The following is a 984,660-nucleotide window of genomic DNA, read 5'->3' on the forward strand; positions in this document are numbered from 1 at the left end:
TTCATTTAGTGACCGTTTAAAGTTACAACATCACTGAAAAGTGACCATTGCAGCATTCCCTTGGTCCCCTGATCAAAATTTGGACGCTTGGCAAGTGGCATGCATTTATGATGATTGCTGTGTCAGGGTCATGGGATCACTTTGTGCCAACTTTTGACAAGCAAAGTTAATGGGTTAAACAGATTCGTTTAACAACCCGCGTTACTAACTTAACAGTTGTAATAAGAGGTCGTAAAATGGAACAAAGCTCATTTAACAAATGCCTTGTTTAGCAACATCCATTTTGGTCTCATTGTGGTCGTAAGTCGAGAGCTACCTATACCAGTGGTGGTGAACCTTTTTTTCCTCAGGTCCCGAAAACGCCTGTGCCTGTGCTATTGTGCATGCACGAGTGCCCACATCCATAATTCAATGCTTGGGGACAGCAAAAATGGCCTCTCCCGCTCCCTGTAGGCCCTCTGGAGACCTGAAACAACCCATTTCCCAAATTCTGGTGGGCCCGGTAGTCCCATTTTTTGCCCTCCCCAGTCTCCACAGGCAAAAATGCCCCCCCGCCCAATCCCACCGGAGACTCTCCAGAAGCCAAAAATGCCCTCCTAGAGCCTCTGGGCGAGCTGAAAATCACATGTGGCACCTGTGGCATAGGTTCGCAATCACTGACCTATACAGTGGTTTCAGCACTCAGTTGAGGAGATAAAAGTTGGGCATAGAAGAAAGGTACAAAGTATTTATTTATCCATTCATGTATTTATTTTACTTACTTACTTACTTGGATTTATAAGCCGCCCAACTCCAGATGGACTCTGGGTGGCGTACATAAGTAAAACCATAATAAACAACAGCAATAAAACAATTAAAACCCCAGTTTAAGACATTCATTTCTACTAGGCCGGAGCAAGGTGCTAGAGCTCAATGGCCCCAGGCCTCCCTGCAAAGCGGGCCTTCGGAAAACCATTAGGGTAGGAGCGGTGCGGATCTATGGAGATAGTTGGTTCCAGAGAGCCGGTGCCACCACAGAGAAGGCGCTCCCCCAGAATCCCACCAATCGACACCGCTTCGTCTTATTTATTCACTTTCCACACCACCTGACTTCCAATGATAGAACTTAAATCTGCTTGGGTTTCAAGCCCTTATTAGAAGTTTCAGGCCTCAGGATGAAAAAAGTCAGCCAATGTCTTTGCTTAAAACTTCTTGCAAGTCATTTCTAAAGGAAATGCTGAGGTAACAGAAGCCTGTGGACAGTTTGAAACACATTAACCTGCCACAGGAGTGTCAAACTCGCGTGGTCATGTCGTCAACATGACCTGTGGTGACTCTTTTTTCCCTTTTGCTAAAATGGGAGTCCACAAGGCCAGCACATGATGCATCCAGCCCGCAGGCCGCGAGTTTGATACTCCTGATCTACCGGATTAATTTCTTTTGCTCCTATATCTGACTTTTTAAAAAAAAAAAAAACTACAACATTGTTGTGTTTGAGCAAGGGTAGGCGAAGTTGGCTCTTTTATGACACGTGCACTTCAACTCCCAGAATTCCTGAGCTGGCATGATTGGCTCAGGAATTCTGGAAGTTGAAGTGCACGTGTCATAGAAGAGCCAACTTTGCCTACCCCTGTGTTTGAGTGATAAGCACACTTTACAAACAACATATTTTTCTCAATGAAAGTTGTGTTTTAGTAATTACTATATCATTGGACAAGAGATAGGCGGCAAATGAAAATTCATAAATAATACTGAACCAAATTTAGTAGGAACCAACGTCTTGTTTAGCTTCTCTGGAGAAAAGCCTTTTTTGCCATCTTGTAAGGAGAATCTGTTAAATTAGAACAGAAAAAGACTGAGCTATATTCGCCTATTATCTTATGGAGCTTTAGTCCAAAGTTGAACAGGAAAAACACAAGCTGTCGCCATTTGTCTGAAAGGTATATAGGGCAGGAGGCTGGACTAGAAAATCAACCTCCTGACTAGGTGGCTCAATGGCTTCTTAGCTTGTCTGAGCTTGTCAATTAAAAAGGTCGCCAGTTTGGCGGTTCAAATCCCTAGTATAGATCATCTGTGTGAGCAGGGAGTTGGATTAGATCAGTGGTTTCTAATGCCGCAACCCTTTAATACAGTTCCCCATATTGTGGTGACCCCCAACCATAAATCTAGCACTAATTCACCCAACAGAGCTTTAAGCAGATTGGCAGGAAGGTCAGAGGGACACCCCCACTGTAAACGCCTGATTGGTCGGTTTGTAAAAATATGTTCCAAGGCGCCAGAATAAAAGCTTTAGGGAAATTTGACTTTTCCCATGGTCTTAGGTGACCCCTGTGAAATGGTCGTTTGACCCCCAAAGGGGTCCCAACCCCCAGATTGAAAACCATTGGACTAGAGGATCTCTAAGACAGTGATTTTCAACCTTTTTTGAGCCACGGCACATTTTTTACATTTACAAAATCCTGGGGCACAGCACCAACCAAAATGACACAAAATGACACCCTAAGACACTCTCCTCTCTTTTTTCCATCCCTGTGTCCTCCCCCCCTTGTGTGTGTGTGTGTGTGTACACATTCTGAAACCCTTTCCAAAAACAGGTGAGGGCTGGGGGTTTTTCTCTCTTTGGGTGCTTTTTATCATATGCTTTAAATCAAGAGTCACTTCTCTCTCTCTTTTGTTTCTCTCTCTTTCCTCTCATTCTCTGTCTCAATCATTTTCTCATTTCTTTTTTTCCTCCCATTTTTGCTCATTTCTCTCTCCCTCTCCTTTTCTCTCTTTCTCTCTCTTGCTTTCTTTCTCTCTTGCTTTCTTTCTTTCTCTCTCTTTCTCTCTTTTCTCTCTCTCTCTTGCTTTCTCTCTCTCTCTCTCACTCTCTCTCTCTCTCTCTTTCTTTCTCTCTCAGCAAAAAGTTGCGAGACCGAAACCTGAGCTTCCTTCTTCGCGGCACACCTGACCATGTCTCACGGCACACTGGTTGAAAAACACTGCTCTAAGATCCCTTTCAACTCTGTTACTGTTACCTCCAAGGTCCCAACTCTGTTATTCTGATCCTTAGTGTTTTTTTAATTTGCTGCTGGCTGATTTAAAAAAAAAATGGATATAGCCATGATATGCAAGTTGAAGCTGGAGTTTTCTGCTGTTAGGTTTTGTTTTGGGTTTTGTAGGAAAGGTGGGGGAGGGCATTGACCCGTCTTCTATTATTTTTTCTCTATGTTTTGGCCAAAAACAATAGCTAAACCTAAATTGTCCTGTTGCAGGAGGTTTTGTTTTCAATTGGTAATGGCGCCGGTGAGAAAAAGTTCGAAAAGGCTCAGAAACCACGTTTAGAAGTTACAAGACTGCCCAACCCTCTTCTAAATGAATACTGATGAAGGAAAATGGGGTTCTTGATTTATACTCTTTCCATTAAGCTAAAAAGGCAACGAAGGAAACCACTGCAGTGTTTAAATACCACCAAGGTAATTATGGAACACAATTCTGCAACGAGAGGAAACAGGACTGTGGGCCCAGTTGCTTTCAGGCAAAATGTGGTTTATTACATTTCCTCATAGTTATAACAGAATTCCTATTTGGTCTCACCGTTTTATAAGCTAGCCTGAGCTGCACTGAATTGATTGCATTGCAAATGTTTTGAATACCACTGTTTGGTCTGCATATTTTCGCCCCATCTTTTGACACTTAAATTTTTAGGAGCTGTCAGAGACTTGGAAAAAGTTTCCTTTAGGATTAAGGCTTTATAAGAATGGAGAGGCACAGAACAGCTTTTGCTCTTTTAATGGCTGCCAGAAATTAATCTTTTAAAAAAAATAGTTTCATTTTGTTTCCACTACCCTCGCCCTATTGCTCAACACGCAGAAGTGAAACCTCGGCTTAACTGCCTCCAGATTTTTCAACTGTCTTCAACATCTGGCTACTATCTTCAGAAAAGTCTTGAAGACCAGAGGGTACCATCTGGCATTTCCTTACTTTGCTTAAATGCTGGGAAAATAATTGGAAGGGCTCAAGTCAATTAAAGCAAACAAGGAAACCTATCAAAATCTCTAGGTATCAAGAGGATTGCTTGTAGATGCTTTATGATAAACATTCTCTGGTTTGTTTTTTCCTATGGCTAGGTTTAATTGTATGCGTAGTACATTGGCAGACTCATTCCACATTCTTCTGCAATGATGCAAGAGTAGTCACGACTACTTCGTACTGGGAACTTAAAGCTAGTCAAAGCTCAAGTGGGTTGGTTTGTGTTGTTTTTTGTGTTGTTTTTTTCTGCTGGGCTGCCTGCATTTTCCCCCAAGCATGCTTTGCCCTTCAGCTACACTATTGCCCAGATGAACCACAATCAAATCAAAGCCTTGCTAGCATTTCTTTTTCACAACCTATTTATTTATTTATTGGATTTCTATGCCGCCCCTCTCCGAAGACTCGGGGCGGCTTACAAATAGTGATTTACAATAAAATTAATCAAATTAATATAAAACTACATGACTATATGAAAAATCCCCAATTGATTGAAAAATCAATCACACCCATTCTTACAACAATCACACAATCATTCGTTGGCCAGGGGCCAAGATCTAATCGGCCCAAGCTTGATGACATAAATGAGTCTTAAGACTCTTACGAAAGGCGAGGAGGGTGGGGGCAGTACGAATCTGCGAGGGGAACTAATTCCAGAGGGTTGGGCCCCCCATAGAGAAGGCTCGTTCCCTAGGTCCTGCCAAATGGCATTGTCTAGTTGACGGGACTTGGAGAAGGCCAGCTCTGTGGCACCTACCCGGTCACTGGGATTCATGTGGCAGAAGGCGGTCCCGCAAATAATGAGGTCTGATGCCATGGAGGGTTTTATAGGTCATCACCAACACTTTGAATTGTGTCCGGAAACCAATCCGCAGCCAATGTAGGCTGCGGAGTGTTGAAGAAACATGGGCGTATCTGGGAAGACCTATGACGGCTCGTGTGGCTGCGTTCTGCGCAATTTGCACTTTCCGAACATTCTTCAAAGGTAGCTCCATGTAGAGAGCATTTTTTCTACTTCTAGGAGGGCATTGAACAAAACTGTGCATACGGTTTCCAATTCACGTTGCTCCACCCTCCTAGCCTTATGCAAACCTTGAGCACCGTTGAAGTCTTTGGTGAAAGGCAGGTGGAAGCAAGTAAAGCCCTATCAAAATGGGTTAAGGTGCCCAGAAGTAGGCAATGACTCAGTTCTGTCCATTGCTCTGCTCCATCCCTCCTCCGTGACATCTAGCGTCATCTCATGAACAGGAAATATTTCTCCTGGACGTTCTGGATGATTGGAATGAATAAATACTGAAGCTGATTCACCAAACAATGCTATAAAACCGAGGCCCTTGAAACAGGGAGCATATACAGGGAGAATAGAGCCGGGGTGGCGCAGCAGCTAGAGTGCTGTACTGCAGGCCACTGAAGCTGACTGTAGATCTGAAGGTCAGCGGTTCAAATCTCATCACTGGCTCAAGGTTGACTCAGCCTTCCATCTTTCCGAGGTGGGTAAAATGAGGACCCAGATTGTGGGGGCAATAGCCTAGCTCTGTTAAAAAGTGCTATTGCTAACATGTTGTAAGCCGCCCTGAGTCTAAAGAGAAGGGTGGCATAAAAATTGAATAAATAATAAAATAATAAAATAAATAAAATAAAATAAAATAATAAAATAAAATAAAATAATAAAATAATAAAATAAAATACTGTAAAATAAATAAAATAAAATAAAATAAAATAAATAAATAAAATAATAAAATAAAATAAAATAATAAAATAAGATAAGATAAGATAAGATAAGATAAGATAAGATAAGATAAGATAAGATAAGATAAGATAAGATAAGATAAGATAAGATAAGATAAGATAAGATAAGATAAGATAAAATAAAATATACACATACAGTTTCTGGAGGGGGGAAAGGGAATAAAAGAAATACCAGCTAACAAAACTTTGTTTGCTTTAAGGAGGCCATGTAAGCAGATGGAAGTTAGTCATTTTCAGCCATGTGGAGGAGGGGGAGTAGAAGCTCAGCTTATTTGTTTTAAGCAACAGTGCCCTTATTATGTTAAAGTTTGTCTCTGAAAAACAGTTGAACTCTGCACATAGAGTTAGCATTGCCAACTCTATGTGCAGAGTTCATCTGAAAGGCATTGCATTTACTTTCTATTAATGCAGTGGACTACAGCTATGTTTAGTAGACCAGAGAACCATAAAGTAAGCATGTGAGCAGTGAGGTGGAATTATGCATTCATTGTAGGTTGCCTAGATCAGTGTTTCCCAACCTTGGCCACTGGAAGATATTTGGACTTTAACTCCCAGAATTCCCCAGCCAGCGAATGCTGGCTGGGGAATTCTGGGAGTTGAAGTCCAGATATCTTCCAGTGGCCAAGGTTGGGAAACACTGGCCTAGATAACTAACTCTATCTCAAGCCCTCATCTCTCTGTGATGCGGGATAATATACTACAAATGAGCATTATAGGGTGGATCCAAAGGTTGCTGAAGTAATGTAGGTGTAGCAATATATTCCAACACTTAAGTTTGTTATGGGATTCTTGTGAGTCCCATTGTACGATAACATTTCTCGGACAATTAATAAGAAAGAAGCAGTCATAACACAATGTAAAATAAAATATAAGAAACCTTGTATTTTATCTGAAAAGTGTATTGCCTAAGTGCCAAAAGTTACAAGTCATCAATCAACTTTTCTGGAAAGAGAATTCAACAGCTATGATGTTCTACTACAGCAAAGACTGGCAGCTCCTGCTGAAGAACTTAATGTAAGGATAGGTCAGAGGGAGATCTTATTAAATATTTTTAATATTAAATATTTTATTACTTTATTATTTTTATTTTTTGTATAATTTTATATATTTTTATTATACATACATACATACATACATACATACAGTATATGTATGTATAATATATTTTACTATATATATATATTTATTTATTTATTGTAATGTTACATATTAAATATTTAATTACTTTATACAGTAATCAAGAGCCATGGTGGTGCAGTGGTTAGAATGCAGTGCCCTTATTATGTTAAAGTTTGTCTCTGAAAAACAGTTGAACTCTGCACATAGAGTTGGCATTGGCTAACTCTACTGAACTGCCAGCAGTTCGATCCTGAATGGCTCAAGGTTGACTCAACCTTTCATCCTAAGGTCGGTAAAATGAAGATCCAAATTGTTGGGGACAATAATGCTGATTCTGTAAACCACTCAGAGAATGCTGTAAAGCAGTATGGAGTCGTATATAAGTCTTAAATGCTATTGCTACTGATTGCATTTATTTTGCTGATTGACAATCTATAAAAGTGGATGGTGCCTCCTTGACACCTACCAACTTTCCTGCCTACCCAATATTTTTAAAACATTATTGTCAAAGTGCTGGTCTACTTCCATGTGCCAGTCTCCAGCATCGTTCTTTGTTTTGTAGGCATTCTTGGAAAATACACACAGTTTGCTATAGTTGTTTGGCATTGCCATCCAACTAGCTTCTCTTTTAGAAGATTCCTGTTGTTGTTCTTAGTCATTTTAGGCAAGAACAACCCAAGTCTGGCTTATATTAAATCTGGGAAACATGGAAGCCCCAAGTCAAACTATTCCCTTACCCAATACAGTGATACCTTGTCTTACAAACTTAATTGGTTCCGTGACAAGGTTCTTAAGGTGAAAAGTTTGTAAGACGAAACAATGTTTCCCATAGGAATCAATGGAAAAGAGATTAATGCGTGCAAGCCCAAAATTCACCCCTTTTGTCAGCCAAAGCGCCTGTTTTTGCGCTGCTGGGATTCCCCTGAGGTTCCCCTCCATAGGAAACCCCACCTCTGGACTTCTGTGTTTTTGCGATGCTGCAGGGGAATCCCACCAGGGGAATCCCAGCAGCGCAAAAACGGTTGCTTCGCTGGCAACGGAAGTCCAGAGGCGGGTCATCCCAGCGGCGGCGGTGGGTTTGTAAGGTGAAAATAGTTTGTAAGAAGAGGCAAAAAAATCTTAAACCCCGGGTTTGTATCTCGAAAAGTTTGTATGGCGAGGCGTTTGTAAGATGAGGTATCACTGTACTTTACAACCCCTGAACTTTTTTTTTCAAGGACTTACAGCTAAGGAATTGTCAAACAAAGTACTTTACTGAAGTCCTTGGGAAAGCTCTACTCCTATCACTTTCCAGCAATACAAAGCTATCCAAGGTAGTACTAGATGCACAAATGTAGCCCCTTATATTTGTTCCCTCAGTGTTGTATCATTGCACTAAATATTGACTGACAATTTCTAGCAACTGCATGTTTTACATGTATGAAACAGCTGCCACTGACCAAGAACTTTCATATCACCTCAGACAATGCATGCACAAAACACCATTTTCAGCTGAAGGAATTTCCATGTGTACACCCTGTTTAAATGTTGTCTGCGGAGAGGGGCGGCATACAAGTCAAATAAATAAGTAAGTAAGTAAGTAAGTAAGTAAGTAAGTAAGTAAGTAAGTAAATAAATAATAAAATAAAATAAAATAAAATAAAATAAAAATAAAGAAAATAAAATAAAAAATAAATAAAATAAAATAAAATAAAAAATATATATAAAAAATAATAATAAAATAATAAAATAAAATAAATAAAATAAATAAATAAAATAAAATAATAAAATAAAATAAAATAATAAATAAATAAAATAAAATAAAATATACAGCCCAAAACCCAGTTGTCTGCTGACTTCACTCAAAAGATCACAGTAACACAAGAAGCAGCCTTCTACATTTAGCACGAGGCTGAGGATCTGATAGAGTGCTCAAGTTTGTCATGGCTTATTTAGTACCATGGGGTTTTCTCTCCCCCTCCTAGTACAGGTGTGAATAGAACAACAGGGTTGGAGATTGTAATCTCTCCAGTCTGCTGTTGCTTACCTCATCCTTTCTTTACATATATTTGGGTTCTGCAGAGGTATACCACAGGCTTATTGCTATGCCTTGCACTTTGTAGCCCTTGAAACAACCCTTGCTTATCAAGGGTTCTCTGTACTGTGCCACGCATCTGCCAACTGCCTTCACCGTGCAAGAAAGCATAATTTGTTTAGCAAGCTACTTGGTATATTCTCATTGCAAGCAACTTGTGATAAGCCTGAAAGCAGGCACCAGTTTCATTTCAAATTCATATTGGTTCTGCCTATCCTGAATATGGATCATAAAAAAACAACTTAATACCACTCTACTACGCCCTGGTCCGACCACACCTGGAGTACTGTATTCAGTTCTGGTCACCACACTTCAAAAGAGACATTGAAACTCTGGAGACGGTGCAAAAAAGAGCCACCAAAATGATTAAGGGATTGGAAACCAAGACTTACGAAGAGAGACTGAGGGAACTGGACATGGATAGCCTAGAGAAAAGGAGGGCCAGAGCGGACATGATAGCAGTCCACAAGTATACGAGGGGATGTCACAGAGAGGAGGGGATCACTTTATTCTTCAGGGCACCAGAGGGCCGGACAAGGAACAACGGCTGGAAGCTGACCAAGGAGAGATTCAACATGGAGATAAGGAGGAACTTCCTGACGGTCAGAGCGATCAACCAATGGAACAACCTACCAGCAGAGGTTGTGAACTCCAACACTCTGGACATTTTTAAGAGAAGATTGAACTGCCACTTGACTGGTGTACTATAGGGTTCCTGCTTGGGCAGGGGGTTGAACTCGATGGCCTTCATGGTCCCTTTCAACTCTAACAATAAATAAATAAATTTAAAAAAACCTGCAGGAGCTTTCTTGAGCTATTGTAATCTGAAGGAGATAGATGAGAAAAGGAATAAGAACTGTAAGAGAGGAGGCAAATTTAGCTACTCTGGGGAAGGATGTCCTACATAAGCTGGATCTACATATATATTTCACATATCTCTGCTTCATCATCAAGGTGAGGCATGCCATCCCATGGTGCAAACTTTGGCCTGTTGCAGCATGCTCTGTTCCCACAGATTAACTGCACCTTCCTTTCTATACAGCACAGAATCGCAAGGCCCCCACCCATCCACAAATGCCACACAGAACTGTATGTTCTCCGGAGTGTTTTTAACCACATACTTCCTCTAACAGTTTTATTTTGTTTCTGCACTGGAGCTGAAGCTTGACTGGTGGTAGAGGGCGTGGGGTTTGTGGCATTGACTAAACCTACCACTTCTTCATGCAGATTGCTGTTTCAGCAGTCAGACAGCCAGCTACCGTTGTTGTTGGTTTTCTTCTTTAGCCCAGCTGTCCCAGAACAAATCTTTCCTGTAGCTGATAAGAGGCATACCAGACAAAACCAAAGGCTCTGTAGTCCGTTGTCTTATCCTTCCCCGTGGCTAATGAGAGGAAGACTGCTGACATTCAGAAAAACGTCTTACTTGGGTAATGGAAAGGGGAAAGAAAACAATTATTTAGCTTGAGGAAGAAAATAATACGCTGTGCAAAAGTTTATTACAGTTAATTACACCTTTACAGTTTTCCTACAACCAACTGGGTTGAGTTTCTCAGATGACCTAAAATACAGTATAAGAACCGTGCTGCCTGTGTAATAAGATGTTAAAGCCTCTTCCATAAATAATGAAATGAACTAGGGGTACTAATCAGGGGCGGATTCCCATTACCACTGCTACCCGTGTGCTACGTGCGAAGCTTTTGTTATCTTGTGCGCTTGCATTCACATCCCAGTGTGTTTTTGCTTCTGCGCATGAGCAGGAAGCAAAATTTCACAAGGGGAAGTGCACACCTGCAAGATTTCAGTGATTTCTTTGCTTCTGTGCATGCGCAGAAGCAAAAAACCACCAAAATCATGGACCCACTCGTGTCCCCACTTGAGATTTTGCTTCCTGTGCATGTGTTCAGACCAAAACTGAATGCAGTACTCTAGGACTAGGTGTGGTGTACCCAGTAATGGGCAGCCAAATTTTTTACTGCTACACAGTGGGTGTGGCTTATTTTATGGGTGTGGCATAATGGTCATGTGACTGCATAGGAGTGGCTTGCTGGCCATGTGACCAGGTGGGAGTGGCTTGAACAGTCATCATCGTTCAAGAGAACTGTTAAGTCCCCGACTTACAATCTTGTCAGTGTCGCTCGCTGGGGTGACAATTGGCTTTGCGTTTACAACGCTCTCCTTCCTGGGTCACTCCTGCCTCAGGCTGGGTAGCTAGGCAAACGGGTGCTGCCAGAAGCAAAAATGCTGCCAGCGCCGCTTCCACCCACGCCTTCTGCTTGCAACTCAGGTGGGAGGTGGCTGTGTGAGGCTGGAAGGGAACCAGGCAGGAGAGAGGGAAGCTCGTCCGAGGCCAGGAAGGAGGAAAGAGGTAAAAAACAAGGAGCACAGGTGCAGCAGCAGCAGCAGGGAAAAAAAGGAGAGACGAACTGAGACCAGTAATCCAGGAAGTGACAGCCGCTGATCGGCTGGAGCTGCGCACGCATCTTCATTTCCGCCAGTGGAACTGTGTTACACCCCGTCCTGCCTGCTGCCAACCCCTGGGTCTACACAGGGCTTTATAGAGCAGTATTATTACCTCCCTAGTCTTTGAGTATTTTTACAATGGATGATTGTAATGTTTAATACAACTTTATTTATTTACTTACTTACTTACCTACTTACGTACTTACTTGCTTAATTTGACTTCTGTGTTGCCCAATCTCAAAGGACTCAGGGCGGCTCACAACAATATAAAATTACAAAAACAATAACAATAAAAAGAAGTCAAGGAAATAAATGAGTAGTTACTAAAATCCAAATTATGTATGATATGCTTGTGTTGTATGTTTTTTAAATAATGGGTTTTTAGATATTTTCTTTTAAATATTAGATTTGTTCATTGTACACTGTTTTATTACTGTTGTGAACTACCCTGAGTCTAAGGAGAGGGGCGGCATACAAATCTAATAAATATAAAAAATAAATATATTAATATATGTTTCTGCATGTAGGAACGTCAGAGGAACCCTGATGGATCACAGCAAAACTTCTCTAATTATAAGTGGAAGAAACTGAAGGACATGGCAAATAAGTGAAGATAAAGGAAATCCCTGCTTATTAAGCAAAGTACACGGGGGATACACAATCTTCCCTCTCACAAAGTCTTGGATGTGGCCTATAGGCTTATGCACCTCAGTATTAATGTTAACTCACAGGTCAGAAATAATGATAATAAAAAACCTTTTAAGAGCTGCAAAACAGGCAAAGCACAATATCCCTTAAAAATGGGGGTGAAGCAGTCAGAAATATTACATATTGTCCTCAGGGGTGAGTTCCTCCCAGTTCAGACCGGATCGCCCAAACTGGTAGCAAGCCACTGGTGATGTCACAATGGCGCCATGGATACGATTAGGCCTGTGCCGGTCTGTGGGCACTACCATCTTTTGGGGGTGGGGATTTTTTTGTGAATTTTTCCCTGTTCAGATGGCTTCTCCTCTTCCGCTGCTTGAAAAAGGGCCCTCCCACCTGCCCCCAGGTTAATACTGGCCTTTATTTCTTAACCCGAAGCATAGATGATCAACTCAGTTGTGTTTCAGGCTGATTCCTACTACTGAGCACGTGCGGAAGCCAACTTGCACTAGGCCAGGGGTAGGCAAAGTTGGCTCTTCTGTGGCATGTGGACTTCAACTCCCAGAATTCCTGAGGTGGCATGATTGGCTCAGGAATTCTGAGAGTTGAAGTCCACAAGTCATAGAAGGGCCATCAGCAAATGCTGGCTGGGGAATTCTGGGAGTTGAAGTCCAGATCTCTTCAAGTTGCCAAGGTTGGGAAACACTGGTCTAGAGGACAGAAGGGAAAGGGGGGACATGATCGAAGCATTTAAATATGTTAAAGGGTTAAATAAGGTTCAGGAGAGAAGTGTTTTTAGTAGGAAAGTGAACACAAGAACAAGGGGGCACAATCTGAGGTTAGTTGAGGGAAAGATCAGAAGCAACGTGAGAAAATATTATTTTACTGAAAGAGTAGTAGATGCTTGAAACAAACTTCCAGCAGACCTGGTTGGTAAATCCACAGTAATTGAATTTAAACATGCCTGGGATAAACATATATCCATCCTAAGATAAAAATACAGGAAATAGTATAAGGGCAGACTAGACGGACCATGAGGTCTTTTTCTGCCGTCAGTCTTCTATGTTTCTATGTTTCAATCTTTTTCTAAGAGAGAGAGAGAGGGAGGGAGGGAGGGAGAGCACTGAGCAAGCATGTGCAGGCAAAAGCATGTGCAGGCAAAACATCACAATGCGAACTGCTGGAGAAGATACATGGAACCCACCCCGATTGTCTTCTTCTATAAGCCCTTCTCTCACTATGCAGTGAGCAACATATTCAGTCTTAAAGTCCAAGTCCATGGAGAGGGACGGCATACAAATCTAATAAATTATTATTATAATTATTATTAAAGCAGCAGGTCTCTTTTTTGCTGATTGTAGACTTTTGAAAAATGTAGCATATAAATGCCCAGGCAAACATCAACTCTACCTAAAAGAAAACCTGTCAGATAATTCTTTTAACTGACTAATTCACAAAACTTCTTTTTTGTGACTGAGTGACAAAGCCTAAGTGCTAAATTACAGTAAACCTGGGAAGGTGGGGGGGCAGGAAGAAAAAGTATTCTGAGCCTACCTTGCTTAATTGATTTTACATACTCATAACTAATTACATATATACTAGCTGGGATTACAGGAAGTAATGTGAATAGCTGGAAAAAGAATCATTATTCATTGAGAGTTACAGTGAAAGATGGCATTAAGAATGACCATTGATTTGTGTGTGTGTGTTGTGTAGTAAAAGTATGTTTATGTTAATTATTGTCTTAATTAACCAGAGTTTATCATTCATCCACATCTAGAAATACTGTCCCCAGTTTTGAAACAAGAAAAGTTAAACCACAGTTTGAAGTTGGTTTAGATTATTTTAAAACTGGTAATCAGGACTTCCCGCTAGGATGAAGCAACAACTATGATTGTTAAGAAATTCTTATGTGAGGAATGTGTAGCAAGTTAGTACCCACCCCTCTCTTAGGAAAATGAAATAGTCTAGGAAATATTAAAAAGGCAAAATATTATATCTCCCTGGATGAGAAATGGAGAAACATGTTTTTTTAAGGCAGGAAGGAGACTCACTCTTAATACTAAACTAGATCTCGGCCCACTGGGTGACGAATGTTTGTATGGCTGTTGTTTAAATGGGTATGGTTGATTTTTAACGCAACTGGGGATTTTCGATTGTTTGTTTAGTCTTAAATTAATTGGATTTAGTTATTGTATTTGTTGCTTTTTATATGCTTGTAAGCCACCCCGAGTCTTCGGAGAGGGGCGGCATAAAAATCAATCAATCAAACAAACAAACACACACACACACACAAATAGTCCCCACCCTCTTCAATAACCCACAGCAGATGTCAGTACTTATAGTCTGGCCCTAAATAGTTTAGAGCCAGACTATCTTCAAGACTACCTTCTACTACATAACTCCCACCGACCGATAAGGGCCCACAGGGTTGGTCTGCTCCGGGTCCTGACAGCTAAACAGTGTCGGCTGGGAGGTCTGCGGGGCAGGGCCTTCTCTGTGGCTGCTCCAACTCTCTTGAACCAGCTACCTCCTAAGATCCGGACTACCCCATCCTACTGGCCTTCTGGAAAGCTGTAAAGACCTGGCTTTTCCAGCAGGCCTGGAGCAGTTGATCTGATGGTGTACCATCGGGATCAGCCATAAAGGGCATGTGTGGTTTTTAATTCTTGGTTTTAAATTTTTTTAAACTGTTTTTGTTAGACATTTTAATATTACATTGTATGTTTTATGACCCCATGGGAGACTGATAACCAATCAGAATACATTTCTTACACAGGAACAGGAAGCTCCAAGAGAGGGTATAAATCTCTCTCTGTGTCTCATCCATGTGCTCATTTTGCTCAAAACCCCCCAAAACCCATGTGGTCCTGTCCGACGTTAGACCATCTTTCCAAGTAGTCTCTGTGTTTCCAGTGTCTTTCTCCCCACTTGGAACTGAACCCAAATGGATATTTCTTCCAGCAAATGACGAAGCTATACGTGCAGATCAAATATTTATTTATATCTTGATTTACTGTAGGCTGAACGATGCTTTTTTTTAGAAGTTAATATATTTATTTATTTATTTTATTTATTGGATTTGTATGCCGCCCCTCTCCGTAAATATCCTAATTTACCGTTGTTATTGATTTAAACTAGGCTTGAACTTGGAACTTTCTACCCATGGCTGAGAATATCTTCATCAGCCAGGCCTGCTACATCCCAAACCTAGCAATCCAGACACCCACCCTCAAAAGCCACAACTCCTCAGGTCTGATTCATCACCACATAATGAAACACAGTTTTTCAGAAAAATGACACAAAAGTGAAAGAATTTGTCATCTGGGAAAAGGGGCCAATATTAAACAACTTCACCAAATTACAAGGATCAAATGCGATCAATCCTCCTGCCATGTTACCATCCAGTATATAACTTGTTTTGCAGAGAAGAATTGTGTTGACATATTTCTGGAGCATAATAGAGATGCAAACTTCCTTTCCTATCAGGGAAGGTTCCCCTCCCTTGTTCTTCATCCATCTTCTACTCCTTCACATATTATGTTAGGTGCAGCTGAAAGGAGATTAGGAGTTCTCACTCCCCACTGCAGACAGCTAATAAAATAGGCATTAAGAGAGCAGTAAGAGGCATTAAGAGGCATACAAATCTAAGTAATAAATAATATGTGCTCTTGCAGGCTCTTAAAAACTTAAGCATGTAGAGTCTGACTATGAAGCAAATCACATTCAGTTCTGTATAAAAATATTGAAAAGCGCTCTATTCGTCTATATTTCTGTTAGATATTTGCCCGGGTGACCTACCCAGACAGGGTAAAAGTCAAAAGTTCAGGTTTGTTTATTGTATGTTGATTGGTTGCCTTCTTTTGGCGCTAAAAATGTATCTTTGTAAAACTGCCCTGTTGCTGGGCTAGATTGAGAACTGTCATTGTATAGAGCTCTCAATACTCTATTGATTCTTGACTGAATTGACTTCCTTGTCCTGTTAGCGAAATAAACCTTGCTTGATTCAACCTTTCTTTGAGAGTTATTACATTGGCGACGAGGAGACTGACCCTCCATGTGCTATCATGGCTATTCCGTCAGTAGTCCAGCCACCTGAATTCTTCGACCCAGAAAGAATGACCTGGACAGCCTACGTGGCGAAGTTTGAAATATTTTTGGAAGCGGCCAGCATGAAAGACGCCGACAGCGGTCGCAATCAGTTAGGGTTGCTTTCTATAGTGCAAGAGTTCTTAATGTACCATACTTTTCAGAGTATAAAATGCACTCTCCCAAATGTGGGTGAAAATTGCAGTGTGTCTTACACACCAAGTGTTGCCAAAGCTCCAGCCACCCTTCAGCAGTTCAGCACCCTCCACATGTGACATTTTCGGCCTCCAGGTGTCTCATTTTCCACATCTGCATACCCCAATTTTGGCCGGTTTCAAGCAGTGGGGATCGGTGGGGGTAAATGGGCCAAGCTGAACGAAATCCACAAGTCTTAAAGTTACCAAGCTTGGAGACTTCTGGTCTATAAGATATATTTTATAGGAATATAAAAGTTTCCATCTTTTAAAGTAAAAGAATAAGTTTAATAAATAAATGGGGCAGGGAGTATTGTCAAGTTAAAGGAAGCATCTTATCAGATAAAGTATTTTTCAAGCTGAGCTCAACTTCTTACAAGCAGATCTTTAGAGCCTCTGCCCACAATCTTCTCACTGTATTCTGCCAGATCTCTGGTAAGAGGGGTTTTTTGGGTATCTTTGCACAGGTGTTATTTACAAAGAGCAGAGCAGCAAATCTCTGACTTTTCTCAGTAGCTTTGTCCATTGTTTTTCAACCTCAGCAGCTTTAAGAATTCAGGTCCCAGAATTCCTCATCTGAAGAAAGAAAAATCCATGGTTTTTAAAAATTATGTATAAAAAGGTAGGAAATTAACAGGAGTTAAAGACAAAAGGAGAAAGGGGAAAAAAAGAAAAGTGCCATATTTTTCTGAGTATAAAATGTACCTTTTTCCTCCCTAAAAGAGGCTGATAATTTGGGTGCGTCTTCTACTCTGAATGTAACTTCCCCCCCCCAGCCCTAACTAGCTGCTAACGATCTTCCCATCTTTTACCTTTCAGACTCTGTCATTGTTTCTCTCTGCAAAGAATATTTTCCAAGCCCCCTTTTTTCATTGCTCCAACTTGCTCTGAATAAGTTTCTTTCTAGCCCAACCAGGTACTAACAATGTTCCCAGCTCTTACCAGCTTGCAAGCTCTTTCATTGTTACTCACTGCAAAAAAATTTTTTCCAAGCCCTAAGTCTTTGCAGGTTTTTTTCCCCCATTGGTCTAACTTGCTCCAAATGTTTCTTTCCAGCCCTAACCAGGTGCTAACAATGTTCCCAGCTCTTACTGGCTTGCAAGCTCTTTCATTCTTACTCTCTCCAAATAAAGTTTTTTAAAAAGCTCTAACCAGGGGATAAAATAATGTCCTGAAGCTGACCAGACTAAGAATGTTAGCCAGATGAATACCTGGTAAGCAGATTCTTTTCCTTATTTTCCTCCCCAAAAACTAATGTGCGTTTTAAATCTCCAGTGCATCTTATACTCCGAAAAATACGGTAAGCAACTAATTGGAAGAGATTTCTCTCAGCCCATCAAAAATGTACAGGCACAGATCCAGGGCAGAAGGAAACAGGATGGGATAATGAGATAGAACAAAGAACATTCAAAGAACAAATTCCCAACAGCCCATTTCATTCCAGAAAATATACCTTCTCAAACTAATCCAGCTCCACTTTTGCATTGTTCACTTGGCTTTATAACAGCTGAGAAAGTGTGACTTCATTGCTCCCTGCAAGAAGAAAGATATAATGAAAACAAACTGGAATGTTCCTGTCCATTTTTAAAAGTCCCCCACCCCAGAGAGGGAATTGGAGTCTCTGCTCATTCTTTACAATGATAGGTCCCTTAATTCTTTGTGTCTGAATCTTTTGAGATGGGATTTTTCTCCATCCATCATAATCAGGTTCGTATCATTTTCATGGCAATAATATGAAAATAGCTTGCCATTTCTTCTCAAGCTTCTCACTTGAAACTCTGGGGTTTCTAAGCTCCCTGTTCCTAGAACTGACTAGTCTGACCATTCTTAGTTTTTGAGAATCAGCCAAGGTTATCTATCTAGGGACAACAGGATGAACGAATATAACCTTTTGAGCACGATCAGTTGCTCCATTGTGTTACCAGTGAAAAACCTGATGAGTGAAAATGAGGAAGAGAAATATTAGCAAAAGTTGAAAAGGTCACCTAGACTCTAGAGGGAAATGGGAAAAATGATGCAAGCAGCACAAATAATCAAAAAGAAAAGGGAAAAAAGGAATAATTTTAAAGTTAACCAGTGCCAGTAAGGAAATATCCTGTCCAGTGCAAATAAGGAAATATGCTGGCTTTAAACAACAAGGATTTTTGAAATCTCTCATCAGCATGACACTTGGTGCGTGAAATAAGGATTTATAAAGATGGCTTTGCTGCATCAAAATATTAAAAATGAATTCTAGTTATTCATTTGCATTCACTAGCATTCATAATGCATGAGGAGCCCAGTGATGGGTTGCTCCTGGTTCGGCCCAGTTCTTAGAACCAGTAGTGCCGGAGGTGGGAGGTCCTGCTTGCCCACCTGGAACACTTCTGCGCATGTACAGAAGGGTTACACGCATGCGCAAACCAGTAGTAAAGGGTTGTAGAATCTAGAACTGATGGGAACCTTGTTAGAAACATAGAAACATGGAAGACTGACGGCAGAAAAAGACCTCATGGTCCATCTAGTCTGCCCTTATACTACTTCCTGTATTATGTCTTAGGATGGATATATGTTTATCCCAGGCATGTTTAAATTCAGTTACTGTGGATTTACCAACCACGTCTGCTGGAAGTTTGTTCCAAGGATCTACTGCTCTTTCAGTAAAATAATATTTTCTCATGTTGCTTTTGATCCTTCCCCCAACTAACTTCAGATTGTGTCCCCTTGTTCTTGTGTTCACTTTCCTATTAAAAACACTTCCCTCCTGGACCTTATTTAACCCTTTAACATATTTAAATGTTTTGATCATGTCCCCCCTTTTCCTTCTGTCCTCCAGACTATACAGATTGAGTTCATTAAGTCTTTCCTGATATGTTTTATACTTAAGACCTTCCACCATTCTTGTAGCCCGTCTTTGGACCCGTTCAATTTTGTCAATATCTTTTTGTAGGTGAGGTCCCCAGAACTGAACACAGTATTGCAAATGTGGTCGCAGCAGCGCTCTATATAGCGGGATCACAATCTCCCTCTCCTTGCTTGTTATACCTCTAGCTATGCAGCCAAGCATCCTACCTGCTTTTCCTACCGCCCGACCACATTGCTCACCCATTTTGAGACTGTCAGAAATCACTACCACTAAATCCTTTTCTTCTGAAGTTTTTGCTAACACAGAACTGTTCTTGCTTTCAGGTGACACTTACAAAAGCTGCTGATGTGACACAGAAGGTTATGTTAGCTTATTGATTGCAACATTCATACAATCACATTCTTCAGTAAAACTCAATAGCGATAAATGCAGTGATGGAAAAGTTGGGGGGGTTTATGGAAGGAAGCAAAGAACGGTCTCTAGTAAGGAAATAAGGCCGCTTCCAATAAGCAGGGCTAAGTCTTCTACTATGAAAAGTATCAGAATGATGGGAAACTATGCCACTGATTTTTTGGCAATTGTGGTCAGGGTTTTGAGGACTGCCAAAAAGGGCTACTGAGGTCAAATGTTGCTATTGGGTTTCCCCCGCCCCATTTTCAGTTCAAAGAGAAAATAAGTTCATACCGCAAATGTACTTATGCGGCCGGATCTCTCCACTGTTAGCATTTTTTGCAGTAAGATAATAAATTATTTACGTTTACTGTTACAATATACGGAATGAACTGTTCTCTGCTGGAATGAAGATGAGGAATAAGAACAACAATGGCATAAAGAATGAAAACAAAGCTAAAATAAGTCAAAGGAAGAGCTCAAAAATGCAAACAAATGCCCGATGTTCCAAACAAGTTAAAATAGAAGGCATTTAAAAAAATAGTTATTTGGGGAGCGTTGGGGGTTCAGGTGGGACTGGGAATGCCATCCCCATCCCCATTATTCTTACTTGGAGAAGAGGGAAGGAAAAAAAACCCACGACATGCAGTTGAGTTTAGAGCGGTTTACTTTAAGTTTGTATCTGTTGTGTGCTCGTGTGTTGTTGTGGTTGAAGCTGAAGTAGTCGTTGACAGGAAGGATGACCATGCAGTCTGAAACCACACTGCATTTTGGACATAAACATTCTAGAAAATGGCCAGAGATACTTTACTACAAAAGCCCTCCACTCTTCCACTCACAACAGAATACCCTACGCAATTAGATTTACAATCCTAGGTTTAGAAAGTTTAGAACTACGTCGCCTTAAACACAACCTAAGCATAGCCCATAAAATCATCTGCTGCAACATCCTTCCTGTCAACGACTACTTCAACCACAACAACACTCGAGCACGCAACAGATACAAACTTAAAGTAAACCGCTCTAAACTCGACTGCAGGAAATACGACTTTAGTAACCGAGTAGTTCATGCATTGAACTCACTACCACTCTGTAGTATCATCACCAAACCCCCAAAACTTTACCCTTATACTATCCACTGTTGACCTCTCCCGATTTCTAAGAGGTCAGTAAGGGGCGTGCATAAGTGCACCAGAGTGCCTTCCATCCCCTGTCGTAATGTTTCCCCTTTACTAGTAAGGTAATAGTGGACTTCATGCAGCATAAGGGCTGTGGTTTTCTTGACCCTGTTTTGAGTTGAGCCTGCTGTCCTCAACTTTGCCTGGCAGGGCTGACGTTTGGCAAGCATACCAGTTTATTTCCATACACGGACTCCAGGGGAAGGTTCCCCTTGTTCTTGCCTCAATTAACAAAAAGTTTTGACCCTGCACTAAATCCTTTGTTGCCATTTCATACTCATCTGGATTTTTGCTGCACCGCTGTTGTGGCCTTGGTTATGAGAGCGAGCTAGGAATTTTTTTACTTTCCCTATCTCTGTGTGTAATGCTCATTTTGTCAACTCCACTTTATTTGTCTTTATGTATCATAGACTTCTTCTAACTTCTCCCCAGTTTTATCTGAGATGGAAAATTGGACATTATCAGGTTTGTAATCACAATGCTAATCTTTAAAAGCCAATTGTTATTCCTTTAATTTTTATTTAAAAAACACACACATTCTGTTGTTGTTGTTATTATTATTATTATTGTTGTTGTTATTGTTATTGTTATTATTATTTATTAGATTTGAATGCCGCCCCTCTCTGCAGACTCAGGGCGGCTCGCAACAATAATAAAACAATGTACAGAGAACAAATCTAATATTTAAAAATCTAAAAACCCATTACATATTTAAAAGAACATACAACACAAGCATACCATACATAAAACTATATAGGCCCGGGGGAGATGTCTCAATTCCCCCATGCCTGACGGCAGAGGTGGGTTTTAAGGAGTTTACGAAAGACAAGGAGGGTGGGGGCAATCCTATTCTCTGGAGGGAGCTGGTATGAATGTACAGTGGTCCCTTGACCTTCGCGGGTCCGACTTTCGCGAAAAGGCTATACCACGGGTTTTCAAAAAATATTAATAAAAAAATACTCAGCAGGGTTTTTTTAACATTTGAACGTTTTCCTGCAGCTGCCCAATGTACAATACTGTGCATTTTAACTCTCCTTCTCCCGCCCCAGATGTCCTGCTTCTTTAAATAAAAGCTCTGCTTCCGCCCCAGCCTCCCGATCCCTCCCATTTAATTCTCGGAGCGTTGGTACGCTCCACTTGAAGCTGAGCCTTACTGCCGCCCGCCGCCATCGCCTCTTCTTCCCCCACCCACCTAAGCCGTCTCTCTTAATGGTAGCTTCAGACCTCCCAGCTGACCGGCCTCGAATCCTGGCTTCGAGTCCTGGCCTGGATCCCTCTTGCCTTGAGCTTCCCCTTCCCCTGCGCTGACCCTGAGCCCCGGTGCTGCCGCCGCCACCATGGGAGACGCCGGCAGCGAGCATAGCAAAGCCCCCAGCTTGCCACCCCGTTGCCCCTGTGGGTTCTGGGGGTAAGTAAAACCAGGAATGGAGGAGGGAGGGGGAGGAAGGAAGGAAGGAAGGAAGGAAGGAAGGAAGGAAGGAAGGAAGGAAGGAAGGAAGGAAGGGAGCGTCTCTACTTTGTGGAAATTTGACTTTCGTGGGCGGTCTTGGAACGTATCCCCTGCGAAGGTCAAGGGACCACTGTAGTATGGTTTGATGTTTGAATGGTAATGGATGATTTTAACTCTATTAGTGTTTTTTAAAGTTTTAGTTATATTAATTGGATTTTTTAGTTATGTATACTGTATATTGTTTTTCAACATTTTGTGAGCCGCCCCGAGTCCTCAGAGAAGGGCGGCATTTATTTATTTATTGGATTTGTATGCCGCCCCTCTCTGTAGACTCGGGGTAGCTAACAACAGTAATAAAAAACAGCATGTAAATCCAATACTAAAACAACTAAAAAACCCTTATTGTAAAACCAAACATACATACATACAAACAAACAAACAAACATACCATGCATAAATTGTAAAGGCCTAGGGGGAAAGAATTGCAAACAAATCCAATTAATAAAAAATAACTATATGAGTGTTCTACTAGAGATAACTTCCCTGAAGATGGGCTCCTGCACTAGTTCAAAAACTTGGAAGACAAAATCTCTGGTCTCTTGTTGCCTCCAAGAGAAGCAGTCCTTGTTTCTGTTTGTTGCTTTGACCAAACTATTGCTCACATATATGCTTCCCGTTCATTACTAAATGTGTTTGTATAATTTCTGTATGTAAGATCATCAAAAGAACCCTGATAGATCACATCAAAACTTCTCTAAGCTGGAGGAAACGGCAAATACGGTAAGTGAAGATAAAGAAAATGCAGCTAACCAAGTGAGCACTACAAAAAAATAGAAAATTAACTGCTACATATACAACTGCCATATTTGGGGTCTCAAATCTTGACTAGTATTAGACAACAGCACAGTATTAGTTTTCTGAGTCTCTGTTGCCCCGATTCAGATATTTGCAACCCAGTTCTGAAAGTTCGATTATAGCTGATTAAACGACATAAGGTCCTTTCATACAAACATAATATTTCCCCAATAGTATTCTCTTGCCCTCTGCTTTCATTTCCAAAGCCACATTAAAACATGCCAAACTATCTGTTTGATGTTCTTATGCTTGTTATTTAGCAAATGTTCTTAGATATGCTGTATAGGACGTTATTTTTTTTTTAATGTAAATCTATAGGGAAGAGAAAGTGCAAAGTCTAAACTTATTTTGAAATTGTCTTGTTTTATAGGTTTGTAATTTCAAGGCTGTCAAGTCCACTGTGACTCTAAGTGGCTTACTGATAAAAATGAAAATGAAATATATCAAGAGGAAAAAAAGAAGACAGCTGAAACCTCAAAAGCCAAACAGCCAGCAACTAACTAATCAACCAACCAAAAAGAGAGGAAAAGATAGTTATCTGAGAAAGAGAGAGCATCAGAGAAAGAATGGAGTACTCTCCACCTACATTTGGATGTTTTCTATTTGTTTATGAATTAGATATATACTAACTTTTTTTCTCCAGGAGCTCAAAATAGTAGAGTTTCCTCCAGTTTCCCCCATAATCGCAAATCCGTTTGTGCTGAGACGTAGTGAATGACTCAAAGTGACTCCTTGGCTGAGAGTAGACTTAAACCTTGGCCATTTGTCGTAACCCAACATCTTAACCTTAAATTATATTTTTTATGTATGAGATTAAATGACAATGTAATAATACGTTCTGATATACCAGGGGTATCATAATTCGCATCGTCTCAGCCTCATCACATGATGTATTTCAAGTCTTTCCCCCCTCCACTAAACCGGGCCCCTTGTGTGATGTATCTGGCCCATGGGCCATGAGTTTGACACCCCTGTGATATACTGTTTCATCCTATTTTGATAGGAGCCCCATATTTTGTTTTCCCATGAGTGGCTATAATAATAATAATAATAATAATAATAATAATAATAATAATAATAATAATAATAATAATAACGTCTCTGGCATAAGCCAGTGAAAGTGGTCCCAGTGGTACTTGGCACACTGGGCGCAGTGCCAAAGCATCTCAGCGGACATTTGAAAACCATCGGAATTGACAAAATCTCCATCTGTCAATTGCAAAAGGCCGCTTTACTGGGATCGGCAAACATAATTTGCCGCTACATCACGCACTCCTAGGTGCTTGGGAAGCGCCCGACTGGTGATGAAATACGAAATCCAGCATAGTGATCTCGTTTGCTGTGTTATACTGACATAATAATAATAATAATAATAATAATAATAATAATAATAATAATCTCAGTGGACATTTGAAAACCATCGGAATTGACAAAATCTCCATCTGTCAATTGCAAAAGGCCGCTTTACTGGGATCAGCAAACATAATTCGCCGCTACATCACTCAGTCTTAGGTGCTTGGGAACTGCCCGACTGGTGATGAAATACGAAATCCAGCATAGTGATCTCGTTTGCTGTGTTGTATTGACATAATAATAATAATAATAATAATAATAATAATAATAATAATAATAATTTTTTATTAGATTTGTATGCCGCCCCTCTCCGAGGACTCCCTAAATTAGCCTCTCCAATGATATTCTTTGCATGATTTGAGATAGAGCTTTTTTCTTTTTATCACCTTCTTTAATAGGCACAGTTATGCACATTGGTACATCTCCTAGGCAGAATTATGAGCAGACAGCTATTTTTGCAAGTGCAATTGTTCTATTTTTGTTTTGCAGGTGCCAAGAGGCTCCCAGGGTTACACTGCCCAGCAAATGCTCCAGAAGTTTCTTAGCAACTGCAAGGCCTTTGTCTAAACATCTTTATGGATTCCTTCAACCTTTACATAAGTTGAAATCCAAACTCTATCAGTATTTTCAGCACTTTACAGCACATGCTTTTTCCACAGCTCTCATACATTTAATTCATAGTCAAAATTTAACTCATAAATGAATTCATTTAATCAATTAAAATTTAATTAGCATAGAAACATAGAAACATAGAAGACTGACGGCAGAAAAAGACCTCATGGTCCATCTAGTCTGCCCTTATACTATTTCCTGTATTTTATCTTAGGATGGATATATGTTTATCCCAGGCATGTTTAAATTCAGTTACTGTGGATTTACCAACCACGTCTGCTGGAAGTTTGTTCCAAGGATCTACTACTCTTTCAGTAAAATAATATTTTCTCATGTTGCTTTTGATCTTTCCCCCAACTAACTTCAGATTATATAATTGATTAATGGAGCATATAATTGATTAATGGAGTTTAATTCACAGATATTATGACATCATAATTTTAAGGAGTACCGGTAGATTGAATACCTGGGTTCAAAAATCCATGAAATCTCTAAATGGCAGGAAAAGGTTCAAATGTTCTCCATCATCTTACTAACATCTTGTGGGCATCCAGATTTTGGCGACCCAAGTTTCCTGCATTGGAAACTTGACTAGAAGTCGCTTTTTATGACTTCCATGAGACTCTTAATTGGTTTATCTGACCATTTCAGAAAAGAACAAGAGTTATTCCTGGACTGATGTTAATAGTTTTATTTGTCCCTTAATTAGCAACATATTATATATGAATGCCAGCTCACTTGTGATTCCCATGCTCATATTTCCCCAATAATTAAATTAAAAACATTAAAAATGATCCAAAAGTTATGAATCAATCTCCTGCAGTCTTGTATAAGAGGTTATGCAATGTTGATCTCATGATATTTCAAATGATTTGGGAGGGGCACCTGGTCCATAGTATGAGAATGCATGTTAGCTGCCAGATTCTGAAAGAGATGTTAGCCTTTCATTTCATGACTTCAGTGCTGGATGAAAGCAGCTTCTTTATTTTCAGTCGCACCCATCGTCCATTAATATTTCCAAGAATAAAGCAAATTTGCTTTTAGTTCAAAGACTGTGTTTCAGATTGCAAAGTTCTAACAGTTCTTAGAACAAAGTTCTGAAAGTTCTAACAGGGTGAGCCCCATTTACTTGGCTAGACAAACCAATAATAACATTATTAATATGCTTATAATATATTAGCATATATTAATATGCTAATAACATATATACATATACACACTATTGGGTGCAATTAAAAAGACAGAGTTGTGAGCCATCTCATGTTAGTTACACTTCACTGTAACTTTCCAAATTACCTCCACCAGCACTTTCACATTAGGCATTTGCAGGAAATCAAGTGAAAATTAATGAAATGCCATAAGATTGAACATGGCATCCTCCATCACCTCTTGAAGGCAGCTATGCAGATCTGAATGGAATTACTGCAAAATAGTTTTATCCACCTTTAACTCAGACAACCTTAGCAGAAGAATACCATGGCTGAAGGCAATGAAAGCCTCTAAGAAGTCTAACAGCCAAACAAGTAAAGAAACTTTAGCAACTAAAACAAAGCAAATCAAATATTGCAAAATGTCAGAAGTATCTGGTGTTTTCTTTTCCAAATGGAAACAAAAGTGGCTGAGAATGTTGGAGAAATGTTCTAGAGAGAATGATTCCCCAACATATGCCAGCAAGGTTTGGTTCTCTTTGGAGATTACAAAGGGGTTCGCATCTGACTACCATATGTTTCGGTGTATAAGACGCACTGGTGTATAAGACACACCTAGATTTTAGAGGAGGAAAACAAGGGGAAAAGTATTCTGAACCAAATGGTGAAGTATTATGTTGTTTAATAAAATACCAGTGTAGCAGAATATTTTTTACAACCATGTATACATCCAAACTGGGGGCGTCCACTTGGCGCACCCAGCCAGCAGGGAAGGCCCGCGGGGTGGCCTCAATCATCTGGCGAGAGGGGGCTCGGCTCCATCAGCCCCCACCCCAATCTCCCACATTTGGGGGTGCCTTTGGGAGGGCGTTGTGAAGGGCTCTCCGAGTAAAGCTGCCTCAGCCGGGGAGAGGCGGCACCTGCCCGACCCCTGCCACAGCCGCTCACCCGAGCCGCTTTTCGGCCTGCCAGGAGGGCTCCTCAGCCAATACCCACCGGTCTCCATCTGCAGCTTTCTCATGTTTTGGCAGCCATGGTGGCAACCAGCTGCCAAACCACGTGAAAAGCCACAGCCGCAGGACTATGATAAAGCTGCGGCCGCCACTGCTAACCTCCGCCCAAGGACAATTCCACCTGTCCGTCCATCACCCTGGGGGGGGGAATTATTGACCCCCTCAGAGAGGGTCCACAACTTGGGCGTCCTCCTCGATCTACAGCTCACATTAGGGAAACATCTTTCAGCTGTGGCGAGGGGGGCGTTTGCCCAGGTTCGCCTGGTGCACCAGTTGCGGCCCTATTTGGACCGGGACTCACTGCTCACAGTCACTCATGCCCTCATCACCTCGAGGTTCGACTACTGTAATGCTCTCTACATGGGGCTACCTTTGAAAAGTGTTCGGAAACTTCAGATCGTGCAGAATGCAGCTGCGAGAGCAGTCATGGGCTTCCCTAGGTATGCCCATGTTACTCCAACACTCGGCAGTCTGCATTGGTTGCCGATCAATTTCCGGTCACAATTCAAAATGTTGGTAATGACCTTTAAAGCCCTTCATTGCATTGGACCAGAATATCTCCGAGACCGCCTTCTGCCGCATGAATCCCAGCGACCGATTAGGTCCCACAGAGTGGGCCTTCTCCGGGTCCCGTCAACTAAACAATGTCGGTTGGCGGGCCCCAGGGGAAGAGCCTTCTCTGTGGCGGCCCCAACTCTCTGGAACCAGCTCCCCCCAGAGATTAGAACTGCCCCTACCCTCCTTGCCTTTCGTAAACTCCTTAAAACCCACCTTTGTCGTCAGGCATGGGGGAACTGAAATATCTCCCCTGGGCCTATACAATTTATATATGGTATGCTTGTATGTATGTCTGTTTAATAATGGTTTTTTAAAAAATATCTTAAATAGTAAATTATTAGATTTGTTATGAACTGTTTTTATTGTGTTGTGAGCCGCCCCGAGTCTACGGAAAGGGGCAGCATACAAATCTAATAAATAAATAAATAAATAAAATAAATTTCAGACTGCAGCTCCTATGGGTTTTCTAGATTAGGGGAATTGAAATCCAACAATAATTAAAAGAATGTCGATCTGGCACACAATATCTTTTTATGGTACTTCCCCTGTCTCAATGACAAATATCACTGAATAGTTTTTGACATTTCAGCATTTTCACTTCCAGTCAAAAGCAGAATCTTTTGATGCAATAAGTACGAAAAGTGTGAAGCACAGCAGTATATATCTTGACGTTATAGCAACTTCTGACAATCCATATTTGCTAATAAAGTATGTTTTTCATCATCCCCAAATATAAAGAAAAGCATCAACAATGCAGATGTGTTGCTGAAATGGCTGAATTATATGTAAATTGAACATAAAGGCAAGTTTCCAAAGATTTTTATATATCTTGTTATAGTGTCTCTTGCTGTTCTTTCATCCAACGGAGAAACATTTATTAACATGGCTCATTTTGACGATGTCATTTAGTCTTAAGTCATAAAATATCGCTTGGACCATAGGAAATTCGATTGTTTTTCTATAACTGGATCTTACAACTATTTATTGTGCTATTTGGTACCACTCTGTAAAAAAACAAAAAGCTCAATTAGCCATCAGTAAAACAGATTTTTAAAAAAATTCTGTTTAAGGATCCTGTATCAATCCCCTCATTTGCCTTTGCCTTTTATGTTCTTTAACTTGTAAGTTGCCCCCCCCCCCCAGTATAAGTTACAACAAATTTGGAGAGAAGATTTGGACTCTAAGGAAGATATGCAAATAATTAAATATGTAGTTCCGTTCTTACTGTGTAGCCCATGATAATATTCAGTTTGACTGTGTAACGTACTGTATATTTAGATTGATGAGTTCTGAAGAAAAATTTACACCTCTCCAATTAGCAGATAAAAAATAATTTTATTATGGAACCCATCAAGAACAATCTTTGTGTATTACAGTGATCTCTCGGTTAGCGCGGGGGTTACGTTCCAAGACCTCCCGCGCTAACCGATTTCCGCGTTATATTGGATGCGGAAGTAAAACCACCATCTGCGCATGTGCGCCATTTTTTTCATGGCCGCACATGCGCAGATGGTGGAGTTTGCGTGTGGGCGGCGGGGAAGACCAAGGGGAGGTTCCTTCAGCCGCCCAACAGCTGATCTGCTCCGCAGCGCGGAAGCAGCGAGGAGCCGAAGATGGGGTAAAGGCAAAGGGGAAACCCCATCTTCGGCTCCTCGCTGCTGCCGCGCTGCGGAGCGGATCAGGTGTTGGGCGGCTGAAGGAACTGAATGTCCCTTGGCCTTCCCGCTTGCCGCTTGCCAGTCCACACACGCCCCCCTGGATGAGCCGGCCACAGGGGCGAGGGGTGGGGATGAAGGGGCAGGACTTCCCGGGCGGAAGGCATGCTCGGCTCTGCCACTCCAGCCCCTTTCGGCCGAGCAGCCAGGGAAGTCGAGCCAGGCGTGGCGGCGGCCTGCGCCGATGTTCCCCGCTGCGACGGAAGGCAGTCGCTTGGCTAGGGAGGCTCGGCCGAAAGCGGCTGGAGCGGCAGAGCCGAGCACGCCTTCCGCCCGGGAAGTCCTGCCCCTTCATCCCCACCCCTCGCCCCTGTGGTCGGCGGGAATGAAAGGGCAGGACTCCCTGGGTGGAAGGCGTGCTCGGCTCTGCCGCTCCAGCCGCTTTCGGCCGAGCCTCCCTAGCCAAGCGACTGCCTTCCGTCGCAGCGGGGAACATCGGCGCAGGCCGCCGCCACGCCTGGCTCGACTTCCCTGGCTGCTTGGCCGGGGAGGCTCGGCCGAAAGCGGCTGGAGCCGAGCACGCCTTCCACCCAGCGATTGTTCCGCTGCCGCCAGCATGGCCTGGCTGGCAGCGGAAAATGTAACGGAGCCCACGGGGGATTCGCCTTCCTCCCACCCGCAGCCGAGACTGATTGTGGGCTCCTTCGCAACCTCGGAGAGCTTCCGGGGCAGGGAGGAAAGCGAATGCCACGGGGCTGGGCTCGGCTCCCCCCTCGGCTCCCCCCCTTACCAGCCCCGCCGCGGAAGGCTCCATTCTGTTCCCTGCCGGCCCGATTGAGCGGCCGGCGGTCTCCATTCAGGGAACAGAATAAAAAAAAAAATTAAAAAAAAAACAATTTTTTTTTTAAAAAAATTTTTTTTAAAATAATATTTTAATATTTTATTTTTTAAATAATATTTTTTGAAAAACCGCGTTGCAGCGTTTCGCGCTAATCGAGAACGCGCAAGTCGAGGGACCACTGTAATGTTTATTATTTATTTATTTATTTATTTATTGGACTTTTATGCTGTCCCTCTCCGAGGACTCGGGGTGGTTTACAACATACAATAGAACAATATATAACATCTTAAATCCAATGAATTAATATATACAATAATGGATAATAAATTTGCCTTCATTTGCAGGGAGCACTGAGGAAATGCTGCAGTGCAGATTTTTGTTTATTCGTTTGTTTATTTGTTTGTTTGTTTGACTTTTATGCCGCCTTTCTCCTCAAACTCAGGGCAGCTCATATCAAGAAAAAAATACAGCATCTACAAATCTAATCTAAAAACATCCTAAAACCCCAATCTCCTAAAACCAGTCGCTTGCATTCACCCAATCATACCTATACATTTATTCGTCGGCCAGGGCTAGATGTTAAACTTAGTGGCCCAAGCCTGTCAGCAAAGGTGAATCTTTAAAGCCTTGTGAAAGGCAGGGAGGATGGGGGTGGTATGAATCTCTGAAGGAAGTTGATTCCATAGGGCCGGGGCCACCACAGAGAAAGCTCTTCCCCTAGGTCCCGCCAGATGACATTGTCTGGCTGACAGGACCTGGAGAAGGCCAACTCTGTGGGACCTAAGTGAAGCAGAAGACGGCCCCGTAGGTAATATGCACCTTTATACCTTCCCAAAATTAAAACTTAATCAGTAGGAAAAGAGAAAGAGGCTGTCTTAGCGCTACTGCTTATTTAAAAAGCAAAGGTAAATTATAAGAGAGTTCCAGGAAGAAGAGAAAGGAGAAACAAGCAGCTAAAGAAACTGGTGAGCATATAATGTGGCCAGCAATTCGAATGGATATTCCAGAGTTTCTTATCTAGGAGTCAGTTCAGGCTGCTGGTGCCACTAGATTTCCTTTGCAGTTATGTGGGGGGGGGGGGGGGGGGTTTGACCAGAGAGATTCAATATCATTAAATGAAAATTATCCACACGTGCATGATAATGTGTGTAAACAGTGAAGGGCTACCAAAATTTTTACCACCACACTGTGGTCGTGGCTTATGCATTTTCTTTCAACATTTTTCAGTGCAAATTGGGTGCTCTGGGGTGGAACTCCATTTTTGCTACCCCACTGCGTTCTCCCCCCACCCCATCCGGGCAGTAGCCCACCCCTGTGTGTAAACCAGTTGCGGCCCTATTTGGACAGGGAGTCATTGATCACAGTCGCTCACGCCCTCATCACCTCGAGGTTTGATTACTGCAACGCTCTCTACATGAGGCTACCTTTGAAAAGTGTTCGGAAACTTCAGATTGTGCAGAACGCAGCCGCGAGAGCTGTCGTGGGGCTTCCAAGATTCGCCCACGTTTCTTCAACACTCCATGGCTTGCGTTGGCTGCCAATCAGTTTCCAGTCACAATTCAAAGTGTTGGTCATGACCTTTAAAGCCCTACATGGCATTGGACCAGAGTACCTCTGGAACCACCTGCTACCGCACGAATCCCAGTGACCGATAAGGTCCCTCAGAGTTGGCCTTCTCCGGGTCCCATTGACTAAACAATGTCGTTTGGCGGGCCCCAGGGGAAGAGCCTTCTCTGTGGCGGCCCCGGCCCTCTGGAACCAACTCCCCCCGGAGATTAGAACTGCCCCCACCCTTCCTGTCTTTCGTAAACTACTTAAGACTCACTTATACCGCCAGGCATGGGGGAGTTGAGACACCTTTCCCCCAGGCTTTTTTAAAATACTTTGTTTTATGTTTGGTATGAATGTTGCTGTTTGGTTTTTTAAATAATGATAGGGTTTTATATGTTTTTTAATATTAGATTTGTTCCACTGCTATATTGTTTTTATTGCTGTTGTGAGCCGCCCCGAGTCTTCGGAGAGGGGCGGCATACAAATCTAATAAATAGATAGATAGATAGATAGATAGATAGATAGATAGATAGATAGATAGATAGATAAATAAATAAATAAATGACCGAACGACCGAACGACCGAACGACCGAACGACCGAACGAATAAATAAACAAACAAACAAACAAACAAACAATAAATAAATAAATAAATAAATGAATGAATAAACAAACAAACAAATAATGAATGAATAAATAAATAAATAAATGAATAAATGAATGAATAAATGAATAAATGAATGAATGAATAAATAAATAAATAATTAAATAAATAAACAAAACCTTCTTCACAACTTGTTTGTTCACTCATTTCTTCAAGGCAATGTTGACCTCATCTCCAGCTCCTTCTGGGCCTCTATGCTCTTGCTGAGAATTTAAAAAAAGAAAAAAAAGATGAAACACGAGAGATTTCCTGGCAACGTTCTCTTTGATTAGAAGGAACAGTGCCTGGGCACAAATCCGTTGCAAGTGGAGGAGTCATATTCATAATCATGCCCATAAATCTGCTATGACCTGCTATGAAAAAGAAGACAGGTATCAACAGCTACATAATCGTAGCCAGACTGGAGAGGAATGATAAGGGTTGCAGTTTAATTTCTCTGAAGAATAGGATGAAAAATTGTATCCTCCATCCCTAAACCCTTCATTACTTGGCAGTCAATACTTACTGCAAGAATATAATGAAACAGCCTTCTGCAGTCTGATGCCTACAATAGAATGGAACAATACCTAAAAATCTTCTCAGCCATCAATATTAGAAGCTGCTACTTCTTATATCATCACTATATTCTTGTCAAATTTTCAGGATATATAAATTCCCTAACACGGTGATGGCAAACCTATGACACGCGGGCCACAGGTGGCACATGGAGCCATATCTGCTAATGCAAGAGGCATTGTCCAAGGTCAGATCCAGCGCGCATGTGTACACCCGCTAGCTGATTTTGGCTTGCGTAGAGGCTCTGGGAGGGCATTTACAACTTCTGAAGGGCCTCCATGGGGACCGGGAAGGCATTTTTGCCCTCCCCAGGCTCCAGGGAGGCCTCTGGAGCATGAGGAGGGCAAAAAAATGGGCTTACCGGGCCCAGAAGAAGTTGGGAAATGGGCTATTCCTGCCTTCCGGAGGACTCCAGGGGATGGGGAGGCCCTTGTCGCCTTTCCCAGGCATTGAATTATGGGTATGGACACTCACGCATGCACAAAGAAAGCGCATGGGTGTGCAGAAAGCACACACCCATGCGCTTTCTGCACCTGAGGAAAAAAAAAGGTTCGCTATCATTGCCCTAATAAATCCTAAAATGCAATATTAATCTATTAAAAGTTAAAGTATCAGCCTCTAACACAATGACAATAATGGCAAAAATAGCAAGTTTAAAGTCATCTAAATCAGTGGTTCTCAATCTTTCTAATGCCCCAATCCCTTAATACAGTTCCTCAAGTTGTGGTGACCCCCAACCATAAGTCTAGCGTCAATTCTCCCAACAAAGCTTTAAGCTGATTGGCAGGAAGGTCAGAGAGACACCCACACTGTAAACGCCTGATTGGACGGATTGTAAAAATATGTTCCAAGGCGCCAGAATAGAAGCTTTAGTTCCTAACGCCATGGGAAATTTGTCTTTTCCCATGGTCTTAGGTGATTCCTGTGAAATGGTCATTCAACCCCCAATGGGGTCCCTGTCCCAGTTTGAGAACCACTGATTCTAAATACTGGCTCAAATACAGTTTTAAGAAGTTTTTCCTAAAGGCCAACAGAGGGTCTGAATTTCTCCAAAAAGGAGCATTTCCTCTCTTGCCCAGACAAGATCCTGCCCATAGTTTTCACAAACTGTTGACAAGAGTGCAGGATCTCAAACAGCCATTGAAGACCTCCAATAGAGAAGTGGAGGTGTAAGCAGGATAGTCAAATGAGACATTAATCCTTCATGTATAATTAAAATCCACTTCCACCATGAAAAGAAAAAAAAACACTATAATACTTTTAATACATTCACACACACACATTATCTAAGGTCTAGTTATAGTATATTGTTTGTAGAACAAGGTTTTCCAGGAAGAAAAAGCCCTTTTCTCCCTTTCATAAAAATATTTTATTTCAAAGAAGGATAAGATAACATTGGCATCTTGCCTTACTTAATCAGCTTTTTAAGACTGTATCACTCCCTCCTGTCGCTTTGTAAACTTTTCAGCCTTACCAAACTAGCTGTTTAAAACAAACACACACACACACACACACACACATGTGACACACAAAGGTTTAACCAACCTTTTTTTCCTCCATAATCCCGCATATTATCTTGAAACTCATACTGCTAGTACACATTCGTGTGTCCTAGCAATAGGCAGGAATCAACGGGGAAGGAAGGGTTTACTAATGAAACTGCAGACAGAACAGTGCGTGAAAAAGCAATGACAACAGTGGGAGCTCGGTTTCAAATACCTTTTCTTTTAAGAAATGCAGATTGAAACAGAAATTATGCTAGTATCAGTTTTAAAAGAAAAAAATAAGCATGAAAATAAAACAAATGATTTTCCTGCTCCTCAACTTTAGTAGTAAGATTTCTGAGATCAAATCTTTCAACTAAGTATGAAAGGAACCTAAGTGTTATGTCTCTGCCCAGTGACTTGTAAAGGAACTGCCATTGGGCGTTCCTGTCACTGGGTAGAGATAAATCTTGGCGGGAACTTTGTAGCATTTTCATTGGTTATGTTATTATGGGCTGGAGTATAAATGAGCTGTCATGTAGCTCAGGCTCCTCAGTTCTGTGTATTGCTTGTACTAGTTGTTTCCATGTCCGACTTCAATAAAACCTCAGTTAATTACCTTGCCGTGTCTCCGACTTAATACTGGCGACGAGGATGGGATATCATGAATAGAAGTCGGGGCAAAGAGGGCTCTTGCTGTCTCAAACATTTCAGAGCCACAAAACCCCCAAAAATACGATCTTTTGATATGAGGAAGCATTTGAAACGGGCCACATAAGAGTCCCATGTCTCGCCGAGGGGGTCAAAAGGCGGAAAGGTCAACTGATCTTAATCTCCTTTCCACAGGAAAAGTAGCCTTCTCCGATCATCTAATCCTATTACATTTTTGACCAAATGTATGGATAAAGCAAATTTGGATCACCACATTAACGGTCTACATTTGGGACCAATTTTTGAGGGAGCCAATTTTGTAACCATTTTTTGTTCAATATCAAACAATCTCCAGATCAGACTGACAGGAAGAATGGGATCTTTTTTTCTAAAATGTATGACGTGTCGGAAGAATCTTCGCGAACATTGTGTTGTGTATGCCAACGCTTCAGGTTCTTTGAAATTCTCTTTCGCATTCTCAGAATTGTTCATGTGATCAAGTAAAGTTACCAGAAAGTATGTAGAAAGAGACCTCTGTTCTCCAGAAAACTGACACTTTTCTAATCGTTCTGAACTTTTTCAAAGTTAAAGAAGGATGAAAAGATCCCTTGGCTTCTTTATGCTTCACAATATTAAATGAAAACTGTTAAGTTCTGGTATTGAAGAATAGAAGTCATAATCCAGCAAAGGAACCTGTTGGGAAGCTCTCTCTTTAAATAAAGGGCTGCCGGCTGGTTCAACCCATCAGCATTCTTCGTTTTCTCGCTTCGCAGAGTAGACCTTGGAGTAAACAGGTCCATTCAGTACAAACCATTCAAACCTTGATGATATGCTGCAATGTCCTACCGGTCAATGACTACTTCAGCTTCAACCGCAACAACGCAAGAGCATGCAACAGATTCAAACTTAATATTAACCGCTCCAAACTTGACTGTAAAAAATATGACTTCAGCAACTGAGTTGTCGAAGCGTGGAACTCATTACCAGACTCAATAGTGTCAACCCCTAATCCCCAACATTTCTCCCTTAGACTATCGACGATTGACCTCTCCAGGTTCCTAAGAGGTCAGTAAGGGGCGTACATAAGTGCACTAGTGTGCCTTTCGTCCCCTGTCCAATTGTCTTTCCTTTCTCTCATATATCATATGTATTTTCTTCCTTTCATATATCTCCTCTATTTTTACATATTATCTTTATACAGTATATATATTACTTCATGTCTATTCTCTTCCATATGTATTGTGTATTGGACGAATGAATGAATGAATGAATAAATAAATAAATAAACAACAAAAACTGTCTCATCGTGGATTTCCCCCCAAGGACAGAAGATCATGACAGAAAGACTTGGGGTTACTAGACTCTTGTCCCTTGGCCGATTAATGTGTTGAGAGAAAGTTGATTGAAGGGGAATGACTGTTTTTTTTATGGGTTTTGGTTTTTTTAGATTTTAAATTTAATTATAGGATAACACAAGGAGCACAATTAAAACCTTTTCCCCTCCCCCATTTTTATAAAAGAAGCAGACGTTTATTATGCAGAGATTACATGGACTTGAAAAGTTTTGGTTTTTTAAAAAAACCTCTGGCATGGGGGGAGGGGGTGTCACCGGAGGAATCAAGAAGCTAGAAGTTACTGCAACTTTATTTTGCAATGTTCTCAGGCTTTGTTAAAATATTAGAGGAAAAGAAAAGATGCTGATACAGCCGTCTAGTGATAAAAACTAAAGAGTAAGCACAATGGAAGAGCAACAAAGGGAAGGGGTTGGGGAGCTGGGAGGGAAGTGGAAGGAAGAAAAGAAGGCCAACTCATTTTGGCGGGGGGGACCTGTAATATCTGAACTTGAAAACTTTTCAAGCTTTGGCATACTCCCCTGCACCTTATGGTCCACTCCTAGCAATACTGCCTTAGGGCCTTGGCAATTCTAGGGCATTTATTTCTTGGAGCCCTGCTGCCATATTCTCCTCATACAGCTAACAGGAGTCAGGTTTCGGAATTCCACCTCTGGGGTTATTCATGAGGTTGTTAGCTGCTTTGCAGTTCATTCATAGAAACATATTCTCCATGTAAACAGGGCAAAAGCCTAACCCAGAGAATAGGCTGAAAATACAGAAGAACCTAAATAGATTAAGGCTCTGTGGGCCCAAGCTAACAAAATGATGTTCAAAACATTTGTCAGACCAATCCTAGAATACAGCTCGCCTCTATGGAACCCACATTGCATATCTGACACCAACACAATTGAGAGAGTCCAGAAATATTTCACAAGAAGAGTCCTTCACTCCTCTTCTCACCACAAAATACCTTACTCCGCCAGACTTGAAATTCTTGGTTTAGACAACTTACAATTCCGTTGTCTCCGTTCTGACTTAATTATAGTTCATAAAATCATATACCAAAATGTCCTATCTGTTAACGATTACTTCACCTTCAACTGCAACAACACGAGCACGAAATAGATTTAAACTAAATGTCAACTGCTCCAAACTTGACTGCAAAAAATACTTCAGCAACAGAGTAATCAACGCCTGGAATGCACTACCTGATTCTGTAGTTTCTACTCCTAACCCCAAAACCTTTAACCTTAGACTATCTACAATTGACCTCTCCCGCTTTCTAAGAGGTCTGTAAGGGGCGTGCATAAGCGCACTATTGTGCCTACCGTCCCTGTGCTATTGTCTTCTTTGGTTATTTTTTTATCATTACTAATCTTATGTTTTATTTGTACAAAATACCACCCTATAATTGCTTGACTAACTGACTAACTGACTAACTGACTAACTAACTAACTAACTAACTAACTAACTAACTAACTAACTAACTAACTAACTAACTAAATAGACAGACAGACAGACAGACAGACAAACAAATAAAATAAACATCGAGAAAAGTAAAGTCCTTCACCTAGGTTAAAAAAAAACCCTAGACACACATATAGACTGGGAGGAACCTCATTTAGCAGTAGTGACTGTGAAAGAGATCTCAGAGTCTTGGTGGATAACCAACTAAGTATGAGCCAGCAATGTGCAGTAGCAGCTAAAAAAGCCAACACAGTCTTAAACTGCATCAACAGGAAGATGCATTCCAAGACTAGGGTGGTATTAATACCACTTTATAACACCCTGGTCAGACTAAACCTGGAGTATTGCGTTCAGTTCTGGTCACCACACTTCAAAAGAGACATAGAAACTCTGGAAAGGGTACAGAAAAGAGCAACCAAAATGATAAGGGGACTAGAACCCAAGACATATGAAGAGAGGTTGCTGGAACTGGACATGGAAAGTCTAGTGAAAAGAAGGGCCAGGGGGGACATGATAGCAGTATATATAGGTATTTGAGGGGTTGCCACAGAGAGGAGGGGGTCACTCTATCCTCCAGGGGGCCAGGGGGCCAGACGAGGAACAACGGATGGAAACTGACCAAGGAGAGATTCAACCTGCAAATAAGGAAGAACTTCCTGATGGTCAAAGCGATCAACCAATGGAACGGCCTGCCAGCGGAGGTTGTGAACACCCCAACTCTGGACATTTTCAAGAGGAGATTGGACTGCCATCTGGGCTGGGGAGGTGTAGGATTTTCTGCTTGAGCAGGGGGTTGGACTTGATGATCTGCAGGGTCCCTTTCAACTCTAAATAAATGAATGAATGAATGAATGAATGAATGAATGAACGAACGAACGAACGAACAAACGAACGAACAAATGAATGAATAAATGAATAAATGAAATGAATGATTGATTGATTGATTGATTGAATGAATGATTGAATGAACGAACGAACAAATGAACAAACAAACAAACTAACAAACAAGCAAACAAACAAATAAATAAATAAAGTAGTTTGGCTGATGGCTTGTGAGAAGGCACCTGCATTCCCTTGGAATGCAAGTTACTGGATTACTTCCAAGAAATTCCCCTCTCTCTCTCCCGCCCGTTTCTGCTAATCCCTTCTGTTCTGTTGTAGGAACAAGCAGCCTCCCTTGTCGCAGGAGGCGGCCAGGATTTTCTGCATGGCAGCTCAGTCTGAGAACAGTGCAGGAGCTGAGCATTTGATCTTGTTCAGTTATCACCAGCCACCCCCCTTCCAGGCTGCTGTAAAGCAATCTCGTTCCGGTTGAAAGAGTTTATCTAAAGGAGGATCAGTTGTGAAAAGAGACAAGCTGCAACGAGGAGTTGGAAATGCCAAGGACTCCACCTCCAGGATCTTCTCTTACCCATCATTAACCAACCCATAGTTATTCAATTAACTCATTTATTTTGAGTTTGCATGATTGCAGAATCCTAAACTAACCACATGGGCTGGGTATCTATAATAGATTAGATTGCAATCTATTAGCGGTGGTGATCAGAGTCTGTGATGCACACTACATTTGTTCATGGGTCATTTCTAAACTGATTCATTGTTATCACGAATTTAATGTCACTCAAGATCATCTTTATCTTGATCATTCTCTAACTCAGCTCTTTGTAATGGTGTAACCTGTTTATTTTATTATTTTATTTTATTTTATTTATTTTTTTACTTTTTTTATTTCTTTTATTTATTTACTTACTTTACTTACTTACTTACTTACTTACTTACTTACTTACTTACTTACTTACTTACTTACTTACTTACTTACTTATTTATCTATCTATTCAATTTTTATGCCACCTGTCTCCTTAGACTCAGGGCGGCTTACAACATGTAAGCAATAGCACTTTTTAACAGAGCCAGCATATTGCCCCCACAATCCAGGTCCTTATTTTACCCACCTCGGAAGGATGGAAGGCTGAGTCAACCTTGAGCTGGTGATGAGATTTGAACCGCTGACCTTCAGATCTACAGTCAACTTCAGTGGCCTGCAGTACAGCACTCTACCTGCTGTGCTACCCTGGCTCATACTGTTCCCTCTCAGTAGCCCAACTGACCTCAAATTCCTGGGCCCGGAAAAGCTGATCTAAATACTCATGCTATTTAAATAGACCACTTGCCTTGTACATGATCGCCATAATTGCTGAAGATGGGTTTATAGGAAGGATAAGGTTCTGGCGGCTAAACAGTGTTGGCTGGTGGGCCTGTGTGGGAGGGCTTCTCTGTCGTGGCTTCAGCTCTCTGGAACCAGCTACCTCCTGAATCCAAACTACCACTATCCTATTGGCCTTCCGGAAAGTGGTAAGGGCCTGGCTTTTCCAGCAGGCCTGTGGACGTTGATCTGATAGTATACCATTGGGACCAGGCCATTAATGACATGCATGGCTTTTTAAACTGTTTTAATCGTTTTTAATTTTATTTATTCAATTTTTATTTATTCGATTTTTATGCCGACCTTCTCATTAGACTCAGGGTGGCTTACAACCTGTTAGCAACAGCACTTTTTAACAGAGCCAGCATATTGCCCCCACAATCCGGGACCTCATTTTACCCACCTGGGAAGGATGGAAGGCTGAGTCAACCTTGAGCCGGTGATAAGATTTGAACTGCTGACCTGCAGATCTACAGTCAACCTCAGTGGCCTGCAGTACTGCACTCTACCTGCTGCGCCACCTCGGCTCTAGTTGTTGGTTTTAAATTGTTTTAAGGGGTCTTAATATTGCACTGTGTGCTTTGTTTTTAGGTTGTGAGCCACCCAGAGTCATTTGAGAATTGGGCGGCATATGAACGCAAACAAACGTCAAACAAATCTTTGCTTTTTATTGTCTCAGATTGCAGTGCTGACTGAGGAGCCTTTTTCTACAGTTTAGAGAAAAGGAACTTTAAAAAAGCTTAATCATATGCTGAAAAAAGAAACCATGTCCGTTGTATTTTTTCCCCTGTTCCTTTTCTCTTAAAGCAGCCTTCTCCAAACAAGAGCTTTCTAGATGTTTTGGGCTCACAGTACCCATACTGCCCAGCCAAGAGTGTTGTCATCCCTGCCATTCCCAGCCAGAAATACTTATTTATTTTTATTTTATTTATTTATTTTGCCCAATACACAATGAGGGTTTTAGTGGGTGTATATATCTATATACACTTAGTAAAATACATGATGAAGGTTATAGAGGACATACTCATAGTAAAATATATCTAAGAAAGAAGAGAAGAGAAGATATAGGAATAGAACATATCAATGAAAGAATAGAAGAAGAGATATAGGAATGGAAGCAAGGTATAGGAGATATAGGAGAGCAATAGGACAGGGGACGGAAGGCACTCTAGTGCACTTGTACTCGCCCCTTACTGACCTCTTAGGAATCTGGATAGATCAACCGTAGATAATCTAAGGGTAAATTGTTGGGGGTTTGGGGATGGCACTATGGAGTCCGGTAATGAGTTCCACACTTCGACAACACGGTTACTGAAGTCATGTTTTTTACAGTCAAGTTTGGAGCGGTTAATATTATGTTTAAATCTGTTGTGTGCTCTTGTGTTGTTGTGGTTGAAGCTGAAGTAGTCGCCGACAGGCAGGACTTTACAGCACATGATCTTGTGGGCAATACTTAGATCTTGTTTAAGGCGTTTTAGTTATAAGCTTTCTAGGCCCAGGATTGAAAGTCTAGTCTCGTAGGGTATTCTATTTCGAGTGGAGGAGTGAAGGGCTCTTCTGGTGAAGTATCTTTGGACATTTTCAAGGGTGTTAATGTCTGAGATGCGATATGGGTTCTAAACAGATGAGCTGTATTCGAGGATGGGTCTGGCAAAAGTTTTGTAAGCTCTGGTAAGCAGTGTGAGATTGCCAGAGCAGAAGCTACGTAGGATTAGGCTTACAACTCTAGAAGCCTTCTTGGCTATGTTGTTGCAGTGGGCTTTGGCACTTAAATCTTTACCTGGTTCCAAACAATGTCATCCAAGGCAATGGAGCTCTTTATAGACCTGACAAATGACATCATCTCTCCCTCCGAATATTTGTGGGCATGCTCCAGCCGCTGACATTTCTTCCAAGCTCAGAATGGATCCTGGCTGAGGGTTAAAGGATAGCACCGGTAGCATTAAATCCTTACCTGACCAAAGTGACAGCATACTCACCTGACCTGGCTCCCATCCCTGTGGAGCTCTTAAACTCTAGCTTCTGGCTGATGAGTGCGAAGTATGTTTGTTGTTGAAACTAAATGAATGATTTTTAATGTTCCAGGGTTTTTAGAGTAGTTAATTATATTAATTGGATTTTAGACTTGATATTCTATACAGTGGTACCTCTACCTACGAATGCCTCCACTTATAAACTTTTCTAGATAAGAACCGAGTATTCAAGATTTTTTTTGCCTCTTCTCAAGAACCATTTTTCACTTACAAACCTTACGAAACTGCAACCAGAAAAGGCAGGGAGAAGCCTCCGTGGGGCCTCGCTAGGAATCTCCTGGGAGAAAACAGGGCTGGAAAAGGCAGGGAGAAGCCTCCATGGGGCCTCTCTAGGAATCTCCTGGGAGAAAACAGGTCCTCCACCCTCCCTGTGGTTTCCCCAATCCGACACATTATTTGATTTTACATTGATTCATATTGGAAAAATTGCTTCTTCTTACAAACTTTTCTATTTAAGAATCAGGTCACAGAACGAATTAAGTTCGTAAGTAGAGGTACCACTGTACTGTTTTATTATGTTGCGAGCCACCCCGAGTCCTCAGAGAGGGGCGGCACACGAATCAAATAATTCAATCAATCAATCAATCAATCAATCAATCAATAGATAAAATAAAAACTGTCCACCCTTCTTTAATCTGGTTTGTGTGATGCAGAAAGTCTTTCGTAGGTGTTGTGATTCAGTCTGAGGCTCCTCAGGGAACGGCTGGAACTCTGCCGGCTCCATGCTCAGAGGGGGAGGACGAGTAACAGGAGGAGGAGGAGGACCAGGCAGACGGGGAAGAGGAATGTCAGGACGAGGAGGAGGGGGAACAGCCTGAGACCCCCGGGGGGGAGCTCTCCCCAGCGAGTAGCCTGGAGTCATTAGATGAGAACGCACAAGCCATCATAGATATGAGGCAGAGAAGGGCAGCACAAAGAAGGGGACAATTAGCCAGGTACTTCCATCCCTAATAGGCAACAGCTGGGTTTGGGTGTGGTTCTCCTCAGAAAGGTTGAAAAGGCAGGCCCGCCCTTCCTGTATTGTGGAGAGTTATCTTTTGGGAGTCCTGTGACCTTGCTTCGATCCTTGGCGTCTCTGATTCTGGCTTGTGGCCTCGAAGGCTGAAAACTTGGGGGAGGTGTGGGTTTTATTATCTACAGTGGTGTGTGTGCCAGCAAGAAGCCTGTTGTATTGTCTGGCCATCGTGACTCTTCTGTGAAGCTTCACAGCATTCCAGTTTGTAAGAACAGTTTTTGTTATCTGTGTTTGTTTTCAAAGATATAAAATTACTTTGCTTTTTACCAGCGTGTCTGGCTACTCTTTTTAGTTGGTGTTGGCGTCTGGGGGAACCCAGACAGAACAGTAAGTGGTGACCAACAAGGCATTTGTTATTTGGAATAGTGGGAGTCCCATACCAACAAATCTGGAGAGCACCAGTTGGGATACAAACAGTAATGGGTAGTAATTATCTAAAATTGAACTTTTATAACAATTAAAGAAAATTGAGCTACTTGCCTAATCTGTTATCATACTGAACCTTGTGGATTCAGTACAAAACCTTAAAATGTTACTGTGCTGCTCAACTAATAATGCTGTCTATCATTTGTTCTTTTTGTGGCTATTCAAATAATGTGACTTAATCAACTGAAAAAGAGTCCAAGCACCTATTTGAAAACTTATCTTGGTCGGTAAGCCTTTCCCACCCAGTCACATGACCTTTAAGTCACTCCCAGTCACATTATTGTCAAGTCACTCCCACCTGGTCACATGGCTGGCAAGCCACTCCTATCTGGTCACATGACCATCAAACCACACCCACAAAATAAGCCACGCCCACAGCATGGCAGTAAAATCTTTTGGGGCAGCAACTGATTATGTTTTAGATCAGAGTAATGGCCCTTTTTTGCATTCTGCCTTTTTAGTATGTGACACAGACTTTTGTTACTCAATTCCACTTCTTTGCACAGGCTCTCCGAGATGAAAGGGTTTGCCCACCCCCAAATGCCACAACCAGGCCTCAGATACTAAAACATTGTTTCTTGCTCCAAGAATTATCTCTGGCATTTCCACCTTAAAACCCGCAAGACAGGGATGATCATTTTACTGAAAGAGTAGTAGATCCTTGGAACAAACTTCCAGCAGACGTGGTTGGTAAATCCACTGAATTTAAACATGCCTGGGATAAACATATATCCATCCTCAGATAAAATACAAAAAATAGTATAAGGGCAGACTAGATGGACCATGAGGTCTTTTTTTGCCGCCAGTCTTCTATGGTTCATAATAAATAAATAAATGAATGAATGAATGAATAAATAAATAAATAGATAGATAAATAGATAGATAGATAGATAGATAGATAGATAGATAGATAGATAGATAAATAGATAAATAAATAGATAGATAGATAGATAAATAGATAAATAAATAGATAGATAGATAGATAGATCAGGGGTCGACAAAGTTGTTCAGAATCTAGGAGCCAGCCAAAAAATTTAGGAGCCAGAATTTTTTTTAAGCAAACTTGGTTTTTTGCCGAGTCTCCACCTGACATCGCTTTCACCCCCTCCCCCCCGGCGCAGGCCTGGCTCCGCCGAGCCGGCTCTGCTGTACTCCCGTCGGGATCCGAGGGGAGACCGTTAGTCAGAAACCGAAACAGAGAAGAAGGAAAGGGAGACCGGGCCGGGGACGCGGGTGAGGGGGGGATGGGGGAGGAGGGGTTACTGGTCGGAAGTCACCGCGCACGCGGCCGGAGGAGGAATGAACAAAACCTCACGCCGGGAGGGGAGGGGCTTCCGCTTCTCTCCGAAGGCGGGTGAGCGGCCAAGATCGGAGCGTCTGTGTGCGGTGGGGGGGAGTGAAGGGGTTCGAGTAGGAGGCGGAATGGAGGCAAGGGGGGGAGGGAGAGACGCACGCAAGCGCAGGGGACGCTGGGAAAGCAGCTCGCTCCGAGGTTGATGGGCGGAGCTACGGAAGCCAAGATGTACCATTTCTGGGCGTAAACACAAGGCGGGAAAAATATACTGTATACCAGTGATTTTCAACCTTTTTTGAGCCGCGGCACACTTTTTATATTTACAAAATCCTGGGGCACACCACCAACCAAAATGACACAAATCTAATAAATAAATAAATAAATAATAAATAAATAAATAAATAAATACATACATACATACATACATACATACATACATACATACATAAATAACCCCCTCATATATACAATCCCATGTAACATCCCCTTATAAATACAGTCAATCATCAATCATCCCTCCTGAAATTTATACCACTGTCTCATTTATGGGTACTTCTCCTGTCTTTCCCCCTTTTCTCTCTCATGTTTCTCATTTCTCTCTCTTCCTCCCTTTTTCCCTCATTCCTTCTCCCTCTCACTTCTCCTCTTTTTCCATCCCTGTCTCTCTCCCCCCCTTATGTGTGTGTATGTATACACACTCCAACCATTTCCAAAACCAGTTGAGGGCTGGGTTTTTTTTCTCTTTTATCCTTTTCAAAAACAGGTGTGGGCTGGGGGGGGGTTTCTTATTATTTGGATGCTTTTTACCATATGCTTCAAGAATCACCTCTCTCTCTCTCTCTTTTGTTTCTCTCTCCTCTCATTCTCTGCCTCAATCATTTTATCATTTCTCCTTTTTTCTCCCCTTTTTGTTCTCATTTCTCTCACTCTCCTTTCCTCTCCCTATCTGTCTTGCTTTCTCTCTCTCTTGCTATCTTTTTCTCTCTCTTGTTCTCTTATTTTCTCTCTCTCTCTCTTGTTCTTTCTCTCTCTCATGCTTTCTCTCTCTTGTTCTTTCTCTCTCTGTTGCTCTCTCTCTTATTTTCTCTCTCTCTCTCTCTTTCCTTTCTCTCATTCCCTCTTTCTCTCTATCCTTTCTATCTCTCACTCTTTCCTTCTCTCCCTCCCTTTCTCTCTCTTTCCATTCCCTCTTTCTCTCTATCCTTTCTATCTCTCACTCTTTCCTTCTCCCCCTCTCTTTCTCTCTCTTTCCTTTCTCTCATTCCCTTTCTCTCTATCCTTTCTATCTCTCACTTTTTCTTTCTCTCCCTCCCTTTCTCTCTCTTTCCTTTCTCTCATTCCATCTTTGTCTCCTGGGGCTGACTGCGCCTGCCCTGCACCCCCCACCACGGAGGGAAAGCATTTGGCATCGGCACCGCCAAACCCCCCCCCCTCCACAAGCAGCAAAAGCCTCTGCGACTGAGCCGGAAGGCAAACGGTGCACCCCGCCGCTTAGGCTTTTGCTGCTCCTGGGGGGGGGGAGGATTTTCTCCTCCCCGCCCCCCCGGCAGCCAAACGTCGCTGGTGCAGGAAAGCAGCGTGTTAAAAGGCGCGCTGCTTTCACGGAAAACAAACCCGGCTTTCCTGGCAACGGAGGATGACAAGCAGGAAGAAGCGGGGTGGAGCAACGCCAGGCTCAAGCAGGCAGCTTCCGCGCGTTTCTTTCAGCGGAAGAGGAGGAGAGGGAGCGGATCGGGTGGGCGGGGGCAGCGCCTTCTACTGCCGGCGCCTCCCCGCCCCCCCCCCCAGGCAGGCAGGGGAATGGGAACTGCGCGCCCATGGAAAAGGGCACGCAGGGGGGTATTTTGGGGTGTGCGGGTAGCGGCGGCGGGCAATAGCCGGGGGGCGGCTTCTGCAAGTGGGAGCTCCAGGGCTGAAGCCTCAGCCCTGGAGCTCCCACTTGCAGGAGCCACCTCGCGGCACACCGGTTGAAAAACACTGCTGTATACACATACAGTACAGCAGGCAACATTTTCTAGGCGCCAGACAACATTTTCTAGGCGCCACTGGCGACCAGGCGCCTGGGTTTGTCGAACCTTGAGATAGATAGATAGATAGATAGATAGATAGAGAGAGATAGATAGATAGATAAATAGATAAATAGATAGATAGATAGATAGATAGATAGATAAATAGATAAATAGATAGATAGTGTTGAGTATGTTAATATGCCATGTAAATAGTTGCCTGAGGTGAATGCTGTTACCAGGCAGATTGGAAATGCTTGGTGGCGTCTGATTGGCTCAGACGCAGGACAGCTCTTTTGGCGCGAGCCTTAAGAGTATAAATAGAGCCGAGTTTCTCATTGCCGGCTGGTGAGTTCCCAGCTGATTGTCACTTGCGGAAAGAGCTGAATAAAGGGAACCACTGTTTAGCACTTCGTCTGGCGTCTCAATACCTTTCACTGGCGACGAGAACCGGAGAGAACCTACAAGCAAGATGAATCCTTCGCAGATCGGCCGAGCACCCGACTACTTCGACCCCGAAAAGGCGTCTTGGGAAGCCTACATGACCCGCTTCGAAATCTTCCTGGAAGCCGCCGGTATGGGGACCGCCGAAGACGACAGAAAGCGAGCCATTTTCCTTAACTATTGCGGCCCCGAAATTTTCGATTTGGTTCAAACGCTCACCGATCCGCTTCCAGCCAAGAACGTGCCGTGGCCAGACTTACAATCCAAGCTTGCGGGTCACTTCAAACCCACGAAGCCGGCTGTGGTATACCGCCATCAGTTCTCCAGGATGGCCCAACAAGAAGCTGAGTCTATTAATCAATTCGCCACCAGACTCCGAACGGTACTGTCAAAATGCCGTTTTGACAGCCCAGAAGCTCGACTAACAGACGCGATCATATTCGGCATGAAAAACGCCACAGTACGCAACAAACTCCTCACCGAGGACGAACCTACTTTGCAAACCGTCATCAAGCTCGCCCAGACAGCCGAGGTCGCCGAAGCGGCTGCCAAAGACCTCCAAAGCCACGTCAACAAAGAAACCGTCTCCAAAATCTCCTCCGCAGCTGACCCAGCCGACGACCTCAGCCCTCCAGCCGCCGCCGACGACACATGCCTCCTGCTTCCGAGCGACCCCTCAAGACAACCGAGATACCCTCGCACACCAGCGCCATGCCCAGGTTGCCGGGGAAATCATCCCCGACTTCGCTGCCCTTTTCGGGACGCCATCTGTCGCCGCTGCAATCGGCGCGGTCACATCGCTGAGGCCTGCCGGGCTCCCCTGCCTGAAGAAACCTTTTCCGCTCCTCGCCAACAGCGTTTCTCCTACCAGGCTCCACAAGCCCGTGAAAACCGGCCTCCTAGATCTTTTCCCCGGAAAACCAACTCAGCCGCTAACCGCGACTACAACAGAGGTAACTGTCAAACTTACGTAAATTGCGCAAATACAACGCAAGGCACCAAAATCATTATTTCTCTACTTCTAAATGGCAAGCCTTGTGATTTAGAACTGGACACCGGGTCTAGGCACTCTATTATGCCTTGGGACAAATTCAAAATGTATATGCCACATGTTTGTAAATCTAAGTTAACTCAAACTGCTTTGATTATAAGGGATTTCCAGGGACATGTCATCCCTGTATTGGGTAAAGTTGATATTCCTGTACAATTCAAATCTGTTAAATGTTCCCTACCCTTGGTAATTGTAGATGGGGCAAGGCATTCCCTCCTTGGGTTAACCTGGATGCCCCCATTAGGAATTGAGATCTCTGGCATCTGTTTGGTTCAGTCCCCCTCTGATACCCCAGATTTTGTACATGAGTTTCCTGAAGTATTCAGCCCCACTTTGGGAACTTATAAAGGGGACCCTATCTCTTTCTCCATAGACCCAAAGGTTCCACCCATTCGCCTGAAGCCACGAAGGGTTCCTTTACCTTTACTGCCTAAACTAGACCACCAGCTAGACCAACTTATTGCTCAAGGAATCCTAGTCCCTGTAGAGCAAGGGCCATGGGAGACTCCAATTGTCACACCATTAAAACCAGATGGTTCGCTAAGAGTCTGTGCGGACTATAAATCTACTATTAATAAGGCCCTTCAGCATCATCCCTATCCCATACCAGTAGTTCAGCACCTCCTACACTCCCTAGGAGAAGGAAAAGTCTTTGCAAAGATCGATCTTGCTCAGGCATACCTGCAGCTTCCGGTCGATGAGCCTACCTCTTTGGCTCAGACAATTGTCACGCACAGAGGTGCTTTCAGATGCACCAGATTGCAATTCGGGGTAAGCATAGCCCCTGGGATATTTCAGAGTCTAATGGAGCGAGTGTTAACGGGTCTTGAAGGAACCATACCCTACTTCGATGATATTCTAATTTCAGCTAAATCCATTCCCCAATTAAACCAAAGAATCAGGGCTGTGCTACAACGACTCCAATCCAAGGGGCTCAGAGTAAAGGCAGACAAGTGTGTATGGGGCACCACTAGCATTGAATTTCTAGGGTATAGAATAGACAGTCAGGGCATCCACCCCACAACTGAGAAATTAAAAGCAATTACCGAAGCACCTGAACCAACCAATAAGACTGAACTACAAGCTTTTTTAGGTCTTCTGAATTTTTATTCTATTTTTTTGAGACAGAAGGCAACGGTCGCAGAACCCCTCCACCGACTCCTTCAGAAGGGAATTCCCTGGACCTGGGGCAGACCTGAACGCGAAGCATTTTCTCTAATAAAGACCTTATTGACTTCTAATAGTGTGGTGGTGCAGTACAGTTCAGTCTTGCCCATAAGGCTTACATGCGATGCTTCGGCTTATGGGGTGGGCGGAGTATTGGCCCACGTGATGCCAGACAACACTGAGGCACCTATAGCTTTTTTCTCTAGAACGCTGACCCCTTCTGAACGGAACTATAGCCAGTTGGATAAGGAGGCCCTGGCTTTAATAGCTTGCATTAAGAAATTTCATAATTACTTATTTGGAAGGAGGTTTGAATTAATAACTGACCACAAACCCCTTTTGGGACTGTTGCCTTCAGATAAACCGACCCCTCCGTTCATGTCCCCTAGACTGATTAGATGGGCTCTATTCCTCTCCAGTTATCAGTATACCTTAGTACATAAGGGAGGGAAGTCCATAAGCCACGCTGATGGACTAAGTAGGTGCCCTTTGGCACAAAGAGGGGAAGACCCAGTTCCTTCTGAGGATGTACTCCTATTAGAAATAGAAGAAACCCCTCTAACTTCAGCCAGGGAAGTGGCTGAGCATACCAAGTCAGATCCCATTCTTCAAACAGTAATAAATTGTATACACAGGGGTTGGCATGGGGGACCAGAGGAGGGGGGACTGGCAGACTTTAAGACAAAGCGACTAGAATTGTCCTACTTGAAAGGATGTGTACTATGGGGGGATCGAGTTGTCATTCCAACTACACTTAGGAAAAAGGTACTGACTATGTTACATGTGGGACACCCAGGCATTGTCAGAATGAAGGGTTTGGCAAGGGGATACTTGTGGTGGCCGGGCCTAGATCTCGATATTGAGCATTGGGTAGCCCGGTGTGACCCCTGTCAAGAGTCACGGCCAAATCCCCCTCGAACTGCCCCCGTTGAATGGGGAGAGCCCACTGGACCTTGGTCCAGGATACACATAGACTTTGCTGGCCCCATAGGGTCCCAGTATTTCCTGGTTGTCGTAGATGCTTTTTCTAAGTGGGTAGAGATAGTGGCAATGCAAAATATAACAACATGTGCCACTATTAAGGCTCTGTATCATTTGTTTGCAACCCATGGGTGTCCTGATGTCCTTGTTTCAGATAATGGGCCACAACTGACCGCACGACAGTTTGAGGTGTTCTTGAGTAATCTTGGGGTCAGGCATGCGCTAATCTCCCCTTACTCCCCATGGGCTAATGGGTTGGCTGAACGTTATGTACGTGTGGCGAAAGAGGCGCTGCGCAGAGCAGGCCCTGGGGAAATACAAAATAAATTAGACCAATTCCTGTTAATGCAACATATTACTCCAAATGCTGCCACCCAGAGAAGCCCTGCAGAAGTCTTAATGGGGCGGAAACTAAGGTCTCCTTTAGACAGGTTACACCCTCGCTATTCAAATACCATGGGTCAAGGTGAGATGTCTGTATTACCTGAAAGAAGCATGTATCTAGGCCAAAATGTATTTGCCCGGAATTTTGATGGGGGAGTTCAATGGGTAAAAGGGAAAGTCCTACAACAAAAGGGACCTAAAACATATTTAATACAATTAGAGGATGGCCGTATTTGGAAACGGCACATTGATTACTTAAGAGGGCGGATTAACTCTGAAAATACGCAAACCGCCATTGTAACCTCTTCCCCCAAAGCAGACTCTTATGCACAACCAGAATTATTGGATGTAGATTTGGGCTTACCAAGGCTGGAACGATCCCGAGACACCAACGAGCCACCTTCGTCCTCCTCCGACGTCGATTCAGCTTCCATCCGGACATCGCTGCAGGCCGGAGCCCCCACTCGGGCCCAGCCAGGCTCCGGATCCGACAGAGAGCCAACCTCCACCAACGAAGTCCCAGACTCAACTGATCTGCGCAGGTCTGAGCGAGCCTCGCGCAGACCCACTCGATTGGAGGACTTCATCACATGGCTCAACTGATGGACAGTTGGCACTTGACTAAGGAGGGAGGGGTGTTGAGTATGTTAATATGCCATGTAAATAGTTGCCTGAGGTGAATGCTGTTACCAGGCAGATTGGAAATGCTTGGTGGCGTCTGATTGGCTCAGACGCAGGACAGCTCTTTTGGCGCGAGCCTTAAGAGTATAAATAGAGCCGAGTTTCTCATTGCCGGCTGGTGAGTTCCCAGCTGATTGTCACTTGCGGAAAGAGCTGAATAAAGGGAACCACTGTTTAGCACTTCGTCTGGCGTCTCAATACTTTTCAGATAGAGAGATAGATAGAGAGATAAATAGATAAATAAATAGATAGATAGATAGATAGATAGATAGATAGATAGATAGATAGATAGATAGATAGATAGATAGAGAGAGATAAATAGATAAATAAATAGATAGATAGATAGATAGAGAGAGAGAGATAAATAAATAAATAGATAGATAGAGAGAGAGAGAGAGAGAGATAAATAGATAAATAGATAAATAAATAGAGAGAGAGAGAGATAGATAGAGAGAGAGAGATAAATAGATAGATAGATAGATAGATAAATTGATAAATAGATAAATAGATAAATAGATAGATAGATAGATAGATAGATAGATAAATAGATAGAGAGATAGAGAGATAGAGAGATAGAGATAGACATAGATAGATAGATAGATAAATAGATAGATAGATAGATAAATAGATAAATAAATAGATAGATAGATAGATAGATAAACAAATAGATAAATAGATAGATAAATAGATAGATAGATAAATAGATAGATAGATAAATAGATAAATAAATAAATAAATAGATAGATAGATAAATAGATAGATAAATAAATAGATAGATAGATAGATAGATAAACAATCAACTACAAAATATTACTATTTAGTCAGAAAAGTAAAATGTTCCATTTGCTCAAAAACATGTCCACTCGTTCTGCTTCTCTTATTTTTGTTAGCACATTTCTCAAAGGTTTGAACTGCTCTATTTTGTCTCTTGATTAATCATCAGCTATGGGGGGGGGGAGGGAGAGAACCTGAAGGGTAGAGAGGAGCTGAGCAAACAAAATAAACCCATTGTTCTTCTTTGGATGTGTTGCCTTTGCGCTCCCTTTCTCTGTTGTCATGCTGTAGTGAGGGAGTGTTGGGTTGTATAACGCGCCGGCTCTCCAGCAGCTCCTTTTCAGATTAGTAACCAAGACCTTTTCATCTGAGGATAATAGGCAGACCCTCAATGCAGGAGACACCAGCCTTCAGAAAATATAAGAGTTGGGATACAAATTGAACTGAGGCTGAATAGAGCCAAAGGAGATCAATTAAAACTAACCGAGAATATTGTCACCGCAACAAGTGGCGTTTCCATTCACAGGATACTCGTTTCAAGGATTCCTGAGATGCATCTCTTGAATTGTGGTTGACACTCCTTACCAATATAGCCCACAATCTAGCAGGTTGGGAATAGATTGTGCTGTCTGGCTAACCCCATGGATACCATAGGGATGATTATCCACACCACTCCTCTGCTCGCAATGGAATACTTTATGCAACCAGATTTGAAATTTTGGGCTTAGACAGCTTAGGACTTTGCCATCTCCAACCTAACGTTAGTACAGTGGAACCCCGACATAAGAGCTGCTCTACTTAAGAGCAACTCGAGATAAGAGCTGGGAGGGGAGAGATATTTTTGTTCTACTTACAAGCCCAAATTCGAGATACAAGCGCCAAGGAGCTGTCTCCTGAAGCCAAACGCTAACTTCCGCGTTCGGCTTCAGGAGACAGCTGCGAAGCGGCGCGCGTGTTTTAAAAGGTTGCAGCCGGCCTGGGGGGCTTGGGGGGGTGCTTGCAGCTTTCTTTCTTGCTCTTTTTCTTTCTCTCTTTTACCTTCCCTTCTATTTCTTCTTTTCTTTCTCCTTCCCACCTTCTTCCCTCCCTCCCTCCCTTCACTCATTCCTCTCTTACTCTCCCCTTTCATAAGTTTCCTTGCTTCCTTCCCCTGTTCCTGTCCCTTCCCCCTTTCTTTCTTTCTTTCTTTCTTTCTTGCTTGCTTGCTTGCTTGCTTGCTTGCTTGCTCTTTTTCTTTCTCTCTTTTACCTTCCCTTCCTCTATTTCTTCTTTTCTTTCTCCTTCCCACCTTCTTCCCTCCCTCCCTCCCTTCACTCATTCCTCTCTTACTCTCCCCTTTCATAAGTTTCCTTGCTTCCTTCCTCTGTTCCTGTCCCTTCCCTCTTTCCTTCCTTCCTTCCCACCCTCCGTCCATTCATTCACCCATTCCTCTCTTGATCGCTTAAAGCCGGTCCCTGGTGCAAAAAGGGTTGGGGACCTCTGTCCTACAGGATTGGGTGGCAGAGAAGTTGAACATATGTAAATTTAAAAGTTTAAGAAAGTTTACAAGTTAAGTGAAAGAAACTTCATTATTCATTTATATGTACATGTACATTTCTTCATTAAAAACATGTCTTTCTGCATAATTTAGACTAACTTTGTGAGTTTTTTGAGGGCTGGAACCAATTAAAATTATTTACATTAATTCCTATGGGGAAAAGTCGTTCGAGATAAGAGCTGCTCGACTTAAGAGCCCAGGTCCGGAACGAATTAAACTCGTATCTCGAGGTACCACTGTACATAAAATTATCTGCTACACTGTCCTACCTGTCAATGAATACGTCATCTTCGATCACATCAATACACGAGCACATAATAAATACAAACCTATGGTAAACCACTTCAATCTTGACCGCAGAAAATATGACTTCAGTAACAACAACAACAACAACAATAATAATAATAATAATAATAATAATAATAATTTATTAGATTTGTATGCCGCCCCTCTCTGTAGACTCGGGGCAGCTAGAGTGATCAGTGCCTGGAATTACCCAACTCTGTGGTTTCTTCCTCAAATACCCAAAACATTATTATTATTATTATTATTATTATTATTATTATTATTATTATTAATTAGATTTGTATACCGCCCCTCTCCGAAGACTCAGGGCGGTTCACAACCGCAATCGAAACAATATAACAGTAGAACAAATCTAATATTAAAAACATATAAAACCCTATCATTATTTAAAAAACCAAACAGCAACATTCATACCAAACATAAAACAAAGTATTTAAAAAAAGCCTGGGGGAAAGGTGTCTCAACTCCCCCATGCCTGGCGGTATAAGTGAGTCTTAAGTAGTTTACGAAAGACAGGAAGGGTGGGGGCAGTTCTAATCTCCGGGGGGAGTTGGTTCCAGAGGGCCGGGGCCGCCACAGAGAAGGCTCTTCCCCTGGGGCCTGCCAAACGACATTGTTTAGTCGACGAGACCCGGAGAAGGCCAAGTCTGTGGGACCTTATCGGTCGCTGGGATTCGTGCGGTAACCTTAGACCAGAGGTGGGCAACTATAGCAACTTTACGACCTGTGGACTTTAATTCCCAGAATTCTTGAGCCAACATGGGTAGCTCAGGAATTCTGGGAGTTGAAGTCCACAGGTCATAGCATTGCCCTAGTTGCCCACCCCTGCCTTAGACTGTCTACTCACCTTTAAGGTCTTTAAGGGGCATACATTAGCACACCAGTGTGCCTACCATCCCTGTCCAAATATTGTCTTTTATTCATATCCATTTCATGTATATTCATAATTATGTTTATATTTACATCTGTTATCTAATACATGCTTGATTGTGTGTGTGTGTGTGTGTGTGTGTGTGTGTGTGTGTGTGTGTATATAGATTTTTTTGTGTGTGTGTATAGGAAGCCACTGGGACAGGGCTTAATGTGGGCCAGACGGCTGGAAAGGTAAATAAAAAAGGGCTGTTTCATATAGCAGCTTAAAATATTGCAAGGTCATCCCATTAATTGACTCCCTTTGCACACTGAGCAGACTTGGTCAGGAATTAGGAGAAATTCAAGAGGAACCATTGTTTCACTTAGTTGATTCCAAACATAGAAGCTCATGTTTATATAACTACAAGATGCTTTGTAAAGTTCCAGAAATAGGCTCAACTTTTAACTCCAGGGAATGTATTGAGACTAGAAAAGGGATATAGTCAGAACTGTTTTTCCAGTGCTTGTAGCTATGCAAGGAGGCAGAGGAGGCATTTAGCTATACAGAGAGACGTTTTTGGGGATGCTTATTTTAACAAAAATATTTTAGTCAGTAATTTTATACTTTTTTGAGAGAGAGAGAGACAGAGAGAGGATGATGTTGCCGAAAAATCCTTTCAGAAATGGATACGATGTGTCAAATGCTATTTGAGGGATGGGAAAAGCTGCATAAATTTGGAACAGCAGACCAACATACAAACTAAAAAGATGAAAATGAAAATATTTCAATATTATGTTGGTCTGTGATTCCGGTTTTCTGGATTAAAGCTATGCAAGGGTCTGGATCTGAAAGGAGAATATTTTAATATGTTGGTGAGCAAATTGCATCTGTTGGCAGCCCCTTAAAAAATATAACGCTTGTCCCAAACTCAAATATTGGTGCTCTAAAATTGCACCATAATCTCAGGGAAAAAATGCATTTAAATTAATGACTCATTTGCACTCATACATACCTTTCAAATCTTTTAGCTGTGGCGAGGGGAGTGTTTGCCCAGGTTTGCCTGGTGCACCAGTTGCGGCCCTATTTGGACCGGGAGTCACTGCTCACAGTCACTCATGCCCTCATCACCTCGAGGCTCGACTACTGCAATGCTCTCTACATGGGGCTATCTTTGAAAAGTGTTCGGAAACTTCAGATCGTGCAGAATGCAGCTGCGAGAGCAGTCATGGGCTTCCCCAAATATGCCCATGTCACACCAACACTCGGCAGTCTGCATTGGTTGCCGATCAGTTTCCGGTCACAATTCAAAGTGTTGGTTATGACCTATAAAGCCCTTCATGGCACCGGACCAGATGATCAGAGTGGGCCTTCTCCGGGTCCCGTCAACTAAACAATGTTGTATGGCGGGACCCAGGGGAAGAGCCTTCTCTGTGGCGGCCCCAGCCCTTTGGAACCAACTCCCCCCAGAGATTAGAATTGCCCCCACCCTCCTCGCCTTTCGTAAACTTCTTAAAACCCACCTCTGCCATCAGGCATGGGGGAACTGAGATATTCTTTCCCCCTAGGCCTTTACAATTTACGCATGGTATGTCTGTATGTATGTTTGGTTTTTATAAGTTTTTTTTTTAGTATTTTAGTATTGGATTGGATTGTTACATGCTGTTTTTATCATTGTTGTTAGCCACCCCGAGTCTACGGAGAGGGTCGGCATACAAATCCAATAAATAAAATAAATAAATACCTTCCCCACTTTCAAATCTGGACTGTTATATTAGCATTACCCCTACATGATTCCAAACAGCATCCTCATGATATGATGGAATTATCAGCTATTCCTAGATGAGATGTGCTACAGAGATACTAGAACTGGCTAGTAAGTCTAGGAACAGTACTTATAGCATATCTGGAGTACCTGAAGGCAGAACATGAAACAATGAATGGAAACTAATTAAAGAGAGAAGCAACCTAGGACTAAAGATAAATTTCCTGACAGTTAAAACAAATAATGGGTGGAATGACTTGCCTCCAGAAGTTGTAAATGCTCCAACATTGGAAGTTTTTAAGAAGAGTTTGGATAACCATTTGTCTGAAACAGTGTAGGATTTCTTGCTTGAGTGGGGAGTTAGACTAGAAGGGACCTCCAAGGTCCCTTCCAACTTTACTATTTTGTTATTCTGGATGAAGTTTAGGGAAGGCTGACCTATATAATGATTAGTTTTGACAACTGGTCAATTGTTGAACAATTCTTATAGAATAGAATAGAATTTTATTGGCCAAGTGTGATTGGACACACAAGGAATTTGTCTTGGTGCATATGCTCTCAGCGTACATAAAATAAAATATACATTTGTCAAGAATCATGTGGTACAACACTTAATGATTGTCATAGGGGTCAAATAAGCAATGAAGAAGCAATATTAATAAAAATCTTAGGATATAAGCAACAAGTTACAGTCATACAGTCAACATGGGAGGAAATGGGTGATAGGAATGATGAGAAAAACTAGTAGAATAGAAGTGCAGATTTAGTAGAAAGTCTGACAGTGTTGAGGGAATTATTTGTCTATGTGATATATATATATTTGTTTATGAGATATATATTTCTCCAACTTCCCAAGTTTGAGACATATGGTTTCAGATCAGAATTTATAGGGATAAATTCTCATGACATAATATTTTTTATATTTGTTTATTAATTGATATAAAAGTTGGGAAAGGAATGCTGGCAAGCATAAAAACAGATAATGGATGTCAGAAATGACAGTTGATGAGCCAGTGTGGTACATGTAATGGTCGGAATCAGGAGTCAGCAATCAAGTCTTTATTAGAATTCAACACAACAGAAAACAGATGAGGAACAAGCCATAACAAGTGCCGGTGTTTATATACTAACTCCAGCTGAGGTAACAACCAATCGGGTGAGAGAGCTTTGCCGCCGACGAACGAACTAGCCAATCACAACCTGTAATACTAAGCCTTCCTTTGCTTAGTCTCTGGGCAGGACATATTAGTACAGTTGTTCAAATGTAGATTAGAACCAAATCTTTATTCATCCATTGAAGATCACTGGGTGACATTAGACTAATTACTGTATTCTTTGTCAGCTCAACCCATAAACTTGCTGTGAGTTAAAATTGGAGGAAAGCACAGGATAGACCACCTTGAGCTGTCTCAGGAAAGGTAAGATATAAATCTAATAATTAAACATATAAAATAAATACATCTTCTGAGCAATATTATCCCTTTGAGACTTTTGTCAATAGTGGGTTCTAAAACCCTTTACTACCAGTTTGCGCACTCTCGCATGTTCGCGCAATATTTCTGCACATGCGCAGAAGCGTCCTGGATGGGTGGGTGGAACTTCCCACCACCAGCGTTTCAAGTTCTAAGAACCGGTCTGAACCAGGAGCAACCCACTGCTGCCTTGTGGATGCCTTTCATTTCAATCAAGTGGGTAGACCAAATAGCTAGGGTTCACCAGCCATCAAATCGTGTCAAAAACATCTCTTCAGCTGCTGATACTTTTGAGTAAAGAGATCTTTCCCTTAGTCAAAGAACATAAATGTTATAAATGTGCTCGTGTTCAGGTTGTCAGCCTAAACTATGCCTTCTTTTTTTCTTTTAGGGTATATTTTATTACATCCAATTTTCTAAACTTTCCCTTGTGCTTATGGCAGTCCTGAAATAAAACTAAAATCATGATTGACTTTTGAAATATTATTATTTCTTCTCCATTACATAAACATCCATCTAGTAAATCCCAGAAGATGGAATATGTTGGAGATTTATCACTTTACCTAGGAACTAAATTACGCATGTTGTAACATTACAGAACAAGGCCCAAAGAAGTTGAATAGAAGGTCAGCTGAAGAACAGATTTCTGTGCTTCAGAGACTGCCTTGGAAACAGATGATTTATGCCCTCCAAAATGGTCCTAGCAACTGATGGGTCATGAATCACTCCATTTTTGCAGTCTCAGCAAAGATCCCTTTCCTACTGTTAAAGACATCATTCTCATCTTTCATCACAGAACTGACTAGAAGCTAGATCAGTTCTTCCAGTAGATTTCCTGACGATTTGCAGTAGATCACAAAGGCTTTTTCTCTTTCAACAAATTTAAATTTGTCCACAAAAGTGAAGAAAGGTTGATGGAAATAGGAGAAGGTTTGTATATAATAGGGATTGCGCGTGACTCATTGACATATCATAAACTATTATTTGAAGCTTCCCTCTGTTTCAAAAGAGACCTGATCATGCAGCTACCATTGAGAAAAGACAAGTTCAGTGCTCTGAAAAACATGCAAAACTAGTCGTGCAATACTTTGGGTCCTTGCTGTTAACTAACATCCCAACTTAAAGATTTTAGCATTATTACTGAGTAAGCATAATTTTTTTTTAAAACCCCCAAATTATTCAACTCTGATTTTTAAAAAATCCATAAGCATTAAAGCAGAACATGAGAACATAAGTATAGTGTATCAAACGACTACATGGCTTACTTAAATTTTTAAGAAGCCCAAAACAAAGAAAGCTCTCTGAATGTGGATGCTTCTCTGAAGCCAGGTAGTCCAACAGAACTTGACTGGTTCGGGCCCACAAATTCCTTGAAGCCTAACTTCTACAAGGAGAATATGGCTTCAAGACCATCTGCCTCATGACATTGCTTTCCCAAACCCAGCAAATCACACTTCGCCTTCTGTCCATTCTCAGTTGTAGTTAGCAGTCAATTAGTGATGTTGAAATATCCATTTCCTTCATAGATGATGACTCCTGGCCATTTGAGTATTCCAGAACATCCAGATATCCTCCAGCACAAAGTGCTTGCATAACTGGGCTCTTACTAATCGTATTCTCTCTCTGCCCCAATAATACAGTGAACTAAGGAGGTTTCAACTCAGAGGCAGAGCACACATTTTGCCCGCCCCAGTGTCTCTAGGTTAAAAAGATATCATCCTAAAAAGTTGTTGCTAGTCAGAGTGTAACCATACTACAGATGTACCAGTACAGTGGTACTTACGGACTTTATTTGTCCCGTGACCAGGTTCTTAAGTAGAAAGGTTTATAAGAAGAAGCAATTTTTCCCATAGGAATCAATGGAAAAGCAAATAATGTGTGCGATTGGGGAAACCACAGGGAGGGTGGAGGCCCCGTTTCCTCCCAGGAGATTCTTAGAGAGGCCCCACGGAGGCTTCTCCCTGCCTTTTCCGGTTACAGTTTCGGAGGCTCGGGTTTGTAAGTGGAAAATGGTTCTTGAGAAGAGACAAAAAAATCTTGAACACCTGGTTCTTGTCTAGAAAAGTTCTTAAGTAGAGGCGTCCTTACGTAGTGATACCACTGTACTTCGATTAAGATAAGGAACTTTTATCAATCTTTGAGGGCCCAGTTTGCCATGCCACCAAGAATTGTTGGCTACAAGAGGGGCAGCAAATAAATGTCCTAAATAAATGAATGCAATGGAGTCTACTCTTTTTCTCTACCAACTTTAGATGATTAGTTTTATCGTTGTTATTTTCTGATGGAATTGTCAACATAGGATGAGGATCCATTTGACTCAAGACTTGGAGCATATAGTAGCCTTGCTCAATTTGCATCACTGTATTGGAATTCACTTAACAACAAACTCCCCTTAAAAACTCCTTGGAAATTTACTTATTTATTGGATTTGTATGCTGCCTATATAAACCGCCCAAGTCCTGCCAGACTCTGGGTGGCGTACAACAAAATTAAAACAATATAAAACAATTTAAAAACCCCTATAAATCTTCATCACTTTTAGGTCGGGGCTAGATGCTGTTGCACCCCAGGCCTGCCAGCAAAGCCAGATTTTTAAGGCTTTCTGGAAAGCCAGTAGGGAGGGAGCAGTACAGATCTCTGGGGGAAGCTGGTTACAGAGAGCTGGAGCCATCACAGAGAAGGCCCTCCCACGTGGCCCTGCCAGTTGACATTGTTTGGCCGAAGGGACCTGGGGAAGGCCAACCTTGTGGGCTCTAATCGGCCGCTCGGAAGTATGAGACAGAAGATGGTCCTGTAAATAGTCAAGCTCTAAGCTATATAGGCAGGGGTGGGCAGCAGGCAGGAAATGAAGATGTGTGAGCAGCTCCAGCTGATCGGCAGCTGTCACTTCCTGGATTACTGGTCTCAGCTCAGCTCTCCTTTTTTCCCCTGCTGCTACTGCAGCATCTGCGCTCCTTGCTTTTTTCCTCTTTCCTCCTTCCTGGCCTCAGACAAGCTTCCGTCTCTCCTGCTCAGCTCCCCTCCAGCCTCACACGGCCACCTCCCGCCTGAGGTGCAAGTAGAAGGTGTAGGTGGAAGCGGCGCTGGTAGCATTTATGCTTCTGGCAGCACCCGTTCGCCTAGCTACTCAGCCTGAGGTTTGGGGAGCACCCAGGAAGGAGAGCGCGGGAAACGCGAAGCAAATTGTCACCCCAGCGAGCGACACTGGTAAGGTTGTAAGTAGAGGACTTAACAGTTCACTTGAATGATGATGATCATCAAGCCACTCCCACCTGATCACATGGCTGGCAAGCCACTCCTACCCAGTCACATGACCATTAATCCACACCCACAAAATAAGCCACACCCACAGTGTGGCAGGAAAAATTTTGGCTGCCCATTACTGCATGTAGAGCTTTATAGGTGATAACCAATGCCTTAATTGCATCCAGAGATCAATTGGAAGCCAGTGCAGCTTGCAGAGTACAGGTGTTATATGGGTGTATCTAGATCAGTGTTTTCCAATCTTAGCAACTTGAAGATATTTGGACTTCAACTCCCAGAATTCCCCAGCCAGTGAATGCTGGCTGGGGAATTCTGGGAGTTGAAGTCCAGATATCTTCAAGTTGCCAAGGTTGGGAAACACTGATCTAGACACAACCACTACAACTAGCTGCGTTCTGGACTAATTGTAGTCTCCGAACGCTCTCTAAGGGTAGTCCCATGTAGAGAAATGTTGTGGTCCGCCAATGATCTGTGGAGCTGGCAGCAGAGTCGGACAGTGAGGAGGCTGGGGAGGAACAAGGGCCAGGCCTGGAGAAGGCTCAGTGCCAGAGGCAGAGATCCAACCCAGGCCATCTGGGAGGTCTGCGCTGAGTCCAGAGCCTCCAGAGGCTGACATGAATGAGGCAGAGGAACAGAGAGAGCCTGTTTTCAATTCACACATGTGCAGAGCTGCAAGAAAGCAAGAACAGTTATGGAGAAAAAGGACAACTTGGGAGAAAGGCTTGGAGATGATTGGCTCCTCCCATAGGCTATAAAAATGGAGCAAACGGATGTGCTTGTTGCAGGAAGCAACTTGGTTCACTTGGTGGCTCAGCATTCTTGACGCCTTGTTTCTGTTTGGCCTTGAAAAGCTGATTGTCAGTTAGGTTTTTGGCAGCATGTCAACAGAGAGATAAAGGTTGGTGATATCAGCCTTCTTCCGAAAGACTTCGGTCGGACTCATTAACATTGTTTGGAACTTATTACGGATGGGAATGAACATAATTCACAGCTGTTGAAATAAAAAGAGGCTTTTGGAACTCTGTGCTTTATTATTTATCAGGAAGCCTAGGTCAGAACAGGAAATGGATGCAAAATGCAACCATCTTAATACCATTCAGGAGTAATTTAAAGTATTTAGTATTGCCTGTAAGGTTCTACAGGGCTCATTCCCACATAAACTTTGACCATACCTGTGGAAGGCCCTCTGTCTTTTGAGCGCTGAAACAGGAGGGGGCACTAAAGTGAACCTTTAGCATCTGGGACCCAGTGGCATGTATTCCCTCTGGCATTGCCTGCCCTTGTAGTTATCTATCCCCCAATATATGGTTGGGCCCAAACTTGTGGGCCTTGGGGAACGTAGTTTAATAGTTGGCTATTTCTTTGGGCATTTAGATCAGGATGACCAGAATTCATATTAAAGGGACAGAACAAATTTTAGCTTCTGAACCACAATTATTTAGTCTACGGAGAGGGGCAGCATACAAATCTAATAAATGAATGAATGAATAAATGAATGAATGAATGAATAAATAAATAAATAAATAAATATTTGAAATACAGTGGTCCCCCGATTATCGCGAGGGTTCCGTTCCAGGATCCCTCGCGATGATCGGTTTTTCGCGAAGTAGCGGTGCGGAAGTAAAAACACCATCTGCGCATGCGCAGATGGTGTTTTTACTTCCGCCGCAGCAGCGAGGAGCCGAAGATTGGGGTTTCCCCGCCGCCCACGCAAAACTCCTTGCTGCTGCCGCGCCCGCCGCCTGTCTTGTCCCACGCCGCTTGTCCGCTGCCTGCCTGCCAGCGTGCCTGCCGCTCGCCCGCCCTTCGCCCGCCCACGCCGTTCGCTCGCGCCGCTTCCCAGCTGAGTCCTGAAGCCAGAAGGCAAAGGCGAACTTCCGCGTTTGGCTTCGGGACTCAGCTGGGAAGCGGCGCTGGGGTTTCCCCACCGCCCACGCAAACTCCTCGCTGCCGCTCGCCCGCCCTTCGCCCGCCCACGCCGTTCGCTCGCGCCGCTTCCCAGCTGAGTCCTGAAGCCAGAAGGCAAAGGCGAACTTCCGCAGCTGATCTGCCCAGGGAACGCAAACTCCACCATCTACGCATGCATGGCCATAGAAAAAAGGGGTGCGCATGCGCAGATGGTGTTTTTACTTCCGGGTGGAAAAATCGCGATATAGCCTTTCGCAATGATCGGGATCGCGAAACTCGGGGGATCACTGTACTTGATTTTCTATTTTTGTTGTTGTTTACTTGTTTTTGTATACTTACATTGTTTTGTGATTTTGGACTCCCTCCCTCCCTCCCTTTCTCTCTCTCTCTCTCTCTCTCCCTCCCTCTCTCCCTCCCTCCTTCTCTCTTTCTTGTCTGAGGAAAAGTTTTGAAAGACTTTTTCAAGAGACAATTTCCATTCCATTCCTTCCATTCCCCACCATCCAGCCAGAGCTGAAAAAACTTCAGAAGAAGTGAAATGTCTTCAAAGAAAAACCAGAAAGTCTAATTGCCTCTTTAAAAAAAAAAAAAAAAAAAAAGCAACCATGACCTGGATGACTGAGAATCTCCATAGACATTCTGGAGGGCTTGAAAATTTGTTCATGCCTTGGGGTTTTTTTCCCATTGGTCCTAGAAGAGATATTTTTCCCCTTCCTTCTTCTCTTTGACCAATATTCCTTATGCTATTTCTTGGCAGTGTCATTCCAGGAGATGATATCACCCAAAGCATCAGTTGAAATATCCTTAGGCGTCTAATGCCAATGGGCTACAAATCTATCAGAGCAAGATTTTCAAGTTCACGCATTGCATATGACAGGCGAGTGGCTCTAGTCTAGTTAAAACATTAAATTGGTACATTCTACCATCAACGATCCTCTTTTTCCGTAGCTGAATTCTGTTGGTTTCAACATTAGCTCTCTACATGGGGCTACCTTTGAAAAGTGTTCGGAAACTTCAGATCGTGCAGATCGCAGCCGTGAGAGCCGTCGTGGGGCTTCCAAAATTCGCCCACGTTTCTTCAACACTCCGTGACTTGCATTGGCTGCCGATCAGTTTCCGGTCACAATTCAAAGTGTTAGTCATGACCTTTAAAGCCCTACATGGCATTGGACCAGATTACCTCCGGAACCGCCTGCTACCGCACGAATCCCAGCGACCGATAAGGTCCCACAGAGTTGGCCTTCTCCGGGTCCCGTCGACTAAACAATGTCATTTGGCAGGCCCCAGGGGAAGAGCCTTCTCTGTGGCGGCCCCGTCCCTCTGGAACCAACTCCCCCCCGGAGATTAGAACTGCCCCCACTCTCCCTGTCTTTCGTAAACTACTCAAGACTCACTTATGCCGCCAGGCATGGGGGAGTTAAGATATTCCTTCCCCCTAGGCCATTACAAGTTATGCATGGTATGTTTGTGTATATGTTTGATTTTATAATAAGGGTTTTTAGTTATTTTATTAATTGGATTGTTACATGTTGTTTTTTATCATTGTTATAAGCTGCCCCGAGTCTACGGAGAGGGGCGGCATACAAATCCAATAAATAAATAAATAAATAAATTAGAGGCTTAGCTATCTACCCTCAGATCGAATGCTAGCCTCTGCTGCTAGAGAGGACAAGGCACACAGAGTGATTTCGCTCTGCTGGGCAGTCTGTATTTAGTTAGCACATGGGGACTAGATAATATGCAGTCACCTTACTACTGATTCCCTGAACTTTAATTTAGCAAGGTCAAAGAGTAAAGTTTCCAAGCAGGCTTGAGATTCCACACATCTTTTTATGCAAATAAAACACTGGCTTCTGGGCCTGAACTGGCATTTGGAAACTAAACAACGTGGGCATATAAAACACGCACAAGCTCCAAACCAAATTGTATCAGAATCAGTGATGGGCTCCTATGGGTATGGTCAGGTACGCAGTACCGGTAGCAAAAAATTTTTTTTTCTTTTTTTCCCTTCTGGGCTCTGGATATGTTTTTCCTATCACAGTAAATGAGGTTGAATGTGTATAATTGTAGAAGAGCTATGTGTGCGCTTGTGTGTGTTTACATACACGTACGGTTTATATAGTAGATAATATATATTTTTGTGTGCCTGTGTGTAATATGTATGTACAGATATGGCATATATACATACAATTAAATAGTATATTTTGGATGTTCAGTAATAGTAAATAGATAAGGAAATTGTATCTCTTTGAGGCGAGGAGAGGCCAGGCACCCTAACCCAAACCCTTGACGTGAGTGACTTCAAGTTGGCCACCTTTAAGCCAGTCACATGACCTTTAAGCCACCCCCCAGTCACATGATAGTCAAGCCACTCCCACCTGGTCACATGGCTGGCAAGCCACACCCACAAAATAAGCTACGCCCACAGTGTGGTAGTAAATTTTTTTGTAGCCCTTCACTGATCAGAATGATCTCTAAACTGATCAGGTACATATAAATATGGAAAGCAACTTTAGCCTATCGGTAGGGCTACCTATAATTAGTTCCTAGGCGGTGTAACTGCAGGTGCTTCTATAATGAACATTTGATGATTGAAATGTGGGGTTGTAGGCTACATTTTGAATAGCAGGAGCCATGCTATTAGCCATGCTCTAATCCCAGAAGATTTAGGGGTAGTGATTTCTGACAGTCTCAAAATGGGTGAACAGTACAGTCAGGCAGTAGGGAAAGCAAGTAGCTAGAGGTATAACAAGCAGGGAGAGGGAGATTGTGATCCTGCTGTATAGAGCGCTGGTGAAACCACATTTGGAATACTGTGTTCAGTTCTGGAGACCTCACCTACAAAAAAATATTGATAAAATTGAACGGGTCCAAAGACGGGCTACAAAAATGGTGGAAGGTCTTCAGCATAAAACTTATCAGGAAAGACTTAATGAACTCAATCTGTATAGTCTGGAGGACAGAAGGAAAAGGGGGGACATGATCGAAACATTTAAATATGTTAAAGGGTTAAATAAGCTTCAGGAGAGAAGTGTTTTCAATAGGAAAGTGAACACAAGAACAAGGGGACACAATCTGAGGTTAGTTGGGGGAAAGATTAGAAGTAATGTGAGAAAATATTATTTTACTGAAAGAGTAGTAGATGCTTGGAACAAACTTCCAGCAGACATGGTTGGTAAATCCACAGTAACTGAATGTAAACATGCCTGGGATAAACATATATCCATCCTAAGATAAAATACAAGAAATAATATAAGGGCAGACTAGATGGACCGTGAGGTCTTTTTCTGCCGCCAATCTTCTATTTTTCTATGTTTCTATGCCTTATTTTTCCATAATTAAATATGAATCACAGAAAACTAGAGGACTTTTTTGTCACAGTCTAGCTACAGGACACAATTTGTGGAAATTGTGAAAGGGGATTTCATGAGCAGTTCTGCTACTGGGTCCAGTCCCAATAATTCAATATGTATATCTGCATATACATCTATCTTCTTTGTAAGCATTTCTATGGATTTAGCCTTGTTATTTTTTAAAACTTTGGAATAAAAACTGACAGCAACTTCCTAGAACCAATCGTTTGCCAAAAAAATATTCAAAAAGGCCTCACTGTATACACAGCTTCACAGTTCTGTCCTTTGACATCTATTCTCATGAGGACCTCAAATGTCTCAGTACTTGGTTGTGGGAATGGACAGATGCTGAGGCCAACTGTTGCCTTTTCCCCGAAAGGAAATGAAGTAATTTGTTGGTAGAAAGACCACTTCAGAGGCCTGGATTTGCTGAAAGAAATATTACTACAGATCCTGAAATGCCTGTTTTATAAGTTTTGGAATGTCAGTTAAGATCTTTTGGAAATATCTACCGTGGATCCAAAAAATGCCACAGGTAGAAATGGAACTTATGTAGAAGAGACAACAAATGGTGTTGACATAAGCCTCTGTAAACAGTTGAATGGAGGCAGCATGAGCACAGAACAGAACAAGCCAAGTATCCAATGTCTTTTTCATGGAAGCCCCGAAAGGAGGAGAAAGAGCAGCAACAGTAAATATCTTGGTATTTGCTACAGGTTCCAAATTATTAAATCATTCCACGATGTGGGACAGATGTTGCAGCACAGAAATTAAAAACAAACACCAGGCTGGGAAAGGCAATAGAGACCAATATGACAACTGCTCTATAATTCCCTATGGGTCAGTTCCATAGTTTCCAAATGACTGGGCCAATGAACAATGAGAGATTGAGCAAGTCATATAAACAGAGCAAATCCCAAGGTCTGAAATCAGGTTCGTCGGAGTGTCTACAATGAGCAGAGGTTCCCAATTGGGGAGGTCGGGTGGAGAAAGATCTTTGCTCCAGTGTCTTGCAAACGTTCCTCACAATATTCTAGCCAGATCAGTTTGCAAAACACAATGTACTCTTTAAAAAGATGTTAACTGTGTTCATACCAATTCTTAGGTTCTTAGAGCAACAAAAGAAGAGTAAATTTAATTCAGAGGAAAGCATTCCTTCTTGCAAAGAATTGATCCTGCAGTGAAAGCAAAATTTCAGCCGACAAGAGACCAATAATTAGGGATACAGTGTTCCCTCATTTATCGCGGGTGTTACATTCTAGGACCACCCGTGATGAACGAAAATCTGCGAAGTAGGGACGCTATATTTATTTAAGTATTTATACACTATTTTGAGGCTTTATAAACCCTCCCTGTGCATGCCCTTGATAGTCAAGGTTCGTTCTGGTTATCAGCCCTCTAAACACTGGTTGTGGGCCCTCTAAAGTCCCTACATTGTATGCATCTAGAAAACTTCCAAGGTCCCTTCCGATTGTATTATTCTATGTAGTAATGACTTGGGTGGTGCATTGAGATCTGTTCAAGAGATTTCTTTGGAGTTCATTTTCTATGGGATCCAGGGGAATTCCAGTTGCTGTGGCAGGGAAGTGAATCAATGAAGAAGTATCTGTGCTCTTATTCACAACATATTGAGGTTGTTAGCAGTGAAGAGAATCTACTTTTAATAGAATGGGGAGTGGAAATACACAAAACATCACAAGAAGCCAAGCAGGAGATGTTTGTTTATGCAGCAACTCACCCAAATATAACTGAATGACACAGATTATGAATTTCATAAATTTGGTCAGTTACATTTGTGTATGATGCTGCCAAGAGTCAAAACCAACTAAACAAAAATCCAAGGATCTGTGTGTGTGTGTGTGTGTGTGTGTGTGTGTGTGTGTGTGTGTGTGTGTGTTGGAGATCCGCTTTTAATTTTCAAAGGCTAATACCTTTTTATAAAGAAATCACCATTGTACTTGATTCGAGCTGCATAGTTCTTTTCTCAGAGCTAACCTTTTGACACAATGACAAAAAAAATTCATTTTATTGCATGTTTTAAATTTCAAAAATGTGTGAATCCCCTATTGGAAGTTCCCATAGCATAAAAGCAGGGGCAGACTTTTCAGCTCTTCAAGGTTGAAGCCACACGGCTGATTATTGCTGAAAGTTCTCATCTGTGGACTTTGTTGTTCCGAAATAAGTCAAACTTCCCTCTTCTTGTATGGCACTTGAAAACCTTTGAGTCAAAATTATTGCCATAATATCTGAAGACCATGTCAGGTAGACTGTTCCTAGTGTTGCTCCTCAGAAAGATAAAAGATAAAATAGTGAAAGTTCCATCTGGAAGAGCTTTCAGTGCTATGGAGCATGTCCAAGCAGACTTTTGACATCCCTTCAAACTGCTATTTAATACACCTGCAACCAGAATACTGTAGGAATTGTACAAGGGTTGCCCAGAAAGGAATGCAACCTCTTTTTTTTTCTCAGCCTAGATATACATTATTTGAATTGTCAGGAGTGCATGTGTAAATTTTGAGTTTCTTCAGACAGATAGCGTAGCTGCAGCAATGTTTCCAAATGGCGTCTGTAAGTGAGGTACGTTACAAGTAGTGTGTTGTCATTGAATTTATCACTGTGGAGAAAGAAACTGTTGGGAACATTCACAAACGTTTGTAGGATGCTTGGCTGCATAGCTAGAGGTATAGCAAGCAGGAAGAGGGAGATTGTGATCCCCTTATATAGAGCACTGGTGAGACCACATTTCGAATACTGTGTTCAGTTCTGGAGACCTCACCTACAAAAAGAGATTGACAAAATTGAACGGGTCCAAAGACGGGCTACAAGAATGGTGGAAGGTCTTAAGCATAAAACGTATCAGGAAAGACTTAATGAACTCAATCTGTATAGTCTGGAGGACAGAAGGAAAAGGGGGGACATGATCGAAACATTTAAATATGTTAAAGGGTTAAATAAGCTTCAGGAGAGAAGTGTTTTTAATAGGAAAGTGAACACAAGAACAAGGGGACACAATCTGAAGTTAGTTGGGGGAAAGATCAAAAGCAACGTGAGAAAATATTATTTCACTGAAAGAGTAGTAGATCCTTGGAACAAACTTCCAGCAGACGTGGTTGGTAAATCCACAGTAACTGAATTTAAACATGCCTGGGATAAACATATATCCATTGTAAGATAAAATACAGGAAATAGTATAAGGGCAGACTAGATGGACCATGAGGTCTTTTTCTGGACTACATGGTTTTAAAATACATTGGAGTGTACGTTGTTAATGCAGTTAGTATTTTTAGGCAATGAAATAGCATTTTCTAAACAGGAAATCTTTTTGCATTTTTTTCCTGCTCAATCATTTCACCCTAATTAAAAATGGAAATGTTCAAAAATGCTTCTTAAGATTAAAATTTTGATCAGAATGCTGGTTTTAAAAAAGGATGTGTCTAATCAAGATATCTTGGAAGTAGTCTTCTATGATTTCAGAATTATAAGGCTGGAGTAACTATAATCCTCAATTACTATAATGCTCAATTACTGTAATGCTCAGTTTAAGTGCAATTTTAGGATGTACATTATAATAGCACAGCATGCCGGAGAGAATGTTTTTAATCTAATCTTTTTCTAATTGCAGAAACTTTTTTTTTAACATTGGTGAAGCATTTTGGTATGGGATTTCATACCTTTATTTTGAAATAAGGACACTATCTTGGGCTTGTTCTGAACATGCAGATTAGTGATCAAGATCACAGCAGCAGAGAACTTGAAAAGATAATTTACTCTTAGCTCAAGGTCTTAGGATGAGGCAACATTTGCAATACCTACGTAGCCTTTTCTGAGCTTCATCATCTCATTAAGAACTATCTGCAACTCAAGAAATTCCCTAAATATTCACCTGCATCTCCATTTCCAAGACAAAATAATTTCCCAGTTCTTGAATCACCATCCTTCATCATGACGTATATATTTCAATGTATCTTCTTTACTTTGTCTTTCTTTGAAAATTGAGCTGCCAGGGAAATGCTGTACTCCGTTTCAAGTCTCAAGAATAATTTTAAAAAAAGGTTTTTCCCAACTGCCAGTTATTTTATATTTCTATTCATGGAATGCAAAAATGTATCTGGCGATCTGAAAACAAACTCACATTGCTGACACATTTGTGTTCACATAACTAATCCAGAGATTTCTTAACAAGACATATTCACCCACCCACCCCAACCTGCCCTCCATATTGTATAAACACAATTCAGCTTACAATGGCACTACAATTGCACTGTCAGGATTGAATGAAGCCAGACCACATGCCCTCTGGGGAAAGGCAACATCACAACTCTCTATATGGGATTGGTCAGCCATAGTCCTCTTATTTTAAAATAAATAAAAGGAGTGTCCCTTCCTAGCACTTCAGAAGAAAATGAACTGATTTCATTTTCCCTGCAACCCCATTTCCCTCTCTGAATTCTTTTTGAACGAATAATGGTAGCAACAAAACCAGTTGCTTTCCTGGGTTCCTGTATGTTGTGGTTGGCTCTGGCCCAGCTCCTGCCCCAGGGAATGTGGAGGTGGATACAGGGGAAAATTCAACATGTCACAGGCCTGTGTTATTGCCGACAGAGTCAGTACAGAGTTTAGTTTCCTCGGACGAAGAAGAAGGTGGGAGTGACTCGGCAGAGGAGGGCTTGGCACACAGCCCAGGCAGTCAATCTCCATTATCTTCCATTGATTCGGAGGAAGACATTTTGGATCCACGCAAGCGCAGAATTATGCGTAGAAGAGACCAAGTAAGGACATATTACAGGAGATAAGAGCGGCCACCTGTGGTTGGGTGGGGCTCCAATAATTAGGGCTGTTGCTATAAATAGCAGTATGTAGGTTTGGCCGTTGTGGAAGAGTATCTGATCGCAGTTCATCAGGAATCCTGAGTTACTGGTTTCTGGACTTTGCTTGTTGATTTTTCACGCCTTTCAAAACAAAGCAGAGCAACATGTGTGTGTGTGTCTCACTTTGTTGGAAGAAGAAGGGGTGTGAAGTTTCTTCACAGCTGCTAGCTAAGTACTTAATGACTGCTTAAGGGAAATTGTACAGACTATCTGGTTGTTTTGGGATGAGTGCTCTTTGCAATACAAAAAGAGTGCTTAGTTTATTTTGACTTTTGGGATAAAGAACATTGTTTTGAATTTTCAAACGTATGTGTGTCTGAAATTTGTACCCTTGAATTTTCGGGAGGCTCCTGCCAGAGAGCCCGGCAGAACACTGTATTTGTCTAAATCCTAGTGAGGGGACTGAATATATGGTATTCTTGAAAACTTTGTAGGTCTTTACAAAACTCCCATTTTCTACCACTACCACAACTGCCACCACTACCACCAATCTGATTAGCTTGAAACTGTTCTGGAAACACCTACTGTCCTTTGAGAGGCCATGGATTATCAGATCCACGAATCTGTGCCAACCAGTCAGGCCCCAAGTGTCTCACTACATTTATGAGAGATAAAATCTGTTGTTCATTGTCCACAGCTATAGCATAAGCACAGTGAAGGTGTTCAGCTTGCAGAAACCCCAGTTTTAAGCCAATGGCTCCCAGCCCTTGCCAAACTGTTACCATTCAGAATGAAAAAGCTGGCACGCCAGATCTTTTAGTAGCCAGGCCGGTTATAGGCAGAGGTGGACTGCTGCTTGGACAGGGGGAACACAGTGGGGTAGTGGAGATTGATCTCCACCCCAGAGCGCCCAATTTGCACTAAAAGATGCTGAAATAAAATGCTGGGCATCCTGCATAAGCCACGCCCACAGTGTGGTAGCAAAAAGTTTGGTAGACACTTTCATGAGATGCTCCATCTTATCAAGAAGTAACAGTATTGTGCTTGGTAACCTCCCAAGTCTTCTCAAGATGACCCTGTTTTGCTGTTATCTTTTTCATAGTTTTGTGTTGTGGTTGGCTCTCGCCTAGCTCCTGCCCCAAGGAATGTGGAGGTGGATGCAGGGGAAACATCAACAAGTCATAGGCCTGTTTTATTGCCGACAGAGTCAGGTAGTACAGTTTCCTTGGACGAAGATGAAGGTGGGGGTGATTTGGAAGGGGGGGGGCTTGGCACACAGCCCAGGAAGCCAATCTCCATTATCTTCGGTCGATTGGGATGAGAAAGTGTTAGACCCACGCATGCACAGAATTATGCATCGAAGAGACCAATTGAAGAAATATTACAAGAGATAAGAGAGGCCACCTGTGTTTGAGTGGGGCTCCAGTAATTAGAGCTGCTGATATAAATAGCAGCGTGCTGGCTTGGTCGTTGTGGAAGATTATCTGATCGTTGTTTCTTCAGGACCATGCCTTGCTGTTTCCAGACTTTGTTGATTTTTCATGACTTTGAAACCAAAGCAGAGGAAAGTGTGGGGGTCTCACTTCGTGGAAGAAGGAGGGCTGTGACATTCCTTCACAGCTGCTAGCTAAGTACTTAAGGACTGTACAGACTACAAGGGGATTGTACAGACTACAAGGTTGTTTTGGGACAAGTGCTCTTTGCAATACAAAAAGGGTGCTTTGTTTCTTTTGAATTTTTGTGATAAAGAACATTGTTTTTGAACTTTCAAGTGTGCGTGTGTCTGAAATTTGTACCCTTGAATTTTCGGGAGACTTATACCATAGAGCCTGGCAGAACAATTTTGGATGCTGGCTTTTTCAGTTCTTCACATGTTCCTAATATCAGTGGTAAGTACTCCACATGAGAGAAATTGGACTTTGAGAATTAGTATGAGTGCTTGTTTACAAAGGCTAAATTAAAAACACAATGGTAGGAATTGTACATTTTTTAAAATAAATGTAATTGCCTCATCTTGTTCTGCCAAAAGATTTATTTTCCAGATCATCAAGAACAAGAGTAGTTCAGCACAATTTTCAAGGTCAGTTTTTTCAGGCCGCCCACAAATATCTTTCCTGTATACATATTCAAGAGAAGAGCCCATAGTTTTGCTGAGCCCTCATCTCTTTTTGATCAATCTCTAATGGATGTTTCAGAGATGAAGATGACACACGCATTAGATACAATCTGTAAAATGCAGACATACAAATATGGCTGGTTTCCTATACATTAGTTCTCCCCCCCAGCCCCCCAAAAGAGGAAGAGAATCTATACTTTTTAAAGAACTTATGCTGCCTTATTGTCATACAGTTGTGGAAAGAGGAACTTGGGTGTGACTTGAGTAAGAACAAACAGCTTTGGGATGAAAAATCTGGTTCCTCTTTATTATGGTCTACTTCTGAATTAAATGCCAGTTGCCATAAACATATTGATTGCCTGAAACATACATATGTTGCCTCGAGTGGAAGTTTAAGGGATTCTTCCATTTTGTGGAAATATGCATTGTATATTGATTGCAGATATTGATTGCACAAGGATAGAAAATTAAATGGGCCTCATAAATAATATTCTTCAAAACTGAGTACTGTATTTTCCGGAGTATAAGATGCACTTTTTTCCTCCCTAAAAGAGGCTGATAATTTGGGTGCGTCTCATACTCTGAATGTAGCTCTCCCTCCCCAGCCCTAACTAGATCTTCCCAGCTCTTACCTTGCAGGCTCTTTCATTGTTTCTCCCTGCAAAGAATGTTTTCCAAGCCCTAAGTCTTTGCAGGGTTTTTCCCCCCATTTCTCTTACTTGCTCCGAATAAGTTTCTTTCCAGCCCAAATCAGGTGCTAACAATGTTCCCAAGCTCTTTCATTGTTACTCTCTGTGAAGAATGTTTTCCAAGCCCTAACTCTTTACAGGGTTCTTTCCATTGCTCTACGTGCTCCGAATGTTTCTTTCCAGGTGCTAACGATATTCCCAGCTCTTACTGGCTTGCAAGCTCTTTTAGTGTTCCTCTCTCCGAATAAAGTTTTTTTAAAGCCCTAACCAGGGGATAAAATAATGTGACCAGATTAAGGACACTAGCCAAATGAATACCTGGTAAGCAGTTTCTGGGCATACTTGGAAGTGACATAGATCAGGGGTCTCCAACCTTGGCAACTTTAAGACTTGCAGACTTCAACTCCCAGAATTCCTCAGCCAGCTTTGCTAGCTTTATCTGATGTGGTCAAAAATGGGTGCTCTATATCAGAGTTCTCCAACCTTGGCAACTCAAAGTCTTGTGGACTTCAACGCCCAGAATCCTGGGAGTTGAAGTCTGCAAGTCTTAAAGTTGCCAAGGTTGGAGACCCCTGATCTATGTCACTTCCAAGTATGCCCAGCATTCTGGATTTGTCAAACACTCTTCTCTTGTAATTTGTAATGTCCTGAGCACAAACCCCAGACTTCATTTCTCGGGTATGTTTGCTTTTCAGAGTTTGTTTTTTATTTAATGCTTAACTCGTCCTACTCTGCTTTCTGTATGTTTACTTCTTTACTCCAGTCACCGCCTGCCTTTCTGTTCAAACTGAACCTTCAGGGCAGTTTATTTCTAAAAAAATAAAACCCAAAAGAATAATGTACAAAACTGCAAAAGGTGAAATGAAATAAAATGAAAGTGTAACAGTGGACATGCGATCAGTGATCAGTAGGGCATGCAACATGGGTGGATGAGAGTGCTGGGATGGAAACGTTTAGGGTCACAGATGCAAAAAGACAATTGTGTCATTGAACTGTTACAATTGTTACTAGATAGTTCTTTATCACCCGGAGTTACTTTCCATGAAATGAACAGCCATAACAATGAATAAGAAGACAGTGTCCCTGAGATACTTGTAATACCTGTGTATTTGGGCTACGTCACCAGCACTGGGTTACAGATCAGTTGTAAAATGAGCAGAACCAGCCCTACCATTGCAAGGGAGAAAGCAACTGCTTTCTATAGCAGATGTTCGAAGACAGAGCGGTCTCAATAAATTAGAGGCTAAAGCTGTGGGTGTATCACATGGCTTGCTCTGAAGCCTGTAAAATACCCTACCAGGGCTGAATTAAAGATTCATCTATCTAGATGTGAAATCAGAAAGTGCCATCTTGTCTTTCATCTCAGGCAATAAAATGAACCATTTGCCCTAGAGATTAGCCTGTTAGAACAAATGTATTGTTGCTAACTTCCTTGTGTTAGCCAAAAAAAAAAAAATCCTTTTTGGCTTGCGTTGTTTATTAAGCAGTTCTAATTTGTCCCATGTGATAGTACCGTAAGCTCAGATGAGGCCCAACCCAAGAAAAGAGGCAAAGCAGTTCCTGGTTTCCATTGTTATGATTGAGGCGAGGATCAAAAGCTATGCTAAGGATTGTGAGCAGCAACCTTAAAGTCAGTATCTAGATGTACATGCAAATTAGTGTGACCATTGATTCATTTTGGGACAGAAGCCCCATACAGAAGTCAAGCAATGACTTCAGAGGGTTAACAGAGGATGTATGTGGAATTTGGCACGCACTAGCTATAAACAGGATTGGCTGCATTTCAAGAGCATATATTCTTTATTGAAAGATATTTGACTCCAAACGCTCATGAGGCAATGAGTCATGCCGAGTTCCCTTCCAGGCAAAAATTCCCCTTCTTATCATGGCTATTATGGCTAATTCAGCTGCACTGATCAGTGAAAAGTATATTTCTAGATAATATAAGTCATAACTCTGTTTCCGTTCTCTCTCTCTCTCTCTCTCTCCCTCTGTGGGTGTTATATAATGCCTCCAGTATGCAGAAAAGGCTCACCTTAGCCCACAATTATACTAACATAACAGTGGTTTTAGGCCTGCCACTCACAGTCATCACAACTACAATGGCTCTAAAGCAGAAGAAATTGCTTCACATGCAGTGTTAGACTACATTAGCAAAAGTAATTGTTCCCCTTTGCTCTGGTTTGACCAGATCCCACCTTCAAATACTGTGCTTAATTCTGGACTTCCTGTTTGAAAGATCAGAGCAGTAATGGGCAGCCAAAATGTTTACTGCCACACTGTGGGTGTGGCTTATTTTGTGGGTGTGGCTTGACTGTGACTGGGTAAAAATGGCTTGCCAGCCATGTGACCAGGTGGGCATGGCTTGAACGGTCATCATCATTCAAGTGAACTGTTAAGTCCTCGATTTATAATGTCACAAATGTCGCTCTCTGGGGTGACAATTTGCTTTGTGTTTCCCGCGCTCTCCTTCCTGGGTTGCCCCCCCCCGTCTCAGGCTGGGTAGCTAGGCGAACAGGTGTCGATCAGCTGTTAAGAAAAGAGGGGGGAGGAAATGGGCCCCCTGAAACTCCTGCCGTGCTGGTCTCCCTGCCACTTTCCGAGAAAGAGGAGGATGGGAGGGGGGGATAGTCAGCTGGAGCTGGGCACACAGCTTCATTTCCGCCGGTGGAGCTGCATTCCACCCCGTCCTGCCTGCTGACCACCCCTGGATCAGAGAATGCAAAGATGAGCGGTGAGGACGATCAGGAGCCTGGCATTGAAGAGAGACCAAAAAGCTGGGTGTGTTTAGCCTGTAAAAAGATGAGTCACCGAGGAGATGTGATACTTGCGATAGCACTTTTCAAGAAAAAAGAAATGGCATACAAAAAGGTCAAGACTTGTTTTCATGTTGAAGAGGATAGGACATAGAATAATAAATCACAGTTCCAGGAAGGCAGTTTCTAATGAAGTATTTGTAAACAAAACATTGACAAGTAAGAAGTGTTCTTGGTTGATGGTGGAGTCAATCACTCACAGAGTGGTGGGCTTCCTAAATGTTCATTTGAGTAGAGGCCAGGCAGCCATTGGACATGAATGCCTGAATTTGGATACGACATTGAGCCACAGATTGGACTCAACGGTCAAAGCGGGTTCTTCCTCTACAGCCACGATGCTGAACCTATGGCACGTGTGCCACAAGGGGCACACGGAGCCCTCTTTGCAGGCACATGAGCCGTTGACCAGCTCAGCTCCACTGCACATGTGCCCGTGCCTCCCGCCAACCAGCTGGTTTTTGGGTCAGGCATGCCCATGCTTTCTCCTCAATTTCTGCATCCTGTGCCTCCCCAGATCTCTGGAGATTTCACCCCAATGCTGTTTGGGTACACAAGGCTTTTCCCTCCTCCCAGCTCTGTTGTGGGAAAGAGGCTTCCCCGCCCCCAAACAATGCTGTTTTGGGGTGTGAGGCCAAAACAGGAGGGACAGAGAGTCTATGGAGAGGGACGGCATACAAATCTAATAAATAATAATAATAATAATAATAATAATAATAATAATAATAATAATAATAATAATTGCACGCACATGTGCAGGGGGAGGGACATGGGGGAGGTGCTTTGCATTATGGGTGTGGGCACTCATGCACTTGCTACAGTGCACATAAGCACTATAGCAAAAAGGGTTGCCATCACTGTTCTACAGTATAACTGCAGTAATTGTTTCATGAGACCTGGAAGAGATCAAGCTAAGGAAAGTTATTCCCATGAATGTTTGGCCAACCAAATTTTCACTTTGTCCCACTTAGCTTCAATCTACTTGCTGACCTGGTTCACCCACTAAATGGCGACAGAAGAAAATTGGAAATTGGAAACTCTTAGATTAGGTGGTATGTCAGTCTTATATCAATTATAATTAGTCTTATATTAGGTGGACACATGTGCAGTATCAATGCTCCTGGTCACATTAAGGTCATCAACAACATCAATGGCCAAATTGTATGAAAGTTTAGTAGGCATGTTGAGTTAGTTTATTACGTTTATTAGGGTTTTAATTAATGTTTTATAACTTAGTTTTATATTTGACTTCTTTTTATTGTCTTGTATTTTTTTTATTGGTGTAAGCCGCCTTGAGTCCTTTAGGATTGGGTGGCATAGACGTTGAATTAATAACTAAATAAATTAGATTTATTCCAGTTTTGCATCTGATGCAGTGTGATTATTGGAAAGTCCTGAGATATATGGCTATCTCAGGAGAGATAGTTACCATATTGTAGATGTAGATAGTCAAACTATTTTCTGGCTGAAGTAGCAGGCTTTAGCTTAACATTCACCTTCAACTGCAGCAACACACGAGCACATAACAGATTCAAACTTAACGTAAACCGCTCCAAGCAAGATTGCAGAAAATACGGCTTCAGCAATAGAGGGATCATTGCCTGGAATGTATTACCTGACTCTGGTTTCTTCCCCCAAGCCCCCAAATCTTTAACCTCAGATTGTCTACAGTTGACCTCTCCCCTTTTCTAAGAGGTTTGTAAGGGGCGTGCATAAGCCCACCATAGTGTCTACCATCCCTGTCCTACTGTCCCATTTTTTTCTTTTACCATTACTTATGTTATGTTTTTGCAAACTACAATCCTATACTTGTTTGGCAAATAAATAAATAAATAAATAATAAAATCTATGACCACATTGACCTGAACATTTCTGTTGTTCTGTTGTTAAGTGAATTTTGCCCTGTTTTACAACCTTTCTTGGCTTAGTTGTTGAGTGAATCACTGCAGTTGATAAGTTAGTAACTTGGTTGTTAAGTGAGACTTTGATATGACTTTGGGACACTGCAATGGCCATAAATATGAACCAGTAGCCAAACATCTGAATTTTGATCACATGGTCATAGAGATACTGCAAAGGTGGTAACTGAAAAATGGCCATAAATCACTTTTTTTCAGTGCCATTGTAACTTTGAACGATCAGTAAATAAACTTTTGTACGCGGTGGACTACCTGTACTATATTTGAACAAACAGGGCAATCAGAGTTTCAACTGCAACTCACATTTAGCTTTAAAAGGTATGTCAAGAGAAAAATAAAAATATGCAATGAATAATTGCCTAAACTAAAGCCTCATTCTTCATGTGCACATTATACGGCATTTCTTTTCTTTAATGGTTATTTATAGTCTAACTACTCCTTACCCTCAAGGCAGTCTGTGCATTTCTTGATTTTGATTTTTTGAATTGGCCTTGCTGAAATCTCCCCAGATATATTAGTCTTAAGCCAACAGCATTATTATTATTATTATTATTATTATCATCATCATCATCATCATCATCATCATTATCATTATTATCATCTCTTTCATTCATTAAAAATGAAACTGAGTCAACTGAACATTTTAAAAAGTGTCACAAATACCACTGACTGGTGCTAATGGTTGATACTGGTTGCTGCCAGCGTCCTAGGTATCAACCAAGTATTTTTTATTTTATTTTATTTTTATTTATTCATTTGTCCAGTACACAATACATATGGAAGAGAATAGACATGAAGTAATATATATAAAGATAATATGTAAAAATAGAGAAGATATATGAAAGGAAGAAAATATATATGATAAGTGAGAGAAAGGAAAGACAATTGGACAGGGGACGAAAGGCACACTAGTGCACTTATGTACGCCCCTTACTGACCTCTTAGGAACCTGGAGAGGTCAATCGTGGAGAGTCTAAGGGAGAAATGTTGGGGGTTAGGGGTTGACACTATTGAATCCGGTAATGAGTTCCACACTTCGACAACTCGATTGTTAAAGTCATATTTTTTACAGTCAAGTTTGGAGCGGTTAATATTAAGTTTGAATCTCTTGCATGCTCTTGTTGCGGTTGAAGCTGAAGTAGTCATTGACCAGTAGGACGTCGCAACATATGATCTTGTGTGCAATACTCAAATCGTGTTTTAGGCGCCGTAGTTCTAAGCTTTCTAGACCCAGGATTGTTAGTCTATTTTCGTAGGGTATTCTGTTTCGAGTGGAGGAGTGAAGGGCTCTTCTGGTGAAATATCTTTGGACGTTTTCAAGGGTGTTGATGTCCGAGATGTGGTATGGGTTCCAGACAGATGAGCTGTATTCAAGGATGGGTCTGGCAAAAGTTTTGTAGGCTCTTGTGAGTAGTGTGAGATTGCCGGAGCAGAAGCTATGTAGGATCAGGTTAACAACTCTAGAAGCCTTTTTGGCGATATTGTTGCAGTGGGCTTTAGTACTTAGGTCATTTAATATTAGTATTCCAAGGTCTTTTACTGAGTTTGGGTTGGCTGTGAGAATTTGTTTATTCAGTTTATATATGAGGTTTGGATTCTTTTTGCCGATGTGGAGGGTAGAGCATTTGTTGGTTGATATTTGAAGTTGCCAGGTGTTAGACCAAATATTTTCTTAAAATATTTGATGTTCCGAGTAGCGCAGTTTTTTTGCAGTTCTGCTGGTGTTATTGCAAGAAGCTGTTATTATTATTAGTATTGTTGTTGTTGTTTGTGGCATGGATAACCAGATGTTTAAACTTGATTTGGCATTTTACCCACCTATTGAGTCCTTCCCAGATGTTGTTTCTTCTATGTTGAAGGTATCATTGTAGAATGTAAACTGTTCCAAGTAAACCTGCCTTTTGCATGACTGTTTGTAATTTTGTCAACACCTAAGGTGTTCAAGTACAATGGTACCACTACTTAAGAACTTAACTCATTTCGTGACCAGGTTCTTAAGTAGAAAAGTTTGTAAGTAGAAGCAATTTTTCCCATAGGAATCAATGTAAAAGCAAATAATGTGTGCAAACCCATTAGGAAAGAAATAAAAGCTTGGAATTTGGGTGGAAGGAGGAGGAGAAAAAAGAGGAGGAGAACAGTCGCTGCCAAAGGAAGAAGGTGAGGTGAGGGGAATCAAAAAAATCCAAAACTTTTAGGCTTAAAAAAAAATGGCAGGAAACTGGCCGGGCCTTCATGCTGCTCTCAAATTTCCTGGGAAAGTTTTCTGGACTTGGGTTCTTAAGTAGAAAATGGTTCTTAAGAAGAGGCAAAAAAATCTTGAACAACTGGTTCTTATCTAGAAAAGTTTTTAAGTAGAAGCGTTCTTAGTTAGAGGTACCATTGTAGTGCTCTAGATGTTTTGGGATTGCATTTAAGGCATCTATTACTACTGACACTTCCTTTTGCTTTTTCTTCCCTCCCCTTTCCTTTACAAAAGTGATTAGAAAGGGAAATGTACTCACCAATGTCCTTTTTGTGCATGTAAAATACTAGACAAATTCTGCCCAAAATGACTAAGTACTGGACTGTTGCAGGGAATCTACATGTGGCAAGGGTATGACTAAGGCTAATAACATAATTTATATTTAGTTTATCCTACTAAAAGTAACTTTGTGAAAGTTTTGATTGACCAAACCCACAAAGGGTAATGGAGGTCAAACTCGGTGGGCTCATTTGATGGTGATCATGACATATGGAAAACTGTAGAATATAGGGAGAGATAAGATCCAGCAGAAAAAAATATATATTCAGTTGGGTGATATGAATGGATGGAGAGGTATGAGATGAGAGAACACAGAAAAATGATGCAGACATTCAAAGACCCAAAAATAAATGAAAACACTGATTGCTTGATGAGTATCCGCTTACTAAAAATCTGTATTAAATCTATGCTTTAAGCATATAGCTGTTTATCCCCATACACGACAAAAGGTTTGTTGATTTTAAAATTAATAGGTGGCTGCCCACCTCTATATGATTCTTGGCAGTATACAAGAATTAAGGAATAAAAGCAACATGAGGAAATATTATTTTACTGAAAGAATAGTAGATGCTTGGCATAGTGGTTGGTAAATCCACAGTAACTGAATTTAAACATGCCTGGGATAAACATATATCCATCCTAAGATAAAATACAGAAAATAGTATAAGGGCAGACTAGATGGATCATGAGGTCTTTTTCTGCCATCAGTCTTCTATGTTTCTATGTTTCTATGCCTCTGGAAAGGGAAGAATCAAAAGGAACCAAACCAGGAAAGAAAACAGGGCAATCTTAAGTGACAAGAAGGATTAAGCCAGAGGGGAAAGACCACATTCTTATATCACAATCAGATCTTCAAAAAGCCACTCATTCATCCTGAAGCCTTAAGGCTTGTCTAAAAGAAGCAAAGCATGGAGGCTGGTCAAAGCTCTGGAGGAATAGCATTCTTGGTGGTAGGTGCTGTAACAACAGATCCTAGGGTTTTTTGGGGGTGGGGTAGGGATTGCTATGATAAAGAAAAATGGAAATTGCCAACAAGGCTCATGAAAGTGGAAAAATTTTGGGCAATATCAGTAATGGATTTTGGATAAAAATACAATTGGAAGAAGGAATGAAGACGTAATCCTTTATGAAAATATCAGAAGACTGAGAACAAGTCCAAAGTAGATATAGGTGGTCCTTGATTTACAATAGTTCATTTAGTGAACTGTTCAAAATTACGACGACATTGAAAAAAAGGGATATGTGACCGTTTACCACCTTTGTAGTATTCCCACGATCAGGCGATCAAAATTCAGAGGCTTGGCAACTGACTCATACTTACGACTGTTGCTGTGTCCCAAGGCCATGTGATCAACTTTTGCCACCTTCTGACAAGCAATAGGGGAGACCAGGTTCACTTAACAACTCGGCTACTAATTTATCAACTGCAGTCATTCTCTTAACAACTATTTAAGGCCTATTTATTTATGGGACTGTCTTCTGCCTCATACTTTCTGAGTTGGCCTTCTCCTGGTCCCGTTGACTAAGCAGTATAGGTTGGCAGGCCCACAAGGGAGGGCCTTCTTTGTGGCTGCCCCCAGCCTTTCGGAACCAACTACCCCTCCGATGTCCATACTGCTCCCACCATACTGGCCTTCTGAAAGGCCCTGAAGACCTGGCTCTGCCAGGAGGCCTGTGGGCTGTGAGAATTAACATCCAGTCAATGGCTGAATTGTGATTTGCTAGGTGTGTTTGTACTATACTTTTTGTTTGGGAGTTTTATTGATCAATTAGTGGGTTTTTTACTGTTTTTATTGTTTTATATTTATATTTTTTAATTGTATTATTGTACTATTTATTGTTGTAAGCCGCCCTGAATCACATGGGTTTGGGCAGCATATAAGTCAAATAAATTAAACTGAGGCGAGAAACGTTGTAAAATGGGACAAAACTCACTTAGCAAATGTCTAGTTTAACAACAGAAATCTTGGACTCCGTTGTGCTTATAAAGTCGAGCACTACCTGTATAAAGAAACAGGAATTGGAAAAGGATGGACAAGAATTATGTTGCAAAATGTCCCAGATGTATACAAAGCTTTGCTAATGGGAAACGTTGATAAGGATGTTTGGTGCAATGAGGAAATGTTGGAAGCTGTGACTGTGGGGGGAAAAAAATCCCTTATCCAACTATGATTACTGTCAAAATGAGGATGAGCAAGTGATTTGTATATCCTGTCATCTGTATAGGGAGAAAATGATACTTGGAAAGGATGTAGTCCAGGAGAGCAAGGATTACTCTAAGACAGTGTTTCTCAGTTTTAGCAAAATGAGGATTCGTGGATTTTAGCTCCCAGAATTCCTCAGCCGGCCTGTTTTGCTATCAATAAGCAGCTGTTTTAGAAGTGGGTGAAGGCAGTAATATAAGCAGTGATGGGCTCCTATGGGTATGGTCAGGTACGCAGAACCGATAGAAAAATTTTGAATTTTTTTCTTTTTTTTCCCTTCTGGGCTCTGGGTATATTTTAACTATAGCAGTATTTATTGATTTATTTATTGATTTATTGATTGATTGTTATTTATTTATTTATTTTATTTATTTATTGTTAGAGTTGGAAGGGACCATGCGGGTCATCAAGTCCAACCCCCTGCCTAAGCAGGAACCCTATAGCATCCCAGCCAAATGGCAGTCCAATTTCCTCTTTAAAATGTCCAGAGTATTGGAGTTCACAACGTCCGCTGGTAGGTTGTTCCACTGGTTGATCATTCTGACCGCCAGGAAGTTCTTCCTTATTTACAGGTTGAATCTCTCCTTGGTCAACTTCCAGCCATTGTTCCTCGTCCGGCCCTCCGGTGCCCTGGAGAATAAAGTGATCCCCTCCTCTTTGTGGCAACCCCTCGTATACCTGTAGACTGCTATCATGTCCGCTCTGCCCCTCCTTTTCTCTAGGCTATCCATGCCCAGTTCCCGCAGTCTCTCTTTGTAAGTCTTGGTTTCTAGACCCCTGATCATTTTGGTTGCTCTTTTCTGCACCTTCTCCAGAGTTTCAATGTCTTTTTTGAAGTGTGGTGACCAGAACTTTACACAGTACTCCAGGTGTGGTCTGACCAGTAGAGTGGTCAGACCACCACCAGGTGTGGTCTGGAGTAGTAGAGTGTTAGAGTTGAAAGGGACCATGCAGGTCATCAAGTCCCAGCCCCTGCCTGAGCAGGAAATCCTATAGCACCCCGGCCAAATGGCAGTCCAATCTCCTCTTGAAAGTATACACATTCAACCTCATTTACTCTTCAGTAAATGTGGTTGAATGTGTATAATTTTAGAAGAACTGTGTATGTTGTGTACATACACATACAGTTTATATAGTAGATAATGTATATTTTTGTGTGCCTGTATAATCTGTATGTACGCATATGGCATATATACATAGAATTAAATAGCATATTTTGGATGTTTAGTAATAGTAAATAGATAGGGAATTTATGTCTCTTTGAGGTGACAAGAGGCCAGGCACCATAACCTTAACCCAAACCCTTGACATCAAGTTGGTCATCATTAAGCCAATCACATGACCTTTAAGACACCCCCCGGTCACATGATCGTCAAGCCATTCCCACTTCGTTCCATGGCCGCCAAGCCACACCCACAAAATAAACCACACCCACAGTGTGGTAGTAAAAATATATGCAGCCCTTCATTGAATATAAGTGATAGTAATGAAAAATAAAAGAGATGAAAGGATGTTAGATAACTGAAGGAATGCACACTGCAGGAATATTTTAAAGATTTGAAGGAGATAAAAGAGACATATGTGAGACTGGAACAGAAACCAGTGCTGTCAATGTTAGCATTCGAGAAAAACAATATATGAAAAAGAGGTTATAAAAATTGTGGGAATATTGAAAAATGTAAGGCTGTAGGTATAGAGAGAGCAACTGTAATACAATATAGGCATATTATGCTTACAAAGTAGCTGCACAACTTGTTTAATGTGTTTGTGAATTCTGCATCTTTGTGCCTGGTGGCTGAAATAATGCTTTTATTACCTCTGTTCAAAGGAGATGAAGAATAAATTGGCATTGGTTTGTTATGTGTGCCTAAAAATATTTGACAGAACTCTGATCAAAAGGGTTGGGAGGTGACAACCCACAAAATTTGGGAAGTGCAATGAGGCTTTATGTCAGCAGGGGATGTACAGACCAGATTTTGCTTTGCAGTAGGTGATTGAGAAACATAAGAAAGTTTGTTGACTTTGTTAATGTAGAGAAAACATATGATACAGGTTTGAATTATGGAGCATTTTGCAAGGATATGTAACTGATGTTTTGCTGCTGAATATAGTAAGAGAAGTATATTTTAAAAAAGCATGCAAAACAAACAACCACACATTTAGCAGGGATTGATAGACGGATGTACAATAACTTTTTGAAGTATTTATGGATGAATGTATACAGAAAAATGGTTGTGTTAGAGATATGTTCTCTGGAGATATGAATATATGCATATTTTTCTATGCAGATGGTGGCATATTATCCAAGAACCTGGTAATTTGCAACGAACAGAGGATTAACTGTATGATGCCATGATGACATTGATTTGAAAAAAATGTATCAAATTTTGGTTATGTTTAAGAAGGAAGACGGAGTTTATGATTGCAGGTTATATATAAATGACAAAAAACTAGAGCAAGTAGATGAAAACTAACAAAGCCAATGAGTTGTGGTGGGCCTGGTGGTAATAGTAACTATAAATGTCAAATTCTATAAAGGTAAAGTAAAGGTAAAGGAAATTTCTCCTTAGTTCTGGGTTGCTTCTTTGATTAGTTTCTATCGTTGTTTCTTGTCTTACCATCTGGACAAGTTTTGGAAAATAGGTTGACCCCCTCTACTTTGTGGGAGCCCCTCAAATAATGGAACCTCAACCATGTCACCTCAATTCCTTCTTTTCATTAGACTAATTCATGCAACCGTTCTTCATCTGCTTAATCAAATGAAGATCTCAGAAATCAGTTGCATAATTTGAACATGGCTGTTCCAGCTCTGTGCTAGCTTACCTAAAATGCATCTTTACCAAATGTGATGTTCTCTCATCTATTGCATGCCATTGGTATATGAATGTTTTGTGGGTAAAATAATCCTGGTTTTTTGCTGTTACAAAGCACAGGCTGAAAACGAAGGTGATCAGGGCATAAAGTAGATTCAATCTGGAAACTCAAACTTTTTCAGTCTCCTGCATGTAGTTTCCAATGTTTCGCCCAGATATCTTCCCAAAGATGGAACAACCTACTGTGTTGATAAGAGCTCTGATTCTCCACCTGGAATTACCTTTGATTCTCCAAATTGATCAATTTCAGCTGAAGCACAGAACCAATTCCTTTACTTGCTCTGGATGCCTCTGTCAATCCATCCATCTTACTCTCCCTCCATTGTCTCTTCTGCAGTCTTTCCAATTTATGATAGCAGACTGGCCTCCAAGTGACCCCAGATTAATGTAAATATTTGGCTTTCATTGGGAGGAAATGTGACATGCGTTTGGGGTGGAAGCTATCCAGAGACCGCAAGCTTAAAGCCAAGCTTTTGGGAAAAGCAGATGTTGTGGTGGTCTCTGCAAGGTATTTTTATTACTAAGGGCTTTAGAATACTCATCCCATCACTTTTTCTTTTGCATCTGTAAAGAACAGCCTTTCCAGGACTGCCAAATAACCTTCATATGTTGGCCAGACAGAAGAGGCGGGAGGCTCCTTTGCTAGGTATAATTTTTATCTGAGTGGTTTCCATTGTCTGGAAAGATATGCTTACCTGAACAAAGGAGAATGTCATCTGGTATTACTGGAGGATTCTAAAAGAAATATAATTTCTTGGGATTCATGGTTTCTTGCTAGCACCAGAAATTCTGAAGTCACAACTAGTCTAAAATATTCAATAACAAAATCCAGAAAACTCCAATTACTTTTGTATTCTTAGCTTCCATCACTCACAACCATGAGCAATAGTCAGAGAAGATTGATACTGTAACAGACTCAGGAGGGTCTCAGATTCTTCATTCTTGATAGAGACATTTGATATTATCAATTGACTTTAGTTTGCGCTAGCACTTCTACTGTTTGTATCTGAACTCAATAAGCTATACAATGGTGCACAGTTATGAAATCTTAGTTCTGATAGTTTAATCACAACAAATGTTAAAATATTTGGTGGGATTGTCTTCTACTACTGACCAGAATCAATGCATCTTTTTATATTGCAAGCAAAGATAGTTTAACGGTACATGAGAGCTGCATGATAGCGTTGTTGTTGTTATTGTTGTTTTTAAAAAGAAGGCTCTTGAAAATGGAAGAATCAAGAAAGAACTGTGATTTTTTCCATTATTAAAAATCACATACTTAAACAACAGTTTAAATACTTCAGGAGCTGGATAATTCTGTTCGGCCACCACCTGCAATTGACTGCATAGGTACAGTCAAACGGTCATAAAAATATTTATTTATTATTTGCATTTATAGCTCGCCCTTCTCCAGTGGACTCATTATATGCCTATAATGAAAGCTACGAAGATCAGGCTTTTGTTAATTTTGATAAACAAATGGGCTTTTTCATGCTTAAATTGTAGTCTGGAAAGAGTCCAGCCAGATTTAAAACATTTGAGTCATCACAAATCGAAGTTCAGTGAAACATCGTGAAATGCATCTCAAATTGGTTGTCGGGAATAGGTTTGTAGTGAAAAAAATGACTGATTTGAAAAACGGACCTTGACAAATAATGGATGGCAGATGACTTTCGATGAACCTGAAAAGATGTTGGGTGTGACTGAGCTGTTCACATCTGCCGTCAACTGCCATAGACCTCTTGGGTCCTGCTATGTCTTAAGATCTATGTGCTTGCACAATGTAAACGGGGAGGGAATGTTTGATTGCAACATTTAGTCTGATGATATGTGCAAGCCCTCACACACAGAGAGAACAAGGTCATGTTCTTTTTCAGTAATGGAAGTCATGCTGAGAACAAGCATTGCAAGGGTGAGTGAAAATATCCATCTTGTGTAAGACAGGGGCATAACTTCATCGCTAACTATAAAAGGAGCTGTAGGAAGGTTCAAAATGCATAATAAGATTATTTGTGAGAAGAAGAACATGCTTGTTCTTCAACCACAACAACACAAGAGCACACAAGCTTAATATTCAAGCTTAGTATTCAAGCTTAATATTAACTGCTCCAAACTTGACTGTAAAAAATATGACTTTAGTAATTGGGTTGTCGAAGCGTGGAACTCATTACCGGACTCTGTAGTATCTTCCCCTAACCCCAAACATTTACCCTTGGTTGACCTCTCCAGATTCCTAAGAGGTCAGTAAGGGGCGCACACAAGCGCACTAGAGTGCCTTCCGTCCCCTGTCCTATAGTTTGTTTATTTATTTATTTGTTTGTTTGTTTGTCCAATACACAATACTTATTGAAGAGAATAGACATGTAGTAATATATATATAAAGAAAAGGATAGAAGAAAAGATATAAAAAAAGAGGAGAAGATATATGAAAGGAAGAAAAGATATATGAGATAAAGGAGAGACAATTGGACACTGGTGCACTTATGTTCGCCCCTTAAAAGTCTCTCCTATATCTTCTCTACTATATCCTCTATAACCTTCATTGTGTATTATTGTGTATTGGACAAAATAAATAAAATAAAATAAAATGCTCAACACAATACCCCTGAAAGGATCTTTTTCTAGGCCAGAAACCAAGTCCCACCTCCATCCCCACTTAATGCAGCTGCTAAAGCCCTGAGCTAGGCCTAACGTAGGGGAGAGCCTTCCCAGACTGCAGAAGAGCAGCTTTCCTCTCCTTCTTATATTGTTTATCAACAGGATATAAATGCTTGAAGACTGTATGCCTTCTGAAGCCTCCTTTTCCTTCACGGAGTGATAAGCAAACATGTCTTTGCCTGCTGCCTGCAGGGAAATGGCTTTTGTTATGGGAGGCAAGCCCAGCACTATAACAACAAACAGAAGAAGGCCTGTGTTTGTTTTTCCACAGACTGGAGGTGAGGGTGCAGCCACCCCAGGCCTCCTTCCTTCCACATCCTCTCCAATGGGCAGAGAGGGGTGAGGCAGAGGTGTAAGTAAACAGGCAGCCTAACCTGTAGTAACTGAAGTGAGGAACAACGGAACCCTTCACTTGTGTCTCTTCAGGGGTCCCCAAACATGGCAACTTTAAGACTTGTGGACTTCAACTCCCAGAATTCTCCACCCAGAGTTGAAGTCCACAAGTCTTAAAGTTGCCAAGTTTGAAGGCCTCTGCTCTAGATGGTTTCATCCATGACATCGAGCCAACAGGATCTGAGAGGCAGGGCTGCCTTTGCATGGATTTTATAACTGACAGATTGGTTTCCTTATCAAGTCAATGCCATTATAAGAACAAAGCCCTAGCTGATGGTATACCTAGTTCAAACCCCAGAAACACTACTCATACGCATGGCGTAAAACAATTATGGTGAACCTATGGGATAGGTGGCACAGGTGGCACACAGAGCCATATCTGCTGGCTCAACTCCAACATACATGTGTGTGCCGGTCAGCTGATTTTTGGCTTGTGCAGAGACTCTGGGAGGGCATTTTTGGCTTACTCTCTCCCAGCTCCAGGAAAGCCTTTGGAACTTGGGACTATGAAACACGAGCCTACTGGGCCCACCAGAAGTTGGGAAACAGGCCATTTCTACTGCATGAATCCCAGCGGCCGATAAGGTCCCACAGAGTTGGCCTTCTCCGGGTCCCGTCGACCAAACAGTGTTGTTTGGCGGGCCCCAGGGGAAGAGCCTTCTCTGTGGCGACCCCGGCCCTCTGGAATCAACTCCCCCCGGAGATTAGAACGGCCCCCACCCTCCTTGTCTTTCGCAAGTTACTCAAGACCCACCTATATCACCAGGCATGGGGGAATTAAGACATCTCCCCAGGCTTTCTTATATTTTATGTTTGGTATGTATGTGCTGTATGGTGTTTTTTTTTAACAGTTGGGGTTTTTTATATAATTTTTATTGTTAGATTTGTTCCATTGTTATACTGTTTTTATTACTGTTGTGAGCCGCCCCGAGTCTTCGGAGAGGGGCGGCATACAAATCTAATAAATAATAATAATAATAATAATAATAATAATAATAATAATAATAATAATAATTATTATTATTATTATTATTATTATTATTATTATTATTTCCGGTCTCCAGAAGGCCTCCAGGGGCGGGGGAAGCTCTTTTCACCCTCCCCAAGCATTGAATTATGGGTGTGGATGGTCGCACATGTGCGATAGTGCACACACACGCTCTTTTGGCACCTGAGGGAAAAAAGGTTCACCATCACCGGTGTAGAATGTTCACCGTACATTCGTTACAACACTTGTATGCCAGTCCATTCCTTACAATTTGCTTTGAAGATTATTACATTTCATTAAGCATGAATTTCATTTTCATTATATTTTATGAAATTTGATCAAATGAATCCAATTTCTGTAGCAGAAATATATTAGAAACCTAATACAATCACTTTAATCACAACATAAACATTCAAAGAAGAAGACATAATTCCATGAAAAAGGCATAGAGTTAAATGATTAACTCATGTCTTGCGAAGAATCTGTTATGCCTTGGATTCTATAGGCAAAACTTCATTCAGCAAATTCCAGTGGGTTGTTTAAGCCAAGACCTCTCTGTCTCTTTTACCCTGCATTTTCACTAGTTTTGGGGTTTGCTCAATATACCATGCTAGTAGATTTCAGATCTTGAATGTAAACACATCTGTTGCGCATCTGCTCATCCTACAAGGAATAGTGTGTGTGATGGGATGGTAAAGGACAACATATATATGAAGTCATCATACAAATGTGATTTATTCCCGACACAGTCTCTAATTGTAGGGTGTGCGTGATTACATCATCACAGGCATCATCATTTTGGCATTGTTGCAGTTTGCTGAAGATGCTTCTATATGCAAAATCCTTCTATCTTTGCTTAGAGAAAAAGATACAGTTCGGTGTGTCAGTCATGACTATGAAAGTATGTGATAGAAACCTAGGGCATGAGAGTGTACATCAGGAATGTCCAACCTTGGCAACTTTAAGACTTGTTGACTTCAACTCCCAGAATTCCATAGCCAGTCAGGTCAGGGAAATAATATGTTCTACTACCGTTAAGAATATCAAATCTCAAGATAATTTATCTTTAAATTGTTGGACAAATCATTTGCAACTCTCCCCTTTATATCTTTAAGAAAAAACTTCACTGCAGACCCAGAAAAGCTATAGACAAGAATGGGATGCTACCAGTTATCTACAGATAGGCCCTTTTTCTGACCATAACCTATATAACTCCCACTTTCTGAGAGTAATTATGGGGAAAAAAGCATTAAGGCTAAAGGCTGATGCTTACCGAACATTTTGAAGCTCTGCAAATCTCATTGAAAAAAAGAAAGGTTCATGTTTTCCGCATACAATGTCTCCAGATGTTGCCATCCCAGTCACCAATTACATTGAAAAATGGAACGTTTTCATATTGGAGAGATAGCTCCCCATTTACCTATACATTGAATGGGTGGGTATTAAAGTGACAAGTTTTACATAAGAGTGTTTTACATAAGCAAATAAAAAGCAATGTGTGCTGGTACAAATTCTGTACATACATTATTATTTTTCTAATTCTACACACATATTAGAAAGACCTGAAATGCCAGAGATGGATTTTCAGAGGGATTTTGAAATAGTAGTAACAGTTCAATAAAGAAAGTCAACCTCGTCCATCTATGCTTCTGTCAAAATGTCAATTTTGTGCTAGGAATGATTAAAAAGGAAACTGAAAATAAAAACGACTATAGAGTAAAATGCTTATATAGCTTTATATTGCTTTTGCGGTGTTTGTATAACTGTACAAGGCATGGTATCTTGTAAAAGGCATGGTAACCATGCTTTTTACAAGATACTGTGGATCTAGAGGGGGAAAACACTAATTGGTTCAAGATATAGAATAGATCTCCTTTGATGAAGGAACACTGCAATATTTAGATTAGAATGAATAAAAGTAGGGGTAACCATGTTACAATTTGTTTGTGATGTTGCAGATGTGGATAGAGAGAAATACTTGTTTTTCTTCCATTGAACTTACAGTCATTTACTGGAACAAAATACAGGGAGAATCAGATCTGATAACAGAAGTCGCTCTTTACTTAACATATAGAGGCATTCATTGCCACCAGTTGCAGTGATGGCTGCCATTTTAAAATGGGTTTAATGAGGGATGCGACAAATCAACAGAATATCAGACTACCCAGTGTTCTGCTGGGCTCTCTGATAGGAGCCTCCCGAAAATTTAAGGGTACAAATTTCAGACACACATAAGTTTGAAAATTCAAAACAATGTTCTTTATCCCAAAATTCAAAATAAACTAAGCACACTTTTTGTATTGCAAAGAGCATTCGTCCCAAAACAACCGGGTAGTCTGTACAATTTCCCTTAAGCAGTCATTAAGTACTTAGCTAGCAGCTGTGAAGAAACTTCACACTCCTTTTTCCAACGAAGTGAGATACACACACATGTTGCTCTGCTTTGGTTTCAAAGGCGTGAAAAATCAACAAACAAAGTCCAGAAAACAGTAATACACTATTCCTGAAGAACTGCGATCAGATACTCTTTCACAACGGCCAAACCCACTATTTATAGCAGCAGCCCTAATTACTGGAGCCCTCATTTTCTCTTGTAATAATCCTTCAGTTGTTGTCTCCTATGCATCACTCTACGCATGCGTGGATGTATCATTAATTCTTGTTCAGAATCCAAGGATGATACAGATGATTGATCTCCTCCTGGGCTGTCTGCCAAACTCCCCTCTTCCCTGTCACTCATGCTTCCTTGGTCAGAGGAGGTTTCATCGGCAGATTCCATCAGGAGCAAAACAGGCCTGCGGCATGTGGATGTCTCCCCCACATCCACCTGCACATTCCTTGGGGCAGGAGCTGGGCCAGAGCTAACCACAACACCCAGTAACCTATCTTAAGGGTCAGTGGTTAAATAGTGAATGAAAAAAAGCAAAAGTATTTCTCTATGTTTGTGAATTCTTGATTGGTCAACATATGACTAAGAATACTGGGGAAAAATTGGCTGTGGAGTTGGCTAAGCACTATAAGAATTGCTGTATGTTATGGGCCAGGGGTCCAAACCAGCAGAATTGTGCTTCCATTCTCATTTTATTTATTTTTATGCTACTTTTTATCAAGCCCCATCGCACACAACACAATAAACTTGTGATGAATTTTAGATTGAAAAAAACCTACCAAATAATCCCAGATGAACATTAAGAAATCTGATTCTCTCTTGATATTCTTCATTTCTACTATATCCTGGTGCTCAGATATCTCTAGAAACCTGTTATGTTCGTTTAAAAGAAATAAAGGGGAAATCACTGATTGGTTAAAACGCAGCTAGATTTAGATTGCCGCCAAAAATAAACGGTTGTCAGAAAAAGTCTCCGTGTTAAGAAAAGGTATAAATAGGGCAACGGATTAGCTGTTGCCCTTGTTGGGAGTTGATTGTTGGAGAGAACTAGTCTACGTTATGTCTTCCGAAAGAAATGTGTTAATCCAGAAGCAGTTTCCGATGTAGTGAGTTAACAAAACCAACCTTAAGTATTTTGTGCATTCCAACTTGAAAGAAAGTCGCTGTAATTCTTGTTGAAACTGATATTAGAGACTGGTGTCTCTGTATTTTCGCACAGTTCCTGTTGCACTAGCTATCCTCTGAATAAAATGGTATGTTTTTCAGCTTTCTGCAATGAAAAACAATGAAGTGTTTATTCACTTATCTTGGCATGAGACTACCTCAGTTGGAAACAAGGTTATGGGGGAGGAAGGGTTTGTGCATGAGATTCTTTCACACTTCCGTGTTATGGCTAGTTCAGTTATAACATGAGCCGTGATTTATACTGAGCTGGTAGCAATGAGAGAAGGGCCAACCAGACAGCCCAGAGGGGTTTGTGAGTGATAAAAGCCACCACCACCACCCCAGCCTCTGCAAGAATAATGATTGAAAGAAAGCAGTTACAAAAGGAAGGCATTTTAAAAACAACTTGTTTTGTCTGACAACTGTTATTTAAAATTAGAAATGGAAAGTCACTATGATTTGCAGAGTAGGAACAACTGCTTGATTTACAAATTGGGTGTGTATAACTGGGGAGTGAATATTTTCCTCTTTTTGAAAGGACAAAATAGTGATTCTTTTTATCACACTTCCTTGTTAAACAATCTTGAGGGTTTCTTTGACTCAACTGAAAATATTGAAGCCAACTGCGCAGATTAAAGTCTTCTACTTTTGGAGGTACAGTAGAGTCTCGATTATCCGTCTTTCGGTCATCTGACATTCCAGATTATCTGACATCACTGTAGGCATTTCCGCCCCCGCCAGACACTCCCCCAAACATGGCAGCCGCTATTGTCGGGGAAGCAGAAAAGGATCACTGATTTCTTAAAATTTTGAGAGGACTGAATTATTTATACATTACAGTGTTGTTACTGGAACATTACTGCAATAAAACTTCAATACGTTTGCAATTCATAGTGATTTCAAGACTTTTCTTAGACCCTCTGGATTATCCGACATTTTCGGCTATCCGACTCTCAGCCCGCCCATTTAGGTCGGATAATTGACATATCTATTGTTTTGTTGTTTTTTTTTGTCCAATACACCGTACACATTGAACAGAATAATATATATCAAGGAAGGGATAGAAGAAAAGATTGAAGAATAGAGGAGATATACGAAAGGAAGAAAAGATACATGAGATATAGGAAAGACAATTGGACAGGGGACGGAAGGCACACTAGTGCACTTATGCATGCCCCTTACTGACCTCTTGTATTATATATAATATGCTCCTAGATCACAAGTAAATATATGCAGAGAATTGCACTTCAACTTAATTGTGATGTTGAATTCTGAGTAGGCTCTACACATGGAAATTTCTGCAGCCTAGGGCTGTGTTTTTGGGCGAGGTGGGGGCTAATATTAGCCTAGTATTCAATTATGGTGGGGAATAGTGATTTTGGATTAAAAAAAACATAATACATGTTGTGGTTGGCTCTGGCCCAGCTCCTGCCCCAGGGAATGGGGAGGTGGATGCAGGGGAAAATTCAACGTGTCACAGGCCTGTGTTATTGCCGACAGAATCAGTTCAGAGTTTAGTTTCCTTGGACAAAGAAGAAGGTGGGAGTGACTCGGCAGAGGGGGGCTTGGCACACAGCCCAGGCAGTCAATCTCCCTTATCTTCCATTGATTCAGATGATGACGTTTTGGACCCACGCAAGCACAGAATTATACGTAGAAGAGACCAAGTAAGAACATATTACAGGAAATAAGGGAGGCCACCTGTGTTTGGGTGGGGCTCCATTAATTAGGGCTGCTGCAATAAATAGCAGCATGTGGGTTTGGCCGTTGTGGAAGAATATCTGATCGGAGTTCGTCAGGAATCCTGTGTTTTCTGGACTTTGTTGCTTTTTCACGCCTTTGAAAACAAAGCAGAGCAATGTGTGTGTGTGTGTCTCACTTCGTTGGAAGAAGAAGGGGTGTGAAGTTTCTTCACAGCTGCTAGCTAAGTACTTAATGACTGCTTAAGGGTAATTGTACAGACTACCCGGTTGTTTTGGGATGAGTACTCTTTGCAATACAAAAAGAGTGCTTAGTTTATTTTGAATTTTGTGATAAAGAACATTGTTTTAAATTTTCAAATGTGTGTGTGTCTGAAATTTGTACCCTTGAATTTTCGGGAGGCTCCTATCAGAGAGCACGGCAGAACAATACATATGCTAAACTTTAATTTAGTATACCTATTTAAATTCTGAGCTATACAGCTAAAAATCAATGAATTAACCTCTTGTGTTCTTGCAAAGTTTGGGTAGTCATCAAATCAGGCTAAGAGGACCACATGCGGGAGAGGGGCGGCATACAAATCCAATAAATAATAATAATAATAATATCACTGTTTGCCTATTCTTGGCTTCAGGGATGACTGTTTTCTTCTGCTCAGATTGAATTGATTTTTCTTCTTCTTTGGCTTCACTGACATTATTTTGGGTGTGCATTTTTGAATCAATACTATCCATCGGTCGGTGAGCATTAATGCATAAAGACAAGCAGCCTCTGATCTTGCCAGCTCCGACCCATCTTGCATTAGAACATACAAAGTATGCAAATTACTCTGCACACATTCGGTCAGCCAGAAAAAGACAAAAGGCCTGTCAAGTCATCAATGATACAAGAAGAATATGGTCAAACTGAAGTTCCCACGAAAGACACATCTCCTCCCTGGGGAAACTGTCTGATAGTTTTGGGAACACAGTCAAGATGACATACAGGTAATCCTTGATTTATGTCCACAATTTGAACCCCAAATTACTGTTGCTAAGTGAGACAGTTATTCAGTGATTACTTCCCCCCCCCATTTTATGATTTTGTTTGCCAGAATTGTTAAATTAATCACTGCAGTTGTTAAGTTAGTAATAATAATAATAACAATAATAATAACAACAATTATTATTATTATTATTATTTATTAGATTTGTATGTCGTAACCCGGTTGTTAAGTTAATCTGGCTTGTCCATTGACTTGGCTTGTCAGAAGGTAGCAAAAGGTGATCACATGACCCCAGGACCCTACAACGGTCATAAATCCGAGCTATTTGCTATGCTTCTGAATTTTGACCACCTGACCATAAGAATGCTGCAACAATCGTAAATGTAAAACATGGTCATAATTCATAATAATGCTGTTGTAATTTCGAACAGGCACTAAATAAACTATAGTAAGTCCAGAACTATCTGTATTTATTTGGGAAAGTGTATAGTGACTTGCATGTGACCATTTCTGTATCCTGACTAGTATTGGGTTCCTACCAGAACAGTAGGGAACGGCGCAATGGTTTTAAAACTGGAGCTGCGTGCATAGCTTTGGGTCTCTGGCATGCACACATGTGTGTCCAAGTGAGATTTTGTTTCTGTGCAAGCGCAGGAAGCAAAATCTTGTGAGGCGATGCGCGAGAAAGAGAGATTTTGGTGATTTTTTTGCTTCTGCGCATGCATAGAAGAAAAGAATTGCCGAAATATCTTTTGCGCGCACGTCCCTTCATGAGATTTTGCTTCTTGCACATGTGCAAAAGAAAGGAAAAATCTTGTGTGCGCATGCCAGAAACCTGAAGCTGTGCGCGCAGTGCACCACTAACGGCGGTAATGGCAACCCTCACCAGATCCTGATTTTTGCTTTGAAAACTTTGTTTTGAAACCTTGCTTATCAGTTCTGTCGCACGCTTTGAATTTTGGCAGCCGAAGGACATTCCTTTGTTCTAATTTGTGTTTTTCAACAAACCTGATTGTACAATAGATTATTTCATTTCAACACCCTGCGTCTGAGCCTTCATTGGAAGCTAATTGCTGCTTGTTTGCCGGGTGAGACAGAACAGTAGGTAGATTTTCCCCCTCTATTTCCCTCCCCCAAAACTAAGGTACGACATATATTCTGGTGCGTTTTAGACTCTGAAAAATATGGCACTTAGTCATGTATAATGATCCACAAGGGAGGTAGTTTCATTTTGAATGCATCCCTCCTACTTGCAGAAGAAAACGTGTCCAGAAAATGTACTCTATGGTGGTTCTGGTTTTAGAATGGTTATTTTTCCTAGAGCTTGTATTAGAATGGTTATTTTTCATAGAGCTTGTATTAGAATGGTTATTTTTCATAGAGCTTGTATTAGAATGGTTATTTTTCATAGAGCTTGTATTACAGTGTTCCCTTGCCACTTTGCGGTTCACCTTTTGCGGACTAGGTGCATCACAGGTTTTTAAGAAGACTGTGCTGGTCCTGATGGGAGGAAAAAGGCATGACATGTACGCTTGCGGTGTCTGCCGGAGCCAGTGGTAGGGCTCCATTGTGGGTGAGTGGCTAGGCAGGGATTTTAGAGCTGCCCGGGGGTTGGGAGGCTGTGGCAGATCTGAGGGGAAAGTGCAAGGCTCACCATCCTCTGCCTAGGTGGCTTTTCTGCTCTGGACAGTGTTGTGGTTAGCTCTGGCCCAGCTCCTGCCCCAAGGAATGTGGATGTGGGGGAGACATCCACATGCTGCAGGCCTGTTTTACCCCCCCACCCCGGTGGAATCTGCTGATGAAGGCTCCTCTGACCAAGAAGACAGTAGTGACAGGGAGGAGGAGAGTGTGGCAGACAGCTCAGAAGGAGATCAATTATCTAGCTCCTCCTTGGATTCAGAACAAGAGTTAATGATACAGCCATGCATGGAGAGCGATGTATAGGCAACAACAACGGAGAGATTATTATGAAAGAAAATGAGGCCACCTGTGGTTGGGTGGGGCTGTGGTAATTAGTAAGGCTGCTATAAATAGCAGCCTGTGGGTTTGGCCATTGTGGAGGATTATCTGATCGTTGTGTTTCGTGACTGCTTTACTGACTTTGACTTTTTGTGTGCTGATTTCCCCCCGCTTTGAAACTAAACCAGAGCAAAGTGTGTTTCATTTTGTGAAAGAAGAAGGACTGTGAATTACCTCACAGCTGCAAGCTAAGTATCACAGAACTGATAAGGGACTTGTACAAATTACCAGTTTGTTTGGGGACGAGTGCTCTTTGCTATACCAAAAGAGGGCTTAGGTTAAGTGAATTTTCATTATAAAGAACATTGTTTTGACTTTTCAAACGTGTGTGTGTCTGAAATTTGTACCTGTGAATTTTTGGGAGGAGTCTACCAGAGAGCCCGACAGAACAGATGGGATGAGGGGAAGCAAGGCGGGCGTCTCCTTTCTTCCTCTCCGGATCCCTGAGTGCTTTCAAGGAGGTGGGTGCGGCGGCCAAGGGCATCACCCGGTTAGCAGTGGAGATGCGCCTTCTCTCTTGCCCAGCGTTCTTTAGGGGAAACGCGAAATGTGCTTAGGCGGACTCGTAGGCCCATGGTATACCCCCCATCGCCTCAGATGCGCCAGACTCCAACTCCCATGGGTTTGGAACAGTAGGCACCAAAGCCCCGCCTGCCTGGGACTTTTGGAGGAAGCGGGCAACCCCCTGCCCAGAATGTCACTTTATTGTCCCTACTTCATGAATTTCCATTTATCACAGATGGTCCTGAACACCCACAATAAATGAGGGAACACTATTCACTTTCCCTCATGGATGAATAACCAATCTTCTATCTCCACAAACTGCATTTGACCCCACAAGGTTCATTTTGGAAGACCTCCAAACCCCTTAGAATCATGCCATTGAAATCCAAGGACAAAAAAATATTATGTTTTTTGATGGCATGATTCTTTGTTTATCATGAAATTTAAATTGTTGCAGTAAATCTCCCTCCAATGGGGAAAAATGTGCTGAAATTTTCATCTATTGCAGAGACAGTCATTGCATCATCACCCATTTCTCCTGCATTCCTTGAAAGCCTTTAAAGAAAAGTGTGTCCCAGCTGCAGAGTAATAAAAAACGTTGCTTCTAAAACTATTTTCTGGAAATATTCCTATAACTACACAATTGCTATGTCATCGGTGCTAGTTGAACTAATTTTTTTTATTTCTGCTAGAGGACACAGCCCTATTTGCTAAGATTTCAGAGAAAAGAACATTGCAGAGGGATCCAGAAAACTGATTTAAAGTGACATTTTTGGCAACCCCCTTTTTTGTGAAATTAGTAAGTACTATTTATCTGCATACAATTAATATCTCAATTTGAAGTATAATGTTTGCCAATTCATTTGGGGGGGCGGGGCGGGATAATTTCTGGGGAATTGTTCCTTGCAATAAATGAAAAGTTATCACAAAAGAGAGCTCCAAATTGAAATAAAACAGACAGCTCAGCTTAATAAACATGCTAAAGAATAATATGTAGCCTTCTAAAGCATCAGATCTAGTGCGATCAATCTTATAAAAACTCAAATTAAAAAACCAGGCAGATACTATAAACTCCCAACATATATTGTCCAATGTGGGATTTTTGTCCAGTGTCCAATCTTTTTTTTTTCATTTTGACCATTAAAATTTTGTCCAATTGTCTAAAGTGGAATTTTGGAATTAAATGAAACAGTTGGATCACTGCATTTCCTGCTTACCCCTAATCTGATACAAGGAGATAATTCTCTGTCTGCCTTTCCATGTTCCATGACAAATATTTTATTGCCTAACTCTGCAGAAACAAAACTGTAAAATGCCTTCTAATTCCTTCTATGTCTATGACCCCTGATATTGTTTGCTCATGCAACATAAATCCTGCATTTTCCAAGAATTGCCCACAGAGGGGGAAAGTGACTGGTGCTCAGTTTCCCAACATGGTGAAGAAGCAGGAAAACCAATCCGGCCATCAATATTCCCCAAGCTTGAAATCCACCCAACTAAGGGGACCAATTTTTTTACAATGTAAAGGGGGACGAAAAAATGTAAGAAAAAAGTACAAAAATATTTAAGAAAAAAGTACAACTAAAGTAAATAAATGAAATGTTTATGAATAAACGTCATTGTGAATAAATAAAATTAATAATGAAAACTAAAACTTTAATAACAAAAGCGATAAAACTTTACTAAATCTATATTTTATTTATTTATTTATTTGTTTGTTTGTTTGTTTGTTTGTTTATTGGATTTGTAGGCCGCCCCTCACCGAAGACTCGTGTTGAAAACAGGGTTGTATAAAGTTGAATTAATGAATTAATAAAACGTGAGTTGTACTTACCTGAGTATAATATTCATTGAGAAAAAAATAATTTTGTATTTCTGTTAGAATAAGTTGACCAGATTGTAACTTCAGTAAAGCCGGACACTATTGACCGGGGGGGGGGGTGGCGGCACGGGGGGGGGATGGGCGACTGAAAAATGTCTACAGAATTTTACCTCAGCGTTTGTTTTCCTACTTAATAGTGTTAGGGTGGGGCTTCACCTCAAAGAAAGTGGTTTCCCTACTCTTTTCCTCCCAACGCCAGAGAGGCGTGCGCTCGGTCTCTTTTCCAACCCACTGATCTCTCTCTCTCTTTCTCTTTTGCTGTTGTGCATGCGCAAAGAAACCCGTAGCCGATAGCGCCAAAGTTTCGGGCCACTGCTTCATTTTTTCCTTTCTCCCCTCCCCACTTTGCATTGGCTGATTTCAGGCAACGTGGCAGCTGAGCTGCTTACCAGGAGATCCCTTCAAGCCACGTCATTGCCTGGCATCAAAGGATGAATCTCAAAAAAATTGGGACTTTTAAAAAATGCCTTGGGATGCGGGACAAATGGCTAAAAGTGGGACTGTGCCACCAAAAGCGGGACGTTTGGTCACTTTAGTTCTCCTGTGCATGCCTTTCCTAATCGCGTCTTTCCAAACTGTACTATCACATGATGCGTAACAGTTCGGCACGGCATCTCTGAATACAGAAATTAACAGATTAGTTTTAAAATATCGAAAATGAGGACAGGTAGGAAGACACTTTTCGAGGAAGGACAGAACCTACAAAAGAAGGACTGTCCTCCCTAAAGTGGGACGATTGGTCACCTTAACACAACATACATGCAGGAAGGGAAAAGGCTTTGGCCTAGTTTGTTCACTTCAGACTAAAAAGCCTGCAGCCTTATGGGCCGCATACGCCCTTCGCCTATCCTCCTGTGGACTTCAGCCTAATTTTAAAAGCCCTCAGAAATCAATCAATCAATCCAGGGCTTTGATAAGCAATTCAGGCTGTTCCGGTCATGACATCCTGGTTGGATTTAAAAATGAATGAATTTAAAAAAAAACTGCCATAAAAGTGTCAGGAAGACTGACAAATGGCTGCCCTGACACATTTGATTTGGGCCTATCTGCACTTTCAGGTCAGCTGTCACTGCACCCTGGTTCCAAATGTTTTCGCTGAGAATGTGCAATCATAAAAGAAAAAAAAGGCCCACTTTTTCTTAATCTATCACTATTTCATAAGAGGGCCAACCCCCCTTTTATTTATTTATTTTTTTAAAACTGGCATGTGGTAGTCACAGAGAGATCTGACCATGATGCAGAGATGTCGTTGGAGTGGCCTGGATTTAATTTTTATTTTATTTCAAATGAGGCTGTTTTGAAGGAAGTTACAACAAAGACAGGCATTAATCATTTCAGGGAATTAATGCATTTTACGGGTTTATTTGCCAGGGCGAAACACCAAAAAGTTCCCTTTTGGGACCGAATTGCTCTTGGATTCTGCAATCAGCTACAAAGGATAAGAAATATGATGTCTCACAAGCACACAGGGACGGGTGCTAGGAGCCAAGTATTTTGCCTACTTTTATCTCTAGGCAATGTTGGACAGTATATGCTAGCAACAAACAGCTGACTGTTAATATAACTAGAAGATTACAGTAGATATAATTAGTTTGGTTCATAGCTGGGCTGGGAATCCCCATTGCTAGCTCTGGGAAGATAACATAAACATCACTTAGAAAGCTGAGATTGCTGACGCAAAGCTCTTTTCTTGGCATTTCTCCATTGACCCAAGGTGTTCCTCTGCTTCTAATCAGTGTTTTGACTGTGAGCCTTCCTGATTAAGAGGCAGTCTTTGAAAGGGCTTCCTGTAGCGTTATAGATGGTGGAAAGCTTGGCATTTGGGGGTAAACACAGAGCATGGAAGTTCTGGAACAAGCATTGACTCCAAAGTAAGTGGATTTATCCTTAAGTCTGGATGGAGCAAAAATAATAATAATATCCCAACCAAAACGTTTTGGGAAAAGATCCTTTGAAGTGATGCTTTCAGGACTACTATTGGCTGATTTACTTTCCTAAAACTAGCAATGTGCAAAACTTCTGAGTTCACTGCTGTATAGTTATAAAAAAGAAAAAAAAGAAAATATTTGAGTAATCATATAACGTTTATTTCGCTGTGTGTACATGTGTAATATGTGCATGTTTGGTGTATAAATAAAGGCACTGATTAAACACATTATAGTCTTTGTTCAGCAACTGCCTTATACAGAATGTTTGCAGTTATAAGGGTGATGAAACAGTAATTTTGCAACTAGTCCTCATTTTTATTACCGTCACAGGTTTGTGAAGCAGAGAAAAGCTTTAAAGTAAGACAATAAGTCCAGTAGGTTTTACTCTGTGACTGCTTCACTTAATGACCAAGCTCGGTTGTGCTTGCTAAACAGGGTATTCCATTTTAATTCTACTGAATAACCTTAAGCAAAGCATCCTATCAAGTATTTCAAGCATTGAAATGAAATTAGATTTCCAACTTGCAGCCCATGTAGCATTGATGGCACTTGAATCTCTTAAGTTTACCAATTGACTTGCTTTGCAATGATGACACCAAATGGAACTGTAATATCCCTCCCTTCCCCTCTTCATGTCCGTTCATTATTATTCATTTTTACAATGTCAGGCTTTAATAAGAATATTTAGGCTGGAATCCCCTTTGCCTCTCTGATTAAAATCATTTTGCAGTACAATCTCTTGACAATAATTGCTTAAAAAATATGTATAGTCTATTCTGGTGTCCTGACTTTTTCGTATCAGACTTCAGGTCAGGTCCAACTACAAATTTATCTTGCTCCAGAATTTAAACCTGCGTTTAGGGATTACTTTACAGTGACTTTGTTGCTAGATTAATTGCTTTATAGCAGACAAAAATAAGTTATCTATACATAGAATATTTGTCTGAAAACAGAAACCAAGACTGCAAATCTCAGAGACATTTTCTTCTTGACGTTTCTGGTCAACCGAGTCTTGGCTATTCTTTCAGGATGGAGACTGGAAGTCTTCATATTTAGACAGCAATTCTGGTCTAAGCAGCACTGGTTCCTATCTCACCAGCTATGTTTCTGTGTGCTTGCGTGCGTGTAATTTAAAAAAGATTGTTTACACTAGGGAAATAGAAAAGGGGGGGTATTATCACCTACAGTAACATTTTCATTCGTCCCTGTAGCAGGGAGAATGATATTACTGTACAGCCTACTATTTGGGCTTCAGATCAGGAAAGATTGAAAAACAACTTGAGAAGCAAGTGCCTTTGCTTTTTAAAATCTTTTTAGATTTACATTATCAGGGAATTGTCTTCTTGAGTCATAGCTTCACTTTAAAGTACTTTAGGGAAACCAGAAATTCTTGTGTTGTGAGTCAGTGTCATCTATTTCTTTAAAGGATGTAAAAGAACATAGTTGACAAAACTCCCAGGAGAAAAGTCATGGCAAACTACTTCTCTATCGCTGCCAGGAAAACAAGAATTGAACTTGGCTGGAAAGACATTTTCCCCTTCATCAGGAGTAGGGCTGATCTATGGGGCCGCTTGCTTCCGTGTGGCCAGCAGATAATAGGGAAGGAAGGAGATATGGAGAGAGCGTGCCAAGAGAAAGAATAAAATCATGACAAACTGAGGATCAGAAAGTGCTCTTTTAAAGCACCAGTCGTAGAAACAGAGGGTTGAATGTCACGGGTGAGTGGACATCACTCATGCAATAAGCATTTCCTTGCTTCACTACCCTAATGGGGGCACAGCCTAAAAACCTGCTTCAGAGATTTTAGTATTTATTTATTTATTTGGATTTCTAGGCCGCCCTTCTCCAGGGGACTCAGGGTGACTTACATAATAAAATCAGAGTTTAAAAAATAGTTTTTAAAAAAATACAGAGTTTAATCTCCTCTGACTTTAACATTTGAGAGTGGTGTGGTTGTGTAGAATTAATTGGTGGGTTTTTTTTAGTAATAATGGGTTTTTAATTTAATTTTCTTAATATTGGATTTGTATTGTATGGTATTATTATTGCTGTTGTGAGCCGCTCCGAGTCCTTGGAGAGGGGCAGCATACAAATCTAATAAATTATTATTATTATTATTATTAATAATAATAATAATAATAATAATTATTATTATTATTAAAAAACCCAAGTATAAACCTAAGACTAAAACCCAAACAATTTTAAACCATTTAACCTGATTCATTCCAAACACAATCATACTATCAGCTGGAGCAGAGAATCCACACTCAACAGCCCCAGGCCTACCAGCAAAAGTGTGTTTTTAAAACCTTTTGAAAAGCCAGGACAGTGGGAGCGGTACAAATCTCTGGGAGGAGTTGGTTCCAAAGGACCGGAGCCACCACAGAGAAAGCCCTTCCCCCTAGGCCCCGCAAGACAACATTGTTTGGCTGACGGAACCTGGAGAAGGCTGACTCTGTGGGATCTGACTGGCCGCTGGGATATGTGAGGCAGAAGACGGTCCCAATGTTTGTTTGTTTTCATTTTTACAGATATGCTCCCAGCTCTTTGGCCTTCTCTGTATCACATCCTTACTTGGGAAGAGAGTGTGTTCTATAAACTCCTGAACTCTGGGAGTCTGCGGAGAGGGGCGGCATACAAATCTGATTAATAAATAAATAAATTAATAAAGTTTCTTGCCAATTAACCCAGATGGGGTTAGATTTGTTCCCAACTAAACTGATCTTGTTTCAGCTAAACCAGTATTTTTAAAACTTGGAGTCTTTAAGATACGTGAACTTCAAGTCATGCTGGCACGCAAGCTCTAGGAGCTGAATGCCATACATAGTTGTGGGGGGGGGATGCACTAAACAAAGAATCTCCTGGGCTAGGTCCTCCTATCAGTTTCCCCTGCTAGTCCTCTTCAACAAAACTGCAATGCAGATTTAGCTGGTGGCAAGTCGACTCGATCATCATGGTTCATGTGATGCTGGAGGGAGAATGTGCGTCAAGTGACTGGGGAGGAGAATCCCTGGGATGGCTCTGTTGCACGAAGGGGACTTTGGGGAGCTTAAGAGCCAGTTACTCCACCATTAAATAGGAAAGTGTCGTATAAGGGAGAGAAAGAAGAGGGCTTTGAATACAGCTCATCTGTTTGGAATCCATATCGCATCTCAGACATTAACACCCTTGAAAATGTCCAAAGATTCTTCACCAGAAGAGCCCTTCACTCCTCCACCCGAAATAGAATATCCTATGAGACTAGACTTTCAATCCTGGGCCTAGAAAGTTTAGAACTAAGACGCCTTAAACAAGATCTAAGTATTGCCCACAAGATCATATGCTGCAACGTCCTGCCTGTCGGCGACTACTTCAGCTTCAACCACAACAACACAAGAGCACACAACAGATTTAAACTTAATATTAACCGCTCTAAACTTGACTGTAAAAAATATGACTTCAGTAACCGAGTTGTCGAAGCGTGGAACTCATTACCGGACTCTATAGTGTCATCCCCAAACCCCCAACACTTTACCATTAGATTATCTACGGTTGACCTATCCAGATTCCTAAGAGGTCAGTAAGGGGCGAGTACAAGTGCACTAGAGTGCCTTCCATCCCCTGTCCTATTGCTCTCCTATACCTTTCTTCTATTCCTATATCTCTTCTTCTACTCTTTCATTGATGTGTTCTATTACTATATCTTCTTTTCTATTATTTCTTAGATATATTTTACTATGAGTATCTCCTCTATAAACTTCATCATGTATTTTACTATGTGTATATAGATATATACCCACTAAAACCCTCATTGTGTATTGGACTAACTAACTAACTAACTAACTAACTAAATAAATAAATAAATATTTGTGTTTACAGACTGCAACTGTGGGTGGAATCTCGTGGGAGAAAAATTAAAACCATTGGGGAAAATATCCAGAGCTTTGGCCTTGCAAAATTGCCATGTTCTGTCAGGACAGGAGAATCTGGTTAAACAACTTTTGCACTAAAAAAAAAAAAAGCAGCTATATTTCTCCCCTTCCCTCTGCACACACTTTCTCCCCACCCCCCTAAATAGGTCACAGCTGTTCCCGGGAGACCTTTGGTTCCTTGGTGGAATTTTCCTTACCATTCAACTGTTCCTGAAAGGGCTGAGAATTAGGCTTGGGATTCCCCCTTACCCCGCCTCTGTTTCCACAAAATCTCAAATGTTTATGGAGAAGAACTGCTGCCTCTTCTCTCTCCACTTAAAAGGATAGGCTGCCCCGTCAAAGGAAGCTCTATTTCTGATTTAAGCCTCCCTGATAGGTAATTCAAAAATGGCAAGAAGTCACCCCCCCCCCCCCATACCCATCATGATTTCATTTGCAATGTTAATAACGATTTTGGTAGCTGTAGCAACAGTTGTTACTGAGAAAGAGAACAAGGGCCAGGGAAAGGTGGTTAAAAGTCTCTCTCTGGAGCCGGTTGACCTGGGCCCTTGAAAATGCTGCCTGGTGCCTTCAACAAAAATTGTCTGTCACTGAACAATGATAAGTATTTGTATTTGCATTTATTGGATTTGTATGCCGCCCCTCTCCGTAGACTCGGGGCGGCTAACAACAGTGGTAAAAACAACATGCAGCAATCCAATACTAAAACAGCTAAAAACTCTTATCTTAAAACCAATCATACATACAGACATACCAGACATAAACTGTAGAAGCCTAGGGGGAAAGAATATCTCAGTTCCCCCATGTCTGATGACAGAGGTGGGTTTTAAGAAGCTTACGAAAGGCAAGAAGGGTGGGGGCTATTCTAATCTCTGGGGGGAGTTGGTTCCAGAGGGCCGGGGCCGCCACAGAGTAGGCTCTTCCCCTGGGTCCCGCCAAACGACATTGTTTAGTTGACGGGACCCGGAGAAGGCCAACTCTGTGGGACCTAACTGGTTGTTGGGATTCGTGCAGCAGAAGGCGGTCCCGGAGATAATCTGGCCCGGTGCCATAAGTAGTAGATGCTTGGAACAAACTTCTGGCAGACGTGGTTGGTAAATCCACAGTAACTGAATTTAAACATGCCCGGGATAAACATATATCCATCCTAAGATAAAATATGGGAAATAGTATAAGGGCAGACTAGATGAACCATGAGGTCTTTTTCTGCTGTCAATCTTCTATGTTTTGATGTTTCTTTACTGCATTGGGTTAATGCTGAGTCATTGCCCCAGTGCAACCTGCAATTAAGTGCATGTGGTATCAACATCCACATCGTGTTGTGCCCTGAAGCCATGTTCTATGAGTTTAAATCTAAGAGATCTATGCAATTTTTATATACTTTTTTAGTTGCTCAACATTGAAAGAAAGGGGAATAACCTTCAACTTAAAACTGCAGTGATGCAGTAGATAACGTTAGGCTTTGAACTTGATCCTCTTACAGAAGCCTAGGGCTGATTTGACAGCCATAGGTTTTGATTCCATTTTGAGTGGTCCATGACCAGCTCAGTTAGTCACACCTTCTGAGGAGGATGAACTGGGTCTGTCTTAGTACCCTAGGCCAATGTTATTGACAACTGAGTCAGAGAGTGAGAGTGAGGGAGAATTGGAACCTACGAAACCTGAGGAACCACCAGAGACTGTAGAAACCCCAATGATGGTAATGTCTGATTCAGAAGAGGAGGGAGACATTGGGGATCAGGAGCCCCTATTAGATGCCATGGTCAGAAGGTCAGGAATATCTTTATGGGAAAAGTTCTAGAAGGTGATACTTCTATGAACGAAAGCCTATACAGTGAATATATCTAGGGAACAGTTGACTACACCCAGACAGTATATAAGTGAGGATTTATGGGTAAAGAGGTGTGGAATTTCAACGTTTGTAATGGTGAAGGTCCTAGATCTGGGGTTCCAGAAATGCTTTGCTGGCAAACTGCTGTTATCCCTTCAAATTCATCGTGCAAAGATGCAGCTGTTTGAGGAACACCTGAAGCTTCGTGAGTGTGTTTTGAAAACATTAGAGCACTGAAGAATGTCTAAATTGGATTTGGCTCCCAGAAGTGGCCGTTCGTTATCTATTAGTCAATTTGCCTGGGAACACTGCCAACATGGACAAAGGGACTAAATTTGTTTTTGTACAAATCATTTTAAAATATAGATGTGTTTGTTTTGAAATCTTTGTGAGTGGGTTTTCCTTTGTTCCGATCCAATTAGGCTTGAAGCAGAACAACCACAATTAACATTTGTCAGTCCAAAGCCATCGTTTGATTTGGAGACTTTGGCCTGCCACATATTATAATGTAGAATCAGGGGTGCGCTACTGCCCGGATGCGGGGGAGTGAAAATGGAGCTCCACCCCAGAGGACCCAATTTGCACTGAAAGATGTTGAAAGAAAATGCAGGGCATCCTGCATAAGCCACACCCACAGTGTGGTAGTAAAAATTTTGGTAGCCCTTCACTGCGTAGAATGTATTAGTACTGTGGGAATTTGGGAGGGGCTGTTGCATGAGAGTTGTAGAGTTGTAGCTTTAACAAATTCCTTCTGGATTCTCAAGGTCATCCTTTGTACAGCACCTGCCCAGAAGTTGATGGGAGGACTGGACACGTTGGCAGAACCAGACTGGGCCATGTAATGAACTTGTAGGTGTTTGAATAGGGGAATGCACCTTAAACTGCATGGAGAAACCCAAAAGACTTCAGATTCGGGTTTCTCACAAATTGGAAATTTGGAGCTATGCCTCAGACTTTTTTAGTTTCAAATGCTATTTGGAAGCCTGACAACATCATTATTAATCAGGGAAAGATAATAATATCAATGGTCTGAACAGAATCTATTTTTATTGGCTTTATTCATTATTTTCTTAAAATAAATATCCAAGTAGTCTGGTAAAATATCCAGGTAGTCCTTGATTTATGACCACAATTGGAATTACTGAGTCTGTTGCTAAGGGATAAGGTTGTTAAGTGATTTTAACTTGATTTTACAACTTTTTTGTTATGGTTGTTAAGTCAATCACTGTGGTGATTAAGAGAATTTGGTTTTGTCCATTGACTGCTTGTTGGAAATCCCCTGGAAAGATTGTAAATGGCAATCAGGTAAACCCCAGGTAACCATGTGTGTGTGTATACACACACACACACGCACACACAAAGTGCCCAAATTTGATAATGTGACTGTGGGAATATAGCAACAGTTGTAAATTAAAAACCAATTATAAGTCACATTTTTAGTGACTTAATAAATAGTATTTAGTAAGTAAATACCAATAGTATTTAGTGACTTACTAAACGGTGTCTAAATAGTATTTAGTGACTTACTAAATAGTGACTTATTTTGAATAGCTATTAAATAAATGGTTGTAAATCAAAAACTACTTGAATGTGATGATGCTATACAGTATTAAAACATTGTGATATACAATAAGTCTCTCTGTCTGGCTTGTTTAACAAAAGACAATCCATTCTTTAAGAGAGCCTTCCTTCAAGACAATATTTTCCAAATTTCTTGGGATTGGGACTTTCATAATTAATTGTTGATGTAGTTTGGAAATTCTGAGTTTGGGGAAGATGTTTGACCTACTTTGCAGTATGCTTCATTTAGTTGGACTGCATAGCACCAATCTTTAGATGATTCTTCCAAGCAAATGGTTTCTGGATAAAGGTGTGGCTGTTTTAAAGTGCTACACAAAGGTGTCATGTTCATGGTATCACACTTTTAGAGACTGCGTCAAAGCCTATATAGTCCTGAACCAGAAATAGAAGAAACAGATCAACAAGTAACAGAAGTTTTATTTTCATCAGGACATCTCTGCTATTGAAGTACCTGATCGATGAGCCCTGCTTTTGCTATAAATCCCCATTTGCAAGGGATCCTATTTTAATTATAGACCCAAAATATGAAATACATGAATACTCTAGTGAGCAGTGTTACTGCAAGAGCTATAATACTGCATTTATGAAATGCTTTGAACATTCCAAGCCATTAGGCCTAGGAATTTGTTATCGTCAATAGTTGTATCATCTATGCTGATGTATCCTAGCTATTCTAGTTTGACAGGTAGGACATATCGCAGATGAATGTGGTATCACAGATACAAGAGAATGTGGATCTTTTTGGTGAAGTGTTGTTATAGTACATCGCTTTCTCTCATTAAGCTGGTCAATGTTGACATAGCAAGATTCCATGATAATTTATGAAATATTTCTATGAACAATCCGCAGATGTTAGTTTAATGGTAGCAATGCATATGACTGTCATGTGTTTTGAATATCATGTTAAATACATACTCTTCAAGCTTGACTGGATTGACCAGACAATACCCAAATCTCAAGCTAAAATGAGAGAGGAGGGGAGACGGCGAGGGAGGAGGGGAAAGGGGGGGAGGGAGAGAGAGAGAGAAAGAGAGAGAGAGAGAGAGAGAGAGAGAGAGAGAGAGAGAGAGAGAGAGAGAGAGAGAGAGACTCTTTGAACAAGTAAAGGATATTCAACATCAACCAACAGGATTCAAGAATGTTCCTGATCATTTTGTTTATGCTCATGTTATTTAAAGAAAAGCTGTGAGATCACAAATGCCAGAGTCAAGCTTGAAAAAAAATGTGGTAGTTGTTGCAATCAAAACAGAAAACTGGAAACTATGCAGAAGTTGCTTCAGATCAGGAGAATAATGATATCAGTTCAAAAACATGGGCTTTTTTCTCCTCCTCCGGATTTCAGTATTCTGTTTTTCTGGTTGCTTCTGGTAACTGCTGACGTGACTTACAGGGTAAAACTGGATAAAGGCATTTCAGCTTCGTTGTGAAATGTATCTTTCCTCACTTTTATTGCTTGCAGCGCTGGGTTTATTCCTTCCCAATTACTACAGGGCTGCTCCTTTGGATCCACTTCTGAAATTGTGAGCAAATAAAACCACTTCAATGAACAACATCACGTACTGAGCTGAAATACTTTTAAGAACTAATTAACAAAATCCTTATTCAATTTTTAGTTAGTACACTTCTACAAGAAATACTAGATTTTTTTGGGGGGGGGGGGGGATAATTAAAAAAATTAAACCAATCACAATTTGAGAGTAGCAGAGTCTGTTTTCCAATGCCAGGTAATTTTGGCTGCCCGAAAAGTGGTTCCTTATCTTTCTTCTTCTTATTGATGAATCATTACCAGTCTTTCAACAGTCTGATCAACTATTTCGGAGGCTTCTAGGCAACAAATTACCTGGCAGAGAATTTGCTTGGAAGACTAATTTAAATTGACTAGACTTAAAATGACTCACAATTTTCCTATCTTGTTGGATGTCTTTTCCAAAGCAATGAGAACCTCCTCTTTCAATGATAAAAGGAGATGTTTTATTCCACGGGGCTCTCAACTTCCTTTGAATGTATTAAAAGTCATTCTGGAGTAGGATCATTCCAAGTGTAGTAGGAAAATGTTCTGCCGTTTCAACAATCCACCCAATGCTTTCTAAGGACAGTGGGGCCAGGATAAGGAAATTGCCGATTTCTCTTGCTCGGCAAGAAAATGAGCCATTCCTCTGTCCATGAGCCAACCTTGAGTGGGTGTGGGCTGGTATGTCTCTGTTGAAATTAATGCAACACTGCTGATTTGTATCTGCTAAGGAGGTGAATCTAGGCATATTCTGCACGTATGTCAGCCCTTAGAGAATACAGGAAGACAGGCAAACAGCCCTGTCTGCTAATCTATCCAATCTCTACATTTTCCAAAGGCAAAACTATTTACTGAGTTTGGACAGAGCCAGGAGAGCTTGAAAACAAATTTATTTATTTATTATTCATTTATTTATTTATTGCATTTGTATGCCGCCCCTCTCCGTAGACTCGGGGCGGCTAACAACAGTAATAAAAACAGCATATAACAATCCAATATTAAAACAGTTAAAACCCTTATTATAAAACCAAACATACATACAGACATACCATGCATAAAATTGTAAAGGCCTAGGGGGAAAGAGTATCTCAGTTTCCCCATGCCTGGCGGCAGAGGTGGGTTTTAAGAAGCTTACGAAAGGCAAGGAGGGTGGGGGCAATTCTAATCTCTGGGGGGAGTTGGTTCCAGAGGGCTGGGGCCGCCACAGAGAAGGCTCTTCCCCTGGGTCCGGCCAAGCGACATTGTTTAGTTGACGGGACCCAGAGAAGGCCAACTTTGTGGGACCTAACTGGTCACTGGGATTCGTGCAGCAGAAGGCGGTCCATGAGATAATCTGATCCGGTGCCATGAAGGGCTTTATAGGTCATAACCAACACTTTGAATTGTGACCAGAAACTGATCGGCAACCAATGCAGACTGCGGAGTGTTGGTGTAATATGGGCATATTTGGGAAAGCCCATGATAGCTCTCGCAGCTGCATTCTGCATGACCTGAAGTTTCTGAACACTTTTCAAAGGTAGCCCCATGTAGAGAGCGTTACAGTAGTCGAGCCTCGAGGTGATGAGGGCATGAGTGACTGTGAGCAGCGACTCCCGGTCCAAATAGGGCTGCAATTGGTGCACCAGACGAACCTGGGCAAACGCCCCCCTCGCTATAGCTGATATTGGAACCTTTCATCAAATTCTTCTGGAATAATAGTCAATGTTGTAATAGTGGTCAATCTCTTCCCGATCTTCTATTTGTGTGGAAAATCACGTCATACCACCTTGATCATTGGTGTGTCAGTCATTCACAACTGGCCACAATATTATGTGCATCTGTGCTAAAATTCAGTTTGTGAATCCCCTTTCTCTGTTTAGAAGAGAGCTTAAAGTAAAGAACAAGATTTGCTGTTAATAACGGCTCTGCTAAGGTGACCCAGACCTCAGCAAGCTTACTCATTTTGGATTTCTCCACCTGATCAAGCTGAACAAGCAATGTTTTTCAAAGGACCCTACAGGGCAACATGTACTTAGGTGAACCAACTGCCATTGTTTGGGAACAAAGCCTTGAGGTTTGTCAATAAAGCAAGTAAAGATGCTGTTTAAAGGGAGGGAGAAGGGCGTGAAGGGGGCTAGGAGCCAGCTAGCTGATGCAGGGTAGAAAGCTGAGAGAGGAAAAAGGAGGAAATAGAAGGCAGGGGAACCATATGTGATCCTTTAAAAAAACAAAACAAAGCAATAAAAGCATTTATTTTATTTGCTTGCAGTGAATAAAACAATATTTTCCATACAAGATGAAATAGATGCAGTATTTGCAAAATGTCAAATGTCTAGCCCAGCGATGGCGAACCTGTGGTACGGGTGCCACAGGTGGCATGTGGAGTCATATCTGCTGGCACACAAGCAGTTGCCCTAGCTCAACTCCAACGTACACCTGTGTGCTGGTCAGCTGATTTTTGGTTTGCGCAGAGGCTCTGGGAGGGCATTTTTGACTTCCAGAGAGCCTTGGGGGGGGGGATGGAGGGGTTTTTACCCTCCTCTGGCTCCAGGAAAGCCTTTGGAGCCTGGGGAGGGCAAAACATGAGCCTGCTGGGCCCACCAGAAGTTGGGAAACAGGCTGTTTCCAGCCTCCAGAAGGCTTCCAGGGGGGCAGGGGAAGCTATTTTTGCCTTCCTCAAGCATTGAATTATGGATGTGGGCACTCGCGCACGTGCACTCTCTTTTGGCACCTAAGGGGAAAAAAGGTTCACCAACACTGCTGTATAGCATCGTCACATTCAAGTAGTCTTTGATTTACAACCATTTATTTAATAGCTGTTCTGCCGGGCTCTCTGGTAGGAGCCTCCCGAAAATTCAAGGGTACAAATTTCAGACACACACATTTGAAAATTCAAAACAATGTTCTTTATCCCAAAATTCAAAATAAACTAAGCACTCTTTTTGTATTGAACTCGTCCCAAAACAACTGGGTCGTCTGTACAATTAACCTTAAGCAGTCATTAAGTACTTAGCTAGCAGCTATGAAGAAATTTCTTTTTCCAATGAAGTGAGACACACACACACACACACACACGTTGATCTACTTTGTTTTCAAAGGCCTGAAAAATCAACAAGCAAAGTCCAGAAACCAGCAACCCAGGATTCCTGACGAACTGCGATCAGATACTCTTCCACAACGGCCAAACCCACACGCTGCTATTTATAGCAGCAACCCTAATTACTGGAGCCCCACCCATCCACAGGTGGCCTCATTTTCTCTTGTAATAATCCTTTAGTTGTTGTCTCATATGCATCACTCTATGCATGCATGGATGTGTCATTAATTCTTGTTCAGAATCCAAAGATGATACAGATGATTGATCTCTTCCTGGGCTGTCTGCCAAACTCCCCTCTTTCCTGTCACTCACGCTGCCTTGGTCAGAGGAGCCTTTATCGGCAGATTCCATTGGGAGCAAAATAGGCCTGCGGCATGTGGATGTCTCCCCCACATCCACCTGCACATTCCTTGGGGCAGGAGCTGGGCCAGATCTAACCACAACAATAGCTATTCAAAGTTACAGCACTAAAAATGTGACTTACAATTGGTTTTTAATTTACAGCTGTTGCTATATTCCCACAGTCACGTGCTCAAAGTTTGGGACTTCATATGTTTGTGTGTACACACACATAAATACACACAAGAATCTTTAAAAACTGAACTTACTTTCGCTACAGTTAGAAAAGAACATGGGCTCTGCAAATTTTGTAACCCTCAGTGGTTACAAGAATTTGCCTCCTCCTCAGATGCTACAAACCCAGAACTTCTTGATGCTGCTTCCAACTGTGGTAGCCTTTTGACAAAGGTATTCTAGGGTGTGCTTTTGTGTGCCACTATTTACTTACTTACTTATTTATATTCCTATGCCGCCACACTCCCAAGGACTCAGGGTGGCTCACAGCAGAAATAAACATGGATCAATATACTGCAAAAGCATTTCAATTTAAAATAATTACAGCCATCCATGCATTCATGGGCTGACTTTGCTAATAACCCCTACGAGGTCAATAGCCCCAGGCCTGTCGGAAAAGCTAGGTCTTTCCGGCTTTCCAGAAGACCAATAAGGTGGGGGCATAGCGTATTCCAGGAGGTAGCTGATTCCAGACAGTCGGGGCAACCACAGAGAAAGCTCTCCCCTATTGTTTAGCTGACAGGACCCAAAGAAGATCAACCCTGTGGGATCTAACGAGTCACTGAGAGATTTGTGGTAGAAGGCAATCTCGAAGATACTTTGGCCCTGAGATACTCGAAGATACTCTGGCCCTGATTATTAATCAACAATATAGTATCTTGGTATAGCTATTATTATTATTATTTATTAGATTTGTATGCCGCCCCTCTCCGTAGACTCGGGGCAGCTCACAGCATACAATAAGACAATTCATAACAAATCTAATAAATTTAAAAAACATTTTAAAAAACCCATTATTAAACCAGACATACACACAGGCACACCATACATAAATTATATAGGCCCGGGGGAGGGAGGGGGAATGCCTCAATTCCCCCATGCCTGACGGCAGAGGTGAGTTTTAAGGAGTTTACGGGAGGCAAGGAGGGTGGGAGCAGTTCTAATCTCCAGGGGGAGCTAGTTCCAGAGAGTCGGGGCCGCCACAGAGAAGGCTCTTCCCCTGGTACCCGCCAGACGACATTGTTTAGTCGACGGGACTGCTATGAAGCAGAAGTTCAGGTTTTCAATCAAACAAGGCAACCAAATGGTGAATCTGCTCAATATTCACTCATCCTGCATGCACGCAATTTTAGCCAGCCAAAGAATTAAACAGAGAAAAGTTCAATACTGATATAGCAAGAGATGGTTGACTACTAAAATTACACTGAAATCTGGTTTTATCTTTCTTGACATTTATTATCTGATACACTCAAAGAGTTATTTTCTCTAGAAAGAACACTGAAGCATCAGATAGCAAACAGGATAAAAAGATATGAATTTTAGTGGTAACCTTTTTTCCCCATAATTTTGAATTGCTTTTAACAAAAACAAGAAAATATTATTGTCTGAAAATTTTAGCTTTGTGTTGCATAGTCACATCTACACAGTTCCTATAACTCTGGACAATGGGAGACTGTCTTAATTTCTGTATCTAGAATGTCAATGGATCTTAACCCACAACAAAAAATAATAAATATTGAATGTACTTTGTATAGAAAAGTCTAGGACAGAATTTCATTGGAGATGTAATAAGGGCAATGTAAAATATATGTTTTTATGAAGATCTACCCTAATAACTGTTTTGCTCACTTAACTATATCTTATTCTTGCATGTTGATTTGTTGGACTAAAATAATATTTACATTTCTCCTTATTGCTAAAAAGGGCACTTAATTATGTTTGAATTTTGATTCCAGTAGAACAAGACACTTGAATAAAGGCATCTGCAGGATAGTCAAGAGTGGACAAGTGATAAAAGTAACATTATACCACAAGTTTCAGCCCTTTTGTACATGCTTTCTGTCACCTCACACACCTATGAAAGGAATGAATCTGTAGCAGAGTTCTGCTTTCATCATTTTAATGAAAGTGTTGCTTCCTGGAAATGCCTCTGAGTGGGACTCTGTTAACCATTTGATTTTTCATTGGCTTTTGATGCTCTTGGGCAGGGGAAGGCAAAGTTGGCTCTTCTATGACTTGTGGACTTCAACTCCCAGAATTCCTGAGCCAATCATGCTAGCTCAGGAATTCTGGGAGTTGAAGTCCACATGTCATAGAAGAGCCAACTTTGACTACCTCTGCTCTTGGCTATAGTATCTTCCTAAAGCAGGGGTGTCAAACTCGATTTCATTGAGGGCCGCATCAGGGTTGTGTTTGACCTTGGGGAGGGTATGTGTGGCTAGCTTAACATCACTAGAGTTGGGGGGCAACTGTGGCCTGAGCGTTCTGCCAACAAAAATGGGCTCACAAGCTCCGTTTTTGGCTGGGATGGCCTCCGGAAGCCCTCTGCCAGCAAAAAAGGAGCTTGGGAGAGCTACACACAGCTGGTCATTTGCTGTTTCCAGGGTGGCCCCAGGTGCCCGATCTAAGCACCACGCAGGCCGGATCAGGGTCATAGGGGCTTGAATTTGACACCCCTGTTCTAGAGATTGCTTTTTAAAATTGGGAATAGACAATACTAGACTAGTGAGGGATGCCATTGCCTTTTGCATTGTATTAAGCATCTAGAGCCGAGATGGTGCAGTAGGTAGAGTGTAGTACTGCAGGCCACTAAAGCTGACTGTAGATCTGCAGATCAGCGGTTCAAATCTCATCACCCGCTCAAGGTTGACTCATCCTTCCATCCTTCCATGGTGGGTAAAATGAGGACCCGGATTGTGGGGGCAATACGCTGGCTCTCTTAAAAAGTGCTATTGCTAACATGCTGTAAGCCGCCCTGAGTCTAAGGAGAAGGGCGGCATAAAAATAAAATAAAATAAAATAAAATAATAAAATAAATATAAATAAATGAAGCCACTGAAAGTAGCTTTCAGAGTTTAGGAATTGGATGTCATCAGTAAGTGCGCTGATGATATTCAATTCAGCTCAGGTTTTTACCCTCCCCTGGCTCCATGTTCTGAACCACTGTCTGGATGCCACGATGGAGTAGACAGGGCTGATTAAAAAATCTACATGCTGACAAGATCGGTCGGTGGTGTCCCCAAATTGAAATGTGAGAGTTTGCCTATTTTGAAGAAGTCTGTGCTGTCTCCATGAGGACAGGAAAGCAATTTGGGGATGCTCGCAGAGTCATTATCATTGGCGGTCCAAATAACTCTGGCTAAGACTACCATTAGCTTTCTGGAAGGAAGCATCTTAGCTCCCGTGATTCATGTCTTGGGAACCTCACTTTTAGACAAGTGTCATATGCTCAGTATGAGACTGTCCTTGTGCTTGGTCCAAAAGACACAGCTGGTATTCTTCTCTTGCTCACTTTTAAAAAGCGAACTTGTTATTTTATACCTGAATTTATTTTCCTTTATTTTAAAATGCTGTTTGTATGTTATTTGTTTGATTGCAATCTCTTTTGCAATTTGTAATAACAGGAAATAGCATACGGTTGCAGCAATAAATAATAACGAAATCATTCAAAAACAAAAGTTTAAAATTACGACTCGTCTAAAATAACTGAGTCTAAAGGAAAGAAATGTAGAAGACATCTGGTTCTGAAGGACACAGACCATATGGTATTAAGGTCTTTTCTTCCAACTAAGTGATAGGCTCTTTAGGCCACGTTATTTGTAAAATAACAAGGTACAAATCATTGTACATAAAGTGACTTCTGTGCAGATTAGGACAGAAAGAGACAGAAATAGAATGCAGGACTGCTTGACCTATCAGTTCTCATGATTTAATACTGTAAGCAAAATCTTGTGTCCTTTAAATACCACCCCACCCCCCATAAAACTTTGTGCTTTCTAAATTTATTTATTTTTTCCTCTCACTCCCCATTCCTGGATATAACAGAAACTGGCATGCTCGCAAGCATAAGATAAATAGGCATTTTATCTAAGTTATTATTATTATTTATTAGATTTGTATGCCGCCCCTCTCCATAGACTCGGGGCGGCTCACAACAATAACAAAGACAATGTAAGAACAAATCTAATAATTTAAAATACACTAAAAACCCCATTATTAAAAGCAAGCATACACACAAACATACCATGTATAAACTGTATAGGCCCGGGGGAGATGTCTCAGTTCCCCCATGCCTGATGGCAGAGATGGGTCTTAAGAACTTTACGAAAGGCAAGGAGGGTGGGGGCAGTTTTGATATCCGGGGGGAGTTGGTTCCAGAGGGTGGGGACCGCCACAGAGAAGGCTCTTCCCCTGGGTCCCGCCAGACGACATTGTTTAGTCGATGGGACCCGGAGAAGGCCAACTCTGTGGGACCTAACCAGTCGCTGGGATTCGTGCAGCAGAAGGCGGTCCCGGAGATATTCTTATTTATTTATTTATTATTTATTATTTGGATTTGTATGCCGCCCCTCTCCGAAAACTCGGGGCGGCTCACAACAAGTGAAAAAGACAATCCAATACATAATCCAATTTAATTAAAATATTATAAATTTAAGAAAAACCCCTATACTAACATACACACACACAAGCATACCATATATAAATTCAACGTGCCCAGGGGAAGATGTTTAGTTTCCCCATGCCTGACGGCAAAGGTGGGTTTTGAGGAGTTTACGGAAGGCAGGAAGAGTAGGGGCAGTTCTGATCTCCGGGGGGAGTTGGTTCCAGAGAGTCGGTGCCGCCACAGAGAAGGCTCTCCCCCTGGGGCCCGCCAACCGACATTGTTTAGTTGACGGGACCCGGAGGAGGCCCACTCTGTGGGACCTAATCGGTCGCTGGGATTCGTGCGACAGAAGGCGGTCTCGGAGATATTCTGGTCCAGTGCCATGAAGGGCTTTAAAGGTCATAACCAACACTTTGAATTGTGACCGGAAACTGATCGGCAGCCAATGCAGACTGCGGAGTGATGGTGAAACATGGGCATACCTGGGTAGGCCCATGACTGCTCTCGCAGCTGCATTCTGCACGATCTGAAGTTTCCGAACACTTTTCAAAGGTAGCCCCATGTAGAGAGCATTACAGTAGTCGAACCTCGAGGTGATGAGGGCATGAGTGACTGTGAGCAATGAGTCCCGGTCCAGATAGGGCCGCAACTGGTATTCTGGTCTGATGCTAAGTAAATGTTAATGGAAGTCTTTTTAAAAACCCAGAATTTTAAAGATCGCTTTTTTACGTATATTAATTGGATTGTTTTATTATTGTTTCTTGTATACGTTGTGAGCCGGCCCGAGTCCTCGGAGAGGGGCAACATACAAATCCAATTAAATAAATAAATAAAATAAATAAATCTTGGACAACTACATACGGTAGTTTCTAGTAGCCAAAGAGCCACCACACTGGATGTAAGTGATCTCACTAATGGCTGCCTGTGTTAAGTGATCTCACCTACTCCATATTGCGCAAGGAAAGAACTAGATACTGTAATTAATCTCTCAATTTTCAATATGGAGAGTAGTAGAAGCTTTGATTGAGCATTTTGGCCACGAAAAAATGATCATCACACACTTCAAGGCGGAGTTGTTTTAAATTTAATTTATATGAGTTCTATGCCGCCCAATCCCATAGGATTCAGGCCGGTTTACAACAATAAAAACAACACAGTACTACAATAATACTATCAAACATAATTCGGGCGTGTCAGATGTTAAGATTTACAGCCCCCAGGCCTGTCGACAAAGCCATGTCTTAGCAGCTTTTCGAAAGGCTAGTAGAGCAGGGTGAACATCGCGGGGAGTTGGTTCCATAGAGCCGGGGCAGCAACAGAAAAGGCCCTCCTCCGCGGTCTCGTCAACTTACATCAGTGATGGTGAACCTTTTTCTCCTGGGGTGCCAAAAGAGCGTGGGAGTGCACTATTGTGCATGCGCGAGTGCCCACACCCATAATTCAATGCCTGCGGAGGGCAAAAACAGCTCCCCCTGCCCCCTGGAGGTCAGAAACGGCCCGTTTCCCAACGTCTGGTGGGACCAGTAGGCTCGTGTTTCACCCTCCCCAAAGGCTTCCCTGGAGCCCGGGAAGAGTAAAAATGCTCTCCCCTATCCCCCCGTAGGCTCTCTGGAAGCTAAAACCCCCTGCCAGAGCCTATGTGCAAGCCAAAAATCAGCTGGCCAGCACACACATGCATGTTGGAGCTGAGCTAGGGCAACAGCTCACATGCCACCTGTCGCACCCGTTTCATAGGTTCGCCATCACTGAGCTACATTGTTTAGTCCAGTGTTTCCCAACCTTGACAACTTGGCAATATTTGGACTTCAACTCCCAGAATTCCCCAGCCAGCAAGTTGCCAAGGTTGGGAAACAATGGTTTAGTCGATGGGACCCGGAGGCCGATTCTGTCTTCTACCTTCCTCACACTGATCTGCCACTTGAATAAAGACCATGTAAATATCTATCACTCTTTTAAATATATATTACCTGTGAAAACATACCAGTATTTTATTTGATACAATACCTTCACTGTTCATGTTATTCTTTAAACAGCGTACCATTTTCCTATGTCCTGGTTCGCATGTGAAGCCGAGATATATAATACAAGAAACGAATACCTTGTTAAATGTGAAAACACCCCAAAACAGAAAAAATATGGTGGATTGTGTAAATAACAATATAAATAATAATGCAGTGAATCGCACTACCCTAAAGCAGTGGTCCAAAATCTTTTGAGTGCCACGGACCAGTTCCGTGGAGAGCAGTTTTTCTGCAGACAGGAAGAGTCTGCGGAGAGGGGCGGCATACAAATCTAAATAAACAAACAATAAACAAACAAAGAGGAGTGTGGTTTTGTAGTTCTGCATGTGTATGGATAGGGCTATTGCTTGCTTGCAAGGACTGGTTCTGGTCCATGGACCGGTGCTGGTCCAATTGCTTTGGGATTTGCTTCAAACGTTTTTGTAAAAGTATCCTTTTTGCTGCTTGTTTTGACAACAGTGTTAGATCACAGCAACACCAAGGGGGACAAAAGAAAGGAGCGCCTTCTGATTTATCAAAATTTTTGCACCGTGTTGCAAATTGTTTTGAAATATTTTCTCCGCTCGTGTTGAATTTAGCTTATCTCGAACATACTTGCAGAAAACCCAAGGGTTTGGCAAGGTTTAAGCTCTGTAGAATACAGTTGGAACACGTTTTCTCTAATACCTGTTAGAATGGGGATTATCATTATCTGTGTACTAAACCTGGCTCTGTTCAGAAATGCAGGAACAAAACATCAGAAAGGGAATTGCTCTGTTATCAGAATTGCTTCGTGATAAGATGGAAAAAGCTTTAATGATTCCGCCCGTAGTTCCGCCTTCCTTGCAACACATTCCTCGCAGTGTTTACTTAGAAAGAAATAGGAGCAAGTTCAATGGCACTTCTTCCTTACAAAACGTGTTTTAGATTGCTGTCTTAATAAGAGCTTATTTCAAAACAAGTCAAAACGTATCCCCCCCCCCCGCATTTCTTATAAAAAAACTGCTAGAGTGATTAGCAAGTCCAGTTTAGGAGGCTTGGACCTCCTTATAAGCCTGTGTAGCACATGTAATTCTCTCTTCTAACACAGCTCCATTAGGGCTGCAAAACTGAGAGTTAATGTTTTATGTCTCTCTGCTGCCATCTAGTGGTCATCTGGAGTTCTGTAATCTAAAGATGGTAGTCTTACACCAGTGATGGTGAACCTTTTTTTCCTCGGGTGCCGAATGAGCGTGTGCGCACGTTATCGCACATGCACGAGTGCCCACATCCATAATTCAATGCTTGGGGAGGGCAAAAACTGCTTCCCCTACCTCCCGGAGGCCTTCTAGAGGCTGGAAATGGCCTGTTTCCCAATTTTTGGTGAGCCCACTAGGCTCATGTTCCACTCTCCCCAGGTTTCAAAGGCTTCCCTGAAACTGGGGGAAGGTAAAAACGCCCTCCCCCATCCCCCAGGAGGTTCTCTGGAAGCCAAAAACACCCTCCCAGAGCCTCTGTGTGAGCCAAAAATCAGCTGGCCGGCACACCCATGCACACTGGAGCTGAGCTAGGACATCAGCTTGCATGCCAGCAGATATGGCGCTGCGTGGCACCTATGCCATAGGTTGGCCATCACTGTCTTACACTCATTTTTCTTCATGCCATTCCTAGTTTTGTCTAATTTGCTTAGTAATAGAACTGTTCCCAGTTAAGCACGCTATCTTATCCCATAGTTAAAATATATTTATTCAATTTAGGTAAATAATTTTGCCCCCAACTTGGTCCTCTCAAGATACAGTATGTTATAATTTCTTTATCCATTAGATTGATAGGGGTTGATGGGAATTGAAATCATCACAGTATTTATTTGTTTGTTTTGTCAAATACGTATTGGTGGTATACAAAGATATAATAACATTTATATACATGATACTAGTAAGAGGGACCCTTCTGCCGCACGAATCCCAGCGGCCGATTAGGTCCCACAGAGTTGGCCTTCTCCGGGTCCCGTCAACAAAAAAATGCCGTCTGGCAGGACCCAGGGGAAGAGCCTTCTCTGTGGCAGCCCCGGCCCTCTGGAATCAACTCCCTCCAGAGATCAGGACTGCCCCCACCCTCCTTGCCTTTCGCAAACTCCTAAAAACCCACCTCTGCCGCCAGGCATGGGGAAATTGATTTCCCTCGACTGTCCTGTTTTATGTATGGTTTCTTTGGGGTGTATGATTGTTTTTAAATCAAGGGTTTTAACTGCTTTGTTCTTAATCATTGGATTTGTATTGTGTATTGTTGTTGTGAGCCGCTCCGAGTCTTCGGAGAGGGGCGGCATGCAAATCTAATAAATGAATGATTGAATGAATGAATGAATAAATTAGAAACATTAGGACAGGGGACGGAAGGCATTCTGGTGCCCTTTATAAGGGGTGTGCATAAGGAAGATACCAGTTAGAGGGCGTGTGTAAGTACACTACAATCTGGGAAATTGGATTCCCCACCCTGTGCCCCGGCCAGGCTGGTTCTGTTTCAACGGATTGGTTGTGGTCCTTGTTATCTCCCTCCAGCTTTTCCTGTCAATTTTTCAATTCATTATTCCACTGATTATCTGCAAAATGCGAAACAACCACCGGAAAGAAATAAAGAAATTGCATGACACACATTTATAAAAAGAGCAAAAGCTGGAAACTGTTCAGTTCTTGAAGGGGAAACCGGGGTGGGGGCGGAGAAGCGAGAAAGTATTTCTGTGACCATGACAAACCCCAAAAGTAACCAAATATTTCTGAAGTATAAGCCAAGAGATACCAGGATACCCTCACTTTCCCAACAGATCCTTGGACATTCCCTTGTTTGCTAAGTCCATGGCTTTTAAAAAAATAACTTGGCTTGAAAAGGCTCCTGTAAGGAATGAAGCAAATGAAGGGATAAGCAAATAATTTCCATTTTAGAAGTCCGAGAGGCCAAGTTTTTAGCGCAGGTTTCTAGAGGCTGAAATGGAGAAATGGTTAAAGAAAAGCAGGCGACGGACCGCGATAACAAAGCAGGAAATAGCAGAGGGTCTGAATGCTTCAAGAAGAACATATGGGCTTTCCACCACCTACCCACAGCCCTTGGGCACTTGCAGTGAGGTGCTCTCCACCCACTCCTCCTCCTTATCTCTATCAGGCCCTGAAGAGACACAATTCTGAAGGCCACAAACACTATTGGCCTGAGTAAATCCTCAGCAGTGCTGAGCAGGTCTAGGGAGTCCTGCTTAAATTAAGCAGCTTGCAAGTATGTATATATGTATGTATGTATGTATGTATGTATGTATGTATGTATTTATTTATTTATTTATTAGATTTGTATGCCGCCCCTCTCCCTAGACTCGGGGCGGCTAACAACAATAAAAAGACAATATGAACAAATCTAATATTAAAAGTAATGTAAAAAAACCCAATTTAAGAAACCAATCATACATACAGACATACCATGCATAAATTTTATAAGCCTAGGGGGAAGGGAATATCTCAATTCCCCCATGCCTGACGACAGAGGTGGGTTTTAAGGAGCTTAAGAAAGGCAAGGAGGGTGGGGGCAACTCTGATACCTGGGGGGAGTTGGTTCCAGAGGGTCGGGGCCACCACAGAGAAGGCTCTTCCCCTGGGTCCTGCCAAACGACATTGTTTGGTCAACGGGACCCGGAGAAGGCCAACTCTGTGGGACCTAACTGGTTGCTGGGATTCGTGCAGCAGAAGACAGTCCCAGAGATATTCTGGTCTGATGCCATGAAGGGCTTTATAGGTCATAACCAAGACTTTGAATTGTGACCGGAAACCGATCGGCAACCAATGCAGACTGCGGAGTGTTGGTGAAACATGGGCATATTTAGGAAGGCCCATGATAGCTCTCGCAGCTGCATTCTGCACGATCTGAAGTAAGAAACAATAAGCAGTAAGATTCATCCACTTCAATACGGATCAATAAGTAAGAAACATCTTCGGGTGCCAGAAACAGTTTCTAAGCAACTGTGTAATGCCACTCTTCCCAGCATTAAAAAATAAAATAAAATTCAAACTCAAGAAAATGCCTTTTTTTTTTTTTTACAAAAATCATTTTTTTTAAGGGAGAGACTTGAAAGCCATCTCTGATGTAAAACTGAGGCTGTATTTTATTTTTCTCTTGGAACGTGTTTTTTTTTAATTTAGAGTTCAAGGTAACAAATCAAAGCAGCTGGTAACTCAAATGTCCACTGAAGCATGGAGCTATAGAAAAGGGCCCATTGCTTAAGGCAGTGCTTCCCAACCTTGGCAACTTGAAGATATTTGGACTTCAACTCCCAGAATTCCCCAGCCAGCGAGTGCTGGCTGGGGAATTCTGGAAGTTGAAGTCCAGATATCTTCAAGTTGCCAAGGTTGAGAAACACTGCCTTAAGGCATCTTAACCTAGACACTTTTGAAGGAGCAAGGAATAAAATCCAGCTTTCTCTCCTCCTCGCAGAGGTTTTATTGGAATGGGGACCAGTTATTTTTATATTTTGTTTTAGTTTTTGTGATTGTTATTACTTTTAAGCTGCTCTGGCAGAGTTTCTCCTCTTGAAAGGCAGGATGTAAATAATAGCAATCATCCTTGTACTCATAAAACCAAGAATTATTTGCCCAATTAGCTTGAAATTGGACATGGAAAATCCTCCATGTGACAGTGAAGTTTCTCTAGCCAGAAAAACTCAGGAAAAACTGGTAGAGCTAGAATTATGTCCTGAAAGGCTTTTTTATGATGAATTGCTTGGTTCCTCCCCTTTCGGACCGGTTTGTCTAAACCGGTAGCGACTGCCTGGTGATGTCACAATGATATCATGGAACTGGTTCGGTCGTTACCGTTCCGTGAGTGCTGCTATCTTAAAAAAAAAAACACCATAATTTTTTCCCCCTTGGGATTTTTTCCTTTTGCACATGTGTAGAATCCATGTTTCTGGCACTGTGCGTGCAATTGCCATCTTGTTTTTAGCTTATTTTTTTGATGTGTGTGTATTTTTTGCAACTGTACATGCGCCCACCCACAAGGTGTGGCCATGCAATGCGGGAGGAATCGAACCAGCAGTGACGTAAATTAGAACCCCCCCCCCCCCCCCGATTTGTACCTCCTTGATTCTTTAAAAAGGAGGCAGTAAGAATAAGGCCATAGAAGAAGGATCACAATAGTTGATTCACACAAGAGCAGCTTCTTCAAAATTCTTTAGAATTAATACATACACACCCAAATTCAAAATTAAGTGTTAGTGCTATCTAGACCAGTGTATAGTCTGTATAGTCTGGAGGACAGAAGGAAAAGGGGGGACATGATCGAAACATTTAAATATGTTAAAGGGTTAAATAAGGTCCAGGAGGGAAGTGTTTTTAATAGGAAAGTGAACACAAGAACAAGGGGACACAATCTGGTTAGTTGGGGGAAAGATCAAAAGCAACGTGAGAAAATATTATTTTACTGAAAGAGTAGTAGACCCTTGGAACAAACTTCCAGCAGACGTGGTTGGTAAATCCACAGTAACTGCATTTAAACACGATAAACATATATCCATCCTAAGATAAAATACAGAAAATTATATAAGGGCAGACTAGATGGACCATGAGGTCTTTTTCTGCTGTCAGTCTTCTATGTTTCTATGTGTTTCCCAACCTTGGGAGCTTGAAGATATTTGGACTTCAACTCCCAGAATTCCCCAGCCAGCATTCGCTGGCTGGGGAATTCTGGGAGTTGAAGTCCAGATATCTTCAAGTTGCCATGGTTGGGAAACACTGATGTAGACAATCAAGTTCAAATAGATACATATGCCAAATCATGGTGAAGTCAGACTTCAAGCAAGTACATTTTCTATTAATGGAAGTCTTAAAACTGTATTCCAACAATGCAGCCTAACTGCTCTGCTCTCATTGGAAGTAAAGTACAAGCTGGGTGAATTCAGCCACAAATAGCATGACCAATAATTTGCCCATCGTGCTATTAGATTGGGCTGCAAACCTCTTCCGCTCGTAATCTTGTGATCTCCCAATTCCTGCTATCTTGCCCTTCATTTTTGTCTTCTCGGCCATTGATAGTGTCAGTTGACTCGCATTAATAATTGATTTTAATTGACTGCTCATTTGCCGTCATGACGTTTTACAGGCAAATCAGTTATCATTGCTGATGGTGCCGATTAACTGAACTGTTCAGATTAACTAATGATAGCCTGACTTTGCACTGAGCTGGGTTTCAGCAAGCATGTCCATTTTTATTTTTTTTGCAAATTCTCTTCTTTTCACAATTATTTGCCTTAGCTGCTTTGATGTAAAAGTGCTTCTGAAGTTGGGAAAACAAAACTATTTTTGTTGGTAAATACTGTAAATGGTACAGTGGGGATTGAGATTGGTCCTCTTTCCTTAAACTGGTTCTAAAAATACCATATTTTTTGGACTATAAGGTGCACTGGAGTATAACACGCATCAAGATTTTGAAGAGGTAAACAAGGAGGAAAAAAGTTTTTGCCTCTCGGCTCTTAGGAGCACTCTGCAGGCTTCCCAAAGCCTCCGCACACATTGTTTTTGGGTCTGTTTTTGGCAAAAACGGGATGTGCGGGGTGGGGTTTGGGAGGCCAAAAATGACTATACAGTGGTACCTCATCATACAAACTTAATTGGTTCCAGGAGGAGGTTCGTAAGGTGAAAAGTTCGTAAGATGAAACAATGTTTCCCATAGGAATCAATGTAAAAACAAATAATGCGTGCAAATCCTTCAGGAAAATCCCAAATTTTAGAAGGGAGGCGAATAGAGGGCAGGGAGGAGCAGCTAAAGGGGGCGGGTGGAAGAAGCAAGGCTAGGCTAAAGGGTGAGTGGGAAGGAAGAAAGGCAAAGGGGGCGCCCCTCCCTTTTCTTTTTTCAAAAGACACCGTTTCAGTGCTTTTGCAAGCATGCAAAATCTTTACTCCTCCAAGCTGCCCCTCCCTTTTCTTCAAAAAGGGGGAAAAAAAGAAAGCCCTTCATCCCAGCAGCAGCTGCTTGGGTTTGTAAGGTGAAAATAGTTGGGAAGAAGAGGCAAAAAAATCTTAAACACCGGGTTCGTATCTTGAAAAGTTCGTTAGAAGAGGCGTTCTTAAGATGAGGTACCACTGTATTCGAAATTGCTTGCTTGTAACTGCTCTAGATATAACTTATCGAAGAAGCATTTGAACACAAAAACAACCACCAAAAAAACTCAAAGCCTGCTAGCAAATCTCCCATTGTGTTTGCACACTGCATTCATTCGTTTATATCCATGCTTGTTTTAAGGAAGCTTTCAATAGGATTCTGAATGCAATGGCTAAGGCCAGGGAAGGGTGAGAAAATGAAAACTGCTCTTTAAATCGCTGCCTGTTGGAGAGCAAGGCCAACTATGGAAAGAATGGAAGATATGCATGAGTAACCTAGTCCTTCTGACCTTGTGACCTCTGAGTTCTCTACACTAGGAAATGTGTTCCTCCTTTGCTATGCTTTTCTTTTCTAAATAAAAATGTGTTTGTATTTACCAGGTTCCTTCTGGGATTCTGTTGTCTTCTTTTGGAGTGACTGTTGCTTTTTGGTGTTATGGAAATACCATTATTCGCGGATCAGTATTCAGACAACATGGGTTAGTATTGGAAAGAATCTTTAATTAAATGTTTATGAAGTCTCCTGCAATTCTTCCAAAGCAAAGAAAAGCAACCTTGTGTAATTTCAAACCATTCATCCATTTTCCTGCAGTTTTGTGGCTGAGAGATTATCTTGCACTAATCTGTTGCTGTTCTCAGCCCCTTGTAAGTCAAAAGACTTTGTCAGAATTCCATCTGTTCAAATTGTGCAATACACACACGCATGCCGGCACACACACAGTTATATGTAATTACTAAAATGCATATTGTTATAAATGTAAATTTTGTGCCACGTACAAAAGTTATACACAATATCCAGTAAAGTGACATTTCGAAGCATATGCAATGGTCTTTACTTGTGTTCATTCTATTATTTATTTTTTTTAAATGACTATGAAGGTTTGTATTTTATGTTTAAACAGACATGCAAAAGGAAAAAAAGCTCTCTCCTTTAATCTTCAGCCCCTAGAAAGCATAATTTATGTGCTCTCTAAGGTATAAAGATATAGCAAACACTTAATTTTAGAGAGGATTAAATCTGTCTGTTAAATCCAGGCTTATGTTAATGATGTAATTTATCACATAATCATGCAAGTGATAATATAAATGATGCAAAAACAACAACTGTGAATATGCAAATGATAGAAAGTAATGCAAAAAAGTGTACACTTTTACACTGCTTTGCTTTGGAAACAATGGACTTTGTTGTTCGGGGATGAAGTTTGAAGTAATAGTTTAGTCTATTGTGTCCAAATTCTGTGCAATGGAGATAATGGAAGTCCCAAGAATCAAAGTTTTACTGTAAGAACTTTCTTCACAACTGAAACAAATACTGTACAGCTTCTACAGGGATGGATTACCACTACCACTGCTATCGGTGTGCTGCGCGGGCAGTTTCAGTTCTCTTGCACGCATGCACATGTTTTTGCTCATGTGCTTGCGCATGAAGCCAAAATGCACTGAAATCTCACAAGGGGATGCATGTGCATGCAAGATTTTCATGATTTATTGCTTCCGTGCATGCGCAGAAGCAAAAAAAAAAATCACCCAAATTGAAGGGAAAAAATGGCAGTCCCCATAGAACTGGCACCGTAGCAGCCGTGCGCAAATTGCACAATCTGATAGCCACTACAGTGCGCCGTCCAGTAGCAACCCATTTCTGAGCTTCTTTTTTCATTATTAAGGTACCAGAAAAGTCCTAACCTGCCCTCCCTTAATGTCCTTCAGATATGCTGGGCACTGAATCCTATAATTTATTTATTTATTTATTTATTTTATTTATTTATTAGATTTGTATGCCGCCCCTCTCCGTAGACTCGGGGCGGCTAACAACAATAATAAAAACAGCATATAACAAATCTAATATTTAAAATAAGTTAAAAAAAACCTTATTAAAAACCAAACAAGCACACACACAAACATACCATGTATAAATTGTAAAGGCCTAGGGGGAAAGGATATCTCAGTTCCCCCATGCCTGACGACAGAGGTGGGTTTTAAGGAGCTTACGAAAGGCGAGGAGGGTGGGTGCAATTCTGATCTTTGGGGGGAGCTGGTTCCAGAGGGCCGGGGCCGCCACAGAGAAGGCTTTTCCCCTGGGTCCCGCCAATCTACATTGTTTTGTCGACGGGACCCGGAGAAGGCCAACTCTGTGGGACCTAACTGGTCGCTGGGATTTGTGCGGCAGAAGGCGGTCCCGGAGATGCTTAGCCTTGTAGCTAGTTTTCAACCAATCATATTAAGCTTGACCAGGAATATATGCCCCAATATCCTTGTTTTTTGACAATTATCTTTGCTGTCTTTTTCCCCCCCCTTCAGAAAAGTTATTTTGGGGTGGATGAGATTGTGTAGACTCATTTATTGCTATTTTATAGATAGTGGTAGAGGGAGGGAAGATCACACTCACAAATTTTGGGGATTCCATGCTTAGGTCCTCCCAGTGATCGGCCCCAGCCTCAGAAACCGGCTGCTCCACATCCCTCCCTATTATAGCATTAGCAATAGCAATAACATTTAGACTTATATACCACTTCACAGTGCTTTACAGCAGTGTTTCCCAACCTTGGCAACTTGAAGATATCTGGACTTCAACTCCCAGAATTCCCCAGCCAGCATTTGCTGGCTGGGGAATTCTGGGAGTTGAAGTCCAGATATCTTCAAGTTGCCAAGGTTGGGAAACACCGCTTTACAGTGCTAAACCTCTAAGCAGTTTACAGAGAGTAAGCATATTACCTCCAACAATCTGGGTACTCATTTTACTGACCTTGGAAGGATGGAAGGTTGAGTCAACTTTGAGCCCTACTGAGATTGGATCTGCCAAACTTCTGGCAGCCGGTGATCAGCAGAAGTAGCTTGCAGTACTGCACTCTAACCACTGCGCCACTGTGTCTCTTTAGTTTTAAAGAGCCATGAAAAAAATGGTTCTTTAGAGCAGGGGTCTCCAACCTTGGCAACTCTAAGCCTGGTGCACTTCAACTCCCAGAATTCCTCAACCTCCTATTTCCCCAACCTCATAATTGCATTTGCAATTATGCAAATATAATTGATCATACTTGCATAATTTATGTCATGCAAGTGATAAGGGGAATTCTGGGAGTTGGAGTCCTCCAGGCTTAAAGTTGCCAAGGTTGGAGACCCCTGCTTTAGACAGCTGTTTAAAGACACAAATTCTGCAAGATTCTGTTATTCAAACATAATGACATAACTGGGCTTTGCCCCTGTTTATATTACTACCTTTTTAATATCTGAACTTCATGTTATTATTTGTAAGTTGTTCAACTTTCAGAAATGAAGCAGCCTACTCTTGAAGTAAATAAAGAAATGTCTAATCCAGTGTTTCCCAACCTTGGCAACTTGAAGATATCTGGACTTCAACTCCCAGAATTCCCCAGCCAGCATTTGCTGGCTGGGGAATTCTGGGAGTTGAAGTCCAAATATCTTCAAGTTGCCAAGGCAGGGAAACACTGGTCTAATCAAAAGCATTACTTTTTTCCCCATCCTTTTCCTTGTTGTTTCTACAGAGACTAAATATTACTCAACGCACTTCAACTGTAGCTTTTATTTAATAAGTACAACAATCCATTGTGAAACAAACTTTTCTTTTAAGGAAGTAGTTATATAAACTATCACAGCTGTTTCAGAAGCTAGTACAAAACAAGCTATTGCAGTCTGAATGATTAAGCAGAACGCAGGCAGAGCCAGTAGCAAGATCAGGGGCACCGACATACTTCAGAGAAGCAATTAAGCATAACTTCAAGGAGGATTTAAAACAGCCTAAAAACAGAAGACAAGAGGTTGAACCCTGGGAAGAAAATACAGGTCATTCTTGACTTAGGGCCACAATTGCTAAGTGAGAAATTTGTTAAGTGAGTTTTGCCCCATTTTGCAACTTCTCTTGTCAAAGGAATAATTTTATTTGTTAAGGTGGTAACGTGGTTGTTAAGTGAATCTGGATTTCCCATTGACTTCGCTTGTTAAAAGTTTGCAAAAGCTAATAACAAGCAGGAAGAGGGAGACTGTGATCCCGCTGTACACAGCGCTGGTGAGACCACATTTGGAATACTGTGTTCAGTTCTGGAGACCTCACCTACAAAAAGATATTGATAAAATTGAACAGGTCCAAAGACGGGCTACAAGAATGGTGGAAGGTCTTAAGCATAAAACGTATCAGGAAAGACTTCATGAACTCAATCTGTATAGTCTGGAGGACAGAAGGGAAAGGGGGGACATGATCGAAACATTTAAATATGTTAAAGGCTTAAATAAGGTTCAGGAGGGAAGTGTTTTTAATAGGAAAGTGAACACAAGAACAAGGGGGCACAATCTGAGGTTAGTTGGGGGAAAGATCAGAAGCAATGTGAGAAAATATTATTTTACTGAAAGAGTAGTAGACGCTTGGAACAAACCTCCAGCAGACGTGGTTGGTAAATCCACAGTAAGTGAATTTAAATATGCTTGGGATGTTTAAAATAGTATAAGAGCAGACTAGAAGGACCATGAGGTCTTTTTCTGCCATAAATCCTCTATGTTTATATGTTTCTAAAAGCTGATTACAGGGCCCTGGGGCACCGCAACCATCATAAATATAAACAAGCATGTGACCATGAAGATGCTGCAATGGTCATAGGTCACTTTTCCCATTGCCATTGTAACTTTGAATGGTCACTAAATGAACTATTGTTAAGTTAAAGGCTACCTTTAGATTTTCTTTAGATTACTTTTTAATATTAGATTTGTTACATTGTTTTTTATTGTTGTTAGCCGCCCCGAGTCTTCGGAGAGGGGCGGCATACAAATCTAAATAAACTAAACTAAACTAAACCAAACCTGTAGTCCATTTTTGTCATACCTCTACATGTGGTTTAGCCCAGGGTCCTTTCTGCTAGCTAAAAAAAATCTAAAAATAATTTCTCCCTAGCTCCCCATGATCTCCGGCAGGCTACAAACAAGTTTTAACCTGTAGTATTCAAAATACAGATTTGTGATCCATTTTCCATTTTTCTGAGGCCGGAGCAAGCCTTAAACCTTACAGAGCATGCCCCCAAAGATGTTTGTAAATGTGACTTTGAGAAAATGGAAAAGGCATGTCATATCTTCCTATGCAGTATGTTCTTGTTAAGCCTGGTATCAGCATGATTGATACCATCTTCTCTGAAACAGAGGAAACAGCATGTGGCCAGCTCTTTACTTTGGGGAGCTGAGTGATAGAAGTCATGTGCTTATATATGTAAGCATGCTTCTCTTATGTTCTTACCACATGAAGTGACAGAGCAATTATCTACAGGCTGAGTCCTAAATAGACTCCTGCAAGTCAGTGGAAATTAGTTGCTTATGTCACTGATTTCAATGGGTCTACTCTGAGACTAAGCCTTAATTATTATTATTTATTATTATTTATTAGATTTGTATGCCGAAGACTCGGGGCGGCTCACAACACACATGCCTTCATATTAAATTAAAACAACCCCAGATAAAAGCTAGGGAGAAAGAGAAACATAGTGAGAGGAACCTCAAGCCTGAATTCTTGTTATATTACACTGGAAGGAACAGTTCATGTAAGATTTACGAGTTCCGCCCACCTGTGAACTTTAAGGTAAACCTCAGCCAGAGACTGCTACATCCTTCATAAACCTTTAGTGCAGCTCACTTCTGCTTTTCCAAACTGCTTTCTCATTATTCAATAGCACATTTTTCCACAGCACTCTGTTCTTGTTTATACATGCTTGCTACAGTCCCAAATTGGATTTTTTTTGGTCCTCCAGTAAAAACACCTGTATTTTATTAGGACAGAGAAAATGTGTTCCTCCTCCTTTTCCCCCCCTGAAGTTGAATTAACTCTTTACATACTTTGCTTTTGTGTGTTTCCTCTTGTATCAGAGCCAAAGTCCTGTCATAGATGCATTGATGGCCAGGAAAGCATGGGATTTGAGATGAGAAGAATGTATTGGAATAGGAAGAGAAAATTGTATTTCCTCTTAGCTTGATTTATTTGCTAGAAATCATATTCTAGTGACTTGCAGAAATCTCAAAATTTAGCATGATGAAAAGTTCAGTAATTTATTTGTGGAACCAACTTCAAACCTGTATTTGAAAAAAGAAGGCTGAAATGCTGTCTAATGACAGACTCTAAAACCTTTTCATGCTTTCTTAAAAGAGGCAAATGAGGAGCAAAACAAAATGGCATGATATACTACTAAAACTCTCATTTCCATACCTTTCAACTGGGTAAAAAAAGTAAAGATAAAGTTTTCCCCTGTCCAGTCATGTCTGAATTTAGGGGGTGGTATGAATCTCTGTTTCTTAACTGACGGAGCCAGCATTGTCTAATGCAGTGTTTCCCAACCTTGGCAACTTGAAGATATTTGGACTTCAACTCCCAGAATTCCCCAGCCAGCAAATGCTGGCTGGGGAATTCTGGGAGTTGAAGTCCAGATATCTTCAAGTTGCCAAGTTTGGGAAACACTGGTCTAATGAAATTTCTGTGGTCATGTGACCAGCATGACTATATGCTGAAGTGGTACCTATTTATCTACTCGTATTTGCATGCTTTCAAATTGCTAGGTGGACAGAAGCTGGGGCAAATAATAGAAGCTCACTTGGGTTGTGCTTGGGTCTCAAACGTAAACTGTCTAGAATTAGAAGTACTGTACCCCGAATTTTGAGAACTGCGCACAATATTATATTATTATTATTATTATTATTATTATTATTATTATTATTATTATTATTATTTAGATTTGTATGCTGCCCTTCTCTGAAAACTCGGGGCGGCTATTGGGAAGTCTCTAGTTATGGAAAGGTGAGAATACACCATCTGTATAGCTTTGTTATAGAAAGTTTTCTTATGTTATATTACCATATTATTATTATTCTATGTTTCCTGAATGGTGGTGCTAGATGGAGAGTTCATAGAAAAAGTATTACTTTAAGTTATTAAGTATTGAAAATTCAAAAGATTAAGCCAATGCCAGTGAATTAATAGAAAAATTTTCACAATCAGTTTCTTGAAAAGATAATAGATGCTAATGGTTAAGGAATACAGTGGTACCTCTACTTACGAACTTAATTTGTTCTGTGACCTGGTTCTTAATTAGAAAAGTTTGTACGAAGAAGCAATTTTTCCCATAGGAATCAATGTTTAAGCAATAATGTGTGCGAATGGGGAAACCATAGGGAGGGTTGAGGCCCTGTTTCCTCCCAGGAGATTCCTAGAGAGGCCCTACAGAGGCTTCTCCCTGCCTTTTCTGGCCTTATTTCCTCCCAGGAGATTCCTAGAGAGGCCCCACGGAGTCTTCTCCTGCCTTTTTCAGTTACAGTTTCGGAGGCTCAGGTTTGTAAGTGGAAAATGGTTCTTGAGAATTTTTGAACACCTGGTTCTTATTTAGTGTTCTGTCAGGCTAGGAGCCTCCCGAAAATTCAAGGATACAAATTTCAGACATACACACGTTTGAAAATTCAAAACAATGTTCTTTATTACAAAAGTCAAAATAAACTAAGCACTCTTTTTGTATTGCGAAGAGCACTCTTCCCAAAACAACCAGGTAGTCTGTACAATTTCCCTTAAGCAGTCATTAAGTACTTAGCCCACAGCTGGGGAGAAACTTCACACCCCTTCTTCTTCCAACGAAGGGAGACACACACACACACACGCTGCTCATCTGAAGCTATAGAAAATAAGGAAGATTGACTGCCTTGGCTGTGTGCCAAGCCCTCCTCTGCCGAGTCACTCCCACCTTCTTCTTCGTCCGAGAAAACTAAACTCTGATCTGATTCTATCGGCAATAACACAGGCCTGTGACATGTTGAATTTTCCCCTGCATCCACCTCCCCATTCCCTGGGGCAGGAGCTGGGCCAGAGCCAACCACAACATCTAGAAAAATTCGTAAGTAGAGGCATTCTTAGGTAGAGGTACCACTGTATAATTAAAGATAGCAAAAAAGCAGAAATATGAAGACCACTGTGATTTGAATGTTTTACTCTAAGTTGGAGCAGAATAAGATACTGTTGGCTTATTAAGATTTTTGGCAGTTGTTCCTTTCTCCACCTCCCCACTACAACTGTTGTCTTCAGCTAACAAGTACAATTAGTGTTCATGCCAAGAAGTAAATGGTTACCATTTCTAGACAACATTCTTCCAGTCTCTTTTATTTTCAGACATTCTGCAAAAAATATTTTAACAGGGAACTTATGGATGATTGATATCAACTGGATGATTGATATCAACTGTTAAAACATGCTTTCAAAATCTTCATACATAATTTCAGCATTAGGGGAAAAATCTTATTTCGAGTTTATTATATTGAAATGTACTTTATGAAACAAGCATTTTGTTTGCAGCAAAAAAAAACAACAACAACCAACGCCATGGAAAATCTGAAAAACAAGCAGGATCCTTAAGCAAGAAAATGCAGAATAGAAATTTGAGGTTGAGAGAAATATGGTCAAAAGTACACACTGTACTTACTTGGGATTTGAGATGAGTTTAAATGCCCAGGAGCAAATGAATTACATCCTACAGTATTGCTAATGGCTTGGTGAACTGCTTAAAGGGCAGATGCTGTTCTTCTTTGTAAAAGAGGGAGAAGGAAAGATCCAGAATAGATGGATCAGAAGAACAGCTTAGCATCAACATGTGGAAAAATTCTAAGGAATATATATCTGTAAGGCCCTTGAAAACAAAGGCCCAGGGAATTCTTTGGAACAAGTCTTGACCCATTAAATTTAACACATTTTTTGTCAGCAAAACATCTTTCCTTGTGGAGATTTTCTTTTTAATTTTTTTTTATTATTATTAATTTGCATAGACGAACATAACACACATAACATGTAACACTTAGTGGAGCTACAGTCGCTCCGCTCAGAGTAGAAGTAATCTTTGTATTAAAAAAGAAGAAAAGAAAAAATCTTATCATTGTTTAACACCATCTATAAAATACGTGGAAATATCAATTATAAGGTAATAAGTAAAAACACATCTAAAGTATATAAAGACGTACCGTATATAGAAATTTTTAAATTATGACTTTAATTGAACTACAGTAAAAAGAATAAGAGAAGAAAAAAGGAATTTACATTTATATTGTAAATATTCACCCTCTAATACAGTATGACTACTAGATGCAAGTACTATTTAAAGTAATATAACAATAAAGTTATCTCTTTTTGTTTATATCCCACCAGATGTATACCTTTTGCCAAACATCATAGAATTCTGATTCTTCTTGGTTATTTAACCAAGATTTTCTAGATATACAAAGTACCAAATGATATTCTGATGACCACTACTAAGACATGGATTGGATAACAATGCGGTTAAGTGAATATACAATAGATAGGTGGCTGGCTGTCATACTCATAAGAGGGATGCTAAAAGTTTCAACCCTGATTTCTATGTCTTCAACATGCTTCTTAATTATCTGAATGAGGAAGTGGTGAGAATGCTTATTGAATCTGCGGAACACACAATATTTATTTATTTATTTTGTCAAATACACAATGAGGGTTTTAGTGTGTGTGTGTGTGTCTAGCTGATGAGGCCAGAATAAGGCCGAAATGGTGCCATCCTAGTCTCCCTTAATTTTAAAATTTCAGCAAAAAACATGCTGAACACACACACAGTAAAATACATGATGAAGATTATAGAGGAGATACTCATAGTAAAATATATCTAAGAAAGAATAGAAAAGAAGATATAGGAATAGAACATCCTACATTGGACAAAATAGATATATTTTGGAAAACAGGAATAATTTACTTCTCCACTGCCATGCTATTCAAATGGCCCACTCCAGGCATCTAATGCAGGGGTCTTCAACCTTGGCAACTTTAAGACTTGTGGACTTCAACTCCACAATTCTGAGAGTTGAACTCCACAAATCTTAAAGTCGCCAAGGTTGGACACCTCTGATCTAATGGACCCAACTGGGTTCCAGAGGGAGCTTGGTTTTTCTTTTTCTTTTTCTAGAAAGTCTGTTACTTGATCCAACTGAAGCATTGGTAACTGTTTGGAACAATCGGCTACTGTTTTATATTATATTATATATGCTTTTATTTTTAACTGTTTTAACCGATATCTGCCCAGAGACAGGTGAGGTGAGTGGCTGTATACATTTAGTGAGTGAATGGGTGAATGAATACATAAATAAAAAGCCATTCACTGATAATGTTCTAGAAGGCCTTAAAACCTGGCTCTTCTCTAGGCTTCGAAAGCCCTTGATGAATATAAAATATTTATAATATAAAATATTTATCATATAAAATATTTATTTTTGTTTGTTATTGCTGACCAGATTTATCATTTTGTTTAATATTTAACATATTCTAATTTGATTGTATATGTCCTAGTCCAGTGATGATGAACCTATGGCACAGGTGCCAGAGGTGGCACGCTGAGCCGTATCTACTGGCACGCGAGCCACTGCCCCAGCTCAGCTCCAATGTGCATGTGTGTGCCAGCCAGCTGATTTTTCCCTTGCACAGAGGCTCTGGGAGGGCGTTTTTGGCTTCCAGAGAGCCTCTGGGGGATGTGGAAGGGCATTTTTACTCTCTCCCGACTCCAGGTAAGCCTTTGGAGCCTGGGGAAGGTGAAACACGGCCTATTGGGCCCAACAGAAGTTGGGAAATAGGCCATTTCCAGTCTCCAGAGGGCCCCTCGGGGGGTAGGGGGAAGCTGTTTTCGCCTTTTCCAGGCATTGAATTATGGGTGTGGGTATTCACGTATACGTGATAGCACGCGCCCATGCTATTTTGGCACCCAAGGAAAAAAAGATTTGCCATCACTGTCATAGTCTGTTTTTATTTTTATAAATGGTATTACTACTATATGAGGTGGTAATTATTACCGGTATATGGTTACAAAATTTTATTTATTTATTTTATTTATTTAATTAGTTTTGTATGCCGCCCCTCTCCGCAGACTCGGGGCGGCTAATGACAATAGTAAAACAGCATATAACAAATCTCATGTTTAATAATTAAAAAAAACCTTATTAAAACCAAACATACACACAAACATACCATGCATAAATTGTATAGGCCTAGGGGGAAAAGGATATCTCAATTTCCCCATGCCTGACGACAGAGGTGGGTTTTAAGGAGCTTATGAAAGGCAAAGAGGGTGGGGGGAGTCCTGATCTCTGGGGGGAGCTGGTTCCAGAGGGTTGGGGCTGCCACAGAGAAGGCTCTTCCCCTGGGTCCCGCCAAACGACATTGTTTAGTCGACAGGACCTGGAGAAGGCCCACTCTGTGGGACCTAACCGGTCGCTGGGATTTGTGCGGCAGAAGGCAGACCTGAAGATATTCTGGTCCAATGCCATGAAGGGCTTTATAGGTCATAACCAACACTTTGAATTGTGACCGGAAACTGATCGGCAACCAATGCAGACTGCGGAATGTTGGTGTAACATGGGCATACCTAGGGAAGCCCATGATTGCTCTCGCAGCTGCATTCTGCACGATCTGAAGTTTTCGAACACTTTTCAAAGGTAGCCCTATGTAGAGAGCATTACAGTAGTTCAGCCTCGAAGTGATGAGGGCATGAGTGACTGTGAGCAGTGACTCCCGGTCCAAATAGGGCCGCAACTGGTGCACCAGGCAAACCTGGGCAAACACTCCCCTCGCCACGGCTGAAAGATGTTTCTCTAATGTGAGCTGTAGATCGAAGAGGACGCCCAAGTTGCGGACCCTCTCTGAGTGGGTCAATGGTTCCCCCCCCCAGAGTGATGGATGGACAGATGGAATTGTCCCTGGGAGGCAAAAAAATGGCAAAACCAATCTGAGTTGGTATCAGTTCATGGGAAATGATCATTTCTACTTCAGATCCCATCTCAGATACTTTGGGCATCTTACTTTAAAATAAAATTTCAGACAGACTCTGTCATATCTTTGCAACAGTGGCAAATGCCTGTAGCTCGGGTGTAGGATGAGGATGAAGGTTCATTCTCCGAGCTTGTGAGTTTCCAAATGTTTTGTTACCAAGATAGGTAACATCTTAAGTGGAGTTTAGGGGATGTCAGTGTCAGTGTTCTTCCTCACTTGACACACCCACACCTGAGACCTTTAGAAGAACCTCTAAAACGACTTCAAGTGTGGGTGTGTCAAGTGAGGATCTTGTGATGGCTCAGTGTGAGACTTCACTGAGTCTTGTGATAGTGTTATGATAAGGAGATTACATCAGCTCAGGGTCATTCAGAGGTGAATTGCTGGTGGGGGGTTGCATGGCTTGGCTGGGGATCAGTGCCATCTCTGGTTGGCTATGCAATTGATTTGGATTCTGTTAGGTTCATAGGCTGGTTGTAGGTCAATGTATTTGTTGATGGAATTGCTTGTGGAGTGCCAGGCTTCGATGAACTCATGGGCATGGCTGGTGGTAGTGTGATCAATGATTTTTGTGTTGCTTCAATCGAACTAGTGCTATGTCGGTGTGGGTAGAGATTAAGGATTTGGGACTGTGGCATTTGACTGCTAGCTGGTGTTTATGGATTCTGGTTTTTAACGATTCTGGTTTTTAAAACCTGCAAATGAAACATTTAGAAACCAACCCACAAGCTCAGAGAACGAACCTCTACCCTTAAACAGTGACATATTCTGAGATGGGAATTGAAGATGATCATAGAACTACAACAAATGTATGAAAAGAGATTGAAGGATTTGGATATATTTAACACTCTTCAAATACATGAAAGTTTTATATTGTCACTGGATACCAGTACCAGTTATTTACTATTACAAAACAATATAGATTTAAGTTGCAAGAGTGTTAAAAAAAGGTGCTAAGAATAAGACCCATTTGATATGGAACCAGTTACCAATGGGTTCACCAAATCTCCTTCATCAGATATACCCAAAAAGCTGGGCCGTCATCTATTGAAGATGCTTTAATTTGGATTGCTTAAACTGAGCAGAGATGATTTGGTCATTAAAACAGTCCCTTTCAATTCTGGGAGTCTACTATTTTAATGTCTAAGTGCTGTCGCAAATTGTTAATGTGCTGTTATACAATTAAGGGCAAGCATAAACTAGTTGCTCCAGAAAGATCCAAGATTTATAGGCAGGCAATGTATCTGGGAAATGTCACATAAACATGGAATTGTAAACTGCTAAGCTGCAAACTAAATGCAAACAATTTAGATGGAGCACTCGAGCTGAGATTGCTATTGCAAACAGAGTAGTTGGTTGTTAAGAGAATCAGGGCGCTGGCTGAGGAAACCTTTGGCCTGCCCCAGTAGATCATTTTACATCTTTGATTCTTGTTTGTCTTTAATTGCAAAACCAACTAACCAAACACCACCTGGTAGGCCAACCTTGTTCTTTACACAAATAGTAATTACAAGACAAAGGCAATATATACTTCCAAGTTCTCCAAGAGTAGGATCCCAAAGAAGCCAACAAGCAAAACAATGGAATAAAAACAATGAAACAATTAGTACAAAAAACTGTCAATCAACATGAGATGGGAATCAAAGAACTGTCTGGCACAAGAAGCTGATACAAACATAGAAACATAGAAGTCTGACGGCAGAAAAAGATCGCATGGTCCATCTAGTCTGCCCTTATACTATTTTCTGTATTTTATCTTAGGATGGATGAGTGTCAACAAGCTCAAACTCAACCCAGACAAGACGGAGTGGCTGTGGATCTTACCTCCCAAGGACAACTCCATCTGTCCGTCCATTACCCTGGGGGGAGAATCACTGGCCCCCTCAGAGAAGGTTCGCAACTTGGGCATCCTCCTCGATCCACAGCTCACATTAGAGAAACATCTTTCAGCTGTGGCGAGGGGGACGTTTGCCCAGGTTCGCCTGGTGCACCAGTTGCGACCCTACTTGGACCGGGAGTCACTGCTCACGGTCACTCATGCCCTCATCACCTCGAGGCTTGACTACTGTAACGCTCTCTACATGGGGCTACCTTTGAAAAATGTTCGGAAACTTCAGATCGTGCAGAATGCAGCTGCGAGAGCAATCATGGGCTTTCCCAAATATGCCCATGTTACACCAACACTCCGCAATCTGCATTGGTTGCCGATCAGTTTCCGGTCACAATTCAAAGTGTTGGTTATGACCTATAAAGCCCTTCATGGCACCGGACCAGATTACCTCAGGGACCGCCTTCTGCTGCACGAATCCCAGCGACCAGTTAGGTCCCACAGAGTGGATCTTCTCCGGGTCCCGTCAACTAAGCAATGTCGCCTGGCGGGACCCAGGGGAAGAGCCTTCTCTGTGGCGGCCCCGGCCCTCTGGAAGCAACTCCCCCCAGAGATTAGAACTGCCCCCACCCTCCTTGCCTTTCGTAAACAACTTAAAACCCACCTCTGCCGCCAGGCATGGGGGAATTGAGATCCTCTTTCCCCCTAGGCCTTTACAATTCTATGCATGGTATGTATGTATGTATGTTTGGTTTTTATATTAATTGATTTTTAATCATCAATACCAAATTACTATTGTACACTGTTTTATTGTCGCTGTTAGCCGCCCCGAGTCTCTGGAGAGGGGCGGCATACAAATCCAATAAATAAATAAATAAATAAATATGTTTATCCCAGGCATGTTTATATTCAGTTACTGTGGATTTATCTACCACGTCTGCTGGAAGTTTGTTCCAAGGACCTACTACTCTTTCAGTAAAATAATATTTTCTCATGCTGCTTTTGATCCTTCCCCCAACTAACTTCAGACTGTGTCCCCTTGTTCTTGTGTTCACTTTCCTATTAAAAACACTTCCCTCCTGGACCTTATTTAACCCTTTAACATATTTAAATGTTTCGATCATGTCCCCCTTTCAATCATGTCCCCCCTTTGATCTTTATTTTGTGACATGGAACAAGCAAAGAACAAGCGTATGCTGTCTGGCCCATATGGATCTTTACTAGACTGCCTGCCTCACATCTTCAGAATCCAGAAATAAAATTGTTCTAGCCAGTATCCAAAGCAATGTATAAATGTCTCATGTGGCCAATGATATCTGGGATACTAATTTCTTAAACGCAGCCTACCACTCCATATGTTGGGCCACTTTTTGATATGAAGAAGTTTCCAATATGGCTTTGGAGAATGTTCTGCTATGTAATGGAACAAGAATAAAATTTCCTACTGGGATATCTAAATCCAATTTCTATATGCGTAAAATAAACTTTAAGATCCTAGCCTCCATTTAGTTAATGCACAGTACAAAATGCCGAAGTAAAACATAAGAATAAAAGAAAAACCTGACAAAAGGCTCACAGTATTAAACAATCAAATGAAAAAAGATAGTTTTCATCCAATATGACCCAAACCTGGGATGTATAAGATAGAAAATTATCCTGCAGTTGATAACAGTAGAGTCTGCAAATAACTTGCTTTCCCTGCGTCTTCCAGATATATTGGATTACAACAGCCATAATCCTCACCTCACCTATTTGGAGAAGACTGCTTTACTAGGAACAAAAGTTTTAGTGCCATTTACACATGTGGACATTTGAAAAAAAAAACAAATCACATTGCTCAAACACACATAAGCAACCTTTCATAGTATTTCAGTATAATTGTATATAAAGCTGTTACAAAAACCTCATTGGTTGTAAAAAGCTATAATTTGCATTTGCTTGTAAACTGTGGCTTAGAATCACTTCGTATCAGAGCTGCAAGATGTGTGCAAATTAAGAAAAGCACATGGCGTCACCATTAATTTACATACAAATGTAAACCTCACTACTTATGAAGAATGCAGAACCTTGTTATTACAAAAAGTAAACTGCATTGATTCATCTGTTATTTATGCAGCCACCCAAACAGGACATTTCCTTTCACTAATACCTTGTTGGGCAGAATAGTGGGGGTTATAAAAGCCGGTGACTAACATCTGTTCCAAAATGGGCTTGTAAGCATTCTTCATAGGTGGCCTGGCCACTTGGACTAAGATCCAACAGTAATGTAGACTTTGTCATTTCTGATGTGGGATTTTACGCCATGTGGCAATCTGTTCTATCGTCCCCCAACTTGTGTGTATGTGCATACATACATACATAGAAAACAAACATAGAAAAATAAAGCAGTTTAGGGATTGCTTTTATTTAGTGCTCTCAGTGCAGCTTATTGCAATATTGGAGCTTTTACTATGTATGATTTCTCCATGCTACCAATATAAAAAAGGATGCTGGAGGAAACAACCTATTGTATTCATGTTTTATTCTACTGTATACTACAGCAAATTTGCAAGGAATGGCTAGAGATTTTCAAATACAGGATTGTTGTACTGATGTTAAGAAAAATGTGAGCATACTGCTAGCTATTGAAGGTTTTGCTTCATATTATTTTTGTCCCTTATTTTCCAATTCTAAATTCTAGTAAAGTTATTTTAAGTAGTTATCTATGTCCTTTCTATGCAATTGCACACTACTTTTCTTTCTTTTAAAAAGAACTCTTGTAACAAACTTTTAACAAAGTTTTTGATTCCAACAGACCAATCAACTTTTATCCAATTTGCAAAAAAAAACCCCAAAACCCAGCACCACAAAAAGGAGACCATAATAACTTTGAAACAAGATGTTGAAGTAGCCAAGTAGCTTCCCGTACAAGATATTAACACCAAATATTCAATGTAATTTTTGGCTGAAAGGAAAGAAATAATGGCATCATTTTGTTTTTTAACGTTAACAAATAAAGAATAAAGGAGAATGATCAGGAAGTGCGGCAATATAATCTGTCTACCAAGATCAGATCAATATCTTAAAATGTCGCCTTCTTTAGTAAGATTAAGGTTTTGTGCAAAAACATTATACTTTACAAATATTACATTTGGATTGTGTTCTTCATTCATGTTTCAATAAGAAATTGGATAGATATATCTAAGACAGTATTGGCTAGATATATCTAAGACAGCAATAGCACTTAGATTTTATAGAAATAGTAATAGCACTTAGATTTATATACTGCTTCATAGTGCTTTACAGCCTTCTCTAAGTGGTTTACAAAGTCAGCATGTTGCCCCCAACAATCTGGGTCCACATGTTACTGACCTCGGAAGGATGGAGGGCTGAGTCAACTTTGAAACAGTCAGGATTAAAATCCAGGCTGTGGGCAGAGGTAGCCTGCAGTAGCCTGCATTCTACCCACTGCGCTGCTAGATATGGCATTCAGAAAATGTACACTCAGCAGATATAAGACATTCTAATCAGTTCATCAATTGGCGTGCATTAGATAAGGCTAAAAGCGAACACCATAACTTTAGAGCATGACAAAAATTGACTTTTCCCATTACTTGCTGCATTTTGAAGGCAGAGGGGTTGTCTGGAATGTCTTCCTTTACAAAGAGCCTTGATGAACCAAATTGGAATTAAGTACAACAATTAATTTCACTTAGTGCATAAAAGTACCTATGTGAGCACAATACTAATTGGATTTTTAAAAATCTAGGTGATGGTGTTCAATAGGTTTTATTTGCTAGAAAATATGGAAATATCTGTTACACAACTAGATAATATCATCAATCTTCCTCCTCCTCAACACTATCATTGATGATGTTACATAGTTGGATAATGAAACATCTGCAAACAAACAACCAAGCTCAGAAAGCATTAAACACTCCAGAGTTCAATCCTGAGTTACATACACTCCCTTCAACTGAATATTATTCATCTTTGATTTCTTTCACCAAAACTAGTGGTAGAATCAAACAGAATAAAAATAAAGCAGAAAATTGGCATATTTAGACAGATGGTTGCAATGCGTTCCACATGGGGCTACCCCTGAAGAGTGCTTGGAGACTACAGCTGGTCCAGAAAGGAGCCACGCGAGCTGTTATGAGTGCACCTAGGTACATCCATATTACAGTGTTCCCTCGATTTCCGCGGGGGATGCGTTCCGAGACCGCCCGCGAAAGTCGAATTTCCGCGAAGTAGAGATGCGGAAGTAAATACACCATTTTTGGCTATGGACAGTATCACAAGCCTTCCCTTAACACTTTAAACCCCTAAATTACCATTTCCCATTCCCTTAACAATCATTTACTCATCATTATTACTGGTACTCACTGTTGAATAAGACACTTAGTGATCCTGATATTTATAAACAATTATTTATTAACAATAATTATTATTTTTTGTTATTTATTTGCAAAAATTATTAGTTTGGCGATGACCTATGATGTCATTGGGGAGGAAAAATCGTGGTATAGAAAAAACCCCGAAAAGTATTTTTTAATTAATATTTTTTGAAAAACCGTGGTATAGGCTATTCGCGAAGTTTGAACCCGCGAAAATCGAGGGAACACTGTACACCAATTCTCCGCAGACTGCACTGGTTCCTGATTGGTCTCCGGGCGCAATTCAAGCCCTACATGTCTTAAAGCCAGACTATCTTCGGAGTCTACGGAGAGGGGCGGCATACAAATCTAATAAATAATAATAATAATAATAATAATAATAATAATAATACAACTTCTACCAGATAGTTCCCAGCGACTGGTAAGGGCCCACAGGGTTGGTCTTCTCCAGGTCCTGTCAGCTAAATAGTGTCGTCTGTCGGACCTGCGGGGGAGGTCCTTCTCTGTGGCTGCTCGGACTCTTTGGAACCAGCTACCTTCCAAGATCTGGACTACCCCCACCTTACTGGCCTTCTGGAAAGACCTTGCTTTTCCGGCAGGCCTGGGGCCATTGATCTGATGCTATACCATCGGGATCCAGCCATTAATGACATGCATGGTTTTTTAATAAAATTTAATTTAATTTATTAGATTTAATTTAATTTATTAGATTTGTATGCCGCTCCTCTCCGAGGACTCAGAGCGGCTAAACTGTTAAATTGTTTTAATTGTTGGTTTTAAATTGTTTTAAACTGTTTTAAAGTGTTTTAATATTACATTGTATGTGTTATTTTTTGGTTGTGAATCGCCCAGAATCCCTCATGGTTGGCATACAAATCCGAATAAATAAATAGATAAAATAAGATTACTCCACAACGAACATTTGTGACGGGAAGTGCAGCTGTGTGACTAATAGGATTGACTTTCTCTTGGCTTTTTCCCTCCTTCAAAACTCTTGTTTATTACTCAAGCTTGAAAAAAAAATGGTAAAAGTTAGCAATTTTCCTGGAAAAAAAAATTACTGCCATAAGCAAAGACAGTAAATCTGACACAAAATCAGTGCTATGGAGCCCTATTTTTTTTTCCAGGCTCCTTACTTACATCGTAGCACTCTCTGAATACTTGGAACATATGTCTGGCAGATCACTCTTGTCTTCCTGAAGAGAAGTGAAGCATATGAACTGCGTTTTGGAGGTTTAATTCAAGTATAGCTAGAGGTATAACAAGCAGGAAGAGGGAGATTATGATCCCGCTATATAGAGCACTGGTGAGACCACATTTGGAGTACTGTGTTCAGTTCTGGAGACCTCACCTACAAAAAGATATTGACAAAATTGAACGGGTCCAAAGACGGGCTACAAGAACGGTGGAAGGTCTTAAGCATAAAACGTATCAGGAAAGACTTCATGAACTCAATCTGTATAGTCTGGAGGACAGAAGGGAAAGGGGGGACATGATCGAAACATTTAAATATGTTAAAGGGTTAAATAAGGTTCAGGAGGGAAGTGTTTTTAATAGGAAAGTGAACACAGGAACCAAGGGGACACAATCTGAAGATAGTTGGGGGGAAAGATCAAAGCAACATGAGGAAATATTATTTTACTGAAAGAGTAGTAGATCCTTGGAACAAACTTCCAGCAGACGTGGTTGGTAAATCCACAGTAACTGAATGTAAACATGCCTGGGATAAACATATATCCATCCTAAGATAAAATACAGAAAATAATATAAAGGGAGACTAGATGGACCATGAGGTCTTTTTCTGCCATCAGTCTTCTATGTTTCTAATTCCTGACCAAAAAACCCCCCAAACGCCACAACGGAAACAAAGAGATTCCTTACGTTATGTATTTTATTCAACCCCATTGCTGATTACTAAAAATTATACAAATTGAAAGCAATTTTGTACATGATAGTGAGTCTCTGTTCTTGATAGGATTAAGTACTTCAGAAAACGTGAAATAAAAGTCAAGCTTATTTGCCATTGAAAACGTTCCCAAGATGAAAACTGAAAGTATTTCCACACAGCATAGTTTTCTTTTTATTCCTAGTCCTCAATCCCTCACAAACTAATTTTAAACTGTCTATCAATTGTGTTCATTTCTGCTGGTCTCAAAAGGGAACAGACAGGATAAGGTTTCCTTTCAACTGACAAACAGGAGTGGTTAAAGCCAGTAGTGGGTTCTGAATTACCAGGGTACCAGGGTATCTACGAGACCGCCTTCTGCCGCACGAGTCCCAGTGATCGGTTAGGTCCCACAGAGTGGGCCTTCTCCGGGTCCCGTCAACAAAACAATGTCATTTGGCGGGGCCCAGGGGAAGAGCCTTCTCTATGGCGGCCCCGGCCCTCTGGAACCCGGAGATTAGAATTGCCCCCACCCTCCTCGCCTTTCGTAAGCTCCTTAAAACCCACCTCTGCCATCAGGCATGGGGGAACTGAGATATTCTTTCCCCCTAGGCCTTTACAATTTATGCATGGTATGTTTGTTTGTATGTATGTTTGGTTTTACAATAAGGGTTTTTTAGTTGTTTTAGTATTGGATTTACATGCTGTTTTTTATTACTGTTGTTAGTCGCCCCGAGTCTACGGAGAGGGGCGGCATACAAATCCAATAAATAAATAAAATTAATTAATTAATTAATTAATTTGCTACTGTTTTGCGCTCGTCTTCGCGTGACACTTCTGCGCATGTGCAGAAGCATCCCAGGGAGGTGGGCAGAGCCTCCTGCTGCTGCTGCTACCGGTTCTAAGAACTAATCAAAACTAGGAGCAAACCACTGGTGATTAAAGCAAAAAAGTAAGGGGCGTGCATTAGTGCACCAGCGTGCCTACTGTCCCTTGTCCTAATGTTTCTCTCTTACTAGTACCATGTGTATAAACATTGTTATATCTTTTTATACTACCAATACATAGTTGACAAAACAAACGAACAAATAAAATAAATAAAAAGAAGAAGGAAAAGGCAATTTAAACAATGCCATATTCCTTAAACTATCATGGATCCTGAACTAAACATCCCCTGATTTCCACTCTATTTACAAAGGCAAATGTATGCTAAGGTAAATCATAAGATACAACAAATATTAAAGTGAACCTAAAGAAACCATCAGAGAATCTTCTGGACTAAGGATGTGAATAGGAAACTTCTGTTTTATAGGGTGTGTTCCAGTAAGATTGACCCATGCCCTACCTGGCGGATAATGTGGGGCTGGATTTGTGAAACAAATAATACTTTAAGAGAGAACTGCGCCCCCTCTGAAGAAACTATCTCTTGAATTTGACCACTTTTGGCAAATATCAGTTAATATCCACTCTTCTATTCTTAGGATGAAATGTTCTGAGCCTCTTGCAGTCTGGATTCAGGCCAGGAGCTGACAATGGTTTTCCCAGGGGGGTGTGTGGGTGTGTTTGTGCATGTGTGTGAGAGAGAGAGGGAAGGAGAGAGAGAGAGACTTAACTTTTTAAATTATTTTTGTAAGGAAGGATGGAGGAAACACATCCCTCCTAGGGTTTTTTTGATCTCTCAATAGCCTTCAATACTATTAATCACTCAACCCTTCTGGAATGCTTACAAAGGTTTTAAGCATAGAGGCATTACATTATTATTATTATTATTATTATTATTATTATTATTATTATTATTATTTAGATTTGTATGCCACCCCTCTCCGAGGACTCTGCTTCTGCTTCTTCCTAATTAGGCAGTTTCAACTGATGCCAGCTTTGTGAGGTTGTCCAGAAAAGAGAACATGCCCAGATGCTTTACCGTAAGGTTACACTAACAAAATCTTTGCAAATCTGAAAATACATTTCTTCCCCGTCTCGTATACAGCCGCAGAAACTAGGGAGAGTCCCTTCTGACATGGTTACTCCACCGGCAGGTCTTCTGCAAGCTCAGCTGGTATTTATCAAATTGTTCCCCTGCTAATAGCTCTTCTCCCTCTCTCCCCAAGACATTCCCACATACCATTACAGTTGATGAATGATGGGATCTTTCTGATTTCTAAGAACTGGTCTGAAAAGACAAGATTTTGGCTGAAAGATTAGGAACACTCTGGACAGATAGGGTGTGTAAGAGACTAGTTGCAGGCTATCATAATTATTATTCACTGAGGAATTCTTAGAAGGAAAGGGCTACCAATGAGATTTTAAATTACCACTCCTCCCAGATCATAACCACCAGCTGGTACTATTCTAGTATTGGGTAATTCTCCACAATCATCCTAAATTGCAATCGAGAAGAGACCACTGTGTATGTACGCTTCTGCAATTTTTCTCTTTAGTAAATGTATTCTATACAGTAGGAGAACTTGCTGTTTAGGAACAAAATATAACAAAACCCTTGGTTCATTTTCTCATAACATCTGCTGCAAAAAGTGGATGGAAATGACACAGCTTGAAAAATTATATTTCCCCCCTTAAAGCAGCCAGCTCAATCTATAGATATACAGACTTCAAATTCCAAGATTCCCAAGTTCATGTAGCATTTGTTAAATCTCCTGGACTTTGAAGGCCATAGACCTAGATGACACCTAGCTTAGGGAAGTGTTGTGGTTAGCTCTGGCCCAGCTCTTGCCCCAAGCAATGTGGATGTAGTTGGGGGGAGACATCCACATGCCACAGGCCTGTTTTGCTTCCCGTAGAATCTGTCTCCTCTGACCAAGGAAGCGTGAGTGACAGGGAAAAGGGGAGTTTGGCAGACAGCCCAGGAGGAGATCAATCATCTGTATCATCCCTGGATTCTGAACAAGAATTAATGACACATCCACGCATGCGCAGAGTGATGCATAGGAGACAACAACTGAAGGATTATTACAAGAGAAAATGAGGCCACCTGTGGTTGGGTGGGGCTGCTGTAATTAGTGCTACAGATAAAAGTGCAGCCTGGTGTGTTAGCCTATCTGATTCATTGTTTCGTCAAGATCGTGGTTTTTTGCTGTTCAGGATTGTGTGTGTGGACTCTCTGGACTTTAGAATTGGACTCAATTTCCCCGTTATTGGGTGAGCAATTGAATTGCATTTCACCTGTGCCTTGTGTGTACCAGAAAATCCCTTTGACATTTAAAAAGGGAGCTGTTTATAAAAACTTTTGGGTTTTCCTTTTATTGTGTGGTGTGTGTCTTCCTGGACTAATTACCCTGTAATTATGGGCGGTTGAAACACGCCAGCAGAACAGGGAAGATTGTCCTAAAAAGAACACAAGGATGAAATGAAAACCAATGTATGGATATGATGAAGAAATAACATGTTTATTTCTGTCATAGTTTCCAAGAAGCTTGTTTGATTTCCACTGTGTCTTATTTGCTTGGCATTCATTACTATTAAGAGCACGTTAGCTGTACATAAAACATGGGACACATCCCAGGTCTTTCACCAAGTGTGCATTTTAGACGATTAAACAGAAATAATAGAAACACAGAAACATAGAAGATTGACGACAGAAAAAGACCTCATGGTCCATCTAATATGAAAATATGGCTTTAAAAAAGACTACCAATTTAGGAAGCCAGTTACAGTTTCCATACCTTACAGCTATCAACAGCACTTCTTTCAACTTGAACAGTTATTTTTATATTCTTTCTGTTTCTAAGCAGTTTTAAAATATTACAATGAGCTGGGATAAATTATACTCCAGACTAAAGGCAGTGACATTTCCGCCACAGTGATCCAGCAGTCTCACTTTGGTTGAGGATTTAGGGATTCTGAAAATGAACTATGGTTTATGAAAAGCACAATAGTATGTTCTACTTGAGATGGACTGTCTTTAATCCCTTGGTCTTGCCACAATCAGCAATTCCAGTTGTTTTTCTTCAGGCTGGATCGTGGCTGTGATATTAGGGCCTTTCAAAAATACCTACAGTTACAGTGGACCGGGGCAGATTGCTACTACAGCTGCGCTGTGTGCGTAGCTTCATTTGTGTTGTGTGCACCTGTGCGCTATTGCATGTGCAATCCCAGCATGATTTTACTTCTGTGCATGTGCAGGAAGCAAAAATGCACATAAATCTCTTGTGCGTATGTGTGTCCTCTTGTGAGATTTTGCTTCTGCGCATGTACATGAAACAAGAAATACGAAAAAAGATGGCAGCACAATTTGGTGACCGCTACTGGTGCACAGTCCGCTATCGTACCACTAACAACCCACTACTGCAGTGGGCATGGGCATCATCAGTATGCTCATTCTTGGAGACTGCTAACAGTTCGTATCAAATGCACGAGTCAAAAAGAGGGGGTGAAAATATTTACTGAACCCTCACATGCTGGACACAAACTGTTTCAACTCCTACCCTCAAAACGTCGCAACAGAGAACTGCACACCAAGACTAGGCACAAGAACAGTTTTCCCCCAAAGGCCATCACTCTACAAAACAAATAATTCCCTCAACACTGTCAAACTTTTTACTAAGTCTTCTATTTCTGCTAGTTTTTTCCTCATCATTCCTATCATCCTTTTCCTTCCACTTAGGACTGTATGACTGTAACTTGTTGCTTGTATCCTAAGATTTTTGATTGCTTCTTCATTGCTTATTTGACCCCTATGACAATCATTAAGTGTTATACCACATGATTCTTGACAAATCTATCTTTTTCTTTTATGTACACAGAGAGCATATGCACCAAGACAAATTCCTTGTGTGTCTAATCACACTTGACCAATAAAAATTCTATTCTATTCTATCTCGCTAAGATAATATAAGGACTGACAATGTTTTTAATATGTAGGAGGGTTTGAGTACAGCAGTATCCATGCACTACATACATTCAACATATCCTAGAAACAGTATTTCATGGGATTAAACAGCAATGAACTTTTAGCTCTTCCTTTTTTCTTGAGATTTAGTTCTGATGGTTTTCATGATAAATAATTTGTCACGGTAAGACTTCAAAATTGTATTTGTATTGTCATATAAAGATATGACAATATATAAAATGTATAAAATGTATTACCGGTGGCATCTAGCTCCAGCTCACCTGGCTAAAATGTATCCAAACATTTCCCCAACCTGTTGGAAAATCATTTTTGGTGGACATGGCCCAAAGTCAAGAGTTTTGGGTCCAAAGTTAAAAATTTCTTGGAGCAAATTATCCACAAACAAATACCGTTCAACCCGGAATTATTTCTCCTGGGTATTTTCAAATTAAAAATAACAAAGGAAGATAGATACCTGATCAGGTATTAGGAAAGTGAACACAAGAACAAGGGGACACAATCTGAAGTTAGTTGGGGGAAAGATCAAAAGCAACATGAGAAAATATTATTTTACTGAAAGAGTAGTAGATCCTTGGAACAAACTTCCAGCAGACGTGGTAGATAAATCCACAGTAACTGAATTTAAACATGCCTGGGATAAACATATATCCATCCTAAGATAAAATACAGAAAATAGTATAAGGGCAGACTAGATGGACCATGAGGTCTTTTTCTGCCGTCAGACTTCTATGTTCCTATGTTTTTATCATACATATAGTAACAGCCATAAGGTGAACATACGCACAATTATGGAAAACAGACAAAATTCCAACAACTTTAAACTTCATAAACAAAGTGCATGAAGTTCCTGAAATGAGTAAATTAACATTAGAACTCCAAGACAAAGATGACACTGAATATTATAAAATATGGAACAAGTGGTATGACTGGTTGAAGCAAAAGAATTATTTAAAGGCATAAAGTTTAGTTATCTACCACCCACAATTCATAAGAAAGTGCGAATGGAAACACAGATATATAATCTTACAATTCTATCCATAAGAACTGATTAGAAATGGAAATTGATGCTGTTAAAGTCAAGTTCTGTCTGTACAAAATGGAAAAGATAGCTATTAAATTCAATTATTTTTGTAATTAATGATAAAGAGCACAAGAAAGAATCACGGAACTACTTAGGCTGTGTAATAATAATAATAGTCAACAGAACAGTTGACCTTTTTTATTTTTTATTTTCCTTTTTTTCTCCCCCCCCTTTTTTCTTTTCTTCCTTTTTTTCTTCTCTCTCTTTTCTTTCTGCTAAACTGTTAATAATGAGAGGTTAGAGATATGTATGTATTTCATTTCTTTTATATGAGTGTTTATTTTGTCTGCTTGTTTCATATGTAAATAATCAATAATGATATATTTTTTTTAAAAAAAGACTTCAAAATTGGGAGTTGCTTTTAGAAAAAGATTATTCAGATCTACAGGTAGCCCTGGACTTACAACCAGAATTTCTGTTGTTAAACGAGACATTTGTTGAGTAATTTTTGCTCCATTTTATGACCTGTCTTGCCACAGTTGTTATTTAAAAGTGAGAAACTAACAAAAAAAAAATACATCAGAACAAGGATGGGTTTCTCTCAGTTCAGACCAGATTGCCTGAGTGACTCACTGGTGACGTCACTGGACTAAATTGCCCGGTGCTGGTCCATGGGCGCCGCCATCTCTTTTTGTGATTTTTTTTTAGTGAATTTTTTTACTGTTTTGAAATATTTTCCTGTTCTGCTGCTTGTTAAAAGGGCCCTTCCAGCCGTCCCCGAAGCACAGCTGATCACTCCTCAGCTGTGTTTCGAGCTGATTCTAGCTACGAAGCATACGCGGATATAAAATTGCACGAGAGGACATGCACATGTGCAACAGTCATGATAGTAAGTGGAACCCACCCCAGTATCAGAAGATAATGGCAGTTAAGAAAGGGCCATGGGTCTCAGGAGTAAGGTAACATTCAATATTTAGATATTTTTAATATGCATGTAATTTCAATTCTTTTCCCTTAAACACTTTTTCCCCCTGAAACATCTTAGAGCCTACAGTGCGATGATGGTGTTGAGTGTAGAAGTGCTGCAATCATTCTGGAAATGACTTTTTGAGAGCAGGAATGACTCTACTTTACAAATTTAATATTGCATTCAAAAAGCATAAATTTTCTTTCAAGTAGAAACTACCATAGATTTATTTATTTATTGGATTTATATGCCACCCCTCTCTGAGGACATGGGGCAGCTTACAACATATAAAGGAAGAATATCACACCCTAAATCCAATTAGTTTAATTTAATTAATCTAAAACTATAAAACTATTAAAAGATTCTCATTCCCATTCAATCAAATAATTTACAATACATTCATCGGCCAGGGGGCTAGAGTCTAGTGGCCCTAAGCCTGGCAGCATACATGAGTCTTCAGACTCTTGAGGAAGGTGAGGAGGGTGGGGGCAGCATGAATCTCTGGGAGGAACTGATTCTAGAGGGCTGGGGCCCCCACAGAGAAGGCTCTTCCCCTTAGTCCTGCCAAGCAACATTGTCTAGTTGACGGGACCTGGAGTCACTGGAATACTACAATTGAAGGCCTAGTCAGACATAATTTCATATTAAACTGCAGTTGTCCATCCATTTGCTTCACAGATCCTTTAGTTTTACAGAAATAAGTTAAAAACTCCTTGCAGCTAAATTGCTAATAAAACATTTTGGGACATGGCACAACGAGGGGGAAAAGGTTTTTTAAAAAGTACAAAAAACAGTGCTTTAGACTCCTCTATCTTCAAATATCAAATGGAATCAAACTCCAATGACGTCATCAGAAGTGGACTGAAAAAATAGATGTCATATTAACATTAGAAATTCTCCCTTCGGTGGTGCATGCAAATAATTTTATGAGCCTCTGGGCAATGGGAGAGCATGACATTAATGGAAAAAGTGGACCAAAAAAGAGGATGGAATCCTTGCAAGGCACAGAATCTATAAAAATCCCACAATGAAACAAGCTGGATGAGGGGGAGACAAAGAGACAGTCAAATCATAGCTAAGGAACGAGACAATCTTTGGAAATTAGCAAGAAAGGAAAAATTTAGCGGGCTATAAATTAAGAAAAGGGGGTGAGGGAACTCAGAGGAAAATCTTCACATAGGACCAGGTATAAAAAGGCTTGGTTAGAAATAACTGGAAGCAGAGAAATGTAGGACCTGGTTAAGGTACAAGGTCAGTGTGCTAGAAGGCTAACTTTCACATGCCAGATTCAGATAACCAGCCGAATGTTGGGCTCTAACTAAAATTGAATGTTTATTCTTCAGTTTGCAATTTCTTTGTGGGCTTTAAAAACACAGATACTTTAAAAGGTCCTAGAACAGGTTTGTTTTAAATGCTTAACATATGGCGACTACCCTAAACCTAATAAGGCCAGTGATGCAGTCAGCAGAAAGCTCCCCGAGGACACAGTGCACAACAAACAGCAACCCATTATTTGAGGCATACAAACTTGAGGGGGGTGGGGGTGGGGTATGGTTTTAATTTCAGGCCTTCACTTTCTAGGTGCCCCTAAGGGGCATACATGTTTCCTACATAAAGTTCAGCCTGTTTGTAATTAAGTCCTCCTGCTCTGCTTATTTCGAACCAAATTAAAAATAGTAAAATCAGGATAACCTTGGACTTTTTGACATAAACAAGGCCACTGTTTCCAGAGATATAAACATACTAATCAAGTTTATGGATCTTGGAAAGCTGAAACAGTCTTCTGACCTTTCTTCATGTTAAAGACATGATACTTTTTCAAAGAGCTAATACGGAGCTGGGTCACCTTTTGAAACTTTCCTGCCTGGACTTCAAGTGCATTTAATGTTGTGTAGAACACAATTCCTGGATTTTGCTGCATTCAGGATTTCTCCCCAAATATCTGAAGGGCTCTTAACAAGACTAGGTTTAGAATCACATTTTTGGTGGGCTGGTCAAAGTTCACTCTAAGTGTGGGCTAACTAAAATAATAATAATAATAATAATAATAATAATAATAATAATAATAATAATAACAACAACAACAACAACAACAACAATAATAAGCATGCATTAGCTGACTATATGAAGGGGAGCAAAGAGTCAGCGTTGATGGAGGTCAACAATAGGAAGCTTCTCAAGGTGAAGCAAACTAAGGACCAGTACAGAAAAAATGTAACTCAATGTCCTATGGACAGTTGGCGGAACAAAGCATTTCATGGACAGTTTTTGGAGAAGATTGAAGGCAAAGTGGATAAAGAAAAGACCTGGTCATGGCTTAAAAGTGGAACACTCAAAAAGGAGACAGAAGGACTAATACTGGCGGCACAAGAACAGACCATTAGAACAAATGCTGTCAAAGCCAGAATTGAAAAATCAACAGACAATCCAAAGTGCAGACTCTGTAAAGAAACAGATGAAACAATCGATCACATACTCAGCTGCTGCAAAAAGATCGCACAGACTGACTACAAGCATAGACACGATGCTGTGGCACAGATGATCCACTGGAACTTGTGCCGGAACTACCATTTACCAGTGGCAAAGAACTGGTGGGATCATAAGCCCGAAAAAGTGGTCGAAAATGAGCAAGCAAAATTACTGTGGGACTTCCAACTTCAGACTGACCGAATTCTGAAGCATAACACACCAGACATTGTGATCGTGGAGAAAAAAAAGTATGGATCATCGACATCGCAATCCCAGGAGACAGCAGAATTGAGGAGAAGCAGCTAGAGAAATTAGTGAAATACGAAGATCTAAAAATCGAGCTGCAACGACTCTGGCATAAGCCAGTGAAAGTGGTCCCAGTGGTCCTTGGCACGCTGGGCGCAGTACCAAAGGATCTCAGCGGACATTTGAAAACCATCGGAATTGACAAAATCTCCATCTGTCAATTGCAAAAGGCCGCTTTACTGGGATCGGCAAACATAATTCGCCGCTACATCACGCAGTCCTAGGTGCTTGGGAAGCGCCCGACTGGTGATGAAATACGAAATCCAGCATAGTGATCTCGTTTGCTGTGTTGTACTGACATAATAATAATAATAATAATAATAATAATAATAATAATAATAATAATAATAATAATAATTATTATTATTATTATTATTATTATTATTATTATTATTATTATTTATTAGATTTGTATGCCGCCTCTCTCTGAAGACTCGGGACAGCTCACAACAGCAGTAAACAATATATGACAAATCCAATAATTAAAACTATGACTAAAACCCCTTCTCATTAAAACAACCATACAACCCAATCATAACCATACATAAATCTTACTATCCAGGGGATACAACAGTTACCCCATGCCTGGCGACATAGATGAGTTTTCAAAGTCTTGCGGAAGGCGAGGAGGGTGGGGGCAGTTCTAATCTCCAGGGGGAGTTTGTTCCAGAGGGCTGGGGCCACCACAGAGAAGGCTCTTCCCCTGGGTCCCGCCAGACAACATTGTTTAGTATTCTGGTCCGATGCCATGTAGGGCTTTATAGGTCATTACCAACACTTTGAATTGTGACTGGAAACTGGGAACACTCAAATAACACACCATAGATCTGAATGAATGAAATATTCTCATTGAATACTTTGTTCTGTACAAAGTTGAATGTGCACACCAGCATGTGAAATTGATGGTCAATCAGTGTTGCTTCCTAAGTGGACAGTTTCATTTCACAGAAGTTTGATTTACTTGGAGTTATATTGTGTTGTTTAAGTGTTCCCTTTATTTTTTTTGAGCAGTGTCTATTACTTCAATCCATTTTAGGGGAATAGAGGATATGACAAAAGCTTTTTAGCTATCTTATTATGTCTTTATATATCTAGCAGTAAGGTTAATTGGATCACCAAAATGGTAGCATCTCTGCACAAAAGAGCCGCATCAGCAAATTTAGGACAAACCCAACGGGTAACAGAAGTGCAAAATAAATAAACACCCCTCTTACATGTGGGGAGTGATTCTAAAAATAACTGAGTGGGGAGTAAACTAAAAGGAAGATCTTGTCTCTGGTTTCCCTTGCATTTTAGACCAGTCTCCACACAAGTATTCTTGACCTTATTCTTGACATACAGGAAGGAACTGAAAAAGCTTTCTTGAGAAATAGGCTTTTAATGCCTAAAGAGTGTTGGACAGCTTATGTTTTATTTATTATTTTAGTGGGGATGGGTGGGTGGGGGTTACGTACAGAATATGGGCATATTTTACGTCACTGTTTTTGCCTCCAAGTTATTGTCTCTGCCTTCAGATTCTAAGCATTTGTACTGCTTTCTATACTGGATGAGGAATTCTGAGAGTTGAAGTCTACGCTTCTTAAAAGTTGCCAAGTTCAAAAAATACTGCACTGCAGGCTGCAGCATCTCAGACAGACAATCAACCAGATCTTAACAAATACAGTGATACCTCGTCTTATGAACTTAATTGGTTCCGGGACGGGATTTGTAAGGTGAAAAGTTTGTAAGACGAAACAATGTTTCCCATAGGAATCAATGGAAAAGTGATTAATGTGTGCAAGCCCAAAACTCACCCCTTTTGCCAGCCGAAGTGCCTGTTTTTGCGCTGCTGGGATTCCCTCCATGGGAAACCCCACCTCCGGACTTCCCTGTTTTTGTGATGCTGCAGGGGAATCCCAGCAGGGGAATCTCAGCAGTGCAAAAACGGGTGCTTCGCTTGCAACGGAAGTCCGGAGGTGGGGTTTCCCACTGAGGGGAGCCTCAGCGAAACTGCAGCATTGCAAAAACACGGAAGTCCTCGAAACCCCACCTCCGGACCTTTTTGTGATGCTGCGATTTCGCTGAGACTCCTCTTGCTGGGAAACCCCACCTTCGGACTTCCGTTGCCAGCGAAGCGCCCGTTTTTGCGCTGCTGGGATTCCCCTGCAGCATCGCAAAAACATGTAAGTCTGGAGGTGGTGTTTCCCATGGAGGGAAGCCTCAGGGGAATCCCAGCAGCACAAAAATGGGCGCCTCGCTTGCAACAGAAGTCAGGAGGCGGGGCATCCTAGTGGTGGCGGCTTGGGTAAGGTGAAAATAGTTTGGAAGAAGAGGCAAAAAATCTTAAGCCCCGGGCTTGTATCTCAAAAAGTTTGTATGATGAGGGGTTTGTAAGACGAGGTATCACTGTAATTTGTCACCTAGTGTAGTGTTTCCCAACCTTGGCCACTTGAAGATATTTGGACTTCAACTTCCAGAATTCCCCAACCAGCGAATGCTGGTTGGGGAATTCTGGGAGTTGAAGTCCAGATATCTTCAAGTGGCCAAGGTTGGGAAACACTGACCTAGTGTAGCAGTCTGATCGGATACCTGGAACTTATAGGCCGATTCACTGGCTGGTATGGGACATTTGCTCTTGATGTCTCATAAATTTTAATCCAATTATTCTGGTCGTGTCCTCTGGGACAATAGATTTGAACTGTAATTCAGCTGCAAAGTTTTGTTATCTGTAGTACTGGATCTCTGTGGACATGGAGTGTCTGCCTTTTATTTGCTCCATTCCAACTTCCCTTGAATAGAAATACCAGGATAATCTGGAAGACTTTATAGTCAACACAATTTTAATTCTTCCAGTCAGTTTCGCCATCCCAATTCAAAAACCTAGCACAACTTAATTTCCCCTGTTTATTTAAACTACAGGGTCCAACATTCCTCACTCTTACTCTCACCCGCTGGCCTCAGGAAAACCAGGCCTTCTCCCTCCACTATCCAGATACAACAATTCTACATTGCAACTGTTGGCGATGTTCCTGCAGTGGTTCCTGATGTCTGTAACGGTCAAGCAATTTACCCCTTGCACCAATATCTCAGTTGTTTTTCTGCCAAAAGGCCAAATGGCTGCTGGGTCTCTCTCGCACCGGAGACCCCCGAAGGATTGGCACCCAGGCCCTGCTTGGAGTCTCCCGGGGAAAAACGGACAGTGGAAAATGGCCGATTCAGAGATCCTGGATGAGAACAAGGATCGTCTGGATGTGACAGGGAGGCTGTGACAGGACTGAGCATGGAGGGGTCTTGCATCAGCATGGCCTCATTGGCGGAAAGCAGTATTTCTCTCTGCTAGAGCGCCAATCTGCAGGTGAGGGTCAGCTCAGCATTTAAGGGGCTCTGGCCCTGGGACATTTCAATTCAATTCAATTTATTAGATTTGTATGCCGCCTCTCTCCATAGACTTGGGGTGGCTCTCAACAATAATAACACAATATATAACAAATCTAATAATGAAAAGTTATTAAAACCCCCTTATTAAGACGAAAACATACACACAAACATACCATACATAAACTGTATAGGCCCGGGGGAGATGTCTCAATTCCCCCATGCCTGGCAGCAGAGGTGGGTTTTAAGAAGTTTACAAAAGAGAAGGAGGGTGGGGGAAGTTCTAATTTCCGGGGGGAGCTGGTTCAAGAGGGTCAGGGCCGCCACAAAGGAGGCTTTTCCCCGGGTCCCGCCAGACGACATTGTTTAGTTGGCGGGACCCGGAGAAGGCCAACTCTGTGGGACCTAACTGGTTGCTGGGATTCGTGCGGCAGAAGACGGCCTCGGAGATATTCCCCCCCCCCAATCTCTCCCATTCCAGGCTGAACAAGGGAGTTGAGCAGAGCAGGTGGAGGAATACAAAAGGGCGAAAGCAGGCTGGGTTTGATCTGGCTAAAGTTCTAGGTCAGTGATGGCGAACCTTTTTTTCTTCGGGTGCTGGAAGAGTGTGCACATGCACGAGTGCCCACACCCATAATTCAATGCCTGGGGAGGGCGAAAACAGCGTCCCCCACCCCTGGAGGCCGTAAACGGACTGTTTCCCAACTTCTAGTGGGCCCAGTAGGCTCATGTTTCACCCTCCCTAGGCTTCAAAGGCTTCCCTGGAGCCGGGGTACGGTAAAAATGCCCTCCCCCATCCCCCTGGAAGTTCTCTGCAAGCCAAAAACACCCTCCCAGAGCCTCTGTGTGAGCCAAAAATCAGCTGGCCAGCACACATGTGCACATTGGAGCTGAGCTAGGGCTACGGCTCATGTGCCAGCAGATATGGCTCTGTGGGCCACCTGTGGCATCCGTGCCATAGGTTCGCCATCACTGTTCTAGGCAGAATATCCCGTCAACCTACAGACATTTGTTTTATACACTACCCTTGAAATCATCTAGGGTTGCATTTACAACATATTTTAGTACCTAATTTTACTATTTTTTGCCATCTTTTGTAACTCATAGATTAAATTTTTATATCGATGTGTATGGGGAGGGGTTGGGATGGAGGGACAGGGCTTAGTGGTTGGGGATAGAGCCCTTTCTGCTGAGTGTGCAAACAGAAGCAGATTTGACCCCCGGCTTGATGTGAGTGGGATACCTTGTCTGGGGTTGCTGGGGTGTCATCTAAAAAGTGTCAGCTGGCGGGTCCACAGGGGAGGGCCTTCTCAGTGGCTGCTCCGACTCTCTGGAACCAGTTACCTCCTGAGATCCGGACCACCCCTACCCTCCTGGCCTTCCATAAAGCAGTAAAAACCTAGCTTTTCCAGCAGGCCTGGGACTATTGATCTGATGGTGGTAACCACTGAGATCCAAATATAAATGGGTTTAACTATTGTATTTAAATCATTTTTAAACTGCTTTTAGAGGTTTTGGTATTATTTAGATCTTTTGCATTTTTGATTGTTAGCCATCTAGAGTCCCTAGGGAGTTAGGCGGCATAAAAATTGAATGAATGAATGAATGAATAAATAAATAAATAAATAAATGTGTAGTAATGTATTTAAATGGAGGGAAACCCTAATATTTTAACTTTGTTCTCTTTCAGTTTGAAGCAGGAAGAGGAGAACACTCGTGCTAATTGATCCTCGCCTCTCCTGCCTGATTAAATCTGCTAGGATTGGACTCATCGATAATTAACAAAAGCAACCAATGGTTGCTGGTCCTAAAGGAGGCAGTAAGCAGGACTTTTTAAAGAAACCTTTCCTTAGAATCTGAACAATTACATGTTGGTCCCAAATGTTTTACTTCTCAGAAAGATGCTTGAGAAAAAGCCTTGTATTTGCTCTCTACTCTGTCAGCATTTAGGAAATCTATAAAGGTGCAGAAAATATGGAGAATTCTCCTGCTTTTGGATGCTCGCAAACACCTATGAGTAATCAAGAAAAGCAGAATGCAACATAATGCCAGTTACACGGCATAGACCCTTAAAACAGAAATGAATATTTCATTCTTTCTTTCTGCGTATCCCTTTTTATAAGGCAGGGTTTCTCATTCCACCGGCAATTACCGAGTATTTAATCCTGATAAGTAATCACGAAAGTAGATCTTCACCTAAAGAAAACCAGAAATTAACTTTCCCCTTCATTTTATAGCCCTCCCCCCAGCCCTTACTTCTTTGCCATGTGTTTCTGAAACCTGGGACTCTTCCAAATTTTAAGCATATTGGAAAGTATATCCTTAGGCCAGCTGTGATCTGGTCATGCCGTAACAAATGAGAGAGAGAGAGAGAAAAAAATCAACTCAAAGAGAGGCAAACAATAGATTTCCTTGTTCTAGCCTGGAAGTGATCTTCATCCTCGCCATCAAAGCATCCCACACAAAGCAGAGGTCTGTGAGTCAATTCCCCTTGCTTTAGAGGAGAAATCTCTTGCGTTTGGAAACATATGGGATGGGAACTATTAGAAGAGTTTAAAGAGGTGAGCAGCAATGCCATCATCGCTGCTGCTATTTATAAGCTATTTTAAAGGGGCTGGGAGTTATTTATTAATTTAGTTATTGGGAGAGAGAACGGTGTCAGCAATGCACGGGAGGTTTTTATAAATCTCTAAAGCAAGAACTAGATGTCCCCCTGAGAACGCTGTTTTTGGTTTTTGCTTTATCTTGCTCAGAGCCGTTTTAGAAAAACCACAAATCTTGGAAACCAGACTTCAGTTGGGTCTGGAATTCCACTGAGGCTTTGTATATTAAGAAACACATTTATCACTCCAAACAAATTCATAAAGTCCTGCTGGTATCTAATTGACCTTGATTTTTTTTTTTTAAGAAACCCAACAACTTCATTATAGATAGCAGTTCACAAATGATGCAAATTAAGATGAAGACTTATGTATGTTACTTTGAAGTAATTTCTAACAAGTCCAGGGAGGCCTGCTATTGGGGATGTCTTAAATAATTGTTCCTTGGAAGCTTTTAATGTGGTCCATATGTACACAGACTTCACATTCTCAGTCCAACTTCTCTGCTCTCTGTCTTGGAAAATGTAGCAGTTAACCCAGGCAAGTCAATACTTTAGTAATAACATAGGTTCATATACCGTATGTATCACATAAAGGACAGAAGGAAACTCTCTCTTGAAATGATAACAGGATACTTTTAAGTCTGGTGGGAGAAAAATAAAACCCTTTCAATTTGCCTTAGAATGTGATTCACCCCAGAGTTTGAAAGTACAGGATCAAATCCAGAAGAGGCAGATTGAATAGCTTCCTACCTTGAATCAATATTGAAATAATAGAATAGAATAGAATTTTTATTGGCCAAGTGTGATTGGACACACAAGGAATTTGTCTTGGTGCATATGCTAAAATAAAATATACATTTGTCAAGAATCATGTGGTACAACACTTAACGATTGTCATAGGGGTCAAATAAGCAATGAAGAAGCAATATTAATAAAAATCTTAGGATATAAGCAACAAGTTACAGTCATACAGTCAACATGGGAGGAAATGGGTGAAAGGAATGATGAGAAAAACTAGTAGAATAGAAGTGCAGATTTAGTAGAAAGTCTGACAGTGTTGAGGGAATTATTTGTTTAGTAGAGTGATGGCGTTCGGAAAAAAACTGTTCTTGTGTCTAGTTGTCTTGGTGTGCAGTGCTCGGTAGCGACGTTTTGAGAGTAGGAGTTGAAGCAATTTGTGTCCAGGATGTGAGGGGTCAGTAAATATTTTCCCCGCCCTCTTTTTGACTCGTGCAGTTTCTGCAGTTCTGATTATCCTCTGAAGTCTGTGTCGGTCCTGTTACAGATGCTGGTTTATTTGGTTTTACTTATGGAAAAATCTTTGTTCAGGCCTAGAGGTATGCTGTTAAATGAATAACAACTGACTCCATCAATTCTTTTGCCACTGCTACACCATGCCGCTAGCCAGGGGTGGGTTCCTTTTACCTTTTGCTACCGGTGCGTATCGCGACATTTCGATTTTACGCCTGTACATGCTCAGGGGGTCATTTCAGCCCAAAAGACAGCTGAGGAGCTGCTAATCTGTGCTTTGGGTGAAGAAATAAAGATTGGTATTAACCCGGGGGCAAGCGGGAGAGCTTTTCCCAAAGCACAGGATGAGGAGAAGTCATCAAAACCCAAAATATAACCGAAAATTACAAAAATAATATGGCCACACGCACGGACCGGCACAGAAAGTACCAGAGCCGTCACGCCAAAATAACATCATCATCGGGCCACTAATGGAGTGCCGGCACCGGTAACAACCCACCCTTGCTGCTAGTCACCAAACTGCCAATCATTGTTGTTGTTGTTGTTGTTGTTGTTGTTATTATTATTATTATTATTATTATTATTATTATTATTATTTATTAGATTTGTATGCCACCCCTCTCCGAAGACTCGGGCGGCTCACAACAGTAATACAAAAACAATATAACAGTGAGACAAATCTAATATTAAAATAAAACATATCTAAAGCCCCAACAATTTAAAAACCATACAACACATACATACCAAACATAAAATATAAAAGCCTGGGGGAGGATGTCTGAGTTTCCCCATGCCTGGCGATAAAGGTGGGTCTTGAGTAATTTGCGAAAGACAAGGAGGGTGGGGGCCGTTCTAATCTCCGGGAGGAGTTGATTCCAGAGGGCCGGGGCCGCCACAGAGAAGGCTCTTCCCCTGGGGCCCGCCAAACGATATTGTTTGGTCGATGGGACCCGGAGAAGGCCAACTCTGTGGGACCTTGTAGCTGTTGTGACTTTTTTCTCAACTCACAAAATTCCTGATGATTTAACTATTGACTCCTACAAGCCAATATAACCTGAAACAATCAGAAAGCTACTGTATCTTTCCTGGTCCTTTTAGATCTCTAAGCAATGTTTGATGCCATTGACTATGTTGGCCTTCTGGATAACCTGAAAAGGTTGAAGGCATTATAGCAGTGCCATCTTCCTAAATAAAGAGATCTAATCAGGGTGCATGGCGGAAGAGTCACACCTGTAGCTATTTCAATTATAGAGCCCTATTGGACTTGGCTCTTTCCCTCATCCTGTTAATTACTGAAGTTAAACCTCAGATGTGTGATGACTCCTTCAGACGCTTCCCCAGATACCTCTCTAGATGTCAGTTTGGGGGAAGATGAACCAGTTCATGGCATGTCAAGAACTGAGTTGATTGATGGTTCTGAGCAGTCCTCTCTGAGGCTCTAGATCAGGGGTCCCCAAACTTTTTACACAGGGGGCCAGTTCACTGTCCCTCAGACTGTTGGAGGGCCGGACTATAAAAAAAACTATGAACAAATCCCTATGCACACTGCACATACCTTATTTTAATGTAAAAAACAAAATGGGAACGTACTATTTGGGGGGGGAAAGAAGTCTGAGATTCATATATGTTTATGTTTTGTTTTTAATTTTCTTTTGTTAACATCTGATTGGTTATACAAGGTTTTCTTGGTTTATAGAAAAATATAGAAAAATATTTATAGAAAAATATATAAAGAAAGAAGAAAGCACTTTGGCATAATGGTTAAGTTAGAAATATAATTGGTGTTGTACTTTTAGAAGGAACATTAAGGAGGGAATTTAATTAAAAGAAAAGTATGTACCTGGATCACAACATTAGAAAAAAAAACTTTTGCAACTTTTTTGATGATTGATATTAGTTACTGACAAAATACTGCATTTTATTCAGGGAAAATTAGATGGTACATTGTATTGTTTGAATGTATGTTGAGAGAATTTTTTAAAAAAATTTACACCGCCCCCCCCCAAAAGTCCTTCCTTCCTCCACCCCTCAATTCATTTCATTCTTCCTTCCTTCCTTGTTCCCTCCATTTCTTCTTCTTTCCCTCCCTCCCTCCTTCCCACTTCTCTTCCCTCTCCCTTTTTTTCCTTCTGTCTCATTTGTTTTGTTTCCCTCTCCCTCGTTCTTTCCCTCCATCATTTTCTCATTTTTCTCTTTCTCTCTCTCACATTCCCTCCCCCTCTCACTTGTTTTCTCTCCCTCTCTCTCATGCTTTCCTTCTCTCTCTCTCCTTTTCTTCTCTCTTCCTTCCTCTCTTCTTTTTTTTTCTGCCCTGCAACGCGCCGCGAGCCAGTCGGCTGCAAGCAGAAGCTCCAAGACAGTGGCACCAACGTCGGGTCGCAGTACATTGCTGGCGCTGCGCTGGGCATGGGCACGGACTGGCACTGGCCCACTGGCTGGGCCGGGACAGAGGTGCCAGCCCCATGCCCAGCGCAGCGCCAGCAATGTGCGGCGTCCTGCAACACATCAAGCTGCCGCCGGCGCCAGTGCCTTGCAGCCAACCGCCCCACCGCCACCCCACGCAACTGCTCAGTGCCCTCCCGCTCGACCCACGTTTGGCTGCGCCACCTTCGCGGCTTGCCCTGCTGCCCCGCGCCCGCCAGAGCTGCCCGGTGCAGACTAAGTGCGGGGCAGAGTAGGCGGCGGCGGTGGCTTCAGGCCCGCCCCCAAACTGAGCTTCCTTTGGCTTTCTTCGAGGCAAAACTGCAAAGCTCACCTGCCGCCTCGAAGGAAGCCAAAGGAAGCTCAGCTCAACGAGGACCGGCTGTTGGTCTCTTGAAGCTGCAGCCGCCGCCGCCCACCAAGGAGATCCCTTCGCCCGAACAGAGGCGGCGGCGGCGAGCTCAAGGAACCAAGAGCCGGTCTTTCTCCGCGCTGAATTGTTGCAGCTTCTGAGGCCGCATCCGCCTCCAGGCGAAGGGATCTCCTCGGTGGGCGGCCTCGGTCCGAAAAGGACCGGCTGTTGGCCCCTTGGCGGAGGCAGAGGCGGCCTCAGAGGGGACCAACAGCCGGTCCTTTTCGGACCGAGGCCGCCCACCGAGGAGATCCCTTCGCCTGGAGGCGGAGGCGGCCTCAGAAGCTGCAACAATTCAGCGCGGAGAAAGACCGGCTCTTGGTTCCTTGAGCTCGCCGCCGCCGCCTCCGTTCGTTTTTTTTGCGTTTTTTTTTTGCACCGGTGAGGGAGAGAGAGCGGGAGAGTGCTGCTTTTTTGCTTCTTCGCTGCCCGCGGGAAGAGCCGGTCTTGTTTACTGCCCCCTCCAGACGCTCTTGCAGGGCTTCCAGGCTCCCCGCGGGCAGCGAAGAAGCAAAAAAGCAGCACTCTCCCGCTCTCTCTCTCCCTCTCTTTCTTGCGTTATTTCTCTCTCACACTCCCTTTCTATGTCTCCCTCTTTCTCTCTCTCTCTCCCTCTCCGCAGCAGACCCCCCACACGCCAAAAGTGCCCAAGCGCGCGCAAACCTCACCGGTGCAAAAAAAAAAAAAAAGCAAAAAAGCCGCACTGGAGGGACAAAGACGGTCTGTAGATGAGCGTCTGGAGGAGGAGGAGGCGGAAAGCCAGGGGGCGGGGAGGAAAGCAATTGGCCAATTTCTTTCTCAGAGGAACTGTTGCTGCTCTGCCATAGGGTGCTTTCCTCCCCGCCCTCCTGGCTTTCCTCTTCCTTGCCGCCGCCAGACGCTCGGCAGCAGAGTGGAGATGACATTCGGAACTTAGTATATTATAGATGGTAAAATCTCGTACGCTGCCACGGGCCGGGTAAATGACCTCAGCGGGCCGCATCCGGCCCGCGGGCCGTAGTTTGGGGACCGCTGCTCTAGATGGAGAAAATATGCAGCTGCTCTACGCATTCTTGGATGTGATGAGGTCATTGATGAGGAAGAGGAACTGCCTTCTGTACCTGATCCAAGAACATGTAGGGCAGAAAAAAGGCAGGCGTAGAGAAGGTCAACCAGATTACTTGCAGGGAGAAAGTCTTGCCCTTCTTGATGGGCTCCATTGGAAGTTGGCTAGGAAATATTAATAAACTCACTAAAACACAGTTACGTGTCTGTGTGAATGAGTGGGACAGCACAAGAAGAAGGCCATCTGCTGGTTTGGGTGTAGTACATTAGTACAGTGTTTCGAAACCTTGGCAACTTGAAGATATTTGGACTTCAACTCCCAGAATTCCCCAGCCAGCAAATACTGTATGCATAAGACTTCTAAAAACATCTGGGTACATGGACACTTGAAAGAAGGTGGCATGATATACCACAGGGGCAGTAATGGGCAGCCAAAATGTTTACTGCCACACTGTGGGTGTGGCTTATTTTGTGGGTGTGGCTTAATGGTCATGTGACTGGGTAGGAGTGGCTTGCCGGCCATGTGATTAGGTGGGAGTGGCTTGAATGATCATCATTGTTCAAGTGAACTGTTAAGTCCTCGACTTACAACTTTACCAATGTCACTTGCTGGGGTGACAATTTGTTTTACGTTTCCTGCGCTCTCCTTCCTGGGTCAGGCTGCGTAGCTAGGCGAACGGGTGCTGCCAGAAGCATAAATGCTGCCAGTGACGCTTCCACCCTTCTGCTTGCACCTCAGGTGGAAGGTGGCCAAGTGAGGCTGGAAGGGAGCCGAACAGGAGAGATGGAAGCTTGTCCAAGGCCAGAAAGGAGGAAAGAGGAAGAAAGCAAGGAGCGTAGTCGCAACAGCAGCAGGAAAAAAAAGGAGAGCCGAGCTGAGACCAATTGTTCAGGAAGTGACAGCCACCAATCAAGTGGAGCTGTGCACGCATCTTCATTTCTGCTGGTGGAACTATGTTATACCCTGTCCTGCCTGCTGCCCACCCCTGCACAGGGGGCTTCCTTTCGAGTCTGTGGAGAGGGGCGGCATACAAATCTAAATAAAAATAATAATAATAATAATCCCAAAAAAGTGGTCGAAAATGAGCAAGCAAAACTACTGTGGGACTTCCGACTTCAGACTGACCGAATTCTGAAGCATAACACACCAGACATTGTGATCGTGGAGAAAAAAAAGTATGGATCATCGACATCGCAATCCCAGGAGACAGCAGAATTGAGGAGAAGCAGCTAGAGAAATTAGTGAAATACGAAGATCTAAAAATCGAGCTGCAACGACTCTGGCATAAGCCAGTGAAAGTGGTCCCAGTGGTCCTTGGCACGCTGGGCGCAGTGCCAAAGGATCTCAGCGGACATTTGAAAACCATCGGAATTGACAAAATCTCCATCTGTCAATTGCAAAAGGCTGCTTTACTGGGATCGGCAAACATAATTTGCCGCTACATCACGCAGTCCTAGGTGCTTGGGAAGCGCCCGACTGGTGATGAAATTCGAAATCCAGCATAGTGATCTTGTTTGCTGTGTTATACTGACATAATAATAATAATAATAATAATAATAATAATAATAATAATAGGGGTTTCCTAACCTAGAAAATGACTTGTGTAGGAGAAAGGATGGTAAAACCTGGGGGAGGAGTGAAGAGGGAGATCAGCCTAGAATCCCCATGTAGAATCCCCATGTAACCACAACAGAACTAAGCTCAAGCCCCTTGAGTGTTGACTCTTTGACTCTTTTGACTCTTCTAATTCTAAGCAGATGCCATCTGTTAGTTGAGAAGATTTCTGTGCATAGCTTTTAGCAACAAATCAATTTAATGGAAGCTTAACGTGTGAACCTGGTCTTTCGTGCTGGGCACTAGAACCTACAAATCACTGAACTGTTTCTTCTTGTTGGTTATACTAATCTCACAAGACTTGGATAACAAACGAAAGTACAACAAAGTAATGTTCTATCTTCAAACCTAACCAAACACGACGTTTGGGAGACTCACAGTCTTTGGAGGCTTATTTGCCATTGTAAGAACTTGTGAGCATTCTTGCACAATGGATATTGAGGGACATGGGGCTTGCTCAACGTTTTACGACAGGAATATAGCATTGCAACAAAATTGCAGCAAACCTGTATTAACTGTTTGGTTTATTTTATTTCATTCCGCAGAATTCAAGAGTTGTATGCAGAGGAAACAGGAAAAGAGTCAAAAAAAAGTGAAGCCTGGATTAGACTGGAATGTAGCAAGTTCTTGCCAAGTTCTCAGCATATGGAAAACAGACTAAAAGGCTATATATAGCACACAGTGACTTGCAATAATTTATCTAAAGTTAAAAAAAAAAAGAAAAAAAGGAAAAGAAAAATGAGAAATTCAGAATCACAAGGAAAATGAATATAAGATTATCTTTTTCCATTACATCAGCCTAAGGAGTTGGAAGCGTTTATATGACTTGCTGCCATAAGGCTGCTGGGGAAAAATAATGTCACATGGAATTAGCAGATGCCTTGATAGAGGTGATGTGTAATTATAAAAATGCTTCTGGTCATTTGGTATTAACTTATAACAACGTGGACTTAGTATAGTCACAGTATTACACGTACAACAGCTGTACAAAGAATATGTGTATGACTGTATCCTGGGAAGTTTATTTGTTCAAAAGAACATTTGTGTAAAAATCTCACTAGATCATTGATAGAGAGGTTGGAGGAGGCTATATGCATAATAAAATAGAGATTTCAAAGTTTCGGAGAGGGGCGGCATACAAATCTAATAAATTATTATTATTATTGTTGTTGTTGTTATTATTATTATTATTATTTTATGATGATGATGATGATGTCAATATAACACAGCAAACGAGATCACCATGGTGGATTTCATATTTCATCACCAGTCGGGCGCTTCCCAAGCACCTAGGACTGCGTGATGTAGCGGCGAATTATGTTTGCCAATCCCAATAAAGCGGCCTTTTGCAATTGACAGATGGAGATTTTGTCAATTCCGATGGTTTTCAAATGTCTGCTGAGATCCTTTTGCACTGCGCCCAGTGTGCCAAATACCACTGGGACCAGTTTCACTGGATGATGATGATGATAATAATTATTATTATTATTAATTTGTTAGATTTGTAGGCCGCCCCTCCCCGAAGACTATATAGTTTGTGCTCCCCCAGCTGTTCATGGTACTTTTTTCTGTAAAGCATTTTTGTATATGTATTTTCCTTCAATAATCATAGATATTTTTTCATCCAAAAAGTATGCAAGAATATTGAATTAGTGGCATTGAAAATTCTGGTATCTGCAGGAATGGAAACATTAAGCTATAAAATTAGAAACATAGAAACATAGAAGTCTGACGGCAGAAAAAGACCCCATGGTCCATCTAGTCTGCCCTTATACTATTTTCTGTATTTTATCTTAGGATGGATATATGTTTATCCCAGGCATGTTTAAATTCAGTTACTGTGGATTTATCTACCACGTCTGCTGGAAGTTTGTTCCAAGGATCTACTACTCTTTCAGTAAAATAATATTTTCTCATGTTGCTTTTGATCTTTCCCCCAACTAACCTCAGATTGTGTCCCCTTGTTCTTGTGTTCACTTTCCTATTAAAAACACTTCCCTCCTGGACCTTATTTAACCCTTTAATATATTTAAATGTTTCGATCATGTCCCCCCTTTTCCTTCTGTCCTCCAGACTATACAGATTGAGTTCATTAAGTCTTTCCTGATACGTTTTATACTTAATACCTTCCACCATTCTTGTAGCCCGTCTTTGGACCCGTTCAATTTTGTCAATATCTTTTTGTAGGTGAGGTCTCCAGAACTGAACACAGTATTCCAAATGTGGTCTCACCAGCATTCTATATAGCGGGATCATAATCTCCCTCTTCCTGCTTGTTATACCTCTAGCTATGCAGCCAAGCATCCTACTTGCTTTCCCTACTGCCTGACTGCACTGTTCACCCATTTTGAGACTGTCAGAAATCACGCCTAAATCCTTTTCTTTTGAAGTATTTGCTAACACAGAACTGCCAATACAATAGTCAGATTGAGGATTCCTTTTTCCCAAGTGCATTATTTTACATTTGGAAACATTAAACTGCAGTTTCCATTGCTTTGACCATTTATCTAGTAAAGCTAAATCATTTACCATATTGCCGACGCCTCCAGGAATATCAACCCTATTGCACACTTTAGAGTCATCGGCGAATAGGCAAACCTTCCCTACCAGACCTTCCCCTATGTCACTCACAAACATATTAAAAAGAATAGGACCCAGAACAGACCCTTGTGGCACACCGCTTGTAACCTGACTCTGCTCAGAATACTCGCCATTCACAACAACCCTCTGGTGTCTATGCTTCAGCCAGCTGCAAATCCATTGAACTATCCAGGGATTAAGTCCAATCTTCACTAATTTATCTATCAGCTCTTTATGTGGAACCGTATCAAAGGCTTTGCTGAAGTCCAGGTAGGCAATATCCACGGCACCACCTTCATCCAACACCTTTGTGACATAGTCAAAGAAATCAATGAGATTAGTCTGACATGATTTGCCTTCAGTAAAGCCATGCTGATTTGGGTCCAATAATTTATTGTTTTTTAGGTGCTGATTTATCCTCTTTTTCAGTAGAGTCTCCATCATTTTAACGACAACTGATGTCAAGCTAACTGGCCTGTAGTTACCAGCTTCTTCTCTACTGCCCTTCTTGTGGATAGGCACAACACTTGCCATTCTCCAATCCTCAGGAACATCTCCTGTTAACAAGGATTGGTTAAACAAATCAGTCAGGGGGGTAGCAATGACAGATCTGAGTTCTTTAAGAACTCTGGGGTGGATGCCATCTGGACCCATTGCCTTATTTATCTTTAATCGTTCAAGTTCTTCTAAGACATCGGCTTCTAAGATCACTGGAGCTGAATCCGTACAGTTGGAGGCAATGCTATATCCCTCTATAGTATTATTTTGTAAGGTGTCTTTTGAGAAAACTGAACAGAAGTAGCTATTGAAATGGTCAGCGATCTCCTTATTCCCATTAATGCATGTATTTTTCCCGGTACTAAGCTTCATGATGCCGCAGTTTTTCTTCTTCTTATCACTAATATATCTGAAGAAGGTTTTATCCCCCTTCTTTAGAGATTTGGCAATTTCTTCCTCTTTTGAGGCTTTAGCAGCATATATTATCTGTTTCGCCTCCTTCTGTCTCATTTTATACACCTCCCTATCAGCTATACTTCCAGACTCTTTATACCTCCTATAGGCAGCCTTTTTTTCATTGACTAAAGTCCTTACATCATTGCTAAACCATAGCGGTTTCTTCTTCCTTTTACCTTTAGTTATTTGTCTTACATACAGTCCAGTGGCTTTTAAGATGGCCTTTTTAAATACAGTCCACTGGGTGCTCGCTCCTGCCATTTTATCCCTCCCCTTTAATTCATTATCTAAATATTCCCCCATTGCATTAAAATTTGTTTTTCTGAAATCCAATACTTTGGTTGCATTATAGGATTGCTCACAATGAGTTTTTACATCAAACCACAAACATAGATGGTCACTGCAACCTAAATTTTCTCCCACCTTGACATCTGAAACCCAATTCCCATTCGTAAAAACTAAATCTAGAATATTCTCCCCTCTAGTTGGTGTCTTAACCAGCTGTGCCAGAGCTGCTCCTGTAAAGGCCTCTACTATATTCTTACTTTTGCATGTAAGGGCACTGGGGATATTCCAGTCAACATCAGGCATGTTGAAATCACCCATAACCACAATATCTCCCTTTACTGCCATTTGGGTAATTTCATCCACCATCTTGTTGTCATATTCCTCAGATTGCCCTGGAGGCCTATAGATCACCCCAATTCTAATGACAGAACCGTCTTTATTTTGCATGCAAATCCAGAGGGTCTCTAGATCTTGACATGTATTTTGAATTAGTGTTGTTTTTAGAGTTTCTTTAACATAAATGGCTACTCCACCTCCCCTTCTCTCTATTCTATCCTTCCTATACAGTGTATATCCTGGTATGGATATTTCCCATTCATTAGAATCCTTAAACCATGTCTCAGTTATGGCAACCAGGTCCAAATTATCTCTAGATATTATGGCCATTAATTCACAGAGCTTGTTGCTCAAGCTTCGAGCATTCGTGCACATTACACGAAGAACATTATTTTCATTATTAGTTTGCCCCTTATCATCAACAACTACATCTATTTTATTTGCAGCTCCCTTTTCATAAGCTTCCAAAAACTGCTTTATCCTCATTGGTCGGGGACAGAAATCACCCACATCAGTTACATCTCTGTCCCCATTACCTAGTTTAAATGCCTGCCCAAAAAAGTTCTGAATTCCTCACCGAGTACCTGGGTACCTCTGTATGATGGATGCAAACCATCCCTCTTAAACAACTCCCTATTAGACCACCTACTGACATCATGACTTACATAGCCAAAACCTTCAGCTTTACACCACTGCTTTAACCACACATTAAACTCTATGATACACGTTGTTTTATCCTCTTGGCCACAAACCGGTAACACCTCTGAGAAAGTCACTGAATCTGCTATTTTACCCAGCTCCACACTTAGACATTGAAAATCTCTTTTTACTACATTGACATTTCTCTGGGACAAATCATTTGTGCCAAGATGCACCACCACATCAATGTTATTACCTTTACTCACAGCCTTGACAATGTTTGTAATCCTCCTCCTGTCCCTGCTGGCAGTGGCCCCTGGGAGACACCTCAGCACCTTCACCACGTCCTTACTCTGTCCCAAATCAACACCTCTAACAGTCGAATCACCCACAAGAAAATGTGTCCTCTTTATATTTCTACTAACTGCACTTGATGGTTTGGTGACATTTACAACAACTTCCCCTTTGAATATCCCCTCATTCTCTGCCTGAGGGGCCTTGCTAATATCTCCAACATCCTTACTATTTAAATCCGCAAGAACAGTATAGGAATTCGATAAAGAGAGACCAAAATTACTATGTTTTTGCTCAACTGCACGCAATCTTCCTGAACCGACAGTTGTCCACACAGCCCTCCTCCTCGGGTGGCGCTGTGGAAGTGGAGGCTGGACACATGGCTGCATTACAGCACGTGGCTGGGACAATCTTTCCACTTCTGACTGCAAGCTACAAACTAAGGACTGCAATCTAGAGATCTCGCCATCTAACCTAGATGTCCTAATGCAAAGAGGGCAGTACCCCAATTTCCACAAGGTACTACGGAAGACAACAGCCAAACAAGTGTTACACTGCACCAAGCCAGTCATCTTAACAATGTATTGAAATACAAGTATTTAGCAATAAAATCCACAACCCCTATTGCTATCAAACTTTGCTGATTTTGGTTTATAGTTATATGATTCGCGCGCCGTTAGGCGCGCGGGCCACTACCTTCCTCTCCTTCTCTGTGATCTGAAGTGCAAATTAAAATGGCTTTTTCCTGTTTTTATCCTTCCCTTTGTCTGTTCCAGCCAGTTAAATCTCCCCCTTCTCCTTGAATTCCAAAAATGCAAAATGCAAAAAGTAAAAAAGGACTACCTTCCTCTCCTTCTCTGTGATCTGAAGTGCAAATTAAAATGGCTTTTTCCTGTTTTTATCCTTCCCTTTGTCTGTTCCAGCCAGTTAAATCTCCCCCTTCTCCTTGAATTCCAAAATGCAAAAATGCAAAATGCAAAAAGTAAAAAAGGACTACCTTCCTCTCCTTCTCTGTGATTAGATTAGATTAGATTTATTGGATTTATATGCCGCCCCTCTCTGAAAATAATAATAATAATAATAATAATAACAACAACAATAATAATTATTATTATTATTAATTAGATTTGTATGCCGCCCCTCTCTGTAGACTCGGGGCGGCTCACAGCAATAATAAAAACAATATACAACAAATCTAATATTTAAAAATATCTAAAAAAACCCTTATTTAAAAAGCAAGACATACACACAAACATACCATGCATAAACTATATAGGCCTGGGGGAGATGTCTCAATTCCCCCATGCCTGACGGCAGAGGTAGGTTTTAAAGAGTTTACGAAAGGCAAGGAGAATGGGGGCAATCCTAATCTCCGGGGGGAGCTGGTTCCAGAGGGTGGGGCCACCACAGAGAAGGCTCTTCCCCTGGCTCCTGCCAGACAACATTGTCGATGGGACCCGGAGAAGGCCAACTCTGTGGGACCTAACTGGTCACTGGGATTCATGCGGCAGAAGGCGGTCCCGGAGATATTCTGGTCCGATGCCATGAAGGGCTTTATAGGTCATAACCAACACTTAACATAACATAACCAACATAAAACATCCCTTAACATACTTCTAGGCCAATGTTCTTTTCTTGCTCAGGTCTTCTGATTACACCATTTAAACGAAAAAGGACCAGAGAACAGATGGCTCCAACTATTTAAGGTGGCCAGAGCATTATAAAAACAAGGTTGTTTATTTATTTACACTTGTAGAGGGCTATCTTCTCTTTCTGGTCAATAAAGTCAGAGCTAATCTCCTGCCTAGTTAAGACTATGTTATCTATTCCCTTCACGGCTGTATGTCCAAAAAATAAAAAATAAAAGCAAACAAAACACAAAGAATCCATTCTCTTATTTTTTCTTCTGTTTCCATGAGATTTATATATTTAGATGGTCTTACTCAGCCATGCTATTTTTCTGCCTTGATAAGAAGGTAAGCGGTAGATAAGGAGACATTTCTTTTGACCACCATCCAGACTTCTCCAGAACTTTATGAACCACTCCTACTTCTGGAGTGAGATTTGTTGTTTGAAAACAGGAATCCCCTGTTCGCCAGACACTTGGGAACAGCTGCATGGGAACACCAGGGCATAGTGCAAAGGCAGCTTCCCTCTGTTGGCATTAACTTATCAGTGGGGAGGCTCGGTTTGATTTCATGTTGCAATCCCACAATCATCTGAAAGAACACTCTGGACTCACAAGCAGACTTAAAATTACCATTTGTTAAACCAGAAACCCCTCCATCCCTCTCCTATAAAGTTATGCTTTACTTGTGATTCCCCCCTCCAGGCACAGCTGCCTGGAGCTAGGAAACTGTCACAAATCATATTACTTGAAGAGGACAGAAGCTATGAGAGAGAGGTTGCGCAACTCCCCTTGAATACATGTAATCGTATCACCTGAACATAGTTCATGTGTTTAGCGCATGTTTACCTAGGGCAGTGATTTATTTATTTATTTATTAGATTTGTATGCCGCCCCTCTCCGTAGACTCGGGGTGGCTAACAACAGTAATAAACAGCAAATCTAATGTTTAAAATAATTAAAAAACCCTTATTAAAACCAAACATACACACAAACATATCATGCATAAATTGTATAGGCCTAGGAGGAAAAGGGTAGTTCAGTTCCCCCAAGCCTGACGACAGAGGTGGGTTTTGAGGAGCTTACGAAAAGCAAGGAGGGTGGGGGCAATTCTGATCTCCGGGGGGAGCTGGTTCCAGAGGGTCGGGGCCGCCACAGAGAAGGCTTTTCCCCTGGGTCCCGCCAGACGACATTGTTTAGTTGACGGGACCCGAAGAAGACTGACTCTGTGGGACCTAACTGGTCGCTGGGATTCATGCGGCAGAAGGCGGACCCAGATGTATTCTGGTCTGATGCCATGAAGGGCTTTATAGGTCATAACCAAGACTTTGAATTGTGACCGGAAACTGATTGTGATGACGAACCTATGGCACGGGTGCCACAGGTGGCATGCAGAGCCATTATTATTATTATTTATTAGATTTGTATGCCGTCTCTCTCCGAGGACTCCATATCTGCTGGCACGTGAGCCATTGCCCTAGCTCAGCTCCAACATGCATGTGTGTGCTGGCCAGCTGATTTTTTGCTCACCCAGAGGCTCTGGGAGGGTGTTTTTGGCTTCCAGAGAGCCTCCAGGGGGAATGGGAGAGGGCGTTTTTACCCTCCTCTGGCTCCAGAGAAACCTTTGGAGCCTGGGAAGGGAAAAACATGAGCCTACAGGGCCCACCAGAAGTTGGGAAATGCCCTATTTCTGGCTTCCAGGGAGCCTCCGGGGGGGCGGGGAAGCTGTTTTTGCCCCCCACAGGCATTGAATTATGGGTGTGGGCATTTGCTCATGCGCAATAGTGCACTCCCACGCTCTTTCGACACCCGAGGAAAAAAAAGGGTTCGCCATCACTGACCTAGGGTTTTGCCCGTGGGCTTAGAGGTTCTTAATCTAGGGGTCCTATGCATTTTTCAACATTACTCAATGCAGATTCCTCCCAGCCTCCTTTCACACTTTCTGCTCATGCTGTAAATAAAATAGAGGGATAAGAGAGCATTAGGCATGTTCCAGATTTTAAAGAAAAGGACTTCTTTAAAAGCCCTCTTTGTAACGATGTAAGGGCCAAAACCAAACAACAGTGCAAGATAGCTAGGACTGTCTGTTGCCCTTAAGCAGGATTCTTTGGACACTGTGCTCTGGGATTCAGCTTCAAGCCTGTGCCTGGTACAGCGATTCCTTTCAAAACATTCCTCCCATGCTTTCACAGGAAAAGAAGACTTTAAGGTGTATGTTCTCTACCATGCTACCATCCTGCTTGGGGAATTCTAAAAGTTGAAGTCCATATATCTTCGGAGAGGAGCGGCATACAAATCTAAATAATAATAATAATAATAATAATAATAATAATAATAATAATAATAAACCTTCCTTCTCTCCACATTAAATTTTATTTTGTTGGTTCGTATCAGTGGTGGGCTCCTACGTGTATGGTCAGGTACGCAGTACCGGTAGCAAAATTTTGGTCAGGTACACAGTACCGGTAGTAAAATTTTGATTTGTTTTTTCTTTATTTTCCCTTCTGGGCTCTGGGTATGCTTTTCCTATCACAGGAAATGAGGTTGAATGTGTATAATTTTAGAAGAGCTGTGCGTTTTTGTGTGTGTGTACATACACTTTATAGAATAGAATAGAATAGAATTTTTATTGGCCAAGTGTGATTGGACACACAAGGAATTTGTCTTGATGCATATGCTCTCAGCATACATAAAATAAAATATATATTTGTCAAGAATCATGTGGTACAACACTTAATGATTGTCATAGGGGTCAAATAAGCAATGAAGAAGCAATATTAATAAAAATCTTAGGATATAAGCAACAAGTTACAGTCATACAGTCAACATGGGAGGAAATGGGTGAAAGGAATGATGAGAAAAACTAGTAGAATAGAAGTGCAGATTTAGTAGAAAGTCTGACAGTGTTGAGGGAATTATTTGTTTAGTAGAGTGATGGCATTCGGAAAAAAACTGTTCTTGTGTCTAGTTGTCTTGGTGTGCAGTGCTCTGTAGCAACATTTTGAGGGTAGGAGTTGAAACAATTTGTGTCCAGGATGTGAGGGGTCAGTAAATATTTTCCTCGCCCTCTTTTTGATTTTATATAGTAGATAATCAGGAGTGAGCTACTGCCCGGACAGAGGGGAACGCAGGGGGGTAGCAAAAATGGAGCTCCACCCCAGAACACCCAATTTGCACTGAAAGGTGTTGAAAGAAAATGCGTAAGCCACGCCCACAGTGTGGTAGTGAAAATTTTGATAGCCCATCACTGGTTTGGATCCACCCTTAACCTGGCCTTTCAGACAGGCGGGAGTTCCGACATATGGCTGCTACCGGTGCGATGCACACACAGCTTTGGGTGACTGGCAGGCGCAGTTGTGGGTCTGAATGAGATTTGGCTTCTGCTCATGTGCAGAAAGCGAAACCTCATGAGAGGACGCACAGCTGTGCGAGATTTTGGCTAATAAATCACCGAAAATCGCAGAAATCTCTCTCGCGCACGCGTCCTCTCACAAGATTTCACTTCCTGTGCATGCGCAAAAAACATCTTGCTCAGACACATCCGCGTGCAGCTCCATTTTTGCTACTTGTACGCAGTGTGGCATATAGAAACATAGAAGACTGACGGCAGAAAAAGACCTCATGGTCCATCTAGTCTGCCCTTATACTATTTCCTGTATTTTATCTTAGGATGGATATATGTTTATCCCAGGCATGTTTAAATTCAGTTACTGTGGATTTACCAACCAGGTCTGCTGGAAGTTTGTTCCAAGGATCTACTACTCTTTCAGTAAAATAATATTTTCTCATGTTGCCTTTGATCTTTCCCCCAACTAACTTCAGATTGTGCCCCCTTGTTCTTGTGTTCACTTTCCTATTAAAAACACTTCCCTCCTGAACCTTATTTAACCCTTTAACATATTTAAATGTTTCGATCATGTCCCCCCTTTTCCTTCTGTCCTCCAGACTATACAGATGGAGTTCATTAAGTCTTTCCTGATACGTTTTATGCTTAAGACCTTCCACCATTCTTGTAGCCCGTCTTTGGACCCGTTCAATGTTGTCAATATCTGAGTAGCGTATACTGTCAATATGTACTGAGTAGCGTAGGGGGTACCCATTACTGCCTTCAGGTCTTCCAACGGTGCCACTTAGCTATGAGTGAGTTCATCCACTCTATATCCTGTCTTCTCTCCCCCACCTCTTTCTCGGAATTACAGACTTCTCAGGAGACTTAATTGTCACACAATCTATCCAAAATACAATGATTTCAGTCTAGTCTTTATACCTTCCGTTGAGAACACAGGATTGATTTGTTCTATCAGCCATTTGTTTGCTTGTGGCTGTACATGATGTTCTCAAGTGTCATATCGAAAGTTCAAAAGTGTCAATGCTTTTTTTAAAAAAAACTGATTTGTCAAACTCAACTTTGTATGTGCATGAATGTTACAAGCACGTACAAAAGGAGCTTGGATTGAGACATTTTGCAGATTTTAACCCACCCCAATCGGTGTCCCTAAAGCTGGAGTACCAGATGGATTTGATTCATTTAATTGCTGTGTGAACAATGCAGGCAAGACTGTTAGCATGATTCCATGTATTGCATCAACTTCAATTTGTTCATCTTTGAGCAGAACAGTTATCATTCCTTTGCTAACTTAATTGCTAAAATTCCTCCATTAGCTTTTCCAAAAGCCTGTTGCTCAATAAATCTTGCAAAAGAAACTAACTCAATAAAAATCACGCTCAGAACATTTTCAAAAATACATTTTGCTCCCAGCCAAGAAGAGGCATGCAGAATACCAGAAGGCAAAAACAAAAAATGGGGTACTGTAACATAAAAGAACATGCAGCAGACATAATTTACTATGAACTTGCAGAACAACATGTCAGATTAGTGAATTCACGTTTTGACTTCAATCTTCTGGGAGGAAGCTGCATTTTATGGGCTGCATTTCTCTACAATATGTTCCCATGTGCTCTTTTTTCATGGAGAAGGAGGAAATCTCAGAACCAACATCTTCCTGCTCTGCTGGAAATGAGGGGAATAAGTATTGACTCTCATGACGCTTGAGATCTTTCTGCTAATATGGTGGGTATCAAGATTTGAAGGTTTGGCTTGGCCAGGAATAGAAGAAGGCAGAACTTGTATTCCCTTTTCTGCTAGACCTGGCCCAGCTGGTGGGAGTTAGAAGATTGATTGTATCAAGACTTTCATTCCTCTGAGTAGTTACCTCCATCAATTGGTACTGCTGAGGACTGGAGGAGAGCTAATTTTACCCAGTAAGAGCTAACATAGGCAGAAACTACTTCTTAATTCCAGTTGGGGCCTGATTCCTTCTTTAGTGTTACCACTTGCAATCAGGGTCTTTACTACTGGCTGGAAGACAGGCAGTGAAGTATTGAACTTGGTTCGGGAAGGCCAATGTTGAAATCCCAATGAATTATCTGACAATGGAGTTCAGTGAGTAATTTGGGGGTGGGTGGGGGTAGGATCTGCTGGTGACATCACTGAACTGGATCGACTGGTGCTGCTGATCCATGGGCGCCATCATCTTTTTTGTGATTTTCTTTTGTGAATTTTCTACCGTTTTGAAGTATTTTCCTGTTCTGCTGCTTGTAAAAGGGCCCTCCCACTCATCCCAGGGTCTATACCGACCTTTACTCCTTCACCGAAGCTGATCATTTCCTCAGCTGTATTTCAGGCGGATTCTAACTACGGAGCATGCGCAGATGTGAAATTGCATGAGGGGACGTGTGCACGATGCGAACCGGTGGCGATAGTAAGTGGAAACCCCCCCCCCCGGGGGTAGGTGGGAGAGTCAGTCTCTCCCAACCCAACCCATCTCTCAAAGTTGTTCTAAAATAAGGGGAAGGGGATGTATGCTGCTTAGCATTTTTAAAAAAATATTATTATTATTATTATTATTATTATTATTACTATTATTATTATTATTATTATTTAGATTTGTATGCCGTCCCTCTCCGGAGACTCGGAGCGGCACAAAACAACAGAACACAGTACAAATCCAATAGTTAAAAACAATTTAAAACCCTTAATATAAAACAGTCATACATCCCAAACAAACCATGCATAAAACAAAACCACGCATAAAACAGAGCGGCCCGGAGGAATCAATTTCCCCATGCCTGATGGCAGAGGTGGGTTTTAAGGAGTTTGCGAAAGGCAAGGAAGGTGGGGGCAGTCCTGATCTCCGGGGGGAGCTGGTTCCAGAGGGTCGGGGCCGTCGCAGAGAAGGCTCTTCCCCTGGCTCCCGCCAGATGACATTGTTTCGTCAACGGGACACGGAGAAGGCCAACTCTGTCGGACCTAATCGGTCGCTGGGATTTGTGCGGATATGACAGGATATGTGTGCCCTATATATATATAGTAATAAAACCAAGCTCATTTATTTTAGTTCATTAGGTACTCAGTGTATATCTTATCTAGAAAAAGAAACAAAATCTGGTAGAGTCTATAAGTGGTTCAATGTTTGCTTGCAAACCACACTGCGCAAAATATTTTACTTTGTGGTTCCCCACGTTAGTTTGCCACCCTGCCCCTAAAGAAAATGATTCATTTCCTTTTTTTATTCATTACCATATAATTCCACTAACTTCAGTGGAATTATCCAAACAGAAATATGAGCCTATAAGAATAGATCAAGTCTTTTCATGCCTCTTAAAACAGTTTGCTAAATAGTCTTTCTATATTAAGATGAGTCATTTAGCAAGAATTGTGCAAGATTTTGTTTGCAAGGACATCTGTAGCAGTTGTTTCATTGCTATTTTAAATTTATGAAATGGCAAACAAATGGAACACAGGCTGTAACCGCCCTTGTGTGAAGGTCTGTAGGCCAAAAGGAATTATTAGAAAATTGTGCTGTTTTCCCATTTTTTTAAAAGTAACGTCTGAATTTAAAAAAATGTTAATTAACCAACAAATTGAATCTCTCTCTCTTGCAAGTCAACTCCCAAACTAGTTATAAATAAGTTTATTGTTGCCATTGTTTTTGGGAGATCTTGTTATTATCATAAAAATGTGAAAAAACTTTGTAAATAAAAATGATGATTACAAAATGTAACTTTTTAGTTGTTTTGTTAAGCTCATGTGTTTTATATTGTAAAAATAGATTAACAATACATGGGTGTTGCCTTTTGCTATCATGCAAGCAAAGAAGTGCTTTAGGCAGAATCTTCTGGCCTCAGGTTAAGAAAACAGAATAGATGATATAAAATGTTAAGAAAGGCCGGAAAAAAAATAAATCTATTTATTCACTTTACAACAAGTAAAGAATTGAACTTTTATTTATAGCAAATTTTGGATTTGCTATTGATGATCTTTTTTAACCTGGGTAGTTACTGGCAATCTATCTTCCAGCAGTTTTACAATTGCTACGCCCTGAATTTTCAGACTTACAGTACAAACATATTCAGGAGCACCAGTGGGAAATCGCCGTCCTAGGATCTAAGAATTAAAATACACTGCTCAACAAAATAAAGGGAACACTTAAACAACATAATATAACTCCAAGTAAATCAAACTGTCCACTTAAGAAGCAACACTGATTGACAATCAATTTCACATGCTGTTGTGCAAATGGAATAATTGTGCTAATGAAATATTCAATGAATATTCAATGAATATTTCATTCATTCAGATCTAGGATGTGTTATTTAAGTGTTCCCTTTATTTTTTTGAACAGTATACATAGTTTGGATATAGAGAGGGCCTCTGTACCAACAGAAAGATTTTATTTTGTATTTGTGGAATATATAATAGGAGACATTCATTTTTTCCCTAATTCCTGCTTCTCTCTACAACCTTAATGTCATCCAAAGAGTCTCCAGAATAATTCTTTTCAGGAGCATAATAGACTGGATAGGGAAGAATAAGTAAAAATAACATCCTGCAATCAGGATGCTACTTACAGTATCTTTGGATTCAACCTTACACTATTTACTTCTTACACAAACATACTGTGTTATTTTCTAAGTTAAGCCATCCAGCACGTCTCAGTTGGTTTAGTCTTTTGCTCAAATTCTGTTATATCAAATGTGGGAATGGTAAATGTCACCCTGAAGTTACGCAAAGATATTGATAATAACTTTGCCCAAGACTGTATCTTCCAGGCTTTTAAATATTCTTTTATACGTAGTAGAAAGAAGGCAGGAAATAGAAAGATTGTCTTCACCATAGGCCAAGAATGCACCACTGAGTAGTCACAAAAGGTTTTTGGAGGAGGTCACCTGTAGCATTCTTTTTATAATTTGAACACTACTGTACATTTTGATTAAAGGGAGTAAACTAATAATAAAATCATAGCTTAATAGCTTTTTTAATAAAACGTTGCCAGTGATGCTTCCTCTGTTTGGAGAAGCAGTTTTGTTTATGCAAGGAAATGGCACATAGGCCCTATCAGAGGTCCTCAAACTTAGCAACTTCAAGACTTGTGGACTTCAACTCCCAGAATTCTCCAGCCCGCTAGTTGCTGACAGGTTTTCAAGATGTAAACTGTGTGGGCAAGATGCTAGCCAGGTAAGAAGTATCAGTTGCTATTATTTACACATTGGATCACATCGTGCAGAGGTGGGATTCAGCAGCTTCTGATCAGTTCTGGAGAACCGGTAGTAGACATTTTGAGTAGTTCGGAGAAGTGACATATACCTTCTCTGACTGGCTCAGCCTCCATCTATTCTCTGCCTCCCGAGTCCCAGCTGATTGGGAGGAAATGGGGATTTTGCAGTAACTTTCCCCTGGAGTGGGCAGGGAATGGAGATTTTACAGTATCCTTCCCCTGCCATGCCCACTAAACCACACCAAACCCACCAAGCCACACCACACTCATAGAACCGGTAGTAAAAAAAAATTGAATCCCATTCACATCCCTAAATCCTGAGTACAAAAGTTAACATTGCATTTTTCAGGTAGACTTTTGGTGGGTGCTGGAGTGTTTTCACATAGGATCAACTACTATAATCAATGGGAGCAGAGGTGGGCTGCTAAGGTGGAAGAGTGACATGTGCCCACCCCCCGTGGCTCTTTTTGCAAAAAACCACGCCGAAATACAGGCGAAATTCTGTCTCCATTTCCCCCTCCCCCAAACATGAAATATTCTTTAGAAACTTCTAAATGGATGCAACTGTTTGTCAGTAGATTGGGAAATTTAAAAATCTATTTCATTAGATTCAGTAGATCGGGAAATTTAAAAAAGCTTTTTCATTATATTATCACTAGATGAAAAGGAAACCCCCATTCAGAGGTGGGCTGCTAAGGTGGAACGGTGACGTGTGCCTGCCCACGTGGCACTTTTTGCAAAAAAAACCACGCCGAAACACGGGCATACCTGCGTCTCGATTCTGCTACCTGCCCAGGTGCAGTAGCAGAATTGCGCTGGACTCCGCTAGCACTCAGAGCCACGGGGACGAGAATACGTCACCGTTCCACCTTAGCAGCCCACCTCTGAATGGGAGTTTCCTTTTGAGCTAGTGATAATATAATGAAATAGCTTTTTTAAATTTCCCGATCTACTGACAAACAGTTGCATCCATTTAGAAGAAGTTTCCAAAGAATATTTCATGTTTGGGGGAGAGGGAAATGGAGACAGAATTTTCTGGCTGCCCTCTACGAACTCTTTCTCACTACTTCCCCCCCTCCGCTTACAATAAATGAATATGGTATTCATTCCATGTCGAGGTGCCAGATATCAAGCAATAAATCTGCTTAGAATGAAGAAAATGGTATGATTTCCTGTTCCAGAAGCCTCCAGTTTTAATAATTCTGATACTGTCTTGCTGAGAAAACTCACGAAGAGGAAGGAGCTATGCCAATAAGAGCAAAATGAAACAAAAGCAAAACTGGAGGTCTTTGTCCACTTGGGGGAACACAGGATGAAAAAAGTCATTGTCTTATATAACCCATGTCATGCCATTTCTATTAGAAATTAGCATCACAAGAACTGGGTGGGAGAGTAGAAAAACTCCACTGGGAGCCATAAGACCGGAATGGAAGAATATTATCATACGTTGTAACAGGTGAGTAATTTTTTTGCAGAGTGTTGAGGCACCAATTTTTCCCTTTAATATAATGAAATCGACTTGATTTGTTTTTTCTTAGAATTTTTGGGAAGTCCTGAGCAACTAAAAATGGCACCCTACATGGCTTGGGACCAGATTATTTATGGGACTGTCTTCTGCCTCACATGTCCCAGCGACCGATTAGATCCCACAGAGTTGGCCTCCTCTGGGTCCTGTCAGCCAAGCAATGCTGGCTGGTGGGACCGCGGAGAAGGGCCTTCTCTGTAGCAGCTCCGGTCCTCTGGAACCAACTCTCCCCAGAGATTTGCACTGCCCTCACTCTTCCAAAAGGCCTTAAAACCATGGCTTTACTGGCAGACCTGGGGCCATTGAGCCATAGCACTCTACTCTGGCTATTATCTATGATTGATAGATGGATGGATATTTTTTAAATATTTGTTGTGAGTGAACCTAGATCAACTTTGATAATGTTGGGTGACCAGGACGAGGAAGAACCAGGGCCATCTGGCCCCATGGTCTTGCCAGCCGAGGCAGAAAGTGAAGGGGAGGCAGAGGAGGGTGTAAGAGGTGTTAATGCAGAATATTTCTGAGTCAGAGGAGGGAGATCTTATGCAAAACAAATCTCTGTTAGATCCTAGATTTGGAAGATTCCATAGTAGACAGCAGAAATTGTATGGGAAAGGTGATTCTGTAGTCTGTGTAGTTTAGACTGGCTGTTTCGTCACTAGAGCTATATAAAGAATAGGAGTCTGGGTAAATTATTTGTGGAGTGCAACTATTCATGTAGAGGCTGTTTCTTCCAGGTGCTCTGATAAAGTTTCTCAGGAATCACGGCTTCTAGCTATTAAGAACTTTTAACTGAGAAGAAGATGTAAGGTATCTGAACGTTTGGGGAAGCTGTCAGTGTTCGTGATATATGTGGAATTTTATCTATCTGGGACAGTAGTGATTTAGCCTTTGGTGTGGCTCCTGGAGCCATTAAATTAGAACTGAGATTGGAATGCAGAGTTGCCGAGAGCTCGTGAACTTAGCTGGAAAAGAAATGATTGTTTGATAATGTGGATTGTTTGATAATGCTATGAATAAAATAAAATTAAAGAAGGGTATTGTGAGCATTTGCAATCTGTGTAAGAAAGGGGCAGAACAATATTGGGGCTTTTAAAAATTTTGTATGTTGTTCTACTGTTGTATGCCACCCTGAGTCTGTCAGGAGATGGGTGGCTCATACATACATACATACATACATACATACATACATACATACATACATACACGCATACATACATACATACATAAATAACCATCCAAGTCCATTTAATTAAACTAGATATTAACTCTCTATGTAATTCACAGCAGTTACTCTAGCCAAATCTTCAGATGGCCAGCTTTCCCAGGGATATTCTAGAACAGGGATCTCCACCCTTGGCAACTTTAAGACTTGTGGATTCAACTCCCAGACTTCCTCAGCCACCAGTTCAGTAGCGAGGTGGAGTTCCTCACCACATCACTATTGAAGCAGTCATTGGAGTCCGAAAGATTGTTGTTAGCTGCTCTGAATCCATTTTGGAGTGAACGGCATATAAGTACAATAAATAAATAATAATAAATCAGTTGAAATGCGATCATAGACTCATAGAGTCAGGAGGTAAAGAAAGGACACATTAAGGCCCATTTGTCCTGTAACTCCATTACTTTACCATATGTAACCATCTCTCTTCACCTCCTTCAAGAAGGATCTGCGCAATGTAGGGGACACCATCCTTATCTCTGGAGCTACTTTAGTGGCTACTTGCTGACAACAAAGAAACCACTCCAGGTTTTTTTTAAAGAAAACCCTCCCTATGGAATCAGAATGTATGATATGCCTGACACAGGCCACACTTCAATCCATCCCAGTATGTTGCTGACATAACCCAGGCCAGGTTGATTTAACAAAAACATGGTGCCTTGCCAGACTTTTATTTTTCTCCTTATCGTTTAATTCTGGACAGTTTTGAAACGTATAGAAATATCAACCATCAAATGAACATTTAGAATAAATAAAATTAAAACAACAGAGGAATCAAGCAGTAGAAGATTAAGTCTGGAGAGTTAAGATACGGAGAATAAAGAAACCACTCAGATTTGGCTGTGCGCGCCTAACGTGGAAGAATGGAAGGAAAGGGAGAAAGTCCATCACCAAAAAGAAGACACCACCACCACCAATGACTTTGAGACAGTATTGACTCCTGATGATTGCCTGGCTTAGCCTCTTGGTTTACAAGTTTTCCTGGAAGTTTTCAGAAGTGGTGTGCCCTTGCCATAAGAGAGGGAGGCTTGTCCAAGGTTATCCAGGTGGCTTTGGGCCTAAGGCTAAACTAGAACTCCTCCTTTCCCAGTTTCTAGCCTCATGTCTCAACCACTATAGCAAATGGGACTTCATACTGAAGTGTGGGAACAAAATAAGAAAAATATACAGAATTTGGAAGCAACTTCTGGAAGGTGGAAAGAAATGTGAGATCACTGCTAATAAATAAATAAATGAATGAATGAATGAATGAATGAATGAATGAATGAATGAATAAATAAATAAATAAATAAATATAACAACAATAACAACAATAATACTGTAATTCAATGTCGTATGGACAGCTGGCAGAACAAAGCATTTCATAGCCAGTTCTTGGAGAGATTTGAAGTCAAAGTGGATAAAGAAAAGACCTGGTCATGGCTTACAAGTAGTGTTGGGCGAATCGAACCTGCAAAGTTTGGGTTCGTACCGAACTTTGCGCAGTTCGGTATACCGAACCTGAACCTGAATTTTTGCAAAGTTTCGGCAAAAGTTCGGGTTCGGGAGAGTTTTGCTGCTACGGTGTTCCCTTGACTTTCGCAGGGGATGCATTCCAAGGCCGCCAGCGAAAGTCAAATTTCCGCGAAGTAGAGATGCAGAAGTAATTACACTATTTTTGGCTATGAACAGTATCGCAGGACATCCTCTAACATTTTAAATCCCTAAATTACAATTTCCCATTCCCTTAACAACCTTTAGATTATTGCTCACCATTATTACTGGTACTCACCATTGAAGAAGATACTTAATGATCCTGATATTTATTAACATAATTATTTATTAACAATAATTTGGCGATGACGTATGATGCCACGTGCAGGAAAAACCGTGTAGAAAAACACCCGCGAAGTATTTTTTAATTAATATTTTTTGAAAAACCGTGGTACAGACTTTTCGCGAATGTCGGGCCCGCGAAAGTCAAGGGAACACTGTACTACGGTTTATGTGTTTGTAATACATTCTTCAAAACAAAGCCTCAACACAGAGTATTTTGGAGACATCCTACATCAAGGCAGTAGTACCAGCTCGATTTGATACTGACCAGGTGTTCTAATCTTCCCAGTATTATAATCACATGTAGCTATCAGGGTGCTGACTGCGATACAGACCACTCCTTGGTGTGCAGCAAAATAAAACTGGAAAGAAAGAGATTGCACCACTCGAATAAGGAAGGAAGACCATGAATCGACATCAGCAAGACCTACAACCAGGGCAAAGTGCAGTAATTTGCATATGCATTAGAGGAAACGGTCCCAAGCCCGTCTGAAGCAAACACATCTGAAAGATGGGAATATTTCAAGAATGCGGTCTATAACACCATTCTGTCAGTATCTGGTAAGCAGATCCGAACGATAGCAGATTGATTTGAAGCCCACTCAAAGGAGCTGACACCAGCCATTGAGGAAAAAGGGAAAGCGCTGATTGCATATAAAGCCTGCTCCAGTGTGTGCAATCTACAGGTTCTGCAAGCTGCTCGTAGCAAAGTACAACAGGCTGCCAGGAGATGTGCAAATGACTATGGGTTGCAGCTTTGCTCTCGGATCCAGATAGCAGCTGACACAGGTAACATCAAGAGGATGTATGATGACATCAAGCAGGCTGTAGAATAAACACAGAAGAAATCTGCCCCTCTGAAGTCTGCTACAGGTGAGATTATCCAGGGCTGAACGCAGTAGATGGCACGCTGGGTGCAGCACTACTCTGAGTTATATTCTAGAGAACATTTGTTAACTGATGAGGCTTTGAACAGCATTGAAATGCCTGCCTGTCTTGGAGGAGCTTGACATTGCGCCAGAAGAACTAAACGCAGCTCTGGACTCCCTCGCCTCAGGCAAAGCACCAAAGTTTTGAAGTGCTGCAAAGAGATTATCCCCACAGAGCTGCATGCAATCTTCTGCCTCTGTTGGAGGGAAGGTGGAGTACCACAGGACATGAGGGATGCAAATATCATCAAACTACATAAGAACAAAGGTGATGGGGTGACTGTAACAACTACCACGGCATCTCTCTTCTTAGTGTGATAGGGAAGCTGCTTTCCCATGTCGTACTGAAGAGGCTCCAGGTGCTTGCAGAGAGAGTCTATCCAGAATCACAGTGTGGATTCCGAGCCAACAGGTCCACTACCGATATGGTATTTTCTCTTAGACAGCTTCAGGAGAAATGCAGGGAACAAAGACAGCCACTTTTTGTAGATTTATAGATCTTATGAAAGCTTTTGATCTGGTTAGTTGGGATGGCCTTTATAAAATCCTCCCCAAGATTGGCTGTCCACCCTAGCTCCTCAACATCATCAAGTCCTTTCATGAGGAAGTGAAGGGCATGGTAGTTTTTGATGGCTTAACATCAGAGTCCTTTGACATTTGAAGTGGAGTGAAACAGGGCTGCATACTTGCGCTAACTCTATTCGGGATCTTATTTTCTGTCATTTGGAAGCTTGCTTTTGGAACTGTAAGAGATCAGATCAGATGGAAAACTCTTTAGCCTCTCTAGATTGAGAGCAAAGTTTAAAGTCCAGCTGAAATGCTTACAGGACTTCTTCTTCACTGATGATGATGCCGTTACTGCTCATTCTGCCAAAGACCTTCAACAACTCATTGACTGTTTTAGCAAGGCCTGCCAAGATTTTGGATTAACAATCAGCCTGAAAAAACTGCAAGTCATGGGTCAGGACGTGGAGTGACCTCCCCAAATTACAATGTTTGCACAAGAATTGGACGTCGGCCATGACTTTGTGTATGTTGGCTCAACCATCACCAACACTATCTCTCTAGATACTGAGTTGAATAAAACCTATTGTAAAGCAGTCACCACATTCTCTAGTGTCACAAAGAGTGTGTGGCTTAATACAAAGCTGACAGAACATACAAAACATACAAAACTCCAGGTTGTATCCTATATCCTAAGCCCATCCCTGTATTGCAGCAAGTCTTGGACCCTTTACGCACGGCAAGAAAGAAAGTTGAATATGTGCTGGCTCCAAAGTATCCTTGGCATCACCTGGCATGATAAAGTTCCAAATAGCACAGTTTTGAAACGTGCTGGAATTTCTAGCATGTATACACTATTGAAACAGCGATGTCTTCACTGGTTTGGGCAAGTTGTGAGAATGGATGATGGCGGATTCTGAAAGATATCCTGTATGGTGAATTAGTGCAGGGAAAGTGCCCCATTGGGAGGCCACACTGCAATATAAGGATATCTGTAAGAGGGATTTAATGGCCTGGGGAATGGACATTAACAGCTGGGAAATCTTGATCTCTGATCGTTCATCTTGGAGGCTAAAGACATAGCACGGCCTTCTCCATTTTGAGGAGACACTTGTTCGGCAGGCTGAGGCAAAGAGGCAGTCTGGGAATCAGCAAAATCCATGCAGGGGACAGAATGGATCTCCACTCAGTGTGGAAGGGATTGCCACTCTCAGATTGGCCTTTTTAGCCATACTAGATGCTGTTTTAGGAACCCTTTTCAGAGCACGATGCCATAGTCTTTCAAGACTAAAGGTTGCCATTAAATACTATTATATCAAATAAGGTACAAATCATTAGATTTGTACTGTATCATCATGATTGTTTTTATATTAATGGGTTTTAAAATGGTTTTTTAATCATTAGATTTGTACTGTATTTTGTTGTTGTGAGCCGCTCCGAGTCCTCGGAGAGGGGCGGCATACAAATCTAATTAATAATAATAATAATAATAATAATAATAATAATAATAATAATACACCACGCAGTCCTAGGTGCTTGGGAAGTGCCCGACTGGTGATGAAATACGAAATCCAGCATAGTGATCTCGTTTGCTGTGTTGTATTGACATAATAATAATAATAATAATAATAATAATAATAATAATAATAATAATAATAATAATAGTATAACAATAAAATGCAAATGGAATCACTATACAACTTTGCGTCAAACATGATTAATCAATTACTATTCAGTCAAAAAAGTTGCCAAAAAAAAAAGCCTCAACGAGCCTCAAATAATGTAATTTTTGTAAGGTTGCTTCATCTATCTTGCTACAAACAGCTCAGACAGCCATACATCAAAGCCAGATTCCTCCATTTTTCCTTGAGGATACCATGTAGACTGTTTGCTTAGAGTGGAACTGAACGAGTTTCTGTAGGTTTGTGAATACTACAGGGTAGAAAGGGTTACATGTCTTCCTACATGCACCCACATAGGACATGCCAATGTAGAGCGTAAAACGTTCACACAGAAATGAGAAGGAAATATGTATTCCACTGTGTAATACATGCTCCAAGCAAGCCAGCTGGAGGGAAGGGCTTCCAGTGTCTCTTCCCACCACAAAGGCCGCCTTTGTTATTCTAGCTCTTTTTAAAATATCTGATGACTCTTAGCCCACCAGTGCCAAGTTCTCCTGCGCTGCTGCATATTCTGAACGGCATCACGCTGTGAGCAGGGGGACCAGGAAACGCTCCTGCTACAGGTTATCTCCATTCCTTTCTTATGGGGGCAGTTTTGTTCATTGGCTTAGCCATTATTTACCTTTTACCTGGCTTCTTTATAAGCAGAAGAAGGGAGCGAAGTTCAGACTAAGCTTGCTGGGATGAATGCAGTCACTAAGACGCCTTAAACAAGATCTAAGTATTGCCCACAAGATCATATGCTGCAATGTCCTGCCTGTCGGCGATTACTTCAGCTTCAACCACAACAACACAAGAGCACACAACAGATTTAAACTTAATATTAACCGCTCCAAACTTGACTGTAAAAAATATGACTTCAGTAACCAAGTTGTCGAAGTGTGGAACTCATTACCTGACTCCATAGTGTCATCCCCAAACCCCCAACACTTTACCCTTAGATTATCCACGGTTGACCTATCCAGATTCCTAAGAGGTCAGTAAGGGGCGAGTACAAGTGCACTAGAGTGCCTTCTGTCTCCTGTCCTATTGCTCTCCTATATCTCCTATACCTTTCTTCTCTTCCTATATCTCTTCTTCTATTCTTTCATTGATATGTTCTATTACTATATCTTCTTTTCTATTATTTCTTAGATATATTTTACTATGAGTATCTCCTCTATAACCTTCATCATATATTTTACTATGTGTATATAGATATATACCCACTAAAACCCTCATTGTGTATTGGACAAAATAAATAAATAAAATAAAATAAAAATAAAATTTGCGAAGGAGCCCAAACAGCTCAAGTACTCATAGCAATATTTTTTAAGAAAATCAAGGGGCAGTTCTAAAAAGGTTTGGCATCTTACTATCTTAGAGGCTGCTTATTCCAAGGAAATTCCCTCAGTTTGGGTTAGGTGAATAGTGAGCGTCTGTCTAAGGTCAGTTCCTCTCAGTGCGCATACAGATGAATGTTCTGTGTAGCTGTTTTTCTCCTCAATATGTTCAGTGTATCGGTTGAATAAAGAGGGATGGAGTATGAAGCCTTGCCTCACGCCAAGGGGAGCCAGTCTGCTTTGTCATATTCTCCGTGATATTTGACTTCTGGTCTTGTGTATGGGTTTCTTATGGGACAATCAGAAGTTCTGGAGGTCCCCATTGTTATGAGGAGGTTCCATAGCTTGGTCTCAATAACAATCAATCAATTAATCAATTAATCAATCAATAAATAAATCAATTTACTTATTTTAATTTTATTTTATTTATATGCCGTTCACTCCAAATGGACTCAGAGCAGCTGACAACTGGAATAAATACAACAAAAAAACCAGTTAAAATCTAATAATAAAAGTCAACAATACAATAAAACAGTGATAACATGAAAAAAAAATACTTGCAATTAGCCTAATTCCAGGACTCCTGGAAAAGCCAGGTCTTAACAGCTTTCCAGAAGACCGGTAGGGTGGAGATAGTGTGGATCTCCGGGGAAGTTGGTTCCAAAGGGTCGGAGCCACTACAGAGAAGGCTCTTCCCCAAGGTCCCGCCAGCCGACATCGTGTGGTGGATGGGACCTGGAGAAGGCCAACTCTGTTGGCCCTTATTGGCCGCAGCGAGGTACAAGGGAGGAGGCGGTCCCCCATACCTTATGAAGGTCATAAGATGTCTTTAGATGAGGCAGATGTATAGCTGTACCCAGTAATGGGCAGCTCAAATTTTTACTGCCACATTGTGGGTGTGGCTTATTTTGTGGGTGTGGCTTAATGGTCATTTGACTGGGTAGGAGTGGGTTGCCGGCCATGTGATCAGGTGGGAGTGACTTGAACAATCATCATTGTTCAAGTGAACTGTTAAGTCCTCGACGTACAACCTAATTGTACCTAATTTCAGATTTTATTTTATTTATTTATTTATTAGATTTGTATGCCGCCCCTTTCCGTAGACTCGGGGCAGCTCACAACACAATAAAAACAGTTCATGACAAATCTAACAATTTACAATTTAAAATATTTTAAAACCCCATTATTAAACAGACATACATACAAGCATACCATACATAAATTGTATAGGCCCGGGGGAGATATCTCAGTTTCTCCATGCCTGACGACAAAGGTGGGTTTTAAGGAGTTTACGAAAGGCAAGGAGGGTAGGGGCAGTTCTAATCTCTGGGGGTAGCTGGTTCCAGAGAGTCGGGGCTGCCACAGAGAAGGCTCTTCCCCTGGGGCCCGCCCGCCGACATTGCTTAGTTGACGGGACCCGGAGAAGGCCCACTCTGTGGGACCTAATCGGTTGCTGGGATCCTATGCCTTACACACCTTTCAGTGGAGAATCTGCCTCGAAAATACACTATTACTAATAATTCAGAATCTCCAAAGGACACTAATTTTCTTAATGAAAATTCTTGTCTCTTACCTACAGCTCAGACTGTGTACTGATGATATCAGCAATGAGAAAAGTCAAGATGGGTGTGAGCAATGGAAATATCTATAGCTCCAAGCACCAACTGGGCACCTTTTCCCTCCTCTTTACTTAGTGGAAAACTGTGGTTTGAATGTTTGACGAGTACATATGAAAACTCAGGTGCTATTGCTAGTTAATCATTCAGTCAATCAGAACTCCCACCCTTCTGGCCTTCAGGAAATGCTTTAAAATGTGGCTATGCGGGTTAGCATAGGGGCCTGAAGCAGGCTATGTAGTAAGAGAGAAACCACCACCACCACCACCTCTTCACTCTAAATCCACATATTTTTTTAGTTTGTTGTAATCTCTTGTAATCTGTTTTTATAATTGTTTTTATTCCCATATGTTCTATGAAGTTGTAAGCCTCTCATGAGTAGCATATAAATTTGATAAACAAATAATCACCAAAAGATCAGAACTAAGTCAGAAGTAATACTGGAGCAGCCATTGGGTGTTGGTGAGCCAAAATTTTAATCCTTCTCCATACTCCCTTTCCCCCCCTTTAAACTAAGGGTTCCCAACCTTTTTTTGGCCACGCCACACCTAAGCATCTCTAAAATTTTATTTTATTTTTATTTATTTATTCATTTAATTAATTAATTAAATAAATTAAATTTATTTATTTTGTCCCATGCACAACACTACACAATGAAGGTTATAGAGGTTATACTCGAGTAAAATATATTAGAGAAAGAACAGAAGTGAAAATTTAGAAATAGAATATATCAATTAGAGAATAGAAGGATATTATGAGAGTAGTATAAGAAGATTAGAATAGAAGAATAGTAGATACGATATTTCCCTGACATTTCCCCGTAACTTGCGATCTAGTTAAGGCGCGGCCATAGATGACGTCATAGCAAACGGCTAAGCCGTGGAGAAATATTGGTAGCTGAGGAAGCAAGTTGTTGCCACAGTTATGCTCATTTTTGCTTGACTCTGCCAGGCAGCGCGATCCGATTTTTTTTAACATGATTTTTCCCTGATTTATTCTGTTTTTTTCACAATAATTCCCTGATATTTCCCGAACTGCCGATTTCCCTGATAATTCCCTGATTTCCCTGTTTTCCAGATTTGCTGGACACCCTGCCCGCCCCCCCCATGACATATAATTCTTATTATTCAAAAAGTAATTCCTACTCGTGCGGAGCAAGCTTAAAAGGTCAATAACTTGGTTTAAACAAGGTTTCAATTGCCCTGGTTAAAATCAAATTGCCCACCTGTGGGATATGAGCCCCACATTGGGAAACACTGCTTTAAACCCATCCAAGTAGCAATAGCAATAGCTCTTAAGACTTATATACTGCCCCATTGTGCTTTTACAGCCCTCTCTAAGTGGTTTAAAAGCCAGCATATTGCCCCCAACCATCTGGTTCATTTTACCAACCATAGAAGGCTGAGTCAACCTTGAGCCAGTCAGGATCAAAGGAATCGAACTTCTGGCAGTGTGAGCAGAGTTAGTCTGCAATACTGTCTTCTAACCACTGCGCCACCACAGCTCAATGCATCCTATTATTCCTCCATCCATTTTTACAATCAGTTACACATGTTCACTGAATTCCCATCCCTGCAGAGCTCCTATTTCCCATATGGCAGAAGAATATGTTTCCCCACATAGAGTAAAAATTCTACTTAGATGGTCTTAATGACTACTTCAGCTTCAACCACAACAACACACGAGTACACAACAGATACAAACTTAAAGTAAACCACTCTAAACTCGACTGCAGGAAATATGATTTTAGTAACCAGGTAGTTGATGCATGGAACTCACTACCAGACTCTGTAGTATCATTACCTAACCCCCAAAACTTTACTTTTAGATTATCCACTGTTGACCTCTCCCAATTCCTAAGAGGTCAGTAAGGGGCGTGCATAATTGCACCAGAGTGTCTCCCTTGTCCTAATGTTTCTCTTTTACTAGTATCATAGTATATCATATACAGTGATACCTTGTCTTGCAAACTTAATTGGTTTTGGGACGAGGTTCTTAAGGTGAAAAGTTTGTAAGACGGAACAATGTTTCCCATAGGAATCAATGGAAAAGCGATTAATGCGTGCAAGCCCAAAATTCACCCCTTTTGACAGCCGAAGCGCCAGTTTTTGCACTGCTGGGATTCCCCTGAGGCTCCCCTCCATGGAAAACCCCACCTCCGGACTTCTGTGTTTTTGCGATGCTGCAGGGGAATCCCAGCAGGGGAATCGCAGCATCGCAAAAACGAGCACTTCGCTGGCAACGGAAGTCTGGAGGTGGGGTTTCCCAGCGAAGGGAGCCTCAGTGAAATTGCAGCATCACAAAAACACCGAAGTCCTTGAAACCCCACCTCCAGACTTCCGTGTTTTTGCGATGCTGCGATTTTACTGAGGCTCCCCTCGCTGGTAAACCCCATCTCCAGACTTCCATTGCCAGCAAAGCACCCATTTTTGCGCTGCTGGATTCCCCTGCTGGGATTCCCCTGCAGCATCACAAAAACACGGAAGTCTGGAGCCTCACGGGAATCCCAGCAGCGCAAAAATGGGCGCTTCGCTGGCAACGGAAGTCCGGAGGCGGGGCATCCCAGCGGCGGCGGTGGGTTTGTAAGGTGAAAATAGTTTGTAAGAAGAGGCAAAAAAATCTTAAACCCTGTGTTTGTATCTTGAAAAGTTTGTATGACGAGGCGTTTGTAAGACGAGGTATCACTGTATCTGTATATACCACCAATACGTACATGACAAAACAAATAAAATAAAATAAAATTTAGAAAATAAACCTAACCTCATAAACATGAACCTGCATGTGTCTACCCTGAATCCCACCCCATGGCTGTTATTGTTTTAAGCAAAGGAACCCTTGCCTGTGGCTCTTCCACTGTTTGCCTGCCACAAGTTCTAACAACTCATTCTTCCTTGCAACATGGCCACTGGGTGAAAAGCTTTGAACTGACGAAGGAGCTGAAAGAAAGGGACCGTTTCACTCTTCCTCTAGCAGTTTTCTCTCTCCAATTATTTTAATTACAGCGAAATTTGAGGTAAACTTAGTAGAATGGAAAGTGCAACTGGAAGAAATGTAAGAAATTGTTTGGGTTATTTTTTTCTTCTGCCACGCAACCGTCTTCTGCTACTAGCAACCTGGAAAGGAAAAACTGGGCAATGTGCAGCATAAACTAAGCTGCTGTATTGTACTGTCCACGATAGTCCCCTTCATCCTTGGAGAAAGAACAAAAACAAAATGAATACAGACTGACCTTCAGTAGGGGAATTCCTGTATGTGTTGCAAGGCTGTGGGGTGATCTCTGAATTGCAAATGAAAACCAAAACAGGCTGCGCTTTTAAAGCATATGCACTGTTATTTCTGGCTTTTGCTTTCGTATCTTTTGAAAGTAAGCAAGCAGGTTATTATGTGATCAAAAGTACAATAAAAAGGCCTAGCTAAATCTCAAGTGTTCTTCCCTTACTGGAACTGGGGCTATTCCTACTGTTCAGCCTACCTTGAAATGCCATAGTTTGGTATAGCTGTAATTCCTAATCCGGACTGAAACAAAGGGAGACCAGGTTTGAGACTCCACTTAATTACTATGATGAACACTGAGAGGTTTTGGATCAATTAGTATCTCTTAGTCCAATTTATCTCTCAAGTTTGTTGTGAAAATCTAAAAGTAAACTAAAATGAGGGGAATTACAGACAGTAAGTTTTTTTTCAAAAGAAAGGCAACCTAAAATGTAATAAAGAAATGAATAAACTAGTCAAAGGCAAAACATGCTAGCTTTCTTGCTGCATGATATTCCCATAAAATAGGAAGTTAATTTATAATAGACTCAGATTTTATATATCTACACCACTTACCGCGCTAACTGGACGGTACTCGGTGGCTGCTCAGGGGTGTAGGCTCCCAACATGTGTGCATGCACGCTCCGCATGAAATTTGGCTTCTGCGCATGCACAGCAAGTCAAATTTTTTAAAGGTTTCAGCTATTTTTGCCTATATTTTTGCCTCCGCGCATGCGTAGAAGCAAAAAATGGTGAAGATAGCCAAGATCTCACAAGCGAGATTTTGCTTATTTTCGCTGGTATTTTTACTTCTGTGCATGCTCAGAAGCAAAAAAACAGCAAATTTCGGCCCAGGAATCTGTCCATTTCCGGGCCAAAATCTATCAGCGTGATATTCCCGGGCCATTTCCACTGGCCAGACAGCGTCCCCCCACGTGGGGGAGGAGCCCATGACTGCCTGTATCTATATACAGACCGCATAAATCCCAGTGGCCGGTTAGGTCCCACAGAGTCGGCCTTCTCCAGATCCCGTCAACCAGACAATGTTGTTTGGCAGGGCCAAGGAGAAGAACCTTCTTTGTGGGGGGCCCGGCTCTCTGGAATCAGCTCCCCCCAGAGATTCGCGCTGCTCCCACCCTCCTCGCCTTCCGCAAGACTCACCTATGTCGCCAGGCCTGGGGCAATTAGACCTTGCCCCCGTGACCAATAAATGTGATGCATGGTGTGATTAAATTGTCTGATTGAGTAATATATAGGGTTTTTAGCTGTAGTTTTAAAATTATTATTATTATTATTATTATTATTATTATTATTATTATTATTTTTATTGGATTTGTATGCCGCCCCTCTCAGTAGACTCGGAGTGTGACTTAATGTGTTAGATTTGCTTTGTACGCTTTGTTTCTATATTTATTCTGTGAGTCGTCCCGGGTTTTTGGAGAAGGGCGGCATACAAATCTAAATAATAATAATAGTAATAATAGTAATAATAATAGTAATAATAATAGTACTAATAATAATAATAATAATAATAGTGTATTTATTTTAAAAACACCGTGCTCTGGAATCACTTGATCTCTCTCCCTTCCTCTCTTTCTCCCTCTCACACACACAAGCACACATGTCAAGTTTTTATAATAAGGACAATTAAAATAAAACTGAAATTGAAATACCTAGCAGCACAGAATTAATCATCCATCACAATGATTAAATTAACCACAAATTGTATGAGATATGAAAAGAAGAAAGTCATCATGTGTCAAACCTAAATCTCTATAAGCTTTCTGCCCAGGAAACTAATGAGAGATGGTGAAAAAATAGGTCAGGGAAGTGTGGTGGTTAGTGAGAGCTGACAAGTGAGGACGTGGAGTGGTCAGGTATTAATTTCTCAGAGGATAAATCGATGAGGAAAGAACCAAATGCAAACAAATGCAGAGAGCTTGAAAGACTTGAGAAACAATCTCGATCATTCGGTTATTCATAAGAAGTTCATTCTGGGATAAAAGAAATACCGTAAAGACGGGAGTGGGTTCCACTTACATTTGCCAATGTTTCGCATTGTGATGTTTTGCGTGTGTGCACCTCCCCTTTATTATTATTATTATTATTATTATTAATTAGATTTGTATGCCGCCCCTCTCCGAAGACTCGGGGCGACTCACAACAATAAAAACAATATAACAGTGATACAAATTTAATATTAAAAGAAAAGATATATAAAACCCCAGCAATTAAAACCATACATCACATACATACCAAACATAAAATATAAAAGCCTGGGGGAGATGTCTCAGTTCCCCCATGTCTGGCGATATAAGTGGGACTCATGGGCTTCCCTAGGTTATACCAACACTCCGCAGTCTGCATTGGTTGCCGATCAGTTTCAGGTCACAATTCAAAGGGTTGGTTATGACCTATAAAGCCCTTCATGGCATCGGACCGGAATATCTCCGGGACCGCCTTCTACCGCACGAATCCCAGCGACCGGTTAGGTCCCAGAGAGTGGGCCTTCTCCGGGTCCCGTTGACGAAACAATGTTGTCTGGTGGAACCCAGAGGAAGAGTCTTCTCTGTGGCGGCCCCAACCCTCTGGAATCAACTCCCCCCCGGAAATTAGGACCGCCCCCACCCTCCTCGCCTTTCGCAAACTCCTTAAAACCCACCTCTGCCGTCAGGCATGGGGAAATGGGATGTATGACTGTTTTCATATTAAGGTTTTTAAATTGCTTTTTAACTATTGGATTTGTACTGTGTTTTTTGTTGTGAGCCGCTCCGAGTCTCCGGAGAGGGGTGGCATACAAATCTAATAAATAAATGAATACATAAATGGTTTTGCCAACAGGCCGAGAGCCATCGGGCTGATATGGAATCTATCAGAAGGTTTCCTTGTCTCCAGGGATTGTGAGAATTCACTGGGTTTTATATCTGGGGTTTTATTTTTATAAGCTTCATGATATCTTGAGTAGCCACATAAATTTTCTTTTAAAATAAAAAAATAAAATGTGTATCCTAGGGTCCCTTCTCATAATGCATCTGTAAATAGACCCCATTCTTGTAAAGTTCATTTCTGCTGGTATTTATTTCACTTATTAAATAAAACTCAACACATACAGTAAATAGAAAACATGTGACTAGACTTGTGCAACTATTGTACCCGCAAAAGTATTTGGAAGAGCCTTGGTGGTGCAGTGGTTAGAGGGCAGTACTGCAAATTCCTTCTGCTGATCAGCAATTTGGCAGATTGAATCTCAATAGGTTCAAGGTTGACTCAGCCTTCCATCCTTCCAAGGTCGGTAAAATGAGGACCCAGATTGTTGGGGGCAATATCCTGAGTCTTGGCAAACCACTTAGAGAGGGCTGTAAAGCACTGTAAAGCGGTATATTAAGGTTAAATGCTATTTGTACATGCTATTTGTGATACCCAAAGTTGCCTCCAACTTGTGGAACTCAGTATTTTGTATTAGTATTGCTTTTATTCACAAAGGCAAAAATGGAAAAGAACCAGCAATCCTTCTTATGTTAAGAAGGTCTTGATTGCTGATTGACTAACAAGAGAATTCCTTTTTTTTGTTTTCAATAACAATGTTTTGATGTTTTTTTGTTTTTTATAAAAGATTAGATTTGTATGCCGCCCCTCTCCGAAGACTCGGGGCGGCTCACAACAACGATAAAAACAATATTATACTGGCACAAATCTAATATTAAAAAAAACTAAAAACCCTATCATAATTAAAAACCAAACAGCACATACATACCAAACATAAATTATAATAAGCCTGGGGGGAAAGTGTCTCAAATCCCCCATGCCTGGCGGTATAGGTGGGTCTTAAGTAGTTTACGGAAGACAAGGAAGGTGGGAGCAGTTCTAATCTCCGGGGGGAGTTGATTCCAGAGAGCCGGGGCCGCCACAGAGAAGGTTCTTCCCCTGGGGCCCGCCAGACGACATTGTTTAGTCGACGGGACCCGGAGAAGGCAAACTCTGTGGGACCTTATCGGCCGCTGGGATTCGTACGGTAGCAGGCGGTTCCGGAGGTACTCTGGTCCAATGCCATGTAGGGCTTTAAAGGTCATGACCGACACTTTGAACTGTGACCGGAAACTGATCGGCAGCCAATGCAGGCCACGGAGTGTTGTAGATACGTGGGCGAATCTGGGAAGCCCCACGCTGGCTCTCGCGGCCGCGTTCTGCACGATCTGGAGTTTCCGATCACAAAAGACGGTGACAGAAAAGCCATTGTGCTAATAAATTAAGGATGAAATCATGAATCGTTTTTTAAAAATCAGATTGCAGACTTTATTCAAGTAGACCAAGTAGGAAAAACACGGGATGCTGATTCAGAGGAGAGTTATGACAGATTTCCAGCCAGCTTTGTGCCCCAGGATTCCAAATATTGTGGTCCAACAGCTGATGAATAATTTGGCCTGGACTAGTAAGACATTCTATACCTCTGAGGCATGATTCCTTGTGGAACCTTTTACTCTGGGGCCTCTTTTTGTGCATCACTTAAGATTGCCTAAGTTGAGCCAACAACCACAATGTTCCTGCTGGCGTGTGAATAATTCATGAATAGTCCCGATTTAACCATCTTCATAAAATCATAATAGTAATGTGAGTAAACCACCAAGAGGCCATTTAAGCCATCAAGCTGTGCTGCCTACTCGGGGCCTTGAAATGTTTTTGATCTCTCCTGTTTTTGGAAATCAGGCGTTTCCAAAGTAGCTTGTGAACTAGGGCTGTTTTTCAAAGAATAAAAAAGTCTTATTGTGCAGGCAGAAGCCCTTGGGTACGTACAGCTGAACTATCTGGATTGTAGCCACAATCACATGAAGGCAATCCAAACTAGCAAACGTGCACTGCTTTTGAAAAGCAACACTTTAGAGCACCGAAGAGAAAAGTGTCGGGATAATGTGGGAGACAAGCATTGTTGCTGAAAATAATGGGATTTTTGAGATTTCCACATGAATATTACTGTTTACAAAATATTGTACAGTGATACCTTGTCTTACAAACTTAATTGGTTCCGGGACGAGGTTCTTAAGGTGAAAAGTTTGTAAGACGAAACAATGTTTCCCATAGGAATCAATGGAAAAGCAATTAATGCGTGCAAGCCCAAAATTCACCCCTCTTGCCAGCCAAAGCGCCCGTTTTTGCGCTGCTGGGATTCTCCTGAGGCTCCCCTCCATGGGAAACCCCACCTCCGGACTTCTGTGTTTTTGTGATGCTGCAGGGGAATCCCAGCAGGGGAATCCCAGCATCGCAAAAACGAGCGCTTCGCTGGCAATGGAAGTCCGGAGGTGGGGTTTCCCAGTAAAGGGAGCATCGCAAAAACACCAAAATCCTTGAAACCCCACCTCTGGACCTCTGTGTTTTTGCGATGCTGCAATTTCACTGAGGCTCCCCTTGGTGGGAAACCCCACCTCCGGACTTCCGTTGCCAGCAAAGTGCCCGTTTTTGCGCTGCTGGGATTTCCCTGCTGGGATTCCCCTGCAGCATCACAAAAACATGGAAGTCCGGAGGTGGGGTTTCCCATGGAGGGGAGCCTCAGGGGAATCCCAGCAGCGCAAAAACGGGTGCTTCGCTGGCAACGGAAGTCTGGAGGCGGAGCATCCCAGTGGCGGCGGTGGGTTTGTAAGGTGAAAATAGTTTGTAAGAAGAGGTAAAAAAATCTTAAACCCCGGGTTTGTATCTCGAAAAATTTGTATGACGAGGTGTTTGTAAGATGAGGTATCACTGTATTAACCGTGATAGTGATACTGCAAAAGGAACATTTGATTTTTAAGCAATAGGAATCTATTTCTATGGACCTTAAAGCATCCAAATGGAAAGATCATAAGTCACAAAACCTTACATGTACAAACATGCACATCTTCGTTTTGCTCAAGTGATGGAGAACCCATGGCAAGGGTGCCACAGGTGGCACGCAGAGCCATATCTGCTAGCACTTGAGTCGTTGCCCTTGTTCAGTTCCAACGTGCATGTGTGTGCTGGCCAGCAGATTTTTGGCTTGCACAGGGAGGGCATTTTTGGCTTTCAAAGAGCCTCTGGGAAGATGCGGGGGGGCGTTTTTACCTCCCCCTGCTCCAGGGAAGCCTTTGGAGCCTGGAGAGGGTGAAACAAGAGCCTACTGGGCCCACTGGAAGTTGGGAAGCAGGGTCTCTGGGAGGCAGGGAAAGCTGTTTTTGCCATCCCCAGGCATTGAATTATGGGTAAGGGCACTCACGCATGCGCAATAGTGCGCACACATGCTCTTTTGGCACCCAAGGAAAAAAAGATTCACCATCACTGCTCTAGCTTATATTACTTAATTTCCCCCCATCTGCTCTAGCTTTTAACTTTTATTGGAAACGAGACAACACTGGGAGGGGGTCTGGCTGGATGTCCTCTAGCACAGGGGTGTCAAACTCATGGCACATGGGATGGATGTGTCATGTGCTGGCCATCCCCACCCCCATTTTAGCAAAGGGGGAAAAGTCATGATATGTCATGTGATGACATGATGATGCAAGTTGGAGATCCCTACTCTAGCAGAACCTATCCATGTGAGTGGGCCAAAAGAGCTTCACCCAAACTCAAGGCAAATTCAAATACTGGAACGATCAAGTTGAATGAGTTAATATTATGTTCAGAGATTATTTTCTCAGTAGCCCAGATCTTTCAAAATAGAAACAACGCTCAAGTCATGCCTCAACCATGTGTGTGGGTAAGATCTATAAAGACATGTCCAGTAGAAGATTATTTTTGCATGGATCAATACGTAAAGCTTAGTTAATCTTTTAAAAACCCTGCACTATTTGATTTTCTTTTCTAGTTCTTTTCTTCCTTGCAAAAACCTTGGAGAATATTGCTCCAAGGAACTTAGTGGGATTAATTCTATGTTTCTTACTTCCATTAAATGAGCTCCAATTTATCTTTAATATATTGTAGCAAGATCAAGAGACAGATAAAAATCAAAGGTATTACTGCATTTTTAGGAGCTCAAATTAATTCCATTAATCTACCATTGAATTCATAAACACATAGTCAACTCATAAACATACTGAAGCATTAGTACCAGCTACATATGTACCGTAAACAGAAACTACAATAGCTATTTTAATACGATACTTTCAGAAACACTGAGTTAAAATTTCCAGGGACAATGTGCAGTGGGTAGTACAGCTATTTCTATGTTTCTATTTCATTTTAGACTAATGGACCTCATTGGGCCTAATGTTCCAATGAGGTGCTTGTTGGGATACCAGAATACTATCGTTGTGTTTTCTGTTGTTTCCATCAGTGAAATTCTCAAAATAGATATTTGGAGTTCTGTGGGCTACTGGATTCTGGCCGGTGTCCAGAAATCCAGCCCTACGTGCAGGAGAGCTGATCCTGATTGTGGATTAAGATAAGATCAATGCATCTGGAGTTGGGGAAGACTGATCCACAGTTACTAAAACAATCCTTTGCAGTAATTCTTCTACATAGTTTAAATGACGTAATAGTGTGATGAGGCTATGTTAGAACAAAGAGTGCTCCTATGGGTCTGGCAATAATACAACAAACTTAAGAGGGTGAAATGGAATGGTTAAAAAAAAGATCTTCAAACTTGGCAACTTAGGTGGCTGGAGAATTCTGGGAGTTCAAGCCCACAAGTCTTAAAGTTGCTAGGTTTGGGGACCCCTGGGTTAGAATATCATGGAAACCTTATAATCCACACAACTAACCCACAAGTGGCTTGCTTGATCTGAAATTGGGAATAACACAAATCATGGAAACATTATAATCCACACAACCAACCCACAAGGGGGTAATTGCTGCAAAAGGGGCCCAAACCAAATACTGAGTACACATGCATGGTTATACTTTTCAAAGGTCTGATATTGTTCTATGTACAATCCTTGTTTTATTGATTGCATGTAATATTCTAATTTTCTGAGATGGGGGATTTCGGGTTTTTAAAGGTATTTTTATTTTATTCCCTTTACCCATACAAAATGGATGGAAAGGAGGAACAAGGGATGCGGGGCAAGTAAGTTTCCAAATGATTTATCAAGCTTGTGGATTTCTATGCCACCCATCACACTAATACAGCAACTCTACCTATAGGTCGACTTGGTTTACAAATATAATGGCTGGACTCAATCTTTTTTGCAGTGGTTGTTAAAGAAACCCACAGCTGTTAAGCAAACCCATTGTTGGTTATAGGGTGTTCCTGCTGGAAACCTGAAGCAAATGTCAGTTTTGGGCAAAAACAGTAAATTGTAGTCATGTGACTGTGGGATGCTGCAAACTGCTACCCAGTAGTGGGTTGCTACTGGTGCAGTAGTGGACTGCGCCTTGGTAGTGGCTGCCAGATTGCGCAATTTGTGTGCGACTGCTCCGGTGGCAATCCTATGGGTGCCACCATCTTTTTTTTGTATTTCTTGCTTCGTGCACATGTGCAGAAGCAAAATCTCACGAGAGATGCGCACATGGAAGATTTCAGCGATTTTTTGTTTTGTGCAGTCGCAGAAGCAAAAACATGCTTGGGACGCATGCTCAATTAGCACATGCATGCATGCAACACAACCAAAGCTGCGCATGCAGCGCACCAGTAGCGGCAATAGTAGCAATTTGCCCCTGCAGCTACCAATAGAAACCAGTTGCTGAGTACCCCAAATTTGGGCACATTATGGCAATTTAAATAATAACAACAACAACAAAGTTGGAAGGGACCTTGGAGGTCTTCTAGTCCAACCTCCTGCTTAGGCAGGAAACCCTACATTATTTCAGACAGATGGTTATCCAACACCTGTTTAAAAACTTCCAGTATTGGGGCATGAGTCTTCGGAGAGGGGTGGCATATAATAATAAACAATAATAAACAATATTAAACAATAATAAACAAACAAACAAATAAATAAATTCAACCTTCTGCTGCATGAATCGCAGTGACCAGTTAGGTCCCACAGAGTTGGCCTTCTCCGGGTCCCGTCGACTAAACAATGTCGTCTGGTGAGATCCTGGGGAAGAACCTTCTCTGTGGTGGCCCCGACCCTCTGGAACCAGCTCCTCCCAGAGATTAGGATTGCCCCCACCCTCCTTGCCTTTTGTAAACTCCTTAAAACCCACCTCTGCCATCAGGCATGGGGGAATTGTGTCATCTCCCCCATGCCTGTATAGTTTATGCATGGTATGTTTGTGTCTATGTTTTGCTTTTGCTGTTCTGTTCGGGTCGTATGTGACCCGAAGCCAAGTTTGAGTCCCTGTAAAAAATTTTCCCTGCATATCTGAAACTTGAAATTTCATGACTATTCATCATTTCAGGTGTTCTCTCTATGAGAATTTTTTTTGGGGGGTGGGGGGCTTAGTTTTTGCTGGGCAAAAAAAGTTACAAATCTTCTGTTCCCGGGTCACCCTGACCCGGACCGAAAACTCTTCATTTGCAGTGCTTATGTTTGGTCTTTTTGAAAGCTTTTTTCACTTGGAAAGTAGTCTGAACATTTCTGCACACAATGATATGAAAATTGAAATGAAAAAAGTAAATCTTATTGGTTTATTTTGCGGATATAATGCACGCCCCCCCCCCCGTTTTTGTGAATTTTTTTCAATTTATGGATAGTTTTGCTTGCAAAATGCATTCTATTTTACTAAAGTTGGTGTGGGATTGGTAGCTTGAACATTTCTGAATATAAGAAAAATATAAAGGAACTGAAAAAAATGATTCTTATTGGTTTTTTAATATCAGAAATAAGCCCCCCCCCCTCGGCTGCTTGCAACCATTTTCACTTTTTATTTTTTTATGCTCCAAATCCGAAATATTCTTTAAAATCTTAGGCATTCATTTACTCAATGTAACAATGCTGATCATCAAAAAATATTTTTGGGGTGGTGGCTAATTGTTTTCTGGGCAAAAAAAAAATCATAACTTCGAGTCTGTTTCTGTTCGTATATGACCGGACCAAAAATAATTTTTTTAGGTACTTGAATTTGATCTTTTTGAAAACTTTTTCAACTGGAAAACTAGTTTGAACATTTATGAACATAATGATATGAAAATTGAACTGGAAAAATTGAGACTTATATTTTTATTTTGATCAAAAAGCCCCTCCCCCCATCCTTTTTGAATTTCGTGTCAATTTCTATTTTTTAAGGCTACAAATCCCTAAGGAACTTTCCCCCAAAAGGTTTGATATACTAAATTGAACATTTCTGAATATAAGAAAAATATAAATGAACTGAAAGAAATGGTTCTTATTGGTTTATTTTTGCCACAAAAGGGCCACCACCCCCCGGCCTTGCTATGTGCCATTATTGTCACTGTTTATACATATTTGTCTAGAAATATTTGGAATATCCTTTTGAAAATCAACCACATTGTAGCCAGAGAACTAATTTTATGAAACAAATCCATTTTACTAAAAAAAAGTATGTAAGTTTGAAATTAACAGCATAATTTTTATATAAATTGAAATAATTGAACACGGGGGGAGGCATACATTTATGTGCAAAATAAACCAATATGCATCAATTTTTCCAGTTCAATTTTCATATCATTATGTTCAGAAATGTTCAAGCTACCAATCCCACACCAACTTTAGTAAAATAGAATGTATTTTGCTAGCAAAACTATCCATAAAGTGAAGACTATTTAAAAAAAATGGGGGGGGGGCGTGCATTTCATCAACAAAATAAACCAATATGCATCACTTTTTTCCAGTTCAATTTTCATATCATTATGTTCAGAAATGTTCAAGCTACCAATCCCATACCAACTTTAGTAAAATAGAATGTATTTTGCAGGCATAATTATCAATAAACCTAAAGAAAATTCACAAAAACGGGGGGGGGAGGCATATTTATGTGCAAAATAAACCAATAAGGATTAATTTCTTCAGTTCAATTTTCATATCATTGTGTGCAGAAATGTTCAGACTACTTTCCAAGTGAAAAAAGTATTCAAATTGACCAAACATAAGCACTGCAAATGAAGAGTTTTCGGTCCGGGTCAGGGTGACCCGGGAACAGAAGATTTGTTACTTTTCTTAAACAGAACAGCAGGGTTAAATAAAGGGTTTTTAGTTACTTTTAATATTAGATTTGTTGTACATTGTTTTATTATTGCTGTGAGCCGCCCCGAGTCTATGGAGAGGGGCGGCATGCAAATCTAATTAAATAAATAAATAAATAAATAAATAAATAAATAAATAAATAAACAAACAAACAAACTTTTGGAGGCAAGCTGTTCCACTGTTTAACTGTTCTAACTGTCAGGAAATTTCTCCTTAGTTCTAAGTTACTTCTCTCCTTGTTTAGTTTCCACCCATTGCGTCTTGTTCTACCCTCAGGTGCTTTGGGGAATACAGTAGGTTGACTCCTTCTTCTTTGTGGCAACCTCTGAGATAGTAGAACACTGCTATCATGTCTGCGAATGTTGTAACTTTGAACAGTGACCTGTTGGGAATCAAGGACTACCTGTTTGTTTCAGAATGTCTATTAATAGCATTACAGCAGTTTAAAGGATTTCAGACATAGCTGCCATTTGCAAGTTGTTACAAAATTTGATTTAATTGCTCTAGGGAACAACTGATTGAGTGAGTCAGCTGGGTCACCTAAAGAGGGATGATTTCTTCACTTTTCATCCAAATGTGAACTTATTCCATGTCTCAAAGGTGATTTTTCAAAAGGCAACTGGACTACTTTTATTATTTATTATTTAGATTTGTATGCTGCCCCTCTCCGCAGACTCATTCCATATGTAGAAAAAGCGCAATTTTCAAACTACATTATCTGTTGTACGATGTATACATCATTTTCCCTCAACGTAATTTCCTCAACACTGTCAAACTATTTACTAAGTCTGCACTACTATTACTACTAGTTTTTTCTCATCATTCCTCTCACCCATATGCTCCCACTTGTGACTGTATGACTGTAACTTGTTCCTTGTATACTTAAGATTTTTATTAATATTGATTCTTTCTTCATTGCTTATTTGACCCCTATGACAATCATTAAGTGTTGTACCTCATGATTCTTGACAAATGTATATTTTCTTTTATGTACAATGAGAGTATGTATACCAAAGACAAATTCCTTGTGTTTCCAGTCACAGAATTCTATTCTATTCTATTCGTTATGGCTATAGTGGGGAAATGTATCAACAAAATGTGTGAGGAATTTGTATTTTTTCCACATCTTGGTTTGATTGATACTATAGAGATCTCACATTAATTTAATGGAAGAGATGCTTGAAGAAAAGAACTACTGTATTTGGGTTAAGATTAGCACATGTGAATTAAGAAGACGAACCTTCTCAAACAATGGTAGTTAGAGGGAAGGAAAATCTGGAGGGCAGAAGGTAACTACTAAAAGAAAATTGAACTTTAGGTACAATGCCACAGAAACAGAGAAAAGAGCATGCAATCACTATTACTTAATGTTTTCCATGTTCATTACATCTGTTGCTCCCATAACACTGGCATGCTATTACTTTAAATTTGGCAAACATTGATTCACCCAGGCCTTGTTTCAAATTTATGCGGCAATTAACATACATATCAGTTTTCCTTTAAGCCTCATCAACAACTTATGCAACAGCTCATTTTGCCAGAACCTCTTTGCTTGCTGATGAGCAATCATATGCATAACTATGGAAATATAATTTGTTACTAAACAAGTTCTAGCTGAACCAGCAGAGGGAGCACAAAATACTGTCACTGCATATATTGGGGGGATGGAAATAACAGCTCATTGCATTGCCCCACCCTTCATTTTCTGATGAGTGCTGTAATTTACAAGGAGGTGAATTATACCCAATCACTTCTGTTCTGTGGAATCAAAGAAGGGAAAGGACCCCTTGAACTGAACCTTTCAGAGAAAGGAAGGGTAAGAAAGATTGTTGCTGATAATTCTATTTTCAAAACACCCGAAGAGATAAATTGATGTTTGACGGAGATAAGGTCTATCTACTCAGTAAAGCAGGGCAGAATGGATTTTTTTTTCTGCCTTGCAACTTAAAAGCAAAACAAACAAAAAATTATACCAAGGAGAACAGGGGACAACAGTACTTGGGCTGGAAAAACCTGCGCAGCCACTAGATGGCAGCAAGAGTTACCTTTTACAGCCAACTAGTGGCCATCTGGAGTTTTGCAATCTATCTCAGAAAATATCAGTCAATTAATGGGGATTTATTAATATCTCTAGTTTTGAAATGTACTTTGTAATCCCATCATGTTTAGATGTGAAAACAACAGAAGATAACTTTTGTTGTAATTTTTTAAAATTTTGAATGCAATCCACAATTAATCCCAGGGAGTAGTGAACTATCACTCCCTTGATTCCCAAATAGCATGGGAAGATGTACCATAAGTAATGCTTCATACAAGAAAATCCTGTACTGGCTCCCCACTTTTCCCCTATTGCAGAAGACGCAGAAATCCTAATTTAGAAAAGATAGCAATAGCAACAGCAGTTAGATTTATATACCACTTCACAGTGAATAACTGATTGACAGAGTCAGCCTATTGTCACCAGCAATCTGAGTCCTAATTTTACCAACCTCACAAGGATAGAAGGCTGAGTCAACTTTGAGGTGAGAATCGAACTGCCAAATTGCTGGCATCCGGCAATCAGCAGAATTAGCCTGCAATACTACTGTGCTACCATAGCTCAAGACGAAGTATGTACACACACACACACACACACACACACACTCCATATACTGTATATGGTTGGAGTATTCTGACTTCCAATGTGATTTCCAGATGGCATGAATTAGGCAGCCAATTGGTGTTGGAGAAAAAAACCAAATTGGGTCACAGTTTTGTACCAATATAGAAGAGGGTTGTCCAAGAAGAGTCCAGCTGGATGTCTGAATCAACCTTCCTCTTCCCCAAACTGTGTATGTGTTCATATGTGTGTATGCGAGCATTTTTTGGTAGCTGGTTTAATCCTTTAAGCCGCTATTTGAAAAACACCACGCCGGGCTGCGCGCAAAAGATAAAACCACATTAGAGGAATCTACTATTATTGTAGAGAATTTATATTTTTAGCAACAAGCCAGAGTATAAGGGGAAGATAATATTATTTATGTATTTCATCTTTTAAAATATAACCCTCCTTCCTGAAAATATATGCCTTTAAATATTATTTGAATATTTAAATATGAAATGTAAGGATTTCCTTAAAAGCAGAACGGAATGATTGATTCGGGCAATAAATAAAGTACACATATTTAAAAGAATTGTGTGTCCTCTTTCCCTAGAGGTATTTCAAGAGTTTAAATTTCATGAGTATCTTGAGGAAGCTAAGATTAAACCAAAATGATTGCACTTGGCTCTTGATGTCTGGCATAAATCATGGTTTTAATATTTATTATGATGCATGTCTGAACACTTGGCTATGGAACCTGTGAGCTGACAATATCCTTAGTAGTATACATTAAAGAAGATCAGCGAGGAACAATTGACTGGATTTAAACTTAGAATGTTTTTTGGAACTCCATGGATATTGTTTTCTTTAAGCCCAATATTTTTTTTTCAGCCCTGGAGTTCATTTGGTGAAGAAATGTAACAACCCCTTAGTTATGTATACTATATATTGTTTTTCGACATGTTGTGAGCCGTCCCAAGTTCTCGGAGAGGGGTGGCATACAAATCCAATCAATCAATCAATCAATCAATCAATCAATGAACAGAACCAGAAATTGCTACCAGTTATAGTAACTTGGAACAAATACCATAGCTACAAGTGTCTTGAGAAAAAAATGCTGTATACCAACTAATTACTTGTATTTAAAAATGTATCTGTATATTTGATATATACTTGGACCCATGTGAGATAGATTGTCAATATATTTGCTTGCATATTTCTGAACAAATAATTGAACAGGAGGGGGATGATAGAACAAAGATTTCAAAAAGGTAAATTGACAACATTAGAATCTGAGAGGATGGCTTAATTTACTAGGGAATAATTTCAATCAAAGTTTATATTCAACGATGTACATCAGGGCTGATCTTCCCTACCTTATTTTTGGAAATACAAGCCTATTTGTTACGAAAGATTTCACAAATTATTTAATGAAGTACTGCAGCTTCTTGACATTAAATCAACTGTATAGTACACTCTGGAAACATGAACAAGGCAGGATTTGACCTGCCCGTGTCAACAAATCCATACACATCAATAGACCCATATGACTGCCACAGCTTCAGTGCCTGCTGCCAATTCAGATTAAATTCCAATAACAAAACTGCATGAGAAACATTGACTTCCAGACTAAAGCTCTTTTTTGGCAATTCAACAAAATTGAACAAATTCCACAAAAGGAATGCCACCCCCCACCCCCTTTTCAAAGGCAGTTCATTCCTTGGACTTCACCTTATTAGAGGTGAAGTTTGGAGAGAAGTCAGAGATTTGGTAATACGAAAAAATGTAATATTTACCATGTATTATCTAAAATGTCAGATTCGTGCCACTGTAAAAGATGCAACTTATTCATTCTTAACCACCAGCTACATCTTCCTGATAATATCTTGCTGAACAAAGGAACTCACATCTGAAAAAACTCCTTGACTTTCAAAAGCTGAAGAAAAAGGTTAAACAGAGGTCTCTCTGGGGGAGGTTAAGCAACTTTTGCATTCAGGGACTGAATCTCAAGTGCATTTTAAAAAAACTTAGGCCTAATTGAAAGTAACTGAAAAAAATTGTGCAAAGACCGCTTCAAAGTAATAATTAGTAAATTATGCTCTTGCCCTTCTTTTATGTCAGTGTTGGTCTTCAGTTGGAACTGCTACTGGTCCAAGAAAGTAACCAAGCTATTTTCTGAAAATTTCTCAAGAATCATGTGGTACAACACTTAATGACAATCATTAAGCGTTGTACCTACCACATGATTCTTGACAAATGTATCTTCTTTTATGTACACTGAGAGCATATGCACCAAAGGCAAATTCCTTGTTTGTCCAATCACACTTGGCCAATAAAGAATTCTATTCTCTAGTCTAGTGATGGCGAATCTATGGCGGGTGCCACAGGTGGCACGCGGAGCCATATCTGCCTGCACACAAGCTGTTGCCCTAGCTGAGCTCCACCATGCATATGTGTGCCGGCCAGTTGAATTTTGGCTCACACAGAGGCTCTGGGAGGGTGTTTTTGGCTTCCAGAGAGATGGGTGAGAACGTTTTTACCCTCCCCCAGCTCCAGGGAAGCCTTTGGAGCCTGGGGAGGGAGAAACACGAGCCTATTGGGCCCACCAGAAGTTGGGAAAGAGGCTGTTTCCAGCCTCCAGAGGGCCTCCAAGGGGAGGGTGAAGCTGTTTTCGCCCTCCCAAGGCATTGAATTATGGGTATGGGCACTTGTGCATGCGTGATAGTTTACACATGCTTTTTCGGCACCCGAGGAAAAAAAGGTTCACCATCACTGCTCTATTCTATTCTATTCAATTCAATTCTGTTCTATTCTATGTTCTAGGACAGTGATGGTGAACCTTTTTTGGCTCAGGTGCCAAAAGGGTGCGTGAGTGAGCAGTACCCATAATGCAATGCCCTCCACCCATGAACATGCACACAACCCATGCGCTCCCCTCGCACATGCGCAACCCCCCACTACCCCCCACTGAACATGCACAGAGGCCCCATGAAGCCTCCGGAATTCCAGTTGGGCTGCTTTTTACCATCCTGGAAGTCCGAAAAGAAGGGCGAAAATCAGCATATGCGCGCTGACCAGCCGATTTTCGGCATTGTTTTTGGCCTTCCAGGATGGCAAAAAATAGCCCAATTGAAAGTCTTTAGACTTCATGAGGTTGGAGTTGGTGGCACGCGCACCATCTTTTGGCTGTGGCGGGGAGGGCGTTTTCCCAGGTTCGCCTTGTGCACCAGATGCGATCCTATTTGGACAGGGAGTCTCTGCTCACAGTCACTCATGCCCTCATCACCCTGAGGTTCGACTACTGCAACGCTCTCTACTTAGGGCCAGTGTTCCCTCTAATTTTTTGGGGGGGTGGGCGGAAAAGTATAGTGTCTGAGCGGTAGTCCCTTCGGGACTGGGCGGCACAGGAAAAATAAATAAATAAACAAACAAACAAACAAAAAACCCACCCTGTTTTGCCTCAGAGAATTTCAAAATAAAATACTGTACTGTGTGTCTATAACAGTGAGCTCATAATAGGGCAACTCTATCAATATCAAAATGCCACTTAAATAGTTGAGCTAGTTTCAAACTAGATTTTGATTTTCTTTCTCTCTTCCTTACTCCCATTCTTTTTCTTTCTCTTTTCCTTCCTCTCTTTTTTCTATCTGTTTCTCTCTCTTCCTCTCTTCCTCTCTCTCTCCTTCCCTCTCACTCTTTCCCTCTCGGCTTCTGGGCAGGTTTGGAAAACTCTGAGTTGATGATGATTTTTAAGTGAGCGATTGCTCACTGCTCAGCTTAGAGGGAACTATGCTTAGGGCTACCTCTGAAGAGTATTTGGAAACTTCAGATTGAGCAGAATGCGGTGGCGCGAGCAGTCATGGGCCTTCCTAGATACACCCATGTCTCATAAACATTCCGTGGCCTGCTTAGTTTCCGGACAAAATTCAAAGTGTTGGTAGTGACATATAAAGCCCTACATGGCACTGGACCAGAATACCTACGGGACCGCTTTCTGCCGCACAAATCCCAGCAGCCGATTAGGTCCCGGGTCCTGTTGACTAAACAATGTCGTCTGGCAGGACCTAGGGGAAGAGCCTTCTCTGTGGCGGCCCCGGCCCTCTGGAATCAACTCCCCCTGGAGATTTGAACTGCCCCCACACTCCTCGCCTTCCGCAAGACTCTGAAGACCCATTTATGTCGCCAGGCATGGGGGGATTAATGTGCCCCCTTCTGACTAGACGACTTGAGTATGGTATGATTGTGTAGTATCAATTGTTTTTTAATGATAGTGGGTTTTAACATTAGTTTTAACCATTAGATTTGTACTGTATTGTTATTGTTGTTGTGAGCCGCCCCGAGTCCTCAGAGAGGAGTGGCATACAAATCTAATAAATTATTATTATTATTATTATTAATTATTATTATCACTGTTCTAGGAGATTTTGAGGCAAAAAAAAAATCTACTACAGAGTGATATTATTACAAGAGCTTTCGATTTGCAAAACTCAAACTAAAGTAATACAAAAAGATAACAAGAAAATAACGCATTACTAACTAGCCGAGAAAATACCCTCCCCCTCCCTCCGGTAACCCTCAACTCCTTAAAAGTTGAGCAAAGATAAGGTCTTGAACAGCTTTGCAAACAATTAAAGAGGAGGAACTAACCTAATTTTGGGGGACAAGTTGTTCTATAGAGCAGGGGCAAACACTGAAAATGCATGTTGATAAATTTCTTTCCACTGCTATATTTGTGTGTGGGAGGGAGGGAGGGAGGGAGTAGGTAAACTTTAGCATGGTCTGGCAAGAGCAGGATATGCCGTTTCACATGAAAGAGATGACCCTATAGGAAATCAGCAAGGTTTTCTTACATAATATAACTTCAGACCAGAAGGTAAAGCGGCCAATGAAATTCTTACACCTTTCATCCACCAGCATGTTGGCAAGAACATGTTCTATCAGCTGCAGCTTTCAGGTACTGTTATCTTCATGAGCAGTCACAGTAAAGGGCATTGCAGGAACCAGATGCAAAATTATAAGGCCATGCATCGCTGTTGCTAAGCTTTTTGCTACAGAAGGGGGGTCATGTATGTATGTGCGGAGTGGGGAAAGTGCTGAGGGTCACACACTCATGCGCAGGGGGTCGTGTGTGCATGCACAGCGTGGGAAAAGCATGGGGTAGCCGCACACATACATGTTTTTGTGTGGCATTTTGGGGAGTTACATGTGCACTGTATTATGAGTGCAGGCACACACTTTTGGCCTACGATGATAAAAAGGTTAGCTATTCTTTGACCTATGCCATCTCCTACTCAGCTTATAAAGGAGATATGCAGCTTCATATCATCAGTATACTGATTGAACCCCAGTCTGAACTGTTGGGTATTTTTTTCCATGTAGATGTTAAGGTTGTTGGGTATTTTTTTCCATGTAGATGTTAAGGCTCCAAAGGAATTGAGCTCTGTGTTGGCTGCAGTTGTGGGTCCAAAGATTTGACATCACCTTCCCATCACTACTATATGGAACTTCACAGACATAAAGGAGAGAACCATGGTAAAATAGTGCTCTAATTCCTGTAACTCAGGGACCTTGGATATTAGGGACATTGAATGCCACTAAGAAATCTAGCAGGACCAGAAATAATACCTATCCAGGTATTATCTAAGATCTTTTATCCAAGCAATCAAAGCCATTTATGTTGCATGCTTGGGCTTCAACTCAGTCAGGAAGGAATATACCGTAAGTAGCCAACCTCATCCAGGTTGCTTGGTAATTACTCTCTTATCACGTTCTTTAAACTGGTTAGGCCCACAGAAGGGCGCCTATCAACCATGTCAAGTGCCAACAATACCAGCCCTTCACTCAAAGACGCACTTTCTTGAATCCAAGCCATCATCAACTCCCAAGTAGCTCATATAAGCTAATTTCTTATCTTATTTGCAAAAGTAAACCCGCAGATAAACATGCCTATCAGAATCCACAGGATCCTATGGGATCAAAAGAATCCCTGTAATGGGAAATGCCTCCAGGTGTCTTGAATCACTGTCCTATCCACAGGACTACCAACTTGATGACCTCCAGATGTTCTGGCCTTATAACTCCCATCATCCCTAGCCAGCCTTCACTAGACTATTGGGAAATTATACAGACAGAATTCTATAAAATTGGATGTTGTAATGTCACCACCCGCACACAGGTCTCTTTATAAAGTACTTACATCTTTAAAATATAGGATTTAATTAGTCAGCCTTGCATTACTTGTATGATGAAACAGAGATGATAATTAGGTAAGGGATCATAGCTTCATAGTAACATTAAAGAATACAAGAATCCCAGCTTATGATTGTGTCCAACCATAACAAGATGACTCACATCATTACTGTAAAAGGTTGCCCAACACAATAGTACAAAAAGGTATTTTATTATCTAAAATACAAAGCATGTGTCTGCGTAATTGAATTAAATAGGTTCAGACTAGGGTTCAGCATGGGCACATATATAATTGAGTACATATATCAGTCCTTGGGAGTTAATCTCTTACTCCTTCAATTGGCAGACTCTGTAAATGTTGCACTGGAAACTAGTTGGGAGTTGTGGGAAGGTGAAATAATAGAATTTGCCATTCTGGATAGAAACCATTGCTTGGCTTCAAAGGGCTTTGCTTTCCAATTTTCCAGATATTTCTTACTTCCCTCAAATCCAAATGGGAAACTAACTCAGATGCCAACTACCTATGAACCATTCCTTCTGCGATCTACACAAAACTACTTGGAAGAATTGATTCAAAAAAGAATATTATTTCAGAAAGAATCAAAAATATGGAATTGTACCAATACTGTCCAGAAATGGAGGGAGATCAGAGAAATGTGATTTTATAATAGTATCACAACTTCTATGCTCCATACCAGTGCTTCATAAACCTAATATTGTTTATGGTATAAACCTAATGTGGTTTATCGTGGCAAATCTGTGGCATTGTGAAATTGATTACCCTATTTTCCTTGTGGAAGCACCAGTGAACTGTAAACAAAAACACTAGATTTAGTCATCACAGAAGACTTGTACAGTAATACCTCATGATACGGACTTAATTGGTGCAAGGAGGAGGTTCGTAAGGTGAAAAGTTCATAAGATGAAACAAAGTTTCCCATAGGAATCAATGGAAAAGCGATTAATGCGTGCAAGCCCAAAATTCACCACTTTTGCCTCATTTCCGCCGGCATTCAGATTTTGTTCGGGTGTGGGTGGAGGGGGGGAGACGGGGGAGACAGCGCAGGCTGCCCGGAGGGAGCCTCGTGGGTGGATTAAGGGAAAAGTCAACAGTTACTGTCCGGCTTGCAATGACTGGGAGGGAAGGGAAGGGAAGGAAACGCACGGGCGGTTTGTACGTGCATCTTCTCTGATTTCCTCCCTCCCTCCTGGCCTCCCTCCTCCTCCTCCTCCTGTATTCCACCTCCCTCCCAGCCTCCGGGCCACATTCTCTGCGCCGCCGGCCGGCTGTCATCTTCTAAAGAAGCAAGAAGAGGAGGAGGAGCTGGGCGCTTTTCTCCACCACCACTGGCACCCAGCTCCTCCTCCTCTTCTTGCTTCTTTAGAAGATGACAGCCAACCGGCGGCGCGGAGGCTGGGGATGGTGTGCGTGTGTGGAAAGGGTCAGCGGGAGAACTGGGGGGAGCCGTGGCCACTGCCCCATGGAAGGGACCCGGCTGGGAAGCTCCCGAAGGTGTGGGCTGGGGTCTTTCCGGGAGAGCAAGCAGCAGGCGTGGGCTGGGGTCCCCCCAGTTCTCCCACGGACCTCTTCCACACATGCGATCTTCCGGGACGGCGAGGCTCAGTGACGGAAGGCAGCCGCCTGGCCCGGGAGGCGCGGCTTGATCCGCTGAGCCTGGCCGGCCCAAAAGATCGCAGCGAGCGTTGCCTGCGGCGGCGAGGGAAGCCAAGCCGGGAGCAGCATCACCGCGGCTCCTGGCTCGGTTTCCCTCGCCGCCGCAGGCAACACGGGCTGCGATCTTCCGGGCCGGCGAGGCTCAGTGACGGAAGGCCCGGGAGGCGTGGCTTGATCCGGGAGGCGCGGCTTGATCCGCTGAGCCTGGCCGGCCCGAAAGATCGCAGCGAGCGTTGCCTGCGGCGGCGAGGGAAGCCAAGCCGGGAGCAGCATCACCGCGGCTCCTGGCTCGGTTTCCCTCGCCGCCGTAGGCAACACGGGCTGCGATCTTCCGGGCCGGCGAGGCTCAGTGACGGAAGGCCCGGGAGGCGTGGCTTGATCCGGGAGGCGCGGCTTGATCCGCTGAGCCTGGCCGGCCCGAAAGATCGCAGCGAGCGTTGCCTGCGGTGGTGAGGGAAGCCAAGCCGGGAGCAGCATCACCGCGGCTCCTGGCTTGGTTTCCCTCGCCGCCGCAGGCAACATGGGCTGCGATCTTCCGGGCCGGCGAGGCTCAGTGACGGAAGGCCCGGGAGGCGCGGCTTGATGCGCTGAGCCTGGCCGGCCCGGAAGATCGCAACGCACGTTGCCTGCGGCGGCGAGGGAAACCAAGCCGAGAGTAGCAGCGACGCTGCTCTGGTTGCCTGTCCTCTCCTGCCTCCCAAGCTGATGTTCCCCGCTGCGTCGGGCGCCGCCAGCCCCGAGTCGGACGCACCCTCGCCGCCGCGCCCAGCCGCTGGCCGCCCCATCCTAGCCGGAGCCTGAGCCGGGCCCGCTCGGTCACGCCTCGCCCGCCGCCCGCCCGATCCTGCGCCTCCTGCTTCCCCCCCCAGCCAAAAATACAAAGGCGGTCTGCCGCCGCCCGCGGAGCAATGGGAAGCTCAAGCCGCTGGCGGTTTCAGACTCTGTTTGCTCCATGCTGCTCCGCCCTGCCTGTCATGCGGCGGCAGACCGTCTTTGTGTTTTTCGCTGAGGGGGGAGCAGGAGGACCTTCCTGACTCCCTTCCCCAGCGCCGGACCTCCTGCCCTCCCTCCCAACCAAAAACCCAAAGCGGCCTCCCGAACGTTTTCCGTCTTACCAACCTGCCGCCGCCGAGAAGCCCCGCCGCCCGGCTGTCACCTTTTAAAACAGCCGGGTGGCTTCCCAGCAGCCTCCCGAAGCCAAACGCCAAACCCGAACTTCCGGGTTCAGCTTCGGGAGGCTGCTGGGAAGCCCCCCGGCTGTTTTAAAAGGTGACAGCCGGGCTGCGGGGCTTCCCAGCAGCCTCCGGAATGCCGAACCCGGAAATTCGGGTTTGGCGTTCGTAAGACGAAAAACGTTCGTAAGAAGAGGCAAAAATTTTCTGAACCCTGGGTTCGTATCACGGGTTGTTCGTAAGACGAGGGGTTCGTATCTTGAGGTACCACTGTATTGCTAAGGAAGCCAGTAAGAAATTTACCAGGTCGAAGTATCATACAAAGGTTTCACCATCCCAAACCCAAGCCACGATATTTAAAAAAGGAGAGTGAACATAACAGAAGGCAGAGAAAGAAAAGAGAGGCAAGGAAGGAAGGAGACAGGCCGGGCAAGTTGGCAAATGGAAGAAGAGGAGATTTATGGAAATACAGTGGTACTTCTACCTAAGAACGTCTCTACTTAAGAACTTTTCTAGATAAGAACCGGGTGTTCAATATTTTTTTGCCTCTTTTTAAGAACCATTTCCTACTTGAGAATCTGGAAAAATTTCCCAGGAAATTTGAGAGCGGCATGAAGGCCCGGCCAGTTTCCCCCATTTCCCCTTAATCCCGGCCATCTCAGGCTTTTCTGAGCTGCCAGAGGAGCCTTTTGGTGTATGGGAGGGGTGTGCTACAGAGTCCCTCTTCTTTTTTTTTTAAGCCTTAAAGTTTTGGATTTTTTTTAATTCCCCTCACCTCACCTTCTTCCTTCGGCAGTGACTGTCCTCCTCCTCTTCTTCCTCCTCCTCCTCCGACCCAAATTCTGAGCTTTTATTTCTTTCCTAATGGGCTTGCACACATTGTTTGCTTTTATATTGATTCTTATGGGAAAAATTGCTTCTGCTTACAAACTTTTCCACTTAAGAACTTGGTCAAGGAACAAATTAAGTTCTTAAGCAGAGGTACCACTGTACATGCAGTTGGGGATGAGATGGGGATTGGAATGGGAGAGGAAGAATACCTTATTTTCCCCAATCATTCTTTCTGTAACTTCTGAAGGACTACAATGTGCAGATGGAAAAAATACAATTTAAAAATACAGTTTAGTTATTTTTCATAAGCAGCTGAGAAGCTGGTTATCTGGAACTCGTCTACAAGAAGCAGGGCCTCACATTTTCACTGAAAAGAAGAAAAAATATTGCATGCAGGAAAGAAATATTAGAGATTAGGCTTTCTTCTTGATTTTTTTTAAAAAAAGATGTATTCATCCGACCGAGCCCTTACTTTTTCTCAAAAGTTCATGAGTTCACAATGAAACCCCCCTTCTGCTGTTTGTGGGAAGTAAAGTCTTAACCAAAAGTGTCAACCAATCAAATGTTATTTGATTGGTTGAAATGTCCTATATTTAAGATACAGACGTTAGAAAAAAAATATTGTTTCTGTGGTTTCCCCAAGAACTCAAATATATAGATGATCTCTTGGGAAAATCACACATGTAAATCACACTTACTTTGTGTCATGTACACACACATGCACACATGACACAAAACAAGATGGGCAGATTCATGAAGTCCATTTGCAATAATACTCAGGTTAGATGAATTGCTTCTCACCATTATTCAGATCCCAGAGTTGTCCTTCAATGTTAATTGGTCCTTGGTGTTATCCAAGGCAATTCCTTGGGGTTTTCTTTCCACAGGCAGAATTCAGCACACCCAGGGTTAAAGTTCCTCTTCTCTGGCACTCAGGCTTAGGTCAGAGTATTGATTACATCCCCTAACAATAGCAAGTCATTAGGAGAGATTTTCTTATTCCATCTCACAATTGCTACTGACACTAAAGCCACAGCCGAGGGGCCAAAGGCACAGCAGGAATAATCCAGCAGGGTCAGAAGGAGGGGTCAGAGGTTAGAGGCCAGGACAGGTCAATGCTAGGCACCCAGAGCTCCAAGCCAGTGGAGCAGGTGAAAGGTCCATTTCAGTTTCATACTAGCCCTCCCGCTGGAAACTTAAGAAGCTCTTTGGGAGACTCAATCAGTTGGTTCACAATAACTTGGAATCACAGACAGGAGACAACATATGTCCCTTGGTTTTTCACTCTGAAGGACAGTGGATAGTTGGAAATAGAATGAAAGGGATGGTTTCGTGCCAAATGCAGAGTAAAAGCCTTATTAGTTAGCTCGTTCTTGGAACCACAATCATGCATGAATCTTGACGTTGCCTTCAGGCGAACAGGGTAGTTTTTCACCCCTGGGACAAGTTTGATTTCTAGAAAATGGCAATAGCAATTGGATCTATGCATTCATATGTACACTGTCTATGTTAATCAATAATATAGAAGGACAGTAAAATTTTAAAGTATGATTTCACTGTAATTTAATATAACAGTTGAAGTGACAAGGGTAACATTTAAAAAACTTAACACGTCATTCTTAAAATTTAAGAAGAAATGAACTATCAAATGCTTTATGCCATTTCACAGGAAATCTATCACTTTACAATGATTTGTACGTAAAATAATTTTTATGTCTTTCGTAGTTTAATGAGTGACTAAAATAATTAACTCTAAGGAATTTAATTGTAGGGGAAAAAAGAATATTAGTTTTAAAAGCTATGCCTCTATCTGATATTCTCAGGCTTATTTTGTAGGTAAAAATAATGCTCATGATTTTTTTGCTTCTTCTCAAGAATCATTTTCCACTTACAAACCCAAGCCTCCGAAACTGTAACCAGAAAAGGCAGGGAGAAGCCTCCATGGGGCCTTTCTAGGAATCTCCTGGGAGGAAACAGAGCCTCCACCCTCCCCGTGGTTTCCCCAATCGCTTGCATTATTTGCTTTTACATTGATTCCTGTGGGAAAAATTGCTTCTTCTTACAAACTTTTCTACTTAAGAACCTGGTCATGGAACAAATTAAGTTCGTAAGTAGAGGTACCACTGTATAGGCAAGTAAATATACCCCCAAGAATACCTAGAGAGAAAGCTTTTATATAAGAACACTGGATTTGCTATGACATATTAAAAAACAGCCTATTGATTTCAGGATCTCTTGTTAACAATTCCCTCTGTTCTATCATCCTCAAAGTCCTCCTGAAATAGAAAGTGGAATTGCCATGTTGAAAATTCTGACTATCGAATTATTACAAAGCATCTAGTGCTTTGTATGGTATGGAGTTCAGCTTAATGAAAACTCCTGATTTCACTCAAAGGGACAAGCAAGATGATCCATCCTATAAACTTCGTCAGTAGGCTTCTATTCTGCTTCTCAGTCTGTCATTTTCTAGCTAGATATCCTACAATCAGGGTGTCCGGGGGAAAAAGCATTTTGAAATTCCCTGATATTTTCCCGACATTTCCCTGTAACTTGCGATCTAGTTAAGGCACAGCCATAGATGATGTCATACCAAATGGCTAAGCCATGGAGAAATATTGGTAGCTGAGGAAGCAAGTTGTTGTCACAGTTATGCTCATTTTTGCTTGATTCTGCCAGGCAGCGTGATCCTTTAAAAAAAACAAACATGGTTTTTCCCTGACTTTTAAACCTTTTAATGCAGTTTGTCCCCCCCCCCCCATTTATTCAGTTTTTTTCACAAATTCCCTGATAATTCCCTGATATTTCCCGAACCGCCGATTTCCCTGATAATTCCCTGATTCGCCTGTTTTCCAGGTTTCCTGGACACCCTGTACATAGAAACATAGAAGTCTGATGGCAGAAAAAGACCTCCTGGTCCATCTAGTCTGCCCTTATACTATTTTCTGTATTTTATCTTAGGATGGATATATGTTTATCCCACGCATGTTTAAATTCAGTTACTGTGGATTTATCTACAACGTCTGCTGGAAGTTTGTTCCAAGGATCTACTACTCTTTCAGTAAAATAATATTTTCTCATGTTGCTTTTGATCTTTCCCCCAACTAACTTCAGATTGTGTCCCCTTGTTCTTGTGTTCACTTTCCTTTTAAAAACACTTCCCTCCTGGACCTTGTTTAACCCTTTAATATATTTAAATGTTTCGATCATGTCCCCCCTTTTCCTTCTGTCCTCCAGACTATACAGATTGAGTTCATTAAGTCTTTCCTGATACGTTTTATGCTTAAGACCTTCCACCATTCTTGTAGCCCGTCTTTGGACCCGTTCAATTTTGTCAATATCTTTTTGTAGGTGAGATCTCCAGAACTGAACACAGTATTCCAAATGTGGTCTCACCAGCATTCTATATAGCGGGATCATAATCTCCCTCTTCCTGCTTGTTATACCTCTAGCTATGCAGCCAAGCATCCTACTTGCTTTCCCTACCGCCTGACTGCACTGTTCACCCATTTTGAGACTGTCAGAAGTCACTACCCCTAAATCCTTTTCTTTTGAAGTATTTGCTAACACAGAACAATCCACACAGTACAATCCACCATCCTGCAGACTGCGAATGATAACAAGAAAAAGTGAGTTACTGATTTATGACTAAATTTCAGTCATTTTCGGTCTAATTACTTGATGGTTTTTAATTAACTATCTGCTGGTTTTACCAAATGGAAGTGATCTGATGATGATAATGGCTAGCCTCTTCTGTCAGAAATATCAGCATTGACACTAGACCTAATGTATTAGATTTAGATCTTTAGTTTACCTATGCTCTAATATATGGAGCAGATCATCCTTTTAATTAATTTTCTGATCTATCAATTTCCCCTAAAATTCTGCCACCAAACCTCTGAATGTTACCACGTTCTCCTTGTTTCAAATATCAAATTGTTTCAATATAAATTTGGTTCTTGTATTTTAATTTCTTCACTGTGGATAAGAGGTACATTTATTGATTTCTTAAACTTTTAAAAATCCTGAAATATTTGCATTTAGAGAATAGATCAATTACTTGGGGCAAATCAATAGGGTGACGAAAGGGAAGCAGAAAAATTACCGTAATTTTATTCTTGTTATCTCTGATCTGAAATAATCTTCCCTATTACAAACTATGTAAGTTCCTCATATGAAAGAGACAAGCTTGACTGAGGCTACAAATCTTTGTATAAAGACCACAAAAGCTATCATCTCCTTGTCAGATCCAGGTTTTCTCAAGGCAAATTGCCTTTGCTTTTAACTTTTGGAGATAAAACCAATATGCTGAAGCAGTGCATGCTGGGTACAGCCATGGGGTCCCTATGTAGTGGAGGAGAGGAAAGCTTCATTCAAGCAAACCGATGCCTGCAGATGAGGATCAAAGCCTTTATTTTTAGAAAACAATGTTAACCTCTGTATTTTTTAATGACCATGCTGTGTGATGGATGTGGTTTTTTGTTGTTGTTGTTGAAACTGGGTCATAGGATTTTACTTTCTGCTCTCAGTTTTGGGAGTATTTGTTGTGTCAGTCTGTGGGGCATTAAAAATGTGTGTACTTCCTCTAAGCCCAGGATTGAAGTAATAAACTATTACTGACTTTGGCTCATTCCACTCCAGCAGTGTCATTTTTAAGAACAGAGCAAGCATTCTGTGCTAACAGTTTTTAGCAGCAGTTTTTCGCCTGCACTGATGAAAGTTGCCAAGAAGACTAGCAAAAAACCCAAAACGCACAGGTATAGTACATTGCTCAACAATAGTAACTGTGAGAGGGATCTTGGAGTCCTAGGGGACAACCATTTAAATATGACCCAGGAGTGTGCAGTAGCTGCCAGAAAGGCCAACACAGTTCTAGGCTGCATTAACAGAGGGATCGAATCAAGATCATGTGAAGAGCTAATACCACTTTATAAGGTCTTGGTAAGGCCACACTTGGAACACTGCATTCAGTTTTGGTCACCACGATGCAAAAAGGATATTGAGATTCTAGAAAAAGTGCAGAGAAGAGCAACAAAGATGATTAGGAGACTGGAGGCTAAAACACATGAAGAACGGTTGCAGGAACTGAGCATTATTTTAATGAAAAGAAGGACCAGGGGACCATAGCAGTCTTCCAGTATCTCCGGGGTTGCCACAAAGAAGAGGGAGTCAACCTATTCTCCAAAGCACCTGAGGGTAGAACAAGAAGCAATGGGTGGAAACTAAACAAGGAGACTAGTAACTTAAAACTAAGGAGAAATTCCTGACAGTCAGAATGGTTGATCAGTGGAACAGCTTCCCTCCAGAAGTTGTAAATGCCCCAACACTGGAAGTTTTTAAGCAGATGTTGAATAACCATCTGTCTGAGTTAGTGTAGTGTTTCCTGCCTAAGCAGGGGGTTGGACCAGAAGACCTCCAAGGTCCGTTCTAACTCTGTTGTTGTTGTTATTGTTGTTGTTGTTGTTATTATTATTACTACTACTATTCTGTATGGCTGTGGAACCAGGATTGCATATAACCCCTCTTAAAAGTATGAGGAGAAGAGAGTGGTTCTACTCAGTAGGAATCTATGGCTTCTTACATGTCCAGTCAACGAAGCAGTGGAAGTGATGTGCCGGTGCCTGGAGGCTGTTGGGGCCTGGATGGGTGTCAACAAACTCAAACTCAACCCAGACAAGACGGAGTGGCTGTGGGTCTTGCCTCCCAAGGACAATTCTATCTGTCCGTCCATTACCCTGGGGGGGGGAATTATTGACCCCCTCAGAGAGGGTCCGCAACTTGGGCGTCCTCCTCGATCCACAGCTCACATTAGAAAAACACCTTTCAGCTGTGGCGAGGGGGGCGTTTGCCCAGGTTCGCCTGGTGCGCCAGTTGCGGCCCTATTTGGACCGGGAGTCATTGCTCACAGTCACTCATGCCCTCATCACCTCGAGGCTCGACTACTGTAACGCTCTCTACATGGGGCTACCTTTGAAAAGTGTTCGGAAACTTCAGATCGTGCAGAATGCAGCTGCGAGAGCAATTATGGGCTTCTCCAAGTATGCCCATATCACTCCAACACTCCGCAGTCTGCATTGGTTGCCGATCAGTTTCCGGTCACAATTCAAAGTGTTGGTTATGACCTATAAAGCCCTTCATGGCACCGGACCAGAATATCTTCGGGACCGCCTCCTGCCGCACGAATCCCAGCGACCGGTTAGGTCCCACAGAGTTGGCCTTCTCCGGGTCCCGTCGACTAAACAATGTCGTCTGGCGGGACCCAGGGGAAGAGCCTTCTCTGTGGGGGCCCCGACCCTCTGGAACCAGCTCCCCCCTGAGATTAGGATTGCCCCCACCCTCCCTGCCTTTCGTAAACTCCTTAAGACCCACCTTTGCCGTCAGGCATGGGGGAACTAAAACACCTCCCCCTTGCCCATGTTGTTTTGTTGATTGATTGACTGTGTGCCTGTTTTTTATATATACTGTTTTTTTATGAGATTATTAATTTCAATTGGAACTGGATGGGTGGGCATTGGATTTGGTATTGTGTACTGTACTGTTTTTTATTATTGTTGTGAGCCGCCCCGAGTTTGCGGAGAGGGGCGGCATATAAATCCAATAAACCTAACCTAAACCTAAACCGTAATGCTGATCCATCCTATGATCTTTGGCTCCACAGAATTGCTTTTCCCTCTTAGAAATATGCTTTGGAAACCACTCTGAAGGCAGATTCCAAGCCATACCTTTCTCCATCCTTTCCATGTAACAGATTTCACGGAGTGATGGGGGTCACGTAGGACAACCACAACATTTCGCAGCTCAGTTTGCCAACAAGGTTAAAAAGGTGTTTCAGGATCTAGACTGGATAGAAAGAGAAAGAGGATCTTAGCCCACCTGTGCAAGCTCTCCATCTATTACTTCACAAGCAAACCCAGTTTCAAAATATTTATTTTATAGATTGATCTGTTTATGGCTTGGTGCTCCATTTAAGTGAGGATGGCTGAATAGCACACAGTCAACAATTAAAAACAGGAAGATTGGCTCCTGTTTCCAATGTACTGCTCTTTTCCACTAGGAAGGAAACACACATTTGAACTCATCAGCTGGTTAATGGTCCGGTTGAAGACAAACTGTTCCAGCATCTCTGACCTTGGCTGTAAACGCCAGTTTTCTGTCACCTCTATTAGAGCATTCTGTATCTGCCCTCCTGCTCCCTTAGCCTTGAACAAGCTGCATATGCTTGTCACCACTATGAATGAGGGGCTCAGCTTACAAGCTGGAGAACTAGCAGCGGATCAAAGCCTTTCTCAGCCCACAACTTTGAGTCTCGCCACTCCTCCATCTCTTTATTACTTGATCCATAGTTTCTAATGTGCGGTGATCACAATTTATTTTCGGTAGACCTTTTAGGTTGCAACGTCTATGAACAACAGATCTTATTATAGGCTTCTACAATTTATGCATGGTATGTTTGTATGTATGATTGGTTTTATTACAAGGGTTTTTAATTGTCACATGCTGTTTTTATCACTGTTGTTAGCCGACCCGAGTCTACGGAGAGGGGCGGCATACAAATCCAATAAATAATAATAATAATAATAATAAAAATCTCCTGATAAAAGGTCTGTCAATCGCTTCCTCTTTCAACTTTTGTAAATGAGATGACGGAGAACTCAACAAAAATCTACTGATTGAATATACATTCACTATTTATTCATCATTCACTTGAGTCGTAATATACTGTATTCTCAAAGATCAGACAGCTGAGTTCATATGTTAACAGTAATTTGCCTAAGAATGTGAGTCCATCAGAATAGAGCTGTAAGGGAACTTGGAGGTCTTATAGTCCAACCCTAAACAACAAGTGGTTGTTCAGTCTCTTCTTAAAAATATACATTGATGAAGTATCTATAACGTCTGAAGGCAAGCTGTTCCACTGCTTAATGGTTCTCACTGTTAGGAAGTTTTCCTTAATTCCAGATTGTTTCTCTCCTTGATTAGTTTTCATCCATTGTTTCTTATCTTGTTTTCTGATGCTTTGGAAAATAATTTTTTTGGGGGGAGGGGTATAAAATGTTCTTTATTTTTCTTCCAATGTACAATAAAACAACATGAACAGTAAAAAAACCCAGAATCAATGCCTAAAATAATAATTAATGATATTCCTTTGATACATTAAACATTCAGAGAAAAAGAAAATGCTCTTAATATGTTTATTTATTTATTTATTAGATTTGTATGCCGCCCCTCTCTGTACTTTTTATCCTCTTCTTTTCTAAATTAATTAAGATTAATTGAGATTGAGATATATTTCATCTACAGGTAACAATATTATGAAATCTAATCCCTTATATTCCCTTTTTCTATTTATAATAAAACATAAACATCTTAACATCTTAACTCAATATCTAATTTAATCCTTTCATTTCTGTGTTGACTCCTTAGCCAATGCTACTGCCAATCCTTATTTCGTCATCTGGGTCTTTAATAGATTAAGATTAAATCATCATGTATTTCTTCAAAGTAATTATAAAAAAAATAAATTATAAAAAAATTCTCAATTATTTTTAGTTTCCAACCATTCATAAAACTTTCCCCGAATCTTATAGTAATCACACTCTTCTTTATCTTTAAGTTTTAAAGTAAGCCTATTCATTTCAGCACAATCTAAAATCTTACGTAATATTTCTCTTTTGTCTGGAATTTTATTCAGGTTCCAATTTTGTGCATATGCTATTCTAGCTGCTGTTAAAATATGTCTCATCAAATATATTTCTTCTTTATTAAAATTTTCTGGTAGAATACCTAATAAGAATATTCCTGGTTTAAATTCAATAGTCCTTTTCAAAACCTCCTGTATCCAATGCTGAATCTCTTTCCAAAATTTCTTAGCTTCTGTGCATGTCCACCACATATGATAAAAAGAGCCTGGTACCTGATTACATTTCCAACATTTTATTGATATATTCTTAAACATTTTTGCTAATCTTTCTGGTGTCATATACCATCTATAAAACATCTTATATATATTCCCTTTATACACTGTTGACATTGACATTTTATAATTTCTTTCCCAGATTTGTTGCTATTTATCTATAACTATTGAATATCCTATATTCTTCATCCACTTCATCATTGTATCTTTGCCTTGGAAAATAAATTGACATCTTCTTTTTTGTGACAGCCCCTCAAATACTGGAATACTGCTACCACGTGACCCCCTAGTCCTTCTTTGTTCTAGACCGTGAATCCAAACTCAAATCCCAAATAACTTCTTTAAATCCACAATATTGCCTTAGCATCCATATAATGCAAAACAATAATAGCATAAAATAATAACACTTAGGGGCCTGACCAAGAACCACAATATAAAAAAGATATAGGACCATGTATTTCCCACCTTTTACTTTGGGCATGATGTTGATGTTCAGGAAACTACCGGTAATTAAGATCAATATATCCACACAGCTCTTTCTTGGATGGCAAAATGAGCAGGTTTATTTCATACCATGTCCTATAAACCCCCAGATGCTGTCTGTCACCCACTGCCTGTAAACCCCATTTTAACAAAGCACTGGATTTCTGCCATTCACTATTTTTAGTTCTGTAAGATTGCCTCTAACAACACTCTGATAATATTAGGCCAAGCCTTAAAATTTGTGGAAGAATTTAACTACCTTGCTGGCATCATGGAAACAGATAGGAGAACTGGAGCACATGTGAAATATTGAATAGGTAAAGCAACTGCTGTCTTCCAACAAATGTGGTCAATATGGACCATGTCGGCTATACACATAGCAATCAAGATCAAATTATTTAAAGCCATTCTCATACCGACTACCATCTATTCCAGTGAGACTTGGAAATCTATAAGAAATCTATAAGGCCTTCTGCCTCATATCTTTCAACGGTCAATAAGGGCCCACAGGACTGGCCTTCTCCAGGTCTCATGTGCCAAACAAAGTTGGCTGACGGGGCCACAGGAAAGGGCCTTCTTTGTGGTAGCTCTGACCCTTTGGAATCAGAGATCTGTACTATCCCCACCCTACCAGTCTTACAGAAAGCTGTTAAGACCTGGCTTTTGCATGGTTTTCAAGGTTTTTATGGATTTTGTGTCATTTGCTGTTTTTATCCTTGTCACATTTTATATTGTTTTCTAGTTGTGATTATTGTGGGCCGTCCAGAGTCCTGCTGGAGTTGGGCGGCATATAAATATCAAAAAATAAATAAATAAAGTAAATTATTCATAAGATCAAAGGCTTTTAAAACAATATTGTCTGAAAAGTATTCTTTCTATCTCAAAATAGGACCATGTCACAAATGAGGAAATTCTACAAAGAAGTAATTCCTGAAGACTCTCTGACATAGTGACCAGAATGATCTGGCGCCAAAAATTTCAGGAAGATTTGAAAAACATCAATTTGAAATGGAACAATGTAGAGACTATAGAACGGACTGAAAATTGTGGAGTGATCTTGTAGCCTAATGTGCTAAGCAAAGGATGTGATGATGGGAAAGATTGCCTCTGAGAGTCAGGATAGGACTAATATGTGTTTTTAAAAATAAAACACCAATAGGTGTGCCTTTGTAGCAGGCATGTTTCCTATTAAATATATATTAATAATAATAATAATAATAATAATAATAATAATAATAATAATAATAATAATATAATCCGAGGGAAAACTCAGTAAGGCAAAATAACCAAATATGGATGCTGTAATGGTCCTTAACTATGAGGATCAGTTGCAGGTCACTTCTAGAAGTGTTGTTATAACTTCAAATGGTTGTAAGTCTTATTTATTCATTCATTCATTCATTCATTCATTCATTCATTCATTCAATTTTTATGCCATCCTTCTACTTAAACTCAGGGCGGCTTACAACATGTTAGCAATACCACTTTTTAACAGAGCCAGCATATTGCCCACACAATCTGGGTCCTCATTTTACCCACCTCGGAAGGGTGGAAGGCTGAGTCAACCTTGAGCTGTTGATGAGATTTGAACTGCTGACCTACAGATCTACAGTCAGCTTCAGTGGCCTGCAGTACAGCACTCTACCTGCTGCGCCACCCCGGCTCATATCTCAGTGGTATAATACCTGACTTTTCAGCTGAATATGAGTCAGAAATGTGACCAAGTTGCCAAAAAAGCAGAAGTAATTCTAGGAACAGATTCTATTTCTAATAAATAAAGCTTAAAACTGCACTTTTGGGACATCCTAAATATATAACTGCACATCCTTAAAGCAGTCATGGCTTGCGTGACTATTTGCTGTGGGTGCTATCCCATCCCAGAAAATATACATTTAGTTTAGGGACTTGAACCAAGTGATGTTTGCATCTTCATATACACACCAAAGGATCTTTTTGCCTTTGAACCTGACACTGCAGGTACTGGTTTCATTATGTTCTGAATTGGTAAGATCTCACCCTTACTATTGTGTCCAATTTTGAGCACCAAATTTTAAGAAATATTCGGAGAAAAAAAGGGAGACAGGGAGATGGACAATAGGAAACTGGAAACTAGGTCTTCTCTGAGTCAATTTATTTCCTTTTGATGACTGACCATTCATAGAATATCCCAAACACCTTACCAGAGTTAAAACCAAGATTATAAACAACAATAAATATGGCCACATTATGAGATAAAAGCCACGCCAATTCACAAAAGACTATCTAGAATCATTGGTGGTCTTTCACAGAACATCCCAGTCTAGAACCGGGATGGGGTGGGGAGTCAAGTTTTCATGGCTTTCTTGAAGGATGGCTGGGTTGGACTTGTATGGACCTCAGAGGAGTGGCAATGAGATTAGGGACAGAGAATGGTTCTTGGGTCCCATAAAAGAACACTGTCTAATCATTAAGTGTTATAGTTTATGATTCTTGACAAATATATCTTGTCTTTTGTTGTGGTTAGCTCTGGCCCTGCTCCTGCCCCAAGGACTGTGGATGTGGGGGAGACATCCACATGCTGCAGGCCTGTTTCGCCCTCAGTGGAATCTGCTGATGAAGGCTCCTCTCACCAAGAAGACATGAGTGACAGGGAGGAGGAGAGTGGGGCAGACAGCTCAGAAGGAGATCAATTATCTAGCTCCTCCTTGGATTCAGAACAAGAGTTAATGATACAGCCACATGCATGCGGAGAGCGATGCATAGGCAACAACAACTGAGAGATTATTATCAAAGAAAATGAGGCCACCTGTGGTTGGATGGGGCTGTGGTGATTAGTCTGTGGGTTTGGCCATTTTGGAGGATTATCTGATCGTTGTGTTTCGTGACTGCTTTACTGACTTTGACTTTTTGTGTAGCTGATTTTCCCCCGGTTTGAAACTAAACCAGAGCAAAGTGTGTGTCACTTTGTGAAAGAAGAAGGACTGTGAATTGCCTCACAGCTGCAAGATAAGTATACAGAACTGATAAGGGACTTGTACAAATTACCAGTTTGTTTGGAGACGAGTGCTCTTTGCTATACCAAAAGAGGGCTTGGTTTAAGTGAATTTTCATTATAAAGAACATTGTTTTGAATTTTCAAACGTGTGTGTGTCTGAACTTTGTACCTGTGAATTTTTGGGAGGAGTCTACCAGAGAGCTCGACAGAACAGTCTTTTTATGTAAACTTGAGAGCATATACACCAAAGACAAATTCCTTGTGTGTCCAGTCACACTTGGCCAATAAAGAATTCTATTCTGTTCTATTCTCTGTTAGTTCTATGCAAGTATTTTTTTTAAATCGTTTTAAAGTGCCAAAATAATGGATTTGTTCCAGGAAGGACAATTCCAGTTAAATGTTAGGAAATACAACTTCACAATAAAAGGAGTCCAACAATGGAATTAATTACCAAGGAAGGAAATGAATTATCCTTCAATGCATGAAATCAGAAGCAAAACAACCACTGGTAATAAAGAATACATTTGCACTGGAATTAAACTTAGCATAAAGGACCCCTTCCAACTCAAAGATTCCACATATCTTTACTTGAAGAAGCAACACTATGTCTTGTTAGGAAGAAAAACTGGGCAGAATTGTAAGAAGAAGCAGCAGATAAACAAAGTATGAGGCTTCTCCTTCTCAGCCTTCTGCACAACAGGCAGAAACTTATAAAGGCCTCTATATTTTTATTTATGTACAGTATTTATTTCTTTATTAGATTTCTATGCCACCCTCCTCCTTAGTCTCAGGGCAGCTCACAACAAAAGTTAATACAAAACATGTAAGAAATCTAAATTAAAATACACTCTAAAAACCCTAATACTTAAAATTAATCAATCAAATTCCTCCCATCATGCACCATGCATTCAGTCATTGGCCGGGTCTAGATGCCAAGCTTGTCGGTAGAGATGAGTTTTTAAAACCTTGCCTACAAGGCTTTCAGTTTCCTGCAAAACTCATAGGAAAAACAATAAAAAATGGTAGGATATGTGTTCTGCCGGTGTGTCTCAACCGCCTGTAATTACAGGGTAATTAGTCCAGGACGACACACACCACACGATAAAAGGAAAACCCAAAAGTTTTTATAAACAGAAAAACAGAAACAGCTCCCTTTTTAAATGTCAAAGGGATTTTCTGGTACACACAAGGCACAGGTTAAATACAGTCCAATTGCTCACAGTCCACACACACAATCCTGAACAGCAAAAAACACGATCTTGACGAAACAATGAATCAGATAAACTGCCATGAGGCTAAAACACCAGGCTGCACTTTTATCTGTAGCACTAATTACAGCAGCCCCACCCAACCACAGGTGGCCACATTTTCTCTTGTAATAATCCTTCAGTTGTTATCTTCTATGCATCACTCTATGCATGCGTGGATGTGTCATTAATATGTTCAGAATCCAGGGATGATACAGATGACTGATTTCCTCCTGGGCTGTCTGCCAAACTCCCCTCTTCCCTGTCACTCACGCTTCCTTGGTCAGAGGAGGCTTCGTCGGCAGATTCCATCAGGAGCAAAACAGGCCTGCGGCATGTGGATGTCTCCCCCACATCCACCTCCACATTCCTTGGGGCAGGAGTTGGGCCAGAGCTAACCACAAGAGATATGGGGCAGTGTTTTACTAGCCACTATGCCATAGGGAATCTTGTTTTGATAATTTTGAGACGTGCACATTTTAGCAATAGCATTTAGACTTATATACCACTTTACAGTGCTTTACAGTCTTCTCTAAGCAGCTTACAGAGAGTCAGCATATTGCCCCCAACAATCTGGGTCCTCATTTTACTGACCTTGGAAGGATGGAAGGCTGAGTCAACTTGAGCCTACTGAGATTCGACCTGCCCAACTGCTGGCAGCCAGTGATCAGCAGAAGTAGACTGCAATACTGCACTCTAACCACTGCACCACTGAGGCTCAATTTTTGTGGTCACATTGTGTAAGGGTGGAATAGGATTTCTCATGTTCCATCATTGTGCTTTGAATATTCAGGTAGTATAATTATAATTATGTGCAAAGATTTATTGATTTCGCCCATTAATAGTGAGGCTAGAAATACAAAAGTAACATTCTCATCATCCTGATTCATTTTTATGTTGGAAAGAATTTCAAAAAAGAAACAAATTTTGAATTGTTACCTATGAGGATTTTTTTGATCCAAGTTCCTAATTTCATAGAAACATAGAAACATAGAAGACTGACGGCAGAAAAAGACCTCATGGTCCATCTAGTCTGCCCTTATACTATTTTATCTTAGGATGGATATATGTTTATCTCAGGCATGTTTATATTCAGTTACTAGGTTAGGTTAGGTTAGGTTTATTGGATTTATATGCCGCCCCTCTCCGCAAACTCGGGGCGGCTCACAACAATAATAAAAAACAGTACAGTACATAATACCAAATCCAATGCCCACCCATCTAGTTACAATTTAAAATTAATAATCTCATAAAAACAGTATATATAAAAAACAGGCGGATGGTGGATTTACCAACCATGTCTGCTGGAAGTTTGTTCCAAGGATCTACTACTCTTTCAGTAAAATAATATTTTCTCATGTTGCTTTTGATCTCTCCCCCAACTAACTTCAGATTGTGTCCCCTTGTTCTTGTGTTCACTTTCCTATTAAAAACACTTCCCTCCTGGACCTTATTTAACCCTTTAACATATTTAAATGTTTCGATCATGTCCCCCCTTTCTCTTCTGCCCTCCAGACTATACAGATTGAGTTCATTAAGTCTTTCCTGATACATTTTATGCTTAAGACCTTCCACCATTCTTTCCCTAGTTCTATGATATTTGGGTAAAAGTGAGACAATTAAAAAAAACAACAGGAAATTTTCAATGACTCAAAAAGCAGTCATAGAAGAACCGTTGCACTTACCTGAACGGTCTTCTCGCTGCACTGCAAGGAGAGTCCAACATGGGTTAATCTTCAGCCTTGCTGGAAGGGACTGAGTTAAAAATTAACATATTTTACTGGTCCAACCCCCATGCTGCCCTTCCTGGGTCAGTCTTATAATAAAACGAAGTCATAGTGATAGTAACCAAAGAACTTTATTAAACCAACTAAACTGGAATTAAACTCCAACTATGACAAACCTGTGACCCTGGGCCAACACAGCCGGGTGGGTTTGGACTCTCCTTGCAGTGCAGCGAGAAGACCGTTCAGGTAAGTGCAACGGTTCTTCTCCACTTGCACTGCTTCGGAGAGTCCAACATGGGATATACCCAAGCTGAACTATTAGGGGGGGGAAAGCTGGACCAGGGGCGCAGTATCGGTGCAAACTCTCTGCAGTACTCTGCGTCCAAAGGCCGCTTCAGCAGAAGCGAAAGTGTCCAATCTGTAGTGTCGAATGAATGTATTAGGTGCGGCCCAGGTTGCTGCACGGCAAATATCGTCGATCGGGGCCTGTGTTGTCCAGGCCGCCGATGTGGCCGCACTCCTCGTTGAGTGTGCTGTGATGCCTTGTGGTATTGGTGTAGACCCTGATTTGTAAGCGGTGATGATACAGGAGCGGATCCAGCAACTAATTGTCTTGGGTGACACTTTATTCCCCATAGATGCTGGAAAGTATGAGACGAATAGGGCTTCCGTTTTTCTAAAGGTGTTAGTCCGTCGTATATAAATTTTGATGGCTCTTCTAACATCTAACTTGTGCCATCTTAGTTCCAGTGGGTGAGACCCCTGGGTACAAAAGTCTGGTAACACAATGTCCTGAGATCTATGGAAAACCGTGTTCACTTTTGGTAAGAAGGAAGGATCTGGCCGGAGGACCACCTTGTTGGTGTGGAATGTGCATAAGTCCGGTCTTACTGATAAGGCTGAAAGCTCTGAGACCCTCCTTGCTGATGTGATTGCAGTAAGGAATGCCGTCTTCAGTGATAACAGCCGTAGCGGAATCTCCCTTAAGGGTTCAAAGGGAGGTCCCGTGAGGGCTTGCAAAACCAGGGGCAGATCCCATGTGGGAAAACGGTGTATAGTAGGAGGTCTGATGTTCGCTGCCCCTCTAATAAAGTCCCGAATCCACGGATGCTGGGAAATCGGAGTAGAAAAGTCCATCTTAAGTATGGTGGCAATTGCCGCCGTCTGTCTGCGGAGTGTATTTGGAGCTAATCCCCTGTCCAATCCTGCCTGCAAGAACTCCAGGATCTGGATTACTGATGGTAATTGAGGATCCTGATTGCGACCTCTGCAAAAGGAGCAGTAAGCCCTCCAGGTTGCCTGGTAAATTCGCGTCGTGGAGGGACGGCGCGCTGCTTGTATGGTGGTTATCACCTTGTCCGGGACCCGTTCCTTCCTTAATCTCTCCCCCTCAAGTGCCACACGGCAAGACTCCACCACTGGGGGTCTGGATGGCAAATTGACCCCTGCGTCAGTACCACCTTGTGGTGTGGTATGCGCCACGGGGGGGAAATTGAAAGGTCCATGAGATCCGCGAACCAAGGGCGTCTGGGCCAATGTGGGGCCACCAGAAGCAACTCTGCTTGTTCCTGTAGCAGTTTGTGTACGACCTTTGGTATGAGGCAGACAGGGGGGAATGCATACAGCAGTCCTTCCGGCCACGGGCAGGTTAGTGCATTGATCTGTTCCGCTCCTGGTGATGGGAACCTTGAGAAAAACCTTGGTAGGTGGCTGTTGTGGCATGTAGCAAATAGGTCCACCTCCGGAGTCCCGTATTTGTGCACGATGTCCAGGAATAGATCTGTGCTCAGACTCCACTCTGTCGGGTCTATGGTGGTCCGACTGAGCCAATCCGCCTGTATGTTTGAGATGCCGGATATGTGTTCCGCTCGTATGGATGCGAGATGCTGCTCTGCCCACCTGAACAGAGACTGGGATTCTCTCATCAGTAGACCTGATTTCGTGCCACCTTGATGATTGATGTGTGCCCTTGTCGCCACATTGTCTGTGAGTATCAGTACACTCCTGTCTTTCACCAGTCCTGAGAAGTGTCTGAGCGCCAGGTGAACCGCTCTGAGTTCCAAGTAATTGATATTGTGACATGCTAGTTCCTCCGGACTCCATAGACCCTGGGCCACTCCTACGTTGGAGTGAGCCCCCCAACCTGAAAGGCTCGCGTCCGTTGTTATGGTTACCTCTTGTTGTGCCAGGAACGGCGACCCCTGATGTAGGGCTGATGACTTCCACCATGGGAGTGATCGGTGTACCTCTGGCGATATCCTGACCAATCTGGAAGAGTGGCTGGTTCTGTTCTGTTGAAACGGGATGAGGAACCACTGTAGTGGTCTGGCATGAAGCCTGGCCCAGGGTACAATGTCTATGCAGGATATGAGGACTCCCAACAGTTGGGATAGGAATGCCAGAGTTGTTGTAGCGCTGTGTTGCAATTCTGAGATCAACGCTCTGACCTTGTCCTGACGGTCCGATGACAGGAAGACCCTGCCGGCCATGGTGTCTATATTGGTGCCCAGGTGTGGTAAGTACCTGGTTGGTATGAGGTGACTCTTTTGGTAATTGATAGAGAACCCCATACTTTCCAAGGTGTCCATAGTCTCTGTCAGATCCTGATGTGCACGACTGGGGCTGCTGGACAATATGATGATATCGTCCAAATACGCCATCAGGCGTAGAGGACGTGTCCTGAGCTGTGCGGTGAGTATGTCCAATAATTTTGTAAATGTCCTGGGCGCTGACGATAGGCCAAATGGCATGGCCCTGTACTGAAAATGATGGTTTTCGAAACAAAACCGGAGGAATTTCCTGTAATCCGGATGCACTGGGACATGTAGGTATGCCTCTTTGAGGTCTATTGACGTCAACCAGTCCTGTTGACGTATTGCCGCTAGTATGGTCCTTAGCGAGTGCATTTTGAACCTGCGGTATTTTATGTATAGGTTCAACTGCCTCAGGTTGAGAATGAGGCGGCAACCTCCCGAGGTCTTGGGTACTATGAACACGATGGAATAATACCCTTGCCCCTGCTGGTGCGGTGGAACCGTCTCGATGGCACCGATTTGAAATAGATGATGAATCTCTTGGTAAAGGAGGTTGCGCTTGTGATTGTTGGAGAGTACTGGGCACTCCAAAAATCTGTTTGGAGGTTTTTGGGTAAACTCCAGGGTGAGTCCCTGAGCTATAGTATTTAGAGCCCAAGTGTCTGTGGATATAGACGCCCAGGAGGCGGTGAAATGCTGCAGCCGTCCTCCTATGGGGAGTGTCTTGGTAAAGTCATTTGTTCCTTCTAAAACCTCCCCTGTTGGAACCTCTATAGGCCTTCCTTGTTTGTTGGAACTGCCTGTTCCTGTCCCCGAAGGTACTCCTGTCTCCTCTGTAGGACGGTTGGGAGAAAGACCCCTGGGTATATGATCTTCCAGCCTGGGGTACAGTGGAGGAAGATTCAGCCCGAAAGGGCTGGCGTCTAAAATACGGGGCAGTGCGTCTTTCCTGCCGTCTGTAGGTTCTGGGCATGATTTTTTTCTTGTCCTTGTCCTCCACGAGGACCTTGTCAAGAGATTCTCCGAACAATTTTGATCCATCAAATGGGGCCGAGGCTAAACGTCCCTTGGACTTGGCGTCAGCCTGCCAGGTCCGGAGCCAGAGTAAGCGACGGGATGATTGATTTGCTGCTAGGGCTCGTGAGGAGAAACGAGATGCTGACAAAGTGGCATCCGCCGAAAATTCTGCAGCAGCTAGCAGCTTGTTAAGATCTTGTCTTAGTCGGCCCTCCTCAGGTCCCAGCTTCGAAAGCATTTCCTGGAGCCAAAGGACTGAGGCCCTATTAAAAAATGACGCTGCTGAAGCTGCTTTAAGAGCCCATGCCGTCATCTGATGAGCCTTTTTATTTATTCCTTCCGCCCTCCGGTCCTCCGGCTTTAGGCCATCCGCCACGTCGGAGGGAACTAGTGCATTAGATACTAGGGCTGCAATTGGAGCATCCACCGATGGAAATTCCAGCAAATTTTCCAGTTCTGGCTCAAATGCGTAAAATTTACGCTCAGAAGCTGTTGGGCCTAGAGCGGCTGCTGGATATTGCCAGGGCCTCTTGACATTGTCCAAGAAAAGCTTAGGAACCGGAATAAGGTCAGCATCCCTTTGGAGCTCCGTGAGCACCCTTGAGGCCGGTTGAGGGACTGATGCTGCATCTGTGGGCTTCTCCGGGGTGCCCAAAGCAACAGCCATCTTTGCCTTATTCAGCAGTACACGAAATATAGAGGGCCTAAAGAGACCTGTATATGTTGGTGGTTCTGGGGGTGCTCCCTCATCCTCAGATAGGCCATCATCTGGCTCTGAGCCTTGTCCTCTAAATGCAGGATCTTCTAGAAAAGAATCATGAGCAGGGGACGGTGGAGCTGGGGCTGCCCAGATATTCCTCTGTAGAGAAGGAGGAGGAGGAGGATGTGGAGAGGCAGGGGGTGCACTTGCTTGTTGTACACCAGTTACTATGCCATGCGAATATGCTGAAGCTATCATATCTTGCAAGGCAGGTGGTAAGCGTTGCCAGGTATCTGGTGAGGATCTGAGTCCTGCAGCTGTTGGGGTAAACGTGGCTGTAGGTTGTGGTGCCGTGTGCCATGCGGGAGAAGCGGAAGATGGCCTGGTAACCTCAGGTCTTATTGATTCCGCCACCTGGGATGGGCCCCCAAACCTATCTGGTGACCAGTCTTTGTCTGTGGCCAACCCAATTCCCTCAGGAAGTCTTGGGGGGGGGGGTCCCGGTTATTATGTCCCCAGTCTGACCTGGCATCGATGACAAAGCTGCATTGCTCTGTTTCTGAGCCTCTAATTGCTCTTTCAATGCCTTAATCCGACGCTCGGCCTCTCTTAAGCCAGATGAGGACTGAGAGGTCTTCGATTTTGCCTTAGAGGAGTGTGTTTTCTCCTTGGCCTTTACAGTTGGGGGCTCTGTTGACCCCTGCTGTGGCAGATCAGCCATTGGGAATGAATTTGAGCCTCCGATAATGCAAAGTGCAGAGAAAACTTTTTTTGCTGCGTAACAAGTTTTAACCGAGCAAAAAGATGGCCACCGCCAGTAGAGGGCAGCCTTTTCCTGTGAAGGAAAGGATATCCGCTTCCTGCCTCTCTAGGGATGAGTCAGGCTCTCCTTTAGTCCTCCGACTCTGGTGGGCGGAAGTCGACCTCTGTGGGTCTGCCCCAATATGGCGGCCTCCTGTAAAGCGCGCCATGGCTCCAATGGCCGCGCCCTTAAATTGGCCGTTTCAAACGGCAACGGGGATCGGCTGAATGCTCCGTTTCTGGGCGGCGTTTTTGGCGGGAGTTTTGAAATCTCCGCTTTTGCCCTGGCCAATATTGCGAGGAAATCGCATCCTCAGGGGTATGGCCGCGCAGGCCAGGGACCTCCGTTGCTGGCGAGTTGTGGCGGGAAATTCGAATATCCTCTTCCTTGTCTTGAAAAATCGCTCCAAAAGACGGTATGGCCGCGCAGGCCAGGGACCTCTTTCGCTGGCGACACCCGGTCTCGGGAGCTGTACCCACGCAGGGAAGAGGCTCCGACCTGGGAAGACTTTTTAAGGGCAATGCTCCACAGAGCAGGGGCCCAATCCCGCCGAGGTGAGCTGCTCCATGAATCTGAAAAACAGAAAGAGAAAAAGAAATTATTAGTAATAAGACATATTCTTTAATAAAACCATTAAAAGTACTAAAAACATCAATAAAAAACCACTCCTAGACTCCAAGAGTCCTAGGAGAAAAACTCATGTGTCCCTTCACTATGACTGAGTTTTTTTAGACTGACCCAGGAAGGGCAGCATGGGGGTTGGACCAGTAAAATATGTTAATTTTTAACTCAGTCCCTTCCAGCAAGGCTGAAGATTAACCCATGTTGGACTCTCCGAAGCAGTGCAAGTGGAGAACATATTCTTCTCATCGGTTATTCCCTATCTACAGATTGATTTATGAACAAAAGAAAAGCAATCTAAACAGGATGTTACACATTAATTGCTTTTTATTGTTTCAGTTCAGACATATTTAAAATACGCAGTAATTTTCATCTTGCAAGTAGAAAGCTTAGGAATATGATTACACTGCCCTTTTTATTCTTCTTTATTCTCATGTTTTGGATTTTTTAAAAATGCAGTAATGCACTGAGATAGAAGATTTTTCAGATGTCATGTGTGCTGTATCCAACCTTCATTAATCATAGTGGGGATGAATAATCTTTGTTTGGGCAAATGCTAGATTTATATGTTCTAGGATCAGTACAGATAGCTACATCTGGAACTATAATTATTTACAAAAGCCTGGCACTGCTTTTTAATGCTTTGAATTTCCATTGCCCATTCAGTGCAGAAAAATAACTGATCAAATTCTACATTTTTACCCTGAAGATTCTACTTTTCAGATGAAAATAAACCTGATCAAAGGCTATTCTTCTATAATTTATTTACTGAATTTACATTCCACTTTTCCACCAAAGCATGGCCTCAAAGTGACTGGTAATCATTTACAGAGATATATGCTTTATTGTCTGCCAACATTTTGATTCTTTCTCATCTGCAGATATTGTTTTGAATACCAATAATTAGTAACTCTACATTGGCTGATATTTTTTTACAACTTTTCTCTATGGTTGGCAGTGATGTGGAAGTTCTTTCTTGTCTGAATAACTGCATTCATCCCCAGAAGCCTGTGAAAGTTAGCACTACAGTGGTACCTCTACCTAAGAACGCCTCTACTTATGAAATTTTCTAGATAAGAAACGGATGTTCAAGATTTTTTTGCCTCTTCTCAAGAACCATTTTCCACTTACAAACCTGAGCCTCTGAAACTGTAACCGGAAAAGACAGGGAGAAGCTTCTGTGGGGCCTCTCTAGGAATCTCCTGGGAGGAAATAGGGCCGGAAAAGGCAGGGAGAAGCCTCTGTGGGGCCTCTGTAGGAATCTCCTGGGAGGAAACAGGGCCTTCACCCTCCCTGTGGTTTCCCCAATCGCATACATTATTTGCTTTTACATTGATTCCTATGGGGAAAATTGCTTCTTTTTACAAACTTTTCTACTTAACCTTGGTCACGGAACGAAATAATAATAGTAATAGTAATAGTAATAATAATAATAATAATAATAATAATTTATTAGATTTGTATACCGCCCCTCTCCGAAAAATCAGGGCGGCTTAAGTTATGAATTAAGTTCGTAAGTAGAGGTATCACTGTATTCTAGGTAGGCCAAAAGCTTTTTTGGTGTGTGTCTAGGATTTGGCTCAGTCATTACATGATTTCCAAGTTGTTATAAAATACCTCTTTGGACATCAGAACATTTCTGTAAGAAGAAAAGGAAGAGCAAACCACTTTGGTACCATTGATAACAAAATGCAGAGGTGTTTCTATGAAGTCATTAAAAAGAACGCTCAACTTGACAGAGGGAGTCTATTTCTAAAATAAGCAAAACAATGATTAAAAATATACCCAATCATACTACTAGCTCAAGAATTCTGGGAGTTGAAGTCCACATGTTATAGAAGAGCCAACTTTGCCTACCCCTGGTCTAGGCAACTGTTCAGACGAAAGGCAAGTTAGCCTGCAGCTGGATAGTGGGCTGGGCAAAAGACTCAGAAGACGCCCTCCTTGATTTCTAGGGGTAATGAGAGGAGACTTGTACTTTTAGATTTGCAAAATTCTGTTAATGTAACGTTGTAATAAAGTAGAATTAGCTGATCTGGTCATGTCTCCAGTCTGGACTACTTAATGAGGCTGAGATGACTGGGACTTTTCTAAAGAGTGTTTGGGCTACCTGTAGATCAGTGGTTCTCAACCTGGGGGTCAGGACCCCTTTGGGAGTCAAACGACTGTTTCACAGAAGTCACCTAAGATCATGTGAGAAGACAAATTTCCCATGGTGTTAGGAACTAAAGCTTCTATTCTGGCACCTTGGAACATATTTTTACAATCCGACCAATCAGGCATTTACAGAGGGGATGTCCCTCTGACCTTCCTGCCAATCAGCTTAAAGTTCTATTGGGAGAATTGGCACAAGGCTTATAGTTGGGGGGTCACCACAATATGAGGGGTCAGTGGTTCTCAACCTTAGAAAGGTTGAGAACCACTGCTAGAGGAACACTAAGCACATTGATTCAAATAAAAGCCAATGCAGTTGCCACCCAGAGTCACTGGTTGGAGATAGGCATCCACACAAATAAAATTATTTTTAAATAAATATATAGATTTGCTCGCATTTACCTTTTGCCATGGTTTTCAACAAGCCCAGAAAGGTCTTAAGAATGATCCTCAATTTTTATTCCGGAAACTCAAGACCTGTCTGAAATGAAATACAGTGTATTGCTTCTTTCTTTGCTGATTGTCCTTTTCCTGACATTTTCTTTTATTGCTACTTTCTCTGTTCAGTAAATGTTTGTTTGGCTTCCCTTCTCTATATAGGCCTTGGCTTGTTATTGTCGGATTATTAATGAGTTCATATATGTGCTTGCTACCCACCAAAGGACAGAGTCTGATTGATGGCCTGGTTATTCTAGTTTGTTTAGTAAAGGAAGGTATTAAAGTCTTTTCAGCAAAGTCGTAGTTATTTTAAGATGACAAAACATAAGAATTTACATAAATACTCAGGTTTTGTGTGTGTGCGTGCGTGCGTGCATGTGTGTATGCTTTTTATCTTTTTTGTTTGTAATAATGCAAAATTATTTGGAGTTTGAAAGCCAGGTCAATGTACTGTTCACCTGTGCTAAAATGTGTTTTGCATGCTCTCCATTTTCTTCAGGATTAATGAAGAACAGAGGCTACAATGCTATCAAAGTTGTGGGTCTATTTGCTTTCTTTGGCATGAGTAACCCGGATGCAATAAAATGATTTGGGAAACTGTAAACTGGGGTCGGGAAAAACTACTGGCCTAGACCAGGGATAGGCAAAGGTGGCTCTTCTATGTCTTGTGGACTTCAGCTCCCAGAATTCCCGAGCTAGCATGATTGGTTTAGGAATTCTGGGATTTGAAGTCCAAAAGTCATAGAAGAGCCACCTTTGCCTACACCTGGCCTAGACAGACGCTGGCAGTTAGTGCAACAGCCAAAGTTAGCTCCTTTCAATACTGAGCTATCTCTAGAGGTGGTTTCTCCTGGTTCACCCAAAACCGGTAGCGACGACATTATGGTGTCACGGATCCAGTTTGGTTGGTGCCAGTCTGTGGGCACTGCCATCTTTTTTTTAAAAAAAAATTATTTTGATTTTCCTTCTGAGCATCTGCAGAAGCCAGGTTTCTGGCACTGTGCATGCGGTTGCCATCTTGTTTTTGACTCCCCCCCCTCCGATTTTTCAGCACTGTCCAGGTGCGCGTACACAATGAGTACACCCATGAGGCACAACTACGTGGCGTGGGAGGGAACGAACTGGTAGTGAGATAAGTTAGAACCCACCCCTGGATATCTCCCTCTCTCCCCTATAAAACTCTCAAAATAGCTTTGCTACATTTACAAATACCACATCCCCAAACTTCAAATTTGTGTAGGATACTTTCCAAAAAGAAAATTATTTCAAACTCAAACTGAATCCTCCAAGCGAGCTGAATTTCTGGTCGGTATTGCATAGCATCCTAATCTCACCCCTCCCCTCTAAAGAAAAATAAAAGTGAAATACAAGTTTTTGGGCAGTTTTTAAAAACCACAAGCCTTCCTCTGTATGTGTGTTCCCTTGCTTTATGACAGAAAATTTGCAGATACTTGAAACACCATGTTTGGTGATTCTAGCAGCCAAAGGAAGGACATAAAACATGGAATGAAAGAGGAGAAGTATGAGTCAACCTCTATATTCTCCAAAATTCTTGCTATATGAGGAAAACCTTTATCTTCTTGAGATATAAAAAATGTTGAAACACAGCTTATTGAAAATTCTGCAACACTCAAGTGATAAGTATTTAATCAATTTAATTTGTTTGAATAAGGATTCCTCTCTTTCCAGAGCTATTTCTATTTATTGTAGTTGGACATTTGTGCATTTTAGAAAATCTTTTAAGATTTGAACAGATAAATGGGGGCATGGGGGGCTGTGAGTATTGAGAGCTAACTCCAGCCAATGTTATGAGTGGCTAGACCCAGCTGGACGAATGTGGATGAGTGTGTTTTAGGATGAATGTGGATGAGTGTGTTTTAGGATAAATGGTTTTTTTTAGATTTTTTTAGTATTAGTATTAATATTAATAATATTAATAATTAATATTAGAGTTCTTATACACTTTGTATTGCATTTATTATGTTGTATGCCACCCTGAGTCGGTTGAGAAAGGTGGCATAAAAATATAAATAAATAAATAAATAAATAAATAATTGTTGGGGGGTTGAGAAATTTGGGGGAAAAATGAAAGAGGATTGTCATATAACTAATAGTTCTGTATGCAGGAAAGCCTACAGTAGATGTCATAGGTTACCCAAGCAAGCATTTGCTTCCAATCTCAGGAAAGGCAATGATAGAAACACCAAGCCTTGACTTTTCCCCTTCTTTTTAGGAGCCTAAGATATTTATTTGTTTGTTACTATTCGTTAAATGTACACTGCTCAAAAAAATAAATAAAGGGAACACTTTAAAAAAGGGAATATACAGTGATACTTCATCTTATGAACCCATTTTCGAAATACAAACCCGGGGTTTAAGATTTTTTTGCCTCTTCTTCCGAACTACTTTCACCTTACGAACCCAAGTGGCCGCCGTTGGGATGCCCCACCTCCAGACTTCCGTTGCCAGCTGAAGGCTCCCCTTGCTGGGAAACCCCATCTCCGGACTTCCGTTGCCAGCGAAGCGCCCGTTTTTGCGCTGCTGGGATTCCCCTGAGGCTCCCCTCCATGGGAAACCCACCTATGGACTTCTGTGTTTTTGAGATGCTGCAGGGGAATCCCAGCAGGGGAATCCCAGCAGGGGATCCCAGCAGCGCAAAAACGGGCACTTTGCTGGCAACGGAAGTCCGGAGGGGAGCCTCAGTGAAATTTCAGCATCGCAAAAACACGGAAGTCAAGAGGTGGGGTTTCAAGAAATCGCAGCAGTGCAAAAACGGGCGCTTCGGCTGGCAAAAGAAGTGAGTTTTGGGCTTGCACACATTAATCATTTTTCCATTGATTCCTATGGGAAACATTGTTTCGTCTTATGAACTTTTCAGATTACAAACCTCATCCCGGAACCAATTAAGTTAGTAAGACAAGGTATCACTGTAATTCCAAGTAAATCAAACTTCTGTGAAATTAAACTGTCCACTTAGGACAGCTGACTGATTGACAGTCAATTTCACATGCTGTTGTCCGTGTAGAATAGTTGTGCGAAGGAAATATTCAATGAGAATATTTCATTCAATGAAATATTGAATATGAAATATTCAATGAGAATATTTTATTTCATTCATTCAGAACTAGGATGTGTTATTTGAGTGTTCCCTTTATTTTTTTGAGCAGTATATTTGCCATCCATCTCACCTTAGGACTACTCAGGGAGGCTTACAACAATAAAACAGAAAAAGAATGATTTAAAAAATCTAAACATAAAAACAGCAAAGGAATAAAACAAAAACAAACAACAATGTGTGGGGATGGAGAAGTGGCGGATACGGGAAGATGTGAGGCTTCCATATTTTTACTTCCAGTGGGCAATTAAAACAAAACCAAAACTTCTGGAGAATTGAGGGGAGAAAGTTGCAGATGTAAGTCTAAGGTTCTGTTTTTCTTTCTAAAGTGCTGCTATGTCCCTGTGAGCTTGTGGCTTCCTGCATCCTGCTACAGTATTTAAAGAGATCCTTTCTATGATATCTCGAGGCAAATATCCAGTACTAACAGGAGGCCTTTTGTTCTCCTCATTTTTCAAGTGGACTTTAACCCAGTTACTATAGAGTGAGTCACTGTATAAACAGCTAAAACAAAAACTCTCCTGTTTGGTGCTCTCTCTGCTCCCACTGGACAGGTCAGGGACACGTTAAGCCTGACCTGCTTTGTCCCTTGGGAACAGTAACTAGGGACAGCATAGCATCGCCGAAACCGCAAGAAACACACTTAACGTGGCTCTTCAGTAGGAATGAAACAAACAGGCAGACAGACAAATCATCCTTTTGAACTTCTTAAAACTCACTGTTAATATTCCTAACTAGGTTTATCAAGAAGAGTGAAATGAATCAAAGGAAATTGCACAGTATCGAGAAACCGTGGAAAAAAGGGTCCATATTGGAAAAACTTCCCTAGCACATGTGGCAATAGATCTGTTGCATAAATGTCATCTGAAATTAAATCCAGCATTAGAAAACTGAGCTTTATTGCTAGGGGGAAACGTGCTAGTTTAGACTGGATATTGCTTGGGAAAATTAGAAATGGAAGGGAAACATAGAAACATAGAAGTCTGACGGCAGAAAAAGACCTCATGATCCATCTAGTCTGCCCTTATACTATTTCCTGTATTTTTATCTTAGGATGGATATATGTTTATCCCAGGCATGTTTAAATTCAGTTACTGTGGATTTACCAACCACGTCTGCTGGAAGTTTGTTCCAAGGATCTACTACTCTTTCAGTAAAATAATATTTTATCATGTTGCTTTTGATCTTTCCCCAAACTAACTTCAGATTGTGTCCCCTTGTTCTTGTGTTCACTTTCCTATTAAAAGCCTCAGGGGAATCCCAGCAGCGCAAAAACGGACGCTTCGGCTGGCAAAAGGGGTGAGTTTTGGGCTTCCACGCATTAATCGCTTTTCCATTGATTCCTATGGGAAACATTGTTTCGTCTTACAAACTTTTCACCTTACAAACCTCGTCCCGGAACCAATTAAGTTCGTAAGATGAGGTATCACTGTATTTACAAATTTACAAATACAAAAATCTGCTACAGTACTTCCCCCCCCCCAATTTATGCATACCTTGAAGCTGTTCATTTTCCCTCTCAAGCATAATTAATTTGGTTCTGATACATTAATTTCAGTTCCACCTTCCTTATTCCATCAACAAAATCTATCATCATTCACTTAAATACAGTAGTCTGGATCCTCAACCAACAGCTTCGTATCATCCACAGACAAAAGTGCATGCATAGTTCTTTTGCCAACCATTTTCTTTAACATTGCCATAAGCAATCCACAGAGATTTATCCATAATTAAACAATCCAAGGATATGACACACATGCATATCTTAGTCCCTACTCAGTGTTGAACTATTTGCTTAGTTTTTCATTCATTTTCATGCATGGTTTATTTCCACTACATATTGCTATTAACCCTTTCGGCAACCAGTCTTCAACTATTCACACAAAAAGTTCCTTATACAAAGCTTTATTAGCTTTAACGTAACTTTAATAAATATCCAATAGAAATTATTTCTTCCATTCATACACTTCTTGGAGACCTGCTGAAGAGCAAAATATTTATTCAGTGTGTTCTTTCTTGCTCATTTAAACAGATAAGTTCCCAGGCACATTTAATAGACTAACCACACTGCGGTTGGAGGAGAAAACTGGTGTTGGTTAGGACAAGGTAAAGGAAAGCCAAACCAAACCAAACTATTCCTCTCCCAAATCATTTCCCCAGGGAATTAAGAAACAATAAAACACTGCCAGCTTAGCTATAAAACAATTAGAAGCCCAAGGAATATTGATAAACCTGGGAGAATAGACAAAAAAGAGAGCAAAGGCCCTTGAAAGTAAGACCAGGAAAAATAAATCTATTAAGTATAGTATAATATAGTATATTAGTATAGAATAGTAAAAATTTAGTAAGGAACTTTGTTCAGAAAATGAATAGATATACACTGCTCAAAAAAAATAAAGGGAACAACACAATATAACTCCATGTAAATCAAACTTCTGTGAAATCAAACTGTCCACTTAGGAAGCAACACTGATTGGCAATCAATTTCATTTTGTTGTCAGAACCTTCAACTTTGTACAGAACAAAGTATTCAATGAGAATATTTCATTCATTCAGATCTAGGATGTGTTATTTGAATGTTCCCTTTAAATATACAGTAGTAGATATAGTATTATAGTATATAGTAGATAGATATAGTATTATATCTATCTATTTCCAGGACTGCCTGGATAAGTCCCTGCAGTTTTCTTGGCAAGTTTCTTTTTTCGGAAGTGGCCTGCAATTTTCTTTATATAGCCAAAAAAAGTTCCTGGCCCAAAATCACCCAATTGTTTTGTGCTAAGACAGAACTAGAAGGCATGATGTCTATTTAGAAACTACACCCTCTCTCTCCCTCTTTTTCTAACTCTCATTGTGTTTTTCTCTGTTTGTATTTTCAAGTTGGAGCAAATGGTGCATGAAATCTGGGATCCATTACAACTATGGAATTGAAATTTCCATAATGTTCGGACCAGCTTTATTTGCAAAGTTGTGGGTATTCACAAAATATAGAAACATAGAAGATTGACGGCAGAAAAAGACCTCATGGTCCATCTAGTCTGCCCTTGTACTATTTCCTGTATTTTATCTTAGGATTGAATATATCTTTATCCCAGGCATGTTTAAATTCAGTTATTGTGGATTTACCAACCACGTCTGCTGGAAGTTTGTTCCAAGCATCTACTGCTCTTTTAGTAAAATAATATTTTCTCACATTGCTTCTGATCTTTCCTCCAACTAACCTCAGATTGTACCCCCTTGTTCTTGTGTTCACTTTCCTATTAAAAACACTTTCCTCCTGAACCTTATTTAACCCTTTAACATATTTAAATGTTTCAATCATGTCCCCCCTTTTCCTTCTGTCCTCCAGACTATACAGATTGAGTTCATTGAGTTCTATCAGTTCTTTCCTGATAGGTTTTATGCATAAGACCTTCCATCATTCTTGTAACCCGTCTTTGGACCCGTTCAACTTTGTCAATATTTTTTTGTAGGTGAGGTCTCCAGAACTGAACATAGTACAGTAATACCTTGTATTACGAACTTAATTGGTTCCCGGAGGAGGTTTGTAAGGCGAAAAGTTCGTAAGACGAAACAATGTTTCCTATAGGAAACAATGTAAAGTCAATTAATGCATGCAAGAAAACCCCCCTGCAAAAATGGCGCTCTGCTGGATGCTGCCGCCCGGCTGTCGCCTTTTGAAACAGGCGGGGGGCTTCTCGGTGTTCTCCTGAACGCCAAACCCGGAAGTTCGGCAAAAGTTTGGGTTCAGCGTTCAGGTTCGGGCGGACGCCGAGAAGCCCCCTGGCTGTTTCAAAAGGCAACATCCGGGCGGCGGGGCTTCTCGGCGGCCTCCTGAATGCCGAACCTGGAAGTTTGGCAAAAGTTCGGGTTTGGCGTTCGGGTTTGGGAGGATGCCGAGAAGCCCCCCGGCTGTTTCAAAGGCGGGGCTTTTCGGCGGCCACCCGAACCCGAACTTTTGCCGAACTTCCAGGTTCAGCGTTCGGGCAGTGGGTTCGTAAGACGGAAAAAGTTCAGAAGAAGAGGCAAAAAATTTCCGAACCCTGGGTTTGTATCTCGGAAAGTTCGTATGACGAGGGGTTCGTATCATGAGGTACCACTGTATTCCAAATGTGGTCTCACCAGCGGGTTCACAATCTCCCTCTTCCTGCTTATTATATCTCTAGCTATGCAGCCAAGCATTCTACTTGCTTTTCCTACCGCCTGACTGCACTGTTCACCCATTTTGAGACTGTCAGAAATCACTAACCCTAAATCCTTCTCTTCTGAAGTTTTTGCTAACATAGAACTGCCAATGCAATACTCAGATTGAGTATTGAATACTCACTTCCTTCCTGAACCTTATTTAACCCTTTAACATATTTAGATGAAGCTGTGGCCATCTAAAATACTCCTCCTAACAGAGATGCTAGAATCTGGGAGGCGTATTTTAGAGACACAAAATGTAGATTATGAGTTTTGGAATTGTAAATTCCCTAAATATTCATGAACTCGATGGTTAAAATATTAGATCTGGAATGAGGAAACTCGTGTTCTAGTCTACTCTTAGCCACAGAAATTTACTGGGTAACTTTGGGGCAATCATTCTCTCTCAGCCCAATCGACTTTACATAATGCTAACGGGAGGGATATAGAAGGGAGAGGGAGGGAAGAATAGAGGGGGAAGGAAACAGATAATATAGGAGGGAGGGGGGAAGGAAACTGAGATGATATAAAAGGGAGGGAGAGAGGGAGGGAGGGAGGGAGGGAAGGAAGGAAGGAAGGAAGGAAGGAAGGGAGGAAGGGAGGGAGGGAGGAAGGGAGGGAAGGATTTTGTTCCTGATATAAGTAGAAAAACATTGATTATTGTTGACTTGATCATCTGTCAGTTCTTCAAGGTAGACCAAGTCAGGAAACAGATATTCAAAGGACTCCTGGAGCTCTATTGTTGTAGGGTATAATTCCGAATCTTGAAAGTCTGCTAGAGTTTACTTTTACCATACTGAATCAAGGCACACTTATTTTGACTCTGTTTCCCACACTCTCTCCTTTCCCAGGTCTGGGATATTGTTTACTGTCTCTTTTATCAGCTATGATTCCTGCTTACTTTTGTCAACTTTATCTCTTTTTTCTTTGTTTGATATATTTTCTTTATAAATGATTCATATTAAATAATTATCTTGTAAAAGAAGCTTTTGAGAAAGGGTTAGTTTCACTTAAACATGACCAATTTAGTCCTTCAGGTCGTCTTTAAAAAATATCTAAAGTAAAAGTGGAAAATTTATTGGCTCAATTGTCAAATAGCACGCTAAATATGGTGCTAGAACATGGTTTCTACATTATGCCTGTAAACCTTCTTGTAAGAAGCTTAGTTAATGAAAATGTTGTCTTCCCATCCTCTTTAGTAACACGATTTTTAACTTTTCAGATGCAACTAACACGTCAAAGATACTCCCTTGAAGAAGAAAAACTGCTGCCTTTTTAGCTCCAAGGGGATGTATTAAGTTAAAATGGTAAGTGCTCTTTGTGAAATCTTTACAGACTCATATATCACAGAAAGCCAGAAAAAATAATGAAACAAAGCCCATTCCTTTCAAGCTCTGTTTAGAAGCTTTAAATTGTCAACTGTGGTAATTAAGATACTAATCTAAATGGACTTTAGATATGATCCAGCAAGACTCTTCTTATGCTCTAATCCTCCATCAATTTCAGTAGAAATCCATTTATGATAGCAGGCACTGTTTTATTTTCTTCATACTTAGAGGACTACATAACGCTATCACAACAAGATTTTATCAATAAGCTATTGGTTATTCTTTTCTCCTCAATGAATCTTTGTTGGGCTTTGCATTTTAAGAAGAAGACACTAGTTCAGCTGTTGTTCACATCGCAAGATGCTTGCTCAGTCCTATTCATTTTAGAAACTGGCTGAATTATCAGTTCCACTCCAATGCATGCAAGTTGAATGCTTTAGATTCATTACATCCTCAGATGTGGCTTCTTTTCTGTTAATAAATATATCAGAAAGCATCTTGGAAACTTTTTGGTAATGGGTGCAGAAAAGCCTGGCAGTAAATTCTACTGACTTGGAACCGAAGCTCAAAAGACAGCCTTATAGCTCCGTTTAAAGCTATATTTTATTTTTGCCAGAGGTCTGGGCAACCCTGGGTAGCAGCACTTACAGAAATAGATTATTATTTTCTCCGGGTGAGCACCCAGGGCTACAAAAAAATGGACAGCCTCTTTTACAACTATTAATTGGACAATGAACGGTGATGTAACTGTAAAGCCCCATAAAAAGAATAATAGTATTGTATCTCTGGCTTGTTTCCCACATTTCAAAGGCTACTAAGCAGCAGCATCTTTGCCCTTAGGTTACTGAGAAGGCCGGGTCTTGTGCTTATTATGATGGCTTTCCCTAATGATCTGAAACCCGAAAAAAAAAAAAATGCAAACAGTGATGTGCGTGTTAGGAGCTTCTGCGGCCACAAGGTCAAACACATTAAAAAAACAACCGAAAGTTTGGCTCTAGAGTATTAAAAGGGAACCATTTGTCCAGCCCCCTACCCTGGTTTTTTCCCCTTCTTCTTCTGCTGGATCTGGGGCCCTGCTTTCCACTACAATTAAGCACAGGGCCAACAGGATTTGTGCCACCTCTCCTTCCACTTGGCTTCACTGCTGAGAAACAGCCTTGGTTGGCAGGGAGGTGGGAGAGAGCTTGACTGAATAGCCTTTAAGCATTCATTATCTGGCTCCTAATTATACGGCCGACATAGTGTTGTCTCTGCCTACGTGGGAACACTGCATCCCATTAATCAGCAGGGGGATATGCTGAGATGAAAGGCCCTCCTTGTGTAGGTCCTTTGCTGTGGAAGACAGGGATGAGGGTTGGATTAAAAAGGAGATTTATCAAGTCAGTGTGTGTGAGAGGGGGGGGGGAAGGAGGGGGGGAAGAGAGAGACAGAGAGGGAACACAGCAGGTGAACTGCAACTCCAACCCTAGGCCAATTTAACACCTCAGCTTGTCTTTCCCAGGTTCCCAGGCAGGAATACAGGGGGTGGACAGAAAAATGGAAACACCTTGCAGCTCTTCTGTGGAATCCAGATTTGTGATGCTCCCTTCGAACAGTTTTTGTGGAAGCTGGGTTCTGTACGTGTCTATTGAGCTCTGCAGTGGTTTTAGGAGCTGCGGTCTTGCGATCTGCTCTAACAATTCGCTTTAGAGTCCGACGGTGTTGTGGTTAGCTCTGGCCCAGCTCCTGCCCCAAGGACTGTGGATGTGGGGGAGACATCCACATGCTGCAGGCCTGTTTTGCCCCCCCCCCCGGTGGAATCTGCTGATGAAGGCTCCTCTGACCAAGAAGACATGAGTGACAGGGAGGAGGAGAGTGTGGCAGACAGCTCAGAAGGAGATCAATTATCTAGCTCCTCCTTGGATTCAGAACAAGAGTTAATGATACAGCCACGCATGTGGAGAGCGATGCATAGGCCACAACAACTGAGAGATTATTATCAAAGAAAATGAGGCCACCTGTGGTTGGGTGGGGCTGTGGTAATCAGTGAGGCTGCTATAAATAGCAGCCTGTGGGTTTGGCCATTGTGGAGGATTATCTGATCCTTGTGTTTCGTGACTGCTTTACTGACTGTGACTTTTTGTGTGCTGATTTTTCCCTGCTTTGAAACTAAACCAGAGCAAAGTGTGTTTCACTTTGTGAAAGAAGAAGGACTGTGAATTGCCTCAAAGCTGCAAGCTAAGTATCACAGAACTGATAAGGGACTTGTATAAATTACCAGTTTGTTTGGAGACGAGTGCTCTTTGCTATACCAAAAGAGGGCTTAGTTTAAGTGAATTTTCATTATAAAGAACATTGTTTTGAATTTTCAAATGTGTGTGTGTCTGAAATTTGTACCTGTGAATTTTTGGGGGGATTCTACCAGAGAGCCCGACAGAACAGACGGTCTCTCTCAGACAACTTCCACTTTCGACCAGACCTGTGCTTGGCTGAGGACATTTTCCCTTCTCTTTCAAAAGCAGTCATTACTTTTGAGACATTACCTCTTGAAACGCCAAACATTCGGGCACTTTCTGTTACACTAGTGCCTGCCATTCGAGCACCAACAATTTGACCTCTTTGAAAGTCTGAGAGGTCTGCCATTTCTAGAAGGTTATAACCAATTGACTTAAATTTCTGTTAAAAAAAAAAGGTAGTTTTTTTAAAAAAACACATCAAATAACACAATTAAAAAATATATTAAAATATATCAAGTTTTGATTGATTTGAACATATTCAAACATTATGATGCCAAAAAGTCGAGTGTTTCCATTTTTTGTCCACCCACTGTAATTCACAAGCCCAGTCTTAGGGAATTTGCGCTGTCAAGGTTATGAGGCCAATGGCCACTTAGGGAGAGACGCAGAAGGGCAGGCAGATATAAACCAAATTCCAAAACTTTATCCCTTCTGAGTCAGCAGAAAAGGAAATCCCCATTCTTTGTGTGCACAAAGACTGTGAGAACAGCTCGTTCCTAAGTCTATATAAATTTGCAGGCTTGCACCTGAGAAATGTGATTGTACGATTGCGGTTTGGTCATACTATGTCCAACGGTTTGTTTTAAACCCTTAGTGCATATGACAGTGATGGTGAACCTTCATTTCCTCGGGTTCCAAAAGAGCTATTGCGCATGTGTGAATGCCCGCACTCATAATCCAAAGTCCAGGGAGGGTGAAAACAGCTTCCCCCACCCCCCAGAGGCCCTCTGCAGACTGGAAACGGCCTGTTTCCCACTTCTGGTGGGACCAGTAGGTTTGTTTTTCACCCTCCCCAGGTTCCAAAGGATTCCCTGAAGACGGGAGAGGGTAAAAACACCCTCCCCCACCCCCATCCCGAGGCTCTCTGAAAACCAAAAACGTCCTCCCAGAACCTCTCTGTGAGCCAAAAATCAGCTGGCCGGCACACACACCCATGCTGGAGCTGAGCTAGGGCAACGGCTTGCATGCCAGCAGATATGGCTCTGCCTGCCACCTGTGGCACCCGCGCCATAGGTTCACCATCACTGTCATATAAGGAAAACAGTTTTTAGGAGATGATAACAGACAAAGGAGATGCAAAAGCAATGCTGGAAATTAACTGTTACTTTTTCCTATATCACCCATAAATCTTGCAGGGTTTCTACCTATGATGCAGTGCAGTATGTTCAAAACTGGAGGAATACAAGAATAACATTAAAAAAATCACATACAGAATTTTATTCTTGACAGTCACTTTCTTGAAGATGTTTTTCTGAAGGCTGCACATATTTTCTTGCTTGGTTGTTTTTCATATTCCTTAACTGCCTATCTTCCTTGGAGGATGTAATACATATAATGATTGGGACCCTATTAATTTACTTGGACACATGGGTGGTTTTTGTATTTATCATGTTTAGGTAAGCAAAAAACATGTTGGTGATATACTGTACAATTACTCTAATACCAATCTGAAAAACCGAGACTGAAGTTTTAGAAAGAAACATTAGAAATGTTAAAGTCTACATACTGGTTGTCAGTGGGGCGCACAAAGAATTTGATGGTGGCCTTGTGATTGCAGTGGCTCAATTGCAAAGGCCCTTTTTCAAGATGCTCTACTCAATTTGCAACACTTGCTGCAATTTTGGCAGTCCTTTGGCTCCCCGTTCACAAACTAACAGAATCTAGAATGCATCTGAACCAGGCCAAGCTAACCAGTTCACTTTCAATCAGGTGCCTCCATCTCTGCCAGTTTGATAAAGATAGTTCTCAAATTATGACCACCAATTGGGTCTAGAATTTCTGTTGCTAAGCAAGGCAGTTGTTAAGTAAGTCATATCCAATTTTATGAACTATTTCTATCAAATTAATCACTGCAATTGTTATGTGAATCACTACAGTCTTTGGAGAGGGGCGGCATACAAATCTAATTTTTTATTATTATTATTATTATTATTATTATTATTATTATTATTATTATTATTACATCATTAAGAAAATATGGCTTCTCCTATTAACTTTGCTTGTTAGAGGCCAAGGGTCAGGCAATCATGTGACCCTAGGATACTGCAACCACAATAAATACATTCTAGTTGCCAAGTGCCCAAATTCTGATCATGTGATCATGAGGATGCTGTAATGGTCCTTAACTATGAGGATCAGTTGCAGGTCACTTCTAGAAGTGTTGTTATAACTTCAAATGGTTTTAAGTCAGTGGTGGGTGGCTCCCGGTTCTGTGAACCAGTAACGCTGCTAGCGGGAAACTCCGCCCACCTGCCCGGGAAGCTTCTGTGCATGTGCAGAAACCTCATGCGCGCATGTGAACCAATAACAAAGGGTTTTAGAACCCACTACTATTGTAAGTAAGTCCGAAGACTATCTGTATTCTGGTTAAAACAAATTACAAATATAATTCTCTAAAGTTGGCAAAACATTAACCATCACTTATACTGATAGGCAACAACATCGGAGAAAGGATCTCACAAGCCTTTGTCTTTTGTAATAGCTAAAGAAGTGGAAACATTACATCTGTAGAAATCCAACTGCTACCCTAATGCTGGTCAGGAATAAGATTTTTCATGCTTGCTTTAAGGGAAAAAAATCAGATTCAGTTTAAAGGTGGACTATCTGTGAGAAAATATTCTGAGTGTAATTTTATTAGCATAAATGTTGTTAAGGGGATATTTCTGATTTCTACATCTCCAAGAGAAGATGTGGACGCATTTCATAGTAATATGTCTGCCAGAGAATTAATAAGAAAAGGGCAGGAATGTAATCTTACATAATTCATTGCTGCGGAGAAAGGAGAGAGGTTGAATGGAAAAACAGTTCATAAAGATGCCAGAAATCTCTAAGCAGAAACAGCTGTTGAAGTCATAAAAAAAGAGGTCAAGTCTTCAACAAACCCAACAACAGGAAAGTCTGCCATAAATCATTTCTACCTTCATCTCTCCTCTGAGCTGTAACTCCTCAGGGATCGATGTAGATGCTTATGCAATAATTTACAAGATGCCCTGAACTCTTTTTTTGGGGGAGAGGGTTGAAGGAACAAAATCCAGGGCCTCCTAATTAGGAAAGAATACTGGTCTGCTCAAAAGGAGCTGAAAGCAAATCGGAAAGCATGCAGAGAAAACAAAACAACAAATAAATCAGACTACTCAGTCTACCCTAGAGATGGGCTTTTAGATAAATGACAGGCTTTCTCTACTTTCCCTAAGATACTGCACTCTCTCAAGGGCTTCCCCTTTTATGTTTATTTCCCCTACACAACACACATAGCTATCTCTACACAGCAGTTCAGTGTTCTGTTTTCTTCTCCAATATCTTCCAGAAAGGAATTATACTTCACTGAATGTAAAGTATACTGAAACCATTTCATAGTAATTACTTACAGCTTCATCCCACCTTTTCCCATGCATTATTTTAGTGTTACGCTAATCACGCGGAGTGGTTTGGTTTTTTAAAAAATTTTCTTGTTTTTCCTCCCTCTCTTTTAATGTCTAAAGCGGTCATCGTCAAGTTTAAATTCAATAAATGTAATTGACCCTTTTTGTTCTACCGTGCCCGATATCCCCATATATTATGCTGTTTGATTCAAACCTTAGATAAAAATAAGTTCCTCTTTCTCCAACTTGTTTCAAAAGAAGCGAACAAGAGGATCTGATTAAGAGAACATGATCAAACCACGATCAGAACTGCCTGTGAGAGTAAATGGCAAGACCAGTTTTAGCAACATACTACTAGTTTGTTCTTAAACCAAATTATTAAAACACACAGCACAATCTTTTTGAAAGTAATTGAAGTACACTCTTGAAGTACATCTCTATTTAATAAACGTAGTTCCAGTGGCCAAAATGTTCCACTCTATTAACTGCTTAAAGCAAATTTATATGGTGAACATTTGGTTACAGGGCCACAACAGAAAAGGCTGAGCCCTTTCAGAGAAAAAAGAGAGGAACATACTGTAATACTATCAATAATTTACATAATTTAATGATATTTCACTTCCTTCATGACCACAAAATTTGGCTTTTAAGTATATCATCACTTCAAAGCACAAGAATAAACAAACCCTACATGCATCATGCCATTCCCAACAAATAGGCCATGAGTTTTAATCAATTCGGAATCATAAAGTTTTGGTTTCCGTTATTGGTCTGTTTTTGTTAATAGAAAAAGGTTCTGATATTAAGGTTTAAGAGATGTTTTAAACGTTTAGTTAAGAGCTTCTGGAAAATAAATGGAGGCACATCTCTGACATTTTATCTCTCAGCTGACTGATTAAAAATAGTCCCTTTAGATCAAAGGCACAATACAGTCTTTCTAATTCTTGTCAAACTTTGCATTTGGCCTAGTCTCCAAAGGAAGGAAAGTTTAAATGTCTTGTTAGGTCAGTCATTAAATGCAAGGAGCCCAGAAGTCACCAGAGACCATAAACCAGAAAAAGATTCTGCCATCCATCAGACAGCATGATCTCTGACCCCTTTAATTCCCTCTCACTTCCCTCCTCCCTCCTATTACTATAAAAGGAGAGCCACTTTGGTTTATGTATAAGATCCTGCCATAACAAGTAGCAAAAAGGACAGCCTTGTGTTGGCACTGATCCTGTCTTTGTCTCTCTGCATTCATTGTCCGTGGGAAAATAAGGCAGATTAAAGGGTTTTTATTATTTTTTTATGGGGGGAGAGCAGCAAAGCTACAAGATTAATAACTGCTCTGATTCATGATCAATGGAACACACACATGTGAGATGAATCTTTGTAGATAATCTGCAATGGGAAGAGTGCTTACAAAATAGAAAATAAAACAGATCAAAATGTAGTTGCTCAGAGTTTCGATTATTCTAGTTTATCAATTGTTGTGCACAGAGAACCAATTTCTTCTCATTTCAGGATGGTGCGTATATTTAAATTATCTTGCTTGGAGCAAAAAAGCAGCCCTTATTCATAATTTCAATACGGTGTTGGAGCCATAATAGCACAAAAACATTATTGGACTATAATTCTGCCTACTGCAACAGTTCGATTCTCACTGGTTCAAGGTTGACTCAGTCTTCCATCCATCTGATGTCAGTAAAATGAGGACCCAGATTGTTGGGAGCAATATGCTGACTCTGAAAACCGCTTGGAGAGGGCTGTAAAGCACAGTGAAGCGATATATAAGTCTAAATGCTATTGCTATGATTTCCAACTGAGCAAGCTGTCAAACTCCTGGCCTGCGGGCCAGATGCATCACATGTTGACCATGCCCATGCTCATTTTAGCAAAGGGGGGGAAATCCCGATATGTCATGTGATGCCGCTGTGACACCCATTTTAATCCTAATTCCTTCAAACTGAACTATTAAAATAGGGACTCTATAAAAAAATCAAATGCAATGTTGGGTTTGAGATGATGCTTTGCAGCACTAGGACTATGCACACTATTCCATTCCCACCCACCCGAAAAAACGAAAACTGATTCTCAAACCCTGATGGAGTTTTTGAAAAAAAAAATCAGTGAACTATAGCAGATGTGCTAACTATTTAAGTTAGCCAGCTCTTTGTATGAGATCCAACATCCTTGGAATTATATGAACCTTCTCTCTATTCTACCTCAAGCATTTTATTAACCATATTATCTAGATCATGTTTCCCAACCGTGGCAACTTGAAGATATTTGGACTTCAATTCCCAGAATACCCCAGCCAGCGAATGCTGGCTGGGGAATTCTGGGAGTTGAAGTCCAGATATCTTCAAGTTGCCAAGGTTGGGAAACACTGATCTAGATAATATGTTTTGAAGTAAAGGCTTCTTGATGTTCCCTGAGCTTGGTTGTTTTCTTTCGGACAATTCATTACCCCAAATAGGTAAAATCGTTAGTTTGATTTTGATTTTAATTTTCAATAAATTTGATATATTTCAGAAACAAAATCTATCTTTGAGGAGTGTGGCACGAATCCAGTAGTCCTGTTCAAGGGTGTACTTAGGTACAGTGATCCCCCGTTTATTGCGTCCCCAACCATTGCGAACAGGGTACTTCGCTATTTTTGAACCCAGAAGTCAAAATACCATCTACGCATGCGTGCCCGGGGCACGCATGCGTAGATGGCAACCGGGAGATCAGCTGCTGGGCGGCTTCCCTGAGTCTTCCCCCTCTTGCTGGCGTCAGCGAGGAGTTTCCCCACCGCCCACGCAAACTCCTCGCTGCCGCCCGCCCTTCGCCCGCCCAAGCCGTTCATTCTCGCCGCTTTTGAGCTGAGTCCGGAAGCGAATTCGCTCCCGGACTCAGCTCGAAAGCGCCGATAGCAAGCGTGGACAAGCCGTTCCTTGCCGCTTGCTATCGGCGCTTTTGAGCTGAGTCCGGGAGCGAATTCGCTCCCGGACTCAGCTCGAAAGCGCCGATAGCAAGCGTGGACAAGCCGTTCCTTGCCGCTTGCTATCGGCGCTTTTGAGCTGAGTCCGGGAGCGAATTCGCTCCCGGACTCAGCTCGAAAGCGCCGATAGCAAGCGTGGACAAGCCGTTCCTTGCCGCTTGCTATCGGCGCTTTTGAGCTGAGTCCGGGAGCGAATTCGCTCCCGGACTCAGCTCGAAAGCGCCGATAGCAAGCGTGGACAAGCCGTTCCTTGCCGCTTGCTATCGGCGCTTTTGAGCTGAGTCCGGGAGCGAATTCGCTCCCGGACTCAGCTCGAAAGCGCCGATAGCAAGCGTGGACAAGCCGTTCCTTGCCGCTTGCTATAGGCGCTTTTGAGCTGAGTCCGGGAGCGAATTCGCTCCCGGACTCAGCTCGAAAGCGCCGAGAGCCAGCGCCCCCCGGACCCCCAACCCGGGTTTGGGGGGCTGCTAGGAAGCCCTCCATGCCGGCGGCAAACAGCCGCGCCGCCCCCAATCTTCGGCTCCTCGCTAGCGCTGTGGGAGTAAAAACACCATCTGCACATGCGCAGATGGTGTTTTTACTTCCGCAGCGCTACTTCGCGAAAACCCGCTCGTTGCGGGGGGTCCTGGAACGGAACCCTCGCAACGAGCGGGGGATCACTGTATTTGTAATATAGTGGCCTCCAAATATTTCAGACTATAGATAATTATGTTTTACAGCCATCAACTGTAACAATAATGTCTCTGCAAATTATATAGTCCAATGCATTTAGAAAACAGCAGACCGGTGAAATCTATGACATGATTTTCTTCTATATTTTTCCCTCTGGCCAAATTAGTTGAAGCTAATTTGTAAAAAGCACTGTAAGTAACCATGCACCATAAAGTTTCTTCTTTGAGACCTCAAGATAAGAATGTGAACACATACTTGTGAAAATTAATGTCTTGCCAACCTTCCACTTCATTGTAGGGAGGACGTATTTGCATCAAACTTTAAGAAGGGCTAGAGATAACATATCTGTTTTCCTGCTAACATTGGACTTGGGAATTCACCTGGGCAGAAGTCATAAATGATTCATGTTTTTAAACTTTTCTTCTTTTAATTGCCAGTATATACCCTAAATCTGTAGAGGGATTATTTAATCATCTACCCCTCCCCCAACAGACAGTACTGTAAGATTTATATTTTTAAATACAGTAGATGTTTTTATAGAAATGGAGAACATCCTATATTTTTGTAGGGAGAATTTTTAACAGAATAGTAGAGCTGGAGGTCTTCTAGTCCAGTGATTTTCAACCTTTTTTGAGACGCGGCAAATTTTTTACATTTACAAAATCCGGGGGCACACCACCAACCAAAATGACACAAAATGACACTCTAAGACACTCTCCTCTCTTTTTCCATCCCTGTCTTCTCCCCCCCTTGTGTGTGTGTGTGTGTGTGTACAGTAGTCCCTCACCTATCGCTGGTGTTACGTTCCAGACCTGGACACGATAGGTGAAATCCGCGATGGGGAATTTATCGACTGATAGTACTTATTTAAGTATTTATATTGTAATTGTTTGGTAAGTTTTCATTGTTTTAAGTGTTTATAAACCCTTCCCACACAGTATTTATTTTAGATACAGTATTTAAATACAGTATTTACAATTTTTTTTGAAAAACCTGCCGATCGAGTTTAAATCTGTTTAAATCTGCCGATCGACTTCCTCAGAAACCCGCGATGAAGTGAAGCCGCAGTAGGTGAAGCGCGGTATAGCGAGGGACTACTGTATACACACTCTTGAACCATTTCCAAAAACAGGTGAGGGGTGGGTTTTTCTCTCTCTTATTATTTGGGTGCTTTTTATATATGCTTTAAATTAAGTCACTTCTGTCTCTCTCTTTTGTTTCTCTCTCTTTCCTCTCATTCTCTGTCTCAATCATTTTCTCATTTCTCTTTTTTTCCTCCCTTTTTTGCTCATCTCTCTCTCTCTCTCCCTTCCTCTCATTCTCTCTCTCTCTTGCTTTATTTCTCTCTTTTTCTTTCTCTCTTGCTTTCTCTCTCTCTCTTGCTTTCCTTCTTTCTCTCTCTCTTGATTTATTTCTCTCTCACACACTCTTTCTCTCTCTCTTTCACCCTCTCTCTCTCTTGTTCTCAGCAAAAAGTTGCAAGACCGGAACCTGAGCTTCCTTCTTCGCGGCACACTTGACTATGTCTCGCGGCACACTAGTGTGCCACGGCACACTGGTTGAAAAACACTGTTCTAGTCCAACCCCTTGTTCAAGCAGGAAACCCAATGCAATTTCAGAACAAATGGTTGTCCAGTCTCTTCTAAAAATTTCCAGTGTTGGAGGAAAGTTGTTCCACTGATTAAGTCTACTAATTGTCAAGAAAGTTTTCCTCAGTTCTAGGTTAGTTCTCTCCTTGATTAGTTTCCATCCATAACTTCTTGTCCTGCCCTCAGGTGCTTGTAGAGAATAGATTGACCTTTTCTTCTTTGTGGGAGTCCCTCAAATTTTAAAATACTACTAAAGTGTTATCTCTAATCCTTCTTTTCATTAAACTAGTCATACCCAATTCCTGCAATCATTCTCTATGTTTTAGCCTCCAGTCCCCTAATCATCTTTGTTGCTTTTCTCTGCCTTCTTTCTAGTCTCAACATCTTTCTTACATCATGGCGACCAAAACATGACGCAATATTCCAAGTGTGATCTTATCAAGGCATTTGATGTGACCTTGATTCTATTAATGTAGACTAGGACTGCGTTGGCTTTTTTGGCAGCTGCAGCACACTGCTGGTTCACATTCAAGTGGTCATCATTCACTAGGATGCCAAGATCTACTACAGTATGAGAAGAACCATGGGGGAAGTAGTTTCCCAAAATATAATTGCATCTTGGTAGTAACATACAATAAATAACATAAGGTGTTTTATTTTAAAATGTAAACATACACAAGCTATTTTTCCCTACATGTAGAAAGAATACAAAATATTTATTTATTATTTTATTTATTTATTTATTAAACTTGTATGCCGCCCCTCTCCGAGGACCCGGAGAAAAATAATGTTTCTCCCATAACCTTTTAAATTTATCTATCTATCTATCTATCTATCTATCTATCTATCTATCTATCTATCTATCTATCTATCTATCTATCTATCTATTTATTGGATTTGTATGCCGCCCCTCTCCATGGACTCGGGGAGGCTAACAACAGTGATAAAAACAATATGTAGCAATCCAATAATAAAACAACTAAAAAACCCTTATTATAAAAACCAGACATACATACCGACATACCATGCATAAACTGTAGAGTTCCAGGGGGAAAGAATATCTCAGTTCCCCCATGCCTGATGGCAGAGGTGGGTTTTAAGGAGCTTACGAAAGGCAAGGAGGGTGGGAGCAATTCTGATTTCTGGGGGGAGTTGGTTGCAGAGGGCTGGGGCCGCCACAGAGAAGGCTCTTCCCCTGGGTCCCGCCAAACAACATTGTTCTAATTGCCATGAACCATGTGTCTGATAAGAAAATCAGTTTTCATAGTAATGAAGTAGAAAGTTTTCTAGACCCGTAACTTTGTATATGGTGGCAGCTCTTTAAAAGCTCATAACATTATGAATTATATTCTATGAACTTTAAGAAATGACTTACTAAATGGAAACATCTCATTTAGAACTCAGATGCTTTTATTATGGTAACACCATGGAGACTGTTTAGCTTTCAGATTGTGTACCAAAACAAAAATCCATCATTTAGTTCACACTTTATGGCAACCCAAAGTAATGGTGTAAGAATTTAAGGGAATTCCTCCAACTTTTAATGACTTATACAACAAATCTTCAGAGTTGGACTAAAACTGTGCGGTTAGTTGAGGAATTAGATATAGTAGTACCAGTGACAAGTTCCCCAAATTTAAGGTTTTAGAAGTCTTACATTTCCCAAGAAGCTAGACTGGCCTCTTATCCTCTTAGGATCTATTTATCGCAGGAAGGATCAGGAACCCAAAACGAATACCACAAAAGTGAAGTTTAACAAGTTATAAAATTGAATTCATTCTCTCGCTACAAAATTCCTAGTTCCATAATGCATCAAGCCAGAGGTACCATACCTGGATTTTCTAGAGCAAATCAAAGAAAGAGGTGGTTTTATCTAATGTATTTATTTATTTATTAGATTTCTATGCTGCCCTTTTCGAAGCGACTCAGGGCGGCGTACAGCATTAAACCTAACAATATATAAGTGCATAAGTGCACTAGTGTGCCTCCCCTCCCCTGTCCTATTGTCTCTCCTATATCTCATATATCATATCTACTATTCTTCTATTCTAATTCTCTTATACTACTCTCATAATATCCTTATAGAGTATAACCTCTATAACTTTCATTGTGTATTGTTGTATATTGGACTAGATAGATAGATAGATAGATAGATAGATAGATAGATAGATAGATAGATAGATAGATAGATAGATAGATAAAGAAATCTAATAACTATAAAAATATGAAAATTTACTAAAACATTTTAAAAGACCCCATGTAAACTCACACACATTCATCCAATCCAATCATATCTCATATCGGCCAGACACAGTCGATGTAAGAAATGTAGCTGTTTATATAGCAGGATATTTACAGAATACAGAACAACAAAGTTAGAAGGGACTTTGGAGGTCTTCTAGCCCAACCCCATGCTCAGACAGGAAACCCTATATGATTTCAGACAAATAGCTGTCCAATCTCTTCTTAAAAACTTTCAGTGTTGGAACATTCACAACTTCTGGAGGCAAGCTGTTCTACTGATTAATTGTTTTAACTGTCAGGAAATTTCTCCTTAGTTCTAGGTTGCTATCTCATTTTCTCTTATAGCACTCAAAACAACTAGGTAAATGTTCAAGGGCATCTGATCCCCAGCACAACCTCCATGATCAAATAGAGTCCTAAACATGGACTTTCCCAACAACCAACACGTTTATTCACACACATACACATATTCACACATTACACAAACACAGGTTCAGATGCAGAAGCAGACTCATACTCCCCACTGCAATTTTCCAAAACTGTATCTTATGTTCTAGTAATAGCAGCAGCAATAAGAATAACAATGGAAACTGGAAAAGGATTGGAAGTCAGAAAAGGAGGACTGGCTCTTATGTTGAGGCCAGGAAGAAAAGAAGAGAGTTAGAGAGTCTAGAATGTGGAGGTCTAAATATAAAATTGGGAGGGCATGAAAGGATTGAATTTTGAGCCAGGGAGCAAGAAGAGAGATGGATTCTCGAATGTGGAAGTCTTAATATTAAGTTGTGGGGGGCAGAAAGAGCAATAACATTTAGACTTATACACTGCTTCAAGGTACTTTACAGCCCTCTCTAAGCAGTTTACAGAGAGTAAGCATATTGCCCCCCAACAATCTGGGTCTTCATTTTACCGACCGTGGAAGGATGCAAGGCTGAGTCAACCTTGAGCCTACTGAGATTTTATCTGCCAAACTGCTGGCAGCCGGTGATCAGCAGAAGTAGATTTCAGTACTGCACTCTAACCACTGCACCACTGAGGCTCTTAATGAAATGAAAGAAAAAGACTGAATCCTGACCTGGGAAGAATGATGTAAAAGCAAACATGTGGGCAGCAATATGGACATGGTTAGGGACCAATATGGTGAGGAGTCTTGGAAATTTCCACTCATTTTAGATTCCCGTTTAAGTAATTCATAATAACAATAGCACAGTGCTTTAGAGCCCTCTCTAAGTAGTTTACAGAGTCAGACTATTGCCCCCAACAACTTGGGTCCTCATTTTATCAATCTCAGGATGGAAGGCTGAGTCAGCCGGTGAGAATCGAACTGCCAAACTGTTGTAAACCACTGTTGGCTTGTGGAGAAATGGGTGTCAAAGAAATATAATAAAGAACAATAAAGTGACATGGGGGAATTGAGGCATTCTTATAAATTATAAGCCTTTATAATTTATGCATGGTATGTTTGTTTGTATATAGTTTTACAATAAGGGTATTTTAGTTGTTTTTAGTATTGGATTTGCACTATGTTTTTATTACTGTTGTTAGCCGCCCCGAGTCTACGGAGAGGGGCGGCATACAAATCCAATCAATCAATCAATCAATCAATCAATCAATCAATCAATCGATAGATCGATAAATAAATAAATAAATAAATATAAAAAAACTATTGTGGAAATGTCAGACCAAACATCTATGCCTTGTATCCAATTTCCACAAAACCAGTCAAGAGTAAATGTGATATGTTCAAGGAATAGGGTACTGTAGATAAATATTTTAGTTTGGGAACTAAAATCTAAGTGGTTGCCACACACAGCTCTTATTCTCTGTGGTTCTGTTACCTACATTTTGGCTCTCTATGCTTGCTACAAAAAGACTTGCTGTCTGCATTTGTATAAAGGTTTCCATGCATCTGTGTTTTTTGGCTTTTTGTTCTTTTACAGATGTGCAAAATGATAGATGGACTTTTGCCCATGTGTAAAGTATATTTTTCAAGATCTTGTAATTTATGGTTCCATTTTTCCATAGTTGCCTAGCTGGCATGGAATCCCTATAAGCCATTAAGGCTTCCCGTGCCGTCTATCCAAGCACCACCCCCATTCCCTTATTTGTGACTTGTGGGAGTCCTTGGAGCTGATGGAAACAAAGGGGTGGTTGTTATAATAAATGCAGAAGACTACCATATTTTCCAGAGTATAAGACACACTCCCTCCCCCAAAAGAGAGTGGAAATGTTGGTGCATCTTATATAATAAATACAGTGGTACCTCTACTTACGAACGTAATTCGTTCCGTGACCAGGTTCGTAAGTAGAAAAGTTCATAAGAAGAAGCAATTTTCCCCATAGGAATCAATGTAAAAGCAAATAATGCGTGCAAACCCATCCCAAAAGTCACCCCTTTTGCCTTATGCAGCTTTGAATCCCCGCCTCCGGACTTCTGTTGCCAGCCAAAGTGCCTGTCACTGCGCTGCTGGCTTTCCCTGAGCCTCTGCCCGCTGGGATTCCCAGTGGCACTGGCAAGAATGAATGGAATCCCAGCAGCGCAAGGACAGGCGCTTCAGCTGGCAACAGAAGTCCAGAGGTGGGGATTCAAAACGCCCCTGACAAAAACGAAGGGATTCCCAGCGGGGGGAGGGTCAGGGGAATTCCAGCAGCCAGAGGCAGGGATTTCCAGCGGCACCAGCAAGAACGAAGGGAATCCCAGTGGTGCAAGGACAGGCACTTCGGCTGGCAATGGAAGTCTGGAGGCGGGGCATCCCAGTGGCGGCTCGGGTTCATAATTGGAATATGGTTCGTGAGAAGAGGCAAAAAAATCTTAAACACCGGGTTCATATCTCGAAAAGTTTGTAAGTATAGGCATTTGTAAATAGAGGTACCACTGTATAGCTATTTTTTGGCCTCCTGAAACTTACATAATTCAAGAATCATACAGTAGAAGTCTGCTGCTCTTAAACTAGGGACAATATTAACTTTGTTTGCACATTGTACTAAGCCATAATTTATGGCTTGTTTGATTTGGGCTCAGCACATTATTTTAAGCCAACCATGTTAGTTTTTAAGCTAAGCTGTGGGCAGGGGTGGGTTCTAATTTACTTAGTTGTCGGTTTGCTTCCTCCCATGCCACATGGCAGCGAAAACAGGTGCGTAGTGGATTTGGGAAGCTCTGCAGAATGCTCCTGGGGTCTGGGGGAGGGCAAAAACGGCCCAATTTTTGCGACAAATGGCCTGTTTTTTTGCAAAAACGGGGTGTGCAGAGAATTTGGGAGATCTGCAGAGTACTTCTGGGGGCTGGGCAAAACTTTTTTTTCCCCGTACTTACCTCTTTGAAATCTTAGTGCACTTTAAACACTACGTGTTATAGTCTGAAAAACTAAGGTATATACCAGTTGCTGAAAAGTGCAGATACCTTTGAAAGATTAGCTGTTCCTTGGAAGGAGCTGCTTCCTTCCAAGAAAGGAAGGAGCTACTTCCTTCCAAGAGCTGCACGATATTCTAATTTTTTGAGTTTCACCTGTAGATTCCTTGAATATACTGTGACCACTAATGACTACCTAGGCAGTCATTAATTTTTTTTGAGCAATATTATGAAAATGGGCTGCTACTGCTTTCTTCTAGAATAGTTTCCCCATTTTTCTTTCTAATCTAAAGCCCTGGGTTTCCTGGTAATTTCCCATCCAAGTGCTAACTTTAGTTGTTCGGATGTTTTTTGTTTTAATCAGCCAAGATCAACTAGATGTTGCTACCTGAACTGGGCAGATAGCGTAAGCTGTTCCAAATGGCCTTCATAAACCTCCATCTTGTTCTGGCCTGTTGCACATCTTAATCTCCTCAGGAATGCTAAGAGGAGAAATGACTATTGTGTATTTTGTTTTTAGTATTGTCTTCTGAGGATATAATTTTCACTCTGGGGCAGGAGAGAACAATTTGAGTCCCAGAGTTTGAAACAAAATGAATATTTATGGTGGGAGAAGGACATCACAAAGTTGGAATTAAATTCAAAACACACATTCCCTATCTAGTTAATATACGAATAATATTCTCCCCAGCTCCATGGTGAATGCTCAAAGCTAATTTAGAGCTATTGGCACCAAAGAAGGCACCATGAAATTTAAAACCAGACTGCGCTGGTACTTCTCTTTCACATTAGGAAGAAACAAAAGCTGCAAAGTCAAAGAATGGATCCCTTCCAAGCACTTCAGGAAGGCAGAATTGTCAAAAGATCTCATCCCAGCCCTGTTTTGTTTCTGGTGGGATCACAGTAAATACAGATGGCAGGCTGCATAGGGGAGAGAAGAGAGATAATTTGGGGGCCCAAGGAGCACATGGTTTCAGGCCTGCTTTTCATTAGAACCTACTTCATAGCCACCCATCTCCTGCAAATGTCATCACACCCTGGCAAAGCATCTGTGGCATGTTAATCTTTTCATTTAATAAAAAAGCTGTTGTGATCTTTCTTCCATTTTTCCTCTTAAAGGGCAGGAAGAAATAATAGTAACTGCGGCTCCATTCCACTTAACTGCTCTCTCCTCCCTAGAATTTTTTTTTCAAATCTAGTTCTAGAGACATTCCCATGGATGGTGTGTCTATGTGTGTTCATGCACACACAATCTGGTTAATAAATACCAACTGCAGAAGGAAAATCTGTTAAATTTACTACGTAAAATGAAAGTGACTGGTTACTGGAGTGGGAGATGAGTCAATCTGTAGTCCGTTTCCAGTTAAATGTCTCAGCTGAGATACCGCCACAAAGGCTAACGAGCAGTCAAGAAGCTTCATTCAGGATACTTCATGGGCAAATACTGAATTATTTCTAAAAAATGTGTTAGTTCATTGTCATCAGTAGAGCTTGTCCCTTTCTGTGCTATTACAACACAGCACAACAACACAAGAGCTCACAACAGATTTAAACTTAATATTAACCGCTCCAAACTTGACTGTAAAAAATATGACTTCAGTAACCGAGTTTTCGAAGCGTGGAACTCATTGCCGGACTCTGTAGTGTCATCCCCAAACCCCCAACGCTTTACCTTTGGATTATCCATGGTTGACCTCTCCAGATTCCTAAGAGGTCAGTAAGGGGTGTGCATAAGTGCACTAGAGTGCCTTCCGTCCCCTGTTCTATTGCTCTCCTATACCATTCTTCTTTCCTATATTTATTCTATTCTTTGACTGATATATTTTATTCCTATTTCTTCTCTTCTCTTCTTTCCTAGATATATTTTACTATGAGTATATCCTCTATAACCTTCATTATATATTTACTATACGTATACCCAATATAACTCTCATTGTGCAATGGACAAAATCAATCAATAAAATAAAATAAATAAAAATATTACGTATGATAGCATAACACATACAAGATGCAAAAGATGGGCTCACTTGTGAGTTGGGATGTCTGTCAAGTGAAATTGCATGTTTGCCTGATGTGTACAGGGACAAAACGGATTCACTCCTTTCCTCAATACTTACTGAAAGTGACTTCACTGCAGTGATTCATAACTCTTTTATTATGAATGGATATTTGTTGTTTTCAGTCACTGACTCAGATTCAACATTCTGCAAAACAGTAATCTGAACTCTGAAGAACTTACTTCCCAGCTGTGGCTCTCACACACAGATCATTATGTTCCTTTTAAAGAGATCCCATCTACCACAAGATGGTTGCTTTGACCTCAGAGGTTGCAATTATAGCAACCTTCAGGGTAGGTCCCTCTGGCCTGTGTCTACAGAGATACAGGCCTGGTTAGTTTTCACAGAGAAACAGAAACATCCATCCATCCATCCCCAAACTCCTGATCAAGAGATAGAACCAGCGGTGGGTTGTTCCCGGTTTGGCCTGGTTCTGTGAACCGGTAGCGATGGTGGTGTGAGGCTCCGCCCACCCACCCGGGAGGCAACGGGTTTTAGAACCCACTACTGGGTAGAACTCTTGAACTCTTCCCCTTCTCTTATCCTTTCTTAGGACTCTCTCTACTTGAAAAATCCTGCTTTAACCCATCACATGGAATGAAAGGCTTTCCTCCTCTCATAGTATTTGTCCCTATTTGGACAGGGAGTCTTTACTCACAGTCACTCATGCCCTTATCACCTTGAGGTTCAACTACCTCTATATGAAGCTACTTTTGAAGAGTGTTCGGAAACTACAAATTGTGCAAAACACACCCGCGTGAGCAGTCGTGGGTCTGCCCAGATATGGCCATGTTTCCCCAGCACTCTGCGGGTTGCCGATTGGTTTCCGGACACAATTCAAAGTATTGGTTATGACTTATAAAGCCCTATATGGCATCAGTCCAGATTACTTGCAGGACCACCTCCTGCCGCATGAGTTCCAATGACCGGTTAGGTCTCACAGAGTTGGCCTTTTCCAGGTCCTGTCAACTAGACAATGTCACTTGGTGGGGCCTAGGGGAAGAGCCTTCTTTGTGGGGGCTCTGGCCCGCTGGAATCAGCTCCCCCCAGAGATCTGCATTCCCCCACCCTCCTCACTGTCCGCAAGAATCAAGACTCATTTATGCCACCAGGCTTGGGGCCATTAGACCCTAGCCCCTTGGCCAAATGAATGTAGATATGTTTATTATTATTATTACTATTATTATTATTATTATTATTATTAATTTATTTATTTATTATTATTATTATTTATTGGATTTGTATGCCGCCCCTCTCCACAGACTCGGGACGGCTAACAACAGCAGTAAAACAGTACAACAAAATCCAATACTAAAAAAACAGTTAAAAACCCATTATATAAAAACCAATCATACATACAAACATACCATACATAAAATTGTGAAGGCCTAGGGGGAAAGTGTATCTTATTTCCCCCATGCCTGGTTTGTTGTGTGAATGGCAATGACTGATTTTAATACTACGGGGGTTTTAGTTTAACTGTTTAAAATTAATTGGATTATGATGTTGCATTGGTTTTTATATGTTGTAAGCCGCCCGATTCCTCGGAGACGGGTGTCATATAAATCCAAACAAATAAACAAATAAATATTAGCCCTATTCCTTTTGTTAATTGCAAAAATGAATTAAAGGAAGAGAAAAATGCATTTTCTGGCTTTTATGGGTGATTTGGGGGCAGGCTGAAGATAGTTCCTTGGGTTTTTCTGATTCTGTCCCTGCAAGAATGGAGCGTCTGGGTGAGCATTTTGAACTCTAGGTGGAAATTCAGGCCAACAAAACAAGAGGGGCCATTTGCAACTCTTTCCCTTGTTCTCAAAGCAAATATAAAACTAAATTCCTGCAAATTTACAGTAAAGCCTGATGTGTGTGGGTTTTTTTTGGCTGGCACCCATCTCACATTGGTTTAATTTTAAAAAGAAAAAACAAAGGCATACATGTTATCACTTGATTTTTTTTAAAAAAAGCGACTAGGAAACAGGAAGCAATAGTACTAAAAACAATGGGCAAAGAAATGTGAAGGACACCTCCCAGGACAGCTTTACACAAGTTCAAGATAAACTCTGGGCTGCATAACTGTACAACAAGGTTTTTTCCTCCTTTGATTTATTTGGAATTGGAACAAAGCTGCAAGTTTTCAACTCTGTAGTCCTTGTTCTCTCCCTCCTGCCACCTCCTGGATTCTAGACTCAAAGCACCTTCAGACCTTCAATACCCTGTTTGTTTAGAATGCCTATTTCGCCCAGTCCAGCTGCCAGAGCAATATCAAACCATGGTTAGGCTGAATGATACCATCAAAGGACATCTTACCCTGTACTGTCTTTCTGATCTCTATAATTAGTAAGCAAGATCTCCAGATTAGGGGAATACGGCTGCAGGGAGAGACAGTGATTCTACTCCTTTGCCAGTTTCCCAATCAAATAACTTTCCAATGTTGAACATATTCTTCATATCCACATTAATATATTCTCAGCCATCCTTTAATTGGGCAGAAAGTACAAGTAGTAGTGAACTTACAAATGTTGCTTAATTCATTTATAGCCCTTTGCAGAAACACGCAGTCACATGACCATGATTTATGACGTTTTTGCTGAAACCAGTGTTTACTTCTGAAACGATGGGTTCACTTAACAACCATGGTCTTTGCTTAACAACTGTTGCAAAAAAGAGCATAACATTGAGGAGATCACAGTCACACGATCATCAACTTTGACCATAATTGCAGTTCATAAATTGTACTGCCCCCTCCCTCCATGACTTAATCATACCATGTCTTAGTAACCAGGCTGGGAATTATTGTTCCCATCACACTAGTTCACTAGTAGGCATCTTCAAGGCAGTGTTTAGTGGATTCCCTGCCCGTCTTTTTCCTCCCATCCAGGATCATCTCTTTATGAGAAGGACAATCACCATTTATTCTTCTGAATGTGAGCCATAGTGAGGATGGGGATTCAAGCTTTAATTTGATTGCTCACAATGAACTTCAGACAGGACAGTTGATCTCCAAGGGAACTGATCATCCTTTAAAGAAAGTTTAGTACTTTTCAACTTTTTAATTTAATTTTATTTATTTTATTTTATTTTTTATGCCGCCCTTCTCCTTAGACTCAGGGCGGCTTACAACATGTTAGCAATAGCATTTTTTAACAGAGCCAGCATATTGCCCCCACAATTCGGGTCCTCATTTTACCTACCTTGGAAGGATGGAAGGCTGAGTCAACCTTGAACCGGTGATGAGATTTGAACCGCTGACCTGCAGATCTAGCAGTCAGCTTTAGTGGCCTGCAATACTGCACTCTACCCACTGCGCCACCTCGGCTTTTTATTGATTTGTAATGATTTATTAAATAAATAATTGCTCAATAAACGTATCCATATCATTTACCTCTGATGCATATGTATTCTTAGGGAACTTAGCAGCAGAAAAATACATACAACATTAAACACAATACAAAAATCACAAAGAGTATTATAATCAAACCGTTTAGATAGCATGTTAAAAAAAATTACTATGTCTAAAGAGGAAAAAATAGGAAAGTCCTAACTAGTTTGCAAAATGCCACCAGAGAGGATTATTAGTATTATGTACAAATAGTTGGGTTGGCAATACAGTAGTACCTCTAGATACGAGCTGCTCCACATGAGAGTATTCCAAGTTACGAGCTGAGACGCGAGCAAAATTTCTGTTCAACACCCGAGCTCAAATTCGGGATACGAGCCGAGCGTCCACTAGGTGGTGCAAGAATTCCATTTTTTCCAGTTATCTCGGCGCGAAAAGCAAAATCTAAATGCATTCGTTCGAGATACGAATTGATCGACATACGAGCTTGGCTCTGGCACGAATTAAACTCGTATGTCGAGGTACCACTGTATATAAACAAGCTAACAAGGAATGTTTCTTTGTATTGAAGTACTATAGCTTTGAGAGGTAGTGTTGCAAATTGCCATAAGAGGGAGCCAGAAAGCATGATTCTGCTGATTCTCTCTGCTCTCCCTGTCCTTTCTGCTGATTAACTGAGACTGATGTAGGAAGCTCGATGATAGTTTGATATATTTGTAAGCTGTAATGTATGTCGGATATATAACACAAAGACAGGGTTGTAATATTATTATTATTCTATTGAGAGATATGGACTATTTAACTTGACTGTACTATTTCTAAAAAATAAACACTATTTTATACACTTTAATGTATCTGTTTTGTAAGACTTAATAATTAGTCATATCTCCTAGATATCTGCTGGAATTCCATGCTTTCCTCTATGCATGTCCTTGATAACTTAAGGGTTCTGCACACTCCAGCCTAGCCTCTTACAATGATGAGTATGATTACTGGACAGAAGTCAGAGAGTTTTCTTTCTGTCTGTTTTGGAATTCTTTTGTAAAGCTTGTAATTTCTCTGTTGAATTTCTCCTGGCAGGCAAAAATGTTCTTATTGAGGCAGGCATTTGGCCTTTAAGCTACACTATTTCTCAAGGTAGATTTTAACTCTCTTTGTTTTCTTTTTTGTTGGTGTGTTTAAACAGTGTGTTTCCTTGTTTATTCACCTTTACCTTTATTGGCTTACCTATATTTACGGTTGTTTTTACTGACATTTTTATATTTATTAGAGTTATCCGTACTACAATCAAGAGAAGTGCTTTGCTGTTTACATACATTTATAAAAATAGAAGCACAAATAAGGTACAAATATAAAGGAAATAAACAGTTACGATAAAACACACATTTAATCAATAACTGATGACATAAATTCATACATTGAAAGACCTCCAACATAATTCTGTTTTAATAACATATGGAAAGCCAATTATATGAAGCTCTGATTACAGTTCTGGATGGAAGTTATTCCAAAGGTTAGATGCCTCAATAGAGTGCCTCCCTCTTCTCTCCTTATTTATTTTATTTATTCGGTTTTTATGCCGCCCTTCTCCTTAGACTCAGGGCGGCTTACAACATGTTAGCAATAGCACTTTTTAACAGACCCAGCCTATTGCCCCCACAATCCGGGTCCTCATTTTACCCACCTTGGAAGGATGGAAGGCTGAGTCAACCTTGAGCCGGTGATGAGATCTGAACCGCTGACCTTCAGATCTACAGTCAGCTTCAGTGGCCTGCAGTACAGCACTCTACCTGCTGCGCCACCCACAACCAAGTTCTTCTAGGACATTTGTAATGAGCAGGGCATAACTGATCAAGGAATAGGTCTTACAAATACTTCAGCAGGTACCAAGCCAAGTAGGGATTTACATGTCACAGTGAGCAATGTTATTATTAACAATGCTGAAGCACCATTTTTAGTACTTCAACACAGGCCATCTCTTCCCAGCCCTCTTTTTTGTGCTGCTTATCATCAAAATGAGGCAGAAACTTAATATCATGGTCAATAAATGAATACCATAGACCCACACGTTTTATCAAAGTGACACAAATGTGTAGGGAGGAGAGATTGCTGGGAGAGTATTAGCAGGAAGGAGACTTGGAATTACTCCCATGTCTGCTAATTTCACCCTCCCTTTCCCCCAGTTTGCACTCCAGTCAGCCTTATGTCTAAACTTGGATTTGATTTGAGAAAATGCACATTGTGAACAAAAAAAAAGGAGGCATTAACTGATGAAAGTGTGTAGATAGTAAAATGATTAATTGCTCTCTCCCATTAGCTGATTCCACTGCACAACACCCTCAAGGAGTTTGGTGGTGGTGATGGTGGGGGATTTACTATGGCCACAAAGATACTAAAAAGTTAATAGGCCATTGAGAATTAATTTCTCATAAAACAATTCTACTTTTAAGCTAGATACTGTAAGATGAAAAAGAGGCAATTTTGCTTTCCTCTTTATTTTATCTATGTCTAACAAAATCAGTTTATCATTAAAATATTTGCTCTATTTAAATTTATACATTTGATCACTGCCGCAAGAATTTGTTTTGCTCAAAATTGGAAGAATGACTCCATACCTACTAACGTAAATACCATTAATAAAATTATGGAATTGGCTGAAATGAACAGATTAACGATGCACATTATAAAGAAAGAAGACACAGTTTTTTATAAAATTTGGGACAAATGGTATAATTGGCTACAAAAGAGATTAAGAAATAGGAATAACTAATCTATTTATACTGCAAAGAGGTGCTCTTGTAAGACTGAAGATAAATAATCGTCTCATGGGTTAGACACGCTATAATATACATAAATCTTAACTGAATAAAATCGGATATTTGAGATCCAATAAGAGGTCTATTTTACAATCTGGAAAAAATGGTACTTGTAAAAATCAGGTTTAAAAAAAAAAAATTGATGAGGCCAGAACAAGGCTGAAATAGCGCTATCCTAGTCTCCCTTAATTTTAAGACATTGTAAGGTAGAGAATTAACCTCTAGGCCACCAGATCTGATCCCTTCACCTTTGTACCAGGGAGGGGCTATATGTTTTTTCTGTTGGATCACCCTGGTATATTGAAGGAACGTCACAGCTCCTTTTTTGCCTCTAGGCCCAACCCAAGGCCATTTCAAGGCAGTTAATTTATTCATAGGCAACAAACTATGTTCTGTATACATCACATATTTTTGTTGAATATTTAAAATTAAGGGAGACTAGGATAGCGCTATTTCGGCCTTGTTCTGGCCTCATCAGCTAGCCATACCCTTACTGGGATTTGGTCCTGGGGCTTCTGCCTTGTAAGGCAGAGAATTAACCTCTAGGCCACCAGATCTGATATGATATGATATGGTATATTGACATTCCTTCAATATACTAGGATGATCCAACAGAAAAAACATATAGCCCCTCCCTGGTACAAAGCTGAAGGGATCAGATCTGGTGGCCTACAGGTTAATTCTCTGTTTATATATTTTATATATAAATGTTATATATAAAATACAATAAGGAATGGAAGAGAGCAAAGTATCTCTCAATTTTTTAAAAAAAATTGTATGTGCAGTAGTACCCCTAGATACGAACATAATTCGTTCCAGAAGAGAGCTTGTATGTCGAGCAACCCGTATCTGGAACAAATGGCTTTAAACTTTGTTTTTCCCCTCCGAGATAACCAAAAGCAAGGATTCTTGCGCCACCTAGTGGACGCTCGGCTCGTATCCCGAATTTGAGCTCGGGTCTGGAACAGAAATTTCTCTCCCCTCGTGGCTCGTATCTTGAAATACTTGCATGTGGAGCAGCTCATATCTAGAGGTACTACTGTATTGGTATTTGTTTTCTGCATTATGTACTTGAACTTATATTGCTTAATAAAAAATATTTTAAAATAAATAAATAAATTCACGAGGGAACAATTAGCGGCACCATGGCTTCCTCAATTTAAAGTCTTTAGGCTGGTTATGGATCTCGTCATTTGGGATGCTGTATTTCAGACTAGACAGCAACGACGGCTGGCATTTTTTGGGTTGGTAACAATCTAAGAGCACTGCATTTTGTCACTAGCCTACATAACAGAATTGTTGGACCTTGCAACCGTGACTGTGTTGTGAGGCTTCCAGTAGACGGGGGTGGGAGGACTGAGTATATTCCAGATAAAGAGAGTAATATGGAAATTTTGACATCACTGCAATGATGAGGCAAAGGAAAGTCCTGTGGTCCAGATTAATATTGCCGCTGCACTGTATCCACTGTATCTAAATAGGATCTGAGACCTTAAACATATCCAGATGGCTTTAATCAAGAAAGTCACTCAATGTATTGAATATCAACAGAGATGAACTACAGAAACAGTATTTCTGTATGTAACATCAGTATGGCAGAGGCTAGCAGAAAAGTAATAGTGAGGAGGGGCCACAGAATAGAGCAGTGGTCACCAACCGGTGGTCCATGAACCACCAGAAAATTGTAGTGGTCCGCAATACAATGGGCCAGTCCTGTGACTAGAGCTCTGGATTATGGGCCAGGCCAGACAGCTCATGGTGGGGTTGGTAATCTCTGCCATAGAGGGAGGTACGTGCAACTAGCAACTTTGGAGGTGGTGCAACGTGCAAGAAGTAGCACAGCCTTCGCCAGATGGAACGAGGTAATGGTGCTGTTGTGGCAAGGTGGTGTGGTGGCGCACGTGGGCCAAAGCAACAGGTGTCAGCAAGGTCTGGCTCTTTTATCCCCCTGCTGTGATTCCCAGTCGGCTGAACACACTAGTGGCTGCCTCTGCCCTTTGTCCTCCACTCCCAGTCACTCCTTGCCTGGCCTGAGAAGGTAATGGCGGGGGATGGAGACCCGCACCATCTTTCAGAGTGGGAGCGAAGTGCCCTTGTACTTGCTTCATCTCTTGCTGGGTCTCGTGGGCGCTTCTTCCAGCCCTTTTTGGTGCTGCGTTCACCTTGGTCACTCGGGGAGATGCACAACTTCCTCTCTGGCCCGAGAAACTGGCCCGACCCGGCCGCGGTCTCCATGGCTTGCCCACTGCACTAGCAGCAGTTTGTGCAGCAGAGTTAAATTTAGCGTGCTTCACAAAGGGGGGGGGGACGGTGTCCCCTCCTCCTCCTGGAGCCCATTACAATGTGGAGCATTGGCCCCAGCCATGTTGTGTGAGTGTCTTGGGGTGGAGAGCAGGTCATACATCTCCCTGATTGACTGAGGTGCATCCAGCACCAACAAAGGCCAAAGAAACACCACAAGTCCCAGAGAGCACCAGAGAATCAGAATATACATGGTACATTTCATGGGAAATATGTCGGATACAGAATCATGCCTCTAGGTTTCTAGAGAATGAACATGTCATTTCTGACAGTCTCAAAATGGGTGAGCAGTGTGGTCAGGCGGTAGGAAAAGCAAGTAGGATGCTTGGCTGCATAGCTAGAGGTATAACAAGCAGGAAGAGGGAGATTGTGATCCCCTTATATAGAGCGTTGGTGAGACCACATTTGGAATACTGTGTTCATTGATCAAATTGAACAGGTCCAAAGACGGGCTACAAGAATCGTGGAAGGTCTTAAGCATAAAACGTATCAGGAAAGACTTAATGAACTCAATCTGTATAGTCTGGAGGACAGAAGGAAAAGGGGGGACATGATCGAAACATTTAAATATGTTAAAGGGTTAAATAAGGTTCAGGAGGGAAGTGTTTTTAATAGGAAAGTGAACACAAGAACAAGGGGACACAATCTGAAGTTAGTTGGGGGAAAGATCAAAGGCAACGTGAGAAAATATTATTTAACTGAAAGAGTAGTAGATCCTTGGAACAAACTTCTAGCAGACGTGGTTGGTAAATCCACAGTAACTGAATTTAAACATGCCTGGGATAAACATATATCCATCCTAAGATAAAATACAGGAAATAGTATAAGGGCAGACTAGATGGACCATGAGGTCTTTTTCTGTCATCAGTCTTCTATGTTTCTATGTCATACCTATAGTTATGCAAACATAGAAAAAAGTAAGCATCTGTATATTTTATTATGCATATAAAACCTTTCTTATGCCTAAACACAACAAAGCTAACTAACTGTTACGTTTTCTAATATTCAACTGGAGTAGTATACTTTCAGATACTTTTTTAATTCAAAAGGGAAAACGTTTGTCAAGTTGGCAGGACATTTGCTAAGTGCAGGAAGAGGTATGGAGTTGCCTTCATAACCAATGTTATACAGGTGCTGCTGCTTCGAGTTGCAGAGAGAGAAAAAAATAAATTTTCATGTGTTTGAAGAGGATGGAAAAAAAATTTAACATGATACTTGGATCCTCTCACTGTAGAGATGTCTGACCACAAACTTGCTTCAACAACACTGATTTCCTTTAGCCAGCCAAACATCACACTGAAATTCTTTCACCGAGTTGTGGTTTCTAGATATTGCTATAGGCAAAGCTGAGGTCTGCTCAGTTCTTAGAATCAGTAACTATTTGTGTACCTTTTGGTACACTCTTCGACTCAACATGCCAAAGTAAATCTCCCATGTAAAAAATCTGGACTTGGGGGGTTTATTATATAGACTGATAAAACATCACAGCTTTATTATTTAGAAAACTGTTCTGGTAAGTCTTTCAATATGAATGATGGAAAAATTAAAACTGAAATGACTTTGACAGCAGCCAGCAAATGAATCTCATAATGATATCAGCAAGGTAGCTTGGATCCATTGCTAGATGAATGGAGCCTAAAGCAAATCGTAGTGTGAACAAGCTCAAACTCGGAGACAGAATTAGAACAAGGTGGCAAGGAACTACAGTGATACCTCGTCTTACAAACCCCTCCTCATACAAACCTTTCGAGATAAAAACCCGGGGTTTGAGATTTTTTTGCCTCTTCTTCCAAACTATTTTCACCTTACAAACCCAAGCCGCCACCACTGGGATTCCCCGCCTCCGGACTTCTGTTGCCAGCGAAGCGCCCGTTTTTGTACTGCTGGGATTCTCCTGAGGCTCCCCTCCATGGGAAACCCCACCTCCGGACTTCCATGTTTTTGTGATGCTGCAGGGGAATCCCAGCAGCGCAAAAACGGGTGCTTCACTGGCAACAGAAGTCCAGAGGTGGGGTTTCCCAGCGAGGGAAACCTCAGCAAAATCGCAGGATCACAAAAACATGGAAGTCCGGAGGTGGGGTTTCGAGGACTTGCGTGTTTTTGCGATGCTGCAATTTCGCTGAGGCTCCCCTCGCTGGGAAACACCACCTCCAGACTTCCTGAAGGGTTTTTGCTATGGTTGTGGAGAGCATTTTTAGGAAGTATGCACATATTCCATCAGGCCTGATTGATAGGGAAGATCTTAGGCTGTGTAGTGCTTTTCCAACATAATCTTCAGTGAAGTCTATTTGTGTTAAATCATTGTGAGTATTTGGTCTCGAATCCTTGAGTTTGTCATTTACAAAATTGTAGAAGGCGTGGTCAGTCATGCATTTGATTAGGGCCCAATTAATATGAGGTAGATTGAGGTCTGCAAGAAAGATAAGGTGGTATGGGCAGGAAGCTGCCCACGTTAACAGTGAGGTTAATTTGTTCACATGTATGATGTCGTAGTCTGGGGCTCTGTAACAAAGTAGGAAGCGAAGTGTGGCATTAAAAGATAGATCACAGACGATGGTTTCGGGAGGGGTGAGATCATGTGTACTGTGGGTATTTTTTAGGTGTAGTTTCTTTTTGTAGAATATAGCTACTCCGCCTCCTGTGCGGGTTTTACGGCTGGACGGGAAGACAAGGCAGTTTCTTGCTGTGATGATGGAATCAGGGAGGGATACATTTAGCCATGTTTCACAGACGAAAATAATGTCGAAGGTGTCAGTGTTTAGTAGAAGTAGGAATTTAGACATCTGGTTAATTACGCTTCTTTCATTGATTAGTTTGCATTTGAGATTAGTATTGGATTGCAACAAGAATCAGGCTCAGAGACGAATAGGATTATGGACTATAGGGAACAAGCCTCTTTTATACTTTCAAGCAGAATTCCTATTGCTGGCATTACCCTTTTACATGTATGCATTCAAGGTGAAGTGCAAGTTTAAAAAAAGATTGAAGTCCAACACATTTCACTTCAGGCGCCTAACTGTTGAGCTCAAAATACAATATCCACAGAGTCATGTCTGCAAAGTAGTGGTCCTTCTGAAGTAGCCTCCTCTTTCTCCTTTCAGGACTTTTTTTTTAATGGCTTAGGAACCAGAGGTACAACAACTTTTGTCAAAATCTTATTTACTGCACTTCAAAGACTTGATGGCTTGTACACTTCAATATCCTACTTGCTTGAAAGAATGGAATAAAGCTGAAATAGAGGGAGGAAAGGGAGCCTCTTCTGAGACAAAGGACAGGATTTAACTCTTGCTTTATCAGCCCGGAATGCAGCCGTTTCCTTCATTGAAATAAACCCGACAGGAAACACTTGCTGTTCACCTGTTCACCATGCAAAGAAGGCTATTAAATGCGAAATAAAAGTATTTTGTGTAATGTTACAAAATCTGTGTTAAGCAACGGAGGAAATGGAACAAGAAAAATACCTCTAGATGTCTTTATAAGGGCAGACTAGATGGATCATGAGGTCTTTTTCTGCCGTCAGTCTTCTATGTTTCTATGTCACACTGGTCACTAGGGAGGGATGAGCATTAGCACAGGATAAACTATGTACTCATAAAGTATTGAGTGCATTTCGCTTCTTCTTCTCCAGAAAACCAAAATCTCTTCCTCTAGAAGTGGGAATCCTGGGGTTGGGGGGTGGCACCATGTCAGAAAAATCTATGCTTTGCTAAGTTATTTTTAATCAGAAATAATGAAACTGTTACACATTAAGTTTCTGTTTCAGTTTCTGGAAATAGGTTTTCTCAACGACAGTTATTACATTGTCCTTTAGGACTATTTCTTCCTCGGAGTCCTCGCAGAGGGGCAGCATACAAATCTAATAAATTATTATTATTATTAATTATTATTATTCTTTCTTTCAGGTCTGTCTGAATCATGCTAGTTAGGTGCATTAGCTGTTCTGTCACAGAAACCAAGATTTCTGACGTTAATAACCTGATTAAAACCTAGAAATCAAAACTGCAAAAGCATTGCTTCTACTTTTTTTTTTTGCACCGTGAATCTTTTAAGGTTTTATAGAACTGAAGTTTCAGTTATTGAATATTCATTCTCCTATTCAATAGCATTCTTGATTCTCTCTTCTGTTTGCTAATTATGACATCAACACCTTCCTGTGTTTTAGGGCCCTGAATCTTAATGAGATCCTGTGCTGAATAGCTAAGGAAACTTTTCTTTTTTGCAAGTAAAAGGATTTCTCTCTTGATGTGAACCTCAGGACAGCCTTCTCCTGAAATTAAAATACGTTATAGATTTTTATGCTTTCTATCAGGAGGTTAACTAACTATTCTTACGGTAAATTCACTTAATAGGCCTGCCCGGTTTAACAAATAAATTTTGCAATGAATGGTTATTTACCTTAGTTGTTAGTGAGGCAGATTCTACGTATCCTAAAGTCTGGCAGAATATTACAGAATTATTCTGGCGTTAAAACGTTTTGCTGAAGAGACGGAATAACGACTCGGACACCAGAGCTGGATTTAAACTTGGGTCATTTTTATTATAATAAATTTGCATAATTTATTAATTAAATTAGCATAAATTAGCATAATTTGCATAATCAACATACTGAACTATGACCCGGAACCAAATGGACCTGCAGGGTCAAACAAACACTTCCGGGGCGGAAATGACGTAAAAGGTCAACATTCCTGGGCAACTATGGGCGTAATCGATGCTGGTCCAGGTGAGGGACCTCTCCCTCACCTGAGACCCTGCCATACACTCGCATGAGGGGGGTCCCGCCGGCTCACCCCTACCCTGGGACTTCAATAGCGGGACCCAAAGACAGGTTCCCCCCAAGTGCGCAGGTAGCACCCACCATGGTCTTGGAGAGAACCTGTCAATCATCCCCAAAGATGCCCAAGGGAGAACGCGCAGTTGCTGAAACCACCCAGATTTCCGCCCCTAACCTGCCTACCCAATGACCAGAGGTAAGCCAATTAACCTAATTAAATGCCAACACCCCCTAACCGCCCATCCATCTCCCCAGTGTGGAATGGGCGAAAAAACAGCCTGGCCTAATGGGCGAGGCTGCAAAAAATTCCCATTCGGCCCCCGCAGGCGACCCCGAAGCACACTGCAAAATAGGGAAGGGCGGGTGGGTGTCTGCTCAGGTACCAGGTCCGGGCGAAAAGGCTCTCTTCCCGGCCTGCTGTCCCTTAAATAGGGCCAGCAGGCCCCGCCCGGACCCGACGTCATGCCCAGCCACGTGGGCAGGGCCTTCTCGGCCGAAATCTCGCATCGCGAGATTTCGGCCGAAACCAAGATGGCGGCCGCCATCGGGAGGGCCCGAGTCTGCCGGCCCTCCAGCAAAAGCGCCGGGAAGCCGGTGAGTCGGCCGGCGATATTGCTGAAGAGACGGAATAACGACTCGGACACCAGAGCTGGATTTAAACTTGGGTCATTTTTATTATAATAAATTTGCATAATTTATTAATTAAATTAGCATAAATTAGCATAATTTGCATAATCAACATACTGAACTATGACCCGGAACCAAATGGACCTGCAGGGTCAAACAAACACTTCCGGGGCGGAAATGACGTAAAAGGTCAACATTCCTGGGCAACTATGGGCGTAATCGATGCTGGTCCAGGTGAGGGACCTCTCCCTCACCTGAGACCCTGCCATACACTCGCATGAGGGGGGTCCCGCCGGCTCACCCCTACCCTGGGACTTCAATAGCGGGACCCAAAGACAGGTTCCCCCCAAGTGCGCAGGTAGCACCCACCATGGTCTTGGAGAGAACCTGTCAATCATCCCCAAAGATGCCCAAGGGAGAACGCGCAGTTGCTGAAACCACCCAGATTTCCGCCCCTAACCTGCCACGGAGCGGGGGTCAGATCTCTATCTTGGCCCCCCGACTCCCCCCTCTATCTGCGCCAGCTCACGCAGAGACCTCTGCAGGTCCTGTAAGAAAATGGCGTTCCCCTGTTCTGACAGGTGAACGCCATCGGCCCGGTAAAGCCACGGCCGATCTACAGTGATGAGGGGATGGGCAACTACAATCCCCCCTAATTCTTTGACAGTCTTCCCCACGGCCTTATTCACCCTACGTCTAACCCGGTGGATGGCCCTAAGGGAAATGGCGTCCCTCCAAAAGATCCTTGGAAGGATCTCTGACCACACCACTTGCGTGGTGGGCCACAACGTGCGAAGCCGCCGCAGGTCTTCGCGCGCCTGGACGATCAACGGTAGACCGCCAAGCAGGCATAGGTCATTGCCACCAAGGTGCAAGACCAGCCATCTGGGTGCGGCTATGGGCTGCCGACCACCCAGTCCCATCTGGGCGCGACCCTGGGTAGCCGCCCGCCCAGCAGCGCCGGGTACCGCCCTGAGATGCTGCGTACCCAGCAGCGTCGGTAGGAGGCCCTCCCACCGCATACCCCTCCGGCCCATCCAAACAACATTGACCCACCGTCCCAACGACAGCTGGGTCCCGATGGCACTTCTGGCAGCTGAGCGGCCGGCCCAGAAGACCATGCTGTGGCCACACAGCAGCGCCGTCGGTTTCTGCCTGGACTGGGAACCTGGAAGAGGACACACACAGAGAGGTTACCTAGCCTAAACCCTGCCCCGGATCCTCAGCGGGCCTAACATAACCCAAATATGCCGCTGACCGCCAGCGGCCGATCTCCTGAATCCGTTGGGCCGGGAGACCAGAAAGTGCCGCGCTAGTGGCGGCGCCGATACGGAACGAATGCGTTCCATAACCGGCGGGATCCATGCCTACCTGCGACATAGCCTTAGACACTATCGCCCAGAATTGATACCGGGTCAGGGGGGAACCATCCTGGTGTATAAAAAGGTACCCGTGCCCTGACCCCCGCAAAACACAAAATTGCTGCAAAGCAGCCACCGGGCAAACAGACTTATCGGTGGCTGCACTAAGTTCAAGTCTAACCCCTCTGTGTAACTGATCTGTCTTGGAGTGTCTCACCAAAAGAGAGACACCCCCCTGTCTAAAGGACAGATCAGCGAGCTGGAAGGCGCGGAGCGACAAGTCAGACTGCGAGGAGGCCATTGCCTCGCTGACCCTGAGGGCCCCGAAAAACATAACGCAAGTCGCTGCCCTGAACAGCCGAGCCTCGTAAGGAGAGGCGCACAGACTGCCAAACGTCTGATTAATCAGAGACAGCTGCTGAACCGTCAGGGCCCGACGAGCGTCAGCGGGAAACCCCTGTCGCTCCCTCACCCAACCTTCCAGCATCCTCCGGATGCGAAAATCACCCGTAAAATCACCAAACCCCCCCGCCTTGGACAGAAAGGCGAGGCCGGCTAACCTGGCCCTGATAGTCCTCACTGAAAGGCCACGCCCCTTCAGCAGGACACAGAATTCAGCTAGGTGCTCAACCGGGGCAGGCCAGCAATGGGGGTAACCCTTACCCAGCCTGAAATCCCCAAACTCCTTACCTGCACGCTGATAAGCTCGCAGGGTACTAGGAGCTACCGATAAGGCGATCGCCCTGGAGGCCTCATCTCTCCAGCTCTCGAGAGCCCGCCCAGGCTCCACAGGTGGGCTGGAAACACCTCCGGCGACTCTCGGGCCCACGGGGCCAGGGTCCGAAACCTGGACAACTGACCACGGGACAAGGCGTCAGCCACCCCGTTATCTAAACCAGGGACGTGCCTAGCCAAAAACAAGGCGTTCAAAGACAAGGACCTGTGCACAAAATGGCGGACAAGCCGCATCACCCTGTCACTCTTAGAGGACAGGGCGTTCACAACATGGACAACCGCTAGATTGTCACACCAAAAATGCACAGCCTTATCCCTGAACTGCTCCCCCCAGAGCTCTAAGGCCACTATCAAGGGGAAAAGCTCCAAAAAGGTTAAGTCCTTAACCAATGAACAGGCACTCCATTCCGGAGGCCATGCCGACCAGCACCACTGGTCACCTAACACTACCCCAAAACCGCAAGTCCCTGCGGCGTCGGAACACAGCTGCAGCTCCGCTTCCAAAAGAAGCTCCTGCCGCCAAAACGACAACCCGTTAAAACGTTCCAAAAACTCCCGCCACACGCAGAGGTCAGCCCTGACCCCTGCACATAAGCGGGTACGATGGTGGGGCAAAGTCAGCCCCTTCATCGCATCATACAACCGGCGAGAAAAAGCCCTACCGGGCACCACTACCCGACAGGCAAAATTAAGAATCCCAGCCAACTCCTGGAGCTGCCGAAGAGTAACCTTCCTGCAGCCCAGGACCGCCTCAAGTTTGGACCTGATCTTAATCAACTTATCCAGGGGCAATCTGGAAGATTGCTCCACTGAATCCAATTCAATACCCAGGAAGGTAATCCTGGTGGCAGGGCCTTCGGTCTTCTCGGAGGCTAAAGGCACCCCCAATTGAGCACAAAGGGCTTCGAAGTCCCGCATCAAAGCAAAGCATTGCTCAGATTGCGCAGGCCCGGCCATCAAGAAATCATCAAGGTAATGAACGACAGACCCCAGGCCACTCCGCCTCCTGAGCACCCACTCGAGGAAGGTACTAAAGCTCTCAAAGAGGGAGCAGGAAATAGAGCATCCCATCGGCAATGCCCTATCCACATAAAACCCACCTTCGAAATGGAAGCCCAGCAGCTCGAAGTCGCCTGGGTGAATGGGGAGGAGCCGAAATGCCGACTTAATGTCGCATTTACCCATAAGGGCTCCCACCCCACACTCCCTAACCATAGCCACGGCCGCATCAAAGGATGCGTACCGGACGGAACAAAGCTCGTCAGGAATGAAGTCATTCACTGACTCCCCTTTTGGAAAAGACAAATGGTGAATCAATCTAAATTCACCACTCGCCTTTTTGGGGACCACACCCAAGGGGGACACACGAAGATTCGGAAAGGGCGGCTCCGGGAAGGGCCCAAGGACCCTGCCCTCAGCCACCTCCTTTCGAATCTTAGCCCGTACAATGTCTTCATGCCCGACAACCGACCTGAGGTTGTCGGACATGAAGGCCCTCCTAATACCCACATAAGGGATCCTAAATCCCTCAGAGAAGCCCCTCAAGAGCAACTCGGCTCTCGGGCGAGGGTGGTAGTCGATCAACCAACCCTCAAGCACAGAAACATTAATTGGGCTGGGCCCCTTTTCCCCCAGCTGGTGGGGGAGGTTTACCTGGACCCCCGCCCTTCTTCTCCGCCCCTTTCTTGGGGCGGGGACAGACTGAAGCTGCATGGGACCCCCCACAATTCCCGCAGGCATGCTTGTATTTACAAAAGGGACGAAAACACGCCCCTTTTGCAGCAAACTCATGACAAGCGGGCGAGGCCCCCTTGCCAGCCACACCAGGAGTCGCCTTGGCCGGCGAAGCCGCGCCGGGCTCCTCCTCCATAAAGTGCCCACTATCCGTGCGCTCACACCCTTCCTTCCCGGACATATGCGTGGCCCGGAACCACAGGTCCGGGACCACCATATCCCACGGCAAGTTGGGCTCCACAGACATCCTCATGCGGAAACCCTTATCATAATGGCGCCAGATGGTGCCCTTATATTCAAAATGGGCCCTGGCGATTAAGTCTATATACTTAAACATGGCAGAGGCCATAGCCGGCTGCCGTTGGATCACTACCGACCCATAGGTAAGAAAGGCATACAGCCATGAGCTGAAGCATTTCGTTACCTTGGTCTTCTTTGTTTTCTCCCCCGGGACGATCTCCTTCTCCTGTTTGGGAACCTCACGGTTCAACAGCGAAAAGAGATCCACATACTCGCCCCGCCAAATAGCCTCCTTGACCGACGGGTGAAGGTGGCAACCTAGAGGGGTGGATGGAAGCCCGCACGGTATGGCCCCCGCTTTAATACAAGCGAAGGGGTCCCACACCGAGTTGGCCGCCACACCAAAAACACCCGCCCCATGGGGATAGGGGAAAACCGGGAGCGGGGGCATGACCGGAGGGGCCGGAGGAACCCACCCCCCTGCCCCGGACACCGCTGGTGTCCCCACAGGACCCGTCCCAGACACCGTAGCAGCGCTGGCCGCCGGCGGCCCCGGAGGAGGTGCCGGCGGAGCCCACACCTGCCCACAGGTGCCCGCGGGGGACCCCAAAAAGCTGGACCCACTCCCGACCCCCGCCGGGGGAAAACCCGGGGCGGGGGGAGGAAGAAAAGACAGGGATGTGTTGTGTGGTGCAGCCTCACCTGCCCCGTACGGGGTTGAAGACATCCACGGGGGGCCCAATGGCGCGGGGCCCGGGAAAGCCGCCATCGGCCCTGCCGGGGCCTGCCGTCCGAACGGAGCCGGCTGCCCAGCCTGGGCCGCCGCCGGCTCCCTCCCCAACGCTGCGGGCACTTGGTTGCTGGCCGCTCCTGGAACTGCACCGCTCCTCCACTGCTCGAGCTCGTCGAGCCTCTCCAACACCCTGGCCCAAGACAAAGCAGGAGAAATATCAGTTTGAGGGGCAGGAGGCAAGGAGACCGCCCCCCCCTGGTCAGGGACCACCCCCGCAGTCCCCTCCCTGCTGGCCCGGGCCCGGGCAGAAGGCCTAAGGGCCCTTCTGGGTCGCACCGCTGGCGGAGCCATCGGAGTAGAGGCAGGCCTCTTCTTAGGAGCCATCACCCTGCTCCTTGTATGCAATGAGCCAATAAAATACCTAGACCACAACCCACCGCCCGGGTGGCAGGCCCAACTCCCCCAACGCAGGGCCCAACCTAGAGCCTAAGCCCCAGAAACCCTTCACCCCCCTTTATAGGGAATAATACAAATGATAGATATATAACACAGTATTAAGTGATTGATATCCCCAATGGCAAGCCTCCCTGCGCAGGCAGGCCTCAAAGGCCTGACCTCAAGCCACACAAGACCGGGGGACAAAACACCCCCCAGCACGCCCTCCTCCCAGCCGGGAGGAGGTTACCAGTCCCCCTCGGGCCCGAGGGGGATCCTGAAGAATGTAGCCACGCGAAGATGAATAAGGCCACACGTCGTCTTGCTGGAAAGCCAGATAACCTCGTTGCGCAACGCAGCACTTTTCGCCCCCTCGGCAGGCCACAAAATGGCGGCCGCGACACGAGGGAGACCCAAAATGGCGGCCGAGCAGCACCAAAGAAGTGTCTGCTCAGGTACCAGGTCCGGGCGAAAAGGCTCTCTTCCCGGCCTGCTGTCCCTTAAATAGGGCCAGCAGGCCCCGCCCGGACCCGACGTCATGCCCAGCCACGTGGGCAGGGCCTTCTCGGCCGAAATCTCGCATCGCGAGATTTCGGCCGAAACCAAGATGGCGGCCGCCATCGGGAGGGCCCGAGTCTGCCGGCCCTCCAGCAAAAGCGCCGGGAAGCCGGTGAGTCGGCCGGCGATATTCTCTTGAAGACTGCAAAGGGACTTGCTTTTCCACACTGACAAGAAGACATTTGTTTTCATGCTACACTGAGCAAGCAATGAGCTAATTCAGTAACTGAACTTTAATAGTCCATATGTGACTGGAAAAATAAAATTACGTGTTCAAGAATCTGGTACCAGTTTAGAAAAGAAAAAAAATAGAAAAGCAAAGCATTTTAATCAATCTTAAAGTTCTTGTTTTTGTGCAAACAATTTGACCTACGAACCCATTTTCTTAAAACCTGATCCTAGATGTTTCCAGCCAACTGTCCAGCAATCATAGTAGTAGTCCATGAGAAATCCGATTGTAATTTTGAGGGAAGAGAACTAGAAGAACAAAATGTGATGACAAAATGTGATTATTTTTCCACTGTCTGCAAATATATTTGCCTAAGGTATGGACTTTGCTATTTTTATCTTTGATTTGAAAGAAGATTTTAGAAGAAGACACATTCAACCTCATTTATTGCAATAGGAAAAACATACCCAGAGCCCAGAACGGAAAAAAAGAAAAAAAAAATCAATTTTTTTTCTACTGGTTCTACTTACCTGACCATACCTGTAGGAGCCCATTACTGGTTACAGGGAGTAACTTCCAACAGCAGTATATAAAAGGCAGGGAGTTTCAATAGGGAACCAATCCAGCAGGGAACCAATCAGAATTTTCATACTTTACTTCCTTGTCGAATTAGAGTGAAAACTTCCCAATTTCTTCAGGACATAACATCCGATACATATCCTTTGAACTAAATGTATACACTCAGGCTATAAGAAGGAAATATAGCCATTTCACACCACAGTATTACTAACGTTAGGCTGGATGCGGCCTGTAGTCATGAGGGGAACTTGGGCCCATTCTTCACCAGGTCTCCTACAAACTACCTCCTATCACCTTGTTTGAAAAGTCTTAGATGTACCTCTACCTACAAACACCTCTACTTACGAACTTTTCTAGATAAGAACCAGGTGTTCAAGATTTTTTTGCCTCTTCTCAAGAACCATTTTCCACTTACAAACCTGAACCTCCGAAACTGTAACCGGAAAAGGCAGGGAGGAGCCTCCATGGGGCCTCTCTAGGAATCTCCTGGGAGGAAACAGGGCCGGAAAAGGCAGGGAGAAGCCTCTGTGGGGCCTCTCTAGGAATCTACTGGGAGGAAACAGGGCCTCCACCCTCCCTGTAGTTTCCCCAATCACACACATTATTTGCTTTTACATTGATTCCTAAGGGGAAAAATTGCTTCTTCTTACAAACTTTTCTACTTAAGAATCTGATCACGGAACAAATTAAGTTTGTAAGTAGAGGTACCACTGTAGTTGGACTGAATGGTTAATTAATGTTAAAAGCTCTTTTATTTGGTTAGAAAGAAGCAGTGCTTCCAATCTATGGGAATGTACAAGGCTTCAGATGTTTTGCCAGGGAATTTATTTAGGGAGATGATAAAGACAGATTACTTGATTGCTGACTGCACTGTTTGGCCTTAACCTACCAATAAGAAAGTGAGAATAGACAGAAAGCAAAATAAGACTTGAAAGGCATTTTTCATTAAGTACAACAGGCCAACAAATTGGTTTGTTGTAAGCATATGCTTTTTGAATATAGCTTTAAAAAAATCAGGCAACTGGCAGTGTCAGGATATAAAGACTTTTTTTAAAAAATTGTGACTATGTTCCCAGCAATCGTTTCCCCCTTCAGGGGAAAAATGATCCTCATCGAATAACAAATAAACAAGAAGGCATATATTATATTATGGTTTCTTGTGCTTTAAAAAACAGGAACTCAGGAGAACTTTGGTAAAGGAAACTTCCAAAAGTCTAGTGACAAACGCAGAAACGGTAGTTAATTTTTTTTAATCCCACCATTGCTTACAAGGTAGCCTTCAGCATTGTATTTATAGGTTAGTTTCGCCATGGTCACGACGTTGCTTAAGTTCGGCCCGTAGTTCACGAGAGCGGATGCGTTGAAATAGAGTTAGATCTGGTCTGGATCTGAGTTTCTTGCATTTGGCATTATTTCTGGCGATGGTGTTCATGGTCTTGATGCAATGTTGTTTGGTAGTTTCACTTTTGCAGACTATTCTGCAAAATCGGGGAGCCTTTGATCCATCATTGTACCTCAGTACAGGGCCGCTTTTAGTGACCTCTAAGATGTCATCAGGGGCAATTGTTTGAGGACCCTGGTTGTGGATGATATTTGTTAAATCCGTTTCCCCATTTTCCTCCAGGCCAAATAGGATGGCGTTCTGACGCTTTTGTTCACGCTCCATGGTATCTTTAACTAGGGTGGGGATGTCTGTAGTTGGGTTTGGAGGTTGAGGTTGTGGTGGCCTAGGTGGAGTATAAAGTGGTGGTGGTGGAGTGGTATAGGGTACTTCTTTTGGTGTTTTAGCGTTTATCAGATCTTGGATGTTTTTTTCTATGGAGGCAAGCCTTGGTTCTATGCTTTCTGTGTATGATTGTTGAGTTTTAGAGTCTGCTGTTAGGATTACATCGGACAAATTGCTGAAGGAGTCTGGTTTGGGAGTGCAAGATGGGCAAGATTTGCAACTGGAGATCAATTTCCTAATTCAATTTACAACACGGCAGTACTCAAGAGTGTCAGAATATCCAATAGACCAGTGTTTCCCAACCTTGGCAACTTGCAGATATTTGGACTTCAACTCCCAGAATTCCCCAGCCAGTGCATGCTGGCTGGGGAATTCTGGGAGTTGAAGTCCAAATATCTTCAAGTTGCCGAGGTTGGGAAACACTGCAATAGACTCCCAAACAGAATTTACTAAATATTTTCAGGACTTATGAATTTAGCGCTCATTCACAAACTGGGGAAAGACACCAGACAGTAAAAGTTTGTCCTCACTCACCCCATCTAGAACCTAATGATACTAATTAGGACATCACAGCACATCCTTCAGTACAGTATGTGTAATCCCATCACTTTCATAATTTGAAAGCACAGGTAACAACATAAAAGCTATTTTCCCTCCCTCCAGGCAAGGCAGTCATTTTCCCAGAGATGGAATATTTGTTTCTAGTATTTTCATACAGATGAAGAGAGATGGAATCAGCCTCCTCTTTTCCTTACAAAGAATATTGAAGCAAAGCTGTTTCGGTCCTACCGCTGCTCCCCTCCCAACTGCATGGAGGTAACACAAGCCAACGCAAATCAAAGGGTGTTCTTGCCATCAGATCCACCCTAAAGCCGTTTTCAAATTGGGAATCTAAAATTACCATATATACAGCGTCTGCAGTTGAGCCAAGTACAAATCAAGATGAATAGCTGTGACGCACAAGGTAGAGTGCAAAAGTATGCAGCTGGGACTGTGAACAATGCAAGTTCTTGGTGCTAAAGCTCCTCTAATGCCTTTCACAGAGAGCAGAGAAACAACAAAGGGGTCTGAGAGAAAGAGAGAGAAATTCCAGTAAGATGAGTGAAAACATAGCTCAAATCCCAAGCTGTTCTGCTAATGAGCAATAGAAATAATTTACAAAGGGGCAAGGAGGGAATTCAATTAATTAGCAATGTGGCTGCGCTACAGGGAAGAGGAGAAGAAAAGGACACTGGCATTATCAGAAATGGCCTCTATTCTGCCTTTCTTGTTATAAGAAAAAGCTTGATGGAAACCATAAAGGGAAAAAAAGAAAAGATTTCTCTATGAAAGAAGTGGGTAATATTTTGGTGGTCAGGTCACCATACAGGGGGGAAAAAAATCTGGGGGTGATGTGATGCTATCATACAGTGATGAGACTGAGATTTCGGGAGTGTCTGGTTTTAATAACCTTGGGGTTTTACCATTAGATTTAATATTTTTACGTGTGGCATTTTGTATTTATCCCTGTTTCTGTAGGCTGCCAAGTCTACGAAGAAGGGCGGCATAGAAATCCAAACAAATAATAATAAATAAAATACATAGAAACATAGAAGACTGACTGCAGAAAAAGACCTCATGGTCCATCTGATCTGCCCTTATACTATTTCCTGTATTTTATCTTAGAATGGATATATGTTTGTCACAGGCATGTTTAAATTCAGTTACTGTGTTAAATAAATAATACTATTTATTTATTTACTTATTAACTTATTTATTTGACTTGTATGTTGCCCTTCTCCGAGGCTCACAACATTAAAAAAATATATATATAATGAAACATCTGAAATCCAATTAATATAAATAGCTAATCTAAAAACCACTCTAAAAAACTTGAAACATTAAAAATCATTCATTCAGATTCAGACAACAAACATACATCATACTTGTTGGCCAGAGGTTAGGGTCTAGTGACCCCAAGCCTAAGGCATTAATAGGTTTTCAGATTCTTGCGTAAGGCAAAGAGGGTAGGAGCAGTACGAATCTCCGGGGGGAACTGATTCCAGAGGAACGGGACCACCACAGAGAAGGCTCTTCTCCAAGGCCCTGCCAAGCAACATTGTCTAGTTCATTGTCTAGCTGGCTGGAGAATTCTGGGAGTTGAAATCCACAAGTCTTAAAGTTGCTAAGTTTGAAGACCTCTGGTCTAGTTGATGGGACCTGGAGAAGTCTGACTCTGTGGGACCTATCCGGATGCTGGGATTCATTTCTTAGTTGTGTTGGCCTTTTTCCTATGATTTGTCCCGGAAATTCAGCAGGAATATTTCTGACGATGGTTTTAAAAAAAGAGTTTGATAACTACAGGCTCCATTCTCAGGATTCTCTGAAAATGGCAATTGGAGATACTCCAACCCTCTCTTAAGAAGATCCCTTCCACACCGGGACTCTGCCCCAAGACAAAAACAGCCGCAGACCTCAGTGATCCCACACCACCAGTTGAATTCAGCAGCTGTGCCAGTTTACTTCCAGGTCAGCTGCAACATAATCCAAATGGGAAAAAAAACCCAAAGCAAAACAAACCATATTTTTTGTTTGTCCCTTAAGCTCTGCTGTTTGTAGGTGGCCTTTTTGTATTGGTGGGAATGCTTACCGCACTCCCCCCACCCCCAGTTCCTCATCAGTTCCTTTAAGAAGAATGTGGGTTTAATTTGCTTCTTCCTTCTCTGCCAGGGGAGCAGCAGTACGCAAGCCCAGGCTGCTTGAGGTTTCCCCTCCCCCATTTGTGAAGATCAGTGTTTCTCAGTCTTTGAAACTTTTAAGATGCCTGGACTTCAACTCTCAAACTTCCCCAGGTATTATGCTGGCTGGGAAATTTTGTGCACTGGAGTCCAGAATAACAGAGTTGGAAGGGATTATTTACGGGACTGCCTTCTGCCACACAAATCCCAGCGGCCAATAAGGTCCCACAGAGTTAGCCTTCTCCAGGTCCATGTCGTCTGGCGGAGCCTAAGGGAAGAGCCTTCTTTGTGGTGGCCCCAGCCCTCTGGAATCAGCTCCCTCCGGAGATTCATACTTACCCCACCCTCCTCGCTTTCCGCAAGAAACTTAAGAGCCATCTATGTGTAAGATATTATACAATGCCATCTTTCTTAATAGAGTTTTAAATAGAAGAAGATGATAGCAATATTTCATGTCCTTTTTGTGTGAAATAGAAGCAAGAAGGTTTTGTTGTTGTTCTAAGACCTGAAGTTGGGCACTGGTCAAATGATTATCTATAGTGCCCTGTTGAGCAGGTAGCCTAGAGGGAGAGCTGCTATTGGCTCATTCTTTTTTTAGTGTTACAAGATGGGCAGGAGCGAAGATGGCTCAGCAAATGTGTTTCAAAACGCTTCAGAGGAAGTAGAGGAGGTACTTTATGGACGTGCCCTAAGACAAGAGAGAATCTCTGGGTCAATGTTTCTCAACCTTGGCAACTTTTAAGGTGTGTGAACTTCATGTTGGCTGGGGAATTCTGGAAGTTGAAGTCTACATTATCTTAAAGTTGCCAAATTTGAGAAACACCACTCTATGTATTGGGGCAACGGCTGCTCTGAATGAGATGCTTGGATGGAAATTCTATTAGTTGGAGGAAGAGGAATGGCTTTAAAATACCCTTACATTTCTAATAGTAGGAGGCAAGATGGCAATTACCATAATATGAATTTCCCCCCAGGAACCATTCTTTATAAAATGCCATAGATTAGTTAATCTAAGCACCATCCTCATGTCTTTTCCAGAATAGAACTGACAATTGTTCTGTAAGACCAAGTTACAAAGAGGAAGTAGGGTAATGATCCCATTACCTACATACCACAAGGATGTAATCACTTGATTCTGGATGATTTCAGTCAAACGTGTCTATACAATAGTCTGTGCTTAGAACTGATAAGGGGGTTGGTTGAACTGAAGAATATAGGAATGAGACACATATGCGGCAACTTCTTTCTGTCTCTCATGCATGGATCCATCTTAGTCTTTGCCACATGTAGGTCAAAGGTGGACTGGAGTAGAATGACCGGATGCAATAGGGAACAGCTCTCCCTTTTCTCTAACAGTTGTACGGTATACAGGTAGCCTCAAGGAGAGATTCAGCCTAGGAATCTTTCTGATACTGAGAACAATCAACCAATGGAACAGCTTGTCCTCGGAAGTTGTGGGAACTTCATCACTTGAGACTTTCAAGAAGAGATTGGACTGCCACTTGTCAGAAATGGTGTAGGGCAGTGATGGCGAACCTATGGCACGGGTGCCACAGGTGGCATGCAGAGCCATATCTGCTGTCACAGGAGCTGTTGCCATAGCTCAGTTGGTAATAGGTTTCCTTTCATTTATCAGTGACTACTTCTTCAGAATAATTTTATTCTTTCTCACTTTAATTATTTTATAGCATTGTCATACTGTTAAATAAAAACAAGGTTTAGGCACAGAATAAAAGTTCCTTTTCGTTTCTGTGATAAAATGGTAGATTTGTATGGTTTGCAAAATATATGCTCTACATATCAACATATCAACATAGAAGACTGACGGCAGAAAAAGACCTCATGATCCATCTAGTCTGCCCTTATACTATTTTCTGTATTTTATCTTAGGATGTTTGTTCTGTCAGGGTCCCCCCAGACGCCAAAACCAACTAAAAAGAGTAGCCAGACACACTGGTACAAAACAAAAGCAGTTTATATATTTGAAAGCAAACACAGGTAACAAAAACTGTTCTTACAGACAGGAACGTTATGAAGCTTCACATAGGTTTCACGACGGCCAGGCAATAAAACAGGATTCTTGCTGGCAAAAACAACACTGGAGGTAATAAAACCCACGCCTCCCCCAAGTCTTCAGCCTTCGAAGCCACAAGCCAGGATCAGAGACGCCAAGAATCGAAGCAAGGTCACAGGACTCCCAATTGATAACTCTCCACAATACAGTAAGGGCGGGCCTGCCTTTTCAACCCTGCTGAGGAGAACCACACCCAAACCCAGCTGTTACCAATTCAGGGATGGAAATACCTTGCTAATTGGCCCCTTCTTTGGGCTGCCCGTCTCTGCCTCATATCTATGATAGCCTGGGCGTCTGCATCTAATGAATCTAGGCTACTCGCTGGGGAGAGCCCCCCCCCCGGGGGGTCTCAGGCTGCTCTCCCTCCTCCTCTTCCGCCTGGTCCTCCCCCTCCTGTTCATCGTCCTCCCCCTCTGAGCATGGATCCGGCAGAGTTCCAGCCGTTCCCTGAGGAGCCTCAGGCTGAATCACAACAATGTTTATCCCAGGCATGTTTAAATTCAGTTACTGTGGATTTACCAACCATGTCTGCTGGAAGTTTGTTCCAAGGATCTACTACTCTTTCAGTAAAATAATATTTTCTCATGTTGCTTTTGATCTTTCCCCCAACTAACTTCAGATTGTGTCCCCTTGTTCTTGTGTTCACTTTCCTATTAAAAACATTTCCCTCCTGGACCTTATTTAACCCTTTAACATATTTAAATGTTTCGATCATGTCCCCTCTTTTCCTTCTGTCCTCTAGACCAGCGTTTCCCAACCGGTGTGCCGCGGCACACTAGTGTGCTGCGAGACACCGTCAGGTGTGCCGCGGCGCTCCTAGGAAGCTCCAGCTGGGTGGGGCGCTGCCGGTGCCGGACCGCCGTATCCGGCGTTCTCCTGCTGGGCCCCAAAGAAGAAAGGCGGCAAAAAGGAGGCGGCGGAGGAGAGTGGGCGGATCGGGCGGACAATGGGGCAGGGCGGAGAAGCCAGGGGCGCGTTTGGCCGGAGGCACCGTGGGGAGGCGGGGCAGCCGCGGCTCCCTTTACTCCTACTGCCGCACCTCCCTGCCCCTGCCTCCCCACGGTGCCTCTGGCCAAATGCGTCCCTGGCTTCTCCGCCCTGCCCCATTGCCCGCCCGATCCGCCCACTCTCCTCCGCTGCCGCCTCCTGCCTTGGGGCGAGCAATCCGGGAGTCTGGGACTGTGTGGCTTTGCACCATGAAGAGAAAGCGGCCGACTTTTCCCTGCTGCCGTTTTCTCTTCATGGCGCAAAGCCACACAGTCCCGGACTCCCGGATCGCTCGCTTCTCTGGTCAGCAAAGCCATCTGCCCAGGAAAGCGCCGCGCTGGCCGGAGAAGCGAGCGATCTGGGAGTCCGGGACTGTGTGGCTTTGCGCCATGAAGAGAAAACGGCAGCAGGGAAAAGTCGGCCGGGCTAAAGGGAGGCGGCGCGAGGCCGGGCGCTGGGGACGTCTGGGAGGGCGAGGAGGCTGATGGCTGCTGCACACTCCACTCTCTCTCCGGCTCTCTCTCGCTCTTTCTTTTTCTCTCTGTTGCTGGCGTGGTGAACGAGAGAGAAAGAGAGAGAGAGAAAAAGGAGGGGAGAGAGAATGAGAGAGAAAGAAAGCAAGAGAAAGAGAGGGAAAGAAAGCAAGAGAGAGAGAGAGAAAGAAGGGGGAAGGAGGGAGAGGGAAAGACATAGAGGGAGGGAAGGAGGGAGAGAAAAAGAGAGCAAAAAAGAGAGGAAGAAAGAAAGAAAGATGGAGAGAAAGAAGGGAAGGAAGGGAGAGAAAGAGGGAGGGAGAAATAGAGTGAAATGGAGGAAGAGATATTTTTTTTGTCCAAACTTTTCTTTAGCCCCCACCCCACCCCCCTGTTCAGTGTTCCCCAGAATTTTGAAAACATGAATAATGTGCCGCGGCTCAAAAAAGGTTGGGAAACACTGCTCTAGACTATACAGATTGAGTTCATGAAGTCTTTCCTGATACGTTGTATGCTTAAGACCTTCCACCATTCTTGTAGCCCGTCTTTGGACCCGTTCAATTTTGTGTGTGCCGACCAGCTGATTTTTGGCTCCCACAGAAACTCTGGTAGAGTGTTTTTGGCTTCCAGAGAGCCTCTGGGAGGATGGGGGGTGGGGGAGGGCATTTTTATCCTCCTCCAGCTCCAGGAAAGCCTTTGGGACCTGAGGAGGGTGAAACTCGAGCCTACTGGGCCCACCAGAAGTTGGGAAAGAGCCCTTTTCCGGCCTCCAGAGGGCGGTGAAAGCTGTTTTCACTCTCCTCAAGCATTGAATTATGGGTGTGGGCACTTGTGCTTGCACACGCTCTTTCAGCACCTGAGGGAAAAAAGGTTCACCATCACTGCTGTAGGGTCTCTTGCTTGAGCAGGGTGACTAGATGACCTACAAGATCCCTTCCAACTCTATTCAACTATTAATTTAAAACAGTTCATTTAGTGACCATTCAAAGTTACAACATCACTTGGAAAAAATGACTTATGGCAATTTTTTCACGGTTACAACCTTTGTAACAACCCCATGGTCACATGATCGATATTCAACTGGTTCATACTTATGACCATTGCGGTGCCCCAAGGTCATGTGATCAATGTTTGCAAACTTTTGAGAAGCAAATTCAATGGGAAAGCCAGATTCACTTAACAACCGGGTTACTAAGTTAATCAACTGTAGTTATTCACTTAACAACTGTTGCAAAAAAGGCTCATACATACATAAAAATATGACTAAGTTTTGGGCTTGCTCTATGGTCATCTTTGGCACATTAATTTTAAGGACAGTGGTACCTCTACTTACGAACTTAATTTGCTCCGTGACCAGGTTCTTAAGTAGAAAAGTTTGTAAGAAAAAGCCATTTTCCCCATAGAATCAATGTGAAAGCAAATAATGTGTGCGAGTGAGGAAACCACAGGGAGGGTGGAGGCCCTGTTTCCTCCCAGGAGATTCCCAGAGAGGCCCCATGGAGGCTTTTCCACACCTTTTCCGGCCCTGTTTCCTTCCAGGAGATTCCTAGAGAGGTGCCACGGAGGCTTCTCCCTGCCTTTTCCGGTTACAGTTTCAGAAGCTCAGGTTTGTAAGTGGAAAATGTTTCTTGAGAAGAGGCAAAAAAATCATGAACACCCGGTTCTTATCTAGAAAAGTTCTTAAGTAGAGGCATTCTTAGGTAGAGGTACCACTGTATATCTATAGAACATGCAGAAGAAAAGTATGTTTTAGAGATGGAGGGAAGATCTGGAATATATTCATTTATGAAGAACTCCATATTTAGCAGCTAAGGTGATATTTTTACTTTGATGGAAAGATTGTGCCGCGCATGATTTTAAAACTTTGGACTTATATGCTGCCCCGAGTCAATGGAGAGGAGCGGCATATAAGTCCAATTAATAAATAAATAAATTAATAAAATATATTTGCACTTGACTTGTGATTTTATTTTTTTAATCAGTGTAAAAGAAAAAGAAAATTAATCTGTTAATTGTTTTAGCTGTGCATTCTACTTCATTTTTTTTGTATTACTTTTTATACTAAACTATAGTTCTCTTTTTCCTTTTCAGCATTTTAAAGCTAATAAAATAACTAAGGACCTGAGACACAGATCTATGCAGGAAAGAATGGTATTAGGGAGAAAGGGACTGCACTCTTATGGGCATACCTGAGATTTCCTAAGTATGAATTAAAAAACAAAACAAAACCCAAAGTAGAATTATTTTTGCACTAGCTTAGGGGATCAACTTTATGTAGTTAATGTCATGTGTAGGATTCCTTTGTTATTTCAATTTGCATGACTGAACACAGACTTGGTAATTAGAGGGAAACTTGCTGGAGCAGGAAACATGGGACCCACTCCTTCCTAACTAGAGATAAACCACAGTGAAGTCTGGCTCTCACCTTGGATGCACTATTGCCTGTTCTGGCCCAAGACATATTCTCCTGTCTTAAATGGAGAACGTGAAGCAACCTACTTAATTTTACCTCTATTAGAATCAATACTTGGAATTAAAAAAAACTTGCTCAGAGTTCAAACAATAATTCTTGACTTCATTTATTAGTACCGCCCTGCCCCCTGTCCTCCAAAACTCATAGATCTGCCTCAAGCAAATAATTTAATTTAGCTGTATGATTCAGCTGGCACTGCATGTATAACTCATAAAGCAAAAGATGAAGCTGCCTTATATTTTATATTGCCCAAATCCCTTCTGGCTCTTTTGAAATAAGATCAAAACCAACAGTTGAGTTTATTCATTTACTTGGCTAATATTTCTCGAGTGTTTCCCCACAACTAAAGCAAAACCTATAGGCATGCGGGAGGATTGAAATGACTCACAATAATTAAAATTGGGTAACCCGTGCCATTGGTGGCTGCCATAAATTCATGATTACAGTGACATCTAGAAGAGACATGTGGGAAGAGATTATCTATCTATCTATCTATCTATCTATCTATCTATCTATCTATCTATCTATCTATCTACCTACCTAATCGATCTATCTACCTACCTAATCTATCTACCTACCTACCTACCTTATCTATCTACCTACCTACCTACCTTATCTACCTACCTACCTACCTATCTATTAATTAATTAGAGTTGAAAGGGACTTTACAGGTCATCAAGTCCAACCCCCTGCTTAAGCAGGAAATCCTACAGCACTCCAGCCAAATGACAGTCCAATCTCCTCTTGAAAATGTCAAAAGTTGGGGAGTTCACAACCTCCACTGGCAGGCCATTCCACTGATTGATCGCTCTGACCGTCAGGAAGTTCTTCCTTATTTCTAGGTTGAATCTCTCCTGGGTCAGCTTCCAACTGTTGTGCCTCGTCTGGCCCTCTGGTGCCCTGGAAAACAGTGTGGCCCCCTCCTCTCTGTGGCAACCCCTCAAGTACCTGTAGACTGCTATCATGTCCCCCCCGGCCCTTCTTTTCTATAGGCTATCCATGCCCAGTTCCAGCAATCTCTCTTCATAAGTCTTGGTTTCAAGTCCCCTAATCATTTTTAACCCAGAAGGTTTGCAATGTAATCTCACCAAGACAGCAGATGAAAAAGAAGGAAGAGTGGACAAGGGTAGATGGGGGATGGATTGAAAAGGAGAATCAGACACTATTCTAGGTTTACAAATGAAAAAAAGAAAATTAGTACAGGTATTAGGAAACCGGGGGCTCTAGATCAGGAACGTCAAACTTGTGATATGTTGTCATCATGTGACATATTGCAACTTTTCCCCCTTCGCTAAATCAGGGATGGACGTGTCCAGAGCATGATACATCCAAACTGTGGGCCACAAACTGCATCTCCTTCACCTTGATAATCACCTGTCAATGAGTTTTCAAAATGACCACTTTCACTACGGTATTTTATACTCTAATCTATATTGTCTCCAGAAGTTGTGAATGCTCCAACACTGGAGGTTTTTAAGAAGATGTTGGACAATCATTTGTCTGAAGTAGTGTGGGGTTTCCTGTCTCAGCAGTGGGTTGGACTAGAAGACCTCCAAGGTCCCTTCCAACTCTGTTGTTGTTGTGATGATGATGATGATGATGATGATGATGATAATGAAAGGCTAATTTGGGCAATATGAATAAGATTTGAATGACTGCAGTTTATTACCCTAGCCACAGTTGTGAAGAATCTTACTCTAAGTTAATATACTGTGAGTGGGGGCAATTGCACGATGTGTAAAGGATAAGAAGCATGTCTTTTGTAACATCTATATTTTGGAGGGAATCTGAAATTGTGTAATCTGGTACTGTACTGGACAAACTTTCCCACGACACGGCTCAGAAGAAGAATCTCAACCATGGGTACCACCTGGAATGAAATGAAGACTTTACCAGCTGTTCCCAGTACATTCCAGGACATGTTCTGCAAAACCAGCTGTTCAGAAATAATAGAAAAGCAATTGTTCTCTTAATATAGGTATTGTTAACAAGACGGTTATTTAACAGAATTAATAGAGACAACATACTAATGTAGAGGAACCAAGAAAGAATTTATATAATTATGTGTAGTGTTTGAATTTTTTACTATATGAAGCAAGAAACAACACACATTAACATATTTTAATAAAAAGCGCATATACCAAATATTGTAATGATATTCTTGCAATATTGCAATCCAATGCTAATATTGTGGCTATGTTGAGGTTTTCTTTTTCTTTTTTTTAAATCCAAAAGTAGTTTTGTTGATGCAGTATCAACATTAGAATTGGAAAACATGAAAAGAAGAGCAGCCAAATTGATTGACAGGCCTGAATGTCTCTGCTGTTGGCTGTTGATTAAGCTGTTCTTAGATTACAAAGGAATTCCTGTCCTGACATTAGAATTCTAAATGATACTCCTATCAATCATAATCATGATGATGATGATGATGATGATGAGCTGAACTAGGGCAATGGCTCGCGTGCCAGCAGATATGGTTCTGCATGACAACTGTGGCACCTATGCCATAGGTTCGCCATCACTGCTGTATATCTTTGTCTCTAGCAAATACTTGCGCAGTTAAGGGGGTTCACAGAAGAATTACAGGTCTGGAATACAGTGTTCCCTCAATTTTCGCGGGGATGTGTTCCGAGACCACCCGTGAAAGTCGAATTACCGCGAAGTAGAGCTGCGGAAGTAAATACACTATTTTTGGCTATGAATAGTATCACAAGCCTTCCCTTAACACTTTAAACTCCTAAATTACAATTTCACATACCCTTAGCAACCATTTAGATTATTACTCACCATGTTTATTTATTAAAGTTTATTTAAAAAAATATTTATTAAAGGCAGGCGAAAGTTTGGCGATGACATATGACGCGCATGCACCGCAGAGACCCAAAGATCAGGAGGTGCATGTTCATGTGCAGCAGAGCTGAACTGAAGTGACAGCTAGTGTGCCATTAGAGAGGGCGCTGCATGCCACCTTTGGCACGCATGTCATAGTTTCGCCATCCTATAATATCTTTCAAAAATGCTCTAGTTGTTTCACGATAATAAAGAACCAGGAAACTATTTTGCCATTTAGCATAGCCACTATGAGTTGTCTTGTGTTCATATTCCTCGGGATACTAATAACTAAAGATCAAAGTGCCAAAGCCCACTGCAACAACTTCGCTAATCACAGATAACCCCCATTTGGTTAAGGACCTTGGAGTACTAATTACAAAAGACCTAAGTGCCAAAGCCCACTGCAACAACATCGCTAAGAAGGCCTCAAGAGTTGTAAACCTAATCCTACGTAGCTTCTGCTCTGGAAATCTCACACTACTTACCAGAGCTTACAAAACTTTCGCCAGACCCATCCTAGAATACAGCTCATCTGTTTGCATCTCAGACATTAACACCCTTGAAAATGTTCAAAGATACTTCACAAGAAGAGCCCTTCATTCCTCCACTCAAAACAGAATACCCTACGAAACTAGACTTGCAATCCTGGATCTTGAAAGCTTAGAACTACGATGCCTTAAACACGATCTAGTATTGCCCATAAGATCATATGTTGCAATGTCCTGCCTGTCAAAGACTACTTCAGCTTCAACCACAGCAACACAAGAGAACACAACAGATTCAAGCTTAAAATTAACTGCTCCAAACTTGACTGTAAAAAATATGACTTTAGTAATCGGGTTGTTGAAGCGTGGAACTCATTACCGGACTCTGTAGTATCATCCCCTAACCCCTAACATTAGGGGTGGGGGCAGTTTTAATCTCTGGGAGGAGTTGATTCCAGTGGGCCGGGGCCGCCACAGAGAAGGCTCTTCTCCTGGGTCCCGCCAGAGGATATTGCTTAGTACAATACATGCATACATACATACATACATACATACATACATACATACATACATACATAGGAAACAAAAGCTACATATCTTTCATAAGACCCAATAACTTAATTAAAATGGTTGCATTATATCAATGAATGCTTTAAAAAGAATATTATACAGTCATTACGCGATCAACGCATTGTGCCAAGTTATATAATTTGAATGTCTTGACTTTTGCATCCACAGTCTCTCTACCCTACTCTCTTTTCTCTATCTCATTGCTCCCACCCCCCTTCTTCTGGCACTTATTCCTGTCTTAAGTAAACAAATGCCTTCCCATGTGTTGGCCTGAGCCAAAATAAGCTGCCCCTCCAGACGTGAACATCCAAACACAAATATGCTTCCCAACCCCTCTCCTCTCATAATCCCCTTCTTCGGTAACATGAGACAAGTTCAAGAGAAATTGGGTACTGTTCTGGATACCGTAGTGGAAATGCTTGTCTTCACACTCTGGCACAGAGAAAACCGCTGCTCTTGGGGTTTTTTTCTCTTTCCCTTTCTTCCTTTAAAAAAAAACAAATCTTACTCTTGGCAACGTTAGTTTTTCTAACTCGTTCCCAGAAATCTCTTGGGGGCATCATACCCAGAAAGGAGTAATTACTGCACTACCTTGGCATTAGCCACAATGTCAACTTTGTTAGGGCTAGTCTACCGAGACAGCCAGGTTCAAACACCTGCTCCAGCTGCATTTATTTGATAAGCTTCGTGGTTTGTTAAAATAAAATGATCCAACTGACCTGAAAGAGGGTGAAAAAGGAGACGAGATGAAAGCGTTGAAAAATTTAAAGGCCTGATGGTTCTCCATAATAACTGCGTACTTATGCACTTTTACTGTAACTCCCCCACACTGCTAGGTTTCTTTATTATTTCACGTGAAATGCTTTAAAGGCTTACAAGATTTATTGATTGATCGATTTATTGGATTTGTATGCCCCCCCCCCCTCCGAGGACTTGGGGCGGCTCACAACCTATCAAAAAAGCAGTATATAATTATTGTGGTTAGCTCTGGCCCAGCTCCTGCCCCAAGGACTGTGGATGTGGGGGAGACATCCACATGCTGCAGGCCTGGTTTGCCCCCGGTGGAATCTGAAGATGAAGGCTCCTCTGACCAAGAAGACATGAGTGACAGGGAGGAGGAGAGTGTGGCAGACAGTTCAGAAGGAGATCAATTATCTAGCTCCTCCTTGGATTCAGAACAAGAGTTAATGATACAGCCACGCATGCGGAGAGCGATGCATAGGCAACAACAACTGAGAGATTATTATCAAAGAAAATGAGGCCACCTGTGGTTGAGTGGGGCTGTGGTAATTAGTGAGGCTGCTATAAATAGCAGCCTGTGGGTTTGGCCATTGTGGAGGATTATCTGATCGTTGTGTTTCATGACTGCTTTACTGACTTTTTGTGTGCTGATTTTTCCCTGCTTTGAAACTAAACCAGAGCAAGGTGTGTTTCACTTTGTGAAAGAAGGACTGTGAATTGCCTCACAGCTGCAAGCTAAGTATCACAGAACTGATAAGGGACTTGTACAAATTACCAGTTTGTTTGGAGACGAGTGCTCTTTGCTATACCAAAACAGGGCTTAGGTTAAGTGAATTTTCATTATAAAGAACATTGTTTTGAATTTTCAAAGGTATGTGTGTCTGAAATTTGTACCTGTGAATTTTTGGGAGGATGCTACCAGAGAGCCCGACAGAACAATAATATAAATATCTAAGATACAATTAATACAACTAACTATTCTAAAAACTTTGGAATATTAAAAAACATTTGTTCACATTCGAACCATAAGCCTGGCGGCATAGATGAGTTTTCAGGTTCTTACAGAAGGCGAGGAGAGTGGGGGCAGTATGAATCTCTGCGGGGGAGCCGATTCCAGAGGGCCGGAGCCCCCACAGAGAAGGCGTTGAAAAATTGTCTAGTTGACAGGACCTAGAGAAGGCAGACTGTGAGATTTAACTGGTCACTGGGACTTATGCGGCAGGAGGCGGTCCCGCAAGATGGGGAAGAGTCTTGTACAAGAAGATGGGGAAGGATTAACCAAGAATATCAATAAGGGAACTTATAGTTGGGCAGCATAAGAGCTCTCCTAAAAGGACAACTCAGCCCCCACTTTCATTTCCTTCTGCTTGGCTACATGCTTGTTGGGATAATAGCATGTACAGTAGTACCTCTAGATACGAGTTTAATTCGTTCCAGAAGGGAGCTTGTATGTCGAACAACTCGTATCTGGAACAAATGGCTTTAGACTTTGTTTTTCCCCTCCGAGATAACCAGAAGCAAGGATTCTTGCACCACCTAGTGGACGCTCGGCTCGTATCCCGAATTTGAGCTCGGGTCTGGAACAGAAATTTCTCTCCCCTTGTGGCTCGTAACTTGGAATACTCGTATGTGGAGGAGCTCGTATCTAGAGGTACTACTGTACTGGAAAGTTGACTTCATGATGTAGTTTATTTATATCGGCAAGAAGGAAATGAAAGTGAGGGCTGAGAGCAACTTAAAGCAGAAAAACTGTGGGGAAGAGATGGAAATCTCTATTTGGTTCTTATGCCATAAAGGGTGCTTGTTTTGTACAGTAGAAAGGAAATGAAATAATGCCTCCACCCACTCTGTAACATAGATAACACACACAAGGGCCTGTCTTGGTCCCATAATTGGTGGCAATTAAACAGAAATATCATCGAGTTTCCATAATGCTTCAGAGCCTGAAAGGCCATTTGTGAGGAAAAGGCTGAGAGACAGTATTTTCTAGTATTCTCTTGGACAATTTATTTTATTCACTTGTTATATTTAGCAATACTATAAGTGATTTCAAATGCTTGTTAGACAGATAGAAGCTGTTATTCATCTCCTCAACCTGTGTCTCTTCGATTTTAGAACATAGAAACACTATTGTTTTCCACTTGTATATTTCATATATGAAATGTCTCAACTTTTAAACCACATAAGAGAATTCAACTCTGAAATAGAAAAGACTGCTAGAAAGTTGTCTCTGTGTGTGGTGTGTGTGTGTTTGGGCTAAAAGAACACTACTCTATAATTCATAAGCTCCATATCTTCCAATTTTTTTATACGACTTGAACAAATGAGTATGCAGCAAATTCCAGTATTGTGGGTGGAAGACCTAAATTCTAGCTTTCCTGTGCTTGCTTTACGTCACATTCAATTAAAAGAGATAGTAATTTAAATGCATGTAAGCAGTATTGGTTCAAGGTAAGTGACACCCTAGAGCAGTGCTTCCCAACCTTGGCCACTTGAAGATATTTGGACTTCAATTCACAGAATTCCCTAGCCAGTGAATGCTCGCTGGGGAATTCTGGGAGTTGAAGTCCAGATATCTTCAAGTGGCCAAGGTTGGGAAACACTGACCTAGGTCATACCACTTTCCACCAAATGGAAGATTTGCATTTTTAGAATGATTCAGGGATAGTATTGGAACATTATAAATTTTGTTGGTGCCGTAGGTCAATGCCTACTGTGTGTCTAAAACCAGATCTATGTAAGATACATATGATTAATATTCAGGACAAACATTGTATCCATAGATGTAGGCGATGATCAGGATAAGCCCAAGGCAGGGGTCAAACGCTGTCATTAGTCCCTACACGTCCACAAGAGAACTAAGTATAGCCCACCTTGAATGCCTTTCTTATCTCCAGCTAATTTCCCTTGACTGTTGGTAGCTCAGATTCTTATAGAGAGCTTAAGCTTGCAAAAAAATCTTTATATTCATTTGAACGCCTTGATTCTTATTTATTTCATTTATTAGATTTGTATGCCGCCCCTCTCCGTAGACTCTTCTGATTTCCCTGGCACTTGACATTAATCATAGGCCACATTTACTTTCTGGAGAATCCTGATTTGCTATTCACAAATTGACATGTTGCTTATTGACTCCAACTTTGGTCCTCTACCCTTTAGGGATCAGTAAGCAAAAATTCATCAGATTATTTCAAACCCACAGAAACATTTGAATTTGGTGCTTGGCTTCTCCTTCCCAGATAAAACAATTCCACAAACTTCGGCTTTGCGTTTTTGGCTTGTTGTTAGAATGAGGATATTTTTGTAGGGTGGTAGTGGTTGCATTTTGTTTTATTTCTCCTAATGAGCTCTTGGTCACTGAAATTTCTCCCACTTATCAAAGAAGCCACAAAGGAACACTCAGATAGAATTTAATGCTACATTTGTTTGCAATTTTTTTAAAAAAGGATTCTTCAGAATTCAAGCTACAGTGATACCTCGTCTTACAAACCCCTTGTCATACAAACTTTTCGAGATACGAACCCGGGGTTTAAGATTTTTTGCCTCTTCCTCCGAACTATTTTTACCTTACGAACCTGCCGCCGTCGCTGGGATGCTCTGCCTCCGGACTTCTGTTGCCATGCGAAGGCTCCCCTCATTGGGAACCCCTACCTCCAGACATTCCGTTGCCAGCAAAGCGCTCGTTTTTGCACTGCTAGGATTCCCCTGCAGCATCGCAAAAACGCGGAAGGTCAGAGGTGGGGTTTCCCATGGAGTGGAACCTCAGGGGAATCCCAGCAGCGCAAAAACGGGTGCTTCGGCTGGCAAAAGGGGTGAATTTTCAGCTTGCACGCATTAATTGCTTTTCCATTGAATCCTATGGGAAACATTGTTTCGTCTTACGAACTGTTCACCTTACGAACCTCGTCCTGGAACCAATTAAGTTCGTAAGACAAGGTATCACTGTGTTTCGTTTTTTACAAGCACAGCCAAAATATGCTAGTTCTATGGGTACTATGGAGAGGGAATTCAAATCCAGACTGTGAGATTGCCTGCACTTCACTTATCATTTTGATGAAGCCTTTTTTTTCACCAGCATTAACATATCAGAATCTGCAGCAAGCACAGTTAGACTTCAGACAGAATATTTGCAAAAATGATGGTCAGCAGTAAATTTTTTTATCCATATTTTATTTATTGCCATTGGTAAATGAGCCTTATTGTATCTTTGTTATCTCCCATTCAGCTCTATCTTTTCTTTTACCAATGCTGTGCTGTATATTTGTATTTATAATTATATTTTGATAATTACGCAAGCATTGGAAGACCTACTATACGTATAATGATAGATTTGATGAGTGCATGCTTGTAGTCTACCATGTTTTAATCTCCTGCATTTCACAACTTGCTTTTTAAATGTTCAAAACAAGCCTTGAGGGAAGAGAAGCTCTTCTCATTTCTTGCTGGCTGTTGCTAATGATTTGCTTGTTGTGGGAAGATTGTAATATAGAACACATTGTACCAAATATGCAAAATCCCGGGTTCAATCCTTGCCATCCCCAAAAAGAATTTTAAAATCTCTCTGCCTCAAATCCTGGAAAGCCATTACCAACTGGCCTTAATAGTACTGAATCATCTGGACTCAAATTCATGTGTATTATAAGGCAGCTTGGATGTTTTTTTTAAAATATTCAGATATCCATTGATGGATGCGATCTGTGAAGCTTTCTTATATCTTACTTTGGAAGCAAACCAGTCTGCTGCAATAACTTGAAGCAGGAAAACTAGAGCAGTAGGGATAGCAACGGGGCCACTACATATCGTACTCTAGTAATTTTCTACTAACTTGGCATGTCAACTTAGCCTTTGAGCATAGAGCAGAAAACAAAATGTCAAGAGTCTATCCCAGAGGTCTCCAAACTTCGCAACTTTAAGACTTATGGACTTCAATTCCCAGAATTCTTCAGACAACTATGCTGGCTGGACAATTCAGGGAGGTGAAGTCCACAAGTCTTAAAGCTGCCAAGTTTGAAGACCTCTGGTCTATCTTCTCATTACCAATAGCAGTTGGTAGAGAAGATTTGACAGGAGGGGTACATGGGTAGGAAGGGCATATGTGTTCCTGAGGATTGGGAATCAATTATAACTGAATGACTAAGTTCATATCTCTTTAACTAAATGGTGCATGACATTATTTGTGTATTTTATTTAACGTTGCTAGATTTATAGACCACTTTTCCTCCAAGAATTTAAAGAGCCTACTTAACACTAAGCTTTCCAATTTTTCATTACAATAAAATTCCTTTGTGGTAGACTGGGCTGAGAAACAAATTCTCTAAGCAATTAATTATGGTTTTTTTTGGTTCTGTTAGCCCTATAAAGTTATAATTGGTACATGAGAATGATTTGGAAAACAGGAGAGAGAGACTAATAACTGTCATATAAATTGTATCTCAGTCTATAGAAACAGAAGGGACAGGGAAACATTTCAGAAGAGACCCTCCCTAATTTTCCGTAAGTAAAAAGTAAAGGAGGGGAGAAATATTTTCAGACTTCCAAGACTCTATTATTGTAACTTTACAATAAAGGTAATGTCATTATATTATATTCGACTTCTTCTTATTGCTCTGTATCTTTTTGTATTTGTATTATATCATTTTGTAAGCCGCCCTGAGTCTTTCAGGATTGGGTGGTATATAAGTTGAATGAATGAATGAATGAATGAATGAATGAATGAATGAATGAATGAATGAGTCGTGATTGTACATCTTGTCTGACTACTTTGAAGGGCTAATAAAGGTAGATCAGACCAAGAAACCAACATTTACATGTCTAAAAGTATCTTTGTTGGAACGGCTAGGGGAACAATTATGGAAATCTTGCAGGTTTGGTTATACTGTAGTTCCCCTTCCCTCACTTTGTGTTAATTAGGAAAAGGCCTGAGACATTTTCTGAACTTGGTACCTTGGAATGGACTCAAGATCTGACTATACAATTGTTGTCTTGAAAATGGCTCTTCCTTTCCATCCTTCAATGCCATTCCCTATGCCCTCTATAGAATCACCTAAAGATGCTCAGACAAAAGCAAAAAAAGTATCACCTAAAGATGATCACCTAAAGTATCACCTAAAGACAAAAGCAAAACACCCCCCCAAAAAATCCAAAACTTATGATGCAGTTAAACCACTGTTCCAAAAATCATTTCCCCATCTCTATTCACTTATCCACCCACTTCTTTTTAAGCCAAGGATACACCACCTCTGAATCCCATGTGGTCCTCATCAGTCTTGTATTTGATTTCATTTCTTTGTCCTGGCCAGACATATTTTCTTCTACGCCCTCTTGTACTTCTCTAACAGGTGGAGCATGACCCCACACCAATTGTGCTCCCTGCCTTTAAGTCATTGTTGACTGGATTTTTACTTCCTCTCCTAGTTCCCCTTCCATGCCTCCAGCTGCTTTTCTCCTTATCTCCTTTATTAGACCTCCTGCTTTGCCCAATAGTTATGCTCAAGGTAGGGTTCTTTATCCAAGGTTGTTTCTAATTATATGTTTTTAAAAAGCTACATTCTTTTCCGGGCAAAGCATTTTCTGCATAACTGATTTTAAAAGTGTACTGCATTGTAATTTTCCAGTCTACCTAGAAGTAGGGAAAAAAATATTCTTGTGATTTGAAGCAGAGTGAAAAAGTTTAGGTAATGGATGACTGGTGTCTATTCACTATGTTTTACATTTCTAGTACAGTGTTCCCTCAATTTTCGCGGGGGATGCGTTCCGAGATCACCCGCGAAAGTTGAATTTCCGCAAAGTAGAGATGCGGAAGTAAATACACTATTTTTGGCTATGAACAGTATCACAGGCCTTCCCTTAACCCTTTAAACCCCTAAATTACAATTTCCCATTCCCTTAGCAACCATTTAGATTATTGTTCACCATGTTTATTTATTTAAGTTTATTAAAAATATATTTATTAAAGGCGGACGAAAGTTTGGCGATGACATATGACGTCATCGGGTGGGAAAAACCGTGGTATAGGGAAAAAACCCACAAAGTATTTTTTAATTAATATTTTTGAAAAACCGTGGTATAGACTTTTCGCAAAGTTCGAACCCGCGAAAATCGAGGGAACACTGTATTCTCCTTCGATTGTTTGAAGCCCAAAAGCTAGAAAAGTAGAAGCCTCTAGCATTCTTCTCAGATAATGGCAGTTTAGTAATTTTAGACACCATGGACCGTATCTTTGAACAGTGGATGAAGATTGTTCTTGTAATACCCGTAGCTGTTAGGCATTAACTGTACCCGTTTCCCTCGCCTTCCTAATCCCACCCGGCAATCTGTATTGTTGGATTAATGTACAGCTGTGTTTTGGGAAGTGCTAAAAGATACAAAACAGAAAGACTTAATTTATTTCAAGACAGAAATAACACAGTTGTTTGGCAAATCAGATCCTCAAATATGGGGGGGGGGGTAAAACAGATGCAGTGTTGTAACAGGCCATTGGATGAGCACTGACGTGAACACAAATTTGAATGATGGTGAAAAGAATTCTTAATCTTACATTGGCCTTTTTGGCAGGATTTTATTTAAAAAATAATTAACAGATTTTAAAAAAATAATAACAGAAAGTAAGATTTGTCTCACGCTGGGTTTAAGTGTTCGGTTCTTTATAAGCTATTGAGAGAACATTCAAAAGCTATACCCCCTTGGAATGTAAACAATCAAACATAGGGAGGAAAACTGGGTATTAAATTGCCTTGGGTCATACAGTGGAACAAGATATGGAGGCATCTTTTAGTGTTTTATTTATTTATTTGTTCAATTTTTTTATGCCGCCCTTCTCCTTAGACTCAGGACGGCTTACAGAGGTCTTCAAACTTGGCAACTTTAAGACTTGTGGACTTCAACTCCCAGAATTCTGGCTGGAGAATTCTGGGAGTTGAAGTCCACAAGTCTTAAAGTTGCCAAGTTTGGGGACCCTTGGCTTACAACATGTTAGCAATAGCACTTTTTAACAGAGCCAGTATATTTCCCCCACAATCAGCGTCCTCATTTTACCACCTCAGAAGTTTAAGTTTAAGTTTAATCAGATTTGTATGCCGCCCCTCTCCGCAGACTCGGGGCGGCTCACAGCAATAGCAATACAATGTAAAACAAATCCAATATTTAAATTAATTTAAAAAAACCCACAAGTTAAAACCAATCATACACACTAGCGTACCATACATAAATTTTATAAGCCTAGGGAGAAGGAACATGTCAATTCCCCCATGCCTGACAAGGATGGAAGGCTAAGTCAACCTTGAGCTGGTGATGAGATTTGAACCATTGACCTGCAGATCTAGCAGTCAGCTTTAGTGTCCTGCAGTACTGCACTCTACCTGCTGCGCCACCTCAGCTCATATTTTTCTCTACCTTATCTTTCCTGTTTTCTTTGTCTCTATCCTGCTGCCTTTCAATTGCCTTTTTATTTATTTATTGCACTTATATGCCGCTCATTTCAATCTGTGACATGAAATTTAGGACACAGAAGACGATAAAATGCTGAAATTGTGTGCTACGTATGATACATTAGACACATTATTTAACTAGATAAATAGCTTTATTAGGAATGTAATAATTTAAAATAATAATAACAAAAAAGTTTAGATTATCTTTTTCTGGAATAGCTCTGTGAGTGTGGCGGAGGTTCTCTGCAAGAAGAAAGCCATTTCATTTCATCTAGATGAAATGGCTTTCTATTACAATTGAAATTATTCTGCCTTGCTTACTTTTCTCAGAAAAAAAGCGAACAGGGAATTTCAAAATAATTTATTAGAAAGAGATTATGCTTGATTGTCAATGAAAATGTTTAACATATAATAGAAAGCCTCTTCTTAAACAAGCACTTAACAAAATCCATTTAATTAGACTTGTCAACCATTCAGAAATCCAATGGTTTATCAGTAACAGTCCTCTCAAAGCTGCCTTTCAGAACACTACCTGCTTTGTGTTGGGTAAATTGGTTTCAAGTAAGACTCAAAATTAATTAAAACCACATGATGATCTCCCCTGTAGCCCATGCTAGGTGACAGTGACCAGTGTAGTCCAATTCTACCTAGTGCTTCGTGTTTTCTAAAGTCATAATCTTGAGCTCAACCCACCAATATACTGGATTGCAATTGATTTTCCTGCTAATAAATGATTTCATGTACGGAATGGCTTTCCTCTTCAGGTTTAAGAAGAATGACACAAAATGCATTCCATAAACAAAATAAAGCACAAACAAAAGTAAATTACTGAATTAGCACGACCAATTGCTGCCCCTATAGTTTAAAATGGTCTTTTAGAGGAAGGTAGGTAGGTCTTGCTTTGGAACCGTGTGATGTTATTTTCTTAGTCCAATTTTAAAACTTTCATGTTTTAACCAAACAAAAGCTCTAGAAAATGTCTTATATTTTTCAGAGTCTAAGTTGCACCCCCCCCCCCAAAAGAGGGTGGAAATGTTACACCAAATACAGCATTTTTGGCCTCCCAAAGCACTGCCCCCACAACCCATTTTTGCAAAAAATGGGACAGTTTTTTCACAAAAATGGTATGCGCTAAGAGTTTGGGAGGCCTGCAGAGTGCTCCTGGGGACTGGGGGAAGGAAAAACACCCCCATTTTTGTGAAAAAATGGGGAAAAAGCAGGCAACTTTTTGCAAAAATTGGGTTGTTTTTGCTTTCCCCTAGTCCCCAAGAGCACACTGCAGGCTTCCCAAACCCCCGCATGCCCTGTTTTTAGGAAAAATGGGTGAAAAATGGGTCCATTTTTTAAAAAACGGGGTGCACAGATATTTGGGGAGGCCTGTAGAGTACTCCTTGGGAACTAGGGGAAGGCAAAAATGCCACTCTTTTTGGAAAAACAGACCAATTTTTCGTGAAAAAGGGGGCAGGCAGAGGGTTTGGGAGGCTTGCAGAGTGCTCCTGGGTGGCGGGGATGACAAAAATCTGGGTGCGTCTTAGATACTGCTGCATCTTATAGTCCGAAAAATATAGTACTTTTTACCCAACTTTCTTTGTTTATTAAAGAAATTCATCCAACCAAATGGATTCCCCATCTCCCCTTTTGGGAGTCACGTTTGTAAACTCAGAAGCATTGTGAAACAAGCATTTTTTTAAAAAAAATGTAATAAAAATGATTATATCTTTTTTTCCCCCTGTAGTATCTACAGAAAGAAATCAAAGTCATCCTATGCCTTTACCGGAGATGAAGAGCAAGCCAAATATATTGCTTCAATTGTCCTGACAATTGGGTCAACAACCCTGTCTCTTAGCATATGCACAATTTCTTGCACACCAGGAACTGCATAGCAAGCTTTTTTTTTTCTTGATTCAGTTTTAATCATCCGTAATTTAAACAAGGCTTGTTGAGTCAAGTCTTATAATCAGATGGGCATCTGGATCTTTTATAGTTTTATTAAATAAGATTGTGCTGCTCCCTTTTTCTCATGACCTCCAATACTCACCTCTTGTAAACAGAGGACACAGAAAATGTCAATATTAGGGAATCGTGAATGTGTTTGTGTAACATGTTTTAACATATCAGCAGTATTTCATAGTAATCTCATAATAGTCAATTCCTCTATGATGATTTATGGCATATGATCCCTACATGGCATCGGACCAGAATACCTCCGGGACCGTCTTCTGCTGCACGAATCCCAGCTGCCAATAAGGTCCCACAGAGTTGGCCTTCTCCAGGTCCCGTCAACTAAACAATGTCGTCTGGCGGGCCCCAGGGTAAGAGCCTTCTCTGTGGCGGCCCCGGCCCTCTGGAATCAACTCCCCCCAGAGATCAGAACTGCCCCCACCCTCCTTGTCTTTCGTAAATTGCTTAAGACTTATCTATATCGCCAGGCATGGGAGAATTGAGACATCTCCCCCAGGCTTATATTGTTTTATGTATGGTGTATGCCTGTGTTGTATGGTTTTTAAATGATGGGCTTTTTAGATGCTTTCTTTTAAATATTAGATTTGTTACATTGCACATTGTTTTTATTATTGTTGTGAGCCGCCCCGAGTCTGTGGAGAGGGGAGGCATACAAATCTAATAAATTATAATAATAATTATTATTATTATGCAAACAATAATATGAAGACTATACGGGTTTGGTATAAGAGCAATTCTGTGGCATGATTGCTTAAATTGCTTTATGAGATATTTCAGCAGGAAAACTAAGAGTCTTTGTTTTGAAATCAGAGGTCAAGCTTTCTTGGGCCAGTTCCTTCAAGATGACCCTCATTAAATCATGGGATTGAAAGGTTTAATCCATCTAACACCCCGCATGATGATAAGAGTGAACAGGCCAAAGAGTGCCATGAAAAAAAAAAGTTTACTCAGGCTAAAAGGCCTGGCTCCAGATTCTTCGGAATCCCTTTATTTAGGCACTGCGCAATCAAGGAAACAATAAGCAGGCACAAGGATGGGAGAGAGAACAAGATAAAACAATGGGTGCATGATGACCCAAAATTGAAGGAGAAGCTACATGGTGAAAGAGAGAAAACAAGAGCAGCACAAAGAGGTTTGTCAGCAAAAAACAAAGAGGTCAGGAGGGCGAAGGATATGAGCACTGTGCCTAGAGCTATGCTTAAGTGACCTAGATTAAATTAGAGGTCTTCAAACTTGAAAACTTTAAGACTTGTGGACTTCAACTCCAGAATTCTCCAGCCACAAGTCTTAAAAGTTGAAATCCACAAGTCTTAAAATCGCCAAGTTTGAAGACCTCTGGGTTAAGCCATCAATTCATTCATGTAAACAAATATTTTCGCTGGTCAATTTCTTTTGGTAATTTAAAAAATGCACCAACACACAATGTGAACAGGAACTTCAGAGGTTACTGAAATTGGTTGTTCTTTGTACAGTGTTCAGTAAAAGTTTGAGGGTGACTATTCTTTTGATTCTGAACAAAAAACTATGAAAAAAAACCCCAAACAAATCTTTATTACTGGAGTCTTCAGAGAGGGACGGCATACAAATCTAATAAATTATTATTATTATTATTATTATTATTATTATTATTATTATTATTATGTCAATACAACACAGCAAACGAGATCACTATGCTGGATTTCGTATTTCATCACCAGTTGGGCGCTTCCCAAGCACCTAGGACTGCGATTATTATTATTATTATTATTATTATTATTATTATTATTATTATTATTATTATTATTATTATTATTTAGACTTGTATGCCGCCCCTCTCCATAGACTCAGGGCGGCTTACAGCAACGATAAAAACAATATATATATAACAATCTATATATATATATATAACAATATATATATATATATAACAATATATATATAACAATTCCCCCCGAGCCCCCCAGGCCGGCTGCGACGTTTTAAAACACGCGCGCCGCTTCGCAGCTGTCTCCTGAAGCCAAACGCTAACTTCCGCGTTCGGCGGCAGCGGGTTTTTTTGTTGTTGCACGGATTAATTGACTTTACATTGTTTCCTATGGGAAACAATGTTTCGTCATACGAGCGTTCCGACTTACGAGCCTCCTTCCGGAACCAATTAGTCTCGTAAGTCAGGGTTCTACTGTATAACCATAAGATACCAATGGAAAGAGGTAGTAGAAAAGATGAGAACAATAATGGTAATAAGCCCTACTTCATGGCTAAATATCCTTAGACGTAAGACAGTACTGTGGGAATTAGGAACAATCGGCGCATGAGCATTGCTCACCAAAGCTTGGGAAAAACACTGTGCCTTTTGGCACTATTTGTTGGAGTTTTTGTCAGAGCAGAGCAGAGCCCGGCAAGGCAATGTGTTTGTACAAACAAAACGATTACACTGCTTCATCAAGCAAGTGTTTTGAGTTTTCATTGGAACATTTGAAGATTTGCCCAGCCACATTATTCCTTAGCTGAATTTCATTTTTACTGCAACAGTAATCTCTAAGGGCCAAAATATGTGACAGTGAGTCTCTAACAGAAACAGAGTAATTGACAATGCTATAGTCAGACTCTCTACTTCTTCTCAACACGACACTTTTCTCAAGTCATTTTCACCAAACCTTTTGTTTTCCATTCTTTGTTTTCTGCCACACACACATATTTTTTCTTTTTTTTTGAAAGTTTAATTTTTTTTCTCCACACGTCAAGTATTTACATCACCCTACACAGAACATAATAATATATCTTAACAAATATTCATTAAAGTCTGAACTTTTGTTATCTCTTCACTCTCACCTCCTCTCCCATCTACTTCCTTGCACTTTCTCTCCCCCTTCCTTCCTTCCTCTCTCCGCCACCTATCTCCTCCTTCACTTCCTACTTCCTCTTCCTCCTCCTTAACTCTTCCCTGAGTGAAATATCTCTGTTCTAGTAATTATTTTTTATAACAGACTGGCAGTTTCTTTCTTTATTCTTCTAATTTTGCCAATCCCATTATTATATTATTATTTCTCAGTTTGTTATCTTTCTTTATTCTTCTAATTTTGCCAATCCCATTATTATATTATTATTTCTCAGTTTTTAATTCAAATTTATGATAGGTGTGTATCATTTATCTAGTGCTACCTCCTAGACCAGTGATGGTCTTCCTCGGGTGCCGAAAGAGTGTGCCGAAATTCAACGCCTGGGAGGGCGAAAATATCTTCCCCTATACCTCTGGAGGCCGGAAACGGCCTATTTCCCAACTTCTGTTGGCCCAGTAGGCTTGTGTTTTGCCAAAGGTTTTCCTGGAGCCGGGAGAGGGTAAGTATCCCCTCCTCCATCCCCCTGGAGACCAAAAACGCCCTCCCTGTACCACTGTCACACATACGCGAGTGCCCATACTCATAATTCAATGCCTGGAGAGGGCAAAAATAGCTTCCCCTGCCACCCAGAAGCCTTCTGAAGGCCAGAAATGGCCTGTTTCCCAACTTCTGGTGGGCCCAGTAGGCTCGTGTTTTGCCCTCCCCAGGCTACAAAGGCTTCCCTGGAGGTGGGAGAGGATAAAAATGCCCTCTCCCATCCCCCGGAGGCTCCCTGGAAGCCAAAAATGCCCTGCCAGAGCCTCTGTGCAAGCCAAAATCAGCTGGCCAGCATGAACATGCATGTTGGAGCTAAGCTAGGGCAACGGCTTGAGTGCCAGCAGATATGGCTCCGCGTGCCATCTATGGCACCCGTCCCATAGGTTCGCCATCACTGTCCTAGACTATTTTTGTCATCTGGGTTCTCGGTGTTACAGTGTTCCCTCGATTTTCGCGGGTTTGAACTTCACGAATAGCCTATACCACAGTTTTTCAAAAAATATTAATTAAAAATACTTTGTGGGTTTTTTTCTAGATCACGGTTTTTCCCACCCAATGACATCATACGTCATCGCCAAACTAATAAATTTTGCAAATAAATAACAAAAAAATAATTATTGTTAATAAAGAATTATGTTTCTAAATATCAGGATCACTAAGTATCTTATTCAATGGTGAGTGCCAGTAATAATGGTGAGTAAATGGTTGTTAAGGGAATGGGAAATGGTAATTTAGGGGTTTAAAGTGTTAAGGGAAGGCTTGGGATACTGTCCATAGCTAAAAATGGTGTATTTACTTCCGCATCTCTAATATCCCCATTTTCTTTTGTTCTTACTCATTCCCTTTTCTAAATAAATTTCTTATCTAACCAATCATAATATTTCACTCATATTTCTAACTTAGAGAACCAGCTGAATGACCTAACCTAACATCAGTATTGGGTTGCTACACGTATGGATAAGGACGGCGCACCGGTAGCTAAAACTGAGTTGAGCGCAGCCTTGTTTCTGCTGCAGGTACGTGAATGCATACCAGCGAGATTTTGATTCTGCGCATGAAGCAAGATCTCATGGAGGATGTGCACGAGAGATTTTGGCAATTTTTTGCTTTGGTGCATGCATGGAAGGAAAAAAATCACCCAAATCTCATGTGCGCTCATGTGCAGAAGCAAAATCTCGCTGGGATGCCCGCCAGCCCACAGATGAATCAAAGCTTGTGCGCGCAGTGCACCGGTAGTGACAGAATTGGGAATCTACACTGCATAACATACAATAATTCACCTCCTGGTAGCAAACTGTATACATTTACAATAATGTGTAGACCCAACTCATTCTTCCTTTTTACATTTCTCCTGATTATGTTGATCATCTAGATCAGTGTTTCTCAACCTTGGGCATTTGAAGATGGGAGGACTTCAACTCCCAGAATTCTGGGAGTTGAAGTCCACCCATCTTCAAACACCCAAGGTTGAGAAACACTGATCTAGATACTCAGGTGGCAAACTATATTTGAGTTCATGTCTTCTGAATAGCAAACAAAGCAATTTAACCTAATCTTTAAAATAACCAGTTAGGATCAATTTATTCAAATTCTCCACAGCTGAAGCCTTTGAAAGGTATGGCAAATGGGGGAAGAACTTCCAATAATGAGGACTATTAGAGTTTGAATGCTTCCAGAACAGAAATATTAGAATGATAATAGGGCTATGACAAATGTACTAAAGTGGATTGTGGAATATGTTCATGAGCAATATGTGGAATCATAAAAGAAAAAAAACAAACCATCTCCCCCAACATTTGGAAACAATACACTCATTGTTAGATTATTTATTTAACTAAACTATATATTTAGCTAAAGAAACAAATCATAGATTACCAAAACAGTAATATATGTAGTTAACATCAGAGCAGTTTTTCTTTTCTGCTTGAATGAATGCCACATAATTAGAGAGGGAATTGCAGGCAGTTGATGGAAGGTTTATTTGTATCTCTAATTGTGTATGTATGGAGAAGGGGGAGAGCGCTGCGGGGAGATAGCTGGGGAAAAAAACCCCTATGACAAAAGGAAATTGTATTTCCTGCCTGCATTTTATTTAATAGTGAGAGCTATTCTGGATCTCTCTCAAGCTTTTTTTTTTCTTTGTTGGCTTTTGCCTTGTATGTAGCAAGAAATGCCTCAGCAACAAAATTAATTGCCAGTGTCCAGAGGTTCACTACATGTTCCTACAGGCACTGCTGCACTCAACAATCTGACTGTAAATAGTAATATTTTTTCCTCATTTGTCTTCTTGGATTATAAGAGCAGCCTCATAAATCCTCATGCATTACCTGGAAAAATCAAATTCAGTATTATCCACTTTAATGTAATAAACACAACCTCATTATTAACAGTTAACATCAATATTTAAGCATGGTCACAATTGGCTAACTTCCTAAATCTGACGTAGCACAAAATATTTATTTAGTGAACATTTTACAACGGTGCTGACTTACGCAAATTCCCCATTATTCAATGAAAGGTACACCTCTTGCAGAAGACAATTTCACCATAGCAGGAAAATATCCAATTCACATAAATTGTACAACGTATCCGGATTATTCCAGCATTGTTTAATGTTCTGCCCAATATTTGTGTCTGCTGTCCAATTTTTTTGAGACACAAAATCATATTCCTCTACCGTTCCTGCAGTCAGTCATATGTAATGACATTTTACGGTTATAACGTATGCACAACAGAGTTTCTAGAGCTCAAGACAATTTACAATAATATAAACAAGTAAATTGAAGAATACGAAGTACAGAATCTTAATTTTAAATGAACTAAAAGCAGTGACTTCCTGAAGGGAAGTTAGGGGTTTCCCCATACAAGTAAACCTTTCTGGAATGTGGGGGCAACACCATTAAGGAATTTCTCCAAATTGCAATGACTTCGTGTGGAGTGTCCTTTGGCATCCCCACTTCCACCACTGGGAACAATGGATAAAAGCTTGCTCGCAGAGACTTTCCTGAAATTATTGAGGAGGTGATAACAATCCCCTTGAATTGGATCCCAAAGTAAATTGATAACCAGGGCAGTGATAGTAGTATCAGTGTCACACCAATTCCTTATTACGGTTAGCCGATGAAACATAGAAACATAGAAGACTGACGGCAGAAAAAGACCTCAGGGTCCATCTAGTCTGCCCTTATACTATTTCCTGTATTTTATCTTACAATGGATATATGTTTATCCCAGGCATGTTTAAATTCAGTTACTGGGGATTTACCAACCACGTCTGCTGGAAGTTTGTTCCAAGCATCTACTACTCTTTCAGTAAAATAATATTTTCTCATGTTGCTTTTGATCTTTCCCCCAACTAACTTCAGATTGTGTCCCCTTGTTCTTGTGTTCACTTTTCTATTAAAAACACTTCCCTCCTGGACCTTATTTAACCCTTTGACATATTTAAATGTTTCGATCATGTCCCCCCTTTTCCTTCTGTCCTCCAGACTATACAGATTGAGTTCATGAAGTCTTTCCTGATACGTTTTATGCTTAAGACCTTCCACCATTCTTTTAGCCCGTCTTTGGACCCATTCAATTTTGTCAATACTGTATCTTTTTGTAGGTGAGGTCTCCAGAACTGAACACAGTATTCCAAATGTGGTCTCACCAGCGCTCTATATAAGGGGATCACAATTTCCCTCTTATTTTATGAACCACTGTATTTTAGACCAAGCAAAGCAGGGGTGTCAAACTTGCAGCCTGCGTCTCACACCCATGCTCAGTTTAGTAATGGGGGGGGGGAGAGTTGAGATATGTCACATGACACCGCCGTGACGACATGACTTTGACATCCCTGAACTAAAGTGTCTAAGTGTCTACCAAGATAGCCCTATTATGATGGACCTGGATCACTGGGCAGTGTCCAGCTGGAGGGTAGAAGAGGAAAGAGGTTCAGGTAACCACTCCCTAGAACAGTGATGGCAAGCCTTTTTCCCCTTGAGTGCCGAAAGAGTATGCGTGCATGCTGTCATGCATGTGTGAATACCCACAGCCAAAATTCAATGCCTGGGGAGGGCATAAACATCTTACCCTTCCCTCTGGAGGCCGGAAATGACCTATTTCGCAACTTCTAATGGGCCCAGTAGGCTTGTGTTTTGCCTGGAGCCGGAAGAGGGTAAATATGCTCTCCTCCATCCCCCCGGAGGCTCTCTGGAAGACAAAACCGCCCTCCCAGTGCCTCTGTGCAAGCCAAAAATCAGCTGGCCGGCACACACATGCATGTTGGTGCTAAACTAGGGTAATGGCTTGCGTGCCAGCAGATATGGCTCCACGTGCCTTTTGTGGCACCCAGGCCATGGGTTCGCCATCACTGTCCTAGAATCTTTCAGGATATATTTAACAGCTTAGAAAGTTATAGCTTTAGTTTGGCAAGATTCCGTCCATTGGTATAAACAAATAGAGATTAAACTCAATTGGATCTCATTGTCTTATTTCAGGGCTTGGGCCTGACTTCCACAGAATGTGTTTCAATCTGCACAGAGATACAAGTAGAAAGAAGTAAACCACTAACTAGGTGTTTGCCCGTTGTGGAACAAGGTGAACAGGTTTGTGAGTTTTTATTTGTTCAGTTCCAAAACTGGCCAATGTCTAGGACTTGTCAGGTATAGAGGATCTGTGGATAACCAACAAGAAAAACAATCAGTTGATCAGTCTGGAGCACAATGAAACAAGGATTGGTCATCTTAACCAGCAAATATTTCTGTGTAGGCAGATAAAAAGTGATAAGTTCATTAGGTAGTAACAGAGGTACAAACCCCAATTTCAATCTGACGGTGTTTAAAGGCAAGAACTGGTTGTCTGAAAATTCCCAAACTTGAGCATATAGAAACAGATATAAATGCTTTTGTTACAGTAATACAAGAATTCAGAGTACAGAATTACCAGTTATCTCAAACAACTCTAGTTTTATTAATCAGCAGGTATATAGGTATTGAATAATGAGATACTAACTTTTAGAGTAAATAATTTTAAACATTCTTCTAGAATAATTATTTTTGGGGAAATTGGTTCTTCATAATTGCCTCTTCTACCTTCCTAGATTGCGTTCAGCCCCAATGTTTTGCTTATGCAATAAGTTATTCTTTTTTATGAAAAGATTTCAAAAAGGGGCTCTATTTCTGCTTATTTTAAATAGACAGCATTTAACTGTGTAACTGAGAACTTAAAATCTCTATGCCTAAGTTGCTGAGCCAGCTTGTATCAATTTTTACTTAAAATGGTTCTCTTGTTCTGGAAACTAAGTCATCTGGGATTTATCATTTCCTATGTATCTTCTTATGTCTTTCTCAAAAAAATTCAATGTGAGGAACATCTCATCTATGTATGTTTGAACCACTGAATTTAGAAAGCAAAGATCAAAATGAACAATGGCAAGCGATCCAAGGTAACATCATTGAAATTGCTGGAAAGTATGTGTCATGTCAAAAGCCAAAGAGAATAAACACATGGCTATCTGATGGCCCCATCGAAATAGTTAATCAGCAAAGGGCAACCAAACCAATGGTAGTAAGGATGAAGTTAAAAAAAAAAGCAATTTTACGACATTTATCTTGAAGTCAGAAAAAACAAAAACAGCCATTGCGAGGAACAGAATCAAGACGAAGCTAAAAGGAAGGGACATACTAAGATTATGTTTACCATAGTGGCACAGTGGTTAGAATGCAGTATTGCAACCTCATTCTGCTGACTGCCGACTGTCAGCAGTTTGGCAGTTTGATTCTCACCGGCTCAAAGTTGACTCAGCCTTCCATCCTTCCGAGACGGGTAAAATGAGGAGGGGGACAATATGCTGACTCTGTAAACCACTTAGAGAGCTCTGTAAAGCACTGCGAAACAGTATATAAGTCTAAGTGATATTAATTTTGCAACCACAATGGCCATATTATGTCGTTTGGCGGGACCCAGGGGAAGAGCCTTCTCTGTGGCGGCCCCGGCCCTCTGGAACCAACTCCCCCCAGAGATTAGAATAGCCCTCACCCTTCTTGCCTTTCGTAAGCTTCTTAAAACCCACCTCTGTTGTCAGGCATGGAGGAACTGAGATATTCTTTCCCCCTAGGCTTCTACAATTTATGTATGGTATGTTTGTATGTATGATTGGTTTTAAAATAAGGGTTTTTAGCTGCTTTAGTATTGGATTGTCACATGTTGTTTTTACCACTGTTGTTAGCCGCCCCGGAGAGGGGCGGCATACAAATCCAATAAGTAAGTAAGTAAGTAAGTAAGTAAGTAAGTAAGTAAGTAAGTAAGTAAGTAAGTAAGTAAGTAATAAATAAATAAATAAAAAAAATGAATAATAAATAAATATTATAAATATAAATATTATGTATTTTGTTATGTTCTTGGTTTAAATGAAAGAATTATTTTGATTGGTTCCTGCGCGGCAAGCCAAAAATCTGCCGCCAAAATTAAATGGCTGTCTGTGTTTTCCCGCCTTTTCTAAGAGTATAAATAAGGCAATGGACTAGCCGTTGCCTTGTTGAGATTTAGCGTAGTTGGTGTCTGTCCCTGTTTCAGTTCCCTGCTACTAATAAAGCACTGAAGAACTTCAATAGTCTCGTGTGTCCTGACTTAACGTATTTATTTTTCCAAAATCTCAAATATTGTGCAAAGTCAATTTAATCAAATTTCCAAGGAGGTTTGCCATAAAAGTGATTTCCATATTCATAATCTCTGCACACTGATACCTGTCTTCCAAAGACTCTATATTGTCTTCTCCTCAGATGCAGCCAATATATTTTCCATTTTTTTTGGTTTAGGGTAATTCGCAATATAAATAATCATATTTTTGAGACTCTCGTTATAGAGCTATATTTTTAAAAGGCCATCCACCTTTAGTGTACATGTTGTCCTGCTCTTGACCATAAATATTATTTGTCTGTTTAAGCATTCATCTGCTGTTCACTTTGCTGTACACCCCCCCCCCCCCAAGGCTTAATAAATACAGTGATACCTTGTCTTACAAACTTAATTGGTTCTGGGATGACGTTCTTAAGGTGAAAAGTTTGTAAGACGAAACAATATTTCCCATAGGAATCAATGGAAAAGCAATTAATGCGTGCAAGCCCAAAATTCACCCCTTTTGCCAGCTGAAGCACCCGTTTTTACACTGCTGGGATTCCCCTGAGGCTCCCTTCCATGAGAAACCCCACCTCTGGACTTATGTGTTTTTGCGATGCTGCAATTTCACTGAGGCGTCCCTCGCTGGGAAACCCCACCTCCGGACTTCCGTTGCCAGCGAAGCGCCTGTTTTTGCGCTGTTGGTATTCCCCTGCAACATCGCAAAAACACAGAAGTCTGGAGGTGGTGTTTCCCATGGAGGGGAGCTCAGGGGAATCCCAGCAGCGCAAAAATGGATGCTTTGCTGGCAATGGAAGTCCGGAGGCGGTGCATCACAGTGGTGGTGGTGGGTTTGTAAGGTGAAAATAGTTTGTAAGAAGAAGCAAAAAAATCTTAAACCCTGGGTTTGTATCTCGAAAAGTTTGTATGATGAGGTGTTTGTAAGAGGAGGTATCACTGTATACAGCTTACTAAATCAATCTGACTAAAAACCAATTATATGGAACAGACAGGGTGACAAGAAATTTAAAGCAAAAGAATCTTTAGACTGTTTTTGCCTCAGTAATAATTACCATGAGACAAGTTTCCTATGAACTTCCTCAGCCTTATTTTAGTCTTAAAATATTGAGTTTAGCCAGTCAGAACTGGTAAAAGGTTATAGTACAAAGCTTTGATCTTCCTCACAATTTAGCATAAGTGCAGCTAAAGACAACAAGGCTTCCTACCTTTTCTGACAGCAAAACTCTCCCCCTCTTTGTTTTTTTGTAATAACAGCTAAATCAGAAGCTGTTCTGATATAATGTTTTCCTGGACCAAAAACCCTGACATTAACCTGCATTAGGAATTATTTTCAAGGAAACTGAACAGAATGTACAACTTTTAAACCGCAACTTCACATCAGTTTATTGCTTTTAATATTACATTCCAAAGCAAGGAAAGCCAACTCAGAAATCTAGCCGAATTAAAAAGAATTTATTCCCATGTGTGCAAAAGGCCAGACACATATGGTCAGGCCTAGAGAGTGTTTTCTCCTTTGTACTGTGAGATTGGAACACTACTGGAATTGCTCTAATTGCTGTTGAAATCTCTCTCTCTCTTTGCTTTCCACATCTTCCTTTAAATGAAAAATTTAAATGACAAATATTTTCTTGTATTTTGCATTAAAAAATGTTTCTGCGTGTGACAAGACTAAATCTTCCATGTCTCACTCAGCAACATAAATTTTGGGCTCAATTTTGGCTATAAGAAGGACAACCTCTGTGCTCCCCTGATGCTGGTCTTTTCACAATCAAGTGCAGACCCCTCCATCTGTCTAGGGAATTTTCTGTTATCATTATTACAGCTGTGTATATTCCTCTTTGTGCAAACAGAGATGAGGCTCTCAATAGTCTCTATCGTACCATCTGTAACTTGCAAACTATTTACTGGGAGCTTTGCTTGCAGTGGGTGATTTTAATCAAGTTGATTTGAAAGCTACTCTCCTCCATTTCTATCAATATGTGGACTTTTTGCCAAGTCTCTTACTTACACTATCAAAAAATTGTTGGAAAAATCCAGAAAACCTTAGAAGCAATATGCAATACTTGAATTCGTGTGTACATGTAAATACGTAGAACTTTAGATATACATTACTTGAATTGTCAGGAGTGCATGTGTAAATTTAGCGTTGCTTCAGACAGATAGCATAGCTGCAGCAGACGTGGTTGATAAATCCACAGTAACTGAATTTGAACATGCCTGGGATAAACATATATCCATCCTAAGATAAAATACAGAAAATAGTATAAGGGCAGACTAGATGGACCATGAGGTCTTTTTCTGCCGTCAGACTTCTATGTTTCTATGTTTCTATACATGTCTTTTGGACTGTGAAAGAAAAGGTAACTATGTACATCTTCAATTCCTTTTCTAAACGACTTTAAGAAAGCAGCTTCATGCAAGTGACATTCCTACACATATTTAGTGATTATTAGCCCTCAAATCCATCTGAAAATGAGTGCAAAATAAAAGTTATTTCCTCGGAGGAAAGTCACAGGAGCTAAATCGATTACTTAATCCAATTATTCTTCAGGGAATTTTATATTGAATCTTAAGAACTATGCTTCCCCCCCCCCCCAAAAAAAAAGATTAGATTAGATTAGATTAGATTTATTGGATTTATATGCTGCCCCTCTCCGCAAACTCGGGGCGGCTCACAACAAGGTAAAAACAATACATAATAACAAATCCAATACCCACCAATCCAATTACAATGTTAAGCTAAAAAATTCATAAAAAACAACCCCAGAATATTAAAAAACAAGCACATAATCAATCTAACACCAGAATAACATGGGCAAGGGGGAGATGTTTCAGTTCCCCCATGCCTGACGGCAGAGGTGGGTTTTAAGGAGTTTCCGAAAGGCAAGGAGGGTGGGGGCAATCCTAATCTTAGGGGGGAGCTGGTTCCAGAGGGTCAGAGCCGCCACAGAGAAGGCTCTTCCTCTGGGTCCCGCCAGATGACATTGTTTAGTCGACGGGACCTGGAGAAGGCCAACTCTGTGGGACCGAACCGGTCGCTGGGATTCGTGCGGCAGAAGGCAGTCCCAGAGATATTCTGTTCCGGTGCCATGAAGGGCTTTATAGGTCATAACCAACACTTTGAATTGTGACCGGAAACTGATCGGCAACCAATGCAGACTGCGGAGATCAATTCCTGTAAATTAAAATTGGGAGACATCTTTGCATTAAAATATTGTATGCAGCAGACATTAAATTAAGCCGGTGAGGAAGTATTTCCATTCTTTTGGTGGGTAAAGAACTGGCTTTCAAGTTAGGCGTGCTCCTCTAGTTAATCATAATTTTCAAGAAGATAGTAAAGATATTCCACTAATCAGAGCCATGCAATCCTTGGTTTCTTGGCCAGTTTCAAAAGCCATGGATAAGAAAAAGCGATAGATAAAAGGACTGAGTTGGGAGGGATACTAATGAGTTTCTCCTGAATCCTCTCTTTCTCTCTCCCAAAAGATGTGCCAAAATACCACAGAAACTGAAGCGGTAATGAAAGAGGAGCTAAAATCTGCTAGGAATGAATGGGGTGCTGAAATTGTTCATTGTATTCCCAGGCTTCAGTAAGCAAGTTTAACCCTTCTTCAATGGATGGGTTTGATTTGTGTACATACAGTGGTGTGCTGACGTTTCCTGTGCCTTTGGGGAATAGTTCAATTGGTGCGGCCTCTGCCAAATCACGCAGCTGTGGCTACTTCTCTCTCTTTTTTCTCCTGTTCAGACTTGGTGATGGAATTTAACTCCTTTTAGACTTTGCCTTCTAGAGTTTAGCTAGAAATCTGGAGATTCTCTCACTCCCTGCTCTTGCCTGTAAGCCTTTGCCCTCAAGGGAGGCAAAGCATCTTTTGAAATGAAAATGAAGGAGGCTTTATGTTACACAGTTCAATCTTTGTAGTGTTAAGGTATGAAGGAAACTGACTGTCAGCTATTGATTCCTCAATGCCTGGATTTAATAGATTTCCAAGTAAAAACCCAGGAAAGAAAAAACTGTGCTCAGTACTCCCCCTACCCCAATGCTGAAATGTCACACTAGAATAAGGAAGGATCAGTTTGACAGTTTCCAAAGGTGTTCAAGAAAATTGATGCAGGGATCAAGGATATTTTAAAAAAAAATGTTGGAAAATTGGTTTGCCCTAGATGAAAAAAAAAAAAAAGATCAATTCCTGTAAATTAAAATTGGGAGACATCTTTGCATTAAAATATTGTATGCAGCAGACATTAAATTAAGCCAGTGAGGAAGTATTTCTCCCAAATATTCAATTTTTTTTTTAAAAAAAAATCAAACACAAAGATAGTACAAAACACTTGTGTCTCTACAGTAAGCTGCTGTGAATCTCTTCATTATTGACCCTACATTTTATTTACACAGCTTTGCAACCTAATTTCTATATGTGCTTATCTGGCAATTCCAGTTGCTGATCTGATACTGACATACATAAATGCAAGGTACATTATTGGCAGTTAAAATGCATGTGTTTCAATGAAAGAGAGGAATTCTTTGTTCCATGCTTGATTAATATGAACTGCTATATACAGTACATGGCTTAAATATCAAGCAAACAACATTCCCCTCCACTAGGATTTTAGCCGCTTTGCCAAGTAAAAAGTTCCGGGAAACTTAAAAACATTTCAATTGGTTTAACAAACTTTGTTGCTGTTTCATAAATTTTGGATTTGTATTTTTACCAGAAGAGTTTGCTTTCTCTATATATTTTAGTGCTCTTGGAAAAGTTACATGAGTGATATAGCTGAAATAACCTTAAATTCTTTCATTTGGTATCACAATTTGTTACGGAATGAAACCTGTCAAGAAAAACTGTCGGTTATATAAATCCAATATATTGATATCCTTCTAGAAAACAAAGTTGACATTAACATCCTCACCAAAGGTTTTTTTAATTGAAATTTCACAATTTTAAAGGCAGAAGTATTTTATAATTAAGAACCATTTTCCTTTTGTCTTTTAGAATAGTTCCAACTGATATTTTTGAAAAGGAGAAAGGGAAAAAGAGGAAGGGAAATAGGTAAAGCTGAGTAAAATGTAAGGCAGGAGTATTTTATTTGCTTTTGTGCCAAAGATTATACTCAATCTTTTGGATACTGACTCCAAGGCCATCTTCCAAGAAAACAGAACTGCATGGGGGCCAGGAAAAATGAGTAAACATAAAATTAAATTACACTAATTAAATAAAATTAAAATTGTGTGTTTATTCATTTCTCCACTTTTTGTCTCTTCTAAAATTATAGTTTGGTGGCGATTGATCTTCTGTGAGTTGCAATAAAGGGTCTTAAAATGCTGGATTTAGCCATAAATGCAACCTAGGTATTCCAGGATGCCTTACAACATTGAGCTTTGGGACCTGAAACTATTTTGAGTTGAACTTATCAGGCAAATAGCACAATGATGTTGAATCTTTTTCCCCTTGGGTGCCGAAAGAGCTTGGGCGCACGCTATCGTGCATGCGCGAGTGCCCACACCCACAATTCAATGCCTGGGGAGGGCAAAAACAGCTTCCCCCACCCCGCTAAAAGCTGAAAACGGCCTGTTTCCCAACTTCTGGTGTGCCCAGTAGGCTCGTGTTTTGCCCTCCCCAGGCACCAAATGCTTCCCTAGAGCTGCGAAAGGGTTAAAACGCCCTACCCCATGCCCCCAGAGGCTCTTTGTGAGCCAAAAATCAGCTGGCCGGCACACACATGAGCGTTGGAGCTGAGCTAGGGTAGTGGCTTATGTGCCAGCAGATATGGCTCTGTATGCCACCTGTGGCACCTGTGCCATAGGTTCGCCATCACTGAAATATGGTATAATTATAAACTGAGAGCCAATATGGTGTAATGGTTAAGGCAACATGCTAAGAATCAGGAGGCTGTGAGTTCCAGTTTTGCTCAAATCCAGCTGGATGACCTTGGCCCAAGCACTTTCTCCCAGCCCTAAGAAGGAGACGCTTCTGAAAAACCTTACCAAGAAAACAGCATGGGCTTCAACAGGCAGTCTCCAAGAATCAGATACAACAGAACGGATGAAAAAATAATAATTATAATCTGCTTCTTTCCAAGCAGCATCTAATATTTCTTGTAACCTCTGCTTACTCTTTGGGAGTGCTCATTTCTTTCCTGTATTGGGAGATTATTCTATTAACCATTAAAGCTATCCAGTCATTATATTTCTTTGGGAGTGCTCAGATGGCTGATACACATCCAAATATTAAATATGATTAAAGGTAAGAGTTAGATCCTGTGGATAAAGTAATGTTTATGCAATCTCCCACTTCTTTCCTGGGCAGTGCCAGAACATATGGGTTAAATTAGCCTGTGGCTTGTCACACTTCCAACAGAGACAATCTGCAGTCAACCTCAAGCATAAAAACTTACTCAGAGAGCAATAGAGTCTCAGGAAACCTCTCTTCAAAAAAGTTAAACGGTGTATCAAAAGCAAACCACTTAACTGATATTAGAAAAAGATTCAACTGCTCTTTTTTGAGGTTTTCATTTTATTTTGTCAACTGTGCTTCCTAGCCTATTCTGAATCTGAGAAATATAAGCATATTTTACATATGCCATATTTTTCAGAGAATAAGATGCACACACACACCGAGGGTGAAACTGTTGGTGCATCTTATATACCGAACAGGCGAACACAGACATTTTTGCTGTCTTGAAGCCCCGCCCCTATAATAATAATAATAATAATAATAATAATAATAATAATAATATATTATTATTATTATTATTATTATTATTATTATTATTATTATTATTATTAATTAGATTTGTATGCCGCCCCTCTCCAAAGACTCGGAGCGGCTCACAACAAGATTTTGTTGTGTACATGTACACAACAAATCATGTAGAAATCCAATATTAAAACAGTTTTAAAAACCCTTAATAAAAACAATCATACAACCTGAAAAAAACCACACATGAAACAAAACAGCTAAGGAGTTTACGAAAGGCAAGGAGGGTGGGGGCAATCCTAATCTCTGGGGGGAGTTGATTCCAGAGGGCCGGGGCTGCCACAAAGAAGGTTCTTCCCCTGGGTCCCGCCAGACGGCATTGTTTTGTTGACGGGACCTGGAGAAGGCCAACTCTGTGGGACCTAGTCGGTCGCTGGGATTCATGCAGCAGCAGGCGGTCCCGGAGGTATTCTGGTCCGATGCCATGTAGGGCTTTATATATGCATCCCGTTTTTGCAAAAAATAGGTGTGTTAATAAAATACCAATGTAGCAGCATACTTTTTACAGTCATGCTAGCTCAGAAATGGGAGTTAAAGTCCACTAATCTTAAAGCTGTCAAGTTTGAAGACCCCTGGGTTAGGGATGAAAGGGTCTTCAAACTTGGCAAGTTTAAGACTTGTGGACTTCAACTCCCATTTCTGAGCTAGCATGACTGGAGGAGGAATTCTGGGAATTGAAGTCCACAAGCCTTAAAGCTGTCAAGTTAGAAGTTTGTAAAAAGTGTACATGGTTGTAAAATGTATACATGTTTGTAAAAAGTATGCTGCTACATTGGTATTTTATTAAATAATATATTACTATACCATTTGGTTCAGAATACTTTTTGCCTTGTTTTCCACCACCTCTAAAATCTAGGTGCGTCTTATACTCTGATGTGTCTTATACCCCGAAAAATATGGTAATCAATTGTATATGACCTAAACAAATTTCACAAGTGAGGCTGATTTCTTTTAACATGTCAGTTTTCAGGGATCAGAGATTTGAAATGAAATTGATTTATCTGAGAAGCAGTGTGATATAACAGTTAAAATGTTGGTCTGTTACTGGCAATATGCAGTTCCAATTCACCCTCACTGATAGCAGCTGTGGATTTTGGCCATTTGATCTATCAATTCAACTACTCACAGTGTAGTTATATGCAAAAACAGGAGGAAGGAACATTGTATAAACTGGGCTGCTGTATGGAAGGTATGAATGATATGGTGATGATTGAATGTATACATTTATTTAAAATACAGTGGTTCTACACTCTTGCTACGCTCACTATATATAATTACCCAGTTATAACAATAGTACTTAAAGCTATATACCTATCCCTAGTGCTTTTGCAGCCCTCTCTAAGTAGATTACAGAGTCTGCCTATTGCCCCAACAATCTGGGTCCTCATTTTACCTGTCTCGGAAGGATAGAAGGCTGAGTCAACCTTGAGCTGGTGAGATTTGAACTGCCGAACGAACTAGCTAGCAGCCAGCTAAAATAGCCTGCAGTACTAACCACTGCACCACCTCGGCTCTGTTATCTTAGCGAGAATCCAGTGGTGCAGTATTAAACAGTCACACAGAAAGAATGACATGAAAATTATTGTAGAGGACACATTCTTGAAGGAGGGGAAGAACTGCTGCCAAGACAATGGTCAGATCAGGGAGATTTAGCCCAGGCCTCTTGTTTAACTGAGTCTCTCAGTTCAAATGGAACTGAGGATAATGTTGAAGAAAGAAATTCTGATGACGATCTTAGAACGTAGAAAAGGTAATGTAAAAAAAAAATTCCTTTAATAGGGTTAAAAACCAAAAGCCAGATTAAAAAAACCATTGATAAGGGATAGTTTCATACATTATATTAAACATAAGGTGCAACACTTAATGATAGTTGTACCCAGACTTTCATTAAGTGTTGTACCTTATGATTCTTGACAAATGTGTCTTTTATTTTATGTACACTGAAAGCATGAGCACCAAGACAAATTCCTTGTGTGTCCAATCAAACTTGGCCAATAAAATTCTATTCTATTCTATTCTACGCCTGATAAAACATAATAAGCAAAAATCACATAAATTGCATTACTTTGGAACAGTGTGCCCCTCCAGGTGAGATCCATATCCCCTTTTTGGATTTGTGAAGGGCTTGAAGACATGGCTGTGTCAACTGGCCTCGGGCCTCAATGTGAGTGTGGCATTTTGGAGGTAGCTAATGGATTACATAACACTCCATATTTTCTCCAATGGGTACTTTGCTCCCTCTCTCTCTCCATCCTGATCAATTTTATTTTAACTGGATTTTAAATTTCAAGTCCCAATGTTTTTATGTTTCATAATGCATTTTAATGGAATGATTGTTAAGATGCCTAGAGTTGTCTCTGGTGAAATTGGCAGCATAGAAGTTTAATAATAGATAAAGAGAATTATGAGTTATCCTGAATGAACGTATGTCTATGTTCCCGGTCTTAAGTAGCAGCCTAGTGAAAATAGTTTGAGCCAACTACATTTTCCAGTTATCCTACAAAAACAGACCCATAAACAATGAATTCCAATAATAGAACTTGGAGAAATGAAATAATTATAGCTAAGTTATTTTTAAAACAAGGGTGGCTGAAACTGAATGTATCAATCATCATGGCATTGGAGCCACTTAGAACTCAAATCTTTCAGGCAAGGGGCAACCCCAAGCTCTAGAGGTTCACAAGCCCTTTGCAGAGCAAATTTCTCATTGCCTTTCAAGAACAAGGGGACACAAGAACAAGGGGACATAATCTGAAGTTAGTTGGGGGAAAGATCAAAAGCAACATGAGAAAATATTATTTTACTGAAAGAGTAGTAGATCCTTGGAACAAACTTCCAGCAGACGTGGTTGATAAATCCACAGTAACTGAATTTAAACATGCCTGGGATAAACATATATCCATCCTAAGATAAAATACAGAAAATAGTATAAGGGCAGACTAGATGGACCATGAGGTCTTTTTCTGCTGCGAGTCTTCTATGTTTCTATGTTTCTATATGAACCCACCAGCAGCTCTTATAATTTGTTGGAAGCAAGTTTAAATTTCATAATGCTGACTGCATTCTCTTCCAAACAAAAAGTCAACATACCATTGCTTCAACTAAATCTAATCTAAAGGAGACATGGTGTGATATCTCAATTTGTGACACTGTATTTATGTTATTAAATTTAGAGGCTGTCTGACTCTGTACATGAAAGGAAAAAGATTGTGCACTTCTGTTAGAAATAAACGCAGCGGAACAAAAAACAATAGAGGGGCTCAACAACCATTTTACTCCCAAGTCTGAGAGGAAAGTCAACTTTCCAAAGACTTTCAGAACATCTTCTGGAGCCATATGGATCTTGGGGATGCTGTTCTAGACCAGTGTTTCCCAACCTTGGCCACTTGAAGATATTTGGACTTCAACTCCCAGAATTCCCCAGCCAGCGAATGCTGGCTGGGGAATTCTGGGAGTTGAAGTCCAAATATCTTCAAATGGCCAAGGTTGGGAAACACTGGTCTAAACGATAAGCATTTGCAAGAGAGGTGTGCTTCTTAGATCCCCATAGAAATAATTGTTTACTTGAAGAGTTTGAATTCTAAAAAGTGTTGACTTATGGAAAGTTCAGAAGGTTTTGAAACAGAAACTATAAAATACAGTGGTACCTCAAGATATGAACCCCTTGTCTTACGAACAACTCGTGATACGAACCCGGGGTTCAGAAAAATTTTGCCTCTTCTTACGAACTTTTTTTGAGTTACGAACCGGCGTTCGGATACTGCTGGGAAGCCGCACGGCTGTTTTATAAGGTGACAGCCGGGCGGCGGGGCTTCCCAGAAGCCTCCCGAACGCTGGTTCGTAACTCGAAAAAAGTTCGTAAGAAGAGGCAAAATTTTTCTGAACCCCGGGTTCGGTTCGGGGGGGTGCTGGCAAGCCCCCCAGGCCGGCTGCGACCTTTTAAAACAGCCGCGCCGCTTCCCAGCTGTCTCCTGAAGCCAAACGCCAAAGCCGAACTTCCGCGTTCGGCTTCAGGAGACAGCTGGGAAGCGGTGCGGCTGTTTTAAAAGGTCGCAGCCGGCCTGGGGGGCTTGCCAGCCCCCCCCGAACCCCGTGCTGGGAAGCCCCCCAGGCCGGCTGTCACCTTTTAAAACAGCCGCGCGGCTTCCCAGCAGTCGCCGAAAGCCGTTTTTTTGCGGGGGTTTTTTTGGTTGCACGGATTAATTGAGTTTCGTCTTACGAACCTTTCGTCTTACGGATTAATTGAGTTTCGTCTTGCGAACCTTTCGTCTTACGAACCTCCTCCTTGCACCAATTAAGTTTGTATCATGAGGTATTACTGTATATGGGTTTGTTGGTACAGTGAAGCCTAATTTTAACAGACTGAGTAGGGAAGGTGTCCTTTATCCCTGAAAATCAGAGAGGCCTTCATCCTCAAAATAGGTTTCCCCAAGCTACTAGGGAGGCTACCTTTGAACTACCATTGTATTACAATGTAATATCCCATTATTCTAATACTGTAAAACCAATTTAGATAATCTGACCAGAGGTTCCTTCTTGAAGGAACCAAATTAGACGTGGATTGGTGTAAAAGACAGATCATTCTAGCAATGTTATAGGTTTAAAAAAAGGGTGTTGCATTCCCCAATGTGGGAAAAATCTTTAAACTTTCCTCATGTCCATTTCATTAGCCAAAAGGGAAATAGCAAAATGTATGAAGATTATGAATTAAACTTGGATAAACTATAAAGGAACATCTGTTCTAGTCAAAGTAAAATATCTCTGTTACAATGCTATTTCTGGCAGCAGCATAGGAATTAAAATGAAGAGTCGCTTCAAAATGAGGTGAGCAGCAAATAAATCTAATAAATAAAAGGCAGGAAAATGTTCAAACAAATGGATTTTTAGTTTACTTGGTAAGAAAATACAAGACAGAATGCATGCTTTAGAACCAGTGTTCCCTCTAATTTTTTTTGGGGGGTGGGCGGAAAAGTATAGTGTCTGAGCGGCAGTCCCGGCAGTCCCTTCAGGACTGGGCGGCACAGAAATAATAAATAAATAAGTAAGTAAGTAAGTAAGTAAGTAAGTAAGTAAGTAAGTAAGTAAGTAAGTAAGTAAGTAAGTAAGTAAGTTAGTAAGTAAGTAAGTAAGTAAGTAAGTAAGTAAGTAAGTAAATAAATAAACAAACAAACAAACAAACGGATGGACGGACGGACAGACAGACAAACAGACAAACAAACAAATAAATAAAAAACCCACCCTGTTTTGCCTCAGAGAATTTCAAAATAAAATACTGTACTGTGTTTCTATAACAGTGAGCTCATAATAGGGCAACTCTATCAATATCAAAAGGCCACTTAAATAGTTGAGCTAGTTTCAAACTAGATTTTGATTTTCTTTCTCTCTTCCTTACTCCCATTCTTTTTCTTTCTCTTTTCCTTCCTCTCTTTTTTCTATCTGTTTCTCTCTCTTCCTCTCTCTCTCCTTCCCTCTCGCTCTTTCCTTCTCACCTTCTGGGCAGGTTTGGAAAACTCTGAGTTGATGATGATTTTTAAGTGAGCGATTGCTCACTGCTCAGCTTAGAGGGAACTATGCTTAGAACAGTGTTTCCCAACCTTGGCAACTTGAAGATATTTGGACTTCAACTCCCAGAATTCCCCAGCCAGCAAATGCTGGCTGGGGAATTCTGGGAGTTGAAGTCCAGATATCTTCAAGTTGCCAAGGTTGGGAAACACTGCCTTAGAAAATAGGTATACCCTAACTTAAGAACAATACCCTAACTTAAGAACAAATAAAAAATACCCTAACTTAAGAACAATCAAAGCCACTATATGTTCTGTCTGGGTGCCCCCAGACTTCAACACCAACTGGAAAAAACAGCCAGACACGCTGGTAAAAGCAAAGGCACTTTATAATTTGAAAAATAAACACAGAGAAAAACCTGTTCTTCCCAACAGGCAGGCTATGAGGCTTCACAGCAGAGTCCTGACGGCCAGACAATACAGCAGACTTCTTGCTGGCACACACACCACTGTAGAGAATAAGACCCATGCCTTTCCCCCCAAGGTTTCAGCCTTCAAGGCCACAAGCCAGAATCAGAGACGCCAAAGATCACAGCCAGGTCCCAGGACTCCCAAAGATAATACTCCACAATACAGGAAGGGTGGGTCTGCCTTTTCAGCCTTTCTGGGGAGAACCACACCCAAACCCAGCTGTTGCCTATTTAGGGCTGGAAATACCTGGCTAATTGTCCCCTTCGTTGTGCTGCTCTTCTCTGCCTGAGATCGATGATGGCTTGTGCATTTTCATCTAAGGACTCCAGGCTGCTTGCTGGGGAGAGCTCCACCCCGGGGGACTCAGGCTGTTCTCCCTCTCCCTCGGCCTGATATTCCTCCTCCCCGTCTACCTGGGCCTCCTCCTCCTCCTCCTGTTCCTCCTCCTCCCCCTCTGAGCATGGAGCTGGCAGAAGGTCCCTGAGGAGCCTCAGACGGAATCACAACACTATAATTAAAATGAATTTCTTAATAAAATGTAGATATTTTTTGTTATATATTTATTTGGTTTTTATACAATGATGAGAAGGTTTTTCACCAATCAAATATCTAAATCCATTCTCCTGTTTTATATTTCCACTCCCAGGAGTTCTTACTGGCACAAATTACTAGATCACATCAATATAAGGCCTTCAACCATTGTATGTAAAAGCCTTTTGGAGACAACTCATGGCAGTCCTTACTCCAACACTTGACTAAAAACAGATGAGCACAATGCATTAGGTTCAGGAATTCATTCTTGAGAGCACAACAAAGGGATCACTCCCACTAATAAAGGCTGGGGAGACATTTTTATTCTAGAGAAATTTCTTGCTGTGTGAGTCATATCTTGGTGGAAAGCAGAGAGAAAGGTGAAAATAGATTCCTCCCTCTACTTCTTCATGTAAAAGTCAAAATAGCATTAAGTCTCTCTATTTCTGATGTAAATAAAGGCATGTTGATATACAGAGCATATATTTTGTGAACCGTAGAAATCTACCATTTTATCACAGAAACGAAAAGGAACTTTGATTCTGTGCCTAAACCTTGTTTTTATTTAACAGTTCGACAATGCTACAAAATAATTAAAGTGAGAAAGAATAAAATAATTCTGGAGAAGTAGTCACTGATAAATGAAAGGAAACCTATTACCAACATGAGGGAATAGAAGGGCAATTGATTAAATTTGCAGATGACACCAAGCTGGCGGGGGTAGCCAATACCCTAGAAGACAGGCTCAAATTACAGAAAGACCTAGACAGACTAACACAGTGGGCCCACACCAACACAATGGTGTTTAACATCGACAAGAGCAAAGTCCCTCACTTAGGTAGAAAAAACCCTGGACACACATACAACCTGGGAGAAACCCTTCTTAGCAGTAGCGACTGCGAAAGAGACCTCGAAGTCTTGGTGGACAATCAACTAAACATGAGCCAACAATGTGCAGCAGCAGCTAAAAAAGCCAACACAATCCTAAGCTGCATCAACAGGGGAATACACTCCAAGACCAGGGAAGTCTTAATACCACTCTACTACGCCCTGGTCCGACCACACCTGGAGTACTGTATTCAGTTCTGGTCACCACACTTCAAAAGAGACATTGAAACTCTGGAGAAGGTGCAAAAAAGAGCAATCAAGATGATTAAGGGATTGGAAACCAAGACTTACGAAGAGAGACTGAGGGAACTGGGCATGGATAGCCTAGAGAAAAGGAGGGCCAGAGCGGACATGATAGCAGTCTACAAGTATACGAGGGGATGTCACAGAGAGGAGGGGATCACTTTATTTTTCAGGGCACCAGAGGGCCGGACGAGGAACAACGGCTGGAAGCTGACCAAGGAGAGATTCAATATGGAGATAAGGAGGAACTTCCTGACGGTCAGAGCGATCAACCAATGGAACAACCTACCAGTGGACATTGTGAACTCCAACACTCTGGACATTTTTAATAGAAGATTGAACTGCCACTTGACTGGTGTACTATAGGGTTCCTGCTTGGGCAGGGGGTTGAACTCGATGGCCTTCATGGTCCCTTTCAACTCTAACAATAAATAAATAAACACTGAAGACAGGAAAAGAATGCAAATTATTGCTTTTGCTCATTTGATTCAGGAACTGAATGGATGTTTTTGTTTGAGATCCCCAAAATAATTCCAGGGCCTCTTTTCAGAACTTATTGTACTCTTCTCACTTTTATGCTTTGGATGAAACATATGCATATAGTTAGTCAATCACATACTCATAGCATAGAGACATCTACTTAAATAGTCAAGTCTTTGCAATACATTTCCCCAAATCCCATAATTCTCAGCCAGGGTGTGACTGTATTCCAAAGCCTGAGGCTGGCAAACAATGTTCTATATCATAGAAATGAAACATGAGGATAAAGTCAAACAAAAGACCAAAAAAAAGAGTTAAGAGGCTTTCCAGACATATAGAATGCTTTTCTTTAAATGACTTATTTTTGTTGTTTATTTACTTTCCGTTCTTGTTCAGACTGGTAAAGACAAGGGAGGAAATTCAAAGTTTTTCTTCGCCACTTTTACTTTCCGGATCCACACACAAAGCTGGTTTTCCCACATAGTTTAAGATTTAAACAAACGACAAACTTCTTTTTAGATCATAAGAAGCTGAAGTCCAGCCAAAACAGCTTTTTAGTTTTGTTTTCACTTTGGGGTATTGTTTAAAGCATAAGTGCATTTTTTTCCAATACTTTTTGAATCTTTTGAAACTGAGGTCTATTTTTGTCTGCATCCTGGACATTTGGAGGAAATATGCAAAACCCCAAGGAATATATTCAAGTGTGAATAGGCCCTCAGTTGCTTACACAGCAAAGCTCAAGGACATCCTGGCCTAGCCAGCAAGGAAAAGATTCAGTTCCTAACCTTGTGTGACAAAATTCTGCAGCACCAATCTATAAAATTCACCACTTATTATATTTACTTATTTCGGAGTGTACAAGATACATACACATACACACACAGCAAATAAATCCTCTTTTCACCCTCTCCCTGCCACTGTATTTAAAAGGAACCCAAGAAATGAATGATAACAATGGAGTGAGAAGAACACTATATAAGATAGTCCATATCTTACAACCATGGAGCCAGCATGGGTGGAAGGTGGCCTTTTCTGCAGCATTTATTTATTAAATTTATTTTATTTATTAAATTTGTATGCCACCCCTCTCCATAGACTTGGGGCGGCTCACAGCAGTGATAGAAACAATGTACAATACAAATCTAATAATACAAAGTTAAAAACCCATAATTTAAAAAACATGCACACAACACACCATACATAAATTATATAGGCTTGGGGAAGATATTTCAATTCCTCCATGCCTGACGGCAGAGGTGGGTTTTGAGAAGTTTACGAAAGGCAAGGAAGGTGGGGGCAATTCTGATCTCTGGGGGGAGTTGGTTCCAGATGGCTGGGGCCGCCACAGAGAAGGCTCTTCCCCTGGGTCCCGCCAAGCATCCCCTTCCTGTCTTTGGATCACCCTGCAAGGGTGGGGGCTCTGACTTTGCAGAAATGGGGCATGTACATCAGCCACAGAACATCCACTTGCCCTTCTGCCACCCCTCTCAGGGTCTGCATTTCCACCAAGGGCCGCCTGCCCACCTACCAGCTGAGCCAGGCTAGATGCTGACCTCAGAAGGCAAGCGGACATGGGAGATTGCTGGAAAGGCAGCCAAGCATGGCAGAGTTGTGGGGAAGGGAGTAGGCTGCTACCTCCCTTCCCCGCCACCTCACATGCTTTCCTGCCTTCCACATGGCCTCTGTGCTGTCCCCAGAGACAGAGATAGTTGGACTGTATTTAGGCATGTCTCTTTAAGATATTGCATTAGGGGAAATGTAGTGAAATTGCACTACATTTCCCCTAATGCAATATCTTAAAGAGACATGCCTAAATACAGTCCAACTATCTCTGTCTCTGGGGACAGCACAGCTTCTTATCGTTCCCCTGCCACCCCTGTACCTCTTAGCACCCTTTCCCAAGTCATCCCACTCCCACCCCCAGGGGGCAGTACTGCCCACTTTGGGAACCACTGGTGGAGACATTATAGAGAATAGAGTTCCAGAAAATGGGAATGATCATAGAAAAGGCTTGTGCAGAGCATGAACAGAGTTTTGACAGAGGGCTATCCTTGCTACTCTAGCCATCTATTATCACTCATCTCTTCAACAGCAACTTCAACAGCAAAATATTTACCAGAATGATTGGTAGATATTTTCCAGAGGCTAGTGAAGTCTGATGACACTAAATTAAAACCACGATATGGGAAAACCCTAATTAATCTCTTTCCTTAATATGCCCTGTAGAGAATAAGATGACGAATTTGTATAAAGGTCTTCTTAAGCAGGGCAGCCACCTGCTTCTTGAGCAGCAGCTGTGAATCCAGGAAGACCCCATTACACCAAGTCAATCCAGGAAAGCACAATCACATAATTCCATGAGGAAAAAATGATGAATCAGCAACCTTCAAAACCTCCAAACTTCACTCCTTCTTGACATAGCTTAATCAAAGTTGGTTCCCCATCCAGTTATTTTTCTGTATTGTAGTTTAAACAAGTTTCTTACGTTTTTCCAATAAACTTTGTTTCTTAATCATGTTTTTGTGTGTGTGTGCGTATGTTTTAAGAATTCATTAATGTGTTTTGTTAATAAGGATAAAGAAGTGATAAGGCAAGAACTATAATTTTCTTCTTGGATTGTTGGCATATTTATCATGTTCACTAGATCCCTCCCAACAAAAAAATACAGAGATGAATAATGAGTGAAGGGCTACCAAATTTTTTACTACCACACTGTGGCCGTGGCTCATCCTCAATGTTTCCCCCCAAAATGAGACATAAATTTAACATTTCAAACCAGCAATTCTAATAGGAAAGCCAAATCACATTTTTTTCATCATTGCGAGCAGCATTAAAATCTGTCCAGAGAAGCTAACGTATACCAATGTCAACTGTGCATCGGAGTTTTCATCTCAGTAAGACAGCCTGAACAACCTCATGTTATTTTTCATGAGTTTATATAATTGCTAATTATAGTCACCTATCTACTTATGTATTTGGCCACCCAACTCAAATACAGAAATTTTGAATAGCTTACAATACTAAACAAACAAACCCCAGAAACAAATTATCAATTTTATTAAAATAAAATCAACCCCTTAATATCTGATCAGGAATTGCCATTATTACCTTCCTCCAGACAATGACTCCTCTCTACCCGAGATCATTTGTTCTTAAGCTAAGCACTTTGCTATTTACATAACATGTGTCAGTTGCCAGGAGTTGTGACACTTTGTGGCACAAAGTATCCTTACCTTGTGGTTAGCTTGTCTAGTTTGTGACATTCTGGCACATAAGCTCATGTAGTCTAGCTCTGGAACTCAGTTGGGCTCCTGGACACTTCATCTGAAGGCCTTTCATTCTACAGTTCCTTGGTACTCAACTGCTTTGAAACTTATCAAATTTGGTACTCAACATATTTTGATATGAACATTTTATCCCAGTACTCATTGTTTAATATTTAACACACAAGCTAGAACTATTCAGTGTCAGCTGCCTTGTGACTCACTACATTATTCCTTATGGGGAAAATTTGTTTGGTACTTATTGTTTTTGGTATTCGTTGTGTCTTCTGGAACCAATTAATGTTGAGTACCAAGGTACCATTGTAAATGTATACCAGCAATGCTGACGCTATTTAAACTTTGTTAAGAGATTTTGGTGAGCAATGAAGTGAGAGAGAAATATATCCTGTGAATATGATATGAGAACAAAGAGAATTAGAAGGAGAAAAAATGTGGACAGACATTAGGAGAGTTCATACTGCAGTCACCATAAACCTCTGTAGGAGTTTGGCAGAGAACAGATTCACTTAGTCAGATAGGTTACAAACTACTTCTTCAAAACTTCAAATGGAACACACCTGATTTGTCACAGTTGGGATCACTGGTAAGTAAAATAATACTTTCAACTCCTGAAAATTACATTTTCCATCTCTACAAGTTAATATAATAACTCGAGTGTGCTATACAATCTCTTTCAAAAGGATAATCCCTAAATTAAAATCTGATTGCATTTACATTTGAGCTAATCAGAACTAACTCTCGTATAAGATTTCACAAAGACTGCCATTATACCCGAAATGTTTTTTTTTTAATCTGCTCAATGTTGGTTCTACCCTTAACGATAGGACATCTTAAAATTAAAACTTTCACTCCACATTCCACAAATGTATTTGAATCGTATCTTTTTTCTTTCCTGATAGAAAACATATTTCTTTTTTCAGCACAATGTGGATGCCTGAACTAAAGCTATTCTTATGTGTATCCCATAAATAGAATCAAGTCTGACTAATAAATAAAAAAGAGCTTTTGTTAGACAAAATATTAAAAAAGCAGAACTAGAACTGCAAAGCAATTTTTTAGACTTGAAGGGGAAGCGGGTTTGTATCTACACATTTAGGCTCATTAAATCAGACTCAATGGGAAGATACAGTGACACGAACATAGAGCACAATTATATTTTTATGGGTTTAATCAAAGGTCAGTTTTTTTCAGAACTGGCTACTCTTGCAGAGTTTAAATGACACTGTTTAATTCTAAGTAAGAGGATATGGTCAATAATGTAAAAAAAGAACCAGACTTTTTATTTGTCCCTACATATAAATGATCATACTTACAAAATTTGAATTTTAAAAGCCAGAATTCTGCAGCCTTAGTGAATTCCTATAAAACTCACGGCTGCTTCTTATCTTTTCCCTCGTTCACACAATGCATTTGAAACGTGGTTCCAAATCTAGCTCAAGCCTTTGACCAGCCATCCTTGTCTCCAAATTGTTGAGCAGCGTTTCTCAAGATTGAAAGGTCCAATAAAAGAGTGACTGAATAATTGGATTCTTTTCACCGCCCGGGTACTTGAGGTTTACAAAGGCATAGAAGTCTCTCACTGCAGTGCTCTTGGTCCTTTAAGCAATCTGCTAAAATGATATAAGAGGTGGAGTTTTCCCTTCACACTAAACAATTTTTTTGTGCTTGTACCTAGACCATGAGATCCAAAGAGACCAGGCAATAGAGCAGCAATTTACATCAACAAAGGGGATTTTGATGCACTCCCTGAATGGGGCTGCATTACCATGTTAATAGCTTTTTCACTCTCAGCCTGGGACTCTGGAAACTTTTTGCAAATGAAGAACAGTTCCGCTTTCTATTTTAACTGTAACAATAGCAGAGGAGCCTCTCAAACTGCATCAAATAGCAGTCAGTGAAATCCCTCACTACTCATCCTGTCTTGATGGTTTATTAACCACCAAGCCAGAGAACAAAAGAAACAGAACAACCTGCAGCCTGACTTCACCCCCATCTCTTAATCCCCTAGAGATGGCAGGAGGAATTGCCTGCAAAAACTGTTAAATCCATCTGTTTACCTTCCACCCTATAAAGATACTATTTTTGAGCTTCCTTCCAACTTTCCGCCATGAAAGAAATTTCAGGTAAGTTTTCCAACATCAAATTCTTTACGGCCTCCCGATTTAGCAGAAGGGTGATATGAGATTCCTCTCTCCCCCTCCTCTCTCCACTTCATTTTTCAGACAGTTGTTGTTCTTCACTAGTTCCCACACTCATCTACTTGTTCCTTTGTCATATGCTTTGAATGTACTCTTCTCCTGACACTGACTGACTCTCACCATAGAGAATCAATGAAAATGTTGCTCCTGCAGTCAGCCGGTGGAACAGACCCCATTCATTACAAGGATAATGTTCCCCTACCACCAGTGTAGACGGCAGTTTCTATCTAACTCCTCTCAATGCATTTTCCAATGTGAAAATGACTCTCGTTTTCATCAAGCTTCCTACTTTCTTAAGATAGCCTGGGGGGTAAAAACACACCTATGTACAGTGTTCCCTCGATTTTCGCGGGTTCGAACTTCGCGAATAGCCTATACCACGGTTTTTCAAAAAATATTAATTAAAAAATACTTCGCGGTTTTTTTCCTATACCACAGTTTTTCCCACCCGATGACGTCATATGTCATCGCCAAACTAATAATTTTTGCAAATAAATAACAAAAAATAATAATAATTGTTAATAAATAATTATGTTTATAAATATCAGGATCACTAAGTGTCTTATTCAATGGTGAGTACCAGTAATAATGGTGATTAAATGGTTGTTAAGGGAATGGGAAATGGTAATTTAGGGGCTTAAAGTGTTAAGGGAAGGCTTGTGATACTGTTCATAGCCAAAAATGGTGTATTTACTTCCGCATCTCTACTTCGCGGAAATTCAACTTTCGCGGGCGGTCTCGGAACGCATCCCCAACGGAAATCGAGGGAACACTGTATTTATTTATTTATTATTTAGATTTGTATGCCGCCCCTCTCCGAAGACTCGGGGCGGCTCACAACAGAGTAGAACAAATCATAAATAATCAGAAAACTTTAAATTTATACAAGCTTTAAAAGAACCCCATAAACTAACAGACGCACACACAAACATACCATGCATAAATTAAACATGCCCGGGGGAGGTGTTTCAGTTCCCCCATGCCTGACGGCAGAGGTGGGTTTTAAGGAGTTTACGGAAGGCAGGGAGAGTAGGGGCAGTTCTAATCTCTGGGGGGAGTTGGTTCCAGAGAGTCGGTGCCGCCACAGAGAAGGCTCTTCCCCTGGGGCCCGCCAACCGACATTGTTTAGTTGACGGGACCCGGAGAAGGCCCACTCTGTGGGACCTAATTGGTCGCTGGGATTCGTGCGGCAGTAGGCGGTCTCGGAGATATTCTGGTCCAGTGCCATGAAGGGCTTTAAAGTCATAACCAACACTTTGAATTGTGACCGGAAATTGATCGGCAGCCAATGCAGACTGCGGAGTGATGGTGAAACATGGGCATACCTGTTTATTATTTGGATACTTTCTTTTTCTAACCTCTATATGTGGTAAGAGCAACAGCGTATTTGCGGCTCACAAACCTATTTTACAGTACTGATTGTTGCCAATACAGTGATACCTCGTCTTACAAACCCCTCGTCATACAAACTTTTCGAGATACAAACCCGTGGTTTAAGATTTTTTTGCCTCTTCTTACAAACTATTTTCACCTTACAAACTCAAGCCGCCGCCACTGGGATGCCCCACCTCCGGACTTCTGTTGCCAGTGAAGCGCCCGTTTTTGCGCTGCTGGGATTCCCCTGAGACTCACCTCCATTGGAAACACCTTTGGACTTCCATGTTTTTGCGATGCTGCAGGGGAATCCCAGAAGTGAAAAAACGGGTGCTTCGCTGGTAACAGAAGTCTGGAGGTAGGGTTTCCCAGCGAGGGGAGCCTCAGCGAAATCGCAGCATCACAAAACACGGAAGTCCAGAGGTGGGGTTTTGAGGACTTCCGTGTTTTTGCGATGCAAAAGACACCTCCATGGGGTTTCACATGGAGTGGAGCCTCAGGGGAATCCCAGCAGAGCAAAAACGGGCGCTTCGGCTGGCAAAAGGGATGAGTTTTGGGCTTGCATGCATTAATCGCTTTTCTATTGATTCCTATGAGAAACATTGTTTCGTCTTACAAACTTTTCACCTTACAAACCTCATTCCGGGACCAATTAAGTTCGTAAGATGATTTGCTTTTTTATTTTTTGTTTTATACTGCACTCAGATATAAGACCATTAAAAAAAGACAGCGAGCCAGTTTGATATAGTGGTTAAAGCATTAGGCTAGAAACTGGGAGACTGTGAATTCTAGTACAGCTTGAGCCATGAAACTAGCTGGGTGACAATGGACCAGTCACTCACCTTCAGCGCTAGGAAGCTGGCAATGGTAAACTACTTCTGAAAACTGTAGGGATTATCCAGGTAGTTTCCAAAAATAATATACATCAAAAGATAATAAAGAATTTGATACAGGGATGGGTTCCTCCTGGTTTGGACCAGATCACCCAAACCGTTTGATGTGATGTAATCTTAGCATCACGGATGTGCCGTCTGTGTGCCCCCATCTTTTTTGTCAGGATTTTCAGCGATTTTTCCATTGGTTGGATGGCTTCTCCTCATCCTCTGCTTTGAAAAAAGCCCTCCCGACCACCCTCAGGTTAATACCGACCTTTATTTCTTTGCCCGAAGCATAGCTGAGCAGCTCCTCAACTGTGTTTCAGGCTGAAACCACCTTCTGAGCATACGCGGAAGTGAAATTGCACAAGGAATCGCACACGCAATGCACACCGTAGCAAAGGTAAGTGGAACCCACCCCAATTTGATACCAATAAATACCATATTTTATGGAGTATAAAACACATATTTCCCCCCCAAAGGAGGGTGGAAATGTCAGCGCGTCTTATACACCAAATATAGCCATTTTTGCTGTCCTGAAGGCCCGTCCCTGCATCCCATTTTTTTTGGACAGAGGGTCTGGGAAGCCTGCAGAGAGCACCTAGGTGCTGAGGTGGCAAAAATGCCCCTGTTTTTTGTGAAAAACAAACCATTTTTCACCTGTGGGAAAATGGGGTGGGCAAAAGGTCTGGTAAGCGTGCAGAGAGTTCCTGAGGACTGGGGGAAGGCAAAAATGTCTCATTTTTTTGGTGAAAAAATTGGTAAAAATTGCTCTTTTTTTAACAAAAATGGGGGGATTTTTGCTATCCCTCAGCACCCAGGAGTTCTCTGCAGGCTTCCCAGATCCTTAGCCCACCCAATTATTGTGAAAAAAACAGGCAAAAAATGGCCCGGTTTTTGCATAAAATGGGGTTGATTTTCCCTTCTAATTACAACAATGATTGTCTACAAGTCTACAATGATTGGCGGAGGAATTCTCAGAGTTCAAGTTCACTAGTCTTAAAGCTGTCAAGTTTGAAGACCCCTGGATAGGGATTAAGGATGCAAGGGTCTTCAAACTTGACAAGTTTAAGACTTATGAACTTCAACTCCCATTCCTGAGCTAGCATGACTGGAGGAGGAATTCTGGGAGTTGAATTCCTAGTCCAGGCGTAGGCAAAGTTGGCTCTTCTATGACATGTGGACTTCAACTCCCAGAATTCCTGAGCTACCATGATTGGCTCAGGAATTCTAGGAGTTGAAGTCCACATGTCATAGAAGAGCCAACTTTGCCTACCCCTGCATTAGTCTGAAAGCTGTCAAGCTTGAAGTTTGTAAAAAGTATTCTGCTACACTGGTATTTTATTAAATAATATATGACTACACCATTTGGTTCAGAATACCTTTTTCCTTGTTTTCCACCTTTAAAATTTTATTTATTTTATTTTATTTATTTATTTTGTCCAATACAAATTGAAAGTTAAGGAGAATAAAAATGTGTAGTAGTAAATATAAGGGAAGGGATAGAAGAAGAGATATGAGAATAGAATACATCAATGAAGAGTAGAGGAAGGATATATGGATGGGAGAAAAGATATATAAAATATAGGTGCGTTTTATATATCGTATTCCCATGTCCCCGAATCACAGCACAAACATGCCATGGCAATCTCTTTGTGTGCCAGGCCTTTATGATGCTATCTTCATCTCATCCTCAGCCCATGAGTGAGACAGATTTATCATATTTTTTCCCCCTGTTGGGCAACCCCAAATAGGTAAAATGTATTTTGGAGAATATTCAGGTGGCTGGCAGCTTGGAGACAAAAGTTTGAGAGATAGAACAGGGATTAGCAATGGCAATAGTCACTTTTATATAGTTGTACTTTTCCAACTCAGAGATGTGGAACTTGATAGTGTTAAAGACCCAAAGTGTCTTTGCTTGATTTCTAAGAGACAGCATTAACACCAGCCTCTATAAAATGTTCTGCTTTTCTCAATGTCTGTAACTTAATAGAGGACTCTCACGTTTGTTTAAATACATGATCTCTAAATATATGATCAGCTCTTCTCATAAATAAGATGGTTTCTATTGAATAGCCAGAGAAATTCTTAGTTCAGTTACAGGATCTTTTATTTTGGGTATCACATCCCACTTGTAAGATGTGCAACCCAAAGTTCATTTGACATAAAGCTGAAGGGTAAATAATATCTGAACAACCCACTCATAATTCAACGGAACTGTGATTTTGTTAAATTTTTGAAAGCAGAAAATATATTTTTGACATTTTGACATTTACAGTAACTTATTCATATAGAAAACAAACAACAGGAAAACATTTAAGAGATAAAGAAAACGTTCAGAAATGTAAGTGCACTTATCAGGTGTTTTACATTATTATAGTTTCAATCAAATATATCCCACATTTAGATGGTATATCTACACAATCAACTTTCCCCCCTTGAATACTAAAACTCTAAGACACCTCTCCAAGGCAAACTCTTAATATGATCTCCATTATTGTAAAAGCAACAGATTATTCATCATATCTGATACAGCCACACACTGATATTTATTTATGTGGCTACCCAACTCACTCTCAGTGAATTACAATGGTTATTGCCCCAGTTAAATTTATTTTTGTTAACACCAAAGTGTCAGCAGCATCCATAGGTACAAGAATTCAGAGAAGATCAATATAAAATGGCTGATATTGACTTGCCTAATATGAAATATTTACTAAATTCCGTTTAAAAAGAACGAGATTCAACTAAGATTTATGTTCTTTAATCTGACTCTTTCCAGGGTTGAACCAACTCCCGTTTTCTCTGGAAAATAGCTTTGTTGAATGCAGAGAGCTCAAATTAAACATGTGGAGAGTACCAGACTGGGAAAAGGAGCTTTAAGCACTTACATCCATCAGCACATTAACTATAGTAAGACAAAGCTCATTTTATCGTGGTCTTACCTTGGAGAACCAAACCAGAATTCTCAATAATGTATACAAAAGATGTCAATGGAGCAATAGGGGTCTTAGCAACCAGGATCTGCAAAAATAAAACAAAATGAAACCACATATGGTATATTGATTATTAAGGTGTCCAGAGGAACTCAGCTGGATAAACAGCACTAATATATTTTCTCATACTGGCTCTACAAAGAATTTGTTCCACCATTTATGAAAACCTACTTCAAGTTCTATTTATAATAATAACAAGAGTTGAAAGGGACCTTGGAGGTCTTTTAGTCCAACCTCCTACTCAGGCAAGAAACCCTACACTACTTCAGACAAATGGTTACCCAACATCTTCTTAAAAACTTACAGTGTTGGAACGTTCATAACTTCTGGAGGCAAGCTGTTCCACTGATTAATTGTTCTAACTGTCAGGGAAATTTCTCCTTAGTTCTAAGTTACTTCTCTCCTTATTTAGTTTCCACCCATTGATTCTTGTTCTACCCTCAGGTGCTTTGGAGAATAGACTGACTGACACTTCTTTGTAGCAACCCCTGTGATATTGGAACACTGCTATCATATCTCCCTGGTTCTTCTTTTCATTAAACTAGACATACCCAGTTCCTGCAACCATTCTTCATATGTTTTAGCCTCCAGTTCCCTAATCACTTTTGTTGCTCTTCTCTGCACTTTTTCTAGAGTCTCAACATCCTTTTTGCATTGTGGCGACCAAAACTGAATGCAGTATTCCAAGTGTGGCCTTACCAAGGCATTATAAATTTGTATTAACATTTTATATTCCATTTGTCAGTTTCATCCCACCAAGTTTCCATAATGGTAATTATATCATATCTTTTCCTCATTGACTTGCATTTCCAATTTATTGAGTTAAATTTTCCAAAGTTCCACATTGTCTTAATATAATCTTTTATTTATTTTGCTGAAATACACAACAAGGTATATGTATTAACCATCTCTGCATGAATATGAAAACCAAGAAAAAATATGATACAATGAGATCCTACACAGGAGTTCTCCTGGTAAGAATCTAGAATCTGTTCTGTCAGGCTCTCTGGTAGAATCCTCCCAAAAATTCACAGGTACAAATTTCAGACACACACATGTTTGAAAATTCAAAACAATGTTCTTTATAATGAAAATTCACTTAAACCAAGCCCTCTTTTGGTATAGCCAAGAGCACTCGTCTCCAAACAAACTGGTAATTTGTACAAGTCCCTTATCAGTTCTGTGATACTTAGCTTGCAGCTGTGGGCCATTCACAGTCCTTCTTTCACAAAGTGAAACACACTTTGCTCTGGTTTAGTTTCAAAGCAGGGAAAAATCAACACCCAAAAAGTCAAAGTCAGTAAAGCAGTCACTAAACACAACGATCAGATAATCCTCCACAATGGCCAAACCCACAGGCTGCTATTTATAGCAGCCTTACTAATTACCACAGCCCCAACCAACCACAGGTGGCCTCATTTTCTTTGATAATAATCTCTCAGTTGTTGTTGCCTATGCATCGCTCTGCATCGCTCTGTGTGGCTGTATCATTAACTCTTGTTCTGAATCCAAGGAGGAGCTAGATAATTGATCTCCTTCTGAGCTTTCTGCCCCACTCTCCTCCTCGTCACTCATGTCTTCTTGGTCAGAGGAGCCTTCATCAACAGATTCCACCGGGGCAAAACAGGCCTGCAGCATGTGGATGTCTCCCCCACACCCAGAGTCCTTGGGGCAGGAGCTGGGCCAGAGCTAACCACAACAGAATCACTCGTAGGCCATTCGTAGCCAAACATTCGTAGCCAAATATCCATGTTTCAGCAAAAAAACAACACAAACACAGCAGCCCCTTTCTTATAAACTTTCTAAAAATTCTAGAGAGATGTTGATCATTTATGAGATTCTAAAGAGATTCTATCACTGCCATTTCTGCTAAATGTGTATGCATTCCAAATGTGAAGCAGATTTCCTCACTTAATTCTGCCTCAGGGGAAAAAAAAGACACTGGAAAGCAATTTCCTAGTGTGTGGTTTCCACAGTGGCATTTCCAACTTTGTAACCCTAAGGGCACCACTTAACAAGGCTGCTGATCCAAAGCACACTCTTGGTTCTTTCAGAACTCTGTTTCAATTACAGTGATGTCATACCCATTTTATAAAGACAAAGAAAATACACCAGGCCAGGGGTCTCCAACCTTGGCAACTTAAAGACTTGTGTAGTTCCAGCTCCCAGAATTCCAGAAGTTTGGGAGTTGAAGTCCACAAGTTTTAAAGCTGCCAAGGTTGGAGACCCTTGCACCAGGCTTTCATATTCACGTATGTAATGGAGCTAAATCTATCTATCTATCTATCTATCTATCTATCTATCTATCTATCTATCTATCTATCTATCTATCTATCTATTTTGTCCAATACACAATGAGGGTTTTAGTGGGTATATATCAATATACACATAGTAAAATACATGATGAATGTTATAGAGGAGATACTCATAGTAAAATATATCTAAGAAAGAATAGAAAAGAAGATATAGTAATAGAACCTATCAATGAAAGAATAGAAGAAGAGATATAGGAATAGAAGAAAGGTATAGGAGATATAGGAGAGCAATAGGACAGGGGATGGAAGGCACTCTAGTGCACTTGTACTCGCCCCTTACTGACTTCTTAGGAATCTGGATAGGTCAACCGTAGATAATCTAAGGGTAAAGAGTTGGGGGTTTGGGGATGACACTATGGAGTCTGGTAATGAGTTCCACGCTTCGACAACTCGGTTACTGAAGTCATATTTTTTACAGTCGAGTTTGGAGCGGTTAATATTAAGTTTAAATCTGTTGTGTGCTCTTGTGTTGTTGTGGTTGAAGCTGAAGTAGTCGCCGACAGGCAGGACGTTGCAGCATATGATCTTGTGGGCAATACTTAGATCTTGTTTAAGGCATCTTAGTTCTAAGCTTTCTAGGCCCAGGATTGAAAGTCTAGTCTCATAGGGTATTCTATTTTGAGTGGAGGAATGAAGGGCTCTTCTGGTGAAGTATCTTTGGACATTTTCAAGGGTGTTAATGTCTGAGATGCGATATGGGTTCCAAACAGATGAGCTGTATTCAAGGATGGGTCTGGCAAAAGTTTTGTAAACTCTGGTAAGTAGTGTGAGATTGCCAGAGAAGAAGCTACGTAGGATTAGGTTTACAACTCTTGGAGCCTTCTTGGCTTATTCACATGGAAGGAAGGAAGAAGAAAGGTACCCGAAGGCTCTTCAACATATTCATAAATGATTTAGGTCAATGATGGTCACTGAGTGCTGAAAAGGTTGTGTGGAAATGTCATGCCTATACTCATCGATGCTGCATTCTGGAAAAGCCAAACTTGCTGGTTCTAGCACACCTGTGCGCCCGATGATCAACTGGCCAGTATGCATGTGCTGGCTGGTTTTCGACACTGCCATGTGCGTGGGAGGATCATGCTCCAGAAAACCTAAATTTCCAGGTTCTGGCGTGCATGCACACCTGACAATCAGCTGGCTGTCGTGCATGCACACACTAGTTTTCGGCACTGTCGTGCACACAAAGGACAGCTGATTGTCACTTGCGCATGTGCACCAGAAACCCAGAAGACAAACAGGCAAGGGCACACGTGTCCGGTGACATGGCTTTGCGTGCCACTTTTGGCAAGCGTGCCATAGGTTCGCCATCACAAATTTAGATAATGGAAAGGGAACTTATCAAATTTGCAGACATCACTATGTAAAAACATAAGAACATAAGAAGAGCCATGCAGAATCAGGCCAAAGCCCATGGAGTCCAGCATTCTGTGTCACACAGTGGCCCACCAATTGTCCATGGGGATCTTGAGAAGAGAAGGCAAAACCCTCCCTTTCCCCTGACCCCTAACAAATGGTACTCAAGGGAAACCTGCCTGCCTCAACCAACATAGAGGCGGCACATGGACATCCGTTTCAGTAACCACCGATACACTTGGCATCCATGAATCTGTCTAATCCTGCCTTGAAGGATTAGACTATGTGGGGCAGAATAGTCAATACTTTAGATTCACATTGGTTCTCAACCTTCCAAATGCTGCGACCTTTAATACAGTTCCTCATGTTGTGGTGACCCTACAAATGAAGATCATATGAAGCATTAGTAGTACAGTGTTCCCTCGATTTTTGCGGGGGATGCGTTCCGAGACCGCCCGCGAAAGTCGAATTTCCGCAAAGTAGAGATGCGGACGTAAATACACCATTTCTGGCTATGGACAGTATCCCAAGCCTTCCCTTAACACTTTAAACCCCTAAATTACCATTTCCCATTCCCTTAACAACAATTTACTCACCATTATTACTGGTACTCATCAATTGAATAAGACCCTTAGTGATCCTGATATTTATAAACACAATTATTTATTAACAATAATATTTTTTTTGTTATTTATTTGCAAAAATTATTAGTTTGGCGATGATGTATGATGACATCAGGCAGGAAAAACCGTGGTATAGAAAAAAACCGCAAAGTATTTTTTAATTAATATTTTTTGAAAAACCGTAGTATAGGCTATTCGCGAAGTTCGAATCCGCGAAAATCGAGGGAATACTGTACTATATATTGCCTTAATAAGACCATTTGTAATACTGTGCCTAGTTGTGGTCAATCTAATCCAAAAAAGACGTGGAAACTCTAGAAAGAGTATAGAGAAGAATCACAAAGATTATTAGGCGCCTGGAAGCTAAAGCATATGATGAACTGTTGCAGAAACCTAGTACGTCTAACAATGGAACTGGGTATGTCTAACAAAGAGGACTTTAATTCCTCTCTAAGTTTCAAGAGAAAGTAAACAATTCAGTTTGCACTGCTGAGCTATTCTCAGAGATAATTGGCTGGAATTTATGATGATATGGGGAGAGGTTTGATGAATTTTCCTTTAATTTTAAGTGATGAATGCATGTTTACTTTAATAAATGTTCATAGTATAATTAAAAAATAAAATAAGGCAGACAGTCCATCTGAAGATGGGGAGGAAAGCTAAATGACCGACTTTAACACTGGGGATAGGAAGAATTACAACTATTGGATATGGTGTGTGAAGACAGGAAGACTTGGGCTCCTTCCAGGATTGAAAAAGCATGCCAGATTTTACTTGAAGCTACATCTGTAGAGTTGTCCTCACAAGCAGCCTCTTTCCATTTATATCTAACATCTGCTAGCCCACACATTTCTTTTGTAACTGGGAGAGCATGAAACTGCCAGACACATATACAACACAGCAAGAACTGGTTTAGGAACCAATGTCAGTGGTTTGCTTTGAGTAATGTAATACCAGCAAAGGCAGCTCTGGATGGGAGGCAAATGCAATGATGGTGCAAACCTGCAATGAAAATGCTTTCCATACCTTAGGGCAAGTTACTATATTTCCTTCAAAGAAAGAGGCAACTAGAGTAGATCATCAGGATCAAGACAATCATAGAAACAGAAACATAGAAGTCTGACGGCAGAAAAAGATCTCATGGTCCATCTAGTCTGCACTTATTCTGTTTTTTGTATTTTATCTTAGGATGGATATATGTTTATCCCAGGCATGTTTCAGTTACTGTGGATTTATCTACCACGTCTGCTGGAACTTTGTTCCAAGGATCTACTACTCTTTCAGTAAAATAATATTTTCTCTTTTTTTTTTTTTCAATTTTTTTATTAATTTTCATAAAATAAACAGACACACATACAAACACTAAACATAAAGTGGGGGTGTATTTCCCCCGCTTCTTTTGAAAGTATACATTCAGATACAAAAAAAGAATACATAATTGAATATATGTTAAATGTTAAAAGGTTTAGTAAATTTGAGTTAAAGTTTTACGAATCTTGAATACAATGTAAATATTAGGTAAAGTTAGTATAACATAGTCATCAAAAAATACCTTTAATGTAATCTTAATTACTATAGTAGAATGCCATATTCATCAAACAAAACATTCAAACTAATTTCAACTATTATACATCAAAATTCTTGATATGTTACTTATAGTTATACATGAACTACTATGTCATAATCATAGAAAAAAAAACAAATGCATTTAAACTAGTATTAATATTGTTATCACCTAGGTAAAAACAAATACAAAAAATTAACTAAAAATAAATGTGTATATCTTATTTTTTCTTATCTATCCATTTATAAACATTGTTCCATGTTTCATAAAATTTAGTATCTTCTTGATCATTTAATCTTCTTGTCATCATGTCCATTTCAGCGCAATCTAATATTTTAGCTATAACTTCTTCTTCCTTGGGGATTTCCTCCCCTTTCCAATTTTGCGCATATATTATTCTAGCCACGGTTAATATGTGTATAATTAAATAAAGAATTTCTTTCTTGTAGGTCTGATTAGTAACTCCTAATAAGTAAAATTCCGGGGTATTATCTATATCTTGCTTTATTATTTCTTTTAATATTTTCTCTATCATCTTCCAATATATTTTAGCTTTACCACATGTCCACCATTGATGGTAATAGGTTCCTATATCCTTCTTACATTTCCAGCATAATGGGGATGTTTTGGGAAACATTTTTGCTATCCTATTTGGTGGGAGATGCCATCTGTAAAACATTTTGATTTGGTTTTCTTTTAATGAAACTGATTTGGTCATTTTCCAGTTATTAATCCAAACTTTCTCCCATGTATCTATGTCTATTTCCTTACCAATATTTCTACACCATCTTATCATAGTATCTTTTAAAGTCAACTCTATATTTTTATGAGCGATGAGAAATTTATATATTTTCCCTATCATTTTTATTGAATTAATAGTAATTAAATTGCTTAAAAGATTCTTACTTTTATTGAAAATATAAAGAGTTTTATCCTTCTGGTATCTAGATCGAATCTGAGCATAATGCCACCAGTCTATTATTATCCCTTCTTCTTGTAATTTAATCCTAGATTTTAGCTTCATCTGGTCATTTAATAATTCTTTATATCTATAAGTTATTTTCTTGTCTTTTATAGACTTTGGATGCGTTATTGCTTCTAGGGGAGCTAGCCATTCTGGGATAGTTAAAAAGTGATTTTTCTTTATGTCTTTCCAAACTTCTAGTAGATACTTCCTTAATGTATGCCTTTTAAAATATGAATGATTTTTTTCCTTATCGTACCATACAAATGCGTGCCATCCAAGCATAAGATCATGTCCTTCTAAGTTAAGTATTCTTTTATTGTCTAGAGTTATCCACTCTCTGAGCCATGTTAATGCGGCCGCCTGATAGTATAATTTCCAATTTGGAAGGCCAAATCCTCCTCTTTCTTTGATATCTTCTAAGCAGTTCATTTTTATCCTTGCTTTTTTCCCTTGCCATATAAATTTTTTAACTAGGTTTGTTAAAGTTTTGAAAAAAATTCCCCCTGGATTTATTGGAATTACCTGGAAGAGAAATAAAACCTTAGGTAAAATATTCATCTTAATTGTTGTGATTCTTCCTAAGAATGATATTTTCAGATTATTCCACATTGCTAAATCTTTTTTAATTTCTGTTAATAATTTTATATAATTATCATTTTTTAATGTTATTGTTTTCGCTGTTAAATTTATTCCTAAGTATTTTACTTTTTTTACAGTCTTTATTCCAGAGATGCTTTCTAGTTTAGTTTCTTGTATTTTGTTCATATTTTTAGTCAGAAAATGTGTTTTGCTTTTATTTATCTTTAAACCTGCTACCTTTCCATATTGTTCAATAGCTTGCAATAAAGTAGGAACTGTTATTATCGGTTCTTCAATTATGAAGGTTAAATCATCTGCAAATGCTTGAACTTTATAAGTTTCATCTCCTACAGTTAAACCTTTTATTTTAGGATCTGCTCTTATTTTAATTAATAGAGTTTCAAGAATCATGATAAATAACAATGGTGATATAGGGCAACCTTGGCGAACTCCCTTATTTATATCAAGTGTTGGTAATTGATTGTTGTTCAATATTATGTTAGTTGTTTGTTTTGAATATATAGTATCTATTAAGTTAACAAATTTTGGGCCAAATCTCATTTTATTTAGTTGCATTTTTATGAATATCCAATTGACGTTATCAAAGGCCTTTTGAGCATCTAGAAACATTAAAGATGCTGTCTTGCCTGGATATTGTTCATAATACTCTAATGTATTTATTACTGTTCTAAGATTATTTTTAATTTGTCTCCCTGGTAGAAACCCATTTTGGTCTTGGTGTATTATTCCATTTATAACTCTTTTAAGTCTGTCTGCATAAATGGCAATGAATATCTTATAATCTACATTTAATAATGATATGAGCCTATAGTTTTTAATTTTTTCTGGGTCTGTGCCCTGTTTATGTATTAAAGTTGTCAGTGATTCTGACCAAGATTTAGGAATTTTACCCACAAGTCTACATAGATTGAAGGTTTCTAACATATGGCTTCTTATTGTTTCATTTTCTATCTTATACCATTCTGCCGGTATGGCGTCTGGGCCTGTGGCCTTGTTGCTTTTCTGTTTTTTAATTGTTGTTAGGAGTTCTTCCATTGTTATTGGTCCGTCCATGGTGGCCTGTTGGTCTTCTGTTATTTGTGGTAATTTTGAAGCTTGTAAATAGTTAAAAACTTCATCTTCACTAACATTATCTTTGGCATATAGATCTTTATAAAAATTATACACAATATCTGCCTTTCCTTCTGTATCATATTTTATTGTACCATCTTTGTCTTCTAGTTTTTTAATTAATTTTGATTGACGCTGTTTTCTAAGTTTATATGCTAACCATCTGCCTGGTTTATTTGCATGTTCAAAGTAGTGTTGCTTTGCTCTCTTAATTTTTTCAGTTATTTGGTTTTGTTCTATAATTCTAATTTTATGCTTAATTACATTTATTTCTGTTTTTAAGTCTCTGTTCTTAATATGTTGCTGTGATAAAAATTCTAATTGTTTCAATTCATTTATTAATTGTGTATATTTTAATTTATTTTCCTTGTTATGTTTTGCAGTATAAGATATTGTTAATCCTCTTATATAAGCTTTAGCTGTATCCCATAAGTTCTGTGGGGTAGTTTCTGAGTTTTTGTTAATTTCAAAAAATATTTTTAATTCCTTTTCGATCCAATCCTTATATTTCTTATCATTCAATATATTTCTATTCATCCGCCAATTATTCTGTTTGTTATTCATTCTCATAGAAACCACTATTGGATTGTGATCGGCCCACGTGTTAGCATCTATCTCTACATCCCTTATTTGTTCTGCCACCGTTTTTGGTGCCCATACCATGTCTATTCTTGTCCATATTTTGTGGGGGTTAGAGTAAAAAGTATATTGTCTCTTGTGGGGGTATCTTTCCCTCCAAATATCATTTAACAATAATTCCCCTTTCATTTTTTGAAAAGTACTAGGTAGCAAATTCCTACTTGTCTTTTTGTTTCTTTTCCTTTTATTGTTACCTCCCCCCCCTGAGTGATCTAATTGTCTATTCGCGATGGCATTAAAATCACCTATTATTAATACATTATCAATAGCTAAGTCTATTATTGTTTGATGCAAATTTTTATAAAATGTCATTTGATCTTCATTTGGAGCATAAATAGAGACAACAGCTAAAGGTCTAGGTTCAATATCAACTTGTACAATCAATATTCTACCCTCATTATCCTTAAATATTTGTTTGGAATTTATAGAGTTCTCAACATACATCACTACACCTCATGTTGCTTTTGATCTTTCCCCCAACTAACTTCAGACTGTGTCCCCTTGTTCTTGTGTTCACTTTCCTATTAAAAACACTCCTTGAAGAAATAGGTCTATCATGTAGGTCTATCAAAAGTGAGGGTCTTACTAAGACTTTTATGCTCTTGTAGTTTCAATAGTTAAGGGTCATCAAGTTGGGTCCAACTCTTGCTGACTCTACAGACAAACGGCCTTCACTTCCTTTTCTGCTGTTTGAAGCAGTTGCCACCAACAAACAATTGTCACTACAAAATTCCTGCTTTAGAGAGAGTTATCATGTAATGGCAGCAATTGAATCCAGGAACCCTGACATTAAATAATGTCATGAAATTATGTCAACTTGTAACTTAAATTCTAATTGTGGTTATTAGGTGCCACCTCCCACCAGATTCTCTATTGACTTTGCCGGTTGAAAGGTGGTATACACAGGAAAGGTAGTCTACTCAGATCTATTCCTAAAAGGGTGCAAACGGTAATCACATGACTGCAAGATGCTGCATCAGTCACAATTGTGAACTGGTTGCCAAGCACCAGATTTGAGATCACCTGGATGCAGGGACACTGTGACAGCTGCCACTACAACAAACAGCTGTAAATTTCCTCATTCAGTACAGTACTGTCATAACTTTGAACAGTAACTAAACAAATGGTACTTAAGCAGAAACTTTGAGTTTACTCAGTATAAATATTTCCATAGTTTTAGATCAGGGATGTCAAAACTGGCGGTCCAAGGCCACATACTACCCACACAAGCTATGCCCACCCTGGTTCTGCAAAGACAAAAAATGTCACAGTACATCACAATCCAGCCTGCAACGTGATTGGGTTTGATACTCCCATTCTAGATTCTTCTATTTCCCCAACATTGTCATTCCAATTATCCATTAGTAGTACTAATGCGGCTGTTTACAAAAATAGGACTGCCAACATGATCACCAATGTCTGATGACAGATATGGCACAATAACAACAACAAGAACAGTAGTACTATGTACTTTTTTGAAATTTTATCACAGGCCATTTGCAATATAGTCCTTAATGTGGCCGGCTGAAACGTGGACTCCAGGAAGGACGTCTTCGTGACGTCAAAACTCCGCCCATGGAATTCCCTATTGGGATTTCCCACCTCCGTTTGAGCTTCCCGACCGGCCCGACAGCTCCGCGGCTCTTTTGAAAAGCTGACAGCCGGGCAGCGGGGCTTCTCAGTGTCCTCCTGAACCCGAACGCCCACCCCGAACTTTTGCCGAACTTCTGGGTTTGGCGTTAGGGAGAACGCCAAGAAGCCCCCCGGCTGTTTCAAAAGGCGACAGCTGGGTGGCAGGGGTTCTCGGCGGCCTCCCGAACGCCGAACCCAGAAGTTCGGCAAAAGTTCGTGTTTGGCGTTCGGGTTCGGGAGGACGCTGAGAAGCCTGCCGGCTGTTTCCGGGTTCGGCGTTCAGGTTTGTAAGACAGAAAAAGTTTGGAAGAAGAGGCAAAAAATTTCCAAACCCCAAGTTCATATCTCGGATTGTTCGTATGGCGAGGGGTTCGTATCACGAGGTACCACTGTATATATACTGTCCCAGTGAGAGTATGGCTAGCTGATGAGGCCAAAATAAGGCCGAAATAGATCTATCCTAGTCTCCCTTAATGTTCAAATTCAGCAATAAAACATGTGACATATATATATATATGTCACAAAAGGACATAAAGTCCTTTTTAAAAATATCACTGCCATTTATTCATTCATACCCTAAATAGTATATCACATAATCATCTGAAAGTGGCCCATTACTCCTAAATTTGAACACACTTAAAATATCTAATTTAGTATACTATACTGTGTTTTGGTTTCAACAGTTGCGAGTTTCTCTTCTCACATTCCATGGTCCAATTATATCTTCTTGTCGTTGCTGTTTGTAAAACATAGACCTTTTTTTTCAGTATTAGCATCACTGGTGACCAGATTTCCTTGCAGCTTTGGTTTAGCCCTATTGATTCCAGATCTATTCATGGAAGTTTGAGAGTCTTTCTCTAGTAGTAGTAGTAGTAGTAGTAGTAGTAGTAATAATAATAATAATAATAATAATAATTTATTAGATTTGTATGCCGTCCCTCTCCGAAGACTATATAAGTGCCTTTGACTTGGAGGTGTCATCATCCAGCACTCAAATGGATGTCAATATCAAAGCTATGTCCATAAAGGAATATTTTATTCTTTATATGTTAAAAATAATAAAAAAAGAAATAGCAATAATACATTGCAAGAAATATATACAGTAAAAAAATAATCAGTGTGCTATGCTGGATAGGACTAGTCTACGGAGAGGGGCGGCATACAAATCTAATAAATAATAATAATAATAATAATAATAATAATAATAATAATAATAATAATCATCTAATAAATAATAATACTATGGCTGTCAAATTCCTAGCAAACGTCACCACTGCTTAGGCTACTCCAGTTGCAGAGTATTATTTTCAGCAACATCTGGAAGGCAACATGTTCTCCCTCTCTGTTTTAGGATAACAGCAATAAGTAAAAATATAAACAAAACTTTACAACAGGAGGTGCAGCCACTTTATAGGTGTCATTATTACTTGCTTCCCTACCTGAAGTGGCAGAATAGAGGCATTCTTTCAAGCACCTGGCAAGCCACAACATGCAGCTGGCAGGGAGCATTCTGCTTGGTCACCCACATGTTCTACAAGACTTGAGAAAATGTTTTTTGAAGGAGACAGAGTGCATATCCAGGGTACAAAGAGTATAGAGCTGTGATGGCGCATCTATGACATGTGTGTCAGAGGTGGCGTGCGGCGCCCTTTCTGGTAGCATGAAAGTCGTTACCCCACTGAGCCTTACCACGCATGCACGCGCGCCTCCTGCCAGCTAGCTGGTTTTTGGGTTTCTGCCGCACATGTATGGGGGTGGAGTTAGGAAGGGAATTGAAAATAAGTCATTAAGTGTTGTATTGCCTCTGTACAAATCGATGGTGAGACCACACTTGGAGTACTGTGTACAGTTCTGGTCACCGAAAAACAAGAAGGCTATAATGGAACTGGAAAAGGTGCAAAAAAGGGCTACAAGAATGATCAAGGAATGGAGCACCTCCCTTATGAAACCTGGTTGCAATGCCTTGGTCTCTTCAGCCTTGAAAGACGGCGTTTAAGGGGTGACTTGATCGAAGTGTATAAAATCAGGCATGGGCTAGAAAAGGGGGATAGAGAAAAAATATTTTCTCTATCACACAATACTAGTATGAGGGATCTCTTATTGCAGCTCTTAAAAATTCAAGTAGTCTTTGAAAAGAGGTACATATTATCAATTGGACTCTTGTCAAAGAAAAAAAACTTCCAACTACATTTTCAGGAAAATAACGAAAAAGATAGCTCTGCGGCCTTGTGTGGAGAGCTGAAAGGAGCCCACAGTTATGGGGTTGGTTAGTGGCATGAGAGCCCTCCCTTTCTCTCGGGTGGTTTAGGAATGTGAATAAACAAGCAAACAAATAAGAACAATTCTACCAAACCTTTTCAAACTATGTGGAAAGTAATATTACAAACAGTTCCAGAGTATAAAAATGTCTCTCTGAATGGACAGCCAAGATGTTGAGGAGGAAGACATAAGACAGATTTCTCTTCTCCGTTCCTCCCTCCACCAATATAAAGTAACATTAAAATTGAACTGAATTTTTGGTTTTGGAGGAGCATTCAAATATGCACTTAACTGCAGACACAAGTAGATAGTACCCAAAAGATGATTATCACTGGATAATTTTATATGTATAAACTAGATTGAAAAGGCAGTAATGGCAAATCATTACTTTATTGTTGCCAAGAAGTAGAGTTCAACTCAAAGAAGACTTTGCTTTTTATTTTAACTCATATGAACAAAAGCAACAAACAACATGTGTTATTAAAGATATCTTATGGGACAGTTCTTTACTAAGACATAAAACCTTCAGATGTAAGAACAGGATTAAGAATTAATAATATAATTGAAACAAAACAAACAATGCTTTTCGCAAAGTCCAAGTTCCCGTTCCAGTCAGTTCAACATAACAGCTTATAGGTTTCAAATGGAATAAAACCATTATAAAAGAAGATCAAAGACAGGTGAAGGGTAGCCAGAAAATTGTAATAAATAAACGATTGAAACAAGATTGAAACCCATGCCTGCTCTGGAACTTAGCATCGAAATGGCTGATTTCCATCATAAGAGGTTAATAAGTTAAATGAGTATCAAGAGTCCTCACTTGCAAATGTTTACAGACAATTGTTCATTCTTTAATGTAATTATGTTTCAGTTTCATATGCTGAGCTGATTTCAATAACAAACTGTGATAGCAAAACGCAAATGGGTTTATTAATTGCTTTATGGTCATTATTGATTTATTCATTGCTTTATAGACTGAAACCAAGCCAACATACTTTTAAATGTACAAAACAACAACAGTGCATGAGTGAAAATGACATAAATTATATGTTGTAAGACGCTCCGAATCCTGGGAGAGGGGCGGCATAAAAGTCCAATTAATAAATAAATTAATAAATAAAATAAAGTCACTCAAAACTAAGAGGTTTTCTATAAGCTAAAGCTACTGATAGAAATTTGGTCACTGTCCTTGATACATTGAAAAATTGGTCATTTAAAAAACATCATGAAGGCAATTAAAATTCCTAGAAAGAACCATGGTGGAGCAGTAGTTAGAATGCAGTACTGGAGGGCTAACTCACTGCTCATTCCAGGAGTTCGAATCTGAGGGGCTGAAGGTTGACTCAGCCTTCCATCCTTCCGAGGTCAGTAAAATGAGGACCCAGATTGTTGGGGGCAATATGCTGACTCTATAAACTGCTTAAAGAGAGCTATAAAGCATGGTGAAGCAATATAGAGTCGGGGTGGCGAAGCCGGTAGAGTGCTGTATTGCAGGCCACTGAAGCTAACTGTAGATCTGTAGGTCAGGGGTTCAAATCTCATCACTGGCGTAAGGTTGACTCAGCTATCCATCCTTCCGAGGTAGGTAAAATGAGGACCCGGATTGTGGGGGCAATATGCTGACTCTGTTAAAAAGTGCTATTGCTAACATGTTGTAAGCTGCCCTGAATCTAAGGAGAAGGGCGGCATAAAAATCAATCAATCAAACAAACAAATAAATGTAATTGCTATTGCTATAATTTCCTATAAAATGCAACTGAGTGAGTTGCATTTTATTTCTTCTAATCCTAGTACCTTCAAACTGAACTGTTAAATAGGGATTTTATATTTTTTAAAAAAATCAAATGCAATGTTGGGGTTGAGATGCTGTTTTCCAGCAGGATAGCACTATTGGGCTATATACACTATTGTATTTTCTTCCAAAAATTGCAAATGGGTTCTCAAATCCTGATGGAGCTTTTTTTTTTTTTTTTTGGGGGGGGGGGAATCAGTGAAGTGGTATACTGTATAAGTCTAAGTTCTATTGCTATCATGCATGCTTACCTCCAATGTGAATATAGTTGGGATTTTAATTAGATATCAGATACAGATGCAATCTCTACGTCTGGACATGAACAAGTACAATTTTCATATGGGAGATTTTAGCACCTTTTGTTTGCCACCCTGTTAGGTAATGTGTTGACTCAGGCCAGAAAAAAAACCTGCTATGTGAATCATGCCAGATCTTGAAAAAATACAAAGAATCCAAGGAAAGGGGTGATTGTACTGTATTAAAAATGGAAAACCTATCTATCTGCCTGAATAGCCAACTCCTCGGCCTCCTGCTTAAATTCTGCTAATGTCTTATCAGGGCCTAGGATCACTACAAAAACATATCAAATCTTGGTCACTTTGTCTTTGCAGAGTAAATCCAAACCTATCATTCATGATAAGAGGAATCAAAGAGGTTCCCCAAAATATTTGGTTTGCTGAAGACCTTAAGCAGCATATTTTTGACAGACAGACAGACAGACAGACAGACAGACAGACAGACAGACAGACAGGCAAAGAATGAGAGTGTGTGTTTGTGTATAAGAGAGGGAGGGAGTGGGGAGGGAAAGAAAACAAATCAGGAAGACAGAAGCAGTAGGTAAATAAAGAAATAAGAGAAACATCAGTCTAGTTTTTGTGACTTTAGTGAGTAAAACATTCAAGTTTTATTGCTATTATGACAACAAGTAATACTTTTTGTAAAAGAGAAAAAAATCTGAATGGAAAAATGATAGCTCCACTTCCTTTGGCTGCACATTTTCTCCTAGGATGGATTATCATGCCAAGTTGTTTTTGTTTTTTTGCTTTCAAAGGGTTTAAAGTAGAGATGAGGAACATCCCCCCCCCCCCCCCCGTCTGGAGTAACAGTCCTTTGTGGGTAATCTGCTGCAGCAAAGGAAGCAATTATTTCTCTTTATTCCCATCTCTGCTATCCATATCTTCCTTGATTAATTTCTTCCCTGAATCGTATCCCTAATCAATTTCCTTCTTTTCCACAATTGTTTTCATTTGACCTCCAGAATCTGAGTAACACAAGGGAACTCCACAGAGCAACCTACCCAGGAAGGCCAACAGAGACATGGAAATGTATATCTGCCGTTTGACGTCTTCCTCCTCTTCCTTTCTAATTACCAGTGGGCAGAAATGATGCTAATTGGGGTTGGGGAAATTGACATACCCGTAGCTGTTCCGTTTTATGTATGATTTGTTTGGATTGTATGACTGTTTTATAATGGGTTTTTTATAATTGTTTTTAAAATTAGATTTGTATTTCTGTATTATTTGTTGTGAGCCGCTCCGAGTCTTCGGAGAGGGGCAGCATACAAGTCTAATAAATTATTATTATTATTATTATTATTATTATTATTATTATTATTATTTCTATTAATTAGCAGTGTGCAGTGGTCTAAAGCTGTGCTTCCCATGCCAAGGTGAGCCAAGATGGAAAATAAGAGAGAACGATCAGATGGGAAGGAATGAAATAAAAAAAAAAGCCAGGTGCTGCATAATAAAATTGATAGAAGAGTGCTGGGTCACATGTATAACCAAATTCTAAGAAAAACAGTTCCAAAAGAAGGCAGTTGCCTATGTCATGCCTGCTCAGCAACCTCTCCCAAATAACAATCAATTTCTAGTTTGTAATAAATACCTTGGGGTTTCTTGCCTATGCTCTGGGGTTTTTTTTCCTTTTTAGAAAAGTTCCCAGTTAAGAAATAGGAAACTGAAGGATGATTTGGCAGATTTAGGCAGTAAACTCTTCTGCTGGGAGGAAAGGAAGGAAGGAAGGAAGGAAGGAAGGAAGGAAGGAAAGAGGGAGGGAGGAAGAAAGGAAGAAAGAAAGAGGGACGGGGGAAAGAAAGAAAGAGGGAGGGAGGAAGGAAGGGGGAGGGAGGGAGGGAGGAAAAAAAGAAAGAAACAAAGGAAAGAAAGAGGGAGGGAGGAAGAAAGAAAGAAAGAGGGAGGAAAGGAAGGAAGGAAGGAGGGAGGGAGGAAAGAAAGAAATAAAGAAAGAAGGAAAGAGGGAGGGAGGAAGAAAGAGGGCGGAAGGAAGGAAGAAGGAGGGAGGGAAGAAAGAAAGAAAGAAAGAAAGAAAGAAAGAAAGAAAGAAAGAAAGAAAAAGAGCTTAAAAGTCTAAGGCACGGGTTTCAAATTTGCTACATCACATTGCCTTCATGTGACGTTTAGCAATGGTTTTCCCATTCACGGAGCTAAGGTGGGTGTGGCCTGTGTGTGACCTGAAGTATAGAGCGATGAAGAAATACCTCTGGATTGGCTCTGATATGTAGATAGGTAATTCTCCAATTCTGATTTAGAAGAGAGGAGTTTGGAATGTGCAGATTCTCACACTTATGACCATATTCAATTGTTGACAAGTTGTCTATATTTGTTGGAAGGTTGCAAAAGATGCTCACCCCAGGACAGTTGCAATGTCCTGGGGTGAGCATCTTTTGCAACCTTCCAACAAACGAAATCAATTAGGAAACCAGATTCACTTAAGAACCATGTGACTAATTTAACAACTGCAGTGATTTACTTAGCAACTGTGGCAGGAAAAGTAATAAAATGGGGCAAAACCCACTTAACAAATTTCTGGCCCTTAATTGTGGTCATAAATCAAGGATTACCTGTACAAACAGGCAAGGAGTGAGAAACAGGTTTTCCAAAACAAATCACACAGGAAATGTAAAATGATACAATATAGCAATGGTTTATTGCAATTAATAATAATGTTAAATATATTTATAAGCCACTTAATCCAAAGCAAATTGCTCAAAGAGATGTACGGAACTCTATTCACACTATTTATTTAAGAAGTTATCTGGCTCCAAATTACTCTGAAATTACTTCTGTTTGAAATCCAGAGCAAGCACACTTTGCCTGAATGGCAGAAATATGGAAGATAGGTGGTCCCACAAATACCAGATGTTATGCCATGAAGGGCTTCACAGATAACAATCAAAACCTTAAATTTTTCCCAGAAGCTGTAATCATGTCTCTCCATTATGGACCAGTTGTAGCTTCAAAACAGCCTCATGCAGAATACATTGAAGCCCATTTGTGAAATGACTAAAGACAGTCTTGACTTAGAATTGTTTGCTAGTGATTCTTAGAAGTTATGATGGACCCCCAGCAAAAAAAAAGATACTTAGAACTTGAATTACAAGTTCTAACAGATGCCCCGCATACTTGTAGTCATGTGGTCACATTTTGAGTATTTGACGACTTGCCCTAATTTATAGCAGTCTACAAGTATACGAGGGGATGTCACAGAGAGGAGGGGATCACTTTATTCTTCAGGGCACCAGAGGGCCGGACGAGGAACAACGGCTGGAAGCTGACCAAGGAGAGGTTCAACATGGAGATAAGGAGGAACTTCCTGATGGTCAAAGCGATCAACCAATGGAACAACCTACCAGTGGACGTTGTGAACTCCAACACTCTGGACATTTTTAAGAGAAGATTGAACTGCCACTTGACTGGTGTACTATAGGGTTCCTGCTTGGGCAGGGGGTTGAAGTCGATGGCCTTCATGGTCTCTTTCAACTCTAACAATCAATCAATCAATCAAATCAATCAATCAAATAACTATCTTATAGTCTCATGATTTATGACATTTTTGGTCCAGTTTCCAGCAAAAACCACCCAGTGTAGACAATGGGTTCCCTTAATGATGGCAGCAAAAATTGTAATAAATTCAGCTTACATAAATAAACCCGTGCGTGCCTCAACTTACAACTGCTATGACATAGGTAGAGGCAGCCCAATCCAAGACTAAAGAGGCAGCCTCCCCAGTTATCAAGGAACCCAACTATCCAGAGCCACTAGGTCTTGTTAGGAATGCACTTGAGCATCATTTTCCCATCCAGCCGTCAGACATTGACATGTTACATTGAAAAGAACACTTGGAGTGCCTAGGGTTGAGATGTATAGTTGGAAATCATGAAGGTACTGCTGATACTGACCTAAAATGGTCACCTAACATCAAAAACATCATCAAAAAAGCACAGCTTTCTGCACCAGTTCAGGAAGCTCAAACTGCCCAAGGAGCTGCTGATACAGTTCTACAGAGGAATCATTGAGTCTGTCATCTGCACCTCTATAACCGTCTGGTTTGGTGCTGCAACCCAACAGGACCGACACAGACTTCAGAGGATAATCAGAAGTGCAGAAAAAACAATTGCTGCCAACCTGCCTTCCATTGAGGACCTGTATACTGCACGAGTCAAAGAGTCCGGGGAAAATATTTACTGACCCCTCGCATCCTGGACATAAACTGTTTCAACTCCCACCCTCAAAACGTCGCTACAGAGCACTGCACAACAAGACAACTAGACACAAGAACAGTTTTTTCCCGAATGCCATCACTCTGCTAAACAAAAAATTCCCTCAACACTGTCAGACATTTTACTAAACTGAACATCCAAAATATACTATTTAATTCTATGTGTATATGCCATATATGTACATACATATTACACACAGGCACACAAAAATATACATTATCTACTATATAAACTGTATGTGTATGTACACATACACACACAACTCTTCTAAAATTATACACATTCAACCTCATTTACTACGATAGGAAAAACATACCCAGACCCAGAAGGGAAGAAAATAAAAAAATTCAAAATTTTCCTACCGGTTTTGCATACCTGACCATACCCGTAGGAGCCCATCAGTGCATCTAACCCTAAACTTACACTGCACGAAAAAGATGAATGATATGGATATTTGTTCCTCTAGCTGCTGTATCAAAACAGATACATTAACTGCAACCGTATGGTTGAAAGAATATTTTTCTAGATTGCATTTGTTCAATTTTTGTTCTGTTGAAAACAGATAGGGTGACTTTCAGAGGAACGTATATACATCATGTAAAACTAAAATACATTATGGAAAGACTATCACAATATAGAGTATATTCTGGATAACATAGTTGGAAAGGTATTTGTGGTCTAGGACTGTTAACCCACGAAATACATGTCAGAATTTGTCTCCAAGTAAGGAAACCACACTCATTTTTTTGCAAGCTGCAGTGGAAATTGTAGCCCTCTAAAGAGAAGTACACTTAACAAAAGCTTTAATTAAAACCAGGTTAATGGGTCACCATTAAATAAAACCATTTACAGAGCTATCTAAATCCATCATACATCATCCCATCCTATGAGAAAACCCTGACCAACAGAAGCTACTTTTGAAGGGAATTTCTCTCTTCTTGGTTTTGTAGAACCACAGGCAATGACTATTTGGAGCCTCCTTATGAGAAGTGGTCCATAAATCCAACCTAATTATAAAAATAGGTTGCATTTGTGCTTTAGTAAACATCCCACTCAGATATATTTATCCGGGGGGTGATCAAAATAAAGAGCAGTAACATGGACAAATGTAAGTTACTGAAGTGCTTCTCCTTGCAGATTTTTTTTTTTAAATGACATTTTTGCCCTGCTTGCCTTCCTTCAAATTAACACACAGTTTAGACTGCAGAAATGATTACCATAATTTTTGACTGAGAATGCTCTTTCCTGATAATAACTCTCCAAACATTTCATAATAGTATGCTTATATATTGGATTTAAAATGCAGCCCAGTTTTCTTACAGCATAATTCAGCCAATTTGGATGGATTATTTCGCTCATGTTAACCAGACATTCTGGGAATTAAAAACCAAACACATCTGGAGAATGACAGGCAGCAGTCCTACCAAGAAGGCCTATGATATTTTAATGAAGATTCACAGACATGTGCCATTCTGTTCTTCAACTTTATCAATCTAACCTCTGATTGGTTACCATGTCTTTTTCACGTGCCAAGAGTGGCTGTCATGTCTTTTTCATGTTCAAAACATCTTACAGCCACAATACCAAGTAAGATTCTTGCATCATCTCCTTTGTAATCCATAAGTATTATTCTTATGTCATTTGGTCAGAAGAATTGCATACTCTTTAGTTCATGATTATTAAATACCACTATAATTTTTGTTAGTATTTGTATGATTGCGTATAATCATATGTTATATGCGATCATATTACATATAAAGATACAGATACCTGTTTCTTAATATCCTTCTGTTTTTATAAGTACAGTGGTACCTCATGATACGAACCCTTCGCCATACGAACAACCCGAGATACGAACCCGGGGTTCAGAAATTTTTTGCCTCTTCTTACAAACTTTTTCCCGCTGCTGCCGAGAAGCCCCGCCGCCCGGCTGTCACCTTTTGAAACAGCCGGGGGGCTTCTCAGCGTCCTCCTGAACCCGCCGAGAAGCCCTCCGACTGTTTCAAAAGGTGACAGCCGGGCAGCGGGGCTTCTCAGTGGCCTCCCGAACCTGAACTTTTGCCGAACTTCCGGATTTGGCATTGGGAAAACGCTGAGAAGTGCCCGGCTGTTTCAAAAGGTGACAGCCGGGCGGCGGCGTTTTTTTTGCGGTTTTTTTGTTGTTGCACGGATGAATACATTTTACATTGTTTCGTCTTATGAACTTTTCGTCTTACGAACCTCCCCCGGGAACCAATTAGGTTCATAAGACGAGGTATTACTGTATAAAACTCCATTTGTTGTGTTTCTTTGTTTTTGACATCTAACTCATGAATTTTTAAATATACCGTAAGTCTTCCCTCTCAACCTGTATGTTCCTGGCAGTTTTCATGTGATATCATGAACATTTACGGGAATAGGTATTAAAAACACAACATATTAGCATTTCTCCATTTCATTTTGTGAGGGATAATGGAAACTCTGTCAAACACACATGCATCTCTAACCTACGTTAATAACAGTCTGAAGTCGAAAGTTGTGGGTCTTAGTTTCTTGCCAAGAAAGCTGTCCAAGCACTAGACCGCAATACAAATATTTTTACCCACAGGACTGCCTGCAAAATGATTTTAGCCTAGAACAAGATGTTTTCCAAAATTCAGTCGTAACCCTCATTCTGTATGATTACAAAAAAATTAACTTGGCAATGTGAAAAACACACATTTCTGAGCCTGAATGGAATACATTAAAAGGCAAAGATAAGTAAAGGAATCCAGGCCAAATATTCCCCACAGCACAGAACAAAATTGTGTGTGGGTGGGGGAGAGTTTTCATTTGTTGATGTATATTTATGAGAGACATTGACTGTAAATACTGATGAAGGAGCAAAACACTCTACCAAGCCAGATTCTAAAGAAATAAATAACCTATTCTTTTTAACAGTATAGCCCTTTTAACAATAAATCATAACTGAAAGTATTTTAACCCAGTTGAGATCAAAGGCAGCAGGGTAGACTAACTAATATTCCTTGAAATAAATAATAGTCCCTATTGGGAGATCATTAATGGAAACTAATATTGTATACAAACATTATGGGCAATAATTAGGTGATCCTTTTCTATGCAAGGCAATAGATAGAAAGGATAACAGCATCTTAATACTAGGCATTCTCAGGTTAAATTGATTATCTATTTCCGTTCCAGTCTAGACTCAGACTTAGTTATAAAATGAAAATAACTTAGAACTTATGTTGGATAATTACCAGAAATGTGTGCTCTCACTCATACCTTTCTGCAGTTTTTAACAAACTACAGTCTTTTTTTTTTAGCTACCTTGGCAGGATGGGCTGTGGAGATAAAAATGTGTTCTTGCTTTGATGTTTTCTTTTTTCTCTTAGACTTTGACCAACACAAATCCTTTCTGTTCCCCAAGTTCTTTTATAACTACTTAATCTGCTTTATAAACCATCCAGACATCTGAATTACACTACCATCAACATTGGATGGCACACAAATTTAATTCTCAATTCCAGAGGCAGGAGGAATTCGTGAATACATGATATAATCTCTAAATTGTTAAGACCTGACAAATATTTAGGGGAAGGGTGGGATCCATCAATGATAAAGCTCTACCTCAAAGATGGGTGCCCTGTTATAGTCTCAATCCCTGGTTCTCTCCTATCTGGAAATTACAGAGAACAGGACCACAAGCATTTTGACATAGCTGTATTCATTGATGAATGTTCTAAATCTGTTGGACCTGGGGGCTTCTGAGCAGTAAAATCAGTATACAGTGGTACCTCTACCTATTTACAAAGTTTTCTAGATAAGAACCTCAAGATTTTTTTTGCCTCTTCTCAAAAACCATTTTCCACTTACAAACCCAAGTCTCTGAAACTGTAACTGGAAAAGCCAGGGAGAAGCTTCCATGGGGCCTCTCTAGGAATCTCCTGGGAGGAAACATAGCTGGAAAAGCCAGGGAGAAGCCTCTGTGGGGCCCCTCTAGGAATCTCCTGGGAGGAAACATGGCTGGAAAAGTCAGGGAGAAGCCTCCGTCGGGCCTCTCTAGGAATCTCCTGGGAGGAAACATGGCTGGAAAAGGCAGGGAGAAGCCTCTGTGGGGCCTCTCTAGGAATCTCCTGGGAGGAAACAGAGCCGGAAAAGGCAGGGAGAAGGCTCCATGGGGCCTCTCTAGGAATCTCCTGGGAGGAAACAGGGCCTCCACCCTCCCTGTATTTTCCCCAATCGCACACATTATTTGCTTTTACATTAATCCCTATGGGAAAAATTGCTTCATCTTACAAACTTTTCTACTTAAGAACCCAGTCACAGAACAAATTAAGTTCTTAAGTAGAGGTACTACTGTATTAAATTTTGTAGAGGATGGATGCTCCTGTCTTGCACCCTTTGCCATACAAGAATAATCAGCCTAATTCTGTGTAAATTGAGAATGTTTTAAGGGCATCATGGAACCTCTAAACTTGCATGGGTTTAAGATATTACTAATACCCATAAAACATCTCCAAAACTCCCCAAACCAAAAAGGATAAAAATCTTTTGGCCCTACCCTCTCTATAGATTTGTGTGTGTGTGTGTGTGTATGAACCCTTGTATGAACCTTAAATACCAGAAACTAAGAATTTTGAAAGTTGTTCCACATTTATGGAGATACCCAGGTTGGAGAATGCTAATTTAGTAATACAGCCCAACTTTTTAACTTCTCTTTTTCTCCAGTGCAAAAATATTTTGAATAACATTTCTCTTATACTAGGAAGTAAATCTTTCTAAGGTGAAGGGCTTTCTACATAGATTTTGGACTTCATTAACTACTAAGAACCAGTGCCGGGTAAATCAATGAGGAAAAACCCATTTGGAAATATTTAAGCCTCAGCTATGACTACAAGAAAAAAACTGATATAGTTTGAGAATTTATCTTCTTTGGATCAATAATTGTTCAGGATGGCATTTTTAAATCAAAAATCAAATGCAGGATAACCTTAGGCCACACTGTAATGATTAACATGAATAAGATATGAAAAATCAGATATATTGATATAAATACAGAAAACAGGCGAATCAGAGCAATAGTCTTCCTTATAAAGATGTACATGTATGTGAGAATTGGACCCTAAGAATGGCTGATCAAAGAAGAATTGATATTTCTGAATTGTTGTGCTGGCATAAATTATTGTATATACCATGGACAGCCAGGAAAAAACTACAGAGAGGTGCTAAGTCCTAAGCACTAAAAGTCAAAATCACAAGACTACATCTGATTTGCTTTGGCCAAGCATGTAAATTCATTAAAGAAGTCAATAATATTAGTGGGGCAAAAAGAAAGGGGCAAGCAAAGAACACTCTGAATTCTCTTATATATTTTTTTGAACCCTTCTTTATTGCCATACACTCAAAAGCCAAATTGGGTTTATTATCAGGGGATGTCTTATTTTGGGGAAAACAGGATACTTTTAGCAAGAAAAATAATGGGCCCTGAATTGTTCCTTGCTCAGGAAGATAGTAGGGAAAACAATATGTTCTTAAATATATTTGCAGTTTATATGCATTATCCTGAGCTGCATCCACACCCCAATGATATTTTTAAATGAATTGGAAGGGATGGTTTGGCTCTCTACATGGGGCTACCTTTGAAAAGTGTTTGGAAACTTCAGATCGTGCAGAATGCAGCTGTGAGAGCAATTATGGGCTTTCCCAAATATGCCCATGTTACACCAACACTCCGCAGTCTGCATTGGTTGCCGATCAATTTCCGGTCACAATTCAAAGTGTTGGTTATGACCTATAAAGCCCTTCATGGCACCAGACCAGATTATCTCAGGGACTGCCTTCTGCTGCACGAATCCCAACAACCGGTTAGGTCACACAGAGTGGGTCTTCTCCGGGTCCCGTCAACTAAACAATGCCGCTTGGCGGGACCCAGGGGAAGAGCCTTCTCTGTGGCGGCCCCGACCCTCTGGAACCAACTCCCCCCAGAGATTAGAATTGCCCCCACCCTCCTTGCCTTTCGTATGCTACTTAAAACCCACCTATGCCGCCAGGCATGGGGGAATTGAGATGCTCTTTCCCCCTGGGCCTTTACAATTTCATTTATGGTATGTCTGTATGTATGTTTGGTTTTTTTATATTACAGTGATCCCTCAATTTTCGCGATCTCAATCTTCGCGAAACGCTATATCGCGATTTTTCCCACCCGATGACGTCACTCTCTTCCTTCCTTTCTCATCTTTCTTTCTCTCTCTCTTTCTCTATCTCTCCCCCTCTTGCTGGCAGGCGGCGGGCGGCGGGCGGGCGGGCGAGCGGGGGCATCAGCTAGGAGCCGGGGTTTCCCCTTTGCGTGGGCGGCGGGGAAACCCCGATCTTCGTCTGCTCGCTGCTGCTGCAGCAGCAGCAAGCAGACGAAGATCCGGGTTTCCCCGCCGCCCACGCAAAGGGGAAAGCCCGATTCGGCTCCTCGCTGCTGCCGCCGAGCAGATCAGCTGCTGGGCGGTAGCAGCAGCAGCGAGCAGACGAAGATCCGGGTTTCCCCGCCGCCCACGCAAAGGGGAAAGCCCGATTCGGCTCCTCGCTGCTGCCGCCAAGCAGATTAGCTGCTGGGCGGCTGCAGCAGCAGCGAGCAGACGAAGATCCGGGTTTCCCCGCCGCCCACGCAAACTCCACCATCTGCGCATGCGCGGCCATGGAAAAAGGGCGCGCATGCGCAGATGGTGTTTTTACTTCCGCAACCCTACATCGCGAAAAATCGATTATCGCGAGGGGTCTTGGAACGGAACCCTCGCGATAATCGAGGGATCACTGTAATGGGTTTTTTAATCATTTTTACTATTTATCGGATTATTATTGTATATTGTTTTATTACTGTTGTTAGCCGCCCCGAGTCTCTGGAGAGGGGCGGCATACAAATCCAATAAATAGATAGATAGATAGATAGATAGATAGATAGATAGATAGATAGATAGATAGATAGATAGATAGATAGATAGACAGACAGACAGACAGACAGACAGACAGACAGACAGACAGACAGACAGACAGACAGACAGACAGACAGACAGACATTTCTATTCTTTGACAATGGGCCAAATCTAACTGAATGACATTCAGCTCAATTTGGGTAGGATAAATTCAAACAGAGAGGAGAGGATTGGAAAGAGACTGGCGCAGTATTACCCAGCTGGTTTTCATGGCTAAGGTGGCACTATAACTCACGGTCTCCTGGTTTGTGGCCTAATGCCTCAACCATAAGACTAAACTGCTCCAATTGGTTCATTTATGCAGGTTTAGTTCAATAAAGATACTTCAGAGCATATGGGGTATACACTTAGCATCCAGTAGAAACTCCTGAATGCAACCTGGAATCATAGGGTTAAACAAAAGCACCCATCATTAGCCAGCCTGGCATTATCTCAGTTTTCTACACCTGATTTAAATGTTTTCTAGTAAATGCTCACAAATTTTTCACTACTATCCAAACTATACTCAGCATAACCAAAACTTAATGCAAGATTATTTTCCTTTTTAAAACTCATTTTCTGCATACCCTACCTTAGTGTTTATAAAGAGAATTTAAAAGACTCAGATGCACAATTATACATTCTTCCTTTTAATATTTAATATAACCTATTCTCCAGTTACCACTACTCAAAATTATAGTTTTACGACAGAATGCTGGAATGCTATGTATACAGCAGTAATCAGATAAGAGCAAAACCAGCTGGTCTGTAACCAAGGGCACCGGAAAGTTATGTCTGGCATTGGTACACCAGGGAATTTGTTGCTTGCTTTAACAGGGCTCAATATTTACCTAGAGTGGAAAATTGCTAGGTTGTAACGTGTGGGACAATAAGGGACAATTTTCTGATTTTTATATCACTTGAATGAAAAGGAAAAACATGAATGCAGCATATTTAGATATTGTGACTTCTCCCAGTCCAGAAATTTCTCCCAGAAATGCATGTCAGCACCTGCCCAGCTTGGAACCCTAGAAATGAGGTTTTACTTACATTGGTGGTTTCCTTCAATAGAAAACATTCTTTCATATATAAGTTATACCTTGACTTGTAAAGAGTAAGGAACTGCACAACCACAGGATGGGGCATAAATATAGGGGCAGTGGGAGGGGCACAGTTTTTTGCTACTCTTTTTCCTCTTCAGTACTTATTAAAATACATGCTTTAACCCAAAATATTTTGCCTATTATTATTATTATTATTATTATTATTATTATTATTATTATTATTATTATTATTTAGATTTGTATGCCGCCCTTCTCCGCAGACTCAGGGCGGCTCACAACAACAATAAAACAATATACAACAAATATAATAATTTAAAAGTCTCTAAAAACCCCTTATTAAAAAGAAAAAACATACACACAAACATACCATGCATAAATTGTATAGGCCTGGGGGAGAGGGATATCTCAGTACCCCCATGCCTGACAGCAGAGGTGGGTTTTAAGGAGTTTACGAAAGGCAAGGAGGATGGGGGCAATTCTAATCTCCGGAGGGAGCTGGTTCCAGAGGGTTGGGGCCGTCACAGAGAAGGCTCTTCCCCTGGGTCCCGCCAAACGACATTGTTTAATTGATGGGACCCGGAGAAGGCCAACTCTGTGGGACCTAACCGGTCGCTGGGATTCGTGCAGCAGAAGGCGGTCCCGGAGATATTCTGGTCCGATGTCATGAAGGGCTTTATAGGTCATAACCAATACTTTGAATTGTGACCGGAAACTGATCGGCAACCAATGCAGACTGCGGAGTGTTGGTGTAACATGGGTATGCCTAGGGAAGCCCATGATTGCTCTCGCAGCTGCATTCTGCACGATCTGAAGTTTCCGAACACTCTTCAAAGGTAGCCCCATGTAGAGAGCATTACAGTAGTTGAACCTCGAGGTTTATTATATTATATTTAGCTCTGAAGTTTTAACAGACAGATTTGAGTTGGAAGGGACTTTGTAGGTCATCTAGTCCAAACATCTCCCCACCGCCCAAGCAGTAGACCCTACACCATTTGTGTCTCTTCTCGAAAGCCTTCAGTGATGAAGCTCCCACAACTTCTGAAGTAAGTTATTCCATTGGTTGATTGTTCTTACTATCAGAAATTTTTTTCTTATTTCTAGGTTGAATCTCTCCTTGACCAGTTTCCATCCATTATTCCTTGTCTGGCCTTCAGGTGCTTTGGAAAAAAGGTTAACCATCCCCCTCTCTGTGACAACCCCTCAAATATTGAAACACTGCTATCATGTCTCCCCTCGTCCTCTCTTCATAGACTAACCATGCTCAGTTCCTGTAACCATTCTTTATATTTTATAGCCTCCAGTCCCATCATTTTTATTGCTTTTCCTTGCACTTTTTCTATAGTGGGGCTGTCAAACTCCCGGCTCATGGGCCGGATGTGTCACATGCTGGCCACACCCACACCTGGTTTAACGAAGGGGGGAAAAGTCCCAATATATCACGTGACGTTGCTGTGATGATGTGAGTTTAACACTCCTCTTCTAGAGTCTCAACATCTTTTTATAGTGTGGTGACCAAAACTGGATGCAGTATTCTAGGTTTGGACTTACTAAAGCTTTATAAGTCGTATTAGTATCTCACCTGATCTTGATTGAATCCCTCTGTTAATGCATTTTAGGATTGCATTGGGTTTTTTGGCTGCCACCGGACATGATTGGATCATATTTAATTTAATTTAAAGTTATTAGATTTGTATGCCGCCCTTTCCGTGGACTCAGAGAGGTTGATTGGTTGTCCACTAAGACTCCAAAATCCTTCTCATAGTTACTGCTATTAAATCTGATTTCATCCAAAATCCTTCTCATAGTTACTGCTATTAAACCTGATTTCATCCACTCTATGCGTGTACTTTTGGTTTTCCTTGCCTAAGTGCTAGACTTTACTTTAGTCTACATTGAATTTCATTTTGTTAGATAAGGCCTTGTGTTCAAATCTGTCAAGATCCATCTGGATCCTATCGTCTATTCCTGCCAGCTTAGTATCATTCACAAATTTGGTAAGTTTCCCTTCTATTCTCTCATCTAAGTCATTTATGAAAGTTGAGAATGTAATGTTCCAGCAACAATTCCTTCCCTTCTTCCAGGAGGGGAGAAAGTAGACATAATAGATAAGAATTTTTGATTTGGGAAACCTCCCTGCTTCCACCTTCCAAATGTGAATTACAAACTAGAGTACCTTCTTTCAGCAAAACAAAAGCCAATTTGACCGTATACTTTATGAGATTTGACTGTAGAAATAATAAGCCTTTTTTTGGTTTCTCACCTGTCTTATCTTTGAATCCAAATACTGTAAAATCAGTCTTGTATTGACACAATGACTCCATGTGTTCCCCAATGCTGCAGTCACGTAGCCGGATTTCTCCTCTCCATTTCTAGAAGATCCTATTTTTTTTTTAAAAAAGATGCAAACATTAATGTTATGTTCTTGAAACCGAAGTTAAATTTATTGAATTATTGAGATGTATATTGTGTTTTGAGGGAGGGGGGAGGCTGCACCAAGGGAGGCTCATTCAATTGTACATATATTGTGCATTGAGAATAAAGATTTGATTTGATTTGAATCTAACTATAAAAAATAAACTTGCAATGATGAACTAAAAAAGGCAATACACATATACCTTTCTTTATTATGGACAGCTTTTCATATTGCCCATACATTAATTCTTACACTTATCACAATTTTCATATCATATCAGAAAGAAGAAACTTGCACCCATGTGTTCCATTAAAGCACAGAGAACAATAATATACATCAGAAAAAATTTCAAACTCTTTGGCAATATTGCAAGGAACAGAGAATCTGAAATAGACCTGGCTCATATATTATACGATCTAGGATTATAATATTGTACCTAGAAAGCAGCCCTCTGGAATAGCTTAATCTAAGAGACAGTAACTCACATAAAGTCACTAAGTGAATTTTAATGGATAAGAATGGATTTGAAATGATCCTAAGAAAACATGAAATTTTTGCCCTTTAGTAATTACGTTTATGACAAATCTATTGTCTAAAACTATGAGAAAAGCTTCAGGCAATTGTTTTGTCATTGATTTAAGTTGAAAAATTCCACATTAGGTGTTTTATTTCATTCCATTCATTTCTTTCTCCATTTCTCGCCTTCAAGTCAGTCTTGATTTGTTCAGACTCAAAAGTCTCCCAGTTTCCAGCTTGGTGCCTTTGATAACTATACCAAACAGGTTTGCTATCCTGCTTTAGCATTCAGATAATAACCTATCAATTTATGAACCAGTAGCCTAACACCAATTGCTTCCAGCTAGCATCATTTTGTCCAATAAACAAAGTTCTGCTCAGTAAATTATTTAATTATTAAATAATTTCATTAAATAATTACAAAAGCCAATGTAGAGTAGACTTGTTGGATTACATTTTGAGCAATTCATGTGCGTGCTTCAACCACCATGTTTGCTCCTCCATTTAAATTGAGTCTTCAGAGAAGGGCGGCATAAAAAAATCCAATAAATGAATGAATGAACGAACGAATAAACAAACAAACAAACAAAATTGCTCAAAAAGTAAAAGAATAGAATAGAATAGAATTATTTTGGCCAAATGTGATTGCATACACAAGGAATTTATTTTGGTGCTTGCTTATTTATTTATTTATTTATTTGTTTGTTTGTTTGTTTGTTTATTTGTTTGTTTGTTCGTATGTATGCTGCCCCTCTCCATATGTTCTCAATGTGCATAAAAGAAAAGATAAGTTTGCCAAGAATCATAAAGTATAACATTTAATTATAGCCTGGGTACAAATAAGCAATCAAATCAGATTGGAAACCAGTCAATATAAATTGTAAGGATATAAGCAACAGTTATACTCATACAATCATTTGCGGGAGGAAATAGGTGATGGGAATGATGAGAAGATTAATAGTAGTGCAGACTTAATAAATAGTTTGACAGTGTTGAAGAAATAACTTTCTAGCAGATGATGGCATTCGGGGGGGAAACTGTTCTTGTGTCTAGTTGTTCTGTAGTGTTGTTGTGAGGGTAGAAGTTGAAACAGTTTGTGTCCAGGATGTGAGGTGTCTGTAAATATTTTCACAGCCCTCTTTTTGACTCATGCAGTACAGTATACAGGTCCTCAATAATGGAAGGCAGGTTGGTAGCAATGTTTTTTCTGCAGTCCTGATTATCCTCTGAAGTCTGTGTCTCTCTTGTTGGGTTGCATAACCAACGCTAACAGCTAAAGGGGCGCAGATAACCGACTCAATAATTCCTCTGTAAAACTGTATCAGTAGCTTCCTTGGGCGGTTTGAGCTTTCTGAGTTGGCGCAGAAAGAAGATTCTTCGTTGTGCTTTTTTGATGACATTTTTGATGTTAGGTCCATTTTAGATTTTAAAAATGAAAAAGCTCACAACTGTGAAAACATCCCCACTCAAAAAGTAGTACAGACTTTCTATCACAGCAAAAAATAAATACACATAACAAACTGGACAGATGTAAGGCATAATTTGTCTCATCAGAAAATCAGGGGGTTGTTATTCAACTCATGACAGTTTCTGAAACTCTTATCATTGCACTGTTTATCATCTCTCATATAGAAATTGTAAACTGACCACAAAATCATTAGAAAATTATTAATTTACAGCCTAGAAACAGAGGAAGTAGGTTATTACTCTTAACTCAATGGCACATTCCACTACACACCCAATGATGTCAACAGGTACCCTTAGTAAACAAAACTAGGTTCAAGGGCACAATGATTATAAAGGAAATAATTGCTTTGCCCTCATGTCTGAGTGGTAAAACCTTATGGTGCCAGGCTATAATAGTACCAGCATGGACAACTGCTTGATGGATTATTTTTACGACCTGTATTTAGATAAGCCCTCACATGTAGAATTCTTTATGCATATGTTTTAGTGCAAATTATTTGAGAGTAGAACAATTTCCATTTTATAGGGCAGTAGGAAAATTGATCTTTATGTTCTATTTATAGAAGAAATGCGAGAAGCTTTCTTCAGTCCTTTATGTCAAATGCAACAGAGCCAAGCCCACTGTGAGCTATGGAGGAAACAGAGCAATTCCTCAGTAGCAGTTGACAGACTGGTATGTCGCCCCATCTTACACTGCTGAATGCTAGAACACAACGGATGTCTCAGTGGCAGAATATTGCAAAAGACAAGGGAAGAGATGGCTAGAATATGCTGCTTATGTTACTGTTCTGTCGGGCTCTCTGGTAGAATCCTCCCAAAAATTCACAGGTACAAATTTTAGACACACACACGTTTGAAAATTCAAAACAATGTTCTTTTTAATGAAAATTCACTTAACCTAAGCCCTCTTTTGGTATAGCAAAGAGCACTCGTCTCCAAACAAACTGGTAATTTGTACAAGTCCCTTATCAGTCCTGTGATACTTAGCTTGCAGCTGTGAGGCAATTCAAAGTCCTTCTTTCACAAAGTGAAACACACTTTGCTCTGGTTTAGTTTCAAAGCAGGGAAAAACCAGCACACAAAAAGTCAAAGTCAGTAAAGCAGTCATGAAACACACCAAACGATCAGATAATCCTCCACAATGGCCAAACCCACAGGCTGCTCTTTATAGCAGCCTCAATAATTACCACAGCCCCACCCAACCACAGGTGGCCTCATTTTCTTTGATAATAATATCTCAGTTGTTGTTGCCTATGCATCGCTCTCCGCATGCGTGGCTGTATCATTAACTCTTGTTCTGAATTCAAGGAGGAGCTAGATAATTGATCTCCTTCTGAGCTGTCTGCCCCACTCTCCTCCTCTCTGTCACTCACGTCTTCTTGGTCAGAGGAGCCTTCATCATCAGATTCCACCGTGGGCAAAACAGGCCTGCAGCATGTTGATGTCTCCCCCACATCCATAGTCCTTGGGGCAGGAGCTGGGCCAGAGCTAACCACAACATGTTACTATGCCAAGTGTAAAATGAATTGTAATCAGACCATCAATCTTCTTTCATGGTCTTAATAACATTCATTACACAATCAGAATAAGAACAGAAGGTTAGGGTGTTCAAGTAAATCCATTTTCTTGTCATGTATTCAACTTCACTAATAATATTTTCTGGTTAATAAAGGTCACAAAGCCCTAGGAAAGGGCAAACCCCTTAAAAAAAAAACCTGATTTATTATTTGCTTTAATTTACCAAGATTATAACTCAGTGCTCATTGCCCTTTGATCGCCATTCTAAACTGCAGTGTTACAATTCTTTAAGATGCTAAGAGAGTCAGTTTGGTGAAGTGGTTATGACGTAAGGTTAGCAACCAGAAGCTTCTGGGTTCTAGTCCTCTTTATATGTTGCAAACTGCCCTAAGTCTTGGGAGAGGGGTGGCATATAAATCCAAATAATAAATAAGCATAAAACGTATCAGGAAAGACTTAATGAACTCAATCTGTATAGTCTGGAGGACAGAAGGAAAAGGGGGGACATGATCGAAACATTTAAATATGTTAAAGGGTTAAATAAGGTCCAGGAGGGAAGTGTTTTTAATAGGAAAGTGAACACAAGAACAAGGGGACACAATCTGAAGTTAGTTGGGGGAAAGATCAAAAGCAACGTGAGAAAATATTATTTTACTGAAAGAGTAGTAGATCCTTGGAACAAACTTCCAGCAGACGTGGTTGGTAAATCCACAGTAACTGAATTTAAACATGCCTGGGATAAACATATATCCATCCTAAGATAAAATACAGAAAATAGTATAAGGGCAGACTAGATGGACCATGAGGTCTTTTTCTGCCGTCAGTCTTCTATGTTTCTAATAATAAATAGAATAGAATAGAATAGAATAGAATTTTATTGGCCAAGTGTGATTGGACACACAAGGAATTTGTCTTGGTGCATATGCTCTCAACGTACATAAAATAAAATATACATTTGTCAAGAATCATGTGGTACAACACTTAATGATTGTCATAGGGGTGAAATAAGCAATGAAGAAGCAATATTAATAAAAATCTTAGGATATACGCAACAAGTTATAGTCATACAGTCAACATGGGAGGAAATGGGTGATAGGAATGATGAGAAAAACTAGTAGAATAGAAGTGCAGATTTAGTAGAAAGTCTGACTGTTGAGGGAATTATTTGTTTAGTAGAGTAATGGCGTTCGGGAAAAAACTGTTCTTGTGTCTAGTTGTCTTGGTGTGCAGTGCTCTGTAGCGACGTTTTGAGGGTAGGAGTTGAAACAATTTGTGTCCAGGATGTGAGGGGTCAGTTTATATTTTACCCGCCCTCTTTTTGACTCGTGCAGTATACAGGTCCTCAATGGAAGGCAGATTGGCAGCAATTGTTTTTTCTGCAATTCTGATTATCCTCTGAAGTCTGTGTCGGTCCTGTTGGGTTGCAGCACCAAACCAGACAGTTATAGAGGTGCAGATGACAGACTCAATGATTCCTCTATAGAACTGAATCAGCAGCTCCTTGGGCAGTTTGAGCTTCCTGAGCTGGCGCAGAAAGAACATTCTTTGTTGTGCTTTTTTGATGATGTTTTTGATGTTAGGTGACCATTTTAGGTCTTGAGATATGATAGAACCTAGAAATTTGAAGGTCTCTACTGTTGATACTGTGTTGTCTAGTATTGTGAGAGGTGGAAGGGTGGAAGGGTTTCTCTTAAAGTCTACCACCATTTCTACAGTTTTGAGTGTGTTCAGTTCTAGATTGTTCTGGTCACACCACAAGGATAGTTGTTCAACTTCCCGTCTGTATGCAGATTCATCATTGTCTCGAATGAGTCCGATCACTGTTGCATCATCTGCAAACTTCAGTAGTTTAACAGATGGATCGTATGAGATGCAGTCATTAGTGTATAGAGAGAAGAGAAGTGGTGAGAGTACACAGCCTTGGGGGGCACCTGTGCTAATTGTACATATATCTGATGTGATTTTTCCTAGCTTCACCTGCTGCTTCCTGTCTGTTAGGAAGCTTGTGATCCACCTACAAGTGTGTTCAGGTACCGCTAGCTGATTTAGTTTGGTTAAGAGAATGTCCGGTACGATGGTATTGAATGCTGAACTGAAGTCCACAAAGAGGACCCTGGCGTAGGTCATTGGAGATTCAAGATGTTGAAGGATGTAGTGTAGAGCCATATTAACAGCATCATCTGTTGATCTATTTGCTCAGTATGCAAATTGCAGGGGGTCTAACAGTGTATCCGTGATGGCTTTCAAATGGAACATCACTAGCCTTTCAAAGGTTTTCATAACTACAGATGTTAGAGCAACTGGTCTGTAGTCATTCAGTTCCTTGATGGAGGGCTTCTTTGGCACTGGGATGATAGTCGAGCGTTTGAAGCAGGAAGGAACATAGCACAACTCTAGTGATTTGTTGAAGATTTGGGTGAAGATGGGGGCCAATTGGTCAGCACAGACTTTTAAGCAAGAAGGAGTTATCTTGTCTGGGCCTGGTGCTTTTCCAGGCTTCTGTCTGAGAAATAGATCTTTCACTTTTCTGTGATCACTTTTTCTGTGATCACTAGGGGTTGTAAACACAATGGGATGGGTTCAATTGTAGAAGATTTAGCTGTTGTTGGTGTGTCTGGGATGGAGGTTGTGCACATAAGTGGTTGAGGTTTCTTTTCAAACCTGCAGTAGAACACATTCAGGTCATCTGCCAATTGCTGATCTCCTTCAGCTTGGGAAGGTGGTTTGCTGTAACAGGTGATGTTTTTGAGAGTTTTCCACATGTTTGCTGGTTCATTTGTTGAGAATTGATTCTTTAGCTTTTCAGAGTAGTTCCTTTTTGCTGCTCTGATCTCCCTTGTTAATATATTTCTGGTCTGATTGTACAGCATTCTATCACCTTTTCTGTAGGCTTCCTCTTTGGAATGACGTAACTGCTTGAGTTTGGCTGTGAACCAAGGTTTATTGTTACTGTATATTTTCAAGTTCCTGGTTGGTACACATAGGTCTTCACAGAAGCTGACATATGATGTTACAATATCTGTTAGTTCATCTAGATCTGCAGAGGTGTCTTTAAAAATATTCCAGTCTGTGCAGTCAAAGCAAGCCTGTAGCTTTAACTTTGCTTCCTCAGTCCAAGTCCTCACTGATTTAATTATTGGTTTTGTGGCTTTAAATCTTTGTTTGTAAGCAGGTACAAGGTGAATCATGCAATGATCAGAATGGCCCACAGCTGCTCTTGGTAAAGCCCTGTATGCATTTTTTACAGCTGTGTAACAATGGTCTAAGATATTATTGCCTCTGGTGGGACAATTTACATGTTGAAAGTATTTTGGTAGCTCATCTCTTAAGTTTGCCTTGTTAAAATCTCCCAAAATAATGACCAGTGAATCAGGGTATTTGGCTTCAGCCTCCATAATCTGATCAGCTAGGGTTTTTAGTGCCTTTTGTACAGATGCTTGGGGAGGGATGTAAATTGTAGAAATTAAGAAAGAATGAATCTCAGGAGGAGAATAAAAGGGTTTGCAATTAATAATTAAAGACTCCAAGTTTTCATCACAGAATTTTTGTATAATGGTGGTGTCGAGACCAGCTGTTGTTGATATATATACATAAGCCTCCTCCCTTTTTTTTCCTGATAATTCTGCATTCCGATCACCCCGAAACATTTGAAAGCCCGGTAAATGCATACTGTTATCATCAATTTCCTCGTTTAGCCAGGTTTCAGTAAAGCATAGGGCAGATGCGTTGTGAAAATCAGAATAGCATCTATTTAAGAGCAGTATTTCATCCATCTTGTTGGCAAGTGAACGTAAATTGGTAAGAAAGATAGAAGGGAGCGGTTGTTTTTTAATTCCCTTGTTCCTTAGTCTATTTAAAATTCCCGCCCTTTTACCTCTTCGTCTCTGCCGGCTGCGTATGTTTTTGGTGATCCATGGTTGCCGGGAAATGGCTTCCTCCTGTGCTAAAATCTCCTCCGCGTTTGTAAAGACAGGTGGGGTTGAAGTTGCAGATAGCTGCTCCTTAAAGAAATGTTCTTTAATTCTTAGCAGATGGTCTCTTGAGTAGGAAATCCGTTGAGAATTGCAGGGAATAGTAGAAAATGAAAAAACTGTTTGAGAGCATTTCACCGAGGCAGCCTTTGTCGGCGCCATCTTGCATCTTGTAGCAGTTCAGGATAGCCCCACCTAGAATCAGTCAACCTTCCCAAGCAAGGTTGCAAAGCCAAGTGCTCACTCCTATCTGGAAAGCCAGGAGAGTTGGGTCCTGCTTCACCTATGGTAGGGGGTATGTTCCACAGGGCGGAGCCAATGAGAGAGAAAGCTCTCTTCAGTTATAATTTTTTAACTGTCTTCAACATACTTTTCCTGGCTGATTGGGTGAAGTGGGCTGATGAAATGGGCTGAAGACGGTTGTGTATGTAGCCTGGCCCCAGGCCAGGTAGGGCTTTACAAGTCATAACCAGCCAGCACGAAGAATTGGACTCAGAAGTAAAATGGCACCCAATGCAAACCCCAAATTGTCTGCATTCTATACCAGATGGAATTTCTCGTTAGTTTTTCAAGAGAAGCCCCATCTAGTGCCCTTTGTTATAGCTTTGGTTTGGCAAATTCTGAAAAACCATGACAAGAAAACTGCAGGGACTTGTTCAGGCAGTCTCCATGAATCAGTCATTGATGAAGTTCTCTAAAACATCACCATTTTCAGGGGTCTAATATCCCTACGGTGTTGGGATGTTGATGTTATATTCAACATCTCCTAATATTGAATGTACTTCTCTGGCCCGAGTCCTTGGAGAGGGGTGGCATATAAATCCAATAAACAAACAAACGAATAAATAATAACATAATAAAATGTGATTACAAAATGGTGTGGCTAGCTGAGTGTCTTTATTAAAAGCTCCAATGCTATTAAGACTGAAGATGTTGTCTCCTAGACTCCTGGCGCTCAATCCCATGGGAGATCATTGTTTTAAGGTCTCCTTGAGAGGAGCTGCCATTTGGAGCACTATTGTGTTTCCCTGAAAATAAGACACTGTGTTATATTAATTTTTGCTCGAAAAGTTGTGCTACGTCTTATTTTCGGGGGGTGCCTTATATTTCTCAAATAAGACAAATTCACAGGCAGAAAAACTGACACCCCCAAAGAAAGTGTACCGTACGGTACACTGATTACAGTACGGTACCTGTCAGTATGGCACCCACACACACAAACGACGGCACTTATATGGTACAACAGTATACTCCTGCTATTGCAGCTTCCGTACGCACTGTAGTGGAGACTGTAATGGCGTTGAGACAGCAGCAGACTGTATCTGCTGTACTGGATGGTACAAAGCGATGGAAGGGGCCAGCAGGGGACGCCACATTATTATGGTACCGCTATGAACAGCTTTGAATGGTACCGTATGCTTTTCCACCGTACCGTATGTAAACTTGACTATGCCCTATTTTCGGGAGGTGCCTTATACAGTGATACCTCGTCTTACAAACGCCTCATCATACAAACTTTTCAAGATACAAACCCAGGGTTTAAGATTTTTTTGCCTCTTCTTACAAACTATTTTCACCTTACAAACCCACCGCCGCCACTGGGATGCCCCGCCTCCGGACTTCCGTTGCCAGCGAAGCACCTGTTTTTGCGCTGCTGGGATTCCCCAGAGGCTCCCCTCCATGGGAAACCCCACCTCCAGACTTCCGTGTTTTTGTGATGCTGCAGGGGAATCCCTGTTTCGCTGGCAACGGAAGTCTGGAAGTGGGGTTTCCCAGCGAGGGGAGCCTCAGCGAAATCGCAGCATCGCAAAAACACAGAGGTCTGGAGGTGGGGTTTCAAGGACTTCGGTGTTTTTGCGATGCTGCAATTTCACTGATGCTTCCTTCACTGGAAACCCCACCTCCGTACTTCCGTTGCCAGCGGAACGCTTGTTTTTGCAATGCTGGGATTCCCCTGTAGCATCGCAAAAACACACAAGTCCAGAGGTGGGGTTTCCCATGGAGGGGAGCCTCAAGGGAATCCAAGCAGCGCAAAAACAGGCGCTTCGGCTGGCAAAAGGGGTGAATTTTGGGCTTGCACACATTAATCGCTTTTCCATTGATTCCTATGGGAGACATTGTTTCGTCTTACAAACTTTTCACCTTAAGAACCTCGTCCTGGAACCAATTAAGTTTGTAAGACAAGGTATCACTGTATTAGCAAATTCGGCAAAACCTCTGACATGCCTTACTTTCAGGGTACGTCTTATTTTCGGGGAAACAGGGTAACAGATGATCTCCCTTCTCTCATGCTCCAGACAGGCCCACTCAACAGTCTTCTATCTACACAATGGTCATCTGTCAGCCATGGCTCACAGCAGAAGCTGACAGGCTCCATCTTGAAAAAGGCATCTAGCCTTCTCTAGCATGGGAGAGAATGTATCTTTTCCTATGTGCTTAGTAACAGAAATGAACAGAAATCTAAAAATGTAAACTGCTGGCTTTAATTCTATAAAACTGACATAGATTCTATTATGACTGTGTTATATAAAACTACAGTACTTTGTTTTTACAAGGAAAAATGGAAAATCCATTAGTGTTCCCTCACTTTTCCGGGGGATGCGTTCCGAGACCGCCCGCGAAAGTCGAATTTCCGCAAAGTAGAGATGCGGAAGTAAATACACTATTTTTGGCTATGAACAGTATCACAAACCTTCCCTTAACTCTTTAAACCCCTAAATTGCAATTTTTCATTCCCTTAGCAGCCATTTAGATTATTACTCACCAAGTTTATTTATTAAAGTTTATTTTAAAAATATTTATTAAAAGCAGACGAAAGTTTGGCGATGACATATGACGTCATCGGGTGGGAAAAACCGTGGTATAGGGGAAAAACCCGCGAAGTATTTTTTAATTAATATTTTTGAAAAACCGTGGTATAGACTTTTCGCGAAGCTTGAACCCACAAAAATCGAGGGAACACTGTATTGTGAATTCATTATAGTTCTTAGAAATTATCCAGTGCGCACCCCTTTAGAAATTGAAGGCATGGTTCAATTTGGAATTTTGAACTGGATGGAAGAGCAGATTATTTCTCAGTTGAAATGATTGTGCAGATGATTATGAGATTAACCATAAAAATCTCACTGGTAGAACATAAGACAAAGGGAAGAGCACAAGGAAATGTGAGATAATGCGGCAAAGTTAAACACTGCTCCTTTATTTATGGCACAGGCAGAAGGCCTGTATATCAAAGTTATTTTGGAAAACAAAGCAGTATCGGATAAGGTCATTGTAACTGTTTTCTTGAGGATACACCTGCCTAAAGCTGCCTACCCTGGAGGGTATTTGTCTTTCTTATAAACTTGAAAGAACATGTGTGCTGAGGCTTACAGAAGTCTCCTTTGTTGGAGAGTATTTTGTGTAGAGGTAACGCACTGGCCTAGAAACCAGGATACTGGGAGTTCTGGGCTTCCCTTAGGAAGGAACAATGAAGTTGTCATTGTGGGGAAAATAGAAGGAAAGCATATTAGGTACTGTATTTTTCAAACTATAAGATGCGCAGGTGTAGAAGACCACACCAAGATTTCAAAGAGGTAATTAAGAAAAAAAGTTTTTGTTCTCCCCAGCTACCCAAGCCTTCTGCATGCCACATTTTTTTTGCAAAATTTGGCCCGTTTTTCACCCGTTTTTTTTGTAAAAAGAATTATTAGATAATAATAATTTATTAATTTATTTCACATCTATTGTTGAAGAAGGCCTGGTTTTTGCAAAAAAAAAAACCCAGGGGTTATTTTTGCCTTCCCCTAGTCCCCAGGAGCTTTTTGCAGGCTTCCCAGACCCTCTGCCTACCTCAATTTTGCCAAAAAATGGGCCCATTTTTTGAGAAAATGGGATGCAGTGGTGGGGCTTTGAGAAGCCAAAAATGGCTATATTCAGTGTATAAGACACACCAATATTTCCGCCCTCTTTTAGGGAGAAAAAAGGAGTATCTTATACTCCACAAATATGGTATGTTTACCACCTTGAGTGACTTATCCACAGTAACTGAATTTAAACATGCCTGGGATAAACATAGATCCATCCTAAGATAAAATACAGAAAATAGTATAAGGGCAGACTAGATGGACCATGAGGTCTTTTTCTGCCGTCAGGTTTCTATGTTTCTATAAAGTAATAGACATTGGATAGAAATTGAATATGACAACTACAAATACCTATGAAGATCGAATCATATTTTTGAAGTTACTATTCTGTTTAATGAAAGAGATGGAAGCCTTAGCCAAATTCCTAGATGGAGTATTCTTAGAATAAGTTTTCCATTCTAATAAAGCTACATCCATTGTTAGAAACCAAGATAGGAATTATGCAAAAAGTAGAAATGTGCAGAAAAAGGAAAAAACAAAACAAAACAAAGCATCTTGGAAATTTTGTGCTAGAGAAGGAATACATTCACATATGCTCAAAGGACAGGTTGACTGTAGGAAGTTTATTATTATTTCTTAATTGATTTACGAAAATGTATACGGCCATCAATGAACTCTCAGGGCCTCTGGGTGGCTTACGTTAAAAACGAATACTGAAGAAATCTCTCACACAAATATTCTGCACCACTGCTTTGTCTTGCCTTCTGCTGCACGAATCCCAGCGACCAGTTAGGTCCCACAGAGTGGGCCTTCTCCGGGTCCAGTCAAACTAAACAATGTCATTTGGCGGGACCCAGGGTAAGAGCCTTCTCTGTGGTGGCCCCGGCCCTCTGGAACCAACTCCCCCCAGAGATTAGAATTGCCCCCACCCTCCTCGCCTTTTGTAAGCTCCTTAAAACCCACCTCTGCCGTCAGGCATGGGGGAACTGAGATATTCTTTCCCCCTAGGCCTTTACAATTTATGCATGGTATGTTTGTTTGTATGCATGTTTAGTTTTACAATAAGGGTTTTTTAGTTGTTTTAGTATTGGATTTACATGCTGTTTTTTATTACTGTTGTTAGCCGCCCCGAGTCTACGGAGAAGGGCGGCATACAAATCCAATAAATAAATAAATAAATAAATACATTCACGTATACTCAAAGGACAGGTTGACTGTAAGAAGTTTATTATTATTTATTGATTGATTTAAGAAAATGTATACAGCCATCAATGAACTCTCAGGGCCTCTGGGTGGCTTACGTTAGAAATGAATAGTGAAGAAATCCCTCACACAAATATTCTGCACCACTGCTTTGTCATCTATATGTCATCAATAGTTTCTGCATTCAAGAGACATAACAGAAATATTCTATTCTATCCATTTAAAATAACTTCTCTGGAAACAGAAACAATTGACTATTAAATTTAAGACAGTTTTACTATGATCAGAACATTCTGTGTTGGGCGTAAATGAAACTTTTCAAGATCTATGCAGAGTGGAGCCTTCAGTGCCAAGTCCCTCTTCTGCCCCCATGGAAATTAATCCCCCACCCCACTCACTCATTCCAGTTAAAGTAGGGTGGTAGAGTTTGTTTTAAATAGATTAAAAGATCTGTGCTGCTCATTATCAAAATTTGAATAGAAGTGAGGATACAGCTGATCCTAATAGTGGTAGGCAAGGCAGAATTTCTTTTTTCCTTGTTTTCCTCCCAAAAACTAAGATGAGTCTTATACTCCAGTGTGTCTTATACTCTGAAAAATATGGTAATTTGAAATTGAAGTACAGTGGTACCTCTACTTAAGAACTTAATTTGTTCCATGACCAGGTTCTTAAGTAGAAAACTTTGTAAGTAGAAGCAATTTTTCCCATAGGAATCGATGTAAAAGCAAATAATGAGTGCAAACCCATTAGGAAAGAAATAAAAGCTCGGAATTTGGATAGGAGGAGGAGGAGGAAGAGGAGAAGGACAGTCACTGCCAAAGGAAGAAGGTGAGGTAAGGTGAGGGGAATCAAAAAAATTGTAAAACTTTAAGGTTTAAAAAAATTGCAGGAAACTGGACGGGCCTTCGTGCTGCTCTCAAATTTCCTGGGAATTTTTTCTGGGCTCCAGTTTTTAAGTAGAAAATGGTTCTTAAGAAGAGGCAAAAAAATCTTGAACACCTGGTTCTTATCTAGAAAAGATCTTAAGTAGAGGTGTTCTTAGGTAGAGGTACCACTGTATCTTTAAATGACACATTTAATTTCTAATAGCAAATTACAGAAAAAGTTGATGCCTTTGCCCAATTATAGTATGGAAATATGCAAGCTATTGTATTATGCTAGGATAATCACTGACATTAACAATTATTAATGTTATTAGAAATCTATGATATTCAATAAGGTCACAGCAGCTCAAAGAGTTAGCGCCAGGTAAAATTCTGGAATCTTTATCAATTAATTCCAGTAATAGTGATTAACTACAATTGAGTGCAAAATCTGCTCAGTTAGATTTGAAAAAATTAGTTCTTATAAAACATTCACCATATCAAAAACTTCTAAGTACTTTAAAAAAAATTATTATAATGGCTGAATAGCCAAATAAAACATTTAGTCTAAAAATTACTGAATTTTAAATACTGGGTACCTATATAGAGTACTGCCCATATCTTACAAGCTCTTTTTAATTCAGCAGAAGCATCTTTTAGTAAACATATAAAAATTTTAAGTAAGATCAACTTATTAGCTACAAAATAAAAATGTGCACACCACTAAGCATTACTCAAAGTTGTTATTTACATAAGTATTACTCTCAGAGTTGCAATTCTTCCTGAGCTTTAGAAATCTAAAGGCCCAAAATGTAAGGCATGGAGTTTCAGCTAATAAAGCTCTTAAAAAAAAAAAATAGACAGCACTCTGGATATAAAGCTTCACATGGCAAGAAGATAGGTAATCCATCACCGGAGTGTCTATTTCAATAGACATTACAAAAACTGAAGAGAACAGTAATTGCTTATTCAAGTAACTACATGTCACCCTGCAACTACTAGTCTTACACAGAGGCAGGCACTGTTCCCATTCTATAAACCCAGTGCAGAATATTACTCTAAGGCAGGGGTCATCAAACTTGGCAACTTTAAGACTTGTGGACTTCAACTCCCAGAATTCTCCATAGCTGGCTGGAGAATTCTGGGAGTTGAAGTCCACAAGTCTTAAAGTTGCCAAGTTTGAAGACCTCTGCTTTAAGGGAGAAATGTTCATAGGTTTTCCATGAGTAAGCTATGAATTACCGGTATGAGATCTTTTTTTCCCACTCTATAGAAAATGACTACACTTCTCTCTTATGAGAGCAGCCATGCTGAGTAACTGGTCAAATTTCAAAAGATCCCAACAAAAGGATTACTCTCTGAGTAACTCCAATGCTGTTTTCTTTGGATGTTGGGAGAAGTACTTCCATCTTTTTTGACATCTCAATGGCCTTTGATACCATTGATCATGGTATTCTTCTGGATTAGCTTTAGAAGTTGGGGTGGGCAGTATGGTGTTCTTTGTCCTTCCTCTAGGGTCAGTTCCAGTCAGGAAAAGATGTTGCCCACACCCTTGCTTTGTGAAGTATCCTTTTATTTAACATATACATATATGAGGTTACTGGGTGAAGTTATATAATACTTTGAGGCTTCTATGTCCAATCCAGGCTGCCTGAGCGATACTGTGATTCCAGGCTGCCCAAGTAATATTGTAAATATTCTGCCCCAGAGGTTGTAGGGGACCTGGATTCTTCTGGAATACCAAGATGGTAGCCATGGCTAAGAGGGCCTTTGTACACTTTTGGGTGTGTGCCCATTCCTAGGACGGGAGCCCTGTCACTCATGCCCTTCTGACCTCCCATATGGATTACTGCAATATGTTCAACATGGTGCTGCTCTTGAAAAGCATTTGGAAGCTTCAGAATGCAAATGAGTTAGTTGTAAATGGGATTGACTATTCAGCACATGTAGCGCTACTTTTTGGGGGAATGCATTGATTTATAGATGCAAACGTGCTGTTTGTCTTATTTAAAGCTCTTCGTGGCTTGGGCCAGATTACCTGAGGGACTGTTTTCTTTCCAATCACTTTTAGTCATCCAATCTGGGTGTGTACCATGTCCCATGAACCAAGGAATGTTGGCTAGCAGGGACCAGCAGGTGTGTCTTTTCTACCCTCTACAACAGTGTTTCCCAACCTTGGCAACTTGAAGCTATTTGGACTTCAACTCCCAGAGTTCCCCAGCCAGCGAATGCTGGCTGGGGAATTCTGGGAGTTGAAGTCCAAATAGCTTCAAGTTGCCAAGGTTGGGAAACACTGCTCTAGAACATCCTGCCTCCTGAGATTAGGATGGCCTTCAACTTTGATGGCCTTTCAGAAGGCCTAAAAAAATCGGGGGGTTTTCTCCCCAGGCCTGGAATCCCAAGTATTTGAATGGCCATATTTCCTGCTTATGCTGCCACTAAACAGCTGTGGTGACACAGCGGTTAGAATACAGTATTGCAGACTGCCAGCAATTTAGCAGTTCGAGTCTCACCAACTCAGGTTTGACTCAGCCTTCCATCCTTCAGAGATCAATCAAATGAGGACCCAGATGGTTGGGGACAATATGATGACTCTGTAAATTGCCTAAAGGGGGATTTAAAGCATTGTGAAGCAATGTCTAACTACTATTGATGCTGCTGCTATTATAATATCTTTTGATTTCTATTTGTAGTTAATTTTTTTTTGTATCAAGTTTTAATTATTTTAATTGTTTTCTTTTTAATTGTGTGCCACACAGAATAATTGGTTTGAAATAGGTGGCTCCAAAACTTGAATAAAATATATAGAGATAAAAGAATGGTATGAGAAGGGGAAAGCACATGGGAATGACTATGAGAGGCCAGATAAGAATCTTGCAGTTCTGTGATATAAAAATACAAAATCTGAGGTTTAGTTGTTTAATAAAACAAAATTTACATCAGAAACTGCTCTCTCCTTTTTAAAAAAATTAAAGGAAATTATGGTAAATTCATGAAAAACATGGTGATATACAATGTTAGGATGCTTGGCTGCATAGCTAGAGGTATAACACGCAGGAAGAGGGAGATTGTGATCCCCTTATATAGAGCGCTGGTGAGACCACATTTGGAGTACTGTGTTCAGTTCTGGAGACCTCACCTACAAAAAGATATTGACAAAATTGAACGGGTCCAAAGACGGGCTACAAGAATGGTGGAAGGTCTTGAGCATAAAACGTACCAGGAAAGACTTCATGAACTCAATCTGTATAGTCTGGAGGACAGAAGGGAAAGGGGGGACATGATCGAAACATTTAAATATGTTAAAGGGTTAAATAAGGTTCAGGAGGGAAGTGTTTTTAATAGGAAAGTGAACACAAGAACAAGGGGACACAATCTGAAGTTACTTGGGGGAAAGATCAAAGGCAACATGAGAAAATATTATTTTACTGAAAGAGTAGTAGATCCTTGGAACAAACTTCCAGCAGACGTGGTTGGTAAATCTACAGTAACTGAATGTAAACATGCCTGCGATAAACATATATCCATTGTAAGATAAAATACAGGAAATAGTGTAAGGGCAGACTAGATGGACCATGAGGTCTTTTTCTGCCGTCAGTCTTCTATGTTATGATTTGAATAGCAAACAATCATTGCAGCATGTGAATCCAATGGTTCACATTGACAATGATTCGTAATTAGTTCTAGCGGTATAGTATCTTTGCAGATCCTGGTCACAGGATGGTGATTACCTTATTGCTTTCTCATGTGGGCAGCTAACACTGAAAGTATATGGAAAACATTTTGTGATTTTAGGCTGATAATCCTAGCCGGTCATGCACTTTAATTGTAATACGGACTGACTTCTCCACACAACCAAATGTAATTTGTCTGTTCCAGAATACATTCCTATTAAGATGGAATGTTTTATAGCTTGAAAATCAGCAATCAAAATGTAAACAGTGTGATAATGTATACAGTATTACCTCGCTTTTCGCAGGGAATACGTTCCGAGACCGCCCGCGAAAGTTGAATTTCCGCGAAGTAGAGATGCGGAAGTAAATACACTATTTTTGGCTATGAACAGTATCACAAGCCTTCCCTTAACACTTTAAACCCCTAAATTGCAATTTTCCATTCCCTTAGCAACCATTCACCATGTTTATTTATTAAAGTTTATTAAAAAAAATATTTATTAAAGGCAGACGAAAGTTTGGCGATGACATATGACGTCATCGGGTGGGAAAAACCATGGTATAAGGAAAAACCCCGCAAAGTATTTCTTAATTAATATTTTTGAAAAACCATGGTATAGACTTTCCGCGAAGTTCGAACCCGCGAAAATCGAAGGAACACTGTACAGTGGTACCTCAAGATACGAACCCCTCATCTTACAAACAACTCGTGATATGAACCCGGGGTTCAGAAAAATTTTGCCTCTTCTTACGAACTTTTTTCGAGTTACGAACCGGCGTTCGGAGACTGCTGGGAAGCCGCGCAGCTGTTTTAAAAGGTGACAGCCGGGCGGCAGGGCTTCCCAGAAGCCTCCCGAACGCCGGTTCGTAACTCGAACAAAGTTCATAAGAAGAGGCAAAAAAATTTTGAACCCCGGGTTCGGTTCGGGAGGTTGCTGGGAAGTCCCCCAGGCCAGCTGCAACCTTTTAAAACAGTCGCGCGGCTTCCCAGCTGTCTCCCGAAGCCGAACGCGGAAGTTCGGCTTTGGCGTTCGGCTTCAGAAGACAGCTGGGAAGCGGCGCGGCTGTTTTAAAAAGTCGCAGTCGGCCTGGGGGGCTTCCCAGCACCCCCCCGAACCTGGGTTCGGGGTTTGGGGGGGTGCTGGGAAGCCCCCCAGGCCGGCTGCGACCTTTTAAAACAGCCGCACGGCTTCCCAGCTGTCTCCGAACGCCGAACGCAGAAGTTCGGCTTTGGCGTTCGGCTTCGGGAGACAGCTGGGAAGCCACGCGGCTGTTTTAAAAGGTGACAGCCAGCCTGGGGGGGCTTCCCAGCACGGGGGGGTGCTGGGAAGCCCCCCAGGCCGGCTGTCACCTTTAAAAACAGCTGCGCGGCTTCCCAGCAGTCGCCGAAAGCCGTTTTTTTGCGGGGGGGGGGGGGGTTGGTTGCACAGATTAATTGACTTTACATTGTTTCCTATGGGAAACAATGTTTCGTCTTATGAACCTTTCGTCTTACGAACCTCCTCCTTGCACCAATTAAGTTCGTATCATGAGGTATTACTGTATATATATAAGCAATCCACAACTGTGAGTGCCTTAACGCACCTAACAGCAAGGATATTTTGCATATAGCAAAATTAAGAACCATTACTACAAATAGTACAGCCAATTTTTTTTTTAAAAAGAGCCTGATCTCATCTCTTCTGTAATATATTCATTTTTTTTCCCAATCATTCATCTTTTAAAAAGGAAGAGAGAAAATGTCATTTTTTGTAACATTTGGAAAAAAAGAGATAGATAAGGCATTGGAGAGCAAAGCGTTTCACAGAAAGTTTTTTGTTGTTGGTTTTGCAATAGAAACGGGGCGGAGGGAGGGGGGTGGGTGGGAGACGGGAGGAAGAGAAGTTTCAAATAGCAACATTGTCCAAAAGGGTGAAAGGGAACAGATGGCCGTGGAGAATGCAGACTCAAAGCTCCGAAGAAAAGGCCTATATTGACAGATCTTGCTGTTTCCTATTCAAGCATGAACGTCCTGGCATGGAGAGTTAAGGCGACACAAGAAACAACCTCAGTTCCCAGCAACCCGCTATGGGCAACTGGTCTCTGAAGCTTTCTGAGAAAAACAAGGAGACTCAGACAGACAAACAGATATGGCAACAAGCCCAGCTCTCAGCTATGGGAGGGGGGGGAATAGAAAGGCCAGAAACAGCTGCCTTTTCCTGGCTCCAGAGGCGAGCACTAGAAAGAGCATTTCCAGCCTTTCACATCTTCCTTTTCAGAGCAAGCTTCTTTCAGAGGTCAACTTCAAGCTGCTGGTCTTTGCCCTCAGCCGAGGTGAAAAAAAGGACAGATCAGAACTCGCCGTGCTCATTGAAATCTGCTCCTTTTAATCATAAGCTCCCTTCAGCACAGAGAAATATTTCAGACATAGCCCTCTGGTGATAATGCTGCGGGGGTGGGGGTAGGGGGAGTGATGTGTGTTTGGAACAAGCCGGGAGGGATTTAAAGTTTTAAAAGTCAGAACCGCAGTTCCCACACTCAGGTTGAACTGAGCCGAGACCACATTCTAGTGGATAAGCTGGCCTCCCTGGCCCCAAGCAAAGAGATGGGGGTGGGTGGGGGGCTTAATTACGGCCAGGGGAATCACTGCACTAACAAGTGTTTTGTGTATGCCTCTGCGCCAGTACATTAGAGATACTGGTGTTTTCTTCCTATGATGGAAGGTACTTTTAAATAATAATAATAATAACAACAACAACAACAATAACAACAACAAAAAATAACAACAATAATAATGATGATGATGATGATGATGATATAGTAATGTCCTTGGCATGCTGGGCGCAGTGCCAAAGGATCTCAGCGGACATTTGAAAACCATCAGAATTGACAAAATCTCCATCTACCAATTGCGAAAGGCCGCTCTACTGGGATGGGCACACATAATTCGCTGCTACATCATGCAGTCCTAGGAGCATGGGAAGCGCCCAACTATTGATGAAATACGAAATCCAGCATAGTGATCTCGTTTTCTGTGTTGCATTGTTGAAATAATAATAATAATAATAATAATAATAATAATAATAATAATAATAATAACCGTGCTGCAACGACTGGCATAAGCCGGTGAAAGTGGTTCCAGTGGTCCTTGGCAAACTGGGTGCAGTGCCAAAGGATCTCAGCAGACATTTGAAAACCATCGGCATTGACAAAATCTCCATCTGTCAATTGCAAAAGGCTGCTTTACTGGGATTGGCACACATAATTCGGTGCTACATCACACAGTCCTAGGTGCTAGGGAAATGCTTGACTGGTGATAAAATACGAAATCCAGCATAGTGATCTCATTTGCTATGTTGTATTGTTGTAATAATAATAATAATAATAATAATAATAATAATAATAATAATTGTTATTATTATTATTCTGAAAAATAATACAACAAACATCATGATTGTGGAGAATAAGAAAGTATGGATCATCGACGTTGCAATCCCAGGAGACAGCAGAATTTAGGAGAAGCAGCTCGAGAAATTTGCGAAATATGAAGATCTAAAAATTGAGCTGCAGCGACTCTGGCATAAGCCAGTGAAAGTGGTCCCAGTGGTCCTTGGCACGCTGGGCGCAGTGCCAAAGGATCTCAGCGGACATTTGAAAACCATCGGAATTGACAAAATCTTCATCTGTCAATTGCAAAAGGCTGCTTTACTGGGATTGGCACACATACCAATCCCAGCCGTTACATCACGGAGTCCTAGGTGCTTGGGAAACACCTGACTAGTGATGAAATACAAAATCCAGCATAGTGGTCTCGTTTGCTGTATTATTTTGTTGAAATAACAACAACAACAAGTCAGAAGGGACCTTGGAGGTCTTTTAGTCCAACCCCCTGCTTAGGCAGGAGACCCTACACTACTTCAGACAAATGGTTATCCAACATCTTCTTAAAAATTTCCAGTGTTGGAGCATTCACAACTTCTGGAGGCAAGCCATTCCACTGGTCAATTGTTCTAATTGTCAGGAAATTTCTCCTTAGTTCTAAGTTGCTTTTCTCCTTGGTCAGTTTCCATCTATTGTTCTTGTTCTACCCACAGGTGCTTTGAATAAATAGTTTTAACTCCCTCTTCTTTTTGGCAGTCCCTGAGATATTGGAACACTGCTATCATGTCTCCCCTGGCCCTTCTTTTCATTAAACTAGACATACTCACTTCCTGCATATGTTTTAGCCCCCAGTTCACTATGTTTCCTTCACAAAATGTCCATAATCAAACTAAAACTGAAGAAAGCACTATGAGCATTTTTGTATCCATCAGTCACAGACCCATTTGAAGAAAGCTGGAGCAAGCCATTGGCCAGTACAATTAGAGGCCAATACTGTCGTCAGGCATGGGGGAATTGAAATTTTCCCTTCCCCCTAGGCTTATAGAATTTATACATGGTATGCTTGTATGTATGATTAGTTTTTTAAATTGGGGTTTTTAAGATTATTTTTAATATTAGATTTGTTTACATTGTCTTTTTTATTGTTGTTAGCCGCCCCGAATCTTCGGTGAGGGGCGGCATACAAATCAAATCAAATCAAATCAATAAATAAATACAATTAGATGCTGGGCTAATGGACCAAATAAGGCCTTCCTCTACCTGATTCAACCAGTACCTCCCTCCTTTGCCTGCCTGGAAAGAATCCTGCATTCTGATTAGGAGGTGAAATAAACATGACATTTGCTTTATTTCACTACTGATTTCATGGATGCAAACAGAGCAATAGCACTTTGGGGAGCAAATTCTAAGGGAGGTGGGGGGCAGGCAAGAAAGGAAAATCTGTCCGCTTGGGGAAAGCTTTTTGTTTTGTTTCCATGGGAGAGAGTTTGTTCTTAGGGTGTGTTTTTTTTTACTCAGTGCATTTGAAAAGAAATTTGGCAGAAGTGGCTAATTGCTTTAAAATTATGCAAACAATGGGGGAACCAGAAGGTACCATTGCAGTCCACCCTGCAAACCTCTTTTATTTTATTTTGGTGTGTACAGGTTTGTGTGGGTGAGGGGGAGAGAGAGAATGGTGTGTGTAAAAGTTTGTTGAATTGATCGATAAAGAGCCCAGGAAAAAATATCTGAGAACATTTCTGTCACAGAAATAGCCGCAGTGTTTGAGGCCCAAAGCTTGTCTCTCAGGCCTTGTTCCCTTTACAGAGGAAAGTCTCTTATCAGCAAAATACTTTGTTGAGAATGTTTTTGTCCTGTAGGCTCTAAATCAGTGGTTCTCAATCTTTCTAATACCATGGCCCCTTAATACAGTTCCTCATGTTGTGGTGACCCCCCCAACCATAAGTTTAGCATCAATTCTCCCAGCAGAGCTTGAAGCTGATTGGCAAGAAGGGCAGAGGGACCCCCCCACTGTAAACGCTGATTGGTCAGATTGTAAAAATATGTTCCAAGGTGCCAGAATAGAAGCTTTAGTTCCTAACACCATAGGAAATTTATCTTTTCCTGTGGTCTTAGACGACCCCTGTGAAACGGTTGTTCGACCCCCAAAGGGTTCCAGATCCCCAAAATGAGAACCACTGCTCTAAACTATTTTGCTTGCCTTTGGATCAATATATATAGAAGCTTGCATAAAAATCCTGGTGCATCACCATCATAATTCTTATGCAATTCCTCAAAATCTGGCAAGCATCTTCTAAAAGTTTTGTAGGGTGATCTGGGGCTCTGGTTTCCTTTTTTTATATGCAAAGCTAAAATGAAGATCAACGCATGGCATTTAATATCAATATAGAAGCCATTTTAGTGTATACTAGATTATTCAGCACAAGGAAAATACCATCAACTATGCCAATGTTTTTCCAATATGGCAACTGAGATCGGTGGGTTACATGTGTGCAATTCTCCATGCTGGGTGTAGAATTCTGGGAGTTGAACTCCATACACTTTAAAGTTGACAAGTTTGAAACAAATCCTGAAGTATACTCTCAGAACTGAAAAAAAAAATTCTCCATCAAGCTGGCCAATTGTAGAAGTTTATTCTAAAGAGATCTATTGCTCAATGGGGCATTCCTCACACAACTACAGCACAACCATCTCCATAAGCTTTCTCTTCTTAATTATCCTAGAACATAAATCAGTGTGATTGCACATAAATAATAGAACAGAATAGAATTTTATTGGCCAAGAGTGATTGGACACACAAGGAAATTGTCTTGATGCACATGCTATCAGTGTACATTTAAAAAAAAGTTCATTAAGAATCATAAGGTACAACTCTTAATGATAGTCTGGATACAAATAAGCAATCAAATCGTATTAGTCAATATAAATTGTAAGGATACAAGCCACAAAGTTAGTCATACAGTCATTTATGGAAGGAAATGGGTAATAGGAACGATGAGAAGATTAATAGTAGTGCAGACTTAGTAAATAGTTTGACAGTGTTGAGGGAATTATTTGTTTAGCAAAGTGATTATGTTCAGGGAAAAAAACATTCCTGTGTCTAGTTGTTCTGGTGTGCAGTTCTCTATAGTGTCATTTTGAGGGTAGGAGTTGAAGCAGTTTGTGTCCAGGATGTGAAGTGTCTGTAAATATTTTCCCCGCCCTCTTTTTGACTCATGCAGTATACAGGTCTTCAATGGAAGGCAGGTTGGTAGCAACTGTTTTTTCTGAAGTTCTGATTATGCTCTGAAGTCTGTGTCTGTCTTGTTGGGTTGCAGAACCAAAGCTAACCAAAGCACCTATAATGGACTCAATAATTCCTCTGTAGAACTGTATCAGCAGCTCCTTGGGCAGTTTGAGCTTTCTGAGTTGGTGCAGAAAGAATATTCTTTGCTGTGCTTTTTTAATGACATTTTTAATGTTAGGTGTCCATTTTAGATCTTGCGAAATGGTCGAATCTAGAAATTTGAAGACGTCTACTGTTGATACTGTGTTGTCTAGTATTGTATGAGGTAGAAGTACTTTCTCCTAAAACCTACCACAATTTCTCCAGTTTTGAGTATATTCAGTTCCAGATTGTTCTTGTCGCACTACACAAGTTATCTGTTCAACTTCCTGTAGGTATGTGGACTCATCATTGTCTCAAACGAGTCCGATCACTGTTGTATTATCTGTGAACTTCAGTAGTTTAATAGATGGATCGTTAGAGATGCAGTCATTGGTATAGAAAGAGCACACAGCCTTGGGGAGTGGCTGTGCTAATTGTACAGGTATCTGATGTGATTCTGCTAAGCTTCACCTGTTCTTCCTTTTTGTTAGGAAGCTTATGATTTACTTACAAGTGTGTTCAGGTATCGCTAGCTAGTTCAGCTTAGTTAGAAGTGTCTGGAATGATGGCACTGAATGCTGAACTGAAGTCTACAAACAGGACCTTTGCATAGGTCTTTGGAGATTCAAGATGTTGTAGGATATAGTGCAGAGCCATATTAACAGAATCATCTGTTGATCTGTTTGCTTGGTATGCAAATTGCAGGGGGTCTAACAGTGGATCTGTGATGGTTTTTAAGTAGGACATCACTAGCCTTTCAAAGATTTTCATAACTACAGATGTTAGAGCAGTGTTTTTCAACCAGTGTGCCGTGGCACACTAGTGTGCCGTGAGACATGGTCAGGTGTGCCGCGAAGCTCAGAGAGAGAAAGAAAACAAGAGAGAGAGAAAGAAAGAGAGAGAAAGAAAGAGAGAGAGAGAAAGAAAGAAAGCAAGAGACAGAAAGAGAGAAAGAATGAGAGAGAGAAAAAGAAAACAAGAGAGAGAAAGAGAGAGAGAAAAAAGCAAGAGAGAGAGACAGAGAAAGCAAGAGAGAGAGAAAGAAAGAAAGCAAGAGAGAAAGAGAACAAGAGAGAAAAATGCAAGAGAGAGAGCAAGAGAGAGAGAGAGAGGGAGGGAGGGAAGGTGGGAGAGAGAAAGACATAGAGGGAGGTAGGGAGAAAGAGAGCAAAAAAGAGAGGAAGGAAGGAAGAGAGAAAGAAAGAGGGATGGAGAGAGAAAAAAGGGAGAGAAAGAGGGAGGGAAAGAGAAATAGAGTGAAAGGGAGGAAGAGAGAGAAAAAAAATTTGTCCAAACTTTTTTGAGGCCCCCCCCCACCACTCAATGTGCCCCAGGATTTTGTAAAATTAAAAAATGTGCCGTGGCTCAAAAAAGGTTGAAAATCACTGTGTTAGAGCAACTGGCCTGTAGTCGTTAGTCCCTTGATGGTGGGCTTCTTTGGCACTGGGATGATAGTAGAGTGTTTGAAGCAAGAAGGAACATAGCACATCTCTAGCGATTTATTGAAGATTCCTGTGAAGATGGGGACCAATTGATCAGCACAGACTTTTAAGCAAGAAGGAGTGTTCATTTGTAAAAACGAGTCCAGCAAATGACAATTTATCTACACTATAAAACTCCATTGCCAGAAATAATACCAATCACAACAAACTTAGATCTGGACCGGATCATACAAATCTAATAAATTGAATTGAATTGAATTGAATTATTACAACGCATCTGCTCCTGTTACTCTGTGCGGAACTCAAAAGACGACTAGATGTAGGTGAAAACAACTTATACATAGATTACCGTGCTGAACGCATCAAAAATAAGACTCACAATCCATCTCACAACATCCAATCCATCATCCCCCAACAACAAATCAACACCCCCCCCTATACCACCAACCAAGACTAGAAAAGCATGCCCCTTACTTCCTCAATCCAATCCAATACTAATTTTAAATGGAAACTAATCAACGCAAAAAGCATAATTAATAAGATGAATGAATTCCTCCTACTAAATAAACACTGACAACTTTGACATTATTTTTGTCTGTGAAACATGGATAAATGTATCCCTCCCTGACTCTATCACCACAGCAAGAAACTACCTTGTCTTCGGGTCTGACCATGAAACCTGCACAGGAGGCGGAGTAGCTATATTCTACAAAAAGACACCTAACCTAAAAACATATCCAAGGTACACATGATCTCACCCTTCCCAAAACCGTCGTCTGTGATGTATCCTTAAATGCCACTCTTCACTTCCTACTTTGTTACAGAGCCCCAGACTACGACATCACACACGCAAACAAATTAATTTCATATTCTGCAACAGCAAAAGTACAATTTATAGACTACAAATAAAAGATCTCTTTTCCAACAGCGACCACAGCATGAGAGACTTCAGCCTCAATCTACACCATTGCAAGAATCACTTTAATAATGGGACACCCAAGTACAACTTTAAAAAAGCCAACTATGAACTCATCGATGCCGACCTCTCCACTCTTCAATGGCAAACTCTATTCTCTGGCTGTAACATTGCTGATGACTTCTATAACATCTTCTTGCTCAAAGTCAAAAGAACTATCAGACTCCATGTATCACTAATAACCACCATAACTAAGAAAAACAAACTACCCATAACAAAACCAAAGCTACAATCGGGGAAAAAATCCCTCTTGCATAAAAACAAAACATGCTATGTAATCAACTATAAACTGTCCTAATGTTTCCCTCTTATTAATACCCGTCTCACATATATAAACAGCGTTATCTCTGTATATAAGTGCACTAGTGTGCCTTCCGTCCCCTGTCCTAATCTCTCTCTCACACTAGTATCATGTATATAAACATTGTTATATCTTTCTATACTACCAATACATACTTGACAAAATAAATCAATAAATAAAAATTAGTAAAATACATTATTTGACAAAATAAATAAAACAAAACAAAATCTTATCTGGGCCTGGAGCTTTTCCTGGCTTTTGTCTCTGAAATAGGTCTTGCATGTCCTTTTCTGTTATCAGTAGGGGCTGTGAACCCAATGGTATGGGGTCAGTTGTAGGAGGCTTGGCTGTTGTTGGTGTGTATGAGATGGGGGTTGTAGAAATAGGTGGCTTTCAAACCTGCAGTAAAACTGCTGCTGATTTCCTTCGGTCTGGAAAGGTGATTTGCCATAACCAGTGATATTTGTAAGAGTTCTCCACATTTTTGCTGGTTCATGTGTTGAGAACTGATTCTTTAGCTTTTCAGAGTAGCTTCTTTTTGCTGCTCTGATCTCCCTTATTAATACATTTCAGGCCTCATTGTACAGCATTTTATCACCCTTTCTATAGGCTTCCTCTTTGGAACGATGTAGCTGTTAAAATAAAAGTAAGCTAAATGTATTTCTGTAAATATATAATATATATGTAAGCATATATGTAAATATAAATGCATTTACATTTAAAAGTAAATAAAACCTTTTTCTTAAAAGTAAATATTTCACAAGAAGAGTCCTTCACTCTTCTGCTTGCTACAAAATACAGTACCTTATTCCACCATAATACTGGGATTAGACAATTTACAACTATGTTGCGTCCGATCGGATTTAAATGTAGTTCATAAAATCATAGACCAAAATGTCCTTCCGGTTAATGGTTACTTCAGCTTCAAATGCAGCAATACGCAAGCACGTAATAGATTCAAACTAAACCGCAAACTCGAATGCAGAAAATACGACTTCAGCAACAGGGGGATCCATGCCTGGAATGCACTATATGACTATGTGGTTTCTTTCCCAAACTCCAAAAACTTTAAACTTAGACTGTCTATAATTGAACTCTCCCCATTTCTAAGAGGGCTGTAAGGGGTGTGCATAAGCGCACCACTGTGCCTACCGTCCCTGTCCTATTGTTCTCTTTTATTGTTACTTTTCACTTATGTTATATTTATACAAACAACTACTATTCTATGCATGTTTGACAGACATGCAAACAAACAAATATTTGTAGAGCTGGCTGTTAAATGTTTAGAAAATGTACTAGATGTTGAAGAGAGAAGAACAAAGAATGAGCCAGTTTTTCTTATTTTTTACTCTGGATCTGATTAGATTAAATTAGATTTATTGGATTTATATGCCGCCCCTCTCCGCAGACTCGGGGCGCCTCACAACAATGGCACAGTATATAGTGACAAATCTAATATTTACCAATCTAATTACAGTTTTAGGTTAAAAAAAATCATAAAAGCAACCCCAATATATAAATAAAAAACAAGCACACAATCAATCATACACCAAATCAACATGGGCAAGGGGGAGATGTTTCAATTTCCCCATGCCTGATGGCAGAGGTGGGTTTTAAGGAGTTTACGAGAGGCAAGGAGGGTGGGGGCAATCCTAATCTCAGGGGGGAGCTGGTTCCAGAGGGTCGGGGCCACCACAGAGAAGGCTCTTCCCCTTGGTCCCACCAGATGGCATTGTTTAGTCGAGCCTCGAGGTGATGAGGGCATGAGTGACTGTGAGCAATGACTCCTGGTCCAAATAGGGCCGCAACTGGCGCACCAGGCGAACCTGGGCAAACGCCCCCCTCGCCACAGCTGAAAGGCCTAAACATCAGCTAGGAAACAAACTCTCTATCAAGTGGGAAATTGCACAGGTTCCTTATGAGCCTAGCTTATAATTTTGTCATCCAAAAGGTAGAGGATGGAACTAGAGGGTCAACTATATTGGACTTAATTTTTACTAACTTACTAAATTAAAGAGGGAATTGAAGTTACAGAAACTTTAGGGGCAAATGATCATATGACATTTGAATTCAATATATTGAATTCAATATATTGCCGACACAAGCAACACAACAAAATCAAACTAGTATCTTTAAGAGAACTGATTTCAACAAACTCAGGGCTTGGGAAGAATTCCATGGATGAAAATCTTAAAGGGAAAAACAGCTCAAGAAGAGTTGGGAAACACCCAAAAATATTATTGTAAAGGCTCAATCCAACACAATACAGAAAAATAAGAACACCAAGAAGAAATGGTAACACAAAGAACTGTCTCATAAACTGAAAGACAAACAGGATAAGTATAAAAAATGAAAAGAGGGCCATATAACTATGGCAGAATAACAGCATATAGGTCAAATCTGCAAAGATGAAGTCAGGAAAGCTAAGGCTCAAAATAAACTTAGACTTGAAACTAATGTCAAAAATTACAATAAAGAAAGTTTCTTTCAACATATAACACATTAGAAAAAAAAGTGAAGGAAACAATTGGTCCATTAATGGGAGGAAAGCAGCAGGGAGAAGGCAGAGTTGCTTAATTATTTCTTTGCATCTATCTTCACATTTAAAAAAGTGGGGCGGGGGGAGTAGCACAGCCTAACAAAAATAGAACTGTAAAAGAAAGACTAGAAATACAAATTAAAATAGGCAAGAAAAGCCAATGCAATCCTAGGCTGCATTAACAGAGGGATACAATCAAAATCACATGAAGTGTTACTATTGCTAGTACCGATAGTACTGCTTTATAATGCATTAAGATTGCACTTGGATACACATAATAAAAAATCGGACCAAAATCAATACAATCCCTGTCTCAGTTCAATCCACTTGATAATTACTAGAAAACTACTAATATTACAATCTATGATTAAGTTCCATTAATAAAAATAACAAACATAATTAAACTAAGCCGTCACAATACAAACGCCTGCTTGCTTGCAGGTACTACTTCTCCTCTCTCTCTCTCTTCTCTCTTTCTTCTCTCCTTCTTTCTCCCTTCTTTCCCTTTCTACCCCTTTTCTTTTCCTGTTATTGTTGGATTATCAAATATTACAGCTATAAGATTATTCAAATAAGAATACTGAATACGAAATATTTACATATGGACAAATACTTGGAATGTGTAAACAATAATATATATAAGCTGTGATATAACAACACTGTTTACCCCATTCCCCTCCCACCTCTCTTTTTTGTACTCCCATCCCCCTTTTCCCCTGTTTTATAAACCAATAAAGTATATTTAAAAGAAAAAAAGATTGCACTTGGAATACTGCATCCAGTTTTTGTCACAATGTTAAAAAAAACATGTTGAGATTCTAGAAAGACTGCAGAGAAGATCAAGAAAAATGATTATAGAGGTCTGGAGGCTAAAACATATGAAGAACTGTTGCAGGAATTGTTGCATAGTGAAAGGAGGACTAGGGGTGACATGATAGCAGTGTTCCAATATTTGAGGGGCTTTCACAGAGCAGGGGGACCTATTTTTTCAAAGCGACAGAAGGCAAGACAGGAAGCAATGGATGGAAACTAAACAAGGAGAGAAGCAACCTGAGTCCTTCAGAATTGGACAGCATAGAAGTCGAATTAAATAAAGACGGGCTAAAAGAATGGTGGAAGGTCTTAAGCATAAAACGTATCAGGAAAGACTTAATGAATTCAATCTGTATAGTCTGGAGGACAGAAGGAGAAGGGGGGACATGATCGAAACATTTAACTATGTTAAAGGGTTAAATAAGGTTCAGGAGGGAAGTGTTTTTAATAGGAAAGTGAACACAAGAACAAGGGGACACAATCTGAAGTTAGTTGGGGGAAAGATCAAAAACAAAATGAGAAAATATTATTTTACTGAAAGAGTAGTAGATCCTTGGAACAAACTTCTGGCAGATGTGGTTGATATATCCACAGTAACTGAATTTAAACATGCCTGGGATAAACATATATCCATTGTAAGATAAAATACAGGAAATAGTATAAGGGCAGACTAGATGGACCATGAGGTCTTTTTCTGCCGTCAGTCTTCTATGTTTCTAAGTAAATGAATGAACGAACGAACGAACAAACAAACAAACAAACAAACAAACCTAGAACTAAGGAGAAAGTTCCTGAAAGTGGAAACGACAAACCAGTGGACAGTAGCATTTAAAATTCATTCTAACTCTTACTTAACCACAGAGAAAGAAGGCAATATTCTGGCTTCTGCAAGAAGCAATTCTGTCAAACAGGGCTTGTCTTTCAAATTTCAAGACAGGTGCCCCCCAAAGTATATTCCCACACATTCCATATTCCACATCTGTTGTCCACACCATTTCAGGCCCCTGCAAGAACAGCAGGAGTTTTAAAAATGTAGGATATAAAATGTTAGCTAACGTCATACCCCATCTATCTGCATACAAGCACTCTTGCCATTTCTAAACCAGATTTATGTCATAGAAATATTTTTAGGCCTGATTAAATTTCACCAAGCAACAATGTTAGCACTGATATTTTTCCAAGCAAATTATGATACACAAATGTGGTTATTTTATCATGTGCACTTCATATCTATTGTAGAATTTGCTTAATGTTTAAAAAATATGATTGTCAAAATTTTTGTCATTGTGTAAATTTAATATTTTATATAATGTCTGTATTTTAGATTGCTATGCTGTTTTGGGACAAGAAAATATTCAAAAAGGAAAAAAGAAAGAAAAAACAAGCCAAATCCACGAACAAAATAAATTAAGCAAATAAATTATTCTCATTAGTTGCTGGAATTGACGTATATGCTATTTCTTCAGATGAAAATATGCTATTTCCTTATAACATAAACATGATGTTTAGGCTACAGACATTGCTATGAATTCTATGGGAATTATACATCAGATTTAAAATGAATTCCTTACTTGCAAGTGGTACAAAATGCAGCTGCGCGAGCAGTCACAGGCATGCCAATATATGCCCATGTTTCTCAAGCACTCCACGAGCTGCATTGGTTGCCTATTGGTCTCCGAACGCAATTCAAAGTGTTGGTTATGACCTATAAAGCCCTACATGGCATTACCTACAGGACTGTCTTCTTCCTTGTGTATCCCAGCGACCAATTAGGTCCCACAGAGTCAGCCTTTTCCAGGTCCCATCAACCAGGCAGTGCTGACTGGCGGGGCCTAGGGGAAGAGTCTTCTCTGTGGTGGCCCCAGCCCTCTGGAATCAACTCCCCCCAGAGGTTTGCACCGTCCCCGCCCTCCCAGTGTTTCGCAAAACTCTGAAAACACATCTCTGTCGACAGGCTTGGGGGCACTAAGAACTCTTGACCCATGAATGTGGCCCATGAATGAAGAATAATGAAGATGAATGTGGATGTCTGTTTCTTAAATGTGTAGGGATTTTTAGAATTAATGTAAATTAGATTTTTTTGTTTGTTTTTAGTAGTGAGTTTTTAGTACTTTTAATTATTTAAATATTAGATTTCTTCGTGTATTGCATTCTTTGTTGTGAGCCGCCCTGGATCCCAGGAAAAGGACGGCAGAGAAATCTGATTAATAAATAAATAATAATAAATAAACAGCTCAAATTCTGTTCTTGTTATATTCATGATATAAAGTCACATGGTATTATCTAAAATCTATTTTGTATTTTGCAAATGAAAACTGAGTGTGATTTGAATTGAGTTTTCATTTCAGAATTAACTAACTCAGATGATCATCTCACCATACCATGACTATAAGTGGAGAGCTTTGAGCAAAGGTAGTGCAACTGTGCTGGTCCTTCCCTCTTGGGGGGAAAGATCTAGCCCCAGACTTCTGCATGTGTGGGGTGCCTTAGATTCTCACTGCTTTTTTATCAGCTACAGGAAACCTCTGGGTTAAATTTCCCACTGCTATGGGGTACAATATTCATTCATTCACTCCCTCAATGCCTCTTTCCCTTTTTCCTTCCTTCCCTTCCTTACTCACTCACTCTTTCAATTGACATAGCCACCCATCTCACCCATCTGGGTGGTGCACACAATTAAAACACAAAGCTCAACAATCAACATAATTGAAAGAAAATCATTAGAATACTATTAGAATAATTTGAAAACTTTAATAATAAAAATTGGGGGAAATGCATTTTAAAGGCATACACAATGCAACCAATGGATAGGTCTCACACCTTCATGAGATCCCCAATCCTGATGACAAGAACCAGGTTTTAAGGCTTTCCTAGATGGCCAATAGGGTTATTGGCCAGAAGGAATTATGTCAAGAGGGCAAATGTCATGGCAGAAAAGTTCTCTTTTTGGTACCTGCCAAACAAAATTCCTTAGCCAATGGGATCCACACCACACACCTCCTGCTGGACCTACTGAAATGGATAACTAGGGAGAAGCAATCCTGAAAATAACTCCCAGTCTGTTGATGGTACCAAATTATACCAAATCTCCATTTGTGATGCCATTTCAAAGCTGACTCTGCTCCATCTGGATGGAGTAGAACCAGTTCTGGCTCACTTTAGCAAGATGTTTAGAATTTTGGCTTCCTTGCGTACAATGTTGTGTTATCTTTGATATTTGATAGGGTAACATTTCCCCAGTTAGGGCTAGTGTACCATTGACCTATAAAGCCCTACATGGCACCGGACCAGACTACCTCCGTGACCGCCTTCTGCCACATGAATCCCAGGGACCGATTAGGTCCCACAGAGTTGGCCTTCTCCGGGTCCTGTCAACTAAGCAATGCCGTCTGGCAGGACCCAGGGGAAGAGCCTTCTCTGTGGCGGCCCCCGCCCTCTGGAATCAACTCCCACCGGAGATCAGGACTGCCCCCACCTTCCTTGCCTTTCATAAGCTTCTGAAAACCCACCTATATCGCCAGACTTGGGGGAATTAATATACCCCTCAGCTATTATGATTTATGTATGGTTTATGTGGGTTGTTTTTTATTATACGGGTTTTAAATACTGTTTTTAATATTTGTTTGTTTGTTTGTTTGTTTGTATGCCGCCCCTCTCTGCAGACTCGGGATTTGTACTCTGTATATTGGATTTGTACTCTGTATATTGCATGTTGTGAGCCGTTCCAAGTCTTCGGAGAGGGGCGGCATACAAATCTAATAAATAATAATAATAATTTGGGATTTTCTACCAGATCAGACAGAGTAGGTACAGGTACCATCTTTGTATTGGTGCCATCTAGTGGTATCCCGGAGGTATGGTTTTTGTTTTTGTTTTTTTAGCCATATAGTCCTTGAAATACTCTCCCTTGGCATCTGGCTAGTCCCTACCCTCTTAACCTTGTGGAAAGCCGTTAAGAGCTGTCTCTTCCCCCAGGTGTTGTGAAAGTAAGGTTAGAGCCTGGAGATTATATAGATGAACAGATGTAGATGATATTCTGGGCTCCTAAATGTATATTATTTGTGTGAAAACCTCTGGGCAGAAAAAAATATCAACCATTTTGATTTAATATACTATATTAACTTTAAAAATCTCTTTAAACATCGTTTACATTTTTTAAATTGGGTGTGAGTTTCTATTTCTTCACTGAGAAATTTATGTTCTAGACTAGAGCACATGTACAAAAATGGGGAAAAATAGCTAAAGACTGCACATTTTGTAAAAATTTCTGTTCTGTTAACATTAAATTGCAGTTTTTTTCCTTTATTGTTATATATTGGGAAGTTGATAATGTTATTAACCAATGGATGGAAGTGTAGTGCTGAGATTAGAATTTGTTTAAATATGGAGAATGAATTAAAATTTAAAAAATTGAGTAATGAAGTTGAAAGGGAGATATGATATGGGAAAATAGATCGGAAATTTAGGGCATTTAAAAATGATATAATTAAAAAATATGAATAAAGATATAAATTGAGGTAAAGGAAGAGTATGGCCTAAAATTAAGAGGTACAAGAGATAGTTTACCGTATATATCTGGAAGATAGGCTAGAGCAATCGATTTGGAAGAAAATTGAAAAATAAAGGTGGTAGAACCAGGCGACAAAAATAGGAGATAAGGAGTCAGTATTAGAATAAAGTAGCTATACCTAGAAGAATACGAATCCCAGCCACAAAAACTGACAGACCAAGAACAACACAGGGCGCCACCACCAATCACCCTCACCAGATCCAAACCCACACCTACCCTACAGACAAAATACAACCACTACCCAGAAGTCAAACCACAGTGGTGCCTCCAACTGCTGCACCCCCCTCTAACATTCACACAAAGCAAACTGACACACACCATAAACACATGACCGGACCACAAACTCGGAGCCAAACCAAAACCCAGGATGTTACACCACATACATACATTACAAAACAGCTGACTAATCTGCAGGCTCCAACTGCCACAACTACTCAGGATGTCACCCCTAATCTGCAAAACATCAACTAATCTGCATACATCAATTGCACCAATTACTCAAAGTGTTACCCCACCAACTAATCAGAAAGTTTCAACACAGCTTGCAGCAGCTGAGCCAGCACTCCATACCTCCCCACCACTATTTATAAAGGGACGGCAGCCCAGATCACGCTTTGTTCGCCCGAGCACAAAGCCGAAAGCACCAGCCTGAAGATGACCTCGTCGAAATGTCGCAAGGATTCTCTGAAACTTACATGGGAAGAAACCTGAATATGCCAAGACCTACATACCTGTACCCATGAAAATCTACGAAAACACACCTTGAATCGCCTTGGCATACCCAAATATGGGAGTGGCTTAATGCTTCCTTTCTATACTAGTCTCCATTCATTTTCAATTCAGCAAAAATATATAGTTTCAGGGTAGCACTGATGTTGGTATGAAGTTGAGTTAGGGTTTTGAGTTGCTTACAGGTATACAGAGTTTTCGGAGAGGGGCGGCATATAAATCCAATAAATAATAATAATAATAATAATAATAATAATAATAATAATAGAGAGGAAGAGGAAGTAGAAAGGAAGGAGAGAGATGAAGGAAGGAGGTAGGAAAAAGGGAGAGAGGGAGAAAGAAAGTGAGGGGAAAGAGGGAGATAGAGGGAATATAGAAGGAAAACAGACAGGAGATTGTACAAAAGGTGCAAATTTAGGATATTTCTTTATGGCACTTTGGACAGAAATGTATTGATACTATGCCATAGGTATGGATGTTTAAGTAAAAGATGGTGAAAAAATTAAAAAAAAAATTAAAAAAAAATTGCAGTAAACATTTAATGTTCCTCATAATACTGCAACTTTATTGCATCATTAACTAAATATAATTTCCATGCAATAAATTCTGAAATGTACTTGGATCTCCTTTGCTCATCTTCCAGAATCAATGCACCTTTGAAATGAAGGATATAGTTTTTAAGTCAGAACAACATGTGAAGGCTGCTTTAGAAACAATCAACATTTGTTTAGAGAAAAGAAGTGTGCCTCAAGCTGAGAATACAATGCTCCCAGGGTGTTTGAATTACAGGACAGATGTTACTGGATTTAAAGGAATGGGTGTGCAGCCAATCAGCTACAAACACATATAATATTTTAAAAGTCTCTTTAGTCTCTCTCTCTTTTTTTTCATCAATTGGTCATGGGAGCCAAGTGAACATGGTAACTTGTTCTCTTATTGTTGACTTTTAAAGCATTCTCAAAAATACTTGAGACACAGGGGGGCAACAGTGGGGTGTGTGAATGTGTGCAGTTCTATATGTCAGATATTTAGCCTGACTGAGAAATAAATGTCCTATTTATTCACAAAGCAGATGTGGTGAAGGCAGCTCTGATGCAAACTTCCTCTGTGTGCTTTGCCAAGGATTTCAACCCTGACCCACAGAGACATTCGCTACAGGAGGCGAGAAGCAATTTACTTTCCAGGCTTAAATCAGATGCTGGCTCTGCCAAATGTGAGAAACGGGATGCTTTGAAGACTCAGGCCCTGTGTTGCTGACAGTGGAGAAGGGAAATTTTTGACATAATAAATTCCCCTTCCCAAGAGTGGGCAGAAGGCAATCTTTGCTGTTTAGAAAATACCACATTCCCTTGTTCATAAAATGCTAAACCATAGGTTAGTATTACAGTGTTCCTTCGATTTTTGCGGGTTCAAACTTCGCGAAAAGTCTATACCACGGTTTTTCAAAAATATTAATTAAAAAATACTTTGCGGGTTTTTTCCCTATACCACGGTTTTTCCCACCCGATGACGTCATATGTCATCGCCAAACTTTCGTCCGCCTTTAATAAATATTTTTTTAAATAAACTTTAATAAATAAACATGGTGAGTAATAACCTAAATGGTTTCTAAGGGAATGGGAAATTGTAATTTAGGGGTTTAAAGTGTTAAGGGAAGGTTTGTGATACTGTTCATAGCCAAAAATAGTGTATTTACTTCCGCATCTCTACTTCGCGGAAATTCGACTTTCGCGGGCGGTCTTGGAACGCGTCCCCCACGAAAATCGAGGGAACACTGTACATCCTGACTCGGCCTAAAGTTTTCAAGGCAAGCAGATCGCCTTCCATATAAAGTGGTACCTCTACCTAAGAACGCCTCTACTTACGAACTTTTATAGATAAGAACCAGGTGTTCAAGATTTTTTTGCCTCTTCTCAAGAACCATTTTCCACTTACAAACCCGAGCCTCCGAAACTGTAACCGGAAAAGGCAAGGATAAGCCTCCGTGGGGCCTCTCTAGGAATCTCCTGGAAGGAAACAGGGCCAGAAAAGGCAGGGAGAAGCCTCCGTGGGGCCTCTCTAGGAATCTCCTGGGAGGAAACAGGGCCGGAAAAGGCAGGGAGAAGCCTCTGTGGGGCCTCTCTAGGAATCTCCTGGGAGGAAACAGGGCCGGAAAAGGCAGGGAGAAGCCTCTGTGGGGCCTCCCTAGGAATCTCCTGGGAGGAAACAGGGCCAGAAAAGGCAGGGAGAAACCTCCGTGGGGCTTCTCTAGGAATCTCCTGGGAGGAAACAGGGTCTCCACTCTCCTTGTGGTTTCCTCAATCGCATGGATTATTTGCTTTTACATTGATCCCTATGGGAAAAATTGCTTCTTCTTACAAACTTTTCTACTTAAGGACCTGGTCACGGAACGAATTAAGTTCGTAAGTAGAGGTACCACTTTATTCTCAAAATCAATTGAAAAGTCAGACTTTCTCAGGGGATATACATACCCACCTTCAGAATGCATAAATGCCATACTGATGTCTACAGTGACCTTTGCAGCTTAAGGCTGTACCTCAAAACATCAATTCTCTATTAAATATCATTATCTCCCTCTAACCCTTTATAAATATCAAATATTAATTATCTCTAATCTGGAGAAAGCCAGACGTACTGGCTCTCCCATTCACCAATGAAAAGTGGGGGCCAATATATGTAGATGACATATATTGTCAGGGAAAGTTTGTTTTATTATATACTAATCTGTTCTTGCTCATTCAAGAGAGGTAATAATTTTTTCCCTATCTTTCCAAAGTAAATTTCACAGCTTGAGCAGGAACTGAAAACATATTTTTTTCTTCTCAAACAACTATATCAGTTACTAATTGTCCTTTCAAGGTGAGTCACAGGAATTCTGAAAAACTGTAGAGTGCAGGAATAACCTTGATGGAAATAGAAATTAGTACCATAGATCATTGATAAATAACTAATAGTCATTGGTGAGAATGGATTCATAATGGTTGAGTCACACTATGCTACTGCTCTTTAAAACATTAAAATTGGCAGACAGCACTCCAATTTGGGCACAACTATCTATCTATCTATCTATCTATCTATCTATCTATCTATCTATCTATCTATCTATCTATCTAGATAGACAGACAGACAGACAGACAGACAGATCTACTTATCAGTAAAAGCATCAAAATACAAACCCTAATAATTGTATTTTCTACATTATCTATGGTAGATTTGAAAACATGTGTTCGAGAATGAAAGACCACCATATCTATCTATCTACAAAACCTATCTGAGTCTCATTTCTTTCTTCAATTCTACATTTGCTGCTCTTTTTCTTTCTTAAAAGGGTTTTTGACAGTTATAAAAAGAATTATGAAATAAATTAAATGTAATATTAAATATAAAGATATTTACAATATCTGCAGCCACTAAAAGGCAGTAAACTGCTTTTTAAAATAAGTGCTTAATGATTAAATAAATTAGATGACCAATAAAATTCCATTACTCTTAAAATACAACCTTCAAGTATAAATTGTGATTTGCAGAGGCTATATTTAAATACATAACATGTCCAAAGTGAACTCCATAATTTTGTTTGTTACAAATAATTTTCTTTCTCATGTTTTAAGAGTTATATAGGGAAAACAAAACCAGCTTCTTTTTAGAGAGTGGTTGGAAATTAGGTAGCATATAAATTTAATAAATTAATATATTGTATGTAGATCAGAATCAAACAGCTTGTACTATTTAATTCATGGAATAATTGTGTTTAAAACTCAATCCACAAAATCACAGAACACAGATGATAGTATAAAAATGATGATGAAAATAAAGTTATAAGTAAATGAGAAAAATCAGATTTATTACTCATATGCAATTTTCTCATTAGACTTACCAATCCATTATCAGTTATAGCACCATTATTTTGGTAAAAACATGAAGCAGAGAAACAGGTTTTCATACTTATGAGTCATAGCGTTTCTAATCCAGCCTCTGAAGAACTTCGCTTTCCCACTTTTCATTGTCATTACATCTTCCAAGGCAATCCCTCTGCAGAGATCTTAACATGGATTGAGGAAGTTCTAAAAACTTTGGATGACATCATTCAAATGTATTCAAGCAGTATAGATTTAAATTGCATTATGTGGTTTGACCACTTAATTCTGAGTTAATTAAATAGTTGCTTTATTTATTGATAAAGATTAAGAAGAGCCTTCTTGAATCAGACAAAGCATCTATTTAGTCTATCACCCTGTTTCCCACAGAAGCAACCGGATGCCCATAGGAAGGTCTTCAAATATCATCCATATTTTCTATAATCCAACAATTTCTTATGGGGGCAGGCTGAAAAAAACTTTGTGTCTGAAGCAGGTGAGCAAATACAACCTCAGTCCTCGCTTTCCTAAAGGAAAATCCAACATGGAAGGGAAAGTGTGACCAGGTAGACAGTTATTATTATTATTATTATTATTATTATTATTATTATTATTATTATTATTAATTAGATTTGTATGCCGCCCCTTTCCGTAGACTCGGGGCGGCTCACAACACAATAAAAACAGTTCATGACAAATCTAATAATTTACAATTTAAAATATTTAAAAACCCCATTATTAAAAAGACATACATACAAGCATACCATACATAAATTGTATAGGCCCAGGGGAGATATCTCAGTTCTGCCATGCCTGACGACAAAGGTGGGTTTTAAGGAGTTTACGAAAGGCAAGGAGGGTAGGGGCAGTTCTAATCTCTGAGGGGGGCTGGTTCCAGAGAGTCGGGGCCGCCACAGAGAAGGCTCTTCCCCTGGGGCCCGCCAACCGACATTGTTTAGTTGACGGGACCCGGAGAAGGCCAACTCTGTGGGACCTAATCGGTCGCTGGGATTCGTGCAACAAAAGGCGGTCTCGGAGATATTCTGGTCCGATGCCATGAAGGGCTTTGGAGAAAGCAACTCAGCCTAATCTGAGCTTTCTGTTGGTTGTTTTATCTCTATTGGTTGTTTTATCTCTTTTAATTAATGGCCATTAGAAGAATACAATTCAGCTAACAAATGTGCTAGATCAATGTTATTAGGTGGCCCACCAGAAGAATTTTGCAAAAATTCAGGGATAATGTACAGTAGCGCATAGATAAAGTAATCAGATCTTTCAACAGCAATTGAGGGGGGATTTAGATTCTTACAACAGCTATCCTAAGAAAAAATAACAACAAGGACAGGAAGAGACCTGGGTCTCCTCTAGAGGATAATTTATTTTAATTTAGTTCTTAATCCTTTAGAAGTACAGTACAATGTGATGTGATTACCTTTATGCAGCTGTGCCCTGGGCTTCAACTGGAAGAGGTTCCAATAGGAAGAAAGTAATAATAAAAATAATAAAACATTTGTTGTTCAATCCCTGGGAACAAGGATGAGGATTCAAGAAAATTACAGAGGAACTCATGAAAACTTCGCAATGGAAAAAAACCCCCACATCACCTATCTTACCTATCTCCAAAATTCATGTATGCTATGCTAAGGTTGGGGTTTTTGTGGGAATTACAAACGAAAACGAACCAAAAAGACATAGAAACAGTTTGACTCGCTTAGTCAAACTAAGTCAATTTGACTTGTCAGTTCCTCCATTCAGAGATGGATTGTTGAAAAGGGGCGTTTACCTGATATGCTCCTTCTCATAGGGTGGAGCGACCATCCATAATGGGATGACCTCGTCCATCAGCCAATGAGGACTCAGTCTATTAATTATAAAAGTTTGACTCTGTCGCTAAGGTCCATTTTTGACGAAGACGAAGAACAGACTCAAGGTGTGGTCATCAAGAACAGTGTCGAATGGGGTCTCCCGAAAAACAATGTCCCTGGAAACAAAGAACCGGCCACATGGACCAGTTCTCCCAGTTTGGATGATAATGTTTAATAATTATAATAATAATAATTTATTAGACCTGTATGCCGCCCTTCTCCGAAGAAACCTCTCATGTGCATGCTCAGAAGGTGGTTTCAACCCGAAACACAGCTGAGGAGCATCTCAGCTGTACTTTGGGCAAAGAAATATAGGTCAGTATTAACTTAGGGGTGGGCGGCAGGGCTACTTTCAAAGCAGAGGATGAAAAGAAGCCATCCAAACAATGAAAAAATTGCTGACCATTCTGAAAAAAAGATGGCGGCACACACGGACTGGATTCGTGATACCAAAATTACATCATCAGCGGGTCACTAACGGTTTGGGCAATCAGGTCTGAACTGGGAGGAACCTACTCCTGATAACCAGATAATGTTACATGCCAAAATACATCCGAAAGGTCAGACTTGGCTTATACACAAATGGGCTTATCCACATGTATATATGGTAATTAGTTTTTAAAATACCCCTTTCCCCCATATATATTCATGTATAAACCCATTCACAAATAAGCAGGCCCTCAAATGTTTAACCAAAATCCTATGAAAAATATGGTTGGCTTATCCACAGGTGGAACATTTTTCAGAGCATTTTGCTTAAAAATTCAAAGTCTGGTGTATCTATTGTTCTGCCGACGTGTCTCAACCGCCCATAATTACAGGGTAATTAGTCCAGGACGACACACACCACAAGATAAAAGGAAAACCCAATTTTTTTTATAAACAGAAAAACCGAAACAGCTCCCTTTTTAAATGTCAAAGGGATTTTCTGGTACACACAAGGCACAGGTTAAATGCAGTCCAATTGCTCACCCAATAATTGGGAAATTGAGTCCAATTCTAAAGTCCAGAGAGTCCACACATACAATCCTGAACAGCAAAAACCACGATCTTGTCGAAACAATGAATCAGATAAACTGCCATGAGGCTAAAACCCCAGGCTGCACTTTTATTTGTAGCACTAATTACAGCAGCCCCACCCAACCGCAGGTGGCCTCATTTTCTCTTGTAATAATCCTTCAGTTGTTGTCTCCTATGCATCACTCTACGTATGCGTGGATGTGTCATTAATTCTTGTTCAGAATCCAGGGATGATACAGATGACTGATCTCCTCCTGGGCTGTCTGCCAAACTCCCCTCTTTACTGTCACTCACACTTCCTTGGTCGGAGACTTCGTCGGCAGATTCTACTGGGAGCAAAACAGGCCTGCGGTATGTGGATGTCTCCCCCACATCCACCTCCACATTCCTTGGGGCAGGAGCTGGGCCAGAGCTAACCACAACACCTATGATAATTTATTATTGATAGACTGAAAAAGGCAAAAAATGTATTTTTAAAAAAGTGAGAGCAGACGAAAAAGAAGGAAAAGTACACTTTATTATATAGAATCTGCATAAAGAATGCAAAGCCAGTAAGAAACTAAAACTAAAGTTCTATCTTTCCCAAGTCATAAATTTCATTTAAACTGGCATGAGATAATCCATGGGTTTCAAGCTACAGTATATTTTTAGAAAATAAAGCAGTGTTGCTGAAGCAATTCCCCAGTGATTCAAGTGAGAGGGGAGAGAAAATAACAGGATAAACAATAATTATACACAGGCTAAAAAAGAAACGGACAGTCCGCAAACGAAACAGGAAATTTTAAAAAAAGGGCTTGAAATTCAGTCACTAAAACAATACTGTAGCTGGGTTTTTGCTGCTTTGGGTGTGTTGCCACAAAACCCAAAATGCAATGATACCAACTATTGGTTACATATCTGGGGCATACAGATGCAGATGAGTTGAAATATACAGTTCTATAAAATGGTAAATGTAATAACAGTATCTCTAAAGAAGTAAATGTCCTTCTCATAAAGCCTGGCTTCTTCTGTCATAACAGGATCCAGGTTCTTTCACAGAGTGAGTCATACATACAAGAGCCATTTTTCTGGATTTCGCAGAAATGTCTTAAACATCCTGTATTACACATCTCAGCAATATACTTGATATGTTTGCCTCCTTTCTTTGTGAATGATTCCAGTTGGTAATCATTGGAGAGAAATGCCACTGTTGTTTGTTTGTATAATTGGATTTGTATGCCGCCCTTCTCCGAGGACTCTGTTGGTCCCTACTATGTGAGGTGCCAGGGGCCCAGTGCGTTATCCCCTCCATTTTAACATCTATATGGGTCAAATGGTATTTTCTGCATGCTAATGATATCTAGTAGTATATCTCCACCCCAATGACTTTTTAAATTTACTTACTTACTTACTTACTTACTTACTTACTTACTTACTTACTTACTTACTTACTGGATTTGAATGCCACCCCTCTCCAAGGATTCAGGCAGCTCCCAACATAATAAAAACAGTATACAATATCAAGTCTAAAATCCAATTAATATAATTAACTACTCTAAAAACACTAGAACATTAAAATTATTCATTCACTTTCAACAACAAGCAGTCTGCGGAGAGGGGCGGCATACAAATCTAATTAATAATAATAATAATAATAATAATAATAATAATAATAATAATAATACTTCGCACTCGTCAGCCAGAAGCTAGGGTCTAGTGACCCCTGACCTGGCGGCATAGATGGGTTTTCAAGTACTTACGGAAGGCAAGGAGGGTGGGGGCAGTATGAATCTCTGGGGGGAGCTGATTCCAGAGAGCCGGGGCCCCCACAGAGAAGGCTCTTCCCCTAGGCCCCGCCAAGCGTCATTTTCTAGTTGACAGGACCTGGAGAAGGCCGACTCTGTGGGACCTAACCGATCGCTGGGACTCACGCGGCAGAATGCGGTCCCACAAGAAATCTGGTCCGATGATGCTATGAATGTATTATCCCACTTTTTGAAGACGTATGGGTCTGAACAGAATTCAGCTAAACCCTCACAAAACTGAATGGCTCTGGGTTTTGGATATTTATCCTCTTATAAAACAATCTCACTGAACAATTCATCAGTTAGAGAGCTACTCAAAGGGATTGGTCAAGGGACAGAAAATACAATTGCTTAAGGAAGTTTAATTTTAGTAATATGCCCGTTCCTCCTATGGTTCCTAGTTGGCACCATGGTGGGTAAATATGAGGCAGGATTTGTTGTAGAGATGGGTTTCAGCAGGTTCTGACCAGTTCTGGAGAACTGATAGCAGAAATTTTGGGTAGTTTGGAGAACCGGTAAGTATCATCTCTGACTGGCCCTACTCCCATCCGTTCTCTGCCTTCCGAATCTCAGCTGATCAGGAGTAAATGAAAATTTTGCAATAACCTTCCCCTGGAGTGGGGAGGGAATGGAGATTTTGCAGTATCCTTCTCCTACCATGCCCACCAAGCCAGACTCACCAAGCCACACCCACAGAACTGTTAGTAAAACAAATTGAATCCCACCACTGGAACCTTGTTGCTGAGGAAGGAGCTTTTCTGATCTAACAAAAGAAGGAGTAGTTGCAATTGGTGCCTCAGGTAATCAGCCCAATTAGAATCCAAGGGCTGGTACTGAATATAAGATTCATGAGAAGCTGCCCTTTCTGTTATTGAAGTCCATAGCATGCAATGGCAATGGTGATAATAGTTTTCACAGAGCTGAAGGATTGTCACAAAGAAAATAGAGTGGCCTTCTTTATTGATTCAGCAGGCAGAACCACCAGGAATGGATTAAAAGATCAAGAGATTCCTGATTATACAAGCTGCCAGCCAATATGATATGGTGAATTCTCCTTCATTAGAGACCTCAAATAGACTCTGGATGCTCAGCTGAACTAGTTCTCTATCAGCTCTGGAATTCTATTTATTTATTTGTCAATCAAGTATAGGATAGTAGTTTATATAAACATAACATAGAAAAGTAATGATAAATTCTGCAATTTTATTTCTAACCTCAGAGAGAATGTCAGCAAAGTTGTTTTTAAAAATTACCAATATGTGATTAGGATGTACCCTACTTATATTTCATTAGAATAACTATTTGTGTTCAGTTTTTTAAAATTTTAATTTGGAATTTCTGTTCTAAAACAGGTTGTAAAATGGTGCTTAAAGATTTCTGCCCTGAAGATACATAAACTGAAGGAATCAAGAAACATAAACTAAAGGAATCAATCTGCATATTTCAAAGAGCAAACAAGAGATTAAGAGGTCACTTGTATATACTTGCTACAAGATTGTACAGCACTGTAAAAAAAAGTGAGTAGAGTTAAATATGATGAAATCTATTCATAGCTTTCATTGTTCCCCAGTACATGACAATACAGTGGTACCTCTACTTAAGAACTTAATTCATTCTGTGGCCAGGTTCTTAAGTAGAAACGTTCTTAAGTAGAAGTAACTTTTCCCATGGCAATCAATGTAAAAGCAAATAATGTGTGGAAACCCATCAGGAAAGAAATAAAAGCTTGGAATTTGGGTAGGAGGAGGACATTCGCTGCTGAAGGAAGAAGGTGACGTGAGGGGAAACAAAAAAAACCCAAACTTTAAGGCTTAAAAAAAAAAAGAGGGACTCTGAAGCAGCACCCAGAGAAAGGAAAATGCTCCATTCGCTCTGGGATGCCCAGAGCAAAGGGAGCGTTTCTTTTCTCTGGGCACTGGGAGAGGTTTATTCCCTCTCCAAGAGCCCTGAGAAAGGAAAATGCTTTGTTTGCTCTAGACCAGTGATTTTCAACCTTTTTTGAGCCGCGGCACATTTTTTACATTTATAAAACCATGGGGCACATTGAGGGGGGGGGGGGCTAAAAAATATTGGACAAAAAAAGTCTCTCTCTTCCTCCCTTTCGCTCTCTTACTCTCTCCCTCTTTCTCTCCCTTCCTCTTTTTTTCTCTCTTCCTTCTTTCCTCTTTTTTGCTCTCTTTCTCTCTCCCTCCCTCCCTCCCTCTATGTCTTTCTCTCTCCCACCTTCCCTCCCTCTCTTTCTCTCTCTCTCTCTTTCTTTCTTTCTCTCTCTTGCTCTCTCTTGCTTTCTCTCTCTCTTGTTCTCTTTCTCTCTCTCTTGCTTTCTCTCTCTTGCTTGCTTTCTCTCTTGTTTGCTTTCTCCTCTCTCTTTCTTTCTCTCTCTCTCTCTTGTTTGCTTTCTCTGAGCTTCGCGGCACACCTGACCATGTCTCATGGCACACTAGTGTGCCACGGCACACTGGTTGAAAAACACTGCTCTAGACTGCCAGAGCCTCATTAAGCGCCACCGAAAGGCTCCTCTGGCAGCCCAGAAAAGCCTGAAATGGCCAGGATTAAAGGGGGAATGGTAGGAAACTGTCCAGGCCTTCGTGCCGCTCTCAAATTTCCAGGGAAATTTTTCCCGGCTCCGGTTCTTAAGTAGAAAATGGTTCTTAAGTAAAGGCAAAAAAATCTTGAACACCTGGTTCTTATCTAGAAAAGTTCTTAAGTAGAGGTACCACTGTACTCAGAAATCTAAAAGGAAAAGATAGTGTGTGTTGCAACAGTTAATTCCCAAGACAATGAGAAATTTGCACTTGGAAAGAGGCTATATTTCAGTTGTGCAAAAGCAGTTTGCTCAGATTAATTTGCGAGAGATTGTACAATCCATATTGGAAAGCTGTTCTAGGTTTGAGTTTTTGCAGCATTAACAATCCCTAATAGTCTAATTTAGCTCAGACATAACAAACGGAAATGTCTTTAAATTATCCTTCCCATGAGACATGATTTCATAACAGAACAAACTCAATATGCGTATGAAGAAATTTCCAGCATAAACATGTGGTGGATTCTAAAATCTGCAGCCAGGCTTAAGATATAGATATGCCAAATGCTGAGTGCAAGATAAAATTTCAAAGTGACTGATTTCTTTCTAATTCACATCGTGTATTTTAGAAGTCTGAAGAACAGATACAAAATGTTTTCTTGCCAGGGCATATTCTGCTCTATTTCATTTTCTCCTACATGAAATGGGAGAAGTTCAGAAACTGCCATCTAACAGACTGAACACAATCTTCATTCAGACCCTTGGTTGTATCTATACTTTAAAACTGTAGGGAAATTTGATTATAGCAATTTAGTTGCAACAAATCCAGACAATTTTCATGGCGAAAATTCTTTGACTGTCTTTACTATTTCTACTGAAGATTTATTATTTGAGAAAAGTGGGGGAGGAGGAGAAGGAAAGTTTTAAGTTTGACATACCTTCATATGTCTAACAAAACTACATGTGTGACTGTAAATAACTTTGTGCATGTGCGGGGAGACCCCAGCACAATAGGAGTCTCCAGATATATTTATACAGATGTTTAAAGGTACTGATCTACCACTCACACACAATTTCCCTTAACTGCTAAGGGAAAGCATCTACAGCAATTGAATACGGCCCCTAAAGTCAAGAGCAGGAATGTAATCTAAACGACAGAAAAACAATTCTGCCCCTTTCCCTCTATTTACAATAGAAGGGAAATACTCATTTAACAGCATGTACATATGCCTCATCAAAGTTAGCCTGCTCCCATCCTCTTTCCTTCTGTTATCCTGAAAAATAAGCTACATTGCTTATTCCTGCTCCCCATCTCCTGTCTTCCACTTAACCGTTAGGGCACTGAAAGTTCCTTTACAATCTAATAAAAATGTGACTACCATGAGATGCCCAACATGCTACCAACCAGCAGCAAGTACATGAGCTTCATGCTGAGACCAAGAATGACATTGGTCAAGAAAAAGTCCAAGAAGAACTGGTAAATAATAAATCACTGATTCCCACAAACCATCAAAATAACATGCATTCTTGGTTACTGTTGTGTGTACTCCCTTGTAGCGTGAGATTTAGAGATTATAAATCTTCCTGTTCTACCAACAGTTAGCCATGTTAGTGAAGACCACGGAGCTAATGACATAGACGTGAGTTCGAATGACGCAAATGGGGGAGACCCCAGATGGAGGGATGCTTGTTTCTGAAGATTTCAGAAACGCTGGGAAGAAAGAGGAAGGAGACATTAGAGAGTAATTAACTAATGAATTACTTCACATCCGGGTGTAAAATGGAAGAGACGCTGAATTCATTCAATCTTGCAAAATAAGAATGGCTGCGTTCCGAACTTGCTCCGAAGCGTAAGCTATCATGTGTGATTTATTACTTGTTTCTTTATGACTCCTGGCTAGCCCTAATCAGCCATAAATTTTAGAATGACTTGTGGAATGTCTTTTATGTTACTGCCAAGCTTATCTACCTAGTTGCTGAGATAATAATGATGAGAGAAGAAAACTGCGTGCAGAGTTGAAGTGTTAAAGTAGGAAATAAAGAGGATATGTTTTACAATGAGAGCATTGAAAATTCCTTTATTCCAAGTATTATATGAATCAGCCTGATATCAGAACAGTTACACTCTAACTTACATTTAAGATGGACAACTAGTATTTAGAATACATGTATAGACAGACTGGCACTGCTTCACATACATACATAATGTACACACGCACGCACATACATCAGGGGAGAAATTCAGCAAATTCTAATAGGTTCTGGAGAACTGCTAGTGGAACTTTTGAGTCGTTCGGAGAACCAGCAAGTACCACCTCTGGCTGACCCCAGAGTAGGGTGGGAATGGAGGTTTTGCAATATCCTTCCCCCAAGAGTAGGGAGGTAATAGGGATTACCCACTATCCTTCCCTGCCAAGCCACACCCACAGAACCGGTAGGGAAAAAATTGAATTTCACCCAACATACCCTGTTTTCCCCAAAATAAGAAACCCCCTCATAATAAGCCAAAAGGATTTTTGAGTGCATGGCAATAAGGCCAAGGACTTATTTCAGAGTTCAAAAAAATGTTAGACAGGGTCTTAATTTGGGGAAAACGTGGTAAATAATAATAATAATAATAATAATCATCATCATCATCATCATCATCATCATCATCATCATTATTTATTAGATTTGTATGCCGCCCCTCTCTGAAGACTCGAATATACCATATTTTTTGGTGTATAAAACGCACCTTTTTCCTCCCTAAAAGAAGCTGATAATTAGGGTGCATCTTGTACTCTGAAAGTAGTCGTCATTTATTTATTTTTTATTTATTTTATTTATTATTTGGATTTGTATGCCGCCCCTCTCCCCAGACTCGTCCGCAGACTCATCCCCGCCCCCAAGCCCTAACTAGCTGCTAACGATCTTCCCAGCTCTTACTTTGCAGGCTCTTTCATTGTTTCTCTGTGCAAAGAATGTTTTCCAAGCCCTAAGACATTGCAGGATGGTTTTTTTATTATTCTAACTTGCTCTGAGTAAGTTTCTTTCCAGCCCTAACCAGGTGCTAACAATGTTCCCAGCTGTTACCCACTTGCAAGCTCTTTCCTTGTTACTCTCTGCAATGAAGAATGTTTTCCAAGCCCTTAGTCTTTGCAGGTTTTTTTTCCATTGCTCTACTTGCTCAGATTGTTTCTTTCCAGCTGCTCTTACTGGCTTGCAAGCTCTTTCATTCTTAGTCTCTCAGAATAAATTTTTTAAGCCCTTAACCAGGGGATAAAATAATGTGCTGAAGCTGACAAGACTAAGGACGCTAGCCAGATGATAACCTGGTAAGCAGATTCTTTTCCCTATTTTCCTCCCCAAAAACTAAGGTGCGTCTTATATTCCAGAACATCTTAAACTCTGGAAAAATACAATACATACATACCAGATACCACTAAGGAAACAATCTGATAGAAAAGGAAGATTGAAGATGATTGCTACTGTTTAATTTGTGCCCTTTTAATGAAATCTTGTTATGTTAGGACATCAAGAATGATGCACACACTGCATTAATCCAGAATAACTTCTACAATGTTGATATTCCCAATTTAGGTAAGAAAGATATAATGGTTAAATATTTACCAAGAAGTAAATCTAGAATCATTACTTTTTATATTCTAAGCCTTTAAGACAACAATTCAACAAACTCCCACGTACTTTTTAAAAAAGTACAGAATGCATCTTAATGATTTGTTGAAAAGCTACTTAATCATCCAAGTAGAGAAGGACCGTTGTACCTACCTGAACGGTCTTCTCGCTGCACTGGAAGGAGAGTCCAACATGGGTAGTTTACCAATCCTATTGGTAGAGACTGAGTTAAATATTTACATATTAATTGAGTACCGCCCCCTTGTATCCCCCATGAGCTCAGTTTTAAAAACGAAGACAATGTAAGAGGATAACCAATTTTTATTGTCAAACGAAACAAGAGCCCCCAACTCCGGCGTCCCTGAATTGTAACAGTGCCGGGTGGGTTTGGACTCTCCTTCCAGTGCAGCGAGAAGACCGTTCAGGTAGGTACAACGGTCCTTCTCCACTGCAGCTGGAAGGAGAGTCCAACATGGGATGTGCCAAAGATTAAGGCCCATGGGAGGGAGAAGGTCTTGTCAGGGACGTCGTGGAAGAACAAACTTGTTGCAAAACACGCCTTCCAAACGCTGCATCCGCTGAGGCAAATGAGTCTTATAATAAACTTATAATGTTTAACAAAGGTTGAAGGAGCCGCCCAGGTCGCGGCTTTGCAGATATCTTCTATGGATGCTTGCGTAGACCAGGCGGCTGAGGCGGCTGCACTCCGTGTCGAGTGACCCGTCAGTCCCAATGGTGGGGCCTGGTCCCTAGCCTTGTAAGCTTCCATGATACAGTCTTTGAGCCATCGGCTAACAGATTTAGAAGACAGTCCGAGTCCCATCTTATGTGGCGAGAATGAAATGAACAATTGTTCAGATTTCCTGAATGTTTCCGTTCGTCTGATGTAGATTTTCAGAGCCCGTCGGACATCTATCTTGTGCCATCTCAATTCAGATGGATGGTTCCCATGAGTACAAAAATCAGGAAGTATCAATTCCTGCTTCCTATGAAAAGTCGAATTCACCTTGGGTATAAAGGTGGGGTCTAATCTTAGCACCACTCTGTCCGGATAAAAAATACAGAGGTCCGGCCGAACTGATAAGGCCGCTATTTCTGACACTCTGCGCGCCGAAGTGATTGCTACCAGGAATGCTGTTTTAATGGATAGCAGTCGCAGAGAGATGGACCTCAAAGGCTCAAACGGTGGTTTAGTCAATGCTCTGAGTACTAGTGTAAGGTCCCATGACGGAAACCTTCGTACTGGCAGGCTGTGTTTATTTGTAGCTCCTCATAGGAAATCCCTCACCCACTGGTGAAGGGCCAATGAGCGTGCCTCTGGAACTTGTATCATAGTAGCAAGGGCTGCCACCTGTCTCTTTAGGGTGTTAGGGGCTAAACCCCGCTCTATCCCTGTTTGTAGAAATTCCAGCACTGTAATCACCGATGCCTCATTCGGATTCACACGACGCTGTTCACAAAAATTACAGAAGGCTCGCCAAGTCGCCTGGTAAATCCTTGAGGTCGATGGACGTCGTGCTGCCTGTATTGTATCAATGACCTTCTCTGGTAACTTTTGTTGCTTCAGTCTGCTCCTCTCAAGTGCCACACGGTTAGATGTAGCCACTGGGGATCCGGATGTTGCAGATTCCCTTGACTGAGGGCGATGATCTGGTCCGGAATCCTCCACGGAGGTGACACCGATAGTGCCACTAGGTCGGAGAACCATGGACGTCGAGGCCAGTGGGGTGCCACCAACAGCACTTCTGCTCTCTCCTCCAGGATCTTCTCCACCACCCTGGGAATGAGACTGGTGGGAGGAAACGCATAGAGCAGACCGGGTGGCCAAGGGGAAAGAAGGGCGTTGGTCCCTTCTGCCTCCAGATCCGGAAAACGTGTGTAGAACCTGGGAAGCTGAGCATTCCGCTGGCTTGCAAACAGGTCCACTGAAGGAGCTCCAAATCTTTGAGTCATCCGCTGGAAGATGGCGGGGTCCAATCTCCACTCTGACGGATCTAGAATGGTCATGCTCAACCAGTCCGCCTGAGTATTGCTGACGCCGGCAATATGTTCGGCTGTCAAGGATGCCAAGTGAGTCTCGGCCCAATTGAAGAGGTGGTTGGCTTCCTCCATGAGGCGTTGTGACCTCGTGCCCCCCTGGTGGTTGAGATGGGCCCTGGTTGCAACATTGTCTGTCAGGACCCGTACGTGTCTGTCCCGCACCAGTGGGGTAAACGTTTGGAGGGCCAAGAACACTGCCCTCAATTCGAGGAAATTTATGTTGACTGGCTCCAAGTCTTTGTCTGACCAGAGGCCCTGGGCCATGTGATGTCCAATGTGTGCGCCCCAGCCTAAAAGGCTGGCGTCGGTCGTAAGGGTTACTGGGTCTCGAAGTCGAAAGGGGTTACCCTTGCTTAAGGCCTGTGATGTCCACCATTGCAAGGACTCTCTGACTGCCCGTGGGACACGGACCTTCCTGCCGCAGTGACTCCTCCTGGTTCTCTGAGCTGGGAGCAAGAACCACTGTAGATCTCGGATATGGTGTCTGGCCCAAGGGACGATGCCGATGGCTGATACCAAGGTCCCCAGGATTTTGGATAACAATGCCAGTGGAACTCTCCTGCTGTGCTGAATGCTGGAGATCAGTTGTCGTATGGTGCGTTGTCTCTCTGGGGAAAGAGATACTGTGCTTGATAAGGTATCTATGACTGATCCCAGATGTAGCAATCTGGTAGTGGGAGACAGGTGACTTTTCTCCATATTGATTGTAAAACCGTGGGATTCCAGTGTTTGCACAGTCCTGTCCAAGTCGGTTCTGGCTCCTGATGGGGGCCTGGACAAAACGATTATGTCGTCCAGGTAGGCCATCAACCGGACTGATTTCTGACGCAGGTCTGCGGTCAAAATGTCCAACAGTTTGGTGAAGGTTCGAGGGGCTAAAGACAGGCCGAAAGGCATGGCCCTGTACTGAAAATGTCTCCCCTCGGAGCAGAAGCGGAGGAACCGCCGATGGCTTGGATGTATGGGCACATGGAGGTACGCTTCCTTGAGATCTATGGATGTTAATAGATCGTGGGATCGTATGGAAGCTATAATTGTCTGCAAAGAATGCATTCGAAATCTCCTGTACTTTATGAAAACATTCAGTTGTTTTAGGTTCAGTATGAGCCGGCATCCCCCTGAGGCCTTGGGCACTATAAAGATCACTGAGTAGAACCCTTTGCCCTCTTCCTGCCAGGGTTCCGGCTCTATCGCGTGAATGTCCAATAAATGTTTGATCTCCTCACGGAGTTGTAGTCTCTTTTGTGAGTCCCGTATTACGGGGCAATGAAGGAAGCGGGTTGGCGGAGGTTGGACAAACTCCAACCGGAGCCCTTGTGAAACTGTGGCCAAGGCCCATTTGTCGGATGACGTGAGCTGCCAGAAGGGACTGAAGTGTTGAAGCTTCCCTCCTATGGGCATCCCGGCCGAGTCACTTGGAGCGACGAAAACCTCTCTGGTTACCTCCCCGAAATGGCCGCCTCGATTGATGGTAGCCTCGGGGCCTGTCCTGGAATGATCCCCGATCGGATCGAAAGGTCGGTTGGTTGTATTGACTGTATTGGCCCGGAGCAAAGGATCTTTGGGCCTGACCCGTTCCTGAGGTGGCTTCCCAGAGAGGGTTCTGACGCCTTGTGTATGGGGCAGACCTACGGTCCTGTCTTCTATTAGCCCTGGGGAGCACTTTCTTTTTGTCTCTGTCCTCTATGAGGACCTTCTCCAAGCTCTCCCCGAACAGCATGGCTCCTTGGAACGGGCTTGAGGCCAGCCGCCACTTGGATTTCAAGTCCGCCGGCCAATTTCTCAGCCAGAGAAGGCGACGTGACGACATAGTGGTTGCCATGCTTCTAGCCGAGAACTTCACTGCATGGAGGGTGGCATCTGCCGAGAATTCCGCTGCCGCTCGCAGTTTGCTCAGGTCCTGACGGAGGCGCCCGTCTTCTGGCCCGAGCCGGGATTGCATTTCCTGCAACCACATAATGGATGCCCTGTTGATGAATGATGCCGCGGCAGCTGCTCTGAACCCCCAGCCAGACACCTGATGAGCTTTCCTCAGCAATACCTCCGGCTTCCTATCTTCTGGCTTCAGACTGTCGCCAGTTTCCGAGGGTACCAACGCACTGGAGACAAGTGTCACTACCGGTTGGTCAATTGGCGGGAATTCCAGGAGTTTCTCTACCTCTTCATCGAAGGTGTAAAACTTCCGCTCTATGTTCGAGGGTCCCTGCGCAGCCGCCGGGTGTTGCCAAGGTCACTTGACTCCCTCTACAAATATGTGTGAAGCTGGGAAGTGGTCAGTCTCGGGCTGGGGCTCGTTGAGGAGAGCCTCTGAGGTTTTTGTCATGTTAGCGGGTTCAGTCGCCTTAGGCTCGCCTGCTAGGTTCATCACCTGCTTGGCCTTACAGAACAAGGTTCTGAAAAGTGCCGGTTTGAACAGGCCTACCGCTGGTGGTTAATCTGGTGCTGTCTCATCCTCTGACCAGTCATATTCCCTGCCACTCTCCTCAAACTGTGGTTCATCCATGAGCGACCCCACACCCGAAGGGGGCGGTACTGACCAAGGATTTCTTTCTGGTGCCTGTTGCGGGGGCCTAGTGCTTTGTTGCACCCCTGTTGCAATGCCTTGTGAATAAACGTTGGCAATGATTTCTTGTAGGTCAGGTGTCATCTGTTGCCAGGAGCCAGATGGACCCCTTAAGCCTGCTGCTGTGGGGGTAAATGTAGCCGAAGGCCCTTGTAGGCTTCTAACCGATTGACCTGCAGACCCTGGTCTGGTCCAGGAAGCGCCAGGAGATGGCATGGCCTGAGATATAGGCAGAAATTGTCTATCAGGTGACCAGTCCCCTGTTGCCATGATCCCTGTAGTCCCCAAGGGAGATTGGGTGGTCATCTGATCAGGGGTCACCTGCTGCTGCTGTGTAAGGGGCAATCCTGTGGGGGAGGGCTGCAGGGCCGCTTCCAGTTTCTGTTCAAGGGCCTTAATCCGTTTCTCCGCTTCCTTCAGTGAGGAGCTGGAGGAGTGGGAGGCTTTAGTCTTGTCCTTTGCCTTCCCTTTGCCCTTATCCTTAACAGCGGGGGAGCTGCTCTTGTCAGTCCCGGTCTGTTCTTCCATGTTTACTCACGGTTACTGCCGGGGAAAGAGAAACTTTTGGCTACACGCCCTCGCAGCTTGAACCAAAATGGTGCCCAGGCTTCTCAGCCTCTTGCACCTGCGCACCGGGGTCTAACCGCCCCTTCTTGTGCTCTTGCTGCCAGAATGTGGCCTATTCGCGCTATTGCGCCTGCCCACGACCTCCACCAAGATGGCGGCGCCCGTGCTGTTCGCGGTCTTTTTTGGGGCTTGCCGCTTCCTGTCCTGCCGCTGGTGGCGGTCTACGCCAGGGGGGTCGCCCTGGCTCTCGCCTCTGCTGCCCTCAATTGCCTGGTGGTCCCAGAGGCAGCGCTCTTGCAGCGGCGGCGGCTTTTTCGGCGGCGGCTTCGGTGGCGGCTTTTTTCCTTGCCGCCGAACAGCTGATCGCTCCTCCGGTGAGCCTTGCCGGGTCCTGGGAACGATTTCAAGCCTCCCAGTGGGGGGGGGCGGACCCCCCCACCTTCGGCCCGCAGCCTTAGTATGGCCTCGGAGGCCAAGGACCCCAGGCTGGATGCTCCTCTGCGGGGTGTTCCCTCGGGGGGAATACAAAACCCCTGAGGAGGTTCGTTGGGGGTGCTGCCCTCGGAGGGCAGGGACCCCTTTCCATCTGTTCCACTTCTTTCTTCCTGAATCTGAAAGACAAAGCAGAAGATTAAACAGGTTATAAACATTTTATTGATTATTTTCCATTTTTTAAACTAATTCTAATTCCTAAGCTCAAACTTAGTAAGTCTCTACCCTTAGACTGAGTTTTTAAAACTGAGCTCATGGGGGATGCAAGGGGGCGGTACTCAATTAATATGTAAATATTTAACTCAGTCTCTACCAATAGGATTGGTAAACTACCCATGTTGGACTCTCCTTCCAGCTGCAGTGGAGAATCCTATCACTGGAGAAAATACATCCCAGTGTGAAATATTCAGAATATAAATCATGTAACTTTATTCTTTTCTCATTTCAGAACAATGCTATTCATAGTTACAACTGTATATGTAATAATATTATATTTGCCACTGGTTAATCTTTTGTTTCAAAATGCTTTTATTAATTTAAAAAATAAATATTAGCACCATGAAGAGGAAATGTACATTTAAGCATAATTTTAATATGAGCATATTGAGTTTCTTAAAGATTTATTCATTCATTAATTCAGTGCTCAATCGTCCAAACAATCCTAAGTGAATATATAGAACAGATAATTTGAATTTGGAAATCTAGATTCTGAAAGCATCTGCTCACCACTTGCATAAACATATCTAAGTAACATCAGCTAGATTAAAAACATTTTTAGCATGATCAACTGTTAATTTAGTTTAAATGTTGCTAATAGAGTCTGCAAGAGAGTCATGTTAACCAAAAATAAAAAAGAATCTGATAGCATCTTTTCTAACAAATGAAGTAGCATAATGTTTAGAGAATTGTGGTTCAGTTTATTGGTTTGAAATTATAATGGCACTGAAAAAAGGAACTTACCATCGTTTTTCACACTTATGACTGCATGTGTTTATGACTGTTGCAGTGTCCAGGGTCATGTGATCACTTCTTGCAATGTCAAAGGGAAAGCCAAATTCACTTAACAACCATGTTACTAACTTAAAAACCACAGTGATTCATTTAACAAGAAAGATCGTAAAATGGGCAAACTCACTTAACAACTGGCTCAATTATGGCTGCAAATCTGGGATTCAATTAATTAATTGAACACACTCAATTAATTCTAACCTAATTTTCATCCTTATTTTTCAATTATGAATTAGATTCCTTTAGTGGTAAGTAGTGCAGACTACATAACAACTAGGGCTAATGGAGGCAAAGGAGGAGGTCAAAGAGAAAATGTTGAGGACACCAATTCTCTGATCTTCTCTTTTTCTCCCTAACAATTCCCCTTTGCCCTCTCTCGTTTTCTCTGAGAATCTCTTCCCTGTCCACCAAGCATCAGGTTTAAATCAGTTTGAGCTGATAACTCTTAGTAGAGGCTAAAATCAATTTCTTGCAAAAAGCATTTGGCCCACACTGCTATAATCTTGAATGTGTTTAAAATAAGAAGAGAAGTTTAGATACTAATTTGTGAGAACTAAACTATTAAAATCACTTCTATTGTCTAAAATAAACTACAATCAGAGCCATACAGGGATTACCACTATTACCATTATTTGACATCATCTCTAATTAAAGTATGAATTAACAGGGTTTTTTTTAGAAAATCATGACATTGTGTTATAATTCAATAGCCAATAACCTTCCCTCTAACCCAGAGTAAAATTCACCCTCACTGATTGAATTGCAACAGCAATCAAAACTTTAGCTGTGTCTACTGATTAAAGCTTGCAGCTGTAATCTCAATTACATTACAAGTATATAAAAGCATGCTGAAAAAACCTCCTTTTGCAAACAAGCTCATTGGTCTGGGACTTGTGGTTGTTTTTTTTAATAAAGACTAACAGAACTAGAAACCATACTTTGGACTGCCACACAGATTAGAACAGTAGACATTCCATTATTTATAATGACCTCTGGAACCTGGGAAATCACCTCCTGGCCTTGAATAATCACAGATGCTCTTTGACACCATGAAAAACATCTCCCTTTCCCCTTATCTACATAAGAAAATAATAAAGATGAGCAAAGAGAGCAGCGACTCATGGGGAAGAAAGATTCATTATTCTATAAACTGGCATCTAGCCCAAAGGAAGCCGAAATGACTGCTCCTCTGTGAACTATTCCTTTCAGAGGCAGTTACTTCTGAAAGAACTTAAGTTGCCCTAGATAGTTTTGACAGATGACAGGAAACTAAATCTAAATGAGATGCCAGTTACAAAAAGATAAACACGAGAACCACTGTTGGGCGATTTACGGACTCCCCATTCAGCTACAGCAAGATCCCAAGAGAGGTAATTGGCAAGAGCAGTTTCAAGCCAGCAGGATATGCTGAGAAGTTCTCCCCGAGATCTGCAACCTGATTTGAAAAGACTTTGGACTCTTGCCTACAAAAGCTCCGGCCATACTGAGCTACTTAGGCTTTAAGCTGCCAAAATGTGTTTCATAAGAAGGTCATTTATAGTCCTGCTTATCATAAAATTACCCTTCTTGTCCAGCAGCATAAAACAGAGTAATCAGGAATAGAACAAATTGACAGACTAAATCATTATTTTCTTCATCGCATGCGTTTTGAAATTATGTTTGATATTTTATTTTTATAAATTCATTCAAACTGAAAGAACATTGGCACAGGCACCATCCATGGGCAAGTCCGTACTTACAATATACAAACTGTCAAAGGCATTGAAAAGGCTCTGCTCTGCTAATCACCATCATAATCAAAAGAAACAACAAAAAAATAGAGGTCGCCTACTGGCCTCTGTACTTTCTCTCTTTGCAAAAATCATATGTAAATGAGAAGGTTGCATTATAAAGAATGTGGAATACTGTACTTCTTAGAAACAAGTTTTCCATATCTCTGATGAAATGAAATGAAGGGCCTTACAAAAGCATTTTGTAATATAGCTAGAGATGGTGAATGGAATATTTTCAATTCAACAAAAAACAAAATTATAATGAGCATGCGACAGCTTTTATAGATGGCTTTAGCTTTTTTTTCTCTGTCTCTTTCTATCCATCCATCCATCCATCCATCCATCAACTTAATATGATTTATAGGGCCACCCATTTCTTACAAATGAATCTAGGTGGCTAAGAACAATTTTAAAAAATTCAAAACAAACCTAGAATTGCTGACCAAGATTTTTAAAAAACCAGCAGCAACCATCAATGCAATCATTTCACAGGCTCTGCCACTCACACTGCGGAATATATCATGTCTTCAGGGCCCTGCACAACCTTAATAGGATGGGGGCCAATTTGACCTCCAGAGGAAATATGTTCCAAGGGACAGGGGCCGTGACAGAGTGTCAATTTATGAGAGTGATATTGAGAGAAGGGGAGTTGATCATTTTTAAACTGTATGGTTGATTTTACTGACATTTGTAAGAAGATATTACAAGCAATCAGGAATCTTATAGAATTGGTGGTATATAAATATTGTAATATTAGATAAAAATAAGTAATACATATTTAAAAAGAGAGCAGGTTCACTTTATCATAGAGAACATCTGGCCAATTAATTTAAGCAATTTAGCCAAAGTCTCAGTTCATTTCAGTGCACCATGGTGTATTGAATAATCATTGGACTGAAAGAAAAGTTCATCTACTTTTTGTACATACTTAGAAATGAGTGTCCTTTGTAATTATCAAATTACTGGTACAAACTATGATCAAACCTTAATTTCAGGGAATTTTATATATATCTAACCAGGAACATTGCTGATAATCTATAAATTGCGATGAACAGAAACTGGTGTGTTTTTATTTCAGCCTGAATTATTCTTTGCACACCTGCACTAAGACAAGTCCAGAAAATTCAATAAACAAAGATCTGTGTCTTAATATTGAAACACAGACTACAGGAGCTTTGCCAAATTCAGACAGGTTTTATGAACAACTGCAATTTATCTAACCACAAAATAATAGTTGTGTCTCTTTTTTGCATGTTCCTCCCATTGTTAGTTATTCTTACTGAGATCTTTAGTTACACACTGAATAAATTATCCTTTCCAGTCATGCTCCTCCCAAACTCAGTAACATTACATTCTTTGGTTTCTTCTTCCTGAGGTCTGATTGTGCTTTGCGTCATAAAATAAAGCAAAAAGATTGGCCAGAACAGTAGAAAGTAATGGTGAAATTTGACGTTTTTACATTATCTTTTTGCAAATTTAATACTCAGGAAAAGTTTGACTGGAATTTTAAAAAGACATATTTTTGCAATTGTTACCACACATATTTCTTCTTTAGAAACTTATGCATTACTAAACTGTGCTTGCAAGCATTTAATTGATTAGGTAAAACCTTTCCCCTTCTATTAAGTTTAAACCAGTCCTATCTGTAAGCATTCATTTTGAACTTTTAGTTATCATTCTTTATGGTACAATTGTTACTTAACAGATGAATAAAAACATATTTTTAGAGCTTATAGAAAGGAATTCAACCAATTCTGGTATATGCCTATTTTCAGATGAAAGATGCACTTGAAGGTAGAATATTATTGAATTTCTCTATGGCACAAATTATTTGTGTTGGTATTGGGTAGTATCAAAAGAAAAGTGAAACAGCAAAAATGATTGTAATACCACTTGCTATGATGCAAATAACATATGGAGAAAGATATCTTCTTTATTATGAAGAGTAAGAATGTTCTATCAGAAAGTTTTTAAAGCTACGAAAGCTTATTTAAGGATTTAATAAGGAGCTCTCCTGACTCTTTATTAATATCAACCTGAGGCTCCTGGTGTGACATCTGAATACATGTCCTGAGATATCATCAAAATGTGATGATTTTCAGCTTTACATCTTCACCTTGGGTAAATCAAACAATTCTGAATTATCTGGGTTTCATGCTAATACAGGGAAAAAAGAGCTTAAGTTTTAAATGCTCATATCTGTAAAATTGTTGTGATTGTGTTTTTCCTTTTGTAGTCACCTGGCACCTAAAAGGATACTTTCCCTACCCTAATTAAATTAAATTAAATTAAATTGTTTCAACTCCTGCTCTCAAAACAGCACTGTAGAGCCCTACACACCAGGACAACTAGGCACAAGAACAGGAGTTTTTTACCAAACACCATCACTCTGCTAAACAAATAATATCTTCACCACTGTCAAACTATTCACTAAGGCTGCATTACTATTAACTATTGGTCTTCTCATCATTGCTATCACCCATCTCCTCCCACTTATGACTCTATGACTGTAACTTGTTGCTTGTATCCTTACGATTTGTATTGTTTCCTGATTGCTTATTTACACCCTACAACAATCATTAAGTGTTGTACCTCATGATTCTTGAAAAATGTATCTTTTATTTTATGTACTGTGAAAGCCGATGCACCAAAGACAAATTCCTTGTATGTCCAATCACACTTGGCCAATAAAGTATTCAATTCTATTCTGTTCTGTTCTATTCTGAATCCCCACTTTTCATTTTTATCAATCTACAGTGTTCCCTCAATTTCCGCAGGGGATGCGTTCCGAGACCACCCGCGAAAGTCGAATTTCCGTGAAGTAGAGATGCGGAAGTAAATACACCATTTTTGGCTATGGACAGTATCACAAGCCATCCCTTAACACTTTAAACCCCTACCATATAAATATGGTATGACAAGGAGAAAAATCACTCATATTTTAAAAGATATACATTAAGGAAATATTTATTAGAAGTTTGGAAAGATATAAGGAAAAATCACTTTTTAAATATTCCAGAATGGCTTGCCCCCTTAGAAGCAATAATACACCCAAACTCTATAAAAGATTAAAAAAAAATTATAAGATATAAAGATTTATTAAATGACCAAATGAAATTAAAATCTAGGATTAAATTACAAGAGGAAGGGATAATAATAGATTGGTGGCACTATGCTCAGATTCTATCCAGATACCAGAAGGATAAAACACTCTATATTTTTAATAAAAGTAAAAATTTGTTAAGCAATTTAATTACTCTTAACCAAACAAAGACAATAGGGAAAATATATAAATTTCTCATCGCACACAAAAATATAGAATTGACCCTAAAAGACAATATGATAAGATGGTGCAGAAACATCGACAAGGAAATAGATATCGATACATGGGAGAAAGTTTGGATTAATAATTGGAAAATGACCAAATCAGTATCATTAAAAGAAAATCAAATTAAAATGTTCTATAGGTGGCACCTTCCTCCAAATAGGATAGCAAAAATGTTTCCTAAAACCTCTTCATTGTGTTGGAAATGTAAGAAAGAAATAGGAACCTACTACCATCAATGGTGGACTTGTGGTAAAGCTAAAATATATTGGAAGATGATAGAGAAAATAATAAAAGCAATAGTAAAGCAGGATATAGAAAACACCCCAGAATTCTATTTATTAGGAATTACCAATCAGACTTATAAGAAAGAAATTTTATATTTAATTATACACATATTAACTGCGGCTAGAATTACATATGCGCAAAATTGGAAGGGGGAGGGAATCCCCAAAGAAGAAGAAGTTATAGTAAAATTATTAGATTGCGCGGAAATGGATATGATGACAAGACGTTTAAATGATCAAGAAGATACTAAGTTTTATGAAGCATGGAACAATGTTTATAAATGGATAGATAAGAAAAAATAAGATATATAATCTATTTTTAGTTAACTTGTTGTACTTGTTTTTACTTGGGTAATAATAATACTAATATTAGTTTAAATTTACTGTTTAATGACTAAGGTAGAATTAGTTTATATATAAGAATTAGTTTATATACAAGTAATATAGTAAGAATTTTGGTTTTATATATATATTAGTAACAATGTGAAAAACCTTAACTCAAATTTAGTAAATTTTTTAACATTCAATATATATCTAATTATGTATTCTTTTTCTGTATTTGAACTTACACTTTCAAGATAAGCGGGGAAAATGTATCCCCATTTTGTGTTCAATGTTTGTTTGTTTGTCTGTCTATTTTAAGAAAATTAATAAAAATATTATTTAAAAAAAAACCAACACTTTAAACCCCTAAATTACCATTTGCCATTCCCTTAACAACCATTTACTCACCATTATTACTGGTACTCACTATTGAATAAGACACTTAGTGATCCTGATATTTATAAACATAATTATTTATTAACAATAATTATTTTTTTTGTTATTTATTTGCAAAAATTATTAGCTTGGCGATGATATATGATGTCATCGGGTGGGAAAAACCATGGTATAGGAAAAAAACCGAGAAGTATTTTTAAATTAATATTTTTTGAAAAACCGTGGTATAAGCTATTCGCAAAGTTGGAACCCGCAAAAATCGAGGGAACACTGTATTTCCACTTTCATTACTTTTTTAAGAAATACAGATTACCAGAGAAAAAAGGATTAGACTGCGTTTGTTTGTTTGTTTGTTTGTTTGTTTATTCATTTATTTATTCGATTTGTATGCCGCCCCTCTCCGCAGACTCCATGTATCTTGGTTTCTCCCCACCCAACAACGCAGATAACTTGAATAAGGGATTTTCTGAATAAGAAAAGTGAAAAGTATATTTCAGGTATGCACTATCACCCCATCCTTCATACATTCATTCATCCAGAAAAGTTTCTTGGTTCCTAACAAGTTGTTTTTTGAATACTACTGGCAAGCAATAAGCAGGCTCTCTTATTACTCTCTGAGATATAAAGCAAAGAGGAGAATTATAACAAGATGGATTGTGAACCTTGAGAAATTGCCCCTCTGTTTGACTGTATATATTCTTTTTTTAAGGCAGAATGTTGATGAAATTCTAAATGCCTAATCAACATAGAGTGAAATCATTGATATATCAAAAATTCCTCATTCAAATATAAACAACTTTCAATGATTGCAAAACCACAACAGATAAGCAGTACTTTTTTAAAAAGATGAGCTTAGGTAATCTACCTCCACTAAGACAGTGGAGGCAGGGGAAGGAGGAGGAATAGAAGGAGTACTCATTAAAACTGCAGACAACACCAAGCTGGCAGGAATGCCAACACTTCAGAAGATAGACTCAAGATACAGAAAGATCTTGGCTAACTTGAATACTGCACCCCATTTAACAAAATGAAATTCAATGTAGAGAAAAGTAAGGTTTTACATTTAGGCAGGAAAAATCAAATGTACAGGTATAGGTGGTACCTGGCTCAATTGCAGTATCTGTGTGACGAATCTTTGAGTCCTAGTGGACAAAACCTTAAAATATGAGCCAGTAGTGTGTTGTAGATGCCAAAAAAGGTCAAAACAGTCCTAACCTGCATTATAGAGGGACAGAATCAAGATCACATGAAGTGTTAGTACCATTTTATAATGACCAGGTAAGACCACACTTGGAATATTGCATCCAGTTTTGGTCACCATAATATAAAAAAGATGTTGAGACTCTAAAAAGAGTGCAGAGAACAGCAACAAAGATGATTAGGAGGCTGGAGGCTAAAACATATGAAGAATGGTTGCAGGAACTGGATATGTCTAGTTTGTTTGTTTGTTTGTTTGTTTAATTTATTTATACATGGTATGTTTGTATGTATGATTGGTTCTTTAAATTGGGTTTTTTAAAATTATTTTTAATATTAGATTTGTTTACATTGTCTTTTTTATTGTTGTTAGCCGCCCCGAGTCTTCGGAGAGGGGCGGCATTCAAATCAAATCAAATCAAATCAATCAATCAATGTATGTATGTCTAGTTTAATGAAAAGAAGGACTAGGGGGTATGAAAGCAATGTTCCAATATCTAACAGGCTGTCACAAAGAGAAGGTTAACCCAGTCTCCAAAGCAGCTAAAGGGAGAACAAGAAGCAATGAATGGAAACTAATCAAGGAGAGAAGCAACCTAGAACTAACGAGAAATTTCCTAACAGAACAATTAATCAGTGGGGTGACATGCCTCCAGAATATGTGGGTGCTCCAACATTGGAAGTTTAAAAAAATATTGGTCAACCATTTGTCTAAAATGGTATAGTTTCCTGCTTGAGCAGAGAGTTGAACTAGAAGACCTCCAAGGTCCCTTTCCAACTCTGTTATTCTGTTTTTTCTTCCTATAGAAACATAGAAACATAGAAGACTGACGGCAGAAAAAGACCTCATGGTCCATCTAGTCTGTCCTTATACTATTTCCTGTATTTTATCTTACAATGGATATATGTTTATCCCAGGCATGTTTAAATTCAGTAACTGTGGATTTACCAACCACGTCTGCTGGAAGTTTGTTCCAAGGATCTACTACTCTTTCAGTGAAATAATATTTTCTCACGTTGCTTTTGATCTTTTCCCCAACTAATTTCAGATTGTGTCCCCTTGTTCTTGTGTTCACTTTCCTATTAAAAACACTTCCCTCCTGAACCTTATTTAACGCTTTAACATATTTAAATGTTTCGATCATGTCCCCCCTTTTCCTTCTGTCCTCCAGACTATACAGATTGAGTTCATTAAATCTTTCCTGATACTTTTTATGCTTAAGACCTTCCACCATTCTTGTAGCCCGTCTTTGGACCCGTTCAATTTTGTCAATATCTTTTTGTAGGTGAGATCTCCAGAACTGAACACAGTATTCCAAATGTGGTCTCACCAGCGCTCTATATAAGGGGATCACAATCTCCCTCTTCCTGCTTGTTATACCTCTAGCTATGCAGCCAAGCATCCTACTTGCTTTTCCTACTGCCTGACCACACTGCTCACCCATTTTGAGAGTGTCAGAAATCACTACCCCCAAATCCTTCTCTTCTGAAGTTTTTGCTAACACAGAACTGCCAATGCAATACTCAGATTGAGGATTCCTTTTCCCCAAGTGCATTATTTTACATTTGGAAACATTAAACTGCAGTTTCCATTGCTTTGACCATTTATCTAGTAAAGCTAAATCATTTACCATATTACAGACCCTTCCAGGAATATCAACCCTATTGCACACTTTAGAGTCCTATAACTACCCCACTCCCACCCAGAGTCACATCTGTAAATTAAACAAATTTGCTTGAAATGAATCTCTGTGCAAGACGGCATTTCTTTTTATATAGTTTTTATAGAAGCCTTGATTTATGTGGGAAGTTACCTTCATGCAGCAAAAACTTATGCTCATCTGTAACTAAACTTTTTGGACCTGGCTTGGGATAAATGTATGAACTGTGGCTCTTTCATTTCCCAGAAATCTGTATGTGGGAAATAACACCCTTTAAAGAGGATTTCAAAGATTGTATCAATTAAGCACATTTCTGGCACTTCCTTAATGGCATATTTCCCCTGGAGTCAAAAGCTGTTTTAAAATCTGAGATCATTTGTTTAATATAAAAGCAAAGGTTATAGAACAACAATTTCAAGTTTCATCAGCCAATCCCCTGTAGCTCTGAAGTTAGAAAAGTATAAATTTGATGTCCTACGAATATAATAAGTTAATAATTCTGTTCATGTTAAAATGATATCACATTTCACTGACAATTTTCTCTTATTGCTGCTATTTTTTTTTTTAACAGCAAGTCATTCCCTGTTCATTAAATTTCAACTTTATTTTCTGTCTCTGCAGTTTGCTATAGTTGCCTACCAACATCTGGAGTAGATTTTGTCAGTTGGGTTTAAAAGAAGAACTGTAAACAATTCAGTAATTAAAAAAATTAAATTTATTTATAGCAAAAGCCAAAATTATGTTTTAAATGGTTGAAGTTTCAGGATGGTAGGTCTCCAAGAATTTGTAATGCATGGTCTGTGTTGCTGTTTGCTCAAGAATTCCCTGAGTGGGATTATGTAATTCTCCATCTTTAGAGGATCCTTCAGTGGAGCACGTCCTTCCTCAATGAAGCAATTTTATGACATCAATATGCAACACAGTTTCTGGGTCCATTTACATACATGCTGACATGCACTTATAAGAAGTGTGGGACAATATACTTTGGAAAAATTCAGTGCGTCTAATAATTACAGGAAAAGCCTTAACCTCAGACCTCAGGGATGAGGTTTCCAACTCTGCTTTCAAATAAGTATGAACATGTGGTATATTCTTTTATCATTCAACCCTAATAATCATATACTAAGGAACTTATTTATTTTATCTTATTTATTTATTCATTTGTCCAATACACAAATACATAGGAAGAAAAATAGACATGTAGTAATATATATAAGGGTAAAGTGAAGTTAGAGGAGAGGATATGTGAAAGAAAGAAAATACAGTATATATGTTTGTTTGTTTGTTTAGTAAATGGTTTTTTTTAAATCAAACCGGTTTTTTTTAAAATATCTTAAATTATATTTGGATTTGTTATAAATTGTTTTTATTCTGTTGTGAGCCGCCCCGAGTCTGCGGAGAGGGGCGGCATACAAATCTAAATAATAAATAAATAAATGAATGAATGAATGAATGAATGAATGAATGAATGAATAAATATGATAAGTGAGAGAAAGGAAAGACAATTGGATAAGGGACGAAAGGCACACCAGTGCACTTATGTACTTACTAGGCAATTGAATAGATTTCTAACTTTGTTTTTCTATTAAATATGAAATCAATTCTAAGAATAATTCTTCTAATAAGGCAATGGGGGCCAAACTACTGAATCTTAATTCAGAAAAAAATGGCAGGAAAAATAATCATCAGGTATTGTAATTAAGAGAAAATGGGGTGAGGGGGCAAGAGATCTATCATCAAAAAAGTTCAGAAAACTTTCACATAGCCTTTTTCTGTTCCTCAACTTTTATAAAGCATGTTGACGTTGGCTGCACAACAGTCTTCATTCCTGTTTACTTCACAAGGCTAAGAAAACATATGGAACACTAAAAGCCTCCCAATTAAACAACTCAAGATTTAAAAAACAAAAAACAAAACCCTAGCATTCTGTTAGACTCAATACTTGAGTTATAGCAACACTTTGATTAACAAAATCCCCCTGGATTTTGACATACAGAGATTAGGAAAAGAATACATTTATTTCGTATTACATGCCCTAATTTGTTGCTGTGTGCATATGATTGCCAAAAAAAAAAATCTCTGTTAGTAATGTGAAGGAAAATTTTGTGGACCTTAATAAGAATTGTCCTGCATATGACAATCATTAAGTGTTGTACCTCATGATTTTTGACAAATGTATCTTTTTCTTTTATGTACACTGAGAGCATATGCACCAAAGACAAATAATAATAATAATAATAATAATTATTATTATTATTATTATTATTATTATTATTTATTAGATTTGTATGCGGTCCCTCTCCGCAGACTCGGGGCGGCTCACAACAGTGACAAAAAACAATATGTATTGACAAATCTAATAATTTAAAATCTAAAATAGCAATTGTACATTTAAAAAATCTAAAAACAAGGAACCCCAATATAAAAAAAACATACATACAGTCATATCATGCACTAAAACTACATAGGCAGGGGGAGATGTCTCAGTTCCCCCACGCTTGACGACAGAGGTGGGTTTTGAGGAGTTTACGAAAGGCAAGGAGGGTGGGGGCAATTCTAATCTCTGGAGGGAGCTGATTCCAGAGGGTCGGAGCCACCACAGAGAAGGCTCTTCCCCTGGGTCCCACCAGACGACATTGTTTAGTCGATGGGACCCGGAGAAGGCCAACTCTTTGGGACCTGACCGGTCGCTGGGATTCGTGCGGCAGAAGGCGGTCTCGCAGGTATCCTGGTCCGGTGCCATTCCTTGTGTGTGCAATCACACTTGGCCAATAAAGAATTCTATATAAATTACCATTGTGGACCTTAATAAGAATTGTCCTGCATATAAATTACCATTGAAATCTGTGATGCTATGTGCAAATTTTGCAGCTAGATGTTTTTTTTCAAGCATCAGGAAGTGACAGAAGTAGACACATTTGGAATAATTGCTCGTATTAGGTATAATTGTTCATTAAGCCAAACTACTGCTGGCTTCTATTGTCAGTTGAAGATCAAGGGACACTCCCAGATTGCAAGACAGCACTTTTGAGAGAAGTACAACTCCACCCAGCAGTTTGAATTTCAGTTTCTAAGCCCATTTCCTATTCGCTCATAGCTGTTCCAATTTGTTTAGTTAATTCCAGTTTTTCCTCATTGTTGAATAGACAACAATTGTTCCCTTAGAACTGGACAGTAAATATTAACAAGGAATAGTGCCATCATGATACCATTAAATAGCAAAAGACAGCAAGATTAAAGATACGCGATGATTTTAATCTTTTCACATATCCAGTCTGTATGGTTAAGATCTATAATCCACTAAAAAAAGGCAAGCAGTTGCCCCAAATTGTTCCTATGAAGTGCCCCAATTCTGAAAGTTAAATCAATATTTATCCAACTATTTATTCATTTTATTAAATTTTTTTAATAAAAAAAACACTCAGGGCGGCTTACAACATGTTAGAAATAGCACTTTTTAACAGAGGCAGCTTATTGTCCCCCCAATCCGGGTCCTCATAGCTAGAGGTATAACAAGCAGGAAGAGGGAGATTGTGATCCCGCTATATAGAGCACTGGTGAGACCACATTTGGAGTACTGTGTTCAGTTCTGGAGACCTCACCTACAAAAAGATATTGACAAAATTGAACGGGTCCAAAGACGGGCTACAAGAATGGTGGAAGGTCTAAAGTATAAAACGTATCAGGAAAGACTTAATGAACTCAATCTGTATAGTCTGGAGGACAGAAGGAAAAGGGGGGACATGATCGAAACATTTAAATATGTTAAAGGGTTAAATAAGGTTCAGGAGGGAAGTGTTTTTAATAGGAAAGTGAACACAAGAACAAGGGGACACAATCTGAAGTTAGTTGGGGGAAAGATCAAAAGCAATGTGAGAAAATATTATTTCACTGAAAGAGTAGTAGATCCTTGGAACAAACTTCCAGCAGACGTGGTTGGTAAATCCACAGTAACTGAATTTAAACATGCCTGGGATAAACATATATCCATCCTAAGATAAAATACAGCAAATAGTATAAGGGCAGGCTAGATGGACCATGAGGTCTTTTTCTGCCGTCAGTCTTCTATGTTTCTCATTTACCCACCTCGGAAGGCTGAAGACTGAGTCAACCTTGAGCTGGTGATGAGATTTGAACTGCTGACCTGCAGACCTAGCAGTCAGCTTTAGAATTCTCTGACATACCATCCACTTTACTGTTCTCATCTTGGTAATAAACCATTGGACCGATAAAGCTTTGCAAGACCTCTGCTCGACTATGATATCAATAGCATTACTACCATGTTCCAGATACACTCAGAAATACTCCAGATATACTCAGGAAATCAGCTGAATCATTGGGGCCTGTATAATGATTATGTAGTTTGGCAGGACGTAGAGGAAGAGCCTTCTTTGTGGGGGGGCCGGTCCTCTGGAATCAGCTCCACCCGGAGATTCACACTACCCCCACCCTCCTCGCCTTCCGTAAAAGTTTAAAGACCTATCTGTGCCACCAGGCTTGGGGCCATTAGACCCTAGCCCCCTGGCCGACGAGTGTAGTACGTTTTGCTGTGTGAATGGGAATGATTTTAAATGTTATTAGAGTTTTTAAAGTTTTTTAGCTATATTAATTGGGTGTTTTAGATATGTATGTTGTTTATTGTTTTGATATGTTGTGAGCCGCCCCGAGCCCTCGGAGAGAGGCGGCATACAAATCCAATCCAATCCAATCAATCAATCAATCAATCAATCAATTCACCTGCACCACCATCTTCCTGTACCCCATGCCTTTGTGAAACAAGCCAGATCAGTACTTTCATCCTGGATTAAATACTGGATAATAGATGTTATGATAGCAACTGATCTTGCACTGAAGAACAGCTGGAGAGGCTACCATTGCAACTGTTACAATACAATTATTTAAGTCCAAAAGGAAAAGAAGCTATCCATTGTCATCCAGGATGTATTTCCCCACCTTATCTGCCAAGCTATTCTTTATGCTTGTTTCTCCCCAATTTTCCTGATGCATCTTTTAAAATCAAGCTCCAACCCATCAGTCTTCATTTTCACACTTCAATCTCCTCTTAGAAAAAGAAGCATCCAAGTTATTCTGAATGACCAATATTACTGCCAGTGTCCTCCTCAGCTCGCATTATGTTCCTTAAGGCTCAGGATGTCCACCATGGCTCTCTCTCTGTATCCCCTCAGGCCAAATGATGGTCTTATTCTTACCATCCACTCAATGGCAGGGAACATTAATGGTTATTGCTTAATCTAGGGTAATCAATAGCTCAATAAATGAGTTACATATATTTGAAAAGGACTAGCTTGATCCTCCCCCTCTCCTAATGAGGGAAATAGTTGACATTTTAATGTTTTTGAACAATAGTAACTAATCATGAGCCATAATAGAAAACATATTTTTTTTAAGGAGGTGGAAAAATAAAATGACAATTAAAAGGCATCTGGCAAACACATATAGCTGTCAGACATAGTAAATCCTGCCCCTCGAGGTTTAATTGAATACTTAAGTTTCCTTGTAACTCTGTAATTTTTTTTACAATTAAAGAAAAATAAAAACCAAACTATTTCCTCTATTTTTAATAAAGATTTCCTTGTGCATAAAAATAGCACATTAGTCTCTATAACATATGTTAAGAATGCCTATTATTTATTCTATTTCTAACATGCCTCAACTTGTATGTGCTATAAAAACAAATGCAAAAGTAAGATTGTTTCTGGAATGGGGTTTATGCTCTGTTTTGATTTGATGGGTAACAGTATAAGTGAAAGTAGGCTAAGCAGAATCAATATGGTTCAAAAGCGTTTATTTTAACCACTGAAATAGTTAATTAATACAGTGTTCCCTCGATTTTCACGGGGGATGTGTTCTGAGACCGCCCGCGAAAGTCGAATTTCCGCAAAATAGAGATGCGGAAGTAAATACACTATTTTTGGCTATGAACAGTATCCCAAGCCTTCCCTTAACATTTTAAACCCCTAAATTACAATTTCCCATTCCCTTAGCAACCATTTAGATTATTACTCACCATGTTTATTTATTAAAGTTTATTAAAAAATGTTTTTTAAAGGCAGACGAAACTTTGGCAATGACATATGACGTCATCGGGCGGGAAAAACCGTGGTATAGGGGGGGAAACCGCAAAGCATTTTTTAATTAATATTTTTGAAAAACCGTGGTATAGACGTTCTGCGAAGTTCGAACCCGCAAAAATTGAGGGAACACTGTATTATTTATTTATTATTATTTATTTATTGGATTTGTATGCCGCCCCTCTCCAGAGACTCGGGGCGGCTAACAGCGACAATAAAACAGTGTACATCAATTGGTATTGATGATTAAAAATCAATTAATATAAAAACCAAACATACATACATACATACCATGCATAGAATTGTAAAGGCCTAGGGGGAAAGAGGATCTCAATTCCCCCATGCCTGGTGACAGAGGTGGGTTTTAAGTTGTTTACGAAAGGCAAGGAGGGTGGGGGCAGTTCTAATCTCTGGGGGGAGTTGGTTCCAGAGGGCTGGGGCTGCCACAGAGAAGGCTCTTCCCCTGGGTCCCGCCAGGCGACATTGCTTAGTTGACAGGACCCGGAGAAGATCCACTCTGTGGGACCTAACTGGTCGCTGGGATTCGTGCAGCAGAAGGCGGTCCCTGAGGTAATCTGGTCCGGTGCCATGTATTCCAGTTCCTACGACATGGCCAATATACTACTTTTAATACACTAAATTTAAATAACGAGCGGAATGACAGCAAGGAAATTAAAACTGTTTGTCAAATTAGGAATAGGAAAATAGTGCTGTAGAAATAGCAGAGCTATGTTTGAAAGCTGGATGCCAGGGGAATTAAATGCCAGTGAAATAATGGGGGCTACGTGAGGATCAGAAAAAAGTAGATTCAGAGAACTGAAAGGAGCAGAAAAAAGAAATGGAGTCCAAGTAGTTATATATTATTCTTTCAAAACAAAAAGAACATTAGAAAATGGAGATTAGAGTAGGCACTGCTTATCCTCTTGTACTTTAGCATTTATCCATGATGTGTACAGAACTGCCTGGGAGGAAGTATGTATTCATTTGAGGCCACTCCGACACAATTCACTTCTAGTCATCTTTTCACCAACCCCTCCTTCCCCAGTCTTTTTTTCTAATTCCTGGCAGCTTTATTTGGAATAAAATGGATCTTTTAGCCAAAATGTCAGTGTGATGCCAATAAATAAACAAAGTATAGATTACACATGTGCAGACAGCCAGCATGTCTGAACCTCTCTGTAACAAGAGAGATGCAATGTTTATTTATACATAATCTCTTGCCCTTTCACAGGTTCCTATGGTGACTTAGAAGAAGTTAGAATTCACAGCCTTCACCTTAAGGATAGGAACACCGAATGTCAAGTTTACTTCCCCCACATTTTTTTCTCAAAATGCTATCATTTGACCCAATTTCGAATAGCTGCAATCTGCATTTTGGTATAGCAGCTATTGCGTTAAAGGATAAAATTATTCTTTGTTACGTTCTGACATAGAGGCTATACAATAATATGAAAGTTGCAAACAAGTTTAGTCTTTTTCAGCGCTAGAGCATACCTGAGTTCAAATATCACTTTCGCAGATTTATCTACAGAATAATTCCTCTAACAGTTTAAACATAATCCCTTCCTTTATTTTTAAAGGGAATTGCTTTAAGTATTTATTTATTTATTCATTCATTCATTCATTCATTCATTCATTCATTCATTCATTCGATTTTTATGCCGCCCTTCTCCTTAGACTCAGGGCGGCTTACAACATGTTAGCAATAGCACTTTTTAACAGAGCCAGCATATTGCCCCCACAATCCGGGTCCTCATTTTACCCACCTCGTAAGGATGGAAGGCTGAGTCAACTTTGAGCCGGTGATGAGATTTGAACCGCTGACCTACAGATCCACAGTCAGCTTCAGTGGCCTGCAATACAGCACTCTACCTGCTGCGCCACCCTAGCTCGGTATATGTATAGGTATGCATGGGTAGGACATTTTGAAACACTTTTACTATTTATCAGCTATCAAGTAACACTGTTCTAAGGTCACCGCTTTCCGTGTCCCACAATGTCATGGAAATTTGAAAGCTCACCACAGGTTAAGTCATTCGATCCTGGAAGTTAATCCATGCTACCTCTAGAACAGTGATGGTGAACCTTTTTTTCCCTCGGGTGCCGAAAGAGCGTGGGTGCTCGCTATCACACATGCACAAATGCCCACACCCATAATTCAATGCCTGAGACAGGCGAAAACAGTTTCCTCTGCCCCCCGGAGGCCCTCTGGGGGCCGGAAACGGCCTGTTTCCCAACTGCTGCTGGGCGCAGTAGACTCGTGTTTTGCCCTTCCCAGGCTCCACCCTGGAGTCAGGGGAGGGTAAAAATGCCCTCCCCCATTCCCCAGGAAGGCTCTATGGAAGCCAAAATTGCCTCTGTGCAAGCCAAAAATCAGCTGGCCAGTACACACATATACAATGGAGCTGAGGTAGGGCAACGGCTCATGCGCAAGGAGATATGGCTTCGCGTGCCACCTCTGGCAACCATGCAATAGGTTCGTCATCCCTGCTATAGAACATCAGGGACTAGTGACTTTTTATTGGTAACAATTCTCATCTAGTCCTGCCCCCTGGTTTTAGAAGTTAAAGTGTGTGATATCTCTGTCTTTCTCCTAAAACCAACTCACTTAGATTTTCTCTCTCTTCCCTCAACACAAAATACTTAGTGAGGGGATGATCAAGATAGATATTGGAAGGCAAGCTGAAATTTGATGCTCTTAGAAACTGATGTCTGTCAATTGAAATAAACTGAATAACTAAATCCAGATATTTTATTACCAATTCAACATATTTAATTGCAGGAAGCTAATTCTTGTGAATGTACAACTGCTAAGTTACTTAATCATTTATGATTTGTTTAACACTTTCTAGTAAAACTAAATATTTAACAAACCATGAATCACTTTATTTCAGAACATAGAGACAACTCATGAAGAGCTTGTACAAACAGGTTTATAATAGATCTTAAAAGTTTGCAGCTGTAACAATGAAGGGAACAACCCACCATGTATAAAATGATATTCCCTCAAGTGTTTTTCGGTTTCTAACATGCTGGAACACCTTATATTTGAGACACTTTCCTTAAATAATTTTGCAAAACCAAAACGTCTAAAGGTTCTTTGTACATATGATTTTCATAAGAATTAATGAAGGTTACTATAGCTCAGGGATGTACATTTCAAGCCACCCCAAGGCCTCTTTCACATTTTTAAATCACTTCTTTAACAAAAGAAGTGTGTTTTTTCTTTCAACTGTAACAATTTGTTCAGTATTTAAACCATTCCTTGTTGACTCCTCCCCATTCTGCAAACATTCATTTATTTCAGTAATGCAACTTAAAAGATGAAACAAGCAGGAAGAGGGAGATTATGATCCCGCTATATAGAGCGCTGTTGAGACCACATTTGGAATACTGTGTTCAGTTCTGGAGACCTCACCTACAAAAAGATATTGACAAAATTGAACGGGTCCAAAGACGGGCTACAAGAATGGTGGAAGGTCTTAAGCATAAAACGTATCAGGAAAGACTTAATGAACACAATCTGTATAGTCTGGAGGACAGAAGGAAAAGGGGGGACATGATCAAAACATTTAAATATGTTAAAGGTCCAGGAGGGAAGTGTTTTTAATAGGAAAGTGAACACAAGAACAAGGGGACACAATCTGAAGTTAGTTGGGGGAAAGATCAAAAGCAACAGGAGAAAATATTATTTTACTGAAAAAGTAATAGATGCTTGGAACAAACTTCCAGCAGACGTGGTAGATAAATCCACAGTAACTGAATTTAAACATGCCTGGGATAAACATATATCCATCCTAACATAAAATACAGAAAATAGTATAAGGGCAGACTAGATGGACCATGGGGTCTTTTTCTGCCATCAGACTTCTATGTTTCTATGAAACTTAATATATTAGAGATACTCATAACATTCAAGGCAAGATAGTTCAAGCCATGATTTGTCATAATTGTGATGATTATGGGATACAGCTCATGAAAACTCCAAATCCACCATCTCAGAAAATTAGTATACATGTGATGAATAAAACAGAGATTGTACATAGAACAATATCGGACCTCTGCAAAGTATAAACAAGCAAGCACTCAGTACTTGCTTTGGGACAACACAGTGGACCAACACCAGGAGAGGACATGGCTCCCCAAATCAACACAGACTGTGGAAACTTTACACTGAACCTCAAGCTTATCTTGCAGTGTGTGCCTCTCCATTCTTCCCCCATACTCTGGGTCCTTGGTTTCCAAATGAGATGCAAAAGTCTACACAATCTGTGTTGATTTGGGGAGCGATGTCATCTGCTGGTGTGGGTCTGCTGTGCTTCATTAGGTCCAGGGTCAATGCAGCAGTCTACCAGGAGATTTTGGAGCACTCTATGCTTCCATACGCAGCCGAGCTTTATGGGGATTTACTGACTTCATTTTTTCAGCAGGATGTGGCATCTGCCCACACTACCAAAAGCACCAAAACCTGGTTCAATGACCGTGGGATTACTGCCCTTGATTGGCCAGCAAATTTGCCTGACCTGAACCCCATAGAGAATCTATGGGGCATTGCCAAGAGAAAGATGAGAGACATGAGACCGAACAATGCAAAAGAGCTGAAGGCTGCTATTGAAGCATCCTGACACATCAGCGGTGTCACAGGCTGATAGCGCCCATGCCATGCTGCATTGAGGCAGTAATTCCTGCAAAAGGGGCCCAAACTAAATACTGAATACATATGCATGCTTATACTTTTCAGAGGTACGATATGGTTCTATGTACAATCCTTGTTTTATTGATCGCATGTAACATTCTAATTTTCTGAGATGGAGGATTTGGAGTTTTCATGAGCTATACCCCATAATCATCACAATTATGACAAATCACGGCTTGAACTATTTTGCATGTTATGAGTTTCATATATTACATTTCACATTTTAAGTTGCATTACTGGAATAAATGAATGTCTGCATGATATTCTATTTTTTTGAGTTTCAGTTATATAGTACTGTATGTGCTGCTTTCTGTTTTTTAATCTTCCACTTTGTGTGTGAATGTTACCCATATCTTTTTCTATTTGCTTCCCAAATAGATGTCTCTGTGTTCCCCATCAAATAAGTATTATTTATTTTATTTAGCATATTTTAATGTACAGTGATCCCTCGATTTTAGCGATCTTGATCTTCGCGAAACGCTATATCGCGATTTTTCCCACCCGATGACGTCACTCTCTTCCTTTCTCATCTTTCTTTCTCTCTCTCTTTCTCTATCTTGCTTCTTCCTCTCTCACACTCTCTTCCTCCCTCTCTCATCTCTTTCTTTCCTTCTCTCTCTTTCTCTATCTCTCCCCCTCTTGCTCTCGAGCGGCCGGCGGGCGAGCGGCGGGCGGGCAGCAGCGAGGAGCCGAAGATCGGGGTTTCCCCTTTGCGTGGGCGGCGGGGAAACCCCGGTCTTCAGCTCCTCGCTGCTGCGGCGCTGCCGAGCAGATCAGCTGCTGGGCGGCCGAAGAAACCTTCCCTGGGTCTTCCCCGGGTCTTCCCCGCCGCCCACGCAAACTCCACCATCTGCGCATGCGCGGCCATGGAAAAAGGGCGCGCATGCGCAGATGGTGTTTTTACTTCCGCATCACTATATCGCGAAAAATCGAGTATCGCGAGGGGTCTTGGAACGTAACCCTCGCGATACTCGAGGGATCACTGTATACATTAAAATATATGCCAATTAATGTACATTCAAAGTGACAATAAAGTTATTCTAAGTCTAAGTATGATGAGAACATAACAAAAGAGAAGTAATCTTTTACTTCTTATACAATCTTATATAAGACAAACATGAATTATATAAAAAAATGTCTATGGGGATACAGCAGTGGCCCATAGCTGGATGTCCAATTCAATAAGCATACCTTAAACTACATATGCTTCCAGGGCAGTACTAAATGAGTGACAATGACCAGATGCAGCCATACTGCCCTGTTGGTTCTCACAGCCATGACAAACAGAAGTGTAGAATAGAAAATAATTGAGAAACACTGCCTTAAGGTAACATGCTAAGTCCTCACAGTTACGACTATGCTAACTGCTAGTTGAGCCTGATTGGCTCTGACCCAAGAAGAAAATGGGAAATGATAGGCCTTGCTGTCACCAGCATCCATGCTACCAGCGATGACATCTTGGACATCCTCACCTCTGACTTCGCTGACATTTTCAGCTCACGTCTGGGTAAATATACAGGGAGCCCCATTTCTTTTTATTTGGACCTCTAGGTGGCCCCAATCCAGTTGAAGCTCAGGCACGTCCCCTTGGCTCTGCGGTCTAAGGTAGATCTAGAACTGGATAAATCTATTGCCCAAGGGATATTAGAGCCTTTAGACAACGATCAATTGGGAAACCCCTATTGCACAGTAGCACCTCTACCTACAAACGCCTCTACTTACGAACTTTTCTGGATAAGAACCGGGTGTCCAAGATTTTTTTGCCACTTCTCAAGAACCATTTTCCACTTACAAACTTGAACCTCCGAAACTGTAACCAGAAAAGGCAGGGAGAAGCCTCCGCAAGGCCTCTCTAGCAATCTCCTGGGAGGAAACAGGGCTGGAAAAGGTGGGGAGAAGCCTCCATGGGGCCTCTCTAGGAATCTCCTGGGAGGAAACAGGGCCGGAAATGGTGGGGAGAAGCCTCCGTGGGGCCTCTCTAGGAAACTCCTGGGAGGAAACAGGGCCTCCACCCTCCCTGTGGTTTCCCCAATCGCACGCATTATTTGTTTTTTACATTGATTCCTATGGGAAAAATTGCTTCTTCATACAAACTTTTCTACTTAAGAACCTGGTCACGGAACAAATTAAGTTTGTAAGTAGAGGTACCACTGTAATTCCCTTAAAATCCAATGGCTCCATCAGGATTTGTGCTGACTATAAAGTAACAGTTAACAAGTTTTGCAGGCCAACCCCTACCCTGTCCCAGTAATATCCCACCTTCTCCGCTCCTTAGGCTGGGGCTCCAAATCTCCACCTCCAGCCAATCTGACCTCATATGCAAATTACGGGTTGTCCTCCGTTTCCAGGCAGATAGCTTCAGGTTGAGGAAGGACAAATGTCACACTGGAGTCCCCAAAGTGGAGTTCTTGGGCTTCCTTATTGATGCTGAAGGTATCCATCCCACCCCTCCAAGATTGAGGCCATCCAGCTGTCTCTTCCCCTTCCTCCAGGACCCAGCTCCAGGCTTTCTTAGTTCAGTATAGTGACAATCTCCCCTTATTATTAGCCTGTGATGCGTCCCCATATGAGGTGGGTGCTATCCTGAATCATGTCTTACCCAAAGAGTCTGAGGCCCCTCTGGCTTACTATCTCACACCCTCTCCCTGGCAAAACGTAACTATAGCTAGCCGGATAGAGAGGCCTCACTTGTGTCACTGCCATCTGTAAATTTAATGACTACCTTTATGGTAGATTCTTTCACTTGGTCACTGACCGCCAACCTCTCCTAGGGTTAATGTCCAATGACAGGCAGAGCCCACACATCCTCTCAGCCCACATATCCTTGTGGCTGGAGTTTCTTGCCTCACACTCTTACCAGCTGCACTACCACCCTGGCTGACAGCTAGGCGATGCTGATGCCCTTAGCCGCTGCCCCTTGCCCTTTCCCCTCGAGGACTCTGCTCCAGCATCTGTGGTCTTACTTGTAGATGAACTCCAAGGCTTAGTTCCTGCTACCCACATTGCTTCTCAATCAGGCACAGACACCCTAATCTCACAGGTATTAGACTGGGTACCTAGAGGCTGGACCCCAGTGCCCCCAGCCCCAGAGTTTCAGCCCTATTTTAACTGACAACATGAGTTGACCATAATGAAGGGTTGCCTATTCTGGGGCCATAAGGTTGTAATGCCCCGGGATTCAGGGACTCCATATTCCACTGCTTACACAGGACCCACCCTGGCATAGTTCACATAAAGTCACTAGGGCACAGCTATGCTTGGTGGTCCAAAATAGACCAACAAATTAAGGCCTGGATAGCAAAATGCCAGGTTTGCTGGCAGTCTAGGCCAGCTCCACCAGCAGCCCCCATCCTTGATTGGGAGACCCCTAAATCCCCCTGATCAAGACTCCATCTTGATTTGGCTGGCCCATTTCATAGACAAATGTTTCTGGGGCTCATGGACGGCTATTCAAAGTGGGTTGTGTTGGCATGCATGCTTACCACTTCTTCTTAGGCCATCATTAAGTTTCTGGACACCCTATGAGTGCATGGCCTGCCTGACACCCTAGTCACAGACAATGGCCCACAGTTTACTTTTGCTACTTCCAGGTCTTCTTAGCACTGGTGAGCGGGAAAATGGAGCTCTATCATTGGCTTAGAGCAGTGTTTCCCAACCTTTTTTGAGCCGCGGCACATTATTCACATTTTCAAAATCCTGGGGAACATTGAGGGGGGGGGTGCAAAAAAGTTTGGACAAAAAAATCTCTCTTTCTCCCTTTCGCTCTATTTCTCTCTCCCTCCCTTTTTCTCTCCCTCCCTCTTTCTCTCTCTCTCCATCCCTTTCTTTCTCCCTTCCTTCCTCTCTCTTTTGCTCTTTCTCTCTCCCTCCTTCCCCCCTCTTGCTGTCTTTCTTTCTTTCTTTCCTTTCTTTCTCTCTCTCATTCTGTCTCTCTTGCTATCTCTTTCTTTCTCTCTTCCTTCCTCTCTCTTTTGCTCTTTCTCTCTCCCTCCTTCCCCCCTCTTGCTGTCTCTTTCTTTCTTTCTCTCTCTCTTTCTGTCTCTCTTGCTATCTCTTTCTTTCTCTCTTCCTTCCTTCCTCTCTCTTTGGCTCTCTTTCTCTCTCCCTCCTTCCCTCCTCTTGCTGTCTCTTTCTTTCTTTCTCTTTCTCTCTCTCTCTCATTCTGTCTCTCTTGCTATCTCTTTCTTTCTCTCTTCCTTCCTTCCTCTCTGTTTGGCTCTCTTTCTCTCTCCCTCCTTCCCCCCTCTTGCTGTCTCTTTCTTTCTTTTTCTTTCTCTCTCTCTCTCATTCTGTCTCTTTTGCTATCTCTTTCTCTCTCTTCCTTTCTTTCTCTCTCTTGTTCTCTCTCTTCCTTCTCTGCGGAGGCCGGCAAAGCTTTTCCGGGTAGGCTGGCTGGGGGATAGGGCGCGCGCGCGCACGCACCCCCAACGTTCCAAAGAACCTTCTCCGACCTCCGCTGTGAGAAGGTTTTCTCCGAGCGCTCGCCTGAGGAGCTGGAGAAAGGGGCAGATCGAGCGGGAGGGCGGGCGGGCGTCAGCAGCGAGAAGCCAGGGGCGCGAGGGGAACGGAGGCACTGGGGGGTGGGGGCAGCCGCGGCGCCGGCCTCCGCACTTTCATCGCTCCTCACCCCAAACTCCAACGCCCAGCTCCTTGCGCGGCACTGGAAAAGGGTGCTGCATTGCCGGCTTCTACCTGGTGCTGCCAGGGAATCTCCAGCTGGGCAGGGCTCTCCTTAAGCTCTCCTTTTTCCCTAGGAGCTTGGCGGCACACCTGGCACATCGGTTGGGAAACGCTGGCTTAGAGTATGACAGCTTCAATATAAAATGAGCTGTCAAACTACCTGTTCTCTGTTCTGTTCTGCGGTACTAAATATAGGTTTGATGTTGCTGTTCACCTCTGAGTCTACTTCCATTCCTGTTAGCCCTGACCCAACGATTTAATATAACAGACCTAGAAAAAGTTTATTTCTTAAATCATATGCATTCACATTAACTCCAGGTCTAGGAAAGCTGTGCTAGAAAATCAAAAATATACAGTATTTTGTTATTAAAATATATAGTAAAGGAAAAGAAAGGCACATATAGTTAAATGAAAGATTTTGCTCAAAGTGCATTATTTTGATACCTTTATCAGATACAATGTTAAGGTTAAATCTAGGTCTACATTACATCTGCACTTTACCACGTTGCAAGAGACTACAACAGATTCACAAGAGGATATTTTTTATAACAAAAGCCATTGTTTTTCTTCAATAACTGGTCATTATAATCAATATATCCCCAACTTATACTAAATTGGCAAAAATATCTAATAACTTGCTTTTAACTCTAATGCACCAGTTAAATGAGTATTACTTACTTCCAAGCATACCTTCAAAACAACCATGAATCAACTTTCCTTGCCTTATCCAACCTGTAGATTGAAGATCAATTAAACTATTGGTCCTAGATCAAATTTAGGAATGTATTTTTAAAACTCTAGCTTCATTTTATGTTGAATCAGATAACCACATCGGGGTTGTTCCTTAAACATGAATGTTACAAATGGCCGAGGAGATGTGTATCAGAGTCATGTTTCAACTGTAATAAAAAGGACTGCTTACCTTCAGACAGGGACAAGTCATCAACTGGAGACAGGAGGTCTGCTTGTACAGCTAGGCCATCGCTTAGCCATGTGGTAATCTGATTCGTCAAGATTACCTGCAAACAGACATGGAGGAGGAAAAGTATTAGAACTACAAGATAGGCATAATAATTACCCTAGATATACACAGAATATACAGGCAACTCTCAACGCCCATCGTAACATTCATTTCAACTCCTTTCTCAAACATTTAGATCAAGCATCTTAATCAAGCATGTTAAAGAAAGCGAATCCTTTCAGGTTTTGCTCAAGATTACTAAATAGCTTTATATTATATCTCATTTCTTTGACAGGAAAGGGGAAGGAATGTCTTTGTTGAAAGGGAAAAGAGGTAGAGAGATACAAATCACAGAGGAACCAGAATAAAATGTGGTAAATGCTACAGGTTCTCAAGGCAGTGTGTCTGCATAAAGATCACTAAAATAGCTCTTGTCTAAGTCAACTACAAGAGCCAGATGGATATACAGTGTTCCCTCGATTTTTGCGGGTTCGAACTTCGCGGAGCGTCTATACCACGGTTTTTCAAAAATATTAATTAAAAAATACTTCATGGTTTTTTCCCCCCTATACCACGGTTTTTCCCGTCCAATGACGTCATATGTCATTGCCAAACTTTCATCTGCCTTTAAAAACATTTTTTAAACAAACTTTAATAAATAAACATGGTGAGTAATAATCTAAATGGTTGCTAAGGGAATGGGAAATTGTAAATTTAGGGGTTTAAAGTGTTAAGGGAAGGCTTGGGATACTGTTCATAGCCAAAAATAGTGTATTTACTTCCACATCTCTACTTCGCGGAAATTCGACTTTCGGTGATCTCAGAACGCATCCCCCGCGAAAATCGAGGGAACACTGTACTAAGCTGAGTAGATTATATACTAAAAGTTGAAAAAGACAAAGGTTAGAAATACATTGGAACATCTCATCATTACAACTGTATGCTAAGATGGGAAGATACTATACGTCCAGTGATCCAAGATGATCCATATAAAGTAGAACATTGTCACAATAGAGTGACAGAGCATATATTCTGAATGCAAGAAGCACGAAGTCAAATCTAAGTATTTGTTATACTCCTATCTAGAAACTTGGAAAACTTTTGCTAGTCAACATAATATTCCAGCACTGTCTTCTCACAGAAGTCAACTTAACAGCCATGCAATGGCTAGATGAAGGCTATTAGCACAACAGTACCTTCCTCCTTATATAACTCAAGTGACTGGCAATAGTTTTCCAAAGCGACATTATCATACTTTTGACTACCTGTATTTCCTACATCCTTGCACAATAAAGAATTAGACAAGAGATAAAATAATCATCTCAGTTTAAATACTATTCATCTTCATCATCGAGCACTGGGACAGAAATATGAAATGCAATCTAAAATCAAAATTCTGTTTTCCTAAAGTTCTTGGGAGCCTAATAAGGACCAGTAAAAAAACTTCAAGATATTAATGACACAGGGTTAGACTCTCCACCAGTTTTATAGAGATGCACTTCTTCCCTTTGTCTTTTACTGCCACAAATGAAAAAAAAACATTAAATTTGACCCTTTGATTCAAGCTAGGCCAACTACATGTTTTACAAATTTATGGGGATCAGGCAGTATTAATGAGGCTATTTCCTTTCATCATTCATGAAAATTGTCATTGTCGGTCCAATAACAACAATTAAGAAACTTTGCTTCCCAGAAAGTTTGTCAGATTTCTTTCCTTCCTTCCTTCCTTCCTTCCTTCCTTCCTTCCTCCCTCCCTCCCTCCCTCCCTCCCTCCCTCCCCTTCCTGTTGGGTAAGTGATGGACATTCAAAAAGTAACAAACACAATTTGGAGGTCATTTATCGTATATAAATAAATTCTATCACTGCTAGAAGAAGACTACAGGAAACAAAGAAACAATAAATCCAGAATACAGCATTTCAAGCACCACAATAGTAAATTCAACATGACAGATAGAATATTGATGATTTCACATAATAATATTTGCTAAAGTAGGTTCAATATTAGTATATATTCATATTAAAGCAAGAACTAATAATACCAATCCAATACCAGTTCCAAATGAATAGAAATATAAAGACTAAACAGTAAGAGTTATGAAAAAAGGAATAGGAAACGTTTTAGATTAATGTACAGAATGTGCAGCCACATTATGACAGGGTCTAAAGTTTTTATTGGCAGATGTTTTACACTAACTATATTATTCACAAATGTCAAGAGAACCCATATGTGATGCGGTCATTTCAAATTTCTTCCAATGTAAACTAAATTCTGTACCATTGTGTGCTTGTTCATGTCACATCACTTTTATATATTTCTTTTTTAAAACTAAATTTCTTTAATACATAGTCTATTTCATTAAACAAGTCCTATTTTGCTAGTTTCCAGTTACAAACTGGAATATTTCATTACAACTGGAGATTTGAAAAGGTTCAATATGAATGTATGGATGTATTTCTGTGTATATATCTTTGTGTATGTATATAACTAAAATAGAGAGAGAGAGAGAGATAAGTATGTGTTGGTGTATCTATTCTCCCTTCCATTTCCTTTCTGTCTCTCTTCTCTCTCTGGTAGGGCTATACTGTATATATATTATTCCATCCACAGAGTTGTAATGAGGACAAAATAGATAATTTCATCTAATTTCCTTAAGATCCTTGGAGGAGAATAGTATGTACAGATTGGCACAGCCAATAAATTGCATAAAAAGTAAATAAGAAAAAGACCAATAAATATATAGAGCTAAATATTTATAATTTAATGTAGAAATAACTCACTTATGAAACAGATTTAGCTCTTTCGAAATTATTAACCAAAGCTGAGGAACCAGATTATTGAACCTGTGTTCAATAATTGTATCTTCTCAAGTATTGGTGATCAATCCAATAGTGAAGTTCTATAGGTTCTCAAATTCTCAAATAAAGTCAATTGTAATTCTTTGTGTTCTCTTTCATCTCTACATCAATTTAGAATCACAATACATTTGAAACATTTAAATATGTTAAAGGGTTAAATAAGGTTCAGGAAGGAAGTGTTTTTAATAGGAAAGTGAACACAAGAACAAGGGGACACAATCTGAAGTTAGTTGGGGGAAAGATCAAAAGCAACATGAGAAAATATTATTTTACTGAAAGAGTAGTAGATGCTTGGAACAAACTTCCAGCAGACGTGGTTGGTAAATCCACAGTAACTGAATTTAAACATGCCTGGGATAAACATATATCCATTGTAAGATAAAATACAGGAAATAGTATAAGGGCAGACGAGATGGACCATGAGGTCTTTTTCTGCCGTCAGTCTTCTATGTTTCTATGTTTCTAATACAGGTTGTCTTTGACTTACTATCACAACTGGACCGGAACATTCATCATTAAGAAGTACAGTCATTAAATGAGGCATCATATCACTGCATCTTCGTTTACTACCTTTTTTTGCCATGGTCATTAAGGGGATCTTTTTGGATGTTAAGATATGTGATTGATTCTACTTGTCGGAAGACGGCTGGGAAGGTTGCAAATTGCAATCACGTGACCTTGGGATGCTTCAACTGATGTAGCAGGACACAGGCAGGTTGCCAAGTGCCCAAATCGCAATCACGTGACTGCAGGGATGGTGTGACGGTTGTAACTTTGAGAATAAGTCATGTAAGTCATTTTTGCAACGCTGCTGTAACTTCAAACCATCCTAACAAAATATCCAAAAGTTGAGTGCTACCTATATGCAGGTTTTTCCCCCCCTGCCACTTATGTGGAAGGTCTTAAACATTTTCCTTTCTCTATGAAAAAAGAAGAAAAATGACATTTCTCAGTGGCTTTATGCTTTCATTCCCACTTGATTTTCACTTTGTTTCCTTGAATGCCCTCTAGGTAGAAATCCTTACTATGAATTGAAACAACAGCAACAACAAACTCAAATATTTTACTTAGGCTTCACATTTTCATGCAACAGCTTTTATACCCAAATGAAAATTGCTCAAACACATAAAGAAGCAGCTATCTATCTTGCCAGTGCTTCTTGAAACAGTTTTGACACCTAGTCACTGAAGGAGCCGGGGTGGCGCAGCAGGAAGAGTGCTGTACTGCAGGCTACTTAAACTGACTGTAGATCTGCAGGTCAGCAGTTCAAATCTCATCACTGGCTCAAGGTTGACTCAGCCTTCCATCCTTCCAAGGTGGGTAAAATGAGGACCCGGATTGTTGGGGCAATATGCTGGCTCTGTTAAAAAGGGCTATTGCTAACATGTTGTAAGCCGTCCTGAGTCTAAGGAGAAGGGCGGCATAAAAATCGAATAAATAAAATAAATGAAATAAATAAGGTCCTGAACAGTGCAGTAGGAAAGAGTGCCTACATTTACCTGCATCTGGTTCACAGCATAAACTGACTACGATAATTCCAAATATTCCACCACGGCTTAATTACTAAACAGCATACAAGACAGAATATTGCGTATTTTAAGCTTCAAATATCAAACACTTTACTCACTTCAATATCTGATTTTGACTTAAAAGGCTCTATCTATAAGCTTAAATACTTTGTAAAAATAAAATCTACTAGAGGGGAATGGGAATAATACACTACTCAAAAAACCCCCACTTAAACAACACAATATAACTCCAAGTAAATCAAACTTCTGTGAAATCAAACTGTCCACTTAGGAAGCAACACTGATTGACAATCAATTTCACATGCTGTTGTGCATATTCAACTTTGAATAGAACAAAGTATTCAATGAGAATATTTCATTCATTCAGACCTAGGATGTGTTATTTGAGTGCCCCCTTTATTTTTTTGAGCAGTATATATTGCAGTACATATATTAGTCAATGAGTAATATTGGTGACCTAGGACTACACTGTATTTGATTTCATTTGAATATTTTCAATTTCATAAACCAACCTGATATTTCTTAAATGAAGCTTTGCTCAAGAATCATGTCTACATGTCCATGACTACTACAATAAAAGACATTTAAAGCAATAAAAACTACCGTAACAAAAAAATCAAATAAATTATAATTTAATATAGAAATAACTCACTTACTAAACAATTACATTTCTAAACAGCTTTAGCTCTTTTGTTATTTTGTATAGAGCAAAAAACAAAAATCACTCCCCCCACCTGCAACCTCCCATCCCGGCGATAGCAGATCACACAAAACATTTAAAGCCATTTTAAGGTTATTCTCAGATTTCCTGTTCTATCCTGTACAAAAATTTTAAAAAATCATATAGCAACAGAAATACTGCAGGGTTTTTTTTAAGCTTATGGCAAATTGGTAATTTAATAGTGGCATTGCCTTTAATGTCCATCCTTTGTAATCTTGTATCTGCTTATAACTGCTCCAGAAACAAAATTAAAACTGCCTCTATATGGATGAATAAGAATGTTATTTCTATGGTGCTTTTTTCTCAGATACATCTTCTGCCCTCCCCAGGACCACACTGAAACTACTAAATCTAATTCTGTCATCCCTGCAAATCTGGTTGAGTAAATAAATCATCCTCTGTAAACTTGTGGTCTCAGCCTCCTTGTTGGTTTATTGCAAAATTAAAGGAAACATAGTACAGAACCATCAATCAGTAACCAGGAAAGGTACAAAGGCTTTGGAATCCACCAAAGGGGGGGGGGGGAGAGAACCTCACATGAAATGGCTGTTTATTATGAGAACAGAGTAAAATTTCCAATTTCACATGCAACATCATTTAGGGGGGGAAATGTATTAAAGGCTTCCTATTGGCAGCAGAAGATGGAAAAAAACACTAAGAACAATCAAAAAGCTTTCTCCATTGGTATTGTTTTTTTAAAAATAGCAATAGCAGTAGAATTTACTTATATACCACTTCGCAGTGCTCTACAGCCCTCTCTAAGCGGCTTAGAGAGAGTAAACCCCCAATAATCTGGGTCCTCGTTTTACCGACCTTGGAAGGATGGAAGATTCGATCTGCGTTCGCTAGGCTTTGTTTTTAGCAATATTTATGTGAAGCGGTATGTAATAACTTATATACCGCTTCATAGTGCTTTACAGCCCTCTCTAAGTGGTTGACAGAGAGCAAGCATATTTCCCCCAACAATTTTACCGACCTTGGAAGGATGGAAGGAGTCAACCTTGAGCCTACTGAGATTCGATCTGCCAAACTGCTGGCAGCCGGTGATCAGCAGAAGTAGCTTGCAATACTGCACTCTAACCATTGCACTACTGAGGCTGTTATTAAAAAATATTTTTAGTTCATGCAACAACAAAATCAATCGAAGTACCAGTCACTTTCATAGGACTCAAAATTCAATGTTAATAGAATGGAGTGACAAGTATAATAAAACGAATTTATCAAGCCATCATCTTTATTAATAAAAATATAAATGTATCTTTGTTAGGCGGGGCTAATCTCGAAAAGTACTTTACCAATTGCTTTGAAATTTTGATACAGCATTCCATTTGAACACAGCCCTTATGATATACCTATATTATATAAATATTGCACCTATGACAGGTAAAAACTGGCCAAAAACATAGAATTCCCTGGTGAAAACTTAGGAGGCTGCGTTTTGATTGGCTGGTGAAAAGACAGGTGATTGTTTTGCATGGAGACTGGTGACAAACATAGCAGGCATGTGTTGATTGACTGCTGATCAACTGCAACAGGCTGCTGACCAACGGCCATAGGAAATTATCCTCAGAAAATAAAGAACCAGGTTTGACTGCAAACCGTGGAGTCAACTGCCATGCTAATCAACTGCCACAGGAAAGTATCCTCAGAAAATAAAGGAACCAGGTTTGGCTGCAAACCATGGGGTTTGCCACCCATGCTTGGATGGAACCAAGAACCCTGCGAGGTAGGCCAGTCTTATCGTATTTTGGAAGATGGGTCAGATCAGTCTCTTAAACCAGGGGGGACAGGGAAAGAGAGAGATGTAGAAATGTCATCCTGCTCTGTAATGTTAATTCCTTCAAACTGTATGACATAATTGAGCAGAGGGTTGGTCACTTCACCTCCAAGATCACTTCAAACTCTGTTATTTGAACAGGGGATGCAAAAATTTAAACATGCACTTTCTCATTTCTTTTTTTTCCAATTAACCAGACCGAGCCACAGCAACACATGGCTGGGTACAATAAACAGAATGGAAAATAAAGCATGACAAAGTTGAGGTGATGGTCACTGTTCACTCTAGGGATAGGTTCCTCCTGGTTCACCTGAACCAGTAACGACCCACTGGTGACATCACAATGACATCATGGATCTGGTCCGTGGGCACTGCCATCTCTTTTTTTATTTTTTGAATTTATTTTTTCTTCTGAGCATGGGCAGAAGCCTAGTTTCCAGCACTGTGCATGGAGTTGCCATCTTGTTTTGAGCTTTTTTTCCCATGTACCCATGCGGCACAAGAGGAAGTGAACCGGTAGAGAGGCAAGTTAGAACCCACCCCTAGATCACTCTCTATCTTTACAAAATTCAAACTTGCACTTACTCCTGAAGTAGGAAGCATTACAGACAACACATAAGTATGTCTAGACACTGGACTAATGGCGTCCTTCAACATTGTTGGTAAAAGCGTTTTGGTAGTTATTAGCAGCTTGGAACATGTGGGTAAACAATTTCCCATTAGCTCGGGCAGGCTTCCTATGATAACACTATCACAGTTATATTTCAAAATAATTAACAATATACAGTATTTCAAAAGAATTAATGGTCTTCATAAACTGTGAAAAACAGGAAGACAAAGTTTGAGAGGTTACTATGGTAAATGTATATATTTCAGGAGGAAAGAAACAGCTTTAAGCATGTAATGACAAAGTTAAAGCTCTTCCACACCTGAACTGACAGTGTTCTCTGCAGAATTCCCCACAGAAAGTAAACTTCTGAGTGAATGAATCTAAAGCAGCAGGATGGCTATGGTATATCAAGTTTTTAATACATCTTTTCATTTAATGAAGAAGGAGCCGGGGTGGCGCAGCAGGTAGAGTGCTGTACTGCAGGCCACTGAAGCTGACTGTAGATCTGAAGGTCAGTGGTTCAAATCTCATCACTGGCTCAAGGTTGACTCAGCCTTCCATCATTCCGAGGTGGGTAAAATGAGGACCTGGATTGTGGGGGCAATAGGCTGACTCTGTTAAAAAGTGCTATTGCTAACATGTTATAAGCCGCTCTGAGTCTAAGGAGAAGGGCAGCATAAAAATTAAATAAATAAATAATATTAAACTAATGGCACTCCAAAATGTCTTTGTTTAATCCAACACAGCTCATTACCCAAGCTGCCGTTCATATATATATTTCTGGTTAGTAAACGCCAAATATCTACGTTTTTATAGCATTTGCAGAAGATGGCAAATCAATTTCTATCAACATTTCCCAGCGTTAACTTTTTTTTTCTATATGATTATATCGTTCAATAAGGGAGAATATTTGTAGCTCGGGGTTGAGATAAGGGTTTCTTGGTGCACTCGGAGGTTGGTTGTTTTCTTCTAAATGTTTTATTACCCAAACCAGGTAACATCATTAGTGATCGCAACGATGAGCACTGATAATGTTTGGGTAGTGAAACATTTGCAAGAAAACAACCTAGTTCAGAAGGAACTAAGGACCCCTCATGATACGTAGACTGAAATCTAATACCGAGTCCTTCGGAATTGGCGGCATAGAAGACAGACAGACAGACAGACAGACAGACAGACAGACAAACAAACAAACACTGAATTTTAATCATCATAAAACCTTTTTAATATATGTCGTGGCTAGCTCTGGCCCAGCTCCTGCCCCAAGGACTGTGGATGTGGGGGAGACATCCACATGCTGCAGGCCTGTTTTGCCCCTGGTGGAATCTGCTGATGAAGGCTCCTCTGATCAAGAAGACATGAGTGACAGGGAGGAGGAGAGTGTGGCAGACAGCTCAGAAGGAGATAAATTATCTAGCTCCTCCTTGGATTCAGAACAAGAGTTAATGATACAGCCACGCATGCGGACAACGATGCCTAGGCAACAACAACTGAGAGATTATTATCAAAGAAAATGAGGCCACCTGTAGTTGGGTGGGGCTGTGGTGATTAGTGAGGCTGCTATAAACAGCAGCCTGTGGGTTTGGCCATTGTGGAGGATTATCTGATCGTTGTGTTTCGTGACTGCTTTACTGACTTTGACCTTTTGTGTGCTGATTTTCCCCCACTTTGAAACTTAATCAGAGCAAAGTGCATTTCACTTTGTGAAAGAAGGACTGTGAATTGCCTCACATCTGCAAGCTAAGTATCACAGAACTGATAAGGGACTTGTACAAATTACCAGTTTGTTTGGAGACGACTGCTCTTTGCTATACCAAAAGAGGGCTTAGTTTAAGTGAATTTTCATTATAAAGAACATTGTTTTGAATTTTCAAATGTGTGTGTGTCTGGAATTTGTACCTGTGAATTTTTGGGAGGAGTCTACCAGAGAGCCCGACAGAACAATATACGTAAAATGGGGCCATAATGGGGCCTCACATACCGTGTTTCCCTGAAAATAAGACCCTGCCATACACTTAAAAGCCCAATAGGGTTTTATTTTTTATTTATTATCAGGGGTTGTCTTATTTTGGGGGTAACAGGGTACATAGTTTACCAAACAGGCACACAGCTGTGATTCTGCAAAATCTACTTCATACCACAATACTTACTGTATATCCCTCCATCTCAAATAGTTAATCATCTAGGCCAGTGTTTCTCAAAATATGACCTAAGACTCTCTGGAGGCCCCAAGAGCCTGTCAGAGATCTGCAAAAATCAAAATTATTTACCAGACTCTGTTGAAAAGTCATGCCATAAAATCTCATCAAACGAAGTTTGAGAACTGGTAGTGACAACCAATAAATCAATTTTAATTTTAATATAACAAATATTGAGAAATATAACCCATACAAACAAAAATTATTTTCATGTCCCGAGAGGGAAAAGGGCTTACAAAACACTGGTCTAGAGGAACTTACAACAAGGAATTTATTTCCAAGATGGGGAAGTAAAAGGCTGCTGAAAGTCAGTTCTCTTTATGATCCAACTGCAGTTATGGACATTACTACAACACCGACTCATATTACATAGAAACATAGAAGACTGACGGCAGAAAAAGACCTCATGGTCCATCTAGTCTGCCCTTATACTATTTTCTGTATTTTATCTTACAATGGATATATGTTTATCCCAGGCATGTTTAAATTCAGTTACTGTGGATTTACCAACCACGTCTGCTGGAAGTTTGTTCCATGGATCTACTACTCTTTAAGTAAAATAATATTTTCTCACGTTGCTTTTGATCTTTCCCCCAACTAACTTCAGATTGTGTCCCCTTGTTCTTGTGTTCACTTTCCTATTAAAAACCCTTCCCTCCTGAACCTTATTTAACCCTTTAACATATTTAAATATATCATTAAATATTAGTTTACAATTAATAAATGCCACATTTTTTAAACAAAAACACGTCCATATTTATTGGTTTTTCAATAGAACAGTATATGTACATTTCAGGCCTGAACTGTAGAATTCTTGGTGCTGAGTTTGGTTGTTTCCTTATAGGCATTTCATTGTTGGTAGTTGCAAAGTTGTGTTTGACCCATCATGACCCCAATGTTCCTCCAGGCCTTCCTGTCCTCTACCATTCCCAGGAGTCCATTAAAGCTCAAGCCAACTGCTTCAGTGACTCCATCCAGCCACCTCATTCTCTGCCATTCTTTTCTTCTTTTGCCCTCCATCTTTCCCAACATTAGGCTCTTCTCCAGTGAGTCCTTCCTTTTCATTGTTGCACATACTCCTGGTCATTTGGAGGATAATGAAGATATTGAGGACTTGGATTCAGATAGTGTTTATGAATTAGTGGGGCCCCCGGGGTTGCAGGTAGTCGAACAGGTGGGAGGCCAGCCACAGGATGGGACTATGAGTTCAGGATCTAGTGAGGGAAAATCAGACGTTCGCTGGGTTAACCCTAAATTCAGAAGGGCTCAAAAACATAGAGAACAGAGGTCTGGAAGAAGATATTAAGGAGAGGAATGGGTTAAATACTGTAGTGATGTATTTGGCACGTCAGGGGGTCAGTGGGGAAGAAGGGTGGAGTTTCAACGTTGCCGAAGAGAAAAATGGATGTGTTTCTTGCCGCTCTCAAGTAAGCAAAAGTATTCCGTGTTGATTAACAGTCAGGGCTGCTGTTTTAGAAATCATGCTGTTAGGAAAATAAATCTTGTTAAGTGGAGAAGGACTGTGAGAAATGCAGTTAAGGGAGATAACGGAGCAAGTGCCTGTATGAAATGTGTTTGAATTCCAGAAGAGGAGAGAAATAAATGGAGTTTCTTTATTCATGATATAATGCATTTAATAAGAGTTATTTGTAATTGCTAAATTTCTACCAGAAACCAGAACACTCATTAGGTGGCCAAAGTACTTGAGTTTCATCTTCAGGATCTGGCTTTCTAAAGAGAAGTCAGAGTTGATCTCCTCTAGACTGACTTGTTGGTTGGCCTTGCAGTCCAAGGGACTTGTAGGAGTCTCCTCCAGTACCACAGTACAAGGTCTCAATTCTTTGGCGCTCTGCCTTCCTTATGGACCAACTTTTACAGCCACATTTTGCAACATTACCCAACTAGATAACACCACCAGTGTCTTTTTATAGGTATTTCCTGAGGGGCTAGTTTTCTACAGCTGAGAAGAGGGGAAGACTTCCATGGTCCTCAAGAACGCATACTTTTGGCAAGATTTTCTCCCTGATTCTCCATTATTCCCATTGACAGGAGATGATCTTCTTAATTCTAACATTACATTTTTGTCATTGAATTATAATTTGTAAATTAAGACTTTAAAAATTAAGTTTGTAATTCATTTTCCTGCCCATCCTACCAACTTTCTTATTTCAGCACATCTTACAAATATACTCTGGCCTTACCATTTTTATGTACAATAAAACTGTGCTTGGCATTTCATAGGTTTCATCCCCTCTTTGCTGTAACTTGCAATTTTGTCCCTGGATCCTTATGACAGCTGACAAAAATATATTCCTAACAAGGGCAGTCCATAGCAGTTCAGACAATATTTAAATCAGAAGAAAAGGCCTAAAAGGGATTTAGTTGAAAACAATGAAGCATCAGTGCAGGACTAGCCCTTATGTTGAATTCTGATTTCTAAAGAAAAAGAAACCAAGTTAAGCAACTCATTTTTAAAAGCTTTCTGGGAAGAGGAGAGATTGGATATAAATCTATGCCAAAGGTTTAAAAATAATCACCCGAAAATTAATAAAAGTTCCAGAAGCGGGAGGGGGGGCACAGGACCAGGACGGGGGAACCACACAAAACACCATGCAAAAATGTGCTCATCTCAAGCAGTTACATGTCTTCTAGCTGAAACTACCACCACCCAGAAATAGCCTTAGGGTATTGCCTTTCCTCTCTCTAAGCCAGGAGTGCAGCCAACATAAACGTAACCTTCAAAAGCTACCCTCCTGCCCCCCGTGTTGTTCTGCTGCACAAAAAGTCTACATGCCTGGAGGGACTGCTCCGTAGCCAAACAGCCCATACGCTTGCAGCTTGTACAAACCTGTTTGTAAAGACATGCGCAAGATATTCCCAAGGGGCAGGGTGGATCAGATTGCTTTCCCTCTTCCACATCCTGCCAGACTCTTAGAGGTTTAGTTTCAACATGCTTTTCTTTTCCTCCAGAAAAGTTCTGAATAAAAGCACAAATTTCTGAATGGAGATTTGAAAACTGTGAATATTGTACTAGGCAGTTGAATTGATTAGCTGATCAATAGAACAATCTAACTTACACTAATTGCTCCCATTTACTTCGTGGAGATTGCATCAACCAACTCTTATGGGAGATTACATAGGAAACATCAGATTAAAGGTAGCTTTGATGTTTGAGGATAATATACTATTTTAAGATTCTCAGTCTTAATAAGTTCTGTTGTTTTATAGCAGGGAATTGATCATAATGCTAATATGCTAATGCATAATCCTAATATTCAGCATTCTACAGTACTTTATTCTTCCTTCTAATTATATATTGACTGTTGGAAAATTTTAAAATTATAAAAATAATCCTCAAAATTCAAAGGATTCCAGTCCAACTAAATCGTGTGAAAAGGGGCGTTGGTCTCGCCTGATATACTCCTTCTTGTAGAGTGGAGGTATCATCCATGGTGGGTTGACCTTGACTGTCAGCCAATGAGGACTGAGTCTGTTGAATAATAAAATCGCCTCCATCTTTCTAAGGCCCGCTTTCGCTGAAGACGAAGCACAGACTCAAGGTGTGGTCATCCAGAAAGTACACAGCAAAAGTATCAAAGGCAATGTCTCTCAAAAGGAAAACAGGCCGTTCATCAGGTCAAGAAACCGAAGTACTGTATAAGGAAACAGGTCATCCAACAAAATCAGAAGCCAAAGTAGAAGGGTGGGGCTGGATGATAGCTCTACTCTACAAGGAGTGTATCAGGTAAGACCAACACCGCTTCTCCATAGTGTGTGGATCTTTCATCCATGATGGGACTTGCCAAAGCTAAGTATACAATGAGAGGGTCACTGATGGTTCCTGGCTGCTACTGAGGGAGGACTTGTTAGAGGACCCTGCGACCAAGGACAGCGTCAGCGGAAGCAAAAATGACAATTTTATAATGGCGTACAAAGGAAGATGGGGATGACCAGGTCACCGCCCAGTAGACTACCTCCAGGCAAGCCTGGGTAGACTAGGCAGTAGACACTGCCGTGTTGCGGGTAGAATGAGCCGTCACTCCCATTGGGCACGGGATGACCAACAAGTCATATGCCTTTACATTTGTACTGTGGATCCAGCAGCCTAGAAGACATATTTTGACCTAAGGAAGTCAGATGAAAAGAGACGAAAAGGACTTCAAAATTCCTCAGTGACTCCATGTATTTGAGATAAATATGGAGGGCTCTCCTGACATCAAGGGTGTGCCACTTGCATTCCTGTGTTTGAGAAGTGTGGGGCAGGGCCGCCGATAGACGGGTATTACTGGGAGGGGCGTACCGGGCCCCAGGAAATTGAATAATGGGGGGGGCGCTTCTCCTGCTGAGCCCAGCTGCTGCGGCTGGAGGCGCGCCCGCTCTAGCGTTCCTTTCGGCCAGCCGCCGCCTGTGCAAAGTTTGGCTGCGAACTCGGAAGCGCCATCCCGCCGGCTGGCTGGCTAGCTGCTGCCTGGCCCCCTCCCTCCCGGAGGAGGGTCTCCCTCCGCACCACCAGCGGCGCTCCCCCCGCCAGCCAGCCAGCCAAGCCCTGCGCCCGCCGGAGCCGGCTCCTCGCTCTCCCCCCGCCGCCCGCCGCGTTTGCAGGAGGTGGGGAGGATCGGGCGGCCCGCCAAGGCCAGGAGGGACGCCGCTGCCCCCCCTTCCCTCTCTCCGCCCACCGCTGCGCCTCCTTGACACCGAGAAGAAATGCCTCGGGCGGGGGAGGCCAAGGGGGCTCGGACCGGCCACGGAGCCAGGCCCCCTCCGCCCGAAAAGCCGCCGCAGAAGACCGCGGAGAAGGCAGGCTAACTGAGGAGGGGGCTGGGGCAGGGGCGCCTTGGTGCAGCAACCTGAGCAGGCAAGAGGGAGCGGAAAGTAGGGGCTGGGCGGGGGTCTGACCCGTGGGCGCTTTGTTTCTTTTTCTTTCTTTCTTTCTCTATTTCTCTCTTGCTCTTTCATTCTTTTTTCTTTCTCTTTCTTTCTTTCTTTCTTTCTCTTGCTTTCTCTCCTTCCTTCCCTCTTTCCATTTCTTTCATTCCCCCTCTCTTTTTATTTCTTTCATTCTCTTTCTTTCCTCTTTCTTTCGTTTCTTTTTCTTTCTTTCTCTCTTTCTCTCTTGCTCTTTCATCCTTTTTTTCTTTGTCTTGCTTTCTTTCTTCCTCTTTCTTTCTCTCCTTCCTTCCCTCCTTCCATTTCTTTCATTCCCCCTCTCCCTTTTTATTTCTCTTTCATTCTCTTTCTTTCTCTTTCTCTTTCTCTCTTTTACCTTCCCTTCCTCTATTTCTTCTTTTCTTTCTCCTTCCTACCTTCTTCCCTCCCTCCCTTCCTTCAGTCCTTCCTCTCTTACTCTCCCCTTTCATAAGTTTCCTTGCTTCCTTCCTCTGTTCCTGTCCCTTCCCCCTTTCTTTCCTTCCTTCCCTCCCTTCATTTCTTGCTTTCCTTCTCCTTCCTCCCTTCTTTCCTCCCTCACTCCCTTCTTTCACTCCTTCCTCTCTTACTCTCCCCTTTCATACCTTTCCTTGCTTCCTTTGCACCCTTCCTCTGTTCCTGTCCCTTCCCTCTTTCCTTCCTTCCTTCCCACCCTCCGTCCATTCATTCACCCATTCCTCTCTTGATCGCCCCTTTTACCCTTCCTTCCTTCCTTCCTTCCTTCCTTCATAGCTCGCCCTCGCCTTTCTTCCCTTCCTTCCAGATGGGAGTGCCCCCTCAAGACACCCGCCTGACTGCTGGTACCCTGCTTTTTCTCTCCCCTCGTCCTTTCCAGCTCCTCTCCGGTGGCTGCCGGGTGTGGGATCCCCCTCCCCTCTCCCCTCGCTAGAAAGCACATGGTTTTGTCAACAAGAAGGGAGAAGTGCCAAGGAGCCGTAAATAAGCCTCGCTCCGCCTGACCGATGCCAGGATCTTTCTTTCCCTTGTCACTCCCGCTTCTTTCTTTCTCCTGGACGAGTCCACACAATCGGCTTAACCCAGTTCCTGAAATAGCCTATGGCAGTGCTTCCCAACCTTGACAACTTGAAGATATCTGGACTTCAACTCCCAGAATTCCCCAGCCAGCATTCGCTGGCTGGGGAATTCTGGGAGTTAAAGTCCAGATATCTTCAAGTTGCCATGGTTGGGAAACACTGGCCTATGGGACCGCCTCGCTTGGCGTGAAGCGGGAAATGATCCCCGGGGAATGGAGTGGCTTGGCGACTTAAAATAGTTTTAAAATGGCGGGGGGGGGCAGACACTTAGGCTATATGGGCCCCCAAAATTCCTGATGGTGGCCCTGGTGTGGGGACAAAAGTTAGGTAATACAATCTCCTAAGCCAGATGATACCAAGAGTTTATTTTGGAAATAAATATGGGATCCAGGCAGAGAACAACCCGATCAAGACGAAAAATGCAAAGGTCCTTATGGATGGAAAGAGCCACTATCTCCAAAATCCTCCTGGACAATGTGATCACCACCAGAAAGGCCTCCTTAAAGGAAAGAAAATGAAATGGAATGTAACAGCTCATAAGGTTCCCCTGTCAGTGAGCGCAAAACCTTGGTCAGGTCTCAGGTGAGGAATCTATGGACAACAAGTATGGAGGCCCCTCAAATGAAGCAACATATAACAGGGTGATGCAACAGAGAATCCAGCAAGCTGCAGGACAAAATGGAAGGCAGGACGCTCAGGAAGGCAGGAAATTGCAAGAAGCTGCTTCGGGTGGGAAAAGATGGGGGACTGTCAAGCCACAGGTGTAACTCACAGGGCGGGGGGGATGAGGTGTTAGGAGTAATGCGGCCAATTGAAGTTCAGATGCCTCCACTGGGTGGCAAGGCAGCCTGAAAAATAACTCCGAAAACACAGAAGTTGGCAACAGGAGCAACTCCTTAACCAGTGAGGAACCAGTGAAACGTTGTTATAATGTGCTGGTGTGATTCACTGAAGAAGCTCCCCTGGCCAAGGATAGCAATAAAAGTCCTGCTCAACAGCCATTGGTCGCTCGATCGTCTGGAAAGGTGGCAGGCAGGAAGCACAGGAAGTACAGAAATTCGACTGCCACTCCAAGTTCTTTCGCTGAAATCAATGTCAGGAGGGAAGATCCCTCCCTTGCCACTGCCGCTGTAAAAACGCCAAACCAAGCCACTAGCGATCGAAGCAGCTCTGCTCCTGGGTTGAAGAAAGAGGGAATCTCCCGTTTGTGAGGGGAGTCGGACCTGCAGCTGGTGGCCTCAGCCAAGCAGCAGGAGCCAAAGCTCCCCGCCCCTCAATAGGTGAATCGGATTTACTGGGGGAGGAACAGAAAACTCACAATGACAGTTGAGCTTAGGAAACTGGGCACTTCACACTAAAGTGGAACTATGATCCAAGATCCACGTGTCCTGTCAGTGGTGAGGACTGAGTCAAAAGCAGGCCTTAGAGAGACGGAGGTGATTTTATTATTCAAAAAACTCAGTCTTCATTGGCTGATGGACAAGGGCAACCCATCATGGATGATAGCTCCATCCACTCTGGAGAACAATGAATAATTTGATTAACAAAGTACATATAATCAAGTCAAGGAACAATATGACGCACCAATCTTTAAAATCCTATTCCAGAGTGCTTCCAAAACTTAACATCTCACATTATAAATTTGATGTGATAAACAAGAGAAAAGTGCTCAGGAAATAATGATACTTATTCAATTTGAAGTTAATCAATTTAAGCCATTAGTTTGTCCTGGTTTTATTCCCATCTTTATCTTGTCCATCATCACTTGTAGGAATCTAGCGTATATTCTCCCCCCATCCTCCAATGTCTGCATTCATATACTGGTGGATATTCTAATGATGGATCTTCTGGAGATGGTCTTCTGGAAACATCTAACATATTTGACAATTTAAACACTGCCCACTAAATACTGGCTGCAATCAATTATTAGATTTGTCAATGTATATTGGCTCACTGCTGTGAGCCGCCCCAAGTCTGCGGAGAGGGGCGGCATACAAATCTAATAAATAAAAATAAAATATTTTTAAAAATCAACAGGCTTCCAAAACACATATTGCTTTCCACTAGCACAGGGATGGGTAAGGAAACAAGAGATTTGCATCAAAAGACCTTCCAAAAAGAGAAGGCACCATAAACATGCCAGCAAATATGCTTCTGCATAATCAAAGGTTTTTTTCTAATGTTCTCAATACACAGACAATTCAAGAGTTAGGACTGCATATAGAGGAGACAGGGAAGATGCCAAAAATTAGTTCCTCAACGTCAATTATTTCTATGTTTTAATAACCATTAATAAAAACATCCCAGTTTGAAATAACCAAGTAGATACAGTATATTTTCCAGAAAGCTAGACACAGCTTTTCCAAGAAAAATAGGTATTTTTAATTTGGATTAATGGGATTGATGTTGGCTAGGTTAAGTTAAAGCTTGAGGTATTATTTTGGCCTACAATCTGGAAAACATGCAGTCTTTTGCTGGGAATATTAATTGAATATAGGACTCTAGGTCCTTATTCTTGTTTTAGAGAGATATTTAGGAAATAAGAAGCTATGCTGACAATCCAGCTTTCAGAGTCACAAAGCTCTAACAACTAACCTACTGTATTTCAAATTAAATGAAAAAAGTTAAGAATAGAAGGAGAAGAAACAATCCATTGTCATCAGCATTCCATTTCGACTTTTCACTCTTTAGAAATAAAATATCTCATTTATTCAACATTCATCTCTAAGGCTTCACTCATTAAGGTGCCATATGAAAACTGAGCAGTTTTACATAGACTTGATTTTAGGTATGATGTAACATCATATGTTCATTCACTGAGCCTCCTAAAGAATACATTTAAGGATAAACAAATTAACATTTTACATAAGTAACTCTGGCAGTTCTGCTGACTGCAAAACATCACTTTATGCCTCAATGTGTGATGTTCTCCAAAGATCATCAGAACAAGTATCAACTAGAAAATCAGTTCAGCATTTTAGAAATTAACAATACAGTACATCCCTTTAGCTATTGGCTTTTGCCCAGAATTGTGAAGGAGGTTTGATAAATCAAAATTTGATCATTTGCCCGCAAGATTGTTATGATTTGACATCTACATCAATTTATCCCATTCAAAGTACACATGCAAATTGGGCATCAGTCACTATATTATTTCCATCCGAATTTTCACATGATACTTTTTTCATTCTGCTAACAGGTTATTTACAGAACAACTTGGGCGTCCTCCTCGATCCACAGTTCACATTAGAGAAACATCTTTCAGCTGTGGCGAGGAGGGCGTTCGCCCAGGTTCGCCTGGTGCACCAGTTGCGACCCTATCTGGACCGGGAGTCACTGCTCACAGTCACTCATGCCCTCATCACCTCGAGGCTCGACTACTGTAACGCTCTCTACATGGGGCTAACTTTGAAAAGTGTTCGGAAACTTCAGATCGTGCAGAATGCAGCTGCGAGAGCAATCATGGGCTTTCCCAAATATGCCCATGTTACACCAACACTCCGCAGTCTGCATTGGTTGCTGATCAGTTTCCGGTCACAATTCAAAGTGTTGGTTATGACCTATAAAGCCCTTCATGGCACCGGACCAGATTATCTCAGGGACCGCCTTCTGCCGCACGAATCCCAGCGACCAGTTAGGTCCCACAGAGTGGGTCTTCTCCGGGTCCCGTCAACTAAACAATGCCGCTTGGCGGGACCCAGGGGAAGAGCCTTCTCTGTGGCGGCCCCGGCCCTCTGGAACCAACTCCCCCCAGAGATTAGGATTGCCCCCACCCTCCTTGCCTTTCGTAAGCTACTTAAAACCCCACCTCTGCTGCCAGAGAATTGAGATACTCTTTCCCCCTAGGCCTTTACAATTTTATGCATGGTATGTCTGTATGTATGTTTGGTTTTTATATTAATGGGTTTTTAATCGTTTTTATTATTAGATTATTATTGTACGCTGTCTTATTATTGCTGTTAGCCGCCCCGAGTCTCCGGAGAGGGGCGGCATACAAATCCAATAAATAAATAAAATAAATAAATATTACCTTGTGATAAACACAGGAATTGTAAGCCATTTTAAGGAAGAGATTATATGGACCCCACAATCCCAAATATCCATGGAAGGATATTTTCACCCCTTTGTTCTCATACGCAAAATATGGCTAATCTCAATCTAAAAGCCCAGTTATCCCAATCAAGACTACTGTTACAGGATTTTTTGTGGCAGTGGAGTATCCTAGGCCTAGTGCTTTTTAACATTTTAAAAAAATATGTTTTAGAAAAAGGGATAGACAATATGTTCAGCAAAATTACAGATGTCATAAACGTGAAAAGAATTGACAACATCAGTCTTGAAGTTCAAAAGAATCTTGATAAACTTGAATATTGGATCCTACCCAACAACGTATAGTTCAGTGGCAAGAAATGCCAGGTTTTGTATTTAGGCAGCACAAAATCAGATGCACAAGTAACAGGCACTCAAGTGACAGCAATATTTGTGAGAAAGAGCAGAGTAGATACTAGTTTAAGCATGAGCCATTGAGCCAGCAATGTCTTGCAGTTCTTAAAAGGGCCAATACAATTTCAGCCTGCATCCACGAACATATTGTGTCAAGAGTATAGGAAGTGATAGTCCCTTATCATAATACAAGGAGAATGCTAGGAACTGGAAATAATGCAAAGAAGAGTGACAACATTGGTGAGGTCCTAGAGATCAAAGCCTATGAACAATGGTTAAAGGAATAGGCCTGTTTAGTCTGAAGAACAGAAGGCTAAAGGGAGATAAGAGAACAGTCTCCCAATATTTGAAGAGCTGACAGAGAAGACTTCTCCTCATCTACCAAAAATCTTGGGCCACTGGAGACCTATCAGATGACTGGAAACGAGCTGATGTAGTTCCCATCCACAAAAAAAGGTAAAAAGAGGGATCCAGACAACTACAGACCTATCAGTCTGACTTCAATACCTGGAAAAATACTGGAGAAAATAATAAAAAAACAGCTTTGCCACTACCTGGAAACAAGCAGGATAATATCCAACAGCCAACACGGGTTTGTCAGAAACAAATCATGCCAAACCAATCTCATATCCTTTTTCAACACCATAACCAAATCAGTAGACCAGCGCAACATAGTGGACCTCATATACTTAGACTTCAGCAAAGCTTGACCACAATCTCCTAATCAACAAATTAGAAAAAAGCGGGGTAGATTACAACACATGCAGAGGGATTAACAGTTGGCTGACCGACCGCACCCAACGAGTTGTCCTCAACGGTTCCAAATCCACATGGAAGAAAGTAGGCAGCGGTGTACCACAGGGTTCTGTCCTGGGCCCTGTGCTCTTCAACATTTTCATCAATGACCTGGACGAGGGAATAGAAGGGCAACTAATCAAATTCGCAGACGACACCAAGCTGGCGGGGGTAGCCAACACCCTTGAAGACAGGCTCAAATTACAGAAAGACCTGGACAGACTAACACAGTGGGCCCACACCAACAAAATGATGTTCAACATCGACAACAGCAAAGTCCTTCATCTAGGTAAAAAAAAACCTGGACACACATACAGCCTGGGAGAAAACCCTCTCAGCAGTAGCGACGGCGAAAGAGATCTTGATGACCCGCATGGTCCCTTCCAACTCTAACAATAAACAAACAAACAAACAAACAAATAAATAAAATATGGATTCATTCTCTATAGCACCCAAGGATAGAATCAGAACTACCAGCAGAAACTTTACAGGGAGATCTAAACTCAAAATAAAGAGGAATTTCCTGATAATGAGAGTTACTAAGTAGTATAACAGCCATCTTTCTGGAGTTGTTTAGAATAACCCAGAATACAGAATTCAAATATTTTGAAGAGCATCATAAAACCCTCATTCCGAAGGTTTTGCTCTTAGTGATGGCTGTGGACTATAGAAGCATTTTTTGGAACTCTGCCTAAATTTTTTATTCATTTAGAAGACTTACTCCCACCTGCATGAACCTTTGCTCTTAATGTTCAAGATGTTTTCTGATCTCTTCAGGTATTAAACATTTGCTGAGGTTTACAAATTAATTTCAGGCTTTTATATTTTTCAGAATGGTTCAGATTTAACCCTAAAACACAGGGAGGTTTTTCACCATAAGAAAGAATAGTTAAACTTTTCCTTTTAACTAAGTAAATTTCTCTTTGACATCCAAATTGGGAAGTCCTGTTCTAACAGTGCTTAACTAAAACAAACATTAAGAACCAATTTGAACTGTGTTCAGCATTAGAGGACCTATAATTAGTTGCTGTAAAGGCCTCAGATACAACACTGCAGAATTCTTCTTGTTCTCCAGCTTATCTATTTCAACTAACTCTCAACTTTTGTACATTAATTGGATGTACTTTTAATTGCTCTAGGTCTGAAAACATCTTTGTATTTTGTGAATTATACCTTACAGTTTAAAGTGGTACTTAAAGTGTCTAATATGTGGTGGCTCCCAGTCATCCTTGGTTGATCTCAAAAAGCTAAGCATTTTGAAGCAGTTACTTAGACCACCAGAGGTTTAAAAAAACATACTGAAGAGAAGCATAGTTGGGAGACTTCTGGGGAAGCAATGGTGGACTGAAGACAACTCCGCAAGAAGTTGGCAATAAGAGAAGCGAGTAAACAGATCGGATCCTTTGAACTCCTCTCTGGAGCAAGGAAAGGACTAGGATCACCCACAAGTTTTCTTCATACAGAGTCTGCCAATTAAGTGATCATAAAATAGAAATCTCCAATCAGTTTGAGAGCTCTGAGAGCTGGGGAATCATAATCCTGCCTCAGACAAAGTTCAGTATCTTCAAATGGACAGTGGGTTTACCTACTTTTAGTTACTTTAGCTGATATCCTCATAAATAAAGAGGACATAGTAATAATACATCATAGGAATGATTTGGAAAGCCTTTTTATCTAGGATTTACAAAAGGGACATGTTAAAACTACTGGAGATATTCCTGAAAAGAGATAAAGAGAAAATTATAATAAATCAACTACATGACAGGATTAAAAAGTCAAGCTTTTTAAATGTAAACTGAAGAAATATAAAGTGAATTTATTTGATCAGCTTAAAATCAATGTGTTATGGTTTGTTAGCTATTAATGGAATTTCTTTTTCACCAGGATTGAATGACCCAGGTTTTAAAAATCAATTATCAATGGAGAGATATTTCTTTAGGTTGATGGGTTGTTAGAGCCGGGGTGGCACAGTGGTTAGAGTGCAGCACTGCAGGCTACTTCAGCTAACTGCTAGCTATAGTTCAGCAGTTCAAATCTCACCACTGGCCCAAAGTTGACTCCCCCTTCCATCCTTCCGAGGTCGGTAAACTGATGAGCCAGATTGTCAGGGACAATGTGCTGATTCTGTAAACCGCTTAGAGAGGGGTGTAAAAGCATTATGAAGCAGTATATAAGTCTAAATACTATTGCTATTGTTGTTGAGAAAGTGATAAATTGAAATACAAAATGGATGTGTTGACATACATTCCAAGGGACCTCTCACACATTTTTTGAAGATTGCTACTTAGGCCGAAACTAGAGATAAATTGGGAAATGTAAGTTTATACTGTATTTTCCTCAAGATAACAAATACAAGTAATCAGCACTTTGAAATGGTCATTTTGGGGTTAGGAAAAATACTGAGAAGAAACAGTTCAAATCTCTTCCTGCTCTGCTTTCCAATAATTATCAGTTAGTGAAGAGCTCAGTAAAGATGCTGTATCTATCTTGCTCCATCCACTCCAGAACTAATAGTAACTTTGATCATGTATGACTAAAGAGGGAAAACTGAAGGTATTAATTCCTTTATGAATAACCCAAACTAAAAAAGTATCAAGAGGATGATAACTATTTTCTTATAAAACACCTGGCTTTCTCTGTACTGTAGTAATTTAGTAATTTATTTAGTAATAAGTAGCTGATTAGATTATTTAAATCTAGTCTTGACAGCGAAATAGACCAGTAGAGAATCCTTTTCATCAGATATGCCACATGCTAAAACAAAGGTAAACCAATTTTACCTTTTAACTGGTCATTTTTGTTATTCTGCCATTGTGGCTGTAGATAATGATCACATATTACCATGTACAGTTGAACCTCTGGTCACGAATGCTTCTAACCATGACCAAATCAGGTTCTGACCAAAAAATTCACCACCACCACCACCTGCAGCCAATCTCCCCTTCCATGCCATTTTCCAAACTTAGGTTCGGGTCCCAACCAAATCGGTGTGCGACCAAAGTTATGGAACAAATTATGATTATGACCAGAGGTTCTACTGTACTAGGAGAGTCTTCTTTAAGTTATAGATGAAGATCCAAGCTAGGGAAGGGAAGAAAAAACATCACTGAAAGTTTAAAAGTGCGGAGTTTTTTATAGAAGGAGTAACACAAATGTCAAAAGTTGGTAAAAGATAGAAACATAGAAACATAGAAGTCTGACGGCAAAAAAAGACCTCGTGGTCCATCTAGTCTGCCCTTATACTATTTTCTGTATTTTATCTTAGGATGGATATATGTTTATCTCAGGCATGTTTAAATTCAGTTACTGTGGATTTATCTACCACATCTGCTGGAAGTTTGTTCCAAGGATCTACTACTCTTTCAGTAAAATAATATTTTCAAGTAGAAGAAGGCAGAAAATGCAACCATCAGTTTAGCAGCCAGAAGGCCATTGGTGATTTTGCAAGAACTGGTTTGATAGAATTAAAAGACCAAAAGGGGCAGCAATCAGAGGACAGAAATATATTACAGAAGGTGTAAGTAGACCACATGTTCAAGCGACTTGGAACGAAAGGAAGGATAAGTGATAGTTTCTGAAGATAAAAGTAACAGTAGCATACAATATTTGAAAACTGGGGGAAATGAGATGTGCATGTTGTTCAAAGGGAAAAAAGGAAGGAAAAAGATTTGGAAGAATTGGAAAAATATCACTAAGGTGAAAAAAACTGAAATGTTTTTTAAATGGAAATGTTATAGGAAAATGGAAGAAGAAAACCCTTTCAAGTGACTTGTACCATTTTTGATCTATAAAAAGAAACACATGGAGCCGTAAGGCATAAAACTTAGCAAAAAAATGAGGCATGTTCAGATACTCATGTAGTAAAGCATACTGAGGTATATAAACATAGTTGATAAACTATGATGCTGATGGCTTAGTCAATAAGCAATTACAACGATTTCATCAATAACACTTTTCAAAAATATTTTTGTACTTTGCAGATTACAATATTAATGTAATACATGCATTTTTATTATTATTATTATTATTATTATTATTATTATTATTATTATTATTATTTATTGGATTTGTATGCCGCCCCTCTCCGTAGACTCGGGGCGGCTAACAACAATGATAAAAACAGCATGTAACAATCCAATACTAAAACAATTAAAAAAACCCTTATTATAAAACCAAACATAAACGCAAACATACCATGCATAAATTGTTAAGGCCTAGGGGGAAGGAATATCTCAGTTCCTGACGGTAGAGGTGGGTTTTAAAGAGCTTACGAAAGGTGAGGAGGGTGGGGGCAATTTATAGTGTAGGTATATTAAATGCATTAATTAGCAGAAAGATAGGCTATAAAATTTATAAAAATAATAATCTGGATGAAATATAGCCAAAAATGTAGGGAAGATAAGGGCTCCATAACAACTTTTTAAAAACCATCCTGGTTTGCACAATTCTCAAATGAATTATCTGACAAATCCAGTTCTAAATATAGTAGATTTTTCTCTCATCATTACATTCATTCAATGAAACAGAAATAAGTTCTTTAGATGTAGCTATTCTGCCACCTACTGTTGGTTAAATCAGAAAATTAAAAAACCATATGAACAGTAATACTTTTTACTTTGTTGAACTGCCGACACATTATTCAGTAGTATTTTACATTTTAATGAATGAAACAATGAAAAATTGCAAACATCTGAAGTAACAAATCTCTTAAACTTTTTTATCCCTTCTCCATAAGACTAATTTTATTTACAAACTACGTAGCCGGCATCTGAATTACTCTGATTATAAGAATGATAGCTAGCAAAAGAGAAACTTTTAATTAGTAATCTGTAAATTGTCAAAATGGCTTAGGACCACATTACTTACGGGACCATCTTCTGCCTCATGTATCCCAGCGGCCAGTTAGAGGTCACAGAGTTGGCCTTCTCCAGGTCCCGTCAGCCAAGCAATGTTGCCTTAGGGGAAGAGACTTCTCTGTGGCAGCCCCGGCCCTTTGGAATCAACTCCCCCCAGAGATTCGCACTGCCCAATCCTCCATGACTCTAAAAACGCATCTTTGCCGGCAGGCCTGGGGCTGTTGAGCACTGCCACTCTGTTCCGGCTGACAGTATGCTGAAGGATCATGATTGGATTTATACGTATGGGTTTTATTTGATGGGTTTTTTAGATTTGTATTGGGTTTCCTTATATTTTGTATTTTTGCACTGACTTTGTAAGCCGTCCTAAGTCCTCTGGAGAAGGGCAGCCTAGAAATACACTAACTAACTAACTAACTAACTAACTAACTAACTAACTAACTAATGTTGTAGGATTGAAATCAAACCCCACATGCCATACTTCTGTAATACTAACATCCACTGCCAATATAAATTGCCGCTTAATTGTTTCAATAGAATCTATTATTCTTTGAAATTATAGAACTCTCTAGCATGAACTGTCCCTTTCCATTGTGTTTTGTTTGTATTTATCTCTATTTACCTTTCCTTTACATTCTTTTTAAAAAAAATCAATTCTTACACATTTTTAACAAATTTATAAGCTTTTCTGCCAAGTTAACATGCAATAATAAACTTATTAGCTTTTAAAATGACAAGATTTTTGGCCATGAGTTATGTAGTTTTGTTATATTGATTTTCCCCATCTTTTTGTGTTATAATTTGAAATGAGATTTGTCCTTTATGTTAGTTTTACTCTATGAGAGTATTTGTCAACCTAAGCAGCCTTAAGATGTACGGGCTTCGACACCCTTTGTAGAAAGGGAGAAGGATTCTGTTTTGAGAATTGCTTGTTTTTTCCCATCGTACTTTGGTAAAATACCACTAAAGCTAATAAAGAGTTAAAACAGTTTATCCTTCATTTATAGCTCCATTAAAGGCTTGTTGTAAGGTGCTAGTCTTGGGAGAGAAGGACTTCTGACTATAGTAAACACACACACACTTTCAAGGGGCTTTGATTTTTGGCTCTTCCTAAGACAACATTCTCACTTATCTGGGAACAGAATTTGGGTAGGGAATATCCTTTCATCAAGAATATAGATTAATCCTCAGTGACAGGATTTCTTCTTCAAGAATATTAAGACAAAAACACTACAGGAAAACAAGGCTGGCAACTTCACTAGCCAATATAGCAGAGGTCCTCAAACTTGGCAACTTTAAGACTTGTGGACTTCAATTCCCAGAATTCTCCAGCCAGCTATGGTATGCTAGCTGGGGAATTCTGGGGGTTGAAGTCCACAAATCTTAAAGTTGCCAAGTTTGAAGACCTCTGCAATTTAGTGTGACGGACAGCGAGGCTCTCCAGCAATTCATCACAACTGCAGGAATGCAGGGGAGTATTTTCCACTTGGGCTGCCAATGTCAAGCAGAGTTTATGCATTTTGTGTGCTTTCCAAGTACAGCCAATTATTTTATTAAGAAGCCTTTTCCTTCCCTTGGTAAATTCACAATCATCTAGAAGACTTCTATTTATGTTTCTGATAAAAAAAGTGCAATAACATAAATTATAATGACCTTGCCACTAAGTAAGAGTTAATTTCTTATAAGAGTGACAAATATAGAAACATAGAAACATAGAAGACTGACGGCAGAAAAAGACCTCATAGTCCATCTAGTCTGCCCTTATACTATTTCCTGTATTTTATCTTACAATGGATATATGTTTATCCCAGGCATGTTTAAATTCAGTTACTGTGGATTTACCAACCACGTCTGCTGGAAGTTTTTTCCAAGGATCTACTACTCTTTCAGTAAAATAATATTTTCTCATGTTGCCTTTGATCTTTCCCCCAACTAACTTCAGATTGTGTCCCCTTGCTCTTGTGTTCACTTTCCTATTAAAAACACTTCCCTCCTGAACCTTATTTAACCCTTTAACATATTTAAATGTTTCGATCATGTCCCCCCTTTTCCTTCTGTCCTCCAGACTATACAGATTGAGTTCATTAAGTCTTTCCTGATACGTTTTATACTTAAGACCTTCCACCATTCTTGTAGCCCGTCTTTGGACCCGTTCAATTTTGTCAATATCTTTTTGTAGGTGAGGTCTCCAGAACTGAACACAGTACTCCAAATGTGGTCTCACCAGCGCTCTATATAAGGGGATCACAATCTCCCTCTTCCTGCTTGTTATACCTCTAGCTATGAAGCCAAGCATCCTACTTGCTTTTCCTACCGCCCGACCACACTGCTCACCCATTTTGAAACTGTCAGAAATCACTACCCCTAAATCCTTCTCTTCTGAAGTTTTTGCTAACACAGAACTGCCAATGCAATACTCAGATTGAGGATTCTTTTTCCCCCAAGTGCATTATTTTACATTTGGAAACATTAAACTGCAGTTTCCATTGCTTTGACCATTTATCTAGTAAAGCTAAATCATTTACCATATTACAGACCCCTCCAGGAATATAATTGGCAGATGAATTATTACTTCATATAGAAAGCCAGCTTTACTGGTAGTGAACAACTGACTCAGAAAGTGAATGTTAATGCATATTTCTCACACAAACAAAATATAAATCTATTCAGTTACATGTATTCTACAGGAAGTGTATTTCTATAGATTCTATAGATTTTCTTTCAGTGTAGTTCATTTACAGATGAAAAAGGCTTCTGTACTTATATCTCGTAACCAACCCAAGCACCATTTTTAACCATGTAAATTATATAAATGAACTGTACATGATCTATTCCACCTTGTACAAGTTTGGCCTTTCTTCATGCTTAGTTAAGTTTTGTTCTTCTCCTTTATGCTATATTGTACTCTAGGGCTTACTGTTATTATTGACCATTGGTGTTGTATTGTATTTATTTCATTGTATATGCCCCCATCTGATTTTTGGGACTCTGGGCAGTTAACTACAATACTTAATCAGCAGCTGAGATGCAATGATAAAGAAACATCCTAGTCCAATATCAACATAACAATAATAAGCTCTATTTCTGGGTCCACCAGATGGAACTCTCTAACGCAGTGTTTCCCAACCTTGGTAACTTGAAGATATCTGGACTTCAAGTTGCCAAGGTTGGGAAACACTGCTCTAATGGGTGGGATCTGAAACATGGCTTATCTGCCAGATATGATGGCATGGGTAGCCACAATCAGGGGGAGATGGCCTTTCAAATAACCTTGACCAGGGCGATGGTGAGCTTTATTGGTAATTTCTTGTAGCTTAAATTGAAGCTGGAAACCTACCAGCAACCAATTCAGTTCACAAAGCATTGAACATGCACTGATTGAGAAGCAATCATAACTGCCCATACCACCGCATCTTGAATCAGGTGCAACTTTCAGATAGTCTTTAATGACAGGGCACTGAGTAAAGCACAAGTAATAAATACTCCCAGTCTAGGAACAGATACAACGGGCACACAACATGAAGCCATGTGAAGCCTATCCAGCAGGTTATCCTGATAATTGGTACTGAAATCCATTAAGAATTCGAAAACTGTAAGAACAGATACACCACTTCTATCCCACTCGCACCTATGGTCATCTACAAGTGAAATCAATGCTGTCTTGGTCCCACATCCAGGTCTGAGTTCAGACTGAGAAAGATCCAGATGACATGCTGTTTCTAGAATTTTCTGGAGCTGCCCCAAGAACTCTTCCCTTAAACAAAGGTTGGAGACTGAGTGAAAATTGTACAGTACAATTTGGTCTAGTGACAAACTACCACCAAGCAATTGATATCACTTCCTCTGTCAAAAACAAATTCACCTGGAGACATGACGCCTCCCAGGAGGCTTTAGTCAACTAGGAAGGACATGGAGCTAACATACAGGTGGCTGAGCTAGTAGTCACGAGAACCCTGTCTATTTTATCAGGACCATCAGGATCAAACTCCTTCTAGATAATCAGGTCAGACTGAATCTAATCAACTTTGTTTCAATGCTAGAGTCCAACATGGCATGAATCAAAATGACTTTATCCAACAGGTATTCCTCACAGCAACCTTGCATTTAAACTCCCAAGCTTCCCAGGAGAGCCTAGTCTGCCTTTAATCAGTGCTTCTCAATTATTTTCTGTTACGCCCTCCCTTAGGAAGAAGTAAACAATTCATGCCCCCCATTCCCCAACTCTCCCCCGGGACGATTGTTTGCAATTCTAGGCACGCTTTCGCTGAAAAAACTCAAGCAGCTTATCAGCGTGATTGGGGAGTAATGTGTTTTAAGTGATGCCTTAATTTATTTGGCTTCATGCTGTCCACTGCCAACATTTTTAGTCACAGTAAACATACCAGTCTTTCCTCGTCTCCCACCATAGTCACAGTGAAGACAAGTGCTACATAGGCTTTGTCATATTTCCTCGTTTTAGCTTATGTTTGTCTCGTTATCTCCATCTCTCTCCTCCTTTCTTTTCATCCCTGTTAAATATATTTCTATGGTGTCTCTTAAGGATTTGTTATATGCACTTTATATCTCCTGCTCTGTGTGTAGTGCAAAAGGCCCTACTCCCTGCGGCAAAAAAAAGTACATTCCCCTGGCATTCATTCATTCATTCATTCATTCATTCATTCATTTGATTTGTATGCCGCCCCTCTCCGTAGACTCGGGGCGGCTCACAGCAATAATAAACAATATATAACAAATCCAATAATTTAAAAGAAACACTAAAAGCCCCATTATTAAAAGCAAACATACACACAAACATACCATACATAACTGTATAGGCCCGGGAGAGATGTTTCAATTCCTCCATGCCTGACGGCAAAGGTAGGTTTTAAGGAGTTTACAAAAGGTGAGGAGGGTGGGGGCAGTTCTAATCTCTGGGGGGAGCTGGTTCCAGAGGGTCGGGGCCGCCACAGAGAAGGCTCTTCCCCTGGGTCCCACCAAACGGCATTGTTTAGTTGACGGGACCTGGAGAAGGCCAACTCTGTGGGACCTAATCGGTCGCTGGGATTCGTGCGGCAGAAGGCGGTCCTGGAGATATTCTGGCCCGATGCCATGAAGGGCTTTATAGGTCATAACCAACACTTTGAATTGTGACCGGAAACTGATCGGCAACCAATGTAGACTGCATTGCTTCAAGCCCCCCCCAGGGGGGGTCGTCCCACTATTTGAGAAGCACTGTGCTTAAACAAAGCTATCCACAGACACAATATGTGTGGAGAAATGTTGACATTTCTTCATTTTACTGCTACAAGACTGCCTTAATAGTAACTCAGTCAATTTTATACCGTGTTGCCCTTCAGTGCCATTCTAAATATAATTTCATCTGTTTCATGTCCCCTAGCTCCTCTAATTAATTTAAAGTAACCTGTTGTTTGATATAAGCAATACAAATAAAGGGACAGTCCTGCAAAAAAAAAAAAATGACATAAAATACACACAAATATTAGAACAAAGGGTTTGAAAAAAAATGAACCCCCAAGATTTTCAGGAGTACACCAGACAAACTCAGATATAATCCCAATTTGTTCAGAAATTCAAAACACAAGTAAATAAAGTTCAGACATAATTATGTCAGTTCAATTTACCACACAATGTATGCCATTTCATGACATTCCCATTGAAAAAGAGCCAAGCATGACTGAAAGCTACGCAAGTTACATAACTGAGTTTCATTTCCCTTGATTTTGTTTTTCCTTAAGGCTTTCAGTTATTTACTCACTACATGCATGTTCTATGCAAGTGTGCCAATAGTTCTTTTGACCGTGGCAACATAGAAGTTTCTTTAATAAATAAATAAATAGATTTATTTGCTGAATCTAGTAATACCTTTTGCAGCATTATCTAGGCAAGATATTTTCTATAAACTATATGCATTATGTTTCACTATGACAAACTTTGTTAAAATATAAGACCAAATAAATAACACTATATATAAAATGACCACAATTTCTTCCCTTAATGTCAAGATTGCTGCCACCATCACAAAAGCCCTTGAAAACAAACTATTGAGAAAATGTCTCATATCACCCATTTCCTCCCATGTTGACTGTAACTTGTTGCTTATATCCTAAGATTTTTATTAATATTGCTTCTTCATTGCTTATTTGACCCCTATGACAATCATTAAGTGTTGTACCACATGATTCTTGACAAATGTATCTTTTTCTTTTATGTACGCTGAGAGCATATGCACCAAGACAAATTCCTTGTGTGTCCAATCACACTTGGCCAATAAAATTCTATTCTATTCTATTCATATGTTTATAAATCTATATAGTTTTATAATCTGGCCTTCCTACGTTGAGCTCAATCAGCAAAAATCATTTTCTTTGAGACTCAAAAATTGTTTTAAGAATACTGAGTAAATTACAGTAACTCGTGTAAAATTGCATATTTTGCAAGGAACCTTGTTAAATAATTTTAGAAATTTTATATGTGATAAAAACCCAGATCCCTTGATAATTTATTTTCTGATTTTTATACAATTAGAACAGACTTGTGCCACTCAGAGTCACTTTAAACCAGTGATTTTCAACCTTTTTTGAGCCGCGGTACATTTTTTACATTTACGAAACCCTGGGGCACATTGAGCGGGGAGAGGGGGGAGGCTAAAAAAAGTTTGGACAAAAAAATTCTCTCTCTCTCTTCCTCCCTTTCGCTCTATTTCTCTCTCCCTCCCTCCCTCTTTCTCTCCCTTCCTTCTTTCTCCATCCCTCTTTCTTTCTCTTCCTTCCTTCCTCTCTTGTTTGCTCTCTTTCTCTCTCCCTCCCTCCCTCTTTCTCTCCCTTCCTTCTTTCTCCATCCCTCTTTCTTTCTCTTCCTTCCTTCCTCTCTTGTTTGCTCTCTTTCTCTCTCCCTCCCTACCTCCCTCTATGTCTTTCTCTCTCTATCTTTCACTCCCTCTCTTTCTCTCTCTTTCTTGCTTTCTTTCTCTTGTTCTCTTTCTCTCTCTTGCTTTCTCTCTCTCTCTTTCTCTCTCTCTCTTTCTTGCTTTCTTTCTCTTTCTCTCTTGCTTTCTTTCTCTCTTTGAGCTTCGCGGCACACCTGACCATGTCTCACGGCACACTAGTGTGCCGCGGCACACTGGTTGAAAAACACTGCTTTAAACCATGAGGTGGGTGGCAAATTAATGTAATAATTACAACAACAACAACAACTTACATCCTGTGGTAATATCTGTCATAGCTTCAAATATCAACAGCATCCCAGGTCATTGGGAAGGACTCAATAGGTGGATAACAATGCTAAATCCGGTCTGAACATCTGGCTAACTGTCCAACAAACCATCCTAATAATAAATGGTACATTTAAAGTTGTGCAAAAAATATAATTTGAATGTAAGTAGGATCATAAAATAGAGAAACGTAATAGAAAATGAAGAAACTAAAATACCCTAGAACTTTAGAATTCAAACTGAAAAACACCTTCCTCATAACATCCCAGACTTTAACAATTGTCAGTAAGAAATATAGTGGTTGTCACATACTTGGAGATAGTAGAAGAGAAGAAAATGACATACTGCAAAGATCTGCAAACAGAAATGGAACAACAGTGGCAAAAGAGTAACAAGGTATCTTGGGTACAATCCCAAAAAAACCTGGAGCACCAGTTGACATCAACTCTGAAAAATTCACCATCAGCCAATTGCAAAAAACAGCTTTACTTGGAACACCTTACAGCCTGCGTTGATATTTGTATACATATCTGCCTATCCTAGATCTTTTGGAAGGACAGGAGGACAAAAACGCAAACTCCAGTCTAAACTTCTGGCTGTGCCTAAACAACAACAATAATAATTTATTTTGACAAGACATTTATTCTCTTTGGTAATGCTGTGCAAATTCTCTGGATAAAAGTGAAATCACAGCATTTGTTGGGATAGAGACTAGATTTTTTTATGAGCAAAAAATTAAGTTTTCATGCCATTTTTTTTATTCCTATATAACAATAACAGAATCTACTATAATAACTTCAAAATTTGGATCTTCTTAAATTCAGATTTGTCCGCTGAATTCCCACTGATTTACACACACACACAATGTCAGGGCTACGTCCGATCAAGAAAGAAAAAGTACTTTTATTAAAAATGAACTGATTGCAGCAAAAGTTAGGAAAAGTCTGAAGCAAACAAGTGTGAAAAAGACAAATTGAGAATAACCTGAGCTCACTCCCCAGTAATCAGGCAGAAAGACTCCAATCATTGGCCAGGAAAATATTTTGGGAACATATCCGGTCCAGTTGGTCTTGATGATGTTTATTTGTTTATTTATTTATTTATTAGATTTGTATGCTGCCCTTCTCCGCAGACTCGGGGCGGCTAACAACAATAGTGAAACAACATATAACAAATCTAATATTTAAAATAATTTTAAAAACCCTAATTTAAAAACCCAACATACACACAAACATACCATGCATAAATTGTATAGGCCTAGGGGGAAGGGCGTATCTCAGTTTCCCCATGCCTGACGACAGAGGTGGGTTTTAAAGAGCTTACAAAAGGCGAGGAGGGTGGGGGCAATTCTGATCTCTGAGGGGAGTTGGTTCCAGAGGGTCGGGGCCGCCACAGAGAAGGCTCTTCCCCTGGGTCCTGCCAAATGACATTGTTTAGTCGACGGGACCTGGAGAAGGCCAACTCTGTGGGACCTAACTGGTCGCTGGGATTCGTGCGGCAACCCAAGATGGCCTCTCTGAGTCTAAGCCTCCCCATCAGTTCTCAGCAATTCCACTTTCACACCTACTGCACACTTTCCCTCCCAAATGTCCATTGCTCTCTCCCTCCCCATTTCCATGGCAGCTGCAGCAAGCTTGAAGGAAAGTGAAGCTGGTCAGCCTGCCATAACAGAGGCATTAGCCCTAAAAGAAACAAAAAAAAACCCCAATATGCACATAGGGTGCTTAGAAGCCTGGACATATTTGGCACCCAACTCATTGCGAGGGAGGGAAATGCTTCGAAGCAAATAGATATTTGGTGAATGGATAGACAGATGGACACCACCTGTAAGAGTATGTGAAGAAGCAGAGTCAATGGAGAACCTAGCAGGAAAATTGCAAATCACAGTCATGTGATATCTTAACAACTGTGGGCGATTTATTTAGCAATTGAGGGAGAAGTAAAGTCATAAATCAATCATGCTCACATGATTCTCATTTCATGATCTTTTCACTTAGCAATGGACTTTGCACAACAGTAGTCATTGGTACATTGATCAAAGGTCAGGTTTGGTTATCAGCCCGGAAAAAAATAATGTATCCCTAGTTAGAATCTAGTTAGAATCCGCCGGCTGAGGAGATATATGGGAATATATAATTATTGGTGTACACTATTTGTACTGTGTCCTTAGTTAGTTAAGTTTCAGGGCAGAATCTAATAACATGTTGTAAAGCTATTACAATTACAATAAAAATAGGGAGCAACTTAAAACATTAACAACACTAAAGCATTCTCAAATTCTATTCAGTTTTAAAATTCACATGTTTATCAAATCAATAAACCTTTAAAACTGAAGTTTGTACCCATTCAAATTGAACCCATTCAAAATGCTTCAGTACTATAAACAGTAAGATTTACACACCCATACCCACACATACATATTTCAAAATGCAATGCAATGCAGGTTTTTTTTAAATGCAAATGTATTTAAAGAAAACCATATGGAGAAAGCACAGAGCTTAAAGCTTTCCATAAAGGTCTGGAACATTTTTTCTTTCGATTTTAAATATACAAGGAGTTCTCAATTAGATTTCACGCTCATGTCACTATCCTTTGTATATACTAACCACCACCGCATTTAGATCATATTTGAAGTCCGACAGATAAACTTATGTAAACCACTTTTCTTTCATTTTAACTATGCAAGTGTCCTGAAAATAAACAAATAAATATACCCAAAATATAGCATACATTTTTCTTTCTTATGAGGAGGGTAAATATAATTATGGCAGACAATGTGATTTCCAACATTTATGTTTATCAATCTTCTCTAACATGCAGAAACAACATGAGACCTTTCTCCCTAAAGGGAATACAGCGTTCCCTCGATTTTCGCGGGTTCAAACTTCGTGAAAAGTCTATACCACGGTTTTTCAAAAATATTAATTAAAAAAATACTTTGCGGGTTTTTTCCCTGTACCATGGTTTTTCCCGGCTGATGACATCATATGTCATAGCCAAACTTTCATCTGCCTTTATTAAATATTTTTTTAAATAAACTTTAATAAATAAACATGGTGAGTAATAATCTAAATGGTTGCTAAGGGAATGGGAAATTGCAATTTAGGGGTTTAAAGTGTTAAGGGAAGGCTTGTGATATTGTTCATAGCCAAAAATAGTGTATTTACTTCTGCATCTCTACTTCACGGAAATTCGACTTTCGCGGGCGGCCTCGGAACGCATCCCCCACGAAAATCGAGGGAACACTGTATATATATAGAGAAATTTATACCTCAAAGCGTTTTTGCTATTAAGAATAGATTAAGATGGTCTCATCAATTACCATCAGGTATTATTTGAAATTTAAGTAAAGCACAAAGCATAATAGAATACATTGAAAAACTTCAAGAGAGGGGAAGAGATAAAAAGTCTTCCCCAGTCCCCTTCATTTAATGAGGTCACAGCTTAGATGCCAAAGGCAGTTTGGATTGTGAGACCACACAAAAAATATGTTCTGTAAAATAAGGGGAAACAAAAATGGTCATAGCAGAAAATTCATTGTGCAGCAAAACAAATGCAATAAATTGACAACTGTATGATTCATGCACAAATATTTAAACACCAAATATTAATAAGTAGCCACTCCGAGTCTTCGGAGAGGGGTGGCATACAAATCTAATAAATTATTATTATTATTATTATTATTATTATTAATAATAATAATAATAATAATAATAATAATAATAGAACATATTTTTTGTGTGGTCTCACAATCCAAACTGCCTTTGGCATCTAAGCTGTGACCTCATGAAATGAAGGGGACTGGAGAAGACTTTTTATCTCTTCCCCTCTATTGAAGTTTTTCAATGTATTCTATTATGCTTTGTGCTTTACTTAAATTTCAAATAATACCTGATCGTAATTGATGAGACCATCTTAATCTATTCTAAATAGCAAAAACTATAATAATAATAATAATAATAATAATAATAATAATAATAATGATGATGATGAAGATGTCAGGGAAATTTACATATATAACTTATCCATTTAAAATAAGTTAGTACCATGCAAAGTTGGAGACCCTAAAATAAATGCCCTTGGGGGAAAAAGAGAAAATAGCAATAATTGCACTGCGTGGATAGAGAACATCTTAAGTACAAAAAAACTGAAATTACACACACACACACTTCAGAGTATAAGACCTCCCCCAATGGGTGGAAATTAAGGTGCGTCATATACACTGAATGTTGCCGAAGCTCTGTCCACCCACCAGCACCCACCCTTTGGCCCTTTTCAGCCTCTATGCATCATTGTCGGCCTCCACATTTTAGACCCGTTCCAGGCTGCATGGATTGCCACTGCACATCGCTGCTGAATGCCGCCTCCATGCATTGCGTTTTCGGCCTCCGCACACTCCAGTTTTGCCTCCATTAATCACATTTTCAGCCAGTTCCAGGCTGCGGGGATCAGGGATACACAGTATCTACATCTACATCAATATCTATCTATATCTATCTATCTATCTATCTATCTATCTATCTATCTATCTATCTATCTATCTATCTATGTGTGTGTGTGTTTATGTATATATGTATTATATGTATGTATGCATATATGTATGTATGTATGTCATATTGCAACAGGAACAATAACTGATTATTTAAATAAAATTGAAAGGAATATAAGCAATAATTTTTACTTGTATCAAATTGTGCTTCTTTCATTACGGTAATTATTACAAGGGGCCGCTATTTTTCAACAATAAATAAAACATCAGCTCACCTTGTTACTGTCAAGGTAATCAATAGTTCAATAATTTAGTATTATTTTGAACATAAGCCTAAATCCAAAATTAAAAATTAGCTAATTTCTAATGACTGGTTTATTCTGCAGTATATTTTGCTGAGGAAACACAGTTTATTCAAGGGTGTTACACAACAAAGATTACAGAGTGATTAGGATTTACTGGTAAGTCTCTGATACAGGTAGCCCTTGAAATAAAACCACAATAAGATTGGAACTTTCATTGCTAAGCTACTCGGTGATTAAGAGAGTCACAGCCAATTTTATTATCATTTTGGCTGCAGTCATAGGTAAATCATGTGGTCATTAAGCAAATCCAGCTTCCCCCATTGACTTTGCTCGTCATAAGCCCCCTTGTACATGACAATGATGTGGCCCAGGGCACTGCAACCATTGTAAATACATGCCAGTCTTCAATTGCCCAAATTTTAATCATGAAACTTCAGGGATGCTGCAATGGTTGTAAGTGATCATAAGTCAACAACAACCTGTGAATTTTACACAAAATTTTAATACTCTAGGACAGCGTTTTTCAAAGGGGAACCCTTTGGTGTCATCAGATTTCTGGTGGAACCCTGGTTGAAAAACACTGCATTAAGTTTTACATCCTGAAGCTGAAATAGAATTCTTTTATTGGCTAAGTGTGATTGGCAAATTGTTTCACTCCATAAAAAGGAAAGAAATTAACCCTCTGTGGTCACATGATCACATTTTGCTACTTTTTTGCCAATAGGTATTGAAAACGATAACATGGGTAGTTCTCAACTTAAGTTGTAAGTCAAGTCACCACATGAAGGGACTTCATTTTATGACTGTTTATTATGATTGTTACATAAATCACATGATTGTAAATCTAAATTTACTTTATGCAAATATCATTCCGAGGTGAGTAAAATGAGGACCCAGATTGTTGGGGGTGATATGTTGACTTTGTAAACCGCTTAGAGAGGGCTGTAAAGCATGGTGAAGCGGTATATAAATCTAAGCGCTAAGTGCTATTGCTATTGTGAGCCGCTCTGAGTCTTCGGAGAGGGGGGTATACAAATCTAATAAATTATTATTGTTGTTGTTGTTGTTGTTGTTGTTATTATTATTAATAATAATAATAATAATAATAATAATATTATTGCCTGCTGTTAGGCTGCTTCTGTGGCCACGTGATCTTCCTGTTCAATGTTTCATAACAGCTTTCCAGCCAGACTCATAATCCTTTGCTCTCTCCCCCATCAGCCACTTACCTGTCTGCTAGAAGGGGAAGGAGAGATTTTCAATGCTCCCAATCAGATTTCTACAAGGACACTCAATGGGGAAATCAACAGGAAGTTGGCAGCTGTTCCTACTCCCACTGATTTTTTGCTACCGTTGGTCATTCTGTTTCTTTGTTTGTTTGTTTGTTTGTTTGATTTATTTTTTTTAATGCCGCCCTTCTCCTTAGACTCAGGGCTGCTTACAACATGTTAGCAATAGCACTTTTTAACAGAGCCAGCATATTGTCCTCACAATCCAGGTCTTCATTTTACCCACCTTGGACGGATGGAAGGCTGCCCTCTACCCACTGCGCCACCTTGGCTCTATAAAGATAAAGAAATATCTCTGAAATGATGACTCAACATGGTATGGTTGTCTACTGTTTACTATAATTGTTAATACATGACAAAAAACTATTGAATTAGCATTATTAGCTATGGTTGATTTTATCAAACTTTAAAGTCAAATCTTATTTTGCCTGCATACTCCGTGCTGATCTGACCTACATTTTGTGTGTGTTTTCTCTTATAAAGTGTGATCCCTTATAAAGTCTGATTGCCGCCCTTAGCCCCAAATGATTACTCGCACTTTGCATAAATTACAACATCAACCTTAACTGGAACAACTTTATTTTCCTTGTTAATTAATACTAGCAGTTCAACTAGGGACTCCAGAAAACACAGTTGTGTATGCAACACATCAAAGGGCATATAATCAACTCTGTCCAGTTAATACACTGTTTCTTGACCTTGACGACTTTAAGAAGTTGTGGACTTCAACTTCCCAAATTCCCCCAATTGTTTCATAATTATTAGTCTCCTAATTATGAATCACTGATTTTCATTATGAAAATGCATGACTTATTAAAAATGTATGACTCTACTATTCCTTAAGCTCTTTACAGTTTTTTTTAGAAGTACCTTAGTTGCCTTTGTATGAAGTTCCCTCCAATCTTTACCTTCAGGAGCGCTAAAACATCTGTCTTTTATATCCCTCCAAAGCTAGCTGCTGAAATGGCACTTCCACTGCTGTGATAAAAATTATTCTACAAAATGTCACTGACAATGTCCTTCCCACTGGTATGAGAGATCTATTCCTAAAACATCTGGGAAGTATTATACTGGAAAAAATCTGCCCCACAAGAATAATTTATAAATATTCTGCTATTATTTCTCCACCATATTTAAAGGGGTAATTATTTCAGGCATGCACAACGCTAATTCTTCATTTAATAAATTAGGAAACATTGTAACAATGTCTATTTCCAAGATGAGAAACAATAGAAATAAACCACTACGCCTTTATTATAACTTATGCATAAACAGTATCTTGGGATATGAAAAAATAGTTGCACAACAGGATGTAGCCACTTTAAGTGTGGCTGAGGGGGACGGGAGAAGACACAGATACTTCCAGGAAAATCTTTCTACATAAAGTTACAGAAACATATTGAGATCATAAATGACTACTCTGAGAACGTCTAACCTCAGTTTCAAAGATTCATCCAAATAATTCCACACAAAGCGTTTCATAGGAAAAGAGGTTTTAGTAGCATTTGCTTTGGAGACTAAACACAATGATCTGGGAAAACCCTACATGGCATCGGACCAGAATATCTCCGAGAACGCCTTCTGCCACACGAATCCCAGCGGCTGATTAGGTCCCACGGAGTTGGCCTTCTCCAGGTCCCGTCGACCAAACAATATCGGCTGGCGGGACCCAGGAGAAGAGCCTTCTCTCTGGCGGCCCCGGCCCTCTGGAATCAACTCCCTCCAGAGATTCGAACAGCCCCACCCTCCTCGCCTTACATAAAATGCTGAAGACCCACCTTTGTCGCCAGGCGTGGGGATAATTACCACCTTCTCCCCCCTTTTTAATTATGTTTTCGGCCTTACTGTATGATGGATTAGGTTGAATGTGTATGATTGTATAGTTAGGGATTTTACTATGTTATTAATGTTTTTTAAATTGATTTAATTTTTCTACTATTGGATTTGTAATGTATTGTATCACTGTTATGTTGTGAGCCACCCCGAGTCTTCGGAGAGGGGCGGCCTACAAATCTAATAAACTAAACTATAACTATAAAAGATCGTAGAGATTCTCTGTTATTCAGGTCATGGTTGTCCCAAAGGTGCTTTTTCAGGAGGCAACTGGACTTTCTTGTTCTTTTGAAGACGTTTTGCTTCTCATCCAAGAAGCTTCTTCCTGTCAGAGTGCTCAAGAAACTTTTTGCATGAGGAGCAAAAGAAAAAACAAGAAAGCCCAGTTTCACCTTTGCGACGTCGATCTGGGAAGTCTGAACTTTTAAAATTCTACTCAACTGCTGCCATACATTTTATGCACCCACAAATTAAATTGGGTTTATAATATTTATTTACGAGATATGGATGTTCAAATTTAACCCAGTTACAGGTAGGCCTCGACTTACGACCACAATTCAGCCCAAAATTTCTGTTGCTAAGTGAGCCATTTGTTAAGTGAGTTTTGCCCCATTTAACGACATTTCTGTTAAGTGAATCAGTGCAGTAGTTAAGTTAGTAACATGGTTGTTAAGTGAATCTGGCTTCCCCATTGACTTTGCTTGTCAGAAGGTCACAAAAGCTAACCACCTGACCCAAGGAAACTGCAACCGTCATAAATATGTGTCAGTTGCCTAGGTAGGGTAGCATAGGGTAGGATAAGGTATTTATTTATTTTTCATATTGGGTTAAAAGGATGCTATTTCATATAAAGTTTTTACTTTCTCCTCTAATAACATTTTATGTGAGGTAAACATAATTACAAGTATAAATTATCACCTGATTTGTTTCTTAAATCTGGATGTTAAAATATTAACAGTGACTATGCTCAAAGACTTCAATCTACTATATTTTTCGGACTGTAAGACGGACCTAAATTTATAGGAGAAAAACAAGAAAAAAAGTTTTTTGCCTCTGTGCGTCATGTTTTCACTCTCTCTGGCCCCCAGAAACACTCTGCAGTGCTCTGCACATCCCGTTTTTACCAAAAAATTGGCACATTTTCACCAAAAACATGCCCATTTTTAGCTTGCAGAATGCTTCTTGGGGGGGGGGGGGACGCAATGTGTGGAGGGTTCAGGAAGCCCAAAATGCAAATATTCAGTGACGCACCTAAATTTTCACCCAATTTTTGGGGGGTGGGTGGGTGGGAAGCTGCATCTTATACTCCGAAAAATACAGTATGGATATCTTTTGACAGTCAATTGCAGGTATTAAATATCAGACAATAGCAGATTATTAGTAAAAATATTTCAAGCACGGTTAGGTAAACAGGATTTGGCAGCATTTAATCAAGCATTGGGTCAAAATGTTGGTTCAGATTATCAGAAAGTGAATCAATTCTGCTATGCAGAACCTGTCATGGATATTCACTTTCTCGTCTTCTATATAATTTGACTTTGGATCTATTGCTCTGTTATATTACATAACATAAAGCCATTTAGATATCAAGATATCTGATAAACAGTGCTCTGTTTAGTCAAGATTTAATCTGATGTTTAAGGTTTAAGCTTCTGTATTGTATGTTGATACATAAGTGTATGTGTGTGTGTGTGTGTGTGTGTATTCATTTTTCTTATTCTTTCCAATACAAGAGAAAGTTTGAAAGAAATTACATAAAGAAAGATAGGATGCTATCCACCTGTCTGTCACCAGAATGACTTTCCAAGAATTGAACAATTTTGGTATGACAAGAAAAGCTGGCAAAAGGAAGACTGAGTCTGAAAATGGAATAGGTGGGGGATGGATTTCTCTAGAGAAAAAACTCCCCCAACCTCTACACTGGCAATTAGGCTGTGCTTTAAAATATTGTCAAGCATTTATTCTAAGTGTTGCATGAGTAATCCCCCCCCCCAACCGTGGGCAGTTTTGCAAACAATGGGTGGAGGAAGTACTTTGAATATATTTACGGTCTGGCCTAAGCTTTTCCTCTAATCTGAGAACATGATAGGTTTTGAATTGTTCCACGTCTGTTACCGACCGGCCCTGGAGAGGATGGTTGCAAAAGGGGAAAGCAAATAACAGCTTTTCTTCTCTAAAAACAGGAGCTGTTTATGGATAAAGAAATTATATTATTAGTCATTCAAAATACTATTTATTTCTACAATGTATGTGCTCTTAAAATTCATTTCTGCATGTTGTTATTCTAGACACATTTGACTGTCTATTTTACAAAATTTTGAGACTGTTATTAAATAAAGGACTTTAATCTATAAACATATGAAAAGTGAAAAAAATATTGGGTGCAGATTTCCTTGATAAAAATAGTATAACAACTACATAGAAACATAGAAGTCTGACGGCAGAAAAAGACCTCATGGTCCATCTAGTCTGCCCTTATACTATTTTCTGTATTTTATCTTAGGATGGATATATGTTTATCCCACGCATGTTTAAATTCAGTTACTGTGGATTTATCTACCACGTCTGCTGGAAGTTTGTTCCAAGGATCTACTACTCTTTCAGTAAAATAATATTTTCTCATGTTGCTTTTGATCTTTCCCCCAACTAACTTCAGATTGTGTCCCCTTGTTCTTGTGTTCACTTTCCTATTAAAAACACTTCCCTCCTGGACCTTATTTAACCCTTTAACATATTTAAATGTTTTGATCATGTCCCCCCTTTTCCTTCTGTCCTCCAGACTATACAGATTGAGTTCATTAAGTCTTTCCTGATACGTTTTATGCTTAAGACCTTCCACCATTCTTGTAGCCCGTCTTTGGACCCGTTCAATTTTGTCAATATCTTTTTGTAGGTGAGGTCTCCAGAACTGAACACAGTATTCCAAATGTGGTCTCACCAGCACTCTATATAGCGGAATCATAATCTCCCTCTTCCTGCTTGTTATACCTCTACAGTTTTTCAAATCTTAATTAAGGTTGTACTCTTATAAACATGTTTATCCCTGATTCAGTCTACTTAGAGTTCAACAAGACTTAACTTCTCAATTTACTTATAGATATAAAATATGATAATGACTGGCTTTGGTTAATGAGCAGCACCCACGTTAAAGTTTAACTGTACTGAATGCTGATTGTATCATAAAATTAGAAATTCAGAACTCTCGCAACTATAGGAAATCCTCATGTTGTTTAGCTTGTATAAAATTATGAGCTACACTGTGAAAAAAAGGATGCTAACTGACTGCAAAAATCAAACAAATAGCAAATTGCTATTGCACAATCAAAATAGTTTCAGTGTTTCATTCCAATGGATAAATCCTTACTGGTTTTTATACGTATTTTTAACTATGCCCTTGTAAAAGCTTTACTATGCTTTATGCAAATGTCTATCCAAGAAACTACTGGGCTTCCTACATCTAAGTGAAGTTCTATGCCAGCAATACAATTTTCTGTTTTATCTTATTGTTATTTTATTTTTGTAGTGTTAGACATAATGAAAAATGTGAAATGGAATGCTATGGTCACACCTTGAAAAAATAGTTACATAAAGAAAGATACCAGCCAGTGAGAATATTATGGCTTTAAAAGAAAGAAGTGGCTATTCCATTAAATATAGTGTCATAGTAAGCAGAAATCATTTCCAATTTTTAAGTAGCCAGATTTTAAATGAACAAAAGGTCATTTTCTTTCAAGAAAATGAAATTGGCTGGTTGCTTCGAATTGAATAACTTGTTTTGGAAAATATGGTTGAATACTTTTATGAAGTTACGTATGTCATAAAATGCTAGCCTGAATATTAAGTTGTATGTGATACAGAGAAATCTATTTAATATCTTACTATTGTCATATTTATCTTCTTCTCTAGTTTTTTTACATGAAATATATAGCACTATATTTGTCTTCTTAATTATTATTAATTACTGTCTTCTTAATTAATTTATTATTAAAAATTCTTCAGAGTGAAACAAAATAAAATTAAAAGACTGTAAGAATGTAATATCAACACAGTTGTTAAAATAATGATGCATTATTTACAAAGTTTAATAACGTGTGAGCAAAATCAGAAATTATTGGCTAAGATCCTAACCCTGCTTCACACAGTAACAGTAATGTCAATATAAAATATATAATTTCTGTAAATAAATGTAAAGTAGTAAAGTACTGTATCAACATCTGTCCAACCTCGATCTTTGGTGTCATTTTGTGCAGGTCGCGAAATGGAACACATAGAAAGACATATTTAAAAATATTAGTTCTGATGAAGTTTATTTGGCACAGTGGATCACAATTTCATATGACTCTTCAGAGACCAAATAACAACTATAGGAATGAAATTTATCATTGAAAATGCTACAGAGAACAAGAGGTACATATGCATTTAATTCCAAATGGCATAAATACTCAAATGCTTAAATAACCGTTTCCTAGTAAAAAAAAACCCCAAAACTATGCTATGCTAGAGTAAGTTTTGAAAGCAAATAAAACAATTTTGTTTTACCTAGTCATTATATGGAGTAATATATATTCTTCTAAAAAGTACAAGACAACCTCAATGATTTAATATTTGTAGGCTGGTTGCAGGGGTGGGTTCAAACTTACCTTACTGCCGATTCGTTTCCTCCCACGCGATGTGGGCACGCCACACGAAGAAGCAAACCGACAGCAGGCACACTGCATGGGCATGAGCAGTGGCAAAAAATTACCTCTCCCAAAAAAGCCAAAAACAAGATGGCGATGCATGAGCAGTGCTGGAAACTTGGCTTCTGTGCATGTGCAGAAGAAAAAAACCTTGGGGGAAAATCTCCCTCCAAAAAATACTCCCCAAAATGGCAACGCAGAAAAAATTATCTCCCCCCCCAAAACATACATACATACATACATACATACATACATACATACATACATACATAAATTCATTCATTCATTCATTCATTCATTCATTCATTTATTTTTAAAAGATGGTGGCACCCATGAACTGGCACCAACTGAACTAGTTCCGTGATGTCATTGTTGCATCACCAGCAAGTCGCTACCAGTTTGGGAGAACCAGTTGTAACCAGTGAAGGGCTACCAAACTTTTTACTACCACACGGTGGACGTGGCTTATGCAGGACGCCCTGCATTTTCTTTCAACATCTTTCACTGCAAATTGGGTGCTCTGGGGTTGAGCGCCATTTTTGCTACCCCACTGTGCCCCCCCTCCATCTGGGCAGTAGCCCACCCCTGATCGTAACCCACCTCTGGTTGGATGGAAGGATTTTATGTTCCTAATACCTGAAGAAATTTCCTATAGCAAAAGTATTAAGAGTGCTTCTTCAAGTGTATAACTGAATGTTTGTAAGAAACAGATTTATCAACTTAAGCAGAACTAGAAAAAAAGGCTTCCTGTATCTTCCAAAACATGAACTGGGATAATAAACCAGCAATACTATAGTATTCAATTTGGAAGATCAATAATTGGACAAAAAGTGTTACTACTCTACATTTGATGTACCACCAACAGGGGAGCTGCACAACTCTGCATTTGCTGTGCTGGAGTCACGAAGTCCATGATGGTGAACCTATAGCACATGTGCCACAGGTGGCATGCAGCACGGTCTCTGTAGGCACATGAGCCGTCGCCCAGTTCAGCTGTGTTGCACATGTGTGTACGCCTCCTGCCAGCCAGCTGGTCATCGGGTCTCTGCTGTGCATGCACAGGTGTTTGTGTGTGTGGGGATCCTATGTGTGGGAGCAGGACATGTGCAGGGTGTTGCACGCATATGCGCATGGGCAGGGCACATGCAAGAGGTCACATGTGTGGGGCACATGTGCGTGGGCACCTAAGCATGCGTGAGGGCAGGGGGGGGAGCACAAATGCGTGGGAGGTGTGTGCTTGGGACGAGTACGCATTGAATTTGGGAGGTTCAGGCGCACGCTTTGGGCACTCTGTCCAGACAAGGTTAGCTATCACTGCATTAAGCAATGTAAAGTCGAACTCTCAGCCAGTAGGACTGACACATTGTAATATATATCAACTTCTGTAAAAATCCCATGGTTAGACTCCCAGTATACAAAAGAACAAAAAACCCAATGCCACCAACTTTTCAAATCAAACAGATTGCACACCCTGAAATACCAGTAGAAGTTAATTTGCTACTACACTCATGTTGAAATTTTTTTTTAACGATGTCAAGGTTATGTGCACATTTACCAAGTAACAATTAGGTCAATAATTTCTAACACTGCAAGTTCTCTTTCGAAATGTATGACATATGGAAACCAAAGTGTTACAAACCAAACAAACTAACAAAAGTTGAAGTCATGCAATTAGCAAATTACATTATATAACACCTTCCTTCACAAGGAAGCTGGGCAGGAAATGACGTCAACCTGTTCCTTTGATAAACCACTAAAAATCTTGGGGGAAGACAAATAATGATCTCTGAATTGACTTTTTACGATGTTGTTACTCTAACACACATGTGTCAATCTCCATTTCATTGAGGGTTGCTTCAGGGTTGTATTTTATCTCGGGGTGGGGGTGGCCAAGGTGGGGGTGGCCAGCTTGATATCACTCGTGTTGGGGCACCTGTGGTGGTCCACGCGCTCTGCCAGTGAAAAGGGGTTCCCAAGCTCTGTTTTTGGCTGCGATGGCCTCTTGCAACCCTCTGTCAGCGAAAATGGAGTCAAGATTCGAAGCTCCATTTTCACTGGCAGAGGCCGGTGGGCCAGAACTTCGCTATTTCAAGGGTGGCATCATGGGCCAGATCTAAGTACCCCATGGCAGGATCTGGACCCCAGGCCTTGAGTTTTACACCTCTACTCTAGCAGAATTTGTGAAAGGAAAAAAATGTTCAATCCTACAGGTAAAAAACTCTGAACACCAGCTCATTTCAACACCTAAGACCAAAGATTAAATTAAATATAAACCTGGCAAGACTTTAGCTACTTTTTATGACATTTTACAAAATAAATGAATCCAGTTGAATTAAACATTTCTAATTTCTTCTAAAGTTTCCATATATATATTTAGATAGATAGATAGATAGATAGATAGATAGATAGATAGATAGATAGATAGATAGATAGATAGATAGATAGATAGATAGATATAGATGGATAGATGGATGGATGTTTTTGTAGATTTTCATGGGTATAGGTATGTATAAAGAAGCTTTGTTCGCCCTAGCCCGAAGGCAAAAACACTAGCCTGAAGATGACGAGTGGGACCTCGTTGAAACGTTGCCAAGATTCTATCAATCTTACATGGCAAAAGACCCAAATATGCCAAGACCTACATATATATACAGACAGACAGACAGACAGACAATACTATACTATTTATTTTAATGCCAGTTTCTACTAAATATAGCAATAATTTGCTTATACCAGCCCTTCCTTTTGGTTGTTCTCCAGCTATACTTGGACTAGTTTCCAGAATTCACAGGGAGTTGTAATCCCAACACATCTAAAGATTATGTTTGGGAAGTGAAGATTACATAGAACCAATATTGATTTAAATGCAAATTATTAATCTCTGAGAGTTGCTTAAGAATTCTCTGTCTCCATAGCCCAATTGCTCAAACGTAGCAATGACAGTGACATTAGTTCAGCATTTTATACAGTCTAGTTTGGAACACTGGGAGGATAATAGTAACATTCTCTCTGTGCTATAGAAAAGTCACATCTAGCTTCACTCTCACAAAACAGGACTGAGAGTGAGATCAAACCTGTACTGTTTCAAACAACTTCCCATCCTTAATATATAGGCAAGGAGCAGCTTAGAACACTCAATTAAAATATAGATCAATGATGGCGAAGTTTAATGAATCAAATTAAAGCGGACCTTAAAAATTGGCAAAAATTTGCAACTCTCATTAGTAGGTAGAATCAATTCGATTAAAATGAGTGTCCTGCCCAAGCTCCTTTACCTCTTTCAAACAATCCCAATAAATCCAGGTAAAAAATTTTTCAAACAATTGGATAAAATAATATTAAATTATCTATGGTTAGGTAAAAAATCAAGAATTAAACTAAAAGCACTACAAGATGTCAAAGAAAGAGGGGGTTTGGGATTACCAAATTTTAAATTATATTACTATGCAACATTATTAACATGGATTAAAGGATGGTGAACCGTTTTCTTCTTGAGTGCCAAAAATGGGAGTATATGCACAAACACCCCCACACACACACATCACACTGCACATGCATGCATCCCTGAGCATGCCCCCCTTGCTCCATTTTTCATCCTCAGACTTCCCTGAAGTCTCTGGAGTGTGAAAAATGGCCCAACGGGCAAACCAGAAGTTTGGGAAAACAGACTTCCGGTTTGCATGTTGGGCCATTTTTCACACTCCAGAGGCTTCAGAGAAGTCTCCCAAAGCCTCCGGAGGGTGAAAACAGCCTTCCCCAAGGCTGAAAATGAGCTGACATAAGAACATAAGAAGAGCCATGCTGAATCAGGCCAAAGCCCATCGAGTCCAGCATTCTGTGTCACACAGGGGACCACCAATTGTACGTGGGGATCTTGAGCAGAAGGAGAAGGCGATAACCTCCCTTTCCCCTGACCCCCAACAAATGGTACTCAAGGGAATCCTGCCTGCCTCACTATCAACCTAGAGGCATAGGGCTACACCTCACGTGCCCCGAGATATGGCTCCGCATGCCACCTGTGACACTTGTGTCATAGGTTCGCCATCACAGATATAGGTAATCCTCAGTTAGCAACAATTTAAGCTTATAACTGTGCTGGTTTATAACCAGTCCTCAAAATTATTGCTGTTGCAGCATCGCTTTGGTCGTGTGATTATGATGTGAGTGCTTGGCAATCAGCACACATTTACAATAGTCATGGCATCTTGCAGCCAGATGGTCACCACTTTTGACCTTCAACGCCAGCTCCCCACAAGCATAGTCAATAGAATGGCCAGAAATTGCAAATCATGGCCATGTGATATCACATAGTTGTTATTTATTTAATATCTGCACTGGAATAGGCAATCATAAGTCAGATGAAGTTTCTTTATTTAGCATATGGCAAATCAGGTACAGTGATGGGAAGCTTCACTTAAAATTCACATCACATAGCAATAACACTTACACTTATATTTATGTATTTATTGGATTTATATGCCGCCCCTCTCCGAGAACCCGGGGCGGCTTATAACATATAAAAAAGAACAATAAAATACAATACACTAAATCCAATTAAGTAAATTGGAATGGCGCAGCAGGTAGCAGCAGGTAGAGTGCTGTACTGCAGGCCACTGAAGCTGACTAGATCTGTAGGTCAGAGGTTCAAATCTCATTACCCGTTCAAGGTTGATTCAGCCTTCCATCCTTCCGAGGTGGGTAAAATAAGGACCCAGATTGTGGGGGCAATAGGTTGGCTCTGTTAAGAAGCCCTATTGCTAACATGTTGTAAGCCGCCCTGAGTCTAAGGAGAAGGGCGACATAAAAAATCGAATAAATAAATAAATATAATAAATGAAATAAATAAATAAATAAAATTAAATAAACTACTCTAAAATCATTAACTATATTAAAAATCAAGCATACCCTTTCAAACAGCAAACATACATAACATTCGTCGGCCAGGGGGCTAGGGTTTAATCATCCCAAGCCTGGCGACATATATGAGTCTTAAGACTATTACGGAAGGCGAGGAGGGTGGGGGCAGTGCGAATCTCCGGGTGGAGATGATATACCACTTTACAGTGCTTTACAGCCCTCTCCAAGCAGTCTACAGTCAGCATATTAGTCTCCATTTTACTAACTTCAGAAGGATGGAAGGCTGTGTCAAGCTTGAGTGAGGTTCGAACTGCTGGCAGTTTGTATTTGTATTTGTATTTATTAGATTTGTATGCCGCCCCTCTCCGAAGACTCGGGGCGGCTAACAACAATATAAAAAGACAATGTAAACAAATCTAATATTAAAACAATCTAAAAAACCCCAATTTAAAGAACCACTCATACATACAAGCATACCATGTATAAATTCTATAAGCCTAGGGGGAAGGGAAATTTCAATTCCCCCATGCCTGACAACAGAGGTGGGTTTTAAGGAGCTTGTGAAAGGCAAGGAGGGTGGGGGCAACTCTAATATCTGGGGGGAGCTGGTTCCAGAGGGTCGGGGCCACCACAGAGAAGGCTCTTCCCCTGGGTCCCGCCAAGCGACATTGCTTAGTCGACAGGACCTGGAGAAGGCCAACTCTATGGGACCTAACCAGTCGCTGGGATTCGTGCGTCAGAAGGTGGTCCCGGAGATATTCTGGTCCGATGCCATGAAGGGCTTTATAGGTCATAACCAACACTTTGAATTAACCTCAAATACTGAATTCTAAGCACTGCTGGTCCCCACGTTAAATGAAGATTAGTGATGAAAATATATCTATATTTGACTCTTACTGGATCTCAAGATAGGTATTATGACCAGTTACTTAAATCAGTGTTTCTCAACGTGAGCCACTAAGACGTGTGGACTTCAACTCTCAGAATTGCATTTTACATTTGCTCATGTTGAGAAACACTGACCTAGACTGAGATATGTGACTGGTTCTAGGCACAGCCAATCCACTCATTAGTGTTCTGAATTAGTCACGGTTTTTAAATTAATAAAATTAATTTGCAGGTCAGCTAGGAAAAATGCTGAGAAGACAGTTTTATAGCATTAATGCGGAACTATGGGGCAAAAATTTCCCAATTAATGAACGCACCTCCCAGCTTCTTCACTTCCTCTTTCCCTCCATCATTCCACCAGGCCTCCCCTAAGTTTAGGGGAGGGGCACCACTTTTAGTTTTCCCCAGTCATGAAAATAAACAAGGAAAAGCAAAGAGCCAGACAGGGAACAAAGATATGCAGATGAAGATGGAAGAATATTATTGTATACATTGTTTATATTGTATCTTGTGAGCCGCCCTCAGTCTTCGGAGAAGGGCGGCATATTATATAATAAATAATAATAATAATAATAATAATAATAATAATAATATAATAGCAAATAATAATAACAACAAAACAACAACAATAATAATAGCAGCAAATAATAATAGTAATATAATAATAATAATAATAATAATAGCAAATAATAACAACAAAACAACAATAAGAAGAATAATAATACCAAATGTGAGGATTCTGATTAAGTGAAATTGCTTATAGGATTTGACGGGCAAGAGCCATGGTGGTGCAATGGTTAGAGTGTAGTACTGCAAGCTACTTCTGCTGATCACCGGCTGCCAACAGTTAGGCAGATTGAATCTCAGTAGGCTCCATGTTGATTCAGCCTTCCATCCTTCCAAGGTCGGTAAAATGAGGAGTCAGATTGTTGGGGGCAATAGGCTTACTCTCTGTAAACCACTTAGAGAGGGCTGTAAAGCACTGTGAAGCAGTATATACAAGTCTAAATGCTATTGCTAATGCTATAAAGTTGCGTTTTGCTTAGAAGTATTGCTTTGAAAAACTTAACAATAGAAGGAAAAAGTAAGCAGCGATCTATAACCATGAGGTCAATGTCCAAGTTTTTTAAAAATAAAATTGCTTAATGTGGATTCTTCCTTATAGTGTTATTTGCTCTATCATATTCCCTTTGTAAAATGGAATAGTTTTTGCCAATTTCAGTTGTGAAATATGTTGAGTGTGTTAAATAAAAGGAAGTATTTTAAAAGCAGAATGTACTGTGATGTAATTGTACTTAGCTTTGAGTTATTTATTTATGTAAGTGCAGGTATTACAAATGACAAAAATAGGGAACTGCCTTAATAAATTTAAATTGGGTTTTGATTGACGGAACACTGCCAGAAAAAAACCTTTCACAATAATCTATATTTTTAGAACAATATAAAATATAATATAATATAAATATAAAATATATAATCTTTCTTAAATTATGTCTCCCACAACAGAGTTTAAATGTATTGCTAACCAAGTAATTGAAAATACTTGAAAATATTAATAATTGAAAATATTAAAGGAATCACTTTCTTCCATATTGCTTTTCTCTTTTGTATCGTGGAATTTTGCAAATAAAGATTAACAAAGTGCTAGTACATTTTGCGATTCCCCCCCCCCCTTGCACACCTTAATCGCTTTTACATTGCTTCCTATGGGAAACTTTGTTTCGTCTTACGAACTTTTCGCCTTACGAACCACCTTCCGGCACCAATTAAGTTCGTAAGACGAGGTATTACTGTAATCTGCTTTAATAAATCTGAAACCAAAAAAATGGGGGTGGACTAGAAGAATTCAAAAGTCCCTTCCAACCAGTGGTCGGATTCAATTTTTTTTTACTGCCAGTTCTGTAGTGGGTATGGCTTGACTGGTGGGCATGGCTTGACTGGCGTGGCAGGGGAAGGATACTATAAAATCTACATCCCACCCCACTCCAGGGGAAAGTTACTGCGAAAAACCCCATTTTCTCCCAATCAGCTGGGAGAAAATGGGGGCAGAGGCAGAGAATAGATGGGGGCGGGGCCAGTCAGAAGTGGTATTTACTGGTTCTGCAAACTATTCAAAATTCCCACTACCAGTTCTCCAGAAATGGTCAGAACCTGCTGAAACCCACTTCTGCTTCCAACTGTTATTCTGTATACTGCTCCTTCTAATGATTGTGTCATAGCAAATTATAACAAATTCCTATAATCTATTAATATGAAAGATTTTGAGGCAAAATAGATTTTGTTAAAAAAAAATTGGTATCATTTTAAAAGTGATAATATTTTGACCTGTGATTAATTATAAATAGTTTTTGCCATTTCACAATAGATATACCAAAGAATAAACTAAAAACATGGTGCTGTTTCCATAAATTATAGCAATAGCCCTTAAACGTATACCATTTCACAATGCTCTCTAAGCTATTCACAGAGTCAGCATATTGCCCCCAACAATCTGGGTTCTCATTTTACGGACCTGGGAAGGATGGAAGGCTGAGTCAACCTTCAGCCAGTGAAATTCAAACTTACAAATACTGTGTGATTTGCTTAATGACCACTGTAGAAATAATCATAAAATCAGATCGGGTCACCTGGACTCCTCAATGTGCAAGCATCATGACCTTTGACTAAAATTCTGCTTTGAATTGGGCTCATAAATCGAATACAGTGGTACCTCATCTTACGAATGCCTCTTCTAGCGAACTTTTCAAGATACGAACCCGGTGTTTAAGATATTTTTGCCTCTTCTTCCAAACTATTTTCACCTTACGAACCCAAGCAGCTGCTGCTGGGATGAAGGGGTTTCTTTCCCCCCCCTTTTTTGAAGAAAGAAAAGGGAGGGGCAGCTTGGAGGAGTAAAGATTTTGCATGCTTGCAAAGGCACTGAAACGGTGTCTTTTTAAGAAAGAAAAGGGAGGGGCGGCCCCCTTGCCTTTCTTCCTTCCCACTCACCCTTTAGCCTAGCCTTGCTTCTTCCACCCGCCCCCTTTAGCTGCTCCTCCCTGCCCTCTGTTCGCCTCCCTTCTAAAGTTTGGGATTTTCCTGAAGGATTTGCACGCATTATTTGCTTTTACATTGATTCCTATGGGAAACATTGTTTCATCTTACGAACTTTTCACCTTACGAACCTCCTCCTGGAACCAATTAAGTTCGTATGATGAGGTACCACTGTACTTCCTTTAATCTCTCATAAAACCTCCTTAGATTCTTGCATGCTTTAAAACCTCTTGGTCCCAAAGACTAGCATGTTCGAAGGCAGTTATAAGATGAAATAAAGGGCAACCCCGTTCCTAATGCTGAAATTAAAAACACAGATAGCCAAGTAAGGCCATCCCTCTTTCCATTCCTCCTTCCCATCCTGAAAATATCACAAAAGCACATGTTAATGGATAGCAATTTATCAGTTTTTGCAGCACGATCAGAGGTTGGTTGCTCCCGGTTCAGACTGATTCTATGGAACCGATAGTAACTTGACGTCCTGAGTCGCTGGAACCAACAGCGATCAAAGCCTGCCACATCCCCGAAACGTGTCTCTCGGTGGGATCATAGGCACCACCATCTTGTTTTTTGTTTCTGCACATGCGCAGAAACTAGTTCTTTAGCACTGCGCATGCTTGTGCAAAGCACGCGTACAAAGCGTGCACACTTGCATTTTTTTAATTTATGTTTTTAAATTTATTTTATTTATTAGATTTGTATGCCGCCCCTCTCCGAAGACTCGGGGCGGCTATCAAGAATGCATGGCGCATCAAGAAGCGAACCGACAGTGAAGAAAACCAGAACCCATCCCTGAGCACAATCATGTTAGAATGAGTCTTGAGAGACCATTATTTCAAAGCAGTGAAGGGCTACCAAAATCTTTACGACCACACTGTGGGTGTGGCTTATGCAGGATGCCCTGCATTATCTTTCAACATCTTTCAGTGCAAATTGGGTGCTCTGGGGTGGAGCTCCATTTTCACTACCCCACTGAGTCCCCCCCCCCCGGTCCGGGCAGTAGCCCACCCCTGTTTCAGAGTATCTGAAATTCCCTCCCTAACTAGGGACGCTGGCAGAAAAGGAAGAAGACCATTTATGCTTCTCTTCCACACGTTAGAGGCCGTTTCCTTTCCAGAGATCAACTGAGTCACTTGCTACTTTCAAAAGCATTCTCAGATTGGTTTCAATTGAAAATTGAGCAACAGTTTAGAAGTACATCCTTTTTTCCCAGTAATGTGAAGGAACCCAGTTACAGTATGCCAGAACCACTGGAAACTTGGCACTGCCTAATTTATCAGGTTACTGAAAAGCTGCAAACACTTCCTCTTAAACTAGAGAGAGGCAGAGGAGGTGAGCTAGACACACTGATTGTGCAAATTCACAAAAAAGGAAATCAATTTAAAGCTTTTTAGCAATCTTTCTTCATCTTACTACCAACATAAAGAAAAAGAAAATACTGTTTATAAGTAGATTAAGAGCTAAAATATATAATAAGTATTGAAAGGACTGAGAAACAAAGAGAGCACTCTATATAAAATACAGTAATCATTGTGCAATTCTTCCCATATTTATAATGAGTTAATCTTAGCAGGTAACACATTTACCATTTTTTGTTTACCAAGCTAATCTGCCTAATTTGTTTATTTTGTCCCATTTATTTAAGGCAAATAAGTTAAGAGACTAAATGTCTTACTCAGCTCTGGGAAAAGAAAACTAAATGGAGTCCAGTGCTGTTTTAGCAGATAAAAATGCAAACAGTCCCAAAATTAACTTTGTATGGCAAATGCTGATCAGAGAATATTAATATGTATGTATGTATGTATGTATGTATATTTGTTTTCGTAGATTTTCACGGGTACAGGTATGAATGTCTTGGCATATTCGAGTTTCTTCCCGTGTTAATCAGTGTTGCTTCCTAAGTGGACAGTTTGATTTCACAGAAGTTTGATTTATATTATGTTGTTTAAATGTTCTCTTTATTTTTTTGAGCAATGTATGTATGCATGTATGTATGTATGTATGTATGTATGTATGTATGTAGAAACATAGAAACATAGAAGTCTGACGGCAGAAAAAGACCTCATGGTCCATCTAGTCTGCCCTTATACTATTTTCTGTATTTTATCTTAGGATGGATATATGTTTATCCCAGGCATGTTTAAATTCAGTTACTGTGGATTTATCTACCACAACTGCTGGAAGTTTGTTCCAAGGATCTACTACTCTTTCAGTAAAATAATATTTTCTCATGTTGCTTTTGATCTTTCCCCCAACTAACTTCAGATTGTGTCCCCTTGTTCTTGTGTTCACTTTCCTATTAAAAACACTTCCCTCCTGGACCTTATTTAACCCTTTAATATATTTAAATGTTTCGATCATGTCCCCCCTTTTCCTTCTGTCCTCCAGACTATACAGATTGAGTTCATTAAGTCTTTCCTGATACGTTTTATGCTTAAGACCTTCCACCATTCTTGTAGCCCGTCTTTGGACCCGTTCAATTTTGTCAATATCTTTTTGTAGGTGAGGTCTCCAGAACTGAACACAGTATTCCAAATGTGGTCTCACCATCATTCTATATAGTGGGATCATAATCTCCCTCTTCCTGCTTGTTATACCTCTAGCTATGCAGCCAAGCATCCTACTTGCTTTCCCTACCGCCTGACTGCACTGTTCACCCATTTTGAGACTGTCAGAAATCACTACCCCTAAATCCTTTTCTTTTGAAGTATTTGCCAACACTGAACTGCCAATACAATACTCAGATTGAGGATTCCTTTTCCCCAAGTGCATTATTTTACATTTGGAAACATTAAACTGCAGTTTCCATTGCTTAGACCATTTATCTAGTAAAGCTAAATCATTTACCATATTACAGACGCCTCCAGGAATATCAACCCTATTGCACACTTTAGAGTCATCGGCAAATAGGCAAACTTTCCCTACCAAACCTTCCCCTATGTCACTCACAAATATATTAAAAAGAATAGGACCCAGAACAGATCCTGTATGTATAATTATTATTATTTATTAGATTTTTATGCTGCGGCATACAAATATATACAGTGATCCCTCGATTAGCACGGTCTCGATTAGCGCGAAACGCTGCAATGCGGTTTTTCAAAAAATATTAATTAAAAAATAATTAATAATCAAATAATCAAAATAATAATCAGTCTTCTATGTTTCTATGTTTCTATAAGTCCGCGCTAGTTCTCTCTCTCTTTCTCTCCCTGTTTCCGGCGTGGTATATGAGAGAGAAAGAGAGAGGCAGAGGTCGGGCGCATTACCGGGAGGTGGAGGCGGCGTGGGGACGCTGGGTGCTGGGGACACCGAGGAGGGGGTGGACGTGGCCTCTCAGCTGCAGAGCCGAACAAGGGCGGAGGCAACGGCGGAGTCCGGCGCTGGGGCCATGCGGGGCCGCTCATCCAGGGGGGTGTGGACTGGCAAGTCGCCCTCCTTTCTCTTTCTTTCTCTCTCTTATACCACACCGGTAACAGGGAGAGAAAGAGAGAGAGTGGAGGGCACCTTGCCAGTCCACGCCCCTCTAGATGAGCGGCTCCGCATGGCCCCAGCGCCGCCCAGGCAAAGGGGAAACCCCAAGATCGCTTGCCGCTTGCCGTATTGCAGCGAAGGAGGCGAAGCAAGGCTCCAAGCTGCAATACGGCAAGCGGCAAGCGATCTTGGGGTTTCCCCTTTGCCTGGGCGGCGGGAAGACCAAGGGAAGGTTCCTTCAGCCGCCCAACACCTGATCCGCTCCGCAGCGCGGCAGCAGCGAGGAGCCGAAGATGGGGTTTCCCCTTTGCCTTTACCCCATCTTCGGCTCCTCGCTGCTTCCGCGCTAGCGAGCCCCCCATGTCGGCGGGGATGCACACCCCCAAACCCGGGTTGGGGGTTCGGGGGTGTGCTATCGAGCCCCCCATGTCGGCGGGGACGTTTTAAAACACCCACGCGACTTTCCTATGAGTCCCGAAGACAAACGCGTTGTCTTCGGGACTCATTGGAAAGTCGCGCGGGTCTTTTAAAACATCCCCGCCGACATGGGGGGCTCGCTAGCACACCCCCAAACCCGGGTTGGGGGTTCGGGGGTGTGCTAGCGAGCCCCCCATGTCGGCGGGGATGTTTTAAAACACCCGCGCGACTTTCCAATGAGTCCCGAAGACAACGCGTTTGTCTTCGGGACTCATTGGAAAGTCGCGCGGGTGTTTTAAAACGTCCCCGCCGGCATGGGGGGCTTCCTAGCAGCCCCCCAAACCCGGGTTGGGGGTCCGGGGGGTGCTGGCAAGCCCCCCATGCCGGTGGCGACGTTTTAAAACAGCCGCCCCGCCCCCAATCTTCGGCTCCTCGCTAGCGGGCAGGCAGGCGAGAGCTAGCGCCAGCGAACGGCTTGTCCGCGCTCGCTCTGGCCGCGAGAATGAACGGTGTGGGCGGGCGAAGGGCGGGCGGCAGCGAGGAGTTTGCGTGGGCGGTGGGGAAACTCCTTGCTGATGCCCGCTGCTCGCCCTCCCGCCAGCAAGAGGGGGAAGACCCAGGGAAGCCGCCCAGCAGCTGATCTGCCGGGCACCATCTACGCATGCGTGCCCATAGAAAAAAGGGCACGCATGTGCAGATGGTGTTTTGACTTCCGGGTAGAAAAATCGCGAATTACCCTGTTCGCAATGGTCGGGGACGCAATAACCGGGGGATCACTGTATATGTTTGTAGATTGTTCTTTTTTTAAAATATATTTTTTATTGGTTTTGCACATAAGGTTACATAAAACAAACATAAAACAGTGCACAGTGCATGTGCCCATCACCCAACTCACAATAGCCATCACCACCAACACCAATTGCGGGGGGTTCAAATATTTACTAGATTATGTTCTTTTCCCCCCCTTAGCTCTAATTTGCATTTGTTTACTATTCAAAGAGTGATTGGAGTTTATTTTTCACATTTTCGTCACAAATTCTACTCAACATATAATCTTTCACCTTATTCCATCGTACCATCAGCTTCTCCAATTTATTTTCATCAAACCTGTTTAATCTTATTTCCATGATTTCAAAATGAATGTGATCAACCATGTACCAATATCGTTTGTAGATTGTTCTGAGTTCGGGTTTTACCCCGTGTAATATTTTGAGTGTCTTTGCGGCGTTTTGGCGAAATCACATTTGCCATCAGGCTGAAGTTATTGGCTTTGTGCTGCTTTGAATATGAAACCATGTGGGGATGCACATGGGCGCACAAGCAGAACGAGCATGCGTGTGCAAAATATGGCAATACAAACCAGTGGGGAAGGTAGTAGAACCCACCTCTGCTTTAGAAATATAGAGTGTGGGACAGCCTTTACATACTAAAACAGCAGTCTGAACAGACAAATTGTACTCTTTTTCTTTGTGATAAGACCCCAAAATTGACGTGCATAGTTGCAAAAAGTTATTATTTATTCATTAATTTGTTCATTCTATTTACCTATTGCCAAATCACTAAAAGCTCTCGAGTTTTCGGAGAGGGGCGGCATATAAATCCAATAAACTTGAAACTTGAACTTGAAACTTAAACAATCAAGAAAGCCATCCACAATAAATATCAATAATTAAAGCAAACCATATAATCCTCAACTTACAACTGTTCTTTTAGTGACCATTTGAAGTTACAACAGCACTGAAAAAGGTGACTTACTTTCTCCTGAAGCTTCCCGATGGTTACGTTTCAGACACTAGGCAACTTATTTATGATGACTGCAATGTCCCAGGGTCATATGATCACTTTTTGTGATCCTATTCTGACAAACAAAGTCAATGGGAAAACCAGATTAATTTAACAACCATGTTGGGTGAACAGTGCAATCAAGCGGTAGGGAAAGCAAGTAGGATGCTTGGCTGCATAGCTAGAGGTATAACACGCAGGAAGAGGGAGATTATGATCCCACTATATAGAGTGCTGGCGAGACCACATTTGGAATACTGTGTTCAGTTCTGGAGACCTCACCTACAAAAAGATATTGACAAAATTGAACAGGTCCAAAGACGGGCTACAAGAATGGTGGAAGGTCTTAAGCATAAAACGTATCAGGAAAGACTTAATGAACTCAATCTGTATAGTCTGGAGGACAGAAGGGAAAGGGGGGACATGATCGAAACATTTAAATATGTCAAAGGGTTAAATAAGGTCCAGGAGTGAAGTGTTTTTAATAGGAAAGTGGATACAAGAACAAGGGGGTACAATCTGAAGTTAGTTGGGGGAAAGATCAAAAGCAACATGAGAAAATATTATTTTACTGAAAGAGTAGTAGATCCTTGGAACAAACTTCCAGCAGACGTGGTTGATAAATCCACAGTAACTGAATTTAAACATGCCTGGGATAAACATATATCCATCCTAAGATAAAATACAGAAAATAGTATAAGGGCAGACTAGATGGATCATGAGGTCTTTTTCTGCCGTCAGTCTTCTATGTTTCTATGTTTCTATGTTAGTAACTTAACACCTACAGTGATTCACTTAACAACTGTGGCAAGAAAGGTTGTAAATTGACTACTAAATGTGATATATGGTTGTGATTGAATTGGTTGACTGATTTTAATATATTGGGTTTTTAGCTTGTAATTTTTAATTAATTAGATTTGTTTGTATGCATTGTATCTTGTGAGCCACCCCGAGTCTTCGGAGAAGGGCAGCATTCAAATCTAATAAATAACAACAACAACATCATTCACTTAACAAATGTCTCACTTAGCAGCAGAAATTTTGAGCTCAATTGTGGTAATAAATCAAGGACTACCTGTATTAGCCAAAGTTCAAGCAACCCAAGAAAAATGTATGTGGCGATGAGGAAAAACGAAAGTCAACAACATTGTATTTACAAATACATTAATACAAGTCATTCCAAGTGACGTAAATTAAACATGATGAGAACAAATTATTCAAACAAAAGTTCTTCATCAAAATTCTGTCTTCAGCAGCTTTCTAATGGCTGAGAATGGCTTGGAAGCACAGAGGGAAGATCCATTTCTAAGTCAGTAATCAGATAAATGAAACTGGAATCCAGGCCAAGAAACTAATTTGAGAAAATGCCTCGAACAACCCCACCCTCTAATACTCATGAAGATTAAAAGACAAGGGAAGGTAGAACATCAGACTTGCAAGATTCTGCTACTACAGTTGTTCTAGTAAAAGTAGTTTAGATCTGCATGGTGTCCTTTTCTCAGTCTGATCTACCTGATAGGTTTGACAAGCTTCCAGAATTGTTAGAATTGAATTCCAGAATTGAAAATACAACTTCAGCAACAAAATGGTCAACATCTGGAATGCTCTACCTATCAAGATGAGGTGGACCGGTTGCTTTCATGGTGTGTAGACAATAACTTGGTCCTTAACACCAATAAAACCAAGGAGCTTAGAGTGGAATAGATCAGACATCCAACCTTTGCCTAACTGTGGAGACTGAGTAGAGCAAATGGTCAGTTTTAGGTTTCTGGGTGCTATCATAAAAGAGGACCTGACCTGGAGCACTCAGACTGCAGCACTAAGATAAAGGCCCAGGAGAGATTATACTACCTGAGACTTCTCAGGAAACAACAACTGAATGAAAAACTGCTGGTGACCTTCTACTGCTGCACCATAGAGAGTATTTTAACTTACTGCATCTGTGTACGGCTTGCCAATTGCATAGTGGCAGAAAGGGGCGTGCATAAGTGCATCTTTGTGCCTACTATTCCTATCCTAATGTCTTTTTAATCTTTTCTATCTCTACTTTATACTTATATTATGTTAAACATACTACAATACAATACTATATTTGTATGACAAATTAAATAAATAAATAAATAAATAATTAATAAATAAATGAATAAATAAATGAATAAATAAATAAATAAATGACAGGACTCCAGAGGGTTAACATCATTGTTCGGAGGATCATTGATTTCCCTTTCCCCTCTTTGGAAGAGCTTTATAGTTCCCGCTGCCTTAAGAAAACTTTCTTAAAGATCCATCGCATCCTGGGCACCCTTTTTTTGATCTACAGTGTTCCCTCGATTTTCGCGGGGGATGCGTTCCGAGACCACCCGCAAAAGTCGAATTTCCGCGAAGTAGAGATGTGGAAGTAAATACACTATTTTTGGCTATGAATAGTATCCCAAGCCTTCCCTTAACACTTTAAACCCCTAAATTACAATTTCCCATTCCCTTAAAAACCATTTAGATTATTACTCACCATGTTTATTTATTAAAGTTTATTTTAAAAAATGTTTTTTAAAGGCAGATGAAAGTTTGGCAATGACATATGACGTCATCGGGCGGGAAAAACCGTGGTATGGGGGGGGGAACTGTGAAGTATTTTTTAATTAATATTTTTCAAAAACCGTGGTATAGACGTTCTGCGAAGTTCGAACCCGCGAAAATCAAGGGAACACTGTATTACCATCTGGCAGACGGTACAGGATAATAAAAACAAGGACGAATAAACTTATAACACAGGGCAGTTACTATATTGAATTCTAACATATAATGCAATACTAATGCAATATCAGGTTTTCAATTTAATTGTATAGAATGTGAAGGATGTATGTTTGTGTTTTATTTTTATAGCTATAATGCACACTGAAAATGGCATTTAATTTCGTTCTACAAGGTGCAATGGCAATAAAATAAAGTAAGTAAGTAATTTACTAAGGTTTTTATACCACTTCAATCTTTATACAGTAAGCAACCATTTATTTAGAAAAGCTCCTGCAAATCACCATATATTTCAAGATGAGTTTTCTGAATTAGTAAACCAGTTTTATATTGACAAATAAAAAAATCTCATTAATTTTTAAAAATTGAAAAAGTTATTAGAAGAGTTACTCTTTCACTGATTATTAGAATTTTTTTTTTTAATTTATGGGCCAATTTTTCAAAACCAATTTTTCAAAACCGATATACTCAACCAGCTTAATCATAATCAATCATGTTTCATAGCTGGTATCGTAATAGGCAAATGCTCATCATCTTGATCTACGTTAAGTAGTAAAGCCATTCCTAGGACATTCCACTAATCTACTTAATACTTAATCCCAACTATCATATTATTCATTACTCTTCCCTTCTATTTCCCTCAATCTGATAAAAGAAAGGACTGTAAAATAATCTCATTTTTTTTCTAAGAATGGATCTTCCTCATTTGATGCTCCATTTGATGAGTCCCATTGGGATTGGGCTGCATAGACATCGAATAAATAAACATTCAGGATAACTATATTATGAATAGCATGTTCATGTTTCTTAACAGAAAAACATGGTCTTGTTATATATCTTTGAAGTCCAAAAACATGGCAGTGGTAACTTTTATTGTTTATTGTACACTTTGGTAGGATTACTAGAAAGATTTTGTTATTCTATGACATCAGTTGCATTCTATGGGGGCTGCATGACAGTAAATTTCAGGACTTGTCTCACCACACCAAAAAAAACCCTCCATCCAGTCAAGCCTGCCTTCCTGCACTTGTGAGTCAGCTGAAACATTTTCAAATAGGAAACAGTTTTAAAAGACAGCAAAGTTTACCAAGCTGAGTAAAGACTCCAAGTCATATTTGTTGAACCATTTTCCATAAGGTTTAGGAGCTGCTGAGTACTTAACATTGAAGTACAATAACATATTCCCATGTAAAAAATATATAATGAATTAGTGAATGAGTGTTATTTTAATTAAAAAATAGTAAAATGTTGATTTGTATATAATCTGTTAATAAAATCTGTTCAAAAACATGCGGTAATCAATTACATTTTTACAATTTATACATGCCAGGACAGATTTGTATTCAATCATTTTGTTGCAAGGTGCAACAATATCTGATATATCCCATTTTTAATCTTAATCAACACGCAATCCATGTGTTGCCTATTAAATGATGAAAATACAAATTGGGCTCACATATCCTAGTAGACGGGTGTCAAACTTGCAGCATCACGTTGCCATCACATGACCTATTGCAAGATATTTTTTTTGCCTTCACAGAGCTGGGCTAAGTGTGGCTGCAGGTGGCACTTGTGTCCTAGGAGATCATTGGTACAAGCAAGTGTAATGCCCTTGCTTAAAAAAAATAAATAAATAAAGGAAGAGAAAGAAGGAAAGCCAATAAAAAGAATGAAGCAAAACTATAGAGCAATTTAAGCCAAAGTAGTATAAATGTTAACCAGGGCACAATGGATTGAATTAGTTCCAGACAAAAGGTATTTCTCCAGTTTCATGAAATTACTTTCCTTGTGAAAAGAAGACAATCAAAAGTATTCATTTAATGTTGTTTCCAATGTTAATGACTTAGTGGACCTCGATACAGTATATTTTATGCAAGATACCAAATTGACACAGGGATACATCAATAAATATAATGTAAATTGATATAAATTATATAAATTGCCTGGTTTGCCTCTCCACACAATAACATAATTTGCCATGATTCCCATTTAGCAAGCATTCATAATCAAAGACACAGATTCCTATAAATGTTAGTTCTGGACTATTGCCTTGCATTCTGAAACACAGTTTGTACTGGAATGGGCACTTCATATACTTGCTGAACATTGTGAAGAACAGCTAAAATTCTATTATTTCAAAACCAAGGTCATAGTTTTTCCTAAACACCCTAAGGCACATATCTGGTGCCCAAATAATTATTCAATAGAAAGAAGTCAAGACCTTTAAATATCTGGGAATCGTTTTCCATGCTATGGGCAACTGTGAATTTCACATTAATTATGTTAGCCCAAATGCACAAAAACAAATAACATTGGTTTTACAATCTTTCTACTTCTCCAAAGGAGAGCAGCATATATCTGCAGCAATTAAAGTCTTTGCTGCTAAAATCTGAGCTCAGGTCCTTCTTGGAGTTTAGTTGGCCCCCTACAGATAATTTTTAAGATCAATTTTTCAAGTATATTCCAATTGCGGTGCTTTGCCATGAAGCTGGAAACCTAAAGCAGAAACTTCTACTTGGATTTTCATTTTTTTCCTACTGGCTTAAGTTCTCCCTTTTCAACCAGCTTCACTGAAAATTCTATTTTGATAGCCTTCAGTCTTCCTGGCGGTAGGCAAGACTGCGATCAGGCAGTAGGGAAAGCAAGTAGAATGCTTGGCTGCAAAGCTAGAGGTATAACAAGCAGGAAGAGGGAGATTGTGATCCCCTTATATAGAGCCCTGGTGAGACCACATTTGGAATACTGTGTTCAGTTCTGGAGACCTCACCTACAAAAAGATATTGATAAAACTGAACGAGTGCAAAGATGGGCTTCCAAAATGGTGGAAGGTTTTAAGCATAAAACTTATCAGGAAAGACTTAATGAACTCAAGCTGTATAGTCTGGAAGGGAAAGGGGGGGGACATGATCTGAATATTTAAATATGTTAAAGAGTTAAATAAGGTTTCAGGAGGGAAGTGTTTTTAATTGGAAAGTGAACACAAAAACAAGGGGACACAATCTGAGGTTAGTTGGGGGAAAGATCAGAAACAACCTGAGAAAATATTATTTTACTGAAAGAGTAGTAGATGCTTGGAACAAACATCCAGCAGACATGGTTGGAAAATCCACAGTAACTGAATTTAAACATGCCTGGGATAACCATATATCTATCCTAAGATAAAATACAGGGAATAGTATAAGTCAGTCTTCTATGTTTCTATGGTTCTAAGACATGCTAATCTACAACTTTCAAGCTTTTCATAGCCAGCTATTACCTTGCTGGGCTAAACATGGATTTAGATCAGCAAGCAGATTTGCCTAGAAATATTTTCTTGGAGAGATCCCTGCACCAACTAACCAGTAGCAACTAGCAACTAGTAGTTGCATAACAATTAAAAATTTTAAAATAACTTTAGCCTTGGTCAGATTCAATGCCCTCCAGGCAGGGAAGTAGCAAAAGATTCTCTCTGAACAAATACTATGTCCTGTGGTGAAGGAATATTTGAAATGATGGAACATATTAATTTGTATTGAGCCCCCTATGCAGATGTTGGCCAGGAATTATTACTCATCCCTTACTAAACATTCTGATCAATTTGTTTTATCTTAAGTTAGTATCAGATGGATTGGATTTACTTCCTTGACCACAGCAACAACACTGTTCTACAGTTTGTACAGTATGCCACAATGTCCCCTTTAATCCTTCTTAGATATTGTAGAACAATGTTTCCCAATCAATTGTGAATTTCTTGTTTAATTTGCTAGGGAGTGATCAAATAAAAATTGACTGATTGCCTTGCACAAGCTCACTTCCACCGGCTTAGGGTAAGGCAGAAGGCCATCATAGCTAGGATACCAGGATAGGAGACTTGCACACAGTGCTACTATCACTTCATCTTAAGCTGTAAATCATAGCTCAGGGCAGTAACTGCAGAACTAGGACTGTCACTATCTCTCAGGCTGCGCAGCACAAATGTGGGACTATGATTTCACTCTAATGCACAGCAAGAAAGGACAGCAGTGGGGGGAATTGTGGCCCTTTGTAGGGCAGCCTTACGTAGAGCCAAAAGTTTGAGAATCCTCAATTTCACCACTATAAAAAAGGCTAGGCAAATTGCTATTCTACTTCTGTCCTGATGTGTTTCAGACATAACTATGTAAAGTGAAAAATCCATGTAATCCATGGTCCATTAAATTAAGATCCTTGTCCTAAATTATGGTCAAGATCACCACTGATCTTGGCTCTAATATTGACTGTTCTGTCGTGGAAGGCATTTGTCTCAGTCTAATAATCAATGTATCTGATCTATACGAAGACAATTTATGTCCCCATGTTTTCAACTCTTTTACATGCCTCCCTAATTTCTTCCAGGATTGCAGAATTAGCTTCAGCATTTTGATCAGGCAGACAACAGCATGTATCTAAATTTAATACATCAAATGAAAGCAGAGTACATTAGGTACACTTGTAGAGTTAAAAAATAAGTAAGCACATGGTTGTCACACAATATTTTCACTTTTTTAATCTATAGAGTGATGTTCAGAAATCAAACCTCATATTTATTTTTTTCTGAACATAATAATAGAAGTAAGCTGTCTAAAAATAATGTTCATTGCAAGTACATTTTAGTATCCTTGTTCCCTGGTGTATATTCAATGTGGAAATCAGCCTTTCTGAATTCAGTAATTAGATTATTTATTTTATCCAAATTTTATATGATTTCCAATGATATTTATGACAGACTTTGGATCAATATTATCAAAACAAATCTAGGCTCTTCATATTCTAAAGGGCCTTATCAATGCCTCACTTAAAACACATACTACAAGCCACTTAATATTTAAGAGACACATTGTGAGAACAGGTAGAAAAGGGAAAGAATTTGAAAAACTACCATGACAGGCTTCTATAAAAGGCCATTTTTATAAAAGGCCATTTCTATAAAAGACCATTTTTTCTTTTACAGAAAAGAGAAATTATTTTCAGGGAATAACAATCTTTGATTCAAGGTGCAAATATATTGGAAATAACAAATAAAGTAACAAAAAGATAATTATATAATTTAACATGAAGGGGTTTTTTTCCCAGTTGAACATGTATTCTAAGATACTTATCCTCAAATTTTCATGAACTCCCGGGTTACATTATATCTAATGTAGTAGAATTGCCCATGACAACTTTTAGACTTAACCAAGCTGCTCAAAAAAAGTAAAAAGTTGTAATTGTTTTAAACTTTAATTTAATTAAATTAAAACTTTTTTAAAAAGATTTTTTTTAAAGTTTGAAATATTCTCATCCTACTTATTCCAAATGCATATTTATTTTGCCATTTTAAATAGCACTAACATTTATTATAGTTTTTTCTTTAACAAACAGCCTGAAAAGTCACTGTTTCCTGGTGGTCCTCAACACATAAACTTACTATAAAAATATGCACTATTTGCAGGAGTACCCATGAGTAACTGCACCCTATACTGAAGTCATCAAATTGTCCTTAAAATATAATCAACCTGGGTGCATTTAATCCACCTTTAAATCAATCACTATCTCCAAAAATATGTTTTGCAGACTCTCTTGCTGGTCTACAACCCCTTTTAAAGGGGTGAAAATGTCAAATCCTTCCCATAAGCCTCTGGCCATGCCTTGAAGAAGAAAAAGTAGGGTAAAAAGTTCCTAAATCAAATATAATTTCTTAAGAATAAATACAGCTTTAAACTGCGTAATGAGAACAGTATGTCAAATGCTGTAACAAAATTAATATAACACTCAAAATACAGAATGTATGGTTAACGATTATAAACATATGTTAGCTTCATGCCATTTGCTATCTGATTTTAATCAGACCAGCTGCTGAAAAGGTATTTTAAAGGAAGAAACGTTTCACTACATCAGGGAGAATTTTGTTTACATCAGACCCCAAGGAGCCAAGGTCATATTTAACCTTGTAATATAAGTACAGCCTTCGAAAATGCATGCATGCAATGCCTGCATATATATCCCCAAAGAACAAAGGAGTCCAATCTTATATTACATTAAATTACTGTGGTATAAAATGTATCAACTGTGTGTTTGATAGGAGACAGCTTGGGCTATGGAAACCAGATAGTCATATGGGAATAAAACACATTGAGAACACAAACAAAACCCAGACCTTTCCCTTTTATCTGAACGTAGCGTGGTAAACACGAACCATTTCTTGATTCTCTAGTATTTTATTTATTTGATAATTAAACATAATAAACAAGGCATTATGCACTACAAATAATCCCTTATAATTCTATCAAGATCCTTAAATTACCCCAAGAAGACAAATTAAAAGATATTAAAGAACAAAAAGGAATAGTAAAATGATTTGCAGCACTGTTGACATAAAGAATGTGCCCACCTAATGAAAAATACATAGGCATTTCTATCCTCATGAAGTTTTATTCAAAACTCTGATAAGCACTAGTCACCATAATAATGGCCATGGCTTATAGGAGCTCTGTTCTAAGACAATTAGAAGATACCATGTTGTCTAGCTCTATATTAAATGTTGTAATAGGATATAAACGTGTTTACAATAGTGGTGAATAGTTGTAGCTCAAGGGTAGGATGAGGTAAAGGTTCGTTCTCTAAGGCAGTGATTCCCAACCTTGGCAACTTGAAGATAACTGGACTTCAACTCCCAGAATTCCCCAGCCAGCATTTGCTGGCTGGGGAATTCTGGGAATTGAAGTTCAAATATCTTCAAGTTGCCAAGGTTGGGAAACACTGCTCTAAGCTTGTGAGTTGGTTCCTGAAAGTTTTGTTACCAGGCTAAGTAACATCTTAAGTGGAGTTTAGGGGATGTTGTGTCAGTGTTTTTCTGTTTATAAGGGCCTTAGGTATGGGTGTATCAGTTCAAAGCCATTTTAGTTGTGGGTCATTTTATCATTTATGGTGGCATGTGATAAAGCAAAGAAATATTGGAGTAGGATTCATATTCTAATAAAGAAGATTATTAAAGTGAATATAAAGATAAAACCAGAAACTTTCCTTTTGGGTTAATGGAACAAGATGTTTTTTGTTTTTTTAAAAAATTTGATGTTATATATGTTGATGGCAGCAACATTGCTTTATGCACAAAAATGGAAGAGCACTTTGATCCCCACAATGGATGAATGGCTGCAAAAGTTGATGGAGTTAGCAGAGATGGCTAAATTGATTGCTTTGATAAATAAAAGAATATAACTACTTTTGCTTCTACTTGAAAATAGTTTTCTGGACTTTGTTCTTGAGGTAGAAAGAAATAATTTTGGGTTTTACTGGTTAGATAGATAGATTGATATAGAAATGGCTAGTTGATACTATTAGGTAAAAGTAAAAAATTGAGGTTTGATATTATTTTTGCTATGGTTAGCTCTGGCCCAGCTCCTGCCCCAAGGACTGTGGATGTGGGGGAGACATCCACATGCTGCAGGCCTCTTTTGCCCCCCTGGTGGAATCTGCTGATGAAGGCTCCTCTGACCAAGAAGACATGAGTGACAGGGAGGAGGAGAGGGGGGCAGACAGCTCAGAAGGAGATCAATTATCTAGCTCCTCCTTGGATTCAGAACAAGAGTTAATGATACAGCCACGCATGCGGAGAGTGATGCATAGGCAACAACAACTGAGAGATTATTATCAAAGAAAATGAGGCCACCTGTGGTTGGGTGGGACTGTGGTCATTAGTGAGGCTGCTATAAAGAGCAGCCAGTGGGTTTGGCCATTGTGGAGGATTATCTGATCGTTGTGTTTCGTGACTGCTTTACTGACTTTGACCTTTTGTGTGCTGATTTTCCCCCGCTTTGAAACTAAACCAGGGCAAAGTGTGTTTCACTTTGTAAAAGAAGGACTGTGAATTGCCTCACAGCTGCAAACTAAGTATCACAGAACTGATAAGGGACTTGTACAAATTGCCAGTTTGTTTGGAGACGAGTGCTCTTTGCTATACCAAAAGAGGGCTTAGTTTAAGTGAATTTTCATTATAAAGAACATTGTTTTGAATTTTCAAATGTCTGTGTGTCTGAAATTGGTACCTGTGAATTTTTGGGAGGATTCTACCAGAGAGCCCGACAGAACATATTTTACTGCACCAAAAGGAGTCAGAAGTCAATGCCACTTCTTTCTTTTCCCCTTCTTTTCTGCACTCTTCCATTCCCTTTTCTTTCCCATAGTTTTCCTACTATTTGTTTTTGTATTTTATACTATAAACCAATAAAAAAGAGAATCACATTTTTTTAAAAAGAGTCTCCATAGATAACAGGATTTACTGCAGTTAATGTCTCATCAAATAATTGGACCAAGATACATAACCCATTATCCTGCAATTACATTTGTTAATTCTTCTAATTCTAATGTACTCAGAAATGGATGCAAAGACCATAAGATTTGGATTTTTTTTTCCTGAAGTGTTTGGAAAGCAAATTGATTATGTGCAAGCCTGCTAACAATATATGACATCATTCACATGTTACAACAAGTGCAACATTCAAAACTTGGGAGTATAAACATCAATTATGATCTACATAAAGTTATTTTACATATTGATAGAAGACAGTTATAATTAAAGATCAAAGGATAACAAACCTGAAACCAACCACAAGTGCCAGCATGTCTGGAAAAATACATGTTATATACATCCATAATTTATATTACACATATTTGCATTATTTCTGTCTTATGCCTAAAGATTCTCTTTTTTAAAATATCCCTATAATAGTGATCAATTAATAGTAATCACAAGAAAGCTTGCAGAATTTTATGCATACAAAATCAGCACCATGTTAATGGAAAAAAATATTTTATATGGGGGTTAGTAAAATTAATCTTCCTTATTCCGGAATAGTAAGTAATTGTAGTACAGTATATGATATTTCATTGACAATTCCTTTGATTTCACCTAATACATGCAATCCTAAATACTAGGCTGTAGTTTGTATATATGCTTATAATCAAAATATCTTTGACATCGATAAACCTATATTACATATACTGTACTTGAAATCTAGTTTTCCTATTATAAGTAGTCCTACTTTAGTGATAGCCTCGTTTAGCTTTATAACATTAATGAATTTTTTACAGTTACAACAGTAATTAAAAAACCCTTTATGAACATGCTATGAAATATCATAAGCAGAGTCAGTTTTTCAATAAGCAATTGTTTCACTTAATGTCTGAGTTGCTATTATTATTATTATTATTTATTGGATTTATATGCCGCCCCTCTCCGAAGACTCGGGGCGGCTAACAGCAATCTTAAAACAGCGTACAATAATAATCCAATACTAAAAATGATTAAAAACCCATTAATATAAAAAACCAAACATACATACAGACATACCATGCATAAAACTGTAAAGGCCTAGGGGGAAAGGGAATCTCCAATTCCCCCATGCCTGGCGGCAGAGGGGGCTTACGAAAGGCAAGGAGGGTGGGGGCAATTCTAATCTTTGGAAGGAGTTGGTTCCAGCGGGCCGGGGCCACCACAGAGAAGGCTCTTCCCCTGGGTCCCACCAAGCGGCATTGTTTAGTTGACAGGACCCGGAGAAGACCCACTCTGTGGGACCTAACTGGTCGCTGGGATTCGTGCAGCAGAAGGCAGTCCCTGAGATAATCTGGTCCGGTGCCATGAAGGGCTTTATAGGTCATAACCAACACTTTGAATTGTGACCGGAAACTGATCGGCAACCAATGCAGACTGCAGAGTGTTGTTGTAACATGGACATATTTGGGAAAGCCCATGATTGCTCTCGCAGCTGCATTCTGCACGATCTGAAGTTTCTGAACATTTTTCAAAGGTAGCCCCATGTAGAGAGCGTTACAGTAGTCGAGCCTTGAGGTGATGAGGGCATGAGTGACTGTGAGCAGTGACTCCCGGTCCAAATAGGGCCGCAACTGGTGCACCAGGCGAACCTGGGCAAATGCCTCCTTCGCCACAGCTGAAAGATGTTTCTCTAGTCCCATGTGCAGTCACTGAATAAAGATTAATCTTTAAAACAATAAACCAATTTAGACAAACCTATTAGCCTTCATTAAGACATTAGTCTAAGAACAGTTAATTTGCCCTACATGAATATTTTGCTACTGAGATGTTGAATCTCAATGAACGTGATCTATCTAGAATGTATTACTGCAATATGTATCTCTGTGCTGCTAATTTTAATGAGGGATTAATTGTCATGAAAACAGATTCTAAGAAAAATCATTGGACTATATGAAAAATAATTTGAACCTGATAAACAGGTTCCAGATAATCTAACGGAACGTTATGCTTCAGAGAATTTTTTTAAGATTATCATAATAGTTCTGTTTTATGGTGGGATTCCTCCCACATGCCAAAAAAGAATTCTTTCACCATATACCTTCAGTGTATCTTTTCCCGTGAGAAACGTGGTTGTGTGTCCACAGAACATGGAGAACACTGGAGTAAAAGATAGATGAGCATTTGCCAAGGTACAATTATCCTCCTATATGCAATCGGTATTAACGCCCATTAATTAGCAATACAATTAAAAGTGATGACATACTTTTTAAAACACAACTTTTCCCATCTTAGTAATCATCTTCCAAGAAGTGGGACATTCGTCACATAGAAAACAATGCAAAAGATTCAACTGCATGGGAAATATGGAGTATCTGACTGTGGTATGAATAACTGTGCTAATATTTGAATTACAGATTTTGAAAGACGGAAGTTTATATCAGAGGGTGGATCAGGATAAAAACTGTTATAGATACCCACACACAGCCAGTACTTAATCAAATGAGAGGTTGGATACTATGATATCTATATTAATAAAATAGTGTAATCAAACAACTTTTACAAAAGAAAAGTTTATAGAGTAACTGAGAGCCTAACAACATAGCTTCAAGAATTGTCAGGCATAGTACATCAAATTCAAACTGGAAAAAAACTGGGAAAAATAATCAATTTACAAAAAAGGACTAGTATTTCAGTTATTAGGGCAGGTCTTTTTTTTTTGTTAATAGCAGGAAAGACTGAAAAATAAATATATAAAGGAAAGAGCATTTAAAGGTGCTAAACTTTAAATAACAACATATTGATCAATAGATAATCAATTTGATAGAATTAGGGTAGACAGTGCCTGGGAATCATGTTTCTAGATAATGGCAAGCAATAATGTAATGGAAAGCATGCAATATCTTTATGTATTAATTCTAAATAACAAATTACTCTTTATTTTATTTGCCAAAGGTCTACAGCATGGGTATCAAACTCAATTTAATTGAGGACCGCATCAGGGTTGTGTTTGACCTCAGGAAGCCAGGGTGGGCATGGCCAGGGTAGGTGTTGCCAGCTCGACGTCACTCTTTCAGGGGTGCCTGTGGTGACCCCAACACTACCAGTGAAAACGGGCTCCCAAGCTCCATTTTCAGCTGTGAAGGAACTTGCAACCCTCTGCCAGCAAAAAACTCAGGAAGGCCGCATATAGAGGCCTTGCAGGCCAGGCCTTTACTCTTTCCAGGGCGACCATGCAGGCCAGATTTAAGAATCCTGTGGGCCAAATTTGGCCCCGGGCCTTGACTTTGACACTCCTAGTCAGTTATGGTGAATCTTTTTGGTTCGTGTGTGTACGTGCTAGTGCACACATGGGTGCCCACACCCATACCCTCTGCTTGCTCATGCGCAGCGCACCCCTCCCCATGCATGGACCCTCCCCCCCATTAACCCTGTGCATGCACACAGGTCTCATAATGGACTCCTGAAGCCTGGGGACAGTGAAAAATGGCCAGACAGGCCAACCAGAAGTTTGGCAACAAACTTCCAGTTGGTCCATTTCTCCTTCCCCCGGCTTCAGGGAAGCCTCCTGAATATGGGGAACAGCAAAAAATGGGCCAATAGGCCAACTGGAACTTCCGTTGGGCCGTTTTCCACTGTTCCCTGACTTCGGGAAGCTTCCCTGAAGCCCAGGAAGAGGGGAAAACCCCCCGCCCAAGAAGGCCAAAAATCAGCTAGCCAACGCATGCATGCATGCTGGAGATGACATAAGGAAATGCCTCACATGCCCTCCAATACAGCTCCACCTGTAGGTTCACCATCACAAATCTACAGTAGAACCTGTAGGTTCACCATCACAAATCTACAGTATCTCCAGCCAATTAATCCTAAAGATATTTTATGTGAAGTCATCATTCTAGGCTGTATTTCAGATTCTAGATTTGTGAAACCTATCTCTTGTGCTTTCGTGCTTGTCCTTGTCCTTTCAGTATGCCTTGTAAATATCTTGTTTGTTTCAGAAAAAAAGAAGGAACTAGTCAAGTGGAAAAGCTTAACTTGTCATCCAATGTACCAATAATAATGCTATAAATAACTAATTAGCAAAGCTAAACAAATATGAAATGTAAACCTACAATTATCCAGAAATAAGTCTGGTTTTAAAATATGATAAATAAGTAAATGTCAGAGTTTAATTGACCCATTTCCCTTATATATAGAGTGGTACCTCTACCTGAGAACGCCTCTACTTAACAACTTTTCTAGATAAGAACGGGGTGTTCAAGATTTTTTTGCCTCTTCTTAAGAACCATTTTCTACTTAAGAACCCGAGCCTGGAAAAATTTCCCAGGAAATTTGAGAGTGGCACGAAGGCCCGGCCAGTTTCCTGCTATTCCAGCTGGGTTGCTACTTCTTACAAACTTTTCTACTTAAGAACCTGGTCACGGAACGAATTAAGTTCTTAAGTAGAGGTACCACTGTAATCTGAAGCTTTTTGTTTTATTTCATTTTTCAGCAGTAAATGCACCTACATTCTTTGTCAGCCATTCTATTCATTCATTTGCTCAGCAACTGGAAATGGTAGAGATCTTTTCACATTAATAAACCATTTAATTTATATTGCTAAGCAACAATGGTTTCTATTAATAAAAAAATAATTTGTAATAGGAACATAAGAGCATATTTTGTTTGTCCATATAAGCTGTATTTAATGATAGACAATTCCCAGACGAAAGAATCTAATCCAGTTGGAGGTTCAAGCAATTGAATTGGAATCCTTGCCTAAAAGAGAACTACTGTTCACCCTTATACACACATTCACCCTTATTTAATAAGACTGAGGGTTTAAAAATAATATACATTTGAATATATTTCCCATCTGAGTTTCTATTGAATTTTAAAAATCTTCTCTAGCAAGAAGAGAATATAAAGACTAAAGAAAGATAAGAAAATGTTGAATAGCTTATGCAGATTTTATAAAGATTTCTAAAACTTCAAAACTAACTAATTTTTCCTAATGCTAGGCAATACTCAATGAAATACACATACACACACAGACACACTCAAAGAGGTTTACTGGAAGAAATTTGACGGCATTTTTAATACATGCATTCAATTTATTTTGCCTTGACCTATCAATTGTAGATCAGCCAGGCTTCAAAGTTAAAGCTGAATCCAGAAGATCTTCATTAAAAATGATTTATATAATAAATATCCTGACTTACTTCAGTAAATATATACTTAAATACATATATACCAGCTGAAGCCACCTATAATATCCTGCAGGTGTCCTGTCAGTCATTTAACTGTCAGGTTTTAAGAATGAGTATCAAAGAAACAATCCTCCCTCAAACTTCTTGAAATCTGTGTATAGCACAGAAAAGTAAGACTGAAAAGTTAATAGATTATGTGTTGAAGGTTTTAATCCAAGAAATTCCACTGAACTCAGGAAGGTACGCTAGTCCTTAGGGTAATATTGTATCAGGGAGAACAGTGATATCAATGAAGGAAAATTGCAAAGTGATAATCGCTGCTTGACATGAAATCACAGGTATCAGAAATATGAGAATGGTCTGATTTCTCTCTGGAGAATGATCTCCCTCTTTTGAAATACATTTTCTGTTTTTATTTTTTAATTAAAATTCTAACTAAAAGCTGCTCTGGTAGTCTCAATTCTGACAGTCTCAAAATGGGAGAACAGTGCAGTCAGGCGGTAGGGAAAGCAAGTAGGATGCTTGGCTGCATAGCTAGAGGTATAACAAGCAGGAAGAGGGAGATTATGATCCCGCTATATAGAGTGCTGGTGAGACCACATTTGGAATACTGTGTTCAGTTCTGGAGACCTCACCTACAAAAAGATATTGACAAAATTGAACGGGTCCAAAGACGGGCTACAAGAATGGTGGAAGGTCTTAAGAATAAAACGTATCAGGAAAGACTTAATGAACTCAATCTGTATAGTCTCGAGGATAGAAGGAAAAGGGGGTACATGATCGAAACATTTAAATATGTTAAAGGGTTAAATAAGGTCCAGGAGGGAAGTGTTTTTAATAGGAAAGTGAACTCAAGAACAAGGGGACAATCTGAAGTTAGTTGGGGGAAAGATCAAAAGCAACATGAGAAAATATTATTTTACTGAAAGAGTAGTAGATCCTTAGAACAAACTTCCAGCAGACGTGGTAGATAAATCCACAGTAACTGAATTTAAACATGCCTGGGATAAACATATATTCATCTTAAGATAAAATACAGAAAATAGTATAAGGGCAGACTAGATGGACCATGAGGTCTTTTTCTGCCGTCAGACTTCTATGTTTCTATGTTTCTATGTAGTTTTACACATAGGGAAAGGAGTTTTCATGCATAAAAATATCAGTAGAGGAGGATACAATGACCTACGACGATTCTATAATAATTATATAAAATTTCAATCTATGATTTCAATTTTATCAACTCTCACATTTTTTTAAAGAAAAGAGGATTTTATTTTATTCAAATCAATTTAGGATGAATTTCAAGATGCGTAAGCATCAGACTGTTTACTTGTCACACTATCCTTTTAGACAATGTTTTTATAAAAATATGATTGAAATATTAAAAACCAATGCCACATCAGTAGAAACCACAAAAGTTCATCTCCTTTTCAAAATGTCTAACTTATTTTAGGAAAAACACTCTGTAGCAAAAGACAAGAGAAGAACTGACATTAGGATTCCAACCTCATGGGAGGCCAATAAGCCTCAAAATGATGGAGAAGAGAAGCAACGTGTCTTCACAAGTCAAGGAGTAAGGCCAAAGCCTGCAGGACATGTTTGATTAGACTATAAAACTGTGAGCTTATTCCACTGTGCTTTGATCTCAGTGAGCTTCAAAAATAAACATATTGCATCTCAAGCTTGCACAGCCTGCTTCAAAAAGTGAAACCATTCTGGTGTTGGCAAAGGCAACCTTCACCCCACATGGCCTAAGACTCTTGCGGTGAATTCAATGATGTGAAAAATATCACTGGTGTATTGAATAGAGATGGACGTAACTTCTACGAGATATGAAGAAAAACAGTTTGTTCACTCTGATTCTGTAAACATTGGCACATAAATAGTTAAATTTGCCGAAAGATGTGTCAAACTCTGAAGATGCAGAAGTTGTGTCAGTTTCTGTTTGTAAAATGAAATGTGATAAGTACAGTGATACCTCGTCTTACAAACGCCTCGTCATACAAACTTTTTGAGATACAAACCCGGGGTTTAAGATTTTTTTGCCTCTTCTTACAAACTATTTTCACCTTACAAACCCGCCGCCACCACTGGGATACCCCACCTCTGGACTTCCGTTTCCAGCGAAGCACCCGTTTTTGTCTGGAGGTGGGGTTTCCCAGCAAGGGGAGCATCAGTGAAATCGCAGCATCGCAAAAACACAGAGGTCCGGAGGTGGGGTTTCAAGGACTTTGGTGTTTTTGCGATGCTGCGATTTCACTGATGCTCCCTTCGCTGGGAAACCCCACCTCCAGACTTCCGTTGCCAATGAAGCGCTCATTTTTGAAATGCTGGGATTCCCCTGCAGCATCGCAAAAACACAGAAGTCCAGAGGTGGGGTTTCCCATGGAGGGGAGCCTCAGGGGAATCCCAGCAGCACAAAAACGGGCGCTTCGGCTGGCAAAAGGGGTGAATTTTGGCCTTGCACTCATTAATCGTTTTTCCATTGATTCCTATGGAAAACATTGTTTCGTCTTACAAACTTTTCACCTTAAGAACCTCGTCCTGGAACCAATTAAGTTTGTAAGACGAGGTATTACTGTATTTTTTTTTTTTTGAAAATAAATTTATTAAATATATACAATAAAAACTTGTTCATATTTTGGGGATGTTTTTCTATCTCAATGGCTTCCATGATTATTCTTTTGCTGTAGTGTTCTGTTTTGGAAATTAACACTACAGCAAAAGAATAATCATGGAAGCCATCGAGATAGAAAAACATCCCCAAAATATGAACAAGCAGGATGATACCTCTCGCTTACCAGACATCTGGAAACCAGCCCTCAAACGTATCCCAGCCATAGAAACCAGACTCAGAACACACATTGTAAAGCAATCAAGTAGCCTGCAAGTTCCAACTACTCAGGATATCACGCCTAATCTACAACCATTAACTAATCAGCATACCTCAGTTACATCAACGACCCCAATTGTTACCCCACTGACTCACCAGAAAGTTTCTACACAGCAGGCAATTGCTGAGCCATCAAACCACACCCAGCCACCAGTATTTATAGAAGGAAGGCAGCTCAGGTCTCGAAGTGTTCACCTGAGAACAAGGACAGAAACACCAGCCTGAAGATGACGAGTGGGACCTCGTCGAAATGTCGCCAGAAATTTCCAAATCCTACACGGGAAGGAACCCGAAATACAAATAATACAAATACAAATACTTTTATTATCAATTCTTGGGTCATTTTTAATAGAGACTTTGATATTAACAAATCTCTTGAACAGAAATTTAAATTCCAAATAAATTTGCTGTATGCAACTCTAGGGAAAAAAATCAGTCAAATTATTGGTGTCTAGGTAAACAGTGAAATGCATAAAACTGATCAAATGGGTCTTGAAGGCAGTTTTCAACCATAAACATTGATGCTTCAAAAAAATCAGGCACTGAGAAGCTTACCTCTAAGGAACTGATTTATTCAACTACAATTTAGCAATCTTAATTTGCATCTATTAATTCATATCTTCCAAAGGAATGATAGAGAAGTCATGAATTTGTTAAGTGAAATTTCATTCCAAGTGTTTAAAATAGACTAATATACTAACTTTCCCTCCTTTATTATTGAGGCTAAAAATGCTCAGCTCCTAACCTTTTCACTGCCTTTCTCTGACCTTATTTCAAGTCTTCTGCTTTGTAATACAGTAGTTCCTAGTATTGGACACAAAATATGAAATGGTATTGACCAAACCAAAGTGGACCATCACAAAATGGTCCTGTTTAAAGCATCATGTTAGAAACCAGGATACTGAGTTAAATAATAATTATTATTATTATTATTATTATTATTATTATTATTATTATTATTATTATTATTATTTATTGGATTTGTATGTCGCCCCTCTCCGGAGACTGAGTGACCTTAGGCCAACTACTCTCTATCAGCCCTAAGAAGTAGGCAATGTTATTTTATTTATTGTATTTATATGCCACTCAGTCCAAATGGACAAAACACCTTACCAAGGAACTTGTTCAACACTGACTCACACAAACAAAGATGTCCTTAATGTGCATAGGAGAAACAAAAAGAATCAAAATTAGGCAAAAACTTTTCCTTACATGCAAAATTGTAGCCATCTCCTTCAAAATCAATTTTAAAAAAAGATTCTTTACTACTACATAGTTATCATTCTCTAGTTTGATTAACCAACATTTTATAATCAATTCCCTATACAATAAACAGTATTTCAATACCACTGTCACAGAAGATCTGAAAGATGTAAATTGGGCAAAGCAGCATGATGGAACATAAAAGCCTTCAAAGGGAAATGGGCTTTAATTTCCATCAACAATACCATGGCCATCTACAGATTTCCAAATTGAATTATTTCAGCAATTTACATATGGCCATATTAAGCATTCTGTTTATTACAAATCAAAGACCAAACTTCAGCCACCCAGCAAGTCAGTTTCTCTTTGGGGAAAAAAGAGCAGTATAACACAATTGTTTTTAATCAAATAGATCAACAATATTCCATTACAAGGCACATAATATAATAACTGTTTCAAAATTATGCCACCTATAAATTTTTCATTATATTCTGTCCATATCACAGAATAGATAATGGGTTCAGAAAAAATAAAATTACAGGGAAGGAACTCTTCGTGCTGATTAATATAAACATTCTTCCAAACTCAAAATGCTAGTGGAAGGTTGTTTATGTAAATGGTGAAACAGCAATGCCCCCCAAAATTTTGAAAATAGGAATTTGTTTTTAAGCTCCTCGGGAATTAAAATCATTCCCTAGATACAATGTCCTTCAACCAAAAAATGCTTGATGTCTTTTTGGCTCTGGAAATAAGCACAACAAATATTTTTTTATTATTTAAAAAGTTTCAGTCCCTTTTCAATCAAGGATACGAATACAATGGAATTTGACCGGACAAAGTACATTTAAAAAAGAATAATAGAAAGTTCCTCTTTATTTCCTAGAAGTTACTTCTGAAATAATATTGTCTGAAGAAGAAATTCTACTAACAGGATGTTACAGCTGAATCACTGGGAATAGTCATTATTTTACTTATTAGAGTGGAAAGATGCAGAGCAGGACCTCTAAGGTCAATCTTAATGGTTATTTGAGTTCACGTGGCTCTTAGATGGGCCTTCTGGATTTACAGGTTAAAAAACATTATTTTGAAGGTCCTTATAAATGAAATGATTAGTTCATTTGAAGAAACAAAAACATAAAATGATACATGTAATTCACCCACTTACTCCAAAAATATTTACAAACAAAATCTTAAAACAGTCTTTCGTGTGCAAAACAGCAGTAGACAGCTTGAGGTCTATGATACAAGGCTTATCACCCTGACCAGTAGCCATGCTGGCCACAGTCCCTAAGTACTTTATGCCAAAGTATCTGGAAGATATTTCAATGGTTATTTCTAGACTTTGGGTGCAGAGGTTACATTGGTACGGTCTATGAATTTACATGATTGTCTGATTGTCTGTCTGTCTGTCTGTCTGTCTGTCTGTCTGTCTGTCTGTCTGTCTATCTACTATCTATCTATCTATCTATCTATCTACTATCTATCTATCTACCTATCTATCTACTATCTATCATCCGTCCGTCCGTCCGTCCATCCATCCATCCATCCATCCATCCATCCAACCAACCAACCAACCAACCAACCAACCAACCAACCAACCAACCAACTAACTAACTAACTTATAATGCACCCTTCTCCGAGTGGACTCAGGGCGGCTTACAGCAATAAAATAGTACAAAGTTAAAAGACTCCAATAAAAAGATAAAACAAGGAAAAAATTTAAAACCCCATATAAACAACATACAGTCATCACTCATTCATATAACTGGCCGGAACAGGAACTATCACTCAACGGACCCAGACCGGCCGACATAAGTGTGTTTTCAAAGCCTTTCGAAAGGTGAGAAGAGTGGGAGCTGTACGAATCTCTGGGGGGAGTTAGTTGCAGAGGACCGGGGCACCTGACATTGCTTAGCCGTCGGGATGCGGAGAAGGCTGACTCTGTACGACCTAATCGGTTGCTGGGACATGTGAGGCAAAAGGCGGTCCCGTAAATAATCTCGTCCTAAGCTATGTAGGACTTTATATTTCTTCCTTACAGTTTTATCTCACAATAGATTTGTGTCTTTCAATTAAAAAACAACCTCTCTATTTATTTATTTATTTATTTATTTATTTATTTATTAATTTTTAATTTATTTATTTATTTATTTATTTATTTGATTGATTGATTTGTATGCCGCCCCTTTCCGTGGACTCGGGGCGGCTCACAACACAATAAAACAATTCATAACAAATCTAATAATATACAATTTAAAATTTAAAATAGTTTAAAAAAACCCCATTTTTAAGCAGACATACCTACAAACATACCATACATAAATTATATAGGCCCGGAGGAGATATCTCAATTCCCCCATGCCTGACGACAAAGGTGGGTTTTGAGGCATTTACGAAAGGCAAGGAGGGTAGGGGCAGTTCTAATCTCTGGGGGGAGCTGGTTCCAGAGAGTCGGGGCCACCACAGAGAAGGCTCTTCCCCTGGGGCCCGCCAACTGACATTGTTTAGTTGACAGGACCCGGAGAAGGCCGACTCTGTGGGACCTAATCGGTCACTGGGATTCGTGCAGCAGAAGGCGGTCTCGGAGATATTCTGGTCCGATGCCATGAAGGGCTTTGGACCAGACCCTGTTGTCCTTATTCACGGTAAAGCCAGGTAACTGGATGCAGCTGAGTGTTTACTGGTCGGATGGATGCCTTCCCTAATGCCTACCTGGATTTTGCAGCAAGTAAATTTTCTTTGGGCTCTAGGAGAGACACATCTGCTAGGATTGATCTCTCAACCTTTCAAGTGGGAGATTAGTGTCTTCACCACTAGGCTACCACATCGCTAGATCTGTATCATTAGATATAAGATTATTAGATATTAGATCTATTAACTTATTAATAGTTAATGAGTGTAGGACATAATTAATAGTTAAGAATCAATGGGTGGGAAGTAAACAAGGATAGAAGCAACTTAGAACTATGGAGAAATTTCCTGACAGTTAGAACAATTGGTCAGTGGAACAGCTTGCCTCCAGAAGTTGTGAATGCTCCAACACTGGAAATGTAAGAAGATGTTGGATAACACCATTTGTCTGAAATAGTGTAGGGTCTCCTGCCTGAGCAGGGGTTTGGACTAGAAGACCTCAAAGGTTCTTTCCAACTCTTGTTGTTGTGGTTGTGATTGTTATTCGTCATAATATTTTTGGTAACTGAACTAAATTAAGAGTTTCTTAAAACATAGCCCTCTTCACTCAATTAATAACTGAAATTCTCTTCTACATCTCCCTCCACAAAAATCTCATCAGCTTCCTTTGTTACAACATTAAGCAGGATGACCTGAAGAATTCTACTTGCAATTCATTTAAACATAAATAGGATTCTCATAATTGTAGGCCCCAACAAAGCAGATGATGATTGTGAGGTAAATTCTATTTGCATCCTAATGAATGCATGAAGAACTAATCAAACCTTATTAATGTGCTCAGCTTGATTGGATATTCACAATGTACAGTTCAGATTAAGAGGGGCATCAGCATTGTGGGAAATTATTTATTTATTTTATTTTATTTATTTGTTTTGTCCAATACACAATACATATTGAAGAGGATAGACATGAGGTATTATATATAAAGAAAGGATATAAAAGTAGAGGAGAAGATATATGAAAGGAAGAAAAGATATATGATAAGGAGAGACAATTGGACAGGGGACGAAAGGCAGGCTAGTGCACTTATGTACGCCCCTTACTGACCTCTTGGGAACCTGGAGAGGTCAATCATGGATAGTCTAAGGGAGAAATGTTGGGGGTTAGGGGTTGACACTACTGAGTCCGGTAATGAGTTCCACGCTTCGACAACTCGATTGCTAAAGTCATATTTTTTACAGTCAAGCTTGGAGTGATTAATATTAAGTTTGAATTTATTGCGTGCTCTTGTGTTGTTGCGGTTGAAGCTGAAGTAGTCGTTGACAGGCAGGACGTTGCAGCATATGATTTTGTAGGCAATACTTAGATCGTGTTTTAGGCGGCGGCGTTCTAAGCTTTCAAGACCTAGGATTGATAGTCTGCTTACGTAGGGCATTCTGTTTCGAGTGGAAGAGTGAAGGGCTCTTCTGGTGAAGTATCTTTGGACATTTTCTAGGGTATTGATGTCCGAGGTGTGGTATGGGTTCCAGACAGATGAACTGTATTCAAGGATTGGTCTGGCAAAAGTTTTGTAGGCTCTGGTGAGTAGTGTGAGATTGCCGGAGCAAAAGCTGCGTAGGATCAGGTTAACAACTCTAGAAGCCTTTTTGGCGATATTGTTGCAGTGGGCTTTAGCACTTAAGTTAGATCATTTGATATTAGTATTCCAAGGTCTTTTACTGAGTGGGAGTTGGCTGTGAGATTTTGTTTATTCAGTTTATATATGAGGTTTGGATTCTTTTTGCAGATGTGGAGGGTAGAGCATTTGTTGGTTGATAATGAATGCATGAAGAACTAATCAAACCTTATTAATGTGCTCAGCTTGATTGGATATTCACAATGTACAGTTCAGATTAAGAGGGGCATCAGCATTGTGGGAAATTAGACAATTTCTGTGTTAGCTTCACTTTAACGAACAGAACTAAAGCTTTTAATTCCCATTATAATGCCTGCCAAACAAGAAAAAGCCTTGAGCATCCTCTTGTAATTGACCAGCATTTAGCTACATAATAAAAGCACCATCTAGTGGCTGTTTTATCGTACATATATACTTTTTTTAAAAGTCATGAAACTTGAACTCACTGAGATGAATTTGTTTTTATGACACTCAAATGATTCATTAACTGATGCCTGGATTATATTGTAATTAGTGTAACAGGCACAGATTAAAATAAATAAAATTATCAATCCTTCAGAACAGCATAAGCATTTGTTTTATGTTGAAGTGATGTAATGGAAGGTCACAAAATTAATAACAATTCTTTGTACAAGCTGTTTAGCTTGTTATAATAATAATAATAATAATAATAAATTTAATAATAATAATAATAATAATAATAATAAATTTATTGTCATTGTAAAAGCAACAAATTGTCATTGGCAACGAAAGTCGTGTGACACCCAGAGACCAGTCCCACCGTACATAAAAACAGAATAGGTAAATTTAAAAATAGAATAAAAAATAGAATAGAAAATAGAATAAAATGTCCCACCCACTACAAAATTCCCCACCCTGAACCACTCAACCATCTACATGACAGACCGAGTAATATTGTCCATATTGTTATACTTTCAAATCCAAATTTATTTACGTTGTTCAAGAAAAAACCAAAACTAAATGTTATGCGTTTCCCCACAACAAATCATCACCACAAGAGACATTGTTCTTGGGAAGGGCTTCCTGGCTTATGCACAGATAGTGGTTAAAATTACGTGACTTGCATCACTGCACTGCTAAATAGTATATTTCCAGGCATCCAGAATACAATTCTGGGGAATCCAGAGCATGATACCATGGACTTTCGAGACTGAAGGATGTCAATGCAAAGTATACAACTGATCTATACTAGAAAAGGAATTTTTATCTGAATAACAAAACCCAATCACTATTAGAGGGGAAATGTTCAATAGGTCAAGTATGAGTTTAAGAATTCCAGTGACTGGAATCTCAGAAATATAAACTCCATGTTTAATATTGGTATACTTCAATATTTTACATTTTTTCCCCATAGTTGTGGTGAAACTACCAGCTGAAGGGGAGGAGACCTTGATAAAAGGGAGTTAGAAGACATTCCAGTTTTGACTCTCTGAGGGGTAGGAATCATTTGAAGTTAAGATATTAGGAGTATATAAGTCGTTTTTCAAGGGAAGGTATACAGATTCTTACATGCTAATGTTCATCTAATGTTCATCTAATGTTATAGAAATGAAGTACAAGGGCTGACATTATGGTGTAAAGAAAACAATCTTACACTTAACACCAAAAAAACCAAAGAACTGATAATTGACTTTAGGAGGAAGAAAGATGTATATTCACCATTGCACATAAATGGCAAGGAGGTGGAGAGGGTTGGTAGTTTCAAATTTCTGGGCACTTATATCTCAGAGGACCTCTCATGGACTATGAATGTTAGTATGCTTGTGAAGAAGGCACAAAAGAAGCTGTATTTCCTGAGAATGCTCAGGAAGATAAATTTATCTCAGCATCTACTGTTGTCCTACTATCGCAGCACCATTGAGAGTGTCTTGACATACAACATTCTAGCTTGGTATGGGAGCAGCTCTGTAGTGAACAAAAAAGTTCTACAGAGAATTATTAAAACTGCCCAGAACGTCATTGGGCTCCAGCTTCCCACCCTGGATGACATCTTCACATCTCGCTGTTCTAGGAAGGTGCATACCATTCTCAAAGACTCTTCTCATCCTACTTACAATCTTTTTGAACTGTTGCCTTCTGGCAGAAGATACAGAACAACTAGAACTCAGACTACACGTTTCCTGAATAGTTTTTATCCCAGAGCTATACTCACACTTAACAACGAACTAAAGGGTCACCATCAGTGAACTGTTGGACAATATTACTCGGTTTGTCATGTAGATGGTTGAGTGGTTCAGGGTGGGGAATTTTGTAGTGGGTGGGACATTTTATTCTATTTTTTATTCTATTTTTTATTCTATTTTTAAATTTACCTATTCTGATTTTATGTATGGTGGGACTGGTCTCTGGCTGTCACACAACTTTCGTTGCCAATGACAATTCATTGCTTTGACAATGACAATAAATTTATTATTATTATTATTATTATTATTATTATTATTATTAATAATAATAATAATAATAATAAAGAAACCTCTTTGACCATTTATTTGAGCTGTTCTAGTTACTTGCACTGATGTGGTCTAAAATTAGCCTAAAATATACCTTTCATATAATCAAAAACTAAGGAAACAAATTTTTAATCCAGTTTCTAGTATTTACGTTATTCCCATAAACAATCTGACAGTTTGTGCAGTTTTACTGAAAGAAGCACAGAGCATCAATTTGGCTCCAAATATTTGCTTTTGATTCCTAATATAATATGCTGCAATCTACACATTTGTCTATAATTTTAATGAATTACCATATACAGTATATTGTTTGAAAGGTTCTAATTAAATAACTCCTTACTACTGAGTCTTCCACTTCGGTAGACCTAGTCAAAATGTTTAGTTGAGAATCTGGAATAGATTGTTAACTGTTAGTTGTTTTTATTTCTCTGTATAAATTATAAACTGCAGTTGGTTGTGATCCTAAAGTCGTAATATTTCTGCAGCACCCGCTCGTAACTGGTAATAGTTTGGGATCTCTTCTAAGGTTCTAGTTGGAAACAAGACATTTGTAGCAAATCTGTGAAGGATGGCATACAAATCTAATACATTATTTATTATTATTATTATTATTATTATTATTATTATTATTATTATGCTGTGTTTGGAACTAATTTTTTCTTTCTAATTTTCTTTTCTTTTTTTTAAAGAAAATTTTCTTTTTAATTTTCCTCTTCTATGATTAGACAGAGCTATTCCAAACTGGCAATTCAAATTTTAATATATAAAGATAAAAAGTGATTCCCGATATAGATGAATTCATCCCTTTAAAAAAAAACAACCCATGAACCTTTTTGTAGAAAAGGAAGAAATCTAATATACATTTTAATATTAAAAACTGGACAATTGGTGTCAAAAGTGGGGCACTATCAATATGCTAACTCAAAGTAGCCGAAGGGACCAAAGACACAAAATCATCTTATTATCTCCCACCAAATTCACACAAAAAACATCAAAACAGCAGGAAATACAGAAATAGGTTCTTGATAAACATAAATGAAGACATTTTATTTGTTCATCCCTATATATATGAGGTATATAAGATATTTAAGAAAAGAGTCTTAGGACTCACCTATGACACCAGGCTTGGGGCAATTAGGTCTCAGCCCCCTGGCCAATGAAATGAGATATATGTTGTATGATTGTTTTTAAATATTGGATTTTTAGATTGTAATTTTAAATTTAATTAGATTTGCCTTTGTACTGTATTGTTATATTATATGTTGTGAGCCGCCCCAAGTCCTTGGAGAAGGGTGGCATGCAAATCTAATAAACAAACAAACATCAGCTCTCTACATGGGGCTACCTTTGAAAAGTGTTTGGAAACTTCAGATCGTGCAGAATGCAGCTGCGAGAGCTATCATGGGCTTTCCTAAATACGCCCATGTCACACCAACACTCTGCAGTCTGCATTAGTTGCCGATCAGTTTCCGGTCACAATTCAAAGTGTTGGTTATGACCTATAAAGCCCTTCATGGCACCGGACCAGAATATCTCCAGGACCGCCTTGTGCCGCACGAATCCCAGCGACCAGTTCAGGTCCCGTCAACTAAACAATGTCGTTTGGCGGGACCCAGAGGAAGAGCCTTCTCTGTGGCGGCACCGACCCTTTGGAACCAACTTCCCCCAGATATCAGAGTTGCCCCCACCCTCCTTGCCTTTCGTAAGCGCCTTAAAACCCACCTCTGTCATCAGGCATGGGGGAATTGAGACTTTCCCTCGCCCTAGGCTTATAAAATTTATGCATGGTATGTTAGTATGTATGATTGGTTTCTAAATTGGGGTTTTAAACTAACTTAAATATTAGATTTGTTTACATTTTATTACTGTTGCTGCGAGCCGCCCCGAGTCTGCGGAGAGGGGTGGCATACAAACAACAAACCAACCAACCAACCAACCAACCAACCAACCAACCAACCAGTTAGTGTTCAAAGGCAGCCCCAAGAACACCACTGCAGTAGTCAAGCCACGAAGTGAGCAGGATGAAAGCGTGCCAATGGCATACCAGATGAAGCTGGGCAAAAGCCCTCCTGGCAATAGTTGCCAGAATCTGCGGATTCTCAAAGAGCCTGAATTGGGAAATGCAACTTAGTTATTAAATTCTCATAGCAAATACCATGTTTTACCAAAAATAAGACTGGGTCTTATATTAATTTTTGCTCCAAAAGTCGCATTAGGATTTATTTTCTGGTTCTGTCTTATTTTGGGGGAAATACAGTACTAAAAGTGTCTGTCTGGCTGACAATCTTAACTAAGACTTATTTTTGGGGTAGGGCTTATATTACAAGCATCCTGAAAAATCAAATTCTAAATCACTGAAAATACAAAAGGCTTTAAAATACTTCACATATGAAAAATAGAGGTGGGGGAGGAACGACTTACTGGTATTGAAAACTCTTCAGCCAAGTATTTCAATATTGAAGCCTCTTTAGTCAATAAATTGCTTCGTTCTTTCAGGTTACCTTGACGTTTTGTATCAAATTCTTTTCTGACTACTGAAGCAACAGAGTCAACTATTATTAGTTTAATGTTCTGAGAAATTATTTCTTCTTCCAAAGATTTAATTCTGAAAAACAAAGAATAAGCCAAATAGAAACTGTAGAATTTGGTATACACAGTATATCTACATATCTTTCTAGTTTCTAATTGCAAATGGATCTTGGTTGATTTTGAAAGGCTGAAGCAGAGCCGAACCTGATCAGTAATTCAAAGAAAGATTTTCAGGAAATCCTAAACCTAAAGTAGACTAGGAAATTGAAATGGCATTATTGAAGTTAATGCTCAGTTATTGCTCAAAAACAAATAGACATATTGGTATAATATTTTTTTAAACCAAGTAACACTTTATAGCATGATTCATAAATGGTATATACTGTGAAATGGTATATGTCTAAGGACTATTGCTATTGTTATAGACAGAGCTGGTGTGGCGCAGCAGGTAGAGTGCTGTACTGCAGGCCACTGAAGCTGACTGTAGATCTGTAAGTCAGCAGTTCAAATCTCATCACTGGCTCAAGGTTGACTCAGCCTTCTATCCTTCCGAGGTGGGTAAAATGAGGACCCGGATTGTGGGGGCAACATGCTGGCTCTGTTAAAAAGTGCTATTGCTAACATGTTGTAAGCTGCCCTGAGTCTAAGGAGAAGGGCGGCATAAAAATTGAATAAATAGAATAAATAAATATGTACCCAAGACCTCTAGTTTAAATAAACAACCCCCCACTTCTGCATGTTCAATAGATAAAGATAAAAGTTTTCCCTGTCGAGTCATATCTGACTCTAAGGGGAGATGTTCATTTATTTATTTATTATTTATTACTTAGATTTGTATGCCGCCCCTCTCCGAAGACTCGGGGCGGCTCACAACATGTAAAAACAAATCATAAGCAATGCTCCAATGCTTAGTCCAGGGGGCAGCATTGTCCAAAGACATGACCAGCATTTTTTATTTATGTATTTATTTAATTTGCTTTGTCAAGCATATATAAGATAATAAGTATATACATGGTTATAAATACATTAAATGGATATGAATACATAGGGTCATTAGGACAGGGACGGTAGGCATATTGGTGTATTTATGCACATCCCTTACAGATGTCTTGGGAATGGGGTGAGGTCAACAGTAAACAGTCTAAGGTGTTGGAGAAGAAACCACTGAGTCAGATAACACATTCCAAGCATTAACAACTCTGTTGCTGAAGTTGTATTATATTATGTAATACTTAAAAATAATAATTATTATTATCTATAATAATTATTAGTAATTATTAATATATAATCTTGTACATTATATATTATTATTATAATAATATACAATATTGTATCAATATATAATATTGGACACTGTCTAATGTATTTATGTCCAATATGCAGTTGGGTTTCAGACAGATGAGTGTCAGGCCGAAGCCATTGTTCTGAGTTGGAGACTTTGGCCTGCCACAAGTAGAACAGTACTGTGGGAATTGGGGAGGGATGGTTGAATGAGAGGGAAAAATACTAGCCACAACAAATTCTTTCCAAAGATTCAAGGTCAAACTTTGTTCAGCACCAGCCGGAAGTACATGGGAGGATCGTGGACCTTGAGAGAACTGGAGGGGCCCATGTGAGGAACTTGTGGGTGTGGGGACAATGGATGAACCCTAACCTAGATGGAGAACTGTAGGAAAAGTTAGTATTGGGTTGACTACAGTTTGTAACTAACATGGCAATATTAATAAATTGGAATTTGGAAGAATGACAAGATTTGGACTCTGATTTATTTCTCGGATGCTAATTAGAATGTTGACAATGAGCTGTATGCAAGGATTGGTCTGACGAATGTTTTGTATGCTCTGGTTAGTAGTGTGATAAAACCGGAAAAGCTACGTGATATTAGGTTAACACCTCTTAAAGCCTTTTTGGCAATGTTGTTGCAGTGGGCTTTGCAATTTAGGTAATTTGATTGAGTATTCCAAGATCTTTGACAGAGTGAGGGTCATCTGCATGGTCTTGCTTATTCAGCTTGTATTTGATGTTATGATTCTTTTTGCCAATGTGCAGGACAGAGAATTTGTTGGTTGAGATTTGGAGTTGCCAGATGTTTGACCATTCTGATACAGAGTCAAGGTCTTTTGGGAGAGTAACAGTATTGCCGGTGGTGTTGAAGTGTTTTAGATCATCAGCAAAAAAACCACAGTCATTTGTAATGTGATCACAAAGGTCATTTACATAGCGTATAAAGAGTATTGGTCCTAGTATGCTACCTTGGGGGTACACCACTGTTAACAGGAATGGAATTAGATAGGGCGCTCCCTATTTTGACCACTTGTTGTCTATTTAACAGGAACACAGTTATCCAGTCATGTAGGGGTCCAGAGATGCCATAGGATTTTAGTTTCAGAAGTAGTTTATCATGAATCACTGAGTCAAAGGCTTTACAGAAGTCTATATAAATTGACGTGTGAAATAACAATCTATCTGGATCACCTAACCTCTGGATCACAATCAATTTGGATTCACTTACTATATTCTATTCTATTTCATATTCTATATTAAATGTTTTACACACTGTGCTGAGAGACATTACTTACCTTTTTAGTACGCTATCACAGGTTAGCTCCTGATAGACAAGAACCTTGTTTGTCATTGCAATCAGCTTTTCTTCAGTAGCAAAATAATGTGGGAATCGATGCTGGGCTATTTCAACAAGCCTGTTTGGGGATCAAAGAAAATTACTGAGAAAAGATAACCATGGATTTTCAGAATTATTGAACATGACAGCAAGCTATCTACGCAGAAAATTTCAATGAAAAGTAGACACAAACCGATAACAAGGTATATATTTGATTCTTTCTTATATTTTTCAATATACAGTGATCACTCGATTTTTGCGGGTTCAAACTTCGCGAAACGGCTATACCATGGTTTTTCAAAAAATATTAATTAAAAAATACTCCGCGGTTTTTTTTTCTATACCACGGTTTTTCCCACCCGATGACGTCATATGTCATCACCAAGAGTCACTTCTCTCTCTCTTTCTCTTTCTTTCCTGTCATTCTCTGCTTCAATGATTTTCTCATTTCTCTTTTTTTCTCCCTTTTTCTATAATTTTTCTCTCTTTCTCTACCTTTCACTCTCCCCCCTCTTGCTCTCTCTCTCTCTTTCTCCCTCTCTCTCTCCCTCTCTGTGAGGCTGGCAAAGATTGCTTTGAATGTCGGCTGCCCCCGCTCCCCCAGCGCCTCCGGCCCCCTCGCCGCTACCGCCCGCCCGCCCGATCCACCCCTCTCACCGGCTTTCTTGGGACACAGGTCCTCCTGCAGCAGTGCTGGCAGCTACGGCTTCTCATCCTTTTCATTCGGCCGGTAGCCGCTCTGAGCGCTTTGAGAACGCCTGCCCCACCTCTCCTGCAGCCCCCTCGCTGATAGCTGGGACGAAAGCACTCTCAGCTAAGGGACTGTGAGGGGGGCGGGGCGGGCATTCTCAAAGCGCTCAGAGCGGCTACCGGCCGAATGAAGAGGATGAGAAGCCGTAGCCGCCAGCGCTGCTGCAGGAGGACCCGTGTCCCAAGAAAGCCGGTGAGAGGGGTGGATCGGGCGGGCGGGCGGTAGCGGCGAGGGGGCCGGAGGTGCTGGGAGGGCGGGGGCAGCCGACATTCAAAGCAATCTTTGACGGCCTCCGCACTTTCATCGCTCCCCGCCCTAATTTCAAGCCCGGCTCCTTGAAAAAAAGTGCGTGGGGGTAGTTTTTGGCTGTCCATAGCCAAAAATGGTGTTTTTACTTCCGCACCGCTATTTCGCGGAAATTCGACTTTCGCGGGCGGTCTTGGAACGTAACCCCCGCGAAAATCGAGAGAACACTGTATATCTTTAAATCCCACCACAAGGTTTTGTGAAATTCATATTGATTTCTGATTCTCAAGAATATCAATAAATATAGATGAATAATGAAGAGAAGATAGATGTAAATATCCCATCATTTTTCTGATTATCCACCTGATCAACTGAGAAATACAAAATATTTGCTTCTTGTAATTGCTTCCTATTTTCTCCAGAGATTGTAGATTATAGCCCTTGCTCCATCCATCGTAGATAATCCTTAGTTGACTTTGGCTGATCTCCAAAAGTTAAGTGAGGCTAGTGTTGGTTAATGCAGTAATTCAGTGGGAGACTATACTATTCCTAATTACTGTAAGCTACTGTACACTCTGGAATGTTAAAAAACATTCCTGAAGAGCGCATGGCATATAACTTCTGCATTGTGGCAAACAAAACAATGTGGACATGGCCATAACATCATCAGGAGTCAAACATAACTTGAGAGATATCTTTTTTAGTTCTTGTTATAAACAGAGAAAGTTGTTCTTTCACCTTCTCTGCGCTTTCCAGTCTTAAATTACAAGAAAAAATAGCAGACAGGTGAGCACTTTGCTGAGTGCTTTTGAGTCCCTACAAACAACCACTCTGAATATGTGCAAACACTCAAATTTTTGAAAGTATTCAGAAGCCTATTCTATTTGAAAGTGAGCAATGGAATATTTACAGTATGTATCCATCACAGAAAGGTCATGGGGAAGAAACACAAAGGAGTAGCATTTAACGACAATCTTAACAATTATTTCAGAATGAACTTTCAGCCCCAAATTAAATTACATAAATGATTAAAAACTTGACAAATATTTCTTCCCTTTTAACAAATATATCAAATGCATTCACAAATTGTCAGTAATCCGATGACATTATCCTTAAGAGGATTGGAAATGAGAATGCTGTAGATGCTGTGGATTCATTATTAAATTCAACTGGATCACTCTAGTGGGAATTTCACTGAATTATTAGCATTAGGAAAAAAAAGTTTTGCTTTAATGTCGATAATTCGCAAAAAATTACAGCTGGCTATTTTTGCAAAGGAATGTTGGATTGTACAAAATTTGGTCTCTATGTTTGGAAGTGGCAAAATATGTAATTGGGCAGAATGAAGAGAAGACAATACTGGAATTTGACTTAGATATTTTATCAACTTCAAAACAACATTATGGCACTTGAACTAATTTCATACTGCATGTACACTATCGTAATTTTCAGAGCATAATATACAACTTAGTTTTGGGGGAGGAAAACAAAGGGAAAAAATTCTGCCTCTGCCTCCAAGCAATTTGCCTCCCAGCAAACAGTACAGAGGATATACACTATTTGCTGTGTATTTCTGTGCATGTGTGTCTGACCCATAGAAATAGCAAAGAATTGGAGAAATGTACATTATGGCAGTATATTAATGCCAGAAAGTTTTCTTAAATGTAGTCACACTAACTCCTCCCAATTATTTAAATAGATCTACTCCAAACATGACCAAGACAGCTGCCTTGTCTTAATACTAAAACAGGACACTGTTACATTTCAGCCTACACTTTTACAGATGCTGTTAAAATTGCTGTAGTTTCTAAGTACAGTTATTCTCTGCTATTTAAAAGAAGATACAAAAGCACTGGGCCTCTTCAGATCAAGCATTTATTTTAAAAAGCTTCTTCATTTTGTTAAGTTGTCTAGAACAATAATAAAGCAATCTTTAAAAAATAAGTCTAATAATTTGAACATTCTACAGACATTTATAGTTACTGACTTACCTCCTTGCATCCAATTTCATCAGTCTAATTAGCACAAGAAAATAAAATTCTGCCTCTGCCTCTCTCTCCCAGCAATTTGCCTCCTTGCAGTTTTAGTTTCATTTTCAGATCTATCACATGGCTGTAGTTTCAATCAGCTAAAGCTTGGGAAACTGATAATCAGTTTCTTGGCTTAACAGGCTCTGTTCTGTTTGCTGCAAGGAGGTAAATTGCTGGGAGGCAGGGGCCAAACGGTGGGGATGGCTGGGTGGGGCTACATTCAGTGTATAAAAGGCACCCAAGTTTTCTTTTGCGGTAAAAAGGTACATCTTATACATGTCTTCTAAAGCTTAAATACTTTTTTGTATCAGCCTTTACCTTTCAGCGGAAAATGCAGACTCTGTATCAATGTAAATAACTGCCCCATCCAATCCTCCTGTGTCAGTGGGCATTGTGGCCAGCAAGCTCATCATAATACAGAACTGAGTTTTGCCACAACCTGATGGACCCGTTATCTAATAACAGAAAAAGCACAAACAGCATTATAATATTTCTGTAAACCTGCACATACTGTTTTTAATTTTAAACTCCACATCACTATACTTTGGTAGTATCATGTATTTTTACAATACCATATTTCAGGTTGATTTAAAAAATAGCAAAAGTAATAGATTTTAAGATAATGTATTTTGAGAATAGGATACAATGTGCAAATGATGTTATTTAAAAAAAACATATGATTATCTTTTTAAAACGTAAGTTTCAAATGCCTGTCATTTCTTTCAAATAAAATATAGTACAGTGGTTCCTCTACCTAAGAACGTCTCTACTTAAGAACTTTTCTAAATAAGAAAAAGATGTTCAAGATTTTTTTGCCTCTTAAGAACCATTTTCTACTTAAGAACCTGAGCCACAAAAAATTTCCAAGGAAATTTGAGAGCAGCACGAAGGCCCGGCCAGTTTCCTGCCATTCCCCCTTTAATCCCAGCCATCTTGGGCTTTTCTGGTCTGCAAGAGGAGCCTTTCGGTGGCACTTAAAGAGGCTTTGGCAGTCCATTTATTATTTTATTATTTAGATTTGTATGCCGCCCCGAGTCTGCGGAGAGGGGCGGCATACAAATCTAAATAATAAAATAATAAAGCGAATGAAGCATTTTCTTTTCTCTGGGTGTTTGGAGAGGGAATAAACCTCTGCCAGGGCAGCCCAGAGCGAACGGAGCATTTTCCTTTCTCTGGGTGGTTGGAGAGGGAATAAACCACTTCGCTGTGGTGACTCCCTCGCGCTGCCTCCCATACACCCGTCACAAGAATGCCTCCCGGAGCACCTGGGTGCGGAAAGGCAAAAGGGGCGCTTCGCCCCAGCCAGGTGAACTCGGCTTCAGCCAAACTGAGGAGTCACCACAATGAAGGAAAGGCACCGGATACAAAGTGAGTGAACAAGAGGAGAAGGGAGCCCTTTAGCATGGGAAGAAAGAGGGGCCTCTCTGGGAATCTCCTGTGAGGAAACAGGGCTAGAAAAGGCAGGGAGAAGCCTCCGTGGGGCCTCTCTAGGAATCTGCTGGGAGGAAATAAGGCCTCCACCCTCCCTGTGGTTTCCCCAATCACACGCATTATTTGCTTTTACATTGATTCCTATGGGAAAAATTGCTTCTTCTTACAAACTTTTCTACTTAAGTACCTGGTCACGGAACGATTTAAGTTCGTAAGTAGAGGTACCACTGTATTAGTATTAGTATTAGTATTAGCATAGCATAGCATAGCTTTGCCTTGTAGTATAGTACTACACTGTGGAGCGACTTTCGCAGCTTTCGGAACATTTCAATTCAGTTTCAAATTTGTAACTAGATGAATGCAATTATCAGGATATTTTTAGCATCTAAATTCTATTTGCACTTCGTTATTCTTATTTTCAGACATATTTTCCGCTCTTTTCCCTAGTACAATAATTACTATTTACAACACAGGTTAAGACCCTGTATGCTTAGTTGATGGGTCAAGTCTTAAGTCCAGTACAGTGAATGATTGCAGCACTAATAACATATGGGAAACTATAACGTTTCCAACTGAGATGGTTAAGTTCTGGAGGATAAAAATCCAATAAAAGTTATTTCCTCATTTTTCCCATGGGCTTTTTTTTTTTTTTACTGAAAGTGGGGTTCTAAAGTTTGTTTATTTTTTTTAAACTCAGAATAACATGATTATGAAATACAAACATACATTGCTTGGAATAGCTGCCAGAATTTAACAAGCTCTTAGCTCATTTGGGATGTTTTCTTTAACTTTAACTTAAGAATGCAGCCTTGCCAGCAACAACAGAGTTATTATCAGAAACATTCCTCTTGAAGAATTATATAATCAAATGTACAAAGCAAAAACTGCTTTACCACATAATCCCAGCCCACTGTATCTGCCTGTCCTTACTTTATCACAGCCATCAAAATCAATCCAGTGATTTATTGCTCAACTTGGAAACTCCCACAGACTATTGACGGAAACATAAACATAGATTTCTCATAAGCATATTTTTCTTCTTCTTTCCGGAATAATTAAACCATGTTTTGTTTGCTTTCTTGCTTCCATTATAGGGAGTGAATCTTTCAAATCTAAACTTTAAAGCTCTTTTTCAAATATCAGTCCTTATTTATTTTTTTATTTGATTTATATGCCAACCATCTCACCTTTCTAGGTGGCTTATAGTCAGTAAGTATTAAATATTAAAAACAATAAATATTAACATTAAAATGGAGCTAAAATTAACAAAGAAGAGAGCAAGATAAATATGGGGAGGAGGTGAGGCTTTAACTTAATCCATTAACCATCTGCAACACATGCCCAACTGGCACATATCAGCATCTATTCACAAACTTTGCAAACCATATGTATCTTAAGTTTTATCATCAATTAAAATGAAATTTTATTTCGGTATTATTTTCAAAACCAGCCTTTTAGTTTATATTTTTTTACTAGTAGCTGGATACCCGTGCTTCACTACAAAACTATGTGACCAGGCTTGATAAATTGACAGTAAAAGCTTGAAAATTAATGAGTAGTTACAATCAGACTTGATACATTGACACTTAATGCTTGAAAATTTATGTAGAATGTGTAACTCCTTCAGAATATGTTATGCTTCAAAATATGTTAATATGGCAGTTGGAAGAGTTCATTTCAGGTGGGAAAGGAGTGTCCAAATGTCCAAATTCCCAACCCACAGGCTGGATGAGTTATGCTCTGGCCATACCCATGCCCAGTTTAGCAAAGGCGTAGCATCAGTGTGTGTTAATATAAGGCAACTGGCAGTTGGAACAGAGTTCTTTTCATGTGGGGAGAGGGAGTAGAATGTTGAAACTCCCAACCCGCCAACCAGATGAGTCATGCTCTTCCCATGCCTGGTTTCACATAGGGGATCAGAGCTTGTTAATATAAGGGAGCTGGCAGTTGAAATCAAGTTTTTTCCGGGGGCTAATACAACATCTAACTCCTTAGCATCAAGAGTGCGTTAATATAATACTGTGTAACAAATACTAATAATCTGATGGTCATTTCAAAAACCTCTTTCCTAGTGAGCATTGAGAAGCCAAAAGGAATATAGGTGCCAGGTTTCATGTTTGTAGACTTTACAGTTCTGGAGATTTTGTGATAATTGAGTGGTATTTGGCTTTTATATATATAAATTAACTGGAGTCATATTTGTGGTATTTGTATCATCTCACATTTTGATAGAAACTATAATAAGTTAACAGTTTTAGAATCTAATTTATTTCAATGTGAGCATGGCTTAACTCTCTCCCACAAAAATTTGATTGGCTTTATTCTTTTATTTAGAAACTGATGGAATGAATACAAAAAGAATGAAAAATGTTGAAAGCATCATCCTATCACAGCCCATCATCCTATCACAGTGAAGATATCTTGTTCTATTCTTAATCTGAATTTAGGTACAAAATGCCTCCCTACAGTAACAACATTTAACTTTTACTTTATAGAAAGAATGGCACTTTTTATGTAATGGTTCATTATTTTTAAAACCATGAATAATCACAAAAAGGAATGATTCAATTCCCTGTTTAAATGTTTTTTTTTTAAAAAATGCTGGAGAATTAGTGCCAGAACATTTTTCGGACTCTCAGAGAACCAGGATAAGATCTGGCAATAGGGAAAAAATTTATCTGAGTTCCAACTTTCCAACCACATCATCGGTTATAAAAATGAATAGGAATTTTTTTCAGCATCAGTTCTTTAAGTGAAGCCACAAAAGTATAGAATTAAAAAACCTCTTATTTTGTGATAAAACTGCAGTCTAGGTATTGACTCCTGTGTTTTAGAGTAGGTAACTAAAGAATAGAATAACTAAAACTGAAAGACCTGGAGGAGACAAAACACAACCTGGCCCTAGTAAATACTCTGCATGTGGTTGCGTTTCCCCACATAGAAGATGGTTTAGGCTCCTGCTCAGACAGCATACAGACGTTATAATTGATTCACCAGTTTTAAACCAATCAGGAGCAGAAGGATCCAAACTTAATTACCATTTGATTACCACTTGACAGAATATAGAATAGAATATAGAAAATAGAATAGAACAGAATATAGAACAGAATAGAATGGAATGGAACGGGACAGGAATAGAATAGAATAGAATAACATCACAATGTTATTATTAGACTTCCACATCCAATTCAACATGCTGATTACTATCTCTAAAGTTATAAACTGTGGAGTAGCAGAGGACATCAGGCAATACTGAATCTGCTGGTGTCCTATGGTCAAAGAGAGAAGGCCAGCTAAAAGATCCCTCTCTTCATGAGATCTGTGAGCCAGGATGGGGGCAATAGGCTTTCTTTTTTTAAATAAACCTCACTTTATGGAACACCTTCTCAAGAAAAAAACTTCAATTCTCCCACCTTGCTACAGTTCCAGAAAGATTTTAAAATTATTTTATTTTGATCTGCTTTTGTCCATGTTGACTTTCTGTCCATCTAGCATTTTATTTGGGGCTTGCCTTTATTTTTTTCTGATTATGTTTTCATTTTGACACTTAAAAAGTTAAATATTTAGTATTCTATGTGTTTTTTAAGGCAGATACAATACACTGTCCAAAGTACTCTGAGATAGCATAATGATATGTGGGAATGACCATCATGCCTCATATTTTAACACCATAAATGAATAATCACTGAAAATATGTTAAATAAACAGATATAAGTAAGTTTAGCTAAATGTCCACCTTTTACCTCTGTAAGACTGCCACAGGCAATTCCACCATGCAATATTTTATCCAGATCTTCTAGAGTTGTTGCCAAGAATGCTGTTGAAGGATTGTTGGTTCTTTTCATTTTCATTTCATAAGCCTAAATCAGGGAACCATTTTAAAAGATGATAGATATAATTGTTCAGAAAACTGCTTAGTATAACTTTCTTTCAAAAGTACAGTACAACTGCTTTATTTTGCTTACCAAAATATAGGAGAAAATTCCTGGTAGGTTTTTAATTTATTTTCTTGTCTTTATTAAGATTTTCCCAAGTTTTCTGACCAAAGACAGTATACAAGGCTAAAGTAGTTACAATATTTGTATAGTGCAAACTTCAACTTTGATATACAATGACATGTACCGGTAAGTATATGTCTTTTCTTTCTTTGGAGAGTAAAAAGTTTCATTTGCATGATACAACTGCAGAAGAAAATATTACCCTTGTTAAAAATAGTTGGGAAGTCCACTCAATGATATCACTGTCCAGGAAAATTGACTGGCTCTATAGCCTGGGTTCTCTGAAAGTTTTACTGAAGTTCCATGAGTTTTTATAAAGGAATTTATCTATGAATTTAAATAAGTGAAAGCTAGGAAGAAGTTCGGGATTTGTTAATAGTTTGCTTTTTCTCAAGAGATTGGAGTTATGCTTCCACTTAAAAGCGGTTTCGTGATATTTTATTTCATTATCTACCTACCTATCATTCCTTGCATGCCATTGCTATTTCAGACTCATCAGTGTGTCTGATTAGTAGGTATTTTGTTGACCTCATCAGTATCACAACATTAGTTTAGGCTAAGAGTAATTTGCCATTTTAATCCCTATTCCATTAGTTTGCAATGATACTTTTTGATGTCATGACATGTGATATGACATGACATGAATTCACACATACACACAGATAGACAAAAATGTACATTATTCTAAAGTCTTTTATGCAAAAATATGGAGAAACAGAAAAAATACTAAGAAATTAAAAAATACAGTACTAAGAAATTAAAGACACAAGAAACAGAAATGAAAAGATAACTAAATCTGTTTCACAATGCCATTCATTGTATTTCTATACTTGCAAAGTTCTGCCATACCCCCCCTCCACTTCTTCATGCCTTGCTTTCTCTCTTAAACCTACTAGCTTTCCCTGTTTCAGAATCTCATCAGTTCTTTTCAATCAAAAAATTCAGTCCTCTTCCTGCCAACCTATTCAATCTTCTTAATTGTGCTATTCATTTAGTAATTCTAACTTCATTCACTCTATATATGCATAAGCAAACCATTGAAGTCTACTTATTTTGAATTAGATTAACAACTGGACAACTGAATTGGATAAACTCAATTTTAGCCACCATAAAGGACTTAATATTTGCCAGAGGACTTGAATGCAAAATCAGTTATAAATTAAAAAGCAACAGTCCTCCATATAGAACCATATCTCTGTACTGCAAGAACTGGTCATTCTGTTTAAACAGCAATCCATTCTTTAAGCAGCCATCAAACTCAAAAACATATCTAATCTCATACTATGATAGGATTGTTTGAAGTTTTGACAATGGACTTAGTTCAAATCCAAATCAACGATGTTCAGCAGGTCACCTAAGCCAAGGTTTTGATAACACTCAAAGAATTCTAAGACTGGTAAGAAAGTTTATCTTTGTACTATAGAAACCAGGTTGCTTCCTTTTGAACACGATATATTCTTCCTTATAGTAGATAATTTGGTTCTGAATAAGAAATTTCTGCTAATTTACCTAGAACTTTTAGTAACTTATATCTCCATTCTTACCACAATTACTGAGCCCAAAATTGACCTTATTACTCCCCCATCTTTTGGTAGTAAAGTGTTCCCTTGATTTTCGCGGGTTTCAACTTTGCGAAAAGTCTATACCACGGTTTTTCAAAAATATTAATTAAAAAATACTTTACGGTTTTTTTCCCTATAACAAAGTTTTTCCCGCCCGATGACGTCATATGTCATTGCCAAACTTTCATCCGCCTTTAATAAATATTTTTTAATAAACTTTAATAAATAAACATGGTGAGTAATAATCTAAATGATTGCTAAGGGAAATTACAATTTAGGGGTTTAAAGTGTTAAGGGAAGGCTTGTGATTCTGTTCATACCCAAAAATAGTGTATTTACTTCCGCATCTCTACTTCGCGGAAATTCGACTTTCACAGGCGGTCTCGGAACGCATCCCCGCGAAAACTGAAGGAACACTGTATAGGGAATTATTTTTTTAAACATCAAGAATATCTATCCATCATCTATCTTTCTATCTTTCTATCTATCATCAATGGGGAGATAGCATTGTGATTGATACCACCTTTGACACTGGAGATCAGGGTCCTGATGGTATCTATCTTAATATTATGGGTCCTTGCCCTAAGATTCCCTACCTCAAAATATGAGAGTAGCATACCGTAATCTAGAAGAGTTACACCAGCTGAGACGAATAAAATCCGTGTCAGATTTGAAGAACCAGAACAATCTGACAATAACATGATAATCATTAAGTCTTAATGATAGAGGGTATATGAAACTTAATGATAGAGGGTATATGAAATGTATGTATGGACTTTGGATGGACAATCTACATCCACACTAACATGGAAACAGCTAGTTACTCAACACTTCAACAAAGTAAAGTGGAAGCTGCTCTCATAGCAATAGACCAACTACACCTCAGACTCAAGAACTTAAGAAGATATTGAACAACAAATGGCTGGGCAGCTAACACCTGAAGCAAAAGCATCATTACTCTCCATTACACAGCTCAGCTGCTGATATTAGGCATAAAATCATCTATAAACTAGCTACAGTCACCCCTCAAAATGGGTTAACATGCTCAGTAGAGAAGTACCATTCGACAGTATGCTAGAAAATGCCATTAGCATTCAAACCAAACAACTGCTCTACGTTACAGCTGCTGTAATCGTGGAGATGCATGGTTACACAATCAAGAATTGCAGTACATAAGCACCACTCCAGAAAATAAGGTTAAGGGATAAGACCAAGGTAAATTGGAGAGAGGTTATTCAGCTGGTGGAATAACAGAAGGATGTAAGATTACAGTTAGAACTTTGTGGTCCCACCCACCCCCCTTATCCTGATTTGTGGAAGAATACCTACCGTTTGCATTTTGGGAGCACAGGATTGGCTGACAGTCCGAAAAAGTTTCTGAACACTCCAATAGCTCTGTCCAGTCATTTTCATTAATTCCAGGAAGGAAAGACATAAGAAGTCCTGCAACAAGCATTAAGTATATGCTTTACATATGCTCAAGGCTATATACTTCAAGGACTGTCTCATTTATTATATATTTTTCTTCACAAAAGAACTTTTCTTACCCGGCAAGTAATAATCTGATGTCGACTTAGTCTCTCACAAAGATCGTGAGGTAAACCTGCTCTTCTTAGCTTTTTATTTGCCATGTTCACATAGTTATTGGCCAGACAGTTAATTCTATAACCAATTGACAAAGAAATAGTATTAATTTAAAATCTACAGTTAAGAATAAAATCATTTTTCACTGTATTAAATACAATGTGTATTGAACAACATATATTCAACTCAATGTATTCAACTTGTTCACTAACAGTTTCTGCTCTTTCTACCATGACTTTCTATGTAATACGTATTCCCTTTAAGATTCTTTATTCTTCCTCGGTTTGCATTATTCAGGGGGCAAGCAAGGACAAGTATCTGTTTTTCCTAATGGTCTAGCATAGTGATGGCAAACTTTTTTCCCTGTAAATGCCGAAAGTGCACTCAGATGCACTATAGCATACGCACAAGTACCCACACCTATAATTTAATACCCCCTGCATACATTTATTTATTATTTATTTATTTATTAGATTTATATGCCGCCCCTCTCCGAAGACTCGGGGCGGCTAACAGCAATCATAAAACAGTGTACAATAATAATCCAATACTAAAAACGATTAAAAACCCCTTAATATAAAAAAACCAAACATACATACAAACATACCATGCATAAAATTATAAAGGCCTAGGGGGAAAGGGAATCTTAATTCCCCCATGCCCCTACATAATGCCCCACCCCATACATGTGTGAACGACCCCTTCTGCTCCCCTACTCCCCCATTTCCCAACTTCTAGTGGGCCTGGTAGGCCTGTTTTGTTCCTTCCATAGGCTCCAGAGACTTTCTTGGAGCCTGGGGTGGGCAAAAATGGTCTCCCCCTCTCCGGAGGCCAAAAATGCCCTCCCAAAGTCTCTGGCCGAGCCAAAAATCAACTAGCTGGTGCGCACATGCGCACTGTAACTCAACTAGGACAATGGCTCGTATGCCAGCAGATATGGCTTTGCATTCCATCTGTGGCACATGTGCCATAGGTTTGCCATCACCGGTCTAGCACATTCCACTAAACTGCCTTCGCTTTAGGATTCTTCAGATTATACTGTTTCAAAACAAAAGTCACTATAATTTGGATTGCAGCAGATGTCTAGAATTGGATCCGTATAGGACTGACTGACCACTGGCCGTGCTGTTAAAAATCATAGTTTAAATCATATATCGGCAATTTATTTTCCAAAGGAGCCATCTGAGAAACTGGAACTGCTGTGGAGAGATGTACCAGTGCAACCAGATTTGATGTCCTCAAACTGTCACCTCAACTGCTTAGGCTTCTCCAGGTGAGAGGTGAGTGCTGCACAGGTGCAGAAAAGCACTTTCTCTCCTTGCTCTTTCATGGTTGCCAGTAAGCTGAAGGAGCACACGGCAACTGCACAGGACTAGACCCAACTCAGCTTCTTGTTCTACTCCCTGCAGCACCATTATTTATATTTGATTTCTAATTTACGACTGATCTGACAAGCTAGACAGGGAGAGCCAAAGGGCCAGATGTAGTCGAGGATGCGGGTGGGGGATAAAATGTCCAGGTCTGGTTTAAATCATTTGGAAGAAAACCTATTACCCTACTCTGTGCCAGAATTAAAAGTTGGATCTGGTCAGGGTCTGTTAGAAGCAACAACTTGGAACACAATGTATTGATGTTGGACATATAGTAAATTCATTCTGAACAAAAGTGGTATGGTCTGAACCTCCTTTAACCCACACAAATATTATATTTAGTAGCCCACTGATATTGAGGAAAACAAATTATCTGTAAATAAATACTCTACATTCCACTGATTCTTTATGCCTCTTACCTGGGTAACGCAAGAAGTCATATTGAGTAATGGTTTTACATCTTTAAACACACACCCGTGAGATTTAACTTCAAATTACACAACACTTTTTTCTGTGCCCACTAAAATCTATTTTTCATAACTGTTTTTAAACTGAGCTAACTTGAATTGTGTTAGTTGTAAATACCCAAGTGTTATTATACACTTGGAGACTGCAGCTAGGATTAATTTATCTATCTGCAATTCTTTTGACTTTAGGAAATTTTCAATCTTCCTTCTTCTTACTGCCTGGCTTTTTAGTATTACTTATCTGATTTTATGTCTATACTTTGAAAGTGCATTGTGCTATATTTTAAGTATGCTGTGCAACATTTTATTATAATAATAATAATAATAATAATTTATTAGATTTGTATGCCGCCCCTCTCCGCAGTCTCGGGGAGGCTCACAACAATAATAAACAGTATACAATAAACAAATCTAATATTTAAAAGAAGAAATATCATTTCAAAAAGCATTTTGGATGCTTTTCCTTGGCAGAAAAGCAGTTATACATACTGGAAGTAGAAAAATCCATTCAATCGATTAGAGGGCATTTGTATCATAATAATCCATCCACCTAAACTACATTTGAATTCTTTATTTAATGTTTTGGGTAATAACTGAATCCAGACTCTTACAGGCGATATTTGCTTCTTTCAAATCCTTGATATATCTTTCTTTAATCTCTCCTCCTGAAAACAAAATTATTATTTTTACAAAAATTACTCTGAGAAGAAAGTCAAAGGGAGCAAACTGGTTTTGGAGTACAGACTGCTGCAAAATGGGTCTAAAAATAATAAAATTCTCTGCTCATTATTTTCACATTGGAACTTGAGAGAAAATGCAAATTCTACCCAGCAGATGATGTTGAAAAACTATCAAATCCAGAACTCTTTTCATCCCTTTATTTCAGGGGTGTCAAACTCATGTCATGGCATCATGTGATGTATCCGAACTTTCCCCCCTTCACTAAACTGGGAGTGGGTGTGGCCAGCGCATAACGAATCCAATCCATTTCACAGCTCTGCTTTATTTTAAAAGCCCATTTGGAAGTTGTAAGAGATGAGAAGTGCCTTTTGTTTCATTACACAAAGAATTATCTCCATCATCAACCAACACACGAATTGAAAGACTCAGGGGGTTGAGAGGAATTTGATCTATCTAGTCCACCGCTTGATAAATTCAAAATAATAGTTAATATTACTAACCTGCATATAGTCAAGCAATTAATATTCAGGGGTATCATATTTTTTGTATAAGAAACAATTTCCCCCCTTAAAAAGAGGGTGAAAATGTTGATGCCTCTTATACACTGAATGCAGCCATTACTGTCCTGAACATCCACTCCACCTGCAGAGCTTTTGGGTGCAGGGGGATGGCAAAAATGCCAGTTTTTGTAAAAAAATGGGCCATTTTTAACCCATTTTTTCGCACTAAAATGGGGTGGGCAATGGGTTTGGGGAGCCTGCAGAGGGTTCCTGGGGCCTATGGAAGGCAAAAATGTCTCCATTTTTTTAAAAAAATTGGTGGAAAAGGCCTGTTTTTTACAAAAATGTGGGCATTTTTGCCATCCCCAGTACCCAGGAGCTCCCTGCAGGCTTCCCAGACCCTTTACCCATCCAATTTTGGTGGGGGGTTGAAAAATGGCCCATTTTTCCCAAAATGGGGCTGCTTTTACCTCTAACTACCCCAATCTAGCATGACTGAAAGAAAAATTCTGGGAGTTGAATTCCACAAGTCTTAAAGCTGTCAAGTTTGAATGTAAAAAGTGTACATGGTTGTAAAAAGTATTCTGTTACACTGGTATTAATATATTATTACACCATTTGATTCAGAATACTTTTTAACCTGTTTTTCACCTCTAAAATCTAGGTGTGTCTTATACTCTGAAAAAATATGGAACATTGCCCTAATATGTAAAGCAATAGAGACCTCTTACTCTTATGGATATTCACTCCCATCTGACTCTTTTAGAACCATTCAAGTTCATGACCACCCAAATATTGCAGAACTTTCCAGAGTTTAAATATATTCTATTGGAAGTTGTATCCTTTATTGCAGTGTTTCCCAACCTTGGCAACTTGAAGATATTTGGACTTCAACTCCCAGAATTCCCCAGCCAGCGAAGTCCAAATATCTCAAGTTGCCAAGGTTGGGAAACACTGCTTTATAGTACTTGATTTTTTTATTATTCACCGTCATTTAATTACTTCAATTTTCTTCCACTCCATTCAGCTCCATCAAGTCTCCTTCCCACTCACACTTTCTCCCCCTCACTCCCCAATTCCCCTAAAGTTGTTATTGTGATTAGGCTATTTTTCCCCCCTAGGAAAAAAAGCAGACTCCTGCCGGATAGACCATGGCCTGTGATCACGTGAATACAACCACTGCACACGTAAACACCACAATTGCACACAAGATTTTCCCTTGGCAGGTCGTTCCTGGAACTGCATAACTGTCTCCGTAGTTTGGGAAGCGCGTAACTTTCACCAGGATAGTGATGGTCTAAGCAAAAGAAGAGAAGCAAAGAGGAGGATCCATCACACCCAAGAGCTAACTAAACAGCAACCGGGGCACGGAGCAATTCAGGGCTGTGTATGCAGCCCGAAGAGGCAGCGACCCCACGCCCGCCCCGCAGACTCTGCGAGACCACGATGCATCCATGTTTGCACCAACGACCTGAAATAATAAAAGCCCAGCGCCAAAGAGCAACCTAGACCTTAAAGCGCGCGGGTTCTTCTGTCTCCATCATGGCGGGGAAAAAAAGATGCAAAGACTTTTTAGGACTCTCCGCTGCAGGAAAATATATATATATGCCCCCGTCGGTAGAACGCCTCACCCCGCCCAAGCCCAAACCGAACCCATCCTAACCTGGATTCTTTTCAAAGCCTCCCACTTCTCTACAGGAAACTTCCACGCATGCGCAGCGCGAGTTATGATTGGCCTCTCACACGGCAGCTCCTCTTCGCAACAAAGTCTTCCGCGGTGAAAGGGATTCTGGGAATTATTAGTTCGGCTTTGGTGGAGGAGTCGTTTGAAAAATGAAGTGCTTTCTGGATCTTTTTTTAAATTTAGTGAGTGAGTGAGTGAGTCAGTCAGTCAGTCAAATACAATGAAGGTTACAGAGGATATACTCGTAGTAAAATATATCAGAGAAAGAATAGAAGAGATATAGGAATAAAATATAGCAATAAAGATATAGGAATAAAATATATCAATGAAAGAATAGAGAAAGGATATAGGAATAGAGAAAAGACATAGGAGAGACAATAGGACAGGGGATGGAAGGCACACTAGTGCACTTATGCACGCCCCTTAACACCCTTTCTTCTGGAAAGGAGAAAGTACCTTTGATGCAGGTTGTTTCTGCACGTGCTGTTCTTTTTTATATAAAAATGTGTGGGTATATTGTGTGTGTGTGTAGGAAAAGAATGATTACTTCTGGTGTAGTTATGTTTCAAATCAAGAGTTCACAGGAAAATAATGCAGAGATTGTTTTATTTGCAGTACGGGGTGAAAACTAAAATAGAAACACCACCTTCACACATTAAGATGTGGAGACCTTGGGAAAAGTTCAGAGAAGAGTAACTACGATGATCAAAGGCTTGGAGACTTCAACCGCAGCAATACACGGGCACATATTAGATTCAAGCTCAATGTAAACTGCTCAAAACTCGACTGCAGAAAATACGACTTCAGGAACAGAGTGATCAATGCCTGGAATGCACTACAGTGGTACCTCTACCTATAAACGCCTCTACTTAAGAACTTTTCTAGATAAGAACCGGGTGTTTAAGATTTTTTTGCCTCTTCTCAAGAACCATTTCCCACTTACAAACCCGAGCCTCTGAACTGTAACTGGAAAAGGCAGGGAGAAGCCTCTGTGGGGCCTCTAGGAAACTCATGGGAGAAAACAGGGCCAGAAAAGGTGGGGAGAAGCCTCCGTGGGGCCTCTCTAGGAATCTCCTGGGAAGAAACAGGACCTCCACCCTCCCTGTGGTTTCCCCAGTCCCACACATATTTTACATTGATTCCTATGGGAAAAATTGCTTCTTCTTACAAACATTTCTAGTTAAGAACCTGGTCATGGAACAAATTAAGTTCATGAGTAGAGATACCACTGTACCTGACTATGGTTTCTTCGCCAAACCCGAAAAACTTTAACCTTAGACTATCTATAGTTGACTCACCCCATTTCTAAGAGGTCTGTAAAGGGGATGCATAAGCCCACCACCACCCCTGTCCTACAGTCTTATTGTCCTCTTTTATCGTTATTTTTTAATTATGTTTACACAAACTATTACTATGCATATTTGACCAATAAATAAATAGATAAATAGATAGATAGATAGATAGATAGATAGATAGATAGATAGATAGAAAGAAAGAATATGAAGAACGGCTGCAGATTTGAGGTTGGCTAGTCAGTCTAAAGAAAAGAAGAATTAGAGGAAGCATGACAACAGTATTTCAGTATTTGAGAGGCTGCCACAAAATTATTATACAAAGCACCAGAGGGCAGGACAAGAAACAATGGTTGAAACTAACCACAGAGAAATTAAAGAGTAATTTCCTAAGAGGGAAGACAATTAACTAGTGGAATAGCTTGCCTTCAGAAATCATGGGCACTCCATCACTGAAGGTTTTTAGGAGAGACTAGGCAGCCACTTATCTCAAATTATACCACTTACCCCTGTCCTACTGCTCTCATTATTTGTACTAATTTCTTATGCATATACTTTACCTGTTTATACTTATATGTTTATATATTATGTTCATGCTTATAATTGTTTTCTCATACATTCTTGACTAAGTCCTCGGAGTCCTCGGAGAGGGGCGGCATACAAATCCAATTAATAATAATAATAAAATAAAATAAATAGTATAGGTTCTCCTGCTTGAGCAGAGGGCTAGATTAGAATACCTTCAAGGTCCCTTTAAAGTCAACTGTGTTCCATTAAATTATGGTTTGTTTTTTTATGGATTAACATAGTTGAATAAAGACAGCCTCTCTCATTATTATTCAGACCAGAATATCTCTGGGACCGCCTTCTGCCGCACGAATCCCAGCGACCGGTTTAGGTCCCACAGAGTTGGCCTCCTCCAGGTCCCGCCGATGAAACAATGTCGTCTGGCGGGACCCAGGGGAAGAGCCTTCTCTGTGGTGGCCCCGACCCTCTGGAATTAACTCCCCCCCAGAGATTAGGATTGCCTCCACCCTTCTTGCCTTTCATAAACTTCTTAAAACCCACCTCTGCCGCCAGGCATGGGGAAATTGATTCCCCAATTATGGGCCATTATTATTATTATTTATTATTTATTTAGATTTCCGTTTTATGTATGGTTTGTCTGAGATGTATGACTGTTTTTTATATTAGGGGTTTTAAATTGTCTTTTAATCATTGGATTTGTACCGTTTTGTTGTTGTGAGCCGCTCCAAGTCTTCGGAGAGGGGCGGCATACAAATCTAATAAATAAATAAATTATGTTTAAGTGTATTTAACTCCAGTAAGCAAATTAAGCATGTTAGAATGGACAAAAATGGAAGGAGATTGTGATTCAAATGGCTGCAGAAGTTGATGGAGTTAGCAGTGATGGCTAAATTGATTGCTTAGATTAAAGAAAAGAACACAGTTTTACTTCTACTTGGAAACCACTTTTAGACTTTGTGCTTGAGGTGGTATAAAAATGAAAACTTCGATTTTGGGTTTTGATGATTAAATAGGTTTGTTTTTATATAAATATAATATGTGAAAGGGGAAAAAATGAGCTTTTATATTATTACCTTATTCTATTGTACCAAAGGTATCGGAAGTCAATGCTTTTTTCTTTCACCCCTCTACCATACACTTTTCTCTCTTCCCCTTTCTCTCCTTTATTTTACCCTTATTTTCACTTTTATTTATATTTCTGTATTTTATATTTTGATAAATTAATAAATAAACCTAAATAAAATCTTAACCTGAACATAGCTAGTGCTATGAAATATTGCCAGCAGAGGGCAGCAGCACATAGATAAACTATAGTAGCTTAATAGTACAGTATTGTACATATTAAAATGCATGAAACCATCGATTCCATTCATGAACAAAGATTAGAAAGGTGCCATCACATGTAAGAAAAAAACAGCTATATCCCACTTTGTTCTTCTTGGGTATATATGTGAAAATTATTACCCAAATTACTAACTAAATTAGTTTAACAATGAATGGTTTATTCTTTCTGGTATTTGTGATTGACAATTTTGGAATGCATATAGTATGGCTTTCTCTCAGACACCACCTAGAACAGTGGTGGGTTGCTCCCGGTTCGGCCTGGTTCTAAGAACTGGTAGTGCTAGTGGAGGGAGGCTCCGCCCACCCACCCACCCGGGATGCTTCTGCGCAGAAGTTATTAACCGCTCCAAACTTGACTGTAAAAAATATGACTTCAGTAACCGAGTTGTCGAAGCGTGGAATTCATTACCGGATTCCATAGTGTCATCCCCAAACCCCCAACACTTTACCCTTAGATTATCTACGGTTGACCTATCCAGATTCCTAAGAGGTCAGTAAGGGGCAAGTACAAGTGCACTAGAGTGCCTTCCGTCCCCTGTCCTATTGCTCTCCTATATCCCCTATACAGTACCTTTCTTCTATTCCTATATCTCTTCTTCTATTCTTTCATTGATATGTTCTATTGCTATACCTTCTTTTCTATTATTTCTTAGATATATTTTACTATGAGTATCTCCTCTATAACCTTCATCATGTATTTTACTATAGATATATATACCCACTAAAACCCTCATTGCGTATTGGACTAAACAAACAAATAAATAAATAAATAAATAAATAAGTGTTACACGCGCGCCCAAGTGTGTACACAAACCGATATCAAAGGGTTTTAGAACCCACTATGGACGTAGAGTGAAGGTCATTCAAACAAAAATAAAATTGGGCTCTTTGCTGCTTTCTACCTATATACTACTAAAACTGTCATGACTATAACCTTTGACTGGGTGAAACAGTGCAACATAGTACAACCTTTTTTTGAACCAAGGTATCTAAAATTGGGTAACTCAAAGAATGTCTCCAGAATCCAAGATCCATGACTTCTGTAGAATTTAAATTTGGCAAACTTATGGTTACATCAGAGATCATCAGCTACATTGAAATCGGAAGGAAGTATGAAGTCATTCCTGCCTTCACTGTTTCTCTGTGCTTGGTCATTCTGTTTCTCTGTTTAGGCAAGGAAATAGTCAAGGGGAACCTATGTTTATTTAACAGCCAAATTACTAACTTATCAACTGCAGTGATTCACTTAATAACCGAAGCAAGAAAAATCATAAAATAGGACATACGATGTAGCAAATAACAAACATACTTTAACAAATATACTTTAAAACAAATATTTTGGGCTCAACTGTGGTCATAAATTGAGGACCACTTGTATTTTCATTGTCATCATATCTTTAATATACTGGTAAATCTTGCTGTCTGTTTTTAAATAGTTGGGGTACAAGGCTAACTTAGTAAGACACCTAGGAAAGCTCACCTGCCTGGAACCCAAATTACATATCAGATATCAATACAATTGAGAGTGTCCAAAAATATTTCACTAGAGTTCTCTACTCCTCTGTTCGCAACAAAATACCTCTAGACTTGAAATTTTGGGCTTAGATAGCCTAGAACAGTGATGGCGAACCTTTTTTTCCTCCGGTGCCGAAAGAGCAGCCACTCACACAATCGCGCATGTGTGAGTGCTCACACCCATAATTCAATGCCCGAGGAGAGTGAAAACAGCTTCCCCTGCCCCCCAGAGGCCTTCTGGAGGCTGCAAACGGCCTGTTTCCTAACTTCTGATGGACCCAGTAGGCTCACCCATCCCAGGCTCCAAAGCCTTCCCTGGAGCTGGGGGAGAGTAAAAACGCCCTCCCCCATCCCCCCAGAGGCTCTCTGGAAGCCAAAAACGCCCTCCCAGAGCCTCTGTGCCAGCCTAAAATCAGCTGGTTGGCACACACAAGCACATTGGAGCTGACCTAGGACAACGGCTTGAGTGCCACCAGATATGGCTCCGCATGCCACCTGTGGCACCCGTGCCATAGGTTCGCCATCACTGGCCTAGAACCTCATCACCTTCAGACTGACCTAAATGTAGTTCACAAATTTAATTTAATTTAATTAATTTATATGCCGCCGAATCCCATAGGACTCATTTACCACAATGATTTACTCTCAATTATTTCTTCAGCTTCAACCACAACAATACACCAGCACACAACCGATTCAAACTTAATGTAAATTGCTCTAAACTCAACTGCAGAAAATATAACTTCAGCAATAGAGTAATCAATGCCTGGAAAGCACTACCTGACTGTGGTTTCTTCCCAACCCCAAAAACTTTAACCTTAGATTATCTACAGTCGACTTCACTCCATTCCAAAGAGGTCTGTAAGGGGCGTGCTTAAGTGCACTATTGTGCCTACCGTCCCTATCCTACTGTCCTATTGCCTAATTTACCTGTACCTACTTTTTATGTTTATACCAATGCCTACTATTTTGTACATGTTTGACGTAAGTAAGTAAGTAAGTATATGGTTTGAGAATTGCTTTCACATCTACTTGTCTGTGGCAATAGAAGGGTGAGATGTTGAGATTACTAAATCAGTATCTGAAATCTGGAGTAGTTTGGATAAGGACTAATAAAATGAATATCACTTTGGACCAGATACTTTCAGAGAATGGGTCACCTCTATAAGGAAGTGACATCCATCTTCTACTTGAGGAGATGCTGTCCCAATGAACAGATTTAGCTATACAGTGTTCCCTCGATTTTCGCGGGGGATGCGTTCCGAAACCGCCCGCGAAAGTCGAATTTCGGCGAAGTAGAGATTCGGAAGTAAATACACAATTTTTGGCTATGGACAGTATCACAAGCCATCCCTTAACTCTTTAAACCCCTAAATTACCATTTCCCATTCCCTTAACAACCATTTACTCATCATTATTGCTGGTACTCACCATTGAATAAGACACTTAGTGATCCTGATATTTATAAACATAATTATTAACAATTTTTTTTTTCGTATTTATTTGCAAAAATTATTAGTTTGGTCATCGGGCAGAAAAAACCATGGTATAGAAAAAACCCGCAAAGTATTTTTTAATTAATATTTTTTGAAAAACCATGGTATAGGCTATTTGCGAAGTTCGAACCCGCGAAAATTGAGGGAACACTCTACATACCAAATTATTCCACATTGTCACTGAAGAAGCAAATTAAGTGTAGCAGGTATCTTTTATTATCTCAGGTCAGTGCAAATTATGACACTACCTATACAAAGATGACCCAGGTCCAACAATTCATGTCATAACACTTCGGATATGGTCCACTTCTAAAGACTGCCTGGAACCCCCAATTTAAGTCTGTAAGACTGGCATTGGGTAATACAAGATTCAGCCCTCAGTTTTTATTTTGGTCCCAGGTTTGTTTAATGTCTACACGAAGCCACAGGAAAGCATTTTCCCTGTCCGTTTTCATCCAAAATCGATCCAGGATTACCTACTCTGTCCTCTTCATTTGCTGACTATTGCTTTTTCAAGCTGCCCTGGGTTTTTTAGTATTATTTCTGTACTGTTTTATGGATTTCTTTTCAAGGTCCATTGTCCTGTGTTTTCACTATTATGCTTTGCACCGTTCTGGATGCTTTTTCTTGGCAGAAAAATAGTCACACATATTGGAAATAGGAAAACTAAAATAAATGAAATCCATTAGCCTGCATTTGTTTCATAATGACCCAATCAATCAAGCTACATTTCAATCTATTATTTATTTATACATATTTATTTATAATCCGGCCACTTTAAAAAAAAAACAAGTTAATTACACTTGCTTCCTTCAGGTCTAGACGTGGATCTTTATTTACCTTTGCAAAAAAAGTGGCACGACAGGGAATAAGCGTTTTTAGAATTCTACCGCTGCAACAAAATGGGATTTTTGCTGGCCTTGCAATGCTACCAATAAATTCTCAACGAGGCATTTATCTCCAGGAAGGAACAAACTACTGGAGGTGTCCTTGACAGAAAGTACATGCTCTACTCAGCAGATGGCAAGTGGAAGAAGAACCCAGGCCAACACCACTTCCATCCTCTTGTCCTAAGAAGCACATTTAGGGTGTACACGTTGTCCTCGACTTATGATCAGCCACTTAGTGTCCATTTGAATTTATGATGATGGAAATCTACCACCACCACCCCAAATGGAATTTACAACCCAGATTAAAAGTTATGGTGTCTGCCTGTTTTCCCAGCAGTCACAGGACCACATTTGGGCACTTGACAATGAGCCTATACTTGACCAATTGTATGGTCAAGTATACATGGCATGGGACCAGATTATTTACGGGACCGTTTTCTGCCTCACATGTCCTAGCGACCGGTTAGGTTGCAGAAAGCGGGCCTCTTCCGGGTCCTGTTGGCCAAACAATGCCTACTGGCGGGTCTGTGGGGGAAAGCCTTCTCTGTTGTGGCCCCAGTCTGCATCACATGTCCTAGCGACCGGTTAGGTTGCACAGAGTGGGCCTCTTCCAGGTCCTGTCGGCCAAACAATGCCGACTAGTGGGTCTACAGGGGAAAGCCTTCTCTGTTGCGGCCCCGGTCTGCATCACATGTCCTAGCAACCGGTTAGGTTGCACAGAGTTGGCCTCTTCCAGGTCCTGTCAGCCAAACAATGCCGACTAGTGGGTCTACAGGGGAAAGCCTTCTCTGTTGCGGCCCCGGTCTGCATCACATGTCCTAGCAACCGGTTAGGTTGCACAGAGTTGGCCTCTTTCAGGTCCTGTCGGCCAAACAATGCCGACTAGTGCGTCTGTGGGGGAAAGCCTTCTCTGTTGTGGCCCCAGTCCTCTGGAACCAACTGCCCCCAGAGATCCATACCGCCCCCTCTCTCGCCTTCCAAAAGACGTTAAAAACACATTTATGCCGGCAGGCCTGGGGACCGTTAGCAATAGTTCTGCTCTGGTCATTAGTATGAATGAGGGATGATTCATTGTTTTTATTGTTCAGCTTGTGTGAATGATCTCTGTTCTATTGGTAAGAGGAAAGGAGGAAATGCTTCCCTATTGATTTTTTTCCCATAGCTTACATAACTTTCTATACCTCCATTGTAGGACTTCTTTACTCGTCATTGTTTAATGTTTGTATAACAGCTTGGAGTTGTTCCAGCTTCTTGCTCATTTTGATTACCTGTCCTGCCCCTTTTCCAGAAATGTAGTTTTTGAAAGGTATGATGAATAGAAAATCAATGAAGAAAAAAGACCTCTACTTCTTTTCCCGGGTTAACTTTTAACCACTTTATGATAGAGCGTGACAACATGCCTTCTTTTTTTAAAAAAAGATCTACACAAGAACATGTTATGCTATAGCATTCCAATTACCATGTATTCAGATAGCAGCGATTACAGATAAATTTGATCATTTAAGAATGAATGTTTTGCTTCATTCAGCATGAATTTGATTTTAACTTTATGTTTCTGGATGTCCACTGTCTTATCAAACATCTTCATGCCAGAAGGATGGAAGGCTGAGTCAACCTTCAGCCGGTGATGAGATTTGAACCGTTGACCTGCAGATCTACAGTCAGCTTCAGTGGCCTGCAGTACTGCATTCTACCTGCTGTGCCACCTCGTCTCATTAAGTAGTCCTCGACTTACAAAAGTTCATTTAGTGACCGGTCAAAGTTACAAGGGCACTGAAAAGTGCCTTTGACCATTTTTCACATTTATGACTGCTGTGGCATCCCCGTAGTCGCGTGATTAAAATTCAGATGTTTGACGATTCATATTTATGATAGTTGTCATGTCCCGAGTCTGCGGAGAGGGGCGGCATATAAATCTAAATAATTAATAAATAAATAAATGTGATCACCTTTTGCGACTGGCAAGCAAAGTCAATCAGGAAACCAGATTTATTTAACCACCATGTTATTTACTTAACAACTGCAGTGATTCACTTCACAACTGTGGCAATGAGAAGGCTATGAGCGCAGGTGGTTTAAGACAAGAGGGAAGTGCCTATTTTGGGTCACGAAGGCAAATAAGAGTCTCGTAGGAGCCCAATATCCACTGCTGTGGCCACAGGGAGAAAGAAGAGGACAAATGACCTTCATTTTTTCTTTCTCCATAGCCTGGCTGTGCTAGATACTTAAAACTTTTTCACCCATATAGAACCTATTGGGAATTGCTTCCCTTAGGCCTCCAGACCTTTCTATATTAGCCCAGAACTAATTATCATATTCTTGACAATACTTGACAAGTGCATGAAAATCAGACACTGATGAGATAGTTATGTGGAGCAGTAATTACGGTAATATTTTAACTGAATTTTAAATTGTATACAGTGATCACTTGTTTTTCGCGGTGGATGCATTCCAAGACCACCTGTGAGTAACGAATTTCCGTGAAGATATTTTTTTATGTATTTAACGAGTACAGTGGTACCTCATCTTACAAAAGCCTCTTCTAACGAACTTTTCAAGATACGAACCCGGTGTTTAAGATTTTTTTGCCTCTTCTTCCGAACTATTTTCACCTTACGAACCCAAGCAGCTGCTGCTGGGATGAAGGGGTTTCTTTTCCCCCCCTTTTTTGAAGAAAGAAAAGGGAGGGGCTGCTTGGAGTAGGAAACATTTTGCAGAGAACAACGTGCTTGCAAAGGAACTGAAACGGTGTCTTTTGAAGAAAGAAAAGGGAGGGGCGCCCCCCTTGCCTTTCTTCCTTCCCACTCACCCTTTAGCCTAGCCTTGCTTCTTCCACCCGCCCCCTTTAGCTGCTCCTCCCTGCCATTTGTTCGCCTCCCTTCTAAAGTTTGGGATTTTCCTGAAGGATTTGCACGCATTACAGTATTTGCTTTTACATGGATTCCTATGGGAAACATTGTTTCATCTTACGAACTTTTCACCTTACGAACCTCCTCCTGGAACCAATTAAGTTCGTATGATGAGGTACCACTGTATTTGGACTTTTAAAGCCCCCCTTTGCATTAAAAAGTCATTCTATAATGTTTCTCAGCTGGAACTACATGTGATATCCTACCAGTTTCTTTAATAGAGTACAGTAGTACTGTAGAATTTTATGAATTTTTAATGGATTTAACAATTTTAATGGATTTAAGCCCCCTTTGAAAACCCGTGAAATAGCAAATCTGCGAAAGATGAACCGTGAAGTAGCGAAGGATTAGTATACTTATATTTAAAATGTACTAAGTCTGAGATAGCATCAGGGATTGATAAATTCAGTCATTAAAATGGTCAGTCTCACACATTCTGAGACCCATGAAAGCACAAATTATGAATGCAACCTTGAGAGCTAATGTATGATGAAAGTGTCAGATAATCCATGTATTTAGAGTTTGAGAGTATTCTCCAACCTCGCCTATCTGGGCAATAGGCTTCTTGAAATTTTGCTATGTCTCTCTTTGTTGCTTTTAACAAAAACTATAGAAATGCTCTCTTCTTCCTCCAAATGTGGTCGTATTCTTTATGTCCAAAGGCATTTCAGAAACCTTTTCAATCCTTATTCCAACATCCAGACCTTCAGTTTTGTGAATGGATTTTTAAAAGACTTTGTCTTTTGAAATATTAAAATGTTTGTAATTATTCTATATCATTTTGTCTTAATTATATTTTATCAAAAATGTTCATGCCATTTTGAGATGTTTTTGACATGGGCAGCTCCATGCAAATGGATATAGCAAATAAGTATTAACTGCATTTTAGATTAAATGCATTTTTTAATACCATTATGCTTGGCTAGCTTTTTTTTTAAGGTATATGAAAGAAGTTTGATTATTCTGCAATGTTCCAAACAGGTCAGCAGAGTGAAAACAAATTTTAAAATATTTTATTCCAGTGAAATAGAAAATGGTTCATTTTGCACATTTTGACAAATCGGAGAACAAAATGCTTATTGTTTTATTTGATTTGCGTTAATATATTTTCTGTTGGCTTCTGTTCACTTCTCTGCATATTAGGAAGCACTCTGAAAAGAAAACTTCTGAAGGTCTGAATCATCTTCATGCTGATGCATTCAGAAAAAACTTTCCCTGTTTACAGTAAAAGTTATCTAAACTAAAAGTTAACTAAAAGTCATGCTGAAACAACAAAATGTCTCCAAAATAGAATACTGTATCTCTCATTCAAAGCTATAGGAAGCCCCTGAAATCTTGGGTGGATCAAAAATTGTACTTTTTAATGTGGTCAGTGGGAAAGTTATTAAATTCAAGTTGCCATGGTCACTGTGTTCAAATATTTTAATTTAATTTTAATCAAATAGAAATCTGATCTACCCACCAAATTCACTTTTTTTGAATACAGCATCTGGGACATCTGTCAGCAACTCACTGTGAGCCTTAGATTAGGAAATATGTTTTGGGTTATGACATGGTGGAAGCATTTTCTACACTGCTACAAGCCCCCGTGAACTTGGGTCCAGGACCAACACATTGTAGACAAAATGTGCCCTTTTTTATATGGTGCCCAATGCCAAACTAAAACAGGGTGATGGAGCTTTTGTGTTTATTCCAATTTTTTTAGAGCCTTCTGTGATGACCAGGAATTTATAGGAGTTAAATTTAGGACATCTGAATGAAGCTCAATTGAGAAGACTGGTCTGACACGATGGGACACGACAAAACCGCTGTCTAGCGAAATATGGATACTAAATATGCAAGACTGTTGGGTTCTCTAACCTTTTAAAAGATGAATTGCTTTTGGATTTTGGGTGTGCATAAGAAAGTTCATCATCTACAGACATTTTCTGTCCATCTCAATTTTTCATCGCTTAAATCACAAGCCATTTTATAAGTGACAGAGAGCAAAACGAACAAACCACAAGTGTTTTTTATTGCTGGTGAATTTAAACAGGCAATTTTAATTCATGGAGGAGGATACACATACAAGCAAAAATTTATGTGAGATATTCCATTATTATGCATTTCAGGTGCCAGTGCATCCTCTACTGCCTTTTGGTGACTATTATCAATAATATGTCATCAATAATTCAGTAAACATCAGTAGTTTGGTTCTTTTCCCACCACCCTCACATCTATTTGAATTGAGAAAAAAAGAAACATAAATAAAATAAAAGTGAAAAACCTCTGGCTGACAGTAAATTGATTTCCTCCAAACCAGACATGAGATTTGCAGAGTGGCTAATAGGATAACCTGGAGAGAATTTGGCATTGAATTAAAGGAAATTTACCCAATCAATGAATTATTTGATGGATGTTGAATATTCCCTGACTTGGTACCTCCAGATATGCTGCCTGGAGATTTGTCCAGTGCATCTCAAACACACCAAGTTCCAGAAGATTTCTGGATATAATATTTCTGAATATAATATTAATAATTATAGCTCAGCCTAGTTTCTGGCAAACAGGTTTTCTGTGTTTGTGCAGGGATACACTCGTGCACAAAGAAAATAACATCAAGTAAGTTTTAGAACGTGCTGATGTGCAACACTTTTGCACAAGGTCATAATTATTGATCCACTATGAAGCATCAGGTTATTTAGAATCAGATTATAGTCTCCAATCCCTAAATAATATGGAATTGTATTACAGCATTGTCAAATGCAGGGAAATGTGTTACCAGCAGAAAAATACAACTCCTTTGTAGTTAGTAATTTTTACTATCTTTAACCTTCATTTAGTGCATTTGTAATGCAAAGAGTCAGACATGACTGAATGCATAACATCATCCTTATCAATTTATTAACCCCCTGTAGTATGATTTCAAGGAGTTCAAGTGAGCCAAGAATACGTATCTTCAAGTAATGGCAAGACTGAAGTTCTTTAGCCTTTTCCAAGGTACCACAGATGATGGTTACCAGAAAGTGCAAATATAGCCCATGGAAAAGAAATATGATTCACTCCATCATCTTTTTTTTTTTTTAAGTATAGATAGTCATCATTGCAGGGCTAATAACAGAGGTTTCTCCTCTTCGTGGTCCCTCCTTTTCCTGAAATATAGTTTGGATCAGAACCGATTAAAAATAAAAAAGGAAGAATTATAAGAAGGTGTATATAAATTATGAAGTTTAATCCTGTTAAGTGTGTCAGGAGAATAAATACAACAGGGTAGACCTGGGAATACTTCCACTGCTATTATTCCTGCTCATCCACTACAGCAATGGATATCGGGTCTGTGGGGAAATGTAAAGAAATAAAATAATCACACTCTGAAAATACCAATCAAGTTAATATTACCTTTGTTCTTAATCATACAACCATACAACTTTCACCCAGGTAGCAGCTTGCCCATTTTTGTTGCTCCTAGAACAGAACCTTTCCAAATCTAATGCCATCAGACGGGTTATGAGTAGAAATCCCAGAGTTCTCTGGCTGGGGAAACTGAGGCACAGAGTTCTTCAAATGGTGGTCCCTAACCTATCAGGCAAGGAGATCCGCAATACAACTGCCAGGTAGTTAAAAATTAACAGTTGTTTACCAAATAAGAGAGTCTTATTTTAAATAAATGAAGTATTGCCGCCACAAAAGTACAAGCCCGATCCATTGCTGGTGCAATTCCATCTCAGTGCATTCCATTCTATGCGCATGATTTCTGGCCTTCTTTCTGGTCCGAGAAGTTTAGTGACAGCATAATCTTCTTAAAGCTATTGGGTGTATTTAGTTCATTTGACTCCCTCTTCCCTTTTTTCATTTCTCTTTCATTTTATGAACCTAAAGAACAGGTTCTTTTGAAGGCTGCAGAAAGAATCCCTTCCTGTTCGTTGCTATTTCTTCTTTAACCGGCCTTGCCTATCACATATTTCACTTGGGACATTCACTTTGGTTCCAGACTTCAGACTATCTGCTGCCCTTTTGTGTTATTTCTCCACTCACTTGGACCATCTTGAAGGCTGATCCTCCCCAGCCGACGGTGAGATACCATCAACAGTTGCGCATAAATAGCTTTATGAAGAGATACTGCCGCACTGCTAGTTCTGCCATTGGTACATTGAGAACACCAGAGCTGAGAAGATCAATACAAAAGACATTGGCCATTCTTGGCTTCCCGAGAGTCTGTCCTGCAGGAGTCCAACACCCAATGAATCCAGGCATCAAACAAAGATTTCAATGTGATGTCAATAGTCCCATATTTATAAGATACTTGGATTTCTGAGACTAGAAAATTCCCCATGGAGGAAGCCAGAGAAGATTTGGATAACGTGTAAACAGTCACAACAAGTTAGCAAGAATCAGCTCTTGAAGGAGCCCTCTTGTTGAGTTCCACCAGAGAGTGTGAGGAGGAGGAGGTAGGGATGACTTTTAGCCATTTTTCTCCTACTTTTGCCTACATATCTATAATGCAGGTGGTACAGCAATAATTGACTTTATCCAGCAAAATAGTTTTTTATTTAAAAAATAGGTACACAAGAGTGGGAAACAAACTCTCTAAGCGAGCGTCAGAATGGATGGTTCAAAAAAGGAATATTTTTTATAGAAATTCAGCAGGATGTCCAGCACCATAATAGTACTATACACTGTGGTGCAACTTAAAAAAAGCCTTAAGGAAAGCACACGACAGGGCAAGTTCTATCTCCACAGTAGTCTGTCATTTTGTTGGGCTTTTTCAACAGGAATTGATTTTTTCCTTGACTCTGCAGCATTTTGGGTCCCATGGGAGGTATTGGTTGCAAGCAAGCACCTGAATGGAGTATAAGCCAATCACTAAGTCAACTGGTGAGATCTGTACCTACCTACTAATGTTATTTGAACAATTTGGGCCAGCCTTTTGTTTTTCCTAACCCAGATATAATAAAGTACTAATCACAGGACTGTTTTCTGAGTAAGTTACAAGTCAAACTATCTAGTCAACAGGTAGTTGACAATGATACTTGCAGGGTTTTTTTTTTAAGGAACCAAGAGAGAGAAAGAGAATAAAATTCATAGAAAACCTACTGATTCCACTTTTTCATGCACACCTCCAAACCAAGGAGGTTTGTTTATCATAAAGGAAACAGGAGTTTTGCTGTTGAGGCCATCATCCCAAGTCTCTAATGAAGGGGCAGGAGAGATTGCTTAGTCTTAGTGTAGTCTAAAGTACAATTCAGTTAGTTTTCACATGACCATTGGCCAAGGTTGCAAGAGGCGTGGGTACCCCTGGTTCAGCATTCTCATCAAAACGCAAACGCAGGGTGTTCCTGATGACTAGCTGTTCCATGATAATTGCTGCACAGAACCATGGGATGGCATACTCCAGGGTTATGAGGCCCATGAAGTTCAAGTCAAACTGCGAATAGTCCCATGGGCAGGCATCAAACTGGCGCAGAGTGAAGCCAGTGGTAAATTCCCAAAGATACGTCCATAGGGTATAAATCAGGCAGCGCACTAATATGTTACACTTATCCTTCAGGTACAGATACATCTTTTCTACAATGAGGATGGATGTCCCATAGATGAAGAGTGCCCACACACTGGTGACACCTGGGAACTTCCAGTTGAAGTTGACCACAAACTCCCAAGCAGCGGTGAACATCACCTCGCAGAAGTAGCCGTGAATGGCATATAGGTACCAACGGGAGAAAGAAGTCAGAGGTTCTGCAGCTGCCATCCTTCCACACAGTCCCCAGCAGGAACTCTGCAAGGAAATAGACACACAGAGACAGAAAGCCATTAATCTTAACAGAGCCAGATCTTTATATATATATATATACAGTGATACCTCGTCTTACAAACTTAATTGGTTCCGGGACAAGGTTTATAAGGTGAAAAGTTTGTAAGACGTAACAATGTTTTCCATAGGAATCAACGGAAAAGCGATTAATGCGTGCAAGCCCAAAACTCACCCCTTTTGCCAACCAAAGCACCCGCTTTTGTGCTGCTGGGATTCCACTGAGGCTCCCCACCTCTGGACCTCCGTGTTTTTGTGATACTGCAGGGGAATCCCAGCAGCACAAAAACGGGTGCTTCGCTGGCAACGGAATTCCGGAGGTGGGGTTTCCAGCGAGGAAAGCATCAACGAAATTGCAGCAGCGCAAAAACATGGAAGTCTTCGAAACACCACCTCCGGACTTCCGTTGCCAGCGAAGTGCCCGTTTTTGGGCTGCTGGGATTCCCCTGCAGCATTGCAAAAACACGGAAGTCCGGAGGTGGTGTTTCCCATGGAGGGGAGCTTCAGGGGAATCACAGTAGCGCAAAAACGGGCGCTTCGCTGGCAACAGAAGTCCAGAGGTGGGGCATCCCAGTGGCAGCGGCTTGGGTTTGTAAGGTGAAAATAGTTTGGAAGAAGAGGCAAAAAAATCTTAAACCCCGGGTTTGTATCTCGAAAAGTTTGTATGACGAGGGGTTTGTAAGACGAGGTATCACTGTATTTTTATTTTCTCACCAACTTCACATAAACATTCATATACATACTCTAAAACATATCAAAACATACATATTATATTCCTTTAGGTGTATTTACTGTTATTCTAATGCTGCCTCCTTGCCACGTATTATTGTTGCCTTGGTCTACCACTTTTAATTTTCAGTTTTTTTCCAAATTAATTGCTATAATTTATATGCATACATGTTCATCACCTTTTGTGCTTCCTTTTTTATTTATCTTTCAAATCCATCATTTTCATGCTTTTAATTTTAAGCCATGCTCCTCCCTTTTCTCAATTTATATCTTTACTCATTTCATTTTTATTCTGTCATTTCTAAATGCCCTAAATTTCCAATCTCTTTTACATTTTCGTAACTCCCTTTTACCTTTACTACTCAATTTCTTATTGTAACTCATCCTCAATATTTAAACCAAATCTAATCTTATTGCTACACATCCATCCATTTGGTTGGTAAACATTACCAACTTCCCAATATACAAAAAAAAATTGTCTAAAATACAAAATAAAGTCAATTTTATAAATTATATAATCTTATATAAAAACTTTTGAAAATGATATTTATTCAAATCTTAAAAACATGCCAAAAATTTCAGTAATTATCTAAAACCTTTTCAACATTAAATCAAATTTATGAATTATACAAATTTTATATAAAAACAAATCTTATAAAAAATAATTATTATTCAAATTATATAACCTTCCATCAATTTACTGAATTCATCACCTTTTTTCATCGTCAAAATTTAATTTAAAACTGTCATGCACCAATGTGATATAAAATTGACATTAGAAAAAACCTTTTAACATAATAATTGTGCAAATTTTATCACATTCCACCATTGCCATTTACTATAATATAGCTTTCGTCAGTGACGGCAACACCTTTTTTGGTTCACGTGCCAAAAGGGTGTGTGGGGGTATGCTAACCCTTTCCTCCCATGCATGCGCACCCCCATGTTGCCCTTGCACATGCGCACAATCCCCTTCCCATCCCCGCGCATGCATACAAGCCTCACTGAAACCTGGGACTGTGAAAAACAGCCAGACGGGCAAACTGGAAGTTTGGAAAAACAGACTTCCGGTTTGCCCGTTGTGCTGTTTTTTGCACTCTGGAGGGTTCAGGGAAGCTTCCTGAAGCTCCAGAGTGCATAAAACAGCCTAACAGGCAAACCGGAAGTGTGTTTTCCAAACTTCCGGTTTGTCTGTTGGGGTTTTTTTTGCAATTTTTGCATTCTTCAGGAAGCTTTCCTAAACCCTCCGGATTCCAAAAAACAGCACAACAGGCAAAACAGAAGTCTGTTTTTCCAAACTTCCTCTTTGCCCATTGGGTGGTTTTTTGCACTCCGGGGGGCAAAACGGCCTTCCCCAAGGCTGAAAATCAGCTGGCCAGCACACATATATGCACTGGAGCTGACATAGGGCAACATCTCATGTACCCTCCAATATGGCTCTGTGTGCCATAGGTTCGCCATCATGGGCTTGCATCATCACTATTCATAAGTATATCATCATATACCACTTTTCCATAAAAAACTTATACCATAATTAATTATACATAGTTAATACCATTGATACAAACAAGGCTATTAATATACAGTGATACCTTGTTTTTAGCGGGGAATGCATTCCAAGACCACCCGTGAAAAACAAATTTCCGTGAAGTAGTGGAAAGATATATTTTTATGCATTTAACGAGTATTTGGACTTTTAAAACCCACCCTTTGCATTAAACAGTCATTCTATAATGTTTCTCAGCTGGAACTTCATGTGATATCCTACCATTTTAATAGAGTACAGTAGTACTGTAGAAGAAGATTATGAATTTTTAATAAATTTAAATTTTTTAATGGATTTAATGGATTTTAGCCCCCTTTGAAAATCTGTGAAATAGCGAAGCCGTGAAAGATGAACTGTGAAGTAGCGAGGGATTACTGTATGTCTTATCGCACCTCCTCTGTTCCATTAACCTCCCCTCTTCATTCTTCTTTTGTCTCTCAAAAAATCCACTTCTTGTGAGTTTTTCCCTTTCTCCCCGTCTCTTAATTTTTTCCTTTTCTTTCCTTTATGTATCAATTCTTTTTTAAAAATTCCTTTCCTTCCTTGTAAGGGTAGTATTTGTTGAACTCTCCTCACAATTCTACCTAATCTCTTCTCCCTATTACCTCCTCTTTTGATTGATTCCTTTGGGGGTGATGTTCCCCCTTTTCCTACTCTTTACCTGTCACTGAAAAATCCTAATGTAACCATCTGTTTTTATTATCAGTGTGTTTTCCTTCAATAAACTTTCCTTGTTCCTCATTTTTATTTTCCAACAATATAGGTTGTAAATGTTCTGTGTATTCCATCTTCATTTCTGTTTTCTTATTAGCTTATTACCTTCTAATTTCCAAGAGATAATTTTTTATGTCTTCCTGAATGCATTTCAATAACTCAATTAATTCTTTGTATGCACACTCTTCCATCTTTAAATCTCTCTTAATTAAACCTTAAATCCATATATTCTCTTTATGTTTCAGTATTCTGGTATTCACTTTTAAAATATTCCATTCCCATTCACAGTCTTATCTTCTTTCCCAAGTCAGGATCAAACATCATAGATAGCATACACTCAGATTCATATTCTCAGAGTTTCAAGGTTATATTTTCTTGTAAACTAAGATAATCCTCACAGATATCAACCAATTTTCCTTTTTCTCTATCTGTCCACAAGTTATTGCAATATTTCTTCCAACCAGCCGATGGCATTAACAGATTTCCAATACAATAAATCTTACAATTATTTCTCACACTTCTCCAAAATGTTTTAAATCCACATACGGGATATTTTCTTCAAATATGAGCAGGAGTGGCACAGTGGTTAGAGTGCAGCACTGCAGCCTACTTCAGCTAACAGCTAGCTGTAGTTCAGCAGTTCAAATCTCACGACCGGCTGAAGGTTGACTTAGGCTTCCATCCTTCTTAGGTGGGTAAAATGAGAACTCAGATTGTTGGGGGCAATATGCGGATTCTGTAAACTGCTTCTTTTTCAGTCTCTTTAACTTTCTCCAAGTCCAATTATAAAACCATCCTCAAACCTCTTGGGTTTTTAAACTCATTTAACTCTCTCTATGGTATTTCCAATTGCTGGATAGCTGCTAGCTCTATTCTGGGATATTTTTTAATTTATTTTTTAAAATTTATTTATTTATTTATTTATTTATTATGTATTTATTTATTTATTAGATTTGCATGCCGCCCCTCTCCGAAGACTCAGAGCGGCATATCTTTCAATCTCCTTTTGAATTTCTTCTTTTTATCTCTAAATTGGCCAAACACTCACATGGCTTCAACACTTTGTCACATCTCTTCTGCATCAATGTTTAGATCTTATCACCCATGCAATCCATGATCTCTCTATTCCAATCATTCCAATCATGGCCCTCCCAGCTAGAGTTGTCTTCCATAGCTGCTAGTCGAGAGGTTGGTGCTGGCTCCCTGGGGGAGGTTGCAAGTCCCCCCGAACCACCGATCAGTGCCTCTCTTCTTCACTGCTCTTCCAGGGCGGTTCCAACCTAATTCCAGTCCAGGTCCAGGTCCCCAGCAGCTGGAATTTGAGGTTTCCTGTGGAGCGCGGGAGACACCAGTAGTGCTGCGACATTGGCACACCCCCTGTCTCAGAGCGAGATCTTGATGTAAACAATATGTATCATTGCAAAAGGTAGCCAAAATGTGTCCAGAGTCTAAAACTGCTAGCTAGAATAAAAATGGGAGGCAACCAGCAACAATTAGAAATGGGAGAAGTACCTGCTTTGTATTTAAATTAAGAAATGAGCTGCACTTCAAATCTAAAAACTCAAAAGGACTTCTGAGTAGTCATTACAGTTTTCAGTGCCTTCTCAGAAACAACATCTTTTTCTAGGTTCCCACAATAGTTACACAATCCTAGAAAAATGTATGTTTTAAGTTAAGGAAGCACTAATACTCATACATGCCTGCTCCAGTTCCATAGACAAATGTTTAATTTACATTTAGAACCAAAATATAGTTTCATGCATTGCCAGTCTGTATGCAGTTCAGAGACTTTTACCCTCTCTGCGGGATGCAGAATAACAGAGTTTGGGCTCACACAACACATAAGCCAAAACCAAACAAGCCATTTTAAGGTTTAACATATCGTTTAATCAGGCTGTTTAGCCAAGAAATTTGTACAGTTCTATTCCAAATGGAAAGCTTAGCAGAGGACTGGAAAGGAAAGAAAGACAGGTGAAATAATGAAAAAATAGAAGAGTAGTGAAAATAACATAAGAATCATCCATGTATTAAACTGTAAGAGAGGGCAGCAAAAAATAATGGGTCAGCACAGATCTATCAAAATGATAATTTGGCTAGACAAATTAGGTCCATATTTGCTTACTCCTATTTCCTCTCTCATTTTTCAAATTCATATTCCAATATAATGTTTAAATTGATGTGATATCGAGAATGAGGAGGAAGAATTTGCAACAGATAACACTGGAAAAACAAAACATAGCAGAGGTGGCCCTCGACGTACTGAGCCCAGCGTATCTGTTGCTAAGTGAGACATTTAAGTGAGTTTTGCTCCATTTTACAACCTTCCTTGAAAGAGTTAATAAGGGAATCACTGCAGATGTTAAGATAGAAACCCTGTTGTTAAATGAATGTGGCTTCCCCACTGACTTTGCTTGTCAGAAGGTCGCCAAAGGTGGTCACATGACCCCGGGACACTGCAAACCTCATAGTTATGAGTCAGTCTGAATTTTGATCATGTGACCATGGGGATGCTGCAACATTTGTTAGTGGTCATAAGTCACTATTTTCAGTACCGTTGTAACTTTGAATGGCCATTAAATGAAGTGTTGTAAATCAAATCTGTAAACACTTGGCTGCAGTGATCCTGTCTGCCTTGTAGATGGCCTGGTGGAAATATAGAATCTCAATGATAAAATGGATTTCAAGCAGTTTCGACCAAATTAAATCACCTAACCCTACATGGCTTAGGACCAGGCTACCTTCAGGACCACCTTCTGCCACATATCTCCCAGCGACCAGAAAGCATGTTGGCTGGCAGATTCCTGGGAGAGACCTTTCTCTGTAGCGGCTCGACCCTATGGAAGCAATTGCCTCCAGAGATTCGTGTTTTCTCTAGCTGCTTCTCCTCAATTCTGCTGTCCCTTGGGATTGCGATGTCGATGATCCATACTTTCTTTTTCTCCACAATCAGGATGTCTGGTGTGTTATGCTTCAGAATTCGGTCAGTCTGAAAAGCTATAAAGACCTGGTTATTCTGGCAGGCCTGGGATTATTGAATGTGGAATGTTAGGTTGAGTGCGTGCATTTTAATTGGAGCATTAATGAATGTTTTTGTTTTAGGATCTGTTTTTACTGTTTTAGAATTATTTTTATAGGTTGGAATCCACTGAGAGTCTTTCGGGAGTTGGGTGGCATATTATTATTATTATGTCAATACAACACAGCAAACAAGATCACTATGCTGGATTTCATATTTCATCACCAGTCAGGCGCTTCCCAAGCACCTAAGACTGCGTGATGTAGCGGCAAATTGTGTTTGCCGATCCCAGTAAAGCGGCCTTTTGCAATTGACAGATGGAGATTTTGTCAATTCCGGTGGTTTTCAAATGTCCGCTGAGATCCTTTGGCACTGCGCCCAGTGTGCCAAGTACCACTGGGACCACTTTCACTGGCTTATGCCAGAGACGTTGCAGCTTGATTTTTAGATCTTCGTATTTCACTAATTTCTCTAGCTGCTTCTCCTCAATTCTGCTGCCCCCTGGGATTGCGATGTCAGTGATCCATACTTTCTTTTTCTCCACAATCAGGATGTCTGGTGTGTTATGCTTCAGAATTCGGTCAGTCTGAAGTCGGAAGTCCCACAGTAGTTTTGCTTGCTCCTTTTTGACCATTTTTTCGGGCTTATGATCCCCCCAGTTTTTTGCCATTGGGAAATGGTAGTTCCAGCACAAGTTCCAGTGGATCATCTGTGTTGTTGTTGTTGTTGTTGTTGTTGTTGTTGTTGTTGTTATTATTATTATTATTATTATTATTATTATTATTAATTAGATTTGTATGCCGCCCCTCTCCGTAGACTCGGGGCGGCTCACAACAGTATGTTAAATAAATAAATAAATTCCTCACATCTATGCCATTATTCAACAGCTACTTTCCTCAACTTCAACCCACAATCATATATACATATATAGTAGATACAGTGCATAGGTTCATTTCAGGTCCAATATAATTTGTCCTAAGCATGTTCTTGCTGAAATCAAGACTTTGCATTAACACCAAAATAAAAATATTTAGAGAAGCCTTCAGTCACACCAAAATACATGGCGCTCTGCTATTGATGAAGCAACGGAGATAATCAGAGAGCAGGGAGCCAGGACACAAGGAACGATTTCAGGAATTGGGCATGTCTAGTCTAATGAAGAGAAGGACTGGGGGTGATGTGATAGCAGCCTTCCAATGTTTGAGGGGCTGTCGCCGAGAAGGAAGAGTCAACCTGTTCTCCAAATCACCTGAGGGCAGAGTGGGAAATAATGGATGGAGACTAATCAAGGAGAGAAGCAACTTAGAACTAAGGAGAAATGTTCTGATTATGAGAAGAGTGCCTCCAGAAGTTGTGGGTGCTCCTTTATTTATTTATTTATTTATTTCCCAAAAAAAATTAATGCCGCCCTTCTTCTTAGACTCAGGGCGGCTTACAACATGTTAGCAATAGCACTTTTTAACAGAGACAGCATATTGCCCCCACAATCCGGTTCCTCATTTTACCCATCTCGGAAGGATGGAAGGCTGAGTCAACCTTGAGCCAGTGATGAGATCTGAACTGCTGATCTGCAGATCAAGCAGTTTTAGTGGCCTGCAATACCGCACTTTACCTGCTGCGCCACCTCGGCTTTTAAGAAGGGGTTGGTCAACCATTTGTCTGAAATGGCATAGGGACTCCTGCCAAGGTTCCTTCCAACTCTGTTATTCTGTTCTGTTCTGTTCTGTTGGCTGTAGTGCAATGTCTGTAATTGTTGATGCCAACAGCAAAAGGGAATCATAGGTGGGTAGAAAACATTCTACACAGTAGAGTGAAAAATGTCATATTGTCAATGGCAGCTGGGATGGTCTTCTTAGTTCTCAGTCCTCTAGCTACTTCATTGTACCAACTAACTCCATCTGTGGAAGCTAAGGACTATCCCTTCAACAGTGACCTGCTGTGGCCTTTCATCAGCCTGTGCAGAGAAGAGAGAGTGCTAGGAGGCAAGGCCATACACCAGCATTGTTGATGGACCAATGTTGTGGGCTTTTCCCCTACCTGGACTTTTTCCATTCCGGTAGCTTTTATTAGCAGTTTACCAGGTTTACTGTTTTCTTCCTCTCTTGCCCTTCCTTTTTTTTGCATCTCTCAGATGACACATTTCAGAGCGAGGATTTTTTTTAAAAAATCATTCTGGAAAACCACTCGGAAAGCTTTTACAGCAAAGAACGAGGCTGAAATGTTTTGCCCAAATAGACTTGTGTTTTATGTCAGGCGCTTCTGTGAGAGAAAACAGAATTTCCATCCCCCAGGGAAACCTGTCCTTCCAGGAAGATGAGACGGTTGTTGCTGGGAAGAAAGAAGACGAACGGAGCCAGGAAGGCTAGCTTAATAACCTGCTGAATCAAAATATCCACTTTTGTATTTATTTTTGTCAGTTGTGCTAGGACCTCTTCATTTTACCTCACGGGAAGAACATTTGTTACACAGACTCAGACTCAATCTCGACAAGACGGAATAGCTGTGGGTTTTGCCTCCCAGGGACAATTTCAACTGTCCATTCATCACCCTTGGGGGTGGGGGAGTCTTTACTCAGAGACAGAACGCAACTTGGATGTCCGTTTCGATCCACAGCTGAGTTTAGAAGACCCTCCCTCCTGGTCTGTCGTAAAGCTCTGAAGACTCACCTCTGCCGGCGGGCATGGGGGCCGTGAGCAATGAGCTTGTCTCCGGCCAATATTATGAATGATTGAATCTTATGAGTGTGTAGGTGTGTATATGGGGTTTTAACACCTTTAGCAATCTTTTAAAGTAAATTAGATTTCTTTTATGTATTGTTGTACAGTGGTACCTTTACCTAAGAACGCCTCTACTTAAAAACTTTTCTAGATAAGATTTTTTTACCTCTTCTTAAGAACTATTTTCTACTTAAGAACCCGAGCCCTGAAAAATTTCCCAGAAAATCCCGGCCAGTTTCCTGCCATTCCCCCTTTAATCCCGGCCATCTTGGGCTTTTCTGGGCTGCCGGAGGAGCCTTTCAGTGGTGCTTAAGGAGACTTTGGCAATCCAGAGTAAACAGAGCATTTTCCTTTCTCTGGGCGCTTGGAGAGGGAATAAAACACTTTGCTATGGTGACTCCCTCGCACTGCCTCCCCGGTGAGAGGTTGCCTGCTGGAGTGTCTGGGCGTGTTTTCCTAAGGGGTTTGCACACATTATTTGCTTTTACATTGATTCTTATGGGAAAAAATGCTTCTACTTACAAACTTTTCTACTTAAGAACCTGGTCAAGGAACAAATTATATTCTTATTTATAATATTGTACGCCGCCCGGAGCATAGAAATCTAATAAATAAATAAATAATAAATAATACATCTATGGGGCATGTTTACATAGAAAGGTAATGATAGTACCTACTTGGTATCAAAGGGTTCTCCATGTCAGATTACGACAATGCTGTTGACATTCTGCCTCTGCCTGTTCTATAGTAGTAATTTTAAAAAAAATTCAACCCCCACAAAGAGACATTTTCAGGCCAGAAACCCGACTTCAGGCCTCCTGAATGTAGCACATGGCACCCCCTGTTCCCTAGGCTGGATCTTACTCAGCCTTTTTGAGTCTTGTGAAGTTGTCATTGATGAAGTCATAAAAGAATTTTGCTGACTTGGGAATAAAGTAGGCAAGAGCCCATTTAAAAGCAAGAATGCAGGAGGCAGTGTTTTATATCTTCAAGCCCAGTTGTGCCCAAAGGTATAAGTTCTCGGTGGCTTTTATGACATTCAGGACAAGCCACGGCATGCTGTTCTAACTCCAGCAGTAAGGTTCGTTTTTTCCTCCGTTCAACAGGCAGTTGCACAAATATTGAGAAAATATTATTTCACTGAAAGAGTAGTAGATCCTTGGAACAAACTTCCAGCAGACGTGGTTGGTAAATCCACAGTAACTGAATTTAAACATGCCTGGGATAAACATATATCCATTGTAAGATAAAATACAGGAAATAGTATAAGGGCAGACTAGATGGACCATGAGGTCTTTTTCTGCCGTCAGTCTTCTATGTTTCTATGTTTCTATTGCAAAACTCTTCTTGAAAATATGAATGTTCAGCTGGAACAAATGATTTGAATAATACAACAAAATACAAAATATGAATCAAAATGGGAAAAATACCAAAGGCTATGCTAACTGGAATTATGGGATTAGGGAGCCCAACACAGCTAGAGAGTTCCATGTATGTGGAAGAAGGATGTTACAGAAAAGCGATGGCAAACCTATGGCAGGGGTGCCACAGGTGGCACCCGAAGCCATATTTGCTGGCACGCGAGCCATTGTCCTAGCTCAGCTCCAATGTGCACATGTGTGCCGGCCAGCTGATATTTGGCTCGAACAGAGGCTCTGGGAGGTCGTTTTTGGCTTCCAGAAAGCCTCGGGCGATATGGGAGGGCATTTTTACCCTCCTGTGGCTACAGGGAAGCCTTTGGAGCCTGGGAGAGTGAAACACGAGCCTACTGGGCCCAGCGTTTCTGGCCTCCAGAGGGCCTCCGGGGGGGGGGGAAGCTGTTTTCGGCCTACTCAGGCATTGAATTATGAGTGTGCAATTGCATGTGCGCAATAGCGCACAAGCATGATCTTTCAGAACCCAAGGAAAAAAAGGTTCGCCATCCCTGTTGTAGAATATGTTCAAAATGTTTTTCTACTTATCAAAACTCCGCAGCAATATGTAGTTTAAAACAGGAATAACATCTCCGAAGCAAATAAAAAGGCATACCACCTTCTTTATAACCAGTGTGAAAACAAGACTAATGCCATAAGCAGCACAGCAAAATATTGCAGATTTCTGTTGCCTATTCAACATTCAGTCAACTGGTGCCAGTCCAACCTCCTGCACAAGGCTTTCCAGTTAGCACCTGCTACAAAAGTGAGACAGAAATAATCACGTCTCACTGACAAATCGACTTATACTTTTTGCGTAAGGGGATATATCACAGGTCCTTTGATGAAGAATACAAATTGCTGAAGGAGGCACTTTAGTTGCCCTAGGTATGCATATAAGAGCCATCTGGATGTAATAGTTAAGGCATGTTTTTAGGGCCTTTCGGAAGGCCAGGAGCGTGGGGGCAGTACGAATCTCTGGCGGAAGCTGATTCCAGAGCGCCGGAGTCACCACAGAGAAGGCCCTCCCCCGTGGCCCCACTAGCTGTCATTGGCCGGGCCACTGGGTACAGCTTGCTTTGACTGAGGTTCTACCATCCTACCTGGACTACCGCCTCCCTTCCCTTATCTCACCAATCCTAATCCCACCAAGGAAAGGCTGAGTGTTGAACATGTGGAACAGGCAGAAGGCAAACTCTCATCTTTTATCAACTTCCAGATTGAAGATTAGAGGATTTTTTCTCTCTTTAGAGAGGCTTGCTGAATACTTGGCAAAGAAAAATAGGTCATTCCTGTGGGAGAAGATTCAGAAAAAAAATGCTTTCTATCCTTTTGCTTTAAAAAAGATCTACCTGGGGATGGGACATGGTTACTTGTCAGAGGATAGTCATGGCTGACTAGGGAATTCTGGGTATTGAAGTCCACACATCCTCAAACTGCCAAGATTTAGAAAAGGATCAGTACATGGTGGATCATATTCAGTTTGAGCAGTGAAGGGCTACCAAAATTTTTACTACCACACTGTAGGCGTGGCTTATGCAGGACACCCTGCATTTTCTTTCAACATCTTTCACTGCAAATTGGGTGCTCTGGAGTGGAGCTCCATTTTTGCTACCCCATTGCGTTTTCCCCCCCCCCCCCCCCATTACAGGCAGCAACCCACCCCTGAGTTTGAGATTATGGATAAGAGGATGAATTCGGCCAATGAAACTAATCTACGGGAACTGATGGGACGATGGGACAAGGTAAGAGGATATGTGGTCAACAGAATTCGAGACCAAGCTATAAAGAATAAATTAGAGTTACTTTATAATATTTAAATAGATCTATTGCTCTTGAGTTAAAACGGTATATAGAAAATGTGTCCCCATTTTGGTGGAGGGGTATGAATGTTGTCAGGTGGCGGGCACTTTGAACACTGAGAACATTGTTCCATTGTTATATTGGCATTATAAAAATTAATAAAAATATTGTAATAAAAAAATGTAAAAGATATATACGAAAGCAGACCTGGGCAAGATGCGGCCCGAGGGCTGGATGCAGCCCGTCCGCTGTCTGTGACCAGCCCGTGGAGGTCAGTCCAACTTTTCTAGATAAAAACCGGCGTTCAAGATTATATAATATATAATATATAATATATTTATTTATTTATTTATTTATTGGATTTGTATGCTGCCCCTGTCTGTTGACTCGGGGCGGCTAACAACAGTAATAAAAACAGCATATAACAATCCAATATTAAAACAGTTAAAAACCCTTATTATAAAACCAAACATACAGACAAACATACCATGCATAAAATTGTAAAGGCCTAGGGGGAAAGGGTATCTCAGTTCCCCCATGCCTGGCGGCAGAGGTGGGTTTTACGAAAGGCAAGGAGGGTGAGGGCAATTCTAATCTCTGGGGGGAGTTGGTTCCAGAGGGCCGGGGCCGCCACAGAGAAGGCTCTTCCCCTGGGTCCCGCCAAGCGACATTGTTTAGTTGACGGGACCCGGAGATGGCCCACTCTGTGGGACCTAACTGGTCGCTGGGATTCGTGCAGCAGAATATATAATATATAACATAAATATATAATGTATAATGTATAATATATAATATAATAATAATTATAATTTATAATATAATTAACTCAGTTCTACCCAATAATATACAGTATTGGGTAGAACTGAGTTAATTATATTAGTCCAGCCTCCTAAAACCATCCCAATTTCTCATGCGGCCCTATGGCAAAATTAATTGCCCAACCCTGTATTAAAGGGTAAAAGGGAAGAGCGGGGGGGGGGGAACGAAATTCAGATTTAGATAGGCCACAGGATGATAAAGGGAAAAGCTGTAGAGTCCTTAGAATATATCTAGAGTGCTTCTTTAACAATAATAATTGTCTGGATGTCTATTTCAACCACTACTCTGCTTGCAAGAATACTTAGTTCATAGCTGTGGATGGAGCGATTGAGTTCCTAAGGGAAATTGCCTGATAGCTCCCTCCCTATTTTTCCTAGATAACATCTGGCCTGCTGTGAAATAGGGAGAAGACTCTAGCTTTTGCCACAGCGAGTCTCCCAGCTCTTTTTTATGACTGTTTCCATCTGGCCAGCAAAGGCACAGAGCAAGAAGAGAAAGCTTTTTTTCCGTACTGTTTTTAAAATGAGAGTTGGACAAGAGTAACATAATTATCGCTTTCCACAAATCATTTGCGGTATTATCACTCAGCTTACATGATATAATTAAGATGCAATCCAGACACCTACATAAATCGTAGCATGCAACTCCCCTAGCAGTTAAATACAGCTATGCATTAGATATTAGCCTTTGGCAAAATGTTAAAATTCTTACAGAGAAAGTTTCTAATCTATTTGAAACTGACCCAATAACTCTCCTTTATTTGAACTGTAAAGATCAAGTTTGAGAAAAACCTAGTGAGCTGTTTCCATCTTGGAGTTTACTTTAAATTAGGACTTTTAAAATAATACAGGGGGGTGAGGAAAAAATGGAAACACTTGACTTTTTGGCATAATAATGTTTAAACATGTTCAAATCAATCAAAACCTGACATATTTTTATGTGGTTTTTTTACAATTAATTCTGTTATTTGATATGTTTTTTTAACCTACCTTTTTTTTTTAACAGAAATTTAAGGAAATTATAACCTTCCAGAAATGGCAGACCTCTCAGATTCTCAAAGAGGCCAAATTGTTGGTGCTTGAATGGCAGAAAGTGTAACAGAAGGTGCCCGAATGTTTGGCGTTTCAAGAGGTAATGTCTCAAAAGTAATGACTGCTTTTGAAAGAGAAGGGAAAACGTCCTCAACCAAGCACAGGTCTGGTCGAAAGTCGAAGTTGTCTGAGAGAGACCGTCGGACTCTAAAGCGAATTGTTAGAGCAGATCGCAAGACCGCAGCTTCTAAAATCACTGCAGAGCTCAATAGACACGTACAGAACCCAGTTTCCACAAAAACTGTTCGAAGGGAGCTTCACAAATCTGGATTCCACGGGTGTTTCCATTGTTTTGTCCAACCCCTGTATATACAGATCTCAGTGTGTCTACAGACTTTTTCCCCTTTTCCACATTTTTTTTCCCCAAGCCCATTTCTTTTTCTTTTTAAAGTAGAACAAAATTGCACTGGATAACCAGTCTCATTATTTCAAAGAATGCCCAATATGTGTTTTACAGGCATTGTTGGAAAATAAAAAATGGTGGATAGCATGAATCCACCATTTTGTTTGGGACGTTTTGTCCCAGGAGTGGGTTCTAAAACCCTTTACTATCAGTTCATGCACATGCATACGCAGAGCCATCCCAGGTGGGTGGGCGGAGCCTCCTGTTGCTGCCGCTACAGGTTCTTAGAACCAGGAACAACCCACCGCTGTTTTGTCCCCTTCAAAGTTAAGTTGAGAATATAAAAATATAAGTTGAGTTGAGTCCACAGAGAGGGGCAGCATACAAATCAAATCAAATCAAATCAAATCAAATAATAAGTAATTAAATAAATAAATAAATAAATAAATAAATAATCATCTTGGAGTTGATGAGACATGTGATGAGATGTATCCTCACCAATTTGCCTGCTGGTAAACAAGCGTTTTCTGACTGCCTAATTTCTCTAGAATTACATATTCTCAATAGTACAAATATGCCCATAACGATTAAAAAGTTTGGACCCATATTACACCCATTTGATCTAGCTTTCAGCCTTTCTTTTTCTTTCCTTAAATTATCTGTCCTACATTAACCTTTTGTTTTAAGCTGTCAGTCAGACAGCCCTCGTCAAACTGCTAATCCATCCTGCATAAGAGGATATATAGGATAAAAACAAATAACAAAAGAAGATCAAATCAGTCAAATGATTAAGCGACGTAAAGACAGCATCAATGTCCAAGTTTCACTGTCATCAGTGGATTACGATTTTGCTGGGTTTCTCCCATTCATTGAGCCACATAGCTGTTTTATTTTGTTTGAAGCTTGCTAAAGAAAGAAGACTGTGGAAAATAAAAAGTTGTAACTCAAACATAAAGATAGTAAATTCAGTAACAGAGAAAGTAACGGATTATATAACGTAATGTGAAAAATGATCTTGCAGGATGGGGAGAAGAGATGCTGCCTAAGGAATAATTAGAGGATGTAAGTCAACCAAAGTCACCCTATGTGAGTTGGGAAGCCATATAAGTGTATTTTATAAATAAAGAACTAATTAAAATAAAAGTGGGAAGGGCCCACAACTTAGTAATACACATAAAAAGAAACCTGAGAAGAATTCCCTCTAACTTCTCAGGCAGTAAAATAGTGGGAGATCTGTTCTATCAGACTTGAAAGTTGCTGGTATTGCCTTTCAAGTGGAATCAACTCATTTTATCACGTTTCCTGTCTGGTCTACTTGGGAGCCTGACAGATTGTAAGAGACACAAAAAAGACAATATGTATGGAGAAATCTAGTATTTGGACAGTTAAGCCCAGAACTTTCTTGTTAATCAAAACAATTGGGAGTGCATTTCAGTAAAGAGACAACGAAGAAACGACCATTTTAAAACTAATTAATATTTGCAGAAACTCTACCACTATGTACTTTAAGATAAAGATCAATTTCTTTGTATTGGCAGACAAATACCTTGGCTAAATAACATAGCCAAGGCATTTGTCTGCCAAGTCGTATGGGCCAAGACGCTTGTAAGAACAGCTCTTCTACTAAACTGTTTCTCTGCCCTGCTATCAAAATCTACGAAGGGTGGGACATGATCGAAACATTTAAATATGTTAAAGGGTTAAATAAGATTCAGGAGGGAAGTGTTTTTAATAGGAAAGTGAACACAAGAACAAGGGGACACAATCTGAAGTTAGTTGGAGGAAAGATCAAAAGCAACGTGAGAAAATATTATTTCACTGAAAGAGTAGTAGATCCTTGGAACAAACTTCCAGCAGACGTGGTTGGTAAATCCACAGTAACTGAATTTAAACATGCCTGGGATAAACATATATCCATTGTAAGATAAAATACAGGAAATAGTATAAGGGCAGACTAGATAGACCATGAGGTCTTTTTCTGCCGTCAGTCTTCTATGTTTCTATGTTTCTACTCCTACAACGCAGTGGCCGTCAAGCTTTTGGACACCAGGGACCAATTCTGCGGAGAAAGGTTTTTCCACGGACTGGAGACGGCGTGGTTTTGCATGCTGTGGATGAGGCTTGGCTTGTTTCCGCGGCCTGGTTGCTGGCATGTTGTAAATGGGGGTTGCGACCTTTGCTGTAAGGTATCCTTTCATTGCATGTATACCTTATCTGAAAATGTAATTAAGGACTTTCTCCTAGACTGGTACCAAAAGTGGTTTCATTCAAGGTGAGAGCTGGCAAGTTGTACAATCTTAGTTACCATTTTTTTCAGAGTATAAGAGACACGCACACCCCTCAAAAAGAGGCTGAAAATCTGGGTGCATCTAATACTCTGAATGTAGCTTTTTAAAGCTTTTTTCCAGCCCTAATGAGGTGCTAACAATCTGAGTATATTATCAGAGTACAGTGTTCCCTCGATTTTTGCGGGTTCGAACTTCGCAAATAGTCTATACCATGGTTTTAAAAAAAATATTAATTAAGAAATACTTCACGGGTTTTTTTCTATACCACGGTTTTTCCCGCCCTATGACATCATATGTCATCACCAAACTAATAATTTTTGCAAATAAATAACAAAAAAAATTAATTATTGTTAATAAATAAATATGTTTATAAATATCAGGATCACTAAGTGTCTTATTCAACGGTGAGTACCAGTAATAATGGTGAGTAAATGGTTGTTAAGGGAATGGGAAATGGTAATTTAGGGGTTTAAAGTGTTAAGGGAAGGCTTGTGATACTGTCCATAGCCAAAAATGGTGTATTTACTTCCGCATCTCTACTTCGCGGAAATTCGACTTTCGCGGGCGGTCTCTAAACGCATCCCCCGCGAAAATCGAGGGAACACTGTATTACGTTGTGTGTTGCATTTTGTCTTTTGGTCAGTGTGTTCTTCAGATTATGATCTGAACTATTCTGTAATTTCTCTTCTTCAAAATTCAATATTTGCATTTCAAAATGTAAAAAAAAAAATCTTTACATTTTCTTTTGCTCAACATTTGATTTCATGTACTATTTCTTGTGATGTTGGTCTATCTCTTGAAAGAGGTGGCCATGAAGAGAAGAGTTGATTCCTCTAGCTACACATCTTGTTGCTGTTTGGCTAGCAGGCAGCCTATTAATTATTTCATTTTTTGTTTTATCTTTCCACCAGATATGAAAGCCCTCTTTCTTGGAAACATTGGTGGCTAATGGAAGGTAGCAGTAGAGTGCCTCCTGTAAGCAGGAGCTACCTCCCAGTAGCTACTACTCCAAAGCAGGAGACAGGATCAGAGTATAAAGAAAAAAAAACATATTTTAAAAAATCTTGAAAATGGCATGGGCTAAAAATGTTCAACATGATATTCATCTAGCAGATTGGGAAAAATCATGGAATACAATATCTAAAATAACACTGTCAGCTGCATATAAAGAAAATTATTACAAACTCTTCTACAGATGGTATATGCCACCATCAAGATTAGCGAAAATATATCCGACATTACAAGACACCTGTTGGAAATGTAAAAAACAAAAAGGTTCCTTTTTTCATATGTGGTGGTCCTGCCCCAAAATTCAAAGAATATGGAAAACAACTCATAATTGGCTCACCGAAATTATAAAAGAGAAGATAGAATACACACCAGAAGGTTTACTCTTAGGAATTTGGAAAAGATCTTATACCAAACAAACGCTCTTCCTCATAACACATATAAGCACTGCAGTCAGAATCTCATTGGCACAAACATGGAAAAATGAACAAACTCCATCAGAGAGCTTAATTATTGATAAAATATATAAATGTATTGAGATGGATGAAATGACAAATTCAATTAAGGGGATTGAAAGTAAAAAATCTAAACGAATTTGGGAAAAATGGCACGAATGGATTCGAAACAAAGGCTGAAAGTGTAACAATACAAAGAATCAGTATACAAAAGAAGGATAATAATTACCTTAGGAAGTATGACTTTTATTAGTCTTTTCCTTCCCAATGTATCTCTTTCTATATCAATTAGTAAAATTTATTTATGATAATTAAATGTAAATATACAAAATATAAAGAAATGTATCAGAAAGGTAATAGAAATGGATTAAGATCTGTTAAACTAGAACAAAACATGTGAGAAATATTGCTTTTACTCCTTATTCTTTTACTTTTTTTTTCTTTCTTTTTTCTTTTCTTCTTTTTTATTTCTGGAAAGCGATAAAGATACTTTATTAAAAAAAATAAAAAATCTTGAAAATGCAGCTCATGACTTTTAGGTATATCACATGTCACACAAATCATTGTTTCATTAGCAATTCGCAGCTCACCTGCCTAGATTCCTGCACATTCATGGGCATGTCTGGCCACGAACAGTTCCTAAAAAATAAAATTAAAAAGTGAAGTAAGGTTCTGGGAAATGTAAATAATTCTCTAAAAGTTCATATCAAAATGAGCTGTAAACAACCCTCTTGAGAGCATTCAGGACACACCAAGGACTTGGATCAACTTAAAACTGCTGCCAGCAAAAAAAATTAGCTCTTTCACAATCTGTGGATTGTACTGTATGTCTTAAAAGGCCACTTAGTGTTCCTTGTTTAGTACAAGCTTTTGACTTTAATAGCCTAGAGCACATTAAGAAAGACAATGTGACATCTCTTCCTATGTAAAGGTAATGGGATTTTAAGCTCACCTTTTAAAAGTAGCCACAAAAAGGATGATTATTCCAGCCTCAAACAACCATCTTAAATTAGCTAAATTACCGAATGTAGACTGGGAAAAACTTTTATTTATATTTAAAATATATACATTTTAATTTACAATATAAACTGCGAAAAGAAAAAGTAAGGAAATTTTTAAAAAGCTAATGGCGTGAGAAAATGGGGAAAAGTAGAAGAAAATTAGAAAAGAAAAAAGTTACAGAGAAGAAGCTTCCAATCTTCTTTTTATAAGTACAATTAAAAATTACCTTTACCCCATAGTTACAATTTAACTTTTTTTCTATAAACTTTCCCTTCTAATCATTAAAACCATAAAACACTTTTTCTGACTCGAGAAAAAGTCTGTAAGGGGTTTCCATTCAACAATAAAAATAGATGTTGTCTTTTCTCTAATCAAAGAAGTCAATTCAGCCATCTTAACAACTTTTATTGTCTTCACCAACCATTCTTCCATGGTGGGTACTGTCGAATCTTTCCATCTTTGTCCATATAATAATCTTGCTTAAGTTATCATGCACACAAAAACAAAACTCCATACGGTTTTTACAACTGCTTGCCTATCAATCCCAAAATTAATTGCATGTTGGTCTTTTAAATTCTCTGAAGCGGAGTATGTATTTGAATCCAGAATTTTCTAACATTTTATATATCCACAAAACATACTCTGGTGACATATGGGTATTCCTGGTCATAAAAAGGGTTGGCCAATTTTACGAGCCTTTTTGTGGTGAAACATAGATACGGTAGAAACATAGAATATTGATGGTAGAAAAAGACCTCATGGTCCATCTAGTCTTTCCCCTATACTTTTTCCTGTATTTTATCTTAGGATGGATATATGTTTATCCCAGGCATGTTTAAATTCAGTTACTGTTGATTTACCAACCAACTTCCGTTTGTTCCCAAGCATCTACTACTCTTTCAGTAAAATAATATTTTCTCACGTTGCTTCTGATCTTTCCCCCAACTAACCTCAGATTGTACCCCCTTGTTCTTATGTTCACTTTGAAGATTAAGTGAACATTGTGACCATAAAGTGGCTGCAGCAATCATTAAGTGAATACCATGGTCATTTAAGCGAATGTACACTATGAACATGGTTTAGCTGAAAATAAGTGCCAGTTTTTGGCAAAGCGAATGTAAAATGCAGTTACATGACTGCAGGATGCTGCAAACAGCCATAAATGTGATGGTAAAAATTCTCTTTAAGATTATAGCACCGTGTACATTTCAATCTCTTCAGCCACATATTTTTCCACCGCTCCATCTGTATCCTGTATTAGAACAAAAAACTTTAGCCCATTTTATTATTCATTCTTTCACTTGTTTTTCTTCTATTTCAATTTTTAATAAGAGTTTAGCAACTACACGTTCATCATTTGTACCCCATTCTGTTTGAAACTCATTTGTACAATGTTCAAAGCCACACGTCCTTTTGTCTGTTTTGATTTTTTCTATAATTGTAAATAGGAAACATTGGCAACTATATACCTCTGCTACCAGTTCTCTTCTTAATTTTATGTTACATTTACCTTGACAAAATGTTAGTATCCCAACAAGTTATGACAACAGTGGACAAAAAGAGCTCCATTAATATGGTTGCAAGAGGGATCAATTTAGGGAGAATACTCGGAACAAACCAAGAAATAAAAAAAGCAGCAATAGAAAGCGCTCAGGCAGTAATAGTTTTGGGTGGGAAGGATGTGACAAAATGGACAATGCAAAATTGGTATCGGTACATGGTGGACCATATTCAATTTGAAATTATGGAAAAAAGGATAAATTTGGATAATGAAACTGAGTTGGGACAGCTGATGGGACAGTGGGACAAGGTAAGACGATATATGACGAGCAGAATCCAAGACCAAGCTACAAGAAATAAATTGGAATCACTCTATAATATGTAAACAGATATATTGCTCTTGGGTTAAGTGGACTATACAAGAAACACCCCCAATTTGGTGGTGGGGAATGTCTGTGTGTCAGGGTGGTGGGCACAATTCACTATGCACTGTTTTATGTTGTGTGATATAAAAATGGTTAAAAATCAATTAAAAATATTTAAATTAAAAAACAAACAAACCAAGAATTCTTACCTGGCTGGATCTATTACTTTTGACGATTTGGTCAGTCACTCAATAGCAGTTAGTAAGATTTAGTAAGGTTTGTTGAACTATTATCTCCAACCCATGACACAGTTGCAATTTTTTGGATGCATATTACTCCAGGGTCTACTAACTAATCCCTTCTCATTCATTCTCTCTCTCTCTCTCTCTCTGTGTGTGTGTGAGAGAGAGAGAGAGAGAGAGAGGGAGGGAGGGAAGGAGAGAGATACATTTCTGATTTTGTTCCATTTAAAATATCAAACCACATGCATCAACCATGACTGATGGTGTCCAGAAAGGATGGTGCCTATCCTCTGAAACTGCAGACCACATCATTTTTCAGTAGCATCTATGCCTCTCATAATTGCAAGATATAAAAAGTAACAACAGCAAATCCTCTTAGTGGACCGCTTTGTGAAATGTGACCTTGACTTTGATCCTAGCTTTTGAATCTTATTGTAGACTGGCTCTCCGCTAGATAATATGACATGTGATATGGCATCTTAAGAGTAGGGCACATTTAATACCACTAACTCTCCAAATGAAACATACATTGTTGGAGTGGATTTAGTTTAACCATGTTCCCAATCAAATTATGTCTGCATTTACCATATATAAGAAGGGGGAGCAATAGATACAACTGCAGTCATACTATGAAATACAATTGTGCTGTGTTAAATATAATTAAACTTACATTGCCATCCTGAACTGACTGATGAACAGTTATGGTGGATGTCTTCTCTGTGCCTGCCCCAAGACAATGTCTTTCAACTTTATTCTGAATTAATTTTAAGTGGCTCTACGGTTAGTCTTACTTAATTAATTTCAGTGAGTTTTGAATGCAACTCTTATGTGCAGGTACAATATATACCAGTAACCTCCTGTTGTTCCTTGGAACAAACTACAAGGGGAAAGTCTATCAGTGCTGTCTTCTGGAAATGTCTTCTTATGCTTCAGAAATTAAAATCAAGTGCAAAAAAATAGTTTGAATTAGTCTTACAACAGGAAGGGAGTACTTTTCAAGCTTGGGAATCTCCTCCCTCCTGAGCCTAACTGCTTTCTACACTTAATCAGAATTGTAAAAATGGGACAAAAACTAGATATTTGCAATGTGTGGTTATGATTGTAATATTGATTGTTGATTGTGTAATATTGCTTGTTTTTTAAGATTATGGGTTTTAGCCATAGTTTTAATTATTAGATTTGTACTTATATTGTTTTATTGTTGTTGTGAGCTGCCCCGAGTCTTCGGAGAGGAGCGACATACAAATCTAATAAATTATTTGTTATCTGTTTGCATGTGTGGTTATGATTGTAATATTGATTGTTGATTGTGTAATATTGCTTGTTTTTTTTAAAGATTATGGGTTTTAGCCATAGTTTTAGTTATAAGATTTGTACTTATATTGTTTTATTGTTGTTGTGAGCTGCCCTGAGTCTTCGGAGAGGGGCAGCATACAAATCCAATAAATTATATTATTATTATTATTTATTTATTAGTATTATTATTATTATTATTAATAATAATAATTCTAACCCAGCATCTCTTTCTCCTTTCATTTCATTAAAACAACATTGAACATTCCAATTGCAGAATTATTATTTTTGGGGTGGTTTGGTTTTAAAATGTTGTATGGGTAGGTGGGATGGCTTTTGCCCTTGTTTTTTGAGGACACAGCCAATTCCAACTTATTCCAAGGGCTTTTTATACCTAGGACCATGATAGCGAACCTATGGCACGCATGTCACAGATGGTACGCAGAGTCCTCTCTGCGGGAATGCAAGCTGTTATCCCGCCTCAGCTGCACTGCGCATACACGCGCGCCTCTTGCTCGCCACCTGGTTTTTCGGTCTCTACCACACATGCGCGGGGCGGGGTGCATGCTGGAGACATGTGTGCATGCACAGGGATGAGGTGCAGGTTCAGGGGTCACACTTGCATGCATGGGGGTGTGGGAGAGTTGTGTACACAGGTTTATGTGTGCATGCACAGGGTGGGGTGCACATGGGAGGTCACGCATGCATGCACGGGAATGGGGCACATGCAGGGGGTTACACACAGGGGTGGGAGCATGCGGGAATCACATACACATCACAGGGGTGGGGCCCACCTGGGTGTATGTGTGCATGCACACTTTTGGCACTCAGCAGCAAAAAGGATAAGCCATCACTGACCTAGGAAATAGGTTAGCCATAGCTAGACTACTTTTGCTGCCAAAAATTTGGAAGACATTTGCATTTTTGCACTGGTGAAACTATACTGTCGCTTATATCTACTTCATTTCTGGAGATGTGTTGTTATTACTTATTCCATTTACATCCCATCTTTTCATCAATGGAGCACAAAAGATGACTAAGAATAAAAGAAAACAATTAAAGGAATAAAATCTTATAAAAAATACTTAAAATTATTAACACATTCAAATGGCATGTACTGTCAAATGGCTCACATTTTCAGTAGCTAATGTCACAGTAAGAATGGGTTAGCTTCAGAACGATGAATATCAGAAGAATACAAGATGTTCCATATAGTGAAATATAAAGCTAATGCCTTGATTCCTCTTATGTTCATCCTCTTATTCTTGTTGAAAAACCTCATTTGCTTTCAACTCAAAATTGGATTGGCTAGATTTTTTTAAATTTAGCAAATCTTTTAAAAATACTATCGTTATAATACTTTATGAAATCAAGATATGCTGTTTGAGATGGTGTTCATATGATTCTTCAAATTTACATTTTCTCTCAGAGTAATCGGCATATTAGAAATTAGGAATGGAACAAATGTTAATTGGTGTTCTCAGTGTTATTTGTCTATGCATTGTTTATTAGCTAATTCACATTTTATTGGATAATAAAATTAAAAATAGTCTGTGCATTCATTATCTGTTTTTTTTTATGCCAGCTAAAACCTAGGAAAATGAGTAAACCAGAACTTCATTTGATAATAAAATGCAACCACATATTGCTTTTAGTCAGAGACAGCAAAATCCAGTTGCATTTGATTATTGGATATATTTTTAAAATGTTTATAGAAGTCTGATTATTCTTCTGCTATTTTTGGAATAGCTAAAAGGAAGATAATGACTAAAAGAATGAGGAAGACCATAGCTCAACCTCTTATGCTTTGCATGCAAAAGGTCCCAGTTTAATCCCTGGTACTTCCAGAATTAGAAAACCTTTTTGGCAGACAATCTGCAAAGTTTGTTGATTATTACCAGAACTTTATCCATTACATCAATACTCGGGGTAAGGCAATAATAATCATTGGATGATAATTTGATGCTGCAAATTATTCATGTACTAGACAAGCAAGGACATTTCAGAAAAGCACCTCTTAGTGGAAGAGACTGAGTGGGCCATTTTTCCTATCAACTGCCCTGTGATCCTCAGGGATCACAAACGATCCAAACCCCAATTTCCTTTGATACCCCAGCCACAAGAAAGGGATATGCAAGACTCACTAGAGGTTCAAACTTGTATAGAAGGCTGGAATTAACCTAAGGATCACATGAAATTATGTAAGGACTACAAAATCTCCACTTCTGGAATAAATAGATGCATATTTATGAGTCACATTCTGTCAAGGACCTTTGTGTACTCATTTTAAGAGATCTAAGCTCCAGAGCTCACCGTAACAACATTGCTAAAAGGCATTAAGCGGATTTTTCAACCTTATTGAGCCGGGGTGGCGCAGCAGGTAGAGTGCTGTACTGCAGGCCACTGAAGCTGACTGTAGATCTGAAGGTCAGCGGTTCAAATCTCATCACCGGCTTAAGGTTGACTCAGCCTTCCATCCTTCCGAGGTGTGTAAAATGAGGTCCCGGATTGTGGGGGCAATAGGTTGGCTCTGTTGGAAAGTGCTATTGCTGACATGTTGTAAGCCACCCTGAGTCTAAGGAGAAGGTCGGCATAAAAATTGAATGAATAAATAAATAAATACATACATACATACATACATACATAAATTTTACAAAGTTTTCTCTCTGATAATGTTACACTTCTAACTAGGGCATACAAAACCTTTGCCAGACCTATCCTTGAATACTGTTCACCTGCTGGACCCATACTGTATTTTGGATATTAATACATTAGAGAGACCCCAGAGGTATTTTACAAGAGTACTCAACTACTCTGCTCACAATAAATTCCTAATTCCAATTTTAGGCCTGGATAACCTGGAACTATCCAGTCTACATTCCGACCTATGCTTAGTATACAAGATCATCTACTTAATATCCTACCTGTTGATGACTACTTTAATTTCAAACACAATAACACCAGGGCTATCGATAGATACAAACTAAACGTAATCTGCTCTAATCTTGCCTGCAGGAAATACAACTTCTACAATCGAGTAGTAAATGTCTGGAACACTTTATCTGATCCTGTTGTTAGTTTCTGTAACCCCCATATCTTTTACCTTAAACTGCCTACCATGGACCTTACATGTTTCTTAATAGCTCCCTAAGGGGGTGTGAATAAGCGCACGAGCATGTCTACCGTTCCTGTCCTACTGTACCCATTTGTAGGTACTCATTTTATGAGTTTATGGCTATGATTTGCTTCTTTATATCCATCTATTTGTGCCATTTGTTCATGTGTCCTGTTTCCTTGCACTTGTTGACAAACAAACAAATAATATGTTACACGCTCATTCATTCATTTCAGTACATAAATGGCCACCCATATTAGAAGCCCAGCTCTTAGGATTGTACATCTGGTGAGCCACCCAGAGTTTTATTTGAAGATGGGCAGCTATACAAATGTAATAAAATAAATGAAAGGAATAAACTCTAAGTGGTTCAGAACAGGTATGAGATCCCAAACATGATACAAGAATGACAGAGGGGGGGAAAACCCTGCACACAAAATAAAAGCAGAAACAAAAATCTTTTTTGGTAGCACAATCTATCTTTTTCAATGCAACCTACACCCTTTCTTCCAGCTCTGATTTAATGCTATTCGAGTGCTTGAGAGAAGAACTGGTTCTTTAAGGCTTTAGATGTGACTTATCTAAATGGAGCATAGGTAATTTAACAGAATATCTCCGGGACCGCCTTCTGCTGCACGAATCCCAGCGACCAGTTAGGTCCCACAGAGTTGGCCTTCTCCAGGTCCCGTCGACTAAACAATGCCGTTTGGCGGGACTCAGGAGAAGAGCCTTCTCTGTGACGGCCCCGACCCTCTGGAACCAACTCCCCCCGGAGATTAGAATTGCCCCCACCCTCCTTGCCTTTCGTAAACTCCTTAAAACCCACCTCTGCCGTCAGGCATGGGGGAATTGAGACATCTCCCTCGGGTCTATACAGTTTGTGCATGTATGTTTGTGTGTATGTTTTACTTTTTAATAAGGGGTTTTTAGTGACTTTTAATTATTAGATTTGTTATACTGTTTTATTATTGCTGTGAGCTGCCCCGAGTCTATGGAGAGGGGCGGCATACAAATCTATGCCAGTCGGGCAGAATCCAATGTGGTGAGTGAGGCTGAGATATTCCACATTGGCATAACAAAGGCGTCCAGGCACTTGGTTATCTGGGTGGTTTTATCTATATTTCTTTTGAGCTTTTTGTAGTCAACAAAGTGAATAGGGTCTTAGCCCCCTGTGGTTTAAATCTATGTCTTTTAGGCAGCTGGGCAGGATATGCATACTTAAGAAGAGAGTAAAGCTGGGTAGCTTTTTGAAACGTCTTTTTGAAGACGTTTCCTTGGATCCAATGGTTTTCTATAACTTCTGCTCAATCTTCCCTTTTGAGTATCAGATTCCTATAGGAATGTTGTCTGGAATGGAGATGGGCACTTCCAGAATGTGATCAACAAACAAATAATAAAAGTTTATTATCTTTATTGGGATTTATTATTTATTCGATTTTTATGCCGCCCTTTTCCTTAGACTCAGGGCGGCTTACAACATGTTAGCAATAGCACTTTTTAACAAAGCTGGACTATTGCCCCCACAATCCGGGTCCTCATTTTACCCACCTCGGAAGGATGGAAGGCTGAGTCAATCTTGAGCCGGTGATGAGATTTGAACCGCTGACCTTCAGATCTACAGTCAGCTTCAGTAGCCTGCAGTACAGCACTCTACCTGCTGCGCCACCCCGTCTCTCTCTCTCTTTTTGATCAGGGAAAATGTGTTCCTCCTTATTCATTTTGACCTCTTAGTGATCCTCAATACCATCACCTAGGGCATGGATAGGCAAAGTTGGCTTTTCTATGACTTGTGGACTTCAATTCCTAGAATTCCTGAGCCAATCATGCTAGCTCAGGAATTCTGGGAGTTAAGTCCACATGACATAGAAGACCCAGCTTTGTCTAACCCTGACCTGGGGCATCTTTCTGGGCCATCTGCAGTGGTTAGGAGTTGGGGGGGATAGCTCTTGGTTCTTGCTCCTGAGTGGACAATTTCTTAGACATAATTTTTATAATTATTGGGAAACAACATTTGAAGCCAGTGTCATAATTGAGGTTATTCCAGGATATCTCACAATAGTGTTTCCTGCCACGCTATTTAACATTTTTATGAGTGTGCCAACAAAGGCCATAAGCTGATATGGGTGAGCTACAATCAGTACACTGTTATCTTGTTATCCTAAGCTGAACTAAAGATGCCATGGAAAGCTTGAAATGGTGCCAGGTGGTTTTCCGGATCTGAATGGGTCAACAAAAACTCCTACTCCTGCAGTAAACATCCAGACCTGATAATAGCCATTTTGATGGGGTTGTTCTTCCCTGGAAAAAATTGGGGACCCTCCTGGATTCACAGCTATTGCTTAAATAGTAGTAGAAGCCACGGCCAGGGAGGTCTTGCCCTGGTTTTCTAGTGTTCCAGTAATTGCTACAATCACCATCAGACAGAATTACTATTATGTGCTCTACATTAGGGTGACTTATGAGCGGACTCAGAATCTACTACAGGTCCAGAATGTTTTGGTGAGAGTAATCATAGGTCAGGCTCATCATTGAGAGATAAAATCTCTCCTGAAGTCAATGTACTGTCTGCCAATAAATTTATGGACCCAAATCAATTATACTGATGAGTTACTTATGAGGCTTATAATATAAAGTCTTGTGAGTGTAGCAGGGGTACATTACGAAGTGCTTTATCAGAAGCAAACTTGCCCATCAAATTAAATCAGCTCTTGAAGACTTAAGGTGGTAACGAACATTTTCCTCTAGATCAAAATGACCCCAGGAAAGGGTTGAGTCCAGGTGGGTGGACATTGGATGTCCTTGCTTTGTGGCTGCATCACCCCTCCCAAGTTCCCATCAACATCAGGCCTTTTTTAGATAGTGTGGCAAGCCGTTAATTTATCACCAACTTCTGCACTGGCTTGACAAAGGTCCAATAAATTAGATAAGGACCTTTCCAGGCAGCACAATGGATTGTGTTCAAGAAGGATTCCAAGTTTACCACATCAGGCCAATTTAATACACAGGCATATTCTGTCATCTCAGCGCCAGCTTTATCCTGTATCTGTGTACTCTATCAATCAACTCAAATAGATAGCTAGGCAGTTCCAAGTTTGGCTCTATTACTGGGCTATAAACTTTCTGATAACAGCTGATAATCGAATGAATAATGAGCCAGAGCCCTATGGTTTGCCTTGAAATTTGAGTCATCAGCAGGAGAAAAGCAGAATAGGAGATTGCTTGCACACATCCAGGGTTCAAGCATTGCAGAACTCCACAAGCCTGCCCAAATATCAAATTGAAGGCCCAGATGCAAGGTGGGAAGCAAGTTGTTTCCAGTGGAGCAACAAAGACACGAGGATTTCTCTATGTAATTCCAGCTGCTGGTATTGCTATTAAAATGCATTGCTTTCCCATATTTTCAGAGAGGCATGCTGAATATCTTTGCTCGGTCCTTTATTGCTGATGGTTTATTGCTGTAAGAGGATGAGGTCCATTCTTTTTGGAATCAGATTTCTCAGGCTCAATGTCTCCTAGAGTGGCTGCTGGTGTATAATTGTCTTCTGACTCTTCAGGTTGTTCCTCTCTCAGGTCTATGTCTTCAGCCTCTAACTCATAAAATTCAGACAAGCCATAACAGTAAAATGTCTTTTAAAATAATTATTCTCTCTCCTCATCAAAGAGAACAGAACAGAAGAATAGAACAGAACAGCAGAGTTGGAAGGGATCTTGGAGGTCTTCTAGTCTAACCCCCTGCTTAGGCTGGAAACCCTACACCACTTCAGACGAATAGTTATCCAACATCTTCTTAAAAACTTCCGGTGTTGGAGCATTCACAACTTCTAGGGCAAGCTGTTCCACAAATTAATTGTTCAAATTGAAATTTCTCCTTAATTCTAAGTTGCTTCTCTCCTTGATTAGTTGCCACCCACTGCTGCTTCTTCTACCCTCAAGTGTTTTGACCCCTATGACAATCATTAAGTGTTGTACCACATGATTCTTGACAAATGTATCCTTTTCTTTTATGTACACTGAGAGCATATGCACCAAGACAAATTCCTTGTGTGTCCAATCACACTCGGCCAATAAAAAATTCTATTCTATTCTAGCTTCTGCTGCAGATAGGACAAACCCTAATAATAAAGGTCATCCACTGAAGAATCAAACAATTAGGATCTCCATTTACACACCTTCTTCTGTCCTTAGGTGGAGACTTTTCCTGCTCATATCTCTATATTTGAGGTGGAGGTTACCTGGACATTCCTTTGCTAACTATTGTTTATAGTCTCTCTCTCTCTCCCCCAAGCCAGCCTTGCAAGCTTTAGTCCAAGCACACCCCAACAGAGAGCTAATTCAGTAACAGAAATCAAAGAGAGAAATTGTGTTTTCAGGTAGCCATCTATACTTTGACACAGTGGAGAAATCCATTTTTTTTTACTAGCATTTCTGTGGCCATGGCTTAGAGGGCATGGTATGGTTTGATGGGCATGGCAGGGGAAGGATATTGCAAAATCTCCATTTCCACCTTACCTTTGCCCGTTCTCTGAACTACTCAAAATTTCCACTACTGGTTCTCCAGAACCTGTCAGAACCTGCTGGATTTCACCCCTGCTTTGAAGGTATATAAGAAACACCAGCCAGTTTAGAATAAGGACAGTCAAATGTCCACAATGTTAAAAGTACCAATGCACCTTTTGTCATTTTTATTCTACCCAGGATTTTCTGATCTATGGATTTGCCATCTTACAATTTACTTGTGAGATCCCCATCCCTCTCTGTTCAATCAGTTCCTAAACAGATGAGCATATGAGAAGGTTGCCCATGATTGTTGTTTTTCTTGATATATCACCAAACAGAAGCAAAAAGAGAGCAGATGGACCATTAAAAAACAGAGCATCTGCCTTCTGGTTTTAGAGACCTGGATCACTTCCCAACATTTTCCCTCTGTAAGTAGTAAACCTTCTGTGGCCTCTTTTCTTCTCTACATAGATAGATGTGGACTTCATAATCCCTCAAGACTGTGTGCAGTCCTACTTGGTTCAGTTACCAAGTTATCAACTATTCCATGAGTCAGCCCCAGACCACTTATATAGGGACCAAAATGGGGACAATTTTCCTATGTCATACATAGGAATGAGCCCTGCCCCAAGTAAATTTCCATATCTGAAATAAGTACAGTGATACCTTGTCTTACGAACTTAATTGCTTCTAGGACATGGTTCATAAGGTGAAAAGTTCATAAGATGAAACAAAGTTTCCGATAGGAATTAATGGAAAAGCGATTAATGCGTGCAAGCCCAAAATTAACCCCTTTTGCCAGCCGAAGCACCCGTTTTCGCGCTGGTGGGATTCCCCTGAGGTTCCCCTCCATGGGAAACCCCACTTCCAGATTTTGCGATGCTGCAGGAGAATCCCACCAGCGCGAAAATGGGAACTTCGGCTGGCAACGGAATCCGGAGGTGGGGTTTCCCAGCGAGGGAAGCCTCAGCAAAATTGCAGCATCGCAAATGCTGCGATTTCGCTGAGGCTTCCCTCGCTGGGAAACCCCACCTCCGGACTTCCGTTGCCAGCCGAAGCGCCCGTTTTCGCGCTGGTGGGATTCCCCTGCTGGGATTCCCCTGCAGCATAGCAAAATCCGGAGGTGGGGTTTCCCATGGAGGGGAGCCTCAAGGGAATCCCACCAGTGCGAAAACGGGCACTTTGGCTGGCAATGGAAGTCCGGAGGTGGGGCACCCCAGCGATGGCAGCCTCAGGGTTCGTAAGGTGAAAATAGTTCGGAAGAAGAGGCAAAAAAATCTTAAACCCCGAATTCATACCTCAAAAAGTTCGTATGACGAGGGGTTCGTAAGACGAGGTAGCACTATATATGGGTCTCTAGGTTTCATTCAAGCAGTAAAATTAACCGATGAAAACGTAATTCCAAGATATTTATAGTACTGTGGAATTTCCCACACACCTCCTTTTCCTGGGCCATTAATACAACATTAATTGGATAAAAATGTTACATTGATATAAAATGCAGTAAGGGTTGGACTCAAAGGCTGATTCTTTGGAATGTATCTTCCTAACACAGAGTGATTCACTCATACTTCAGGGCTGATCTGCAACTTGATGCCTTTCTTGTATGCTTTCTGGTAAATGATGTAAAAGAGTATTTTTGGGTATTGCTGCTCCTTCACAGGAGTAACAGCCCACTTGCATTTGCTGCAGCACCAAGCATGGGCAGGTCATTAGTGCAAGTTTGCTTACAACAAAACTGACTGAAGCCTCAGGACTCACCAACTGGTCTCTAAGATACTTGGTGACAGATAGTTGAACCAGTTGTCTGGAAGTACTCACCAGTTTTATCAAGGTCCTTAGCCAACCCTGGTGTTAAATTTCCATCCCAGTGCAGTTGCAAAGACAGGCGAAGTGCCAGCAAGTCTTTGCAGAAGAAAACAATATTTGGGAGAAGAAGAAAAGGCAGGGGGAGGGTAGATATTTAGCTTCTTTGAAAATGAAAAAGTCATTCTATATTAATTCACAGAAACTGAGAATCACCCACTGATCATTTCTAATTCTGTTATAGAATAGAATTTTATTGGCCAAGTGTGATTGGACACACTAGGAATTTTTCTTGGTGCATATGCTCTCAGCGTACACATATGCTAATTCTAATATATGCCGTTAAAATTCTAAGCCACAGTTTTCAGCTGTTCTGCTCCAAAAGTTGTTCTTTTTTATTCTTCCTACAAAAGCAGACTATCAATCCTTGGTCTTGAAAGCTTAGAACTACGACACCTAAAACACGATCTAAGTATTGCCCTCAAGATCATATGCTGCAACGCTCTACCTGTCAATGACTACTTCAGCTTCAACCGCAATAACACAAGAGCACGCAACAGATTCAAACTTAATATTAACCGCGCCAAACTTGACTGTAAAAAATATGACTTCAGCAACCGAGTTGTCGAAGCATGGAACTCATTACCCGACTCAGTAGTGTCAACCCCTAACCCCCAACATTTTCCCCTTAGACTACCCACGATTGACCTCTCCAGGTTCCTTAGAGGTCAATAAGGGGCGTGCATAAGTGCACCAGTGTGCCTTCCGTCCCCTGTCCAATTGTCTCTCCTTATCTCATTTATCTTTTCTTCCTTTTAAATTTGTTCACCTATACTTTTATATATTTTCTTCTATTCGTGTCTTTAGTTATATTACTACATATCTTTTCTCTTCAATGTGTATTATGTATTAGACTAAATAAATAAATAAATAAATAAATAAATAAATAAATAATCTTTTGTGGCTTAATATTAACCTGCCATTTTTGTTCCTGATGCGGAAGACCGAAGGGAGATGATGAAGCCACAAGCTGTCCATTACTAAACTGATGGCACAGGGCAAAATGAAGAGGAAATTGAATGTGCCATTAAAATATCCATCTAAACATCCCCAATCATAGAAAACAAAAAGATATAGCTGCTTAGAGTGTAATTTTCTTCCTTTATTCCCTGTTGGACATCCCTTGTAGTGGTGCCAAGACAGATCATCTGGAAGAGGAACTTGTCGCCGAGAGACAATAATGACTTCATGGTACAATCAATAGACTTCGTGATTCCAATAATTTGATTCTAATAATGATTTTCTGTCACATTGTTTATCTGTCATGGTCCACTATGCTTTCTTTGGGGCCAATCCACATTTCTAAGCCCAGTTTTTCTTCTGGGCTCATGCTTCCTTTCTCTTAATTTTCCCGGATGCACCATCCCATTTAGTTAAGCATTTCTTGATACCTTTACCCAAGCATGCTAAGGATTTCAGGAACTTCAGCTCTGATGATTTACTTTATTTTTTGGAGTATAAGACGTACCTTTATCCTCCTCCTAAAAGAGGCTGAAAATTTGGGGGATGTTACACTCTGAATGTAGCTTTTTCAAAGTTTTTATTCCCAGCCCTAACAAGGTGCTAATGCTCTTACCAGCTTGCAGGCTTTTTCCCCATTGCTAATAGTTCCAAATAATGTTTTTCCCAGCCCTAAATCTTTGCAGGCTTATTTTCATTGCTATTTGCTCTGAATAAGGTGTTTTTCAGCCCTAATCAGGGGATAAAATAATGTGCTGAAGCTGACCAGACTAAGGACGCTAGACAAATGAATATCTGGTAGGCAGATTTTTCCCTATTTTCCTCTCCAAAAACAAAGGTGTGTATTATACTCTCGTATGTCTTATATTCCGAAAAATGCAGTAATCATAATATTAGCACTTTTACAAATCTATTGCCTTGAAGATTTAAGAAAGATCTCGGAGATCTGTTATTTGAAGAGAGAAATACAAGTAGTCTTTGACTAACAAAACTTTGCTTAGTGACCAAAGTTACAACAGCACTGAAAAAAGATGACGTATGACTTTTCACACTTATGACTATTGCAGCATCCCCTCAGTCACAGGGTTTACAGTCAGACTGCTTGGCAACTGACTCACATTTATGACTGTTGCAATGTCCCAAGGTCATGTGATCCCCTCTTGCAACTTCCTGACCAGCAAAATGAACGAGAAACCAATTAACCTCTGTGTTTCAAATTTAACAACTGCAGTGATTTACTTAATAAATGTGGCAAGGACAGTCGTAAAATGGGGCAAACCTCGCTTAACAAATGTCTCACTTCGCTGTACAAATTTTGGGCTCAATTGTGGATGTAAGTTGAAACCTGTATAAGCAAAACTGTTAGGTTTCTATGTAGTTTTTCGCCTTTCTCCTAGCCCAGGTAAGAACTGAAAACAATTTGCTAAAGATGTGTGGGACTTCGTACGGACCATGTTAAGCTTCTTCTTTAGTTTCCTTTTCTTCAGTCCTTGTTAGTTCTGGTTTTCTTCAGATTCATTGACTTTTCAAGGAAGGCACCACTTCACTGCCCTCTATGTATTTTGAGTTCTATTTTTGCAATTCCCTAAAAATAGCTTAGGCCACTGCCAATTCTCTGTCAATGGCTTTGTTTACACTAAAACCTACCTCCTCTTCTGAACATAGGATCATAGAACTAGAAGGCTGGAAAGAACCTTGGAATTCTCCTAGTGTAACCTCCTGCGCAAGATAGGAGTCTTTATTCCATCCAGGACAAATGTGGCGCAGTGGTTAGAGTGCAGTATTGTAAGCTGCTTCTGCTGACTGCTGGCTGTAGTTCACCAGTTCAAATCTCACCAGGCTCAAGGTTGCCTCAGCCTTCCATCTTTCCGGGGTGGGTAAAATGAGGACCCAGATTGTTGGGGGCAATATATGCTGACTCTGTAAACCGCTTAGAGAGGGCTGTAAAGCACTGTGAAGCGGTATATAAGTCTGTAGGTCAGCGGTTCAAATATCATCACCGGCTCAAGGTTGACTCAGCCTTCCATCCTTCCGAGGTGGGTAAAATGAGGACCCAGATTGTGGGGGCAACACGCTGGCTTTGTTAAAACGTGCTATTGCTAACATGTTGTAAGCCGCCCTGAGTCTAAGGAGAAGGAAGGCATAAAAATTGGATGGATGGATGGATGGATGGATGGATGGATGGATGGATGGATGGATGGATGGATGGATAGATAGATAGATAGATAGATAGATAGATAGATAGATAGATAGATAGATAGATAGATAGATAGAGCATCCAAAAACATCAGGAGGCAAGCTGTTCCATTGACTAAATGTTCCCACTATCAGAAAGTTCCTCCTTTATTCCAGGTTGGATTTCACAGTGTCTTGCTTCCAACCTTTGCTTCTTGTCCTGCCTTCAGGTGCTTTGGAGAACAAATCAATCCCCTCTTCCTTTGACAGCTCTTTAAGACAGTTACCATGTCATCCTAAGCCTTCTCTTCATTAGGATAACCTTATCTAATTCCCTTAGCCATTCACCACATGGTTTGGCTTCCAAACCCTTTATCATCTTCCTTGTTCTTTTCTGAAGAGTTTCTAGGGTCTCGGCATCTTTTTTGTATCGTGGTGACCAGAATTGGTCATGCTGGCTACCACTAATCACCTTATTTATTTATAGGTACTCACAAATCGGCTGCTTGATTACCTTTTTTAGGTTTTCCCAGGAACTGATGTCAACTTATTGGTCTGTATAGTGATGATGTTCCTATTCTGATTTTGAAACTCTTACAACGCAACTGGAGTAGTCATCACCCTCCATGAATCTTTTAAGAAGTTGTGAACAGCTTGACAGTTGAATTATTTTTCACCCTTCTATAAAACATTATCAGTTCTAACAAGCTAATGTTAACTCTATTCAAATCTCAGCCAAAGCATTTTCCCAGGGAATTTTTCTTTTAAAAAACTACCCCTTGTTATTTGCTATTTTAACTCTACTGTTTCTTTCAACAAATTGAAAATCCCTCTCTCTATCTTTTCTTGGCCTATAATAGCTACTCACAGTGCAAACTGCTATTTTTCTGCAAAAACCTACAGTAAGAGGAAAAACCTGCATTGTTCTCCTTTAAGTTTCATCAGTTTTCTTGAGTGAATGTCTGCAATATGTCTAGTGTAATCTACCAAGAGTATCTCACTCGACTGCCAAATATCTTGGCACTTTTATGTCAGCTCGGTACATATTTACATTCTGCAGTTTCAACAAGGAGTGTTGCGTTTCCTTCTTGCAAAACATTTTAAAGAACATTATATTATTCCTTGTGCAGAGAATTAACAGCAATTCTCAATTCATATTTATAAAAAATATGTCTAAAAAGCTTCATACAGGTATTCCCCAATTTACAACACAATTGCGACCAGAACTTCCATCATGTAGCAACACGGTCATTAAGTGAGTTGCTCCTGATTTACGGTGCAATCTTTTTTGCCATATTCATTAAGTGAAGCACATAGCTGTCCCCACTGTCTTTGTCAGAGGATGGCTGAGATAGTCATAAATGGTGAACACATGACCTCGCGAGGCTGCAACCTTGGTAAATACATGCCAGTTACCAAGAGTCCAAATTTTGATCAAACGACCATAGATACTCTGTGACAGTCATAAGTATGAGGCTCAATCATAGGCAGTGAAGGGCTACCAAAATTTTTACTACCACACTGTGGGCGTGGCTTATGCAGGATGCCCTGCATTTTCTTTCAACTTCTTTCAGTGCAAATTGGGTGCTCTGGGGTGGAGCTCCATTTTCACTGCTCCACTGCATTCCCTACGCCCCTGCCCCGTCCCGGCAGCTGCCCACCCCTGATCATAGGTAACTTTAAGTGGTCAGTAAACAAAAGTTCGTAAGTTGAGGGTTACCTTTATTTGCTAATATGATTGAACTACTATGCAATGCTCAAGGAATTATATTTTAATTATTTTCTCAGCTAAATATTAAACATTTGGCGAATAACAAATTCCGTCCATTCCTACTGTATTGTAGTTAAAATATTTCTAATGTAAGTGATCCAAATCTTGTCCTCCTCGCTCTCAGCATGAGTAAGGCTTGATAATTTCTCTGCAAGATTGAATCATGAGAGTTGGCTACACCAAAAAGAAGTAATCAGCTGTAAGATCTTCAGTATTTGGAAAGGAAAGCAGGCCAAGAACTATAACTTTATAAGGCTTGCACATTTTAAAAATACAGTGGTACCTCTACTTAAGAACGCCTCTACTTAAGAACTTTTCTAGATAAGAACCGGATGTTCAAGATATTTTTACCTCTTCTTAAGAACCATTTTCTACTTAAGAACCCGAGCCCGGAAAAAATTCCCAGGAAATTTGAGAGCGGCCCAAAGGTCCGCCAGTTTCCTGCCATTCCCCCTTTAATCCCGGCCATCTCGGGCTTTTCTGAGCTGCCAGAGGAGCCTTTCAGTGGCGCTTAAGGAGTCCAGAGCAAACGAAGCATTTTCCTTTCTCTGGGTGCTTGGAGAGGGAATAAATCTCTTCCAGCGCCCAGAGAAAAAGAACACTCCCTTCACTCTGGGCAGCGACTGTCTTCCTCCTCTTCTTCCTCCTCCTCCTCCCACCCAAATTCTGAGCTTTTCTTTCCTAATGAGTTTGCACACATTATTTGCTTTTACATTGATTCCTATGGGAAAAATTTCTACTATTTTCTACTTAGGAACCTTGTCATGGAACGAATTAAGTTCTTAAGTAGAGGTACCACTGTAATATTAAAAGTCTAGGACAGTGATGGAGAAGCAAAAGGGTGTGTGTGGATGTGCTAGCAAACGTGCACATGCCCATACCCTTCCCTCCCCCCCACATGCACAACCTCCCCATGCTGTCCCCACACATGCGCAGACACACACACCCTTCCCACACATGCACACAGGCCTAACTGAAGGCTGGGATGTGAAAAAATGGCCAAACAGGCAAACCGTGAGTTCAGAAAAAAGAACTTCCGGTTTGCCCGTTGTGCTGTTTTTTGCATCTGGGGCTTCCGGAGGTTTCCCTGAACCTTCTGGAGTGCAGAAAGCAGCACAACGGGCAAACCGGAAGTTTGTTTTCCGAACTTCCGGTTTGTCCGTTGGGCGGTTTTTTTGCACTCTGGGGCTTCAGGGCAGAAAATCAGCTGGTCGTTATGCGCATGCACATGCTGGAGCTGACATAGGGCATTGTCTTGCGTGACCTCTGATATGGCTCCACGTGCCACCTGTGGCACACGTTCTATAAGTTCGCCATCATGGGTCTAGGACAGAGATAGGCAAAGTTGGCTCTTCTATGACTTGTGGACTTCAACTCCCAGAATTCCTGAGCCAATCATGCTAGCTCAGGAATTCTGGGAGTTGAAGTCCACATGTCATAGAAGAGCCAATTTTGCCTACCACTGGTCTAGGATATCATGGGACATTTTCCCACACTGTGCTCATATACCCATGTACACCAATAAACATATTAAATTCACAAATAATGACTAATGACGCATGCCCGGAACATCACATGTATCACTTGCCCATCCCCATGTTTCAGATACCTCTTCCATAGAGGGGCAGGAAGAATGAAGGGAGAACATCACAAGTTTTCCAACAAAGCCGGAGTGATGATAACATGCAACCACATGAGCTGTCTAGAGAGGAATGATATCTCAATTCTGTGGTGAATGACTAGCCAATGTGAGAAGAAAAATCCAAACCATACAGAAGGGATTCATGCATCACAGCCCAAGCAATAATAATAATTATACTAGGTAGAAAGAAAAGCTTTCTACTTTCACATAAGCCTCCACTCTGGAATGAGCATTTTGAAGCATGAAGAGGTTTTCCTCTTATCATTAAAGTTTTTATTTAACCATATGTTAAGATAAAATGTTAAAGATAAGAAGAAAAAAACAATCAGCATAAACTTTCTCTTAAGGTCATTCATTTTTGGCATTCCATTCAGTACAAGGTTACTAAAGTTATCCAACATCCAGGTGCCAGATTCTCTTTCCATAGGGCAAAGTTTTAAATTTCAACCTTATAGAAAACAAAAACATTATCCTACAATGACTTAATTTCCTGTAAAACATTCCATACCCTGTGGCTCTCCAGGCCTATCAGGACCTGGAGAGAAAATGGGACTTATTACAAAGGGACACCATAACCTAGAGGCAAGACAAGAAACAATGGATGGAAACTAATAAAGGGGAGAAGCAACCAAGAATGAAGGAGTAATTACATAACAGTGAGAACAATTTACCAGAGGAAGCGCTTGTGGATGCTCCATCACTAGAGACTTTTAAGAAGAGACTGGACAGTCATTTGTCTGGAATGGTAAAGGATCTCCTGCTTGAGCAGAGGGTTAGACTAGAAGACCTCCAAGGTCCCTACCGACTCTGTTATTCTGTAAAAGAGAATCAGACTAAACCTGATTTACTTTAGAAAACTTCCAAAATTCTAGTAATAAAGATACCCAAGTACCGTAGTCCATGATTCCCAAGTTTGCCTTCCTCTGAGAAGTTGATAATGGCACCTGTGAAATCAAATCCTACTGGCAGGTATTTTATTGTTAAATAAGATAACGTACAGTTTTCTCAACATGTCAGCATCCCAATGCATCATTCCCATAAGAAAATGGTATGAAGCAGTGGTGAAGTCCAATTTTTTTCCTGTGGGCATGGCTTGGTGGGTCTTGGTGGGTGTGGTGTCACTTGGTGGGCGTGACAGAGAAAGGATATTGCAAAATCTCCATTCCCTCTCCACTCTGGGACGAGCCAGATGTGGTGCTTGCCAGTTCTCCAAACTACTCAAAATTTCCACTACCGATTCTCCAGAATCTCCTGGATTTTACTCCTCGTATGAAGACTAATTGCTGTTTCCTGTGCTTCGAGGCAATTGTGATCATATTGTTCACCAACCACACTACTGATATCTCAAAAAACCCTACCAAAAAATAATTTGGGAACATATGAGGTACCTGTTACATTAACTTCTCAGAAGAAGCAGGAGGGTGTTCAAATATCCATAAGTAATCCGATGCCAAAGGTGTCCAAAGGCACTCATAATTCCATAGACACCTCCCTTGCAGTCTCTTTAAACTATCCAACTTTTTTAGATTAAAAAAATTAATTAACCACACAATGCTGCCTAGGACAGTCAATTTTTTCAGTGCCATTGTAACTTCAAATAGTCATTAAATGAACTATTGTAAGTTGAGGACTATCTGTATTCTTTTTTCTTTCAATTGTTCTTTCAATTTTTTTTCTTCTTTTCAGTACTTTTTATTCTTTTAGATTTTTGTTCATATTTATTTTTATCTTTTCAATTATGTTTAATGTTGTACATTTATTGTAGAAAAGAATATAAAGGCAATGTCTAAACGCTGGCAGCTATAGAAAGGATGATCTCGTTGAAATTATTTTCAGATGGAATATGTCTAGGAAACACAGGAAAATAATGGAGTGGGGTGGAATGGAACAGAACAGAACAGAACAGAACAACAGAGTTGGAATAGACCTTGAAGGTCTTGTAATCCAACACCTTGCTTAGGCAAGAAAGAAACTCTATACCAGTGATGGCAAACCTTTTTTCCCTCAGGGGCCAAAGGCACTCATGCGCATGCTACTGTGCCCATGCAAGTGACCACACCCATAATTCAATGCTCTCCTGCACATGCATGTGTGAGCCCCCCATATTGCCCCACGCCCTGTGCATTCACGCACAATAATGATGATGATGATGATGATGATAATTATTATAATATATTAGATTTGTATGACGCCCCTCTCCAAAGACTTGGGGTGGGAACAATCCTCCATTCACACATTTCTTGACTTTGGGTGGGCCTGATAGGCCCATTTTTCACCCTCCCCAGGCTCCAGAGGCATCCTTGGAGCCTGGGAAAGGCAAAAATGGCTTCCTCGTCTCCCCCAGAGGCCCTACGGAGGCCGAAAATGCCTTCCCAGAGTTTCTGCACAAACCAAAAATCAACGGGCCAGCACACACATGCGCACTGCAGATAAATTAGGACAAAGGCTCAGGTGCCAGCAGGTATGGCTCCACGTGGCACATGTGCCATAGGATCGCCATCACTATTCTATATCAATGCGCATGCACACTCATCTGGGCAGCAACCTGGAAGAGGAAAATGAACTTCCAGTTTCTGGCTAATTATTGGTGCACATGACGATCAGCTGGCCGGCGTGCACACTCACACAGGAAAATGGAAGATTAGCTCATCGAGGTTCCGGAGCTGCCATACACACAAAGGCCAGCTAACCACTGCACACGCATGCATGCCAGAAATCCAGAAGCGGAACGAGCAATGCGGCGCGACATGGCTCTGGGTGCCACTTCAAGCATGCATGCCATAGGTTCGCTATCATAACTTTATACCATGTCAGACAAATTTCCATTTCAGGGAAGGGAAGGGAAGAGGAAAGATCTCTTTATTGTATCCATTTCAATTGTGAATCTCAGATTTCCAATTAAAAATACAAACTGCATTTTTTCTGAGTAGTCAATAGTCTATTGTGGTTGTTTTTTTAAAAAATTTGATTCATCCTTGGATTAAATACTTACTTTGAATTCTTCTACAGAGCACTTTCTGTGATACAAATTATTGTTTGAACAGAGGTGAAAGAAGCGTTATCACCTGTGCAAACCATCTGGATAAAGGCTTCACAATAAATCAATAGCTGGCAATAAGCAAACAAAAAAGGAGGAAGAAGGAATATTCAGCAGAGACACTGCTTAACAGGTGCTTAGATAGATAGCAAAGGAGAACAAAGTTCAATTTAGCCTTTTTATTTTTCTTTCCAATCATGCTGGGCTGCCAATGTCCCCCAGTTCTGATCTTTAAAAGTCTCCCACAAAAACAGGGAGAGAAATCCTCTCTGAAATCTTCAATCAAGATAAGGGCAACTTCTTGTGTGGCTCCACATCCATATGAATGTTTTAATTTGTTTTTAAAATTTATATAGTTGCCTATCTCACAAAACGAGTGACCCTTGGTAGCATGTTTTCATTTTGATGAACAATTACTCTAAGCAGCTATGCTTCTTGAGATGAACGCTCAGTCAATATCTTTTTTTTTTTACAGTGACAAAGTCTTGCTGAAAATAATGTCTAGTTCTCTTCTAGGCCCCCAAGAAGAGCTCTTTGGCACGCTCACAAGACAATTTTCTAGTTGCTGCCCTCCCAAATCTGCCACACTTCCTGATGCAACCAGCCAAACCACCTCTCCAGAGGATCATCTAGAGGTGAGCCAACTTTAATGGTTGTCCCGTCGCCAAACTTCTTTGACTACAACCTTAACTTGCCAATTGAAGGCTCATCCTTCAATCTCTTAAATCAGAATCGTAGCAGCTGCTGAGCCTATGCAGTGATCAGAGCCTATACAGCTTTAATCCCTAAGGCTTAGGAAATAAATCCGCCTGTATTTCAGTAGCTAAAGTCATGGGAGGCATCGTTTGTGGGAGATGAATTATTCATGTTTCTATTCAGCTGCAGAAGTATATCTGTTCTTCAGGCTTTAATTTAACAATAGTAGCAGGCATCTAATTTTCCCTTTTATGGTTCTTGAGGGCACCTGATGAAAACTTGCTTCACTCAATTCAACAACAGACAACTGAGCTCACACCAGCGTTCCTACTCAGATCTATTTCTCCACCAATGAACTGTTGCAATTACACAAAAATACATTAGGGATCTGGGAGGAGGCTGCTCATCATGCTGTTACGATGGAGAAAAGAATGGGAATGTTGTATACTTTGGTCACGTGTTTTTCCAAAATTTAATGATTGTTTCCATGAAATAAACCATAGTTAAATCTTGTACTGCAGCAAGGTTAGTTATATTTTGTTATCTACCCCAGTGTTTCTCAACCTTGGCCACTTGAAGATATTTGGACTTCAACTCCCAGAAATCCCCAGGCAGCGAATGCTGGCTGGGGAATTCTGGGAGTTGAAGTCCAGATACCTTCAAGTGGCCAAGGTTGGGAAACACTGATCTACCCAAATGGCAACTCTCCCTTGTTTTTATTTAAAATCAAGTCAAATAGTTATTACGGTCATAAACCAGCACAATTTTTCTTTTAAACAAGAAAAATAGTATTTTCATTTACATCAACATTTCTACTGCATCTATATGAATTATCATTGAGGTAGCATTTATGACAATTAAAGTACTGGTAATATCAAACTCAATCCCAAAAGCAAATACAGTAATCCCTTGCTACTTCACGGTTCATCTTTTGCAGATTCGCTACTTCATGGATTTTCAAAGGGGGCTTAAATCCATTACTGTAAATCCATTGAAAATTTTAAATCCATTAAAAATTCATAAAATTCTTCTACAGTACTACTGTACTCTATTAAAGAAACTGGTAGAATATCACATGTAGTTCCAGCTGAGAAACATTATAGAATGGCTGTTTAATATAAAGGGGGGGTGTTAAAGTCCAAATACTTGTTAAGTACATTTTTAAAAAATAGTTCCTCTACTTCACGGAAATTCATTTTTCACAGATGGTCTTGGAACGCATCACCTGTGAAAAATGAGGAACTACTGTTCACTGAAATAACAGAAATCCAATTTTGTGCCTAACCACTATACCTTATTATCATCTGGAAATTGATTGCTCTCCCAAGTGAAGCAAAGTTCACTTGAAGTGAAGCAAAGTTCCCAGAGATGCGTAAAACAGAGAAAACCTCAAAGTATTCTGAATGCCATTATTTTAATTAAGAGGTGAGCAACCCACAATCAATTCATTACATGCAAGCCCCTTGCCCAGCTCCCAAATTCAGCAGCAAATTTATTTTGAGCAATGAACTTTCCAAACAATTCTGGTTTGAACAGCAATGTCAAGCATAGAATAGAATCTAATGGAATGGAACAGATCGGAACAGAACAGAAATTGGTTAAGTGTGATTGGATACACAAGGAATTTGTCTTGGTGCATGTTTGTCAAGAATCATAAGGTACAGCACTTAATGATAATCTGGATACAAATAAGCAATCAAATCATATTAGTCAATATAAATCGTAGGGATACAAGCAACAAAGTTATGGTCATATAGTTATTTGTGGGAGGAGATGGGTGATGGGAACAATGAAAAGATTAATATTAGTTCAGATTTAGAAAATAGTTTAACATTGTTGAGGGAATTATTTGTTTAGCAGGGTGATGGCGTTGGGGAAAAAACTGTTCTTGTGTCTATTTGTTCTGGTGTGCAGTGCTCTATAGCATCGTTTTGAGGGTAGGAGTTGACCCTATTTTATACATACATTTTATCTTAAAACAAGTTCCAAATCACAAAAATATCACAAAAACAAGTCCCAAATTACCCAATGTGTTCCCCCTGTCCTTTATGGTGATGCCCCTACATTATTAGCGGCTGCTTCAATTCTTTTTTTTAATACAGTACACAAAAATATCGTCCATCCCTGATTTAGGGCTTAAAGGCACTTTGAATTAAGGCCAGGAATAAATTGAAGGATGGCCAGGTTGCTAAACAATCAGAACAAGGTCATCCAATTTGTTGGCCCCAGGCAAAACTCCAACAGCCATATGATTGCACAGAGGCAGCTCCATTAATAAAGCTATAGGTCCATGTGCCAGATAGGCATATGCAGCAACCCTCCTTGAACTGCAGCTCAAAACTTCTCTGGTTTTGGAGGTCAGGTCAGACATGTGTTAAATTTGTTCACTCTATTACCATGAGGTTGGGTCTGAAGGTCTTGGAGGCCCCTCCTGTGTTTTGAAAGGAAGAAAGATGCCTTGATTGTGTGTTTGCTTGCTTGTTTGTTTTTTCAAACGTGATATATGATTATGATTATATGATTACAAAGTATAAACAAAGTATAAACATGATTGTGAATATATAAGATGTACAAGCATGTTTAGAGTACAAGAAATTTTATAATTACCTAGGTACATTAGGGCAGGGACATTAAGCATGATGGTGTGGTATGCACGCCCCTTACAGACCTCTTAGGAATGGGGTGAGGTCAACAATAGACAGTTTAAGGTATTCAAATACAGTGGTATCTCTACCTAAGAACGCCTCTACTTTTCTAGATACAGTACAAACTGGGTGTTCAAGATTTTTTTGCCTCTTCTCAAGAACCATTTTCCACTTACAAACCCGAACCTCCAAAACTGTAGCTGGAAAAGGCAGGGAGAAGCTTCTCTAGAAATCTCCTGCGAATAAACAGGACCGTAAAAGGCAGGGAGAAACCTCTGTGGGGTCTCTCTAGGAATCTCCTGGGAGAAAACCGGGCCAGAGAAGGCGGGGAGAAGCCTCCATGGGGCCTCTCTAGGAATCTCCTGAGAGGAAACAGGCCCTCCACCCTCCCTGTGGTTTCCCCAATCACACCCGTTATTTGCTTTTACACCGATTCCTATGGGGAATTGCTTCTTCTTACAATCTTTTCTACTTAACAACCAGGTCACGGAATGAATTAAGTTCGTAAGTAGAGGTACCACTGTAGGTTTTTTTTTTAATGGAGGAAAGCATTTTCTAAGTTTGTGAACTTGCAGTCCTTGTATCTCTAAAATAAAATGACATATTAACACGTTGAAAAATGAAGGACTCCAGAAATATGTCTTTTGAAGGTACACCAAAGGGCACAGCAAAGCATGCGAAGAACGATGTTCAAGAAATTCTATCCGCTCCCATCTTTTGGAGATGGGAGATATTGATGCCACAATATGACCAAGCATCATCTATTCTATATTTTCTATTATTAGAAAAACTCATCAAACGGATGATCAAAGGTCTGAACAGTCAGAAGCTTTTAAATTTTTTATAGTAATCATATTGCAATTGTAATTAATAAGCTAAAAACTACAAAAGAAAAAAAACTAAAAGAATAAAAAGAAAAAAATGAAAACAATTGAGAAATAGGAAAAAAAAGAAAATAGAATATAGTTAGGATAAAGAAAATAATGTGATGTTGCTTATTCTGAGGTTGTTTTTCTTGTTGCTCTGTGTACTCAGACTTATGAATGATGCCCCTTAAGATGGTCTTGCTTGACAACTTTCCAAACCTGAGCAGGAATTTTAGTAAGAAGGATGCTTTTGTGTTTTCAGGTATCAATCCTGCTATTTCCTTGGTTCCCGAAACAGTGCAGTAGCCTCGAGAACCAAGAATGCCTACCAGGGTCTGCAGTTTGAATCCTAAAATCAGGAATCATAGAATAGAAAGGAGCCATGATCCTGGTGGTGCAGTGGTTAGAATGCAATATTGCAGGCAAACTCTGCCCACAACTGAAGTCTGACCCTGGCTGGACTCAAGGTTGACTCAGCCTTCCATCCTTCTAAGGTCGGTAAAAGAGAATGCTGGAGCAGCATTAAGTCTAAGTGCTATTGCTATTAAATTTATACCCTTGAGTTCAATTCTCTGATCAATGCAAGAATCCCAAACATCCCAGAGCTTCTTGAACACCTCCAGTGAAGGAAAAACCTCCTGCTACTTTCTGGATAATGGGCTTTGCTGCTAAACTGCTTTTTATATTAAGCAGCTTTTTTCTAACATTCAGAATCCCCAGTCCTGTACCTTGTGCAACCTCCAGTTAGAAGGATCACTTTCTTTTGAAGATTTAATCCACAATAATAGAAACTATTATATATATATGCTGTTCCAAAGTCACAGAGTGAGCAAAATAGGGCAGTGGACCTCTTATGAACAAGGGAAAAAAAGGATCTAGTATAAAAACTATCACATCCGCTCTGTCACATTTTAAAGCAAAACATTTAATTCACTGGTTAAACTCACAGTGATCCAATAGGAATTAAGGTCAGGATGCAGTTGCTTAGCAACTTAGCCGATTAACATTTTCCAACTGTTACCTACTCAGTAGAAGGCAATGGGCGATTTACTGGGACACTTCAACTCTGTTCCAGGTCCTCCTACTGTTTTATGGTTATATTCTAAGCAGGGAATTGGACCTGCTATTTTATACACACTACAATTTGAACTTTACTGTACTTCTGAGATAAAATGTCTAGGTCGACACTAGTGTATACTGTACAAGTCAAAAAGTGGGCTGTGAAAATATTTACAGACACCTCACATTCTGGACACAAACTGCTTCACCCTCAAAATGATGCTATGGATCATTGCAGACCAGAAAAACTAGACACAAGAGCAGATTTTTCCCAAATGCCATCATTCTGCTAAACAAATAGTTCCTTCAACACTGTCAAACTATTTCCTAAGTCTGCACTTATCATTGTTCCCATAACTCATCTCCTCCGGCAAATGACTGTGACTGTAACTTTGTTGCTTGTATCCTTACAATTTATATTGACTGGTTCCTAATACGATTTGATTGCTTATATGTACCTGGACTATCATTAAGTGTTGTACCTTATGATTCTTGATGAATATATCTTTTATTTTATGTACACTGACAGCATGTGCACCAAGACAAATTCATTGTGTATCCAATCACACTTGGCCAATAAAATTCTATTCTATTCTATTCTATTCTATTCTATTCTAGGCATATCCAACCCATGGCCCATGGACTGCATGTGGACCAGGCAAGCCAAAAGTTTGAGACATCCATGGACTACACTTTTAGTTGGTCTCTTTTTATTAGCCAAGTCAGCAAAATATGGGTGTGAACTTTAAATATGTTTTAAATCAACTGTCATTATTTTTAAAAAAAATTAAACATAAAACTGCAGAACAGGCACAGAACTGCTGCATTGATAAAAAGGGCAATGCCTTCAGATACAATGAACTATATTTTAAGTTAAATATCATCATTACTGAGAGCAGAGTTTTAAAGTTTTTATTAAAGAAATGCAGTAATCATCTCACTTATCAGCTGTTTCTGTTGTTTTTGGCTTCTTAACAGGCTGCATTGTTCAAATCCCTTGAACACTATATAGACTATATAATTATTAGCTAAACATTTCTCTTCACTGATATGGAAATGTATATTGGACACTTGATTTTGATCAAAGATACTAGGTTGTATGGAACAAGCAACAGACTGAAGTTAAAGAACCCCTTCTTAACTCTCAGCTAATATCACCAGTTTCTCAAGTTTTATTACATATACAGTGTTCCCTCGCTTTTCGCGGGGATGCGTTCCGAGACCACCCGCGAAAGTCGAATTTCCGCGAAGTAGAGATGTGGAAGTAAATACACTATTTTTTGCTATGAACAGTATCACAAGCCTTCCCTTAACTCTTTAAACCCCTAAATTGCAATTTTCCATTCCCTTAGCAATCATTCAGATTATTACTCACCATGTTTATTTATTAAAGTTTATTTTAAAAAATATTTATTAAAGACAGACAAAAGGTTGACGATGACATATGACGTCATCGCGTGGGAAAAACCGTAGTATAGGGAAAAAACCCGCGAAGTATTTTTTAATTAATATTTTTGAAAAAACGTGCTATAGACTTTTCGCGAAGTTCGAACCCGCGAAAATCGAGGGAACACTGTATATAGAGAATAAGGTTGTGATATTGAACATGCTTAACAAATGAGGTTCTTTACTCAAATGTGTTTCTCATACAGGACTTGAAGACAAAATTGCACATGGAGAGGATTTATTAGAAAAAGTTCCCAATTACTGCAATAGATCAGTTAATTCAATAGCAGTAGCCCCAGCGCAATGTCATCCTGATTCTTACTAAATTCATTTTAAGAATCGTTTGTTAAGTTGTGTTTCAAAATAACTTTAATTTACAACAGTTACAAACAAGCACTCAGTATGAAAAACATAATATATGTTTTAAGTTATTCCATTCCATACTGTGACTGCAGCATGCAGAAGAGTGTTCTATTAGAATGGTAAATAGTCTACCTTCTGTTCAGTACTTGGAGAGAAAGAAATACAGGTATTATATTACATCATTTCCCCCACCCCCAAGGTTTTATGTGACTTTTCTAGATACCCTTGGAAGGAAATGTCTCTATTTTTACACTGTGTGTATTCTGCACAATATTTTCCATTATATTCATCATCAATAAAACTGCCTCCTGGCACTTAGAAAAGTGGTAAGGGCAGGAAAAGCTACAAAGTACAGTTTAAATGGCCTGACTTTGAAGGCCTATACTTTGCTGGATAAATATATCTCTTATGATAATACAAATCTGATTTTAGAAATTGAATTGTGAAGGGACAGGACAAAATCATCTGGCATATGATCCCTATCTTCCAAGGTCATTCCCAGATATCCAAATAGGATCCGGTATAGCGCCATGAACTCCTAAGCATCCTCAGAGCCCACTCTGAAATAAGAGAGCTCGACGTCCCCCAAGGCCATAAGTCTGGAGAAACCCACTGCCTACCCCGAAATGAAGTCAAAAAGTTCAGACAAGTTAGCCCTTTCATCAACAATGAAATCGCAATTGAAGGAAGCCTTATTAAAGACTGACCTGACAATTAGAAGCAGCAGCCAAAAAAACCAGACTTCTGAAGATTTGCTGACTGAGTAGAGAGCTGGACACCAAGGAGCTAGAATTTCAAATTGATATAAGACATCAGTCCTGCATTCCCCAAGAATGGCCTGCTCCCAGTCTTTTACCATATCTCCTTGTATCTATCATCATCATTATATTTCACCCCGTCCCCATCCCCTCAAAGGTAGCACAACCTCCCAATATAGCCCCCTCAATTACCAAAGCCAAGAACCTCCCATCGTCCTGAACTCCATCCATCCCAGGAAGGGGAAGCCAGACATCCTGAGGCAGTTTAGTTTCAATACTCCCAGGACCATTCGGTGGCCATCTCCACACTCCACCCACAAATACACTTCCACGCACAGTATCCTTCTCCTACTACCCTCATCCAACAGGACCCTTCTCCTGCTACTCTCATCCAACTGGTCCTTGATCTTCTAATTGCCAGGTCAGTCTGTCCTTTCCATTCACCTCAACCCCATCCATCCCATCCTTTGAGTTGCACCTAGACAGGAGAATCAATCTTCATAGCAAACTCGCTGTCCACTGACATGGGTAGCTGTCTGGGTTGCTAGAATCCATGCCAAGTGGTCAACAATCTCTGCATTGTTTTTTTCCTCTCTGGCATAAGAAAAGGCAAAATAGCCTTTGTAAGGAGGGAGGGTGCACAGTAGCCGGCCACTCTACTGTTATCCCCAGCCCTTGTAGGAGCCAGGAAGGACCCATGGTGGTGCAATGGTTAGAATGCAGTATTGCAGACTGACTCTGCCCACTGCCAAGAGTTTGATTCTGACCAGCTCAAGGTTGACTGCGCCTCCCATCCTTCCATCCTTCTCATGTTGGTTAAATAAAAATTCAAGATTGTTGGGGAGCAATATATTGACTCTTTAAAAAATCATCCAGAGAATGTTGTAAAGCACAATGAAGGAGTATTCGGAGAGGGGCGGCATACCAGTCTAATAAATTATTATTATTATTATTATTATTATTATTATTATTATTATTATTACTATTACTATTATTACTATTAGTTATTGATTGTTATTATTATTTAAATCTAAATGCTATAAAACTGTGAGCACAGTCTCTCTGTGGCCTCTATTATGCCTATCATCTTTCCAGAAGGTCCTATATACCAGTTGCATAGCCAAACCAGGGAAAATTGCAACTCTCCCCCTCAGGACAGAATCCTTGGAGGGCTGAGATTCTGAGTTCCTTTGGGGAGGTTCTGCAGGCCCCACAGCTTGGAACACCCACGGAAAGGGACTAAATGCCTGCTTGGTCACAGTGAAGCACCTGTTACCTTCACTCCAGCGACCTCCCCAAGCACACAGGACTTTGATTCTTGAGATAATTACGCATGATATCATTGCCCTTTAAGATAATAATAGGTTTATGCTTTTTTCCATCTTCATGGCCTTTTTCCCCCCAGAGTTTCTGTTGAATCTGTAATTTGATGGCAATTACAGTGCTGTTTATTTCGGAACGGTTTATTTGGATTTTTGTTTTTATTTTTCATTTCATTGTCACTTTCCTATGTACAGTACTTGTAATGCTACATCTATAATGTCTCAAGGAAACATTTATAGCCTTTTTTTTCCATTTCAAGAGTGACTCTTAAGAATTCCTCAGCAGACTCCATCCTTTCCCTTTTAATCAACAAAGGAAGTAATAAATTAGAATAGGCGAACTCAGATATGGGCACACAGATAAGCTACATGTTAACATGTCACAACTACAGAATTAGAAACTTCTCATACCACAAGAGGCCATTTGATAGAAGAAAGGTGTGTTTTCTACTGGGCTAATAAAATATTAGCTCAGAGTCCCTAGGGAGTTGGGCGGCATAAAAAATGAATGAATGAATGAATGAATGAATGAATGAATGAATGAATGAACGAACGAACGAACGAACGAACAAACAAACAAACAAACAAACAAACAAGACTTGCTCATCATACTGATGAGCAGTATGTACGTCCTTGGTTCATTCTCAATGAGATTCCTCATTGGGTTTGATCCGATATATCCCAATGTTTCTAGACAGCCCTTTTCTCTGCAAAGCAGAAAACTCTCTTTCCATTTCTGCAAAGCAGCATAGCTTTGTTCAGTGATTGTTCAAAGTTAGGATGGTCCTAAACGAATGGTAATGGCCAACAATCAAAGTTCTGACTGTTGTTGTGCTCCTGTGGTCATGTGATCAAAATATGGGCACTTGGTGACCGGCCCACATTTACAACCAGGCGTAGCATCCCATGGTCATGATCTCCTGCTCTGCTTCAACTTCCACCAACTTCAAACTGACTCTGCTTTAACATCCACTACACATCTCTGCCCTTTTGGTCATTTTGTACTCTGAAGCCTACTTTTGCTTCTTGAGGGGAAAAGTGACTTGTGATCTTTCCTGACAGCTTCTAATTGATCTTTCTCAGGGGAGATCAGCAGGGAAGGTCAGAAATTTGGTCAAGATGCTACAACTGTGTAATTTCAAACTGATTGGCAAGTATTTGAATCACAATGACATGACTATGGGGATGTAATGGCCATAATTTCCAGAACTAATCATAAGTACCACCCATTAAGCAATGCTGCAACTTTCAAACAGACACTGAATGAATGGTTGTTAGCCAAGACTACTTGTAGGATGAAATTTTAAGTAGGCTAAAATAATAAGATGAAAATGGAACCCAGGAAAATAAAAAGACAAGTGGATATGTATAGGATAACTAGCTTGGTTTATACTACTCTGTTCTTTCCCGATCCAGAGTACGGAACACCAAGTACAGATTTCAGTTACAAAAAAGTAGACTTGAGTGTTACAAAATAATTTCTGAAAGGAAGACCAGAGGACCAATAAACTATACTAGTTAGAGAGGTGATGGGCTTCATTTCAGGGCACAGGTTCAATCAGAGGATAGGCAACCACCTGTCTAAAAAGCTTCACGTTGGATTCCTGCTCTGAGTGAAGGAGAAGGGTGTTTACCTATGAAAAAAGCTGATGTGACAAAAGTCATTTGTTTAAAAAGTAGGCCAATCTTTTGTTTTGAGATTTCGCCAGGAGCTTAGTCTTATAATCTTTCCTAATGAATGCTAGGCAGACATAGGGATGGGATTAATCATGCTTTCCTTGAACCAAAACAGCCAGCTTTGGTGACAAGAAAAACTTTTTCTTTCCAGAATAGTATTGTAATGATTTGCAAAACTGGAAATGACCTGGGAACCAAGCTTGAACTGGCACATAGTTTTATTACCAGAACTATTATTCTGTCAGGCTAGAATTTTATTTGCTAAGAAACAGAATGCCCAATAATAAACTTTCCATCTACATAATTGTGTCAGCCCTGTTAGATAGGCTAGTCTAAGAAATCAATGCCCTCTAAGTCCAGAACTACTTTTAAAGTATAGTTATAGCAACAGAATCTGACAAATCTTCATATGCTTCCTGTCTCCCTTAGTTTAACTTCATACGAAATAGGGACAGGCCTGTGTGAGATATTTGCCCAACATCTCCAGTCAACAATTTTTAAAAAATGGGTTCATGTCTGAACAATGCCTTGACAGCGACACTTCCTCGAGTCCTTCCCAGGCATTCCCTATGTCCTCTTACAAGTTGTAAGGAGTTACCATTTTCCTTTATCTTTAAGGCTCAATCCCGACACCATATATAGACCTGCAAAAAATGACTTACCTCTATAATCACCATCTACAGATTAAGGGCCTTTCCATACTGCTCAGTGCTGTACATTCAGTGCTGTACATTCATCCTTGAGTTTGTAGGCTATATTTACATGCAATTTTCCATCTAGCCTCTACCGCATTTCGTCCACCTATCAGTGCTTTTCTTATGCATGTGCAGTGCCTGATAAGGAGAGCCTGGTAGAGTTCTCTAGTTTTGCTGTCTTCCCTCCACAGTATGTCAACAGCTGATGGGAAAAGATACTGACTGCATTGGGATAAAGTAGGTCTAGATGCCTTCCTGTTCTTCTCCCATTCTTCCTATGCCCCACTGTGGTACAAAACAGTCAAGGGTTAAAAGATCGAATCCGAAAAGGAGCTGAATTACAAACAATATTTCTACCTGGGATTCCTTTCTTTTTCTTCTCTCAGCTTCCAGACTCTATTGTGATGTTTCAGAAGGAAATATAGGGAGGAGAAAACAAGATTCAGTATGGCATCATTTCACTTCATCTTTTTCTAGGACATAGATGAAAGCACTTACGGTACTGGTGACTGAACAGTTTTGTGTTATTATTCAATTCTGAAGAACCACAAGCACAGCACTACTATATCCAACTATTACGCAGTAGATAGAATGACAAAAGATTGGAAGGGAGTGCTTCCATTAGCCAGAAATGGACAAAAAGCACTGTTCCAATCCCACCTAGTACTTATCCAGCTTTCCATTTCTGATATAAATAGAAGATGTAGTAGCTGGGTTCACTGTTATGTTCTATCCTTTTAACCTGCTTTTCCCAACCTAACCCCTTCAGAAGCTGCAAACCAACATATCCTCAAAGAAGAAGAAAATGAAAAACCAAATAGGAAGAGGATTTTTATCAAAACTTTTCTATAATCTGAAGTTGGCACCAATGATTTATATTTCTTTATGGATGCCTTTATGGATAAAATATCAGATGTAAGTTATAGCTTTCCAATTTAAAAAGCCCCATTCATTACCATATAGAAAATTCCTCATGATTGGGGGCCAATTCAATGCATAGTTCAAACCTAAACAAACAGTAAAGGCAGGTTGGTCAGAATTATGTAAAACATAAGCAAGAAAAGTTGTACCAAGTCGCAGTTTCTAAGATTTGGAAGATTTACCCAAATCCTAAAAAATCTATCAGATGAGATGTAAATACAAATGTTACCCACACACTAGCTGGAATACTATGTTGTTTTCCAGATATACTTGCATTTGGCTAGAAATTAAAAAACGGAAATGTTAAAAGTTGATTCCCTTCTAAACATCACTCCAGCAAGTTTGTATACCATGAAACGTTGTTGACTGACAAGTCAGTGGGATATTTTTTATAAGCACCATACAGTAATTTGAAAACTGTTTCCTTTCACGGGTGATAGTTGTTTCCTTATTGTCCAAAGGGAAAAATGCAGAGTTTGCACTGAAGTGCCTAATGCTACTGGATTCCATTAGACTTGCTTTACGATCATAGATATTTTGCCTTTTTGTGTAGGTTTGTTTTAATATATATTTATCCATTGCTCTTTAGCAATATTTTCAAGAAGGTCCATAATTTTTATTACTTTGCTCCTCCATCCAGTTATGTCAATAAAGGACAACAATAAAAATTCCTGATGGGCTTTTTTTAAACTTCAAAATACATTTACTGTGTGTCTATAAACAGGCTTCCGAAGTTCTGCAATTCAGCCATTATAAAACTCTCTTACTTCTAGGATTACATCATGTGTACTACTAGTAGGAAGTGAGTTGTACCAACAATAAGACACTTTTGGGTGTAAACATGAAAAAGTTCAAATTGTTATTTTTCAACTCCTAGGTTATAACCAACATTTTAGAGCTAGTCCTAGAAATTAAGGCAGGTGCTCTACAGCCAGAATGAAACTAAGAATACTGTATATTAATTCCATCTGCTAAAAGGTTTCAGCTTGGATGGATAAGCACCTACATTTATTTCATACACTACTCAGTTACTGGAGTCTAATGATTTTCTCCCCAAATGTCTCAAACATACATTTTAATCACCAATTCTACTTGTTCTTTCTATCATATTTTACATACTAACCAGTCCTTTTATCATTTAAAATATGTGTAAAGCAAAAATTACATCATAGATTCTATGGAATTAACTCAATGTCAGTATCACTTTCTTCGTTTTCAGTGTAGAAAAATATTGCCTTGTGGCATGCAAATTTCTAAAGTTAAGAATTTCTGTTCCAAAGAAGTACAGTATACCACAATATAAGATCAAAATTGCTCTCGCAAAGGTGACTAAATACAATCAGGGTTCTGTTTAGAATAATGGAAGAAAAAACAAATGATGAAAAGAAAAAGAAGAGAATATGGTAATAACTACTTAATCCAGTAGGAGATGTGATGGCTCAGTGGCTAAGATGCTGTTTGTCGATCAGAAGAGTTCAGCAGTTCGAATCCCTAATGCCGTGTAATGGAGTAAGCTCCCGTTACTTGTCCCAACTTCTGACAACCTAGCAGTTTGAAAGCAGGTAAATAATGTAAGTAGATAAATAGGGAATACTGTGGGAAGGTAACAGCGCTCCACCCACCTTTGGCATTATGTCATGCCAGCTACATGACTATGGCGACATCTTCAGACAGCGCTGGCTCCTCGGCTTAGAAACGGAGATGAGCATCTCCCCCTAGAGCCAGAAAGGATTAACACGCATGTGTGGGGGAACCTTTACCTTTAATCCAGTGTTTCATAAATTTCATATTATTTTTTAAAAATACTTTCTGCATTTCCTAACTATAACAAACAGACTTCAATATGTATAGTCTATGCCTATTTAAACCTCATAAAGTTAAGTTATATGGCTTAAAATAGTTTCCTAAGGTTGAGTGTTTAGTTACAATCTCTCTCCATGAGAAACAGAAGCAGAATCGATTTTGCTTCAAATAAGGAAATATGAAGGCCTAATTAAGTTTCTTCTTTTTGCCTACGGTAAATAAAATTTTCTGAAGAAAGTTAAATTATCACACTGTAGTAATTTGTTGTTTTCCAGTTTGCTTAGAAAACTTGTTCTTGGAATTGGACATTTATTAAGTTAATGGTTCACAAAAATGCAACTATTTCATAGGGTTAGAAGGTTACTTGAACTGGAAGAACATTCAGTCTCTCACGCAAGGTTGTGTTTATTCCCTAGTGTTGGAGATTATCATCACTATTTTAAAACCTCGACTGTTTTAATCAATACAGTCCCACGGATTTCAACACAAGATTCTTGGTCACTAAATAAAATACATTTTTCTGTGGGATGCTGATACACATTTAGAGACGTTTTCTCCTTTAGAAATAATTAACTTGGAAAAACAGGAAAAGTAACAATTATCCGTTTCATTCAATGTTAGTCTGCAAAGGTATTTTTCAGTTTAAACTTTTAAAAAGAAGATATATTTTTGTTTTACTGATTACAGCAAATGATTTCCAGGCTTTTGATACGGTATGAAAATAATACTGCTAATGTTAAAAAGAGCACAGCTTACAGAGGCTGTGCTATGTCATATATTATTAAATGATTTCCACAGTGATCAGCACTGGCATGTTTTAACGTCCCCTAAACACAATATTCAATGCAATGATGCTGTTGATTACACAGATAAATATTGTTACTGATTATATAAATACACATTGTTACAATGATGTGCAAGATGTTACTCAAACCTATCGTCTCACACATCACATTATATCCACACCAAGTGCACTTAATTTATACCTCCCCCCCGGGGTAAGAATTTCTACTCACAGGATGTAGAGAAAGCTCTATCTCCAGCAGCCTCTTTGTAATTGGCACCCAAGATATGTGACACTACCGTTCATATAATCTCTGGAGAGCTTACCAAAGCATGTTGGTTTGCGCCAGGCATAATCCAACACTTTAGGGAGAACTCTTGTAACACGATCCCATCAAACACATAAGAACCCATAGATGTTTCTGAACAATCTAATAAATCTTGGTGTAGGAGTTAGCAAGGACCATGACCATGGGACAAGAAGGCTCCATGTTCTGTAGCACCAAAATCCATTACAAGTATAATGGCATTTTGGAGACCACTAAACATAGAAACATAGAAGACCGACGGCAGAAAAAGACCTCATGGTCCATCTAGTCTGCCCTTATACTATTTCCTGTATTTTATCTTACAATGGATATATGTTTATCCCAGGCATGTTTAAATTCAGTTACTGTGGATTTACCAACCACGTCTCCCGGAGGTTTGTTCCAAGCATCTACTACTCTTTCAGTAAAATAATATTTTCTCACGTTGCTTCTGATCTTTCCCTCAACTAACCTCAGATTGTGCCCCCTTGTTCTTGTGTTCACTTTCCCATTAAAACATTTTCCTCCTTAACCTCATTTAACCCTTTAACAAATTTAAATGTTTCGATCATGTCCCCCCTTTCCCTTCTTTAGTCCTCCAGACTATACAGATTGAGTTCATTAAGTCTTTCCTGATAAGTTTTATGCTTAAGACCTTCCACCATTTTTGTAGCCCGTGGTAAAATGGGTAAAATGAATTATGTGGGAGACGTGTCTTTATAGATAGGAGACAGCCAAGGAATTCCTTAACTGTAAAGCCAGGAGAACAGACAGGAGACATACACCATGCGAGTTGTGAGCTATATACTGAGGAAATAAACCTTGCAAAAGCTTGTCAGTTTTAAGAGAGAACATTGCTCAGATTTGCTTCAAGAATCACCTTGTGTCTTCTCTTCTAAGCTTGGCTTCCCATTTACAAAATGGGAATACTGTAACCATTTGCCTTCTCACAGGTCTGACATGAAAATCAATGAGCCCAATGCTTTTTTAAAAATAAGGCATTATAGAATGGAATGGAATAGAATAGAATACTTTATTGGCCAAGTGTGACTGGTGATTGGATACACAAGGAATTTGTCTTTGGTGCATATGCTCTCATATTATAAACATGATTTTAAAAAAATCACGCTGGGGCAAGAAAAGTAGGATCAAAAGTAACACTCTTGAGAGCGGGAAGGCGCATCCTCCCTATTTGGGGCTCTTCAGAATTTGGACAGCTGAAGTCGAATACCCGCCAGTGAATATAGAGGAGCAGACAACCTGAGGAAGCCTGAGGTTTCAAGCAACTGGAATACACTCCCAAAGCAACGGGAGGTGACCACATCACCTGGGAAGGATGAGAGGAGGGGGAACCAAGTTCAAGTAGACCCGGGGTTCCCAACCTTTTTTGGGGGGCCAAGCTCCACCTATGCATCTCTAAACTCCTATATAATTCTTACTATTCAAAAAATTAACACCTACTCATGTAGAGGAAACCTAAAACACCATTAACAACAGAAAAAGACCTCATGGTCCATCCAGTCTGCCCTTATACTATTTCCTGTATTTTATGTTAGGATGGATATATGTTTATTGCAGGCATGTTTAAATCTAGTTACTGTGGATTTACCAACCACATCTGCCGGAAGTGTTCCAAGCATCTACTACTCTTTCAGTAAAATAATATTTTCTCACGTTGCTTCTGATCTTTCCCCCAGCTCACCTCAGATTGTGCCCTCTTGTTCTTGTGTTCACTTTCCTATTAAAAACACTTCCCTCCTGAACCTTATTTAAGCTTTTAACATATTTAAATGTTTCGATCATGTCCCCCCTTTCCCTTCTGCCTCCAGACTATACAAATTGAGTTAATTAAGTCTTTCCTGATAAGTTTTATGCTTAAGACCTTCCACCATTCTTGTAGCCCGTCTTTGGAGCTGTTCAATTTTATCAATATCTTTTTGTAGGTGAGGTCTCCAGAACGGAACACAGTATTTCAAATGTGGTCCCACCAGCTCTCTATACAGCAGGATCACAATCTCCCTCTTCCTGCTTGTTATACCTCTAGCTATGCAGCCAAGCATTCTACTTGTTCTCCCTACCGCCTGACCAATTTAATTTTAATTTAATTTAATTTATTAGACTTATAAGCTGCCCAACTCCTTGGGGACGTTGAGGGGCGCCCAACTGCCCCCATTAAAAATCAAATCCCCCCCCCGTGGGGCATGGTCCTCACGTTGGAAACCACTGAAGCAGACCCTTTTAGAGGGGAGAGAGAGAGGCAAGAAAGACCCAGGCCTGAGGCGAAGCTCGCTAGTAGCTACGCCAGCGTCGGAGCGAGAGGATTCCCCACGTCTCCCCCCTCACACACATATACACACGGCCGAGCGCAGAGGGCGCGCGGGGGATCTCGCGGCTCCTACTGGGGGGGGGGCAAAAAGAGAGAGAGCGCGCTAAAAAAAATGCCTCGCGCCCAACTCCTTCCGAGCCCACTGCAGGCCAAGCCCACCACCCAGGATACTGCAGCAGCAGCAGCAGCAGCAGCAGCAGTTCAGCATCCTTCCCAAGCGAGTCGGAGGCGTGGCGGGATGGGAAGCCGGTAGCCGCCGCAGGGAAGATGGGGAGGTTGGGGAGCGACTGAGGAATAAAGATCCTGCTAAAGAAGGGCAGCCGCCCGTTCTCCTTCCGCTTCTCTTAAGCGCCTCCTCGGCTTTTGTTATGGGCTGAGCGCTTCCTCCTCTCGCGCGGATCCCCGCGGAATTGCCCCGGGGACTGGGAGTTGTGCAGCGGGTCACAAAGGCGGAAGTCCGAGCGCCCTCATCGCGGTCGCCCGGGTCCTCCGCCTCCGAACATCTGCGCCCCCACACCCGTTGCAGGAAGAAGGAGGAGGAGGAGGCCTCTGCGGATGCACCTACCCGGGTGACGCTGGGCAGCGAGACTCAAGGAGGGCCGGCCGGCCGGCGCAGGTGCCTGCTTCGCCGCAGCGCCGCGGCTGGGATCCGCTCAGCAGCGCTTCCTCCACCTCAGCTCCATTGGACAGATCCGGGCCGCCAGCTGTTCCTTTTGTAAAGCCGCTCTTTGCGCCGCCGCCGCGGCCGGAGATCAACTGTGCCAATGAAGCGGACCCATCGCGTGGATGCATTTGCAAGGCAAACTGCACATGCTCCTTCCTGACAGGCGGCCGCCTCCCCCGCCCGCAGCCCTTCGATCGCTTAACTCTTTCGCTGCTGCGCCCTGGAGGCGCGGGCTGGGCGGAGGGGAAGTCAAAGGGCGGGCGGGAGGGAAGGCCACTCCAGGCCGCGCTCCCTCAACTTGGTTCCGCCATCCTTGCGCTGCCGCAGACCCCCCTCGTCCACGACGTTGCCTTCCCTCTCCGCCCGCCTGCGTTGTTCCGCGCGGCGGGCTGAGGAGAGCCGTAGCGAGGGAAGAGTTACTCCGTCCAGGTCCTTGCTTAAGCTACGTTCCCTTCCTGGTTTGAATAATTTACCTCCTGGCAATTTGCACGCAGCCCGTTTGTTTTCTTGGGCAGTTGGCCTAGGCCCCAGGTCCCCCGTGGCTCCTTCAGGCCGAGAGATGGGTTTTGTTGGAAGAGAATAATATCTGTCACTCAGGGCTGGACTGTGGAAGCCCTTGGAACTCCTTTGAGCTTGCAAACCCCACATTCACCACTGTTAGTGAATGGGGGTTATATGGGTTTTGCTTCCTACTTATGTACATTAGCCTGGCTGCCGAGGTTAGAGGAGCGGGGAAATGTCTGCAGACAGGTTTCTCTCTCTCTTTGTGTGTGTGTGTGTGTGTGTGTGTGTGTGTGTGTGTGTGGTGTTGGTGTTGTTGTTTTCGGGGCTTCTTGATTTCAAAATCAACATTTCAAAAATATCCCTTGATGGAAGATCGGTTAAGGCTAGATCCAAGGTGGCTGCAGGAGATAAAACTGGAAGAAAAGCAGATCTTCCTTCTCCATCTAGCCTAGGTTTGTAGTTGGAATAAACCTGATCGCTCATTACCTGCACCTGTTATGGAGATGGGAGATAACGGATCCCAGAGCCCCCAAGAGGAGAGGTGCAAAGTCATTGGGTTTCTCCTTTAAGACTATTAGGAATATTTATCTATTCAATTTCTATAGCCACCATCTCAATCCATGACTCTAGATCAGTGGTTCTCAACCTGGGGGTCAGGACCCCTTTGGGGACCAAATGACCGTTTCACAGGTATCGCCTAAGACCACGGGAAAAAACAAATTCCCCATGGTGTTAAGAATTAAAGCTTCTATTCTGGCACCTTGGAGCATATTTTTACAATCCGACCAGTGACGGGCTCCTACAGGTACTGTCAGGTACATAGTACCCGTAGAAAATTTTTGATTTTTTGTTCTTTTTTCCCTTCTGGGCTCTGGGTATGTTTTTCCTATCGCTGTAAATGAGGTTGAATGTGTATAATTTTAGAAGAGCTGTGTGTGCCTGTGTGTGTGTACATATACATACAGTTTATATAGTAGATAATGTCTATTTTTGTGTGCCTGTGTGTAATATGTATGTACATAGAATTAAATAGTATATTTTGGATGTTCAGTAATAGTAAATAGATAAGGAAATTGTATCTCTTTGAGGCGAGGAAAGGCCAGGCACCATAACCCAAACCCTTGATGTGAGTGATGTCAAGTTGGCCACCTTTAAGCCAGTCACATGACTTTTAAGCCACCCCTGGTCACATGATTGTCAAGTCAATCCCACCTAGTCACACGGCCGGCAAGCCACACCCGCAAAAAATAAGCCATGCCCACAGTGTGGTAGTAAAAAAAAATGCAGTCCTTCACTGAATCCGACCAATCAGGCGTTTACAGTGGGGATGTCCCTCTGACCTTCCTGCCAATCAGCTTAAAGGTCTGTTGGGAGAATTGGCGCTAGACTTATGGTTGGGGGTCACCACAACATGAGGAACGTATTAAGCGGTTGCAGCGTTAGAAAGGTTGAGAACTACCAAGAGAAGAGGTGCAAAGTCATTTGGTTTCTCCTTTAAGAATATTAGGATTATTTATCTATTTATTCAATTTCTATAGCCACCATCTCAATCATTGACTCTAGATCTAGAACACTTACAGGTCTAATGCTGTGTCTCTGGGGGAATCAGCCCCCCCCCCCCAATAGCTTCTATGCAGCAAGGATTGCGTAGGACTAAATACAAGTCCCCTCAACCAATGGGAGCCCCAAGGCCACCCAGAATTGGCAGATTTTCGGTGTGGCAGCAAAGAGGTTCAGCATCGATGTATAACTGGTGTCAAACTGGTGGCCCATGGGCCAGATGCGTCATGCATAGGCCACGCTCAGCCCAGCTCGACAAATTGATAAAATGTCACATGACAGCAACGTGGTGCTGTGAGTTTGATACCCATGATCTATAATAATATGGGGAAAACCTTAGGAGACAGGGTGAAAAGATCCTCCCTAAGGAATAGTTGGATAAGAAACAACACACCTTGTAGCTGGAAAGTTGGTGGCTCAAGAAGCTCACAAGGGACCCTCCCTAGTTTCTGAGGCCATAAGGGGGAAGGCAGAAGAACTGTACTTTCAGACTTGCAAGATTCTGTTCATTTCCTGTCTGGTCTATTTGGAAAGGCTGACTCCATCCTTGGGCCCACTAAAGTGGATGATGTCCATTGCTTGTTATGCACATTTTTGTGTGTATGAGAGAACCAGTGTGCTGCAAGAGCTGGGAGAAGTTAGTTCTAGGCCTTCCCTAAAGCACAGAGAGAATGGATGAGATTGTGGGGTAAATTTATTTTAGAAATGCTTTGACTTCAGATAAAAGCCAAGGAGAAATTTGGCTCCTTTTGCATTTCTGTTCATTTTTTTATGATTAATGGGTGGGTTGTACTCTAGTTTATTCCCAGGAGAGTAATTTTTACACTGAAATGGAAATTGCTGCGTTAATGCCATATAACCTTGTCAAATCCTGAACTTTTTGGAATATTTTTTCAGTGTTTTCAATATTACAGTGTTCTAGTTCCTGATGTTTGGTTTGGGCCAATAGATGCCTGGAAACAGCACAAAAAGTGTGAATCTGGGTTTCAGAGTACCTACACCTTCTATAAACAAATATACTCTTTCAAAATTAAATATATTTAATCTAACATAATAATGAAACTATTTCTCAGGCTAATTCTTTTCTGTGATAATATCTATTGTTAATTTGTTTGATTTAGGAATGGGTTCTACAAGACGAGTCTTGAAACGTTTTACCTCAGTGAGAGGTACAGGAATTTAAGCATATTTAAGGATAAAATATGAAATAAAGTTCTGTTTTGTAAATGAGATTGTTCTCCCTCAGCTACTTTTGTTCCAATAATTTATTTTGAAAAATTTATACAGCCATTACAGGATGCATGTTTAACGTAAAAACCAAGAAAGATTAAAAATCTATGAATGAAAAATGTCTGTCTGATAACAAATAGGCCTTTTAACACATTACTCTGCTGTAAAAATTAAAGTCTTTGAATAACATTCGATGTATTTGCTGAAATAATAAAAAAGAAATCAGTAAAATATTTTCCTTTACATCTATGCTGCTTATTAAGCCATAATTACTTAATTTTCACGATACTCAAATGTCTTCCTGCTTTTGTTTCTCTTGTGCATGGCATCCTGTCAGGAGTAGTTCTCTGGGTGTTTCCAGTGAAGAAAACTTCAACTTCCTTTATTGACTTTTCAGAAAGTCCCAGTGCTATCTTTCCTTTATGTGAAATACTTTTCTTACTGTTTCTTTCATAATTTTTTTTAATAATTTTTCTTTTCTGAGAAAAAGTTGAGAAATGAGTTGTACAGCTCCTTTTCATTGATAACCCTTTGTCTAAATGCATCTATTGTAGACAAAGACAAATAGATGATGAGACTTTTATGGCCTGTAATTCTGGTTAGGAGTGCATGAGCCTCTAATTGAAATATGGGGAAATATGAATCTCCTCTTCACAGAATACCTTTCAGCACAAGTAGAGCAGCTCATCTGTTGGCACCTGTTAGTTTGTTGCCTTCCAAAGAAACAAATGCTATGGATAAAATACCTCTGTAGCAGGAGCATCTGAGATTTCCTTTCTGAAGATCTAAGTGTCTTAAGTTGTGAGGTCTATTTCTGTATGTTGAGAATATGAACCTTAAAAATAAACATATAAAAATAGGAACAAGAATTGTCATATGTTTCTTTTAAAAAAAGGTCCCTTAACATGTTTTTTTTACAGAAAATATAGTCAGGATAATACATTTTCAAATAATGCAACATCTAAATTTTTAACTAGACTTTTTAACTAGACACTTACGTTTTTAACTAGACTCACAATCCTAGGTTTAGAAAGCTTAGAACTATGTCGTCTTAAATCGACCTAAGCATAGCCCATAAAATCATCTGCAACAACGTCCTTCCTGTCAATGACTACTTCAGCTTCAATCACAACAATACACGAGCACACAACAATACAAACCTAAAGTAAACCGCTCCAAACTCGACTACAGTAAATATGAATTTAGTAAATGAGTAGTTGATGCATGGAACTCACTACCAGACTCTAATATCACCTAACCCCCAAAACTTTACCCTTAGACTACCTATGAGACTACATAAGTGCACCAGCATGTCTTCCATCCACTGCCCTAATGTTTCTCTCTTACTAGACTCATGTATATAAACATTGTTATAACTTTGTATACCACCAATACGTACTTGACAAAACAAATAGATAAATAAATATATATTGGAAATTATTCCAAGGTAGTGTACAAGATTGTGGTTAAAAATAGTTACCAAGAAAAAGGAAAACATTTTTTCTCCCCTTCTCTCAATTACTTTTATGATAGGATAGTCTTATTTTATCCTATAATTGAGGCAGATAATTTGGGTAGTGTGGGGAAACTATCCCAAATCAGAATCATTGTCGTTTTGGGTAAATACGGTAACTTGTATTCTGAGGAACTGAAGGATATTCAAGAATTTTTGTTGAACATTTTGCTCTTCCCATTTCATTTCAAATAATGTTCAATTGTAGATAATAGCTTTCAAAACTAACAATTGTCATGGTCCCTGTCTGCAGTGATGCTATTCTAGATCTCTAGAATAGCACCACTGCAAAGGTATACACTACTGTATATATAGTTCAATCAAAAATTACCGATATCCAGAGTTCAATATTTAAAATATAGAATCGTTTTTTAGAAAAAACAAAACAAAAAACAAATAGGCAACAAGACAAAAAAATAGATCCAGTCGTAGCTTACTTTCGCGGAAGGTTTTAATTCTTAAAAGTATACTTTTTTCTTTGTTCGCCTTTTAAAACTCAAGTTCTTCACTTTTCAGAGAATTAGATTCCAAAATTTTACCTTGTTTGTGCTCTGTATCTTTCTTTCTTTCTTTCTTTCTGTAGATCTTTTTTTAGACTTCTATTTAAATCTTTGGCTTCCTCCATGTACGAGTCGCTATGCCCGCGTCCCTGCCGAAGTTGCTAAGGTTGGGAAACACTGGGCTAGAATCAAGGAGATCGTGAGTTCTAGTTCCAATTTAGGCGCAAAGCCAGCTGGGTGGCTGTAGGCCAGTCACTTTCTCTCAGCAAGGGCAAACCTCCTCTAAAAATCTTGTTAAGAAAACTTCAGGGACTTGTCCAGATGGTCTCAGAGAATTGGACACAATTAAATATAGGGTCGAAAAGGGGGGGAATAGGAGATGTACAATGTAAATTATTAGTAGCTAAACGTCAGAAAGAGTTCCAGAGCATGGACCAGAATACCTCCGGGACTGTCTTCTGCCACACAAATCCCAGCGGCCGATAAGGTCCCACAGAGTTGGCCTTCTCCGGGTCCCGTCAACTAAACAATGTCATCTGGTGGGCCCCAGGGGAAGAACCTTCTCTGTGGTGGCCCCAGCCCTCTGGAATCAACTCCCCCCAGAGATCAGAATTGCCCCCATCCTCCTTGTCTTTTGTAAATTGCTTAAGACCCAGCTATATCGCCAGGCATGGGGGAATTGAGACACCTCCCCCAGGCTTACAGAGTTTTATGTATGGTATGCTTGTGTTGTATAGTTTTTAAATGACGGGTTTTTAGATGCTTTCCTTTAATTATTAGTTTTTATTAGTTTTCCTTTAATTATTGTTTTGATTATTGTTGTGAGCCGCCCCGAGTCTACGGAGAGGGGCGGCATACAAATCTAATAAATTATTATTATTATTACTTTGTAAGACTGACATTTGATTATGAAGCTCACAACCTTTTTTGAACATCTAATAATATAGCCTGCAGTTCATTAAAACTTATGCCTGGTAATGAAAATTGTTATGCTTGACAAGAGTTAACTAGAGGCAAATGTTGGTAAGGAAATGCAAGATCCTTTAGCAAATAAGGAAGACAGTAAACAATATCTCAGCCCTTCGAGTGGTGGGGGTATAATAGATTCAAAATAACTGCCTTGGTTTTTTATGGCAGAGGAAAACAGGTAGGTTTTTAGGATTCTACTCAATAATAAAATATGACTTCTCATTGCAGCATTTGTTGTACCTGACTTACCTGGAAGGACAAGCAATGTTGATATTCATGGTTGTCATTAGCTATCACTGATCTTGGAGCAGTCCTGATTATTAATTATTATTATTATTATTTATTAGATTTGTATGCCGCCCCTCTCTGTAGGCAATAGTCATTTCTTCCTCTGCTCTGGTAAGCATAAATAAAGCAGACTAGCAAAATTTATAATAAGGCACCTCTGATCATTCACAAAGGATTCACAAATCTCTTGAAATAGGTCATTTTCCTACATCCATCATGCCTGAAGGGGGATCTATGTAGCATAATCAAAGGCAATAAAGCTAAACTATGATATATATGTTCTATTTCCTAAATTCTGTGCCAGTTCTCAAATTGGTGCCTTATGCATCAGTTGCTGAAATATACCGTTACAGTTTTCATAATACGAAACCTGTTCTGTGAAGAAATACGTCATGTGGAACTTGCTTGACTGAATATTGGCCAGAGATTTCAAGAGAAGTGCTCTTGAAGTGCTCAGGCTGCCTTTGGATTTAGCTTTCAACCCCTTAATTTTATTTTACTTTTGAATTTTTATTTTTTTAATAGACAAACATAACAAAGCAGCTGTCAGCGTTCCAATTAGCATCCGAAAAATAAATCAGAGTCCAAACCTTGGGCTTCTTCCAAATTCCAATTTATTAACAGAGCCATGTTGGTTCCAAACTATAGCTAACCCAATGCTAACTTTTTCTACAGTTCTCCACCCAGGTTAATGTCTTCCCTTGTCCCCACACCCACAAGTTCATCATATGGACCACTCTGGTTCTCTCAACATCCATGATCCTCCCCCATACTTCTAGCTGGCACTGAACAAAGGATGACCTTGAATCTCTGGAAATAATTCGTTGTGGCTAATATTTTTTCCCTCTCATGCAACCACCCCTCCCCAATTCCCACAGATTTATTCTACCTGTGGTAGGCCAAAGTCTCTAATTCAAAACGATGGCTTTGGCCTGAAAGCAATAATACACACTCGAAGACAAAAACATACAACAATAACATATGACAAACAAGTGGGGCATTGATGTCCCCCTGTCATCCAAAAGCTATTATCAGATATTATCCAATTATTAACATTTACCATAAACATTTATATTAATCTCTAGCTATACATCAATTTTTAATTGTTTATAATTTTTAAATAAGTAGTTAAGGCTATAAAGTCTTTACATAATTCCTTTAGAATACAACATTTTATCTTTTATTTATTACAACCAAACATCCCCCTATCTACCAAAACCTATTATCAACTATGATAAAAAATATCAGGCATTTCCTTAGATATCTGTTTTTCTCTCTAACTAAACATCATCATTTGAGCACTTCTATTTTTAATTATACAATATAAGTTATAAATTCCTTCAGAATATGCTTTTATACCTTTTTTATTTATTGGTTCTTTATTTCAGAGAATCATAGTATTTGTTTTGTACCTTAAATTGATCAACCCCTTAATTTTAAATAATTACTTATTTAAGTAGTCTGCAGATTGAATCTGCTGACTCCAAATATTGTCATTGGGGCTGTTCAGTTTTGGAAAATGATAACAATCTATAAATATCGATCCATACTTTAAATACTGCATAACCTTCATTTGTAACCATCCGTTGAACAGGAAGGGACTGGCATTCTGTATATAAAAGAATGAGGGTTAATTAGGGTAGGGTTTCAAATGAGGGTTAATTAGGGTAGGATACTTCGAACTGCACTTTTGGTATGTATGAAAGGCATCCAGCAATGGCAGAGGATAAATATGAACTGCTTAATATTGCATGACACTTTCCTTGGTAAGCAGTAGGGAATTCAGGAGAGCTTTGATATGAATCAGCTTCCATGGGAGGAGAACATTGTTATTCTTTCAGTTCTGTATTTCAGTTCTTAGAAATAATGTTCTGACAATATGACTGGATAAATACACCTACAGAGTATTTATCTTGCTACACTAAATAAATTGAGTAATAATGCCAGCAAGGATGAAAACAGAATTTTTTCTTAATTTATTAGCTGGAATTCATCTATTCATAACTTTATAAAAACATATAGATTGCAAGTACAGTTCAGAACAAAATCTAACCCTCTTCTTGTGAGCTTTTGAAGAGGTGATGTTTGTTTCAAATGCCAGGATTGCTTTGTAGACATATGGCAGATTAGTGCAAAGCAATGTCTCTTGTATTTACTGGTATATACCAGTAAATACTAGTAAATATACTGGTATTTCATGTTGTAAAAGAAGTAGGAAATATCTTGAATGTTTACGTCCATTTTATAGCTTAGGTAATTCCTGCCATTTCAGTTTGTATGTGTGTGTGTTAACTATATGCATTTCTCTCTTTCTACAAAAAAATAGATTGCAATATTAGCTTCTGTGCTCATATCTCTGCATCATTTCTGATATGCTGTTGGAAAGATATGCGAGGATATTATAAATGAGCTGTCCCTTCTCCCTTGGATGTTTTGGAGTAGAAGAGTTGACTTCTTAGCAAACTATTGATATTTTATGTCTTATTTTAAAATGGAAAAGCATTGCAGTATTTCTTAAGTATAATTGTTTCCATTCAATTTGCTATTATCTCTACTTTTTATTTTACTGTTTCAAACATCCCTTTGTTTTTGAAAACAGAATAGGTTTCCATTTATTAATAGAGTTGTTACAAGAGAGGGGAGAGGAAAAGCCCCTTAATGACCAAATTTGTTCCTTATAGAGGTCAATATTTGGGAGGTAAGTAATGCAGAGCAGGCACTAGAAGATGAGAAAGAGAAAATTAACAAAAATAATAGTTCCTTCAAAAAACTGGCGTGTCCTTTGAATCAGTCCACTGGTAAGATAGGAAATTTTGAAAAGTGAGATTTTAATTCCATTCATATACCAAACATTGGAAACCATATTTTGCTGCTTTGAGTTGAAATCTAAGTGCTGAGAACCAGTTTCAAGACATGACTAGTTTAATCTCTGAGCGGCTCCTAGGCACTTGTTATTCCCTTGACAACTCTAGTTGAACCAAACAAATCAAATTTTGCCAATGCCCCCCTTCCATTACCATCTAAATCGGGGGTGTCAAACGTGTGACAACACATCGTCATGTGATGTATCACAACTTTCCCCCCCTTTGCTAAACCAGGGGTGGGCGTGGCCTGCATGTGACACCTCTGGCCCGTGGATCGCTCGTTTGACACCCCTGATTTAAATTAAACGATCGCCTTAAGTTCATCGCTGTGAATTGGTGACTTGAAATCAAAAGGCCTCTGAAATAAAATCACTGAATTGGTCAAGAATGGATGATACAAATAATACATACAAACCAATATAAGATAGTTGAATGCATTCCTGGGATGATATTGTGTGGAATGGTAGAATAACAATGATTTGTTTTTCTTTTTGGTTTATGTAATACTTTTATTCATTCCTCTGTGATTGTCATTTAATTTATTCTCACAGTTGCATATAAAACTGGGTCAATTCCTGCCACATTCAGTAGAACTTAACAGAACAGAGGGATGAAGCCTTTACAGCAAGTAACTACCTTGTCTTATTGTCCGACCGTGAAACCCACAGAGAAAGCCGAGTAGCTATACTCTACAAAAAGACACTAAATCTAAAAAAAAATCCAAGTTACACATGATCTCACCCTTTCTGAAACCATCGTCTGATCTGTCCTTAAATACCACACTTCGCTGCCTACTTTGTTACAGAGGCCCAGACTACGATATCACAGACACAAACAAATTAACCTCATTGCTAAGGTGGGCAGCCTCCTGCCCATACCCCTTTATCTTTCTTGGAGACCTCAATCTATCTCACATTAATTGGACCCTAAACAAATGCATGACTGAACCCATCCATACAACCCAATACAAAGCTGTTACCAATCTGGGATTTGACCAACCAGTAACAAACAATACTAGACTCAACAATTGCCTTGACTTCATATTCTGCAACAGCAAAAGTGCAATTTATGGACTACAAATAAAAGAATACTTTTCCAACAGCTACCACAACATGATAGACTTCATCCTCAATCTACATCATTGCAAGAATCACCTTAATAATGGGACACCCAAGTAAAACTTTTTAAAAAGCTAACTATGAACTCATAGATGCCAACTTCTCAAGTCTTGACTGGCAAACACTATTCTCTGGCTGTAACACTACCAATGACCTCTATAACATCATCTTGCTCGAAGTCAAAAGAACTATCAGACTAATGTAATATGTTCCTGAAAATGCTGGAGATATAAATCTTGAAGTACTTGAAGTACTACTAATATTGTTGCCATTCCAGAAACTTGGTGGGATGGAACTCATTACTGGAACGTACTAATAGAAGGAAACAAACTGTACAAAAGAAACAGACCTAACAAAAGAGGAGAGGGAATTTCATTATATGTTAGAGATCACTTCCTCTCCACAGATATGCATAACACTAAGGATGAAAGCATGTTAGAATGTTTGTGAGTTAGTATAAAAAGAAAAAAGAATGATATTGCATAGGTGTATAGTACAGGTCACCCAACCAGCAGAAGAAATAAATGAACATTTTGCCAAAAAGTTAATAAATATATGTAAAAAATACACCACAGTAGTAATAGGAGACTTTAACTATACTAATATCAACTGAGAGACAAACTCTATGGCAAGTGGGAGATTGAACAAATTCATGACCAACTTAGCTGACAACTTTGTCATCTAAAACAGTGATTTCCAACCTTTTTTTGAGTCGCGGCACATTTTTTACATTTACAAAATCCTGGGGCACATTGAGAGGAGGGGAGAGGGGGGTTAAAAAAAGTTTGGACAAAAAAAATCTCTCTTTTCCTCCCTTTCGCTCTATTTCTCTCCCTCTTTCTCTTCCTTCCTTCCTTTTTCTTTCTCTCTCTCCATCCCTCTTTCTTTCTTCTCTTTTGCTCTCTTTCTCTCCCTCCCTCTCTCTCTCTCTTGCTTTCTTTTTCTCTCTTTCTTTCTCTCTTGCTTTCTTTTTCCTCTTTCTTTCTCTCTCTTGCTTTCTCTCTCTTTCTCTCTTGCTTTCTTTCTCTCTTGCTTTCTCTCTCTTGCTCTCTTTCTCTCGCTCTTGCTTTCTTTCTCTCTCTTTCTCTTGCTTTCTTTCTCTCTTTCTCTCGCTCTTGCTTTCTTTCTCTCGCTTTCTTTCTCTGTCTCTCTTGCTATCTCTCTTTCTCTCTTGTACAACATGCTGGCAACAGCAGCATCAGGCAGTGGCATCGACTGCGAGTGGGAGCCCTGACGGCGGTGGCTGGAAGTGTTGCTGGATGCTGTACATCCTGGTGCTGCACTGGGCATGGACGCGGGGCTGGCACCTCCGTCCCGGCCCAGCCAGCGAGCCAGTGCCAGCCCTGCAGCGCCAGCATGTACGGCATCCAGCAACACGTTAAGCTGTCAGTGCCTCCACCCTGAGCTCCTGCTTGCACCTGCTGCCCCCCGGCTACTGCCTGGTGCCGCTGCTGCCGGCACGCTCCCACCGGGCCCCAAAGCTCACCTGCTGCAAGGAAGGAAGGCGCGAAAAAGAAGAAGGAAGCTCAGCTTCTGGTCTCGGAAGCTGAGCTTCGCAGCACACCTGACCATGTCTGGTTGAAAAACACTGATCTAAAAGATAGAGGAGGCAACTAGAGGGACAATTCTACTGGACCTTATTCTTACAAACAGGAAAAAAGTAACTGAGGAGATTGAAGTTACAGGAACTTTGGGGAAGAGTAACTATGTTATATTAGAATTCAATATAAAACAGACAAGCAAAAGAACAGAATTAAACAAGACTCTTAGATTTTAAAAGAGCTGATTTTGATGAACTCAGAGATTACTATAAAATCTGATAGATGAAAATATTAAAGAGGAAATCAATTCAAGAAGCTTAGGAACCCCTCAAAAATGTTATTCTAAAAACTCAATCCAACTCAGTACCATTGAAAAAGAAAAACAAGATAGCTAAGAAAAACCCAGCATAGATGCATAAAGAACTTTCTGACCAACTGAAAGAATAAAATGATAAGCAAAAAAATGGAAAGGGGGACAAATAACTAAAGCAGAATACCAACAAATTGCCCAAACATGCAAAAATAAAGAAAGCGAAAGCATCACATTGCTGGCATCTGACAGGATCATGAATTTGCGCTCTAGATCCGGGTATTGCAGGATGGGCTCTTTTGCAAAAAGTCCTGTGAGCCTCTCGAATGCCTTTTGGCATTCCACAGTCCATCCAATTGATTTGGCTTGGCAGGGCTTAGTCCTGGTTTTAGCAGCTCTGTCAGAGGCAAAGCCACTTCAGTGAAAGCTGGGATGAATTGCCTGTAGAAATTTAGTAAAGCCTAAAAAGCTTTGAAGTTGTTTGCGACTGCGAGGTGGTTGCCAGTCAAGTACCACTTTCACTTTTGCTGGGTCCATCTCTATTCCCTCCTTTGAAATGCGATATTCTAAGTAGTCTATTGAGAAAATAGTCTTTTGTGGAATTCGCATTTGGATAGCTTAGCATAGAGCTTGGCTGCTAGCAGTTTCTTTAAAACTTGCCACAACAAACTGTGTGTTCTTCAATGGATTCACTGTACATAAGGATGTTGTCTAAATAAACGAGCACCCCTTTGTAAAGGTGGGGGTGCAGCACCTCATTAATGTACTACATAAACACTGCGGGGGCTCCTTGCCTCCTGAAAGGCATGACTCGGAACTGGAAACCTCCTAAGGGGCAGTTAAAAGCAGTTTTCCACTCATCCCCCTCCTTTATTCTTTTGCAGTAATAAGTCTCTCTCAAATCCAGTTTGGTAAATATTTTCTCCTTGGACAGTTGATTGAGTAAATCCTTCATGAGTGGGAGGGGGTGTTTTGCATGCACACTGCGTTCAAATTGTGAAAAATCAACAACCAAAATCAAACACACAAACACACCCATCTTTCTTCTCTTTAAAAAGTACTGGGGCGGCCACTCTTAATTTAGCAGTCTGAATAAAAACCCCTCGTCTAAATTCATATCTATGTATTTCATCAGTTCCTCCAGTTCTTTCCTCGTGTCTTATCACCTTAGTTTTTGCCTTAAGGAGGAATGGGCGGACAGCTTCACTCACCATTGGATCATCTTCTCCATTACCCCCCTTATCCCATCTCAGGCTGATCCATCATCGTCGGGCCGGGGCTGGGAGGGGAAGACTCCACAACCTGTTGAGCCCAGCATCCCTGCTCCGGGGCTTTCACAGGTTTCTTTTGGATGGTTGTGTCCAGCCTTGCCTTCCGGAGAGTGAGTGGAGCTGTTGCTAAGCATTTGGATGCCCTATGGCCAGCCTGACCACACTGATAGCACTTCACTTCTCCCATAGCTTTAGATTGAAGGGGCACAGCTTGGTTGGGTCTTTTTCTCACTATTCTACTTTTTATTTTTTATTTATTGTTAGAGTTGGAAGGGACCATGCGGGGGGCGTTTGCCCAGGTTCGCCTGGTGCACCAGTTGCAGCCCTATCTGGCCCGGGACTCACTGCTCACAGTCACTCATGCCCTCATCACCTCGAGGTTCGACTACTGTAATGCTCTCTACATGGGGCTACCTTTGAAAAGTGTTCGGAAACTTCAGATCGTGCAGAATGCAGCTGCGAGAGCAGTCATGGGCTTACCTAGGTATGCCCATGTTTCACCAACACTCCGCAGTCTGCATTGGTTGCCGATCAATTTCCGGTCACAATTCAAAGTGTTGGTTATGACCTTTAAAGCCCTTCATGGCACTGGACCAGAATATCTCCGAGACCGTCTGCTGCTGCACGAATCCCAGCGACCGATTAGGTCCCACAGAGTGGGCCTTCTCCGGGTCCCGTCAACTAAACAATGTTGGTTGGCGGGCCCCAGGGGAAGAGCCTTCTCTGTGGCGGCCCCTGACCCTCTGGAACCAACTCCCCCTGGAGATTAGAACTGCCCCTACTCTCCTTGCCTTTTGTAAGCTCCTTAAGACCCACCTTTGTCGTCAGGCATGGGGGAACTGAGACATCTCCCCGGGCATATACAATTTATGAATGGTATGTCTGGATGTATGTTTGTTTAGAAAATGGGTTTTTTTAGATATTTTTAAACTGTAATTTAGATTTGTTGTAAATTGTTTCACTTTGTTGTGAGCCGCCCCGAGTCTGCGGAGAGGGGCGGCATACAAACCTAAATAATAAATAAATAAATAAATAAATAAATAAATAAATAAATAAATAAAGTCCAACCCCCTGCCTAAGCAGGAACCCTATAGCATCCTAGCCAAATGGCAGTCCAATTTCCTCTTTAAAATGTCCAGAATATTGGAGTTCACAATGTCCGCTGGTAGGTTGTTCCACTGGCTGATCGTTCTGACCATCAGGAAGTTCTTCCTTATTTCCAGGTTGAATCTCTCCTTGGTCAGCTTCCAGCCGTTGTTCCTCATCCGGTTCTTTGACTTGTGTCAAAGAATTCCTCACCAGTTATTTATTTCCATGTTTAAGTATTAATTAACAAGAGTTCAATAACTGCCTCACTTTATATTCTAAGGAGCTTATAATATAATAGAAAAAGAAAAAATTAAGAATAATGCACAGTAATAAGGATATAATCACACTCATCAACATCACTGATCCTATAGAGATCACTAAACACACCTGATATTGTAGTCTGACATATAATGTTTATATTCCAAAGGCTCCATGGAAGGATATGAATTCTGGATTGAGTCAGTCCTTTCCCTTAGCCCAACCTTCACAAGGTTGCGCTTGTGGGGAAAACAGAAAGCAGCAGTACTAGGTATGTTTGCTGCCTTGAGGAAAGAAAGAGAGACAGGTGTCAAATGGGCTAAAATGTTGCAATGCAACTGCAATTCTCTCTTGGCGGTTTGTTAAATGAGTGCCGGTTATGTTGCAGCATATTTTCTTTCTCCTGTTTCCAAACACTGCTTAGTCATTTTTCAAAGTTTTGAGTGTTGGCACTGGTGCCAGGTTGAAGGAAAACAAGGTTATTATTCTCCGGGTCCTGTCAACTAAAAAATGTTGTTTTGCGGGACCCAGGGGAAGAGCCTTCTCTGTGGTGGCCCCGGCCCTTTGGAACCAACTCCCCCCAGAGATTAGAATTGCTCCCACCCTCCTTGCCTTTCATAAACTTCTTAAAACCCACCTCTGCCGTCAGGCATGGGGGAACTGAGATATTTTTCCCACTAGGCCTTTACAATTTACACATGGTATGTCTGTATGTATGTTTGGTTTTTATAATAAGGTTTTTTTTTGTTATTTTAGTATTGGGTTGGATTGTTACATGCTGTTTTTATCATTGTTGTTAGCCGCCCCGAGTCTACGGAGAAGGGCGGCATACAAATCCAATAAACAAATAAATAAACAAATAAATAAACAAACAAATAAACAAACAAATAAATAAATATTTGCATCCCCAGAAACTGCAACTATACATTTTCCCTCGGAAGTGCAGGATTTTGAATTTTTTTTTCTAATATCAACTTTGTGATATTATTTCATGGACTGATACTTCGTTCCAAGTCATAACCATGAGCACTATGTTTTATTGTCGGTCGTGATGTGAAAAAATTCTTAACCCTCAGATGTACTGGCTGGTAATTTCAACTTCGTAAGCTTTCATCTCAGCCCTCAACTTGTGAAGAACACATCTTGCATACATCTGGTATCCAAAAACATCCCATGTATGTGACCCATACATTCCCGTGAAATGCCAATCTTAGCCATTTCCCTTTGAGTAATCTGCTGATTGCAGGTCATCAATCTTTCTCATGTGAAACTTGTTGGATACTATCAAATGTGTTCACTCTTGATCACACATATCAGTTCTTCCCAGTTCACCCCTTTACATTTTTAGGTCTTATATCAACATAATCATCAGAAACAACCTGCATTAGGGGATGAATATCCATTAAAGGGATCTTTTCAATGGTCCAAAATTCAATCACGCACATTGCTTAATACAGTGTTTCCCAACCTTGGCAATTTGAAGATATCTGGACTTCAACTCCCAGAATTCCCCAGCCAGCATTTGCTGGCTGGGGAATTCTGGGAGTTGAAGTCCAAATATCTTCAAGTTGCCAAGGTTGGGAAACACTGGCTTAATACACACTGACAAATATTCACTGCAATTCTCCATTGAATAAACAATAACAATATAACCTTTTCTCATAGCAGCTTCCATCCAGCTGAAGTGATAAATGAGAAAGAACATGTCAGATCTTCTCTAGTGCATCAGTATTGCCACCTGTTGGTGATTTATAGTACTAGATGCATTTTTTTCCGTTCTGCATTTGTATATGACTCTTAGCTGCTACTTTCTCCAACTTACTTGGTGAAGGTGCACTGGTGCACTGAAATACCAGATACTCATTTGATCTCCTGAAAACAAATGGGATGTTGAGCGCAAAGGATATCTGCTACACTCACCCTTATCACAACTATGAAATAATGTGTATTTTGACATAAGTAACACTATGTTACAACACACAAGCACACACCAATCCTAATTTCTTTATGGGTCAATTATGTTTCTTGTGTTCTAGTACACAGGTCACTAACCAGTGGTCCATGGAGAAATCTTGGCCCGAGGCTGGATATGGCCAAGAGCAATTAATCCGGCCTGAACGTGGGAACACAAGGCTTCCCACCACCCACCATCACCCACCCACATGCCAGCCCCCACTCTTAAGACTGAGCGCAAACCTCACCTTGAATATAGTGGTGCAAAGCACACAACAGGAAGGCGAGACCAAAGGAATTCATCTCTCAAGGAGCTCTTGCTGAAGTAGCTTGGGAAACTTTGGCCTGGCTCCACAAGAGACGAGAGTTTTCAGGGGGCTGAACTAGCGACCACAATGGACAGCAAACTCCAGCTACTACCAGACCAAATGCCATTTACCGCTCTGTGTTCCAAGCAGCAAGAGATAAGGGCTGCCTTGCCCCACTGGCTGGCGCAAATACACCGAGGCAGATTGCTGATGCCACGCAAATTGGAAAGGAAGAAGAGGAAAGAAAAAAAAGGAAAGGAAAGAAGGCAAAAGGAAAGGAAAGAGAAGGAAAGAAAAGAGAAGAGAAGGAAAGGAAAGGGAAAAAAGGAAAGGGAAAAAAGGAAAGAGGAAAGGAAAGAGAAGAGAAAAGAAAAGGAAGAGAAAGAAAAAAGGCAAGAGGAAAGAAAAGAGAAGGAAAGGAAAGAGAAGAGAAAAGAAGGAAAGGAAAGATAAGAGAAGGAAATGAAAGGAAGAGAAAAGAAAAAAGGCAGGAGGAAAGGAAAGAGAAGGAAAGGAAAGAGAAAAGAAAAAAAGGAAAGCGAAGGAAAGGAAGAGAAAAGAAAAAAGGCAAGAGGAAAGGAAAGAGAAGGAAAGGAAAGAGAAGAGAAGAGAAAAGAAGGAAAGGAAAGAGAAGAGAAGGAAATGAAAGGAAGAGAAAAGAAAAAAGGCAGGAGGAAAGGAAAGAGAAGGAAAGGAAAGGGAAAAGAAAAAAGGAAAGAGAAGGAAAGGAAGAGAAAAAGAAAAAAGGCAAGAGGAAAGGAAAGAGAAGAGAAAAGAAGGAAAGGAAAGAGAAGAGAAGGAAATGAAAGGAAGAGAAAAGAAAAAAGGCAAGAGGAAAGGAAAGAGAAGGAAAGGAAAGGAAAGAAGGAAAGAAGAAGACAAAGGAAAGGGAGAAGAGGAATGGGAGGGAAGGAGATGAGAGGGAAGGAACTACAGCAACAACTCTGGAATATGGGACTGACTTTCCCAACAACATCAGCAAGCCACTGTCAAATAAACTTCAATTATTCATATTAATAAAATGGAAGTTCTCTAATCATTATTTTACAAATGTATTTATCTTTTAAAAAACATATTAGTGGTCTGCGGGACTTAAAATTATGAATTAGGATCTGTGGGCTTTAAAATTATAAATTTGGTGGTCTGCGGGATTTTAAATTATGACTTTGGGTGGTTCCTGGAGATCCAAAAGGTTGGGGCCCCTGTTCTAGTACACAGCAGTCTAGCCAATACTCTAAATATATATATATGTGTGTATGAATGAATCTTGGATTGAAAAAGAACAAATGATTCATAAACATTTTCTCAAAATTTTAAACACATGCTTGGAGATGGGCTATTTTAGGTATTCTTAAGTGTAAACTTGCAAACAGTTTACAAACAGGTTACATAGACATCCAGACTTATGCTATCCCCAACTCAGTAAATTATTTTTAGTTCCTGTGGAAACTGGGTGATGTGTAATAAGATATTAGTTAAGGATGTTTATCCATTGATGTCACTAGCTGTATATCAACACCCATATTCTGTTTCAAATTAAGTCTTCCTGTTACTGTAGTACCAGAAGGTTCAAAGCCAAAGTATTTATTTGTTTAACCATAAGCCTTCACAAAAGCAGAAACTTTCTCTTTTCATCTATTCTGGTTAAAACGTTTTTGTTGTCAGTTGCGAAGCAGCATATTTAAAGCATTACACATCTTGGGTGCCAAGCTACAAGAAAACTCAAGATGATATATGGAGAATTTCCTCCAATTGTTTCCTACCACAAAGATAATTTGGGCTGAGAGACAGTGGCTAATCCAAACTCCAGTAAGCTTCCGTGGGTGAGGGAGGACTTGAACCTCAGTCTCTCTGATCCCAGTCCAACATCTTAAAGCTACATAAAACTAAGCTTCCAAAGTTGTGCAAGGTAGATAGAGAAAAAATCTCTAAGAAAGTGAGGACAAATAAAGGGAAATATTTCTTCACCCAGAGGGCCATTGGTTTATGGAATTCACTTCCAGAAGAGGTCGTGACAGCTGTCAGCCTGCATAGCTTCAAGGCAGCATTAGACAGATTCATGGATGCCAGTGTATCAGTGGTTATTGAAATGGATGTCTAAGTGCCACCTCTATGTTGGTTGAGGCAGGCAGGATTCCCTTGGGTACCAGTTGTTGGGGGTCAAGGGAAAGGGAGGGTTTTACCTTCTCCTTCTGCTCAAGATGTCACAAAGGTGTTGGATCAAGGTGGTGCCGTGGATATTGCCTATCTGGACTTCAGCAAAGCCTTTGATATGGTTCCACATAAAGAGCTGATAGATAAATTAGTGAAGATTGGACTTAATCCCTGGATAGTTCAGTGGATTTCAAGCTGACTGAAGCGTAGACATCAGAGAGTTATTGTTAATGGCGAGTATTCTGAGCAGAGACAGGTTACAAGCGCTGTGCCACAAGGGTCTGTTCTGGGTCCTATTCTTTTTAATATGTTTGTGAGTGACATAGGGGAAGGTTCGGTAGGGAAGGTTTGCCTATTTGCTGATGACTCTAAAGTGTGCAATAGGGTTGATATTCCTGGAGGGGTCTGTAATATGGTAAATGATTTAGCTTTACTAGATAAATGGTCAAAGCAATGGAAACTGCAGTTTAATGTTTCCAAATGTAAAATAATGCACTTGGGGAAAAGGAATCCTCAATCTGAGTATTGCATTGGCAGTTCTGTGTTAGCAAAAACTTCAGAAGAGAAGGATTTGGGGTAGTGATTTCTGACAGTCTCAAAATGGGTGAGCAGTATGGTCGGGCAGTAGGAAAAGCAAGTAGGATGCTTGGCTGCATAGCTAGAGGTATAACAAGCAGGAAGAGGGAGATTGTGATCCCCTTATATAGAGCGCTGGTGAGACCACATTTGGAATACTGTGTTCAGTTCTGGAGACCTCACCTACAAAAAGATATTGACAAAATTGAACGGGTCCAAAGACGGGCTACAAGAATGGTGGAAGATCTTAAGCATAAAACGTATCAGGAAAGACTTAATGAACTCAATCTGTATAGTCTGGAGGACAGAAGGAAAAGGGGGGACATGATCGAAACATTTAAATATGTTAAAGGGTTAAATAAGTTTCAGGAGGGAAGTGTTTTTAATAGGAAAGTGAACACAAGAACAAGGGGACACAGTCTGAAGTTAGTTGGGGGAAGGATCAAAAGCAATGTGAGAAAATATTATTTTACTGAAAGAGTAGTAGATCCTTGGAACAAACTTCCAGCAGTCATGGTTGGTAAATCCACAGTAACTGAATTTAAACATGCCTGGGATAAACATATATCCATTGTAAGATAAAATACAGGAAATAGTATAAGGGCAGACTAGATGGACCATGAGGTCTTTTTCTGCTGTCAATGTTCTATGTTTCTATGTTTCTAAGATCCCCATGAACAATTGGTGGACCACTGTGTGACACAGAATGCTGGACTTGATGGGCTTTGGCCTGATTCAGCATGGCTCTTCTTGTGTTCTTATGTGCAACTCCATTTGTGTGGTTAATGTGATTCATTATGTCATGTAATCCTACAAAATTGGAAAATAACATAACCCTGGTTAATCAAGATACAAATAAAATTAGAGTGAGGGTGCTGCAAAGTCCCTGAAGGGAACGATGTCTTCAAAGGGACTTAGAGCAACCCCAGCCATGGGGGGTCACTCACGAATGCGAATCCTAGAAAGAAAACTTGGACACATTTCTCTCCTGGTGAAATGACACAGTATTGAGCTGTGCATGTCCTTTTATTGGGGGGAATATGCAAATGGGATTGATTACACGTACATGTCAAGTGATATACAAACATCCAATAACATAACTCTAAGATATGACACAACTTCCGAGTCCTTCCTATCTACATATGGCACGTAACTAGTTTCCACTGAGCAAATGTCTCTCATGGCTAATTTCCTGGGCCCCTTTGTTGTTAATACGGCTATCTCTTGTTTACCACAAAGCAAGGTCTTTTTATCGCAGTCTTCGTCCTGTTTACATTCTTGTTATTCGAGGAGAGTTGCTTTGAACCATTTTATGGCCAGTCACTTCCTAAGCAGATTTTACCAGAAATGCAGACTCACTATGCGACCTTTATGTACAGACCTTTATGTACAGTCCTAATGAAGTCGGAGTGTATAAGGCATTTGTGTTAGAAGTCCAGATATCAAATCCTATCCTAACATTATGCTATGGCAGCTACATTAGAGTGAATACAATGAATCTGACCTTGCTTTGAAGGTAATAAGTCTCCATCCTTTTAAAGTATGTCCCATTAAATTTCATGGGGACTTACTTCTGAACAGGAAGGGAGGATGGGATTCTATACAGTTGCTAAGGCAATTGAGACACAAAGGAAAAGCAAGTGTAGGAAGGAATGGGAGGGAAATGTTGGGCTTTTGTTTCTAGGGGAATCTGCTTTATACTCATAAAGGTCACCTCAAGATAATGCCAGTCCCCTAAATCAAGAGTGTTTCTTTAGTTCATTTAATTAACTGACATCCAAGTAGTTCCCATTTTTCTTTCTCTGTTCTGATCTAATCCAAAGACATCCATAACCAGAGCAGCTGGGTTGATTTTTGTTTTCTGTGATATATGATGTGTCTGACATCACCTGTCCAACATTTACCCCATAGCCTGTGGACTTGAAGATACAGAGAGGCCTCTGGAATGCAGAAACATACCATACCATGAGCAGCTCCGTCTTAGATACACAATGACTGTACAAAATTAATCTGCTTCAAAACATGTCCTGCTTTGCCTTGACCCTTCCACTCCTATATTTCTGTCCCCCATCATACTGTCCTGATTTATTTGAATGTTGGTTTTATTATATTGATTTTATTATATGGATTTGCCAATCCCTCTATTGAAGGCAGAGAGGTGAAAGCCAAATCCTCTTGTCACCTGTTAAAGGGTTTAATTGTTAATTTGCATCTTATCTTAAAACCAAGTGTTTTAAAAAGAAAAAAAAGTCAAATTTATAATAAATGTCTCCATTGTGTGTGCAGAAATGGGGGGAGGGGGGGTTGAGTTATATTAATAGGATGAAAAGTTCAGCAGTTTGAAGTGTCTATTATAATTTTTAAAAGGTATTCAGTGAATAAATGCCATTGAGACAGAAAGAATGAAAGAGACAGTTTTGCATATTCTGAAGACACCAGTTACTTGGAAAATTACCACTTTTGTTGTTCTAGCAACCCACCCACCCCCATGTTGTATAGTCACTCTGAGTAAGGTTTAACTTGAAGGCAAACTTTACCTTTTCTTTTCTTTTTTTACTTAGTTGAAACTTGCTAGATTAACAAAACCCACATGATCTTTTCAATCAGTAGGATTTTTTTTTTAAATGGCAGCTGGAGGTATTCCCAAAAAAATCACTACTGGGGTGGGTAAGTGGTGGAAATGACTTTTTTTGCTGCCACTTAGTTTGTGTATGGATTTTTACAGCCCAGACCCGATACCCTAGTTCAATCCTCCCAAAATACAACCGCTGATTGGCCACAGTAGCCAAATATCGATTTGTTAGAAAGCAGATAACCACCTTCTCTAGACCCCCAACAGTTCAACATCAATCTCCCTTCCTTCCTTTGTTTTTTCTCAGCTGGTAGATACTTCTTTGGGAGGGAGGAAATCAATAGTGGTTGTTTTATTATTACATTTCAGTTAACTATAAATAATGATTAACAAAAATAGAAAACTCACCACCACAGTCTGCTGTCTTGCTATTCTCTAGAATTGGAAATCATTAAGAACGAGACATTTTTTTTCTTCAGACGGATAATTATTCCAGTATAAAATTCAACAGATGTCTTGAAAAGGATCTTTGGGGAATATAGAATGGGGAGCTGAGGAAGAAGATGATTCCCCCCAAATTTAATGAAAGCACTTCCTACTGTGATCAAGAGGTGAACTTCTTACCGAAAGGTGCTTCTCCCTGACTCTTGGGAATTATTTTTCTCTTTCAGCTTGAGAATTTAAGAGACTCAACACATTCCCCTATCTTCCTACAAATATGAATTGTTTTCCTGGCAGGTGGTGGTAGTCATTTGAGGATTGGAAGGAAATTCAAGTTCTACTTGCTTCTTACAGCATATCTTTCTCTGGTTCCAAACTATAATTTACAAGATTCTATATACAGTATTCCTCGATTTTCGCGGGTTCGAACTTTGCGAAAAGTCTATACCACAGTTTTTCAAAAATATTAATAAAAAAATACTTCACAGTTTTTTCCCCCTATACCACGGTTTTTCCCGCCTGATGACATCATATGTCATCGCCAAACTTTCATCTGCCTTTAATAAATATTTTTTAATAAACTTTAATAAATAAACATGGTGAGTAATAATCTAAATGGTTGCTAAGGGAATGGGAAATTGTAATTTAGGGGTTTAAAGTGTTAAGGGAAGGCTTGTGATACCGTTCATAGCCAAAAATAGTGTATTTACTTCCGCATCTCTACTTCGCGGAAATTCGACTTTCGCGGGCGGTCTCGGAACGCATCCCCCGCGAAAATCGAGGGAACACTGTACTGGAAAATTACTAAATCCTACTAAATGCCAGAACAAATACAGGTGGTCCTTACCTTATGACAGTCATGGGCTCCTCCCCCCATGTGGGGGGGGGATGCTGTCCAGGTAGCGGAAATGGCCCAGGAACGGCACAATTGACAGATTTCCAGTGAGAATCACCAGTTTTTGCTTCTGCGCATGTGTGGAAGCAAAAACACCGGTGAAAATAGCCAAAATCTTGTTTGTGTTTGCGAGATTTCACCGATTTTCACCATTTTTTGCTTCTGTGCATGCCCAAAAGCAAAAATATCAGTGAAAATAGCCAAAATCTCGTGACATTTGGCTTGCTGTGCTTGCACAGAAGCCAAATCTCGCATGGGGCGCGTGTGCGTACATGTTAGGAGCACATGTGCCCACATCGGCTGCCGAGGACCGTTCAGGTAGCGAGGTAAGTGGCTGCCCACCACTGCCTTATGATCACAACTGAGCCCAAAATTTCTATTGCTGAGTAAGCTATTTGTTAAGGGGATTTTGCCCATTTTACAATCTTTCTTGCCACAGTTGTTAAATGAATCACAGTTGTTAAGTTAGTAACATGATTGTTATGTTTATCTTGTTAAGTCTAAGTGCTACTGCTATCTGTCTGTCAGGAGGTGGTCATACTACCCAGGATATTGCAGCTGTCATAAATATAAATCAGATGCCAGGCACATGAATTTTGATCATGTGGAAAACAGTCGTAAGTCACTTTGTTCACTGCCATTGTAACTTTGAAGGGTCACTAAATGAACTGTGGCAAATTGAGGACTATCTGCATAGACTACAGGTGTTTTTCTTTCATTTTCACATAGTGTGCAATTTGGATTTCTACACATGCAAGTACAGTGGTACCTCTACCTAAGAACGCCTCCACTTAAGAACTTTTCTTGATAAGAACTGGGTGTTATAGATTTTTTTTGCCTCTAGTTAAGAACCATTTTCTACTTAAGAATCCAAGCCCAGAAAAAATTCCCAGGAAATTTGAGAGCGGCACAAAGGCCCGGCCAGTTTCCTGCCATTCGCCCAGGTTTCTCTCTCTGGTGCAGTGTATGGGACGCAGCCTCATGCCAGATGGAAGGCACGTGCTCCTCCTCACCGCCTCAGTCCCTCTTTTTTTTTTAAGCCTTAAAGTTTTGGATTTGTTTTTTTATTCCCCTCACCTTCTTCCTTCGGCAGCGACTGTCCTCCTCCTCTTCTTCCTCCTCCTCCTCCCACCCAAATTCTGAGCTTTTATTTCTTTCCTAATGGCTTTGCATGCATTATTTGCTTTTACATTGATTCCTATGGGGAAAAAATTGTTTCTACTTAAAAACCTTTCTACTTAAGAACCTGGTCACGGAACGAATTAAGTTTTTAAGTAGAGGTACCACTGTATATCCACACAAGTTGTTTGGTAAAAACTTCACTGTGAATTTCTGTCTCTTAAGCATTTTTTTTTTAAAACAGTCACTTCATTTCATTTTTATATTTTATGTTATTTTATATGGGATGAAAATAGCCCAATAGTGGCTTGAGAATTGAGAAACTGATTGTAGCAGATCCTACCTAGGAAACCCACTGATTAGTCTTTGTGCATTTAGAAATATTTATTACACCATCTAAACCCTCAACACAGATGTTGATTTGATCATATGAATTGGTGCATATATTGAAAGCATTGCGTAGTTATGCAGAGGTAGAATTCACTGAAATCACATTCTCATGGGTGTTACTGAACATATATATTGATTGAGAGAGCATCGTTTCTGTTCTTTGTTAATTAAAACTGTAAAATTATGGAAACTGGACACATCCAGTAGACCAAATTTTAAGACATGAGGACAATCTTGTATTCCCTATAGTTTACTGAATCAGGTTAGACAGAATTTCCAGTGTCCCTTCTATAGCCAATTGAACTATTTGGTTTATTATAATTAAATAATAACAGAAATAATAACTTCTACAATTTTATGATTTTTCAATGATTCTGTGAAGGGTAGGAAAGTCATCCAATGAACATTTAAATTTAAAGGATAGTGTTGCTCAAGACTCACTGAACTATTCTGCAGGCTGCATAGGTTTGGAATGCACTACCTGACTCTATGGTTTCTTCCCCAAACCCCAAAAACTTTAACCTTAGACTGTCTACAGTCGACCTCTCCCTGTTTCTAAGAGGTCTGTAAGGGGCGTGCATAATTGCACCACTGTGCCTACCATCCCTGTCCTACTGTCCTATTGTCCTCTTTTATCATTATTTTTTTACTTATGTTTATACAAACAACTACTATCCTACACATGTTTGACAAATAAATAAAAAATAAAATAAAATAAAATAAAATAAAATAAAATAAAATAAAATAAAATAAATAAAATAAAATAAAATAAAATAAAATAAAATTGTGTGTATTTTCCTGCAGAGGGCAGTACCACATAACACTTAGATGTATCTCATCAAAACAAAATGTAAGCATCTACATAGTTTCTTCCTAAACCACTGCAATATTCCAAAACCAAATTCTTTAAGAAGGGAATGGTAGTATTCTGGTCTTCATGACTAATATTGTATTGTTGTAAAATACCACCCAATTGCCTATGTCCTGAAAAAGAGGATTAAAAGAAATATAATAAAGTTTTAATACAGCTGAAACATTGGTATATAAGAAGCAGCTTTACAATACAGTCCATCTAGCTGAGTAATGTCTTCCTAATTCTCAGCAGCATCCCAGGTTGCCATTATTTTCCCCTGCTTGCTTCATTGTGCTCTAAAGAGGCTTCTGAAGAGAGTTCTCTGAAGCATATGATAAAAGAATCAAAGAGGAATTGTTTACCGTCATTCATCCATCACTCATATTTCCTATCTGTATCCATCTCCCAGCCTTGAACGGGAGCTTTTACTGCTATAATGGAACTGTGAAAAAGGTCAGATTCAGAAAGGAAAAAAAAGAACTGCTAAAATATCATAAGGAGAGAAATAGAGAGAACAAACTAGGAATTGAATGGAGTTTAAAGGCTACGGAGGAGAGGCATAGACTGCCTAGTTTATCCAATCGGAAAAATAAAAGCTAGGAAATAACATAGGTCATAATGATACCTCAATCAGTGCTGTACGGGCATGTTTGAGTGGAGCTCTTGACATTTGCAGGACACTCAAGATGCATTTCCATCAACTGCAAACGGAAATCATAAGAACTAATGGGGTGTGGATTGCTAACAACAGGTATTCACATGAGAAAACTTTTTTAAAAAAATATTTATCTATCTATCATCTATCCATCTATCCATCTGTCCGTCTGTCCGTCCGTCCATCCGTCCGTCCATCCATCCATCCATCCATCCATCCATCCATCCATCTATCTATCTATCTATCAACAAGTACAAGGAAACAGGACGCATGAAAAAAGGGCACAAATAAATGGATATAAAGAAGCAAATCATAGCCATAAACACATAAAATGAGTACATACAAATGGGTACAGCAGGACAGGGATGGTAGCAGGGGTGGGCTACTGCCCGGATGGGGTGGGGGGGAACGCAGTGGGGTAGCAAAAATGGAGCTCCACCCCAGAGCACCCAATTTGCACTGAAAGATATTGAAAGAAAATGCAGGGCGTCCTGCATAAGCCGCGCCCACAGTGTGGTGGTGAAAATTTTGGTAGCCCTTCACTGGACAGTAGGGACACTGGTGCATTTATGCACACCCCCTTAGGGACCTCTTAAGAAATGTATAAGGTCCACGGTATAAAGTTTAAGGTAAAAGTTATGGGTGGGGGGTTAGAGAAACTAACAACAGGATCAGGTAAAGTATTCCAGACATTTACTACTCTACTGCAGAGGTCGTATTTTCTCCAATCAAGATTAGAGCAGATTATATTTAGTTTGCATCTATTGATAGCCCTAGTGTTATTGCGGTTGAAATTAAAGTAGTTGTTAACAGGTAGGATGTTAAGGTAGATGATCTCAGGTACTAAGCTTAGATTGGAAGGTAGACGGTGTAGTTCAAGTTTATCCAGACTTACAATTTTAAGTCTGCTGGAATAAGGAATTTTATTGCGAGCAGAGGAGTTCAGTGCTCTTCTTGTAAAGTACCTCTGTACTCTCTTTAATGTATTAATATCCGAAATAAGGTGTGGGTTCCAATCTTCCAAACTGTCATCTCACTGTGTCCAAAATCTCACCATGCACTGATAATGCAAAAACCTATGTAATTTCATGCACCATGTAAATGTTGTATTGTTGTAATGTTTATACCTTATCATTTTTAATGTAAATAATCAATAAAGTATTTTTCAACAAAAAAAAAAGATAATGCATATAGATAAGTTGAATGGAAATTCATGAAAGTAAAGGTGGTGCAGTGGTTAGAGTGTAGTTCTGCAGGCTACTTCAGCTGACTGCTAGCTGCAGTTCAGCCGTTCAAATCTCACCAGGCTCAAGGTTGACTCAGCCTTCCATCCTTCCCAGGTCAGCAAAATGAGTACCCAGGTTGTTGGGAGCAATAGGCTGATCCTGTAAACCACTTAGAGAGGGCTGCAAAGCACTATGAAGCGGTATATAAGTCTAAAGTGCTATGCACTAAATTCTATGAAAAATTAAATTCCCTGTTGCTTCAACAATGTAGTTTCCCAATGTATTCTTTTGATTTTGCAGTAAACAGTCAAGAAAGAAGTATGATGTTGATGTCACTTTCCTGTGCTTCTTTAGAGGACTATGGTATCTGAGCCCAGCAGTTTTTCTTTCAAGCAAAGAGTGGGAAGTGGTGAATGGAAATCAAGTAATCAAGTGGGTCTTCTCCGGGTCCCATCAACTAAACAATGTCGCTTGGCGGGACCCAGGGGAAGAGCCTTCTCTGTGGTGGCCCCGGCCCTCTGGAACCAACTCCCCCCAGAGATTAGAATTGCCCCCACCCTCCTTGCCTTTCGTAAGCTTCTTAAAACCCACCTCTGCCGCCAGGCATGGGGGAACTGAGATACTCTTTCCCTCTAGGCCTTTACAATTTTATGCATGGTATGTCTGTATGTATGTTTGGTTTTATAATAAGGGTTTTTTACTGTTTTAATATTGGATTGTTTATATGCTGTTTTTATTCCTCTACGGAGAGGGGTGGTATACAAATCCAATAAATAAATAAATAAAGCCAATGCCAAGATATTATGTGCTTCTTCTGTTGGTTTCTTCCCCAAAACAACCCTCTGTTGCTTCAGGGACTGGAAGAATGCAGCAGGCAGGTGGCTCTTGATATAATCTCTTTCTGAGTCAAGTAATATTAGGATTAACAATAATATTATAGGAAACTAGTCCTCATGCTAACACTTGTTTGGCAAAGCAATGCCTTCATGTACAATTTAACAGCAATGGATGGGTGAATTTGCAAAACTATTCTTATAATTTTCACTAGATTAAGAACTGTTGAATAACATAACATGTCACACTCTATTGAGGGGCTACTTCTAGACAAGGTAAATATCAGATACGTACGGTAAGTCTAAGTTCGCCAAGCATTATTCATTTTTTAAAAGATGGATAAGGCACATCATATTATTTATAGTTTCTTACATTCTGTTCCCTGAGACAAACTGTCCTAGAACCTGGTTTTCAAACAATTTCAACATTGTATTTGGGTGGAAAATATAAAGGATTACCAATTATACATTGTTTATGTATTTGTAATAATTCACAGGCAGAAAATCTGATCCATTACTTATTACATTGTACAAGCAAATTGTACAAAGAAGCCAGAGCTAGATTCATCATGCTTTTGTTAACCCAACTGAAACAGTCTGAACATGTAACAAAACCAGTTGAATTGTTTGCAAATGGCTGCAAGGAATATACAAAAGCAGATTTTGCAGATAGTGCTGCTAATATTAGAGGTCATGTAATAAACTTACATGGATTGTTGCAATTTTATATGTAATTTTCTAAAATCTATGGTTGAAAATAAATGTATACACGCATGCATACACAAAACTTTTTAGAAATGTCATGAAGGTGTTGGTTATCACCTATAAAGCCCTACATGGCTTAGGACCAGATTATTTACAGGACCGTCTCCTGACTCACACTTCCCAGTGACCGATTAGATCCCACAGGATCTGCCTCCTCTAGGTCCCATCGGCCAAACAGTGCCGATTGGTGGGACCGTGGGGGAAAGCCTTCTCTGTGGTGGCTCCAGCTCTCTGGAACCAACTCCCTCCCAAGATTCGTACTGCCCCAACCCTGCTGGCCTTTCAAAAGGCCCTTAAAACATAGCTTTGTCACCAGGCCTGGGGCTGTTGAGCAATAGCACACAACTCCGGCCGGTAGTGATAAATGATTGATAGATGATTTCCATTTTTTAAAAATTGGAGTTTTATTTTTGTATATTGTTTTTATTGCTGTACGCCACCCTGAGTCTGTTAGGAGAAGGGCGGCTTATAAATCGAAGAAAAAAATAAATGCAGATAAAGAGGTATCTTGTCTTTGTTCCTTGAAGAATGACCACAAAAGAGACACCCTACAGTCTCCTCACTATAAGCTTGAAGATACAGGCTGGGGGCGGTCGATAAAGTGAGAAGTATGAAGCAGGATGTGGTTTTACCTATCCAGCCATCAGATTGTCAACATAATCTCCATGCCTTAAATTCTGGGGTTGACTCCTGTGTAAATAAGTATAAAATTGCAGCCTGTTATCATAACCTAACTTTTCCTAGAGAAAACCTAATATTTGTCACAGTTTAGCACCATTGGCATGCTAGAGCAAAATGTGATACCTAGTCACTTTAATTTCATTAGAGGTGTCTACAGATGTGCTCAAAAGAGAGGAAATGACAAAATCAATGTTGTGCCATCATGGTGCAAATTCTGGTACCTTTGGGTATACACGGCAACATTTTTATTTATTTATTTCACTTATTTATTTTGTTAAAAATGAATACAGATATAGATCTATAAACATGGGTATTAATTCATGAAATGGATATGAATAAAAGGCGACATTAGGACAGGAATGGTAGCCATGTCGGGGTGATTATGCAAACCCCTTACAGATCTCTTAGGAATGGGGTGAGGTCAACAGTAGGTAGTCTACGGTTAAAGTTTTGTGGGTTTAGGGAAGAAAGCACAGAGTCAGGTAATGTATTCCAGGCAGTGACCACTGTGTTGCTGAAATTGTATTTCCTGCGGGAGTTTGTGTCTACTGTGTGCTTGTGTATTGTTGTGGTTGAAGTGGAAGTAGTTGTTGAGAGGTAGGGCATTGTGGTAAATAATTTTATGTACTACACTGAGGCCAAACTGAAGGCGGCATAGTTCTAAGTTTTCTAAGCCTAACCGGTGTGCATACAGTAAGTACATCAGAGTGCCTTCCGTTCTGTCTCTTTTACTAGTATCATGTATATAAATATTATTATATCTCTGTATACCACCAATATGTGCTTGACAAAACAAACAAACAAACAAATTTCAAGTCTGATGGCATAAGGTATTTTGTTGAGTAGAGGGGTGGAGGACTGTTCTCATGAAACATTTCTGGACTCTCTCAATTCTATTAATATCCAATGTGCAGTATGGGTTTCAGACAGATGAGCTGTATTCTAGAATTGGTCTAGCAAATGTTTTGTAGTTTCTGGTTAGCAGTACAATACTACCAGAGAAGAAACTACTCAATATTAGGTTAAAAACTCTTAATGCCCTTTTTTGTGTGCAATATTGTTACAGTGGGCTCTAGCACTTAGAACCTTAGAGATGAGTACTCCAAGGGTGACAGGCATAGTTCCCTCTAAGCTGAGCAGTGAGCAATCGCTCACTTTAAAAATCATCATCAACTCAGAGTTTTCCAAACCTGCCCAGAAGTCGAGAGGGAAAGAGTGAGAGGGAAGGGGAGAGAGAGGAAGAGAGGAAGAGAGAGAAACAGATAGAAAAAAGAGAGGAAGGAAAAGAGAAAGAAAAAGAATGGGAGTAAGGAAGAGAGAAAGAAAATCAAAATCTAGTTTGAAACTAGCTCAATTATTTAAGTGGCATTTTGATATTGATAGAGTTGCCCTATTATGAGCTCACTGTTATAGACACACAGTACAGTATTTTATTTTGAAATTCTCTGAGGCAAAACAGGGTGGGTTTTTTATTTATTTGTTTGTTTGTTTATTTATTATTTCTGTGCCGCCCAGTCCCAAAGGGACTGCTGCTCAGACACTATACTTTTCCGCCCACCCCCCCCAAAAAATTAGAGGGAACACTGGTGACAGGGTGAGGATTATCTACAAGGCCATGTCCATCCAGTTTGAATTTATGTTCTGATTTTTTTGCCAATATGTAAGACATAGCATTTATTGGTTGAGATTTGAAGTTGCAACTTGTTTGACCATTCTGACACATAGTCAAGGTCTTTTTGAAGGGTAGTAGCCTTGTTGTTGGTGTTGAATAACTTTTCAGCATCAGCGAAGAGGAAGCAGTTGCTTTTAATATGATCACAAAGGTTTATGTAAAGTATAAAGAGAGTTGGTCCTAACATCGCACAAAAACATGGTTTCCATCACAATGGAGAGACATAACAAAAGGCGAAACAGTTATACGATCTGAAGAGAAACCAGAGTATACATTACTTTTGTCATTTTGCAAGTCTTGAATTCCACAGTTGCCTCAGCATCATTATTTGACTCCAGTTACATCTGGCAGAGTTGCTGGGTTGATTGCGGCACTAGTTCTAGCAGCTGGTGCCTCTGTGCCTGATTAGTGGTATTTTGACCACCAATAGGGCCTGGCTCTTTGATCGGCTACTGGAGCTTTCGCACTCCTTCATCATTAAATTTCAAGGCAAGCTAGCAGTAAGGGGGTGGGGGGAAGTATTGGTACCATTATTTCTCTCTGTATCTGCAAACTCTGCATAGCAGAGACAGTCCCTAAGGTTATATCTAATTAATTTACCATGCAACAGAGTAACTTAGCCCCCATTTAAGTTAATGTGGAGTAATCTATTCACTATATTTGTTCATTTAAGATGTTTATATCACCATAAATCTTTCAGCCAGCTCTGGGCGACTCCCAATCAAAATTAAAAGACATATAAAATCACATCTGACTCTTGGAGAGTTTATAGCATGGAAAACATTTGTCTATAAAGTCGCCAAGAGTCGGGCACAACTAAATGGTTAAAACTATAAAATCATATCAAAGCTATAAAATACAACTTATTAAAACAGTAAAAGCAACAAAAACCTGGCACCAAATCAATTCTAATATGTGATTATCTAGCAGCTTCCCAACACATGGGAGAAAAAAGTCAGGTTTTGAAAGCCTTCCAACTCGGTTCCGGTGGGAGGAGGAGGGTGGAATATAGCTCCACCGGACTACGGCTAAATATCAAAGAAAAATATAGGAACCCCCCCGTTGAGTCAGCAACTGCTTTGAAGTTCTGGGGAGGCGAAGTGTCCCCGTTTCCAGAAATCCTAGATTCGGCGGTGTTCGTGGCGGTGATGAGCTGTTTGGCCACGAACACGCCTGGAGTCGGGTTGGCGGAGACACGGAGGAATGGCGGCTGCTATTTACAACTGAGCCGCGCTGCCGAGAGTGAGTCGGGTGAGTCGGAGAAGGGAAGAGTGGAGGACCGTGACGGCCAGGGAGAGGGAGAGGGAGCAAACCAAGAAACAACTGGCTTGGACGACCCAGACTCCGGGGGAAGCCTTTTTTGGAGGAGGTCTCCTGAAGCTGATGGTCCCCTGGAGGGGTCTCGAATGTGCAAGGAAGGACAGCTGACGGGAGGAGAGAGCGTGCACCGAGAGGAAAGGAGAGAGGGGAGAAAGAGGGGCGACGCCTGAAATTGCCCTCCCCCCACTGCATAGACCCGAGACGCCAAGGAGCTGTATGGTGGGAGCACCCGGCGCCGGAGGGACTATGGAGGAATGAACTAGTGGGAGGAAGGAGAGGAAAGAAAGAGGAAGGAGGAAAGAGGAACTGAGACTGAGGCAGTGCCTGAAGCTCGCCCCACTGAGCCCACATGGAGTTTCTATTAAGACCTCATAAGACGGCAGAGGGTCTGGAGACCTGGAAGCATTGTAAGAGCAGAGGAGAGGAAGTGACTGAGAACCCAGAGAAAGACCTGAGAGTGCCAGCCAGTGGCAGTGGCTGGCACCAAAAACTTAACAACAATATGCCAAGATTTCTCCCTCAACAACATTTTTCCCCTGATCAATTCTTTTTCCCCCCAGAACTCACCTTTAAGAACTGGTGTCAGTATTGCTGGCTTGATGGATAGTTGATTTTTAATTATTTCCTATATTTTTAGCACTTTAGAACTTTGCACTTTACCAACTTTAATTAATAGCTAAGCTCTGATTTTATATTATTAACTATTAATCTATGAACTTTTTATTACTATTTTATATTGTGATATATATTATTAGTATTTTAATTATTATTAATTTAATTCATTTTAATATCACTAGGGGGTTTTGTAATTAATGGATGATTGGGGTAAATATGGGACGAATGATTGGTATGAATGCAATGGTTGGGGCGGGTGGGATTATGGTATGAATGTGATAAATGGAAGCAGTATGAATGATAGACTTGGCCCACCTGACGCCGGAGAGGCGGGAGGGGAGGGGGCACTAATCTCTGGGGTGACAGAGGGTCAGAATATTCCTGTGTTGCTGGGGAGAGGCAGATATGGCGGGGGCCGCGGAGTTAGCCGTTCCAGGGGAACGAGGGACCGTTGCTTAATAACGATCCCTTGTTCTGGCTCCGTGAGCCCAATCTTGGGTACTGGTGATGAGTGTAACTCTGGCCCTGGGCTCAGGTTGCTGCTGCTTAATGCCAGGTCGGTGGTAAATAAAGCTCTCCTCATCCGGGATCTGATCCTGGATGGGGAGGCCGACCTGGCATGTATTACTGAAACCTGGCTGGGCCCAGAGGGAGGTGTTCCTCTCTCTGAAATCTGCCCAGCTGGGTTTCAGATATGGCATCAACCTCGACCCCAGGGAAGGGGGGGAGGAGTGGCTATTATAGCCAGGGAGAGCCTTTGCCTACGTGGACTCATTGCTCCGGAAATTGCGGGTTGCGAGTCACTCTTGATGAAGTTGGACTTAGGGGTTCAGGTGGGCTTATTTCTCACGTACCTGCCTCCCAGATGCGTGTCAAAAGCCCTGCCTGTGCTACTCGAGGAGGTAGCCGGGTTGGCGGTGGAGTTCCCCAGACTTATTGTCTTGGGGGACTTCAACCTGCCGTCACTCGGCGAAACCTCTGGGTTGGCACAGGAGTTCATGGCCACCATGACAGCCATGGACCTGACTCAAGTAGTACAGGGTCCGACTCATGAGGGGGGGCACGCACCCGACATGGTATTCCTTTCCGAGCAATTGAGTAATGGTCTGAGACTAAGGGGCTTAGAAGCAGTGCCTTTGTCATGGTCAGACCATTTTCTACTACGGCTTGACTTCCTGGCTCCAATCCTTCCCCGCAGGGAGGCGGAACCAATTAAGATGTTCCGTCCCAGACGCCTGATGGACCCAGAGGGCTTTCAGACGGCGCTTGGGGTTATTCCAGAGGCACTTGTCCACAGTTCGGCAGAGTCTCTTGCGAAAGCCTGGAACGAGGCTGCAGCAGAGGCTCTTGACCGGATTGCGCCTTTGCGACCTCTCCGTGGCGCTAGACCCCGTAGAGCTCCATGGTTCAACGAGGAGCTCCGGGAGTTGAAACGCCAGAAGAGACGTCTAGAGAAGCGATGGAGGAAGAGTAGGTCTGAATCTGATCGAACACTTGTAAGAGCTTTTATTAAGACTTACAAAGTGGCGCTCAAGGCGGCAAGATGCGCGTACCATGCCGCCTTGATTGCATCAGCGGAATCCCGCCCGGCCGCTCTGTTTAGGGTGACCCGCTCCCTTCTTAATCAGGGGGGAGTTGGGGAGCCCTTGCAGAGTAGTGCCGAGGACTTTAACACGTTTTTCGCTGATAAAGTTGCTCGGATTCGGGCCGACCTCGACTCCAATTGTAAAACAGAGTCGACTGACAACGAGTCAGTCGAGGTGACTGGGGCACGTACTTGTCCACCTGTCTGGGAAGAGTTTGATCTGGTGACACCTGATGAAGTGGACAAGGCCATTGGAGCTATGAGTTCCGCCACCTGTTTACTGGATCCGTGTCCCTCCTGGTTGGTTTCGGCCAGCAGGGAGGTGACACGGAGCTGGGCCCAGGAGATTACCAACGCTTCCTTGGGGAGGGGAGTTTTTCCATCATTCTATAAAGAAGCGCTTGTGCGCCCCCTCCTCAAGAAGCCCTCCCTGGACCCAGCTGTGCTTAATAACTACCGTCCAGTCTCCAACCTTCCCTTTATGGGGAAGGTTGTTGAGAAGGTGGTGGCACTCCAACTCCAGCGGTCCTTGGAAGAAGCCGATTATCTAGGTCCCCAGCAGTCGGGTTTCAGGCCCGGTTACAGCACGGAAACTGCTTTGGTCGCGTTGATGGATGATCTCTGGCGGGCCCGGGACAGGGGTTTATCCTCTGTCCTGGTGCTCCTTGACCTCTCAGCGGCTTTCGATACCATCGACCATGGTATCCTTCTGCACCGGCTGGAGGGGTTGGGAGTGGGAGGCACTGTTCTTCAGTGGTTCTCCTCCTACCTCTCTGGCCGGTCGCAGTCGGTGTTAGTGGGGGGACAGAGGTCGACTCCTAGGTCTCTCCCTTGTGGGGTGCCTCAGGGGTTGGTGCTCTCCCCCCTGCTATTTAACATCTACATGAAACCGCTGGGCGAGATCATCCAAGGACATGGGGTGAGGTATCATCAATATGCGGATGATACCCAGCTTTACATCTCCACCCCATGCCCAGTCAACGAAGCGGTGGAAGTGATGTGCCGGTGCCTGGAGGCTGTTGGGGCCTGGATGGGTGTCAACAGACTCAAGCTCAACCCGGATAAGACGGAGTGGCTGTGGGTTTTGCCTCCCAAGGACAACTCCATCTGTCCGTCCATTACCCGGGGGGGGAATTATTGACCCCCTCAGAGAGGGTCCGCAACTTGGGAGTCCTCCTCGATCCACAGCTCACATTAGAACAACATCTCTCAGCTGTGGCGAGGGGGGCGTTTGCCCAGGTTCGCCTGGTGCACCAGTTGCGGCCCTATCTGGACCGGGACTCATTGCTCACAGTCACTCATGCCCTCATCACCTCGAGGTTCGACTACTGTAATGCTCTCTACATGGGGCTACCTTTGAAAAGTGTTCGGAAACTTCAGATCGTGCAAAATGCAGCTGCGAGAGCAGTCATGGGCTTACCTAGGTATGCCCATGTTTCTCCATCACTCCGCAGTCTGCATTGGCTGCCGATCAGTTTCCGGTCACAATTCAAAGTGTTGGTTATGACCTTTAAAGCCCTTCATGGCACTGGACCAGAATATCTCCGAGACCGCCTCCTGCCGCACGAATCCCAGCGACCAATTAGGTCCCACAGAGTGGGCCTTCTCCGGGTCCCGTCAACTAAGCAATGTTGGTTGGCGGGCCCCAGGGGAAGAGCCTTCTCTGTGGCGGCACCGGCCCTCTGGAACCAACTCCCCCCGGAGATTAGAACTGCCCCTACTTTTCCTGCCTTCCGTAAACTTCTTAAAACCCACCTTTGCCGTCAGGCATGGGGGAATTGAAACATCTCCCCCTGGGCACGTTTAATTTATATATGGTATGCTTGTGTGTGTGTCTGTTAGTATATGGGGTTTTTTAAATCTTTAAAATTTTAAATTGTTTGATTACTTATGATTTGTTTCTACATGTTGTGAGCCGCCCCGAGTCTTCGGAGAGGGGCGGCATACAAATCCAAGTAATAAAATAAATAAATAATAAATAAATAAAAGGATGGAAGTTTGCTGAACCTCAGGGGGCAAATGTTCCTCATGGCAGGGCTGCCACAGAAAACTTATTTGTTTGTTTGTTTATTAATTTTATTAATTAATTTTATTAATTAATTTTATTAATTTTATTAATTTTATTTATTTACTTACTTACTTACTTATTTACTTATTAATTTACTTACTTATGTATTCTTTGATTTCTAAGTCTACAGAGTTAATTCAAATTATGGACTTTGAGTATCGTTCACATTATGAAGCAATTTGGTTCAATGACCAAGTTATTCTGTAACTGGCTGCCTAGTTCAGTGAAAATATGAGTATATGTGGTTGTCTTTTCTGTTTTACACAGTTTAAAAAAGCAATTACAAATTATATCATAACAAAGGCTTGTCAAATGCTAATGATAGCTGGCAGTTTTGCTTTATTGTAGGCTCACGTTTTGTTTGAAAATATTATTTTTCCCTTGAAAATTTGTAATCATAAATATTAAAATCTAAGAGCCTGAAAATATGAGTATATGGTTGTCTTTTCTGTTTTACACAAAGTTTAAGAAAGCAGTTACAAATTATATCAAAACAAAGGCTTGTCAAATGCTAACGATAGCTGGGAGTTTTACTGTACTATAGTCTCACATTTTGTTTGAAAGTGTTCTTTTTGCTTTGAAAATTTGTAATCAAAATTATTAAAACCTAAGAGCCTGGAACATACTGTCAAAGTTCCCAAACCTCTCTGTTTAAGTGTTTAAGCGCCTTATCTGAAATAAATATTTTATTCTGAAAAGAAGGAAGGAAGGAAGGAAGGAAGGAAGGAAAGAAAGATATAAAGTAGATCATTCCATACAACAATGTCTTGAAAATTTTTAAAAATCATTTGATAACTGTTGTATCTAGCAAGAGAAAATATAAAATATTCAGATTAGCCAAAGTCAGTTCAGTGCTGCCACCTAGGTGACTATTTAGCAGAAATTTTCATGCAAAAAACATTATTGCAGGGAGAACATATTATCTGTTATTACTTCTAGTATCATTCTTGTCAAAAAGGTTTTGCCTTTCATTTTTGTTTGTTTGTTTTAATCACAAAGTCCAGAACCCCCATATTTAAAAGATAAAAGATCGATGTTATTAAATTTTCTTTGGTGGAGGGATGATGAGCAAAGTGGAGAAAGAATATAAATGCTATCTAGAAAAGGAAAACAACATTTGGAATCCAAAATCAGTTTACTTTAATTTCCATGAAAAGTTTCTTGAAACTTTCAAAGATGCGCCCGCGAAAGTCGAATTTCCGCGAAGTAGAGATGCGGAAGTAATTACACCATTTTTGGCTATGGACAGTATCACAAGCCTTCCCTTAACACTTTAAACCCCTAAATTACCATTTCCCATTCCCTTGACAACCATTTACTCACCATTATTACTGGTATTCACCATTGAATAAGACAGTGATCCTGATATTTATAAACATAATTATTTAGTAACAATAATTATTATTTTTTGTTTCATATTTGCAAAAAGTATTAGTTTGGCAATGACATATGACATCATTGGGTGGGAAAAACCGTGGTATAGGAAAAAACCCGCGAAGTATTTTTTAATTAATATTTTTTGAAAAACCGTGGTATAGGCTATTCGCGAAGTTCGAACCCGTGAAAATCGAGGGAACACTCTACATCTTTGAAAGGTTTCGAGAAACTTTTCATGGAAATTAAAGTACTGTAAACTGATTTCAGATTCCAAATGTTGTTTTCCTTGACATTTATATTCTTTCTCCACTTTTCCCATCATCCCTCCACCAAGGAAAATACAAGTTCCATTATGTTATTCAGCAACATGGCAAAACTGTTGCTATGGAAGCATGATGATTAACAAAGTGAACAGTGGGCCTGAGTCCAAAGGGACCGAAAGAAAAATGGAGTGAATGCAATTATTGTAAATGGAGAAGAAAAGAAAGAAATACTTTTCTTTTGGCAGACACCCGGTATAACTTAGAATGTGTGATCATTGACTTTTATTCACAGTCTAGACCAGTGTTTCCCAACCTTGGCAACTTGAAGATATTTGGACTTCAACTCCCAGAATTCCCCAGCCAGCAAATGCTGGCTGGGGAATTCTGGGAGTTGAAGTCCAGATATCTTCAAGTTGCCAAGGTTGGGAAACACTGGTCTAGACCAGAGGTCCCCAACCGCCGGTTCGCGGACCGGCACCGGGCCGTTGGGGGTTTTCAGCCGGTCCGCGGCGCCAGGGCCCCCTCGGCCTTTCCGCACCACCAGCGGCGCTCCCCCCACCAGCCAGCCAAGCCCCGCGCCCGCCGGAACCGGCTCCTCGCTCTCCCCCCCGCCGCCCGCCGCGTTTGCAGGAGGTGGGGAGGGTCGGGCGGCCCGCCAAGGCCAGGAGGGACGCCGCTGCCCCCCCTTCCCTCTCTCCGCCCGCCGCTGCGCCTCCTTGACGCCGAGAGGAAATGCCGGCAAAGGCTTTTCTCAGCGGAGGTCTTCAATGTCGGGGGCGCACGGGGGCGGTTGCACGCGCTCCCTATCTCCCTGCTAGCCCACTCGGAGTATTCAAAATAAGAAAAACCTTTGCCGGCGAAGGCTTTTCTTATTTTGAATATTCCGAGTGGGCTAGCAGGGAGATAGGGAGCGCGTGCAACCGCCTGTGCGCCCCCGACATTGAATATCACCTTCGCCGGCCCCACCTCTCCTGCAAACCCCCTTGCTGAGAGCCCGGGGCGAAAGTGCTCTCGCAAAGGTGAGGCGGGCAGGGCGTGCGCGCGTCACCGCTGAGAAGAACGGAGAACGAGAGTGAGTGAGAGCAACAGACAGCAAGATAGAGAGAAAGTGAGAAAGAGAGAGTGAGAGAAAGGGGGGAGAAAGAGATAGCAAGAGAGTGAACAAGAGAGAGAAAGAGCGTGAGAAAGAAAACAAGAAAGAGTGAGAGAGAGAGAAAGCAAAAGAGACAGAAAGAAAACAAGAGAGAGAAAGTGAGAAGAAGAGAGAGAAAGAGGGGGAGAGAGAGAGAAAGAGAGGGAGAGGGAGAGGGAGAGGGAGAAAGAGAGAGGGAGAGGGGGGAGAGATAGCAAGAGAGGGAGAGAGAGAAAGAGAGAGGGAAAGGGGGGAGAGATAGCAAGAGAGGGAGAGAGAGAAAGAGAGAGGGAAAGGGGAGAGAGGGGGGAGAGAAAGAGAGAGGGAGAGAGAGAGGAGATAAAGGAAGAGGAGAGAGAGAAAGGAAGAGAAAGAAAGAAAGAGGGATAGAAAGAGAGAGAGAGTGAGAGATGCTCAGTGAGCCTTTCTTTGAAGTTGCCTTTCTTTCTTTCTTTCTTTCTTTCTTTCTTTCTCTTTCTTGCTTTCTTTCTTGCTCTTTTTCTTTCTCTCTTTTACCTTCCTTTCCTCTATTTCTTCTTTTCTTTCTCCTTCCTACCTTCTTCCCTTACTCTCCCCTTTCATAAGTTTCCTTGCTTCCTTCCTCTGTTCCTGTCCCTTCCCCCCTTCTTTCTTTCTTTCTTTCCTTCCTTCCTTTCCTCCCTCCATTTCTTGCTTTCCTTTTCCTTCCTCCCTTCTTTCCTCCCTCATTCCCTTCTTTCACTCCTTCCTCTCTTACTCTCCCCTTTCACACCTTTCCTTGCTTCCTTTGCACCCTTCTTCTGTTCCTGTCCCTTCCCTCTTTCCTTCCTTCCCACCCTCCGTCCATTCATTCACCCATTCCTCTCTTGATTGCCCCTTTTACGGCGCCGCTGACAGCTAGCTCCCCCCCCCCACCGGGCCATGGAAAACTGGTCTAGCTTAAAGCCGGTCCCTGGTGCAAAAAAGGTTGGGGACCTCTGGTCTAGACAACCAGTGCAAAAATTATTCTTTCTCAATGTGAATATATCTTCACATAATACATCTGAAGATGCATCGAAGAATCTCGTGTTTTTGCAGCCCTTTGATTCATCATTGTTCACTTGAGGGGAAAGAGCGTTGATAATCTTGATTTGACTGAGTGTTGTCATGGCAGCAAAATTGGACTGGAGAGCAGGATTTTTGACCATCCTTCTCATTTTTGAAACTTTAGTTAAGTGGATCACAGGAGCATCCGGCCAAAGATCAAACATACTGTATTTTTTTGTCATTCTTTACATGGCACTGTGGAATTTGATCATTCAGAACAGAGAAATTGAATCCACATTTCTATGTTTGTTTTGCAGTAAATTAATATGGAGATCAATTGTTTCATCCGAATTATAGAAAAAAAATGTGAACACTCATTGTATTGCTAGATTACATGGTCCCTAAGACATCTTGAAGTGTTTCTGAAACTAAACATGAGCCAACAATGTGCAGCAGCAGCTAAAAAAGCCAACACAATCCTAAACTGCATCAACAGGGGAATACACTCCAAGACCAGGGAAGTCTTAATACCACTCTACTACGCCCTGGTCCGACCACACCTGGAGTACTGTATTCAGTTCTGGTCACCACACTTCAAAAGAGACATTGAAACTCTGGAGAAGGTGCAAAAAAGAGCAATCAAGATGATTAAGGGATTGGAAACCAAGACTTACAAAGAGAGACTGAGGGAACTGGGCATGGATAACCTAGAGAAAAGGAGGGCCAGAGCGGACATGATAGCAGTCTACAAGTATACGAGGGGATGTCACAGGGAAGAGGAGATCGCTTTATTCTTCAGGGCACCAGAGGGCCGGACGAGGAACAACGGCTGGAAGCTGACCAAGGAGAGATTCAACATGGAGATAAGGAGGAACTTCCTGATGGTCAGAGCGATCAACCAATGGAACAACCTACCAGCGGACGTTGTGAACTCCAACACTCTGGACATTTTTAAGAGAAGATTGAACTGCCACTTGACTGGTGTACTATAGGGTTCCTGCTTAGGCAGGGGGTTGAACTCGATGGCCTTCATGGTCCCTTTCAACTATAACAATAAATGAATAATCTCTGAAGGCACCATGAAGTTACACTTTTTCTTTTAAAAGAAAAACATTTTATTTGTTTTTGTTCTTTTAGCATCTTGTGTCATGAGCATTTGCTTTCTGAGTTTCATCACCTGTCACAATCCTGGACAAGAACACTTCCCCCTCAGCTTCAAAACATTTCAGCAGCTCAGAAGAAGGTATCAAACATTACACTTTTGAGTAATCAAGAGCACAAATGATTGCATCCATACTTCCTTTGCTGATTGACAGCTTCAGCGCCAACTGCTGAGTCCTTATGTGTCAGTCCTCATGAATGAACACATCAGCAAGTTGCGTCTTGTCAGGTGGGACAGTCGTGGCTGGCCGCCCCGAACACTGCAAATCTTGGAGCTCTGCTGAACCATCTTCTAATGGCCTCAACCTCTGAGCCCAGCAACTAACCTTAATTCTGTCGACTGAAGATTCTCCATTGTTCCCAACAGTTTCTTTCTCCACAGTGAGAAATTCAATGATGACACAATGCTTGTAACGTACATCACTTACAGCCGCCATTTTGGAACACTGCAGCAGCTACGCTATCTATCTGAAGAAATGCAAAATTTACACACACACTCCTGACAATTCAAATAACGTACAGTGATACCTCTACTTACGAACTTAATTCATTCGATGACCAGGTTTCTAAGTAGAAATGTTTGTAAGAAGAAGCAATTTTTCCCATAGGAATCAATGTAAAAGCAAATAATGCGTGCGATTGGGGAAATCACAGAGAGGGTGGAGGCCCTGTTTCCTCCCAGGAGATTCCTAGAGAGGCCCCATGGAGGCTTCCCCCCGCCTTTTCCAGCCCTGTTTCCTCACAGGAGATTCCTAGAGAGGCCCCATGGAGGCTTCTTCCCACCTTTTCCGGCCCTGTTTCCTCGCAGGAGATTCCTAGAGAGGCCCCACAGAGCCTTCTCCCTGCCTTTTCCGGTTACAGTTTTGGAGGGTCAGGTTAGTAAGTGGAAAATGGTTCTTGAGAAGAGGCAAAAAAATCTTGAGCACCCAGTTCTTATCTAGAAAAGTTTGTAAGTAGAGGCGTTCTTAGGTAGTGGTACCACTGTATATCTAAAGTTTTGTTTTTGTACCATTCTGGGCGACCCTCGTACAAAGAAAGGATATTTACTTAAAGGGATTACATTTGAGAGATAGGCAAAGAGTCACATTTAGTTAAGTACATCCTATCAGAAAGAAGCCAGGATCGTATACCGATCTGAAAGAGAAGAAAGGCAGAAGGAAGTGACCTCAGGTTAGGTTTCCATTGTGAAAGAATAGCACACAACACAGAATTCCTGTTTACCCGCTACCCTTGTGACCAAGAGATGCTTAAGATTCAGTGTCATTCAATTTGGATGTCAACAGTACTGAATCTCAAAGTACTCCTAATCTCTGAAACTGATGCTCCAGACAAATACAACTCCATCCAGAACAGATTATATTCCATCTTCAGTCTATATAATGCTCTGCTTTAACATTCCATTGTTGTGTGGGACACATTAGCCATGTGCTTCTAGACATGGAGAAGACGTCTTCTCCTGACGTTTAAATTGTCTCATATCAGGCCTGAGAATGTGCTATGCTGGTTAAGATAATAGAAGTTACATTCAAAAACAAATTTGTGGTGCCAAATTGATACTCTAAAAACTTTGCACCCAAAGAAATGGAGCTTTAATCAATGGACACAGACTGAAAGCACTTTGTCTACAAATTTTGTACTGTTTATTAAGTTATTTCTACTATGGGCAGCTCCTAGAAAATTAGGGATCAAGGCAGAAGTTAATTTAGCTATTGATATTACCTTGAAAATGGCTCACCTATTTAAAAAGAATAGAAAAAAAGCAATGCAGGAGGACTTTTACCAAAGTGAAGGCCAAAAGATTGCTGTTGCCAGGTACCAGTAACACCACCAACTTCAATATCCAGAGAAACAAGGACATTTTTAAAGAAAAGCTTTAATTAAATTTGACATAGACTTAAGGCACAGTATGGCGTTACCAGCCAACAGGCAGGTATGTTCTGACTAAGCAGCAGACTGTGAACAATAAAGAGCTGCCTGCTGAGTTGCTTGTATTTTCTTTCCCTGCTTGAGTTTGAAGATATGGTTGATTCATTTCCCTGTACCCCCTGCTGCTTTTGTCCTCAAATAAGGGAACTACATGGACCTGGTCATATCCCACCCTGGTTATTCAGAAACCTCCAACATGGAATCAACATTCAAGAATCAGACAAGCGGCAAAATCTTTCATTAGACTATAATTATCCTTAGCTCAAATAAAAACTCTGCATCTAGTTCAGCAGACAGGGCTTTCTGGCTAGGAGGTGTCGAGCAGTTTTGTCTTTTGGAGGCAGTGTAGGGAGAGGCTGTTTGCTACAGCAGATGTGAATTAGAGCAGAGAACACCATTTTCTCTGCCTCTTTGGAACAAACATCTACTGATCCATAACTGAATCCATGCCAAAATGTGGATGTGGATGTGGTCTAACAGTCTGTAGTTTTGCTCTAATGGTCTGTAGTTTTTTTTAAAAAAATTATTTAGTTATTTATTTAGTTATTTATTTTGTCCAATACATAATACACATTGAAGAGAAAGATATGTAATAATATAAGTAAAGAAAAGAATAGAAGAAAAGATATAAAAGTATAGGTGAACATATTTGAAAGGAAGAAAAGATAAATGAGATAAGGAGAGACAATTGGACAGGGGACGGAAGGCACACTGGTGCACTTATGCACGCCCCTTACTGACCTATAAGGAACCTGGAGAGGTCAATCGTGGATAGTCTAAGGGAAAAATGTTGGAGGTTAGGGGTTAGGGTTAGGGTTTTGCCCTAATATTCTATATTTTTTCTCTAACAGTCTGTAGTTTTATTTTAGTTGTATTTTACTATGTGTGTATATATATATATATGCCCACTAAAACCCTCATTGTGTATTGGACAAAATAAATAAATAAAATGGAAAGGGAAGACTAGTAGAGGAAACATCTTAAAAGATCAAGGAAATTCGTCCTAAATAACAAATACTTCAGTTCTTAAAATGGGCTTATGGAAGTCCGCTCTTCAATAGGGACAAATTAGACTGATACTAAAAATGCCCCAAGGGAAAAAAATTGCCAAGAATCATCCAAAAGAGCATCCCAAATGCTCCCCCCCACAAGAATCATTTGTGATGTCAGAAGATTCCTGTCACTGCTGAATTAAATGCAGTACTTGGACTAGCACAGATCCTTTAGAAAACAATAGAAGATTCTTAAGGCTCATGAGTTTATGAAAGGAATTCTAACACTCAAAACTCTGAAACACATCCCCTTCATAACAATTACTTTCCCTTCTGAAAAACGATCAGAATACAGCGGACTCTTCTATCCAGTGGTGGCTAAGAGTCCTGACTTACTTTATCAAAAGTCCACTGAATTCAAATAAATAGCTTATTCCCAGTTTTGTGTTGGTCATTAAAGGGGAGGGTTATTAGTTAGCAGCAGAATGTACAATATATAATCCTGATGCTAGTTAATAATACTAATTGAAATCCTATTGTATTGGATACTTATGGATGACGGTCTCCACGGTGTCGGGCTCGACCAGCGTGGTTGAGAGGCTGTAGATCGTGTAGATTACACAAGACATAACGGATTCCATGTCAGCTTTCATGCTCAGAAAAAAATATGAGAGAGAGAAGAGGAAAGGAGGGAAGAGGAAAAAAAGAGAAAATGGGGAGAAAGGATAAAAAATGAAATTACGTGTGTATGCAGATGAGTTAAGATTTCTGGTCTAGAAGATAGAGAAAAGGGTATATGGGTGGCTTGCCTGGAAGAATGGAAGACCCACAAACAAGACATTTTTACCAAAGACCCAAAACAGGAAAAAAGGGTCCACCAATTGTTGGCAAAACCCTAGCCTCTGTGAAAGAATGGGATAGAAGAAGGTTTTGTCTCCAGTGAAAAAGCAATAGATATTTGGCTGTGCAGATCCAAGAGGATACTGTTCACTTCTTGTCTTGCTTCTAAGCGTCTACAGGCTATGGTGATAGCCTTGTAAACATGCTAGTCTTTCAACTTGTTTCAGTGACTGATTAGAAAAACTGCTTGGCCACAGAGAGACAGACAAAGCAATTTTTCTAAAACCTGTGAAAGATTTTTAAATTTTCAATAAAGCTTCTTTATGGGAGATCTAGGCAATATAGTGTGTTAAACCAAAATACTTGTCATGAGGTGTTTTTTTTTCTTTTATGGCTTCACAGCTGGAATTGGAAAAGTGTTATGTATTGAAAATACACCGCTCAAAAAAATAAAGGGAACACTTAAACAACACAATATAACTCCAAGTAAATCAAACTTCTGGGAAATCAAACTGTCCACTTAGGATGCAACACTGATTGACAATCAATTTCACATGCTGTTGAGGACATTCAACTTTGTACAGAACAAAGTATTCAATGAGAATATTTCGTTCATTCGAGTCCTCGGAGAGGGGCGGCATACAAATCTAATAAATAATAATAATAATAATAATAATTATTATTATTATTATTATTCAGAAATATTCAGAAATATTCAGAAATATTCAGAAATATTCAGAAATATTCAGAAATATTCAGAAATATTCAGAAATATTCAGAAATAACACTGTTATTTGAGTGTTCCCTTTATTTTTGTGAGCAATATATATATAGTTGTGTTAAGCCCTGCTAAAGAGAAACTAACCTTTAGATGGCCTTAGCGTCAACTGTTTTGGAGGGAAACATTGAACTTTCATATTTGGGCAGGCTCTTTCTGGTGTTATGATTGGCTAAAGCCCTGTGGGGTATAAATTACAGAGATTTGCCTGTTGTTCCTCAGTTCAGTTTGAGTCAATAAATGCTGTTGTCTGTTCTTGTCTATTGCAGCCCTATATGGAATAAAAAGTATTGCCACAATGTGAAGCTGGAAGAGCAAATCAGAGCCTCCCAAGAAGCTCTGAAAGATAAATGAGTGTGTGGTTGTTATTAACAAGCAAATGGGAAACAAGAAACTGTAATTGTTTGTAATGCCTTAGTTATTGTTCTGTGCATTGATATAGGAGAAAAAAGATTAATTATAGCTACATAGCAGATTACTATTAGCAAACTGTACAATTTCATTATTCAGGTAGTATTACTTTTAACAAACTTTCAAGACTGTCTGTCTGTCTGTCTGTCTGTCTGTCTGTCTGTCTGTATTTATTTATGTATGTATGTATGTATGTATGTATGTATGTTTGTTTGTTTGTTTGTTTGTTTGTTTGTTTATTGGGTTTGTATGCCGCCCTCTCCGGAGACTCGGGGCGGCTAACAGCAATAATAAGACAGCGTATAACAATAATCCAATACTAAAAACAATTAAAACCCATTATAATAAAAAACCAAACATACATACAGACATACCATGCATAAAATTGTAAAGGCCTAGGGGGAAAGGATATCTCAGTTCCCCCATGCCTGGCGGCAGAGGTGGGTTTTAAGTAGCTTACGAAAGGCAAGGAGGGTGGGGGCAATTCTAATCTCTGGGGGGAGTTGGTTCCAGAGGGCCGGGGCCGCCACAGAAAAAACTCTTCCCCTGGGTCCCGCCAAGCGGCATTGTTTAGTTGACGGGACCCGGAGAAGATCCACTCTGTGGAACCTAACTGGTCGCTGGGATTCATGCAGCAGAAGGCTAAATTTAAGCCCTTTTAGTCAGCTGTAAAAATTGTTATTGATGTCACAGGCAAGGCTAAAAGAAGAAAAAAAATACTGTCCCCTCTTAGCTAATAAAAGAATGGGAAATGGGCACCTTAAGGAGGAAAGGATATCTTCATTTCAGCAACAGGTTATCTATCCTGATTTATACTATTTCTACCACTTTACAACCCCCAAAACACAGAATTGCAGGTTGAAGATAGGATTTTCAAGATGTATGCTAAAGGGATGATAGCTAGGCCCCCTCAAAACAGAATCTGAGACTCAGAGAAAGTCAGGGCAACTAGATCTGAGCTCCAAAACTTGGAAAATTAAGAGCTGTCAGCAAAGTAGAAGAGTTTTCTTTCTCATGAGTGCCCTCTTGTGGTGTCTAGAGTTTTGTGCCCAACATCTGGTAGCTCTAGAGAAAATATCTGTGCAGGAAATTGGACACATTTAAAATAAAATCTAAAAATAAATCTTAATACATTTTAAGTACAGTACTTACAGCCACTAAATCAGAGTGCATAAGTCTTGCTTTATGGAACTCTGTAACACTCACATTCCCCATTTTGTGACAAGATCTTTTCTTCTCTTTCTTGTTCTCTTGCAAGAGAAATATATCTCCCTTGTAATATCTTTTTAGAGTGGAAGGATATTACATTATAATCAATTGGATAGGTATGTTCCACTTTAACAGAAATTTTCCTTGCTAGCTCCATTAGAAGAGGTTAAATGCATATACAAATTTTGCACCATCTGAAGAAGAAAATACGAATATATATATATTGTTGATAACAAGATTTGGTAGAATATCTCTTCTTCTATTCTTTCATTGATATGTTCTATTCCTATATCTTCTTTTCTATTATTTCTTAGATATATTTTACTGTGAGTATCTCCTCTATAACCTTCATCATGTATTTTACTATGTGTATATAGATATATACCCACTAAAACCCTCATTGTGTATTAGACAAAATAATAAATAAATAAATAAATAAAGTAAAATAAGTAGGAACCCACTCCTGGGGGAACCCTAAGGCTCAAGGCTAGACTGGAAAGTCAAACAATTCCAGAAGCTTGCAGTGGGAAGCCCCTGCTGAATTGATGCTATGATGACTTCATGGATATGTCCCCGTGGTCTCCATTCTGCTTCCAGTCAAATGAAAAAACAAGGAGCAAGGCAATCTGCTGAGACAAACAAATCTCCATTTGTCTTTTATCATGAGACTTATCAGTCTTTCTGCTTTTGTTCGGGAATGAGACAAATTTCCTTGTCAATGCTGTGTGTGTGTTTGTGTCTGTGTGTGTGTGTGTGTGTGTGTGTGTGAGAGAGAGATAGAGATAGAGACATTAATATACCATATTTTTTAGAGTATAAGACGCAACTTTTTCCTCCCTAAAATAGGCTGATAATTAGGGTGCATCTTATACTCTGAATGTAGTTTTTTCCCCCCTGCCCTAACTAGCTGCTAACGATCTTCCCAGCTTTTACCTTGCAGGCTCTTTCATTGTTTCTCTCTGCGAAGAATGTTTTCCAAGCTCTAAGCCTTTGCAGGGCTTTTTTCATTGCTCTAACTTGCTCCAAATAAGTTTCTTTCCAGCCCTAACCAGGTGCTAACAATGTTCCCAGCTCTTACCAGCTTTCATTCATTGTTTTTTCATTTCATTCATTTTTTTTCATTGGTCTAACTTGCTTCAAATGTTTCTTTCCAGGTGTTACTCAGGTGCTAATGATATTTCCAGCTCTTACCGACTTGCAACCTCTTTCATTGTTACTCTCTGCGAAGAATATTTTCCAAGCCCTGTTCTGCCGGACTCTCTGGTAGGAGCCTCCCAAAAATTCAAAGGTACAAATTTCAGACACACACACGTTTGAAAATTCAAAACAATGTTCTTTATCACAAAAGTCAAAATAAACTAAGCACTCTTTTTGTATTGCAAAGAGCACTCATCCCAAAACAACCTGGTAGTTTGTACAAGTCCCTTATCAGTTTGTAAGTACTTAGCTTGCAGCTGTGAACAAAGTCACAGCCCTTCTTCTTCCATGAAATTAAACACACTTTATTTATTTATTTATTTATTTATTTATTTATTTATTTATTTATTTATTTATTTATTTATTTATTTATTTATTAATTATTTGGATTTGTATGCCGCCCCTCTCCGAAGACTCGGGGCGGCTCACAACAAGTGAAACAAATCATAAATAATGCAATTAATTAAAATATTTAGAAATTTAAAAAACCCCATAAACTAACAGACACACACACAAGCATACCATGTATAAATTAAACATGCCCAGGGGGAGATGTTTCAATTTCCCCATGCCTGACGGCAAAGGTGGGTTTTAAGGAGTTTACGGAAGGCAAGGAGAGTAGGGGCAGTTCTAATCTCCGGGGGGAGTTGGTTCCAGAGAGCCGGTGCCGCCACAGAGAAGGCTCTTCCCCTAGGGCCCGCCAACCGACATTGTTTAGTTGACGGGACCTGGAGAAGGCCCACTCTGTGGGACCTAACTGGTCGCTGGGATTCGTGCGGCAGGAGGCGGTCTTGGAGATATTCTGGTCCAATGCCATGAAGGGCTTTAAAGGTCATAACCAACACTTTGAATTGTGACCGGAAATTGATCGGCAGCCAATGCAGACTGCGGAGTGATAGTGAAACATGGGCATACCTAGGTAAGCCCATGACTACTCTCGCAGCTGCATTTTGCACGATCTGAAGTTTCCGAACACTTTTCAGAGGTAGCCCCATGTAGAGAGCATTACAGTAGTCGAACCTCGAGGTGATGAGGGCATGAGTGACTGTGAGCAATGAGTCCCGGTCCAGATAGGGCCGCAACTGGTGCACCAGGCGAACCTGGGCAAACGCCCCCCTCGCCACAGCTGAGAGATGGTTTTCTAATGTGAGCTGTGGATCGAGGAGGACGCCCAAGTTGCGGACCCTCTCTGAGGGGGTCAATAATTCCCCCCCCAGGGTAATGGACGGACAGGTGGGATTGTCCTTGGGAGGCAAAACCCACAGTCACTCCGTCTTATCCGGGTTGAGCTTGAGTCTGTTGACACCCATCCAGGCCCCAACAGCCTCCAGGCACCGGCACATCACTTCCACCGCTTCGTTGACTGGGCATGGGGTGGAGATGTAAAGCTGGGTATCATCAGCATATTGATGATACCTCACCCCATGTCCTTGGATGATCTCACCCAGCGGTTTCATGTAGATGTTGAATAGTAGGGGGGAGAGGACCGACCCCTTAGGCACCCCACAAGGGAGAGACCTCGGAGCCGACCTCTGACCCCCCACTAACACTTTGCTCTGCTTTGGTTTCAAAGTGGTGAAAAGTCAACAAACAAAGGCTGGAATCAGCAAGACATTCATGAAACACAACGATCAGATAATTCTCCACAATGGCCAAACCCACACGCTGCTATTTATAGCAGCAGCACTAATTACAGCAGCCCCACCGAACCACAGGTGGCCTCATTTACTTTTGTAATAATCCTTTAGTTGTTGCTTCCTATGCATCACTCTACACATGCGTGAATGTGTCATTAATTCTTGTTCAGAACTCAGAGATGATACAGATGATTGATCTCCTCCTGGGCTGTCTGCCAAACTCTCCTCCTCCCTGTCACTCAGGCCTCCTTGGTCAGAGGAGACTTCGTCGGCAGATTCCACTGGGAGCAAAACAGGCCTGCAGCATGTGGATGTCTCCCCCACATCCACCTGCACATTCCTTGGGGCAGGAGTTGAGCCATAGCTAACCATAACAAGCCCCAAGTCTTTGCAGAGTTTTTTCCATTGCTCTACTTGTTCCAAATATTTCTTTCCAGGTGCTAATGATGTTCCCAGCGCTTACTGGCTTGCAAGCTCTTTCATTGTTACCCTCTTCGAATAACGTTTTTTTAAAGCCCTAACCAGGGGATTAAATAATGTGCTGAAGCTGACCAGACTAAGCTTGCTAGTGAGATGAGAACCTGGAAAGCAGATTCTTTTCCCTATTTTCCTCCCCAAAAACTAAGGTGCATCTTATACTCTGGTGTGTCGTATACTCCGAAAAATAGGGTACCTATATTGTAAAGGACTGATGTGAACCATTTCTCTCAAAAAGAACATGTAATCATATGTAATGGATGCCAGACATATATGCTATTATATCTATTACATTCCTCACAGAGGCCAAATTAATTTTATAGTATGTTTTATTGTGTGTTTTGCTATTTGCTTACTGCTAGAGTTAAATTTTGTAGCCATTTCCTTATTTGGTTATAATGAAAAGGTAAAGTTTCCCCTTTCTAGCCATGTCCCATTCTAGGAGGGGTGTCTATCTCTGTTTCTTAGCTGAGGGAGCCAGCCTTGTCCAAAGACATTTCTATGGTAATGTGGCCAGCAAGACAATCCGACTGAGGTGCACAGAACACTTTTATCTTTCCCCTGAAGTGGTACCTATTTATCTATTCGCATTTGCATGTTTTCAAACGGCTAGGTTGTCTGGAGCTGAGGCAAGTAACAGGAGTTCATCCGGTTGCACAGTGTTTGGGTCTTGAACTGGGATTCAGCTTTAACTGCCAAACTCCGGAATCGGAGAGACCAACTCCAGAGTTGGTAGTCCTGTTAAGGCTGGCCTTCTGCAAGCCACTTTTGACGGGGGCAGGACTATTGCTGTGCGTGTGGTTTAAAGTCTTTTGGTTCTCGGTGGCGGCGCCGTTGCTCTGTGGTGGACAAAGGTTTTGCATGGAATTGAAGTTTTTAGGAACAACTGATTTAAAGGCTGAAGGTCTAACGAAGGGCTCAGTATTCTGGAAGGGAAAAGAAGAAGACACCAAATAAAACAATTTAATGCATCTATCATCCATCCATCCATCCATCATATCTGTCTATCTTATATATTGTATCTATCCTCTATCTATGGCTATAATAAGCAAATAAGCAAAGGTAATAAGCAAATGGTAATAATCATAAAATATGGTTTACTAATAGTAGAGGGCAGATTACAACTAAATTTTCTTTTTCTAGCATGCCCATTAACTTAACGTTTTTGTTCTATGCCTCTAGACTATTTACACTAGAGTAAAACCAAGGTAGAATTGGATTACTCCTGTAATTTGGGGAAGATTATAAGGTTTATGATGGAGAGAGAGAAAGAGAGAAGTAAGGTGATCACACACTCCCTCCCCTCTCCCTTCCTCCCCCCCTCTCCTTCTGCAACTCTGGAGCTTTTCAGGGTTTGAGGCTAGACCCCTGGTTCCCAACATAGGGTGCACACCCCACAGGGGGGGGCAATTTGATTTTTAATGGGGCAAATGGAACCTTGTTTAAGTCAAATTAATGGTCTTTTAGGCTTCCTCCGTGTGAGTAGATCACTTTTTGAATAGTACGAACTACGGTATATGTCACAGGGATTGTGGGGGGCATCAGGATTTGAGAGATGCTTAGGTGGGGCATGGCCAAAAAAAAGTTGGGAACCACTGCCCTAGACTGTTTTCCCATACATACTGTAAGAACCCTAGGCTTACCCTGCTTCCTATTTTCCTGTCATATATTTCAAATCTTAGCTTGATCTTAATCTTTATAGAGTAAAGTTTTTCCATCATAACAACTTTAAGATATCTGGACTTCAACACCCTATGGGAATTGAAGTCCATGAATAGGGGCCAGGGTGGCGCAGCAGGTAGAGTGCTGTACTGCAGGCCACTGAAGCTGACTGTAGATCTACAGGTCAGCGGTTCAAATCTCATCACCGGCTCAAGGTTGACTCAGCCTTCCATCCTTCCGAGGTGGGTAAAATGAGGACCCGGATTGTGGGGGCAATATGCTGGCTCTGTTAAAAAGTGCTATTGCTAACATGTTGTAAGCCGCCCTGAGTCTAAGGAGAAGGGTGGCATAAAAATCAAATAAACGAATGAATGAATGAATGAATGAATAAATAAATAAATAAATAAATAAATGTGTCTTAAAATAGGCAAGGTTAAGATATTTTGCTGTAATGAGAAAAGTATCTTCCAATTAACGTCCATATGGCAAACAAATTTTAATCCAACTGCATTCTGAAATGAGATTTCCACGAAAGCTATGCATTATGTTTTACTAAATAAATAAAGATGTTCTAAGTCCAGAGGTATTTGTGAACTTGTACAAATACCTGTATTTTCTCATTCTTTCCCAAGAGTTTAAATGTTTATTTGCAAGTTAACTTATCTTGTGCTACTAGGTAAAGATCGTTTATTGCTTTCTTCTGCTCACTAATTTAGATTCTTCTCTTGGAAATTCCTTATACTGTGTTACAACAAGGATGGCCTGCAGACATCTCTCACCATAAAATCTTCAGAAGCATTACCGAAGCCAGCGAACAACTCTTCAATGAATTAAAGAAAAAGTATGATCATCTAAATATACTGCTCAAACATCAGAAAGAGGATAGATGTCTGATCAGAAAGAGGCATAGAAATCTAACAAACAAACAAAAAATAAATAAAATAATTTCATTAATAATAAATGTCAAGAAAGTATCAAGAATAAAGCCAGAATAAAACCTGCATGATTGTTATTGTATTTCTTTTCTGTTTTGTAATCCAAAATAATATTATTTAAACAAAATTAAAGCTGAGACCTATGTGTGTATGTATGCTGTTTGAAGCAGCTTTCCAGAATCTTCAATATCTGTTTTAATTCATTCAGATTCATCCTCAATACATCTTTTCACAACTTTGGCACAACTTTCTAGTTCCCATAGTTCACTACCGTAATCCCTGAAAATAAGACCCAACAGGAAAATAAGCCATAGCATGATTTTTCAGGATACTCGTAGTATAAGCCCTACCCCCAAAATAAACCTCAGTTAAGATCATTAGCCAGACAGATACGTTTAGTACCGTATTTCCCTGAAAATAAGATCTAACTGGAAAATAAGCCCCAATGAGTCTTTTGGAGCAAAAATTAATATAAGACCTGGTCTTCTCTTCAGGAAAACAGCATAACCATTCACAAATTAGACTTGCTGGCTGCGCAGATGAAAGAGAGAAACTGTCAACTGAAGGATGGAACAGAAGGCAGCCTTATTGAAACTTGATCTAGAATCCAGCCCATGTATGAACAACTGAACGACTACAGCCTGCAGATTTGGACAAATATTATTCGATCAGTCTATCTAATTATTATCTAATTATTTTTGTTTCTGTTTTCCTCTTGTTCCTTTTTTGCTTCCCTTGGGAAAAGCCTTTTTTTCTTACCAGGTTTAAAGTACTTTGTATCCTGATATTAGTTTTTGTCTGCACCTAATGTTGACTTTCTCACCTCATGTGCTTCTCCTTATTCCTCTCTGTGTTTCAGTTCAGCTGTTCATCAATGTCACAATGGAACCTCCCTGTATTGATTACCATGTGACACTAACAGCGTTAGAGGTCTGCCTTATCCGTAATCAACTGCAGAATAAAATCAGTGGCCAGCTAATTAAAAAGGAGGCTGTCAGGGTCTGGATGGGTGCCAACAGGCTCAAACTCAATCCAGGCAAGACGGAGTGGCTGTGGGTACTGCCTCTCAAGGACACGTCCATCTGTCCGTACATTAGCCTGGGGGGGAATTACTGACCGCCTCAGAGAGGGCCCGCAACTTGGGTGTCCTCCTTGATCCACAGCTGACTTTAGAACACCATCTTTCGGCTGTGGTGAGGGAGGCATTTGCCCAGGTCCACCTGGTGCACCAGTTACAGACCTATTTGGACAAGGAGTCCTTGCTCATGGTCACTCATGCCCTTATCACCTCGAGATTCGACCACTGCAATGCTCTCTACATGGGGTTATAACAGTTCTTGTTCTCTCGGCAGATTTTGATACCTTCCACAATGTTATCATTTTGGAGTTCTTGTGAGCCTTAAATTTGAGGGGCATGGTGTTTCTTCTCTCTTCTCCAAATCTAGTCAGAAGATGGTGGGAGATTGAGTTGGAAGCCTTTCGTATATGGGACGTCACAAAGCTCAGTGCTCTTTCCCAAATATAAAACTGCTGGGTTAAGTACCTCCAGTATGCTGATAACACCCAGTTGTGTATCTGAATCCTGACTTAACCAAGTGATGCTGAGATGGTCACCAAATGCTCTCCATGTGATCGTGGAAGTTGAAGGATAGCTGGAACTTCAAGAACTGATCATAATCATGACTTATTCAGCATTTTGATACCTTTGAATCAAATGTGGTCACCAAACGTGTGGTCATTAACCATGCCAATGATTACCTATATTTGACAGCCCACATCCAGAGATTATGTCTTTAATCCTAAATAGAATTAGACTTCTTGGAGTTTCTGCACTGTTGGGAAGCCTTTGCAGACTCACAACTTTTGTTGAGCAGGCAGCAGCTGTAACCAAGGCGGCTTTTACAGAGATTCATCTTGCAGGCCAACTTTAGTTTTTCTGAAACAGGGAACATTTTGGGCAGTCAGACATGCTTTGGTCATTTCATATATAGACTATTGTCATGTGTTGTATGCAGGACTGCTGTTGAAGACCATTTGAAAGCTACAGGTTACCAGCAGCCCGGGCAGTTATAGACAACCTTTGGTTTGCCGCATAATACCTCTGATTTGGGAACTGCACTGGTTACCAATAGGCTTCTGGGTGCAATTCAAAGTGCTAGTTATCATCATAAAAGCTCTTTGTGACACCAAGTCTGGTTATTTGAGGTCTGTCTTCTGTAGCATTTGCCCATCCTGTTTGATCTGTCAGTAGGTTCAAAGACTTAGGGATAAAATAGTATACTCTTATAAGATCTAGGAACCATGCCCTCTGTGCCACCATTCTTGCCCTTTGGAACAACATCCATGCCCCTAGATCTGTATCTCTCTGCCATTATTTTAGAATGACCTGATTCCCACCCTACCCCCAGGTCTTGGGTTAATTTGGAGTTCTTCTTGGGAATATTTGTTTCTTTTGTTGTCATTGTCTTTTGCTAATTGTTGTTTTTAAACTATTTTTAATTGTGCATACTCCCTAAAGTGGGTTTGAATCCAATATCTTTGAATCCCCAATGGAGCTAATGTTTTATTCAAAATACAATAAATTAAGTAAAATAGCATTATAGCATTTAGACATTTACTGCTTCACAGTGCTTTATAGCCCTCTCTAAGCAATTTAGAGTCAGCATATATTGCCCCCAACAATATATGCTGACTCTAAGCTTTCCATCCTCGGTAGGATGGAAGGCTGAGTTAACCTTGAGCCTGGTGAGATTTGATCTGCCCAACTGCTGGCAGCTGGTGATCAGAAGTAGCCTGCAGTACTGCACTCTAACCACTTCGCTAATATGTTCAAGCAAAAGAATGAAAGCCAAGCCTGTAATGCAGTGTACCCTGGAGAGCATGAGTTACTTACTTCAAATAAATATGCATGACATCCAGTTGCACAGGAGATGCCTTGACAGTTTTATTCATTTAACCTATGTGCAAAGGATATACATATGAATCCATTACACATCTAGTGGACCAACATCAGGAAACAATAGGTCAAGGCCACAAAAAGCTAAATATTTGGAGAATGACAGTAAGAACCCAAGACTAGTGATAAGATCAGCTGAGCAACACAAGTTAGATAGGTTTGTGGAATGTTTTCTTTCGTAAGATTTAAGGAAAGCAGGATGTTAGTAGATCTCATAGACGCTTAAATCTTAGCTCATGTATTGTATTGTAGGTCTGTGTATTGCTCAGATATTTTTGTATGTGCACATGTGCACGCACACAAATACACAGAAGCTACTTTCAGTGAAATATATCATTCTCACTGATGTATTTTAATGCACATGACAAAATAAAAATTGAATTTCATAAAATGCTTTGGGGATTTAGCAACATTATGAACAACTCTAGATATATTGTACACGGCAGGACATGACATTTACCAACCAGATAGTCCTTTGGCTTGCCCCATATAATTGCATTTTCTTTTCCCCATTTTATAAATCTAAAATAGAGACTCCAGTATGGAAGATATTAGATGGGTCTCTCTTCTGATTCATACAGGTTCTCAGGTAAATAAATCATTATATATTTATAGCTTGTTTCTTTTAAAGTATAGCAACAGATATTTCATTTCAGTATAGCAAAGTTTAATACTGACCATATCACCTAGCCCTAGCTGGACATTAGAAGCAACTGGTGAAAAATTAGTTTTACAATTATGCTAATGTCCCATGCATAAAAACTGTGTTCTATATTAAGATGGAAGTGATGTTGATAAATGAGATTTTCAATACAATAAGAATCTATTATTTTCACTGTATTCCTTTAATAGGATGTCTATTGAGATTCATAGTCATCCAGGTCATGGTAGCCCCAAAGGTGCTTTTTCATCAAGAGGCAATTGGACTTTCTGGATTTTCTTTGAAGATGTTTTACTTCTCATTCAAGAGCTGAAGGAGTTTTGTTTCTCAGCTTTTGATATAAAAATGCACTTCAGGTGTAGATGTCTGGGCAGATGGAGCGTTTATTCAAGAAACAGGTGTCTAATGTTCTAGGGGGGCTTTTGGTAAAATCAAAGTAAAACCTCATGTCACTCAGGAAAAATCAATTTGCTTGTGAAACACAAATGATCTGACTTAGCAACTACTAATACTTAATAATAATAACAACAGAGTTGGAAGGGACCTTGGATGTCTTCTAGGCAGGAAACCCTACACTACTTGAGACAAATGGTTATCCAACATCTTATATACTTATATACATTTATATACTTATACTGTATTCCTTTATACTTATATACGGTACATTTAATGAACAAAATTAAGTCTATAAAAGGAATACTATTGCACATAACATATAACTCAAGGTTCTCAGAAAACAGATTATAGTCATGCATGGAATTTTATTTAGGAAGGAAAAAAACTTTATTTTCATATTATTTCTGCTGAACCTTCCTTGTAGATTTCCAGTCATTTAGAAGGGTTAATTTTTGACAGGAAAAAATATCATTGAGCTTCTTACACCATGATGATGTTCACTGAAGAAAATGTGGAACCTGGATTAGTAATTTTGTTCTGTATCATTTTTTCAGAGCTGCACGTTCGATTCCTTCTCAAAAAGGCAGTAGCTGTTTGGTGGATTTGAATTTACTCTTACCTAGTTGTCAACATATCCAGGTAGATTGAAAAAGCTTGGAAAAACTTCACCTAATAACTTGGGGCAAACTTGTATTATTGTGGTTCTTCTGTCTTGATAAAAAATTTCACATGAAAAGCTAGTGTCAAGATTTTTTCCTCTGCTCAAGGATTTCTTGGCAACTTTTGTATATGTCTATAAGGCAGTCCAGACGTGGCATGGAGCTCTATAAATAAAAAATAGTATTTTATGTGAATTTATAGCTGAAATCATATAGAAAATTGATACAGAACCATTGTAAAACATGACTTATTGGATTTTACAGGAAAACTACAACCACCAATTGAATAAATTTATAAACTTTCCCAAATTGGGAATGCCTTAATAAATCAATTTTCCTCAATTCATTCCTTCCTAAAGAAAGCTCCAAATGCTCAACTCAGTTTTAGTTCTCTGTATGAAACTGATTTGGCAGTGTAGCCTACAGCTCAGGATTCCGTGGCAATGGCTCCTACTTCATGTTTAACTCCAAAGTTTGCATACTGAACACTGTACAAATTCCATCAATTTTAGATATCCTGAGGATTTACTCCATATATATCTATCACTTGCATTTCTAAGTTAACAAAACCAAACAAATTGAATTATTCATATTCAGCATAGAATTTCATCTTTATCAATGCAAGAAATATTATAACATATTGCTAAAGAATAAATAATATATAATAATGCTGCTGAGTTATGTAACAATTAAAAAACAAATTAATGTATCAATTATTTTTAATTTCCTCAGTAATTTTCTACGCTCTGCTCTATAGCTATTTTTGACTTCTGAAAGATCTTTTAACAGAATAAAGTCTATTTGGAAGCTCTGTGGAGAGTTATATCTAGAAGTTTCATAGAAAAAGGTTAATTTAGTACAATACGTGATTACAGAAGTGTTTATAGGCTCAGTGAGGTGGTAAATTGTATTCTTTAGAGTTGACATAACTGAGAAAAACAAGAACTTAAATGCATCCAAGGGTGACAAGGGTTACTACTCCACCTATCTGTGCAAAATTAACTATCTAAAAGGTTCAGCAGTCACTCCATGCTCAGCTGAGCACATCACTGCTATATCTAAAGGCATAATTATTGCAAGTCAGTAAGTTTCAAAGATACACATATTCTTTAACATGGGATTGAGAAAAAGATCACGTAACATGCTGTTCTCTAACTTAAAATATTTTTAACATTTTTACAATTTCTGTGTATTTTCCACAGAAGAAACACTGGGGGAAAAAAGGCTTCCAAGAGGCATTTTAGCAAGAAGAGCATATGGTATGATAGGTCTTAACATCCTCAGCAATACACTTTATACTTACCTGAAATAGTGGCACTACTTCAGAAACAGCATGAGGTTCAATAGGATCTTGGAGAAGGATGCACAAGTAGTAGATGACTTTTTGCTAAATGTAATAATATATAGATAAGATAGTAAAAATATAAATTATCCTATTTATAAAATCTGCACTTAAAATAACAATCCTTTAGAAGAAATTGCTATTCACACTACATTCTATGGACAGAAAAATATACATGGAAATAATGTTTGTGTCAGTGGGATTCTTTATAACAGCATTCAAATATGAATAGAGAAGCTTCTAAATAGTAATTGACCAAATAGAACTTTCCTTTTTTAAAGAGTTTCTTCCTTCAGGATCATCTTTTATAAACGCCTTCTCGTTTCATGAATCATTTCAAGTTTTCATTATTGACTACAACTGGGTTCAAATATGTGATATACAGAATAAATATTATATATTAGTATATACTAATATATGTACTAAGCTATGATATGGTTTGCCAGATTTTGGCTTAGCTTCTTGCAAGAAACAATATTGGCCTTCTCCGGGTCCCATCGACTAAACAATGTCATCTGGCGGGACCCAGGGGAAGAGCCTTCTCTGTGGCGGCCCTGACCCTTTGGAACCAACTCCCCCCAGAGATCACAATTGCCCCCACCCTCCTCGCCTTTCGTAAGCTCCTTAAGACCCACCTCTGTCGTCAGGCATGGGGGAATTGAGATATTCCTTTCCCCCCAGGTCTATACAATTTATGCATGATATGTTTGTGTGTATGTTTGGTTTTTAATAAGGTTTTTTTTAGCTATTTTAAATATTAGATTTGTCATACGCTGTTTTATTATTATTGTTAGCCGCCCCGAGTCTACGGAGAGGGGCGGCATACAAATCTAATAAATAACTAACTAACTAACTAAATAAATATACTGTATTGTTAAAGAAGAGATTATTCACAACATTGAGGCTTTGCATGATACTGGGTCTCTTCATTTTCTATTGTTGAAACAGTTCCAAAGGTTTTTAAACAGAAAGCAACTTGCAATCAGTTATTTTTTAGAGGAAAGCAAACAAGTCTATTGCTCATACCGGTACTACATATCTGCTAATTATATCTAGAATTTAACTTGTTCTCATGATTGGGCGATTTCTGGAATCATCCCAATCCTATTAAGCTCAATAGATGGAGCGTCCTTCAGAGTTCTCCCATTTCAAAATGAATAGGCAATGAAATAGCATTTTATAATGTAGAACAAGCACATGCATCACTTCTTTCCCTCAGATTCTTCTCACTAGGAATATGAAACATTCAAACATTTTTTTTCTTTCTGAGATATCTGTTATATTTAATACAATTTCTTAGTAGTGTAGGAAAAGGATCTCCTTACCATATAAATGGCTTCATTGATGACCACATCTTTGACTTGGTTCATCTCTATAAAGGTTGTGCTCTCTTTCCCTGATGCATAGGACGAGGTCATCTGTATTCCAAGTGAGTCAATTATCAGCAAAGACTCCTGGTCAATTTTGATAAAGTGCAGGTATACAACTAGGCCAATCAATGTGATAAATATAGAAGCAGAGAGCACCATACTGTTCTGTAATGGAAAACAAGTTCTCAAATGGACAAAACAAAATTCATTTTTTATTCTATGAGATACATACGTAAATATATACAGTGTATATACACATATATACACTGCTCAAAAAAATAAAGGGAACACTCAAATAACACATCCTAGATCTGAATGAATGAAATATTTTCATTGAATACTTTGTTCTGTACAAAGTTGAATGTGAAATTGATGGTCAATCAGTGTTGCTTCCTAAGTGGACAGTTTGATTTCACAGGAGTTTGATTTACTTGGAGTTATATTGTGTTGTTTAAGTGTTCCCTTTATTTTTTGGTGGTTGGTGAACTATTTTATCTCCTTGCAGAGAAAGAGATTGTTGAGGTAGATGAGATGAGCAGAAGGTGATGTGGCACTAGAAGAAATGTTTTGAAATACAAGGAGATAAATGTAGAAAAGAGTTGTGTTCTTTCCTCACTTTTGGGAACTTTACTTCAACCAAAGGCACTTTTTCAAGAGGCAACTGCACTTCCTTGTTTTTCTCTGAAGACGTTTTGCTTCTCCTTCAAGAAGCTTCTCCAGCTCTAAGGAAGCTTCTTAGATGAGAAGCGAAACGTCTTTAAAGAAAAACAAGAAAGTCCAGTTGGCTCTTCAAAAGAAGACCTTTGGGACAATCATGGTCTGGATGGCTGAGAATATCCAGAGATATTTTGTTCAACCATTGCTCAACTGAAAGTCTTCCAGACTTTCACCCTATATCATGTGCAACCAGGGTAGGAATGTTGATTGCGGATGGTGGAAGGTGAATTGTAATGATTTTGAAGAGTGTGCAGAGGGGGAAAGCCTCAAGTCTGGTTACCAAAAAAGAAATGGCCTTGAAAATCAGTAGCTAGAGACCAACGTGGTGATGGTGGTGGTGGAACGGGACCACATGCCAACAATTGCCTCATGTTCCATTGCTAGACGGAAGTTGGGTGGTAGCTGCTATGAGGGTGGACTAGAATGGGTTGAAGACAATGCTGCGGGGTTAATACCCTGACAAAATCTAGGGAGATTCTCTGTTATCCAGATCATGGTTGTCCCAAAGGTGCCTTTTCAAGAGATAATGGGACTTTCTTGTTTTTCTTTGAAGACTGTTAGGACTCTGTCCATAACTGTTGGGTTGGCAATATATTGGCTGCAGGTGTTGCAGACTGCCACAAGAGGGAGCTAGAGTTTATAGCTTATTTCTCTGAGTCACCCTCTCTGTTTTTCTTTGTCTGGCTACTCATTATTAATGGCTACTCACTGTTAGGTTTGCTTTGAAATTCTCTGCATGCTCTGTATTGTAGTCAGGTATTATAGCTAAAATGTGTTTAATCTTGATATCTTTGTTTGCTGATTATGACAAAGACAACTGGTAAGAAAGACTATGTACTTGTTAATATTTGGATTGTTATTCTGACTATTATGTGTATGACTTTAGTCTGTTTAACTGAATATGTTATTTCTCAAAATAAACTTTAATTTAAGTTAGTATATCTGTGTGTGACTGAGTTCACAACTAACCTCAATCTAAATGTTTCTGTGTGTGCACAACCTTGGTAAACAAGGATTACTCTGTTCATACATTAACAATGTATGATGTTACATGTTATGGTTCTGATAGAAGTAGCTTCTTCAGCTCTGACTGGATGGTGCGGAATATAGCACAAGTGTATCAAAATATAGAAGCTACTGTAGAAACTATTAAAATGGATCCCCACGGTGCTTTTTTCCTAGAGGCAACTGGACTTTCTGGGTTTTCTTAGAAGATGGTTCGCTTCTCATCCAAGCAGCTTCTTCAGCTCTTGAAAAAAAAAAGACATCCTGACAAAGAGTTAGGTCGGAGGACCATATGCATAAGGTAACGGCGCCTGGTGATAAATGTAGCATTTAGCAATAGAATTTTAAACTTATATAAAGATTCATAGTGCTTTTACAGCCTTCTCTAAACAGTTTACGGAATTAGCATATTGTCCCCAACGATCTGGGTCCTCATTTTACCCACCTCAGAAGGATGGAAGGCTGAGTCAACCTTGAGCCAGGGATGAGATCTACTGAACTACAGCTAGCAGTTAGCTGAAATAGTCTGCAATGCTGCACTCTAACCACTGTGCCAACCCAGCTCTTATAGCAATAGCATTAGACTTATATACCGCTTCACAGTGCTCTACACAGCCTTCTCTAAGCGGTTTACAGAAAATCAGTATATATTGCCTCCAACAATCTGGGTCCTCATTTTACCCACTTCGGAAGGATGGAAGGATGAGTCAGCCTTGAGCCTATTGAGATTCGATCTGGCAAACTGCTGGCAGCTGGTGATCAGCAGCAATAGCTTGCAGCACTGCGCTCTAACCATTGCACCACCGAGGCTCTGAATGTAGTACACCAGCATGACAATCATACTTACTTAATTCAATGGTCAGTCTTTACTTTGACAATATTAAGACGTCTAGCCCAATGCTGGCTGTGGAATTTTATTAGTTTATTATTTGTTTGGTCAAGTATGTATTGGTGGTATATAAAGATATAAAAATGTTTATATACATTGAGAGAAACATTAGGACAGGGATGGTAGGCACGCTGGTGCACTTACGCATGCCCCTTACTGACCTCTTAGGAATCGGGAGAGGTCAACGAATTGTCTAAGTCAGTGATGGCGAACCTTTTTTCCCTCGGGTGCCGAAAGAGAGTGGGTGTGCGCTATTGTGCATGCTCAAGTGCCCACACCCATAATTCAATGCCTGGGGAGGGTGAAAACAGCTTCTCTCCCCCCCCGGCCCTCTGGAGGCCGGAAATGGCCTGTTTCCCAACTCCTAGTGGGCCCAATAGGCTCATCTTTTGCCCTCCTCGGGCTCCAAAGGCTTCCCTGGAGCTGAGGGAGGGTAAAAAAGTCCTCCCCAGTGAAGGGCTACCAATTTTTTTACTACCACACTGTGAGCATGGCTTATGCAGGATGCCCTGCATTTTCTTTCAACTTTGGGTGCTCTGGGGTGGAGCTCCATTTTCGCTACCCCACTGCGTTCCCCCGCACCCTGGTCCGGGCAGCAGCCCACCCCTGGTCCTCCCCCATCCCCTCCAAAGGCTCTCTGGAAGCCAAAAAACGCCCTCCCAGAGCCTCTGACTGAGCCTAAAATCAGTTGGCTGGCACACACACGCACATGGGAACTGCGCTAGGGCAACAGTTCATATGCCAGCAAATATGGCTCCATGTGCCACCTGTGGCATCTCTGCCATAGGTTTGCCATCACTGGTCTAAGGATAACGTTTTTGGGGTTAGGTGATGATACTACAGAGTCTGGTAGTGAGTTCCATGCATCAATTACCCGGGTACTAGAGTTGTATTTCCTGCGGTTCACTTTAAGTTTGTATCGGTTGTTGTACCATACCATTTAAAGAAACACCACAAAGGCACTTAAGAGCCCCACAGGTTCCAGCAACCTGAAAGGGGACGGAATGGAAGTACTGTGGGACTGCCTGCCTGCTGAATTCTTGGGGAGCGGAGGGGAGTTCCCACCACGTAATGGCGGGCCATTCAACTGCCCTACGCTCCCCGAGCCTGAACGAACGTCGGGGTTTCAGACGAGCGGCGACCGGACGGGTACCTGGCTAACGACAAAGAGTCCATAAGCCGCGAGCCACACGCAGCACGTGACGGCGCTCAGGGAGGCCAACTGCAGCCGCGGGCAGCGCACCTGGAGCTCCCGACAGGAGGCGCTGTGGTGGAGGGGCCGCAGTTGAATGGGAGCCCCCGAGACTGAGAGGTATTCCCGCTCTTCCGCCATTGCCGAGTCCGGAGGGAGACGAAGGCGGTTCGCGGATGCGCAGAGAGGCTCCTTCCCCCCCCCCCCAACGCTCCCACTCTAGCCGGCTGTCGCTCGATGGTAAACAAGGCTCCGCCTCTCCCAGCTAGGAGCTGTCTGTTGTGCTGGAAAGGTTGGCGAGACGGCCGCCGGATTAGGGGGCGGGAGGTGTCTTCCATTGTCTGCTTCGACCGCCGGCTCCCTCCCTTTACACAACTGGGACAAGAGCGTAGGAAGCGACAGGCTACAGCCCCCCCCCCCCCCCCCCCCCCCCAAAAAAAAAAGATCTCCCAGGTGCTCCTGGTCTTCTTGTGCTGTTCTTGATTTTCTTGATCCCGAGAAATCCAGATGATCCGGCTTGGAGGGATTTTCTTTTAAAATTTCGGTTGGCCTCTTGTCCTGTGTTTTGCATAGAAACACAAAAAAAGAACCTTGTAAAAACTATCCCCGTACACAGACGTTGGAGAAATAGATGGTTTTGAATTTGGAGAACAATGGGGAAAATTTTCAAAAATGAAAATAGTAATAATGGTAATAATACTATTACTATAGTATAGTATAGTAATAATACTATTACTCTCCGAGTCCTGGGAGAGGGATGGCATACAATCCAATTAAATGAAATAGTAATAGTAACAACAACAACAACAACAACAACAACAACAAAAGCATTCTAGTGGGTGAAACAGCATCATGTGATTTCCGAAGGGGGGATTGTGACACAAGTTTACATGTATAGTTTCATCTCAGAATATTTTTTTAAAAGAAGATTTGCTTACAATAACATATTTTACTAGCATGGGAGTTTCCTCAATACGTTTTATTCATACTTACAATGCTTACTGGATTAATTGTACAGTTACAGTTATTATTTTAATAAATGTGTCACATATCCCACATATTTATTTCATTTCTTTTCTGCTTGTTTTAATTTTTTTTAAAGCAGACTGGCACCAAATGGTAATAATCTCTGAAGTAGGTACAATTTTTAAAAATGCCACAGTATATTTATTTAACCTTTTTTTAAAAAAAACTGATGTGGGAACTAAATCATTTGGAACTGTGCATTAGCAAATATGATTGCAAAACAGTCCTGTGTTTTTCCATGATCTGGACAGTAACTTTCCATGAAGTGTAGAATCTCCTCAGAATCTGTTGTGGAAACTCTTCAATACTTGTTCTGTTGTGGCTCAGACAAGATAGTTTCATGCAGCTTAATCCTACCTTTCCCATGCCAGAATTTATGGCTTTGGACAAGGATCTACAGAACAAGAGAGAGTCCTTGGAGAGGGGCGGCATACAAATCTAATAAATTATTATTATTATTATTATTGTTGTTGTTGTTGTTGTTGTTGTTGTTATTGTTGTTATTATTGTTATTAATCACATGCTCTGGCTAAATTCAGCCTTCTGAACTCAAATTATATCATACAGTTAATTGCATTTCTGGTTCACAATAAATAGCCAGACTAGCTCTTAAGTGAGAACCTCAGGAGAATTAATCCCATGTTAAACACTTTGGAAGGAAGAAAGTAAGTCTGTTGTTTTATACACATGTGCCTAGTTGTAAGATCCAATGAACACAGTGAGATTTATCTTTAAATAGGCTTTTATAGCTGGATGCTGTAAATTCTACTAACAAATCTTTGAGAATTGGGATGCTGGAAGCTAACAGTTCCAGGCTGTATCCCATGACTCAAAGAATCCTGAATTTTTAGCCTGTTAGAGAATTGGCAAATCCAGATTTTTTTCAGTCTGTGCCTAGCGATATGGAACTAGATATTCACTAGCACCTCATAACCTGATCTACATCAGTAACTTCTTTTCATCCTCACTTTCCTTAGACAAACTGTGAAAAATCTTTCTGGAAAGTTGGCGATGCTTTTAGATTGCAAAACATTAAAACAGATTGATCGACTCTGGTCAGTTCTCAGTTATTTCCAGAAATGGCAGTAGACACAGGAAATACCTGTGAGGTGTAACCAACTGACAGCTGACTTCTGTAGAAATGGTGTCTGTCCAACAATCCACTCTTAGGTGTCTTGGGTTGCAAATATGGCAAAGGGAACAAGTGGAATTCATGTGGAAGGAATGCTTGAGGTTTTTTTCACAAAATCATCCAAACGTTGGGAAAGGCCAAGGCCAAGCCTTGAGTAAGAAGGGTTGCCCTTAAGATAAGCTTTTATTATTTCCTGTAGAAGCTCACATAACCCCAGTCAGTGTGACATCGTTTCTCAACACTGCAATCTTACACCTCTAATAGATGAAAAGAAGAACTGAAAATTATGCAATTATGTTTGCGTGAGTCTCATCCATACACATGGCTCATCGCTCATTTGTCTGAGCAGAGAATTTGGTATATATTATCTTGAATAATTACAACCAACCAACCAAATCTTTCAAGAGAGCCACTAAATATATTGCTCTGAATTCAAGGGGAATTGTCCCCCATGTGTATTGATTGCTTATTTGACTTCTATGACAATCATTAAGTGTTGTACCTCATGATTCTTGACAAATGTATATTTTCTTTTATGTACACTAAGAGCATATGCACCAATGACAAATTCCTTGTGTGTCCAATCACACTTGGCCCATAATGAATTATGTTCTGTTCTATTTTGTTCCGTTCTGTTCCATTCCATTCCATTCCATTGATCCGTGAGCCTGATTTTCCTTTTTAAAAAAAAGCAGATATCTAACCTGGTTTTAGGAGTATTGATGGGGGGCAGGTGTTTAGAGAGACTTTAGGTTGTGTTGTTTCTGTGTCATATATGTGAGTATATGAATCGTTTTGTATTTATTTTATTTATTTTGTCATATTTACGTAGTGTATATTGCCAGTGGTGACCGTTTGAGAGCCGTCTGCAACAGAAATCCATTTTAATGCATGCTGATTGGTATACATTCAAAGTGACAAAGTTATTCTAAATTCTCTGCGCAGAAATGGGCATGCTAACAAGGAGGCTGAGAAGGGAAGGAGGATTCTGAGTACTGTATTATAAAATATAGGATAAATTTTATAACTGGTTAGAAGAGAGAAATAGTAAAAGAAGTCAAACTATAGGTATATTGCAAAGTCGTTAATAATTATAGTAACTGTATGTACAACCTAAGGAAGGGTATAGTTATAATAATAACATAGAAAGGTACAAGTGCACAAATCCCAGATATTAATTCCTCCAATATCTCCAACAATAACTTCTGACGAAAACAAACAAACAAACAATTAAATACTTTATTGTCATTGTATGTAAATACACAGTAAACAAATTCAATTTCAATTCAATTTATTAGATTTGTATGCCGCCCCTCTCTGAAGACTCGGAGTTGTAAATGGGGTTGTAAATAACCCAAATAATTGTTATATATTTGTTTTTGTCTTTTGTGTGTGTAATTAATTAAAAAAAATCAATATTTTTTTTTTAAAAATAAAGTTATTATAAATTCTAAGGAGGAAACCTGAATCGCCAGATTTTCAACCCAGAAATAGGTAACCTGCCTATTCCTCCCCTTCAAACTATTTGATTCCACAAAAATGAAAAAAAAAGAAAAGAAAACCACCCAGGTAGAAATGTCTCTTTTTTCTTTTTTTGGAGGATGGGGGCAAAATTCCGGAACGACCCGTGAAAGCCGGAGGGAGGTGAAGAAGGAATGCAGAAGCCGGGAGGTCTCCAAGCGGCTTCGAGTCACGTTCGCTTGCCTCAGCCGAGGGGCTCGGGGGCACGCCCGGGGCTTACTCCACGATGATTGGCGCGTAAGTGGGCCGAGGGCCGAGGGGCGGGGCCCAAGGCGCGGAGAGCCTCGACCTAGCTGCTGGGTTATAAAGCTTCGGGCTCAGGCGGGCGCCAACGCCGGCGCGGTAACAGAGCGGGTTCTTCTTGCGCGCTGCTCTCTTTCCGAGATCATTTCCCCCGCGATGGCTGTTCGTGGCAGTTTCGCTCGGCTCCTCCAGCAAGCCGGCTCCCCTCTGAAGGTCCCTCGGAAGCTCTCCCATTCGGTGGCCATCATTGGGGCCCCCTTCTCCCGGGGCCAGGTAGGTGGGCGTCGCCTGCAGCAGGGGATAGTCCCGGAGCACCGATTTGTCCGTTCGGGAATGCGAGAGGTAGGGGAGGTGGGGGAAAGAGAGAAGGCGGGAGAGGAGAGGAGAAGGAGAGAAGAAGGGAGAAGGAGAGGTGGGGGAAAGATAGGAGGTGTGGGAGAGAGACAAAGAGGCAGAGGGAGAAAGAGATGGGAAAAAGAAAGGAGGGAGAGAGAGACGGGGCAAACGGAGAAGGAGGGAGAGAGGAGGGAGGGGGAGAGGGGTGGGGGAAAGAGAAGGAGGGATGGGAGAGAGGGAGAGGGGGGCAAAGAGATGGGGGAAAGATAAAAGCAAGGAGAGGGAGAGAGAGGTGGGGGGGAGAGAAGGAGGGGAGGGAGAGGGGGGCAAAGAGATGGGGGAAAGAGAAAAGCAAGGAGAGGGGGAGAGAGGTGGGAGAGAGAGAGAGAGACAAAGGCGTCTTTTGGTCCTGGGGGGGGGGGGTGAGGAGGGGCTGTGGACCTCAGCCTTCCCCAGCCAGCCTAACAAAAAGAACTGAACTTGATGCCCTGGGGGAAAAAAGACACAGAAGATGAATGATCTGTTTATCATTCATGTCCCATCCAGTTGATCCATGATGATGAGCCCTAAGCAGGAACAAAGCTGCTGCATGCGGTAGTGTGGCAAAGCCTGCGGAAGGGAAAGGGTACAGTGGTGGGTTTCAGAAGGCAGGAAAAAAAGGTTGGGATGGAGCTTTCTAGAGAATTTGACTGTCTGGCTGGCAGGGAAGAGGAGGGGGGCCGGCGGCGACAGAGGATGCTCTTCCTCATAGGAACTGGAAATTTCCAAGCGGCCATATGCCCTCGTTGATGTCACTTCCCACGGGTGTCATTTGAAATCACAGCGTGGATCCTTTTTTGGGGGGTCTTGCAGAAAAAAAGAGGAGTGGATCATGGTCCTGAAGCGGTACGGAATGCGGGACTGGTCGGAAAGCTCTCCAGCATGGGTAAGTGGGAAGGGCAGGATGGGAGCCTCTACGTTTTGGGAAGTTCTTTGTTTCTGCTCCTGCCTAACTTCCCCCACCTAGTTGTTCATATGATATGATTCACTATGAGTCTAGGTCTGAAACATTGAGCTTATTGCTCAACCTGGTGCCTTCCAGATAGTTGTGTGCCCATTGTTCTAATGTTGCCCAACCACCATCCAGTTTAAAGAAAGGAGAAATATATGTTTGAATGGTTATAGTATACAGTATTGCACTCAATCTGCAGCCCACTCGCTTATTAATTCCTGGCTTATTGAGGTGGGAATAGGAAATTATGGAAAGGCATAGTCTAACACATTTGAAAGATCTCATTGTGGAGATTGACTTACGAGATTCTAATCATTTTCAAGGTATAGATAAGATGATCATCAAGCAAAAGTGAATAGTTTGAAACAGACTTCATTTAGTGATTGAATAATTTGAAACAGACTTAAATAATTCCAAAGCATACTGTGCTATTGAATCTTCTTAAAACCCCATCAAAGTAAATCTTCCTAATCTCCAAGTTAAATATGAACTCAGTATTTGCCTCTTTTTGAAACCATCATATTACCATAAAGATAACTAAAGTCCCTACACAGTAGAAGGTTTTTTGTTTTGTTTTTTAATCCAAGTTATCTTGAATTAAAGCACAGGTCACACACATTTACTGTAGCTGATACTGTATATACTCAATCATCCAGAGCTTTTTGTGGAAGTCAGAAAAAAATGATTAGTAGTTACAACATTTGAGAGATTATTGAAGGAAAATTAAAAATCACAATTTAATAATATTTCAGTGTAAAAAATGAATATCATTTTGTGAAGATGACTGCAATATACTGTATGTCCATGATTAACTAAAAAGTTTCATCAAACATTTCAACTCCTAATTTCTTTATTAGATGGGCTGTTAAGTGCCAAAGGATACCAAACAAATTATTCAAAAATAGTGAAATAGCAAATCCTTTAAAAGTAGGACAGATGAGTAAACTTTATCTGATGTTAAAATTATAAAAATGACTTTTACTGTAAAGTTGACGAAACCTTGACGTTAAAAACTGAGTCACAACTATTGAGCAAAAAAATTAAGGAAGTAATCTAAGAAGTACCTGTGGGAAAAACATATAAAGTACAGTACTGTATATGGAGGGAAGAAATACATAATATTTAGTTGGAAAATGAAACAAAACCTTTTAGTAAACTAAGAACTACATTATCAGTCTGAATGCCTTGACGTTAAAAACTGAGTCACAACTATTGAGCAAAAAAATTAAGGAAGTAATCTAAGAAGTACCTGTGGGAAAAACATATAAAGTACTGTATATAGAGGCAAGAAATACATAATATTTAGTTGGAAAATGAAACAAACCCTTTTAGTAAGCTAAGAACTACATTATCAGTCTGAATGCCACTTGCTATATTCAGCATTCTCTGCTTATAATATCCTGATAATTTTGGATACATTTTGACTACAAGTTCATAGACAAACCTTCATGTCCAAGGAAAAATGATGAAAATGAATAATTAAGTGTTCTGACAATCTTGAAAAGTAGTAGGGCTGAAGTTTTAAATGAAATAACCGAGAAAATTTAAATATGTGGTTTTCTTGTGGAGGTGATGTGTGCTTTGTCTATGTGAGAAAGCTACTGTTATGACGAATAGTTGAAATAATGCTATTGTTGTTTCTCTGTATAAAGGAAAAGTTACCAAGAGTGAATGCAAAAACTACAGAATTTCTTTGTTATTAAAAGTCCCTGGGAAAGTGTTTGAACCTTGAAAATCTCTTAAGAGATGACAGCCTGAGAAATACGTTACCCAGTCTTTGCTTTATAGCAAGCCATTAAGGATGGATGTGAAAAAGAAATGTTATTGTGCTTTGTAGATTTAAGGAAAACATAATAAAGCAAACAAACTTGAAATAAACAATATAGAGTTGAAACTGGCTGTTGAATGCAGTAGGTACATGTACATCTATTCATAGAAGTAAAATGCATGAAGATGGAAGAAATGCTTAGTGAGTTGGCAGTTGGACAAAGAAAAAGAATTTGGAAAGATTTCATGGATAGAAGTGTTTACGGATAAACTGATAGAATGCTTATAGTGATTGTATATATAGGTGTGTTACTTGAGAATTTGAATGTGGAGTATGTGCAGATTATTTTGGTTGAGAATATAAAAATGATTTTCAGCAAAGGTTAAAGATACTATATGATGCAACAAGGAAATCTGAGAATATATTGCATCAATGTAGCTGGGCTTGACAAGAAATATAGAACAATACATAAATTGTGAAAAAAACGTGTAATTTGGTGGTATATTTAATACAGATGGGAGAATGAATGAAAAAAAGTAATGATGATACAAATGATACAAAAGTAATGAGGCACCACATGTTCAGTGGTGAAAAATGAACTTTGGTTGAAAGAAGGGAAAACTGCAGTGTATAAGAATGCACTTTTGACCTTGTCATTATACCAGAGAGTTGGTATGCCAGAAGAAACATTGCCTTAGAAATAGGATACTTCAGGTGCATTTGTGGAACAAGAAAAAGTAGCATTGAGAAGCAATGGATGTTGAACAAATGTAGAGCGAATACAGTAAGGTGACCAGCATGAAACATATGGTTTATTAATATGGAAGGAAGTTTAAGTTTAATTGGATTTGTATGCGGCCCTCTCTGAGGACTCGGGGCGGCTCACAGCATGTATGATTTACAATTGTAAATCAATCCTATTAATATATATAAAAACAATCCTTAAAAATTCTAATTTTAAAAACTTCCATTAACATTCATTCAACAAATCATACTAAAAAACATTACTTGGTCAGGGGGAAGATCTAGTAACCCCAGGCCTGGTGACAAAGACTCTTTCAGAAGGCAAGGAGGGTAAGGGCAGTGTGAATCTCTGGGGGGAGCTGATTCCTGAGGACTGGGGCCCCCACGGAGAAGGCTCTTCCCCTAGATCCCGCCAGCCGACATTGTTTGGTCGAAGGGACCCTAAGGAGACCAACTCTGTGGGACCTCACTGGACGCCGGGATTCGTGTGGTAGAAGGCGATCTCGGAGATAGACTGGTCCTATGCCATGTAGGGCTTTAAGGGTCATAACCAACACTTTGAATTGTGTCCGGAAACAGATCGGCAGCCAATGAAGTCCGTGAAGTGATGATGAGATATGGGCATGTCTTGGAAGGCCCCAAACTGCTCACATGGCTGCATTTTGTACGATCTGAAGTTTCCGAACACTCTTCAAAGGTAGCGCCATGTAGAAAGCATTGCAGTAGTCGGACCTTGAGGTGATAAGGGCATAAGTGACCATGAGCAAAGACTCCCTGTCCAAATAGGGCCGCAACTCGTACACCAGGCGGACCTGGGGTTGACTTGTTCTTGAACTCTGTGAACTTTGTGAAAGAATAGTGGGTTGAGAGGAAGAGAAGACTAAAGAAAACATGGTTCAGTGGAACGGATCAATTGTATATATATGTGACACTACAGTTAGCATCTGTATAGCAACCTTCCCCAAGTGCATATGTTGGACCAAGATTTCCTCAGCAGCTGGATCTTTAGAAAGTCTAGGAATTGATTCAGTACATTTGAAATATGGTAAATGATTTAGCTTTACTAGATATATGGTCAAAGCAATGGAAACTGCAGTTTAATGTTTCCAAATGTAAAATAATGCAATTGGGGAAAAGGAATCCTCAATCTGAGTATGGTACTGGCAGTTCTGTGTTGGCACAAACTTCAGAAGAGAAGGATTTAGGGGTAGTGATTTCTGACAGTCTCAAAATGGGTGAACAGTGCAGTCAGGCGGTAGGGAAAGCAAGTAGGATGCTTGGCTGCATAGCTAGAGGTATAACAAGCAGGAAGAGGGAGATTATGATCCCGCTATATAGAGTGCTGGTGAGACCATATTTGGAATACTGTGTTCAGTTCTGGAGACCTCACCTACAAAAAGATATTGACAAAATTGAATGGGTGCAAAGACGGGCTACAAAAATGGTGGAAGGTCTTAAGCATAAAACGTATCAGGAAAGACTTAATGAACTCAATCTGTATAGTCTGGAGGACAGAAGGAAAAGGGGGGACATGATCGAAACTTTTAAATATGTTAAAGGGTTAAATAAGATCCAGGAGGGAAGTGTTTTTAATAGGAAAGTGAACACAAGAACAAGGGGACACAATCTGAAGTTAGTTGGGGGAAAGATCGAAAACAACATGAGAAAATATTATTTTACTGAAAGAGTAGTAGATCCTTGGAACAAACTTCCAGCAGACGTGGTTGATAAATCCACAGTAACTGAATTTAAACATGCCTGGGATAAACATATATCCATCCTAAGATAAAATACAGAAAATCGTATAAGGGCAGACTAAATGGACCATGAGGTCTTTTTCTGCCGTCAGTCTTCTTTGTTTCTATGATTCTATTTGAAGGGCACTGTAATGTAAGACTTACTTTAAAAATATAGCCTGAAATCATGCACAGTATCTCTGATGGCAGGGTAGCCATCAATCTGATATCTTAATGGAAATCTTTTTTCTGTTACAACTGACTTTAAGTTCCTTAATAGTACTTACTCCCCCCCCCCCCCCCAGTAGTTAGGGCAGTGCAAAACACCAATGTCTCTGATAGGTTTATTCATGTTAATGCCTCTGAAGTCTACATAAGCGATCTTAGAAAACAAAACAGGGAGTGTTTGCAATTCAGTGCTTTAGGTGAAGGTTGTGTCCACCTACCCATAAAAAGAGAAAAAGTATGCTGAAGTTTGTTAATTTTAAATATTTGTATAGTCACCCCTCTTAAAACAAGACTTTGTGTTTTACAACCAGCAACTATTAGTAAGCATATTAAGAGAAGTGGATTGGTGTACAAATGAAATGCCACGATTGGCAATACCTATCAGAGCAACCATTTTGTGAGGGTGCTCTCATATTTTCACAATCCAAGCACTTTCTTTGCCTAAAAAAGTTTCTGTTTCTGTGCCACACAATTCACTTACAGCAGTGTTTCCCAACCTTGGCAACTTGAAGATATTTGGACTTCAACTCCCAGAATTCCCCAGCCAGCGAACGCTGGCTGGGGAATTCTGGGAGTTGAAGTCCAAATATCTTCAAGTTGCCAAGGTTGGGAAACACTGACTTACAGTACCAGGACTCTGGGAATTATTCATAGGAAAACAATAACAATTCTAAATTCCATCATATTCTGCCATCAAAGTTAATCTCTACAACTCTGCTTTCTTCTTCCATTCTGCTCGCTCATAGGTTGTCAGGTATATGATTTTGGAGACCTAAGTTTTACCCCGGTGCCCAATGATGAACTGTACAATAACCTGGTGAAGTACCCACGCTCTGTGGGATTAGCTAGCCAACTTCTGGCTGATGCTGTGAATGGAGCTGTGAAAGCTGGACATAGCTGCATCACCATTGGAGGTGATCATAGGTGAGTTAGAAAAAGTGAAATTACCATATGACTTTTATATAAAGAGCATCGATGTACATGTTTTATATTTAGATCCATTCAATGCTTGCTTGAAAGTAGCTAAGATGAACATTATTAAAAGAGGTGTTGAGTTCTAAAAATATTTTGGTTATAGCAGCTGGTGAAATTCCACAAATGATGGGCCTGGCAGTGGCAACACTAGATCTGAAAATGATTTGGGGGACTAGATGATGTTATATCCATTTAAAGTTATGCTGTAGGACTTACAGTAATGATAGATGGGTAGTGGATAAACTACAATTATACTAAATATAAAGTAGTCAGTGCTGTTTTTTTTTTTAAAAAAAAACCTCACTTGCAATTGGACAGGAACACACCACTGTTTCCATTAACCATATTTCATTATTCTAATAGAATAATCTCCCTATTTCAATCTAATCCTACATCATTTGAGGAAGTCTATATTACCAGAATGCCTCTAAACTCTGTTCTGCCGGGCTCTCTGATAGGAGCCTCCCAAAAATTCAAGGGTACAAATTTCAGACACACACACATTTGAAAATTCAAAACAATGTTCTTTATCCCAAAATTCAAAATAAACTAAGCACTCTTTTTGTATTGCAAAGAGCACTCATCCCAAAACAACCGGGTAGTCTGTACAATTAACCTTAAGCAGTCATTAAGTACTTAGCTAGCAGCTGTGAAGAAACTTCACACCTCTTCTTCTTCCAAAGAAGTGAGACACACACACACACATTGCTCTGCTTTGTTTTCAAAGGCCTGAAAAACCAACAAAGTCCAGAAACCAGCAACACAGGATTCCTGACGAACTGCGGATCAGATACTCTTCCACAAGGGCCAAGCCCACATGCTGCTATTTATAGCAGCAGCCCTAATTATTGGAGCCCCACCCAAACACAGGTGGCCGCTCTTATCTCCTGTAATATGTCCTTACTTGGTCTCTTCTACGCATAATTCTGCGCTTGCGTGGGTCCAAAACGTCATCGTCCGAATCAATGGAAGATAAGGGAGATTGACTGCCTGGGCTGTGTGCCAAGCCCTCCTCTGCCGAGTCACTCCCACCTTCTTCTTCGTCCGAGGAAACTAAACTCTGAACTGACTCTGTCGGCAATAACACAGGCCTGTGACATGTTGAAGTTTCCCCTGCATCCACCTCCACATTCCCTGGTGCAGGAGCTGGGCCAGAGCCAACCACAACAAACTCCAGCAGTGGAAGATGGCTTTTGTTATCATGCTTAGCCTGAGGATCTGGTTGACACTTAGAAAAAACAGATTTTCCATCTGGTGCCTATTGTGGGCATTTTGGACTATTGACTATAAGGCATATATACACATAGTATTTTACCATCAATGAGGACCCAAATTGTTGGGGGCAATATGCGGACACTAAACTGCTTAGAGGGGGCTGTAAAGCAATGTAAAGCGACATATGTAAGTCTAAATGCAGGGCTGAAATTCAGCAGGTCTTAACAGGTTCTGGAGAACCAGTAGAGGAAATTTTGAGTAGTTCAAAGAACCAGCAAATACCCCCCTCTGGCTGGTCCCAGGAGTGGGGAGTTGTTCTGTCGGGCTCTCTGGTAGAATCCTCCCAAAAATTCACAGGTACCAATTTCAGACACACAAACACGTTTGAAAATTCAAAACAATGTTCTTTATAATGAAAATTCACTTAAACTAAGCCCTCTTTTGGTATAGCAAAGAGCACTCGTCTCCAAACAAACTGGTAATTTGTACAAGTCCCTTATCAGTTCTGTGAAACTTAGCTTGCAGCTGTGAGGCAATTCACAGTCCTTCTTCTTTCACAAAGTGAAACACACTTTGCTCTGGTTTATTTTCAAAGCGGGGAAAAATCAGCACACAAAAAATCAAAGGCAGTAAAGCAGTCATGAAACACAGCAAACGATCAGATAATCCACCACAATGGCCAAACCCACAGGCTGCTATTTATAGCAGCCTCACTAATTACCACAGCCCCACCCAACCACAGGTGGCCTCATTTTCTTTGATAATAATCTGTCAGTTGTTGTTGCCTATGCATCACTCTCCGCATGCGTGGATGTATCATTAACTCTTGTTCTGAATCCAAGGAGGAGCTAGATAATTGATCTCCTTCTGAGCTGTCTGCCACACTCTCCTCCTCCCTGTCACTCATGTCTTCTTGGTCAGAGGAGCCTTCATCATCAGATTCCACCGGGGGCAAAACAGGCCTGCAGCATGTGGATGTCTCCCCCACATCCACAGTCCTTGGGGCAGGAGCTGGGCCAGAGCTAACCACAACAGGAGGGAATGGGGATTTTGCAGTATCCTCCCCCTTGCACACCCACCAAGCCATGCCCACAGAGCCAGTAGGGAAATTTTTTGAATTTCACCCATCTGAGTGCTATTGCTATCTCATATATCTAAATGATGCTGATTAAACTGATGTAGAGAATGTGATAGCGTAATGTTATATTCTGATTTCACATTTATCTCTTTACACCCTTAGTGGCAAGGCATTGTGGGCAGGATGATGTGCTTGATATTATTATTATTATTTATTATTATTATTTATTAGATTTGTATGCCGCCCCTCTCCGAAGACTCGGGGCCTTGATATGCCTTGATAAGAATTTAAGTGCAATTGTCATAGACATTTGATTCTGTTAACCCACATTTATCAGATATCCTAATTCCACTTTCCCTGATCTAGACAAGGCTGATATAAATCTGAGCTGTTTTCATTTACAGTTTAGCCCTTGGTTCTGTCAGTGGGCATGCAAGGCAGTACCCACATCTCTGTGTGATCTGGGTTGACGCCCATGCGGATATTAACACTCCACTCACCAGCCAATCAAGAAATCTCCATGGACAGCCGGTTTCATTTCTTTTAAGAGAACTTCAGGATAAGGTAAGTTGGGATTGCACAGAGATGTAACAAGGAATTGACAGAAATAGAGATTAATTACTGCCCGCGTGGACCATAATAAATCATTTCCGAGAGTCGATGGATTAAAGTAGAGAATCAGCTTTCAAACAAAGTTACTTTTATTACGAAAATAAGAAAAAATAAGTAATGCCTGTTGGAGGCATCTGAGATGCGTGCTACATCATTGAAACTAACAGAGAATGTAACAAAGGAATATGGAGGATCTCAACAAGAAGGAAATGATGCATGTATGATGTGGCAGGATTTTACATCATAATGGGTGGAGCTAACAAAACACACACTGTTAACTATTTAATTACTGAATAAATCTGAATGTCTCAATGTCTCTGCGGCTGTCAATACTCAGCGTGACAGGAATAGCACTTATTGAGCTATCGGTACTTTTTTAAAAAATTGGAAGTAAATTTTAGAGATCAGAGAGGTGACATATTTCTCCTAGATATAGTGGTGATTGTGTACCTTTTTTGCTTTGTCTGCCAAAAGTGTGTGTGAGCGTGCACACTAGTGCGTGCACATGTACACAACCTGAAGCCTAAGACGGTGAAAATGACCAAATGGGCAAACCAGAAGCTTGGAAAAACAGATGTTCAGTTTGCCCTTTGTACTGTTTTTTGCACTCCGGATGCTTCAGGGAAACTTCCTGAAGCCCCGGAGTATGAAAAACAGCACAACGGGCAAAACGGAAGTCCATTTTTCTGAACATCCAGTTTGCCCATTTGGCTGTTTTTTGCACTCCTGAGGTTTCAGGAAGCTTCTCTGAAGCTTCCAGAGGGCAAACGGCCTTCCCCAAGGCTGAACATTGTTCTGTCGGGCTCTCTGGTAGACTCCTCCCAAAAATTCATAGGTACAAATTTCAGACACACACACGTTTGAAAATTCAAAACAATGTTCTTTATAATGAAAATACACTTAAACTAAGCCCTCTTTTGGTATAGCAAAGAGCACTGGTCTCCAAACAAACTGGTAATTTGTACAAGTCCCTTATCAGTTCTGTGATACTTAGCTTGCAGCTGTGAGGCAATTCACAGTCCTTCTTTCACAAAGTGAAACACACTTTGCTCTGGTTTAGTTTCAAAGCGGGGGAAAATCAGCACACAAAAGGTCAACGTCAGTAAAGCAGTCATGAAACACAACGATCAGATAATCCTCCACAATGGCCAAACCCACAGGCTGCCTCATTTTCTTTGATAATAATCTCTCAGTTGTTGTTGCCTATGCATCGCTCTCCGCATGCTTGGCTGTATCATTAACTCTTGTTCTGAATCCAAGGAGGAGCTAGATAATTGATCTCCTTCTGAGCTGTCTGCCACACTCTCCTCCTCCCAGTCACTCATGTCTTCTTGGTCAGAGGAGCCTTCATCAGCAGATTCCACCAGGGGCAAAACAGGCCTGCAGCATGTGGATGTCTCCCCCACATCCACAGTCCTTGGGACAGGAGCTGGGCCAGAGCTAACCACAACAAACATCAGCTGGACAATGCATGTGTGCTGGAGCTGACATAGGGCACACATGCACACATGCATGCCATATGTTCACCATCACTGTTGTAGGGACATACATCCTGAACATCCAAGAATGGTGTTCTTTGCAATATATTATTGGAGGGATAATTCATAAAGATGCAAGCATCTCTATATTGAGTTAGTCAACATGATTTGAGATTGGGTGGCTATTGGCTTACTATATGGCAATTGTCATCATACAGTCCTTTCAGAATAACACTCATGTGCTTACATAGTCCTCATTTAGCAACCATTTGCAGTTACAATGATGGCAAAGCAATTTTGCACCCATTTCTCACATTTATGACCTTTGCAGGACTGTACGTGTAAAGCAAAGGTAAGCTGAAAGTAAGAAAGATTGTAAGCACCGTCGTTTTTGTCCACTTCGCTTAACAGACCCAATTGTAGTCATTAAATGAAGATTGCCTGTATTTTCTACCCATTAGGCATAATCTGTTATTTGATGGATTGTAGCTGAAAGTTAATGGCTGTGCCTACTGGTATTCCTGCAGTTTTCCTTCCAAAGGAAGGATCATCCATGGATGTGTTTTCATATCTTACCCCCAAATCCTGGTAATTTAAAAATCCTGTGTCCTTTGGGATTGGGCGGCATAGAATTTGAATGAATGAATGAATGAATGAATGAATGAATGAATGAATGAATGAATGAAAAATGAATGAATGAATGAATGAATAGCACTTGTTTGATTATACCCACTTGAAAAGTACTATCAACTCAAAATATGGGAAGCCTTTCTTAGCTAGATTTACTTCCTGCTGTCAGCAACTCAACTCTTAATTTAATTTAATTTAATTTAATTTAATTTGTATGCCACCCATCTCCCAAGGGACTCTAGGCGGCTCACAACAAAGATTAAAACATATAAATATATTAGAAGTGCTAAAGAACAATCTAAAAACCATTTGAATCCCACAGTTAAAAACTATACATACCATTTATGGCCGGATCTTGATGGTACACCATCAGGTCAACGGCCCCAGGCTTGCTGGAAGAGCAAGGTCTTTATAGCTTTCTGGAAGGCCAGTAGAGTGGGGGCAGTCCGGATCTCAGGAGGTAGCTGGTTCCAGAGAATCAGAGCAGCCAGAGAGAAGGCCCTCTCCCGCAAACCCGCCAGCCAACATTGTTTAACTGGCAGGACCCGGAGAAGACCAACCCTGTGGGCCATTATCGGTCGCTGGGACCTAGGTGGTGGGAGTTATTAACCATAGAACATGGTTATTGTTCTTACCCAAACTTAGCAAGTTAAAATAACACTGTAGCTAAATGCTCTTATTACATTTAACTCTTGGAAAGTAGTACAATCAAATAAATCTGAATTGCCCCTAGGGCAGGGAGGAAAGTTAACTTCAGTACATCTTTTCTTTTTCTAAACTCTCATTCACCCTAGTCAGCTTGGTAATGGACTCTGATTCAAAAGAGATTTACCGAACAGCGCGCACTCAGTAATCCAAATAAGCATTATAAAAGGGCATGGCAGGATCTGATGTTTTCATCAAGGCGATGAAATTTCCAAACGTTTCGTATAGGAATGGCAATGATGTGTAAGAGAGAGGCATACTTTGTAGTGCAACCCTGCTCTCCACATCCATTTTTATTTTATTTATTTATTTGATTTTTATGCCGCCCTTCTCCTTAGAGTCAAGGCGGCTTACAACATGTTAGCAATAGCATTTTTTATCAGAACCAGCATATTGCCCCCACAATCTTGGTCCTCATTTTACCCACCTCGGAAGGATGGAAGGCTGAGTCAACCTTGAGCCGGTGATGAGATTTGAACCACTGACCTTCAGATCTAGTCATTTTTTCAACTCTCTGTGGAGCCCTCTGGCCATCAATCCAGTTTGAAATACAGGTAGTCATCGACCTACAAGAGTTCAATTAGTTTGAAGTTACAACAGTGCTGAAAAAAATGACTGATGACCATTTTTTCACCTGTATGACCATTGTAGCATCACTTTGGTCACATGATCAAAATTCAGATGCTTGGAAATTGACTTAGATGGTTGCAGTATCCCAGGGTCATGTGATCACCCTTTGTGATCTGGCAAGCAATGTCAAGGAGGAAACCATCGTTCTATTAACTTAATATTTGCAGTGATTCACTTAATAACTGTGTCAAGAAAGGTGGTGAAATTGGGCAAAATTCACTTAACTGCCTCACTTAGCAACAGAAATTTGGGTCTCGTAAATCGAGGACTACCTCTATGTATTTCAATATTAGAATGTTTTCAAAAGCTTTGTGTTTTGGATTGCAGCAAATTTTATGTAAGAAACTGAATGAGATTGAATTATTTTATTGGGAACGTTGATATCCGTTTGGCCTGAGTTGGAGGATAAAAGGAAAAATATAGCACCTTTAATCTATTACAAGTTACCAGTATTTCTGTGGAAGAGAAAATGTTACATGGCCACAGCAATATCAACCAAAACAAGATTTCTATAACAGGATATTGGAGGGATCATACTAAAATCATGTTGAGTTGGCAAGATAATGGCACTCAGATATTATTTCCTAGACCAATTTTTTCAGGATCATGATTTTCTGTTATTTTGAAGGTGCCAGCGCTTCCTGGATTTTCCTGGCTCAAGCCCTGCCTTTCACGATCAGATATTGTATATATTGGTCTGAGAGATGTTGATCCTGCTGAACAGTAAGTACATGATACTATTATTCCTTTCCTCCCAATTCGTAACAAGATGATTGCTGTATACTAGAGCAGTGATGGCAAACCTTTTTTGGCTCTGGTGCCAAAAAGGGTGTGCGTGTGTGCGATAGCGTATGCATGTGTGCCCACACCCATACTTACAGGACAGCCTTCTGCTACATAAATCCCTCCGGCCAGTTAGGTCCCAAAGAGTTGGCCTTCTCCAGGTCCCGTCAACCAAACAATGCCGCATGGCAGGGCCTAGGGGAAGAGCCTTCTCTGTGGGGGCACCCGGCCCTCTAGAATCAGCTCCCCCCAGAGATTTGTACTGCCCCCACCCTCCTTGCCTTCCACAAGAGCCTCAAGACCCATCTATGTCGTCAGGCTTGGGGCAATTAGACCTTGCCCCTCTGATCAATAAATGTAATGTATAGTGTGATTGGACTGTATCATTGCGTATTACATTAGTGTTTTTAGTTGTATTTTAAATTATTAGATTTATGCTACATGCTTATGTTTATATCTATTCTGTGAGCCGCCCTGCGTCTTTGGAGAGGGGCGGCATACAAATCTAATAAATAATAATAATAATGATAATAATAATATGAGACATCTTCCCCAGGCCTATATAGTTTACGTATGGTATGTTGTGTGTATGTTTTTTAAATTATGGGTTTTTAGTTTTTTCAATATCAGATTTGTATTCTACACTGTTTTCTACTATTGCTGTGAGCCGCCCCGAGTCTACGGAGAGGGATGGCACACAAATCTAATTAATTAATTAATTAATTAATTAATTAATAATAATAATAATAATAATAATAATAATAATAATAATAATAAATATGAGACATCTACCCCAGGCCTATATAGTTTATGTATGGTATGTTTTGTGTATGTTTTTTAAATTATGGGTTTTTAGTTTTTTAAATATTAGATTTGTATTGTACACTGTTTTCTACTATTGCTGTGAGCCGCCCTGAGTCTACAGAGGGGCAGCATACAAATCTAATAAATAATAATAATAATAATAAAATAATATGAGATATAGTAGAAAACAATGCAGTGCCCTTAAATATTAGATTTGTATTGTACACTGTTTTTTACTATTGCTGTGAGCCGCCCCAAGTCTACGGAGAGAGGCAGCATACAAATCTAATTAATAATAATAATAATAATAATAATAATAATAATAATAATAATAATAATATAATAGTAGAAAACAATGCAGTGCCCTCCCCCGCGCATATACATACAACCTTGCACTGCCCGTTGCATGCGCACAATCTCCCACATGGTCCCCCGCGCATGCGCACAGTCCTCACTGGATTTCCAATAGGCCCATTGGGCTGATTTTCACCATCCCCAGGGTTCAGGAGGCTTTACTGAAGCTTGGAGAGAGCGAAAACGGCCGAAAATAAGGCAGAAAATCAGCTGACTAGTGAGCCCATGCACACTGGAGCTGACATAGGACAACACCTCGCTTGCCCTCAGATATGCCTCTGCTTGCCCCCTGTGGCACTCATGCCATAGGTTCGCCATCACTGTTCAAGAGTGACTGCAAGGATATTTAACTTTAACCTATCTTCTCAAAACAGCTACATTCTGAAGAACTATGGCATACAGTATTTTTCAATGAGACATATTGATGATCTTGGAATCCAGAAAGTGATGGAAAAAACGTTCGACCATCTTTTGGGAAGGTAACGTGCTTTGAAGACTATTTGCTAGGCAATTAAATACGCCAGAAATCTGATCATTAGCGACCGTTAGCCATAACCTACCAATTACTAGGATATGTGACCTGTATGACTAAAGTGTAAACGAAAGTATTATCTCTTGTCAGAGGGCCAAGACCAATCCATCTGAGCTTCGACATTGATGCCTTCGACCCATCCCTGGCTCCAGCAACAGGGACAACTGTCTTGGGTGGATTAACATACCGTGAGGGCATGTACATTTCTGAGGAAATACACAACACGGGTAAAAACCATTTAAGCATCTTTTTTAAGAAATTGAGTTAAGGTAACAAGAATCACAAAAGTTGTAATTATATGCTTGCAGGATATTTGTACTACAAAAATATACAGAAATGTTTAAATCAAAATGTTAACAAAATAAATCTAATAGAAGCTTGGATTCTTTCATTCTCTCTTTCAACGATTCATGAGGCATCCTGGACTGAAGACTGACAATAGCAGTGTTTTTCGAGCTTTCAGATGGCACCTGAAGGGTCATCTAGTTCTCCTAGTTAATTAAAAAAAAAATTACAGGCTATGCTGCCAAGTTTTAGCATAAGTTATATGGAAACGTAACTTAAGAGAAGTCAATGTTCATAGTTCATCCCCCTGTTGTTATCATTACTTTTTGTTATCTGTTTATTTATATTACACTTCTCCGACCTTCTTCTTGACTCAGTTTAAAATTATCAGGGCATTTTAAAGGCGTAAATGATATTTTAAATATTTAGCCATTCATTTCCTGGCAACAAGAAAATATAGAAAAAGGAAATAAAACTATTGGAAATTACTATTGCTTTGGGTAAATGTAGGATTGATGCAACATGTAATGAGACAGATGTTATTTGGCTGAAGAGATTTTTTTTTTTCTTTTTAATACTGCAAATTTCTGTCTCTTGCTACAAAATAATTCACTGCCTTCACTTTCCCAGGCCTGCTTTCAGCTATGGACCTTGTAGAAGTAAATCCATTCCTTGGAGCTTCACAGGAAGAAGTGAACGCAACAGCTGCTTTGGCAGTAGATGTGATCGCTACAAGCTTTGGGCAGACGAGAGAAGGAGCACACATTGTTTTTGAGAACCTACCAACACCTAGTTCGCCAGATGAATCAGAAAATGAAGAGCAAGTCCGACTTTAGAGTCTCCCAAGTGGCGGCAAATGCCACCCAAAGGGCATTATGTATAGTTTTGCTGATCTGCTAAATGAGTGGACAGAACAAAAATCAAGTGTACTACATTCTGAAGTCTTCGCTCAGCTTTGGAGATCTTTTTTTCAGCTGGGAACTCAAACTGTGCCACAAATTAATCTATATCTTCAGTAGAAATGACTATTGTGTTATATTGCAGATGTAGTTCACAGTTTGTCTTTTCTCCAGCCACATCACCTCCCAGTAGCACTGCACCGTTCTCAGAAGGACATGTCAAGACTGACAACAAGCCAGCACTATATATTAAACGTAGTAAGATACAGTCCATCTGTTCAATCTGTAGTCAAAGATGTATTGCCAAGGAATGTCCATGTAGTGGATTGAAGACAGCAAAGGAGAAAAGCTGCATCTCTTCAAGGCTTAGGTGAAGAACTTGTAGTAGACAAGACCTCCCAGGATGATGAACTCCAGGATAATGATGACAGAGAGTAGCAATTTATTTGTCATAAGCCTAGAAAGAAAGAGACACAAACTTGGTTGTTGTTTTTTTTAAACCTCAAGTCATTACCCATCATGAAAAACCACTGAAACTATCCAATTTCATTTTGGGTGAAGCAAATCCTTTGCATGTTTACTCAAAAGCAGATCCCTTTATTTACTACGGCGGGCGTCTCTAACCTTGGCAACTTTAAGACTTGTGGACTTCAATTCCCAGAATTGAAGTCCACAAGTCTTAAAGTTGCCAAGGTTGGAGACCCCTGTACTATGGGATTTAAGAAAAATCCTAGGTAAATAGGCACAGGGTTACAGCCACGGTGGAGAAAATGAATGATGGAGAAGTAAGTAATAATTAACTATTTTTGTATAAAATATCATGGCTCTTGAGATTCCTTGCAAACCATCAAAACAGTCTTGCTGGAAGTTACAGAGCCTCACTGTAGGGTATGGGAAAAAGTATAAAAGAATAGAGGGCAGAGATATACTTCACTCCTAATTGAAGGGATAAAGCTGTCATAGTTCTAGTTTCTGGCAAACGGGAGACCACAAAGAGCTGAAAAGCTGATGATAATGGTATGAATATTGTTTTTAGTAGTTTCCTTTTGTATAGTTTCTTTCAATAAAGAATGAACCTTATTGAATGGAAGCCCCTGTTTGTTTGGTTTCTTTCCTGCTAGCGTGCAAAAAAGCCTGCTGTGGTGGACATGCACATGGACTTCTTTCTATGGGGCCTGAGTTCCAGAAAGGGGCCAATATTTGTATCCACGCTTTAAAGCAGTGTTTCCCAACCTTGGCAACTTGAAGATATTTGGACTTCAACTCCCAGAATTCCCCAGCCAGCCTTCGCTGGCTGGGGAATTCTGGGAGTTGAAGTCCAAATATCTTCAAGTTGCCAAGGTTGGGAAACACTGCTTTAAAGAACAATCAAGCTAGCCGCCTGACAAGATAGAGAAATTAGACCTTTCACAGCATTTTATGTAATACAGGTAATCCTCGACTTACGACAATTAATTGAGCCCCCGATTTCTGTTGCTAAGTGAGACACCTGTTAAGTGAGTTTTGCCCCGTTTTATGACCGGCCTTGCCATAGTTATTAAGTAAATCACTCCAGTCATTAACACAGTTGCTAAGCGAATCTGAGTCAGTTGACAATTGCATGAATTTTGATCACATCTCAAGGTTGCAGGTATGTATGTATGTATGTATGTACGTACGTATGTATGTATTTATTTATTTATTTTTTGATTTGATTTGTATGCCGCCCCTGTCCGGAGACTCGGGGCAGCTAACAGCAATAATAAGACAGCATACAATAATAATCCAATACTAAAAACAATTAAAAACCCATTATTATAAAAACCAAACATACATACAGACATACCATGCATAAAATTGCAAATGCCTAAGGGGAAAGAGTATCTCAATTCCCCCATGCCTGGCGGCAGAGGTGGGTTTTAAGCAGCTTACGAAAGGCAAGGAGGGTGGGGGCAATTCTAATCTCTGGGGGAGTTGGTTCCAGAGGGCCGGGGCCGCCACAGAGAAGGCTCTCCCCCTGGGTCCCGCCAAGCGGCATTGTTTAGTTGATGGGACCCGGAGAAGGCCAACTCTGTGGGACCTAACTGGTCGCTGGGATTCGTGCAGCAGAAGGCGGTCCCTGAGATAATCTGGTCCGGTACCATGAAGGGCTTTATAGGTCATAACCAACACCTTGAATTGTGACCGGAAACTGATCGGCAACCAATGCAGACTGCGGAGTATTGGTGTAACATGGGCATTAGCATCCAAACTAAATCAGAGTCCAAGTCAAAGTATTCCTCAAAGTTCTAATTCATTGACTGGAGCCATTCTGGCACCTAACACTGGGAAACCCAAATCTGAGTTTCCCACCCAGTTGAAAGTTCACATCCCTTATCCCCCATCCACAAACTTGCCACGTTGCCCACTCACATTGCACCAGTGTGGCAAGTCTTCCTTCCACTTCCACCCAGGTGGGTGGGCATAGGATGTCCTTGAACTACTCAAAAGAATGCTTCCTGTCTCCATCTGCTCCCCCATGCAAATCACCCCTCCCAAGTTCCCATAAACATCAGGCCTTCTATAGATAGTGTAGCAAGCCACTGATTTATCCCCAACTTCTGCACCGGCTTGACATCACGTGAATGGTGTGTATTTGTGCCAGTGTGCTGCAATGGTCCTAAGAAAGAACAGTCATTAAGTCCTCTTTTTCAGTACTGTTGTAACTTCGAACGGTCACTAAATGAATGTAAGTTAAGGACGACCTGTATTTATAAAGCTTATTTTCTGTTGATTCTTCCATTCTGAGGGGTGAGAGGCATCTTAAATTTAAGGCACATCCAATTTTCTTATTTTATTCTTGTTCCAATGGCAGGGGGGAGGGAAATTAATCTGCAATATCCATTATGGCTAGAGAAATATTTGTGTTTATGGTAGGGTTTTTATCTATCATATTCCTTTAGGCTGTCTGGCAATCACTTTCTGAATAGTATGGGGCAGTCCACAATGTTGCATATGAAAGAAGGAAATGGCAAAAGAAAAGTCTTTCTCTCTTTTTAACAAAAGCTAAATTATCAGATCTGAGCTGCAAAAATCCAGATGACCCCTACAGAGGTACATTTTTGCTGTTTCTACTCATTGTTTACAGCCTAGATGCAGCAAACGGGTTTACAGCCTAGATGCAGCAAATGGGTTTACAGCCTAGATGCAGCCTAGATGCAGCAAAACTCAATTTGGATTGTTCAGCATCCAAGTCACTAATGTTCCCTCACTGTTGGACTTCACATTTAATGTACAAAGGCCTAAAGGTGCACCAGCCATACAAATTACAAGTGGTCCCTAACTTACTTGCCTATTCCTAACTACATAGGTCTACAAATTGCTGAATGTGATCCCTGAACAATGCCCTCTTTCCCACAGCTATATGAAAATAAAAGCCATTCTTTGATAGGGACATTGAAGGTAGGCCAAGCCTTACCAACCTTCTTGACATGGAACGTAGGATCTTCCGACTTCTGCTCAAATTTTCATTTGTGTTTACTAACTGTAAAGAAGAAGAAAAAAAACAATGAATTCCCACCTGCTTGGCAAGGGATTAGGGTGCTACTTTTGACAGTTGGGAAGCATTATATGTTAAGCACAATGTTGAAATTAGAAGATCAAGCCAAACTTAAGAGGAGGATAATGATTAGAACATATCCAGTCAGCTCCTGTCCATAACATTCTGTAACAATAATTAAAAGAAGTATAATGTACTTTGTGTATTTCTCTATTTTTTTCTTTTATACTAATAGATTGAATTATGTTTCTGATAACAAGTCAAATAATACACTACCCAAGGTCTTTTGGTCTTTTCCTGAAGGAAAAAAAATGTTATAGTGAATAGCAAAGATATCAGGTAAAACAAAAGCAGCATTTGGGGGCTGGCTAGGAATTCTATGTTGGAACAGAGACCATAAGTAAGTTCCATTATTGGGACATTTAATTATGTATTTATCTAGCTATCTAGTTTCTGAGATTTCAGCATTATGTTAAAAAAGAAGTGTTATCTTTAAAATAAATTTAAACACATACCTAAGGAAAATCCAATCCAATCTCAAGAAAACAGTATTTGATTCTTTAGAAAAAGTAGACCCAGACCCGGAACAAGGAAAAATATTCTTTTTAAACTATATTGTTACATTAAATAGCTGTATAAGCTAAAATTGCTATTTGATTGCAGTTTCCTCTCATTATCCCAGTCATGAAAGAGGAAAGCCTCACAGAAAGGTGATATGGGAAGAGAGAAAAATATATATTTTTTCATGAAGTCAGGGAAACCTGTCTGTTGATAGGACAAGAAAAACAGATTGTTCTATTCCAGTGGCGTTTTGAAAACTTACTCTGCCTTTGGTGCGTTCCAGCTGCTCACGCTGCCCACCTAGTTCTTCAATGATGTCACTACCAATCTGATCAGTTTCTGCGGCAATCTGATGTGTCCGATCCAAGCTCTGGGTGGCTCGGTTCAAGCTTTCTGTTCCCTGAAGCAGTAACACCCTCTGAGACTGCATCTGAGTCTAAGAGACAATTAAGACCTATTTAAAAAGGCAGAAGGGATATTTTACCTTTCAGTATGTTCTTCCCCGAAAGTGAGATTTCAGTCATGCTAGCAATCTAAAAGGAGAATAAGAGAAATTTCCTACTCATGAGAGGAAGTCTATTTTTATTATTATTATTATTATTATTTATTAGATTTGTATGCCGCCCCTCTCCGCAGACTAAGGGCAGCTCACAACAGTGATAAAAACAATACATGGTAACAAATCTAATACCGGTAATTAAAATCTAAAATAACAGTTTTACATTAAAAAGTCTAAAAAGAAAAAAACCCCAATATATAAAATACATACACACAGTCATATCATGCACAAAACTACATAGGCAAGGGGGGGATGTCTCAGTTCCCCAAAGCCTGACGACCGAGGTGGGTTTTAAGGAGTTTACGAAAGGCAGGGAGTAAATGTTGGCAAAAACGCCAAGATGATCCCATCTCCCTGTCCAAACTTTCTGATGGCAGAATCAGTTTGATTCTGCCATCGAAAAATGTCCCTTGTCATACAGCAGAAAATATACATACAGGTTATCCCCCCCCCCCATTAATTCAAGCAACATTTCCTTGGAGTATTTACAAATCAGCTTCCCCCTCTTTCAATAGAGTTCAGCTATATTCTTAGGGCAGTGGTCCCCAAACCTTTGGGCACCAGGGACTGGTTCCATGAAGAGGTTTTTCTGTGGACTGGAGGGAGTGTGGTTTTAATTTATTTGACTTTAATTTAATTTATTTAACTTTTAAGCTACCCAACTCCTTGCGGACTCTGGGCAGCATACAGTAATAAGAATAATCTAATATAAAAGCAATATTTACAATAATAAACATCATAAGAAAGCAACAGCAATATAAAAGAGTTAAAACCCCAAAATACATCAATCATTCAACAAACATTCACACTTCTTGGGCCCGGCTAGTTGGTCTTGCTCAGCGGCCCCAGACCTCCCGCAGAGCCATATTTTCACACCCTTTCAGAAGGCTAGGAGGGTGGGGGCAGAACAAGTCTCTGAGGGAAGTTGATTCCACAAGGCTGGATATACTACAGAGAAGGCCCTCCCATGTGGCCCCGCCAATTGGCACTGTTTAGCCAACGGGACCTGGAGAAAGTTGACCCTTTGGGTTCTCATCAGTCACTGGGAGATATGTGGCAAAAGACAATCTCATAAATAGTCTGGCCCGATACCATGTAGGGCTTTGTAGTCAATAACCAACACCTTAAATTGCATCCAGAGGCCAATCAGTAGCTAGTGCAGCTCACAGAGTGTTGGCGTTATGTGGGTGTACCCTGCAAACCATGGATGGGGCTTCACTTGTTTGTGTGTCCCAGTTTGACATGTCGCAGACCAGTGTCTGTCCAAAGACCAGGATTCATCCCAGACTTAAGGGATGAAGGACTACATTGATTCAGATAGATACTAATAGTGTGGTGGACCTAGACATCACAGAGTTTAAATGACATCAAACCTAGCAATTTGAATTGTGAGGAATTGTATAAACGGCTTACGTTAAAATTCAAACGGCTATGTATTAAAATTGAAATTTTGGTCAGGGTACTACATATTTGACTTTGTAATCTTCAACAAGTGTGGCTAGTTCGTTAGCCATGACACAACCAAGTATGCTGTGCTTACTGCTCACTTCCCTTGAAAAGGAAAGGACCGTTGAACTTACCTGAACGGTCTTCTCGATGCACTGCAAGGAGAGTCCAACATGGGTAATTCTTCAGTCTGATTGGTAGGGACTGAGTTTAATTGAAATATTAGTTAGGCACCACCCCCTTAGCCCTCCAGTCTAATATGAACGAAGGAGCAGTAATGTAAAACAACGTTTTATTGAACAATAAACTTCAAAAACTGCTTCCAACAAAAACTTTAACCCACAGAGACCCTGGTCCCGAATTCGGGTGGGTTTGGACTCTCCTTGCAGTGCATCGAGAAGACCGTTCAGGTAAGTTCAACGGTCCTTCTACAATGCACTTGCAAGGAGAGTCCAACATGGGATATACCCAAGTTACCATTAAAGGGAGGGAGAAGGCTGGACCAGGGGCGTTGAGAACGAACAAACCCCTTGTAAAACCCTCCTCCCAAACGCAGCCTCCGAAGAAGCAAAGGAGTCAATTCTGTAGTGCTTAATGAACGTGGACGGGGTTGCTCACGTTGCCGCCCGGCAGATGTCCTCTAATGGAGCTTGAGTCCTCCAGGCCGATGATGTGGCAGCACTACGCGTAGAATGCGCTGTTATCCCTTGAGGAATAGGTGTGTTCTTGGCCGTGTATGCCTCCGATATGCAGACTCTCAGCCACCGACTGATAGACTGAGAGGATACCTTACGTCCCATGGCCCTGTCAGAAAAGGACACAAACAGGGCTTCCGAGACTCTAAATGTCTGAGTTCTGCGCACATAGATCTTTAAAGCGCATCTTACGTCCAGCTTGTGCCACTTCAGCTCCAAGGGGTGAATTCCACGGGCGCAAAAGTCAGGGACTACAATGTCCTGAGACCTATGGAAGTTAAGAGTTAACCTTGGGCATGAAGATCGGGTCCAATCTCAGCACTACCTTATTAGGATAAAATTGACAAAGATCCTGTCTGGTTGACAACGCCGAGATCTCTGACACCCTCCTGGCAGACGTAATGGCTACCAAGAAAGCAGTCTTGATGGTCAAGAACCTTAAGGAGATCTGGCGAATAGGCTCAAAGGGGGGACCTGTGAGGGCGTCAAGAACCAGGGGCAGATCCCACGATGGAAACTGATGAACAGCGGGAGGCCTAACGTTGGCTGCCCCCCTCAGGAAATCCCTGACCCAAGGATGTCTCGCAAGGGGTCGGTAGTGATCTTTACCCAGAATTGTCGATAACGCCGCCACATGGCGCCTAAGTGTATTGGGTGCAAGGCCCTTGTCCAGACCGGACTGCAGGAAGGACAAGACTACTAGAACCGACGCTCCCTGTGGGTCTAACTGTTGATGCTCGCAAAAAGTACAGAAGGCCCCCCAGGTGGCTTGATAGATCCTCCTAGTAGAAGGCCTACGGGCAGCTAGCATTGTGTCTATAACCTTGTCAGGCACGAGCTGATTTTTTAGATGGAACCGCTCAAGTGCCAAACGGTTAGTTGCCACCACTGGGGCTCCGGATGAACCATTGTCCCTTGGTGGAGTGAAATCCGATGGTCGGGAATCCTCCAGTGGGGCGACACTGAGAGCTCTGCAAGATCGGCAAACCAACTGCGTCGAGGCCAAAGGGGAGCCACCAGCAGCACCTCCGCTCTTTCCTGTATTATCTTCCGGATCACCTTTGGTATTATGATGACCGGTGGAAAGGCGTAGAGCAGACCGGGTGGCCACCTCTGGCGTAACGCATTCACTCCCTCCGCTCCCGGGGAGGGGAAACGTGAGAGGAAGCGGGGGAGCTGAGTATTGGAACAAGTGGCGAAAAGATCCATAACTGGACTCCCAAACCTCCCAACAATCTCCTGGAACAGTGAGAGGTTCAGACTCCATTCCCCTGGGTCCAGAGTCTCCCGACTTAACCAGTCCGCACACACATTTTCCACCCCTGAAATGTGCTCCGCAGACAGAGAGGCTAGATTGGCTTCTGCCCATGACAGCAGGGACTCGGCCTCCTCCATCAATCTCCGCGACCGTGTTCCCCCCTGCTTGTTTATGTGTGACTGTGTGGGAACATTGTCTGTCATGATCAAAACGTCGTGACCCCTTACCAAGTGGGCGAATCTCCGGAGGGCTAGCGAGACCGCCCGCAGCTCCAACAGATTGATGTTGTAGTTCCGTAAATCCTCTGACTCCCAAAGGCCCTGGGCCATCTGAGAGGAAGTGTGAGCCCCCCACCCAGTTAGGCTGGCGTCCGTTGTTACCGTGAGAAGATCCTTCTGTAGGAAGGAGGATCCCCTCCCCAACGCCGGGGAAACCCACCATTGAAGGGACCTGCGCACTCTGGTGGTAAGGAGTACTTTCCTGTGAAGATGACTGCACTTCTCCCTCTGAAAGGGGAGCAGGAACCACTGAAGCGGGTGTAGGTGGTGTCGAGCCCATGGTAAGATGTCTATGCATGACACCAGCGTCCCTAAGACCTTTGACAAGAAGGAAAGGCGAGGACATCGTTGTTTGTCCAGGTCCCGCAGCAGCTTCCGGATGGAGGATTGTCTCTCCTGGGACAGGAAAACCATCCTCAGGGTTGAGTCTATAGTCGTCCCCAGATGGGCCAGACGCTTTGTAGCTGTTAGATGGCTCTTTTCCCAATTCACTGAAAAACCGTGAGCCTGGAACGTTCTGATGGTCAGGCGGAGATGTCTGTCCGCTTGCTCCCGTGTCCTTGCCAAGAATGACTATATCGTCGAAGTACGCCATCAGGCGTACCGATCTTTGTCTCAGCCAGGCTGTGAGGACGTCCAGCAACTTCGTGAATGTTCTCGGTGCTGAAGACAGTCCAAAGGGCATAGCCCGGTATTGGAAATGATTGTCCCCCAGACTGAATCGCAGAAACTGTCGGTGCGAAGGACAAATAGGAACATGGAGGTAAGCCTCCTTGAGGTCGATTGAAGTCATCACATCGTTGTGCCGAACCGAAGCAAGGATCGACCGGAGCGAATGCATCTTGAACCTTCGGTACTTGATGTAGAGGTTCAGTTGCCGAAGGTTCAAGATCAGTCTGACTCCTCCCGACGACTTCGGGACAAGGAACACCACAGAGTAGAACCCCTTGCCCCGAGGGAACCTCTTCTATGGCCCCTATTTCCAACAGATGCAAGACCTCTTGGTGTAAGAGAGACCTTTTCTGAGGCTCCGAAGGAACAGGACATGGAAGAAATCGCTGAGGTGGGGGGCGAAAGAATTCCAGTTTCAGACCCTGAGCTACCGTGGAAGTTGCCCACGCGTCTGTTGACGTGGACTCCCAACGGCTTGCGAAATGTGTCAACCTGCCGCCCAACGGAAGAGAATTCCGAGAGTCACTTATTTTTTCTGAAACCACGATTGGCTCCCCTGAACGGGCGGCGACCCTGTGAGGATCTGTTGCGGTCCTGCATGTAGGTCCTGTCAGATCTAAAAAAACCCTGGATGGAGGAGCCCTGGAAATAAGGCCTCGACGCCTGGGTAGAGGTGGAGGCGGGCTCTGGCCGAAAGGGCTGGCGCCTTTGATAAGGCGTGAAACGCCTATCCTGCCTCCTATTTGACTTGGGCATCACTTTCTTCTTGTCCTTGTCCTCTATTAACACCTCATCAAGGACTTCACCAAAAAGCTTTTTGCCCGTAAAGGGGGAAGATGCCAGGGACCACTTGGACTTCACGTCCACCTGCCAGTGGCGGAGCCATATAAGACGGCGAGAGGCCACCGACGAGGCCATGGCCCTGGATGCGAACTTGGCCGCGTTCGCTGTGGCGTCAGCCGAAAACTCAGTGGCCGCCAGAAGCTTGTTTAGATCTTGCCTGAGGCGCCCATCCTCCGGATTCACCCTCGATTGAATCTCCCTAATCCATAGGAGGGTGGCCCTGTTAAAAAACGAGGCTGCAGAGGCGGCCCGAATAACCCAAGCCGCCATCTGGTGAGTCTTCCTGACAACGTTCTCCGCCCGTTTATCTTCGGCCTTCAGTCCCTCCTGGGACTCAGAAGGCACCAGGGCATTAGAAACAAGGCTTGTGATGGGCTTGTTCACAATTGGAAAGATTAACAGGTCCTCCATTGCCTGATCAAAGGAATAAAATTTACAGTCCAGGACCGATGGACCCTGAGCCGCTGCCGGGTTCTCCCAAGGACGTTGGATAGTCTCGAGGAACATCTGCGAAGACGGTATGCTCACGGCTTCTTGCTTCGGCAAAACGAAGAGGCCACCCGTGGTAGGGGTGTCAGCGGTCGGCTCTGTCTGTCTCCCCTCACCAGCTTGATCGATGGTCAGCTTAGCCTTGTTTAACAAGACCTTGTAAAGGGAGGACTTGAACAGACCAGTGAAGGAGGGCTGCTCCGGCGGTTGTTCATCGCCTGACAGGTCATCACCTTGGTCACTGAAGGTCTCCCTGGCGGAATCCTCCTCCTCCTCAGCCAATGACTGCGTGGCTGGGGCTATCCAAGGATCGCCGAGCCTCAACAGTGGTGGCCCCACAGGTTGTTGCTGGTGCGCCCCTATTGCCAGGCCCTGGGAGTATGCCTGAGTAATCAAGTCCTGAAGGGCCGGAGGCATGCTCTGCCAAGCATTTTGAGGGCCGCGCAGCCCCGCCGCAGCCGGGTTAAACGTGGCAGACTGCGCTGGGCCATATGATAAATTAGCAGAGGCTTGAGCAGATGGATAAACTCCAGGCCACAAGGAGGGCTGTCTGGTCATTGTCCCTTGGTGTGCATAGGAGTAGGCCTCATGTGCAGAGCCCGGAGCCAGCTGTGTAGTGCGCTCAGGGGACCAATCCCTCTCTGAGGCCGAGCCTGCAACCCCTGGTGTAATCACGGGGGAGGCTAGCAGGGGAGTTGGCCCAAATTGCAAAGTTGATAAGGATGCCTGTTTCTGGGAAGCCTCCAATTGCTTCTCAAAGGCTCTGATTCTTTTTTCTGCCTCCCTCAGCGAGGCCCCTTGAGATGTTTTAGCCCTCTGGCCCTTCTCCTTGGGGGTGCTGGGCTTATTTGAGAGCAAAGACTCCTCTGCAGGGAGGGCTGGTGTCTCTGCCATTCTGTTTTTTATTTTGTTTAAACTTAAGCACTCACGATCACCGGCTCGAATACACAGACCGCTAAGCACAGCACGCTAGAGGAAAGCCAAGCTCAACTGTCATTCTTCTGACACCAATTGCGGCTGCGTGTCACCAGGCAGAATTGACACACTCTGGCCTTCCAGCGTGACCTCACGCTGCTTCCCAGCCTATCAAGAGGCCGCAGCCCGGTTGCCGTGGCAACCATGAAGGCACACACAGAGCGGCTACGGTTCCCGGTGCAATTAATGGCCGCCGTCACCATAGAAACGGGCGGGAAGCTTTCTTCCCTTTCCCGCCCGATCTGCCTCTCAAACATGGCCGCCGCCATAGAACGCCGAGCCACCTCAGTCCAAGGAGCCACTTCCAGAAGTCCTTCAAGGCGGCCAGCGAGAATCGGAGGGGGCGCTTCCAGCTCCGGATCGTCTGTCGGTGTCTCCGCCCCAGGGGGCAGGCCCCCCATGGCGTCAGCCGCTTTCAATGGACACCGGGCGCTACCGCGGAGGTATGCAACCCGGGGGCTCCCTCCAATCCACACCTGGGTCGGGAAACAGAGGAGAGGAGCCGCAGCCTCAAGGGTTCGCCCCACGGAGGGTAGGAACCCTATGCTGCCCACAGAGGAGCTGCCCCATCTTGTGCCTGCAAAAAAAGGGGAAAAGAGAGAAAAACAGGGAAAACCCCATTAACAGAGGTAAATCTCAAACATTTCTTAACATATGTAAACTTTACTTTACTTAAACTTCAACTTATTCCACATTCAACTCAAGATGAAATCCAGAACGAAAAACTCTAAGTCCCATTACTGCGACTGAGTTTTTTAGACTGGAGGGCTAAGGGGGTGGTGCCTGACTAATATTTAAATTAAACTCAGTCCCTACCAATCAGACTGAAGAATTACCCATGTTGGACTCTCCTTGCAAGTGCATTGGAGAAAATAAAATGTTTATGTAATCATTTCAGTGGATGCTGTTATTTTTAAAAAAATACCTAAATTAATGTTTGTTTGTTTTTTTTAAAAAAACTCAAGACTGCTTGGTGTAATAATTAAGGTACTGGATCAGAAACAAGGAAAATACTGATCCTCCTTTAGGCAAAGAATCCAGCTTATGGCTTTGGGTCAGTCACTTTCTCTCCACTCGGGGAAAATAAGAGGAAGGCGCATCATCCACTCTAAGACATCTTGAGTTGTACAAAATAAAAGCAAGACAGAAATTAAATCAATCAATCAATCAGAAATTAAAATGAATTCCAGTTTGTCCTACTGATAATAAGCATATGAAAAAATGCATCTATTCTAGATCACTAGGCAGCATCGAAAAGAGAAATAGCTTAATAAGCATTGCAATGTTTATATTATTTATAGGCTGCTGCTTTTTATGTATTACAAGACGTATGCAACTGTCAATAAATATGTACCAGTTGCCAAGATTCTGGATTTTGATCACATTAACGATAAGGATGCTGCTATGGTCCAAAGTGTGAAAAACGAACGAGAGCCACTTTTTCAGTGCCATTGTAATTTCAAATGGTTACTAAACAAATGGTTTTAAGTCAAGGACTACCTGTATTATCAATGACCTCTCAAATCTGGAAGGGAGAACTTGGTTGTGTTTTCTCATTAATGTGCTAAATTCTCCGATTAATCTCTGGGACCGCCTTCTGCCGCACAAATCCCAGCGACCAATTAGGTCCCACAGAGTGGGCCTTCTCTGGGTCCCGTCAACTAAACAATGCCGTTTGGCGGGACCCAGGGGAAGAGCCTTCTCTGTGGCAGCCCCGGCCCTCTGGAACCAACTCCCCCCAGAGATTAAAATAGCCCCCACCCTCCTTGCCTTTCGTAAGCTCCTTAAAATCCACCTCTGACGTCAGGCATGGGGGAACTGAGATATTCTTTCCCCCTAGGCTTCTACAATTTATGCATGGTATGTTTATATGTATGATTGGTTTTATAAAAAATGTTTTTTAGCTGTTTTTAGTATTGGATTGTCACATGCTGTTTTTACCACTGTTGTTAGCCGCCCCGAGTTCACGGAGAGGGGCGGCATACAAATCCAATAAATAAATAATGCTTAAAAAGACCTTTATTATTTGCAGAAATTGGACAGCAGCAAAAATCCCTGAAGTCCAGGAATAGCAATAGCACTTAGACTTATCAGTGATTTACAGCCCTTTTTAAGCGGTTTTGAGTCAGTCTTTTGTCCCTACCTCATTTCCTTGGAGAGGGGTGGCATACAAATCTAATAAATAATAATAATAGTAATAATAATAGTAATAATAATCATAATAATCATAATCATAATAATAATTTTACCAAGGGATTTTTACTACTGCATTTACTATTGGAGCTAAGCCCTTACTCCTTCTATTATTATTTTTCTTTTTAACCCCTCATTTTTTCAAGAAGAATCTAAGCTTGCTTCCAATCCACCGAGCCATTAAGGGCAGATAAACTTTTGTGTTTTAATACTTTTGTATTTTTTAATTGTCCCCTAAATCAATTTGTCTCTCCTCTATAACTCTTCTTAAGTCTTCAACATGAGCTCAGGCACCAGAATATAAATAAGGTAAACACTGCAATGCTAGCTGTTTGTCTGTTGAGTGCTGCAAGTGATCATCTAGATGCACCTTTCATATGGCCACCTTTCTGAATAAGAACCTGAAGCATGTTGACATCAGAACAACCTTTAAAATAATTGTATACTTAGTACTTACTCTCTGCTCATTTTCCGTAGAGAAGATACCAAACTTTGAATTCCCACGTGCACTCGGAGCTACTCCCAAATCGATACTTTTCATTTTCCTCTGAAAAGTGCTAAGGTCTCCTTTGTAAGTTCTAATTTTAATCATCATTTGATTGTGGAAGGACACTGGGGCATATTTCAGTTCTTCTCCCATTTCCCTTAACTAGAATAAGTTTTTAAAGTAAACATAGATCAAAATCCTTGTTACATTTGTATTTGAAGCATGAAATCAAGACTGAAAACGATTAATTTACCAGAAACATCATATCACAGATCTAAATTTTAAAAAATCTAAATTTTTAAAAAACTTCTTATGAATCATATCTCACTAAAATATAAAATATAATTTATATACTGTAGCAATTCACTTCTTTATTTCTAAAATATGTATTCCATGTTATTTTAAGAACATAAGAAGAGCCATGCTGAATCAGGCCAAAGCCCATTGGAGTCAAGCATTCTGTGCCACATGGTGGCCCACCAATTGTACATGGGGATCTTGAGCAGAAAGACAAGGCAAAACCCTCCCTTTCCTTTCACCCCCAAACAAATGGTACCCAAGGGAATCCTGCCTGCCTCAACCAACATAGAGGCGGCACTTGGACATCCATTTCAATTTTAGGAAAGTTACTCTTTGCCTGACCAAAACTGAGCTTATTTAGAAAAAGGATTTTACCAATTTAAATACATTTCATGCAATGACAATAAAAGGCAAAAATGGAGAAAACTTTTAAGTATCTTCATGTTACTTACACAAAGCAGTGAAGAAAATATGCTTCACAAAAGGTTATAAAAATATAGTTGTTTATAAAACATATATCTGTTTCAAAAGTAAAAAGCTACAGTGTAGGAAATCCACCAAATCCACCAGGCAAAAGGCTATATTTCAACAATTTCCCTATCCTCTTTTTGCTTTATGGAAAAAAAATAACTACTTTGAAGTGGGCATAGCTAAACACAGGTTTTGTTACCATTCTGACAACAAAAACAAAAACCAAACTCAAAAGAATGATATTTCAGATTGCTCCATAGCAATCACCATTGCAAACAAATACAATACAATCGTCTGCAATCTGTAGTTCTTTAAAGATAAATCATTATCTTTAAGCCCAATTCAGAAAAAATATCTAGTATGAATTTAAAACATTTTTTAACAGTAAGCAGATTAATTTGTTCAAATGGGGATTGCAAGTACTGGCTTTGTCTTGTCTGGACAAATCATTAAATGGAAAAAGAAAAAAGAAAAAGAAAATGTTTCTAAAATGAATTATTTCAAACAAGTATTTTTCAGTCTTGCAACCCAAGATGAAATCCCCATGCTAGCTGGGGAGTTTAGGGAGTAGAAATCCATATACTTTAAGATTGCCAAGATTGAGAAACACTGATTTCAATCAATATTAAGCACTACTGTCTACTGTTTTTAAGTCACTCTTGATTAGTTTCATATACACTAGGGTTCTAAAGCGTTTTAGAGAATCGTTCATGTTCTTACCGTTTCATTTGCTTCTTTTAGTTTTTCATCAAATTCTCGCATTAACTTTTTTTTCTCCTCTACAAGAGAAATTTTTAAAACATAAATTTTCGCCAAAGGACAAAATATTAGCAGTACAAAAATTAGTACACCAAGTATATTATTTATACCTTTGTTTTACTTGCTCGAGGGTTTATATTAATATTTGAAGTGTTTTCCATCTCTGATAGGTAGCAACTGTACCGCTACTTTCAATAATTAGAGGTACATCATCATATGTACATCTGGAGTTGCTCTCTCTTTCCTGGATCCCTGATTAAATGCCTTTATCTACTAAGATATTTTTTTTGCTGCTGTCTAAGCCAATGTAATATAAGGATATAAGCTCTCAAACAGGCATAATAAAATTATAAAGAAAATTATTCTATTAATTATACATATTGTATCTATCTATCTATCTATCTATCTATCTATCTATCTATCTATCTATCTATCTATCTGTATGTATGTATCAAGGCTCTGACTAATGAATCCAAGAAGTTGACATTGTCAATAAATTAAAAAACCCACAGGCCACTCATTTTAAATAGTTGACTTGTTTTTCCTGTCATTTTTATTCAAATACATTCAGGTGTCTCCAGAATTGTCATGTCTACTTCTATGGATAAACAGATCCCATACAAAATGGCTGTTTTTGTATCTTTAGATAATGGGCTACCTTCAAAGATATTGCTCTGCTGAGGGAATAATATGAGCCCATGAACTGGTGTTCAAGGTATCTGAATTTTGATCATGTTGTGATGGCTGTCAACATTAAAAATGGTTGTGACTTTTCCAGTACAGTTGTTAACTTTGTAAATTGAGGGCTATTTATTATATCTCTTGCACATCTCTACACTATCTATTTGCCTTTATTAAAGCAGGACAACCAACCTTCTCTTTCTCAAACACACAATTTCAAGAGATCCGAAGACTGTAATCCAACACTGCACAATGCAATTTGTTCTAGGTAAACAAGTTTTTTTAAAAAAATAATGAGCCTAACAGATTTGTAAGATTTAAATAAGAAATGAATTTGATGACCAGCGATTAATGTAAAGGTTATTGTAATGTTTTAATATTAGATAATGAAAAGCTATACTTTAAAAGTTTTTTGAATATGTGAGATATGATATGTTTTTACAATTACTTTGTGAAAGAAAGAGATATAACAGCCTCCACATAATGATTACAAAGAAAAAAGGAAAAATTTGTATATGTTTGACAATAAGCTGGACTTTGTGTTGGAAACTATGTATTGTGTTGGAGAAAAAATAAAAAATAAAATAAAAATAAAATAAAAATAATTATTTTATAAAAATAAAAAATTTATGATGCAAAAAAAAAAAGTCAGCAAAAGCAGCTGTGGGGACGCGTGGGGGGGTGGGTCAAGGGAGAGGAAAGAAGCCTAGACCTGAATAGGAGTGTATTTTTCTTTTAACACAGAATAAATTCTCTCACTCTCTCTAGTGAAAATGCAAAGCTCTTTCGTCCTCCCTGAGGGAAAGGGACCACTTGCCACGCAGCCAAGTCACCATGAACAACAAACCATGAAGGGGCACCTTGACATAGGACAACCCTTACAGGACAACAGTAAACGGTGTGCATAAGTGTACCATTGTGCCTACCATCCCTGTCCTATTGTCTAATTTGCATTGCCTACTTTGCTAATGTTTATGTTTATACCAATACCTACTATCTTGTACACGCTTGACAAATAAATAAATTTATTTTTTTTAAACTCTCACCACAGCAAACTCACTGCAAGACAGGTTGTTTAAGAAGTCTATTTCATTACTGAAAATAAATAAAACATTACCTGTCACATACCTCCCAGAGACCAATTAGGGCCCACAGGATTGCCCTACTCTGGGTCCCGTCGACTAGACAATGTTGGTAAGCGAGGCTGCGTGGGAGGGCCTTCTTTCTGGCGGCTCCAGCTCTCTGGAACCAACTGCCCCCGCAGGTCTGCACCTCCCCCACGCTCCTAGCCTTCCGGAAAGCCGTGAAGACCGGACTTTGCCGGCAGGCCTGGGGACCGTTGAGCAGCATCACCTAGCTCTGACCAGGAAGAACGAGTGATTGCATATTTAGGGCTTTTATTGGTTTTTTTAAAAAATGTTTTAAATTTGTTGTGCGCTGCCCAAAGTCCAGAAGGAGTTGGGCAGCTTAGAAATCTAACTAACTAACCTCCCAGAGACCTATAAGAGCACACAGAGTTGGCCTCCTCCAGGTCCCGTCAACTAAGCAGTGCAGGTTGGCGGGGCCTGGGTGGGAGGGTCTTCTCTGTGGCCACTCCGGCTCTATGGAATCAACTCCCCCCTTGATGTCCGTACTGCTCCCACCCTATTTGCTTTCCGTGAGGCCACAATGATCTGGCTTTGCCAGCAGGCCTGGGGGCCATGAATCAACAACTATCATGGCCAAATTGTATGAATGTCATGTACGCATGTTGACGGGTTAGTTTATTATGGATTTTAAATAAGGATTTATAGTGTAGATTCTATATTTAATTTGATTTAATTAATTAAATTTAATTTATTTCACTTCTATGCTGCCCAATCCCGTAGGGCTGAGGGCAGCTTACCACAATAAAAGAACAATACAATAATACAATTTGACTTATTTTTATTGTTTTTGTAATTTATACTAATGTAGCATAGAAGTCGAATTAAATAAGTAAGTAAGTTTCATTTTTGCCCTTCAGATTTCGTTCTGTCCCTCCTTTTGCATGCTTTCTTTAAAGCAGCGGTCTCCAACCTTGGCCACTTTAAGACTTGTGGACTTCAACTCCCAGAATTCCTCAGGAAGCTTTGCTGGTTGAGGAATTCTGGGCGTTGAAGTCCACAAGTCTTAAAGTGGCCCCGGTTGGAGACCCCGGCTTTAAATGATTCTGCTTCTACAATTTTCTTTGATATTACTGTCATTCTTGTCCTGCGGCTAGTTGGCTGGGGCTAATTGTCATAGACAACATAGCGCCACCGATTTGCTTCCCATTTACCGGCATCTGGTAACCTTCGAACTTCCACCCCCACCCCACCCCAAAAAATTCTCATCTCTCCGACAGCAATCTCCTCCCTTGCTTGGGAACGTCCGCAGCCAAACCCGGGAAGAGACTCTCCAAGCCCCCCACCCTGCCCCACCTCCCCCGCAGGACCGCAGCGCTGCTTTTCTTTCGCACGTACCAACCGCCAGGTTCCCGCGCAGTTTCTCCGGGGCGCTTTGCAACTCCCCGTGGAGGCCGCGGAAAATTTCGTGCAGCCGCTCCAGGTGCTCCGAGGAGCCGATGCCGCCGCGGTCCGCCATCCCGCGAAAAGAAGTCAGGAGCCAGCAGCTTTTTTAGGGGCTAAACTACCGCCTGCGAACCATCCTCCGCCGACACTTCCGGGATAAGGGGCGGAGCTTAAGCCGCTTCCCCAGCACTCTTTTCCTGGAGCAGATCGCCCCCGCCTGGGGGACCATAAAGCAGCGCCTGAAAATAAAGTGCCGTCAATCGCCACAGCGCCTCCACCGTTGCGGCGGAGAAACAGTCACCTCTGTGAGACGGAGAGGGGGAGACCATGTTTGTGTTTGTTACGGTATTAACATGAGGGTAGCAACTGAATAGGAGAATAGGTGCAAACCGTTTCCATATTGATGTCAGAAGAAACTAACTAACTTATTTGGCTGTGAGCCGCTCCGAGATAGATAGATAAATGGATGGATAGATGGATGGATGGATGGATGGATGGATGGATGGACGGACGGACGGACGGACGGACCGACAGACCTTTCTCCCATCTAACCTTAGATTGTGCCCCCTTGTTCTTGTGTTCATTTTCCTATTAAATATAACTTTCTTATTTTCTTATTATTATTCCTAATTTCCTGGAAATTTGTCTCATTCTGTTCAAAAAGGAAGAGATTATTGATATTTGTGAGTTTCCATGCTAATCAATGAGTGGTATAAAGCTTTGAATCTGTTTTCAGATTTGGGTCTCAGGTCCATGTAGGAAGCATTTGATTTTGTCTGAGTCAGTCCAAGTGTCTCTCCAAACTACAGATTTACAGATCAAGTGAAACCATCTCATTAAAATATAGTTCTCCATAGTTTAATATTTCATCTAGCATGAAATATGCAGGAACTTTCATTAAAATGGCAAAAACCATTTTATGAGGCAAAAACTCATACAATGAAAAATGGAAGGAACTATAGTTAGAAAAGAAATGAAAAGATATGGGAGGAATTAGCCAATTAGCTTGCAAACCAAGCATCTAAATTCATTAGAGAAAGAATCTATTGCTGCGGGCTAAGACACATTTGTTGTCTGACTTAACAACTTGTTTGAATATGTCAGTGTGGTTGGTAAATAATGATTTATAGATTAGCATGTTATATGAACCCAGCCAATTTTAATTAATAAAATCACAGTTATATGTCTTCATGCATTATGCCAAAATACATTGTAAACCCAACTGATTTGGACAAGATTCTCATCCCTTTGGAGAATAAGCAAGTACACAAGGAGAATCTTGTTATAAGGTTATAAGGTTTACAATCTGGCAACCTAAAGAGTGTAATCCAGGGTAATCCAAGGTCTTTAGGTCTCTCCATGTGTTTTGAATTCAGTATTGGATCATAATCACTTCTGCCAACTTCAGACTACAGAGAAAAGTCAAAGAATACCGACTGCACAGTGGGGAAAAATAGTTCAGTCAGTGCTTAATCTCCAAGCAATGGCATCTGCTACAGTAAGAAAAGGTCTTTTCCGCACATAACAGAGAAAAAAATATCAACTGCAAGTCCCGTTTTTACTTTCCGTACCGATTATATGTTCTGCTGGATATTTCTCTGCAAATATAGGGCTGTTATAAGAGGGAACATTATTGTCTGGCTATCTAAACTAAATTCTCCTTGCTCATAAATTCATACACATTAAAGGTTGTCATAATAGTACACCACCACTGTTTTATAATCAGGAGCTTTACCCATCAGCTACAGCCACTATAGCTGCATAGGTCATAATTTTGCACCTCCACCTTGGGATGAATGCTGTGTTTTGCACCAAAACCTTAGAACTGGCTTGCTTCTTCTGTACCTATATGGATCTGTCATTAAACAGAAACACAGCATAGCAAAATCTCCTTTTTCTCCTGGGGTGGCCCCTTGTTCACTGTCCACCAATCCAGGTTAAATATTTTGTTTTGGGAAACAGTCTGCGCCTTCCGAAAGTCTTCAGCGCCTGACCCTGAAGCTATAAGGTTTTCTCAGGCTGCAAAAGCTGCACATAAACTCCTCTCTCCACCCCTCCCAGCTCCCCACACATTGCAATCAGTAGTGGGTTGCAGCCAGGAGGCCTGGGATCGGAGTCCTGGTGGCGGAAATGGAGATACGCACACATCTCCACCCCACCCCCCGATGTGTGCACATGCATGCACTCACATCTCACTTCTATGCATGCACAGCAAGCAAAATCTCACACAAGGACGCTCTCACGCATGATATTTCACTGGTTTTCAGTGGTTTTTTGCTTCTGCGCATGCACGGAAGCAAAGAAATCACCAAAAATCATCGAAATCTCGCACACGAGAGCATCCTCACGTGAGATTTTGCATGCGCAGAAGCAAAATCTTGTATTGATGGGGTGTGGGCACCTGGTGGGCACGCAGGCACCCGCAACGATCCCAGAGAGAACCCTTGCCTGATTCCAATCATACCTGTTAGTGCATGGTACATACAGATATTTGGGGTTGCCAATTGTAGTTTGTATTTGTTACAGTTGTAATATATGTATTTTATCTATTAGGGTTTTTGTTTTTTAGACTATGTAATGTAAAACTGTTATTTTAGATTTTAATTATTAGATTTGTTACCATGTATTGTTTTTATCACTGTTGTGAGCCGCCCCGAGTCTACGGAGAGGGACGGCATACAAATCTAATAAATAATAATAATAATAATCTCTTTAAGGACTGTTCTATCGGGCTCTCTGGTAGAATCCTCCCAAAAATTCACAGGTACAAATTTCAGACACACACACGTTTGAAAATTCAAAACAATGTTCTTTATAATGAAAATTCACTTAACCTAAGCCCTCTTTTGGTATAGCAAAGAGCACTCGTCTCCAAACAAACTGGTAATTTGTACAAGTCCCTTATCAGTTCTGTGATACTTAGCTTGCAGCTGTGAGGCAATTCAAAGTCCTTCTTTCACAAAGTGAAACACACTTTGCTCTGGTTTAGTTTCAAAGCAGGGAAAAATCAGCACACAAAAAGTCAGTAAAGCAGTCATGAAACACAACGATCAGATAATCCTCCACAATGGCCAAACCCACAGGCTGCTATTTATAGCAACCTCACTAATTACCACAGCCCCACCCAACCACAGGTGGCTTCATTTTCTTTGATAATAATCTCTCAGTTGTTGTTGCCTATGCATCGCTCTCCGCATGCGTGGCTGTATCATTAACTCTTGTTCTGAATCCAAGGAGGAGCTAGATAATTGATCTCCTTCTGAGCTGTCTGCCACACTCTCCTCCTCCCTGTCACTCATGTCATCTTGGTCAGAGGAGCCTTCATCATCAGATTCCACCAGGGGCAAAACAGGCCTGCAGCATGTGGATGTCTCCCCCACATCCACAGTCCTTGGGGCAGGAGCTGGGCCAGAGCTAACCACAACAAAGGACTTTGGCTGGCTAGCCATAAGATGATGCTGGATAGCTCATTCACCTTTTGCCTTTACCTTGTGGGGGAGTATATTTTGCTTCATGCTGCTATGTGCGGTTTGTTGATTCTTTCTGCTTTGTGCTTGAAAATATGTATACAGTGATCCCCCGAGTTTCGCGATCTCGATCTTTGCGAAACGCTATATCGCGATTTTTCCACCCGATGACATCACTCCCTTCCTTTCTCATCTTTCTTTCTCTCTCTCTTTCTCTATCTTGCTTCTTCCTCTCTCACACTCTCTTCCTCCCTCTCTCATCTCTTTCTTTCCTTCTCTTTCTTTCTCTATCTCTTCCCCTCTTGCTCTTGAGCGGCAAGCGAGCAGCCGGGCGGGTGGGCGGGCGAACGGGCAAGCGGAGCGGCCGGGTCGGCGGGTGAACGGGCAAGCGAGCAGCCGGGCGGGCGGGCGAACGGGCAAGCGGAGCGGCCGGGCAGGCGGGTGAATGGGCAAGTGAGCAGCCGGGTGGGCGGGTGAACGAGCAAGCGGCAAGCGATCTTGGGGTTTCCCCTTTGCCTGGGCGGCGGGAAGACCCAGGGAAGGTTCCTTCGGCCGCCCAACAGCTGATCTGCTCCGCAGCGCGGCAGCAGCGAGGAGCCGAAGATGGGGTTTCCCCGTTTCCCCTCCGCGCTGCGGAGCAGATCAGCTGTTGGGCGGCCGAAGGAACCTTCCCTGGGTCTTCCCCGCCGCCCACACGCAAACTCCACCATCTGCGCATGTGCGGCCATGAAAAAAAAGGGCGCGCATGCGCAGATGGTGTTTTACTTCCGCACCGCTATATCGCGACAAATCGAGTTTCGCGAGGGGTCTTGGAACGGAACCCTCGCGAAACTCGGGGGATCACTGTATATGTAAATAATACTTATTCAGCATACTAAGTTTGTGTCGTTACTGGCTGTATCACACATCCACACTCTTCCTTAATCTCTGTTCAGTGTATGTTGAAGGTCCCGCAGCCTAGTTGCACTGAGACATACCAACAATACCCATCCTCCCTGGTGAAGGGCTACCAAAATTTTTACTACCACACTGTGGGCGTGGCTTATGCAGGGCGGCCTGCATTTTCTTTCAACATCTTTCAGTGCAAATTGAGTGTTCTGGGGTGGAGCTCCATTTTCACTACACCACTGTGTTCCCACCCACCGTCCGGGCAGCAGCCCTGCATCCCTCCCTCCCATTGATTTTTTGTCAAGTTGCGAGTGGAAAGAAGTGCCTTGTAAGCAGGGGTGGGTTCTGGCTTACCTCGCTGCCGGTTTGCTCCTTGATGTCCCGGATATGCATATGCACGGTGCTAAAAAACCAGCTTCTGCATATGTGCAGAAACAATAGCTTATGGGTGTGCTCAGAAGCAAAAAACCGCCGAGAGAGCCCGTTCAGGGACATGGCAGGCCTGGGTCGTTGCCGGTTCTAGTGACCCAGGCCTTCATGTTACTACCAGTTCCATAGAACCAGTACAATTGGGAGGAACCCATCTCTGCTTGCAAGTCAACTTTGACACATTAGTTAATGCAAATTCACAAATCTAGGACTTGTGTACAAGCTCTGTTTATCCTATAACTGTAATGGTGGACCTTATAGCACGTGTGCCAGAGGTGGCATGCAGAGCCCTTTCTGCTGGCACGTGGGCCATTGCCCCAGGTCAGATCTCTCTTTTTTTTTAAAAAAATAATTTTTTAAAATTGATTTTTATAGTATAAAAATACACACAACACAAAAACAGTGCACAGTGAATTGTGCTCCCGCCACCCAACAACATACATTCAATCCCTCCCCCAAGTAAGGGTGTACTAATTTATAATTTTTTACAACCAGGAACACCAACATATTTGCAAAGTGTAGAATGATTCCAATTTGTTCTTTATGGCTCAGTCTCGAATTCTACTAGCCATAAAACCTCCGACCCTGTCCCCTCTTCCCATCGGTTTTTCCACTTTATTTTCATCCATCGTATTCATTTTAATTTCCATAATTTCAAATTGAATGTGTTCCACCATGTACTGATACCAGTTTTGTAACGTCCGTTTTGTTGCATCCTTCCAACCTAAACCTATTATCGCTTGGGCGCTTTCTACAGCTGCTTCTTTAATTTCTCTAAACTCACCCATGTTGTGGTTAGCTCTGGCCCAGCTCCTGCCCCAAGAAATGTGAAGGTAGATGTGGGGGCTGCCAGCGAAGCATCCTCTGACGAAGAAAGTGTGGGTGTGATGGAAGAGGGGGGCTTGGCTGACAGCCCAGGAGGAGATCAATCTTCCTTATCTTCCTTGGATTCAGAGGAGGAATGTATGACTGACCCATGCATGCGTAGTTATGCATAGGAGAGAACAACTTAAGAAATATTACAGGAGATAAGAGAGGCCACCTGTGTTTGGATGGGGCTCCAGTAATTAGAGCTGCTGATAAAAATAGCAGCGTGCTGGTTTGGCCGTTGTGGAGGATTATCTGATCGTACTTTCGTCAAGACCGTGGATTGTTGTTTCCTGTTTGTATTCAAGACTGCATGTGGAATTCCTGGACTCTGGATTATACTTCATTGTGAGTGTTTATCACTGTTTGGAGAACATTAGTGGACTCAATTTCCCAGTTACTGGGTTACAAACTGGTTTGCATTTAAACTGTGCATTGTTTGTACAAGAAATCCCTTTGAAGTTTAAAAGGGAGTTTTTTCTTCTCTTCTGTTGCATTCAATCATGTATGTGTGTCTGCTTGGACTAATTACCCTGTAATTACGGGCGGTTGGCACACGCCGGCAGAACAGCCTCGTTATTAGTAGTGCCATTTCCTTTGTAAATAGTAGTGTCATTCCCTTTATAAGCCCCAGGTCAGATCTCCACGGCATTTCTTTCGTGAGCTTCTGTTTCCCAGCAAACCACGAAACAGAAGCTAACAAAAGAAAAAGATCTTACTTTTTGCTGGTGTTGAGATGCCTTGTGTCCTCTGGCAAGCTGGTCTTCAGGTCTCTGCTACCCAAGCATGTGCATCTCTGCACATATGCACATCCATGCACCATATGTGCATATTTGACCAGCTTGCCAGAGGACACAAGGCATCACAACAAGAGTTAATGTGTGCCTCCCCTCTTGATCACTCCCTTATTTACATCATATCCCACATATCACTTCCGTCTGCTTACGTAAAAGCACATTCCTCCTCTCTTCTTCTTCTCCACGCCATGTTTTTAAGCTGCTTGATAGCGTGTCTCTTACGGCACTGTTTATTTTCTGTTTTAAAATAAAGAAATGCTTGTTTTGATTTACTCTGCCTGAGTCTCCTTAAATCCATCGCCTCCACCTTTATCAGTTAAAAGGTGACAATATGCACATTTGCGCACACACCTTTCTGTTTGGGCATGCACGCATAGTTTGGGCACTCGGTGTCTAAACGGTTAGCCATCCATGTCCTATAATATCCTTAGCATGTAATGTTTCCCTCATTTATAAAACTTAGGGGTGATCTTTAAAACATGATAATTAAACAAAAGTGTAAAAGTTTATTTATCGCTGGACTGAATCCGTTTGTACAGAGTCAGGGGCATTCCTCCGTTATCTTTGCTAGTGTGTGCGCACAAGATTTACAAAGCTTCTTTTTCTGGTTTTTCAGGATTCGGCTATGGGTACTGCCACTAATTTCCTGTTATTTAAAGCGCTTATTTGATTTATGTTATCAACATACAATTATGTCATTTATTAGATTTAATGCAACAACCACCAATTACAATGAACTCTGGGTGGTTTACAAAATTCAGCTAACAATTAAATCAATTAAAAACATAACATGACACCCTGCATTTTCTTTCAACATCTTTCAGTGCAAATTGGGTGCTTTGGGGTGGAGCTCCATTTTTGCTACCATACTGCCACACCCCGTCCGGCTGGTAGCCCACTACTGATTTTATAGCAAGTGCATAAACTTCTTTAAACGTCCCAAGGACTTATTTCTGAACAAATCCCTAGAAAAAAAAATCTATAAACCAGATTTCATTTTTTAAAACAATTATTATTTATAATAATCTTGGACACATTTTGTCCTAGACGCATTATGCTAAGCAAAGTGAACAGGCATGTTTTCAATATAAATCAGATTTGCTGAATGCCAGGCTTTCACAATTGGAACCAGAACTTTAGTCACTTAAGTCTGTGTTTCCCAACCTTGGCAACTTGAAGATATCTGGACTTCAACTCCCAGAATTCCCCAGCCAGCATTTGCTGGCTGGGGAATTCTGGGAGTTGAAGTCCAGATATCTTCAAGTTGCCAAGGTTGGGAAACACTGACTTAAGTGATGTGGTCATTGAGTCGTGCCAGATTTTTTGCCATTGTTGGTTGAATTTGGCTTCTTCCACCGACCTGTTTTTGGAAGTTTTCTGGGAAGGTCATAAATGGTGAGCCCTGGGACCCTGGAATTGTCATAAATAAATGACACTTGCCAAGCGCCTGAATTTTGATATGTCTCTAAAAAAGATCTTGTAGGTGAGCCTACTCTTCTCGTATTTCCCATATTTTGTTTTCATTAAAGTTGTTATTAAAATTATCGTACCTTGTCCCTGTTGATTACATTCCCTGCAATTACTTTTTTCTCTATACACACATTTTACATTATTTTATTTATTTTATTTTATTTATTGGATTTGTATGCCGCCCCTCTCCGGAGACTCGGGGCGGCTAACAGCAATAATAAGACAGCGTACAATAATAATCCAATACTAAAAACGATTAAAAACCCATTAATATAAAAACCAAACATACATACAGATATACCATGCATAAAATTGTAAAGGCCTAGGGGGAAATAGTATCTCAGTTCCCCCATGCCTGGCAGCAGAGGTGGGTTTTAAGTAGGTTACGAAAGGCAAGGAGGGTGGGGGCAATTCTAATTTCTGGGGGGAGTTGGTTCCAGAGGGCCGGGGCTGCCACAGAGAAGGCTCTTCCCCTGGGTCCCGCCAAGCGGCATTGTTTAGTTGACGGGACCCGGAGAAGACCCACTGTGGGAGCTAACTGGTCGCTGGGATTCGTGCAGCAGAAGGCGGTCCCTGAGATAATCTGGTCCGGGGCCATGAAGGGCTTTATAGGTCACTTTGAATTGTGACCGGAAACTAATCGGCAACCAATGCAGACTGCGGAGTGTTGGTGTAACATGGGCATACTTAGGAAAGCCCATGATTGCTCTCGCAGCTGCATTCTGCACGATCTGAAGTTTCCGAACACTTTTCAAAGGTAGCCCCATGTAGAGAGCGTTACAGTAGTCGAGCCTCGAGGTGATGAGGGCATGAGTGACTGTGAGCAGTCACTCCAGGTCCAAATAGGGTCGCAACTGGAGCACCAGGCGAACCTGGGCAAACGCCCCCCTCGCCACAGCTGAAAGATGTTTCTCTAATGTGAGCTGTGGATCGAGGAGGACGCCCAAGTTGCGAACCCTCTCTGAGGGGGTCAATGATTCTCCCCTCAGGGTAAAGGACGGACAGATGGAATTGTCATTGGGAGGCAAGACCCAAATCCACTCCGTCTTGTCTGGGTTGAGTTTGAGTTTGTTGACACCCATCCAGGCCCCAACAGCCTCCAGACACCAGCACATCACTTCCACTGCTTCATTGACTGGACATGGGGTGGAGATGTATAATTGGTTATCATCTTTTCTCACCTTCATTTTGGAAAGTAATCATACTCTGATATACATTTTTTTTCCATGCCAGATTTTCTTTCACTTCATCATTTCACTTTAGCATCCTTCTTCATACTTTCCATTTCCTGGTCACTAGATTGGATCCATAGACTGACTTCTGCTGCCCATCACGAAGTAGGCCAGTTGACCCTTTTGCATAACCCTTTTTTGTAAGTTAAATTCCCCAAAATAAGGGCAATAATGGTCAGTTTTGATCTGTATGACACATGCACAACCAAAGTTCCATTTTACCAAAATTGTGCTTGTGGTATCCTGTGCAAGCTAAGATCCCTAATATAGAGACTACTTTCAAGAGTACAGTGGGTGTGGGTGGAGAGAGGGAGTACAGATGCCTTTAAAAAAAAATGCATTATACAGTACCAGGAATTCACACTAAAAAGGGTTGAAACTTTAATTTAAGAGCCGGGGTGGCGCAGCAGGTAGAGTGCTGTACTGCAGGCCGCTGAAGCTGACTATAGAGCTGAAGGTCAGCGGTTCAAATCTCATCCCCGGCTCTAGGTTGACTCAGCCTTCCATCCTTCCGAGGTGGATAAAATGAGGACCCGGATTGTGGGGGCAATATGCTGGCTCTGTTAAAAAGTGCTATTGCTAACATGTTGTAAGCCGCCCTGAGTCTAAGGAGAAGGGCGGCATAAAAATTGAATAAAATAAATAAATAAATAAATAAATTACTTGGTCACAGGAGCCATCTTAACTTGTCTTGTTATCTCTCTCCCCCCTTTCCCCATGGATTCTCCGGATTATCTTGCAAACCAGTATATGTAGTTCTCTTATTATTCCATCAATGGAAAATTAAGTGTAGTCTCAAGGAAAACAAAACACACAACAAAACTTGGTCCCTCTTTCGGTATTTGTGCTAGCGCCATATATCTGGGCTAGAAAGTACTGTGCATACACAGTATGACTTAGAAGATAGGATAGGATAGGATAGGGTAGGGTAGGGTACAGTAGAATAGAATAGAATAGAATTCTTTATTGGCCAAGTGTGATTGGACATGCAAGGTATATGTCTTTATTTATTTATTTATTTTATTAGATTTGTATGCCGCCCCTTTCCGTAGACTCGGGGCGGCTCACAACACAATAAAACAGTTCATGACAAATCTAATAATTTCCAATTTAAATTGTACATAAAAGAAAAAGAAACATTTGTCAAGAATCATGAGGTACAACACTTAATGATTGCCGTGAGGGTCAAATAAGCAATCCCGAAACAATCAATATGAATAAAAACCTTAAGGATACAAGCAACAAGTTACAGTCCTAAATGGGAGGGGATGGGTGATAGAAATGATAGGGAAAAACTAATAGTAATCGTAATGCAGCCTTAGTGAATAGTTTGACAGTGGTGAGGGAATTGTTTGTTTAGCAGAGTGATGGCATTTCAGAAAAAAAACTGCCCTTGTATCTCGTTGTCGTGGTGTGCGTTGACATTTTGAGATGCTGAATTTCACATTGCATAAAGGAATAGCACTTACTCCCACCCCACCCCATCCCCCAGAAAGGAAGAGACTCAGAGAGGGGCGGCATATACATCCAATCAATCAAGCAATCAAGCAAGCAAGCAAGCAAGCAAGCATCCTCGAAGCCCGAAAACGCTGGTCTTTTGCACCGCACCTTCCATTTCTATATTTCAGATCGGCCCGTGCATCACTCGGGTTCGTACAACTCCAACATTAAACCTTCCCACGCAACGCCAGATGTAAAGGGCAGCCTGCTCTGCGCCCAAACCGAAACATATGGGGGGAGCACATTACCCCATTCAGATAACGATGTTTTTCCACTGAAAACGTTTTGTACTGGGGGGGGGGGGGGGGGGGGGGGATGGAGCAGCCTTTCCAGCCTCGGAACCTGCAGCGACTGATGCCAGCCATTCACCGGAAATCCAGATCGGCTCGTCGCCACTTTCAGAGCTCGCAGCGCCTCCACTCGTAGGGATCGGCCTCTCGGCTCCATTCGGTGGAGAGCCGCGCCTTCTGGCCCAGCGATTCTCCCGCAAGAAGCGAAGCGGAACGGTCCAGACGACGAACGACGATGCTGGGGTTCCTCGGGTCCGTGTTGTCGCTCTTGGTCTTGGTCCCCCTTTCGGTATTTGTGCTAGTGCCGTATTTCAGGTTTGTAGTGGGGTCTTTTTGACTTAACTCTTGCTGCCTGGAGAGCTCTCGCCAGTGCAACTTAACCCTGCTGTGCTCTTCGGGTCTGTGAGACCCGAAATAAAAGTTTGAGACCCTGTAAAAAATTTTCCTGCATATCTGAAACTTGAAATTTCATGACTATTCATCATTTTAGGAGTTCTCTCTATGATAATTTTTTTTTTGTCAAGGTCCTCTTCGAACACGATGGACGAATATCAGTTATGTGCATGAGAAGCTAACTTGGATTTCCATGACGAATTGCATTGCATCGTGAATACTTCAACAAGAGACTGAATTTTAAAACCTCAGCCATTCAACTTATTATATTTTGTAGAAAGTATTTTGGAGAAAGGGTGTGCAAGTCTGTAGCACAACATCAGTTATATGCATGAGAAGCTAACTTGGATTTCTATGACGAATTGCATTGCATTGTGAATCCTTCAACAAGAGACTGAATTTTAAAACTTCAGCCATTCAACTTATTATATTTTATAGGAAGTATTTTGGAGAAAGGGTGTGCAAGTCTGCAGCACAACATCAGTTATATGCATGAGAAGCTAACTTGGATTTCTATGATGAATTGCATTGCATTGCGAATCCTTCAACAAGAGGCTGAATTTTAAAACCTCAGCCATTCAATTTATTTATTATATTTTATAGGAAGTATTTTGGAGGAGCGATGTGCAAGTCTGCAGCACAACTGAATGGGAAAGTTGTGGTGATCACAGGAGCCAACAGTGCCATAGGGAAAGAAACGGCACGAGACCTTGCAAGAAGAGGTAGGTTGTTGATATGTGCTTATTCCTTGTAGCCCCCAGAAAGGTAGAAATTGTAATAAAAGGAATTCAGGATGAGCAGCGATCAAAGTTCATGAATAGTAGAACGTAGTACGGTTGTAGGAGATTCAGATTTTGAGAAAAAATTATCTCCTCTTTTTAAATACTGTACATTGTAATATAAAGCGACAGTAATCCTTCATAAGCTACAAATCCTCATGCAACACAAGTCAACGTTCATGTTTGCAGTGAAGGTCGAGTCTTCTTGTCTCTAGCAGCCAAGATCAACTCTGGTAGTTACACTGAATAAAAAAGGCTGCCGTAGCTTATCAATGTTTTTGTTTACTCAAAATGTGCAAACTGTCCAATTACATGTCTAATGTCCACCAAGAAGTACAGTATGTCACCATACCTCTTGTTAGCATGCAAAAATATAGTTTAGCTCAGGGGTGCTCAACCTTTTGGACTTCAGGGACTGCCAAGGTCATAACATTAAATCACACAGACCCGAATTCATAATTTTAAGTCATGCACACTACTAATATGATTTTTTAAAAAAGATAAATACATTTATTAAAAAATGATCACAGAGCTTCCATTTTATTAATATGAAATGCACCTATTTAATATAACAAAATTATAAATTATAATTATTTAATTAGAACAAAATCGTAAATGCTTATTTAATCATAACAAAATCTTTAAAGGTTGTTTTAATTGTAACATTTTTTTAAAAAAAAATAGGGTAATTATTACAAAATAAATGAAGCTTATTTGACAGTGGTATTGTTGGGAAAGTCAGTCCCATATTCCAGAGCTTCCTATATCTTTTCACAAGTTATTACAATTGTTTTGAATTATATCTTGGTTTCAGCCTGTCAGGGATAGTTCCAAGGTTTTTAAAAAATTATTATTTTTTCACCACCGGTATCTTCTTAAAGTCATATTCTTCAAAGATATTATGTCTATTGTTATCTTTATTTTTTGCATTAATTTTGTTTCTGGAAAATTGGCCAAAATGGTAAATTGGGTAGTAGCCCTCTATGCGTGTAATTTCTTGTGCTACTGTTAATATTTTAACGGTTGCAGGTGCCAAAGTAATCCTTGCTTGCAGAGATATGGCAAAAGCAGAAAAGGCCGCCCATGAAATCCGTTTGGAGACGGGAAATCAAGAGGTTAAAGCAAAAAAATTAGACTTGGCAGACACCAAATCGATCAGAGAATTTGCCAGTAATTTCTTGAAAGGTATGTCTCAGGCACATTGTTTTCTGCAGGGTAGTGATGGTAGTTCTGTTACCTTCGGCAAAACGATACATGATTATATTTGTCCAAAGATCCAGTAGACATGATAAAATTTAGGCATGCTTTTTATTTTTTATTTATTTATTGTGTGTGTGTGTGTGATTTTTTGTTGAGTCACCCTGGTATATGGGAGGAGGGGCATACATAAGCACACCAGAGTGCCTTCCGTCCCCTGTCCTATAGTCTCTCCTATATTTCTTATTTCTTCTCTACTATATCCTCTATAACCTTCATTGTGTATTATTGTGTATTGGACAAAATAAATAAATAAAAATAACCATACAGCTTCATTTTTTCCTCAGACCCACTAGGGGCTATATTCCAAAGCAGATAATTTTTTTATAGCTGACAACTATAATCTATAGGTGTAACATATTTTTGCTAAAAATGAAAAGGAAGGGAGACATACTATAGATCGAAGGAGGAGATAAGGAGGCGAGCCTGTAGCCTAGAGGCTAAAGCCACTGCCTTACAAGGCGGAGGCCCAGGTTCAAATCCCAGTAAGGATATGGCTGCCTGACGAGAGCAGATAAGCTCGAAATAGATCTATAGTAGTCATCCTTCCTTTTAATTCCAGTGTTCCCTCGATTTCCGCGGGGGATGCGTTCTGAGACTGCCCGCGAAAGTCGAATTTCCACGAAGTAGAGATGCGGAAGTAAATACATCATTTTTGGCTATGAACAGTATCACAAGCCATCCCTTAACACTTTAAACCCCTAAATTACTATTTCCCATTCCCTTAACAACCATTTACTCACCATTATTACTGGTACTCACCATTGAATAAGGCACTTAGTGATCCTGATATTTATAAACATAATTATTTATTAACAATAATTATTTTTTTGTTATTCATTTGCAAAAATTATTAGTTTGGTGATGACATATGGTGGGAAAAACTGTGGTATAGGGAAAAAACCACAAGTTTTTTTAAATTAATATTTTTTGAAAAACCGTGGTATAGGCTATTGGCGAAATTCGAACCCGCGAAAATCGAGGGAACACTGTATCAGCAAAAATATGTTATACACACACACACACACACACGCTGCCCATCTCGCTATTCAGAGCAACTCTGGGAGGCTAAAAAATAGAAATATAAAAATGATTCTAAATACAGAAACAGTTTAAAAAGTTTTTTTTAAAAACAACAACATTAAAATGTCTACAGATTCTAAAATTAGACTTCTGCCGGCATAACAATTCTTCAACTAGTAGGATTGCCAAAGCAACCCTAAAGGAAGTACTGTACTGAATGAAACAGAAGAGGAACTGCTGCTTCCTGTCCTACTTATTGGAGTGATTTTGTGGGACTAATTTTATCTTGTCAAAATGTTATTGGGGAAATCTGAAAGAAATTGAACTGTGGCTATGTTTCCATGACTCCAGTTCTAGTATTTTTTTTTTAATCTTGGGCTTCTTTATTAATATGACCTATATAGCTTTTTTTTTTCCTTGTAGAAGAGAAGCAACTCAACATACTCGTCAACAATGCCGGGATTATGATGCTCACCTATTCCAAGACGGCAGATGGTTTTGAGATGCATTTTGGAGTCAACCATCTTGGTAAGGTTGCTGAATTTGATCTCCTTGATCAGTTTTTCCCTTAGAAAGTTTTGGTTAAGCTTCCCCCCCCCCCAAAAAAATAAACCCCCCTCCATTTTGTCTTAAAGTGCTATGAGAAACTTAGTGTTTTGGGTCGCATGTAAAGATTGGAAAGATTTGAGAATTCTGAGAGTTGAAGTCCACAAGTCCAAGTTTGAAGACTTCTGGTGTAGTGTATCCTGCTCAAAAAGTCTGTGTTAAAAAACATGATGTCTATCAGTCTGGAAAAGCTTACAAATTCATTTCTAAATGCGGAGGGTTCTACTAGTCCACCAGGATTCTTGAAATGGAGAAGATTTGAGGAAACCATAAATCTTCTGAACAGTAAATACTATTTGCATGAAGGACATTGTCCTGTAAAGGTTATTTCAAGAGCATAGTATAGTCATCCAAGAAGTCACAAAAAATGCTAGGAGGCATCACTTGCCTTGGGTAAAGTCAGTGCTCACGATTCCTTTATCAGAAAAGCTCTGAGCGGAAATTGGATTCATGAGAAAGTAGAAAGTTAAAAGTCATGAGTCACTGGGAAGAACATCAATAGTTGTCTCAAAAATCACCTGCATAACCCTCCAGATATCTGAAGGAGTGTTCTATATGTCAAGAATGGGATATACAGGACAATTGGTATACCGGAACAAATGCTGCATTCACAATAAAGACTTCATACCAAGTGTCAAGTATCGGGGCAGGTGGAAATGCTTTCCTATCCCAGATCTGGATGACTTATCAGTATTGGAGAAAGCTAAGAGAAAATATCAGACCATTTGTCCATCAGCTGAAGCGCAAGTGGGTCATGCAGTAATCCCAAAGCAGCAATTGCAAATACATGTGCAGGTTTTACAAGAGTATGAAAGAAGAACGCATTCACTTCTTTGGAATGGCTGAGTCAAAGTCTAGATCTAAATTGTAGAGAAATGTTATGGTAGGACCCTAAATATCAAATTAATGCTAGAAAATATTCAACTGTGAGTTCAACAGCTGGTTTCTCTTGAAAATATACCCCATCCCTATATACAGTATATGGGGATTTTTGCTTTGTTTTTGACAAATTTTACAAACATATGATAGCTTATGTATCATTGAACACTAACAAGAATTGGGAGAAACAGTGTCATGAATCATTCTGAACTTTTAAAAAAGTTATGCAATATTTTACTTTTCCTTTAAATTTCACATTAATTTTTTTCGTCTTAAACAGGAGTGTTTTTCTAACACACTTGCAGATATTTAGTAGTGTAGTATGTTGGGATATGTAGGTGTAAGGTAAATCTTTGTAATCCATAAGTTTAATAAAAAATCAATGTGTGCAGATCTAAGAAAGCAATCACAAAATTCAAAATATTGTTCATAATCTTTCCTGTTAGGCCACTTTCTTTTAACATACCTGCTAATAGAGCGCCTGAAACAAAGTGCAGCAGCTCGTATTATAAATGTGTCTTCAGTGGCTCATCATACGGGGCGGATTCACTTCCAGAATCTCCAGGGCGAAAAGTTCTACATTCGGGGCCTGGCGTACAGTAATAGCAAGCTGGCCAATATTCTTTTTACACGGGAATTGGCTAGACGCCTGGAAGGTGAGCTGAACGTTTGCAGTGTTTTTAATTGGCAATTGGCAGTTCTGTGTTAGCAAAAACTTCAGAAGAGAAGGATTAGGGGTAGTGATTTCTGACAGTCTCAAAATGGGTGAGCAGTGTGGTCGGGCGGTAGGAAAAGCAAGTAGGATGCTTGGCTGCATAGCTAGAGGTATAACAAGCAGGAAGAGGGAGATTGTGATCCCCTTATATAGAGCGCTGGTGAGACCGCATTTGGAGTACTGTGTTCAGTTCTAGAGACCTCACCTACAAAAAGATATTGACAAAATTGAACGGGTCCAAAGACGGGCTACAAGAATGGTGGAAGGTCTTAAGCATAAAACGTATCAGGAAAGACTTAATGAACTCAATCTGTAAGTCTGGAGGACAGAAGGAAAAGGGAGGACATGATCGAAACATTTAAATATGTTAAAGGGTTAAATAAGGTTCAGGAGGGAAGTTTTTTTGAAATTAGTTGGGGGAAAGATCAAAGGCAACATGAGAAAATATTATTTTACTGAAAGAGTAGTAGATCCTTCGAACAAACTTCCAGCAGACGTGGTTGGTAAATCCACAGTAACTGAATTTAAACATGCCTGGGATAAACATATATCCATTGTAAGATAAAATACAGGAAATAGTATAAGAGCAGACTAGATGGACCATGAGGTCTTTTTCTGCCGTCAGCCTTCTATGTTTCTAATGTTATTTAAATGTGAAAAATACTGGGGGGAGGAGGGGGGAATTTAAGACTTTAAAAAAATATTTTCTATATTTTCTTTTATGTACATTGAGAGCATATGCACCAAGACAAATTCCCTGTGTGTCCAATCACACTTGGTCAATAAAGAATTCTATTCATCTATTCTAATTTCAGTTGTTGCTACCCAATATTTAAAATAGAATGGCAAAAATTGGCTAGGATTATTTATTTATTTATTTATTTATTTATTTATTTATTTATTTATTTATTTATTCATTCATTCATTCATTCATTCATTCAATTTTTATGCCCCCCTTCTCCTTAGACCAGTGTTTCCCAACCTTGGCAACTTGAAGATATTTGGACTTCAACTCCCAGAATTCCCCAGCCATTTGCTTTCCCAGTGGGCTTCCAACAAACGGAGACAGCCAGATTCACTTAACAACTGCACAACTCACCTCACAACTGCAGTGATTCACTTAAAAATGAGCACTTGACTCACTTAATAACTGTCACTTGACTCACTTAATAACTGTCTTGCTTGGCAATAGAAATATTGGTCCCCATTGTGGTCATAAGTCTAGGACTACCTGTACTGAAGGCTGTGGGACTTTCTTCTAAGTAATAAGAAATAAAAATGAAAGAATAGTAGATGCTTGGAACAAACCTCCAGCAGATATGGTTGGTAAATCCACAGTAACTGAATTTAAAGTCTAGGAGTCTACGGAGAGGGGCGGCATACAAATGTATTTGTATTTATTAGATTTGTATGCCACCCCTCTCCGAAGACTCGGGGCGGCTAACAACAATATAAAAAGACAATGTAAACAAATCTAATATTAAAAACAATCTTAAAAACCCCAATTTAAAGAACCACTCATACATACAAGCATACCATGTATAAATTCTATAAGCCTAGGGGGAAGGGAAATTTCAATTCCCCCATGCCTGATGACAGGTGGGTTTTAAGGAGCTTGCGAAAGGCAAGGAGGGTGGGGGCAACTCTGATATCTGGGGGGAGCTGGTTCCAGAGGGTCGGGGCCGCCACAGAGAAGGCAGAAGGCGGTCCTGGAAATGTAATTAATTAATATATGTTTATCCCAGGCATGTTTAAATTAATTAATTTCATCTTCTATTTTTAGGTCTTTGATTTTCTGGAGGCAATGTAGTGGGATTAGATATTATTTATTTCATTTATTTGACTTATATGTTGCCCAATCCCTCAGGACTCAAGGCTTGCAACAATAAAACTTCTTTGGAAATTTTTTCGATTATGTTAACCAAAGAAATTATAAAAAATTAAGGATGGGAGAGGGAAACCCCAGAACACGCCTCTCCAGCAGCCGGTACCCAGATAAGTAGAGATTAATGCCAAGCAAACAATGAAGCAGAAAATAATGCCATAATTAAAGAACTACTAAGGGAGAAAAATCACATTTCTATCCCAAACTGGAAGAGCAAACTAGTATATATGAACAGGGAGCAATCCCACATTCATTCATACTGAAGATGTTACTTTGGTGGGTAACGAAATGCTTGCAAGCATATAACCAAGTTCAGAAAACACTACAATTCAAGTTTATGTCACATGTGTCCACGTCAAATATATGCACACTAAAATCAAGAATAAATATGTCATATTTATATATTCCATTCATTGGCCATGGTTTCCTTTATGTGTGAACAATCATAACTATGGTAGAAGCCGAAATACCTCTTGAATTAGTTAGAAACATAGAAGATTGACGGCAGAAAAAGACCTCATGGTACATCTAGTCTGCCCTTGTACTATTTCCTGTATTTTATCTTAGGATGGATGGATACTTATTGAATTTAACTCTGTATTCTTATGTTAATTAAATTTCTTTATCTATAAAATACTTATTCAAAAAATATATTATAATGAATAGCACATCTAACTATCATACTATAAACATTTTTAAACTGTTTTACTCTATCTTATAAAATTTCAAAACAATAAGTTCAAAGAGTTCTAAATTCTGGTTGCTTTAACTTTTAATATTATTTTTAAAGTTCCACCATTTGTATACTTTATCCCATATTTTATAAAATTCTGTTTCTACTTGATTATTCAAGCGTTTTGTCATGTCTAATTCTGCACATTCCATAATTTTTTTATAAACTTCTGCATCCTTTGGTATTTTCTTTTCTTTCCATTTCTGCGCAAATGTAATTCTTGCCGCAACCAGTATATGTATTATTAAATAATAAATTTCTTTTTTATACTTAATGTTTGAAATACCCAATAAGAAAAATTCAGGAGATTTTTTAATCTTCTCCTTTGTTATTTCATTTATCCATTTCTCTACTTTATTCCAATATTCTTTTGCCTCTGAACATGTCCACCATGCGTGATAATACGTACCAATTTCTTTTTTACATTTCCAACATACAGGTGAGACAGTTGGAAACATTTTGGAGATTCTATATGGTGGAAGATGCCATCTATAAAACATCTTACCGTATTTTTCGCTCTATAAGACGCACCTGCTGATAAGACGCACCTAGATTTTAGAGGAGGAAAATAGAAAAAAAATATTTTGAGCCAAAAAGGGGAGAGGAAAAGAGGAAGGAGTGAAAGAAGGGAGTGAGGGAGGAAAGAAGGGAGGAAGGAAAAGGAAAGCAAGAAATGGAGGGAGGAAAGGAAGGAAGGAAAGAAAGAAAGAAAGAAAAAAAGGGGGAAGGAACAGGAACAGAGGAAGGAAGCAAGGAAACTTATGAAAGGGGAGAGTAAGAGAGGAAGGACTGAAGGGAGGGAGGGAGGGAAGAAGGTAGGAAGGAGAAAGAAAAGAAGAAATAGAGGAAGGGAAGGTAAAAGAGAGAAAGAAAAAGAGCAAGAAAAAGCAAGAAAGAGAGAAAAAATGAAAGAGAAATAAAAATAGAGAGGGGGAATGAAAGAAATGGAAGGAGGGAAGGAAGGAGAGAAAGCAAGAGAAAGAAAGAAAGAAAAAAGAATGAAAGAGCAAGAGCAAGAGAGAAAAAGAAAGAAAGGCAACTTCAAAGAAAGGCTCACTGAGCATCTCTCTCTCTTTCTATCCCTCTTTCTTTCTCTTCCTTTCTCTCTCTCCTCTTCCTTTATCTCCTCTCTCTCCCTCCCTCTCTTTCTCTCCCCCTTTCCCTCTCTCTCTCTCTCTCCCTCTCTTGCTATCTCTCCCCCCTCTCCCTCTCTCTTTCTCTCCCCCCTTTCCCTCTCTCTTTCTCTCTCTCCCCCTCTTGCTATCTCTCCCCCCTCTCCCTCTCTCTTTCTCTCCCCCCTTTCCCTCTCTCTTTCTCTCTCTCCCTCTCTTGCTATCTCCCCCCCTCTCCCTCTCTCTTTCTGTCCCCCCTTTCCCTCTCTCTCTCTCCCTCTCTTGCTAGCTCTCCCCCCTCTCCCACTCTCTTTCTCCCTCTCCCTCTTTTTCTCTCTCTCCCCCTCTCTTTCTCTCTCTCCCCCCCCCTTTCTCTCTCTCTTTCTCACTATCTTGCTGTCTGTTGCTCTCACTCTCGTTCTCTCCGTTCTTCTCAGCGGTGACGCGCGCGCACGCCCTGCCCGCCTCACCTTTGCCGAGAGCTCTCAGCAAGGGGGTTGTAGGAGAGGCGGGGCCGGCGGCAAAGGTGATATTCAATGTCGGGGGCGCACGGGCGGTTGCACGCGCTCCCTATCTCCCTGCTAGCCCACTCGGAATATTCAAAATAAGAAAAACCTTAACCGGCAAAGGCTTTTCTTATTTTGAATATTCCGAGTGGGCTAGCAGGGAGATAGGGAGCGCGTGCAACCGCCCGTGCGCCCCCGACATTGAATATCACCTTTGCCGCCGGCCCCGCCTCTCCTACAACCCCCTTGCTGAGAGCTCGGCAAAGGTGAGGCGGGCAGGGCATTGAATATCGCCTTCGCCGGCCTCCGCTGAGAAAAGCCTTTGTCGGCATTTCCTCTCGGCGCAGCGGCGGGCGGAGAGAGGGAAGGGGGGGCAGCGGCGTCCCTCCTGGCCTTGGCGGGCCGCCCGACCCTCCCCACCTGCAAACGCGGCGGGCGGCGGGTGGAGAGCGAGGAGCCGGTTCCGGCGGGCAGGGCTTGGCTGGCTGGCTGGCGGGGGGAGCGCCGCTGGTGGTGAGGAGGGAGACCCTCCTCCGGGAGGGAGGGGGCCAGGCAGCAGCTAGCCAGCCAGCCGGCGGGATGGCGCTTCCGACTTCGCAGCCTCCCCCCCCCCCCTGCCTGCATCTTCGCTCCATAAGACGAGGCTGATTTTTCATCCTACTTTGGGAGGAAAAAAACTGCGTCTTATGGAGCGAAAAATACGGTAATTTGATTTTCTTTGAATGAAGTTGATTTTGTTATTTTCCAATTATACACCCAAATCTTTTCCCATGTTTCTAAGTCTATCTCTTTGCCAAAATTTTTGCACCAGAAAACTCTTTGTTTACGCTGACATCATATTTTCTTTTTTGTAATCCGAACAAAATCCTCTTTGCTTTTGTACAGGCTAATCCAATTATCAGTATATTTTTTAAATACATGCCTGGTTTGTCCTCTACAGGTACTGGTGTCACTGTAAATGCTCTGCATCCAGGAACAGTTATGTCTGGACTTGTTCGCCACTCTTTTACATTAACTGTTTTGTGGAACATGTTTTCTATCTTCATGAAGACACCTTGGCAAGGAGCTCAGACCAGCATATATTGTGCGGTGTCAGAGGAAATGGAGACAGTCAGTGGGAAATATTTCAGGTGGGTTGATCTGGCATGAATGGCATTGGGATGTGGTGAGAGAGAACAAAGCTTTGACTCCAAACTTAGGGAAAAACATTGTTTTGCTATAACCACTCTGTCACCGTATAAGCCTTGGGATGGGGAAAGCATCTCAAAATAAATCAGGATACAAGCAGGAGTTATGATTGCTATTGGTATTATTTTGAAGCACCAGAGAGGCTCTCCCATGGACTAAGTGCAAACATTGGGTGTGGAACCTAGCAAGTCCTTAATAAGGAGTTACTGATGTGTTAAGAGTTGGGGCTACCTTTGAAAAGTGTTCGGAAACTTCAGATTGTGCAGAATGCGGCCATGAGAGCTATTGTGTGGTTACCTAGGTTCGCCCATGTCTCCCCAACACTCCATGGCTTGCATTGGCTGCCGATCAGTTCCCGGCCACAATTCAAAGCGTTGGTAATGACTTATAAAGCCCTACATGGCATCGGACCGGAATTTCTTCCGGGACGGTGTTCTGCCACACGAAACCCAGCGGCCGATAAGGTCCCACCGAGTTGGCCTTTTCCGGATCCTGTCAACTAAACAGTGTCGTCTGGCGGGCCCCAGGGGAAGAGCCTTCTCTGTGGCGGCTCCGGCCCTCTGGAATCAACTCCCCCCAGAGATCAGAACTGCCCCACCTTCCTTGTCTTTCGTAAATTGCTTAAGACCCATCTATATCGCCAGGCATGGGGGAATTGAGACATCTCCCCCAGGCTTATATAGTTTTATGTATGATATGCTTGTGTTGTATGGTTTTTAAATGACGGGTTTTTTAGATGCTTTCTTTTAAATATTAGATTTGTTACATTGCACATTGTTTTTATTATTGTCGTGAGCCGCCCCCAAGTCTGTGGAGAGGCGCAGCATACAAATCTAATAAATTATTATTATTATTATCATCATCATCATCATTATGTCAATGCAACACAGCAAACGAGATCACTATGCTGGATTTCGTATTTCATCACCAGTTGGGCACTTCCCAAGCACCTAAGACTGTGTGATGTAGTGGCGAATTGTTTGCCGATCCCAGTAATGCGGCCTTTTGCAATTGACAGATGGAGATTTTGTCAATTCCGATGGTTTTCAAATGTCCGCTGAGATCCTATTATTATTATCATCATCATCATCATCATCATGTCAATGCAACACAGCAAACGAGATCACTATGCTGGATTTCGTATTTCATCACCAGTTGGGCGCTTCCCAAGTACCTAAGACTGTGTGATGTAGTGGCGAATTGTTTGCCGATCCCAGTAAAGCAGCCTTTTGCAATTGACAGATGGAGATTTTGTCAAAAACTGTTTCTGTTTTTCTGTTTATAAAAACTTTTGGGTTTTCCTTTTATCGTGTGGTGTGTGTCTTCCTGGACTAATTACCCTGTAATTACGGGCGGTTGAAACACGCCAGCAGAACAAGTTGAGTATGTGTTTCTTCAAGCTATGGGCATGTGTGTTCTGAATCAGTGAAGAATCTTAGTAGTAGGTTAAATAGCTTCTAAAATATTCCAGGATAGGAGGCCCAGTAGTCTAAATTGTGTCTTGATGCATTAAACTTATTAATGACAGCTTTGTAAAAGGAAATGTGCAAAAAATCCTGGTCTGAACATGCATTCTGGGTTTCCACAGATCAGTTATTTTACAGGTGGTCCATTTCTGAAACACGTATTTAAGTTCATCATATGAACAAACAAGGTTGATCTGGATACAGAATGAAATATGGTTGTTCTGGGTGAGTAGGAATGGCTAAGAGGACACAGAGAAAGGAGTGAAGATGAGGGGAAGAGGGGAATATGTTGTGGGGAGAGGGAATGACAAATGCACAAGCCTTATGAGTTTGGTGTGTGGGGAGAGGGGATGCAACCTTAACTGCTGGCAACTGGCTTTATTTTGGCAGAACTGCAGTTGTTCCAAAAGGACCGTTGAACTTACCTGAACGGTCTTCTCGCTGCACTGTGAGGAGAGTCCAATGTGGGTTGTTCTTCAGCCTCATTGGCAGGGACTGAGTTAAAAATTAACATATTTATTATGTCCTGCCCACCTCTACCTCCCTAGGTTCAGTCAATAAAAACGAAGGAATAGTGTAAGTAACCTACTTTATTAACTAAGAAGTTAAACTGTCAAATGTACTGAACCCCTGGGCCAAGAAGCCGGGAGGGTTTGGACTCTCCTCACAGTGCAGCGAGATGACCGTTCAGGTAAGTTCAACGGTCCTTCTCCCCTGCACTGCTCGGAGAGTCCAATGTGGGATATACCCAAGCAAACAAACTAGGGCGGGATAGGCTGGACCAGGGGTGCCTGAACACAAACCCGTTGCAGCACTCTTCGACCGAAGGCCGCTTCCGATGAAGCGAAGGTGTCTATGCGGTAATGTCTGATGAAAGTTGAGGGGGCCGCCCAGGTTGCGGCCCGGCAAATGTCCTCAATCGGCGCCTGTGTGGTCCAGGCGGCTGTGGTGGCTGCACTCCTGGTGGAGTGTGCCGTGATTGTCCTTGGTAAAGGTGTACCTCGCGTCCTATATGCTTCCATGATGCAAGACCGGATCCATCTACTGATAGTCTTAGAGGACACTTTGCTGCCCATGGATCCTGGAAAGAAGGAAACGAATAAAGCTTCTGATTTCCTGAAAGAGCTGGTACGTTGAATGTAAATCTTTAACGCTCTACGGACGTCCACCTTATGCCAGCGTAGGATTGATGGGTGCGAGCCATGGGTACAAAAGTCTGGCAGGATAATGTCCTGGGACCTATGAAACCTCGTGTTGATCTTTGGCAGGAAACTGGAGTCCAACCGAAGAGTGACCCGATCCTGGTGGAACACACAAAGATCCGGCCGGACTGACAGCGCTGCTAGCTCCGACACCCTGCGAGCTGACGTAATGGCCACTAAGAAAGCCACCTTAATTGATAAAAGGCGAAGCGTGATTTCTCTTAGTGGTTCGAACGGTGGTCCTGTAAGGGCCTGTAAGACCAATGTCAAGTCCCAGGATGGGAAATGATGGATGACCGGAGGGGAAAGGTTTGAGGCCCCCCGTAGAAAATCTTTAACCCATGGATGATGGGAGATCGGATGAAGGGGGTCTGGCCGTAGGACCGTGGCTATAGCTGCCACCTGCCTGCGAAGGGTGTTTGGGGTCAGGCCTTCGTCCAGCCCCTTCTGTAGGAAGTCCAGCAGGTGCAAAACGGAGGCTGAGCGAGGTGGAATCTCTCGAGCTCTGCAGAATCTACAAAAGGCTGCCCATGTAGCCTGATAAATGCGAGTTGTCGATGGGCGACGAGCCGACTGGATGGTATGAATTACCCTTTCTGACAGGGATTCCCTCCTCAGGCGATCCCCTTCAATTTCCACACGGCAAGTCTCCACCACTGGGGCTCTGGATGGACTAACGACTCCTGCGTGAGGGAGAGTTTGTGGTATGGGATTCTCCACGGAGGGGCAGTTGAGAGGTCCATCAGGTCCGCGAACCACGGTCGCCTGGGCCAAAAAGGAGCGACGAGGATCACCTCCGCCTGCTCTGAGAGTATCTTGGAGACTACTCTGGGTATAAGGCAAGTCGGAGGGAAGGTGTAGAGCAGTCCCCTTGGCCATGGGGAGAGGAACGCATTGATGCGGTCGGCTCCCAGGGACGGGAACCGGGAAAAGAACCGGGGCACCTGGTTGTTGAGGTGCGTGGCAAACAGATCCGCCACCGGTTCCCCGTAACGATGTATGATTTCCTGAAATACCTCCGGGTTCAATGACCATTCCCCCGGGTCGATTGTTGTGCGGCTCAACCAGTCCGCCTGGGTGTTGTCCGATCCTGAGATATGTTCTGCCTGGATTGAGGCCAGGTGTGCTTCCGCCCATGACATCAGTGAATGAGCCTCCTCCATCAAACAGTCTGACTTCGTTCCCCCCTGATGATTTATATGGGCCCTTGTCGCCACGTTGTCCGTCAAGACAAGAACGTGCTGTCCCTCTATCCTGTCCGCAAAGGAGCGTAGAGCCTTGAAGACTGCTCTTAGCTCCAGAAGGTTGATATTTTGGTCCCCAAGGTCTTCTGCTGTCCAGCGACCCTGGGCCACTCGGGAGTCGCCCTGTACTGGAAATGCTGGTCCTGTATACAAAAGCGAAGAAAACGTCGATGATGCGGATGAACTGGTACGTGCAGGTACGCCTCCTTGAGGTCGATGGAAGTCATCCAGTCCTGGCGCCAGATGGATGCCAGGATGGACTGCAAGGAGTACATCTTGAAACATTGGTAGCGAACGTAGATGTTCAGCTGCTTGAGGTTTAGAATCAGTCGGCAGCCACCGGACGCCTTGGGAACCACAAACACGATAGAGTAGAACCCTTGTCCCCGCTGCCGTATTGGCACCGGTTCTATCGCCCCGATGTCCAAAAGGTTCTGTATTTCCCGGGCAATCAAGGACCGTCTTTCCGGTTGAGATAGCGTTGGACATTGCAGAAACCTGTCTGGAGGGGTCTGTAGAAAATTGATGCGCAGGCCGTTCGTCACGGTGTTTAGCGCCCAATTGTCGGTGGAAATAGCCTCCCAGGAGCCTGAGAAGGACTGCAGGCGTCCACCTATGGGTACCTCGATGGGTGAGTCATTTTTGTTTGCGGAACCCTCCTCTGTTCCCGCCCCGAAAGGATCTGCGGGACTGCTGGAACTGTCGGTTTCTGTCCCCGTAACCTGTTCTGTCCGACCTGAAGGATGGCTGCGTGTAGGAGCTCTGTCCATAAGTCCTGGTACTTGGGGCCGCGGGCGCGGCCGTGTCCGACCGAAAGGGCTGCCTTCTGTATTACGGCGCCGCCCGCCTGTCTTGCCTCCTAGCCGACCTTGGCAGTACCTTCTTCTTGTCTTTGTCCTCGATTAGGACTGAATCCAATGATTCTCCGAAGAGCTTGGTCCCTTGGTAGGGTGCAGTTGCTAGGCGCCATTTCGATTTGGCGTCCGCTTGCCAGGAGCGGAGCCATATTAGGCGTCGAGTGGAAAGGTTGGTAGCCATCGCCCGGGATGAAAACCTTGAAGCAGCCAAGGTGGCATCGGCGGAAAACTCTGTGGAGGCGATCAATTTATTAATGTCCTGGCGGAGGCGAGCGTCCTCTGGGCCCAGCCTGGGGAGGATGTCCCAAAGCCAAAGGATTGAGGCCCAGTTGAAGAAGGATGCTGCCATCGCTGCTCTCAAGGACCAGGCGCAGAGCTGATGCATTCTCCGGATCAGGTTTTCGGCCTTCCTATCGTCGGGCCGCAAGCCATCCGCCATTTACGATGGAACCAGGGCATTGGATATTAGTGAGGTAACCGGGGTATCCACTGCCGGGTATTGGAGTAAGTCCTCTATCTCTGGATCAAAGGAGTAAAACTTCTTGTCCAAAGCCGAGGGACCCAGAGCTGCTGCTGGTTGCTGCCAGGGCCTCTTTATGTTTTCTGCAAATATAGGCACTGCAGGGATATTTTCTGACTCCCTTTGAGGCTCATTGATGAGTCTAGCGGCGGGTAAGATGCCCACATCCTGGCCAGCTGTCTTTTGAGCGCTTGTCAAAGTCAGTGTGGTCCTGGCTTTGTTCAGAAGAACCCTGTAAAGGGATGCTTTGAATAAGCCTATTAATGCGGGCTGTTCTGGTAAGGTGGCTTCATCCTCTGACAGCTCGTTCTCTGGATCTGAAAAAGCCTCTCTGAACTCTTGCTCCTCCTGAAAGGAGTCATGCAAGGAAGGGGCAAGTGCAGTCCAAATATCCTGCCTGCTGGGGCGAGGCGGTAGTGGGGATTGGTGTTGCTGGGCACCAATTGCTATGCCCTGTGCATAAGCTGAAGCGATCATGTCTTGTACTGAGGGAGACATGGCTTGCCAGTTATCTGTGGGCCCCCTGAGCCCTGCTGCCGTGGGTGTGAAGGTAGCTGCAGCTGTTGGAGGTTGGGAAGCAGGCCTGCTCCAGTCTGCCCTCTGAAAGCCTTCAGATGGTGTGGGGGCACTTAGTGGGCGGTCTGGTGAAAGATCCCCAACGCCTTGAAAGGTAGGCCCCTCTAAGGTGGCTGTTGGAAAGGAAGGAGGACCCAGCGGGCTTTGATGAATGGGTGGAATAATCATGGCTGAGGGGCTAGGCCTCTGTCTTGGTTTAGCCTTTTCCAACTGGGCCTCGAGGGCCTTTATTTTCTTCTCAGCCTCCCTTAGGGCATTGGAGGACTGAGAGCTCTTCCCCTTAGATTTCGAGCTGGGCCCCTTGTCCTTACTTTTAGTCTTGGAGGAGGAGGCCACAGGAGCGCCGGGGCTAGTTTGAAGTGGTTGAGACATAGCTGGGGAAAACACTCACAGTAGAAATCACACAAGGCTGCTGCTCAATGCAAGCAAAATGGTGGACTGGTGAGATTCGTGTCCCCTAAATAACGTGTCATCAATCCCTCGCTCGTGAGTGGCTGAGAGCCAGGCAGAGGTTCAAATTGGCCTCAGTTGCCTTGGTAACGCCCAGATTCAATATGGCGGCTGTGAGGTAGGCTACAGGAGCCTAGCTATTCTGCCTTGTCAGCCCTTGCAATATGGCGGCTGTGACGTCAGGCGGGAAAAACCCTTGCCTCTGAAAAGGCTTGGAGAGGCCCCAGCCGGCTTTGCTGTGCGCCAAAATGGCGGGCGCAACTTCGGGCGGTTGGCGATCTCACTTTTTAGCCCCCCCCTTCAGCTCTCCGATCGCTGTGTCCTCCTTATCAATGCGATCGGTAAATTAACTAGGCGCAATGACAAAGCGCCGCCGAACAGCTGATTTCCTCAGTGCCGATGCGATTGGCAATTTGCTGTTTGCGAGCCTTCGAGATCGTCCCTCCAGCTGATTCCCCACTTAGGGGAAATAACTAAGTGCTGGCAGCTCCTCTGATCGGTAGGTACCGATGCTCTGAGGTTCGTTGCACTGGTAATTAGTTGCGGGGGGGGGGGGGCTGATTGCGGACGTCAGGGACCCCAAACCAGCGAACCCTGTCCACAAGGCAATACTCCGGAGAGCAGTGGTCTCTCAGGGATTGAAGAGTCGGAGAGCAATACCCCGGAGGGCAGTGGCTCTCGCTGCTAGAAGTCTTCCTCCTGTGGAGAAAAGGAGAAAAAAATACATTAGTTAGGAAAACTTAAAAACTTCTCTCCTTCTGGAGAAGAAAACTCATAGTCCCTATACTATGACTGAGTTTTTAAGACTGAACCTAGGGAGGTAGAGGTGGGCGGGACATAATAAATATGTTAATTTTTAACTCAGTCCCTGCCAATGAGGCTGAAGAACAACCCACATTGGACTCTCCGAGCAGTGCAGGGGAGAATGGTTCAGCAGAACTTCTGGAATATGGTAGTTTATATATAGTGTTGTGTTATTTATTTATTTATTAATCAGATTTGTATGCCGCCCCTCTCTGCAGGCTCGGGGCGGCTCACAGCAATCGCCATACAATGTAAACAAATCCAATATTTAAATTAATTTTAAAACACCACAAGTTAAAACCAATCATACACGCTAGCATACCATACATAAATTTTATAAGCCTAGGGGGAAGGAACATGTCAATTCCCCCATGCCTGACGACAGAGGTGGGTTTTAAGGAGCTTACGAAAGGCTAGGAGGGTGGGGGCAACTCTGATATCTGGGGGGAGTTGATTCCAAAGGGTCGGGGCCGCCACAGAGAAGGCTCTTCCCCTGGGTCCCGCCAAACGACATTGTTTAGTTGACGGGACCCGGAGAAGGCCAACTCTGTGGGACCTAACTGGTCGTTGGGATTCGTGCGGCAGAAGGCAGTCCCGGAGATATTCTGGTCCGGTGCCATGAAGGGCTTTATAGGTCATAACCAACACTTTGAATTATGACCGGGAACTGATCGGCAACCAATGCAGACTGCGGAGTGTTGGTGTGACATGGGCAAATTTAGGAAAGCCCATGATAGCTCTCGCAGCTGCATTCTGCACGATCTGAAGTTTCTGAACACCTTTTCAAAGGTAGCCCCATGTAGAGAGCATTACAGTAGTCGAGCCTCGAGGTGATGAGGGCATGAGTGACTGTGAGCAGTGACTCCCGGTCCAAATATGGCCGCAACTGGTGCACCAGGCGAACCTGGGCAAACGCCCCCCCTCGCCACAGCTGAAAGATGTTTCTCTAATGTGAGCTGTGGATCGAGGAGGACGCCCAAGTTGCGAACCTCTCTGAGGGAGTTAGTGACTCCCCCCCCAGGGTGATGGACGGGGTTAGTGACTCCCCCCCCAGGGTGATGGACGGACAGATGGAATTGTCCTTGGGAGGCAAAACCCACAGCCACTCTGTCTTATCCGGGTTGAGTTTGAGTCTGTTGACACCCATCCAGACCCCAACAGCCTCCAGGCACCGGCACATCACTTCCACTGCCTTCGCCGACTGGACACGGGGTGGAGATGTAAAGCTGGGTATCATCTGCATACTGATGATACCTCACCCCATGCCCTTGGATGATCTCACCCAGCGGTTTCATGTAGATATTAAATAGTAGGGGGGAGGACCGACCCCTGAGGCACCCCACAAGGGAGTAACCTAGAGGTCGACCTCTGACCCCGCACTAACACCGACTGCGACCGACCAGAGAGGTAGGAAGAGAACCACTGAAGGACAGTGCCTCCCACTCCCAACCCCTCCAGCCGATGCAGAAGGATACCATGGTCGATGGTATTGAAAGCCGCTGAGAGGTCAAGAAGCACCATGACAGAGGATAAACCCCTGTCCCAGGCCCGCCAGAGATCATCCATCAGCGCGACCAAAGCAGTTTCCGTGCTGTAGCCGGGCCTGAATCCTGACTGCTGAGGACCTAGATAATCGGCTTCTTCCAAGGACCGCTGGAGTTGGAGCGCCACCACCTTCTCAACAACCTTCCCCATAAAGGGAAGGTTGGAGACTGGTCGATAGTTGTTGAGAATGGCTGGGTCCGGGGAAGGCTTCTTGAGGAGGGGGCGCACAAGTGCCTCCTTGTAGGGATCCGGGAAGGACCCCCTTCCCAAAGAAGCGTTGACAATCTCCTGGACCCAGCTCCGTGTCACCTCCCTGCTGGCCGAAACCAGCCAGGAGGGACACGGATCCAGTAAACAGGTGGCGGAACTCACAGCTCCAATGGCCTTGTCCGCTTCATCAGGTATCACCAGATCAAACTCTTCCCAGACAGGTGGACAAGTACGTGCCCCAGTCACCTCAACTGACTCATTGTCAGTCGACTCTGTATTCCAATTGGAGTCGAGGTCCGCTCGGATCCGAGCGATTTTATCAGCGAAAAACGTGTTAAAATCCTCGGCACTACTCTGCAAGGGCTCCCCAACTCCCCCCTGATTAAGAAGGGAGCGGGTCACCCTAAACAGAGCGGCCGGGCGGGATTCCGCTGATGCAATCAAGGCGGAATGATATGCGCATCTTGCCGCCTTGAGCGCCACTTTGTAAGTCTTAACATGTGCTCTTACAAGTGTTCGATCGGATTCGGACTTACTCTTCCTCCATCGCTTCTCTAGATGTCTCTTCTGGCGTTTCAACTCCGGAGCTCCCCCCCCTCGTTGAACCATGGAGCTCTACGGGGGTCTAGTGCCGTGAGAGGTCGCAACGGCGCAATTCGGTCAAGAGCCTCCGCTGCAGCCTTGTTCCAGGCCTCAGCCAGAGACTCTGCCGAACTGTGTACGAGTGTATCTGGAATAACCCCAAGCGCCTTCTGAAAGCTCTCTGGATCCATCAGGCGTCTGGGGCGGAACAGCTTAATCGGTTCCGCCTCCCTGCGGGGAAGGATTGGAGCCAGGAAGTCAAGCCGCAGTAGAAAATGGTCTGACCATGACACAGGCAACACTTCTAAGCCCCTTAGTCTCAGACCATTACTCAGTTGCTCAGAGAGGAATACCATGTCGGGTGCATGCCCCCCCTCATGAGTCGGACCCTGTACTACTTGGGTCAGGTCCATGGCTTTCATGGTGGCCATGAACTCCTGTGCCAGTCCAGAGGTTTCACCGAGCGACGGCAGGTTAAAGTCCCCCAAGACAATAAGTCTGGGGAACCCCACCGCCAACCCGGCTACCTCCTCGAGTAGCACAGGCAGGGCTTGTGACACGCAGCTGGGAGGCAGGTACATGAGAAACAAGCCCACCTGGACCCCTAAGTCCAACTTCACCAGGAGGGACTCGCAGCCCGCAATCTCTGGAGCAACGAGTCTACGCAAGTCAAGGCTCTCCCTGGCTATAATAGCCACTCCTCCCCCCCCTTCCCTGGGGTCGAGGCTGATGCCATATCTGAAACCCGGCTGGGCAAATTTCAGAGAGAGGGACTCCTCCTCTGGGCCCAGCCAGGTTTCAGTGACACATGCCAGGTTGGCCTCCTCATCCAGGATCAGATCCTGGATGAGGAGAGGAAATAATGTTACAGAAAGGGAAATAATGCTGAGATCTTGTATCAGTAATTTTGGAGTCCATTGTTCAGGGATATGCCTCTCTTACAATTAGCATGATTTATGGTGGTGTTTTTTTGCTAAGCCTGAACATATTAATTATAGTTGTTTAATATAATGATATTAACATAAATATAATTAATCATAATAATTAGAATTATTAGCGCAATGAAACATTGCTAATATACGTTTTTCCCTTTATATAACAGTGATTGTAAACCAGCATATGTGTCATCTCAAGGACGTAATGATGAAACAGCAAAGAAGCTTTGGAATGTTAGTTGTGAACTCCTTGGTATCCAGTGGAATTGACTTGCAAAGGCCAGCTACACCTGAATTCCCTATTTTCTATATAAGACTCTAGAAAAGTATTATTTTCATGGAATTTTCATAGATCAAATTGATAGGTCACCTTCATTTTTAATAAAAGGGTTCATCTCAACTTTTCCATTAAAATAGAAGCTCAAGCAATTATTTTAGTGTATGGAACTATCTATTCCATGCTGAAGATCTAATTCCTCCTACAATTTTTTTTAAAAAAATTCTGGGCTTTCTGGCAGTGTGAATTATAAACTGCTTGATGTGGTTTTGCACAGCATTCTGGGCTAAAAGGTTATTGGCTCATTTGTGATTCAGTATGACATAAAAACATGTCAGGCTACAAAATTACATCTGGGTTCTTTAAAAAAAAATTAGATGTTTACAGCATAGTTTGTTGTCTTGGTTTCTTTCATTTCTTTCACTTGGTTTCTTACATTAACAAGAAATATTACAGATTTAAAACAATAAGTTGTCCAAATTCTTTTATTTTCTCAATGAGAGTATAACACTTTTCTGTTCAATGGAAATTTAGAATTCCCCCATTACAGTTACTACAGCAGTGTTTCCCAACCTTGGCAACTTGGAGATATTTGGACTTCAACTCCCAGAATCCCCCAGCCAGTGAATGCTGGCTGGGAATTCTGGGAATTGAAGTCCAAATATCTTCAAGTTGCCAAGGTTGGGAAACACTGTACTACAGGATAGTTCACAGGACAGGTTTTGCTGGTGAGAAAGGGATCCTTTAAAAATCCTAAAGAATCCGAGTAACAAACAATATAAAGTGCATAAAATGCAGTGCAAAGAGTGGACCCAACCAATTGTGTCTATTTTCTCCCCCCTATAAGTCTTTCCTATCTTCCCTTTGGAAGGTATTGATGAGAAGAGTTTGGAAATGAAAGTACAAGCCATGTTATGCACTAAACTCAATAGGCAGTATAAGCTTAACACACAGGAAATAATGAATCCTGTTCCTTTCTTAAGGTAGAAGTAGTAATGAAGAGCCACAAAAAGCCCAATCAGACCATCTCCTGGGACTCATGGCAGTTGAGCTTGATAGACAGCAAAAGCAGATTTTATAACTCTTAGATTCCTAATAGGATAACCTCTAAGTTCCAAAAGGTATGAAAGGATGGAAGCTAAATATACCCTGCCCAGGTTACTCAACCTCAAGGTTATTTCTGGCTGCCAAATCCAATGAATACACAGGTACATTGACCTGTGGCTATTATTTCCTGGAAAGAACATAGCTTTGATCATTTGCTAAAATTATTGGGAAAGGATAATGTTCATCTATTTTTTTCTTAAAAACTCAAAGGTTAAACCATTCTGAATAATTTGTTGCAACGAATACAATTTTGACAAGAGTTTGAATTTTTCAAGTTAAAAACTTGTTATTAATTTACAGGTCTCTCCCAACTTGGCAACTTTAAGATTTGTGGATTTCAACTCCCATAGCATAGCTGTCTGGAGAATTCTGGGAGTTGAAGTCTACACGTCTTAAAGTTGCCAAGTTTGAAGACCTCTGAATTAGTCATATCCTCTTATAATAGACTGTGCTATGATCTCGCCATTTTCTATAGTATGTCACTGAAAGGACAATCAGAATTTCAAACTGTTTCAGGGAAAGGTGGCAAATGTGGGTAGAGGTTCCAGGTGGGAACTTCTATTCAATTTTCATAGTTTTTTCCTCGCTTTACTGTGTTAAATGATTATTTCCTTGCCTCAGATAAGTAACAGGTGTAGGCTTACAAGCCTGTTATCTCTGATGCACAGAATTCAATTACAGCTTCTTGTTATAAAAAGCAATAGAGCAATGTACCCATCTCAAAATACTACTTGTTTCCTTATTGATTTGGCTCTAGCTTTGCAGTATCGGGAATCACAAGCAGGTATCAATTCTTGATGTGGGATTTACATTCATAAAACAGTGCCTAAAGGAGAGATATCTCCATGATCATAAAGTAAAACACAGCTGAAGCAGCACTGAAAATATGAAGTATATAAAGAACGAACACCCTGAAGTAGAGGTAGTTGGTTGTCACTGCTTCATGACTGGCACTTTTAGGAATTCGATCTTTTCCCTTTGAATAAAAGCGTTCCAGCAGCTTCTTTCCAGTTGGCAGCCGTATAATTGAATCTGGCACAATGTCATATTTTCCCTTTCTTGAGACAACGACCCAACAAGTCTCTGGGAGTCATTTCTTGGAATTTTGGGTCAGCCAGCTTCTCGGCTTAGTGTGATGTACCGAAAGCCACTGGGTGCAGATGGCCTGCACTACATCATCCCCACTCTCCTCTGCCATTTGCCGGATGTGTTGAACCAACTGCACTGCTTTTACGTTTTCTTGTTTTACGGAGATAAGATAGGCAGAACGCAGTTTATGGCATTTCAAGTATGCCTGAATCTGAAACAGAAAGAAAAACAATGTGACATGAAATTCAACAAGGGTAGTGCCCTTGGGATGTTTCTTTCTTCCTTCCTTCCTTCCTTCCTTCCTTCCTTCCTTCCTTCCTTCCTTCCTTCCTTCCTTCCTTCCTTCCTTCCTTCCTTCCATTCATTCATTCATTCATTTATATGCCGCCCCTCTCTGAAGACTCGGGGTGGCTTACAACATATAAAAACAATATACAGTGATACCTTGTCTTACAAACTTAATTGGTTCCGGGACGAGGTTCTTAAGGTGAAAAGTTTGTAAGATGAAACAATGTTTCCCATAGGAATCAATGGAAAAGTGATTAATGCATGCAAGGCCAAAATCCACCCCTTTTGCCAGCCGAAGCGCCCGTTTTTGCACTGCTGGGATGCCCCTGAGGCTCCCCTCCATGGGAAACCCCACCTCCAGACTTCTGTGTTTTTGCGATGCTGCAGGGGAATCCCAGCAGTGGAATCCCAGCATCGCAAAAACAAGCGCTTTGCTGGCAATGGAAGTACGGAGGTGGGGTTTCCCAGCGAAGGGAGCATCAGTGAAATCGCAGCATCACAAAAACACTGAAGTCCTTGAAACCTACCTCCGGACCTCTGTGTTTTTGCGATGCTGCGATTTCACTGAGGCTCCCCTCGCTGTGAAACTCCACCTCCGGACTTCCATTGCCAGCGAAGCACCCGTTTTTGTGCTGCTGGGATTCCCCTGCAGCATCACAAAAACACGGAATTCCGGAGGTGGGGTTTCCCATGGAGTGGAGCCTCAGGGAAATCCCAGCAGTGCAAAAACGGGTGCTTCGCTGGCAACGGAAGTCCGGAGGCGGGGCATCCCAGCAGTGGCGGTGGGTTTGTAAGGTGAAAATAGTTTGTAAGAAGAGGCAAAAAAATCTTAAACCCCAGGTTTGTATCTCGAAATGTTTGTATGACGAGGCGTTTATAAGACAAGGTATCACTGTACATCGAGATATAATAATTAGGTTAAAATTAAGAATTGCATTTAAAAAGAAATTAAAAGGCCTATGAACATGCACACATACTCATTCAAACAAACCTACTCTACATTCATTGGCCAGGGAGTAGAATCTAATAATCCCAGGCTTGGCGGCATAGATGAGTCTTTAGACTCCTACGGAAGGTTAGGAGGGTGGTGGCAACATGAATCTCTGGGGAGAGTTGATTCCAGAGGGCTGGGCCCCCCACAGAGAAGGCTCTTCCCCTAGATCCCGAGAGGTGTGATATAAAAGGAGGCTGAGCCCGGAAGCGGATATCAGCAAAGACTGTTGCACAGATATTTCTTATGGGAAGAGCTTCCTTTTGAGATTACTGCCAAAATTGTACTTGTTTTCTGCAAGGCAGCAGAGAGTGTATAGAATGTCTGAAACAATGCATGCATTTACAGGATAGAGTGTTTGCTTTGTGAGTCAGGCACTGTAATATATTACACAAGAATTGCGTGTTAGGTTCTCTGTCTAACAAATAGGTTTCTGCCTAGAACTTTAAAAAACCCTTCTTGTTTCTTATGAAATTATTCTTATATGATCACGTTTCGCAACAAAAAAGCAAAAATTAAAACTCATATCTATTCCATAGAGTTCCTACTACAAAAAGCAAATGCTTGAGTTGTAAGTTTCTCTGAGAATAATAGCCCATTACAATGGAAATTTACTGAATTAGAATACACAATGGGTTTATTTACCAACAGAAGAGAGAGAGAGAGAATCATTGTGTAGAATAACAAATGGCCCAAAATGTTTGTTCAGCATAAAAATGATATCAGTCTATATATTTATGCCCAAATTCTAGATGAGCCTCCTGGGCTTAACTTTGTCAGATTCTTGTCACTGCTGGTAAAGGCAGGGGGCAAATGGAACATTCCAAAACTGCTTGAACAATTCAGAATGCCATAGACTTTTCATCTTCTGGATTTTCCTGTTGTACAATTTCAGATTGCATGAGGCTGAATAATGAAAATCTTCATGTGCCTGCACACTTTGATTTATCAGTATCCATTTTTACTCTCATTAAATTGTAAGATAGTACAGTGGCACCTCTACCTAAGAACGCCTCTACTTACAAACTTTTCTAAACAAGAACCAGATGTTCAAGATTTTTTTGCCTCTTCTCAAGAACCATTTTCCACTTACAAACTGAAGCCTCCGAAACTGTAACCAGAAAAGGCAGGGAGAAGCCTCCATGGGACCTCTCTAGGAATCTCCTGGGAGGAAACAGGGCCAGAAAAGGCGGGGAGAAGCCTCTGTGGGGCCTCTCTAGAAATCTCCTGGGAGGAAACAGGGCCTCCACTCTCCCTGTGTTTCCCCAATTGCACACATTATTTGCTTTTACATTGATTCCTATGGGAAAAGTTGCTTCTTCTTACAAACATTTCTAGTTAACAACCTGGTCACGGAACAAATTAAGTTCATAAGTAGAAGTACCACTGTATGTTACTTTACAACAGGACTGTCAAACTCACATTGTCACGGCACCATCACGTGATTGGGAGTTTCCCCCGCTTCACTAAAATAGGTTTGGGGCACAGCCAGTATATGTGGCATCCGGCCCACGGGCTGCAAGTTTATTTATTTATTTGATTTTAATGCCATCCTTCTACTTAGACTCAGGGCGGCTTACAACATGTTAGCAATAGCACTTTCTAACAGAGCCAGCATATTGCCCCCACAATCTGGGTCCTCATTTTACCCACCTCGGAAGGATGGAAGGCTGAGTCAACCTTGAGCCGTTGATGAGATTTTGAACCGCTGACCTACAGATCTACAGTCAGCTTCAGTGGCTTGATACCCCTGCCTTACAAGTATGCTATCACTTAATGAATCAAGATCTGAAATTCAAATAGGGCCGAGACACATATTTACTTCCCTTTATATATTGTGGAAATGCATGGTATCAGCTCATTTCAAAGTAACCTTTTATTAATGTTAAGAAGGGTGCATCACTCTATCATGTTCAAGGTTAGTAAAGAATTCTCAGTAACCACATTCACACTCTTGTTGAATGTAATAGTCTTAGAATAATAGAGGTGGATAAAAGATTGTATCTACAAGAATGAACGAGCAAATACATCATATACATAAATAAGAATTTTTTTAAATTATTTCATATCCAGGAAAAAAATTCTTTATTTTACTCACTTTGTTTTCATCACTGTCCATATCCTGGATCAAATTATCCAACTCCTAGATCCCAGCAAGAAAATAAAAATGATAGATCATGAGATGAACTGTTAAACATTGCTTACACTGATATGGTTGCTCATACTTGGTCCTATATATTGCTTTCAATTAACCAGAGAATCAAAGAAGCAATTGTAAATGAAGTCCTACCCACTGAAAAAAGATACAGTAAGCAGCTATTTCATTAGAAGCTTTTATTGGACTACAGTGGAACCCCGACATACGAGCAGCTCTACTTACGAGCTACTCGAGATACGAGCTGGGAGAGTAGAGAAATTTTTGTTCGACTCACGAGCTTCCATTCGGGATACGAGCCGAGAAGAGCCGGCCTGGCTTGCTTTGCTTCCGAGCTGATGCAGAGCCGAATAAAGCGTCACGCCCCTCTGACGCTTTCGGCGGCTTCCGAAGCGATGCTGGGCTCTTTTGCCGCCAAAAGCGTCAGGGGGGCGTGACGCTTTATTCGGCTTTGCATCAGCTCGGAAGCAAAGCAAGCCAGGCCGGCTCTTCTCAGTATCCAGCTCTTGGTGAGTCCTTGGCTTCTGCTGGGGGTGCAGAAGCGGGTGGGGGGGGCGGCAAAAAAAACGCCCGGACAAGCACTTGCTGCGAGGCGGGCGGGGGGGGGGCAAAAAAAACGCCCGGACAAGCACTTGCTGCGAGAGGCGGGCGGGGGGGGGGGGGGGCGGCAAAAAAAACGCCCGGACAAGCACTTGCTGCGAGGCGGGCGGGGGGGCGGCAAAAAAACCGGGGCACTTTCGCTGCGAGTGGCGGGAAAAAATAAGCAAGAAAAAATAAGCGGCTTTTCCGCTGCCTCCTAAAGCGGGGAAGTTCGCCAGGAGGCAGCAGAAAAGCCGCGTGTGTCTTTTAAAACATCGGAGCCGGCATGGGGAGGCTCTCAATCAACCCCCGAGTCCGGGTTCGGGGCTCGGGGGCTGATTAAAAGCCTCCCCATGCCGGCTCCGATGTTTTAAAACACACGCGCGGCTTTTCCGCTGCCTCCTAAAGCGGGGAAGTTCGCCAGGAGGCAGCAGAAAAGCCGTGTGTGTGTTTTAAAACATCGGAGCCGGCATGGGGAGGCTCTCAATCAACCCCCGAGTCCGGGTTCGGGGCTCGGGGGCTGATTAAAAGCCTCCCCATGCCGGCTCCGATGTTTTAAAACACACGCGCGGCTTTTCCGCTGCCTCCTAAAGCGGGGAAGTTCGCCAGGAGGCAGCAGAAAAGCCGCGCGTGTGTTTTAAAACATCGGAGCCGGCATGGGGAGGCTCTCAATCAACCCCCGAGTCCGGGTTCGGGGCTCGGAGGCTGATTAAAAGCCTCCCCATGCCGGCTCCGATGTTTTAAAACACACGCGCGGCTTTTCCGCTGCCTCCTAAAGCGGGGAAGTTCGCCAGGAGGCAGCAGAAAAGCCGCGCGTGTCTTTTAAAACATCGGAGCCGGCATGGGGAGGCTCTCAATCAACCCCCGAGTCCGGGTTCGGGGCTCGGAGGCTGATTAAAAGCCTCCCCATGCCGGCTCCGATGTTTTAAAACACACGCGCGGCTTTTCCGCTGCCTCCTAAAGCGGGGAAGTTCACCAGGAGGCAGCAGAAAAGCCGCGCGTGTCTTTTAAAACATCGGAGCCGGCATGGGGAGGCTCTCAATCAACCCCCGAGTCCGGGTTCGGGGCTCGGGGGCTGATTAAAAGCCTCCCCATGCCGGCTCCGATGTTTTAAAACACACGCGCGGCTTTTCCGCTGCCTCCTAAAGCGGGGAAGTTCGCCAGGAGGCAGCAGAAAAGCCGCGCGTGTCTTTTAAAACATCGGAGCCGGCATGGGGAGGCTCTCAATCAACCCCCGAGTCCGGGTTCGGGGCTCGGAGGCTGATTAAAAGCCTCCCCATGCCGGCTCCGATGTTTTAAAACACACGCGCGGCTTTTCCGCTGCCTCCTAAAGCGGGGAAGTTCGCCAGGATGCAGCAGAAAAGCCGCGCGTGTCTTTTAAAACATCGGAGCCGGCATGGGGAGGCTCTCAATCAACCCCCGAGTCCGGGTTCGGGGCTCGGGGGCTGATTAAAAGCCTCCCCATGCCGGCTCCGATGTTTTAAAACACACGCGCGGCTTTTCCGCTGCCTCCTAAAGCAGGGAAGTTCGCCAGGAGGCAGCAGAAAAGCCGCGCGTGTCTTTTAAAACATCGGAGCCGGCATGGGGAGGCTCTCAATCAACCCCCGAGTCCGGGTTCGGGGCTCGGAGGCTGATTAAAAGCCTCCCCATGCCGGCTCCGATGTTTTAAAACACACGCGCGGCTTTTCTGCTGCCTCCTGGCGAACTTCCCTGCTTCAGCCGACGTCTTTTCCCCTCAGCCCTCGGGCTTGCACGCATTAATCGCTTTTACATTGTTTCCTATGGGAAACAATGTTTCGACATACGAGCTGTTCGACGTGCGAGCCTCCTTCCGGAACCAATTAAACTCGTAAGTCGGGGTTCCACTGTATATGATAACACTTAAAGGGATGTCGACAATTGTGGCATAAACATATACCCAACCCTCTTTCCAAAATGAAAATATTGTAAGTCCTCATTTAAGCACTGGGTGAGGTGCTTGGGTATCTCATTAGCAAATTGTAGATTTAAGACATAAGAATGACATAATTCACTCATTCATTGGCTATGAAAGAATCACTAGCACTTATGCGTGGCTTTCTAAATATTCAATAGCAATGTAGGACAGAGAAAAAAATATGTCTCTTCCCTAACACTACAAGAACACAAACAGTGTTTCCCTTTTTGTTAGTTTGTATTTTAACGTAAGATGTTAAAATCTAATAAAGATTTTTTTTTTAAGCCAATATTACCTCAGTAGGGATAGAATCAAACTCATGCAAGCAACTGAGGATGACATTGTCCCCATCATTTTTATCTGCAGCACCAGATTCCTTGATACATTTAATGAGCTGCCTGATCTCGCTGTAGTTCTGCTGCTTCACCAGCTGCCTAGCCACTTTATTGTATATAGCAGCAACATCCAGCTGGAAGTCCTAAGGACATGGACAAAATAAGTATTACTTTGAGAAAGATGATGTACTGTTCACAGAAATAAGCTGGTTTGATGTTTCAATCATTGAAAGGGACATACAAATAAAAACCTGAAGAATGATTTGATTAACTTTTCTATACTGTATTTACAAAAGACAACTGCTAAAGTTTTGAAGGGTTTTCTGAGAAGGAAGAAAGAAAAATGAAAAGAAATCAAGTTCTAGGACTTAATGGAAGGGATTAAAAACTAAGTTAAAATTAAAGAGAAAAAATATAAAATGGGTTTATTTGATCAATATTAAAATAGCTATGTGGTTATCCCTTGTAACCCTTAATGGACTTTTGTTGATCAGAATGAATGTGGTTATCCCTGATAACCCTTAATTGACATTTGTTGATCAGGTGTCAACTTACAAAGTTGCCATAAACAGAAGGGGAGAGATGACGGAGTGGCTGATTGTACTAACTGAAACTGCATCCCACAAATGTTTTTTTTCCTGATTGTGCCCTGGGTTATCAGAGTCAGCCGGAGAGGTGTGGATTTCACAGCCTGCCAACATGGTTCATTGGAGAATGTGATTTATAACATGTTCAGTGAGGAGAGAGGGAAACAGGATCATGAGGGCACATAACCTATGTGAGCTCAGTTCTGATTGCATCAGAGATGCCAAAATGTCGTTCCTAATAAATGGCTATATTTCTTTTGAAGTTTGGCTTGTGGCTCATGAATTAATTAGGGCATCTTTCGGAAACTTCTCATCAGAGAGAAATGAGAAGAGAGATTTTGTTGCATTTTAAGAGAATGCAACAGAGGTTAAGAGGTTATACTTGTGACGAAAGGGGAAATAACTTTCTTTACATATTTCTTTTTCTTTTTAATTTTCATTTCAATTTCTGCACTGTAATTTTTATTTTTAAGTCATACATATTTTAGTTAGTATTAGTTTCTACCTTTTCAACTGTAATATTTAATAAAAGTATTACTAAAAGTTCAAATAAATATCTAAAATTAAATAAAAATAATGCAGTGGTTTACTTGAATTATTTCAACATCATGTGTAAAAAGTCAACATTAAATATAAAGCTTCTTCATTCAACATACCTGCAGTATTCTAAATGCAATCCCAAATCCTTCTTCAATGTTTTTGCCCTCTAACATGACCTGAGGAGAAATTGCAGCCGCAGAAAAAAGAAACAAAAGGAAAAATTGAGTGACATACAAGTGAATGAAAAGTCATTTGGAGCTTTGGGGAAAACTCCAGTGATAAACAACATATTCTATTTCTTTCTGGATTTGAGCCATAGAATTGCCATGTTAAGACTACAATGAAATGCTGCTTCTCTGAGTGACTTTTCTTTCGAATCAAAATTCACAATGAAAATGATATGTGACTTTTTGGGTTAACTTCAATAAACAATCTACATGTTCATGAATCTCTGCTCAGTATTCCATTTCAATACGTAAAATCACACAAATAAATGTGGGTGGTACTCCATACCTTACAAGCAACCTCAATCTTCATTTGATTGTTTCCAAATAGGGTAGGCACAGGTAAATCACCTACAGGTAAAGATCCTGACTTTTCACAACGGTGGAGGAATTTTGTGACTTCCATCTGAAGCTCAACTGTATTGATGTGCCTAATTTAGGGAAAATATGTTTCAGTGCATATTCTAATAAATAAATGCCCATAATTATTTATTGGATTTCTAAGCCACCTTTCTCCAGCCAGTATAACATCCAGGATGTTATTGTTAAAATATCATGCAAAGGAGAAATTTTAGATGAAATTCAAACATGAATTAGAAACCCTCATTAAAGTTAGCCATTTGGGTAAGTCTCTGTGCTCTTACAAAAAAGTCCTGGCCTATATCTTCTTACATTATTACTAAATAGTTTATTAACAAATTGTTGACTGATAAACGTTGGCCAGCATTGTTTCCTTAATACCTTGATACATCAGGAGCTGACATTTTCTTGCGAAAAGAGCATGCAAACTTTTTTCTTCCTGAACTCCTAGAAACTTCTTGAAGGTAAACTTTAAGATGGTCCTTGACCTTTAAGAGCCATTTTTGCCTTTCTTTCAGCTCAGTGTAAGATTTTGCCTTGTCAGTGAAAAATCTAATGCAGGTCATGGCAGCCCGGACTTGATCCTGGAAAACAGATAGGCTTTTGAACACAAATATAGCTTTCAAATCATATTACCTGCTCAGTTGAGATAACTTTTGAGCTTTATTTAAAATACAGGCTCTGAACCGATTTTGAGTTTGGAAGCCACTGGTTAACATATTTTGCTATACAGTAGAATCTGAGCCTGCTCAGAAAACTCTAATCAAATCTAAAAATCTAATACAGTGGTACCTCATCATACGAACTTAATTGGTTCCAGGAGGAGGTTCGTAAGGTGAAAAGTTCGTAAGATGAAACAATGTTTCCCATAGGAATCAATGTAAAAGCAAATAATGCGTGCAAATCCTTCAGGAAAATCCCAAACTTTAGAAGGGAGGCGAACAGAGGGCAGGGAGGAGCAGCTAAAGGGGGCGGGTGGAATAAGCAAGGCTAGGCTAAAGGGTGAGTGGGAAGGAAGAAAGGCAAGGGGGACGCCCCTCCCTTTTCTTTCTTAAAAAGACACCGTTTCAGTGCCTTTGCAAGCATGCAAAATCTTTACTCCTCCAAGCTGCCCCTCCCTTTTCTTTCTTCAAAAAAGGGGAAAAAAAGAAACCCCTTCATCCCAGCAGCAGCTGCTTGGGTTCGTAGGGTGAAAATAGTTCGGAAGAAGAGGCAAAAAAATCTTAAACACCGGGTTCGTATCTTGAAAAGTTCGTTAGAAGAGACGTTCGTAAGATGAGATACCACTGTAAACACATTAGATAGTTCATGCAATGCCCTGTCTCCATTGCAAATAATAGAGAAAGACGGAAGTGATACCCAGATTAATGCCATTGTTTATCCTTTTGTCCTTTCTTAAAAATCAATTTAAAGGGGAAAAATTGACAAAGACATCCAAGGGGTGTCATTGGACTTTTATCACTTCAAATTCAAAGAATCCTCAAATATATACACATATTTGAACTTACAACAGAAGTCCAGCATTCGTAAATATATTCTCCATATTAAATATTTCTGAGGCCATGAAACTACTTAGTTTTTATTTATTTATTTCTTTCATTTTATTTATTAGATTTTTATGTCACCCTTCTCGTTAGACTCAGGGCTGCTTGCAACATGTTAGCAATAGCACTTTTTAACAGAGCCAGCATATTGCCCCCACAATCCGGGTCCTCATTTTACCCACCTCGGAAGGGTGGAAGGCTGAGTCAACCTTGAGCCGGTGATGATATTTGAACCACTGACCTATAGATCTACAGTCAGCTTCAGTGGCCTGCAGTACTGCACTCTACCTGTTGCACCACCCCAGATCTTAGCTTTTAAATTTTTCTTCTATAATTTTTTCCCAATCTGAGGTAACCTGTCATCCACAGGTTGTTGGTTTTTTTTTTAACTGGGAATAGCTTTGAAAAATTCTTTCTAATAAACAAAAGTATAAATCCTAAAAAAATAATATAAAATCCCCATTTTATATAAAACAATATTGTTGGTTAGGCTGAGATAGAGAGACTGGCTCAAAGACACCTAACTGGTTTTCATGCCAAAGGGTGATCTACTGCAGAACTATGGTCTCCTATGTTAGTTGCTGGGCCAGCAACTTAACTGCTACAATAATTAATTAATTAATTAATTAATTAATAAATAATAATAATAATAATTTATTAGATTTGTATGCCGCCCCTCCCCGCAGACTCGGGGCAGCTCACAACAGTAATAAAAACAATATACAGTGTAACAAATCTAATATTAAAAGAAAGTATCTAAAAACCCATCATTTAAAAATCATACAACACAAGCATACCATACATAAACTATATAAGCCTGGGGGAGATGTCTCAATTCCCCCATGCCTGGCGATATAGGTGGGTCTTAAGCAATTTATGAAAGGCAAGTAGGGTGGGGGCAGTCCTGATCTCTGGGGTGAGTTGATTCCAGAGGGCCGGGGCCGCCATAGAGAAGGCTCTTCCCCTGGGGCCCGCCAGACGACATTGTTTAGTCGACGGGATCCGGAGAAGGCCAACTCTGTGGGACCTTATCGTCCGCTGGGATTCGTACAGAAGACGGTCCCGGAGATATTCTGGTCTGATGCCATGCAGAGCTTTATAGGTCACAACCAACAGTGGTTCGGTGCCACATTTTTTATGTAAAGTCCTCAATAAATTTTACAATGCTTATGTTATAGGAAGAAATTGCAATTCTTACCTTCATAAACTGCTGCAGTTCATACAAGATATGGTAATAATTCTTTTTCTGCAAGTGTTTGCAGGCTGCAATGAGATAGATACCCCAGCTCTCTAGTCCTGGATCTATGGTTTCCAATAAGTTCTCCAACATGTGAAGTTTTCCACTTTTATAACTTGGGATAAAGATGCCTTCAATAAATACATCTGGTGGACTTTCCTTAAACAGTAAAGAAATCAAACTAGTAAATCAGCTGGTGCCATCTATGTCATTAATCTGAGGAAAAAAAGCTTACATGATCAGAATGTAGTTAGTTACACACTGTTATAAACAAACTCCATTTTTCTCACTATCAAAATGTTTTCTATGTGAAAGCGAGCACAGCTACTCCTGAAACATCATCATCATCATCATCATCATCATCATCATCATCATCATTATTATTATGTCAGTACAACACAGCAAACGAGATCACTATGCTGGATTTCGTATTTCATCACCAGTCGGGCGCTTCCCAAGCACCTAGGACTGCGTGATGTAGTGGCGAATTATGTTTGCCGATCCCAGTAAAGCGGCCTTTTGCAATTGACAGATGGAGATTTTGTCAATTCCGATGGTTTTCAAATGTCCGCTGAGATCCTTTGGTACTGCGCCCAGAGTGCCAAGTACCACTGGGACCACTTTCACTGGCTTATGCCAGAGTCGTTGCAGCTCGATTTTTAGATCTTTGTATTTCACTAATTTCTCTAGCTGCTTCTCCTCAATTCTGCTGTCCCCTGGGATTGCGATGTCGATGATCCATACTTTCTTTTTCTCCACAATCAGGATGTCTGGTGTGTTATGCTTCAGAATTCGGTCAGTCTGAAGTCGGAAGTCCCACAGTAGTTTTGCTTGCTCATTTTCGACCATTTTTTTGGGCTTATGATCCCACCAGTTCTTTGCCACTGGTAAATGGTAGTTCCGGCACAAGTTCCAGTGGATGGAACTTGGAACTTGTGCTGGAACTACCATTTACCAGTGGCAAAGAATTGGTGGGATCATAAGCCCGAAAAATTATTATTATTATTATTATTATTATTATTATTATTATTATTATTATTATTATGTCAGTACAACACAGCAAACAAGATCACTATGCTGGATTTCGTATTTCATCATCAGTTGGGCGCTTCCGTAGACTTGGGGCGGCTTACAGCAATGATAAAAACACTGTATAACAAATCTAATATTTAAAAACTCTAAAAAACCCTTATTTAAAAAGCAAGACATATACACAAACATACCATGCATAAACTATATAGGCCCTGGGGGAGATGTCTTAATTCCCCCATGCCTGACGGCAGAGGTGGGTTTTGAGGAGTTTGTGAAAGGCAAGGAGGGTGGGGGTAATTCTAATCTCCGGGGGGGAGTTGGTTCCAGAGGGTCAAGGCCGCCACAGGGAAGGTTCTTCCCCTGGGTCCTGCCAGACGACATTGTTTAGTCGACGGGACCCGGAGAAGGCTAACTCTGTGGGACCTAACTGGTCGCTGGGATTCATGCAGCAGAAGGCGGTCCCGGAGATATTCTGGTCCGATGCCATGAAGGGCTTTATAGGTCATAACTAACACTTTGAATTGTGTCCAGAAACTGATCGGCAACCAATGCAGACTGCGGAGTGTTGGAGTAACATGGGCATACCTTGGGAAGCCCATGATTGCTCTCGCAGCTGCATTCTGCACGATCTGAAGTTTCCGAACATTTTTCAAAGGTAGCCCCATGTAGAGAGTGTTACAGTAGTTGAACCTCGAGGTGATGATGGTATGAGTGACTGTGAGCAGTGACTCCCGGTCCAAGTAGGGCCGCAACTGGTGCACCAGGCGAACCTGGGCAAATGCCCCCCTCGCCACAGCTGATAGGTGGTTCTCTAATGTAAGCGGTGGATCGAGGAGGACGCCCAAGTTGCGGATCCTCACTGAGTGGGTCAATAATTCCCCCCCCCCCCCAGGGTAATGGACAGACAGGTGGAATTGTCCGTGGGAGGCAAAACCCACAGCCACTCTGTTTTGTCAGGGTTGAGTTTGAATCTGTTGACACCCATCCAGACCCTAACAGCCTCCAGGCACCGGCACATCACTTCCACTGCTTCGTTGACTATTATTGCTATTGCTTCATTGACTGTTATTGCTATTGCTATTTAAACTTGTGGAAGAATTGGCTTCCACCACTTGCTAGTACAATGGTATAATGGTAACTAATGATATTCCATTTTATGTAAACAGGAAAACTAAAACCACTTTTATCAAGTTTAGGTACATCAACTTGCAAGTCTGATTCTTGCAAGTTGTAATTCTTCCTGCTTATAGTTTGGTGACTTAGTAAGGTATCTGCCTGAGCTGCATTCAAATGTCATCTCATTGTACACTTCTTTTGCCTTGAGGATGCCATTAAAAACAGGTAACACATTGGGGAAGAAGACTGTCAGAAGCTTCAACAACAACAAACTATATCAATCAGTTTCATCCTTCTAATAGTTTTCTTTATTCTGTTCTCCACCACACTTTAACAGCTGGATTAAAGAAATAACAACAGGTAATGAAATCAGCACTAAGGGAAAGGACAGCTCCTACCAAGTAGTTTCTTAATTCAAAAGACTCATTCAAACAATTTTTTTAGAGCTCACCCAAGAGTTTAAATTTGTATGTGTGTATGATACCTGAATTATATCTAAACACACAGGTGTTAGTTCATGGAAAAGTGGTATCATCCAAAGAACACTTTCAATGATTTGGACAAAGAAAAAGTTTGATTAAAATGCACATTTTTGTTATTTTTATTTATTTTCAGTTTTCTTGCCATTTAGTTTGGTGTTCTTTAATTGTTTAATGATATCTGTAAGTGAAATTTTCAAGAGATAATTTAATTTGAGTGTAAGTTCAATACATGGATAAATGAATGAACAAACCGTTGATGGACTTGCGCCCTCGCTCCCATTCCTATGGGCGATTCACCAAGAAAAAAAAAATCACAAGGGTGAACAAAAACAATTAACCATATAACCAACCAAATACCGGTTTTTAACCAACAGAATACATGAAGTTATGAAACATGTTTTGGTCAACTTACAGGCATGGACTTTATTTTCTAAGTCCTTAATCAGATTCCAGTAAAATGCAGTTTCCTTACCTTATTTAACAAATGCAGCAGTGCTTCCCTCATACAGTCATGCCTCATATAAAAACTAATGATTGCTAGATTTGTGCCATAATTGTGCAAATAGAAAAGGCATTCTTGGTAATAGCTGTTGTGTTGCATCTTCCCCTCTGGTGTCATCTCCACAGACAGGCTTCGTGTCCTCAGTATCGCTTCCAATTCTTTCAGAGTGGCAAAATAGTCATCATCCTGCTATTATGGGAGACAATCAGAAGTCACAGGCTGAATTCATAATGTTGATTGACAGAACCACCCTCAAAAGAATTTTTCTCCTTTTGGAAATGGGCCAAGTATACCACAACTACTAATTTTTTTTTAAAAGGTGATCTGAAATTGTTGCGAAACTGAGGAAAAAAAGGGAAAAAATAATTTCCTCCTTCCCAAATCTTCCTCAATGAGAGATTTCTGGTTAATCTTCTCTTAGGAAATCTGTCATATTTTGACAAAATGATAGGTTTTAGTAATGAGCCATATCTTGTTTTATATTCAAGTACACATTTTTACCTTAATTTACAACTGATCGACATGATATACAGGTAATTAAAACAAACATACCAATACAATTTTTTTAAAATCACAGCTTTCTTCAAATAGTTCATGGAAACAAACACAGAGTCATTGTCTTGCCTTTTATCCTAACAACCCAGTGAAGACTAGATTATTCAATGCTGCCCCTAAACCAGTGAAGGGCTGCAATTTTTTTTATTACCACATTGTGGGTGTGGCTTATTTTGTGGGTGTGGCTTGACGACCATGTGACCAGGTGGGAGTGGCTTGACAATCATGTGTGCGGGGTGGCATAAATGGCTTAAAGATGGCCAACTTGATGTCACTCACATCAAGGGTTTGGGGGTTGGGGTGCCTGGCCTCTTCTCGCCTCAAAGAGATACAATTTCCCTATCTATTTACTATTAGTGAACATCCAAAATATACTATTTACTTCTATGTATATATGCCATATGTGTACATACATATTACACATGGGCACACAAAAATATATACAGTGGTACCTCGTGATACGAACCCCTCGTGATACGAACCCGGGGTTCGGAAATTTTTAGCCTCTTCTTACGAACTTTTTTCGGCTTATGAACCCACCACAGATCGCAAAATGGCACTCCGCTGGGCGCCGCCGCCCAGCTGTCACCTTTTAAAACAGCGGGGGGGCTTCTTGGCGTTCTCCTGAACGCCGAACCCGGAAGTTCGGGTTTGGGTTCCGGAGGCCACCGAGAAGTGCCCGGCTGTTTCAGAAGGTTACAGCCGGGTGCTGCCGCCCGGCAGAGTGCCATTTTTGCAATCGGTGGCGACGTTTTCGGCCGATCTGGAGGCTGGAAAGGAGGTGGGGAATCCCAATAGGGAATTCCATGGGCGGAGCTTTGACGTCACGAAGACGTCCTTCCTGGCCTTTTTCTATCAGTTCTGTGTACTGGACGTACCCGTAGGAGCCCATTACTGCCCTAATCCTTCTGCGGAAGTATAGCCTTACCACTGAAAGAATGGGTTTCACTGTGGTTTCTAGATACTGAACCACTTCCTGAACCAGACGGGAACCAAGACTGAGCTGATTTACGTCAAGAGGTGATTTTAAGCATCGACTGAACTTCTCTCGGGCAACAGTCAGGTTTCCAGCTTTAAGGCAAGCCATGCCCCATGCATGCCATGCTCCACCGGGGTCCAGGCCAGTCTTAGTTGACACCTAAAAACCAGGTTACCACCAAGAATTATGACTTTAAAAAAAAATCATTCTTACTATAGTTACGTTATTTAAAAAACATAGACTTACTATAGTTAACTTATTTTAAAAATATTGACCAAGACAACGGAAAAGCATTTTAGAAGTACTGTAGTGTCCATATGTATCAGAAGTTTATACCCTTATGGATAGAACAAAAGCCTACTGACTATCATTAGAAGTATTGTTTGCCTAATAAAGGTTAGAAACACACACTTTTCTCTAAAAAGAAGAAAATCACATTGAGAATTTTTGTTCAGAATATAATATTTTCTTCTTATCAAAGAAGCAAAACTGAAACTCAGATGGCAGAATACCTTATTCAATATCTCAAAAAAACTGAGTAACTTTTTAAAATAGCATTAGCGCTAAGTCACACTTTATAGTAAAAGAACTGTAGCTTAGAGGCTGAGCACACAGCCTCTAAAATCCAAAGTTCAACTTAAAGTAGAAGTAGGAGAAGGTTTTGCCATAAGCTCCAAATATCCCTGATAATTAGTAAAGAAAATACAAATTAGATTAAATTAGATGGTATCTAATACATTTTACAATGGGACAATAAATATCTTAAAGAAACATAGAAGACTGACGGCAGAAAAACACCTCATGATCCATCTAGTCTGCCCTTATACTATTTTCTGTATTTTATCTTAGGATGGATATATGTTTATCCCAGGCATGTTTAAATTCAGTTACTGTGGATTTATCAACCACGTCTGCTGGAAGTTTGTTCCAAGGATCTACTACTCTTTCTCTAAAATAATATTTTCTCATGTTGCTTTTGATCTTTCCCCCAACTAACTTCAGATTGTGTCCCCTTGTTCTTGTGTTCACTTTTCTATTAAAAACACTTCCCTCCTGGACCTTATTTAATCCTTTAACATATTTAAATGTTTCGATCATGTCCCCCCTTTTCCTTCTGTCCTCCAGACTATACAGTTGGAGTTCATTAAGTCTTTCCTGATACGTTTTATGCTTAAGACCTTCCACCATTCTTGTAGCCCGTCTTTGGACCCGTTCAATTTTGTCAATATATTTTGTAGGTGAGGTCTCCAGAACTGAACACAGTATTCCAAATGTGGTCTCACCAGCACTCTATATAGCGGGATCATAATCTCCCTCTTCCTGCTTGTTATACCTCTAGCTATGCAGCCAAGCATCCTACTTGCTTTCCCTACCGCCTGACTGCACTGTTCACCCATTTTGAGACTGTCAGAAATCACTACCCCTAAATCCTTCTCTTCTGAAGTTTTTGCTAACACAGAACTGCCAATACAATACTCAGATTGAGGATTCCTTTTCCCCAAGTGCATTATTTTACATTTGGAAACATTAAATTGCAGTTTCCATTGCTTTGACCATTTATCTAGTAAAGCTAAATCATTTACCATATTAAAGAACTTACAGATCCAGTCATTCAAAATATTTGACCAGTTAATTATATTTGATTAATCTATTTATTATTTTGTAGCAATAATTAGTTTTTCTTAATCTAGAATCAAAACAAAAAAAAAGATTTCCAAGGTTGAAAACTTAACTCAAAATCCTTGATAGGAAAGAGAATGAAGATAAAATTATTTTAAATAGAAATGTTTTCCCAAGACAGAACTATGCTAAGAATCCACTGGCTATACTTCACAATCACATAATTTCTGTTACCTCCACAGACAGTTGATAGTATTCCGCTTGCAAAAGTTGATTTCTTAGCCTACTAACTGCTGCAGGCTCTAATATCTGATCCAGAGATGGTACATGACGATACGCAGCAGCTACTAAAATATTCAACACATCCACTTTGCTGAGGTAACTGATGTGAGAAGAAAAAAGTGAAACAAATGAAATGCATTTCATTCATTTTACTCAATTTGGTTCTTGAAAGCTTCAATTGTATTTTAATTTCAAGAGGAAATTTGCCACTCAGGAGGCATACTATTTTTTCTTTCTTTTCAGGCTGTCTCCTAAAAAGAGCTCACAGTTTATCTAGGATAACACACAATTCAGGCCTCACATCTTGATTTTATTCTTGCGAGAAACCCCAGCTGCAACTATTTCTTTCATATTGGCTAATTTTGAGGCAATAACACATTAAGATTTCTTGAAGCATTAAGATTTCTTCTTAGGACTAAATATAACAGGGTCCATTTTACTAGCTGCATAGATGGTTCAGCTGTATATCTCTTCAATATAAGTATGTGCTAAAATCAAAAGCCCGGGATAGTTAATAGCAACTAAATTGGCTGAAAGTGAGCAAGTTAGTGAATTGGTTCTTTCTCTGTGCAAAAGTTTGCACAGATATATTCTCTCACATGGCAAGACAGATTTGGACATTTTTAAAGTATGTAAGTCATAAACTCTGCAAAAAACCTCTGAAATATACCATACTTTTTTTTTAAGGTAAAGGGTTTTAGTTATAGTTTTAATTATTAGATTTGTATCTGTATTGTTCCATTATTGTTGGGAGCTGCCCCGAGTCTTCGGAGAGGGGCAGCATACAAGTCTAATAAATTATTATAATTATAATTATATTTTTCGGACTATAAGACACACTGGAATATAAGACGTACCAAGATTACAACAATAACAAAAGAAGTTTTTGCCCTCCCCTTCCCACCCCACAGGATCACTCTACAGGCCTCCCAAATCCTCTTGCCCCCATTTTTGTGAAAAACCCTGTGCATGGCAGGGTTTCTGGAGGCCAAAAATGGCTGTATTCAGTGTATAAGATGCACAACATTTCCACCTTCTTTTAAGGGGGGAAAAGTGCATTTATAATCCAAAAATATGGTAATATACAGCATATAATCCAAAAATATGGTAATATACAGCATACAATATACAAGGACATTATTTGTGAGGCTGCTTGTGATTTTTCTTGCAAAACTCTACAAAAAGATTAATTAGAGACAAATTATTACAATGAAAAGGTTATTCAGGAAACCTACTGACAGCTTACCTGTCACAAAGAGCTAACTCCTGGCTCTTCCCAGCTTTTACAAACATCATTTTGGCACTGAAAAGCAACTGTTTCATGATGTCTATGAGGAGACCAGCATCCACTTCAGGGTTTGCCAGGCTTCGAGACAATTTGCAGCAATAGTCTATCAACTGCTGACCACAGGCAATGTTGTCAGAATGAAGTTTGAAGATGGCGATACACAAGGATGCACTAGGAGCCTGGATATTAGAACAGGGAAAGAAATAAAGAGGAAAAAAGAATGAGTGACTATCTCTGCTGGTGGATGAGGCCAAAAGAGCTCCACATAGGTTAGGTGGAACAAGTCATGAGACAAAGCCCAACAGACTTACAGAATATTCTCTACTTTAAACGGCAAGGAAGTAATAATTCTTCACTCAGGTTTCAGAGAGATAGTCTCTTTGTCTACCTACCATCCATCCTTCCTTCCTTCCTTCCTTCCTTCCTTCCATCCATCCATCCATCCATCCATCCATCCATCCATCCATCCATCCATCCAGTTTACTCCCACTTCAGTTCAGATGGACTTTAAGACAGTTTACAAAAATTAAAACATAACAAACCAATAATCAACAATATCCAACTATTCTGCAATGCAATAATCTAGAGATCTGGCAAATCCATTGTTCATTCCTTGAAAGTTACTGTTTCAGTAATTTTATAAAACCTCAGTAATCCCTCTTGGTCTTTTCTGCCTGTCCTAGGAGACCACAGGGAAAGCAATTTGGGAGAACTTGCCTGTTCATAAAAGAATTCACTGCGCACCATTTTATTGTCTTCTTCCGTTAAAGAAAGCTGCCATTCAAATTCTGCTGGCTTTGGTATTTGTACCACTGCAGAGCAATCTGAGCATTCATTATCAGAAGATACAATTGCTATGAAGAACAACATAAAACACATTTTAAGATGAGCTCAGGTTAAAAAACCACATTTCACAAATAGCTTAGCGAGCTGGTGGAATAATACACCTTGATAGCACAGTAGCTTGGCACATGGTATTTTTCATTAAACTTTTATATTTTTTCACTCATTGCAATGAACATGTTTTTCTTATGGCGTATTCCAAAAACTCCCCCAATCCCCCTACATACTCTGCCTTTTAAAAAATCTGACTTTGGCATAAGCATTGTGTTTCTCATGTTAATCCAGGAATAAAACACTAAGAGGGACATGATGGCTAAATTCCTAACAGTTTTTTCTTTAAAAAACTTCATTCCTGAATTTACTAACTAGGGACAAATATGCTATCCATTGCTTTTTCTCTTGAGTTTATTCTGATGATATTTTCTTGCTCTGTTTTGTTTCTGGCAGCCTTGAAACATTTGCAAAATTATTTATTTGATTAGTATCTCTTTATAAAAAGTATTTTTTAGACTAAGGAATTTTTAATCAAGCACAAAGAATCATGGTTCCGCTTTCTAATCTTGAAATATTTTTAGGAGGCAGCTAGTTTAATTATTTTCATGTTTTCTTAGTCCTGTAGCAACACAGACCAGAAGGTTTACATTTCTACAATAATTGATTTGTTGATTGCTTGTTAAGATGCAACAAGGTTTTTCTTGCATCTTGCAACACTCTGCTTAACAACTAATTCCCACAACACCATAAAATAATTTACGATGGCTGTATTACTATTACTATTCTCTTCCTTACTAGTATCTAGCTCTTCCCACTCATTTATTTATTTATTTATTTATTGGTTGATTGATTGGATTTATATGCCGCCCCTCTCCGAAGATTCGGGGCGGCTAACAGCAATCATAAAACAGCATACAATAATAATCCAATACTCATTACTATAACCATGTTGCTTATATCTTTCAATTTATATTGTTTTTATTTGTTTCCTAGTACGATAGCTTATTGGTAACCTTGACTATCACTAAGTGCTGTGTCTTTTTATTATTGATAAATGTATTTTATTCTCCTTAGGTCCACTGAGAGCATATATACCAAAGACAAATTCCTTGTGTGTCCAATCATACTTGGCCAATAAAGAATTCTATTTTTAGTTACTTATAGGCAAGTGCCAGAGAAAGATGTAGAATTATGAACATGTCCTCACCTTCTTGATTCTGATCCTCTTCATTGGAACTACGAAAAAGAAAAGAAAGATGCTTCACATCCATTCGAATAAGTTTGAAAAAATGTATAAAATTTGAATACTGCAGTCAGTAGTTAATAAAATTAAATTAAACCACATGGGTTTTCCCCCTCCTTAAAACTGGTTCCTCCACTAAAGAAAAGTCCTGGCAATGAAGACTCTATAAAGCCCATGAACACAGCAGCTCTCCTGGAAGAATCATAGCAATTGTTTGAAAATTATCCTCTTGCTGTATGCAGAACCATCAAAGCAGGGTTCCCCAACCCCTGGGCCATTACCGGACCACGGTCCACTCAGAACTGGGCCACGGAAATGGCAGGAGAGCATGCACATGTACTTATGCATGCAAAACTCCATTTATGTGCAAATGGAGCTTCCATTTTCTGAAGCTCCACTTGCGCAAATGGAGTTGTGGGCACTTGTGCATGCACCAGCTACTCATACTGAACTATTCTTTCTTCCTCTCCCACTGATCCCCCAAGGTTGTAGATTGATGCACTACAGAAAACAAATATATGTACCTCTTTTAATTTGTATGCATTGTTCTACTAATAGTTTCTTCTTAAGTGGAAGAGAAAATATGTACAGGTTTGTTCCCGGTAATCATCTAATTAATTCATACTATAATTTCAATTTGCTTCAAGATGAAGAATTACTGTAAAGATTTTTCAGGGCAGATATGTTACTTCTAATGGTGTTGTTATTTTACATAGGAGGGGGAGAGTACTACTGTTATAATATTTTCAGCATTGTTTTATTAATTAATCTTGTTAATTTGTAGTTTTATGTACACTCAGATTCTCTCAGAAAAGGCAAGATAAGATTTGTACATACATAAATGTATGCTGGGAAGAAGAGATCTCTTTTCATAATTCTAAGAGTCTATTAGTGGCCTCCTAAAAAAGCCTCTAACCCAGTGGTTCTCAACCTTTCTAATGCCGCGACACCTTAATACAGTTCCACATGTTGTGGTGACCCCCAACCATAAGTCTAGCACCAATTCTCCCAACAGAACTTTAAGCTGATTGGCAGAGAGGTCAGAGGTCACTGTAAATATCTCATTCGCCAGATTGTAAAATATGTTCCAAGGCGCCAGAAAAGAAGCTTTAGTTCCTAACACCAAATTTGTCTTTTCCCATGGTCTTAGGCGACCCCTGTGGAACAGTTGTTCGACTCCCAAAGGGTGCCCAACCCCCCAGGTTGAGAACCACTGCTCTAACATGTTCATTCTTCTTCTTTCCCAAGCTTTTAAACAATGCCCATTTCATTCATGAACTATCATAACCATCATTCACAAACAAACAAAGAAAAATGTGAAGAGGTATGTTCCTGCACAAAATGTAGCCATTTTAAAAAGTAATAAAGAAAGCTATATTTATAGACAACAATAATATAGTCATTTAATACAGTTATACACACAGCCCTCCCAAAAAACCCTGGTGCCTTATAAACTAAAGTCTGCAGAATCCCTTGTCACTACAGTCATCAGGAATTATGGAATCTGCAGTAAAACAGGTTCTCACGCTGAGAACTATTATTTCAAAGAAGAGAAGGTTGTGAAAAATTCTTTACACACATGTCTGAGTCATGGAATGTAGTTGTTGCAGATTCCTTGTTGAAATAACTGTAGCACTGGTCACACACGCGAGCTGGGTTTTCCTTACAAGCTTCCACAACCATGTTCTTGGTAGAACAGGATCTGCACACCAGCCGCCCACAACGTCTGCAGTGATGCCTTCTATTAAACTGAGACACAAAAGAAGATATTCGAATGAGAAACCGCATTCCTGCAGCTACTGTTTAATCCACACAAGAAACCTATTCTTAGCATCCTTTGTAAGCAGTGACCGATTTGACTGAAAAGTGCTATATAAAGTTCTCCAAAGACATTAGACAAAATACTCATTCAAAGGCTCAGTTCTGGAATTCAATTACCATTGTGAAGCGTTCTGTTTTGCAAACCATGCATGTGACTTCTGTGTCATCTGGGATCCACTGCTCTTTTGGTGGGGGTTTCTCTGGTGGCACAAAGTCCTGAGCTGAGGCAGTTTGCTGGAGGCTTTTCTCTCCTGGGGTGGAAGAATGTGTTGTATCTAAAAGATACAGAAACGGTAAGCTAAAGCCAGTGAATAATTGAATTGCTGTTATCATAAAGACTAGATAATGTGTTGGATGTTCTATTGCAGAACACATCATCCTTAAAAAATCTGTCCCCCATTACCAGCAGAAAGAAGGTTCAGCTCTCCAGTTATATAAGGTTGTCTTGCAGACAACATATATGAATATATGTTCCATCAGCATTGCATTCACATTTATTTGAATGGAAGAGTAGGTTTTTATCCAAATCAAGAATGTCTAAAAATCATAGGAAGAATGACAATAGAAGCAAACTATTTTTTCCTCCCTAAACATTTCCTTTTGGAGTTTTACATAAGGAAATTTGCTTTGATTCATCTAGTTTTTAAGAAAAGGAAATATATGTTCGCATATGCACAGAAAACTCCTACTGGCATCTTGAAAAATATTTTTCTTTGCCTCCAACAAACTTGGGAAACTGAAATATTAATTTGTCATCAAGGTTTTGCTTGGAAACAATCCAGCCGATAACCGGGGAATTATATGTTCACATTTAAATGAAAAGTACAGGCTTCCCAGAAAAACAAATACCTATATTTGTAATTTACTGCGCAGAAAATTAGCAAATTTACCAGGATGAAAATTGTTGCAGATGAGTTAAAAGCTGCTTAGATTACATCATGAAAAGAAAATGGACTTGTTGCCATTTGAATAGCAAAACTGAAAAATTACAATTGTCTATGGAGATTCTCAATTATCTAGGTCATGGTTGACCTTTGAGATAAACAACTGTAAGATTAAATATACCAAGTTTCCCTGAAAATAAGACCCTGTCTTATATTTTTTTGAACCCTGAAATAAGCACTTGGCCTTATTGCCATGCATTTAAAAGCCTGATTGGGCTTATTATCAGGGGATGTCTTATTTTGGGGAAAATAGTATGGAGTTTATGAAAAAAATCTGAACATCACCATTTTTAACCCTAGATGCTTTACTGAATTTAAATACTGGCGGACTCCAGATCAATTCTGGGTGAAGCACAATGTAGCAATATAGAATAACTACAGTGATCCCTCTATTATCGCGAGGGTTCCGTTCCAAGACCCCTCGCGATAATCGATTTTTCACGATGTAGGGTTGCGGAAGTAAAAACACCATCTGCGCATGCGCGCCCTTTTTTTCTATGGCCGCACATGCGTAGATGGTGGAGTTCGCGTTCCCCGCCACCCACGCAAAGGGGAAACCCCGATTCGGCTCCTCGCTGCTGCTGCGCTACCGAGCAGATCAGCTGCTGGGCGGCCGAAGGAACCTTCCCTGGGTCTTCCCGGCCGCCCACGCAAAGGGGAAACCCCGGCTCCTCGCTGATGCCCGCCGCTCGCCCGCCCGCCAGCAAGAGGGGGAAGACCCAGGGAAGGTTCCTTCGGCCGCCCAGCAGCTGATCTGCTCGGCGCAGCAGCAGCGAGCAGACGAAGATCGGGGTTTCCCAGCTGCCCACGCAAAGGGGAAACCCCGGCTCCTCGCTGATGCCCCCGCTCGCCCGCCCACCGCCCGCCAGCAAGAGGGGGAGAGATAGAGAAAGAGAGAGAAGGAAAGAAAGATGAGAGAGAGAGGAAGAGAGTGTGAGAGAGGAAGAAGCAAGATAGAGAAAGAGAGAGAGAAAGAAAGATGAGAAAGAAAGGAAGAGAGTGACGTCATCGGGTGGAAAAATCGCGATATAGCGTTTCGCGAAGATCGAGATCGCGAAACTCGAGGGATCACTGTATACCATAAAATACAGAAAATAGAAAGCAAGCTAGTGAACTCAACCAACATCGAAAACAAGTACAAACATATCCATCAAGTGGCTCCAAATACCTTAACCCAAGGCCGGAGAGAACTGCCAGGGAGGCCTTGGGAGAGTAGCAGCACTTTGTATAAATTGTTATTTTTTTTCCTCCAGTCATAAAAGCAATTAGAAAAATAAAAATAAAAGAGAAAGAAAAGAGTTTGAGTGTTAAGGCCTTCTCTCACCAGGGGAGCTAGATGGAAAATGTTCTGTTGACTCTGACTTAGATAAGGTGTCACTTTCAGATCCTGGACACAAACTCTCTTGAATCAGAATAAGAGAATCTAAGACAAAAAGAAAATGCTGTTAAGAAACTGAGCAATTTATATTTATCTGTAAAGATTAGATCAACTGAGTTAAAAAACAATTACTCAAACTTGTTGAAAAGCTCATGTGACAGAAGTGACAAAATATTTTATACAGATTGCAGATCAATAACTTTTATTGTCATTTTTTTCTGTTAACACATTGGCACACATTAAAAAATGAAATTATGATGCCTGCTCTCAAGAGAAAATAAATATACTGCTCAAAAAAATAAAGGTAACACTCAAATAACACATCCTAGATCTGAATGAATGAAATATTCTAATTGAATACTTTGTTCTGTACAAAGTTGAATGTGCACAACAGCATGTGAACTTGATTGTCAATCAGTGTTATTTCCTAAGACGACAGTTTGATTTCACAGAAGTTTGATTTACTTGGAGTTATTATTGTGCTGTTTAAGTGTTCCTTTTTTTTTGGAGCAGTGTATACTGTATATCTATATGCATACATGCACACAGATATACATACGCTACCCTGTTTTTCCCAAAAGAAGACATCTCCTTAACTTATTTCTTTTGCTTTATAATTGCAGGCTTTGCTATATAAGAAGCAGTAGCAATAGTGATTTCTGTTGTAATAAAGTTAACTTTTCAAAGACCATGAGATAGAAGAAATATTAGTTTCCATATCGGGTCCCAGCACCTATTACAATAAATACAAATCTAATAAATAAATTAATGAATGAATGAATGAATGAATAAATAAATAAATAAATTACAACTTTCTCAATTTCCCAAGTAGCTCAACTCTTATAATTCATGTACTGTTGAGAGTTTTGTGCAATGAAGCCCATAGAATTCTGCAAGATTTCAAGATTGAGTAAAGTGGCTCAAGGTGCAGGAAGCACGTACACCAATTGTTTTCTCACACTAATCACATTTTGAGGATTTTTATCTTCAGGATTAAAGTGGGGGAGGGAATCTGAGTGAAGACAAAAGTCTGACTCATTTACCTGTCTGCAATACAAAGCAGAAAACAGCAACACTAATGAAACAGGAAACTTTTAAACAATGAACTATGAGTATGGGAGAAACACAAATGTGGTACTCTCCTGTTTATTCTCTAAATAAATTAACAGTTCTGGAAATATTTTATGATAGACTGAAAAGCTGCCTGTGGTTTTCCAGTGGAGCTATAAAAAACTTGGTTTTTCATCCTCACCGATGGGAGATTTTTCAAAATATAGTCACCTGATCTCTTCTCTCTTAGAGAAAATGGAAAGTCAAGAGCTTTCCCAGCATAGTTGGAGAGCAACGCATCAATGTCTCCTGTGCTGAAGCCTATCTTCTGGCCAACCAAGAGCTGGTGCAACATCTGCACAGCCACAGCTGCCCAATCCACTTTCATGTTCATCAATAATTGTTCCAGCATGAGGAGCGGCTTGCAGGAGAGGTGGGAATAGTTAGACCGAGAAGGCTCAGGAAGAGTCAGCAGTACCTTGAAAAAGGAGAGAAAGAAATATAGTATCTACCAAGAAAAAAAATTGCAAATTAAAAGTAGAAAACAACAGCCTTGCAGCCAGTTCTTGGAGTCGTCTCTGTTCCTTACCTTGGATCCCACATAAAGAGCTTGAATTTCATTCTGGCGCATAACCGTCAGGTGCTGGTTGAAGTATGTTGTGAGATAATCCGCAAGGAAATGGGAAGCTGCTAAGTTAGGATATCTATCAAGACACCGTTCACTTATGACAAACTGAATGTCTGGGTCATCTATCCTTTGCAAGAGCTGCAAAACATTGTTACAGACATACACAACTTTATACAGATTTTAATGGATCACACTGTTCTGTCTGGGTTCCCCCAGACGTCAACACCAACTAAAAAGAGTAGCCAGACACGCTGGTAAAAAGCAAAGTCATTTTATATCTTTGAAAACAAACACAGATAACAAAAACTGTTCTTACAAACTGGAATGCTATGAAGCTTCACAGAAGAGTCACGACGGCCAGACAATACAACAGGCTTCTTGCTGGCACACACACCACTGTAGATAATAAAACCCATGCCTCCCCCAAGTTTTCAGCCTTCGAGGCCACAAGCCAGAGTCAGAGACGCCAAGGATCGAAGCAAGGTCACAGGACTCCCAAAAGATAACTCTCCACAATACAGGAAGGGCGGGCCTGCCTTTTCAACCTTTCTGAGGAGAACCACACCCAAACCCAGCTGTTGCCTATTAGGGATGGAAATACCTGGCTAATTGTCCCCTTCGTTGTGCTGCCCTTCTCTGCCTCATATCTATGATGGCTTGTGCATCCTCATCTAATGACTCCAGGCTACTCGCTGGGGAGGGCTTCCCCCCGGGGGTCTCAGGCTGTTCTCCCTCCTCCTCGTCCTGACATTCCTCTTCCCCGTCTGCCTGGTCCTCCTCCTCCTCCTGTTCCTCGTCCTCCCCCTCTGAGCATGGAGCCGGCAGAGTTCCAGCCGTTCCCTGAGGAGCCTCAGACTGAATCACAACACACACCAACACAATATATTGCGCTGCCTAGATTAGATTAGATTAGATTTATTGGATTTATATGCCGCCCCTCTCCACAGACTCAGGGCGGCTCACAACAATGGCAAAAACAGTATGTAGTGACAAATCTAATAATTAAAAATCTAATTACAGTTTTAGCTTAAAAAATTCATAAAAGCAACCCCAATATATATAAAAAAGAAGCACACAATCAATCAAACACCAAAACAACATGGGCAAGGGGGAGATGTTTCAATTCCCCCATGCCTGACGGCAGAGGTGGGTTTTAAGGAGTTTACGAAAGGCAAGGAGGGTGGGGGCAATCCTAATCTCAGGGGGGAGCTGGTTCCAGAGGGTCAGAGCCACCACAGAGAAGGCTCTTCCCCTGGGTCCCGCCAGACGACATTGTTTAGGCAGGTCTACCTTCTCCCTTTCTAAGGCGAAATATTTTTCAAAGTCTTACCCAATTTAGACAATAATCTCTGCCTTAATCAGTTTCCTCCACCATGTCAGAACTACTTGAAGCGAATTCTTTCACCTTCCTGCATACACATTCTCATATTAAGTGTTACGCTGCAAACTCAAAATACTTGCTACGCATTTAAATAGCTTATTTGTAAAATAACAATGTAGATACAAAGTAAGTCTAGCAGTTAGGTCCCACAGAGTGGGCCTTCTCCGGCTCCCATCAACTAAACAATGTCGTTTGGCGGGACCCAGGGGAAGAGCCTTCTCTGTGGCGGCCCCGGCCCTTTGGAACCAACTCCCCCCAGAGATTAGAATTGCCCCCACCCTCCTTGCCTTTCGTAAGCTTCTTAAAACCCACCTCTGCCGTCAGGCATTGGGGAACTGAGATATTCTTTCCCCCTAGGCCTTACAATTTACGCATGGTATGTTTGTATGTATGTTTGGTTTTTATAATAAGGGCTTTTTTAGTTGTTTAGTATTGGATTGTTACATGCTGTTTTTTATCACTGTTGTTAGCCGCCCCGAGTCTGGCGACATACAAATCAATCAATCAATCAATCTATCAACCAAATCAACCAAATCAACCAAATCAACCAAATCAACCAAATCAATCAAATCAAATCAATCAAATCAAATCAAATCAATCCAATCAATCAAATCAAATCAATCAAATCAATCAAAGCAATAAATAAATTGACACTCTCTCACACACATTCGCATACGCATGAACATGCATACACACACACTTACACACAGGGACTAAAACATATCCACAGCCATTATTATTTAACTGAGACCACAATTCTTTCTAAGGACACATGCCCAAATAAGGAATATAGAACTAAGGATAGTTATTATCAATAACTGTTGTGACTGGTCATCTAGTGTTATTTCATAGTGTCATACGGAAATAGTGTCATAGCCTAAAGCAGTGATGGCGAACCTATGGCACAGGTGCCACAGGTGGCACGTGAAGCCACATCTTAGGGCGTGAAAGGCACTGCCCTATGTCAGTTCCAGGGCACATGTGAGCGCTAGTCAGCTGATTTTCAGCCTTTTGGGGGGGCTTTTTTCGCTCTCTTCACGCTTCAGGAAAGCCTCATGAACCCTGGGGATGGCTAAAAACAGCCCAAAAGGCCTACCGGTAGTCCGGAGGCTTCAGTGAGGCCTGTGGGTATGCGCAGGGGAGAGGCAGTGCAGGGGTTGTGCAATGCACAGAGGGCAGTGTGGGAGTTATGCGCATGCATGGAGGGAAGGCATTGCATTATGGGTGTGGGCACAAATGCACATGCTATTGTGTATGCTCACACTCTTTTGGCCTCCGAGCCAAAAAAGGTTCCCTATCACTGGCCTAAACTCTTGCATTTCTCTCTGCCTATTGTACTACAGGCTCATAATCACTGTCACAAACTTTTATTTCTGAGATTCATCGCTCGGAAAATTAGCTCGACATTTTACTATTTATTTATTTATTTTATTTTATTATATTATATTATTTTATTATTTTATTTTATTTTATTTTATATTATTTTATTTTATTAATTGATTGATTGATTGGATTTGTATGCCGCCCCTCTCCGAAGATTCGGGGCGGCTAACAGCAATAAGACAGCATATAATAATAATTTTGCTTTCCTAATGAAATATTTACAAATCGCTCAGCGTCTCTGGGCAACACTGCAGCAACCCCATGCTACTCTATATCTGAAGTCAAGCATTTTGGCCATTGAAGGAAAAAACAACAACAACAAAATAGCACCCAATCTTAGAAGCACATGTCCCTTTTGGACACAAAAGAAAGAATCCTGGAATACCTGAGAGACCAGTTACCTGGAGAGCTTTTTCCATATCTCCCATCTCCAACAAATGAAGGAGGTGCTCCTGGTGAAGATTGATCAAATTATCCCTCGGGATAGAATACAAGTGGCCCCATTCTTCACATAGTTCATAATCCTGCAATAAAAATAAAGAGCACTTAGAAACTGTAAATTGAAAAGTTTAAAAACAGAAGTGTTTGGCAAGGCTATCCATTTATTCTGCAGGTGGCCTTCCCCAGGCTTTTGCCCTTCAGTTGTATCTGACAGGCAGTGGTGGGTTTCAATTTTTTTTAAAAAAAACTACAGGTTCTGTGGCCGTGGCTTGATGGGTGTGGTTTGGTGGGCATGGCAGAGGAAGGATACTGTAAAATCTCCATTCCCTCCTAACTCTAGGGGAAGATTACTTCAAAATCCCAATTTCCTCCCAATCAGCTGGCAATCGGGAGGCAAAGAATAGATGGGAGTGGGGGCAGTTAGAGGTGGTATTTACCAGTTCTCCGAACTACTCTAAATTTCTGCTACTGGTTCTCCGAACTACTCCAAATTTCCACTACCTGTTCTTCGAGCTACTCACAATTTCCACTACCAGTTCTCTGAACTACTCAAAATTTCCACTACAGGTTCTCCAGAACTGGTCAGAACCTGATGAAAGCCATCTCTGCTGACGGGACTTCCTGTCTTGGAACAGGAAGTCCCTGGTAGGCCCAAAGCCTCTAACTTCACATAATGGTTTTGGGCCTGACAGGGACTTCCTGTTCCAAGACAACATGCAGAGAAACCCAACTGGATATAGAACAAAGTTATTTCTCTAATTGTTAAGCAAAAATCATGGTAAAGGTCAGAATCTCTGCTCCTTGGCCACTGCCTGGTTAAGCCCCTGCAGTTCCCTTGCCAGGTTTTCCTGAAATTGGTTTTCCATTATTTTCTTCTCAAGGCTAAGACTGGCCTAAAATCACTCAGATCAGATGGCTTTGTGCCCAAGGTCTCTCAGGTTCTAGCCTAGTAATGCATTGAACCACTATACCAGTGACGGCGAAACTTTTTTCTCTTCGGTGCCGAAAGAGCGTGCATGCGTGCTATCGTGCATGTGTGAGTGCCCACACCCATAATTCCATCCCCAGGGAGGGTGAAAATAGCTTCCACTTCCCCCTGGATGTCCTCGGAGGCCAGAAATGGACTGTTTCCCAACTTTTGGTGGGCCCAGTAGGTTCATGTTTCACCCTCCCCAGGCTCCAAAGGCTTCCACGGAGCAGGGGAGGGTAAAACCACTCACCCCCATTCCCCCAGAGGTTCTCTGGAAGACAAAAACACCCTCCGAGAGCATCTGTGCGAGCCAAAAAATCAGTTGGCCAGCACACACATGCACGTTGGAACTGAGCTAGGGCAACGGCTCGCATGCCAGTAGATATGGCTCCACCTGTGGCACCCGTGCCATAGGTTCACCATCACTGCACTATACCCAACTACTTCTTTAGTTCTTTTCTACTACAGAATTGTTATATTGGTTTAAAAGAAAAAGAATATTTCGATACTTGACAAAAATGGTATAATTGGATGGGGGAAAAAATTAAAAAACTATGATACAATGTGAAAGTACCTACAAATATAAGAATTATGTAAACACGATTAATTTGTGTAAACAATGTAAAGTTAAAGATCAATAGCAAGTAATTGAACAGATATAAGAGATTGGTTTTGATCCTGTGCAATATTTATTTATTTATTTATTTATTTATTTATTTATTTATTTATTTATTTATTTATTATTAGATTTGTATGCCGCCCCTCTCTGTAGACTTATTGATTATTGATATCTTTTTTTGAAAAATTAAATAAATAAAGTTTTCTTTTTTTTAAAAAAAGTTCCACCTTTTGCCTATTTAGAAATGGCTGACCACCGTAAAGAAAGCGGGCGCTGAACCAAATGAAATTGTTATTTCTGGGCAGAAAATACATGGGAAGCAGCCTCCAAGAGAAAAACATGAAATGGTGCTGTAAATGTCTTACCTTTGCTTCTAAAACCATAGCCACAATGGCCTGCGGCTCTTCCGTGCAAGTCCTCTTTAGATCCTGCCAGTCGTGCCAGATTTGGACAGTCTGTAGTCTAAGAATCTGAGAAAATAAAATCAAACAAAACTGAGCAGGCACCGTTGTAAAAATTATTCTGCAAGCCTGGCCAGTACCTGAATCTCTTTACTAGTTGTTAGTCTCTTCTAAGCTCTGCTACCTCCAGAGCTGTCAGGGGCTCATGAGATAAGGAGCCTCAGGCCTCTCCTTTTTAATGCAAATAACCTTGCCACTCTTTCAATGCAATTAACCCTTCATAGGTGCTTCGGCCCAGCAACAATCTGAAGAAAGCGCTCTCGCAGCCGCTTCGGAGTGGCTGCAGCGGCGGTGGTGGCTGCAGCTTCTCCTCCGAGCAGGCAGTGGCTCCTAAGCAGGCTCCAGGTTCAGGCGTGGCTCTCCCCCCACCAATCCCACCAGGGGCTGTAATCAAATGGGAAATCCTGGCAATGACAGTCACAAGGCAGGGGAATCCCTACGGCAGTCAGAGAGCGCACTCACAGTAAGAGAGCCCACGGACCTGGGCTCAGGTTCGCAAGACGGAAAGGGTTTTTAAGACGAGGCAAAGAAATCTGAAACCCCGGGTTCATATCTCGAAAAGTTCATAAGACGAGGTTTCACTGTACTCTATCCCAAACGCAATGCCTCCATACCTTTTGATAAACTTGAAGCTCCTTGATTTTGTTCTGCAGATCAAATTTGAGTTCTTCGGTTACTTCGGGGTCACAGGCACAATAAGCTAATAATTCCAGACAAGCCTCCAGGGGCCATCTCTCCAGACACCGAAGAGCCAATCTACTCCTCAGTATGGCATCTCTCACTGGAAACAGGTACTGCCATCCATCCTCACCTGAAAAGGAGGCATTTTTCAAAGAGAAGAGGTGCATTTATAGCTATGAGGGATAAACCTTGTAATGAATAACCTAATAATAAGAAATACAGTCATACCTCGTCTTACGAACCTAATTGGTTCCAGGGGGAGGTTCGTAAGACGAAAGGTTCGTAAGACGAAACATTGTTTCCCATAGGAAACAATGTAAAGTCAATTAATCCGTGCAACCAAAAAAAAACCCCCGCAAAAAAACGCTGCCGCCCAGCTGTCACCTTTTAAAACAGCCTGGGGGCTTCTCAGCGACTTCCCGAACGCCGAACGCCAAACCCGAACTTCCAGGTTCGGCGTTCGGGAGGCCGCCAAGAAGCCCCCAGGCTGTTTTAAAAGGTGACAGCTGGGCGGCGGGGCTTCCCAGCAGCCTCCGAACACCGAACGCGAAAGTTCGGGTTTGGCGTTTGGCTTCGGGAGGCTGCTGGGAAGCCGCCCGGCTGTTTTAAAAGGTGACAGCCGGGCTGGGGGGCTTCCCAGCAGCCTCCCAAACCCCGAACCCGGAAGTTCGGCAAAAGTTCGGGATTTGGGAGGCTGCTGGGAAGCCCCCCAGCCCGGCTGTGACATTTAAAACAGCCGGGCGGCTTCCCAGCAGCCTCCCGAAGCCGAACGCCAAACCTGAACTTCCGCGTTCGGCGGCTGCTGGGAAGCTGCGCGGCTGTTTTAAAAGGTGACAGCCGGGCTAGGGGGCTTCCCAGCAGCCTCCCGAACCCCGAACCCAGACGTTCGGCAAAAGTTCGGGGTTCGGGAGGCTGCTGGGAAGCCCCCCAGCCCGGCTGTGACCTTTTAAAACAGCCGGGCGGCTTCCCAGCAGCCTCCCAAAGCCGAACGCCAAACCCGAACTTCCACGTTCGGCGGCTGCTGGGAAGCCGCGCGGCTGTTTTAAAAGGTGACAGCCGGGCTGGGGGGCTTCCCAGCAGCCTCCCGAACCCCGAACCCGGAAGTTCGGCAAAAGTTCAGGGTTCGGGAGGCTGCTGGGAAGCCCCCCAGCCCGGCTGTCACCTTTTAAAACAGCTGCGCGGCTTCCCAGCAGCCTCCGAATGGTTCAGAAAAAATTTGCCTCTTCTTACGAACTTTTTTCGTGTTACGAACGCCAAACCCGAACTTCCGGGTTCGGCGTTCGGAGGCTGCTGGGAAGCCCCGCCGCCCAGCTGTCACCTTTTAAAGCAGCCGGGGGGCTTCCCAGCAGCCTCCTGAACGCCGAACCCAGAAGTTCAGGTTTGGCGTTCGTAACACGAAAAAAGTTCGTAAGAAGAGGCAATTTTTTTCTGAACCCCGGGTTCGTATCTTGAGTTGTTCGTAAGACGAGGGGTTCGTATCTTGAGGTACCACTGTACTAAGAAAATAACAATGATTAGGAACATAGAAAACTTTCTTACACAAACCACTCATTCACGAGTTTAGTTTTGGATGCAGGAACTAACATCTCTATTCCTAAAAGGTTATTTCCTAATTCTACCTGAAAATGCCAGAGATTTCACTTAGATTCCCAAGGCAAAATATGTGATCAATTCTAACTTCCCCCTTCATTAAGAGCAGTATGCCTCTCTCTTTTTATAAAACAGAAATAACTGAAGGAATGAAGGTGAATATACGTGTCCCAGGATATTGTTGCAGGATCTAATCTGGATCAGTCACCAGGGCCATAAGTTTTGTCTTCTGAGCTTTCGAACTTGCGTTGGAGCCCATCCTCAGGGAACTTCTCTCTAGCAGGTACACTCTGTTAGAGTCCCAGTGACCGACCCAGGTTCGATCCTGCATAACTGAAGGAATTTATTTTCATATCTCCTTTATCTGATGAGCCGAGGTGGCGCAGTGGGTAGAGCGCAGTATTGAAAGCTGACTGCTAAATCTGCAGGTCAGCGGTTCAGATCTCATCACCGGCTCAAGGTTGACTCAGCCTTCCATCCTTCCGAGGTGGGTAAAATGAGGACCTGGATTGTGGGGGCAATATGTTGGCTCTGTTAAAAAGGGCTATTGCTAATACAGTGATACCTCGTCTTACGAACTTAATTGGTTCTGGGAGGAGGTTCGTAATGGAAAAAGTTCATAAGACGAAACAATGTTTCCCAACATAGGAAACAATGTAAAATCGATTAATGCATGCAAGCAAAAAAAATATATCGCAAAACGGCGCTCTGCTGGGTGCCGCCGCCCGGCTGTCACCTTTTGAAACAGCCGGGCGCTTCTTGGAGTTCTTCCGAATGCCGAACCCGAAAAGTTCGGCAAAAGTTCAGGTTCAGGTGGCAGCTAAGAAGGGCCGCCGCCCAGCTGTCACCTTCCGAAACATCCAGGGGACTTCTTGGCATTCTCCCAAATGCCGAACCCAGAGGTTCGGCAAAAGTTCGGGTTCAGCTTTCGAGTGAATGTCGAGAAGCTCCGCCGCCCGGCTGTCACTTTGCCAGAAGAGCCGTGGAGCTGTCGGCCGGTCGGGAGGTTCAAACAGAGATGGGGAATCCCAATAGGGAATTCCAGGGGTGGAGCTTTGACGTCACGGAGACGTCCTTCCAGGAGTCCACTTTTCGACCGGCCAGGAAGGACGTCTCCATGATGTCAAAGCGGCAGCGGGTTTGTAAGGCGAAAAAAGTTTGTAAGAAGAGGCACAAAAATCCCGAAACCCGAGTTCGTATCTCAAAAAGTTTGTAAGACGAGGGGTTCGTATCATGAGGTACTACTGTATGTTGTAAACCGCCCTGAGTCCAAGGAGAAAGGTGACATAGAAAATCAAATAAATAAATAAATAAATAAATCTTCTCCTCTCCACCTCAACCCTACCATCTGATAGAGCAGTGTTTCCCAACCGTGGGAACTTGAAGATATCTGGACTTCAACTCCCAGAATTCCCCAGCCAGCATTTGCTGGCTGGGGAATTCTGGGAGTTGAAGTCCAAATATCTTCAAGTTGCCAAGGTTGGGAAACACTGTGATAGAAAATGAACCTGTTGCTAGATTTTTATGGCCGAATGCATTTTCCCTCAAAAGCTAGAAGCTTAAATCACCCATTTGCAACTTCATATCCAAAACACCATTGTTTACAGAAAGAGTACAAATTTTTACCATCAGCTGTGGCACAACTCAATACGGCATCCCGCACGGTGGCTAGCTCTTGCATATCCTGACTGTAGAAATCCAAGATTTTGAGGGCCCTGGGCCAATCCCTTCCCGCGAGAGCTTGTTCAAAGGTCTCCATTAACACTTCAACAGCCATGGAGGAATGCAACCCCAGTAAAAGCAATGGGATGTAACGCTGTCCACAAAGCTCGCTAGCCAAACGGATTCCCTTATCCTGAGGATCCTGTAGAGGCTCGAACATTGTAAGGAGAAAACTTTCTAGGAAGGGAAACTCCTTTAACAATATGTCACATTCTTTGGAAATCTGATCCATAGACAAGGGTGCTTCCCTTTTCCCTCGGAATTCAATCCACGATAAACTCTGCTTGGGAGCCTTTGGCACTCTTAAGGCGGTAAGACAAGCCACGGTAGCTATGAGTTTTGACTGAGATTTTAGAAAGTTGAGGATGGAAGCGGTGAGTGAATGCTGGTTAAGATCAGGCAGAAGAGAGAGGGGTTTACTGGAAGTGTTCTCAGAATCCATGGCTGGATTATGCACTGGAATCTCAATCTCTGGCAGACAAAGATACGCGTGCAAATGCGCTAGGCTACTGATGTTTGTCAAAAGGGATCTAGTCTGATTGCTTTGCATGTTGGTGCAGAGAGGCAATGCCTTACAGCAACAATTGATGATCACTTGCTGCACATTTAAGTTCAGTTCTTCTTTAGCTAGCAGTAAAGACAACCTGGAGATTTAAGAACAAATAAAATTAATTTGGACTTACATTATGTACTATCTATGTAATATGGTAAATACTATGTAATATGGTAAATGATTTAGCTTTACTAGATAAATGGTCAAAGCAATGGAAACTGCAGTTTCCAAATGTAAAATAATGCACTTGGGGAAACTGCAGTTTCCAAATGTAAAATAATGCACTTGGGGAAAAGGAATCCTCAATTTGAGTATTGTATTGGCAGTTCTGTGTTAGCAAAAACGTCAGAAGAAAAGGATTTAGGGGTAGTGATTTCTGACGGTCTCAAAATGGGTGAACAGTGCAGTCAGACGGTAGGGAAAGCAAGTAGGATGCTTGGCTGCATAGCTAGAGGTATAACAAGCAGGAAGAGGGAGATTATGATCCCGCTATATAGAGCGCTGGTGAGACCACATTTGGAATACTGTGTTCAGTTCTGGAGACCTCACCTACAAAAAGATATTGACAAAATTGAACGGGTCCAAAGACAGGCTACAAGAATGGTGGAAGGTCTTAAGCATAAAACGTATCAGGAAAGACTTAATGAACTCAATCTGTATAGTCTGGAGGACAGAAGGAAAAGGGGGGACATGATCAAAACATTTAAATATGTTAAAGGGTTAAATAAGGTCCAGGAGGGAAGTGTTTTTAATAGGAAAGTGAACACAAGAACAAGGGGACACAATCTGAAGTTAGTTGGGGGAAAGATCAAAAGCAACGTGAGAAAATATTATTTCACTGAAAGAGTAGTAGATCCCTGGAACAAACTTCCAGCAGACGTGGTTGGTAAATCCACAGTAACTGAATTTAAACATGCCTGGGATAAACATATATCCATTGTAAGATAAAATACAGGAAATAGTATAAGGGCAGACTAGATGGACCATTAGGTCTTTTTCTGCCGTCAGACTTCTATGTTTCTATGTTTCTATCTCTCACTTTACACAAAAGGAAAAATAGTTATGGATGGGTATGCATCACCAAATGCATATCAAAAACCTCCAAATAAATGGGCCCATTAAGCATCTGAACACATAATGATTGAATGAACATGGGAAAGGTAATTATGTTATTAATCATAATTTAATGGGAACACCAGGATCTCTTGGAATTTTGTCATACATTTCTTCTAAAAAATATTTCTTCAATTTTTTAAAAACAGGATTTCTTAAAACAAAAACATTAAGCTCTAAAGACATACTCCGCAACTGTTACAAGTGGATTTAGGAAAAAATGTACATATTTATCATCTTGTTTTAGGCGGAAAAAATTGCATATTGAAAAATTTCAAACGCAATTAATCTTAGCCCACAGAACAGATTCAGTCTGATTTATATATTTGCGATCTTTCTCCTCCTAGATTTAACACAATAAATTATAGAACATAGTATGTGTACAGGTGAAAATTCAAAAATTAGAATGTCGTGCAAAAGTTCATTTATTGCAGTAATGCAACTTAAAAGGTGAAACTAATATATGAGCGAGACTGATTACATGCCAGGCAAGATAGTTCAAGCCGTGATTTGTCATAATTGTGATGGTTATGGGGTACAGCTCATGAAAACCCCAAATCCACAATCTCAAAACATTAGAATGCAATCAATAAAACAAGGATTGTTCATAGAACAATAACGGACCACTGAAAAGTATAAGCATGCATATGTACTCAGTACTTAGCTTGGGCCCCTTTTGCAACAATTACTGCCTCAATGTGGCGTGCCATGTAAGTTATCAACTTGTGGCACTGTTGAGGTGTTATGGAAGACCAGGATGCTTCAATAGCAGTCTTCTGCATTTTTTGGTCTCATGTCTCTCATCTTTCTCTTGGCAATGCCCCATAGATTCTCTATGGGGTTCAGGTCAGGGGAGTTTGCTGGCCAATCAAGCATAGTAATCCCACGGTCACTGAACCAGGTTTGGGTCTTTTGGCAGTGTGGGCAGGTGCCAAGACCTCCTGGACAATGAAGTCAGAATCCCCATAAAGCTCATCTGAAGAATGAAGCATGAAGTGCTCCCAAATCTCCTGGTAGACGGCTGTGTTGACCTTGGATTTAAGGAAGCACAGTGGACCAACACCAGCAGATGACATGGCTCCCCAAATCAACACAGACTGTGGAAATTTCACAGCATCTTGCAGTGTGTGCCTCTCCATTCTTCCTCCTTACTTTGGGTCCTTGGTTTCAAAATGAGATGCAAAAATTGCTCTCATCACAAAAGAGGACTTTGGACCACTGAGCAACAGACCAGGTCTGTTTTTCTTTAACCCAAGTAAGACACTTCTGATGTCGTTTGTTGTTCAGGAGTGGCTTGACATTTGAAGCCCATGTCCAGGATCCGTCTCTGTGTGGTGGCTCTTGATGCACTGACTCCAGCCTCAGTCCACTCCTTCTGAAGGTCCCCAACACTTTTCCTGATAATCCACCCGAGGCTGCAGTCATTCCTGCTGCTTGTGCACCGTTTTCTTTCACATGTTTCCCTTTCACATAACTTTCTATTAATATGCTTTGATACAGCACTTTGGGAACATCCTACTTCGTTTGCATTTACCTTTTGAAGCCTTGCTTGCCTGCTTGCTTATTTATTTATTGGATTTCTATGCCGCCCCTCTCCGTGGACTTGGGGCGGCTGGAGGCTGTCAGTGATGATTTTCTGCACCGTCTTTCCCATGATTGTAATTCCCACTGAACCAGACTGAGAGACCATTTAAAAGCTCAGGAACCTTTTGCAGATGTTATGGCTTAATTAGCTAATTAGAGTGGGACACTTTGAGCCTGGAATATTATGCCTTTTCACCATGTTCTAATTTTCTGAGATTGTGGATTTGGGGTTTTCTTGAGCTGTCCCCATAATCATCACAATTATGACAAATCACTGCTTGGACTAGCTTGCTTTGCATGTAATAGGTCTCTCTCATACATTAGTTTCACCTTTTGAGTTGCATTATCTATTTATTAATATAATTTAGATACTGCTCAATTCCTGAAATAAATGACAATATTTTTTGAGTTTCACCTGTATGGAATAACCTGATTTTAACATTTTCCATAATAATAACAAGTAGTACAGTGGTACCTCTAGATACGAGCTGCTCCACATGCGAGTATTTCAAGTTACGAGCTGCGACGCAAGCAAAATTTCTGTTCGACACCCGAGCTCAAATTCGGGATACGAGCCGAGCGTCCACTAGGTGGCACAAGAATTCCATTTTTTCCAGTTATCTCCATGCGAAAAGCCAAATCTAAATGCATTTGTTCGAGATACGAGATGATCGACATACGAGGTCGGCTCTGGCACGAATTAAACTCGTATGTCGAGGTACCACTGTACTTCTATATGGAAGGCTGGCAGATCAAAGTGGATCATGCAAAGATGCATCTCTTATTATTTCAGAAGATTTTGTATACAAAAATAGACTGTGAAAGATATTTTATCATAACATGTAGCATTATCTCAAAATAACATAGTGATCTGAATTCAGAGAGACAGAGAGAGAAACAACAAGTTGCTAAGCAAGAACTATCTGTAATATTTCTAAAAAAGCATGTTCAGCCACTGACCACCTAAATGAAGGACCCTTACCTGTCAGGGGGAATCTGTTTCTCAAAGAGAAGCTGAGATAGCAAATGAGATGGACTTTGTTGGAGCAAAATGAATGGATTTCCAACTTGGATCTCTGCAGATTGATCTAGAAGTAAAAAAAAAGTTATTAAAAAAGAATGTATTGGTTGGACTTCGTTTCATTGTATGTTCCCATACCCATCACCTCCATCTCTTACCATGCAATAATACTTAAGTTTGTTACGATCTTTTTACAGTATTCAAAATTTCTGTTAAGCATCTGCAAATTGCTTTATAGATTTTACCAAACTATCTTAATAAAATATACTTAATAAAATAAAATATGGCTGAATAGTTCCATGCAAACTCAAATATAGGCAGAATGAAGTCATTTAGAGTTCATATTAATATGCTATTTTTATCCACTCTTTATTGATCTGCTTTCTTTCATTACTAAAAGTGGATCCTCTTGAACTAAACCTACATACCTTGCTTAACTAGGGTGCAATCTCTCACCTATTTCTGGCGTGAGGCTTCGAAAGATAATGCCAGCCAGCTTGTTAATATAATCAAAAAATGTTTGTACATAGGCAGTCTGCCCATAGCCCTCCGGCATAGTCACAGCGTATTGGTCCAAGATTTTTAGAAGATGTTTGATCTGACTGCAAACTGGATGTACCTCTAATTCTGCTGGTTTCAGAAAAGCTTGTTCTACCAAAGAAGCAAGCATGTTTCCTTTGGAGTCTGTAAAAAACAAAAGGATTGGATATTACAGATCTGACTCATTCCATCAATAAGAGAAATCTCCCTCATTCATTCATTCATTCATTCATTCATTCATTCATTCATTCACTCACTGTTTATTTGTTTGTTTGTTTGTTTGTTTATTTATTTAAATACAAATACAAAAACATGTAAGAAATCTAATATGGAAAATCTACAAAAATCTAAAACCCCATTTTTCCTAAAAATACAATCACCCACATTCCTCCAACTGGATCCAGCCACTCACAACATCGGCCGGAGTTAGTTCTGGACACTCATGGTCCCCATGCCTGCCGGCAAAGATGGGTCTTCAGGGCCTGCGAAAGGCCAGGAGGGTGGGTGGTACGAATCTCCGGAGGGAGTTGGTTCCAAAGTACTGGAGCCACCACAGAGAAGGCTCTTCCCCTAGGCCCTGCAAGACGACATTGCCTGGCCAACGAGACCTGGAGAAGACCAACCCTGTGGGATCTAACTGGTCGCTGGGATACATGAGGCAGAAGACAGTCTCGTAGGACCGTCAATATTTGCAGTAATATTGAACTGAAAGAATTAAGGAATGGCTGTTCTATCTGTATTTTTATATTTCAAGCATTTAAAAGTTCTTTTGTTGTTTGAAATGTTAAATCCCATTTTAACTGCAAATCTATTTTTGGAAGTTGCCTTGTGCATCGCGCAGGTGAGGCATAAGTCTAAACACATTTTGTACCAGATACTGTAGTAGAATTAAACATTCATGAGCAAAAAAAAAAAAAGGTAATTCACCCGGATGCGAACCATACCTGAAATATTGTCTACGTGTGCCAGATTTTTCAGGATTTCATCCAAGTGTTGTGACAAAACAAGCTGATTAGTAATACAGTCCGCAGTGAGATCTGGGTAACAGGTCTGCAGCAAATCCACAATGCTGCACTGGAAATGACAACTTATTTTCTCATCAGAGATGTCTATTAGAAAACAATGGGAAAATTCATTCATAGAAATATTTCAGTCTCCCTTGTAGCATTAAACCCATACGCAAAAACACATGAAAGAAGTCATGAATGGGGTGAAATGATGGGATTTTTTTTTCAAACTGTCCTATAATATAAGCCTAAATGTAGTTGATTAATAAAATGGGAGATCTGCAACACAGTATATATACTACTCAAAAAAATAAAGGGAACACTCAAATAACACATCCTAGATTTGAATGAAATATTCTCATTGAATACTTTGTACTGTACAAAACTGAATGTGCACAACAGCATGTGAAATTGATTGTCAATCAGTGTTGCTTCCTAAGTGGACAGTTTGATTTCACAGAAGTTTGATTTACTTGGAGTTATATTGTGTTATTTAAGTGTTCCCTTTATTTTTTTTTGAGCAGTATATAATGAGATATTTTAATATACATGCCTTTATATTCTGCTAAGACTCTGAGAACCAGTTTGGCTGAATGTGTATTATTATTATCATTATCATTATTATTATTATTAGTAGTAATAGTAGTAGTAGTAGTAGTAGTAGCCTTACTTATATGCTTATAACTCCCTATGGACTCTGAGTGGCTTCCAGCAAGAAAAACAATTTTTAAAACAATTTTTTAAAAATACTTTAATTAAATACTTAATTAAAATCTCTAATAACACATATGTAACTCACTTTCACTCAAGGCCGGATCTAGGCGATATTTCATTTGATCAACGGCCCCAGGCTTGCCAGAAGAACCAAGTCTTCACAGCTTTACGGGAGGCCAGTAAAGTGGGGAGGATATGGATCTCCGGAGGTAGTTGGTTTCATAGAGCTGGAGCCACCACAGAGAAGGCGCTTCCCCGCAGCCCCGCCAGTTGGCATTGTTTGGCTGATGGGACCCGAAGAAGGCCAACCCTGTGGGCTCTTACTGGTTGTTGGGAACTATGTGGCAGAAGGCGGTCCCTAAGATAGTCTGGCCCTGAGCCATATAGGGCTTTATAGATTATAACCAACACCTTAACCAACTTTTTGCTTTTTTTGTGTGTGGAAGACAAAATTTTACAGGAGCTTCGGATAGCAGGGAAAACAATGCAACACAATGTCCACTATTTAAGTGCTTGTATATGGCATCAGAACACAAGAGTGAAAGGGCAAGGGTTGTGTTGTGACATTATAGAACACATCATTTTTCCATTGCCATGGCTAGCTATGGATACCTGTGTTTACATCTCACTTTTTCTAGCATTTCAAAATTATCTAGCAATAATGACAATACAAACCTTATATACTGTAAAAGCAATAAAAAAGAAAAGCACCTTAAAAAGAAAAAATGTTAAAAACCAGAAGAGATTAAATGAAATGAAACTAAATTCTAAGGAATTACGCAATGAATACAATGAAAACAAATCCTCAGAAATAGCAATGAAAAACAGGAAGTAAAAGAAAAACCTTGATTCATAAAAACATGGCCATTTAATAGCAATAGAACTTAGATTTATATACCACTTTGCAGTGTTTTACAGCCTTCTCTAAGCGGTTTACAGACTCAGCATACTGCCAACCATCTGGGTCCTCATTTTACCGAACTTGGAAGGATGGAAGGCCAAGTCAACCTTGAGCCTGGTGAGATTCGAACTGCCAAATTGCAGGCAGTCAGCAGAAGTAGCCTGCAGTACTGCATTCTAACCACTGTGCCACCACAGCTTTAAAAGTGACCTCATAAGAACATAAGAAGAGCCATGCTGAATCAGGCCAAAGCTCATCGAGTCCAGCATTCTGTGTCACACACAGTGGCCCACATATTCTCCATGGGGATCTTGAGCAGAAAGAGAAGGCAAGACCCTCCCTTTCCCCTGACCCCCAACAAATAGTACTCAAGGGAATCCTGCCTGCATCAAGCAACATAGAGGCAGCACATGGACATCCATTTCAATAACCACCGATACACTTGGCATCCATGAATCTGTCTAATCCTGCCTTGAAGCTATCAAGGCTGACAGCTGTCATGACCTCTTCTGGAAGTGAAATGAGCCGCCTTAGGAACTGTCAGAATGGAGAATAGTGCATGGGTGAATGAAGTAATGACCCAAAGCAAAAAAATTACCTGATTTGGGCTGTCCTTGTGGTATGTTGATAATTTTACTTATTTGCTGGAGAACTGCTGGGAAACCTTTCAAGCCTTGAGGATTCTGGTGAACGGCATCAAGTCTTCTGCCTGTTAGTAAATATAAGATGACAGCCAGGAAGAAGATATACAGTGTTCCCTCGATTTTCGCAAGGGATGCGTTCCGAGACCACCCACGAAAGTCGAATTTCCATGAAGTAGAGATGCGGAAGTAAATACACCATTTTTGGCTATGGACAGTATCCCTTAACACTTTAAACCCCTAAATTACCATTTCCCATTCCCTTAACAACCATTTACTCACCATTATTACTGGTACTCACCATTGAATAAGACACTTAGTGATCCTGATATTCATAAACATAATTATTTATTAACAATAATGATTTTTTTTTGTTATTTATCTGCAAAATTTATTAGTTTGGCGGTGACGTATGACGTCATTGGGTGGGAAAAACCGTGGTATAGAAAAAAACCCGCGAAGTATTTTTTAATTAATTTTTTTTTTAAAACCGTGGTATAGGCTATTCGTGAAGTTTGAACCCGGGAAAATCGAGGGAACACTGTATTAGTAGATTTATCTACACAAGTTGCCATTGTTTTCTTTACTTAACTTCTTTGAATTTTTAAAACACCAAACGGAATAGGGAAATTTACCTTTGATTTCAAGGCTACTCTGCAATTTTCTCTCTGCTGTTTCTAAGAGCTGCTTGCAGGTTTTCCATAAGTTGCACTGAGTAGTTGCCAAATCGAATATGGCCATGGCAGAGGGACAAAGGTCTTCCAGAATATTATTCAAAGGGTCAGTACATTCCAGTTGGACACTGCTAGTCCAGACGTTCTCTTGGAGCACGGGTTCAAGGCTTTCCGAAGGGGCAAGAAGTCGATCCGTAACATCCGAAATGGAGTAAAACACCATCCCTTGGGAAAGCAAAAATGAAAGCTGCATTAAAGGATTTGTTGGCTTAACTTACTACAGGTTTTCAGTTCTGAAGCCTTCTTTATGTTTTCCTTCTACTTTGCCTAACTTCATGAGACGTGACTTTTCAATGTCTATTGTGGTTTTACTTGAAACTGAGTAAAGCAGAACCACAGCTTTCCATTTTTTCTGATTCTGTTAGCAAGATGGAAATATGTCTTGCCAGTTATAAGGATTTGGACCTAAAAAGATCTTATCAATGTACACATTTGCATATATAAGATAGTACCATTGGATTTCTTCAGTTTCCAAATCCTTACTCTACTTCTCCCATTTCAAACTGATTCAGGGGTTCCTTTGATTTTATGGCAGGTGTGGATAGGGGATAAAACCCAGGAAATTCCAATAGCAACAATCTGAATTCAATCCAGAGCTTTGATTTGTTTTGTTTTGTCTATTACTACTACTCTTTCCATGCATATATACAGTGGTACCTCTACTTAAGAACTTTATTCGTTCCATGACCAGGTTCTTAAGTAGAAACGTTATTAAGTAGAAGCAATTTTTCCCATAGGAATCAATGTAAAAGCAAATAATGTGTGCAAACCCATTAGGAAAGAAATAAAAGCTCAGAATTTGGGTGGAAGGAGGAGGAGGAGGAAGAAGAGGAGGAAGACAGTTGTTGCCAAAGAAAGAAGGTGAGGCAAGGGGAATCAAAACCCCTCAAAACTTTAAGGCTTAAAAAAAAAAAGAGGGACTATGAGGTGGCGAGGAGCATGCGCCTCCCATACATCCAACGCGAGGTTGCCTCCTATACACTGTGCCAGAGAGAGAAACCCAGGGGGAATGGAAGGAAACTGGCTGGGCCTTTGTGCTGCTCTCAAATTTCCTGGGAAATTTTTCCGGGCTCGGGTTCTTAAGTAGAAAATGGTTCTTAAGAAGAGGTCAAAAAATCTTGAACACACAGTTCTTATCTTGAAAATTTCTTAACTAGAGGCGTTTTTAGGTAAAGGTACCACGGTATATATACAGAAGGGGAATGGAAAAAAAATGCGGAACAGACACCAATAGAGCAAACATGCTTGAACTAATAACTCCTAGCATACAGTGGCACCTTAGTACTCCACTGCTTTGAAACTCATCGAATTTGGTAAGAAACACATTTTGAGGTGAACATTTCATCCTGATACTAATCGTTCGTTTGGTAGGTACTCAATGCACAGGCCAGAACCTCTCAGTGTCGGCTGCCACGTGACCAGTGAAGGGCTGCACTTACCTTCGGAGAGGGGCGGCATACAAATCTAACAAATTATTCATAAATTAATACAAATCTAATAAATTATTATTATTATTATTTTCCTACCGGATCGGTCGCGGAGGCCGGCGCTGCTGCCCAGGTAGGGGGCTCCGCGCGAACCCGTACGTGAGATTTTGCTTCCGTGCATGTGTGGAAGCGAAGAAATAGGCAAAAATTGCCGAAATCTCACCTGAGAACTCTCGCACATGTGAGATTTCAATGATTTTTTGTGATTTCTTTGCTTCTGTGCATGCATGGGAGCAAAATCTGGTGCAAGGGTACACGGGTGCGTGCTGTGGGGCACGCAGATGTGTATGCATTGCTGTTTCCACTACCGGATTGGCAACCCCAGGCATACCAGGGCCAGCCCAATACTGCATGTGACTCACTATATTGCTTCTTATGGGGCAATTTTATTTGGTACTCATCATTTTTGTTAGAAAAATATAGGGCCTATACATAAGGACATTTCTCTAAATTTGTAAACTTGTGAACTTTTGTTTTAAAAAAGCAGGCCTTGCCAGGACGGGATTGCAAAACAGTTAAAAAGGAGAAAAACAAGTTGATTTTGGGTAATGTTTTTATATAAAGTTCTAAGAAATGTTTTTATATTAAGATAAGGGCACATCGACCTCCTGAGTTGAGCCAGAAAACGTTCAGAAAAGCGAGGAAAACAATGTGATGGATAAGGTAGAAATTCCCCAAGAAAGGATGGTGAAATATTAGGATGAAGTAATAATTGGTATGAAAAACAACTCCAAATGTGGACAGAATATGGACAGAAGGAAGGGGTGTAAGCAAGATATCAAGAAACCTATATAAGATGAACCCTGTAGTTGAGTAATTTACCTCCAGAGGAACACGGGTACCTTCCTGTGACCTCTTCAGGTCCCTGTATGATCATACCAGTCTGATGTTTTCTATATTTTCTATATTTTATTGTTAATAAAGAATTTTGCTTTTATTCTCTTGGTCTCTGGGAGATTTTTCTAACAATTTTTGTTATTCATCATGCCTCCTGGAACCTATTAATGACGAGTACTGAAGTATCACTGTATAGAGAAATAACAGTCTATTTTACTACGATACTCACAATATCCCAAATCTGTCTTTCATAATCAATTGCAGGGAGAGAGAGAGATTCAACAATTTATCTGTGCAAGTTCTATATCATTAGGCAACATACAGCCTACCAGCCATCAAACTTTATCCTTCCATCTCAAATATGATATACAGTGTTCCCTCGATTTTCATGGGGGATGCGTTCCGAGACTGCCCGCGAAAGTCGAATTTCCGCAAAGTAGAGATGCGGAAGTAAATACACTATTTTTGGCTATGAACAGTATCCCAAGCCTTCCCTTAACACTTTAAACCCCTAAATTACAATTTCCCATTCCCTTAGCAACCATTTACATTATTACTCACACCATGTTTATTTATTAAAGTTTATTTTAAAAAATGTTTTTTAAAGGCAGACAAAAGTTTGGCAATGACATATGACGTCATCGGGCGGGAAAAACCGTGGTATAGGGGGGGGGAAACACAAAGTATTTTTTAATTAATATTTTTGAAAAACCATGGTATAGACGTTCCGCAAAGTTCGAACCCGCGAAAATCGAGGGAACACTGTATAGCAAATTGGAATTTAATTCTGCTGAAGTTACCTATGTACTACAGTATACATATGTATGCGAAGCCTCGTTTCCCAGGGCCACATTCGTTAAAATGAGTAACCAAATTTTACCAGCAGCTGCTGCATTTCCAATAGCCTGTAGAGTTGAACGGCCACCGCCGGCCTGTTTTAGGTTACCAGATCCCTCCGATGACTGATGTTCAATCTTGTGTTCCACTTTTGCTAGCTCCCCAATCACTTCTTGGTAACGCTCCAGGAAAATTAGTTCACCATAGGAAGCAGACTTTTGCAAATCAAACATAACAGCAACCTGATATTACAGAGTTAAGAGGCAACATATGCTTGTTAAGTAAGATTTTAAAACATATTTAAGTCTTGACAGAAAAAAATAATCTCAACTTTATGCTGATAAATCTTTCTAATAATTTCTCTGGAAGGATATAGACAAAGGAGTTTTATGAGGCATGTATACTATTTATAATTTATTTTAAAAAATTATGCTGGGTAATTTCAATCTTCTCCAATTGCCTTTAGTTTTATTATAACATTAAAAATTTTTTTTTAAAACTTCAAGAAATTATTGCCTATCTGAAAGGACAGATCTCTGAAAAAACAATGCTAATAGGATTTGAAATGTTTCTCTTCTGCCATTGAATACACACTGACAAAAATGCATTTCAGTCAATTAGAAAGGTGAAACCAGTACCTCCTCCTCAGACTGCTTGGAGTACATATCGTATTTTTTGGAGGAGAACACACACCCCGGGCCAAAAAAAGAGGCTCAAAATTTGGGTGCGTCTTATATTCTGAATGTAGCTTTTTCAAAGCTTTTCCCCCCAGCCCTAACAAGGCACTAACGATCTTCCTGGCTTGCAGGCTTTTTTTCATTGCTACTCCTTCTGAAGGTTTTTTTCACCCCTAAATCTTTGCAGGCTTTTTTTCATTGCTAATCACTCCGAATATGGGTTTTTTAAAGCCCTAACCAGGGGATAAAATAATGTGCTGAAGCTGACCAGACTAAGGATGCTAGCAAGATGAATACCTAGTAGGCAGATTCCCCCACCCCCTCCACATTTTTATCCCCTAAAACTAAGGTGCGTCTTATACTACAGTGCATCTTATACTCCAAAAAATACGGTAACACACAAGGAGTAGATGAGACTAAGGGGACATTAATTTCTAAACGCTTTGTGGAGAGAATAGAATTTGTAGTAATATTCAGGAATCCATTTTTAATTTTTTATATAAAGCAATTAGTAATAAGGTTGCTAATTGGATTAATTAGGCAACATTTGGTGATATTATTGGGTTTATTTTTTCCCCTTTGACTACGCTACTGTAAGAATTTTTCAAATGTTTTTTTTAAGGGTATTTTATTAATAGCCGTTAACTATTTGTAAAGGGTATTGATTATATATGAAAATTGATATGGAAGTGATTAGCAGAGATTTGAAACATTTCAGCCTATTCGATGTGAGATACTAGAATTCGGAACAGCTTAAATGGAGTCTTAGCCAATAGTATAGAAATATAGCATTGAAAAATTGGGCAGCTATTTTTATTCAGATGTCAAAAGTGAAGGTGGTAGCATTGCATTCTATAACTTCCTGAAATTGATTTATTGTAAAACAATTAGATGTTGTTACAATTTTTACAAGCCCTACATGGCAATGGACCAGATTACCTCCGGAACCGCCTGCTACTGCACGAATCCCAGTGACCGATAAGGTCCCACAGAGTTGGCCTTCTCCGGGTCCCGTCGACTAAACAATGTCGTTTGGCGGGCCCCACGGGAAGAGCCTTCTCTGTGGCAGCCCTGGCCCTCTGGAACCAACTCCCCCCGGAGATTAGAACTGCCCCCACCCTCCCTGTCTTTCGTAAACTACTCAAGACTCATTTATACCGCCAGGCATGGGGGAGTTGAGATAGCTCTTCCCCCTAGGCCATTACAAGTTATGCATGGTATGTTTGGTTTTATAAAAGGAGTCTTTAGTTGTTTTTATTATTGGATTGTACATGTTGTGTTTATTATTGTTGTTAGCCACCCCGAGTCTGCGGAGAGGGGTGGCATACAAGTCCAATAAATTATTATTATTATTATTATTATTATTATTATTATTATTATTATTATTACTGTGATTGGAGGGAAAAAATAAAAAAAATTCTTTGCCAAAAAAAAAAAAAAGGAATCCAACTGGTTTCTGTCGACTGAGTTACCTGATGCGCTTCGGTGTAATTTCCTCTCAAGATGCATGCAACCAGAAGAGATTCTGGTGGGGAAAGCATGGCTGGTATGAGGGAATTCTCTGGAGGCTTTACCCAGTATTCTGCATCACTACAGTCAGAAGATGCCCCAGCACTGCCTTCTGAAAATAAATCAAGAAAAAACACTATACCCGTGATCAGGTTCACTTTGCTTCCCCAAGAATGGTTTTTAGAACAGTCCCTCTCGTCATCAAATGGTTGCAAACTATAATGGGAAACGGTGGTTTTGTTTGTTTTGATTAGTTATAAAATATAACTAAGATGAATGATCGAAACATTTAAATATGTTAAAGGGTTAAATAAGGTCCAGGAGGGAAGTGTTTTTAATAGGAACGTGAACACAAGAACAAGGGGACACAATCTGAGGTTAGTTGGGGGAAAGATTAGAAGTAACATGAGAAAATATTATTTTACTGAAAGAGTAGTAGATCCTTGGAACAAACTTCCAGCAGACGTGGTTGGTAAATCCACGGTAACTGAATTTAAACATGCCTGGGATAAACATATATCCATCCTAAGATAAAATACAGGAAATAGTATAAGGGCAGACTAGATGGACCATGAGGTCTTTTTCTGCCGTCAGTCTTCTATGTTTCTATGTTTCTAAGAACAAGGGGACACAATCTGAAGTTAGTTGGGGGAAAGATCAAAAGCAACATGAGAAAATATTATTTTACTGAAAGAGTAGTAGATCCTTGGAACAAACTTCCAGCAGACGTGGTTGGTAAATCCACAGTAACTGAATTTAAACAGGCCTGGGATAAACATATATCCATCCTAAGATAAAATACAGGAAATAGTATAAGGGCAGACTAGATGGACCATGAGGTCTTTTTCTGCCGTCAGTCTTCTATGTTTCTATAATTGTCCTTCTTTGCAATTGCTGCTTCTATAGTATCAATGAATGAATGACTCAACCAATCAATCTGTTAATTATATGTTTGAAAACCACACTATCAAAACAGATTGAAAACTGAACTGACAAATTCACAAGCATTTATAGAATCAAAAAAGATGAAGAAGAAGTCATAATTTAGGAACCAAAGCTGCCATCGGAAATACAGGCAGTTCTCAACTTACAACAGTTCGTTTAATGACTGTTTGAAGATACAACAGCACTCAAAAAAGTGATTTATGACCGTTTTTCACACTTACAACCTTTGATGGCTGTTTGATCAAAATTCAGATGTTTTGCAAGTGACTCCTATTTATCACAGTTGTGGGGTCCCAAGGATCACTTGATCACATTTTGCAGCCTTCTGATAAGAAAAGTCAATGGAGAAACTACTGTTCTGCCCCAGCTAAGAATGCAGCAAATAGACAGTTTGTTCAAACTTATTTTAATCAATAACCGACTAGTACTGTCTTAGGAGAGATCACACACACACAAACCTAAAGGCAGTCTTTCCTTGCTAAAGCCTAATTGTTAATTAGTTGTCATTGACAGCTGGCATATGTTCAGAAATTCTTAAATCATAAAATAGCAACTAATCTTAGATAGCTCACGAAGGTTGGCAAAATGCCCAGAAGTAGTCCTCAACAAACAAACCAAACCATAAGCAGAGATTTTGCAGACACTAGAGACACCACAAATAAATGAATTTCAAATGTTGCTTCCTGCAAATTCAGCTGCCTCTGCTTTCCTTAAGTAGACTAGGGGAGTGGCCAATTAGCCCCAAGTCTTACTCCTGAGGAGACTTCCTCTGGAGTAAACCCTCCTGCTTTTTGGCAGTTCTGCGTACTCGTGAATTAAGTAGAGGAGAAGCCTTCTTCCTCATTACAGCTATGAGATGCTAGAGTTTCCGAAGGCCCTGCCTGAACTTCTGCCTCTGAGTCCTCTCCAGCCTCCTCACTGTCTGACTCGGGTGCCAGCTGTGAAGGCTGCTGGCGCATCACCAAGTCAGTCTCCTCTCAAACAGGATCCGCTCTCAGCTGCACGTACTGCTGGCGGGCCACAACAGCCAGCAAGCGTGTTACTAACTGAACAACTGCAGCGATTCTCTTAACAACCGTGGTTGGAAAAGTCCTAAAATGGGACAAAACTCCCTTAACAAACAGAAATGCTTTGCCACAGAAGTTGTGGTTGTTAGTCGGAAGACCTTTATGCAAGAGAAAGGCAACGCCTCTGAAAGGAGGAGCATGTGTAAAGCACCTCTTTTCAAACTCTTAATGCCAGCTTGCCTGCAAGCTGCCTTTCGGCTATTTCCACAATCACACAATCCCCTTGGTTTCACTTTCTTCCTGGCAATTGCCCTTTTTCCAAGCCACTGTATGGATTTTGCAAATGAACTGATTGCTTTAATGAGTAAACCTGAGGTGTTTTGTAAAACACATTTGAAGATTTTACAAGCTCTTTTAAGGTAAAGGTTTCTGAGACAGAAGCAACGTGGGTTTCAGTGACCAAGGAAGCTCTTCCATACCTGACATGCTGGTGACACTTAATTCACTGCTGGAGCTCTCCAGCGATGGGCTTGAAATTCTTTTGAGTTCTGAACGGGGGAAAAATAAAGAGAAAAGGTTGAATGAAGCATATCACTTTATTTTCATTACAGCATCTACGGACTAATGAATGGTAAAACTAAAGACTATCCACTCTAGAGAAATCCTTATATTATTATTGTGGGCTTGATCAGAGGATTTGTAGGCAGAGAACTATAAGTTGCTTTATGTTAGGATAATCTATATAATTTATCTAATTTGTACAAATTATTATTTTACACCCATGACAGCATAGCCATTGCCCCAAATATCCAATATTAGTCTCCAAACTATGCAAATACAGTACATAACACAGCAGAAGGAAGATTTAAAATAATCTGCCTTTAAACAAAATGTTTTACAGCAACAATTTAACTTACATTTGGTAGACTTTGTTCTGCCCAATATTGTCTATGCTGCCCAATATTGTCTATGCTGTGTTATTACATTCATATGAAATATAATTGTACACATAGAATCATGACTAGTTCCCAGTTCCGCCCTGTTCTTTAACCACTGCAGGACTAAGTGGCAATTTTCTTATTTCTTTTTCTTATTTCTAATTTTAATTCCCTTTAAATTTCAGCTGCGGTAAACACAACTTGGTTGTTTTGGACAAAGCAAGCTCCTTCTTAAGCATTGCTGAACGGTATTTCCAATCCAGCTATTCTGGATGTTTGGATTAACTGGAATCTTTTGCTGCATGAGAGATAGGGAGATAGGAGCTCCCAAGATTTTAAATCTACAGTTTATTCAGAAGCATTTGCTACTTTTTATTTTTTATTAAGTCTATAGGGAATACTAAATGTAGTATATTTTTTCTCATCTACCCCAATTTAAGATTGCAATTATGAACCAGCATCATACATAAGTTCGATGGAGTCTGTGACTAGTTTGCCCCCTCTTTTATCTTCATGAGAATTAGAGAGGACCATCTAAGGCAGATCTGGGCAAGGGATGGCCCGTGGGCCCCATCTGACCTACCTGCTATCTGTGACCGGCCCGCCCGCTATCTGTGACCGCTACCTGTGAATCATGAGGAAAGCAGGAACCGGAGGAGTCCCAGCAGATGTGGTGAGCTCTTTCATTCTCCCGCTGGAGCAGACCCCGACCTCCTACTGAGAGTGGCTGAGTATAGAAACCACGCAAACACTCCAGCGCAGTGACTGTGGTGTACCGTGTTGCCGTAAAGCAAACAATTAGAGTGGGTCTGGGTGTTTAGGTCAGGCCAGGGTCTGGATCTTTACAGTATTGAGTAGAATTAAGTTAATTATATTAATCCGGCCCTCTAAAACCATCCCAATTTCTCATGCCCCAGGGCAAAATTAATTGCCCACACCTGGCCTAAGGTATTTTCGGAAACCATTTTTCTTGCCTAGCAATAAGTATCATTTATCTGTTCGTGGCATTGATAGTAGGTCTTCTCTCTGTCCTCCAAGGCCATCTTCATTCACTACAGAATTATACTATAGATCTGTGATGGCTAACCTCTTTCTCGTCGGGTGCTGAGTGCACACACAACAGCGCATGCACATGCAGGTGCCTATAATGCAATGCGCCCCCTGCGCATTCGTGCACAACCCCCCATCTGCATGTGACCCACCCGCTCCCCCTGTGCATGTAATCCCCTTCTTCCCCCCACCCCCACATATGCGCACAACCCTCCCCGCGCCCCCCCGTTTTGGGCCAAGCAGGCCTCTCTGCAGCCTCCTCGGACCAAAAAAGGGCCACTGGGGATGCCAGCCCCTGCACTTCTCCCGCGGATGCGCGCACGACCCCGACCCTCGTGAGCAACATCCTGGGCATGTGTGTGCATCTCCTACATGCACCCCGCTACTTGCACATCCCAAAAATCAGCTGGCTGGCAGGAGGTGGAGGCACATATGCACAGTGGAGCTGAGCTGGGCAACGGCTCGCGTGCCACAGGTTCTCCATCATGGGTATAGATAAATGATCAGAATCTCATAGAACCATAAGGTTCTGACTAGCAGAAGCAGCAATACATCTGTGACAGTGATATAAGACTCACAGCTATTTCTACCACTTTACCTGGCTTTGGCCTTTGAGACTGAGTGTGCTTTTTCAAGAAGGGTGCTTTGGTTAAACTATAGTTTATTCTAGTTGGACCAAGATGTCTACCTGCAAAAACACCATTAAGTTGTATAATTGCCATTTTATCACAACATAATGTTAGAAGAAAACATACACACACAGAAGATATAAACATTGAGACTCCTGCTCTATCTCTATTTGAGTAATTCTCCTGACAGCTTCTTCGTTTAAAGCAGAAATATGGCTGCGTCGTGTGATGCATCTTAGCCAGAATAAAAACTCATCATAATCAGGCTTGTACCAACGAATATATCCTGATCCACAGCTGTCTTCTTTTCAGAGACTTCTAAAACTTCCTTATATTGAAATGTACACTGCTCAAAAAAATAAAGGAAACACTTAAAAAACAGAATATAACTTCAAGTAAATCAAACTTTGGTGAAATCAAACTGTCCACTTAGGAAGCAACACTGATTGACAGTCACATGCTGTTGTGCAAATGGAATAGTTCTGCAAATGAAATATTTAATGAGAATATTTCATTCATTCAGATCTAGGATGTGTTATTTGAGTGTTCCCTTTATTTTTTTGAGCAGTATATTTCTCTCAGGTATGCTTTGGGAAGACAAAATGAACTAGCGTAACACATCAGTCCCAATATTTGGGATACATCATATCACAGGTTTAAAAGCCCACACAGGACAGATAACATTTTGTAATGCAATAGAACAGTGGTTCTCAACTTTCCAAAGCCGCGACCCCTTAATACAGTTCCTCATGTTGTGGTGACCCCCAATCATAGCACTAATTCCCTCAACAGAGCTTCAAGCTGATTGGCAGGGGGTTCAGAGGGACACCCCCACTGTAAACGACTGATTGGTCGTATTGTAAACATATGTTTCAGAGTGCCAGAATAGAAGCTTTAGTTTCTAACCCCATGGGAAATTTGTCTTAGGCGACCCCTGTGAAATGGTTGTCCGACCCCCAAAGGGGTCCCGACCTCCAGGTTGAGAACCCCTGCAATAGAAATATATCACACTACTGTATCTTCTCCCTGTTCTTTTCCAAAGCAACTGTATTTTGTAGGATCACCTGTAAATGCATCTATTTCTTGATTTTTCCCCCCCAGAGAAGTATGTAAAATTGCTTCTTTTTAAGCTGTCACCAAGAGAAGCACTTATCCTTTTTGGCAGTTTAAGAATGAACGAAATCTATCAATAATGCTTACCTGTGTTTTTGTTGCTGAGCACTATTCTGTGCCGCCACTGAGCTTCCGAAAGATACCTGGAGAACTGCTGCATACGGCTGTGAAAACTCTCCCTATTTACAGATAAATTCAAGCTCTCTAGCAGAGCCAGTTCCATCCTGGGGACGTGTCTTGAATCCCACACGAAAGAAGCCTCAATTTCATTCAGATGCTCCATGAGCATTTTGAGAAATACTTCCAAGGCTTCCTCATCCACTAGAAATCCGGAGATATTACTGGTGAAGTGTTTCAAAGGCAAATAGCTCAGCCGAAAGGAACCGCAATTTATGTTGCTTGATTCCAAACCGAATGATGTTGGGCTGCTCTTGGGTGAAGAGAAAGTGGGCGCACGAGCTGTCTCCTCAGGACTGGCAGAGTGTTGAGGACTTGGGGAGGTGGACGAATCTTGACTAGCGCAACGCTCTGCTCGCTTGCCCAAGTGGCTTTTTTTCCTGAAGCCAGAAGCATCTTCTGCGTTATCTTCTTCTGGTGGATTGTCACCGTAGAGATCACTTGAAGAAACGAAGAGCAAAGAGAATATATTTTCAATGAGTTCCAACCTTAGGGGAGCAGGTATGCTTCTTAAGTAATGCTGACACTTGGAGAGATAGTGAGGAAAGAGACTTGCGCAATCTGTATCTGTGAAGACAAAACAGTCAAGTGAGCAGGTTCAGTATCTTTCTCCAATCAACAAATAGGTTGGAGTATAGCTGAAATAAATTTTGCTGACTTCCCCAACATAGCTCTCTGGGATTAACAAACATTATACTCATTTCCTCACTTTCTATCTTGTATGAGAGAAATCCTACAGCCTGGGGATTCTGGAAGGATCTACCTATAGGCGTGTGTGTGTGTGTGTGTGTGTGTGTATCGCGTGCACATGTGTCTACATACATTATTATTATTATTATTATTATTATTATTATTATTATTATTATTAATTGGATTTGTATGCCGCCCCTCTCCGCAGACTCAGGGTGGCTAACAACAATGATTAAAAAAACAGCATGTAACAATCCAATTAATAAAACAACTAAAAACCCTTATAGTAAAACCAAACATACACACAAACATACCATGCATAACTTGTAATGGCCTGGGGGAAAGAATATCTTAACTCTACCATGCTTGGCAATAAAGGTGGGTCTTGAGTAATTTGCGAAAGACAAGGAGGGTGGGGGCCGTTCTAATCTCTGGGTGAGATTAGAATACATACATACATACATACATACACATGTAACATAAAAAGAAGGGAGACTACTATAGATCTATTTCGGGTTTATTTACCTTCATCAGGTAGCCACACCCTTACTGGAATTTGAACCTGGGGCCTCTGCCTTGTAAGGCAGAGGCCTTAGCCATTAGACTACAGGCTTATCTCCTGTATCAGCTTGTACCAGGGAAGTGTTATGTGTGATTTTTTGTCAAGACACCCTGGTATACTGAAGGAGCAAAAAAGAAGCTGTGATGCTTCTTCAGTATACGAGGGTGACTCGACAAAAAATCTCACTCACACACAAAAACATAAACAAACACACACACACACACGCACATATATATATTCACCTCAAGGCTGCTCAGGTGGACTAAGCTAAATAAATGCAATCAGCCCAAATACATCTTTGAGATTAAGAATTATTCATAAGGAAGTGAAAGATTAAACCCGTGATGGTGAATCTATGGTACGTTTGCCCGAAGTGGCATTCGGAGCCATATCCTCTGGCATGTGCGACTTCACCCGTTCGTCTTCCAGGTTTCTGGTATGAATATGCGTGTGACAATCAACTGGCCTTAAAACCTGGAAGACTAGCTGGCTGGCGCACGTGCCTGCGACAGAAACCGGAAGTTCATTTTTGTGCATGCATATGCACTCTGGGCGGCTCCTCTTCTGGGTTGCAGCCCAGACAAGCACACGTCCCCTCCTTTTTTGGCACTTGGTGCCGAAAAGGTTGGCCATAACTGGGTTAAACTGTAGAACCTTCCTTGTTGTACCCTGGGAGCTGGGTTGTAGTAGGAGAAGCTGACCTCAATATAAAGAATAATGTTCTGAAATTCAGGGGAATCTGAGCCCTCATTGTCTGGTTCTTCTACAAAGCAGAAGGCTCTTCTTAAACTTTAAAAACCTTAATGTTGGACCTTTTTATAGAAATGCCCATACCTTTTAAAATTGAGATTTATAATTGATTAGACTAGAGATTGAGAATCTACAAGTTGTCATTTTAACACACTTTGTGTGCACCAGGTTGGGGAAAGTTGAGCTAAATAGTATGATCCAAATGGAGAATGCCACAAGCAACGTAATCCAGGATTTTTACTCTATAGAATATGGTTTTCCTCTAATTCTATAATTTAGTGTCACTCCCCAAAACTTTGGACATCCCACAAATACATAACTTGGATAAAGGAAATGAAGTACAATATTTGTGTACAAGGGAGTTGTAGTGGCGCAGTGGTTAGAATGCAGTATTGCAGGCTAATTCACTACTTGCTGCCAGGAGTTCGATTCTGACCGGCTCAAGGTTAGCTCAGCCTTCCATCCTGGAAAGCATTATGAAGTGATATATAAATCTACAGGTAATGCAATTTTTTTAAAAAGTAACTTTATTGAACAGATTTGCACAAACACTTAAAATTCTTCAAAGTACTGTCCTTGGGTCTCTACATATTTTTTCCAGCGACTCTGCCATGACCAGTACGCACCCTGGATGGAGTCTTCGGGGACCTTTCGCAAAGTCTTTGTCGCGGCTGATTGGATCTCTTCTATGGACGAAAAACGGATTCCTTTCAGGGCTGCCTTAATCCGAGGGAACAAAAAAGAAGTCTGCTGGGGCAACGCCAGGACTATAGGGAGGGTGGGGCAGTGTTGGCAGCTGATGTTTGGCCAGGAACTCGCGGATTTGTGGCAAGGCGCGTTTTTCATCCATAGAAGAGATCCAATCAGCCATGACGAAGACCTTGTGAGAGGTCCCTGATGATGCCTTCCAGGGTGCAAAGTCGCTGGAAAAAATGCGTAGAGGCCCAAGGACATTACAGTGGTACCTCGGTTCTCGAACGCCTTGGTTTTCGTACATTTCGAATACTGAACAAAATTTTCTGCAAAAATTTGCTTCAGTATCCGAACAAAAATTCAGATACTAAACTGAAAATTTTGTTTACTATCCGAAATGTAAGATCTGAGGGGACGAGGTGAGTCGGAATCCCGACACGCGCCTCCTGGCCGCCCTCTTAACAGCCTCCCAGTCTCTACCTTGTAGCTGCTCCAAGCTGCAGGAAGGGTAGGGCTGGCTACAATACCGGCAGCTTTGGGGGGCTACTTTCCTCAGTGGTTCAGTTGGTTACCTACAAGCAGCTGCACCAACTTTTTTTTCCCGCCGGCAGCGGCTAGGGCAGCTTCACTTTGAGGAGCAACAGCAGCGTCAGGAATGTCGCATGATGAAGGGAAGCCGCCGGAGCCGCCGCTGGGAAAGAAAAAGTTGGTGCAACTGCCTGGAGGTAACCAACTGAACCGCGCGACATTCCCGACGCTGCTGCTGCTCCTCGAAGGGAAGCCGCTGGAGACGCCACCGCCAGGAAAGAAAAAATTGGTGCAGCTGCTTGGAGGTAACCAACTGAACCGGTTCTAGAATGGATTGTGGTCAAGAACCGAAGTACCACTGTACTTTGAAGAATTTTAAGTGTTTGTGCAAATCTGTTCAATACTTTTTTTAAAAAAAATTGCATTACTTTTGGAACGTAGTCTGTATGTGCTATTTCTATCCAACATTATCGTCAGAATATGCTGCAATACTAGAACAATAGATCATATTTGCAATGACTATCCCTGAGTTCTCACTGAATAAAATTCTGGACAAAGCCTTTCAAAACAAAAAGTTCACTTCAAAAAGTTAAAGGCAAGACGAATTAAAAAAACAGCACAAAATTTAATTACGAGACCTGGATAGAGAGGTTGACTGGGAAATTCATTCTCCTCCAGAACTTCATTAGGGAGCTCAGTAACAAAGCAGTTTGCGCAGTGTCTGCAATTTGAACCTCTGTGTGCTTTGATGCACAATGCATAGATGGCATATTTCATGGCACAAAATGCCTGGTAAAGAGTAAGATTGTGCTGCTGACTCAAAAGGCGGACATCTGGCCTCACGGCTGAATCTAAAAATAAAAGAAAACACAGACAAAACCAGCCATTAGTTAACATTGGCATGCATGATTTTTAACACTCAACAACTGATAGCTAATAAGTTCATAGTTTTTATTATTATTATTATTATTTATTACATTTGTATGCCGCCCCTCTCTGAAGACTCGGGGCGGCTCACAACAGTAGTAAAAACAATGTCAAAGAACAAATCTAATATGAAAAAGAAACACATATAAAACCCCTCATTTAAAATCAAACAACGCATACATACCAATCATAAAATATAAAAGCCTAGGGAGGTGTCTCAGTTCCCCCATGGCTGGCGATATAGGTGGGTCTTGAGTAATTTACGAAAGACAAGGAGGGTGGGAGCAGTTCTGATCTCCGGGGGGAGTTGATTCCAGAGGGCCAGGGCTGCCACAGAGAAGGCTCTTCCCCTGGGACCTGCCAAACGACATTGTTTTGTCGACGGGACCCGAAGAAGGCCAACTCTGTGGGACCTTATCGGCCGCTGAGATTCGTGCGGTAGCAGGCGGTTCCGGAGATACTCTGGGCAAGTGCCATGTAGGGCTTAAAGGTCATAACCAACACTTTGAATTGTGACCGGAAACTAATCGGCAGCCAGTGCAGGCCACGGAGTGTTGTAGAAACGTGGGTGAATCTAGGAAGCCCCACGATGGCTCTCACGGCCGCATTCTGCATAGTTGTAAGACAAAATCCTACAGCCACTGGTTCTTCAACTCAAGGACCAGAGGTTCCTTTGGTTTTCTTCTGTGAAACAGGAGAAGTAATTTTGGTTTCAAAGCGGGAAAGTCCATGTTTTACCTTCCACCAGCCTTCACCAGCCAAAGCTAGTGTTTCCTGGCAGTTTCCAAATTGAAGGCGGCCTCAAAAAAGCCATAGCAAAAGGCCAAGATGAGCTATACAACTTTAAAACAAGGGAATCAGGATTAACCATTTTTAAGTAATAAAGAAGAGATTTTCGCTAACCCGCACTACAATTTACAATTATATATATATATTTACCGTGAACCTCTGTTGGAGTTTTCTGGAAAAGCTCAATTACTGCTTCCTCATTCAAGGCTAAGAGGTCTGTAAGTTGGTATAGGAGGTAAAGGGAAGAATGGCACTCCAAACTATGAAGATGCTGCAAAAGTACGTTCTCCGGGATGCAACTACTATGGAAGGAAGCAAGCATAGTTTGAATATCAGCAATTTTATTGATTGATTCATTGGATTTATATGGCGCCCCGCTCTGAGGACTCGGGGCGGCTCACAACATATAAAAGGAAACAATGAAATACAAAGGCTAAATCCAATTAATTAAAACTAATCTAAAATCACATTTTTTGTTAAAAAATCAATCATACCCATTCAGACCCCAATTGCACATAACATTCGTTGGCCAGGGGACTAGGATCTAATCGCCCCAAGCTTGGAGGCATAGATGAGTCTTAAGACTCTTGCAGAAGGTGAGGCGGGTACGGGCAATGCAAATCTCTGGGAAGAGCTGATTCCAGAGGGCTGGGGCCCCCACAGAGAAGGCTCTTCCCCTAGACTCCACCAAGCGACATTGTCTAGTTGACAGGACCTGGAGAAGGCCAACTCTGTGGGACCTAACCAGTCACTGGGACCCATATGGCAGAAGGCGGTCCCGCATGTAATCTGACCCGATGCCATATAGAGCTTTATAAGGTCATTACCAATACTTTAAATTGTCTCCGGAAACCAATCGGCAGCCAATGCAGAATGTTGGAGAAACATGGACATGAATAGGAAGGCCCATGACCGCTCACGCGGCATACAAATCTAATAAATTGAATTGAACTGAATTTTGCATGATTTGTAGTTTCCGAACACTCTTCAAAGGTAGCTCCATGTAGAGAGCATTGCAGTAGTCAAATCTCGAGGTGATAAGGGCATGAGTGACTATGGGTAAAGACTTCCTGTCCGAATAGGGCCACAACTGGTGCACCACGTGAACCTGGGCAAACGCCCCCCAAATGATGGTTTCAACTTTGGATTTTTTAAAGATAAAGATACACAACATTCCCAGAGTTGATTTTAGTGAGTCTGCGTAGTTTCTTTTTTATCCCTTAGTTTCAAGAACAGTGTAAGCAACATGTAGATGACAAATAAATTTATTGACAAAGGCAGGCATGGCAAGACAGGTAGCAAATAAATTTAACAAGTAAATAAATAACATACTACAGTTCTACAAAATCATTTGTTCACTAGCAGGAGCCTGTGGAATACATACGATTCATCAACAATTTAACTCTTAAATACAATTACAGTAAAGGTTGACCTCATCCCATTACATATTAGGATACGAATTTGATTAAGTGAGCAATGATGGAGATAGATACCTCCATAGATAGCAGAAACAGAACAGTTAAGCCAGTACAGTGTTCCCTCGATTTTCGCGGGTTTGAACTTCGCAAAAACTCTATACCACGGTTTTTAAAAAATATTAATTAAAAAATACTTCATGGGTTTTTTTCCCTATACCACGGTTTTTCCCGCCCGATGATGTCATATGTCATCACCAAACTTTCGTCTGCCTTAAATAAATATTTTTTTAATAAACTTTAATAAATAAACATGGTGAGTAATAATCTAAATGGTTGCTAAGGGAATGGAAAATTGTAATTTAGGGGTTTAAAGTGTTAAGGGAAGGCTTGTGATACTGTTCATAGCCAAAAATAGTGTATTTACTTCTGCATCTCTACTTCGCAGAAATTCGGCTTTCGCTAGCGGTCTTGGAACGCATCCCCCGCAAAAATTGAGGGAACACTGTATAGCTGAATGGATGTATGGAGGAATGGATGTATCTACTCTAGTAAAAAGTATAGCTGGGAATTGTAAAGATTGCAACTATACCCACAGACAGCTACTAACCTTTTCCATTCACAGCCATAGCCAGAGGCCAAGCTTGCACACATATTAATGGACAGTACCCTCACTATATTTCGACACCAATAAGTTTGACTGTAGGGGAAGATCTTTCACCAAAAAATTAAACCAAACACTCCCATTACCTATTCTGTTGTATGCACCACTCAAGAACCTCCACCTGGGCACACAACCCATCACAGAAGTCTTTTAATACAGAGTCATTGTAGAAACCCTGTTAAAAACAAAGTGAGGAAGGGGAGAAATCATCATCTTTAATCCTTGCTCCAAAGAACAAGAAAATGAGCACGTTCTCTGACCTCTTTTGAGAAACAAACTATGGTCAAAAAGAGTGAAATGTGCTTTGTGTCTGACTTGCCTGAGATTTGTGTAGGGTCTGCAGCAGCAACTTTGCCGATTCTAAGCTGCAACACTGCGTCCAACCAAGCAATACCACGAGGCGACTGAGGTAGCTGAATTCCCGCGTCAGTAATCTGCTGAGGCTTGAGAAATCTTCCCTTTTCAGTAAAGTTAATGCTGTAATCTATAAGGTGGGGGGGGGGGGAGAGAAAGTGACTACTTTATTTATACTTTATTCTAAGACAACGGAATGCTGGACGTATAGCTATAAGTTGAAAGTACAGGTTTAATATGCCAGAAAAAGTCCTGCAGATAAAATAAAATCCATACATTCTGATGTACAACTGAGCCCTTTTATTCATAAAGTATAAACTGGAATCATCTGCAAGAGTGTGTATGAAAACAGAAAAATTGGAGAGTGGAGAGAACTGTATTGTTATTCTTCCATCAATGGATTATTTATCTATCTATCTATCTATCTATCTATCTGTCTGTCTGTCTGTCTGTCTGTCTGTCTGTCTGTCTGTCTGTCTGTCTGTCTATCTATCTATCTATCTAATTTGTATGCCGCCCCTCTCCGCAGACTTGGGGCGGCTAACAACTGTAATAAAACAATATAAACAAATCTAATATTTAAGTTAATTTTAAAAAGAAATCCCAATTTAAGAGACCAATCATACATACAGACATACCATGCATAAATTTTTTATAAGCCTAGGGGGAAGGGAATATCTCAATTCCCCCATGCCTGACGACAGAGGTGGGTTTTAAGGAGCTTACAAAAGGCAAGGAGGGTGGACTCTGATATCTGGGGGGAGTTGGTTCCAGAGGGCCGGGGCCGCCACAGAGAAGGCTCTTCCCCTGGGTCCTGCCAAACGGCATTGTTTAGCCAACGGGACCCGGAATAATAATGGAAGTTCTAAAGAGGACTCTAAAGAGGTGGAAAAATGAATCACTGGGGAACAATTTTATAGTTAATTAGACATGCTGGTTTTAAAACTGTAGTTAAGTTTTATTCTACCATGTCAAGTTTCTTCTCTACACTTTGTGCATATAATATAGTTAATTAGGCAACATGAGTATTTTTTACATAGTCAGTGATGGGCAGGGTGAACAATTCCACCAAGATTTGAAGGTCATGGAGGCACGGTATCAAGATAGATGGGATGTACATATGATGGCTAACTATTCTTGGATCATCAAGCATATTAAACACTCCAGAAAAAGCTATAAGTGAAAATTTTTACCGTTCAAAAATAATATACTATTAGTATGAACACAATTTAACTTGCAGTAACTATATAAATAAAATTATTATTTGAAAACAGTATATTTGGTGAGTTTTTCCTTTCCTTTCATGTGCGGAATTTGTATGACTTAAAAGCTTAAAAAGTTGACGTGATAGACAAAAACTGTGGTTATTTTGGATCCAGAGGCCAAAGGTTAGTTGAAAACAAGTCCTAGCAATTCCCTATAGGGAAAGCACACTCTGAGTAGTTTTGAAATGACTGCTGTTCTTATTCCAATCTGGACCACACCAAACAGCCAACAAGGGAGGATGCTGACCCATTTCTGGTCTTAAAAAATTAAAAAGTCCCACTGGTTCCTAAAAATAGAATTAAAGTGCACCGTCTTTTTTTTTAATTTCAGGCAGCAAAATACATTGGGACAGGTTTAGTTCTGAAATAGTACTATTTACACAATTAACATGTCCAATGTTTCTTATGTCTCATTAATTTACCAGAATTTGTTCCAAAAAGTGCTTGTTGCTGCTAAGATAGTAGAAATAAACAGCTTTCCAAGAATAAGCCTGCTCATGATCCAAGAACAATGCCATCACTATCCGTTCAGCATCCGAATGTTCAGGTGTACCTAAAATATTCAGAAGTACAATTAGTTTCACATGTAATCAAGCTACAGGAAATTTATACTGGCAGTGAAAGGAATTATTTTGTAAAGTTCTGGTACCTGCAGTGGCATAAAGTACAAATTGCCCAAACACAAGAGGCAGGGATAAGAAGAGCAGTTGTTCTTGTCCTACTACATTCAGTGCTATATTGTTTATCAACAATATTAGTAACAAAGATGTTAAATATCTGTGCCTTAGTTAAAACTCATTGATAAATTGCAGAAACCACCCATATGCACTATTCCTCATTAGATCAGCTACTGATTTCTCCAACTGATCTAAATATACACACTTTTGACTTAGTCTAAGGAACCAGAGTTTAGTCCCCTTCAAATTATTATATTAGGTATGGACATCCATAACTTTCATGAAATTATCCCCAGTATAGTATGGTTGCCCCCTTGAAATTCAGGAACAAAATGGCCAATTTTTAGTATTGCAAGATTGAGTGGTTTTTTTCCTTATTAAATAAGAGTGGAGTGGATAAACTCTGAGAGGTAGAATGTATCAATTTTTAATCTAAAACAATCTCAAATCTGAAAGTCGTGCTATAAAAATTCAGCCATTTTGTCCCCAAATTTTGGAGGCATGATTTTGAGTTGGGTTGAGTTTTTTTGAGAGGAGGATTATAGCATAGAAATTGAAATGACTTTCTGCCTATTCCAACCTTAATTCCCCCCCTCAAAAAAAATAGGTTAAAAAAATAAGCTCCAGCTCTTCTTATGACATCATCAAGCCCTTTCTGTCAACCAGTTCTCCACCTGCTCACTAAATGGTGGTCTCTAATGCTCCAATAGCAGCTGCCAATTCTTCAGCCTTTTAGCATCAATTCAGATGATCTGGAGGGGTGGGGACCACATAGAATCCTGGTGAAAGCTGGATGATTGTCCTTAGCCACAATGTGCACTTAGAAATCAGACTATACAAGCACACCAACCTTTTCCTGGTAACTTTTGACTCAACAGTTTTTCTTTCATCTTCTCAATAAATACACCGCCAAAGAGACTAAGCAAAGCATGATTGTCTTTTCGTAACATGCAGCTGAGTAGCCTCTCCTCTCTAAGAGGACTCTGCTCAAACCAACAAGCATCCAGAAGTTCTCTGCAGAGGAGCTTTATCTCTCTTGTCTGATTGTCCACCTTCAAATTCAACATATTCAGGGCGTTGTAGATTTCATCTGCGACTTTATTCCCCTCTCTCTCCAGTAATTCTGGATTTAGCTGAAGACGCTTCAAACATCTGAGTGAATCCCAAAGAAAACCAACAAAAATGTTCTGTGGCAAGCCACTTTGTATTACTGAAGGATTACATTCCACAGGATCACGCTGAAGAAGTTCCAGAATGGATTGCAATTTCCGAGGAGCCTGCAAGAGCATTTTTTGAAGAGTAGACATCACCTCCGCACCAAATTTCTGTACTGATCCATCTTTTTGTTTCCTATGCAACAAATGGATGTCTTCAAATGCTTCATAAAGTTCCTTAAGGGGGAAAAATAGCCAGATGAAAGCATTTTCTTCTATAAATATATTAGATATGAAAAATATATCAAATACATGTTAAGGGTCAAATGCATTTACTCAACAGAAATGAGGGTGTTTTTACCCTCCCCCAGTTCCAAGGAAGCCTTTGGAGCCTGGGGAGGGCGAAACAAGACCCTACTGGGCCCACCAGAAGTTGGGAAACAGGCTGTTTCCGGCCTCCAGAGAGTCTCTGGGAGTGGGGGAAGCTGTTTTCACCCTCCCCAGGCCTTGAATTTTGGGTGTGGGCACTCTGTCATGCACAATAGCGTGTGCCCATGCTTTTTCGGCGCCTGAGGAAAAAAAGATTTGCCATCACTGGCCTATCTCATGTAGCTGCCATAACCATCTTTTTCACATTAAAACTCTGTATAGAATAGAACTGCTGTTGAAAAAGATAAATGTCATGTTGAAGCTTATTAGAAAAACCCATAGAACTGTAAATATAATAATTTATTTAATTCTACTTCTATGCCGCCCAATCCCGAAGGACTCAGGGCCTTTATACAATTCCATTGTGCAACAGCATTTGGAAATTCTGATCACTGCACTTTGAAATAAAAACTACTAAAAGTAAATACTGTATCTTTAAAAAGGCAATCAAAATGATCAAAAAGCAAAAACAACTTCCCTATGAAAAATACTTTGGCATATATGAAGATGTGAAATAGGTAATACTGGACATAGAAATAGAAAGAAAAACATTTATTTTCCTCTCTCAAAATACTAACTAGAACTGTGGTTGAACTGAAATGTGGGCGATTCAGAACAGATCAAAGAAACTTCTTATTGACATTGTTGCAGTCAAGGTCTCTGAGTCACTATCACACAATAGTTATAATGTTATCCAACAGTTTGAAATTTTCAGATAAATCCAGGGAGCTATCAGTTGCTGCTGATATGCATGGTGGCCATAATTTATTCCTGTACCAGAGACACTGTATTTCCCAACAATGGATCCTCAAAGAAACGTGTGGGAGGATCCTGATATCCTCATAGCCTACAGTAGGCGGTTTCCTTGGTTGGTCACTTACACTTATACGGTAAGTGTAACACTGAATTTATTAGCATTCTTGTCTATCCAGCAAAGTTTATATTCTTAGTATTAGTATTCAAATCCAACCTGTATGCACTAAATACTGTGTTCAGACATGTCTGCATTAGAAACAACCTGTTATCCTTAAAAAGGAACCACACCTTTAGAACAGCAAACGGGACATCCTTTTCCAGTTCTTCTAGGAGAAGCAAGAATTCAGTTTCTCTTTGGAGAGCTGCTGGGATAGTTTTCTAGAATTATTAAAGAATAGATAAGAAAATGTAAGATAAAAAATAGCAAGTGCAAATAGGAATCGCTACATATTTTGTGGGGTATAGTTTCAGATGCTCAACAACACCTATCAATATCCATCTACTGTGACATTTCCCCAAACAAATGGACTGCACTACATATCTTTTTGCAATTGCTCCCTCAGCTATTTACTGGTATGTATGAATCCACATTTGGTTCAGATTCAAGGGTTCCATTTATTGCAGCTATGCATATAGTTGGGGAAATTATTTTTGCGACTCCCAGATTATTTAATTAACTTAAGACAACTGCTCAATTTCTCATTAAGTCAAGACGTGGATCTGTAATGGCAGCTTTACAATCAGGAATTGCATGTTAGACTGATTTTCAATGCACAGGCAATTTAAAAATGTGAGTACCTTCGCAAAAATTCACAAGCATATCCTATTATGAGAATTACATTACAGGAGTATAGTGAGTATAGTAATTACATTATTAGAGATAGGGAGCTGCCCTTGACTCCTGGTGACTGCTTGGATAAGACCCTTGTTAAGTTTTTTTTCTTGTCAAGTTTTTGGAAATTATTTACCATTCCCTGCTTCCTTAGGGCTGAGAATGACTGGAGCACGGTTACCCAACAGTCATTGGGTCTAAGGCTCCATGGTTTCCTGGATACTAACTTGATGCCTTAACCACTACACTAAATTGCTGCCTTTTTAAAAAGAAAAAGAAAAAAGAAAGGCATTTTTTCTATGGATGCAATTTAAGTAAGAATGCAATACAGTGGTACCTCTACTTAAGAACTTAATTCGTTCAGTGACCAGGTTCTTAAGTAGAAAAGTTTGTAAGTAGAAGCAATTTTTCCAATAGAAATCAATGTAAAAGCAAATAATGCGTGCAAACCCATTAGGAAAGAAATAAAAGCTCGGAATTTGGGTGGGAGGACGAGGAGGAAGAAGAAGAGGAGGAGGAGGAGGACAGTCGCTGCGGAAGGAAGAAGGTGAGATGAATCAAAAAAATCCAAAACTTTAAGGCTTTAAAAAAAGAGGGACTCTGAAGCAGCCAGGAGGAGCACGTGCCTCCCATACACCCAGCACAGGGCTGCCTCCAATACACTTCGCTAGAGAAAGAAACCCCGGCGAGAGAGAGGGGGAAAACTCTCGCCCCTTTGACCAAAAGGCAGCTGCTGCTGCTGCTACCTGCTTCGTCTTCCTTTCCATGCCGAAGGGCTCCCCTCTCCTCTCACTTGCTTGCTTCGTAGCCAGCGCCTTTCCTTCACTGTGGTGACTCCTCGGTTTGGCTGAAACCAAGTTGATCTGGCCGGGGCGAAGCGCCCCCTTTTGCCCAGACACTCCGGGAGGCAACCTCGCACCGGGTGTATGGAAGGCAATGCGAGGGAGTCACCACAGCAAAGTGGTTTATTCCCTCTCCAAGCACCCAGAGAAAGGGAAACATTCCTTTCGCTCTGGGCTGCCCAGAGCGAAGGGGGCGTTTCTTTTCTCTGGGCACTGGCAGAGGTTTATTCCCTCTCCAAACACCCAGAGAAAGGTAAATGCTTCATTCGCTCTGGACTGCCAAAGCCTCGTTAAGTGCCACCGAAAGGCTCCTCTGGCAGCCCAGAAAAGCCCGAGATGACCGGGATTAAAGAGGGAATGGCAGGAAACTGGTGGGCCTTCGTGCCGCTCTCAAATTTCCTGGGAATTTTTTACGGGCTCGGGTTCTTAACTAGAAAATAGTTCTTAATTAAGAAGAGGCAAAAAAAATCTTGAACACCCGGTTCTTATCTAGAAAAGTTCTTAAGTAGAGGTGTTCTTAAGTAGAGGTACCACTCTATGTCTATTTGATTGCAATCCATTTTCCTTTGCATTGTTCAAAATTATTGGCCAGCCTTCTTGCTAGCTAGCACTAGTTTAGTTGACTTATTTGGCTTAGACTTCTTGTAATTACTCCAAAGATGATTCCTATATTTCATTGCTATTGCAAAATGTCTTTCTGTAATAGACACAATATTTTTCTACATAGGACCAAAATGTGTTTTTTACCTGTTTGTGTGATAGCCATTCCTGCAATACAAGGAGCCAAAACCAAGCAAGTTTTTGAGGACTGTGCTTTGAATCACTCCTACAAACATAACATGTAATCAAAATATATTTACATACTATATGTTCACTTTTTAAAAATTACTGTTAATTATGTTTAAAACTGCAATCATAGAAGTTACACAATAGTCCAGAAAACTTTAATTTTCAAAATTTCACCTCAGGCTAAATATGCACATACTGTAATCTCATTCCTCTAATTTTCTATGACCCCAATCACTTGGACTTCTTCCATCTGCCATAACTATACTTCCAGAAAATCTGTAGCAAATGATCCAATTTAACTTGGAGAATAAAAAATGGAAAATATTTTTTTCTGGAGTAACCACCAGGAAAATGATTTCCCTATGTGTTCCAATAAATTACCAATTTTATATACTTTAAAAATTTAGTAAACCATTTAAAAGCTAAAATGTGATAGTATTCAAATCTTGCAAATATCAGCATGTTAGCACCACCAGCACATTTAAAACTTTGAAGTTTCTTTAATTCCTGAAAAATATTTCACATTAGTTCTAAGCATCAGAAAGACTGTTCATTCTGCTTCTAACCACAACGTGCACATTAAATTCAAAATAAATTTGAACTGGTTTACATGGAACAATATGAACAATAATTTCAGGCTGTAGTATTTTATAAATCTACCTGAAAGGTAAGTAATCACCCTGAAAACAATTAAGAAATACTTGTCCATACGCATTTACAGGATTGCACTATTACATGTTATAAATGATGAAATCTTCTTTTCACACTATTTTCACCCATTTATGATTGAATATAACTTACCTCAAATGGAAAGGGAAAATTACTAGGGCATGAAGGATTTTTTCAACCTTTTCAGAGCCATCATCTTGCAACTGCTGTAACTGAGGGACACAGGCCTGTGCAAGTTCCCAATCTCCCCTTTGCACACATTCAGAGAAAAACCAGAAGAGTCGTTCAAGGGATGCTGCTTCCTCCCTACCAAATGGATACATTTTCCTGCTTCAAAAGGCAAAGCTTTGATTCACCGGCTCCTACTTTTGAATATATTTCATTATATATACAGATGTTGCTTATAGTGTATTTCCTAAAATGAAAAGATTTTGGGGGGAAAAGGGGAGGGGAGAAGAACTTTAGTCTTTCTCAAAAGTTTAGCCAGTTCGAAAATCACAGTAACTGTTTTGTTTAAAATTCTAAATTCATCACCCTCTCCCTTCTAGCTCAGCTACGTGCAGGTGGAGAAAAGTTTATTGACTGATTCCTCAGTTATTTACCAGCTTTCCAAACCTTAAGTGACTCTGCCAAAATCTGCACCAAAAATCAATAATAACTTGCAAAAACATCCTTGTTTACATACTACTTGTTTCAAGCAGCAGAACTATTTAGTTAATAATTCTGCTGGAAAAGTGTGTACAAATGATTGCAATATAATTTTTGCACCTAAGAGAAATTGTAAGTAGAAGTCCCCATTGAATCAAAATTTCCAGGAATCTATATTTCCTGAGCTGCAAATATATGCAGTTCACACGATTTCCACTTCTTCAACAGGTACTCTTGTAATAAGTCCTCTAACTCTAGACAAAGACTTGTGTTTCCTCTGGCTCTTGGCTGCCATCTAGTGATCATCCGGACTCCCGCAAGCCAGATCGGGTGGTCCTACCACCCCAGGCAAAGGAGGAATACTGTAGTCTAGACATTAACAATGCCCCACTGGGGGCCGATCGCCTCAAAAACTTTTCGAAGCTCGCGCCCTCATGAGTAAGCCACTGTCCGCATCAAAGCCAACGCAGGCAATAACAGGGGACGGTCTGCTCGTCTGGATTTGCTGATGAACACGGCTTCTTCTTCGATGAAAACAGCCTCTGCAAAACTTTCCCAGGCATGAAAGTCTTCGCTTCTGTCTCGGAATTTGACACGGTCCCGCTTGTTCCCTCAAATCTCCGCCTTGTGTAAAAGATAATTGTTTTCATCTCCAGCCTGACTCACCTGGCGTGGGGGGGATGTCACACAAAAAATAGTTTTATTATTTTCTGCGCAACCCCTCCTTCCCGGTGCCATCGAGCGCGATGGCCGCAGCCATGTTGAACGGCGGATCAGCTGATCTGACAGGCTACTGACGTCACGGGGCGGACTTGGAAGGGAAGTACGCCATTGCTTCGTCGGGCAACGAGTCTGGGCAGGCGCCGGCATTCAAACGGGCAGGCGAAGCGGGCGCTCACGCTTTTCCTTAAGAGTCTTTTGTCGGTGTCTTCCAGCCTGTTCTGTCCTGCCCCGCGGAGAAAGCGAGTGCGGCTGCGCAAAGGTTGTTGGCTTTAAGAGTTCTCCCAAGTTGCTTTGTAACGACTCCCGGTTTGGGGATCTGGCACCGCCGTGTATATGGAGCAGACGGTTCTGTTTCCCTTCAGGCTGATTTACAGGGAAAGGCAGAAAAGCAGAGAAAGGATTTTCTTCGAGTCCTGAGAGATGGAGGCAAAGGCAGTGATCCCCAGTCTATATAGCAGACATTGTTATAGAGCGTATAAAACTACTTTGCTATTTTCTTGCTCCGAGGTGCTTTAAAATGTTGGATGTTCTTGTGAATACACACAAGTCCATCAAATGTTGTTATAGTAGCATACAAAGCTAGTTCGCTATTCTCTTGCTCCGGGATGCTTTTAAATTTCCTAGGTCTGGTCTAACATCCCCGTGATTTCTTGGTAGTCTCCCATCCAGCTGCTAATCCAGCCCAGTTCGGTTTACTAGTCCTTTCCTCCAAGGCGAATCAGGGTGGGAACCTCTGTGAGGTCCTTCAGTGAAAAAGAATTAGAAGTTGCTTTGAATGACAATCTCAACGGACATTTTCAAATGGCAAGTCCCTTTCCCCCCACCCCCACTTTCCTAGTGAAAAAAAGCCCAACACTAGGAATATGCTCAAGAATTCAAAACACCGTTGTATTTCAAACCAATGGAATGTATACACAATGTATAATTCTACCTCTACCTCTCTCTCTCTCTCAAACTGAACCCATGTGAAAAAGAATAGGTTACGAAATAATTTTTTTACAAATATATCACCTCAAAGATAATCCTGCTGTCAAGGGATGGATGCTCTCAAATTGAACCTATGTGAAAAAGAATAGATTAGGAAATATTATTACTATTATTATTATTATTATTATTATTATTATTATTATTAATTAGATTTGTATGCCGCCCCTCTCCGAGGACTTGCAGTGGCTCACAACAACAGTAGAAAAAATACAAATCCAATATAACAGTAGATAAAATACAAATCCAATATAAACTATATTAAAAAAACCATTATTATAAAAAATTATTTGTTCGTTTGTTCGTTTGTTCATTCGTTCATTTATTTATTTATTTATTTATTTATTTATTTATTTATTTATTTATTTATTTATTTATTTATTTATTTAATTGGATTTGTATGCCACCCCTCTCCAAGGACTCGGGGCGGCTCAGAGCATATACAAAAACAAAACAACAATATGAATCCAATTAATTAATTAATTAATACTACATTAAAACAACCATTAAATTTAATTTTTTTTAAAAAAAAAGTAAAACCAATCATACCAAAAACTAACTAACAATTCTAAAACAATCACACCAATCTCATATGTTGAGTCAGGAAAGGTAAGGGGAGAAATCAATCTCCCATGCTTGGCGGTATAGATGGGTTTTCAACATCTTATGGAAGGCCAGGAGGGTGGGGGCAATTTGAATCTCAGGGGGAGTTGATTCCAGAGGGCCGGGGCCACCACAGAGAAGGCTCTTCCCCTAGGTCCCACCAGACATTATTTAGTCGACTCTGTGGGACCTAATCAGCCACTGGAATAGGTATTCTGGTCCGATGCCATGTAGGGCTTTATAGGTCATTACCAACACTTTGAATTGTGACCTGAAACTGATCGGCAGCCAATGCAAGCTGCGGAGTGTTGACAAGACATGGGCATACCTAGGGAAGCCCATAATAGCTTGCGCGGCCGCATTCTGCACGATCTGAAGTTTCCGAACACTCTTCAAAGATAGCCCCATGTAGAGAGCGTTGCAGTAGTCAAACCTCATGAGGGCATGAGTGACTGTGAGCAATGACTCCCTGTCCAAATAGGGCCACAACTGGTGCACCAGGCGAACATGGGCAGACGCCCTCCTCGCCACAGCCGAAAGATGATTTCTAATGTCAGCTGTGGATCGAGGAGGACGCCCAAGTTGTGAACCCTCTCCGAGTGGGTCAACAATTCCCTCCCCCCAAGGTATTGGATGGACTGGTGGAATTGTCCTTGGGAGGCAAAACCCACCATCACTCTGTCTTGTCATGGTTGAGTTTGTGCCTGTTGACACCCCTCCAGACGCCAACAGCCTCCAGGCACCAGCACATCACTTCCACTTATGGAAATTATCACTTCCATATTTTTTTTTACAAATATATCACCTCACAGATAATCCTGTGGTCAAGGGATGGACAGTCTTATCGGAGAAGGGTTTCATTCAGAATCATGGTTGCTATCAAATCCGCCCAAGCAAGATGTAAAACATTTGAAATGAGAGCTATTTCATAAAATTGGATAGCACCAAAAAAGTGTTAATGCTGCAGTTCTTTTTGGAAGACTTCTGGGACTGCTTTAAAGCACACCATATCAAGTTCATAAAGACATTGTAGCTGATTTATCACATCTTTAATTATCCTGTTTATTTTGCCTTGAAGAATAGAACAGAACAGAATAGAATAGAATTCTTTATTGACCAAGTGTGATTGGACACACAAGGAATTTGTCTTTGGTGCATATGTTCTCAATATACATAAAGAAAAGTATATATTTGTCAAGAATCATGAGGTACAACACTTAATGATTGTCATAGGAGTCAAAATAAGCAATCAGGAAACAATATTAATAAAAATCTTAAGGATACAAATAACAAGTTACAGTCATACAGTCATAAGTGGGAGGAAATGGTGATAGGAATTATGAGAAAAAGCTAGTAGTAATAGTGCAGACATAGTAAATACAGTTTGACAGTTGAGGGAATTATTTGTTTAGCAGAGAGATGGCATTCAGAAAAAAACTTCTTGTGTCTAATTGTCTTGCTGTGCAGTGCTCTGTAGTGACGTTTTTAGGGTAGGAGTTGAAACAGTTTAAGTCCAGGATGTGAGGGGTCAGTAAATATTTTCCCCGCCCTCTTTTTGACTCGTGCAGTATACAGGTCCTCAATGGAAGGCAGATTGGCAGCAATTGTTTTTTCTGCAGTTCTGATTATCCCCTGAAGTCCGTGTCGCTCTTGTTGGGTTGCAGAACTAAACCAGACAGTTATAGAGGTGCAGATGACAGACTCAATGATTCCTCTGTAGAAAAGTATCAGCAGCTCCTTGGGCAGTTTGAGCTTCCTGAGTTGGTGCAGAAAGAACATTCTGAGTTTGTTTCCAACAAAGAGAGCACCTTTGTTGGAAACATCGATGTCTCTGAATGGAGACCACCAAATATTTCATTTTGTTGTACAATATTCTTCAAGTATTGATTTATAGACATCATCATCTCAGAGATTTTTCCTTGGATTGATGCTATGTATGGTTAGAACCATGCAAAAACCAATATTTTGTTGATCCTTGGGACAGAAGGCAAAGTAACTGAACTCCCTTCTTACTATTCTGGTTATGTTTTGAAGATACTGACTATTGTGACTCAGCTTTACGCAAGGGTGGGGTCTAGCTGGTGTTTTCTAGAGATTATGTTCTTCATGACATCCCCTCTTTATTCTATCCTTTTTGTTTCTTATGTGGATGTATAGAAACAGGAACAAAAGTTTTTGGATCTTTTTAAAAGAATATAGCAAGCCCCCCCAAAAATGACAGAAAATGACAAGTGCACAAATGTAAGTAAACAAAACAAGACCTACTTTTGAGTAAATATGTTTAGCAAGATAAACAAAAAAAAGTGTATTTTCTGTTTCATAAATTTGAAACTAACCAGAGAAAAACTATTGATTCCTTGCATGAATTATCTTGTGTTTTAAAATTGAAATTGATTAAAATTACTTCGTGATATAATTAGTTTATGGAAGTAGCTGACAAAGTTAAGAATCAAAAATATTTGCATAGCCTGAAGTATTGTTCACTTGTGAGATTATTTAGGCTTCTGTACAGCCAGGGATAATCACAAAATATGCAGGGTTATCATAAACATTTAGAACTAATTCATGTGAAATACAGTATCTCTCCATACTGTGATCAGTGTTTTTCCATTGCTGAACCAGATCTGCAATAGAGTAATAAACAGGCTTAACAGAAAATGGGAAGAAGATTGTAATCTTGATTTACCAAAGCTGTGGACTGTAATGAGTCTGCAATGAAATTCTGTATATAAAATGTAGTATTACAGAAATTGCTCTAGGGCTGGAGCCCAGATTACATAAATTCCACTATATTCCAGCAAAGCAACCTAAAAAATATAAGGGTTCTAACCTTGTGATGTGTATAGAATGTCATACATCCCTGACAGTTATTCATGCAAAATACTTAGAAAGTATCTCTCCATAATGTGATCAGTGTTGACTTTATTTAAAGTAGACTTCAATGAAATCCAAGTCACAACTGAATTTTCCTTCCATTTTCCTCTTTATTGCTGTGAATTTTCAGAAAACCAGACAGAAACTGGCATTGAAAGGCATTTGCAGTTAGGAGAATAATCATTACATAGATAGGTTTGTAGGTTAATAATGAACATGATTGTAATTGTTGCCTAGTTATCTAGGTCCCCAGCAGTCGGGTTTCAGGCCCGGTTACAGCACGGAAACCGCTTTTGTGGTGTTGATGGATGATCTCTGGCGGGCCCGGGACAGGGGTTTATCCTCTGTCCTGGTGCTCCTCGATCTCTCAGCGGCTTTCGATACCATCAACCATGGTATCCTTCTGCACCGGTTGGAGGGGCTGGGGGTGGGAGGCACTGTTCTTCAGTGGTTCTCCTCCTACCTCTCTGGCCGGTCGCAGTCGGTGTTAGTGGGGGGTCAGAGGTCGGCTCCGAGGTCTCTCCCTTGTGGGGTGCCTCAGGGGTCGGTCCTCTCCCCCTTGCTATTTAACATCTACATGAAACCGCTGGGTGAGATCATCCAAGGACATGGGGTGAGGTATCATCAATATGCCGATGATACCCAGCTTTACATCTCCACCCCATGCCCAGTCAACGAAGCGGTGGAAGTGATGTGCCGGTGCCTGGAGGCTGTTGGGACCTGGATGGGTGTCAACAGACTCAAGCTCAACCCGGATAAGACGGAGTGGCTGTGGGTTTTGCCTCCCAAGGACAATTCCATCTGTCCGTCCATTACCCTGGGGGGGGAATTATTGACCTCCTCAGAGAGGGTCCGCAATTTGGGCGTCCTCCTCGATCCACAGCTCACATTAGAAAACCATCTCTCAGCTGTGGCGAGGGGGGCGTTTGCCCAGGTTCGCCTGGTGCACCAGTTGCGGCCCTATCTGGACCGGGACTCATTGCTCACAGTCACTCATGCCCTCATCACCTCGAGATTCGACTACTGTAACGCTCTCTACATGGGGCTACCTTTGAAAAGTGTTCGGAAACTTCAGATTGTGGAGAATGCAGCTGCGAGAGCAGTCATGGGCTTACCTAGGTATGCCCATGTTTCACCATCACTCCGCAGTCTGCATTGGCTGCCGATCAATTTCCGGTCACAATTCAAAGTGTTGGTTATGACCTTTAAAGCCCTTCATGGCATCAGACCAGAATATCTCCGAGACCGCCTTCTGCCGCACGAATCCCAGCGACCGATTAGGTCCCACAGAGTGGGCCTTCTCCGGGTCCCGTCAACTAAACAATGTCGGTTGGCGGGCACCAGGGGAAGAGCCTTCTCTGTGGCGGCCCCGGCCCTCTGGAACCAACTCCCCCCGGAGATTAGAACTGCCCCTACTCTCCCTGCCTTCCGTAAAGCTCTCAAAACCCACCTTTGTCGTCAGGCATGGGGGAACTGAAACACCTCCCCCGGCCACGTACAATTTATGTATGGTATGTTTGTGTGTGTGCTTGTTAATATAGTGGGGTTCTTTTTAAAACTATTTTAAATACTTAAATTTATTGAATTTATTTGGATTTGTACGATTGTTTATATTTTTTGTTGTGAGCCGCCCCGCGTTCGCTGAGAGGGGCGGCATACAAATCTAAATAATAAATAAATAAAAATAAAATGTATTACAGTATGTACTATAGAATTCTAGAGTTGGACACTGAATTCAGCCCGATGCCCCATGCAGGAATCCAAATTAAAGCCTTTTTTATGAAATTGATTTTTAGCCTCTCCTTGAATAAGTCTAGGAAAAGAGAGCTTCACATTTTTTGTGGACTATTAGAACTATTATCGAAATCAGAATCTGAAATTTTTAAATATAAATGTCATCTTTAACCACATATTTATAATGGGGTTTTTTTAACCATAGTATTTAGAGAGGGGCTGCATACAAATCTAATAAATTATTATTATTATTGTTATTATTGTTATTATTATTATTGTTGTTGTTGTTGTTGTTATTATTATTCAGGTAGAGAAGTATGTTGGTGAAATTAAGGGTGGACTGAGGCCAACTATGAAAATCACTATCATGGGCATGATATATTCTAAACCCAAAAGGTAAGTACATGACCTAGTATTTGAGCTATAGTTAAATTGCCCATCAAGGCCAAAACACATTACAGTACTATTTGAAAAACAAGACAGGCAGAGTTTCAAAATTTAATGGTTGGGAAGATGCTACTTCTTTTATAGATTCATTTGTTATACTATTTTATTCTAGGGCAATTATGGTGTTTTATTGTACAGATCATGTTTAATGTTTTGTACATCACTTAGAACCTGGTGATAATGGGTGGCATGGAATATTAGGCAAGAGAAAGTGAAAGCGAGAGAATAGCTCTGTCATTTTGCATTGCTAAAATCTGTAGTTCCTTAATGCGTACTGTATTACTTTCTTGTAGTTTTTCAGTGTCTTTGCTTTGTGACCCCAAGGATGATCACACAACCAAGGATATTGGATTATTCTTTGTAGTCAACTTTTGTGAGAAATCCATTGTCCGGAATTCTCAAATTGCTGGGAAATGGGGCAAAGAGGAAAAGACAATTCCCTACTTTCCATTTACAGCAGGGGACTCATTTAAGGTAATCTCTCAATCTCTCTCTTTCTCTCTTTTCTCTTTCTCTCTCTTCCTCCCTCCCCTCGACCCCTCCCCCAGAGTCTTAGGATTATGCATTGCTTTGGATTGAAAGGTTCAAAGGCAAATAAGGGTATCTTCTACTATTATTCCCCCCATGTATTCAGAAGACTCTTTGTATCTTCAGACTGAAAGGATTGCATATTCTAATAAATTTATGCCTGGCAATCTGTTGCTCAATTCCTGAGAGGAGGGGTGGCCTAGAGGTGAAGATACTTGCCTCCCACTCGGAAGGTTGAGAGTTCAATATTAGGTGATGGTAGATGTTCATGAGACACAAAGAGAAAATATCTGCTGTGAACTCCACGTAGTTGTCAGGAAGGGCATCTGGCCTGAAAATGCTCAGTTCCATTCAATCGCCTTGACTCCATCCTGAATAATGGAATTGAAGAGTTGTAAAAAGGAAAAAAAAATCTATGTTACCTAATTCCCAAAACTGATAATCCTCCAAAACTTCAACAGTAACATTCTCCAGCTCAGAGGTGGGCTGCTAAGGTGGAACGGTGATGTCTGCTTTCCCCCGTGGCTCTAAGTGCTAGCATTTGCGCGATGCTGCTACTGCTGCTGCTGCTACCTGCTTCCTCTTCCTTCCCATGCTGAAGGGCTCCCCTCTCCTCACGCTCACTCACTTTGTAGCCAGCGCCTTTCCTTCACTGTGATGACTCCTCGGTTTAGCTGAAGCCGAGTTGATCTGGCCGGGGCGAAGCACCCCCTTTTGCCTTTCCGTGCCCAGACGCTCCAGGAGGCAACCTCGCACTGGGTATTTGGGAAGCAGTGTGAAGGAGTCACCACAGCGAAGTGGTTCATTCCCTCTCTAAGCGTCCAGAGAAAGGAAAATGCTCTGTTTGCTCTGGGCTGCCCAGAGCAAAGGGAGAGTTTCTTTTCTCTGGGCGCTGCCAGAGGTTTATTTCCTCTCCAAGTGCCCAAAGAAAGGAAAATGATTCATTCACTCTGGACTGCCAAAGCCTCCTTAAACGCCACCAAAACGCTCCTCTGGCAGCCCAGAAAAGCCCAAGATGGCCGGGATTAAAGGGGGAATGGCAAGAAACTGGCCAGGCCTTCGTGCCGCTCTCAAATTTCCTGGGAAATTTTTACGGGCTCAGGTTCTTAAGTAGAAAATGGTTCTTGAGAAGAGGCAAAAAAATCTTGAACACCTGGTTCTTATTTAGAAATGTTCTTAAGTACTGTAGAGGCATTCTTAGGTAGATGCACCCATCACCACTGTACTTGGTGATGGGTGCATTTGTATATATGGCCCAAATCCTTTATCTCAGGAGTTCACTGAATATTGAAATCTTAGTGTTCTTGTTTGAAGTAGCATGACATTTTATCTGCATGCCAACTTTCCAACAATTTCTTTAGCCTGTTGTTCATTTTCAGATGGAACTTTTATGTGAACATCAGCAGATCCGGATCCTGCTTGACGGACGTCAGTTGTGTAGTTTCAGTCACCGCGTGCAGCCTGTGCAAAGGATGACTGTTTTGCAAATCTCAGGAGACTTCAAGCTTACGAAGGTGGCTTGAAGAAAACAATAAGTCCAAAATGCCCTTCCCAATGTTGAGCTACAACACTCAGCAGTCCTAGGCAAAATGACTAACTGCAAAAGATCCTAGGAGTTTTAACCCAAGGCCTTAAAGGCTCATAAATGCTCCATCTCAGGTATTAAATAATCCCGTGTCATTACAGCTTTATGGCAAAAGTGCTTTTTTCATTCCCCCCTCCTTTTTTCTTTGCCTTTATGTGCACCTCTTGAAAGGTTGGTCTGTTATGTTTTCTTTATAATTGTGTCCCCTCCCACCAAAATAATTTAAATATTGTTTTTCTTACTTTAGTTCAGGATTCTGGGAGTCTTGCAGGTCTGTTCTGTTACAACTGATTGCAGGCTTTGGGATGACAGGTGCGCAGAGATTTTATATTAATTTCTAAGAGGAAGATAACTAGTTATATGTAAAAGATGTTTTCAGCATGTTTTTTAAAAAAATTGTAAAGTAAGCTATACCACCTTCATTGCTCCCAGGTAAATTTGTATGTTATATTGAAAAAAATAAAAAAAAATTATTGTGTGTAACTATCTCTGTTTTATTTAACTCAAAGCAATATATTTCTCTTGCATTGAACTTCACTTTATTTTTCTCTCCAATTAAGATCAGTTAGCAAAAAACTTTTGATTGGAAGAGTAGACTCCAGTGCTAAATCAAACTTGTGCTACAAGAATCAAATATTGATGGTTACTAACAATCTGCCAAAATGATTTTATACACACTTGTCAAATGAGAGCATCCTTCCCTAGAAGCCCAGGCTCGTATTATGTTAACTAGAATGTTTCCTTCCAACATTATCTATACATAGTTTTCTACACAAAATTCAATCACTCTCTCTCAGCCCTGCCTACCTTACAGAGTTTTTATTAAGGGGGTAGAGAAACAAAGCATGGGAGTTGCCTCAAGCTCCTGCACAAAAGGCAGAATTATTATTATTATTATTATTATTATTATTATTATTATTATTATTATTTATTGGATTTGTATGCCGCCCCTCTCCGCAGACTCGGGGCGGCTAACAACAATGATAAAAAACAGCATGTAACAATCCAATAATAAAACAACCAAAAAACCCTTATTATAAAATCAAACATACACACAAACATACCATGCATAACTTGTAATGGCCTAGGGAGAAGGAATATCTTAACTCTCCCATGCCTGGCGATAAAGGTGGGTCTTGAGTAATTTGCGAAAGACAAGGAGGGTGGGGGCGTTCTAATCTCTGGGGGGAGTTGATTCCAGAGGGCCGGGTCTGCCACAGAGAAGGCTCTTCCCCTGGGGCCCGCCAAACGACATTGTTTGGTCGACGGGACCCGGAGAAGGCCAACTCTGTGGGACCTTATCGGCCGCTGGGATTCGTGCGGTAGAAGGCGGTTCCGGATGTATTCTGGCCCAATGCCATGTAGGGCTTTAAAAGTCATTACCAACACTTTGAATTGTGACCAGAAACAGAATAATAACAACCACCACAATAATAATAATAATAATAATAATAATAATAATAATAATAATAATAATAATAATACAAATATTATCATTATTATTATGTCAATACAACACAGCAAACGAGATCACTATGCTGGATTTCGTATTTCATCACCAGTTGGGCGCTTCCCAAGCACCTAGGACTGCGTGATGTAATAATAATAATAATAATAATAATAATAATAATAATAATAATAATAATAATAATAATAATAATTTATTAGACTTGTATGCCGCCCCTCTCCGAAGACTATAAATCGCACAAAAAATAAGCAAGCATTTCGATGTTATAAAAATGCAACTTTCATCTTGTGAAGATAATTAGTCAAACAATATGATAAAACTGGCACTCTTATAATTGCAATGAAATAAATAAAATAATGACTTTGTACAAATCTGTGGTCTTGACTATAACACAAATACAGTCAAATCAAGTCAAATAGCAATGCTGCGGATAAGTTTAGGGATATGCTAGAATAGATTTACTACATAACTTCAAGGATCTGAACACCAAGAAAATAATTATTTCGAAAATTTAGGGGTATGTGTTGACATCAGAGGTGAGTTCCTCCCGGTTCACACCAGTTCTGTAGTACTGGTAGCAAAATGCTGGTGATGTCACAGTGATGTCATGGAACCAGTTCGGTTGGTGCTAGTCCATGGATACCACCATCTTCTCTTTGGGAGGATTTTTTTTCCCCCACTGATTTTTTTCTTCTGTAAATGCGCAGAAGCTGAGTTTCCAGCACTGCACATGCACCACAATCTTGTTTTCAGCTTTGAAAAATAAATTTCAGCACTGCACACAGTCACACGACACAGGAGAAAGCGAACCGGTGGTGAGGTAAGTTAGAAACCACCCTTGGTTGACATCAGTATTTGAAACACACAGTCAGTCCTCAATGCTCAGTCAAAAGTAAATCCCCTTTTCTGTTTAAAGTTGTTTCCAATGAAGCAAAACAGAGTCCTTTGTGGGGGGTTAGCAAATCTGCAAGATTAACATTTAAAGATGGACCAAGAATATTCACACAATTTTATATTGTGCAACGCTTCCCCTCCTTCTGTGGGTGTGGGTGTATGGTATTATATAGAGTAATATATGTAAGAGAATTTTGAGAACCTATGACTGCAGATTTAAAAACCCAATCAGAAAGACAGAAAAATACAAATGCAAACAGAAATCATGTTCAGGCAGTACATTGTAATATACTGTGTAGTAGATCTAATAGGTAATAGCTTGCTAATACTGTAATTAATTTCTTTTAAATTAAATCTCATTGCCAATGGATATTCAGAGTTTGTCTTGGAATTAAGAGAAAAGGAATTTTGTTTGAGATGTAACACTTTACCAGAGGATTCTGTATTCTGGAACATTTGACTCAGCTTTGAGGAATACTTAGCCAACTTTTTACTTAGCCCTGCCTAAGATGCTTTCACTTAGTGCAGTGCCTCTTATCTATCTATCTATCTATCTATCTATCATCTATCTATCTATCTATCTATCTATCTATCTATCTATCATCTATCTATCTATCTATCTATCTATCTATCAATCATCTATCTATCTATCTATCTATCTATCTATCTATCTATCTATCTATCTATCTATCTATTTATTTGATTTGTATGCCGCCCCTGTGGGCAGCTAACAGCAATAATAAGACAGCATATAATAATAATCCAATACAGTACTAAAAACAATTAAAAACCCATTATTATAAAAACCAAACATACATACAGACATACCATGCATAAAATTGTAAAGGCCTAGGGGGAAAGAGTATCTCAATTCCCCCATGCCTGATGGCAGAGGTGGGTTTTAAGTAGCTTACGAAAGGCAAGGAGGGTGGGGGCCATTCTAATCTCTGGGGCGAGTTGGTTCCAGAGTGCCGGGGCCACCACAGAGAAGGCTCTTCCCTTGGGTCCTGCCAAGCAGCATTGTTTAGTTGACGGGACCCAGAGAAGAGCCACTCTGTGGGACCTAACTGGTCGCTGGGTTTCGTGCAGCAGAAGGCGGTCCCTGAGATAATCTGGTCCGGTGCCATGAAGGGCTTTATAGGTCACTCCCCCCCTCAGGAAGAAGTAAACATTTCACGCACCCCCAACTCTCCGCTGATGCGTGTCTTGTGGCCCATCCTGTCTGACCTGCCACCTCCAAATTGCACCCTACCACGAGATGCACATCCTACCTGACACTTGTACCTGTACCTCCATCATGTTCCTTGGGGTTGTGTCCAGGGCAGCTGTTCTAAAAGAAAACATCTTGCTAGTTCAAGAACTTTGATTGAACTCAGAAGATGTTTTCTTTTAGAACAGCTGCCCTGGACATAATGCCGAGGAATGCGATAGAGTTACCTGTACAAGTGTCAGGTAGTGTTCTGGTTTCTGGTAGAAGTTTAGTAATTACAAATAACTCTCATTAAATGCATCATTTCATGAATAAAGCAAATCCATTTATTTCTCTGCTCTCCTGTACTTCAACACATTCCAGACATCACTCGGTCTGTTATCTCTCTCTTAGCCGCATTTCTCACATTCCTTTTCCTGCTTCACTTAGACAAGATTTATTTCCTAAATACATAGCTTTAAAAAAGACAGCAGCACCGACTAAATACAATACAAAATACTTTGGCTTACTTTAACGTGGCGAAAACACATCCATATTTCTTTTCAGCAACGTTGAAACTCCACCCTTCTTCTCCACTAACCCCCTGACATGCCAATTACCTCACTACAATATTTAACCCATTCCTCTCCTTAATATCTTCTTCCAGACCTTTGCTCTCTACGTTTCTGAATCCTTCTGAATTTAGGATTAACCCAGCGAGCATCTGATTCTCCCTCACTAGAGCCTGAACTCATAGCCCCATCCTGTGGCTGGCCTCATAGAAACATAGAAACATAGAAGACTGACGGCAGAAAAAGACCTCATGGTCCATCTAGTCTGCCCTTATACTATTTCCTGTATTTTATCTTAGGATGGATATATGTTTATCCCAGCTGTTCTACTACCTGTAACCCCGGGCCCCCTGGGGCCCCCACTACTTCATAAACACTACCTGAATCTGAATCCTCAATATCTTCATCATCCTCCAACTGATCAGGAGTATGTACAACAGGTAGGATTAGATTTAGATTAGATTTATTAGATTTATATGCCGCCCCTTTCCATAGACTCGGGGCGGCTCACAACAATGGTAAACAAAACATAGTAACAAATCTAAAATTTCGCAATCTAAATTACAGTTTAGATTACAGTAAAAAAATCCAAAAGAACCCCAATATATAAAAAAAACCAAGCACACAATCGAATCATACACAAAAACTACATGGGCAAGGGGGAGATGTTTCAATTCCCCCATGCCTTGACGGCAGAGGTGGGTTTTAAGGAGTTTCCGAAAGGCAAGGAGGGTAGGGGCAATCCTAATCTCTGCGGCAAAAATAATCACATTCCTCGGGGTCACCCCCCCCATCATTTCTCCATGCCTACCCTCAAAGGGGGCCCGCCCCACTATTTGAGAAGCACTGACTTAGTGTGATCTCAGAGTCCCCAAATAATCACTTTTTATAAAGAAATTTCAGGAAGCTAAAGAATATGAGAGTAAAAAAATGGTTTATTTTTATAATAAAAATATGAACATCTAAATCAATACTCAGTGTTTAAACTCATGCAGGATTATATACAATGAATGGAGTTGGAATGGGTGTGGGGGGGGGAGAAACATGGCAGTATCTGGAGTCCACCATCGCAGTGTTAATGGTAAAAATATAAATGAACACGAAATCTAAGTAAAATCTGAGATTATGCTTAGATGATAAATACAAATTACATCTTAAGACATTTTTCCTCTTCTATTCCACCCTGTGATAAGAGCAGCCGGTGGACTGTTCGGCACGTGAGAATTTTCATATTGCCATTTCGGTGTATTTCATAAAAATGTCCCTTTTCCAAGGAAGTCAGTGTAGCACCCTGATAGCTATTTAGTTCCATTTCTCTCATCATTACAGGAATCCTGTAGGGCAGGTTAGGCTGACAACATAATTGATTTAAAGTCAAGCTGGCTTTCATAACAAAGAGGGTAAGCAGCAAACTTTGTTCTCTCAGGAAATCTTCAGCACTATGAGCTAGAAACCCATGGCAATATTATGAATTTGCTCCTGTCTTCAAGATGTAAATATTAATCTTTCTTGTATCACAGCAACATTCTTGGTCTCCACCTTCCCGAATAATGTTGTCATCCCTGAAGCTTCCCACAAGTTAAATAGGAGGGAAGAGGCCCTGCAAGTGTGTAATATGTAAAGATATATGGTAGATCATTAAGGAATTTGCATGAAATCGTTTTGAAAGAGCCAGATTTTTTTCCAGGAAGTTGGATTCGTTAGTTTCTTCTCAGCAGCCAGTTTAGCTCTATTCCAGATGGGGATTCCCGACAGCATATTTCAAACTGCAGACTGGTGCCAGGCAATCAACACACCATCATATTGTCAGAATTTATGGAACTTCTGATGAAGTGGATGTGTCATAATATGCTTCCTTGCTTCAAAGCCTAAATATAGTAGCTCTGTTAGGTGCTAACTTCATGCCAGGCTAAAACAACTTAGCCAGCAATCTAATAAAAAAAAATTACAGCTGCTTTTTATGTCCCTGTATTAAATTGTCCCATAAATGCAACTTTGGTACATCTCCTATGTTAGTGGCTTGATTGCCTCAATCCAGTTAGCTCTTTCTGCCTTGGAGCTAGCCTGTATGTAGTAGTGGATGTCATTCTTTGTGATGATTTTGAAGAGGTTGCCCTGCACGTTTCCTTTCACTCCTGCAAAAGAAAAGAAAACAGTCATTTAATAGGCCATACTTTTGGACTTCCAACCATTCACTGAGTGACCATTTGAAGTTACAGCGGCACTGAAAAAAGTGACTTATTGACCATTTTTCACGCTTATTGACCATTGCATGGGGAAGCCAGATTCACTCAGAATTGTGTTACTATTTTAACATCTGCAGTGATTCACTTAACAACCGTGGTAAGAAAGGTCATAAAATGGGGCACAATTAACAACTATTTTGCTTAGCAATAGAAACTTTGGATTTAATTGTGGTCAGTCATGTGCTCCTCCCGCCCACATTGGGGGGGGACACTGTCTGGACCAGTGGTTCTCAACCTGTGGGTCGGAACCCCTTTGGGGGTTGAATGACCATTTTCTAGGGGTCGCCTTGGAACATATTTTTACAATCCGACTAATCAGGTGTTTACAGTATTGTTCTTCCGACCTTCCTGCCAATGTTTCTGGCTTGCAGAGGGCCTCTGGAGGGGGCAGGGAAGCCATTTTCACCCTCCCCAGACATTGAATTATGGGTTTGGGCCCTTGTGCATGCATGATAGCGCGCACTTTCAGCACCCGAAAGAAAAAAGTTTCCCCTAAGCTATCTTGGTGAAGTTTGGGTTAAAGAAATGTGTGTGTGTTTTTCTCTTTTGGATAGCTGCTTTTGCTAGGGTTTTGAGAAAGGTGTGCCATCCATATTTTATGCACCCTCTCCCACTTCTTCTAAGAACTGGCCCTAGCAGAAAATCTGATGCATTGGATGGGTGCTAGGAGCTCTTTACCACAAACATTCCTTAGCAGGAATGGCTCTTGCTGGGTGATAAAAGGAGTTGCCGGCAAAATCCTTATTCCATTTGCTCTCCTGAGTTTTGTGCTTTTCCTATATTGTGTAATACGTGGTCTAGAACTGAGACAAGGGCATCAGAAAGTGGATGGGAGGGGGTGTAACAGGGCTGCTTCTAATGCCCCTGCAAATAATGAATGAAGGACCACTCTTATCAATGAACAAAAAAAAAAAAAGCTATCAAAATAACAGTAAGACCGGATCTTGCAAGGTATAACTTGCCTGTTGGAACTCCATTGTCTTCCAGTGCTGAAATAAGACAACTACGGAGAGAAAATCCCCCAACTGGTTTGTTATCTTCCTATAGGAGAAAAAAGAAAGTGGATCAATCACCAATAAAGATAAAATAATCAAAGCAAATAATCAAAATGTTACATTCCCTTCAACAAATTTGACACAAGCAAGGAACGTTTTGCTTGAGGCTACCTCAGTTTAAGGCAGTGGTTCTCAACCTGGGGATCAGGACCCCTTTAGGGGTCGAACAACCGTTTCACAGGGGTCGCCTAAGACCATGGGAAAAGACAAATTTCTCATGGTGTCAGGAACTAAAGCTTCTATTCTGGCGCATTGGGATATATTTTTACAATCCGACCAATCAGGCGTTTACATTGGGGGTGTCCCTCTGACCTTCCTGCCAATCAGCTTAAAGCTTTGTTGGGAGAGGTGGCACTAGACTTATAGTTGGGGGTCACCACAACATGAGGAACTGTATTAAGGGGTCGCGGCATTAGAAAGGTTGAGATCCACTGGTTTAAGGAGATGTTCTGCAATTCTTTCCCAATTGTTAACTGTAGTAACCCCAAACCCAAATGTGTTTTTTTCAATGACAATACACAATAACCACAAGGCATATCTGATCCTAAAGCAAATGTGTTACGTTAGCTTACTTTTTAGATATGTATTTAATTGGCACATTAATTTACAACTAATATGAGATGAACTACAACACAGTGCAAATACTCAAGATGCATAAGTATTATGGGTCATTTAAGATCCAGTGGAGATCTCAAGGGATCTGCCCCCAGCCTTATTGAAATCCATGCAGAATTCATTCCTCCTACCCATCAGTCTTCAGACATTTGGGGAAAAGGGGAACCTCCCCCAAAGAAATACATGCATTAAACATTGCAATGCCATTGTCTCACCTTTGTGGGGTCATAATAGTGTAAGAAAGCAGGATCAGACCTCAGGACAAAGCGCCTGACTTTCCAATTCTTCCTCTTGTGCCCCTGTAAGTTGGAAAATAAATTGAATTTTCTTTCTCCAAACACGAATCTCTTGCCTAGGCAAGTGCCCATCAGGTCCATGTGTTAAGACAGCCTTGGGGGCATTTAAATTTTTCAAGGGTCTTTGCATTCCCCAAGTCAATGGCTGAATTCACAATAAGACTAGATTTTATTTAATTACACTTAACAAAAAATTAACTATCATTAAATAAGATGGTTGTCCAGCGATGTACTTAAATAATTTCCCACTACCTCTCATATTACAAATTACAATTTGTAAATAAATGTTAGGTCACTCCCTAAGCTTTATGTGTGATCCTTAGGATGTGGATCCTATTGCCTTCCTTCTAGTGTAGACTCTGCTGTGTAGAAATAACATTTTGCCAATGCCAAAAACAAGGCAATGATGCTTGGATGTCACTTTCTATATCAGACTGAGAGGAAAATTATGTATTCATTAAATCACATATTGTAGTTAGAAGATTGCTTCTATTTATTTTTTATTGCTAACACTTTCTTTGAACAGAAACTTAGTGGGAAGAGCTTCAATAAATTACCATCTAAATCTTGTTCTGATGTGAGTTAATTTGCTAATTGTACCTTAATTAAATTGTGGGGGTTTCCTATTAAAATCTCATTTTATTTCAAGAAGAGCTTTAGAAGATACCAATAAAACATTGCCGCATCCCCATCCCATGATTATCTTGAAATCCTAAAGTCATGGTTACCTGTTTTATCAAAAAGCCTTGCTTTAAAATTGTGCCACTCAGTTCAAGTATGTTAATATTGAGCTGTTCTTTAGTATTAATTTTTTTCTTATAGCTTTCAGCCTGCAGTAAAAACAAAAGCAATGAACTGTATTACTAAAGAGTCAGTACATCTTTTTGCAAATACTGATTTCATTCTTTGGCATGATTGATTTTCATTATTTTTTACAAACTTTGATCTCCAAGCTATTCTCCTTTTCCTTCTTCTTCTCCTCAGACACTTAAATTATTTTTCATAGTACAGTCTGGCAAATTAAAATGACAGGCAGATCTAGAGCTTGGCTGCTGTTGCTATCTTTATCCAAGGTAAGAAGATAGCTTATTAATTAAGATGGTGCCCACCAGGAACAATTTTGGAGTGCTTAGTTGTCATTCCTAAAGCACATCCTGACAAGCAATTACAATAACAAAAATGCACAATCCAAGGAGAAATTTTATCTGTGAGCACTGTTCTCCAGGGTTATATTTATATTCAAATCTATATAGGCCACACCACACCTAGGCAAAGTCCAATTAATATCATAATCTTAGATAAAAGCATCGAAAGTATTTAGAAAGTACAGTACAAGTTCATTTATCGAGATTTTATCATTTGTTTGCCTGTACAAAGTAAATTGACACAGCTAACTTTGGAACCTCATCTGTATACAGGGGTAGATTCAGCTTTCAAAGTTTGCATCACTTACAAATGCATACAAGGCAGTGGAGTCATCTAAAAATTGCTCAGTCAAATCTCCATTCCTCATGGCTTCAGTGCTGCGGGCTCCATCAGGTTTAATGAAATTTTCATCCATCAACACAGAGGCCAGCGTGACTGCTTCAATCCGGGAAGCTGCAAAGCTATTGGAAATCAACCAGTCCACTAGTATGGAGCCTGAAAGAAAGAAATGGAGTTAATCAGACAAACAATATCTACTGCCACCTGATCGCCAGGACAGGTAAAAGGGGAGACAGCAATACTATGCCCTTCTGATCAACTGAAAAAAATTATCATTTTGAAGATTTATTCATGTATTAAATACTTAGATTGAAGAAAACTAGGAAACAGTGGAGATATACTGTATGGATGCTTCTAATATATATTTCCCAAAAAATGTCTAGTTTTAAAAACACACACACAAAAGGAGGTATAAAGCAGACATTCTTAAGATTAATTTCTCAGCCCATTCTTCAAAATACCCATCAGTACTTCCACAGTTAAAATATGTTGTTCCAGTCTGTATTAATAGATTACATTTAAATGTTCTCCTTTAATTGTAATATTTAATTCCTTGTAATTCCCTCTAGTGTCCAATTTTTAAAGTCTCATGATTTTGGGGGGATTTAAAAACAAAAACATTTTCCCCACGAAAACGAATCCCAGCGGCTGATTAGGTCCCACAGAGTTGGCCTTCTCTGGGTCCCGTCGACTAAACAATGTCGTCTGGCGGGCCCCAGGGAAAGAGTCTTCTCTGTGGTGGCCCCAGCCCTCTGGAATCAACTCCCCCCAGAGACTAGAACTGCCCCCACCCTCCTTGTCTTTCGTAAATTGCTTAAGACCTACCTATATCGTCAGGCATGGGGGAATTGAGACATCTCCCCCAGGCTTATATAGTTTTATGTATGGTATGCTAGTGCTGTATGGTTTTTTAAATGTTGGGTTTTTATATGTTTTCTTTTAAATATTAGATTTGTCACATTGTACATTGTTTTATTATTGTTGTGAGCCGCCCTGAGTCTGCGGAGAGGGGCGGCATACAACTCTAATAAATTATTATTAAATTATTATTATGAGGATGATTCTTATCTCAAATTATATAGACCCATAGTCCATCTGTAATTTTTCAACAGCAAAGTTTTGGAAAACGTCACTCTTTTTCTGTTTATTAAAAAAAAGTTGTTTTACCAAAAATAATTCCTTAAACTCTATTGAAACCATCTTTTGCTAAGGACTGAAACAAAACTACCCATTTTTTCCCAGACTTTTCAATCTAAAAGTTCCTAATAGCTGAAAGGTTAACAAGCAATCTCTGAAAGTGATTAGAAGAGGATGTTTGAAACATGAGGCAGACTCTGGTTTGACCAAGATGGCTGTTCTCTTGTTTTCTAGAGTTCTAAACCCACCATTGTCTTGCAACCTACTCATGAGGAACAGCTGTATGGAATATATATGTGCAATCTCAAGTCCACCATGTGTCCAGAGAGGAATTATGAAGAGAGGGGTCTACTTGCTGGATCTTCTTTATGCCATAGTTATTGACTCCAGATTTAGTGGAGCTGTCTTCAGTTCTCCAATTTTTCCCCAGAAGGTCCTAGTGAGTTTTATTTTTGTGGCTTTAGAAAGGCCATTAGAAAGGTTGAGAACCACTAATCTGAAGAATATTTCCATGCAATTTCTGAAATGTGCCACCTGTTTTTTGCAGTGCAGCAAAAGAAATTAAAAATGCATTCTTTATTACTTTTCACACATCTGATCATTAAAACAAGGTTCTCCAATAGAGAGATGTTTCCCGATAGAAAATGTCTCTATAGAGGAGCATAATGAAGAACAACGTTGGTGACATACCTGTGAAGCTTTCTTTATACAAGCTGCTTTGTCTGGTATTGGGTGTTATCTTGACTCCGCTGCTGCTGTCATACATTTTGTCCACAATATGACTGGAGGGGGAAAAAATCAAGAGAGGGTCAGTGATAAACAAGCAGAAGAACCAGTTTTGTGAATTTACCCACATTCTACCGTTTTCAGCTAATAGCCTATGGTCAATCAAAAAATAATCAGAACATGCTTGGAATCCAGTTCTGCTTACATGCAAGTGGAACTCATCAATTCCTCAGAAGGGATGGCCGTCCTCTATGGCCATTTAGCCATTATCCGTGATTTATTATATTGCATTACAAAACGTTATGATATAGTATGGAAGACTAAGCTGGATTCATAGATGAGTAAAGCTACGTTCCAGAGGAAATGCATCAGGAAATGTTGAGTGTATGTATAGGAAATTTTGTGTACATGCACAGAGGAGGTGAGAAACCTATAGACTTTCAGATGTGGATGAGCTACAACAGTGATGGCAAACATATGTCATGGGTGCCACAGGTGGCACATAGACCCATATCTAGTGCTGGGACTTTTGCCCAGGTTCGCCTGGTGCACCAGTTGCGGCCCTATCTGGACTGGGACTCACTGCTCACAGTCACTCATGCCCTCATTACCTCGAGGTTTGACTACTGTAACGCTCTCTACATGGGGCTACCTTTGAAAAGTGTTCGGAAACTTCAGATCGTGCAGAATGCAGCTGCAAGAGCAATCATGGGCTTCCCTAGATATGCCCATGTTACACCAACACTCCGCAGTCTACATTGGTTGCCGATCAGTTTCTGGTCACAATTCAAAGTGTTGGTTATGACCTATAAAGCCCTTCATGGCATCGGGCCAGAATACCTCCAAGACTGCCTTCTACCGCACGAATCCCAGCGACCAATTAGGTCCCACAGGGTGGGCCTTCTCCGGGTCCTGTCAACTAAATAATGTTGTTTGGCGGGGCCTAGGGGAAGAGCCTTCTCTGTGGTGGTCCCGACCCTCTGGAACCAACTCCCCCCAGAGATTAGAACTGCCCCCACCCTCCTCGCCTTTCGTAAACTCCTTAAAACCCACCTTTGCCGTCAGGCATGGGGGAATTGAAATATCTCCCCTGGGCCTATACAGTTTATGTATGGTATGCTTGTGTGTATGTTTGCTTTTAATAATGGGGCTTTTAGTGTTTCTTTTAAATTATTAGATTTGTTATATATTGTTTATTATTGCTGTGAGCCGCCCTGAGTCTACGGAGAGGGGCGGCATACAAATCTAATAAATAAATAAATAAATATTGCTAACATGTTGTAAGCCGCCCTGAGTCTAAGGAGAAGGGCGGCATAAAAATCAAATAAATAAGTAAGTAAGTAAGTAAGTAAGTAAGTAAGTAAGTAAGTAAGTGTAAGTAAGTAAGTAAATAAATAAATAAATAAATAAATAAATATCTGCTGACACACGAGCCGTTGTCCTAACTCAGCTCCAACGTGTATATGCCCATCGGCCAGCTGATTTTTGGCTCACAAGGAGGATCTGGGAGGGCGTTTTCAGCTTCCAGAGAGCCTCTGGGAGAATGCGGGAGGGCGTTTTACCCTCCCCAGATTCCAGGGAAGCCTCTGGAGTCTGATGAGGGTGAAAAACAGGTCTACCGGGCCCACCAGAACATAGGAAACAGGTCATTTCTGGCCTCCAGAGGGCTTCTGGGGGGGACAGGGGAAGCCATTGTCACCCTCCCCAGGCACTGAATTATGGGTGTGGGCAGTTGCATATGTGCAATAGCACATGGGCATGCAGTTTTGGCACCCAAGGGAAAAAAAGGTTCACCATCACTGAACTACAATATCAAGCATCCCTTGATACTGGCTTGGAGACCTGATGTTTGGCTCAGTGAGAAGAACTACCGGCTTCTCATTCCTAACACGTTGTTTTCAGTCCAAACCAGCAGCATGCAAAAAAACAGATCGATAACTTATTTACCACGTACTTCAAACTGATATTCGTAGGAAGTTTGAAGGAGTTTCTCATGAGATGAAGTTGCTGAACTTGCACTGGATTGCCAGCGTGAATAGCGCCCGTGATATCCAAAGCCCAAATGTCACGCTCTTCTCGAGAGCAGCAGTCAAGGAAATAGTCTGTGTTGGTTTTCGTCCTTAGCTTAATAACTAACTGCAAAAGAACAGCATAAGAAGCAGGGTTTATAAGAATAGCCATAAAAGGAAAGGGCCTTACAGCACACACCTATTTGACCCCAACTGAGAGTTACGTTTCATTGCTAAAGCAAGAATAAATTAAATAAATTAGCCAAATGAGCAATAGAAAGATGATGTTGGTGATGATGACCCTAACCCAAACTTGACTGTAAAAAATATGACTTCAGTAACCGAGTTGTCGAAGCGTGGAACTCATTACCGGACTCCATGGTATCATCCCCAAACCCCCAACACTTTACCCTTAGATTATCTATGGTTGACCTATCCAGATTCCTAAGAGGTCAGTAAGGGGCGAGTACAAGTGCACTAGAGTGCCTTCCGTCCCCTGTCCTATTGCTCTCCTATATCTCCTATACCTTCCTTCTATTCCTATATCTCTTCTTCTATTCTTTCATTGATATGTTCTATTCCTATATCTTCTTTTCTATTCTTTCTTAGATATATTTTACTATGAGTATCTCCTCTATAACCTTCATCATCTATTTTATTATGTGTATATAGATATATACCCACTAAAACCCTCATTGTGTATTGGACAAAATAAATAAATAAAATAAATAAATAAATAAATAAATAAATGATAGTCAAGATCTTAACCACTAACACATTGCTTTGGTAGCTTCATCTTCTAAAGCATATTTCCATGCAATTTGTGAAATGTGCCATCTGTTTTTTTTGCAGTGTAGCAAAAGAAATTGAAAATGCATTCTTTATTGCTTTTCACACATCTGATCATTAAAACAGGTTCTGAAAATGAAGCAGGTTCTGAAAAATAATGAGAGTTAAGCCATGAGAGTCAACATCTTGTCTCAGCTGACTGATTGGAACGTGTGAGGGTATGATTGGATTAATTAGTTTAAGGGGTTTTTATTGCTATTAATATTTGAGGTATTGGTTAGTTTAAGGTTTTTTTACTATTTTTATATTTGAGTTTGACTTTCTATTGTATTGTTTTATTGTTGTAAGCTGTCCTGAGAGATTGGGTGGCATATAAGTTAAAATAATAATAATAATAATAATAATAATAATAATAATAATAATAATAATAAATATAATTAATAATAATAATAATTTGGATTTTTTTTAAAAAAATCCTTCTGCGCATGCGCAGGAGCTGAGTTCTGACACTGTGCATGCAGTCATCTTTTTTGGGGGGGGCTTTGTTCTCCCCCCCCCCCGATTTTTCGTTACTGTGCATGTGTGTGCCCAAGGCGCACCCACGCGACACGTGAGGCAGAGAACTAGCAGCGAGGTAAATTGGAACCCACCCTTGTATGAAACTGTGGGAGTCCTCTTTGAAAAGAAAGCAGTTTTCTCAGAATATTATGCCAAGTCATTCCCAAATCCTAACTCAGGGATGTCAAACTAGCGGTGTCATGATGGTGTCATGTGACGCATCGTGACTCCCCCCTTTTTTAAACCAGGGATGGGCGTGGCCAGCGTGTGATGCATCTGGCCTGCGGACAGCAACTTTGACAGCCCTGACCCAGATTGTATTATTCCATAATTGCTTTCTCTCATTTTAAAGTCAACAGAGAACTAAGAGAACTAAGCAAAAACTCCAACATGGGACTTACCGGCCTGTTCTCATATTCCAAACATGGGCAAGTAATCGTACAGCCATCCAGAAAAATCCTTCCCTTGGGAGAAGACTCCGGCTTTCCGCCCACCACTTTATAATAGAGCAGCCTGTCCTGGAGAAGGACAAACCACCTTGCTTTCCAATTGGGGACAACGTGACCCTGCAAACAATTAAAACAAATAACAAAAAATTGCAGTTTCTTCAGCTGCTCAACAACAACTCCAGCTGCTACGCTAATTACAGAAAGCAATTTCTGTAATTATGTATTCATTCCGATTCATAGCTTATTTCAATACATTTCTGATAGAATAGAATAGAATAGAATTATTTATTGGCCAAGTGTGATTGGACACAAAGGAATTTGTCTTTGGTGCATATGCTGTCAATGTATATAAAAGAAAATATAAATTTGTCAAGAATCATGTGGTGCAGCACTTAATGATTGTCATAGGAGTCAAATAAGCAATGAGGAAACAATCAATATTAATAAAAATCTGAAGGATACAAGCAACAAGTTACAGTCATACAGTCATAAATGGGAAGAAATGGGTGATAGGAATGATGAGAAAAAACTAGTAGTAATAGTAGTGCAGACTTAGTAACTAGTTGGAGAATTTTGAGGGAATTATTTGTTTAACAGAGTGATGGACTTTGGGGAAAAACTGTTCTTGTGTCTACTTGTCTTGGTATGCAGTGCTCTGTAGTAACGTTTTGAGGGTAGGAGTTGAAACAGTTTATATCCAGGATATGAGGGGTCAGTAAATATTTTCACAGCCCTCTTTTTGACTTGTGCAGTATACAGGTCCTCAATGGAAGGCAGGTTGGCAGCAATTGTTTTTTCTGATTATCCTCTGAAGTCTGTGTCAGCCTTGTTGGGTTGCAGAACCAATAATACTTTTCTGATGGATAGAACTTTGAACAAAATCCTAGCCACCGGGGCTGTTATCCTTATTTAAGTTTCCCTCTTATACTTCTATTAAAATAACTCTTCGGTGCAATATGAGATCTGAATTTTAGAACAGAATACAGGTTCATAAAAGTAATTATGATGCTCGTTAAAAGCATCACAGAAATATAACCAATATTGCCCCATTCACATTTACAATCCATACCAGTATTTTTTTTAATAAAAAATGCCTTCAAGTTGAGTCTTGATTCCAGGTTATTGTCTGTACAAGTCCCTGCAGTTATTTTAGCAGTGTTTTTTTTAAAGCTGAGGTCTTCAAACTTGGCAACTTTAAGACTTGTGGACTTCAACTCCCAGAATTCTCCAGACAGCTACGCATAGCATTGCATAGCAGGCTCAAGAATTCTGAGAGTTGAAGTCCACAAGTCTTAAAAGTTGCCAAGTTTGAGGACCCCTGTTTTAAAGGAATGGTTTGCTATTTCTTTCTCCCTAGAGCTGAGAATGTCTGACCGAAAGACAACCAGTTGGCTTCCTGTCTACAACGAGTCTAGAACTTGCGGGCTCCCACTTTTAAATCTTGCACCTTTAACTGCTATTCCAAACTATCTCTCTACTGTTACAGATGATATATATTATAATAAAAGTAAAAGATTTTAAATCATAGAGGTATTGCATTCCGAAAGAAAAATAAAGCAACCAGCCCATGTTTACTGAAAATTAGGTGGAGGTGTTTTTTAATCTGTTTCCAAATACTTTCAGATAAAATGTGAAATTGATAGTGAAATTGCCCTGCCCTCTCCATGGAATTTTACTAACAGTCCAGAAGATAATATCATTTGTGGTGTTAGCCCACATTTCCTTGTTGTTTTTCAAACTGCAACTGAGCAAAAATATGAAACTTTCTCCTTGTGAAAAGTGTATTTCATCTTCTTTCTCCTGAGAAAAGTGGACACCAATAAGACTGAGGGGCTTCCCTTTCTCTATTGCTTGCTGTGCACTTCTTTCAGAACTTATAGGGATGTCTGAAAAGCGCCCAAGATGGGAGAGAAAAGAATTGCTTTGGAAGCAAAAATAAACAAAGTGAGAAAGGAGTGGCACCTTCAGACCCTAATCCACCATTATCAGGAACAGCCCCTCCCACTGTGCATTTTCCTGTATATACCTGTTGAAAAATTGCACTTTTGTCCCAGTACATGTGCTGCATTACATAACTACCCTTTCTCATTCATAAGACTGCAGACAGAATCACCATACATTTTTTCTCTTTTTCTTTTACAAGGGATATCTACAGTATTTAAAGCATACTGTCTGGGGTCCAGTTGATTGGTAGGAACAGAAGCCTTCTGGCTCGAAGCCCTTTTAATTCTCACTGGATGATTTATGGCCTGAAAACCTTGCAGCAGTGGGAGAAGCCAACCATTGTTTATGAATGGATCACGGGGTTGTTTGGACTTTCCATAACGCTCTGAGAAATCATTAAATGATTTCAGAGAAGGCGTCTATTGTACAATCATTCTGTTTCAACGACGGAATTTTATTTTGAGATGGAAGGTATTACAGCACAGATCACTCTTCAGATGTAACCTTTTGTTAATTTTTTTTCTTTTTTCTTTTCTCAGAAAGCTGCTATGGACAAAAAAATGCCATAACTCTTCAGTGCCTCTCATTAGGCACCATTCCCATGGCTCAAAATGTAGAAATCTAAAGCATTATGCTGTTACAGTGGAAAACTGTTTTCAGGCCAGAAATTAATTTTGACAAAATGTCTTTTTTCTCTTTTTCTTTTACAAGGGATATCTACAGTATTTAAAGCATACTGTCTGGGGGCCATTTGATTGGTAGGAACAGAAGCCCTCTGGCTCCAAAGCCACTATTGAAAGTAACTCTCAGGAGATTCAATTGCAGGTCTCAAAGTGATTATTTTGGGTGGGTGGGTGGGGAAATGAGACTTTTAAGTGAGGAGTTGCTGAATTTGCATATATCAAAAGTTTTCAGGTAAACTCAAAAAATCTCAACAAGCACAATGTGTTTTTAATACATTCAATTGTTAACCGATTAGGTCCTTGTGATCTGTCTCTCATGTTATCTTCATTTGCACAACCAACCTCTCCAACTCATTCCATCGTTTTAATTTAAATCTCAGATCAGTTTAGTTGCACTTCGCATTTGTTGAAGTGAGCCGACAAAAAGTTTGCCCTTTTTAAAAAAAGTGTGAGTTGGAAAAAACATGTTGCCACACACTTTCTGAATTTTTGCTACCAAAGATCAACACAGCTGTCTTCCAACCACACCTACTGAAAAGGTGGAAATATGTACCGAGCCTCAAACTGCTCATCAAAATACTTGCTGCATCATGTCCATTGGTGTCCACTGGAAATTCCAAAGAAAAATGTTCCATTTCTCAACATGTAAAAGTCTACTGCACATCGCTTACAAATGGATCGACAATCATTCAAAAGCTGCAAGCCCAGGGTCATTCATCTAGAGCAGTGTTTCCCAACCTTGGCAACTTGAAGATATTTGGACTTCAACTCCCAGAATTCTCCAGCCAGCGAACGCTGGCTGGAGAATTCTGGGAATTGAAGTCCAAATATCTTCAAGTTGCCAAGGTTGGGAAACACTGATCTAGAGGCAGCCTCTAAGAACATGAATTTGAAAAAAAGGAGGCAAGGCTACCAATGAAATTAGAACTGTGAAATAGAAGAAGGAACAGAGATCAATTCTGTAAGACATGTTTTTAATCTCAGTTCAATTCCTTCATCCTTGCCTAGTGACCCTGCAAGATCTTCCAGGGAAAATTTTGTTATTTCTAAGATTTATAACTTTCCCCCCCTAGTCAGTTGAAGATGACTATTTGTAATTACTTAATAATAAATAATAACATTTAAACAACATGTTATAATTTAGCCTCCCCAATTAGAGATCTGTGGGAGGAAACCTTACCTTTTTAACTAGAAAGCCCTCTTTCAGGATCCCCCTTCCTTCCTCCATGGTGGGCAAGAGAAGAATGCAGGCTGTTGAGAATCTTCCAGACAGCGGCAAACCGGTTCTTCTGAAAGTGAGGTTTTAAGAGGCAGGCTGACTCTCTTCACCTCCACTCCAGAGTGACGTCTGGTCCCCTCCCTGCTAAAGGTAGAGAAAGCAAACACTGAGCTGGCAATGAGAGATCACCTGTCTTTGTGGTGAACAAGGTCGCTCCTATTTACAGTTGTAGAGGCTTAAACTGATGAAGTGCCTCAGGTAACATGAATCATCCATTTGGTTACACATCACAGGAAGCCGTTCCTGTAGTCTGTGGAAGCTGAGAACTTTCCGGGGGCTACAACGTTTTGCTTTGCTGGGAGTTTCCAAAGTTTGATATACAATAAAATGTCCCGATTGTTTAGTGTATTGCATATACTTCTGAGTGGGTGGGATGTGGGCAGCAGTATGTTGGTTTAGAAAATAGTCTCTAGGTTAATAATCCTTGCATGTGTGGAGTAGCCTGAACAACATGCTTGGGATTAAAATAAGCTATGGTTGAGCTGTTGTAGCAAAATTTGCCCAAAATATGCCAAAACTGATGGTACTGTCTTTAATAGAAAAGGTTACAAATGGTTTGGTTGGTCATTAAATCCACATCTTCTCCATCTTACTAAAAGTCCCAGGAGAGTCCCAGAGGAAGGGTGGCATAGAAATCAATCAATCAATCAATCAATCAATCAATCAAAATACTGTATTATGTAAAAGCCTTGACCAAAACCAAGCTGAGCAATGGAAACCAAATTCTATTATGAACATGGCATACAGATTATTGCTATTTGGAATGTAAAAGGAGGGAATCATTAAGGGCAACAATTGGCAGACAACATGGAAGGAAGAAAAATACATATCTGTGCAATTAAGAAAAAAGGATGTTATAAATCTTAGTAAAGGTGTCCTAATGTTGTGGAATAAAGATGATGCATATATGCAGGAAAGGGAAGGTATAGCTTTAATTAGGAGTAAAATGACTAGAATGAATGTTAAAAAGGAGAAGAATGGATGTCATCTTAGTTGTTGTGGAGCTGTTGGAATATAGAAACTTCTAGGATGGTAGATAGATTATCCTCCGGTGAAGGATAATGAGAGAATCAGAAATGTTTTGGAAAAAGCCAAATCAAATGTAACATTTGGATGAATGCAATTCAGGGGAAAAATATTTTGCTAAGTGTTAAGAATGTATGAGTAGAAATGAGATGAGACAGTGCAGAAAAAAATATTGGGAAATTTGGAAACACAAGAATGGAATAGAACAATAAGTATGTTAGAAAAATATCTGTTTATTATTCCAAATACTTTGAATCATGAATCATAGGTGGTTGGAAGGGACTTTTGTTTAAGCATATCTCTTCATATGTACACATGTTGTTGTTGTTGTTGTTGTTGTTGTTATTATTATTATTATTATTTAGATTTGTATGCCGCCCTTCTCTGATATGAGAGTACCATACTAAAACAGACAATTTTTTGCCAGTGTAAACAGTGTATCTTGGGGAATCTGTGAACAAATATTAGAAGATAGATCCATTTTCTATTATAATGAATAGAAAACAGACATATGGAAAGAGGAACTGGAAGCTGCTTGGAAAAAGGTAACATGAATTATGTTATATAATATTACAGAAATACAGCATGAGTATTTGATTAATGGGAAGTGTGAAAAAAATATTTTTACATGATGAAGTGAAAGAAGCTGTGTTTTTTTGAAAAAGGAAGTAGATAAGATGCATGCACAAATGCTGCATATGAAGATGAAATAACAATATATATGCGTGTAAGGAATACTTGAAGTACTTGGTTGGAAATAGATTTATACTTTTACATGCCCATTATGCTGTTATTGGAAGAAAATCCAAATTATTGGCAGTGAAACTTAACTTGTATAACGAGAGAGCGATGTTGACACATCAAAGATTAAGTTAGCTCTTTGTCATGGAGAAAATTGAATGATTGCAATAGTGAAGACTATGGTATCCTGCAGTTTGGTGTAGACTGCATACTGGGAGTCCATTACTTCTACTCTCACCTTAGGCACAAAGCCAGATGGGTAAACTAAGGCCAGTCACGCTCTGTTACCCCCAGGAAGGAAGTAATGGCAAACCCAGTTCTGAAAACTTGCTAAGAGAACTGAGTGGTTTTGTTTGGGCAATTACAAGGAGATAAGGCATCAAAATGAAATAAAATTAAATAAAAGCAAAGAAGTCCTATCTATATTATAGCCAGACATCTTAATCCAGATTTAAAATTGAAATATATACAAAAGATCTTTAAAGCAAACTTGACATAGCCTTGGTACAAATAGTAACTGGATTTTCCAAAATTTCGGTTTGCTACCAGTATTTATTTCAGGAATGGGAGAACTTTGTGAACACTCCCTTCATGTCTGATAATGGGTAAATAATCATATAAAACCCGAGAAGGATAAAGATAGCATAAATTAAATAAGTAATGCTTCAAATGTTCTCTTTCTGGAAACAGATTATCAGATGTTTTCAAGACATTTACGAACTGTCAAAGGAAAGCGTATCTGAGCAATAAGGACAACATGACTGGATAAAGGCAGTCCTTGACTTACAACCATTCATTCAAGAACTGTTCAAAGTTAAAATGGCCCTGAACAAATGGTAGATATGCCCAGTTCTCAGGCTTTTTGCTGTCCCAGAACCCCTGCAGTCAAGTGATTACAATCTGGATGGTTGGTATCTGGCTTGAAATTATGACTAAATGCAGCACCTCATAACCACATGACCTCCCTGTGGCTTTCCCAGAAATTCAGTGGGTTAACTGGGGGTAACTCTACCCCGAACCAGTCCCCCAAACCCTCTGCACTCACATCACACTGGCCACTTGTGTACTCCCCTGCATCCTTCCCAAGATGTCTTGCTGTGCCTCCCTTTTGCCATTGTGCACCCACACACACCCTCTTTGATCCAGTCACGTGGTTGAGCTACCACACCTCCCTTGCACTCTCTTCCCCATACAGCAGCTTGCCTGTGTGCAAGCCATCTGGGACTTGCCAGCTTCCTCCCACCAAGTTAGTGGTAGTATGAAGTTGTCTTATGTCGAACATGGTATTTTATTAACGAAGGCAATCAGTTTAGTAGGGAACTACCATTGTTAAGTGATGGAAATTTCAGTTCCAACTGCCGCTGTAAGTAGAAGTGTAACTTGTACACTACTTGCTCAACTTACTTTTGCAAGGGAATAAAAATAATTTGTACTTCAGACTACTTCTAGTTAAGAATGCATAATAATGTGCTGTACTTAACTGTCCAGAACAGTAAGGCTACATTAATATATAATTTTATATGGGTATTACTATTAAGTAGATCCATGCACATTTGTTAAAAGTCAACCCAATCCAAGATGTGTAAATTGGTTTTTATTAAAGGGCTTCCTAATGACCTGTGAAGAATCTCCATATGCATGCAGTATTTCTGACAAGGTGTAGGCAGTTTTAATTTATTAGATTTAATTTAATTTAATTTAGATTTAATTTAATTAAGACTTAAAAGTTGCTCCAAAATATATGCAACCCTTTTCTATGGAAAACTTTAAGAACAGCGAGGAAACGGAGAGGGGCGGCATACAACTCTAATAAATAAATAAACATTTTACATTCCTATTTGGGTAGAAATTGATGCTATTGAAAATTGTATCCTACTTTGAAACTGTCCTGAGTAACTCTATACTGTGTAGCATCTTACAGAACTACAGATAAGGTGAAAGCTTAAGGTATCAGCAATACTTTTCCTTATTGTGAGATTTTCTTGTTTTCTAGGCAATACTTTTATGGTCAAAGCAAGATTTTTAAAAAGAAAAAAGCATCCTAGGGCTAAGAAAATAAGAAGGAAACAAATGTTATTCTTGCATAGCTCTTGATTACTGTACTCGATAATAGTGTGAGTCACAGACAATGTAGCCTTAGTCACTAAATCAGCAACACATGTCGGCAATTCTCTTTGCAGACATAGTATTATTATGGGAGTGGGTGGGGGACTTTATGACTGATTTTTACAATACACTCCAATAGCTTACTTTCTATTTTACGTATGAGTCAGCCCTATATAAATATTGTTATGTGTTTAATATGTATTTATTTTTTAGGCCAGGCCAGAGGAGGTCTGTATTCTTCGAGACTCTCTGATCCAGACATTCAAGTCTATTAACTACTGAACAGTTCATTGATGGCTCACATATATCTAGCCCGATAAACCAGACAGACAGTTTGATCTAATGGATGCTCTTAAGTTCAAGTCCTGCCTTAGCCGTGGAAGCTAGCCAGGTGACTTTGGACCCACAGCCAAACCCATTTTACTTACATTGTTGTATGGAAAATGGGAAGAGGAAGAGGTGTTACATGTATTCACTGCCTTATTTGTAAAAATAATGGGATATTAATAAATATCACAAATAGATCTGCCTTCCACTTTAATACGGTACTTATTTTACACCTTTGCCTTTTTTTGTTGTTGAAAAGCTATCATTTTTATAATTTACCCTGTTAACCTTCCCTGCTCCCCAATTTTATTAGTTCAATTTATAGTTTTCTATTAGTTGATCGATTTTTTGTTTGCCCCGACATTTCTGATGCCAACAATGAAACTTCAGATTGTGCAGAATGCAGCTGCGAGAGCAATCATGGGCTTTCCCAAATACGCCCATGTCACACCAACAGTCCGCAGTCTGCATTGGTTGCCGATCAGTTTCCGGTCACAATTCAAAGTGTTGGTTATGACCAATAAAGCCCTTCATGGCACTGGACCAGATTACCTCAGGGACCGCCTTCTGCTGCATGAATCCCAGAGACCAGTTAGGTCCCACAGAGTGGGTCTTCTCTGGGTCCCGTCAACTAAACAATGCCACTTGGGGGGCCCCAGGGGAAGAGCCTTCTCTGTGGCGGCCCCGGCCCTCTGGAACCAACTCCCCCCCCCAGAGATTAGAATTGCCCCCACCCTCCTTGCCTTTCATAAGCTGCTTAAAACTCACCTCTGCTGCCAGGCATGGGGGAATTGAGATACACTCTCCCCTTAGGTCTTTAAAATTTTATGCATGGTGTGTCTGTATGCATGATTGGTTTTTATATAATGGGTTTTAACTGTTTTTTAGTATTGGATTATACTGTTTTGTTACTGTTGTCAGCCGCCCCGAGTCTGCGGAGAGGGGCGGCATACAAATCTAATAAATAATAATAATAATAATAATGCCTAAATAACCCCGCTTATATTTTATTTCCCCATAGCACTTGAAATATTTATGAACTATCCGTTGTATGAAAATTGCTACTCTAAAAAACATTGTAATTAGTTCTTAAAAACATTGTAATTAGTTCTTAAAAATACATGTCCATACTAGTTTGCATCCAGTCAACTTATACTTTATACAAAAATAAATTCCTAGACATTGCAGAAAATGGCCGTCTTCTCACTCTACAGATACAGTACGTATAAGGAATGTTACCCAATCTATATACTAGTTAATACTGAAATGTGAGTTTTTACTGCTACAAAGGATTCTTCAAATACTAATCATATCCCTATTGGAAGAAAACATGTAGTAACATGCATGGAGATAAAACTAAACTCAGACAGTGATGTCAGATCAGGTAGATCTAATCAGTTCTCTAATTACCCTATCTATCTTTAGGCGTCCAAATTCTCCCATAGTAGGAAGAACTGGCTGTAACAAACCATCCCTTGATGTTGACGTCAAGTTGCCTGCAACATTGAAAATTTATCTTGAGAGAGAACTGGTTTTTCCTTGGAGTGCAGAATCCTCATTAAGGAGTTAGCAGGCCAGATGAAGAACCTTAGTAAGCAAGGATTTACTAAATATGAATTCATGACATAATTTTGAACTCTTTTAAAGCAATACTAAATCAGTTTGTTGTGGTTGTCTGACACCCAGTGGTAGTGGTAGAGAAAAAAAAGTATACTACTATAAGCTATCATCAAAACATTTGTTGGTGTAAATATTAGGAAAAAGTTTGATTTAGAAGTCTACTAGCTTTTGATAAACATAAAACCAGATAATTCTTCTATAAATAGCAGTATTTAGGGGGAAAAGTAATGACATTTAATAAAAGTTTTAGCATATATAATCACTATGATAGTACAGTGGTACCTCTACTTACAAACTTAATTTGTTCCGTGACCAGGTTCTTAACTAGAAAAGTTTGTAAGAAGCAGCAATTTTTCCCATATGAATCAATGTAAAAGCAAATAATGTGTGCAATTGGGAAACACAGGGAGGGTGGAGGCCGTTTCCTCTCAGGAGATTCCTAGAGAGGCCCCATGGAGGCTTCTCCCTGCCTTTTCCAGCTGTTTCCTCCCAGGAGATTCCTAGAGAGGCCCCATGGAGGCTTCTCCCTGCCTTTCCCGGCCCTGTTTCCTCCCAGGAGATCCCCAGAGAGGCCGCACGGAGGCTTCTCCCCGTCTTTTCCGGCCATTTCCTCCTGGGATTTTCCCACCTGAGGCCCCACGGAGGTTTCTCCCTGCCTTTTCCGGTTAGTTTTGGAGGCTGGGGTTTGTAAGTGAAAAATGGATCTTGAGAAGAGGCAAAAAAAATTTGAACACCCATTTCTTATCTAGAAAAGTTTGTAAGTAGAGGTGTTCTTAGGTAGAGGTACCACTGTATGTAGAAAAGAAGTTTGATGGGGCAAACCAGCAAAAAAATAAACACAAGATGTACCATCCTCCTAATAAACATATTTAGGCAACTGAATGCAGTATTTCCTTGGTTCTATAAATGAGATAGATTATGGTTTACTTTGCAGAGTAGGGATCAAATCTTTTGTTCTAAGGCTGTGATGTTGAACCTATGGCACGCAGAACCTCTCCAGAGATCTCCATGGTGTTTCTTTCATGAGCTTCTGTTTCCCTGCAAATGACTAAACAGAAGCTCATGAAAGAAAAAAAAAATCTTACCTCTTGCTCCACTGCTGGTGTTGGGATGCCCTGCCTCCTGCTGGCCAGCTGGTCTACGGCTCTCTGCTACACATGCACCAGCATGTCCATGTTCTTGTGTGCATTTGCGCATATACCTTTCAGTTTGGGCATGCGCGCAGTTTGGGCACTAGATTTCTAAAAGGTTTGCCATCACTGTTCTAAGGCAATGCATACTCAAAATGTAAAACAAAAGAATAAAAAATAAGACGAAGACTGGTGCATTAATTCAACAGAGTATTAAAAAGGAATATCTACTGTAGTTTGCTGGCATTGTACATGAAGTAGTTCTAAAGTTACTTGTATTATGACAACAGATTATGAACTATGTAGAGATTAGGATTTATTGGGTAAAGGCATGAGAACTGCCATCTTCAAGAGCTAAAAGTCACTCTTTCCTCTTTAGCTCTTGGTACTACAGGTTTCTTAAAATGAAAATGAAACAAAATCCAAGTAAATATCCAATACATTTATTGAATGCTTCAGTGCGGTGCGTGGAGGAGTATTGGTTTAATCCTCAGAAACTCACTGATACAACATCCAGTTGCCAATCTGAATGTATAAGATGTGAAAATATTAAGAAGAGTCATCAAAGTATGCTTGGATTATTTAGGGGAGAAAGGATTTTAATCTTCAGTGGGAAGTACCTTCCCATTGAAAAAACCAAGCAACACACTGCAGCGGATGGTTTGTCTGTTCAAAATTTGGTCTCATTAAAAACTTGAAAGTATTTCAAGTCTGTTCCTGTGGCGTTTTTAACAATGAAATTTCATCAGTCGACTCTAGGTGTTTTTAGTTATTTGCATGAAGGCATAATTTCCATCTATTTTGCCATGCCAATAAATTTAATCTTCAGCTTTTGCTTCCATCTCCTCAGCATCATCATCTCCATCCACTTCAGCATTCTCACGCTCCAACCTTTCCAACTGCCTTGCAAGTTCAGTCTCATCGGTGTCAGTTACCACCTTGGGCTGTAAAGACAGAGTGATCAATGCATGGTTATCTTTCAGTGTAATTTGGCATAGGTTAAAGCAGATGTACTTTTAATTAAACATTCAGTTGACTTGTCCAAATATAAAAAAGACAGAAATTATCAACCTGCTATATGCAGTTAAACTCATTTGCAACTGTAATGATAGCCCCTGGAAGGGACTGCCAACCAGTGATAAACAGCTGCTGTCTATTTATGATTTGGTAGATTTCATTTTTTTTTAATCAATGTAGATTTCATTGGACTTCTTCCATCTCCATTAATTAGACTGTGTACTCCTTGGGGGGGGGGGGGGAGAGTTGTACATTCTAGTAGGAGGGAATTCTTCTGCTTGCTGTAACAAGACAGAAATACAATACTATGAAGGCCATCTGCTGGAACATTTATTGAGATTTTCTTGTGTAAAATAGGTAAAATGAACAAATACACATTATTTAAAATATGACACTGAAAGTTATTTAGCGTACAATCTGCAGTGCACTGTTGAATTAAGGAACACAATCTACACCATTGAAAAAGGAACATATGCTTTGAAGCAATTTCTAATCTTATTTTCCAAATGGAACAAGAAAAATGAAGTTTTTCCTCCTGGTTGGAGATTGCAAGAACCACTGGACCCTCCCCACATGGCAATAATTACAATTGTGGGTATTAGCCCTGAGCATCATAGGCAAAGGTGTCTGCGGGGGTGGGGGAGAGAAGCTGTCAAAATGTCAAGATGACAGCTGCATTATGCCTCTTTTTCACTGCTTCTCTGTAAGTGTCCCTGATCCCAGCCTAGGTGAACATAGAATACTTACATCCATTTGCACATTAAAGACACCTCTCTTCTCTTCAATTTTTTCTTTAATGACGGCCATGGCTTGGCTGAGGACAGAAAGGCCTTCAGTCCTTTCAAGTGTTGTTGTGGTCATCACATATCGAGGAGGAGCTATAAGATTTATCTAAAAAAAGAAAGAGGCAGTAATTAGATTTACTTTCTAACAAGTCTTAGCCTGCTCCTCAAAGCTGCTGATAAAAGATGCTTTACATCTTGAACTAATCCCAAAAGAACCCCAAGACTAATTTCATATTTCTCTTTTTATGAAGGAGTCCATTTCTAGTATTTTGGGAAAAATACTATAAGATAATAAACTTTTAAATGACAGGTATTCCATGATATGCAGGTAAACTGCATTAATTGCAGGTTCTACATTTGTCAATTCACTTTTTTGTAATCCCCAATAAAGCACTCATGGCACTGTTGAGCTTATTTGTGGACATGCAGAGCAACAAAATACTAGAATCAGCCAAACTGCACTTACTTGAGGTTTCGGTCAATTCAGCATTTGTAGCATTTTAACGGACTGTAACTGCCATTAACTTCCTGTAAATCTGTTTAATTTTCTACCTTAGGGAAATATTTCTTTTCTCTATGCTTTCAAAATACAATGTTTTGTAACATTGGTAAAATAATTAATTCAACTGAGCCACTATAAGATAGTAATTGGCTTTCTTGAGTCAATTCAGATCTCGCTTTTCCTCTCAATCCAATCTCTATACATTAACAGACTAAGTGCTATAATGATTAAGCAACAGGAGAACGTTAGATTTTTTTTTAATATTCAAGATTTTCCAGAACAATCATGTCAAAGGATATCCACTTACTTTGATTGGCATACTCTCTGTAGAACAGCTTAGGCCAGCTCGCAGAGCTTCCTTTACTGCATCTATACCCTCATAACCATAACAGGCCACTTCAATATCTAAAAAAAGTCAAATTTTGGATGTTAAAAATGTTTTAAAAATTTAAATCATTAGCAACCAAAAATATATAGTTCAATAACATTGCATTTTAAAGATAAATGCTATTGAAAAATAAAAATATTCCTAACTACCAAGAGGCCATAGACTAAGAGATGATCCTAAGAAAAATCATATTAATTTGTACTTAATCTACAAACCTACATGTTTAGGTTGGGATCTTTAAAGCAGAAGACACATGAGAAATTCAATATTATTGAATCTGATTTACTTCCTTGTATCTTCCCCTTACAATTTCCCCCACAAATCCTATACAGTTGCATCTAATCTCATTTCCTGTTATGAGGTTAGATGCAATTGTATAGGATATGTAGGAAAAATTGTAAGGGGAAGATGCAAGGAAGTCAAAATGTTATGAAGAAAGCCCTTCTTCACTATTTCATGCTTCTACAAAATAAAAGGAATTCAAACTAATGGCTGTCAAGACTTCACTGACTGGTAACAGAAACAGCAGATCCCTTTACTTACACACTTACACACTGCCAAGTGGTTTGGTGTTTGAATAGAATCCTATTTTACCTCTTATTCCTCATATAGGTATTTCCCCCCCGAAGAAATTAGTTGTCATGTTAGAAATAATTTGACTTGGTTTTTTGGGGTACAGAAAGTTCATAAGCCACCATTGGAAATTTTGGAACAAATGCATTCAGCTTTTTATACAGTTTTAACCAATGAAAATTATAATTTAGATCTTATTACTTGGCAGAAATGTGCCACATTTCCCTAATCCCAGTGGAATATTTCTGATTAGTAATGATAACAGAAACACAGAATTGTTGCAACTTTAAATGATCAGTAAATTGGTAAGCTTCATGTAATATGAACCTATTGCCTAGTATCTGTATACTCTGAATTCATCTCCGATTCAGTGATATATTGAGTGATATATTATTTAGAAAGTTCTTAGTGGCAATACTGTATAAAACAGGGCAATCTTTTCTCATTTCTATATACAGCTATACGTCTTCTACCCGTTAATTAAGATGTTTTTTCACCCATTAATTAAGATCTGTATGAGCCAGGGCTAAAGATTTAGGCGGCTGGCTCAAGTCATTTTACAAATTTTCATCCTTGTCCTTTTATTAGACTCCACTTGATTTACCATATTTTTTGGACTATAATATGCACCTCCCCCCCAAAAAGTGGGTGAAAATGTATGTGTGTCCTATAGACCAAGTACGGACCTGTTTTGGGTCTTACTGAAACCTTCTCGTGCATGAAAACAGGATGTGTGAAGGTTTGGGAGGTCTGCAGTGTGCTCCTCAGGGTTGGGGAGGGCAAAAAGGGATGCTTAGGGGGTTCAGGAGGCCAAAAATGGACCCATTTACCACAAAAACTGGGCCTTTTTGGCAAAAATGGGATGTGCAGAGGGTTTGGGAGGCCTGGAGAGTACTCCTGGAAGTTGGGGAGAGCAAAACCAGATGTGTTGATGCCAAAAACTATTTTTTTCTTGTTTCCTTCTTCAAAATCAAGATGCATCTTATAATCTGGTGCATTTTATACTCCGAAAAATACAGTATTCCACTGTTCTGCATGCTCTTTTTAAAATTTCCTTCTTCCATCTTTTAAGCCCTTCCTCTTTCATAACATGTAATGAACTTTCCCCCATCTCCCTACTAATGAATCTGATTCCTTACATTTTCAGAAACTTTCCCAATTCCTGCCTATCCAAAAATTTGTGTTCCAGAAACCGATTGAGAATTTCTGGTTCTGGTTCTTTTCCTTCAGAAAATTAAATAATTGTTTGGATAACTTACTCAACAGCAACAAAAGAAAAATGCTACATTTTGAAATATAACACTATGAAATTCATTTTCCTAATCTATACTCATTCAAACATTTTCCAATCATGATTATTGTTCAAGTCGTCAGTGAGCCCAAGATAATCACATATTCAGATAATAATAGTTTGAGATTTACCATAAAGCAAAAAGCAGCATCCAACATATCCTTATAATATATTCACTAATTGACATTTTCAAGTATATAGAATGTTCAATTGACTTAACTTAGGCAGTTTTGGGGACTTACCTGCTCGAATTTTGACTGCCTGTGGTGTCAAACGTCTATTGATATTGTCAATTAGCACACGCTTTTCATCTTCTGTCAAATCTAGCCCATCAAGGATTGCGGGATCACTGTATAAAAAGAATAAAAGAAAACCTTATCAGAATTTCCTAAATCAATATACTATGCAAGCATTTAAACACATTTCCTCTTCCTGAAAATTAGGTTTGCAAAAGATACACATAGAGTTTATAGATAGAAGGAGTCTAGCATGTTACTGTGTCTTCAGAATGCGGAAAAGTCTATTTGTTGAGTAAAAATAATAAGGGTACAGGAATCTGCATAAAAGCAAGCAGTGGACAAATTTACCATCTAATTTTTTTATGTAGTGAAAGATCAGAAAGGCATCTTTACTTACGAGACAGCAAGTTTGAAGGCATCATATGCGCCATATCCAGGCTTTCTGTATTTGTCATCAAATACCCAAGCAGTTCTCTGAACAAGCTCTCCAACTGTTCATCTTTTGTGTATTCCAAAACCTCAGCAACGTGGCGAAGGATGCTGTAAACCTGGGCAGAAGTAGGGGAAAAGTTGCGCATGAGAATGTAACATTGTTATATTTAACACAATGAATCCTGATCCAACATAACAATCCTGATCCTGGAACAACCTAACAATGAAGATTGAAAATTGTGTGCAATATACATATACACAGGGGATGTTTAGGTGACATGAACTCTCTATAGAGACTCTCTGTATACTACTATATCCCCGATAAAAGCCATAATAGTAATCTTGTGACATTATCACGTTATCCTGGAAATCGGCTATTTTTCAGTATTATCTGTGTAATACTGAACTGCACTTTCCTGCCTGTATATCTAGTCTTTACTTACGAGACAGCAAGTTTTTAAGGAGGACCTGGATTGTGAGGGCAATATGCTGCTCTGTTAAAAAGTGCTATTGCTAACATGTGGTAAGCCACCCTGAGTCTAAGGAGAAGGGCAGCATAAAAATCAATCAATCAAACAAACAAACAAATAATTGGACCATCTGCACATACTGTATATGGAAGAGTAGAACACTGTGGTATAAAAATGTATTGTTTATTATATAAAGTAAAGGTAGTCCTCAACTTATAACCATTCATTCAGTGACCAGTTACAATAGCACTGAAAAAAAGTGACTTATGACCATTTTTCACACTTGCAACTTAGAATTTAGAATAACAGAATTGGAAGGAACTTGGATGTCTTTTAATTCAGGCAGGAAAATATATACCAGTGATGGCAAACCTTTTTTGCTCTGGTGCCAAAAGGGCGCACATGCCCGCAATAGCGAGCACGTGCGTGCCCACACCCATAATGCAATACCTTCCCCGCCCCCGCATGCATGCACCCCTCCGGAGGCTATAGATAGCAAAAAAACTAGGCCTACCGGAAGTTCGTTTCTGAATTTTTGATAGGCCTGTTGTGCCATTTTTTCGCCTTCCCTAGGCTCCAGGAGTCTTTCCTGAAGCCTACAGAAAGTGGAAACAGCTTCCGCACGCCCTCCAGCAGATTGAAAATCAGCTGGCCAGCGCAAAGATGCGTGCTGGAGCTGACATTGGGCAACATCTCGCGTGCCCTCAGATATGGCTCCGTGTGCGACCTGTGGCACCCCTGTCGAAGGTTCACCATCATGACCCTATACAATTTTCAGACAAATAGTTGTCCAACCTCTTTTAAAAAAACTTCCAGTTTTGGAGAATTCACAACTGCTGGAAGAAAGTTGTTCCACTGGTTAATTGTTCTGACAGGAAATTTCTTCTTAGTTCTAAATTGCAGCATCCCAGGGTCAAGTGATCAAAATTCTGATGCTTGGCAACTGGCAAGTATTTATGAAACTGAAGTGTCCAGGGGTCATTTGCAACTTTCTGACAAGCAAACTTAAAGGGGGAAGCCAGGTCCACTTATTAGGAGAAAAAAGTTGTAAAATGTTACAAAATACACTTAACAACTGTCTTAATAATTAAATTTTAGGCTCAACTGTAATTGTAAATTAAGGACTACCTATATAACTTCAATTGTATGGTTCTATCTTGTTTTTATTTTAAGGTCAAGCAAACTGAAACTTTTAGCAGAATTAACTGCATTTCATTGTTCAACAAAGCAGAACAAATGTTTCTTTAAAAAACTTACTGTTTTTGATTTGGTGAATTTGTCTTCACATTTAATTGCTTCTTCTGGAGATACTCTTCTTTTTGACAGGTCAATATAGCCTAAAATAACAAGAAATATCTTTAAATATATTGAGTCTACTAATATTAGCCCCCTCAGAGAGAGTCCGTAATTTAGGTGTCCTCTAGATCCACAGTTGAAACTGGAACAACACTTCTCTGTGGCTAGGGGGACTTTTGTGCATTAGTCGCTTGCTGTACTAGCTGCGGCCCTATTTGGATCGGGAGTCTTTTCGCACAGTCACTTATGCCTTATCACCTTATGTCTCGACTATTGCAATGCGCTCTACATGGGGCTACCCTTGAAAAGCGTTTGGAGGCTACAATTGGTCCAGAATGCAGCTGTATGAGCTCTTGTATATGCGGCTAGGTGCAGCCACATCACACCAACACTCCGCGACTGACTCCCAATCGGTCCCCGGACGCAGTTCAAGGTGTTGGTTATCACCTTTAAAGCCCTACATGGCTTCAGACCAGATTATGTACGGGACTGTCTTATGCTGCACACCTCCCAGCTACTGATTAGGGCCCACAGCATTGGCCTTCTCAGGGTCCCGTTGGCCAGACAATGTCGGTTGGCGGGGCCACATGGCAGGGCCTTCTCTGTGGCGGCTCCAGCTCTCTGGAACTAACTGCCCCTGGAGATCCGCAGAGTTCCCATCTTCCTGGCCTTTTGAAAGGCCATGAAAGCTTGGCTTTGCCGCAGGCCTGGGACCAATGAGCTATACCATCTAGCTCCGGCCATGGATATGAATGATCTATTTGGGGTAATTTTTAATTGCTATCATACGTCATTAAAATGTGCCACCCAGAGTCTGCAAGAGTTGGGTGGCTTACAAATCAAATAAATTAAATAATAGTCCTTCTAAGTACTTCTTTCATAAAAAACTATGTATAGTTATTAAGTGCAACAGAAAACACCAGTTCTTCAAATTACTACATACCGTCCCCTTCTAGTAGGCTGTTCTACAACTTTGCTCCTCTCCTCATTGAATAATTTTGAAAATCAAAAATATATTCCTATGGATTGAAAAAGTTGCTGTATTTTTTATGCAACTCACCTTTTTCCTTATCAACTCTTATGACAACAACACATTCATTTCTGCCAATTCGGATGAGTTTATTTATAGAACGGATTCGTCTCCTGGACAGCTCACTGAGTAAGATCATGCCCTCAATGTTGTTGTATTCCAAAAGACTAACGTAGGCTCCCATTTCTGCAATGGACCTGACATTGACCATGACAACATCTTCTACTTCAGGAAATTTATGCTGGTAAAATCTACAGCTTAATCCAGGCATCCTGCAATAATAAATCAGAATTTATTTAGTACAAATACTAAATTTAACAAAAGCAGATGTGATTTGGAAGCATACTTTTATGAACAACTATTATCGGTAGATTGACAGTAGTAGCAACAGCCTATTTTTTTTTAAAAAAATCCCTTACCTGATCAGGCCGGTAAGAAAAGGCGATCAAGTTCTGCCCAAACCATTAAGCCACTTATATACCAAATGGGAGAAGAAATAACAGAATTACAAGTTGGAAGCAGAGGTGGGATTTAGCAGGTTCTGGCCAGTTCTGCAGAACTGGTAGCAGAAATTTTGGGTAGTTCAGAGAACCGGTAAATACACCTCTGACTGCCCCATCTATTCTCTGCCTCCCGAGTCCCAGCTGATTGGGAGGAAATGGTGATTATTCAGTATCCTTCCCAGGTCACGCCCACCAAGCCATGCCCACAGAACCAGTAGTAAAAAAAAAATTGAATCCCACCACTGGACCTGGAAGGAACTTTGGAGGTCATCTAGTCCATTACCTTGACCAGACAGAAAACCCTATACCCCTGATGACGAACCGATGGCACATGTGCCAGAGGTGGCACGCAGAACCCTCTCTGTGGCCACGGGGCTATTACCAACTATTTTTCTGGTTTCTGGAGCGCCGGAAAACAGATTCAAAAATGGCAAAAACCAGGTATGCGCCTTCTTTGGCGTGAAAACCAGCCCCAAAACTGGCTCCCAAACAGCCAAAATAGAGGCATGCACATGCTAGTCAGTTGGTCTTGGGCTTTCTGGTGCTCTGACATGCACAAAGACTAGCTGGCCAGCGCCCACATGTGCACTGGCCAACTGGTTGGCTTTCTGACGCTCCTGCGCTCACATATGCACAGATATGTATGCATGTTCTAGTTTGGGCACTCTGTGCCAAGAAGGTTCTCCATCACTATCCTATACTATTTCAGACAGTTGTCCAATCTCTTCTTACAAACTTCTAGTGTTGAAGTATTCACAACCTCTGGAGGCAAATCGTTCTGCTGATTAATTGTTCCGTCAGGAATTTTTTCCTTATTTTTAGGTTGCTTCTCTCCTTGGTTTAGTTTCCATACATTGCTTCTTGTCCTGCCCTCAGGTATTGTGGAGAATAGCTTGACTCCCTCTTCTTTGTAGCATTCCTGAAATATTATGTCACACCCCTTCCCCAAGTTTTAGCCTCCAATCTCCTAACCATCTCGGTGGTGCAGTGGTTAGAGTTCAGTACTGCAAGCTACTTCTGCTGATCACCAACTGCCAGCAGTTTCCCAGATCGAATCTCAGTAGGCTTAAGATTGACTCAGCCTTCCATCCTTCCAAGGACCCAGATTGTTGGGGGCAATAGGCTTACTCTCTGTAAACCGCTTAGAGAGGGCTGTAAAGCACTGTGAAGCGGTATGTAAATACTGTTGCTAATGCTATCTCTGGGGAAAAAATATACACTGCTCAAAAAAATAAAGGGAACACCCAAAGAACACATACATCCTAAATCTGACCCAGATTGTGGGGGCAATATGCTGGCTTTGTTAAAAAGTGCTATTGCTAACATGTTGTAAGCTGCCCTGAGTCTAAGGAGAAGGGTGGAATAAAAATTTAATAAAGAAATAAAATAAATGTGAATGAATGAAATATTCTCACTGAATATTTTGTTCTGTACAAAGTTGAATGTGCACAACAGCATGTGAAATTGATTGTCAGTCAGTGTTGCTTCCTAAGTGGACAGATTGATTTCAAAGAAGTTTGATTTACTTGGAGTTATATTGTGTTGTTTAAGTGTTCCCTTTATTTTTTTGAGCAGTGTATATACTTAAGCGCTGGAGTCGGAGCAAAAGATCCCAAGTCATTGTTTCCCTGCCTCCCACCCCAAACCCCGAAGAGGGCTCAAACGTACCAAGCATGCCAATTTGAGGACCGGCGCTTAGAGGCATCTTTCTCCCTCTCTGTACCCTGGGCCGACATTGGTACCCGCGGTGGTTACATCTCCGGCGCTGACAAGCCTTTTTTTGCGGATACCACCGTGCAGGCCGACCTTCCTTCCCTTTCTCAGCCGCCGCCAGGGCCGGGTTTATGACCCGCAGGGTGCGAGGGGAAAACGGCGTTGCGGGACAGGGGGAGGCCTTTTGTGACATATTTTACAAGGGGAGCCCTGAAGGCCCAGAGAGGCACCCACAGAAGCCCATCCCGCTGGTAAGGGGACGCTCTTGTATGGCCGCCAGGCCGTTCACGGATGGCTCCCGAGTGGCTCCTTCGCGGTTCCCCTGCGAGGGTTTTCCCTCTCGTGAGGGACTTGCCTTGTGAGGAACCCGCAAGGCAAGTCCCTCACGAGGCATGAAAGTCGCAGGACCGCCCCCTAAACCATCCCCCCCCCCCCCGCCTTACCTGTCCGCTCTACGAGCCCCGCCGGCCAAACGCTTTTTCCGGACCCGACTCTAACCAGACTCACGTATCCCCCGATTCTTCCCTTCAGCGTGCCTCGCACAGCGCAGCCGCCGACCCGCCCCTTCCTGTTTCGGAGAGCTTACCGGAAGCACTTCGGGAACAATGTCCTCCCAGTTCAGGGGTAGGCAAAGTTGGCTTTTCTATGACTTGTGGACTTCAACTCCTAGAATTCCTGAGCCCATCATGCTAGCTCAGGAATTCTGGGAGTTGAAGTCCACATGTCACAGAAGAGCCAACTTTGCCTACCCGTCCCTGTCAAAAGCAGGCGCCTCTAGGGACACGCAGCTGAAGTGGAGGTCTATGGGATATTCCGGAGTGGGGTGTATAATATCGACTTCCGGTCCGGTCTATAATGCTGGGTTTCCTCATGTTTAATCGCTCTTTTTTCTCTCAAGGTCGGCCCGAATCAACCAAATTGTTTGCCAACCTTACTGATCTTTGAGACTACGAGTTTCTACCTCTTAAAAAAGCTTGACGATGCTTTGGTATTAATCCACTCTTAGCCATTTTAATTCAAATGATTCAAAAGTCAGAAGTTTCCCGCCCCCTCCAAATTTCAGATCCACAATTACTTTCAATAGGGAAAGTAGGGGTTCTTCTAGTGCCAGGGGTAGGCAAAGTTTGGCTCTTCTAGACTTCAACTCCTAGGATTCCTGAGCTAGCATGATTGGCTCAGGAATTCTGGGAGTTGAAGTCCACAAGTTATAGAAAAGGCAACTTTGACCTAGTCATTCTGAATATAAAGAGGAACTCTGCTTTTCCTCCATGGAGCCGCAGTGGCTTTTTTGCAGTCTGACTTTGCCCTAGAATCAGAAGTCTCCTTGTTCCCCGCTTTTTTTCCTCCCTGAAATTCCAACTAACGCGTCGCCGACCCGTTGCCTTATTCTCGCCTGCCTTATATAAGTTCGTTCTTCCCTTTTTTTTTTTTAGCTCTATGTTTCTGACAGGACGGCCGGGCGTCGCTCCAATTTCACGCTGCGTCGCGGCGCTCGAGGAGAAAGGGGCGGAGCCTAAGCGCGGGGAAACCGAATTGGAGGGCTCGGTGCCCTTGGTAACCAGTAGGGAATCACGTGATCCGGGCTTTATTGAGCCGAGAGAGAGGAAGTAACATCTCGGGTGGGCTTGAGCGGTCGGGTTGATCCAATCTTGGCAGGATGTCGAGCAAGGACAGGATCGAGATCTTCCCTTCGCGGATGTGAGTTGCCTTCCTTTTCTGCCCGCTGGCCCTGGACAAGGATGAATGGAGGAGGGGGGAAGGGTGACGCAGGACAGCCGGCTTTTCGTCTTAATACTCGAGCTCAGCCTGATCCCAGGTTCAAGAATTGCCCCCTTGAATATGCAGAAGGACATGGCTGCGTTCGCTGGGCTTTGGTTTTAGCAATATTTATGTGAAGCGGTATGTAATAACTTATATACCGCTTCACAGTGCTTTACAGCCCTCTCTAAGCGGTTGACAGAGAGCAAGCATATTGCCCCCAACAATTTTACCGACCTTGGAAGGATGGAAGGTTGAGTCAACCTTGAGCCCACTGAGATTCGATCTGCCAAACTGCCGGCAGCCGGTGATCAGCAGAAGTAGCTTGCATTACTGCACTCTAACCAACTGCACCACCGAGGCTCTATAAAATCCGTCCAGATGGCAATTCATTTGGACTATTTAAAGCAGGGGTCACCAACCTTTTAGACCTCAGGGACCACTAAATTCATAATTTTAAATCCCACGTACCACTAATATGATTTTTTTTTAAAAAAAAAGATAAATAGTATTTAGTGCAATATAACAAATTTAATTTAATTTAATTTATTAGATTTGTATGCCGCCCCTCGGAGCAAATAATGCAAATGGAAATAATTTTTCTGTGGACCACTAAAATTTTATTGCAGGCAATCAGTTGGTCCACTGGTTGGTGACCACTGATTTCATAAAAGTGAGTTGGGGATGGTGGTGAAGAGTAAGACAATGCAACATACATTTTTGCCCTGCATCCAGCATAGTTATTGGGAGGCTGTGGAAAGAGCTTTCGACCTTTGTTGGATATCTGCAGAAAGAGGGTCAGTGGTGATCTTTGATCCATCCTTGGAAGAATATTTCTCGTAGTCCTCCCTGACACTGCTCTTCTCCCTCCCACATTCTCAGTTAGGAACAAGCAGTTAAAGAAAATGAAGAAGTGAAAAATACATGCATCGTGTTGTCATAAGACATATAGTCCTGTAGATGACTTTTGTATGGAACAGGATTGTCATTGAATTTGAATGTTTCACCGCAAGGGCATTTGTTGAAAGGACTAAATTCAGCAGTTACTTCCTTTCTGATGTGTAGGATATAGGAATAAAGGATGGCCTTGCCCCACAATGGGTTAGCATGAGGGAGAAAAAAAAAATCAAAAGTAGTACAGTGTTCCCTCGATTTTCGCGGGTTCAAACTTCGCAGAATGTCTATACCACGGTTTTTCAAAAATATTAATTAAAAAATACTTTTGTGGTTTCCCCCCCTATACCACGGTTTTTCCCGCCCTATGACGTCATATGTCATTGCCAAACTTTCGTCTGTCTTTAAAAAACATTTTTTCAAATAAACTTTAATAAATAAACATGGTGAGTAATAATCTAAATGGTTGCTAGGGGAATGGGAAATTGTAATTTAGGGGTTTAAAGTGTTAAGGGAAGGCTTGGGATACTTTTCATAGCCAAAAATAGTGTATTTACTTCCGCATCTCTACTTCGCGGAAATTCGACTTTTGCGGGCGGTCTCGGAACGCATCCCCTGCAGAAATCGAGGGAACACTGTACTCTAAAATCTGTCTATAATAGGCAGAATGATAATACTTCTGAAGTTTAAAAAAAAACACACCCTAATGTTATAGGGTTTGTAATTGTGTCTGCCTTCATCATTTCAAGAGGATGGTTAACCCAGTGTATCTAAAAATAAAATTCACAGACAATGTTTACAGACTGCATTTCTTCTATTTCTAATGCATGCAAAAAGGACTTGACAACTACTTTGGAGGGGATTTCACGTAGTCCAATTCTATTGTGTTTTAGAAATCAATTTCACTAATTGTATTTGTGCATATGCCCAAATAGAGGAAGTGAACACTGAAGCCTTGCAATATGATCTTTTGTGAATCTTGGTATGTATAGTACCAAGATGATTTTAATTGATTTTAATGGGTTCAATTGTGCTTAACGTTAAGTACAGTAGTTCAATATTAACTTCAAACTTTCCTAAACAATAAATGTCTTTTAATAATAATGAATTGCTAACTCTGTATTAGAGTTGCTTCTTAAGGGTATTTAATATAATCAGTATTGTTGAATATTCTTCCAATTTTTGTATTATACTACCCAATTAGATGACTCCATGTCAGATATGTAGGTAATCTTTCAATATTTCTATTTGTTATAATCTTGTTAGTGTACCTATAGTAGAGTCATATCTATTTCTTAATGGAACTTTAATCTTTCAAGATTTTTAATTCTTATATGCAATATTAAGTATCTGTTTAGTAAATATTTTCAGTTTTCAGTAATAATATTTTATCTAGAGAAAGAAGCATTGCATATATGGTACTTTTCTCCTTTAAGAAATATAATGTGCAGTAGCAAATGTTGCTATTATTTACTTCTTCACTGCCCAACTCCATAATTGAGAGAGATATGAATTATAAAAACATTTTTGCTTTTTACTTCTGTGAAGTATACCGTAAATTTATATGATCAGTTCTGAGTCATATCTACAAGTAAACATTCCTATTGGCATAAATCTTGCATAGATCTGTACTTTTATAGAATAGACTAGTGGATGGTTCTGTTGATAGGAAACAGAATGTTGTTGGAAATGCACACACAAGATCTTGTTCTAGCTAGTAAGGGAGTCAGTCTGCTAAGTTGGCAGTGGCAAAAACTAGCTGGTACAAGAATATGAAATCTGTGTTTTGCCTTCTTTTAAAAGGTACATTTCTGTTCTTGAACTTGCTTTCAACTTATTAAAATTTTTAAAAGAGCCTACATTAATTCTCCTTGGACAGTACTTATGCCCACCCAATTATTGTTTACTGTTAGGGTACTAATTATTTTCTTTCATTCAGTAGATTTTGGTGCAGACAATTGGTAAATTACTGACGATTTGAATTCATTGGAAACTTGAAACATGTGGATAACCAGTAGTGTCTAACCTCTAGGTCAAAGGTAGGCGAAGTAGGCTTTTCTATGATTTGTGGACTTCACCTCCCAGAATTCCTGAGCCAATCATGCTAGCTCGGGAATTCTGGGAGTTGAAGTCCACATGTCATAGAAGAGCCAACTTTACCTACCCCTGCTTTAGGTGATTGGGGAAGTGTGGAAGCCCAGATGTTGCATGTGACTTATTATATACTAATTTCCAAGAACAAAATTTACCAAGCTTTATGTTTTCCGAATTATAAATGATTTACAGTATTTTTGGAGTATAAGATGCACCGGAATGTAAGACACACCTTAGGAAAAAGGGAGGGGGAAATTACCTACCAGGTATTCATCTGGCTAGCATCCTTAGTCTGTTCAGTTTCAGCACATTATTTTATCCCCTGGTTAGGCTAAAAAAGCCTTTTTTGGAAGGAGTAGCAATGAAAACAAGCCTGCAAAACCTGGGGCTGGAAAAAACACCTTCTTTGGAGGGAGTGGGAAGCAGGGAAGATTGTTAGCACCTAGTTAGGACTAGGGGAAAAAGCTTCAAAAAAGCTACATTCAGAGTATAAGATACACCCAAATTTTCAGCCTCCTTTAGGGAGGAAAAATGTGTGTCTTATACTCTTAGAAATATGGGTAGTTCTTATTTGTTTTACTCTGAATGATGGTAAAGAAATACAGTAATACCTCGTCTTACGAACCTAATTGGTTCCAGGGGGGAGGTTCGTAAGACGAAAACTTCGTAAGATGAAACATTGTTTCCCATAGGAAACAATGTAAAATCTATTAATCTGTGCAACGACCCCCCCCCCGCAAAAAAACGGCGGCGCCTGGCTGTCACCTTTGAAACAGCCGGGGGTGCTTCCCAGCGTCCTCCTGAACCCGAACGCCAAACCTGAACTTCCGGGTTCAGCGTTCGGGAGGCCCCAAGAAGCCCCCCGGCTGTTTTAAAAGGTGACAGCCGGGAGGTGGGGCTTCCCAGCGGCCTCCCGAATGCCGAACCCAAAAGTTCGGCAAAAGTTCAGGTTCGGGAGGCCGCTGGGAAGCCCCGCCGCCCGGCTGTCACCTTTTAAAACAGCCGGGGGGGTTCTCGGCGGCCTCCCGAACACCAAACCCGGAAGTTTGGGTTTGGCGTTCGGGTTCAGGAGGACGCTGGGAAGCCCCCCAGCTGTTTTAAAAGGTGACAGCCGGGCGGCGGGGCTTCTTGGCGGCGGCGGCGGCGGATTCGTAAGAAGAAAAAAGTTCATAAGAAGAGGCAAAAATTCTCTGAACCCCGGGTTCGTATCTCGGGTTGTTCGTAAGACAAGGGGTTCGTATCATGAGGTACCACTGTAATGCAAAATATGTCTTTATTGAGAAATTTATTCGCATGATCCTTCCTATTCTGGAAATTCTCCTGTCAGCACTTTTTTATAGTCTACTTACAAAAGAATTTTCCATCATTGCTAATTTATTTCCCTTCTAAATCTTTTCGGATTGTAGATTTAAGACTGCATGCAATTCCATGCTTGCTTACCCAGGTATATTTAATCACAGATTTGTTTTAAGCAAAGGATGCTGCCCTCAGGCCTGTGTTCTAAATGCACTCTCAATTTCTATGTGCTGAAGGAGATTGTGGTTTATTTTCAGAGACATCCATCTCTCAATAAAAAATCTCACTTTTTCTGATTTCAATAGGGCCCAGACTATAATGAAAGCCCGTTTGAAAGGAGCCCAGACTGGTCGTAACCTACTGAAAAAAAAATCGGATGCATTGACTTTACGATTTCGGCAGATTTTGAAGAAAATTATTGAGGTAAGGAGGTTTTGTTTTGCTTTATTCTTAATACTATTAAATAATTTTTGTTCTTACTAACTTTTATCATTGTCCGTACTTTTTATGTTGAGTTCACAAGATCTTCCTTTCTGTTACGTTTGCAGACCAAGATGTTGATGGGTGAAGTGATGAGAGAAGCTGCTTTTTCCCTTGCTGAAGCCAAGTTCACAGCTGGAGATTTTAGGTGAAACTAATAAGCATGGGTGAAGGAAGTTCATGTGAGATGCCAGCCCTATGCCTATGGAGATTCTCAGGCATCCATCTCATGGGTGTCCAAAGGTGCTTTTTCAAGACACAACTGGACTTTTTGGGTTTTCTTTGAAGATGTTTCGATTCTCAGGGAAATGAGAAAGGGGAACTTCTTCAAAGAAAAACCAGAAAGTCCAGTTGCCTTTCAAAAAGTACTTTTGGGATGCCAGCCCTATCTTGAAAAAAGGAAATTATGATAGAGAACATTCTGTAGCAGATGCTTTAAGAAAGAATGAAATAGGCTCACTTGTAGGAAAATTTATTTCGGAATAGGATTTAACATAAACAGGGAAAAAGAAAAAAAAAAGCAAGCAATTTGAATTTGTGAAATGTATTGGCTAGCGGAATAGGATATTAAGCTTTTTGTATTTTTATTCCTGGGGCTGCAGTGTTTTCCAGACTATGATTCAGATTTCCTACATGTAGCGTGTTTACGTATTCAAACGTTCATACTCAAATGCTGCTTAAGCTTATATATACACCATATTTTCTCACCTTATTCTCAGCTTCCACTGTACTACTGCAGATTGCCCATTAACAGTGGGAAATAATTGATGTCAAGGATAAGTTGTTTGATTCCTGGCTATTAATGGTGATTGAAAATAACGTTCTGTTTTCTGCTGAGCGGGAAGAACATTAGCGGGACTTCCATGGCTCTAGGACAGGGATGGCAGTCCTTTTTACCTCAAGTGCCGAAAGAGTGTGGGCATTCACTATTGCGCATGCGTGAATGCCCACACCCATAATTCAATGCCTGGGGAGAAAAAAACAGCCCCCCCCCCCCCGGAGACCCTCTGAAGGCCAGAAATAGTTTGTTTCCCAACTTCTGGTGGACTTAGTAGGCTTGTGTTTCGCCCTCCCCAGGCTCCAAAGGCTTTCCTGGAGCCGGGAGAGGGTAAAAACGCTCTTCCCCCATTCCCACGGAGGCTTTCTGGAAGCCAGGAATGCCCTCCCAGAGCCTCTGTGCAAGCCAAAAATCAGCTGGCCAGCACACACATGTACGTTGGAGCTGAGCTAGGGCAAAGGCTCGCGTGCCAGCAGATATGGCTCCGCATGTTACCTGTGGCACCAGTGCCATAGGTTTGCCATCACTGCTCTAGTATCATGTTTCTTGTGATTGAGAGCTTTATGTTGTTCACCCATGCTTTAAAACACACACTACAACTATGATGAACTGACAATCATGGTTTATTATGGTCACCTTCTTGAAAATGAAATTCATCTATATTACTATGAAAAAAAGTGATAGGAACCCACTTTACAAATGGAAGTGTGTTGATTTTACAAGTTAGATCATTGCATCATTTTTATTATGAAAAATACCACCAAATCCTTTAAACGTTTCTGAAGTTTTCACCATCAATTTGGTTTTAAATATCTGAAAAAGCTATACTTCTGGTTGTTGATCTTTTCTGGATTTTGTGTGAATCAGCTTCATCATATTTTATCAGAAATAACCATTGAGTAATGAGACATTAATTTTTGTCAGGTACGCTAGCATTAAGTTCTCCATTTTTAAAGTTCTACATGTTGGCGGTTTAGTTAAAAGTGATACAATATGGTGGAAACCTTTTGGCGAATAATTTTCATGGACCTTTAGGGAAATCTGTTGGGTGGCTATGCAAATTAAAGTTCTTTTTTCCCCCTGCAGTACTACTGTGATCCAGAATGTGAACAAAGCTCAAGTCAAGATCAGAGCTAAAAGAGACAACGTAGCAGGTGAGTCCTATAAAACAGGGGTCTCCAACTTTGGCAACTTTAAGGCTTGTGGACTTCAACTCCCAGAATTTCCAGACTATGATTCAGATTTCCTGAAAATCTTGGGAGTTGAAGTCCACAAGTCTTAAAGTTGCCACGGTTGGAGACCCCTGATATAGAAGACCGTTTCTCAATCTTGGTGCCTTGAAGATTTGTAGACTTAAAAGTCCCAGAATTTTCCAATCAGGACTGGAGTGGAAGCACACACAGCTTCAAAGTCCTGAAGCTAAGAAAACAGTGTCCTAGTTCAAGATGTCAAATTATTTTAAGCACAATAAAAAATGTTGGCTTGGAATTCTGAGAGTTGAAGTCCACATATATTAAATTTGCCGAGGTTGAGAAACTCTGGCTGAATGCTCACTGCCGGCCATCACTGGGTCAAACAATTGTATCTCCTATAGCAGTGTTGGCAAACCTTTTTGGCATCTGATGCCAAATGGCGCATGCCAGAAATCGGAAGAGCAGCCGCCCGGTGCGCCTGCCGGGAAAATGATCTTCTGGTTTCTGGTGCGCGCATGCTCATTAGCCAGTTGGTCTTCCAGTTTGTGGTGTGCATGCACATGCAAAGACCAGCTGAATAGTGTGCATGCATGTGCCAGAAACTGGAAGAGTAGCTGCTTGGTGCGCGCGAGTGTGCCAAAACTTCAAAGATCTTCTTCCTGGTGCACCCATGCGTACTGGGCGGCTGCTCTTCTGGTTTCCTGCATACGTGAAAAGACCAACTGGCTGGTGCGCTGTAACCCGGAAGAGCAATGGGTGACCGCTTGCATGCCCAGAGAGATGGCTCTGTGTGCCACTTCCAGCGATGTGCTATAGGTTTGCCATCATTGTCCTATACAATTCAGTTTCGACTCACTAGAGCAGTGATGGCGAACCTTTTATTCCTCAGGTGCCGAGAGAGTATGTGTGCACGCTATCGCATATGCACAAGTACCCACACCCATAATTCAGTGCCTGGACAGGGCGAAAACAGCTTTCCCCCACCCTCCGGAGGCCCTTTGGAGGCCAGAAACATCCTGTTTCCCAACTTCTGGGGAGCTGGGGGAGGATAAAAACGTGCTCCCCCATCCCCCTGGAGGTTCCCTGGAAGCCAAAAATGCCCTCCTAGAGCCTCTGTGCAAGCCAAAAATCAGCTGGCCGGCACACACATGCACATAGGAGCTGAGGTAGGGCAACAGCTCGTGTGCCAGCAGATATGGCTCCATGTGCCACCTATGGCTCCATGTGCCACTTATGGCACCCGTGCCATAGGTTCACCATCACTGCACTTGAGAGGACTGAATGATGACTGAGATGGAAGTTGGGAAATGTGTAATTTTTACACTCTGTTGTATGGCTTTTTACAGGTGTGATATTGCCAGTTTTTGAGCATTACCAAGAAGGAGGGGATAGTAAGTTTGTATTTTTTTTTCCCTCGGTGTGTTAAGTGTATCAACAAACTCTACTAAAATTTCTGATTCTTATGATATAGCGTAACTAAATAACAATTATCCATGGTTTTATACATTTCTTTGTAAGGAAAAAGTTAATTTAGTTTTTACGTAACCAAGGAAATTTTAGATGCTGGAGGAAGGTAAACAAGTGAAATGAAATTAGAGATATTTGTGATTTTTCTGATCATGTCTTGTAGCATCTGATACTTCTTAGTTATAATCTTGAGTGTTGGTAATTTACCCAAGGAGTCAATATCAAACTTTATTTGGTTACTATAGCTTTTATGCTACTTGCTTACCAAATTCTAAATTTATTACAATTTAGTAAGAATTCTTTAATAAGAATGGCTTACTAAATTTATTCTTATATGATTGCTAGCAAGGAAGATAATTCAGTTGACACCCCCTCTCCCTAATTAATCTTTCTAATGTCTTATTTTGTCTTAAATGTTTATTGAAACTTTAATGAATTAACTAATCATCTAAATGTATTATTTAGGTTATGAGTTGACTGGATTAGCCAGAGGTGGTGAACAGTTGGCCAAGCTGAAAAGGAACTATGCCAAAGCAGTAGAACTCCTTGTAGAACTAGCTTCCCTTCAGGTAGGTGGAGACAGAATGCTGTCAAAAAGACATTTGAAATCTTCACTTGGTGGATTATAGTACTCAAAGGATTATAGTGCTGCCAATTATTTTTATTAAGATCTTGTTTAATACACTGCTCAAAAAAATAAAGGCGACACTTAAAAAACAGAATATAACTTCAAGTAAATCAAACTTCTGTGAATGAGAATATTTCATTCATTCAGATCTAGGATGTGTTATTTGAGTGTTCCCTTTATTTTTTTTGAGCAGTATATTTTCAAGTGTATCTAAAGCAGTTCTTTCCAAGTTAAATGACAAAAGAAGGCATGTGCAATACCCCAGCTAAAATGCGATCATGTTGCTGGTTGGGAATTTTGTTGGTGCTGGTAATAGTAAACAGCTTTAATTTAATGAGAAAAACGGATTGCAACATTTAGGTTTGATTTGCAAAACATTGCCTCTCTGACCATTGCACATAGATCGCCATCTTTTGGGTCCTAGCACGCGCACTCATGCTCCACCTCCCCAACGGACGGGATCTCACCTCTGCCAGCACACTGGCCCTCACCTTCACCATGCCCCTCGGCTTTTGCCTGCAGCCTTCCCTGAGTACCAGCTATCTTGAGAGAAACTTCAGATACAAGATGGTTCAATTAGTCTGTCGCCCCTATAACCAGGTCAGATGACTGATATGTACATCAGGACCATTATAGACCTCCACCAGAGTTTCCTCTGGCTTCTCCCTGCCCTGTTCATTGCACAAATTACAGATTTGTTGTATCTGGCTTCCTGTTACGTTATCTTGACTTTGAAACAACATATGGATGCAGACACTTCCTGATATCTATCAAGAGCACTTTCCATATGCATTATTTGAGTAGAGCTCCACATTATATAGTGCTCAACAAAATAAAGGGAACACTCAAATAACACATCCTAGATCTGAATGAATGAAACATTCTCATTGAATACTTTGTTCTGTACATAGTTGAATGTGCACAACAGCATGTGAAATTGATTGTCAATCAGTGTTGTTTCCTAAGTGGACAGTTTGATTTCACAGAAGTTTGATTTACTTGGATAATCTCCCAGTCTTTATAAAACTATGGACTACAGACAAGTAATCAAACTAGTTTCCTTTTTGATGTTTTAAACTGCATTTCTCATAATCTGACTGCCTGGTCATTCTGGTTGAAGGCTCATAGAGATTGGAAGATTGGATTGGGCAAACGCTCTAAACACACACTTCTCCACCATTTAGATATTATTGGTAAGAACTTTTGAGAAAGGAGAAACTGTATGACATCATTTGATACCTCTCCCTTAAAGAAATGTGCCTATGAATTTAAACAAATGGGCCCCAAGGAAACAGAAGCATTTTCATATTTGTATGTGAAATGCCAAGTGAGTGACTATGTTGTTATTGTTCATTTTGGCTCTATTTAGTAAATAATTTTTCAGGTTTTTTTTTTAAGGAACATACCTTTGATTTGCCTGGAACTAAATTTCTGAAAGCCAATCTATTTCTTTTGATCATGATTTTATTTTACTCTCCATATCATTTGCTTCTTATAGACTTCATTTGTTACTCTGGACGAAGCAATCAAGATAACAAACAGGCGTGTGAATGCTATTGAACATGGTAAGTAAAATGTGATAGTGTGGGAATCTGTCATTTTCTATGCTTGTTGCACAATTGGTATCTACTCACCCCCTAAATCATTAGACAGGCATTGTTCCTTGATATGTGTCATAGTATTAGAGTTTTAATGTTTGAAGATTTGCCAAGTTAGAGGAGGATCATGATCCAAGAAATTATCCCCTTAACGCCAGCTTCTTCATATGTCACTTCAGGACATGTTTCAAACCAGTTTTTTTCAACTCAAGATCAGAGCTAAAAAAAAACAATGTAGCAGGTGAGTCCTATAGAACAGGGGTCTGCAACTTTGGTAACTTTAAGACCTGTGGACTTCAGCTCCCAGAATTCCTCTATATGTTTCAAACCATTTTTTTCTTCCAATAATGTTCCTGATCTAACTCTTTTTGCTTCTCTTTTCAAGCAAGATGCCATACTGGGATGTAGTTTATTTTCTATTCAGTACTACTATTTAATAGCTATTGTGGCTCACTGCAGATCAAATAACTATTTTGTTATGCTTCTAATTATAAAATCTCATACTACCATTAATGCACTATGGATTGAGTGTTTTATTTTAGTTCTGAGATACCTATATAAGCTATATAAATACCTGTGCTATAGTTTTACCTGTGTAAAGGCTGCCTAAGAACAAGTTCTGTTAGTGTGTTAAAAATTCTGTTCCTCTATACCGGGGTAGGCAAATCGGCTCTTCTATGACTTGTGGACTTCAACTCCCAGAATTCCTGAGCCAATCATGCTAGCTCAGGAATTCTGGGAGTTGAAGTCCACATGTCAAAGAAGAGCCAACTTTGTATACCCCTACTCTATACAGATGTGAGTACACTCCCTCACATTTTGTAAATATTGAGGTATATCTTTTTATATACTCACCAGCTGTTTAGTCATTAATGTCTATGTGTTGAATTATTTTGAGGGGACAGCACATTTACATTGTTATACAAATTATAAAGTCACTACTTTCCATTGTAGCCAAGTATCATTTCTTCAGTGTTGTGACATGAAAAGATATACTTCAATATTTAGAAAATGTGAGGTGTATTTACTTCTGTGACATGCTGTATCTAACAATTAAAAATATGAATGGCTTCTCATTTGCCAGAATATGTGTATTTCTCCATGACTCTTTTCTTTTTTAGGTTTGAACTGCCTGGATAACCATAACATCTCTCACCAGTTCAGGGGTGGGAGAGGAATGAAAGTGGTTGCTGGGTGCTATTATAGGGAAGTCCTCCTTTAAAGCAAAATCAATCTAAACAAATTAAATCAGAAATGGAGAAGATTCACAATCATCTGGCAGAGTGCATAGCAAGTTGATTTAGCTTGGATGTAATTTGAATGACATCCCTTAAGGCCTTTTGAATATTACCAGATACATCCTCGACCAACTCCCAAGAAACCAAGGCATAGTCCTAGCCCTGCGATAGCGAACCTATTGCAGACGTGCCACAGGTGGCACACAGAGCCCACTCTGCAGGCCCGCATTCTGTCGGCCCAGCTCAGCTCCATCGCACGTGTGTACCTCCCGCCGGCCAGCTAATTTTTGGTCTCTTCTGTGCATGTGCGGGATTGTGCATGCATGCATAGAGGGTAGGGGGAGCACAGGTGGTGTACTGCACCCCCTTGGCATATTTTTGATCCCAGGAGGCTGCAGGGAGGCTTGGTACGCCCAAAACGGGACACGGGGGCGTTGGTGCATATGCGTGGAGGTGGCTTGCTTGTGCATGCATCGGGGGGCAGGGCGCATGGGTGTCACATGCATTGCACTATGGGATAGGCACGCTTGCTCGCGCTTTCGGCACGTGACAACAAAAAGGTTCGCCATCACTGTCTTAGGCTATGCAAAACCTTTAAGCTGGGGAGTGCTAAAGGATCAAAGAACCTCAAAGGCTGAATCCCCCTGCAAAGTATCCACCTAAATATCAAACAAATGCTTGTAATGCTGATAAAGCAAATACAAACATAAGTTGGTAGAAGAGGGCATTTCCATACAGGTAGTCCTCAATTTATATGATTTATGTGCTACTGTTTTTACAATGGCCATAAAGTGAATCATCATAATCATAGTTAAGTGAATAACGTGCTTGATAAGTAAATAATGATTGTTAAGCAAATTCATTCTTCCTAATGGGCATTGTTTGCTGGAAACCAGCAAAAAATGCTAGAAACTGCCAAAATACCATCACCATGGGTTACTGCAAACTGGCTGTGAAGGTGAGCCAAGTGCCTGAAATGCAGTTACCGTGGGAGGCAGCAGTTGTAATTTCAAGACCTGATCATTAGTAGTTTTTTTTTAAATCTGCCATAATTTAAGGGACTTTGCAATTCCACATAGCACAAGCTCTTCTTTTAAAATTGTGTGTAATAGTAACAACTACTTTTTATACAGTGATTATTCCGAGAATTGAACGTACATTGTCTTACATCATAACCGAGTTGGATGAGCGAGAACGAGAAGAGTTTTACAGGTGAGCCAGCAAGATAAGATATTGAGTATTTTGAATACCCAAAAAATATTTTTGGCTTTCTGATGCAAAGTGCAGAAAATGAAAAATGCCTGCATTAAAAATCCTGTAGAAGTCAAGAGTTTATTTGGCAACAATTGACCTGGTGTAGTAATTTGGAGTGAAAGTAACATGGTCAAAAGTCACTAACTGAGTTGTGATGGTTGAGGTGGATTTGAACCTGGGTCTCCTTGTTCCTCATCCAATTATCTTAAGAGTCACCAAACCTTACACTTGCTGGGAGACTGAAGGGTGTTCTGTGAGGTGGTTCATTTAAAAGCAAGGCTTTGTAGTCATGAGGTTGCTACATGTACTAGGTGTCGTTGAGACTTGAAGTTGCTAGAGGACCAGCAACTTTGACCTTAAAAACTAATCCAGACTAGATTTTTAAGGTCCCTTTTCTGACACATGTAAGGGATTAGTTATAAGATTCATGATTGGGGTGCCACTAATGAAGGGACCTACTTCTAACTACATTGTGAACCAAAATTTGACCACAGCCTTTCCAAGTGCACACTTTAGATGATACATAGGGAAATGATTTTTAAGTACAGTGGTACCTCTACTTACGAACTTAATTCGTTCTGTGACCAGGTTCATAAGTAGAAAAGTTTGTAAGAAGAAGCAATCCCATAGGAATCAATGTAAAAGCAAATAATGCACGCAATTGGGGAAACCACAGGGAGAGTGGAGACCCTGTTTCTTCCCAGGAGATTACTAGAGAGGCCCTACAGAGGCTTCTCCCTGCCTTTTCCGGTTACAGTTTCAGAGGCTCGGGTTTGTAAGGGGAAAATGGTTCTTGAGAAGAAGCAAAAGAATCTTGAACACCCAGTTCTTATCTAGAAAAGTTTGTAAGTAGAGGCGTTCTTAGGTAGAGGTACTACTGTAGTTGGTTTTTACAATGCAAAAAGTATTACTGCAGAGCAAACTACTAATGGCATCTCTTAGTGCTGCGATGCCTTCTATAGTATATATTTCTTGAAAACTGTCTTTTGAGTTAGTTAATCATTGAAAACTGTCTGCCTTTGAGGAATAGTTGATCATTCCTACTCAGTTAATTTTACATAGGTAAAACAGACTATGTAAATGAAAGCTTTGTTTGGAGCAGACCAAGACAGATTAACGAAAGGATACCTTCATTGTTTCTAAGGTGGATAATGTGAACAATATTTACATATGATTCAAGCGAAATAACCCAAGATTAGATTCCTATGTAATGTGATAGCCTCCTTTCCTCCTCCTTCAATGTATTGCAGGGCTGTTGTTCTTGGCTATTAATAATAAGAATTCACATTACAGTTCACTCATCTCTTTTTTAAAAAGTTATTTTTCTCATCCTTTCTATAAATGGGGAGGGAGGAGAATTTGGGTAATATTGTACTTTTCTTGCATTTCCATTCTGAAAGGATGAATAACAAAATTATTAAAATCGGTATCATGTGCCTCCCAGATTAAAGAAGATCCAAGAAAAGAAAAAGATACTGAAAGAGAAGAATGATAAATTGCAAGAATTATGGAAGGCTGCTGGAGCGCAAGAACCTGCTAATTTGCTTGCAGAAGAAAAAGACGAGGATCTTCTCTTTGAATAGCTATGGATATAAACTTGTGACTGAAATCTAAAAGCTGCGCTATTTTGTGGACTTTATTTATGAAGTTCTTTCTTTGATGTATTAGCCTGAATATTCCACTCCAGACCTATTCAATGAATGTTCTCATTGTGGAAAATTGCTGTTTAATTACTTGCATGAAGCAGGATCATTTTCATTCCCTATCTGTCTTTGTTTCTTTGGTACAGAAATATAGTTTCCCTGTGTACTAACTGCCAAATTCTTGTAATAATTTTTATTCATGGTCACAGGTAAAAACTAATGAGCATTTCAGAAATTCAGAATTTGGAATCGTTTTCTTCTTTCCCAAAAAAGAAACATTCATTTTAAATTGTATCTCGGTTGTACTGTAAAATCAATAAAGAAACATGGCTAAATGAAGGTTAGGTGTTTGTCAAATCTCCTTTGAGTGATTCTCAAGAGTGTGGTCCTAAAAGTCCCTTGGGTGGTTTGCCATTGTCACTTCTCATTCACCAGCAAGAAAGCAGTGGCTGCTTCAGCCTCACTTCCCTGCATAGGATGCAAATTGTCTTTGGTGTCATGCAGCTCTCAACACTATCACCCGGCTTAATTGAAAGACTAAGCCAGTGGTTCTCAACCTGGGGGTCGGGACCCTTTTGAGGGGGTTGAACGATCGTTTCACAGGGGTTGCCTAAGGCCACGGGAAAAGGCAAATTTCCCATGGTGTTAGGAACTAAAGCTTCTATTCTGGCGCTTTGGAACATATTTTTACAATCTGACCAATCAGGCGTTTACAGTGGCGGTGTCCCTCTGACCTTCCGGCACCAATCAGTTTAAAGCTCTTTTGGGAGAATTGGCGCTAGATTTATGGTTGGGGGGGTCACCAGAACATGAGGAACTATATTAAGGGTCGCGGCTTTAGAAAGGGAAGGGTTAGAGAACCACTGGACTAAGTGATCACCACTACAGTCAGTACAGTACAGAGCAGATTAATTGGAAAAAAAGGGATTGCTCTTATATGCATTGAAAACAATGTGCTTGCATTGGCGGCCTTTAACAGTTCTCTCTAGAAATCTCTTCTTGAATCTATTATACAAGGGAAGGAAAAAAAATGATTTTAGTAGACAATCTCTTTTTCCTTGAGCCCTTTCCGTATCAGAGATTGGAGAGAAAGAAATTTCAAAGTATTGTCAGCTAGATGCCTGTGGCAGGCTGCAGCATAATTGTATTTGCTTTTGATGAGTACAAGTTGTATTGGAGCATTCCAAAGGGAGGAGGGGGTAATTAGGAGTTAAACAAAAGCTGAAGGTGTGAAACTGAGTAGTCTCAGTCTCTTTCCAATGGAAAGCAGAGTCATGATTTCCCATTTAGCTGAAGTCCCAATTAGGGAAGAGTATGTGTGTGCTGATGACTAATGGAAAATCCTGTCTTTATGTTTCTTCTGCCTATGCTTTATTTTTGGATAAACACCAGTAACCAGTCTGTGAAATATATCTATATCAGAAGATAAGCAATGTAGGAAAATGAAAGAAGAGTAACAAACATTTAAATAGTTTAAGAAACAAGACTTTCTTGATTGAAAATAAATAATTGCAAGACACAAATAGAAAAGTGAACTCTTGCTGTTCCCCTCACCTCTAAAGGCAAATTTACAAATCAGCATAAGGCTCTTGTGCATACAAAACAACTCAATGCAAATTAAGTAAGAAGTGAACTTTATTTTTGGTAAGCAAAAAATGGTGCAAGATTTGCTAATTCTTTCTTCAAAAGACAATGAAACAAGCTTCACAATTTAACACACGCAATATTCAAGTTTTATTTGTTTAGCCCGTACCTTGTCATAAGGCTGTTACAAGCTGCACTTGAACTGTTAAACCAGGTTGAAAATATTCGCAAACTTGCTCAAGGATTAAGTGTTTTTATTTAAATACTTTTGGGCAAACTTATAACGTGAAAGAAATTACCATTGATAATCAGCTGTGTAGTTAGTAATCTCTACTAACTTACCTTTTTCTGCAAACGGGGAGACAATGCATAGAAAATATTGGTTATCATGCCCAAGTTTGCTAAGCTGATGGATCTGAATTGCACTCTCACAGATAAATGACTTGTGCCAAGATAGTTTCCTACTGAATTATTAGAAAAAAGTAAATTGGACTGATGCACTTGAATAGTGAAAGAACTTCAAGCAAGTATAAAAATCAGGTGGCTTTTGTCTCCATAGTACACTGTGGCTTTAGGAGGTGCCATCACATCTCTGCAACAGGTGATATCCAACTCCATCTGCCAGCTGGAGAGATACCATTTGTAGATAGATTCCTCCACACCTGGTAACTCCATGGGCCCTCCAGAGTTTGGGGATTCCCTGGAACAAGTCTGGGTAATGTCAGTAGAAATAATTTTGTATACTGTCAAATACAATGACGGCTGAGAGGGAAACAGTAATTTCCCTTCAAAAGTGCTTGAGGCCTGTATGAGTATAGCACCTCTATTCTTTCTTAAAACAGCCTGAGCTTTGTCCAGCTTCTATGGGAGCCTGAATAAAAAGTAACTTTGTTTTTAAGAATTTCACTAATTTTAATAATCAGATTCCTTTTAAGCAGTGGCAATCTTTTTTTCAGGCTTGCCAGAATCCCTAAAAAATGTTAAGACGCTTTAATAAACAGGGATGTTATGTTCACAAAAGGGAATTTGGAGTCACCAAAGCATGTAGAGCCTGAATATCAAAACTGCCTCATAATTAGCCTTCACCAATTAAACACTTCCCATCCCTCTTATGACCTCAAATTCCAGAATTCTTTATCTTGGCTAAACTGCCCAGGAATTCTGGGAGCTATAGCCCCAAATATATCTGGAAGCACCAAGCTGGTAGAAGGATATTTGGAACAATGCTGGTGATACTTATCACCACAACAGTCTGCATTGCAGTTTTTATAACTAATTCCAAACACTCAGCTTCATTACAGTATTTTGTAATGTTAAGTCACTAAAATAAAAATATATTAACAGTTAACATTTACTTGAAGTCAGGAAATATACATGTTTACATTAGCATACGGTTTACAGCATTGGTGCATTGTCACAGTTACCTTACAAGCCTCTTATTGTCCTTATTTGACACGGTTACATTCCTGTCAATGAAATAATGTTTACTTGATTTAAAAGGTTCCTGTTTCAATAGCCAAGAAAAATCCAGTACACTCATTAAGTATATAGCAAAACACTTAAATAGTAATCAATGTCTCTATTTTTTTCTAATCATCATGCATTTTGAAAGACTTCAAAACGCATGCTTTCAGCAGCAGAATAAAGGAATAAATTTGTTATTACCAATTGATCTATAAAATACCATTTTAACAATCTTAATACCATTATTTGGCTTTGTTGCATCTGTTTAACTACCATAAATGTTTTCTGTAGTTTTTTAAAAACCCATCTTCTTATAATATTTAGTAATTTCTCTGTTCAACAAACACTTAGATTCTTAGATATTAAAAGGGCAACAAAAACATAACAAAGGGATTCATTTTTTGTGCATCTTAACATGTAATAGACTCACTGCTATGTCACATCAATATAATTAATTCATCTATTGCTCCAGAATGCACCCTGGATTCCAGAATTCAAGTATGATAGTGAAAAAAGCTATAAGTTGGTATTCTACATGCAAGTAAATGTTACATCTATTGCAAAAAAAAAAAAATCAAATACAGATTTTACTATCCACAATGTAATGCTATCATCCTAATACTTTGCTTTAAATTGTGCTTGATTCTGGGTGATTTCATAGACATTTGCTTGAAGTATTCTTAGGAACAAAACTGGAATGTTTCCCTGCCCTTTTCAACTTCTCAGTTTAATCTTTTTGTCATTATTTCCTATCCTATCCTAGTTAAATTTTTCAAGATCAACTGAGGGTATTGAGATACAGTCATTTTGCAACAATAGTTACAAAGAACAGGACATACCTGTTCAAAGTTTGTATGCCTGGCCTATAAACTTAATTATGCTTTAAATGTTCAGTGTAAGTTTACCAAAATTAACAAAACTAAATTATATACAAGATAGGACAGGACGCTAGCTGGGGAATTCTGGGAATCGAGGTCCATATATCTTAAAAGTTGCTAAGGTTGAGAAACTGCATTTCTGATCCCTTAAGCAAAGAAAAAAGTTGGGATGCATTATATCTAGTGTAGTCCTTTTTTACTGACTTGTAACAATCATCAATAGTTGGAAACTATCACAAATCAAAAGAAGAAAAAAACACTACTTTCTAAGCAAAGTTGACTATTGGAGATGCATATTTATGTCATTTCTATTATCTACTGAAAGGCTTTACTGGATGAGGCACATTACTGGGTGATTGTTTTACCATCAATTTATAAATGAAGACTATATAGAATTTGAATGGGAGGGAACCCGTTTTATATTTCCATTTTTTTTATTTTTTTCCTCTTTTCTTGTCTGCTGAGGGATTGCTTATAATACTGAATAATTTCAGTTCTTAAGCCATTTTTTCCACACAGTTGCTACATGCCATACAGTATGTTCAACAATGAATAAAAAAGTATTGTTCTTGTCTAGTTCTTTTCTATTTCATATATTATGAAGGAAAAAATGAAACAACAAAGAAATCGCTAATACTTCACCTATTCAACTACACATTGAAGTAATTCCAGTGTAAGACAGTATATAAAAATAAAAGCTATGGTTGAGAAAAACATTTATTAATATTCACATTCAAGGGTGCCAGCAACAATAATGTAACAAAACTAATCTATTTCCAAAACAACTATTACTGGAGAAGCCGCCAATATTTACCCAATGGACCTTTTCAGTAGGGATTTCTAGAAAACAGTAGACAAGTTCCTAACATCCATATTATGCTACCGTTCCAGGGCTATAACCCAATTACTTAATACTAATTCCAACAGCCATGAGATGTCTTGTGCCTACGTATAAAAATACAAGAATATATGCTAATATTTACTATTCCCCACTCTAGTTTTCGTTTGTTTATGAAAACAATTTTACATTGTAAGGAAGCAAAGCCTTGTAAAAAATCCATATAAGAATTGTCATAAAAATATAGCTTCCCTTCTAAAATGTTCCATAGTTCTTTGGGATGCCAGTGGCTCCCAATCAAGTGATGTAGACAAAAAGGGGGGTGGGGTGTTTCACAAAAATATCACATCTCAAATATTGACTGATACATAGAATTCATCTTCAGTGGAATTTCATTATTTAATAAGCTATCAATCTGATTTACAAATTACCTAAAGACAAAAAAATGTTTGATTATTTACATTGTACATATTTTTTTAAAAATAGCAATGCTATTGGATAAAGGAATGTTTAATTAAAAAAATTAATTTTAAATTTTAAATTTTAAAAAATTCAAGCCTAAGGACAACTCCATATAAGTGGCCCCTTTATACTATTATGAAGAAAATGTGCAGATTAGTTCTTTTTTCTTCTTGATTATTTCATCCATCCAATGTTTTCTAAAGGTATTTTTGAGAGCTACAATATTTTCGATAGATCATTAAGTTACCAGTGTAAAGTAAACTGTATTAGTAATGATCATGGACTGTATAAATATACTTGCTTGAAGAACAAAACTCTAAAAAAGCTGTTAGAAAAAACTATTTAAATAATTAAAATGTGGCTTGTTCACACTGTGTCTAATTAAAAGTAGAGAAAGCCAGACATTCTACAATCACAGCAAAGTTGTTGGATTTGAGGATTAAATGAATTAGTAAGGATGAAAAGGATGCAATTGGCAAAACCCTTCTCTTCATTGGCATGGTTCTCTTTTCATCTGAGCCAAGAGGATGGAACCCACTGCGGTTCTGTATCAAGTTTGTTAATTAAACGTAGTAATTCTTGGTATGCTTTGTCAATATCAGAGTTCACAATCGCTGTATCGAAGTAATGGCCATTATTTTGCTCCATCTCTCTGGTTTTCTCTATGATTTCTCTTAATTCTTCTGGCTGAAATTGAAATGGAAAAAATATCCTATATCAATAATATTTATCTTGCTGTCTGTAACATGAGTACAGATAGCCTTATTTAAAAAACCTAGAATTCAACTGCATAAGATAAAGCCATATACAAGGCAGACAAATGTTAGGATATTGTCAGAAATGCTTTTTGATCCAAAGCGTTTCTGACAAGTTTCAACAAACAGTGGAAGTTTCTGAGGGGGAGTCCAAAGAAGTCCATCTTTATTTTCTCCTTGCTTTTATTAAATTTACCTCCCTTAACCTAGTTGAAGTCACTATACAAATTTAGGTTAACTTTAAAGAACTAGATGACATTATTTTGTTCACAATAGTTGGATGTTAACCTGCGATCATTAATAGAAAAGGGAAATAAATAAAATTAGAACTAAAACTGTAGTGGTGCTAATAGATTAAAACACTAGTAGGTTACAACATAACTATATACTTTCCTTCTTTAAACATTACTAATGTGACAAAGGCACTCAATCATAGGCAAATAAATTGGGATGTTACTGGAAAATATAAGAGGCTTTAATCATATAATGATATACATTAGAATGATGAAGTTATCAAAAAATTTAAACAATACAATTGAAAACATTACCTATGAGTATTACCTTTGGATTTTTGCCTTCTTTGGCCAGCAATGCACGAAGCCGTTCTTGTGAAGGAGGTGCAATGAAGATAATATAAGGTTTCAAGTCTGAATTACGTAAACTCTTCAACGACTAATGTAAAAATAAAATTTGTGCTATTAATATTCATACCAAACAAAAGGAAACTATCAAAGATTAGTCAAAATATGATACAAATTGAAAACAGGATTTGGGCAACTGAATTCAATGCTAGTCTTCTAAATATTAGCCTATGTTATTCACAAATCTGCCACTTTACGAAAAATTGCACAAGTACAACAGGTACGATTAAAAGCTACACAATGAAGAAAACATATTAGTAGTGTAACAACAGAAAGTAATGTAATATTTATAATAAATCTAGATTTGGACATGACTTTTTCAGGAACTCAAGCATTGTATAAGACCATTCTCTCTTTTTTAATTTTAAATATGTAACATTAAAGCCAATACAATTATTTAAAGACTATCAGGATAAAATATAAGGCTTCTCTAAAAAATTTAATCCTTTCCTAAATTTGATTATTGAAAAAAAATGTCTACAGATTTCTTACTAGTACATTATTATATATGCTAAGATGTATTGGGGTATGACCAAATATATTACAAGGATGTACAGCTTCCAATGCCTGGGGTAGTAAGAACTGGAATGTGAAAAGTTGCAAAAGATAGTCTCCAAAGAGAAAGTTAAGGCAACTGTGATCAACATAGTGGTGGGATTCAACTGGTTCACACCGGTTCAGGAGAACCGTTTGTTAACTATTTGTGCAGTTATGTGAACTGGTTGCATAGTCAAGGCTGACTGCCTACCTAACGATTTCAACAGCTTACCCACACCTCACATGTTCCTGCTTGTTTGTAATTAACCAGAGGAAGGGAAAAAAAAAAGAAGAAATAACCACACAGCCATTTCCTCAGCAGAAAAATTGTAGCCCCTTTAAAACTCAGGCTTAGAGTGCAAGACAGTCTCCCCGCTTCTCCCTCCCTTCAGTTAATAGCTCCGACAGACAGCCAAGAACCATTTAACAGGCAAATACTTAGTTACGATAACAATTAGCTGGGGTGGCGCAGCAGGTAGAGTGCTGTACTGCAGGCCACTGAAGCTGACTGTAGATCTGAAGGTCAGCGGTTCAAATCTCATCACCGGCTCAAGGTTGACTCAGCCTTTCATCCTTCCGAGGTGGGTAAAACGAGGACCCGGATTATGGGGGCAATAGCCTAGCTCTGTTAAAAAGTGCTATTGCTAACATGTTGTAAGCCGCCCTGAGTCTAAAGAGAAGGGCGGCATAAAAATCAAGTAAATAAATAAACAAACAAACAAATTAAATAAATAAATAAATAAATGATATTGCTATGCTGTGAGCTGCCCCGAGTCTTCGGAGAAGGGCGGCATACAAATCTAATAAACTAACTAACTAACTAACAAAACCCCAGGAATGCAGTCAGCACAGAAACAATAGAAACTTATAGATCATAAAGATTAACAGAGTTGGGAGGAGGGGTGTGGTCAGTGCTGCGGTGAGACAGCATCACTTGCAGTCCTGCGAGGGGATGCCGAATCCCCGTTGTTTGGGCATGCCAATTACTGTTGGATTGGCCCATAACCTCCCTGGAGGGGAAGGTGAACAAGAGGTCTTGGTTACCCGCTGTTTTGGGGGTTGGCATACCCCATGGGGGGAATGCTTTCGACCTCAACTGGCAGCGGGTGAAATGATGGTCGCGGTCGCCATAGCTGTGGCGACTATGTACTAGAAGGATAGGATTTAAAGGGTCAGAAGTTATCTGGAAGGAGAAGAAAAGTTTTTGTGCTGGTGGTTGTGAAGAAAGAAACTCTGGAAGAAAGGGTGAGCTACTGTGCCGGAGGGAGACCTTGATATGGATTTTAAAAAAAGTTTTTGTTTTGAAAGTTAAGCTAAAGCGAATGTGGAAGCAGCCGTACTATTAGTGGACTGTTATCAGCATTAAATGGACTTAAAAATCAACTAAAACCCAATAATTTTATAATTTGTTTTAGTTTTGAAAGTTGGGAGTTAAATTGGGACTTTTGAGACTATTAGAATTTAAATTTAAAAGATTTTACCGAAGCCAAAGAACTGGAAGCAATTGCGAGATTGTATACTGGGGGACATCTGTTGATGAAGTTGAGGTGATACTGGGCATATAGTTTCTACAATAAGTGATAAAGAGGAGCTGAGAATTGAAAACGAAAGAAAACATTCTTGATTTGAACTTTAGTTGAACCTGAAAGGAGAGGAAGAAAAAGAAAACATAGACTGATTCATTTGAAGAAATTTGGCTTCTGAATGGTATAAAGATAAATTGGATAATTCGACAAAGCTTTTTGGCATATTAACTCTGGATGAGGTGGAAGAAATAAGAGATGTATTTAAGGACATACTTAAAGATATTAAAGAGCGGAAAGAAGAGAACAGAAACAACAATGTTTCCTTTATTCAAAGTTTTAATCAGGATTACAGAGAAAATGAGGGAGAAGAAGAGAAGAGTGCCAAACAGCTGGAACAGATTGATCAACAGAAAAACAAGGATGGAAACATAAAAGTGTCATTAGATGGACACTATTTAAACCAGAGGTGGGCAATTAATTTTGCCATGGGGCCGCATGAGAAATTGGGATGGTTTTAGAGGGCCGGACTAATATAATTAACTCAGTTCTACCCAATAATGTATATTATTGGGTAGAACTGAGTTAATTATATAATTATAAATTATAATTAGTTATTAGATCTTGAACAACCAGTTCTTATCTAGAAAAGTTGGATTGACCTCCGCGGGCCGGTCACAGACAGCGGGCGGGCCGCATCCAGCTCTCGGACCACATCTTGCCCAGGTCTGATTTAAAGGGACAGGCTAAAGGATATAACATGAATAGAATAGAATAGAATTTTATTGGCCAAGTGTGATTGGACACACAAGGAATTTGTATTGGTGCATATGCTCTCAGCGTACATAAAATAAAAAGAATTACCGTATATACTCGAGTATAAGCCGACCCGAGTATAAGCCGAGGCACCAATTTTTGCCACAAAAACTGGGAAAACGTATTGACCCGAGTATAAGCCGAGGTTAGAAAATGCAGTGGCTACTGGTAACTTATAAAAATGGAAAACAATAAAATTACATTAATTGAGACATGTTTTAGAATATTTATTTTAAAGAAAACCAGTAAACTAGCTCTGTAAATTTAAAAGAGGGTAAACAAATTAACAATATTAACAATAAATTAAAAAGTAAAAAAAGTAGCTCGATCAGGAACAAAGCTAAAACCTAAGAGTTAAAATCCTTCAAAACTGGATTCCTTCTCATCATTAATTGGATTTACATTATTGTTCTGTTTTTATATATGCTGTGAGCCACCCTGAGTCCTTGGAGAAGGATTGCATACAAATCCAATTAAATAAACAAACAAACAAACAAACAAATAAATAAGTGTATCCAAAGAAGAGCTTCAGCATTAGCTGCTGTGAGGTTATCAGCATAGAAAACCAAATAGATAGATAGATAGATAGATAGATAGATAGATAGATAGATAGGTAGATAGATAGATAGATAGATATAGATAGAAAGATAGATAGACAGACAGACAGACAGAAAAATAGATAGATAGATAGATAGAAATAGATACAGATAGATAGATAGATATAGATAGAAAGATAGATAGACAGACAGATAGATAGATAGAAATAGATACAGATAGATAGATAGATAGATATAGATAGATAGATAGAAAGAAAGAAAAATAGATAGATAGAAAAATAGATAGATAGAAAGATAGAAAAATAGATAGATAGAAATAGATACAGATAGATAGATGATAGATAGATAGATAGACAGATAGATATAGATAGAAAGATAGATAGACAGACAGACAGATAGAAAAATAGATAGATAGAAAGATAGACAGATAGAAAAAGAATTCCTGTCTAGCTCTGCCTCATAATACATTATTAGATCCTATCCAAGCAAGGACAGCAACTACCACAAAATACCATTTTTTAAACAGTTTAAATCCTTTCAAAGGAGGGGGAGGAGAATCTGACAGCAGGGGGCCTTTTTAATCTGACTAAAGGCAATGCAGAGAGGAATACTCACCATTACTTTTTTCCCCTCGGTTGGAGCAAATGGCTGCCTCATTTGCTTGAGCTAGGGAGAGGAACTACGGCATGCCAGAGGAGACAAAAGCTGGTGCCTCCTCGCTCTGGCTCAAGCAATGGCGCCCTCGTGTGGTGACTTTGTTAATGACCCGAGTATAAGCCGAGGCTGTGTTTTTCAGCCCATTTTTTGGACTGAAAAACTCGGCTTATACTCGAGTATATACGGTATGTGGTACAACACTTAATGATTATTGATAAGATAGTTGATAAGATAGATGATTTTATATTTAATGAGTTTAAAGAAAAGGGGAAGGGATGCAAAAAGATAAATGAATCAGAAAATGGTTTGATAGAAGAGGAGGTTGATGATCACATACTTGATGATTATAAAAAAAGAAGCACTAATAAAATTGAGAATAGATGTGATCTGACACCCTGGAATAGGCCGAGTAAGAAAGGAATTAGAATGAAATTAAAAAAACGTTTGGAAAGGTTTTATATTTGACTAGAAAGAGAGGAAAGGAGAAAATAATGGGTTACAAAAAGAAAGAAAATTTTGGGGGTTTGGCAAGAGAGATGGCACAGAGGAGGGATGATTATTAAATATGCATTGATTATGGAATGGTGTAATTAGATTTATTTAGGTGTTGGTTTAAGATATGTATGAATTTATGAAATTTTATTAAAATATAGAATTATATAGACATAGATAGATAATTTAGATTATTGGAACTGTAAAAGATTGATGAAAGTTAATGATAATGAAATGATAAGTTTCTGAATATTAATTGACTATTATATTGAATGGAATATTAGAAATGGAGGGGTGGGATAAAAATGAATGAATGAATGAATGAATAAAGTCTAATCAAAAATATTCTGAAGCTGAGAGCCAGTTTGGTTTAACGCTTAAGGCTCCATCTTAGAAAGCAGAAATGTATGAGTTTGTCCTGCCTTAACCATGAAAGCTGGCTGGGTGACCTGGGGCCAATCATTCTCTCTCAGCCCAACCCATCTTGCAGGTTGTTATTGTGGGGAAAATAGAAGAAAGAAAGTATGCTGGATAGATTCTCCACCTTGAACTATTTGTAAAAATAGGCAGGCCATAAACGAACAAACAAACAAAACAAACAAACATTTAAAACTTTAGAGTCCAAAACCTATGTCATTACCTGTGTATGAAGATTTAAGAGACATATCTTTCCAGAATTGATCACTTGCCGGACAGAGTCTATGCTGGTGCCATACAGATTCTTTTCAAATTCACCATGCTCAATAAACTTTCCTGCTGTAATATCAGTCTCAAATACTTGTCGTGATACAAAATGATAATCCCTACCAGCTACTTCATTGTCCCTCCTGTTTCGTGTGGTATCTAAAAAAGACAAGTAAGCAGACTTAATAAATCTTGAGCAAGCAGGTTACTACATAGTATTATAATGTATCAATTTTCAAGAGTTATGAAAAAGAGCTGTTTAGTTTTACATCCAAAAGATTACAATTCTTTAAATGGGTTCAAAAATTGTTACATGTTACGACATATGGCAATTTCGAGTTATATATAGCGCCCTTCTAAACATACAGCTCAATTAAGAACACTGCTGGCAGAAAATGATACATGCAATTGAAATTACTGAAACATAAATAGAATAATACATTCTTTAAAATGAGAAATAACTAAATTGATAATGTGAAGTTTTTGTGCGTCAGATTGACAAATTTCTCTTTATGGTAACTTCATGTTTATTAATTACATATAAAACATATTTTTCAGAGTATAAGATACATCTTATAAGATGCAAATGTTAGTGCATCGTATAAACCGAATACAGCCATTTTTGCTGACTCGAAGCCCCCCCCCCACCTATAGAGAGCGCTTGGGTGCTGCGGGATGGCAAAAAAGCCAGTTTTTGCAAAAAATTGGACATTTTCCACAAAAATGGGGTGGGCAAAGGGTCTGGGGAGCCTGCAGAGAGCTCCTGGGGACTGGTTAAAGGCAAAAATGCCTCCATTTATGTAAAAAAAATGAGTGAAAAATGGCGTTTTTCAAAAAAAAAAATGGGGGCATTTCTGCTATCTTCCACCACCCAGGAGCTTCCTGCAGGCTTCCCAGACCCTTTGCTCACCCAATTGTTGTGAAAAAAACCGGGCAAAAACGTCCCTTTCTTCACAAAAATGGGGCTGTTTTTGCCTTCTAATTTATCCCATCTAGCATGATTGGAGGAGGAATTCTGGGAGTTGAAGTCCACTAGTCTTAAAGCTGTCAAGTTTGAAGTTTGTAAAAGGGGTATATGGTTGTAAAAAATATTCTGCTACACTGGTATTTTATTAAATAATATATTACTACACCATTTTGTTCAGAATACTTTTTTTCTTGTTTTCCACTTCTAAAATCTAGGTATGTCTTATACTCCAGTGCATCTTATACTCCGAAAAATATAGTAATAACAAATACACAACTAAGTAAGATTAGACTAAAGATCCCCTCAATATTACTATATGTCATGTGTACTGAGCTAGAAAATGACATATTAAGAAATAGAGAAGTGATATGCCCACAGTTTCAACTTACGAGGAACTGCAGAAGCAAATCGGTCAGCTTCATTATTCATTAATCTTTGCCACAGTTCATTTTGACCGCAATTCTGGGGACCAATCAGGACAATAGGTCGTTTCCTATTTGCTGGCTGGTGATAAAGTGACATTTCTTCATAAGTCAAAATCTCCTCGTTGTCATAATCTTCAAAAAGAAAGCCCAGAATAAATGTACAATTTTTAAAGCTAAATCTTTTGTAAAAAAAAAAAAAAAGTTCTTATAGCACCAACAGATTGAGAAATATAAATTTTATTTTGCAAATATCAGAATTGTTTGGATTTTAACAATAATTTGAAGAGTTTTCTCTCATTTCTTTCGCTGCTACTCAGCTTTTTTTTACCATTATATAATGATATATAGATGATAGATGATAAAGAGAAAATGATAGGTAGACAGATATCTTCCGCATGCGCAGAAGCATTGTACACGCACGAAGTGCTCCCATCCGCCTACACACATCCATTCCCAAAACGGTAGCAAAGATAAGTGAAATCCACTACTGGTTGAAACCCTTTCTTACCATCATTTTTGTTGGCATTGTACAAAACTTTCTTCCGTTTCTTTTTGTTCTTTTTTGCACACCAAAGTTTTCCTAAAAGCAATAAAAAAACAGTCAGTTACCCAATTCAGTCTTTGTAGCTATTTTTCTAAACAATGCTTGTGAAGACAAATTGTGTATAAGAACTGCACTTAAGAAAGACGATGTTAAAGTTGATATATGGACTTCCAACTCCCAGAATCCCCAGGCCAGCATGCCTGGAAAATTGAAGTCCAGACACTTTAAAATTGCCAAATTTGAAAATTTGGCAATTTTCAAAGGTAGCTGAGGTAGCTGTTAAAAGAAAGGGGATACTTAAACCCAATCATCCTTTTTAAGACAAATAAATTGTCCAGATAGTAAATCCATCTACCTACTGCAATTATTAAGATAACTGAAAAACACTAAGCTTGCTAACACAAGTATTTTTGAAGTGTTCCACTTACCTGATTTTTCTGGCTCTTTGTCTTCTTCTATAGTTTGCTTCATTGCTTCTCTTTGCTGCTGAAAACTTTTTCCTTCATGAAAGAAAATATGTATGAGAATTAACAGTGAAAGAACCTAACAGTACCTTTCTTATAATAAAAAACCATGTTATTTTGAGAGCATTTCAAAATAGGCTTGGAGAAAACTGCCATTTATCACTAAGCATATATCTGGCAAGTCGAGACAATGACACAAAATGGATTCAGGTTCAAATTAATTCTGAAACCACTTCTATATTATGGGATTGGCTCACCCGACCTGGTCTGGCAGAATAGGCTTGCTATGGGTCCAATTGGCCAAGGAACTTTGGCTGAGGGGGTCCAGAAGAACCTATTCTGGAACATTGTGCCCCAGGAAATGAGAAAAGCCTTCCAAAAAGCCCGAAGAACTGGCTCAGCCAATTAGATGGAGATCCTGTGGGTTCAACCGTCATTGGAGATAGTAGATTGATTAAGAAGATCCCACCTCCACCCTGTTTATGTATTGGCTCCTTTTTAACTCAGTTTTTGTTAACTCTTAAAGATATTTTTAATGTTTTAATGTTTTATATCACTGTTTTATGGTGTTGTAAGCCACCCTCAGTCATTCAACAATAAGATGTTTATTGTTTATATGGGCAGCATATACATTTAATAAATAGATATTAATTTATATTATGCAACTTTATTGCATTTTATGTCTCCCATCAAGGACTGAGTCTGTCAATCAAAACCACTTGTAGCTCCGTCTACCATATTGGCCATATTCCCAGTCCCCCATGAGGATAGACGTGGTTATTTCACTCAACTGACTGCTAGTTTCAATTATATCCAGTTCTCCATCTTTGTGAGTTATTTCCTATTCAGTTCTCTGACTTCAGTTGCAAACATCCTAATCTAGCCAGAGCGAGCGATCAAACTTGGGGCCCCGGCTCTCATCGCACCAACAACAGTTGACGATACCAAAAAGCAACTGCTTTTTGGTATCATATCAGTGCTTGCACTTGGTCTCGCTACAAGCTCTGCGATATTGGTGGAGCCGGGCAGTATCTGCCATAGCTAATTTTCAACTCCGGTTGGATCATTATCTCCATTTGGGACTGCTTGCCATCTTGGCGTGAAACCCGGCTTCCTACAGCCTCGCATATTACATTCAGCAGCTAGAACATTATGGAGCTTATGAGCTTGCTCATGCGCGTCAGATGGAGCTAGCTGCTCTACTATACGAGCGATTGCAGCCGTCCAAGCTGACCGTTTGAACTTGTTACAGCCTAGGTCATGCTTTTTTCCCCTGCCTGTAGCTGCTTTTCCATTGGGGCGGCCATTTTATTCTATCAGCAGATCTATTTACCCCCTCAAAGCCACAATCATGTTTTGCTGTCTATCATCATGGCTGAAGCTAATTTCAGCCTTTAGATAAGAAGCAGCAAAAGTCAGTTAGGGCCGATATACAGTGTTCCCTCGATTTTCACGGGTTCGAACTTTGTGAAAAGTCTATACCACGGTTTTTCAAAAATATTAATTAAAAAAATACTTTGCGGTTTTTCCCCCTATACCACGGTTTTTCTTGCCCGATGACGTCATATGTCATCACCAAACCTTCGTCCACCTTTAATAAATATTTTTTTAAATAAACTTTAATAAAGAAACATCTAATCTAAATGGTTGCTAAGGGAATGGGAAATTGCAATTTAGTGGTTTAAAGTGTTAAGGGAAGGCTTGTGATACTGTTCATAGCCAAAAATAGTGTATTTACTTCCGCATCTCTACTTCGCGAAAATTCAACTTTTGCGGGCAGTCTCGGAACGCATTCCCCGCGAAAATCGAGGGAACACTGTATACTCAGATGACGACACCGCATGTCCTGCTCCTGCTGAGGCTCATACATCCAGATCTTCCTTGCAGGGAGTTGCGGATCGTTCGTTTCCTGCCAACATCACGGCACATTCTACATGCAGTGTGTCCACTTTGGCAGCTTGGAAGACTCAGGACTCGTTGGAAGGAGTTTGTAGAGCGACGACTTGGGCTACTCCAACATAGTTCTTCCGGCACTATAACATACGACTCCTTCACTTCGGCAGAAGCAGCATTTCGGCAGCTGCTTCTGCCGACAGGTTGTGGAGTTGTCCCCTTGACTTGGGATTTTCGTGTTGGATTATTAAGCACTCCCTAGGGACTTGCCTTACCTTTGGTATGTCCCTATCTGAATGCTAGCTTCAACTTCTACGGAGAAGAGGCATTGACTTACCTGATACACCCTTTTCCCTCAATTCCCTCAACACTGTCAAACCTTTTACTAAGTCTGCACTTCTATTTCTACTAGTTTTTTCTCATCATTGCTATCATCCTTTTCCTCCCACTTAGGACTGTATGACTGTAACTTGTTGCTTGTATCCTAAGATTTTTATTAATATTGATTGTTTCTTCATTGCTTATTTGACACCCATGACAATCATTAAGTGTTGTACCACATGTTTCTTGACAAATCTATATTTTCTTTTATGTACATTGAGAGCATATGCACCAAGACAAATTTCTTGTGTGTCCAATCACAGTTGGCCAATAAAGAATTCTATTCTATTCTATTTAGTAAGTTGGAGCTATGATTCAGTCCCATCCTGTTTTTCTCTAAAGGGGACCACTAGGTTACATTGGTTTTGGTTGATAAGTATTTTTCTACAGACTTTATAGCAGTCAGACCGTTTCTGGATACATGGTTTTTTTTCCCTGTTTAATGGAATTTGTAGTTCCAGAGTACTGTTCCAGGTTGAGTCTATCTGTCCCGGTTTGTCTAAACAGGAAATATGGCCAAGATGGTGGATGGAGTTACAAGCGGTTTTGATTGACAGACTCAGTCCTCAATAAAATTTGGACAAGGACAACCCTTGTCAATGGGGTTCATCTCTTAAACCTAAGGACAATGGGGTTCATCTCTTAAACCTAAGAGAAAGGGCGTATCAGGAAAGTCAACACCCCTTTAGCTGTGTCTGACTCTTGCCGATTCTTTGGGCCAGGTCTTTCCACATTTTCTGATCTTGCCCTATTTGATTTTTTTCTATGCTCTGGCTGGTGTCAGCTTTCATGCTGTCCAACCACCGAATTCTTTGTTGGCTTAATTTTATTTTACTATTAACTCTTCCAAATTTAATTGCTTTCTCTAGCGATTTATTAATTGTAGGCTAATCTATTTTCATTGTAGTGTTCTCTCATTTAAAGGACTGATAAAAAGGGCTGTGATACTTTGCAAGTCATTAATGGTACAATATTAGAATGCTCTTGTTCTTATGAAAAGGTACATTTTTAGCAATCTAAATAAACTTCCAAACTAATGTTTATTAATAGGTCCATTCTACTTGCTGTATCTTAAGGGAAACAGTAGGATTCCTGCATTATAAACATGAATAAATTTAAATTTATTATTTGCTATATATAGTAGGAGCCATTTCAGTTGCAAGCTTTTGCCCCACAGCGAATATTCCCTTTGTAACTTCAATACATTTTATACATATTTCATTTAAGACCAACAGCACTTGCAGTACACATATTTTCTTCTAATTTCAATATTACTTATTACATTTCAAATATACATGAACAACTAGTTTTAAAACATGATACTACTGTTGAAGATGTAACAATAAAATGAGCACATAGGCAAACATTAAGTTTAATTATTAAAAACCTAGGGGAACACCAAGTCACTAAACTGCTGGTATTAACTGTGCTAATGCTTTTGCTTTTTGTCAGCTCTTCAAAAAAGGAACGATGACTGTATTATATTAGAAGGCATCATACAAAATAAAAGAAGTCTTTTCTCAAGAGACCAATTTGAAGCATTTGGAATGTTGTCATTCCAAGTAGGAGTGGAGATATTTTATGATTGTCCATGTGAATTGTCTGCTTTTCTTAATATTAAGTACCTGGAATGAGGCCTGCCAAAGGCTGGTTTTCTTCATCCCCATCTCGATAAGCCTGCCACCAATTTGGATCTTCCTGGCTGATTACATGGAGTATATCTCCTTTTTGAAAAGACAGCCCTAATTCTCTGCAAGGGACATACGGGTCATCAGAAGGATCGTAGTCAAAGTGAGCCTTCACATGTATCTAGGACACAAAAATATGCAAACACAAAAATGGATAGGCAATTCTAATGATTAATTTATAGTAAGAAGCCCCCCCCCCTTTAAATATCCTTATTTCAAAACCAGAGGAAAACTCCCAATAGACACAACATCTGATAGGTTCAACAGATTTCCTAGAGTTTCCCAGGAACTTGGAATATCTTCTGTTAGGCTTGTGGCTGAATACTGGAATAGACAGACAAGTAGGGTACTTAACAGGATAGGTCCTGACGAGGCATTCCCTGCCCACTGGTTTCATGCAGTTCTTTGATTTACTGAGAAGTATTGTGAAGTGAAGTAGCAGAGACAGCTGGAACAATGCTCAAGGAATGAATGTAACTTGACATTGGTAGGAGCCCAGATTCAAACCTATCATAAGGGCATGGACAGCTGGGCAGCTAATGGACTCTTCTGTGGAAGGATAAGCTGGAAGATCCAGTCAGTGTAAGTTGCTATTGTCTGGATGAAAATTTAATAGATAAAATTATTTGCTTGTGTTATGGATTAGAAGATGTATAAGCAGAATCTATAGAAATGTTAGAAGCAACATGTTATACAATTATTTGGGAGATTTTTGGACTCAGATTCCCAAGTAAACAGAGTCCCCTGCAATCTTAAGCTTTGTCACTTATGAACTGGATCTGTCCCCCATCTGATGAATTAAAGTAGTAAGGCAGAAGACTCCAAGTTGGAGCTCACCTATGATTAAGTGGGAGCTATCAGAAGTCCTTAAAGAGGTATTTGTTTACCCACTTCTCAAGAAATCAGGCTTCAATCTAAGAAAATTGAACGGTTTTTACCCTTTTACATTTTTTTTGGGGGGGGGGGGACTGGGAACATAGTGGGGCCAATATTCAAAGGGGTCTGGAGGATATGGACTAAGAAAGACCCCTGGCATTCTGGCTTCAGAACTGAGAAAGGGTTGGAAACTGCACTGGTCGTTCTCATGAATGGCAATTCTTGGATAAAGGGGGTTTGACTATCCTGGTGGTTTGAGATTTTACAGGATGCACTATTCATGCGAAGAAACAAGAAGGCTGCCAGCCCAGGAGGATTTTCTCTTTGTTACTAGTCCTTGTGCTTCTTCCAATGCTTCTCGTGGGGAAGGGACAATAGATACTAAGGAAACCACTAAGATGTGGATGTCCCAAAGGTGCTTTTTCAAGAGATAATTGGACTTTTTGATTTTTCTTTGAAGATGTTTTGCTTCTTATCCAAGAAGTTTCTTCAGTTATGATGTAGACGTTAACAATCCAGAAACGTTTTATCATCTCTCCTATTTATTTTATCCTGCCTGTTATAAAAGAAACTCACTCTTCAAATTACTGCTCCAAGCACTTATAGAACTATTCAATTAATTTTTCTTCTTCTCATAAAGCCTGAAAACTTCATTTAAATAATAAATTGGGGCTGGACTCTTAAGTATAATTCAAAACATGAATCTTAGATTGCTATAACCAAGAAGCAAGGAATAGGTGGTCTGATGTTGTTTAGTTTTTGAAATGTCAAGTGACTCTGCATAACATGTCCTTAGATTTTAATATTGGTTTTCTATGATACATATATGTATCACAGTAAGCCGTCTGGAGTTCCCCTATGGCAAGATGGATGGCCAGTAAGTTTTATAAATAAACAAATATAAAGAGAATGTTTTTTTTAAAAAAAAAACACAGAGTATAAACGTCAACTGAACTTTCATTATATGAAGTTTACATGTCACATACCACTGTCTCCTTAGTAGGTGGGGGCTTGTTCTGCTGGCTTGGAATCAGCACAAATGTCAGAGTACCATGCATGTCTGCCTGTGAAAAAAGCATCAAAGAATGATAATTTAAAATAATATTAAGTTTCTTGGTAAATTACTGTTCTTGTCTAACTGTCTTCTTTCTGTATGCTGATCCTACTTTTCACAACTCCATTTGGACATATACTGATACATTTTTTAAAGTATAATGCAGCACTTTATAATTCTTTATTGGCCGAGTGTGATTGGACACACAAGGAATTTGTCTGAGTGCATAAGCTCTCAGTGTACATAAAAGAAAAGATACATTTGTAAGGAATCATGAGATACAGCAGTGATTGTCATAGGGGTCAAATAAGCAATGAGGAAACAATCAATAATAATAAAAATCTTAAGGATACAAGCAACAGGTTACAGTCATATTGTCATAGGTGGGAGGAGATGGGTGATAGGAATGATAAGAAGATTAGTAGTAATAGTTATGCAGTGTTAGTGAATAGTTTGGAAGTATTGAGGGAAATATTTGTTTAGCAGAGTGATGTCGTTTGGAAAAAACTGTTCTTGAGTCTAGTTGCCTTGGTGTGCAGTGCTCTATAGTAGCGTTTTGAGGGTAGGAATTGAAACAATTTATGTCCGGGATGCGAGGGGTCAGTAAATAATTTCACAATCCTCTTTTTGACTCGTGCAGTGTACAGGTCCTCAAAGGAAGATAGGTTGGCAGCAATTGTTTTTTCTGCAGTTCGAATTATCCTCTGAAGTCTGTATCTGTCTTGTTGGGTTGCAGAACCAAACCAGACAGTAACAGAGGTGAGATGACAGACTCAATAACTCCTCTGTAGAACTGTATCAGCAGCTCCTTGGACAGTTTGAGCTTCCTGAGTTGGCACAGAAAGAATATTCTTTGTTGTGCTTTTTTGATGAGGTTTTTAATGTTAAGTGACCATTTTAGGTCTTGATATATGATAGAACATACAACCTCACTATACCAGTGAGATGCATGGCACGATTTTTAATAAATAATTAAACTCTCTAAGATGAGCTGAGCTCAAAGAAAGTGACTGGGCCAAGATCACCAGGTGGCATTTTACTCAAGGTAGGATATTTGTTTTAAATGATTAGGGATGCAATATGCACTAGGCTATGTCCCTTGCATATTTTAATGTACTGTTATGCTGGTTATTTTAGGTTTAATATTTGTTTATTGGGTTCAAACCAATTCAATTTATTTGTAATTATTGTGTTATGTTCTGTACTGTTTCTTACTAACAATATAGTAATCAGCCTTTCTTGATGCAACATACAGATGTTAAGTCATTCTCATTATATCTTAAGAAATACACGGACACTTTGTTGGTAAAACGTTTTAAAATCAGAAATAGTTAGAACATAGAGATTAAACATTCCAGAAATATAAAGTTAGAAGCTTATGCAAGCCATTAAAATTCAGCCTAAACAAAAATTTTGATTTCTATACATGGGAATTGAGGGAGCTCCAAGAACTGAGTCTTTGAAACTGTTCCTTTTGTAACTGGCATGCTAAGGATAACATCAGGTTTTATTTCCCCCCCCTCCTTTTCAATTGCATTGCCTTAACAAGTCCCTGCAGTTTTCTCGGCAAGAAATTACCTCCTTTCTAGGGCTGTGAGAAAGTATTTGGCCCAACCAAATCAGTATTTGGCCCAAGGCAGGACTAAAACTCATGGTTTTCCAATTTCTGGCCCGATGCCTTAATCATTATATCAAACTGGCTCTATCAAATAAGTAACATAACATACCAGCAAGTCAAAAACCTCATTAACATCTTTTCCACGAATTTCAGTTCCATTGATTTCCAAAACTTCATCACCTTCATGTAAGAGCCCACTCTTTTCAGCAGCACCTCCCTTCACTATTCGACTAATGATGACTGAATCCATTTCATTTCGCACCGTGGCACCCTATGTAATAGAAAGTGAACATTTGAGATGATAATGAGAAATATTAAAATTTTAAAAAGCTTGTTTAGAACCAGATTGAAACCACACTTAGGCATCTTAAGATCAATCTATCAGTTTATTCCCAGCCTTTCTCTACCATGGTAAATTTAAGATATCTAGACTTCTATTCTACATGTTGGCTAAGGAACTTTGGGAATTAAAGCCCAGACCTTTTAAAATTGGTCTGATCTACTCTACAGATTAACACAGAAGAAAGAAAATCTGCAAGAAAAGCATGCATATTTTGTTTATGAATGGTATTCTGCAGTCTTCCAGGAGTAGGCTAAAAATAGACTGAAAAGAAAGAAAAACTGAAAATATGGTTTATAGGTAATGTTTAGTTTCTATTGTTAGCACAACAAAAACACAAAATGTCTTATGGCATCTTGTGCCAATCATTAAAAATATAAATAAATGTCTCTACTAATAAATGTGCAACATTATACTTAGGTTTTGTGGCTAACAGAGCCAGAACAAATAACCAGATATAATTATTTTCATTTTTCTTCAACCTATCATATGGATATAAAGTGACAACAAGTGTCCTTTGGGAAGAAGAGTTGTGATATAATGGTAAAAGATGCATGTATCCTGTCACCCTTTCAAGATATGGCAGGTCAGGAAACACATCACAACTATTCCAGGAAAACTATTTTGTTATAAGGTATAAGCACAAGGTTGGCTAAAAAGAAATTCTGATATTCTTTCACACTTGTGCTTATACCTTATAACAAAGTTTATTTCTCAGGCTTCATTTTTCCAAATTGTGTCCCTTAATGACTCCCTCTTTCCAAGATCATCTCTATAATCGTTTCTATATACTGTGATGAATATGAGTGCAATTACAGAACTAGTGTACTGTGGCAGAGGAAAACAATCCTGCTGTGTAGTTTATCCAAAGCACAGCGGTCTACTGAAATGAATTATAAAGATCCATAAAAGATTCTGTAAAGCCATTTTTAAAGCATATTTTATATGGAAAACAACAGCAATACCTAATAGTTGTCTTAAATTCGTCTAGCATATTCATATATTGAGGAAGATTGAGAGCTATGCCTTATAAATACAAAATATATGCTTAATTTACAATTCATTTTTTGCAGAAAAATACACGAGAAATCAGAACTTAAATCTGTTTAAAATAGATTAGAATTTTCAAGAGAATCTGAGAACGTGAACAAAAACTCATTATTTATCAACCCACAAAGCCAACAGTAGAGTAGGAAAATGAGTACAGTGATACCTCGTCTTACAAATGCCTCATCATACAAACTTTTCGAGATACAAACCCGGGGTTTAAGATTTTTTTGCCTCTTCTTACAAACTATTTTCACCTTACAAACCCACCGCCACCGTTGGGATGCCCTGCCTCTGGACTTCCATTGCCAGCAAAGCACCCATTTTTGCTCTGTGGGATTCCCCTGAGGATCCCCTCCATGGGAAACCCCACCTCCGGACTTCTGTGTTTTTGCGATGCTGCAGGGGAATCCTAGCATCGTAAAAACGAGTGCTTCGCTTACAACGGAAGTCCGGAGGTGGGATTTCCCATGGAGGGGAGCCTCAGGGGAATCCCAGCAGCACAAAAACGGGCGCTTTGGCTGGCAAAAGGGGTGAATTTTGGGCTTGCACGCATTAATCGCTTTTCCATTGATTCCTATGGGAAACATTGTTTCGTCTTACAAACTTTTCACCTTAAGAACCTCATCCCGGAACCAATTAAGTTTGTAAGCCAAGGTATCACTGTATTTGTATTTGTATTTCTGTTTTTCAGATAATATGCTATAATGATCAAAGAATTATGAAAAATACAGGAGTCAATGTTTCTCCAGATCACATTTAGTATACTTACCAATGGAATATCTCTAGCTTTCTCAATGCGAACAATTTTAACTGTTTCTCCTCCATACACACCAACATTTTCATATACTTTTTCATCTGCCATTGATTCTGGTTGCATTTCCTGCTCAGCAACTTTATCATGAGCCAAAAGTAATGCCTGGTGCAAAACAGTAAATTAAAAATTTATTATACTAAATTTTACCATTGGGTTTATTACAGTATGTACCAAATAGTAAGTGGGACAGGGTAAAAGTGCTACAAAAATTCAGTACTGGATACAAAATTCAATACTGGATGCAATATTAACCAAAAGACACTTTTTCTTGTATTTTCTTCTGTTTCCATATGGGTGTTCAATCAAATTAAGGAATGGTACAAATATAGGCAGTTAACCAGGGGTGGGTTCTGAGGTGATGGTTCTCTTCCTCATGTGCTGTGCGGGCGCGCTGTACGCATGCACAGTGCTAAAAACCCAGCTTCTGTATGTGTAGAATAGAATCGTGTGATCAGAGACAGAACTTCAAGGACCCACGGTGATGCAGTAGTTAAAGTGCAGTACTGCAGGCTACTTCAGCTGATCACCAGCTGCCAGCAGTTTGGCAGATCGAATCTCACCAGCCTTAAGGTCGACCCAGCCTTCCATCCTTCTAAGGTGGATAAAATGAGGACCCAGATTGTTGGAGACAATATATGCTGACTCTGTAAAACGCTTAGATAAGGCTGTAAAGCACTGTGAAGCGGTATATAAGTCTATAATGCTATAATGTCCAAAGGTTGCCAAATGAATTACCTGCTATTCAAGGACTAGCAGTATTCCTTGAACCCACTGTGGATCAAGGAATAAGAGGTTTTGTCAATACAAACTATAAAGGTTAATGTGGCAGGAAACTGTTTTCCATTTATTGTGTTTTTTATTATTAATTTATTTTATCATATGAAAAATAGCAAATAATTGTGCTGCCCATTATTGATGCTAAGTCTGATTCTGGTGCCATTAAAAGTATTCACATGTTCCTATTACTAGCATTTTACAACTGACACTTCAGAAATGTTCACAATCAACAAATCAATTTGTTTTAAATTTTGGTTTTTCATCATTGTTGCACAAATACCAATAGAAAAACACTTGTAGTTATCTCAATTATCTAATTACTATTTCTTTTAAACCTAGAGTTTTACCATATTGATAGAGAAAAAAACAATAGACATTTATATATTGTTTACAGTATTTTTAAAAATTGAATGTTTCACACTTTAAAACAGAGTATTCCTACCTGAACATGAGGAGCATTCAACAAAGAATTAAGTTCCAGCCCATCTTTTTGATGGCTTGGTCTCAAAACATTTTGTACCTGAGAATTAGAATACCAAAAATGTTACCATCCATCATAAACAAAGTATTATTTTACTTTTCGCACAAAAATACCCTTTCCAGAAGTAGCACAGTATATTATACATTGATTGTAACAAACGTTTATCCAATTATCTGTAAATCTTTGAAACAATAAAATGACCTTAGGAATTATTTAATTTTTTAATATGAAATTTATGTCCTAGATCTATATGTTTATTTAAAGAAGTTTAAACAAAGCTTGCAAAGATTTCAGTAATTTTTGCTATACAAATCTAGTGAATGAAATACTATTCGAGGGCATTAATCCTTAGCTGGAAAACAGTTATAACAAATTTGATGTAAGAATGGAGATGTGTAATTTCTGTGAACGTTATTGCATCTATTTATATCTTTAAAGGCTTTTAATTTTACAAAAGCAGTTAAATGCTAAACAGAATAGTATGGCATTTTCTCATGCTGCCTGAATCCCAAGAACTATTGGGGATCCTGGCAGGATTAAGGATGTCTGGTCAAAAAGCTGTTGTGTTATGCCACAAGGGTTTTGGAGAACTTTTATTGTTTCAAAGGTTATTTGATGTTCCAATGCTTTTTAAGAAACACATACATGTTCCCTTGGACATGCAGAGCTGTGATTTTACCTACAGTACTAATATAATGAAATACTCTACATACTTTTATATTTCTTTAGAGAATGAAACTTCACATTTTAAATGTAATCCTTAAAAATATAAAATCGTATGTTTGTAAACCTAAATTCTTATACACATTACTTCAGGGATCAGAAAAAAAACAAAAACCTCAAGGAAAAGCAAATACTAATTTAATTATGGAGAATTTTTAATGCCATACCTCAGACCACTTTGGAACAAAGTAATTACTAGTACTTTAATTACTAAAATAAGGACACCATACATACCTCTTGTGCAAGTTCTTGTGCATTGGAGATAAGAGGATATGGAGGACTTGCTTTGTTCATATGCACAGTAACAGCATTGTGTATCTTAAATGCATTTTGAAAGTCAGTATTTTGCACAAGCTGTAAAATGAGAGCAATTTCCTCCTGACTTTGTGGATCTATCAGCGTGTGTTGGGCGTGCTTAAGAGAACACAGCAGCTCATCAACCTCTGCAAAGTGAACAAGTGCACTAGTAAGTATGTACAGTATATACTAAATACATGAAATACATTTTGTTAATTAGCATTATATCACTATCTACTACAGTTGTTATCTCTTGCATGAAAACAAAAGCAATAGTCTGGTCAATTGATTTTCCCATAAGCAAACCACATAGAATCAGATAAACAAACTCTTATAACAAATTAATTACAAACCAAATTCCCTTGAAATTCATTGTTACTTGATGAAGTATGTTTATCAATAATACAAAATTATTTCATATCATTTGATGAGGCCAAAGACACAAATATTGAAGCAAAGGTTACCGAGAAAAACATATCCACCCTCATCCCCAGTGCATCCCTGTGGAAGAAGTCACTGGCCAGCCTGAAAGGTTCTTGACTATCGAAACCCCCACCTTCTACCCTCATGGTCGAACAACCCAAAAGAGAATATGGAACCCATATGCTTTCCAGGATAGCCTTACAAATATGCATAGGTGGAAATTGAGAGGAAAGGAGAAACACATAGACCCCCAGATGCAACATGTTAATTCATTATGCAGAATAAAATACAGATGTCTCCTATAATTATTGGGAAGAATCCCCAAAGCCATGCTTTGTTTATCTTACCTTGTTAAAATTAAGTCACTTCCTTGGGCCTCAATCCTGAGTAAGTTATACTCGTTTTCTGATTTCCATTCTTCCAAACTCATATGAGATATCAATGTAGGAATACTACAACTCCCAGAGCGGATCACTAAGAGACCACAAGCTGAGAATATGATTGTGGGAGGGAATCTGTTTGAGGAACTTCCTACCTTTTCCTGTATTTTTATATTACATATTTGGGAGGTTCTACATAATCTCAGGAACTATCTACAGCATTGCTCATGTTGGTGCTAATTATTCTGAACTTTCAAAGTTTTAAATATTATTGTACTGTGTAAGCTAGTTATACCTTGGAAGGAAAATTATGCCCTGATGTCAGCAATAAGGTTGTAGTATGTTTTTTAAGTGGCTGAAAAGCCAAGGAATTTAATTAGAGAAAATGAAGGAGGGAGGAAACAGGAAATTCTGATTCATGGCACACCATAAATTCTGAAAAGATAACAGAAGATGAGAACATTTTCTCATCAAAATAGAAGAGTTTATCTCACTTCATTACTTTTGAAAAGCACATCTTTAGACATCAAATGTTCACTATCAGGCTTTACAGCTGGCTAAATCAATTCTAAAATTTGATATGAGATTATTTGAAGTCAAAAGACTTGTCCCTGTCAAGATTACAACACTGCAATGTATGTCAGATCACCATTACTTCTATCTTGCACGGCAATTGATCTCTAATTTTCAATTTATTAAATTAGGTCACCAACATGGGTTCTCTCATTGATTTATAATAAAACTATAAAAATACTATAAAAATAAAGATAAATCCAAAGCTATTAAAAAGGTGTTTTTTAAAAAAGAAATTAATAAAGGCAGTGAAAACAGACTTAAAATATAAGTACTGTATAAAAACAGCATAAGATGCTTACATCATCAAAAATATTTTAAACAGTAAGCTTTGAAAGGAAGTTAAAATTTTACTTTGAAGCTTAGCAATACTGCTGAATGGTGCTTTAAAAAAAAAGTTTTTCATTTTTATTCCCATGCAGATATTTTCACAAATTTATCATCTCATTCCTCATTTCATTCTTTTACAAAATCTTTACACATACAGGTGAAACTTGAAAAATTAGAATATTGTGCAAAAGTTCATTTATTTCAGTAATGCAATAGCTGAAACTAATATGTGAGAGATTCATTACATGCAAGGTAAGATAGTTCAAGTCGTGATTTGTCATAATTGTGATGATTTTGGGGTACAGCTCATGAAAACTTCAAATCCACAATCTCAGAAAATTAGAATATTACATGTAATCAATAAAACAAGGATTGTTCATAGAACAATATTGGATCTCTGAAAAGGATATGCATGAATATGTACTCAGTACTTGGTTTGGGCCCCTTTTGCAGCAATTACTGCCTCAATGTGCCTTGGCATGGAAGCAATCAAAAGCTAGCTAATTTTTGCATGATATTCTAATTTTATGAGTTTCACCTGTATATTCTATATTTATCTTATTGCTTCATTCGTTCAACGTTACTTTTTTTAACCATCCTCTCCTCCTATCTCATACAGCCCTTCCTTCTCTTTCTTCTTCCCTTCCCTTCCCCTTTCTCCTTCTAAACCTACTTTGCCTTTCCTCTCTTCTTCTCCCCTTCCCTAATGCCCTTCCTGCCCTCTCTCCTCTTTCTTCCTCCTCTTTCTTTCTTCTTACTCCTGTCTCTTCCCTTCCTACTTTGTTGAATTCCTCCCTTTAAGATTTTCTTTTAACCCCTCCCTTTCCCTATACCTTCATCTCTTTCAAGTGTTACATTTGGGTTACATCATTTACTTATATTCAAACTGGCCTGCCAATCTCAGGATGCATGGCTGCCACTCAGAAGAGGTGCTGCGAGGCTCGAGAGAAGAACAGAGCCCCCCCCCCCGTTGCCGGATAATAATAATAATAATAATAATAATAATAATAATAATAATAATAATAATAATAAATTAGATTTGTATGCCGCCCCTCTCCGAAGACTCGGGGCGGCTCACAACAAGATCGGAAGGCAGATTCGGGGAGCTGACTTCCAGCTCCTGCCAGGCCTGGGGAATGCAGAAGAGACGGCAAAAGGAGTCCCACCTCGCTCCATACGCCTTGTTTCTCTGTTGCCCCACCCCTCCCCACCCGGCACTCCGTCTTGCCGGCCAAGGTTGGCAGGCCAGATTCAGGGAGCTGAATCTGGAAAGACAAACAGATTCAGGGAGCTGAATCTGGAAAGACAAACAACATGAGAAATGAGCTTTCTTACAGCACCTCCTCTCTCTCTCTTCTTCTCCTGAGTGGCAGCGGTGCTTCTGGCTCACCAAATGGGGCCTGCTAATCTCTGGACACATGGCTGCCACTCAGGAGGACATAGGAGATGCTGCAAGAGAGCCCATTGGTCATGTTATTTTCCCAGGCGAAGTTTTTCTTTATGTTGCAAGGAGTTTCCCTGCAAAGACTGGCCAAGAGAGTAGTGACGGCAAGAAGCTAGACTCTGGTAAGATGCGCATCTCCCAGCCTGCTCCTGCCCATCCCCACAAATTGTGCCCAAACATCTTACCAGCATCTGGCAGCTTCACTGCTTCTCTTTCTCAGCTGGTCTTTGCAGGGAAACTCCTTGCAATGTAATGAAAAACGTATTGTGAGTGCAAGAAGTTGTCAATTGTTCGCACTCGCTAGACGTTTTTCTTTAAATTTCAAGGAGTTTTCCTGCAAATACCAGATTCTGGTAAGATGTTTGGGCACAATTTAGGGGGGGGGGGAGGCAGATGGGGCAGGGGATGAATGTATGTAGTTGGGGAAGGGGGCTTATTTTTTAGGGGGGCTTATTTCAATGTAAGCCCTATTGGGCTTAATTTCAGGACATCTATTTTTTGGGGGGAAACACGGTAGCAGCAAGCACACTACACAAACAGCCCAGTGTATTTCCACTGCTTACTTTCTTGTAATTCTTTCCTCTCCAACCCCTCTGACTTGCTGATCAGAAATACAGTGGTACCTCTACTTAAGAACTTAATTTGTTCCATGACCAGGTTCTTAAGTAGAAACGTTCTTAAGTAGAAGCAATTTTTCCCATAGGAATCAATGTAAAAGGCAAATAATGCGTGCAAACCCATTAGAAAAGAAATTAAAGTTCAGAATTTGGGTGGGAGGAGGAGAAGGAAGAAGAGGAGAAGGAGGACATTTGCTGCCGAAGGAAGAAGGTGAGGTCAGGGGAATCAAAAAAATCCAAAACTTTAAGGCTTAAAAGAAAAAAAACAGGGATTCTGAGGCGATGAGGAGCACGCGCCTCCCATATACCCGTCGCGAGGCTGCCTCCCATACAGTGGCTGCTGCTGCTGCTACCTCTTTCTTCCTATGCTGAAGGGCTCCCCTCCCCTCTCGCTCGCTCGTTCTCTTTGTAGCCACGCCTTTCCTTCGCTGTGGTGACTCCTCGGCTGCCCAGAGCAAAGGGAGTGTTTCTTTTCTCTGGGTGCTGGCAGAGGTTTATTCCCTCTCCAAGCACCCAGAGAAAGGAAAATGCTTTGTTCGCTCTGGACTGCCAAAGCTTCCTTAAGCGCCACTGAAAGGCTCCTCTGGCAGCCCAGATGGCCGGGATTAAAGAGAGAATGGCAGGAAACTGGCTGGGCCTTCATGCCGCTCTCAAATTTCCTGGGAAATTTTTCCAGGCTCAGGTTCTTAAGTAGAAAATGGTTCTTAAGTAGAGGCAAAAAAATCTTGAACACCCGGTTCTTATCTAGAAAAGTTCTTAAGTAGAGGCCTTCTTAGGTAGAGGTACCACTGTATTTCTGCCCATTAACATGGATCAATACTGGGCTAGAACTATATGAATTTATATTTTATTAAACTTTTAATTTTGTTTCAATATTAAAATAGTATCCCACTTTCTAATTTCTGCATTTCTGGCATGAGATAGACGAGACAAGATATTATGATTCATTTTATGATCACACTGCTTAGCCATAGAGTTGCTCAGTCTCCATTATGGTCTGTAAATGAAGACTATCTGCATAGACACAATCTCTCAGGCCTAATTAAATATTCATTTAGAAGCACTAAAAGTTTTACTGCATATAAAACTAATTGTTCTACTTAAAAATATACATACCTAGGACTTTCACAGCACAATGCGGACTTTCCAGAATTACTCCTTCTCCTGTGTCAAATATAGGATTGTCTATTCCAGTCTTGGGAGGAATTTGTGCTAGCTTCTTCAATCTCATAGAAGAATTAAGATCAAGTTCTTGTTTTTTCCCCTCTTCTTCCCGTCTTCGCCTTAGATCTTCTTGCTGCTGTCGAATCCGTTCAAGTTGAGCACTCCGCCGTAATGGCATCATGCGGTTGCCTAGATCACCTGGGCAATCCACAGCCATTTCCCTATGTTTCTGAGATTCTTCAAGAGGTGCAAGATCCATAATTTTTGTTTCACTGTCTGAATCTTCTGTTACATGTCCATTCATATGAAAAGTTGTCATTGTTCTATGTGAGAAGCTATACGGCTTGTCAGACATAAATTTTATTGTAACACTTCTTTTCTTGGTAGTTCCACTTAAAATCCATTATAATGTTAAATAATTCTTCTTATGCATTACCAGAGGAATATGAAAAGATATCTCCAGGAAGAAACCTGAAAAAAAAAGTAGATTATGTCAAAATGAATAAAGTTAATGCAGAACAACTAATTGTGAATGTGTAGGATATGGTAGTATGCATGTGAATGTTTGATTTTTAAATGTTTAGCTTTTAAAGATAAATTTTAAATTAATTATTTCCATTAATTGGATTAGAAGTGTTTTATATATTGTATTTTTTATTGAAATGTTGTGAGCCGTCCCGAGTCCATGGAGAGGGGTGGCATATAAGTCCAATAAATAAATAAATAAACAAACAAATAAATACATACATACATAAATAAATCTTATATTTAATATTGCGTGTACCTTAATTTTCTACATGAAAACTCTATGTCAAGGTATACAAGGTATTCCTTGTTCACAACTCTCAAGTAAAACCTACTTCTGTTTAGTGGAGCAAATTAAATTATTATTTTTTTTTTAAATCTACGTGCTATAATTAAATAACAATGGAGAAGAAACCTCAACTACAAACTCATTTTAAAGTATGAAAATCTGAAACTATCTAGAAGAAAATGCATGCAGACACCTATTTAGGTCACCTGCATTTAGATGAGATATATGGTATTTTATTTTGCAACTGTTTGGTTTTTGCCTTCATTTTATGTATATTTCTTATCTATGAAAGTCATTATACCTTTCATACATCTTTGTGCCTGTGCACATTATACAAGGAGCTTCTAGCTTCAATTTTAAAATATTAATACATACAATAAATATTAATTAGAATATGCTTTATATTATGGTATAAGACTGTCGTTTTTGTAAATGTCACATTACTGCGTGTACTATCCTATCTATTTTATTAATATATCTGGTTTGAAAAACAAAACAACCATGGTGATCACTAGAATATAAAAAGACTTAATAAAACAATTGCCTGTTTATAGCAATCAACTTCTTTTACTACCATTTAAAAAAGAATTTCCTTAGTTCAAAAGGATAGTTTGTTTTGAAACGTGTACTTGATCTCAGCATGTTTTTTATTGTCACAAACCAAATTTAATTTATTAAAAGATAAAAATGCACCCCCCTGTTCATGTATTATATATGTTATCTTACTACATTCGATGAAAGGGCTAACTAGTCCACTGTTTGTTTTTAATAGAACTATCACATGTTCATGGAGTAAATGTGATGACTACTATCTGATTGTCCCTTGAGATCTGCTAGGTGGTCGCACTGCTTCTAGGCTTCTAGATATTATGTTTGCTACTATAACCAAAAATGGCGACAGCTATTATCTAATATACTAAAACTCTACTGCCCGTCTGGGTAGGGCAATAATTTTAAACCAATTACCACAAATGGGCTACTTTCAATAATGCATCCAGAAACTATGACTCCTCTGGAATTAAAATTTGGCAAATAAAGCATTTAATGACATAAAATTATCACAAAGTCTTATAATCCAAAAATATTTTCTGTGGCCCAGTCTTGATGTTTGACCTGCAGATGCATCTCTGAATTATTCTCCAATATATTAGGTCAACTATTCTTGAAAGCATTGAGGAATCTGGTAAGGAAATATCCCTCAAAAAGAGCTTCAAAATATCACATGAAAACAACTATGTTAGGCTTTAATAACAACAACAACAGTTTTTGTTACCTTTTGTGGCAGTAATATTATTTTATTTGTGAAAAATAAAATCCAAGTTTCCAGAAGACAAATTTGACTTGGTGACTATAGGAGCATGTTTGTATATTTTCTCAGAAACAATATGAAGATAGTTTACCACTATCTTTACCCTCCCCCCCCCCACATGTCTAACTATTGCCCTGTGATTGATTAGTAGGTTCTCATTTTTGTAGTTGCCAAGTTCAATTCAGGTTAGCTTTTAGCTTTTTCATAAACTGTCACGGTTAGGCAGGTTAGCTAACTTATAGATGCCACATGTTGTATCCTTTAAAATATGTCCTTGCTGAAAAATATTTTGTTGCTTCATTTTATGAGTGACATTGTTAAAGGTGAATATGATTATGTCAACAGATATAGCCATTTATTTTGATTCATTTATATTACACCTATTATTCTTGATGTTAATGAAATTTCAGTAGATGTTTTTATAATAAAATTGGCTCAAGATTATCCTCACTAAATAATTTAGTTGAAAGAACTAGCTGTCAGAAAGGTTTTCTATTACTGTTTATAGTAGTGGAAAATGTATTTCAATATAAATTATTTGTAAACTACTGAGCTGCATGGAAGGATTTCTTATTGTTTTGCAGCAAATCATCTTTCTATATACTGTGTATGTAAGATAATAAAGTGTACTTATACTAACAAAATTTGTAAAGCAATAGCAATAGTGCTTATAAACAGCTCCATAGTGCTTTACAGCATTCTGAGCGGTTTACAATGTCCGCATATTGTCCTCAACAATCTGGATCCCCATTTTACTTATTTCAGAAGGATGGAAGACTGAGTGAACCCTGAGTCAGTAAGGATCAAAATCCTGGCTGTGGACAGTTAGCCTGCACCACCAAGCTCTTTCATTGTGTTAAGGTCTAGTTATATAACTGATGTATGTAAAAAGCTAGGGTTAACTAATCTTAACCAACATATGTTCAACATTTAACAGTTCAACTGACCTTCATGTATAAGCAGAATTTATAGGAATAAAATTATATACAGTATTGTACTTAGACCATGGAATTATCATTTTAAGGTCCCTTGGGTTTTAAGAACTACAGCTCAAAGGTCCTTTGCTCACACTGTAAGGCTTAACAATGGATCATAAAAAAAGAAAAGAATGCACAGTTAACTTCATTGTAGCAAAGTCCTAGTAAATATATTTCCTTTTAAAATAAAAGTGAGTAATAGTTTTCCTACAAATGAAATGTTTTAGTTTTAAATTGATTCCATGCACTGAAACAGAAAAGAGTAAAAAAAGTGTTTATCTTTGATCATCTCCAGTTCACATAATATTGAATAAGCAGAATAAGAACTATGTGTAATTCTCATAAATCATTGTGATTACACATTTAATACATGCAAGACTGTAGTTTTGCATTCTAAACTATAGCTCACCTATTATAATCCTATGAGAGAAAACATGCTGGCAATAAATAGAAACTTATGGCAAATCCCAAGAAAGGGTCAGAGCATTTGAACAACGAATAGTGATACCTCAGTTAATATGAAAGAGTAAGATTGATCAAATCAAAAAAGGGAGTGTGTGCTATATTAGGATCCCACAATAGAAGCAATTCTCCATGAGGAGAATAATCAAAGGAACAGCCCAATGGACAAGTGTGATGATGAGAATATCTGGATAAGTATTTGGATAATCAGAGAGCATTCAAGCCCTTTCAGAATAGTCTCTGAAGCTTCAAGGAAAGAAATGAGAAAGGGAGGAAGAGTTGTACTATATATTTACAATAACTGTTGCAAGCTCATAAATCTTCATCAATGAACTTGACAATGTGGTAAAAACCATCTGAACTAAAAAAAAGTTGAAAAATAGAAGCAGTACTGTTTTGATGTTTATTGCCACTTATTCAATCAAGGAGAAGTGTCGATGCTTTCCAAAATCAAGTAATAGGCATTCCAAAGAGGGAAGAAGTGCTGGTAGATAACGTAAACTATACCGGTATTTTGTTTCTCCAAACTTTGGAGAAAGCACAAGAGGATTAACACTTCTTGACATGGATACTGACGCAACAGGGAAGACTTAGTAAAATGGGATGATGGAATTCTTTACTTATTTTTGTTGAATTTCAAAAGTAGTTTTTAATAAAAATTGAGCAATAAGTGGATTCCATCACAAGAGAATGGGACAAGAAGTTGAAGGGGTGTGTGTGTGTGTGTGTGTGCGGTGTGAGTCCTAAAAGAAGGGACAATTAAAAAAATAATTAATGGGAGAATAGAATGGAAGACAACAGAAGCAGCCAAACTAATTATATGAAAAGCTTACTAAAATCTAGAACCAAAAAAGAATATGTATAAATGGTAGAAAAAGACAAACTGACATGGCATGCAGCCCATAACCGTAGGGGGAATCTTTAGATTAATGTTATCAACTAAGTACTAAAGAAATACTTTGGCCAATAATTTTCTTGAGAAACCTTGATGGAAAAAATGAAATGCAAGATAAATGGATAACAGCAAATCTTCAAGGAAGACAGGGCAAAAAGGATCCAAGGAACTAGAGGTTTTAAATCTCAAGAGCAGATTATAGAGACCACATTTGGAGTACTGTGTTAAGTTCTGGATACCTCACCTACAAAAAGATATTGACAAAATGGAACAGGTTCAAAGACGGGCTACAAGAATGGTGGAAGGTCTTAAGCATAAAACGTATCAGGAAAGACTTCGTGAACTCAATCTGTATAGTCTGGAGGACAGAAGGAAAAGGGGGGACATGATCGAAACATTTAAATATGTCAAAGAAATAACGTTCAGGAGGGAAGTGTTTTTAATAGGAAAGTGAACACAAGAACAAGGGGACACAATCTGAAGTTAGTTGGGGGAAAGATTAAAAGCAACATGAGAAAATATTATTTTACTGAAAGAGTAGTAGATCCTTGGAACAAACTTCCATCAGATGTGGTTGATAAATCCACAGTAACTGAATTTAAACATGCCTGGGATAAACATATATCCATCCTAAGATAAAATACAAAAAATAGTATAAGGGCAGACTAGATGGATCATGAGGTCTTTTTCTGCCATCAGTCTTCTATGTTTCTATGAGTTTGTGAGCACCTTGAAAACAGAGCAATAATTACTAAAAGTCAGCATCCACAATGACAAATACGTTTCTTACAAATTTAGTCACAGTAATCATAATCTGTTTTCTGATTGAAAATCTTTGAAAATAGATTGTATATGTACAGTGTTCCCTCGATTTTCGCGGGTTCGAACTTCGCGGAAAGTCTATACCACGGTTTTTCAAAAATATTAATTAAAAAATACTTTCCCTATATCACGGTGTTTCCCACCCGATGACGTCATATGTCATCGCCAAACTTTCGTCTGCCTTTAATAAATATTTTTTTTAATAAACTTTAATAAATAAACATGGTGAGTAATAATCTGAATGTTTGCTAAGGGAATGGGAAATTGCAATTTAGGGGTTTAAAGTGTTAAGGGAAGGCTTGTGATATTGTTCATAGCCAAAAATAGTGTACAGCGATCCCTCGATTTTCGCGATCTCGTTCTTCGCGAAACGCTATATCGCGATTTTTCCCACCCGATGACGTCACTCTCTTCCTTACTTTCTCATCTTTCTTTCTCTCTCTCTTTCTCTATCTTGCTTCTTCCTCTCTCACACTCTCTTCCTCCCTCTCTCATCTCTTTCTTTCCTTCTCTCTCTTTCTCTATCTCTCCCCCTCTTGCTGGCGGGCGGCGGGCGGGCGGGCGGGGGCATCAGCGAGGAAGACCCAGGGAAGGTTCCTTCCGCCGCCCAGCAGCTGATCTGCTCGGCAGCGCAGCGAGGAGCCGAATCGGGGTTTCCCCTTTGCGTGGGCGGCGGGGAAACCCCGATCTTCGTCTGCTCGCTGCTGCTGCGCTGCCCAGCAGCTGCTGGGCGGCCGCAGCAGCAGCGAGCAGACGAAGATCGGGGTTTCCCCGCCGCCCACGCAAAGGGGAAACCCCGATTCGGCTCCTCGCTGCGCTGCCGAGCAGATCAGCTGCTGGGCGGCCGAAGGAACCTTCCCTGGGTCTTCCCCGCCACCCACGCAAACTCCACCATCTGCGCATGCGCGGCCATGAAAAAAGGGCGCGCATGCGCAGATGGTGTTTTTACTTCCGCAACCCTACATCGCGAAAAATCGATTATCGCGAGGGGTCTTGGAACGGAACCCTCGCGATAATCGAGGGATCACTGTATTTACTTCCGCATCTCTACTTCGCGGAAATTCAACTTTCGCGGGCGGTCTCGGAACGCATCCCCCGCGAAAAGCGAGGGAACACTGTATTGTCAATATAGACGGTCCTCATTTACCAATAACCTTATGCAGCAAGCAGTTAAAATAGTGCTAAAAAATAACAGTGACCAAACCTAGCATTTTTGACTGTTGCAGTGTCCTGCAATCTTGTGATGAAAGGCAAAAGGAAAATAAATTATGGTGTGATTTTTTTACTTAGCAATTGTGTTGGTTCTCTTAATGACTGAAGGGGAAGTGAGGTCCTTCAGTTTGTCATGGCAACATGATTTATCACATAGGAAATGTGTTATTGGTCTCTACTGTAGTTGCTAAGTGAAAACTACCTTTATAGAATCAGAGTCATAGAATGGAATGGACTACAGAAATAATCTTGTCTAATCGCCTACTCAGGACATGATCTACTACATCTCTGCTAGATTACCACCTAATCTCTTCCTGAGTTCTTGATGAAGCATTAACTACTTCATAAAGCAGCCTGCTCCACAGGATAACAGTTTGTACAGTCAAGAAGCTCATTTTAATATCTAGCCTAAAACTATTTCCTTGTAATTTGAACACAACACTGTTTTTTAAAGCAATAAAAATTTATCCTTAACCAATTATACCCGATAAGTTGTTCAAAGCAACTGATCAAGTTTCCAAATTAGTAATGGGTCACTCTGGCAAAGGCTGTGGAAAATAATTGTTGATGGCAACCAATTTTCCTCCTCTAGGCAGAAGCTGCCACTGACTTTTTCCCCCCTATGAATGGAAAGGATGTTTTCTTAGATCCAATTATTGGTCTTTGCATGGTCAAATTATTTTATCAAAAGTTTGTGCTATATTTTGGTTCTACGGATCAGCAGAATTTGAAAATTATCTGCATTTCCCATTTGGACCTCTTGAAATAAATGTAAATAATATTTTGGCAAACAGATATGTCAAATCTTATAGGAGGAAGGTTTTTTGATCCTATAAATAGGCCGTAGCCTTCATACATAAAATGTTATTTGCAATTTGTAAAATAATAATAATAATAATAATAATAATAATAATAATAATAATAATAATAATAATAATCTTTAGCTAACTTTTAAGTATATTTTTCTGTTTTAAGTGTAATAAATATTTGGAAATAAAAAATATTTTGTAATATATAAAGTATCTGTTCAAAAAAAAAGTTTCATGAACATTTTCTTTAACCACAATATCATCAGCATAATCTCACATTAGTTATTATTCTAACAAGAAATGCCATAGCAGTTTATCTATAGAAGATTACAATTTATCTATGTAAGATAAAAAAGCCATTAATTGAATTGCATCAAATGTAGCGTTGATAAAAAGAGCCAAGGTCCTAGTTAGATTTGTTTGCTGTTAATTTTAATATATTAGAATCTGCTTAGTCGGATGATTGAGGCACCAGGCTAGAAAGCAGGAGAGTGTAAGTTCAAGTCTTGCCTTAACCATGAAAGCCAGGTAGGTGATTTTGGACCAGTCACTTTCTCTCAGCCCAACCCACTTCACAGGGGAGGCTATTGTGGGGAAAATAGGAGAAGGAAGGTGTGCTAAACACGTTTACCACTTTGAGTTTCTTGTAAAATAATAAAGTTGGTATATGTAAATAAATAATCTAGAGATATATGTTTACATTGATTTAGATGGTAAGAAATATCTAATTTAACAAGGATTTATTATCTGTTACTACAGCTTTTACGTATCTATAAAATTATTACGCCAGCATTGTAGAGAGTTGTCATTATGGAGAAAATAGAAGGAAGGTGTGTTGGATACGTCTTAGTGCTTTGAGTTATAAACAATAAAGGTGGGATATAAATAAACAAACAAACAAACAAACAAATAGAAACAATGGTATCTGATTTTATTCTTTTTTCCCTCTCTTCTGTCTTTCCACCTTTAGACAGCAGCTGGAGCTTCTCATTTAGGCCAGATTAGCATTCCTTTGGCGCAGTCTGGAGCCGAATGTTTGTTTCTATAGCAACAGCTTTCCCAGCTACAAAGGGGGGGGGATTACATCATGAAGTTGTATCAAGCCTTTCCTCTCACTATGGTTATCAGGAGATTAACTTTTTAAACTAAAAAGAACCCCTAGATGTTACACAGTACAGCATACTTCTAGCAGTTATCAGATCAGTTGGAAAATGGCTAAATCACCCTAGTAAGTAGCAATAATGATACCAAAACCTCTGAAGAACAGCACAAAAAGCATCTGCTTTACTTATGTCAATCATTTGAGACTGCTTGAATACTTTAATAACTCAGGTGAGGATTCATTTTATGCTATACACTTAAAAATAGGTTCAATCCAAAATAATGTATCACTTATATAAATGCTGCATCGACATTACTGAAATCTTAAATTGGAAAGTACAGTGGAACCCCGACATAAGAGCTGCTCTACTTAAGAGCAACTCGAGATAAGAGCTGGGAGGGGAGAGATATTTTTGTTCTACTTACAAGCCCAAATTCGAAATACAAGCGCCAAGGAGCTGTCTCCTGAAGCCAAACGCTAACTTCCGCGTTCGGCTTCAGGAGACAGCTGCGAAGCGGCGCGCATGTTTTAAAAGGTTGCAGCCGGCCTGGGGGGCTCGGGGGGGGGGGGCTTGCAGCTTTCCTTCTTGCTCTTTTTCTTTCTCTCTTTTACCTTCCCTTCCTCTTTCTTCTTTTCTTTCTCCTTCCCACCTTCTTACCTCCCTCCCTCCCTTCACTCATTCCTCTCTTACTCTCCCCTTTCATAAGTTTCCTTGCTTCCTTCCTCTGTTCCTGTCCCTTCCCCCTTTCTTTCTTTCTTTCTTTCTTTCTTGCTCTTTTTCTTTCTCTCTTTTACCTTCCCTTCCTCTATTTCTTCTTTTCTTTCTCCTTCCCACCTTCTTCCCTCCCTCCCTCCCTTCACTCATTCCTCTCTTACTCTCCCCTTTCATAAGTTTCCTTGCTTCCTTCCTCTGTTCCTGTCCCTTCCCTCTTTCCTTCCTTCCTTCCCACCCTCCGTCCATTCATTCACCCATTCCTCTCTTGATCGCTTAAAGCCGGTCCCTGGTGCAAAAAGGGTTGGGGACCTCTGTCCTACAGGATTGGGTGGCAGAGAAGTTGAACATATGTAAATTTAAAAGTTTAAGAAAGTTTACAAGTTAAGTGAAAGAAACTTCATTATTCATTTATATGTACATGTACATTTCTTCATTAAAAACATGTCTTTCTGCATAATTTAGACTAACTTTGTGAGTTTTTTGAGGGCTGGAACCAATTAAAATTATTTACATTAATTCCTATGGGGAAAAGTCGTTCGAGATAAGAGCTGCTCGACTTAAGAGCCCAGGTCCGGAACGAATTAAACTCGTATCTCGAGGTACCACTGTACAAACATTTGACCATTTCTTTCAAGGAGAGAGTTGCAATATAGAATTTATCTATATATGCAGAATAAAAGATTCAAAACATTGAATAATTTTCACTGCAAAGAAATGCTATTACAGCAATAATCGATCCTGGATAATCTGTATTTAAGCAGAAACAGACTAATTCTGTTTTTTAAATCTTTAGGGAAAAACCCACCAATGAAATTACAGTAATCCCTTGCTACTTCACGGTTCATCTTTCACGGGTTTTCAAAGGGTGCTTAAATCCATAAAATCCATTAAAATTTTTAAATCCATTAAAAATTCATAAAATTCTTCTACAATACTACTGTACTCTATTAAAGAAACTGGTAGGATATCACATGTAGTTCCAGCTGAGAAACATTATAGAATGACTGTAAAAACCCCAAACTCATCCCCACTGAAAACATTATATGTGGAGTTGAAGCTACCCTAAATAAAATCAACCCAGATGAAGCCAACAAAATCAGACTTGAAGTCACCAATATTCTCTGCTCCAGCAAAGCACCCAGAAGCAACATACAAAAAGAAGAACAAAATGCACTTATCAATTTGAAGAAAGACAACAATATAATAATCTTCCCAGCAGACATTGGAAACTCCACAGTGGTGATGAACACATCAGACTACAAGGAAAAACTATCCATCCTACTACAGAACTCTGCATACAAACGTCTAAACACAGATCCTACCACCTACCTAGAAAAAACCACCAAATCCAAAATAAAAGCCTTTCCCATCAGTGAAGAGACCCAACAAAGAATCATCCCCAGAGACAAATCTTCCATATGTCCAAAACTCTATGGCCTCCCAAAAATACACAAAGAAGGAATACCTCTCAGGCCAAAAGTCAGCTCCATAGGCTCACCTCTGCAAAATCTTGCCAAATTTTTAGCCAAATATCTTCAGCCCTATACAGAAACTATCACCTCATATGTACAAAACTCTTTCCACTTTATAGACATTATATATTTTATATATAATATAACAAAAATAGGGAACAGATTACCATTTCTCTTTCTGTACCAGTTCAGCAATTTGAATAAATTACAATATAGTAAATTTATTGTGAAATTTAGAAGCCTGCCCACTGTAATGAAGTCTTTGGGTGGTAGACCAATAAAACGTGGGAAATGATTATGTACTTCTATAACTGTAAAACAAAATAAAGAGCACTTTATTTCTTGGAACACTCGTGAATATTTTACAATTTCATAAGGAACTTTCAGCCATTTGATCACTTATCCTACTTCAATTAGGAGTGGCTTTTCTGAGTCATCAGTTTAGTTTCATTCAACTTGTTTTGCACTGAGTAGAACTTTCAGAGTGTGCAATGAAATAAATTATTTTGCAACATACTGGATCTCTTCTATTTAGTCCAATGGGATTGATTTAAATGTGTGGGAATACACAGCTTCAAGGCATTGCCTGATGTATTACTGCAGGACCCTCCTAAATTTCTACAGGAACCAGTCATGCCAGATAAAAATAATATGAATATTGTTACACTGTATTTTGAAAAAGCCTTCAGGGCCACAAAGAATCTCAATCACCACACCCAAAGTGAGTATCAAGAAGATAATTTATAAATATCCTTACGGTAAGTATCTTATCTCAGACACTGTCGTATCTCTAGTTGGATAGTTGAAGTAGACACATATGAACCCACTATATCAAACAGAATACAGTGATCCCCCGGGTATTGCGAGGGTTCCCATGCGTCTGAGAGGCATGCGCAGATGGTGTTTTTACTTCCGCAGCAGCGAGGAGCCGAAGATTGGGGTTTCCCCACCGCCCACGCAAACTCCTCGGAAGCGGCGCGAGCGAGCGAACAGCTTGTCCGCCGCCTGCCTGCCCGCGCGCCCGCCCACGCCGTTTATTCTCGCCGCTTCCCATCTGAGTCCTGAAGCGAATTGGCTTCAGGACTCAGCTCGGAAGCGGCGCGAGCGAACGGCTTGTCCGCCGCCTGCCTGCCCGCGCGCCCTTCGCCCGCCCACGCCGCTTCCCAGCTGAGTCCTGAAGCCAATTCGCTTCAGGACTCAGCTGGGAAGCGGTGAGAATGAACGGCGTGGGCGGGCGCGCGGGCAGGCAGGTGGCGGACAAGCCGTTCGCTCGCGCCGCTCGCTCGCGCCGCTTCCGAGCTGAGTCCTGAAGCCAATTCGCTTCAGGACTCAGCTGGGAAGCGGCGAGAATGAACGGCGTGGGCGGGCGAAGGGCGGGCGCGCGTGCGGGCAGGCGGCGGACAAGCCGTTCGCTCGCGCCGCTCGCTCGCGCCGCTTCCGAGCTGAGTCCTGAAGCCAATTCGCTTCAGGACTCAGCTGGGAAGCGGCGAGAATGAACGGCGTGGGCGGGCGAAGGGCGGGCGGGCGGCAGCGAGGAGTTTGCGTGGGCGGTGGGGAAACTCTTCGCTGATGACGCCGCTCGCCCTCCCGCCAGCAAGAGGGGAAAGACCTAGGGAAGCCGCCCAGCAGCTGATCTGCCCGGCGCCATCTACGCATGCGTGCCCATAGAAAAAAGGGCGCGCATGCGCAGATGGTGTTTTTACTTCCGGGTTTAAAAATCGCCATACAGCCATTTCGCAATGATCGGGATCGCAATACCCGGGGGATCACTGTATATCTTGGATCTACTATATAGACTTCAGAGCTTTTTGGTTTTTGGCTGATCTTAGTAAAAACTACCAGTAAACAAGAATATGAACCTATTCCCAAACTGAAAATCAATTGAGAATTAAAGAATCTATTTATATCTATCTATACTATACCAGTACTAGCATTATGAATTGGGATTTTCTATCTAACATGAAATTTTTGTTTTATATTTATATATTTAAATATATACATATAGTCCTTGGCTTATAACCACAATTAAGGTCAACTTTTTTGTTGCTAAGTAAGACAGTTATTAAGTCAGTTTTGCTCCACTTTATGACTTTTCTTGCCACAACTGTTAAATTAGTAACACTCTGAGTTTGGCTTCCCCATTGACTTTGCTTGTCAAAAGATCACAAAAGATGACCATATAGCCCCGGACACTGCTACCTTCATGAATACATGCCAATAGTCAAACATCCAAATTTTGATTACATGATCACAGCGATGTTGCATCATGTGAAAAATGGTAATAAGTCACCTTTTTTTCAGCGCTGTTTGCAACTTTGAACAATCATTAAGTTAATTGGTTGTAAATCGAGTACTACCTGCATATTGTTCATTTTTCTAAGATTAGCGATAGCCATTATCTTCTTAACATACCATACAAACTTCTATGGAAAATCACAAGCATGTAATGGATGAAAGAGTATCATCAAGTTCATTTTCTCAGAAAGTTAGATATACTTTCTTCAGTTAGCAAGGTTAATAATAATAATAATGATTTATTTATTTATTACATTTGTATGCCACCCCTCTCCGTAGACTTCATAGCTTTTTCTTGCATAGATTAATCTAATCCTCTTTTCAAATCATCCACATAAATGGCAATATTTCATATTGTGGCAACATATTTAAGCACTGTATTTTACAACTACCATAAATAGTATTTAAATACTTACAAAACAGCAAAGAGAGTCCTCACTTAATGATACTAATTGGGACTGGCAACTCTGCGGGTAAGTGAACCAGTCACTAAGTGGGAAATCAAATGAGTGCAACTATGCTTTCTAACTGGAAAGAGACAAGGTTATTCAGTTTGGCTTTTATTTTTCTTCTAACCACTTCTGGCCCTTTGGCATTCTCAATTGCATGGTTACTGTCTTGAACACATCAAAAACAATGTGATTGTGTTGCAGCCTGAGGCTGGAGCCAAGGACATGGTATACAAACAACTTACCCTCTTGATATTCCATTTCCTTCAATCTTTCTGCTGGGGGCAAAGAGAAAGCAATTTATGTAGGCAACCCCTCCTTTGCCTGAAAAGGTTTGCCTTCTTTTTTCCACTGAGATTGCATTACCTTTGATGTAAACAGGAGCAAATGACTTACTCTCTTGCAAAGCAGATTACTTACAGAAATTGCTTGCTCATTTTCTCTCCTCCTTTTCTTGAGAGCAGAACAGAGGAAGAACACAGACACCAGAGATCTTCTGATTATAGTGGTGATCACATGACTGAGAGATGCTGAGATAAATGGACTATAAAGTGTCTTTAAGCACTGTTTTAACTTTAAACAGTCACTGAATGAATGGTTAGTATGTAAGGAGTACCTACAGTCAGAAGGAAAAGAACAGGAGACAAGGTAGGCAATCCTGGGAAGACAAAGGAATTTAAGTGCCCCTGTAAGAAAAAGAGTCATGATAATTGATGACTTTGCTAATTTATTTCTCAGAGGTTTTAAATTTGAAGAGATTGAAATGCTTCATCAATGGCCCCCTAGGCAAGCCAATTCTATCTCTAGGGTTTCTCCTAAAATTTATTTCCTTAAAGCAGTCCTAAATAAAAGAATGAAATATTTAGCACTGATATTTTAGCACTAAAGATTTTGGCACAGCTGGTTGTAATCCCAAACATTTTTCCAGTTGTTCAAATAGTTCTGTCTAAGTGCATTTTTATTTACTTACACACAAGAGTTTGATTTGATTGTAAGTAAATAAAGGTTAAAGTAAAAGGAGGGAGAAGGAGAGAACGAACCAATATGCTCTGGAGACTATAGTAAGCTATTAGCCCTCTCAGGTAAACCAAATAGAAAACACAAGCGGATGGTCTTATTCTACTTTATTATAAGGCTACATTGACAGAGTCTGAATGTACAAATCTCCTTACCATCTCTTTTTTACAGCCTGATCAATTAGAGCAGATCTTTCCTAAGTTTCTTTTTCTGAAGGTTAGGCAAGTGCAGGCTCCTTCTCTTGTCTGACTGTTCCCTAGACAGCATCTTTTCCCCTGTGTGTCAAGATCATTCCCACATACCATTACATAAGCCAAGCATCCATCCATATTCCTTGTTTTAACTTAACTGAGTTGCATTTTATTTATGGCCAATTCTTTTGCAATCAAAAACAAGCTTTTTTTTAGCCATTGCTAACTGGTAAATTTATTGGTTCAAGTTGTTTTTCTCAAGCTTTTTATTTTGGAAAAATATTTAAAATATTTTTCAGAAAATATTTTCTCAGGTAACCCCTGCATGAAAATCTAAATAAAAAACATTTGAAAACTTTACAATGCAACTCACTTCTAAACTACACTCTAGCTTTACAATGTTTATAACAAAAGAGTAGGATGGCAGTTGAGTCCTGATTCATAAAAATCCCCATCAGTATAATTGATAATATTACATGGCATGGGAATTTTAAAACTTTTCTGCCAATCACAAAGTCTCCTGGAATCCCCTAGCTGCTGAATTCTGGGAGTTGAAGTCCACAAGTCTTAAAGTGGCCAAGTTTGGGGACGCCTGTCCTAGATTGTACAGAATATTGTAAGCATGCTGAGACTATAACTGAACTCAAATTACACTAGTGGCATATTGACCACAATTAGCAAAGGACACAAATGTTCAGATGTTTTGACTAGGAGACAGATTATTGTTAGTGTCAAGAGTAAACTATGGAAAAATTGGACATTGAAGAAAAGGAAAGACGGGAAAGAAAGCAGGGCCGAAGGAAGAGAATATGGAGTATTACAGTATCAAAGACTCAAAAGCTGTATATGACAGAAAAAAATGCAGGAAACATTGCAAGTTCATTTAACATAAAGAAATAAATATGAAAATGCTGGTAGAAAATTAGTGGTTCATTTTGAGGAATTAATGTTTGTTGAAATTAACTGAAAATAGTTGTTAACAAATTAGGCTTCTGTCCATTTTGTTATACGGAAGCGACGTTTGATTATGCCAGAAGAAACCAAAGTTGAATGCAGTAGGAATATTTAAGAATTGGACTTGGTAAATATGGGATATAGGGAATAGATGAATAAGTAATGAATTAATGTGGTTTAATACAAAAGCTAGTTATCAGCAGAAAGAATTCAGGTACTTTGATCATCTAAATAGAATTAAATGAAAATCAAATTACAAGTAGTCTTCAACTTACAATCAATTAATTAGCAATTACTCAAAGATTACAAGCTACCTGAAAAGGAAAATTACAACCTGGATCCAAAGTTCTAATGGTCACATGGTCACACAGTCCCTGTAGTTACATGACCACACATCAGGCACTCAGCAACATGACTGCATTAAAAACTATTTGAAGCATTCCATGACCATGCTTACAAAGGTTTTGCTGAAAACTGGCATTTCTGGTTTGCAATAAAACTGAACCTGTAGTAAATAAATTTACCGGTACTTATGACCACTGTGTTTGCTTAATATTCACATTTACTTCTGCATTCACTTAATAACTGCTGCAAAAAGTCTTAAAATCAGTTTTACAACCATTAGGACTTATAACTATAATGGGCAGGCTCCATTATGGCCAAAACTCAAGGACTATCTGTACAGATTAAAATATATGAAGGACAGTGAATGAATTGAAAAGCAGAACATCCAAAAAAATATAGGAGATTAAAGTGTATAAGATTTTCAGAAAGAAACATTAAAGATGAAAGAAAATCCATGATTTAAGATGCATATATTGTATGTATGTATGTGGTGGAAGCAATTGATTGCAAAAGTATGTAGACTAGACTTTGTTAGATTTCCTTATCTCTGCTACTAATTTCTTTTACCTACTACCTCTTATACCTTCTCTGCTCTTTGCGTATTATGGATGAGTATGTAAGGGAATAGTATGATGTATGTAGTATTATCTCAGCGGTCCCAAACCTTTCCAGCTTTAAGGACCAGCATGGGAAGGGGGTAGAGGGAATGGTTCAGTATAAGCTTTGGGTGAGTGCATGCGCACAGGTCCATTTGCACAAGCAGAGGGCATGTGTGCCCGCTGCTCATGCAAATGAAGATGCACAGGCATGTTCATCCACTGTTTCTGCAGCTTATCTGCTGCTTGTAAAAATGGAGTTGCATGTGTGCATGCTCACCCACTGCTCACACAAGTGGAGCTGTGCCTGCACATGCTCGCCCGTTTCCGTGATCTGGTACCAAACTTGCCCGCTGCTCACATAAACTGAGCTTTGCTTGTGCCTGCTTGCCCGCTGTTCACACATGGACCTGTGCCTGCACATGCTCACATGCTGCTTCTGCTGTCCGGTCCCAAATGGGCTGCAGCTGGATAATGGGCTGTGGTCTGGGGGTTGAGGACCCCTGATATATCTTGCTACTTATGGATCGGAAAATATGCTTTTTCCTAAATTAGAATCAGATAAAATATGGAATTTTAAATTTTGTTTCACATTGAAATATTTAAGCAGGGACAAATTAATAACTTTACTCTCAAATGTTGAGCAAAGAAAAACACAGATTTTTTCTGCATAAACATTTATTATTATTATTATTATTATTATTATTATTATTATTATTATTATTTAGATTTGTATGCCACCCCTCTCCGAAGACTCTGTTAGCTTCTGTTTCTTCAAGAATTCTAGTGGTTAAGTCCATCACATCAGAGGAATGAAAACTAAAGGCATCTGCTTTACACGTACAGCCATCATCATAATCATCATTAAATACCAATTATTAAATTCATGTTTATTTGGATAATACTTCACAAGCATTAAAAAACCAGTTTATACATACAACATATTGCACTTTATTATTTTAAGTTGATACACCAAAGTTACCGTGTTTCCCCGAAAATAATACATGTCCCATAAGGACAATCAGGCTTTTCAGTGCATGTGCTGAAATAAGCCCTCCCCCCCCCCAAAATAAGGCACCTTTCTCAACTACTTATTCATGTGCACTCCGCTCCATCCCATCCCCATCCCATATCCCACCTGCCACTCCCAAATTGTCCCCCAATATCTTACTAGAGTCTGGCAGCTCCACCACTTCTCTCTCTTGGCCAATCTGTGCAGGGAAACATCTTGCAATGAAAAGAAAAACGAGTGCAAGCAATTAACAACTTCTTGTACTCATGAGACGTTTTTCTTCACACATCTGCCATTAAGCGATGTGGCTCTGCCACTTTCCCACCCCAAGCTCCCCTTGCCATCAGTGACTAAAGGGGTGCTTCTCTTCTTGCCCTTCTAAAAGGAGGGTGGGACAAGGAAGACATGACCCCCCCGGTTGCACTTGCTCACGCGGCACTTCTACCTATTGTTTTCACTATTTTCCCGGTACAGACCGGCCAGGAGAGAGACGCAGTAGTGCTGCCAGATTTGAATAAGATGCATTTTTTTGCAATTTGGAGGGGATGCGCCCTGTCCCATCACCCCCCAAATTGTGTCTGAACTCATGTTGCCGCTGTTCTCATCGCCGCTAAAGGCCCCAGCCATCCTGCTGCAGGACAAGCTCAGCTGTGAGCAGGAAGCACTGGCCCTGGCTGCGCCGGCCGAGCTGCGTTTATTGGGTCTGTCCTTGGTGTAGCTGCCTGGCATATTGCCGAGAAATGTGACAGAGCTACAAGTTCCAAGTAGAACCTGCGTTTCGCGAGTTCAAACTTTTCAAATTCGTGAGAAGTTTTCTTTTACAATGGGCTTTTCTGGACACGCCGAGGAACACAATGGAGTTACAAGTGTAAGGTAGGATGCATGTGTTGCGGCCCAAATGTCCCACCTGCCAGAAATGAGACTCATCATGTCCCACCTGCCAGAAATTGAGACTCATCACACCACTGCCACTGCCTTGCGGAGCAATTATTATTATTCATTAGATTTGTATGCCGCCCCTCTCCAAAGACTCGGAGCGGCTCACAACATCAAAACAATACAAATCCAATTATTAAAAGCACTTTAAAACCCTTAATATAAAAAGAGTCATACATCTCAGACAAACATACATAAAACGGAAACGGCCCAGGGGAATCAATTTCCCCTTATCTGTGCCAATATGATGAAGCTTGTGGCAGTCCTGCAGTGCATGCATGAAATGGCACAACAGTCCATTGCACAGTCCTGCTGCACAAGGTGGTGGTGGCTGGCCAGCCGTTTGGCCGGCGCCAAGGACAGGGAGGGAAGGTGGCAATGATGGGATGTACAGTCCCACACTCACCGCCTACTGCACCCCCAAAATAAGCCTAAGGACATATTTCGGAGGTCAAAAGAAAATAAGACCCTGTATCTTATTTTCAGGAAACACAGTATTATGGTGAGAAGTTATTTTATTTATTATTTCGATTTCTAGGCCGTCCTTCTCCAGAGACTTATACTACAATACTCAAATTGTGAGACTATATCCAATATTTCCTTATTTAGCTAAGTCTTACTTCTTCTGACCTCTGTAATTTCACATTCATTGAGAAGCTAATCATCGGGAAAGCCAGATTTACTTAATAATCATGATATTAAGAACTGTAGTGATTAACTTAACAACTGTGGCAAGAAAGGTTGCAAAATGGGTCAAAACTCACTTAACAACAGTCTCGCTTATCAACAGAAATTTTGTGCTTAACTATGGTGGTAAATCGAGGACTACCAGTAAATTATTTCAATGTCACAATTGGAATTATTGGCTCATCCAGCTGGACTAAAACAGTCTAAGTGATCAGCTCTTACATCAGCAATACCAAAATGTTAAGAAATTAACATTTAGAATTCAAATGAAAATGAACTGAAAATGAATAATTTATTAAAATGGAAAAGGAAAGTTATTGTCTTCCTTTTCTAACTTGTTTATTTTTTTTAAAAAAGAACCTTTTTATGCAACATAGATTCACAAACTGTGAATAGGCAGCCTTATAAATCTTTTACATAAATAAACAATTAATTTCTCCCAAAAATATTTCCCACAGCAGACAAAACATTCCAAAAGTGAGCTAGAGTTAGGTTTAACTTATGAACAGAACTATGCCACATTTCCAGCTAGCTTAGGGAATTCGAACAATTCAAGAATGTAAAAGCAAACAAGCAATATTGGATTTTGATATGAGAAAACTAGCTGCCTTTCCAAACACCATTATTCAAACCATTTAAAATATGACAGCAATAATCACTATTTTTAAAACCAATGCAAATCACAGTGTGATCCATAAATTGGTATTATTTTTAATGAGAGATTTAAGCACACTGTTCTTAATTTAGATTGTTTTTTTGAAGTGTTTTATTATGTTAATTGTTTTTCAATCAGTGTTAGGCATATAATATGGGAAACCATATAAATTAAATAAATATCCATAATATTGAAATAAAAGTTGGTCATATTTTTTGTGACTAATAGAATGTCTACTCAGAAACATATCCCACTGATTTCAATGTAATTTATTTCTAGGTATACACTACTATAATACCTTAGTAACATTTTTAAAAAAAATCTGAAACCTATTGGAAGAAGCAGCTGAGTATGCATAGCAAGAGATTTCATGAGAAACTTTGATCTGAGTATTAAGAACATGGCTGAAGTCCATTATTTGTTTACATTCTTGACTCACTGGTATGGAACAAATTATGTGCACTGCTATTTCCAAATAATCTGCTTTTAAAAATGGAGATGTTAACAAAATGCTTTTTAATTAGAAAGCTTTTAACTATTAAACTTAATTCAGATTTTTTGATAGACAATGGATGTTAATACTGCTTTATCCTTTCACTTCAGCGACAGCAATTCAACAGATAATTAACTGACTAATCAGTTTAAAGAAAATAAATATCAACAGACAATATATTATTTTAAAAATATCCGTTAATTTTTTCCCCAATTACTGTACATTTAATTAAAAAGAAAATGCTCTATCTTGTTATCCTACTTGCATTTACATTTGTTGGAGATAGCATCCTGTGTGAACAGAAACAAACAAAGCTACTAAGCCTTTTGACCAGAACAAATAAGCCTACCTTTTACATGTTTTTTCTTCTATATATACATATTTCTTATTTAAATATGGCTAAGCAAGTACTATAGCAAGAAAAGGATTTTATTTCAAGGAAAACAAAATACTTTCAGTGCAAATCTTTAGTAAGACCTGAAACTTTTGGGAAATTTGACTCAAGAGATTATGCCTATTGCTCTTTTTGCAAGACAAGATATAATGAGAAATCATTAACCTATAACAAAAACTCATCTACCAATTACTGTATTTCAATGCAGGCATATATCAAGGAAAGGCTAACCGGCTTCAATTTCAAGGAATCACTTGAAGCTTTTGGAATTTACCAGGACACAGAGGTGCAATGCACAAGTTCTTTGAGGTTCCTTCACAATTATTTTACCAGGCCACCTTTCATTATATTATTTTATTATATTATATTATAATATCATATCATCTCAACACCAGAAAAAATACAAAAAACCTCTTGCTGTAAGCAGTGTTGTTGGGCCTCTGGTTGTTAATTCCTTTTGCAAAAAAAAAAAAAAAACCCCAGGTTGGGACTTAATAGCTTTACAAGGCCAATTCGCCAAACACAGGACCTTTCCAGTAGGTCAGAGAAAGAAGTATAAGTCAGGATTAAGGGCAGGACGCACCGAAATAGACCTCCGGGCAAGGCAGCAATAGAAATAGCTGCATCCAGGAATCCTGCGAGACAGAAACTAACTTGGTCTCTCTCTCTCTCTCGTTCGTGCCAGACACCCAGGAAGCAGCCTTTAAAAAAAAATAAACAAACCCAGAAAAACGTGAGTCCCTCACATACCTGGCGATCCCTGCAGGATTAAACCCTTGGATATATATAATATATGTATATCTCAAGACAGCCGCTGGGAAACATCGGAGGGAAAGATCCAGGTAGGCAGAAAGAGCCCCTTCACCATTCCTTACTCGGCAACGGGAGAGCAAGAGAGCGGAGCCTAAGACAGAGCGAAATACAAATACAGTCAGGAAGGGGGGGTTAAAAAAAAGGTACAGGGAAAAGGCGCAAAACACAAACACAATCAGGAAGGGGGGATTAAAAAAGGCAGAAGGAAAAGGCGCAAAACACAAATACAATCAGGAAGGGGGGATAAAAAAAGGCGGGGCTGGGGGCGAGCGCAGGAGGCGACCAGGCTACTTTGACCGATGAAAGTTCGCGCGCGCACAAACAACCCGGGGATGGGGGTGGGAAAAGGAGCGCAGTGTGCGCGGGGGGGGGGGGAAAGAGACGGGCAGCAACCTGTGGGCCCCCCAACTGGAGGCAGACAACCCCCCCCATAGGGACCTTTGGGGATTCAACAAAGGTATGTCGGGCGTCCTTGGAGGGGGGGGTGTCCCTAGAGCGACGGCTCGGTGTGAGGCACCTGTCAGGCAGGCAGCAGGACCGAAACGGGAGAAGCGGGGCCTCACCTTCACGCTCCTACTACCGCCAGCAATGCCGGACGAGGCGCATATAGCCCAGGTGCGAGAGGCGTTCTCCCGACAAGAGGAAGCGACGGAGGGCGGTGGGGGGGAGACACAAAGAGGAGTGCCCCGTTTTTTTGTGGCTGTGCGAGTGTAGTCCAAGCGCCGCAACTTCGGCCGCTACCCGTGCTGGATTCCGACCGCGAAACCGCCGTCCCAATATCTCCCCCGACCCGCCGCCTCCCACGCCCCCCCCCAACCATCACCCCGCGCGCATGTGCAACAGCAGCTTCGCCCGCCCTCCGAGCTCTGAAGCTCCGCCTCGCCGAGTGCGCGAGGCGTGCTTTGGGGAGGGGCGCCGCTCCCCCAGGCAGTGGAGCTTTGCGTGACGTCGCGGCGGCCCCGAACGAACTTGCCCGGCCCTCAGGAGCCTCTCTCCGGCTTTGCTGGATTGAGCGGTGTCCTGTTGCGGTTGTCTTTAGGCAGTCGGTGCGAACGGGCGGTGACGTTCCTCAGAGGTGTATTTCACCGTGGTGACGGCAGGCTGCGGGCCGGTTATGCTTCTCAAGCTTTTTAAAGTGGACCTGTATGAGAGGAGCTTTTATTTATTTGCTTGTTTGTCAGAACGTGTACAAGATGGCAGGTTTTGGTATGAACTTAAACAAAAACAAAGTAGGCACAGGTAAATGTGGACAGTAAGACAGGGACCATATGCTGTGCTTATGCATGACCCTTAAATTTTTTAAATGTTTTTTGAAATTTATTTATTTGATTATTTATAATTTATATGCTGCCCAACACCACTTGGATTCTGGGCGGCTTACAATAAAAAAAATTAAAAGGCAGTTTAAAAGTACATAAACCTTAATAAAACCATACCTATTTCTCAATCACTCACAGTTGAATCAAGATAATAACCTAACGACCCCAGAACTGCCGGAAAAGCCAAGTCTTAATTGCTTTCCGGAAGGCCAGTAAGGTTTATATTTATTATTTATTTATATAAATATATTTATTATTATTTAAATAAATATAATAGTATATTTTATGCACACAGAGCATATGCACCAAAGACAAATTCCTTGTGTGTACAATCACACTCACTTGGCCAATAAAGAATTCTATTCTATTCTATTAAAAATAAATAAATTGTAAGGATCTCCGGAAGCAGTTGGTTCCAGAGCATTGGAGCTGCCACAGAGAAGGCCCTTTCCAGTAGCCCTGCCAACCAACATAGATTGGTAGATGGGACCTGGAGAAGGCTAACTGTGGGCCCTTATTGGTCACTGGGATGTGTGAGGTAGAAGGCGGTCCCATAGGTAGTCCGGTCCTAAGCCATGTAGGGCTTTAAAGGTGATAACCAACACCTTGAATTGTATCTGGAGACTTAACTGGGAGCTAGTGCAGCTCGCGGAGAGTTGGAGTGATGTGGGTGTACCTCAGTGCACCCACAGTAGTTCGTGTGGCTCAGTGCACCCATAATAGCGCCAAACGTTTTTCAAGAGTAGCCTCATGTAGAGCGCATGGCAATAATCAAGGCATGAGATGATGAGGGCATGAGTGACTGCGAAGAGCCTCCTGGTCTACCCTGTTTCCCCGAAAATAAGTCACCCTTGAAAGAAAGACATAGGAGAGGTTTCATAGAATTGCCTAATATAAGGCATCCCCCGAAAGTAAGATGTAGGAGACGTTCGTTTCGCAGCATTCCTGAACAGAACATATATAACATATTTGAAGAAAGTATAATTGTTGTACAGTACATGGAAATAATGGTACGGTAGTAGTAAGAAATTCTTGATTCACAGTTTGTATGGTTATGCTGCTTTGTGATGACTACTACTGCACAGTATATAATAAATGTTCATTTTTTGTTCAGCAATAAATGTGAATTCTTCATTGAAAAAAAATAAGACATCCACTGAAAATAAGACGTAGCACATCTTTGGGGGGAAAAAATTAATAGGCGCTGTCTTATTTTCAGGGAAACAGTAAGTATGGTTGCAACTGGTCCAGTATGGTCCCCCTAGAAATGTTTTTTTTAAATAATAATCTTCATCCCTTTTAATTTGTAAAATGATTTAATCAAGCATTATTTTTCTCAAAAAAGGTCCTTGGAGGATTAAAGGTAAATGTAAATTTAGAATACGGTAACCATATATATATTGGGAAAAGAAAGATTTTTTAAAAAAATGGATTTTTAAAAAACATAAATGTTTATATTTTTATTTTATTTTTATTTTTATTTTTGTTTCTATAAAATTCGAGAACAAAACGAAGAAAAGGTTTACCAAAAACGTTTATTTGAATAAAATATCTAAAAAGCATAAATAGGGAAGCATTAAAGATATTTTATGTAATAAGTCTGCATTAAGTGATAATTCTACAGGAGAAGTAAATAGCGAAAAGAACAAAGGTGAGTTTCTGAAAAATAAATCTAAAGGACAACTTTTTGTAGTAAATAACTGCCCTCTATAGTAATTGACATATAGTCATTGTAGTTTAAGCTAATAATTAAAAACTACCACAATTAGGAAGGAAAATATCTTTTAAATTCTCTATTGTTTCTACTAAAATAGCCCAAAGAAGAATATGTATCATCTGTGAATGTGGCAATGGATAAAATGTGTTGTCCTTTCAGTATTCATGCACATTTGTTTCAGCATATTCTTTCAGTAAGCTAAAGAGGAACTATCAGTCTATAACTCTCCTGCAACCTATGAAGTAATAATTCACTTAACTGCAGAATTTTTCATAATGACACATCATCATCTGTGTTTTCTAAAGTACAGTCTGGAAAATGACTACAGCAAATACAATTTCTGTTTCATAGATGATTCATCCTGTTGCCTTGTTCTTTGCATTATGTTCAGCAGTTAGTTTCAGATGATGTGAATTTTATGAAATTATTTAATGTATTGGGCATTAAATCACGAGTCACAAAACATGACTTTTCCACGAAAAGTTAGGATGTGCATGATTCTGAGTTCAGTTTTCTTGGCAATATTATATGTACCGTAAATAGTCTGTTATTTTTTTTAGATTTTAAAAAAACCTTTAGTCTAATATACACTGCTGGTAGACTTCCTTGAAATCTCCCATTCTAGACTTGACCTTTTCTAACTTTCAAACTTTGATAAGATCAGCCTGATACCTATGCTATTTTGGGGAGGGAATACTTGTCAAAAAAATCCACAAGATGTGAAAAAACTGGATGGCAAAGAAGGGCTAAATGGAGCACATTTTAACATTAGATTTGTACATGTTGTATTGTTGTTGTGAGCCGCTCCGAGTCCTCGGAGAGGGGTGGCATACAAATCTAATTAATAATAATAATAATAATAATAATAATTATTATTATTATTATTATGATGCTTGCTCAGTAACCTGAGGGCTGTATAGTTTCCAACATTTGTAGTTCCCGACATTTAGAAAAAAACAAGGCCATTTCCTCTCTCACTAAATGCTTTCATCAGTTCAAGATGAAAGTGGTCCTCAGTAATTTGGCAACGAAAGGAAAGCCAGTAAGGGAAATGAAAAATTAGCTGATATTTTCATACCAGCTTCTGGAGTCTAAATACTGGCACTCCTATTCATATTTCAGCTGCTGCTAGTACTACTACTACTACTACTACTACTACTACTACTACGTATCTGTCTTCAGGTTTTTTCAAGGGAAGCAAATCTATATCTTGTGTTTGTTTTCACTGCAACCGTTCTTGATAGTTGCAAATATAGGTAGTCCTCACCACTGTAGTTGAACCAAAAATATAAACAACTGCTGCCACAGTTGTTAAATGAACCACTGTACTTAGTAACTGCAGTGTTAATAATATGGGTTGTTAAGTGCATCTCACTTCCCTATTGAGTTCGCTTGTTAGAAGGTGGCAGAAGTGATCACATGACCCCGGGATAATGCAACTGGCATACATATGAGCCAATTGCCAAGTGTCTGAATTTTGATCACTGCCCATGGGGATGCTGCAACCTTCATAAATGTGAACAACAGTCATAACTCACTTTGTTCAGTGCTGTTGTAATATTGAACGGCCACTAAATGAACTGTTGCAAGTCAAGGACAAACTTCCAGCAGACGTGGTAGATAAATCCACAGTAACTGAATTTAAACATGTCTGGGATAAACATCTATCCATCCTAAGATAAAATACAGAAAATAGTATAAGGGCAGACTAGATGGACCATGAGGTCTTTTTCTGCCATCAGATTTCTATGTTTAAGGACTCTGTAAAGCCATTAAAAAAATATTACAGTGATCTTTCTTCCAAGTGATGTCAGTGCTGGAACTTCTTCACCCTGAAACTCATGAAATCCCATGAGAAATATAGTACGGTAGTAGTTTCTTTGGGGGAAAATAAGATGCATATTAGAAGCAGGTGGGAGCTGCAACTTACCTCTGTTACTAGTGTGGATGCATGCACAGCTCCGGGTAACAGGTGTGTGCGCGCATCCAGCGGGCATGTGCGAGCATCAGAGTGAGATTTTCTTCTGTGCATGCGCAGGAAGCAAATGCTGCGAGAAGACACGTGCGCATCCGATTTCAGTGAATATTTTTGTTTCTGCGGATGCTCATCCTCGCAAGATTTTGCTTCATACGCAGAAGCCAAATCTCGCACTGATATGTAGGCCTGCTCCGCCAGTCATCCGGAGGTGCACCCGCCACTCCATTTTCGCTATTGGAACACCATTTCCCCCCCGCCACCCCTGTCCAGGTAGGAACTCAATAGTGAGTAGAAGTGGAAAGTCAGTGGCTGAATCATAGAATACTGTAGTTGGATTATTTATGGTCTCCTTAGTTCTGGAAACAAATACAGCTTATTCAATAGACCATGAATAAAGAAATCTTAATTTATTTTATTGACTAGATAAATCAATCAATCAATTTTATATATTCAAAGTGGGAAAATGTCTGTATGATATACCTGTCTGGCTGTTTACAAATTTGTTTGATAAAGAGCATCAGTAAAATAATTTTATTGGGCTTAAAATTAGGAATCAAGATTTTTCAGTACAAAACTTAAGAAAATGATTAAGAAATTCTATGTTGCAAATAGACTTTTGATTCAATCATAAATGTGAAGATATTTTCCAATAAAATATGTAAAATGGTAAGAAATATATTAAACATACGTAAGTTTTATAGCAAAACTTTGGAAAGAAATCCATATAACCATCAGTTGTAGATGATGGGAAAAGAAAAATTTAATATATAAAATTGCTTTTATTTTTTATATATAAAATATATATATATAATAATAATTATATATATATATATATATATAATAAAATTATTTTATATATATAAAATGCTTTTATTTTACATATATAAGATATAAAATAAAAGCACTTTTTAAAAT

General features: G+C 40.5%; 12 protein-coding genes and 2 long non-coding RNA genes across 41 annotated transcripts; 4 read left to right on the plus strand and 10 right to left on the minus strand.

Annotated features, from left to right (window-relative positions):
- Nucleotides 1-16,780: 16,780 nt before the first annotated feature.
- LOC139157641 (uncharacterized) lies at nucleotides 16,781-18,014 on the minus strand. 2 transcript variants are annotated; one of them, XR_011557523.1, is made up of 3 exons: nucleotides 17,954-18,014; nucleotides 17,771-17,850; nucleotides 16,781-16,888 (listed from the first exon to the last, which is right to left on the minus strand). It is a non-coding gene; the product is annotated as an uncharacterized lncRNA (long non-coding RNA). The 2 variants fall into 2 exon arrangements; XR_011557522.1 differs by having other exon boundaries at nucleotides 16,781-16,893.
- A 10,599-nt stretch (nucleotides 18,015-28,613) lies between these two features.
- Nucleotides 28,614-34,612, minus strand: LOC139157648 (uncharacterized). The gene is made up of 3 exons (XR_011557526.1): nucleotides 34,530-34,612; nucleotides 32,549-32,632; nucleotides 28,614-28,723 (listed from the first exon to the last, which is right to left on the minus strand). It is a non-coding gene; the product is annotated as an uncharacterized lncRNA (long non-coding RNA).
- Nucleotides 34,613-111,110: 76,498 nt separating this feature from the next.
- RAD51B (RAD51 paralog B) lies at nucleotides 111,111-576,882 on the minus strand. 17 transcript variants are annotated; one of them, XM_070759028.1, is made up of 13 exons: nucleotides 576,782-576,826; nucleotides 574,549-574,602; nucleotides 572,064-572,178; nucleotides 571,846-571,959; nucleotides 568,700-568,816; nucleotides 563,844-563,980; nucleotides 560,458-560,577; nucleotides 557,771-557,954; nucleotides 468,251-468,347; nucleotides 468,007-468,060; nucleotides 386,257-386,375; nucleotides 356,562-356,640; nucleotides 112,007-112,223 (listed from the first exon to the last, which is right to left on the minus strand). In XM_070759028.1, exons 3-13 carry the CDS (start codon nucleotides 572,145-572,147, stop codon nucleotides 112,096-112,098), a joined length of 1,233 nt encoding a protein of 410 aa, XP_070615129.1. In that variant the 5' UTR covers nucleotides 572,148-572,178; nucleotides 574,549-574,602; nucleotides 576,782-576,826; the 3' UTR covers nucleotides 112,007-112,095. The 17 variants fall into 17 exon arrangements, 12 of the variants coding, with proteins under 12 accessions (XP_070615101.1, XP_070615181.1, XP_070615190.1 ...); XR_011559703.1 differs by lacking the exons at nucleotides 574,549-574,602; nucleotides 576,782-576,826 and adding exons at nucleotides 247,772-247,850; nucleotides 574,427-574,520 and having other exon boundaries at nucleotides 112,149-112,223; XR_011559702.1 differs by lacking the exons at nucleotides 112,007-112,223; nucleotides 574,549-574,602; nucleotides 576,782-576,826 and adding exons at nucleotides 293,931-294,019; nucleotides 295,200-295,299; nucleotides 574,427-574,520.
- Nucleotides 576,883-588,773: 11,891 nt separating this feature from the next.
- On the minus strand, nucleotides 588,774-652,756 carry TMEM229B (transmembrane protein 229B). Of its 5 annotated transcripts, XM_070759149.1 has the most exons (6): nucleotides 652,201-652,481; nucleotides 647,830-647,959; nucleotides 646,451-646,501; nucleotides 645,462-645,890; nucleotides 611,093-611,141; nucleotides 588,774-592,528 (listed from the first exon to the last, which is right to left on the minus strand). In XM_070759149.1, exons 5-6 carry the CDS (start codon nucleotides 611,120-611,122, stop codon nucleotides 591,998-592,000), a joined length of 561 nt encoding a protein of 186 aa, XP_070615250.1. In that variant the 5' UTR covers nucleotides 611,123-611,141; nucleotides 645,462-645,890; nucleotides 646,451-646,501; nucleotides 647,830-647,959; nucleotides 652,201-652,481; the 3' UTR covers nucleotides 588,774-591,997. The 5 variants fall into 5 exon arrangements, with proteins under 5 accessions (XP_070615250.1, XP_070615260.1, XP_070615271.1 ...); XM_070759159.1 differs by lacking the exons at nucleotides 645,462-645,890; nucleotides 646,451-646,501; nucleotides 647,830-647,959 and adding an exon at nucleotides 641,750-641,828 and having other exon boundaries at nucleotides 652,201-652,316; XM_070759170.1 differs by lacking the exons at nucleotides 646,451-646,501; nucleotides 647,830-647,959; nucleotides 652,201-652,481 and adding an exon at nucleotides 641,750-641,828 and having other exon boundaries at nucleotides 645,462-645,530.
- Nucleotides 652,757-711,355: 58,599 nt separating this feature from the next.
- Nucleotides 711,356-718,410, minus strand: PIGH (phosphatidylinositol glycan anchor biosynthesis class H). Its single transcript, XM_070758863.1, has 4 exons — nucleotides 718,146-718,410; nucleotides 714,337-714,546; nucleotides 712,973-713,056; nucleotides 711,356-711,834 (listed from the first exon to the last, which is right to left on the minus strand). The coding sequence occupies exons 1-4, from the start codon at nucleotides 718,323-718,325 to the stop codon at nucleotides 711,754-711,756; spliced, it is 555 nt and encodes a 184-aa protein (XP_070614964.1). The 5' UTR covers nucleotides 718,326-718,410; the 3' UTR covers nucleotides 711,356-711,753.
- A 3,721-nt stretch (nucleotides 718,411-722,131) lies between these two features.
- ARG2 (arginase 2) lies at nucleotides 722,132-739,979 on the plus strand. The gene is made up of 8 exons (XM_070758877.1): nucleotides 722,132-722,379; nucleotides 723,295-723,367; nucleotides 728,656-728,833; nucleotides 731,582-731,741; nucleotides 735,861-735,955; nucleotides 737,548-737,652; nucleotides 737,796-737,932; nucleotides 738,621-739,979. Exons 1-8 carry the CDS (start codon nucleotides 722,263-722,265, stop codon nucleotides 738,824-738,826), a joined length of 1,071 nt encoding a protein of 356 aa, XP_070614978.1. The 5' UTR covers nucleotides 722,132-722,262; the 3' UTR covers nucleotides 738,827-739,979.
- Nucleotides 737,938-757,823, minus strand: VTI1B (vesicle transport through interaction with t-SNAREs 1B). Its single transcript, XM_070758887.1, has 6 exons — nucleotides 757,557-757,823; nucleotides 754,354-754,412; nucleotides 752,833-753,024; nucleotides 743,230-743,403; nucleotides 742,330-742,391; nucleotides 737,938-739,346 (listed from the first exon to the last, which is right to left on the minus strand). The coding sequence occupies exons 1-6, from the start codon at nucleotides 757,675-757,677 to the stop codon at nucleotides 739,256-739,258; spliced, it is 699 nt and encodes a 232-aa protein (XP_070614988.1). The 5' UTR covers nucleotides 757,678-757,823; the 3' UTR covers nucleotides 737,938-739,255.
- Nucleotides 757,824-768,607: 10,784 nt separating this feature from the next.
- On the plus strand, nucleotides 768,608-790,498 carry LOC139171191 (retinol dehydrogenase 12-like). 2 transcript variants are annotated; one of them, XM_070759121.1, is made up of 7 exons: nucleotides 768,608-768,859; nucleotides 769,541-769,659; nucleotides 770,746-770,901; nucleotides 772,420-772,524; nucleotides 773,928-774,137; nucleotides 779,373-779,562; nucleotides 790,179-790,498. In XM_070759121.1, exons 1-7 carry the CDS (start codon nucleotides 768,780-768,782, stop codon nucleotides 790,279-790,281), a joined length of 963 nt encoding a protein of 320 aa, XP_070615222.1. In that variant the 5' UTR covers nucleotides 768,608-768,779; the 3' UTR covers nucleotides 790,282-790,498. The 2 variants fall into 2 exon arrangements, with proteins under 2 accessions (XP_070615222.1, XP_070615230.1); XM_070759129.1 differs by having other exon boundaries at nucleotides 768,699-768,796.
- Nucleotides 790,499-790,757: 259 nt separating this feature from the next.
- ZFYVE26 (zinc finger FYVE-type containing 26) lies at nucleotides 790,758-863,471 on the minus strand. Of its 5 annotated transcripts, none has more exons than XM_070758956.1 (41): nucleotides 863,197-863,471; nucleotides 862,354-862,432; nucleotides 860,221-860,310; nucleotides 858,444-858,984; nucleotides 857,339-857,469; nucleotides 855,617-855,781; nucleotides 855,384-855,472; nucleotides 853,369-853,520; nucleotides 852,141-852,353; nucleotides 848,190-848,840; nucleotides 846,959-847,048; nucleotides 844,852-844,920; nucleotides 842,384-842,532; nucleotides 840,278-840,476; nucleotides 836,975-837,238; nucleotides 836,297-836,407; nucleotides 834,021-834,185; nucleotides 832,993-833,220; nucleotides 832,498-832,603; nucleotides 828,170-828,909; nucleotides 824,887-825,083; nucleotides 824,177-824,281; nucleotides 822,183-822,305; nucleotides 818,979-819,155; nucleotides 818,621-818,867; nucleotides 817,286-817,384; nucleotides 815,135-815,292; nucleotides 814,776-814,945; nucleotides 813,161-813,189; nucleotides 811,834-811,970; nucleotides 811,075-811,295; nucleotides 809,781-809,928; nucleotides 807,876-808,085; nucleotides 806,363-806,581; nucleotides 803,222-803,419; nucleotides 800,861-801,063; nucleotides 800,409-800,550; nucleotides 800,012-800,071; nucleotides 798,729-798,911; nucleotides 795,862-795,906; nucleotides 790,758-792,695 (listed from the first exon to the last, which is right to left on the minus strand). In XM_070758956.1, the coding sequence occupies exons 1-41, from the start codon at nucleotides 863,385-863,387 to the stop codon at nucleotides 792,486-792,488; spliced, it is 7,704 nt and encodes a 2,567-aa protein (XP_070615057.1). In that variant the 5' UTR covers nucleotides 863,388-863,471; the 3' UTR covers nucleotides 790,758-792,485. The 5 variants fall into 5 exon arrangements, with proteins under 5 accessions (XP_070615057.1, XP_070615049.1, XP_070615067.1 ...); XM_070758948.1 differs by having other exon boundaries at nucleotides 842,384-842,529; nucleotides 848,190-848,846; XM_070758966.1 differs by having other exon boundaries at nucleotides 811,834-811,940; nucleotides 848,190-848,846.
- Nucleotides 863,472-864,520: 1,049 nt separating this feature from the next.
- On the plus strand, nucleotides 864,521-873,673 carry LOC139171216 (galectin-related protein A-like). The gene is made up of 5 exons (XM_070759193.1): nucleotides 864,521-864,694; nucleotides 868,180-868,263; nucleotides 870,938-871,026; nucleotides 871,371-871,551; nucleotides 872,985-873,673. Exons 2-5 carry the CDS (start codon nucleotides 868,237-868,239, stop codon nucleotides 873,126-873,128), a joined length of 441 nt encoding a protein of 146 aa, XP_070615294.1. The 5' UTR covers nucleotides 864,521-864,694; nucleotides 868,180-868,236; the 3' UTR covers nucleotides 873,129-873,673.
- Nucleotides 873,674-878,230: 4,557 nt separating this feature from the next.
- On the minus strand, nucleotides 878,231-892,648 carry PLEK2 (pleckstrin 2). Its single transcript, XM_070734654.1, has 9 exons — nucleotides 892,486-892,648; nucleotides 888,631-888,795; nucleotides 886,828-887,009; nucleotides 884,838-884,929; nucleotides 882,979-883,166; nucleotides 882,254-882,355; nucleotides 881,445-881,528; nucleotides 880,522-880,600; nucleotides 878,231-879,448 (listed from the first exon to the last, which is right to left on the minus strand). Exons 1-9 carry the CDS (start codon nucleotides 892,531-892,533, stop codon nucleotides 879,321-879,323), a joined length of 1,068 nt encoding a protein of 355 aa, XP_070590755.1. The 5' UTR covers nucleotides 892,534-892,648; the 3' UTR covers nucleotides 878,231-879,320.
- Nucleotides 892,649-899,961: 7,313 nt separating this feature from the next.
- Nucleotides 899,962-910,305, minus strand: EIF2S1 (eukaryotic translation initiation factor 2 subunit alpha). The gene is given in 9 exon segments (XM_070758898.1): nucleotides 899,962-900,478; nucleotides 901,299-901,442; nucleotides 902,146-902,243; nucleotides 904,333-904,439; nucleotides 904,727-904,805; nucleotides 904,808-904,877; nucleotides 906,489-906,568; nucleotides 907,588-907,829; nucleotides 910,217-910,305. Coding segments are annotated over 8 exon segments (945 nt in total). The 5' UTR covers nucleotide 907,829; nucleotides 910,217-910,305; the 3' UTR covers nucleotides 899,962-900,352.
- A 738-nt stretch (nucleotides 910,306-911,043) lies between these two features.
- On the plus strand, nucleotides 911,044-926,433 carry ATP6V1D (ATPase H+ transporting V1 subunit D). Its single transcript, XM_070758904.1, has 9 exons — nucleotides 911,044-911,471; nucleotides 916,121-916,238; nucleotides 916,364-916,443; nucleotides 918,160-918,227; nucleotides 919,613-919,657; nucleotides 920,199-920,302; nucleotides 921,860-921,926; nucleotides 924,331-924,409; nucleotides 925,896-926,433. Exons 1-9 carry the CDS (start codon nucleotides 911,431-911,433, stop codon nucleotides 926,032-926,034), a joined length of 741 nt encoding a protein of 246 aa, XP_070615005.1. The 5' UTR covers nucleotides 911,044-911,430; the 3' UTR covers nucleotides 926,035-926,433.
- A 1,278-nt stretch (nucleotides 926,434-927,711) lies between these two features.
- PALS1 (protein associated with LIN7 1, MAGUK p55 family member) lies at nucleotides 927,712-979,615 on the minus strand. 2 transcript variants are annotated; one of them, XM_070758916.1, is made up of 15 exons: nucleotides 979,295-979,615; nucleotides 978,669-978,822; nucleotides 957,258-957,776; nucleotides 952,312-952,520; nucleotides 951,316-951,393; nucleotides 950,052-950,198; nucleotides 948,002-948,163; nucleotides 946,207-946,284; nucleotides 944,282-944,465; nucleotides 940,347-940,418; nucleotides 939,883-939,954; nucleotides 939,339-939,506; nucleotides 937,939-938,141; nucleotides 932,637-932,747; nucleotides 927,712-932,007 (listed from the first exon to the last, which is right to left on the minus strand). In XM_070758916.1, exons 3-15 carry the CDS (start codon nucleotides 957,658-957,660, stop codon nucleotides 931,831-931,833), a joined length of 2,064 nt encoding a protein of 687 aa, XP_070615017.1. In that variant the 5' UTR covers nucleotides 957,661-957,776; nucleotides 978,669-978,822; nucleotides 979,295-979,615; the 3' UTR covers nucleotides 927,712-931,830. The 2 variants fall into 2 exon arrangements, with proteins under 2 accessions (XP_070615017.1, XP_070615026.1); XM_070758925.1 differs by lacking the exon at nucleotides 978,669-978,822 and having other exon boundaries at nucleotides 930,720-932,007; nucleotides 979,295-979,563.
- Between the last annotated feature and the right edge of the window lie 5,045 nt (nucleotides 979,616-984,660).

This window comes from Erythrolamprus reginae, chromosome 1 (genome assembly GCF_031021105.1).
Source record: "Erythrolamprus reginae isolate rEryReg1 chromosome 1, rEryReg1.hap1, whole genome shotgun sequence".
Lineage (NCBI taxonomy): Eukaryota > Metazoa > Chordata > Lepidosauria > Squamata > Dipsadidae > Erythrolamprus > Erythrolamprus reginae.

What these genes read in the sequence shown, in the direction of transcription:
- RAD51B (XM_070758990.1), bottom strand. Translation starts at nt 574,473, where the DNA reads ATGATACAAATGCCCTCTAATCGATTGAATGGATTTTTCTACTTCCA. An exon ending in TCTGCATTTTCCGCTGAAAG is followed by an intron (nt 560,578 to 563,843) that starts GTAAAGGCTGAT and finishes ATCCCCAAACAG; the next exon opens with GCTTGTTGAAATAGCCCAGC. An exon ending in TGACTTGTCCCTGTCTGAAG is followed by an intron (nt 468,061 to 468,250) that starts GTAAGCAGTCCT and finishes TTCAATCTACAG; the next exon opens with GTTGGATAAGGCAAGGAAAG.
- TMEM229B (XM_070759140.1), bottom strand. Translation starts at nt 652,427, where the DNA reads ATGCATCCACGCGATGGGTCCGCTTCATTGGCACAGTTGATCTCCGGC. An exon ending in CGCTGCCCAGCGTCACCCGG is followed by an intron (nt 611,142 to 652,200) that starts GTAGGTGCATCC and finishes TTTATTTTTTAG; the next exon opens with GAACTGTTCGTGGCCAGACA. An exon ending in ATGTGCAGGAATCTAGGCAG is followed by an intron (nt 592,529 to 611,092) that starts GTGAGCTGCGAA and finishes ATTTCCTTGCAG; the next exon opens with AGTTCCTGCTGGGGACTGTG.
- PIGH (XM_070758863.1), bottom strand. Translation starts at nt 718,325, where the DNA reads ATGGCGGAAGAGCGGGAATACCTCTCAGTCTCGGGGGCTCCCATTCAA. An exon ending in GACTCTTTGTCGTTAGCCAG is followed by an intron (nt 714,547 to 718,145) that starts GTACCCGTCCGG and finishes TTTCCATTACAG; the next exon opens with AACAGTATGGTGCTCTCTGC. An exon ending in AAGTAGTGCCACTATTTCAG is followed by an intron (nt 711,835 to 712,972) that starts GTAAGTATAAAG and finishes TTTTATTTATAG; the next exon opens with AGCTCCATGCCACGTCTGGA.
- ARG2 (XM_070758877.1), top strand. Translation starts at nt 722,263, where the DNA reads ATGGCTGTTCGTGGCAGTTTCGCTCGGCTCCTCCAGCAAGCCGGCTCC. An exon ending in CGGAAAGCTCTCCAGCATGG is followed by an intron (nt 723,368 to 728,655) that starts GTAAGTGGGAAG and finishes GCTCGCTCATAG; the next exon opens with GTTGTCAGGTATATGATTTT. An exon ending in TTCGACCATCTTTTGGGAAG is followed by an intron (nt 737,653 to 737,795) that starts GTAACGTGCTTT and finishes ATCTCTTGTCAG; the next exon opens with AGGGCCAAGACCAATCCATC.
- VTI1B (XM_070758887.1), bottom strand. Translation starts at nt 757,677, where the DNA reads ATGGCGGACCGCGGCGGCATCGGCTCCTCGGAGCACCTGGAGCGGCTG. An exon ending in CTACGGAAAATGAGCAGAGA is followed by an intron (nt 743,404 to 752,832) that starts GTAAGTACTAAG and finishes ATTGTCTCTTAG; the next exon opens with ACTCAGATGCAGTCTCAGAG. An exon ending in CTACGTTCCATGTCAAGAAG is followed by an intron (nt 739,347 to 742,329) that starts GTTGGTAAGGCT and finishes CTTTCTTTCTAG; the next exon opens with GCTTATGACAAATAAATTGC.
- LOC139171191 (XM_070759121.1), top strand. Translation starts at nt 768,780, where the DNA reads ATGCTGGGGTTCCTCGGGTCCGTGTTGTCGCTCTTGGTCTTGGTCCCC. An exon ending in TTTTGGAGTCAACCATCTTG is followed by an intron (nt 772,525 to 773,927) that starts GTAAGGTTGCTG and finishes CTTTCCTGTTAG; the next exon opens with GCCACTTTCTTTTAACATAC. An exon ending in GTCAGTGGGAAATATTTCAG is followed by an intron (nt 779,563 to 790,178) that starts GTGGGTTGATCT and finishes TTTATATAACAG; the next exon opens with TGATTGTAAACCAGCATATG.
- ZFYVE26 (XM_070758939.1), bottom strand. Translation starts at nt 863,387, where the DNA reads ATGTATCCATTTGGTAGGGAGGAAGCAGCATCCCTTGAACGACTCTTC. An exon ending in TCAAAAGTTACCAGGAAAAG is followed by an intron (nt 857,470 to 858,443) that starts GTTGGTGTGCTT and finishes TGAATATTTTAG; the next exon opens with GTACACCTGAACATTCGGAT. An exon ending in TGAAACCCATTCTTTCAGTG is followed by an intron (nt 806,582 to 807,875) that starts GTAAGGCTATAC and finishes CTCCCATAATAG; the next exon opens with CAGGATGATGACTATTTTGC.
- LOC139171216 (XM_070759193.1), top strand. Translation starts at nt 868,237, where the DNA reads ATGACAGAAAATGACAAGTGCACAAAT. An exon ending in AAAATGACAAGTGCACAAAT is followed by an intron (nt 868,264 to 870,937) that starts GTAAGTAAACAA and finishes ATTATTATTCAG; the next exon opens with GTAGAGAAGTATGTTGGTGA. An exon ending in CAGCAGGGGACTCATTTAAG is followed by an intron (nt 871,552 to 872,984) that starts GTAATCTCTCAA and finishes GTTCATTTTCAG; the next exon opens with ATGGAACTTTTATGTGAACA.
- PLEK2 (XM_070734654.1), bottom strand. Translation starts at nt 892,533, where the DNA reads ATGGAGGAAGGAAGGGGGATCCTGAAAGAGGGCTTTCTAGTTAAAAAG. An exon ending in TGGAATATGAGAACAGGCCG is followed by an intron (nt 887,010 to 888,630) that starts GTAAGTCCCATG and finishes GTTCTTTTGCAG; the next exon opens with TTAGTTATTAAGCTAAGGAC. An exon ending in AAGGCTTTTTGATAAAACAG is followed by an intron (nt 881,529 to 882,253) that starts GTAACCATGACT and finishes TCCAACTTACAG; the next exon opens with GGGCACAAGAGGAAGAATTG.
- ATP6V1D (XM_070758904.1), top strand. Translation starts at nt 911,431, where the DNA reads ATGTCGAGCAAGGACAGGATCGAGATCTTCCCTTCGCGGAT. An exon ending in TTTTGAAGAAAATTATTGAG is followed by an intron (nt 916,239 to 916,363) that starts GTAAGGAGGTTT and finishes TTACGTTTGCAG; the next exon opens with ACCAAGATGTTGATGGGTGA. An exon ending in TTCACAGCTGGAGATTTTAG is followed by an intron (nt 916,444 to 918,159) that starts GTGAAACTAATA and finishes TTCCCCCTGCAG; the next exon opens with TACTACTGTGATCCAGAATG.
- PALS1 (XM_070758916.1), bottom strand. Translation starts at nt 957,660, where the DNA reads ATGTCTGACAAGCCGTATAGCTTCTCACATAGAACAATGACAACTTTT. An exon ending in TTGTGCTGTGAAAGTCCTAG is followed by an intron (nt 952,521 to 957,257) that starts GTATGTATATTT and finishes TTCACTTTGCAG; the next exon opens with AGGTTGATGAGCTGCTGTGT. An exon ending in TGAATGCTCCTCATGTTCAG is followed by an intron (nt 950,199 to 951,315) that starts GTAGGAATACTC and finishes GTTTTGCACCAG; the next exon opens with GCATTACTTTTGGCTCATGA.